General features: G+C 44.6%; 11 protein-coding genes and 4 long non-coding RNA genes across 40 annotated transcripts; 8 read left to right on the forward strand and 7 right to left on the reverse strand.

Annotated features, from left to right (window-relative positions):
* Positions 1 to 5,231: 5,231 nt before the first annotated feature.
* NSUN3 (NOP2/Sun RNA methyltransferase 3) lies at positions 5,232 to 26,828 on the reverse strand. Its single transcript, XM_064167272.1, has 6 exons — positions 26,624 to 26,828; positions 25,451 to 25,560; positions 23,497 to 23,840; positions 20,497 to 20,651; positions 19,877 to 19,998; positions 5,232 to 6,760 (listed from the first exon to the last, which is right to left on the reverse strand). Exons 1-6 carry the CDS (start codon positions 26,726 to 26,728, stop codon positions 6,499 to 6,501), a joined length of 1,098 nt encoding a protein of 365 aa, XP_064023342.1. The 5' UTR covers positions 26,729 to 26,828; the 3' UTR covers positions 5,232 to 6,498.
* Positions 26,829 to 29,964: 3,136 nt separating this feature from the next.
* Positions 29,965 to 106,752, reverse strand: ARL13B (ADP ribosylation factor like GTPase 13B). Of its 10 annotated transcripts, XM_064167265.1 has the most exons (12): positions 106,309 to 106,540; positions 100,901 to 101,056; positions 100,274 to 100,344; positions 97,701 to 97,950; positions 56,488 to 56,593; positions 47,825 to 48,027; positions 45,036 to 45,129; positions 41,236 to 41,464; positions 40,694 to 40,810; positions 40,181 to 40,249; positions 32,685 to 32,784; positions 32,250 to 32,334 (listed from the first exon to the last, which is right to left on the reverse strand). In XM_064167265.1, coding segments are annotated over exons 2-12 (1,299 nt in total). In that variant the 5' UTR covers positions 100,960 to 101,056; positions 106,309 to 106,540; the 3' UTR covers positions 32,250 to 32,333. The 10 variants fall into 10 exon arrangements, with proteins under 10 accessions (XP_064023333.1, XP_064023337.1, XP_064023332.1 ...); XM_064167263.1 differs by lacking the exon at positions 106,309 to 106,540 and adding an exon at positions 106,580 to 106,752 and having other exon boundaries at positions 29,965 to 32,784; XM_064167267.1 differs by having other exon boundaries at positions 29,965 to 32,784; positions 100,274 to 100,340.
* Positions 50,509 to 73,345, forward strand: STX19 (syntaxin 19). The gene is given in 3 exon segments (XM_064167273.1): positions 50,509 to 50,643; positions 62,415 to 62,487; positions 72,396 to 73,345. A coding segment is annotated over 1 exon segment (879 nt). The 5' UTR covers positions 50,509 to 50,643; positions 62,415 to 62,487; positions 72,396 to 72,466.
* Positions 106,753 to 106,776: 24 nt separating the features above from the next.
* Positions 106,777 to 142,310, forward strand: PROS1 (protein S). 3 transcript variants are annotated; one of them, XM_064167260.1, is made up of 16 exons: positions 113,003 to 113,473; positions 114,155 to 114,277; positions 114,681 to 114,838; positions 115,783 to 115,807; positions 116,132 to 116,218; positions 120,820 to 120,942; positions 121,090 to 121,212; positions 123,175 to 123,300; positions 126,394 to 126,515; positions 131,729 to 131,847; positions 133,420 to 133,609; positions 134,257 to 134,424; positions 135,308 to 135,476; positions 137,398 to 137,546; positions 138,849 to 139,062; positions 141,906 to 142,310. In XM_064167260.1, exons 3-16 carry the CDS (start codon positions 114,713 to 114,715, stop codon positions 142,049 to 142,051), a joined length of 1,887 nt encoding a protein of 628 aa, XP_064023330.1. In that variant the 5' UTR covers positions 113,003 to 113,473; positions 114,155 to 114,277; positions 114,681 to 114,712; the 3' UTR covers positions 142,052 to 142,310. The 3 variants fall into 3 exon arrangements, with proteins under 3 accessions (XP_064023329.1, XP_064023328.1, XP_064023330.1); XM_064167259.1 differs by lacking the exons at positions 113,003 to 113,473; positions 114,155 to 114,277 and adding an exon at positions 106,777 to 106,943; XM_064167258.1 differs by lacking the exons at positions 113,003 to 113,473; positions 114,155 to 114,277 and adding an exon at positions 106,916 to 107,257.
* LOC135188066 (uncharacterized) lies at positions 134,679 to 135,185 on the reverse strand. The gene is made up of 3 exons (XR_010307553.1): positions 135,149 to 135,185; positions 134,974 to 135,051; positions 134,679 to 134,805 (listed from the first exon to the last, which is right to left on the reverse strand). It is a non-coding gene; the product is annotated as an uncharacterized LOC135188066 (long non-coding RNA).
* Positions 142,311 to 153,453: 11,143 nt separating the features above from the next.
* C28H3orf38 (chromosome 28 C3orf38 homolog) lies at positions 153,454 to 161,242 on the reverse strand. The gene is given in 4 exon segments (XM_064166880.1): positions 153,454 to 154,715; positions 159,058 to 159,294; positions 161,072 to 161,117; positions 161,119 to 161,242. Coding segments are annotated over 4 exon segments (909 nt in total). The 5' UTR covers positions 161,181 to 161,242; the 3' UTR covers positions 153,454 to 154,151.
* Positions 161,243 to 166,302: 5,060 nt separating this feature from the next.
* On the forward strand, positions 166,303 to 175,062 carry LOC135187948 (uncharacterized). Its single transcript, XR_010307515.1, has 3 exons — positions 166,303 to 166,637; positions 168,425 to 168,632; positions 174,876 to 175,062. It is a non-coding gene; the product is annotated as an uncharacterized LOC135187948 (long non-coding RNA).
* A 148-nt stretch (positions 175,063 to 175,210) lies between these two features.
* On the reverse strand, positions 175,211 to 223,704 carry ZNF654 (zinc finger protein 654). The gene is given in 13 exon segments (XM_064166916.1): positions 175,211 to 175,218; positions 175,580 to 175,636; positions 175,639 to 175,690; positions 175,692 to 175,765; positions 175,768 to 176,050; positions 176,052 to 177,896; positions 179,792 to 179,933; positions 184,529 to 184,668; positions 185,368 to 185,570; positions 189,333 to 189,468; positions 191,282 to 191,363; positions 210,924 to 211,069; positions 223,695 to 223,704. Coding segments are annotated over 9 exon segments (2,718 nt in total). The 5' UTR covers positions 185,485 to 185,570; positions 189,333 to 189,468; positions 191,282 to 191,363; positions 210,924 to 211,069; positions 223,695 to 223,704.
* A 547-nt stretch (positions 223,705 to 224,251) lies between these two features.
* Positions 224,252 to 231,963, forward strand: CGGBP1 (CGG triplet repeat binding protein 1). 4 transcript variants are annotated; one of them, XM_064166850.1, is made up of 3 exons: positions 224,252 to 224,547; positions 225,718 to 225,783; positions 229,740 to 231,963. In XM_064166850.1, the coding sequence occupies exon 3, from the start codon at positions 229,762 to 229,764 to the stop codon at positions 230,263 to 230,265; it is 504 nt and encodes a 167-aa protein (XP_064022920.1). In that variant the 5' UTR covers positions 224,252 to 224,547; positions 225,718 to 225,783; positions 229,740 to 229,761; the 3' UTR covers positions 230,266 to 231,963. The 4 variants fall into 4 exon arrangements, with proteins under 4 accessions (XP_064022920.1, XP_064022918.1, XP_064022919.1 ...); XM_064166849.1 differs by lacking the exon at positions 224,252 to 224,547 and adding an exon at positions 224,702 to 225,229; XM_064166848.1 differs by lacking the exon at positions 225,718 to 225,783 and having other exon boundaries at positions 224,254 to 224,547.
* An 85,214-nt stretch (positions 231,964 to 317,177) lies between these two features.
* Positions 317,178 to 328,271, reverse strand: OXSM (3-oxoacyl-ACP synthase, mitochondrial). Of its 4 annotated transcripts, none has more exons than XM_064167176.1 (3): positions 327,800 to 328,271; positions 322,866 to 323,883; positions 317,178 to 317,810 (listed from the first exon to the last, which is right to left on the reverse strand). In XM_064167176.1, the coding sequence occupies exons 1-3, from the start codon at positions 327,819 to 327,821 to the stop codon at positions 317,408 to 317,410; spliced, it is 1,443 nt and encodes a 480-aa protein (XP_064023246.1). In that variant the 5' UTR covers positions 327,822 to 328,271; the 3' UTR covers positions 317,178 to 317,407. The 4 variants fall into 4 exon arrangements, with proteins under 4 accessions (XP_064023246.1, XP_064023248.1, XP_064023249.1 ...); XM_064167178.1 differs by lacking the exon at positions 327,800 to 328,271 and adding an exon at positions 325,612 to 325,633; XM_064167179.1 differs by lacking the exon at positions 327,800 to 328,271 and adding an exon at positions 325,380 to 325,594 and having other exon boundaries at positions 322,866 to 323,877.
* A 21-nt stretch (positions 328,272 to 328,292) lies between these two features.
* NGLY1 (N-glycanase 1) lies at positions 328,293 to 353,564 on the forward strand. The gene is made up of 12 exons (XM_064167175.1): positions 328,293 to 328,466; positions 330,580 to 330,694; positions 332,463 to 332,705; positions 334,971 to 335,130; positions 337,552 to 337,774; positions 338,333 to 338,454; positions 339,273 to 339,418; positions 339,596 to 339,706; positions 340,809 to 340,973; positions 343,781 to 343,969; positions 345,851 to 346,028; positions 346,502 to 353,564. Exons 1-12 carry the CDS (start codon positions 328,339 to 328,341, stop codon positions 346,675 to 346,677), a joined length of 1,956 nt encoding a protein of 651 aa, XP_064023245.1. The 5' UTR covers positions 328,293 to 328,338; the 3' UTR covers positions 346,678 to 353,564.
* A 6,629-nt stretch (positions 353,565 to 360,193) lies between these two features.
* LOC135187880 (uncharacterized) lies at positions 360,194 to 365,637 on the forward strand. The gene is made up of 3 exons (XR_010307481.1): positions 360,194 to 360,656; positions 361,229 to 361,747; positions 364,310 to 365,637. It is a non-coding gene; the product is annotated as an uncharacterized LOC135187880 (long non-coding RNA).
* A 2,051-nt stretch (positions 365,638 to 367,688) lies between these two features.
* TOP2B (DNA topoisomerase II beta) lies at positions 367,689 to 431,927 on the forward strand. 3 transcript variants are annotated; one of them, XM_064167082.1, is made up of 36 exons: positions 367,690 to 368,214; positions 386,725 to 386,898; positions 387,405 to 387,495; positions 389,205 to 389,268; positions 390,086 to 390,231; positions 390,529 to 390,626; positions 391,942 to 392,154; positions 392,236 to 392,409; positions 396,977 to 397,078; positions 397,162 to 397,299; positions 398,768 to 398,906; positions 405,848 to 406,005; positions 406,677 to 406,802; positions 407,586 to 407,696; positions 407,791 to 407,896; positions 408,601 to 408,710; positions 409,667 to 409,759; positions 409,854 to 409,968; positions 412,605 to 412,726; positions 413,517 to 413,665; positions 415,236 to 415,467; positions 416,887 to 417,021; positions 417,464 to 417,664; positions 419,331 to 419,526; positions 419,653 to 419,744; positions 421,632 to 421,787; positions 421,920 to 422,003; positions 423,008 to 423,205; positions 423,550 to 423,694; positions 425,771 to 425,929; positions 426,752 to 426,968; positions 427,423 to 427,505; positions 427,771 to 427,881; positions 430,181 to 430,297; positions 431,145 to 431,242; positions 431,441 to 431,927. In XM_064167082.1, exons 1-36 carry the CDS (start codon positions 368,164 to 368,166, stop codon positions 431,600 to 431,602), a joined length of 4,866 nt encoding a protein of 1,621 aa, XP_064023152.1. In that variant the 5' UTR covers positions 367,690 to 368,163; the 3' UTR covers positions 431,603 to 431,927. The 3 variants fall into 3 exon arrangements, with proteins under 3 accessions (XP_064023154.1, XP_064023152.1, XP_064023153.1); XM_064167083.1 differs by having other exon boundaries at positions 427,426 to 427,505; XM_064167084.1 differs by lacking the exon at positions 427,771 to 427,881 and having other exon boundaries at positions 367,689 to 368,214.
* A 50-nt stretch (positions 431,928 to 431,977) lies between these two features.
* Positions 431,978 to 843,109, reverse strand: RARB (retinoic acid receptor beta). Of its 7 annotated transcripts, none has more exons than XM_064167086.1 (9): positions 842,710 to 843,108; positions 664,768 to 665,255; positions 517,062 to 517,210; positions 492,865 to 493,006; positions 458,261 to 458,421; positions 446,950 to 447,126; positions 439,641 to 439,845; positions 437,674 to 437,832; positions 431,978 to 433,382 (listed from the first exon to the last, which is right to left on the reverse strand). In XM_064167086.1, exons 2-9 carry the CDS (start codon positions 664,943 to 664,945, stop codon positions 433,186 to 433,188), a joined length of 1,368 nt encoding a protein of 455 aa, XP_064023156.1. In that variant the 5' UTR covers positions 664,946 to 665,255; positions 842,710 to 843,108; the 3' UTR covers positions 431,978 to 433,185. The 7 variants fall into 7 exon arrangements, with proteins under 7 accessions (XP_064023156.1, XP_064023157.1, XP_064023162.1 ...); XM_064167087.1 differs by lacking the exon at positions 842,710 to 843,108 and adding an exon at positions 841,438 to 841,479; XM_064167090.1 differs by lacking the exon at positions 431,978 to 433,382 and adding an exon at positions 433,674 to 435,017 and having other exon boundaries at positions 842,710 to 843,109.
* LOC135187871 (uncharacterized) lies at positions 451,708 to 453,938 on the forward strand. Its single transcript, XR_010307476.1, has 3 exons — positions 451,708 to 451,795; positions 452,019 to 452,215; positions 452,433 to 453,938. It is a non-coding gene; the product is annotated as an uncharacterized LOC135187871 (long non-coding RNA).
* Positions 843,110 to 967,606: the final 124,497 nt, after the last annotated feature.

The raw sequence follows: 967,606 nt of genomic DNA on the forward strand, positions 1-967,606 counted from the left end.
CCATGGGCTGACAGCTTAGCCAGCAGTTTGCTGTGGGGGACAGTGTCCAAGGCCTTGCTGAAGTCCAGACAGACCACATCCACAGGCCTCACCACAGCCACCAAGCAGTCACCTGATCACAGAAGGAGATCAGGTTGGAGAGGCAGGATCTGCCCTTCCTAAACCCATGCTGGCTGGACCTGAGCCCTTTGCCATCCCTCAGGTGCACTCTTATCACCCCCAAGCTAACCTGCTCCATCAGTTTCCCTGGCACTGAGGTCAGGCTGACAGGTCTGTAGTTCCCAGGTTCCTCCATCCCACCCTTCTTGTGGATGGGGACCACGTTGGCAGTTTCCAGTCTCCTGGGACCTCTCTGGTGAGCCAGGACTGCTGGAAAATGATGGAGAGCAGCTTGGCCAGCTCAGCTGCCAGCTCTCTCAGCACCCTGGGATGGATCCCATCTGGTCCCGTGGACTTGTGGGTGTCCAGGTGGCTCAGCAGGTCCTGAACTAATTCCTCATGGATTTCCAGGGGAACACACTGCTCCCTGACCCCATCCCCCAGTTCAAGAGGCCACTTGCCCTGAACTCCTCCCTCCTTACTGTTGAAAACTGAGGTGAAGAAGGCATTCAGGACCTCAGCCTTTTCTACATCATCAGTTACAGTGTTCCCCTCCTGGTCCAGTAAGCAGTGGAGGCTCTTCTTGCCCTTCTTTTTAGCACTGATACATTTATAACAGTGCTTTCTATTATCCTTCACAGAGGTGGCAGCCTAAGTTCTAGCTGGGCCTTAGCCTCTCTAATTTTTCTCCTACATAGTCTGGCTACCTCCTTAAACACATCAGGAGAAGCCTTCCCCTCCTTCCAGAGGTGATACACCCTCTTTTTCTCCCCCAGTTCCTTCAGGAGCTGTTTGCTCATCCAGGCTGGTCGCCTTCCCTGCTGGCTCATCTTTCGGCACATGGGAACTGCCAGCTCCTGTGCCTTCAAGAGCTCCTGTTTAAAGTAGGTCCAACCATCCTGGACCCCTTTGTTCCCAAGGACTGCTGCCCAGGGGACTTTGCAAATAAGTTTCTTAAGCAAATTGAAGTTTGCCCTCCGGAAGTCCAAGGTGTGGGTTTTGTTGTAGTGCCTCCCTACCTCCCTGCATATTGAAAACTCCACTAACTCGTGATCACTACACCCCAGGCAGCCTCCCACTGCCACATCTCCTACCAGCCCTTCTCTGTTGGAGAGCAGCAGGTTAAGCTGAGCTTGACCCCTAGTAGGCTCCATTAACAGCTGGGACATGAAGCTGTCCTCCATGCACTCTAGAAACCTCCTGGACTGCCTCCTCGCTGCTGAATTAAGTTCCCAGCAGATATCTGGCAGGTTAAAGTCACCCACAAGGACAAGATCTGATCTTGAGACAGGCTCCAATTGTTTGTAGAATACCTCATCTGTTTCCTCATCCTGGTTGGGTGGTCTGTAACAGACTCCAACCAGGATGTCAGATTTGTTAGTCTTCCCTCTGATTTTAACCCACAAGCTCTCAATCCCTTCGTCCTTCACCTCCAGCTCTGTGGCATGGAGTGACTCCCTAATATACAGAGCCCCCCCTCCTCCTCTTCTCCCTTGCCTGTCTCTCCTGAAGAGGCTGTATCCCCCCAGTATAGCACTCCAATCGTGCCTGTCATCCCACCAAGTGTCTGAAATGGCAACTATCTCATAGTCACCCTGGTGGACCAGGACTTGCAGTTCCTCCTGCTTGTTACCCAAGCTGTGTGCATTGGTGTAGATGCACTTCAGCTGGGCTCTGGGTTCCCCAATTGTCCCTAGTTTCCTTCCCACTCTCTCCTTCTCAGAGAGAGTAATTGCCTCACCCACCCCCTTCAGACCTAGTTTAAAGCCTGCCTAATGAGCCCTGCCAACTCCAGTGCCAGGACTCTCCTGCCCCTCCTAGACAACTGCACCCCATCAGGATTAAGCAGGTCTGGCTCAGTAAAAGTTCCCCCATGGTCAAAGAACCCAAAGTGCCGCTGCTGGCACCATCCCTTGAGCCAGTTGTTGATGGCATAGGTTCTGCTGTTCCTCTCTGTGAACTCCCTTGCCACAGAGGGGACTGAGCAGAACACCACCTGTGCTCCTGCCCCATCTATCAATTCCCCCAGGGCCTTGAATTCCTTTTTAATTGCCCTGGTGCCCTTCTTCTCGATCTCATCCCTGCCAGCCTGTATTACCAGCAAGGGGTAATAATCAGAGGGCTGGATTAGGTTAGGGATTCTCCTGGTGGTGTCCCTAACCCTCAGCCTCTCCTCACAGGGTTTGTGTTCCAGGCCTATACTTCCCCCAGCACAGCTTGACACTGTGTCCCCTTGTTCTGTTGCTGGTTGCCTGGCAGAAGAGACCAACCCCACCTGGCTGCAACCTCTGTTCAGGTAGTTGTAGAGAGCAATGAGGTCTGCCCTGCACCTCCTCTTCTCCAGGCTGCACACTCCCAGCTCCCTCAGCATCTCCTCATAGGATTTGCCTTGCAGGCCTTTCACCATAGTTGAATTGTGTCAGATGTCACTGAATAAAGGATAATATATTGCAAATACTGAAGTTGCCTTTTGTTGTGGTTTTAAAAGAGCTGACAGAATGGGACTCTTTCAAATGAATTGGAGAGAAATGCAGAATTGTATCTGCAAGACAAAGAAAAAAAATACAGAGCATATAGATGATACATAGTGACCCCCTTGAATTTTCCCCAGCCCAAAACTCACCTACAATCCCCCATGCACCGATCCTCCCCCACCAGCACCTCTGCCACCACACATCAAAGAAAATCCTCTGGAGGCCACAAACAGGCCTACTCCTTACATGTTGTCTTGGCTCTAGCTTAAATTTCCCAGGGACTGAAAATACAGCTAACAGAACCAATACAATGTTAGGATGCCTTCCCCTCTTCCCCCTCCTCCCCCGCCGCCCTCCCTTTTCTGGAAAGAAGGGAATTTGATGTAGAGAGGGAAAGGGTAACACACCCAAAGAATACTCTGGCTTTGATTTGGAAGTTAAAAGAAAAAAACTTTAACAATAAATAAAAGGTTTTTAAGGTAGGGGAGTTACAAAGAGGTATAGGGAGGGGAAAACAAGATACAGATCTATATGTATGAGCAGCTTGATTGCAGTGGGTGGAGGCAGAATCAGGAAGGGGTTGTCCACCACATGGAGGATGACCAGGTGTTGAAACCAGGAAGGGCAGGAACAAGGGTGAGGCTGGCTGATGTGGAGGCAAAAGAGGAAGTTCCTGCGGTTTGACAGGGGCCCTAGACAGGATGTGGGAGTGAGTGGGCTAACCGCTACACCTCGGTCAGGTTCAGGATCCACCCCCAGGAGGTTTAACCCTTTACACATGTTTACCCCAATAAGTAGCTCCCACCAGACAGCAGGCAGGAAGGAGAGAAAAGGAGCACGAACTGGCCTTGCTGTCAGCTTATAAGGAGATAGCAGAATTATGGGATTGAATAACAATTTCACACCTTCCTGTGTCCACCCCACACTCCTCCAGTCCCTAAAGGATTTTTAACCCTATAGTTCCCAACCTATGACACCTTTATATATATATAAGGCTTTATCTTCTTACTGTGTCACCACCCTCTTTTTCCCCAAAAAACCAAGGAAATTACTTTTCGTACATTTGCAAGGGGAATGGCAGTAAAGTGTGACAGTATTTGAGCTTGTTATCTCTGCTGTTTCCCAGGTACACTGGCACTGCTGTGTGCTACGCATCACACGACTGGGGGCAGTCAGAAAACACTTCTCAGTTGCTTCATTAGAGATCATTCTGGCAACAGATCTCTGGCTACTCCACAATCAAAAAAAGCCATTAGCTTGCTCACCTGTGTTTTCCCTGGGACTGTAATCTTCTGCAAGTTAGAAAACCTCACTCGTTTCCATCAGAGTCACATATAAAAGAGGCAGGGCATAGGAATTAACTTAAAGAGTTCCCTGAGAAAAAGGTGACAAAAGGGAAAATGTTGTAGCCTCATCCTGAAGGTGAGCAGGAGACATCTGAGCACATCAGGTATGTCTCAGATACTTCTGAACAAACATGAAAGGTTTTCAAGTAGCCTTGTAAAGTATCCTGCTACTTTCCCACCCATGCTGCAAACCCTGCCCCTTGCTTACACATGTATGCCTCTCATCCTTTCTGATTTTCTCACTCTCTCTCTCCACATCTACTTACTGAATCCCTGTCATTAGCCAGAACTAATTAGAACAAAAACCCTCCAAAAACCTCTGCAGTAGCGTTTATCTGCTACAAAGCTAAACTTCACGTATTAATTAGCTGTGTTTTTTCCTGCCTCTTCAGTGCACTTTTAGACCGGATCAGCAAAGGGTTATAGAGAACTCGCTGCAGCTTTTACATGTTAGGAGGCTCTGCTGTATAATTTAGGTCTAACGTGATGCAGTTCATAGAGACTTGCCCATATGCTGAGATTGAGCAAAGTTCTGTTTTCAAGGATCCCTTTCCTCTTTCGGTGATTACCTATTCTATGTTCTCCTCAACCATTCGGTTTAACCACATATTTTAACTCCATCCCTGAGTAAATTACATTCTTGGCTTTCCATTTCCTGAGGGCAAATGAAACTGATGGAAAGCATTTTTACAAGGGTGCGTTACTGCATCTGGTAGCCTGAGATGACTCCAAATCTAGATAGCACATTTAATGCTTCTGGGACAAATGCCTGTGTGAGGTCTTTTTACAGAAACACAGTATCACCAGCATACTTTCGTAAACTTCTGTGCCTCAAGTTGCTTATGCTTTATACCCTCTTTACAGAGGCACTGCTGACAATTTAGTACCACAGGGACACCACAGTTTTCATCACAAAGTAGTGACCTCAGTGCCACAGACAGAACCTTACCAGAAGCCACAGTTTGGGGACAGATCTTGAGCTCTCTGTGATTGTGGATGTACTGACAGAGCTGGTGTGAATGAAGAGTCAAGGCTCATCAGTGGCTGTGAAAATTCAGCTGAGTTTTTTAGAGACAGGAGGCTGCTCAGTCAGTCACAAGCATTTCTGTGCTCACAGCAACAGAATCACTGGAGCACATAGTACTACATTTCCAGTATGGTTACATGGCACTCCTTACAGAAGACCTCGGGCAATCAACTTTATCCTGCCTTTGTTAATGAGGTGCAGAATTAGTAGTTTGGTATTTTTTTCCCCAGTATTTACAAGATGATATTCTCTTGTATTGAGACAAAAATAAGAAATAGTCAAATCTGCTTTACAAAGACACAATTGTAATTGAACAAAAATACAACACAGATATGTACAGCTAAACCACAAAATACATAAATGTACACAGTCTGAGACACACATTCCCACACAGGCAACTCATCTACCAGTAAAATATGTTTTTTTCCTTAAAAAAACAGTTATTATAAGCTTCAGCCAGGGAAAGGACTCCTGCTCAAGGAGCGATGAAAAGTCTCTATTCTACTTCAAGACAAGCATTTGATCTAACATATACACAGTTATCTTAGCCACTCACAGGCATAGTTTAAGCACTGCTGGATCAGATTTTACACTGAATCCAAGGCAGTACACAGGAAGACACAGTCTGCATGAGCATCCACATGAACGTGTGCACATATGTCTGTGCATTTATCCATAGCATAGTGTAGCAGAATTGAGGGAACCTAATATCAGCATGTGTTTCCTTACACACCATTGACATGACAGCATGAGTTCATGTAACATTTCTTAACTTGGTGGATTCTCCAGATTGTCTATTTTGCTTCTCATGACTGTAATTATGTAACAAAACTCTCTAAATACTGTGTCATTATTGCAGTTCTTTTGCTTCTGCTTAAAATACATGCTCTAGAGAGTGTGGTATAATGCAATATATCCAGGAAACTGAGTACCAAAGCTAAGCATACTTAATTCTACCAAGTGTACTGTTTAAGGACCTTTTTTGGTAAGATCAAAAATATAACAAACAAAAGCATTGGTATTGATAGAGCTGCTGATCTTTGCAACTGTAAACAAAAGACAATCCTTAACTTGTAAACAACTCTGCAAACATGAAACCTGTTTTGCCATTCCTTCAAATAGTCACTGACAGGCTCTGCATACAAATTAGTATTTACAGGAAAACAGATTATTCTAGATGTGCCACAAAGAGAATGCAGGACTTCAGAAGCAGGCACCATTTAGATAATTCACTTTAAAATATCCTGTAGTAAACCCAAATTAACAATTTAATAAAAAGCAACAAAATCAGTGTGTGGGCTTCCGAAAGCATCACTTGAAAGTAACACAAATCTCCCTTGACTTGGTAAGGATTTCACAGAGGCTCACAAGTCCATATTAGAAGACACATTTCATATTTTAAGTTACATTAAGGTAAGTGTCTAGTTTTCTTGGCATGAGGCACCAACTGATACAATGCCCTAAATTCAGTTGCTTTGAGTATGTTCATATACACATACTGTGTTAGATTTATTACATACCCCTTACGAAAAACTAACAGGCATCAGATGGCCTACCTTTTCTTTAATTTAGCAAGGTACATGGGACCCCACGCTCTCCCTTTTGCTGGGAGAACCAGGAGTTCATGCTGCTGCATACCACCAAGAAAACTGAATTCCTCAGAAACGGCTTTGGCCATTTCACTTATGTCTACAGGTGTAACACTACTGCAGGAGTTTAGAATGAGATTTATTACATCGCTGTTTTCCGCCTTCGAGAGAGTGCATGTAGAATAGACTAACGATCCACCAGGACGCAATGCTTCAATAGCAGACCTGTAAGTAATGAAAGAAAAAAAAAGAGTATAAACAATGACATGTAGAAGCTGGAGGAACTTGTAGAGACTTATAAATCTAAGGTTATAAATAGACATAAGTAAATATCATAATGAAAATATCTTAACAGTAAACAATTTTTTTAACACTAACTGCAACACAGCTTGGCATTCTCATTTATTAATGCATTTTCCATTAACTGAAGGCATTCTCTACACAACAGTGACAAGCAGAAAGCAGCATCCATTCAGTCACATAATATTTATATGCACAGCACAACTGTGAAAATACTGCAACTTTGCCTACAAAATGGGCAATGTCACACTAGAACTGCTAGCCAGACACTTATCTACTTGGGTGAATGAATATTAGAATACACAGTTGCTGTAATAGACCAAAATAATTACTGGCCTCTGCTTTTATAGTGATTTCTCAAAATGTTGCAGCTTATTTAGTAGGCAAGAGGCCTTGGGGTTTTCACCCTGATTTCCTAAGGAAATACAATTTAGTGGATCATATTGTCTGTTCATGACTGGTAAACAGACAGAATGTAAGTTCTTTTCTCTTCCCCGCTGATACGGAGTTGGAACAGACTTTATTTTCCATTAAAGCAGATCTGCAAGGCCCTTTTTCAGACAGAAAAAACGATGAAGTATAGGAAGGAAAGGCACAAGCCATATTCACCTAACCTAAGTTAGAAGACTAAGGAGAAAAATTCTAACATTTGCATCACATGAGCATTCTTCACAACTGGTACCACCATAGAACTGAAGGAGGAAGCTACACTAATGGTTCATTTGCTATTAAAATGCTCTCTTAAGATAATCTTTTCTGATTATACACTTTGGAACCTTCAAGAGTATAATGGATCATAGACTGAACTGTAAGGTACTATTTGAAGAGATCACTGCCTCTGGAAAACTGATGCTACTGGGATGAAACAGCTACCACACTAAAATTGCTCCTGAAACAAAATTTCTTTTGTTAAAGACAAAAGAATCCAAATAGCTGAAAGTTGTCGCTCAGCTTGTGAATATCAGGCAGACAGGATAAGGAATTGCAAGTGTGTCACTGGGAAATCAGTAGATGCAAAAGGGCAAGGCAGATATTTGGAAATACAGACTTATGGAGCAGAATGACACACACATTCATGCTGTATGGGAAGACACTTAGATTAGTATGTATTACTGCACTGACTTTGCCAAGGAAAATCTACAAGTGCATTGTGTTTGCCTGAGATGGAGTTAACTCTCCCCACAGCATCTTTTGTAGTGCTGTGTTTTGCAATATTGTAGCTGAGTGCTGATATCACATAGTGTTTTGGCCACTGCTGAGCCAAGCACCAGGGCTGTGCTTTTCCAACACTTCCTGTTCCCCAGCATTAGGCTAAGGGATGGACAAGATCTTGGGAGGGGACAGAGCCAGAGCAGCTGACCCAAACTGACCAAAGGGGTATTCCACACCATACGGTGTCAGCTCAAAAGCTAAGTGAAAGAAGGAAGTGTGGGTGTATTTGTTGATGGTGTCTGTCCCGTAGAGCAACGACCATGCATATTAAGCCCTGTTGCTCAGGCAGCGACTGGATTTCATCTGCTGATGAGAAGCAGAGAGTAATATCTTTGTTTACTCTTGCTTCTGTGCACAGCCTTTGCCGTGAAAGGCAAAAGCCTTTCATCCTATTAAATTGCTTCTATCTTGACTCCCGGCCTTTTGTTATAATTTCCCTCTCCCCTGTCATCTAAGAAGGGGAGTGATAATGCAGCTCTGGTGGGCATCTGCCCCCAGCCAGGGCCAAAACACCATCACAAGGAAAAAAAAAGTGTCAGGAAGAAAAAAAAGCATATGAGGTGAGCAGCCTCCAAAGGCAGCAAGCCTGATTCTAAGCCCAGATACACAAATACAGTTCCAGAGACATCAGCTCCTGTAGAGACAATCTGAGGACTTGCTAAGGGTAAAAGCTGAGCAAAAAGAGTTCAGAAACAAACTAAAAATAGAAAAGGAAAAGATAAGTCCTTTAGACAGAACTGGGTCTTTTCAGGAAAAGAATCAACAAAGAAAAGCCTCATCACAAGCAGGCTCAGAGCAAATCACAGGTGAAAGCTGGAGGAGGCTCAGGGCAGAGCTCATTGCTGTCTGCAGCTGCCTGAAGGGAGGCTGTAGCCAGGTGGGGTTGGTCTTTTCTGCCAGGCACCCAGCAACAGAACAAGGGGACACAGTCTCAAGTTGTGCCAGGGAAGGTCTAGTCTGGCTGTTAGGAGGAAGTTGTTGTCAGAGAGAGTGATTGGCATTGGAATGGGCTGCCCAGGGAGGTGGTGGAGTCGCCATTCCTGAAGGTGTTCGAGTAGAGCCTGGATGCAGCACTTAGTGCCACGGTCTGGTTGTCTGGATAGGGGTGGGTGCTAGGTTGGACTTGATGATCTATGAGGTCTCTTCCAACTTTGTTGATACTGTGATACTGTGACATTTAGAATGCCACCTTGAGACTACAAAACAGAGCAGATTATCATCTAAATTCCTCTTCCAGATTGTATTTACTGAAATGCTGCAGTTACCTGTATACATTTGAATTGCCTAGCTCCAAATAGTCATCCTTTACCCCTTCTGCATCCCAATGCACATATACTCCCTCAGCACACTAGAAAAGCACTAGTACTACACCTGAGTCCCTAGGCTGTCTCCACTGCCTCTCCAGCTACCTTCCTTGTTTGCAGTTGTCTGCTATGGCTGCATCTGTCCATTTAAAAGGGCAGGGCCTATGCTGCTGCTTTCTGGCCTGTTTGAGCAACTACAGTGCACCCAGATGTATGGAAGAGAATTATTCTAAAGCAGAACAGGAATATAGAATTTTCCCTTCTAATAAATAAGCCAGAAAGAAACACATGCTGATCCTCTGTCTCCCTGGTCTTGTACCAGTTATGGAAAACATAAAAGCATTTTTCCCATCTGATGCTTGCTTACTTTCTAGCTTTCACGTTTGAACTCAGAGTGCTGAAGTCCAAATGGGCTTTCATAATGATCAACCAATCTTAATGGTGTTATTGGAAACCACCTACTCTACTCATTTTCACAGAACTGCTCCCTCCAGCTACACATTTTTCATGTATACAGTAATGCTGAGTCATGAGAAGGCAGCTGGTTGGCTTGAAAATGTGAACACACAAAATGTGTGTGATATTCAAGATGTACTCATAGAAGCAGGTAATGGCAACTGCATTCCTACCTTTAAGATGGATACTAGATGAACATTTAAGCAAGTGATGAAAGAATTTTACCATGTAGAAGTGGAAAACATAAAGTACATATAGAAACAGATATGGCTATAGCTTATAGGGTTAAAAGCCTGGAAACTTGCTAAGTGTCCTTTTCCTACCACAAATAAAGTAACAACCAATCAAGATAACATTCAAGGGACCATGCTTCTAGGACTGAGTCAGTGAGGCTGTGATTTAGACGAAAGTACAGCACAGGGTTCCAAATGAAATCCTTCAATTATTGGCTGGGCAAGAGGCACCCTCTGCTGTCTCAGATTGTGATCTCTGCTGAAGTTTATTAGCTGGCTAATACACAGATGCTCATTGCCAAGACCATCTACCCTGGTAACACTTCAATACATGTTGCAGCCTCTCTCACACTTTATCTAGATTTATCTTTTCTAAGCAGATGTAGATTTTTACAGAACTTTTTCACTTGTGATGTTTCCTTCTCTCATAACAAATTTGACTGAAAGGGTTAAAAGTTCTGAGAAGGAAGAGATATTGAAGAAGCTGGCAGACAGATGCACAGCAACTATATGTAAGTAAGTCTCACATCAAAACCCCTGTCTCCTCAGCTTGGGAATCTTCACTGGCCCATGATCCAAAAAGGTACAGATTTTCAGTGCAGTTATCTACTCTGATAACTAAGTGACAAAATATCTAAGGAGAATTACTTATGTTGCAAAGTTAATCAATGTCTCTGTCTATCTTGCGAAGTTCAGCAACAGTTGTTTCAGTGGCTGTGTTCAAAGTCATACCTGATTAAGCTGTGCTTGGCTTTTGATAAACCTGCACTGAGCTGTAACATTTGAAGTGCTAGGCTCAAAAGTCAGGGGGTGATACTTGACTAGGCTAATCAGTATCCTTGTCATCAGCGGGACCAAGAATTCATTCATAAGAGTATGTGATCAATTAAATATTAAGAAACTAGACTTTCTATCAATGGAGGGAAACAGGCTTATCCAAGGGACAAGTCAGATTTGGAGCACAACTGAAAGACATCCTGCAGAACCTACCACCACTACCATGGCACCTCCATGTAGGAATGTAAGATTTGTTCTACATTTGGCATCCTGATTATCCCCCAGATGCTTACTTAAATCTCAACTCCTAGCAGAAGTTCAATGTCTGTTCTAAGTACTTGTAAAGGGTTAACCCTCCTGGGGGTGGTCTGAACCTGACCCCAGGTGTAGTGGTTAACCCACTTCCTGTCTAGCCTCCTATAAAAACTGGAGGAACTTCCTGCTTTTCTCTCTTTGCCTGCCTGATAGCACCACCCTTGTTCCTGCTGCTCCTGTTTTACCACGTGGTGGACAACCACTTCCTGACTCTACCTCTATCTGTTGACATCAATCTGGTTGTATACCTACTTTTGAATCTTGTTTCCTTTACTTATACCTCTTTGTAACTCCCCTACCTTAAATACCTTTTATTTAAAGATTTTTCTTTTAACTTCCAAACCAAAGCAAGACTACTCTTTGAGTGTTTTTACCTCTTTTCCTCTTTACATCTAATTCCTTTCTTTCCAAAAGGGAGAGGGGAGGGGAAGGCATCCTATTATTGTATTGGATCTGTTAGCTGTATTTTCAGTCTCTGAGAAGGTTAAACTAGAACCAATACAGTACTTTGCAAGTTCCAAAAATGGGCCCAAAATCTAGAATGATGAAAAAAAGATGGTAGAACAAACGATCATGAAATACTTTTCCACCTTCCCCTTATTATTTTGTTTAAAAAGAAAACACATTAAAGATGATTAATCTCCAGGGCTTTTTCACCTTAGTGATACTGATGACCTTCATGTTTATTATATAACCAAAACTTTAAATATATATCTAATTATACTTATTTTCATAAATTCAGGTATATACATTTACCGTAACAGATTTTACATGTTACAGGCACTAATATTGCAAAGTTTCAAGCTTTGTATGGAGAAACACTCTGTGCTGGGTTAGGAACTGGCTGGAGGGCCAAGCCTAGAGAGTCGTGGTGAATGGTGCCACATCCAGCTGGCAGCTGTCACTAGTGGTGTCCCTCAGGGATCAGTACTGGGCCCCATCCTCTTTAACATCTTCATAGATGATCTGGATGAGGGCATGGAGTCAGTCATCAGCAAGTTTGCAGATGACACCAAGCTGGGGGCAGATGTGACTGGGTTGGAGGGCAGAAGGGCTCTGCAGCAGGACCTCCTGGACAGATGGGCAGAGTCCAAGGGGATGGCATTCAATAGCTCCAAGTGCAGGGTGCTGCACTTTGGCCACAACAACCCCATGCAGAGATACAGGCTGGGGTCAGAGTGGCTGGAGAGCAGCCAGACAGAGAGGGATCTGGGGGTGCTGATTGATACCCACCTGAACATGAGCCAGCAGTGTGCCCAGGTGGCCAAGAGAGCCAGTGGCATCCTGGCCTGCATCAGGAATGGTGTGGCCAGCAGGAGCAGGGAGGTCATTCTGCCCCTGTACTCTGCACTGGTTAGACCACACCTTGAGTACTGTGTTCAGTTCTGGGCCCCCCAGTTTAGGAGGGACATTGAGATGCTTGAGCGTGTCCAGAGAAGGGCAACGAGGCTAGGGAGAGGCCTTGAGCACAGCCCTATGAGGAGAGGCTGAGGGAGCTGGGATTGGTTAGCCTGGAGAAGAGGAGGCTCAGGGGAGACCTTATTGCTGTCTACAACTACCTGAGGGGTGGTTGTGGCCAGGAGGAGGTTGCTCTCTTCTCTCAGATGGCCAGCACCAGAACGAGAGGACACAGCCTCAGGCTGTGCCAGGGGAGATTTAGGCTGGAGGTGAGGAGAAAGTTCTTCCCTGAGAGAGTCATTGGACACTGGAATGGGCTGCCCGGGGAGGTGGTGGAGTCGCCGTCCCTGGAGCTGTTCAAGGCAGGATTGGACATGGCACTTGGTGCCATGGTCTGGCCTTGAGAATTGTGGTAAAGGGTTGGACTTGATGATCTGTGAGGTCTCTTCCAACCCTGATGATACTGTGATACTGTGAAATGTAAGAACACACTTTAAAAGCACAGTAAACTTTTCATGTAGGCTCATGATTTTTTCCTATTTTCCTATAACCATTTTAGCTTTATCAACTTCGCAACCCTTAAGAAGCATCATCACTGTTGGCAGCTGATGTAACACAAAATTTTATGCTACATATCATATTACACCACTGCAGAAGTGTGAAGTTGTCATTTTAGTGATGTATGATAGTCAAGGCACGTCAGAAAACACTAAAATTGGTGAAATGCAGGACAATCCATTAACATGCCATATTTACCACATAAGGCCTGTGTAACTCCAAGGTTAGTTCTTCCAGATGATATAACAGTGTGTAAAAGAAATAATTACATTATAGAACTACGAGAACTATTCTGTGTTTCTTAAAGACTACACATACTCTAAATTAAAGGGGAAAAAAGGTCTCTTTTCTGGGGTTCAAAATGCAACTTTGGTGCATATCAGCATTTATGAGACTTTAGTGATATCAAATAGTCCAAAATTTTAATGACATTTTCAAATCACACATCTAATGCATGACCCTTGCTTTGAACTACTGACATGATAGCCACCAAACTCCCACTTGAATCTATCCAGCAAGATACTCCTGTAATCCAAACAAACAGCAGTTGATGTCCATCTCATTCAGGAAATACTCTAGTAACACAGGCAGAATGCTCCCCACAATGTAAATGAGGTTTGAACAAAAATGTTAGAAAAGTAGCAGCAATACTTTTTTGACTGGTTTTTTTTTTTTTTTGGTACTGTGTTAATTTGAGCCTAGCTGGGAGATTTTAGTGAGAGGAATTAGATTATAGGCTGTGAAAAGGAAACAATGGTGATGTCTACTTCACTCATAGGCTAGCTGAGATGTGTAAAACCAAGAACACAAATATAGGTAAGAGCTGCTCTTTGGCTCTGGCTGCATGCACTTCTAACTTGATGCCTACCTAACCCATCTGCTTCCAAACCCCCCCTGGCCAATCCTTCAAACTCACCTTGAATGCAAGGCAAAGTCTGGGGTAAGGTGGAGGGGTGGGAAGAAGGTGGAAGGGTGGTTGGGAGCCCTTCCTGGGGACTCTGGTTTCTGGGAGGGGTGTTATATTCCTGTATTACTTTTTAACTGGTATATCGCTGTATATATTGTAAATATCTGCTTGTATATTGTGCTAAGCTGTAGATACAGCTTAATTTCTTTAATTTCCCAGTCATCTGAGCCTAGTCTGGGAGATTTTCTTAAGTGGGGGGGGGGGTGGGTAACACCCAAACCATCACAGGTACAGATTCAAAGGCACATACTGTACTATAGAAGCTGCATTAATATATCTATGCAAACTGCTCATAATGCAGGAGTACTAAATAAGATTTTTAAAAGAAACCTATTATTTTCAGGAAGTTATATTTAGTTTATTTCTCAAGATTCACCATAAATCTAACAATGGATAAGATACTAACAATATATTATTTAATGTCTGAGGAAAAAAAGGACCATTTAAACCACATGATAACTCTAAAAAGCTCTCATATGGAACTAAAAATAGTTAGCCAGAAAGAGGATTTTACACATGTTCCAAAAATTAAACATGATAGGCTGACATTTTATTCATTCTAAAACTCTTGATGTCTCAAATATCCTTTTTAAAACAGGCAAACAATAAAGATATATTTGACACTATAGCTAGCACCTGCATGTGCAGCATACTCTGCCTGCGCTTGGGTTTATGTCACACGCCATCACAAGAGTCAGAATTAAATATGCTCATTTTTCAACCATTTTCAAAATTAAAGTAAAAAGATCACACACATTTAGGGTAAATTTAAAATAGAGCCCTTCAACAGTGCCATCTTTTGGCAACTGGGATGTAGTTTGGCTCAATATGCAAGATAAATCTTGTTAGAATAAAAACTGACAATCCTATCATAAACTGTTCAAGAAATAAGGTTCTTATTCTTCTTATAAAAACAAAATATTGTTTTTATCCTCAATCCTATGCTTCTTGATTAAAGATATCCTTCTTTCATTAGCCTTATGAAGTCCAGTAAGGACAACTACAGGATCCTGCATCTGGGGAGGAATAACAGCAGGCACTAGTACAGACTGGGGGCTGCCCTGCTGGAAAGCAGCTCCATGGAGAAAGACCTTGGAGTCCTGATGGTCAGCAAGTTCTCCATAGGTCAGCAATGTGCCACTGTGACCAAGACAGCCAATGATATCCTGGGGTGCATCAAGAAAAGTGTGCCCAGCAGGTCTAGGGATGTTCTTTCCCCCTCTACTCTGCCCTGGTGAGACCACGCCTGGAATACTGTGTCAAACTTTGGGCGCCCCAGTTCAAGAAGGACAGGGACCTGCTGGAGATAATCCAATGGAGAGCCACAAAAAAGATTACAGGACTTGAGCATCTCCCCTATGGAGGGAGAAAGAGAACTAGGGCTGTTTAGTCTGGAGAAGAGAAGACTGAAAGGCAATCTGACCAGAGTCTACACATATATCTGAGAAGCAGGTGTCAAGTGGATGGGGTCAATGTCTTTTTTTGGTGGTGCACCTTAATAAGACAAAGAGCAATGAGTACAAATTTGAGCATGGAAGGTTTCACCTCAACATAAGGAGAAATGTCTTTACAGTCAGGGTGATGGAGCACTGAACCAGGCTGCCCAGAGAGGTTGTGGAGTCTCCTTCTCTGGAGACATTCAAAACCCACCCAGATGTGTTCCTGTGTGGACTACACTGGGTGATCCTGCTTTGGCAGTGGAGGTGGCCTTGATGATCTCGACCTCCTCTTAAAGCAGATCTTCAAAATAAATAAAGCAAAAAAGCCAAAGTGCATGACCAAATCCAGAAAAAAAAGATCCTCCCTGCCAAGGAAGATCTGCTAAAAAAAAAAAAAAAACAACAAAGGTGCAAGATGAACAGATTTTCAGATTACAAGTTTCAGGCAAACTGAAATTTTGGGCTGTCACTTGACAGAAATTAAAATAGGCCTCCCCATTGCATATCATTCCTTGCAGTTGTGTTTTATATTTAGTACAATTGCTAAACTGAAATAATGCTTCATCTTCAAATCACACAGGATTTCTTAGGCTACTCTCAACAAAATATCTGAGATCCAGTTTTCATTTTTGTTTTACGGACACAGGAACAAGGTGAGAAATGCCCATGAGCATAAAGCATCACAGAATCTGAGCAGGCAAATCAGAGGCAGCTCTGCAAGAGCTGACTCACAGAAGATGAAATACAGATGGATTACTGTAGACTCAGCTTCCCTGAATATTACTGTATGTACGAGAGACAGAATTCAAACTCGGTATTATATTTATAATTATGCACTCTAGCCATAAACCTAAGGCTTGAATTGAGCAGCATTCTACAACTGTAGCTTTGCAAACTTCCAATGCACTTGTATGAATCATTTAGCCTTTTCTGGCCTGAATGCATTATTTCCTTTTTCCCTGTCACGTGAGATCTGGTATATCTTCAGTACAGAATATCCATTCAAAAGTGATCCAAGGAACAATAAAAATACAATGGACAGCTATACCATTTACTATATTGTTGGCGTAAACTGGTGGAGCACCTTGGGTAAAATGACTCTTTGCTCACCAATATGGTTAGATGGTCATAAGCCACTTTATTTCCGTGATACAGTGACTTATATGCATTCTAGCAAGAGGCGTGCTCCACCAAGATTGGTTACAATCTGAGGGTACAGGGTTATCTATGTAAGGCATAGATAGGTCAGCATACCATAACAATCTGAGGGTCAGCCCTCCAGACCACCTACTCCAGCCCCCTTGGCTATCTAACTCTGCCCACTGCAGCTGTGTGTGGGGTGTTCACTTGTTTACAGTTTGATTTCCTGGGCTAGCAGCGTCCCAAGGCCGCTTCTCAGCACAGTTGCTCATATTTATCATTTCTGTGTCCTCTGCTAACAAGAATTCTCCAACACTATATGCCAAATATTTCACCTGATAGCACTTGTAATCTGTAACTCTTGAACCTAAGCATTTATTTCCTGTGGTCCAAAATCTTTTAAAAAAAAATTCCACTGTACATAAGAATAGATTGGTCACTCTATGTAACTACTGAGGTCTATGTTGAAATTAAATTGAAATTACCATCCTTTTACTTCAATTTACATATCAAAAGCATATTTTGTGTTGCAGAAGGCCAAAAAATAGACCTAACGCGTGTCCTGGATCACCCAGACACAATCCCCCACTCCCCCTTCCCCTTTCAGAGTGTGGAATAACATGTTAAAGAAGACAAAGCACCTGGAGTCACTGAGTCTGAGGACCTGGCTTGCCAAGACTTGTTTTGCTCCTATGGTAAACAACTTACATATATGTGCATGGCCTGTGTTTTCCCAAATATGGGTAAAGCGAGCCCATATCTTCCCCTAATATGGTTAGTTTTAGCCAAGTGTCATTCTGATTGGTTAATCTCCGTTGCCCAATGCAGCAATCAAGATTCATGCAATTGGTAATATGAGCAAAGCTGTAAAAAAACCTCACCATGCCACGCCTCGCTTTGCCCTGCCTTACTATGCCTAGCCAAGCCTTGCCTTGTTGCCTTGGGGACCAGGAAGCTTTGATACTTCAGCTTTGCTGCTTACCAAGAAGCTTTGATGCTTCAAGCTTGTCTACCTGGAAACTTTGCCATGCCTCAGTTTACCAGGGAGTGGCATAAGTGCCCTTCAAGCCATAGGCAAGTCATTGCCAAAAGCTGCCCGAAACTGGCCAGCCTTAGCCAGCAGGCAGGTAATGACAACCTAGACTGTGCAGAAAGAGGAAACACGAGGAGAGCCAACTGCCCCCTAGCAAGCTGTATTACTGCTGTAATTAGCTGCTGTAGCAGCTACAGCTATTGAAAGCAGTAAGCTGCTACTAGCTAGAGAGCTCACTTACTGCAGCCTGCCTGGTGAGAGAGAGCAGGTTACTGTCACATCACAAGACACTGTGCTTGCCTGCACACCTGCAAACCTCCACGCTCAGTCTGGATCCCTGGGAGGACACCGTCTGACCGAGAGGAATCAAGACCAGGTCAGGGACTGGGCAAACCCCCACACCCTGCCAGAGTCTTGGGGAAACTCTAAAATCTTCCAGTGGTTACTATACCACTGACAGCACTCCTCTAAAGTGCTCTGGGTACTGTCTGGGACTATACTGCAGGCCCAGAAAACTAGAGATACTAATTTGTGAGTAAATATTCTAGAATGCCTCTTTGTAATAAGTTCTCTGCTTACTCTGTAATTGTGCCTTCTGCTTTGGCAGAAAGGAGACTCTTGAGTCCCCCTAAAGGGCAAGTGGTTCTTTCCAAAAGCTTACTGTTTGTGTTTTGCTAATTGTTTGCTGCTCCCCTGTATATATGCACTGTATATATCCTGTAATCTATTTGCACAACTGAGCATAAAGATCCTGTAAATAAGAAAATATTTTATGTATTAATAGTTAATGATTTTAATAAATCATATTTAATAATAATTCTATAGCAATTTTGTCCTTACATATCAAACTCTTACTGCTGTTGCTATAGTAAAGTGTACCTTCAATAGAAGCAAAAGTTCTCTTTTTGATTTTGATCTGATTTGGTCTGACAGGAATGCCTCCTTTTAAAAAAGATTCCTGCTGTCATGAGCTCTCCACTTCAGGATTATGATTTCGAGTGATTTATGCAAATTCTCAAAACTATTCTCTATGATATATGCTTTGTTTTGATAGGGGTAAAACCCCCTGGATTTTATATGTCAAATACTGAAAAGGGAAAACAAACAGGTCAGTATTTTAAATGTGATTGATTTCTTCAAAGAACATGATGCATTACTGCAGTAAGATCCTCATATTTCTGTTGTAAATCACAAGCTTCTGCTAGGCCTTTGTCAATTGGAAGACATACAAAACTATTGCGAGCTGTGAGCTGCAGCAGTGGAAACTTTCCATAAAAATTGACTTTTTCTTTCTTTTAGTATGTTATTTTCTTCTCAATTCACTTTGGCAGATAGACTTCAGGTGTGACTGCTACTTTGCAAAAACCACTGAAGTTTAGAAGCTATTATTGGGAAGTCACCACTGTTTTTTTCCTGGTGAGAATGTAGAGTTTGAAATGTTTCACAAATCCTAGCCTATGGCTGAGATCACTAAAAAGTGTAATACATGGAAATCTTGATTTTCAATGGATGTTCTTGAAAAATAAACAAACCCATTCCTCTTTCCTCCACCAAACCCCACATCCTTCTATCCTTTTACCCTATTGGTTATGATCGTCTGTGCTACAAACGGCCGTATGTGTATTAAATTCAAGCACCACCTAAGAAGGTGCAGTAGTGAACTCAATCTCTTTATATAAACAGCCCAAAAGCAAATTATGAAGCTGCATTAACTAATGAACCAAGTGATGGTTGGTAACCAGTCCTGATTTAGAGCTCAGGTATCAAAAATACTATGAAGAACCATAAGGGGTAATTATTTGAAAGAACTGCAATAAACAAAGTTTGAGGCAGCATGCCCAGTTTGGCAGGTATATAGAAAAAAAAAGCTATTAAAAATTGTGTGACTTTTTTCATCTGAGGAATGCACCTGAAACCACTTTACCTGTTTCCATCAAAATATTTTGTTATGACTGTTCTGAGTCATCTGATAAAGGACATAAGTGAGCTAAGAGGACTGTACAGCAGTATGGCAGTGAAGGCATTGTTTATATTACTCCATACAAATATCCACAATCACTTTAACCTAGATCTAAATAGCATTGCAACAACATACTCATCACATTCTTTTCACATGGTGAAAGGGTTTTGGTTATTACACATAATGAATCTTGCATCTTCTTATTAATTATGAAAAGCTCTTTTAATAGCATTCCTTTACACTACTCACCTTAGCAGCTGGAACTGCAGAGATGATAGCTCCTTCCTTTGTATTAGTCTAAGTGTAGCTTGCCGAGTATCAGAAGAGAAAAGCCAACTTCTGTCACTTGAACAAGGAGCATCAACTAGCACCTGTACAATAAACAACAGCAAATGAAACCATTTACAATAAAGATATTCACATTCTGAACAGTGTGTGCCAAAAATCTACTCAAACTTTCTTTTGCAAACACTTAGAAGAGCCTTTTTATTTTCTATTTGACATTAAAATTATTTATTTTTAATTAATTTCATAGTTCTTTGGGGAGGGAGAAGATAAGAAATTACTACAAACCCCTCTGTCCAAACAGCTGTCCCTTGTTCCTCACCTTCCTAATTACATACTTTTCAAAGAACACTGCTGCAAGATTGTAAGAATTCACCATCATGGCTAAATGGGTAGCATCATAATAACTGCACAACAGGTCTCATAAAGCGATTCCTGAGGCTCTACAAATCCTGTACTCGAGCTTGGTTCCCCTTGACAGGTCAGGTATTTTTGTGGAGGCCAGAAAAAAGAACATGAAAAATAAAAAGAGAGCTGGATAGGAAGAAAATAAGGCAAAATACAGAAATATCATTTGACATTACCTTGTCATAAAATTCAGGCTTAAGATCTCCAATTTGTCTACCATCCAGTGTAGAGAACATTATTAAGTTAATAAAAGCATCTGGAATGAAGGATTCTATCGTCTGTTTCAACCGTCTTGACCTCAGAACATCAGATTCATTACAGTGAAACTGACCTTATAAAATAGAAAGTAAACACCCTAAAATAAGACATTGTTTATTGTTTTGTTCTTTTATAAATGTAAGAAGTTAACACTGGTTTCAGAAGTTCTACTGTTTTCCCATGATTGCCATAGTTTATACCTTATGTGCTTGTGTTATTGCACAATTTATGGCAATGCTGAATTTTCACAAATTCAACTAAATTTAAACATACTCCCACAAAGCAATATATATTTACTGGCAAATACTTGCGCAGCAATAAACTTACACAGTAAAACAAATTTTAAACATGATTCACATCCAAAGACCAATGCTAAGTGAGTGTCTTTCTGGCTACTCAAGCCATGTCTAAATCAGGGGTCCTCAAACTTTTTAAACAGGGGGCCAGTTCACTGTCCTTCAGACACCAGCGGGGGCCAGATTATAGTTTGGAAAAAAATGAACCAATTCCTATGCACACTGCACATATTTTATTTGTAGTAGTGCACGAAACACAGGAAAAAGAATGCAATATTTAAAATGAAGAACAATTATAATCAACATAAATAATATTTCAGTGTGAACTATGGGCCTGCTTTTGGCTAATGAGATGGCCAATGTTAGGTTCCATATTTGTCACTGCTAGTCGCAGCAAGTGATGCAAGTGTTCATCAGTTAGTCTGGATCTGATTGGAGATTTCAGATGTTTCGTTTGGGAAAAAGTCTGCTCACAGACACAGATGCTGCCAAAGATGAGCTTCCCCTTTCCTTGAAGTTGGACACTGAAATTGTAGCAGCTCTGTTACATCTGTCAGGAATCCAAAGTGCCATCTCCATTCTGATTCTTTAGCTCTGGTACTTGTTTTTAGAAAGCATAAAATCATATACCTGTGGAAGTCATAAAATCATTTCAAAACTCTCTCTCGACTCAGCCAATGGACTTCTGTGTGGTACAGAGTATCTTCATAGGCAACATTTAGCTCAGACAGAAATTCCTGAGACTGGTTTAGTGCATGAGCCCTAATGAAGTTAACACAAGAAACCACAATTTTCATGACAGAGTCCAGCTTCAGTGATTTACAACACAGTGCTTGTTGGTGGATGATGCATTGTATGGCTATTGGATGTGAACGGCTGCGTTCGCACATGCTGTTAATGCTGCAAGCACTCCTTTCATGGACCCCATCATCAGCTGTCACACTGAATAATTTACCCCAGTCCAGCTTCAAATCATTCATAGTTTGGCAAACTTTCTCAGAGATATCCTCTCCCGTAGCTGTTCCTTTGATGCTTTTCAGTGTAGCAAGTGCCTCTGTGACTTCGAAAGAATCACTTGTGCCACGAATGAAAATTAGCAGTTGTGCAGAATCACGAACATCATTGCTTTCGTCGAGTGCCAACGAGAAACAGGAGGCGGACAAGGCGGCAGCGGGGTTTGTAGCCGAGAGGCGCCCCATGGCGGGGGCAGGTCGAGGACGAGTTGCTGGTTCCAGCCCAGTCCCGGCGGTGCTCGGCGGCTGCGGAGGCTGGCGCGCGCATTAAGTGGCAGGAAGAGGCTGCTTGGTTTGCTTCCAACCCCCGGCGGGGGGGTTCTGTAAATACCGGTGGGCCGGATTGAGGACCCTAGGGGGGACGTAGTTTGAGGATCCCTGGTCTAAATGAAGTACGTGCTCCTTATTAATTCATTGATATTCTTTTAAATAAAGAAAACATCAGACCCATAATACAACATCCAAAGCTGAACAGTTCAATCCTTTCTGTTTTAACAAAAGCCTTCGGTTGCACTCATTTTTAACAGTGTAGCCCCCTGAGAAGAAATACTGATGTTGCCTGTACTCGGACCAGAAACACAGCACGGTTATTTTTTCCTCCTAGCTCTGTTTTCTAATGCAGTAAAATTTCTATTTTCATGTCTCTAAAGGTTATCCTGTACCGCATCTGCCACACAATACACTAACTTTTAGCATCCTCTGATTAAGAATCAACTTCCATCTTAGGTTTTCAGAATCAATTTGGTATCTTCAGAAACAACCATGAAGTAAAAATGTAGTTTTTTCAAAAACCTTTTGAAAGGGAAATCCACACTTAATTTACCTCACTACCATCACCTTATTCCTCTGAAGACAGAGAGGGAAGCGGCTGTAATTAACTGGAGCAAGTTGTGATGGCCTCATCAGGAAGAATACAAGGTGCTGTGAACACTTTGAGACAATCAATATCCAAGCTAACATACATAAAACAGCAACCACAGCTTGTTTTAACTCCCTGGCCTAGAAGACCTGCTTGCTATTGCCTTCTAAACTCTTTGATTATCTCAGTGTCCTTCTGCAAGTTTTAGGCAGATTGAGGCACACTGCTTATTAAACACTGTTACAGAACAATTCCTCACCATAACCTTTCTCCTTCTCCCTAAACCTTTCATGTTTAATTTGTTAGGCCCTGTTTTACATCAGTACACTTAAATTTACTTGTACTGTTTGCATGGCATTGGCCAGAGAGGCAGCAGAGGAAAAAGAAAAAAACAAACAGAAGTACAAGTATTCCAAGCGTGCGGATTACTACCTCCCTGGGCCAATTAATCTACATGATTTTAAGTACTTTCTTGAGAAACTGCAACAAAGGAACCAGTGGAGGAAGAAAAAAAATTGCTACTGCGCTTTTGCCTGTCTGTGTGCAGTAACCTATATTTAAATAACTACCTCATTCCTCGTCCTCTTTTAAGTAAACAGACTTCATAAAAGTCTTATTGAAGAGTATGGAACTGCTTGGAATATAAATTGTTGTTTGCTTGTTTGCCGCCAGTACAGAAAACAGGCACAACTAAAACAGACGAGGCACAAGAGCCAGAGATCAGCTTCTAACAGCCACTTGATACTTTACCTGGAGAGGCACACTGCAGTATAGCTACTGATTTACCCCCTGGAGCAGCACAGAGATCCAAAACATCTTCCCCATCTTTCACTTCTAATGCCAACACTGGCAACAGCGAAGCAGCATTTAGTAGGAAATACTCTTTTAGTTTACCAGCCTGGTGTTTTTGTGCAGGAAATCTCCCAGGAGTTCTGCTGATGTAACACTGAAACGACGATGGAAGATAGGGCAAACGTTCTTGAAAGGCAGGATGATATCCCTTCACATGCAAGGTGTTCTCCAGTTCAGTGGACTGGCTGAACTTGTTAAGTAGAACAGCATACTGCCAGCACAACGGCTGTGTGAGTACATCTCTAGAGTGAAAACCGGAAAAGGTTATATTTAGTAATCTGAGAAATAATATGAGCTTTCCATACCATAAGGAAACCTTTTCTTATGTAAGGGTAATGATCTCACCATTGGATCTCACCAAGGTAATCAAAAGGGAAACACTTTGATTAGATACAATGAAGAAAACTGTACAGGAAAATAATTTCAGTAGGAAATCAAGCCACTGTTCAATTATTACATTTAAAACACTAATAATATGTTCTCTATTTTTCATAATTATTTACCGAATGACTGAAGAAATTATGAATTATGAAGTGTAATGCTCTGATTATGAAGTATACTTCTTCAAGGACAAAGAAAAAAACCTTTATCTTAATTACAAATATCACAAAAACAACAAATAAAATCACCTTGGCTTTGCAACACTTATTCCAGCCAACACCATAAAGTACAGTTCTTAACAAGTGTCCTTTTCAAAATTTCCTTTTATGTTCTGCAAACACTGGGCCAGAAAAGCTTAAACTGATGGATGTTTTTGGAAAGTAAAAGAGCAGTAGGTTCCTACTTACATGGTAGGAACATACCTGTTTGTATTTCCATTCACTTTTCCAGAAGTTTCTTACATGGATTGCCCTCGTTTTCTATTTAACTTTCTCAAAGTATTTTTTCATGTATCTTGAAACAAAAATATTCCTCTGGAATATTTGTTGTCTAAACCAGAACTATGCATTGATACAACCTAAACAGGTTGATTCACCTAAACCAGCACTATACATCTGTGCTTTTTTTGTTTGTGGGGTTGTTTTTGTTTTGGTTTGGTTGGTTGCTTGTTGCATGAGGTTTCCCTTCATCGATGGAGACACCTATTTAAACTAATTTTTAATCCAAAGAGGCTAAGCTGAAGCAGTAACTCAAAGGAACCACATCGTTTCTAAGACTCCAAGTATGTGAGATTCTTCTCTCTTCAAAGTAACATGGCACAGATCATGAGAGCATTTCTCATGGGCTTTAAGTCAAAGTCAGCTGCTTCAGTTCAAATACTTGTTTAAAAGTACAAAAGCCAAGCACTGAACTTCTCCAGAAGAGCTCCTCTAATGGCTTTTCTTTGAGTGACAACTGCTAGCATTCACAGAAGCTAGCTCTCAAATACCACAGCCAGTTCTTCTGCAGCTGTGTAATCAAGACCCAAATTCAGTGATTCAAGTCTTTTCGGTACATGTTGTTAATATTTCTTCTAATGGAAGAAATTAGGGGATGTACTTCTAATGTATTTGTCTCAGTCTCTCCAGATACTATAAAGCTAGAGAAAAAAAAACACAAGGCCTAGCAGCATTTCATAAAGGGATGCTTTCCGGAGTATGTTTCAACAAAATAGTGAACAAACACAGAACGTGGCAGTCTCCTTGCAGTGCTTATGCATACGGGAGCACAGAAATTTCAACACATCCAGAAGAATCAAGTATAAAACTAAAATAATCCAAATTTTAGTCCTCTGTTATTTAACACATTTATGCTAGTTCTAAACTGAAAATAAACTAATACAGTAATTACAGGCCATGACTCTTTCCAAAGTTATTTTATGAAATACTTAACAGAACCTCTCCTCTCTCTCCCCCATCTTCCCAAAACAGACCTGATGTGTGTCCATGTATCTCCCAGTTCTGCTGTGTACTGCTTCTCAAAATGATCCAGAACAATCTGACAAATCTGCTTTTGATGTTTCCCTTTTGCTTTATTTCCCAGCTTCAGAGAAAGAAAAAAACAGAAAAGCAGTAAACCCAAACAAATTAAACCCTCTCTAGTTCTCACTAGAATTATGAAAAGACTATTTTATCAATAAATTCAGATCAGTGATATTTGGATGTTCAAGCATCAAGGTCACATCACACATGCAACCAGTATCTAACAGAAACTGCAGAGAACAAACAAGCTAAGCAAGTATACTCTCTTCTTTCCTCCTTGTCAACAACTCACTCAAAGCTTGCTGATAACACTCCTCCACAACTTAGAATCACAGAGTGGTTTAGGTTGGAAAGGACCTCAAGGATCATCCAGTTTCAAGCCCCTGCCATGGGCAGGGACACCTCCCACTAGAACAGGTCACTCAAGGCCTCATCCAACCTGGCCTTGAACACCTCCAGGGAGGGAGCAGCCACAGCCTCCCTGGGCAACCTGTGCCAGTGTCTCACCACCCTCCCCGTAAGGAACCCCTTCCTAATATCTAGTTTAAATCTCCCCTCTGTCAGTTTAAACCCATTACCTCTCATTACAAGACCTTGTCAATAGTCCCTCCCCAGCCTTCCTGTAGGTCCCCTTCAGATACTGGAAGGCCACTATAAGGTCCCCTCAAAGTCTTCTCTCAAGGCTGAAGAGACCCAACTTTTGACCCTAATACTCCAGAAGCAAAACAAGCAGGGCATAATTATGATCCGGTACTATGATCACCTTCACCCATGTGCTGAAGAGTCATTGTGGAAGTCACCTAGAGCTGAGCCAGAACGCACTGCAGAAGTCGATCCAGGAATAATTTTTTAACAAACAAACACTGGCTACACTTTTTGGTCCATTTCTTATCCAAGTGAAACTGTTTGAGGCTATTGTGAAGAGGAAAGCAGAGCAGGGGCCACTGCCCGATGACCACCCCCACCGGCTACAGAAAACATTCCCCCCGGACGGATTAACGAACGGGCCCTAGGCCGGAGGATGAGCACCGGCCCAGGACGTTCAGGAAGAGGCCGAGAGCCTCTCCCGCCCCGCTTCCGGCTAGCCGCCCGCCAGCCGCGCCGCGCCCCCGCCCGCCCCTCACCTTCTCGGCAGCTGGAGCTGCCGCTCGCCGCGGCGGGAAGGCTGTCCCGGCGTGCCGGGAGCGCGGCATCAGCAGCCGCCGGGCCGCACCGCGCGGCAGCCGCATGGCCGAGGTCGGGGTGGAGCGGTGGGAGCAGGACGCCGCCTGGTGGCTGAAGGGGGCAGCCCGATCGTCCGTCTGGCTGCGGCCCCTCCTTCTTTGCGCCCCGCCGCTGCCTGAGGATGCAGGGCTTGGCTTGAGTTTGTTTCTGGTGTCTTTGTGGCTTTCTGTTTTACCAGGGGAGGCCGTAACGTGTCCAGTTGGTTGGTGTGGCTAGTAAGTTCTCCTCCCCTTCTATTCTGCCCTGGCGTGACTGCATACAGAATATTGTGTCCAAGTCTGGGCCCCTCAGTTCAAAAAGGACAGGGAGCTGCTTGAAAGAGTCCGGTGCAGAGCCACGAAGATGATTTAGGGAGTGGAATATCTCACTTACAGGGAAAGGCTGAGGAGATGGGTTCTCTAGTTTGCTGAAGAGGAGATTGAGGAGAGACCTCAGTAATGGTTGCAAGTATGTGAAGGGTGAGCACCGACAGAGCCAGGCTCTTCTCAGCGCCGTCCCATGACAGGACAAGGCGCAGCAGGTACAAGCTGGAGTACAGGAAAAGGTTTTTCACTGTGATGGTGACAGAACACTGGGACAGGCTGCCTAGAGAGAGGTTGTGGGGTCTCCTCTGGTGACATTTAAAACCTGCCTGGGTATATTCCTGTGCAGGATCTGCTAGGTGATCCTGCTCTGGCAGGTCAGTTTGACTAGCTCATAGAATCATAAATCAACCAGGTTGGAAAACACCTCCAAGCTCATCCAGTCCAACCTAGCACCCAGCCCTATCCAGACAACCAGACCATGTCAGTAAGTGCCCCAGCCAGGCTTTGCTTCAACACCTCCAGGGATGGCAACTCCACCACCTCCCTGGGCAGCCCATTCCAATGCCAATCACTCTGTCAAGAACTTCCTCCTAACATCCAGACTATACCTCCCAGCTTGAGACTGTGTCCCCTTGTTCTGGTGCTGGTTGCCTGGGAGAAGAGTCCAACCCCACCTGGCTACAGCCTCCCTTCAGGCAGCTGCAGACAGCAATGAGCTCTGCCCTGAGCCTCCTCTGCTGCAGGCTGCACACCTCCAGCTCCCCCAGCCTCTCCTCACAGGGCTCTGCTCCAGGCCCCTCACCAGCTTCGTTGCCCTTCTCTGGACACATTCCAGTACCTCAACATCTCTCTTGAATTGAGGAGCACAGAACTGGACACAGCACTCAAGGTGTGGCCTGACCAGTCCACTGGGCTGCCTTGGGTGGAGAGCAACTCCTTAGTGCTGGCTTCTGCTGTTGCTTCTGCCTTTGCTGAGGTAATTGTACAGTGTAGCATCTCATTAAACTTCTCTCAACCCAGAATGGGGGGTTTGTGTGTTACTTTCCCTCTTGTTTGCATGCAGAGGGGGCTTGTGGGAGCAGACTCTGTTAACCCAGGACAACGTCTTAGTCACTATATAGCCAGGGGATCATGAGGCTCAAGGTCTCCTCTTCAATGGCTAACGTCCAAGGACTATTCTTTCTTCTGCCTTTGATCCCAATTTTGACTTTCTCAATCCCATCTCCCAGTCAGTCTAGTCTGGGACTCCTCAATGTCGGCAGGGGCATGGGCATTATTGGGGGGTTCAATATAGGTTTTGTGTATATTTTTTTCATATTATTACATTTTCTTTTTACTGTATCTGATTGTTACTATTTTAATTAAAGACGGTTTGTTTTGGTTGAGGTTTTTTGTTTGTTTGTGTGTTGGGATTTTTTGTGGGTGTTGGTGGTTGCTTTTTTGTTGTGTTTTTTTTTTTTTTTAAATCCCCAGTATGTACATTTCTCTCCAGTATTCTCTTTCCCTTCTGGGAAGAGAGAGAGATTGAGAGCACCTGTCATTTATCCAGAGGCCAGCCCAGCCTCAGCCCTCGACAAGGTGCTGTTGCCATTCATGCAACCATTGTTATGCTAATAGTTTTCCACCAGTCCTTAACTCCTGTTTGGTCCAGGATTATGCAGACTTCGCAGATGCTGTTCAGCTGTTCAGCAACCTCCTCTGAATCACAATGGAGAGCAGCTCTAGCTTGATGTGCTGCTACGGTAAATAAAATTTGATAGAAATCTGAGAATTGTTCAGAAGCCAAAAAGGCTTTCTGATAAATGTCTTGTACCAACAGATAAAAAAACAAAGCTGGTATAAAAATACAGTACTCTGCAATTGTAATTCTGACAATACAAGACATACAACAATCGAATTTTACTGTACAAATAAAGTAAAAGTACACTGAATGAGTAACATACTTCAAGCTCAATGAATTGCAGATGCTAGGAAGCTAACACGCAGTATGGCAAACAGTGGGCAGCATCCTGAAGTTAGAGTACTAAGCTGTCAACTAAGGTACTAGAGTATCTTAGTAGCAGAAATATTGTTTGATGTTATTTAAGGAGAAAACCCAAAGAAATAAAAAGCTTATACTGCTTCCTTTGTTACTGTGCATCAGTCTTTTTTAATGTGACATCATTATATCAAAAAGTGATTGTTTTGAGAAAACATACTGATTTCTACTGGGGAATAAAATTGTCATGAGATCACTTCTGACAACGTTATTTTACAAGTAATCTAAACCAGCAAAACTGAGAAATAAGTTTTAAAGTGACAGACAGACCTCCAGAGAAGACAGCTACCCTTCTCTGAGTTTTAAGGAAATTGTAATCACTGCAGCTTTTATAAAGCTTAGGCAGAATTCACAGCCTCAAAAGAGAAAATGGGCTCACTCGCTATTAGCCAGCGGGGGGGGGGGGGACTAACATGCTGGACAATTGCCAGTTACACTTGCCTTGCAAGGGTCTTTACTTGCTGCTTCCATCTCCTGATGAGGGCTCACAATAGGGCCATTAGAAATCTGGCATAGCTGTCTATTGCAGGTAATTCATGGATCTGACAGGTCTGTGATTTCCTGATTTCTCCTTCTGCCCCTTCTTGTGGATGGGCATTGCACTGGCCAGCTTCCGGTCTTCTGGGACCTCTCCAGCAAGCCAGGACTGTTGATAAATGATGGAGAAGTGCTTCGGCCCTCTAATCATCTTTGTGGCCCTCCTGTGGACTCACTCCAACAGTTCAATGTCCTTCCTGTGTTGGGGGCTCCAAAATGGTATACTGTATTCCAGGCAGGGTCTTGATTTGATCAAATAAAACTCAGGGTAGTATAATACTGAAAAATCTAATGTAGTAAGTGTTAAGTGGGCCTCACTTAGGCCATGCAGGAGCAGGAAAGACACGAGCTTATACCAATGTGGTACATAGGTGGTCAATCCGTTTATTAAGCTAAGCGTAACACCTATATACTGGAGTTTGGTACAGGGGCGTGTACTTTTGATAGGCTTACACAGCAGAGTACGGGCTGTCCACACGCATAGAGGCAGACCTGACCAACTACCCCCCTTAATCCCCCTTTGCACAGCTAGCCACAGCATTTGCTTGTTCCCAGGGCTAACCAGCCTGCCCCCTCTTCGAGGCCCCCTTGCACGGCTCAGCTACAGATAGCAGCTTCTCTGCTAGCCTCCCAAGGCCCCTTTTCTGCAGCTGTGCCTCCTTATCAGAATGACCTAAGTCTGTTCAGTTACTCAGCCCTGCTCAAACCCCAGTAAGTTATTACAGAGCATTTAATAAGCAAGACTACATGAAACATTTTTCATCGTTTTGGTAAATTTACTTTAAAATCAGAAACGAAACTGGCATCTGCCAACACAACTTGCATAACAGGCATTTCACAGAGCAGTATCAGCATCTTAAATTTCAGTTTCTCAAATGTTATCACAGCAATACTTAGCTTTATTTTTAATAGACTTCCATTACTTTACTTCAGATAAATGTTAAAAAAGGTAATACATTTCTAGAAATTGAAGCTGCAAAAAATAAGCTTGTGAAAGTAGAATCTTTAAGCTAAAAAAACCTGAAGACAGTAAGACTGAGATTGCACACTAAAACTTTTATGCACACCTCACCCTCTTCCATTTAACATTGTGTTCATTTGAAGTAAAAATTACTAAATCCTGAGAATAATCAAACTGAACCATGTTACATTGTTAGAATACCACAAAAGTCACAAATTGTTTCATCCTCTCACTGAACTATGAAACTTGGAAAAGTTCGCCTGTTCATTCCAAACTTACATTCTCACAACTGATTTCCCCCCCCCACTCAAGTGTACTTTCAATATATACTGTAATTAATAATTTCATTTTTACTAATAATTTAGAAGTTTATTTGTGCAACTCATTGCCTTTAAAGGTATATGGCAAAGGTTTTCAACGCCAGTGTTAAATGTGTACATTGCACTGTTTTAACAGCTTTATGGAAGACCGAGTGTAACAAATAATCATGAGGTGCTGCTTCTTCAAAAAAGCCTTTGAATGGGGGTTTCATAGTTGAGGAAACTGAGAAGTATAACAATACATATCTTTACACAGTATACCAATGGTTGTCTCCAATGTAACAAGAAAAACATTTTAAATAGGAACATATAAATCTAATCAAACTCTTGTTTAGGTATTGCTTGTATGTGCTTAAGCATAAAGTTATCACAGTACATGGAAGAATTATATAAGTCCTTAAAACTTTATGGTTTCTTTCGTTTTCAAGATGATATTTTATTATTATTGAAATTAAAAACTGCCAGAGCTTCTCTGCATACTTGTTGGTTCAGTTTTGTATCGAAATCGAGGAATTAGTGCTAAACTTTCACTATGTGCAATTTTCCTCTATGCTGTAGCAGACAGTACGATGCTAAGCTCTATCTTTTTCAACTGAATTTATAACTTACACTGAACTCCATTAACAGAAGAAAAGAAAATCATGTAAGAAAACTTTCAGATAACTGAAAAAGCGTTACTTTTGTATAAAATGTATTTATCTTAAAACTTTCCTTTCTACATACCCCATCTACTTTGGATTGTCAGAAATGCAACATATGTATTTGGTAATGTAATCCCAAATAGAGGTATTGCTACTGTAAGAGAAATGCAAAAGTCAAACAGAACCTATTTGCATGTGTTTGACTACTAGCTGTCCAAAGCTGTATATGTACTGGTAGCAGGTCTGCATGTCCTCTCAAACTTCCAAATCATTTTATAAAAAGTTAGAAAAATAGACTCAGTATTTGTTGCATAACTTTCCTATATTCATCCTATCATACAAGAATCTTACAAAATGCTTTAGAACCATTTGTTAGCTCCAAAACCAACAACTACTGCAGTGAAAAATCGTGGTGAGAACACAATCCAGTGTTATGTGATCCTGAAAGTATTCTTCTTCGTGTTTACAGCTAAGGTATTTTCACAAGTAAACCAAATTAATATTTAATGCCATGTTCATGTGAGCATCCATGGACACATGATTTCTTGATTTCACGCTAAATCCTGAAGTAAATGATAAAGTCTGATAAGTAAAATATAATGTAGTTCACGTTTAACTGTCTCCAAGTAATTTTGCAATGAGTTGTTAGATTGTCAGTTAAAAACTTCCTTCAAGGACAAAAATTGTTTCTGATACATGGAAAACAAAAAGTAAAGGGTACTTGTGATCCATTTAAGCAATGACATCCTGGGTATCGCTGTTAGGTCTTTGGCGTATAGTCAGCGGGGGCAGAGGCCTTCCACCGAAATCTGTGTAAGAAATGCCAGAGAAGAAAACATATTTATCTTTCATCTACCACCTTCCCGACTTAAAGAATATTTACATAAGGCAGATTCTTGCTTCCTTAATGAAAGCTAGGAAGGCTACAAGTTGAGAGATAATTCCTTCAGGCAGTGACAATAAATGTCTGGAGGAGTATAGGGAAAAGCAGGGTTTCGTTACATTTTGTCACACATGTATCAGCATTTTGAAGATCAAGCCAAAATGTGATGTGTAAAAGTTCCTAAAAACGGGGAATGAGGCAACCAAACAGTTAAAATAACAACTTAAAAAATGAAGTTTCAAAATCTGAATATGGCTGTAGTCAAATTTGAATTACCATAAAGCTTTAAGTGACAGCAACGCTATGCAGCATCCAAAATTTTGGGACCATTTATGTTTGGCTTCTATCTTGAAAGCCGTAATAACTTTCTGAAGAACTATATTGAGAATTTGAAAAGAAGCATTTCCTTTTGTCAATAAAAGAGGTCAAAGTAGTAAAATTGTTCAAGACTAAGTTATTAACTACAGCAGAAGAGATTAAGAAGTATTCCCAAACACTGTAATTGTTGTACAAGAAAAACAAGCAAACATGCAGACTGCTACATGCAAAGCAATTCATAAGCAACATGGTATCAGGAAAGATGGTAAGAGGAAAGAGGTAGAAATCTAGAAAAAATAAAAGTAGCTTTTCGAAGCACTCACAGCTCATTTTTTTTTTATACAGACATCTGTCCTGCTAGGGCATAAACCCTGCCAGGCAAGTTTAACCCTGGCTCTTCTTCTGTTGTTGTGCCGGGGTCCGGAGTGAGTCAGATGAGCAAACAATAAGGGTCTGGCCCCGGCAAACCTTGAAGGCTAGGGGGGCTTAGCACCACGTGTCGGGTGCCTTGTCCTGCCCTCACCCTGCCTGCGTGATCAGAGGAGGCAGGAAGCTTTGAATGCATTAGCCAGAGCAATGGGGCTAGCGCCTACTGGCCACTTTGATTTCAAAATGAAGTATATAAAGGGGGATGATTTAGAAACTGTGCCTTCCTGCACCTAGCATGGAGCTGTCCTGCCTCTTACTGTTTGTGGCTTGTCAAAGGCAGCCACCTGTTGCAGCTAGCACTAGTGGCTTAGAAGCAACTCCTTCCCCTCTGCCTGAAATATATTGCATTTTACCCTGGGATCATCACTGCAAGTTTGAAAGTGTTTTTGATACAGGAGACTTACACAGGGACCAAAAGAGTCATGAGTACATGTGCTGGAGTGAATGCCAAGACTCCACAAGCATAGTTAAACCTTTTCCTGTTCTTGTGTTACTATTTTCCAAGTTCTGATTGCTTAAGCCGTTTAATTCTGTGCAATTGCTTCCTGTCAACCGAAAATCCAAAGAATCTCAGGGAATTTCCCTGATTTTTTAGTATTAATAATTAAAAATAAAATTAATACAGAAATTAATATTCAGAATTCATAAAGATTCTTACTTTCTTATACAACATTCTCCTCCCCAACATAGCCTTGATGGTCTGCTAACACAAAATTCAGCTTCAATAAGTCACAATTGCTCAAGAAAACTATATTCCACTTGTGCTGCATGAACAATAACTTGCATGCATTCCTAAGCTAAAATGAACAAAAGCAAGCAAGCTGGGTTACAGTGCTTGAAGAATATGTGTCAGTGTCTTCAGGTCCAAGGTTTTAGTTACCCTTACATTTAATTAGCAAAATAATAACACATATTATTGTTGTAAATATTTTGATTTAACAGAGCTAATTCAATGTTACAGAAGCAGGTGAAAAGAAATTTCCATAGGGTAAATGAAAACTTGAGCAATGGATGGTTTTATTAGGTTCTTGAGGCCTGGCTTTAGGATTGGCAGATTTTACCTCATATCCTTGCAAACGTATCCTTCAGTGACAAGGAAGAGATGCTCATTACCCAGTGTAATTCTAGAGTCATTAGCATGACTGGAAAAATTACAGTCTTTAGTGAAAAAATGGATAATTAAAAATTTATAATTGACTCTCTTGTCCGTTCATTTTGCCTGAACAGACAACATAATGTTCTAGATGAAGAGTGACACAAAAAATACTCTATATACTAAATAGCCTGCTTAAAATGTTTTGCACATCAAATTTTTATGACACATTTCCATCACTGGGAATGCCTAACCTTAAATCTAGAGCTCCTGAGGCTGCTTAAACCTCATGCTATGTTAATTTTATACATTCAGCAGCAACGACTACCACACATCTGTGAAACTCGCAGAAAATGATTTTGAAGACAAAGCCAAAGGCGTAACTGCTGTCCCGATGAAGACTTGTGCCAGAATGAATCGGAAGCAAAGAAAAGATTTGTTCCTGTGTTTCTTCTCATGTCCTAGCAGAAATCAACACTACAAAAAGTCATATTTGTTTTGAAGGTTGATGTGACTAAGAAGTTATCAATACACTCTTAGACGCAGACTTTGAGAAAATATGTATGACCAAGGCTCTTTAAACAGCAGCCTGCTAAATACTTTCTTCTTTCCTTACTCTTATGGACACTAAAAATTTTACCATTTTACCTGGAGTCCTGACAAAAGTATGCTGGGCATCCTACTGGAACATAGGTTTCTCAGCCTGCTCTACATGAGGGTAGGTGCTCATTTGCATCATGTACTACAACTTTTTATCCACTTGGCCAATAACAGTTAGTCAAAGTAAACTGTTAAACAGAATGCATAGTTGCTACAGAGAATAAACCCCAAAACTAAAGAACAAAGCAAATAAAAAAAAAACACAGAAAAGAAAGCCTTACAAAGTCCCTGCTGAAAGAAATAGAAAACATCCCACCACTTTCAGCAAATTGTTCCCTCAAGCCATTTAAATCAATCACAAAACCAACAAGGAAACCAGGCCTTTTTATTTTAAAAGATGTTGAATGCCCAAAAAAGAAAGCTTTGGGCAAGGGTGGGGATGGAAAAAAAAGCCAAGAAAGAAAAATATTTCTTGGCTGTAGGGACAGCCCCAAGGGAGTTTGTTTTCATAAAGATGTAACTAGGGGAATATTTTAAAAGCATGGATCAAGGATAGGCCTCAGTTGTCTTGGGAAAACTTGCATGCATTTCCAAGCAGAGGCAGGTTCTCCACCTGCAAAACAGGCACAAATTCTTCGGAGAACACTGCTGCGTGAGGGAAAACAGGCAAGCTAAAATCAGTGCAAGATGGAATTCCTATTGTTAGGTTAATCAATGATCTTAAGGTTCCCTTCCAGCCTAAATCATTCTGGTTTCTCAGACTATCTGAGTTAAAAAAAAAACAAAAAACACAACAAAACCACAACTGCTTTAAGTGAAATGAGTAACTGATGCTCTTTGATATCATGATCTAAGTAAAGTTTTGACAATGTGGGGACTATGCTTTTGAAGAGGGTTTTTTGATTTATAAACAGTACTACCCTAATAGATGTTTCTTTGCTTTCTCAGGATTTTCTGTGCCCTCTGTGTCTCAAAATTCCTAAAAAAAGTCAAATGCCAACAAGATCAGGCAATGTCTTGAATTTAGTTTCAAAATCCTGAGCACTCCGAGTTTCCTCTGATCTCAGTGTTACATCTCTGGCCAGGACACCATTCCTTTACCACCATCTTTTCCATTATTATATTCCAAAATACTTTAATTATTATTCTTGTTTTACAAACAGACTAAATTAACAGAGAACTCAGGTTACTTACGTACACACTTGTGAGTAGGAAACATAACTTAAGCATTTTTTTTTTACATCTTTGTCTCACCCATGCTCTTGCTACAATATGCCTCTCTTAGGCACAGATTGAAATTGTGTACAGCCTCTTCCTTTTTCTTCCCCTCCCTACCTCTTCATCTGGCTTATCCTTCTTGCTGCCTTCTCTCTATATGCCTTAAAAAAAAAGAGCAAGATGCTTTTGTGGTTAAGATTACAAATGACATTTCATGCACATGAATTATACCCCTGTGAAAAGTAAGTATCTAGGTTTTAGACTTCATTGTCCTTTTGATTTTTTGGCAGAGAAGCTCCACATTCTGTTGCTTCAGATCTTCAGCAGGTAGTACACACGTGGTAGTACAATCAACTCAAGTCAGGTTTAAGCTCAAAGATCACTACAGTCATGCTGGCTCCTTTTTCTCTAAGTCACTCAATTTTTTTTGTTTGATTTTTGTAAGTGTTCCAATTGCTTTAGTTTGTTAACCTCTTCTCATATTGCTTTAGATGTCTCCATATTCACTTGGCTTCTCAAAATTTGCAAAATAAAAATTTAAGAAAAAATATCAACTGAAAGTGAGAAAAAGCTGCAGTATGAGCACATGAAAATCTTCCATGGTCTTCCAAAACTAGACAATAGTCATTGTTGCAGAGAGAAGCGAAGAATGTGCCTATTACACCTTAAGAGTCGCATTCAGTAAATTTTTCTCTGGGCACCTTGTGAATTTTCAGGGACCCTGGCTCCTCATGGAAAGCAGCAGATCCAAAGCTTTATCACTGACAATGTTGCATGGACCTCAAAAGAAAATGGAAAGTCTATGGGCTTCAGAAGAAGGGGCAAGCATCGTGAGAGGACTACAAGGATGAACAGAGGTCATGCAGGAAGAAAATCAGAACTTGATTTGTCCAAGTCTGTGATAGATCATAAACAAGAAAGGAAGGGACAAGGAGAATCCCCACCCTTTACTGAACACAGGGGAACCACAATGACAAGTGATAAGGAGAAGACTGAGGTTCTGGATGCTGCCTTTGCCTCAGTCTTTAACAGCAAGATCAGCTGTTTCCTGTATATGCAGCCCCCTGTGACAGAAGATGAAATTGCAGAGCAGAGCCAAGCTGCCTTGATTCAAGAGGCAATGATGAGGGACATTCTATGGGGCCAGACGGGATCTGCTGAGGGTCCCAGGGGGCTCAGGGTGCTGAGGGAGTTGGCAGGAGTGATCTCCAAGTCAGATTCCATCATCTATCAACAGTCCTGGCTGGCTGGGGAAGTTCCATTTGACTGGAGGCTGGAGAATGTGAGACTCATTTTTAAGGCCATAGAGAGGATCCAGGAAACTACAGACCTGTCAGTCTGACCTTGGTGCTGGGGACGGTCATGGATCAGGCCTGGCCAGCATGGGTTTATGAAAGGCAGGTCCTGCTTGACAAAACTGATCTCCTATGACAAGTTGACCCACATGGTGGATGAGGGAAAGGCTGTGGATGTTGTATACCTGGACTTCCGTAAGGCCTTCAACATGGTTCCCCACAGCATCTCCATGAACACACTGTCTGCCCACAGTCTGGAGGGCACCCTCTTTGTTGGATCAAAAACTGGCTGGATAGCCAGGCCCAAAGCGTAGTGGTAAATGGAGTTAAATGCAGTTGACAGGCAGTCACAAGTGGTGTTCCCCAGGGCTTGGCATGGAGTTGCTTTATTTAATGTCTTCATCAATGACCTCAACAAGGGGATCGAGTGCCCCCTCCTAAGTTTGCAGACAACACCAAGCTGAGAAGGAGTGTCAACCTGCTGGAGGCAGAGGGACCTGAACAGGCTGGGTCGTTGGGCTGAGGCCAATTACATGGTGCCAAACAAGGCCAAGTGCCAGGTCCTGCTCTTTGGTCATACAAACTCCAGGCAGCACTGCAGGCCTGGGGAAGAGTGCCTGGCAGAGAGGGACTGGTGTACTGATTGATAGCCAGCTGAAGATAAGCCAGCAGTGTGCTTAGGCAGCCAAGAAGGACAACAGCATTAGGAATAGTGTGAACAACAGGAGTAGGGAAGTGATCAGCACTGGTGAGGCCACACCTCAAACCACATGGTCAGTTTTGGGCCCTTCACTACAAGAAGGACATTGAAGTGCTGGAGTGTGTCTAGAGAAGGCAATGGGGCTGATGAGGGGTCTTTAACACATGCTATATGTGGAGCAGCTCAAGGAGCTGGGGTTGTTCAGACTGGAGAAGAGGAGGCTGAAGGGAGACCTCATTGCTCTCCACAACCACCTGAACGAAGGGTGCAGCAAGGTGAGGGACAGCCTCTTCTCCCAGGTAACAAGTGATGAATAGGAGGAAATGGCTTCAAGTTGCACCACAGGAGGTTAGGAAAAAATTCTTCACCAGAAGGGTCAACGTGCATTGGAACAGGCTGCCTAGGAAGTGGTGGGGTCACTATCCCTGAAAGTACTTAAAAGATGTTTGGATGAGGAGCTTAGGAACAAGGTCTTAACAGTCGTGTACAGGGAGATGTGAGTTTATGGTCTGACTCGATGATCTTAAGGTCTTTTCCAACCAGGTAATTCTATGATTCTATGACACCTCTCCTTGCAGATCAATAACCTAGTTTCCAGTTGGAACTTGAACTCTGCAATCAAGTTTATGCTGGGCTTTTCATCATAGCAGAGATTGCAGTCCCTCATCTGGAGCTGTTAACATAATGCACCAATTCAGAAATGCCCACGTCTTTAGTTGTTATTCACACAAGAGAGTAGCCATAAATCAATGACAAAAGCCTTACAGGCCATGATTTTAAAACCGTATAGAAACAGTACCTGTTGGTAGAAGAAATTTTAGACTACGTCAAGAGGCAGCACAAGGAACCAGCCAGCAAATTCTTCTAGGTGTGAGCTATGGTTCTGTTAAGGGTTAATCTCTCGTGGGGGGTGGTCTGAACCTGACTCCAGGTCCCCCTGAGTCCTCCCTGGGAGTGGTCTGAACCTGACCCCAGGTGCAGTGGTTAGCCCACTCCCACTTTCTGTTTAGATCCCTATAAAAGCAGAGGAACTTCATGTTTCTCTCTCTCTGCCCTGCTCTTGCCTGACAGTGCCAGCCTGTTCCAGCTGCTTCAGCTTTGCCACGTGGCTGACCAACCACGCAGTGGACCAACCACCTCCTGAATCTACCTCCATCCCCTGGGTTTTGTATATATTTTGTATTTGCTTCCCTTCCCTATACTTTTTTGTAACTCCTCTTACACTAAATGCCTTTTGTTTATTGTCAAGGTTTTCCTTTCAACTTCCAAATCAAAGCAAGACTATTCTTTGGGTGTTTTACCCCTTTTCACTCTATACCTAAAACTTTTCTTTCTGAAGAGGAGAGAGGGGAAGGCATCCTATATATATGTGTGTATGTGGATAGATATATATATATTGTTCTGTTAGGCTTTGGGCCTCTGGGAAGCTTAAACCAGGACAGGTTCACAAAACTATAAAAATATGAGGCCCATTTGGGTTCAGTAGTGTGAAGTGATCAGCACTTCCAGATAAGATCAGTGTGGAAAAAAACAGGCAACTTAGCGCAGAGTGGGACTGGATGTGGATGAGTCACTATGGATGCCAAATTAATAAGCCCTGATGGATCTCTTCAGTTTTGCTTCAGTCTTTCTGCAGTATCCTCTCTGCAGAGTACCTCGGTCTGCTTCCAGTATTCAGGCAACTCAATTCCAGTCCCCATTCCATCAGATAATGATGAGCTGTCTACATAAGGACAATAGAAATACACTTTGAAACTTCCATTTTTAAGGTAATATATATTTGGATTCTTAAAGGAACTGGTCCCTGCTGTTCTTTGTTATATGGCACAGTATAATATTTACTTGAATGATGCTGTGCAAATAACTTCAGATCATTAATAGCTTCTGATATCCCATGCCACTTTACAAAAGAATCTGAAAGAACTTTTTTGGGTAAAAAGAAAAACAAGACTTGAAAAATAAAAAAAAAGCTTTCAACACAGCAAAAGAGTTAGCTTTTGGTTAATGACAATTGTGCTCAAGAAATACCAAAAAAAAAGAGATGAATAATTAGTGTAGAAATGAATGAACAATGGAGAACACTTTTTGAAAGTACAAAACCCAGGATATTTGGAATTACCAGCATGATGTGTTTCACCAAGAGGCTCAAGTTTTCGAAGTCTATTAAGTTTGGGAGTTCCCCAGCCAACTAAAGGGAAATAAAGACAGTTAACACACACCACAACTGCACTTGATTCTCATGATATGTGTGGAAGCCAGTTCTCTTGGGAGTAATTAAAAAAACTAGAAATGCCAGAATATGTAATATCTTGTATATACGGTGAATAACGATGGAATACTTTAAAATGACTGATTTGCCATTAAAAATATTGATATTTTTAATCACTTTTTCATCAGTGAGCAGTCAAGTTTCTGACTCCTTGTGTGAAAACAGTAACATCTTCCTCCTCAGAACAGGTCAAATCAGTACTGAGTAAAGCACATGCAATGAATTGGGAAACTGCATCAAAGATTTCTTAGAGAGTAAGGTCTACCCCTGTAGTAAGGCCATTTTAGTTTAATCATTCAGAAATTGATATTTTACTTACTGATAACAACAGAGACATTGATTACTGTTTGTTAGTAGAGTTACCTGGCGGAATAGATGGTGGTGTTGCAGGATTCTTGGGAACTGTGTCCTCTGTATTAACAGGTTCTACTTTATGGCCCCTTTTTAATTTTGGCTTTCTGCTTTTTTTCTTATTATTATCTATACCAAACAGAAATAATGTATTACATATCATATAGCCAGAGAATTGTATTAGATCATCTTCTAATACAGTTGTTGGTGTGAGATACATCGGTGTGTTCAATATAAACTTACACACAAGATCACAGGAAATGTAAAATTCACATATTTTGGCTATAATGAAGAAGCTGTACACGTAAAATACAAGCTAATTTTATGTCTTAATGAAGGGACTACGTATTTGGTGATGATGAAAATCAGCCAAGGTTCAGCCACTGTATCAATTCACACCAACAAGCAGGGCACTTTTTGGAACATTTTCTGGTACAGTAGCATAATGGAGCATTTTTAGGTTTTCAATAGAACAAGCTGACTCGTGGTATCACAGAAGAGAGAACTATGAGAACAATACCATTAAGGGAGACATTAAAAGGAAGCAGTTTTACCTGAGTAAAGGCATTCTGAGGCTTGCTGATCATTCTCTTCATGCTGCAAAAGCTGCGTAGTTGTAGAATTGCAGTTTTCTAGTCTACTATCACTTGTACTTTGGCTGCTGCTACTTGATAAGTGCTGGGCACCCATTTGCTCCTGCTCTGTTTGCGGTTTCAAAGCAATTGTAGCCTTTTCAGTCTCCAACCTTTGCCGCTTCTTTTCCTTTTCAATTTGTTTTTCATTCTAACAAAAGGGATTTTATAAAAAACAACTTCTGACTAATAAGACAACAAAGTTATTTTAAAAATCAACAATCTCCAACATATTTTTCTGTGCCACATCTAGCATGAAAATATTTTCAAATAGGTGAAGAAGTTATATATCCAAAATTTTGTCCAGATGAAGGAAAAATATAAAGAAAAAATATCAACAACATTATTTACTGGAATTAATAACAGAATATTTCAAAGCTAAGAAACCTTCTCATTTGTATTTTATTTCAATGGAAAGCAATTTATGCTCCCTACATCACTAAAACATTTTACAAGAAGCTCATAGACCTTGAACATTTTCCACTCCTGAATATTCTATAGTTTAACTAGGAAATGTGTTCAGTCATTTGCTTACAACATCTGTCCTCCAATCAAGAGTAGGAGATTTTCTTAATGTGAAAGCTTTGATTTGCTGCACACCAAACAAGACTGCCAAGGTCAAAAAAATTAAAACAGCTGGGTGTACAGACATCAAAAAATATTTAGAGAACTCCCTCTTCATACAGAAGTTAAATGTGGCAACCACGAATACAGTGCTGCTGCACTTGCTCCTCACTAACCAAGAACCCCTGCTTTTGTAGTATCTGGTTAGTGACAGCTTTGGCTGCAACAAGCACAATATTGTGGGATTTGGGATTCTGCTGAGCATGCTAAAGGTCAGTTCCAAACCAGTGGTTTTAGATTTTAGAATACCAGACTTCAGTGTACTCAAGAGTCAGCTGGAAGTGATCCCATGAGAAGATTTCATGGAGATTAAAAGACCTAGCAAGTGCTGTGAGTTTTTTGAAGAACATTCTCCTAGGCATACAAAAACAGCTCAAACCCTCTAAAGGCAAGGGAAGTAGACAGAGCTAGAGACCCCCTTGGCTTAACTGTGAACTTCTGGGTCTGCTCAAGAACCAAAAGGGAAACACTACCTATTGAAGATTACAATGGCATTACCAGGGCTTGCAGAGATGCAGTTAGGAAAGCAAAAAACTCAGCTTGAACTGGCCAGAGATCTCAAAAACTTCAAGAAGTGTTCTTCAGATACATTAAGAACAAGCAGAAACAGAAAGAGACTACAGTCCCAGTATTAAACAGGAGAGGTGAACTAGTCACCAACAGCACTGAAAAGGCAGATATCCTCAATGCATTCATCACCTCTGTCTTCACTAATGCTGTTAGGTCTCAGGCCATGGGAACAAAAATGCAGACACAGACCTGTCTTCAGTGAAGGAAGAGTTGGTGTGTCAACTATTATAGAAGCTTCACCCATGCAAATCATATGTCATTCACCCAAGGGTGCTAAGAGAGCTGGCTGGTGTTGTGAGGCTGCTCTCTGTGGGAATGCAAGAAGGAGAAATGCAAGAAAGAAAAATAATAAGCTGTGTAGAGAGTAAACAATGTTGATTCCCAGAAGTTACAGGATGCCTCCTCCATGGGAGAGAAGCAGGAGTCTGATAAGATGGAACAAAAATAAGTGGAAGAAATACATTCAAAACAGAACTATCAATCATCTGTATTATGTTAATGCTCTATTTGCAGGATGGTATAAAAAGTAGCACTGGCTGTAATAAAGAGGCATCTCCATTTAAAAAAGAGGCACTTGAATGTAACAAAGAGGGATTTCATCAAACCAAAAGTGGTTGTCACGTTTGTCCGTTACTACTGGCAACGACAGGTGGTGCCCTGTGTGAGGACTTTGGCTGGGTTAAGGAGATGGTGTTAACAGAGATAACAAGTCAGCAGGGCTTGGGGAAGGAAACGTGGGGAAGCACAATGAGATGATGGAGTTGAGCCATGGATCCAGATCAAATTGACACCTGAAGAGGTAGGGCACTGAGGTGGAGCTCAGGGAAGCATAATGAGATGGCAGAGTCAAGCCTGGGATCTGGATCAAATTAACACCTGAACAGGTGAGGTATCGAGAACAATGGGTATGCCAATGTCTCATGAAGAGAAGGCTATCCTAATCTTATTAAGGAAGATATTAGATGAAGGGGATGTAAAACATGAAGAACAAACTTTAAGGACTTAAATTTGGACTGAATGTAATGGCCATGGGGCAGTTGCACAAACTGCCTTTGAGGAGAGGATCTGGAAAGAACTGGGGAACTTGCTTTTTGATGTGGCCACTGGAGGTGGTACAGTCACTATCTGCTGTTTGACAACCTGGTGACTAATTTTAGAGTCCTTAAAACAATTAGAGAGTAATCCAGCTACAGAGGCAGCCACTGATAAGGCACTCACTTCTACAGAGGCAACAGTTATCAAAGATGCATCTGCAGCGGAGGCTGGTGCCTGTCTGCCTGATGACACTCCTTTGTTTGTGATGGGAGATGGGGGATTTGGGCACAACCAGAAGATATCCCTCATGACTGAAAGAAGGTTGACACCAACCCCATCTACAGGAAAGATCCAGGCAATTATAGACCCATTAGGCTCACTTCAATCCCTGGGAAAGTTATGGAACAAATCCTTTGGGGGACTCACAAGTCAACTGAAGCACGTATTTGGGAAAAGCCAACATGGACTCAACAGGGGCAAATTCTGCGTGATGAAGCTGATTGTCTTCTATGATAAAGTAACTTGCTGAGTTGATGCAGGGTGACATTGGTGACCTGGACTTCTCCAAGGCTTTTGACACAGTTCCCCACAACCTCCTCCTAGAGAAACTGACACATTAATGCCTAGATCAGTGGCCTGAGAGGTAGCATATACCCAGAGGGTGACAGTAAATAGTTCTTTCGCAAACTGGCAACCAGTCATAAGTAGGATCCCCCAGGGACTGACACTGGTCCAAACACTTTAATACCTACATAAGTGATCTGGGTGTTGGGATCAAGAGCACCCTGATGAAGTTTGCAGGTAACACCAAAATGATTAAGTTGACAAGTCATAAGAGAGAGCCACTCTCCAGAAAGACCTGAACAGGCTGAAAGAGTGAGCTAGAAAGAACCTTCTGAAGATCAATGGGGGCAAATGTAGGGTCTTGCACCTGGGAATATATAAGCCAGGAGTGCAGCTCAGACTGGCATCAACCTGGCTGGAAAGCAGCCCTATGGAAAGGGATCTGAGGGTTCTTGATAGATAACAAGCTCAGCACAAGTGAGCAGTGTGCTGCAGGAGCAAAGAAAGCCAACAGGATGCTGGGCTGCATCACCAACAAGAGCACTATCAGCAGACATAAAGCCTTTATCCCACACAGTGTTTGCAAGAGCACACCTGGAGTATTTCATTTAGTTTTGGTCCCTGCTGTACAAGAAAGATGCAGACAGGCTGGAAAGAAGGCCGTGAGAAAGATTAGAAAGTCTGGAAGACTTCCAATATAAGGAAAAAGAAAGGCTGAGAGAACTGGATTTGCTTAGCCTTGAGAAGAGATGGCTTAGGGAATACCTTTTTACCATGCATGAGCACATAAACGATGGCTCCTAGGAGCCTGAAGACTTCCTTTTCACAAGGAGTCATATGACTTTAAATGAGCCATTTTTCTCATTACCTCTCAAACATTTGTTAGCAGTTAAGTTTAAAATTACCCATATTTCCACACATTCTCATACCTCAGAGATTACAGCAGATATAGGCTGGAAGGGGTTTTCAGACTTCCCTGGCTCAAGGTCTTCCTCATTAGTCACATTTCCTTCTTCTCTTTCCCTGTGTTGTTGTTGTTCAGTTTACGTCATGGTTGTTTAGTGGGTTTGTGGGTTTGGGTTTTGGTTTGTTGTTGGTTTTTTTTGAGGAAGCAGGGAGGGGAAAGAGAAGGAATGAACAAAGAATTATGATGAAGATAAGCCACCGATTTTACATAATAGAGAATGCTTACTAGGCCATCTAACTCCTCCTCCAATTTATGCCAGCTGTTTTTTGCAGTATGTTTCTGTATTTTCAAAACCATTCTGCAGAAATCACAATGACAAGCTAATATTAACAAAGCACAAGTATATGTTGCGGTGCAGGTAAAAACACATGCTGCTATTCATTGAAATGTTTTATCAGCACTTTAGGAAGTGTGAGTTTCTGAGAACAGGATATGTGAAGAACACATCTGTAACTGGAAGGTTTCCCTTGTTCAGCAATATACTGAAATTTCCATGTACTGGGCTGCTCGGTTGATGTAGTAAGGGTTAGGAATCTGACTAGAGTCAGAAAAGTTCAGAAATACACAAAATGCTCAGTACACTCTTGTTGTACCAGCACTAATTATTTTTTATGCATGAAATGTCTATGCAGTAAGCATTAAAATTACTGTGTATTGAATAATATAATACAGCATTAATAAAGGATATGATCATCAAATGCTTTTCATCAATTGATCTGATGGTACTTGTGCATAGGAAGTCACTGTTACACCTAATTTACAGCTGCAAGTGCAGAACAAAAAGCAACTTAGGGAATTATTAAAACACAGAATGAAGCAAAATTCTACCCAAATCAAAATTAATGTTTTGTTACAGTAAAACAATTGATTTGACACAAAACAGGAAAATGAGAGTTAATGCTATCTCTTGTAATTGAAACAAGCACTCAACTGCAGGTAAAACCAGCAGAAGTTATGTTAGCTTTCCTCTGAGACACAAGAAGTTTATCAAAACTTTTAAACATTTAATCTAATTCAGATCCAATCAATTCTTCCAGTGAACAAATGCCAACGAGATCACTGAGCAGGGACAGAATACATGGAAAATGCCCATATAATCAGATAATCTCTTTGAGACCTGTTTCAACATCAGTCCTCCTTGATAAACTTCTCAGTGTGGCACTAACTCAACGTAATCCAACATGGTCAGAGGGTTTTTGCCTTTGCACAGACATCTGGCAAAGTAACAATGTATGTATTTGTTTATCTTTGTGAAGCATTTATGAAGACCATGTGAAACTCCAGGTCTTTCAAAAATGCTTGTTTACAGTATCACAGTATCACAGTATCACCAAGGTTGGAAGAGACCTCACAGATCATCAAGTCCAACCCTTTACCACAGTGCCCAAGGCTAGACCATGGCACCAAGTGCCACATCCAACCTTGCCTTGAACTGCCCCAGGGACGACGACTCCACCACCTCCCCGGGCAGCCCATTCCAGTGTCCAATGACTCTCTCAGTGAAGAACTTTCTCCTCACCTCCAGCCTAAATCTCCCCTGGCGCAGCTTGAGGCTGTGTCCTCTTGTTCTGGAGCTGGCCACCTGAGAGAAGAGAGCAACCTCCTCCTGGCCACAACCACCCTTCAGGTAGTTGTAGACAGCAATAAGGTCACCCCTGAGCCTCCTCTTCTCCAGGCTAAACAACCCCAGCTCCCTAAGCCTCTCCTCGTAGGGCTGTGCTCGAGGCCTCTCCCCAGCCTCGTCGCCCTTCTCTGGACACGCTCAAGCATCTCAGTGTCCTTCCTAAACTGGGGGGCCCAGAACTGAACGCAGTACTCGAGGTGTGGTCTGACCAGTGCAGAGTACAGGGGCAGAATGACCTCCCTGCTCCTGCTGACCACACCATTCCTGATGCAGGCCAGGATGCCACTGGCTCTCTTGGCCACCTGGGCACACTGCTGGCTCATGTTCAGGCGGGTATCAATCAGTACCCCCAGATCCCTCTCTGTCTGGCTGCTCTCCAGCCACTCCGACCCCAGCCTGTATCTCTGCATGGGGTTGTTGTGGCCAAAGTTTACTGGATAAACTGAGGCAGCAAGAGTACAAGCCAAGTCACTTCAGAGTTATTTCTCCCAGTAACACCTCTGCATGCATATGGCAGATGGAGGGACGAGGGTGCTCAGTGCTTTGTAAGAATGTTCCAGGAAATGATTCACACCAGTCACTAAAAGCAACCATAGCTAGCTGCTGCAGACCAAATGGGGTTCTGAAAGAAGGTAAGAAATAAGTTGTCCTGCTTCCCTTCTCTGCATCATATTAGTCTCTCCATCTATCACCTGCTCGATATCCTGAAGTTTATTAAGGATAGCACATCTAGTGTTTGATACTTGCACATGAGTTACAAAGTATAACACAAGCTACCAGAAGTCTACCTTAGAATGCATTTGAAGGTAACAAGATTAAATAACGAGATTGGGGTTTTTTTAGGTTAGCATCCTAATTATCTTAGCAAGGCCAAGTTTATTCTGCAACAACTACCTTGCAATTCTCATTCACAGTACACTTCCAGCACACAGCAAATAAATGAAATTAAGCAGGCAAAAACCTGTAGGCCTTGAAGAAGCTCTAACATTCAGGTCTGTACATTTGATATGGAAACTCCTGGCTTGTAAGCTTTAAATCCTGATAGCTTGGTTCCTACAAGGTACAGGAAGGAAGTATTACAGAGAAAGAGAGGAATAAGAGGGTAAGAGAAATTACAGAGAAAGTACCTTTCTTCTCGTATCCTTCTCACTCGCTCAGCTCGCTCTAGTTTCTGTTGTTGTTCATATGCTTTTTGTTCTGTAGTGTCTCTTTGAATGCGCTCATTTAGGGCATCAAAATCTTTTGCTATGATATACAGAAGCCAGTATAAACCCTTTTTTATTGATTTATCTATCTTTTTCCCACAGCCCATGATCGCTGAGCAAGGTTCCTGTAAATGTAAGGAGAGGGGAATTACTTCTGCTTCATATCAGATTCCTTGATCTGAAAATAAGCAATCAGCAAAACAATTACTGTTACCATGAAGCTTGCAAAACGTTGAGAAGTGTGGCAAATCACAGGTCACAGGATAATAGGGGTTGGAGGGGACCCAAGGAGATCATCCAGTCCAACCCCCTGCCAGAGCAGGACAATCCTATCTAACACAGAGCACACAGGAACACATCCAGACAGGCCTTGAAAGGCTCCAGAGAAGGAGACTCCACAACCTCTCTGGGGAACCTGTGCCAGTGCTCTGGGACCCTTACACTAAAGAAGTTCCCCCTTGTGTTGAGGCAGAACCTCCTGTGCTGCAACTTACACCCATTGCTGCTTGTCCTATCCCAGGGAGCAGTGAGCAGAACCTGACACCCCCACCCCCACCCCGGCAGCCCTCAGATACTTATAAACATTTATCAAATCCCCTCTAAGTCTTCTTTTCTCTAGACCAAAAATTCCCAGGTCCCTCAGCCTCTCCTCACCAGCCATGCCCTCCAGCCCCCTCATTATCCTCCTAGCCCTCTGCTGGACCCTCTCCAGCAGATCCCTGTCCCTCTTAAACTGGGGAGCCCAAAACTGAACACAGTATTCAAGATGAGGTCTCAGCAGGGCAGAGTAGAGGGGGAGGAGAACCTCCCTTGGCCTGCTGGACACACTCCTCCTAATACACCCCAGGGTCCCATTAGCCTTCTTGGCCACAAGGGCACATTGCTGTGCCATGGGGAACTTGTTAGCCACCAGCACCCCCAGGTCCCTCTCCACAGGGCTGCTCTCCAGCAGTCACCTCCCAACCTGTACTGGTGCAGTTTGTTATTCCTCCCCAGATGCAGGACTCTGCACTTGTCCTTGCTGAACCTCATCTGGCTCCTCTGTGCCCAGCTCTGTCTGTCCAGGTCTCTCTGGATGGCCACACAGCCTGCAGCTGGATCAGCCAAGCCTCCCAGCTTGGTGTCAGCAGCAAACTTGCTGAGCAGACTCTGTCTGTCTGTGCCCTCATCAATGGCATTGATGAAGATGTTGAACAGGACTGGACCCAGCACTGATCCCTGGGGGACTCCACTGATTACAGCTCTCCAGCTGGACCTGGCACCATTGATCACCACTCTCTGAACTCTATCTTGCAACTAGTTCCTAACCCACCTCACTGCCTGCTCTTCCATCCCACACCTCCTGAGCTTGCTCACTAAAATGCCATGGGAGATGGTGTCAAAGGCCTTGCTAAGGTTAAGGTGTACTACATCCACTGCTCTCCCTGATTCTACCCATTCAGTTATGGCATCATAAAATGCTATCAGCTTAGTCAAGCATGACTGCCCCTTGGTAAATCCATGCTGATGACCTTCTTCTCTTCCAAGTGCCTTGAGATGCCCTCCAGCAGGAACTGCTCCATCATTTTTCCAGGGATGGAGGTGAAGCTGACTGGTCTGTAGTTTCCTGGAACCTCTTTCTTGCCCTTTTGGAAGGCTGCAGTGCCATTGGCTCTGCTCCAGTCCTCAGGCACCTCTCCTGTCTGCCACCAGTTGGCAAAGATGATGGAGAGTGGCAGAGTGGTAGTATCAGGCAGTTCTCTCAGCACCCTTGGGTGCATCTCATCAGGGCCCAGGGACTTGTGAATGTTCAGTGTGTGTAACTGATCCTAACCCAGTCTGCACTGAGCAGTGGGGAGCATTCCCTCCTGCAGGCTTCCTCTCCTTCATCCAGGGTCTGGAGTCCATAGGGAAGTTCAGCCTTAGGGGTAAAGACTGAAGCAAAGAAGGCATTCAGCAGCTCTGCCTTCTCCAAATCTTCAGTTCTCAGGCTGCCTCCTCACTCAGCACTGCTCACACCTTCCCTGGGCTTCCTTTTCCTACTGATGGATTTGTAGAAGCCTTTCTTGTTCTCTTTTACTTCCTTTGCCAGCTTCCGTTCCAAGGGGGCTTTGGCCTTCCTTAAAGCCTTCCTACAAGTCCTGACTACTTCCCTGTAGTTCTCTCAAGTGACCAATCTCTTCTTCCATGAATTGTAAGCTTCCTTCTTCCCTGAGGTTTCCTTCAGGAGCTCCTTGCTCAGCCATGCAGGTCTCCTAGCACAGCTACCTGATGTTTCCCTCAGGGGCACACAGCTGGCTTGGGCGTGGAGGAAGTGGTCTTTAAAAATTAGCCAACTTTCTTGGGCTCCTTTCCCCTCCAGAGCCTTAGCCCATGGGATTGCTGCCAGCATGGCCCTGAAGAGTACAGAGTTAGCTCTGTAGAAGTCCAAGGCTGCAATTCTACTTGCTGCTGTGGTCCTACCCTTTAGAGTACTAAACTCCACCATGTCATGATCACATGATCAAAATTAATTTCCCTTCTATAAATTTAGGTACTTTTTGGACAAGGTACAAATCACATTAGCTCTAACAAATGTCATTATTTCCAGTCCTGTTACAAAAAGAACAGAACACTGCCCAGGAAGGCACGTCTGCATGCCTGTCTCTGGATCCACACACACAGCTGCTACATACTGTAGTGGTCTAACGCAAGGGTTAACCTCTCTGCTCCCCCAATGCAAACAAGGGGAAACCACAAAAACTCTGAGTTGAGATAAAGAGGTAAGAGTTTACTGATAACTGAGATAACATAAATGCACAACTACCTTATCTCATAACTAATTGATCTAATAATATAATGCATGATTACCTCATCTTAGCCTATTTTCAAAAGAAGTGCAGCAAAACACGGAAAACTCCCAGCACAAAACCAGCAGCAAGCCCACTCCCACTCATCTTGCCACCATCTCTGCAGGAAAAAAAAGCCAGCCCCGAAAAAGCCTCAGACTCAGAAGCAGCAACTGGAACAGGAAGCATCCCTGTGGCAATAGGAACTTTGCAATCTGAGCTTTAAGCCCTATGATACTTTGCTCCAGCCAGTACTTTCATTCTGGAACCTTGCACAACTGCAGCATGGGATGAATAACAGTACATAAATACGATTTATCAGTCTCAAATATGTATGTGCTGTTTTGCTGCTGGTTTATAAATAGTCCATGCTATGTATGTCTGGTAACATGAGAAAAATGTGATGCAAGAAAATCAGCTTGGCTGCAATTAATGAAAGAAATGTTTGACTTCTTCATAAGGACTTACTGGATAAATAAAATCCAGGGTGAATTTGTCAGAAAAACTGAGACCAATTTCTTTTTTAAATCATAAAAGGTACTGTGAACAGACATGGAGCAAAATATTATGCATTTTGATGTAAGACTTTTGTCATTATATTCTTACCAGCAAGCAAGAAAAACACTGTCTAGGCAAGTCTGCTGGAAGACGGGTGCAAAGCTCATTGCAAAATCAGTTTGGAATCTTCTTATGCAGCTTGGATGCAACAATTCTAACAAGTGGATTGACTGGAAGTAATTATGAGGAGCACAGTGAGAAAAAACGTTGCAGTTATCTGTCACCTGCTGTGGGAGGCCTGGTCAAAGCCCTCAGAGATCAATGTGATTATAAGCAATGCCATATGAACTCCAGGCCAATTCAATGTGAATTATGCCAGAGACTCTTTATTGATGATTCTGACTCTCATGACATAGTCTTGAGCATTAGAGCACACACCCACACATTAGCACAATTAGACAAGAGCAACCCAGTCTTCTGCATAAAACCCAGCCTGTTTTTCTCATGAACGAGCTGTCCACTTACCTATCCTTTCTCAGATAAGTAGCCAGCAGCTGGGGGAAACTCAAGGCCAACACTCGTTTGTTATTATTCTTACTTTCTATTCCCACAAAAAAACAGACAAAATTTGCTAAAAAGTCATCTAGCAAGAAAACACTGAAGGAACAGGAGTGATTCTCTTGAGATGAAAAAGCTTCAAAAAGATGTAATAGCCTCCAAAAACATATGGGATAACTGCAAATAGGAAAAGAATAATTTGCTCTTCATGTTGTCAGGAGGAGAGGTCTAATGGGCTTTTATTGGAACAAGAGATAGACGTTGCTTGATTCCAGTTCAGAAATACTTGCCAGCGTGTTTTAGAGCACTGTATGGGTCTTTTAAACTGTTGTCTGAACAACTGAATAAATCCAGTTATACAACAGACACTAAGAAATGATATTTCACACTGTGTTCAGGACTGTGTTCACAAACAAAGGAATGTTCCTTCATTTGCCAACCATTTGCAATTTACAACATATAAAACCCAACTGCAGTGGGCATCCACCGCTCTGTATCCAAAGAATAAAGAATAGTGTGGGTCGGAAGGGACCTTGAAGATCATCTAGTTCCAACTACCCTGCCATTGGCTGGGACACCTTCCAACTAGCCCAGGTTGCTCAAGGCCTCATCCAACCTGGCCTTGTACACCTCCAGGGAGGAGGCATCCACAACCTCCCTGGGCAAGCTGTGTCAGTGTCTCACCACCCTCACTGTAAAAAATGTGCTGGTTTGCTGAGAATTATCTGTCTCATCTAGAACAATATTTAAAATAAAGAAAAGCACAGTTCCTATTTTCAGTTTACACTTCACTCCAACTATCTTGGATGATTCAAAAGCTCAGAAACCAGCAAACAGACTTCAGAGGCTACCAATTCAGATAAATTATCTGAAAAGCTAGTGAATATTAAGTATTATTTGTATACATTTCCAGTTTTAGCTCCTCCTGCTTGCTGATTTTTTTTTCAACATGACTATGAACACTCCATCTGAAATGTAGCTATTTTAGGAGAAATCTTAACTAGCAACCAGCTCTAACAGTGTTCTTTAGTGATTACTGTGCTAGGAATTAAATGCCCCTAGGAATTAGATTAAGTGTTTCCTATTTGCCAGACGGTGACACAGACTAAATGATGGCATTAGCTATGGGCAGAATTGAAAGACACTATACTGAAGCAGTGATCCTTTCTGGAGCTCACCACAGGCATGTCAGCCTCTTCTTTTTAAAAAGATGGGATATGAAATCTGCCATCCAAGTAAACTACTTTTAAACTACATCACTAATTATTCTTACATGGTTTCAGAAAGGTCCAGCAGCTACACTCTGAAGATCCTTCTTATAAAGATTTCTTCAACAGATCCAGAAGCAGAATCATAGAATGGTAGGTGTTGGAAGGGACCTCCCACTGAGTGCAACTCTCCTGGCAATGTGTGATCACCTTGAGCAGGTCAAATGGGAACATGTCCAGACAGATCTTGAAAGTCTCTAGAGAAGGAAACTCCACAACCTCTCTGAGCAGTCTGCTCCAGTGCTCTGGCACTCTCAGAGTAAAGAAGTTTTGCTTTGTGTTGAGGTGGGACCTCCTGTGTTCAAATTTGTATCCACTGCCTCTTGTCCTTCCACAGGACATCACTGAAAAGAAACTAGCACCACTTTCTTCACACATACCCCTCAGCTATTTGCAAACATTAATAAGATTCTCTCCCAGTTTTCTCTTTTCAAGACTGAACAGCCCTATGTTTCTTAGCCTTTCCTCATAAGACAGATGTTACTGTCCCTTGATCATTCTCATAGCTCTCTGTTGGACACTTTCTAGTATATTCCTGTCCTTGAACTGGGAGCCCAGAACAATTCTCCAGATGTGGACTCACTAGGTGTCATGGATTGAATTGAAACTGCTGCTGTTATTCATACAATGATGCAGTCATGTCAACTTCAAAAATGAAAGTACTGCCTAGAGCAAAGTATTATGTGGTTTGAAGTTTAGACTGTAACATGGGAGGCTTCCTGTTCCAGTTGCTGCTTCTTAGTTCCCAGTTTCTGGGTATTGATCCTTTCTGCTGAGATGGCAGAGGGACAAGGAGGGATAGGGGAGTAATACTCTTGCTTGGGCTTTTGGCTTGCTTGCTTCTGCTTCCTGCTGCTTTGTGCCCTGGTTTTTCTACAAATAGGCTGAATCATGCATCTTTTACCATTTTTTTTCTGATTTTGCTCAGTAAACACTATTCTTACTGCATTGTGTCATGTCTAAATCCCAAGGTTTTGTGTGTTACTTTTCCCTCACTTCTGTGTCAGGGAAATGCAAACAGACAGGTTAACCTGCTGGTTCCATTAGACCCATTTTGTTCTGATTGAAACCATTCTATTCGGACAGAGTAGAGGGGGAGTAGAAACTCCTGGACACACTCTTCTTAATATACCCCAGGATACTATTTGCTTTCTTGGCCACAAGGACACATTGCTGTCCCATTACCAATCAGGACTCCAAGGTCTTTCTCCAGGGACCTGCTTTCCATCATGTCAACACCTAATCCGTATTGGTGCATGGTGCTGTTCCTCCATAGGTGCAACACTTTACACTCATTTTTGTTGAACCCCATTAAGTTCCACTTTGCCCAGCTCTCCAGTCTATCCAGACCTCACTGAATGACTACAAAACCTTTCAGTGTGTCAGCCAACCCTCCCAGTATGGTATTATCAGCAAACTTGCTAAGGGTACACTCTATCCCGTTATCCAGGTCATTGATGATATGCTGCCTAAGACCAGACCAAGTACTGACCCCTGGGGAACACCACTAATTACAGGGCTCCAACTGGACTCTGAGCCCTTGACCACCACCCTCTGAGCTCTGTTGTTTAGCCAGTTCACAATCCATCTCACCATCCATTCTTCTAACCCACACTTCCTGGGCTTGCCTACAAGGATGTTATGAAAGACAGTCTCAAAAGCCTTGCTAAAGTCAAGGTAAACAACATGCACTGTTCTCCCTGTACCTACCCATTCAGTTACACCATCATAGAAGGCTACTCAGATTAGTCAAACATGATTTCTGTTTAGTGAATTTGTGCTGGCTACTCTTAATAACCTTCTTTTCCCCCATGTCCTTAGAGATGACCTCCAGAATGAGCTGCTCCACTACCTCTCCAAGGATGGAGCTGAGGCTGACTGGCATGCAGTTTCCTGGATCTTCCTTCTTGCCCTTTCTGAAAACTGGAGTGACAGTGGCTTTCCTCCAGCCCTCAGGTATCATTCCCATTTTCCACAATCTTTCAGAAATGAAAGAGAGTGGTAGAGCAGCAACAGCAGCCAGGTCTCCCAGCACTTGTGGATGCATTGCATCAGAGCAATATGTGGGTGTGCAGTTTGCCCAAATGACCTCTAACTCAATCCTTGTTGCCAAGTGGAAAGTCTTCCTTCCACCAGGCTTTCTCTCTCACTTCCAAGGTCTGGGATTCCCGAGGGCTGGTCTTAACAGTAAAGACTGAAGCAAAGAAAGCTTCAGTAACTCTGCCTGCTCTGTCACCAGGGCTCCCACCTCATTCAGCAGTGAACCCACATTTTCTCTATTCTTCCTTTTGTCATTATCTATTTGAAAAAGCCTCTCATGTTCTGTTTTACTTTCAGATTTATTTCTAAGAGGGCTTTGGCCTTCCTTGTTGCATTCCACATATCAGAGCAACATTCCTGTAATTCTTCCATGTGACCAGTCCCTTTTTCCACATACTGTGAACCTCTTCCTTCCACATAACTTTCATTAGCAGCTCCTTGCTCATCCATACAGTTTGCCCTTCCTCCTCTACTTGAGATTTTTTTACTCAAAGGAATGCACCTATCTTGAGCTTGGAGGAAATGATATTGGAATATTAACCATCTCTCTTGGGCTCCTTTGCCTTCCAGAGTTTTGGTCCACAGGACTCCTCCAAGCAGGTCTTTGAAGAGGACAAAATTAGACCTTAAGTCCAGAGCTGTAATACTACTTACTGCTCTGCTTCTTCCTCATAAGATACTGAACTCTATTGTGTCATGGTCACTGTTGTCAAGGCTGCTCCCAGCCTTCACATCCCCACCAGACCTTCTTTATTTGTTAATACAAAGCCCAAGCTCTCTCCTCACTGGATTCTCCATCACCTGCATCAGCAAGTCATCATCAGTGCACTGCAAGAGTCTTCTGGACTGAGTATGCCTGGCTGTGTGTCCTTTCCAACAACTATCAGGATGACTAAACTGGCCCATGAGCACTAGGGTATGTGATCTTGTGGCTACCTCCAGGTGTCTGTAGTAGGACTCACAGACATCTTCCTGGTTTGGTGGGCTGTAGCAGACACCCACAACAGTTTCACTCATATTTCTATGCCACTTAATTCTCACTCATAACCTTTCAACGCCTTCTTTCCTCTCTCGGTAGAGCTCAGTACGTTCCAGTTGCTCTCACACATAAAGAGCAACTCTGCCACCTTGCTTTGTTGGTCCATCTCTTCTAAAAATAGCTGTCCATAATAACATTCCAGTCACGTAAGCTATCCCACCACTGTGATCACAATGGATTATGGCTCCATGACCAAACATAGATCAGAGATCTACAAGGCAGAGAGTGGCAATGCTTGTAGAACAGGTACATTACTCTATCCTTATTGAGATTGCAAGGACTTGGTTTCTGTTTTACGCTATGCAGTACAACCTTCTACCTTACCGCAAGCTTTACAAATAAACTGGAAAATGAAGCATCTTAAGACGTACTTACAATCTGACATAGGCACTTGTGTTCATTGACAAGCTTTTCCAGAGATAAGGACTCGATAATATCTGCTTCTGACAGAGCTCCTTCTCTGTCCTGCTTATTTGCCAACCTAAAGAAAAGATCAAAAGAAACACTCAGCACCCTGATATATGAGATTCTCAGATCTCCAAAAGCTAAGTTCTTTACAGAAGTAGGAAGCAGGAGAAAATGCCTGTTTCAGCTTTCATTGTTTATTGTTCTTTCTACTTAATAAATATGTTTGTCCATGAGCTATTGTCAGCAGATGCTAACAGTAAAGCGCCCAAGTACTAAGGTGCTTAGTTAATGATTTCATAACTGTCACCACACAAAGCACTTACATGTTAAAGTTAAGAAGACAGAAGTGAAATCTGCGCTGTTCTACGTTTAAAGCAACACATTACACTTGAGTCTACATATCAAAGTTCAGAACTTTGCAGCTTCCCAAACCGTGACCATTTCCCCACATAATACTGCTTCATGACAGTTTCAGGTCTGCCTGCCAGTCAGAATCTCGCTGAGGCCAAACAGTTAGACATGTAATATTTTGAAAGTGCTCTAACTTAAAGACTGGAGGGAGGAACTTGCATGAAGTTTGCTCCCAAAACTGCATTTCATTATCAAATAGAAGGATGAAAAACCCACAAAGTATATGAAATGGGTAGCTTACAAAATAAGTACACTGCAAGATGAAGTGCCATCATTTTCTTATTTCTTAGAGACTCCAAACTTAAGTTTTTGGGGTCTGTTTTTCTTGATCAGATTTGTCTTCCATACACTCTGTAAGTACAACGCTACAGTCAATAATGTGTGCTTTTTAAAAGGCACAAAACAGATCTGGTTTGCCACGCAAGAAATGTTATTACTTCACACTTTAATATCGACATGCACCCAGAAGCAGAAGCTGTTAGGTTCCTTAAGTTCTGCAGCAAACCTCTGGTAATGCCAGATTCTAACCACAGAAATGAAAGTTGCTTCCTCATTGAAAACTCCTCTATATATGAAATGGAACTGGAAAACTTTCTGATCAAAAGCCATATAAGGTACATCACAAATTACATGTAAGAAAAAGTGTCAAAACCATGACAGAATCACCTCTCACAGAAAGGCAAAATCTTTTCCCTTATGGTATCTACCTCACCTATCCAAGTAATAACTTCCATGAAATGCATGGGACTCGACTTGCTTGGAAATTTTCAATGTCTTGGTTAAATGACCCTGGCCAGCCCCCCTGGGTGGGAACCTCAGGTTATTTACCACAAGCTAACCTATCTCTGCCTTACACATACCTTGGGGCCAATCTGTACTGTCCACTTCTGCCAGTCCCAGGCTGGTTGTGCACACCCCCTCTGAGGGCTATATAAATCGCTATATCGCCTTAATAAAGTGTACTGATGCACTGATGCATAGAAGCTGCTGTCTCAAGTCGTCAGTACCTCGATCTCACCTCTCGCCAGCCTCCGTACCCCAACACATCTCAATGTCCCTCCTAAACTGGGGGGCCCAGAACTGAACACAGTACTCAAGGTGTGGTCTAACCAGTGCAGAGTACAGGGGCAGAATGACCTCCCTGCTCCTGCTGACCACACCATTCCTGATGCAGGCCAGGATGCCACTGGCTCTCTTGGCCACCTGGGCACACTGCTGGCTCATGTTCAGGCGGGTATCAATCAGCACCCCCAGATCCCTCTCTGTCTGGCTGCTCTCCAGCCACTCCGACCCCAGCCTGTATCTCTGCATGGGGTTGTTGTGGCCAAAGTGCAGCACCCTGCACTTGGAGCTATTGAAGCCATCCCCTTGGACTCTGCCCATCTGTCCAGGTGGTCAAGGTCCTGCTGCAGAGCCCTTCTGCCCTCCAACCCAGCCACATCTGCCCCCAGCTTGGTGTCATCTGCAAACTTGCTGATGACTGACTCCATGCCCTCATCCAGATCATCTATGAAGATGTTAAAGAGGATGGGGCCCAGCACAGATCCCTGAGGGACACCACTAGTGACAGCTGCCAGCTGGATGTGGCACCATTCACCACCACTCTCTGGGTCCGGCCCTCCAGCCAGTTCCTAACCCAGCACAGAGTGTTGCCATCCAAGCCATGGGCTGACAGCTTAGCCAGCAGTTTGCTGTGGGGGACAGTGTCAAAGGCCTTGCTGAAGTCCAGACAGACCACATCCACAGGCCTCCCCACAGCCACCAAGCAGTCACCTGATCATAGAAGGAGATCAGGGTGGAGAGGCAGGATCTGCCCTTCCTAAACCCATGCTGGCTGGACCTGAGCCCTTTGCCATCCCTCAGGTGCGCTCTTATCACCCCCAAGCTAACCTGCTCCATCAGTTTCCCTGGCACTGAGGTCAGGCTGACAGGTCTGTAGTTCCCAGGTTCCTCCATCCCACCCTTCTTGTGGATGGGGACCACGTTGGCAGTTTCCAGTCTCCTGGGACCTCTCCAGTGAGCCAGGACTGCTGGAAAATGATGGAGAGCAGCTTGGCCAGCTCAGCTGCCAGCTCTCTCAGCGCCCTGGGATGGATCCCATCTGGTCCCATGGACTTGTGGGTGTCCAGGTGGCTCAGCAGGTCCTGAACTAATTCCTCATGGATTTCCAGGGGAACACACCACTCCCCGACCCCATCCCCCAGTTCAAGAGGCCACTTGCCCTGAACTCTTCCCTCCTTACTGTTGAAAACTGAGGTGAAGAAGGCATTCAGGACCTCAGCCTTTTCTACATCATCAGTTATAGTGTTCCCCTCCTGCTCCAGTAAGCAGTGGAGGCTCTTCTTGCCCTTCTTTTTAGCACTGATACATTTATAAAAGTGCTTTTTGTTATCCTTCACAGAGGTGGCAGCCTAAGTTCTAGCTGGGCCTTAGCCTCTCTAATTTTTCTCCTAGGTACTATGAAAGATATTAAATAATACTCCTCTCCAAAGTTGCTATTTTTAAGCATGAAACTGTTTCCTTTGAAGCAGTGTAGACCATTTTGGAGTACAGGTATACAATACAACCTTATTTTGCACTTTCTTCAAGAGTAATAATCCAAGCTAAGTGCAAAATCTGAAAGGAGGAGTATTGCACAGTGTTATGACATCTTAAAATTGTGCTTGCCTCTAACAAAATAATGCTGGCTTGAAATTCTACTAACATAATGTTGGCTTGAAATTTAGCGACCCTTCCAGTACCTGAGAACTTTCTAGATAAAGCTGCCAATATTCAGCTTCCACGAATGCCATGGCAAGCAGTTCTGAAACCAGAGATCATTGCCTTTCTTCTGACATCTGTAGTTATCAGCATTATCTCAAAACAGCTTTTAAGGAATATTAAGCCAAAGCTTGTATTTATCATACTAGTTGCTGGGAGGAAGCAAGAGAAAGCCTTCATTCCACAGTTAGAAGAACTGTCAGCACTTCAGTTTGATCTAAGGCCTTATTCCTTCCTGCTTTCCAGAATCACATCATGAGAGCCTCAATTCTTAATTATTTTGTTCCAAATAAGTTTTTAGCTTCAAAGAGGCATTAAAAAAAAAACACATGTGCTACATCTACAGCTCAAAACCCCCATTCCTTTCCACCACTCCATGCACTGTGATTCATTATTTACTCTTTCTTCTCAAAACGTTTGAGGAGACCATAGGAAGGCAGTTTCTCAAATGTTGATTAACTCTCAGCTTTCATCATTCTTAGCTCTTTGTCAATTCACTTATTTCTCACCAGCTTGGAGATGAAAAACCCTCACATCCTTATGATAGTCAAAGCTTTGCCAACTTGCCCGCAGAGACAGCAAGTCATCCTCAAAGTAAGGAAGTTTTTCCTCTTATTCAGATGACATTTCCTGTGTTCCAATTTGTGCCAGTTTCCCCTTGTCCTGTTATTTGGCGTCATCATAAAGAGTTTGACTCCGTTCTTTGGATATTTATATGCATTGATAAGATCCCCTTTCTCAGCCTTCTCCAGGCTAAATAGGTCCAAGTCTCTCAGGCCTTCCTGCTAAGAGAGACACTCCAGTTCCCATCTTCGCAAGCCTCTGTTTGTCTCTCTCCAATAGTTTGCTACCTCTCTTGAACCAAGGAGCCCAGAACTGGATACGATACTACATATGTGCCCTCAACAGGGCAAAGTGGAGGGGCAGAAGCACCTTCTTCAACCTGCTGGCCACAGTCTTAATACACCCCAGGATACCACTGGCAGTCTTGACTACAAGGGCACATTGATGGCTCATGGTCAACTGCCAGGACTTCCAGATCCTCCACTGCAGAGCTGCTTTCCAACTAGAAGTGCACCACTGATCAAAACCCTTCCATCATTCAGGCAGTTCTGAATCTACCTCACTGTCCACTCATTTAGACCACACTAAGTATGTTATGAGAGACATTGTCAGAAGTCCTGCTGAGGTCAAGGTAGGCAACATCCACTGCTCTTCCCTCGTCTAACCAGCCAGTCATGTCACCATAGAAAGCTATCAGATTGGCCAGGCATGATTTCCCCTTGGTTAATTCATGATGACCAGTCCTGATAAGCTTCCTTTCCTCCATAGGCATAGAGACAGCATCCAGAATGAGCTGTTTCATCCCCTTTCCAGTGGTGGAGGTGAGGCTGACTGGCCTGTATTTTCCTGGATCCTCCTTCTTGGTCTTTTTTAAAACTAGGGTGGCATTGGCTTTCCTCTAGTCCTCAGGCACCTCCCCTGTTCCTCATGAGTATTCAAAGATGACAAGTGGTGGCTTAGCAGAAGTATCTGCCAGTTCCCTCAGCACTTTTGGATACATCCCGTAATGGGCCAAGGATTTGTGGGTGTCCAGTTTGCCTAAATGACCTTTAACCACATCCTCCTCAACCAAGGAACAGTCTTCCTTCCTCCAGAATTTCTCTAGTACCTCCAGGGTCTGCAGTTCCTGAAGAGGAGACTTAGAAGTACAGAGAACCAAAAAGGCATCCAAAAAAGGAGGAATTTCAAGTAATCTAACATGTGTTAACAATTATGTCCCACTTTTTTTCGCACGCATCCTATTTTTTTTAACTATCTGAAAACATTACTGCACTGCTCCTTAGTCTCAAAAGGCCTTCCTCTGTAGCACTGGAAATTAATTTAGATGTAATTGAAGAAAATAGTTCTGAAGTTTGTTGCCAGAGCCTATTCCTTTGTCACTTGAAAATTAAATAACTTCACTATTAATTATGTTACTGGATTGCACATTTTATGGAGTGGATATGACACTAATGTCCTCTAACTTGCAGTAGTTGCTGACTATTAATCTCTACTACATTGAAAGATGTAAGATTTGTCCTTTTGGACAATTAGTTTCCATGTTATCTGCAGCACTCCTGCTGTAGTACTGACTGTACTAAAAAGCACAGGTGCTGGCACTGGAGATGTAGTACATCCAATCTGATGCCTCCACCTTATGTTCCCCAAGACCGAAAGTGGTTTTGCACAGGTCATACACTTTCCTGCTGTGCACCTCTGCCCATTACAGCCTTTGGGTCAAATGTAAAGATATTTGGACGCCATTTTGTAGTAAATACATTAATAGATCCATGAACTACCTTTTCCCTTCACACTTTACTGTAGAAGAAAGCATTCCCTGCCCGTACACTTGTGCTTCAGAGATAGGCAGTGCACCACTTGCGGCTCAGACAGCCCCTATCTAGGGAGTTGCTGCTAGACACTTCCTGCAGCTCCAGCAGTGATCTGCCTCTCACTAAGGCTGGGTTTCAAACAGGCAGAACAAGATTCCCCAAGCAGAAAGGAATCAATTTGTTTGTTTACTGCAGATGCAGAAGTCAGCTTCTCTCTCACACCACTGCTTCTGACGACAAACCCTTGGACAATCATATAAGAACTAGATGTGGGAATGTGGGAAAAACTTAATGGAATGCCACTCAACACACAGCACTTAGGCAAATATTCAAAACAAGGTTTTTCAGATATAACAAAGCTCAATCTCAGGAGCTCCTCTGTAAAGGATAAACCAGAGAACCATCAGCACAGGATTAAAAGGTAAAGACTTTATTTTTACTTAATGTTTATGAAGCTGCAAATACTAGACAAAGTCTGTGTGGTGTGGTGTGGAACGGAAATGTGCCTATGTGTCAATACATGCAGGTGTGGATGTTTGCCCCACAAGAACTGGCTGTTTCTTGGGTAAGTATAGTCTCAGAGCTCTGCTGCTCATACACAGGAATGCTAGGCTTTGCATGAAACTTCCTTCTTCAGTGAGTATGTCAGAGTTGCCTTAAAGGACAGGCTTTGCTTTTAATTTTTCAGTTCAGCTGAACCCACATACTGCACTTTTTCCTATTTGAAGCACTGCAGGAAGTATGCATCAAAACACACCTGACAGCACAGGAGAATGTCTGTTCTCTTACTGCTCACTTTTGCTGAGTAAAACACTTTCATATATAAAATCATGCCTGGCTCACTTCATAGAATCATAGAATCATAGAATCAACCAGGTTGGAAGAGACCTCCAAGATCATCGAGTCCAACCTATCACCCAGCCCTAGCCAGTCAACTAGACCATGGCACTGAGTGCCTCATCCAGTCTTTTCTTGAAGACCCCCAGGGATGGTGCCTCCACCACCTCCCTGGGCAGCCAATGGGAAATCACTCTCTCTGTGAAGAACTTCTTCCTAACATCCAGCCTATAGCTACCCTGGCACAACTTGAGACTGTGTCCCCTTGTTCTATTGCTGGTTACCTGGGAGAAGAGGCCAACCCCCACCTGGCTACAATGCCCCTTCAGGTAGTTGTAGACAGTAATAAGATCACCCCTGAGCCTCCTCTTCTCCAGGCTAAACAGCCCCAGCTCCCTCAGCCTCTCCTCATAGCACTTTGGCATGAAGTACAGCGGAAATGTTCTTAGTGTTAACAAACTCGGTTCACAGAAGAAATAAAGAAAAGGCAGGCACTGACTACTTTCATACCAAGTTGGATTTTTTTAAAGCAGGTAGGGAGCTTTGGGACTTCAGGAGTCACGGGAGAGAATGTGGAAAGGGAGTGTTTGTGTGCATTAGCACAGCTGACGTCTACAGTTCAGTAACAGCATTTCTCTTAGAAGTCAGGTGACATGCCAGAGAAAAGCAAAGTCTGAGTGCAAAGCCTATTCATTCTTTGCCCTGTTTCTGAAATGTAAATTACTGAGCAAAAATAAGAAAGAAAACAAATAAATCAGTATTATTTTTTCTTTATAATTCAACAGATTTGGTGGGGAAAAATCTGATACGAAATGGGCACATTTGTCTCTTAATTTTCATCAAAAATCCAAGAAGTGGATCCAGGGGGTTTTGGGGAAGAAGCTATTTTGTGTGAGGGTATGTGCATGTACATGTGTTTGTTCTCTTGTTTTGACGACTTCGCAGGTTTTTATACACTGTTCCTTTCCAATGTAACAATTTCCCCCACTAGTGTGGGATTCTCATACAGTAACAGAACACTGAAAATTAAATACTGTAGAGGGTATACACTCTGGAGAGTAATCTGTAAATCTCTCTCAGAGATGTTTTTGGGATTAAGTTTTATCAGAGCCAGTTATCACAAACCCAAATTTTCTGTCAAACCTGCACAGTGGCCATTAAAACTAACAACTTTAACTACTAAGAACAATCACATTTTGATTAAATGACCTTATTCTCACCAGGTCTGAATCACAGTCCTGGTTACCAAAAACATGTATCTCTGACACACTCTGCTCTACTACCTATTTAATCACACCTATTAATTAAGTAGAGTGCATCCAAAGAGGTATCTGAGCTCACATCAAGATCATTTTCAGCTTCCAGATGTGTAATTACAAAAGCAATGACAGTAAATTATACTGCCATGCATTTCTGTATGAGATTTTAAAATATTGTAAATATGAATTATTTTCTTAAGACTCTATTTCACCTTGATATAGCAATACATAACCATTAAAGTTATTTAGTCAAAGATGACCAAAGTTTTTAAAGAGCTGTCTGAATATCCTTACATTTATTATAGGCCAATTCCAAGGCTGTGATCTGTAGCCATAAGGTCTGAGACTGATTAAATGTCAAATACGTGGGATGTTGCACAGTACAAATTTCAAGCCTGCAATTCTACTGTCAGGAAGACAAAGACCTTGAAACTGATTTATAGCAGTACAAAGTCATTAACTAGTAGTTCAAACTATTTATCTCGTTCAGAGGAAAGAATGTCACCTCTTCTCTATCCTGCTGCAGTCTTTTCTCTTGCTCCTCATTTACTTTCAAATGCTGCTATGAAATGCATCTGTATTTGGGCCTTAATTATGATCCTTTGGCAGATAAAATCACAATTTTCTTTCTGGAGGTCTGTTTCCTATAAATGGCCATCACATTTGCAACAGCTAATCAAAGGAAGGCGCTGTTTTCTAGTTTTCTTGATGGAAATAAAAACATCAACACAAGTATCTACAATGGATACAGTTACTTCTACCTACTGCTCATTTCTGAGGTGTCTTAGAGGATTACTGACAGTAGATCTCACCACAACAACGTTAAATAAATTCATCAGGTTTGCTTTTAAGCAAGCCAGTTACCAACTGCAGAGAATAATCCACTGACTGACTGTGTAGAGTGCAGTTACTGGTTTTGTCAGTCAGCCCCTGGAGGTGCTGTATGTGCCACCATTATTGTGATGCACATCAGTTCAAAAAGCATGAACTCAAAAGCACCAGTAGGAATCAGGACAGTTTCTGTCCATAGACATGGAAATGGCAACAGATGCTTTTCCTCAAGTCTTCCACATCTGCAGCCATACATTCACAGCAAAAACTCCAAGGAACAGTCTCAGATTTGCCACTTTGTATCTTTGAACCAAACACTGCATAAAATAGCAACCCTCTTCCCCCTATTTTTCTAACTGGACTTTAAGAGCTGTACTGACAGTTGTAGAGATTTCAAAAGTAAAAAAAGCTTGTAGTACAGATGATTCACAAACTGCTCTACTCTCCCACTCCACTAATGCAGAGGCCTCTACCTTGTATTATTCCCTACTCTGAGGTCCTTTGCCGTATCATGCAATACCACACAACGAACGTAAGACAGCTGCATCTCCAACAGCAGAGTTGTTACAGAGCTCTGGCCAAACGCCCAGGAACAGCTGAATCATCTTCAGTAACTAAGGTCTATTTTCCCTCTCTATGTCTCCCTCCAGTAGCATGATTTTGTTACTCTTTTCCAAGAACTTTGGACTCATTCTTACTCTGACCTATTTTGTTCAATCTGAATCTCATGTTTTAACTCAGTATCAGCATTTCTCCATCTCTCATGATCTATTTCACACTAATCAGAGAACTCTAAAGCCACCTGTTTCAAATGCAGCACTTCCATGGTTTGAAAATACTGGTCATCATTTTTATTTCAGTAGGTAGCGTTATGCCAGCTACGGTGGGTAACACTGTCTCAAAGGTACAAGCAACTAGATTCTATTTAGTCCATTCTAGATTATTCTAGATTCTATGTAGTCCATAATGCCAGAAACAAAATGCTGCAGACTGTTTCTGAGACAAAACCTGGCAAAGACAAGTGACCCTTGCACGTTAGTATTTTTCAACTGAAGTCCCCTGTGCTGGAGATGTTGCATTTTTAGATTTTACACCATCACGCAGATTTTGCACATCACTCTCATACATACAGATAAACAAAAGGACCTTTATTTAGCTCCTTGCTTTACTTTTATTATTTTTCATCTCCTCAGAAATTGGAAAATATAAAAGTTTTCATTTCCATCAAATGAACTCTCTCTGAATGTAGGACATACTTTATCAACCTGACAGATTAATCATGGCAGTCCAGTCATTAGGATCTATCAATCCTCTAGTCAGTATGCTGAGGTAGTAGCCATTATAAAGACTTTCCCAGCCATCATTTTGACTGGAGAGACTCTGATGAGAAATGCAGTAAAGGTATCAGAAGGCAAAGACTTTTTCAATACCTTTAAAATGCATTTGGCAAGGATGTGAAAAGTGCATCTCTGACCCTGACAACTACATATAGCTACGTATAAAGATGTCCTATTAGAATAAGAAATACAAAGTTAATATGCAGTAGATCTGTATAATAAAAGCACTGCAAAAGGTAGGGGTGAAGTTTTTCTAGAAGACAGATATGCCAGAGTGACCAAACTGAAATGCCAGATGTGTATTCCTATTTTTTTCCCCAAATACATGTAATAAAAGCACATCAGTAGTCCTCGATTAACACACCACTGCAGGTATGTTATTAGAGCGACTCCATTTCTATGCATTACCTTCTGCTGAAGATCAGCCAGCAGCTCATGGCTCCAGACCCAAACATACAGCCTCAGCACCAGTAGTAGATTACACAGTAACATTTATGACTGAGGAATGGCCAAGAAATGTGGGCAAACCTCAACAGTGCCCTTCATATTCCTACAGAATCACAGAATGATTTATCTTGGAAGAGACCTCAAAGCTCATCCAATTTCAACCCCTCGCCACAGGCAGGGACATCTCCCACTAGAACAGGTCACTCAAGGCCCTGTACAACTTGGTCTTGAACACCTCCAGGGAGGGAGCATTTACAGCCTTGTCAGTAATCCCTCCCCAGCCTTCCTGTAGACCCTTCAGATACTGGAAGGCTACTACAAGGTCTCCTCAAAGCCTTCTCTTCTCCAGGCTGCACAGCCCCAACTCTCAGCCTGTGCTCAGAGCAGAGCTGCTGCAGCCCTCTCAGCATCTTGGTGGCCTCCTCTGGACTGGCTCCAACACTTCCATGTCCTGCTTGTGCTGGGGGCTCCAGAACTGCACTCAGGACTCCAGGTAGGGTCTGAGGAGAGCAGAGCCAAGAGGCAGAGTCCCCTCCCTTGCCCTGTGCCCACACTGCTCTTGCTGCAGCCCAGCACAGGGCTGTGTCTGGGCTGCACTCACACTGCAGGCTCCTGTTGAGCTTTGCATCAGCCCAGACCCCCAGGTCCTGTTCCTCAGGGCTGCTCTCAGCCATTCCCCACCCAGCCTGGAGCTGTGCCTGGGATTGTGCCCACCCAGGTGCAGGACCTTGTACTTGGCCTTATTGAATGTCCTGAGGTTGGCCTGGGCACAGCTCTGCAGCCTGTCCAGGTCCCTCTGGATGGATCCCTGCCCTCTAGCAAGTCGCCTGTGCCACACAGCTTGGTGCCATCTGCCGACTTGCCGAGGGTGCACTGATTGCTCTGTCCATATGACTGACAAAGATGTTCCTCAGCACTGGTGCCAGCACTGGCTCCTGAGGGAGCCACTTGGCACTGGTCTGCAGGTGGACACTGTGCCCTTGATCACCACTCTCTGTGTGCCACCATCCAGGCAATTCCTTACCCAGCAGTGCTCCACCCATCCAGTCTGTGTGTTTCCAGTTTGGTGACCAGGGTGTCCTGTGGGACAGAGTCAAATGCTTTACTCAGGTCCAGGTAGATGATGGCAGTTGCCCTTCCCTTGTCCACTGTTGCTGTGACTTCATCATAAAAAGCCACTAAATTTGTCAGGCCTGAGCTGCCCTTGATGAAGCCATTGCTGGGTACCACCAACCACCTCTGCTTTGTTTTCCATTTGCCATAGCAGAGCCCTCAGGAGGATTTGCTCCACGACCTTGCCAGGCACAGAGGTGACTGCTCTGGAGTTCCTGGGGTCATCCTTTTTCCCCTTCTGGAAGGTATGTTATGTTTGCCCTTTTCCACTCAGCAGGAACTTCACCAGCCTGCCAGGACCTCTCAAATATGATGGGCAGTGGTTTAGCAACTTCATCTGCCAGTGCCCTCAGGACCCATGGGTGGATCTCATCAGGCCCCATGGATTTGTGCATGTTCAGATCCCTTAGGTGCTCACCAACATGGTCTTCAATTACAGTGGGCAGATCTTCCTTCTCCCAGTCCTTACTTTTGCCCTCTGGGACTTGGACATTGTGGTTGGAGCCCTTGCCATTGAAGACTGAGGCAAAGAAGTCATTGAGCACAGCCTCATCCATATCATTTGTCACCAGCTCTCCATGTCCCTTCTGGAAGGGTCCCACATTCTCCCTTGCCCTGCTTTTCTCACTAATATACCTGAAGTTCTTCTTGTTCTCCTTCCTGTCCCTAGCCACATACAGTTCCAGCTGTGCTTAGCTCTCCTAACCTGAGCTCTGGTGGCACTGACAAGGTTTGTACCTGTCCCAGGTTCCCTGTTCTTGCTGCCACTCTCTGTAGGCTTTCTTCTTGCATCTAAGTGTGTCCAGGAGCTCTCTATTCATCCATGCAGGCCTCCTGGTGTTCTTACCTGCCTTCCTCTTTTTTGGGGTGCATTGGTCCTGGGCCTGGAGGAGGTGATCCTTGAACACTGAGCAGCTTTCCTGGGCCCCCCTTCTTTCCAGAGTTTTTTCCCATGGCACCCTGCCAAGGAGGTCCCTGAAGAGGTAACATCTACTCTTCTGAAGTCCAGAGCAGTGAGTTTGCTGTGCACCCTCCCTGATGCCTTGAGGATCTTAAACTCTACCATTTCATGGTCACTGCAGCCAAGGCAACCCTTCAGCTTCACTTCACTCACCAGCCCCTACTTGTTGATGAGGACTAGGTCCAGCATAGCAGGTTTTCTTGGGGGTTCCTCTATCACTTGGAGGGGGAAGTTATCATCAATGCACTCCAGGAACCTCTCAGATTGCTGGTGCTCTGCTGTGGTGTCCTTCCAACAGATGTCAGGGTGGTTGAAGTTCCCCACGAGGACCAGGGCCTGTGAGTGTAAGTGTAGGGCCTATAGGGGCAAGAGCATTTAGGACCACTTCTAAACACAGTCTACAGTTCACCAAACTAATGCCTTCCCATCTACTGATTTCTTTGCTTTTACTTAGCTGTTTCAAACCAAGGGTTCCCACTTCTGATGAAGAAAAAGCCTGATGAGGCTGTGTGAGGCTTTGGAAGGTTCACCTTTTTAAATCTTACTTTGAAAGTAAGGGACACACTAAGTCTCTAAAGAGGATATGCAGAGTGAAAACACTCTACTCCTCTCTGAAAGAATCAGCAGATTCTCCCTCTATTGACAAAAACTACAACAGAAAAGGTCTTTCACCACAATCAAAACAGTAACAGGCCATTCTCCTATCCATATATATACAAACATGTAGGACAACAGCAAGGACTCAGTATTACAAACCAAGTTTGCTGTGGAACACACAAGCCAACATTTTCCAAGGTTATTTTTATCACAAAGACATCCTCTTCTATTTGAAACCAGCATGCATTTCAACTGTCAGAATAATCCACCAGCACATTCAAGTGGCATGCTTTGAAGGCAAGCCTGACAGGATATGAGGTATGAAACTACATTCCACTCTTCAATCAGACTGCTGTTTCAACAAGAAAAAAAATCATCAGCAATATTATTTTCTGCTTACTTCTCTGCAAGAAGAATATTTGAGAGTATTTGTAGACTTGCTATTTCAAGATCAGTGTGTCCAGAAGATTGAAATGTAGATGTCAGTTGTGAATGGATGCATAAGTGAAAGATGAAGCCCATTATCTTTCTTATGCTCCTGTGTTTAACTTACTTCTAGACCGCAGGAGATTAATCATATGAAAAACTGGTAATTGCCCTTTTGAGACATTTTACTGTGTTCTAAAAGTGTCACTGCATGACCACATTTTAGAACTTTTTAGCCCTTAGAGACTGTTTTTGATCATAGGGTTATTAAGGCATAGTAAATTAACATGGGTCAAAAAGTACGTCAGGATACACTAAGAGATTTTGAAGTTAGTTCTCTGAAACCTTGTTTAGCACTCTGGGTTCCTTTCACATGCCCCAGACTGAACTTCCCCTGTGGCAAGCTTCGAGGTGTTGAGGTGTTCTGAAACATCCCTAAAGAATAGTATTCAGATTCGTGCTGCAGGGAGATACACAGCAAGTCAGGCAATGAAGAGGAATTACTGGAACAAAACTAACATGCTGCATTTTCCTGACCCCAAAGTAATGTTTTCCAATAAATTACTTTCAAGGTTTTTAGTTCATTGTGTCAGCACATTACCATAGCTACTAATGACCACCAGGCTTTCTGGATTCTCTTGATGTGAGTAAGCAAACAGTACATTCAGATATTAAACCACTAAGGGAAAAAAAAAAAAGACAAGAAAAAAAACAGTAAGGAAAATGTACAGCAAGGTAGAACATCAACATTCTCTCAGCAGTGATCTCTGCAGCATTGCAAGTCTTGTTTGTTCAGCTAATCCTCCTGCAGCGAGATTTAAGCCCCTGGAAGACATGTTCATACTGTTCTAACTCCATGACTTACATTCTATCAAAATCTCTGCATAGAATTTAAATAGGCATATAGGCATGTGCCATGAGAGACACTAAGGTGTTCAAACTGTAATGAAATCGTTCATGCCTTGCTAAGTTACTGGATTGATCCATTTCAGTTACTGCAGATGCATTCATTTGGATAAAATAAACTAATGAACTAGGTTTTGAAAAGAAATACATCTATAAAACACATCTATAAAGCCATTTCATGTGACTGCCATGAAATCACTGAAACCAGCCAAACAACACTACTGCACTGTTCAGCATGTACACTTGAACAGCCTTTTGAAAGACAACCATTTGATGCAACCAGAAGACCTGCAATGGTTTGGGTGTTACCCCCCTCTACCCTCCCACTTTAGAAATCACCCAGACTAGACTCAGCCAGCTCTGGAAATTGAATGAAACTTTATATTTACAGCCCAGCAGAATATACAAGCAGATAGTTACAGTATCTACAGCTATAGACAGAAATACACAAGGGAAAAGGTAATACAGAAACACAGCAGCCCTCCTAGAAACCTGAGTCCCCAGGAGGGGCTCCCGACTGCCCTTCCACCTTCTCCCACCCCTCTCTACCTTACCCCAGACGCAGCCTTGTGCCCAAGGAAGCTTGGAGGGTCGGCCCGCAGGCTGGAGCGGTCCGAGCAGGTGCTGTGTATAGGCAGGAGCCAGCCCGTGGGCTGGAGCGGCAGGCTGGAGCAGCGGCCGGCAGGTCCCGGCGTCGCAACTTGTTGCTAGGTCATCGCCTAGACTTGTTGCCTAGACTTGGCCAGAGTCAAACGGACTCGGCTCGGCTGAGCTCAGGCAGGCAGCTGTATCCCAGCCCGGGGCAAGCTGTTTCAGTCCCTGGGCTCAGTGCAGCAGACAGGCAGGGGTCAGGGCTGTTGGTCGTAGGGGAGGCATGTCCCCAGCTACACACGATGCAAAGCGTAGTGGCACACAAAGGCAGGCAAGGCAAACGGGTAGCGAACAAAAGGCAGCAGCAGCAAACAAACAAGTTTGCTAGGTTTTTAAGTATTTGGACGAGTGTCTTTGACCAATAGCAACAGCCAAAACCACCTCTAGAACCAATCCTAAATTATTTCCCAGCATCCCTGAGCTGTGTTTACCAAAGACAAAGCAGGCTGCAAAACAAGGCCACCAAATACGGTGCCTGTGATAGACTGAGAGGCACCAAGGCTTTCGTCTGCTTTCCCACACTTCTTCCACCCGGGAAAAAGGAGGAGGGAGGCCAAGGTGGGTATTCAGGTAGGTATCTAGGATACCTCAATGGATATGTATTCTAGGTATAATTTGGACCTTCCACCACATCTCCACATGCCATATTCCTCACTGTTCTAAGGACCCTACATGACAAATCTGCCACAAAAATGGCCTTGGGCTATGATCACTGCACGTGGCCAAGAATGCCAAGGTAAGAAGCTAAGGGAAAACTGTCAACCATATACAACTGAAGATTGTTATGATTAAGTCTTACAGAAAGCAGATTAAATGACACCACCTATCCTGTACATTTGTTCAGCATACCTACCACTTTCTATTCACTGCTTTTGCACAGAGAGAAGTAGCTCTGATCTCCAAAACCACTTTTCATGTATACATGTAACTGCTAACACTGACTGCTGTTACACTTTGATTACAGTGAAACAAGAAAAAAATATATTGGAGTTAACTCTTTGTGTTTCAAGAGGGGAAAAATACCTTTTAAAAAGTATGAGAGATCGACTCCAAGAGCTCAGACTAAAAGCTAAGGAGCTACAGATGGATGGAGAAAGTAACAGTGCAACTGTGCAAGAAGAGGAGCAGAAAAAATCTGAGCAGCAGGCCATTATTTATGCAAAAGAGCTCCCAACTGAAAGGCACTTACATGAAATTCAGAAGCTTCAGAACAAAATTAATAATCTGGTGGAGGAAGTTAATAAATTCAGTCAACGACAAAAAAGCCTTGTATCATCAATGAGAAGATTCAGCATTCTTAAAAAGGAATCTAACATAGCAAGAGAAATAAAGATTCAAGCAGAGCACATACAAAACTGTTTAGATGAATTGTCAAAAACAGTGAAAAAAGCTGAAAATTAACATGGGCCATCAGATGCCACAGTAAGAATTTTAGCGTCCCAGCAGGCTTTCTTATCGCTGCGTTATCTACATGTTATGTTTTCATACAATGATTCCATAACAGCTAAGCAAGAGAAATGTAGAAGGTTTATTGCCCGACAGCTTGAAGTAGCTGGTAAAGAGGTATCTGAGGAAGAAGTCGATGACATGCTCCAACAAGGAAAATGGGAGATTTCCAATGAAAATCTACTCACTGAAGTAAAAATTACCAAAGCTCAAGTGTCAGAGATTGAGCAGAGACACAAAGAACTAGTCAATTTGGAGAACCAGATGAAGGATCTACAGGAACTTTTTATCCAGATATCAGTTCTGGTAGAAGAGCAAGGGATGATGACCAACAACATTGAAATCTGTGTGAACAATACTCAAGAATACATCCAAGATTCCAAAGAAACATTTGGGCTTGCAGTCAGGTATCAAAAAAGAAACAGTTGTAAAGCAATATGCTGCTGGTGTTGTCTGTGCTGCCAATGACAGAACAAATAAACTGTTTGAAATATTAATGCTTCCTGTTTCGTATAGTAATCTCGTAAAGCAATCTCAGGATCCCACAGTTGTTTTGTATTTCTCCCATTTCCCCTCCCACAAAGCTCTCAGGCAAAGCTGCATCGCTATTTCCAAACAGGATCGAAAGCATGTACACACAAATTCTCTGTTTTATGGCAGTGGGCACCATCTTATGGAATGCAAAACAGACATTAGCTTATATATTTTAATGCTGTATTTCTTACTGGCAGGTGCTGAGCCAATATTTTCTGAACACATTTAAGACCACTAACAGCAGAAGACCATGTCATCAAACCTACTGGGACACTTGTTAGCAGCCTTCCAAGAAGCCAAGCATTAATAAACTCATAGACATATTTACATTATTGAAATACATAGAGAGATCCCTACCAGGAGAGGATAGGGGAATATTGGTACTTTATTACACAGTGCTAATACTCATTCTTACTGCTCTGTAGCCTATTTAAATATGCAGTTACCTCTGCAGTCTGACTTTTACTAATACAAAAATGAAGGAAAAAACTGTAATTAAAAAAAAGAACTCCATCCTCATAAAACATAATCTAGAACCAGAGAATTATTTAGCATGGAAGAAACTTGCCTTCACAGTCTTCTTGTAGTGGGAAGTCCAGAGCTGGACACGCTTATAGATCACGTATTTATTTGTACTGCTGCAGGAGTGGCTACAAGAACTAGCTGAGGGTTTCCAGAACTCTAAATGGTTCCATGAAATTCTGCTAACTGTAGAGGCCCAGGATCCTCATGCAGGTGTGTGAAATGGATTCTTAAGGTTGTAATTCGGAAGACCTCCCCTGAGTACCTTAAACAGAGCAGCTAATCATTCACTCAACCTGTTTCTGAAACATACCTTAGATGTTGTTTATGAAATAGCTGAATTAGAAAGACAGGAGGTATTTCATTGCTTTGTTTTGCAGCAGAAGTTATTTCTGCAGTGAAGAGAAGCAAGTTTTAGGGAGTGCTTAGGAGCCTCAATAATTGATTTCTGCCCTATACCCAACCTATTTTGGAACTGAATGAGCAATGGTGCTCTACTGCAATTTAAGAGAAAAATAACAATGCATCTAAGGCAAAATTATTTCCAAAGAGAGAAACAAAACCAAACTACAACCAAACATCAAATCAGGAATGCATTTCCTTAATGCTGTGCAAAAGACATAATCAATACCACTGTATCTGTAAACAGCCAGAGAAGACAGTAGCAAATTTCCATCAGGGAAACTGATGGAGCAGGTTATCTTGGGGGCAATAACTGCGCACCTGAGGGAATGCCAAGGGCTCAGGTCCAGCCAACATGGGTTTAGGAAGGGCAGATCCTGCCTCTCCAACCTGATCTCCTTCTATGATCAGGTGACTGCTTGGTGGATGTGGGGAGGCCTGTGGATGTGGTCTATCTGGACTTCAGCAAGGCCTTTGACACTGTCCCCCACAGCAAACTCCTGGCTAAGCTGTCAGCCCATGGCTTGGATGGCAACACTCTGTGCTGGGTTAGGAACTGGCTGGAGGGCTGAGCCCAGAGAGTGGTGGTGAATGGTGCCACATCCAGCTGGCAGCTGTCACTGGTGGTGTCCCTCAGGGATCAGTACTGGGCCCCATCCTCTTTAACATCTTCATTGATGATCTGGATGAGGGCATGGAGTCAGTCATCAGCAAGTGTGCAGATGACACCAAGCTGGGGGCAGATGTGGCTGGGTTGGAGGGCAGAAGGGCTCTGCAGCAGGACCTTGACCGCCTGCACAGATGGGCAGAGTCCAAGGGGATGGCTTCAATAGCTCCAAGTGCAGGGTGCTGCACTTTGGCCACAACAACCCCATGCAGAGATACAGGCTGGGGTCGGAGTGGCTGGAGAGCAGCCAGACAGAGAGGGATCTGGGGGTGCTGATTGATACCCACCTGAACATGAGCCAGCAGTGTGCCCAGGTGGCCAAGAGAGCCAGTGGCATCCTGGCCTGCATCAAGAATGGTGTGGTCAGCAGGAGCAGGGAGGTCATTCTGCCCCTGTACTCTGCACTGGTTAGACCACACCTTGAGTACTGTGTTCAGTTCTGGGCCCCCCAGTTTAGGAGGGACATTGAGATGCTTGAGCGTGTCCAGAGAAGGGCAACGAGGCTAGGGAGAGGCCTTGAGCACAGCCCTACGAGGAGAGGCTGAGGGAGCTGGGATTGGTTAGCCTGGAGAAGAGGAGGCTCAGGGGTGACCTTATTGCTGTCTGCAACTACCTGAGGGGAGGTTGTGGCCAGGAGGAGGTTGCTCTCTTCTCTCAGGTGGCCAGCACCAGAACAAGAGGACACAGCCTCAGGCTGTGCCAGGGGAAATTTAGGCTGGAGGCGAGGAGAAAGTTCTTCCCTGAGAGAGTCATTGGACACTGGAATGGGCTGCCCGGGGAGGTGGTGGAGTCGCCGTCCCTGGAGCTGTTCAAGGCAAGGTTGGACGTGGCACTTGGTGCCATGGTCTAGCCTTGGTCTCTTTGGTAAAGGGTTGGACTTGATGATCTGTGAGGTCTCTTCCAACCTTGGTGATACTGTGATACTGTGAAATTGCCCTGCAATTCTGCAAGACACTAAGTGAGCTAGATGTCTTTAACTGCACAGAGTAAGAAAAAAAAAAAAGAAATGCAATGTACTATCAAAAGGAATTAAGAATTGTTTCACATTGTGATAATGGCTGGATTCCTTCCATCCCAGCTTAAAATTACACCTGAAAATGACTGTTACCAAAGTACAACCAGAAGTCTGAACTTTAAAGTGAAAAAGATTACTTATATACTAGTGACAAAATACAAAAATGAGACAAGTGCACCACTGATATCATTCCATTAAATGGAATGATACCTTAATGTTATGAGAGCAAAGTAAAAACTAGACAATAAGCAATACATAGGAAAAATCTAGTATGGCAAACATGTTCTATCACACAGTCTGGATGCACATAAACATATTTAATATACACAGAAATATGCACAAACAGAAACAAAATCCCATCTTCTTTTCAGTGGCACCCAGTCACATGACAAAGAGGAATAGATACAAAGTGGTGTGCAGAAAATTCTGTCTGAAAAACCTCTTTACTTCGAGGGTGACAGAACACTGGAGAAGGCTGCCCAGAGGCTGTGGAGCCTCCTTCTCTGATACTTTCAAAACCCACCTGGATTTGGTGCTGGACAATCTGCTCTAGGTGAACCTGTTTTAGCAAGGAGGTTGAAATAGAATCATAGAATGGTTTAGGTTGGAAGGCACCTCAAGGATCATTCAGTTCCAACTCCCTGCCATAGGCAGGGACACCTCCCACTAGAACAGGTTGCTCAAGGGCTCATGCAACATAGCCTTGGACACCTCCAGAGAGGGAGCATCCACAACCTGCCTGGGCAATCTGTGCCAGTGTCTCACTGTGGGAGAATTTCTCCCGCAGCGGGGCATAAGCAGTAAACATGAGGGAGATGTCCTTGAGCTTGCTGGCTCAAGGAAGCTAGGCTGCGGTCAAGTGAGCAACCCACGCACACCTGCAGAGGGCTGGACCCTGCCGGCCCCTGGGGCGGACACAGCTCCAGGGGGCTGAGCCTGCCAGCCCCCTGGGGTGGGAACCACAGGTTGTTTACCACAGGGTAAACCTATCTGCGCCTTGCATGTGGCTTGGGGCCAATCTGTCCTGTCCACTTGTGCCAGCCCCAGGCTGGCTGGATACACCTCCTCTGAGCACTACATAAGACACTGCACTACCCTAATAAAATTGTACTGATGCATAGAAGCTACAGAGTCGACTCTTCAGTGCCCTGATCCACATCTCGCCAGCCTCCGGACCCCAACATCTCACCACCCTCACTGTAAAGAATTCTTTCCTAACATCTAGTTTGAATTTCCTTTCTGCCAGTTTAAACCCATTACTCTTCCTGTACAAGACCTTGTCAACAGTCTCTCCCTAGTCTTCCTTTAGGTCCCCTTCAGATACTGGAAGGCCACTATAAGGTCTCCTTGAAGCCTTCTCCTCTCCAGACTGCACAGCACCAACTCTTGCAGCCTGTCCTCATGGCCCTCCTCTGGACTGGCTGAAACACTTCCATGTCATTCTTGTGTCGGGGGCTCCAGAACTGCACACAGGACTGCAGATGGGGTCTGAGGAGAGCAGAGCCAAGGGGCACAATCCCCTCCCTTGCTCTGCTGCCCACACTACTCTTGCTGCAGCCCAGAACAGGGTTGCTGTTTGGGCTGCACTCACACTGCAGGCTCATGTTGAGCTTTGCATCAGCCCAGACCCCCAGGTCCTGTTCCTCAGGGCTGCTCTCAGCCATTCCCCACCCAGCCTGTATTCAAAGGTCTGTTCCAAACCCTACCAATCTTGATTCCATTTTTACTTTCAGCAGAACAAAGGTGCACAACAGACAGCCTTTTACTTCGCTCCTGGGCCATTAGAGGCATTGTGCTACCTTTGTGAACGATTATTTGAGACAGCATCAACAGATGAGAAAACCAAAATACAACAATCATCTGTTTAACACAGCATCCCCCACAGAGGAGTGCCCACAAAAGCATCCTTATCTGTATAAGAAATGTATCCATGGCCTCGCTCTTCCTCTTTGCACAGCAGATATGTTTCTTCAACATAAACAGCCTTGCTAAACAAGAGCTGTATGTTAAATTCTGGGGAAAAAGCCTTAAGTTTCACTAATACTCAGGAAGAGAGCTGCTTATTCACAGACAAGTAAATAACTGAAGTAGTTTTCAGCTGCATATTGGTTAGAAATGGCAAAACAGAAATATACATTATATGCTGTAGAAAACTGAGATGAGAGATAAACAGTAACTTGTGGAAAGCTACTTCTACAAGGTTTCATTATCTGAAAGGAAACAATATAAACTACAACTTATATTGACATGAGAATTTGATATTGAGCATTCAAATTGACTAGAGCACAAATTTTGCAGTAATCATAAAAATAACTTTACAGCATTTTCTTTAGTTACATAGTTACACAGAAGAAAAGAGCAAAGTACATCTGCCTGCGTTCTAATAAGAAATGTGAACTATTAATAACTAGAACCCCTCATCATCAAAGTGATAGGTTGAAAATAGCTTTCTAATATCAACAAACAAATGAAAAAAACCCACTGACCTGCCCAGCAATCTGTCTGCTATAAAAACACTGCTGACAGAAGAGTCTATCCATGAACTTAAGAACTGCAAGATCCATAGCTTTTTACAACTCAATTTCCCCATACATAACAGACTGATTAACTACCTAAGCACTTGAGTGTTAAATAGGTATTGAGCAATGCAAAGATAAAGTAGTGGCACAAACCAGAAAAAAAACGATTAAGTTTAATGTCAAATATTTTGTACTAAGAGTCAGTAGCAGCCACTATCATCAGTATTTCATGACAACTGTCTTAAAACAATACTGTGATTTCTCCATAGGTGGTAATACATAAAAAGGTGCCAAGTACCAATTCAATTTGAAGCAAGTATCACACTGAACAGTATCCATATTGCTGTAATATAGTGCTTTGTACCAACCTTACGACTAGATCGCATTTCCCAGCCTACTGGGCCTCCATTTCTCCCTGAATAGTTCTGAGACTTACTATCCAGATATTCCTTTATCACAGAGAAAGAAAACCAAAAGTCATTTTCCTTTTTACTTCCCTCTGTCACCAGTGTGCCTGCTTACTCCTACCAAAAACCAGAGCTGACACACACACGTGCACTGCAGGATTAGAGCATACCACTATACAACTGACTAGGATAGAACACAGACAGCAAAAGGAAGACTGTGTCGGTGACTCCAACTCTGCTCTGTCATGAAGACTGCATCTCAAACTGCTCTGCGCAGTGAAATGAGACCTATCTACCCATGATAATTCACAGTGGTATCTTGCTAGCAGTTTTTACAGTATAAGGTTGACTATGAACAAAGAACATCTAAGAGGAAATACAGTGACATATATTGGCATGAATTCCCAGTGCTTTTCAGAAAACTCTGTTGCTTGTTTTGGCATATGTTAAGCAAAATTAAAAAACCCCCAAACTTTCTGAGGAAATGGTCTTGTGGTGGTCTGGGTGTTCCCCACCCCCCCTCCACTTTGGAAATCACCCAGACTAGACTCAGCCGGCTCTGGAAATTGAATGAAGCTTCTATTTACAGCGAGCACAATATACAAGCAGATATTTACAGTATCTACAGAAATAGACAAGGTAAAAAAGGTAATACAGAAACACAACAGCCCTCCCAGAAACCTGAGTCCCCAGGAGGAGCTCTCAACCACCCTTCCACCTTCTCCCACTCCCCTACCTTACCCCAGACATTGCCTTGTGCCCCAAGGAAGAATAGAGGGTTGGCCAGGGGGGTTAGGAAGCAAAGTGGATTAATCAGAGAGACGAAGGGTGAGATTAGAGAGAAGTGTAGTCCACAGCCCAGACAAAGAACAGCTCCCTTATCTATGTTTGGATTCTTGCTCTTATACCTCTCAGCAAGCCTATGAGTGAAGTGGATATCACCATTGCTTCTCTTTCACAGTCTGTAATCTAGTTTACTTCTGACCCTCTATATCCTCTTCTCCAGAAACCAAGTGGTCGGCCACGTGTTTCTCCTGGGGCTCTCTGCCATAGGCACCAGGTTGGACCATTATCACTCGCAGCCATATACAGAATGTTCTTAATGTCTGGACCAGTTCGAACAGGCCCCAAACCCATTGCATGAACTACTTCCTGTTTTATCTGATCAAAGGCTGCTTGTTGTTCAGGTCCCCACTGAAAGTTATTCCTCTTTTGAGTTACAACATATAAAGGTTTTACAATTTGGCTGTACCCAGGGATGTGCAGCCTCCAAAATCCAACTGTTCCCAGGAAAGACAATGTGTCCTTCTTATTTGTGGGATTCGCCATGGCAGAAACTTTATTTATCACATCCATTGGAATGTGATGGCAACCATCTTGCCAACGAATTCCCAGGAACTGAATCTCTCTAGCAGGTCCTTTCACCTTGTCTCGCTTTATGACTAAACCTGCCTTCAGCAGAATGTCAATTATTTTGTTACCTTTTTCAAAAACTTCCTGTGCCGTGTTCCCCCAGACAATGATGTCATCAATGAACTGCAGATGCTCTGGAGCTCCACCTTTCTCCAATGCATCATGGATCACTGCATGACAGATCGTTGAGCTGTGCTTCCACCCCTGGGGCAAACGATTAAACGTATACTGAATCCCCCTCCAAGTGAAAGCAAATTGAGGCTTGCATTCCTCTGCTATTGGAATAGAAAAGAAAGCATTAGCAACATCTGTGGTTGCATACCATTTGGCCTCCTTGGATTCCAGCTCATACTGCAGTTCCACCATGTCTGGCACAGCAGAACTCATGGGTGGAGTCACTTCATTTAGGCTGCAGAAATCAACTGTAAGTCGCCACTCTCCATTTGATTTTCACACAGGCCATATGGGACTATTGAAAGGTGAATGGGTCTTTTTAATGACGTCCTGGCACTCCAGACGACGAATCAGATCATGTATGGGCACCAAAGAGTCACGGTTTGTTCTATATTGCCTGTGGTGTACAATTTGGGTGGCAACTGGCAACTTCACATCCTCTACATTATGCTGCCCAACAACTGCAGACTCATCTGAGAGCTCAGGCCTAGCAGACAACTTCAGTTTATCTCCAACAGCTTCTACAGTTGCTATTCCAAAGGTCCACTTAAAACCCTTGGGATCCTTAAAACGCCCTTCTCTCAGAAAGTCAATTCCCAAGATGCAAGGTGCATTTGGACCCATTACAATGGCATGCCTTCGCCAATCACTCCCAGTCAAACTCATCTCTGCCTCTAACCTTGTCAATTCTTGAGAGCCTCCTGTAATTCCAGAAATAGTAATAGACTCCATTCCTTTACAGTTTGAAGGCATCAATGTGCATTGTGCACCCGTGTCCACTAGAGCCCTGTATTTCTGAATTTTCAAGGTACCAGGCCATCTAACATATACATTCCAGTATATTCTGTTGTCTTCCTGGTCCCTGGCCTCCGCCTGGTAAGAGGCAGGGCCCCCCTAATGTTGGGCATCACAATTGCAATTGGCACAGTGTTTAGTGGTGTTAGTTGAATCATCACCAGAACCATCTGAGTCATGTGGGGAAACTGAGGCAACTACTCTTTTAGGCTTCTCATTCTGTAACTCTCTCACTCTTTTTAGGAGAAGTGAGGTAGGTTTTCCATCCCATTAATCCATGTTTTCACCAAACTGGTCACGTAGGATTAACCAAAGAGACCCACGTGACTGTTGTCTATTTTTTAGTGAATAAGGTTGAATTGGTCTTCTAGGAAGACGCCTATCCCTGATGGCCGAGGCATGTACCCACTCTGAGGGTGAAGAAGAAAGTTCACTGTCCTTTGCCAACTGGGATAGGGAGGTTTTAAATTCCTCCTTGAGTTGTTTCATGCTATCTTTAATCTCTTCAGTCATAGTATTTATGGCTGACACCATAGCATTAACCGTAAGGCTATCCTCCATTTACCTCATTTGATCAGCGAATTCACCCACAGTCATAGAAGTTGTTGCATTATCTTTCTCCACCATTTTACTTGCCAATGTATGGGCATAATTAGAGGGGGCAAGCTGAATAAGTTTCTTTAGGAGAGCTCGGCTCATTGGTATCTCCTCAGGGTCCTCCGTTGTATAATCCCCATAGATTAGCTCTCTTATGGCCATCACTTGCAAGCACTGAACCCCCTGTTCAATTGCATTCCAGCGTAAGGGTCTCCAGGGTAAATCATCCCTGTTAGGGTACCGCAGTACCACAGCTGTCAATACGCGTGACCAGAGGTTAGAGTTGCCACCGAGATGTCCTAAGTGTTTATCTATGCCATTGTCTCTTGAGAAAACTCCCAACTGCCTTACTGTCGGAGGGTTTATTTTTATGGTGTCCAGGCCTCCATCCCAGCATCTGTTCAGCCAACTCATCAGCAGTTCTCGCTCTTTCCGGGCATAGTCTTGCCTAATATGCCTGACCTCCTTCCTTGGCAATGGGGCTTTCTCCTCATCACCACTATCATCACTATCATCCATCTCCTGAATATGCTTTTCCTTTGCTTTAGCCTTTCCACTCCTTGTACCCACAAGGGTACAGCCTTCACACCAGCCGATGTACCTTCTCCTGGATCCTCTTCCTTTTGTTCACCCTGCTCTGGTTTATCCCCATTGTCATCTGAGCTATCTCGACCCCCAAGGCTAGTTGCCATTTTTCTCCTCGTTTTAACCGGGGCAAGGGAGACCTTATCTAAGGTAAACTCTGTCTTACTCTGGGGGGTGGTTTTCACTGAATCATCTGAGTTTTGTTTGTCTGCCTGGCTCTGTTCCTCACGTGGTAGTGGGGCTGAGGCTGAGTCAGAAGGACCCTTCCCCACAGCAGCAACAGCAGCCGGCTCAGCAGAGGCAAACGGGGCTAAGGCAGGAGCAGTGGCATTAGCAGGCTTGATGGCGTTAGTGGGTTCGCCTACCGAGGACCTCGCCGCCTCCCCCGGGACCGCTTCCAGTCCCCTGGTTGCAGGCGAAAGAGTCTTTGCCTCAGCAGCCTCTCTGCTGGCAGAGGCTCTGGTGTCAGCGACCCTCTTACAGATCAAAACGTTCGAGCCACATTTTCCACAAACCAGTTCCTCAACTTTATCTGTCCGAGGAATTTTGCCATAGCCCACACTGTCTGCAGCCAGATCTGCCGCTGCTGCAGCTGCCCTTTGTGACTGCACTTCTGCAGGGGTTCCATCGCCTCTACCTTTACTTTCCTCCGTTCTATTAGGTACGAATGGGAACCAGATTGTTTCCTGCCTCCATGCTTCAGGGTCAGTGGGGTACGGGCCATGTCCAACCATTTTTCCTCCTCTCAAAGGCTCCAAGGCAGGACGTTTTGCTGCTCTGCGAGCAGTCCGTCTGCCCGGTGCTGTGACCCTCCCTCCCCCGCTTCGGTTGCAGACTGTTTCTTTAACCCTTAGTTCCCTACTATTGCCTCCAGAGAAGGTAAAAACCTCACTTACAGCCTGTTTGTTCCTGCATCTCTCTCGTCTCCACACTACAACCAGACCTACAATAGCAGCCAAAAACATCAAGTTCACACATACTAGGCATGCTACTGGGTAGCTCATCTCTTCCAAATAACTCCTAATCTCTGACACCCATGTCACATACGGCACACCCTCAACAACATTCCTAAACTCTAAAATATTCCTAACAACATCTCCAACCTTCGTTAGCACAGCTTTTACCGAGTCCCAGACCATCTTAGTGAAGAATGAACACACCTGGTAGTGCACCATAGCTGTAAAACACTGCTGAACCAATAGAGTCAGAATTGAGGCAATAATAGCCCAGAATATATCAAACAACTTCATTTTTCCCTGATGTTCTTATTCTGATTATCAATCAACAGGGGGAAAGAAAAAAAAAACAACAAGCCAAGATCGTGCCCCACGTTGGGCGCCAAGAAATCCTGTCCCAGGTTTGGGCTGATCCCTCCCCCAGGAAGAAAATTCACAATACAAATGGCCTGGACCACAAATCCTATGAGGAGAGGTTGAGGGAGCTGGGGTTGTTTAGCCTGGAGAAGAGGAGGCTCAGGGGTGATCTTATTACTGTCTACAACTACCTGAAGGGGCATTGTAGCCAGTTGGGGGGTGGTCTCTTCTCCCAGGCAACCAGCAATAGAACAAGGGGACACAGTTTCAAGTTGTGCCAGGGTAGGTATAGGCTGGATGTTAGGAAGAAGTTCTTCACAGAGAGAGTGATTTCCGATTGGAATGGGCTGCCCAGGGAGGTGGTGGAGGCACCGTCCCTGGGGGTCTTCAAGAAAAGACTGGATGAGGCACTTAGTGCCATGGTCTGGTTGACTGGATAGGGCTGGGTGATAGGTCGGACTGGATGATCTTGGAGGTCTCTTCCAACCTGGTTGATTCTATGATTCTCTATGATTCTATGATTCTTTTTTGAAAGTCAGGGAAAGATGAAATTGTATTTTCTTATAGTATAAGTGTAACAATGTAAAGAGAGATAATAACTAGAGAAGGAAGGAAGGGAAAAAAACCAATACAATAACCTTAAGGGAGATGGGGGAGGGGTCAAGCGGCGGTGAAGCAGCAGAAGCAGCAGTAGCCAAAACAGCAGCCAGGGAAGATAGGCAAAGCTGAAGCAGCCGAAGCCAGTGGGAGAAGGGGGAGAACAAACTGTGCTTCTAGACATTAAGTTCTTGATGCTCCAATGAAATTATATTAATTTATCTATTGTTGCCATTTATGTGGCCTATCCCTGGAATGATCATCTCTCCCCTATGTCTGAGCTAGAGGATCAGCTCAAACGGCCACACCAAAACACTCTAGCTAGCTTCAAACTAGCACAGGTCTGTTATCCAAAAAAAAAAGAGACAAAGTGTATATACTAGAAAAAGCTGTAATTAAAACACCCACCCCCCCCCAACCCTACCAATAAACAAACCAACCAGAAAACAACAGCAATAAAACTAAAACCAGACAGATTTTTAATTCTTCAGGGTAAAACAAATCATCTTTTCAAGAACATATTCTTGTACTGGAAAGTTTTTGTTGTGGGTATAATCTTCCACACCTAATTTGCACAACTCCCTATAAGTTATGATTAAAAAACTTTTACTGAACACATCACAGTCCTACTTGGAGAACATATCCAAAACTTTTCTCCCACCACTCCTCCGCACCTGCTTCTAAATACACGTACTAATTCTCACCTAGGTGTACATTACAGTACCACTGTCTTTGTGGACAGCAAGCTCTAGCACCCATGTATGCTGCTTGGAGTGCAGAGCTTTTGGAGATCTCCTTCCAGAAAGCACTGCTCATATCCACACTACAGCACTTGTGGGCTGCATGTGACATCCCTAGGGCCTTAGGACTTAGATATAAAGAACTGTTTCATTTTTAATTCAACATGTCCAAAGTAATGATCACTGCAACGGACCTCATGAAAGAATTGCTGATATCATATGATTAAAGTTTTAGGACACAGCATGAATGACTGTAAAGTGCAAGACCTGATGACACACTGTTGGAGACCTGTCCTGACAAGTGGGAGGTGAATTTGGTTGGTCCCTTACTATCAGACCAACATACAGTATTATACAGACAGGAAAAGGGAAGATATGTTTCTCTCCAAGAATAAGCAAATCAGCTACCAAATACACAGTATGGTTCATTGTGCTGACAGCACCCAAAAAGCAACAGATGGGGGAAGAGGAGAAAGAATAACTAAATCTCTCAGTGCAAACCCACCACATAAGTACTGTGCTCTTCAAATAGAGAAAACAAAAAATGGACTTTACTTTTATTAAGGACTGTGTGTGATGGTTTGGGTGTTACCCACCCCCCCACACTTTGGAAAATCACCCAGATTAGACTCAGCAGCTCTGGAAATTGAATGAAGCTTTATATTTACAGCTCAGCACAATATACAAGGAGGTATTTACAGTTATATACAGAAAAAGACAAGTTAAAAAGTAATACAGAAACACATCAGCCCTCCCAGAAACCAGAGTCCCCAGGAAGCGCTCCAAACCACCCTTCCACCTTCCTCCCACCCCTCTACCTTACCGAAGATTTGGCCTATGCTCAAGGCAGCTTAGAGGGTTGGCCAGGGGGTTAGGAAGCAGATGGATTCGGCACACAGATGGCAGGTTAGGTTAGAGAGGTTGAGCCCCAGAGAGACAGAGAGTGACTCTGTTAACTATGTTCTTGTTCTTACACATCTAGGCAAGCCTATGAGTGAAGTAGACATCACCACTGTTTTCTTTTCACAGCCTGGAATCTAATTCTTCTCACCAAAACATTCTAGCTAGGTGCAAACTAGTACAGTGTGTGTCAAAGCCCCCAAAGCCTTTCCTCCAGTCTGTCAACCAGGCCACACAGCTTGGTGTCATCTGCAGACTTGCTCAGAGTGGACTCAATTGCACTGTGCATACTGCCATCAAAGATTTTAAACAGCACTGGTCCCAGTTCTGACCCGAGGGACATCACTGGCCTCTGGTCTTGATTTGAACATTGAGCCATTGACCACAACTCTTTGAGCGCTGTCATCCAACCAATTCCTTATCCAGTGAGTGGTCCATCCCTCAAATCCATGTTTTTCCAATTTAGTGACTAGGATGTCAAACAGGAGAGTGCTAAATGCTTTCACAAATCCGAGTAGCTCTTCCCTTATCCACTGATGCTGTAACTCAATAAAAGTTCACCAAATTCAGCAGGCATCATTTGCCCCTGGGGAAGCCATGCTGGTTATGACCTCTTCTTCATTTTCCCTGTGCCTTACCAGGTACAGAAGTCAGACTGACTGGCCTGTAGTTTCCAGGATCTTCCCTTTCTCCCTTTTTGAAGATGAGTGTTATGTTTCCCCTCTTCCAGTCAGCAGGAGCTTCATCACACCACCAAGACCTTTCAAATATGATGGATAGTGGTTTGGAAAATTCATCCATCTATTCCTTCAGGACTTGTGGGTGGATCTCATTTGGCCTCATGGACTTACGCACCTTCAGCTTCTTTAGATGATCCTGAATGTGATCTTTGCTTGTAGTGGGTGGATCTTCCTTCTCCCAGTCCCTGCCTTTGCCTTCTGGAACTTAGGCAGTGCAGCTAGAGCCCTTGTCAGTGAAGACTGAGGAAAAGAAGTGATTGAGTACCTCAGCCTTCCCATATGCATCGTCACCAGGTTTCTAGTTTCTTTCTGGAGATGCCCCACATCTTCCCTAGCCTTCCTTTTGTCACTGATGTATCTGAAGAAACTGTCTTGTTCCCCTCTATGTAACACAGCCAAATTTAACTCTACCTGTGCTTTAGCTTTCCTAACCTGATTCTTGGCAGCTTACAACTCCCTTTTAGCCCATTCTTGCCTCCACTTCCTATAGATGCTCTTTTTATGAGCAAATAAGCAATGTTGTTACAAACAACATTATCTTCTTACAGAATGAAATACACATTTATCCAAATTAGGATACATTATTTTCTTTCAAAAATATTTAAAGAGATATTTAGATAAAGGCACTTCATGATTCAGCATGTATTCTAGCCACTACATCACATCAAAAGTTGCTCATCTGAAGAGACAAACGTTTTTTTCTCCCTCCAGTACATTTTTTAGACCATTTCTTCAAGGACAGTTAGCTCCTACAATAATCGTGGCATTGACCTGTATCAAATCTCAACAGGTAAAAAAAGAGACATCAAAACTTGTTTTAATTCATCAATTTCACCTATTCTCAAAGGCAACAGATAGAATAGTTTGCTTGTTGCACCACAGCCAGAAAGGAATGGAAGAGAGTAAGAAGGCTTCAGGAACTAGTGAGAGAGGTTAGAGTATATAAGAAAAGGTGAGTATATTACAAAATGTGTTTAATCACTAGGACAGAGTTATATAAATTGTACTTTATTTCTTCTTGGAATTATTATTGAATAATCACTTTTTTAGAAGCACTCAACAACAGCATTTTTCTTAATCCAAACCCTAACTGCCAGGGTCACCTAGACCATGCAGGGACCAGAACGACGCTGAGACACCAACATGATGCATATGTCAAACCTTTACTGCAGCTAAAAGCACTGCTTATATAGAGCGCCAATACAACGTGTAATTCTGAGAGGTTACACAACAGAGTATGGGCTGTCCACACGCCCGGGGAGCAAATCCGACTGGCGGCCCCTCTTGGTCCTCTTGCACAGCTAACTTTGCAGCTTCTCTGCCAACTCCTTCAAGGTTGTTTTTCCTGACGCTGCACTCCTTATCTCACATCCTTCTCTGGCTCCTAATGTTACCCCTCTTGCTCTCTCATTTCAAATCACTCAGCGCTGCCCAAACCCCAACACCTAGCACTTTGAGCAGCAGGAACTCTACAAGTAAAATAGGATGGAGGTTCTCGTGAGCATTACTTAACAAGGAATGCAATTTCTCTTTGAAGTTTTTTTTTGGTACATTCTGGTATAAAGGTAGGTTAGGAAGAAAACTCTAACAGGCCAGAATTCTTGTCTAGAAACAAATTCCTGCCTCTATACCACTCCACTATCTCTCTTTTCCAAGTTTTACCAACTAAGAAGCAAAATATTGCAGAGCACAGCTACAAATATGATATTGATTACCTGGTAACTGGAATGTTCCTCTACAAATATACAAATGCAATCATCTGATGAACAATGTTTTACTTCAAAGGTCTCTCTTACCCACCAGTCAAAGATTTTCCCTGATCCAATTGGTGTAATTATTTATTTTATCTACCATGACTACACACACACAAAAATACCCCAAAACTACTACTTAACACAAGTGGATAATAAGAGTGCAGAGTGATACATCTGATACTGCACATGTAGTGACTTCTGCTGCTGCCTTCAAAATTCAGAATGGACTTGCACCCAGTCTCACAGCATACTTATATGTACAATTCATTGTACAAGATACTGCAGATAGCACAGTAGGGTAAATAATATTAGATGAATTCAGTGCTGACTGCTGAAGTCTTGGTGTTAAGGGTTAACCCCTCTTTGTGGGGGGAAGTGGTCTGAATCTGACCCCAGGTCTGCCTGGCTCCTCTTGGGGTGCTCTGAATCTGACCCCAGGTGCAGTGGTTAGCCCACTCCCACAGGGGAACTTTCTGTTTCTCCTCTCTCTGTCCTGCTCTCCCCTGACAGCATCAGTCTGTTCCAGCTGCTCCTGCTTTGCCATGTAGCCAGCCAATCCCGACCGTGGACCAGCCACCTCTCGAATCTACCTCCATCCACTGGGTTTTGTATATATTTTGTATTTGTTTCCCTTCCCTATACTTTTTTGCAACTCCCCTTGCCTTAAATACCTTTTATTTATTGTTAAGGTTTTCCTTTAAACTTCCAAATCAGAGCAAGACTATTCTTTGGGTGTTTTACCCCTTTTCACTCTATACCTAATACTTTTCTTTCAGAAGGGGGGAAGAGGAAGAGGCATCTTATAAACACAATTGTTCTCTTCAGCTTTGGTCCTCTGGGAAGCTTAAATCAGGACACTTGGTATATTAGTTCAGTCTATAATTAAAAAGAAATATGAACATCCAGTAAAAATATGTCAAATGTTTCATTCTAATCAAATTACCAACACCATACCTCCTTCCTAGTTCTCCAAAACATACTTTGAAGTTACAGCTCACTCCTTCTCTTTCTTTTAGAGTTTAGATAATGTTATTAGTTTTTGAGATGGTGTAATAATTCATAAAGTAACATAAGATTAATGTATTGTATTTGAGCATGCAAATGACACAGTAGAAAAATCTGTGCACCTACAGACAAGAGAGAATGAACAGAGAATGACACCTGCTTTTCTGCTTGTCTTCATTTCATGTGCTGGAGGAAAGCAGTAGCACAGACTACAGACACAGAGCCTGCCTCTATTCTGGCATGAAATTACAACGGTATTGTATGAAAACAAAACTAGATTGTGCTTTGCACTGCAAGAGCATGGAAGATAATGGAATCACTTAAACTTGAACTTCACTAGATTAAATACTCAGACATCGTTGTATTGTTTTCGGTATTTACTGGCCTTTACATGAAACATGCACAGAATACAATGCAGTGATTAGAAGCTTACCACTATGTTTCCTAATATCCTTCCTTGTGGATAACAAGTATCTCATTATTCAAAAATAAATAATAAACAAAAATCCAAATACCAAAGGAAAAGGAGAACAACCTTAGAAGAAGGGAAAGTTTAAAAAGGCTGTCTTCTACCCGAAATTCAGAAATCTGTTGTTTCCTTTATTCTGCAATTGATACTTGTTCACTATTCAGTTTTAAGGACTTAAGAGAAAACAGTTTATGCTACAGAACTCTTATTTTGCAAATATGAGTGATGGGGATTCGTAATTGCCACCAAAAGCACATACAGGGCGCTAAGCACTTGATTCCCATACACAAACTTCAGTGCTTACTGACCAAAACTTCCTGCTTCATAACAGAAGAAATTCTGGGGTTTATGTGATTTGAACATGCCAAGAGCAGCACAGCTATGCCATGGACATACTCATCAAAAATTAAGACAATAGAGGAAATGATTCGTAACCCATACAAAACAGCTACTGAATCCCTCCACAGTACTAGGCTAGGATGCTACAAAGGCAAATTCTGTTCAGAGCCTCTTGGCTCAATCAGAAGACAGCAACATCAACAAAGTCAGTCACACTAGATTCAGTTAATACCCTCTGCCTTTTGATTAGCTACTGACATGGATTCTAACGCAGGATCAGGTCCCATGGGACTGTGTGGTCTCTGCAGGTACAGCCAGCAAACAAAATAAACTCTTGTGCTAGTTTGAAGCAAGCTGGAATGTTTTGGTAACAGAACTAGATAATGGGCAGTGAAATGAAAACAATTGATGTCAACTTCTCTCACAGTTACGCTGAGAACTCTGGGAAGAAGAAGAAAATATTCTCCATTTTGTTTCTCACTCTTGCTTTTGCCTTGGACCTGGTCACATCTCATTAACCCTGCTCCTACTAACCCTGCTCCCTAACCTCTTGGCTGCACCTCTATTCTTCCTGAGAACTGGGGTAAGGTTGAGAGGGGCCGGGGGAGGTGTTGGGGTGGTTTGAGAGCCCCTCCTGGGGACTCAGGTTTCTGGGAGGGGAGTTGTGCTTTTGTATTGTTTATCCTTTGTATATTTCTGTATATAATTGTATATAACTGTATATATTGTAAATAGCTGCTTGTAAATTCTGCTAGCTGTAAATAAATTGCTTCATCTATATTCCCAGGGTCCGTCTGAGTTAGCTGGGGCAAATTCAAAAGTGTGGGGGGGCGGGGTAACCCCCAAACCATCACATTTTCAATTGGCGCCCAACGTGGGGCTAGATATTTCAGTGAGTGGAAATTAGCTCTGGGAATTAAGATGAAGCTAATCAAGCAGCTATTGTACTTGGTTGGTGCATTGCTCTGGTCTGGTTTTGTTTTCTTGGCATTTAGTTGGTTAAAAGGTCAAATTGTTGCTTATTTCATTGATCTGGCTTATAATAAGGCTAAAGCTAAGGTTTCAGATATGTTCTGGAGCTGGGGTGATTTTATTCTTGGTTATGCTGGTTTTAATATCTCTGAAAATATTACCAAGGACATTACAGGAGCTCTGGTCAATAATGTGACAATCAATGGAAATTCTGCTTTAAATATGGCTCTAATGAGAGTTATTCAGCCTAAGACAGGAATTCCAACTGTTTGCATAGGTACATGCTCTTGTAAAACTGTTTTTCTTCTCACAGTTTTTAATATTTGCCTCATGATTTTAATATTCATATTAATTTTGGCATTATTGGTGAAAAATTCAAAACCAGTTTCTGTAAGAGCTAGGAAAAATTCTGTGTCTCAGAAGCAGTCTCTTTCACAGCAAAACAAGGGAACACAGTTATCGGCTTCCCCCATGCCAGCCTCTCCACCCTCCTCTGTAGGTTCTGGGAACACAGCCAGCGTTCCCGCCACTAACGTAAACAATGATAAGGATAACCAAAACAAGCCGCAGAGTTTAGCAGGAGCCCCAGGAGCACAGGCAAATACCCAAAATCAGAATGTTCCTAGCAACAATCAAAACACCTCAGGGTTGGCAGGCATCCCAGGAGGACAGGCAAATAATCCCACTAATGCTAATACTACTACTAGTGCTAGTAACGCTAGCCCAGTCAGTCCAAATCCTAATGACACCAGCTCAGCCAATTCAAACCCCCAGCCAGCAGACCAGAACCAAAATCCTCCTGTTAAAAGCAAGGCAGATTTGAACTCACAAGCTCCAGGTCAGACCCCTAAGGATACAAATGCTCCAAGTCAGACCTTGGATACCATTCCTGCATCATCTGAATGGGTGCATGTTTCTGCGGTCAGGAACAGACGCCCACCTCCTGCAAGGCAATTCCAGCCCAGGAGGAGACAAATTCCACCCAGACAGCAGCAATCACGTGTGTCACTGTGGATACTTCTGCGTGACACATACGGGGAGAACATGAACAAATGGGATGGTAAACCTACTTCAGCTCTTTCAAAGAGAGTCAGGGATCTGCAGAGTGGCAGAAACAGAGGCGGTAATGCCAGGAAAGTAGCTGTCACTTCTTCAGCTCCCGAGAGCAACTGCAATTGTTCCAACAGTTGCAATTTCTCTCACAACAACATCAATCATTGTGTACACCCCACATGCCATGTTCAGCATTAGGGGTGCCCTGCCTCCAGCCAGGAGGAGGAAAGGGATAGTGGAGAGAACCGAATCTATTGGAATGTATTCATTAGGTGGCCTGGCAGTTCAAGAGTTCGGAAATACAGGGCTTTAGTTGACACAGGTGCTCAGTGTACTTTATTGCCATCAAATTGCAAAGGGACAGAGTCCATTTCTATTTTTGGAATCACTGGTGGATCTCAAGAGTTAACTAAGGTACAGGCTGAGATCAGTTTAACTGGTAAAGAGTGGAAGACACATACTATTGTAACTGGTCCTGATGCGCCTTGCATTTTGGGAATTGACTTTTTGAGACAAGGTTGTTTCAAAGATCCTAAGGGTCACAAATGGGCTTTTGGAATAGCATCTGTAGAGATTGAGGATGATAAATTGAAATTGTCTATTAGACCTGAACTTTCTGATGAATCTGCAGTTGTGGGACATCATGACATAGAGGATCTGGAAGTGCCAATTGCAACTCAAACTGTTCATCATAGGCAGTACAGAACTAACCGTGACTCTTTGTTGCCCATTCATCAGCTGATTCGTCAGTTGGAGAGTCAGGCTGTCATCGAGAAAGCTCATTCACCTTTCAACAGTCCCATCTGGCCTGTGCGCAAACCTACGGGCGACTGGAGACTGACAGTTGACTTTCGTGCCCTCAACGAGGTGATGCCACCCATGAGTGCAGCTGTGCCAGACATGCTGGAACTCCAGTACGAGCTGGAATCGAAGGAGGCTAAGTGGTATGCAACCATAGACATTGCTAATGCTTTCTTCTCTATTCCCATAGCAAAGGAGTGCAGGCCTCAGTTTGCATTCACCTGGAGAGGAATCCAGTACCAGTTCAATCGTTTGCCTCAGGGGTGGAAACACAGCTCAACCATCTGTCACTCAGTCATCCACAATGCACTGGAGAAAGGTAAAGCTCCAGAGCACATCCAGTACATCGACGACATCATTGTGTGGGGCCAAACTGCTAAGGAAGTCTTCGAGAAAGGTAACAAAATCATTGACATTCTGTTGCAAGCAGGTTTTGCCATTAAGAGAGACAAGGTCAAAGGACCTGCCAGAGAAATTCAGTTTCTGGGAGTGTGGTGGCAGGATGGTCGCCGTTACATTCCTCAGGATGTGATCAACAAAGTCTCTACCATGGCAGTTCCCACCAGTAAGAAGGACACACTTTCTTTTCTTGGTGTGGTGGGATTTTGGAGACTACACATTCCTGGTTTCAGTCAGATTGTCAAACCTCTGCATGATGTGACTCGTAAGAAAAACAATTTCGAGTGGGGACCTGAACAACAAGCAGCCTTTGATCAAATCAAATGAGAAATAGTCCATGCAGTGGGCCTGGGACCTGTGAGATCTGGTCCGGACATTAAAAACATTCTGTACACGGCTGCCAGTGACAATGGTCCAACTTGGAGTCTCTGGCAGAGAGCTCCAAATGAGACACGTGGTCGTCCACTTGGTTTCTGGGGACGTTGCTACAGAGGTTCAGAGACAAATTACACTGCAACTGAGAAAGAGATTCTAGCAGCCTATGAGGGAGTGAAAGCAGCTTCTGAAGTGATTGGAACTGAGTCACAATTGCTTTTAGCTCCTAGACTGCCAGTTCTTAACTGGATGTTCAAGGGCAAAGGTTCATCACCACATCATGCCACAGATGCAACCTGGTCTAAATGGATGGCTTTGATAACTCAACGAGCACGAATGGGTAATCTTGACCGACCTGGTCTGGTGGAGGTGATCACCAACTGGCCGGAAGGCACAGACTGTTCCAAACCTCCAGAGGAGAAAATAACTCGTGCTGAGGAAGCTCCTCCCTATGGTGATCTCTCTGATCAGGAAAAGAACTATGCTTTGTTCACAGATGGTTCCTGTCGTCTTGTTGGGAACAAGCGAATGTGGAAGTCAGCGGTTTGGAGTCCAACCAGGAGAGTTACCGAAACGAAAGATGGCGAAGGAGAATCCAGTCAGTTCGCTGAGGTAAAAGCTGTTCAACTTGCTCTTGATGTGGCTGAACGTGAGAATTGGCCTATCCTTTACCTCTACACCGACTTGTGGATGGTAGCCAATGCTCTATGGGGTTGGCTGAAGGACTGGAAGAAGAATGGTTGGCAGAGGAAAGGAAAGCCTATTTGGTGTGCTGATCTATGGCAGGACATTGATGCACGGCTGGAGAAAACTCCAGTGAAGGTGCGGCACGTAGACGCACACATGCCTAAGAGCAGAGCCACTGAGGAACATCAACATAACCAGAAGGCAGATCAAGCTGCTAAGATTGCTCAAGTTGATACCAACTCTGAACTTGACATTGACCTTGATTGGAAACACCGAGGTGAACTGTTCTTAGCTCGGTGGGCCCATGATTCATCTGGACATCAAGGCAGAGATGCAACATACCGATGGGCTCGCGATAGGTCAATTGACTTGTCCATGGACGCTATCACCCAAGTCATCTATGACTGTGACATTTGTGCTGCTATTAAGCAGGCTAAGCGAATCAAGCCCTTATGGTATGGTGAGAGATGGTCAAAGTACAAGTATGGTGAAGCCTGGCAGATTGACTACATCACTTTACCTCGATCTCGTTCTGGCAAGCAGTATGTGCTAACAATGGTAGAAGCCAGCACTGGATGGCTGGAAACCTATCCAGTTCCACATGCTACTGCACGTAACACCATTGTTGGTTTGGAGAGACAGATCTTGTGGAGACATGGAACTCCAGAGAGAATCGAGTCAGACAATGGTACCCATTTCAAGAACAATCTTGTGAAAAACTGGGCCAAAGAGCATGGTATTGAATGGATCTATCACATACCCTACTATGCACCAGCTTCAGGGAAGATTGAACGCTACAGTGGTTTGCTGAAAACAACCCTAAAAGCCATGGGGGGTGGAACTCTGAAAAACTGGGACAAACATTTAGCACAAGCTACCTGGTTGGTAAATAGTAGAGGTTCAGTAAACAGAGCAGGACCTGCACAATCAGATTTGGTCCAAACAGTAGACGGTGATAAAGTTCCTGTTGTACGTGAGAAGAATCTGTTAGGGAAAACTGTTTGGGTATTTTCTCCTTCGGGCGAAGGGAAACCTGTCCGAGGGGTGGTTTCTGCTGAAGGTCCTGGTCATACATACTGGGTAATGCAGGAGAATGGTGAAATTCAGTGTATTCCACAGAGAAATCTAACCTTAGCTGAGAGAGTTTAAATTCAAGCTGTTATGAGTTTTCTGTTCTAGGTAACATCGGCGCCCAACACTGAGAGAATCTACGATAGAATCTACAGTACGTGAGCACGAACCCAACATCACCTGGGAGTCCCTGTTCTGAGCTTTTGAATCACCTACATCTGATTGAAGTGTGAACTGAACTTGTATATATTGTTTTAGTGTAAATATTGGTTTAGATTAGATTGGATAATTCTCAGCGATACTGTGAGCGAAGTAGACAGGGGTGGAGTGTGCTAGTTTGAAGCAAGCTGGAATGTTTTGGTAACAGAACTAGATAATGGGCAGTGAAATGAAAACAATTGATGTCAACTTCTCTCACAGTTACGCTGAGAACTCTGGGAAGAAGAAGAAAATATTCTCCATTTTGTTTCTCACTCTTGCTTTTGCCTTGGACCTGGTCACATCTCATTAACCCTGCTCCTACTAACCCTGCTCCCTAACCTCTTGGCTGCACCTCTATTCTTCCTGAGAACTGGGGTAAGGTTGAGAGGGGCCGGGGGAGGTGTTGGGGTGGTTTGAGAGCCCCTCCTGGGGACTCAGGGAGGGGAGTTGTGCTTTTGTATTGTTTATCCTTTGTATATTTCTGTATATAATTGTATATAACTGTATATATTGTAAATAGCTGCTTGTAAATTCTGCTAGCTGTAAATAAATTGCTTCATCTATATTCCCAGGGTCCGTCTGAGTTAGCTGGGGCAAATTCAAAAGTGTGGGGGGGCGGGGTAACCCCCAAACCATCACAACTCTGTTATGGGATTAGGGCAGAAACATTTTTATCAAAAAGACCAAACCCAGAAGCTGTACTTATTTAGAAACACTGCATAGTTGCCAACTGTCACAGCTCCATTTCCAGAACATATTTGAGTTAAATTAGCTCCATTAAGTTGGTTTTACTGCCTTCTCTGCATTAATAATATTCAGTCACTACTTAAAAGTAACAGGTGTTTCTTCTTAGATCTAGAGATTCTATATGGTCTTATGTTGTGTAATTCCTGAATTATGGAGGACTTAGACCCACTAAACATAACAATATTGTTCCAATAAACCTTTTTGAACTTTCATAATTTATTTTGTGACGTTCAAAGTGTATTTGTCCTCAAGGACCTTTCATGTGGGTAAAATTAATAAAACATTATTTCCAGTACTTTACAAAACCTCATTTCTAAGAGAAGTTCACTAATCTACTCTGTGAATGCCTCTAGACCTTTTGAAACTTTAACTTTCTTTAATTAAAACACATGCACTGAAATAAAAGTACATGCCAAATACTACTAAAGTAAGCCCTCTTTAATGAGATTTTGGTGATCATGTATCAGCAGCATCACCATGTGTTAAGTGAACAAGATGTTCAGTGCTGAGACATCCCAGGTACTAAAGAATATAACCAACCATCTACAATTTAAGTAATTAATGTAGGACTAAATATTAACCTGTTTTGCCCCACACTGCCATGACATAATTGCAAAGTCTTTAATTTAACATACCATTTCAAGCAATATTAGAATTTTAAAGAGCTAAAAAAGTCCGAGCAACCAAGCTTACTGTATTTCTACTGTAAATGAAAGGGAAGACAAATGAGTATGTCCAAGAAGGGCTTAATAAGACCTAAGGTCAGATGCAGGGTATAGATTCAGCATACCACCATGTAAAAGTCAAGGTGGAAGGCAGAGAAAGCTTTTTCAGTAATATGATACTAATATTGGCACAAATATATCTTTGTAAATACTGTACAACCATTTGTAATATTACTTAGTGCTAAAGTTACAGTCTACTTTGATACTTACGCTTATACTATATATAAAGATCACCTTAGAAGGTGTATTGAAGGTCAGAATTTACAAACTTTCAGATTATTAGAAGATTTATTAATATTACTTACACTAAAACAGGTTTTCCTGATATCTTAGGGTTGTTTAAGACTTCTATCATGGCTTGCTTTGTTTCTTCCATTCTTGCAATGTCACTGGAATCCACAACGAATATTACACCATAGGACTCAGCATAGTAATTTCTCCAGATATTTCGAATTCGTTTTCCACCTCCTAAATCAAAGATGGTGACTTCAAACCGTCCCTGTTTCAGGTCAATCTTGGAAAATCCAACTGTTGGAGCCACATCTTCAGGAGATTCTGTCAAACAAAGCCATAATTAAAAAGTGTGCTTAGTTATTAAAAGAGGGTTTTATATTGTGATTTGTGTAGCAAAAATCATAGCTTAAAATCTGCCCTGTTAAGTGATACCACATGGTTTTTTATGCCAAGATTTTTCTTCTCCTGAGGTAATTTCAAATTAGTGCACTCATCACCTCTGAATCAGTTATTTCACCTTAATGTGGATAGGAGCACTGGGGCAAGAACAAAATAAGAGCCAAAAATGCAATCTGTCATATTTAACACCATATCACAGTGTCACAGTATCACCAAGGTTGGAAGAGACCTCACAGATCATCAAGTCCAACCCTTTACCACAGAGCCCAAGGTTAGACCATGGCACCAAGTGCCACGTCCAACCTTGCCTTGAACTGCCCCAGGGACGGCGACTCCACCACCTCCCCGGGCAGCCCATTCCAGTGTCCAATGACTCTCTCAGGGAAGAACTTTCTCCTCACCTCCAGCCTAAATCTCCCCTGGCACAGCCTGAGGCTGTGTCCTCTCGTTCTGGTGCTGGCCACCTGAGAGAAAGGAGCAACCTCCCCCTGGCCACAACCACCCTTCAGGTAGTTGTAGACAGCAATAAGGTCTCCCCTGAGCCTCCTCTTCTCCAGATTAACCAATCCCAGCTCCCTCAGCCTCTCCTCGTAGGGCTGTGCTCAAGGCCTCTCCTCAGCCTCGTCGCCCTTCTCTGGACATGCTCAAGCATCTCAGTGTCCCTCCTAAACTGGGGGGCCCAGAACTGAACACAGTACTCAAGGTGTGGTCTAACCAGTGCAGAGTACAGGGGCAGAATGACCTCCCTGCTCCTGCTGGCCACACCATTCCTGATGCAGGCCAGGATGCCACTGGCTCTCTTGGCCACCTGGGCACACTGCTGGCTCATGTTCAGGCAGGTATCAATCAGCACCCCCAGATCCCTCTCTGTCTGGCTCTCCAGCTACTCTGACCCCAGCCTGTATCTCTGCATGGGGTTGTTGTGGCCAAGGTGCAGCACCCTGCACTTGGAGCTATTGAAGCCATCCCCTTGGACTCTGCCCATCTGTGCAGGCAGTCAAGGTCCTGCTGCAGAGCCCTTCTGCCCTCCAACCCAGCCACATCTGCCCCCAGCTTGGTGTCATCTGCAAACTTGCTGATGACTGACTCCAGGCCCTCATCCAGATCATCTATGAAGATGTTAAAGAGGATGGGGCCCAGCACTGATCCCTGAGGGACACCACCAGTGACAGCTGCCAGCTGGATGTGGCACCATTCACCACCACTCTCTGGGTCCGGCCCTCCAGCCAGTTCCTAACCCAGCACAGAGTGTTGCCATCCAAGCCATGGGCTGACAGCTTAGCCAGGAGTTTGCTGTGGGGGACAGTGTCAAAGGCCTTGCTGAAGTCCAGACAGACCACATCTACAGGCCTCCCCACATCCACCAAGCAGTCACCTGATCATAGAAGGAGATCAGGTTGGAGAGGCAGGATCTGCCCTTCCTAAACCCATGCTGGCAGGACCATAGTTATATTGCACTAGTGTTCAGCATACTACAGTTTTTCCTTTCCTCCCATCTGAGCAGTTATACAGCATTTGCACAGTATTGCATATACTTCTTATTTGAACTATTGAAAAAACATTATTTTAGTAAAAAAGTAGATTACAGTGCTCAGAACAGACTTTGCTGCAATATAGCAGTTGCAGTTAACAGTGCTGTAGCCAATTCTAGGCATACAAGCACCAAGGCGTTCTGAACATTTGGACTTGTTTCCCAACTAAGATAATTAAATACCTTTATGGACTAACCTTTTTCTCAGTGGACTAAGGACTCTAATGCTATATGGTGCAATGTCTTGAGAGGCAGTTCTTTACATACTATCTACCTCACCTCTACACCATACATCTTTTCTCAAGTGTAACAGTAGCAGAATAGTAGCAACTTCATTGAATTACCACTGACCACTGACTTGTTCTACATTAGTTTGCTCTGCTACTGCTCCTGAGCATTAAAGTACATTACTGGAAGCACCTGCTTTAAGTTATCTTAAAATTACTTGCTTGATAAATCAGGATCTTTATGTTTCAAAGATATCCTTATCTTTCTCTTATCTGCAGATCTTCACACAACAGGGCCATGCTCACTTTGGCATGCTCACTTTGGCAATCCACACTTGTACCACTTTTGATGGTGCAACTACTAAAATATTCTTTCAACAGTATGGGAGAAAAAGATAAGTGATGAAGCAGTATTTCTGAGATTAAAAATATGGAAAATTGGTAACTGTACTCTTTCTTTCAGTTAGATGACAAACCAATTGCTTACCTCCTTGAATTCCTCGGACTGTAGCAGTTTTACCAGCATTATCAAGACCCACCATTATTAGTGTCACCTTCCTCCATAAGAAAAAAAAACAACAAAAAAGATATTTCAGATCATTTTTTACCTCTAGATAGACATCACTCATTTTATTACTTTTTTTAATGACATAGCACCACAAATAGATGAAAGAACAGGTATCAAAATACAAAGCAGAAGGCAGTGTTACGATTGTGTATCTGGTGTTAAATATGGCTATCTGACAGAACAGGGTATGAAATGAAGACTAATGCTGTGCTGTATATTTTACATGAGACAATGATTTTGCTCTCAACTTGTATTTGCCTGCTGAAATAAAAGGTATGCTGCTTCTTTTTTTGTGGTCATGGTCTCTAACAATTTCTGTAATTTATTTCCTTTCCTGAAGTCAGAAACAAAATACCTAATTTAGAGACAATAAACATTTCCTTTTTAAGTTCAGAAGACTTATTGATTATCTCTAAATTTAAGGTCTTTGTCTTGGAATCAAAAAATGTGCAATAATCTTATATAGCAAATAATATATGATAAGAGAAAAGGCAATGCAGTTTGTGAAGGCCAGCACAGAATTGTAAAATATTTCCACATATTTACCTAACAGGTTCCTGCCACCGTTTTAACCAGCTGCAGCAATTGGCCATTAGACTGAACATTCCTCTTCGCTAGCCATTCAGAGCCACAAAAGCTAGAGAAACAATGTGGGCAGTCCAGAACGATCCTGGAGGAGAGACTGCAGATGTCTTGTCTTGGCTAGAAGAAAAACGAAAACGGCAAAAAGAACCAAACAAAATAAAAGCAAGCAACCAAACAACTCCCTCCAACCAAACAAAAAACCCCACAACACTCCCCCCACCAAAAAAACCCCAACAAAACCAACGACTAATCAAAAGCCAAAACACCACCACACAACAAAACAAAAATAAAAAGGAAATGCTCAGTTAGCCCCTGCAGATGACAGACAGCCCCAGCAGCCTGTTCCGCGCCTGTCACGCTCAGTAAGCACAATCACACACTTCATCTACCCCTATTTTACATTATCTGGGCAGCAATAACACAGTATTCATCAACTATATTAATGCAAGGCCATAGGTGGAAACCTGCAAGTTAGAGCAGCCAGACACATCAAGCCAAGGAAAGCCAGTGTTTGCCTAACTGGCACATCTCACAGCTCTGCCAACTGACAGAAAATAAGGAAAAATTTCAAGCATTAAAGAACATAACAGGATAAGACATAACACACAAACAAAGAATGTTCTATCTGTTAAATATATTCATTTAACTATCAATTTCTTTTATGGAAAAAGAGCCCACAACAAGGAAACTGGCCTGCTTAGTGAGTACTTTGAGAAACTGGGAACTTAGTATCTAGCAACTGTCATTAAATTAAGTAGAAGCATCAAGTACTTCCATCATTTTATTATTCCAATATGTACTCTTCTAGCCAGAAAAGGAAACAGAAAATATTCCTCTTTCTGATGTTGTACTTGTGCTAGTTTGAAGCTAGCTAGAATGTTTTGATAAGAACTAGATCGGAGGCTGTGGAAGGAAAACAATGGAGATGTCTACTTCTCTCACAGGCTTGCTGGGAGGTATAAGAATAAAAGCAAAACATAGATAAGGGAGTCTTCTCTCACTTCTGCTGGATACCTGTCTGAGCTGCATCTTTCTAACCTCACCCTCCATTTTGGACTAAGCCACTTTGCTTCCTAACCCCCTGGCCGAACCTCTATTCTTCCTTTGGACTGGGGTAAGGGCGAGAGAGGTAGGGGAAAGGTGAAAGGGCAGTTGAGAGCCCCTCCTGGGGACTCAGGTTTCCGGGAGGGGAGTTGTGTTTCTGTATTAGTTTTTACCTTGTATATTTCTGTTTATAGCTGTATATGCTGTAAATATAAGCTTCATTCATATTTCCAGAGCCAGCTGAGTCTAGTCTGGGTGATTTCTAGAGCGTGGGGAGGAACACTCGAACCATGACGGCACTGTGGAACCAACAATGACTGAGAATAATCGTGTGGCCATGCACGTTTATTTCCTTATATGCACACTTAGCTATGAAACAGCAAAGCTTACAAAAACCATCAGAAGATACAAAGGGGCAAAAGCTTTAAAAATTCTTCTGTTATTCAGCTATAGTAATCCTATTATGGACAACAGCAGCTGTTCAGGTAAAGCCCTTTCGTCAGCAAGCTTGTGACAGTTTCACTTCACAAGTTTGAATCCATAACTTGCCTGGCAGGACGATGTGATGCCGTCAGCTCTTATTTTCCTTACAGCAGTCCATATGGTGCTGTGCTTTCTATTTTTGGTGAAAGCACTGCTGATAACACAGTGTTTGCACCGCATCAAGGCACTGATGGCTCCCTCCCATTCTGAGTTGCTCCTATTGTCTTGCAAAGGCCAGTAGGCTGAGATGGGCAAGAGGCTGGGAGAACACACAGCCAGGGCAGCCTCCCCCAAATGATGGGAGAGATATTCTATACCATATGATATCAAACTAAGCAAATACAGATCATGGAAAACAGGAGGAAAATGGCAATGTTCATGGTTGCTGTGTTCACCTTCTCTAGCAACCATTAAGCATGCTGAGGCCCTGCTTTCCAGAAAGTGGCTGATGAGAAATAGTGATTAATTTCTGCTTGAGATGTTCTGCTTGTGCATGCAGCTTTTTCTTTCAGAATCACAGAACGTCCTTATGTCTATCTTCAAGTCCTCTCATCCTCTTTTTACCATCATCCTATCCCATGTAAGGGGGAAATGAGCAAGTCATTAGGTGAATGATTCGCTATCAGGCAAGACTAACCCACCGCAGTCCTTGGTATCAACATGGGGCCAAAGACTGTAACAGCTTTGATCTCAGTACATTATAGTTGTTAACTGGCAGGCTCCTGTCCTAATCACTGAGCTTGCTTATATTACTGTGTATTAGAGTCCAATGCTTGTAGTGAGTGGAAAAGGCTGTTTAGATTGCTCCTCCCTTGGGAAAGAGCAAAGCCATTGTAGGACTACATTTGCTCAAGTGCATTTGCTAGATAATGTGGAGGGATGGTGAAACCCAGTGTGTATTTGATGGAGGTTTAAACTTGGGGGGAAAATAACCCATGATTTGAATTGTATGTTACAGGAACACTACAGCAGGAATCATCTGAATTGAAAGACAGTAAGCCTCCTGAAGAACCAGGTACATGGTGCAGTGACTCAACCCAAATGAGTCTTGGCACCCAAGAGTCCAACATGCCACCTTCCCAGCCCTGAGTGAGCACTTCCAGCAATGGAGACAAAGTCATCAATGGTTCTTATTGGGAAGAAGCTTGGGCAGGAGCTATAGAATAGGGGAATAATATCCATACAAAAGTTATGGAACAGGGGATCATGGTTAATGACATACCAATCTGTCTTCCAGAGATTAACACAACCTTTGCAGAAGGAATGTGTACTACCACCTCTGCTCATAGGCTCCTATGACCTTCATCCAATTTTATCAGCAGCTTAAGTTAAAAAAACCAAAACACACAACTGGACTCACATCAGAAGAGTTGATATATATGCACATATTCCCTGCTGCTAACTTGCCTCCATGAGCAGGTTAACTGAGAACAGTGACACTGTGAATGACCACAGGAAGTTTCCTAAAGCTTTTTTCTCAAATTTATTTTTTAAAATAAACTCATTTAACATTTTAATTTATAACTATACTATCACACAATAGTAATGTCAAGTTATACAGAAAACAGAACTCTCAAAAATTGTCATCTTCCCAATCTAGACCAATAAAAGTGGGGGAAAAGATATACTTTGTCCCCAGCAAACTACGGTAGTTCAGCTAATTCATACAGGTTGGACCTAAGAACTCCCTCTGCTCTTAACGAAGCTGCTGCATTCAAAGATGCCTTTGTGTAGATCTGTGTCAGACACAGGTCAGATTTCTTCCATAGCAGAGGCAACAGATACTCTTCAAACACTTTTAATGCATTATAAAAGACCCCTTGAGAATAGCTTTTCCACAGAAGAGTTTCCTATATGAAATACAGAGAAGTTCCTAAAAATGAAAGCAAAATGATTAAAACTATTACAAGTACTAAAATTGAACTCTGAAAATATTTTTTACATCGATTTAAAAAAACTGAGAATTCCACATGCAGTGGAATATGACACATTTCTCAATCTGCAAGCAAGTACCAAAAAAGCTAACCTTGAGAATACAGCAACACAAGACTTTCAGCTGCTTCTACAAAATGTAACAGCTCAAGGAACAACACTCTGAACATAACATTTTCAGTGCCTGAGCATCATCACAGAACAATTTCCATCTCATATTATACAGATTGTCAAGCTTTGCAAATTGTCAGAAAAGTGCTCTAAAGCACAGATAAGCCCCAAACCACTCAAGAGAGATTCACAAAGAAAACCTGTTAAAGAGTGAAGAAGACACCTATGTCATAGCAAAGGCATCTTGATTAAATATAAAACCATAAAGGGAGATGGGCAGGAGGTGACAAATAAAAATGTGCCACTATAGGAGGAATGGCCATTCAATACCGCTAAGAAAATAATGGCAATTGTTTAAAATGTAAATTTATGTAAATAATTACACTGTGTTAATTTGGAAACATTATGCTATAATCGGAGTGTGATGCTATTTTGATCTCTGAAATCTGTATGGAACATAGTACAAGTTTTCTATACTTTGCATTATCAGCACTCAGAAGTTGCTTCAGGTATCGTATCTGTCAACATGAACTCTTTAAGCTTCTCGAGGTGATGCAAAGCCAATGTGCTGACAAGCTCAGAAATCCGTCAAACTGTTCAGATGAAGCAGTACACCACTCAGGTAGGAGGTCCAAGGACTAAGAATTTCAAAGATCCCACTTTTACGCAGAAGAAAAGAAAAAATGTACTAGAGACCAAGAAAGCACACAAGTACGCACGAGAAATAGTTCTACGACCTTCTGTAAAGCAAAGTTACTAGAAGTCTGGAAGTTCGAGTTTCTGCTACCCTAGATATCCAAAAGATAAGCAGCCTTAAAATCCAACCTTAGATTCCTTTGCTTGCAGCTTCCACTGTAGGGGTACGTAGGGCAACAAAGCTGGTGAAGGGCCTGGAACACAAACCCTATGAGGAGAGGCTGAGGGAGCTGGGGTTGTTTAGCCTGGAGAAGAGGAGGCTCAGGGGTGATCTTATTACTGTCTAAAACTACCTGAAAGGACATTGTAGCCACGTGGGGGGTGGCCTCTTCTGCCAGGCAACCAGCAATAGAACAAGGGGACACAGTCTCAAGTTGTGCCGAGGTAGGTCTAGGCTGGATGTTAGGAGGAAGTTCTTCACAGAGAGAGTGATTGGCATTGGAATGAGCTGCCGAGGGAGGTGGTGGAGGCACCGTCCCTGGAGGTCTTCAAGAAAAGCCTGGATGAGGCACTTAGTGCCATGGTCTGGTTGACTGGATAGGGCTGGGTGCTAGGCTGGACTGGATGATCTTGGAGGTCTCTTCCAACCTGGTTGATTCTATGATTCTATGTTTTATAAATCGAATATTTGAGGGAAAAATCTCTGCTCTGTTGCATAAAGACATGCCAAACACAACCTCTGTGTCCCATTACAGACACGTACCGACACGCCTCATTTATATGGCGAGACTGCAAGCAAGCTGGAAGAAAACTCGGCCCGAGCCTGGCGGGGCGATCCTCCACCGCGGCGATACCCCCCCTCCCCGCCAGCCTACCAGGGAGATGCCCCAGCCTCGCCGTGAACAGGCTTACTCTAAGCCCACTCCATAGGTCTAAGCACCTGAAGAAGGCACCTCGCCGCACCACGGGGCACGCCAGCCTCAGCTCTGATCCGAGCTCCAGGCTCTCTTCTTTCCCCGTCTCCCCCTTCTCTCCCGCGGCACCACCTGCACCGTGCCGCACAAGACGTTTCCGGTATATCAGGACTCGGCAGGGCCGGACCAGGGACGAGTCGTACAACCGCCTCACACCAGCAGCTGCGCGGCCTCCATCCCCGCCCTTACCTGCCGCTGCGCAATGGCGCGAGGCGATCGGGCCGCGCAGTCTGCGCGCTAACGGCCCCACGCTGCCCGCCCGCGCCACGGCGGGACGGTGTTGCCCCAGGCAACAAGAGGCCGCGGCCGAAAGCGAGGCGGAAAAGGAGGCCACAGACCCGGAGCGGCAGCTCCTCGGTGACGTGCCCAGCACTCGGCCAATGCGATGCCGCTCATTGGCCCACACAGAGATCTCCGAGGCAGCGGGGACGCGTGAGCAAGACCAGTCACCCCTACTTACCCCTGACGGAAGGCTGGAAGGGACAAAATTGTTGGTAGACACGGAGCGTGAAGGCAAGCTACACCAGTGTTCGGGGAGAGAGGTGCGAGAGGACAGGCCCGCGGCCAACCAATCAGAATAGGCGGCACCCGGGGCGCTCGCGGAGGATCAACCAATTAGGTGCAAGGGGGCGGGGACAGAGCGCTGCTCGCTGATGACCCTCCCCAGGAGCGAGCAGGGGCTTGGTTTCTTCAGGGCGGGGAGTTCGGTCAGGGTTTTGCATCTTTGTCGCTGCTGCGAGGCTCGCCATGACTCCTGAGGATGAAGTCCGCAGACTCCGCCGTGCCCGGCTGCTGCAGCTGCCGCGTCCCATGGCTGGCCCTCGGTGAGGCCTGGCCCCGGGTCAGGCGCGAATGGCTCGCGTCTGCGAGGCGCTGACCCCGGCGCCCTGCTGACGCTCCCGCAGGGCAGCGCTGCCCGGACGCTGCCCAGCCTCCACCCCGCCTCGCTGCCCCTCCCTTCTGCCTCCAGAGGCTCGCCTGCTCGCGCCGACCCGGCCATCACGCAGAGGAGAGCGCAGAGACGGTGCCGTGCCCAGTGTCAGCTGCCCCCCGGGAGCGATGAGGCCATGGGGCAGACAGTGCCTGCTGCTGCTGGCAGGCCTGGCAGTGGCCATCGCCCTTACAGAGGCCACGACCTGTGAGTGAGGCAAGGAGCGGGGAGCAGGGTGGCCAAAGGCGCGCAGGGCCGGGACGTGCGCGATGGCCGTTAGCGCCCATCGTGCTCCCAGTTGCACGTCTATTAGGGTTGGCGCCTGGGTCTTGCGGCGAGCTGCGGACAGGGGGTTTGGTGCCGTTACGCGTGCGTATGGTGATTGGGTGCCCCAGGCCGCTGCTTGGCACCGAGGCAAGGGGCGGGCCTTCCCTGTGCGGACTGCTGCAGCGCGCCCGCCTTTATTGCAGCGAGGCTGCTGAACCCCCGCGTTGGTGGAGCTTCCTGATCCCCACGGGTTTGGCCGCTTTCTCGAAGCCAGCCGTCACTGTTAGGGCAGCGGGACTGTAACGTGCGACTGTGAAGCTGTTCGCGGCCGAAATAAACACCTCTGCAGCTCAGGGGAAAGTGGATTCATGTAGCGCTTGATTCGCTTAGAAGGAAAACACTTGATAGAGTGTGGTCTCAGGAGAGACCTGTGGAGTCCAGGGGAGGGACCCTGACTCGATAAGGTCAGAACTACCAACCTGAGTAAGAAGTGCTGTCACATACAGATTAAAAGAAAAACACTCGAAGCTTATGTTTTTGACACGAAAGTCTTTGAACTTAGTAGTAAAGGCTCTATTTGGAACAAACAAGTGCAGGCTGAAAGTAAGCCTGTTTCTGACGTGTTTCACTAATGATTAAACAGGCAGAAGAACCTAATGTTTGCGAATCAGACTTGTGTTTGAATGCTAGAGGTTCTAACCACAAAGGGAACAGTATGGAAGAATGAAAGTTCCTTTTATAACATTTTTTAACTATTTTTAAAAAATAAATCTTCTAAGAAATATTTTGTAATGCTCTTTTCTGCTGTTTCCATCACATTTTGAGTTCAGTATCTCTTCCCCACTGCATACCTTGTTCGTTTTCTCTTTTATGAATAATGGGAAATTTGAAGTTGTCCTACACATGTAAAATTTCTGTGATCCAGGTAGTCTGTTTCCTGCTGCTGGCTCTGAGCAGTGCCAGAGATTTCTGGAACAGGGAAAAAGGAAAACAGCTGCTTAATAATGCAGCTTGTAACATTCAGTAATCACAAAGGACAATTGCTTTTGCTAATCTTAGTGCAGCTGCATTTGGTCCAGCATCTAGGGATGCGTTTTGGATAAGAAGGAACAGGCAGGCATTAGCAGTTGCTTGTCTTTATTTTGTTGGCTGTCACTTATGAGCATTGTCGGGGACTAGTCACTGAAATTATGAAACTGATTGTGACGTAATAGCTGTACAAGCAAGATAACAGTTTCTGCAGTGACAACACGTGTCCTTTTTATTCAGTTTGTTGGGTCTTCTGAGCTTGTGGTTGGGAATCTACAACTGCTTTCAACAACTGGGGTGTTAGATAAGCACCTCAAAACTACTAAAGGCTTCTTGATGACCTTAAGGCAGTTGTATACTTGCATTTGTACTAAGAAACAGTTGTAAGGAACCATTGCTCTTCTTGCTCTCCTTTTTCAGTAGCATTACTTCTAAACAGGTACTTGATAAATAAGTACTGCACAGTGTCTGTATACCTATTTAAGGCTGTTGTATTCCCTAAGGCTTCAGTGATAACCAGATAGAACATACAGAGTTCATTAAGGGTTAACTGTCGGTCAGGCGGGATCAGAAGTGGGCTGAAGTTTCCAGTAATCGAACTGGCAGCAGTAGTAAGGATTTTAAATACTTGGGGGGTTGGGTTTGGTTGGTTTGTTTGTTTAATAGAAGTCCTATTATGACCTTTGTAAGGAAAAAAAGTTAACACTAATTCCGTGCACGGGAGTTGAAACATTTGAGCTAAAAATAGGGAATTTTCATTGAAATAAGTTTTATTTAAACTCAAACATCATAGGAAATCAACTTAGGATAAGGCTGTGACGTGGAGGAAAATACCTGTTTCCATTATCCCAATGAATAAAAATGTGAGGTAGGCGTTGTTGTACTTGGTGTGATGTTCTCAAGAGCACTGCACACATTTCAGTTTTTTTTTTTTCCTTTATTTGCTGAAAAAATAGAGTGATGTAGCTAAAGGTCAAACCAAGAATATTTGGTGTCAGCTGTGAGTTAAGTCTCATCTGTGCCACAGGGCAGCTGCCCCAAAGCTATGTGCATGTGCTTGCACTGGTGGAAATCTCCAATGTAAACAAACTCAGCAGTTGGTTATGATTTTACTGTTTTGTTGCCCCTCTCTTTGCCTCGGAACAGATGGACTTTTCTGCGTCCTTCTTAGTTGCTTTTAATCACAAATACAGACAGACATTTACTCAGGTTAATGAAGATGACAGTTCCAGCAACAGGGTGTGGGTATTTTTTTTGTTTTTTTGGGGTTTTTTTTGTTTGTTTTTTTTTCTGAGCATGGTTTCCTGTGTCATTAGGGCTCAGAAGAGTTACTAGGTCCTTCTTGCCCTTTCATCTTGCTGTACTTTTTGCCAGTCTTCCAGCAGACAGCATGTTAGTGGTGGCCTTGTGGACTGAGAGAAAAGGTACAGGAGATCTACAGTTGCAGCAATTTCCAATTCATTGTTCCTCCTAATTGCCATATGAAGGAATCCAAATCCAGTGCTTGAAAAACATTGTCAGCAGCCTTTGAGATGTACATATGGCATACCATAAAAGTCTGTGAAAGTGTGAAACTGGAAAGCAGGCTTGAGTCTTACATTTCCTGCCAAGAATGTCTGGAACTGAGGGGCAAGAAATTCAGGTCATACTTTTCTTTCTTCAGGCAGTTTCTCTGAGAATCAATCTTCAGATTTTACACTATTCTTTCTGTTCTCTCAATAGGGCCAGCATGTAGATCAAGATGCATATAAGAATAAATTAATACTCAAATACCAGACTGCTGCCTGCTCTTAACAGTTGTTAGTAAGGAAGCACATAGAATCACACAGAATCACAGAATGATAGAGTCTGGAAGGTACCGGCAGAGGTCATGTAGTCCTATCCTGCTAAACCATCGTGAGCTTAGACCTAGATCAGGTTACACAGGAATGCACCTAGGTGGGTTTTGAAAGTCTCCAGAGAAACGGACTCCACAACCTTTCTAGGCAGCATGTTTCAGTGCTGCAACACCCTCAAACTAAAGACATTTTTCCTTATGTTAAATCAGAACATCCTGTGTTCTAGTTTGTGCCTGTCACCCCTTGTGCTGTCACCAGGCATCACTGTAAAGAGAGCAACACCATCCTCTTGACCTCTGCCCTTTAGATGTTTATAAGCATTAATAAGATCCCCTCTTAGTCTTCAGGCTAAAGAGCCCCAGGTCTCTCAATCTCTCCTTGTAAGAGAGATGCTCCAGTTCCCTGATTACCTTTGTGGCCCTCTGTTGGACTCTTTCTGGTAGTTTCCTAGCTCTCCTGAACTGAGAAGTGCAGAACTAGACGCAGTACTCCAGGCATAGCCTCACTGGGGTGAAATAGAGGGGCCGAAGCACCTCCTTCATCCTAGTACACCCCAGAATACCATTGGTCTTCTTGACCAAGGGCACATTGATGTTTCATGGTCAACTGCCAGGACTCCTAGGCCCTCCACTACAGAGCTGCTTTCCAGCAAGTCAACCCCTAACATGTACAGATGCGTGAGATTGTTTCTCCCCACGTGCAGGACTCTACACTTGCTCTTATTGGAATTCATGGCGTTCACTTCTGCCCAGCTCTCCAGCCTGTCCAGGTCCTGTTGAGTAGCAGCACACCCTTCTGGTGTGTGAGCTACTCATCCCAGTCTTTTATTCTCAGTAAACTTGCTGAGGGTACACTATCCCTCCATTCAAGTCACTGATGAATATGTTAAACAAGAGTGGACACAGTACTGACCCTGGGAAACTCTGCTAGCTACAGGTCTCCAACTAGAAGTATACCACTGATCACAACCTTTTGTGCTGAATGACAGTTCAGCTAGTTCTGAATCTGCTTCACTGTCCACTCATCTAGCTTACTGCTACAATTTTAAGACTAGGGTCCTAAATAGTAAGTAAAATTTTCTAGAGAATTTGAAAGAGTCCAGGGGGTGAAATCTTGAAGGGGCTTGTGATGGTTTAGGTGTTCCCTGGCCCCCCAACTTTGGAAGGTCACCCAGACTAGACTCAGGGGCTCTGGAAATTGAATGAAGCTTTGTATTTACAGCTTAGTGCAATATACAAGCAGATGTTTACAATATATACAGTTGTATACAGAAATATACAAGTTAGAAGGTAATACAGAAACACAACAGCCCTTCCAAAAACCTGAGTCCTCATGAGGGGCTCACAACTGCCCTTCCACCTTCTTCCACCCCTCTCTACCTTGGAGGGTTGGCTGGGGGATTAGGAAGCAGGTGGATTAGTCACAAAGACAGCAGGTTAGGTTAGAGAGAGAAATGCAGCCCACAGAGCCCAGATTGCTACTCCCTTATCTATGTTTGTGTTCTTGTTCTTACACATCTCAGCAAGCCTATGAGTGAAGTAGACATCACCATTGTTTCCCTTCCACAGCCTGTAATCCAGTTGTTCTCACCAAAACATTCTAGCTAGCTCCAAACTAGCACAGGGCTGAACAAAATATAAGGGAGATGTTTATCCCATTCCATTGGTCTAGAAAAATCTATATAGTCTGTAATTACAGTGTGTTTTCTTTCCCTTTTTTTCTTTCTGCACTCCTCTGAGCTTTTGCTTTAGTCTTCTGCAATGGCCATTCTTTGGGTTATTGGCAAGAACACTGACTGAGAACAGAGAGAGATAATACTGTGTTAGCTGGTAACAGTCCCTAGGCTTTGTTCAGCAGGGTGAGCTGTTGCATCCAGGGGAGTAGCTGGGCTATTGTCTAGTTGTATCTGTTTATTACCTTTTATATTTAGCCTAGTTTTGTAAACAACAGTTTCATTTTACTTCCAAATTCTGAGTAAGCATAGTAATTTACTTTCTAGGGGTAAATTCCAAAACCTGTGGTACAAAATCGCCACACTCACACTTCCTAAGCTTGCCTATGAGGATATTATGTGAGACGGTGTCAGAAGTCTTGCCGAAGTTGAGATAGACAACATCTACTGCTCTTCCTCATCTACCCAGCCAGTCATGTCATCATAGAAGGCTAACAGACTGGTTAAGCATGGTTTTCCCATGGTGAATCCACAATGACTACTCCTGATAATCTTTTTTTTTCCTTCATATGCTTAGGGATGAACTCTATAATGAGCTGTTCTGTCACCTTTCCAGGGATAGAGGCGAGCCTGACTGGCCTGTAGTTTCCTGGATCCTCCTTGCTGCCCAGTGGGGGCTTTCTTCCGTTTTTTTTCTATTCCTCAGTCACATCTCCTTTTTTCCATGACTTTCCAAAATGCTGGAGTGTGGCTTACCAATAACCGTCCAGCTTGTCTAGATGATCCAGTCCTCCTTGACTAAGGGAGAATCTATCAGCACACTTTATGCAGAGGAAATCTGAGCTATTGCTTTACCAAGAGTCAGTCTTAGAATGATAGCAGAATGAAAGAATTAAGTTACAAAGTTAACCCACATCAAACACATTTAAGATGCCGTAGCAGAGAAGTATCTTCATGTCATTCATTATCCAATGATTCAGCACTTCAGAGTGCTTCAGTTTTCTGTCACCTCTTAGACATCCTTAAGACTCTTAAGCAGTGTGTTTAAGACAGTATGGCTTTAGTTACATCTGTCACTTTAAAGCTATTCTTTCAGGTTCTGGGTCTCATTAACTGTTCTTTCTAATAAGCCTTCTAAGTTTCTTCTTCTCTGTTATTACATAAACACTGAAATGATGTTTGGCTGGTGACATATCTCTTAAAAGTGCTCTGGGTTTTAGATATTACGTGCTCTTTAATGAATTTTCTGTGTCTGCTTGAATTGGCGTTCTCTGTAGAGTAGTGATGGATACGTATGTTTATCTGGTTTGCACTGCAGGTGTCATGGCCTTGACACCATTGTGCTAGCCTGAGAGGTTGTGCTAGTTTGAAGCAAGCTGGAATGTTTTGGTAAAAGAACTAGATAATGGGCAGTGAAAAAGTAAACATGGTTGTGTCTCTTCGCTCACAGTCCCACTGAGAGTTCTGGGAAGAAGGAGGAAAACATTTGATAATATTCTCCATTTTGTCTTTCATTCTGCCTTTGCCTTCAGACCTAGTCACATCTCCTTAACCCCACTGCCACTAACCTTCCTTCTTAACCTCTTGGCTGCACCTCTATTCTTCCTGGGAACTGGGGTAAGGTTGAGAGGGGCCGGGGAAGGTGTTGGGGTGGTTTGAGAGCCCCTCCTGGGGACTCAGGTTTCTGGGAGGGGAGTTGTGCTTCTGTATTGTTTATCCTTTGTATATTTCTGTATATAACTGTATATATTGTAAATAGCTGCTTGTATATTTGTTGTTGTAAAATAAATAGCTTCATTTATATTCCTGGAGTCCCTTCTGAGTTAGCTGGGGTACATTCAAAAGTGTGGGGGGGGGGCAGGTTAATGCCCAAACCATCACAGAGGTTAAATTGGGTGAAAAGCTAGAAAAGAAAAGGCAGGTGTAGTAAACGTGTCAGCCATGCTCCTTAGCCCTATCAACTGGACTTTTCCCAGTTATGCTCATCCATTTTTCTCTTAATCACAAGGTATGTTCAAAAATTAACAAGGCAGTCTGGTTGCTGTTTCTGTAGTATTGTATGCTCTACAAAGAACATTGAACCCATTTATTTGTTAATCATTTGTGTAAAAACAATAAAATTGCAATATCAATATACATGCAAATTAAGTAATGGCGCATAACATGATGGATCTGAAATAGAGAAGTTAGCTAGGTTGCTATTTTATCTTGGTAAAATAGGAATGTATTTGTAGATTGTCTGCCTTGATATTTCTCGGGATATCATTCTCACCTTTTACTTTGCCTTTTTCTTTACAGTCCTGAAAAATAAAATAGTATTTCTCTTACGTACATATAACAGATAACCTGATTTTGTGAAACACATTTTTGACCTCATATAAGTGAAACAGGATCAGAACGTGTACTAGTTCGTTGAAAGAGGTAATGTGAAAGGCTTCATAGTTCTTCACTGCTTTTTGGTTACATATCATCACTTTGAAAGATCCATAGCTAAAAAAATTTATCCTAAATATGAAGTTTCACTTATGCTTCAGGCATAGCATTACACAACCGGTTTTTTTGGTTGGTTGTGTTTTTTCTTTTATTTTTTTTCTTTGTGTGTGTGTTTGTTTTGATCACTCAGGACTTTTTTTGTGTCAAATAGCTCCCCCACGTGTGGAAAGCAGAATTCCTAGGATTTCTTGCCCACATTTTCTGAAATGATAGCAAACAGCACTCCCTAACTAAGCATTTGTTTCTGATTTTTGTATTAAATTCTCATATTTGTTCAGTACTTTTTAAAAAGCTGTTAAAAAAAAACAACAGAGCTCTTTTGTTTCTACAGTTTTGTCTCAGCAGTATGCCTCTCAGTTCCTGATGAGGAAACGTCGAGCAAATTCTTTTATGGAAGAAAGTAAGAAGGGAAATCTAGAAAGAGAGTGCATTGAAGAATTATGCAATAAAGAAGAAGCCAGGGAAATCTTTGAAAATAATCCTGAAACTGTAAGTATCCAATGATACAGTTCTCTGCAGAAAGAAAGATAAAAGAACCCCACCATGCAGACTAAGAACTGGTTTGAATTTCTTTGTGTGCGAAACCCACATAATTAATAATGAAAACTGTGTAAGCAAAGAGAATAGTGGAGTAGATACTAATTTCCACTGGGGATCACCAGTTTTAGACCACAGCTGTCTGCAAGCGTTCAATGTGAGGAAACACCATTGGATTCAGTTAACATTTTACATGCGTGGCAGTGCAGCCCTTTTAAACACAAATTAGATACATTGCTGCAGGCTTTTTTTTTCCTAGTGAGGAAAACTTTTCAGTTCATTTTCACTGCACAGTGTTTAGCATTAGCTGTATTTTATTCAGCTTTGGACTATAAAAGGTTCATTACAAAGTGCATGTGGTTAAAATGTCTTTTTGTTATGCAGGCTGTGTCAGTTCATTGTTTTAGCTTTTATAACACTGCTTGAATTTAAATATACTGATTGTTAAGTTTAAATAGTTTCAGTAATCACTTGGTTTTGACAATTTCTGGTTCGGTAACATTTTTCACTTTATGTGAAATGAATTGCATGTGAGATGTTCAACATATTCCAGGGGGGTTGTTTATTTTAGGGTGAAAAGCGGCAAGATCTGTTTGAAAAGACAACTTCCAAAATCAATTTGACTCATAATTAATTTTCATTACCTTCAATTTGAATGTGTGCAGTTCAGCGCAGGATTTAATCACTGAGTCTTATGTGTATGAAATATTCTTGTGTCCTAGCCCAAGTAACAGTGATATAGAAAAGCTAATCTATATTCTGTGAGTCAAAGTGACTTGTCTTCTTTTGTAGTTACACTACAGTGTATTACAATATATTTTACAATGTATTCAGTGATATATTTTACTGTAATTCTGTCTAAATTTTTTCTTACTATTTTTGTTTCCTTTCTGCAGGAGTATTTTTATCCCAAATATTTAAGTAAGTATAAAAAATATAAATAGCTCTGGTATATAATTCACTGGTCTTCTTACTTGGTTAATAACTCATTTAGATATTCTACCCATAGTGCTCATGAGTTCCATGCTGATTATAATGCATAGTAAATTCTAGGCAGCTCTGTGTGCTTAGATCCTAGCAGAGGCACTCAAAAGATTGTCCTGTAATTGGCTGGTCTTAATATGTCCAGACAAGTTTTCTAATTAGAGCTGTGAAATCAGACTCTTTGCAGATGCCATGCATAAGATGACATAATTTCAGTAAGTGTATTATGAACAGAGTGTGTGTGTGTATTTGCAATTGTAGGTTGCCTTGCCGCCCATCGAGCAGGGATTTTCAGGGTTGCAGCAGTTACTCCAGATTCTCCAGCTGATCTAAGGACTTGTGTCAATGGTAAGTGCTGCTGTTAAATAGTTTACCTATTTAACTCAAATCTAAGAGCACATGCATACATGGCTGGAAAGAAGTTCATGTTGGCAGGAAAAGAGACAGATCTCCACTTAATGTGGCAAATGTAAAATACTGGGCAAGATGCAGCATTTTTAGAGCAAGTGTTGTACATGATCGGTTTTGCCTTTATAAAGCATGCCGGAAGGGAAACATAATAAACTTCAAAATAGAAGGCAGAATTCTTCCAGAAAGGCAGAAGTGTCCCACACCAATCCACTTATGTTCCTTAGTACTTAATCAGTGCTCGATCATGTCTTTAATTGGTATGCCTGTTTCTTTACATCTGTCAAATCCTGTTCTGTCAGTTAAGGGAAGAGGCCATTTGGCTAATTCTTCTTTCTACCGCTTCTTAGCTCACATTATAAAATCAATTTAAATAAACTATTACTATTGGTCAGTCACCAGGGTAAAGGAGAAATAAAGTGGTATGCCTAAAAATAGCAAGCATTTTTAAGACTTAAAACGTTGAATGAAATTTATGCACATTTCTGGAATGTAGCTCCTACTGAGGAAGTGGAATTTAAAATTCACATTAAAACTGTGTAAGTTTTTAAAGTCTGTGTCTTCACTCAGACAAAGGTTTTGTGATAGCCGACAGAAATTTTATTTTTGAGTCCTACTTTGGATTTTTTTTCAAAATGAAAATTCCAAATTGCCCAATGAGAAATAATAATTATAAAAAATAGTTCATAATAATACCAGAACTAGTTTGAACCTCAAGCTGAAAAAAAGCCCCAAGCAATAAAAATAACAGTGCAAAATGAAGTTGAAAAATCATTTCTTTACAGATTTGTCCTCATGACTGATTTCAGAACACAAAACAAGATACATTTTAAAGACACATGTTTCTGGGTAGACAATTACAAAAATGTGTGTATATATTTTCTTTAATCTTCATCCAGGTGGGAAAGGGAATTTTTTTCAAAAGACCTTTTTTTATACTTTTCTAATTCAAGCAAGTCTCCACGCTGCACCTCTAAGTCCCTAAACATCTGTATCCCATAAGTTTGCATACCAAATTGCTTTTGGAAACAAACACTTAAAAGTCCCTGCATTTTTATCTATCCAACTTGCCATGACACATGGATACCAAAGCCTCTCAGAGGCAGAGGATACAGGAACCACAGTAAATCTCTTGCCACCTACCCTTTCTGTTGCAGATTGAGTGTGTCTTCTGACATTCAGTTGTTGTAACAAGTATTTACCAGAAAGCATTCCTGGGTAGTAGGTCATTGTCATGAGCTTAATATACTGCTGATACTTGTACCATGCTGACACCATTCCAACTTCACAGTGAAAATGCTGGCTGCAGCAAGGTATTATGGGGCTTGAAGTTCAGATTGTAACGCAAGAAGCTTCCCATTCCAGTTGCTGCTTTCAGTTTCTGGGTTTGGAGTGTTGCAGAGGGGGGGAAAATTAATTGGTGCAAGAGATGATATTTTATAAAAATATATAATTTATTCATTTTGCTATTCTGAACTCTCGCCTCCCCCAGCCACTGAGTTTTAATATTAATATTTGTTCTTACACGGTTATGGAAGACATTCTAGGAATAATGTCAAACAGTAACTTGTTAATAACTAGCAGACATTTGAACTATGAACAGAGAGAATCCCCGCGGTCAGTATGTCGCCTGGGGTCAATACGCCATTTGCCCAGTAGCTGGGCCCAAGCTCTGTCTGCTTATAGCAGAAGGCAATAGAAATTACAGAGGCATTAAAGCATTTACTCACAAATTCTTATTAATTATCAATCACCTTCCGGGGCTACGTCGCAGCCTATACCAGTGTCCAATGTTCAGGGGACTCTGCCTGCGCACATTGAGGCTGGAATCCTCCCGGCTTCGGGAAATTGCAGACAATCTCTGACTTGCTCTCCTGGCTTCTTCTGGATGCTCTGTCCAGGGATTCTAAGCAGGACCGTCACATGCAGAGGCAGGAGGTGGTGCAGTCTCAGCATGATGTTGCACTGACCACACAGGCCGATCGCATGCAGACAATCCAGGGTCTGCTCCTGGTAACTCGCGGCAGTGGAGTTTACCAGGCAGTGATAAGGCAGCAGGCATGCAGTAGGGTGCATGGCTGCACAGGAGACTGGGCTCTATAGATAAATAGCAGCAAGCAGTGAAGCAAAAGCAAGCAGGCAGGCAGGCAAGCAAGCATTAGAGTCAGCACTGTGGGTGAGCACATTGTTTACCTGTGTACCCGTATTTATCAGATGTGGCTGAGATTAATGGCCCCTTGGCCACCAGAATGACCAATCAGCTTGGCAGTTAACCAAAGCATACCACAATAGGCAAGAGCCACACCTTCCCAAATATGGGAATAGCATGGGCCTTGCACCTGCTGAGCCATAAGGTAGGTGCATGGGCTTACACAACCACGTTACACAACCTGGGCCCTGGGCAGGCCAGACTTTATGGCTCCAGGTCTCACAGTATCACAGTATTATCAGGATTGGAAGAGACCTCACAGATCATCAAGTCCAACCCTTTACCACAGAGCTCAAGGCTAGACCATGGCACCAAGTGCCCCTTTTGTCTGTTTAATGTGTTTACCTCTGGTGTGGGCAGAAAAACATGTCCAGGCAAGACAAAGCATGTATAAGCCTATTTTGGGCCTATGGGCCCTCCACAACATGGGAGGCTGTTCTTTTACGCTGGGCTGGTGTGGGACAGGAGGTGTGGGAGGTAGATCAGCAGCTTCTGCTGCTGCTTTGGCACTTCTTTGTGCTTTTTCCCAAATAGGCTAAGGTAATTATGCATTGTGTCATCTCATTTTTCTCACTAAAGCTCGTTATCTCAACTCATTATCTCAACCCAGAGGATTTTTGTGCTACTTTCCCTCACTTCTGTGTTGTGGGGAATCAGGCTATGTGTTAAACTGGCACAATCAGAAAGCACAGTTGTCTCGGGAAAATGGGACAGTGGAGTTTACAAGGAGTCACACATCAAAGACAAGGGTTACCCCTGGATACCGGTACCTCCTAAGGAGATTGTAATTGGAATCCAGAAGAAAAATGTTCACCATGGGAACAGTTAGACATCTACGCATATTTCACAATGCCAAGCCAATACATCTCTCAGTTCAGAATATCACAAGCCATCACTGCCTTTTTCTCAGAAACATTTAGTCATGTTTGTTCCCTGCTTGCCTGCTCTCTGAGTGCCTTCCACATCTATCATTTACAAACTGCTTCATTCACACTTGTTCATGGACCTACAAAGGCAGTAAATAATTAAAAAAAGAAAAAATGTAGAAAGTTGCAGAAGTTACATTTGCAGACTGCTGAAAAGGATCTATACATAATCTCCATTAATTTTATTTCTTCTGCCAGACCATCTGCAGCTGGAGTAAGTGCTGTTGTCTGAACTATCATAGAATAGCTAAGGTTGGAAGGGACCTTAGATATCATCTACTCCAACCTCCCTAAAACGTGAGCTCTTGATGGGTCTCTGTCTGGGGAGAGACAGGGTGGCATTGGCCCCTGTTGGGCTTTTTCTTTGTCTGTGGCAGGCAAAGATTGGATTTCTGTGTTATTTCTAAATTGTATATAGTTGTAAATACATGGAAATACATTTTGTATAGATGCTTGTAAATTTAGCTTTGCTGTAAGGTACAGCTTTATGTTACTTACCGAGCCGTCTGAGCTGGTCTGCTAAATTTCACTTGGGGGGGTGATTTCCTAAGCCACTACGAAATAGAAACAATGTATTTGTAGAGTTTGGAGGCCTGCAGAAAAATAATCCAAACAGCTGACAGAATGTTCAGGAGATGCAAATGGAATGATTCCTTATGTGGTATGCTGGTGTAAGATTATGAAACTGGTGGGAAAAATTAAAAGAACTTTATGTATTTTGCTTAGAGAAAAGAAAAGCCATATGTACTCTGCCCCGCTCTATGCATTTAAGCCTTGCTTTCTGGGATCTTGCTAGCACGTACAAATTGCCTTCAGTCACTCCTTATGAAACAAACTTGTTTGTCACTGAAGTTAATTTATGTGATTGTATTAGGCACTGATTTTTCTAGTCTACCCACTGGACCTGGACAGCCAAGGTAGGCTGAGGCGTTAGTTGCTTTCTAAATGTGACGCTCCTTGACCAGAGAAACTGAACTCCATAGTCTTCAATTCTTGGTGTTCTTGAAATTTTGATATTTCTAATGAAATTTGTGTAAATATGGTGGGGCAGAGCACTGCTCTTTAAAAAATGAAATATGTCCTTAAAAAGTGATAAAAATAATATCAAGTCTGTGTTTGGTCACAACTTGCAGGGATTAACATGGCTCAGTGAATCATTTGTTTTCTAGCTGTTTTCTGTCTAACAGAGAAAAATGGCTGCTGGCTTTGTGTTTTCTGAGTCACTTGCAGATTCTTAGTGACAGAATTAATAGCCAGATGATTGCATGGGTACTTGTTATTATGTATCGAGCCCTTTCCTTTTTCATTGATGATACCTGTGGGCAGAGAAGAAGGAAGATTAAGCTGATCCTTGAAGAAAAATAACCCTAAATAACAAGTATTTTTCAATGTTTTCCATCCCACAGAAATTTCAAACCAATGTAGCCCTCTGCCATGCCATAAAGATGGGTATAAGGATTGCATAGATGGACAGGCCAAATACACATGTATCTGTAAACCAGGATGGCAAGGAGAGAAATGTGAAGAAGGTACAATCTTTAATCTCATTACAATCTTAATTCTCAGAAACACAGTTATAGTTCTCCTATTATTGAGTAGTATCAGATCTTCAAGTATACCAACCTCTACACAGTTGGTCAGTGCCTTCCCAGCAGACATTTTTGTTTTCCTTCTAGATATAAATGAATGTGAAGACTTAAATGGAGGTTGTAGCCAACGCTGTTCTAATTTACCTGGAAGCTACCGTTGCTTGTGTGAAGATGGTTATTTCATGCATTCAAATAAACGGGACTGTGGAGGTAGGAAGTGAGACTTCAGGAGAACGTCATTACATGAAAATACATTGCCTAGTGGCTACAGAGAGGGAAGAATTTAATCCAGTAGTTCCATAAATGCTCTAAGTCAGAAACCTCTGAAAAACACAGTCCTACTTGGCTACTCATTCCACCTGCAGCCCTACACCACTGCAAACATTTGGGTGACCATATGGTGAACCACATCAGGGAACTTACTGTTGAAACCAGGGAAAAAAAAAGGAAGGTTATTGATTAGATTCTGCTTCATTACTAAAGCTCTTTAAAGCTTGCTGAAACAAGAATCTAGAGTTGATTGCCTAGCTAATACTGCTACTGTGGAAATCTTGTTTAGTAAACACCAGTTTAGGTTGAATCACTCCTAATTAGTGATGCTGCTCTTTTTGGATTTTGAAGTTCATTGGAGAAGAAACCATTAATGAATCTGGAGGTGCTCTTAACTGAGGGAAAGATTTGTCTGTTATTCACCCAGTGTAGTTTTTTTCTGTATGTGCTTGTGTCTCATTATCAGCCATGACCTATGTGCATCATTCCATTCCAGATAGAAACTCCTAGTGCATAGTTAGAAAAAATACAGCCATATTCTATTTTTAATGTCGTGTTGCTGAGCTCTGACAACGTTGTTGGAAAATATCAAATAAATGAAGAGATTGGACTTGAGTGCCATCTCATGCTGTCACTTCCTTTAGTCTGCATATTTTTGTGAATAATTTCTAAAGAAGTTCTAGAAGAACAGAAAATTTCTGATTTCTCAAGAAGGGCAAGCAGATAAATTGATTGGAATCTCGAGTTCTCGGAAAGATAGGGGAAAAGTTGGTTATTACTGTTCATCAGCATCTGAAGAGTGTGTGTCAACCAGAAGGGACCAGTCTCTTTTTAGTGGTGTCCTGTCATAGCCCAAGGGGCAGTGGACATGAAATGGAACACAGGAAGTTCCACCTCAACAACTTCTTTTCTGTGAGAATGGCAGAGCACTGGAATGGGCTGTCCACACAGGTTGTGGAGTCTCCTGTGGAGGCTTTCAAAACCCATCTGGACATACTTCTGTGTGGCCTGCCGTAGGTGATCCTGTTTTGGCAGGGTTGTTGGACTTGATCTCCAGAGGTCACTTCCAACCTCTACCATTCTATGGTTACATCCAACTACAAACTTACAGACCCGGGTATTTTTGAGTACCTACAGTAACTGTAGAGAAGAAGGCTGAATTGAGGACATCTTTGACTTAAAAAATGTTTTGAGAGTCCTGTCAAGCCAGTGGCAGAATCCATTCCCTCATTCCACACCATTTCCACAACCTACTACAAAACCAGAATGATTCCTGCACATACAAGTGGAACTTGAAATACTACCAGAGACCAACTATGTCTTTGTCTACAAGATGATATGCTGCATCCAGACATCCCATCTTCATTTTAAAAATTACACTGAAAAATTGGAAACAACACAGAAGACAGACACAAAAATGTTTTGAGGAATGGAGAGACTGAGGGAGTTGAATACCTGTCAGCATAGTCTATTAAAATACGATTGTGACATTTATTGATTGTAGAATGTAAGAAACCCTGATATGATTGTATCTTGTCTTTGTGGATGCCTTCTTCCAAGATAGGATTTTATTATGCAGCTTGGTTTAGTTTATAGGAAATCTACTTACTGTTTCTCTCTCTGCCTTCTTGGACGTAGGTACCCTTTCCTGTTGCCACAAAACACAAGAGAATGACATGAGGAGGAAGGAAGAAATTTTTTTTTCACTGAGGACCTGAAAAAGTACCTTTTGGAGACCTCTAGAAGTTTTTATGGCTTTAGCTTTAGTCTGCTATGAAAGCTTGTGCTAGGTCTACCATGACAGTTGCAAGCCTCCACACAGTTTGCAGTTTTGGATAGAGTTAGGAAAAAAATCGTGTGGAAAAGAATGAGTTGTGTTTAATAACTTGTTTGTATTTCTAGATATAAATGAATGTGTACTACATCCAAATATCTGTGGGGCAGCCATCTGTAAAAACACCCTAGGAAAATATGAATGTGAGTGTGCAGAAGGCTACACATATAATTCAACTTCCAAGAACTGTGAAGGTAGGTTTTTACCCACCCCCACCACCCTAACATCTCATCTAGTGGTATATTTATCAATCTTCATATTGTTTATTACAGTATGGCTCAATCAGTTGTTGTGTCAGAGATTCAGACAGGCTGTCTGAAAGTTTCACAGGTCTAATTCCCCTAGATATGGGAAGAGCGTGGGCCTTGCACCCGATGGGCCGTATGCTAAGCGCATGGGCTTGTGCAACCACTTACACACCCGCCTTAGACAACTTGGCCCCTGGGCAGGCCAGACTTTGTGGCACCAGGCCTATTGTGTCCCTTTTGTCCATTTACCTCTAGTTTGGGCAGAAAAACATGTCTAGGCAAGGCAAGGTGTGAATAAACCTATTTGGGCCTATGGGCCCTCCACTACACCTGGTTGTCTAAATGAGCTATGGTGGAGTTTGAGATGCCCTGCCCCATGACCTTCCCTGGTACTGAGAGCAGACTGATAGGTCTGATCCTTTCTGCTCTTCTTGTAGATAATCCTTACATCTGCTACCCTCCAGTCCATTGGCACCTCCCCATTAGCCAGGACTTCTGGTAAATAATGGAAAGTGGTTTGGCGAGCAGTCTGCCAACTCCCTCAGCAGCCCGTCTGGCCCCACAGACTTGTGCATGTCTAAGTGACATAGCAGATCAGTGACCACTGCCTCATTTATTGTGATGTCCTCGATCTGATTCCCCTTCCTAACTCCTCCTTCCCGAGGGTGGGTGCTCAGGGTACTGCTGGATCCAGTGCTAAAGACAGAGGCAAGGTAGGCTTTGAGCACCTCAGCCTCCTCCTTGCCCTTAGTCACTAGGTTTCTCTCTGCATTCAAGAGGGGATGGAGATGTTCTCGAGTCCTCCTTTTGCTGCTAATGAATTTATAGAAACATTTTTTATCATCTTTAACAGCTGTAGCTAGGTTAAACTCTAGCTGTGCTTTGGCTCACCTCATTTTCTCCTTACATAGTTTTTCTGCCTCTATAGCCCTCACGAGAGCCCTGCCCCCTCTTCCAAAGGCCAGAGGCTCCCCTTTTGTTCTTGAGGTCCAGTCTAAGGTCCCTACTTAGCCAGGCTGGAGCCTTCCCTGCCGATTCATCTTTCAACACACAAGCACAGCCTGATCCAGTGTGCCTTTAACACTTCCCTCTTGAACTCATTTAAGAGTTCTGATACTTGAGCAAGTGTTCACCTTTGAAGGCATGGTAATTTCAGACCCAGTCACAACTTAATTTATATGTTTAAAACTCATTAAAGTTACGAGGATGCCACACAAAATAAATATGCAGAATGTCAGATAGACTTGAAGAAACTCTATAATAAAAATTCCTTATGCATTTAGCTTACATTTTGGATGAATAAAGCACTTAAAGGAGCAGAGAGAAACAGAAACATCTCCTGTATAACTTTTTCTACAGCTGTGAACCTAAGACCAGTTAGTACTGCAACACTCTAAAAAGGCATAATCATCAACTTTCCTCATATTTTGCAAACTATCTTCCAGTATGTATCAAGCCTTTGCCCAGAACAGGAAAACAATCTAGCAGTGCTTGCTGGTCACAGCATGTATGTTTAGAACCCAGTGTATCCTCAGAACCCAGTGAAACCCAGTGGAACAGAGCAGTTGGTTTGAGCTGGCTGTTACAGAAGTCCCATGATAGTAATGCAGAGAGCTCTCATTAAGAATTTAATTTCTTTTCCCATCCCTCACCTTCTTCCATGAGACAGATAATATATGGTGAAGTGGAAGCAAGGAGGTGGGGGAGCTGGCTGTAGAGTGCTAATGCCATGCTGAATTCTGTAGAACTTTGAATATGCTACCATTTTCTTCATGGCATCCTGTGCCTGTCAGAAGAATGGCCAAGATGCTAAAAGACTTCTAGAATACAGTGCAATCATTCTTAAACTTGCTAAGCTAGCTCAGAATGGCATTGAGAGTATTTCCAAAAAGATGGGGAGGAAAGCCTCACTGCTGTGTTCCTTTGGCCTGCTATGCAGCAGGAGACGGATCTCAGCTTGGCAGAACAGAGGTGAGCGATCATTTTGGAGCAGCACTCCTGTGATCATTTACTGCAGCAGAGGTAGAAATCAAAATAACATCCACAAGCTGTTGAAAATAGTATCCTATTTTGAAAAGTGATTATGCACACCCATTACAAAACAAGAGTTTCTTCAATAAGGTTTTGAGGTTGTTGTTGTTTTTTGTTTTGTGGTGTGGGGGGTTTTTATGTGCATGTGCATTGTTTGGATCGTTGTGGGTTTTTTGAGTGGGTTCCCCTGTCCATCCCCCCCTGCTGTTTTTTTTTCCTCCAAGCGACGAAGAAAAAAGTGTTGCAGGTTCTTTAATCTGATGCCTAAAGATACTCTCATATTCTCCTGACTGAGAGACATCTTTTTTGTTCCTGGTTTAGAAATGCAGCAGTTACATTGGCCTCTTACACACCTTTTCATTCACAAATTATTTACTACATAGAGCCTACTAAATAGAAAGTTTCTGTAGTTGCTTTACCTTGTTCACAGCTCGAATTGGATTTATCTCCACAAAAAGATGCTGTCTGAAACGTAGTTATTTATGAGGTTGTTATATGTTGTTTTAAAAGGTATCTTTTGCCCTAAGATTATTTTGGTTTTATATGGATAAAGCTGCATTCTTTCCTCAAATACTTGCCATATATGCTCTTAATACTGTTAAGTTCTCATGACATCTCCTAGGCAAAGGAAGAGATCTGACATGTATTCTATAATGGCATTTCTTCTATAAATGCTAGCGATTTATTGAAATCTCTTTCACTAATTCAACTACCTTATACCTCAGTGTCTTCCTGCCTCACAAATCAGACCAGCTTCTCCCCAGTTCTGCACTCAAGACTTGGGTCAGATTGCCAGGTTTTGTATGCTCACCAAGTAATTGTGCACTGTAGATTTTACATAGGGGAAATCCATTAGCATTAGTTCAGTTTAACAGTAGTCAGCTACTGGATTAATGTTACACCAGAGAACGTATCTTGTCTGTTATTCTGTCAGTTTATTGTGTTAGTTCTCTGTCTGTGCCATGAGTGGTCTGAGGAAATCATTCTGTATGCCTCCATTTCTCCTAGATATTGATGAATGTGCTGAAAATGTTTGCGGTCAACTCTGCGTAAATTCTCCAGGAAGTTACAGCTGCTATTGTGATGGCAAGAAAGGGTTCAAGCTCTCTAAGGACATGAAGAGCTGCGAGGTAAAACTGTACTTTGTGGAATTCGCTTGAGAAGAATCACGAAGTTGGATATTTCTTGATGGGAGGATAAGTTAGATTAAGGAAAATAGGAAGCTGTTGGAGAACCGATACAAAATTGCCAAGAAAGCGTTGGGGGCTCTGAGCTGTGTTGTCTTATAAAGCAGACCTGGCATGGATTTGGATGCCATTCAGTGCATTGATGTTCATTTACGGGCATCCTGTCAAGAGAAACTTGCCTTAGCCAGTCATTTTTATTCCATGCTTCTTCCAGTATAAGTTCTGGCTTCCTCCTGTGAAATAAATAATTTCTGTTCATCTTACTCAGAGCCAGAATACTCCAGGTGTCCATACACAGGGCCTTAGGCTGCCCAGAAGTTTTCACTCACTCTCCCAGAATTATTGTGTGCTTTGCCTATTTGGGTTGGAAAAAAGGAGTTTGTTTTCCACACTTCTCATCTGACATAGCTTAAAAAAGCACTTGGCACTTTCCAATTGAAGAAGGTCTTGCAGCCAAGATTTGCTACTCTTGGTCAGTTTGAACATTTACACTTCTTAGTAGCAGAAAGTCTGAAACTCTGGAGAAGGATTTTCTTGTGAGTGGTTCTCTGTGTACTTTGAAAGATCCAGGGAGGCTGAGACTTGTTATGTAAAGTGAATTCAGACAACTTCAACAAAAACTCCTCCTTTGTCATGCCTTCCTCTGGGGCCTGAGTGGTCCAGGACCCCTGAGGACTTTAGCAACTCCACCTTCTTTGTATCTTCTGTCACCAAGGCACCTACCTCATTCAGCGGTGGGCCTACATTGCCTCTAGTGCTAGTTTTTCCTGCAGTGTATTTGAAGAAGCCCTTTCTGTTGTCCTTGATCTCCCTTGCAAGGTTGAATTCCAAGGAGATGGTGATAATAGTATCAAAATTGTCTGTGACAAGTGGCAGGAAGACACACCAGAGTTGGAAGGATAGAAAGGGTTTCTATCACCAGGGGGGATAGAAAGGGCCTTCAGCCTGTTGCCCTGAAGCATGCTGTGAACACTGCAGCAAAGGCAAGGTCTTACAGAGCTGAGCCAAGGGCCTCTGCGATAACAAGGGGTTAGGAGGGTATCTCCCATGGAGCGCCTTGGGGGAAGTGTGAGGTGCCCCCTAATAAGGTGACATGGCTAAATGAAGTGCCTCTATACCAGTGCACACAGCTTGGTCTGCAAACAAGAGGAGTTGGAAGGTATCTTGCTACAGGAAAGCTAAAGGGTCAGGAGAGGAAGAAGGGGTGGAAGTGTTGCCCTCTATGTAAAGAAGTGGATAGAATGCAGAGAGTTGTTGCTGAAAAATAGCTGTGAGTAGGTTGAAAGCCTATGGGTAAATATTAGGGACTGGAACAACAAAGGGAGCCTTGTGGTAGGAGTCTGCTATAGGATGACTATTAATGAAGCCTTCTTACTCTAGCTCAAGGAGTCATCACATTCACAGGCTCTCATCCTTCTAGGGGATTTTAATCACCCTGACACGTGTTGGAAAATTAGTATGGCTGGCTGCAGGCAATCCAGGAGGTTCCTGGAGTGCCTAGATGACAACTTCTTAAGGCAAGAAATTAGCAGCCCTACACGAGGGGATGCATTATGGAACTTGCTGGTCACAAATGTAAGCAAAATCGTCAAGAGTGTCAAAGGCAGCCTGGGTGTCTCAGTCCAGAGGAGAGAGATTTGTTCTTACATGTTGCTGTGTTGTGGAATTAAGGCACAAGCAAAGCCAAATATCAAAAGTGAAACTATTTATTAAAGGGTAAAGTGAACGAAACAGAGAAAGAGAAAGGGAGACAGAGAGGGGAAAATGGAAGAAGAGAGGAGAAGAGCAGGAAAGGGATTATATTACCATCAGCCAGAGGAGGAGAGAGAGTTTCCAAAGTCCAGCCCTTTTCAGCTTGTGTTGCCCAGGGATGTTTCCAGCAAGTGATGTCTTCAGTGGAGTTTTGTCATAGCAGACATCACTCAGGTCTTTTTATGCCTTTTTTTAGTCACAGTCTTAGGTATGTGTCCAGTGTAGCCCTCTGGAGAATCTTTCTTTGTATTCTCATGCACTTGCAGTGGTCCAGAGCTAGGAGGAGTCCTACGCCTTTTCCTATCCACACACCACATACACATCCAGAGCTAGTCAGGCCAGGTGGCAAATGTGTTGCATAGTTCAGAAGCCTTTTACACCATCCTCCCTTTCCAGGGTAGCTGATGTGTAGAGATTATCTTGCCTTTGTTGCACATTCCAGGAGTCAATGTGCATGCAGTGGTCCCACACTAGCAGTGAGATTCTGCTGCTTGCCCCTCCACCTCTCACTTCTCCAGTGTACATCCCTGGGCGTTCAGGCAAACCACCCAGGATGTGCTTGCACCACACCTTGTGAGCAGCTGTTGTCTCAGGGGAGCAAAGATGATTTTATCTTTGTTGATTTACATGTACAGGACAGACAAGATTTAGTCTCTCAAAGTGGTCTGCACTGATCATGTGCTACTGCAGTTCACTGTCCGAAGGGATAGGAAGCCTACAAGGTGCATAGATAGGCCTCTAAATTTTAGAAAAGCAAAATTCCAGCTCTTCAAGAAGTTAGTAAACAGGACCCCATGGGAAATAGCCTTCAAGGACAAGGGAGCAGAACAGAGCTGTCAGGTCTTCAAGGGTGCTCTCTATAGATCACAGCAGATATCAACCCCCACATAGAAGAAGTCGGGCAAGGAAGGCAAGAGACCAGCATGGCTGAGCCATGGCCTGCTAGTCAAACTAAAGGGCAAGCTGGGGCTACGTAGGGAATGGAGGAAGGGATAGGCACCCTGGGAAGAGTATGGGGACATTGCCTGATTCTGTAGGGAAGAGGTTAAGAAAGCTAAGGCATGGCTAGAACTGAACTTGGCAAGGGATGTAAAAGAAAACAAGAAAGGCTTCTGAGGGTACATTAACAAAAAGTGTACCAGCTCTGAGGAGCAGTAGTGGGGAGCTTGTATCAGTGGACAAAAAGCTGAGATTCTCAACAACTTTTGCCTCAGTCTTCACTGGCAGCCCTCTTCTCATGGATCTTATGTTGATGGTCCACAAGTTGTAGACCAGGGAGACAATGAGCCCCAGACCCCTGAAGCCTTAGATGAAGACATGATACAAGAGAAGGTTTCCTTAGTCTATGTGAACTGAGCAGACAAAGATTGGGGTAGGGAACAGTCAAGTAAACTGAACATCCTGATGGAGTTGGCAGAGGTTATTGCCAGACCACTCTTCATCATCTTTAGTAAGTCAGGAGAAGTGCCTAGGGACTATAGAAAGGCAAATGTCACTCCAGTCTTCAAAAAGGGTAAGAAAGAAGACCCACATAACTGTAGAACTGTCAGCCTCACCTCCATCCCCAGAAAGGTAATGGAGTAGCTTATCCTCAGCACTGTTCTTAGGCATGTCAAGGACAAGAAGGTCTTTAGGAGCAGCCAACATGGTTTTACCAAGGAGAAGTCATGTTTGACCAACCTGATAGCCTTTTATGAGGATATGACCATGTAGATTGATGATGGTAGAAAAGTGGATGTGGTTTATCTGGATTTCAGTAAGGCATTTGACACTCTCCCACAGCATCCTTGCAACTAAACTGAGGTGGTGTGGTCTGGATGATAAGGTAGTGAGGTGCGTTGTGAACTGGTTGAAGGAAAGAAGCCAGAGAGTTGTGGTCAGTGGGACGGAGTCTAGTTGCAGGCCTGTGCCCAGTGGAGTCCCTCAGGGAGACAGTGCTGGGATCAGTTCTATTCAGTATATTCATCAACGACCTGTATGAGACCACAGAGTGCACTGTCATTCAGCGAGACATAGGCTGAGAGTAGGGCAGAGAAAAACTTAATGAAATTCAACAAGGGCAAGTGTAGAGTCTTGCAACTGGGAAAAAACAACCTCAGCTATCAGTATAGGCTGGGGACTGACCTGCTGGAGAGCAGCCATGGGGAAAAGGACCAGGGAATCCTAGTGGATGGGAGGCTGACCATGACCCAGCAATGTGCTCTTGTGACCAGGAGGGCCAGTGCCATTCTGGAGTGTATTAGAAGGGCTGTGGTTGGAAAGCTGAGGGAGGTTCTCGTGACCCTCTACTCTGCCCTGATGAGGCCACATCTGGAGTCCTGTGTCCAGTTCTGGGCCCTCCAGTTCAAGAAGGTCATAGAACTGCTTGAGAGAGTCCAGAACAGAGCCACAAGGCTGATTAAGGGAGTGGAATGTCTTCCTTATAAAGAAAGGCTGAGGGAGCTGTGGCTCTTTAGTTTGGAGGAGACTAAGGGGTGATCTCATTAATGGTTACAAGTATGTAAAGGGTGAATGCCAAGAGGCTGGAGCCAGGCTCTTCTTGGTAATGCCCAATGACAGCAGAAGGGGCAGTAAGTGAAAGCTGAGGCATAGGAAGTTCCATGTAAACGTGAGGAAAAATTTCTTCACTGTGAGGCTGACAGAACACTGGAATAGGCTGCCCAGGGGAGTTGTGGAGTCTCACACTCTTGAGGTATTCAGGGCACACTTGAATGTGATCCAGTGTGATATGCTATAGGTGATCCTACTGTGGCAGGGGGGTTGGACAAGATGATCTTTCAAGGTCCCTTCCAGCCCCTAACATTCTGTGATCTGTGATTGTTTTCAGATCTGAGACAGGACAAGTACATTCAAGGAATAACCAGATACAAACATTTTCTATTTATCTGTTTCTTAATCCCCATGTAAGTTGTTATTTTTGTAGTCCAGGTAAATGTTTCTAGTAGTGCTCTGAGTAGTTGTACATCAATATCGATAAAGAAAATAGAAGGTGATGTTAAAAGTTATTAACACAGCCCTGGCCATATTCCCTTCCAACACATCTTCAGATTTAGATCCCAGTCAGTTTTAGTAATGTATTCTGGCAGGACCATAGTAGGCATGTGTCACAGGTCCCTGATGAAAGTACTCTGCTGTAAGATTTGAATTCTTAATGTGATTACTAAATATTTAAATTCAGTTGCAATCCACTAGAACCGTTTTGACACAAATTGTCCTCCAGCTGCTTAAGTAGTGCACATTTCAAGCAACACCAAACCCCTCTTCATTTTCAGGTAGGAATTTAATTTTTAAAAACAAAAGAGGTAAGCTCTTGCTTACAAAAAAAGGAACATGCTAGCATCCACCAGCACTTCTTGAGCTATTGCAATGGATTAAGAGCATGTTCTGTTCTCTGCTGTTTTCAGTCTGTTACTGCATGCATTCCACTGAACCTTGAAAAAAATTACGAACTGCTTTACCTGGCGGAGCAATTTACAGGAATTCCTGTTCTGTACTTAAAGTTTAAATTGCCAAACGTCACCAGGTAAGCATTTTCTGTTAGTAAAAGTGTGCATTAAAATGATGGGTATTTGTCTACACTCAGTTTCTGAGGATTTAGCAAGCATGTATTGCATGCCTTAATTATTTCACCATCTCCCAGCTAGTTAAGATACCTTAATGTGGAGAATTAATTAACTCAAGTTCTTACCTGTACTAGCACTAAGAAGAAGTTGGAGTCATTTGAAAGTGGACAGACAAAAGTAATATATTTGGGGTGAGTTTACAGCATCTCTTGCAGGTGGTAGTGTGTCCTTGAGCCACCTCATTAACACAAACAGCAGCTCTCTTACGTGGCAAAACTGAAAAGTCAGCAAGTTTCTTCCAGATACCTCAGAAGTGGGTAGGAAGCAGTGGCAGCTGTGTCCCAGTCAGGAAACAGCACATGGCTAGGGCAAGGATTGCACCAGTGGCACTCAGATGTGACTATATCTATGATTAACAGGGCTGGAGTCTTCCAACCATTGCAGTGCTGTTGTAGGAAGAGATGTATGGGCTGGGTGACAAAGTTCAAAGAAATCCAGACTTGAATGACAAAAAAAAGGAAGAGGATTGAGCGCAGTAAGTTTAATAGGCAGTAAGTCCCATTGGTTTGTAGACAAAAGAACAAAAAATTTGCTTTCTCTTCCTCTGATTAAAGAGCAGGGGCTGGGGAAAGTGGGTGGTGTTGATATAGATTTAGAATTGGTGGCATTTAGAACTCTCAACATAAATTCAGCTGTTACAGAAAAATGATTACTGTACAACTTACAGCTACAGTTATAGATGGGAATGGCTTTTGTTTGGGTGTTTCTGCTGCTTCAGTTCAGACAGAATGACTTTTCTGTGAGTCTTATGAGAGACAACGGCATCTAGTGGACAAAGAACAAGAGCGAAATCAACCTGAGTTCTTAACTACAACTCCCTTACTTGTTTCTTTTGTTGTCTTCAGCAAATCCTAAATTCCAAAAGTTTTGTTTTCTCCTTTCATCCTTAATCTGTTCTGTCATGTTCAAAACTTCTGGGAGACAAAGACTGGTTTTTGCTACACTTGAATAGTGTTTCTTCCACTGTACAGGTGCTATAATATAATCCATAATTTTGCTATATACACACATTCAGCCTACTGCCAAGATCCAAACAGCAAACCCTTGAGTTAAAGGATGACTTCTAAAAGGCAGGTAACTAAAGCAAATTGATAGGTTGTAAATGTTGCAAGGACAATCCACGTCACATCTCCATGAAATGAAGTGGGAATATTCCATCTCTCAAGCAGCTGTTACTGGTGTCCTTCACATGTAAAGCTCATTGCATGTTTGGGAACTAAAACAAAGCTATTTCAAATCCCAACTCAGGGTGTCAATCTCAGAATTTTTCATGGTATTCAGATGAACAAATCTTACATTAAATTCTGCTTTTCAGTAATTGTGTGCAAATGTCACAACTGCTCAGATACAGTTACCAAAAGGTTAACATCTTTGAACACTTTTTTTTGGTACCTTAGTAATGAGTTATCCTAAACTTTACAGCAGTTCATGTTTCCTGTCTTCTTAATTAAGATTCTTTATTCACAACTCAGATTTACAGCAGAATTTGATTTCCGAACATATGATGCAGAGGGAGTTATACTGTATGCAGAATCCATTGACAATACAGCATGGATCTTGCTTGCTCTTCGTGATGGGAAGATTGAAATTCAGTTCAAGAATGAATTTGGAACAAAAGTCACCAGTGGAGGCAAAGCCGTTAACGATGGATTGTGGCATATAGTAAGCTGGAATTTCTTCTCTCCTTTTCTTCCTTTAACCCACTATGGGAACATCCTGTTTTGATAAGTAAAGTAGGGAGAAACTAAGCAACTACTAAAAAGGCTTAAAATGATATCCTTAAATCCCAGATGTAAAAATCAACCAAGAAATGCATAAGAATACCTTACATCTGGGAAACTGTGGCACTTGTTTGTGACCAAAAAACGAGGTAATCATCACTAATTGGCAGCAGAAGAATTATTCTTTGTAGTCATTAAAAAAGACAATACCTAATAACAGCACGAGCAAGCACTGAACCTATTCTGTCTGTGTCTCATCTGAAGGTTCAGTCCTCTGTATCAGTTTGCAGTGGTATGACTGTGAAATGTGGATTTGAAATAACAGCAACTGTAGAAATCAGCTTCTTGGAAACTATAGTGCATAAGTTGCATGGGCTTTCCCAGGGGTGGGATAGGGGTGGAGTAGAAGATCATCCTCCCATGGATGTTCATGGATACAGACAGTTGTTACGATTACATTAAAACTATATTGCAAGTTATCTATGTAGAGAAAGATTACTTATGCTTCAGGTAGGTATATGCCATTAGTTATTTAAAATACTCTGTGTTTGTGTGTGTATATATGTAATTAGTTGCATTTCATTCTAGATATCAGTTGAAGAACTAGAACACAGCATCAGTGTAAAAATAGCTAAAGAAGCTGTGATGAGTATTAACAGCCCAGGAACTCTTTTCAAGCAATCACAAGGTTTCTTGGAAACTAAAGTGTACATTGCAGGATTTCCTCGCAAAGCGGGCAATAATCTTGTTAAGCAGGTAACTAAATAAGAGGTTATTAAACCACGGTTTTGAAAATAAGCATGTATGAAGCTTTGTAGTTGTAGTACACAGCACTGATGGCCTAAGCTGTCAGGATTCTGTAGTGTGTTTCATCGTGTAGCTTTAGGGTTCCCTAAATAACTAGCACTCTTACTGCGAGAGCATTTCAGTGTGATTCATGTTTCTTGCTAAACTGAATAGATGCAGAATTCCCTTTGCAGGCAGCACAATGAGCTTTCCTTTTCACTAGATTTTATGATAGTTTAGGATAGACAAGGGCCATGATTCTTTCAGTTTTTCATCCTCAGTGACTCTGTCTTATGCTGAGTGCAGGTACAGTCAAGTAGTTGAGACTGTCTGATTTGCAGTCCAAAAGCCCTGAAACGAAAATTGGCAGTCTAAGCAGAGAGGCAGAAAGTAACTTTAAAGCGGAAGTTGCACCTTAAAAATTTTTTTTTGCTTAATAATGGAGAGTGGGGAAAGCAGGAAGCAATACAGTAACATCTCTTTATCCATCAGAAAGTCATGCCTGAAATTCCTTCTTACTTTGGTAAAAGATGAAACCTTGGACAAGGAACAGTTCTATTGGTCACTGTCTTTCAGCTACAGAAAAGCTGTTGTGACCTAAACAGAAGGACAGCATGAGCTTTAAAAATTGAAACAATCTATTTTGTACAGATCATTGACAACAAACCAGGAAATGTTATTAAATCAGAAATACCTTCAGATGGCTAAGATACTAACTGCATGCCATCCCAGCAGCAGTGATAAGTCTTTTGCTTGCTACCCATAAATTAGTTGATATGTCATGTGATGCTGATTATTAGTGATTTGAAAGCAGCCTTGAGTGCAAACACCTAGTGTGGCAATTCTTCTGCAGATTAACCCTCGGCTAGATGGATGCATTCGTGCTTGGAACCTGATGAATCAGGGACATTCAGGTGTAAAAGAAGTAATTCAAGAAAAACAAAGCAAGCACTGTTTAGTATCAGTGGGGAGAGGATCTTTCTACCCTGGCACTGGAATGGCAGCGTTTCAGATAAACTACAGTAAGTATTTTTCTCTCTCTTCCTGTGTTTGTTGAGCTGGTGATGTAACTGATGAATTGTTAGAGACGTACAGAAATTAAGCTGCATGCTGCTGCATCCAACAATGAATCCCATTGCTTCTGTTAGAAATTTCCTTGAATGAGAATTTAATTTCGTTTCCAAAGTGTTTTAGGAAATGTATTCCTTATCTGCAAAGGAGGGACACATTGAGTGTCCACAGATCTAATCCCTGTTCATCAGTGGGAAAGGTAATCATGATCTAGTGGAGGATGTCCCTGCTCAGTCCAGCGAAGTTGGACTAGATAACCTTTGTAGGTCCCTTCCAACCCAAACCATTCTATGATTCTATGTTACTGACAGAAAAAGAAGATTGGGTGTGGAGAAAGGGATCACTGATAATTGTGTGTGTAATTCTGCTTCTAAACAAACATCTTATCTAGAGGTTTTAGGTGCATCTCTTACTCCCTCCTGAATCCAGAACTGTGGTGGGTTTACAGCACTTAGAACTTGGGATTTACCCCCTAAAGGTAAATTACCACACTACTCAGAATTTTGGAAGTAAAATGTAATTGTTATTTGCAAAGTTTGCTACATATAAAAGGCAATAAACATACACAAATACATATATACATATGTAACTAGGCAGCAGCCCAGCTAATCCTCCTGGACAAAAAGTCATGGGGCCCCCTTGTACAAAATGCCAGCTAACAGAATATTATCTCTTCCCTGCTCCCAGTCAGCCTTCTTAACAGCATCAACAATTCTCAAGGCAGAGAAGCAGACAAAGCCAGAGGGACAGACAGAGGGAAGAAACGAGCAAGCAAGAGAACGAGAACATCGGATTATATAGAAAAATAACAATCCAATGAAATGACATAAATTTATTGCTTATGTTCTGTTCAGCCACTTTTTGGGATGTACTATTGAATCCTCTCAAAAAATGTTATTTACAATTTAGAAGTAGGACACTAGTCTTTAAAGCTGTAACAAGAATTTTGTTGCCTGACCTCCTATCCAAATTTCCGTTTCATCAGCTTTCTCTCATTCATTCCCCTGTAACATGATGCCGTGACTTCTCCTCACCTTTGTGTTTGTGTCTATTGCCATGACTTCAGTCCCCCTCTCCTTTACGTTCTCCCTCATCCCTCCACCAAATCTGAGAGGCTGCTCACACCTAGCACTGCCTTTCTATGAGCTTTCAAACTCAATTTTCCCTGCTATTTTCGTTTGTGCAGGAATACAGCTTCACCTGATATTTTAGGATTTCTGCATCCTCAGGAAACTACTAGATTTAAGTGGGAAGATGCAAAAGATGACAAATACCTTTAAAAAATATTTTTATATTAGCTTCACTATGAATGCATCATATGAAGTTATATTTGCACTATTTGCATATTTGCTTTATGCACCTGCAGATTCCCACTGTAACAGTGGAACTGCTTTGGAATGTAAAACTGTATGGGAACGACAGATCTTCTACTCAGTGGCAGTCATTTGTGAGTAAATTGGATTTTTGGGTACCATTTTGAACTGATTGCTAAATGGATGTGGTACCTGTTCCTCCTTAGAATGGAGGAGATGAAACAAAAACAGTCCAATAAGCACAGATTAGGGAAAAAGCAGGATTATGTTTCCTTTTTATTCTTTTTTTGTTCTCTCAGGGGGGGATTGATTGCTGTTCTTTGGCTATATCTTTGCCAGGTTTGAGGTTTTTTTGTTTGTGGGTGTTCTTACCTTTGTTCAGTTGGGCTTTTTTAGACTTGTAGTTCTTTCTAAAAGTTCCAAAGTTCACTTAAGTTTTTGGAGACTAGTACTTTTTTTTTCCCACATCTGGGAGCATATTAAATACTAATTTTTAACAACTTATTAATTCTTCATTAGCAGATGGATTTATTAATTTAAATTATTCTTTTTGCAACAGACAATCTTGACAGTGATGAAGATTGGCTAATAAATGTGACTCTGACTATTCGCCCATCCACTGACACTGGTGTTATGTTTGCCTTGGTTTCTAATGAAACAGTGCCACTTGCTTTGTCCATAGTGGACTCTAACTCCTCTGACTCACAGGTGATCTTACAATTGTGATAGCAGCTGATATACATACAAACCACAGCTCTTGTTTTTGTCTTGCTTAATTTACTACTCCACTTGGGAAAAATCAAACTAAAAGAGCTGCTCACCCTTACTGGTGGGTTTACACCACTTAGAGTTTGGGATTTACCCCCCCAAAGGTAAATTACCACCCTATTCAGAACTTTGGAAGTAAAATGAAATCATTATTTACAAAGTAGGCTGAATATACAAGATAATAGACATACTCGTACACATATACAAGTAGAGAATAACCCAGCTGACTCCCCAGAACAAAGCCCATGAACCCCTCTGTAAAAATGCAGACCCCTCTGGACAGAAGTCCAGGGGGCTGTCGCCAGCTAAGACAATATTATCTCTTCCCTGCTCCCAGTCTTAACAACTGCCTAAACAAATGGTTGGTGCAGAGCAGGGGAGGCTGGATGGAAGTGGAACAACGGGAAAAGCAGGCCAAGCAAAAAGAGGAAAGAAAACTGAACCTCAGTTCTGTTCAGCCCCCTGTTGGGACATACTTCTGAATCCTCTCAGAAATTTCATTTACGATTTAGAACTAAGACAGTAGTCTTTAAAACTGTAACAGCTTACTTGCCAGGAGCTGGTAGGCTGAAAAAACATTTTGCAAAGCTCTGAGATTATACAGTGGCATGCAGAAAATACATCACTAGTCACAATTGCTACAGCAATGACTGAGCACTAAACCTTGTTATGTCAACTACTGTCCATTTTGTCAGATCATCTTTAACTTTTCCTTACAAATGCACAAAGCACAAAGAGGAATATGACAGAAGCAGAATATTATAGTAATGGCATCATGTTAGTTCAGTTTATAGAAAGGTCTTTTTGTCCTTAAGTTTCTGTTTACACCTGTTTACATCAGGCATTCCAAGGTAGAACATGATTAAACACTAGGGCTGATCCATGCTTTTGTCTAAATTATGAACACATAGTGAATGCTGGGTTACCTTTGAAACGGGAGGAGTACTCTTTTTGGTTGTAAGAGAAATAGAATTTCACCCCAGAACCATAGTCAGAGATGTATTACAGTGAACATTCTCACTTACAAATTCAATTAGTATAAATAAATGGCATTCATCACCAAAGGTTATGATTATGCATCAACTTTGGTAACTTTTCCAGCTTCAGGTACCAAGTTTTAGAAACGTGGCTTCAACATCTCCTTTTCTTCTACTTCCAAATATAAAATGCATCAGAACTAAGTATAATTGTGTGTTAAATTTATATGTGGCATCTATTGTGACCTACCATTCTTCATTTCAGAAAATCATTGTGACCATTGGAAACATCACCGTTGCACATCTGGAATCAAAGAAATTATGTACACCTAGAAAAGTTCTCATTGGACTTCGAGTAACAAAACAACAGCTTGAACTGTCTGTTGATTCACACACAGACAGAAGCAGTCCAGAGCAGCTGTCTTTCTTGCATCAAGCAATGATGGCAAATGTTGTTACCTATTTGGGCGGCCTGCCAGGTGAGCTTTATTTCTTTTCATTAATGCGATTTGTTTGTGGAAACCTGATTATATTCAGCTTTACCCAAGAAAGAAAACCGATGCAGGTTCTTTCCCAAGAGCTTCTTGTTTCATACAGTGGATTCGGCTTTTCAACAGTAGCATTATGTGGCCCATTAAAAAACATGAATCTTTCTGGAGAGGTCTGAATTTGGGAAACGTCTTCATTGTAAAGCTGAGGGGGACCGAGCGTTATGTATTTCTGCAGTGTCGCCAGCTGGCACAATTTAGAAACTACATCAAGCATGTGAGGAACCCAGGCATTTGTGAGCAAATTGCCAGCAGTGAGTTAAAAGTCAGGAACGTAATTTCAGTAGTTAGAGTCTGGGCAGTAGATGTGTGGCAATATTTCTGAGACAGAAAATGTGTTGAAATAGCAAATATTTTATATAAAGCAAGCTGCAAGTTCATCCCCAGTCATAAGACATTTACAAGCTGGAAGTGTGCACATATTTATCTATAAAATAGTTCAACTTCAGGGTGAGTCATGAGGAAGAATAGCATTGCCACACATAAGGCATTTTCAAAGCCTAAGGTCCTCAAACTTGAAAATTCATAGGGCTACTGGCAGGGATTTTCTGTATTCTCTGCTATTTCAAGGAGAATAAGTCACAATTCCTGTGGAAATTCTGAGAGTTTTACCAACAGTCTTGCATTGACATCCATTTTGCATCCAGGCTGCAATGTCATATCATTGCCCCAGATACAGCTAGTCTTTATTTATAGTGTTTCTTCTGCAGGAGACAAAGGTACACTGAAGTAAAAGGGGAGGAACTGCGTATCCTTTGGAGATGATTCCTTTAGGTATTTCTTCCTAGGCAGTGCACAGGGGAAACTGGAATCACTGTTCCCCACTCTAGACTTGCTTGTCAAAAAAGAAGGAAGGTATTCAAGGCAGCACTTAAGGTACTAAAGTCTTTGAAGTGGTGGCTGCCTTAGTATCCAGACCTGTATGTTGGAACCAACTTGGTCTTTACAAGTCTTTGTAAGCTTGTAGTCAAGGAATATAGCAAGATAGAGGCACCAAATATGACAGTTTCTCATGCCTTTTTTTTTAATGGATATTCTTTATTTTGGGAACAAGATAACCAGGTAAGTTCAATTGAAATTGAATGTGTAGAATGGGAAAAATAAATGGTTCAGTACTGTCACAGACCTCAATTAGGTGAGTATCAGTGTTCTGTAATTCCTGCTCACTTATAAAAGAGAGATGAAGTCAGTACTTACTTGGTAAAGACAAGTCAGTAAGTTAATTGAGCCACAGTAACTACCATTCCAGTCATTTCTTAGACCTCTTCATCTTCCAGATATTTAAATGATTCTTTCTAGTACATTGCCACCTACAGAATAATTGGACTCTTAAGAGTCTTGACTTCAGTTATGCATCTCAAATAGATAAGAAGCAAATATTAGTTATGTGCCACTTCTGAAGTCTAATCTCTTTGTTTTGAAAGGTATCTCAGCATGCAGTTTAACAAAACACTCTCTCTATGCATGAACATTTTCTATTTAGAGGTCTCAAAAACACAACAAAAAAACCCACATTGTCCAAATGAACCTATTCCACAACAGTCTGTTACTGAAGACTGAATATGTAATATAGGAAAACTACTTGTGGTCTTTGTGTACAGCCAGTTTGACTACATCAGTTCATTTGCTCACTCTTAACTCACTCCTGAAATGTCTGTGGGATTACTGAGCAGTATAAAAAGGTAGGTAAGGATCCTCACGCTGAGCTACAGCACACTATGTGGTTAAAAGCCGCATAATAAAAATCTGATCTTCCTTAAATGCCTGAAGTCTTCATTTTTGACACACATGTCTTCAAACTAGTATCAGTGTTGGAAGTATGCCTCTTTGTTAATTCACACTGCTAGTGCAGGCAGTATGAGACTTACTGGTTGTGTGGCAGCAGTGTTACCATCACTGGAGTAAAAAGAGCAGAAAGACACAATTCTACCAAATGGTTTGTGCAGTACCGCAGATTGCAGCAAAATGAAATCACAGGGAAACAACATTTCTTGTTCCCAAACAATCAAGTTTGTCTTCTAGGAGGTACAGGATGATTAACATTTGAAAAAAAAGAAGATAATACTCTTGAGATCATCTTCTAGGCATCCTCATTGTAGTTTCTGAAGGTCCTTGGATCATCTTATGTCTACCTTAAAAGAAACCAGTTGTAGCCTGAGACCTCAGAACAATGCCTGCTTGTGATTTTGTGATTCACTGCTTCCTGGAAGGATATCAGTGATCTGATGTTGCCATAACCCAAATAATACCTAAACGAGCAACAGACAAAGTGAGTCTTTTACAGAGAATTCACTTCCAAGAAGCAGTAAACAAGCAGCAAAATAAGTGAAGATCCCAGAAGTCCCCCTATCTGAGAACCTGCAGATTCAAATTCAGAGTAGCTCTCTGACAAAAGTAAGATGGTTCTTTCTGTGACCTTTCAAATCATAAACATCTGCTTATAGGTCAAGACAAGAACCTTGTGTTCCAGAAGACAAACTGTTGATTTGTTGCTAATACAGGAAATGCTACTATGAACAAAAAATTGTGTGTAGGTTTCTGGGTGGGAATACACTTCTAATACACACTGCGATTTGTACTGACCTGTCTCAGATTTGCTGCCATTGTCTCAGAGGAAGAGCAGAGATGAGCTCGAGTGTTTCCAGCCAGATTGCTTTTTATTCTCCTGTGGCTAACGGGTGGGGAATGGAGCATTCCCCATGGTTTTGCTAATCTGAAAAACATGTAAGAATTTGCATACGTTGGCCTAATAAATTGAATGTGTTTCTGTGCAGATGTTCCTCTGGGTTCTACCTTAGTAACCGTTTTTTATAATGGCTGCATGGAGGTGAAGGTCAACAACAGACAGCTGGATCTGGATGAAGCCATTTCTAAGCACAATGACATTAGATCGCACTCATGCCCACTGATTATGCAGTAACCCTTCAACTTGTAATTTAATTTTTTTCTTTCAGATGTAATTTGTGTAGTCTCATGCCATGAGTAAGTCTGTGTCATTCTATTCAAGATGTGACAGCAAAATAGTCAACAGGGTATTTTTCCTGTCCTTTACATAGAACGGAGGGAGGGAAACAACCCCTTTTTTTAGCTGCAGAGACAATCAAGATCAGAATTCTGTAAAAGATTCATTTATTCACATCAGTAATAAATCTTAAGGATAAAATTGTCCTCTGTGTTCATACTGTGCCCTTGATACATTCAATTTTAAGAGAAATATTCAAGAAGTTCTGTTTAGAACTAATTTCAATTCTTAATTTTCACATATCAGCAAAAAATTGCAAGTTGCAAATTCTCGTAGTGTATTTGAACCTAAACAAATTCAGTCTCATTACAATTTCTCAAGCATACAAAGAAAAATCTGCAAGTTTTGTAAAATGTGCTTTTGGTAACAGGAAAAAATAGCTTGGGCACTGTATTCTGGATGCTGTAAATACGTTTGCAAGTTGTATCAATATTAATAAGCAGTCTCAAAATGAAAATGGTTTTATTATAAGTAGCTCAATTTTTGAAAGTAGCTCTTGTTATTCTCTACCAGCCTTAATTCTTCTATCTTAGGAACCCAGCTTTAGATTTTTAAGTGCATTCTGAATCAGATCAGGTAATTTAAAATACACCACTGGCATTTGGAAAACAGAGAGGAGATGGCTTGACAGAAGGAGCACTGGTCTTTGTCACAGGGCATCAAACTGGAATTTACTAGGATGAGAAATTGTGTTGAATGTCTCTTCTGTTTGTGACAAATCTAGTACTCCTTAATATGAGCACCCTCTATTAGTCCATCATATTCCTATTGTTTAGGTCAAGTTTGCATTCGCACAGCCCCAGAGGAGATTTTTTTGTGAGCCCAGTGGCAGCTGTCTCTGACATACTCGAAAGCCTAAATTATGCTAGTAACAACAGAATGTAAAGTCAGATTCTTCTTAGGCAACTTCAGTGGAACAGGTAGTTAGAGAAGTACTGTTTTCTTCAGGTGTGCTCATTTTGAGATTTTCTGATATTTGTTTAACATTTCTTGAGTGTTCTTTGCACTTCCAACCTCATTTTAATAAAACCAGAAGCCTCCCTGTGAAGCTGACCTAGTGGTTCTGTTAAGCCCAAATTAAACAAGTAGCAGGAGAACCGACAAAAGCAGTGAATACATACTCTGATCCATCAACCAGAGAGTTACTTACCTGCCAGGATTCTTGACCTGAGGTTTTCTTTCCTTGCTTGAGACATTGAAATGGAAATGCATGTACAGAAGGATGGCTTGTGACAGTATTCTGAGGATTGCCTTCTCCAGAGGTATTTCCAGTGACATTAGTGATGTTCTTTCATTGTTGAGAATATTGGAGAATCTGAGTCCATTTTCCCAACATTGTTGCTTTGTCTAAAGTTATTCTCAATTCCACTTCCCACTTGTGTAATGTAGTACAGGACTAACTGCAGCTTTCACACCAGCAGCCTCCCTAGGCAGCCGCTCATCAGCAGGTGTACTGTATGGCTCACATATGTTGGCAACGAGTAGTAGCCAGTGAACTACTGGTTCACTTTTCTGGCAGAGTACGTGAAAAAAAAAAACAAACCAACAAAAAAGGCTTCATTTTTCTGGACTACATGAAGGAGAAAAGATCCCTCCCTGATCTTCTCCCTTCTCAAGACACACATTCTTCATTTGAGCCTAAACTGAAGAATAATTTGACCCAAATAAGGAGGTTCTGCATGCAAGCCAGAGGTAAGCTGACACTTTGGGCATCAAATACACATACGATCACTAATAGTATCTCAGCAGCACACACAGAATTCTGGAAAGCCCTTGGGTCAGGCTCTGCCTTGTACAGCAAACAGAAATGATGAGATGAGGAACACGGTGTCAGCAATACTCTACAGGATGTGCAGGGGCATCATTTATTGGCATGCATTTAACTGCTGCATTAAAATACTCATAGCAATAAAATTGTCACAGCTAGATAGAGTCTTTGCTATATCCAGAAGGCTGTAGGCTAAAGGATAGGTTTGTTTTTTACATATTGGATCACTATTTAAAAGACACCCACATGCCTCTACTTCAGCAGCTCACTTACAATAGGTCTTCAAGAAGAGTATCCATTTTGTCAAAACACTGAGTTTCTGTTTAGTTGGTTGAAGATCTTTTGACAAAACAGTTTTCCATTCCAAAACCATGAGTTTTTCGCACAGATAAAATAATTTTCAGGACTGTAACTATACCAAAATGCCTTTTCACTGAATAAATACAGAATCTTTGTTTCTTTGCATTTTTAAGATTCTTTGTTGACATAGATATACAGGAACAGAATGAAATTGAAGGCTTGTTTCTAAATAAGCAAGCATTAAAATCAGTGTTGCACTACAGAAAGCATGCTTCAGTAATTGGTTGCTTTTGCTTTTACATAAAACCAATTCTCACTACTTTCTACATCTATTTGTAGTAACAGTGGACTTAAAAGACTTAAGTTATGGAGAACAAAAAACAGACACATGACACCATCTTTTTTTAAAGTACAAACTAATCCCTAAACCCAAGTGCCTGTAAGTCTTTCACTATCAGTAAACACATCTTTGACTTTTAGCAGGTTTATTTCATATTTTTAAATTTGATTTTCAACTTCAGCTGAAATGAATCAGTAATAAATGGGACCCAACGCTGTTAAAACCTCCAGCACGCCATGGCTGGCACCAAGGAGGAAGCGGTAACTCTAAACCCATTTTATTCAAACAAGGTCTCTTCCAACATCCTTGATTCTGTGATTCTGTGCTTCTGTGATTTCTGCCAAGCAATGTTAATGCAGTTCTGAAATTAAAATGAAAAATAAAACACTGAAATTTGGCAAAGGTAGACAAGTTCCAAGTCTCCCATAACAATCCTTCTCTCGACACAATTGATGTTTTCATTCAGAAGAACAAGACAGCACTAGTATATCTGCACTAAGGAACAGAGGCAGTACATTTTGTACATGCTGCTAAAACACCCACAGGCTCAGTTGCACTGTAATACTGCATTTCTTGTTTATTGAGGCAGAGAAGCACGTAATGAAAATAATAAAATAATTATTGAAAAGCTTCATAATTTGACCACAAAACCAAAAATAATTGTGACTGCCTTTAAAACCTACCTTACTGATTGGCAGTTTTAAATGTTTTGCACTGGCTTCTCAATACCAACCCAACCACATTGTTACCAGATAACTTTGGAGTTACTTCAGGCAGGAAAGGTTAACAAATCACAGAATCAGCCAGGTTGGAAGAGAGCTCCAAGCTCACCCAGTCCAACCTAGCACCCAGCCCTGGCCAATCAACCAGACAATGGCACTAAGTGCCCCAGCCAGGCTTGGCTTCAACACCTCCAGGGGCAGGGACTCTACCACCTCCCTGGGCAGCCCATTCCAATGCCAATCACTCTGTGCCAACAACTTCCTCCTAACATCCAGCCTGAACCTGCCCTGGCACAGCTTGAGACTGTGTCCCCTTGTTCTGTTGCTGCTTGCCTGGCAGAAGAGACCAACCCCACCTGGCTACAGCCTCCCTTCAGCAATGAGCTCTGCCCTGAGCCTCCTCTGCTGCAGGCTGCACACCCCCAGCTCCCTCAGCCTCTCCTCACAGGGCTGTGCTCCAGGCCCCTCCCCAGCCTTGCTGCCCTTCTCTGAACACTTTCCAGCACCTCAACATCTCTCTTGAATTGAGGAGCCCAGAACTGGACACAGCACTCAAGGTGTGGCCTGAGCAGTGCTGAGCACAGGGAAGAATAACCTCCCTTGTCCTGCTGCCCACACTGCTCCTGAGCCAGCCCAGGAACCTCTCTTGGCTACCTGGGCGCACTGCTTTTGTTTGCAAACAGTTTGGGTGACAAAACTGTCACAATTCCAAACAAATTGTTTTTCTCAACTAGACAGTTTAACGACTGAGATACTTCTGTAGCCACCATCTACAGAACTAATGCTAGCCTGAGATGTGAAATAGTCTTGCCAGTGGCAATCAAGAATCCATATCTTTTGAAATAGTGCCTGAAATAAGCATTGGAGTTTTTTAACTTGAGGGTGTAGGAAGCAGTCAAGCTGACAGCTCACTTATGGTATGTTATGAAGCATTAAGAAAAGCAGAGCCTGAAAAGGCAATGTTCCTCTAACTGCAATTTACAGGGGGAAAATTATCAGCTACCAAGTATTTTGATGAAGACTAGTCATCAACCTTCACATTTTCCATTTTCTCCTCAGATTACAAAGTAATCAGGGCATTGAAGTGCTGTGGCCCGAACAATAGGGCCCAAACCAAAGCTGACCTCTAGTTGACCTCCCACTCATTAGGGTGTCTGTATGTGCTCCTAGAATACAACCATTAGCGAAATATGCACAGTCTTCACTGAAAGATGTACCTCCTGATTGCTGCTTCTGCATAAGGACAACAGCCAAAGCAGTTCAGCATAACCTGCAGTGAGGCAGCTGGCTGCGTGGTCACAGGTTCTGCCCATATATTGCATTATGACATTCAAGCTTCCTACTTCAGAGGCAAAAATATTATTCTGGTCATAATTTCTACTGTTCAACATTTATACAATTCACACATTTCAGTCTGATTGGTTGCAAGTCAGCATTTTGCTTTCTCCCAAATTGCTTATCAGAGATAGACCTAGAAAATACAAATGTAGCATTAAATCTTAAATAGTAGTGGGTAGGCACTCAAGATTTGTCTTGAGTCTTGAATGAATAGTGATACAGAAGAATACTGTTTTAAAGAATTGGTTTGGACTCTTTAATCTCCTAAATGCAACTAAAATGGCCATTGTTTGCAAAGGGAAACTAAATTGGGAGCATAGGGGTCACCCAAGCTAATATACATACCAAAAGGTATGCCAGTCTCTACCTGACTTGTGTACAGTGTAGTACATGCTCATTAAAGTTCTGGGAAATTGTTTGCTCGTGCATGAAATAATTGAAAGAGATACAATCATTTCACTGCAGGCAATGTCTTCTTTCTTCTCATTGTCTTTTCCTCATCTTACTAGTGAGGCCCAGGTGTGCAAGAATCCATCCTGTTGTCAGGGTGGATTCTCTCTCTTTGATGTCTAGGGCCCCCGTCCATCATAGCTGTGGCCATATCTCCCTTCATTACCAAGCTCAAAGTCTAATGTAGTGAATGAAGGCACAAACCCTGTTACTGCTGTGAACAGAATCATTTTATTGCCCAAAATAGCTAAAGTATATAGTATTTAATAACTTGCATGTTAACCCACTTCACCAATAGAATTCAGCCCCCATACACAAGCTAAAACAGTCCCCTATAAAAGCAAGCCAGCATGTCTGTGGGTCGGGCTTTTGCAAAATATTGCTTTTGGCATTCATGCAGTGGTTTTGGTTTGGTCTTCATAAACAAGTTCACAGCATGTAGTTCTTTAGTTAGAGAAGGGTTCGCAATCACATGCCTTCTGCGTGAAGCTTACAAGCTTTTGTTTGCAGAAAAACAGCTGTCACGGTCTAAGTGCCTTAACTAGTGGGAAAGTCTTCTTCCTTCACTACCCTGCAATAACAACCACAAACCCGAAATTACTCAGCACCAGATGACTGTCAGTGCCTACCAAATATTCAGGTGGTGAGATTGTAAAAAGCAGGGTACCATCTCCTGCATTTTGTGGCAATAGCCATCAACTGCTGATGCCAGCCACTCCTTAGTAACTCTAATATGAAGTAGCCCACAGGCACTGACCAGTATTATCTGCTGCAAAGGTCAGTTGTCATTCAGTGAGCACAGACTAATGTATGCAGTATGCAGATTCTCACTGATTCTTGTTAGCCTGACTAACAATGCAAGAGCAGCAACTGCATCAACAGGCTATCCTGGGCACTGCCTCCACAGAATAGGCATTTACACAGATGTCACAAGAATGTGACAGTTTAACATTTTGTTGCATACTTTGTGTAGGAGACCTAAAGAATCATAGAATGTCAGGGGCTGGAAGGTACCTCAAAAGATCATCTGGTCCAGCCTCTCTGTCAGATCAGGATCACCTAGAGCAGATCACACTGCAATGCATCCCAACGGTTCTTGAGTATCTCCAGAGAGGGAGACTCCACAGCCTCCCTGGGCAGCCTATTCCAGTGCTCTGTCACCCTCACTGAGGAAAAAAAAAATCTTCCTGAGGTTCACATGGAACCTCCTATGACTCAACTGCCACCCATCACCCCTTGTCCTGCCACTGGGTGCCAGCGTTGCACCCTGGATTGAACGACTTTTGGTCCACCAATACGGTTAGATAGTTGTTCTCCGATTTATTTCCCTGTTACAGTGACTTGTGCTTACTTGGAAGAGGCGTGCATAACGTAGTTTGAGATTGGTACATGTGGAAAGTACAGATTGGTCCAGGGTTACGTGTGAGGTACAGATAGGTTAACATTACAATAACAACCTGTAGTCCATCCCCTGCAGCTGGCAGAACCTGTCCCCTGCAGCTGCATGTGGGGGGTGCCACCCCCATGCATCCGAGACGGACTCAAGGACACTTTGCAGCACGGTTGCTCATTCTTATCAGTTCATGTCCTGTGTTAGCAAGAAATGCTTCCATAATTCACTCTTTTTCTTTTGAGCAACCCAAGCTTGATATTCAACTTTACACAGTCTGTGTTCAACACAGGGGTAAATAATACAGCTAGAAATCAATAATACTAAAATCACAAAGAGAATGAACCTGTTAGAGCTTTCATCAGTAGCATTAGTTTGGCAAGCTAACAACCCAAGCTTAGCTAACAATCCCAAAAGCTTTTCCTGCTGCTATCTCTGATGCTAAGCAAGTGACAGTAAGTCATGTGTTCAAAAGACCAGAAGATCCAGATGAACACCACAGTCACAGGAGAGTGCATGTGTGCCACGTCCTCATTGGGCTCTGTGTGGCAGTCGATGTTGCAGAGTCGCAGATGTTTCCATTGTCCAGTGTTCTTTCTCAGACTCCCATTGTTCTGGCTTCACTCTACAGTTCTCAGGAATCTTGACGTTTCCACCACACTCCTTTGCTTTGACCCACGTCTGTCTATTCTGCTTAAGAGCTACTAATTTCTAAATATGATGCAGAAGATATGCCCTTAGATGTTGCTTTCAGGCTTTCTATTGGGCCTAGTTCCCACAGTCCTTTATTTGTTTTAAAAAATTAAGGCAGTGTTTCTCATCTTTTTGCAGGGCCCTTGCGAAAAGATAACAACCATATCACCATCTTTGCCAATAAGTGGCCCTTATAGCAGGTGCTAAACTGATCTCTATTTTGCTGTTGTCCGTTCATTAAAACAGAATTGCTGAAAACTCGTGAAAATATCCAAAATCATTAAGCATGATCAAACCCTTATGACCTATACACACACAATCATCATGTCAGTACTCCTTTCAAGTTCTTGCCACAGTATCTGCCATCTGAGCGAGGCTTCTGCTCACTGGAAGAAAAGAGGCTGGTCATAACCAAGCTGGTCTGTATGGTGTGACTACAGAAATTTCAGATTTCAAACATTTTTTCTTATTCTCTCCTTCTTTCCTCCCTATCCCGCTTCCTCCTGATTTTTTTTTTTTTTTTTGTGGTTTTTACCTAATCCTAGTGCTATCTGAATATACAGAAAAAATCCTAAAAAATTTCTACAATATCCCTATATCCTCAAATCCTACAATTGTCATATTACAAACTCTTAGCCTTAATTATATTATCTGATCAACCTAAAAATCTATCAGCTCAAGGAAATTAGAGAAGAGGCAAAGAAAATTCAAGAAAATACCATGGTTTTCTTAGAATCAGCACAGAAGAAATAAGCAGTAACCTACACAGTTACAAAACAACTTCTTGCCATAATATTCCACTACAACGGCCACCAAGTAACACACTCCACTTCAGTCACCTAAGTCTCACCACACTGCTAAAATTATCCCAAAACTTACCCCATTGCAATTAGCAGCTTATCCAGTAAACTCTTAAACTCCAGAATATGTTACCATCAAAGGCTTTCAAAATACAGGACTGTCTCCTTTAGCAATTAAGTTGTGCATCTGCAGAACTGATAAGGAGGAGGAGGTGAGGGGAAAGGGCCCCCCTGAGCTCCACAGGCCGGGGTGCAGGTGGTGACGCTGAGGAAGGGGGCAGGGGAGCTCACATTCCCAGCAGGCAGATTTGCCGCTTTGTCTCAGCCCTCTGCTCTCACAGCCCTCATCCTTTTACAGCTTGTCTTACCACATTGACTGTTTCCTGATGGCTGTTTCTTCTCCTCTCCATTATCAGATCTTTCCTGTCCCGTACCTCAGCATTAGATCTATAGCTTCACCAGATACAGCCTTCTGATGCTTACTCTAAAATCCTCTCCTCTTTCTGCCAGAAAGAGCTTTGCCATGCTGTTTAAGAAGCTCTTTCATAAACTGAAAAAAAAAAGTGTCTCTCACACACTCACACAGAAGGCAGAATGTGTAGGTAAAAAAAAAGCAAGAGCTGATTTTAACAAGGCTTTCATGCCACTGTTGTGGTAATGTGGACACCTTCGCTTGGAAAAGCTCACATATGCAAATCTGAAGCAACTCAGACTCTCTGAGGCAACACAGAGCCACACACACAGAACCACTGATTTTCTCCAATGCACCCACTCCTGCCCCTCGCACCCCATAAGCAGCACAGAAGATGCCAAAAGTAGCATGGCAGAAGTCCTACAGACTCTGTCCTGAGCTGGATTCAGCTTTCTAACTGCTGGAGTCTTGTCAGCTATCAGCTGCAGGTCTCTTCTGTGGGGTGCATTGTATGCTGGGGGGTGCGCTGCGAGGTGTGGGGGATGGCAAGGGTGGATCCGGGACTGCTTTTCCTGAGGCTCTTGTCACTGGAGAAGGGAGCTGTGCCCGGTTTCCCGTGTGGTCGCTTCTGCTGTCTCTTTTCTTCTGCTGTGTGTCCCTCTGTCTCTTGGAGATCTCTTCCAACCTGGTTGATTCTATGATTCTATGATAATCCAGGGTGCAACGCCAGCAAATGGCACCCAAACAGGGATGCTGTGGAAGATGGTGTCAGATGCTTTAGTGAAATCAAGGTAAAGCAGCTCCACCGTTCTGCCATCATCTATCCACCTGGTTACATCCCCATGGAAGGCTATCAGGTTGGTCAAACATGACTTCCCCTTTGTAATATCATGCTGACTGCTCCTAATGACCTTCTTGTCCTTGATATGGCAAAGTACAGCGCTGAGGATAAGGTGCTCCATTATCCTCCCAGGGATGGAGGTGAGGCTGACAGGTCTATAGTTACCTGGGTCCTCCTTCTTACCATTTTTGAAGATCAGAGTGATGTTTGCCCTCCTCCAATCCCCAGACATCTCTCCTCTCCACCATGAATTACCAAAGATGATGAAGAGTGGTGTGGCAATGACCTCTGCCAGCTCCCTCAGCACTCAGGGGTGCATGACATGAGGACCCATGGACTTATGGATGTTCAGTTTACTTGACTGTTCCCTAACCCAGTCCTCACTAACCCAGTCTCCATCAACCAAGGAAGCCTCCTCCTTAATCTTGTCTTTGTGGCCTCAGGGGTGTGCGGCTCCTGTGTATAGACAGAGACAAAGAAGGCACTCAGCAACTCTGCCTTGTCCACATCCTCCACCACCAAGGCACCCATCCCGTTCAGCAGTGGGCCTAGATTGCCTCTACTGTTGGTTCTGCCTGCAATATATTTGAATAAGCCCTTTCTGTTGTCTTTGGCCTGTCTTGCATACAATATATAAAAATCACAACTATTATGTTAAAATACTGAATATTGAACAAATGGACTATTTCACTGACTTCTAGTCAATGAAATAAAGCAGTCAGAATTCTCTAGAAAATATACAAAAATCACAACTATTATATTAAAAACTTCTAAGTATATATAAAACTACCAAAGCATCGTGTGCACATAGTGCTGTTGTAAGTCATTAAATAAATTGCTTCATCCAAGAGAGTCAGTACTAGAAATGGGTATCTGGTCAACCCTCTCAGATTTGTCTGCCTGGGCACACAGATAAAATGTGAGACTCTGTGGTGGAAGGGCCAAACACACCCCGAGTAAGTCCAAAACAAGTACTGGCATGTCCAGGCACAAGCCCCCTGTCCCCATCCCTGTTTTCAGCATCTGGGGAAGCAAGAAAAAGACAGAGGACCGGGTGCCAGCATGATAAATAAGGGTTTGCCCAGACACATTTTGGTCATGTCCTTACCTTGTAAACAAGGTGCATGCACTCAGCCTATGATATCCTTGTGGAAGGTCCATGCCTTCATCAAATTTGGGTAAATGCCATTCTACTGGTTAATTACTCTGTTCAGCTTTGTTGACAGTTGGCCATATTAATTCTCAGGCAAATGATAAATACAAGCCAGGGTTGTAAATAACTTGCCTTGTCTACTCAGAATCTTTGCCGTGCCTCAGTTTCACGTCGTAGGCAAGAAGTCTTTGCCAAAAGCTGTCCTGAAACCATGGCCAGCTTTAATGCATTGTAAACCCTGCAGGCAAGCAAGAAGCCACTTTGCTGTGCAGAAAAGGCCAGAGCCTAAGCGAGCCAGGTGACTCAGAAAGCTGTACGGCTGCAAGCAGAAAGCTGCAGCCTTGCGAGCAATAAGCCAGTCTGAGCATCCTTTCAGCACCCAGACCTTGTCGCAGCCTTAGCACACCAAGAGAGCAGGCTACTGCCACACCAAAACACTCTTCCATTTGCTAACTGGGAAACCTCCATGCAAGCACTGGAGTCCAAGATGGGAAAGGTCCCAGAGCCCTGAGCGAATTCCACCACAGCCAGCCTGGTCTGAGGACTGTGAGAAACTCAATGGGGCAGCCAAGAGAAGCAGAACCACCCTGCAAACCAGGAGAGCCCCAAGAAAAGAGAGCAAGGGGGAAGCTACTTTGCTCCTGCCTTCCCAGCTCTTAAGCCATGGCAAGATTGCCAGGAAGTAAAGCTGCAAGTGTCATCAGGTTTACTCCAACAGCCACCACATGGCTCAGCACCACTTTGCTTTGTGTCTAACTTGGTACAGCATGAACCACACTCTTTGGATTATAAGCACAGTGTCCTGGAGATACTAAGTTCATGAGCAAACTGACTTTACTCCTATAAAGCCTCTTTGTAAAGGTTCTTTTAACTCTGTGCCTAAATGCAGCTGTTCGGCAAGAAGGAACCTGTCGAGTCTCCACCTAGTGGGCAAGTGTCATATTGCACCACAGATTCTCCTAGTCTGAACACGGTTTTGCATTTTTCCAATTTGCTTCAATTGTTTAAATTGCTGAATATTGCCCGTGTACTGTATGTATCCATTGCAAGTATCTTTCACAAGTCAACAATGACCCTATAAATAAAGGCAAGATTTTTATATTAATAAACATTAATATTTTTTATTAACATCTCTGCCTTATTTATAATTCATAAATTCCTAACACAGTTTGTCTGTATTCATTACATAAGGTAAAAGGAAAGGAAGCTATTAGCCAAAAGGAAAATCAACTTCAGTGATTTCCATGAATTGTCCCATTAAACGACTGTGATGACAGCAGTTACCATTCACATTGCTTTGCCTGTTCTGTCCAAATACTCCTGAAGCAGCAGACTTTTTCTGGGGGGACTTAAAACATTCATTTAGACCACTCACCAGTTCCAATCTCAAAAAAACAGATGCAACACCTTCTTGTTACAACTCACATGAAAGCTTAAACTAGTGACCTGGAACAACCTACAGTTTGTGAACTCAGAGTGACCCAGTTTACTATATACTGTTGACAACAGATTTTTTTACCATAACCATGGTTTGTAACCAAGAATTATCAAACTAACTCCATTCCTTAGTATAAAACCTAAAGTAATACTCAGAAATATTTGTTAGTTCTTGGAAAGGAGCACAAAAGAATCACCCGCATTAATACGTTGGACTCTGTAGCATCACTTTGTCATCCATCAAATCTCAAAACAGACGTTGCGTTGCTGCAACCATTTCAATATTCAGTTGTGCGCCACAAGTGCTGCTGAGTTCCCCTCTTCGCCCAGCTGTCACAATACTGCTCAGAATTTCTAAGGTTCAAACACAGTCAGTTCTTTCCCATCATAAAACTCTTGCAGTTGACTTGATTTGTATTTTATGGAGGGGTTTTCAACTTGCATCCCAGGTTCCAGAGCACTCTGTCCAACTATTTTAAGACTCACAACTTTTATTTTCCATGTGTTTTCCCTAGAGGGACAGCTAATGAGTCCAAAAATTTGTTCAAAGATGCCCAAACAAATGTTGTCTCTATGTACTGTGCCAGCTACTGCTACCAGCACTAGCCCATGTCGAGACATGACACATTTCAGTCCACTGGCATGCAAATTAGGATTGAATAGAAGATATTCTTCTTTAACCAGTGAAAGTAAGCGAAGGCTCACCATTTCTGCACCAACATATTCTTCTGTGTTTTTTTCTAACGTGTTGTAACAGAACTTCATTTTGGCATTCTCCCAAAAATGCTGTGGTCCCCATGTTTCTTCAGATTTTACTCCCAAAGGATGTTGAGAATTAAGGAGTTCAAAGAACCACTGACAGAATTCTTCTCCTAGACCACGAATATCATCTTGTGACTTTTGCCTCTCTCCATGACTCTGCAATCACACATTATTTTTTTAGAAATCGTTAGCATTAACATGTAAGTTTACCAGTGAGAAAAATGCAAATGATGTAAATAGTTATTTTAAACATTTTAAGTCTTCTTCAAGTTTCCTGAGACAGTCCCTAAACAAAAACAACAAAGTAAAACCTTATTTATTATTATTACTACAATTCTAGAATTATTATTTTTAGAAGCATGATCTAGAGAATCAGATTAGAGTCTCCAAATAACAGTTCTTCAGTTTACAGCTTGCAAACAAACAGGAAAATTCTGGTTCTGTTGGAAAAGAGCAGGGGAAGAACTTCTGAACAACTTGTATGAAACCAGGATCCTCACACCAAGAGACAAAATTCCTGCTATGTAAAAACTGCCTTGGTTAGTAACATTTCACTGGCTTTTACAGTATCAGAAGAAAGCTACAGAAAAACAAGGATACAGACCCAACCTGAAAAGCTAACGTATTATTGAGGCATATCAAATACTACAAAGTGCTTACAAATACGCTATTATGCTGACATATTTTTTCCTGCTGCATATTGCCTTTGGTCTCCTTGTTTTAGTCACAATTTTATTTTGATGAGTTCTGTTGGTTTCTGCATCTTCATATAGCTGATAAGAACAAATAGTACTTATTGAGAAGTCATCTTTTGAATATGCACGTCCTAATACCTGGATCTGAAAGAGCATTTCTGATCTGTAGGATAGTATTGGCCAGTGAAAGAAAGAGTGAAACTACTCAAAACACATCTTCCGCTAATTCTCCATAGGTTATGAACAAGCCACTTTGTAACAGGTTAAACTGAACCTGTCTCTCTCCCTTGACACAGAATTGAGGGGAAAACACACAAAAAAAACCTCTGAGATAAGACAAAAAGAGTGAGATAGGAGTTTACTGAGCAAATCAGATAATCATAGTACAAATGCACAATTATCTTAACCTTTTTGCAGGAAAAACACAGCAGAAAACAGCAGCAAGCGGAAGCAAGTGAGCTAAAAACCTCAGTCAGGGAGCTCCTCCCCGATCCCTCCCTGTCCTGCTGCCATCTCAGCAAAAGAGAACCAGCATCTAAAACCCAAAACTGAAAAGCAGAAACAGGAACAGTAAACCTTCCATATTACAATCTCAACTTCAAGCCCTGTAATACTTTGCTCCAGGCAGCACTTTCATTTTGAAGCTGGCATGAGGCAGGATGGTACAAATAGCAGAAGACTCAAACTCAACCTATTTGTTGGGAACTGGCTGAAAAAGAGGGGACATGAGCCCCTAGAAGCTTGTACAATCAAGCCCTTGGATGTGAGGTCTGAGCATTGGAACTGCAGTAAACCACAGCACTGTGTGTGAATCATAGAATCAACCAGGTTGGAAGAGACCTCCAAGATCATCCAGTCCAACCTATCCCCCAGCCCTGGCCAGTCAACCAGACCATGGCACTAAGTGCCTCAGCCAGGCTTTTCTTGAAGACCCCCAGGGACGGTGCCTCCACCACCTCCCTGGGCATCCCATTCCAATGGAAAATCACTCTCTCTGTGAAGAACTTCTTCCTAACATCCAGCCTATACCTACCCTGGCACAACTTGAGACTGTGTCCCCTTGTTCTATTGCTGGTTGCCTGGGAGAAGAGGCCACCTGGCTACAATGTCCCTTCAGGTAGTTGTAGACAGTAATAAGATCACCCCTGAGCCTCCTCTTCTCCAGGCTAAACAACCCCAGCTCCCTCAGCCTCTCCTCATAGGGTTTATACTCCAGGCCCTTCACCAGCTTTGTTGCCCTTCTCTGGACACCTTCCAGCACCTCAACATCTCTCTTGAATTGAGGGGCCCAGAACTGGACACAGTACTCAAGGTGTGGCCTGACCAGTGCTGAGTACAGGGGAAGAATAACCTCCCTTGTCCTGCTGCCCACACTGTTCCTGATGCAGGCCAGGATGCCATTGGCTCTCTTGGCCACCTGGGCACACTGCTGGCTCATCTTTAGCTACTATCTATCAGTATCCCCAGGTCCCTTTCCTCCTGGCTGCTCTCAGCCACTCTGGCCCCAGCCTGTAGCGCTGCTGGGGGTTGTTGTGGCCAAAGTGCAGAACCCTGCACTTGGCCTTGTTAAATCTCATCCCATTGGCCTCTGCCCACCCATCCAACCTGTCCAGGTCCCTCTGCAGGGCTCTCCTACCTTCCAACAGATCAACACCTGCTCCTAGCTTGGTGTCATCTGCAAACTTACTGATGCTGGACTCAATCCCCTCGTCCAGGTCATCAATAAAGATACTGAACAGGACTGGGCCCAGCACTGATCCTTGGGGAACACCACTAGTGACTGGATGCCAACTGCATGTGGCACCATTCACCACCACTCTCTGGACTCAGCCTTCCAGCCAGTTCTTGATCCAGCACAGAGTGAATCTGTCCAAACCATGAGCTGCCAGCTTGGCTAGGAGCTTCTTGTGGCAGACAGTGTCAAAGGCTTTGCTGAAGTCCAAGTAGACTACATGCACAACCTGCCCCACATTCACCAAGAGGTTAACCTGATCATAAATGAGCGTGAAGAAGCTCAGAGGAATTTGTCCTTGAGCCTTCTGATGAACAGCTTCTGTGGGACTCTGTGCAGAGTAGAAGGGAAATAGGAGGAATATGCAAATGCCAATATTTAGGTGCACTAAACGCTCTTGCAGTAACTGCAAGTAGGGAGGATTACGCATATTCAAATACTTAGATGCGCCAAATGCTAGTGAACCAGTAGTGAACCATTTTGCATGCTGCATGCACTCACTTTTCTCACCCTAACTGAGAAGTATGTGATTTTGTAACTTGAAGTCTGATGCTCTCAACAAACCCGGATTGCTTGACAGCTAACTCACATTGAGTCGTCTCCTTGCTTTCCCATTCCCTTCTGTGCCTATTTAATCTGTGTATATGTAGTGTGTTTATCTCTGCTTTCTCTTACAACAGCCAAGATATTTTACTTAATAAAACCCATCCAAATCTTCCAAGGTAAGGTGATGTATTTATTTTTAACAAGATCTAAATGTACAGTCACTTTGTAGGACTTCTCAGTATTTGCAACCTGACAACAAGACTTCTAGAACTAAATATCAAGTTTGCTAACATCAAAGTCTAGTTAGTATTAATTATGCTTTAAGTAAGTATTAAGTAATTAAGTAGGAGACATTTGTAGACTTCTATACAGAAATGTGGTATTTATTCCACAATAAACTGTAATAAGTTTTTAATTGTTTGGGGTAGGTCTATGTTACCTATTTTTTCAAAATGGTGAGGGCCACAAGAGCAAAGACAAACCAAGAGCAAACAAAGATGTATGTTACATTTCTCATTCTTTTTGAACGTGTATAAAGTACTTGGCTTCAACCATAAAACTCTGGTATGGAGTAACACTTGTGCTCTTAAAAGAGGTTTTTTCAAAGCATACATATGCAAAAATGTTTTGAGAACAATTTTCAGGTAAATCATAATTCTCATCAGTCAAACTCTGAGAGAAAGTTGAACAGCTACAAGCTTTACAGTCCAGCTGGTGGGGCTGCTGCCCATTAGGTTTCTGAAGTACTTTTAAGAGCAAGGTGGTTATTAAGAACTACCTGATAAACATCCAAGACAAATAAAACGCTTAAAGTTCATTACACCACAAGGATTTGCTAGATGGACCTGACACTGCTACAAATTTTATATTTCAATAATATAAAAATTCACTAAAATTCATTCTGCACTCTAACTGCAAGAGGTAAGAAGGAAAAAAGCTTACAAACAGTGCTATTAATACTGTCTCTAGACAGTCTGACAGACATTTTCACCCTATGATGTACTACCAACAGCATCTCTTCGCTCTGCTCTGGGATGTGCTTTACCAAGGTATCACTAGTGTCTGATACTTGAAGATGGCTGGAAATCCTGGATCTATATGAAACGTTTAAGAAGGTTCACCACATAAAAAACTACATGAAGCTATGCAGAGTTTCTGTCCCATTAAAACTGTTTTCAGTTATCCTTGAATCCACAGAATTATTTGTAAATACCTTCCACTTTCCCTTACAGTACAACTTAAAAGCACAAAGACTCCACATATTAGAGCTCAAGTGATTTAATATACTTTGCAGGCAGAGCAAAAATCTGTACTCTGCAAGTGATATGTTGGCACAGACACCCTTAAATTATGCACTCAAAAAAATTAGTAAAAACCCAATTGAAATCAAACCGTAAGTTAGAGATTCAGTGCCTTCTTAAACACAAATGAGAGCCACATACTGCACATACGTTAGAAATTTACACTGGTTATCCAGCACAAGCAGTGCTAAGCATCCCCAGGTCTTTCAGAAAGCAGTGCTCACCTTTGCCTTTGGTCTTCTCTCCTCTGACTCTGAGGCTCCTGTTGTCAGCTGCCTACGCCAGTACTGCTTTACACGATCAATGAGAAGATGTTTCTCAGAGGAAGGAGGCACTGGAATTCCTTGTGCTGCTAAATACTTAAAAATTATTTCTCGATAGACCTTCCTGCGTTTCAGAAGTTCCTCAGCACTCTGGCTGTAAATCAAAATGGCATGAATGGCTTCTGCAAGTAAAGAAATCTGAGTTAGCTAGCTGCTGTAACTCAAAATGATGCTATTTCTTAAACTCCTGGCCAGCAGCTCCAAACGCCTAATTTGTTTGCAAACTGTAATCTGACCTAACCATACCGGACACCCAAAGACTTGGGAATGTGCTTTAAAGATGAGGCTCTTTTAATTGAAAACTTTGCTGCCTTGTAGTTCCTACTTCCAGTATTGATGACTGCTTGGAACTTACATGTAATTTAAGCTTGATGAGAAGGAAGCAAACTTTTTCTTCCAAATACATTACCTATTACCAAGTACTTTCAGCTCTTTAGAAACTTCAAATGCCTCAAGAAGTATAATATTCTTGCACACAATGCATTTCAGTATGCTTCCCGAGACACAGACAGCTGTAACCTCAAGATAAGTTCCTTTAACATTAAATCACTTAAGGCTTCCTGCTTCATGTCATTTTTCCACACAAATATTCCCAAGTTCATAAGAAAACATCATGCCTTGCAGATAATGACAGTGCCTTCAAATGTAACATTAAAAAAAATTCAGCTACAAGGGGTCTTAGCAAAATGAGGAAACACGACAAACTTTAACTTCACTATCTAAAGTAGTAATGGTTGCCACCTGCCACCTGTACTGAGGGTAGGTACTTCAGATATTACCTGTAAGGACCTAAGTTTAAATAAGAGAAGACTTAATAGCTGAATTATAAAGAATTAGTATCTTTTAATTTATCCTACAATCACTGCCAGTAAGCAGATTAAAAAAGAAGAAACCAATAGGCTTAAGATCTTTTTAGAGATGTGTTTGGCAATTCTTTTGGGTTTGGGCTGTACTAGATGAAATACGTCCATTGTTTTTGGCTAATGAGCACATTTCAGGGCAATATGCTGAGTGGCCTCGGTTACTCGCAAGTGAAATTCGGTTTTACGAAACACAATCTCAGCATGTACAAGGCAACGGGGGTGGTCACAGCTGAAAAGAATTAAGTTCAATAATATCTGTGTTTCACCTTTTCGAATCTGAAAGCAATGTCACCAACTCAACAGCAAGAGACGCCTGGATTGTCAGTAAGTTTCCAACCGTAAGAGCGCACAGGCAGCGGCTGCACGAACACGCAGGGGCGGGCGGGGCGGGGAGGGAGCTGCAATTCTGAGGCAGGAGGAAGTGCCTCAGGTCTGCAATGTGCTAAGCGAAGCCCCGGGAAGTGTTAAAACCCGCTGTGGATGTGGCGCTAAGGGACACCTGCTCAGCGAGGGTCTGGAATACTACCGTTAACGATGGGACTCGTCCGATCTTGAAGATCTCTTCCAACTTTATGGTTCTACGCTTTTACTTCAAAGGCGCAGGTTCCTCGGCCAAAACCCCCCACGCTCCCAGCAGCCAATCGCGGCGTGCTGGATGCGGGGAAGCCAGCTGGGAAAAAAGACTTCCAAACAGTTAGAACCCAGCAATATGTGCACAGCTACGCATTTAACCACAGCACTACACGGGTCAGGGTGCGGCGAAACTCCCCTGGGCACCTTCGGTACGCGGCCCTGCCCTGCCCACCCAACCCAGCCGGCCGCGGAAGTCAACCCGCGGCGGCGGCAGACGCGCTCGCAGCTCCCTGCCGCCGGGCTCCCAGCTGGCCGGCGGGCTGTGGAAGAAGAGCACAGGGCCCTGGGCGGCAGCGAAACGCCCAGCGGGGTGGGGGCAAGTCCCAGCACCCGCGAGAGGCGGAGGGCGGGGGTGCTGCTGCGGGGCCGGCGCCTCCCCGCAGGAGCTCAGGCACCCCTTGGCGACACTCCGGGTGCACCAGGCGGTTGGTGACGGTGTCCGTCAGCGCCATCAGTCCTCCGTCTCAGGAACTCCAGGAGCTCTCGACACCCGGCTCGCTCCCACTCGCTCAGGCCCAGCGACGCCATGGCAGGCCCAGCGCTCCGGAACCAGCGGCGCTGCCCCTGCCCCGCCTGGAGCTCTGGAACGGCAGCTCCTGTGAGGGACCGCCGCGCCCTGTCGATGGACGCCGGGTGGAAAGTGCGACATGGCACTGACGTTCCTCCCGTGAGCCGGCCGCTGCTGCCAGGAACGGAGGGCGACCGGGGGCCCGGCCTCCGGCTCCCCGCACTCTTGCGTACCTCAGCCCCGAGGCCAGCCCCTAGCGACCGGTGGAGACAAGAGCCAGGCGTGGAGAGGAACCCGGCAACTGCAGCCCAGACCACAGACAAAGCCACAGGGAAGTGGACCTGCCTGTTGTATGCACCCATGCACAGTTTAGGTGTTTGCCTGGCTCCTCCGTCAGATGGGAGACTTCTCACCCGTGCCTCTGCCAGCCGCCACGAGAATGGGATCATGTGGTGTCCTCATCAGGGCCACTGGTGGACGAGCTGCGGCGCAGCCTGTATGCTGGCGGCAAGGGACGCTAGCGGAGGGACCTGGACACGCCGCAAAGGTGGGGCCCGTGCCAGCCTTAGGCAGTTCAGCAAAGCCGAGTTCAAGTCCTGCACCTGGCGCAGGGCAGTCCTGGTCCTAATCAAGAGAAGCTTTGCCCAAGGACAAGAGAGGTGATACTGCCCCTCTGCTGTGCTCTTCTGAGACTCCACCTGGATACCTTGTTCAGCTCTGGGTCCCCCAGCATGACTGACGTGGACCTACCAAGCAGATCCAGAGGGAAGTGCTGTAAGGTACTGGAGCACCATTCCCTGTGAGGGCAGGCTAAAAGAAGACTGCAGAGAGGCCTTTCAGTACTTCAAGGGGACCTGTAGTGATAGGCTGAGGGGTAACACGCTTCAAACTGATAAGGATAGATACTAGAAGGAAGTCTTTACTGTGAGGGTGGTGAGGCACTGGAGCAGGTTGCCCAATGAGTTGTGGATGCCTTGTCTGTAAGAGGGAAGGTTGGTATGAGTTCAAAGATGTTGCTAGTCTTGTAGGAAAAAAAAATGAGAGGCAAAAGCCCCATTTGGAGCTAGGTGCCCACTGCTGTCAAGGAACATCAAAAAATGTTTCTATAATATCTGAAAGGCAAGAGAAAGGCCCACGGACAACCTCAGTCCTTGTTAGATAGAGAGGGGAATAGAGTGACAAAGGGTGAGGAAAAGGCCGAGTGCTTAACACCTTCTTTGCCTCAGTATTCAATAGTGGGACAGGTTGTCTCCCAGGACAGCTTGACTCCTGAGCTGGCAGATGGAGTCAGGGACAGTACAGTCCCCCTCTAATCCGGAAGGAAGAATTAAGGGACCTGCTGAGACATTTGGATCCTCACAAGTCCATGGGACCGGATGGGATCCACCCTAGGGTGCTGAGAGAGCTGGAGCTGAGCTGGCCAAGCCACTCTCCATCATTTATCAGCAGTCCTGGCTCACTGCAGAGGTCCCCAGAGACTGGAAGCTGCCAATGTGATCCCATCCACAAGAAGGGTTGTAAGGAGGAGCCAGAAAACTACAGACCTGTGAGCCTGACCTCAGTGCCAGACAAGGTGATGGAACGGGGCATCCTGAGTGCCATCACAAAGCACCTACAGGATGGCCAAGGGATCAGGCCCAGCCAGCATGGGTTTAGGAAGGGCAGGTCCTGCCTCACCAACCTGATCTCCTTTTATGATCAGGTTCCTGCCTAGTGAATGTGGGGCAGGCTGTGGATGGAGTCTACCTGGACTTCAGCAAAGCCTTTGACACTTATCTGCCACAACAAATTCCTGGCACAGCTGGCAGCTCTTGGCTTGGACAGATTCACTCTGAAATGGGTCAAGAACGGTCTGGAAGGCTGGGCCCAGAAAGTGGTGGTGAATCTTTATTGATTATCTGGATGAGGGGATTGAGTCCAGCATCAGTAAGTTTGCAGATGACACCAAGCTAGGAACAGGTGTGGAGCTGTTGGAAGGTAGGAGAGCCCTGCAGAGGGACCTTGCCAGGCTGGCTGGGTGGGTAGGGTTCTGCACTTTGGCCAAAACAACCCCAAGCAGCACTACAGGCTGGGGACTGAGTGACTGAGAGCAGTCAGGCAGAGAAGGACCTGGGGGTGCTGGTGGATGGTAGCTGAAGATGAGCCAGCAGTGTGCCCAGGTGGCCAAGAGAGCCAGTGGCATCCTGGGCTGCATCAGGAACAGTGTGGGCAGCAGGACAAGGGAGGTTATTCTGCCTCTGTACTTATGTGCTAGTTTGAAGCTAGCTAGAGTGTTTTGGTGGTAAGAACTAGATCACAGGCTGTGAAAGAGAAACAATCGTGATGTCTACTTCACTCGTAGACCTGCTGAGATGTACAAGAACAAGAATCCAAACATAGATAAGGGAGAGACACTGTCTGTCCAGGCTGTGGGCTGCATTTCTGTATCTAACCTAACCTGCTTTCTCTCTGATTAATCCATCTGCTTCCTAACCCCCCTGGTCAACCCTCTACTCTTCCTGGGGCACAAGGCAACATCTGGGGTAAGGTATAGAGGGGTGAGGGAAGGTGGAAGGGCAGTTCCTGGGGACTCAGGTTTCTGGGAGGGGAGTTGTGTTTCTGTATTACCTTTTACCTTGTATATTTCTGTATATACTGTAACTATCTGCTTGTATATTCTGCTAGCTGTAAATATAAGCAGAATATACAAGCAGATATAAATGGAAGGTGTCCAGAGAAGGACAACAAAGCTGGTGAGAGGCCTGGAACACAAACCCTGTGAGGAGAGGCTGAAGGAGCTGGGGTTGTTTAGCCTGGAGAAGAGAAGGCTCAGGGGTGACCTCATTGCTGTCTACAACTACCTGGAAGGGAGGCTGTGGCCAGGTGGGGTTTGTTCTCTTCTCCCAGGCACCCAGCAACAGAACAAGGGACACAGTCTCAAGTTGTGCTGGGAGAAGTATAGGCTGGGTGTTAGGAGGAAGTTCTTCACAGAGAGAGTAATTGGCATTGGAATGGGCTGCCCAGGGAGGTGGTGGAGTTGCCATCCCTGGAGGTATCACAGTATCACAGTATCATCAAGGTTGGAAGAGACCTCATAGATCATCAAATCCAACCCTTTACCACAGAGCTCAAGGCTAGACCATGACACCAAGTGCCACGTCCAATCTTGCCTTGAACAGCTCCAGGTGTTCAAGAAAAGCCTGGCTGAGGCACTTAGTGCCATGGTCTAGTTGACTGGCTAGGGCTGGGTGCTAGGTTGGACTGGATGATCTTAGAGGTCTCTTCCAACCTGGTTGATTCTATGATTCTAAGTCATCTAGTCCCTTCCCATTCATTGAGCAGGGGCATCTTCAGACTGAGTTGCTCAGAGCCCCATCCAGCCTGACCTTGAGAGTTCCCAGGCATGGGGCATCTACCACCTCTCTAGGTGACGTGCTTGTGTTTCATCACCTTCACAGTAAACACATTTATTTGCAAGTATTCCATCCACGTCTGCACTAGGGTGCCAGCCCTGGGGCATGCAGCGACCTCCCCTCCTTGGCACTTGGAAGCCAAACAAGAGATTCAAAGAACAGAAGAAAGTAAATCTCCCACAAGTGTTTAATGACTGATTTCCATTGTTGATGCAGAAACAAGGCTCCCAGCAGGATCCAGCTGTGCACAGTAGTGGCTACCCACAGATTTTCAGGAATGGCTCCGTGTTCTTGCTCAGGTTCAGGCAGATGCTTTCAGTGCAAACTGCCCTTGGAAATCTACTGATAGGCTTTAAGCTTTGGCAACATCTACAGTGGTTCCTTCAGCGGGACTGATGTATCTTTGGAGGTCTGAGTAGCAGCGTTGCTGACATTGCCTTCCACACGTGACTTGGGGAAGCTGTTGGACACCTCAGGAACTAATGCAAAGCAAAGTTACACATGCCTGCAAGACTGGGAAATCTGAAGTAAGTTTTGTAAGCCAAAGCTGCTTTTCTACTACATGAAGCTGCTTTTCTACTACATGCAAAGCAGACAAACCCATTGCCATCAATCTGGTTGTGTATATATATATATATATATATATATATATATATTTAGTATCTTCTTTTCCCTTTCCTATACATCTTTATTAACTCCTCTACCTCAAATACCTTTTATTTATTGTTAAAGTTTTAACTTCCAAATCGAAGTGAGACAATTTATTTGGGTGTGTTTTGCCTTTTCCTCTCTGCATCTAATTCCTTTTCTTTGAAAACAAGGTGGGGGGGGGAGAAGGAAAGGCATCCATCAGTTTTTATTGGTTCTATTAACTACATTTGAGTCTCTGGGAAATTTAAACTAGAACTGATAAGGGGCAGAATAACCAATGATTAAGAAAAAGGAGTAAAGACAAAAAAGGTGAAAGAAGTTAGCTATGGACCATAAGCTATGACGACTGGTGCTGAAAGACAGATGCAAATGAGTGCTTGGGCTCATGGTGGGAGAAAAAGCAGATACTGCAATCAAACCCATAGGTGGACTGATGAAGCCACCTTTTGATGATAAAGCTGCGGTTTCAAAACCAAGATGGTGTAGATTTTGTGAGAAAACACTGTCACTTAAAGGCAGGAGTTAAATGAGTGGTGTTCCTTTTGCATATTTAAACACTTGTTATTACAGTTTGGACCTGTAATAACAAATGCCTGCTCTCAAAGTCTTGTAAACCAAGATAGGACACATGCATGAACAGAGAATGCAATCCTACGCCCCCATACTTTGCAGCTGGTTTGGAGATGTATCGAAATTGTCTGTGCGAATCTCTCCGGTTCATTAGAGAGAAACCCAACACGTGCAGCTATTCTCTTGCTTATAGCAGTGCATTAAAATAAACTGAAATGTTGAATTCCTTCAGATGAATCCTGCACACAAAATCAGAAATGCATCTGAAAAATACAAAAGACCTTTCCTTCATTTTGCCTACATGTCAATAAGCCTATGTAGATTTGGGGGGGTAATACTTAACAGAGTCTTTTAGAATTCAGGCAGGAAAAAAAAGCAAGATGCCATTATAAAAATTGAGATGAATGCTGTGCTTGAAATGAGTTCTTTGGTTTTCATTATAAAAATTGAGATGAATGCTGTGCTTGAAATGAGTTCTTTGTTTTTTACTTTTCTTTTATTTTCTTTTTTGTTTTTCCCCCAGAGGTGGGGGCAGAAGAAGATAGGTCCAGGTCACAAAGGCACTGCTCTGACACCACAAGATAGCAGCAACGTGTACAAGGCTGTTTGGATAGGGAGGAACTGAACTTGGTTGAAACTCAAGCGACGATTTGCCTCCCCGCTCACGCGTTCAGCCGGGTCCTGCAGAGTGTTGCCAGCCAGAACGAGCAGCAAACGGCTCCGCGCACCCCCACTGAGTCTGCCGCGGTGGCAGAAGCGGCAGCAACAGCTTTGATGTTAAGCACAAGCGGCAAAGGTACTCTCACGGTACCAGACACGGCTCTGGCCAATACGGCAGCGGTATCCATGCATAGTCCCAACCTGGTAGTGCCTGGCAGTGGCACTAACCCTATAGTGGGCCCTTTTCAATTTCAGCCACCTTCTTCTTGTCACTTTTCATCTGAGACTTGATGTGGGAATGGAGAAGTGGACTAAGGATAGCTAAGCTTAAGAAGCAGGATGGGAGAATTCATAAGCTTGAGATGTTTGTGTATAAATTAGGGAAGCAGAATGATGCTTTTGCTTTGCCTTCTGAATGGTTTTGTGTCTCTGCTGTTAAGAGTTCAGTGTGCTCCTAGGAAACCAGCTCAAGCTGGACTGTATCAATTACAGGAGGCACTGTCGAACCTACTGCTTGAACAGTGTTGAAAGCACTGAACCGGTGGTGACACAGGTCCACTTCTTATACCTGTGATTCTGCAGCCAGAACGACAGGGATGTTTGATGACAACACCAGTGGTGGTGCCTGACCTGGCACAAGAAAGACATACAGGAATACAGAGCTCTTGTAGGCAGATACCAGAGGTCAGGTTACTTTGATCTGCCCAGATTATGTAGGGGTAGAATCTATAACCATAGCAGATGCTAACAGTGGGTCTCTGGTTGACTATGTTGTAGGCCCAAAGTAAGCCTACCTATTACTGATAGGTTGGTGGATTGAAGAGATGGAACCCATCTACGACAGAGAGATCTTCACTCCTGCACACTTTGGAAACCGAGAAGCCAAATAAAGCCACAGCTTATCTATTGCCTCAGGAGTGGACGCAGTCACCAAACCTGACTGCTTCTCCCTTGAGTACCCCTTGGGGGTGGAAACACACACACCACTTGGACAGGTTATGAACTGGTCCACACTGCACCATAGCTGAGTGGAACTCCTAAGAAAATCTGCAGTGTGCATTCTGTCCCTTAGTGGTAGGACACCCACCTGTGATGCAGGAACTGCAGTGTGCATTCAGTTGGGTGTGCATTGTCCCTTAGTGGTAGGACACCCACCTGTGATGCAGGAACTGCAGTGTGCATTCAGTTGGGTGTGCATTGTACCTAGTCGGTAGGCACCACCCACTGTGGTGCAGAAACTGCAGTGTGCATTTCAGTTGGGTGTGCATTTCTGTCCCTTAGTGGTAGGGACAGCTGCCTGTGATGCAGGAAACTGCAGTGTGCATTCAGTTGGGTGTGCATTGCCCCTTAGTGGTAGGACACCCACCTGTGGTGCAGGAACTGCAGTGTGCATTCGTGGATGTGCATTCTGTCCTAAGTGGTAGGACACCCACCTGTGATGCAGGAACTGCAGTGTGCATTCAGTTGGGTGTGCATTGTCCCTTAGTGGTAGGACAGCTGCCTGTGATGCAGGAACTGCAGTGTGCATTCAGTTGGGTGTGCATTGCCCCTTAGTGGTAGGACAGCTGCCTGTGATGCAGGAACTGCAGTGTGCATTCAGTTGGGTGTGCATTGTTCCTTAGTGGTAGGACAGCTGCCTGTGATGCAGGGAGGCCCAGGTTCGATTCCTTAGTGGTGCACACACTGCAAAGCAATCCGATCTCACTGTGAGTCAGAGGGAACAGGAACTGATCCGTGATGTCCATTGTTTGGTATTGCTACTTGTCTATTGAACATAAGATCTAGCTAGAGTTCCCCTTGTCTAATGTAGAACCCGTTAGGAAAACTCTGTGGTTTTCTCTCTTCTTTTTGGGTGATTTCTGCTAGCACTCCTGGTCATACCTATTGGGTAATGTAAAAAACCCATCACATATGGTGAAATTCAGTGTATTCCACAAAATTTAACTGAAAGAGCTCAGAATATGTATAAGTTGTTTCAATTTCATTTCCAGATATCCATGACACCCATAGAAAACTTATGAAGGCATCACTGTACACAAATATGAAAGACATAAGACCTGAAATTCCTGTTGCATCTCATCGGATGAAAAGAAGGACTGTTTCCTGATCCCAAGCGGATGAGAGTTCTGAACAGTGTCAGAATAAAGAATTATTTGCCACCTGGACTTTGTTGCATGTCATCTAGACACTTCTTTAATGGTATGTATGATGCAGGGATTATGGTATAGAAGAAGAGGGGTGGAATGTTGTGAATTGAAGGGTTCCAGGTTGTCTCAGATTTCCTAAAAAATACAGAGACCAAGATCTGTCCCAGGGAACAAACTGGATGCTTCCAGATGTTGTACTTGTTATTTCAATCCTAATCCTGCAAACACTTTATCAGTGGGCAGCAAGGTCGATTCATGCTGTCTTCTCCTTTCAGCTCTCTGGAGGCCATCCTTATCAAGGTAAACCATGTAGGAGTAGCCTGTAGGCTGTGACCTTCAACACCCTGTGATAGTAATTTCAGCCCTGTTTGAGCCTAAATGGGAAACAGTGGTGGGGGAAGACAAGGCAGTTTTGGTGGTTTTGGTTTGCTTGAGGGAGGAAAGTTTTGGGGGGAATTCTTATGTTATCCCATATTAGGTGTTAAGGATTCATGTCCACCGGATCTTCCTGTACGTTTCCAAATACAACTTGTCTGTGTTTTCCTCTCTAATGCAGCAAGAGCAGCATTATTTTACTGCCCCATTTTCAAAAGAGCAAAGTGAAGTGATCAGGTCTGTCATGCTCTCAAACGGAAAATGGCTGTCAGAAGCTACTATTTGAATTACATTGGCCATTGCATGTCATGGAGGGTTCCACGACATTGCATTAACTCATTTCACCACCACTGATTTTGCCACCCCAAGCTAAATTTTCAAATGAGTTATAATAATGTTGCTGATGCTGACAGATAAGAGATATACAGCCTGAGAGGTTACAAAAAAGGACAGCAGGTGTGTAGTCCATGAAGCACTCTTTAGCTGTAACCCCCATTAAATTACACGTCACAATCCTGAATTGCTGTTATACTTCTTAGCTGCCATCATTCATACTGTGTTAATTTCATCATTCTAAGAAATAAACACAAGCAAATATTGACTGCAGATTTTGATTCCTGTACAAGAACATTAAGAATGTATAGGACTGTGAATAAGAAATGTAAATAACTCAGCATTTTCTAAGGAGATTTGAAGGAAAAAAAAATTACACTTTACAGTGTGGGCATGAGGCCTTGGCAGGGGCCTGAAGCTGGTGAGCTGAATTTTAGCTGTGTCAGGGGGAGGGGAGACAGCAGGGGTTAGAGAGGTATGTTGTTGGTGGGGGAAACACATTCAAGGCCTGAGTTTTGGCCTGGTTCAGAGGGAGACTGTATGAAGCTTTGGCCTCAGGAGGTTTTTTGGAGGACTGTGGCCAAGATGGACTATGGATTTTCTGTATTTGTTGTGCTTTGTACTGGAATGTGTAGCTCTCAATAGCCCTTCCGTTTAGACTTTGCAATTCTATCCAAGCCAGAGTGGAGTCTCTAACACCTTTAAAAAGGGTTAAAGAGCCTGCCTGGCTTCTTAAACAGCCACAGATTAATGGTCTCCCAAGCTGGGAGGAGTGGCTGCAAACTGCCTCAGTGTGTTCATGCCAAAAACGGCAGAGCTGCCAACACCATCTCTGAAATAGCCACCACTTGCATTTCTGCAACTGCCAGGTGCAAGTTGGGAAGAAGGGAGACAGATGGAGTGGCTGACTCCACTGTCCCCAGCTTCCAGTGCTCTCCCTGCCATGCTGCGGAAGTCATTGCCTGCGCTTACACCTGCGTCACACCACACCTGCTGTGGGGCCAGGTAACCTGTGTCGGCTTCCTCATCCACCTCAAACCAGGCACATGGCTACTCACTCCTACCAGGTCTTTCTGACCACGGCACCATGTTGCCAACTGGTAGGAACTGCTGCTCTGGCTCCTTCGGCTGCAGCTACCACCCCTGGGGGCACAGAACCGGCCCCACCAACACGTGTCCTAGGTCTGCATAAGCCGGGTCTGCTTCAGGGATGGTGAACCTGGATCAGTTTCCTCACCAGCAGGAACATGGAGTGGGAGCAAAAAGGTAAAGCCCACAGTTGGAGCCTGCTCCTCGCAAGCTCTGTGTTTCCCCCTCCACCAACCTAACACTCAGAATAGCTCCATTTTAGGCTTCCAACTCTGTATTTTTTCCCAATCCAAAAACTATTAAATTTCAAAGTTGTAACTTCTTGCTCAGAGGACAATGAATCTGACTTGGTTTAAGGAGTGCAAAAAGCTTGTTAGCCTTTCTCAAAGGAGTTAAACAGTACACTCTGGATTGGATAGAATTGCACAGTTTAAATGGCAATGCTATTCATAACTACATAGTACAGTACAAAGCATATAAAAAATGCAAAATTCAGTCAACCTTGGCCACGGTTCTCAGAAAAATCTTAGCAAAAACTTCATACAACCTCCCTCCAAACCAGGCCTCAAATAAGCCCCTCCCCCCCAGGACCATGTGTCTCTACCCCTAGCCTCATATCCAACCCAAGTGATGCAGCTAAAATTTGGCTTGGCAGCTTCATGCTCCTGCCAAGGCTACTCCAGGTCTCACTGCCCTGCATGGCAAAGGGAGCAGCATCAGGAAGAAGAGAGAGGAAAAGAGAATGGACTAACTCTGCAAGCAGTTTTATAGTGGTGCAGGATTTATGACAATAAAGGGTGGAGTGTTACGGTTTGAAGCTGGGTGCCTTTAAGAACCATAGCGCTGAGGGCCTCCAGAGGCTAGATAGGTCCAGGAAGTGGACCAGAAAGTGTAACTTATTATTTCATTCCCTTTTCAAAGGGGTTAAAGAGCCTGTCTCGCTCCTTAATCTGAGGCAATGAGAGAGAGGAATTTCCTTCCTAACCCTGGGTATTCTTGCATATACTTCAATAGACTAAGTCTATTCAAATCCCAGCATCTACACCTGGAACATCAAACCCTGGCAGCTTTACAGAGGTTCTGTACAACAAGTGTACCAAGGCAACTCCGAACATTGCAGCAGTGTTTGCAGAGCGATCCCCCAAAAGACAAGATCAGTTTCTATCAACAACAAGGACAATGTTTTATTGAACAAATCTATGTACAGTACAAAAAAAGTTTTTAAAATGAAACACTACTGTTGATTTATTGCAGTTTGATGGCTCAGTTTTAATTTGTACTCTTATATAAAATGCAAAGGAAAATAATTTAAATTCAACAAGGAAGCACAAATTTCCTTTCTTGCTGAACCTGTAACAGCTTTTACAAATTAAGAGTCCCAAAATGCATACACTGCATTTACTCAGAAAGGTGTTACACAGTACCAAATAAATTAAGAAAATAGTAACACTACCACCCCTGTGTCTTTTGTCCATAGCAGTGGTGTTATACAATGAGTACAGCTGAACCTTCCATGTGATATTAAAATCACAATGTTTAATGTTATAAATTACCCAAACTATACAGTTTATAGTTTTCCATGAAGTACCAGTGACCTTTCCCCACAGATATGGCCACTTTCAATCTACTTTCAGTATTTCCATTTTTAAAAATTAGAACTCATGTCACCTTTACAGTGAACTCTGATCAGCTTAGACAATCTTAAAGGAAAGGCTATATCTGAGTTAGAGCCACCTGGAGGAATGTTATTAGAATACTATTATCAGCAATGACATGTACAAACTTTGATCCAACAAAGCTCCTAAGCTCATGTATAACTTCGGGCAGCTTTAAGATACTTTCACGCTTACATTACACATGTATTTCAGTATTTATTGAATCAAAGCAATAGATCTTGAAGAAGTAGTTCCAATTATATGATACATTGCTTAATGCCTGGGGAAAAATGTTTTTCAGTTCTAGATGTGGAACATCTTCCAGCTCTAGAAGTTGCAGGCTTAGAGTAGGACAATTCTCAACATACTCAGTCCTTAAAAAGCATGTAGAATTACATGTTACAAGTATCCTTTTTCTCCTATTTTAAGTTGCTTAATACTGCAACTATCTGATCATACCAACAAGTGTCAGAGAATAAAGAAAATGCAAATTCTTTTGAAATAAAGCAATCATTGCTTACAATGAAAGTGTTACCACTCGCTACTTGTAAATCAGTCAGCATATTCCTGATGGGTGTTAGGTGATGCTAGTGTTTGCTAACTTAAGAATTCAGTTTTTCCAATTGTCCAAGATGTATTTACTGAACACTTGGTATAAAAAACAAATGGTAGTGTCCAAAAAAAGGCATCTTTGAACAAAAATGAGTTTAATGCAGGTACAAAAAATTATGGTCACAGTTTATGCATGTACATAGATGCATTTATCTACACACTTTAAAACCAAAAGAACCCTCCCACAAGTCTCAATCACATTTTGAAAGCATCTTCCAACACATGGAGCTCCAAGAAAAGGCAAAAAAAAAGCACCAAATAGTAAAGGTACATTAGAACAAAAGTTGTTTGTGTAAAGTCTTTATCTATTGACTGAGCTTTCAGATTTTAAAAACTGTAATACTTTGAATATCTTTTGGAAAGAAGAGCTTAAACAATTTAAGCAAATTTAACTAGATTAACAAGTTAAACAAAGACAGGGGAGCCTAGGAACACCCGAGGTAACAGTCCTTAAAAATTAATGGGTAACTTCAAAATGAAAAATGTGAAAATGCTTGCTAAGGTCAGTTAATCTTGTTTTAAAAATCTGCCATGTATTTAGCTATGTGTATCTATGTATTATAGAATAAATTATGCATTTCAGTCAGTTTTGAAACTGCCAAAAAAAATTCTTTGGTGCCTCAGATGTGGGCAGTCATCAGTACTGATGTGATCCAACATACCTGTGATCATAATTTTATAACCTTTTACGTTAAGCAACTCAAAGTTAAGACAATTCTTTTTTGTAATTCAAAAGAACTTGATTTGGAATTTGTGGGTTTTCACCTCCCATGAAGGGAAAAGGTAGAGAATTAAGGCAAAATCTGTTGAATTTCACAGAGGATTATTAGTTAGGCATTGCTGAACTACTAAGTTTCAGAAATACTTAGCTATTTTACAAATGAAAGTTTAGGTCCACAAGTGTAAGACACTGCTTCATGAACAGATCTTTCTGTCCCTTGCTTTAATCAAGCTGATCATATACTATACATGCATGGTGATGAACTATTCAGTAAGCAAAGCAGGCGAGTAGGAGCTCAGTTTTTGTACATCTCTCTGATGACTCCTCTGTACACTCCAGTTTTCACCACTGTACCTTCCATGTACTGAAGTTCCAGCTACCAGCATAGACTAGGATGCCAAGTAAAGCATTTTTAGGTGGTAGGATAGCATAAGATAAATTAAAGATTAAATCAGCACAGTAATTGGACACTACACGTTTGCCATGGCTTTGGTCTTCCCACACCTATTTGGGGTGGTAAGACCAAAAACTGCAACAGCATCTTTTGGTTTCCAAAATGTCTGGAATTGCAGTGTTAATACACATCTGAATAACTCAAATTTCCTGTCTTCCCATTCTGATTGTTTCTATGAATACTGAAATTTGGATAAAGTGCTTAACATTTAAGTCTAACTGCTTCACTCATGTCTGGGAAAGGCTAGCTTTTTAAGAGATGCTACCTGGATAGAGTTGTAACATGTCTTAGAGTCAATACCTGTCTACTGTCTAGAGAAAGGAAGAACATGAGCACTTAATGTACCACCATTAATCAACAATATAGGTGAAATAGGCTCTGATTTTTTTCCAACCCCACACATGCTATGCTTTTGTTTGCCCTTTTTTAGCCTCCAAAAAGAAAGCTGTCCCAAGTTCTTTTCAGTCGCATCAACAGCTGAAGGACCTTTGTATTTGTATAAAATCAGTTTAACACTGTCCTGCAATGCAAGCTTAACCTTCCTCACGTTCTATGTTTGCTTCAGCCTGCTTCTGTTTATAGCCTGTGTATGTACTACTTGTGTTAGTCTTCCTGCACCTACAACAGATGCTTTACAGGACACCCTTGGCCTTGAAAAGGGCTTCTTGCACATCTCATTTCCACTATGCATAACTTTTACACTTAATATCACATCAACTTACTTTCCCTGGTATGCTCTGTACTTCCAAGTTTTAGACTATGTGAACATTCCATCCACCCAAGATTTCTTTCTACATCCCTCTTTTTGGCTTCTAAATGTATTAAATGAGCTCTGTGTTTTCAGCAGATAAGGGGAACCAACATACTCAAATTAAAAAAAGAAAAGCTGGTTGCTCTATGCACTTCTGCATATTATAACCAATGTAACACCTTTTGGTATGATTCCTTCCCAGCTGTGTGGAGGGACATTCTTTTGCTACACGTTTCAACTAAACTTTAGAACTGGCTGAGTTTTACACCTCTGCTTTCTCAACTATATGCCCTTATTTTCCCTAGGCCTTCAAGATACAAAGACTGCACCTGCTAAGCTTCAATCACACATTTGGAAATGTACGTGGCTGTTCAGGTAACTGGTACTTTGGGGATTTCATAGTAACCTTTCTGGACTCAAGATCTGCAGAGCTCCTACTGTTCCTCTGTGAATTTTGTCTACAAAAATAAGTTTTATTTTTAATCAAGGTCATGGTTTGTTTGGGGTTTTTTTGTTTGGTTGGTTTTGTTAGTAATTTGAGACTGCTTTATGATTAAGGCCAACTGGGAAACGGACTGATGCTTCTTCATGTAGTGTGTTCTTAAATCACTCCTCATTTGGTAGATTTTCCAACACTGAATCAGGCACCTGTAAAAGAGAAAGCACCGGGATCAGAATGAAGCCTAATCACTGCAATCACTCACCTAGAAGAGTGCTTGTGTTTTCAGTACGTTTAGTTTCAAACATGTAGGGAAAGACAGGTTGAATTAGCTCCTTCTGTGTTACAGTCAGTCTTTTGCATTAGAATTGCCTAACAATTCTCACCACCTCTTCCTCATTTTAAACATGCCCAATTTCACTTCTAATTTAGCACTATATTGTGATTCCGCTGTCTAAGTTTTAGCATACTACACTTGCTAAGTCATGTTTGTCTTGGCCTGTTCTCAAAATCCTTTTTGGTAGATATTAACCTCCAAACAAATCAAACCAGTAGAAATACAAGACTTACTTTCATCATCTGAATCAAATCCAAAGAGCGTCTGCACATTCTTTTGTGCAAGGTGGCCTCAAGTGCTTCTGAATTACAGTAGATGGTCAAGCAGCTTGCCCATCTAAATCTTTTCTGTTGATTTGCTACAAAATGTATCTTGTCTAGAATGAGTATTTACTTCATCAGTCAAAATTTTTCTACGTTTGGCATGCTAATGTATCTTTCATCAAGGTAACTTGGAGGCAATGGTCTAAAATATGGTTTTGTTAAAATGACACCATATGAAGTATTCTCTGTTGCCTGATTTGCTTTAGCAGGTACTGGCACAGCAGCAGCAGCATTATTTTGTGGTGCATCATGACAATTCTGTAGAACTGGTAACACTGACCCATTTTCTGTCCTTGTTTTCATCTGCATTCTGTTGTTCAAAGGTATTTCTGATGATTTTGATGATGTCTGATCTAGTTCATTGTGCCCATTGACTAGGCTGGCTCTCTGACAACTTTACAGTTTCAGATTTTGAATGTAACAAAGGTGTCTTTTGGTCTACCAAACATAAAACTGCAGCACCACCCTCAGATAAGCTTTCATTTCCATTGTGAATTACATTATTTGCTTTCTTCTCAACACTCTGAATATAAGTCTTTGGTTCTGTAGAATCCTTCCTTGACTTCCAAGTTGGAATTGGTAAATCTACAGTTTCTTTTTCATTAACAGATTCATCATCGTTTTGATAACTGCAAAGTTCTGAAAGATGATCTGAAGAATCTTTTTCACTTGTATCTTCTGAGCATTCTAGTGTTTTATTTAAATAATGCTGAGCCTCATGATCATACAGCAAAGGGAGCTCCTCGAACAGCTCACAGCACTCTGCAAAATTGCATTGAGCTTTAAAAACGCTATGACTTTTTGTATGTTCTGCAAGCTCAGCTGACAGCTTAAATCTCTGATTACAATTAAAGTGTAAACAAAAATAAACATTTGGATATACATGTCTCTTCAGGTGATCTATAAAATGTTGGGAGTCAGCAAATTTCCTCTGGCAGAACCGACATTTTCCATTATTCCATTTCATTATATGCTCCTGCACCTTCAGATCAGCTGGATGAGCTTTTCTTGCATGTTTATTGAGGAATCTTATTTTTTTAAACACTCTAGTACAGCCACTAGCAGGGCACTTAAAGGTGCCTTCCTCATCCATAGGATCAATGTCTTTTTGAGGGCAAAAAGCTCCATTCACTTTGTGCATAACAGGTAACTCTTTCTGGGAACTCTCTTCATCTTCAGGCAAACTTTCTGTACTTAAAGCATCAACAACGTTGTTAAAACAGCTGTCACTACTGTTCTCAGTAGCATCATCCTGGTCATTTAGATGATTTTCCACTGTATTGAATACCTGTTCTGCATGCTCTTCCTCCACTTGGACCACCTGGTCAGCACTTGGAGCTATTGCAGTCTCTGGTTCATCTTTAGAACTATCAGAATTCCCATTCTGAAGAGACAGAGAAACACCTGAACATTCTAGTTCATTAAGTACAGGAGCCTGCTGACCAGCCTCAAGAACTGCAGCAATATGTTGCCTTTCTGTCTTCCTAATATGATTCTTTAAGTGCTTCAACATAAGTCCTTTTTGTCTGAACTTCCTAGTGCAAAGCACGCAGGAAAAACTGCCCTTTTTTTGGTGAGCTTGTGCATGTTTCACAATGTGACCACCAAGAAATTCCTTGTTGCATATCACACAGCGATGCCTTGGTACAGTTGGATCTAACATTTCAGATGCTCCAAGAACCTCGTGGTTCTTTCTGGCACTACCTTTGGACTGGGTTTCAGAGAGGTCTTCAGGGTCAAGCTGCCTGTTGCTCACATCCGTTGAACAGACACATTCCTCATTCAGAGCCCTATAATCTGTCTTCTCCGTGTTTGCAGTGGAGTTTTCCAGTGTACTTTCACACAAACCAATAAAGGCTTTATCCCCTAATAATGCTAAACAATTCTGTTTGATCATCAAGAAATTCCAAAACTCAGGATCAAAAAACAGCCCCTTTTTCAGAATGGGAAGCAATTCAAAGCGCACACGGTTTTGGACAGAGCTAGCGCACTCGTTGTACTCTTCGTCTGCACACTTGTACAGGTGCTCAACAGTGTAGTAAGATTCCAGTGTGCGCTCCAGAAAGAAGACTGAAAGAGCACATATTCTGAGGATCTCCAAGTCATTTGGCAGAAAATGAGCAATTGTTTTATAAATAAGACTTTTCATGCTGGGATCCTCACGAAGGTCCAACTGCAGGGCACACCCACATATCTCAACACATATCTGAAGGCCATCTTCACCAACCTGCAGAACGGAAATGACAGCGTACATAGTTATACAGGATGCATACTAGTTGAAAGTAAAATAAAAACAGTTCCACAGGGGAAAAAACAACACAACCGCAAAAAAAACAACCAAAAAGCCTAGCATAAGCAGTGTCCAAATATCTGAACATCATCATCCTATGTATTGACATTCACCTTCTTGCAAATAAAAGAGTTCAGAAGGCCCTTAGGTGATGTTTGCTAGCAGGACGTATGCATTATTTTTAATGCTCAAAACAAGACAATAAAATACAGGTACAAAAATGCTCAAAAGTAACATCTGGTTTGCACTGAAAGCTATTACAGCTATTGTCAGCAAAGCTTCAGAAACTTCTGCCACATGCAGTTCTATAAGGACAATTATTTGGGGAGACTGCAGGAAATCACATTTGATCGAGCAGTATCTTCTTCTGCCTCTTTATTATGTAGGCTGTTTCACACTACAATTGGGCAGTTACCTCTGTATTTGTCCCTGCTCTAACTCATTTACCATGCATTGCATGAAAATACAGGTGATAAAATATTACCCTCTATTTTGAATAATGACTAAAAGGGAAACCATAAGAAGTGCCAGCCAAGCACTCTAAAAGGCCTGATCTTTAACGACTGACAAACTATGTGTCTAATATGCACGATTCCTATTCCATGCTTCAGGCTGCAGGCCTTGCCCCCAACATTTAATCCAGAGAGATGACCTAAAACATAATGCCCAACAGGTAGCACATTAAAGTAAAAAAAGCTCCAGGAAGCTTAGAAATAACTAATACCTACCTGTATATAAATGTGTTAAGAGACACATACAATGCTCCCTATGTAGTTATCCAAACCCACAATCGTTCAGAAGAAAATACAAGTAGTGTTAAAACAAGTATTTTGGAATGCATACCAAAACTGAAATCTTGGACCCCAGTAAATCGTTATTTAGAACTGTACAGCAGCCCCTGTGACAAGACAGTTTATCATTCACTTAGGGCACAGAATATGAAAGAGCTCTATTCAGTCAGGTTGATAAAACACACTTACTTGGGAAAACCTTGCTCTCCTGTCTGCAAATGGTGCATTACACCTTTTGCAGGTGTTTGTATAGGACAGTGTAAGACTAACATCTGAAGCATAAAAACAGACTCCTGTGAAGCAAAATTATGTTTTTTCCTATCTTAGTCTAACTTTTCCTTAATGTTCCATTAAGCACTTCAGATTTGGTCAAACAGGTGAAAAGACTCAAAACTTAGTAATACTGAGTGAAAGGCAGATACAACGGCATCACACAAGTCCTATTTCTTTAAGGAGCCAGGAGAAAAACAAAAACAGCAACAAAGAACACCTCAACAAAACCACACCACCAAACAACACCAACAAAAAACCTACTGAAGGAAAACAAACAAAGCCAATAACCCCCCCCCCCCAATGCATCTTTCACATTTATTCCATACTTCGTTAGTTTCCTCTTTCATTTATAGAGGATGACATTCCTTAAAGTCACTGCAGGCAGAACGAAAAACTCAGTAGTCAATAAAGAGAACAAAACAAACCCCAAACATTTCAGATCAGAGTGTGCTTCAGTATTATGACCTTGACAATATTAAGTTAGTGTGTCCTTCCCCACCCTCTCTTAACATTCCACAGAAGTGGCCCTTTGTTGTTTAACTCCAGTTGTCAAGTACCACACAGCTGCTCACTCACTCCACCTCCAGTGGGATGGGGGAGAGAGAATCAGCTGAAAATAAAACCACTGACCAGCATCATTAGTTCTGTTCTAGTTCAAAAACCAGTACACCATTACACAACATAAACACAAATTCTCTTTAACTAGTTAAAAAAGGAAAAACAAACAAGAGGGATTGGGGGAGGGAAGTAGAATCATACAAAACTTACTTCATCCTTAATCACTTTCATGAAAGGGAAAATTACTCTGACATTTGTAGCAATTCTTAAAAGCTGGTAGCACTGGTCGACAAACACTTGTTTTGATGGGTTAGATTTAAGCTGCAGTTTGCTCCAAATGAAGATTAGGTCCCTGTAAAAGACAGGGCAAAAATATTTTTATTAGATTTTTAGAACTATCACTAAGCATGAACAACTATTTGCAGAGTCTGTAGCTAAAAGCATATTTGAGGGCACGCTACCAATCTAAGACCACAATGGTACACAGTGCAGAATGGAAAATGCACTTTATTACTTTTTGAAAACCAGTCAGAATATCTTATGTCCCCGAGCCAGTTAAATATTCAACAAAGTATTCATGTATTCAACTTGGTATCAACTTCCATAATAAAATCAGATGCCACAGGGTCTAGACCTTAACACCACCAGGCAACAAACATCATGCTGACCAGCAAGTGATACATGCTCTTGGGATCCTTTAACATACTGTTATTTCCAGTGCAAGCATGAAAATTCTTTCAGGAAAATAATTGCCTGAATGTGGAAAGTGGAAACCTTGCAGAAAGCTAGCTTCTGACACAGCCCACTGACAGGAAGTACTGATGTGCTCCAGTTAAGCACATGACAACAAAATTGTCTTTTACTGCTGTCATGCCCAGTTTCCTGGCCAGTAGCAGTCTGATGAATGTCTCAGGCTCTACGGCTAGTCATACATCTTGATCTTCAGTTAAACAGCATTTGACTTATACAAGGTAACGTAATAGATTGCTGCAGAGCTCCTTGACAGGTACTCTATAGAATACAGCTAATTGAAATTTACACCCTGTAAGGGTTAGGGTTATTAATTTACAGACTTGGAGAGGCAACTGGACTTAAAATTTTGTTGCAAGAAAATCTGCAAGCACAAAGATTTTACACAGAAGTAGATATAGTTAGGACTAATTGGAAATACCACTAGAACACTGCAATGAAAACAGGGCCAACTGACTTTCATTTTCTGATGGAAGACACTTCTTATTCCAGCAGCCTTCCTCCCTCAGAAAACACAAACCCAGTTAGTGACAAAATGTTTGGCTGATCTTCCAGAGGCTCTTGTATGTGCCAGATGCAAACCAGAGAAGCCTCTCAAGATTAAGCGTGTCTATTGATGCCAGTGCCTGTGCAAAGGAAGTGCATAATTAGGGCAAAACACCAACATCATGTTTAAATTTATGAGAGCTAAATGTTTGGCATTTTCAGAGCTAGACAACAGAACTTGATTGTTTTCTTTCACTGGGAACCCAAAAACACTCAAGTGGAAAGAAAAAACAAGTTTACATAGGAGGAACTGTGAAAAAGATCTACAAGCAGTTATACCAACAAAAACTGAGTCTTGCAGGTTTCCTAAAGATACAAGCTGTTCACCTCTGCCTTGCATAGCCTTTAGATTTCCAAGGTGGTAAACTTCACCTTTAAGTTTGAAACTATCTAGCACGTTTGTGCACTAAGCCGTTCATAAAGCTCACTAGAAGGCTCAACCTGAAGTAAAAAAAGAAACAGCTGAACATTTTTTGCTATAAAATGTTACAGCAGTTACAGAATATACAACTTATTCTCTGCTTTGCCTCACACCATTTCAGAGCAAGCCATTTCAACACTAATCCCAGAGATCCTGAGAAAAACCACTCATTTTAGAAGAGTAATTTCAGTTAGGTAGCCTACCACATGTTCAGACAAGTGACAGCTGACACAAGAAGAGAGCCAAAATGAAGAAAAATTAAAGTAGAAGCAACAGCTACAGTGGTGAAGAGCAAGCTGCTAAATCAGTTTAACCACTTGACTCTACCCTGATGCAAAATAATTTTTTAGTCTTACTCCTTCATTTAGGCTTCTCCTTTTCAAGCACACTTCTGACTTTGGATTAAGGATTAAAGTATTCCTAAATTGCTGACTGGACAGTTTCAACCACTTAAAATTGGTATCAAAAGCATTTAATGCTGAACTCAACAGCACTTGAGATGTTTTTGTGTTACTAACCACAACACAGAAGATAAATGTGAGATAATGCAGGCAGGAGGAGTTTTCTATTTGCTCAACTATTATGTCATGATAAGTATAGTACTTAATGACATTTACTTCTTGGATAGAAGAATTCAGTATTTTAAACACAGGCCTCAGAACTATGGACATGCATTGGGGCAATTTAAATTCTTACTGTGAGACCACAGAATTCTAGTAAATATATACTATCTTTACTAGAGGCAATCAGGAATTCCAGCCTCTTAACTCCCTGTAAAATACCAAGCCACTGTGTGCTTCCATCAGCTACATAAAACAATGATTAAGCCTGCTGCCATACCTTAGCTAGAGCAAGAAAGTCTACCTTTTCTCAGACACAGATATCACATTTCACCAAAATGTTACCCAATTGACAAAATTACCTAACGGCCAAAGACTAAACATGTGGGAGGAAAAAAAAACCCTGACTTAGATTTACTGCCTAGGAACTTTCTGAAACAGGCAAAAATAGCTTTTAAACTTGCCTGGGAAGAGAACGTGAGCTATTCTGCTATGCTTGTTCTAGCTGAATGGTGGCTATCTTCCTGAAGGGACATCACATTTTAATACTAGTAGGTCAGTAATCGTATCCCTGACTGATCCCTTAACAACATTGAGCACAAGTATTTCTAGTAAGACAACACACAGCTTGCTTTGATAATTTGTAAGTCGCTTTTTACTTGAGAAAAACAATTCACATCATCTGGACCTAGAATTTAATTCCTCGTGTCAATGGAGACTTACTGTGTTTTGTGACAGAAATGGTTTCAGTGTGAAAATATCATCAAGGATGCTTCACATGAAGTGATGGTAAATATCTGCTATTTAAAGCTTTCTAAGCTATTCTGATTATCTTTTCTAGTAGTGTTTTCTGCTTGATTCTTGCTAGATCTCAAAGGTCCTCAATTCCAGAGAAGACAAAATTGATTTATGCTGTGCTGAAGACATTAAAATATTCTCTAGAGAAAAATACATAATGCAAGTTAATTTAACCTAGCTCCTACCTCTTACAAACATGAATTACAGTGCAGTCATGGCTTCAGAAGATTTGGTCCAGTTTACATAATCTGTTAGGCATTATACTCCAAAAGAAACCTATATGAGATTGTTATAGCTTGGTATCTATAAAGAACAAAAAAAAGCTATTCCATCTGCACAGACGTAACTGCTCTGAACTATAAAGATCCTCAAGTTCGATATTCTGAATGAAAGATTAAAAATACTAAGATGCCAAAATGTTTTTCTTGATGGACAGACATATGCTAGACAGTACTTTAGTCTCTTCTGGAATTCCATTTTGACACCCATTTTGTCAGAACACAAGGACAGACATCTTGCTTTACACAGCAGTTTTCAAAATGGATGATGCAAACAATGATCAGCTGGGTAACAGTAAGTTAATGTGTTACTAGAACAAAAGGTATAGAAAGTAGGGTTAATTCCAATATTTGAAATTAATTTCTTAGACTGAATTCCTGAAACAAGAAGCACAAGCCAAATAACTAAATGCATGTAATTTACTTCTGCAAGTTTCCTGGTAAATAACAAGTCAGGAGATGTAGCATTGGGGAAAGAATCAGTGAAGTTGGATTCCATTCCAAAGTTGGTAACTGGGCTCACACAACTGCATACCTGAACTTCTTCATCTGTTCTATGAGGACAGTCGTGCATACCTTTTTCTAGCCAGATGGAATGAGAAATACCACTAGATATTACCAACACACTGTATTATAGATATATGTCATAATCATCATTATGAGTTGAGGAAATTTCTTATTAACAAACGAAGCATTATAATGTCTGACTTTGACTACTTCCTCGGGGAAAGAAAAAGACGACAGACATGATGCTTTTCAATTTCCTGTCTTCTGAGACCAGAAATCCTCCATAGACTCTAAACTCTACATTAAAAGCAGTTATGCAGATTAGTATTATGTCTCTATTCACTGAAAAATAAAATAATCAAATCTATGTGACTAAACCTTCTTGCTTCAACTACGTAACAAAGTAAACCAATTCGGCATACTTTACCAAGGAACTACTTTAAGTACAGAAGTTATACAGAATGAATAGAAGGATTATCTTCCCCAGCAATCTTTGACAGAAAAATTAAAATTGTTTTGAGAACTTTTCAGAAAAAAAATTCTTAGCCATAAAGATGTACAACTACCAAGGTGATTCCGTGTGCATGAAGATGTTCCTACTTGTTTTCTAGCGGACGACCACTCATCTTATGGCTTTGTTTATGCAGTAAAAGTCTGCATAATTCATAGCACCTCTTCAGAGTCGTGTATTTTTTGCTAGACACATTGGTGAAACTGCAGTTTATTTTATGACACATCATTCAAGTAGCAGAACGGCAAAGTATCTGCTTTGCCAGTCTACAAACTACTGTTACACATTGCTAACAACAAATATTTACACATATTATCAGTCAAAAGTATGTAAAGGTTCACTCTTCTGTTACTGCGCAACAGCTAGTAAGTGTTAAGTACTCTGGAGGCTACCACTGCACACGATTACATTCAAGGCAACAGGCATAACAGATGCACTAAGAATGTTTTAAAAGCACTCTAACGTGAATTTTATCTGGTTTTAACTTGAGCTACATCTCAAAGTTTAGATGAGTTTCTTTTTAGCAATAAGCATTTATTATCCGCTAAGACGCTTCACCGGAAATAAAGTACTTACCATATACAATACATGTCCCCATTTTGAAGCTGTGGGACTAGGAACGATTCACACAGCTGTAAGGCTAAGGTAGTCTTCCCTTCTTTTTCAGTGTTGCAGATGATCTCAATTCCACTCTTGCAATCAGTCCTCAATAAGTGCTATATAATTAAAATGAAATCAATTTAGATAAATTTGCTAACATGAAATAAAAACCTATCAGACCTTGCTATATTAAAGAAGCTACTGAAGACTTCAGGAATTAACATAGAACGTCTTTGAAATAGCTTTTATGTGGGTCTGTAAATAGATTTGGATGTATTTAGAGTTCATTCATATTTCCTAACAGCAATCAGAACGATCATCTGAGAAATAAAGACTACACAAAAGCACTTTCTTGCACTACAGTGGCTTGTTCTTAAGGTTAAGAAAAGTACCATTACCTACAAAGTGCTATTTGTGGTAAAAGTAGGGCTACACTCCTCTGAGAGTGACATTTTTTCATCAAAAATACTTCTAAGGCTAACAAAACTCTCTACTGTACAAAGCACTGGACTGACATCAATTATTTTGCTGAAATAATAGTCAACAGTAAAACAGTCAATACACTGAAGTTACATAATATTTATGACTTAAGATATTTAGGGAATGCATCTACAAGTAAACTTGGTTGGTAGCACTTAACATTTAACTTTCCAAAGCTTAATCCAGCACTAACTCAAGCAACAGTGGTCTAGTTGGCTGATTTTATGACATTTAGTTCTACAAAAAAACCAAGTTCATATGCTCCTCTTTGACAGTTCGTACACAATAAGCACAACGCACCACTTCGTTACAAAACGTATACTGACAAAGCATACCTCCTGGAAGAGCTGATCTTCTAATGGGGACATATAAAGACAGGTGAAAAGAGCTTGATGGAAATACAGATCTTTACTGATATCGGGATGATTTATGCAAGATTTGATAAGAGCCATTGCCTCAGGGATGCGCTCACAGGCAATAAGGTATCTGGCACGTAGTTCAAAGAACAGTGGATTTTCAGAGCTTAAATATTTGTTAACTGTACAGAAAAGAAAATAATTAAAAGCAATTACAACACTGAAGTCCAAACAACAAATATTTAAATGTGACATTTTTATAGTGCCATGTCAACAAATAATATTAAAAAGGCTACATTAAAAAAAGTTATTACATACAAAATACCACAAAGAATCTGTCCTTCTGCTAGGAAACAGAAATTGTTCTTTTTTCTTAGAACAGTAATATAGTTCAGTATTTTGTTCCTAACTTATCAACACAAGGGACTGTGTAAACTACACACTATAAGGAAGCACTGCTAGAAATATTTAACTTTGAAATAAGGATACTCATTACCCATTGAAATGGAAGAGATCAGTGGTGAAAAAAGTTAACTACAACTCACACTCTTGCTTTAAGTAGCTTTGAAAATCTTGGGGTATTTTGGACAAGTGGAAAATGTACTTCATCTTCCTAGAAAAAAGTGCTACTGGGCACAATTCTAAGTTCCTAAATACTTTTAAATTCTAAGTCTTGAATTCTCAAAATCTGTTTTTCAGATCTAAAAGCTAAGATTAAAGCTCACACTTGAGTGAAATTGTTTCAGCTAAGAGATTCCAAATACTTAATATGCAAGTAATTGAGAAATGATTAAATACACAGAAGACATGCTTTAGATCTCTAGTAGAAAAGTTCACACAGATTAAAAATAACACTATTAGGTACAAATGCAAGAATGTTGCTTTGTGTGTATCTCATCAAGTAAAAGCACTCTCAGAGGCGTTCACAGCATATTGACATTCGAGTAATATATTGGACAATGTGGCCTGATTTTCCTCTCACATTCTAAACAACAACCTTTTAACTTGGTTTCCTGTAGAGTACTACAGGGCATGCACATTAAAAATGAAAAAAGAAAAGAGGTTGTCAATTTAAAGTCATTGGTGGCTAGAAGTGGGCATGGAAACTTTATACCTTAGAAGGAAACACATTAAAATCTGCAAGCAACTAACTGACATTTAAAGCCATAATCTGAAGAAAAGGCATTTCTTCTGAAAAAGGAGAGATTACTTGTAAAAATAACTTACACTTAAAACTTTCTTTTTTAAAAGACACCTGGTTTGAAAGACATTCCCTGTGCTGAGAAGCAGAATTTCTTTAGCATCTGTATTTTCACACAAGATAATGGCAAATAAACATTTAAGGACTATGATTTAAGGCAATATAAAGTTTTAGATGAGATTTGCTAATGAATGTACCATGAAGTACATCACAAAAAAGACTTTATTCCAATTATCCATTAGAACTTCTAGGTAAAAAGCTAATAAAGAGGACAACTGAAAGCCAGTGTCTAACAGTGGTCATTAACTGCAGGAACAAGTCATCATACAGAACAATCCCTAATGCCAGGTAAAGGTCTTTCCTTTTAATTAACACACTTGAAACAAACCAAATCACCACTTTCCTACACAAACACTACCCATTAGCTTAGTGAATATTCACTGAAAACATAGGCCACACTTCGCTTTGTGACGTGCTAATGTTAAGAAGGCACTGCATGTCTAACAACTGGCTGTAGTATTTCTTCCTCGCAAACAAGGGGAGATTGCAGTTCACAATATGGATTAACTTTTGAATACAATTTCTGCTTTCTGTGTGAGGAGCATAAGTTTTGTCAGCACGCCCCTTTGCTCCATAAATGAGAATCCCACTTCTGCCAGCATGAGCTTGCAAACACAGGGGTCACTTATAATCTCCAACACTCTTTCTACACAGGGTTTCAGCTACACCACTGTCAGTATTGTGCTCCTTCACTGTACTGGAATGCCATCTTTTCCAAGGCAGCATTTACAGGTCTTCCAATCTCCCCAAGCAAAAGACAACTGCTAACTATAGTAATATTTAGCCAAGTCTGTGATACATCAAAAACGTCTTTGGGAAAACAACATCTGTTCCTGCTCAGGTAGCATGTGCAGTGCTTTCCTTTAGAGCAAGGGATGCCACCCATCACCTGCGAAATCAATTAACTGTTTGCATACCAGCGCACCTCTGTCAACAGCGCTCTTCTAGAAGTTCACAGCAGGCTGTCTTATTCTCCCTAAAGTACTAGAATTTTACTGTTCTATGTTTCTCTTTAAACCTAAAGACTGTCTTTGCAGTCATTTCAAAATAGGCTGCAAAATCTCAAAGTATGCTACAATTTATCTAAAAACAGACACAGCAAGGTTTGTGCTGGCCTAGGCTTCCCTTTGTAATTAATGAAGATAGGAAAATGTAGTTCACACAGTACATATTTAACAAACTGACTTTCGGAATTAATGGTCAGAAACTCAGCAATAATGTGCAGTTTTCAGCTTTTAAAAGTGATCCTCGAGGGAACTCTACGTCAAGTTTCAAAATAAACAAATACTGCCAGCCTGTAAAGCAGAACAAAAGGTTTGCTGTGTAAGACTTCACAAGAATCGGATTTTAGAAGTGAGACATGAAAGAAAAAGCTTCCAAAAGACATTATCTGAAATAAATGCCTTCATCATAGATGAGATATGCCAAATGGATGTGTGGGGATATCAGAAGATAAAAAGATGAAGAATACCTCAGCAGAGATAAGATCTGAAACAAAATTATCATCTAGTGACAATACGCAATGTCATTCCTACTCCATCAGGCTGAAACTACATAAAAAATTCTGTTACCCACCATATAGAGGCTTTGTGATGATCAAGGGAATCATTAAGGCAAAGCCTTAACTAATTCTTTGCTGGAGAGATGGAGATTTGAGGCCTAGCTTCAGTTCATAACCACCAAAACTTCAAGACCTGGTTATGTGATGCAGAACGACAAGAGTAATCTAGTTTCATTTTGTTTCTGCAGGTATTTATGAGATGGGTAATAAAAGTAGTGAGTAAACCATGTTACTAAAGTGCTTGCTTCACAAAAGATGAAACAAAGATTACTCACTTATTAAATTTGCTATCAAAATACTTTCTCTGGTTATGGAGGCAGCTCACTAAGCTGTCCTGACTCTATAACCCTCTTCCTCTCTCTAAAGAACAAACACACTGTCATAAACAGAGTAGTGAATTTGAGTCATACATTATACCACAGCAGCTGGAGAAGAAGTACTATTTTCTATCACTATCAAAACGAAGTGGCTTTTAAGAGGTCCTCTGTGAACACTGCTGACAAGTATGTCATATAAGATAGTACTTAAGACCTCCCTGTGGACTGGATATCTCCCCCTTAGGAACCTGTATTAACATTCTTGTAATGTTTGTTTCCACACGCTAAAATGCTGGTTTGCTTCACAGCCTGAACAGCAACATTTCTCCTACTCCCACCTCTAGGAATTACATGTATGTAAAGCAGCTATCAGGTGTAGTTGAAACAGAACCAAGAAAAGTCACAAGCCAGAGTATTTAAAATGTAGAAAAATGAAATAAATCAGAATACCAAAAATACTCATTGGATCCTCCTCATTATCATGTTGCTTCAGTAGTGTAACTGAAGCCAAGCTACTCTACCTGCTCTTTCAAAGGTTGAACACCTGGATATAGTATGTTCATGTAATAAATAATGCTCAGTAGCCTGAATAAATGTGTGATCTCTACACTACAAAAGCAGACTTAAAACTACTAGCAAAGAAATGTAGGTTTCTTTCAAATAAAAGAGACAGATACAATTTGCAACAGAAAAAGAGTTAAATGCTATGCAAAGCTATCTGACAGTATTTGATCCTACTGTCAAAAAACCATAATTTAACACAATTTTCAGTACTCTAAAAAAATTAATGTGTTAAATTAAATACCTAATTCCTGTGATACGGGCTTTGCTTTAAGAATTGCTTGTAATACTGGATCCTCCCACGGGCCACCATCTCGGATGATGCGAGTAACTAGTTCCAAGTTCGTATTTCTGTATCGATTTAGAAGGTTCTGACACTCCTACATGTAAAGAAAACAACAATGAGGAAAAAAACAACAAAATCTTGTCTAAAAATAAAGTTAGGCCATCCACAAGTTATGAAACAGGAAACTCCATGCATGTTAAAATATTTCTTCGGTCAACTACTCAATCAACAAAGTCATTCACTGACCAGCCCTACACAAAGCCCTAAAGCAAAAGGATATATTCTCTAAGAACAAGGATAAAGAACTGTGGAAGCCAGAATGCTCATGTCTTCTAGAAGCATGCAACAAGAGCCTGCAATTTGCATAATAATGTAAAATCATCTCTCCTGGAGTGGAGAGGTATTACTGGCATATTCTATGAAAGAAGACTTCACTTTATGCCAGCCTGCACAGATTTAGACACATTGATGCTGGATTTGTGATCCAATGATAGTGTCTGAATTCTTCAAGGCAAAAACGGAATTAAGCCATTTGAGTTACCAGCCCTCAAGCAATCACTTCTCTCCAAATCTCTACATAACAGAAATTATGCTTGCCTGAAATAAACCCGAATATAATATTTTAGCCACCTGTGATTTCCATATAGGCCAAGTTCCAATCCCCTTGTTATTTGCTGATAGTCTTAACATTAGTGTTAATCAAAGGTAGACCTTTAAACACAATAAAAAGGTATCTAATTTTGAAACAAAAAGATGTAACTGAAAAATGGCTTCTATCCACATACAATAAACTTCTTCACGTTTTTTTCCTGCAAATTCTCTGCTACAATTTTCTTTTATATACAGATGAATATTTTTGATAGTAAAAAATGCTTAATTAACTGAAATAACAGGTGTCACTACCAGTTGATTACACAACTCATTTAGAAAAAAAGGTAAAGATATATTTTGATATATTCACTGTTCGGAAGTCAACGCAGTTGAGAACTAAAATACAAAAGCACAAAGAAGAACTTTCCTAGATTTTCTTGTGATTCAAAAGCAGTCTATGAAGACTTGTTGCAAGACTGCCAAATGTCCCAATACTCTTTATGCAAGAGATCCTACCAGTTCCTGAAGCTGATAAGCCACTCCTTGACCCCATTCTTCCAGCAATTCTAATCAAGCACATAATTTCTGCTGGTTTAATAATTAAAGTAGTGCTGACATACTAAATTTGTAGCCACAGTATCAAAACAAAAGGACAGCTCTTTTTCACACTGCAGTCCCACAATCAGTATTAACAGAAGAAACAACCCTGGTTTTCATCTTTTCTTTCTCTACAAAGTTTCCTCTCATGGTGACACAAATCCAGTGAAGCCTACTCTCAAAATCAATTCAGGTTAAAAAAAAACTTATCTGAGAAAAAAAAAATTTAAATGCAGGATCATTTATCTTATGATTGCATACAGCCACAGAAAACCATGTCTCAGTCTAGCCAGCACAACAGTATTAAATAATGTGAGTTTATGCTGATTTGAATAGTGCTTCAGTTCCATAACTGCAGTTCAAAACTGCAGAGGGAAATGAGGTTTCATGTCATGAAATACAATGCAAGACTGGGTGACTTTAAGTTCTAATCAGGCAAACAAGCGAAGGTTTCCTCTTCTGCACAGGGAATGTACAAACTATGTCTTTGGTAAGACTGGTATTACAAAAAGAAGCAAGCACATTTATTCAATTAGATACGTAAGAACAAACAACTTTTCCCTCAAATACCCTTTTATTTTTTCTTCTTTGAGTACAAGTGAAGTAGCTATACTCTTTCACTATAAAAGCACGTTTCCTCCAGGTTATATATCCACAAAAGCTGCCTTCACACGTACTTCAATAATATTACAAGTTCATATGAAAGTAGAGAACACTACCTGGATTGAACCTAAAATATCTTTCAAAGGATCTTCATAGAACTCATCCTTTCCAAAGAACAGCAGCAACTCAAAAAAACTCCTAAAAAAAACAGAAGTAGTGATTAAGTCAAACTAAAAATGTCAATTGAGAAAAGGAAAGCCAGAGTAAGTCTGCTAGTTTTCATAGTGCGAAACACAAAGTTAAGACTTTGATGACTTCTAGACCCGTGCCAGAGTTGCTCTAAAGTTTTGGCTCCCACCACGCTCTCCAAATACAACTCATTACAAAAGTTTTATGTTGATCTGATATTTTGTGTTGGATTCTGGCTCACATACACATTCCTCAGGAATAGAGTCACAAACACAGTACAGCTATAAGCAAGCTACCAAAACCAAATCAGGTCCAGAAACACAACTTAAGTTCCCTTCTGTTCCGTTTCCTGAGTATGGACCATTCTGACTCACAGTAGCTGCCCTATGTACCTCAAGCACTCACGTCCTCCACACTGCTGCTCCCCATTCACCCTTAGGAAAGAAAGTCTTCCTCAAACACCACAACTTCTGTCCAAGATGCAGCAATTTTGAAGAGAGAGGAAAGCTGCAAAATTGCTCTAGTACGCACCAAGTTAAAGGAGTTACACTCAAGAAACAGTCAGTTCACATGAATGCAGATTCCCAAGCATTCATATTTTCAAGTAGGATAAGCACTTGTAAAGGGTTAACGCTGCTGGGAGTGGTCTGAACCTGAGCCCAGCTGTAGTGTAGCCCACTCCCATTTCCTGTCTAAACGCCTATAAAAACAGAGGAGCTTCCTGTTTCTCTTTCTCTCTGACCTGCCTGCCTGACAGCAGCACCTTGGCTCCTGCTGCTCCTGTTTTGCCATGTGGCCACCCTACCACATGGTGGGACAACTCCTTCCTCAATCTGCCTCCATCCATTCATCCATTGCCATCAATCTGGTTGTGGATGTATTTTGTACCTTGCTTCCTGTGATGGTTTGGGCATTAACCTGCCCCCCCACACACACTTTTGAATTTGCCCCAGCTAACTCAGACAGCCTCTGGGAATATAAATGAAGCTATTTATTTTACAGCAGCAAATATACAAGCAGCTATTTACAATATATACAGTTATATACAGAAATATACAAAGGATAAACAATACAGAAGCACAACTCCCCTCCCAGAAACCTGAGTCCCCAGGAGGGGCTCTCAAACCACCCCAACACCTTCCCCGGCCCCTCTCAACCTTACCCCAGTTCCCAGGAAGAACAGAGGTGCAGCCAAGAGGTTAAGAAGGAAGGTTAGTGGCAGTGGGGTTAAGGAGATGTGGCTAGGTCTGAAGGCAAAGGCAGAATGAAAAAAACATGGAGAATATTATCAAATGTTTTCCTCCTTCTTCCCAGAACTCTCAGTGGGACTGTGAGCGAAGAGACACAACCATGTTTACTTTTTCACTGCCCATTATCTAGTTCTTTTACCAAAACATTCCAGCTTGCTTCAAACTAGCACAATCCACCCCTTGTCTACTTTGCTCAGAGTATCAATGAGAATTATCCATTCTAATCTAAACCAATATTTACAATAAAACAATATATACAAGTTCAGTTCACACTTCAATCAGATGTAGGTGATTCAAAAGCTCAGAACAGGGACTCCTAGGTGATGTTGGGTTCGTGCTCACGTACTGTAGATTCTTTCGTAGATTCTTCCAGTGTTGGGCGCCGATGTTACCTAGAATAGAAAACTCGTAACAGCTTATTTTAGACACTCTGAATTTAAACTCTTTCAGCTAAGGTTAGATTCCTCTGTGGAATACACTGAATTTCACCATTCTCCTGCATTACCCAGTATGTATGACCAGGACCTTCAGCAGACACCACCCCTCAGACAGGTTTCCCTTCGCCCGAAGGAGAAAATACCCAAACAGTTTTCCCTAACAGATTCCTTTCACGTACAACAGGAACTTTATCACCGTCTACTGTTTGGACCAAATCTGATTGTGCAGGTCCTGCTCTGTTTACTGAACCTCTACTATTTACCAACCAGGTAGCTTGTGCTAAATGTTTGTCCCAGTTTTTCAGAGTTTCACCCCCCATGGCTTTTAGGGTGGTTTTCAGCAAACCGTTGTAGCATTCAATCTTCCCTGAAGCTGGTGCATAGTAGGGTATGTGATAGATCCATTCAATACCATGCTCTTTGGCCCAGTTTTTCACAAGATTGTTCTTGAAATGAGTGCCATTGTCTGACTCAATTCTCTCTGGAGTTCCATGTCTCCACATGATTTGTCTCTCCAAACCAACAATGGTGTTACGTGCAGTAGCATGTGGAACTGGATAGGTTTCCAACCATCCAGTGCTGGCTTCTACCATCGTTAGCACATACTGCTTGCCAGAACGAGATCGAGGTAAAGTGATGTAGTCAATCTGCCAGGCTTCACCGTACTTGTACTTTGACCATCTCTCACCACACCATAAGGGCTTGATTCGCTTAGCCTGCTTAATAGCAGCACAAATGTCACAGTCATAGATGACTTGGGTGATAGCATCCATGGACAAGTCAATTGACCTATCACGAGCCCATCGGTATGTTCCATCTCTGCCTTGATGTCCAGATGAGTCATGGGCCCACCGAGCTAAGAACAGCTCACCTCGGTGTTTCCAATCAAGGTCAATGTCAAGTTCAGAGTTGGTATCAACTTGAGCAATCTTAGCAGCTTGATCTGCCTTCTGGTTATGTTGATGTTCCTCAGTAGCTCTGCTCTTAAGCAGTGTGCATCTACGTGCCGCACCTTCACTGGAGTTCTCTCCAGCCATACATCAATGTCCTGCCATAGATCAGCACACCAAATGGGCTTTCCTTTCCTCTGCCAACCATTCTTCTTCCAGTCCTTCAGCCAACCCCATAGAGCATTGGCTACCATCCACAAGTGTAGGAATAGGGGAATGGCCTGTTAGCAGGGAACAGCTGCCCAAGACGAAACAAAACACAGTATAGACCTTGGGCATGTAATGTGTGGGTCAGACACACCTCAGAAGAGTAAGATAAGTAAGATCCTGCGGTCAGGACTGCTCAGATAGTTGCATAGCAACTTATATCAAGAAGCAGAGAAGAAAGTAGAAACAGCGTCTTCGGCCTGAGCAGAGTATCAGCCAATCATATAGTAGTTACTAACTTTTACTGTAATTCTATCCAATCAGTGAGTAACATGCTAGCCCTTCTGATACAATATATACCTGCCTATTTTTCTAATAAAGTGGATTTTTGGCTTGCATCAAGCCGTTGCCCCGTCCCTTCATTGCGGCAAATGGTGACTCCCGATGTGATATCGGTGCTTATCGTCCGGGATATGAGGACGACCGGCCGCAAGCCTCTGGGAACTGAAAGGTGCTGAAAGGAAGCAGATCGCAGGCCCGCACTTCATCACCTCCTCGAGATTGGTAGGTGAGCTCAGAGGAAATTAAACATGGGGAATCAAACCTCATATGAAGAAAGGGACGTTTATAAGCTCATGAAAGATTTTGTATATGAACATAAGAAAGACATATCTGGTTATGAGCTGGAATTACTTATGAGATGGGTCAAGGATAAATTCCCTGACACTACAGAAATTACGGTTTTTGAGTCGGAACTATGGGACAACGTAGGGGTCTGTTTATGGGATCTTTCTACAAATGGTGATTTAGAAGCACAGCGCTTGCTTGCACCGTGGCGAAAGGTGTTTGAGGCTGTTAAAGAACAGGAGGGGAAGTCGGGGAGAGCATTTAATCCCTTAGACTTAAAGAAGAAGGGAATGCAGACGAATGCTCCGATTCAACCCTCTGCCCCTCCCTTGCCTTTTGATGCTAATGACTTGCCTACTCTATCGGCGCCTAAGCCGCGAGTGCGATTTGAGCCCGCTGTGGGAACTTCGCAATCAACATCATTTAGCGAAGATCATTTTGAGTTAGATCCCTTTGATCCCGAAAAGGAACCAGACCCGTATCTACCGGATGGTCATGATCCCCGTGTGGTGTGGGCAGCAATTAAACAACGAGCTTTAGACGAAGGGGATGCCGACATGGCAGGGCGTATTACGATTCCGCCCCGACCTGCCACAGTACCAGCCCGCATTATCACAGCGCCGGTGATCTATCCAGGACGTGGCTGCAACCCCCAGTGGGAAGCTCTCAGCTTTTCAGTTACCAAAGAACTGCGCCGTGTTGCCGCTGATAATGGACTGGGTTCACATTATTTCGTGGGACTGCTTGAGTCCGTTTGTGAAAGTTACGTTTTAACACCTTATGATCTGAAGACAATAGCCAAATTGCTTTTAAATTCTTCTCAATACATGCTTTGGGAGTCGGGATGGCGTCAGAGTTTAGAAACTGTTTTACAAAGGTTTGCAGTGGGGAATAATCCAGCCCTGCAAGCCTTAATTATGGATCATCTGATGGGCATGGGGCCGTTAGCCGATCCCATTGCCCAGGCGAGAGATTTTCCGAGAGAAGCTCTGGACGCCACTAAGGAGGCTGCTAAGCAAGCGCTCCTTAAGATTCCAGACACCCGCAAACCCCAAAAGGCTTTTACGACTATTATGCAAGGACCAGAGGAGTCGTTTATGGACTTCATAGCAAGATTGCAGGAAGCTCTTGGAAAGCAGGTTGAAAACGAGGAAGCTAGAGAGATTTTACTTCAACAATTAGCAATTGAAAATGCCAGTGTGGACTGTAAGAAGTTGCTGAAATCGTTACCGAATCCAAAACCCTCCCTGGTTGAGATGATGGAAGCTTGTAATCGCTTCGGGAAGTCCGATTTTAAATGCGAGACTATGGTGGCTGCTTTTGCTGCTGTGAACACAGGGGGAGGGCGACTGTTTGTTTTGGCTGCGGGAAGCCAGGTCACATTAGGAAGAACTGTTACGCTCAAAAGGGGCAAGTGAATAAGCCCATATCATTATGTCCCCGGTGCCAGAAAGGTCGCCATTATGCAGCTCAGTGCCACTCTAAATACGATAAACAAGGGAAGCCGCTTCAGGGAAACTGGCGGAAGAGCGCGGACCGGCGCCGCGCTCCGACACAAATGATACAGCCGGCATACCAGATCTCCGAACGCCAATCTGCGGCTTGCAACGAGCCACAACAGGCAGTGCAGGACTGGACTTGGAAACCAAATACGCAGTGACTTTACTCGATTCTTCAGTTCACTTATTAGACAACGAACTTTCAGGGACCTTTGCCAAAAAATACAACGGCTTTGATTTTGGGAAGATCGTCAACTACCCTGACTGGTCTTTTTGTATTACCAGGAGTTATTGATAGTGATGCAAAGGAAGTGAAAATCATGGTTTGGACACCACTCCCTGCTTGTACGATTGCAAAAAATAGCCGTATAGCTCAGCTGCTTTTACTTCCTAGGGATCCATTTAATCCTCAAACAGTGAAGAAACGTGAAGGAGCTTTCGGTTCAACAGGACTTCCAGAGGTCTATTGGACTCAGTCGGTGTCTAATGAAAGACCTATACAAAAATGCATAATGAAGAAAGCAGACCAGCAGGTTGTTTTAAATGGCATTATTGATACTGGTGCTGATGTCACTGTTATTTCTTTGGCCAAATGGCCCCCGGTATGGCCACTGGCAAAAATCTTACAGCCACTGGCAGGAATAGGGGGTGTGGGGAAAAGTCAGCAGAGTGTGGAATTTATACAGATTGTTGGGCCTGAGGGAAGGATTGCAACTGTTAAACCTTTTGTGTTGCCGGTACCTATGGTCCTGTGGGGGAGAGATGTCCTGTCGCAATGGGGTCTCACATTTTTAGAGAGGGCTGCTGATGGGCGCGATACCCCAAAATTATCTTGGAAAATACAAATTCCTATATGGGTAGATCAGTGGCCCCTCCCTGAGGAAAAACTTCACGCCTTGGAACAGTTAGTACAGGAGCAGCTAGAGCAAGGGCACATAGTGCCTTCTTTTAGTCCCTGGAATACTCCTGTTTTTGTGATTCAAAAACGGTCTGGCAAATGGCGTTTGCTTCACGATTTAAGAAAAATTAATGATGCTATGGAATCCATGGGAGCATTGCAACCAGGGCTCCCCTCTCCCACAATGATTCCTAAAGATTGGGCTTTAACTGTCATAGATTTGAAAGATTGCTTTTTTAGCATTCCTCTTCACCCTGAAGATGCTCCTCGGTTTGCCTTTTCCATCCCAAGTGTTAATATGAGAGCATCTTTAAAGCGTTATCAATGGACTGTATTACCACAGGGAATGAAAAATAGCCCCACAATTTGTCAATGGTATGTGGCTAAAGCATTGTCTCCAGTACGTGAGCAATTTCCTCAGGTATTGCTGTATTATTACATGGATGATTTGCTTATTGCTGCCAAAGATCCATTTGACATGGAACGGGCAGTACAGGAGGTTTGTGCAGCCATTAAAAAAGCCTGTCTTTGTATCTCTAAAGAAAAGATACAGAGATTTGAACCTTGGCAATACCTGGGATGGAAAATAAGAGCTCAAACAATAACACCTCAGAAGGTTCAGCTGCAAACTCAAGTGAGCAATTTGCATGACATTCAAAAACTACTAGGTTCTATAAATTGGCTACGGCCTCTTCTGGGTATTTCTAATTCTGATTTGGCCCCACTATTTGAACTCTTAAAAGGTGACATTAATTTGTGTGCCCCCCGTTCTTTGACTCCAGAAGCAAAGAAAGCCATTCAAAAAATTTGTGAAGCCATAAAATCACGACAGGCTCATCGTTGGGACCCTGACCTGCCACTGTTTCTGATAATTTTGTGGGATGATGTTAAACCTTTGGGTCTCATCTTTCAATGAGATTTGAGCCTGAAAGATCCATTGCTACTTCTTGAGTGGGTCTTTTTACTCCATCAGTCTTCAAAAACTATTTATTCCCAGCCAGAAATGTTTGCTCATATTATCATGAAAGCTAGGAATAGGGTAGTTACCCTAACGGGCAAACAATTTTCAGTCATTTACAACCCGCTTACAGATGCTTATTTTATCTGTCTGATGCAGAATTCCTTACCATTTCAAGTGGCAGTCCAGGGGTATGTGGGTCAGTTTTCAAATCACCCACCACCCCACAAATTGTTTCATTTATCTTTCGCTCTGGCAGAGGAACCTAAGAGAAGCTTTCAACCACTGGATGCAATTACCTTTTTTACAGATGGGTCAGGAACATCACAAAAGTCAGCAATAGTTTGGTGGGATGTTAATATGCAAGGTTGCAATTCAGAAGTTTCTTTATGTCCAGGTTCCCCTCAAATAGTGGAACTAGCAGCAGTAACACATGTGTTTCAATTACATCATGATAAGCCTTTCAATTTAGTCACTGATTCTGCCTATGTGGCAGGGATTGTTATACGTGCTGAAGCTGCTGCACTTAAAAGATGTTTCCAATCCTCACCTTTTTGATTTGCTGCAGAAATTGATTTTTCTTTTAAATAATAGACAACATTCATTTTTCATTATGCACATTAGATCTCATACTGACCTCCCAGGATTTCTTGCAGAAGGGAATCGTCAAGCAGATTTACTAACTTTACCAGTTTTGACTTTACCTGATCGAATGGCTCAGGCCAAGCTCAGTCATATGTTTTTCCATCAAAATGCAAAAGGCTTAAGAAGGCAATTTGAATTGTCTGCTCAACAAGCAGCAGATATCATTGCATCCTGTCCAGATTGCCAACGTACCATTGTACCTACAGGTAGCGAAGGTGTTAAACCTCGTGGATCAAACAGCTTAGAAATCTGGCAATCAGATGTGACTCATGTTCCAGATTTTGGATTGTTTAAATATGTACATTCTTCTATTGATACCTTTTCTGGAGCATTATATGCCTCCTGTCACAAAGGAGAAAAAGCAAAGGATGCAAAAAAGCATTTTCTTAGGGCCTTTGCCATGTTAGGAGTGCCTCGAGCTATTAAAACTGATAATGGCCCTGCCTATATTTCTCAATTCTTGCAAAGCTTTTTTTCAACATGGGGAATTCGGCATGTCACTGGAATCCCACACTCCCCTACAGGGCAATCTATCATTGAGAGAGCACATCAGACTTTGAAGTCTCTTTTGCAGAAACAAAAAGGGGGAGGAGGGATTTCAGTGACACCTGAAGAAAGATTACAAAAGGCTTTCTATGTTTACAACTTTTTGAATTGCACAAGGACAGATGATATGCCACCAATAGTGCGGCATTTTGCAAATAATCGCCTTTTTGAGCTTCAGGAAAAGCCACCAGTTTTAATTCGTGATTTAGAATCAGGCAAAGTCAAAGGTCCTTATCCTTTAATAACATGGGGAAAAGGATATGCTTGTGTTTCCACAGAGTCAGGTCCTAGATGGATACCAGCAAAATATGTTCGTCCTTACAAGGGATCGATTCAAGAAGATCAGATGGACAAGGACAAAGTAACATCTTTGACTCTAGGATGAAAGTTGCAGTTATTGTGATCTTGGGAATATGGGAGGTTGGATTAGTTGTTAGTTTACTTTAGTTAATTTCACTGAATTAGAATTGCTTTGTTTAGTTATGGTCACTTTTTAGAATTTATTTTTTATAAAATCTTTTGTGGGATGGGGACTAATTGGATTTATTTGTAGTGTGTAAAAATGCTTTGTTATGTATTGCTTATAATATTCTTGCTACTTATATTGCTACTATGTATTTTGTTGTGTATTTAACGAATGATTGGTTGTGCTACTGTTAGGTTCTCCTTTGTATAACAAAAAGGGGGAGATGTAGGAATAGGGGAATGGCCTGTTAGCAGGGAACAGCTGCCCAAGACGAAACAAAATACAGTATAGACCTTGGGCATGTAATGTGTGGGTCAGACACACCTCAGAAGAGTAAGATAAGTAAGATCCTGCGGTCAGGACTGCTCAGATAGTTGCATAGAAACTTATATCAAGGAGCAAAGAAGAAAGTAGAAACAGCGTCTTTGGCCTGAGCAGAGTATCAGCCAATCATATAGTAGTTACTAACTTTTACTGTAATTCTATCCAATCAGTGAGTAACACGCTAGCCCTTCTGATACAATATATACCTGCCTATTTTTCTAATAAAGTGGATTTTTGGCTTGCATCAAGTCGTTGCCCCGTCCCTTCATTGCGGTACACAAGTCGGTGTAGAGGTAAAGGATAGGCCAATTCTCACGTTCAGCCACATCAAGAGCAAGTTGAACAGCTTTTACCTCAGCAAACTGACTGGATTCTCCTTCGCCATCTCTCGCTTCAGTAACTCTCCTGGTAGGACTCCAAACTGCTGACTTCCATATTCGCTTGTTCCCAACAAGATGACAAGAACCATCTGTGAACAAAGCATAGTTCTTTTCCTGATCAGAGAGATCACCATAGGGAGGAGCTTCCTCAGCACGAGTTATTTTCTCCTCTGGAGGTTTGGTACAGTCCGTGCCTTCCGGCCAGTTGGTGATCACCTCCGCCAGACCAGGTCAGTCAAGATTACCCATTCGTGCTCATTGAGTTATCAAAGCCATCCATTTAGACCAGGTTGCATCTGTGGCATGATGCGGTGATGAACCTTTGCCTTTGAACATCCAGTTTAGAACTGGCAGTCTAGGAGCTAAAAGCAATTGTGACTCAGTTCCAATCACTTCAGAAGCTGCTTTCACTCCTTCATAGGCTGCTAGAATCTCTTTCTCTGTTGCGGTATAATTTGTCTCTGAACCTCTGTAACAACGTCCCCAGAAACCAAGAGAACGACCACGTGTCTCATTTGGAGCTCTCTGCCAAAGACTCCAAGTTGGACCATTGTCACTGGCAGCCGTGTACAGAATGTTCTTAGTGTCCAGATCAGATCTCACAGGTCCCAGGCCCACTGCATGGACTATTTCTCGCTTCATCTGATCAAAGGCCGCTTGTTGTTCAAGTCCCCACTCGAAATTGTTTCTCTTACGAGTCACATCATGCAGAGGTTTGACTGAAACCAGGAATGTGTAGTCTCCAAAATCCCACCACACCAAGGTAAGAAAGTGTGTCCTTCTTACTGGTGGGAACCGCCATGGTAGAGACTTTGTTGATCACATCCTGAGGAATGTAACGGCGACCATCCTGCCACCGCACTCCCAGAAACTGAATTTCTCTGGCAGGTCCTTTGACCTTGTCTCTCTTAATGGCAAAACCTGCTTGCAACAGAATGTCAATGATTTTGTTACCTTTCTCGAAGACTTCCTCAGCAGTTTGGCCCCACACAATGATGTCGTCGATGTACTGGATGTGCTCTGGAGCTTTACCTTTCTCCAGTGCATTGTGGATGACTGAGTGACAGATGGTTGAGCTGTGTTTCCACCTCTGAGGCAAACGATTGAACTGGTACTGGATTCCTCTCCAGGTGAATGCAAACTGAGGCCTGCACTCCTTTGCTATGGGAATAGAGAAGAAAGCATTAGCAATGTCTATGGTTGCATACCATTTAGCCTCCTTCGATTCCAGCTCGTACTGGAGTTCCAGCATGTCCGGCACAGCTGCACTCATGGGTGGCGCCACCTCGTTGAGGGCACGAAAGTCAACTGTCAGTCTCCAGTCGCCCGTAGGTTTACGCACAGGCCAGATGGGACTGTTGAAAGGTGAATGAGCTTTCTCGATGACAGCCTGACTCTCCAATTGACGAATCAGCTGATGAATGGGCAACAAAGAGTCACGGTTAGTTCTGTACTGCCTGTGGTGAACAGTTTGAGTTGCAATTGGCACTTCCAGGTCCTCTATGTCATGTTGTCCCACAACTGCAGATACATCAGAAAGTTCAGGTCTAATGGACAATTTCAATTTACCATCCTCAATCTCTACAGATGCTATTCCAAAAGCCCATTTGTGACCCTTAGGATCTTTGAAACAACCTTGTCTCAAAAAGTCAATTCCCAAAATGCAAGGCGCATCAGGTCCAGTTACAATAGTATGTGTCTTCCACTATTTACCAGTTAAACTGATCTCAGCCTGTATCTTAGTTAACTCTTGAGATCCACCAGCGATTCCAAAGATAGATATGGACTCTGTCCCTTTACAGTTTGATGGCAACAAAGTACACTGAGCACCTGTGTCAACTAAAGCCCTGTATTTCCAAACTTTTGAACTGCCAGGCCACCTAATGAATACATTCCAATAGATTCGGTTCTCTCCACTATCCCTTTCCTCCTCCTGGCTGGAGGCAGGGCACCCCTAATGCTGAACATGGCATGTAGGGTGTACACAGTGATTGGTGTTGTTGTGAGAGGAATTGCAATTGTTGGAACAATTGCAGTTGCTCTCGGGAGCTGAAGAAGTGACAGCTACTTTCCAGGCATTACTGCCTCTGTTTCTGCCACTCTGCAAGTCCCTGACTCTTTTTGAAAGAGCTGAAGTAGGTTTACCATCCCATTTGTTCATGTTCTCCCCGTATGTGTCACGCAGAAGTATCCACAGTGACGCACGTGATTGCTGCTGTCTGGGTGGAATTTGTCTCCTCCTGGGCTGGAATTGCCTTGCAGGAGGTGGGCGTCTGTTCCTGACTGCAGAAACATGCACCCATTCAGATGATGCAGGAATGGTATCCTTTACCAGATTGGAAATTGAGGTTGTAAGGTCCTCCTTCAGTTCTTTCATGCCATTTCTAATGCCATTCTCAATGCTATCCTTTATCCCTTTCATCTCTGTCGTCATAGTTTGTAGGGCAGAGATTATACCAGAATGTGACAAGCTGTCCTCTATCTGCCTGAGCTGGTCAGTGAATTCACCAACAGTGAAAGACCTTCCATTATCACTCCTTGATAGGAATTTACTGGCCAAGATGTTAGCATAAGACGAAGGAGCAAGCTTAATAAGCCTCTTCATGAGACCTGTTCCCAAAGGAGTATCATCAGGCTCATGAGTACCATGATCTCCATAAAGCACTTCCTTCACAGCAAACTCCTTCAGAAGCTTAATTCCCTGCTCAATGGTGTTCCACTTCTTGGCAGCCCATGGCAGATCATCTCGGGAAGGATATCTCATAGCCACAGCCAACAGAAGGCGTGTCCTCAAGCTACCCCTACCAAGAGGACTTGCCAGGTATTTGTCCACTCCACTCTCCTTAGTGAGTGGTCCCAGCTGCTTGGCAGACTTGTCTCCTACCTGCAGGGCATTAGCACCAATGCCACGGCATCTCACTAGCCAGCTTAGGATTGGCTCACCTGATTCCCTTGTGTATTCCTTCCTAACTTCCCTGACCTCTCTGAGTGGATCCTTGGAGCCCTGGATGTCATCCTCCTCCTCTTCCTCCTGTTGATCTGGTGGTACCGGGCCTAACAGAACCTTCCTCATAGCACTCTTAAACTCATTGGAACCATCCTCTCTCTTGGCAGCTAACCTCACAACGCTCCTCTCATTTGAGTATTGGTGTCTCAGCACATTTGCGAGGTCTCGCAGACTAACTGCCTCCTCTTCCTCCTCTTGCTGATCACCAGAGGTCCCCTCTCTTACATCCTCCTGCGAACCACACTTTGTCTTAGCTTTTGCCTTAGCAGGTGCCAGAAGGGCCTGAGCAGCAACAGACTTGGACGCGTCTGCTGGAGGGTTTGAATTATTGGCGATCTGACCTGGAGCTTGTGAGTTCAAATCTGCCTTACATTTAGCAGCAGGATTTTGGTTCTGGTCTGCTGGCTGGGAATTCGAACTGGCTAAGCTGGTGTCACCAGTGTTGTCATTGTTATTAGGAACATTCTGATTTTGGGTACCTGCCTGTGCTCCTGGGACTCCTGCCAAACTCTGCCCGTTGTTTATATTTACATTCCCTGTGGGAACATTGGACGCCTTCCCAGAATCTGGAGAAGGAGGGGCAGAGGCTGGCAGGGGGGAAGCAGATAACTGTGTTCCCTTGTTTTGCTGTGAAAGAGACTGCATTTGAGACACAGAATTTTTCCTAGTTCTTACAGACGCTGGTTTTGAATTTTTCACACATAATGCCAAAATTAATATGAATATTAAAACTACAAGACATAAATTGACACACATCAGACTTGCCACAGTTTGTTTTGAGTAAAAATCACTACAAGGATTTGGCATCTCAGTTATAGGGTAAATTACTCTCATCAGCGCAGTGTTTAAAGCAGAATTTCTATTGATTGTAACATTAGACTGGATGAGGCACTTAGTGCCATGGTCTAGTTGAATGGTTAGGGCTGGGTGATAGGTTGGACTAGATGATCTTGGAGGTCTCTTCCAACCTGGTTGATTCTATGATTATTGAAAAGTGCTCCTGTAATGTTACTAGTAAGGTTTTCAGTGACATTAAAACCAGCATAATCAAGGATAAAATCACCCCAGGCCCAGAACATATCTGAAACCTTGGCTTTAGCCTTCTTATAAGCTAAATCAATAAAATAAGCAACAATTTGAGCTTTTATCCAACTAAATGCCAAGAAAACGAAACCAGACCAGTGTAACGCCCCAAACAAGTACAATAGCTGCTTTATTAGCTTCATTTTAATTCCCAGAGCTAATTACCAGTCACTCAAATAAATTTAGCCCCACGTTGGGAAAGCCAATTAAAAAATGTGATGGTTTGGGCATTAACTCGCCCCCCCCCCCCCCCACAAACACTTTTGAATTTGCCCCAGCTAACTCAGACGGCCTCTGGGAATATAAATGAAGCTATTTATTTTACAGCAGCAAATATACAAGCAGCTATTTACAATATATACAGTTATATACAGAAATATACAAAGGATAAACAATACAGAAGCACAACTCCCCTCCCAGAAACCTGAGTCCCCAGGAGGGGCTCTCAAACCACCCCAACACCTTCCCCGGCCCCTCTCAACCTTACCCCAGTTCCCAGGAAGAACAGAGGTGAAGCCAAGAGGTTAAGAAGGAAGGTTAGTGGCAGTGGGGTTAAGGAGATGTGGCTAGGTCTGAAGGCAAAGGCAGAATGAAAAAAACAAAATGGAGAATATTATCAAATGTTTTCCTCCTTCTTCCCAGAACTCTCAGTGGGACTGTGAGCGAAGAGACACAACCATGTTTACTTTTTCACTGCTCATTATCTAGTTCTTTTACCAGAACATTCCAGCTTGCTTCAAACTAGCACACTTCCCTTCCCTATAACTCTTTTGGTAACTCCCCTTACCTTAAATACCTTTTACTTATTCTTAAAGGTTTTTTTTTAACTTCCAAAATGAAGCAAAGCTATTCTTTGGGTGCAGGTCTTCCTCCCTACATCTAATTACTTTCTTTCTAAAAGGGGAAGAGAGGAAAGCATCCTATTAATGTATTTTTGTGTTAGGCTTTTTGGGCTCCAGGAAGCTTAAACTAGAACCAATACAGCACTTTCTACTAACAATTTTTATTCCATTTCAGCCTGTCTTGCTACAACACCCACTGAAGTTTCTCCACGAAGATGCAGACTTAAAGGTGGCATTCATTTCAAATTTCCAAATAAAAAGCCTTTTGCTATTCATTTCATACTTCCAAAAATGTATTTGAAGATCATTTTCAAAGAGAGAACTTCTGTGCAAATATAACTAATCCATCCTCTGTGTGGCATTCAAACTATATGATAAAACTTAAATTTTACCACCAACAAGGTTTAAAAAAAAAAAAATAGTTCTACATGCAGCAAAATGAATTTTCAAGCATTACCTCAAAAGAAGTAGCAGAGATTGAACTAATCCTTTCAGCAGCAACTAAAACTGCCTTATTTGTCATCATCTTAAAACATTTGCCTAGTATTTTAACTATTTTTAATACAGTGACTGAGACAATCATTATAGAAACATTATCAGGGTACGTAGGGATGCAACAAGAAAGGGAAAGGCCCTTTTAGAACCAAATCTGGCAAAGAAAGTAAAATAACAAGAAGGGTTTCTTCAAATACATCAGTAAGGTGAAAGAGAAAATGTAGGCCCACTGCTGAATGAGGTGGAAGCCCTGTCAAGAGAGGATGCAGGGAAGGACAAGTGCCTTTTTTGCTTCAGTCTTCACTGGTAAGACAAGCCCTCAGGAATCCCAGACCCTTCACCAGAGTCAATGATGTTAGAGAACACACAAATCCACAGGTTCTGATGGGATGCAGCCACAAGTACTGAGAAAGCTGGCTGATGTTGCTCTCCATTTTCAAAAGATCATGGAAAATGCCTGAGCAGTGGGGGAAAACCAATGTCATGTCACTCTTTAAAAAGAGCGAGAAGGAAGATCCAGCACACTACAGCCCAGTTAGACTCACCTCCATCCCTGCACAGGCAATGGAGCATTGAAGTAATTTTGGAAATCATCTACAATCACATGGAGATATCAGGAGCAGCCACCAAGGAGAGTAATCTACGATGGTGTGACTGAATGGGTATATGCAGTGGATGCTGTCTGCCTTGACTTTGGCAAATCTTTTGACACTGCCTTTCATTACAGCCTCACTGATAAAGTCAGGAAGCATGGGTTAGAATAGCAGATGGTGAAACGGGTTGAGAACCAGCTAAACGATAGAACTCAGAGGCTCACGACCAACAGCCAGTACAGTTGGAGACCCGTAGGTAGAGGCATTCCCTTGAGGTCAGTGCTGGGCCCAGTCTAGTTTAGCATCTTCATCAACAACCTGGATAAAGGGACAGTGTTTGCTGACAGTACAAAACTGGGAGGATTGGCTGATAGACCAGAAGGCTGTGCTGCCATTTATCAAGAAATGGACAGACCAGAGAGCTGGACGGATGGGAATCTAGTGAAGTTTACAAGGATAAGTGCAGAGCACTGCACCCGGGTAGGAACACCACCATACACCAGTACAGATTAGGGGTTGACCTGCTACAGTGGGATGCATTAAGAAAAGAGTGCCCAGAAGGTTGAGGAAGGTTCTTCTCCCCCTCTACTCTGCCCTAGTGGGAACACATGTGAAGTATTGTGTCCAGTTCTAGGCTCCCCAGTTAAAGAGGGACAGGAAAATACTACAAAGTCCAACAGAGGGCCACGTGGATGATTAAGGGACTGTCTAATGAGGAAAGGCTAAGAAACCTGGCGCTGTTTAGTCTGGAGAAGAAAAGACTGAGAGAGGATCTCTCACAAATATCGGAAGGGTGGGTGTCAAGAAGGGACCAGTCTCTTTTCAGTGGTGTCCTGTCACAGAACAAGGGGCAACAGACACAAACTGGAAGTTCCACCTCAACTTGAGGAAAACCTTTACTGTTTGATTGAGAGAGCACTCAAACAGCTAGAGAGTCTTTGCCTAGAGAAAGGCTTCCAAAACCTGCCTGGATGTATTCCTGCATGACCTGCTCTATGTGACACCACTCTGGCAGGTGTCTTGGACTCAATTTCCAGAGGTCACTTCAAACCTCTACTATTCTGACTCTAAAAGCATAATGGGAGAACTTGGTAAAATGCAGCTTTCTAGAGCTCAGGTCAGTTTAGGTCTTCACTTACGGAGACATACTTCCAGGTGATATTTGCAATTCAGTCAGTTCAGTCAAAAACTAGATAGTCGGATCTCATGGATCTGTAGACAGCACCAGCACACCTAATGGAGCAAAGCTGGAGGTGGGGAGATTCAGACTGGATGTGAGGAGTTCTTCAGTATGAGAGTGGCGAGAGCCTGGAATGGGTTGCCCAGGGAGGTGGCTGAGGCCCCATCCCTGGAGGTGTTTAAGGCCAGGCTGGCTGAAGCTGTGGGCAGCCTGATCTAGGGCAAGGTGTCCCTGGCCATGGCCAGAGGGCTAGAACTAGGTGATCCTTGAGGTCCCTTCCAACTCTGACTGATTCTATGATTCTAATACTGCTCTGCCTTAAGATTCTAAGGAATTTAATTTCTATTTGGAAAAAAGTAACTATCAGCTACTGCACTAATGTAGTCTGCAATCACTACTTGCAAAAGCAGTAGTGAACTTCAGAGAGAAGGACAACAGTGGAAGAGTTCTGAAAAACTGTGCATCTAAGAGATTTTAGAAACAGGACTGAATAGCAAAGGCTTTGCTCTTGTAACAGAAGAAAATACCAATAATTTTCTTAAAGATTACTCTAGACATTCTTTCTAAACTAAGAGGGAGAATAAGAAGAATGAGAAGGAGAAAGTAGAAGGTGACTCTTGAAAGAAGTTCCAGCACTTCCAACCTGTAGGTTTTTGAGTCAAGCTCTTATTGATGGCAATTAACTTCCTGACTACAGCACTTAGTCATTTGTTGTGACACCTCTTGAAAATCTGCCTTTTGTTTTATGGACAAGGAACTCTTTTGCAGAACAATCAAATTATTTGCAGTTGTGCCCAAATTTAAAGTCTAAGTTCAAGATATTTGAACACCCAAAGTATCCCTACAAATGATACAATTTCTCTCCAGGTTAGGCCCTTGAATCTCAGCTCAACTATGGAATGAAGAAAACTGACTAGTATCCAAATATTTTTTTCCTGAAAAACATTGGGTCATTTCATGTTGATAAACAAAATTTTTCAGTATACTTGATTGTCAAGAAAGATCAGGCACAAGTCATGTCACGATCTGGAATCACCCAAGGCAGAAATCAAGTAAGACAAAACTGGCTATAGTGAAAGATGCATACAAACATCCATTTTAATGTGCTTGGGCAGATTTTAAAAGACTAGTATCTTAGGGAAAAAACCACAAAACTGGAAAGGGATAGCGAACAAGTGTGAATTACATTTCTCTTCCCTATCAGTGCACCTGCTTCACATTCACGTCAGATTAATAAAAGGAAGCTATCAAAATATTTGCATTTCCTCAGGACCAAACTCCATTCAGTTAAAATCACTATAGTCAGTTGGCCCTGTCATCTTAAACCAGTCTGCAGCATTGCACATCCACATTTACATCCATCCATTCATAATGATGATGTCTCTGGATTTATCATGTAACTGCATTGCTATCACTGGCAGCAGAGCATTGCCTAAGAACATTAAGAGTATGTTGGCACCATTATCAAAACCTCCTGATACTAACAGCAATACAGATACTGCTTCAGTTGTGATGGATACCAAGGCTGCTATGAATAGGAAATGCAACAGTCATTACCATTAATAGTATGCCTGGTTACCAAGGAAATCTTACTCAAGTATGACAATACAGTCAGGCATATTTTTGCTCTCAAAGAACTAAGGCTTAATGCATAAGACATTTTCAAAAGAGACCGAAGTAAGGTTTCCCAGCAACTATTAATCCCCAGGATTCCTTTATATCACATGCAAAACTGCACCCTTCAAACAGAGTTCGAAGGAAAAATAAACTGGAATTTTGGAATGAAGGAAAAACTCAGGGAGTAAACCTAGTTCCAGAAACCAAGACGGGCAACTGTGACAGGAAACCAACAACCAATCCACTTCTCTTTGTCAGGAAGTGACCACCCTACATACAAATACCTGGATTTCTCCATTTTTCCTCCCAAGCTCTGATACTTAAAAGTATATAAGAATGTGGTTTGAACTTTGAGTGTTTTCTCTAAAAGTCTAGGAGGGAAAACCAGAAACCAGGCAGTCACCAGGTTTTAATGTAACTGCTAGTTATTCTCCAATAATTCCAGTTTTTAAAAATGGGGGTCTTATGGTTCCATTAAGTAGTCCCAGGTCACATAGCTTCACATACACACACAACACAATAAATCTCTTTGGTGAAGTTTCAACACTTGAAGACAGCATATACCCTGTCAGTGTACAGAATAAAGCCTGGGATTTTAAGTAATTAGTATTAATAGCTCAAGAATGGTGAAAAGGGTAAGTCAACCCAGTTCTCCTGACCAAGCAAACTGGGAGAGGAAGACTATGAGAGCACTCACTTCTGATGACTAGATGAGGCAGAAGCAAGACACTTGCACAAAAAAACAACTCTGAACAAAGCACCACTCAACAAAAAGTTTAACCAGATGGACAAATAAATCTACTTCACTCAAACCAAACTCACAATAAATCTACTTTTTAGGGGTTTGTTCCCATATGCTGAGAGATCAAGTACACTGCACCCCAGCTATGTATATCCATTTTTCCTGCTTCCATTCATCACTGAGGTTCTGAAAACTGAAAAGTAGGTTTTTAGAACAAGAGAAAACTCCAACAAAACAACACTCCTACTTACCTATCCTGACTATCCTGACACTTTCAGCTTTCATGTGGGAAAAACACTGATGCATCAATTTTAAAAAATTGATATTATAGCAGGATTTGTGAGCTAACATTCTGCAGTTCAAGTTAAACATGCCCTCTGGTCAGTTAACTACGTAACAAGTAATTCTCTTTAGCATTTTAATGACTCAAACATTAAAATATGTTTTAAAATTGAGTCACTTCTTCAATACTACAAGAAATTGATCTTAACAAATACTTAACCTATTACATCACTGGAGGTAGAACAGTAAAAACTTAAGATAATTTACAATTATGTACTGCCAAACACTGGTCTTCAAATACTGCAAAATATTCCAAAAAGAAATTTCGCTGTGTTCACTTGTCTCCTAAGATTGTTCATTTTGCCAGTAAACCCTTATGACACAGCACTGCAATACTCAGCTTAAATATTTAACAAGGACAAAACTAAGTTCTCAGTTTTGTATCTTCAGTTAGCAATTCTTGGTTCCATGTAGCTACATCACCTAGGAAAGTCACTTTTTTAAAAGCTCTGCGAATTTCAGAGATCCTTTTGCTGTTATAGAAGTACCACAGACAGCCTGTAGGGTAAAGGAAGTAATAAAATGTTTCAGAAGTACTTACAAAGCTAGGCTACTCAATACGTATTGTACGTGCTCACAGTCAGCTGGGAACGACACACAGGCAGATGTGAAACAACAGAGTGCAGTCTGAAGCACCTGAAGCTGAGGCAAAGGAACCTGCCATCTTCCAGCATAGTCTTCAACAACCTAACAACAAAAACATTGATATATTACAATGGAAAACATTAACTTTAGGCAGAAATAGTAAGCAGTTAATACTTTACCCTCTTTCTCCCTCAGAAGTAGGATTGGCAACCAAAACAACCTATTTTGTATTAGAACTTAGAAACCTGTTTTGTATTAGACCTTAGAAACTAAATAGAAACTTTGACCTACATTACAAAAGATACACCACTAAGGACCTTCAAATACTCTTTTCAGAGGGTGAGGCAGGAAAAACTTTCTTCTCATACAGTATCACACAGACACTATGCTCTGCATTTAAACACAAGTTTCCATTTTGCAAAAGGATGCAAATTTAGGTCTCTAACAATAGCCAGACGTTCCATTCCAAACGTTTCCAAGAGGGAAGCGAGTAGCCTACTCTTGTAACCTCCATGTCTGCAGTAAAAGGCACAAATACACCAGTAACACTTTCTTGTCTGATCAGCAAGAAAACTTGGCCTTTTTTATGGAACTAAGGTTAGTTACACCCAGATCTACAGTCTCAGAACTGCACTGCTATTTAGAGAGAAACATGAGGGTGGAACATAGGTGTTTTGGTGGAATAAACAAATAAAAATCCTTGCTTGGTCATCTAGTCAACCTCATAATAAATGCAGATCTCTGGCACTACATATGCCCACAGCGGGAAGCTCAATAACCCAGCACCATTTACGTATCTCTGCACTGAAGCCTCTGAAATGCCCAGTTCATTTAGAGCACTCTATGTGTAGCACACAGAACCAAGTTCTACCTGAAGTACACAATAAAACTGACGTCTGTAAGGCATCTACCAATTCTGTGACAGCCCAGTCGTTATGCTGCCATTTCCCAGCAAACAGAAGGCTGAGTTTTGGGTCATCTCTCCTCCTTTAATCAACATCTCAACTCATGCAGTATTGTAAGACTGAAATTTTTTTCCACACTCTAGGGCACTTCTTCAGGTGAGGAAACCTAATTGAGAAAGTAAGAAGGTGGCAGGGAAGCACAATGTCATTAGCTATGTTGTAAAGAGAAAGGTAAAGCACATCACAGCATAGGGAAGAGGCAAGTAACTGACTTTAAAAACCCCTGTTAAGTGCCCATCCTAGTTACACCTGGCCACCGAGAGCCAAGATAGTCAAAGCATGGCCTAAAAAAATCCTACATATCCCACTTCCGATTTCTTTTGGATTTAAGAGTCCGTGAATGCCACTTAGCTTTATCTAACTCTCCATGAAGTAAATAGAGGACTTACAAGTCAGGTTAAGAGGCCCACATCTGTAGTTCTAAAGCTGCTGCCTTAAACACTAACGCTCTGCAGCACAAACAAGCCAGTGTCCCACGTTCAACAGCCTGGTTGTAGCTTTTCAAAAGCAAAGCAGCCACCGATATTGGAACTGGGAACTTCTTCTCCGCAAAAACAGCTGAGATTGACTTACATTCCGTAGGCAGATTCTAACTTTTTGCCAAATTTTAATAATTTCTGTTTAAAAATCTGTTAGCTAGAATTAGCAATATTTTTACACAAGGTCCTTTGTATAAGAAAACACAAAAGACACGGAAGAAACAAAGTAAACAGAGAGAACAAATCTCCTTTCGTATTTTTTACCTTCCAAACAGTCACAATGCAGAAATAAAACACCAATTCTCATCACAGAATCAACCAGGTTGGAAGAGACCTCCAAGATCATCCAGCCCAACCCAGCACCCAGCTCTATCCAGTCAACTAGACCATGGCACTAAGTGCCCCAGCCAGGCTTGGACTCAACACCTCCAGGGACAGTGACTCCAACCACCTCCCTGGGCAGCCCATTCCAATGCTAACAACTTCCTCCTAACACCCAGCCTAGACCTCCCCTGGCACAACTTCAGACTGTGTCCCCTTGTTCTGTTGCTGGTTGCCTGGGGGAAGAGCCCAACCCCACCTGGCTACAACCTCCCTTCAGGGAGTTGTAGACAGCAGTGAGATCACCCCTGAGCCTCTTCTTCTCCAGGCTAAACAACCCCAGCTCCCTCAGCCTCTCCTCATAGGGTTTGTGTTTCTGGCCCCTCCCCAGCCTTACTGCCCTTCTCTGGACACCTTCCAGCACCTCAACATCTCTCTTGAACTGAGGAGCCCAGAACTGGACACAGCACTCAAGGTGTGGCCTGACCACTGCTGAGCACAGGGGAAGAATAACCTCCCTCATCCTACTAGCCACACTATTCCTGATCCAGGCCAGGATGCCATTGGCTCTCCTGCCCACCTGGGCACACTGCTGGCTCTTCTTCAAACTTTTATCTACCAGTAGCCCCAGGTCCCTTTCTTCCTGGCTGCTCTCCAGCCACTCGTTCCCAGCCCGTAGTGCTGCTTGGGGTTGCTGTGGCCAAAGTAGAGAAACCTGCACCCTTGACCTCTGCCCACCCATCCAGCCTGGCACGTCCCTCTGCAGGGCTCTCCTACCCTCCAACAGATCCACAGCTGCTCCTAGTTTGGTGTCATCTGCAAACTTACTGATGCTGGACTCAATCCCTTCGTTCAGATCATCAATAAAGATATTGAACAGGACTGGGCCCAGCACTGATCCTTATTTTAAGCAATAAGACTATGTTTTGCTAATTACAAAGTAGGAACAATTTACAACAGTAAGCAGTTGGATTCAGCATATGCAGGGGTGCAGTGGTACTTGGGAAATAGAACAATCCAAGCATATAAAATGATAGTCTCCGACCATCCAAAAGCAAGACAACATTTCCACAAAATATCTACCATTATAAATCCCAGTGCTCATGGCAATGAGCAAGCAAAATTCAATATTAGGAGAGTAATAAGACAAAACCTGTAAGAACTTTAACTGCTCAAAACCACAGCACACATATCCATAGACCTGCAGACTGGCTTGCTACCTAAATATCCTTGTTTCAAAATAGAATACAGAAGGCCCAAAGAAATTTTAAAGGTGGGCATGAAATGCTAAGCAGTAAGATAAAGTTTCACCTAAGAATCAACGCAGCTAGCTAGGACACTTTAGGTTGTAAAGAATTGACAAGCACAGGGGGAATGCCGAACAAGGTTGGCAAACAATTAAAATATGTTACAGGAGGCAATTCTTCAAAGTGTGCAATTAAGCTGTGAAGCTCCTTGCTAAAGGAATGCTGGGGCTACTTCAGTTAGAAGCATCTGCATGAGATGAAAAACCTATCCACCAAAACTTACAGATTTTAGCTGAATTGAAAATTGTTAGAGGGGAAAGTTACTGCATTTGCTTATCCTCCTCTCTAGTTAGGCACATACAAAATTCTGGTAAGATTTTGGTCCTAGTGTTATTGTGTTGCTTCTGCAAACAACGAACATTCAACATCAATACAAGAAAAACTCATGCTGAAGATAACAGACATTTGGCAGGGGTTGAGTTGAATCTGCTGCTGATACTCATACCCATGCTGCCATCATGCCAGCTGCAAAGTGGAAGTGCTGGCTGCAGCAAAGTATTGTGGGGCTTTAAGTTCAGATTGTAACATTAGAGGTTTCCTGTTCTGGTTGCTGCTTCCAGTTTTGGGGTGCTGGTCTTTTCTGCTGGGCTGGCTGCTGCATACTTGGGTCGAAGGAACTGTTTTATCACTTTCTGCTGCTACTTTTGCTTAGCTAATCATAAAGCATGTGATCTCGTTAAAAATCCTTATCTCAATCCAGAGTGTTATTGGGGATTTTGTTTGGTGTGTTAGGTTTCTTTTTTGTTGTTGTTGTTGGGGGGGGGGTGTGGGGGTGTTTTTTTAAACCCTTCCCTCCGATTTTTGTGAGGAGAATGAGGCAGGGCTTATGAGAGCAGCCTGTGTTAACCCAGTCCCTGGAAGGTACAGTCCTACTGCCCACACTTTTTAAAGGCCTACACAGTCCTGCTAACTGCCCTCGATGCACTTACAGCACTCATCTGAACCCAAAGCAAGCTGGTTCAGGAACTAATTGGCAGAAAGCAGCCATCTCCCTGAAAAAAAAGCCATCAGTCACTGCATCATTTCTTCGTGGCCTGTCAACTTGCCACAGAAATACCAGAGACTGCACAGAAAGGAAGACAAATGAGAGCAACATTGCCTCATTTTGGTAGTTTGTCTGCAAGTTAAATGTATCCACAAAATGTTCACAGCAACAGCCCTCCCACACCAAAGCAGTCAGGAAGAAAATGGATAGCAGGTTTTTTTTCTTTTACTATGGATATTTGGAATCACACATTTAGCAGTGCCAGGGGTAAAAGTAAGTCCAAAATCAGTAAATTCTCTGCAAGCTTGCAACAATCACCAGGGAAAGGGAAAAAAAAACAAAAATAGTTCAACTAAGTACTAAAATTCCAAATCACACTCCACACATTCTATATGGAAGGCAGAGGAGAAATATAAATGTATATTTGTTTTACAAATCTATGTACACCTCAGTGACTGTTTCTAAGTAATCTCATGGAATGACTTTTTCTGTAATAGAAATTAACACCTTTTACATTCAAAATGTTCAACATGCCACACTGTAAACCAGAACACAGGCAGATATTTATACCAAACCAGAAAGAAACAAACAAAACCACCCCACAAATAAAATACTAAACCAAACTTGACTACTTCTGACACGTATTTCTAAGGAAAGCAAAAGTCAAAGGGCATGCATATGTTCACTGTCATACTGCTGTGTCGTGAGAGCACTTTAAAAAATCTGATTATGCTGCTTGAGTCCTATAAACTGTAAAGTTTATCACTGCATTTTTAACAAGCACACCAATTTCAGCATAATGAAGTCTGACAAATAAGAAGCACATAATATTGTCAAAACAAAGTTCTTTATCCAATACACAATGCACAAAATCAGAAAGGAAACTGTATTTTTACATGACTTCCTGCAACATTTCCCTTCAAGAACTGCTAGAGAGCAATTTTTATGTACTTAAGACTCTCCATGCATAATTTCCCAGTTAATCTTTACTTTTTACATTTCTATGAACCACGAAGAAAGCGTAAGGTCTTCTGTTTTCCGTTTCTTTTTCACTGTAGATACAAATATTGGCAGGGAGGCTGAAGCTTCTTTCTGACCTGTTACCTCCCCCCCGTTCAACCCCATCTTTCTCCCACTCCAGCAGACTATTTCCCCTTATTATGTTCGCCTATCTCAGGGGAAAATCCATGGTTCAGATGTGTCCCATGAAGCACAAAAATCAAGATCAGCCTTAACAGTACCCTGTAGGAGGTTTCTAAACACACAGCAAAAGCAGCTAAACCATAAAATAACAAGTTTAATTATTAATACCTGAACCATCACAAAAAAGGTTTTTCCTGGAATATTGTTTCAGCTTTAAGCATAGACATATATTTTAAGCGATTAAACACATATACACACACACATATAGACATAGTGATCTGACTATATTCCAAGCACACAGAGGAGAAATAACATTGAAAATAACCACATTTGCAAATACGGGGGACACAAAAGAGACATGTTCTATGAAATGCTAGGCGTAAAGTTGCTACAGCGTCTTCTGTCCCTTCCCACAGCCACCAAAAAAAGAAACTAAAAAGAAATAAAAGGTTTTGCCATGACTAGGATTTCAAATTAACTCCCATAACATTTTGTGAGATTTAACAGCAAAGGAAGTCAACACAGGATTAAAACCACAACCATTCTGCAGGTACTTCTGTTCTCAGAAAAAGAAAGCTGGAAGGTAAATATAGTAGTTGTCATTTGCCATATTAAGCAATATAGCTGTTGCCACAGAATAGAATGAACTAAAAATAATTTTAAATGCCCAAAAAGGAGCATGCTTGAAAAGTCTCATTGAAAAGTAAATCCCATAATTGAGCCAAACATCTACTCTCTCTGCCTGTTCACCAGAAATATCAGAGCATCTTGGGTCCTGAAGTTCAGTTCTAAAAGAGAACTGGAGTAACACTAAATCTGCTTTACCCAGAAATATACAAGAAATAATCACACTTTTTTAACTGTCTTTTTAAGCTACTTAGCTTTGTTGTTTCCTCATATAAAATAATAAAAAAGGGCAAATATTCCATTATCCAAATTGAGAGTACAAAAAGCATTTAAGATTTCAAGATAACATAAAACATCACTTAACAGATACAAGTTTAAAATAGTTTTTAGATGGTAAATATATTTTTTAATGATATTAGCAATGGTTCTACTGCAGCTCCTATGGTAATATTATATAGGGATTAACCAAACACAATCACACTTCTGGCAAAAAACATAACCAGCATGACACGTCCTTTAAGACAAGCTTCTGCCAATGCTCTATGTTCAGCTCTTCCCCCCACCTCCCTCTTAAACACCAGAATCTCATCCATTTCCTCAGTTTGCTCCTTACAGCCATCATGCTTAGCTAACCAAAGATCCAGTTCCTACACATACATACAGTATGTCACTTGCAAAGCAGTGAAAAGTTTTTCCTAGGGTTTATATTAACCCTAGAAAAGCAGTTTTGGCTACTTAAAGCAATGTAGTAAATGCATCAACGCGTAATACTGTATGACTACAAGTTAAATAGTTATAAATACTTAGCTTCCAATTATTTTTAATATTATTCATACTTAAAAGAATTTATAGTTTGATTAGTACCCCCCCTAAAGTCAGCCAATTAAAATAAATTGTTTTATTATACATGAAAAAGAACTGTTTTGTGAACATACATGTTTGCATATGTCCAGATCACCAGTGACATTAACAAAATGCAACTTAAAACATCTTTCACATAAGAAGTACAATTACTTCTTCCCCTCAACTCCTACTCGAAAGAACTTAAGTTTTTTGGGTTTTTGCATTATCTACTGCAGAAACTGTCTTTTCTAACTTGAAAACGGCCATGTTGCAAGGCCATTAGACAGGCTATGCCAGAGATGCATCATTCAACAGAAAGCCTTCTTTTAGGCATAAAAACCTGCAGCTCCTTTACAAATGTCTTTATACATTTTTCCAAGGGAAAGGCAAAAGCTTGATTTCATACAAGAGCTATGGTTTGAGATAAGGAGTTTAAAACTGGAAAAGCAGTAGTACCAAGCTTCTTTCAGTAAGTTTAAGTGTGAAACAGGAAAATTTCAATTATGTGGAAGAAGAAAATGTTACAAATCAAGAAGACTATACATTGTATCCTACATTTGGACAATGTTTCATTTTTAAAAACATTAACTATTTAATCCCAATTTTTAAAGAGGGAGATAACTTACCCTGGTAAAGCTAAAAGATCAGGCACAAAAACTGAGAAGCCAGTAAAAAGAGAGAGAAAATAAGCAAAAAAAAGCTTTTATAATGTTCATGACAAGACCACTGAACACCTTCAGCCTATGCAGCTGCAAATAAAGAGGTTGAAAACTACCTAACTAATGTGAATTCTCCCAAAGAGCTGACTGAAAATAGCCAAACACATTACACATACCACAAAGTAGTCTTGCATGACAGTGGCTTATAAACTGTTGAAGGAAAGAGTGCCACCACTTAACCCAAGGCATCCTTCTCTACAGATAATCCTCAGGACTAGGGGGAATGGAGCAAAGCTGGAGATGGGTAGGTTGCCAGCCTGGACGAGTAGGAGGAAGTTCTTCACCATGAGAAAGGTTGAGATGCCGAGAATGGGTTTGCCCAGGGAGGTGTCTGTAGCCCCATCCCTGTAGGTGTTTAAGGGCCGGGCCTGGATGGGAGGCTCTGGTCCAGCCTGAGTGTAGGGTAGGGTGTCCTGCCCCTTGGGCATGGGGAGATTGGGAACTATATGATCCTTGTGGTCCCTTCCAACCCTGACAGATTCTATGAATAATCAGTACTTGGGCATTTGGTAGCCTGCCACAGCTATTTTGAAGGGCATCCTTTTTAAATCTGAAATTCCACTTGAATCTCAAGCAGCACAACACTAACTGATAACTAGCAAATTGAATATGTTTTGGTTTCCACCAGCCAAGCACAGAAAAAACAGAAAATAAAAGGACAGATCAATTGTTAAATCTAAACTGGTTTCAGATATTCTTTAATATATCAAATAAAATGTAGTTACTGCAATGTATGGTTTTCCCTTCACAAGCTTCCGCATCACTAGAAACATCATACACTAAAAACAACCTGAAGTCTATCAGACTTTCAACACGTGCTCTCAATTTATCAGAAAGCTACAAGAAGCCCCTACGGTTGGTAGCATCATAGAAATCAACCAGGGCTGGAGAGACCTCCAAGATCATCCAGTCCAACCCCATCCCCCAGCCCTATCCAGTCAACCAGACCATGGCACCAAGTGCCTCATCCAGTCCCCTCTTGAACAAGAAAAAAAAGGTATTAAAAAATTACAGATTCTACCTTTGCAGAAAAAAACTTCAAACAAATTGAGGAGATTGCTTTCCACTAGCAGTATTCATATGAGCAAGAAGCTTCTGTAGCTAAATTTCACATAGTGTATGGGAGATCAAACACAGATGACAAAGGTCCAAAACATATAAAAAACAAGTCTGGCATAATCTAAAGGTTTGGTTGGGCTTCTGGGGTTTCTTTTCCTTCCCATTCCACTCCCCCACACCCCAATAATTTAAAAGCACCTTAATATTGACTTGAAGTTTCAAAGAGTCCAAAGCGAGTACTTTCAAAGTTATGCACACAATAGCATGAAAATGTATTAATCTCAAACAAGTACAAACATTCGAAGATACGCATCTTCTGCCTCACCCCACAAATGATAGACAGCAGCTGAGTCATATACCCTTATATACTTTTAATCAACTAAAATAAATTGAGACAGCACTACCTTACCCACCTGCATCACTTATTTTTTCTTCTTCGCTTTCAAGTTGATAAACCTAATAATTTCCAGCAGTGACTCGAGATACTACCAGTTAACCATAAGCAAACAAGGTAGTCTATTTCAGGAAGCCAGATCATACTGGAGGGGCAGTAAGCTTATGCCACCAGTAGGAGCAGATCAAGTAGTTTTCACTTCTCTCAGTATTACCTTTTTACATTGTATTAGACTATCTTGTCTTTATCTCAGTCAGTGCCAAGAAACATAAAATCGCAGTTACACAGCCACGTGGATACTTATACAAATGATGAGAGTAACTCATATTTTGATACTGTATAACGTTACAAGAAAATATTCCCAAGAGAATACTCAAGCTGCTCACTGATGAAACTATACCTACAACAAGTGTAACAAAGTAAGCTATATCCATTTTCCAGCTCTGTTGTTTTCAAACCAAATACATTTGGAAATTTATCCATCTAATTATAAAAGTACCTTCTCCATTTCCCATACCAAAAAATAATTATCTACATTATTTTCTTGCTCTCCAATGTTTACATTTCATTCACACAAGAACTTCTCTATGGTTCTGGTCCCTGAGAAATCTCATTAAAGAGCTCCAAGCTCTCCATAAAACATAACAAGTTAAAGTTTCCCAATGTTCACTTAGGAGCTTCTTGCTAGTACCACCTTCCAAATTTCTTTAAACCTACAAACTAGGTACAGACAACTTTTTCTTTTGCTTGCCAAAAAGTTGAAATAGTAGACAAACTTTTCAGCAAGGTCTAAGGGGTTTCAGTATGCATCAACTTCACAAAAAGAGAGAAATAATCAGATCAGCAATTTTTAGAAAGTTACATAGAAACAGTTGGTGAAATGCATAAACTGGGGCATTTATCCTCCAACTGTCTCTTTGCATTCTAACACAGAAGTCTTGGGTTTTGTTTTCCTAATGTTGGTCAATCTCAAAATCTAAGAAAACATTTTATTCCACTTTACCTTGAAAGATTCAGGGTGTAATGGCTCTGTATGACCATTGCACACCTGCAATATGAAAAAACAGGTCCAGAAACAACACATGGGTTTATGAGTACGTCCCAACTGACATCATCTTGTTTCATTAAATTGTGATTACACGTAAATTTAAGGAAAATACTGTGACAATCCAGTCACCCTATCAAACATTATATAATCAACTATGGGTAAAACAAAGTTCAGTTTAGTACTTAATCTGGCTGTTTACAGCATATTTTTACTTTTTTAAGATATTTCAGGATGAGAGAACACATTGCATGCGAAAGTATAAACACTCCATAACTCTAAGATCAGTGAAGAGTTTTTTGCTTTTACTTAGAGAAAAGGCCGCCCAGGACAGAAAAGGGCTTGCTTCCATTTTGTAGCTGTTACTGGCAGCGTGGAATTGTGCATACTTCAACACAAGCAGCGATTGCACAATATTATTTTCCCATGCAGACAAGAAGATTTTCATCACTATGGCTTAAGCACAGCCATATATTAAAAAATACAGTTATTAGAAAAGAAAAAAACTAGTTTAAGTAGTTCAAACTCGTGGGTTTTGTTGCCAAATATTTCTACAAACTCGCTGCTCAATTTTGACAGTACAAACAGGAACACAGAAAGACAACCTAGAACATTAAGAAGTACCAAATAACCCTACAAGTTAAAATGTGTTATCAGTGCAGAGTGGCCTAAGTTGGGGAGTCCCGATATGCACAACAGCCAATGCCGATCTCAAAAGATCCTGGATAGAAAAGAGTACAAGCCCTCTGGGACAAAAAGTAGAGCTAAAGGGAGAATAATTCTAAAAAATGATACATCTAGTGACAAAAAAAACCCAACAAAACAAAAAAAAACCCAGAAGCTAAAGCTGAATCTAGTGAAGTGATTCAGTGAGAAATTTTACCATAAATGTTATAAGAGATGACCTAAACTTCATGATACTTCTGAAGAAAGATAAATATGCTTCACTTATTAAAAAGGCTGAGGGCCTTTTAGCCCTCTCTATGTACACATACATACAGAGCAATGTAATTACACCACTGGCATTCTCATGAGGATAAACAAGCTAATATGCATCACGCATGTTTGTTGTCAAACACAGATGTTCCACAAGCTTTTTGTACCAGCACACTGCAGCAATTAGGACCCTGTATTTACACAGTTACATCAGTAGAAAAATCCGTTACTAAAAAAGCATGCTAACTAAACAGGAAGATTTTATTTTGAGTAAGCACATGACTGCTGATCACACTAGACTGAATTTAAACAAAAAAAGAATCCTAGAGACAAGGTGTTAATACATAACTCATACTTACTCCTAAATAATCAGGGTTATTAAAGAAGTTCAGAAGAAAAGAAACAGCCTTTTATATACTCAGAACACTTGATGAGCACTTTTAGAGCTAATAAACTCAAAACAAAACATAGCAGGAAGAGAGTTTTATAACCTTTCTACACAAGGTCAAATTATTCAGATATTCTACCAGTAACAACTATGATGCAACTATTCTACAAGCAAACTCCTTCCCTGGTCTTATTATTTTCTGTTTTCTACTAATTCCTATCTGGGAAACAGCATTGAACATTAGTATATGAAGCTATCACTCTGCCCACGCTTCCTCCTAATACAACACATTCAATACACGGTACATATAGCTAGAAAAATCTAAGACAGTTCTGTGCTCAGCAGAAGCAAATATCTTGCAACCTTCCAACTTAATGAAATATAGGCTGTGAATTCTCACCATTGTAGTTTGCTCTACCCTTCTCTTTTATTGACTCACTTTTTTTTTTCACACAGTTTAAAGAAAATCACCAAAGAGAAGAAAATACATAAGACTGATAAACCCAAAAAAGCAGCCTTGTGGACTTACTGAGCAGCATGTTATCTGAGATTTCAAACAGCTGTTTCATTGAATGTTAAAATGAGAACACAATGGCAACACAGAAATGCATATATTTAAATGGAAGGCCATGAATTAATCTCACACAACCAAAATTTCTAGCCTGTGTTTCGAAAATGGCAAGCAGTGTGCTGAAATATACTCATTCATAACTAGGGTTAATCAACACCTGCTGATGAAAGCAACGAGGAAAACAATCTGTTGGCGCTTATTACTTCGCAAGACATACATAGAGGTTACAAAAAGCACAAGAATTCTGAACCCACAATAAAGAAATGATAGCTTTTCGAATAATAATAAATATATCTATAAAAACATATAAATAATAAAAACACATATGTATATACAGAGACGACCACCCCGGTCTATTTAACCACCATTACAGGACTGTTTCCGAGGTCCTCCCTCCACCACCTGCCCAACTCCTAGCTCAGGTAAATACAGCCGGAGCTGTTTTGAACCGCACCACCACCGCACGTGTTTCAGTCCGCCGGGCCCGAACGCGGCCAGACTCCCGGCAGCGGCGGGGCCACGCCCACCCTCAGGACGATCCCCAACCCTCCGCGCCGGGAGCTGCCTTCTCTCTGCTCCCTCCCCCACGCAATCCCTCCTGCCCAGTCCCAGCCGGCCCTGCGCCCTGCCTCGGCCTCCACCCTCGCCCCCGGGCCGGAAGAACTTAGCGGCAGCACTCCCAGCCGACCCGTGGACGGACAGGCGTCTCCTCTGCTCCCTGTCCCTGCTTCAAGGCCAGGAGCCCTCTGGCCCACTAATCCCCCGGCTCTGCCCCGACACTGACCCTAGGCCAACAAAAAGCAGCCACAGCACCGTGCTACCCCCACAACTCCGACAGAACGGACAGGACCCCAAACCCTCACTGCGCCCCACCTCCGCTGCGTGGGGGGAGGGGGGCAAGGAGCGGGCGAGGGTGGGGGGGAGGGGGGGCAAGGCGGCACTCACCTGGCAGAAGCGGCGGGCAGTAATACTGCTGTTGAGAAGGGCCGGCAGTCCGGCGGGCAGTCCCGGCGTTACCAGCGCCTCCAGCTCTCACTGAGCCGCTCTGACTCCTGATCACTCTCGGTCTTCCGCCATGCTGCTCCGGGCCGCCCTGCGCGTACCGAACACCCCCGAGCCCCCACCCCACCGCGCCGGAAGGGACGCCTCACTCCGCGCCACCTCATGTCCGGCCACACCCCCCAGCCCGCGTCTCTATTGGCCAGTCACCGTGCCGATCACGGCCGGCGACGGGAGGGGCTCGCTGATAACCTCTGACCTCAGGCTCCCCTTCCACCTGCTTCCACCGAAGCGACAGCCGATTGGAGCAAAAGTCTTTTCGTTACTTCACCGCCCTCTGCCATTGGCTTCTCTCCTGTCTGTCACACTCCCGCTGATGTCTCGGCTGCTTCCCACTGTCAAAACACCCCTTCCGCTAAGAGCCGCTGTTGCCCTCGCCTGCCCTGCCTCGTCCGAGCACTCCTCCATCGCAACGCCTATGCCCGCCCCGCGTTTCTAATTGGCTAAGAAGTGCCTTCCATCTCTCACGCTAGGACAGGGGAACCAATCGCTGCGGGATCTCTGCCGCTTGGCCGCTTCACCGCGGCGGGGGCAGGGTGGGCGCGCGCGGCGGTTGCTAGGCGGTTCCTAGGTCCCGCCTCCCGCCGCCGCTAAGTCCGCCTGGCTGCGGTGCTTCGGCCGTCAGTGGGAAAGGGAGCCTGACCCACAGCGCAGAGCTCCCCCCTAGAGCGGCGGCGGCGGCGGTAGCAGCAGTAGCCCCGCGGTGGCGCGGCGTGGGGAATCTGCGCGGCTGGAGCTGGTAATGGGGACCGGTAGGGGGCGAGCGGGGGCAGGCGGGCTGCACTACTCCGTCGGGGCCCGCCTGGGGCCGCGCTCTCTCGAAGCCCCGGCTGTAGAGCGTCGCGGGGCTGTGGGGCCGGCAGCGCCTTCCGGCTTTGCTGTGAAAACACTCACAGGAGAGGGGTGGGGTGGGGCTGAAGCACTGGTCTACTGCCGCTTCGAAACTGGAGGGGTAGTGGAGGCCTGGGGTCCCTGTTACGCCGTCTGGCGTCGGGCCAGGCCCTGAGTCCTGTGGGGAGCGAGAAGATTGAGACAGCCGTCTGGAGCGTGGCCCTCGCCCCTTCTCGTAAGCCCTTACTGGTTAACGCCGCCATCAATTCAGTGACCAAACGCCAGGGTCTCGAGTTCTGGATCCCAGTCAGGGTGAGGGGAACGTGTTTGGTGGTTGGAAAAACAGAGGTGTTTTCTCCTTCATATGAAGGACTTCTTGGGGTCGCCAAGAGGTACCACGCGTACGTCGTGGTTCTGTTTCCCATGACTGCTCAGTCAAGGCGTGCTAATCTACCTTCTCCAGGATTCCCCCCCCTTCAGAAAAGCTTGCCTCATTGGGAAGTGTAACTGGTGTCTGTCCTGGATGCACTGTCCTCACGCACATCTTCCCGGGCCTTTGGGAGTCCAGAAGGTAGTTCAGGCATTAGCAGGTATGAAAGAACCCACGTCAAAATTTGGGGGGGAGGGGGAAACAACACAAGAAAACCACGAAAAAAGCAGTTGTGTAGTTCAGAGTTCCTGTGGATTTGATACAGCATAAGTGCAAACAACTAGTTTGGTAAAGAATTTGTTTTGATGTTTCAGAAGCCTAGGCAACAAATTTATGTTAAGATGTGTTTTCTGCTTGATCTCAGGAAACAATTACTAGGAAACTCATGGAGATAAATTGCATAAAGCAATAAAAAGAATGTTGGCGGTTCTTTGATGCTGAAAATAGTTGGTTTATCTAGTCTGAAGCATTGTGTAGTATGAGTCAAGACTTATGATTCTGTGAAGTAGCAGACAATTCAAAATTTAACGTGTAAAGGAGCTAAATAGGAAAGTCTCTCTCACCTTGTTGCTTCAAAAGGTTGTCATCTCTTAGCGTAGCAATCATTTAAAAAAAAAAAAAGACAGTTCTCTGTTCCTGTACTTTCAGAGCAAGTAAAAGGCATTCTGGACAGCAGGAACTTCACTCCTTAGAGCTGGCCAAGCTCAACTTATGGTTAGTTTGGAAGTTCTGGTCTTTCAAAGACTGATCTTTTAAAATGTTCCAACAGCAGTCTGAGTGTAGAAAAATACATCTAGAGCTATTCACATCTCAGTCTGTCTTGTAAGCACTGTCAGTACAAAATTCTTCAAGGTCATTCATACCTGTAGGGAAATACCCAACACCCCATTACATTTCTTTGTAATACTTTCTTATTTTTTTGTTTTGTTTAGGGAAGTGGGATTTTAGTGTAGTTTGATCATTTTGCACAGAAAACCTCAAACCTAAACAGAGCTGTTTCTTGACTTCAGCTTCAATTTGAAAAGGACTTAAATTATTTTGACTGAGGTTTACACCAGCTCAATTTCTCAACCACAAAAAAACCCCAATCCTGTTTCATTTTAGTGCGCACTTTACTGCCAACTTTGGTAGTACAGTGTAATTTAGAGTGATACTAGTGTCCTGATTCCAGCAGTCTCCTCTCACAAACCCAGGCTGGGAAGAAAAATAACAAAAATATATGGGTTGAGGTAAGCTGATAGAAGGTACAGTTGCCTTAACCTATTTCACAGAGAAGCATAGTACAAGGAGAAGCAGCGGCAGAAGCCAGCGATGGAGTGACTCACCCCCCCCAAACCCACAGCCAGCCCAAGCAAAAAAATACCCAACACCCCAAAATCAGAAACCATAAGCAGCAACCAGAAACAGGAAGTCTCTCAGCTAACAGTCTGAATTTCAAGCAGCATGATGCTTTGCTCTGGTCAGCACTTCCATTTTAAAGCTGTCATAACATTAGCATGGTATCAAATAGTCATCAGTAAATTAAATTGACTAAACCCATGACATCGACATTATACCATCTACACCAGGGGTCCTCAAACTTTTTAAACAGGAGGCCAGTTCACTATCCCTCAGACACTGTCAGGGGCCGGACTATAGTTTGATTCTAGCCCAGTCCCGGTGGGTGCTTGGGGGCTGCAGAGGCAGGCGAGCAGATTAAGTGGCAGGAAGTCGCTGCTTGGTTTCCCCTACAACCCCCGGTGGGGGGGTTCTGTAAATACTGACGGGCCAGATTGAGGACCCTGGGGGGCCATATCCGGCCTGCAGGCCATCGTTTGAGGACCCCGATCTACACCATGTGCAGCGGCAATTAACATTATGCAACATATTATCATGCATCATTCAACGTCCTTTCTCACTTGAATTGAGATTGTCTTGTACACAACAGACTGCAGATGTTCTGGAACTCACCCTGTTCCAGTACAGTCTGGATCAGTCCAAATGATGGGCCTGTACTTCCACCCCTGGAGAAGCCAATTCCAGCCACCTCTCCAAGTGAAAGCAAACTGTGGCCTGCATTCCAGTGCTCAGCTTCTAACACACCCAGCTCTCACACCAGAAATAAAAATGGGTTCCACTCCTCACAGTTTGTTGACATCAGAGTACACTGTGCATCTATATCTACTAAAGCTTTATACTCTTCTGGGTTCAGCTTGTCAAGCCACCTGATCCACGTGGTCCAACAGACCCCACGGTCTCTCCACTCCACCTGGTTGGAGGCAGGGCCTCTGTAATTCTGACTGGAGTCACTTGTGTCCTGTGAAGATGTTTTGGAAGTCCTTTCAGGAGACTCAGAAGCAGGATCAGTTGTTCTGCTTTTTTGGGGGTGATTTTCCACTGGAAATTGGGGCAGCATTCTTCTAGTGAGAATTTCCTTGTAATTCACAGACTCACACAGCTAGGACTGCTGTGGGTTTTCCATCCTCCTTCCCCATGGTCTTGTAAGTAAAATTATAGGTACGCCGTGGAGTCTACCTCCCAGATTGAGATGTGGAAGCACTTGCTGTAACAAGACCATACAGCTGAAGAATAAGACATGCTCTTTTTGAGTTCATGGACCTCCTGGGACAGTTCCTTCACAGCTGAAACACAGACCTGCACAGAGGAAGAGAGAATTGCTTCATATCTCAGGAGCCTGCTAGCCATTCCATCCACTGTTTGGCCATCTTTCAAGGCCAGGGATAAAGACTGAGTGACTACATCTGTTTTGCTTGTTTCCCTGATGATCCTGATTCATCCTCATCACTTGAAAGATGAGCTGCTTTCCTCGTATGTTTGGTTTTTTGTACAGGAGTGACTGATACTGGCACAGCATGGTTGTCTGGTGCAGCTGCCATGCTGGCTTTTGGGTTCTGAGTAGCCACAGTGCCTGTTGGTCTGTTTGCAAGTCAAGAGACCTTTGGCCCATCAGTGCTTTTGAACAGTGATGAGCATGGGCCAGGCCCAAACACATCACAGTGATTTCTGTCAGGAATTTCTGGACGGACAGGCAACATACTTTTCCCAAATATTTTAACAGTTTGTCAAGATTTTGATCTCGTTTAGGGATGAAATTCCAAGACATTGGAGGTGACCACCATCCTAGGCACTTGCCTATGGTCTCTTGCACACCCAGCCCCTCATAATTATCCAGCCTCAAGGCAAATCTCCAGGTCATATTCTTGGGAAAAACCCACATCAGTCTGTCCATCAATTGGGTGGCATTACACCTACACCAAATGGCTAGTGGGATAACCATATCACAAAATTCCGGTAGCCAGCACACTACCACCATAGCTTTAAGCCGTTTCCCTGAGCTGCTAAGTACCACCAGAAAAAGCACATCAAGCGCAGATGTGTAAGTGTGTATGTAATGTAATGAGGACTGGGCTCCAGCACGTCAATCCCAGCTATCCCCAGAAAGCAGATACATTAACACAGCAAACATACCATGGGAGAAAAGTATACAAAATACTTTTGACAAGCCTTAATTGAATCCTCTCATTATCTTTCCTCGTTATCTGACCCTTTTTGCTCTACATTGGGTGGCAAGATAGACTGTCCTGGTTTCAACAGTCTGCTCTCATAATTCCACCCTCCCTCCTCAGCTCAGGAGGATATGTAACAAAAAAAAAAAATCCTGGGTTGAGATAAGGAGTGTTTAATGAGATGATACAATGTACAATTACTTGTGCCTGTTTCACAGAAAAGCACAGCAAAACCAGAGGCAGCAACAGAAGTTAGCAATAAAAACACTCTTCTACCCCACAAACCTACAGCCAGCCAAGGAGAAAAGACCAACATCACAACATTAGAAAACGGAATCAGCAACCAGACACAGAAGGACTCATTACAATCTGAACTACAAGCCCCATGACGCTTTGCTTCAGCCAGAACTTCATTTTTAAAGCTGCATGATGTTAGCATGCTATCAGATATTGAGCAGTAGATTCAACTGGCTAAACCCATGACAAGACAAAAGTGTCTCATAGTTATCAGTTGTCTTTGAAAATATAGGTTCTTGTGTTGAAATGTATGTAGTTTTGTGTTTCAGCAGTGTCTAGTTGCAAAGACAAAACAATTTGTTTTTGAGTTAAGGTTCAGTCTAATTACTGTGACTTGAGCTGGGGGAAAAGTGCAGGGTGTTCCCCAGCAAGTGCTAACAAAGTTTGTGTTTGGTTGATTTGGTTTGAGTTCTTTGGTGTTTTGTTTTTTTACTGGCTTTTGTGACAGTAATGAACTTCTTGCCTATATTTGGACAGCTGAGCTTTTGATATCAGAATACATAAACATTTTTCAGGAAATAAACAGAAAAATACAAACTCAGCATAATTAATAAACAGTCAAATATGCTGAAAATACTAAGAACCCTTTACCATAAAGAGTAAAGGTTGAAAACTATCTTCAAGAAAAACCAAAAAGCATTTCTATTTTGCTTTCAGTGATGAACAGATTGAGATTCAAGGGTTGAGCTTTGCAGCTGTAGAAACTAAAAAGTATTTTAGTCTGATCCATGAGGAACTTCATTCTCCTTTTCAAAAATGTTTTATACATGTCATTGTCTTGTTGTTGGATATTGAAAAGACTGTGTCTGGAACCATTTGGTTGAAGTTACTAGCACCCTTTAACGACCTTTCTTTTTTCATTTTCAGGTGAAGTTTGCTGAAGGCAACAATGGAACGATTTGGAGTGAAGTCTGCTCCATCACGTAACCGCTCTAAGACTGCTTTGTACGTAACTCCTCAGGATCGTGTGACTGAGTTTGGCAATGAGCTGCATGAAGATGGAGGTAAACTTTTCTGTACTTCCTGCAATGTGGTTCTGAATCACGTTCGCAAGTCTGCAATCAATGACCACCTCAAGTCTAAAACACACACAAAACGGAAGGCAGAGTTTGAGGAACAGAATGTCAGGAAGAAGCAAAGGACTCTGACTGCTTCCCTTCAATGCAACAGTACTGCCCAGACAGAGAAAACCAGCGTCATCCAGGACTTTGTGAAAATGTGCCTGGAAGCTAATATTCCTCTTGAGAAAGCTGATCATCCATCTGTTCGAGCCTTCCTGTCCCGCTACGTCAAGAATGGTGGTTCGATACCTAAGTCAGATCAGCTAAGGAAAGCGTACCTGCCTGATGGATATGACAACGAGAACCAACTTATCAATACTGAAGACCGTTGAGAAGAAAACTGTTGTCATCGTTGTGACGTTTACGTATTGATGGTGTGGTTTATTTTTATATTCATGCATCTATACAATGTTACCTATTGGTTTTACAAGCTATTTTGTATTATTGTAAAAATTACAATCGATTCGTGAACTTAGTGGTATGTCACAGACTGTTGCTAACGCTGCTGTAGACTTCAGAGCTACACTGATGCAGAACTCATTATGAATGTAGGGAACATACCAGGCATACACCTTACCTATGTTCACTCAAGATGTAACTGACACTAAGAAAAATGCACTTGTATGGAGGATTTCACTTACCTAAATTGTGCATTTAAATATACGAGGAAGACAATGGAATAGGGATTGTTAATCATGTCATTGGGTTGCTTTGTCCATTTTCCCGTTCATGAGTGAGTCACCAAAAAGAAGTGCTGCACATTTGAAATGCAAGAATGGTTAGTTAAGATATAACTGCTCTGTTGGGGGAGGATCATTGCAAATTTCTATTCAAGTTCAGTTTGCGTCCTACAACAGGAAACATTTTCTTCTCTAATACACTTTTATCCTATTTGGTACAAGTTAAATAGCCAAAACTGACATCTGAACTCTACTAAGTATTCTCAGGAAGCTCGGACTTCTGCAGGTTTGCCATGCATGCTTTAAAAACAAAAAAATCAGTTTCACTCTCTTAGTTTAAAATACCCCCTTCGGTTTCAGCACCAGTCTTTGAAAGCTGAGTAGACAAATCAGATACTTGAGTGTGATTTGCAGTGCAAGTAGAACTTATACTGGACCAAGGTATTAATAGAGAGAATTAATGCCTTTTTCTTACTAGCAGGACAAGGATGCTATATCTAACTCAGGGGTGAGCAAGGCAGTGAATTATGAAGTTGAAAAGGCTTATATATGGTGCACAGGAGAAGAGGCTTCTCCATCTTTCCCTGAAAGTCCTCTACATCTGGTCTTGTCCTCAACCTTTTGGATGAAAAATGTAATAGAAATCAAAAAGCTGTCAGTGCCCCTAAGTGCATGTATATTTGAAGCTGTGCTGCATTTCTTATTCTGTGCCAATGATGTCAAAAAGTAAAATGAGAAATTGAAAAATGTGAGTAATTTTACCCTCTCCCAAATGTAGTGAAGTATTACTGAACTATTCCAGATTATTAAGCCAAATGGCTCACTTGATATAAGTGCTCTAGAAAGGTTTTGAATGGATTGAGGGAACATTGTACAAAGTGTTAGAATATGACCAGCTCATACTTGCTCTAGAATTCCTTGAGATGCTGTGGGTTTAGGCAGGTGCCAAACATCTTCTAACAGCACAGAAATCCTCCACTCAGTGGATAAATAGCATAAGCATGCTTTAACTTCTAGTGGAGTCAGTTTCAGTTCAGCTTCCTTCACAAGCAGAATTTAGCAGTATCTGTTTCTCAGTATTTCTTTTAATGGAGATGTTTACAGTAATGCTATGTGATTGCTAAAAAGGGACAAAGTAACCTGCCGAGTCTGTTTCCGTAGCTATTTCACCAGCTCCTGCCAGAGCGGTCTCTTTTGCTGGATTGAGAGAGACTTAGATAGTTATCAGCAACTGATTTTGCGCAATTAGCTTCTCCAGAAATGCACTTGTGTTATGTCATAACCATGTCTTACGCACTGCTATGAGACCTGTTTGAATAAATGGTAGCTGCTTGTCTTTGTGTACCAGTACACAGGTAGTAAGTACACTGCTGCACCTTTGGTTCCTGTTGAAGCTTGCAGTCACAGGAATCGTGTCGGTTTATTGGTGCTGGTTTGAACCTTCAGGCAGAAATAGCAGTAGTATTTTTTTTCTCTAATCCTACATATCAAAATTTGCCTTCCGAGACATTTGCTATTGCACAAGATGGGCAATAGCTTATGATCACCAACTGCCTTGGACTAGAACTAAAAATCTCCCTTGCACCAAGTGAAAGCCTTCTTTGTCCTGACAATAATCAAAACTGTTCTTTTACAGACATTCTTTTGTTACATTGAAACCACATCCTTGCTTTTATGTTTTAGATTTTCAAGCTTTTGCATGCTATCTTAGAAAACAGCAGAGTAATGAGAAAACAGACTGCCATTAAACAAAAGCATCTAGAGCAGATGTTGTGATTAAAAGGTGTGAATTGGGGGTAGTTAGTTCAGTTCTTGCTAACATGGAGTTTCACAGGCTGCAACCCATAACCATTGCATGTAGGATTCAATGCTGGACGTTTTTCCTTTGACTGGCCAACTGACAGACATTTTGGAAAGCTTCATGGAAACATTAAATAGGCTCTTGAAAAAGGACAAGAAATCAAGCTACTTTCACTTACATGGCTTTCCATAAAAGCAGAAATTAGCAACTTCAGCAGCTTCTGTTAAAAAAAGAAACCCATCAATTTACATAAAGCAGAGCAATATTGGAACACTTAAGTTCACAAAAGCTTACTCTACTTGCAAAGCAGTCTGTATAGGAAGCCTCAATTTGCAGAATCAATAGAATTTTGTAATATTTTTGGTAATTATTCTAGTACCAGTTTAATTTTTTTAAGTGGTTACTGCAGAGGATGTGAGAATGGTCAGGAATCTTATCAGGGTAGCCATGAGCTATGAACTTAAAAAAATTTGGAAGCAAAATTTGCTTATCAGGACTTTACCTAGAACTGGGTTAATTAGAATGTGCAAATTCTAGGTCATTGGTGTCTCAATAATAGGATAATTTTGTATAAAGAACCCAAAGCACAGCATTTTTCAGGCTCAGTGAAAATCAAGATACTGATCTATTGCAACAATCATTCATAATGTGGTAAACCAATGAAAAATAAAGCACTTCCAGGTAGTCTAGAAAGAATAATGAATAAATATGTTTATAATCATGGACATAACCTAGATTGTGAACAAATACCCTTATTTTCAAGAAAATTAAACATTATTCCACTCAGCCTTGGAGCAGAGTCCTGCGAACACTGAAGTTTAGAGCATAAGCTTGCCAAGGCAGCTACAGTTAAAGTATAACCTTGATTAATTGCTCTTGATCCTTAAGGAAGATTTACACCTGGAAATTTTCTGGTGTTCCAAAACTTAAGTAATAATTACTTCTTAGAAGAGAGGCTGTGCTTAAGTTGTTCATCAGTCTCTGTAGGGTTTTTCTGTCAGAACAGCGCATTGTTTTCCCAGGTGTTGCCTGGAAAGTATTCTCAGAACTAAAGAGAGAATGGCAGCTATATCTGGTTTTCATTTTGCATACGTATGTAGAGACCAAACTTCAAAGGTTTTTTTGCCATTGGTTTTATTAATATGTTTGTAGCTCTAAATGTAATATACATAGCAAAAGAACAAATACTTGCTGCTCTGACCAGTTAAGCCATCTCACAGCTGAACTTGCTACTCCAAAGTACTTTTCTGAAACAACACTTTTAAAGAGTAAAATACAAACAGGAATATCGTTATGTGTATGCACTGTGATAGGTTCAGTTCACATGTTCTTGAAAAAAAAAAAACAAGCCATGAACAAGTTCTCACATTTTAAAGCAGTTGAATTAATACTGGGTTTTGGCAGGTCCATAGGGGAAACATTTCACAAAATAAAGCTTTTTTAATTGAGAGAGAAATTTGGTTCTGCAAAGTATGAGATATTCTCGTGATAGAAGGACTATATTTAGCCAGAGGCCCTTTTAGTAGTTCTGCTGAACTGAATCATGAAATACTCCCTGCTAGAGGTTTCACCATAATTATCTGATTTTCAGAGAGAAAAAAGAAATCTGAAAATTTGATAAGGATAGGCTCTATTTATACTTGCATATAAAGAAAGACAAGATTGACATTGCACCTGCAGCTAACTTCATGTAATTTGAGTCTTTATTGTCTTAGCACACTTTTAAGGTTGTGTTTTACTTTCAATTTTTTTTAAGCAAAGCTTACTCTAACAATGCTATTAGAATTTAGTCTGTTTTGGACTACTGAAAATGCTTTGGTTTTGATTTGATGGTAGGGATGTTTTGCTGGTGGTAAATGGCCACACAAATGAATTAGAATGAGGCTGAAAATACCTGGGTTCTGCATTGCCATAAGACTTCCTATTAGAAAACAAGCCCAGAGCAAGTGATTCACATTTTTATATTAAAATATTACTGGAAAATAAATACTTTGTGAAGTTGTCACTTGGTAACGGAAAAATGGTACTTTAAAAAAACCTACTAATTTTTCATAGAACTTAGGCACGATCTCTTACTTTGCCAAGAAAGCAGATAAAGGACATACAGCTCACCCGTAATGGTAACGTAAGACAGTAGAAGTGGATGGCAACAGGAAGAAATAAAAGATGTATGTGCTGATGTAGCTTAAGATAACATCAAACTGTATGTTGAAGCAGTTTGTTGATGTACTGGTACAATTACACAAGTCTGTTTCAAGTTTGGTTGTATTGAACCTCTGCTTCCTATCAAATAGGTGACTTTCTCCATTGTGACAGAAGTTCACTAACTATGCCTTATCTTGCAAGTGAGCACCAACAGCATTGTTAGGCATTTTGACATTGCAGTAAAAGATTTGTCAATATAGGTTCTTGCAGCTACCTAATACTTTGAGCCTTCATCTTTTGAAATGTGGAAGAATGAAGGTCTTTCCAAACTCTACAACAAGGGCCAGTTTGAGCTCCATTTCCCTTAGGGACTTCATGAAAATTAAACAAAAAACTTTAGCCCAACAACATTCTCAAGTGTAAGTTTATTTCCACATTCTTTTTCCTGAATTCTTGTCTGATTCTTGTCTAGTTTGACATCTCATGATGGATCAGTGACAAACTCTTGGCATTAACTTATAATCATTGCTTTCTCATTTTCAGGTCACAGCACATTACTATCAAACCACTTTTTGTGGCCCTTGTATCAAATGGAAAAGTAGAATAGAAATAAATATACCCTTTTGTAAAGTTTCCCTGTGAGGCAAATTCTTTGAAACAGCATATGTGTACTTGCTAAATCAATGTGCCCATGAGGATATGTGTGGAATTTGATTCTGAATGGAGGGGAGTATATATTTAAAGTTTAGTAATTAGGCTACACTAAATATGACATTTTACTTTCCCAGCTGCATCATGCAGTTTGCCAAGGTGTAGTAGAATGAAGAATACACAACTGCTTTTTAGGCCACATTTACACTCATAATTAGGCTTGACATTTGTGATTTACATAGACTGGACAGCAGAGACTGGAGGACAGACAAGCTCTGGCAGTTCTGCTTACATCAGGTAAGGATTTCTTTTTGCCCACTTTTTCTACAAGGGGTTTGGAATTTGTTCTGGTGGCTGAGGCCACCTCTTTCCTATTAAAGAGTAGATAAGACATCTCACAAGGTGCAGGCTCTGAGATAGGATACCGAGAACTACTGCAGTTGTCACTCAGGTTTGACACGGGCAGCCTTGAGACCAGTGGTGCTTGTGAAACTAAATGTTATGTATTGGGTATACTTGATACAGTTCTATGACAAAGAAATTGTAAGCAATGGCTAAATAAATATTTCAGTCTGAGTTTAACTTTTGAGTGTTCCAACTCCATGCTTACTTGAAACACTTGCAGGTTTAGTACTGCAAAATAGCATCTATTTTGATGGAACACTTTCAGATCTGGAGGACACAAAATTATTGGTTTCAGGTGGTGTACAAAGCCTATAAAGCTGAGGCAAATAACTAGAAGCAGTTTAAGTTTATTCATGTTTTAAACATACCTAAGTGCTTTTAGGTGTCTTCTAATAGTGCACAGGAACATACTATAGTAGGAGTATACATTCATTACAAAGTTTCTTCTGCCTTTCAGGGCCTATTTCCACTTTATTATCTTTCTGTTCAGTGAGAGCAACTCCATCTCTGAGGACATTACGGAAGTCCTGCATTTACATCTCCCAACCGAGAGTATCTTACAGCAATGCAGTGGAGAGAGGCTATCATTCAGCAGTTCTGTTCAAAGCTAAAAGAAGAACTAAGTGCTTTAGAAGTTCTTGGGGATTGTTGTATATTGGGTTTTTTTTATCTTGCTCGCAGTGTGCAGAATAGTTGCCAATTTTAGTATTCCATTTCTGTGCAATAAATTAAACCTTACCTTAGTTCTTTATTATTTTATAATTATTTTTATAATTAAATTGTTTCCTCCCTTATTTCTGAAGCCTGTCATTACTGTAGGATGAATTCAGTAACAAGAATGCCCATGCTTACACTTAGTGAAGTGGTTTATGTACACCAAAACCCCAAGTAGATTCTTAACTAACTCTATATTGAATTAACTGACACCCCTTGCAAAAACATCCAGGCCCATGTGCAGTCTGCACTTTGGAACCTGGTTCACCATGTAAACGTATCAAAGTTTAGCTCCTTCCATTAAACTCAAATTGCTCAGGAAAAAGCAAAGAGACTTGAAGAATATCATGAAAAAAGGAAAGAACTCACATTAGATTGAAGTAGGTGATCTCCCTTTTAACAGGGAGTTAGAGTACTAAGGCATGAATATAGACTTCGGGCGCCATAGCTCATTCTGCTGCAAGTGGTGTGATCATCAATGACAAGCAAGGAGGTGGATGGGAGATTAAATTACTGGTCTTTTAAGATACTAAAGCTCTTCATGCAATGTGATGAAGACATTTTTTCATGAGACTTGTTAGAGCTCACTGTCTAAATGCTGTGTCTTTCTCTGTGACTTAATCACCTGCAAATAGGGAAATGAAATACCAAAATATAATCTTGGTCTTCTCAGAAGAAAAAAACCTAGGTGCAACAGAAGAAATATTGCATAGGTTTGGGCTTTTTCTCCTCTTGCATTCAATAAAGAAGCAGCAGATTTGACAAAGGGACCAAATCAGAAAAAATACAGTTCTAACTGCTAGAAATCCTCAGGTCCAAATTTTACTCCATATTTTTGGAGCATCTTGCTGAAGATGATATCAACAGAGAGATAACTGTGCTAATTGCTGCATTTGAATTTGTGGCCGTTTGAGCTGATCCTCTAGCTCAGACATAGGGGAGAGATGAACATTCCAGGGATAGGCCACATAAGTGGCAACAATAGATAAATTAATATAATTTCATTGGAGCATCAAGAACTTAATGTCTAGAAGCACAGCTTGTTCTCCCCCTTCACCCGCTGGCTTCTGCTGCTGCAGCTTCGCCTATCTTCCCTGGCTGCTGTTTTGGCTACTGCTGCTTCTGCTGCTTCGCCGCCGCTTGACCCCCTCCCCATCTCCCTTAAGGTTATTGTATTGTTTTCTTTTTTTTTCCTTCCTTCCTTCTCTAGTTATTATTCTCTTTACATTGTTATATTATAAGAAAATACAATTTCATCTTTCCCTGACTTTCAAAAAGTAGGGGGGTTTGTGTTGTGAATTTTCTTTCCGGGGGAGGGATCAGCCCAAACCCGGGACAGGACTCTTTTGGCGCCCAACGTGGGGCACGATCTTGGCTTGTTGTTTTGGTTTTTTTTCCTTTCCCCCTGTTGATTTATAATCAGAATAAGAACATCAGGGAAAAATGAAGTTGTTTGATATATTCTGGGCTATTATTGCCTCAATTCTGACTCTATTGGTTCAGCAGTGTTTTACAGCTATGGTGCACTACAGGTGTGTTCATTCTTGCTAAGATGGTCTGGGACTCGGTAAAAGCTGTGCTAAGGAAGGTTGGAGATGTTGTTAGGATATTTTAGGGTTTAGGAATGTCGTTGAGGGTGTGTCCGTATGTGACATTGGTGTCAGAGACTAGGAGTTATTTGGAAGAGATGAGCTACCCAGTAGCATGCCTAATATGTGTGAACTTGATGTTTTTGGCTGCTATTGTAGGTCTGGTTTAGTGTGGAGACGAGAAAAATGCAGGAATAAACAGGCTGTAAGTGAGGTTTTTACCTTCTCCGGAGGCAATAGTAGGGAGCTAAGGGTTAAAGAAACAGTCTGCAACCGAAGCGGGGGAGGGAGGGCCACGGCACCGGGCAGACGGGACTGCTCACAGAGCAGTGAAACATCCGCTCGGAGCCTTTGAGAGGAGAAAAGATTGTTGGGACATGGCCCGTACCCCACTGACCCTGAAGCATGGAGGCAGGAGAAACAATCTGGTTCCCATTCGTACCTAATAGAACGAGGAAAGTAAAGGTAGAGGCGATGGAACCCCTGCAGAAGTGCAGTCACAAAGGGCTGCTGCGGCGGCGGCAGGATCTGGCTGCAGACGGGGTGTGCTATGGCAGAGTTCTCGACAGATAAAGTTGAGGAACTGGTTTGTGGAAAATCGCGGCTCGAACGTTTTGATCTGGTAGGAGGGTCGCTGACACCAGAGCCTCTGCCAGCAGAGAGGCTGCTGAGCAAAGACTCTTTCGCCTGCAACCAGGGAACTGGAAGCGGTCCAGGGGAGGCGGGCGAGGTCCTCGGAATGCGAACCCACTAACGCCATCAAGGCCTGCCTAATGCCACTGCCTCCTGCCTTAGCCCCCGTTTGCCTCTGGGGGGGGGCTTGGAGCCGGCCTGCTGTTGCTGCTGTGGGGGAAGGGTTCCTTCTGCCTCAGCCTCAGCCCCACTACCGCGTGTGGAACAGAGCCATGCAGACAAACAAAAACTCAGATGATTCAGTGAATACCACCCCCCAGAGTAAGACAGAGCTTACCTTAGATTAAGGTCTCCCTGCGCCCCAGTTAAAACGAGGAGAAAAAATGCAGCTAGCCTTGGGGGTTGAGGATAGCTCAGATGACAGATGGGGATAAACCAGAGCAGGTGAACAAAAGGAAGAGGATCCAGGAGAAGGTACATCGGCTGTGTGAAGGGCAGTACCCTTGTGGTCACAAGGAGTGGAAAGGCTAAAGCAAATGAAAAACATATTCAGGAGACGGATGATAGTGACGATAGTGATGATGAGGAGGTAAGCCCCGTTGCCCAAGGAAGGAGGTCAGGCATATTATGCAAGACTATGCCCGGAAAGAGCGAGAACTGCTGATGAGTTGGCTGAACAGATGCTGGGATGGAAGCATGGACACCATAGAAATAAACCCTTGGACAGTAAGGCAGTTGGGAGTTTTCTCAAGAGACAATGGCATAGATAAGCACTTAGGACATCTCGGTGGCAACTCTAAACTCTGGTCACGCGTATTGACAGCTGTGGTACTGCGTACCCTAACAGGGATGATTTACCCTGGAGACCCTTACGCTGGAATACAATTGAACAGGGGGTTCAGTGCTTGCCAGAGATGGCCATAAGAGAGCTACTCTATGAGATTATACAACCGGAGACCCTGAGGAGATACCAATGAGCCGAGCTCTCCTAAAGAAACTTATTCAGCTTGCCCCCTCTAGTTATGCCCATACATTGGCAAGTAAGAGTGGTGGGGAAAGACGATGCAACAACTTCTATGACTGTGGGTGAATTCGCTGAGCAAATGAGGCAAATGGAGGATAGCCTTACGGTTAATGCTATGGTGTCAGCCATAAATACTATGACTGGAAGAGATTAAGATAGCATGAAACAACTCAAGGAGGAATTTAAAACCTCCCTATCCCAGTTGGCAGAAGGACAGTGAACTTTCTTCTTCAACCTCATGAGTGGGTACATGTCTCGCCATCAGGGATAGGCGTCTTCCTAGAAGACCAATTCAACCTATTCACTAAAAAAGTAGACAACAGTCACGTGGGGTCTCTTTGGTTAATCCTACGTGACCAGTTTGGTGAAAACATGGATAAATGGCATGGAAAACCTACCTCTCTTCTCCTAAAAAGAGTGAGAGAGTTACAGAGTGAGAAGCCTAAAAGAGTAGTTCGCCTCATTTCCCGACATGACTCAGATGGTTCTGGTGATGATTTCAACTAACACCACTAAACACTGTGCCAATTGCAATTGTATGGCCAACATTAGGGGGCCCTGCCTCTTACCTAGGCGGAGGCCAGGGACCAGGAAGACAACAGAATATACTGGAATGTATATGTTAGATGGCCTGGTACCTTGAAAATTCAGAAATACAGGGCTCTAGTGGACACGGGTGCACAATGCACATTGATGCCTTCAAACTGTAAAGGAATGGAGTCTATTACTATTTCTGGAATTACAGGAGGCTCTCAAGAATTGACAAGGTTAGAGGCAGAGATGAGTTTGACTGGAAGTGATTGGCGAAGGCATGTCATTGTAACAGGTCCAAATGCACCTTGCATCTTGGGAATTGACTTTCTGAGAGAAGGGCGTTTTAAAGATCCCAAGGGTTTTAAGTGGACCTTTGGAATAGCAACTGTAGAAGCTGTTGGAGACAAATTGAAGTTGTCTGCTAGGCCTGAGCTCTCAGATGAGTCTGCAGTTGTTGGGCAGCATAATGTAGAGGATGTGAAGTTGCCAGTTGCCACCCAAATTGTACACCACAGGCAATATAGAACAAACCGTGACTCTTTGGTGCCCATACATGATCTGATTCGTCGTCTGAGTGGCCAGGACGTCATTAAAAAGACCCATTCACCTTTCAATAGTCCCATATGCCTGTGCGAAAGGGAAATGGAGAGTGGCGACTTACAGTTGATTTCTGCGGCCTAAATGAAGTGACTCCGCCCATGAGTTCTGCTGTGCCGGACATGTTAGAACTCCAATATGAGCTGGAATCCAAGGAGGCCAAATGGTATGCAACCATAGATGTTGCTAATGCTTTCTTTCTATTCCAATAGCAGAAGAATGCAAGCCTCAATTGCTTTCACTTGGAGGGGGATTCAGTATACGTTTAATCGTTTGCCCCAGGGGTGGAAGCACAGCTCAACGATCTGTCATGGCAGTGATCCATGATGCATTGGAGAAAGGTGGAGCTCCAGAGCACCTGCAGTTCATTGATGACATCATTGTCTGGGGGGAACACGGCACAAGAAGTTTTTGAGAAAAGGTAACATAATAATTGACATTCTGCTGAAGGCAGGTTTAGCCATAAAGCGAGACAAGGTGAAAGGACCTGCTAGAGAGATTCAGTTCTTGGGAATTCGTTGGCAAGATGGTCGCCAGGCACATTCCAATGGATGTGATAAATAAGGTTTCTGCCATGGCAAATCCCACAAATAAGAAGGACACATTGTCTTTCTTAGGAACAGTTGGATTTTGGAGGCTGCACATCCTGGGTACAGCCAAATTGTAGAAACCTTTATATGATATAACTCGAAAGAGAAACATCTTTCACTGGGGACCTGAACAACAAGCAGCCTTGATCAGATAAAACAGGAAGTAGTTCATGCAATGGGTTTGGGGGCCTGTTCGAACTGGTCCAGACATTAAGAACATTCTGTATACGGCTGCGAGTGAGTAATGGTCCAACCTGGTGCCTATGGCAGAGAGCCCCAGGAGAAACTCGTGGCCGACCACTTTGGTTTCGGGAGAGAGGATATAGAGGTCAGAAGTAAAGCTATACACCAACGAGAGAAAGAGATCCTTGCTGCTTATGAAGGTGTGAAAGCTGCTTCAGAAGTAATAGTGAACAGACTCTCAGCTTCTTTTGGCTCCCAGATTACCAGTTTTTGAACTGGATGTTTAAGGGAAAGGGGTCATCGCCACATCACGCAACCGATGCTACCTGGTCTAAGTGGATGGCTCTCATAACACAAGCGAGCACGCATGGGGAGCCTTGAACGACCTGGGCATAGTGGAGATGATCACCAACTGTCCCAGAAGGTACAAACTGTATAAATCCTCCAGAGGAGCGAATGAGTCGGGCTGAAGAAGCTCCTCCTTACAGTGATTTGTCTGAAGAAGAAAGAAACTATGCTCTATTTACTGATGGTTCCTGTCGCCTTGTTGGAAACAAGAGAAAATGGAGAGCTGCAGTTTGGAGCCCTATACGGGCAGTGGCTGAAACAAAAGCTGGAGAAGGTGAGTCAAGCCAGTTTGCAGAAGTAAAAGCTATCCAACTTGCTCTTGACGTGGCTGAACGTGAGAACTGGCCCATGCTTTACCTCTATACTGATTCGTGGATGGTGGCTAATGCCTTATGGGGTTGGCTAAAGGACTGGAAAAGAAATAATTGGCAACGGAAAGGAAAGCCAATTTGGGCTGCTGACTTATGGCAGGACATTGCTACCTGTCTAGAGAAAATCCCTGTAAGAATACGACACATAGACGCTCACATGCCCAAAAGTAAAGCTACTGAGGGACATCAGCACAACCATCAGGCAGATTTAGCTGCCAAGGTGTTTCAGACCGATGTAAATTGTGATTTGGATTTAGATTGGGAACACCGAGGTGAACTGTTCTTAGCCCGGTGGGCCCATGATTCCTCAGGACATCAAGGCAGAGATGCTACCTACCAATGGGCATGGGACAGAGCAATCAACATCTCCATGGACGCTATAACACAAGTTATACATGACTGTGATATCTGTGCTACTATTAAACAAGCCAAGCGTCTGAAGCCCTTGTGGTATGGTGAGCGATGGGCAAAGTACAAATACGGTGAAGCGTGGCAGATTGATTACATCTCTCTACCTCGATCTCGGACTGGAAAGCAATATGTGCTGGCCATGGTGGAAGCAAGCACCGGATGGCTGGAAACCTATCCAGTTTCCCGTGCCACTGCACGTAACACCATTTTGGGCTTGGAAAGACAAATCCTGTGGCGACATGGCACTCCAGAAAGAATTGAATCAGATAATGGTACCCACTTTAAAAACAATCTCATAAAATCTTGGGCCAAAGAGCACGGCATTGAGTGGATCTATCACATCCCCTACTATGCACCTGCCTCAGGCAAAATTGAACGTTACAATGGCTTGTTGAAAACAACTTTAAAGGCAATGGGGGGAGGAACCTTAAAGAACTGGGAGAAACATCTAGCCCAAGCCACTTGGGTAGTGAATAGTAGAGGTTCCACCAACCGAGCTGGCCCAGCTCATTCAGAGGTCTTACAAAAGGTAGAAGGTGACAGGTTCCTGTCATTCGTGAAAAGAATTTGTTGGGCAAGTCTGTTTGGGTATTCTCCCCTTCGGGGGAGGCTACACCTGTCCGAGGGGTGGTTTCTGCTGAAGGACCTGGTCATACATATTGGGTTATGCAGAAAAACGGTAAAATACAATGTGTGCCACAAAAGAATCTGACATTGGCAGAAAGAATGTAGATATGTTGTTATGAGTTCTTTTGCAGATGATTGTGGTGTCCAAGGAAAGCCATGAAGAGCCCGCTACCCATGAGCATGAGCCCTGAGAGTGCCAAGAGTCCTGCTCTGTTCTACTCATTGAAAAAAAAATTGAGCTAGCCAACGCCTGAGACAGACAGAAATAAGAAGATGAATGACCGAAAATTGAAGAAAGATGCTTGAAGCCTGAAAAAAATGACCATCTACGATACTGATGTTATTCCTAGTTACATAGAATGACTTGATGCTGCAATGGTAAATTATATTAAAGGGGTGGATTGTGGCCGTTTGAGCTGATCCTCTAGCTCAGACATAGGGGAGAGATGAACATTCCAGGGATAGACCACATAATTGGCAACAATAGATAAATTAATATAATTTCATTGGAGCATCAAGAACTTAATGTCTAGAAGCACAGTTTGTTTCCCCCTTCACCCGCTGCTTCTGCTGCTGCAGCCTTCCCTATCTTCCCTGGCTGCTGTTTTGGCTACTGCTGCTTCTGCTGCTTCGCCGCCGCTTGACCCCCTCCCCATCTCCCTTAAGGTTATTGTATTGTTTTCTTTTTCTTTTCTTCCTTCCTTCTCTAGTTATTATTTCTCTTTACATTGTTATACTTATATTATAAGAAAATACAATTTCATCTTTCCTGACTTCAAAAAGTAGGGGGGTTTGTGTTGTGAATTTTCTTCCCGGGGGAGGGATCAGCCCAAACCCGGGACAGGATTGAATGAAATTGTCTTAGTTTCTTAAATACTTGGTGTCTGTTAGGATTCAGCTAGGGTCTGATTTATATGTAGCAAAGAAACTAACTTGAGTTACTGAAGATAGTGGAAGTCATTACCATCTGTTGATATCTTTTTGGTGGCCTCTTCAAATGATATGTTGAATTAAATGCATATGGTCCTCCGTCTCCTAGTTACACAGTTATAGATTAGGACTCTCACTGCTTCCTTTGGTAAATAGTTGTTTTGTATTTACTTAGTATTTACTGTTCTTTGAAACATACTTTTAAAGGAAAAATGAAATATTTTAGTACCTCGAATTCAGGGACCAATTAAAAAAAAGTTACTATTTGGAGATCTAAATGATCTCATTTATAACTTCATAATTTCACATGTAAAAAACAGAGAAACAAAAAAGCTTCCACTACTCAAGGAGGCAATAAAATCTTAACAAGAAAACATGGAGACTTCAGCTTCTCTGCCATCTTCAGATAAAGTCTCAACAAAATAACAACACTGAAAAAAAAAACAAAACAAACCAAACAAAAATCCCAAACCCAAAACAAAACAAAAAACCCAACCCAAACAAACCAACCCCCAGAAAAACAAAAAATAAATTTATGCCAAAAACCCCTGCAGCAATCTGACTTCTAAGAAGGAAGGAGGAAAAGGGATTAATGAAGTATCAGCAGTGATAGTATAAGTTACATTTGCCAATACCTTTTTAAGAAAGAGGGTCCAAAATATATCTGAGTGTTAAGGTACTTAAAAAGTAAAGAATCCTCACAAAGCAGACACTGTACGAGGTGCAGGGAGTATGTGTTCCTTCCTGTTTCTCCAACTGACTTCCTTTCTACTGTACCTCTCAGCACCCAGAATACTTCATAAATTTACAAACAAGAAATTATCCACCTAGAAAACCAACCTTGAAACAACATAGGGTTGGGCTCTTCTCCCAGGCACCCAGCAATAGAACAAGGGGACACAGTCTCAAGTTGTGCCAGGGCAGGTCTAGGCTGGATGTTAGGAGGAAGTTGTTGGCAGAGAGAGTGATTGGCATTGGAATGGGCTGCCCAGGGAGGTGGTGGAGTCGCCGCCCCTGGACGTGTTCAGGAAAAGCCTGGCTGGGGCACTTAGTGCCATGGTCTAGGTAACTGGATAGGGCTGGGTGCTAGGTTGGACTGGCTGATCTTGGGGGTCTCTTCCAACCTGGCTGATTCTGTGATTCTATAACTTACAAATCCTTGTCTTATTAAAAAGCTTAATTAAAAAGAAAAAAAGTTCTAATAAGAGTATAAAGAGGTTAAGTACCAGGTACTAATTTTATTGTCCTAGCATAAACTCCGGGTAACTCACCATTAACACAAACAGAAATTCACTGCCAGCAAACACATCCCCTACCAACCAACTCGCTATTTAAGCTAGCTATGGATTCAGCCACCAGATGTCTTCACTCCACAGAAGTGCAGCACTCGGCATCAGCATTTCGCCTCGGGAGGACGCATGCTCCGTGTGCAGTGTTACCAGCTCTGAACGGCAGGCTCGGGCAGAGCCCGTTCCTTGCTGCATGCAAGCGGCATGGTCTGTTGGAGCGTAAAAGCTAAATGAAAAAGGCTGTTCCCAAATTGCGTTGCTCTATGCCTGAGTTTTAAGGAGAGTCTGAGAGCATAATTTATTATTCCAGGCTGTCACTTTCTTTTCCAAGCTGGAGCTAGGCAAAAGCCATCTTCAGACAGAGAGGTCTGTCTCGCTCGAATAGAAGCAGTGTGGACCATTGCAGTGTAAAAGCTAAAGGAAAGAAGCAATCCCCAAAATTGCTTTGGTCTGTGCATGACTTTCAAGGACAGTCCCAGAACGGTATTTACATTCAGAGCTACCACTTTCCTCTCAGGAGCTGGAGCTAGGCATATGCCATTTTCAGGGAGAGCCCTATTTTGGCCAATAGCAACAGTGCAGACCATTGGATGGTAAAAGCTAAAGGAAAGAGGCTATCACCAAATTCCCTCTATGCGTGAGTTTAAAGGAGAGTCTCAGAATAGCATTTACAATTCCAGGCTATCAGGTTCCTGCTGGGAGCTGCACCTAGTTATATGCAGTTTTCAAGCAGAGCCCTATTTGGGCCAAACAGCAATTGTGCAGATCATCAGAGGGTAAAAGCTAAAGTAAATACACTACATCGAAAATTGCTATGCTCCATTGTTGGGTTTCAAGGAGAGTCTGAGTAAGGCATTCAGGCTTACACTTTCCATTCAGGAGATGGAGCCAGCAAAAGCCAGCTTCAGGCAGAATCCAGTTTCAGTCAAATAGCAACAGAATAAATCATTGGAGAGTAAAATCTAAAGGAAAGAGTGTTGTGGAGGGCCTGTAGGCCCGAAAGCAGGCTTATTTATGCCTGCTCCGCCTGGGCATGTCTCTCTGCCTGCACCAGGGGTAAACGAGCACAAAGGGGCACGACAGACCGGGGCCATACAGTCAGTTGCCCAGGGACACCTGATTGTGTAAGCCCCACACACACAGCTCGTGTCTCCCTGGTGTAAGCCCATGTGATCACCATATTTGGGAATAGTCCAGGCAAGTGCCCTTTTGCCTAGTATGGTAAGGTTGGGCTGGCTGCCAACCTGATTGGTTATTCCAGTGGCCAATGAGACCATTAATTTAATGGTCTCTCCAGACCACATTTAATAAATAGGGGTGCACAGGCCATGTGCAGCCTGCCCCACATCGCTTGCAGCTCCGCCACATTGCTTGCTTGCCTGCCTGCGTACCCCTGGAGAGAGAATCCAGCAGCACAAGGTCAGAGACTGCCATTTCCCCTGAAACCGGAGGATTCCAGCCTTGAAGTCCACAGGCAGACACCCTGAAGAATCGGACACTTGCAATAGGCTGTGACGTAGCCCCGGAGGGTGATTTCTTATTAATCTGAATTGTGAGTAAATACTTGAATGCCTCTGTAATTTCTATTGCCTCTGCCATAAAGCAGAGAGCAGCTTTCAGCTCAGCTTTGCTGGGCAAACAGTATAAGACCCCAGGTGGCATTGAGCTACAGGGAAATTCTCTCTCTGTATATAGTTGGAATGTTTGCTAGTTATTAATAAGTTTCTGTAGATATATATTCCCATAATGGCTTCATAACCGTGTAAAAGAATCCTTTTAATACTAAAGTTCAGTGGTTGAGGGTGGCGAGAGTTGAAATATTGGAAGATAATAAATATATATATTTGTATAAATATCCTCTCGCATTAATTAATTTCTCCCCTCCGCCCAATCGGTGTGGGGTGCAGAATTCCCCATCCGTGGCAGAGAGGTTATCCCCGAATTGCACTGCTCTCTGCATGAGTTTTAAAGGAGAGTCTCAGAAGAGCGTTTACAATTCCAGGCTACCACTTTCCTCTCAGGAGCTGGACACAGGCAAATGCCATTTTCAGGCAGAGCCCTATCTTGGCCAAATGCCTTCCACCATGTACCAGTGAAGGGTAAAACCAGAAGGAAAGAGGCTACCCCAACATTTCTTTGTTCAACGCGTTAAGTTTCAAGGAGAATTCCAGAATGGCATTTAACAATACAGGGCTCTGACTTTCCTTTCAGGAGCTGGAAGATAGGCGAGGCAAACGCCATTTACAGACAGTAACCTGTTTTGGTTCAATAGCTACAGTGTAGGACACTGAAGGGTAAACCTAAAGGAAAGAGGCTACCTCCAAATTGTGTTGCTCTATGCATGAGTTTCCAGGGGGGGTCCCAGAACAGCATTTACATTTCAGGACTACCAATTTCCTCTCAGGAGTTGGAGCCAGTCAAATGTCATCTTCAGGCAGCCCCCTATCTCAGCTGAATAGCAACACTATATAACACTGGAGTGCAAAAGCTAAAGGAAGGAGGCTACCTCGAAATTGCTGTGCTCCATGCATGAGTTTCAGTGGGAGTCCCAGAATGCCATTTATACTTCAGGGCTACTATTTTCCCTTTCAAAAGCTAGAGATGGCAAAGGCCATTTTCAGGCAGAGCCTCATCTCAGCTGAGAGCAAACACTGAGGAAGTTTGCAGTGTAAAAGCTAAAGAAAAGAGACTACCTCAGAATTGCTATGCTCTGTTGTGAGCTTTTATGGAGAAGTTAGTAGGTTGTTTGCAATTGCTGATTTCCACTTTCCTTTCAGGAGCATAGGTCAGGAGCTGGTCAAATGTCAGTTATAGGCAGAGCACTATCTCAGATGAATAGCAAGTGTGGTCCTTTGGAATGTAAAAGCTAAAGGAAAGAGGCGACCTTGCAATTGCTATGCTCCATGACTGTGTTCTTAAGGGAGTGTCCCAGAACAGCATTTCCAATAAAGGGCTACAACTTTGCTTTCAGCAGATGGAGAAAGGCAAAAGCCACTTTAAGGTAGACCCTATCTCAGCCATATAGCAACAGTGTGGTCCTTTGGAGCGTACAGGCTAAAAGAAAGAGGCTACCTCAAGGTTGCTCTGCTCCATGTATGTGTTCTTAGGAGCATATTAAAAGGATGTTTAAAACTCCAGGCTCCCACTTTCCTTTCAGTTGCTGGAGCTAGTCAAATGCCAATTACAGGCAGAGCACTATCTCGGATGAATAGCAACAGTGTGAACCTTTGGAGTGCAATATCTAAAGGAAAGATGCTACCCTGAATTGCAATTCTGTATGCACTAATTTCAAGGAGAGTCCCAGAAGGGTTTTGAAATACAGGGCTACCACTTTTCTATCTGAATCTAGACACAGGCAAAATCCATTTTCAGGCACATCCCTATTTCAACCAAACAGCAGCAGTGAATACCTTGGGTGTGTAAAAATTAAAGGAAAGAGGCTACCCAGGAATTGCATTGCTCTATGCAATCATTTCCAGGAGTGTCCCAGAATGGCATTTACAACTAAAGGGCTAGGACTTTCCTTTCAGGAGCCAGAGCTAGACAAAAGTCATTTTCAGACACAGACCCATCTCAGCCTAATAGCAACGGTGTGGTCCCTTGGAATGTAAACACTAAAAGGAAGAGGCTGCTTCAAGATTGCTATGCTCCATGTATGTGTTCTTATTGGAGTATTTGAAGGATATTTACAACTCCAGGCTAGTATTTTCCTTTCAGAAGCAGGAGGCAGACAAATGCTGATTACAAGCACAGCCCAATCTGGATTGAAGAGCAACAGTGTGGGCCTTTGGAGCATAAAACCTAAAGGAAAAGGCCTGGCCCTGACTTCCATTGCTCTATGCATTGATTTCAACGGCAATCCCAGGAAGGCAAATTGATATTTCAGGGCTATCACTTTCCTTTCAGGCAGTAGAGCTAGAGAAAAGCCATATTCAGGCAGAGCCCATATCTCCATCAAATAGCAACAGTGTATACCCATGACCCATGGTGTTTAAAGCTACAGGAAAGAGGCAGTCACAAACTGCATTGGTCCATGCATGAATTTCAAGCACAGTCCAGAAACAGTATTTACTTTCCTCTCAGGAGCTGGAGCTAAGCAAACGTCGCTGACAGGGAGAGCCCTACTTCGGCCAAGTAGCGACAGTGCAGACCACTGGAGTGAGATAGACATGAATACTATGCATCATTGTGACTAACTCCCAGGATCCTCACACATTGGAAAAAGGAATTTGGGGATAGATCATTCCATTTAGCTTATGCCCTGGACTGCTTATGTTTTGTTGTTGGTGGTGATTGCGTTGGGTTTTTTGGGGGGATGGTACATTTTTAGGTATAAGAGCAACTAAATTATTCTCCCAGGCTTTTCATTTTAACACAGCAGAAAAGTCCAGTGTACAGATTACTTTGGAGTTGTTCCACAGCTGTAAAATGTTCTCAGCTCTTATTTAGTGGGTTATCACACCACTTAAGAGTTTGGGATTTACCCCCCAGAAGGTAGTTTTAGAAGTAAAATTAATTATTTACAAAATTGCCTACATATAAAGGGTAATAGAATCATAGAATCAACCAGGTTGAAAGAGACCTCCAAGATCACCCAGCCCAACCTAGCACCCAGCCCTGGCCAGTCAACCAGACCATGGCACCAACTGCCTCATCCAGGCTTTGCTTGAACACCTCCAGGGACAGTGACTCTACCGCCTCCCTGGGCAGCCCATTTCCAATGCCAATCACTCTCTCTGCCAACAACTTCCTCCTAACATCCAGCCTAGACCTGCCCTGGCACAACTTGAGACTGTGTCCATTTGTTCTGTTGCTGGTTGCCTGGAAGAAGAGACCAACCCCACCTGGCTACAGCCTCTCTTCAGGTAGTTGTAGACAGCAATGAGCTCTGCCCTGAGCCTCCTCTTCTGCAGGCTGCACACCCCCAGCTCCCTCAGCCTCTCCTCTCAGGGCTGTGCTCCAGGCCCCTCAACAGCTTTGTCTCCCTCCTATGGGCATGTTCCAGTATCTCAACATCTCTCTTGAATTGAGGAGTCCAGAACTGGACATAGCACTCAAGGTGTGGCCTGAGCAGTGCTGAGCACAGGGGCAGAATAACCTCCCTTGTCCTACTGACATATACAACTAGACAACAACCCAGCTAATCCCTTCTGACAAAAAGTCCTGGAGGCTCCTTTGCACAAACCCCAGCTAACAGAACAGTATCTCTTTCCCACTCCCAGCCAGCTGTCTTGACAGCCTAAATGATCCATGTAGTTAATGTGCTGCAGGTTATCTCCACGTTCTGTTCAGCCTCTTCTGGGGCATACTCTCAAATTCTCTCAAAAATTATATTTACAATTTAGGATACTATTCTTACACTGTAACACACTTCAGATGAGAACTGAGATGCTGGTTTGGCTGTAAGGAAAGAAATTAGGTGACTGAGTAGCAGGCTCCTGAAAACAGCAGCTTGAGTGCTAGCTGAAAAAGAAAAAGAATGGGTAATGTTGCAAGTATTACCTTCAATGCAGAAAACAGACAACAAAACATTATCACAGATGATTTTTAAAGAAAGGAGAGTAAGAAGCTGCCAAAGGACAGTGCCAAAGGCTAGAATGTGTTGAGGGGCTAGAAATTAGCACATGTTTATAAATGTCCCATAGCAAAACCAGATATTGCAGATACCATGGGGATTTTGCATCCAAGTCAATCTTAAACAGCACGTTTAAAGAAACTGCAGACATAAATATTCATACACCACTTACAGCCTCTATTTCTTTCTTAGCAGGGGAGCAACCCTGCCTCGAACTGTGGCACATTTAGCAGAGGGCATGTAATAATTGAACAGAACTGCAGACCAGTCAAGGATACAGACAAATCTTCCTCCATGGTCCTGCAGTTCTAGAAAGAATTCCGAGTCCCTAGGGCTGCTTGATGAAAAGGGTTCCCATACTATTAAAATCTCTGAGACAGAATAAGCTATAGGCTGACATCACTGCAGGAAAATAACGAAACGGGTTGTTTAAAGATGAGTTTGGTTGCGTGCTTCCCAGCTTTTGCACCAGATTTTCTGTAGAATTCAAGAGTTTCTGGTCAAATAGGACAAAATCCCTTGCCAGTTGAAAGATCAAAATATACCTTAAATATTCAATAACATTAAAGCCTGCTTTAGAAAAAGTGAATGTCCTTTCCAAAAACTGCAGCAATATTCTAACTTCCTTCAAACAAGAACCAGAATAGATCACAAAGACAAGGTGAGCATTTTCTAGAAGAAGTCAGGCATCATCTCTCCTGGAAGAGACTAAATACAATTTTTGTTAAAAACAGTGGCATATGCAAGCTGGTTTTCACTTTGGAGCAAGAGTCTTAACATCCTGTCAGTAGAGTGGCAGACCAAGACAGCAATTGAAAAAAAATCACTACTAGTGCTGGAGAACGAATAAACACTACAAGATCACAGCCCCAGTCTTTGTCTTCTCTGTTAGCCTACAATGCTAATCAGCTCAAACCACTTCACAATGTTTGTTTTTCTGATATTGATATTCCCCCTATACAAAAACCCAAAAAAACCCAACCCACAGCCACCACATCAACACAACAACAACAAATCCCAAACAAAGATCTTGGTGACTTCTCCATACTGTTTTTACACTTAATAAAAACTAGGAGATGTGAAAGGAAAGCTACACCAATTACATCATATCTAACAACTCATGAGGAAAAGTCTCTCCAAAATGTGAATATGCAATGAATTCCTTTTGCAAAAGGTTTTAACACAGTTTTTGTTCTCCATATCAAGAGTTCGAAAAACATTGAGGCATAATGTTTATTTAGTCCATCTACTGAAAACAGCAGTAAGAAGCAACTTCTCCCTCATTTGCCTACTCAGTGGCACCTCTGTACTGTTTTTGGAACAGAAGCCAGTCACTGAATTCCATCTGTCCCACCAAAAGCAAAATGACAACAAAATACTTGTTGCGGAGGGGTACTCTGTCACCTATGCCGATCGTGGCAGAGGGGAGAAATTAATTGGTGTGAGGTTAATATTCTATAAAAATATATAGTTATTAACTTCAATATTCTGAACTCTCCACCTCCAATTGTTGGAGTAAACCGGTGGAAGCGCTATGGGTAAATGACTCTTTGTTCACCAATATGGTCAGATGGCCCAAATCCACTTTATTTCCATGATACAGTGACTTATATGCACTCTAGCAAGAGGCATGCTCAGCTTAAGATTGGTTACAGGTGATGATTGCGAGGTTACATGTAATGGGTGCATAGGTTAATATATCATAACATTCTAAGGGTCAGCCCTCCAGACCACCTACTCCAGCCCCCTTGGCTATCTAGCCTCTGCCCACTGCAGCTGTGTGTGGGGTGCTCAGTTGTTTACAGATTGATTCCCTGAGCTAGCAGGGTCCCAAGGACGTTCTCAGCACGAGTTATTCATGTTTATCAATTATGTCTCTCTACTGGTGAGAAATTCTCCACAAATTCCCTCTTTTTCTTTTTGAGCAATCCACACCTGGCTGACTACCTTAGTCAAGATTTTCTTAATGCAAGCAAAGACAAATACAAGCACATAGCAAAAATTATAATGAAAATAACAAAAAAACTGCAAGCCTTCGTCTTATTAAGCTACTGAGCCACCGCAGGGAGTTGTCCCAAACAGGTTCTGTAACCAGGCCATCAAATATCGATTTCTCCTTTTTCAATCTCATTAACATGAGTCTTTCAACCAGGTATACTCTTGTGAATGGACTCACCATGATCTGATAAATTCAAGCAACACATCCTTCGAAATCCTCACAGCCCATGCCCTTGGGCTAGCAAGAGAAAATCAGCGGTCTGCTCGATTTTGCAATAGGGCATGACGAAGCTATTCTGATCAACCAATAGTTGTCCTAAAACTTTGTTGGTGACATTGCTTGTTTTGCTGACCAGCATGCGAGTCTCTCTAGCTGTAGTAATGCTTTTCCAGCTGCTCCTCCTGGTGGAAAATATGCTAAGGCAACACGGACAGCTGTGGACAATAACTGAACGTTGTCATTGCAGGTTAGGACTCAATTTTAAAGATCGCTTAGGCCAGCCTCGGGCTAGGTTCCTTAGTTGACTCATCGTGAGGGGCGAACATTGTCAATTTACCCAAATAACATGGGCCTCCATAAACATTCTTTGGTATGCCCTGCCAGGCTCTATCACCACAAATAAGGAACACACCAGTGGAAAGTGCCTTGGCGGTTCTGTTGTTCCACAACAGGTGATCTCGGGCCCCTTCTTGATGCTTTGACACCATTACGCCAATTGCTTGCTCCATAAGCACCTAAAGGTCTAATATGGGCCTTGTCACTGTCATTTAACCACAGTGCCCACCCTCATTGCTAAGGAAGTTATCATAAGGCTTCCCTGGTGACACATTTGTCATCCATCCTTACTTCTGAATTTCATTTCAGGCCACCTCATGCCTTACTTAGATGTGAAGAAATGTTGAGAATCCTGATATGCACTCCCAAGATACAAAACATGTCTGGTTCCCCCCTGGGAGGTTTTCCCTATGCTCTGCAACCCTAACAATTCTAATTCTTGGGGGAGTCCCAAGGCAAAGATACATTTAAGCCCTCAATTAACTTTGCAGCGCACTCAGAAGCATTTGCAATTCCAGCACAGCTATTAGTACTATAATTTCTAAAAGCATTCTCATTAAAATGTGGCAAACCTATTAAAGCAAGTTTAAAAGGATCTGTTGCTGAGGCCATAGATATACAGAATTCTTTAGTGCCTGTCTCATTAGCCCACGTGACCCACAAGTTCTTTCTTGGATCAATCTCGGGGGATGCTGTCCCTTGTCCTCCATTGTCTTCAGGAGCAGGTACATCAGGATCACGGGATCAGCTCCGGCTTCATCTTGCTGGTCCTCAACAGCTACTTTTGTGAGACGACTTGGCACCCAAAGTGGCCCCTGCTCTGTGGAAACACAAAGATAACCTCTAACCGTTAAACAACACCGGGATAGTCCTTCCCAGTTTCCCTGTTTTCGGGGTTACGCTATTTCACCAAGAGGCCAGGTATCGACGTGATGGGCACGATTCTTTAAGGGTAGTGTGATGTAACACAATGGGAGGGCTCCTGACGATCACCTGTCAAACACAGAAAATTCAATACGAACAATACTTTACTCAGTCTCTCTTGGGTGTCGGTGATATCTGCTCGGTTGGCCAAATAGGTCCTTCAGTGTATGATGTGCTCTTTCTATTATAGCTTGTCCCGTAGGAGAATTTGGAATCCCCGTGGTATGCTTTACTCCCCATAGTTGGAGGAAGCGCCGGAACCTGTCACTAGTATAGGCCGACCCGTTATCTGTCTTTATCTGTTCTGGGACTCCTAAGACTGCAAAAGCAGCAGTGAGGTGTTTGCAAACGTGCTTTGCCGTTTTTCCTGTCAGGGCGGTAGCCCATATCACCTTTGAAAAGGTATCAATACTAACGTGAACATGCTTCAGTCTCCCAAACTGTGCTACCTGCGTGACGTCCATCTGCCAAATCTCTAATGCCTTTAAGCCTCTTGGGTTAACCCCAAGGCCAAGACCTGGCCCGTGATGGCTACATTGCAGGCAGAGTCCAACTATGCCCTTAGCTTCTACCACTGAAAGCTTAAATTGCCTAGATAATGCTCTGGCGTTTTGATGAAACATATCATGTGAAAGACGTGCCTGTTCGAATGTATTTACTGGGGGAACTAGCTGACTAGTGCTCACGAGTTATCAGCTCTATCATTCCCCTCTCCTAGTCCAGAATCTAGCTGGTAGCTTCGATAATATGGATTACACAATACTCATGCTCATCGCTGAGAGAGGCAATGTCTGAGTTCTAGAACAATAAGTGCTAATCTTTCTCTTTTTGGTTTCCTTAGCAATGAATCTTCATTCATGGTGATGACACCTGCAACATAGAGAGAGTCAGTGACACATTCAAAGGCTCTTGGGCCAGTTCTTAAATGCCCACACTACTGCTGTTAATTCTAGGGCCTGCAAAGAGTGGTCTTTAGTTCCTATCATAGCATGATGAGTGCCATCGGACCATTGTTATACCATGTACATACTGCTCTCCTCTTTATCCTTTCTGCATATGTATATACTGTCCTGTCCGGGTACAGGTATGGGGCTTAATTTTGGAATTCTAAACCACTGTAGGTCTTTAACTACCTGCCAGGTCCTTTCCAGCTGGATAAGGCATTACTTATCTTCCTGTAAACCCCAACAGGAGTCTTGTAATGGTGCGAGAGTTGTGAAGGCACCAATCCAGATGATCACTGGTAAATAGTACATAAATTGTAGCTGGCTCCTTTCCATTGATTTCAATGACTCTAAGCCTACCCCTTTTAATTAATTCAGCAAGTATCTCTGTATGGGTCTGTATGGTATTCTTTGGATGAGTGGGCAAGAATACCCATCTATGATTTTCCACTCATTGTCAGTGGCACTGGTGTTTCTACTATCCCTAACAATTCCCCTTTTTTCTTTTGCCACTGAGCAATGAGTGCAAAAGGATATTGCTGTCTATTAACACAGAGAAGCATTAGGGGCTGGTCGGCAAGGCGACGGGGTGGCACACCATCAGGAATTGTGTGGTGATTAACTTGACCGCCAGCTGCTGTTTGGGGCTGTTAAGGCGACGCGCTTGTGCGCAGCCGTGCCCTGTAACAGGGGCAACAATGGTTCTAAGGTCCTCATTGTTATTCCCACTATCCTTCGAACCCACTGAATATCTCACATAAACTTTTGAACATCTGTCCAGCATCTTGAAGTCTGTGTGTAAGGCAATCTTTTGAGGTCTGACTGTGGCCTCAGCAATCTGCCAACCTAAATAATTCCAAGGGCTCTGCTGCTGTATCTTTTCTGGGGCGACAGTCAGACCACTTCTTTTGCAGACTGTCCCAATTGTTTCCAAGTCTGCAGGCACAAACAGCCGTGAACAACAAAAAAGAATGTCGTCCATGTAATGATAGATAATTGTACATGCCCAATGTTTTCGGAGGGGTTGCAATGCCTTTGCAATGAACAATTGCCAGAGAGTTGGTGAGTTCTTCATTCCCTGTGGCAAAACTGTCCACTCATAACAGCTCACAGGTTCGGCTTTGTTCACAGATGGTACTGTAGAGGCAAATCACTGGCAATCTTGTTCAGCAAGGGGATAGTGAAGAAACAGTCCTTTAAATCGGATTACCAGCTAATGCCAGTCCTTCAGGAGCATACTGGCAATGGTAGTCCTGGCTGAAGTGCTCCCATAGCTTGCATCTGGTCATTCACTACTCGAAGGTTTTGTAGTAGTCTCCATTTTCCAGACTTCTTGGGGATGACAAAAATAGGAGTGTTCCAAGGGCTAACAGAAGGTTGAATATGTTCCTGAACAAGTACCCTTGCATGGTTCAAGCTGCTCCGCAGTCATAGGCCACTGCTCTATCCATACAGGTGTGTCTGTATGCCATTTGAGAGGTATGGGTGTCGGCTTACAGGCAGCGGCCTGCAATGAAAATGTGCTTCGCGATTGGTGGTAATCACGGCACCAACTTGATCAAGAACATCACGGCCAAGAAGTGCTTGCAGGCTGTCAGGCAAGGGCATGACATACACTCGCTGGTGCACAGCACAGTCCTCCCAGCACAAGCATACAGGGTCTTTACTTTGCCGAGCAGTTGTACTGCCTCCCACGACGACTATGCCAGACATCGGACTGGTGAGCGTCCAGGTCGGAAGCCACAGGTTGTGATTAATGATGGTGACGTCAGCACCTGTGTCAACCATAGCCAAGAGTCCTTACCAGTTTCCCAGGGGCAGATAATTCCAGCGTGATCATGATCTCTGCATCAGAATCTTAGTGAAGCAAACTGCTGGTCCGGTGGAGCCAAACCCTCCTACCCGCAGGGTCCGGCAGGGGGAGCCGGTTGGCCGTGGCTGAGGGAATGCAGCAAGTTGTGCGATTTTACTGCCAGCAGGGACAAACAGGGGCGGGGCAATTGTGTATGCCATTATGGCTATCAGCCCCGTATAGTCAGCGTCGATAAGTCCCAGTATCACAATAAGACCTTTGAGGCCGGCCGATGACCACCCGAGGAGAAGCCCCCCCAAAGAGCCCCGTAATATAGAAAGGGGACCCGAAGCAGTGGTAGGAATTTTCGTGACTTGTGTATCTTGCAAGGTGACGCTTACTGCTGTTGCCAAGTCAACCCTGAGGCTGCCGCTGGTGGCTAGGCAGTGGGTGTCCAGGTACCCAGTGCCCCGTCCTGCGCTACAGCTATTGTCGTTGCGCGGCTGCTCGCGCTGGCTTTGGAGTTTCCCGACCGGCAGACTGCCTTGGCGTGGCCAGGAGATTGGCAATGGTCGCACCACACCGAAACCAAACAGCGCCGCTTTGTGTGACCTGGCTGGCCGCAGCGGTAGCAGCCCGCCAAGGTCGGGCAGCGCTTCTGTTGTTTCGTCAAAACAAGAAGGACTTTCTTATCAAGCGCAGTCTCCACCGCCTGTCCTACCGCTTGAGCTAACTCTCCCGCCGTAGCTTGATTAGATGCCTGCACGGCGTCCGCTACGAGCACATATTGCTCCCTGCCCTGGGCACGGCTACTTGTTCTAACATGTCTTCTACAGCCGCCCCTGCAGGCAATGTGGCTAAATATCCCGAGTCTTGGAATCAGCGTTTTCAAATGCCATGCTCTTCATCAGCCCTGCCTTGGTGCCATCATCTAACTCTCCTTCATGTGTTAATGCCGCCCATAGCCGGTCAATGAAGTGACTATACTCTTCATTCGTCCCCTGTCTGATTCTCGTGTAGGACGGACCGGGCGTTAAGCCGGGAGCGGAATAAAAGGCTTGTAGCGCCAACCGGGCAGACAGATCGTGAAGCTCTTGTGGAAAACGGAGTTGCACCTCCGTAGACTGGTAGTTACCCTGACCAGTTAGAATGTCGGGCGTAATCCTGTACAAGGGATCGCCAGTCCGCTGATGTCGAGCGGCTTCCCTGGTCGCCTGCCGAGACCACTCCCGTTCCCACAGGAGAAACTGGGAAGGAGTTGTGAGAGCCTAAATCTTCTCTCTCATTCATCAACAAAGATAAAGATTGCATCGTCTCTCCTTAATCAACAAAGATAAAGATTGTCTTTGTTAGCTTCGGGGACTCAGACTCGGGGCTTGGCCCAAAGCTCAGGGATGCAAATCAACAGACAACACCCTCGAAACTCCCTGGACATCAGCCTGGCTGGAATGCCCAGGAGGCCTACATCTTATCTCAACTACCGCCAAGGGAAAAGGTTTATGTGTATTCAGGGTATGGACAGGTGCAGCCAGGGAGGGGGTGGAGGCCCTCTCCCCGGTGGCGCCGGACCCCTGTGAATGCATGAGAATACACAGGAAGATGCCCTGGGGAGCTGCAGCTGGACACTGAGCAGAAAACTGTATAAAAAGGCAGGAGAAATGCCTGCCAGAGTGTGGCACTCCCATCGGACCACCAGTGGCACCTCCATCGGACCACCAGTGGCATCTCCACCGGACCACCAGTGGCACCTCTACCGGACCACCGAGGGCAGACCACCACCAGACCACCAGAGCTGCACACCACCCGAAGAAACTATGACAAACTCCACAGAAGATCACCCCTTGGCCACGCACCCGTCTCTCTCTCTCTCTCCCCTCCATCTGCGACTGAGGGTAATATGGTCACAGCTTTTTCCTTCCCTGCTCCTTCTTCTCTTCTCAATCGTTCTCTTTATCTTTCTCTCTCCCCCTTCTCCCCTCTCTCCCTCTGTTTTTGCCCCAACCTTATCCTTTAATAAATAGTTTCATGGTGATCTCTGGTCTCGTTTGCACCTTAATTTCACAACACGGAATCCATAAGAACTGGTCTTGCTCCTCTGGACAGAGATACTGTTCATCTTTGCTCCACCGGATCTTGACAGGATTCAGGATAAGACTGGCTAAATTACCGCAGTCCACGGGCATGCAACGGTCAGCAGAAAACAACCAATCTAACATCTGCCTGGCGGATTCTGATCGTACTCCATATTCCTTAACCGCTTTCTGCACACGCTCCAGGGGCTTCCACTCCCAGGCATCCCATTGCGCCTCACCATTCGCCCCAGTTATTACAGGAAAAGCTGTGGACTGCACAGGGTGCCACTCCCCCTCGAACATAGTGTTTTTAATGACACTAGACCACTTCAGATTATGTTGAGACACTTTCTCTAGTCTCATCATCTGGCTCCTGGATGTCCTGGAGGCGGTCAGCCAGCGGGCGGATGGCTAGTGAGGGAGGGCGTGGTGGGGCAGGTAGAGTTGCCGGGCACAACAGCCCTTCATGTTGCATCGCACGGTCAGGCGTCCATTTTTCTAACAACTTAACCACCTGATCCAGTGACTGCTTAGTATCATCAGCGGAAGCTGTAGGGGACTGATGGCTGCTAATGCATGCCGAACTGCGGGAGCACACCCCTCCAGCTGCAGTGCCACCATCAGGCTTGGGGGTGTCAACGATTGGTTTAACGGGTGCGGCCCCAGTAGGGAGGGGGGGCGGAGGCAGGGCATGGTGCGCAGGGCGGGCAACATGGCTGACCGCCCAAATAGTCCTGTACGCTCTTTTTCAACTCCGCCACTGAGCTGGCAAGCTTCCCAGTCATGCCCTTGACTGGAGCAGCTCTACTAAGACCGAAAAACTGGGCTACCGAGCTCTCTTTCTTGACCACAGGCAGCAACAGGGTGCTCGGGGCGGGGGCAGAGGTGGAAGCTGACACCATGCATGCGTCAGAACTGCTTGTGACAGCCGGCGCAGCCAGAAGCGACTGAGAAGCCACCATTGCAGCGTTTCTTTTGGCTTTCATCTCTAGCAACACACGGAGCACATTACGCCAGGTGGAACCTAGCTGTCGAGCTGTCTTAGAGTCTTTTCCATCGTTAATAACTGCATCCCACAGTGTGTCTCCAACCTCCTGCCACACGTCTGGCTTAAAGACCATGGGAGGCTCACTCATATGACCCTACGTTTGTGCCCAGGCCAACAGCTCCCAGAGCTTCTTAATATCTGACGAAGCCCTCTCTTAGAAAGAATACATGCCAGAAGACACAGTGCCACATCAGATTCCATGTTGGGCTTACCTGTACATTCGGGTTGTTCACTCGCGAAATGAACGTCCAGCAACTGCCCCGTCCTGAGGTAGCGCTACCTGGTCCAGTGGCACCGGATGACGATAGTTTCTTCGATATGAAGAACATCCACAGGATGATCAGCCCCCTCTCTTCGGGCCAACCCTCCGGCCTCCTGATCACGGTCTTACCCACTGCCAGCCTGCCTTGGCCTGAGCCGAATGCCTGTTTCACTGTTCAGGCGCCAATTGTCGGAGTAAACCGGTGGAGCGCTATGGGTAAATGACTCTTTGTTAACCAATATGGTCAGACGGCCAAATCCACTTTATTTCCATGATACAGTGACTTATATGCACTCTAGCAAGAGGCATGCTCAGCTTAAGATTGGTTACAGGTGATGATTGCGAGGTTACATGTAATGGGTGCATAGGTTAATATATCATAACATTCTAAGGGTCAGCCCTCCAGACCACCTACTCCAGCCCCCTTGGCTATCTAGCTCTGCCCACTGCAGCTGTGTGTGGGGTGCTCAGTTGTTTACAGATTGATTCCCTGAGCTAGCAGGGTCCCAAGGACGTTCTCAGCACGAGTTATTCATGTTTATCAATTTATGTCCTCTACTGGTGAGAAATTCCTCCTCACCCAACCACTGAACTTTAACATTAATATTTGTTCTCACACTGTTATGAAAGACATTATGGGAACATACCAAACTGTAACTATTATAATAACTGGCATACGTTCAAACTATAAACAGAGAGAGATTTCCTCACGGCTTAATGCCGCTTGGGGTCTATATACTATTTGCCCAGCAGGTGGGCTGAAGCTCTTTCTGCTCTATGGCAGAGGCAATAGAAACTACAGAGGCATTAAAGCATTTACTTACAAATTCTTACTAATTATCAATCACCCTCCGGGGCTATGTCACAGCCTATACCAGTGTCCAAACTTCAGGGGAGTCTTTGCCCGTGGACTTTGAGGCTGGAATCCTCCTGGCTTCAGGGGAAAGGAGAATCTTCCTGGCTTCTGGGGAAAGGACAGGCTCTGACCTTGTTCCCCTGGTGAAGGATGCAATCTCTGCCCTTGTCTTCTGTCTTCTTCTGGATGCTTTTGTCTGGGGACTCATAGGCAGGACCTTCAGGTGCAGAGGAGTATGATGCCATGCAATGTCAGCACGATGTCACGCCGGATAGCAGGCTGATCTGGTCCTGGTAACTCACCACAGTGGCATGCAGGTGTGCACGGTTGGCTGAGAGTCTGAGCTACCTAAAGGCAGGTGCACTGTGGGTGAGCACACAAACAAAAAGCAGTGCTGGTGAGTCTAAGCAAGCACGGGAGCCTGAACAAGTGAGCCTGAACAAGTGGTTGGCAATTAGCCAAAGCAATACCATAATAGGTGAAATCACAAGCCTGGACTTCCCAAGTATGGGGATACCATGGGCCTAGCATCCGGTGAGCATGAGCTGAGCTTACACAATCAGGGGTCCTGGGCAGGCCAGACTTCATGGCACCAGATTTATTATGCCCCTTTGTGTTTTTAATGTGTTTACCTGTGGTTTGGGCAGAAAAGCATGTCCAGGCAAGGCATAAATAAGCCTATTTTCAGGCCTCCACATCAATACTATATCAGCAAAAATATTAGTAGGAATATACATGAATATGAAAATGTTTCTGCCACTGGAGTACAACTGCTTGTCCAATGCTTATATTTAAAAGCACATTAAAACAAGAGATGATGAATCAGTTTATGTGGGAAAATTCTCCTGCAGCAGGACATGAGCTGTAAACATGAGAACTTGTGCTGGGAGTTGTCCTTGAGCTGGTAGCTACAGTGAGCAACCCACACACACTTGCAGGGAGCTGGACCTGCTGGCCCCTGGGGCAGACACAGCTACAGGGAGCTGAGCCTGCCAGCCCCCTGGGGTGGGAACCACAGGTTGTTTTGGCACAGGGCAACCTATCTGCACCTTGCATGTGGCTCTGGGCCAATCTGTACTGTCCACTTGTGCCAACCCCAGGCTGATTGTATACACCTCCTCTGAGCACTATATAAGAGGCTAATAAAGTGTACTGATGCATAGAAGCTGCTGAGTCAACTCACCAGTACCCCGATCTCGTCTCTCACCAGTCTCCTGACTCTGACAAGTTTATATGATCAGGACTAGTTTAAAAATAAGAGACAGAAGGAATTGAAGTAGAGGAAATGCTTTTACCAGCAGCCAAATGTGGCCTGTATGAATCAATCATATCACCACATCAGCAGTGTAGTGCTTGTATTGCCTCTCTAGTTCAAATCAATTAGTATGCCTGAACCTTTACATCTATGGCTAAAATATCAATCTCAAAGCCTAGCAATTCTATTGTCCCATGAGGCAGGGACTAGCTGTCGTGGAGGGCCTGTAGGCCCGAAAGCAGGTTTGTTTATGCCTGCTCTGCCTGGACATGTCTCCCTGCCTGCATCAGGGGTAAACGAGAACAAAGGGACACCTGATTGTGTAAGCCCCCACATGCCCAGCTCGTGGCTGCCTGGTGCTGGGCCCATGTGATTCCCATACCTGCAGTCCAAGCCTGTGGGTTTTACCTTGTGTGGTAGGGTTGGGCTGGCAGCCAACCTGATTGATCATTCGAGTGGCCAACGAGGCCATTAACTCTCAGCCCACAGTTGATAGATAGGGGTGCACAGGCTCATGTGCAGTCTGCCCCACATTACTTGCGGCTCCGCCACATTGCTTGCCTGCCCACGTGCTTCCTTGCAGCTGTATGCCTGCCTTTGTATGAGTGCCTGGGGTGCACACTGCCGTGGGTTGCCAGGAGCAGACCCACTTGTCCGCGTTCAATCAGCCTGAGGAGCAAGCGTTGGACCCGTGCTTGGACCGCATGGAGTCCTGCCTCTGCACCTGGAGATCCTGTCTGCGCACCCCTGGAGAGAGCAGCCAGCAGGATCCAGCAGCAGTAAGGCCAGAGCCTGCCATTTCCCCTGACACTGGAGGATTCCAGCCTTAAAGTCCACAGGCAGAGACCCTGAAGAATTGGACACTTGCCATAGGCTGACGCAGCCCCGGAGGGTGATTAATCATTGATAAGAACTGTGAGTAGATGCCTCTGTAATTTCCATTACCTCTGCCATAAAGCAGAGAGCAGTTTTCAGCTCAGCTTTGCTGGGCAAACAGTATAAGACCTCAGGCAGCACTGAGCCGCAGGGAAACTCTCTCTGTTAATAGTTTCAGTGTTTGCTAGTGTGATGGTTTGGGGGTTACCCCGCCCCCCCACACTTTGTATTTGCCCCAGCTAACTCAGACGGACCCTGGGAATATAGATGAAGCAATTTATTTACAGCTAGCAGAATTTACAAGCAGCTATTTACAATATATACAGTTATATACAATTATATACAGAAATATACAAAGGATAAACAATACAAAAGCACAACTCCCCTCCCAGAAACCTGAGTCCCCAGGAGGGGCTCTCAAACCACCCCAACACCTCCCCCCGGCCCTCTCAACCTTACCCCAGTTCTCAGGAAGAAAAGAGGTGCAGCCAAGAGGTTAGGGAGCAAGGTTAGTGGGAGCAGGGTTAATGAGATGTGACCAGGTCTAAGGCAAAAGCAAGAGAGAGAAACAAAATGGAGAAAAAGTCTTTCTTCTTCCCAGAGCTCTCAGCGAGACTGTGAGAGAAGTTGACATCAATTGTTTTCATTTCACTGCCCGTTATCTAGTTCTGTTACCAAAACATTCTAGCTTGCTTCAAACTAGCACAATCCACCCCTTGTCTACTTCGCTCAGAGTATCGCTGAGAATTATCCAATCTAATCTAAACCAATATTTACACTAAAATAATATATACAAGTTCAGTTCAATCTTCAATCAGATGTAGGTGATTCAAAAGCTCAGAACAGGGACTCCTAGGTGATGTTAGGTTCATGCTCATGTACTGTAGATTCTTTCGTAGATTCTCTCAGTGTTGGGCACCGATGTTACCTAGAACAGAAAACTCCTAACAGTTTGAATTTAAACTCTCTCAGCTAAGGTTAAATTTCTCTGTGGCACACACTGGATTTCACCATTCTCCTGCATTACCCAGTATGTATGACCAGGACCTTCAGCAGACACCACCCCTCGGACAGGTTTCCCTTCGCCCGAAGGAGAAAATACCCAAACAGTTTTCCCTAACAGAGTCTTCTCACGTACAACAGGAACTTTATCACCGTCTACTGTTTGGACCAAATCTGATTGTGCAGGTCCTGCTCTGTTTACTGAACCTCTACTATTTACCAACCAGGTAGCTTGTGCTAAATGTTTGTCCCAGTTTTTCAGAGTTCCACCCCCCATGGCTTTTAGGGTGGTTTTCAGCAAACCGTTGTAGCGTTCAATCTTCCCTGAAGCTGGTGCATAGTAGGGTATGTGATAGATCCATTCAATACCATGCTCTTTGGCCCAGTTTTTCACAAGATTGTTCTTGAAATGAGTGCCATTGTCTGACTCAATTCTCTCTGGAGTTCCATGTCTCCACAATATCTGTCTCTCCAAACCAACAATGGTGTTACGTGCAGTAGCATGTGGAACTGGATAGGTTTCCAACCATCCAGTGCTGGCTTCTACCATCGTTAGCACATACTGCTTGCCAGAACGAGATCGAGGTAAAGTGATATAGTCAATCTGCCAGGCTTCACCGTACTTGTACTTTGACCATCTCTCACCATACCATAAGGGCTTGATTCGCTTAGCCTGCTTAATAGCAGCACAAATGTCACAGTCATAGATGACTTGGGTGATAGCATCCATGGACAAGTCAATTGACCTATCACAAGCCCATCGGTATGTTCCATCTCTGCCTTGATGTCCAGATGAGTCATGGGCCCACCGAGCTGAGAACAGCTCACCTCGGTGTTTCCAATCAAGGTCAATGTCAAGTTCAGAGTTGGTATCAACTTGAGCAATCTTAGCAGCTTGATCTGCCTTCTGGTTATGTTGATGTTCCTCAGTGGCTCTGCTCTTAGGCTTGTGTGCATCTACGTGCCACACCTTCACTGGAGTTTTCTCCAGCCGTGCATCAATGTCCTGCCATAGATCAGCACACCAAATAGGCTTTCCTTTCCTCTGCCAACCATTCTTCTTCCAGTCCTTCAGCCAACCCCATAGAGTATTGGCTACCATCCACGAGTCAGTGTAGAGGTAAAGGATAGGCCAATTCTCACGTTCAGCCACATCAAGAGCAAGTTGAACAGCTTTTACCTCAGCGAACTGACTGGATTCTCCTTCGCCATCTTTCGTTTCGGTAACTCTCCTGGTTGGACTCCAAACCGCTGACTTCCATATTCGCTTGTTCCCAACAAGACGACAGGAACCATCTGTGAACAAAGCATAGTTCTTTTCCTGATCAGAGAGATCACCATAGGGAGGAGCTTCCTCAGCACGAGTTATTTTCTCCTCTGGAGGTTTGGAACAGTCTGTGCCTTCCGGCCAGTTGGTGATCCCCTCCACCAGACCAGGTCGGTCAAGATTACCCATTCGTGCTCGTTGGGTTATCAAAGCCATCCATTTAGACCAGGTTGCATCTGTGGCATGATGTGGTGATGAACCTTTGCCTTTGAACATCCAGTTTAGAACTGGCAGTCTAGGAGCTAAAAGCAATTGTGACTCAGTTCCAATCACTTCAGAAGCTGCTTTCACTCCCTCATAGGCTGCTAGAATCTCTTTCTCCGTTGCAGTGTAATTTGTCTCTGAACCTCTGTAACAACGTCCCTAGAAACCAAGAGAACGACCACGTGTCTCATTTGGAGCTCTCTGCCAAAGACTCCAAGTTGGACCATTGTCACTGGCAGCCGTGTACAGAATGTTTTTAATGTCCGGATCAGATCTCACAGGTCCCAAGCCCACTGCATGGACTATTTCTCGTTTGATTTGATCAAAGGCTGCTTGTTGTTCAGGTCCCCACTCGAAATTGTTTCTCTTACGAGTCACATCATGCAGAGGTTTGACAATCTGACTGAAACCAGGAATGTGTAGTCTCCAAAATCCCACCACACCAAGGAAAGAAAGTGTGTCCTTCTTATTGGTGGGAACCGCCATGGTAGAGACTTTGTTGATCACATCCTGAGGAATGTAACGGCAACCATCCTGCCACCGCACTCCCAGAAACTGAATTTCTTTGGCAGGTCCTTTGACCTTGTCTCTCTTAATGGCAAAACCTGCTTGCAACAGAATGTCAATGATTTTGTTACCTTTCTCGAAGACTTCCTCAGCAGTTTGGCCCCACACAATGATGTCATCGATGTACTGGATGTGCTCTGGAGCTTTACCTTTCTCCAGTGCATTGTGGATGACTGAGTGACAGATGGTTGAGCTGTGTTTCCACCCCTGAGGCAAACGATTGAACTGGTACTGGATTCCTCTCCAGGTGAATGCAAACTGAGGCCTGCACTCCTTTGCTATGGGAATAGAGAAGAAAGCATTAGCAATGTCTATGGTTGCATACCATTTAGCCTCCTTCGATTCCAGCTCATACTGGAGTTCCAGCATATCCGGCACAGCTGCACTCATGGGTGGCGTCACCTCGTTGAGGGCATGAAAGTCAACTGTCAGTCTCCAGTCGCCCGTAGGTTTACGCACAGGCCAGATGGGACTGTTGAAAGGTGAATGAGCTTTCTTGATGACAGCCTGACTCTCCAATTGACGAATCAGCTGATGAATGGGCAACAAAGAGTCACGGTTAGTTCTGTACTGTCTGTGATGAACAGTTTGAGTTGCAATTGGCACTTCCAGGTCCTCTATGTCATGATGTCCCACAACTGCAGATTCATCAGAAAGTTCAGGTCTAATGGACAATTTCAATTTATCATCCTCAATCTCTACAGATGCTATTCCAAAAGCCCATTTATGACCCTTAGGATCTTTGAAACAACCTTGTCTCAAAAAGTCAATTCCCAGAATGCAAGGCGCATCAGGACCAGTTACAATAGTATGTGTCTTCCACTCTTTACCAGTTAAACTGATCTTAGCCTGTACCTTAGTTAACTCTTGAGATCCACCAGTGATTCCAAAGATAGATATGGACTCTGTCCCCTTGCAATTTGATGGCAACAAAGTACACTGAGCACCTGTGTCAACTAAAGCCCTGTATTTCCAAACTCTTGAACTGCCAGGCCACCTAATGAATACATTCCAATAGATTCGGTTCTCTCCACTATCCCTTTCCTCCTCCTGGCTGGAGGCAGGGCACCCCTAATGCTGAACATGGCATGTAGGGTGTACACAATGATTGGTGTTGTTGTGAGAGGAATTGCAATTGTTGGAACAATTGCAGTTGCTCTCGGGAGCTGAAGAAGTGACAGCTACTTTCCAGGCATTACTGCCTCTGTTTCTGCCACTCTGCAGATCCCTGACCCTCTTTGAAAGAGCTGAAGTAGGTTTACCATCCCATTTGTTCATGTTCTCCCCGTATGTGTCACGCAGAAGTATCCACAGTGACGCACGTGATTGCTGCTGTCTGGGTGGAATTTGTCTCCTCCTGGGCTGGAATTGCCTTGCAGGAGGTGGGCGTCTGTTCCTGACTGCAGAAACATGCACCCATTCAGATGATGCAGGAATGGTATCCTTTACCAGATTGGAAATTGAGGTTGTAAGATCCTCCTTCAGTTCTTTCATGTTCTCTTTGATGCCATTCCTTATCTCTGTACCTAGAGTTTTTATGGCAGAGACTAGGCCAGAGTGTGACAAGCTGTCCTCTATCTGCCTGAGCTGATCAGTGAATTCACCAACAGTGAAAGTTCTTCCATTATCACTCCTTGCTAGGAATTTACTGGCCAAGATGTTAGCATAGGACGAAGGAGCAAGCTTAATCAGCTTCTTCATGAGACCTGTTCCCAAAGGAATATCGTCAGGCTCATGAGTGCCATGATCTCCATAAAGCACTTCCTTCACAGCAAACTCCTTCAGAAGCTTAATTCCCTGCTCAACGGTGTTCCACTTCTTAGCAGCCCATGGCAAATCATCTCAGGAAGGATATCTCATAGCCACAGCCAACAGAAGGCGTGTCCACAAGCTAACCCTACCAAGAGGACTTGCCAGGTATTTGTCCACTCCACTCTCCTTAGTGAGTGGTCCCAGCTGCTTGGCAGACTTGTCTCCTACCTGCAGGGCATTAGCACCAATGCCACGGCATCTCACTAGCCAGCTTAGGATTGGCTCACCTGATTCCCTTGTGTATTCCTTCCTAACTTCCCTGACCTCTCTGAGTGGATCCTTGGAGCCTTGGATGTCATCTTCCACCTCCTCTTCCACCTGTTTTTCTGGTGGTGCCTGGCCTAACACAATCTTCCTCATAGCATTCCTAAACTCTTGGGAACCATCCTCTCTCTTGGCAGCCAACCTCACAGTGCTCCTCTCACTTGAGTATTGATGTCTCAGCACATCTGCAAGGTCTCACAGACTAACTATCTCCTCCTCCTCTTCTCCTTGCTGCTGATCACCAGAGGTCCCCTCTCTTACATCCTCCTGCGAACCACTCTTTGTCTTAGCTTTTGCCTTAGCAGGTGCCAGAAGGGCCTGAGCAGCAACAGACTTGGATGTGTCTGCTGGAGGGTTTGAATTATTGGGAGTCTGACCTGGAGCTTGTGAGTTCAAATCTGCCTTGCTTTTAACAGGAGGATTTTGGTTCTGGTTTGCTGTCTGGGGGTTTGAATTGGCTGAGCTGGTGTCATTAGGATTTGGACTGACTGGGCTAGCGTTACTGGCACTAGTAGTGTGGGAAGCTTTCTCCCGCAGCGGAGCATGAAAGGTAAACATCAGACCCCGTGATGAGAAGTGTCCTTGGAGCGTTGAGGCTCCCAGGGGCCTGAGCCGGTGACTATGAGCAACCCACGCACAGCTGTCAGGGGGTGGAATCTGCCGGCCCCTGGGGCGGGCACGGCCCAGGGGGCTGACTCTGGCCATCCCCCCTGGGTGGGATCCTTAAGGTGTTTACTGTAAGTTAACCTATCTCTGCCTTACACTTAACCTGGAGCCAATCTGTACCTTCCACTTGTACCAATCTTGAGCTAAGTTAGTTGTCTACACCCCCCTTTGGAGGCTATAAAGGTCGCTGCATTGCCCTAATAAATTGCACTGCTGCGCAGAAGCCACAGAGTCGACTCTCAGTGCCCCAATCTCTCGCCGCACCGGTCTCCGTCCTCCAACAGATGGTGCCCGAACACACCGATTGAACCTCCGGATAGCTGTGCGACCAGGTACGGAAAGCCCGCACCCCGGGCCACTCGCGGCCGCCAGCAGCGCCAGGCCAGGCCGCGAAGAAACCACCAGGCCTCCGGCCCCCCCCCACCGCCAGGCCTCCGGGCCCACCACCAGGCCGCGAAGGCCCCGCCAGGCTGCGAAGGCCCCGCCAGGCTGCGAAGGCCCCATCAGGCCGCGAAGGCCCCGCCAGGCCGCGAAGGCCCTGCCAGGCCGCGAAAATACCACCAGGCCTTCGGCCCCCCCCACCGCCAGGCCTCCGGGCCCACCACCAGGCCGCGAAGGCCCCGCCAGGCCGCGAAGGCCCTACCAGGCCGCAAAAATACCACCAGGCCTTCGGCCCCCCCCCCCCCACCAGGCCGCGAAGGCCCCGCCAGGCTGCAAAGGCCCTGCCAGGCCGCGAAAATACCACCAGGCCTCCGGCCCCCTCCACCGCCAGGCCTCCGGGCCCACCACCAGGCCGCGAAGGCCCTGCCAGGCCGCGAAGAAACCACCAGGCCGCTTTCCCCCCCCCCCCACCGCCAGGCCTCTGGGCCTACCACCAGGCCGCGAAGGCCCTGCCAGCCAGCGAAGAAACCACCAGGCCGCTTCCCCCCCCCCCCCCACCGCGAAGGACATAGAGGCTTCCACATAAAAGGAGCTGGTGGAAACGCAAGAGATCGGACGCTACTATACCCCCTGCTGGGGAAACACGCCCTTTTTTTTTTTCTTTTTCCTTTTTTTCCTTTTTCTTTCTCTTCCCCCTTGCTTAACCCGTTACTAACCACAAGGGATAGGTGTCTGCTGGTACGGGCGGCCTATATAGATAGGCGTTTATTAAAGAAAGAGTCGCCGCTCATAAATATGGGGGTGCTTTAATAACGGCAACTGTTGTGACGACAGGTGCGACCATATAGATGGGCACTTCTGGGGGCAGTGATCGTGCATAGTCAGATCCCCCCGGAGCAGTTGCCGCCGGAAAGCAAACACACCACCCCCCCACCCCCCCACCCCTTTTCTTCCACGCGCTTACGGAACCTTGCCGCTAACATGGAACCTCCCAGCCGCCTCCCCCCTTCTTCCGCGGCTTTTTTCAAAGTATTGGTGACTCCCTTTGGGGAGCTGGCGAACCGACCACACAAGCACTTTTGGATAAACAAGTAGCAATTTCTCTCCTCTTGAACTTTTTGGAAAAGCGAGGAGTTTCCATGTCAAAGAAAAAAATTGACTTCCGTAGTAGCATATGGACTAGTAAGAGGACACTTTCAAACTTCAGACTCTCTTTTTGATGAATCTGAATGGCGCCGCTGTGGCGATACTATTTTTGACCAGGCTATTGACGGTGACAAAACAGCCAAAAGCGTGCAAAAGCAATGGCGCGATGTCACCAATTGCTTGAAGAAATATAAAATGGAACAGACCCTTGCAGCTACGGCAGCGGCACGGCTTGCTGACGGCTTGGACACTCGGGGGGAGAGACCATTAGAGGCACTGGTTACGCCAGCTAGCTCCCTCTTTTCCGACCTGAAAATTTCCCCGGGCACGGTGGTGCCTTTGATGACCCTCCCCAGTGCATCTACTGTTCCGATGCTGTCCGCAGCGCCTCAGCAGCTGGTGCCGCCAACTCCAGACACTCCGATGCAGCCGGTGCCGCCTCAGCAGCCGGCGCCGCCGGCTCAGAACCCTCCATTATACCCTGCGCTGCCCCAACAACCGGCGCCGCTCCCCCAAAACGCTCCCGACGTTCCTGCCGTTCCAGTGCAGCCACCAGCACCCCCGATGCCAGCGGCATCAATTCCCCAAAACATCCCCACCATGGGGCAGTTCAAGGCAAGGTTGGATGTGGCACTTGGTGCCATGGTCTAGCCTTGGGCACTGTGGTAAAGGGTTGGACTTGATGATCTGTGAGGTCTCTTCCAACCTTGGTGATACTGTGATATTGTGATCCCTGCCATTCCAGTGCAGCCGCCTGCCCCCCTGCTCCCAGCGCCGCCGCCCTACAGTGGTCCGTTTTCCCCACTCCCGGCTTCCGCTACCGTCTCGCCATGTCCGGCGCAAACTCCTTCTGCTACATTCCGACCCGCCCCCCCCGGCTGCAGCGGGCCCGAGTTGGACTTCCGCCGCGGAAGCCGGTCCTTCCTCTCAAGCCCGGGAACCGCCGCCTGTGATTAACTTGGACGCTAGCGACTCCTCACAGTCCGATGCCGAAGACGGTATTGACAACGTTACCGACGACTTGCAGAAACTTAGAATAATGCCTTCTGGCAATGCCCAGCCCTTGGCGGCACCACAAGCTACAGAGGTCACCGGGAAGACTCTCCAGCTTACACCCATCGGTCCACAACATCAGTGGCGTGCCGTTATTCGTGACGCCTTGTTACAAGGTGATTGGGAGGCAGCTGCTGCTCTGGAGGGTGCAGCGGCATTCCCAGTTGTGGCAGCACGGACCGCAGATGGACAGCCAGGAGCCACTCACACGGCTCTTGATTGGAAACTGCTTATGCAATTGAAAACAGCAGTATCTTCCCATGGCTTGCACTCACAACCGACTAAGCAATTGCTGAATTACATCTTCTCTGCCCATGTGCTATGCCCAGCAGATTGTGAGACTGTTGCGAGACTGATTTTAACACCATCCCAGTTTATGTTGTGGGAAAGGGCATGGCGCGATGAGTGCAGGAAGGTGGTGGAGCAGCCACGACAATTAGGCGACCCCTTACTTAATGTTCAAGCAGATATACTACTGGGAAAAGGGGCTTTCAGCTCACTGGATGCCCAGATACATCATCCCTTTGAGTGGCATCATGCATCCATGACAACTGCCAGAGCAGCTTTTAATATGGTGCCTACAGAGCCAAGAGCACCTAGCTATACCGCTGTTAAGCAAGGTTTGAGTGAGGACTACAGCCATTTCATCGATAGACTAGCAGCTGCAGTTGAAGCAGCCACTGAGTTAGATGCTGCAACCAGACAAGCCTTTTTTCGAACTCTAGCTTTTGAGAATGCTAATAATAAGACCAAGCAGCTATTGTCCATTCTGCCTAGGGAAGCCTCAGTGGACGATATGTTGGAGCGAGTTGCTCGAATGCCTACAAACCAGCAGCAGACATTTGTTGCAACCCAAATGGATCAAGTTCTAGATAAACACACGCAGCTCGTAATGGCAGCACTGCGATCCGCGGATGCAGGGAATCGTGGCCGCAGAACCAACAACCCATGGAACCCCTGCTTCCGCTGCGGTCTAACTGGACACTCACGTGATAATTGCCCACAGGCTGCAGTCTGGTGTGACCACTGCCAAGTTGACACTCATGCAACTGCGGCCTGCAAGCGCTCAGGAAACTACCAGTGCAGCGCGGCAGGCAGCCACGCAAGGACACAAGTTGCTGCCCCAATGACGCTATCTGCCCAGCAACCTCCAGCAGCCTCGGGCTGGATCTTACAACAGCAGTGAGCGTCACCTTGATTGACAACCACCTAGTCCCTATTGCCACCTCCATGAAAGGCTCATTAATGATAAATGGCAAACCCACTGGCGCATTACTCCTGGGAAGATCTTCTGCCGGGCTGAAGGGACTGATGATCGTCCCCGAGGTGATTGATGAAGACTACACCGGAATCATACAAATTGTCGCATACACTAACAGCCCACCTATCGTGGTGCCGGAAGGCAGTCGCTTTGCTCAACTGGTGCCCCTGACCAACCTGCTACAGGACGTGGCCCGGGGCCGCACCTTACCACAAAGAGGAAATCAAGGTTTTGGATCTACGGGTGGCCTAGCCATGCTGACCCTGTCCTTGACTAAACGACCACTTACATCAGCTATCATTAGTAATGGTCAGGACACAATAACCATGGACATTCTCCTGGATACAGGTGCCGATATGACCATTTTTTCCATACCTGCATGGCCCTCACACTGGCCAGCAAGCCCAGCTAAAGGCGGTATTGAAGGTGTTGGAGGAGTATCTCAGACTCTGACAAGCTCACAGCAAATCAGTATAACCATAGATGGGAGGACAGGCCACGTCTTTGCAACCATCGCACCTCTCCCACAAGGTGTAAATGCGCTGATTGGTAGGGATGTCATGACACAGATGGGAGTCGTGATAACTACTCCGCAGGTAATTTTTCAGCAGCGGCCACTGGACAGCAGCCGCTGTCCTGGAGTCCTGTACCCCTAAATTCCTCTCCTGCCCGGACTTCGGGGGGAAAGGGGAAAAGCCGCCTGGTTTCCCCCCCCCTCGCCTGCCCTGCAGCCGTGAAGGGGGCGGGGACTGCCCCGTGAGTTCCCGCGCTGGAGCCAGGCTGGGATTGGCCGTGCGCTTTCGCGCCTAAGGTGTGGTAACTCTGCCCTTTGTCTAGCGAAGGTTATAACTATTGGGGGTCTTCCCGCCTTTGGGGTTCCCGCTTTGGATTTTGCCTGTGTCTGGACGTATGTCTCTGCCTGAGTTCGCCCACTCTCCTGTGCCTGGACTGCAGAGAGATAAAGGATTCGCTTTTCTGTTAGGCACACCTTTGTCTGCCTAATGACCCTTAACGACCCTTAACGACTCCTGCAGCCGCTGGAGGAGTAAGACAGACCGCACGAGCCAGCCTGAGTGAGTTATTTGGCTTAGCTTAATTTAGTAAGAAACCACTATTAATTAATAGCTGAGTCCTTTTCCAAAATCTGACTTCAAATATATATAGTCAGATTATTAATGGTATCCGTGTAGATTTCTCATGCAACTCAACCTGTTTATCAAACGAAATTAATCTTTGTAGATAGAGTTGTGGGGGTGGGTTTTTGTAAAAATAAAAAATATCTATTTTTGATAAATTCTCGACTCAGCCATGAATTAATCCTGCTCTCCGCAACATTATGGCGCAGTGTATGCTGGGTAGTTCAATCACAGAATTTCTACAAGAAAAGGGATGCCTAATCACAGGTCTTGATTTAATTTGGGCTCAGCAAAGTTGTAAAAATCCGGAGAAAATCCTGGAGAAATTAGCTGAGCACTCAGACCCTGTGATTCCTGAGTCTCCAATGGAGCATTTCTCTGTTGTTCTGGGGTCAGTCGTGACCCAGACTCTGGCCGAATTTGAAAATTATGAAAAAAGAATTCAGGCCTTGGAAAAGGATTTATTAGCAGAAAAAGCTAAGAGCCAAAGTATCTGGGAGAACATGCTGGCGCAGACAAAGACCCTGACCGCGGCACTGACTGCCCAGATGAAAGAAAGGCTTGTAACGCCTGCAGACACCACCTCTTCAGTCTCCGTGTCTGAATTTGAATGGAGTGATTCGCGGGAATCGGGGAGAAAGGCAGAGAATGCCCCAAGGGGCTCTTCGGGGGAGAGGAGTTCCCCGAAACCAGGCACAAAAGACTCTGCTAGAGACTCAGAGAATTCCTCTGCACATGCCTCTGCGCGGCAGAAAGCCTAAAAGCCACGCAGAAAGCGCAGGTCCCGACCGGACTTCCCCGTGGCTAGCGGCGAAGAGAGCTCCGGTGAGGAGGGCGCCATGGTGAACAAGCACGTGCTGCCTGTGATAAGGACTCAGTCCGTGAAGGGCAGGAAAGGCGCTGCAGGGACCACCGTGATCAAAAAGCAGTTTACAGACGCACAGCCCAGTGACTTACAAGTCAAATATGCGAGAGATCCTGGGGACTCAGTCGCTGACTATGTGTATCGAGTGTCCCGAGCCGGTGGGGACCAGGTCCTTCTAGACTCACAGGAAGCGGCTGGAGATTGGGGGGACGATGTGTTCCTGACACGTGAACCCGAGGGGACACACAGCCTCACCGCCCGGATAGCCTACTGGGCAAGCAGTGTCCGCCCAGCCTACCGGGGGGAGCCGACGGAACTAAGAGTCACCAGCTCCTCTGAGCTCATCACTGCTCTCCGCAGACTTGCCTGTGTCCAGGCTATCTATGATAAGGGACATTATGATTGCCCGTTTTATGCCCCTGTGGACCCGGAGAGACTGCACCCTATTATGAAGGGTTTGCCAGCAACTCTGCAAATCCAACTAATGAAGAATGTTGAGAAAATTGAACGTGTGATTGCAGAGAATTCAGAGAACGGTGCTACAGAACACGTAATGACTTGGGCTGAACTGTTAACTGACTTGAATGCCCACGGGCTGCAGTTTGGGTTTGGGTCTCCTGAAGGAAAAGGGGCTGGGGAGAGACAGTCTCGTGCTTCTCCCCCAGAAAATCCCAGGACTCTGCGCAGGCAGGTCCGGCCAGTGCAGGACTGCTCCCCCATGGGGACGGGTCTTGCAGGCTTCTCCCCGAGGGGAAGGAGCAGAGACCAACAGAGTGACTGGAGACCCAGAGAAAAGAACAGTTGGTATAGACAAGCCCTGACTTTAGGGGTACCAAAAACTGTCTTAAAGCAGCTGGCAGACTGGCAGCTGAAGGATCTAGTGCGGTGCCTTCAGAAATCAGCTGCAAAATCCAGAGGCAGCCGCGAGAAGCCCAGGGCCAGCGGCAGCGGCACGCCCAGAAGCGGCAGCCCCCCCGCTGGGAACTGCAGCTCGTCCCCAGACAGAAAGGTTAACCCTTTCTCGTCTCCCATACGGGAGGCAAAACACTGAATTAGTGTAATAGTGGCTTGGCAGCTTTTAATGGTCAGCAGTCACGGGGAGAGCTACAGAAGCCCCAGAATAAAGACCTGCTGCCTAGGTGAGCCACGTGGTCACTGACCACCTGCCCCAGCACAAAAGGCCAACCTATAGGGGTAGTGCCAATGACACAGGGTAAACCCAGAGGCTTATATGCCTGGGAAGCCCTAGATGCAAATGGAAAAGGCCACCGGATCAGTACACGGTGGATCGTCCCCAACTATTAATTGCTAAGCCTGGCCTTTATAGGCCGAGGCAGGTTTTGTCTCCTTACAGGTTAAGGTCGAGGCAGAGGAGCAGTTCCTGACCACCTGACCAGCACCTGGGAAAAGGAGAACCAGATACACAAGAGATGGAGTCATATCACCGGGGTGGCCAGTGGATGATGGCATCAGGACCCACGGACTGTGACCTCCAGCCATGGACTCAGAGCATCTAAGGCTCTGCCATGAACTTGGTTGCTCTACCAGGAACAGAGCAATCTTCAAATTGACTGTGTAGCTTTATTAATACTGTTTGGGCTATTGTTAAGCCTTGTTAAGTATTGTTAAATATTGTTGGGGCGATTAATGTGTTACATATTGTTAATTTTGGAAAAGGCTAAGCCATATATATATATTAATAGGTTCCTAAATTGAAGGGGGATCACCTATCACTCAAGTTCTAGACAAAGATGCTCATTACCACCGGGGTGGGATGTCCTGGAGTCCTGTACCCCTAAATTCCTCTCCTGCCCGGACTTCGGGGGGAAAGGGGAAAAGCCGCCTGGTTTCCCCCCCCCCTTGCCTGCCCTGCAGCCGTGAAGGGGGCGGGGACTGCCCCGTGAGTTCCCGCGCTGGAGCCAGGCTGGGATTGGCCATGCGCTTTCGCGCCTAAGGTGTGGTAACTCTGCCCTTTGTCTAGCGAAGGTTATAACTATTGGGGGTCTTCCCGCCTTTGGGGTTCCCGCTTTGGATTTTGCCTGTGTCTGGACGTATGTCTCTGCCTGAGTTCGCCCACTCTCCTGTGCCTGGACTGCAGAGAGATAAAGGATTCGCTTTTCTGTTAGGCACACCTTTGTCTGCCTAACGACCCTTAACGACCCTTAAAGACTCCTGCAGCCGCTGGAGGAGGAAGACAGACCGCACAAGCCAGCCTGAGTGAGTTATTTGGCTTAGCTTAATTTAGTAAGAAACCACTATTAATTAATAGCTGAGTCCTTTTCCAAAATCTGACTTCAAATATATATAGTCAGATTATTAATGGTATCCGTGTAGATTTCTCATGCAACTCAACCTGTTTATCAAACGAAATTAATCTTTGTAGATATAGTTGTGGGGGCGGGTTTTTGTAAAAATAAAAAATATCTATTTTTGATAAATTCTCGACTCGGCCACGAATTAATACTGCCCTCTGCAACAGCCGCCCATAATCAAACTTCAGTGGCTTTCTAATACACCGATCTGGATAGATCAGTGGCCGCTGCGAAAGGAACGGCTGCAAGAAGCACACAAGCCCCTCGAAGAACAACTTGCTGCAGGCCATATCGTACCTTCAACCAGCCCATGGAACACCCCAATTTTTGTAATACCAAAAAAGTCAGGAAAATTTCGCCTCCTACATGACCTTCGAGCTATTAACGAACAAATGCAAGCTATGGGTGCTCTTCAACCGGGCCTGCCTTCGCTATCCATGAGACCAGAGAACTGGGAATTACTTGTCATAGATCTAAAAGACTGTTTCTTTACAATTCCACTACACCCTGCAGACTGTCAGCGTTTTGCCTTTACCTTGCCAGCCATTAATAAGCAGCATCCAGCACGCCACTTCCACTGGGTGGTCTTGCCCCAAGGAATGAAAAATAGCCCAACAATGTGCCAACTTTACGTCGACTTCGCACTGCATCCCATTCGACAGATGTGGAAAACGGCCATCATCTACCACTATATGGACGATATCCTGATAGCCCAGCCGGAGCCCTTCCTCAATACTCATCTGCAACAACTCGTGACGGAACTCCAGGCTGTAGGACTTCAGATTGCCTCAGAAAAGATCCAGAGGGAAGCTACATGGAAATATCTAGGCTGGCACATAGCCAAAACCTCATACGTCCCCAGAAATTACAGCTGACCACCGATATTACCACACTTAAAGATGCTCAGACGTTGATGGGGGACTTGCAGTGGTTACGTCCTGTTATAGGGTTCACAAACGACAACCTACGACCCTTAAAGCCACTGCTACAAGACACAGACCCCGCCAAAAGGGTCGAACTCTCTCACCTACAACGGGAGACTATACAGAAACTTAGTGACATGATCACCAGCAGATGGGTAGAACGAGTGGACCCAAGCGTGCCTATCGACTTATCTATTATTAAGGGCGAGCACTGTATCTTTGGGGCTATCACACAGTGTAAATTTCGATCAAAGGACCAACTATCTGTTCTGGAGTGGTTGTTTACTACCATACAGCCGCAGAAAACAATAGAGACACAGACGTATACGATAGCCCGGTTGATCAAGAAGGGCAGGAGACGGCTATTGGACATCGCCGGAACAGAACCCAATTCCATAAGACTACCTATCAGGCGGGACGACCTCTGCCAATCAGAGGAGCTGCAAACCAGCCTCCTGAATTTCCCAGGCCGCATTTCCATACAGACGTTGAAGTCCAACACACTCCGATGAATAAGTCAGCAAAGCTGGATAGTTAGGCCAGAGCAGTCTCTTTCCCCTTTGCAGAACGTGGTTAATGCATTTACAGATGCAGGACGGAACTCACATAAGGCTGCTGTAGTATGGCACTCAAAGACAGGGTGGAAAAAACACATTTTGCAGGGGACGGCCACGGACTCCTTACAAACCCTGGAGTTAACCGCAGTGGTATGGGCTTTAGTTAACTGGCTCGATGCCCCCTTAAATGTAGTAACTGATTCAATGTATGTAGCTGGAGTGGTGCGAAGAATTGAGGACTCTTCTATCAGAGAGGTGAAGAATCAGCGCCTATACCAACTACTATGCTCACTGTATGCAGCTATAGCCCAGAGAACGGCTCCATACTGCATTATTCATATTCGTAGTCATAAGTGGGAGATAGGTCTGGGGGAAGGCAATGCTAGAGCTGACAGGTTAGTGGCACTGCCTGGACGGCCTGCCCCACTTGATCAGTTTTCCCTAGCCAGAGAGGCCCACGCTACCTTTCATCAGAATGCAAAAGGACTAAAACACCAATTTCAGATCTCTGACAACGATGCCAAGGGAATTGTACGTTCCTGCCCAGTCTGCAGTCATATGGGGCCAGGATTAGGATCGGGTGTGAATCCCAGAGGACTCAAGGCCTTAGAATTATGGCAAATGGACGTTACTCATGTTCCCTCCTTTGGCAGATTGCATTGCCTCCATGTTACTGTTGATACCTATAGCAAACACATGTGGGCAATGCCGCTGTCAGGAGAGAGAGCCACTCATGCTGTCAAACATTTGACAGGATGCTTTGCGGTGATGGGTGTGCCAGAAAGAATTAGAACAGACAATGGCCCTGCGCACACCAGTGAGAAATTTCGGAGGTTTGTGCAAAAATGGGGCGTTACTCACACCACTGGCATAGCCAATTCACCCACGAGCCAAGCTATTATCGAGCATGCCCATCAGGTGATAAAAGGTTACCTTGAAAAGTTTCGGGACATACCCGACCCAGCTGAACGCGTGAGCAAAACCCTTTTTGTTATTAACCATCTGTGTATTTTTGGTGATGATCCAGGACCACCTGCGGAGGTGCATTCAGGTTTGGTACAGAAAGGAGCGCCTCCAGTGCAAATGACAGTTATGTATAAGGACCCCAAGACCAGACTATGGGGAGGTCCAGCCCCTGTAATTTATCTGGGATGAGGATACATGTGTGTCTCTACCCAGTCAGGTCCCTTGTGGGTTCCTTCACGCTCGACCAAGGCTGTACCTGGAAATTGCGATAGTGGCAACCCCCCACCGAGTCAGCTGGATGGACAGCAAACACAGCCTGGTTGATTTCTCGAGATATAAGCTGGGGTCTTGATGACTATGTCAGACTCTGGGACTTTACCGTTGTTTTGACTTTAATTGTAATATATTTTGTATTTTAGACATTTGTTGGATAAGGTACTGATGCTTATTAATAGTATTGGATTTTTAGGATAACGTTAATAACACAGTAACTCTTAGGCAGTCATGGTAGAGCATAATTAGCTTTTGATAGATATTATACTGATATATTATGGTAAGGCATTATATTTTGTATTCATAAGTCCCTACTCACTTTTCCTATACTAAAGATAATATGGTACCATATTCTCTTTCACACAAACACACACACACACACACACACACTTTTTCTCTTTTCCTTTTCTTTTCTATTAGGCTTATAAGTTAAGACAGTATTATAGTTATAAGATTTTTTCTTTAACGTATAGAAATGTAGAATTTTGTCTCTTATACAGAAGCCACAAAAAAAAAAAAAAAAAAAAAAAAGGTATGAGGTGGAAGAGGAGCTAGAAAGATAAGAAGAGAGGCATGGAGAAACACTACAGCTTCTTTGGACACATCATACAAGTAAGATCAGTGGATTTATCAGCTTAGGTATTGAATATGTTCGTATTATGTTTTATCACCTGTCTGTACAGGCCCTAAGGTGGATACCAACTTGAATATGATTGGTCTGTCCTTTTATGAAGTGAGCAGAAAATCTTGCTCAGATGGCAGAATTGTGGTAAGATCTTGGGAGAATCATTGAGATGATGATTGTGAGTATTTGGATTATAAGGCATTGGATCTTGGCTAATGAATTTGGGTATTTTCATGAGCTTCAGTGATTGTAGCTTAATGGAATAGATTCGGTCTGGTCCCTTTGGTGAAGGCCAAAGCCCACTTAAAATTGGCATAAGATGGCAAAGTGATTTCTTTATCTCTTGCAAGGGCCCTGCAAGGGATGAAAAAACACTGCTCCAAATTCTTGAAGTGAATCGAGAGCTGTGGGAAAAGGCCTAAGCAGAATAGCCTGAAAGCAACATCTAAGACGCACTCTTGTATTGTATTTGGTGGTTGGTAGTTCTTAAGCACAATAGTCAGACGCAGCTCATAGCCGAGGACTGCACTGGGAACATCAAGATCTCTGAGAAGTATGAAGTGAACTTAAAGCTATGGAGAGATACTGGACAATTCACTCGCCCACAACATCGGCTACCACGGTGAGCTAATGAAGACGTGACAGACTTGCACTCTCCAGAAGCTGTGATGTTCGTCTGGACTTTTGGGTTTTTGAACATTTTGCCTCACTGTCACTTGCAGAAATGGCTTTTGGGATCATTAGCTAAGCTTGGGTGGCTGGTTTGCCAGATTGTTGTCACTAGCAAAATTCTTAACAAATGTATTCTCTTTACTTTAGCACCATTGACCTGCGCTCCCACCGAGCACAGCTCGTTTAAAATCAAACGTGGGTTGCTCAAAGAAAAGAAGGGGGTATTGTGGGAAGCTTTCTCCTGCAGCGGAGAATGAAAGGTAAACATCAGACCCCGTGATGAGAAGTGTCCTTGGAGCCTTGAGGCTCCCAGGGGCCTGAGCCGGTGACCCACGCACAGCTGTCAGGGGGTGGAATCTGCCGGCCCCTGGGGCGGGCACGGCCCAGGGGGCTGACTCTGGCCATCCCCCCTGGGTGGGATCCTTAAGGTGTTTACTGTAAGTTAACCTATCTCTGCCTTACACTTAACCTGGAGCCAATCTGTACCTTCCACTTGTACCAATCTTGAGCTAAGTTAGTTGTCTACACCCCCTACACCATGAGGCAAATATTAAAAACTGTGAGTAGCAAAACAGTATTACAAGAGCATGTACCTAAGCAAACAGTTGGAATTCCTGTCTTAGGCTGAATAACTCTCATTAGAGCCATATTTAAAGCAGAATTTCCATTGATTGTCATATTATTGACCAGAGCTCCTGTAATATCCTTGGTAATATTCTCAGAGATATTAAAACCAGCATAACCAAGAATCAAATCACCCCAGCTCCAGAACATATCTGAAACCTTAGCTTTAGCCTTATTATAAGCCAGATCAATGAAATAAGCAACAATTTGAGCTTTTATCCAATTAAATGCCAAGAAAACAAAACCAGACCAGAGCAATGCCCCAACCAAATACAATAGCTGCTTGATTAGCTTCATCTTAATTCCCAGAGCTAATTTCCAATCACTCAAATATATCTAGCCCCACGTTGGGAAAGCCAATATAAAATGTGATGGTTTGGGGGTTACCCCGCCCCTCTCACACTTTGTATTTGCCCCAGCTAACTCAGACGGACCCTGGGAATATAGATGAAGCAATTTATTTACAGCTAGCAGAATTTACAAGCAGCTATTTACAATATATACAGTTATATACAATTATATACAGAAATATACAAAGGATAAACAATACAAAAGCACAACTCCCCTCCCAGAAACCTGAGTCCCCAGGAGGGGCTCTCAAACCACCCCAACACCTCCCCCAGCCCTCTCAACCTTACCCCAGTTCTCAGGAAGAAAAGAGGTGCAGCCAAGAGGTTAGGGAGCAGGGTTAGAAAGCAGTGATGTTAGAAAGATGTGTCTCGATCTAAGGCAAAAGCAAGAGAGAAAAACAAAATGGAGAATGTTTTCTTCTTCTTCCCAGAGCTCTCAGCGTGACTGTGAGAGAAGTTGACATCAATTGTTTTCATTTCACTGCCCATTATCTAGTTCTTTTACCAAAACATTCCAGCTTGCTTCAAACTAGCACAACTACCATGGAAAACTGCAGGCAATGAAATTGTGCACCAGCCTAAAGAATGACAGAGCTTCTGAAAAACAAAACCACTCTTTTTTTTATAACTCAGAGTCACAGAATCAAGCAGGTTGGAAAAGACCTCAGAGATCATCAAGTCACCTAACCCTTCTAATTAACTAAACCATGGCACTAAGTCACTCATCCAGCCTCCCCTTAAACACCTCCAAGGACTCCACCACCTCCCCGGGCAGCCCATCCTAATGCAAATCACTCTTTCTATGAAGAACTTCTTCTTAACATCCAGCCTGAACCTGCTCTGGTGAAGTTTGAGACTGTGTCTTCTTCTTCTATCTCTGGGTACCTGGGAGAAGACCAACCCCTGCCCAGCTACAATCTCCTTCCAGGCAGTTGTAAGGAGCAGCAAGGTCTGCCCTAAGCCTCCTCTTCTCTGGGCTGAGCACCCCCAGCTCCCTCAGCCTCTGCTCCTAGGGCTTGTGCTCCTCAGTCAAGAGGTTTCCTCTAGAGTGCAACTCAAGAGGGTCATCTTTGTAAATGCAGACCAGCAAGCGACGTATGCAGATTTATGACCTGCCAGGTCTCTGGCACTGCTGGGGAAATAGGAACTAGAGGAGTGAGGCACAAAGAGCTGACCTCTGCACCTGGAGCTGGTGAATAGTGAGAAGGTCTGAGATACTTGGCAAAGTGAAAGAGATGGCCTGAGGCTTGGCTCCATTACCCAGTTTTAAAGCATTTTTAAAAGACCAACACTTGATCAGGTTTTTAGGTTTGACCACCATGAACAGTTTAAATATGACAGCTTTTCCTCAGGGCTTCGAATTTCCTTCTGAGCTCAGTTGGCTATTTCCTGACATTTGGTATTTCAATAAATAAATAAGGACTTCCCTCTTCTTTATTTTTTTTTTTTATGAATTAAAACTCCATAATTTACTCTAGTCTTCTTTTAAGTAACAGTTAATAAAATAGATTTGTGATCTAATTTCACTTCCAGCCAAGAATCACTCCTCTCCATGGCCCAAACAAGGTTCATTCCACTCTCCTAGACCCTCCATGAATACTCCATGCACAAACTACAGGCCTTGAGAAGTGCTCTCCCTCCTCCTTCTTACTGCTCAATTTTGTTGGGAGACTGGGGGTAGGAGGGGTTGAGGATGAAGTGACATAATAAATAAACTAACTGTTCCAGAGACAGAGGAAGAACAAAAGGTTGCTCTTACCACCACTAGTAAGTTTTTTTAGGGGTAGGCTGTAGAGTCAGGGTAAGGAGTAGATCTTAGCTCAGATTGAGCACAGGTTGCAGAATCTTTCTGATGCTGATACAGGAAAGAAAAAACTCTGGCTCTGTACTGAAAATACAGGAAGACATCATCTTAACTGTCAAATGGGCAAATCTGAATCTGAGAGGGAAAACAATGTTATATGTTTATATTTACCACAACTGAATAAAGGCTCTAATATTACTCACTCTGACTCTGCAGTGAACTCTGCTGAGGGCCTTTAGGAAAATCATGTTAAGCCATGGAGAGCAGTACAGTAATCATATGCTTCAGTTGCTGGATATGACCACTGGCTATACATAATACTATAAATTAATCATTGTTAAGAACCTGACATTCCCATCCCTGGTGATGTAAACTAGCATGTCTTGCTCTCTGCATGAGGTCAGGTGCCAGGGCTTTTTCCTACATCGGTCTGACATTATAGCATTTTAGATTTATGGAAAGGAGGGGACAGAGGGTGAAAGAAAAGGGCACAGTGGACCTCAGCTAACATATTCCTTGGTTTACCTAAACCAAGCAGACACTGGTGACATTTTAAGCTAGAGTATTAGATTTCAAAGTAATCACGGGGGCGTTATTAAACTCATGAAACGTTAATCTCCTAATAGTAATATATAACCCCATTTCTTCTGTGTGAATTAGCTGTGAATCAAAATGGTAACAGAACCACTAAATCAGACAGAGGCCATATTACGTACCACTGGATAGTTTTGTGGGTGGTTTTTTTGCTCTGAAGAAGTACCTTAGAGATGCAAATGAGACAACTGTCAAGTACCCCCAGAGCACTATTGGTGAAACGGCTCGAATAAACCTTGCTGTAGGCTGTAAAGATTACTTTCATTCCAGGTTGGTGCAAGTGCTTCGAGACTGTTTATGAACGTTTACTCAAGAGGATAGCAAATTACCTTATCGAGCATATTCTTGTCCCTATTTTATCTCCATGCTGCATTCACAGACAAGGTTACAGAGTGCGAGTACATAATGCAGAATCTAAAGCAACAGTCAATGTTTCCAAACATGTCTTAAGTAAGAGACAATATGGTTAGAAGCTAAGGTCCTCGGCTTTCTGCTGAAATGAATGGGCACTGTGTAGGTAAAGCCCTGTGGCTCCCTTTGCAGATGTACCAATTACATATTTTTACAATAACCTATCAGAATGAGAATTAGTCTCCAAGTCTTGAAACTAACTGGAACAAGAGCTGAAACTTTATTTCTTAAGGTAATTGTCCATCAAAGCCAGCACAATGAACGTCTAATTGTCTTTCAAGTACTGGAAAAAGCTCTGTCTCTAATCAGCAAGTAACCCAAGCTGAGAGGTTGAATCTGGAGTGTGCCCTGGGAGCATTCCTTGAGCTAAGGAGGCCACACTGCTCCTGTGGCAGGCACAGGATGAACAATGGTGGCTCTGCAGGGTGATAGCCTAAACAGGCTTTGCAAGACAGCTCCAAATCCTCCTCTGAAGGCTACTGAAGAGTCCAGAAACCTGCTCAGAGAAGATTCAGTGCTCAGCATCGCATTTATTACAGAAGGATTCTTACTTTGTTCATACATCTGGCACCCAAGCTGCTTGGACAGCTGGCATGTTGTCAGATCAGATATTACATCTACCCCACATCGATTTTTACTGGACATACAGCGCCGAGTCCTCGGCTGTCATGCACTGACATTTGAGTTATGTGTCCCTGAGTAAAGACAAGGAGAGAGGAGGGAGGAAGGGACAAGAGGGAAAGGAAGGAGGGCAGCTGTAACTGACAGAGCTGTTTCAAAATTCATTGAACCTTTCCAATAGATGCAGTTGTATCTCACTTGCTCTACGGGTATGTGCATAGGCAGCAGGCACTCGCTGTCTGAGACAGTACTCAGTGACCACAGGCAGCCCCAGTCAAGAAGCCATGCAACCTCTTGGCATGCCATCTGAGCACAAATGAGAGCTCAGTATGAATAATCACCATAGCTGGGCAGCAAAAGCAGAAGCATCCAAACCCACAAGACGCTGTAGATTCTGGCCCCAGTCCTGAACCGAGGTATGGATCCTATTACTTTTCAAAGTGGTGCCCTACACTGAAGAGCACTTGGTTGGTTCATTTTGGAACTACAGCCACAATTTGAGATGCAAAGAACACTCATAAAAAAAACCTTCAATAAACAGTGGTGCCATTACTGATTATGTGTACAAGCAATGAGTGGGAGGGCAGCAATAGCCACAACTGCGCAACCTGTAAGTCAAATGGAGCATCCCTTTCTTAATTAACACTTAATTAACACTTGTCTGTAACTTTAACAGACAGAGTGCCATGGTTCTGTGCCACTGCTGTGTTACATCAACATGGGCGTCACCAGCAGAGATGAAGAAGTCATTATCCTACTCTACTCAGCACTTGTCAGGCCACACCTGGAGTACTGCATTCAGCTTTGGTCCCTGCTATACAAAGAAGACTATACAAAAAAGATGCACTGGAAAGTGTCCAGAGAAGGCCCACAAGGATGATCAGAAGACTCAAAGACCTGCCACATGAGGGAAGGCTGAGAGAACTGGATTTGTTCAGCCTTGAGAAGAGAAGGCTTATGGCAGACCTTATTACCATGTACCATTACATCAAAGGGTGGCTGACAGGACAGTGAAGACTCCCTTTATATGAGGAGTCACGTGGAAAAGACAAGGGGTAATGGGTACAATTTACTCCTGGGGAGACTACAATTGGACTCCAGAAGGAAATTTTTCACCGTCACAACAGTTAGACATTGGAGTAGTCTCCCTGAGGGAGTAGTGGATTGGACAGTTTTAAGACATGGCTTGACAGGGTGCTGGGCTATGCTGGTTTGAGGTTAATTTTTACTGAGAGAAACAAAATCCTTAGCTGTGAGAAGACAGAAAAAAAACAGCAATAACCTATATCCCCATTCTTCTGCTGAGAAATGCAACTAGTCAAAACATAGCTAAGACAAGGCACTTTATACACACTGCTCAGCTCTCACTTCAGGCTGGGCCTCCTTTCTAGCGGTCTGCTCTCTGGCCAATTCTGCCTGTAACTCTCTACTCCACCTAACCCCTTTTCCCTCTAACATCCTTGCCATCTTTTTTGATATATAATCACAGAATCAACCAGGTTGGAAGAGACCTCCAAGCTCATCCAGTCCAACCTAGCACCCAGCCCTAGACAATCAACCAGACAATGGCACTAAGTGCCCCAGCCAGGCTTGGCTTCAACACCTCCAGGTGCAGCAACTCCACCACCTCCCTGGGCAGCCCATTCCAATGCCAATCACTCTCTCTGACAACAACTTCCTCCTAACATCCAGCCTAGACCTCCCCTGGCACAGCTTGAGACTGTGTCCCCTTGTTCTGTTGCTGCTTGCCTGGCAGAAGAGACCAACCCCACCTGGCTACAGCCTCCCTTCAGGCAGCTGCAGACAGCAATGAGCTCTGCCCTGAGCTTCCTCTTCTGCAGGCTTCACATCCCCAGCTTCCTCAGCCTCTCCTCACAGGGCTCTGCTCCAGGACCCTCACAGCTTTGTTGCCCTTCTATGAGCATGTTCCAGTACCTCAACATCTCTCTTGAATTGAGGAGCCCAGAGCTGGACAGAGCACTCAGGATGCAGCCTGACCAGTCACCTCAGACCTCCAGATTCATCACATGAGACATTTGTGGGTTGATCTGGTTATTTCTGAAGGGAGGGAAAGACGGAGGGGGAGGTGGTTAGGGTCGGCAGCCCTCCTCCGGTTTCTGGAAGAGGTATTGTGCTTCTGTATTGCTTATTAACTTGTGCATTAGCTGTATATATTGTAAATATCTGGTTGTACATTGTGCTAAGCTGTAATTATAGCTTCATTCCTTAATTTCCAGCCATCTGAGTCTAGTCTGGGTGATTTTCTGACATGTGGGGGGATGGGTAACTCCCAAACCATCACATGGGCAATCTCATTTAAACAGTACTATTACCTAGAAAGGTTGGACCAGATGGTCCATGAGGTCCCTTCCAAGGGACAAGGTCTCTGGCATTCTATGGTTCTACAATTGCATACATGCTAATCCCCCAAATGGACACGCAGGCATGCTAGAACAGCCAGGGTACTGAAATACAACAGATACTGTTTGAATTAAAGCTTTTGAAGGAAAGGTGGCTGCATTTGAGTAAGCAATTACATACAGGCTCTGTCCAGACATGTTGGAAACATTGAAATGCAAAATGACAGTAGTGTCCAGTACTCCATGGCTTTGAAAGAGTTTTGGAAAACTGAAGTTAAAAAGATGTCTTTTACTCAGCTCTAATTGTGGTGGTATTTTACCTAAAGAAAGAAATCCAGCCAAAAAAATCAATAGTTTCAAAAGGAAAGCTTTAAGCAGGGTAGGTTTTGGAAGCATTTTCAGTACATCATTCAGCAATCTGAAGATCCATGCAAGATTTAAGTATAATATTGAATGGTCTTTGGGGTAAAACTCCAGCTATCATATTCAGTAACTGAATTAAAGACAACTGAAATGTGAGAGATTGTTGCATCACCATTGTGCTATGCATTATAACTACAGAGAATGGTCAGTAGGCTGATCAGGTCAGTGTAGTCTCTGACTAAAATGCCCAAACTGTCTGTTTGGCAGAGGTTGACAGAGAGGAGCACTGAATAGAAATAGAGAGGTAGTAACTTCTTATGGCATGCAAGCTCAGTCACAAGAGCACAACAGATTGTGCTCTGAAGCCCCCAAAATGTAAGCATTTAACACAATCGATGTTGATTGGTGATCACCATTTCGAAGTCATTATTAAAAAAAAAAAAAGAGAGAGAGACTGATCTAACACTACCAAAATGAACATACAGAGCATGGTGGACAGAAGGAAGGACATGTTATAGGAAAGACCCATGAGAAAAATCAGGGAGGCAGCTGCGTTGGCCCATAGTGCTGTCAGGGCAGAGCTTCAAGAAGGAAGGATAGTATTGCATGGGAAAGCTTCAAGAACAGGAGGATTCTTCAGGGAGACATACTACTGTTGCTGCCTAATGGTAGTTGAGGTACATGGATAAGTGCTGGGTTTTATACACAATGTTCTTCAAAAGACAGAAAATCATATATGGATTATTTGCTTTCATTTTCTGTACAACTGTTTCATGAAGAACAGAATTTACAGGGATAAGGGATACCACTTTCTCCACTGATCCTCATTGAAACACATCCTTGAAAAGTCTGGAATAAGCCAAAATCCAAGCATTGAATGTGATATATTCCTCTTCTGCCATCTACATCACCAAATTTACTATGTAAACAGTTAGGCTCCTTCTGTAAAGAATCAAACTCTTAATGAAGGAAGGAAGTGCTTTTCCAGTGAAAACAATATGAAGGCTCACTTTGTTCTCAAAGTAGAAGAAAGCAGTGGCCTTTGAGGTAGCTGATCCTTGAGCAAGGTGCAGCCTTGGTGTCTTAACTACTCCAACACAACTCATACTGACCACTTGAGAGACAACTGACTTCTTGACCAGCAGTTACTTACATTATGGATCATTTGTATGTCATTTAACAGCTGCAGTCCAACACAGTGCTTATGTTTCTTACTCAAACACACATCTATATTGCAACTTGGCGGAAGACATTTTTTAAATGCAAATGAGATGAAACAACAGAATTAAAATACATTTAATGCATAAAATGGGACTGTAGTATATGATGGTAGAGAAAATAATTCCATATGAGACAGAGCTCTGTCTCTGTACATAAGCAGATATGTGTGTCCACTTCCTGTGATAATTACCCCTCTTCCAGGCGTGCAGACAAATGACAACACAGATCAGCTGTGATTATGCCAGGTGGAAGTATGACCAACTGGAGTGAAGTTGGGTGGTGAAAGTGATCAGATTGTCTCCAAAAATTGTATGCAATTACATACAGGCTCTGTCCAGACATGTTGAAAGTGTAAAACGAAAGTCTTGGCCTCTCATCTTTAGACATATGGCACTTTCTGAAACATGTCTGACCTTGCCCTTTGCTCTCCGGCGCATTGTAGCCGTGTTCTGTCTGACTACATTTCCCATCCCGGTTTACAAACTGTAAACCACACTACATCTTCTAGAGGCAGGGCCGTGGCACACAGCACCCTCATGGAAGTAGGAGCATTACGTCCCTCTGACCTCACCCAAGGCTTCTTTTATCCACAAAGGACGTTATGTGGAATCTTGCAGGAAAGGAGGAACGTACGAGAACGCAAACAGCTTCACTGCTCCGTTCCAAAACTCAAAGTTCAGAGAAAAGGCACGATAGAAGAAAAGTCAAGGAGTGCTCACAAAGGGCCTTACAGACCAGATGCACATTTTGAGGGTGCCTGTAGTAAACCATAAAATGCCAAACTTTGTAGAAATAGTTGTTTATAGCAGTCAGTTGATAATATGCAAACAACAACTACTGCAGAGGTGTCTGCAGCTACTAGTTGGAGATCTGTGATATGCAATCTGGTAAAGGCCCAGGACTGCAGTGATTAAGAAAGCAGAAAGGAGATAAAGGAGAAGCAGAGATATCCTGATACCAGCAATAAAGATCTGCTGACAAGAGTTGAAAAGACCCTGTGAGGAAGACTGTGCTGGTGCTCACTGCAGATAACCATTCCAGACCACCGGGGCGGAGAATGGGAAAATACCTCTGTTAATGAACTCCAAGAAATCATTGTGATAACCCTGCCTCTTACTATGAATGTGCCTGCTCTTGTACCATAAACTAGGGCTTGTGCCAGCATGAGGTGTGCAGGACTGAGGGAGCCATCCTGCCTGCAGCCAGTCCTGTAATCAAATAGACCTACTGCAGGACTCTGCAGGAGTTCTGGTTCGTTTCACAGGTCAGGTAAGTGCAAAACTGATTCCTTTCAGTGTCATCGGTGAAAAAATTCACAGCCAGGTTTATACAATCTTACAATACAACACTTTATAGTTCCTGCTAAGGAGCCCTATCTTTATAAAAAAGATACAGGGAAAGAGGTGAAACCTTGTTTGGATTTGAAGATCAGTAGGCCATCAGCAACACGGGTTTCTGTGGAAGCTGTAAAGATAAATGTTTTCACACCTGCAGGCACATACAATAACACTTCTGGGGAACTATGATGCTCACAGCAGATGCATTGCCACTATGTGTTTCTGAAGAAAATATCTGACTTTGCAGGCTTAAATTTAGTTTCTACATATCCTTAAAATAATTTGATCCATTTTCTGACAGTCAAAGGTTGTACAGATCAATAAACACATATTTTTTACTGTTAGAAATGATCTTTGCAATCTCATCAAATAAGATGAAACAGTGGTATTTGCATTAAAATGTAGGCATCTTTTCATCATGCAATCCTTCAGACCTCTTTGCACAGGACCTCAAATAATTGTAGTTCATAATGTTAAAGAACACTTTAGAGAAACCTCTAAGCATCAGAAGGTGTGGGAACGTCACACAACATATTTGCATCAAAACCAGTAGCCAGGTGGGGGTTGATTTCCCAGGCACCCAGCAACAGAACAAGGGGACACAGTCTCAAGCTGTGCCAGGGCAGATTCAGGCTGGATGTTAGGAGGAAGTTCTTCACAGAGAGAGTGATTGGCATTGGAATGGGCTGCCCAGGGAGGTGGTGGAGTTGCTGCACCTGGAGGTGTTGAAGCAAAGCCTGGATGAGGCACTTAGTGCCATGGTCTGGTTGATTGGCCAGGGCTGGGTGCTAGGTTGGACTGGATGAGCTTGGAGGTCTCTTCCAACCTGCTTGATTCAATGACTCTATGATTCTATAGTTACAGATATTTAAGGGACAATTTAAAATCACACATGGAAAATTGAAAATGAAAACAAATGAATGCAAGAAATGTTCTGAGCTATTTTAGTAACCACTCATTCCCTCAGACACAGTTTGGAGCATTCCAAACACGTATCATAGAAGCAAAAAAAGAATGTCTTTGTTTCTGAATTGCAAGTATCTGTTTTAGTGCTGCTAGAGCAGTAAGGGGCAGTTAAGTAGAAATCTTTCCTGCCAAGCAGAACCCTGCCAGATTATCATGGCTGGCTTCTTCATACTTGGTTTGATTGATAAAAAGACACAACAAGAAAACCCACAACAGAAAGTTACTGAAGGTACATTAGCAAAGTTGGAGAGTCATACATTGAAAATCTAAGGAGACGCCAAAGAGAAAGGTCACCTACGCGGTAGGAATGATGGTAGCTCCTTGTCTCCTGAGACGGCTGTCAAAATAAGTCATGCTTGTGAAGCATCCAGATAAAATACTGACAGTTGCTGTGGAAAAGGTTCATTGGAAATTAATAATTCTGTCTTCAGAGCTGGGTTTGAACAGGATGTTACCCAACATGGCAATAAAGACCAGCACTGCATATTGAACACTGAGGCAGCAAAATAACATTGAATAGCTGCCCATTAAAGACAGGATATATCTCACCTACATTTATCTGTGTAAAAGGCCCACTCTCATGTAGTCATGTACAGTCTCTTCTCACTGGAGAGCTTCATCCAATCCCAAAATGGTCTTCTGAGATGAACACAAAGAGTAACCATACTTAGCTGCTCCTATTTTTCCTTTGACTTTAGAGGATAATTTGATGTTTGGCTTAAGCTATATTCCTCATTGGTAGGCAGCTAAACTGAAGTGAAATCAATCTATCCTAAATAAACATCACCTATCCTACATCCAAAAGGATTGAAACCCCAAAATGCACACAAATAAAAACAAAATAAAACAAAAAACATAACAAATTTAAGATTATTTTAGCATGTATGTGCAAAGGACACTTCTAATGCATAGTTTCAGTCTAGGGACTGTCCAGATTTTCAAGACTGATTATGCAGACCCTACTATGCTAAGTACGAACAACCCAGCTCTTAAAACTCTAAATCCTCCAGTCAAGGCAAGACCCTGTGAGTTCCCTTCCAGAAGTCCACAAAGATTTCAGCCCAGCAGTCTGAACTAATGATGGAAGATGTGAAAAACAAAACTTTACTGAAAATCGTGCTCCTCATCTTCGGTTTATTTAAGGCCAGGGAGCAAATCAGCCCCCCTGTAATTTAGGAGGAAGCAGTTAGGGACCTCTTGAGCCACTTGGATCCTCACAAGTCCATGGGACCAGACAGGATCCACCCAAGGGTGCTGAGAGAGCTGGCCAAGCCACTCTCTGTCATTTGTCAGCAGTCCTGGCTCACTGGAGAGGTCCCAGATGAGTGGAAGCTGCCATTGTGGTGCCCATCCACAAGAAGGGTCAGGAGGACCTGGAAAATTCCAGACCTGTCAGCCTGACCTCAGTGCCAGGCAAGGTTATGGAACAGATCATCATGAGTGCAGTCACACAGCACCTACAGGATGGCCAAGGGATCAGATCCAGTCAGCATGGATTTAGTTAGGAGGGCCAATCTGATCTCTTTTTATGACCAGGTGACCACCTGGTGGACATGAGGCAGGCTGTGGATGTAGTCTGCCTGGACTTCAGCAAGGGCTTTGACACTGTCTGCCACAACAAGCTCCTGCCAAAGCTGGCAGCCTGCGGACTGGACAGGAGCACTCTGTGCTGGGTCAAGAACTAACTGTCTGGAGGGCTAGGCCCAGAGAGTGGTGGTGAATGGTGCCACATTCAGTTGGCAGCTGGTACTAGTGGTGTGCCCCAGGGATCAGTATTTAGTATCTTTACTGATGACTTGGAAGAGAGGATTGAGCTTGAGTTTGAAAAAGACACGAAGTTGGGAGCAAGTGTGGGTCTGTTAGCATGCAAAATGTGACTTATCACTCTTGACGTGAATTTCCTGCTGAACTTCTCGTGTGGAGTGACTGACAATAAATAGAACCAGTTAAGTGAACCCAGTTGGGAGCATGTGAGGATCTGTTAGAGGGTAGGAGGGCTCTGCAAAGTGACCTGGACAGGCTGGAGAGATGGGCACAGTGCAGTGCCGTGAGTTTGGACAAGCCCAAGTGCCAGGTTCTGCACTTTGACCACAACAACAAACCCATGCAGTGCTACATGGATGGGGACAGAGTGGCTGGAGAGCAGCCAGGCAGAGAGGGACCTGGGGGTACTGGTTGACAGCTGACAGCAGTGTGCCCAGGTGGCCAAGAAGCCCAACAGCATCCTGGCCTGTAAAAGGAATAGTGTGTCCAGCAGGACCAAGGAAGTCCTGCCCCTGTACTCTGCACTGGTTAGGGCACACGCACAAGATCAGTTCTGGGCCCCTCAATTTCAGAAAGATGTTGAGGTGCTGGAAGGTGTCCAGAGAAGGGCAGCAAGGCTGGGGAAGGGGCTGGAGCATGGAGCAGAGCCCTGTGAGGAGAGGCTGAGGGAGCTGGGGGTGTGCAGCCTGCAGAAGAGGAGGCTCAGGGCAGAGCTCATTGCTGTCTGCAGCTCCCTGAAGGGAGGCTGTAGCCAGGTGGGGTTGGTCTCTTCTCCCAGGCAACCAGCAGCAGAAGAGGAGGACACAGTCTCAATCTGTGCCAGGGGAGGTCTAGGCTGGATGTTAGGAGGAAGTTGTTGGCAGAGAGAGTGATTGGCATTGGAATGGGCTGCCCAGGGAGGTGGTGGAGTCACCGTCCCTGAAGGTGTTTAAAAAGAGACTGGATGAGGCACTTAGTGCCATGAGTTAGTTAATTAGAAGGGTTAGGTGATAGGTTGGATTGGATGATCTCAAAGGTCTTTTCCAACCTGGTTAATTCTGTGATTTGCAATGAAGCTCTCTAATAAGACAAGAAAAATCACAATTGTGTATTGACTCAATATGGGCTGCAGCACTGGGCAGATATCAGGCCTTAGTTTCATCTTCAAAATACAATTGTTTTGCTTGAGAACATTAAAAAATGCTAACTTGATCAGAAACTGTAACTTCTCTCCCATTCAGGAATTTGGGCCCAAGGCAGAATAAGATAATGAGGCGCTTCCAATTTTCACTCAATGTGAAGTTGCTCCCTGTTGTGGAAATTAATCACCTGCTATGAATTATGAATATTAGTTTCTGTATGAATATTAAGGTTTTATTATTAATATTCACAAATTTGGGAAAACTCCTTGAGATCCTTTGGATTTTTGGTTGACAGGAAGTAATTGCACAGAGGGTATTTATATACACAGGATTAGCAGCTTAAACAATCAGAACCTGGAAAAATAGGAACACAGAACCAGGAAAAAACCCAGCTCTGCTTGTGGAGCCTTAGCATTAACTCCAGCAGAGGTACTCACAATGCTTTGGTCCCCGAGTAAGTTTCCTGCACAAAGACACTTCCAAAGCCTGTGATAATGATCCCGGAGTAAAACACAAAACATTCCAGGCAGAGGGCAGGGGAGAGGGATTGAGCTGCTGCTGTGAGCTGGGGTGAGCTGCACACACATGGCCACCATGATTCCCAGCCAACGAGCCATGAACGGGGCTGCTGCCGGTGGAGGGGCAGTGCAGGAAGGAGGATTCTATATCACCCCTCATTAAATACGTCACTTTGAAAATGAAACTGGCCACCAGGCACTGCCAGCATTGTTCTGGCCAATGCATTCAGAGCTTCGTGCCTCGCGTGACCTGCAAGCATGCTGAGGGGCAGCACAAGACACCTGGCACCTTGAGCCCCTAGCCCTCAAGGCTTTGCTGGGGCCAAACCCTTGGTTGCTCATCTAACTCCACTTCCAGACCTGCAATAGGAGGGAGAGAGCAAGGGTTAAACTGTCCTTGCAGGACTTATGCCCCACTGGACACCCTCCTCCTCCAAACTGACAGCTGCCAAAATATTTCAGATGTCAAGCTTAAAAGGCTTCTATTGCATGTATAGCCTCCAGGGAGATGGAGCTGGCATCCCTCACAGCCTGGACCTTTCAATTGGACCATACTTTCTGTAACTCCTGTGGTCACAACACTCCTTTGATGCACATCGTACCTGAGCGCAGGACAAAGTGCTGCCTTGTTTTGTACTGAGAGAGGCCAGGCTGCAGCAGAGAGGAGGCACATGCCTTCACATAGCCTACTACTGCACTGCAGGCAGGCAACCGGCAGTGCAAAAACCAGCTCCAGCCTGCCAACATTTCCCTATTGAAGAATATTTTAGCTTTGTAGGAAACAAATGACAGACACTCCATTTTACAGTTATTCACCTCTATCAATATATACTTAGTGGTTCTAATAAATCCAGTGGTTCCAGTTAGTGCAGTAGTACAACACTGTGATAACATCAGCATATTTGAACACAGTGAGAATTTTATCAGTTTTGCCAGCATGATCATGGTCAGGACCACATGGGCTACCTCAACATACATAAATCTATGGGACCAAGTGAGATGCTTCCTGGAGTTGTGAAGGAGTTGCAAGGCCACTCTCCATAATATATGAAAAGTCAGGGCAGTCAGGCAAAGCCTCTGGAAAGTGGACCAATGGAAACATTACACCCATCTACAAAAAGGTAAAAAAGGTGACCCAGGGAACTAACAACCTGTCACTCTCACCTCTGTGCCTGGGAAGGTCATGTAACAGATCCTCCTCCTGGAAGCTATACTGGAACACATGGAGGACAGGAAGGTGATTCGAGACAGCCGGCAAGGCTTCACCAGGGCATGTCTGTTGGAGAAATTCTTGTTAGCACAGCACACAAGAATTATAAACATGAGCTACCCGTGCTGGGAATGTCCTTGAATCCATCTTGGGAGTTTAGATAGCAGGCACAGGGTAGCTTTCCCCCACATGCAGCTGCAGGTGGGCAGAGTTTAGCCAGCCCCAGAGGCTGACCCTCAGATTGTTATGGGATGCTGATCTATTGATGCCTTACATGTAACTCTGGTCCCTCTGACTGTAACCAATCTTAAGCTGAGCACGCTTCTTGCTGGAATGCATATAAGTTACTGTATCACGGAAATAAAGGGGATTTGACCATCTAACCATATTGGTGAACAAAGAGTCATCTTCCCATAGCGCTCCACCGAACGTGTTTCCCAACATCTGGCGCTTGAACAGAGGAGCCAGCCGCAGGTGAGACTGCGTTGGGGGCCGGAGGGTTGGCCTGAAGAAGAGGGGTCCAATCATCTTGTGGGACGTTCTTCGCATCGGAGAGAGTCAGCGTCATTCGGTGCCGCTGGGCCGGGTAGCGCTGCCCGGAGGTGGCAGTAGTCTGGACGTTCATTTCTGGAGTGAACAGCCCGTGTGTAAGGCAGGTAAGGCCCACAGTGGATTTGCTGGGGCACTGCATCTGCTGGCGTATTTATCTCGTGAGAGAAGTTTGCCAGACATTGAGCTCTGAGAGCTGCTGGCCCGGGCGTGTGCGCAGGGTCATGCGAGTAAAGAGCCTCCCGTGATTTTGAAATCGAAAGTGCAGCGGGAGGTCGGGAACGCGCTGTGGGACGCAGTTCTTAGCAATGGAACAGACTCTGAGTCGATCCGCCAGCTGAGTCCCGCCCGGCAGGAGGTGCTCCGCGCGCTACTAAAGATGAAAGCCGAAAGGAACGCGGCGGCGGTGGTTTTCCGGTTACTTCTTCTGGCCGCGCCGGCTGTGGCAAACAGCTCTGACGCGTGCGCGGCGCCAGGTTTCTCCTCCACCCCCGCCCCGAGCATCCCGAAGAGAGAAAGCTCCGTGCTTCGGTTTTTCGGTCTTGGCAGGGCGGCTCCGGTTAAAGGCATGACTGGGAAAATTGCCAACACTCTGGCAGAGTTGAAAATGAGCATGCAGCACGATCCCGGCGGGCACCTGTGTCGCCCGCCGCGCGCCCCGCCTTCGCCCTCCTTCCCTGCTGGAGCCACGCCCGGTAACCCGATTGTAGCCACGTTGACCACAGGGGCATCGGCAAGAGACAGGTTAGAATGCATCCACGGCAGGGAGCGATACGCGGTTCGCAGCAAGGTTGCCGGCGATTTGCCTTTATAGTACCATCTGTTACTGAAGCTGAGCCTGCGAGCCGCTCTGAGTACACAACTTTGCCGCGAGGCATGCAGACCACACCAACTCTCTGCTGATTGTTCGTTGCAAAGCATTGCAAGCCCCCCGAGAAGAACTGGGCGTGTGCAATTGTTTATCACTATGTGAGTGACTTTGTTTTCTGTCCCCGCTGACGAGTCTTAGTCTCTGGGAGACAATCTTGTCTTGCTTCAGCTCTGTGGGCTGTGCATAGGAAGCTAAGGACTTTTTAATCGGTCTAGCCGGGGCGCTGGGAGAGACGCGCTTGGGACTGAGTTGTTGCTGCTGCCCGTAGCGACTCACTGACACACCCATGATGGCGGCTGCCCGCAGCGACCCGCCAGCAGCCAGTTACAAACGCTTCTCAGCTTGGAAAAGTTTTCGGACCTGCCGCGCGGAGGGCGGCTGCCTGCCGCTGTGTGTACTGTGTCGGATCTGCCGCTGTAGCCCGCGTGTCCCCGCGGATGACTGCATGTGATACAGGACCAGACTTTTCGTTTTCAGCCGGTAAGAGATGCTACTGAAGGTACAGAGGAACGGACGGTAAAGAGAGAATGTACCAACGGCAGACGCGACCATACCGGACGGCTCGGGACTCTCCCTTTCCCGTGGCTCGGCGGAACAGTCTTCAGATCCGCCCCTCCCCCCCGCCCGCCCATGTCCAATGGACCGCATCACAGAGTTTCCCCCCCCCGCGAGTCTTCAACAGCTGGGGGACTGAGGGGGATGCTGAGGGGATCGGTGGGATGGGAAGAATTTGTGGGTTTCCTTGAGTCGTTTCAGAGTTTAGTCAATTTGCGTTTGTACAGCTACAGGGGGATTAGCTGTTCGATAGCTCACACAGCTTAGCCTCTGCCTTTTTTCTCTCTCGTGTCTTCTGCCTCTGTCTTGAAGAGTCTGAGAGGGAGGACGGCAGTTTGGAAGTTTTCAGAGTAGATTTCGTATTATGTACTAAGGATAGATAATAGGGGGAAAGAAGGACGAAAACAGCAAGTGGTGGCTGACCTGAAACATCTGGGGGTTGGGCAAGATGGAGGGCCGAGGACAAAAGCGGTGCTGCGGCTGCTGGCCTCCTCCCCCTCCTCCTCCCCCCTCTTGCCACCTGTGGAGGGCCCGCGGGGCCCCATTCCCCCCCCGGCCGTTGCTTCTTTTACTGAGGTTTTTTTCTGCCGGAGTTATCGCCTCTTACGGATTTTTTTTTCCCTGCTAGGAGGCAGCGAAGCCTCGAAGCTGTTTTGACAATGCCAGATGTGAGGAGACAGCTCTTCACTGAGAGACTGATTGGATACTGGAACGGGCTCCCCAGGGAAGTGCTAGAGTCGCCGTCCCCGGTGCCTTGGAGCTGTTCAAGGCAGGATTGGACGTGGCGCTTGGTGCCATGGTCTGACCTTGAGCCCCGTGGTGAAGGGTTGGACTTGCTGATCTATGAAGTCTCTTCCAACCCTGATGGTACTGTGCTACTGTGATACTATGCTACTGAAGACAGATGTCAGAAAGTTTATGGAAATGATAGCGAGAATGTTGAGGATGACTTAGGACAGTTTTTACCCCTGTTACAGGCATGGACACGCACAGGTGTATTTTTTAGCCACCTGATGATGACAGTTTGCACTCGAAATGATAGCTAATAGTTCCTGCCTGGGGTATTTACCATCGCCTTGCTGGTTAATTCCTTCTACAGACTATGCAGCAATGACTTTTGCCCCCCTGCTCAGTGGCAAAAAGAAAAAGAGGGAGATTGCTAGGCCATAGCAGAGATGCCAGTGCCACTGACAATGGGTGGAAAATCATACAGACACGGAAGGCACCAAGCAGGACAGACTAGAACTCAGATGCATTGCCTCTCACAGCGAAGGGTGTAGGCACTGAGATCCACATTGCAAGTCACTAACCAGATTCTGGACTAGGAACAGGGAATGATAGAGCTTGTAGGCTAATGCCAGTCAGCTCCTTCCCCCAATAACAGATAAAGACAGGACTAGTATAGAAGTTTACTGGAACAGCTGCTAATTGCAATGAAACGAGTCTTGTGACAATTGTGATTTTTCCTTTTCTTGAGAATACCATGGTATTGTTATCTTCTTGAATTTTCTTTGCTTTTTCTTGAAGTTCCTATAGCTGGTAGATTTTTAGAGTAAGATAAGTTAAGACTAAGGGTTTGTAGCTTTGGGAACTTAGGACATAAGGATGTTATGGGATGTTTTTCTTGGGTATATCTAGGCATTACTGAAAAGGGGAATATGGGTTAGAGGACAGTAGGATAGCAGAAGAAATCTCTTCTTTTCTCGAGATTTTTCTAATCACAGCATACAGACCAGGCCAGTGGATCTGCTAGCCTAGGCAATGGATGTGTCTGCATTTGTTCTTGTATCTGCTTGTGTTTGACCATTTATCTTCACAGGCCTTGATGAAGACCAACCTGATTATGACCAACCTGATTATGGCCAACCTGTTTTTTCCTAAAGTGAGCAGAAGTCTTGCTCAGATGGCAGAACTGTGAAAGGACTTGAAAGAAGCACTGACATGATGATTGTATTTGTATGGATCTTTAAGGTTTGGATCACGGCTAACGAATTTGGGTATTTTTACAAGTTTTCAGTGATTGTGGTTTAACAGAATAGGTTCAGTTTAACAGCTTTGTAAAGGCCAAGGCCCACTCAAATTGGCATAAGATGGCAATGTGACTTTTGTCTCTTGCAAGGGCCCTGCAAGAGATAAAAAACACTGCCCTAAATTCTAAAAGCAGATGAAGAACTGTGAGAAAAGGCCTAAGTAGAATAGCCTGAAAGCAACATCAAGGGCATATCTTTGTATTGTATTTAGAGGTTAGCAGTTCTTAAGCACAATAGTCAGACACAGCTCATAGCTAAGGAGTGTAATGAGAACATCGAGTGAATCCAGAACTATGGGAGTCTGAGAAGAATACTCAACAGCTGAGTGATCTGCGAGTCTGCAGCATCGACTGCCACACAGAGCCAGCGCAGACGTGGCACACCTGCACTCTCCTGTGACTGTGATGCTCGTCTGCACTTTTGGGTTTCTGAACGAATGACTTACTGTCGCTTGCAGAAATAGCTTTTGGGATTGTTAGCTAAGCTTGGGTTGTTAGCTTGCCAGACTAATGCTACTGATGAAAGCTCTAACAGGTTTATTCCTTTTTGATTGTAGCACTGTTGATTTGTAGCTGCACCATACACCCCTGTGTTAAACAGCCTAGGTAAGTTGAAAGACCAGCCCAGGTTGCTCAAAAGAAAAAGAGGGATATGTTGGAGAAATTCTTGTTAGCACAGCACACAAGAATTATAAACATGAGCTACCCGTGCTGGGAATGTCCTTGAATCCATCTTGGGAGTTTAGATAGCAGGCACAGGGTAGCTTTCCCCCACATGCAGCTGCAGGGGGTGGAGTGCAGCTGCAGGTGGGCAGAGTTTAGCCAGCCCCAGAGGCTGACCCTCAGATTGTTATGGGATGCTGATCTATTGATGCCTTACATGTAACTCTGGTCCCTCTGACTGTAACCAATCTTAAGCTGAGCACGCTTCTTGCTGGAATGCATATAAGTTACTGTATCACAGAAATAAAGGGGATTTGACCATCTAACCATATTGGTGAACAAAGAGTCATCTTCCCATAGCGCTCCACCGAACGTGTTCTCCAACACATGTCCTGCCTGGTTATGATAGTTTGGGCCTGGCTGGGGACCAGATGCCCACCGAAGCTGGAGTATCACTCCCCTTCTTAGATGGACAGGGGAGAGGGAAAGTACAATCAAAGGTCCATGAGTCAAAACAGAAATATTTTAACAGGCCGAAAAGCAAAATCAAAGGCTGCACAAGGAAGCAAGAGTAAAGAAAGATGTTACTTTCTACTTCCCAGCAGCAGATGATGTTCAGTCACTCCCTGGGAAACAGCACTTCCATACACGTACCAGTTGCTCTGAAGGACAGATTCCATCAGCAAATGCTGGCCCAGCTGTATTCCCTTGTCCATCTCTTAGCCTATTGGTAGGGAAGAAATGATGGAAAAGCACAGCCTTGGTGCTTAGATCAGCAGCAGCCAAAACACTGGTGTGTTATCAAAACCCAGCTACATCACTGCACTACAGAAGATGCCATGAGGAGAATTAACTCCAGGTCAGTCAAGCCCAATACAATGACCAACACAGTGGCTTTCTACGATGTTGTAACTACATCAGTGGCCGAAGGAAGACCAACAAGTGTCATCTATTCACACTTTTGCAAAGCCTTTGACACAGTCCCCTACAACATCACTCTCTCTGAGCTGAAGAGATACAGTTTTGATGGATGGGATGTCCTATGGATAATGAATTGGTCAGATGATGGCATCCAAAGGGTAGTGGTCAATGACTCAATGTCCAGATGGAGACAGGTGAGAAGCAGTGTCCCTCAAGGGTTGGTACTGGGACCAGTGGTGCTCAAGACCTTCATCAATGATATCGACAGTGAGATAGAGTGCACCCTCAGCAAATTTGCTGATGACAACAAGAAGAGTGGTGCAGTTTATAAGTCTGACGGATGAGATGCAGTCCAGAGGGACCTGGACAGGGTAGAGAGGTGAGCTGTGGAGAATCACATGACACTCAATAAAACAAACTGTAACACCCTGCACCTAGATCAGGGCAGTCCTAGATATCAGTACAGGTTAAGGGATGATGAAATTGAGAGCAGTGCTGCAGACAAGGGGTACTGGACATGAGCAGACAGTGCCAATCACATCCTAGGCTGCACCAAAAGAAGTGTGGCCAGATCAAGAGAGGTGATTCTGCCACTTTAATCTGCTCTGATAAGACTTCACCTAGAGCACTGCATTCAGCTCTGGAGCCCTCAGCACAGGAAGGACACAGACCTGATGGAGCAGGTCTAGACAGGTGCCACAAAGATGATCAGGAGGCAGAAACACCTCTACTATGAGGACAGGCTGAGGGAGCTGGAGTTGTTCAGCCTGAAGAAGAGAAGGCCCCAGGGAGACCTAATAACGGTGGTAACTCTACAAGTTATGGAATACAGTGATTGGGTAAAATGTTTTTAACATTGGTTCTGGACAACAGTGAGGTGTTGGCTCTCTTGGCACAGAGCACTTCCAGTCCTGCATTCTGTTTGCTGTGCTTCCACGCAAACGCTGGGCAAGGCGAGCATACCTCTTTGCTGTGCTGCTGTGTAAGCGTTACACAACTGCAGGTGTACAGATTTACTGCTTCTAACCTCAGCCTCGCTGCGCCGAGGGCACACAGGGATGTGCTCCAGAGACACATCATTTATCACATTTAGCTGACTCCCTCAGTTCCCACAGAAAGGCCCTAACAAGAGTCTCAGCCAAGGTCAGTGTAGGAAAAAAAAACCAACACAAACCAAAAACAGCCCCAGTGAAGAAAAGAAAGAACATTTCCTTCCTTTAAGTGCAGCACACTATATACTAATTTATGCTCCAAGGGAATGAGATAGACCTATCATTATTTATCTTCTGTATCCTATTTTATTTACTTTTTACTATTTTTTACTCTTCAACACCTCTGGAATTTTCCTATTCTACATTCGTAATTTAGAATTCAGCTAGAGGGTTAGCTTTAAACTACCACACCATAGTTTCCTGGAACCTCCTTCTCACCAGTTTTGAGGACTGGCGTGACACTGGCTTTCCTCCAGTCCTCAGGCAGCTCTCCTGTTCACCATTATTTTGCAGAACTGATGGAGAGTGGTAGAGCAACAACATCAGCCAGTCTTTTCAACACTTGTCTTGGGTTCAAATGCAGGTTCCCAGAGACTCTAATAAATTTAATAGACCCAATGACAATTTATAGAATTTATAGAGTGCCCTCCCCTCTTCCCCCTCCTTTCCCCAAAAGACAGGGAGAGAGAGAAAGGTAGGGACACCCAAATAAATCAATCTCACTCGATTTGGAAGTTAAAAAGGAAAAGTTTAACAATAACTTAGAAAAGGTATTGGAGGTAGGGGAGTTTACAAAAGATAAGGAAGGGAAAACAGCAAAATACAACAAGGGATAGATACAACCTGAGTAATGTGATGGTGTCTCTGCCTTGTGGCTGCCACGTGGTGTGCTGGTATGCAGTATCAGTGTGTGGATCATGAGGGAGCCAAGGAAAAGAGGAAGAGACAGGGAGCTCCTGTCTCTTTTATACCACAGGAAGTGGGGGGAGTGGGCTAACCATCACCTGGAGTGTGGCCCACCCCTGGGGAGGGGCCAAGACCCCTAGGGTCAGGTTCAGAGTTACTCCCCCAGGAGTAACACTCTTGAGTGCATCTCATCAGGGCCCATGGATCTGTGTATATCCCATTTGTGTAAGTGATCTCTAACCCAGTCTTCATTGACTAGTTCCAAGTCTTCCCTCCTCTAGAGTTTGGAGTTCAGGGGTGCTGGTCTTAGGAGTGAAGACTGAAGCAAAGAATGTATTTAGCAGGCCTGCCCTCTCTGCACCCTCAGTTGTCAGGGCTGCCACCTCATTCAACAGTGAGCCCACACTTTCCTATTTGCCTATTCTTTCCTTTACTACTGATATATTTGAAGAAGCCCTTCTTGTTCTCCTTTGCCAGTTTTACTTTCTAAGAGGGTTCTGGCCTTTCTTGTTGCCTTCCTACATGCCCTGACAACCTCTCTATAGTTCTCCCAGGTGGCAAGACCCTTCTTCCATGAACTGGAAATTTCTTTCTTCAACAAGATGTCTTTCAGAGCTCCTTGCTCAGCCATGTAGGTCTCCTATCATATCTACCCAACTTCTTGCTCAAGGGACACACCTAACTTGGGCTTGGAGGAAGTGGCATTTGAAAATTGACCAAATTTCTCGGGATCCTTTATTCTCCAGAGTCTTAGCCAATGGGATTTCTGCAAGCAGATCTTCAAAGAGTACAGATTTAGCCCTGTGTAAGTCCATAGTTGTAATCCTACTTATTGCCTTGCCTTTACCTTGTACAATACTAGATTCCACTATGTCACTAGATGGACTAGATGATCTTTCAAGATCCCTTCCAACTCCTAATGTTCTGTGATTCTGTGTAACAGAAGAGATTAAAACTATTTTTATGTGCTCCTCTCAACATCACAAATTTTGGTGCACGAGATAATAGAGCATTATTGCTCTATTGCAGCTGATGTTATTTCCCTCCCTGGCATGTCCCATGAGAGGTCTTGGAAGTGCTCAGCCAAACAAGACCTCCAAAGTTACAGCATAGGAGAATATTCTGCTTGGAAATAAACTTATCAGTATCGAATTCAGACAATCTGAGTGGAGCTAGGAAGTCAGAAATTCCATTTCAAATTCTTTACCCATTCCACCTGTAATGCCAGAAGGAAAACATTTTGAAGGCAGGTGCAAAAGGCCTCACTCTTGACTCAACTTTGTATGGGTTACCTGGAGATGGAGCTACTGAAGCACTGCTTCCTAAATGTTGGCACCCTAAAGGAATGTGGCTGATCTGAGAGGAAGAATAAATAGGGGAAATAGCAGTACAGGTTTATATTAACTATTGAATTCAGTAATTACTTTTTTGAGGGGGGGGAGTTGCCTGTCAGAGCAGTTTCAAAGTCACAGATAAATTTGGACATATATGTTTGCATGAGATAGACCTGGGTGGCTGTCTCTTTATTCACCTGATCCTATGTTTATTCTAACTTGGAATATTAAGCCAAGATTAATTGCAAGCTATAAAAAAAACACCCCTCTGAAAGAGAACTGAACTAGTGTCACGTTACAGTAGTGCCTTATATCACCTGGGAGGCTGAAACCTGGAGGTTGGAACCGGGCTGTATTTGGCTGCGGTCTTCGCGCCTAGGAAGTGGTAACTCTGCTCTTTGTCTAGGGAGGGTATAAATATTGGGGGACTTCCTGGCTTGGGGTTCCCACCTTAGAGATTGTGCCTGCCTGAGCATTTGTGCCTGCCTGCAGCTGGACCACCCTTTTCAACCAGCCTGACTGTGAGTTTATTTTGGCTCAGCTTTATTGTTAAGAAAAATGCTATACAATAATAGCTAAAGCCTTTTCCAATTTCTGACTTCCAAAATAGTCCTGTAGATTTTCTCAAACAAGCTGAATCTGATAATTCAAAGTAAATTAATTTCTGTCTATAGTTTTGGGGGCGGGTTTTTGGGAAAATAAAATAACTATTTTTATATAAATCTCTGGCTTGGCCACATTAATTCCCTGCCTCCACAACAAGCTGTAGTTTGTAATTTACAGTAGCTGGTAGTTTACAGATTTGTAAAGTACAGTCCAAAGACACTTAGGAAGAAGGTCCAGAGGTAGAAAGTTGAATCACAACAAACACTGAGCTGTCCCAAATGTATTCCTATTTCCAAATGTTATTATGCCCTTAGGGCTAGAGCCAATAGAGATTTCTCCTGCCCTCTCTGTCCTAGCAAAGACATTCAGGCACTAAAGCATCTTAAACCAAATTCTTTTCCGGCAATCTCATGACTCTTTCCTTTCAGCAACTGCATATGGATATATCGTTTAGGAAACAGTATAATTTCCCGGGTCAGTCCTCTGCCCATGCTTCTGCCTGGTGCTGCAATATCCTATCTTTAGAGTTGCCGACTCCTCCAAAGTCTGTGCACTTAGAATCATAGAATCAAGCAGGTTGGAAGAGACCTCCAAGCTCATCCAGTCCAACCTAGCACCCAGCCCTGGCCAATCAACCAGACCATGGCAGTGTCGCGGAGGGGTATTCTGCTGCCTACACCAATTGTGGCGGAGGGGAGAAATTTATTGGGGCAAGATAATATTCTATCAAAATATACATTTATTAAATTCAATATTCTGAACTCTCACCACCCCCAACCACTGTATTTAATATTAAAATGATTCTACATGGTTATGGAAGACATTCTAGGATTAATACCACACTACAACTTATTAATAACTAGCAAACATTCAAACTATAAACAGAGAGAGGATTTTTCCCCGTGGCTTAATGCCACTTGGGGTGCATATACTATTCGCCCAGCAGAGTGGGCTGAAAACTCTTTCTGCTCTGTGGCAGAGGCAATAGATATTACAGAGGCATTAAAGCATTTACTCACAGGTTTTGATTAATTATCAATCACCCTCCAGGGCTACCTCACAGCCTATTACCAGTGTCCAAACTTCAGGGGACTCTTTGCCCGTGGACTTTGAGCTGGAATCCTCCCGGCTTCAGGCGAAAGAGAATCTTCCTGGTTTCTGGGGAAAGGACAGGCTCTGACCTTGTGCTGCTGGTTTCTTCTGGATGCTCTCTCCAGGGATACGTAGGCAGGGCCTTCAGGTGCAGAGGCAGGATGCCGTGCTGTCTCAGCACAGTGTAGTGCTGGCTACATAGGCTGATTGCAGGCAGACAAGTGGAGTCTGCTCCTGGCAAATTGTGAGCTCTGCAAGTGAGTACGCAGGCAGGCAAGCAATGCAGGGAGTCAGAGCAGGTTACCTGTGTACCCCTATTTATTAAATGTGGGCTGAGATTAATGGCCCCTTGGCCACTAGAATGACCAATCAGGTTTTGGCAGTCAGCCAGACAATACCATAATAGGCAAAGGCACAGGCCTGCATTCTCCAAATATGGTAAACACGGGCCTTACACCAGGCCTTACACCAGGCCTTACACCAGGCCTTACACCAGGCAGGCATGAGCTGGGCATGTGGGGGCTTACAGAACATGTTTACAAACAGGGGTCCTGGGCAGACCAGACTTTATGGCACCAGATCTACTGTGCCCCTTTTATCCACTTAATGTGTTTACCTCTGGTTTGGGCAGAAAAACATGTCCAGGCAAGGCAAGGGCCTACATACACTAAGTTCGCCTGGACAGATGGGCAGAGGCCAATGGGATGGCATTCAATAGCTCCAAGTGCAGGGTGCTGCACTTTGGCCACAACAATCCCATGCAGAGATACAGGCTGGGGTCGGAGTGGCTGGAGAGCAGCCAGACAGAGAGGGATCTGGGGGTACTGATTGATACCCGCCTGAACATGAGCCAGCAGTGTGCCCAGGTGGCCAAGAGAGCCAGTGGCATCCTGGCCTGCATCAGGAATGGTGTGGCCAGCAGGAGCAGGGAGGTCATTCTGCCCCTGTACTCTGCACTGGTTAGACCACACCTCAAGTACTGCGTTCAGTTCTGGGCCCCCCAGTTTAGGAAGGACACTGAGATGCTTGAGCGTGTCCAGAGAAGGGCGACGAGGCTGGGGAGAGGCCTCGAGCACAGCCGTACGAGGAGAGGCTGAGGGAGCTGGGGTTGGTTAATCTGGAGAAGAGGAGGCTCAGGGGAGACCTTATTGCTGTCTGCAACTACCTGAGGGGTGGTTGTGGCCAGGAGGAGGTTGCTCTCTTCTCACAGGTGGCCAGCACCAGAACAAGAGGACACAGCCTCAGGCTGTGCCAGGGGAGATTTAGGCTGGAGGTGAGGAGAAAGTTCTTCCCTGAGAGAGTCATTGGACACTGGAATGGGCTGCCCGGGGAGGTGGTGGAGTCGCCGTCCCTGGGGCAGTTCAAGGCAAGGTTGGATGTGGCACTTGGTGCCACGGTCTAGCCTTGGGCACTGTGGTAAAGGGTTGGACTTGATGATCTGTGAGGTCTCTTCCAACCTTGGTGATACTGTGATACTGTGATACTGTGCCCCAGCCAGGCTTTTTGAACACCTCCAGGGACAGTGACTCCACCACCTCCCTGGGCAGCCTATTCCAATGCCAATCACTCTCTCTGCCAACAACTTCCTCCTAACATTCAGCCTAGACCTCCCTTGGCACAACTTGAGGCTGTGTCCCCTTGTTCTGTTGCTGCTTGCCTGGCAGCAGAGCCCAACCCCACCTGCCTACAGCCTCCCTTCAGGCAGCTGCAGACAGCAATGAGCTCTGCCCTGAGCCTCCTCTGCTGCAGGCTGCACACCCCCAGCTCCCTCAACCTCTCCTCACAGGGCTCTGCTCCAGGCCCCTCCCCAGCTTTTCCATCCTTCTCTGGACACCTTCCAGCACCTCAACATCTCTCTTGAACTGAGGAGCTCAGAATTGGACAGCAAGTCAGTCCAAAATTTATTCCCACAGAGGAACTCAAATGACCTTCATAAAGTAAAATACAAAGGCTGAAAGAAATGCGTTTGGAGTTGTTCCTCCTTTCCCTGCTCTGTTCTGTAGGCAATGGCTGGGTAGTGGTTTGAAAAGGAAAAGGATGACTAAGAGTAACCATAGAGCTGACTGTGGGTGCTCAGATAGCTGAGGTTTTCCTGACACCCTGTGGTCATGCTGATTTCACCCACAATTTTCTCTCTGGGAGGAACCAAGGTGGGACAACAGGGAAAATGATCTCTCTTCTTTGCAAAGACCTTTTCTACTTCCTCCATAATATTGCCAGTTGGTGATGATTTTAGAAGTTTAACACCATAACCAAAACTGCTGAAATGATTTAAAACACTGCCACTAGCAGCATCTCTCCAGGCACCACATGACACAGGGAACAAGCTCTACGTGGTCTGAAGCTGTTCTGATGGTCCTTTGGTCACTAGGTATCACAGGCAAGCGCCCTGGTGAGTCCACCTTTTCAAGAGCATAAATGAGCAGTGGAAATGCCTCCCAAGTTCATTACACTGTGTGGCCAGAAAAACAAACATACCCTATTTAAGCAGGGGATGGTTAAGGTTTCAGCTGTAGACCTGCCAGAGTTAAATGGGAGAGACAGCACTAAACTTCCTTCCAGAAATCCTAAAGCATCCTATGGCATCCACCATGAAGTGCAGCCTGGTTTGGTCCAGGGCAGGACTGGAATCTGTAACATCCAGGTACAAGAAGTGTGATGGCAAATGAAGCTGGCCATCATTCAGTAAACCCTGAGCTCACAAGCACAGTGAAAACAACAATGCTTTCTTTTAAAGCTATTTCATACGAATACAGCATTACTGCAGAGTGCCAGGAGGCCAGGAACAAATCTGAGTACAGAAATCAGAATGTCCCAGTGACATGGTGACCAGCTAAAACTGTCTACTAGTGGCCCTGCAAAGTATGGGTTCAGTAATCATCATTACTTCAGGCGAGGTGATGCATGGGAGTAAGGTCTTTTTTTGTCACTCCATTTCCCAACAGGCACGTTCAAAACAATCCACATCAACCAGCACCCTTGTTTCCAGACAGAGGAAGAATGATTGAATAAAGGCCAAATTATGTGCCCTATTATAGGCATGACATGGGAGAGAATCCCAAATGATCAGTCAGTAAATTCACCTAGTTTGTTGGATATTGGTTTCCTCTGGGGCAGCATGTTCTGTTATTTCCAAGCACTTCAATAACTGTCCTTCTGAAAACTCCCTCCACACACTTTCAAGCTGCCTAACAGAATGAAGATGCTCTCTACTCTAAATCCACCTTATATTGTCGAAATACAAAGAGAATGTGTCTAAACTCAGGGACAGGGATCTGCTGGATTGGGTCCAGTGGAGGGCTAGGAGGATGATTAATGGACTGGAGCACTGCCTTATGAGGGGAGGCTGAGGGACCTGGGGCTGCTTAGTCTGGAGAGGAGAAGGCTGAGAGGGGATTTAATAAATGCTTATAAACACCTGAGGGCTGGAGGCCAAGAGTAGGGGATCTGGCTCTGCTCACTGCTCCCTGGGATAGGACAAGGAGCAATGGATGGGAGCTGCAGCACAGGAGGTTCCAGATCAACACAAGGGGGAACTTCTTTACTGCAAGCGTCCCAGAGCACTGGTACAGGCTGCCCAGAGAGGTTGTGGAGTCTCCTTCTCTGGAGCCTTTCAAGGTCTGTCTGGATGCATTCCTCTGTGATCTGTGCTAGATTGTGTGGTCCTGCTCTGGCAGGGGGGTTGCACTCAATGATCTCACAGTATCACCAAGGTTGGAAGAGACCTCACAGATCATCAAGTCCAACCCTTTACCACAGAGCTCAAGGCCAGACCATGGCACCAAGTGCCACATCCAAGCCTGCCTTGAACAGCTCCAGGGACGGCGACTCCACCACCTCCCCGGGCAGCCCATTCCAGTGTCCAATGACTCTCTCAGGGAAGAACTTTCTCCTCACCTCCAGCCTAAATCTCCCCTGGTGCAGCATGAGGCTGTGTCCTCTCGTTCTGGTGCTGGCCACCTGAGAGAAGACAGCAACCTCCTCACCTCCTCCTGGCCACAACCACCCCTCAGGTAGTTGTAGACAGTAATAAGGTCACCCCTGAGCCTCCTCTTCTCCAGGCTAACCAATCCCAGCTCCCTCAGCCTCTCCTCGTAGGGCTGTGCTCAAGGCCTCTCCCCAGCCTCGTCGCCCTTCTCTGGACACGCTCAAGCATCTCAATGTCCCTCCTAAACTGGGGGGCCCAGAACTGAACACAGCACTCAAGGTGTGGTCTAACCAGTGCAGAGTACAGGGGCAGAATGACCTCCCTGCTCCTGCTGACCACACCATTCCTGATGCAGGCCAGGATGCCACTGGCTCTCTTGGCCACCTGGGCACACTGCTGGCTCATGTTCAGGTGGGTATCAATCAGCACCCCCAGATCCCTCTCTGTCTGGCTGCTCTCCAGCCACTCCAACCCCAGCCTGTATCTCTGCATGGGGTTGTTGTGGCCAAGGTGCAGCACCCTGCACTTGGAGCTATTGAAGCCATCCCCTTGGACTCTGCCCATCTGTCCAGGTGGTCAAGGTCCTGCTGCAGAGCCCTTCTGCCCTCCAACCTGGTCACATCTGCCCCCAGCTTGGTGTCATCTGCACACTTGCTGATGACTGACTCCATGCCCTTATCCAGATCATCTATGAAGATGTTAAAGAGGATGGGGCCCAGCACTGATCCCTGAGGGACACCACTAGTGACAGCTGCCAGCTGGATGTGGCACCATTCACCACCACTCCCTGGGTCCGGCCCTCCAGCCAGTTCCTAACCCAGCACAGAGTGTTGCCATCCAAGCCATGGGCTGACAGCTTAGCCAGGAGTTTGCTGTGGGGGACAGTGTCAAAGGCCTTGCTGAAGTCCAGACAGACCACATTCACAGGCCTCCCCACAGCCACCAAGCAGTCACCTGATCATAGAAGGAGATCAGGTTGGAGAGGCAGGATCTGCCTCTCCTTGAGTCCCTTCCAACTCCTAATATCCTGTGATCCTGTGAATAAAAAAACCTACTCCTCCTTGACTTTATTGCAGGGCTAGACCTGTACAATTTACTAAGTTTCAGGAATCTGTTTTTCTTGACAATTCTGTCTTTAAAATATTTTTTTTACTTCTTCTAGGTTTATCTTAATTTTTCAAGCAAGGGTAATTTTCTGTGTTAGTGAAATCAAAGCCAGATCTATAAACTCCATCCTCACACACTCTAAGAATGGCATGTGTTATGAGTAATTTACCTACACTAATGTGGGAAAGTAACTCAACAAACCTTGACTTGCAACTATGGCAAAGGTTTTCATTCTAGTTCTTTTCCAAACAGAGGGATAGAGACCTCTTCTTCATGTTCTGATAACAAAGGGTAAAAATTGATAATGTCCCCCACCTGGGAGTTAAAAGTGAGGATATGTTTAATATAAAAATTCTCTAAAAATCTGTGATGGTTTGGGTGTTACCTGCCCCTGCCCCTTATGAAATTACCCAGACTAGACTCAGCTGAGCTGGAAATTAGAATGAAGCTTTATCTTTACAGCTTAGCACAATATCCAAGCAGGTATTTACAATATTTACAGCCATACACAGAAATAGACAAGTTAAAAGTGATACAGAAACACAGCAGCCCTCCCAGAAACCAGAGTCCCCAGGAGGGGCTCCCAACCACCCTTCCGCCTCCTTTCCACCCCTCTACCTTATCCCAGAGTTTGCCTTACATTCAAGGTGAGTTTGGATAATCAGCCAGGGGGGTTAGGAAGCAGAAGGACTAGTTACAAACAGCAGTTTAGGAAGAGAACTGAGGCAGCCAGAGAGAGCAACCCTGTTATCTATGTTTGTGTTCTTGTTTTTATCCATCTCAGCAAGCCTACAAGTGAAGCAGACATGAGCAGTGTTTCCTTTTCACAGCCCATAATCTAATTCTTCTCACTAAAATATCCCAGATAGGCTCAAACTAGCACAAAATCAAAGGCTGGCTTATTGGGTGTATATCACACTGAGCTCAATCCAAATTATGAAACTGCTTATCCTTATAAACTGTGGGAACGCAGAATGCAGAAGAGTTGTGGGGTGCAGGAGAGCTGTGGGAATGGAATGAATAGAAGTGACAACAGGCAGATCCTTGTAATAACAGACCTTGGTTCTCACCTGCAGCTGGCCACCTTATCTCAGAAGGGGTAGATAATGAACCTTCGCTAACGAGAACAACAAGGCGTGGATGTATGCAGATGTGGTGGGTTGCCCCTGACTAATTATGCTAACGTGTAGGCCTGTGCCCTACTGGCTGAGTGTGTATATTCAGGCTGCTATCATCAATAGAAGGGGCTTCTGCACAATTCACTTTGAATCATCTGGAGAGCCTCACGGCTGGCCCGAACCATACTGGTCTATGGGCTTGTTTACTGCGGCTCCCACAGCAAGCAGAGATAGCAGGCAGCGCGACCCGCAACAACAAACCAGTTTCATTTTAGAGGTAACTGCTCAGAAAAGCCCATGAGACAGACAGTGGGACTGAACAGACTGCACGTAAGCCAGAAAGCAGTACTTCCAGAATTGTATTTCCAGCTTAGAAGGATCTCTCAGTTTCTTATAGACTCCTAAATCTTTTCTATCCGCAGTGGAGAAAATAATGTTACAATGGGATTGTGAGAAGAAAGCAATGAGATTATAGTTGCTATGTAGTAGAATAAAGTCCTGGAAACCCTCCTGTGCTAGTTTGAAGCTAGCTAGAATGTTCTGGTGAGAAGGACAGGCTGTGAAAACAAGGGAGATGTCTGCTTTCCTCATAGGCTTGCTGAGACGTATAAGGACGAGAATCCAAACATAGATAAGGCACTCACTACTCCTGCAGGGGAGCTCCAAGCTGCATCTCTCTCTAACCTCTCTGCCATTTCTCTGATTAATCCACTCTGCTTCCTAACCCCCTGGCCGAGCCTCCATTCTTCCTCGGGACTGGGGTAAGGTTGAGGGGTGGGAGAAGGTGAAGGGGCAGTTGGAGCCACTACTGGGGACTCAGGTTTCTGGGAGGGCTGTTGTGTTTCTGTACTACCTTTTACCTTGTATATTTCTGTATATACTGTAAATATCTGCTTGTATACTCTGCTAAGCTGTAAATAGAAGCTTCATTCAATTTTCAGAGCCAGCTGAGTTTAGCCTGGGTGATTTCCAAAGTGGGGGGGGAGGGGTAGGTAACACCCAAACCATCACACCTCCTCACAGCTGCCAAACTTGCTGCTCCTAGACATCCTCTGGTTCAGATAAACATCTGCTTCATGCCTTTCAATGTACTTTGCATTTAACTAACAGCCCTAGAACAAATTTTCCGATTACACCTGTTTATCTCCTGTTTCTGGAGGTCCTTTACTGCTGCAGGTCCTCTGGGCTCCAGCTAAGAGAGGAGTTGCTCTGTTTGTTGGCATTTCGGTGGACTTATCATTGAAATAATTGCTGCGTCTATCAAGTTTTTTATATGTAAGCAAGAGATGGCTAAAGGGCAGCACTGGGACATGCCTGGCTCCAGAGGATATTTGTGGCATGGTGCTGCCTGCCATCTTTATGTACTGGCCTGGGTGCAGATCCAGGTTTACTAGATCAGGACCAGCAAAAGGCAACCTCATCTGTAATGGCCTGGCCTCCTGCACATGTGCAAGTGCCTTAAGATAGTCACCAAGCTAGAGAAACTAGCTAGTCCCTGACAGAAGCATACATGGAGTCAGCTGCAAACTGCTGGTTCTGCTATCCAAATGATATCTAGAAATTCCCTGAGCATTGCTAAGTGATTATAGACCTGCCAGCCTCACCTCCATCTCCAGAAAGGTAATGGAGAAACTTATCCTTGGCACTGTCCTTAAGCATCTCAAGGACAGTGGGGTCACTGGGAGTAGCCAACACGGTTTTACCAAGGGGCAGATATGTTTGACCAGCCTGATAGCCTTTTATGAAAGGGATCTGGGGGTACTGAAATGAGGCAGCAGTGTGCCCAGGCGACCAAGAGAGCCAATGGCATCCAGGCCTGGATCAGGCACAGAGTGGCCAGTAGGACGAAGGAGGTTATTCTGCTCAGCACTGCTCAGGCCACACCTTGAGTGCTGTGTCCAGCTCTGGGCTACCCAATTCAAGAGAGATGTTGAGGTACTAGAAGGTGTCCAGAGAAGGGCAACAAAGCTGTTGAGGGGCCTGGAGCACAGCCCTGTGAGGAGAGGCTCAGGGAGCTGGGGTTGTTTAGCCTGGAGAAGAGGAAGCTCAGGGCAGAGCTTATTGCTGTCTACAACTACCTGAAGGGAGGCTGTAGCCAGGTGGGGTTGGTCTCTTCTCCCAGACAACCAGCAACAGAAGAAGGGGACACAGTCTCAAGCTGTGCCAGGGGAGGTTCAGGCTGGATGTTAGGAGGAAGTTGTTGGCAGAGAGAGTGATTGGCATTGGAATGGGCTGCCCAGGGAGGTGGTGGAGTTGCTGCACCTGGAGGTGTTGAAGCCAAGCCTGGCTGGGGCACTTAGTGCCATGGTCTGGTTGATTGGCCAGGGCTGGGTGCTAGGTTGGACTGGATGAGCTTGGAGGTCTCTTCCAACCTGCTTGATTCAATGATTCTATGATTCTATAGTTACAGATATTTAAGGGACAATTTAAAATCACACATGGAAAATTGAAAATGAAAACAAATGAATGCAAGAAATGTTCTGAGCTATTTTAGTAACCACTCATTCCCTCAGACACAGTTTGGAGCATTCCAAACACGTATCATAGAAGCAAAAAAAGAATGTCTTTGTTTCTGAATTGCAAGTATCTGTTTTAGTGCTGCTAGAGCAGTAAGGGGCAGTTAAGTAGAAATTTTTTCTGCAAGCAGAACCCTGCCTGATTATCGTGGCTGGCTTCTTCATACTTGGTTTGATTGATAAAAAGACACAACAAGAAACTCCACAACAGAAAGTTATTGAAGGTACATTAGCATTCAATTTCCAGAGCCGGCTGAGTCTAGTCTGGGTGATTTCCAAAGTGTAGGGGGTGGGGAACACCTAAACCACCGCAAATGTCTATCAATACGTAAAGGTGAGTGCCAGAAGACTGGAGCCAGGCTCTGCTGGGTGGCGGCCAATGACAGAACACGACGAAATGGGTGAAAGCTGAGGCATAGGAAGCTTCATTCAAACCTGAGGAGGAATTTTTTCCCCATGAGGGTGACAGAGCCTGAAACAGGCTGCCCAGGGCGGGTGTGGTGTCTCCTTATATTCAAAACCTGCCTGGATGTGTTCCTGTGTGATCTGTTACAGGTGATCCTGCTCTGGCAGGGGGGTTGAACTGGATGAGCTTTCAAGGTCCCTTCCAGCCCCTGACATTCTGTGATTCAAGACAGCATTCCTATTAAATACAGATAGACAATACCAAGCTGCATTTATGTTTTCTCCTAGGGACTCAGGAAACATAAATTATAATGGTTCCCTTTAAATCAAATTAAATAGCGGGTAGAATTATTTCAGAACTTACTGCCTACAAATATTCTGTTCAAGACAAATGTTAGCAACTCATATGCTTTCTTCATTTCTTTCCCTTCATTTCTTTCCCTTCCCTTCCCTTCCCTTCCCTTCCCTTCCCTTCCCTTCCCTTCCCTTCCCTTCCCTTCCCTTCCCTTCCCTTCCCTTCCCTTCCCTTCCCTTCCCTTCCCTTCCCTTCCCTTCCCTTCCCTTCCCTTCCCTTCCCTTCCTCATCACACACTAAATCTTTGAATGACAACTGTGGTGTGTTAGCCAGCCCCCCTTTTCTAAGCAATTCCTGTGCCACGCATATGTGAAAAATTACTGCAATAAAGCAAAACCATATAATGATCAGTATCTCTTCTTCTCAAGAGAAAAAAACTTCCTTATCATGCAAAGAACAAGACTTTTTTTTTAATGAGTTAAAAAGTACCTTCTTCCTAAAAGAATTACTGATGTAGAAGTCAGAGTCTTGCCTATCAAACAAGCAATACTCAATGGGGAGAAAGCCACCCATCAAGGATGGCAGCAGAGATCACCGTCAGTGCCATTTCTCACAACGTGCACGGCCTTAGTCAAACACTTGCAAAGCACAACGTTGCATTAGTTCCGCCAAAGCCAAAGGAGTTTGTGAGTGCTATACGCCGTTTTTCAGTTTTCCACTCCTGAGCTGTTAATGGAACATAATTGAGATCAAACTCTGCCTCTGTTTTCTCTAAGTTTAGAGTAGGTGGCAAAATTCCATGGTAACAAGACAGTGCAGTAAAAGCTGCTTCAATAGCTCCTGCAGCCCCCAAGAGATGTCCTGTTGCTCCCTTTGTTGAGGAAACTGCAATGTTACACGAGTGATCTTTAAAAAGTCTCTTGATGGCTTGATTCTCAGCAGCATCTCCTAGAGGCGTAGAAGTTGCATGGGCATTGACGTATGTTATGTCTTCAGGTTTCAGCCCAGAATCTTTTATTGCTGCAGACATACACCTACCAAGAAAAAACCAAACAAGAGACAGAATACTGAATTTCCTTTTACAGTGTTTCACTGGCACACATGCACTGACCAAAAGCAAAGATATGGGGTGCCTTAATATGGTGATCAGATGTGACAATCTTTATTGCAGATGTAATGACAAGCGATGGATTCATCTAACAAGTCACACAAGTATCTATGTTTAGCTGCTGGAGAAACATCATAGTGGTGAGGTCCATAATAAAATCAAACTTGTTGCTAAAAATTCCACCACTGGGAAAAATACAGAGAGAAAAAAATATCTAAAAATCTCTACAGACTGCATGAATATGTCAAAGACTCTTTTCAATGCAAAAATTTGAAGACATATGAAAATTACCTGAAATTATTACAAAAATGTAGCTTCCTTTTGTTTCTCTAGTGTAGCAACAGAATAAAGTAACGTTCAGTACAACAGCCCAAGAAAGCCCTTTCCCATTTTAAGTAACAAGAATATTCCTTCCTCCTTACATTTTATTTTCCCTTCATATTTAGACTATTAGGGCATTAGGAACAAAAATTCTTCTATCAAACAAAAATATTTGGAAATGAAAGAAAAACTTTAGAGACACCCCCCTTTTGAACTTCTTTCACATGCTTTCCAGAGGCTACATGTTCCCACCCCTACAGCACCAAAAACATAGTGAAACTCTTATGCATCAAATGAAATTTTCTGAAAGTCACACTCTTCTGCTCTGACACCGTACACTACATCCTGATTCCTGACAACCTCTGGACTGAGACTGTCTCTCTAAAACCACAGAAGGTCAACACAGCTCACTACTGCGATGTTCTCACGTGTTTCCCAAAGAAAGAAGGGGACGGATCACGTATCTCCCTGCACGAGATCACTTTTTCAGGACTTACAAAAAATAAGTAAATAAGAGAGAACCAGAGAACGGTTTAGGTTGGAAGGGACCTCAAAGCTCAGCCAGTTCCAACCCCCCGCCATAGGCAGGGACACCTCCCACTAGAACAGGTCTCTCAAGGCCTCATCCAACCTGGCCTTGGACACCTTCAGGCAAGGAGCAGCCACAACCTCCCTGGGCAACCTGTGCCAGTGTCTCACCACCCTCATTGTAAAGAACCGTTTCCTAACAGCCAGTTTCAATCTCCCCCCTGCCAGTTTAAACCCATTCCTCCTCATCCTGTCATTACAAAGACCTTGTCAGTAGTCCCTCCCCAACCTTCCTGTAGGCCTCTTCAGATACTAGAAGGCCACTATAAGTTCTCCTGGAAGCGTTCTATTCTCCAGGCTGAAGAACCCCAACTCTCTCACAGCCTGTCCTCATAGCAGAGCTGCTGCAGCCCTCTGAGCATCTTTGCGAGAAGCTCAAAACAGAGGCAGCACAGGCTACCTGTTGAAAATCATTGATTTTTATAAGGCAGATAGGATATTAATGAAAAATATTAACTATTAATATAAAATAATGCCAAAACTTATTAAAGGGTCATGTGTTCAGTTGTGAAGATATTTTCTAGAGTGGATAGGTACAGTACACAGGCAATATTAAACACTTTTGAACACTGTAATAAAACTCAAAACCAACTCTTTATATTGGAAAGTTTCCACAGCAATACACCACTTGCCCACTAGGGAAAGATGCGAAAGGTCCCACAGCTGCCAAACTGAGGTGGCAGACAAACAGGGAACCTTTACAAAGAAACAGGCATCATATATCAGTGAAGTTTGAAACCTCTCTGTCTGCAATTATTATAACCCCAGATCCAGGGTGCTTACACTAGTTAACCAAACATGGCACAGAGCCTTGTGGGAGCTGCACGCTTGTTCTTGGAGGTTAACTCCAGAGACATCACAGCTTGGCTTCCTGGGGCTTTAGTGCCACCAAGAGGGAAAGAAGCAGCAGCTTCTCCATACATATCTCTAGGCTACGGGGTCTTGGGCTCCCCCCCAAGACCTGCTCAAAGCCACTTTACGGAGCGGCAGACACAGACTCCTTTCACAGGACACTCTCGGGTGATCCTCTTCCAGATCCCAGCACTCTTGGCTGCAGTTTCCAGCTGTGCTGACTGCAGCAGGGAGGTGGCTGCAGCTGGCTCAGTGTCCTCAGACCGGCCTGGTTTCAGGCTTTCTTTAGCCTAGGCGCTGCATACAGGCACTGTGCTGTAATATTATCAAATGTGCATGGGTCTGCAGCAAGCTTAGGCAGGTTCCTCTCACAGCACGATGGGCACTCGGCTTTCTGGGGTAAACTGAGGCACAGCTGCTCTCCTGGCTCTTGTGACTGGTCCAGATGAAACAAGAGAAGCAAGGCTTACACACTGTGGCAAAGCTCAGTTTTGTGGCTTGTCCAGGCAAACTGAGGCAGAGCAGGTTTCCAGTGTAAGCAGGCAGCTTCCCCAGGTAAAGCAAGCAAAAACCAACACATTGTACAATCCTGGCTTGTATTATCATTTGTCTGAGCATCAATTTGGCCAGCTGGCCACAAAGTAAAGTGATTAACTAATGAGGATGACATCCTGCCAAACTTGACAGAATAAGGCAGATGCAACAGGTCATACACAGGTAGGGCAGGTCTAAACATGTGCCCAGCAGGCCTTTGTCTTTTTCCCATGTTTCCCAATCTGCCCAGGAAGATGGAAGGGGAGGTTGTGTTGAGCCCAATTCACCCTACCACCACACTACCAGACATTCAAATACCTCCAGTATGGCTTTTTATCCTCAGAAGCACTCAGCTTATGTTGGAAGCCACTGACGCTCATTGTCGCTACACAGTATAGCAAAGGTTACTGATCAACTATGACGGAAACAAATACTCTAATTTAGTTAAATAAATCTGTTAAGAAACAGATTTACTTAAGGAGATAACTACCTGGAAACTTAAGTGCCTCAAGTTTCCCAGAAGAAGGCATTAAGTACCTCACAATGTGATGAGAAGTGCCACTGCCATGGTGCTCTCTGCACCTCTGCAAAGCTCCATGCCAAGAGGAACCAGGAGCAGGTCAGAAATCATCTGCCTCTTTCCCAGCACCCTGCTAGAGCCTGGGATGACCTAGAAGCCTCTCAACAGCTATCAAGAAGCCAAGCAGCTCCAACACTGCTGCAAAGTGTGTTCAGTTCTGGGCCCCCCAGTTTAGGAAGGACACTGAGATGCTTGAGCTTGTCCAGTTAAGGGCAACGAGGCTGGGGAGAGGCCTTGAGCACAGCCCTACGAGGAGAGGCTGAGGGAGCTGGGATTGGTTAGCCTGGAGAAGAGGAGGCTCAGGGGAGACCTTATTGCTGTCTACAACTACCTGAGGGGTGGTTGTGGTCAGGAGGAGGTTGCTCTCTTCTCTCAGGTGGCCAGCACCAGAACGAGAGGACACAGCCTCAGGCTGCACCAGGGGAGATTTAGGCTGGAGGTGAGGAGAAAGTTCTTCACTGAGAGAGTCATTGGACACTGGAATGGGCTGCCCGGGGAGGTGGTGGAGTCGCCGTCCCTGGAGCTGTTCAAGGCAGGCTTAGACGTGGCACTTGGTGCCATGGTCTGGCCTTGAGCTCTGTGGTAAAGGGTTGGACTTGATGATCTGTGAGGTCTCTTCCAACCTTGGTGATACTCTGATACTGTGAAAGGAGCCAGGGACTATCTCTGAATTCTCACCACCGTGAGTAGAACAGACTTTCCCTAGGGCTCCAGGCTGTCTATTTATAAGTGGGGCAGAGCCATTTTGTGGCTAAACATCTTCCAATTTTCTGATTTTCCTAAATTCCTAAGTTGCCTATAAGCATCCTTGTGAAGATTTTTCTGACCAAATTAGAACCCAAATTTAACTGGTTTGTATACAGTTTGTGGGCAAGGCCTTTTGGAAATAAAACAACTACATATTTTATAATTCCTGCCTCATTAATTGCTCCAACTAAGTCATGGAGCACAAAGGTTAATACTTCCTCTTCAGTGGCCAGTGTCTAAGGACAACCATGTCCATTCTTTGGTCTGAATCTGTGCATTCCTGAATCCAGTTCCAGAACTCACATCGTGAATCTGGTTGCCATTGCTGTTAAGTCCAGTCTGGGATTTCCCCAGTGCTTGCCCAGAGCATCAGTGATTACAGTGACGTAATGGCCACCAGAGGGCTGTGTTCAATATTGGGTTTGTACATATTTGTATGTATTTCATTTTATTGTTACTATTTTCACTGAAGTTGTTTTAGTTCTCCAACCCCTAAATCCATCTCTCTCTTATTCCCTTTGGGAAGGGGAGAGGGGTTAACAGTGAATGTCTGTCATTCATCTAGTAGCCAGTCCAGCCCTAACTCTTGATATTTAGGGACACTATTTCCCTTTCAGACCACAAAATTGACAAGATGTGCTTCTGCACTGAGTTCTTTCTTCTCTATAGACAAGGAGTGAAGTGGAACCTGAAAAGGTTCTATTGTAAGACAAAATCTTTTAAAAGGTTTCCATTATAGAATCACAGAAGGGTTTAGGTTGGAACGGATCATCCAGTTCCAACCCCTCACCAAAGGCAGGAACACCTCCCACTAGAACTCATCCAACCTGGCCTTGAACACCTCCAGGGAGCGAGCAGCCACAACCTCCCTGGGCAACCTGTGCCAGTGTCTCACCACCCACACTGTAAAGAACTTCTTCCTAACACCCAGTTTAAATCTCCCCTCTGCCAGTTTAAAACCATTACCCCTCATCCTGTCATTACAAGACCTGGTAAGTAGTCCCCCCCCAGCCCTCCTGTAGGCCCCCTTCAGATACTGGAAGGCTAGAACAAGGTCTCCTGGAAGCCTTCTCTGAAGAGACCCAAATCTTGTAGGCTGTGCTCGTAGCAGAGGTGCTCCAGCCTTCTGATCATCTTTGTGGTCCTACTCTGGACTTACTTCAACAGTTATTAAATAAAGAATACAGGCAAAACCTTAGCAGAAACTCTTCCATTTTTCAGATTAAGTATTCAGGCTTTTTGAATATGAATTTAACACTGAATAGCATTTATCTAGAAAATGCATTCAATAAATAAAACACATGTACTCACTGTAATTAACATATAAAGTACCCATCATAATCAACATATAGTTCTTACCTGAATGCACCATCACCTTCTGGATTAGGTGCTGTTATGTGGCAAGCATCGCCAGATAGTCCATAACCCAAAACTTCTGCATAGATCCTAGCACCTCTTCGTACAGCGTGTTCATACTCTTCCAAGACCAGCACAGCAGCGCCCTCTCCCATTACAAACCCTTCTCTCTGTGAATCAAATGGTCTACATGCCATTTTGGGGCTTGAGTTAAAACTTGTGCTGAGGGCCCGAGCTCTTGCAAATCCAGCCAAAGACAAAGGACTAATACAAGCCTCAGTTCCTCCAGCCAACATGACATCAGCATCACCAGTAGCAATAAATCTAAAGGAGTCTCCAACAGCATGTGCACCTGTGGTGCAAGCAGTTGACACAGCATGATTTGGCCCTTTCAGTTGGTATTTAATGCTGATTTGGCCTGCTGCCATATTGACTAAAATCTTTGGGACAAAGAATGGGCTGACTTTGTTATAACCTTTTGTTTTAAATAAAGTAGCTGTAACAGAAATCTCTTCCAATGGAACCATTCCCATCCCAATAGCCACACCAGCATTCAAACAATCCAGTTCAGACTGGGGAGACCAGCCGGAGTCCTTCATGGCTAGCTCTGCTGCACCCATGGCCATCACAGTGGCAGAACTCATGGATTTGATTTCTGACTTTGACACAAAGCTTTCTTCATTGAACTGACCCTCCTTGTTTCCTCTTGGCACACAAGCAGCCACTTTACATGGGATGCCTGCATATTCTTCCCCATATAGCGATGCAATGCCACTGTCTCCTTGGAGAAGCCGCTTCCACACAAACTGAGTCCCCACACCAAGGGGGGACACTAAGCCAATACCTGTAACAACTACTTTTCTTCGATATGCAGGCAGTGACTTGCTGAAATCTCTTCTGTGGTTTTGTAAATGCAGATTTAAATTCAGACTCCAGAGACGAAGATTTCCAGTCTTTAACACACCCCACAAACACTGTGAGAACATGGTGGAAATCAATGTCTTCAAGAACACTCCTGTAACTGGGGAGGGGGTAAAGACATAAAGACAACAATAAAGCAGATAGTGTGAAAAAATGTTCCAAGTATCATAAATAAACAACTTGCTTTTCATATGAAAGCCTATCCTCAACCCTGCAGGAAGGGATGTAGTTTCTATGTCTGTAATCAGGAATAGCATGTGTTAGGGCAGGCAAATCACAGAAATACATTCACTTGGTCAACATCTCTAGTGGGCTCTTCGAGCTTCAGCTGCCAATGAGCATGACTTTCCACCACTATGGACTGTGAGGCACTCTCTGGCTTTACTGCAAAATTTGCCCCAGGGCTTTAACCACCACTGACACAGCAGTAGGCCATACACTTTCAGCTGAGCACACACTTTCTCCTCCCTTGGAAGAACGAATGTTGATACCTGCAGGATGTCATTATCTCAACCTTTATGTCAGGTAGAACAGACTAGAAAACAGAACAGGAGGCAAGAAACTTTTCCTGGTTCTGTCAGCAAGGCAATCACATTATCTTGGACAAAAACAAGTTATCTATCTCTGCCTACCCTTTATTAGCCATGGAGTATTTAGCCTGTCAGGGGACATTTGAGCAAGATGTACATCATCACCTCCCTTGAAGGTAACACCAGCAGACCCCACATATTGTGAGGCATGTCAAGTGGCAGAAGGGCCACTGCTGAGTCTAAGCACTTCAGATGGGACAAAAGGGTCATGCCAAGCAATAATGCTGCAGCACTGCACCACAGGTCCTTTCTTTTGCTTTGTCTTGGACACTAACAGGTTGGCAGCTGATCTCTTTGCACACATACGGCACGCTGGTGTAGGGCTGAGGCTGCAGCAGAGCTCTGTCAGCAGCTACCATACAGGTTGCATCGGGTCACCTGCTTGCCACATCATAAGAAGGGCATCTTGGCATCACCAGATCTTCGGTAAAATACAGGGGGCTGTATGGTGACAACATGGGCCACTGGACTAAGGCACTCCCGCTGAAATACACAGACCTGCTCCTTCCTATGGTAGCACAAGCACACAGCAACAGTACATAAAAATAAAAACCTAAACCAGTGCTTACTAATTCAGACAAGAATTTTAAAGGAGCCACCTGTATATTCCAATTCGAATTCACAATTTTCATTTTTTACGCCACTTAGCCTGGATTTTATAACAATATGCAGTATGTATAATAGAACTGCATTAGCCTTCAAGGCAGTGCATGCCTAACAGCCAGAGTCTTCAATAAAATGCTGTCACCCCCTGTAAAAAATCTCGATGGCCTTGTCAGACCCAAGCAATAGTACAGTACACGACGAAGAGAAGAACAGGATAGTAATTTCTCCCAGTGAACAAGAGCTCCAAGACGCCACCGCCCGTTCAAAGGGCATTAACTACTTTTAATGTCACCCCGGTGGCGCCACTGCCGTCCCGCCCAGCTCCGCTAGAGGCAGCCTTTACCTGGGCGCCGCGAGGCCGCAACCCTCCCGCTCCCAGCAGGGGCCGGCGAGCTCTCACCTGTCCTAGCCCTCAGCGGTACCTCCGCCAGCCGCGCATCCACCCTTTGCCTCAGTCTCCCCGCCAGTGCGGCCCGGTACTACTGGCAGCGGGCAGGGAGCGAAGCGTGACAGGGGTACGGCATGGTGCTTTGCAGGGCTTTGCTGCGAGGGCTTTGCAGCCGATCCCCGATGCCGCGATTGGTGAGGAGGCGCTTGAGGGAATCGGTAGCTCGGCAGTGGTCTGCGCGGACCCGAGGTGCTTCCCGCTTCCGGCGCGCGGAGGAGCGTGGTTGCGGCGCTGCGGGGCGGTGGCGGCGCTGACGGCGGCGGCGCCGTGGCTCCACCCGGTCCGGAAGTGGGCGGTGTAGTCGGGAAACGAGCGCGGGCCTTTAAACAGCGCTGACAACGGGAACACGCAGGGAGATCAGTGCTCCCAAACCATGCATTTAAAATACGCTGTAAAGCGAACCCGGGTCTCCGTGGAAGGATACGTCAAAGTGTAGCTCCTTGTCGCCCGTCGGTTTCCTTAAGGCTGCATGCATACTGCAACGCATCAGCAGTGATCTGAGAGTGACTGGCAAAACTCTGGTGGCGCATAACCATGCAATTCAACCCCTCAGGACCTTGAAGGCTCTTTCAAGGCTACTGTATTCCACCGTAACTATGATCGTGGCAGTTTCCCCATCATGTTCCTTACTACCTTGCTCTAGTCCCACTCCCCGTTCTGTTCTGCTGACTACACGCGTTAGATCGCCATCTTTCACCAGCTCCCCACTTTGATGTTATGTTTCTGATATAAAAGGACCAGGAGATGCTGTTTGCCAGCTGGCAAGTGTGAGCCAGGGCAAACAGCATCCTACCCTGTATGAGAAATAGTGTGGCCAGCACAACTAAGGAGGTGATTGTACCTTTGTACTTGGCAGTGATGAGGCTTAAAATACTGTGTTCAGTTTTGGGCCCCTCACAAGAAGGACGTTTTGATGCCTAAACCTGTCCAAATAAAGGCAATGAAGCTGGTGAAGGGTCTGGAGAACAGTTCTGTGAAGTGGCTGAGGTAATTTGGGCAGTTCATCCTGGAGAAAAGGAGGCTGAGGGGAGACCTTACTGTCCCCTACAACTATCTGAAAAGAGGTTGTGGTGAGGTAGGCATCAGAAACAGAAAACATGACAAGAGGAAATGGCCTTAAGCTATGCCAGAGGTTTAGATTGGACACCAGGAAAAAATTCTTCACCTAAAGGGTTGTCAAACTTTGGAACAGGCTGCCCGGGGAGGTGGTTGAGCCTCCATCCCTGGAGATAACCTCAAAGGCCTATAGATGCGGTGCTTAGTGACATGGTTTAGTGATGGACTTGGTAGTGCTACATTTACAGTTGGATCATCTCAGGGGTATTCACCAACCTGAATGACTCTATGATTCCATGAAAATGTGCTCCTCCATATGCATGCTGAAATGATGCTAGAGGAGACAGAGGTAAACCCTTACAGGACCTTACAGGACTGTCTCGCAAATACATGTATAAATATGCCAACAGCACCAGCACACAAAAGTAAACTATTTGTTCTTGCTGCTTCCAGATGCAGGAACCACAGTTTGTGATCTGAACTAAGACCAAGCAACTAGTTATGCTTGAGATGACATGTAGGGACAATTAAGTTTTTACTTAAGAATGACAGTGGCACCATATAGTCCAAGACCATAAAATGTGTGCCAAAGCCTGATCAGTAAAGGATTGAAACACCTACTGCAGGGGATTAAAAAAAGGGGCAAAATACTTCCAGATGCCAAAAAGGGGGGAAATGCAAGAAAGAAAGAAAAAAAAAAAAAAAGAAGAAGAAAAAGGAAAAAGGAAAAATAAACACTTTAACACTTTTATGGGTTGGTTGTTGTTGTTGTTAAAAAATGAAGAATCTGTCTATAATTTCCCTTTAGAAATAACATTCCTTGGACATTTAAAGTGCTAGTAATTTGTCAGAAGTTGGCACTTGGTTTTCTATTTTTTTCACATCACTTTCCTCTGGGCAGTTCCCAAGCATTATTTGCAAACCCTGTATGTATATGCACTATGTATTTCTGTTACATTAATCTTCAAGACTGAGGAGCCTGCCAACACAGTCACATGCCTGGACAGAAAGGAAGTTAAAGGATGAAGCAGCAGCCAAGGGACAGGACATCATCTCAAAATCTTATTACTGTGGCACCAATTCCATGATGTTGAGGGCTGAACTACTGAGTTTTAAACCATGCTTTTAGGAATAATAACTGTAATCTCAGAAAAAGGTGACTTACCTGGGGTTAAATATCAGCTTTTCTAAGGGACAAGTATCGTCTTAAAGCACAGAGACTGAACAGAGTGACAGAAGCAGACAGCAGAGCTAGAACATATCAGCTAATAATCACAAGCCAGCATTCTTAAGAAAGCAAAGCTCCTCAGACAGACCTTCTTGTCCAAGATTCTTCATGACAGTTCTTTCACCGATAGCACACACCACACATCTAGGAAGCAGCAGAAACTACGAGCTTTTTCTTCATTTGGACAGACTGAGCAGGGCTGGACAAGGCAACAGGAAGGGAGCCAGTAGCGCCAGTAGCTTCCCCATCCTTGTAGCCTATTTGGGGCGAAACGTGAGGCACTAAAGGATATTGCAGGCAAACAGGGACGGTATGAAGCGGGGTTTATGCCCCTCTACAGCATTACCGCGTACCCCAGGAGCTCCCAAGAGCTCCCGGGGCGGGAGGCCGTACGTCAAAACTGGGACGGAATATCGACTGCAATGTCGTTAGAACCCCAGGGTGAAGTAGCTCTCAAACGGTGCACCGCAGCTGGCGGCCAGACGCGGCCACAGGGCCTTTAAGGCAGTCGGCCGCGGCGGAGGGAGCGGCCTGCGGGCGGTGGCTCGCTGCTGCGGCTGCGCAGGGCTGCGGCGCTCCCGGCGCTGCGCGGGCGGCGGTGACGCGGCGCACGCCACACGCCACAAGATGGTGGCAGCCGTGGGCTTCTCGTCCTCCCCGGGCTCCGCCGCCGTGAGGGAGCTCTGCCAGAACGGGCGGGAGGTCTTCCTGGAGGCCTCGCGGCTACTTCTCACCTACGCAGACAATATCCTCTGGTGAGCGGGGCCGGCTGGAGGCTTTCTGGGTTGTGGACCGTCGGCTGGCGCCGGGCGTACCGCGGGGTAGCCGTCCGCCCAGTTCCCTGCCCGCTGTGCCTGGCAGGAGCCTGCCTCCTCCACTGTGGCTTCCACTCTCCGTCGGCTCCTCTCGTCAGGAGCAGCCGGCGGGGCTCTTCGTCGCTGAAAATGGCCGCAAGGGCAGAGGCGGGGGGTGGCTCTCAGCTGTCCCAGGCGGTGGGTTCGGAGTCTGAAGAGCTGGCTCGTCCCACAGGAGGGCCAGGGCCGAGCTCCCGGCTGTGAGTCGCCGGACTCGACAGCGCATGGGTGCCGAGAGGTTCTGTGGCCACAGCGGGCAGGGGTCAGGCAGCAGCGGTGTGACAAGCCACGCACTTTGAGAAGAGAGCCTACTTGTGAATGTAGTGATTCTTGTTGGGTTACTAATGCTACTTTGACAGCAATTTATTTTTAACGAAGCTTCTTATTTCTGATCTTCCAGACAGACCATCTCAAAGATGAGCTGTATGATTCAGTTTTGTTGTGTAATACCATAGTTCAAAAGCATCTATCTTCGTTTAGTTGTTGTTTAAAAATGAAGTTAACCTTTCACTAATGTCTAGTAGCTTGGATTTTCATTTTTCTGTTGATTGCCGTGGTTCTGCAAGCACTTACAAAGTTAGTGGATGCACAACACGTAATGCTAAAATAGTAGCTTGTTTTTTTTCTTGTTGCCTTTCTTTTCTGACTTGGAAAGATTAATATCAAGAGTTAATCTGAGTTGAGCTTTTGGGAGGTGGCTCTGTTGGTTATGCATACACACTAGTATGTATGTTTGACCTTGATATCTTAAAGCAGCTCAGGATGTACAAGCTCCACCTCCCTATCTGTATCTGGTTTGTCATCCACTTGTGAAAACAGTGCTGTGTGACAGAATAGGGGGTTCTAGTCTGACTCCTTTTAATGAAAGGAAGGAGAGAAAGAAGAGTTAAAAGGAAAACGGAGAGGTAGCCCTTTGCAGAATCACAGAATGTTAGGCATTGGAAGGGCTCCAGAGGTGTTGAATCCCAACACCTCTACCAAGGCTGGATCACCTAGGGCAGGCTGCACAGGAACACATGCAGTGAAGGAGACTCCAGAACCTCCCTAGGCAGCCTGTGCCAATGCTCTGTCACCCTCACCATAAGAAAGTGTCTCCTTGTTTTGAGGTGGAGCATCCTGTGTTCTGGCTTGTACCCATTTTCCTTGACCTATCACTGGGCATCACCAAAAAGAGACTGGCATCTTCATCTTGACACCCATCCCTCAGATATTTATAGACACTGATTAGATCCCCTCTGATAAGGTCCCCTCACAGCCTTCTCAAATCTGAACAGCCCCAGGTCTCAGTCTTTCTTCATGGGAGAGATGTTCCCATCCCACAGTCATCCTTGTAGCTCTATTTCAAAATAGAGACCACAGTAGTTTTACCCATGTACGGGAAAGTTTAACATAGCTTCTGTAATGGGCCTAAAACCATCCAGCATTAAGTGGAGAAGTTAACTGAAATGCTGCTGGGTGAAGGGGGGTGAATGCTTGTCTTTGTTTCACTGCAGACTAAACCCTGCTGGCGAGGGCTACAAAACAGATATTTCTGAGCTTAAATTGCAAACCACAATTAAATGCAAAAGGATGTGAGACTGAGGCTGGTTTTGTTGATGACAAGTGACCACTCTAGCGGAAATGTTTACCAGCTGCACTGGGGAGGTTTAGGGTGGATATTAGGAAATACTTCTTCACTGAAAGGGTTCTCAAACATTGCAGTGGTCTGCCCAGGACAGTGGGGGCACCATCTCTGGAAGGGGTTCAAGCATCGTGTGATGCTGGAACATAGTTTAGTGTTGACCCTTCAGTACTGGGTCAAAGCTTGGACTGGGTGATCTTTAAGGTCTCTTTCAACCAGATATGTTGGTGTGAATTAAGGCAGAGTATTAGATAGGTTTCATATTCTGTTTACATGGTGTGAGTGAAATGAAACTTTGAAAAAACTTGGTAGAAATTCCTAAGCTGTATGGTTTCCCAGCTTTGAAGTGATTACTTATTATGCAATCAGGGCTCAAACTTTCCATTTCTTCAGGAATCCTTATGAAGAAAAATACAGATTTATTCGAATTGGAAATCCAGCATTTTCCACGAGGCTGTTGCCAGTCAGAGGAGCGGTTGAGTGTCTATTTGAGATGGGATTTGAAGAAGTGAGTATATTTTAGTAATGTATGTTGTGTTTATCAGTTTACACATCAAAATTTTAGATTGGACTTTTTTCCCCCCTGCTTTCCCAGTTGTAAGACACTAGATTTTAAGCCAATTGCTATTCTTGTTTGTAAGTATCTGCAGTTAACCAGCAGAAAATTTAGATGAGAGTGCTTCGGAAATCTGACAGAGCTAGACCTAACTTGATCCATGTTAAGACTGGTTTTCTGCTCTTCAGGCGTACTGTTAGTTTACTCAGTAGTCAGGTAAGTGTCCATGCTGGCACAAAGCAAATGATGGGAAATGGGATGAAAACCCCTTCCCTTAGTAGCAGCTATCTACCAGGCAGACATAAGACTGTACCAGCAGATCTCAGTTTCTGTCTTGTAAATCGATGTGCTGAAACTACCATCTTAAAGTGTGTGTGGGAAAAGCATTATTTTTAGCTAATTCACAATGCAGCTGCACAAGTCTTGTCTTGTGACAACAATGGAGGACATCAGACTACTGAAGTAACGGGAGGGTAGTCTTAAATGATTCTTGATTCCATTGCAGTTAAAAATTGTCTTTTGGAAATTGCTTTGTGTCCTGAAATGGTCTTTTATCTTGGTGGAACTAGCAGAGCTTGTAAAGCTAGAAACAGCCTTGCAATTACTGGAAAGCTGGGGTGAAAAAAACCCAAACAACAAAACCAAAAAATGCAACAAAACCCTACCAACCTCAAACAAACTGAAAAACCCCTTTCACTTAAGGCTGCAAACTCTATCTTGTTTTTTGTCTATTTGATTATGCTTCAATATGGGGATGCACACTACATTGTTTAGGTCCAGCTGTCATGAGACCTGTCCCTTCTCATCAGGTGATGTTAAGTACCATTCCGGTTAAAAAAAAACCTACAAATTCCCTCTCCCACTTTGGTCCTTAGGGAGCAAGTGTTAAGGCTTGTTTTGTCAGTAGAGGCTAGCGCTTACAAACTTCTCTTCAGATACAGTAGTTGTTCTTTCTTTTGCCTCTACTTGGTAAACCAGCTCTTTCAGTTAAAAAATTAAGACACTTCTGGGTTGGTACATCCAATGAATTTTGTGGTGATTCTGAGAGTTAAAGTGAAGCACTGTGTCTGCAGTAGTAGATGACCTAAGGTACCTGGATTAACAGTACTCAGTTTAATAAATAGAAGTACTTCAGCAGCAGAAGTTGAAACTCAAACTGTGAAACTTTTCAGGATATACTTTTGGTAACAATTCCTTCACGTTAAGTGCACTGATACTTTTGTCATAATTACTTACCTTTTGTTAGAGTACACGTTACAGACAGGAATGGGAGCCTGGAAATCGAGCTGGGTATGTGTCTAAATAAGAATAGGTTTTATAATTTTTTGGATGGGAAATACTTAAAGATAACAGTATCGAAGAAAATTCCCAGCAGATGCCATTCTAGGGGTTTCTTTCCATAACACTGGGTATCCTGCTGTGTTGCCTAGTGTTTCAGTTCTGTACTGTGAGAACCAAGTGTTTCTTGTGAAAACAGGAACAAAAATTAACAACCATAGTTGTGTTTTCTCAAAATAAGTGACAAAGCATAATGTTACAGCCCTTTCTATCTGGACTAACTGTAGGTTCTCTGTCTAATAGGGACCTAATCTGAAGGCTGAATCCTGGCAAACCTTAGTGTACTAACTTCCAGTAAATGACATAGCTATTAGAAATAGATTCAAACCACTGAGTAGCTTAGACCTGCAATAACTACTGAATTATTTTATCTAAATTACAGGGCGAGACTCACCTGGTTTTCCCAAAGGAAGCTTCAATTAAACAGCTACGTAAAATCAGAGATTTAATTGCTGGAGAAAGGAGTAGCAGACTGAATGAGTCAAATCAGATCTGTGCGTCAGGATCCTCTGAAACTGTGACCAGCACTCAGACGGTTGAACAGCAGCCTTCAAAACCTGCTGAGTCTGTTCTTGCCCTTAGCAGTCAGCAACCAGAAACGTCACTTGTGCAGTCTCTGGAAATGGTAATTATAACCTAAAAACTTTGTAGGTGTGCTAATCTTGAATACAAAGAGGAGGAATTAATTGTTGGGACAGGTTGCTCAGAGAGATTGTGTGGTTTCCTGAAGTGGGCATTTTCAAGACCTACCTAGATGAAGCCCAGAGCAGCTTAGTCTGACCTCATAGCTAACTATGCTTTTTTGAGCAGGAGATTGGACTAGAGGAATACTTTTTTCCCAATGGTTTCTGAATTTTTGAGTGTTTTCTTCTGGTGGCTGAGCAAGAGATTTAATTGATAGTGTCCATATTTTTTTGATATGGGTGTGTTGAAAAAAGAACTGATTTGTATTGGTGGGGAACAACAAGGTAGAGGAGGCTGTGACTTGGGCTATATACTGTGTTTGGCATTTGAGATCAGCAAAAGGACAGGAGCAGAACTGTAGTATTTGTAATTGTTGATGTTTCTGTTCATGCGTTGTGAGCTCTGTGTAGCCTGTATGGGGTTTCTTTTTTCATGTGCAACTGAGAGACAGGAATTTAGCTGGGCAAGTTACTTAGATTGTTCCCCTTGTCCAGGAGGTTGAGTTGAAGTTCTCTGTCAAAACAAAGACGCAGTCTTTTGTCTGGTAATATCTGCCCTGATAGCAGGAGACTCTGAACACCTCATAACTTTGAAGTATAAAGTGCTGTGTTCTGATAGAATGTTTGAAGGCTACGTTGGTTTAACTTTCTACTAAGTTTTTCCCCCTAGAACCAGCATCACTTAGGAATTAAAGCTGGTGTAAGATGAATCCTTCCAAAAGCCTGCTTGTCGCTCATCTTTAAACAGAGTTTGTCTCTTTTAAATTATATCTTCAGTGTATTATTGGATGCTGAACTGTAACATGCTGTTTCTTTCAATACCTACCCACGGTCAGTAGAAGAAAAATGGCAAAGCATAGATTGAAATTGTGCCTTTCTGGGGTAGAGAGAGAGGACTTGGTAACTCGTGACATTGTGATGTCCTCTGGAGAAGAAACTGTTACAGGCAGTTTAGTACTGAGACATGTAATTGTTAGCATGCCAGTAGCTGCCTGTAAAATACACTGTCTGGGTTTACTTGCTGCAGTATCGATCGTAACTGGAGGCTTTAAAAATTGTGCTGATCTTGCAATGAGAAGAATATTGCAGGTTTCAAGTTGATGCTTGTTGTGTTCTGAAGCTAATCCTCCCCATTTATGAAGTGGATCCAAACATAATTTGGTTTAGGATATTACATCTGGTGAGCTCCAGGGAGAGTTAAATGAGTTCTGTTGTTCTTCAGCAGTTATGAAAAGTAGGGAATGGCCCTGTAGTACTGTCCACATCAAAATAACCACTCCTAATTTAAGTGTTCCTTTGAAAGAAGTAATTCTCAGAAGAGTTCTTTCAGGTCTGTATTATATTTGCTGCAAGCATTTCAGGAAAGTAGTGGATTTGTGATGAAATGGTGTTAACAAGGCTAAATACTGAAGCCTGATCTAGCAGTAGAGAAAAAAAGTAATTTAGCAGTACTGCAACCCCCACCCCCAATATGTCAGAGTTTTTGTTTTAAAATCTCATTTCACTTTCTGTGTTGTCCTTCTATAAATAGGAGTAAGCAGTTTGCTCAGCTACTGCCTCCATTATTATTAACTTTAGCTATTCATTCTAGTAGATCGGGGTGCATCTTACTGGGTGCAACATGTAATTGCCACTAAGTGGCACTTAGGTAAAGTGACTGGAAAGTCTAGATCTGATTTGATGTCTAGTGAGGCACTGTTCAGTATGTGGTCACAAAGCTGTCTGTATAAATCTATGTCGGAGTCGATCCTTGAGAGAAGGAAGTAGAAATAGACAAACAGCATTCATGAATAAGCAATTGAGAAGCTGAAAAGAATGAGAGCGTTCTGCAAACTGATGCAGTAGTGTGCAGGAAATGGTTTTCAGGTGAAAGGTGCATAAAAGAAATGGGGAGCAGTGACAGAGCAAGTAAATCAAAAAACAGAAAAATTACCATCAGAGGTGTCTTTTCTCCACAGATTAGTAAATGTTTCATTTTTAACACCGTTCAGAATGCTCAAAGATTACAAGGCTGGAGTTAACAGTTTAGGTGCTGGTGTCTGCAGTTTTTATTGATATCTTTACAAAGAAACATTCACCTGTGAAGAATTATATAGTGTAACTATAAGTATAGAGTTGTGACTGACAAATTAAAATAGGAGGGCTTGGTTCTTCTGGTTTAAGGTGGAAGTTTATAAATCATCTTGTGCCTGAAAATCCTTTTGCAGGCTGCAAATATCTTGAAAACACTTCAAACAAAATTTGAGCATCTTGTATTGATGCATGAGAATCCTGCCATTCAGCAGAAAGCACTAGCTTCAATTCCCCTCCAGCAACTGAAAGGGAAGGCTCAGCAAAAACTGGCACGAGCTATGGGACTGGACAAAGGTAACAATACCAAGTCAGAATGTGTATGAAACTAGAAATATTCTTTCCAGCATCTGGATGATGCATGCATTTACTGTACTTCAGGTGTGCAGATTTGGTCATATGTCTTTAGGTTCCAAATGCTGTCTCTAAGAATACTTTCTTCCTAGTTTTCAAATTTTCTAATCTCTCTACTCACTTCCAGGCTTTTTAAATTTCAATTTTAACATCTATCCTTTACTGCTTTGACATAGAAATTTTTAACTTCTAATTTCTGAAGTAGTAATAAGCAATGCTAGGGAAAGAAATGGGCTGAATATACGGTTACAGTCATTGCATCTAGAGTGAAGTAGCCAGTACAAGACCAGAGGAGCTTCTTGTTTGAGTATTTGTTGTTTTGAAATTGTCAGAGTGCAATTTTCCCTTACTACAATTCCAAATTCAGAATAACATTTCAAAGTGCTGCCTCCCTTCTTAAGGTGATGTTGGTGACAGTTTGCATGGGACCTTTCCAAGACAACCTGATACGAAGAATCACCTTTCTTGCTAATATTTAGATGAATAGGCTTGTTCATGTGCCATCCTCTTGGAGATAGAAGTGAAATACAGATATAAATGTCTGTCACATCAATGGTTAAAATATATACTATTTTCATAAATAGAAAAGTTTTTACCTGACAGACTTTTTACGTTATAAAAGATCATATTTCTGTTTTCAAGTGCCAGATCTTTCCTGGCACCAAGGTCAGATTTACAGGGCCGTAATTCCCCAGATCTCACTTCCAGACCTTTTTTGTAGGTGTTTATCATGTTTGCTAACTTCCAATCAACTGGGACCACCTGACTTAGCTAGGACTGCTTGAAAATAATGCAAAGTGACTTTAGTGAACAGTTCCACCAGCTCCTTCAGTAACCTTGGATGGATCCCACTTGGGCCTATAGATTTTTGAGTGTCTAAGTGGTGTAGCATGTCATAACCATTTCACCTTTGGTTTTGGGGGTTTCATTCTGCTTCTCGTCCCTGTCTTCTAGCTCAGGCTGCTGGGTACCTGGAGAACAACTGACACTGAGTCAAAGAATGCATTTTGTTTCTCAGCCTTCTGCTCATCCTTTGTCACTGTGTTTCCCTCTGTGTCCAATAAAGGATGGAAATAGTCTTTGGTCTTCCTTTTGCTGTTATGTATTTATAGAAACAATTTTATTGCCTTTTACAGAAGTAGCCAGATTAAGTTCTAGTTGAACTTTGACCCTTCTAGTATTCTCTCTGCATAACTTCAAAAATCTTCGTAGTCTTCCTGAATGCTCTGCCCCTTCTTCCATAGGCCATAAACTTTTTTTTTCTTACTGAGTTCCAGTCAAAGCTCTCTCTTCAGCCATGCTGACTTCCTTCTTTCCTGGCTTATGTTCTAGCACACTGGGACAGCCTGCCCCTGCAACTTGCAGGTTTCCTTCTTTCATGTCCAGTGTTCCTGGACTCTTCTGTCCCTCAGGACTGCCTCTCAAAGGACTCTGTCAATGAGTCTCCTAAACAGGTCCAAGTCTGCCCTCTACAAGTCTGGGGCAGCAGTTACATTGCCCCCTGTCTTTAAATAGCAGTTTTCTATTCTCAGGGAAGTAGTGATTGTTTTGCCCAAGGCAGATGCCAGTCATCATATTGTCTACATGTCTTCTCTGTTAATTAATGGGTCTAGTGTGTGGCCTTCTCTAGTTGGCTTACTCACCAGGAGTTTAGTTTCCATGCAGTACAGAAACCTTCTAGACTGTTTCCTCTCTGCTGGAAATGGGAATGGAAAAAGAATTAACAGACTCTTCCAAAGCTTCAGAACAGGACATGAGTAAATTCACCAGACTTCACAGAATCACAGAATTAACCAGGTTGGAAAAGACCTCAGAGATCGAGTCCAGCCTATCACCTAACTCTTCTAATTAACTAAGCCATGGCACTGAGTGCCTCATTCAGCCTCCTCTTAAACACCCCAGGGATGGTGACTCCACCACCTCCCTGGGCAGACCATTCCAATGTCAGTCACTCTTTCCATGAGGAATTTCTTCCTAATATCTAGCCTAAACCTGCCCTGGTGCAGTTTGAGACTGTGTCCTCCTGTCACTGAGTGTCTGGGAGAAGAGACCAACCCAATCTGGCTACAACCTCCTTTTGGGTAATTGTAGAGAGCAGTAAGGTCCCCCTTCTTCTCTTCACTGTGTATCTAGCTTAGATTAAGAATGCAATTTTTTTATTCTTCACATACACAGTTTGATTTTATTCAGTCTTGAGAATTCAGATTTTCTTTTTTGTGTGTCCTTAAGTAACATATGAAGTTTTTTTAGTAATGAGACTTCTAAAATATAATAAAGGCCTAGAGATGGAGCTTTATTTAGTTGGACTTAGCAATATCTACATTATTTTTGTTTGACCTAACAGTGTGGTGTATAAATTTGCAGGTGCACATGTAAATGAAGAGGACTTCTTATTGTTGGAGCTCTTAGAGTGGTTTAAGAGTGACTTCTTTCAATGGGTAGATAATCTTCGTTGCAGGAGGTGCGGTGGGCAGACAGAGCCTAAAAGTGACTACTTGTTGCCTACTGATGATGAACTACGATGGAATGCCAGTCAGGTGGAAAATCATTACTGTAACCAGTGTCAGCTCTGTAATAGATTCCCAAGGTGAGTACACAGTCATTTGGCCTGTGGTTTTGTGGTTTTTTTGTTTACCTTGTCTTTCAAGAAACATCTTTCATTTGTATCTACAGTGAACAAGTGATAAGCTGTCAGTCGAAAGATTAGAGAAGCTGTAACGTGATAGAATGGTTGCAGGACCAAACAATTGCTGTATAAGATTAGAGATTTTTTGATTTTTTAAAAATATGTATTGCTTTCTTTTACATGACCTTGCTCTGAATATTTGTCTGATTCTTCTTGTTGTTTTAACTGTTAATTTGATGAAGTACAGCTTATAAATGAAATGCATTCATGTCGATGTAATATCTGTGTAGGGTTTTGTTATTTCAACTTTTCATTTCTATGGGAAATCACAAAGGCTAATGTACATCTTTGCTGAGTCTGTAGCAAAAGAGCATGTACCAAATTTTTCGACAGCAAATAAAAATAATGAAAAGACCACCTTACAAAAGTCATATTTTAAGATGAAGTCATGACATAAAGATTCTGAAATATGAAACATATTTTTAATTATTCTGGTAATGTTTTGGTTTTCTTATGTAGATATAACAACCCCGAGAAGCTCCTGGAAACCAGACGTGGACGCTGTGGGGAGTGGGCTAACTGTTTTACACTATGTTGCAGAGCTGTTGGGTTTGAAGCTAGATACATCTGGGACTGTACAGGTACCAGTATTCTGGAATATCTTGGTGTTAGTACAGACCTATGCAAAAAGAGGCTACATGTTTTATGGTTCCCAGATTACATTAGCTATCAGGCAGCATAGAGAGTTGTGCAGTTCAGCTAACAAAGACAATATAAATGCAGTTTCCTCTTTTGCTGTTGAGATACACTTCTACAAGGTAGATCATAGAAACAACTAGGTTGGCAGATACCTCCAAGCTCATCCAGCCCTATCCAATCAACCAGACCATGGCACTAAGTGCCCCAGCCAGGCTTTTCTTGAACACCTCCAGGGACAGTGACTCCACCACCTCCCTGGGTAGCCCATTCCAATGCCAATCACTCTCTGGCAAGAACTTCCTCCTAACACCCAGCCTGAACCTGCCCTGGCACAACTTGAGGCTGTGTCCCCTTGTTCTGTTGCTGGTTGCCTGGGAGAAGACACCCAACCCTATCTGGCTGCAACCTCCCTTCAGGTAGTTGTAGACAGCAGTGAGGTCTGCCCTGAGCCTCCTCTTCTGCAGGCTGCACACCCCCAGCTCCCTCAGCCTCTCCTCACAGGGCTGTGCTCCAGCCCCTTCCCCAGCCTTGCTGCCCTTCTCTGGACATGTTCCAATACCTCATGACACAATCTTTAGGATCACTGTCCCTTAGATTCAACTAAGGTAGAGAGCATTGATAACTCCTCTGAATGTAGGTGAACAGAAAACATGTTCTTTTGCCTGCACTTTCGTTTAATAAATCTGGAAAGATTAAAATATGAAACAATATTACAAAAGAGAAGTTATCCTTACAATTGTTCTTGACCTTTGTTATACAGATCATTTGTGGACTGAAGTATATTCTTCATCTCAGAAGAGATGGCTTCACTGCGATCCCTGTGAAAATGTCTGTGATAAACCTCTTCTCTATGAAACTGGGTGGGGAAAGAAGCTCTCCTACATAATTGCGTTCTCTAAAGATGAGGTAGGAGTAACAATGTTGTTAAACATACTTGTCTCAGGCAAACGTGATGTATTCCATCTTAGTGCAAGTTTCAGAATTGCTACAGGAGAACATGTCAGTCAGCCAGCCTCTTTAAAATGAAGTGAGATATGTGGGAATTGTTGGTTGCTTTATTTTCTTCTTCAACTTGTGCTCAAGGTTGTTGATGTCACCTGGAGATACAGCTGTAAACATGAAGAAGTAGTCTCTAGAAGGAAAGCACTCAGTGAGGCTACACTACGTGAAACTATCAATGCACTAAATAAAAAGGTATGTAGCTTTCCTTAATGGCTTTCTTTAAGTGAACCATGTCTTACTGTAATGTAATGTTCTTAAATGAAAAAGTTTGTTTGGTAACTTGATAGGATTGTCTATGCACTGTAGAAATAAAACAGGCCTCATTTTATATTGAACATGTACAAATCATGAAATAAAGAATAGTGTGGTAGAGGATTCTTACATTATCTCTTCCATAATGAAGTCTGTGTATACACATACTGTGTGCATATGTTCTTTTTCCTTGATGGTTTTAGAGTAGACTTGTGCATCAACAGATGTTAAGAGTAAACTTCATCTTTATAACTATATGGACTCCTTAGCTGAGCATTTTCCACATCAACGGTAGTGTAATTTGAAATCAATAGCATTTATAGGTGTAAGAAATGTAGGTCTAATTTGTTTACTCTTTACAAACTCTAGGAAAGATGATTCACAGACTGTTTCCAGGACTTTCCAGAGGCATTGATACCATCATCAGAGCTTTGTCTTGGAGCCACATGCACTGTTCATGCCTAACCTTCCCAAAACATGTGGAGCCATTTGCACCCAAGTGCACTCCATGCCTATCTGCTAAGCTTTTATCGCGTCCTGCTTGGAACAGAATGAACTTTTCTTGGCTTAGTGTACTCAAACAGTACAAAATCTTGAATAACCTGTGAGGTTTCATTTTTGTACCCACTTCTAGGCCTAATTCCTGTGCACAGAAACTTCAGTTCCAGTGAAGGTTCCAGCTCATGGGTTAATAAACAGATTACATATTTTTAGAGGCCTGCTGGTTTGAGGGTTGGAGCCACATTCTCAGGAGAAGAGCTGGGCATGAAATTGTTTTACCAGTAATGAAAAATTAAGGGTCACAGAGTGGAGCACTGAGAAGGCTGACCAGAGCAGCCAAGAAAAAGAATGTAAAGGATCAGAATACATGCACTTTTTGCAGAGTTGCAGTTGTGGCTGATCCATATTAATGCTTCTAACAGTTGAGACTTTCAGTATTAGTCTGTTTTTTTCAGTTGTTTTGTTCTCTGTTGGTTTCACTCTAGAGCAGAGTTAGGGATACCATTTTCTGAACTTTTTTCTTTCTTAAATGTGTTTTCAGAGACAACGATCTTTGACAGAAAACAGGAAGAGAGAGCTCTTAGAAAGAAGCATTGTGGAGCTTGTGGAATTTATTTCTCCTAAAACACCAAAACCTGGAGAATATGGTGGAAGAACGTCGGGTTCAATGGCTTGGCGGGTAGCCAGAGGTGAAATTGGTTCAGAGGTATTTAACTTTTGCATTGGTGAATGTCTTAGAGGTAGCTAGCTAGAAATTCTTTGATTGTGGTCAGAAGAGGAATAGCACTTCATGGTAGGTAGCCTGCATAGTTCAAACATTGAAACCTGCAAAAAAATTAAGTGTGAGTTTGACATGAGTTGAGTAGAGGTCCAGAATGAATTTTGAGGATTGATGGTGATCTGTTGATGGTAAGAATGTGTGTGGCTTCTTCATCTAGAATCTGTCTTGCTCTTAGAAGTTAAACTACTTTTTTTTCTTTAATTAGTATAGCGTGTCAGAACTAGAAAGCTAAAAGTAGTTAAAAGTAGTTGGGGAAACTTTAAAAACATACTAATTGTGTTACTAGTTATGATTAGTTAGTGTGGGGATAGGAACACTTTTTGTCAATGAAACAATGTGGGAGCAATTAGAATTGTTGTAAATGGAATAATCTCTCAAACTCAGTCAGTTTTCTTGTCAATGTTTTTGCCTGTTTCTGGAAGCATTTTATGCTAAGACAAAGTTCCCAGAACCGTAGCTGTGTTTAGCTTGAGATAGCATGCAAAATGTGACTTTACTCATCACTCTTGACATGAATTTCCTGCTGAACTTCTTGTGTGGAGTGACTGACAATCCTAAATAGAACCAGTTAAGTGAACCCAGTTGGGAGCATGTGAGACTCTGTTGGAGAGTCCCTCTGGAGAGGGAAGCTGCCATTGTGGTGCCCATCCACAAGAAGGGTCAGGAGGACCTGGAAAATTCCAGACCTGTCAGCCTGACCTCAGTGCCAGGCAAGGTTATGGAACAGATCATCATGAGTGCAGTCACACAGCACCTACAGGATGGCCAAGGGATCGGATCCAGTCAGCATGGGTTTAGTTAGGAGGGGCAGGTCCTGCCTGACCAATCTGATCTCTTTTTATGACCAGGTGACCACCTGGTGGACATGAGGCAGACTGTGGATGTAGTCTGCCTGGACTTCAGCAAGGGCTTTGACACTGTCTGCCACAACAAGCTCCTGCCAAAGCTGGCAGCCTGCGGACTGGACAGGAGCACTCTGTGCTGGGTCAAGAACTAACTGTCTGGAGGGCTAGGCCCAGAGAGTGGTGGTGAATGGTGCCACATTCAGTTGGCAGCTGGTACTAGTGGTGTGCCCCAGGGATCAGTATTTAGTATCTTTACTGATGACTTGGAAGAGAGGATTGAGCTTGAGTTTGAAAAAGACACGAAGTTGGGAGCAAGTGTGGGTCTGTTAGCATGCAAAATGTGACTTATCACTCTTGACGTGAATTTCCTGCTGAACTTCTCGTGTGGAGTGACTGACAATAAATAGAACCAGTTAAGTGAACCCAGTTGGGAGCATGTGAGGATCTGTTAGAGGGTAGGAGGGCTCTGCAAAGTGACCTGGACAGGCTGGAGAGATGGGCACAGTGCAGTGCCGTGAGTTTGGACAAGCCCAAGTGCCAGGTTCTGCACTTTGACCACAACAACAAACCCATGCAGTGCTACATGGATGGGGACAGAGTGGCTGGAGAGCAGCCAGGCAGAGAGGGACCTGGGGGTACTGGTTGACAGCTGACTGAATTTGAGCCAGCAGTGTGCCCAGGTGGCCAAGAAGCCCAACAGCATCCTGGCCTGTAAAAGGAATAGTGTGTCCAGCAGGACCAAGGAAGTCCTGCCCCTGTACTCTGCACTGGTTAGGGCACACGCACAAGATCAGTTCTGGGCCCCTCAATTTCAGAAAGATGTTGAGGTGCTGGAAGGTGTCCAGAGAAGGGCAGCAAGGCTGGGGAAGGGGCTGGAGCATGGAGCAGAGCCCTGTGAGGAGAGGCTGAGGGAGCTGGGGGTGTGCAGCCTGCAGAAGAGGAGACTCAGGGCAGAGCTCATTGCTGTGTCCAACTCCCTGAAGGGAGGTTGTAGCCAGGTGGGGTTGGTCTCTTCTCCCAGACAACCAGCAACAGAACAAGGGGACACAGCCTCAAGTTGTGCCAGGGGAAGTATAGGCTGGATGTTAGGAGGAAGTTCATCACAGAGAGAGTGATTGGCATTGGAATGGGCTGCCCAGGGAGGTGGCGGAGTCACTGTCCCTGGAGGTGTTGAAGCAGAGCCTGGGTGAGGCACTTAGTGCCATGGTTTAGTTAATTAGAAGGGTTAGGTGATAGATTGGACTTAATGATCTTGAAGGTCTTTTGCAACCTGGTTGATTCTGTGAAATAAGTGAGTTTCATAGACTGCTTTAGTCTGAGAAACTAAGATTTTTATTTTAGTTCTCCATAGTTTAATTTCTGCTTTGTTGAAACTCTTAAGAACAGTGAGAAATTTGAGAAGAAAAAAGGTGGTGAAGTTACGAAGTTTGTGCTTTGGTTTGTTGTTTGGTTTTTAAGTTGATTCATAGACCGTCATATACGAATGTGTGTGTGATAGTCACAGAGGTACATTTGCTGTTCAAAATAAGCAGTTATTAACTGTAGAAGATGCAGTCCACATAGAAACTATTCCTAATGTGTTACTCTCTTCCTTAAATTTGATAACTTTATGTTACTTTGTTAGTAATGTACTTCTAGAAGCAGTTGTATTAAAGTAAAAAAATAAAGTTACTGCTCCTCTCTGGGATAGATGGAGGTCAGCCATAGGAAATTGTTTGAAAACTTTCCTTTTGCAGAAATGCCTTTGTCCGTGACACTGAAAATGACATTTTTTCCAGTTAAAAGCAAAACCGAATCGGGAAGCTGTGGCATGCTGTTTAAAAAGCACCTTAGTCTTACTGAAATGTATTGGGCAATAAAGGTGCTTGTGTTTTTTGCCTTTTTCAGAAAAGAAAGGAAGTAATTTTTATTCCTTCCGAAAAAGAGAGGACGTCTAAACTCTTCCACCTCACCTACAATATAGTAGAAGATAGCTATACTCGGGTGTCCAATAATAATGAGCCAATAAGCGGCTGGGAAGCAGGCGTTTGGAAGGCGGAGTCTATCTGGCGGAAGATTGAAACAGATTGGAAAATAGTAAGGAGAACAATTATTAAAAGTGTAAAATCATACCATAAAAGTATGGTAAGTCAGATAAAATAGAAAACCCTTGCCAATGTCTGACATCAAATCCTCTCTTGATGCCCATCAAGTCTGGCCGATGGTAGTAAATATTACTGCTAATCTTCAGGTAAGATTGCCAGGTGATTTAAGAAGCTAGGAATAAATTGAGCTTGTCTTTCAGGAAGCAGCCAAGTTTTCAGCAGATGGGCAAAACCCATGTTGAAGTTCCAAATTCTAGAAAATGGTGTCCTCCTTATGCTTTTATGCAAGTGCTCAAATACTGTTTTATTGAAAATCAGTCCTTCTCTCCAAACAAGGTGGTTTGATTGTTTTGGAGAATAGCTCTATGGTGTATTTTATTTCTTTTCTCGTTGTCCTTTCCAGATTAAAAGCTGGAGAGCTGTGTTAAGTATGACATTAATGGACTTGACAGAGTTGTCATAAATTTCCTTAATTAAGGATTCCAAAAGGTTCATGGTGGTTTTGACTCTTTGGCCTGTGATGTCCATTATCATGGTTGGCTGATAATAGACTTGAAAAGATCATCGCATTCTTATTATATAATTTCTCTGGGGATGCATGGTAGTTTTAATGAATGTTAATGTGAGCTTGAGTGTTCACTCAGGTGGTGTTTAGAACAGCACTGAAATTATATTAAGTTATGCACATTGTAACAAATAATGTATGTTCATATACAGCTAGGATCTATCATTTCTTTAATCAAGGCATGTCAAGTCCTGGGGACTGAGTGGCTGGAAAGCAGCCAAGAGGAAAGGGACCTGGGGGTACTGATAAATAGTAGGCTGAAGATGAGGCAGCAGTGTGCCCAGGTGGCCAAGAGAGCCAATGGCATCCTGGCCTGCATCAGGAACAGTGTGGCCAGCAGGACAAGGGAGGTTATTCTTCCCCTGTACTCAGCACTGGTCAGGCCACACCTTGAGTACTGTGTCCAGTTCTGGGCCCCTCAATTCAGGAGAGATGTTGAGGTGCTGGAACATGTCCAGAAAAGGGCAACAAAGCTGATGAAGGGCCTGGAACACAAACCCTATGAGAAGAGACTGAGGGAGCTGGGGGTGTGCAGCCTGCAGAAGAGGAGACTCAGGACAGACCTCATTGCTGTCTGCAACTACCTGAAGGGACATTGTAGCCAGGTGGGGGTTGGCTCCTTCTCCCAGACAACCAGCAACGGAACAAGGGGACACAGTCACAAGTTGTGCTGGGGAAAGTCTAGGCTGGATGTTAGGAGGAAGTTCTTCCCAGAGAGAGTGATTGGCATTGGAATGGGCTGCCCAGGGAGGTGGTGGAGGCACCGTCCCTGGAGGTGTTCAAGAAAAGCCTGGCTGAGGCACTTAGTGCCATGGTCTGGTTGATTGGCTAGGGCTGGGATAGGTTGGACTGCATGATCTTGGAGGTCTCTTCCAACCTGGTTGATTCTATGATTCTAGGAGAAGTAGTGTTCAGTCAGCAGCCAGATCTGAAGAATCTGAAACACTGATTACAGTTTTTTCCAATGCCTGACAACCAAAATGAACAACCGAAGTGTATGAGCCAGGGCGGTTATATTAAATAAACAGATTTTGAGGGGTGGTTAAATAATGAACTTAGATACTTTTATGGCTTAAATTTTACTGAGCCTGTTGTAATAGATTAATGTTGCCTAGTGAAAAACTATGAACATATGCAGTTACCCAGATGTGAAATTGTCTTAAGGATTCAAAATGAGCTGATGTACAGTATTGTACTATGTACAGTTTTATAGGTTCAGAAGCTTGATAAAGAAAGTGTGCTATTGTAAGATTTCAACAATTAATTGGTTGGTCACTTGTTCACATACTATGTTGTCTTCCTCTTTAGGTGTATTTAGCCCGAAAAGAAGGGTCGTCCTCTGCTTCCATCAGCTGGAAGTTTGAGTGCAAGTCAGTCGGTCTAAAAATAGATAATGTTTCAGTTAGGACAAGCAGTCAGACATTTCAGAGTGGACGAATAAAGTGGAAACTTTGCTCTCCAACTGCAGAAATTGCTCTGACAGGAGGTAAGCGTGAAATTTAGATAATGAATTGTGTCATGCAGCAATAGTTTATACAGAGAGAACCCTGTGTAAATACTAAAAACATAAATGAGTTCTTAGTTTTCCCCCTCTGACTTAGCAAGATGAAAAAAATATTGTACCTTTAATCAAAACCAGTACAGAACCCAGTTCAATTAATACATGCAACCCTACCTGCATCAGAGCACGGTGGATGTAAGATACTTGTGTGTTTTACTAGGAAGCATAGATGCTTTTCTGTGTAGTGGCCTTGATCTTTACTAGATCTTCTGAGCAGGTGCACTAAATAAATGTAACTACAAATTTGCAGCTGATTTTTCTCCTGCCACTGACTGACAGATGAATTTGAGTAGTTGCTACTGAGAATGCATATTCATTACAACACAGCGTCTTTTAAGATGAGTTTTATGCTGTCTAGAGCACTGACTTACTGAACTGCTTGCCTTTTTGTCCAATAGATAAAAACCTTTGCTCCTACTCGGATTTTTCTGGTGCAACAGAAGTTACGTTGGAAGCAACTCTAAATGGAGGGGATGGTGAAGTTGCATGGCAACACACACAGTTGTTTCGAGAGAGCTTAACAGGATGTGGAGAAAATTGCTTGGAGATAATTGTAAACCTCAGTGACCTCTGAGAACCTGAACTGAGGACATGCACTTTGGATTCCTTGAAGATGTCGTACCATGGATAGAACATGATGATTTGGTTGGTAGTTCCTGTTCATCCTGCTGGCAGCTTATTTTCTGTGTCATTGCTTCTATTCAATCATTGAAACTGCACGTGTATTGAATAGATAAAAATCACAATGAAAGCCTCTCCACTTTAAAAGCAGTCACCAAAATTAAGGGATTGAACCATTAAATACTGTTTTCTTCAGTAGTGGGAATTATGTATTCCCATCAGTATTATGATGAAAAGGAAACAGGTCTTAGCAAAACGTGATCGTAAGTGCACAGAGCAATTGTAAGTGCGTTTAATTGGGAGTTGCAGGGTTGGCTTGCTGAGGTTATTTTATGATCTTGAAAAAACGGCTTTAATTCAGTTCTCCAATTACAACAGAGCTCGTGATTTTCAAATGGTTTCAAGAAAACTTAGATATTTTAAAAGAGAAATATGGTTTTATGTGATAACCAGGAAAGCTGAAATTAAGATAAGTTTGGAAGCAAACTTGAAATTACCTTCTTATATAGACAAATATTGAACTTGCAAATGTTTGGAAATGAGATGATCTGCTAGGAAAAGAATTATGAAAGAGGTGTTCATAATGTACTTGAATTTGTCATAGCTTATGTTATGAAATTGAGCCTTTAAACTCAGTAAGAACATCAGATTTCTTTTCTAACAAAAAAAAGGTAATTCATTATAAATATTTTTAATGGTATGAATTCAGATTCGCCCCCCTTTTAAAAGATTTATTATAAGTAGGTTGAAATCACTTTTTAAGCTAATGAGTTCCATTGAATGCTATTCCCAATTTTCATACTAAAGTGTAGACAATTTTTCTGTTCATTAATACAGTGTTTGAATTTCTTTTCATTCACTGTAATAAACTGCCACTCAGGAAATACCAGATGTGGCAGTATTGTGGATAAAGTGTGGAGTGGATGTTCAGATTGGATAGTCTTTATCAGAGAACTTGAGGAAGACCATAGGGACTATCACTCAAAAGTTTAAACTGTAGTCTTACCTTTAAGTGAAAATTGGAGTTTATCTTCTCAAAATCAGTGTTTTTAAAGCTTTCAATTCCTTTTTCAGACCATTCCCACTACTGTATCAATTTGAAATTGTTGTTAAAAAGAAGTGCATTGAAATAAATGCTTGCTGACCTTTCACCAAATCTGAGCATATATCGTAGTGGAGATTTTATTAGGAAACTGTGTAAGCACAGTGACAGTAGACATCAACATTATGCCACAGACATCTTAAAAAGTAGTAGACTATGGCAGCTCAGGAGTGACAGAATGATGTATGATAGTGTTTTGTTTTTCTTTGCTTTAAAACGAAAATGGATAGTTTGAAGAGGGTTAGAGAGAGTCTTATGCTTTTACTACAGAACAGCATAGTGAGAGGGAACTGAAAGGAGGGGTGTTTGCTGACACCTGACTAATGCAAAGTGTATTTGCCAGTCTGCACTTGAAATGCCTCATTTACTTAGCTTCACCTAAATGCTATTTCTGAGATTCTAAGGGGGAACACAACACAAAGCTGTATTAAACTGATATGTGTTAGGTTGGAAGGAAAAAAGACAAAAGAACAATACTCGCTAACACCAGTCAAGAAATGTCTCAATAATTCTGATAGCTGAAGAGATACCACTTTAAGACAAATCATATCTTGCATTGTATTACTTAAAATAGTGGACTACTAGGGATTGCCAAACCGATAATTTGAAAGCAGAAGGCAGAATAAATTTCCAAGTAGTAAGATAAAAGTAATTTTCTTACAATTTCTCTGTTGCTCTACTTCAGTGCAACCTTATTATATGTTTATTCATTTTTTTAATCAATAGTTGCTTAATTCTTAACATGGATTTGAAATGTGGTGGAAAGATCTGTGCTGTAATGTGTTCTAAAAGTGTGGGTATTAAGTTATGGTGGCAATGATACGATGCCATTTGACTTGCAGCCAATACTGATCTGGGCATATGTAGCTAAAAGTGCTTGCTGAGCTTCTTGTATATTTAAGGAAGAGGAGGTTAAACGGGGAAACTAAAAAGGCATTACCTGGAAATGTATGGTCTAATGTTAATGTAAGTAAAACCAGCAGTGTTTTCTTGAATTCAGTTTAGTCTGACGGTGTTTAATAAACTACCGTTTTGCCATGGGCATCTTCCAGAGTTGTACTGAGATGTGGCATCTTTTCCATCACATTTTATACAAATACTATGCTATTCAGTTTATGCTTGCAAACTAATTTTAGGCTGAGTCTTTTCCAAAAGAACTACGTGAGAGCCTGTGCACAGAACTCCTCCTTTCAAACAACGTTTGTTGTACTGCTCTGTTGTTGCTCTGCAGTTGACCATACAGCTGTTCATTTCTTCATATGCTGTTTGCACTCTGAATATTGCATGCAGAATAGCAATCATTAGTGGCAACCCAGAAAATTGTAGTAATAATTTGCTACACCCCAGGAAGTTGCTGGGGAAAATGTGTATTTAAAACGTGAAATAGGTCCCTTGTAGGCAGTGTAGAGAGAAAGCAGCAGTATGCAGGGATCTAGCCAACTTCAGTATAAATTGTATACTTGTGCGGAGGAGTAGGTAGTGAGAATTAGCTCTTTTGATCCTTTGTCATTGATTATCTGTCACCTTTACTCATTGCTTTTACTTCAATCCATGAAAGATTTTTCATATATAGTGGCTTAGATGTGAGATCTAATCCCTGTTATGTGCAGAACTCTAAAACCAAATTGTGCTTGTCTCCATAGCAGAGTGGAAAGAAAACAGATGTTAGGAAGCACATATGGCTGCCAGAAGCTGGAAACACCCATTTGCAGAGTTCTTACAGTTTAAACCAAGCCAAAACAAAGAAGCTAAAAGGGTGGATTGTACCAGGCAGATATCAGGATATCTGTCCTATTCATGCCCATGTTCCCCATCTCTTTTGGTTACTTAAGCTAGAAATGGACCTGTACTACCAGTTAAGAATTCTATGCTTCTTAGTATTTGTAAGACAGACACCATTTAAAGTAAATCTCTGAATTCCACCATAGCTTCAAACTTCTGGACTTAGAACACTGGCAAAATCTTACAGTTTATCCATAAGCAATTCAACAACTTCAAACAAAGAACTGTCAGTGTTGGCAGAACTTCTGTATCATTGCTTCATACCATATGGAGAATCAGAAGCAAATTGCAGATAAGTGATTTCCTTAAATGCAGTTGATGGAATAGACCTAGGTCCTATGTATACTTTGAAGATGGTTTTTAAATTTATCCAACTTTATTTGCAGTAGTTCAGCTTAAAAACCCTTTAAGGTTTTTTTTTAATGGGTTACTATTGTTACCAGCAGTGTTTTATATCTTGGATCTTATGGCCTCTCTAAACAGTAGTCAGTGATAACAGCTTGCTGGTCGTTTTCAGTGTAGAATGTAATAGCACTAATATCTGGGATAAGATTCTGTGCTTTATGCTAATCTGGAATATTTAACCCATGCAGAAGGGTAGTAAAGTATCTTTAGTGGTTTGATACAGATTTTTTTCTTCTCCAAAATTATTAATTTCAGGAGCAGAATTTTAAGACCTTTCTGTCCTATAATATGTTGCTTGTGTGACAAATTATGCAAAGCTAATAATCTGTGTGAATTTTGATATCCAGGCGATGATTTTTAATAGCTATGGAAACTGTTTATTAACATTAAAACTCACCAGGAAACTTATTCACAGGTTCAAAATGCACAGGTTGGAAAATTTATACAGGAAGGGCACAGGCAAAACCAGAGCACTTATTTCTTGAAGTGGCAAAGACAAATATTATACTGGAAGAGGCTTTTAAGCATTTACTCACAAAATTATTATTACCTGACTTGCAGGGCTAGCCACAGTACCAGACTGTGCCCAAATGCATTCAGAGGACTCTGTCTTGACAGCCGCTGAGACTTGATTCCCAGGCTTCTGGGGACAGGAGGCAGACAATCTCTGACCTTGTCTCCTGGCTCCTCTGCACAATCTGTGTATCTCCAGGACTTTGCAGTAGACTTTTAGGAGCAGGCAGGATGCCTGCCATGTGCAGTCTCCACACAATGTCACGCTGGCTATGCAGGCTGACCGTGTGCAGGCATTTAGAGCCTATTTCTGGTAAGCTCTCCAGGCAAATTCAGGATGCAAAAAAGAGGCAGCAGCAGCCTCGTGCTACCTGCTTATCCCTTTTATCAATATCCAGCCCGAGACTAATGGGGCATTGGACATAGATTAGCCAATCAGAATGGCACTTTGCCAAGCCTCACCATATTAGGTGAGGCCAGGGCTTTCACCCTTCCCTCCCACGGTTGTTTTCCACAGCACAGGAGGAGCCTGGGAACATGTCTGGGCAAGCCAGGGCGTGGATAAGCCCATGTTTGCCCTACCAGGCCTACCACCACAGCTTGGGAGTGACCAAGTTATAAGCCAAGGTCAAGCAGCCTCAAGTATCTGTATTTTAGGCATACGGATGTTGCGAAATGTGTAAGGTCTAAACATGCCTGCCTGTCTGAATAGGAGAACAGGTTCTTTTCCTTTGCTTATGTTTTTATGTTTATTCATGGTCTTTGCTTTTCTTATGGTAAATTTTGTAGTTAGACTATTGGCTTTGCGATTAGGCTGCTTCAATTTCTATAGCTTTCTGACATGTTTCTGTCTCGTTTCAAATACACTTCAGTTTGCTTTTATATAGAGGATTGCCACTTTATGGTAAAGGAACTGTGACAAAAAATAAGTTACTTTGTAAGAGGAGACAAAAGAGGAAAAAAATACTCAGGTATAGGAAAAGGGCATCACAATAGTAATCAGAATTGATGACACCCAGAAAACAAGAAAAAAAAGTGCCAGGACTTAAAGAATTTAACAAGGAAAGAAAATTTAGTACGGTACATAAATTAGTGCTGGCAAAAGTAACTTCCATAACTGACGCTCTTCTTGAGGTGCTTTTGTATGTACTTGTTTATGTTTAGGTCACTGAAAATTTTCTATGAAAGACAAATGCTTAAAATATTGAATAGCTGTTTTTGAAGAGCAACCCAAGATGTAAGAAATACTCATTTTTAAACACTTGTTACTTTTACCTGCTGCTTGATATTTGTTACCACTTTCTTCATTCTAGTGAATAATGCAGGTCTTTGAGTTTGGGATAAATGTGTTTAGTGATATATTGTACCAAGATTTTTAAAAGCACACCGATGATGAGGTTTTACTGTGGCATTGAGCACCTACAGAGACTTTAGGGGTGACTGACTACCTGTGGTCTTCTGTTAGAGATCTCTAAGATCACTTGAGAATGTATTTTGGTTATAGTGTTCCAGTGTATGTTAATTTGATCCTTTTATTACATTAATGCTACATACTACTTCATGTCCGTGAAACTTAAGTAACATGCAATGTATGTCTCCCATGTCCTTGAAATCCCGTGGGAACGTCTCCACCACCCCACTCCCCTGGAAATCATCAGCTAACGGCTTACCTCTCTCACTATTGAGAGGAAGTAACAAAGTTATCTTAGATAAGTACTTCAGAGAACAGTGTGCAGGCTTCCCTGTGAAACAGTCCTAAGGAAACCAATTGACTCAGGAAAACGAAGACGTCCTTCCCTCTGCATGGCCATTGTGATAAGGACAGAAGGTAATGTAATCTAGATGTGTCCATGCTTGAATTATGTAAAATAAAAGTAATGCACTTAAACTGCAGCAGTTTTCACTTGTAGCCAAAGCAGCAGGAAAATATATGGGTAGAAGAGGCTACGGTCAGGTTAATGGGGCTGGTTAGTTTGAGGAAGAGGAGGCTGAGGAGAGACCTCTTTGCTGTCTACGTATACCCAAAAGGCTGTTGCAGAGAGGCTCCTGCTGGTCTCTTCTCACAGATAAATAGTGACAGACAAGAGGAGTGGCCTCAAGCTGCAACTGGGTAGGTTTAGAATGCACATTAGGAAACATTTTTTCCCAGCAAGAGTGGTCAGGCACTGGAATGGGCTGCCCAGGGAGGTGGTGGAGTCGCCAAACCTGAATGTGTTTAAAAGTGGTTTGGATGTGGTGCTTAGGGATATGGTTTAGGATGAACTTTGTAGAGTAGGGATGTGGGTTGGACTTGGTGATCCTGAGGGACTTTTCCAACCGGAAATCCTATGGTTCTGACAAATGTTAGATTTGCATCATCTGGGGAGGTTGTTTTGCAAACTAAGCGAATTGTTTGATTTTTAATAAATACTTTTTGAAAGGAAGTGCTGTTGTTAGGTAGTGTTCCAAAGGCAAACAGCGCCTTAAGCTCTTGTACAAGCATCAGAGCTATGTAGGAACTGCCTTTGTCAGACTTCAAAATCAGTCTTTGATAATGATTATTTTTAGATCAAATCCATTTGACTTTTTTAGGAAGGGTGAAAAAACAGGGTTCACATTCAGTGCAACAGACAGACACTTTCTTGACTCTCTGCTGTCTCTAGCTATGCTCTGTAGCTTCTTAGCTTTGTTTCAGGTTTTTAAGGCTCACAAGTAATTAATTTTTCTACACTGGTTATGTGCTGAAAAAGAACTGATGAATGGCAGAAAGTGTGAGGAAATGGACACAGGAAAATGTAGCTGTGTTTCTAGCTTACAGAAAGAACATTCATGGTGGGAAACGGGCATTCCAGAGCAGTGAGCACCTGCCAGAGTCAGTTTATCTTTTTTAAGCTTTGTGTTGAGTTGACTTCACCTACAGGGCTGGCTGCTGGTCACGGAAGGAAACTTGCGAACGTTCGGTGAAGTCCATCTGTGAACAGGAGCGGAAAAGAGGTATTCTAGTAGAAGAGTGGCTGAAAGACTGTGGATGTGGGAAAGGAGAGAAGGAAACAGTTTGTTTGTAAAGAACAGAAGACTTACTGACATGCAATAACAAATTAACTGGAAATAAACTATTGTACTCCGAGAATTTAACATTGAATCCCTAAATGGAGAATGTATTTTCTCAAGTCTGTGGAAGAGGCACTCTCGCTACCTGTGAGTTAAGCAGCAGTCACCACTAGCAGCGAATGGGTGGCTTTGTATTTCATACATATTAGAGTGAGAAAAATAGCACTGTTAATATAGGATTAGTTATATTAGTAGTAAGATGCACTATTCTACAGTGTAACATAATCAGCTGCCTTTAGCCATCCTTTGGAAGACTCCCTTGATGAATATGTGATGTCAGTTACCTCCTTAGGTAATCCTCTCTCTTGTCTTCTCTGTTAAAAGTCCTTCCAAATTTCCTTTCTCCTGAACTAGTGATTCTCATCCTTTGAATTAGTCTCTGTGTTACAGTGGTCATTATGTTATGAAATATGAATTATGACTACTAATAAAAAAAAATAAGAAAATTGATGTTCTTATTTACAGGGTCTTTGTATGCTCGATTGTGCAGATAGATTGCAGGATTTGTGCAGTGCATAGGGTAGTACCAGGTCATTTCAAACAATTCAGCAAAACTGGCAGAGCACAAACAGTAAGCTTTGGGAAAGAGACTCTTGCGCTACAATGTGCTGCTTGCCCTCTGGGGGGACTCAGGAAGCTCCTTTCTGCTGAAGCAGAAGGCACAATTACAGCTGCAGAGCAAACAGTACCAAAGCAAAGAGCTTTAATTACAGAGAGGCTTTCTAGCATATTTACTCCAGATTTCCAGGGATGCATTATAGTCCCAACCCAAAACACTTGGCAGGTGCTGTCGTAAGCAGAGTTAACCAGCAAAAGCTTGTAGAGTTTTTCCAAAGTGCTGGGGCTTCCACAGCTCTCTGACCTGGTCTTGATGCCTCTTGGGCAGACTGATTCTCCCAGGGTTCCAAGCTCCCAGGAGGTTGGCAGGTGTGCAGGTAAGCATGGTGTCTTGCTGTGTGTCAGTAATCTGCTCTCTCTCACCATGCAGGCTGTGGTGAGGTGTCCATGTTTGTGGGCACTCAGGCTGGGAGCTACTTGCTTTCAGTAGCTGTAGCCACAAGTGGCAGTAATGCAGCTTACTCAGGGGCACTTGGCTCTCCCAGTCTTACCCCTTCTGCATGGTCTAGGCTGTTGTTTCCTGCTGGCAGGGTTGTTCAGGCTAAGGCTGGCCAGTTCCGGGCAGCTTTTGCCAAAGACTTGTTGCCTGTGGCTTGAAGGGCACTTACACCTGTCCCTGCTAACCTGAGGCACAGCTGAGATTCCAGGTAGCTAAGCTTGAAGGATCAAAGCTGCTTGTTATGCAGCAAAGCTAGTTTGAAGCAGCAAGGCCACCCGGTCCCTAAGGCAGCAAGGCATGGCAGGACAGGGCAAGTTGTTTACAACTTCACTCCTATTTATCAGTTGCCTGAGTCTTGATTGCTCCATTGGGCAATGGAGATTAACCACTCTGCTTAAACTAACCAGATTAGGTGAAGCCAGGGGCTTGCTTTACCCAAATCTGGGAGAACATAGGCCACGCACCAGGCAAGCACAAGCCAAGTACGTGTACCTTCTTTACCACAGGATGTAAACAGGAGCAAAACAAGTCTGGGCAGGGTCCTTAGATTCTGTGGCTCCAGAGGCTTTGTCTTCTTTTCCTGCATCTCTCCCTGCTCCAGGAAAGGGAGCAGGGGGTCATGCCTGGACAAACCAGGACACTTGTTAGGCCTATTTTTGCCCTTCCACTCTGTGCTGGAGATGAAGCCACCACAGGTAAGATCTAGAGGCTTCCACACCATTCCTGGATTCTTTTTCTTGCTTCCCCTGTGTGTCTCAGGCTGATACCTCAACCCCACACAGCCCCCATGCATTTTCCAGTTCACAGTGGCAGCTGTTCCTTATTCTCTGGTGGGCAGTTGGAGACAGCAGGCCATGAGGATGACCATTAGCATCGTCTGCTGAATGAGTTCCATGAATGTCCTCTGAATCTGCCATAGCCTTTGCTTCTGGGAGATTCCTTCCTCCTTTTATTATTTTAGTTCCTGCCTGCTTTTTGTCCTCGCTCACTCTCACGCCCATGGTGTATTCACAGGACTACTGAATCCTCAGTCTGTGTTATTTCAGCATTGTGCCCTTCGATAGCTGTCCCTCACCGATACCCTTCTATGCTCTCAGCAGGTCTAGTGGCCATCAATGGCAGCCTGATGAAGGCCTGGTAAGAGAGGCCTTTCATCACACCCAGCTGGCTGAGAGGTGGTGGGGATGCTGTAAGGGGCCCGCAAAGCAGGAGGTAGTGAATCAGCAGTTGTTCTAAAGAAAAGACCTTAGGTTCCTTAGGACCAACATTAAAACCTGATATTTTTTATGTCTTTTGCATAGAGTTCAAAAAGACAATGAGCCTCCTGACCACAGTCAATCACCAGATTTTATTTTTTGGGACAATTGTTTTTCACACCTCATAGAAGCATTACAGTGCAACAGCTGAAGAAATTGCACTGGGAACTCAACTCAATGAAGGATTAAGTTTGCATCTTATGTCTATTGTAAGGGCAGGAGTGCTGGGAAACTTTCTATTTAACGCCAGAGGATGACCCAGACAAATAGTGAATGGAGAATATATTTTCCATGTGTTTTTGAAGGATTACTGATTCCTACTACAAGTGTTTGCAAATGATAAAAAGCAGTAACTGTCAAGCAGAGCATTCAAGCCATTAATGTGCTGATTCGCTCAGAGAAAATTGAAGAAACAGTTTCACTTACAATGTTTGTGTCTTCATGCTGTCCTGTTACAGAACCTGTTAAGCAAGCCATGTCCCTGGGGAAGTTAACAACTCTGGAGGAAACACCAACTGTAAGGATCATGGGGTATCCTCTCAAGAATAGTGTGGGATTAGCATAGCTCAAGTGCAGGATGCCAGGGACTGCAATCCTCGTTCTGCTCATGAAATGCAGTATTTGATAACTCCTCATGAATAGCAGGGAAAACTTAAACATTATAAAGAAGCTGAAGAGTGGTGTGGGAGAGATATGCTCTGCATGTGTGCTCCATGGGAGTGTGCCTGTTGTACTGGTGAGCTTGGGAGCACTTTGTGCTGTGCTTTGGAGCTGTTTGGCACAAAGCAGTCATGCTGGTGAAGCAGCTTAGAGTTTACAGGTGTGCCTTGGGTTATATTTGATTGGTGTTTGTTGTGCTGCATTGCAGGAGTTGGTTAATGTGCCTGCCTATGTGGCCTGTAACTGTCTTTACGGCAATCTGAGAGTTGGCACAGTTCCTGCTTTGCTGTACTTTAACAAAACTATCAGAAAAGAGAGGTTTGTACACAGCATCACAGGATGTCAGGGGTTGGAAGGGACCTCCAGGGATCATCAAGTCCAACCCCTCTGCTAGAGCAGGACCATAGAATCTAGTGCAGGTCGCACAGTAGCGCATCCAGGTGGGTCTAGAAAGTGTCCAGAGAAGATAAATGCCACAGTCTCTCTGGGCAGCCTGTTCCAGTGCTCCATGACCCTTACAGTAAAGAAGTTCTTCCTCATGTTGAGGTGTAACTTCCTGTGCTGTAGTTCATACCCATTACCCCTTGTCCTATCACAGGGTGCAACTGAGAAGAGCCTGTCCCCACCTTCTTGACCCCCAGCCCTCAGATATTTATAAACATTGATTGATTAGATCCCCTCCAAGTCCCCTTCACCAGACAAAAAAGCCCCAGGTCCTTCAGCCCCTCCTCCCAGGGCAGTGCTCCAGCCCCTTCATCATGTTCATAGTAGCCCTCCCTTAGACTCTGTCAGGTAGATCCCTGTCCATCCTGAACTGGGGAGCCCAAAACTGAATGCAGTATTCCAGGTGAAGTCTTACCAGAGCAGAGTAGAGGGAGAAGAGAACCTCCCTTGATGTGCTGGACACACACCCCAGGTTCCCATGGGCCTTCGTGGCCACAAGGACACACTGCTGTCCCAAAGAGAACCTATTGTCCACCAGGACTCTCTGTCCTTCTCCGTGGGGATGCCCTTCAGCAGATCACCTCGCAGCCTGTACTGGAGGTACAGTTTATTATTCCCAGGTGCAGGACTGTGCACTTGTCCCTGTTGAACCTCATTAGGTTCCTCTGTGCCCAGCTCTCAGTCTTTCCAAGTCTCACTGAATGGCTGCACAGCTTTCAGCTGTATCGGCCAAGCCTCCCAGTTCAATGTTGTTCTGGTAGGGCATAAATCCTGCCAGGCCACTTTAGCCCTTGCCCTCCTCTTCCTGATGTCAGTCTGGGAAGTTGAATCACATGAGCAAAGCCTTGAGAGCTAGGGGGCTTAGCACCACGTGTCAGGTGTCTTGTTCTGCCCCTCAGCCTGCCTTGCCTGGTCAAACAAGGCACGGAGCTTTGAATTCAGTGGTCAGAATAACAATGCTAGTGCCTATTGGCCAGTTTGGTTCTCAAACTGAAGTACTTTAAGGGGTGGGGGGGTGGGGGGGGTGGAATTTAGAAACCGCCTTTCTGCCTTTGTGCCTTTCTGCATGGAGCTCCTCTGCCATTAGTGGCTTGTTAACTGGGAATCAAGGTGGCCACGTGTATGGAGCTAGCACTAGCAGCTCAGCAGCAGCATCTCTTCTCTCCTTCCCTCTGCCTGGAATATTTTGTGTTTCACCCCAGGATCATTATTGTAAGTTTCAAAGCATCTTTGGTGCAGGAGTCTTACTCAGGGACCAAAAAGCATCATGAGTACATCTGCTGGAGTGAATGCCAAGAATCCATAAGCATAGTTAGAATTTCCCTGCTTTTGCATTCCTATTTTCCAAGTTCTGACTGTTTAAACTGTTTAATTCTGTGTAACTACTTCCTGTGGACTGAAAATCCAAAGACTCTCAGGGAACATTTTAATAGTAAACTTAATATTAATGATTTGTAACCAGTCATTAACTTCCAACACAAACGTCCTCAGCAAACTTGGCTGAGCAGACTCTGTCTGTCCCATTGATCTCCACCAGTGTCATTGATGAAGATACTGAACAGGATTGGACCCAGTACTGATCCCTGGGGGACTTAGCACCATTGATCACCATCCTTAGTGCTCTACCAGTTTTTAATCCATCTCACTCTCTGCTCTCCTATCCCACACTTCCTGAACTTGCTCACAAGGATGTCATGTGAGACAGGGTCCAAAGCCTTGCTAAGGTCAAGGCAGACTACATCCACTGCTCTCCCTGTATATACCCATTCAGTTACAGCATCACAGAAGGCTATTGGATTAGTCAAGCATGACTTCCCCTTGATAAAACTGTGCCAACAACTACTGATAATTATATTCACTTCCAAGTGCCAAGAGATAAGCTCCAGAATGAGCCACTCCATCATTCTTCCAGGGGTGGAGGTGAGGTGGACTGGAGTGCCGTTGGCTTTCCTCTAGTCCTCAGGCGCCTCTCTTGTTTGCCGTGATTTAGCACAACGTCAGCCAGTCCTTGCAGCACCCTTGGGTGTATCATCAGGGCCCCCAGGCTTGTTTTCATTCACTTGGTGTAACTGGTCCCTAACCCAGTCTTCACTGACTAGTGGAGAGTCATCCCTCCCCCAAGTTTCCTCTCCTTCTCCTAGGGGCTGGAGCTCAGAGGGGAGTTCAGTCTCTGGAGTAAAGACTGAAGCAAAGTAGATATTTACACTCTCTTCAGTTCTGCACAGCAACTCAGCAGCTGTCATTATTTGGGAGAATGGATGCTCTGATTAGAAAGCTGGGGAAAACTTTGCATTTTATTCTGGGACTTAAATATCACAAAGAACAAGGCATACGTAGTCGATCTCTTCAGCTCTTCTGTGACTCCAAGCTAGTTGCGTTGTGTTTTGAATCTATGCTGGTATGCTTTTCCATCACCAGTGCTCATGTCCCAGAGAACTGAGTCAAAAATATTTTGAGAGAAATTACAGAAAATAATGTGCAAGTGTAAAAACCTGCTTTAGTAGGCTTGAGGAATTCACATTTGAAACTTACAGGTGTCCTCAATAAACTGAGGGCAAGATGTGAAGTGAAAAAAGGATCTGACATACTTCCCCGTTACAAGTCACAAGCTTAGTAAACTCTGCTAGTCTGAGGCTAACTGGAATATTTTAGTGAGGAAAAGAAATGGATTCTAGGCTGTGAAAAGGAAGCACTGGTGATGGCTCTCACCAGGCTCGCTGAGACGTATAAAAACAAGAACATAAACGTAGATAAGACATTGTGTGTGTGAGAGTCTCTATCTGCTGGAGTTGGTGTCTGTGCTTTGCTGTGTAACCCAACTAATTCTGCTTCGAACCTCCCTGGCTGATCCTCCAACCTCACCCTGCATGTAAGGCAAAGTCTGGGATAAGATAGAGTGGTGGAAAGAAGGTGGAGGGGTGGTTGGGAGCCCCTCCTGGGGACTCTGGTTTCTGGGAGGGCTGCTGTGTTTCTGTATTACTTTTACCTCTTTCTGTCTCTAACTGTAACTGCTGTAACTATCTGCTTGTATATTGTGCTAAGCCACGAATATAAAGCTTCATTCCTTAACCTCCAGCCGTCTGAGTCTAGTCTGGGTGATTTCACAAGGTGTGTGGGGGGCAAACTGTCACATAGACTCAGCAGCAAAGTATCAGGTTTCAGTAGAGTGACTGATGCGTCTCCTTCTGAGGAACACACAAGAACCTCTAAGAATATCTTTATCTTTGGGTGAAGATCTTAGAACTCATTGGAAGGTAAGTTGGATTATGATACTTTAGTGTCAAAGTTTCCCAAAAATACATTGATACATAAATTGCATTTTCTAATTTCTGAAGATACATAAGAAGGAGGAAAGGGTGAATGGGACAAGCTAATACTGTGTTGCAGATTTGTGGGTAATGTCTATTGCCTTTTCCTGAGAACCTTATTCAGCTCATTGTGTTTGTTACCTGACAATCAGAGAACGTGAGCAATACTAACAAGGTTAAAAAACACAAACCATTCCTTCCCCATAAATTTAAAGAGCTACTCCTGATCTCCAAAGGCTCTGTGGTATAAAATATTCCAGCAGAAGAGGCCATGTGGAAAAACAAAGCTCAGTAAAAGCCAACCAACTGAAAAAGGTGAGTAGTTACTGTTTTGCTACAGAATTGTTGTAAAAACTTTGACATGACCTTACTCCAAGACACAGTATAAGAAAATGCACTCTTTCTAGTTGTGTGAGAGCATAGAATATGTGAGAGTATAGTGTATCACTAAGCTGTTCTTTGCAGACTTGGTGTAAAAGAGTGTGATTATTGCATACCAGTATTGTTCTGCAAAGAGAGCTATGCTTGCCTTTTTCATGCTTGGATCTGTTAGTAAAGCATACAGTACTCTTTCTTCTTTTATATACTATTTGCTTCATAGTTTGCCAGAAACACAGGGACATTTTATACTGCATTGATGAAGAATGTTTTTCTTTACTGTATTATAAGTTAAGCATAGAGTAGATTTCAAAAAGAAATGTATAAAATAATGAGGACTGTTGCTTTCAAAATCTTCAAGTTAAAAAACCCCAGGTATGCCCCCAAGCTCCTTTTAACACATCATGTAGATGAAAAACTTTGTCCTAGACTATTAAAATTAATTCCTTAAGTGTTCAGAAAGTACATAAATTCAAGATCATTCAAAAGATTACTTTCATTCCTTACAGGTGACTGCCCAGGATCCTAAATCTCAGAGAAAATACTGTGATCAGGACTCAGCTTCCTCAGGTGCTCAAGAAAGAAGTGATGCTCTTGGATCATAGAATCAACCAGGTTGGAAGAGACCTCCAAGCTCATCCAGTCCAACCTAGCACCCAGCCCTGGCCAATCAACCAGACCATGGCACTAAGTGCCCCAGCCAGGCTTGGCTTCAACACCTCCAGGGACAGCGACTCCACCACCTCCCTGGGCAGCCCATTCCAATGTCAATCACTCTCTCTGGGAAGAACTTCCTCCTAACATCCAGCACTGAAGCTGACCTAGGCTGAGATTCCCAAATTCTAATACACATGTGCTACAGCAAAGTATCCTTTGTTCCTGTCTAGTCAAACACATTGTCCTGGCCAATACTGAAAACTATTGTCGCTGCAACTTCTGCTACCTCTACCCACAGTGGCTACAGCCATACTTAGCAAGATGCTATGAGAACCACTGATCTGAATGGACATACTTCAGCTAAAACTGAGGTAATGTGTTCTTGCTTTAAGGAGGGGGGTGGAGGGGGCGGGGAGGAGAAGGCACTAAAGAGCATGAAAAATCTACAGAGAAAATGAAAGTAGGTAATGGAAAGAGAAGATAGGCATTGTTAGTTGGGTAAGAGTACAAAAGGACACCACAACCAAAACACGAAACCAGATTTAATTTGTCCCAACTGGAGTTCGATTTGTCTGCTTTCCTAATAAATACAGCCAGAAGAAAATGCTAATCAGTAAGACCACTATTAAAAGAAGTAACAATTGTGTGATATCTTGAAGAGATGTTCAAGACTCAGAAATACTAATATCTTAAAGGATCTAAAGAGAGAACAAAAGATTTTGAATGAATGTCAGTTATTGTTACTAGTATCTAATGAAACTGTAACAATACATGAGACAGGGAGCAGTGACTGGCTTTGCAAACCGCTTGTCTGATCACCCAAGGCATTGAATGCACAGCTTCTATTGAAAGAAATAGAAATGGCTGCTGCTGAGGTCCTGCAAACTAGGCCACCGGAGAAACTGTTGGGTAGCTGGAACAAGTAGTTTTTAGGGAGATGTACGTTTAGTACATGCTTACATTTAGCACTAAGAAAGTGGCTGAGTCTTCTGTATGTTACGTGTGTTGTAGCTGTTCAGCTGTACAACTGTCGCGGAGGGGCATTCTGCTACCTACGCCGATTTTGGCGGAGGGGAGAAATTAATTGGGGTGAGATAATATTACATAAAAATACATATTTATTAAACTCAATATTCTGAACTCTCCACCCCCAACCACTGTATATTAATATTAATATTCGTTCTACACAGTTATGAAAACATTCTAGGATAAAATATGTACAGTGACTTATTAATTAACTAGCAAACATTCAAACTATAAACAGAGAAGAGTTTTCACCGCAGCAAATACCGTTTGGGGTCTATATGCTATCTGCCCAGCAGGGGGCTGAAAACTGATTCTGCTCTATGGCAGAGACAACAGATATTTACAGAGGTATTAAAGCATTTACTCGCAACTCTTATTAATCAATAATCACCCTCTGGGGCTACACCACAGCCAATGCCAGTGTCCAAACTTCAGGGGATCTCTGCCCGTGGACTTTGAGGCTGGAACCCTCCCGGCTTGAGGGGAAAGGATGAATCTTCCCAGCTTCTAGGGAAATGACTGGTCCCTGACCTGGTTCTCCTGGCAAGGGATGCAATCTCTGCTTTGGTGCTGCAGGCTTCTTCTGGGTGCTTTGTCCAGGGATATGTAACAGGCAGGATCTCAGGTATAGGAGGAGAATATCGTGCTGTCTCTGGCATGGTTCTCACATGGCTAGCAGGCCATGTGTGCAGACAATCCAGAGTCTGCTTTCTGGTTATCTCCGCAGCAGTGGTGCTTACCAGGCAGTGAGAAGCAGCAGACATGCAGCTGTGCGCAGCTGCTGGGAGTCGGAGCTCCATAGGTAAATGCAATGCAGGATCTGGTCCTGATAACACAGTGGCGTGCAGATGTGCACAGCTGTTTGGAGACTATAGGCTCCACATATCATAGAATCATAGAATCAACCAGGTTGGAAGAGACCTCCAAGATCATTGAGTCCAACCTATCACCCAGCCCTAGCCAGTCAACTAGACCATGTCACTGAGTGCCTATATATATAGGCAGGCTTAAGTGAGCTCTGCAACTAAGGTACGCAGGCAGGGAGCTGCAAGTGGGTCAGAGCGTGAGGGTCTGAGCATCAGAGCTATGCAAAGGAGTATGAGCATGGGTCTGAGCTATGTAGGGGTCCGAGCATCTGAGCGCTGCTATGGGGTCTGAGCAGGGGTCTGATCACGTTGTATACCTGTGCACCCCTATTTATTGAATGTGGGCCAAGATAAATGGCTCCTTGGCCACTAGAATGACCAATCAGGTTGGCAGTCAGCCAAACCTTACCATAATAGGCAAATGCCACTTGCCTGGACTAACCCAAATATGGGGATCACATGGGCTTACCCCAGGGATACACGAGCTGGGTGTGTGGGGGCTCACACAACCTGTTTACAACCAGGGGTCCTGGCAGAAAAACATGTCCATGCAAGGCAGGGCATAAATAAGCCTCTTTTCGGGCCTACAGGCCCTCCACGACAACAACCTTCTTTCCCTTGTTTTTAAGTTCCATTATACATCTGATTTCTGTAATACTCTCACAACGTCTTATGAAAAAAAAAACTACTCTCAAAAGCCTAAGAATTGTCTACTGATGTAGGTAACCTGAAAAGGGGGAACAGTCTCCACTATTTAAAAGGGGAAAAAGGAAGACCAGGGGAGCTATAGGGTTAGAGTTAGTTCAGTTAGTAATGAAACTAATTGAAGTAGACAATTGTTTGGAAAATCTGTAGAGTATTTCTATTTGTACTACATGTACAAGAACAAGTAAGTCTCCAAAGAATTGAAACAGGTTATTAATTTAATGTCACAAAATAAGTGTAAAGTGTATTTGACAGAAAGTGGTAGTACCCAATTAGGGCAGGTACCATCCACCCAAAACAGGCCACTTAAATCTATTTCTATGTTTGTTTCAGCAGAGATCACTTGCGATGTTAAGAGCAGTCTCTTTTGCTTCTTCACCTCTGAGCTCCATGAAGGCAACTGCTTGTAGTCTCATAAGAACTCTGTCATACAATCCAACGTGGCCAATGCAAATGCTCAACATACTCAGATAAGTATAAAGGAAAAACCAATATAAGCAATAAGTCAGTAACATGTCATGCAGGTAGAGTAGTGTATTATGAGAATTAAAAGAGAAGAAAAAGAAGAAAACAGCTTGAACAGAGTAATTTCTAGGAAGACCAAAGAAAATGCTTGGAGGAATGTCTGCCTTCCCAGCATAATAGAGAGTGAACGTGTCTGACCGTGTACATTCAATGGTCACTAGCTGCCAAGAAGAAATAAACTCCCTCTGTCTTTCTCTAGTGTGTATATTGAGTGGATTGTCTTAAAGCTGGATCACTTTCTGCTAACTGATTCAGGATAAAGGATAGGAAAAAGCGCACTTCCCACACCACCAAGAGCCTGTTTACTAAAGAGCGGGACCTGATGAGGACGCAGTGCACTAATGTTTGTGACTTGCTCTATTCCTGCTATATAATGGTTCTCTACCACTGCAAAAACTTTGAACTGATGCATTCATGCTGTTTTTCCCGGTCCTAGCACAATGCATTGCAGCAGTCCTGGTTCATTATATATGATTCATTTTAACAAATGCTACACCAAGGGTTGGGAGCTGGAAAAAAACCCAAACTGTTCTAATAAGTGTTTTGGTAGGGCAGAAATCCTGCCGAACTGATTTTGGCCACTGCTTTCCTCCTCCCGCGTCAGGGTCTGAAAGTTGAGTTGATGGGCAGACAAACAATGGAGGGTTTGGCCCCAGCAAAGCTGCACCCCGAGGGCCAGGAGGCCATCACCACTGTGTGTGCTGCTGCCCCTCGACATGCCTGCGTCGTCGCAGGAGAGGAGCTTTGAATTTGTTGGCCAAAACAATAATGCTAGTGCCTATTGGCCAGTTTCATTTGCAGGATGATGTCTTTGATGGAGGTGTGATGTAGAGGCCAGGCCGTGCAGCGCTGACTCTCCGCCCGAGAAGCACCCAATTCACGGCTCCTGTAACTGGGAACCGCGGCAGCCACTGCCTGCAGCTCGCAGCAGCAATCCAGTTTCCTCTGCCTCTCTCTCTGCCTTGAATATTCTGTATTTTTACTCCCGGGATCACAGTTGCGGTTTTGGAAGTGTCTTTATGTGGGAAACACACCCAGGGAACCAGCAGGTTGTGAGTGTACGTGCCTGCAGTATAGCTTTGGATTTTTCCTGGTTTACTTCCCTATTTTCCAAGTTCTGATTGTTTAATTCTGTATTAATAAATACCCTTTGTGCAACTACTTACTGTGGACCGCAAATCCAAAAGAATCTTAGGGAATTTCCAGATTTAAAGAATATTAATAACAAAAAATATTCATACAGAAATGAATATTTATAATCCAGATTTGATTATTAATTTCCATATAAATAAGTTAGGCCAAACCTGCAGTACTAAGCAGAGCCTTGCAAAGCTACCTTATTCTTGTCCTGCAAGAAATGCTCTCTCTTATCTTGACAAAGTAGAAGAAAGGAGCCTGCAGGTTGGAGGTACATATGGCTGCAATAAAACTGTGCTGAACAGATAACTTAGTGTCCCTTCTAAGCGGACACCGTTATTTCCAGTAATCCCTGTGCAGCACTTAGATATTGGTTTGCTTTGTCAATTTCTAAGGAACCTACTAAAATTATGCTAAATAAGCTATATTTATTAGAAATTCTTCTGATCCTTCTCTTGGGGCACAACTTCACGTTACAATGGACTCCTCAAAGCTGGCTGCTCTATTTCCAATCCTTTTACTTCTTATGAAAAAAATTTTGCACGAGAAAAACCCTTTAAGCTATTACTGTTCAGCTGAAATTATTCTCCTCAGATACCAAATTGTCTACTAACTCAGATGCAGTGCTCCTACTCATCTTTCCTTTTGTGATGTTACCTCAGGAGTGGAACTGGACGGACTAGGTAGGTCTTCCTCACGCCGCACAGCAAATGAAGATTAATTATCGAGAAGCTGCATGCTGTGCAACTATTTTAGCTTCTCAGAATTCTGTAACCAGTCCTACATGTTCTATTCATGGTGGAAAGAATCTTAAATGATAAGTAGTTTTCATGCTTATACCTAAAATAACCTGAATTTTAGGCTTCATACACACGTCATTGAAGATTGGGAAGTAGATATTAAGTTACACCACAGGCTATGGTTTTAAATGGCAAATATCTTAGAAGAGCATTGTGCACTGTGTGCAGAACAGGGTGCTCTATTACGTGACCCTGTAATAAACCAATGTAGCACTGACCAGATGAAGTTTCAGCACAGTGTCGTTTCAACGTAATAGCAGCAGAATGAAGTTCTGGGAGATCTCTGAGCTGAAGCGCTCCTTAGTCTGATTACCACGGTCCGGAAGAGGGCAGTGGTTTATAAACACTCCCCTGCCTGGAGCATCAGGACTTTAATCCTATTGGAACTGCCGCTGGGTGCAGCGCTGGTGGTGGCAGTAGGGATCACTTACCGAGGTCGCGGCAAGGGCTGAACATACCTGCGAGGGCCTGTTTTACCTACTGCTCCCCTCCTCTTCACCTGCAGCCGTGCCCTGCTAAAACCGAGCCTTCCCCCGCAAAACATTTCCCAGGGGCCTGGCGGGAAAGCCAGGCTTCCCCTCCCTGCGAAGGCAGAGGGGAGAGGCGGGACCAAGCGGGACGCAGCGGCAGCCCAAGCACCTCTTTCCCCGCCGCTGCGCTCCCGCCCCGCTCCAGTCATTCACCCTGCGCTGGCAGCGCCCCCACGCGGCAGCCTCGCTGTTGCCACCCGAAGTGACGTCTACCGCGGCTCCTCCATGCACTCCCTCGATTAGTCGGCGTTCCTCCCTCGCAAGCCTGCCCGCCTCCGGCGCCTGATTGGCTCAGGCGCAGCGCTGGGGGCGGGCTGAGCGCCGGCCGGCGGCGTTCGGAGGCGGCCGCGGCGCGGTGCCGGCCTGGGACAGCGCAGTTATTGTCTGAGAGCCAGGCCCCGCCAGAGCAGCTCGGGAGTGGGAAGGAGGCGGGGAGCGACATCGGCGTCTGACACCGACACCGGCACCGGCACCGGGCGGAAAGAGGAGGCGAAGAAGGGCTGGGCCGGCTCCGGGTGTCGGCAGGGGGCGCTCGGGTGCGGGGGGCGGAGGCTGCGTGTGCGCTGCCGTGAGGGTGCGCGCTCGCGAGGAGCGGAGGCGCGGGCGGGGGAGGGGAAGGGGCTGAGGTTTTATTATTAATCTGTTTTCTGGGCCTTTGTGGCTGCGGGGGGTGGGCCTGGGGGTGAGGAGGAGTGTGGGGGGGAAGGGAGGTAGTGCTACGGCGGCTGTTGGTGCTGCCGAGGGGATAGAGGGACCAGTAGTCCCTTTAAATCAGCTGCAGGCCCAGCCGCGCCCGGCCGCTGCCTCCCGGCCTCGAGTTTCAGCGCGGCGGCGGAAGGACGCTTTGTGCGGGTGGCGCAGCCCGCTAGCTGCCGTACCTTCCTCGCATCTCCCTTACAGGGAGCTTTGCCTCCTTCGCGGGACTACGGGCGGCCGCGGAAGCCGTCGTCGCAACTCGCCCATCCCGGCGGGTTATTTTCCGTCGCCTCAGCTGTGCTTCTCAGCATGAACTAGAAGTCGAGCGGGGAGGTCTCGGTGTTGGAGCGATTGTGTAAAGGCGGCCGAGGGGCAGCGGCGACGCCTGAGGGGTTGAGGCGAGGGGCGGGCGCATCGTGTTGCGCGGCGAGGCTCTTTCTGTTCCGGCCTTCTCTCCTGCCTCCTTGCGCCCTCTCTTCGGCGGAGAAGAAACGGGCAGAAAATGGCAAAGTCTGGAGGAGGCGGTGGCGGTAGCGGGGGACTGACTTGGGTGGTAAGTTCTGAGGCTGTGTTTTGTTGTTTGTGTGTTTTACTTGCTTAATATTTTTCTTGTTTTAATTGTGTATGTGTGAAGAGTCTGGGTTGGGTTTTAAACGGGGAAGAAGCTGAAGGCTGCAGTGAAAAAGGAAGCCCTGTATTGCCGCTCGGTGAAGGGGTCGGGGGCGCGGGGTGCAGAGGTAGGGGGAGAAGAAGACGGACTGAGCTTGCGATTGGGATGGGCGTTACAGGAGAACTTGCAGCCGTGTGGGGGCTTCTCAGGTGCTCGGTCCTGCTGGGAGGAGGTCGATTTGTGAGCAGACAGGAAGATTCTACCTTGGATGGATCAGTAGGGCTGCTTTTTAGTTACTGTCCTCCATATAAAATGTCTCTCTCTCGTCCCGTAGAAGTCAGTCTTGTAGTGCTAGAGGATGGCCTTTGCAGGCTACCAGAACGGGCTTCTTTCTCAGCTGTCTGAAAAAAACATACCTGAAGTTCCTAAGTTTGAGATGGGTAGCGAGGAGGCTTTCAGAGACGTTCATGGGGATGGAGCTGTGTTGTCGGTATTGTATCTCGGAATTAATTGTCTTCCAAAAGTAACAGGGCAAAGAAGGGGAATTTTCATGGCTTCTCGCGGATTGGTCCAAAGCTGTAGCAGTTGAAATGGTGCAGGTCATTACTGACTCGAAATGGTAGATTATTTTGAGCCTTTTAAAAGTTGTTCGGGAGCATTAGTCCTCAGCTACGGTACAGAGGGATGCTTTTCGTCTGTAATTGTAGTGGATGTTCTCTGATTTCGGTAAGATCTCAGGAAGGAGGAGCGAAGATGACCCGAAGGGGTCTGGTTCAGCCAATCAATAACTTACCTGCCTTTCAGTGTAGAGTTCAGTAGAGGATAAGGTCTTTAAGCAGAAGGCAGTATATCTTGGTAGATGATGAGGTACCTGTCTCTTTATTTAGATGCATATGCTTTATGGAGTTAGGAAATTCTGTGAAGTCTTACTGAAGAGAACAATACCAAACTCATTCTTCTTTGTGTCTTTCTGCATCTTTGAGCTATTGGAAAAGAATGGAAATGGCATTATTGGGGTGAAGAAATCCTGTGTGTTCTGATGGTGAAGCTTTTATATGGCTCTAATTATTGCGTTTTATGTTGGTATTTTGTTGTCGTTTGGGGGTTTGGTTTTGTTTATTTTCCTTTTAAGGAAACGACAGCATGGAAAGGCATATTAAACAAGGAACAAGTTTCTGAGCGGTCTACTAGAAATGAGACACTTCAGATATGGAAGTGGCTTAACTAGAGAAGCTAAAATTCTTTTCCTTTCCTTTCTGCAGTATTTTATGAACTTTATCTACTGTGGGTAAATCTTCAGAATTAAGATTTTTACCACCTAAATTGGACTAAGAAATTGAAAGTTTTACAAGTCATATAGAAAACTGTAGATTGAAGTGTGAAAATCACCGAGGAGGCATTTTTAATAAAACATGTTGTTCAGTGTAATGGAAATTAAATTACAGGGAGTTAGCAGTTCCCTACAATTGAAAGTAATCCAACTTTCGAGCAGTAAAAATGAAGTTGGAGTAGCTGTAGAGGAATAATGAGATTTTAGTTAAAATGGTCCACTTTTTCTTTTCATTAAATGGTAGGATGTTGATTCTTTCTCACATGAATATTAAATGCTGAAGACAGGACTTATGAGCCAGTTCCTAAAGCCAAACCTGTTCAGTGTCACCTGCAGACCTGGCATACAGAAGAGCAATATTTTTGTGGCAGCAAAATGAGTGGAGCAGTGACTAGTAATTGGTTTAGTGTGTCAGGCTGAAAAAAGTGGTAGTTCAGGTGATGGTTCAGAAGTAGGTATCATATGCTGGCCTTGAGGATGAGAGACAGTAATAGTTTCTGGAGGATAAGAGGAACAGAGCTGGGGGCACTATTACTTTCAGGCATCTGGTTTTAATTTGCGTGCTGTAAATCTGCTGGATGTGCAGTTACTTGCTATTTGCTTGTAAATTGTTTTGAAACTAATTGAAATTCTTTTAAAAGACTTTTTACTAGTGTGGAATGCTTATTTTCCTAGTGATGTATTTTGTATTGTTGGTGGTTTCTTAACAGTTAAACAATTAAGGATAACAGAAGACTAGTTGTGAAGATGAGGAAACATTTAAAACCTAGTTTTCTTGGTTTCATACCTTCAGCTTTGATTGTTATTTTAAAATCCTGCTTGTTCATTGGCTTACCTAGCTAGGTGAGATTTACCTTGCAGTTGTGAAAAACACTCTTCGTGTGCTAGAGAATTTGTCTTAAAATTAATTTCTTAATGAGAACATCATACAAGCATTGGGTGATACCTGCTTTCCCTTTCAAAAGCAAGATGACTCAAGTATTAATGGAAACAAACAATAAATCACCTGTGTTTTCTGCTACCTGTTACAGAAATTAAAGAGGTGTCACTAGCAATGGTTAGCTGGTAAATAGGCATAAGTACCAGTGATGGACACACACGAGAGTGTACAAATTGAAAATATTTATTGAGAAAATAATTTATCAAAGGTGCTAGTTTGTGTTTTAATTGTTGTTGGGTGTTGTTATTTGGTTTTGTTTTGGCTTTTTTTTTTGTCTGATTACTGAATTTGATTTTTATTTTAAAATTGACTTCAGTTCCTTACTCGAATAGTCAGTAGGAGGTGGAGTTTTCACCTACAGATTGTTATTAATTACTTTTGGTGGATAATTTCCAAGGGATACCTGCAAAAGCATTAAACTGTATTGAGTTAAAAAAGCCTGGATCCCTAATGACAGGAATTTTTGCTGGTGAACATAACAGCATCTTCTGACAAAAGAAGTAAGAAAAGAAGCCTTTGTGTTTAGGGACTACAGAACATGTTGTACTAGTACAGTAACAGTACTTTGTTTTGCCTTTAAAAAAAACCCAAACCCACAAGAAAAACCAAAACCCCACTATATCTCTCATAGTGATAGTGAGGTCATTGCGAATAACACTGAAGTGTGTTGCTTCTGGTACAGTGGTAATGCCCACAGAGCTGTGGAGGGGTGCTTGAAATAAGCATCATTTGCTTCTCTCAATATTTGAGTCTTGCTTTTTAATACCGTCTGTCTTTTCTTTTGATACTATATTGACCAGAGAAATGATGGCCGGGGGTGGGAGGGGTGTGTTGTAGTGCATTTCATAGGCTTCAAGCTGTGTAGTACATCAGCAGCTGGGAAGCAGCCCTTGTTGAATTTCTGATTCTGGTGCTCTTAAGGAAGCAGTGTTGCAAAGAGATGTGATGACTCCTGAATATTCTAGCACAAGAGGGAAATGTCTGTGACTAAATTTGGTGAGTGACACACAATAGTTCTGAAGAGAGATTTGCTGGATGTTATGGCTTACTTGCCAAATTAAAATTGTTGCCTCATCCTCCACACCACCATCCAGTGAAATACTTTTGTTGTCTTCTTACTGGTCCAGTCTTTGTGATAGAGAGCTGAGTAGGTCAGGATCAGAGAAGAAATGGAGATCATACCAGGTAGAGGTTGGGTGATGGAACAAGATTTGGGTTATCTCCTTGTCTGCAATTGAGCCATTCTTCCAGCTTAATAACATATGTCTTCACCCCAGGTATTATGAGCTGGGGGCAAAGCTTGCTCTGGTGCAGGTGTGTCTTCTGTTTAAAAAAAAAAAGTTTATTTGCCTTTTTCTTCAGGTAGTTCAATAATGTGTAAAAAGCAGGAAAAGATTCTGTCCTTCCCCAGTAAGTGAGGATCACATCTGCTGGTTTTAAAACCTCTGTATGTTTTGAAGTGCATGCTATTAAACTTTTTATATGAGAACAGCTCATCTAGTTTAATTTAATAAAGCTATTCTAAAGTGTTTCCTACATCTTAATGCAATTCCACTTTACATGTAAATACAGTTTGCTGCTGGAAGTAGGGTAGTGCTTTTAATTATTTTGTTAAAATGGTAAGTCTGTACATTTGTTACAGCTTGGAAGCTGTGTCTTGAAGAGGTACTGATTTCTTTGTTTCTTTTACTGTGTTTTTTTGGTTTGTTGTTTTGTGGGTTGGGTTTTTTTTTCTGTGTTTTTTTTTTTTTAGTGAAACTGGTTAGATTGAAGATTCCGGTTCCTTCTTAATACACTTGTTCTTGCAACTGTTTTTAAAAAACTGTACAAATGTCTGCCTTTCTTCATCTGTCAAGTAATCTTCAAGGAGAGGTAAAGGAACAATATTTCCTTCTCTTGACAAAAATCACCAAAGCAGTAAAATAATACTGAAGAGTTCCTTTCTCATAGATCAAAGGAAGCCATGTAATTTGATCTGTAGTGTTGCTATGAAAGCAGTTAAAATTCTGTTGTTCCTGAAGCAAAGCATCTTTACCTCTGAGAAACTGATAGTGCAAGCTTCATTGGAGTTAACTGAAAAGCAGCTGTCCAGACTCTGGTAGGTCTAGGGTATTTTGACTGTAGGCAAGATAGTGTAGTTGTATATGAATGTTTGAGTCTTCTGTTTATTCCCTTGGTAGTTATGTTTTGTGAATAAAGATACAGAGATGACAAGGCATTTGGAGAAAAATGTCAACATTTTAGACCAGGTGATACAGAGAAAAGGTTCATTTAGTCTATTGCCTTCATGCATCACTCCAGATCTGTATGTTGTCTGAGGTCATGTGGTTTGGTTGGATTGTTTTTTCTGTCATACATGATTTAGTTGTCCTAACTTAAAAGTCTTTTCCACCACTTATGTATTATAATATTGTAATGGAAATATTGATGCTTTATATCATAATCTTCAGGTGAAATGGAAGCAAGTTAAAATGGTGCAGTTAAAGGAAGGCAGTTATTCTGTCATGAACATGAGGAATAAACTGGGAGGGAAGTTTGTGGTGGAGAGAAATGGGGGCAAGTGCTCCAGATACTTGAGAAAAAGCAAACCTGAAGCCGTATCATGTCAACCTACTCTTCCTGATACAAATCATTCAGAATTTGGCACGTAGACTTCTTTGCCACTTTAGTGATAAACATATATGTCAGGTAACAGGATATGATGAAAACACTGAACAACTTAAAAAATAATCTCAAAATAGTTCTGACATTGTTCCTTGAGTCTTTTATGGAGGAGGGAATTCTTCTAAGAGCAATTCTTAGATTGCAAATTAAAGAGTAGAGGTTTCATGGTCTTCAAGATTGTCAGCATTTTTTGTGAGCAATCCTGTAAGTCTTTCTGTAACTTTTGCAGGAATGTTCTTGTAGGAGGATGAATGGCTAAGGGAGACTTTTAGAGCAGTGCTTCAGCTTTTTTGACTTGTTACTGCCTTTTTCTCCTGAATTGCTGTAAATGTTTTGAACACCAAACCTGATTCTTTCTCGTGGAGTTTAATACAGGATTGAGAATGGAATATGTAGTGTATGTGAGACTTGTAAAACATTTCAATGTTTGTTGATGCTCCAGAGGAGCAGATGATGTATAGTAGGAGTTAACCAATAAAACTTATGTTACTTTTTTGTCTGTTTTTTAAAGACCACTAGATTATTACTTTATTTTCAAAATGTATTATTTTTGATACAGTAGAGATTACCAGAAAATGTGTCTGTGTTAGTATAGACACTTCTAATAATAGCAGATGCATGCGTTGTTATGGAGCAAACTGTGATATTTGAAATGAAGTTAGGTGGTCATCAGCCATAAACTTACACAGTTTGTTTGGGATAGTCTATAAGAGGAAAAAAATCCTCATTAATTTCCATTTGTGGTACTTTATGTTAAATGATTATGTTACTGTTGCTTTTCTATTGAAGATTCTAGAGCTCAGACTTAACAGTTTACTAGTCATATTGTGATCCTTTCTAGGACACCATATTTGTTGGAAGTATAAAAATTTCAAGGGTCACAGTCAAGGTGTTGTAGGATTTTAGTTCAAGGTACATATGTAAATAACATAAAGTTGTATCAAGCTTAATATACTGAAAGCTTTTATATTCATGAGAGCTCAAACATTTGTGTTGTAGAGTGAAGCTGCTTCCTAAGAGTGCAGTTGGTTAGGTAACCTCCAAGTAGTATTTGGGTTCTCCTCTTAATAATGAAAATGCTGACTAGAAAAGTAGAATAAAATCTCTGTGTGAGCCCAGTCACTACTACCAGTGTATCATGACTTGACTCCTGTTCCATGTTGCTATGCCAGTTAAAAGGACTGAGAAAGGAGCCTGTTCGATTAGCTCACACTATGTCTTGAATGTTGTCTTACTCGCGCATGAAGCTTTTTCTACAGTTATTTTATACAGTTGGTTTATTAATCTGAAGATAGTTCAACAGAGTAAAAATACCTTGTGTTACAGTATGGGTTCAGCTGGCCGTAGAACCTGTAGGATCTAGAAGAAGAGATCACAGAACTGCTTTAGGAATGAGATATGTGTCATACAACCTGAATTGGTTTTAAAAACTGTGTTCAAAAGAAGGTCTATCAGGTTGTGTTGTTTCCCCGCAAAGTAATCTTTGCAATTGGGAAACGTGATGAGTGTATAGAATATTTCCATAGCACTCAGACTGGTGGCATGGTAATCAGTAAAAAGGGCAAGGATATGGGAAGCACTGAGTTATAAAGACATGCTGCCAGATACTGATAGCATAGAGTTCTTACGTCAGTACTGTCATGTTTTGGGTAACGTCCTGGCATCTGCTTGTCTCGGAGCCCCAGCACTCTTCCTGAAACTCTTTGACAAGAATGTTTGCCTTTTTTAAATTCAGTGCCCAAATAAGGACTTGCACTGACACAGCTTCAGAAAATTAAAATAATTAATAGGTTTAATTTAGTAAAGGGGCAGGATTGTAGGCAATAAATGCGCTAATTGCAGGTGATTGAGCTCAAATGAATAAATCCCAGGTAGCATCCAAGAAAACTGGAGATGAAATCTTTCTGGTAATACTAATATATAATAGAAATGCATCAGAACTGAAGCTGTATATCGATTGTGCCATTCTTACCAATAAGGCATCCCAGTCTTGGATGGAGCAAAAGTATTGAGATGCTTGAGCGTGTCCAGAGAAGGGCGATGAGGCTGGGGAGAGGCCTTGAGCACAAGCCCTGTGAGGAGAGGCTGAGGGAGCTGGGATTGTTTAGCCTGGAGAAGAGGAGGCTCAGGGGAGACCTTATTGCTGTCTACAACTACCTGAAGGGTGGTTGTGGCCAGGAGGAGGTTGCTGTCTTCTCTCAGGTGGCCAGCACCAGAACAAGAGGGCACAGCCTCAGGCTGTGCCAGGGGAAATTTAGGCTGGAGGTGAGGAGAAAGTTCTTCCCTGAGAGAGTCATTGGACACTGGAATGGGCTGCCCGGGGAGGTGGTGGAGTCGCCGTCCCTGGAGCTGTTCAAGGCAGGACTGGACGTGGCACTTGGTGCCATGGTCTGGCCTTGAGCTCTGTGGTAAAGGGTTGGACTTGATGATCTATGAGGTCTCTTCCAACCTTGGTGATACTGTGATACTGTGAAAGTGCAGCCTGTTGACCATCCTTGCTTGCTAAATTCAGTCTTACCCTGTGCTGCACAGAGGTGTTCCCTTCGTGGTTTGTTTTGTTGTTTTTTTTTTTCCAGTACCCTAACCCCACTAGTTCCTGCCTTGAAAGTTACATTTAACATGAGTTTGGTGGAGAAAGGAGTAACTTAGTCATGTGTTTAGCACATACTCCTTTATTGTACTAAAGGATGTCAACTTTCACATTAAAAATTGCAGTTAATTAGACAAAGATTTTTGCTCTGGCACTACAGACTTCAGAATCTGTTTTGAATGTGCATGTTTTTGTTGTTTTAGCATTACTACATTAATTTTAGCTGAAATATGGTTATCTTATCATCCCAAAATTCCCTCTTTCAGCCATTTGGCAGGCCAGCTCAGTGGATCTCCGTTTCCTGAGATAACATATTTCTTGGTTGTAAGTGACTTTGGTTCTGGAGCACACAAAGTTAATTTGGTCTCTTGGGTAAGCTAGGAAGTTCTCCCATATCCACTACCCTATGACTATGGTCACTCAGTATGGAATCATGTTCCTGTAATATCAAATTTGGGATATCTCTTACAGTGTACTTCTGCCTTACCAAAATGCATTTCCAGTTCTGTCCATTCAGATATTGTATGCGCTGGATGGATCAATATTTGGCTTAGCATAGACTTAGTACAGTAAAGCACAAAGCATAATGGTTTCAAGCACAATTCTCAATACAGATTGGAGTAAACTTTATAATCACGGAAAACATCTGGTTGGAAGAGACCTCAAAGATCACAGAAGGATGTGATGGTACAAATCACAGGCTGCAGGGAATACTACAGCCTCTCCCTGGTAACATGGTGTTTTGTGCGGTGTGAGCAGGTAGATGATCTACTCAGCCAAGCGGCACAGCTGCAAGGTGAAGTTGAAAAGCTGCAAGATGAAGTGGAAAGGCTTATGAGCATTAGGGAGGCTGAAATGGAGATACTGGTGAAGCCAGGCTCTGCCCTGTCTGCAACGGAAATGGGAGCACCTGCCACATAGCACCCGGCAACAAGGGACCCCTGTACCATCCCTGAGGCAGGTACATCAGGAGACACATGAAGAGAAGGAGAGTTCCCTGCTCTCCTGCCACCATGCTAGCAGTAACAAAAGAGATGGTGAGTAAGGGTAGAAGCAGGATCCTGCTCAGTCATAGGCATCCCCCTTCCCTTCCTACACCCTTCCTCAGATACATTTACATCATAGGTATGAGGCAATGAAGGTAGAGGGGAATGAAGATGGAGACAAGGAGCCATCCAGTGAGTCTCTAAGGGCTTGTCATTCATCTCCACACCTTAGGAGTTCTTTAAAGAGGAAGAAAAGGAGGGTAATTGTAGTAAGTGGATTCTCTGGCCTTGCATAACAGGTATGAGGCTCTGCAGGAGTAACTGGTTGTGAGCAAGGAAGAGGGAAGGCCAGAAATACCATCCATTGTATGGGAGGAAATACATATCCAAGTGCGGGAGGAAAGCAAAGGCTTGGGCTCTCTGCACATGCGCAAGAGATCCTGCCTGCATCTCTGCAAACCCTGGTGCCACTGGTGTTCCTCTCTTCAGGATCTGTGCAGGGAACCAGAATGACACAGCCTCACCATTGTGGTGGATAAAGTCGATGCCGTTTATTGAAGCGAGTGATGGTTCTATAATGGTTCAGTAAAACATGTAGAATTCTGGTAGGTTGCATAGTAGAACATGGTCTGTCCACACACAGAGAGGCAGACTTGACCAACTTGCCCTCTTCAAGGCTCCCTCACACAGCCAGCTGCAGACAACAGCTAACTTTCACAGCTTCAGACAACAGCTAACTTTCACAGCTTCTCTACTGGTCTTCCCAAGGCCACTCTTCTGCAGCTGTTCCTCCTTATCAGAATGACCTAGCATTACCCTGCCTGTTCTCCTTATTTTCAGACTGCTCAATTCTGCTCAAACCCCGACACCCTGGTTCCAAGAGGAACCAGGATGAGATCAGAGATCACCTGCCTCTTTCCCAGCACCCTTCTAGAGCTTGGGAAGATCTAGAAGCCTCTCGATAGCAGAGCAATTCCAGCCAGGGACTACCTCAAAATTTCTACCCCACCACAGTGAGTAGCACAGACTTTCCCTAGAGCTCCAAGACTGCCTACTTAATTAGTGAGGCAAAGCCATTTTGTGGCTAAACCTTTACAATTTCTCTGATTCTCCTAAATGAATGAATTGTCCAAAAGAGTTTCCTGGCCAGATTAGAACTCGAAATGAATTTATTTGTACATAGTTGTAGGCAGGAGTTTCTGGAAATAAAAATAACTACATCTTTTATAATTCCTGCTTTAATTGCCACAACTAAATCATGGGGATGGTGCAAACATGGCAGCCATACAAAAAGTGGGAGCTATCCACAAGCAAGAATTCTCCAAATGAGAATACTGCAGAGCTGGGGCACCATAAAGGCAGGAACCTCATGCTTTTTCTAGACAGAGTGTCCATTTGCCGTATATACTGTGCAGAAGAAGCCAGCCAACCACCAGCAGATTCCCAACGCGGGCTTCCACACGAGTCAGTACGTGTGGAAAAGGTGCCTTTGCTGTTCCTTCTTCAAGCCCTGGGTTGAGGGGGAAGCAGTTTCAGTGCCTTCCTTTTCCCCATTCAGATCTCCAGAGATGGAGGTGAGAAGAAGGAATTTGGATTGTCCTACAGCACATGAACATCTGAAGAACTTGAGAGTATACTTACACATGGTACCACATCCATGGGTACTGAGGGAATTGGGTCCCTAAACTGTGCTCTATTATAAGGACATGTGGCATGTGCTTTTCTTATTCTTCTGTGCGAGGGCTGTATTTGCATTTCAGAACAATCATGGCATATAATATCTTTAGGAGACTAAAGCAGAAAAGCCAAAACAGGTAATTTTTGTTCCTATACTGCTGCCTCTTCTCTCTCAATTTATGCTTGATTGTCAGTGTAGAAGATGAACCTTTTTTTTGCTGCCTAATATAGGAAAGAAAGAATTGGCAGACTAAACAAGCACAGATTTAGGTTTTTTGTTTGTTTTCTGTCTGCTTTATTTTTCTTGTGTGTGTGTGGTTTGTGGGTTTTGGTGTCTTGATTTTTTTTTTATAATTTGTTTGTTGAGTTTTGGGGTTTTTTAAATTTATTTTGGTTTTCTTGTATTTTAGAGATAGTTTACAGTGTGAAGTAAGTGACAATCCTCAGTACAGGATTAAATCTGTGTAAATAGGGAGACACACAAATGTTTTTCAGGATATCAACTACTTGCAACAGTATGAAATTTGGCTACTTAAAACTTCCACTTAAGGAAGTCAACCGAAGTTGTATACTGCAGTTATTGCAACATTTGAAACTGATGATGAAACATTATGTTCTTGTGTTTTCTTGTTTCTTTCACTAGGTATAGTTTCACCCTCTGACTGCTGAACTGTCCAGATCAAATCTGTATTAAGATTTAGTATGTTGAAGTACAGCTATCTGCAGCATAGGTAACCAAACTCAGCATGATGACTCAACATGATTTCAAAATGCAAGGAAAGATGACATGACTTATTTTTTGTCAGAAAAAGACAATAAAAATGCAAGTATCATTTAATATGAATGTCGCACATACTCTGTTACATGCAAAAAAATCATTGGAGGAGACTGTAAGAAAAAAAAAAAAAAGGAAAATGTGAAGAGAGAAGATGCCAAGTCCACAATTGTGAGATGTTAGATTGGAGATAGACAGTAAAATTTCTGTTGTGAAACTGTTATCTGTGAAAGGCTACTTGAGTTTGGACTCTTGATCACAAAAGAAAATAATTACTGTAGCATTTGCACAGTACAAACTAAATTTGTAATAAAAACAGCTCCAGAAGAGAAACTGCAGTCATCACAGTCATACAGGGCAAAATGGTTACTGTCGTGAAACATGGTTATGATGGTGTGTACAATTGTCTGTATGGAGTAACCTGTGAAGCAGCTGCTATTAGTTGAGAATCAGTGTGTCATCCCATGCAGTTACCACTGTGCTGTTTAAGTGTCTTAAGATGCTATCTACATCTGTGGTCACAGTACAAAGGGTAGTAGCACGTTTATAAAGAGAGATGCATAAAGTAAGTTACAGCATTCCAAACTACCCAAGAATGGTCATCCTGCTGACTTGCGTGTGTGTGGATGTGTATATACATCATTTGTCTGCAGAGTTAGAATTTCTGAGGGATGATGAAGGATCTGTAAAGTCTTGAATGTGACAAGAGTATTGGGAAAGGTGAACAGTGTGTCTAAAAAAAAAAAATTAATTGGCAGCATGAAGATGGAAAAGCAGGTCCTCAAAATAGGGTAACCTGTAAACAAACAAGAAACAGTTACTGTAGAGCAGAAGACTTAAGCCCCTTGACACTTAGTTAATTCTCTTTAGGGTTTTTTTGTGAAACAACAGCTGGCACGGTTTTGAGAAGTTGTTGTAGGGTAAGGGTTAAGTGCTGGACTCTAAGGTGGAACCCAATCTGGGAAATGGTTAGGAGCTCTTACAATAGGAAGATCTTTCGTATGGGATGGGGTACAAAAGGCGAATGAGACAATTCCAAAACATACAGAAGAGATTGTCAGTTTGCTGCAGTGTTTGCTCAGTTTAAAAAAAAAAGTGGGGACAGTGTGATGGTTTGGGAGTTACCTGCCCTCTGCCCCTCCCCCCTCCCCCCCCCCCCAATGAATTCACCCAGACTACACTCATGTGGCTGGAAGTTAAGGTATGAAGCTTTATATTCACAGCTTAGCACATACATGAGCAGATATTTACAATATGTTACAAATATATACAGTTATATAGAAGTTAAAAGTAATACAGAAAAACAACAGCCCTCCCAGAAATCAAGAGTCCCCAGGATGGGCTTCCACCTCCTCCCACCTTCTTTCTACCCCTTTCTCTTATCCCAGAATCTGCCTCATGTGCAAGGTGAGTTGGAATAATCAGCAAGGGGGGTTAGAAGCAGAATGATTAGTTGGATTGCACAGATCGAGCTAGAAGCCAGGGAGGAACACAGACACCGACAGACTCCTACAGACTGTCTTATCTGTGTTTGTGTCCTTGTTTTTATATGTCTCGGCAAACATATGAGTGACATAGACATCACCATTGTTTGCTTTTCACAGCCTATAGTCTAGTTTTTCTCATTAAAATGTTCCAGTTAGCTTCAAACCACCACAGGGGCGGAGGGGTGGGTGGGGTGGGGGATTTTTGCTGTCTTGCTATAGTTTTTGCATTTTAAGTAGTTGAACCTCAGCAGGTGAAAGTACTTCAAATTTTTAAAAAATTTCTCTTATAAATGATCAGGGAAAACATAATGAAAAGGTTATGGAAGATACTTGTGTATCTATGCTATGATTCAGTGATGAAGATATTTTTGGGGGTGATATCTCATAATTATTTGAATCAGAACAGGTTAAGCTAAACCAGCTGGTTAACCTGTCTGTTCCCCCACCAAAGAAGTGAGGGGAAAAACAAACAACACAGAAAACCAAGCCTCCATATTGGGACAAAAAGAATGGGATAAGAGTTTCCTGAATAAATGAGATAACATGCACAATTACCTTAGCCAATTTGCAGAAAAAGGGTAGTGCAAAGCAGCAGCAAGCAGAAGCGAGTCAAAAGCCCAAGCCAGAAAACTGCCCCCTTATTCCTCTTTGTCCTGCTGCCATCCCAGCACAGCAGCCAGCACCCAAAACCCCAGAACCCAAAAGCATCATACAAAACAGGAAGCCTCCCATGTTACAATCTGAACTTCAAGGCCTAATATACTTTACTCAAGCCAGTACTTTCATCTTTTAATCTGGCATGACTGCACCACAGTATTAATAACAGCAGCAGATTAAACTCAACCTATGACATTGTAAATATCACTTGAAGTCTAAGAATGTCCATTTATGACATATGAAGTCTAAGAATGTCCATTTATGACATATGAAGTCTAAGAATGTCCAGACTTGGAGCTGGTCTTCTCTCTTAGAGTACTACACAGTCCAAATAGCTTGGTCTGGGAAAATGCAGTTCTGTTGAGTTTCTGATGCTTATGTACCTGGTTAATAATGATAGTTTGTGGCTTCTGATTTTATGATTGGTTTTACAGTATGCTAAGTTATGTAAGTTCTAGATGTTTCTAATGTGTATTTTATGCTTACAGAAGATGTGCTATACTTGGAGGGCTGTGCATGTTGGAGATTTATGACAATGAACGTCATCAAACATTTAGGTAGAGCATACATTTTGAAAAGGTGTTCATGATATCCTAGTTAAAATTACAGTTGGAGAGTATAAGCTCCTCCAAGCTGTCAGACATTTCACTGTAAAAAAGAAATACATTTCCTCATGTTGAAGGCAAGGGCTTCTAGAAATCCTCTACCAATAATTCTGTTCCATCATAGTTTTTCACGATCTTATGACACTTACTGTGTCATAAGAAAACAGACTCTGATCTGCTGACTTTTGGAAATGTGTTGAGACAAGTGGAATTATTTGAGATGGGAATATTGCAGCCTAAATTTATTAGGCTAAGATTTGAGTTCTTACTCTGTGTTAATGCATTACTGAGTTGTGATGTCTGGTTAGACCCTACTCCTTGGATTCTGTACAAGGAGACGTGTTTCAGAGCTGTCGCAGACCAATCCTAAGACAAATACTGATGTATAGGACATCTGAAAAAGTTTCATGTGATAACTGCCTATCACATACTTCAACTGTAAAAACTTCTTGAAGCTTAAAAATTGGGAGCAAATGGAACAGTTCCATTTGAACAATATTCTGGTGGTCTTTACACCTGTGATTCATTTGCTTTCTTTGATTTGCATTTCTCTTCCCTTCTTTCAAACACTTATACTTCACCTGAGAAGTATTGTTTTCTTTTTCTGCTAATCAATAGTTCCTTTAGAACAAGGGAGCATAGTAAAACAGTGCTAGTAGAGCTATTCAACAAATGAGCAAGCTAAGGGTGATTCCTTTGAAGTATGATGCCAAAGATGATTATGAGGTAAAGCTTGTAAGGCCAGAAAGGTAGGACTGTGTGCATATATATGTATATATACATGTATATATGTGTATATATACATATATTTTATATATATGTGTGTATATAAGATTATGTACCCGTACAGTGAAATGCATTGGAAGCCTGGACATCATTCTCAAAACCACTACAATGAGAAAGGTCCAGAGGATGGCCACCAAGATGATCAGAGAGGCTGGAGCACCATCCTTATGGGGCCAGACAAGAAAGCTGGGAAGGGACATTTTACAATGGTTTGTAGGGACAAGAGGGAATTGATCAACACTTGAGAAGGGTAGATTTAGACTGGATATTAGAAAGAAATTCTTCTCACAGTAAGAGTGGTGAGACATTGGAATAAGTTGCCTAGAGAGGTTGTGGATGCTGTCCTGGAGATGTTCATGGTCAGGCTGGACAAGGCCATAAGCAACCTGGTCTAGCAGAAGGCACCTCTGCTCATGGTGGTGGGAGTTGGAGCTAGGTGATCTTTAAGGTCCCTTCCAACTCAAACCACTGTGATTTGATGATGTTGTGATAACTGGTAGTGCTTTGTCATGGAAGGCCAAAATAGGCCTGAACATTTCCTGGCTTGCCCAGATACGTTTTCTGCTTTCCCTTCTTCTGCTGATGGGGGAAGCAACCTCTGGGAAGGAAGACAAAGGCTGCTCCATGTCTGTCCAAACTTGTTTGCAGGGTACCCGCATGTGTTTATACACTTGTCTGTGTTCTGCCCTGAAAAGGTAAAAGTAACATCCGACTTTACCTAGTATGGTTAAGATTGGAAAAGTACCATTCTGATTGGCTAATCTGTGTTCAAAGACCCATTAGACTCAGACTACATTGATAAAAGATGTGAGCAAGTAACACCATGTGTTGCTGTCGCCATTGCTTTTGCACTAATGTGCACTCTGCTTCTGGCAGTGTTCTGCCTCGCTGCTGTTGCATCTTGCCATGCTCTACAGCATCACACTCTGCTAAGCTATAAGCTAGCTCTGCTGTACAGTAACAATCCTGATACTTTGGGCTTGTCTGCCTGGAAACTGCCTTAAGTGCTTCCACTTGATAGGCTTGCTTAGCCAACTTGAGATCATACTTAGACTGTGCACTTTGGCAAGACATCCTGCCTGCAAGTCTTCTGCCGAGTCAGGAGCCAAGTTGAACCAGAACCAGGCCTGAGATTGTCTGCTTCTCTCCCAGCATGCCTGCTAAGAGCCTGGGAAGTTCAGAAGCCTCAGCGGCTGGCAAGACACCAACAGAACTCCCTGCAAGTGTTTGGATACTGTCTGGAAACTGTAGTTGGGAAATAGTAATTTGTGAGTAAATAGTCAAAAACCTCTATAGCAAATCTTAGCAAAACTCTGTAAGTGAATGCAGGTGCCTCTGCCTTAGTGCAGAAAGGAGCTTCCTGAGTCCATCTAGTGGGCACACAATATATTAACTGCAAGAAGCTCTTTTCCAGTTCCATTGAGTGCAATGTTTGTATTGATGCCAGTTATTTCTGAAGTGTTGCAGAGTCTGTTTATTCTTTGTATAATGTTGTGACCATGCGGAGCACCAGCTACTGTTGAGGATCGCTGTGCAGGTAGTGAGAGTCCAGAATATCAAATTTAATAAACAATATTAACTTTGGAAAATCCTATCTTATATCATTAATTGCTCTCCATTACGTGGCTCTTTAGTAACATCTCTCGTTCATCCTGTTCTATCTATTTTTTTCCTCTTCCATATATCAGTTTAATGTATCTGTTTGCAAAGTCATTTTTCCTTTTCGCTTGCTTAGTTGATCCATAGCTAAACGTTTTAGGATTGTGGTGGTGTAGCAGCTTAAGACCAAATTACCGTGAGGAGACAATTAACTTAGGCGCCAAAATGCTTTAATCACACATAAATGCAATTGCACCTTCCCTGTTTGGAGGAGACATGATGTGCTGCAGAGGAAAAGTCATCAGAGTTAGCGTTGTGGTTCCAGCTCTGCTGCACATAATCTTGGTGCAGGATTGTGAGGTCTCCTGAGTTTTTTCATGCTCTTCCTGTGATGCTGTCAATTACAGGACTGGGTAGTAGAGAATATTTGATTGTCATTTGGCCTGTTCAGGTTTATTCGTTGCTAAACAGTTGGCTGTTGTCATCACTGGCGCACACAGTCTGCTTGTCTCAAAGATTCTTGAAGTATGTTTCATAGCATTTCTGTAAATAAACTAGAAAGATGTGGTCTCTAGATCTCTAAATCTGGAAAAGAAAGGTAATTTTCCTTGTTCTGAATACAGTGAAATGCTTTATTCCTCCCATGCCTGCTGGGGGGGGGGGGGGGGCAGGGAATGAAAGCCTCAAATTTCTAGTAGAAGATGGAGAAGATAAATCGGAATAGTACGGAGCAAATTGTCAGTGTTAACTGTATGTGTAGGTTGGTATTTGGCCTTATTAACTCTGTTGAAGAAGTTTGGGAGAGTTCAGTATTGTTTCCTGCTTATTCTTACGTGTTTATAGCTTTCTTACCCTTAGGCTTCAGTGCTGTTCAAAGCTGCAACAAAGGCTAGGTTGAGAGAGAAGTGAAGATACCACCTTCTTGCTGTGAAATGTACACAGTAACTGTGAACCAGCATTGGTATTTAACCTGTATTGACTTTATGTAGAGATCTACTCGGAACAGCAAAATGGGACTAAAATATTTAACCTGAGTGGCATGTGGGTGATGTCCTTTTTATTCATTTGTTGATGTTTTTTTTACTGGTTATGTAAACATACATCAAAATTGGCAAACCACTTGTTAGAAGATATTAGGCAGGTGGTGACATTTTTGTTCCTGTTACCTCTGTTAGGTAAATCATGTGAGTTCAAGCTCTATTTGTAGTTATTTTGAAGATAATTCTAATTTACAGGCAAAATTTCTTACCTAGTTTCCTGGCTAGGTATGCCCTTGCTGTCTCAGAATGCAACGATTCTACATTTGTGTGCTCTGAGAAATCTTAATTTCTCCTTTTCTGTGGTTTCAATTTGACAGGAAGGAGGTATTTTGTCAGGAGAAATCTTGCTGAAAGATGAACCAAATCCACATATCCTTCCCTCCAAAGTGTATTAGTTTTCTGTAGTACGGCTTGTTCTTCCATATTAGGCATTTTTTAATCATCTTCAGCCACAAAAGCTTGAATTTTGTTTAAGTTCTGACTTTAGCCTATGTGATTTTATCCCCCCACCCCAGTTCTTGGTTTGTTTAATCATAAAGTATCCTAAACTGGGATTATATCAAGTTTAATTACTTTGATGAAATGGTAGCAACTGAGAAGCAATAGGAGAGGCATTAGTCTCAAGTTGTGCCAGGGCAGGTCTAGGCTGGATGTTAGGAAGAAGTTATTGGCAGAGAGAGTGATTGGCATTGGAATGGGCTGCCCAGGGAGGTGGTGGAATCAGCGTCTCTGGAGGTGTTCAAGAAACGACTGGATGGGGGACTTAGTCTAGTAGATTGGCTATGGGCTGGGTGCTAGGTTGGACTGGATGAGCTTGGAGGTCTCTTCCAACTTGGTTGATTCTATGATTCTGCATGAAAGCTGTCACTTCCTTACTCTAAATGTAAACCCTGCAGTGATCTTGGAAGTCTCTTCCAACTTGGTTGATTCTGTCATTCTATGATTACAGTGTTTAAGTTCCACTGAATAAGTTGTCTGAACTAAAATGCAGAAGATGAGTTTTACTGTTGCTATTCATCCCAGTATTCAGTGGGTTGGATTTAAATGGTGAAGTACATTTTTCCATGCTTTTGTAATATACTGTTATGCCCTTATGTTCATTTATCATGCTTAGTAAATCACTCAAGTTTGAATATGTTACATTATGTTAAGAAACTGCCATATAATATGTGATTTTTTTTTTTCCTCTGTGGAGAAAACTTAACATTTAAATTACATGATAATTTTTTATTATAATTGAAGTATCTACCAGGTTTTCTTTGTATCTTGAGAGTGACTGACTGAATTATGTTGATTGCTGGTGTCTTTATTTTTCAGACGTTATTTGATAATCAGATCAGTGCTTCAAAAAAGGAAGACGTGGAAAGTGTTAACAAAAATGACACTTCGAAGAAGATGTCTGTTGAGAGAGTTTATCAGAAGAAGACTCAACTTGAGCACATCCTCCTCCGTCCAGACACCTACATTGGGTCAGTTGAGCCATTAACTCAGGTAAGTGTCACTAGATGGTTCACCTGCTAACATGCTAAGAAAATGTTATAGTTCAGTCAAAACGTAAGTGCACACCTATGTATGTAAGCTGAGCTATCTATGTGCACCTGTGTATTTACTGACATGCTTACATGCACACAAATGTATATGTATATACACACATAATTTGTGTGCAGCATTTGCTCTATGTCCAGAGAACAGAGAATTGAAGCCTACTGCTGACACCTTTTCAGCTGTCTTCCTTAAATTGCAAATTGTTTTGAACTTTGCTGTCTTTGCATGCTGAACTTCATGCATTGTTGAAGTTCCCCACCAAGCAGGAAAAAAATGGATTTTTGTTATGGAAGTCTGTGGTTAATGTAACTTTTGCCAAACATCTGCTTCTGCTTTTGTCGTGTGCAACAGCAGCGATCAGACTGGAGAATTTTGAAGTGAATAGACCATAGAAAATTGTAGACTGTGTACAAAGACAGTAAATATTTTTATTTTGTTTTGTTTACATGTAGCTAATGTGGGTTTATGACGAAGATGTAGGAATGACTTGCAGAGAAGTTACCTTTGTTCCAGGCTTGTACAAGATCTTTGATGAAATCCTTGGTATGTATTTTGAACAATGATACTGCTTTAGCATTATGGAGTACACACTTTTCTCAGTTCACTCTACACTGTCAGAGTACATTAATTTATGTTGATTTACAGTTCCACTGAACTCAAGTGCAGTAAAGTTTTATTACATCCCAGCACTACAAAATGGGTTAAAAAGGAAAGTTTTCAGTTGAACTTGTAAGAAAGTGTAAATTTTTGTTACTTAATGTCCACACTGCATCATTCTTTATATCAATATTGTTACAAGGTTTTTAATCTGCAAAGTTGATTAGGATCACAGTTTTAAGTAACATTTGAAAAAAATATTATTATGAAATTTAAAACTGCCTCCTTCTTCACAAAGGAAGAGTGATGGTGATGATGGTGGTTCTTACATGAATAATGTCTAGACTTCAGAGAGCTTTAAAATGTGTATCTCACTGCCATTTAAAAGCATGGTGTCTAAGAGACAAAAAATCAGTCACAGAATGTGATTCTTAGAAAATTCTGCCTTAAATTCTCTAGTTACTGTAATTTATATTCTCTTGGTGACAGGCACATGCTGAAGACTAGCCAACAGTAGAAATGTGCAACATCTGGATAGTGTGCTGTCTGCTGAACTGATACTTTGGGTTAACTGACATGAAATCTTGGAGTAATTAGTATTTATGAAGTTACATTGCAAGGATTTGCAGGATTACATAAACTATATTCTGCTGAGGTCAATGGAGATTTTGTCATGACCTGGGTTCAGAACTTCTCCACACTTCTAAAAGTAGGCACCATCGTGGGAGGGAGTCTGCTTCCATCTTGTCCCATAGGAAAGGAAGGTCGTTATCTCATCATCATAGTACTGTGTGGTGTACTGCTTCTTTATGTAATGCCAAGTGCTCTGCAGAGTGTGCTTTAAGAGCTAGGGGTCAGTGTAATAACATTGTGAGAATTAGACATTAGAGCTGTGCATGCTTTTCACTGGAACTACACTTCACAATTTTAGCAAAAACACCTTGAAATATCTGATCTTACATTGAGATTCTTATCAATCTTTTAAGATCTTGTCCTTTGGTATTTTGGACTTTTATTTTGGTCTATTTCATGGGTGAGGAGGCAAATGCTGAAAATGGTTGCAATGTGCTTTCGTGGTTAACGGCTTTAGTGGTGTTTCTGATTTCTGTTGTTTGTAGTTAATTAAACTGCACTCCAATGTGTATTAAATTCTGATAAAATTGCAATTTCTAGTAGTGTAAACTGTTCAGGAACTAACAAAACTGTTAGTTCCAATTCTCACAGGCTCTTTAGAAGTAACTTTTGTTGCAGCCAGAACTCTCTTTAATGGTTGTGACTTTATCACAATTGGGCTTCAATGTTTTTATAACATACGTGGTGTGATAAATATCTAAACAAATATGGGAATAGGAAAATGCTCAGTGTGTTAAGAACAGTGATGAGAACAGAGACAGAAAATATGTGTTTATAATTCTGAGATAATCCAGCTGTGACAAACAGTCAGTAATTATCAGAAGACTGAAACAAATCTTCTTGTAGATACTTGTCAATATTTATAGACTTCAATAAGATAGAGAATATACAAAGAGATACTGGAATAAGAAATACTCGGACCATTGCAATTTGTGGTGGAATATGCATATAATCAGTTTTACAGATAAGTGATTAATTATCGCTCCTACAAAGTGTTAATTTGTGCTATTTTATTTCCATAGTAAATGCTGCTGACAATAAGCAGAGGGACAAGAATATGACTTGTATTAAAATATCCATTGATCCGTAAGTAAAAGTTGTTGTTTTCTCCCACTTACTTTCCATACCAGTGCTATTGTATTTCACAGTTACACAAGTGATTTTGATAAACAAAGTGATTTTACTAAGCAACATTTTTGGAATTACTTCCATTTAGCTTTGTATCTTAACGTTAAAAGGTGAATTAGAAGTGGTTAACAGTAAGTACTCTCATTCTGAATTTACAACAATTTGCTTTCTTAAAACACTAAGTAAAGCTTGAAACCAGAAAATTGTAAAATTCACAATTCGGTGAAAGCACTACATAACTGTATGCAGCCAGGTTACTCATAGCTCTCATAAACCTTGAGGTCTTGTAACATAATTTTACACTTCTTGAACTTCTATGTTAACTCATTTAGCATTAGGTTAAGGTTTAGTTTTAATTAGTCGGCTATATCAGACTGAAACTGCCGACTACAAGTATGTTATTAGCACTGTTATTTGAAATGCAATAATTAAAGGGCTATTTCCTAATGAAAAGTACTGTAATCAAATAGATGTAAATTTGGTTCATTTAGTAGTACCTTTCAAGTGACATTTAACTAAATAATAAAGGTTTTATAAATGTAATTTTCAGACCTAATCTTTGAGATAAATGTGCTGAGAAGTAATTTTTCTGCAAGTTTTCTTTTTAAGACATCTTAGAGGCACAAAATAAATCTGTTTTTTTTTGTAATTGATAGGGCTGTGAATAAATATGGTAAGGATATGGTATTCTATTGTATTTCATAACAAGTAAATTGTGTGAAAGAGTCTGTTTTCAAGAGACAATAGTTGACTTAATATATTCCCTGTTTTTTAGGGAATCAAACATTATCAGCATATGGAATAATGGAAAGGGTATACCAGTTGTGGAACACAAAGTAGAAAAAGTATATGTACCTGCTTTAATCTTTGGGCAACTGCTAACATCCAGCAACTATGATGATGATGAGAAAAAAGTTACAGGCAAGACTATTTAACACACTTTGTTTTATTCACTTAAGCTATTGTTTGTATGTTCTCTCTTCTTTTTCTACTCCATTTCATAACACAAGATTACTTAGTCACTGTTACTATAGCTCTGTGCTTGACTTAAAGAAAAGGTTTTTCTCTATTAATATCATTTAATACCACTGGCATCCTTTGATAGCTGTTGACATGTGGCCCAACTTTTGTCTTGTATAGGAACATTTTACTGTATTAGCATATTCTATATATCATAAATATGGTTCTGCTCTAAAAGAATTCTGTTGATTTTTACAGGTGGGCGTAATGGCTATGGTGCAAAACTTTGTAACATATTTAGTACAAAGTTTACAGTTGAAACTGCTTGCAAGGAATACAAGCACAGCTTTAAGCAGGTATAGAAATGATCTGAACTGCTTTCTTTTGTGACCTTAAATTTAAAATATAACATGTTTTCTGAATTTCATGGATATTTCATTACGTTAATCATTCAACGTTCAGCTGAATGTGTAGAGTTTGAAGGCTAAGTTAGTTTGCTCAGTACAATTGGTCTGTCTGTGTACTAGAGTTTTGGGAGTTTGTTTAATAATACTTTTCTCAGGAGTGCTAGGAGACTAAAAATGAAAAAATTCTACTGTTAAAGTATTTTCAAATGAGTTTGAAATTAAATGTATGTAAGTGAAACATTTTGCTATTGCGTTTTGTGAAAAAAATCTGCTTAGGTGTGAAAATATGGAAACAATTCTCTGAGTAGTTTTGTGTAGTGTTAAAAAAAGGTTCAGTGTTTATGCCATGAATTTCAGTCATTTCCTTCCTCCCGCTTTGGACACATTGTCTGTTGTCATTGTGAACAGACAGACCAAAGATTGAATATGGTCCCACAGCTTTGAAATGGCCACCTTTCTAGCGCTGGGAGGAGTCTTGGTAGAGTATTAGATTCTGGAGTTCTTTGTGCTTGGGGTCTTTCAGAGTTGGTGGTGCTTTTGTAATTGCTGGTTATGCTGTCATGCTGCTGGATAAACAATACATTTCAGTGGCTTTACTTGGCTCTTGAAAAATTCGATTGGTTTTTTTTGCTGTCTGCCAAGACGTTGCTATTAGTCTGAGTGTACTTCTTGCAAATGAGATGCTGTACAACTGAGATAAAGTGCTATGTTTTACAGTGGGTTTGAAACTGTGAAAACTTAATACAACTGAATTCTAACATATGATGGGAGCAAGCAGATGTTCTTAGTCATATAAATGAGCTTGTGTTCCGAAACAATGAAGAGGAAGAACACTAATGAGTCAAAGTTGGTTGGTCAAGAAGCACACTTTGGTATTCTGCATGGCTACAAAGATGTCTCAGAGCCTGCTAAGTCTCTGCAGGGGGACTAATATGCCTCTCTGTAGAAAGGTGTAGTAGATTAAAAGTGTTAAACTGATGGGCAATAAGGTGCTCACTTGTCTCATTTAGTCAGAATCATGTTCTTCAATATAATAGTACTTGCGTATTTACAGAAAACACAAATCTGCTGTCACCTATGCTTGTGCAAATGTTGGTAAAGCAATTAATTTTATGCTTAGAATTTCATGAGAGGAAACTTGTAAAAGAAGCTGATGAGGTTTATGGTGTTTAGCTGTTGGAATTCTAGCATAGCTGGAAAATGGAACAAAAGAGGAAGGTGATATGAATTGTAAACTAATATCTAAAATCTTTTGTTTCTAAAGACGTGGATGAACAATATGATGAAGACCTCTGAACCTAAGATTAAGCATTTTGATGGTGATGACTACACATGCATTACATTCCAGCCAGATCTATCTAAATTTAAAATGGAAAAGCTTGATAAGGATATTGTGGCCCTCATGACAAGAAGAGCGTACGATTTGGCTGGATCTTGTAAAGGAGTCAAGGTCATGTTGAATGGGAAGAAATTACCTGTAAGAGCCTCACTTAAAATATTTTAAGTGTCCTGAGTATTTGATGCGAAGGATAGTAATGGATATCTGTGCTACTCTTAGGTCAATGGATTTCGCAGTTACGTAGATCTTTACGTAAAAGACAAACTGGATGAAACTGGAGTTGCGCTCAAAGTTATTCATGAAGTTGTGAATGAACGGTGGGATGTGTGCCTCACTTTAAGTGAAAAAGGGTTTCAGCAAATCAGCTTTGTAAATAGTATAGCTACCACAAAGGTGAGTAGTTAAATGATCAAAAATGTAAATGGTAAAAATGTGCTAAGGTTATGTCCAGACAGTTATTTGATTAAAAAAAATACATCTGGGTTACTAAAAATGAACAGGCAAGAGAATACTTTGCATAGGAGGATCTAGCAGAGCAATTGGATGCAATCAGAATACATTCATAACAGTATTTGTGGATATGCACTAGTTTAAAATCACCAGTTGCGGTTGGACAAGATGACCTTTGAGGGTCCCTTCCAACCTGATGGAATCTGTGAATTATCAGTGATGCTGGTGTCCTATATGAGCATACTTGGTATTGGTTAATATAAAAAGAATGGAACTATTCTATTCCTCCTTTTTTAACACAGTAATTCTGAAATGAAAGTAAAAAAATGTACAAAGTCCTTTAAAGCTAGCAGTAGCAATTCTTATAGGACAAAAATGACTTTTGGTATTCTTGAAAAATGGACTTCATTTATGGCTTTATGATGTATAAAACTGGCCTGAAGTGTTGAGATTAGTGTGTTTTTTAGTTTGTATTTCTATGTAAGGGCATCTAGGTGTTCCTCGTATTCATCAACAGCTATAGTAGTAGGGAAATGATGTCATAGCAAATCTTTAGTATGCTGCATTGTCATAACTGAAGTACAATCCTTGTGCTTCTCAAGTTGCTGGAGTGGCCCAGCAGCAAGACAATCATCTGAAATCCACTAGCATAACTCTCATTAATGCCTGTTTGTATTGACCCAGGTTTAGGGATCTGTGATCTTTTCTGTTGAAAGAAGTCTTTGCTGTTTATGGTCTTAACAAATTACTTCCTATGAATGATCTAATAATACTCAAGCAATTATCATCAATGTAGTTAATGGGTAGCCTGTGTTTTGGTGGCATATAATTTTTACTACTTATCTTCTTCTAGTGTAATTTTCAGTGTAGCTGATTCAGCATTCAGTGATAGAGGAATAATTTATTTCATTGTAGAATATTTACTTTCTAGGTGTGAATTTTAATAAAAGGCTTATCTGATGCTTGTCAAAACATGGGCTAAGAAATGTAACTGGGAGATGAAAAGTTAAAAGTTAGTTTGAATTCAGGCCTCTTTATGCAACATAAAGAAAGTATCATAACCTTAAAGATGTTTACACTACTTTTACAAATAAGCTATTAATGTAGACAAACTTAGTGTTTCCTATCAGGTTAAGAAAATGTATTAAAACAATTAATACCTGTTGACTCCTGAGTTTAATATATTGCATACATTTGCTCAAAAGATTTTGAACTTGCCTCTTTTGGATCAGTTTTCACCCGTCATGCAGTTACACATACATTGTTATCATATATTCTTTAAGAAAATTCATAGAAAAAGTACTGTGTATTCTTCAAAGGTAAGTGTTGTAATTTCTAGTTTTTCCCACTCTCCCGATCCATGCCTTATGTGTGTGACTGGATGTGGAATGGGGCCGGTGAACCACCTCACCAGCAATTGATGTGCAACTACCCACTGATGAGACATAATGGCTAGTAACTAACTGCGTCAACTGCCTGTTCCCTTATCTGCTAACAGGTGAGGAGCTCATTTCAGCTGTTTTTTGGTCATTTATCACTGTTTGCTGAAAGCTTTTCATTTCTGTTCCTGGATAAATTTCACCCAGTCGTAACTTCCACATTTTTTAAAATTGCTGTAAATTCCAGACAAGTTTTGGTTGTTTTTTGGTTGGCTGTTGGTTTTTTTTTAATTTGGTGGGGTTTTTTTGTGGTTTTTTTTTTTTTGTTTGGTTTGTTTTGTTTTGTGGGTGTTTTTGGTTTTTGGGGTTTTTGGTTGTTTTGCTTTTTTGGGGAGCGTTTTTCTTTTTTCTTTATTTTTTTAATTGACAGGGTGCAGTGTTTTTGAGAGGTGTATAGGATACTGGGTATAGATCTAGGTGTTGAGGCACAGCTCCCTTGGTTTGTTGTGGCTCTGAGACAGCATTTGAAAGAATGTTTGTAGCTGTTGGGGTCGTGCAGATAGCCTTTAGTGAGACTTGTATATAAAGTGATTAAAAATTTTTTCTCAAGTTCTGAAATTCAAATAGTAGCTGTAGTAGAAGCTTCAGTTATTAATATAGTGATTAATATTTTTAATACGCTGGCACTGCTAACTAATCCTGCTGATCACTTCAGCAGACAGAAATGGTCAGCTAATACTGGTGCAGTGTTGGATAACACATCATTTGGGCGGAGGGACCATCTCAGCCTGTAAAAATTTGCTGGTGTACAGCAAGAGGTTTAGGACTATTCAGATGTATTCTAATAAAGTAAATATAATAGAAACCAACTGCAAAATAAATAGGAGTTTGTTTGTATCGCTAATGAGATGAAAACTTCAGGTTTATAATTAATTTTGGAATGTGTTTGCTGTATGAGCCATTTATCTGTCTGTAGAATTTAAGTATGACTTACTATTATGCATGATTTACTTGGCTATCGATGGACATTTGAATGCAATGAATACAAGAGCCAGACTTAAGCTTAATTTTTTAAGATTTTAGTTGTTACCATTTCATTAGATGTCCTTGCATCCTGAGATTTGCAAGACTGGGATTAATAGTTGCATTCTGGAAAAAGAAGATTATGCAATTTTAGTGCTCTTCCTCATAGTAATCATTGACAATCCTCTACATTTGGAGGGTATTTTTCTTTTTCTGTCTTGTATTGAAACGCATTGACAGTCGGGGCAGTTACAGGCTGTTATGCTTCCGTAGTGGGTAAATGTGCCACCTACTGGTGAGATGGTTGAAAGGTTCCCAATTTTGAACTCTGAACATCCCTCACACTAAGTTACACACTGAGAATGGACACAGGAATGGGGAACTGTTATAATAACTAATATCTTCTAAGAACAAAAATTACTGGTAAGTAGTTATTTTTACTATGTCAAATGTTAGCTTTAGGAAAATATTAAGTGTTAAGATTATTTAAAAAAATGCTGATGTAAATACAAAAATACATTGAGATATCCCATAATCATAAGTTTTCAGTAATGTGATAAGTAAAAGTCGTCAATTTTAAAATTGTCATTCAAATGTAGAATGTTTTTGAAACATAATTTGTGTAGCAGCTTTTCTTTATGGTTTGGAGATGGATTTATTTTCATTTAAAGCAGCAGTGTCGGTATTTCAACTCAAACTCTGCCTGTGGTGAAACTCTGTAACCCGCATGTGAATAAAACTCACGTGCTTTGAATTTGGTGACTTTGGGACTTTTGTTGGTTTGGTTTTAGATTTTTTTGAGGAAAAATGCTGTGAAAAAAACACTTGTATCTGCGATGCTTCTAGAACACACTAGTGGTTTGTGTTGCTGTTTATTAGGTGACTCTAGAGATAGGCAGAAACCACAGATGGTTTCTTTGAAGTCCAAGTACTGCTTTGGTTATGACTAATAATATTTACTACCTTAAGCCATTTTTTGGCCTCTTCCTTCTTTTTTTTTTTTTAATTAAATTTTCTCTCTAATTTCTACATGAAGTTGAGCACATAGCTATTACCTCACATCAGTTCAACCACAGCACACTCTTCCTTGAAGTATAGAATTACAACTGGTTGCTCTTTATTTTCCTCTGTTTTTTTTGGCTGCTATTTTGTCTTGAATTTATTGATTTCCATTTCTTACCTAACCTATTTCCTCATACTTGTCAAAGGCTTGGTTTGGGTTGCTGGTTTAAAGTTTAAGTCCAAAGAGAACTGTAGTTAGAGAAACCGATAGAAGCTTTGGGGCACCTTCTGAAGGTGTTCAAATACTTAGTGCTTCCTATTTAGACTGAAATTCATCAACAGTAAAATCACTTTTTAAAAAATCACTACTTTTGTCATCCTGATGTATTGCAAAACGTGAGTTATAGATGGCTTTAAAAAGGGAACTTTTTCCCATTTTTTACTTCCAAAGGTTAAGGACATTATAGCTGTGAGGTGAATATATTGCCTCTGACAACATTTTTCTTGCAGTAATGGCTTGACTTGAAATACCAAATAATGCTAATAGCATTGATTCAAAGGGGTCTCTAAATACAGTTAAGAAAAGATGAGATGACTTTTGTGAAGGAATAAGCATGGATGCTGTTTATCTAAGGGTGAGCTCCTGGACGTTTTTTTGTGAATTAAACTTAACCTTGGACTAAAAATGTCACAAATTTGTTCATCAAATTATGTACCTGTTAAAAAGATACCTCTTGACTGCCATGTGGTGTTGCAGATACCAACCCAGTGCTACAGAGTAATTTTCAGATCTGCCATACTTATTTAAGGCCTTGTATCCTGTTACAAGCTGTAGGCAGCTATATTTGAAGTCCACCAGTGTACAACAAATGAAAGGTCTATTGCTTCTTCAGTTCCATGTAAAATACACCATTCTCACCTGTATGAAGATTGAGCAATATGAAAGGAAAACTTTTAAACAGATTCTCCCTTGTTACACTGCAGCTTAATGTGCATGGATTACCAAGTTTATGTGAACTACAGGAATTGAGTTGATATGGATAAAAACTATTAGGAAATTAAATGGGCTGTTTTGTTGTTTTGTGGTTTTTTTCTCTCTCATTAAGGGTGGTAGGCATGTTGATTATGTGGTGGATCAGGTTGTGGGAAAACTGATAGAAGTGGTGAAAAAGAAGAATAAAGCTGGAGTTTCAGTGAAACCATTTCAGGCAAGTAATTTCACTTTTGAAAGTATTGAAAATGATGAATCTAGTAATTCTGTTGAGTAAATTACTTTCTATCTTTTCAACAGGTGAAGAACCATATATGGGTTTTTGTTAACTGCTTGATTGAGAACCCATCATTTGACTCTCAGACAAAGGAAAACATGACATTGCAGCCTAAAAGTTTTGGGTCCAAGTGCCAGCTATCTGAGAAATTTTTTAAAGCAGTAAGTAAAACGTATTTCTTTTTTGCTGTGAAGCAGGGATTGACATACTGTATCAAGTGTGTTTATGTTGATTAGTTATGGTAATCTGGTGATGTTAGCATACTGTGAAAACCAGGTGGAGGAACTTCTGCTCTTTTTCTGGCCTTAATAATGGCAGCAATGACTGTTTTCTCTGTCACCCTGCATTTAAAAGCAAGTTTTACTCGATTAGCTCATTTCTTGATATTCTGATGTTTCAATCAGCAAAATGTATTTGATTCTCAAAAGCTAAAGATAGGTCTTGACTAATTTCTTGTGTTAAAATATTTTTCTTAAGTAGGGAAGGTCTCAATGCAGTCTTATTCTCCTCCACTGAAGTGAAAAGAGAGGGAAGGAACATGTCACATTTATTTATTCTTCCAGTAATCAAGGAAACACAAAATTGTGACTGTAGTATTCAGAGTGATCATTATTTGCAGGCAACAAATTCAGAGATTCTGGCAGTAGATGGGGTAAGAATTGCTACTGTAATCGAACATATTAGTAGAAATTTTTTCCTCAACCACGTTTTCGTATACAGAGGAAAAGTAGGATTCTTTTCCTTTATGTGTAAAGGAACTCATTATGCTGACTCCTATTAAGTGCCAGTGGTATAAATGGAAGGAAGTTCAGCAATAAGGAGAATGGTGCCACTGCTAATATTCTTGGTACCAAAATTAACTTATTGTATAGTATTTTATTCTTCTAATTCTCTGTTACTGGTGACACAACATGCACTCTTTGGATGTTACTCTATATGTTGTATTTCTACCAGTAGGTTTGATTTATAGTGTTTGTAGTGTTCCCAGATGAGAACATTCATCTCTGCAGCTGTTAAATATGCAGCAGAATCTGCAGCCAATGAATACTGTGATGATGAGAATCCAGTGCTCCATCTATATTTCCTTCTGATGTGTAAACAAACCTAAAGCAGTTTTTAGTTTAAAAAATACACTATTAGCTAATTTTTGCTGCAGATGTATTTCTCGAAATGTTACACTCTTTCAAGTAGGTGATAGAGAGTCTTAGATGAGTTTGGTTGTCTTTCAGCTGCTTTCAGCCATTTCCAAAGAAACTTTAAATGGCCATAAATATTCCATAAGGTTACTTTTTGGAGTCTAAGTCCAGGAACCCGGTGCTTAGTACCTGAAATACCTCAGCACATCAACCACATAACATAAGACAACCATTTATTAGGTCTTTGTCCTCTTTGCCCCTTTCTACAAAGTGTGGAAAAGGAGCCATGTGAATGTTGTGGTTTGGTTTTGTGTGTGTACAATGCTAGACAGGAAGATGTGTGTTAATTCCTTGACTTTTTACATGTTCTAACTTTTAAAACTTAGAGGACTTCAAGAAATGGTGTTGCAGCAGTAACTTAAAATTGAAAGATAACAATCTGCTGTGTGAAGCCTTACTTTTCTCATCCACAATTCTAATCTGTTGCTTTTAGGCCTCTAACTGTGGTATCATAGAGAGTATTTTGAATTGGGTTAAATTTAAGGCACAAACTCAGCTGAACAAAAAATGTTCATCAGTGAAACACAGTAAAATCAAGGGCATTCCGAAACTGGATGATGCTAATGATGCTGGTAAGAGCACTTATTTCTAATGTCTTTCATGTTCATAGATGTCTGTTTTTCACAGACATCGTAACTTAAAACCTGACTTTATTTCTCATCTTTGTGTGTGCTTTCGAATAAAAATGTTTCTAGCTTTCTGAACTTTCTGTATTAGAGGTACACTTTCCTCTCTGTGGTAGAGAATTAACAATGCTGAACAAAAGTGGTAGTGTAGTTTGGTATTTAAGTGTATGTAGTTTCTAATTGTGGTTTCCAGCTAAGTAATGTTACCAGTATTCTGGTTTGGAGTTGAAGTTGATTAATCTTTTCAACATTTCTAGTGTAAAAAGACTGGAATATTTCTAGGGTCACAAGCTATAGGAAATAGGTCACATAGTGTGCAGACCTGAGGGAATGTTTCAAGAGTTTTAGAGGTTTTCATAAGGCTCTAAATTCCATTAGATTCTGCTCTGGGAGATGGGGCAAACTCTGCTAACATTAGTTGATTTTTAATACATTCTTACATTAAGCAAAGATAGAGAAATTGCAGTGAAGTAGATGGGTAAGTTAAATAGGTAAAAGCATTTAAGACTGATAAAGAACATATGTTTTTAGAGCTCCAGTGTTCAAGTCAAAGGTGACTTGAGGAGATTATGATGTTTACCTTTCCTCTCTTTCCTTTTGACTCCTTGGACTCAGATTATTATTTTCTTTATTTTTGAGTTTTCTTCAATATTTTACTACGTCCAGTTACTCAGAACTTGTATTTTGCCTCAAAAGTTGATAATGATGTCTCCTTTACCAAGTGTTTTGCTTGTGGAATTTGTATTTCTTCAGATGCATGTTTTTAATATTTTTCACATTTAATAAGATTGTGTCCTCAGAGAAATGCTGTGGTTTTGTGGCTGTCTAGCCTAGTACTGATAAATAACGTAATGAACTTCATGTAGTCTTGTCTGAGTGTTTTTAGAGCTGCATTCAGGAAAATACTTAGCAAATTGCATTTCTGTGAATTTAATTGCTAATGATCACATCTATTCTAGAGGAAAGTACATCTGGATGATATTCAGATGTGTTTTGTGCAATTCATTTTGGAAAAAAAAATGACTGTGTGTATTTTGAACCAGCAGACTAATATTTTTCCTGGTATTTGCACTCCACCTTGCTGGTGGCTATTGACACCTTTTGATACAGTGTGAGTAGCTGCCTAATTTAGATAATATTAAGCCTTAGGTGTGATACGGAAGACCTATTTTTTTTTTAATGTAAGTTCTGTGTAATAGGAAGTGCAGAATTGTTTTTTACCCACCAGATGAAGACAAACAATTAAATGCCAGTATGTTCAAAACTGTCATATTACCAATAATACTCAATCTGCTTGAAGGTGTTTGCAGTCTTTGCGGCTGTCGCGGAGGGGATTCTGCCACCTACGCCGATTGTGGCAGAGGGGAGAAATTAATTGGTGTGAGATGATATTAAACGCAATATGCTGAACTCTCGCCACCCCCAACCACTGTATTTAATATTAAATGGATCTACACAGTCTTGAAAGACATTCTAGGATTAATGTCCAACCATAACTTATTAATAACTAGCAAACAATTCAAACTATAAAAAGAGAGAGGGGTTTCCCCGCGGCTTAGTGCAGCTTGGGGTGTATATACTATTTGCCCAGCAGGTGGGCTGAAGCTCTTTCTGCTCTATGGCAGAGGCAATAGAAACTACAGAGGCATTAAAGCATTTACTTACAAATTCTTATGAATTATCAGTCACCCTCCGGGGCTATGTCACAGCCTATACCAGTGTCCAAACTTCAGGGGAGTCTTTGCCGGTGGACTTTGAGGCTGGAATCTTCCTGGCTTCAGGGGAAAGGAGAATCTTCCTGGCTTCTGGGGAAAGGACAGGCTCTGACCCTGTTCTCCTGGCGAAGGATGCAATCTCTGCCCTTGTCTCCTGGCTTCTTCTGGATGCTCTGTCCTGGGACTCTGGTGCAGGAGGAGTAAGATGCGGTGCAGACTGAGCACAGTCTCATGCTGGCTGGCAGACCAATCACGTGCAGACAAGTGGAGTCTGCTCCTGGTAACTCAGCAGCAGTGGCGCTTACCAGGCAATGCTAAGGCAGCAGGCATATAATAGGGTGCACGGCTGCACTCCATAGGTAAAGGCAGGCAATACAGGATCTGGTCCTGATAACTCACAGCAGTGGCGTGCAGGTGTGCACAGCTGGCTGTGAGACTATGGAGATCCTGTCTCCGTAATAACAACAAAGCAAGTAGGCATGCAGACATAAGCAAGAAGCAGTGCTGGCAAGTCTAAGCCTAACAGTGAGCGAGTGAGCCTGAACGTGAGAGTGAGCAATGCGATGTGGGGGAGCCCGGGGACATTGTTTGCCTGTGTACCCCCATTTATTGAATGTGGGCTGAGATTAATGGCCCCTTGGCCATTAGAATGACCAATCATGTTTTGGCAGTCAGCCAAACAATACCATAATAGTCAAAACCCACAGGCCTGGACCTTCCAAATATGGGAATCACAGAGGCCTTACACTAGCCAGGTGCCAGCTGGGCATGTAGGGGCTTACACAACCATCTTACACAGTCAGGGGTCCTGGGCAGGCCAGACTTCATGGCACCAGGTCTGTTGTGCCCCTTTGTGCTCCTTATGTGTTTATCTCTGGTTTGGCAGAAAAACATGTCCAGGCAGGGCAAGGCATAGATAAGCCTATTTTGGGGCCTACAGGCCCTCCACAACACCTGCTACTTGGCCTTGATAATATAGCAAAATTGCCTAACAAGCATTTGTACCCCTGGAAAAAAAGTAGGTTCCTTTTTTGAACCTCCTTATTATCTAGAACTCCTGGAATCACAGAATGTATCTGGTTGGAAGACACCTCATCATGTCCTTAAGAACCTGGTCCACATGCTGCTTATACACCTCCAGGGATGATGATGGCTTCACCACTGCCCTGGGCAGACCACTCCAATGTTTGATAACCCTTTTCCTAATAACTAGCCTAAACCTCCCCTGGCATAGCTTGTAACTGTTTCCTCAAGTGCTATTTCTTGCCCCCAGGAAGATGATGATGCTGACCCACTCCTTCAAGTAGTTGTAGAGAGCAAAACCATTTCCCCACAGCCTGCTCTTCTCTAAACCAAACAACCCCAGCTCCCTCAGATGCTCCTCGTAGATCATGTGCTCCAAGCCCTTCACAGGCTTATTGCCCTTCTCTGGACATTGTCCTACTCAACTACTGAAGCTGCAAGAGATAGAATGTGTGTGTCATAGCAGTATTAAGCACACTTGACAGACACCAAAATGTGTCTTGTAGAATCAGAATTACACAATTATTAAAGATTTGCTTCTTCTGTTGAGATTTTTCTGTCAAGTTCTTCTTACAGTTGTCTGACTTTAGCTGATAGACAATTTAAAACAAAACAGACTCAAACCCACAAAACACCAAAAAATCTAATTTAGTAATTTCCCTCTGAAAATATACTTTGAGGAAAGGGGAAATGCAGAATGGGAAATAACCCCTGTATAACTCAAGCATGCATAATATATGTGTGCAAGAAATTTGCAGCTAGAAGAATGAAATGGTAAAAGTACAGAAGCAATCGGACACGTGGGGACCATTACATAAGATGTGCTACTGTCACATGTCATTTTGTGTGATTTGCTTCTTGTCCGTAGCAGTCCATAGTGCATTGTTAAGGGCAAGGATACTTATTCCTGACGTATACTTCTTGATAGGGAGTGCCATCCCTAAAAGTAGAAATTCAGCCTAGGGAAAGTATTCCTGATTGATTACATTGTATTTCAGTTATTCGAGTTTAGAAGGTATCACAGTATTATCAGGGTTGGAAGTGACCTCACAGATCATCAAGTCCAACCCTTTACCACAGAGCTCAAGGCCAGACCATGGCACCAAGTGCCACGTCCAATCCTGCCTTGAACAGCTCCAGGGACGGCGACTCCACCACCTCCCCGGGCAGCCCATTCCAGTGTCCAATGACTCTCTCAGGGAAGAACTTTCTCCTCACCTCCAGCCTAAATCTCCCCTGGCGCAGCCTGAGGCTGTGTCCTCTCGTTCTGGTGCTGGCCACCTGAGAGAAGAGAGCAACCTCCTCCTGGCCACAACCACCCCTCAGGTAGTTGTAGACAGCAATAAGGTCACCCCTGAGCCTCCTCTTCTCCAGGCTAACCAATCCCAGCTCCCTCAGCCTCTCCTCGTAGGGCTGTGCTCAAGGCCTCTCCCCAGCCTCGTCACCCTTCTCTGGACACGCTCAAGCATCTCAATGTCCCTCCTAAACTGGGGGGCCCAGAACTGAACACAGCACTCAAGGTGTGGTCTGAGCAGTGCAGAGTACAGGGGCAGAATGACCTCCCTGCTCCTGCTGGCCACACCATTCCTGATGCAGGCCAGGATGCCACTGGCTCTCTTGGCCACCTGGGCACACTGCTGGCTCATGTTCAGGCAGGTATCAATCAGCACCCCCAGATCCCTCTCTGTTTGGCTGCTCTCAGCCACTCCGACCCCAGCCTGTATCTCTGCATGGGGTTGTTGTAGCCAAAGTGCAGCACCCTGCACTTGGAGCTATTGAAGCCATCCCCTTGGACTCTGCCCATCTGTCCAGGTGGTCAAGGTCCTGCTGCAGAGCCCTTCTGCCCTCCAACCTGGTCACATCTGCCCCCAGCTTGATGTCATCTGCACACTTGCTGATGACTGACTCCATGCCCTCATCCAGATCATCTATGAAGATGTTAAAGAGGATGGGGCCCAGCACTGATCCTTGAGGGACACCACTAGTGACAGCTGCCAGCTGGATGTGGCACCATTCACCACACTCTCTGGATCCGGCCCTCCAGCCAGTTCCTAACCCAGCACAGAGTGTTGCCATCCAAGCCATGGGCTGACAGCTTAGCCAGGAGTTTGCTGTGGGGGACAGTGTCAAAGGCCTTGCTGAAGTCCAGACAGACCACATCCACAGGCCTCCCCACAGCCACCAAGCAGTCACCTGATCATAGAAGGAGATCAGGTTGGAGAGGCAGGATCTGCCCTTCCTAAATCCATGCTGGCTGGACCTGAGCCCTTTGCCATCCCTCAGGTGCGCTCTTATCACCCCCAAGCTAACCTGCTCCATCAGTTTCCCTGGCACTGAGGTCAGGCTGACAGGTCTGTAGTTCCCAGGTTCCTCCATCCCACCCTTCTTGTGGGTGGGGACCACGTTGGCAGTTTCCAGTCTCCTGGGACCTCTCTGGTGAGCCAGGACTGCTGGAAAATGATGGAGAGCAGCTTGGCCAGCTCAGCTGCCAGCTCTCTCAGCACCCTGGGATGGATCCCATCTGGTCCCATGGACTTGTGGGTGTCCAGGTGGCTCAGCAGGTCCTGAACTACTTCTTCATGAATTTCCAGGGGAACACACTGCTCCCTGACCCCATCCCCCAGTTCAAGAGGCCATTTGCCTTCTCCTCCCTCCTTGCTGTTGAAACCTGTGGTGAAGAAGGCATTCAGAGCCTCAGCCTTTTCTACATCATCAGTTACAGTGTTCCCCTCCTGGTCCAGTAAGCAGTGGAGGCTCTTCTTGCCCTTCTTTTTAGCACTGATACATTTATAACAGTGCTTTCTATTATCCTTCACAGAGGTGGCAGCCTAAGTTCTAGCTGGGCCTTAGCCTCTCTAATTTTTCTCCTGCATAATCTGGCTACCTCCTTAAACACGTCAGGAGAAGCCTTCCCCTCCTTCCAGAGGTGATACACCCTCTTTTTCTCCCCCAGTTCCTTCAGGAGCTGTTTGCTCATCCAGGCTGGTCGCCTTCCCTGCTGGCTCATCTTTCGGCACATGGGAACTGCCAGCTCCTGTGCCTTCAAGAGCTCCTGTTTAAAGTAGGTCCAACCATCCTGGACCCCTTTGTTCCCAAGGACTGCTGCCCAGGGGACTTTGCAAATAAGTTTCTTAAGCAAATTGAAGTTTGCCCTCTGAAAGTCCAAGGTGTAGGTTTTGTTGTAGTGCCTCCCTATCTCCCTGCATATTGAAAACTCCACTAACTCGTGATCACTACACCCCAGGCAGCCTCCCACTGCCACATCTCATACCAGCCCTTCTCTGTTGGAGAGCAGCAGGTCAAGCTGAGCTTGACCCCTAGTAGGCTCACTTAACAGCTGGAACATGAAGCTGTCCTCCATGCACTCTAGAAATCTCCTGGACTGCCTCCTCGCTGCTGAATTAAGTTCCCAGCAGATATCTGGCAGGTTAAAGTCACCCACAAGGACAAGATCAGAAGATCTTGAGACAGCCTCCAGCTGTTTGTAAAATATCTCATCTGTTCCCTCATCCTGGTTGGGTGGTCTGTAACAGACCCCCGAGCGGTCGGCGTCCAACTTCTTAGAGGGACAAGTGGCATTCAGCCACCCGAGATTGAGCAATAACAGGTCTGTGATGCCCTTAGATGTCCGGGGCCGCACGCGCGCTACACTGACTGGCTCAGCTTGTGCCTACCCTCCGCCGGCAGGCGCGGGTAACCCGTTGAAGCCCATTCGTGATGGGGATCGGGGATTGCAATTGTTCCCTGTGAACGAGGAATTCCCAGTAAGTGCGGGTCATAAGCTCGCGTTGATCAAGTCCCTGCCCTTTGTACACGGGGCCCGAAGCGTTTCCTTGGAGAAAATGAGAGTGTTCAGAGCAGGCCAGCCGCCGGCACACTGCAGCTAGGAATAACGGAAGAGGACTCCGGTTCTGTTTTGCTGGTTTTCGGAAACGGGGCCATGGTTAAGAGGGACGGCCGGGGGCATTCGTGTTGTGCCGCTAGAGGTGAAATTCTTGGACCGGCGCAAGATGGCCTAGAGCAAAAGCATTTGCCAAGAATGTTGTCATTAATCAAGTTATGCTTTCTCTTGTTTGGTTGGGGAGGGGTTTTTTGGGCAGGAGGGTGTTGGGGTTTTTTTCCTCACTTCTGCTCCTTCTCGGACTGCAGGTGGCAAACATTCCTTGGAGTGCACGTTAATATTAACAGAGGGAGACTCTGCCAAATCTTTAGCCGTCTCTGGCTTAGGTGTTATTGGTAGAGACAGGTATGGAGTGTTCCCACTCAGGGGCAAAATTCTCAATGTTCGAGAAGCTTCTCACAAACAGGTAAGTTGTCCTGTCATCTCTTTAGCTGGCAGATGGGTGTTTGCTGTTTGTTTCTGATTTCTACAGTTACATCTTCCTATTTCAATTTTTCATTTCAGTGGAAATTTGTGGTTTCCTAAAGTACTGGCTGCTTTGATAAGCCTGGAAATATCAAGTGTAGTAGTATAGTACTGGAATGCTAAAGTACATTTCTTCACATGTACAAGGAGATTCTGCAATGACTCATATTAACATTTTGCATGAATAGTAAAGACCCCCCAGACGTTATACTGTCTGCATTACCATGTGGTTTCATTGACTTTCAAGTGTGAAGCAGCATCAGCAGCATTACCCCATCACATTACTTCCATTGCATTGTCCATAGTAAGAGTTGTGTTGCTGATGCCCGTAGAAATGGTGGAAAGAGAAGGCGGCCTTGTTAGGTGACTTTTTTGTTACATGCACTTCTGGACATGCAGTGACTGTAGAAGAGGAAGGGAAGTTTTAGGAATTGGCACGTTCAGAAAAAATATTTACAAGCGTAAAGCTTGCAAGGAGACTAGGAATGAAATGGGTTTGAGTTTAAAGCAGGGGCACATCGAAAAAGTAACTGTAAAGCCCAGCTGAACAAGAGTGGGGTGCTTCTGAATTTCTGCTTTTACACTGACTGCAAAGATAATGTTTTTATACAGATTATGGAAAATGCAGAAATAAATAACATCATTAAAATAGTTGGACTACAATACAAGAAAAGCTATGAAGATCCAGAATCTTTGAAAAGCTTGAGATATGGAAAAATTATGATCATGACAGATCAGGTTAGTCTGCAATTCACAAGTGTTACTGTATGTTTTGCTACAGTTTGGTAGGCTCTGGTTTTGTGCGTTGTTACCTGCCTCCGTGTTGTGACAACATAGATGTATTCAGAGGGAATCCCTAATGTATAAGGTTACTTTCTGGAAATAATTTATAGCTTGTTTTTGTTACTCCAAATGAACAACTGAACTTTGGTGTACAATAGCAGAGACTCCAAAGTAATAATAGAAGAATGCCTTTAATAAAGTTAGTAGAGAATGTAGCAGTAGGTGAGGTAGTAATGGAAAGGCAATGGGGTTTTTTTAAGAATTTCATGAAGTGTGTGTCTGTTGTGGAGATTGCAGAAGTTTAAGAATCCTGTGCCTTGGATATTTGTGTGTCTCATTGTTTTTTCCCAGAAGAGTTGAAGTATGGTTGAACTGTCAAGCAGTATAACACCAATAAGAAGTATAGGCCAGACTTCCACAGCGATGTGGCCTCATGGCATCTGAGAGAGCTGTCTAGCTTTTGGAGAAAACATGTCACAGGCAAAGGAAACTTAGTTTGGAACAGCTCGTTATTAGCACTATTAGGGACTCTGCCACTCACAAGTGGCTATTTTAGACCCAGGTCCAGTTCAGAATCCAAATTAAAGCTGTTTCCTTCTATGTGAACAGACATTGTTTTCATATATCAAGGCCAGTTGTTAGTTTCAGGGCTTTTTTGTTTTGTTCTGGTTTTTGTTTGGTGTTTTTTTTTGTCTGGCATTCTAGAAGATAGCCTCATGTTTTCCTGATCTGATTTAGGATCAGGATGGATCTCACATAAAAGGCTTGCTGATCAACTTTATTCATCACAATTGGCCATCACTGTTGAAACATGGTTTTCTTGAGGAATTCATCACTCCTATTGTAAAGGTATGGGTTCTTGGGTTCTATTAATGATTTGTTTATTATTCACTGCAACAGGAAAGTTATGGGGGTTTTTTTGTTTGTTTGTTTTGTTTTTAAGGCAAGCAAAAATAAGCAAGAACTTTCATTCTATAGTATTCCTGAATTTGATGAGTGGAAGAAACATATGGAGAATCACAAAGCATGGAAGATAAAATACTACAAAGGTTTGTGTAAAGAAATAAGCGAACTTCATGGATCTCTAAAAATACATAATGTGATGGTTTGGGCTCTTACCCGCCCCCCCACACTTTTGAATTTGCCCCAGCTAACTCGGACGGCCTCTGGGAATATAAATGAAGCTATTTATTTTACAGCAGCAAATATACAAGCAGCTATTTACAATATATACAGTTATATACAGAAATATACAAAGGGTAAACAATACAGAAGCACAACTCCCCTCCCAGAAACCTGAGTCCCCAGGAGGGGCTCTCAAACCACCCCAACACCTCCCCTTGCCCTCTCAACCTTACCCCAGTTCTCAGGAAGAAGAGAGGTGCAGCCAAGAGGTTAGGGAGCAAGGTTAGTGGCAGCAAGGTTAATGAGATGTGACTAGGTCTACAGGCAAAGGCAGAATGAAAGACAAAATGGAGAATGTTTTACTACTTCTTCCCAGAGTTCTCAGCGTGACTGTGAGCGAAAAGACACAATTGTTTTTATTTCACTGCCCATTATCTAGTTCTTTTACCAAAGCATTCTAGCTTGCTTCAAACTAGCACGCATAATAAATGGATGCTACGAGTTTTTATTGGTAGCTGTCTTCATAATAGTATCTTCTGTAATGGTTTTATTCTCAGTGAGGTAAAAGGAGTAAAATAATAAAACTTAAATTTTTAATATGAAGGAACTACTTATTTTTATTGTATAGGTTTGGGTACCAGCACTGCTAAAGAAGCAAAAGAATATTTTGCTGACATGGAAAGACACCGGATCTTATTTCGATATGCTGGTCCTGAAGACGATGCTGCCATTACACTGGTGAGGGTGTACAAAAGTGCATTTATGTGGTCCAGAATCACACAATGGTAGGCGTTGGAAGGGCCCTCTGAAGATCATCTAGTTGAGCTTTCTCTGCTGAAGCAGGTTCACCTAGAGCAGGTTGCACGGGATCGTGTCTAGGTGGGTTTATAATACCAATACTTCAGAAAAGGAGACTCTACAACTTCTCTGGGCAGCCTGTGCCAGTGCTCTGTTACCCTCAAAGAAAAGTTTTTCCTCATATTCAGATGGAACTTCTCGTGTTCCCATTGCCACTTGTCGTGTCACTGAGCACTAAAAGAGTCTGGGCCCATATTCTTGATACCCATGCTTTAGATAATTTAAAAGCTATATATAATCCCAGGCACAGGTTTGCCTCTGGACGTAGGCGATGTAAGATAATACCAGGCCACTTGATGGCTGTAATCTAGGAAAACAGTAATTACTTCACACAGCAAATTCTTAGGTGTTCTAAGGAACTCTTTTGCTAGCAAATGAGGTCTTACAATAGTGGTTGTAAGTGGAGAAGGAGAAAAACCTTTTTATTCTAGTCAAGGTTTAATGCTTGAGAATAATTTTTATTCAAGCTTTCTATTTTTTTAATTCTGTTTTTATTCTACTTTAAAAAAAAGTACTGATTCAGCTCTTGATCGTTTGTAGCTTCAGTGGTCTAGAAAGAGCATTGATACACTGAAAGGAAGTGAAAGGAACTTGTAAGAATTTAGTCATGTTTTTACAAAAGCCTAAACTTGTTTGAAAAAGCCTTGTGTCTGAGAGGTCACCTGCATTTACTGCTGCTTAAGGGTAAACATTAGTTATATGAATTATCTTGTCTGAATAAGCACTATTAAATACTTGATCAAGTAGTGCAGTATACTTAAAATTCTGACTAAAGTAACATATCTTTACACAAACATATATGTGCTGATAATTTGGTGTACTTGGAATCTTTTCAGGCCTTCAGTAAGAAGAAGATTGATGACCGAAAAGAATGGTTAACAAACTTCATGGAGGACAGGCGACAGCGCCGGCTGCATGGCCTGCCTGAGGTGAGTTCTGAATAACAGCAATAAATCTGGTGTCTGAGATTTAAATGTAATGCACTTCTTGTATTGAATGAATAATGCATATGTTTTTTTTCAGCAATTTTTATATGGTACAGCAACAAAACATTTGACTTACAATGACTTCATTAACAAGGAGTTGATCCTTTTCTCAAATTCAGACAATGAGAGATCTATTCCTTCCCTTGTTGATGGTAAGCTCACAATTCATTCTGTTTTGTTGGAAAGTTCCTCTTGCCTGTGATTTGTATCAGAAATCAGTTCATTTAAGTAGAGGTATAGTATAAGTACTTCTATATTTTTGTTTGCTATCCTTTATATTCTAAGGAGTTACCAGTCCTTTTTCATTTGAGCAGACCTGTTCCCTATTACTGTACAAGTGTTGTTTGTAGTCAAATTAGCAGAAAAACAAGTCTCATAATAACAAAAATTCAAGTCAGCAGCAGAGTGCAGGTGAAGATGTACATTTTTCTCCTTTCAGTTTTATCCCACACACTGTGTTTTAGTGGTTACTGACTTTTCCAGTAATCTTCCCAGTGTTCTGTCAATCATATTTGCTTACTCTGTGTGCAATAGCATGAACATTTAAAGAAGTTATTTACTCTGTATAACTTTGCTTGTAAAACACACAGACAGCATGAGCGGGAGTTTCTGCCTGCACTATTGCCAGTATGCATACGCTTACAAAGGCACCTGAGTTTTTTAGAGAGGAAAAAGGTACATTTGCCTAATATTTCCAGTGTATTTTTTTAATAATAGAGGTGGTTGGCCTATTTAACACTGCAGACCCATATCAAAATACTCATGAAGCAAAAGCTTTTTGTAATTTAGACGAAAAAGTAGGGTAGGTTGCAGGTGAATAGGGGTAATAGCTTCTTATTAGGATGCATCTTCAGCTCTGCTGCAGAACAAGGGTGGGTTAGGTATGCAGATGCATTCTCTAGGGAGTCAAAGACTGTCACTCTCTCTCATCTTCTTGAGACTTGCTTCCTGCCATAGCTGAGTACTTGGATTAACTGTGCAAGCATTTTATAGTTGAGTGCTCTGGAGGAAGATTGGTTGTAGAGCTGCATGTTTCCAGAGGTCGTTGTTCATTGTAATATACTCTACCTTGACTGCTTTCTCAGAAATAGCAGAACTTGCGGTTAGTATCTGTTCATTTGCACTGAAGGCCTTCAAGACTCTCTCTTCAAAAGTGCAAGAAATGAGAAGGGGAACATGTTCATATATTGGTTGGCGTGTGTATGTTTGTAATGTAGTATATACATACTCAGTATTATACATGTTTTATAACTGCTGTCAGTATTGTACCCCTGGGTAGCATTTATAGCACTATAAATGTGCATATATAGGATGTACATTACACACAGTGTTTTGCATGTGTATAATTGCTGTCAGTGTTTCTGCCAACTTTGGCTGTAGGTCTGCATTCTGGACATATATATGCAAACTTTCAGCAAGCAGTACTCTAGCAGTGTTTTTTTGTACTTCGTTATCATCAGGTGATGTATAGTAAGGTGGTCTAGTGGCAAATCTCAGAAAAAAAATGAGGGAAAGGACATTATGGCTACCTCTTCACCGTTGGTAGTTTCTGTGTTTACTCCTTGATGATTCTCTGTGTAAAGGAAATCTTCTCTGTAACATTCAGTACATCTTTGGTAGGAAAACATGATGCAGGCCCACTCTAAAGAAAATCTGACATTTTATATTTAAGTCTCTTCTTACATTTAACCCTAGTAAATAACAGTAGCATGTAACAGTATTTGAGTGCCTTTCATATAATGTATGTGAATTAAAACACTGAACAGATCAATAATCATTATCTACAACTGATTATTGGTTTTAAATAATATGCATAAAAATGATGCAATCCCTTTCATACAGTTGTTGCACTTAAAGCGTACCTAAACAATCACAATAAATTGGCTAACAGGCCACAAGATTTGAGGCTCTGCAGCCTGGAGAGGAGAAGACTTCAAGGAGACCTTTTAGTGGCCTCCCAGTATCTGAGGGGGGCCTACAGGAAGGCTGGGGAGGGACTATTGACAAGGTCTTGTAATGGGTTTAAACTGGCAGAGGGGAGACTCAAACTAGATGTTAGGAAAGGGTTCTTTACAGTGAGGGTAGTGAGACACTGGCACAGATTGCCCAGTGAGGTTGTGGCTGCTCTGTCCCTGGAAGTATTCAAGGCCAGGTTGTGCAGCCTGTTCTACTAGGTGTCCCTGCCTATGGCAGGGGGTTGGAACAGGATGATCTTTGAGGTCCCTTCCAACCTAAACCATTTTATGGTTCTAAACCAGAAGATCAAAGTGACTAGATTCTTTCTTAAAACTGTAAAAAACCTAAAAGGAAGTTGAAACACCTTCTGGCTGAATTTTAATGAGCCTTTGAGAATTTGGCACAGAATTTCAGAGTGTTTTGAAATATCTATAAGCTACTGTAACAGTTGTCATTACAGAATTTCTGTTGATACTCTTAGGAAAAATATTTTGCTAAGTAGTCTGGAAAGAAACAACCTTTGACTTGTGGAAGCTCTAAGCTGTATGTGTAAGAGAAAGGTGCTGTATGGAATGCCGTATGCTGCACGGTAGCACCTGTCTGAAAGGGTTACCTTTCCACTTTCTGCCAACTTTCTCCATTTGGTAAAATGGTTTACTGTTTTTTAAAGAACTGGCACATTGATTCATTCTTTTATTTCATATTATGTTATGAATTTGTTTCCAGTTAATGTTTAGACTTCTTTGAGAGGTTAGAAGTGGTAATAAGGGAAAAGACATGTATTGTTTAAAAACGTGTGCCTGTGTCAAACATGGGATGTTGTTCTTAATAGGTTTAAAGCCAGGGCAACGCAAAGTTCTATTCACTTGCTTTAAGAGAAATGATAGACGTGAAGTGAAGGTTGCTCAGCTGGCTGGTTCTGTTGCTGAAATGTCAGCTTACCACCATGGGGAGGTGAGTATGAAGGGTGCTAAAAATGTATTTTTAGCCCATGTAAAATATTAGGTAACATTTATTTTATTGAAACTGCAAACCTATAAGGCTATTAAGAAAGGATTTAGTTTCAAAGAAAATGAAGCCAAACAGCATTTTTAATAAGGCAGCATATTTCCATTCTATCCAAGTCTTCATTCTAGGTGCTGTCCCAGATAGTTTGTGGGTCATGGCAAAATAATAGCTAAAGACCTTGGTAACTTCTAGATTCTGAAATCATAGGAAATCAGGTGGTGTCTACTGGGACAATTCTTGTTGTGCCAGGAAATGCTGTCTTTTAAGGTATGAAGAGGCATTATTGTTCTTGGAAGATCTGTTAGAAAGTTGGAACAAAGATAATTTCTAATCCCATGTTTTGTTTATGCTAACTTGAAATACTCATGAGAGTTGCACCCGGAACAGTCTCTCTCCATCACTTCTTTTTTCTCTTCAGAAACAATGCCTAGTTGTTTTTTTCAGACACGAACAGTGATTTTGTGTCCTTTTCATTCCCAGAGCAGTGCTTTATAAAAACCAGAGAAGCTCAGGGGCTTTCATGTGCGTAGAATGTAAGGACATTTAAATCAGCGTGGCCGTGGATGAGGAAACACTAGGCTTTGCCAGCAGTTCTTCTGTGACGTTTGCTGTGCTCCTTTCTCAGGGTGACTGCTTCCGAAATTTCATTTGGGATAGTCACACAATTTTTTTGCATTAGAAATGTGTTTTATTGGCTGATTGGGAAAGATTACCAGGAATCTGTATTTTCTTGCAGCAAGCACTGATGATGACTATTGTCAACTTGGCCCAGAACTTTGTTGGAAGTAACAATGTTAATCTGCTACAACCTATTGGTCAGTTTGGTACCAGGCTTCATGGTGGAAAGGATGCTGCCAGCCCTCGCTATATTTTCACCATGTTAAGGTAAACACAAATAGAAAGCTAAATGCATACTTTTATAATGCCTTGTTGTGAAACAAATCCTTTTACAACAGCAGGTTTGGAAGTGTTTTTTGTGGTGGAGTAGATGAGAATTGGAATATTTTAGTAGAAGCTCAAATTCTGCTTTACATCTGTGAAGTGGTTTTTATGTGGATTTTGCATGCATTGTAGTGCTGTAGGAATTGTACCTTCTAAGGATTTACACTTTGAATCATAAGGGTGAAGACTGAAAATACAGATTGTGATGTCCTGCAGAAGTAGCTTTCCATTTCCCTAGTCATTATAAGATCTGTTCAGTTTCACAGTATTACTACCTGGTAATAAATCCCACAATGCAGTATAGACTTGGAAATTTAGATGGATTCTTTTCCTTTTGGATGCACTTCTTCATGTCAACCTAAATAATTACACATATGTAATTAATAATGAAGGCCTAATTAAATGATGCTGATTTTTCACAGTTAATACCTTGAAATTAATTTTGGTGTGCAGAGTTTTAGAATGACTTCCATTACATAAACCAAGGTATGAATTATGTTGCTTCTGTCATTTCCCAATTCCTAAGTTTGCTTCCTAATTGTAAGCTTTATATGCAAGTATCAGGTTTTACTCCCTGTGTTCTTTCTGTAGTATTACAGTTTTGTACATTTCCCTTTCTGCATAAGGTGCTGGAAATCTTATACACCCAGTGTGATGTTTTAGATGAGCAAAAGGAAAAGGAGTTGCCTGTAAAACCTTTGTATCATTTTCATAGCTAGACTTAGAGATCAGAGGGCTGGAGCACCTCTGCTGTGAGGACAGGCTACAGGAGTTGGGGCTCTTCAGCCTGGAGAAGAGAAGGCTTTAAGAAGACCTTATAGTGGCCTTCCAGTATCTGAAGGAGGCCCATGGGAAGGCTGGGGAAGGGCTATTGACAAGGTCCTGTAATGGCAGGATGAAGGGTAATGGGTTTAAACTGGAAGAGGGGAGATTCAAACTGGATGTTAGGAAAGGGTTCTTTGCAGTGAGGGTGGTGAGATACTGGCACAGGTTGCCCAGGGAGGTTGTGACTCCTCCCTTCTAGGTTGGAGGAAGCCTTGGGCAACCTGTTCTAGTGGGAGGTGTCCCTGCCTATGGTCAGTGATTGGAACTGGATGAGCTTTTGAGGTCACTTCCAACCTAAACCATTGTATGATTCTATGAATTAAGCCACAAAGCTTTGCAGCTGTTTACATGCTGTGTTGCTCTATTACTCTCACGTTGAACTGTGGTTTGAATGCTTCAAAGAAAGGTATTTTTGTACATGTTAAATGTCAGCAATTGCCAGTGCACATGTGTTAAGAAAACAAAGAGTCATAGAGTAACATCATCTGTTACAAACACTCTTCCATTGGGAAGAATTTCCTTTTCTCGTGAGGTGTGTACATTGTATTTTCAGCTTCAGAGTGGCCAAAAGAACAGAAGAGATGAGAAAATCTGCAAGCAGATCATACACCAGCATGGACTGTTAGAGTGTGATGTACTTTACTTACTGGACTATTTAAACAGTTTTCTTCCTTTTCTTTTTTTAAAGCCCTTTATCAAGGCTGCTTTTTCCATCAGTGGATGACAACTTACTTAAATTCCTGTACGATGACAACCAGCGTGTAGAGCCTGAATGGTATATTCCCATCATTCCTATGGTTTTAGTAAATGGAGCTGAAGGAATTGGTACTGGATGGGCTTGCAAACTTCCAAATTATGATACCAGAGAGATTGTAAACAACGTCAGACGAATGCTGGATGGCTTAGATCCCCACCCAATGGTAAAAATAGTAGTATATACTGATATTTTATCTTTGCCAAACAAATCTTATTTTATACTTATAAAATTCATTCATATCTGTCTAGAAATGCTTGATTATTTGAACATTTGGATTGGATTGCCTAATTTTATGGATGAGCTTTATTTCATTGTTGGGATGGGGCTGGGAAAGTTCAACTTACAGCAAAAAATAGGGCTATGCATATTTTTCAGCTATTTGAGGGGCCTTTTTATTCAGTAAGTCATCACAGTTACAAGCCTCAAAGGGTAGTTACGACATGGCAGTAAAGTAAAAAGTTGTACCACTTTTTTTTGGAAGTTACTACTGCTTCTCTTCAGCCAAACTTTAATGTTTCCTCTGTCTTGTCTGAGTTGTACTCTATTTTATACATCTGGAAACACAGGCAGAAATGTAACTGCTCAAGAAAATCAGCAGCTTCTGAACTGCATGGCACATCTGTTTCTTTAAAATTTGATAAGCCTTGGAAGTGGTGTATGCTCCCCAAAAATGCGGGCAGGAAGAATTCACAGGTGAACACAGAATACCCGATCCAACAGAGGATACAGATGACATACAATGTAACCTTTGCTTTGCAACTGAAGGACATTGTTTCCTTGTGTTTATCAAGGAGAAGAGACTTCTTTTTTCTCTTCTTAGATCACAGTTTCCCCATTGTGCATTATCAGTTTCATGACATAATGAATTTCCTGTTGTAAATTCTTGGGAACAATGAATAGATTTTTTTTTTTCAATTAATGCAATCTGTTGTCCTTCTGTTTGGACTCTAGGCCTTCTGTCTAGTCTCAGAGACTTCACTGTGGTTGAAAGAGGCATTTTTGCCTCTGTCTAACTCCTTTTTCTGTGTTGGTGTGTCTTTGTGGCTGTATGGTAAGCTGGATAAGGGAATCAAATCAGTTAAAAAAAATTCCCACCCTGCTAGTTACTTTTTTTTTTTTTTAAACTAAATGAGTTCCACTCTCTCTGCTGAGCAGCACAAGAGTGAAACACAAAAATGGCATGGGGAAGTAGCAACACTTCTGTAAAAGTACTGTGAAACTGGGATATTAGTCTGCTTCTACTGTCGTGCCTTATCTATGCTTGGCAGTTTTCTGTAAGAACAAAACAAAACAAGCACCAAAAAAAACAAAGCAAGGCAAACAAAACCCCCAAACCAACCAACCAAAAAACAATTATAAAAACCCCACAGAGCAAAAGCCTTACTGGGCTCAGCTCTATTTTCTTAGAATACTTGCTGTTGTCACTTGAATATGTGTATTCTGCTTTCTTTTCTGTAGTATTTTTCCTATGACTTAAAATTTTCACAGGCATGGGAGGCAGGTTGATGGATTAGTGTAATGAAAGGTGATAGCTGATGTTTCATTATAAAGATTATTACCACTTTGTTTTTTGCAATTTCAGCTCCCAAACTACAAAAATTTCAAAGGAACCATTCAAGAACTTGGTCAAAACCAGTATGTAGTGAGTGGTGAAATATTTGTGGTGGACAGGAACACAGTAGAAATTACAGAGCTTCCTGTAAGGACATGGACCCAGGTAAGTAACAGTGAAATACATTTACATAAAACCCCAAATCAACAATAAATTATGTATTAAATTACTCAATCCTACATACAGATGAATTTTTAACACAATTTCTGATGATTATACATGGAATAGAACAGTTTCATTTTTTGTGTGCCAGTGTGGAAGATGGTTTTGTACTTCTGCCATTTGCTGTCCCTACTGCAACAAATATTTTCTTCTCCTGATGAAGTAATATTTAATCCCCTTTTTCTGTGGAGTAGGATTTTCTGTCCTTGTTAGATGCCTTTTATGCTTATGTTAGTCTTGACCTATGTTTTGCAGTTTATACTGGTTCTTTCTGCATTACACCTGACATCCATTTACAGATTTGAAATATTAAGCTGTTTTGTTGGTTTAAGGAATTAAGAATTTTAAGAAGTGTTTTTGATTTTTGCTACCTTGTTTTTAATAGGTGTACAAAGAACAGGTTCTAGAACCTATGTTGAATGGGACTGAGAAAACTCCAGCATTAATTTCTGATTATAAGGAATACCACACTGACACAACTGTGAAATTTGTTGTGAAGATGACAGAAGAAAAACTTGCACAGGCAGAAGCTGCTGGACTGCACAAAGTCTTTAAGCTTCAAACAAGTCTTACTTGTAATTCTATGGTAACTTTTTCATGTTTGGCTATCAGAATACTTACTATTGCTTGTTGTTGACTCAAAGAATTTTGTAGTGTACTGTGATTCTTGGTATTGAACAGTGTGTTGTGTATTTGGAATAATTTGAATAGCAGTAAATTGTTGTGATGATAAACATCAGTAAGGTTCAGCAAATTCCTTTCAGTTCTAATGAATCTTTCAAACCAAAGTAGACAGGTTCAGGGTAACTAACTCAAATTTTTCTCTGCAGCTAATAAAAAACGGTTACTATAAAGTAGATCATGCAAATAACTTTGTGCCATATTATAATTAGGTCTGAGTTTCAAATTGAGTCAAGTTACATTTTAAAAATGGCATTTTATGCCAGACTATTATTTCTCTATTATTTCTCTAATAGGAGTTGAATTATCCAATGCTTCTGCCAAGTTAAATCCCATTTTAGATTGTAAAGTATAGAAAACACTGAGCTTAAGCAGCTGAAAACATAACGATGGTGTAAATTACTTATATGGTTGGTTGTGCTTGTAGTAAGATGAGAGTAAGAATGTGAGTAAATGCATGCATCTGTGTATTAAGAGATGGATTTGAGCTGTAAAATAATTTCTGCCAGAGTCTTTCTAAAAAGTATGTCTTTACAGAGACTGAAAAAGCAGGTCTTTCTTTTCATGCTTGATACTACTTTCATGTATCACAAAGCAGAAATATGATAATAACAACAGTTATAGTATAAATTGAAAGCTGTATGAAAATAGGCTAAAATCAAATTAAAGATCACAGATGCAGAAGAGAAGAAAAAAGGCCTTGATCAGCCTGTTTTGTAGATTGTACTTGAAAAGTAAATCTACCAAAGCGAGATGATAGTATTTTTCACAGTTTTAAACAACCATGTGAACAACTGAGAATCAGGCTTCAAGTTAATGTTTAACAGATTACAAAACGTTTTGCGGCTTAATCTTGCATTTTCTGCCATCTGAAATGAATAGTAAGTATTGCTTTCTAAAACGTGTGTGTAGGTATTAATGTGCCCTAGTGTGTGCGTCTTAAGAAGTTGAGCGAGCTAGCTGTTGTTCACTGAGCTCCCAGGTAGGTATTTCAGGTAGGGAAATTGCCCTCTAGAGAGGCTTATTTCTTTCAGGTACTGTAGGCACCCTAGGGAGACTGATTCAGCTTTTAATGTCTAAACTGGGGGGCATCAGAATTCAGGGAGGATTGGTTTCACCAATGATGTAAAATTTATGTATTACTTTGGGATCAAACTTGGAAGATGGCATTTTTCACTGCTGAACACTGGCAGATTTCACAGCCAAATAGAAAGATTATTATAGCTGCTTTTCAACTGTTACGTTGTTGTGAATCATTAAGTGCTACAGGACTTGTGCTTTAATGCCTAAATAAGATTAGCCATTCCACTCAATGTGCTTGAATTCTGGCATATTTCTTTATATAGCTGTCTTCCTGTTTGAACGTATTACCATAAATCTCATCTTAAATCTACTTGTGATTCAAAATAAAATCTCTCCATCTATATGCTGTGTAGTTCCACAGTAAGGTTTGAGTTCACAACCTTCAGTACCACTTTGTGTGGTACATGTATACGTGCAATAAATTTGTAAACAAAGGTTAACAAAGTCTGAATTGTACTCTTTCAAGCTGTATATTATGTGTTTTTTAGGTGCTATTTGATCATATGGGATGTTTAAAGAAATACGAAACTGTGCAAGACATCCTGAAGGAGTTCTTTGATTTGCGGCTGCATTATTACAGTTTACGCAAGGAATGGCTCGTGGGGATGTTAGGTGCAGAATCTACCAAGCTGAACAATCAAGCTCGTTTTATTCTGGAGAAGATACAAGGGAAAATTACCATAGGTGAGTGTGTGTAAGACAGAAATGGTAATGGTGGGGGGAATCTGGAAATTATTTAAATACAGTGGAATGTACTTGTGTGTAAGACGTTTATTTTCGTGACATTGGCTGCACCTGTGTGTTTTGTAGAGAACAGATCAAAAAGAGATTTGATTCAGATGTTGGTCCAGCGAGGTTATGAGTCTGATCCCGTAAAAGCCTGGAAAGAAGCACAGGAAAAGGTAATAATCTTAAATCTCTAGATGTATTTGATGTTGTTACTGTTATAAATAGTACTAATGTATGCAGATGTTTGTTTTCTAGTAGTCTCATTTATAGTCATAGAATCAACCCAGTTGGAAGAGACCTCCAGGATCATCCAGTCCAACCTATCACCCAGCCCTGTCCATGGCTGGGGACAGAGTGGCTGGAGAGCAGCCAGGAAGAAAGGGACCTAGGGGTACTGGTAAATAGTAGGCTGAAGATGAGACAGCAGTGTGCCCAGGTGGCCAAGAGAGTCAGTGGCATCCTGGCCTGGCTCAGGAACACTGTGGCCAGCAGGACAAGGGAGGTTATTCTTCCCCTGTTCTGGGCTCCTCAGTTCAAGAGAGATGTTGGGATACTGAAGCATGTCCAGAGAAGGGCAATGAAGCTGGTGAGAGGCCTGGAACGCAGCCCTGTGAGGAGAGGCTGAGGGAGCTGGGGGTGTGCAGCCTGTAGAAGAGGAGGCTCAGGGGGTGACCTCGTTGCTATCTACAACTACCTGAAGGGAGGTTGTAGCCAGGTGGGGTTGGTCTCTTCTCCCAGGCAACTAAAAAAGAATATTCATACTCCTTATTGCCTTCCATTTTTCATCATACATTAAACTTGTACATAAAATGTTGTTACATAATCTTGGTGTCATACGTTGGTAATTCCTAGAAGAAAACTAGATAATACAAGTCTGAAAATGAGAATGTAGAGGACTGAAATTCTTAATGTATTCCAGCTGGAACTGACAGCTTGATTTGAGGTGTTTGGTTGGTGTGTGGACCTGGTGCTTAGGGCAGTGTTCACCCTTTGGTGGTGGGTTGAAGGTTGGACTGCATGATCTTGGAGGTCTCTTCCAACCAGATATATTCCATGATTCTGTGATTTCTTACTGGCTGATACTTTAAATGCTGCCTCATTTGCTCACACATATAACTGTCTTTTGCCTTATGTGCTGGTTTGAGGCTAACTGGAACGTTTTACTGAGAGAAATGAAATCCTTAGCTGTGAGAAGAAAGAAAAAATCCAGTACCTATATCACCCATTCTTCTGCTGAGAAACACACTCGCTTCTCACACACTGCTCAGCTCTCGCTTCTGTTTTGCTCTTTGTTTCTGGCGGTCTGGTCTCTGTGGCTGCCTCTGCCTTAAATCTAATCTGACCTAACCCTTTTTCTCTAACCTCCTTGGTGTCTTTTCTTTTTGACATCTCACTTCAGATCTCTGGATTTATTACGTGAGATATACATGGGCTGATCCGGTTATTTCTGAAGGGAGAGAAAGAGGTGGGGGTGGGGCGGAGGAGGTTTGGGTCAGGAACCCTCCTGGCAATCTGATTGTTCTGGGATGGGTATTGTGTTTCCCTATTACATTTAATTTGTATATAACTGTATAGATTGTATATATATACACTTCTAAATTGTGCTAAGCTGTAAATACAGCTTCATTCCTTAACTTCCAGCCAACTGGGTGATCTTCTGAAGTGTAGGGGGTGGGTGATACCCAAGCCATCACACCTTACAATCTAGTTATGATTGCGAAAATAAGTATTGCTGCATTAGTAATTTTTGTTATTAAGTTGTTTTAGTAAACTTGACCTTCACCTATATTTACTTCTGCAATTTAAAAAACAGTAGGGTTTTTCATCGTTCCAGAAGATTCATGTGACAAGTGTCATTTCACACTTTACTATGTGAAGGTGAAACCACTTGGGAAAGCAACTTGGAATTTTTATAAGCTGCCCCTCTTCTGTGCCATTGCCACTGCTTTTGCTACTTCTCATACAAAGCAGACAGCTAGTATAAGGTTTAGATTTGTTTTCTTAAATATGAAGTTTCTGTTCATGCACAGAGCTAAACACTTGTGAATATTTCATTTTAGGCAGCAGAAGAGGAGGACCCACAGAACCAGAATGATGATGCTTCCTCTGCTTCTGGCTCAGCTTCTGGCCCTGACTTCAACTATATCCTAAACATGTCTCTGTGGTCACTTACAAAAGAGAAAGTAGAAGAGTTAATTAAGCAAAGAGATTCAAAGGTTGGTACACTATGGAAGGCTTTTCTTGAATGATACAGTCATTACTGTCATGTCTAATCGTCAGTGTTCAATTACAGTATTATCTACTTAGTTGTGGCATAGTAATTCACATTCTACACACTACTGTTTCAGGAGAGAGAACTGAATGACCTTAAAAGGAAATCTTCTTCAGACCTCTGGAAAGAAGATTTAGCGGCCTTTGTTGAAGAGCTTGAAGTATGTTTCATTTTACATATCTTTCTAAAAAGATTACATTTCAATTAAGAAAAAGATTATTAAGCATGTTTAAATGTAAGGAAAAATTGCACCACATTTTAGATTAGAAACAGATAGTGGCAAGTGGTAAACCAATATTGGGTAGTTCTGTTCCTAGTTGTGTTCCTCAGGGATTGTCTCTTGCATCTATGTAATTTAATGTTTTTTCCAAGTCAAGGATGATAAAAGAAAAATAGTTGCAAAAAAAATGTTTTCATATGGTGCATGAACCTGGGAGTAGTAACTGGAAGCAATTGCAGTATTTTTACATGATCTAGTTGGTTGGGGCTGTAAGTATTGTCAGATGCAAAGCTGTACATCTAGGACAAAGTGTGTAGACTGAAAGTGCTATGTGAGAGGCTCTTACTTTGTCTCATCACTAACTCTGGAAAAAAACTAAAGTCCTGGAGATGAATAACTTTCTCTGCCTCAACTTTCAATGTTGCTTGAAAAGGGATAAGGTGATCTTTTGAAGTGACACAGGACAGTACAAATAAAGTGTTTGTTTTATTTATGCACGTGTTCATGGTACAGCTGCAGTTGGAAGTGTTCTGTTCAGATGTCTGTGTGTCAGGGATTTGTTCATACTGAGAAAAAAAGACTAGAAAATGTGCCTTAAAAATAACTTTAGAAACTAGCTGCTTAAATAGAACGTTGATGTACTGAAAAGTTACCTTAGTACCCAGACACATACATGGCAAACAAACTTAATAAAAGATTTTCAATCTTAGCAGTGTTATTTGATATTAGTAAAAGTGTAGTTTTTAACTTTCCAGGTTAATGAAGAATTTACTAAGATTAGGTGGTTGGTTTTCCATTATTGGGAAGTGTGTTACCATTCAAGCAAGAATTAAGAGAAGTCTTCTGCTCCGTGTTAAAAGGAGATGAATCTTAAATAATCACCATGTTCCATTTCATCCTCATTAAAATGAATGTGTTTCCTTCCATCCCTCCTTCTTTGTTAGAAAGTAGAAGCACAGGAGAGAGAAGATGTTTTGGCTGGCATGGTTGGCAAACCAATCAAAGGCAAAGTTGGTAAACCCAAGATGAAGAAACTTCAGTTGGAAGAAACCATGCCATCACCATTTGGCAGAAGAATAGTTCCACAGATTACGTCTGCCATGAAAGCTGATGCCAGTAGGAAACTGCTGAAAAAGAAAAAGGTAAATCAAGACTAACCCTATGGTGAGATTATTTTTATATCAACTGTTACATTTTCTACTCTGGTATCACAAATCTAAAGTGCTAGACCTCATTCATGCTGCATTTTTACTGTTTGCTGACCTGATGCATAAAGAAGGTAATCCTAGCTTTCTTTTGCCTTTGCAATCTTCTTGTAACTACTTACTGTTTAGGTGTTTTTATTGAGATTTCTCCTTTCCAAGACTGCTCAAGAAATGTCAGTGTACTAGTCTAATTTACTATCCTCTCCAAAACATTTCCAGTCGTATCTTGAAATACAGATATGCAGTTTATTATATTTTGTCCAACATTTTTGTGTTTTCAGGGTGAAACTGATTCTCTAGCAATAAAAATGGAATTTGATGAAGAATTTGGTGGTGCAGCAGCTGAAGGTGGTGGGGATGACTCATTGAATACATCAGCCACAGCAACTAAAACTCCTAAACTGAAGAGAGAGAAGAAGGAGCCAGGTAAGATCATAGAATGATTGGGCTGGAAGTGGTCTTAAAGATCATTTAGTTCCAACCCCACTGGAACTACCCCCACATTTTCTGCTAGACCAAGTTGCTTAAAAATCCAGCCTCGTCTTGAATGCTTCCAGGAAGGGAGTATCCACAACTTCTCTGGGCAACCTGTTCCAATGCCTTCTCACTCTCATAGTGAAAAAAAAATTTCTAATATCTAACCTAAATTTACCCTCTTTCAATTTAAAGCCACGACCTCTTGCCCTATCACTACAAGCCCTCCCCAGCTTTCCTGTAGGCCCCCATTAGGTACTGGAAAGCCACTATAAAGTCTCCCCAGAGCCTTCTCTTCTTCATGCTTGTGGTGGGTTAGGAACCTCCCCCACCACTATTGAAATTTACCAGACCAGCTCACACAGTTTGGAAGCAGGATGGAGCTGTATTTACAGCATGGCAAAATTGACAGGCATATATACACAATCTATTTACAAGTATTTACAGTTGTATACAAATCAGAAATAATACAGAAAGCCAAACTCTCTCCTGGGCGAAGGAAACTGCGCAGAAGGAACTCAAGGCTGCCCTCTCTTTCTTCTTCTCTGTCTCCCTTCCCAGCCAGACAAAAGCAGAAGGCAGCAAAGCTTACTTGTTATTTGTTAAGGGAGAGAGATTAGAGCAGAGCGAAGAGGAAGTGAAAGGATCCAGCGACAGCCTCAAGTGGTAGAAATTGTTTACATTTGGGATTTTAGCCCTCTCAGCAAACCAGTGAATGATAACGTTTTGTTTCACAAACAGTAATCTAACTTCTCTCGTTAAAATATTCCTGTTAGCCTCAAACCAGCACAGTGCTGAACAACTTCAACTCTCTCAGCCCCTCTTCATAGGAGAGGTGCTCCAGGCCTCTTACGATCTTTGTGGGCCTCCTATGAACATGCTCTAACACGTCCAGGTCCTTCCATAAGCCTTACACAGTTAATGTGGTTAACATTAGCTGTTAATGTTAACATGCATTTTTAATGCCTGATTTTAATTTTTAATAGAGAGTGGGAATATACCACAATAATCAATTACTTCATCTGATTCTCTTCCCTGAAGAGATGTGTGGAAGCACTTGAGAGTACTCTGCTGAAATTTGTTACGTGAGCTGCTTTTCTGGGGACGGTGGGGTTTACATTTTCTGCTTCCGTTTTGCAAAGAGGTTAAATCTTTCAATTAGGAGAAAATGAGATTATTTTTACAGACAGATTCTGTGCAAACAAGTTTCTAGTTGGCATGCTCTCTGATGTTGAAGGACATGGCATTCAGCTTCAGTCTTAGTATAGACTGTAAAACCTAATTAAATTGACGTGTTGACATAATCATTGTGACTTGTGAAAAACTGCATGTCTAATGGCTTGGCAGACTAATTGATATCTGCACTGACTTCACTTTTTCCCTCTGATAGTAGGAATTTATTACCACTGCTTGAATAATGCTAGTAATGGAGAGATGGCAACAACAACAAAAAAAGCTAAAGACAGAAAAGAGAGTACATTAAAAAAACCACCCAAACAAAAAGCCAAGTGGTTGCACAAGTAATTCTTCTGAGATAAGTTTTGGGTTTAATTATTATAGGCTTATCCAACCTTAATGGATTAACTGATTAAGTTGTCTACATACACCCTAGCCAGAGCCCACCTTGACTTAAGCTTGCACTGCAACTGACTGACTGCCTTGTAACCCCTCAAAAGGGTATCCTCTGCTTCCCATGTTAATTGGATTTTCTGGTAACTCCTCCTGGTTGTATTCTCTGAATAATGGAAGGCCGATAGTTCCTTTAATGGAAATCCCCATCAACCTTTACATCATGGAGGAGTTATAACTTCACATTAGAGACTTCTGTTTTTTCAGTCGTAAAATAGATTTGCTTGGCAGCAGCAGGTCACATTCTTGTGGAGACATTGCATCACACTGTTTTTTTTTCTTCAGGAAGCAGAACTTTTAAAGGTAAAAACTTATGCTGTATTGATGCATCGTAAATGACTAGAAAATAGGGAAATACTGGTTTACCCTGACTGTGGCAAATGCTGTAACTTGTGGCAGGTACTAGGGTAAGAAGAACACCATCATCTACAAAATCCAGTGCAAAAAAAGTGAAGAAACGGAACCCATGGTCAGATGATGAATCCAAGTCGGAAAGCGATTTAGAAGAGAACGAGCCTGTGATTATTCCAAGAGATTCTCTGCTTAGGAGAGCTGCAGGTACTCTGGCTTCTGTGAACTGCGCCTTGTAACTTAAAGTTCCAGTTAGAGAACTGTGTTTTCCTTTCACCACAGCCTTTTAAGTCTATATCTTCTGCAGATAGATTGCAATATACTTTTCTTCACTGTGTGGTTAGTGACAAATGCTAACATCAAGGTCAAGAAATTGAGAGTTGAAATGGAAGTTTTTCTGACTTGGTCCAGAAATCTTTTCTTTTATTATAAACACTGGAATAGAAATGACTTGCAAAACTAGCACATTATGCAAGAAATAGACAGGATAATGCCACTAAATAAAAACAAAACCCCCAGCCCTTATTACTCTAATGCAATTATACTGTCATGTAAGGCCCAAATAGCTAGGGAAAATTTGTCACACAAATTCTGAATAGAGCATGAAAAGAAAAAATACCAGAAACTGAACATTTGGGAAAGAGACAAATATTTGATTATTTAAGAAAATATATGGGTTTATCTGGAAAATTGTTGATCAATTTTTCAAGCACTTGATTAGGAAGAATGTTATAATGCTAGATTCAAGAAAACTTCAATTGAAGTGAAGGATTTGCATTCCTTAAAAGCACTCCTGGAGTGATGTCTTCATAATGCTGAAGGTATATGAGCAAGCCACAAGTGGTGTTAGATGGTTGGTAACACTTTAAACTATGTCCCTTTATTCTTCCAGGCTCAAACAAGTTGGTTGTTTTTTTTCCCTTCATCCTTAAGTCTTGTGTATTCCAAGACAGGGATTGATTAATGATTTTATTTATGTGTTAACATAAACAGCCATCTTAACATGGATACACATTGGGTTTTTTTCAGCTGAGAGGCCCAAGTATACTTTTGACTTCTCAGAAGAAGATGATGATGCAGATGATGATGATGATGATGATGATGCCAATAACAACAATGATTTGGATGAGCTCAAAGTAAAAGCTTCTCCAGTTACAAATGACAGAGAAGATGAGTTTGTTCCCTCGGACAGTTTAGAAAAAGATGAATATGACTTCTCCCCAGCCAAATCAAAACTCTCTCCAGAGTAAGTACTGTAACTCAGCAGTATTTTACTGATGGTTTTTGGAACGTGTAAGTCTGAGAAACATCAGCCTGTTGTTAGTCAGTGCGCACCACGTCCGACAAAATGTGCACGTTTCTGGAGAGGAGTTAAAGCCTACAAGATAGAAAAGTGTCCAAGGCTGTTATCTCAGCTGTACAGTTCACCTATGGCTTTACCACTGTCACTAATATAATCTGTGAATCTGCATTTTGTGAGAGTCTGCCTGTTCCATCTTGTGCCACTCTAGTATATGGAACTGTAAACAGGAAAAGATTCTGGCAGTTTTAGGGAGTTGAATGCTGCAAGCATATACAGAAATGCTAGAAAAGCTGTGTCATGCTAAACCAGAAACTTAATGTCATGTGGATATTACAATGTCTGTGTATTTTAGCATGTAGTTAATGCACTTCATCATGTCCTTTTTTCTGTTTGGAAGTAGAAAAATGTCTCAAGACAAGAAAAATCAAGATTTTGGGAACATCTTCTCTTTCCCATCTTACTCTCAGAAGACAGATGGTGGTAAGCATGTTTTCAACTGCTATGAAATATTGGGGAGTTTATGTACTATACACAAACTTCACACAGTAGTTGCAGAAGAAGGATGTCTGGATTTTATAAAGGGGAAAAGGGAGGAGATTCTGACCCTAAGAGGAACAAATCTAAGAAATTCACAGTACATCTGTAGTCTAGCTGAACTATCAGAAGAGCTCTCTGGAGATAAACTTTGACTACAGTTAATACTAATGATTTAAAACATTCAGTGCATCGTACTCTGTGTTTCTAGATACAGCAAAATTGGACAGTGATGAAGAGGATTCTGCTCCTGTTTTCTCGTCATCTTTTCCCCCAAAACAAACAGAGAAATTACCAAGTAAAACAGTAGCTGCTAAAAAGGGTACGTCTAGGATTGTCCTGTAAGCCAATCCATTTATTCACAGCTCATCTTCCCTGCTTTTGCATTGTCTGTTCACATCTTTAAAGAGAACTGCTCTCATTTATTTTGAACTTGGTGAAAATTAGTATAGGATGTGAACTTCCAGTTCCATAATGATAGTAATGTATTACTTTTGACTGGCTACTGCAGTGTCAAAATTTAATACTTTCCACATACAGAACTGGTTTTCTGCCTTTCATTTAGTTTGTTTAATGGGAGAGTTTTACCCTCAGGAAATAAGTGAAAAAGTAAAACAGTCTGACCTTGGGATTGAAGATAGTCTTCTATAATGGATCTAACTTACTTTAAAAGGAAGGAGAGCAAGTGCAAGGGAGAAATCCCTAAGAATGTCCGTAATAGGTTGTTGTGGTTTAACACCAGTTAGCAACTGACCACCACACAGCCACTTACTCACTTCCAACAACACACACATAGACACACACACACCAGTGGGATCATAGATTGAGATACAGACAGTTTAATAGGTAAAGCAAAAGCCATGCATAGAGCAAGGAATTCATTCACCACTGCTCATCAACAGGCAAGAACAGGCACAGCTCTATCATATGTAACAGTTACTGGCATTGTAATATTGCATCCACTCACTCTTGCCTTGGGACTGCCTCTTGTGTGGCTGAAACAAGGGTTTCAGAGCTGTTTGAGTTTCTGTGACTTCAGAGGTTGGATTTGTAAGCATAGAAGGCTGATTCTGAGGAACAATTTGTTATGGCTTGCTACTTGTACAGCCACGTTCCCTTCTCAGTGAGCAGAAATTAAAGGAATAGGTGTGACTTCAGCTTATTTTCAGACTTGGGTCAATTTGAGATGAACTCTCTTGACCTCTAGTGTTCCCTACAGAGCATGAAAAAGACTGCTGAGCTTACATGTTGCTTCCCTCCCCAGGTCTTATCTGAAATGCTGCTATAGGTAACACTGCCCCACCCCCACGTGTGATGCCAAAAGTGACTTTAGTTTTTGGATAGTCAGGACAATAGTTGGACTACCCAGTAGGTAGTCTCACAAAAAACGGAAAGCCATGACCGTCCTTCTGCAGTGACTTCTCAGTAGGTAGCAGTTTAAGGCATCATAGCCTAAAGTTTGTGGAGACACTTTCTCTCTGAACACGTTTCCCTAGTGACACCATAAATGAAAGCTTATGTTCTCACAATGTCCACATTCCAGGTATCTGGAGTGCTTTTACTCCAGATGTGCCTCATCATCTTGAAGGTATTTGTGGCGGGTCAAGTGAAGGTCGGTAGCGGATCTGAGGTTTCTGCAAAAGACTGACTCCTCTGTGACCATACAGAGTACATGAGATGATAATTGCCCCTTGCCACCTATTGTGTGAGCCTGCCCGTGTCTTTGAAAGGTGGCAACGCTAGTTGTGTAGCAGTAAATGAAGTTCTGTAAGAAATCCAAAGGTATCTGCTCTTCCAGGGGTGCTGTTTTGTTTTTTAAGTTCCCATTCACTGAGATTGACAGCAAACAGTGTATCATTCAAATGCACTGTCTCTTAGACTCCTGCAGTCCTCGTGGGGAAGGTAATCCTGCAGTTGTATCCCTGGGAAGGCAGAAATGGCTCAAGCATCGGTCTGTATCTGTGAACACTATAATGTATCCAAATGTTGTTTAAAGTATCCAACTGGAGACCTTCTGTTGCTGCAGTTAACTGGTATCCCGGTGTGTACTCAAAAAGATGAAGAAGTAGGTAGTCAAACCTGCTGGAGCTTGCCCCATGCACTGATACGTCTGAAAGCATGACAAAAGAAACCTCCTGTTTATTGCATGCACCTCCACCTGACGGCTGGCAGCCATTCATGCCCAGCACATCTCTGAGCTGGCAGAGCTCACCAGCAGGATCAGGAGCCCAACCCAATGGGCAGCAGCCAGGGATGGAGCTGCTGCTAGAGCTGTGCCAGCACTGCCCAGGGGACTGCCTGGTATCTCCAGCAGGAACCTGGGCTTCTTCTCTCCCTACACAGGCAATCACCCAGCAAAGGCCATCTCAGCTGCTCCACCTTCAGTGCCATCCCCCACACCCCCAGGCCACCAGCACTTCGGAGTGCCCCTCAAGTGCTTGTGTGCCCTCTGGCAGGTGGAGTGGCTCTGGCAGGTAAAAGCTGCTGTATCTTCAAGTGTAGAAACCACTCATCTTGTTTTAGTAGCTGCCACTTATGCCGCAATTAGAGTATCTCATAAAATTTAATACTTAGAACTAGTATGTGAATTCAACATATTCATAATCTCTGACTTCTGACAGCAAAACTGGATGTGCCCTCTAAACCTAAAAGAGTTCCCAAAGCCAAGAAGATGGAAACTGTAAACTCTGACTCAGATTCAGAATTCGGCATTCCAAAGAAGACTGCAACACCCAAAGGTAGGTTTTGGTGCTGTGCTGCTCGAGACTCAGGTGTGTGTTGTCTGCTGCACAGGTTCACAGTCACTTTTATAAGGAAGCAGAACCAGTGTTTCCAAAATTAGAACACTGATCTGTTAGTGAATGAACCACTAGCAGATTGCTCGGTCACGAGCCTTTTCTGTGACAGGGTAACTTTTTTTTTACATCAGCTTTTTACCAGACAGTAACATTCAGGCAGTAATTCTGGCTTGTAAAATCAGTTCTTTGGTATCCCAGTTTTCAGTTGTTAGAGTCCTCTCAACAAAGCACACCAAGGGGTGTAATCAGAGAAGTCTCTAAATGATATGCCAGTGCTGATTGTTGATATTTAACAGTTAACTAACTAAATAGTAAAGGTGAATTAATGCTGTGTAATCAGTACTGAAGGTGACCAAGGCCTCGAAGTACTTCAGAAGTCTAGAAGTCGTTGGTCTAGTGAAGGTTGAGCCTGTCTTGAACTGACAGCTTGAAGTGCTAGGGTGAGTGTTAGCTTTGGAAGCAATACAAAATACTTAAAACCAAGAAAATAAACCAGAATGTCACAACTGCTGTGGTGAAGAAGCTTGAGTTTTAAGCTATATTTGAGCTTTAACATGTGGACATGCTAAAGTAATTCTACTGAGTTTTTTTTCAGTCTGCTGAACTCTGGAGTTTTATCTAAAAGACCCCAAAACAAACCCAAAAAGAACGACCAAAAAAAAAAAGTAGCAACCCTGCCAAACCAACCAACTAAACAAACACACACATCCCCAACAATCAAACAATAAACAAAAAGCCCAACCACCCCCCAAAAGACAACAGAGTTCAACTGTCTTCTCTCACCTAGGGAAAGGTAGAGGTGCAAGGAAAAGGAAAGCATCCAGTTCAGAAAATGAAGGTGAATACAACCCTGGGAAGAAAACACCTAAATCAACAGCAAGCAAGGTCAGTGCCATCTGTGCTCATTGCTCCCTGTGCAAAGAACTTGCTTTGCATAGAAGCTGCATGCTCTTACTGTAGGTTACCAAATATGATAATGGGAATTGAGCTGTGTTCAGAAATTAGAGAAGGTTTCTTCAGTTCTGAATATTGAAGGGGAAAATGTGCCCAGCATCACAACTGACTTGTCTTTTCTTTCTAAAGAAATTCAAGAGGGCTGCTTTTGACCAGGACACTGATGTGGAAATCTTCCAATCAGGCTTTGCCTCTGAAGCTGCCCCAAAGCCACGGACAGGCCGGGCTAGAAAAGAAGTTAAATACTTCGCAGATTCTGATGAAGATGATGATTTTGATATGTTTAATTAAGTGCCCAGAAAGCACACAAATGTTTTCCAGCAAATATCTTGTGTTGTCCTTTTGTCCCTCCTGTCACAAACTTTTGTACATTTGACTTCTTTTATGTGATAATGTAATTGATGGGTTTTATTATTGTGTGTAGGCATTTTAGCATTTTGTTCTTACACTTACAGTTTTATGCTCTTTTTTACTCATTGAAATGTTGTGTATTTGTCTTACTGGCTTGTAGAGATGTTCTAGACAGCTGTGCTAAAGCACATTTTAATTGTCATGGTTGCAAACAGCAAACCTGCTTTTTGAAATGAAATTTAAACATTAAAAAATGGAAAACTCCCGTGTGTGTGTGTAACGCTTGCTCTAGAGGGACTACTTCTACACAGCTGCTTTTTTTAAAATAAATATATTTTATTCTTTGCCAGGAGACTCCATGGAAAAAGGTAAACAGTATATGAACATAGAAAGCATTGTTAAACAATCTCAATGTACAAACAGAGCCAGTGAAAGTACATCACAGACTTGCTAGAATATATAAAAAAAATCTACTAGTGCTTTAAATGAAACCTAAGAAACTGACACTTTAATCTGTTAACCGTTCTACCACAGTTTTCACTCTGCTTCATGGTGGTTTAACAAGGCCAAGAAGGCAGTTTCTCTCCTTGTGTTTCTGGAAGTCTCAGCTGTACTTCCTAGCACCTGGAAGCCTGGATAACCCAGCCATTTCCTGACAGTCAGTGCTAAAGGAAATACCCTAGACTTGCTAATCCAAAAGCTGTAAATGAGCCTGCTAGTTATCATCCCATGAAGTTTCCCTAATGGCTTGTGAACAAGTAAACAAAAACATAGTAACACTAAAAAGTGTTTCTGCCTTGGAGGCTATCATTGCTGTAGAAATGTAGCTAGGTCACCAGCCAGGTAAGAAACCACTTCTTTAAAGTGACGTTGACAGTGGAACAAATGACATCTGAATAACTGATCTAGCAGTTAATGCTGATACTGATTCCTGCCAGTGCAGTGAATTTCTGTATACATTTTACAAGCAAGGCGATGCAACTCAAGAGCATCAAAGACAACTTTTCATATTAAACGAAATCAGATGGTCCTTTTCACTTCTTTTTCTGGATGTGTACAGTAGTCCACTTCATATAGGTGGTGTCTGGATCAGTTTAGGTATAAGAGACAAGAGTAAAGCACCAAACATCCAGTAGAGAAAGTACAGCTGTATATTTGTATGTACAAAGCCATCAGAAATGCAACCAGACTTTATGAAGTTTGAGATCTGACTTGTCACCATGCAGTCTTGAATGTTCAGAGGAGAAAACAGAAGCGTAACTATTTTTTGCATGAAATGGCTGATTCAGATTTTCAAAAGATTGCATTTTCTAGTTTTAAGAGTTTAAACGGCAAGGAGTATATAGTGATACATAGGAAAATTTCTTGGTCCCTGTTGAGTTTTTATCTCTATATATATACATATATAGATAAATGTCTTCTAAGTCCAGAAACTAAGCAGCAGTAAAAATGTTTTTTTTTTCCTTGCTTTTCATCTCTGTACATAAGATGTTGGGAATGTCTGAAGTAGCTAGAAAAATGTCTTATTGCACCATAGGTGATTGACTGACGCTGCTGTTATCCACTGAACTAGGTGAGATACTGGGACTGTGCTCAGCAGCATTTCCATTTGAGGTCGGTGTCAGTGGCTCATGTCCTTCAGAGTTCTCCAGCATTTCCTGAATAAGAGGTGGCATGGATCCAGGAATTTCCATTTTCAATGTAATGACGCGTTCTGCACCTTTAAAAAGAAACCAAAGTCCCTTCCATTAGTACAGTTTGTACCCTTTTCTTTCTGCTAGCAGCATCATCAGCAATTTCAGGGTATGTTATTTTAATGAATCTGGTCTTGCATACAAAGTCACTCTTCATTCATTACAGGAAAAAGGAGTTAGATGAGTGCTCCTTAACTTCCAAGTTACGACATAGCAGCTGATGCTACAATACACGTGAAGTGGATGGCCTGCTGCTTTTCTTAAAAGGAACCACAGCAGCACTGAATTATGCTGAAAAAATAAACTGTGATCACATGAAGTTTTTCATAAATTGCAATCTACAGATTTAAATCTCTACTGGATCTGCAGAGAGTTCAGAGTGACAAAAATTCTGGTTGACTTGTGTTAAATAGGTGGTGTTAATCCTCGAGTGAGAACACTACCACTGAATCACAGAAAATCACTCCATCACTCCATGAAACAAGAACCAGAATTTAACACACCACTGTTTAGTAAAAGAACAAGTTCAGGCACAGGGAGACTGCTATTGTGAAGCTGCTTTCTGTCGTTGTGCTAATTAATCACCAAAGTACATGCAAATGCTACTGCGGTTTACATCTGCCATAACAGTTGCTCAGTGTTGGGCATGTCAAGTCTACAGTGGCCACTTTTAGAGATGGCTTTGCTGGCCTCTGTGTGTGTGTATGACTAAATGAAATGACGACAGAACTCCAGCCTGCAGCCTGTGAGCCAGCAACCAATACTGGGCTAGGGAAAACATTAAACCCACAGAGCCACACAGTAGCATTTGTTGCTCCTACGGCTTGTTAAAGCTTCTTGAACGTGCCAGGTGCACAGGGAAGGCTACATGATCAGGCAGACATCTCCCACTTCATTAATTGCTTGCACACAGCTTTGGCTCCTTGCTCCCCGGAAGACCTTGTCCTTAATACCCATTCAGGTGTACAAAGATCAGTGGAAGCCTGCATTTGAAAAACGACTCTGCCTAACACAGAGCAGTTAACTGAGGGAGCTGCTCAGGGATTACAAAGTTATTACAGACAGAGAGATGCTGGATGGACAAAATTTGTGAATGAAAAGGCAGACTCTTACTGGGGAACCCCTGATCTGTGAAGTAGTGCTGCTGCTGCTTCTAGCACTAGGCAAGCCATGCTCAGCAGAAAAATCAGTACAATGCAAACAAGTACAAGGTTCTGTCGTAAACTTGCACTCCAAATAAAGCAAGGCTATAGAGTAAAGATGCTGTTCCCCTGCGAGCCATGAAGGTGGCTGACGTTTTGCTGCTGAAGGGAGAAAGACTGTGTTTTAAAAAGCATTAGAACATTGTTAGGTGATATACAGGCATAAAGCTCAGTGTTCAAGTCTCTGGTTTAACACAGTGCACAGGATTCCTGAGTCTGATGGAATAGGAATGTGTGCTTATAGAAAGTGTAGGAAGGCAAGAAGAGTCAACAAAATTATCAAGTAAATGGTCTGGTTATTGAATACACTTCCAGAAGAGACAACCACTGGATACGTTCTGCTTAGCTGTGCTGCTGCAATGTCCATGCTGGACAGAGCATGCTGTCACCACGGTGGTTACTCCAGAACGGGAGGGAGCACTTTCGTTCATGCTTGAACCAAGGAGCTTCAAAAATCATCTACAAAGGCAATAAGCACCCTTCCAAGTGAATGCATATTTTAAAAAATCTCAACTTCAGAACAAAGAGAGAAGCACTATAATTAGAAATGCAGAACTGTGCTGAGAGCTCCTCTGAAAACATCTGGCTGTAGCAGTGCTGACGAACTGAATCTGGCCACGTTACATATCTGCTTTCTCCTCTTACAGAGTAGGTCAATTGCAGTACCAAGTGCCTCTCTGGTTATTCCAGTGCAGAACCACAGTAATTTTTCAGGTCTTGCCAAGTTCCAACTTAATACTGTGCTACAAGGACTCGGAAGCCTCCTGCTTCAGCCCCACAAATGCTTAATTCTTTTCTGATAATACTTCTCATGCCACAGAAGAATGCACTGGTGTAAGGACCGCTGGCGTAAGCAGAGAGTCTGCTCAGTTCATGCTTGTTTTGGCAACTGCTTTCAGAGATGACATACCACCAGAAGTTTCTTTTCCAATGAAACTCAGAACACACCCAGCCCTCCAGGACACTGCTCCTTTGATATAATTTAGTTCTACTATAAAACATTAATGATACAATTCAATGTAAACACTTAGGTCAGAATGGAAAGAAGAATCCTTTCTTGTACATTAGACAGAGCTTGTACATTCTTCAGGAGCTGGAGGGCTCTGACAAGCAAGAAAGTAGAAATAGATTTGCCACAAGCAAGAAGAGCAGAATGAAATAGCTCAGTACTGCAGCAAGTTTATTTTATAGATTCAGTTTGATGGAGCTTGCTTTACTTCAGGGTAAACAGCAAGCTTTAGATAACTTGGTAAGTGGTCACTTTTCAGGATACTTTTGCTTCCAGCTGTGGTGTTTCCCTTCAAAATTATTCTTTTGGTACTAACCACAGAATCACTGAGGCTGGAAACGACCTCCAAAATCAAGTCCTGCCTATAACCTAACACCAAGTGCCACATCCAGTCTTTTCTTAAAGACCTCCAATGATGGTTGACTCCACCACCTCCCTGGACAGTCCATTCCAATGCCTAATCACTGTTTCCATGAGGAAGTGCTTCTGAATACCCAACCCAACTCTTCCCTGGTGCAGCTTCAGACCATGCCCTTTTGTCCTGTCACAAGTTGCCTGGGAGAAGAGCCAGACCCCCCAGCAGACTATAACTTCCTTTTAGGTAGCTGTAGAGAGTCATAAGGTCCCTGCTATGCCTCTTCCAGACTGAGCAACCCCAGCTCCCTTCAGCTCTCCTCATAAGACTTTCTCTCCAGCCCCCTCACTAGTCTTGTTGCTCTCCTCTGGACCCACTCCAGCACCTCAATATCCTTGATGTGAGGGTCCCAGAACTGCACACAGTACTCGAGGTGAGGCATCACCAGTGCTGAGTACAGTGGGAGAACTGCATCCCTAGTCCTGCTGGCCACACTATTCCTGATACAGGCCAAGATGCCAGTGGCCTTTTGTGCCGCCTGGACACACTGCTGGCTCATGTTCAGCCAAATTGCTCATTTTTTTCTATACACAGACATAACATAATCTTGTTTAAAGTGTAACAGTTCAGGTTTCAGTGTAAAACAAGTGCATGTGTGTTCTAACAACTCAGCTTTTCTCCCCAAGTCCTTCTCAAATCCCATGTCAAATGAAATCAGTAACTTTCTCAACGTATCCATCCGCTCTGCAGCAACACAGATACCTCTACATACAAGCTGTTCACTTATCCAGCAGAGGACCAAATCTGTGGCTGAGTGAGCACCGTAAAAACGTGGAACTGCATCAACTGCTGCACAGAAATAGGAAATCCAGCGCTTCAGCCTCTGTAGTCACACTGGTACAGCTCCCCAAAAGTCTGGAGGTGGATGTGCCTCTGGGAAACAGCTGAACATGTCTGGAAAATGGGTCTTGGGGAGACAAGAGCACAGCCACCTTTGTTACCTCAGCAGAGGGCAGAACAGGCATGGCACAGAGCTGCCAAGAAGTTGACACACTGTCCATGGCTACTTTCTGAACAGCTGCACAGACTATCCTGTCAGGCTGCACACGTCAGAGGACAAAGCACTAACTAGGGAAGCTCAGATTAAATGAAGACATTCAACTATACCTGTGCTTTAGAGAGTTTATGGGACAGTGCTTAGGATATGTGTTTCACATGATCAGTCAATCACTAGACTACACAAAATGTTAAACCAAAACTGATCCATGTATAAACGTGGGTAGATTGGATCAGAGGTGCTGAACCTTCAACATTCTGAACTAATCAGCTCTAAGTTTTCAGTGCATCAGGCCACAGCTTAAGAGGAATTCTGTGTGCACAAATGTCTTCTCCCATCTGTAAACAAGTGTTGTTTTTTTGAAAGCCATCAGTGAAAGGAAGTACAGGTTAACCTGCACCAGCTGCAAACATTAACAGAGGTTTAATCCAGGCCTTTCTCTTGTCTTAAAGTGACTAGCAAAGTGTTCATGCAAATGAGATGCTAATCCGCTTCTACATACAACGTCATTTCCACTTCAGGTTGCACTAAGAATGTAGTCCTGTGTATACTTAAAGCAGTACCAATTTGAACACGAGAGTTACATGAAGAGAAAGGTCACAAGGACCTTTCTTTGCTGTATTTGAAACACACCAACCCAAGTCCCTAGGCCAGTTTCCTCTGGAAGTTACCGGAGGCTCTAGTGCTGACTTACCTTTCGCACTGATGCTGCGAAGATCTGTGATCTTCATTAGGATCTTTGGGAACATGTGAGGCTTGCTGGGGCGCCTCTTTCGGATATAAATTTTCAGTGCTTCAAGCAACGGTTCCTGAAGCTTATCCACTTTCATTGGCTCTTCAAGGTCCTGGCGGTCTGCAAGAAAGTATCACAGCGCTCATCAGATTTTTAATTCCTAGTTTGCTACCAATGCCGAATCACAGAAGCTCCTCTATGTTCTTCATCAGAGCTCTGGATTTCGTCTTTGGCTCCAGTTATGACCCACACTCTATAGTGAGTCTTCGACAGGAAGAGCATAAGCCACCGCTCTCTGAAACAGGCTCATTTTCACTTGGGGACTGGAAAGGGTTATCACTTGAGTGGTCCAGCATTGCCAGTTCGCTCTTGCACCTCCCTCTCCAAAGGGAAAACAGCGAGCTGTAAACAACCTTCAGCATTACTTTTGGACGTGTCACTGAGATGACAGAAGTAAAAAGCGAGTTACCATCAGGTGTCAGCAGATGGCAGTGCTAGCTTGAGTGACAGCTAACGTCATCCATGGGCCAGCATGCAGCGGTCACACATCAATGCCAGCTCAGAATCCACCCGTGCTCTTGATGGGATGGTTATACACACAAAAAATTGGGACGATTTTGTACTACAGGGTCACTGACTTCTGGTTTCTAAACAGCCTCCAGTTGCAGCTAGGGTTAAACCATGGCAGTGGCCCACCTAGAGGTGCGTTCCTACTGCTGGTCCCCATTTTGCAAAGGGGAGTGCCAAGGTGACTACAGACATCTGCAGAGGAGTTTGGCAATCACCTTTGACCTTGCTTCTCGTATTTAAAAACAATGATTTTACTTGACACTGTCCCCTTCGGGTTGTAATCAGCAACCATGGCATCAGTGCCACCACGCTAATTTCTAAGTCTAAGCCATTTGTGCATAAAGAAAGTTATGATCAATGACTTCCCTGCGGCTGCTCCTCTATGCACAGAGAGGAGTGAAAGCTGTGCTCACAGGCACCGTGCCCCAACCGAGCCCTGCGTGCAGCTCCCCATGCACTGCTTACAGAAAAGGGCAGCAGGATATGGCCTGTAGTCGTTATCAGGCAAACAACAGACATTTGACAGAATGATTTGATACAATTGAAAACACAGAATCATAGAATAGGCTGGGCCAGAAGGGACCTCTACAGGATCTAGTCTGGCTCCCTGCAGTCGGCAGGGACATCCCCACTAGCCCAGGTCACCCAGGGCCCCATCAAGCCTCACCTTGAATGCCTCCAGGGAAGGGGCCTCAACAAGCTCCCTGGGCAACCTGTTCTAGTGCTCCACCACCCTCAATAGTAAAGAACTTTTCCCTAACATCCACTTCAAATCTAATCTCAAGCTTGTCTCCACTGTCACTGCCAGCCTTTGTAAACAGCTTCTCTCCATCCTTCCTGTAGAACCCTTTCAGGTACTGGAAGGTTCCTATTAGGTCCCCCTAAAGCCTTCTCTTCTCCAGGCTGAATACCCCCAGCTCCCTCAGCCTGTCCTCACAGCAGAGCTGCTCCAACCCTCTGATCATTTTTAGGCCTTCCTCTGTACCCACTCCATCAGGTCCATGTCCTTCCTGTAATGAGGGCTCCAGAACTGGACGCAACACTCCAGGTGAGGTCTCACCAGAGCAGAATAAAGTGGCAGAATCCCTTCTCTGGCTCTGCTGGCCACACTTGTTTTGATGCAGCCCAGGATATGATTTGCCTACTGGGCTGCAAGCACTATAATAGAACCAATAAATACTGCCAGTGGGAAACAGATCTTTAGTGTCAAGCGCTTTATAAAGCACAGATCATCAATATTACAGGTACCTACTGCCTGTTTATGTTTTTGTACAGGAAAGCAGAACAAGTAACACATAAATGAAGATGTGATTGTGTCTGTCCTTTTCAAACGCATCCCAGCTGGTATTGTACGATACCTCCACAGATCAAGCAGATGGCACTAAGGAGACCTGTTTCTGTGTCATCCATTTCCAAAGGCAGGAGCTGGTTAGCAAATGTGAACACAAGATCAGTCAGTGGGCCAAAGCCGGCGTTGTGCATCTGAGTTCGGTTTAGGGTAAGGCCATCCGAGAAGGTCATGGTGTCCTGTTCTGGTGTATACCTTGTGCAAATTCTAAGGATCTGTGGAAGGACACAAAAAAACCCAAATAATTCAGTCCACAAGAGGTTTGTTGCATTTTCTTGATGTGTCAAGCAATGCACGAAACTGCAGCACATGGCCAGGTCAAAACAATCCAAACTCAAAGTCCAATTTATTCAGGTCTAGTAGCACAAAGATTTTCTCATAGGGCATAAATAAAGTAAATTTGCTACAGGTAGTTTTTGTATTTTTTACAATAGAAGTTTAAGATCAGGAAATTTCCCCCTAGTTATGGAATAACAGAAATGTCTATGCAGCTGTCAGCACTTAAGTCACCATAATACTCACATGAACCACTCTAATGAGTATGCTACATGCACCTAACTATAAAATGCTCTCTCTCTGCTGCCCTTATCCAGCAAAATCATAACACCACCCCACCTCTTCCAACACACACACACATGTCACTGCTCTGGGGGCTCAGTTTTGCATGACAGTGCTTCTCTTCTTTTTGGCAAAGACAAAGCATCTCCACAGTATCTTGTGTGCGTGAGCACAGGCAGCTGAGTTGGTAAGAGGCAGAACACAGATCGTTGTTTGGGGGGTGCCTTCCTTTCTTCTGTGACAGCAAGTGGAAAAACACAACTGTGTGAATACAAGCCTTGTGTGAGGGCTCCCCAGAGAGCAGTGCAGAGCCCTCTGTCTCCTAAGCAGCTGCAGTTACAGCCTCCATGAAATGCCGTTTGTTTGCCAGCCTGGACACTTGCACCTGAGTGGATTATCAAAGCGTGACCCTGCACAGGGCTGTCTGCAGGGCTGCCAGCAGGCCCAACAGCAGCCTCAGGACTTGCCCCAGCACTTTTTTTACAGTTGTTGCTTCTGTGTGCTGCACCACTGAGCTTCTTCACTAGCCCTATTGGCCTCCAGCCTTCCTCAAGGCTCTGGCACTTCCCGAGAGTGCTGGTGAAGGTGCACCCTGCCTGGTGCAAAGTGTATCCCCCCACTACTGACAGTGTCCTCCACTTCTGTGCAAGCCTAGGCAGTGTTGGTTTTGGCAAGTTGGCTTTGTATGCTGACGGCCACCCCACAGTGACCCTGCATAAAAGCATTCAAGGGGAGGATGGGGATTCACACCTCTAACTGGACATGCAGGAATGCAAAACACACAAATAAACACTGAGGATACTCTGCACTTTGCTAGCAAATGTCCCCTGGGTAACTGCAGCATGAAGAGTGCTGTCACAGGAGAAGTGGCAGCATGGCCAGAGAGAGTGAACAGGTGAAGGCTTTGGCCTCCCAGGGCAAACCCAGGGTGTGTCTCATGATAAACTTCGTACAGCACAGGCTTATTTGTACAGCTGGTATTAATGAATGCTGCTTTAAAGCTCAAATAAAAGAGATGCCCATCACTTTGACATGCTTCTGCTCTATACCAGTGCTTAATGTTTTCGTTAATCAGAGGTGGGAGAAGGCTTTTCCCTAAACTAAAATTAAAGAAAGCATGCAGAAGTCTAACTGATTATGAGCTCAGTTGTGATACAGCCATACTTTTTCAGAGCTGGACTGTATTTATTTCCCATACAACCATCTTATTTGGTTTTAAAGCTTCAGCAAAGATAATCATAGAATCAACCAGGTTGGAAGAGACCTCCAAGATCATCCAGTCCAACCTATCCCCCAGCCCTATCAAGTCAACTAGACCACGGCACCGAGTGCCTCATCCAGTCTTTTCTTGAAGACCTCCAAGGGATGGTGCCTCCACCGATGATTTAAATGAATCTAAGTGAACACAGAGAGAGTCTTAATTATAGCTGCTGAAGCTCTGAATCAGAGGCCCCAGCACTCAGCAGCTTACCAGTCTGGGCTTGGTTCTTCCACTTTGACATTTGCCTGGGAACAGTGCTCCAAATTGCTTAGGAGAATAAGGAGGATATGGCATGTAAGAGACCTACAGAGAAGCTTTTATTTATCTTCTTAAATTCCCTGGTAAGAGACTTAGTGGGGTGTATTTCTGCAGAAGGCTCTTGAACTATTTTCTATCTCAGCAATATTCTTACTGTGGATATACACTGCAGCACTAAGACTCTGTGCGGTTGGACAGGCATGTTTGACATCATTCCTCTACCCCTGAATTACAGTAACCTCTTGAATTACAAGCACAAATACAAACACATGGCACTCAAATTCTTCCCTGACCACAAACTGCCCCGCAATATGAGTGAACTTAAAAGCCTGCTGGTAACTGCAGAGGTTTTACGTAATAGCGGAATTGTATTTCAGGCTTACTGGCAGTAATTAGCACTGGCACACGTTGCCAAAGAGAGATTCTGCACTGCCACCAGCAAGCAGCTCTCGCCCCTGAAGTTTGCTGTAGGTAATACTTTTAGAGCACTAAAAGAATTGTACAGAAAGAAGAACTCTGCAGTTTGTTTTCTCCAAGAAACACAGGGTTTGAGAACGTTGTGTATGGACTGAGAAACCCAAGAGCTACTTGCTGTGCTTCTTGCACGCCACGCAGGAGACACAGGAGTGCAGCTCAGCCCATCCTGAGCCTGTGCAGAGAGCAGCTGCCTTCGAGCATGAGTGTGTGTGGCCTGTGATGATGAGGCATCCATGTTTTGGAGGAGCTAGGCTCTGTACAGATTTTCCCTTAGCTCAGCTGGGGAATAAGGTGCCCCTTCCGTTTGAGTGCTGGTTTAATTGACAAGCTTTACCAACACGAGTTCCCCCTCCGCATCCTCGTGACTCCTAGCCCAACAAATTAGCAGAGCAGGACTTTGAACTAAACCAGCCGTGGTGTTTCCCAAAGGCTGCCTGCAGCCTCCTGGGCAGCTGCCCAAGCAGGGTTTGCAGATAGAGTTCCCCCATATCCTTTCTCTGAGGGCAAGTCTCATTACCAGCTGTCAATGCCAAACAGCCCTGAGATTCCCAGCCTGCAGGGACTGGGGTGCCCTGGAAGAGTCACCCCAAACAGCCCACAGGTTAAGTGGGCTCTCCTACCTTCCAGCAGCCTGCTGGGTCCCTTGCTGCAAAGCTCTCCATGCTCACCCCTCATATGCCGCTACTCTATTTGAGGGTGCATGCTTGGGGTACTCAGCAAAGACCTACCAGATTATTGCCTCCTCAGGGCTAACACAGAGGAAGACTTACACCCTGGATCCTCATTGGAAATGAACTTGAAGTTAGGTTACCCAGCCTAGGGCCCTGGAGAGCATGCACAGAAGATTTCTGGGGGCTATGCAAAAATTAGGATTAAAATATAAAGGTCCTGTGGAAGTTAGGACCCTAAATGCTGCACCAGCTGTCAACTGGAGGAGCCTGCAGTGGCTCTGCTGAGCACTGACACAGTTGAAGCTCAGCTCTGTGTCTTCCACAACACATTTATCTTGACTAGAGCAATCTGGTCTCAGGTTTCTCCGGCATTCCTTCGACACTACCCCAGAACACCCTGTTACCAAACCCCAAGACAGACACTTTGAACCGCTGCCTTTTCAAAAGGGATACTGCTGTGCAGTACCAGATCTCCCTTGGGCAAGCTTCCAGGGCTAGGGAAGCTGATTCAAAGCCCATATTCACCACAGAACAGATGGGAAATGTCTGTACTCCAAAATAAGAGATCATGCTATCTTTCTCCATTTTGAACTGAGCCACTATCTAGAAGACATCCTCCTCATGTCCTCAATGTTGTTTAGATGTTGTAACCAAGCCAAGTATTTTACTTGTCACTCTGCTCTTAAACACCACTTGCAGCCATAAATAAGGTTCTTGCCTATGATTAAAGGACCCTTTATTTTAAGCACTATTTATATCTTAAGGCACGATCCAGTTAGGAAGTGCAAAGCAAACCACCCCACCCCCCTAATGGGTTGCACAAAACCAAAACCATTCAGAAAGTGATATGTGCAAACTGAGAATGATCACTGATTTGAACCATGCTATTTAAGGCATACTATGGGTTTGCTTCTTGTTTTGGGGTCTTTTTTAAGAACCCCGGGGTTTTGATGCTAGCTGCCTTAGCTGGCTGGAACAGCTTCTCCAGAGGAGAAACTCAAGCAGGTGACTGAAGTAATGAACAAACTGCCAGGGTTACAGCACATGCACAAGTGCCCTCTTAGCACAAACATGCAGGGGGTTTCAAGAGAAAGCAAAATTGCCATTATTAAGAATTAGTGCCCAAGGACTTCCCAGCATTTTATCCATTGGATTTAAGATGCTCTGGACTCTTCATATTCACTTTGCCAGAGCCTGGCAAGGCTGTGGACTCTCACCACTGCTGGGCCAGTGTGCCAGCAGACAGAAGCACTCACTTTTGCAAGGGTTACTGGCTGAATTTTAGTAACATTTATCTGTGAAGCACTGGCACCAGAGTAGATGTAAGGTCCACCATCATCAATCAGCACCTTCAGCTACTTTCCAAGACTTGATGTTATTTCCCTTCCAGAGATTTTGCTTGTTTGTATCTAAAACAATTCTTTGGCACATCTCCAGTGGATTTTACTGAGTCCCTGATACCATTTCCTTCGTTGGCCTGTTTAACTGGGGTAAAAGCATCCACAATAGTAGGAACCAGTTCAGCAGAGCCTTGGCAGGGTCTGTAAATGCTTTAGACTCCTCACAGCCCAGAGACGCTGCTGATGGGTGGGTGGGGAGAACCGGGGTCCTAATGGGTGAGAGCCCCACACCATTCCTCTCACATGCCATGGCTCTGTGGACACGTCCAGGGGATCACGAGTGTGCACAGGTGAGGTTCATGCTTGTGCAGCAGTACTAAATAAACCATTTGAGACACTCCTCATAACTAGAAGCTGCAGCCTGCTGGCAGGTGGGAAGTAGATGCTATTAAACCACTCCTCCAAGTACTAAAATACACCTTGAAGGTATGAGCTGCACTGCAGTACGAGCGATGTGCCGGTGGTGTGGGTTGAATGATATGGGCACTTTGCAGACAGTGTGTGCACTACACATTACTGTGTTCATGGTAATTTTCCCTTGGTTTAAGCAGCACATAAAATAGCCACATAAAGCTTGTGCAAATGTCATGCAGGGAAGTTGGGACTCTGCATAGCAACCATATCTTATCCTGGGTTTGGAAAGCTGCAGCTCCCTGCAGCACTCACTATGCCCTGCTTCCTCACGTGTCAGCTTCTGTGGTTTGGTGGAAAACAAAATGAGAATGAGCAGGTGATGGGGAATGACAGGGCCCAATAAAGTTCATAACCATAGCTTGAATGTTGCCACATGGTCAGAAAGTGAGAGTAGTGAATTGTATTATTGACTACCCCTTCTATCCATTAATTAGTCGAAATAAAGAAGTCCTCATTTACCAACTACTTCATTACTCTTCCTCTAATCTGGCAACCAGGCTTTTATTTAGTCACCCTGGTCAAAGGCCATGAAGTGCCTTTACCTAGGCACTTCAGACAAAACTGCTAGCAGAAAGGCTACCTCTAACCACTTGATACTGTCCAGAGAGCTGGTGACACAAGCAGTGAGTGGAGCTGCCACAGGGAGCCCATGCAACAGGGGCTGTGACTGATTCTGGAGTATGGGTATGGACTCTTCCAGCAGCTACAGATCCAGGCCAGTCTGCAACAAATAGGTGGTGGTGGCTTAAGAGTGAAAGTTTTAGGGGTAAAGAGTTTGGGCATAGATTCAGGCCATATCCTGACTCCTTCCCACCACATTCAGGTAATTTCTGTATTAATCATTTGTTCCTGGTTACAACAGCAAAGCACAAAGAAATTCCCATACCTCTACCTCGGGCAGAATACCCTCGAGGCAATGCCACAGGCTTATCAGTCCCTGTGTGCCTTTGGCTGGGAGGGAATGTAACTTAACAGGACAGAGCTGGCAAGGACAGTGGGCAGTTGGTAACCAAGGGCCCTGCCCTGCAGACAGACCATAGACAGTCTGAATGAGATCCTGGATGAAGGGAAAAACAAGGGGGGACTCTTGAGCATGGCAAGGCAACCTCAACATTCTTTTTTATAGGCTGAAGAAGAGTGTAGCTACCCCTCTCCCTCCTCTATCCATGCAACTCTTTGAAACAAGCTTTTGACAAAACAGGAGGGAAGGGTCAGAGCAGTTCATATCTTCCTCAATGTGATACTGTTTAAAGCAATCTACTTTCTAAAACTCCACTATTAATTGCTTCAAATTCCCTAGTTTAAACTCCGATGTGATGCCAAAAAATACAACTGGCTGTTTTGTCATGCCTGGCTCAACAAAGACCTGAAAGTTTATGCTCAGAAGAAAATACTTAAAATATGTTTAACACAGATTGAAAATGCTAACTGTTCTACAGAAAGTTGTTGCTGCAACCAACAGAAAGGGTCTTACTTGCCACAAAAAGCCTGAAGACCTCTAAGGTCTTGATACAGAAATGCTGAAATCCCTGAGGGCTTCTTGAAGGTCAGCCTGACAGAAACAAGCAGTGACCAGGGGAGGGAAGACAGCTCGCCCTGCCATAGTGGCAGAACAAGGGCTGGAGAAAAACTGCAAGCCCACCTGCATGTTTCCATGCTGCAGGTTGTATGCCTGCCTAGTTAAAACTGCACTACACTGAGCTGACATCTGTCATGGTGCCCACCTCACAGCAGCCTGCAGCACTGGTGAAAGCAGGAGGGGATCTGTGTCCTGGAGGCTTGTGGCTGTTCGGCTCGAGGCACACCGGCTGCCTCTCTACAAGCTGCCAACACCTCATTCTGAAGGCTGGCATCGTGTTCTTTCAACTGCCTCGTAGCCACAGCTACAACATGCTCCAAAAATCTTGTTGAGAGGATTGTTTTTCAGGCACTTTCCATACAGAGCACTGTCTCTGCAGGTAGGAGGAAGCAAAGAGACTCAGGTCTCTCTTCAACGTTAACAGTAAATGCATTTTCCCAAAGTAGCACTTGCTGCAAGCTGGTGCCACAACACTCAAACGTGCCCTTGCAGCACTTCCACAGACTAAACCGACTTCTTTGGGAAAGTAAGCTGATTCCACCCAACACACCTGCAGATGTGCCAGAGTCCGCTCCTGACCGTACCAGCCGTGGTAGCCTCGATTTTGCAGCCTCAAGGCTGGGGCAGTATTTGATTTGATGCCCTCTCCCTGACAAACAGAGTGGAAGGAGCAGAGAAGAGAGCAGCGGTGTAGCACATACCAGTATATCCAGGCAGGCTGCTTTAAGGAGCGTGATCTGGTCTGCGATGGTCAAACCGGTAAAGCCTGGCAACCGCTTCGCGAACTCCACTATTTTAATAATGCACTTTGTGGCGAGTTCACTGAACTTGTCCCAGAGCCCAAGGTCCAGTCGAACCCGATGGTCTGCGCTGGAGTTCTGCAGAGACAGGCAGAAAGTACCATCCATCAACACGTCACACTCAGTAAAGGGTCTTCAAGAGAAAGAAACAACAACTGCATATTCCTTACAGAAGCACTTCCTATTAACATTCCAGGCATTTTCTGCAGCTTGCTGTTGGGTGCTGCTGTTTTAAACTTGGATTAATGGCTTGAAAATTCCTTGGCTATTACTCTGTTACTTACCATGATTGCAGAAGCCATCTGTACAAAGAATACAAATGAACTTAAAACATTTCCAAATGCCACTGCCATTAGTCTTCCTTGCCCTTATATAAGAAGTGCATTGAGAAGGACAATTTAGATGTACCCCAGAAAATACAACTGAATAGTGGAACAAGAATATCAGTCCCTCATCTGCAAAACACAGCATGCATTTGGAACACAGTTTCACATACTTAAGGTCTTAGCAAATTAGTTCTACTTAATTTATCTGCTCTGTGGCTGTGCAAGAGTTTTGCAGCTGTGGTGGTTTGAGGGGTCCCAGATTCCCTTGAGAAGACCACAGAGACAAGGCCATCCCAGGGGACAGACCTGGTCATCTCCAAATATCATCATTCTGTTATTCAATCCCATAATCCTGCCAACACTTTATAAAGAGAGCAGCAAGTCAGCTCTCCCTCTCTTCTCCCTTCTCTTTGGATCTCCAGAGGGGCTCTTATCCAGATAGCTACGTAGGAGTAAACCTGCCTGTGGCCTTCCAGGCTGCAGCTGCAGTGTATTTCCAGCTGCACAGTTCAGGCCTGCTTGGGCCCAGATGGGAGACAGTGGCAGGGGCAGAAAATGAGCACTGGGGCTTTGGTGGTTTAGCCTGACTAGGAGGAAGGTTCTGGGAGGATTCTCATGTGTCCTGTACCTGTACCGGGTTGTTAAGGATTCACATCTGCTGTACCTTTTCCTGCACACCTTCAAATACAACTTTTCCATACTCCTCTCCAACTCAGCATGAGCCCTATTATTTTACTGCCTCCTTTGTAAAAAAGAGTACAACAACCTGCCTGTCCTGCTCTTAGAAAGCCACGACAGCAGCTTCCCCAAGTACAGCCTCACACCGCGCTGCGGCACAGACCCTGGCACCTGCCCTGCGCGCTGACGAGTGCTACGTGCACCCAGCACACACCCTGATGTTTGTCGCAGGCACATCCCAGCTATGTCTTTCACAGACTCTGGCCATACATTTGTGCACCTTAACCAAAAAGTCTACAATTTACTAGGATGTGTAGCAAATCTCTGTTCAATCTCTGATTGAATTCACATTTTCATACTTTCAGAATAACCACCTGACCCTTGAGAAACTTACAGGTCAGGCAAGAACCATCTGACTCAAAAGTCACTGTGATCTCCTTGGTGCCAGTGCAACAAAAGATGGTGTCAAGGGGAGACTTGGGTCAGTTGTTTTCAACCCAGCCATGATTCTCAAAGACTGATGAGAACTCGATAGCAGCTCTCCTTCTTCCCCAGCATGCAGCACATTCTCATTCATTTGTTGGAGGGTAGGAGAGCCCTGCAGAGGGACCTGGCCAGGCTGGATGGGTGAGCAGAGGCCAATGGGATGAGATTTAACACGGCTAAGTGCAGGGTTCTACACTTTGGCCACAACAACCCCAAGCAGCACTACAGGCTGGGGACAGAGTGGCTGAGAGCAGCCAGGCAGAGAGGGAGCTGGGAATGGTGGGAGAGAGGAGCTGAATATGAGGCAGCAGTGCCCAGGTGGGCAGCAGAGCCAATGGCATCCTGGGCTGGCTCAGGAGCAGTGTGGGCAGCAGGACAAGGGAGGTTCTTGTGCCCCTGTGCTCAGCACTGCTCAGGACACACCTTGAGGGCTGTGTCCAGTTCTGGACTCCTCAATTCAAGAGAGATGTTGAGGTGCTGGAAGGTGTTGAGAGCAGGGCAGCAAGGCTGGGGAGGGGCCTGGAGCACAGCCCTGTGAGGAGAGGTTGAGGGAGCTGGGGGTGTGCAGCCTGCAGAAGAGGAGGCTCAGGGCAAAGCTCATTGCTGTCTACAGCTACCTGCAGGGAGGCTGTAGCCAGGTGTGGTTGGTCTCTTCTGCCAGGCAACCAGCAACAGAACAAGGGGACACAGTCTCAAGTTGTGCTGGGGGAGGTAGAGGCTGGATGTTAGGAGGAAGTTGTTGTCAGAGAGAGTGATTGGCATTGGAATGGGCTGCCCAGGGAGGTGGTGGAGGCACTGTCCCTGGAGGTGTTCAAGAAAAGCCTGGCTGGGGCACTTAGTGCCATGGTCTGGTTGATTGGCCAGGGCTGGGTGCTAGGTTGGACTGGATGAGCTTGGAGGTCTCTTCCAACCTGGCTGATTCAATGATTTTGCCAGTATTTGATCCAGTGCTGGTTGTGATGGTCCCCCCCACTATATAATAAGCCACCAAGAGAAGTGTGCATATCATCTGCCTTCAGCCTCTCCTCTTCATTGCAAGAGAAATTTCATTTGTGTTACAGGCTGAGCTTCTAGGGGGCTGGGAGGTGTCCTGGAACCTGGATTCTGCTCTTTCTACCTAATTATTTTCTTTTCAAAGGTAAGAGAGGAAGGCATCCTATATCTAACATTGCTCTCTTGGGCTTTGGCTCTTCAGGAAGCTCTAAAGGAGAACGATATAACTGGTGCACTGGGATTCTGCCCTCTTGTAGGCAGCAAGCGGAGATGGAAGGCTGCCGTCTGGAACCCCACACGCAGGGTTGCAGAGGCAAGAGATGGAGAAGGTGAATCCAGCCAGTATGCTGAGGTGAAAGCCATCCAGCTGGCCCTGGACACTGCAGAACGAGAGCAGTGGCCAATGCTATACATCTACACCGACTCATGGATGGTAGCAAATGCCTTATGGGGGTGGCTGAAGGAGTGGAAGAGAAATGATTGGCAGAGAAAAGGGAAGCCTATTTGGGCTGCTGATCTCTGGCAAGACATTTCTGCACGCCTGGACAAACTGCCAGTTAAAATCCGACACATCAGTGCTCACATCCCAAAGAGCAGAGCCACTGAAGAGCAGCAGCATAACCACCAAGCTGACCTGGCTGCCCACATCTGCCAGATTGACCTGGACTGGAATCACAAAGGTGAACTGTTCTTAGCTCGGTGGGCACATGACTCTTCTGGTCACCAAGGAAGAGATGCCACATACCAATGGGCCCGAGACAGATCCGTGGACATATCCATGGAGGCCATAACTCAGGTTATCCATGAATGTGACATCTGTGCCACCATAAAGCAAGCCAAGCGCATGAAGCCTTTGTGGTACGGGGGGCAGTGGTCAAAGTACAGATATGGGGAGGCCTGGCAGATCGATTACATCACTCTGCCTCGGTCTCGCAGTGGCAAGCAGTATGTGTTAACCATGGTGGAGGGAAGCACTGGGTGCTGGAAACCTACCCAGTACCTCATGCTACTGCCTGTAACACCATTCTGGGTCTGCAGAGCCACATCCTGTGCAGACCTGGCACCCTAGAGAGAACAGAGTCAGACAATGGGACCCATGTCAAGAACCACCTTGTAAGCAACTGGGCAAAACTGCATGAGCTAGAATGGGTTTGCCACATCCCATACTACCCACAGGCTGCAGGGAAGGTTGAGTGTCACAATGGCCTGCTGAAAACCACCCTGAAGGCTATGGGAGGTGGAACTCTCAAACACTGGGAGAGACACCTTGCAGAAGCCACTTGGCTGGTGAACAGCAGGGGATCAGTCCCCAGAGCTGGTCCTGCTCAGGCTGCCCTACTGCCCATAGCTGAGGGAGATGGAGTTCCTGTGGTCTGTGAAAGGAATCTACTGAGGAAAACTCTGTGGGTTGCTGCTGCTTCTGGGGGCAAACCTATCAAAGGGGTGGCATCTGTTGAGGGTCCTGGTCACACATATTGGGTCTTGATTGAAACTGGTATCATTCAGTGTGTTCCTCAGAGAAACCTCACTCTGTCTGAAAAGGTCTTATCACAGAGTTAGTAACACAGCTCCATGTAATGTAGTTACTGCATAACAGTTATAGGTTGTTGAGAAGTTTCTTTTCCAGTTACGCCAACAACAAGGCATCCAGCAGAATCCACATCACATGAGCAGCAACTCAGAGGAAGGCTACATCATCACAGTAATGCACCCAACAGAACCCACACCACACAAGCATCAGCCTGGAGGAAGCTGACATTATCTCACCTGCATCTGTTTTCCTGATGCCCTACAGCAATAGACTGTTCCTGATTTTCCCTAAGAGAAAAGACTGTCCCTGATTCCCTGATTCTTCCTCCATGTTCCTGCCCTGCTCACACTTCACCTGCACTGACCTGCACCAGAGAAACACACCAGCCTGGGATCCAGCCGGGGACCAAGGAGGACTTAGAGCAAGAACTCTGCTGTGCTCATACACGCCAGAGAGTGGAAATGGTCCACCCAGGGGATTGTTACAGGCTGAGCCTCTAGGGAGCTGGGAGGTGGTCTGGAACCTGACCCCAGGTCCTCCTGGCTCCTCCTGGGGGTGGTCTAGAACCTGACCCCAGATGCAAATGTTAGCCCACTCCCAGTTCCTATAAAAGCAGGTGAACTTCCTCTTCCATTCTGCCTCACCTGAGGGGCAATACCCTTGCAGCTGCTGCAGCATTGCCACGTGGCCAACTGCCTCCTGAATCTCCTTCCATCCATTGTCATCAATCTGGGTTGGTTTTTGTTTGTTTGGTTTTTTTTTCCACCTGTTTCCCCTCCCTTATACCTTTGTAAACTCCCTTACCTTAAATACCCTTTATTTATTGTTATTTTTTACTTCCAAAATCGCTGCTAAATTGTTTCTGTTGGTGTTTTACCCCTTTCTGCCCTTTCTACCTAACTCTTTTCAATGGAGAGAGGGGTGAGGCATCCTATATATTAACATTGTTCTGTTAGGTTTTGGGTCTCCAGGAAGCTCTAAATGAGAACAACCTGTAAAAGTATACTGGCAATGAATTTGCAAAAGCTGCAAACACAGAAAACCAAAGGCAGACTTCTCTCTTCCATGCTTCATCTGGACTTGGTTAATCAAGAGAGAGAGACACACATCTCCAAGAAAAGACCCATTCAATCCAGGCAGGTACTTAAGGCAGGTAAGGGAAAACCCCCTCAGGTGGCAGCTTTCCCCCCAGCTGCAAGGGAAGGTGGTGTCATTGGCTCCCTTAGACACGGCTGCTTAAAGCTGAAATGTCAAATTAACTTCCAAATTAAAGTTAAGTGAGAAGAGTCTCTACTCGGAGGTCTAACAGTCACGGCAGGCAAACGGCTGTCAAAAAGCGTCCCAGCTGCAGAGGTAGCACTTTCTTGCAGGAGCCATCTCCAGTGACCCTGTCGCCGTCACCGCTGATGGTCAGGGTGTCCACCTCCTCCAAACATCTGCAGCAATCATCTTTCTTCAGGTCACGGGAAGGACACAGGGCCTGAAAAGGTCACTGAGGGGACATGGGGTGAGCTCAGCTGGGCTGATGTTCTAGCACCCTGCCCCAGGCTGCCTTCAAGGATGCCGCAGCCACCATCAGTCAGGACGGGTCCCAAGGGCGCCACCAGCCTGACATTCACTCTCAGCTGCGGCAGGGTGGAGACCGGAGTCTGCCTCATTGTAAAAAGCCAGCGTTGACCTGCTCAACAGTTTCAAGGTGCATACCTGCTCTTTCCTGCTCTCCCTCTTTTCAAGTGGTGAGAAATTAACTTCCTAATTTCTATCCGAATTTTGATTCTGGGAACTTCCTGTTCTGTTTTGGGGTTTTTTTACATAACAAAAGAAAAAGACAGGAGAAAATATTTTTATAATCCTAAGCCTAAAGAATTGCCTTCAAAATGGTCCAAAACTGATAGATAAACAGTCATTTTAATGCCCTTTGAAACATTTCTTTTGACTACAGGAGTATGCATCCCTCAGATTTATTTTATTTCATCCTCAAGGACCTTGGTGAAATACAGTACATTGGAGGCAAAATAAGATCAAGGCGTGCAGTCATTCAGGCTGTAATTAAATTTAATAGGCAGTTTATCCAGTTCATAGAAAGACGGCAGAGCAGAGAGCTACACAAAGCAGAGCCTAAAGCAGGAAATCATTTTACAATAGGGTATCCATCTGGAAAGAAGACATTGCATGAAACCAGCAAGTGTGAACAAAATCTCCATCAGTATCATATGAGCTTACTTCATCACGCTGCAGTGCTGGCAGTGGGAAGTTTGACGTGTCTGCTATGAAGAGTAATGCACGGCCCTCTTAGCAAATGTAAATCTAACTCACTGCTGTGCAAACTGAGGAGAAGGAGCAGTTAATAAAATACAAAACAACTGGCTGTTTTACTACACCTGGTGCCAGATTCCTGTGCTGGAGTTTAACTCTGAGATGCCACAAACGAGAAGAGTTTTAACATTTTATGTGGTAACTGATTTAGCTGCAAGCACCAGAGAAAACAGCTAGATTTTTAGTGGCATTCTGAGCATGTAAGAAGAAAACTGACTCAGTGTCAGTGTACAGGTTGAACAACAAAGCACAGAGTGAAAAAAAAGCATGTCAGAAGAAGAAACTCTGATTACATTTGTCTGGGGATCTCCTCTAACCACACTGTGGAAAAGCTGCTATGACTTTTCCTGAACATTTTAACGAAGCAGTTTCTTGCGTGTCTTTTCCAGGAGCAGGCTTGCATGGGTTTCAAGCCTATGTACCAGTGCACATATGGTGAAACAATACTGTAATGCACCCTAGTGGCATCTTTATCAGTGGAAAAGGCCAATCTTGCTATGAAATCCAATTAAACAGCCATTTTTGCCACATAAATTGATCCCATTTTCTCCATCACTTTTGTTTTTTCATTGCAGTCTGCTCTATCGCCACAGTAACAACAAGGGATGAAGTGCTCACAGAAACATACACAGGAGCAGAGTCCCCACTGTCTTTAAAATCCACTTTAGAAAGGAAACAAGGCTCACAGGGGCACTCTGCCCTAATCAGGAACACTTGCTATGCCTCTTTAGTAAAAGCAACAGTGCAATCCAGCTCTGCTGAGTTCATCAAGGACCACAGCACATGTCTCTGCTCAGTCTCAGCATTAGGAGATACCTCTCTCTCTATATATATTCCTCTGCAAAGGCACAGAACAGTAGCCATGTAACTTCTAAGCTGAGCACTTACAAAAGACAAAATGCTGCCAAGATGCAAACCCTCTTCACTTCCAGCCAGCTCAGGGCAACTTGGGAGAATCTGCATCAAGAGTCTGCAGAGCCAAAATAATACTCTGTTTTCTGCTCCCTTTATCAGAAGGCTGGATGTAACACAGCTGCAGAAGTTACACATCATACCAGTCTCAAGGGACAAGCAGGATAGTTACACTCAATTATACTATAAAGTATGACATCTCCAGAGAAATGTACTAAGGCACTCTCTCTTGTCTGGATGACAGTAATAAAACAGATCTATTTATGATGGACATCTGAAATCCATTAAAGAGCTTGCTGATTTTCATCATCTGCAGAACTCCACTTGCCCACTGAATGCAACTGTTGAGTCAAATGACCCAGGAAATTTCATGTGTGCTATTCTCCCATTATTTTAGGTAGACTATAATTAACTATGCTAAGTATGGTAATTATAAATAAGGACACTTCTTCTTTTAAAGAGCAGATGGATATAAAACCCAGAAAAGTTGAAAATGCTTCTCCAAAAGGGTTCGAGTACAGGAAAAAACACACAATGGTAGAAAAGAAATCACCATGCAACCTTTCCTGATGGGAAATGCAGGCTGCAGTGCTAAGGAGAGGAACCAGATACACAACCCAAATGCCTGAGCAGTTTTTTTGTATGACTGTATCTCTGCAATGGCTTTTTCATTCCACACTTCTAAAATTCTTTGCTCTTTTTATCCTCAAAATCATGTTTTAAATTATCTGAATGATCACATAAGTGAAGGCACACAGAGGCCATGTTTGCAGAACAGTTTCTTCCCTCCACCATTTGTATCAGTATGCAAGGGCAATGCTCCATGAAATTCAAGTGACTCCACATCAATTCAGTACACTAACTTCTGACTTCTTATTTAATTAATCAAATAAAAGCCTTTAAGATTACGAAAGCAATTTGTATCCTCCACAGTGTGACTATGTCATGCTTCACGACTGCTAGCCTGCAGGACTGGCATAAAAACAGAGGACTGGTGGCCATCTTCTACCCTTACCAGCTTGTTACTATCAAGAAGAGCGACACAGCCTTCTAGGTCCCCTTGGACTCAGCATTTAGAAAAAGGGCTGTGTGCCTCTTCTCTTTGACTTGCAGTCTCTATTTCAACTATCTCAAAAGATGACCCTTATTCCACCATCAGTGGTACTCTGTTCCCTCCACAGCTGGACAGAGATAGTGCTCATAAAAATGAGCTTTTGGACTGAATTCCATCTGAAAAGCTGAAAGATTGCCAGACCTTAGCTAGAAGAGAGATTTCAATACTCTGCACTTTGCACAGAGTCTGCAAGAATGCTGTATGGCTGTTGAAGGAAGCCCTATCACTCTCAAAGATGTAAAGTAAGTCAAGAACTCTTTCATTGTAATTCTGTTATTGCACCTTGTATAGTAGCAGACCATGACAAAGTGCCAGGGACTGCAGCCATGTGCAGCTACCCACTGTGGACTTCCAACAGACCAATTATACCCAGGAAATCTCTTTTCCCAAGCTGTCTGATCTGATCTGAGATACTAATGACCAATACCCAGCTTCAGAGAGAGTGTATTCAGGTCAGTGTGGGACTCACAGACAGACCATATTTATCTGTTCATTACTTAGATTCAGGCTCTAAAATTCCAGCAGGGACATAAACTGACCATGGAGGTCAGTGGGAATCATCAGTGGTGGGTGTAGCATGCAGTGAGATCCCCTCCAATTTCACCCACTTGTGTCATTCCAAAAGCTGAAATATGACTGACACCTAAGCATCCAACATGTAGCCTGGAGAAGAGATGGCTTCAAGACCTTGGAGTGGCCTTCCAGTATCTGAAGGGGGCCTACAGGAAGGCTGGGGAGGGACTATTACGAGGTCTCGTAATGACAGGATGAGGGGTAATGAGTAACTGGCAGAGGGGAGATTCAAACTAGATGTTAGGAAAGGGTTCTTTGCAGTGAGGGTGGTGAGACACTGTTGTGGCTGCTCCCTCCCTGGAGGTGTTCAAGGCCAGGTTGGATGAGGCCTTGGGCAGGCTATTCCAGTGGAGGTGTCTCTGCCTACAGCAGGGGGTTGGAACTGGATGAGCTCTGAGGTACCTTCCAACCTAAACCATTCCAGGATTCTGTGATTCTATAATACAATGCATGCAAGGTGCCTAAGTTTATCTTTCAGCCTTCCAGGACCTCTGGCAATTACGAGTATGAAGTACCATCACACCAGCCAGATGCTGTGCACTCTTCAAAACCAGAGGTAGCACACCCATAGTCCCAACACATTCACCACGGGAGGTGCAGCGATATATTGTTACTCTGGGGCAGCCAGGCAAGGCAACTTGTGATCAATAACCTCTGGCACGCATACCAGCCTGCCTACATGTCCCACCTGCACACATAGGAACACCTCTTCTGCAAGGCAAGAACTCACCCTCTTTGCACTCAGATTGTTTTATTCCACACTTGTTCAGGACCCTCCTGTGATTTTCAGGAGTGTGAGAGCCTGTTTGCAAGATATTATTCACTCTAAAACCGGGATGTCACTGCATGTGCTGAGAAGAGGGGTGGAGGCCATTAACCCAGGAATTTCCTTAAAAAGACACACTGCTCATCCCACCACCTCCACCTTTGCCTTTGGTTATGTCACCCACTGGCTGCTTTCAAACTTCCAGCCTCACAGGCTGCGTTAGTCCCTGTGGGTTTGTCTATGCAGTATTTACCAGCATAGCTACAACGACTCACCTGAGCAGGGCTAGCTCCCAATGCTAACCATTTCATGTGGATCTCAAAATTAAATGTGAAAATGTTTGTGAAAACACTCCCAGCAACATGAACGTTTTTTCTAGCATCAGGCTATATGAGCTTGCTTTTCTTGCAATCAGATACAAAGTCTTACACCTAGACCCGAGAGTTCTGAACCTTGCACTCTGTAAACAGATGAGACACTGCTCACTGAAACAGCGAATACCAATGCCTCACCATGATTTGCCTACATAGCTCTTAGATTTGCTCAAACCAGCAAGCAATCCAGAGGTATTTCACCTGACCTCTGGGAATTGGTCCCAGATCTCCGGCTGGGGCTAGAGGACAAAGACTCCTGAGGCAGGTGTCTCCCTGCCCTGGGCATGCCACTCCTGAGCTCCTAGTCTTGACAGCCAGATGACATGTGTGATGGTTTGGGTGTTCCCCGCCCCCCCACTTTAGAAATCACCCAGACTAGACTCAGTCGGCTCTGGAAATATGAATGAAGCTTGACTGCTTCAGGAGCCTCTGCACATCTAAGATAGCCAGCACTGCTACAACCAAGAGCAAGACCAAACCATGCCATTACTGACAAGGCTCCCAACATTACCTCACACCTATTTTTACCATCTCTTTTTATTACTGTATTTGCAAACTTGACATTGACCATCACTGACCTTCCCTGTATTAAGCAACATCTATATATGTAGAGAAAAACATTATTTTCCTGACTCATGCTCCGGAGAAATGACTGCAGCACTGAACTCCTTCACAGGGGGGAAATTCTCATCTGCTGAAAGCCACAGAAGCTCTTCTGGTATTTTGGTAGAGGACTAAACTGAAAGCCAGCCTTTTGGAAACAGGGTTACTTAGCCTTGTCGGCTTCGGGACCGCATCGCCAGTAACCCGCAGCATTTAGGAGCTCCAAATTCCTGCTGATACGCCAGCAGAGACAGCGTCTGTGGAAGCCAACAAATGAATGACGCCACGGAACCCACTCTTGGACTCCAAGCTTGTCTCTCGGCTCAGTTAATACTTCAGACACTCTCTTACAGTACTGATAAGTCATACTTACAGTTAAGGGCAATTTCTCTTCTTCAGACTGTGTCTGTATGCATACCTGTGCTTTCTCATGCCTAAGGAGGTGCAAGGGCTGCATCTACTTCTGCATCTTTTTAAAACACTTGAAGCCTTCAATGAAAAACTGACCTCACCCAGGCACATCTATGTGTCACAACTTACTGTGGTGTATTTTCCCAGTTGGCAGAGTGAGGGGAAGGTTTCCTGGTGAGCCTTTCGGATCTTCTCAGTGAGATCATCCAACTCTGCTGTCATTTCATAGTTTTCTGTGGATTCCTGCTTTGAAGGTTCCTTCTTCTTTTTGTTCCTGTCATTTCTGACAGCTAGAGTAAAACCAGAGGGACAGATAACACAGTTATTCAGATCATCTCATATTGCTTCTGCTGCTCTACTTAAAACACTGTGAAATGCTTTTATTTTAAACATAAATTACTTTAAGTGGCGATTAAAATGTTATATGCACAGAGAATACCTAACACAAGCTTAACAACTGAAATGTAAGAAAGAATTCAATCTAATGGATAATTGTGACCGTTTGGGTGTTACCTGCCCCCCACTCTTATGAAATCACCCAGACTGCACTCAGCTGAGCTGGAGATTAAGAAATGGAGTTTTATATTTACAGCTTAGCACAATACACAAGCAGATAGTTACAGCTACAGACAGAAATAGACAAGTTAAAATTAACAGAGAAACACAGCAGCCCTCCCAGAAACCAGAGTCCCCAGGGGGGGCTCCAAATCACCCTTCCATCTTCTTTCCACCCCTCTACCTTATCCCAGACTTTGCCTTATGTTCAAGGTGAGTTTGGAGGATTGGCCAGGGGGGTTAGAAAGCAAAAGGATTACAGAGACAGCAGGTTAGGGAGAAAAGTGCAGGCAGTCAGAGACACACAGCAACTCTGTTATCTATGTTTGTGATGTTTTTATCCATCTCAGCAAGCCTATGAGTGCAGCAGCCACCACCATTGTTTCCTTTTCACAGCCTAGAATCTAATTCTTCTCACCAAAATATTCCAGCTTGCTTCAAGCTAGCACAGTAATGATGAATCAAAACTTCCACAGGTGCTTGTTGTGGATGTGCTGTCACATTCCTATACTTAGCTACCTTCCAAGAAAGTCTACTGCAACTTCACATGCACTGTCTTTGTGAGGAAGCATTTTTGCATTAAAGCTTTGCATGGTGAATGGAAAAGTCCTCTGTGGCAATGCAGCTGTTATTGTATTGAATGTGAACTACACTAAAAAAAGACAGCAATTGTTTCTCTTCTTAAATTCCATAGTGTGGAAGATGACAAAACCCATACGAATACAAAGTTCACCAAGCAAAGGTTATTTAAAAGGAACAGTAAAAGAAACAAGACAAAAGACATTAAACTCAAGATCTGAAGATCAAAGGAGAAGTAGAAACACTTGAAAGAGTGAAAATGGCAGTGAAGCTATCTAAAGTTGCTTGCCATCTGCTCTTGTGCTCAGCTCAGCCTTCAACCTTCCTCCAGCCACGGGGGATTACTGGAAATATGCCTTGTGCAGCACTCATGCTGTAAATGATTTCCCACATATTTGTGTTTTGTAATAGAATATGACAGCTGCTCTATCACCACACTGCTCTTTGTTCTTTTAATTCCACAGAAAGTGTCCAGGAGACAAGTCCATGTCAGCAGTGTTGCCAGTGCTTGTTAGTTCATGTAACCAGACGCATCAGGCTTCACAGCAAAGCCGCAGAAAACCAACCTCTCTTCCCAAGGGCTTTGTTTCAGTATTAAACACCCAAAGACCAAGCTGTATTGGACACATAAAGCCAGTCCTAACATTCACTCTTGCTCACAACGTTATGCTGTTTAAAAAAAGGCCCTAAACAGTGAGCGTGTGGCTGGTGCTTGGGCACATGTGAGGATGGGGCATCTACAGAAATAATGTAACATGTAACAGAAAACAAGAGGCAGATGCAGTGAATATTGTTGCTCCCTCATAAGGCCACTGCCGTGGAAGACACACATCCTGGCTTGCCCAGGCATGATCCCACGCTCCCCTTCCCTCTGCTGGGGGAGAGGAAGCAGAGCACAGGGAGGAGGCAAAAGGCTTGGAGACAGCCACTTTGAGGGTCCAAGACTTACTCAGACCTGTTCCTCCCAAAGAAAGGAAAGCAAGCTCCTGACTTCAACTGACTTGGTCAGATTTGGCAAAGTGCCATTCTGACTGGTGGATTTCTGTGGCCCAAGGAGCCATTCCATTCGGGCAAGCAATAAACAGGCCCTGCCACATGTGTGCCTCCGCTTCTACTTTTGCTTTGCCTGCTTTGCCCTGCCACGTTATGCTCTGCTTTGCCTGCAACAACTTTCAAGACACTGACAGAATTCTCTTCAGGTTTTGGGTACTGTCTGATACTATTTTGTGAGTAAATATTTCAAACCCTCTCTCTAATAAATCCTGTAACAAGATTCTGTTGTGCCTTTCTGCCTTAGCAGCAGAAAGGAGCCTCTCCAGTCCCCTGGTGGGCAAGCAGTATAATTGAAACTAAGAGCCTGTTTACAGTCTTAATGTTCGCATTTGCTAGTTATTTCTTAAAGTGCTCTAGTTTTGCCTCTTCCCTGTGTGCCTAAGTATCCAAACTGTGCGTATTGAACAATGTGGACAAGTTTTTCTGGTGAGATTTAATGTCAATAAACAATTTTCATAGTTATTAACAATCCTGCCTGGATATCAAAATTAGCATTGATTATTAATTTTGCATAATTCCTAGCACCCATGAACTGAACAGCTCTAGTTTCCTCACAAAGGATGTGACTTTGCAACTGAGAGAACTCTGACCCTAATCCAGCAGATATTTTAAGATAAATCTGACTTTAACTGTGTGAACAGACCTGCAGTCAGTTACATGTTCTGCTGGATCAGGGCTGGGACACTGAGTACTCCACCTGATGAAAGCCTGGACTCGAACATCATCAGTTCTGCTGTCTGGAGTAACAGATTCAAAGGAGGACAAGAGGAGCAGACTAAAAAAGTATCTTCTTGTGAAGGTTCAATGCTACCAGTGCAGTCATTTTGGAGGAGGAAGGGGGAAGTTGGATCTCTTCTCCCTCCTTTTACAAACACAGCAAATGGCCTAATTTGGTTGCTGGACCTCAGGGCAGAGCGCAAGTATGGTCTCTCATGTTGAAAAAACATCCAGGAGCAACACTGAGGTCTGAAGTGCTCCAACTGCCACCACACTCCAGAAGTAAACCCTAACTGATGCTGTACTTGGGAGATAAAAGAGCTCCTTAGAAATCATGTAAAGTCCTACACAACAGCAAAGAGCAAGAAGCCTTTGTAATAAAGCCTCATTTACTTGTGAGCTGACTGACAAATCTGCCACAGAGGCAGCCTTAGCAACTACCTATCTTGATAGCTTTGAACTCCTTGTGGAAGACAAACATGTTACTTAGGCCAGGCTTTTGCGCAGCTGCCAAGAGCTCCCAGACAGTTCTAACAGGAACTCTACCGCACTCCTATACCGTCCTGGCACAGCTCCCTCTGCGGCTCTGCCTGAAGTCCCTCCCCCTCCAAAGGCCACCACAGGGACAGCTGCTGGCATTCAGTCATCACAAAATTGGCTTGGCTCTGTTCTCTTTCTTTTCAGGGTAGGAAGGGGAAAACTAAACCGGCACGAAACCGCAAAACACTTCTTTGCTCATTGTTACCTTTTTTCTGTGACTGAAAAATAATGATTTATCTAGTAATGATAAAAACTGATGAACATTTATCTTCTTGCTTTATGGATAGTTTTTACATTTCCTACATTTGTCTTCATTAAGTCTGCAAGACAACACCATGAAGTTGTGGCACACACCACCCACGGTCCAAAAATAGAAAGAATGTCACTGAAATTGAGCAATTACAGATTCAACAATGCCCATAACTCCACAGGTAAAAAAGAGAGAACAAGTTTATACAACACTACATTTAAAAGAGTTAAATAAAAGCATATCAATACACACATTTACCCAGTAAATTCAAAAGTCATCACTGCTCTGGGAACAGGAACTGTCAGGCTGTGTGTGGGAAGCGCTTTGGATTGCAGCTTATGCTTATATGACATAAATCGCACCTTTCGTGTCTTGATCTTTACGTGCACATGATTGCATCAATCCCCAATGCAATTCCACTGCCTCTTAATGATGAAACATCAGTGATGGAGTTTTGTCACAGTTAATGTCACCATAGAAAACTCAGGTTCAATGGTTGCTCCTGATAGAGGATAGTATAGAACCTCTTGCCCTCTAAGAAATACTGGAAGTTAAAACCAAACCAAACCAATTGATCGAACAAACAAAAGTGAAGTGGTTGTGTGTGGAAAGAGAATGGAAAACTCTCTACCATGGTATGTGAGGAAGCCACATTGCAGTTCTGCTTAGATGGCTGAGCAACATGCCCGTGCCTGAGCACATCTGCTCTGATCTATCTTCCTATGACAGCTTCCCTGTCCCCTGAACACACACGCCAGGACTTGCGTTTCCACACCCAGAAACCTCTCAGCAGCCACGGCCAGGGTTCACAGGCTGTCAAAGGTAGTTTCTGTTGCCTAAGCTTCAAGGACCACTCCCTGCCCTCTAATGTTCACCCCCTTGAGCTGAGGCTAGCACTAGGCTGAACATCATCTTGTCCCATCCAGTCTGTTCTCGTCACCTCACTGCTTTCCTTAGCCTTAGACATATTTTCCCTGCTTGAAAGAATGGGTAGGGCACAAAAGGTGCAGGAAGGAAGGATGCTGTTCTTCAAGAAAAGCAGGGCCTGCTATAGATAAAAATGAGAATAGGAAGACAGAAACAACTTCTCTCAGAGGACTTCACTGCTCTCATTTAGCAACCACAGAGCACTTCTGCTTGAGCAGGATCCTTCCAAGCATGTTGTAATCCTGGGATAGTTGTCTCGTTTTAAGCACAGGCCTCTCAGGTCCACCAAACTTAGTCACCGTTTGATCTAAGAAGGGTCTGTGATCCAGCCCAAGAGCTTTAGATAACCTAAGTAAAAGCATGGAATGGCATCTGTTTATGCTCCCCTTTGTCAAAGGTGGCACAAATGTGTCCAGGGCAGAAGAATCTGAAGCTCACAACAAAATGTTTCCAGTTACTTGCATAACTTGTGCTTCCCCAGGTGCTCAGAAGATAGAGCCTTTCACATGTTATAATGATTAATCAGCTATCAACTTGTGACTTCAAATGCCATCTCAAGGAGTTTTGCCTTTCTGAGATCCTTCTGACCTTTGAAGAGCTCTGTGTACTAGCCAACTGGTTTTGTTCCTGTACCACAACTACTAGTGCTTCCAGTTAGCTCGCATTCCTGTAGAGCCACACTTCTCTTGTACCTAAATGTTTTGGAGGTTACTTGTTAAGGTAACACATCTCAAAAGCACCATAGAGCACACAGAGCAAGTGGCACAACACAGGCTTTCAAAAAGACTCCTTTTGTTTGCAAACACTGAAGAGGTGAGCTGATGAAGGACCATCGCAGACCTGCCAACTGCCTCCTCTGGGCAGAGGCTCACACTCCCACCTGCTCTCCTACACATCAGGAAGCCAAGGGCCAGGCATTCAGCACTGACCAATGTCACAGGCAAATGGTGCCACATGTGGGTGGTGGGGCCAATGCTCAGCATTGCACCTGGGACTTCCAGAAGCAGCAAGATGCTTGACTAGGTTGGAAACCTGCAAGTCTTGCAGAGCTCCTTTACACTCCAACATAGAATCATAAAATTAGCCAGGTTGGAAGAGACCTCCAAGCTCATCCAGCCCAACCTATCACCCAGCCCTGTCCAATCAACCAGACCATGGCACTAAGTGCCCTAGCCAGGCTTTTCTTGAACACCTCCAGGGACAGAGACTTCATCAGCTGCTTAAAATTTCTAATTTGGGCAGCTGTGGACAATTTCAGTCAGATATGCAAAGTGCTTACCTAGTGTCCACACATAACCATACATCATCCTTTCCCCATCAACCTTCAATAAACTGTGTTTGTGGTAATGAATGATAGCCCATAAAAATGTTTTTCACAACAGTCAACTTGGAAAACCTTGAACCATGGGAGAATTTCGCACTCCCAGTCCTGCCACTGCTGAACTAGATTCTCCAACCCCATGGACAAAGCCAGCACACAGCTGCACATCGCACACAGTTTCCATGCCTGGAAGCTGCTGAAAGCAGGCACAGAGATGAGGTCCCTCAAAAAGGTTGATGTTACAGTATCACAGTATCAACAAGGTTAGAAAAGACCTCACAGATCAAGTCCAACCCTTTACCACTGAGCTCAAGGCCAGACCATGGCACCAAGTGCCACGTCCAGTCCTGCCTTGAACAGCTCCAGGGACGGCGACTCCACCACCTCCCCGGGCAGCCCATTCCAGTGCCCAATGACTCTCTCAGGGAAGAACTTTCTCCTCACCTCCAGCCTAAATCTCCCCTGGTGCAGCCTGAGGCTGTGTCCTCTCGTTCTGGCGCTGGCCACCTGAGAGAAGAGAGCAACCTCCTCCTGGCCACAACCACCCCTCAGGCAGTTGTAGACAGCAATAAGGTCACCCCTGAGCCTCCTCTTCTCGCCCTTCTCTGGACACACTCAAGCATCTCAGTGTCCCTCCTAAACTGGGGGGCCCAGAACTGAACACAGTACTCAAGGTGAGGTCTAACCAGTGCAGAGTACAGGGGCAGAATGACCTCCCTGTTCCTGCTGGCCACACCATTCCTGATGCAGGCCAGGATGCCACTGGCTCTCTTGGCCACCTGGGCACACTGCTGGCGGGTATCAATCAGCACCCCCAGATCCCTCTCTGTTTGGCTGCTCTCCAGCCACTCCGACCCCAGCCTGTATCTCTGCATGGGGTTGTTGTGGCCAAGGTGCAGCACCCTGCACTTGGAGCTATTGAAGCCATCCCCTTGGACTCTGCCCATCTGTGCAGGCAGTCAAGGTCCTGCTGCAGAGCCCTTCTGGCCTCCAACCCAGTCACATCTGCCCCCAGCTTGGTGTCATCTGCAAACTTGCTGATGACTGACTCGATGCCCTCATCCAGATCATCTATGAAGATGTTAAAGAGGATGGGGCCCAGCACTGATCCCTGAGGGACACCACTAGTGACAGCTGCCAGCTGGATGTGGCACCATTCACCACCCCTCTCTGGGTCCAGCCCTCCAGCCAGTTCCTAACCCAGCACAGAGTGTTGCCATCCAAGCCATGGGCTGACAGCTTAGCCAGCAGTTTGCTGTGGGGGACAGTGTCAAAGGCCTTGCTGAAGTCCAGACAGACCACATCCACAGGCCTCCCCACATCCACCAAGCAGTCACCTGATCATAGAAGGAGATCAGGTTGGAGAGGCAGGATCTGCCCTTCCTAAACCCATGCTGGCTGGACCTGAGCCCTTTGCCATCCCTCAGATGCGCAGTTATTGCCCCCAAGATTGTTCCCGACTCCTGTGTAAGAAAATGAACAAACAAATCCATCTTAAAAGCAACACAAACACAGTTTGTGAGCTGACACACCATCAGTCCAGAACAGTAAGACTCCTATTCGTGTTTCAACAGCCAAATACGCAGAACACCACATCGTTTTCCTAGGTCATGATTTCCAGATGAAATCGCGTTCTTGTTTAGGCAAAACTCTCAGCCTTCAGAAAGAACAGGAAACTATCTTAAAACAAATTCCCATGCCAAAACTGAGCTTTGACATATGGAGAACAACTGGAGGCAAAGCAGGTTTCAAATACAAAGTGCTCATTTCTAATGGACAAAGAGAGTAACAAATACACACTTATGTGAGGGGCTTCGAATAAAAGATCGAAACGCACCGAAATCTGCATATTTTGTAGCTGATTCAGAGGAATCAACCATGGCAGCTGCGGGGTACAATTGCCAGAAGATAACATCTCTAATCAATTAAGGTAGTCTTTCTCTATAGACATATCTCAAAATCAACAGCAAGCACAGAGAAACCACCATGGAAGTCATTTCGTAAGCACCTGGCATGCTATCGTTTTTCCCCAGGCACAGAGCAAGCACATTCATTACATTCTGACTTCCTATTGAGAAATAATGTTCAGCTATGGCAAACACACCCTGGCTAATGCTCCAGAAAGTCAGTTCAGACACCACAAATCCAGAGAGCATCACTCTGTCAGCTGCTTTCAAGTACACTGCCTCTGCCAGCTACTGGTGGTATTTTATTTTGCCTTGGATCCAAAGTCTGTCTTGCAGCTTTCTATTATTGGCTGCATAATTGCTATGTTTGATTAGAAGTATGATCTATTAAAACCTTGAATATGGTAACTTAAATGACATTGAAAATTAGATTACACTGAGAAGTGAGAAAGGTACTAAACATATGTGAGGCTGATAATCAATCAGTGTATCCATAGGAGTGCAATAAAAATCAATCAGGACCTACTGCATTTAAATCTAATTTTTTAAGCATGACATTTTCTTCTGAGTTTCTTTTTTAAATGTCACCCACTTCTGCAACAGTGATTGATTCTATCCCCAAGGACTGTTAACTCCAGCTGACTAATTCATTTCATTGAGTTCTTGCATCCAGTCTTTTCTAAATATAAAATTAATGACAACAATAAAATGTTGATAAAAGCATGAAATTCAGAAATACAAACCCCTGGAACGAAGCAGCAAGACACACCACAGTGCATCTGAATTGCTTCAAATAGCAGGAACCTTTTCAATAGCAAGCAGTGCTTTTTAATGCAGAAAATGGTGGAGTTTTCTGTCCTTCCAGTTCTCTTTCTCCCCCACCCCATAAAGGAGAAGACCAATAAATGCTTGTTTAAAACATAATTCATTTACAAAATCACAGAATCAGTCAGGGTGGGAAGGGACCACAAGGATCACCTAGCTCCAACCCCGCTGCCATGCCCAGGGACACCCTACCCTAGAGCAGGCTGCCCACAGCCTCAGCCAGCCTGGCCTGAAACACCTCCAGCCATGGGGCCTCAACCACCTCCCTGGGCAACCCATTCCAGGCTCTGGTATTACTTAGTTGATTGATTTTAAATTAGTATTTTAGTATTTTACTCTATTATCATTTAAGAAAAGAGATTTTAATGCTTTTTAGTTTTATTTTGACACAGTCAGGTGCAAAACCAGCAGCTATGGTAATCTGGGTATCTAGAACTGCCAATCCAAGACTCAAAACAACTGCCCAAGGAAAAAGAAAATAAATAAAAGAGGTTCTAAGAGTATTTGGCTCCAGTGTTGCAGAAAGCTCCAAGAAGTGCTTCAGCAGGAATAAAACAGCCCAGAGTCCAGCTGTAGGAATAGACTGCTAATGTGTACCTTTATATCAACTGCAGTATTTCAGAACTGCTTCAAGTTATAGAATCACAGAATGGTCTGAGTTGGAAGGGACTTCTGAAGGTCATCTAGTTCAAACCTCTCTGCAGTAAGCAGGGGCATCCTCAACTAGATCAGGTTGCCCAGAGTTTTGTTGAGCCTGGCTTTGATTTTCTCAGGGATGGAGCCACATCTCCCTGGACAACCCCGTCCAGTGTTCCACAATCCTCACGGTAAAGAACATGTTCCTAACCTGCAAACTAGTTCAAAGTCATTGCCCCTTGGCCTGTCATTAAAGGCCTTTGTAAACAGTCTCTCTCTCTCTCCTTGCAGGCCCCTTCAGGTACTGCAAGGCCACTATATTAGTTTTTCCCACAGCCTCCTTCTCTCCAGGCTGAACAACCCAAGCTCCCTCAGCCTATCTTCAAAGCAGAGGCGCCCTGATCATTGGAGCCTCGTCTGGACTCACTCCATCAGGTCCATGCCCTTCCTATATTGAGGGCTCCAGACCTGGACAGTACTCCAGGTGAGGTCTCACCAGAGCAGAGCAAAGAATCCCTCTCTTGATCTTCTGACAATGCATCTTTTGATGCAGCCCAGGATGCGACTGGCCTTCTGCACTGTGAGCACACACTGCCTGCTCATGTCCAGCTTCCATTCAACCAAGTCCTCAAGTCCTTTTCTGCAGGGCTGCTTTCCATCACCTCATCCCCTAGTCGGTATTGATAGTGAGGACAGTCCCAGTTCAGGTGCAGGACCCTGCACTTGCTCTTGTTGAACATCTTGAGGTTCACCTGAGCCCACCTGTCCAGCTTGCCCAAGTCCCTCTGGATGGCATGCCCTCCCTCTGGCACATCGACAGCACCACTCAGCTTGCTGTCCTCAGGGAACCTGCTGATGGTGCACTTGACCCCACTGTCTGTATCGCTGATACCAATGGGCACCGGGTCTAGTGATGACAGAGGGAGTTCATCTGTCCCATAAGGGGAGAAGAAGTCTTGCACATCAGTCGGCTGGGATCATCCACAAGGCTTTGAACTAGTCATGTTGGGGACAGGGATGCAGCTGGCCTTGCCAGCAAGAACCCTGAGTGTAGCAGCCCAACACTTGTGCAGCAGCATGCTGACATCTTAGACAACCAGAGGCTCTACCCCTCTTCAAGGCTGAAAACTACGTGCTCCATCTCTGAAATGTTTGTACACCAATGCATGCAGCACGGGGAACACACGGGAGGAGTGAGAAACCCAGGGGTGGTCAAGTGGTTATGATTTGGTGGCATTTACAGAGATGTGGTGGGACAGCTCCCACGGCTGGAATGTGGTCATGGGTGGCCATGTCCTGTTTAGGAAAGACAGGTCAGCAAGGCGAGCTGGTGGAGTTGCTCTTTACAGGAGGGAGCAACTTGAATGTCTTGAGTTCTGCCCAGGGGTGGATGAGAGGTGAGGTGAGAGCTTCTGGGTGCAAATTAAGGGGCAGGCTGGCACGGGTGATAACAGTTGTGGGTGTTAACTACAGGCCACCTGATCAGGATGAGGAAGATGATGAGGACTTTCAATCCCAGGCCCTGCTTCTCATGGGGGATAGATACTTGCTGGAAGGCTTACGTAGCCAGCCACATCCGGCAGGTTACTCCAGCGCACTGGTGATAACCTGATGCAAACGGTGCAGGGGTCAACCAGGAGGGGAGCACTGTTGCACCTGATACTGAAACAAGGAGGGTCTGGTTGAAGTGGTGAAGGCTGATGGCAGCCTTGGCTGCAGAGATCATGAGATGGTGGAGTTCAGGATCTTGTGTGGTAGGAACAGCATATCAAGCAGGCCTACAACTCTGGATTGTTTGGGGAAATCTCATGAGACAGGATACTAGAAGGCAGAGGGGCCCATGGTAGCTGGTTAACATTTAAGGCCCTCTGCTTCCATGCTCAAGATCAGAGTATCCGGGCAAGCGCGAAACTGAGAAAGGGAGCTGGGAGACCTGAATGGTTAAGTAGGGAACTGCTGAGCAAAATTAAATGGAAGAAGAGAGTCTACAGATCATGAAAGGTGGGACTGGACACTTGGGAGGAGTATGACTGCTGTCAGAGCATGTAGGAAGCAACTAGGAAGGCTAAGGCCTCATTGAAACTCAACCTTGCAAGGGAGGTCAAGGATAACTTAAAGAGGTTCTTCAAACCCCTTGCAGGGAAAACTAACACTAGAGGCAAGGCAGGCCCTCTGCTGAATGAGGTGGGAGCCTCACCAAGCACTCACCCACAGAGGACACAAAGAAGGTGGAGCTACTGAATGCCATCTATATTGCTGTAGACTGTCCTTAGGAACCCCTGATATCTGAGGCCCCAGAGGAAAGCATGACAATCCATGCTCCAAACTTCAAACAGGGTAAGAGGGAAGACCCAGATAACTATAGACCTGTCAGCCTGTCAGGAAAGCTGGGGAGGGACTATTGACAAGGTCTTGTAATGACAGGACAAGGGGTAACAGGTTTAAGCTGGCAGAGGAGGGATTGAAACTAGATGCTGGGAAAGGGTTGTTTGCAGTGAGGGTGGTGAGACACTGGCACAGGTTGCCCAGGGAGGTTGTGGCTGCTCCCTGCCTGGAGGTGTTTTAGGCCAGGCTGGATGAGACCTTGAGCAACCTGTGTTGAGATGCTTGAGTGTGTCCAGAGAAGGGTGACGAGGCTGGGGAGAGGCCTTGAGCACAGCCCTACGAGGAGAGGCTGAGGGAGCTGGGATTGGTTAGCCTGGAGAAGAGGAGGCTCAGGGGTGACCTTATTGCTGTCTACAACTGCCTGAGGGGTGGTTGTGGCCAGGAGGAGGTTGCTCTCTTCTCTCAGGTGGCCAGCACCAGAACGAGAGGACACAGCCTCAGGCTGTGCCAGGGGAGATTTAGGCTGGAGGTGAGGAGAAAGTTCTTCACTGAGAGAGTCATTGGACACTGGAATGGGCTGCCCGGGGAGGTGGTGGAGTCACCGTCCCTGGAGCTGTTCAAGGCAGGATTGGACGTGGCACTTGGTGCCATGGTCTGGCCTTGAGCTCTGTGGTAAAGGGTTGGGCTTGATGATCTGTGAGGTCTCTTCCAACCCTGATGATACTGTGATACTGATACTGTGATACTGTGTCCCTGTCTACAGCAGGGGGCTGGAACTGGATGAGCTTTGAGGTCTTTTTCAACCCAAACCATTCTATGATCTTTCAGGGTCCCTTCCAGCCCCTGACATTCTGTGATTAAAGAGCACAGGTCCCAGTATGGATCCTTGAGGGACACAACTTGTCACTGCTCTCCATTTGGACTTCAAGCCATTGAGCACTACCCTCTGGATGTGACCATCCAACCAATTCCTTACCCACTGAACAGTCCACCCATCAAATCCATATCTCTCCAGCTCGGTGAGTAGGCTATTGTGGGAGATGGTGTCAAAGGCCTTGCAGAAGTCCAGATAGATCATATCCATAGGTCCTTATCCACTGACACAGTCACTTTATCATAAAAAGGCACTAGGTTGGTCAGGCAGGACTTGGCCTCAGTAAAGCCAGGCTGGCTGTCTTGAATCACCTTCCTGTCTTCCTTGTGCCTCATGTCATGTAGGAGGATCTACCCAGGCCAGGACATTTTAAATATGGAGAGTGGTTTGGAACTACATCAGCTAACTGCCTCAGGACTCTGGGAAGCATTTCTTTGGGTCCCATGATCTCGTATGTCTTAAGGTTCCTGAGATGATCACGCACCTTGTCTTAACTTACAGTGTGAGGGTCTTTGTCTCTTTGCTCTCCAACCTCTGGGTCATCAACGTGAGAGCCATGAGGAGAGGGGATGCTAGTGAAGAGGCAGAAAAGTTGTTGAGAATCTCAGCCCCCTCCTCATTCATTGTTACTAGTTCACCACTGCTGCTCATTGGTGGGAGGGTTGCTTTCTTTAACCTTCTTTTTCTGGTTTACTGACCTGTGAAAGCCTTTCTTGTTTTTCTTTGCATCCCTTGCCAAGTTCAGTTCCAGCTGTGCCTTGGCCTTCCTGACCTCACCCTTACACAACCAGGCAATGCCACTATACTCTTCCTAGGATGCCTGTCCCTTCTTCTATTCCCTGTGTAGTCCCAACTTGCCCTTTAGTTTGACCAGCAGGTCACAGCTCAGCCACGGTGGTCTCTGGCCTTCCTTGCTGGATTTCTTACACATGGGGATTGATATCTCTTGTGCTCTATCAAAAGCATCCTTAAAGATCTGCCAGCTTTGTTCTGCTCCCTTGTCCCTGGGGGCCATTTTCTGCAGGGTCCTATTTTCTAACTCCTTGGAGAGCTGGAAATCTGTTTTCCTGAAATTCAGAGTCGTAAGTATGCCTCTCATGCGCTTCGTAGCCCTTAGGACAGCGAACTGCAGTAGCACATGATTGCTGCAGCCCAGGCTGCCTTCACCTTTGACATCCCTGATGACTTCACCTGCATTTGTGACCAACAGATTCAGTAACACATCCCCTTGTGCAGGACTGCTAATTTCATAAGAAGCTGCCACCCAGGCACTCCAGAAGCCTCCTGGATAGGCTACAGCCAGCTGTGCTACTTTCCAAATAGATGCTGGGGTGGTTAAAACCCTCCAGAAGGATGAGAGCCTGTGACTGCAATGTCTCCTCTAGCTGCAGTAAGAAGGCTTCATCAAGAGGCTCTGCTTGATCAGGTGGCCTGTAGCAGACTCATACCACAGGGATCCCTTGGTTGTCCTGATCCCTAATGCCTACCAGTAAGGTTTCAAACTACTTGTGGCTATTCTTTAGTGAGAATTCTTTGCACTCTATCCACTACTTTACATAGAGGGAAACATCTCCACACTTTCCTCCTCTCACATCCCTTCTCAACAGCTTGTAGCCATCGATAGCCATGCTCCAGTCATAGGATTCATCCCACCCAGTTCCTGTAATTGCCACTAGGCCACAGCTTTCCCATAGCAGGGTAGCCTTCAACTCCTCCTGTTTGTTGCCTATGCTGCATGGACTGGTGTAGAGGCACTTCAGACAGGTTTCTTAGAGAGGTTCCCCCAAAGTGTTCCATGGGAGCTATCCTCCTGTCTTCTATCACCTCAGAGGCCCCTGGCTCAGCTCTGTAAAAGCTTGCCTTTGCTGTGGTGCTCACAGCATGCTTCAGAGCAATGGGCTGGAGGCCCTTAGTATCACCCCATCCTTCCAACTCTGGTGTGTCTTTCTGGTACTTGTCACCATCACCCACATCAGGTGAAATTGAAGACCAAAGGCTGTCCTTAGGCTCATCTCTAGTGTGCCTGGTTTTAAGCCTTCCCCATTTGAGCCTAGTTTAAGGCCATTTCAATGAGCCCCGCCGCCTCATGTGCCAGGATCTTTTTCCCCCTCTGAGACATGACATGTACTCCATCTGCTGCTAGCAGACCTGGGGCCATATAAAACTCCCTAAGATCAAAACCACCCAAAATTTTGTTGGTGGTACCAGCCTCTGCACCACTTATTAATCATGCACAATTTCTTGTTCCTTTAAGTTCTGTAGTGCATCCCAAATACAGTAACAACTAATCAAAGACAAAAATCAGGACTCCAGAAATACAAACAAACCCAACTCCTCCTGAAACAGGTCCTAAGACCAAATGAGAAATAAAAAAGTTACAAAACTCAGAAAAACGGCAAAGAAGTGAAACAAAACTAGAGAAAAATGAGTCCTGCAGTGTGGGAATGCAATGTGAGAAGGAATAATAACAAGTGGAAGATGATCTTGGTTCCCACAGCTGGAGGATACCTTGTCTGGGGAAGGACAGGTAAGTGAGTGTCTCTTTAATGAGAAAAGCAAGGTGTGGTGTGTGTAAAACACTGGGTTGTTCTTGCCTAATTACGCTAACATGCAGGTGTGTGCTGTATGCTCAAGACTACATAACGAGAGCCAGAACGAACAATAAAGGTCTCACTGAATCGTGTGGAGTCCATGTGGCATTGCTCTGATCACACTGGTCTGTGTGAGCTTTGATCATGCTCTCCTGCAGCAGCAACAGGCAGCTGCTACACTGCAGTGTGCAGGTGTGGGCAGGCAGAAGGTGTACCAAGAGAAGCAGCTGAGTCAGAGCCAAGATGTACAAGGCACTGTACCTATACCAGGTACCAGAACTGAAAGCAGTCTCCCTTACCTTATCTATATACATTGCAATCCAAGTAGGCTGAAAGACACAGTAATGCATTTAATGACAAACTACTTCAACAGCACTTGCCCAGGGAGTTCTGCTTGCAGTGCTCAAATGTTGTCAGCTGGGAAATATGAAAATCTACATACTCTTAGCAGATGATTCCTGAAGGTGGTTAGCATTGACAGTCACAGGCAGAATGGATCACTAGTATTACCCATAAATGCCCACCCACACATCTGCAATGGCAGTATCCCTAGCCATACTCACTAACTAATGCAAAATGCATTCACTGATGGTTCCAGCTGTACTTCACTTAGGCCTGCCTCAAGTTACTCAATATTGCCAGAAATTCTCACCTGTGAGAGGGAGCATCTCCACAGGCAGGCCCCACAATGTTGCTGTTCATCTTGTGCTGCTGCTGGATTAACCTAAACATTCTCTCATTCTCTCCTCAGTCATGTCTTGCCCCATCTGCACTTTGGCCACAACAACCCCAAGCAGCACTACAGGCTGAGGACAGAGTGGCTGGAGAGCAGTCAGGCAGAGAGGGACCTGGGGGTGCTGATAGAGAGCAGCTGAACATGAGCCAGCAGTGTGCCTCAGTTTCCTCATGGAAATGAAGTATTGTGGTCTACTACCTCCTGCTCTGACAGCCAAAACTTCTGTGGCAGTCTAGACAAGATTCTGCATACAGCTGTTTAAAACTGAAATACTCTGGGGAACAGAAGGATGTTTTCTCTGGAACTGCAGTGTCTAAACACATTAGCTAAAAACATACAAGATGACAAACAGAATGTCATTATTCTTTCTCTTCCTTACATCTGGAGTGACCAAGTGCCCATATAGCAGTCGAAAACCAGTTCTCAATACCCAGATTGAAATTGAATTTCTATTAAGCTATAGTGCATTTGTTTTATCATAGGCTGGGGAAAGAAAAAAATCCCTGAATTTCAAACTCTGAACTTTTGGTCAGAAATTGCTAAGAGGCCATCAAATCTGTCTCATCTGATTTCAGCTGTTTAAGTGCCCTTTCAAGCTACCTTCTCAAAGCAAGTGCCCTTTTGAGCTACCATGTTGAAGTCTGATACACTCTTTTGAGCATAACTGATTATAGGTAAAAATGTCTTGAAACTGACCTTTTTCTCCAGGGTTACTCAAGGGTATCACAGGATGTTAGGGGTTGGAAAAGACTTCTGGAGATCTTCAAGTCCAACCCCCATGCCAAATCAGGACCATAGAATCTAGCACAGGTCTCACAGGAATGCATCCAGATGGGTCTTGACAGTCTCCAGAGAAGGAGACTCCACAGCCCTCACTGGGAGCCTGTTCCAGTGCTCCATGACTCTTACAGTAAAGAAGTTCTTCCTCACATTGAGATGGAACTACCTGTGCTGTAGTTTACATCCACTGCCCCTTGTCCTATCACAGGGCACAAATGAGAAGAGGCTGTCCCCTTCCCCCTGACACCCAGCCCTCATAATATACATTTGTTAGATCCCCTCTCAGTCTTCTCCTCTCCAGACTAATAAGCCCCAGGTCTCTCAGCCTTTCCTCATAAGGAAAGTACCTTAATCATCCTTGTAGTCCTCCACTGGACTCTCAGGTAGATCCCTATCCCTCTTGAACTGGGGAGCCCAGAATTGGATGCAATGTGGGGCCTCACCTGGTCAAAGCAGACGGGGAGGAGAACCTCTCTTGATCTGCTGGACACACTCTTCTTAATGCACCCCAGGATCCCATTGGCCTTCTTGGCCACAAGGGCACACTGCTGTCCCAAGGAGAACCTGCTGCCCACCAGCACTCCCAGGTCCTTCTCCATGGGGCTGCTCTCCAGCAGTCACCTCCCAACCTGTACTGGAGCAGTTTATTATTCCTTCCCAGGTTCAGGATTCTACACTTGTCCTTGTGGAACCTCATCTGGCTCCTCTGTGCCCAGCTCTCAGTCTGTCCAAGTCTCGCTGAACGGTGGCACAGCCTTCAGCTATATCAGCCAAGCCTCCCAGTCTGGTGTCATCAGCAAACTTGCTGAGCAGACTCTGTCCCCTTATCAATGTCACCTGATAAAAAGATGTTGAACAGGACTGGACCCAGCTCTGATCCCTGGAGGACTCCACTCTTCGCACTCAATCACATTTTTAATCCATCCCACTGCCTATTCTTCCATCCCACACTTCCTGAGCTTGCTCACAAGGATGTTATGGGAAACAGTGTCCAAAGCCTTGCTATGGTCAAGGCAGACTACATCCACTGCTCTCTTTGCATCTACCCATTCAGTTATAACATCATACAATGCAATCAGTTTAGTCAAGCATGAGCTCCTCTTGGTAAATCCTTGCTTCTTCTCTTCCAAGTGCCTAGAGACGACCTGCTACAGTCTATTCATCTACAGATACTACATTCATTTCTCTTAGAAGACAGTCATAGTAGCATGACACCTCAAGACTGGGAGAAGCTGGAGTTATCCAAAGTCATTAATTCATTTTGTTGGGCATTATCCAGGAGTGCTTATGGCCAGGGAAGTAAGTGCACAGCTGTAAACTAAGACCAGACACTGCACTCTCTGCCTGCTGTCTGGCCTTGCTGTAGCTCTTACACTTCAGCCTGCTGTGGCTATTTTATTTCTCATCCTAACACACACTGAGGAAAAGAACATGACCTGCTTTTTACTTGACTTGCAAAGCTATCTACTATGACAAAATGCAGTCTCTTTCCTGGCAACAACATTAAGAGACTCGTTCAACAAAGTAACTTTCCATAATAAGCACATTCAAAGAGCGCAGTGAATGTATCTCAGCTATGGGACAACTTTGGATTATGTTTGACAAACCTGTTTTTATTGGACAGCAAACAAAAACGCCACCAAAAAGCTAAGGCTGCAAGCTGGAGGTGACCTTCCCTTTGCTCACACACGGTGGCTCTGTACCCAGGGCAATCACTTCCCAGAGGAAGAACACAAGTTCAGAAGCAATACCAAGACAGGAGGCTACCTGCATTTCTCCTTTTGACTGTAGCTGGTTTCACGCAGTTTGGCTTTCTGCAAACAGGGTTCAACCCTGCATCATTTATCAGAATTAAAACTAAGAGCCCAAATCTATCACCACTGCTGGCTATGTCTTGCAGTGGTGCCACTCCAGCGATCGAAGCAGAGTCCTATTATTGCACAACTACAGTAGCGTAGTGGGAGATTAGGTCTAATATCTGTATCTGCAGATGGATAGCACTGCCCTCAGACCTACCTTTCATTTCTTTGTTTTGCCCTCAGGGCTACAGTTCGCATTTGTACCTCCTGGTTCCTTGCACAACAGTGTAAAGGTGTATCTAGCAAGAGAGCTGCCAACTGTCAGCACATCTGAAGAGGCTTGTATGCGCAGTGTACTTCATCAAGCACAAAGAACACATTGCCTCCTGCAACTGTAAATTGAGCTCATGAAGGTGGAGGAATGGTTACTGTCAGATTGCTTTAAGCAAGGGAGTCATAGTCTTGACTCATAGCATTAGCCTGTGTTACAGCCTTGGCAGCTTGTGGCCGTGGCCTCCCACTAGGCCAGGAATAACACAAGTACACAAACAGCCCAGGTGCTATTTACCTGCTCCTCTGAAGCTAATGTGCAAACCACACCATTAAGAATTTACACAAACCCCTTCCTCAGGACAAAGGCTTGTTCATACTGCTACTACTGAAAAAAAATGTAACTTAACCAGGCTACTCAGAGGTCTCAGGGCACCAGTGCTAACCAGTGAAGTGGTGGGCTAGGGAAACACAGTATGCAGCTCTACAGCCATGCTCCTGGCCATCTGGAGCTGCTGCTGAATGACCTGCTCCACCCAGCAGAGGCAGTCTGGAGCAAGAGAAGAAGAACATTATTATTAACCAGGTGAACCTAAAAGCACTAGAAATCGAGACAAAAACTGTACTGTTTAAGTCTCACATTCCTGTATGGTCCCATGCAGCTGGTGGACATGCACATGTACCTGCATCTACCAGTGGTCTTGCTCTGCAGCTGGGTCAGGCTTTTTAATTAACAGCACCTGTCGTGAATATGGCTTTGCCATAACACTGAAAGAAAGGTTCCACCAAAGGGTAAGCTAACATGCCCAACACTACTGCCACTCACTGCATTCGAGTGTGTCGCTTACTTCCTCTCCCTTCACAAGAGCTGAGCAATAAACAACCTGCAAATCTGTTGCTGGGGTGAGATGTTTTTTGGTGTTTCTTTAAGATTCACAAATTGCAACCTAAGAAGAAAAGCAGGAGTGAGGTCAGGGGATTTATATTTTTTGGAAAGGCCAAGCTGAGCCAGCAGTCTCCAGGAGCATCAGGCTGGCAACATCACCAGATTCCCACAAAAGCCCTGCTGCAGCTGGCTGCTGACACAGATAAACAAGTTTATTCCCTTTCAGCTTTAGTGTCTCCCTGCCCACACTGAAATGCTAGAGCAGCACCCTACAGCACTTGAAATGCCCCTGCCTCCCAGGTTTTGCTTTGGGCAGTACAACCCTTTCTGCCTATGCATGGCACAGCTTGGTGCAGGGCTCAAGCTGCAGCAAGCAAAGCCCCAGCATGCACCCAGGATCTCTGTACCTAAGCTAGCAGCAGGCTTTAAGGTGACTCTTCAAAGCAAAAAAGAGTGCCTAGAAGAGAAAGGCCATAGCATATGTGGTTAATAAGCACCGCTCCACCCATAATTCACACGCAGAAATACTGCTTTTCATCTATTAATGCGAGCTCTCAGGGTATCTGGAACTCCTGCTTTATGCAGTGGCAGAAGCACCATGGCATTATGAGGTCAAATTCCCTGAACACACCTGCAGCAGCCTCAGCTGTTACAATGCTCATGTTATGACATGAATCACTCCACAAGCCTGCACCTAATTACCAGACTGTCTATTTTGATATGTTTTATCCTTTATACACAATGCCAAAGAAGTTCTCTAAAATACATTCCAACTACTCTTTTGCTAAAAAAAATTACAGAAATGCCTTCTTGTCTGGGACTTAAGTTCTGGAATACCAGGAGTAAGGGGGGCAGATTATTATAACAAAGAAGGTGTTCAAGTAACTACAGGCCTGGCTGAAAGAGATTCAGTCTGCCAAACAAGGTCAAGCAGCACCAGATCCCAATTTCTACATAAGATCTTTTAACTCCCCTCTGTAATGCCAGCACATAACCTTTTTACATTATGTGCTATACAGCACACCAGACCAGTCTGATGTAGTGACCATGCAAACAGCAAGGCAGAGACTCATTTCCAGGAAGCACCAAGATACTAAAACCCCCCAGCCTTTGTATTGCTGATTTGAAATCAACGTCACTACTGAAGCCTCTGCAACTTCCAGCACAAGACTTACTGCACACAAGAGAGTTCATTTTGAAAGGCAAACAGGCAGCAGGTCATGATAGAGTTAACTCAATAAAACAATCATTTCTACTTGGATAAACTGACCTAGATTTCCCTGACTTCTCTATGGAAACAAAGGATGCAACTTGGACAAGAGATGACGCCTGAAAGGGAAGCTAAGGGCTGGATAAGGAGTCTGAATCCAACACAAAAGCTGGTCCTAAACCAAACAAGTGGTGGTCTCCAGCTGACGCTACAAAGCACTAGCCAGCATAGGATTAACCAGCAATTACTAGTGGTTTCTATCCCCATTTTATCTCACTGATGTCAACGACAAATCTTTCATGTCCTCTGATAACATGGGATAGGACCCTGAACTCTTCATACACAGGTTCAACACCTCCTTCCATCTGGAATGGTGCTCTCCAAGATTGTGGGAAGTGCCTGATGGAAGATGCACTTAGATAAGGCTTTTAATGAAGTCCTTGGGATCTTGTTTCTGGGCTACAACCCCCAGGGAAGCACTGGTTGAAAACCTGGACTTCCAAAAGCAGAGCTTTATCTTATTTCTGGAAGAGCTGATGAAAATTCACGTCCCTTGTTAGCTGCAGGGATCCAGGCCACATGGCAGACACGGTGCAGAGAAGCCCATCAGGGCCTGGGTAGCACAGCACAGAGGACAGGAACTGACAAGGAAGCTTCCTGAGCCCCCTTGTAACTCTTCTCCAGATTTGCAAATCTGAACACAGCTCTATGCTGACAGCTCTGCATCTTGTGATACAGCCCAGTGTGACGTTCCAGTGACGCTCCCTTTGCGCTGGAACACCTCTAACGAGCTCAAGCAAAACAATCTGTCCAGGGAAAACGTTCAGTGAAGGGGAAGCATAGAAGTATGCACAGAAAGAGCTCTGACTCCTCTTTTCTAATTCACCCCTCAGCAGCAGACATTAAATATCATTTAAAAAAAAAATATATACACACACACAACAAATAAACAGTGAAACAAAGCCTATGAGGAGGGGCTGAGGGAGCTGGGGTTGTTTAGCCTAGAGAAGAGGAGGCTCAGGGGGGACCTCATTGCTGTCTACAACTACCTGAAGGGACATTGTAGTCAGGTTGGGGGTGGCCTCTTTTCCCAGGCAACCAGCAATAGAACAAGGGGACACAGTCTCAAGTTGTGGCAGAGGAAGTACAGGCTGGATGTTAGGAGGAAGTTCTTCACAGAGAGAGTGATTGGCATTGGAATGGGCTGCCCAGGAAAGTAGTGGAGGTGTCCCTGGAGGTGTTCAAGAAAAGCTTGGCTGAGGCACTCAGTGCCATGGTCTGTTTGACCGGATAGGGCTGGGTGCTAGGTTGGATTGGATGATCTTGGAGGCCTCTTCCAACCTGGTTGATTCCATGATTCTATGAAAATAGGGTATGGAGTGATTCCTCTTAACTGCCAGGTTCTAGAGAATGTTTCTTGATGTTCCTCTTCCATTACTGCAAGGTCTATTTACCACAGGGTTATCTCCTTGCCTTGTCCACCCAATCAAGACAGACAAGCCCAAAACCCATGGAGCTTAGTACTGCATACTCTGTGAGAAGCAACTGATGTGTCTATATGGTTTTATACATGTTCATGCCTTGTTGTGCCTAAATTCCTGTAAGAAAAATGTCACCAATAAAGATATGAAATAGCTGTAACTGACTTGGAAAACAGGAGGGAAAGTTGCCAAGAAAAGGCTTTAACTCAGTCTTTCACAGAAGCAGGATTTATGCCTTCTGCAGGATTAAAGGAATAAAATACTTCTACCTATCCTTTTGCTGCTATTTGTTATATATTTTTATTACCATTATTTGCACTTCTTTTCAATTTAAAATAATTTTCTGGAAGTTCTGGTTTAGTAGCAGTGTTCATCTGAAGAGGCATTGAGAAAAGGGGGAGCTAGGAGGAGGGCAGAGGGGGAAGTGAGTATTTACATTCTCTTCCAAATTACAGAACAAGGTAAATTAAGCATTCCATTTTTTCTACCTCTCTTACATTGCGCCACTATTTCCATAATGCAAACTATAATCAATTAGTTGGGAGTTAAACTAAAAAGAAAGAAATTGGAACTTTTATTTCAGCAGAGCTGGGAAGAAGTAAAGAATTTGCAGCAGCACTCACTTCACCAGGGCTGACTGACTGAGAAATCCTGCTAATGATGGAAATCAGAGGAGACAGAGTAGGTGAAAACAGCATCTCTGAATTGATCAGCAAGCCTCTCTTTCAGCTCTTCAACAAAACTACTTGTTGCTGACAAGACAGTAAAGCAAATCTCTATGCCAGAGAGGCAGTAACCTGGCACCCCTGAGTCATTTGATGATTTGCTTGTGTGCCTGCTGCTAAAGGAGAGAGTGGAGTGATGTGTGTGGCAGTCTTTCAAAAGCCTTCCCTTATCCTCCAGTATCATTCCATTTAGTACTTCTGATTGTGGTGCTTTAATCCACCCTTACTGGTAAGTTTTCCTATTCCATTTAATTTAATGTTTGGGTTGGTTTTTTTCAGGCTCTCCCATTTTATGGTTAAGAGCTTCCTAGGTTTAAATCCACAGAATTCTGCCTCCAAGCAAATGCTGGTACTGGAGCATCAACCTACTTAACACAGGAAAAACCAACCCCAAGTGCAAAACGCATGACACTCACAAGTCTGAAGACAAAATACGTTTAAAAATAGAATGTGTTGCAAATGATACAGATGTAATGTGTTTAGTTAATCTGTCATTGTAAATGCTTTGTAAAGTCTTTCCTCAGAGGACTGGACTTAAATCATTCATTAACTTGAAGCCAATCGTTTGGTCCTGGAAAGAGGGAAGGAGGTGGATTGTTCAGATGTAACCCATTTCCTAACAGAAACAAAAACCAACCTGATGAAATTCCATTAGCAAAACCATCTATCATACCCCACGGAAAAGTGTAAATAAATTAAATACAAAATAAGCTCTGACAGCAAAAAATAACTTTGTGGGGAGTATCTAAATTAACAATTCACTTGCTTAAAAGTTTTTTCAAAGAGAAGAAAAGTAGGTCAGCATGCTTCCCAGCATGTCTTCCTGACTCCATTAAAACTGTCTGTCAGATGACTAACCATGCCTGTAATCCAACTAAAAGCATGTTTGCTTTCTGCTGCACTTTTTGCCAGAGGAAAGGAAGAATTCCACTTAGCTTTAACTCTGGAACTGACTTAAACATCTGCAAAAGTCAGGGAATCTCCTCACATCTACTCACCAAGTCCGTTTATATTGACAATAACTGGTTCTAGATGCACAGCACCGAGAAACGATTCCACAGACTGGTTAAATGCCCATCAGCTGCAGGCATTGCTTTAAGGGCTTTAAGCTGCGACTTGTTAAAGTCAGTTTGCAGAGCTGCTGTCTGACTGACAGGCTCTCCATAAGGCACACAGCTTTCAGAAACATGCAAGCAGGTGAACAAGTACTGCAGTAAGATGCCATGGGCCAAACCCATTTCTCTCCACTTTAGGGCAAAGGAAACTAAAAATACCAACCCCCTGCAACCTTTCTTTTTTCTTCTGTTAGTATTAACAGTAAAGTGTTGTTTCAGCATAGAAATTGTGTTCTTTCTGCTGTCTGTAAGGCGTCTAACTTTTAAAACTCCTGTACACTTCCCATGCAAGAGCTGAAGTAATGGAGGTGAGTTGTTCCCATGTATTTTAAATCGAGCATGTGATACTAAGTCAAACTAAAAACAAACCAAGGCTATTTTTAGAGCACAGTCCTAGGGCCAGCATCCCTGCAGGAGGAGCTGCAAAGCGTCAGCTGGCTTATCACAGGCACAGCAAAGGAAAGCTCCCTTTGCTCTAACAATTCATACAGAGGATGAAAGCAAGTGCTAAGAGCCTGACAGCAGCAGAGGGAAATCCATGGCCTCTTCCACTTGTGCAGAGATCTTGCTAAACTGAGAGCTTACTGGTTTCCAACTGCTTGCTTTCTATCTTCCACACCATCAGCACAGGAGCTGCTCTCCACTGACAGGTCAGCAGGAGCTTGTTTCTTCGCCTTCTACAGAGGCACTGTTTCTGTACAAGGCTATCTCCAGTGAGACAATCAGTAAGGCTGCAGATATAAACCATCAGTAAGATGAACATACGTTTCTTCTAAGAGGGAGGACCAAACACAGGGCTCCTCTGAATCCAAGCCATTCAGGCACATTTGCCTTCAGACTTCCCAGAACTCTTAGTGCATTTCTCATCATCTTTGGATACTGTAGAGAACATCCTCTGGTTGGCCTGACAACAAAGAAGCCATGTTTAGCTTCAAGGCTCAGGGCACTGGCCATTTGCTCTTTCCCAGACTGATACTTATCAACACTTCTACATCCTATAGTGTCAACATCTCCCCCCAAAAAAATCTTTCAAAGTCAGAAAAAAGCACAGAAACCACAAGGTGCCAGCAGGGAAAGAACAGCACACATGGCACAATGGCTACTAGAAAAAAGAGATGCCTCAAAGATGCCCCATGCCTCCACACAAAATTATTCAAGAGACGAATATGAAGCAGTGAACTGAGTGCACAGAGGAAGAATGGAAGCTCTGAAACAAAGCTTTTGAGGTCATGGGATTGGGGTCTCAGTAGTTATGTCTGCATGACCAAGCAAGCATGGCCTCAGCCCCATGCTTCTGAGCACATGGACCAGGAAGGGGGAGTTTACCTCTGCATTTCCCATCTGCTCTCACAACAGCATTGTCCAGCACAGCAAGACTCAAAAAGGACAAACCAAATTTCTGCCTGCAGTGAAAGCAGTTGGGATACTTAATTCAGTAAGAGGTAAGGGCTACATGCAATGGTGGCATGAATGCACAGTGCCAGTGTCTTCATGTGTATGATCTGGAGTAATGCTGTAAATCCCTCAATGACCCCCCCAAACCAAAGTGGGGACAAGAAATAACAGACAAATGCCAGGGAAACAACCAGATCCACGTTAGGAAGCTGCTTTGGAAGAGATACCTGGCCCCAAACACCTTTTACTGGAAAACTGACTGAAGAAAGCATGTGGTGATCCCAGAGGGGTGACATGAGAAAAGAGAAAATTCTGCCTGTGTCAGTGCCACTAGCTGCTCTCAGAGAAGAGCCAGGTGGCCTGTGGCCACTGAACTTCACATACTTCTCTGGAGCGTGCTGCAGGTTTAAGCAGAAATTAAGACTGCATGTGTGTTGTACTTTTTACTGGCTCTACTTATCCCCACATCTCACCTGTAACAAAAGAAAAGTTACCTCTACAAGGACCCTGTGCCATTCAGCTGTGCCAGTCACGGGACAACACCAACACCACTGTCTAACTGACACTTCTGCACTTGTCGCAGCACATCTCTTTCCAAGCATGGTCAGGTATTCCAGTACAGATGATCAGGGTACTACCTTTAGAAATGTCACAACTGTAATTAAAGACCTTGTTAAGCAAAATTGCAAGAAGAGCACACATTTACAGTCACTGGGGACTAGGACTGACGGATGCAGACAAAGGCACACAAGTCCTAGTAACTTCTGCCAGGACCCATGTTGTCATAGAGACAGCAGAGAGACATGAAAAGTTAACCATAGTACCTACACCATAGTAAGTTTTAATGTAACCTCCAGCTGAGGACATGTAATCAGTCTCTGTATGATCTTATTGAATTAATTCCCTTCATGCTCACTCAGCCCTCAACAAGGAAAAAGGTTTTAAGAAAATAGGTATTTTACTACTGGTAAAGACAAGCCAAGGCCTAGTGCTTCTTTTGGATTAAGGTGGAGAGGGGCAGAGATAACTGTTTTGTGAGAGTAAGAAATAATGCAAAGCATTACAAACTTGGTAAAGGAATTAAATTCTTTTAATAGTATGGAAAGAGTAATTGTAGGGCAGCCTGGTAAGACTGGCCATCTTCAACCACATCTCTTCCTTTCGATAGATACAGACACCCACGCAGATGGGTGCAGCCCAGGCATCACTTCTCTTCTCCCATCAGGTTCAATCATCTCATACCCTCTTAACACTGCCAAACACAAGACTTTCCCTGCTCTTCCTTCTCCTTCTGTTTCTCTCTCCCACACCACCTTCCCCACTGACATTCGACCTCTAGGTTATCTTCCCGTGGGGCAGCAGCACCCCTTGACCTCTTTGAGTCCCTGCACCGCTCTCAGTCCCACCACGTGGGAGGTACAGGCCGCTGGAGCTGACAGCAGAGTCAGTGCCGAGGTTGTTTACTGGCCAGGGTCTCCAACCAGTCACTTATGCAGTTATGGGTTTCTCTGCCAGAGAGGGGGAAAAAGCAACGTGCAGCACCAGCATCTTCTGGTTTCGAGTCACAGCTACTTACACAACACCTGACCAGAACAAAAAGCCTTAGGATGCTTTGCCTACTTTTCTGTCCTATTTTAGGATATAAAGATCAGACAAATGACCAAACAGTTGAGAAGGGTTCATTAATCACACTCTGTTGAGAAATTAGGAGAGAATTTACTTAGCCACATCATGAAAGGTGCCAAAAAATTGTTCATTTGGAGAGGTAACGTACTGAAAAAAAAAACAAAAACCCAAAGTAATTTTTAACATTATTTTCTTTAGCAGTTTATTAATTGCTGCCTGAAACACTTTTCTGCAACCCAACGAGCTACAAATGAGTTCATGGGCTATTAATCCACTGTACATGGCACTGGAGGGAAAACTCATTAAGTGAGCTGATGCAATTACTGCTATTACATAACTACACAGAACATAGAGTAAATTATGAATAACAACATTCAGCCTAAGTTGCTCCTTTAAACACTAAAGCTGGCAAACGAAAGCTATGCAAAACCAAGGGAAAGGCTGGAAGACAATGGAGGCAGATCCCAAAAGGAGGAAACAAAGGCAGATGTGATTCTTTGAAGACACTGAACTGAAAAGAAAAGCAGAAGATGCTTGTTTAGCCAGGAGAAATAATGTGCAACAAGTAGAAGCCCATCCTCTCCAGGAGGAGTTTAGTTCTGCAGATGGCATGGCCAGGCAGCGGGGCAGCGAGGCAGGCCTGTGCCCGTGGCAGGGACACGCTGGCACTGCCGCGCTGCCCTTCTGCCGGCAGACGAGCCGCAGGCTGCCTTCACCCACAGCTGGTAAAACCTGCCCATCGGGGAACAAGGGCTGTTAAAAGCTCCCAACGTCCCAGCCTGGGGGAAAACAGCGCATTCCCACAGGATGGAGGCAGAAGGATAAAGTACTAGTAAGGGCTCTCAATTTGTTGGCCTGAGGCAAGCCAGGGACGATGCACCAAGACACCCCAAGAGAACCAAGGGGAATTTGCGTAAGAGGGTGGCACAGACAGCCCAGCTGAAGTGCCTCTATGCCAGTGAACACAGCTTGGGCAATAAGCAGGGTAATTAAGGGGCACTGTGCTGCTGGAAAGCCATGTGGCCATTACTGAAACTTGGTGGGATCGCTCCCATGACTGGAACATAGAGATAGATGGATACAAGCTCTTTAGGAAAGACTGACAGGGGAGGAGGGCTACATCAGCGACCAGCTGGCATTGGTGGAACTCCACCTGGGGAAGGGTGATGGGCTGTTTGAGAGCATATGGGTTAAGATTAAAGGGAAGACAGGTGAAGGTGCTGTTATAGTAGGGGTCTGCTGCAGGCCATCTGACCAGCAGAACTGAGCAGATGAGGCACTCCATAGGCAAACAGAAGTGGCTTCATGTTCACAAGCCCTGGTCCTCATGGAAGATTTCAATCACCCTGACATCTGCTGGAGAGACAACAGAGCCAGGCACCAGCAATCCAGGATGTTCCTGGAACGCAGAGATGACAACTTCCTCCTCAAAATGGCAGAGGAACCAACAAGCAAAGGTGCTATGCTGGACCTTGTTCTCACCAACAGGGAAGAACAGGTGACCAATGTGAGGCTCAGGGACAGCCTTGTCTGCAGTGACCATGATGTGCTAGAGTTTAAGATCCTCAGGGCACACATCTAGGAGGATGTATTCACAGCTTACAACCCTGGAATTTGCAGACTTTGATTGCTTTAGGGATCTGCTGGCCAAAGTATCATGGGACAAAGCCCTAGAAGGAAGGGGAGTCCAGGACAGCAGGTCCATATTCAAGGATCACCTCCTCTGTATCCAGGAGCAAAGTATACTGACAAGGAGGAAGGCAGGAAAGAATGTTAGGAAACCTGCATGAATGAGCAAAGAGCTACCAGATACACTGTCACACAAAAAGAAACTGTACAAGGAGTGGGAAAAAGGGCAGCTGGAATGGAGGGATATATGAGGAAGCTGCCCAAGCAGCAAGAGACCTGGTTAGAAAAGCTAAAGCTCAGTTAGAATTAGATCTAGCCAGGGAGACCAAGGGGAATAGCAAAAAAATCTATGGGTGTATCAGTGGTAAAAAGAAGGCTAGGGAGGGTGTGGGTCCCCTCAGAAAGGAAATGGGAGAACTGGTGACAAGTGACATGGAGAAGGCTGAGTATCTCAATGACTTCTTTACCTCAGTTTTCACTGCAAGAGCTCCAGCCACACTCCTAGAGTCACAGAAGATAATGTCAGGGGTTGGAAGAAAGAACTGCCCATTGCGAGTTCATGACCAACTGATGAACCTGGAAGTGTTCAAGTCCATGGGATACAACAGGCACTGAGGGAACTGGCAGATGAGATTGCTAAACTGCTATTATATTCCAAAAGTCATGGCAGCCCAGGCACTGAGAAGGGGGAAACATAACCCCCACTGTCAAAAAGGGAAAGAAGGAAGAACCAGAAACAGTCAGCCTCACCTCTGTGCCTGTTAAGATCATGGAGCAGATCCTTCTGGAGGCACTGCTGAGAGAGAAGAATAATGAAGAGATGACTAGGTATAATCAACACAGCTTCACTGAGGGCAAACTGTGCCTGACAAACCTGATGGCCTTCTATGACAAGGTCACAACATCAACAGGCATGGAACACGCAACTGACATCATTTACCTGGACTTGAGCAAAGCTTCTGGCAGTGCCCCGCACGACATCCTGGTCTCCAAACTGGTAAAATATGGGTTCAGTGTCAGTTGATAAAAAACTGGGTTGATAGCCATTCCCAAAGAGTGGCTGTCAATGGGTCTATACCCAAGTGGAGCCAGTGACAAGTGGAGTCCCTCGAGGATCAGTACTTTGATTGGTCTTGTTTAACATCTTCATCGGTGACGTGGATAGTGGCACTGAGTGTACCCTCAGCAAGTCTGCCCTTGACACCAAGCCGTGTGGTGCTGCTGACATGCTGGAGGGAAGGGATCTATCCGGAGGGACCTGGACAGGCTGGGGAGGTGGGCACAAGCCAACCTCATGAAGTTCAACAAGGCTAAGTGCAAGGTCCTGCAGCTGGGCTGGGGCAATGCCAGAAACCGATATAGGCTGGGACGTGACTGGCTTCAGGGTAGCCCTGAAGAAAAGGACTTGGGAGTACTGATGGATGAGAAGCTCAACACGAGCCACCAGGTGGCATTTGCAGCCCAGAAAGCCAACTCTCTGCAACCATCAAGAGAAGTGTGGCCAACAGGTTGAGGGAGGTGATTCTCCCCCTCTGCTCCACTCTGTTGAAACCCCACCTGGAGTACTGCATTCAGTTCTGGAGCCCCTGTTACAGGAAAGATATGGATGTGATGGAGTGTGTCCAGAGAAGGGCCATGAGGATGATCAGAGGGCTGGACCACCTCTCCTATGGAGACAGACTGAGAGTTGGAGTTATTCATTCTGGAGAAGAGAAGGCTCCAAGAAGACTTTATTGTGGCCTCCAGTATCTTATGGGGGCCTACAAGGAAACTGGGGAGGGACTTTTTAAGATGTCACATGGTGATAGGACTAAGGGGAATGGAGCAAAACTAGAAGTGGGTAGATTCAGATTGGATGTTAGGAAAAAGTTCTCCTCCATGAGGATGGTGAGACGCTGGAACAGGTTACCCAAAGAGGTAGTGGAACCCTCATCTCTGAAAGTTTTTAAAGCCAGGCTGGTGAGGCTCTTGAGCAACCTGATCTAGTGTGAGGTGTCCTGCCCATGGCAGGGGGCTTGAAATTGAATGACCTTTGAAGTCCCTTCCAGCCCTGACAGTTCCGTGACTCCGTGGGATCAACAACTGAAAAAAGGTCCAATTTAATCCAACCTTAATGAACAAAATGAAAGAGTTGTGGTCTGTATGGGTTAGGCACAGTTTCTCCACTATCTGTACACCCAAATTCTTAATGCCACTGGTATTTTCACAGTTTACATGTTTCGTCTTCAAAGCACTTAACAATATAAAGTCTCTGATTCCCTGTAACAAGGCTCATACTTTTCACCTCTCGAGACAGGAAAGTTAGTCTAATCAACTTGTATTTACAGAGAGGAATTAGATTCAGAAGATAATGCAGGCTTTGGGGATTTCCACTCTGATACTCAGCTTGTGCCTCTCAAGAAACCAAGACAAGTCAGCAGGCAAGGCAACTACACTGAAACCCCCCCCCCAGCTACTCTGCAGTATTCAGTCATTAAAAATCTAGCCTCCAAAAGTAAAGCAAAAACAATTCTTAAATCCACTGTTTTCTGCTTGCTAAAAAGAATACAAAAACCAGTTCAGTTGGGAGTAATGGTATCTAAACTGAGATTTCATGCAGTCCAAGTAAGTCACCTTAAAATTACATTGCGTGAACTTCTTAAATGGAACTATGCAGACTACACTCACTGGAGGTGGAACTGCACTTCACTAGGAAGCCTGAAACAAACCGAAACAGAAATACAAAATAACCCCCACAAGCATGGCAGTTGCTCACGTTGATGTTTCCTGGTTCTCAATTCACACTGGAATTAGAAAAGTAAATAAAGTGTTCAGTAGCAGAATATAGTATGTCCAGAGAAGTGTGAAGATTTAAATACTCTTAGGCTTGGAAGCCTTGTGACAAAGAGTAACAGGCATTTCTCTGCAAGTTAAAAAAACCCACAAAGCACAAATAAATAGGGAGCAAAACCGCCTGGATTCTCTCCACTTCAATGCATTCTCCTGTATTCACTCTCCTCCTCTTTCCTTCTCTCCAGAGAGGTTAATGGTAAGCAGATTTACAGCTGAACAGTGCAATGTGGGACAGTAATTCCCTTCCTTTATAAACATAATTTTGCTTTACTCGAGCTCGCTGCAATTGAGGTTTCTGCTGGCATGGAGAGCTGCCTTGCATCACACTCTGGTATGCAGGCTGGGCGCACGTTTGAGGGGGATCCTGAAGATTATCAAGCACAGTGGCAGTCTTTACAGCTCATACATTTTATAGAAGAGGATGGAAGTGTAAGAGCTGCTGCGCTAAGCTAAGCAGTTATGGCAGAAGGAAGTTGTACCTTCTTCAGTCTTGTACTCTGCAATAATTCAAATCTGGGTTTAGGGGCAGGCTTCACCTTCCAAAGCACACGTTCCAGCCACTTTTGTCCGAGAGTTTTGCCCAGATTTCTGCCTCTCCTTAAACGCAGGAGGCAGAGCCGCACGTGTGAGCCCTCACCAGCTCCCAGAGACGGAGGCTCATGTACCCAGCTTGCTTCTTGCTGACACCTGGGGGCAGGCCAAGGATGGTGCTTCAAACATCAGTTTAGAGATCATGTAATGCAAGGGCAAAGGTTAGTTTCCTAAGGCTCTCCGTCACATAGTGAGCCACTGTCAGCCTCAGCAGCCTTCTCAATTCAGCAGCAATTAAAAACCCCCGTGTGATCAGCACTTGTCTCTACATGCTCACTGCAAGCGTCAGCAGGCAGGGTAAGGAAGGCAGAAGCGGTTTGGCTGGGGACGAGCGCCTCAGCTACACATACCCGGTCCTGTGCGGGAGCTGAGGTGGGACAGCCGGGACCTGACCTGCTGCTGCTGGAGGGTCTGGCTGAGGCTGTTACACCGAGAGCTGCAGCTCGGATTGCAGGGACAGAAGCGGAGCAGTTTCTCAAGGAGGGGGATCAGATGACAGCCAGCAGGGCTTTATTTCAGGCTGTTGCAGGATGATAAGGCAGTCATCACCGAGTCGTTTCCCCTCAAACCTTTTGTCTTTTCTATTTGGAGCACAAACTTTTTGCGACAGTGAATGCACAATACAAGAGCCCCTAAGCTAGTGGGATAGCTTCAGCGAGTCTTGCAGACGCTATCACAAGGCAGATTAGCTCCACTCCTGGCCAGAGGCAGTCTCCTTATTGACCTCTCGATCAGATCCGCAGCGTAACCTGGGGTTGAAGACAGCTTCCCACACAGCCCCCCCGCCCCGCACAAACAAAACAACCTTAAAGACCTGTAAATACAGTTCATTCCTTCGTCATCTCACTTCATTCGCTAAAACAAGATAAAAACATACAAGAAATGCTCGGTACCTCTTTTCCAGAGCACAGTACCTCCGTTCTTAAACCTTCCTTAGCACACAGACCAGGCAGCCAGTTCTCGTCTCTGATATTTTTGTGTAACGCTCCTTAAGCCCAAAAGGAGCGGCAGATGCGAGTACTTTTGCACGCCCTTGGAAGGCAGAACAACCACAAGACTGTAGAATTTAAGCACAGCTTATTCTGTATCCCAAAATACTACACGGACTCCCCTATAGCTCCTGGGAACAGAACTTGGAGCTCCTATTTGCAGCTGCCCATCACGATTACTTTCCCCTTTTTGAATTGTTCCGAGCAGTGTAGGTTTGTTTCCCTACAGATTTCTCTGACACTTTTTTTCTGTCCTTTGTTCGTGGCTTTCACATTACAAGGCAACAGAAATGCAAGAAGACAGAAAAACAAAATGTGGTAAGGTACTGGGGAAAAGCAAAACCTCTGTCTTGAAAGAAAGAGTCCACGGACAAATGTGCCTTTTTTTACATAAGCTTCTAAAGAAACGGAGTTGAAACCTGCAACATACGTTGAAAGAAGGTCAGATAAGAAAAGAGCTTTCCGAATCTCTTAAGAGATGAAAAGCTACTGTTTATGAACACAGAATAGCTTCAGACTTAGTTCTTAAACCCAGAAGACAAGACACACTGCATTTAAACTGTGACATTCAAAATAACGTCTCCATGCCTTTGCAAATGCCTTCTATAGAAACACAGTCAGAAGATATCCCTCATTTTTCCCCAATATTTGATCCCCTTTTCAGTGTCTGTAGTGGTTTGAGATAAAGGCAATTGCCAAAGGCAATTTCACTCATTTCACCCAAGGAAACCCTAATTCTTGCTGGAAAAGCTCCAGTTACCCTGTGGGAGAAAACAAGCCATCACCTACAAGGTAAATAAAGATAAGTCTTTATACTTCACCCTAAGCAACTTTGGTTGACATGTTGGTAGTATTTCCAAATTCTACTCTGATGTGATACTACAGCATTTAATAAGATTATTCACATCAGAAATAAAACCCTTAGGAATTCCGTATCAACAAGCCCTCAGGTATGAAAAATCTTCTTCTTCTTCTCTTCCAAACCACATCATATTGTTTTTATCAAGAAGTACGTCTTCTTGTGCATAGATACATATGTGCAGTCAAACAGAGCCATCGATAAAAGCTTCCTTATTCAATCTCACATCTTTGCACATCTCTGTATTTAGCCTGGCTTCTCCTATGGGTGTCCCACTCCAGTGAATCTGTCCAGAAGCAGAGAACAAGTGCACTTCAGGGATATGGTAAAACTAGAAACCCAACACGGGCAGTGAAACCACCAATTTCTACCTAAATATTTTAAAATGTTGATTCCAAGCACAAACCAGAGATTTCTAGAACAGTGAAAGAAAGATACTTCAGAGCTTTTTTGTGCATTTGGCAGCACTCTTACATAGCCAGGTTCACTGACCTTGCAGATTTAAAAAAGGAATGGCTCTCAACCTGTTTCATCTTTCAGTGAGACTCCAACCAGCAAGGAGAGATGACTCAAGGCCCCTGTACCTTCAGTTTGTAAAATGTGAATCCAAGTATTGATCCCAATCACATAACAGCATATTTTTCTGCCTTGGGACCGCCACGTGTTCCTAGGATATGACAAACAATAAACTGTTTGTGAAGATAACTTACATTCTTTGGACATGCCCACTTCAAAGCACTTCTGTAGCCGGCAGTACTGGCAGCGATTTCTGGTGACTTTATTGATAACACAGTTTTTATCTCTGTGACATGTGTAAACCATGTTTTTCTGGATACTTCTGCGGAAAAAGCCCTGAAATCAAGAAAAAGAAATCACATAAAGTTTGGAGCTTCTCATAACCCTTAGATACAGACATTAACCTTGCTTTAAAATAACAAAATAAAGTCAAAGTTATGGCTGGCATACAGCACCTTTAAAGACTCAATCTTATTTAGTACTGTTTCTTGACTCATCTCTTAAATAAAACTAATTAAATGGCATAAGCTAGAGACCAAACAAACAAAACTAGAACTAATAACAGCATTCAGCAAATTAAGCCCTAAATTCTACAAAGAAAGCACAAATCAAAGCATTTTGGGCTTATGGACGTAGTAATGAGTTGGGTAAACAGCAGTCTTCTTAACAGATCCACCTGGAAGTCAAACATCTATCCAACCAGCAACTGACATCCTCTCTAAGCTTAAAGATCTCATCTATTTTTGTTACCTTAGAAATTCTATCATCTGAAAGGCTGCATATAAAAAGATAAATAAAGTGAAATCCAGCTCTCTTTGCTGCTGAAACTCCTGGAGCAATTAATAAAGCTTCTGCAGATGGAAAAGTTCCAGCACCAGGTTATTGAGTTGTGAACTTGTAAAAGTTGCCAATTACAGCATTTCTTATTCAGATACAGCTGTGAAAATAATCAAGAATTACAATGATCTTGAACAGAAATTAAAGAGCAATAGAGGTCTGGTTTGTACTTAAGGAACACCATTTGACTGGAATCCCATTTGGCAAGTAAAAGAAAGAAAAGCAGCCTTAAATGTTGAGGTTAGCTGGCATTGAAAAAAAAAGGCAAACCCAAAGTGAAATACTTTATCTGCATTCAAAACCAAGCTTTAGATGATATCATCTAATAATGAAGAGAAAAAAAGAGAGGATTACTTTAAGCATTTTAGAGCTCGACCCACAGATATCCATCAAAAGTATTTTTGCAACAGACACTTGGAAGTCTGACAGCACTGTTTAACCTTCTCCCTCAGATTTTGAAAATCATCTCAGTACAAGCACCAGGGTCAAGCTTCAGTCAACATGATAGCACGATAGAAGGACAATTTAATATTTGTTGGAGGGTTTGAGAGGTTAAAACTCTCCAACCAGCCAGACGTTTACACCCTACAGAGAAGTGGTAACCTTGATGCCACAGAGGACAGCTTTGTGCCCACAATGCATTTGTCTGAAGATGTAATCAGGGTAAGCTATAAAACTGGCTCTCTTAGAGACACTTCTTCAGATATGCAGGTAGTTTAAAAGCCAAAAACCCTACTGTTCAGAGTTAACTGGGAGAGGTTCTGGTCATAGGATTAGGGAGTGGTAGGGCAGGCATAGCCAGTAAGGACTGGTAATAAATTCCTTGAACATCCAACATGTTATAGATGCTGAAGTTATGAAAACACCTGCAATTCACTCAGAACTGAAAAATGCCTCCTTAATCACATAGCCCCTGGCAGTTCTTTTCTGCAGCTCTTGCACAGGCAAGACTCCTTCTGAGGTTAGCTGTTGTGATTTAGAGGATACTTAATACTACCATCAAAAAAGTAAACAAAACTCTGCACTTCTTTCTTTTTCTGAAACTACTGAACACAGAAGAATTTAAGGCTATTTGTTCAGAAAATTAAATCTTTGAAGTTACCAATGACACTGCTATTTTGTATTCCACACTTTTGATGTGGATCTCTACACAGCTCATTCAAACTCCTGTAGCTACCCTGGCTTAATTCAGTGCTGCAGGTAAATTAGCACTCGTACTCATCACAGAACCGTTTTGGTTGGAAAAGACCTTTAGCATCATTGAGTCCAACCATCACCAATGGAATAACTCTCCTACCACTACCATTCTGACAGGACAGAAACAAAAATGGCCCAAACAAGTAAAAAACTTACCCTCTTGTGCAGGAACTGCCTCACTGTGCTGAACAATTGGGGTCATTTTTAAAACAAACAAAACAAACCCAAAACAGCTCCCAGTGGCTTCTCTTTGCCTGCATGTGCTTTGGGGCAGAGGCTAGTGTGCACCCACGTTCAAGACACTTCTGGATTACTGACAAAGTAATGAAGGAAATTACTACCCAGAGTAATGCAATTATTATCCAAAGTAATGAAATTCATTACTACCCAGAATGAAATGTAAGCTTCTAGAGTGCCATTCAATACAGGGGAAAGAGGAAACATAACAACATTTGTACCTCACCAAAACACATCCAGTAGCTAATTGCACCTAAGTGATCAGTTGTTCTGACAGACACAGAATATGCATCCTAATACAGCCTGTAAGGAAGGGAGGCAAGGAGCAATGGGTGTAAGCTGCAGCATAAGGGGTTCCACTTCAACACAAGGGGGAATTTCTTTACTGTGAGGGTCACAGAGCACTAGAACAAGTTCCTCAGGGAGGTTGTGGAGTCTCCTTCCCTGGAGACTTTCAAGGTCTGTCTGGATGCATTCCTCTGTGCTAGATTGTGTGGTCCTGTTCTGGCAGGGGGTTGGAGTCAATGATCTCCTTGGACCCCTTCCAACCCCTAACATCCTGTGTGATCCTGTGATCCTATGAGGCAGAGAAGGCTGTCTCAGTCCTCACCATACAAAGTTGACCACATGGCCCAACAGAAAAAAATGATCCAGCTTCTATAGATAGCAATATAAAGCATTCACAATTTCATTACTAATATAAAAGAACATTACTAAGAATACTACTAAAAGAATATTACTAATATCAGAGAATACCAAATTCAGAAAAGGAAGATCTCCAAGTCAAAATGAAGAGAGTATCTTTAACAGCCTAACATGTCATGTCCTACACTGAGTGAAAGATACAGACGAGGACATTGATTGTGGAAGCTTAGACTGTTCTTTTACAGATTACTCGTTAACAACTGTATTTGATTTTCTGCCTGGTGTTACTCACAAAACAGAAAGACAAAAGAAACTACTTTCATAAAATATTCGAGTGAAAAAAGGTGCAAAGTAGTCCTGCTCAAAACTAAGGAGCTGTATGTTAGTGCCCACTCCCCAAGTCCTCCTCCCTGACCAACACTGGGATTCTGTTGCAAACTGATTTTAAAACCTCAGCAATATGTCACAAAAATCTTTCATCTTTCCATTTCCCTCCAGTTAGACCCTAAGTAAAATGCCCATATGATATAACTGCTTCTTTTCATACAGCCACCAAGTGTAAGCACTGGCAGGTGAGGAGAACTTGCTGGGTGCCGGAGCTGTTTCCCCAGGCACCTCCAGTCAGTTAGTGCCCTGCAGCCACAAGGTTTGGGTGGCACTGCAAGCATCGACATGCCCGTAAACATTTGTTGAACCTGATGGTGGACTAGAAAACTCCGACTGCAACCTGTCCATCCCTCTGCAGAGGTTTGAACTGCACTTGCACTGGTTACCTGAAGTTCTGCAGCCAGAAAACCCCTGCAGGACACCAGGATGGGTGAAGTGGGCACTCGCTGCCCAGTAAATCAGAAAGCACATTTAAAGCATTTCGCATCTGGGTTCCAGACAGCTCAGGAATAAGACACTGTCCCGCTCACTAACGCCACCCTAAGTTCTCCTACAAGTGCTTTTTGTCAAACGACTTCTATCTGATCTCACAAGCCCAACAATTTCTTCAAACACCAAGAAAATCCAAATGTGACCTAACCTTAAGAAGTCCGGAACTTCAGAGACAGCAAATTACCACTGCTTATAAATTAATCAGCTTCTAATGACTACTTGCTCTTGGAAAACAAGCTACTATTTACCACACTATATTCACCTCGAAAGACATCTCTTTGGCTGAATATTTACATGAGCAATGTTTTATGCAAATATTTTAACATGCCACTGTAATTATCACCCCAAGAAGGGAAAAAAGCACAAGTGGTATTTCCTGCTTTATAATTTAAAATGTCTAATGAATGCAAAAAGAAACAAATCTGTGAGACATAAAGCATTACTGTCATACAACAGCACATACAACGTGCTTGAATTTGAAGCAGAGAGAGCCACTGCAGACCTTCCGAGGCCAGTATAATATTCGTTTCATCCACGGCTTTTAAAACACTTGAATCTTGTGGTTGTATTTTAATGAAGAAAACCAAAATTGAATCAATTCTGTCCTCCTGAACAACTTTCCATCGGTATCCTTTACACAGAGAATTTTGAACAAACACTTCCATTTTTAATCTCATCTTTTCTGTGCACCATACCACACTCCTCCTGGGCCTCCCAGTCTTGTTATCTTCATGGGTGACAGCCAGAGTATCATTCTGACCATGCCACATTAGGCATCCTCATTTACTGAATGCAGGGAAGGAATGCTGAGTATAAATTATTCAGAAATCTATTGTCTCATTGTGTGTTCTCTAAGCATCCACCACTGGTAGAGCAGATTATTTTTCACTTTTGTGTTGATATCTTATCTGCTCCAAAGAAAGCCAAGTGTGATACATGAAACCATACGCATCAAGCAGCAAATAAACCCAGCTTACTAATTCTACTGCTCAAAACTAAGGCAATCTAACTTCCAACACAATGCCAGAAAGCTTCCCCTTGTCCCGCTCACCAGTTAATTCTGCAGGACTGCTTTGTGAGCGTGGCAAAACCAGAGAACTCGTCAGAGAACAGAAGTGCCCGCAGAGAGTATCAACTGCTTCACAACCCTTTTGCATGCCATTATACCACTGGCTATCTGAACACAAAGGCTGTGTTAAGCGTTTAAGAATATCTAGACCTACAGAATTGCCAGTGCCACTAGTAGCCGTACATATCTGCTAGGCAATCTATGCAACTCCCTCTCTCTCGCTGCCAGCTCGGTTGATTTTGGCAGGTCAGACGATTCAGAGCTCAAGTTGTGCACATCACTTGAGCAGAAGGGTCATTTGATCTCAGCGATGTCTCAGCAGTATTTTGCCAGCACAGGGCATGCTAAATCTTATCTGCAGATATAGTAGGCTTACAAGCGGAAAACTTGCACTGAAAGCCAGGGACAGGCTATTCATCAGAGAAGCGCTATTGCAAGCTCCATCTCTTTGAACAGCCTGCTCAGTTCATCTGGTTCAGCTTTGATTGTCCCTAAATACTGGCATCCAACTGTGACTCCTGAAGATTCAGAGGCCATTCTTCAGCAAATCTGCAAAATAAGCTTCTGGGTTAAGTGTATTGCTACTTCATCATAAAAGAAACAAAGGAGTAGGAAGGGCTCTTCTGTGGTAGAGTTTATCAGTCATTTATAAACCCTGACTGACTAGGCTCTGAAGGGAAAGATAAAATCCAGTAACAATGAACAGAAAATCCGTCCCACAATGTACCAGAAACCTCTGATTTTAGCTTTATGCTGAAATACAGGCTGCACAAACAGGTACTTTCCTAAACAAACCAAACCTGGTTGCAATGCATGGCCTCTCTTCAATCTATTGCCTGTAAGGTCCTTAGGCAAGGAGCATCAACAGAGATACTTAAGGTCTCTCTCAGTGATGATATTTGCACAAAACTACTTTGTTCCACGCCCAGGGACTTCACAGGTACATTCACAAGCTGAACGCAGATTGCAATACATTTATCGCAGGTGGCAGCAGCCAAGTAACAAAAATCCCCTTCCTCACAAAGTCCTGGCAGGATGAGCAGTCAGGCTAGGGCAGAGACACAACTGTTAGTTGTTCACCAGGAATATTTGCTCTGAAAAGCCTTGATAGCACGCAGTGCCACAAATGGAGTTGCATAGAAAGGCTTATAAAAGAACTAAAAGCCCCAGCACATGCTGCTGATTCTGTGTAGTAGAAAGGAAACTGTGAAATGGCTGCAGATAGAACACAAGACCCCAAAAGTAACGAAAGCTGTCAAAGCAGCTATCTAAAAGGAAGCTAAAATGAGCACAGTCCCCATTGCACTGCACTGCACTTTCTCGGGATGTCTGCACTGTCCATCACACTCTGGAAGTCATGGCTGGCAAAATCACAAATTAATAGTGGCTGGAAATCACCGCCGGCACAAAATGGAAGCAGCTACAACAGGGAGTAGAGGAAGGCTGACTGCCAGGAAGCAGAGAAATTGCGCCGATGATGTATGTCAGAGCAGGACAGACAGCTGCTTGTGAAAAACCCAAACGAACAAATGCTGCTAAAGGCCAGGAGCTTGGAGAGAACACCTAAACGCCAGCTCCCTGGCAGCCCAGGAGCTGCACACCAGCCCGCTCTGGGAAGTGCTCTGGGTTTGTCTGTCACTGCTGTTATTTCCAGCAGAAAATCCCTGCTCACCATCCACGTTTCCTCTTGTCTAGCTACGTAACCCGCGGATGAAAAACTGCCGTAACTTTCCGTGGCTGAAGAATCCCAGATTTGCTACTGAAACCAGGGTGGGTTGCTGGCTTTAGCTGTTTGTTTGCTTTTTCTTTTTTTTTTTTTTTTTTTTTTTTTGCACTAGTTTGAGACTACCTGAAATACTCTAGTGAGAGAAATGAGATTCTAGGCTGTGAAAAGGAAACACTGGTGATGGCAGCTGCACTCATAGGCTTGCTGGGATGTGTAAAGACAAGAGCATGAACGGAGATCAGAGAGCCATTGGTGTGGGTCTCTGGGTGCCTGCACTTTCCTCCCTGGGCTGCTTTCTGTGTGACTCACCCTTCTGCTTTCTGACCCCCCTGACTGACCCTCCCAACTCAACCCTGCACATAAGGCAAATTCTGGGATAAGGTAGAGGGGTGGAAAGAAGGTGGAAGGGTGGTTGGGAGCCCTTTCTGGGACTCAGGTCTCTGGGAGGGCTGTTGTGTTTCTATATTACCTTTAGTTTGCCTATTTCTGTCTGTAGCTGTAAATATTGTAACTACCTGCTTGTATATTGTGCTCAGCTGTGAATGCAAAGCTTCGTTCCTTAACTTCCAGCTGGCTGAGTCTAGTCTGGGTGGTTTCGTAAGAGTGGGGGGCAGGTAACACCCAACCCATCACATTTTAAAAAACCTATAGGACTCAAACCACTTAAGCAAAGAAGCAGGAGTTAGCTCAGGCCTCGCATATGGCAACACAGACCTGTGGACCTAAGAGCAATGCACTAAGTGAAGGGGGAAAAAAAGGCCTATTCTTATTTTTACACAAATGGAAAATTTTGAGAAGTTTCATGATTTTCTCATTTCTTAAAAAGAGAAGAAGGGACAGAGGATAAGGATAGGCAGATGGGGAAGGTGTTACCCCTCCCCAAACTACCAAAACAAGGATACTCATCTGCAATTGCAAAATGCTCTCCAGCAAAGACACCTAGCAGGCCACTGTTGATAAATCCTAATAGTTTCTAAGGTGAAAAAAGTCTTGTGAGCCCCAGAGGGCAAGGAAAATAAAATCCAGTTTTGACAATATAGGTTGAAGTAAGTAAATCACGAAGCTGCTAATGCCAATTAGCCATTGGCCACTGCTGAAACCAGAAGCAAACCCCATATTTCATCATGCCTATTCCAACACATTTTCAGATCCCACACACTTTACTCTAAGCTAAAAACGTACTCCAAACCATAAAAATGCTGGGGTTTGGTTCTCTTTTTGGGGAGTTTGAAGCACTTCTGCTGACAGATGGCAAATTGGTAACTACCAATGAAACAGGGAAGATGTGTTCACCCAGCTGCAAATCTGTAGCAAGTGGATTTCTCCAGCGAGGGCACCACAGCAGCCCTAAGACAACGCACAGAGTTCTCCACAATTTTGATTTTCACTGAACTCCTGACCTTTTTAGCAAACATGTCAATGTCTCCAGACAGAATAGTCATCACCTTGAAACCATATGTGAGGGGAAAGAAAGGCTGAGACTTTCTGCTTCTCCACTCCAGTAAATTAAACAGAAAGAAGACACTGGTATGCACTTCCATCTGTTTTCTTCAAGCTAAGAAGGTAAAAAATGAAAAGGAAAAGAAGGGAGATGAAATGTATACAATTAAAAAGTTACAGCTAACTTCCTTTCCATAATGTCTGCATGATGGTTTTTGGCCTGCTAAGAAACTCCAGATGGGATGAGTAATTAATACAGTTTAAGAGGAATAACAGGAGATCAAAGAAGTGCTTTTCTGAGTTACAGCGCACTGACTTACTTCACGCAATTTAATGGAGAATGAGGAATTAATCATTGCATTTTGATATTTTCTTATATTTTTGTTGATGCAAGTTGGTTCCATTTAACCTAATTTGTGAGGGACTAGACCTGCAGCCCAAGAAAACCATTAAATACCATTAGGAGGGTCATACAACTGCCTAGCACTTACAGAAAAGGCTACATGTTCTTAACTGCTCATCAGGTTTTTTCCTCTCTTCTCCTCCAGTGCCTCAGGATTTACACCACCAATCAGGGCCCCAGGTTGCCCTCCCAGAAGCAATAGTTAATTAAGCACAGTATTTCTTCATAAAGAATGACACTTTCCCAAACCACTTATGTAGCTGCTCTCTTGCATGCAAGCACAGTAGGTGGAAAGACTTTCCAAATTGTTATGCCCTAAATGTATGGCTGATTTTGGTTCACATCCTCAATTCGAGTATCTGGGTTTATCCATTAGGGTTTATGGTGGTTGGAATAGAGGGACCATCTTGTAAGGGCAATGTCTCAACTTTTACAACACATAAACAGAGTTGCTTTCTATAGAGCTACAAATAAAGAGACTAAACAAGAGCTAAAGCAGACCTCCTAATAAAAACCAAACCCAAAAATCCCTGCCAACCTATATTAGCGCACTCAAGAGTGGATTTCTGCAGCAACCAAGACTCATATTAGCCATGCAATTACTGTGCTACAGTTACTCATAGTAGGCTCCCAAAGTATTCTCTGCATTTAGCTGCTGGCAGAGATGGAAACACGTGAAGAGGAAAAGGCAAGCTCAAACACGGATCTATGTGGGCATGCTCCAAGGAAATTCCCTGCACAGGCAGGCATCCTCTTTCACCACAAAGGCTTGCAGAGTTCCTACTCATATGGCACCACAGCTATTTATCAGGAAAGACGCAGAGACCTTCATTAATTATCAACCAGTAAAAAATCCCTGCATTTCTGCACCATCTGTAACTCACAGAGGTGCCAGTTTCTATGTCACCATCAGTTAACAGAATGTTTACAGCTGAGCTAAAATAATAATACAAATTATGCCACAAGTATTTCTATGTGCTTGCAAGCTGGCTGCAGCACAATTCCCCTTTCTTTAGGAGACAGACTTCCACAGTCTGCATGCACAGGCAGCTGTTCCCTGCTCTCTCCTCAATCCACCCAGAGCCAATGCAGCACCCCAGCCTGAGCCTGGCTACCTGGGTGGGTGCCTGTGGGTGCTGACCCTGCACCACCCTGCCAGGACAGCCAGCAAGGAGCTGGCTCTGGCCATGCTGCAGCACAGTTCCCACTTGGCTTTGAGACTCAGCACGTTTCTCTATTCTTTTTGTCTGGCCTGGGCAGAGCTTTAAAATGTACCTGACCATAGAATCATGGAATCATAGAATCAGCCAGGTTGGAAGAGAGCTCCAAGCTCATCCAGCCCAACCTAGCAACCAGCCCTAGACAATCAACCAGACCATGGCACTAAGTGCCCCAGCCAGGCTTTTCTCAAACACCTCCAGGGATGGTGACTCCACCACCTCCCTGGGCAGCCCATTCTAATGCCAATCACTCTCTCTGACAACAACTTCCTCCTAACATCCAGCCTAGACCTGCCCTGGCACAACTTGAGACTGTGTCCCATTGTTCTGTCCCTGGGTTCCTGGCAGCAGAGCCCAACCCCACCTGGCTACAACGTCCCTGCAGGTAGCTGTAGAGAGCAATGAGGTCTGCCCTGAGCCTCCTCTTCTGCAGGCTGCACACCCCCAGCTCCCTCAGCCTCTCCTCACAGGGCTCTGCTCCAGGCCCCTCTGCCAGCTTCGTTGCCCTTCTCTGGACACCTTCCAGCATCTCAGCATCTCTCTTGAATTAAGGAGCCCAGAACTGGACACAGCACTCAAGATGTGGCCTGAGCAGTGCTGAGCACAGGGGCAGAATATCCTCCCTTGTCCTGCTGCCCACACTGTTCCTGATCCAGCCCAGGATGCCATTGGCTCTTCTGCTCACCTGGACACACTGCTGGCTCACCTTCAGCTCCTCTCTCCTAGCACCCCCAGGTCCCTTTCTTTCTGGCTGCTCTCAGCCACTCTGTCCCCAGCCTATAGTGCTGCTTGGGGTTGTTGTGGCCAAAGTGCAGAACCCTGCACTTGGCCTTGTTCAGTCTCATCCCATTGGTCTCTGCCCATCCATCCAGCCTGGCCAGGTCCCTCAGCAGGGCTCTCCTACACTCCAACGAATCCACACCTGATACACAACAGAGAAGGAGTTTTTGAGAAGGGATGACATGACAACGTGGAAAGCACCCCAAAATATTCAGAATTAATAGCACGGACAAAACCCTGCCAAAACCAACCAGATGTCTCGAGCAGGACGCTCCGGTGTGTCTGTCACCAACACATGCTCATTGTCTCTGCACGTTTTCTTTTTTCTTGCTCATAGTTGTGACAGGTCATCTCTAAATGAGTATGTTGTACCAGATCTCTTGAAATCTGGCAAGTCATCTCTTGTACTTAGCACTTTATGCTGCATGACTGTTCCTCCACACTCAGTGACAAAGAAACTATGCTAATATAGAACTTCCCACTGAAACCTTGTAAAATGTAAAGTTCAGTGAAACTGGGATGCTTGGAGACTGGAAAACAGAGTTCAAGTAAACATCCAGAAATATGTACCTCTGGCTCCCTAGTACTGGCAGCAGTCAAGGAAAATTACCTTTCCACACTGCAGCTGAAACTCATTACTGAAGGCAACAGCAGAGCAATAAGCTGGAGCTGGGCCAATCTGGCAAACTCATTTTCAAGAGCCATACCCCTCTGCTCAGTTGCTGTACAAAGTCAAAGTGCCCATGGGCAACATGGTCTCAACAACATGGAAAACCAGGCTGAGAAACGTGGATGAAATGCAGTCTGCGTTGAGCAAGAGATTAGCAACTGTGCAGCCAGAGATGGAGGAATCAGAATCATGGAATCAGTCAGGGTTGGAAGGGAGCACAAGGGTCATCTAGTTCCAGCCTACCTGCTATGGGCAGACACACCCTACCCTAGAGCAGGCTGCCCACAGCCTCATCCAGCCTGGCCTTAAACACCTCCAGGGATGGGGTCTCAACCACCTCCCTGGGCAACCCATTCTCACTCTCACGCTGAAGAACTTCCTCCTCACATCCAGCCTGAACATACCCATCTCCAGCTTTGCTCCATTCCCCCCAGTTCTGTCCCTCCATGATATCCTGTAAAGTCCTTCCCCAGCTTTTTTGTAGACCCCTTTCAGATACTGAAAGGCCACAATAAGATCACCTGGGAGCCTTCCCTTCTCCAGACTGAACAGCCCCAACTCTTCCAGGCTAGTTCGTGTAAGAAGGCAGCCTCTGAAGGTAAGGCTAACTGGAAATACACATCTAGCTGCAAACACTGACACCAACCACGCCCAGATGCTGAAAGTGCTTAACAGCTTACTTGACAAATGCAGCACTGTGTCCATGCTGCCCAGGGCTGGGCACCACTGTTCATTCAGCCAAGCTGTAAAGAAGCAAGGGAGCGTCTGGGAGTGGGAAACTCTGAGGATAGAAAAGCATGACCTCTCAGAGATCACTGGAGCTGACTAGTCCAACACAGGAAAATCTTAGCAAGATGTTTTCCTGTTCTCTTTCTCCCGACAGACTTTAATCAATGGCAAGATTTAAGCACGGTGCTCATATAATCACAAGATGATCACTCTTTCAGTTTACAAAAATCACATGGACTTGGAATAAGATAAAAGCTCTTTTTAGTTAGCTCATCCATTTGACTGTCGCACGCTCTGCTTGCATTTCTCCCATTCACCCAACACTCCCTTTCTGCTCTCTTGTTACAAAATACAGTTTTCACTCCTGTTTCTATACACATAGCAGTTGCTGTGCATAACTATGGGTAAACATGGACTCGTTAAGACCATTTGCAGCAGCACCTGAGCAATGTCTTGATCCTCTGGTCCAAGAAAAAAAAGTTTTAAAAGTGTTAGTGGTCATTCATTTAAATAATTATGAGCTGAGAGCTCCCTCTGAAATGCTCCACTTCAATCTTCCTAAATCAGGAGCGCTGCCACTCAGAAAGCACTTGAGAATTACAGCACACTGAAGTGAGCATCTAAAAAGTTTATGGGTTTATGTTTATCACAGGTGCACAGGGGCCCAAAGTAAGCCAAACACCCTGTGAGGAAGACTCCTCTGCTGGGAAGACTGATGTGGAGAGTATCCTGCCAGGTCACTCAAAACAGGAGGGAACTGTAGCCCACAGAGCGGCTGCACCAGTGCTGGAAATCTCTTTTTCCCATGGTAAGTGCCTGGGAGGTAAGAGAGAGAAGTGGTCACAGCCGACAGGAATAGGTCCCATTAAACTGTCACTCTGACAGAGACTTTGAAACAAGAACAAACTTGCTCCACAAGCATTTGATCAGTCTCCCTGCCAGCAGACAGCAGCAGGCCTTGCTCACAAGCTGTGATGGTGGCTGATGGCTCACTGGAGCTCGCTATAAGTAAAGTGAAACTGCCAACCCAATCTGTACTTCTGGCACTGCTCGCAGCTGCCATCTCACCTCGTGACTTACGTATCCGTCCATCTAGACACAGCATCCCACAGTAATGCACCATTTGCTGCAGAGTAGCTTTTCCCTCTGAAATATATTGCATGTGCAATTTTAAATATGCCCAGCTCAAACCCCAGGAGATTTTATACACAAAACTGCTTTTACTTCTGTGCAAGCTGTCTCCTGAATCAAGCTGTGGAAATATCAAAGGGAAGAACAATTTATGAATCGTAGAATCAGCCAGGTTGGAAGAGACCTCCAAGCTCATCCAGCCCAACCTAGCACCCAGCCCTAGACAATCAACCAGACCATGGCACTAAGTGCCCCAGCCAGGCTTGGCTTCAACACCTCCAGGCACAGAGACTCCACCACCTCCCTGGGCAGCCCATTCCAATGCCAATCACTCTCTCTGACAACAACTTCCTCCTAACATCCAGCCTAGACCTGCCCTGCCACAACTTGAGGCTGTGTCCCCTTGTTCTGTCCCTGGGTTCCTGGCAGCAGAGCCCAACCCCACCTGGCTACAGCCTCCCTGCAGGCAGCTGCAGACAGCAATGAGGTCATTCCTGAGCCTCCTCTGCTGCAGGCTGCACACCCCCAGCTCCCTCAGCCTCTCCTCACAGGGCTCTGCTCCAGGCCACTCCCCAGCCTTGCTGCTCTTCTCTGGACACCTCAACACCTCTCTTGAATTGAGGAGCCCATAACTGGACACAATAGACCACTTGTCTCTTTGGCACACCAGAGGCAGCAGTATACCAATTAAACAGCCATTACACTAATATACTAAAACTAACAGTTAAAGACCTGGATGCATTTCTTCCTTAACACTTGTTACAATAAATCTTTGTAAGTAGAGTACTGAGCTGAACAGGTGTCACACCTGGAGGTGACTCCTCTTTTTGAAAAGTTCTTCTAAAATAACCAAAATAAAATAAATAGGAAGAAGGCCACAACATATATGTCTGTTACATGGAACTCAAAGAAACAATCTTTCCATCAGGATGAGGCTGCCCACAGCCTCAGCCAGCCTGGCCTTAAACACCTCCAGGCATGAGGTCTTAACCACCTCCCTGGGCAACCCAGTCCAGCCTCTCACCACTCTCCTGCTCAACAATTTCCACTTCCAGGCTGACTCTCCCCACCTCCAGCTTTGCTCCATTCCTCCCCATCCTGTCACTCCCTGACAGCCTAAATAGTCCCTCCCCAGCTTTTCTGTAGCCCCCTTCAGATGCTGGCAGGCCACAAGAAGGTCACGTGGGAGCCTCCTCTGCTCCAGCCTGCACAGCCCCAACTCTTTCAGTCTATGCTCACCGCAGAGCTGCTGCAGCCTCTGAGCATCCTCATGGCCCTGCTCTGGACATGCTCCAGCATCTCCACAGCCCTCTTGTCATAGAGGCCCCAGAACTGGATGCAGTACTTCAGCTGGGGTCTCACCACAGCATATTAGAGGGGGAGAATCCCCTCCCTGGCCCTGCTGGCCGCACTTCTGCTGCTGCAGCCCAGGCTCTACTTGGCTTTCTGGGCTGCAAGTGCACACTGCTGGCCCCTGTTGAGCTTCTGGTCCAGCAGCACCCCCAAGTCCCTCTCCTCAGGGCTGCTCTCCAGCAACTCACTGCCCAGCCTGGGTTTGTGCTTGGCATTGCCCCGACCCAGATGCAGGACCCTGCACTTGTTCTTGTTGAACCTCCTGAGGTTGGCTTGTGCCCACCTCTGCAGCCTGCCCAGGTATTATCCGTTGTTCCAGGTGTTATCCACTGGCTACCCTCTGCAAACAGTAAAGATCATATTTACAGAATGTCATATTAAGCATGGTGGAAAGGTCAATTATTTTCCTTCATTGTAACAACTTTCTGGGCCTGTACAGCACAGCCTGTACTTCACATCTAGGATGAAAGGCCACATAGTCCTTAAGCTAATGGGGAGCTGTGAAACAAACTGACAAGGTGAGAACAAAACAGAATGTTTTTTCTCCTCTCCAGTGAAGAAATTGGTTTAAATAACATGCATTAGAGCCCATTTACAGGAAAAAAGCCCACACTCCACGTGCACTGCATGCAGGCCAGGGGACTTCTCAGCAGGCAGGCACCAGCCTGGACTGCAGCCCATCTGCTCCTGGCATCTCTGGCTGCTACACCACCGTGTGATCTACACAGACAGCACTTTCACACATACACATCCCTTATGGAGTTCTGCTGAAGCTGCTGCAACCCATGCACACATTACTGATCTGGTGTGAACCTCAGCTCTCTCAGACATTTGCTAATAAGCCACAACAGCTACGGGCAGGTGACAGATGAACAGCAGTGTAACAAACACATCTGCTGTGACTCTTCAGTACCTACCTTGGTACAAGAAACCATGATTCAACTGCAGTAACAGCAGGTGTACACACATGCAAATGTGAGGTTTCTTCTTTTTATGGTGTGTATTCTCAGCTGTTGAAAAGAATAGATACTGACAGGAGAAATTAAACTCAACAATTTTAGTTTAATTGTAAGTATAATGAAAAAAATGTGGCCTGTTACGGACTGATTATTGATCAAAGACCCTGAAAAGATATGCAAGGGCAGCAGGAATGAAGGCTGCATCGACATCAGAAAATGCTCCTGGGAACAGCCACGGGCACTGTGGCTGGCACATAGTAAGAAAGTCCACATCCACTACAGTGAACTCCTCAGCCTCCCTAACAGGACAGCTGTATCCAAACAGGCCCCGGGAGACAAGCCACATGCAGGAGGAGCACTAGTTGCTACAGACAGAAGCCTTTCAGGAGCACACCGGTGTGAAGAGCCCCAGAAGGTAGCTGCTCACCAGTGACTATTGCTTAGGAGTGATGCTGCTGGGGTTTTTGAGAAAGAAAGAGAGGCCTTTCTGAGACCTTCCCTGATGCACAAGAAGATTTAAGCCAAACAACTACACAACATTATGTGGCAGTGTATGCAAAACAAGAGACTATCTTCCAGTTTTTGTTTCCACAGGACATTGGCCCTTGTGCTCACAAATAACAGAGACAGTGTGCTACATATGCTTACAAAGGCATCTGAGATCACCTCTGCACTCCTGTAACACTGACATCACTGCCAAAATAAAATTCATTAGTAAGAACAACTATTATCACAGCTTAAGATGGACCTCTGGTCTATGACTGAGAGCAAAGGGCAGGACAAGAGCTGTGGACTGATGTGCTACATGCCCCTACAGATGCTGCTGCTCTTTGTCTATAATCCACAATCTGGGCCCAAAGCACTGGAACCCAAGTACGGCCTTGAAATGCGTAACACAATCTTCACCTTTGTTATCTGTCACAGCTGGCAATTAACTTCTTTCCCTTCCTTCATGTCATTCAGACGACTCAAAAAAAGGTTTTAAAATGTATGGCAAGACAAAATTCTTGTCCCTGATCTCATCTATCCCATGATGTTTACTTGCTCTCAGTGACTCCCAACAAATACATGCTTCCCCACTCTTCAAAAGCTGGAAATAAATTCAGTATCTGGCAGAAGTTTTATTTTCCCAATGCAGCGAAAAATTAGGAACTTGGTGAAACAGACACCAGCTTTTCTCAGAACACCTGGTTTCATTGGCTTTGTTACTTTAAAAGCTAGTATTTCAAAGGCAGCATTAAAACAATCAGGTCTCTTCTAAGAGCATGAAATATAGACACATTCCAGGTTTTCAGTACTACATTTAAATCAGCTGCAACTCATTTAGAGTGTCCTTCTGCATATGGCACCATTTTCCGCCAACAAATGGCTTTGAGCATTGCTATGCTGCAAAGTACTTACAGTTTAAGATCAGGTGATATTAACAGTGTGCAGAATTGTCCCTCAAAATGCATTTTTCACCTTCTAAAAAATGACTGTTGGTTTCGCTGGAACTAGGAGCAATTTTCCCTGGTTTGAGAAATGTTTCACAGCTGCACATGGAAGTGTGCATCTCCACTGCTGGCACTGGCACTTACCAATGCAGTTTAAATGGAGATGAATACAGCTTGCTCACTCAAGCTGATCAGTATTTTTCTTTGAAACAGCAGAAGCTTTTACAATTGCATTGGTGTGAACAGTATTTCTTCTTTCCCTGACACAAACCATACTGTCCACACCTTTTCAACTCCACATTTCTTACTTGTTAATGTCATATGTGATTAAAATATGTAAGGAAAACAAAGACAAGAAAGTACATGGAAAATGAGTTAGCTGGTTTTATGAAATTTGCTTTTGTTTTTTAGTGTTAGGTAACTGGGAAAATTCTATGTCTGGGATATAAATACAGGCTGAAGTATAATTATATTATAGCTAGAAGCTAACATGTACAAGAGTGGAGTTATCAAAAACAACTGCTGTTTATGATCCCTCTACACTCCCTGAACTGCCTAAGAAAATGCAAATCTGTCCTCACATGATGTGAGAGGCATTATTAAAAGAAAAAGGCATCAGTCCCACAGGAGACCATTCCATAACAGCAACTCTGCTTTAACAACCCCTAAAATAGTTCAGGCTACTCATCAACATTTCTTCAGACAAAAGCATGATATCCTTGCCACTGAAGGCAAATACATAATATCAAATACATAAAATCAAAACCTGTTCTATTCTCTGTCAGCAGCATTTTGTAAATCCATTGCTGATCAATGCTGAGTAGCAGATTAATGGCCCACAGTGGGGGAACCCCAACCCTCACGATGTCACAAGGGACTTAACTATGGAGGACATCATGCAGAATATTAACACAGCCATTCCTTGGGCACCTAACCCATTGCCTTGTGGAGACACCTCTGGTCTGCAGGGTGACCCAGAACAGATCTAGTTTAGATGCTCTCAATAGCCACCAGAGGAGCTCCTCTCTCCACTGACTGCAGGGACACTTCAGCCTACAACAGTGGGTAACTAATTCTAGGTGTCAAGTTGAGTGGCAGAACTGCCTCCAACTGCATCCATAAGCATGTAAGATAAGCTTTTCCACCAACCTAAACATCCACATGGATTAGCAAATCCAGACAGAGCAAAAACTGCTTCATTTAATTTCATTTTATCTCTTTTCCCCCCCTTTCTTCTTCTATATGTATCTTATCTTTTTCAGGCAGTCAGTCCTACAGAATTATAGCCCTAAATTTCAGGGTTTATATCAAGATGCATTTTCCATACTGCTTAAATTCTTTGCAGTAAAAAATAATACATGTATTTGAGTCAGGAAGGTACCAAACAGGCATTTTCACAGCTGAAGGACTGTGAAATTATATTATATGTGGCTAACTTCTTAATTTAATAATCCCAAATTAGATGTGATTTTATATGGAAACTTCTGGTGGAAGTAATGCTATTCCTCTTTCACGATAAAAGTTGTCCTGGAATCACTCAGTACTCAAGTAGCTTATCTGTATTTACCTCTATGTTATGTTTACCTGTATTTACCTATATGATGTTAGCTTTAATAGCAGGCAGTGAGGTACCTTGATCATTCATGCAAAACTGCTGCACTGGAAATCTAACCCCCTTATAATCTGTGCTGTCTTCCCTCCTGAAAGTGCCCTAGGCATCTTTGGTGTCCCGCGAATTCAAGCCAGGAATGCCATCTTTTAAACACCCACAACAAGAGTGGAGGCTTTTAGCGCCGGCAGCAGCCGCCAGAACACCAGTGCCTGCTCCTCACCCACACAATGCTGCCATTGTATGCGCAATCCAGCCCGCTGCTCTCAGCCTTCCCTTCTGCAAACCCAGATGCAACAATGAGCCAAGTCAGGACCAAAGAGATGAGCTCTTGCTGACAGCCAGCCCTACAACCACTCCTACCGCTAGATAGTTGCTCATTTTGTATGGAACTTGTTTGAGAGCAGCAATCAGAGAGTGGGGAGGGGGAGGAAGAAGGAAATATTTCATCAGTCTTAACTGAGGTCATGAAACACTCAAGCAGATTTCAAAACCTGTCTCTGAAATGGCACAGTTTACAAAGTGGAAGAGTTGTGAACAGGCCAGATACTGTCACTACACTGCATGTTACACAGAAAAGGATGAACTTGCTCACAAAATACTGTGAAGATGGGTTTGACTTTGAGATTTTAGTACATACACAAAATGACCTACAAGCGATGAGGCACATCCACCTTTTGCAATATCATATCCAGGTATAAACACAATGCACACATTTTTTATAAACCAGTTTCAAACACACACCAAAAAAATCCTGATTAAAAAAAAAAAAAAATCAAGAAAAAATGAGTAGATCAACCTTCTGGAAGTTCCCAGATTTCACTTCTGGGAGACAAGAAGTCAAGTACTCTGAATCTATAATCACAAATAGAATTTTCATCATGAACATGCTACAATTAAAAAACAAGAGAGCTTGCAACTATTTACTCTAACCCCTAAAGCATAGAATCATAGAATCAACCAGGTTGGAAGAGACCTCCAAGCTCATCCAGTCCAACCTAGCACCCAGCCCTGGCCAATCAACCAGACCATGGCACTAAGTGCCCCAGCCAGGCTTTGCTTCAACACCTCCAGAGACAGCAACTCCACCACCTCCCTGGGCAGCCCATTCCATCAGTCATAATGGCCATGGACAGCTCTCACAGTATCACAGTATCATCAAGGTTGGAAGAGACCTCACAGATCATCAAGCCCAACCCTTTACCACAGAGCTCAAGGCCAGACCATGGCACCAAGTGCCACGTCCAATCCTGCCTTGAACAGCTCCAGGGACGGCGACTCCACCACCTCCCCGGGCAGCCCATTCCAGTGCCCAATGACTCTCTCAGGGAAGAACTTTCTCCTCACCTCCAGCCTAAATTTCCCCTGGTGCAGCCTGAGGCTGTGTCCTCTCGTTCTGGCACTAGCCACCTGAGAGAAGAGAGCAACCTTCTCCTGGCCACAACCTCCCCTCAGGTAGTTGTAGACAGCAATAAGGTCTCCCCTGAGCCTCCTCTTCTCCAGGCTAACCAATCCCAGCTCCCTCAGCCTCTCCTCGTAGGGCTGTGCTCAAGGCCTCTCCCCAGCCTCGTCGCCCTTCTCTGGACACGCTCAAGCATCTCAATGTCCCTCCTAAACTGGGGGGCCCAGAACTGAACACAGTACTCAAGGTGAGGTCTAACCAGTGCAGAGTACAGGGGCAGAATGACCTCCCTGCTCCTGCTGACCACACTCACGGGACTCCAGGCTGGAAGGACATCTACTGAAAGCACAGCTTTTATGAGCAGAATATTGCCATAACCTCTCCTATTAGTCTACCGTAACACAGGTCAGTAACTGATGCTTTTGAGACAGAAAATCAAAGACTTGAACCTCAGAGAACAGCATCAGGTAAGTGGATAAAAAGACATTTAAACAGACATTGAAAAAACAGTGAGCAAAGTAGGAGGAGAATCTGAAGTGTCCTGAAAGCCAGAAAAACAAAGACTGTTAAATGAAAGGCAGTCATCAACCCAAAACCTGGAGCGCAGAATGCTTTTCCTTTGCACTAGATGGAAATTGCTAATCATCACTGCAACAGTAGCTTCACTGGATCTCAAAGGCAAAAGGCAAAGGAGAAGGAAACAGAGAAATAGAAGAAAATTAAGGGAAAGCCATCACAGAAAAAACACTAAACCAAACAGGGTCTTAATTAGATAACTACGGTATGAGCAGAACTTCAATGTGCATTTCCCTGGAGAAATGAGACTGCTGGAGAGTCCAAGGGGAAAGGTAAATGAATCAGGAAGAATAAAGGAAAAGACTCAAGAAAAGGACCTCACAGAAAGGGGAGGAACAATACAGGAGGAAGAATCAAATTCAGGGTTTAACACCACAGAACAGGGACTGCAGACAAGGTGAAGAAAGAGATGATGGAAATAGGAGTAAAGAAAGAGAAAAATGCAACAAGGTCAGAGGAAAAGGGGGTGGGAGGGGAAGAGAATTAATATTTGATTTGGCTGATATTTTAGTCCATCTTCTTACAGAATGAGCTTTGTGCTGTCCATAAGCAAGGCTGCCCCTGCCTATCCCAAGAGCATTTTAAGGCACTGGTCAGCTTCAGCAGAACTCCAGATCTCATGGAAATAAAGTTCTTCAAAATTGTGTGTTTGGATGAAGGCAAAAGAAATTTGTCTTTCCTCATTAGACAAAAGGTTGCAGTTGCAATATGAATTCTTCCCTGTTATTACTGTTTGATTCACCAGAGAATCAGCATGTAACTCCAGCTCTGTACCACACAGAAGCCTTCAGTGAAGCACAGGCTCTCTAGTAAAACCTAGGTTAACAAGCTGACCTACAGGAAGCAAGGTTCCCCAGCAGCAGTGCTCAATGCCCATTGCTTACTGCAAACTTTCCAAGGAACTGGGTAAGGTCCTGCATGAGGAGCACTGGAGAGAAAGAGATTCATAAAGAACTGATAATGAGAACCAAAAGGTAAGGCAGGCTGGAGTACAGGCAGAAGACCAGATTGTTAGAAATACTAAACACAAGGTGGTAGTTTTGTTATGGTACCGGACCAAGAAATGACTGTGTGCAAGTACCTGTAAAGATGAAGGACAAGAAAAATAAACCAGGTGAAAAGGGCTGAAGAGAAAAAGGTAGCATTCTTCAGAGAAAGAAACTGGCAACATAGAGGTTTCTGAGGTTATTTCTGCTGCTGTGGCCAGATACTGCTCTCTGCTGATAACCAGCATACCACTTCTGTGGATCTGACAGCTCGAACAATTTGCAACAGCAATTGCAGCACATGCCTCTCCACCAAAGGGACCGTGGATTGACTCAGTGCTCTCACCATGTTCTTTGCCAGTATCTTACTAAGGAAGCCAGTGGAAAAGATTCATAAAATCCTATTTCAACCTGTCGAAGAGCTAGTGTCAACTAATCCAAATATTAGCAGTCTCAAGCATCCAACTTTCTGCTCTGGAATGTCATTTCTCATTGTATGCAATTAATTATTTTCTTTTCCTTTTAAACAGCAGCCATTGCTGAGTGCTGAATTACTTCACATTAAACATTACCAAAGAAGTGAACATTTTTTCCATTTTGCTATTGAATAAAGGCTCACACTTTCCAAGATGGGTTTCTTCATGTATTTTGACAAGTGTGGCCTTCCTCTAATTATTTATGAAAATAAATGCCAATAAAAGCCCCAGAGTATATTTTTGTGTAATCTTCAAAAATAATTCCAAATAATGCAAGCCTTTCTAACAGTCTGCAATCACATCTGTGCTTATAGGGAATTTTGTGGGCAAGCAAATGACACTACCATTTTCATAGAATCATAGAATCAGCCAAGTTGGAAGAGACCTCCAAGCTCATCCAGCCCAACCTAGCAACCAGCCCTAGACAATCAACCAGACCATGGCACTAAGTGCCCCAGCCAGGCTTTTCTCAAACACCTCCAGAGATGGTGACTCCACCACCTCCCTGGGCAGCCCATTCTAATGCCAATCACTCTCTCTGACAACAACTTCCTCCTAGCATCCAGCCTAGACCTCCCCCAGCACAACTTGAGACTGTGTCCCCTTGTTCTGTTGCTGGTTGCCTGGCAGCAGAGACCAACCCCACCTGGCTACAGCCTCCCTTCAGGTAGCTGTAGCCAGCAATGAGCTCTGCCCTGAGCCTCCTCTTCTGCAGGCTGCACACCCCCAGCTCCCTCAGCCTCTCCTCACAGGGCTCTGCTCCAGGCCCCTCCCCAGCTTCGTTGCCCTTCTCTGGACACCTTCCAACACCTCAACATCTCTTTTGAATGGAGGAGTCCAGAACTGGACACAGCACTCAAGCTGTGGCCTGAGCAGTGCTGAGCACAGGGGCAGAAGAACCTCCCTTGTCCTGCTGCCCACACTGTTCCTGATCCAGCCCAGGATGCCATTGGTGCTCCTGCCCACCTGGGCACACTGCTGGCTCACCTTCAGCTCCTCTCTCCCAGCACCCCCAGGTCCCTTTCTTTCTGGCTGCTCTCAGCCACTCTGTCCCCAGCCTGTAGCACTGCTTGGGGTTGTTGTGGCCAAAGTGTAGAACCCTGCACTTGGCCTTGTTCAATCTCATCTCATTGGCCTCTGCCCACCCATCCAGCCTGGCAAGATCTCTCAGCAGGGCTCTCTGACCCTCCAATGGATCCACATCTGCTCCTAGCTTGGTGCCACCTGCAAACTTACTGGTGCTGGACTCAATCCCCTGGTCCAGATCACCATATTTTTTGTGTTAGTATCCAGACAGGATTCTACTGATATGATCCAGCTACTTTATAAGCTACAGTATATTCGTACCACAGTTCTTCCTAAGAGACACTTACATTTTGATAGTTTAGTGGTATCTAAAATAAAGAAATAGACATGATGGTCTTCAGTGCCAGAAATAGATTCTAAAATTGAGGTGAGATTAAACAGTTGCTTTCACTACATCAGTATCTACAGGTATAAAATAGAGGGAGAATCAGATTCCACTCCTACATTTTTTTCCCTAATGACACAAATCCAGGAGTGTGATAGTTGATGTCACACTGAAAAGGCACAGTAGCAGAGAAAGTTTCCAGGATAAAGTCAAACTGGCTAACTGCACAATACCTAAACCCCAGCAAAATACTTTTTATTAATCTATTCTGTTATCTCTATTCTAAGAGACTTATTTATATGGCTATAGCACCTGTCACACTTTTGGCATGCATTAGTATCTTCACTATGGTATGAACTAAACAACTACTGTAATTTGAAGGAACAAAATTCTAATCCTTTTCTATCATTGTTAAGAAAGAGCATTACAGTGGGGTACAAGTAATAAAGTTAACTATGAGAGCATCTTTCCTGTGCTATCTTTTCTTTAGCATTTTTTGTGCTACCTTCCTTGCACACAGTGTTCACTGCATGTACATCTCTAGCAAGTGGCATACATGCATGGTTTATCTGAGACACTGCTTCTCTGATGTGTATCTCACTCCTGGATGTTCTTTACCTCAGAATGGTGCACTGCATTACCACACCCTGTGGACAGTCAATTCATGTGCTGACAATCACAGCACTGGAAAGCAGCTGGCAGATGTATGAGCACCGCAGTCTGGCAGATTAAATTTTATGAATACTAACCTGCTAATCCTCAAATTCCCAATCTGATTTGAGATTATTCAGATATAGAACTACACAAAAACTTTCCAGGTTCCCATAAACTACCCCATGGATACACAGATATAGCAGAACACAGAAAAAGGCTGAGAGCAGCCAATGTCCAACTTGAGGTCTCAGGGCATACCTGACCTACCTAGTGAAGAGTATCAAAGGGTTTTTACTCTATTCATTGGCTATGCCTGCACCCATTATCACATTCTCATGGTAACCAATACATATGGAAGTCCCTGAAAGACACACTTTGGCAGAATTCATAAAGGGAAATAATTCCAGGCATGATTTGCTCATGAATCTGGATTAATTCATACAACAAGGGTATGAATTAATGCAACAAAGGCATCCTTAGAATCTATCAAGTCACATCAAACGGCATTTTTTGTACCCTTCTAAATGAAATGCATTCCTATAGGAGGAAAGGCAGATGATGAGACTCACCTTACATCCCTCACAAGCACTGACACCATAGTGATATCCAGATGACTTGTCTTGACAGACAAAACAGGGCTTGTAAACACGAGGGGGTGGAAGTGGTGAAGGAGGGCTCGGAACAAGTTCCTCAGAACTGGTGCTCTGAGTTTCAATTGCTGCAAAAGAAAACAGAAATAAAAGTGAATCATTCATTAATGATTTTTTTTATTTAAAGCTTTCTTTACCATATTATACCTATCAAATTGGCCATATCTTTCTTTGTCTAATAAAAATTTGTCTTTCCTAGTAGTAAAGTTTAAGAGGAACTAAAGTCAAGCAAGTAATGACAGGACTACATGATGTAGCTTCCAAAGTATATTTTAGGGTACCTGATAATTTTCAATGATCCAGCTCCTCAACACCACAAAAGCTTCAGCTCTCTTCAGATATAGGCCCTGAATGTTTTACCAAACTCCAGAACCAGGCAACTCTGGGCTCACGTTCTGGTTCTATTGTACTGAATTTACCTCTTGTATCTCTTGCATTTTTCTGCAAAGAGCAGCACCCATTGTGCACAGCAGAACAGGATCATGCATCACGAGACTGTAAAGAGACAAGCGACTAAGCACAAGACCTGTAGTGGAAATTACTTGAACGAGTTGTCTTTATGTGTAAAAGTAGCACAATCCACTAAGACTTCCTCGCCTACCTTAGGATGAGCAACCTCAGGAAACCTCTCCAAGCAAGAGCTACTTACACATTTTAACTCCAGATCCCTTAATATTTCTAGACGATGATCTGTTTTGAACCTGTTGAAAGGACAGGGAAAGGCCATGCGAGCTCTACAGTGCAAGATAAGACATGTGAACTACATCCTCCTGAAACATCTGCATTAGTTTTCTGTGATGTGCTGTCACCATTCCTCACATTTATTGTAGCTGTGCAATATGTTTTCATGTTTCAGCTAGCTGTCTGCTGCTTCTCAGGCAAATCCCTCTACCTTTTCAACAGATACACAGAAATTACAGGATCTGTGAACTCAGAGCTATCCAGAAATATTAGGCACCATCAGCAGAGCTAATCTCAAGAGTGCTAACAGCAGCCCCTAAAAAATATTACTCGAAGGGAAAATCTTAGACAAAATTTCCTGTAAGGGGTATTTTTCAGATTACAGTGATGAGACGTTCCTATTAAATTCACAATTCATCATCAGCTCCTGCTCTGCAGAGTTCACAGGGCGTCGTGGAGCACAATGCAGCTGCTGATTACTTGTGAGAGAAGGGCCTCTCTCTGCCAGTTTTCCTTGGGTTAAGCTACCATCAGCTTTAAAGGCAGGCATTTCTTGGAAGAAAAATATTAGAGTGAAGTGTTAAAGGCTCTGATTTTAAGCAAAGAAACATCTTTCCAATAGGAATAACTTATTTATATGTCTAACAATAAGGAGGCTGTGAAAAGCAAACAAACAAACAAGTAAAATTCAATATGCAGGGAGATAGGGAGGCACTACAACAAAACCTACACCTTGGACTTTCAGAGGGCAAACTTCCATTTGCTTAAGAAACTTATTTCCAAAGTCCCCTGGGCAGCAGTCCTTGAGAACAAAGGGGTCCAGGATGGTTGGACCTACTTTAAACAGGAGCTCTTGAAGGCACAGGAGCTGGCAGTTCCCATGTGCCAAAAGATGAGCCAGCAGGGAAGGCGACCAGCCTGGATGAGCAAACAGCTCCTGAAGGAACTGGGGGAAAAAAAGAGGGTGTATCACCTCTGGAAGGAGGGGAAGGCTTCTCCTGATGTGTTTAAGGAGGTAGCCAGATTATGCAGGAGAAAAATTAGAGAGGCTAAGGCCCAGCCAGAACTTAGGCTGCCACCTCTGTGAAGGATAATAGAAAGCACTTTTATAAATGTATCAGTGCTAAAAGGAAGGGCAAGAAGAGCCTCCACTGCTTACTGGAGCAGGAGGGGAACACTATAACTGATGATGAAGAAAAGGCTGAGGTCCTGAATGCCTTCTTCACCTCAGTTTTCAACAGCAAGGAGGGAGGAGTTCAGGGCAAGTGGCCTCTTGAACTGGGGGATGGGGTCGGGGAGCAGTGTGTTCCCCTGGAAATTCATGAGGAATTAGTTCAGGACCTGCTGAGCCACCTGGACACCCACAAGTCCATGGGACCAGATGGGATCCATCCCAGGGTGCTGAGAGAGCTGGCAGCTGAGCTGGCCAAGCTGCTCTCCATCATTTTCCAGCAGTCCTGGCTCACTGGAGAGGTCCCAGGAGACTGGAAACTGCCAACGTGGTCCCCATCCACAAGAAGGGTGGGATGGAGGAACCTGGGAACTACAGACCTGTCAGCCTGACCTCAGTGCCAGGGAAACTGATGGAGCAGGTTAGCTTGGGGGTGATAAGAGCGCCCTGAGGGATGGCAAAGAGCTCAGGTCCAGCCAGCATGGGTTTAGGAAGGGCAGATCCTGCCTCTCCAACCTGATCTCCTTCTATGATCAGGTGACTGCTTGGTGGGTGTGGGGAGGCCTGTGGATGTGGTCTGTCTGGACTTCAGCAAGGCCTTTGACACTGTCCCCCACAGCAAACTGCTGGCTAAGCTGTCAGCCCATGGCTTGGATGGCAACACTCTGTGCTGGGTTAGGAACTGCCTGGAGGGCTGGACCCAGAGAGTGGTGGTGAATGGTGCCACATCCAGCTGGCAGCTGTCACTAGTGGTGTCCCTCAGGGATCAGTGCTGGGCCCCATCCTCTTTAACATCTTCATAGATGATCTGGATGAGGGCATGGAGTCAGTCATCAGCAAGTGTGCAGATGACACCAAGCTGGGGGCAGATGTGGCTGGGTTGGAGGGCAGAAGGGCTCTGCAGCGGGACCTTGACTGCCTGCACAGATGGGCAGAGTCCAAGGGGATGGTGTCAATAGCTCCAAGTGCAGGGTGCTTCACTTTGGCCACAACAACCCCATGCAGAGATACAGGCTGGGGTCAGAGTGGCTGAGAGCAGCCAGACAGAGAGGGATCTGGGGGTGCTGATTGATACCCACCTGAACATGAGCCAGCAGTGTGCCCAGGTGGCCAAGAGAGCCAGTGGCATCCTGGCCTGCATCAGGAATGGTGTGGCCAGCAGGAGCAGGGAGGTCATTCTGCCCCTGTACTCTGCACTGGTTAGACCTCACCTTGAGTGCTGTGTTCAGTTCTGGGCCCCCCAGTTTAGGAGGGACATTGAGATGCTTGAGTGTGTCCAGAGAAGGGCCATGAGGCTGGGGAGAGGCCTTGAGCACAGCCCTACGAGGAGAGGCTGAGGGAGCTGGGATTGGTTAGCCTGGAGAAGAGGAGGCTCAGGGGAGACCTTAGTGCTGTCTACAACTACCTGAGGGGTGGTTGTGGCCAGGAGGAGGTTGCTCTCTTCTCTCAGGTGGCCAGCGCCAGAACGAGAGGACACAGCCTCAGGCTGCACCAGGGGAAATTTAGGCTGGAGGTGAGGAGAAAGTTCTTCCCTGAGAGAGTCATTGGGCACTGGAATGGGCTGCCCGGGGAGGTGGTGGAGTCACCGTCCCTGGAGCTGTTCAAGGCAAGATTGGACGTGGCACTTGGTGCCATGGTCTGGCCTTGAGCTCTGTGGTAAAGGGTTGGACTTGATGATCTGTGAGGTCTCTTCCAACCCTGATAATACTGTGATACTGTGATACTGTGATACTGTGAAATTGTGATGCTGAGACACTGTCCAGGACTACACTTCTTCTTTTTAAGCATTAAGTATCCTGAATCTTAGCAAACCAAAAATTTACTGGTTCCTATTGCACCAAGAAAACATGTAAAAAGGGTTTATTTTTTCTGAATGAAAACACAGATGAGAATGATCATGTCTTTTCAACAGTAAGTTTTGGTACTTAAGAGAGAGAGTGTTCTCCTATTGATCTCTTCACAGAGATTCCTGCTTCAATCAATAACCTATTAGTAATTTTGAATTAAAGTTAGATACATCAAATGCCCTTGAGAGGCCTCAAACATTACCTGTCTTATTTCATGCTCCTACATGAATTATGGTGCCTTCCAATCAGTCTATGGAATGATCAAATTTTAGCCTTAAAACTCTAATACCAGCAGACAATGTGTTTTGTATTAGCTCACTCAACTCCCAGTCAGTTTTTAGGCTGCCCATGGGAAAACAAGGTTCTGTCATTTAATAAAACAACTGCACTCCTGCAATTCTTCTGTGGTTTCAGTTTGGGGAAAGCAGTCTTTGAGGAATTATACCAATATACTTCTGCTTCTTTCATGAATTCATCCTAAACAAGCACCAGCATCCAATAGTAGCATTCAAACCACAAACCATATGTACAACAGGGGCCCATCAGGCATTGGCAAAGCACCAGGAACGTGCAATACCCAGAGGAGATTAAGTGACCAGCTCAGTTAATAAATACACCCCACAGTCAGCAACCAAAAAGCTGAAGGTGCTGCTGGTGAATCTTTCTCTGGACAATGTGAAAATGTATATAAGAAGAAAAGAGCTGCTGTAAGCCAGGAAGACCCCCTCGGAGTCACCTCTATCTTTATGTCACTAAAAGAGCTTCATCAATATAATACCTGCATCAGCTGAACAACCACCTAGAGAGCCTGAGTTTTTGGTTGGTGGTGGGTTTTTTATGTTGTTGCTGTCTGCTGGCTGGTCGGTTGGCTTGTTGTTGTTTGGTTTGGTTTTGTAAGAAAACCCAGGTTGGGAACATTCACTTTTGATCACAGGCAAGATGTACAGCTTTCTAGAGAAGACTTGGACTCAAGTTATACATTGGACTTTTGCTCTGTCTTCTGACTTACTATCTTCCTTGGAATTAGCCTTTTTCAATGTTTGAAAATGTATATACTGCCAGCATGGAAGTGCAGAAACCTGGTGCAGGCATCTGTAGCAATTGCTGCTCAACAGGTAGAAAGCATTATTTCTGTATCGTCTTGGCGGCTGGTGCAAGCATGACAGCAGAACCTGCCGTCTTGTATGCCTGTCTGCACACACAAGGTGGAACAAAGGATGGATGGAACAAGGAATTGGCACTTCCAGAAGAGGCATTCTTAAAGCTATTTTACCGTTTCAGGAAGGATTCAAAGAAAAGCAAAAAAAAAACAAACCAAAACAAAAAAGGGCATCTTCTTCCCATGACCTGCTGTCTCGTCCTGTCGGATATCCCCACTCACCTGAGAAAACAGACCCTCAACACCTTCACCCAACACCTGAACACAGCTCAAGCACACAGAGACTCTCGAACAATCGGTCAGAGACTCTCCAACAACTGGGCAGAGGCTCTGGAGCAATCGGGCAGGGGCTCCGGCGCGACCGGGCACTGCGCAATTCCTAGGATGACTGAAATACTTCTAAAGGTTAGACAAAGCAGAGGATAAGATCTCTCAGAGCACAGTGGGCTTTGTGAGAGCTAATTTAGTGCCAGCTGAAGCATGCGGACAGAGAGAGGAGGTATTTCACTTCGTGCCCAAGCAGAGGCAGGCAGGCACCATGAGATGCCTGGCGCTCGGCTGAAGCTTAGATCACTGTGCTTGGATGTTAATGCGCGCTCTGGACAGTTGAGTCTTAAAATAATAAGAAGTTGTAAAGCAAATGGCATTTCCTGGATAGCCGCAAGGGAATTCTGAATACCGAGCTCAGGGTCCCTGGTGGGAAGCAGCAATTTCAGCTAATTAGGGTGAATAGCAAAGTGTTGCATTTGGTCAAAACATACTGTTAACCCTCATTTTTGTTGGCACCAACGAGACTCCGGATTTTTTTGCCCTTTGTGTGCGTGTGTGTGAATTCGCTGCAGGAGTGCAAGGCACACAGCTCACATACATTAGGCAGAAAGTCAAAGGAAACGCCAAAGTTCAACTAGAGTACAAGTAATTAGAAACAGATTCTCTGCTGTTTGTGTGTGTGCATTTGATTGTAGAAGTTATTTATAAGCCTCCAAACATTTGAAAAAATAACTATACACTGAAGATCGTTTAATCTTTATGTCTCATCTGGAAAGGGGGGGAAAAAAGTCTGCTTTTAATCATCTTCCAGGAAAGAGCCAGGAACTGGAAAAGTGAGTCTCGATTGTTTCAATACAAATTTCTCTCTTTCATGTGCCACATAAAACCATACTATAAAATTAAATACAAAATATCATGGACTCGATTCCATCGATCCCATTTTTTTAAAACAAAAACCTCTTTGAGTTTGTTGTGCTTGAATAGTTTGCGTTGTTACGAGGTGTTGTAGGCGGTTTGGGGTTGTTTTTGAACTGTTGTTTGGAAGACAGGCAAGGGGAGAAGAAAAAAAAATTAATTTTTTAAAAAAGGAGAGAAAGAAAACATTCCCCTGGAGACTTGCCGCTCCTGGAGACTTGCCGCTCCTGGAGACTTGCCTCTCCTGGAGACTTGCCGCTCCTGGCTTCTAGCCCGGCCGTGACCCGCAGCCGGCTGCGCTTCGCTCGGTCACACAGGACTCTGGCTGCGGCTATTTTTACTACATATACAACAGGTGGAGATCGCAGACAGCAGTGAGAGAAACATCAGACAACAAAGAGAGAAACTAAATCTTCCCCCGTGCAAAGACTTCCATTTTCCCCCTGGCAAAGGAAACGACAGGAGGCTGAGAAGCCACGCCACCATTTCACACAGCGCCACTCCCGCGCTCGTCGGTGCTCTGCCCCATGGCTGACAGCGCGGAGGTGGAGCCGGCTGCGGGCAGGAGGACACAGCAAGAGTCAGAGGAACTTCTTGACAAGCGAGCGCACCATACCTGGATTAAAACAGTGTCTGTCACAAGAACTCCAGACTGAGATACTATTATCAGCATTTTCAGAAGTACTTAAGAGACAACACGAGGAGGACATGGAACTGTCAGAGCAGGTCCAGAGAAGGCCACAAATATGACCAGAGGGTTGGAGCGCTGCTGCTGTGAACACAGGCTGAGAGAGCTGAGCTTGTTCAGTCTGGAGAAGAGAAGGATCCAGGGAGACCTTAGAGCAGCCTTCCAGTACTTGAGAGAGGGCTACGGGAGAGCTAGAGAGAACCTTTTTACAAACGCATGGAGTGACAGGACGAGGTGAAACAACCTTGACGAGACATTAGGAATAAATTCTCCACGAACGTGGTGAGGAACAAGGTGCCCAGAGAAGTTGTGGTTGCACCCTCCACAGAAGTGTTCAAAGCCAGGTTGTGTGGGGCCTTGAGCAACCTGGTCTAGTGGAAAGTGGCCCTGCCCTTAACAGGGGAGTTGGATTTAGATGACCTTTGAAGTCTCTTTGAACCCAAATCGTTCTATGACTGTGTTTTCCATATTTGAGGGTTTCTAGTTTATTACTTGTCCCTTGCTAGCTGCACACATCTATCTGAGAGCTATGATGATTTAAATACATTATTCTGTTTTAATTCTTGATTATATTTTTTCCAGCATTAATTTTAATCAAGTCCTTGTTCATCTCTACAAGATTGTCCAGGCTTAAAAAAAAGGTATTTGGGCTGAAGCCCAAAAGATCCTCTAAGTCTTCAGGTGTGCTTTTAGTTTGAAAAAAAGGCATTCCACATGACGTGGTTCATGTTTGAGGGCACTCAATCCAAAATGATCGTTTTCTGGTATTTTAGAACAGTTTCCCTAGGTTTTTCACTATGTGCTGTGCAGTACTCCTACAGTGTGATTAAAATAACAAAGCTATCTAAAAACCAGCGCTCACAGAACTCAGAAGCCAGATCTGCAAGGTACTTTCTAATGGACAAACTGCACACAAGGTCACCTCAAAGTGTCTCAAACCAGGTCATCTGAAGAGCCACGCCTAGGGCATATGCTGCTGCTACCAGCAGCTATCTTAGGCAAGGTGCAAGCCTTGATAAACACAGCTGAGTGGTCAGAAAGTCTCTAAACCCAAAGTGCTTTTGCAGTTACAATTCCCATCAGTGAGAGAGCGGTATGGACAGCTGGCTTCTGTCCTGTCACACCTGCCAGGCTCTCGGTCTTTCTGAATTCTGCGCTCTGTCCTGTGAGTGCAAGAAGCAGTTAAGTACACTCTGCTCTGATATGCCTGATGAAGTTCCAAGTACAAGTTTGGCCATTGCTGCAGTGCAGGCAAACATAACATCACAAGAGGCTTTTTCTCCTCACTCCCATCCTTTTGCATCTCATGTATTTAAACAGTAGGGTCTCAGAACATGCTGTACAGTAATTCACGCTGCAGGACTTTCAAGTGCTACTCCAATGCAAGTAATAGTAATGATCTTGATCTTCTGCCAAGTCAAAAGTATCTGAAAGAATGACCCCTGAAAGGCTCCCATTACCTTGATAGGAACCGTTTCTTGCAGAGCAGGTCATTGTAGCTCTTTCACTTGGGCCAATTTAGCATTTCAGTGTTAAAACACAGACTAGCTTAAACGGATGAGTTTGCCAACTAAGACTGCAGAAAGATGTGTTTATACATCTGCTGTATCTCTTCCAGTGTAGAACTGGGAGAGAGAGAGAGCTGCTTCATATTCCTTCATGCCTTCATCAACAAAATTGCCAGGTTTCAGTTGCCTAACTTGCAGTCATGTATGGTAAGTCAGCAGAGTCAGAGCAAACTGATTTTGGCCATACAATAGGAGTATAGACCTTTGAAAATTCTTTTCATATCAAGTGATAAGGGCTAGGAAATACAAGTTCAGCATCCCACGGCCAGTGTAGCAGAGGTATTCAGATCTGTTTGTAGTAATCTGAAGGCAATAATACCTATCTTTTGGTTGGTTGTCCTTCTGTTCTACTCTTGTAATACAGTTTCTGTTTCTTAGCAGCTAACTTCATTTGTAGCACAGATCTTGTTCCCAGAAAAATAATCTGTAGGTTGCCCAGTGAAGGGTGAGCTGTTGTTTTTTGGGTTTCAGTGGTGGTGAGTTTTGTTTGTTTGGGTGTTTGGGTTTTTTGGTTCAGCTTTATCATACTTCTCTCTTAGGCCACAATCTGGCATCTTAATTAATTTGCTAAGCACAGAAATTCAGTTACTTGACTTTACAGTGCCATGTTTCAGGAGCTCCATGTGCCAGTGCCTCTTCCCAGGCCACATTCCTGCACAGGTCACAGACTCTCTCTGGGCACTGCTATCCCTGCTACACAGCATGGCCTTCAACACTTCTGGTCCTGCCACACTTAGCAGCAACAAAGATCTTGCTCTTTTCTACCTATCTGATTTACAAGCGTGGCTCCCCCCAATCCAGTATGTGAATAACCTGCAAGCATTCATATTTTGCCTTGGTAACACCTGAGACAAGGGAGGAGCTATTCTTCTTATTTCACAGATAGGAAACAGAAGCACTGATGGCCTAAGAGCTTGATTTGCTTAAATTCCTAGAAAAAAGCAAGCAGTATCCAACTAGTGTTTTCAACAGCAACCAGCAACTCTAGCAGTACAGCCTCACATGTCACATCCCAAGTTAGACAAGACACAAGACACAGCAGAGTTCAGTTAGCTCGGTCATTATCTCTCTAATGTGTGGGCTCTGCAGCACCCCCAAACCTGCATGTGCACCCTACTCACCTGCTGACTACAAGTCAGGCCAAGGCTGAGTGACTTCTGTCTCCAAAAGCCACCACTGCTGCTGGCAGAGAACTTAGACAAGATGATGAATGCTTTTCTTCATTACCTGATCTTCACGGCCAGCTAAGAATCAGTGTTCTGTAAGACCACCTCCTTGTATATACAATAACAAAGGATTGTCCCAGCAGACAGCAGACCTGCCTTGAGAGAAGTCCTGAGTCCTCTCTTGAAGGCAACTCAGCAGCCCTGCGTACACGGGTACTGTGTCCAACACAGGCATATGCAACACCAGAAACCGCCACAAAACCCTCTCCTCTTGACTACGCTGCCAAGCCAACATCAGGCTCATATACCACCACACACGACCTGGAAATTACTGGTATGTCTCCCACCACATATTTCTGAATGAAAACACCCTGAAACCTTTTACTGAAGTTGCAGCATTGCTCTGTGCCCCATGGGTATTCAGGGGGGAGCCATCACTGCAACCATCTCTAGCGCTTTTCCCAGTCAATCCAGGACTTCTGGCAGCTTCATGTCTTTGCTACCGCTAGCAAGAAAGGCCAACGAGGAAGCTGCAGCCGCTCTGTAATATGAAATACATTTCTATTATGTAGGCTTGCTGAGGAGGGTATTTCCAAACCAAAGTAAGGGTTTACTCGGTTTTGCAATGCCTAGTTCCGAAGCACAAGCTCCGCTAAAGCCAAGGTTAGTATGTGTAACTAATATGGGAGATTTGTGTTCACATCACCTTTACAAAAGAGCCAAAACCAAAAGCCTTGTTTCAGGCTGGTTTGTGGGTGGTATGTTTTTTTTTTCTGTTTGCTTGGTTTGTTTCTTGGTGTTTTATTCATGGTTATTGTTACAGGGGTTTTTTTTTGTAGTGGCGGTGTTTTGTTTTAGGGCAGGGAGCTTTTTTCTCTTTGCATTTGGTTTGGTTTGCTTTTTTCTTTGTTTGTTTGGGGGAGTTCAGGGGGGGTTGGTGGTCATGGTGGTGGTAGTTCTGGTTGGCTGGAGAGAATTTACTATTAAATTGGCAAAGCAGTTCTACATTTATGTGTCCATGTAGCTAGAAAGATGCATTTACACCTGAGCAAATGTGGAAGGCAGAAAGCTTGTCAGGGTTAATTATATCAGGGAGAAGAACTGCATCTGGTTATACCCCAGGATGGCAAGACTTAATGATGCACTAGTAACTGAGAACAGGAGCATCTTTCACTAAATAAATGGCTAGGCAGACACCAGGAGGGAGCCAGGGTGAAAGAAAGTGTACAGAGCGGATGGCTGGAGGGTTCAGCAGGCACAGTGGAGTTTACAGAGCAGCAGCTCATCACTTTGTATTAGGAGCCTACCTTCAAATGGAAAAGAAAATACATTAAATGAAAAAAATAAATCGTATGGAAAACTGAGGGAAAACATCCCAAATATGCTAACTCTGTAGTTTTTTCAGGTCAGTGATTTTCTGCCTGGCTATTACCCTGCAAAACTGCATCAGTCTCAAGTGAAAATTCTGCATTATTGCAAACCTGAACCATAGGATCTTCTTTTAGAACTACATCTAATTGTCCTATCATCTGCATAGTTTCCGCAGTAGATTTTCTTTCAAAAATAAACTTTTCTTACAATTCAGCTCCTGCTTGCTTTACTGGTGAATTATGGAAGTCAGATCCCCATATGGAGTAAAGTGGTATAGGCAAAAAAGCAACACAAATGTGGCCTCTTTATTATTTATTTTTTAAAACAGAGCCCTATTTCTGTAGCCTACTGATACAACAAATTCGGCCTGGTTTTCCTGCAAGCTCAAAAAAGGAAAAAAGGTACAATGTGAGGAACAAGGCAATTTAAAAGAGGTCTGATTTTTTCCTTCAGCTCTGTCTTACAGTGCTGTCACCTCACTGATTCCAAGAAAGGCTCTTGACTTGTAAACATAAATGGGAGAAAATCAGACACTGTATCTTCAATAATAAATTGCAAGGGAAATTAAAGAGTTACTATAATCCCTGCACACATCCAGATATTTGACTAAGGCATAAAGTCTCTGTTTCTAGTTATTAGAAGTTTTATAGTGCTTTGAGAACTCTTCTTTTGTCTGGAGATGTTTCAAGCACCCAAACAAAATAATTTAAAGGATTATTCTGGAAAACTCACCTTTGGTCCAAGTTGGTACTACTATGTCTGCCAAATTAATTTATTTTCTGTAGACTGAATAAGTTTTTAGGACACCATTCATTATGACTCTTTGCTGTGGCTTGGAGCCAGCAAGAAAACGAACACATTCCTATCTTTGATCATGCAATACTACTACCTAGTTGCTCAGTACCACACGTACAAGATAAAATTGTACTCTACTTGAAAATGCAGTAAAACCAACTTGCTGTGCAGTATGTTACATTTAGCTTTATCTCTCAAACTTTAGGACCATTAATTCTGAATATTTTGATCATTAGGTGTCTTTAAATCTTAAAATTAATAGAGTGACTCAACAAGAGCCATCTTAGTGATCAAAACTACTTCAAGTAAGTATAGTAGTTAAAATGCTTGTCATCCCAATTAATTTGTATTACAACCACGCTAATTGATTTACATACCCTCCTTTTATACTCATCTAGCAAGGCAATTATGAACTCTATCACAGGTTTAAATGGGTTACATTAGAATTATATCTAGAAACTAGACTGCTGAGCTTAAAATCTTTAAGAACAGGTAAATGCTTCATTAATGAGTATGCTATCAATCCACTACAAATGGCCTATAACCTTTAAGGTGGCACACAGTATTAATATCTCACTTCTCATGGGCAGATTGGGGTTGAATTGAATGTTAAATTCCATTCTTATTTTTAATTGTTTTTTTTAATTGCATATTGTAGTCAGCAATAAACACTTGCAAATTATTGGTATTCTACCATCCACAGCTTTCTGCAAAGCATGGTTTCTATAAACAAGCTGAAAAGCATGCATCTGTAAATAATAAGTCTGCTGAAGGTAAGGACTCAGGGTGCTAAAAGAAATTGAACAGTAGGGGTTCAGCAATTAGAGTAACTGCCCATTTTATTAAAAATGGGTTGTTTCCAGCTTTTGCTTTAGAAAGCTTTTCTTGCTCTGCTAAGTCTGGTATTTGATTTCCTTAGAAAAGAAGGTTTAACTCTTTTCTTTGACAGCTCTCTGTCACTTGCCTTTTTCACAAAGAAGTTTTGTATCTCATTGCTTGGGATCTCGCTTGCTGCCGACCTTTTTTTTTGGCATTATGCCACCCAGAGGTATTATTAAGATTTCATTCCACAATGTGGCTGGGATGAAACCTGCTGAACCAGCAGATGCCAGGCAGCCAACCCTCCAGCCCTTTCTCAGGGCTACCAACCCTCCGCAGAGCAGACAGAAGAGCATGCGTCCAGCTTCCAGGCCATTCCACTGAAAGCCAGGACCATTTGCTGAAGCTGGCAAGGTTTGGGTCTGTGAAATGCCGCTGTCAGGCCCGGCAGTGGATAGGGCAGTGTATGGACTGGTAGCTTCTTAAACCAAGCATCTATCTCAATACGCATCTCCCATGCCCCAGACATTATGGCAGTGAATCTCTGGGGTACCTCTGCTTGTATATAGATGTTTTACATCCATATAGCTTAATTCCCCAGCATTAAGCTTAGTCTTTACATCAGCCTAATTGCACCCCTATTGATGCACTGCTGCAGCTGTGGGGGTATAATTAACACCATACAATATTTCCATTTAGACACAAGACACTAACAGGAAAAAATGGCTTTCATCACTTGAGCTTATCTGCAACTAGAAGGGCAATCAGACCAAAACTTCACTTTTCTAATATCCTCCAGCATGCATACATTTGCAACAACTGAGGACAAACCCTGTCTTCCTGCATACTCACAACTTGACAGACCAGGACAGTGCTAGTACTAAGAGCAGAGCTCACTGCAATTTTCCTGATGCTAAGAAATTCAAGTTCAATGAGCATTTAAGAAACGAGTTTTGAAGGAACCATAATGCTTGCCTGAGCAGAATCTCAGTATTGAATAAGTCCCAGGCAAAAGGCGGTACACCAAATACCGTGGAAAACTACGACACCACCAGGTTGCCCTTCCTTGTAAGTCAGAGTCCTTGCCATTGAGATGACACTACTTCATGCCTTTTTTCTCCCTTCAGTTTTAAAAATTTGTGTACTTTCTACTAGTGTGGTTAACCTGGGAAACACCTCTCTGCCCATTTCACAGTAGGTGCAGTGGAGGATGTGGGAAGCAGCTCAGTATCCCAGAGCCAACACTGCAACTGTGGTTCAGAGCATACTTCTACTTTCATCCTAGAAAGCCAATGATCAATAACATGAGACACTCAGAAGAGACTAGAGATGAGTACCATACTAGAGAGCACATTTTCCAACACCCTGTTCTCTACTGACAGTGATTTTCCCATTACACCCTCAGAGCAAAGAATTCTCATCATTTTACCTGTATGTTGTCTATCAATATCATTCTCACTTGGAAAAGAAAAGATGCATACTATACTGTAGGCAAACACACATTAGCTAGCAGGACTTGGTAGTCACCTGGTCTTTCTTATTCAATGCCTACCTTAAACAGTAACCTGGAGGCTTTTTTTGCCAGCTAAGCTGCTCGCAACTGACTGCAACATTCCCAGCCTCATAAACGGCAACAATGTCAATGGGGCTTTATATAGAATGCAGCAAGGGAAATGCTTTATTTTCAAAAAGCTAGACAAGCCATCTTAAACCCTGACACCTGATGGCCCACGAAACGTAAGGCAAAGCTTATGTTTTGAAAAAATGAAATTACTTCTCAAAAAGTTAAATTCAGTTCCAGAAGATCTCTGGCAAATGCGCTGTAGTAATTTTGCAATGGCTATACTATGGTCATCAAATATGACACACACGTGCAAGTACGTGGAAAAAAAGAGTAATAAATCAACTCCTGCTATGTTTGCTGGATTAGGGCCATTATTTTCTGTAGAGACTAAGCTCCTTTTTACAAATGCTTTTCAGTTGTCATGGTTGGAAACTACATCATGGTGTCATTAAATGTAAATTCCTTGAATGTTATCTTACCAGATTTGCTGAAGAACAGTTTTAGTGTCTCTGCCAATACTGAAGAGTTGTGAAGCCATGGCAAAGTATTACTGACCACACACTGAGGCTACTAAAAATCTGTGGGTAGCAGTGAAATTGTCTTAAGACAATTCATTTCACTTTAAGGTCCAGAAAACCTACAATCTGCTGCACCAGTACTTCATGGAATGACTCTGACAAGGCAGAGCAGCTGTTTTAAGGAATTAGTAAAATGTAATGTCATAGGGTTGTTAGAAATCACTGCTTTTAATTTCTTAGGATTTGCCTAAGTCTGGTAACTGTAAAGCAGCAAAAAAATGCCCCAAACTGTGATATACTTAGGTAAGCTTTCCACAGAGTAAGTTTTGTACACTTTCCTTTCCTTTCTAGTGTCTGATCCCATTTTGCTCCTTGTTGGAAATGCTGGGCAATCCTATTAGTTCTTTTCCCCCAATTTAACCCACCAGATGTAATAGAGTTGTCATCCACAGGTGACAACCTATAATTACAGTAACTAAAAAAATAAGAGGTTGTCTCTGAGAAAACTCACCCCTGGCTAATGTACCCTGGGATCAATGCCTATGGGCAACCCCAAGGCACAGATAATCCGGTTGGACAGAAGCACGTTTTAGAAAGCTCACATACCAACCAGGGCACAGAGGAGACCCCACTGCTTCAGGACACCCCCAACATTTGCAAATCGATTTGCCTGACCGCTGCTGTCTATTGTTTCTTAAGATAAGCAGGCCCCCGGTGAACAATTAAAGCTTTCAATAAATAATCTACATGCACGTTCATTTGATTTACTGTTATTTGATACAGCAGTTAGTTTCAATGGAGCAGTTACTATTGATCACATAAAGTACTACAGACAAACATGAAACACTTCCAGAACTCCATGGATTATTACTCTTTATCTGCCACTCATCTGGGTTACTTGTAATGACTGCGAAGTTTAAAATCAATAGCAATAATTAGTGTTCTGTACACCTTCAGGAATGAATCATGAAACATATTTCATTACAAGAAAGGAAAGGCTGGAGAGCTTGCAAACACGAAAGATTCTTTCAAGTAGTAAAACTCTAAAATAATTTCTCATGGTATTATAATGCATCCAATAAAAAAAGAAAGCCAAACTCCAGGCATTTTGAATGCACCTGCAAGCATACACACAGTTACAAAAGAGTACATGCAACCTTTTCAAAGTCAGCTGAAGACATTTATGAATAGAATCTTCAAATAAGCTGCTGAGAAAGAAGCACCTATTTTTTCCTTTGGAAAATTCCACTACAAGACCTACAATTTCATACTCATTCCTTGACTTCCACAGGAGTTTTAGGTTGCTAACAATGGCAGGACTTGTTTCTATGTAGAGAACTGAACACATAGGAAAGAAGTCTGACTTGTCTTTCAACTAGCTTTTACGGGTGAGTCTACCACAAATAGACCCTTCCCCTAACCCTCGCTCTCCCCACCCCAGCCCTGGAAGGTATCTAAACATAAGAAATGGAAGCAAAATTAAATTAATGATGCTGGAAAATGACTGTAAAAGATCTATGAGGAAAGACACCTTTTCACTTAGCTTCCTCGTAAAGCTAATGAAATGCATGGAAATAACAGTAGTTTAAGACTTCTGCTAGAGTAATAATTCTAGATAATTAAAATGCAAAGCAATAAGAGAAATGTTTTATCATTAAACTGTAACCAGAGCTCTGTGTGAAATTATCTGTTCAGAAGACTTGTTTTTCATCAATTATTTGTTATTTATCTGATGTAAATATAAGGTCTAATTAAAATGTATGACTCCTTATGCAGCTTCTTGTCATTAAGACCAATGAAAGCATTCTGAGGGCCATAATGAAATAATTATGTTTGCCTTTAAGAATCCTCTTCAACAACACATGGCAGTAGTACACTAAATTAAAACATCAGGAACTAAATTTCTCTTGCATCTATTTCCATTTTCACTAATTATACCCCTAAGCTTTCCAGCAGACCAGGCCCTAAAACTCTTTTGAAGCTGCAACAGCCTAAGGAGCAGCAGTCTCTTCATAGGAATAGACTCTGACGAAGAAACAAAGGTGCCACAGCCCTAGAAGCATTAATATTTCAAAAACGTGTTTATTTGCAAAATGGGCAGAGGGCCAGAAACGTGTTCCAGGGAAACCAATACTCTGATTTCATCTCATTTAACTGCGTCATTTCTTCCTCAGCTCTTTTCATCACAGTATCTTCTTGTTCTGCAGAGAAATTAAGGTTAGAAAAAGCATAATAAACATGATACCACTGGACAGTGTCAGTGTATCACACTGCAACTAAGCTCTGCTCTCACATGTTGGTCAAGGTGCTCACAGTGGACTCCAAGGAGAGAAAGACAGCTATGTTCCCAAACTGCCTCTAGGCAAGTAGTGTTTCCTCATACAGCTTGTGCTTCAACTATAAAGTCTAGCAGGACCTCTCCAAAACGCAGAGAAAGGAATGGATTTGGATAAGGAAAAAAAAACCACGAAGGATGTGAGTCAGCTCTGACTTCTTGCAGGCAGCCGAAGGGTTCATTTCAGAACTTCAGAGTGATAATGGATTCTTCCTGGTGCATTCTGGAAAGTGAATGTGGCAATACACTCAAGTGTAGAAAGAGGAGCAGCTCACATACCTAACCCGCGCAGCACGTGATGATGTGTGCAACTAGACAAACACAGCTGGAATGTGCTGAGGTTCACCAGGGCATGAGCGCTTGGGAAAAGTATATTCTCCTGCTAGTCCCTCCTCAAAGACACTGCACAAATATCTGAAAGACACAGGTGATGTACCATTTGTTCCACATCCTATATCTTGGCGTCCAAAGCGTGAGGTGAAAAGCAGAAGGAGCTGTGAGGAAGAGAGATCTCTGAGACTTTCCAGCCAGCCACTAAGGAGGAGCTGACAAATGACTCTGATCTAGTAACTAGGAGAATTTATTCTTGAAGAACAAAAGAAACCCGAACTGCAGAGCAACACAAAGAAATATACTCTGTCAGATAGGGGGGATGAAACCCCCTCAGACCAAAAGCTGAGAGGCAGGAGAATGAGCAAACATCTTAAAAGCAAGCAAACACAACCCCCTCAGTACCTGACCTTAATAGTAAAGAAGCTGACACATGTGACCTTCATACGCAGTCCTTTGACTCGTGTCCCAAGTGGAAAAGTGCTGCTAGGAAGGGAAGGTTTGTAGGGAAGATAAGATTTTTGATGAGAACAACCCGGAGGTTTGGGGGGGGAGGGGAAGAGTGGAGAGCGTTGAGGTTGAGGAGGCACAAGCATTGTCCTGCGCCCGGAGCCAGGCCCGCCCAGGGAAGCCTGGCAGGCATCGCCAGATGGCACTGTGACACAGTGCTCAGCTCCTCCCTGTGCGAGCCAATCCTCGGCCTTGGAGAGACAGCCCACGCTGGTCTCCATCGTGGGCTCTCAGGTACAAGAGGAGCGATTACAGGCGTGAACAGCAGAGCAGACCGCTCCCTGCTCCAGTCTCTGGCTCACGGCCGGTGCCCGAACAGCGCTGGCAGCAGAAGGCTCCTCGACCCCCGCAAGCCAAGGCGTGCTGGGCCATGTATGACTCAGGCCGGCACTTGTCAACAACAGAACTACTTCGCTCAGATGCTGTTACGTTTCTCTTGCAGGAATTGGGGAATCCTCTTGGAACCCGCAACCAGCTGACAGAGGAGGGATTCTGGTCTGATGCTGGAAGATGACATGAAGACCCACAAACGATGTGCTGCTGAGCCGCCAGCAGCCTGGCAGAGAAGACCACTGGAGCAGTGTGATGGCAGCTCCAGGAACTCACCACAAGCTGCACTCCATTTTTTCAAAAATAAATAAAAAACCCCACAGGATTTGAGAGATATTATGTGACTGGGATTTCTGTTGTGGTTTGGGTTTTGTTAAACTGAGCCATTCCTTTTGCTGCTTGTATCTTAGAGGCACTGTTTGTGGGACTGAAGCACCCAGAAATCGGAATTAAATCAGACTGTGGCAGTTGGTGCAACACCAGGCAACTTGTTTAATTGCTGCAAACCACTGCTGCCTATCTTTAAAAGCAGAATAATCCTTCTTTCTTTTTAAGAAGAAAGAAATGTTGTGTGTGTGTTGTGCTGAACATCCAGGGCAATGACACAAGCATTTACTGGCACAGGATTCATCAAAATGCTGGTACATAAGCACACTAAAGACCGTTCTGTTTCTGAAACTCTTACTAAAATCAAGGGTTTAGAGTTGAATGAGTTAAAGTGAAAGTGCTTCATTAGATAAGGCTCTAAAAGACAAAAATTTATTTAATTTTCATTTTCTTGTTCAAAGATCCTCGCCAAAAATACAGTGTGACCCTGGAGAAAAATATGGTTCACTGGAAAGAAATTCTCCAAGCCGTAAGAAGAAACGAAGTGGTGCTGAAAAAAACCTCTTTGCTGCAAAACACTTCTCTGCTCTTTTTCTTATGGGATGCATTTAGGCGGCAAAGTGTAAGTCACTGTGAATGGTCTTTAACATCATGTCCTTAGTGGTGAAGATCCAGGGCACTCGGAGAATTCAAGCTGTAGCCTATTAAATCTACACAAGTGTCACTTGCATGTGTGTATTTAGCTTACATAGTTTTACAAGATTCAGTTTATATATGGTATAAGCAGGGGAAAGAAAAATCACCTTGTCCAAGGGAAACAGAAGGTATATTATATACTCTCTGTCTAGGATTCTTTACACAGACTTGCTGGATTATATTTCCATCTCTCTTAACAGAAGTATTTGTAGAAGCTATAAAGGCTCAAACAGAACGCTGTAAGACAGTGGGGTCAGTCATGTAAGAGCTGGCATTACTTTGTTAAAAGGTTCTTTCCCTACCCATCCCTAAACAAATGGACAAAGAAGTGAACATTGTGGGAATGTGTTTCTAAAGCACATGATATCCTTATCAGATTGTCATGTACAAGGAAGGTTCTCACACAGGGCCTCCACGCTGGTGAGCTGCCATGAGCTGCCCCATCACATGACGCAGGTTCTTCGCTCCTAGTCGGATTACTACAACGAGCTGACGGAAATAGATTTTCCCCTTCTCCCTCCTCCCCAAAATCCACAAAATGTGCAGAGACCACAGCCATGTTCATTTGCTGTCACTGGGAAAACAACCCTGAGCCACTGCCAATGATTAGTATATGAAAAAGATAAATTAGCTATTAAAATCTACACCACAAATTTCAAACCATCTCAGATTAGTATCTGATGAAAACAGAAAATCAGAGAAATCTGAGTCACATACTATGGAGGGAGGAAAAAAAATTGACTTATAAATTTACAGAAAGCAATGTTTCTATAAACAAGTCCTGCTTTGTCTTTTAAGTGTCTCTATTTCCATTGTTAATGTTGGGAACTCTGATGTTGAATTACTTTTTCATATAGTTTGGGAGAAGAGAGAAAGTTCTTTAATTTTAACATCAAAGGCAGGCTTTGAAGAGTATTTGGTCATTTAAGTATATGGCCTATTTTCAAAAATGCTAAGACAGCTCCTGGATGCTCAGCATATTTGGAAATGATGCCACAAAATGTGGACTTAGGCTACTAACTTTAGGCTACTGTTCCTTACATTCTTAAGTTTTGAAACACATTTGCTCATGCAATGATAGATTGAAAAAATCTCAGACCACAGATTAGTTTTTAAAAGACAGCCTAAACCCCACATTTTCAGTTGAAAGTTGTTTACTCATGACAATTAGGAGGAATAGAATAGGTATGATTACTGTGAGGAAAAAAACTACAGAGTAAAATCACATTACTTTCTCAATTTTTTACCTAGCATTTGGTTCTCATAAAAAGGCAGCAGCAGATAAAAGCCTTCATTCTTGGTTTGCTGGCTAGAAAATCCATCTTTGCTACCCTTCTGCCTATACTTTTTCTTGCAGTACAGAGAAAATTATTATTCTGTGAGTTTAGAATAGTTGAGCATTTTGTGGCTTCTATTTTCATGGTTCCATTTGGTTTGAAAGGGCTTGGATTTCATCAAGAAGTGGCATGGGTCACACTGCATGGGGACAGACTTCTGCATGTGAGCAAAGGTCAAAATCAATCATAGCTTTGTATTTCCAGGCCTATTACTTTTGGCAGTTTACCCTGCCAGAAGGGGCTAAAATATTTGCTTCCTAAAAGAAGTAAACATCAATAGGGGGAAGGAATATAATTGGCTTCTCAGTCACACAGCAAGGAGAAATGAGAGAAAAGGCTCCTCTCCTCACCACAGTCACCAGCCGTCCAAATGTTAGACGCAATATTTTCCTTTAAAAAAAATCCAAAGATTTCACAGCACAGTGACTTGAAAAGGACAATGGACCTATTTAGGCAATTATATTACGCAGGCTTTGTTAATAGGCAGCCTGCTAAGTCCCAGAAAGTCTGGATAATCAAAAGTGTCCAAGTACAGGAAGGGGAAAAGTACAACTCCACCCTCCTGCACATACGCTGCCAGGACCTCTGGATTTAAAGGGTAAAGTCTATTTACCAAAGTTCCTTGGCCATTTTATACATCAACTGACATCCTTCCTCATGTGGCTGTGTGCTACAGGCTAGCAAAGCTTTGGAAAGCCCTCTAAACCCGCAACTAATCTGGCCCCAGACGCCTGCCTCTGTAAGTTCGCTGGCGGGGAGGCTGCTGCCAGCTCCCTCGGCAGACGCTGCGCGGAGAAGGATGGTCCCCTCCGCTCGCACACAGCGCAGCACCGGGCCCCATGGCCAAACACATCTGTAAGCTCACTGCAGCTGTGCTCTGCTTTTGAGGTCTCAATAGCATCGATGGGGCATTGTACGGATGACAGTCGGAGCGAGCAGCACAATGTCCCTTTCACAACCCTCCTCCCAGATCTAAATGCTGGCTGTGTATACGGCCGCACTTCGCCGGCTGTGTACAAAGTGGTGCATAATTGGGACCCGAGTGAAAACAGTCCCTTGGGCTGTTTAAAAGAGCTGGGATCATAATCCAGCGACTGGGTTTGCCTGGCTCCCTACACACCCCCAAGCAAAGCCCCTTCGCTCGGCCGGGCTGTGGAGCAGGCCAGTCAGCACACGCAGTTAACGAAGACAGCTCAGCAGTAAGTGGGGATTTAACTGGACGTGAGGATGACTTAACTTCTGACACATTATCTCCCTCTTTCAACTTCTTAACTTCACTGTAACCTTCTCCCAGGCACTGCTGCCAGCCTGGCTTTGTTCTGACAAGTTGCACCTTTCCTGCACAGACTCATTAGGCAGGCAGTCACCTAAAAATGCACTGCATTTCCTACGAGCTTATCCCACCCTGACTTCACCAGCGAACACCTCTCATCGGTTTTGTCTGCGGGAGTTTTTGACAGTCGTGCATTAGAGTTCTCCTGTGCCAGCAACTGAATCAGGCTAACTCTATTACAGTCTGTATAGAGAACAGTTGTTTTCAATTAGCATGCAAGAAAAATATTCTCATGCAATTGTTTTTTTGGTTTGGGTTTTGTGTTTTGGTTTGGAGGTTTTTTGTGTGTGTTTTTTTTTGTCTTTTTTTTTTTTCTTTTAATCAAGTGGATCAGAAACAAACACTTTTCATCGCATATTTCAGAGCACTAATCTGCAAGTATAAAAATTTAAACAAATACTATACCTAAAATAAATCACCCCCAGTAATTTAGCTGTAAAGTTTATAGACGAACTTTAAAGAAAATAACCTGGTTCAAACAGATCTTGCCTTCTGGGCACTAGCAAACACACCTGCAGCAATCTGATACTTGGGAATGCAGATTACGAGTCCTTGACTTCAAAATGTTTGTTTTTAAATTCAGAAAGATGAAAGAAAATAAAGCAGTAAGCTTTTTTTTCTGTTGAGCACAGATGTTTCCAGTGCTTGCAGCGAAAAGAACGTGACCTAAACATTGCAGTAATGCAGAATTCAGGAGCAGAAAGCATGTCTTCCGTGGTCCCATCTCCAGGAGCTTTCTGAAAATTAATACATGCTAGATCGTCTCCAGGCAAACACTTCCCACCAAACCACAATAAGATCTGTAAGCTACACGAGCCTCCACATCCTATTATGTTCTCTTGCCGTATCCATAACGTCTGTCCTCACCAAATTTCTTATTCTTCTAAACCTAACAAAATGCAGGAGATATAATGCTACCCGATATAATTAGCTGAAACACTACCTACTGCCAGACAAACTTACACTTCTTTGGTGCCTGCTCATTTGAGGGTTTTGTCTGTTTAATTAAATGAATAGTAATTAAAACTTTTTTTAATAGGCTCTTCCAAAGCCAAGTGACCATTTCTTGCAGCACATCTCTCAGGAACTAACCCTGCCTAGCTTCCACAGTATTGTTAGCTCACATTTCACCAGAAGTTGCTTGTTTTCTCTCAGTATTTGTTGTCCCTGCATCATGAGGAAGTAAACAATTCTACTTCACAGTCCTGCAAGCCTCCTAAGAACTATCTTTGTCTGACTATACTGACCTGATTTTTATCTTGTGAGAAAAGGAGTAAAGATGACTCATGATTTAAAGTGGAGTAAATTTTACTGTCATTTCAGAGTCTGGATTTTTTTTTTTTTTTTTTTTGTAAACAAATAATTTATTTCTAAACCTACAATATAAGTGATATCACAGAAAACAGGTATGAGTGCAAAACAATTATTTTTTGGCGTGCTCTTACCACATCTTGCAATATATAGTGGCTGACATTTGCATTGCAAACCCATGGCAGGTTTTCCCTCCCACAGAGGGGAGGAAAAAAAAACCCCACACAAGTTAAGGTCATATTTGTTGCACCTTACCCTCTATTTTCACTTTCCAGATCCTCATGGACTAGAAAATGTGTGATGCTGCACGAGTGTGCTTGCTTGGCAAATCGTAACGGGATTAACATATTGAAGACATGCTGAAGTTGGGAGACCTACGGCATTCTGCCCTAACCCCTGCAATGGCCATTTTTGCCAGCGTTTCAGGCAAAACCTTGGTGCTGTCTGGGATTGTTAGTGGCCTGTTCAGAGTCTGCACCACCAATTTATTATTCCCTCAACAACCTTTTACGCTACAAGCACGTCTCTATCGAAGTCTTATTTCTAAGGCCTAAAGCTGCAGGCTGCAGGTGTACCGCTTTTATGGAGGAGCCAAAAATAAACCAACAAACTAGACCAACCCCCCTGTCGATTCCATACCAAATGATTTCAAAGTTGGGCTAGGATTACATTCTGATAAACTGCAGAGGTCTTCATAAAAATAATCAAGAAACACAAGTTAGAATTAAGCACTGCTCTCTTTGTACTTAGAAACATTGGGTCAACCTTTAAACTTGTATGTTTTCTAGACCATAAAAATTATGGGTTTGTCATTATTGTCATGAAATGCAAGATAAAATCTTACACATTGAGAGAATTTTAGTCTTTCATAACCTGTTCACATATATTCACCCATATGTGTGAGGTGCTTGCACTTCGTTCAACACAGAAAAAAAAGAAACAAAAAACTTGCTCTAAAAAGCAGTCAGAATTCTTTATTTGGACCCTGACTCAATTCTTTTTCCACGTTTCTATAGCATTCACTTTCACTGTTCAAATTACAGCCACAGTATTACGTGTCAGGTTTCGGCCAGATTTTAAATTCCCATGCAGTGAAGATTAATCCCCTTGCTTACGAAGTTACGAGACTGGATTCCTGAATGCATTTCCCTGTATTTTGTATTTACTCTTGTTAATAGGAGTTTCGTTGATTAGCTAAATGTAGCTGTTATCAACATTCGTCTCTTATCACAGGCCCTAGGCAAATGACATATTTACCACTCATTCCATTCTGATAAGGGTAATCCTGTGTTTTATTTGTCCAAGAACAAACACCCTATACTTTAAGAATCCTGCTTCTAGGTATTAACATTATACAAGAGAACGAGTACATGAGGACATTTTCAAGCCAGAAGTTCTTTAAAGACCATTTTGTGAACGTAAGCTTTTAACTACAGCATATGTCTCCTGGAGTACTTCAGGAAAGTTTATTTAATCCCAAGTTTCCAAACTGAAGGTCTACTAAAGTTTAAACCATGGAAGGAAGAAAACGCATTTTTAATAAAACATCTGGGTTTTTTATTCTCCCTATTTGAAGTTCTTCCACGGCCAGTAACATTATTTTTAAGTAAAAGCTTTGCTTCACATCTTGCTTGAAGCACTTTGAAAACAAACACGGAGGAAATAAACATCCCATGCTGAACTCCGCAGTGTAACTTTAACTGTAAAGATGCAACATTTGCAGTGTGGTGGGCTGATAATCACTGGGTTTTACGTTTTTCATTGCACAAATGTCATAGGTTGACTGAAAATTCCTGAGCTGAGTGGAAAACAAAAAACAACCAAACTCACAAAACAACAAACAAGAAATCCCCCCACATTATCTCATCAGCCCTTTAAAAAGTTTTTTTTTCAATTGCCTCCTCCACTCCTTTGGGATAAACCACCAAAGTGAGAGCTACTCCAACTGCTAGGTGACACGACAAAACAAAAATTTCAACCAGAACTATGGTTAATGGTGTACTGAAGTACTAGAGAATGTGCTAAAAACATTTTGATAGATAGCCAAGTCATTTATCTAAATCAGTGTAGGAGCAGTGAGGCATCCTGCAAGCTTTTATATAAGGTGATGCTTTGTGGCACTTGTTAATTTCTTAAACTTGAAATTCTGAGATTAAAATACTTCCATTGTTTACCGTCTATATATTTCAGCAACAAATCAAGACCCTATAATATAATTTTCAGAAATGTCCTACCACTAACTCTGCCTCTTCTGTTACCAGTGCAACACCGCCTGAATCTCAAGGTATAGAAATAATTGATGGTTAAACTCAAAGGGTGTTCACAGTAAGTAGTTTTCTAGCAAAACAGCAACTTCTTAGAGCAACAAAGTGAAGAAAAAAGGTGGCAGCAAGGTCAGTACGAAGAAATATTGCCTTTTCTTAGGGTACTTAAAACTACCAATTCTCAGAATGGCACCTAGCCACTGCAATTCCACATCTTTGCAAGAAACTGCAAGAATGGAGCAGCATTTTAATTGCTTGGCTGCTCTGCTAAAATGCATTTTGAGACAACATGCATCCAAATTACCAAATATCGTGCAAAATTAGACTAAGGTAGCAAAGAAAAGACTATCACAGACACGTTATGTAAATTCACTCTCCACTGGCTGGAGTTTTGCAAGTATTTGCTGCAATACGTTATGTGTTCATAGTAGGCTCCACAACTGTTGTTAGGATCAATATGCTACACTAGAAAGAATAAACAGAAAGCAGACGAGTGCTTCTTTCCTTTTTCCTTTCTTGCCAAAAGGAGAAAAAAGGCTGGCAAAACATATTTTGCACAAAAATCCCCCCTCGCCCCCCATTATCCCTGCACTTAATTAAAAGCATTCATTTCTTTTTGATGCACGTAAATAGATTAACAATAACAATCGTATTAACAACTTTAAAGTGGAAAAATAACAGTTGGGACCTACATTGAGCACTGTGCCGGTGTTGCCACTCTGTTTGTGCCAATCCACTGAAGCATGCTTTGAGAGCCTTCTCCTGGAGCATGCAGGAAGACGGACTCGCAGTGTAGAAATCCAGCATCTGAGCAGGGCTCACTGCTAGAACATCCATACAGTCAAACATGATTCCCCCTGCACAGAATGCCTGCAAAAGTGCTTTCCTCTAGGTGTGGAGGAAAATGGCACATAAAAGTACATCCAACTCCATCAAACTCTGCCCCTTTTTTGGCACGTAGGCTGTTGGTCTTTTTCCCAGACCAGAATCATGAATTATGACAGACAACACAGCTAAAAGCCTGTAATTGATCCAAATGATCATTTACCATTTTCCAGGCTGTTCAGTCAATCCAGCAAGATAGGGGGAAGCGAGCCGCATTCCAAGTCTTAGTTCTCATCAATTTCGCCCAAAATTTCGTTAGAATCAGTCCACCTCCTCGGGCACTCGCCGAGTGTGTGCCGCGTCCCACGCCGCGCCGCTCCCCAGCCTCCCCGGGATAAAACGGCTCGGGTAGGGTCTCCGGATCCCCCTCGGCCGTGAATAGATCCTTCTGCCTCTGAACAGCTCACTTCCTACTACTTGTGTCACAGGGATTGAAAGATTGAATTGCCTAATATATGCGAGTGAACTTTCCGTGAACCCTTCCCAGGCTGCTAACCTTCAAATGACCCAAGCGGTCTGACATCACCAGCTCCCAGGATTCTCACACGCCTTCCCAGCTCCCAGCAGCCCCGCAGGATCGCGGCCCGGCGGACGGCCGAGCGCAGCCCAGCCCTGCCGGACCTGCCCCGCTGCCGCTGAGCGGATGGCCGCGACGGCTGCGGCCGCGGAGGCCAACTTGCAAAAAACCTCGAAATAACGTGAAAAAATGAAGATCATGCGGAGGAGAGAAAGGATGGTGAGAATCGAGACAGCAGGAAGGTTGTGGAGAAAGATGTAATTTCAAATTGGAGCTCAATTTGCTAAAACTTCTGCGTGCTCCCCCTCCACCCCCCGTTCCATTCCGTCCTGGTATCCGCGGCTGGAGTATAGCCGTGACCACTGATTTCACCCCAACTTCTGCGGCAGCAGGGCCAGGCTCACGGCAAACCAATCCTAACGCAGACACTGCGCGCCAGCAGGGGACCCCGGCCAGTGTCGCCTGCAGAGACGGTGGCCGGTGCCGGCCCATTTCTAGCAGGGACCTCTCGGGCCATCCCTCCTGGGTGTGTCGGGGGGACCAGGTTCTCTCTCTCTCTCCTCACCACCCTTTACCCTGCCTCCTTAAACCGTCTAGGGCTCCGAGGCCCTAGAGCAGAGTCAGCAGAGCCGGCAGGCGTTGCTGCCCAGAGGGCCTGCCTCCACCGCTGAGCGCGGAGCAAGAAGCAGCCACACGTCCCGTCCCCCCCCCCCCCAGTCCGGCCGTCGCCGGGCCCTGCCTGTCTCTGATTAGCAGAGAGGGGGCCGGGCCGCTGGCGAGCCCCCGCGGGGGCTGGATCAGCTTTCAGAGGGCTAATGAGCTTCGGCTCCTCAGGAGGGACCAAAGGCCACGAGCAGGTCTATGGGGAACTGGCCCCGCTCCAGGGTGCTGGCAGGGACCTCGTCTGTCTCCTCCTGCTCGGGGCAGGCAGCCCTGTCCTTCCCCCACAAAGGCATTCTGAAGGCTGTTCCCACCAAAACACCCTCTAAGGTCTCTGCGAAACCTCGCTGCCGACAGCCCTCCCTCATGGCAGTAGGTGTCAAGGCCTCGGGTCTGCGGCCAGGATGCCATGGTCTGCCCGGTGCTGGCCCACCGCTGCATCAAGCCAACAGGGAGCCCCCTGCTTTCGAGGGGAAATGACCACCTTCTGAGGTCTTGCTCACAGAAAAAGGCTCCATCGAGTCTTTAAAAATTAAAACCATCAGTCTGCAAACACTCCCTCTGCCCTGCTGGGAAGCACACGAGCTCGACAACCATGAGCACCCTTCCATTTTAACTGAATAAGCTAAGTTGCCTCAGCCCTGGTGGACTGATCAAGGTTTCCAGAGGCATTGAGGTGACTCCTTTACTGCCCCAAAGCTAACTCAGGTTAAAAACTAGAAAATAAACCCTGTAATTTGGAAAGCCCGAGACAGGAGTCAAGCAGAGCAGGGGATACTGTGTGCAGACATAGCACACAGGTGGCACCCCTGAAGAAAGGCTGTAGAGAGGCTCACTCTGGGACCTCCGCATCCACTCTAATGGATGCAGTGCCCCCTCTCCACAAAAACTCCTTTGATGAACCGAAAGCTCACAACAATGCCTGCAGATTGTATTAACAAAACTCTTCACATAGGTTCAAGAACTTCAAAACAAAACCCTTAACACAGCACACATACTTGTTCCCTGAAACTGATATAGCCACGTTGAAAACCAGCGGCCAACAAAAAGGCATGCTGCAATCTGCAAATGAATCCATTTGAACAGACAATAACAAAAGCTTTTCTCATCTTCCTTCCCCACTGACAAGAGATTTTCTGGTTGTCCCTGCTGCAAGCAGCCCCTCTTCCCTTCTTCCCCCTAGGCAGAAGAGTTACAAACGCTGGAGTTGAACTGTGCGTTCTAAAAGAATTTCTCAGTCCATTGGGGTGTCCCTTCCCGGCCTGGACTCCTTCAGCTGAAGAAGTCCCTGACACTGTAATGCAAAAATGAGGCACAAAGCCCGTTTACTGAAAAAGCCATCCCTCGGGGAAAGCTCGTTTGAGCTATTTCAGCACAGCAAGCAGCACTCGCTGCATTCAAAAGGCAGGTGGGAAAGTGGCTAAATTTCTCTAAAAAACTCAGCTGGTTATGTTGCTACGATTTTGGTTTTGAGTAGCAAAGCTAAAGTAAAAGACAGCAGTTCCTAACCAGATGACACAGAACACACAAGGGTTTGGAATACGTGAAGTATCACCATGAAAATAACTGGAAGAGATGATACAAAACACAAAGTGTTTTGTGTCAGTCTCTGATTTAGGGGGAAACCAGCACATTGTGCAGGCCAAAGCTCTTGGAACAGTAAGCCAAAGAAAAACATATTGCCCATGTGAGTTAAAATAAACAAAATCAGACAAAGACAGTTATGTTTATTCCATCAGCTGTCTTATGATACCATGTTTAAAAATAAAACCTGCCCATTGTACCTTAATATCTAGACTGGCATCTTCTGAAAGTAAATGCCAGGAAGTTGTGCTTAAGTGCATGTGAATTAAAATAGAGTGCTTTTTTTTTCTCTCATTGTATCTCAATGAGCCAGGTAGGTCATCATGTAAATAATAGCTGTGCTAATACGTACTGCTAAACCCAGCACATTCTTCAAACAGCCAAAAAGTTGGCTGGCATCCTATTTCTGTGTGATAGCAGGATACTTGCTTTTCTTAGACCAACCATAATTATTGTGATAATTAATAGGCCTCTAATTCAAATGTAACAAAACTCTAAGTACTGTCACATATTTTACATGTCTGTCCAGCTCCCGTGGAAGTGCAAGGAGGCAACACTTCTCCAGTATCTGCCATTTCATCCGTGCAAGGAAACTGTGATTTTGCGTCACTACTTTGATCTGTTCTCTCTCAGGCTGTGACGGCAGAAACTTTACAGTAAACATATTCTTAGCCACGAATGAAATAAAAAGCAAAAGCTCAAGTCAGAAAACTATTTCCTTTGGTGTTACTGTAGATTTGTCAGCGTGACATAGCACATTTGAAACCCATAATCATAAACCAAAAATTTACAGCCAAGGTTTAGGGTCTACATCTGTTTCTCTGTTTTTTGTACTGCAATTACCCACTGGACAATTCGGAAAGCAGCACTATGAATCATCTATAACACACACGTTTACGTTGGGTGCTTTTTGTTAGCTGAGGATGCCGTAATATGCTTCACTAAGAGAGAATTAACAAGAATTAGCATGAGTGCACTGGGCTCTCTAATAAAAATTAGTTTACTAAAAGCAACAGAGTACCCCTGGACTATTACAGGCATATTTATAGGATGGAAAAATTAAGTAGTATATGCAAAAATTCTACAAAATGAAGTACGTCAGAGGAAGAGTACCTCCTTTTTTCCTTTCCTTTTGCATGCAGTTTACTCAAATGTAGCACTCTCTTGAAACAGTTTTGACAGCAGAGTAAATGGTTACTAGTGAATGATGTGTGTGTTTAAGCAGTGAAAGCAGAGACAAAGTGATGTTTTCTTCTACTCCCTAGGCAGGAGCTGACACTAAGCTTGCTGTTTCAGCTTTGATACTCAGCTTCCTTTGTGTCAGTTGCTGGGGAATCACTGGCAGTTCATTAACACTGCCTCACACACAGGGGCTTTGATATTTTACCTCTTCATTGATAGTGGATGTTAATATGAAAAAGCATTTGTCTGGGTTTGTTTTTGCTAATGGCCCAAATATTCTAAATATTGAATAAGCACTAAATATCGAATATTCTATTCCATTGTGAATATGTACAGCAAATTATGTGGGTTTGGATTATGAGAAATTTGACACCAAAGGAGACAGTAAGTTATTAGGTTTTGAGACAAAGAATGTTAAGTATTTTAAAACACTCTAAAAAGCATCCACGTTGAAAATAAAGGAAAACATAGACCAAACTGCACCTTCTCTGAGGCTCCAAATGTTGACTGCTGTAAGCTCCAGAAAGGCTGGCAAAGAGGCAATGAGACTGTGCAGCGAAAGAGGGGACAATGTGCATTTTGGAAGGTTTTAAAATGAAAAAGCACTGTTACCTTAAATTGGCTATATATGCTTGCTGTTGAGGAGGGTCCTGCAGTGCAGGCACCAATGCTACGTGCTTGGCAGAAAATAACAAAAGCGAGAAAAAGAAAAGTTTCTTTCATTTTGTTTGCTTTCTAAATGGCCAGAAAGTGCCATTCTGAGGCTCAGTCAAGAAGGAGAGTTGTACTGCTAGCTTATCAATCCCTCAAAACACAGCGTTACAATGGAAAGGCTGAGGTAACTGGAGTGCCGTGCATGGCACTGACAGATTGCATTATATAATCCAAGGAGAATGAGGGGTGAGAGATCTATAAAACTTAAGCAGAAAAGCAAGATGTGGGAAAGAGCAGAAGAGCAAGTAGAAATATTGAGTATTAAACTGCAGAGAATACTACTTCTAACAATAAAGTTTACCATATGCTGAGTATGATCATGGTTCACTGCAGGCGAAAGAGCACAGAGCTCCATTAAAAATAAAACAGAGATTCCAAAAGGTTATTTGAGTAACTGCTTTGCTTCTGCCTTTTTTTTTTTTTTTTTTTTTTTTTTTTTTTTTTTTAGAGTGGAAAAAAATGCTACCTAACAAAAGGATAGTATCTGCTGATGTCATGATATTCTGAAAGGTATCCCACAAAGTGTAGATAAATAATGCTAGAAAATGCAGAATAAATGGAATTCCAAATGGAGACAACTTGCAACTCTAGATGCAATTAGAATCAGAATAGAGACTGGGATAATGGTATTTCTAGAGGTTCACTAATGAAATTAAATTCCTAGTGACAACTTTGCCCCAGTGACTTTCTTCCAACGAAAGACTACAGTTGCTGAGCCATAACTAGAACTACAGCTCAATGTGGACAAGTACTAAGCTGTACTCAAGCCCTATTTAACTTAAGACAGTTTTAAGGAGACATTTAGAGCTTCTGCTCCTGCACTGCTGCAGGGAGAATCCATAAGTATGGTTCCTGGAAGCCAGTGACAGCTGAAGCACACTTGCACAGAACTCTGGCCACATAAAGCCTAATGCAGAATGGATTGGATTATGGCATTAGTGTAAACTGCAGTAGATCCACAGCCTGGCAGCTTGACACATATATTCATAGTAAGTCAGTTTCTGCTTAGCTAGCTCTCAAACATACATCCAACATTGGAAGAACAGTCCAATATCTTCTCTGTGGGCAGCTTTAAAAAAGCAAAATGAAGGAGTGAAAATGTGCTGGCATAGCTCTTGGCTAGCTTAGGTAACAACAGCAACGACTATGTGGTAACACCATCTGAAATCTGCTGGTAATGATGGTCGTTGTGCCACCACTTCTACTCTGCCTGTTCCCTAAAGCCCTGTCCAATCACACCTTTGTTTTGTCATGCAGATATATTTTCTGTTTGGATAAACACTGAAGAATAGTCTGCATGAATTTTTGCTGTACATGAGGTAGATTACCCAGAAACTAAGGTATTTATTTGGCAAATGGATATCCCTTTTCATTTGCAGAATGGGAATTAACTTAGAGCAACTGTCCCCACAGTAACATTGTTATCACTGTTACCTTACTGATGTAGCCAGAAAAGTAAACTTTGCTAACAGGGTCAGTTTTACAAGCCTACAAGTTTTCTTGCCTGCTGTGCAGGTAAGAGTTTTAGTTTATCTGCTTTATGCTACAACTGTCCACGATTAGGCTGCTGCAGGTACAACTCTTTTAAAAAAGAGAGATCAGTTTCTTGCACAAATATAGGCAAGACACACATACTCTGAGAAAAAAGGACTTAGAGAGGTCAGGTGCAGTTACAGACTGTGGTAGTCAACAACATACTGTCCCAGCCATTGTGCAGTGCCAAACATTTGCACATAAACCAGACCAAAACTTTTCATTTTGATATCTTGAGCCTTCTTCTGACTGAACAGCAGTGTGCCCAGGTGGGCAGAAGAGCCAATGGCATCCTGGGCTGGATCAGGAGCAGTGTGGGCAGCAGGACAATGGGAGGTTCTTCTGCCCCTGTGCTCAGCACTGCTCAGGTCACCCCTTGAGTGCTGTGTCCAGTTCTGGACTCCTCCATTCAAGAGAGATGTTGAGGTGCTGGAAGATGTCCAGAGAAGGGCAGCAAGGCTGGGGAGGGGCCTGGAGCAGAGCCCTGTGAGGAGAGGCTGAGGGAGCTGGGGGTGTGCAGCCTCCAGAAGAGGAGGCTCAGGAATGACCTCATTGCTGTAGCCAGGTGGGGTTGGTCTCTTCTGCCAGGCAACCAGCAACAGAAGAAGGGGACACAGTCTCAAGTTGTGCCAGGGCAGGTCTAGGCTGGATGTTAGGAGGAAGTTGTTGGCAGGGAGAGTGATTTGCACTGGAATGGGCTGCCCAGGGAGGTGGTGGAGTGGCTGTGGCTGGAGGTGTTGAAGCAAAGCCTGGCTGGGGCACTTAGTGCCATGGTCTGGTTGATTGGCTAGGGCTGGGTGCTAGGTTGGACTGGATGAGCTTGGAGGTCTCTTCCAACCTGGCTGATTCAACGATCCTATGAACAGTTCTGCATAGACCTTGCCATCACACTTAAGAATCTTTCCTTTTAATCTATCCACAGTTGTGGGCAAACATTGTCAAGAACAGGCTTCTCATTCCTAAGACAGTAATCTTCCACATGTTCTTATCAGGCTCCAAAACCAGACTTCACCTGTCTTTATATGGAGCCATGTAAAGAAGAACGTGCAAAGTTGCAAAAATGGCTCAGACATCTCAACCTGACTGCCTTCATATCTTTCATCTCTGGAAAATTCCAAAACATGCAAGAAAATGGGGTTGTGCCCCGACTTCTTCAAGGAAATATCAAGACTGATACTGCCTCAACCTAGAGGATGGTTTAGTAACAAGAACGAGGCATGTGCACCTTCCCAATTCTGAGAAACATGCTGAAATTCTCCTTAAAAGGGTATAGCATCACATTATCTACAACCAGATTCTAAATGACTAAAGTGAATGTAGAACCTGTTGTTAAGACTTTCAAAAGTTGAATTTCCACCTGCTGGATTTGTGAATCTGTGTAAAACTTGTAAATGTATTAAAAAACAAACCAAGAAAACCCCCAAAGCCCAAACAAAGCAGACCTGCTAAGAGTACAAGCACTGATACTCAAGCCTGTTCTGCGAGCTGAACAATGCAGAAACATGTCACTCAGAGGCAGAACTGCAAGCACGTGAGAAAGGCTAAGAGCTTTGCCAACACAAATTATTAGGCAGAACCTCACTGGAAAAAATGAGGCACAAAGACCTAAGTGAAGTGGAAAACACACTGAGAATTGAAGGACATGTTGACAAATACCACTCCACTCTCCTGCTTCCTCTCCGAACCCAACAGTTCAAGCAGACATTCCTAAGTATTGTTTTTACAGGCCAAGCTCAGTCTCTCTCATCTTATCAGTAGTCTTCCAAGGCACTATGGGTGGATCTCTCCCAGGAAAACAAAAAAAAAACCCACAACAAAACCCTCAACAACAGCAAAAAAAAAAAAAAAACAAAACAAAAAAAACCCAACCAAATCAACAAAAACCCCTCAGAAGTGCCACTTCTTCCATTACAAACGTATTGGCACAAGCACAGAGGCTTTGCTGAGCTGCAAGGCCTTAAGAAAACACACCTGGCTCTTCTAAAGGAGAAATTAGAGAGTTCATGCTTCAGCCCTCAAGACATGAGTGGTCTTAAGAAGAGGAATAGCTGAAGAGAGTGTCTCATCAGGACACAGGGAAAATCAGTGCTGGTTTCTTGAAATGTATTAGACAGGAAGGGACAGCTTAAAATTGAGACATTTAACCACTCCTCCTGCACAAGCAAACAGGCTGAAAGCTGCCTGCACAGGTGAAACCAGAACGGTAGGAGAAGGCTTTCCACAGGACTGAAAGCAAACCAAGGCACAAGCTATTCTGAAGTCCTTCTGGAAATCTCCTCTTTTAAAAGCTTTCTAGTTTTGGTGCAAAAGAGATCTTTCTATATGCTAGTCAAAGGTGTCAAAAGTAACATTATCAGGGAAAAATGGCCATCATTACACTGTTGTGTTCTGATTTTGGTGTGGAACACAGTTATTTAAGGCTCATCAGGAGAGCATGAAAGGAGCAGGAGTATAATCCCAATTCAGAAATTCTCCAATAAATGGCAACATATAAGAAGCACAAGACAGAAGCACTCTGTTGTTGGGCTGAGTCTCAGTGGCCCCACACTGTCACTCTCCCAGTAGGACCCAGTTACATAGCAGCACCCTTACCCATTTAACATAGCTGGCATGATTTAAGAGACCTTTTTCTCCTTCAGCTTTAGAATAATTCTGCAGGTTTGGAAAAACTGATCTGAGTGCCAGTAGGGTCCAAGCAAAGCTATCTGACAAACCACAGCATGGCAATGGTATAATGAACAAAGAATGCAGGGCAATCACTGTATTTTATCATCAGTTGTCATAACATATGCAAAAGATAGAATGTACTTTTCATAAAACAGCTCATGCTAGGTCTGGGGAGATACTACCTGGACTGCATTTATTGACCAATGGTCTCTTTCTCCCACTTCTGCCTGGGTACTTACTGAAGTGCTTCGTTAACTTGTAAGAGAACTTTTCACTGTCAGTGAGTGTGTTGTTTCCACCTTAAAAAAACTCCTGTACATCTTATGATACTAGTTGATTTTATAGTCCACACAAAGTACTGCCATCATTATGGAAGCATCTCAGTTCATTTCATTACAGTAATCTCCCTGGTTTGCTTTTACAACTGCATTATGTCTGTGGGCATATTCATTAAACAGAAGCACAAATAGATACAGTTAGCACAATAGTCTCCCTGTTCTCCTGGTTAGCAGGAGTTACAAAGTTTGAATCTAAAAATGTCAAAATCTAGGATGAAGACTTCTAAAGATCTCTAATTTTAAAATCATAGAATCATAGAATGAACCAGGTTGAAAGAGACCTCCAAGCTCATCCAGCCCAACCTAGCACCCAGCCCTAGACAACCAGACCATGGCACTAAGTGCCCCAGCCAGGCTTTGCTTCAACACCTCCAGGGATGGTGCCTCCACCACCTCCCTGGGCAGCCCATTCCAATGCCAATCACTCTCTCTGCCAACAACTTCCTCCTAACATCCATCTAGAGCAGCGCTGAGTACAGGGGCAGAATAACCTCCCTTGTCCTGCTGGCCACACTGTTGCTGATCCAGGCCAGGATGCCTCTATGCCAGGATGTTGTAATTCAGCCCCGTTAGTCTCCTCCCTTGCAAGAAAGTGCGACAGAGCCTGGGGTCCAGGAAGGGCACACATCTTGACTCAGAGAGCACCTCATTCAGCCGTGCTTTGCTGTTGTGAGCCACAGCTGTGTGCCATTAGGGAAAAGGAGCTCACACTCAAAACTGGACTCATGGTACCACAGGCACTAAAATAAGGCTAGGAAAAGGAAGCACCACTGCCACTGCCCCATTTCAGACAAACAAGGCAAGACCTTTCCTCTGCAAGACCCAGGAGTGCTCTCAGCTGAGAGTTCAGAGGAGAAAAGCCTTGAAGTGTCTTTTGCTCCTTGTCCTTCCACCAGCAACATCTCTTCATAAAGAATATTCACTGATCAGTAGCAACTCCTGACCCCACATTGATGCTAGGAGTAGTCAGGGAAAAGAAAGAGTTTGTTCTAATAACACAGAGAACCCCATCAAAGTTTCTTTTTTTCCTTAATTACATGAAAAATACTGGTAGCCTTCAGATGTCACTAAAACATATGTTACTACATGTTTATGATAAGCCTTGCTTTTCTAAGCATTTCATGCTCTAAAAATCCATCTATATTTTCTTTGTATGGTTCTCATAGACAGCTTGCAAACCCAGGTGGCATAAAAAGATATCATTTGATACAACATCTATTATGTAATGCTGCTTGTTGCATGATATATTGCAAACGCTTCTTGAGTAACTTAGCTGTCCAAATCTATAAAACTTAGAGTATCAATGTAGTGAATAGGAGATTAGTCCAAAAAGAGGTACTTCAGAAATATTCTGTGGTCTGAAAACTACCTAGCAAGAATCAATTTAATTTCTCAGTGTGGGTTTCGGTTGTTTTAAAGTTAGTATTACACTACCCTTATTGATCTAAAGCTATCACTGATGCCATTGGAAACGTAGCCTCTAAAAGGGTAAAACTTGAAGGACGAGATTCAGGAAGCTCTATTGAAAGTAGCTTCTGATACAAATGCCAGCACATACTTACCAAAATCTCTGCTCTTCATTAAACTAATGCTTTCCTTCGTAACAAACGACAGTACAAGATATAGGTGGATTCCCACATCCTGCTAGGAAGGCAGGCAATACCGAAATAGATTTGCAACCGTATCATGATGTCAATCTCCAGTATTACTGCCTCAGTATTATAACTCTAATTAACTAGCTGCAGGTCACATTTCTAATAAATCTCGGAAAATTAAATGCATAATTTGTCAAAACCACATACCTTCATAAATTGATTATTCAGAATTTAGAAGCTTTTTAATTAGGAAGAAATTTATGCAAGACCACATGTAATAATTACCAATCAGCTCTTCTATGATATTTTTGTACATCAGCAAAAATTAAAACATTGGAAAACATTACCAGGTCACGGCAGTATTTCAATGTCAAAAGAAATGTGTAGTTTCAATGCAGAGGTTAAAGATATTTTCCCGTATCTTTTACATCTTATATATAGCTTTATGAGCTCAGGCCTGGGATCATTAACCAAATACAAAATCAATGAGTAAAAAAGATCTAATCTGACCATTTTAAAGCATAGAGTCATTAAAAATGATTCATGCCACCGTAAAACTTTTTTACCATGGTTCTGTAGTTTTACTAAACAGAATATATTCTAAGTCAAGCTTCCATTTTATGTTACATTAAAACAATATTTTGCTTCTCCTTTTTCTTCCAGGCAAAATTCTGAAAACCTTTACCATTTAAAAAATAAGAGCACCGGGATGAGGCATGGCCCTGGCTGCCAAACGGAAAACTGGAGAAACAGAAAGTTAATTGATAGTTGTCCATGGCACAGAAGAAGCAAAAATTGGCCCCCAGCTCCCCTGCTTTGCCCTCCTGTGCTTTCACCATGGGCCTATTCAGACTCTGCACCCCCACAAGGGCTCTGAGTACTTCTATCAACATTTCATAGGAGAAGATTTTTTTTGACAGAGAAAACAAAAGCTTCTTTGTTGGAAGTCTGGACACTTTTTTTCTACCTAATAAAAACATGAATAGAAGTGGGATTTCAGTAAGCATATGGCAGAAAGTCTGGACTAACTGAAAAAAAAGGGGCCTAGAAGAGTTTGCTCTCTGTCATTCCCCAACATGTTTACTGCCAAATGTATATGATGTAAATAAGGAGTATGCAGAGCAAGCCATAATGGAACATTGTTTATGTGCACATCCTGGCAAATGCATATACAGCATAGAGACTATTTCCAAGCGGAACATAAAGACAAAGGGGGAGTGATGACAAACAAGTATTCCAAGGCAAGAAAAATGTTATTCCATATACATACCAAACAAATTAAAGTGGTTTCTCCCCTGCTAGGATCCAACTGGCAACTCTCAGCTGCACACACTATGTAGCTGTTAAAGAAATGAGACATCCCAGGCTTACTGGTTGGCTTTCTTTTTCTTAAGGGACCTTATTATGCTCCCAATAGTAAAAAGAAAGACACAGTTAAGATTTTATTTTACTTTCTTGCAAAACACAACACAACAAACCAGCCCTTTCTTTCAGCCTGAACAAGAGCTGAGGAGACAGAGCTGATGTCAAGAACACCAGGAGGAATTCCTACTGTTTCCCTACTCTTAGATCCCACTGAAAGATACAGAGATGGTCCTTTCCTCTGAAAGTCTCCCACAAGCCTATTACACAGCTGTAGCAAGTGACACTGGTGTGACAATAACTCAGAGATTTTGTGCTCCTGACAGATTATGTTTTTTCCTTTTAACCTCTAGTCATGAAAAGGAGGAGGAGTGAGAAAACACAAGACCCTGCAATTTTAAGGCAGCAAATCAAGTGCTGAACTTTTTTGTGTGTGCTTACTTCTGTAGAACAGAACACTCTGCTTTGACAGCTGCTATGTAAATAAATGGGTGCAATTTTTATTCCTCTAGAATTAACTTCAAACACATACCCAACTAAAAGAGGAAGAAAAGATGCCAAATAGGAACACAGAAAGTATAGTGACAAGAACCACAGAAAGCCTACTGCCAGAGCAGAGGTTTTTATGTAATTAAGAGGCCTCTTTAAGATGAGACACTGCAAGCAAGAGACAAAGGGCCTGGAACAAAAATACTTTGTGACATCCTCCACAGGCAGCCTCTACTTTTAAACCATTTTGGGACACTCAGAGCACTTTTTTCAGAGCTCTAGAACTGGACTCAACAAAGCATCAGTTCAGAACTGGAACCTATTTGCATGTCTGATTTCTGCTAATCTGTCAAAACCTGGATTCAAATGTCTTGTGCTCAGACTTCATGAAGTCTTGGGGCTTGGAGCCTCATGCACTGAGTAGATACAAAGTCCATTCTGTTTCCACGTGGCATAAATTCCTTGTCAATATATACACATCCTTTTAATGGTACTGCATTGCTATGTTCTTTGATTTTCCCTTTTGCAAAAAGGCATCAGTTCCATCGTACAAGACTGAAACAATGCCTGCAAAGCCTCTCACTGGCCACTGGTTTAACACTGGTATCTTTGAGCTAAAATCACAATTTAGAATCAGTCCAAGAGAGGTTTATTTCATTACTGTTTCTTTAAATTCTTGAACACACAAATGGCCACCTCATCCCAACATGACCTTATGCATGTCTGCTGCTTGGATGTCTATTCTGTCCTTTGCAGAGCCATACAGAGTCTACGCTGTGCTTCAGGAAACACATTTCTAGTGATCACTCTTGGCTACATGGACCACTTACAGCCCAGCAACAGTCAGGATGTGAGCTCCTTGCTCATTACCAAAGGTATTTTTGGTGGCTGAATGCCTTCTACACATCAGTACTGTTGACTGCATAAAGACAAGTTTTGTAATGTATGCCACACTGGGCAGTGAAGCAGGACTGCACTTCCATCATGGAAAGATCTTCAGCTTAACAGCGGCTCCTGCCATGAGCAAAGCAGAGCATCTGTGATGGCTATTGCAAGATTAGTGATAGTGCATGCTGTGATGATTTTAAACAAAAGGGGTTTTATTAAGACTCCACACCTTCTCCTTCACCCTTAAAGAAAGGTACTGAAGTTTGGAAAAAAATCTTAACAAAATTTTGCAAAACCTCTCAACTTCATAGCGAGATTAACACCACCTCCCCTTTTTCCCTTCTCTTCAGCTAAGTTTCAGCAGTCAGGTGAGCAACTCAGTTGTCATTCAGGAGGAAGTCTTCAGCTTTAAGGACAATGGCTTACAAACATGACCAGACTGGCATGTTCAAAGGCTGGGATAAGGAAAAATTACTCTTGATTACTATTATTTTTACTTTTAATGTGTATGTCAGTACTATGATTTATTTTAGATTTGGGGCTGGTAACACTGAGCAGTTAAGAAATACAAAAGTGGGTCAGGACCTGCAAAAGAGGTAACAGAGAGGTACTAAAATCACTCCAAGACAAGCTTTGTGTTCCTTACTAATTATTGTCCAAGCTGTGTAATCTCACACATTGTTTACTAGATAACGGCATTAAAAATCTACTCTTTATATACTCCCCCTTCTTGCCTTTAAATGAAACTCAAGTTGTTATTTTAACCCTACTCAAGTATGTAATACAACGCACATATCGTAAATCTTGATGATCACAAAATCCTTTTGATTCGTCTCTCAGTATACTGTCTTTAGCAAACATAATCCTAAAAAAATACAGTGGGAGATCATACAGGCCCTCAAATGGTGGAGGGGCAGCAGGGAATCACCACATATATGTAGAGCTACAGCTTCAGGGCTCATAACTTTACTGTTTGGAAGCTTTTAAAATGCTGCTAATAAGGTCCTGCCAATGGGACCAGAAACATATCTTAATAAAAAAAGATCTTCAGCATGGGAAGATGAAATTCTCCAGAAAGGTTTTAATAAAAAGCTTATACATGTGGGATCTGAATCTAACAGTAGACATAAGCAGCAAAGTGTTAACATCATTAAAGATGACCTGTCCCTCCTGCCTGAACTTCACCTCACGCTCTGTAGTCGCAGTGATGATGGCATGGTCAAAGTATATGTGAAGATACCAGACTTAGCTTTTAACTCTTACTGATTATATACAATGGACAGTTCAGGATAGGACTTTTTCTCCTGATGATTCCACATTGTGACAGTTGCAAGGAAATAAAAGGATATTTCTGTCTGCATTTTAGCAAAGTACACCTGTCTTGTCTATCATCCTTGGCCTTAGTCAAGACGCAGTCACCACTCTGCATCTCAACCAATCCTCAACCACGCTGGGAATCTGGATCCAAACAACATTTCACTACAAACTCTCCCTCGTGAATTTCAGAGGCTCTATGCACAGATGTCGCAATCTCTCCTGGCTCTACCTACGTATGCCAGGCATCTCCCATTATATGGCAGTGTTGGCGTGGGGACACATAGGGAGTTGGTTTCTCACTCAGCTGACCTCTGAACCATGTCTGGCAGGCGAGAGGAGGTCTGTGCGTTAACCATCAGTACAGACAACCACACTGGTCCATGCCCTGACCCTGCCTGATTTTACGAAAGCCTTTCAAACCCCTGCACCGTCCAAGCTCTAACCAGCCACACAGGTAGGAACCATGTGAGTCAAAGAGCTTCTTATGGCTTTTGCTGATGCTCAGGACCATCTGTCACACTCTAGTGGAGAAAGAGCCTGTGTGACTACAACTACCTGAATGGAGGTTGTAGCCAGGTGGGGTTGGGCTCTTCTCCCAGGCACACAGTGATAGAACAAGGGGACACAGTCTCAAGTTGTGCCAGAGGAAATATAGGCTGGATGTTAGGAGGAAGTTCTTCACAGAGAGAGTGATTGGCATTGGAGTGGGCTGCCCAGGGAGGTGGTGGAGGCACCGTCCCTGAAGGTGTTCAAGAAAAGACTGGATGAGGCACTTAGTGCCATGGTCTAGATGACTGGATAGGGCTGGGAGCTAGGTTGGACTGGATGATCTTGGAGATCTCTTCCAACCTGGTTGATTCTATGATTCTATGACTAGGTGTTGGGCTTCAAGCCCATGGGAAGTGCTGCAAGCAGGACTGTGACAGGCACTGCCTTTCCAAACAGTGTCACTAGCAGAGCCCTTGTGTAAGCACTCTTTGCCATTTCTGGGACTGCCCCGTTTGGGCAAGAACTGGTTCCACTTGGCTAGCAACATTTTGATCTCCCCATTAGACCCATCCAAGAAATCTGATCAACAACTCCAGTTTTTCATTGTCTCATGTCCTTGCACATCCCTGGGTTCATGCCCATTTTATATGAAATACTCCTGTTATGACCACAGAATTTTGGTGTTATTTTGGACTTCCTAATATTTAAGCATATATGCAAGTTAGTGCCTTCAGGAGTGTTACGCTCTTCTCGAGCTGAGATCTAGAGAGATATCTGTTGGAAAGTGTGTGTGGGGAAAGACCGTTTTATTTGTCTGTCTTGCATCTGCCTCCCAAATGACTGGGCTGAGGTGAAAGTCAGGCAGTACTTCTTTTGGTAACATTCTTGACGTTTCAAACGTTAGGAAGATACCCTTTGAGCCTAGCAAGAGCACCATTATTGCATGGCCATTTTGATCACCTATGTGGAGTCTAACTGAAACCATGGGGTATTTCTTAGTGTCCTCACTGGCACATTAAACTGGAGCTGAGCTTAGTGGTCATTTATACTTCACCGAGTTCAGTAAAAGGGGCACAGAAATGCCACAAGTACAACAAAGCTTTTGACCATTTCTCATCAGTGAGAAGAAAAATTGCTACGCAGATGTCTTCTGGGAAGGTCCTGCTCCATCTTCTTTCATTACCTCAGCCCCAGTTCTGTCTGATCATTAGCCAGTCATCTTAGTCATCATTAACCTTGCCCCTCTCTAGCTAAAAGAACTTTAGCTAACAAGACAACTTTTAAACTGTGTTGCATACACACCTGACCTTCTCCTGGATGTCACCTGTCAAGATGGAGGCAGGACTTCTTCCAGGATGATGATGCTGGTTGCCTAGCCAGGAGGCCAGAATGGGAGAGATACGTTCCTTAGCAGGTGTCACGAAGGCCTACCTCCCAGCACTGGCAGAGAGAGACAAGGAGCCACTGCTCACATTTAGCCTATATCCCCCAGGGGCAACGTGGGGTACGGTGCAGCACCATAGACTGGTACAGACCTGAGCACTACAGCCAAGGGAAATAAATCCTTTCAGTGGTCTCACTCAAAAGTAGGAGCTGCTGGAAAGTCAACTTCAGTATACACTAGATAGAGAGGAAAAAACTGGTGTAAGCAGGCATGACCTTTCGGCAAGGGGGACCTCTAAGAGTAAAACCTCTAGGCCTAAATCTGCCAGTGGCACCACGCTGTGTAGTTTCCTCACCTTCCACACAATTTGTGTGTGTGCAGCACAGTAAAATCAGATCACCTGTTAGTGGGCAGAACTGATGGCAAATGCTGCATTACATACAACCATTCAAAGTAAGACAGCTCCAGAGGTTGACAGTCTAGCCTTAAACACCCTCTTGAGCTAAACTGCAGCTCCTAGGGCCAAAACTATGATAGAAAGAAGAAACAACCACCAATACGCCCTGGTTGTCAGAGGAACGCATTCTCCAGCAGAGCTTCTCTCCAACAATGCTTTTCAACCACTTTTGTGAGTTAGATTCTGACATGCAGATCTGTGAGGTCCATGTGACATCTCCATTACTGAAAAATTATGTTCCACTATATCAGGTATATATATATACACACATATTTATATCTCTCACAGCCTGCTTGTCTGTAAAGTACTGGATGACTACTAGAAAAATCTGCAGCCCTGCGTGAGTGGGGATTGTCACGGACAGAATGATATGGGCAAATCATCTTCATTAAACACCCCAGTGACTTAAGAGCTGTGAGGCTAGTGTTTTTAGGAGTTAGCAATCCTGGCATTAATCAGTCTATATGAAAGAAAACAGTTATGTAATAGATTCTTTACTTAAGAACTATGAAATATTTAAACACTGACATAAAATAGTTTTCCTATGAAAAAATGGCTGCTGAATTCCCCAGGCCACAAACATTCCAAGAGTAGGTTTTTAGATGGTGTGATGCAGCATTACTATGACTTTTAGGGCAGCGTTTTGAAACCAAGCATTTAAAGCTAAGATTAATACTTCTTAGGCAATAACCACTACATTTGGCAGGACAAGTGGCACTCCAGCAGTGGATTTTGGGGATCTAACCTCTGGCTGTGCCAAATTAAGACAACTATGTTGCTGATCCACAGTCACAAAAAACAACGAGAAAACTGTTGGTCTCTGGAAATACTGAGAATGTAGAAACAGAAGAGCAAAGTTAGGTTAGCGACTTGAGCTATAGTGGTCTGTAACATGTACTTGGCATCATCTCTTCACGAAACCTAAATGTTAAAAATAGTCATCTCGAGTCACAAAATGCACAGGGGTCCTAAAAACTAAGGGAAAAATAAGGTAGAGCAATGAGGTTTGACCCAGCAGAGAATAAGCAGTGTACTGTGGGGTTTGTGGTGTTTTGTTTTGGTTTGTTTTTTGTTTAGTTTTTGGAAAGCTTTATTTATTCACAGGATGTAAAAAACCTCACAGCAAGTTTTACCAAGAATGTCAGGGTTTTACGGTGATCTCTATCTACTACACAAGCAATTTACCTTTCCATTATCTCCATTTCAGGAGAGTTTGAAGGATCAAATGTTTCTAATCTTAGCCATTGTCTACACAATGCATTCAAAAGCGACTCTCAAAGCTCAGGCTTCTTAAATCAATTGCATTTGTGCAAGGCTGGCTTTCCAGCTTGTTTGCTTTTGGCCTGGCTGCATGTTGGTTCAGGACTTAAGAGCAGAACACAGCTGCAAAGATAATGCAAAATCAGACCACTTCTGTCCCTCTGCCTGCCAAGGAAATCCCTGCTTTAGATTAGAAAATAACTAACGACTGTGTGTCCCTGTATGCTTTGGAGTAGGGCCCCTTATTTTATCTACATGGCAGCTACCTGTCAACGTGTGGTGCTTGGAGTAGTGCACTGGGAGTTCATACACACCAAGACTATCTAAACAGACCATTAAGTGCTAGTAAAGTAACACATGTGAACGACAGGTCAATAAATTTTAAACAGCTTACGTTCACTGCAAGGACCTGGCTGCCTTAGAACAAGCTGTGTTTACATAAAATCAATTTTTACAAGCATCTAAATAATTAGGGAATATACTGTAATAATAATGATATTGTAAGTTCAATATCATAGTTCCAAAGGAATTAAATGAATACTTCACACAACTTCCTTTTTTTTTTTCTCTCCCCCCCCCCCCCCCCCCCCGGCTTCCTAAATAACATCTTTACTGAAAATGGTCAAATTCCTACTTGTTTCCAAATGCTGCTTTACATTTTTCGTGTGGCCTGATGCTCATCCCACTGAAAATATATGCACAAAATGACTGAGAGGTCAGAAATTCACACTTCTGACCTATGCTGTCACTTTGCCCCTTCTAACAGTACTTGCCAGTGTTTGTTTAAAAGCAGTCTAAGCTCAGGCAGGAAACTGACATTACCTGAATTCAAGTTCAGATCAAAATTCAAACGCACTGGAATAAATAAATAAATAAACAAACAAATAGTGGTGGAGCTCTCAATTTCCTGGTCTCTACACCATGTCTATTAATCTAAAAGCTATATATGCCTAACTTAAATGAACATACACACATGCCACATTGTGGTGCAAGGGGCCAAATGCCCACCAAAGCTGGTCCATCGCTGCCCCGCCTAGATGGACAGCAGAGAGGGGAAATGTAACACAACCCAGAGATAAGACAGAAGCAATTCACCAGTAGCGCTGAGCAAAGCGATAGAGCGCAGGGAAGCGGCTGCAGAGAGGGATGTCAGTCTCTGCTTCCCAGCAGCGGGACGATGGTTGGTCTCGGGAAGCAGGGCTCTACGTGTAATGGTCCCCCTGGAGGACAGACGCCAGGGGCGACTCTCCTCAGACTTCCCTCTTTAGCTTGTTTCTTACATCCGAGCTGACATCACATGGCATGGGATATCCCTTTGGCCAGTTCGGGCTTGGCTGTGTCCCCTCAGGCTCTTGTGGCAGGGAAATGTTGGAGAAGCACAGCCTGGGCGCTCGGCTTAGCAGTAGCCAAAACACTGCTGTTTTATCAACGCACAGCTACAGCACTGCAAAGCACAGCACTAGAGTGATGCTGTGCGAAGCACTGAACTCCAGCTCAGCCCAAAGCCGGTACACACACACACTCCATTGCAAGAAGATGCAAGAATCTAAACTTCACAATAAAGATTAAAGAAAATGTTACTCAAAGCTACAAAGGCCCTGGCAACCCGATTTACAGAGCTGAGTGTTTTCTCTTCGTTCCTGTTGTTTTTCAGCTACAGGCAAAAGACTTCAGCATGTTGTGAGTGGCATAAATTCACATTTGCCACAAGAACCCATGATGCCATCTGTTCTCTAGAGCGTTTACACAAAGTATGCCGATGCAAACCATCTGCAAACTGTTCTTGCATGGGGATTCTTGTGATAATGCAACCTGCTACATTTGCAAATTTCAAGCAAAGGCCACTTGCAGCTTCTTTGTAATTGTCATGCTCAACTCGGATGCTCTATAGAAACCTCTTTAGAGCAGGCCTGGGGGGCATTTTGTCTGTGCTTTTGCTGAAGTCCTTGATGTTAACTCTTCACTATTGTTTCTAGGCTTCATTACTGCAAGCGAATGGGTGTATTTTAAGGTGAGGGTGACAGGAAGAAACACAGGTGAACATTTTCCATCCCCTCGAGCTAAGGACTTTGAAGTACACTCTCAGTCTTTTGGAAACAAAAAGAAAGCCGCACACTGGCTACTTATATTAAGCACTGGATTGGATGAACTGTAGTAGACAACTGTAGGGTGGCAAAACACTTGTTCTTTCACTGCAGAATTACTTCTCGGTTTCTCTTCTCCATGACTAAGATGTTTTGCTTCATGTTACTCTACCAAGCTGACACAGAACACAGCACTGAAGGACCACCGCTGCCACGCACGGACATTCTAACTGAAAAAAGAACGAAACAGTAACGCTGGGGAAGGTACCCACAGAGCCAGCGGCAGAAACCCCTGCAGCCCCTACAGCCCTTGGGTCCCAGCTTAGCTCTTTGCTAAACGGACACATTTTTGAGGCTTTAGACTATTTTCTAGGTTTCTCTAGTTTATATCTGAATTTTCAACAACCACTTCTCTCCCCAGCCAGAGAATTTAACCACAGCCGTTTGTATCTTAGGGCAAACCAAGCGCCAGCAACCCGTGTGCACGTGTGCTCCGCTTCCTCTGCCGAGTGGTCACTATCATCACTTCATTGGATTGCTTTATACAGCACAATTTCATGCTTCTGCTGCCACCAGAACTTTGTTCTTCCCTACCTCCTAAACATATCTTTAGGAAAAAAAAAACAACCCAAACACCCAGGAAAACAAAGATCTGGTGCAATGATTTCGTGGCACAACGTGTGCCAGCACTCCCCAGGCAGGAGCCCCCTGACTCCAGTGTATTAGCTGAAAAGTGTATTACAGACTCACAGGATAGCAACTCTTCAAAGACTTGATCAGGTTGTAATTAGGCTCATGCTGCCCTCCTCTATGAGAATGATCACCAGTCTGAATATTCCCCACTTGGAGCATTACCACAGGGATACTTCTCTTGCCAGCTATCCCCATACACCAGACTCCTAAATTAATCCTAAAAAAACTTGCTTGAGATTTTAATTTCCTTCACTCACACACTCCAGACAATGTTAAACATTGTGAGAGGTGACATGCATGATAAAATTAACTATGACTGAGAGTTTTCACTTAAGTGCAGAGGCCTTACTTTACATTATCACAGGATCACAGGATGTTAGGAGTTGGAAGTGACCTCTGGAGATCTTTGAGTCCAAACCCCCGCCAGATCAGGACCATAGAATCTAGTGCAGGTCACACAGGAATGCATCCAGATGGGTCTTGAAAGTCTCCAGAGAAGGAGACTCCACAACTCCTGTGGGGAGCCTGTTCCAATGCTCTGTGACCCTTATGGTAAAGAAGTTCTTCCTCATGCTGCGATGGAACTACCTGTGTTGTAGTTTACGTCCACTGCCCCTTGTCCTATCACAGGGCACAAGAGAGAAGAGGCTGTCCCTTCTCCCAACACCCAGCCCTCATCTAGTTGTACACATTTATTAGATTCCTTCTCAGACTCCTTTCCAGACTACGAAGCCCCAGGTCTCTCAGCCTTTCCTCATATGGCACATGCTCCAGTCCCTTAACCATCCTTGTAGCCCTCCCTTGGACTCTCTCCCTGTCCCTCTCCCTCTTGAACTGGGAAGCCCAGAATTGGATGCAATGTGGAGCCTTACCTGGTCAAAGCAGACGGGGAGGAGAACTTCTCTTGATCTGCTGGACACACTTCTTAATGCACCCCCAGGATCCCATTGGCCTTGTTGGCCACAAGGGCACACTGCTGTCCCAAGGAGAACCTGTTGTCCACCAGGACTCCCAGATCCTTCTCCATGGGGCTGCTCTCCAGCAGATCACCTCCCAGCCTGTACTGGAGCAGTTTATTATTCCTTCCCAGATGCAGGACTTTGCACTTTTCCTTGTTGAACCTCGTTTGGTTCCTCTGTGCCCAGCTCTCAGTCTATCCATGTCTCACTGAATGTCTGCATAGCCTTCAATACATCAGCCAAGCCAGCAAACTTGCTGAGCAGGCACTCTGTCCCCTCATCAATGTCACTGATAAACACAGTGAATGGGACTGGACCCAGCACTGATCCTTGAGGGACTTCACTAGTCAGAGCTGGACTTGGCACAGCTCACTCTGTCTTTGGAGTCTATAATGTTCAATCCACCTCACTGTCTGTTCTTCCATCCCACACTTCCTGAGCTTGCTCACAAGGATGTTGTGGGAGACAGTGTCAAAAGCCCTGCTAAGGGCAGTCTCCCTGTTAGCAGAGAATCAAGCCAGCACTGAAATACATGGTGTACCTCACATACCTCCTGGCGTTTCCACAGCCAGCAAATGCTAATTTTCAGTGCTAACTCTGCCTTTCTTCAGCAAACCTGCTTACTAGCTCCCTCCTGATGCTCTGTGACTGGTATTCACTGCAGGCTGTTTTCCAGAGCACTTTGCTGGGAATTTGCAGCACGCTCAAAATTTATGCAAAACAAAAAAAAGAGATGATCAAAGTAGCAGGACCACCTGAGCTTCTCTCCCTGCAGCAGCTCACTTTCCCTGAGCAAGCCCCGACAGCATCTGTTACCAAAGCAATGGATTGCTTTGCTCAGACATCTGTGGGTCACATTATTTCATTACGAGGCTGCAGTGAGAGAGGAAAGTAAAACTGAGGATGGTTATTAATCACTTACTCACTGTTTCCTGTACAACACAGAGGAAATAATCAAGCAGTATAGTGGGTTATAAAGGGAGATTCCTGAGAAACAAAAATATGCAGCTCATTTAAGGCATTGCAGGAGGCTGTGTGATAGAGGCAGACTCAGTTTGTAGAAATTTGGCTATGTTTATGAGATTAAGTCACTTACAGCAGCTGCCACATCTCAATGAGGATATGGTGGCATTTGCCCCACATCTGAGAAGAGCAGTGTTGCAGGTTTGCAAGTCTGCTCCATTCATATCCAAAACCCACACAGTTTGATCCAGGGCAGGTGCTACAAGTCCCAAACTGCACTCAGTGATACTGGATCAGAGATCTAGAGGGAATTTGCCACACGTGAAATAATGCCAGCCTTAAGTGAGTATCTTTGACATATTGATCTATGTAGCTGTGTCCTCACTAGGGAGTTTTCTGGCTACTTATGATTTTACGCATGTCAGCTTTAAATGAGGGATCCAAATACAGACTGCAGTGCAGCAGGAGACTCCTGTCAATTTGTCCCTTTCCCTTGTGCTTATAAAGCACCTCATGGGCAGAGATTCATCAGCGAGGGGATCAAGTCCTGGTCCTACCTGCACCTCATAATTCTGTCAATCTCTGCAGTGTATAATGGGAGTCAAACAAAGCCAGATTTTTAAATCTTCCCCTCCTTTCTCAAGATCATTCTGCAGCAGACTGAATTCTTCTCCATTTTTTTCCCTTGCCATGCAGACTGAAAACTGTAGGCAGTCTCCTGCCTGCTAACTGTGGAAAGTCAAGGGGCACACAGAATCAGTGACAATGAACATCAAGCCAAGAGAGACCATTTCTGAATCATTGTTTCTGTGATGAAGAAAAAAGATAAAATCCCTTTGAAAAATCTCTAACTCACCCAAACCACAACAGAGGTGGCTAACACAGCACACAGGGGCAGTACTTTTCAGTTTTCTGTTCTTTTTGTCTACACTAAGAGATCAGAGATTAGGACAGGACCTTGACAGGCTGGATGGATGGGCAGAGGCCAATGGGATGAGACTGAACAAGGCCAAGTGCAGGGATCTACAATTTGGCCACAACAACCCCAAGCAGCACTACAGGCTGGGGACAGAGTGGCTGAGAGCAGCCAGGCAGAGAGGGAGCTGGGGGTGCTGGAAGAGAGAGAGGAGCTGAAGATGAGACAGCAGTGCCCAGGTAGGCAGAAGAGCCAATGGCATCCTGGGCTGGCTCAGGAGCAGTGTGGGCAGCAGGACAAGGGAGGTTCTTGTGCCCCTCTACTCAGCACTGATCAGGCCACAGCTTGAGTGCTGTGTCCAGTTCTGGACTCCTCCATTCAAGAGAGATGTTGAGGTTCTGGAGCGTGTCCAGAGAAGGGCAGCAAGGCTGGGGAGGGGCCTGGAGCACAGCCCTGTGAGGAGAGGCTGAGGGAGCTGGGGGTGTGCAGCCTGCAGAAGAGGAGGCTCAGGGCAGACCTCGTTGCTGTCTGCAGCTCCCTGAAGGGAGGCTGTAGCCAGGTGGGGTTGGGCTCTTCTGCCAGGCAACCAGCAACAGAACAAGGGGACACAGTCTCAAGTTGTGCCAGGGGAGGTCTAGGCTGGATGTTAGGAGGAAGTTGTTGGCAGAGAGAGTGATTGGCATTGGAATGGGCTGCCCAGGGAGGTGGTGGAGTGGCTGTGCCTGGAGGTGTTGAAGCCAAGCCTGGCTGGGGCACTTAGTGCCATGGTCTGGTTGATTGGCTAGGGCTGGTTGCTAGGTTGGGCTGGATGAGCTTGGAGGTCTCTTCCAACCTGGCTGATTCTGTGATGTTATGGCTAACTTCAGTAACTTATATAAGATATATTGACCTTCTCTTCAGTTTGGTTTGCAGGACAACTAGGGCATGACTCTGGTTATGCTCCTCTCATGAAAAAGATGGTACTCAAAACCATCTGACAGGACTGGCAATGCTGGCAGATGAAGAGGCAGTTGCAGCAGCTTCGCACTTCAGCAAGCAAGAAAGCAATAGCAACAACCTACAGGGAAAGGTGACTATCGAGGTAAACAAAAAGTCTCACATTGCACTAATATTATTGTATGATATTACACTGGTATAGGTGATCCTGTTCTGGCAGGGGGGGTGGACCAGATGATCTTTTGAGGTCACTTCCAGCCCCTGACATTCTGTAACACTGTGATTTATTAGTACTGATGGAGCAAAAATGCTAAAGCTCATAACCAGAAACACTGCGACGTACAAAACAATCAACATTTTCTTTTTGGTTGGTTGGGTTGGGTTTTTTTAGTATAACTGAGCTTTATGTCTCAGTCTTTAGAAATAGTCTGGTCATCAGCCTGTGACCCCTTCAAGGGCACTAATTGAAGAATGGATAGAGTTTCCCAGGGACTAACAGCCCAGGGTAGTGAGGCTGCGCTGCCCTGCTGCAGTACTGCTGCAAGGAATACGCACATGACAAGACCTTTGGTCCGTAACTGTGATGGATACCAAGTTGCTACAGCAAATATTGCCCTGGATGACTGCCAAGGATTAATCTTTTGACAATTAGGAACCTGTTTCATTTTCCAGCGTAAGCCAGGGTATGCCTTTGCTAACCTAATCTCAGTTTGAAAGATGTCAGGAGTGTTCTTTGATACAAAATTAAAAGAGAGGCTGTTTTATCTTTGAAGTGACTGGAACATAGGAAATCTAACTTAAATCTGTCCTTGGATACAGCACTGGATACAAAGGCTGGCTGTGTTTTACTGATGTGTGCATCTTTCAATACGCTCTTAAGAATCACATTTCTAAAAAACTCTGAATGACAAAATCTGGTAGAAATGGTAATAGTTTGCAGTGATCACATTCTGTCCTGAAACATAGACACATGGGGCTGCACTTGAGAGCAAGCCTGTGTAACCAGGGCGGCTGTCATCCGACACACAGGTCTGACATCGGCAGCACCTGACCCACAGGCGCAGAAAACACTGTGCGTTCAAAGTGGCAGATGCCTGCACTTTCACAACAGCAGCATCCAGCCCTCAAAGTGTTTGAACAGACACTTCTGTAAGGGTTATCTGTGAAAAATACATCTGAATAATTTGGTACAAAGACAGAAGAGGAGCTTTGGATCCCGTACGGCTGACCTGCAGGCACCTCTGTAGAACAACGGACAGGTTTCATTCAGAACGTGGTGAACAGACCTGGAAATCTGCTTGCACTCAGAAAGTTACAGTGAAGTCATCTATCAAGCAGAGGCTGGCTTGGCAGCAGTTCTGGATGCAAACTCTGGTGCCTACTCCAAGTCCCTCTGGCTTTCCCTGGGGAAGGTGTTTGTAAATAGGAATCTTGAGCAGCTCAAACTAGGGCCTGCCCAGCCTCTTTTGAGGAAGAGGTTTTCCTTTTCAGTGAATTCGTGGTCTTGGTCTAACAATGAATAAGAGTGGCAAGTGATGAGTTACAGGTGCAAATCTTCAAACATTGCTGTGACTGTTTTGTGAGAGGAGAAAGATGCTTAAAGACTTTTATGTTCAGAAAGACAAATGAGACCTTGTTAAGGGTTAACCCTCCTAGGGTAGTGGTCTTGACCTTGACCCCAGGTCCTCCTGACGCCTCCCCGGGGGTGGGTCCGAACACCACCAGGTGTGGTGGTTCGCTCACGCCCACTCCCTGTCTAGATCCCTGTAAAAGCAGAGGAACTGCCTGTTTCTGTCTCTCTGCCTCCCTGCTTGCCAGCGTCACCTTCCTCTCCCTCTTTGTTTTACCTGGTGGCCGTACCCCGCGAGGCGGACAAGCCATTGCCACCAAATCCGGCTGCGTTTATACCTTTTGTAACTCCCCTACCTCAAGTACCTCTCATTTATTGTTAGTGTTGTTCTTCTCTTCCGAATCAAAGTGGGACTATTCATGTGGATGTGCTTTACCTTTTCCTCTTTACATCTAATTCCTTTTCTTTGGGAAAGAAGGGGGAAGAGGGAAAGGCATCCTATAAATTGTTATTGGTTCTCTTAACTGTAGCTGAGCCTCTGGGACATTTAAACCAGAAGCGAGACAGACCTATACAAATGGAAAGTGTGTAAGTGAAGCAGAAGTAAGGGAGATGCAGATAGCACAGCTCCAGAGAGTTGTGTACCTGGTCTAAGTTCCTCACAATACTGGAGTGACACCAAGGCTGTTCCACACACAGTCTGGTTACTTTTGGGAACTGGAATAATAGAATTACCATCAAAGGAAGCGGTCAGGAAGGATGCAAAGGAACGGAAGGAGTTTGGAAGAGCCCTGACAACATCTGTTAGACTTTGTCTTTTTTATCAGCTTTGAGGTGGAGATACCAGAACTCCAGTTCCAAAAAGTAGCCGTAACAGGAACAGAGCTACTACTAAAGGCACTTGAACAGCTTCCTCACTCAGGGCAAAGATGATCAAATACAAGTAATGTCCCCAAAAGAAAGCCACAATAAAAGAGTTCAATACAGTTCCCAATATTGATTGCGTCCATAAGCCACAGCAACTCAGACAGGACCAAAAGAAAACCGGACCTCAGTCTTTAGTGTAAAATCTGTTACATCCAGTTTGACATCCACCAGAAAGCCAACATAAACACTCACATGTAGCAACAAAAGGGAAAGCAAACCCAGACAGGGTTGTGGGATCAGTTCTCTCAAAAGGTACCTGGCCTGTTTGGCAAGCAGAGACAGACGAGTAAAGCAGACAGCACACATCCGAATGAAGCTGTTACATAAATAATGTTACAAGGAGGAATTTTAGAGTTTATTTCCACTGTCTTCTCAGCAACTAGCTAATCACCTGCTTATATCTGCTTAAGATGAGGCGGAAGCTGAAAAGAGGCCACTTATAAATCAGATGTTCCCCAGCAGCCCCAAGCCTTTAAACACAGCGGACAGCTGCTTTTTGCTATAGGAGAGTAGAGCCAAGCTCATAACACCATTACTCAAAAAGTCCAAACAGCCCTTCAGCCACCAGTCTTCTCAAGTGCTCGTGGGGAAAGGCTCCATTAAGAAGACTCTAGAATATACACACATGGAGTAAAGCACCATACAGCATGAATGTTAATCTCAGGCAACCACAGTAAGAGTGTTGTGGCTGTGGCAGAGACTTGTGCTTCACTGCAGCAGGACAATCTGGGACAATATATGACTATGTAGACAAAGAAAATGTTTCTTACGGCCCCACAGATACCACTGACCATTGCCAGTGGCATCATCATGGCTTTGTCATCAACGCCAAATACCTACCTCTAGGGTACAGCCAGGCTAGGTTGGTTGGAGTCAGATCTGTATGAGGTCTTGCCAGGAGCCATCCCATGACTGAGTGTGCCAACATAGAATCAGGGACCACAAGGATCATCCAGTTCCAACCCCCCTGCCATGGGCAGAGACACCTTACCCTACAGCAGGCCTGGCCTCAAACACCTCCAGCCATGGGGCCTCAACCACCTCCCTGGGCAACCCAGTCCAGCCTCTCACCACTCTCATGCTCAATAACTTCCACTCCACATCCAGTCTGACTCTCCCCACCTCCAGCTTTGCTCCATTCCCCCCAGTCCTGGCACTCTCTGCAAGCCTAAAAAGTCCCTCCCCAGCTTTTCTGTAGCCCACTTCAGATCCTGGAAGGCCACAAGGAGATCACCTGGGAGCCTCCTCTTCTCCAGCCTGCACAGCCCCAGCTCTTTCAGTCTGTGCTCACAACAGAGCTGCTGCAGCCCTCTGAGCATCCTCCTGGCCCTGCTCTGGACATGCTCCAGCATCTCCACATCCCTCTTGTCCCAGGGGCTCCAGAACTGGATGCAGTACTCCAGGTGGGGTCTCAGCAGAGAGCAGTAGAGGGGGAGAATCACCTCCCTCACTCTGCTGGCCACAGTTCTGCTGCAGCCCAGGATCTAGTTGGCTTTTTGGGCTGCAAGTGCACACTGCTGGCTCCTGTTGAGCTTCTGGTCCAGCAGCACCCCCAAGTCTCTCTCCTCAGGGCTGCTCTCCAGCCACTCACTGCACAGCCTGGATTGGTGCTTGAGATTGCCTTGACCCAGCTGCAGGACTTTGTCCTTGGTCCTGTTGAACTCCTGAGCTTGGCTTGTGCCCACCTCTGCAGCCTGCCCAGGTCCCTCTGGATGGATCCCTGCCCTCCAGCTTGGCTGCTGCACCACACAGCTTGGTGTGGGCAGCAAACTTGCTGAGGGTGCACTCAGTGTCTCTGTTTGTGGCACCCACAAAGATGTTGAGCAAGACTGGTCCCAGGACTGATCCCTGAGGGACTCTGCTTGTCACTGGCCTGCACTTGGCCATGGAGCCATTGACAGCCACTCTTTGGGTGTGGCCATGGAGCCAGTTCTGTATTCATCCAGTGCTCCACCCATCAAATCCACATGTCATCAGCTTAGAGACCAGGATGTGGTGCGGGACAGTGTCAAAGGCCTTGGTCAGGTCCAGGTCAATGCCATCAGTTGCTCACCTCTCATCTATTAATGCTGTGACCTGTTCATAGAAGGCCACCAGGTTTGTCAGGCAGGATTTGCCCTTGGTGCAGCCATGCTGGTTGTAGCCAATCACCTCTTCATTATCTTCCTGCCTCAGCAGTGCCTCCAGGAGGATCTGGTCCATGACCTTACTGGGCACAGAGGTGAGACTGACTGGCCTGGAGTTCCCTGGCTCATCCTTCCTAACCTTTTTGAAAATGGGAGTTCTGTTTCCCCTTTTCCAGTCAGTGGGAACTGCCCCAGACTGCCAGGACTTTTGGAACAGAACAGACATAACATGGAGAAGAGTGGCACGGCAATGACCGAGAGCAGTCTTCAAACAGCATGCTAAAATGTGAAGATTCAGATAAGTAAAGATTTGAGAAGAAAAAAGCAGCCAGAGTAATCATCTGATCAAAGCAAAGGATCCAAAGAAGATAGTTAACTTTCAAACATATTATCTAATTCCAGTCAAAATCAACATGTTGTCAGAAGAAACACAGACATAGCACCACCCTCGTGCACTAGAAGAGGTGAGTGCCAGGGGTTTAGTGATGATATTCAGTAGCATGCTGCTGTCATGCCAGCTTCAGAATGAAAACGTTTCTATGCCCATGGAGCAAAGTATTATGGGGCTTGGGTTCAGACCGTAACACCAGAGGCTTCCTCTTCTGGCTGCAGCTTTCAGTTTCGGGTTTGGGGTGCTGGTCTTTCCTGCTGGGCAGGCTGCAGGTCGGGGGGAGGGAGGTATAGGTTGCTCCCTTCTGCTGCTGCTTCTGGATATTTCTGTGCTTCTTCACAAACAGGCTAAGGTAATTGTGCATTGAATTATCTCATTGCCAGTAAAGCTCTTTATCTCAACCCGGATTGTGGTGGGGTTTTGTGTTACTTTCCCTCACGTCTGTGTCGGGAGTCAAGGGCTTATGAGAGCAGGCAGTGTTAACCCAGGACAGTCCTCATTTGGTGTCCCATCTTGGGCCTTGAAAGCAGCTGACTTTTAACTAAGACAGCTGATTCTGGCAGGAGACAAAAAGGTTAAGAAGTGAGATAATGAGAGGATTCAATTAAGGCTTTTTTCCCCGTGGTGTGTTCACTGTGTTGATGTATTTGCATCTAGGGCTGATGTGCTCCTGCATGTGCTTGACTTAGTGCTGAGTGCCACCTTGGTGGAATGCCTTAGAGCTGTGCTATTGCTGTGCTGCCTACTGGCATGTGGGATTTTGTCCAGAGCAATAAAGGGCTCTGCCAAGAATACTGCTGAGAGAGCTGCCCTGATGGCAGGTAATTGCAAGTGGCAGGATGTGTGGAAGAGTATGGGCAAGTGTCTAGCCAGTGGTCACCTCCAGTGTTTTGGAATGTCACCCCTGAGCAAGTACAAAATCCTGACAAGCTGGTGAAGTGTTTGGAAAAAGTCCATTGTCAGCCTGGAAGTTCCCAAGAGACAGAAATCACTGTGGTGTGTTGGGGATTGCATCCTTCTCATCCCTGTTCAGAGTGCTCTGGGCCTACAGACAGACCAGCAGGTGTGGCAGCTGCTGCAGAGAACCAGCATGTGCAGAAAGAAAACAGCTCCTCTGGCAAAGAACGAGGACAAATCGAGGTCATCATGGCAGCAAGAGAATGGCCAGGACTGCTCATGTTCTGTCTTGGGTTTTGGAAGATGGCCAAGGACAATGAGCAGATGAAATGAGTAGCAGGTCCTGGCAATGTGATGGAAGTCTCTTCCTTGGTCTGGGCCTGTGTTTCAGCTGTGAAGGAGTCTGGGAGGTCTATTGACTCAAACCAAACATGTTCTGTTCCCCACCTGTACAGTCCTGTGTTTCAGCCATGAGGTGCAGGTCTGAGAAGAGAATGTGGGAGGTGCACACCAGAGTGTATGCTGTGTGCTCTGTGACCATGAGGAGATGGGAAGCGGGATGGAGCACACACCTCGGTCCTGGTGTGTGCTCTGTGCTCTGTGACCATGAGGAGATGGGAAGCAGGATGGAGCACCGCCTTGGTCCTGGTGTGTGCTGTGTGCTCTGTGACCATGAGGAGATGGGAAGCGGGATGGAGCACCGCCTTGGTCCTGGTGTGTGCTGTGTGCTCTGTGACCATGAGGAGATGGGAAGCGGGATGGAGCACCGCCTTGGTCCTGGTGTGTGCTGTGTGCTCTGTGACCATGAGGAGATGGGAAGCAGGATGGAGCACCGCCTTGGTCCTGGCTGCACAAGGAAAGTCTCCCCCAAAGAACGCTGGCCCAGTTTCCAGTGGAACATCATGAATGAAGGGCAGACAAGCTTCTGATCTTCCTGAAGGGACTCCAAAAGCATCTTGTAAGATCCAAGTGGTTCCAGTCAGAATTAGAGGGGCCCTGCCTCCAATCCGATGGAGGAGAGGGAGAACTGGGCTTATTGGACTGTACATAACCTATGGCTTGGCCAGTTAAACTCACAAGAGTATATAGCTTTAGTAGACACAGGTACAGAGTGTACTCTGATGCCCCACCCCACAAGGGGTGGAACTTGTCTGTATTTCTGGCGTGACAGGGATCCAAACATCTCTATGTGTTGAAAGCAGAGAACTGGAATACAAGCCACTATTTGCTTTCACTTGGAGGGATGGAAGGAGCCACTGCAACCAACTGCCCCAAGGGTGGAAACACAGCCCCACCATTTGGACTGCTCATGGACTGATCCAGACTGTACTGGAACACAGCTCCAAAGCATCTGCAGTGAGAAGTCTTCTGTGTACTGCACAGCTATCTCATTTTGAGTGAGAATGGACAGTGAATGATGTATGATGTGTGTCACTTGATATGAATTGCTGCTGGGCATGACAGAGATGGTACAGAACAACGGGTGGGCAATGCCACGGGTTGAGTTGAATCTGCTGCTGACATTCAATATTATGCTGCTGTCACACCAGCTTCAAAAAGAAACTGCTGTCTGGAGCTGAGGGCTGGGTGTCAGAGGAGGTGGGACAGGCTCTGCTCACTTGCTTCCTGGGGCAGGTCAAGCAGCAATGGATGGAAGCTGCAGCACAGGAGGTTCCAGCTCAACACAAGGGGCAACTTCTTGACTGTAAGGGTCCCAGAGCACTGGCACAGGCTTCCCAAAGAGGTTGTGGAGTCTCCTCTGGAGCCTTTCAAGGCCTGTCTGAATGTGTACCTGTGTGACCTGAGCTAGATTGTATGGTCCTGCTCTGGCAGGGAGGTTGGACTCAATGATCTCTTTGGGTCCCTTCCAACCCCTGACATCCTGTGAGCCTGTGAGCAGAGCATTACTGGGCTTGATCGTTACATGAGAAGCTTCCTATTGTGGTTGCTGCTTTCAGGCTGGCTGCAGTTTGGGCTTGGGGGAAGGTGTAGGTTGCTGGCTTCTCTTGCTGCTTCTGCATTTTGCTCTGCTTCTTTGCAAAAAGAGTAAGGTAATTGTGCATTGTATTATCTCATTTCCAGCATCTCAAACACCATCCCCCTCCCCCCTTTTTTTTTCTGTTTTGTTTGTTTGGTTGCTGTTTTGGTTTTGGGTTTGGATGTGTGTTAATTTCCTTCATTTCTCCATTAGAAGAAAGAGGTTTGTGAGAGCAGGCTCTATTAACACCAGATTCAGCAAGAATGTAGACTATTTGTCACTCAGCCACAGACAAATGAAGTGATTAAGAAAATGTGATTATTTTTTCTGCAGTTGCTAACTGCTCAGGAGGGCGTTTGCAGGAAAGGGTGATCAGGGAGAAGGAGCTAGCAAAGGAAAGACAACGAAGTGCAGCTTATCTCCAGCCCGGTGAAAAGACAATCACAGTCATGTGCTCTTCAGCACCCCAGAGGAACTGCCCTGATCTTAGCGGGGCAGAAGGACAGCAAAGCCAACTGCTATCCCATGACAGCACAGCTATGCCCACAGCCCTTGGCATAACCACTAGCAAGGTTTCAAAAGGGAGGTTGTTTCAGGGAGACAGCCCTTCAGATCAGAAGCTCTCACACGCTTGTAGCACCAACAGGATGAGGAAGAACTAGAGCATTACAGGACACCGTTTGTCATCTGTAACTCCAACTGCTACGCAGAAATAGAATGGGGGTTTTCTGGCACTTGTCAAACAGCCAGGAGCTGCAGCAAAGGCAGCTCTGCAGCTATACTGGCATAAGGCAGCTAGAGTCAAACACCAGTGTTGGTGGAATTGTCACTGGAAGGCAGAGGTCCTGGTAGAAGAGAGGAAGGTTATTGAAGGCAGTGCTGGAGGAAAGATCAAGCAACAGAAAAGCTTGGCCAGGTAAAGGATGATGGAGTGAAGAAGCATGGGGAAGGTGGAGTGGGACATGACAGGAGAAGTATCCTACTTGATAAAGCAAATACTACTCAACAGGTAATGCCAGCCTCCTCCCAGCACACTCAGCATGTCATTGGGCAATCTGCAGAAGGCAGCCTTCACCTTAGCATTTTGGTGCCAGAGAGATGAGTGCATTCACAGTTGTTTGGCCAAGCACTGGGGCTTAGAATTCCAAATGGTTGAACGTCTTCTGGCCAATACAAAATAGTTATTAACACAATGCTGGTTTAAACTGTGTTTCTTAGAAACTGTGTCATCCAAGAAGTATGCTGCAGGGTGGAATGGTGGAGAGGCAGAGAGTGGAAACTGAGGCCTTTTGAGTGTTGCTCACAGGAAACAGCACTAGGCAAGCAGCAGATATGAAGCAGACACCAAAATAATGGATGATGATTTAGTGAGGGTGCTGATTACAGAGGTGTCTACAGCATGGCCAAATGGTTCTATCAGATGTCAAGAGGCCCTGAAACACAGCTGGACCAAACCTGAGTTAAGTGCCAGGTTAAGGCAAAACTCAATACTAAAATTAGTGCAAAGCTGAGTATGATCAGTGAGTTCAATCTCTGTAAAGTGCCACAGAAGCTCTACCCTTTTTTTGACACCTAATGATGCTGTGGCACACGAAGAAAGCTAAACAAAGTGAACAAAGTGCTTCAGCTCCATTAGAAACATATAGAAGAAAATCAGTTCCAGACATGTGGGCAAGAAGCAACAATTACTAAAAACAACAGTAAAGCCATCACTCATTTTCCAAGAGAAAGAAAAATCATGACTGAACAAAAGAAAACCCAAACCCAAAACCACAGAGGTCAAAAAGTAAGATACTGTCAACAGTCTGTGTATCTTTGTACAAGAACTGTTAAAGTAAACCAAAACTAGTTTCCTGAATTTAAAATTAATACCTGAAGTACCTAGTTTCAAAGATTGTTTTGTATAAGCAGTCAGTAATAACAGCCTATATAATGAGTACAAGGTATTTAAGAAATAGGTATCTATAAATAACTTGATGAGCACATGGTATTTCCCCCCAAGAAACAACATTAGCAGTGGTAGATCCCTCTGCACTTTTCACACCTGGAGTCTAGTTCTGGTGGCACATGCCTCAACCCATGCTATTTTGCAAGAAGTACTGGTTAATGCAAGTAAATGTCATTATACTTTTATGTTGACTTAAAATATTACTCCACTGACATCTGATGTAGTAAAAAGAGATTCGTACCTAGTCATCTTACCTATTCCATCACTGTGAGGCAAAACCAGCTGAGAGTCTTCTCTACTATTGAGTGATCTTACTGCCCTGTCAAAGTGCTCACTCCCCACTCTCCCCCTGACTCAGGAGAACAGTCCTATTCATAGCTAGAAACAGCAGTAACAATCCATCATCATATACACAGGGCAGCTTCTTAATTCCTCATTTTCTTTTAGTTTACCTTCTCAGCAACCACTCACTTTCCTTTCTTAGAGGAACCTGTCTCTTGTTCCTCTTACAGAAATGGCATCCTAAACATCAAACACAGCTGCCTACAGCGCTAACCTTTGTCTGGCATCGCCTAAAGCAGTTGGGGCTTTTGAAGGCACAGCACTTCCCAAGTCAGCCTCCTGCACAGATTTGATGGATTATATATATCCAATACTTGTTTCTGTCAAATGTATCATACAAATACTGCTCTGACAGCAGCACAAGAACAAATCTGGAAACAAACAAATCTTTTCCTCAACACCACAGACAAATATATTAAGGAAAGAACCTTCTGGTGGCTAGGAATGCATGTCTGCCTATTTACTGCTCAGTAGGGAGAAAGGTGATTTGCTGTCTTTGCAGTCTGCGGCAAGATTTCTGCTTCACCCTGCCAAGCTCAGATGGTATTATCACCTGCATCTAGCAAGGTACCTCAGCAAAGGTATTTGCAAAAAAAAAAAAGCAGTAATATTTTTATCAAAGCATGAAAACATAAATGTCAAGTGATTTTTCATAAGGAGCTGTGCTGGTTTGAAGCTAGTTGGAATATTTAAGTGAGAGAAATTAGATCATTGGCTGTGAAAAAAGAAAGCAGTAGTGACATCTGTATCACTCACTGGTTCTGCTGACAGATGTATCATAGCCAAAACAGAAACAGAGTCTGAGTCTCTGGCTGCTGCTGGCTGTATTGACTGTCTCTGCTTGAATCGGTGTCCAATCTAATCATTCTCCTTCGGACCTCTTGTTGGACAAGGGAAGGGGTGGGAAGAAAGAGGGGAGTTAGTTTGGAGCCCTCCTGGGTGACTCTGCTGTTCAGGAGGGGTTTTGAATTGCTGTGTTAACTAGTATATAATTGTGTATAGTTGTAAATATCTGTATATAGATTGTGTATATATGCTTGTAATTTTGTGCCATGCTGTAAATGCAGCTTCACCTTTGACTTCCAGCCAGCTGAGTTAGTCTGGTGAATCTCGTGGCAGGGAGGAAACTCCCAAACCACCATAGGAGAAAACAAATTATTAGAGTACAAACACATCCTTTACAGTCATCTGCAAATCAAGCCAAACCAGCCCTGAGACTTCTACCCCGGCCTTTACTGCAGATCCTGAAACAGCAGTACCAGCTGCAAAGGGAGAAAAATATGACAAGGAATTTCTAGCTGAGGATACTATTCAACATGGGATATGTCCCCAGAAAGAAAGGGCATAGGCATTATTTTACAGACTTTGCAGAGAATAAAAAGTGTTTTCTGAGGGAGGTAGGATGCTGCAGGAAAGCATTTCCGCCCCATATAATGCATCTGCAACATAGAATCACAGAATGGTCTAGGTTGGAAGTGACCTCAAAGATCATCCAGCTCCAAATTGCTGCTGTAAGCAGGGACACCTTCCACTAGAGCAGGTTGCTCAAGGCCTATCCAACCTGGCCTAAAACACCTCCAGGGAGGAAGCACCCACAATCTCCCTGGGCAACCTGTGCCAGTGTCTCACCACTCTCAATGCAAAGAACTTCCTCCTAACATCCAGTCTAAATCCCCCCTCTGCCACTTTAAACCCATTATTCCTTGTCCTGTCATTACAAGACCTTGTCAGTAGTCCCTCCCCAGCCTTCCTGTAGCCCTCTTCAGATACCAGAAGGCCACTATAAGATCTCCTCAAATCCTTCTTTTCTCCAGGCTGCACAGCCCCAACCCACTCAGCCTGTCCTCAGAGCAGAGCTGCTGTAGCCCTCTCAGCATCTTGGTGGACTCCTCTGGACTGGCTCCAACACTTCCATGTCCTTCTTGTGCTGGGGGCTCCAGAACTGCCCCCCGGACTGCAGGTGGGGTCTGAGGAGAGCAGAGCCAAGGGGCAGAATCCTCTCCCTTGCCCTGTGCCCACACTGCTCTTGCTGCAGCCCAGCACAGGGCTGTGTCTGGGCTGCACTCACACTGCAGGCTCCTGTTGAGCTTTGCATCAGCCCAGACCCCCAGGTCCTGTTCCTCAGGGCTGCTCTCAGCCATTCCCCACCCAGCCTGGAGCTGTGCCTGGGATTGTGCCCACCCAGGTGCAGGACCTTGTACTTGGCCTTATTGAATGTCCTGAGGTTGGCCTGGGCACAGCTCTGCAGCCTGTCCAGGTCCCTCTGGATGGATCCCTGCCCTCTAGCAAGTCGCCTGTGCCACACAGCTTGGTGCCATCTGCCGACTTGCCGAGGGTGCACTGATTGCTCTGTCCATATGACTGACAAAGATGTTCCTCAGCACTGGTGCCAGCACTGACTCCTGAGGGAGCCACTTGGCACTGGTCTGCAGGTGGACACTGTGCCCTTGATCACCACTCTCTGTGTGCCACCATCCATCCAATTCCTTACCCAGCAGTGCTCCACCCATCCAGTCTGTGTGTTTCCAGTTTGGTGACCAGGGTGTCCTGTGGGACAGAGTCAAATGCTTTACTCAGGTCCAGGTAGATGATGGCAGTTGCCCTTCCCTTGTCCACTGTTGCTGTGACTTCATCATAAAAAGCCACTAAATTTGTCAGGCCTGAGCTGCCCTTGATGAAGCCATTGCTGGGTACCACCAACCACCTCTGCTTTGTTTTCCATTTGCCATAGCAGAGCCCTCAGGAGGATTTGCTCCACGACCTTGCCAGGCACAGAGGTGACTGCTCTGGAGTTCCTGGGGTCATCCTTTTTCCCCTTCTGGAAGATATGTTATGTTTGCCCTTTTCCACTCAGCAGGAACTTCACCAGCCTGCCAGGACCTCTCAAATATGATGGGCAGTGGTTTAGCAACTTCATCTGCCAGTGCCCTCAGGACCCATGGGTGGATCTCATCAGGCCCCATGGATTTGTGCATGTTCAGATCCCTTAGGTGCTCACCAACATGGTCTTCAATTACAGTGGGCAGATCTTCCTTCTCCCAGTCCTTACTTTTGCCCTCTGGGACTTGGACATTGTGGTTGGAGCCCTTGCCATTGAAGACTGAGGCAAAGAAGTCATTGAGCACCTCAGCCTCATCCATATCATTTGTCACCAGCTCTCCATGTCCCTTCTGGAAGGGTCCCACATTCTCCCTTGCCCTGCTTTTCTCACTAATATACCTGAAGTTCTTCTTGTTCTCCTTCCTGTCCCTAGCCACATACAGTTCCAGCTGTGCTTAGCTCTCCTAACCTGAGCTCTGGTGGCACTGACAAGTTGTTTGTACCTGTCCCAGGTTCCCTGTTCTTGCTGCCACTCTCTGTAGGCTTTCTTCTTGCATCTAAGTGTGTCCAGGAGCTCTCTATTCATCCATGCAGGCCTCCTGGTGTTCTTACCTGCCTTCCTCTTTTTTGGGGTGCATTGGTCCTGGGCCTGGAGGAGGTGATCCTTGAACACTGAGCAGCTTTCCTGGGCCCCCCTTCTTTCCAGAGTTTTTTCCCATGGCACCCTGCCAAGGAGGTCCCTGAAGAGGTTGAAATCTGCTCTTCTGAAGTCCAGAGCAGCCAGCTTGCTGTGCAGCTTCCTTGATGCCTTCAGGGTTCCTCTACCTCCTCCTGGAGGAGGAAGTTATCATCAATACACTCCAGGAACCTCCTAGATTGCTGGTGCTCTGCTGTGTTGTCCTTCCAATAGAGGTCAGGGTGGTTGAAGTCCCCCATGAGGACCAAGGCCTGTGAGCATGAAGCTTCTCCTATTTGTTTGTAAAGGACCTCATCTGCTTTGCTGTCCTGATGAGGAAGTCTGTAGTAGACGTTTACTATGATGTCACCTTCCCTGTGCCTTCCCTTTAACCTTTACCCATAAGCTCTCTGTTTTTGTGTTGCACATCCCCAGCTGGAGCTCCAGTTTATCAGTGATGGAGAGGGCAACAGCCCCTACCCTTCTCCCCTGCCTGTCCCTCCAGAAGAGCCTATAACCATCTATCCCTACACGCCAGTCATGAGCTCCATCCCACCATGTCTCAGTGATGCCAATGACATCATAACCCTGGAGACTTGCACAGATCTGCAGTTCTTCCTTTGTTCCCCATGCTACTTGCATTAGTGCAGAGGCATTTCAGTGGTGCTTGTGCCTCTATTAGAGCTGACTTGCTGATCTTCTCTTACCCTGTTCTTTGGGCACTCTTTTCTCAGGCTGTACTCCAATCCTAGGGTCAGATCCCACCTGTCCAGGCTCAGGCACCTCTGAGGCTATCAGCCTATCTCTGCTCCTCGTGTCATTACTACCATGTGATGTTTTCCTGTTGGCAGCTACTACCTGAAGGGGTTCTGGCTCATCTCTGCAAGACTTTGACTGCATTATTTTGTCCCCAGCATGCTTCTGGGCAGCAGGTTGAGAGCCCTTATTAGTCTCCCATTGCTCCCACCCTGGTGTGATCTCCCACACCTTGCCACATGGAAGCCTGATGACTTTATCCCCCTCCCCATTCACATCCCATTTAAAGCCCTGTCAACTAGCCCTGCCATCTCCTCCACACAGACCCTCTTCCCCCTTGCAGAGAGGTGTCTCCTGTTTGGTGCCAACAGCCCTGGTGCTGTATAGATCATGCCACTGTCAAAGAACCCAAACTGATGGTGGTGACACCATCCACAGAGCCATGCATTAGGAGTCTGCATGCAGCTGCTTAATCCAATGGCTCTGCCATCAGCTGGGAAAAGAGAAGATGATTTGTGCCCCTGAGTCTTGTACCACTCGTCCCAAGGCCCTGAAGTCTTTTTTTATTGTTCTGGGACTAACAGTCACTATTTCTTCTCCTCCTACATGGAAGATCAATAATGGGTAGTAGTCCCTAGAGCACACCAGGCTAGGAATTTTCCTAGCAACATCCCTAACCTGGGCTCCAGGTAGGCAGCACACCTGCCTCTGAGAGGGGTCAGCCCCACATATTGGTCCTTCTGCTCCTCTCAGAAGTGAATCCCCTACAACTAGCACTCTCCTTTTGCTCTTTGTTGCACCAGTCCTAATTCTTGGTGCTGGCTGACACGTGCTGGGCACCTGAGCAGGTGGACTTTCTCCTACATCCTCCTCTGCCTGATCCTCAGTTTCCAGTGCCCCATATCTGTTGTACAAGGGCAGCTGGTAAGACTGAGAAGAGTGAAAAGACCTAAAGGGGGCTTTCCTGTCTCTGGAGGGAGGGAACTGCCTCCACTGCCCCTCATCTCCTGTGTCTTTTCCCTTACCCAACTTCTCTGGGTAGCAAGAGGAAATGGAATCCTCTACTACCTGTACAGCCCTCACCTGCTGCCTCTCCCTCAGGGATGGTCTAGCCTGGCTCCACCAGTCAACTTCCCTTTCACATTCCCATATAGACCTTAGTCTCTCAACTTCCACCTTTAGCCCAGCCACCATACATCAGGGAGACAGTAGCTTCTTCCTCAAATTTCTGAAGCAGCTAACAAGTGAGGTCTGACTGTCAAAGTCTCCATGGGAAGAAATTTCTGACAAGGACTGAACGTAAGGAATGGATGGAATGTAAACTGATGGAGTGAACATGATGATTGTCCATAGGGCTCAGGTCTTTGAAGCTAAAGTAAGACTCGCATCATAGGAGAAAGTAAGGAACTCTGCAGTAGTTCCTCAATACAGAAACAGTCTTATGGAGTTTCAGGGCACAGAAACAGATTGTAAAACCATTTGAAATCATTCACTGGTGTCTCTCATGCAGAAAATACTTAGAATCATAGAATTGTCAGGGCTGGAAGGGACCTCAATGATCATCCAGTTCCAATCCCCCTGCCACGGGCAGGGACACCTCACACTAGATCAGGTTGCTCTGAGCTCCATCCAGCCTGTCCTTAAAAACTTCCAGGAATGGGGTTTCCACCACCTCCCTGGGCAACCCATTCCAGTGTCTCACCATCCTCATGGTGAAGAACTTCCTAACATCCACTCTGAATCTACCCACTTTGAGGTTTGTTCCATTCCTTCTGGTCCAATCACTACTTGACATCCTAAAAAGTCCCTCACCAGCTTTCCTGTAGGCCTCCTTCAGATATTGGAAGGCCACAATAACATCTCCTTGGAGCCTTCTCTTCTCCAGATTGAGCAGCTCCAACTCTCTTAGTCTGTCTTCACAGGAGGGGAGCTCCAGCCCTCTGATCATCCTTGTGGCCCTTCTCTGGACACATTTCAGCATGTTCATATATTTCTTGTAACAGGGGCTCCAGAACTGGATGCAGTACTCCAGGTGGGACCTCACTAGAGTGGAGAAGAATCACCTTTCTTGACCTTCTAGCCACACTTCTCCTGATGCAGCCCAGGCTCTGGTTGGCTTTCTGGGCTGTTCACTGCAGGCTCATGTTAAGCTTCTTGTCCACTAGCAGCCCCAGGTCCCTTTCCCCAGGGCTGCTCTCCAGCCAGTCACTGCCCAGACTATATTGATGCTTGGGATTGCCTTGACCCAGCTGCAGGACCTTGCACTTAGTCTTGCTGAACCTCATGAGGTTGGCTTGTGCCCACCTCTTCAGCCTGTCCAGGTCCCTCTGGATGGATCCCTGCCCTCCAGCTGTCAGCCACACCACACAGCTGGGTGTCATTGGCAAGCTTGCTGAGGGTGCACTCAGTACCACTGTCCATGTCATGGATGAAGATGTTAAACAAGACTGGTCCCAGTACTGATCCTTGAAGGACTCCACTTGTCACTGGCCTACACCTGGACATGGCCCCACTGACAGCTACTCTTTGGGTGCATCTGTCAAGGCAGTTTTTAATTTACTGAGTTGTCCATCCATTGAATCCATGCTTGGAGACCAGGATGTCATGCAGGACAGTGCTGAAGGCTTTGCTTAGGTCCAAGTAGATGATGTCAGTTGCTCGTCCCTCATCTACCGATGTTGTGACCTTGTCACAGAAGGTCACCAGGTTTGTCAGGCATGATTTACTGTTGTTGAAGCCATGCTGATTGTTCCAAATCCCCTCTTTGTTATTCTTCTGCCTCAGCAGTGTTTCCAGGAGGATCTGCTCCATGATCTCGCCAGGCACAGAGGTGAGCCTGACTGTCCTGGAGTCCCCTGGATCATCCTTTCTCTTTTTGAAAATGAGGGTTAGTTCAGAGACAATAAGAACAAATCTTTAGGCTCATATCCTTTGTACTGTGGACCAATGCACTTCTTGATTTTCCACTTTCAGTAGTCCAATGTAGACTACTGGATGGATACAGTAGAACTGGATGGATAGGGGATTTGTTCTGATAGATACTATCACACTTCCTGCAGCACAAGAACATAGGTCTCCATCTTTGGAATTAAGACCACAGTGACACCCACTATGTGTGGGTGGCTCCTGCATGCTCAGCTGACCTAACCATTCTCTGCACTCAAGACTGCACTCAAGGATTTCTTGGTTGCACCATTCAGAGGTCTGAGAGGCAATGACTGCTATGAGCCAATGAGGAAATGGGGGAATTTGAAGAACCAGGTGACAGCAGGCAACTTTCAGCAGTGGGTTTAACACACTACATGCTTTCAGCAGTGAGGCTGAGCTTAGGAAGCACATGGCTCTGTCCAGGTCTTTTTTTCTCAAGGTGAGCATCAATGCAAATAGATTTTGGAAATGATAGTGTTTAAGTCATCAGAGTGTCTCTCAGTCTGTTTGTAGGCCTCTTTCACTGACATTTGGAAGCTGCCTTCAGTAAACAAGATACAGGTGTAGTCCTCTCAGAATCAAGTAGTCAAGAACAAGTCTCAAGTGCATTTCAAACCACATCTATACTGACACTAACTTGGCAGAGAAGCTTATTTTTTGTGAGCACATATAAAATACATTTCTCTGTTGGTTTGAGGCTATTTGGAATATTTTAATGAGAAAAATCAGATTGTAGGCTGTGAAAAGAAAATACTGGTGATGTCTGCTGCACTTATGGCTTTGCTGGGATGTATAAAAGCAAGGACACAAGCATAGATAAGAGAGTCTGTCTGTTGGTGCCTGTGTTTTCTCCCTGGGATTCTGCCGTTCTGCTAGATCTGTGTAACCCAACTAATCTTTCTGCTTCTAATCCCCCTTGCCCATCCTCCTAATTCACCTTGCATATAAGGCAGACTCTAGGATAAAGTAGAGGAGCGGAAAGAAGGTGGAAGGGTGCCTGGGGACGCTGGGGATCCTGATTTCTAGGAGGAGTATTGTGTTTCTGTATTGCTTTTAATGTGTATATTTCTGTATACAGCTGTATACATTTGTAATATATTGTGACTATCTGCTTGTATATTGTGCTAAACTGTGAATATAAAGCTTCATTCCTTAACTTCTTAACTTCCAGTTGGCTGAGTGTAGTCTGGGTGATTCACTGTGTGTGGGGCAGGTAACTCCTAAACCATCACACTCATTTACAGTAAGGGAAAAGAAAGACTAATTCTGATAGAAGCTTCCAGATTGTTTTAGTACTTGATCCTTCTAGATGTAGAAAATGGCTTGTTAAGAAAGGAAGGCATGCTGGGGATTTGATCTAAATTCCAAAAGGTCTTTGCAGTCATATAGAATGACCAAGACTTATTACAGCTTCAAAAGACCTTTCAGTTAATACTGATTTTATTGAGCACCATAATACTTACACAGGCCAGAAGTACCTGGAGGTGTTGAAGCAAAGTCTGGATGGAGCACTTAGTGCCATGGTCTGGTTGATTGGCCAGGGCTGGGTGCTAGGTAGGGCTGGATGAGCTTGGAGCTCTCTTCCAACCTGCTCGATTCTATACTGCTTTTAGAAGTATTTGCATAATCAATAACATGTCAAGCTCTGTAAACCTTTGCAGTTTTGGTTTCTTGTCCAGAGAACCAAGGTCAAAAGTGAAACTATGTTTGGTTTGCTTTGATTTTTTATTTTTAATTCTAAATACTTTAAAGCAGAATTAAGATTTGTTATTTTTCAAGCCCCTCCTCCATTTTAAGCAAGCAAAAACAGTCCTGACATATTACATATGACAAATGACATAATGAATTTTTAAAAGCATCTTTTACTGATTAACCATGCAGTGAAATTAAATGCTTAACAGAAAACACTAGGCACAGGCTCCCCGATCAAAATGTCATCTTGAAACTGGTTCAAAGTCATTTGTCACTGCAGAGTTTACCCACATTGCACAATACCGGCATCCCATATTAACCCATTGCAACTGTGACTAGACAGCCCAGGGAGATAAGGAAATTGCAGGTCTTACCTTTCTGGCTATTCACAGATAATTAGCAGCTCCCATAGTTGCAACGATCTAGGAAATACCATGTCAAAGGCAATACTTGTGCAAGTCCTGACTCTGACAGTGCCAGGGTTAACTGTGGGTCACCCTACATGTAGATGCTCGGGCTCAGGCATATCACGCCAAGCAAGCTCTCCCCAGTGTCTGACCTTTCCAGAGTAGCTTGCTCTTGTCGTAGCTAGAAACTATTTGTAACAACTGGCATCCAAAGTGTGGATACAGTTGAGAAGTTACAAATGGAGCTAGGTATTCTCACGTGCCCTGCTGCTATAAAGATGTCTGGGTCCTGATACTTTAGACAGAATAAGCTTTAGCTGAGAAATGACATCAGCATTATTCTGCACAGTGCCTCTTCTGATTGCAGGCAAAACGAAGGTTCCTCAGACAGGCGACTCAATGCCCTCATAAAGGGTAAAAGTCAAACTCTGCCCTTTTGAAGAAAAATGTTGGTAGCTGTCTGCCTGCTTTAGAAATTGCCACACACTCTCCACACACATGGCTGAGAACAAATAGGGTTTAGTGCTTTGCTTCTTCGTGTCTTCGCTTATGACTTTTGTGCCACTCAGATCGCCTCGGCGTTATTGTGCGTTTAGGAAGCTATTTATTAACTCTGCCTTTCAGGGAACGATACAAACAACTGGAACATATGAACCATTTGGTTAGAAAAGCCACAGTCAGACACAAGAAATGAAAGGCATGCAGCAAACCCCAGTAGATCCCTGTATGCCGAGGTTGCAGTGCTCTCATCACCTACACGCCAAATGCAGAGCGCATAATAAAGGCACGGCGGCACCCGGCGTGTTGCACCCTCTTTGTTCTGCAAGACTTCACACCTCTGCTCCTTCTGCCTCTGCGCCCTGTAGCCCATTTCTGGATATCCACCTATACCTGACAGAAGCAGCTCCAGTTCCTTCTGAAAACTCAGCATTATCTACCTGGTCAAGGGAATGCAGACACTTCTGAGCCCAATGTGAGGAAATCAAATGCCCTGTGCACTTTCAGCTGACAAAAACAGCACCAAAAGTGGGATTTTACTGCACAGCCTGGACACTACACCACGGCACAACACAGACAGATCCACGGTGGCTTCTTTAGTGGCCACAAAGACCCTATTTCTATTTGCATCAGTGGCCTGCTTCCATAACCAGTATTACTAAGGACACTTGGTATTTGTTAAAGTGCAATTCTTATACCTAAAAATTGAGAAGTTCCAACACCTGTCAAAATCCTCCTTTCTTTTTTCATATGTCTTTGAATTTGCATTTGGATAGTACTTTACAGAGCTTTTTCCTACCTACAGCCCTGGGAACACTGCAATACACAGGGGAGCTCTTGGTGAGACATGCTAACATCAGGTTTATGAGTGATTTAATAAGGCCTGAGTGAGTGGTCTTTCTCTCCCTTTCTAAAGGGCCTGTAGTACAGAGGGGAAAAAAACACAAATACTTCCATCAACACAGTACTGACATTAACCTTTCGTTAATGAGTACCATAATTCAAGCCATTCAGTTTGGAAAATTCACGTGGGGATGTGCAGGGGAGGATACTAATGAGTATGCCTGGATACACTCACACATCCTGTGGAGGACCAGATGCACCTTCATGAACAGTACTTCTGCCACTCAGGAGCACAGTTTCTCTTATCAGCTTTATGAGTGTTTATGCACTATGTGTAACCCACTAGAGAAAAAAATCAGTCCAAAGCCACGAAGGGAGACAATCTCTCAGCAGGAATGTGGTAGCAACAGAAAACGTCCATTACTGGCATACAAATGTGTATGCAGTATGCAGATGTCCTCACTTGTGCTGCTTTGTTCCAGGCAATGAATGGAAGGTTACTCCCCCTGCCAAGCATGCCTCCTCCTCCCAAAAGGCTCTCTTCTCTGATCTCTAAGGAAAGATAACCTACATCTTGTGTGTGTGACCCACGTAAAACTGTAAAGGACTGAAGGATCTGCAGGACGATAGAGGACATGCCAGACTGTAGACTCCAGGTGGCATCTCTGCAAGAAAATCACATCATTAAAGTCCATTCACAAAACACAGAGGGACAGCATCTGATGTGCTCTCCCTTCTCTGTTGGTCAGGAAAGCCTCCTTTTACTCTATAAAGCGCATTCATTTTCTGAAATGTGTGTTTCCAGTTGCTCTTGTGCAAACTGTCTTCTAGTTTTAATGAATTCCAGCAGCATTCCTCTCTGGTGTTCTTAGCACACACTGTATCACCACTCGGCCTGCAGTGGCTAGACTAAACACACCGAGCCCTCTCCAGCTCTGCTGCTGTCTGGCACTCTGACTCTCCTGATGCACACCACACTGCCACTCCTCTACTGCATAACATGTCAACTGCTCAAGTTTTAACGTGTGGAAAGTGTTGATCACTCCTAAATCCTCACTTTCATTTAAAAAAAAATTAAAACACTACCTTCAGAAAGTGCAGTTACAAAACAGTCTGCTAAGAAGGTACACACAGAATCATAGGTTGGGAGAGACCCCCAAGCTCATCCATCCCAACCTAGCACCCAGCCCTAGTCAGTCAACCAGACCATGGCACTAAGTGCCCCAGCCAGGCTTGGCTTCAACACCCCCAGGAACGGCGACTCCAGCACCTTCCTGGGCAGCCCATTCCAGTGCCAATCACTCTCTCTGCCAACAACTTCCTCATAACATCCAGCCTAGACCTGCCCTGGCACAGCTTGAGGCTGTGTCCTCTTGTTCTGTTGCTGGCTGCCTGGCAGAACAGACCAACCTCACCTGGATACAACCTCCCTTTGGGTAGCTGCAAGCAGCAATGAGGCCTGCCCTGAGCCTCCTCTGCTGCAGGCTGCACACCCCCAGCTCCCTCAGCCTCTCCTCACAGGGCTGTGCTCCAGGCCCCTCCCCAGCCTTGCTGCCCTTCTCTGGGCATGCTCCAGAACCTCAACATCTCTCTTGAATGGAGGAGCCCAGAACTGGGCACAGTACCCAAGGTGTGACCTGACCAGTGCTGAGTATAGGGGCACAATAACCTCCCCTGTCCTGCTGGCCACACTTAGGAACACTCAGAAATAATCTAAGGCAGTGAAGATGAAGTACATATATGTTTTTAAAAAAATAGTTCTCCAGACCATTTGCTTCCACAGTGAAATGTAGCATTTGCTACACTGCAGTAGAAGGTAATACTTACCATGAGCTTTTTGGTTACAGTTCCTGACTCAGACAGTGGTTTATAGTCTATTGCAGCAAAATCTAATGTTCACATCACATTGTCTGTGTGCCTCAGAGCTTGTCTCACACATCTGTGCAATGCACTGATACTGTTTTCCTGTTTCTAGAACACTGTTTCTATGTCACTTCCTGGAAGTACGAAACTTAAACCCAAAAGACAGAGGCTGTAGCTTGCAACTCCACTTTTTCTGCCTCTGCCTTGAAACGTGTACTAAATTCAGTGTGGAAGAGACGTGCAGAACCGCACTCACTTTTTCTGTCAGTGTCAGCAGTATATTGGTCAGCCTAAAGAGAGAGCACAGAAAGTCCTTATCTGCAGCACATGGGTGAACCACACGGGATAGCACCCTATGGGATACACAAATCCCTAAAGACCTTTTGCATTCCCATTTATTTAAGCTTCTTTCCTTCAATATTTTACTTCTTTCAGGACAAGCTCAAGGCAACTCTCCTATACTTCTTCCCAGACAGAAAAAAAAAGAGATGAAACATCTACCAAGCGACAGTATTGCCTAGATAAGCTCAGAAATTGGCTCTGTGGCCCAGTGCTATTGTCATCTTTGCCATCCCTGGCAGAACATAGCATACTAGATCAGAGTAGTCCCTGGCTCACATGTATTGCTGCTCTTTCTTTGTCCTGTCCTACCCCTGTCTCCTCTCAGTTGTCTGGCAATCCTGCCTGAAAGGTGAAAGTCCTCCCATGGGTGATCGAAGCCACCTGAACCACAGCTGGTGCCATTGACATGATTCCAGTTTCCTTCGAGAGACTGAGAAACAACTCATCTCTCTGGCATCAGTGGCATGCATCAGATTAACACCATCTCAGAGCACATACTGACCCAAATGGTACCTCAGCACAACTACATCAACCCATTACCTGGGACAAAAGGCTACCTTCTATCAGCTGCTCTTTGGTATCTACCTGTGTGTACCTTGTGGTAGAGATGAGGCTAACTCCTCTGATGTTACAACTGCAAAAGGTTCTGTGAATCAGTTCCTGTGTGCAACTCAAGTGATGCACAGCAGCTGAGGGAATCTCACAGGACTGTGCCTGTGTATAGAAGCTCAGGAGCTCTAAGTGATTTCTGCCCATTGATGAGCACAAAAACCACTCACTAGGACTGACAAGGAGCCTGGATAACTTGTCTGAGGGCAAAACTCAATCATAGCCACACAGCTCAAATAAAAAGAGACTAACAATCCTCTCTGTGCACAGCCACATGACACACAGCTAATGTTGCATGATGGAACTGTACACCCCACGCTGCTTCCTTGGCTTCACTGCCAGAACAGCAACAAAATTTGTACTTGGCTTCACGTAGTGCTTTCTATACTGTTTTACAATCCCAAATAAACCCTGCTTGGACAAAAACATTTCAGGAGCCTCAGCTCAGAATCTCTTCACTGGCAGAGGCCTAGTAATAGCAGTGTTTGGTCATATGTGCATTGGGCTCCTCTTCTGGACAGCATGCTCTATAGGTTTTGCCCCCAGTACATAGACACTTTCATGAGAGCACAAAGGCAACACTAATACAAGGAAAAATAATTAACTAAGGTTGTAATTACTGCATCTCATCTACTAGCTGCAGTACACAAGGTAAAATGTGCTTGTACAATCCCTGAAAAGGAAATTAGCACCCTGCTCCCCTCTGCCAGAGAGTGCAGCCACTGCTGCTTGCACACATAGCAGTATCGCTCTGCACCTAGTTCACCAGTGCTGTGTCTGTGATGGTTTGGGAGTCACCCACACCCTACTCTTATGAAGTCACCCAGACTAGACTCAGCCAACTGGAAGTTAAGGAATGAAGCTTTATATCCACAGCTCAGCACAATACACAAGCAGGTAGTTAAAATAGTTATAGCTATAGACAGAAATAGACAAGTTAAAAGCGATACAGAAACACAGCAGTCCTCCCAGAAACCAGAGTCCCCAGGAGGGGCTCCCAACCACCCTTCCACCTTCTTTCCACCCCTCAACCTTATGTGCAAGGTTGAGTCGGGAGGATGGGCAAGGGGAGTCAGAAGCAGAATTAGTTGGGTTACACAGGGAGAAAAGCACAGGCACTGACTGTGACAGAGACACACACACACTCTAGTCTGTGTTTTTGTTCTTGCTTTTCCACATCCCAGCAAGCCTGTGAGTGCAGCAGCCATCACCAGTGCTTGCTTTTCACAACCTGCAATCGAATTTTCCCCATTACAATACTCCAGTTAGCCTCAAACCAGCACAGAGTCTGACAGCAAATGGCACACCTGTGTGGATTTGTTGCTAATGCTAGGCACAGAAATGAGTAGAAAATGCTGCCAGCTGCTTGTTACTGTCCCTTCTGAGTAGCTGCTGTGCTTCTTAAGCTCAGTTTCGCCAAGCCAGCTTCAGCTGCCGCAGTAGGTTCCTGGTGTGTCATCTCCTCCTCACAAATGCCAGCCACGCCAAAACTGCACGGAGTTCAGCCCGGAAAAAACAAACTCCTGCAATTCACACAGAGCAGACGGCACTCTGAAAACACCCCTGTTTTCCTCAGGAATGTGAACCTGTTTAAACCCATCTAGGCACCGGGCTCGGCAGCCTGGAGAAGACACAGCTGGGATTTACATCCGCACAGCAAGGTAAACATCGCACCGGCTTCAAGTGAGACCACACAGAACAGAGAGAGCAATGAGAGATGATGCTCTGCTTCGCACTGTGAGCCGAGGGGCACTTTTGACTCTGCGTGGTACCTCACACCAGCTGTCCTTGCCTCACCTGAACGTGGCAGGACACAGAATCGTCTGAGAGGAAAGCGCCACAAAGGCAGTCGCTGAGCGGCAGGAAGCAGGGAGAGGCTGAGCTCCCTTCCAGCCTGTCCCTCCGCGGCCAGTGGCTGCTGCGGCAGCAGCGCTACCAGGACAAGGTACTAGGATCAGTGGTAGCCCTCTCCAGAAAAATAATAGAGCCAGAAGGTGGCTCCTGTCAGCCTGTGGCTGGTCCTGGGGGAGAAGAGGCTGGGCTCTGGCAGCAGCCCATGGACCCGCGGCACCAGCTAGGAAACCACAGGGTGGCTGAGGGGCACCACACTCCAGGTGTCTTAACAACGTCTGCAGTAGGAAGTTACAGGTAAGTAGCACAAATGCAAAACCCAACCACGCACAGGATGGTCCCTGGGCTCTGTTCTGACCCAACTGGCACCAGCAGTCCCTCTCCTGAGGGCATGCAGGTGAGCGGGCAGTGCTTGAACCCTGGCAGGAGCTGTGCTGCTCAGCACCCATGTCTTTTCACATGTTCAGAGGAAGAAAACCAACCTGAAAATAAGAGTAATTGTCACATTTACAGATGCTGTGCAGACAGAGAAAGGCATATGTGTGTATGTGTTTTAAGAAATGAAGCGTAACTCACATGTGTAACTGCACATGTGCAGACAAACCATGCAAGCACACCGAGAGAAATGAGCACTTGTCTGGAATATTCTCATCACAGGCAGTCAGATGAATGTTTTGTAACAGACACTTTCTGTAGAATGCCATGGGAAACTGTGGATGAACAGTGCTCACCTGCAGAAAGTCTGGCTGCACACGTTTCTTAACAAGGACTCACAATGTTTAACACACAATCCTATATTGAAAGCAAACACCCAAACATTGCATCACTTTGATCGTTTTATGTTGATTCCACATGGTATAAAAGCCTTTCTCTAACGAGGAATTCTAAGTACTGTATACAAGTTTGGACACAGGAGTATCTTGGTATCATCCTGCCCAGGCAGGCATCTAAGGTAGGTAGATGAATCAGTTGTGCTTGTTCACTGTCTGTTAAGGGTGCTTACAGTAATGACCTGCTGTAGAAGTTTTGGAGTTGGCTGAGACTGGGTGAGATGAAACCAGGCATCTGCACATGGCTTTGCACAGGTGCAACCAAAGGGCCACCCTCACCTTCCTGTGGTATGACATCCACAGCTCCCAGGGCATCACTTGGCCCATTCTCCTACTCCTGCAATGTGCACTACTAGCAATGGTGTTCCTGCATTTGCAGCATGCAAACTTGTTCCTGTAACAGCTTTCACAGCTCTTTTTCATTTTGCTGGTGCTCAGTGATGTAACCCAGCATGAATGAAAGAAATCCTTTTTTCTCCAGCCGTAACAATGTGCCCGTTTGTGAAGAGAGTCACTGCTTTGCCTGACAGAGCTACTTAGTAGTGCTACTTTATTTAAAATTCTTGTGGAAGCTTATGGGCTAAAGCAACTGTGATGCGAAAAGCAGATGTCCAAGGCAGAGGAAAGATTCAAAGGGCTTTCAGGAATGGGGAGAATAATGATTCAGCTTCAGACCCTCAGCTGCTCCTCTCTGTGATGGGTCATAGAATCATAGAATCATAGAATCAACCAGGTTGGAAGAGACCTCCAAGATCATCCAGTCCAACCTAGCACCCAGCCCTAGCCAGTCAACCAGACCATGCCTCCACCACCTCCCTGGGCAGCCCATTCCAATGCCAATCACTCTCTCTGTGAAGAACTTCCTCCTAACATCCAGCCTAGACCTACTCCGGCACAACTTGAGGCTGTGTCCCCTTGTTCTGTTGCTGGTTGTCTGGCAGAAGAGGCCAACCCCACCTGGCTACAATGTCCCTTCAGGTAGTTGTAGACAGCAATGAGCTCTACCGTGAGCCTCCTCTTCTGCAGGCTGTACATCCCCAGCTCCCTCAGCCTCTCCTCACAGGGTTTGTGTTCCAGGCCCTTCACCAGCTTTGTTGCCCTTCTCTGGACAATGTGGAGGCCAGGGAGGGAGGGAAGGGGGAAGTATCTGATATAGCACGTCTGTACTATCACCACGGGGTGGGCCTGTGCTCAATGGAAATGGGAATGAGCTGGGGATCATGATTACATCCTACTTTTCCTGCAGACAGTAATATCCCAGCACCACCACCTTACTCACATTCATAAGCCTTATCCCAAGAGTGAGTAGGGACATAGTCAGCACAGCAGCAGCTCTGGGCACCATCCTGCACCCAGCCAGCATGGCTTAGAATCACAGAATCATAGAATCAGTCAGGGTTGGAAGGGACCACAAGGATTAGCCAGTTCCAAACCCCCTGCCACAGGCAGGGACACCCTACCCTAGATCAGGCTGGCCACAGCCTCATCCAGCCTGGCCTTAAACACCTCCAGGGATGGAGCATCAACCACCTCCCTGGGCAACCCATTCCAGCCTCTCACCACTCTCCTGATGAACAACTTCCTCCTCACTTGTGCTGCTTCACACACTACATTGTGGATGTCACTGTGTGGTAACAGCAACTGTAACAGAGAGTCAAGCAAGCAAGGCACCTTGTCACCTTGCTCATGATCTGAGCTGCAACACAACTACTCACAAGCAGGCACAGGGACACTGCTCTTAAGACCTGTTAGGTATTTCTACTCAAGTCTACCTAGAGCCTCACATGTTATCATACTGTTCTAGCACTGAGAAGACCTCAAGCTCAAAGTCAGCAAGAAGCCAACATGCTCTCCAACTCTTCTGTTCAAAACACATGCCTTATGATCTGTGTGAGGCAGCAAGGAAACCCAGATGGGATGCTTTGGTAAAAGTAGCATCACTTCTTTGTTACCATCAAAACTAAGGATAATCAAAAGCCCAAAAGACTAGAGGGAACCAGGTCCTTCCAACTCTTCTGCCCCACAGCAGGAGAGCAGCCGACCACAGCTATCGATACAGTTGTGCCTTCATTAGGAGCACAAATGTCGCTGCTTTAGGATTCTCTGGGAGCGCTGCTATGACTGATCTACCTATAGAACTGACTGAAATGTAAGAAATCAGAAACCTGAATTGGCTCAGCTGTAGAATAGTATCCAATGACATGTCAAAGACAGACAGAACATTTGTGAGTAGAGAAAAATTGACAAATGTGATTTAGATTTTGCCAAAATAATTTGGGAACGTTTTGGAAGTTTCCCCACAAGTGTGCCAAAGGATGTGCTCAGTGCCAGGGAAAGCTAGTAATAGATGGCAAAGCAGCATCGACCTCCTTCCCACTCCAAATGCTGGTGAGATCTTGTTTAAATGGGGAGATGATTTGTCTGCAAGTGCTGTAGCATAACTATTGTCCTTTGACCGTGTTTATTTTAATACTTTAAGCTGTATATACATCAAGAGGATATATATACCATGGGTATAATGAATACAACAATGCCTTTTTAATAGTTTGTGCCTTTCAGCTTTATCCAAGCATCCATTAAGAAAATGGATGTGGAGTTATTCCAGGACAACATCACCAAAATGCTATTTTTCTTCTTTATGCAATACATAACAAAAGATTACATTTACTACAGATAATTACAAGCAAACTGCTTGTATTTTCATCTCTCTCTATATGCACTTATTTAGATAAATAATCGCCTATGTTCCTTAAACAATTTCCTGTGAATATGTATTTTAAACCAGCATCTCTGTTCTTTCTGTGCTTTATTCTTTCATATTTATCTTTCTTTCCTTATTTTGGAAGTTTTATCTGAAAAAAAAGCATGTTTAAGTATTCTGTCCGATTATCTTTGAAGTCAAAGAGTTAAAGAATTAAGACTAAACCCTAGGAAGTCAAGACTTTAAGTCAGGACACCGTGAGCTGTGTCTGCCCAAACATGAATGTTCCTGATGACACCAAGGCAAGCCTAATATCCAGTCACAGTAATACTCCCAGTAGTATTACCCCTGGTGGCATTAATCAATTTTGTTGACTTTTATTAAGAGACTGCTAAGCCTGGTATAAACAGCAGCAAGGTGCATACAAAGGAGTAATTTATATTGGCCTTCAAATAAGCTAAAAATGGAAGAGCTGGAAAATATGTCATAGAGGTACCTACAGGACCAGCAAAGATGCGCTTCGTCACGGGCCCATGCAGATCACGGTCCAGCGGCATTGCCTCCCACCTTTACAGTCACCTTAGGAAACGGTGCAGAATTCTCTTCGAGCACCTGGATACTTCTCAATTCAGTTACACTAAATGCTGCTCTAACTGGTTAACCAAAGCAGCAGAACACCGACACACAGACAGCCTTCCGCAGGCAGCACAGCGCTCTGTGCTGGCCTGTAATGAGAGCCCTTCCTCAGTGAGAGCCTCATCTGATCGCTGTCATTGTTCTTGATAATGGATTACCTGCACATACATTTTCAAACATAATGACGCTCCTGCTTATTAAAGACCTCTCAGCTGAAGGGGCAGAATATTATGAACTGGCCAATCCATTCATTTCCTTGAATACATTATTCAGTATTTTATGCTAAACCAGCAATACACCATCCATTTTAGTACAATGATCCTTATGTTCAATAAAACTGAAGTGCTGGGTCATAAATCACTGTAGTCATTTATTTTACATTAGACACATTAGCCACTATATTCCATAATCTATTACAATAAGGTGGATTTAAATGTACCCTAAGGAGCTGCAATAATAACTTCAGAACCAAATATAGCAATTATGGATAAAATATGCTTAACCTAAAACTGCACTAGCTGCATAGACAGCTGTGAACTTTAAATAAAAATTTAGGCAGCACAGTATCTGTCCTGGAACAAAAATGCAGCAGAGGAAAATCAGAACTTCCTCTCAATACTTCAGATATTTCAATATATTCTAGCTATGGGGGAGGCAATGTTATGCCCATAAATCAGCATCTATTAAAATATTATGATACTATTATTGCTGGTTATATTACTTTCCCATTAGGTGAAAATTTCATGTATTTCCCTGATATTTACATCACCTTATGTTTTTAAATATCTTTCTACTTTGCTAGCTGTTTGGTTAACTTTAGACGCTCTTCAGAATCCCTCTGTCCATTTTAAGCACTCCTGGCATATTTTCCATAATGTGTGCAGACCATTCTGGTGCCTTTTCCGCTTCAGGCTCACCAACAATGAAAAGGAAAGTCCATGTGTCTTCTTCAGGTGAAACATCTCTGCAAAGTCTTAAGGGGCACTGGTAACTTTCTGGTCTCAGACCACAGTCATCTCAAACACTTGTGAACAAAGTTCAGCATTTTTCATAGAATCAACCAGGTTGGAAGAAACCTCCAAGATCATCATCCAGTCCAACCTAGCACCCAGCCCTAGCCAATCAACCAGACCATGGCACTAAGTGCCCCAGCCAGGCTTTGCTTGAAGACCTCTAAGGATAGCGGCTCCAGCACCTCCCTGGGCAGTCCATTCCAATGCCATTCACTCTCTCTGCCGACAACTTCCTCCTGACATCCAGCCTAGACCTCCCCTGGCACAACTTGAGACTGTGTCCCCTTGTTCTGTTGCTGCTTGCCTGGCAGAAGAGCCCAACCTCACCTGGCTACAGCCTCCCTTCAGGTAGCTGCAGACAGCAATGAACGCTCTGCCAAGTACTAAAAACAACCGCATGCTAAAGCAAGCAGCTGTATTTTTTTACAGGGAGGACCCAGCAGTTCAGACCATTGAGACTCCTGAAGATGCCTGTTACCAGCCTGGTGTGGAGGAGGAAGGGCACCAAGTGCCATCGGGCATCATTTTCACCAGTGGTGCTTTATACTTACAAAACTCTGTCTCTTCCTGCATAAATTCCTATATCTCCAAGATTCCCCCAAACCTGTATAGGTGAAGGTTTCCCCACTAGAGTGAGTTGTCAGCAGCACACAGGCCAGTCCTTCTCATGGGGACAAGCATGGCAGTGCCAGCCCGCAAGGGAAGGAGCAGTGAGATGGGCAGCAAAGAGACTCTCTCAGGGGGAGCTTCCTGCCTGCGCTTGGGGCGCAGAGGCCCTCTGCAGCCAAGCTGGATACCAGCAGCCACTTCCTGCCAGCCTGGCTGGCAGACAAACCTGTGGAAAAGTAAATAAGGTTTCTCACACAGATTTCCTCAGCCCTTTTTATGTAAGGAAGGGCTTGATGGCTTTGCAAAGTCAGACCTACCCCACACTGAAGCTGTGGCAACTATACAGTCTCAGGCTCACCTGAGTGACTACAGCCACAGGTGACAAAGGATTGTGTGGTTTCAGGATAAAATGCAGAGGAAAGATCCCCTCTGTGAAAGAGTCTTCCCACTCTGCAGCAGCTACAATGCAGACTGGCCCGCATGAGCCCCAGTGCCGGGCCAGCAGCGCCGGATGAACGCGCTCCTCACACAGCCTTGCTGCAGCCAGCAGATACACCGCAACTTCCTACTGCCATGGAAGGTCCTCTGCAAAATCCTGCGGTGAAATTTAGCCCTGTTTGCAGCAGACAACAGCCAGTGTTTTGAAACCACCTGAGCTGGGAATTTACTCTCACTTTTTCCAATCTGACACGGGCACAACATCAGTGCCTTTAAAGTCTCTATTAAGAAGGGGGTAAAAACAGTTGGAGAAGTCAGGGTCATCTCCGGGAATTCATATGACAAATGCTTTCTGTATTGCAGATCAAAATAGCATTTTGACTCATTGATCCCCTGAATGCCATAAAATCTGCAGCAAGGTCCTTGTGCCTAGCAGTGGGAAAAATCAGTTTCTTCGGCCTCCTATCATAACATAAAGAATGACAAAAATAAAAAGAAACAAATGAAAAGAAAGTAGATATAAAGCTCAAAACGAGGGGACAGACAAGCAAGCAATTAGAAAAGATAAATGGACTTCAATTTACCAAAAAAGCCTTAAAACTCCGCCTCGGTAGCATGCTCAGCTCTTCATCAAGTCCTATTACAATCGCATGCAAATGCCAGGATGGCAGAACATTCCTTCAAACTATGTTTTCATTAAAGATTCTGCTTTCTCCAGAATAATAGTAAATGACACGTGAACTTCATATGAACTATAGGTCATGAAAGGATTTAGTATTGGCATTTTTAATCTAAAAAGTCTGTGCCAGAAAATCAATATGTTTCAGTCGCAGCATTCGAATGCAATTTTCTTCATGTAACAGGGTTCTTTCTTTTACTCCTCCTTCCTCTCCCTCGCTCTCACTCCCTCTGCTTTAAAAAAAAATGAATAATTCCCAGTTTTTCTATGAAACAAGCAGGCACATTAGAAGGCAACGACATCAATAACGTGTTACATGTAAACAGAAAATGAACAAAAAAATCATTCAAGGCTCTTTTCAAACCGGCTTGCTTTTCATCAGTGCTATTACAGGTTCCATTCACATTATCGGATTGAACCACGCTGCATAACCAAGGTGCTGACAAGCCTTGATTACCCAATAACTCCTGTATTCCTTTCAGGCAGGTTCACCAAGAGGACAGGAATGTGCGGCCTTCCTGTGGGGCAGGCTGCTTCCAGCCAGACCAAGTCAATGAAACCCAATGCCCTCCTGCTCTGCGCGCCCAAGCAGCCCTTGCGTTTCCTGAGAGGCAATTATGACTTTTCCCTTCTTCATTCTCAATTGTTTCAGATAACAATTTATTGTACATCAGAGGGGCCAATATAAACATTTTAAACTCTTTTCATAACACTCGGAGAGGGCTGCTAAGTCATCTCCGTAGTAAATCTGTTGTCGGCTCTTTCCCATGCTGCAGAGTCAACAGATCCGTCTGGCCCAGGGCGAGCCCAGTCAGGCACTGCACAAACAGCGGCGGCAAGCGCAGCGCCCAGCTCGCTGTGTCTCCGCTTGCGCTGGCTCTCCCTGCCCGCTTACAGCTGCCCGCTTTCGGCTCTCCCCCTGCACAGCACACCTCCAGAAAGGCGGAGGGCAGGAAAAACAAAAAGGCAGTTTCAGAGAGCTCTGTGTGGGTTTTGTAGTTGGATTAAAGCCTACTGCAGCCAGGGGAAGGGCAGGGGATGCACTACGTGCTCACTCTTTCTAGTAGCTTAGACCAGAGCACTAATGAAAAGCAGAGATGGAGTTGGCAGGCAAATGTGGGGCGAGAGCTTCCAGCAAAAAGGAGCTCGAGTTACTAGGAGTGGGTTTGAAGAGAGGCTGGTTCCCTCGCCATGTCACTTGCTTAATGCCTTGCAGACAACTCCTTCTTCCTTCCCTACGAAGTATGCGTCTATCAAAGGCATTCAAGCAGAACAAACATTTGCAACCAATTTATTTCTGGTAGCAACTGATACTAATCTTACTGTTACTTCTTAACTAATCAGTTCTTAATCCTCTTCTGTGTGCACCCCGAGTGAAACAGCCGCTTTAGCGTCATTCAGTGTGCGGAGCTGGATGTGCAGGGTTACCCCTGTTCCCTAATTAACACCTAGTAACACAATGCAGCTGCAGTTCTGGGGTATTCTTTCAATTATTTTGAGTTAGAACACAATTCAGCTTTTACCTGTGCCTGTTGCACATGTAGCACAACCTGCAGTGTTGGGTACAAAGCTCCTGCCCAGCTCTGGCTCCAAGCAACCTCAGTCGCCCAACAGCTGGAGGAGTACAGGAATCTCCTGCATGGGGATGAACCCTGGCATGGGCTCAGTTTTCTGAACAAGCCCTGTTGGATCAGAGGAAAGATGATGTGTGGTCCTTCCATCCCTGCTCAAGGCACCAAGCCCATACTTGCTTCCAACAGGGGCTTTAGACAGGCAAGAATTTAAAATTAAAAAAAAAAAAAAAAAAAAAAAAAAAAAAAACAAAACACAAAACCCCCACAAAAAAAAAAGTGGCTTCTGCAAGCTCTGGAGATACCACAGCAGTCATTGAGGGATGGGAGACCTGTGGGATGGGGCCAGAGAAGTAAATCCTTGCCTGAAAGTGCAGGGCTTGGCTAAGTCGGCTTCTGTCAGAGACCTCTGACAAGCCATTGGCCACGTAAGTCAAGAACACATACTGTACTCCTGCTTTAAGGCCTTGGTATTCTGTGCCTGTGGCCAGACATGCACGTGGGTGCGTGGAGCCCATGAAGCCCACTTCCAAATCGGTGTCCAAATAGCAGGCCTCCGATGCAGCCAATGCCACAACCATTGTGCACGCAGAGAAACCTGCACACGCGTGTCTGCAAAGACACAGCCTGATGATAAGCTGGGAGCAGTTCTGTTGTAAACATCCACCAACAAGTTCTCAGCTTTCACATTTTGCCTTCTTTCCTTCTGTTTTTTCCCTACACATGGCGGTGACGTTCAGCTCATCAAGTCTTTACCTTCACTGGCCTTTCGAATGGCAAATGTTCTGTGCCAGTTTACTTTTCAACGCAGCAAATGAAGAGCTATTTGGTACCTCCTAAAACTGACACAAAAGCTGAATGCCCTGCTTCAGTACAAACAGAAGCATGAGCATTTCTCCTCCATGCAGCAAAGTTACTCTTGCCCATGGAAGTGCTCTTGATACATTTCAGCAGAAAATATCACTGCTTTGGGTACTCTCTCACACTTGTGACAGCAAGCTTTACTTTAAACTTCTCCTCACCCACTGCAACCAAATGGAGTCACACATGAACAAACAACACACAAATCTGACTCCACTTTTTCCTTAGATGAACGTAGAATCAACCAGGTTGGAAGAGACCTCCAAGATCATCCAGCCCAGCCTAGCACCCAGCCCTGTCCAATCAACCAGACCATGGCACTAAGTGCCCCAGCCAGGCTTGGCTTCAACACCTCCAGGCACAGCAACTCCACCACCTCCCTGGGCAGCCCATTCCAATGCCAATCACTCTCTCTGCCAACAACTTCCTCCTAACATTCAGCCTAGACCTCCCCTGGCACAGCTTGAGACTGTGTCCCCTTGTTCTGTTGCTGCTTGCCTGGCAGAAGAGCCCAACCTCGCCTGGCTACAGCCTCCCTTCAGGAAGTTGTAGGCAGCAATGAAGTCTGCCCTGAGCCTCCTCTTCTGCAGGCTGCACAGGGCTGTGCTCCAGGCCCCTCACCAGTTTTGTCACTCTTCTCTGGACATGCTCCAGCACCTCAGCATCTCTCTTGAATTGAGAAGCCCAGAACTGGACACAGCACTCAAGCTGTGGCCTGAGCAGTGCTGAGCACAGGGGCACAAGAACCTCCCTTGTCCTGCTGCCCACACTGTTCCTGAGCCAGCCCAGGCTGCCATTGGCTCTGCTGCCCACTTGGGCACTGCTGCCTCATCTTCAGCTCCTCTCTCTCCACCAGCACTCCCAGGTCCCTCTCTGCCTGGCTGCTCTCAGCCACTCTGTCCCCAGCCTGTAGTGCTGCTTGGGGTTGTTGTGGCCAAAGTGCAGAACTCTGCACTTGGCCTTGTTCAATCTCATCCCAATGGTCTCTGCCCACCCATCCAGCCTGGCCAGCTCCCTCTGCAGGGCTCTCCTACCCTTCAACAGCTCCACACCTGCTCCTAGCTTGGTGTCATCTGCAAACTTACTGATGCTTACCATGGCTCCACAAATACAACCACCAGAAATAGCTACACATTTTGTAGCCAGTTGCAGTAACAGACAGACAGAATTCTTAGTATTATGAGCACAATAAAAAAGGAAGACGAATGAAATGTACATAAAACCTTCAAAAAATAATCTTAAAAAATACGTTGCAGGATATGGAATTTATGAAAAAATGTTTCAAATTTACCTAGTTGGTTGCATTGAACAAACACAGAAACAAGCATCACAAACCTACATCAATCAAAACAAAATAATGAAAAAAATCAGAACAAACAAACAAAAAAGGCAAAACAGAAAAAAACCCAACAAACCCCAAACCAAACCCAACCAAAACCAGCAACAACAGAAAAAGCCCTAAAGTGATTAACTGAACTACTGGAAACCATACCAATGGCAATGGATTACCTGACTGATGGATACAGAATAGACTTGAAATGATCAGAGGGCTGGAGCACCTCTGCTCTGAGGACAGGCTACGAGAGTTGGGGCTCTTCAGTCTAAAGAAGAGAAGGATTTGAGGAGACTTTATAGTGCCCTTCCAGTATCTGAAGAGGGCTACAGGAAGGCTGGGGAGGGACTATTGACAAGGTCTTCACAGGACAAGGGGCAATGGGTTTAAACTGGCAGAGGGGAGATTTAGACTAGATGTTAGGAGGAAGTTCTTTGCAGTGAGGGTGGAGAGACACTGGCACAGGTTGCCCAGGTAGGTTGTGTCTGCTGCCTCCCTGGAGGTGTTCAAGGCCAGGTTGGATGCGGCCTTGAGTGACCTGTTCTAGTGGGAGGTGTCCCTGCCTATGGCAGGGAGTTGGAGCTGGATAATCCTTGAGGTCCCTTCCAACCTAGACCATTCCATGATTCTATGATTCTATATTTGGCTGAGTGAATAACCTATGGGAAGCTTCGGACCAAATGCAGTAAAGCACAAAAGTCTTCTCTTCATTGCTAATTTAGCAAAGGATTTCCATTTTAGTTACTCCTAGACTACATGAAGAAAATCAGTCAACATTATACTGTGTCCTCTTTGGTATCCCACTCCTAACTAATTCTGACCAAGCAAATGCTCCAAGGAATATTCATTAAGCATGACTCTGAACTGCAGTCTGTCTCAGCACAAAGTCACCATTGCAAAGTGCAGCATAGGACAGTGAAGCGCCAGGGTCGTGTGGCTGGGTCTCATTCTCTCAGGCTGAGATGGAACTGTCACACCTTCAGCTTACATGCGTTTTAAATAACTCTCCTCCACAGACCTATCTGCATCCTTTGGCTCCACAACAGCTCCTGTTCTAATGCCTTCCAGAACAGAGAGCTGGTGCAGCAATTTTCTTCAATCAATCTAAATCAGAAGAGTTGTCACCATCCCCTTCCATCCACCGCCGTGGCTGCCGCCTGTGCGGCTCTGGCGGCTGTGGCCTCACAACCACTCAGGAGCACCTTTTTTTAATTTTCTGAGAAAGCTTCTTCCTTAATTGTGCTGAACAAATTGTAATGACATTTTTTAATAGATGCTCAGGGACACTTCATAACAACTCTATGCACCATTTACATAAAGGTTTTGCAGAACTTAACCAGATAAAGGCGAAATTAATCTTTTTTCAAACAGCTATTATCCTATGCACTGAGATACCCTTTCTGCAGTCTGACTAAACATCACTAACTTCTTCTATCACCTCCTGGGATTAGCAGAGACAACTTAAAGAGAAGCAAGCTTCACTGTGAATCCAGCCCTTTACCACGTTCAGCCCATATCCAAACTTCTAAATAAAGCCCACAGATGCTGCAGCTCCAAGAACCTCAACGGGACAGGTTGCGGCACTGAATTTATCTGCCGGTTCCTGTGTTGTTTTTATTGCCATCATTTGATGAAAAGTCTCTGCATCAAAAAGTCTTTGCTAAGAAAATTTTGTCAAGTGTCATTGCCTTGTTAGATCTTGAGCAGCCTTTCAGTCAATATAATGCCTTTGTCACTCTACAGTGGATGTTACATCACCCACACGATCTGCTGCCTTTTCAATAAACACTGACTTCAGACATCGGCGATACCAAACACTGTGCTCTCAGTAATGAGGCTTCCTTCCCTCCACCAGCCACAAAAGCTGACTGAACTGCATCACTCTAAGTCTCCCTTGAAAAAAGGGAGTGGCACAACTGCTCTCTGCATCCAGGAGCTTAATGTACCAACCTGCAAAATCTCTTCTCAAACACATCTTCAAACTCATGTTGAATCTCCATCGCTCAGAAAAAACAAGAACCAGTCCAGAACAAATTTCAGAGGGGAAAAAAAAGGTTTCAAAGGTAAAAGTTCAAAATCCACCCTGGACAGAAAATCAAATTTAGGTCTGGGCCACCAAAGAGACTCCACGATGAACTAGCACAGGACCAGCATGGACAGGAGGGCAAGTGACAGCTCTCTCTAAGCTCTCTCCACAGCCATTTGGAAAGATTCAGACCAATCTGGCTATGCAAGCATTCCAAAAAAGGCATCTCCATCTCGTTCTCAAGCGCCACTGCAAGCCCAGCAGCTTTGCTGCTAGCTAGCCAGCCTTTGCCCAAATGCAAAAGCAGTCATCGAGGCCACCGTTGTCCTCTGCGGCCATAGCCGCGCGCACAGCGCACATCTGTCCCAGGACCAAGCGAGGCTGCAAAAGGCTTTGGATTGATTAAGTTAGTCCCCTCGCAAAGCGTTCACCTCACGGCAAACTGCCAGCAGCATGCGATAGATGAAACCTGTAACATTCACAGAGCAACAGCATGTGGAGGGCAGCAGCACTGGAACCATGTGCTGAAATCCTTCGTCACCGCACAGCAAAACTTTCTTTTCTAACCACGGGAATAAAGGATTAGTAGGCTGTGTGACACTCAAAATCAGGCAAGTGTTTGCACAGGAAAATCAGCCCTCTTGTAGCTGCACAAACAAATAAGATTCTTTTCTCTTTGAAGAAAGAGCATATGCTCAACACTCCTTTGTTCTGTATCACAATAGAAAACCCCTTTGCACTGGAATATCTGAATCACTCCTTGGCAGTCTCTCAAGGTAAACAGAGTAAATTAAAAATGAATGTTTATTGTAGGAGCACACATACACACACTAGCAAAGTGGAATGCTCTATTTGCCTATCAAACATAAGAAGCAATTGAGTCCATCAGTCACTCAAACAAGCAACTGAAAACTGGAAATAATGGGACGACAGCATCAGAAAACAACCTCCCAGAAAGAGATGAGTTTCCACATAGCCATTTGTCATGTCTAATTAATCCCACATGTGGGACTAGACTGGAACATTAAAAAAAATTAGGTAAAAAAATCCCCAACTTTCACTAGGAGGCTTCAGAAGTACAAAAGAAAACTGAAATGCTTTATGATTGTGTTTTGCTTTCAAACCCCATTTTCCTCATCATCTTATTTTGGGACTCTGCTCTTATGCCTAGATGAGATTAAGATAATGTTAGCAGTGCAGAAGAAAGCAGCTGGAAAAGCTGGAGAAAATTATGTCATTGCCACTGATAAAAGAAGATGTCAGTTCGTAATAGATTAAAACCTGTGTATTAGGTTGCAGACTATTCCTGGGCACCCAGAGAGCGGTCATGCCCAGGAGCACTTCCCTCTGCTCAAGACCGGTGAAAAGGGCATGACCTATTCCCTTCCACGCAAACCTTGTCACAGTTTATCCGTATTTTTGTCAACTTGGAATTAGACTGCTGTAACACACTCTCCACAGGGCAAAACAAAAGGCAGAACAAATGCAGAACGTGTCAGCTGCTGATTTAATGGGGTTTCATGCCAGGAGCTTGTGGCCCTCATGTGTACGGGTCTGCGCTATCTGCCCTCACCGGAGACTCTGCAGGTACAGCGAGGTGGGGGTTAAAATGCAAATCCTATGCATGCAGGCAGATACAGTTGAACAGGTTCACAGCATTCTGGCTGCTCCTGAAAAACGTGGGAATTTTGCTGTGCTGGGCTTTTGGTTTCTTTGCTGGTTTTTTAAAGTACACAACCTCCTCCACCACAGTGTGCACCAGATAGGCTGCCAGAGCTGAAATGAAAACAGAGGTGAACTGAAAACTCCCTCAATATGCCAGGAAACATTCCCCATATGCCTACAACTTGGAAGCTGACTACCTGTGCTCCCATTTTCAGCATGACACAACATGGGTCAGTGCAATCCCAAGCACAGCTCCAGGCTGGGTGGGGAATGGCTGAGAGCAGCCCTGAGGAACAGGACCTGGGGGTCTGGGCTGATGCAAAGCTCAACAGGAGCCTGCAGTGTGAGTGCAGCCCAGACACAACCCTGTGCTGGGCTGCAGCAGGAGCAGTGTGGGCAGCAGGGCAAGGGAGGGGATTCTGCCCCTTTGCCCTGCTCTCTTCAGACCCCACCTGCAGTCCTGTGTGCAGTTCAGGAGCCCCCAACACAAGAAGGACATGGAAGTGTTGGAGCCAGTCCAGAGGAGGCCATCAAGATGCTCAGAGGGCTACAGTAGCTCTGCTCTGAGGACGGACTGAGTGAGTTGGTGCTGTGCAGCCCGGAGAAAAGAAGGATTTGAGGAGACCTTATAGTGGCCTTCTGGTATCTGAAGAGGGCTACAGGAAGGCTGGGGAGGGACTATTGACAAGGTCTTGTAATGACAGGACAAGGGGGAATGGGTTTAAACTGGCAGAGGAGAGATTCAAAGTAGATGTTAGGAAGAAGTTCTTTGCAGTGATGGTGGTGAGACACTGGCACAGGTTGCCCGGGGAAGTTGTGGCTGCTCCCTGCCTGGAGGTGTTCAAGGCCACGTTGGATGAGGCCTTGAGTGACCTGTTCTAGTGGGAGGTGTCCCTGCCTATGGCAGGGAGTTGGAGCTGGATAATCCTTGAGGTCCCTTCCAACCTAGACCATTCCATGATTCTATGAGCAGCGTTCCTCTATTTTAACATGCTTCTAGGAGGAGAAAGGGTTGCAGGTTGCAATGGTTTATTAACTACTGCATGAGGAGTGTGCAACAGTGTCCATTATGACATTACTCCTGTAGTTAATAAGGACATCCAGGGGATATATTGTCTGTGCAATGAAGTAAAACTTACACCATCTTTTTGCATGAAAACTACTCTGGCACTTCTTGGCACAGTGATGAAGATGCACCTGCTGGCACTATTTGCCACAACCCACCAAGCAGCAGCCCACACTGGCTCTCACAGGGAAAGAGGTACTGAACAAAGCAATTTTGCATGCTTTGGCAAACTTTTTAGAAGAAAAGTAAAATTCAAATTCCTTGTGGGGTCTCCATCTAAAGGAGGCATCAGTGAGCTTGTTCTGAGCACAGGAAGACCAATATGTATGTGTCTGCTGTGCATATACATGCACATAAAATCAAGCAGGTTGGAAGAGACTTCCAAGCTTATCCAGTCCAACCTATCACCCAGCCCTCTCCAGTCACCTCCCTCTATCTAGGTATGCACATACACCGATCACCTGGCAGCCACATGTGCCTGCTACACTTTTGAGGCAAAGAATACTTTGAAATGGTTTTTCTTCCCTTCAGAAGAATCACAAGGGCTCCTTCCAAGATTTTACAGAAAAAAAAGTTCCCACTTAGCTTTTGCAGAGTACATTGTACATTTTTTTTTTTTTTTTAACCTCCTCTTTCTCAAAGCTCTTCAATTTGTTAACAGGAGGAGGTGCCACTCGATCCCTCCTGCTGAGGGGCCTGAAGTGCCCTGCTGCACTGCCCTCTTTGCCTATGTCCAGGGAAGATGTCCCCCTGCACCCAGGGACACATACCATGCTGTTGGCACACTGCTCCGCAGGAGTTTCCTACCACAGTGCTTCTGAGCCAATTGTCAACATCAAGGTGAACGAGCTGGTTTTGTTGCCCCCCCCAGTCAGGAAGAAATGTGAAATTGCAAAGTCTGCCTTCTCCTTCAAAGAAAAATCTACCTTTTTGTTATGAAGTCTATTCCAGACCTCGCATAAAGACACCATGGCAGCGAATGCCTTCTCTACTGTCTAGCATTTGCATATTTTCCTTTGGCATTTACAGGAGTCTGACCAGGAGGCATCTGTTGCAAATATTTCCAGCACACGGTTGCACTAAATGAAGCAGGAAGACTACTAGGATGGCCCAGCTTGCACACCAGCATCTTATGTCAGAAACACTAGCAACTAAAACGTCTGCCTTTGCCATCAGAAACCTCTTCAGGTTCAGAGACAGCTCACAGAACCAGCGGAGGAGCTGAAAGAATGTATCGGTACACATCAGGACTTGGACAAAATGACAGCAAAGAGATCTGTTCTCTCACTGCTGCTGAGAAATAAGGTATTAAATCATTAAGATTTCGATTCCAAGGGAAGAATATGGATAAGCAAATAAAAGCAGGGGTTACCAAAATAAGCAGTGGGTTAAGGATTAATATTCGGGGTTCAGAACAAAAGGATGTTCTTTTGTGGCACTGTGCTTATGCCTCTGAATGTAAACATTGTTCCACGAACCGTTTTTCCTTTGGCCAATCTTTAAAGGATAATAAATTAGACACTGGACAGCCATACAAGCTGCTACTAGATGTGAATGTGAATGTGTCTGTAGAAAAGGCTGACTTTCAATCAAAGTCTATTGAAAGAATAGTTGGATTTTCTAAAGAAGCATGTTGTGCCTATTAACCAACTTACAAAAGGGGCTATTTTCTTGATTTATGTTTGGTTGCTATAGAGATCTTGCAGTACAGACTGGCAGGTGAAGCTCCCATTTAACAGTCTCGCAGGTTTTCTTAGCTGTACTCAAAGGACACAGGGCTACAGAAGGCAGGTAAAACCCACTGCACAAATGTACCACATCTGTCAAACCTGGAAATCAGATTTAAGGCTTTCCAAGAATTGATCAGGAATACAGTAAAGTTATTACACTCTCTTTGCTCACAAATATTTTACACTCTAAAAAAATCTTATTGCAGCAAGCTGCTTCAGCTATTAGATTTTGTCATTGTTCCACTCCCTTGCTCAGCAGATAACTACTGGCGAGTGCAGATCGCAGCACCGCAGGGTCGTTGTCCGTTGGGCTGGAGTTTTTTCTGAGGTCTAAAACATATTCACCTTAGCTGATGCTAATGTGTGCAAGGGGGTGTTAATTAAAACAAATATTAAAATGAAAAAAATCCCTTTGCCATGAATCACAAAGTATCCTGCAGAGTGTGCAAATGAGAAACAACATAAGCCACGCTGGAGTCAGAAGGAAAACTTTTGTGTGTCAGCAGGTCACAGGTAGTTCAAGACTTAAGATTGAGAAATGCTGTTTGATATGATCAGATCTTCTGCCTAAACTCTATTGAAACATAGCTATATGAAAACTGGAATCCTGGGAAAGGCACCACAATTTGCAACCTATGTGATGCTCCGAACTGCATCACATCTCCCCAGCAACTTGTCTGGGGAGAATGGCAAATCTGAATGGCAGCAAGTCAAAGGCAAACCAGTACCTAGGATGCCAGCCTTTCCACAGCTGGTTCTTGGCACTGTATATCAAACACACAAAAGAGAAAAAGATTTTTAAAAAGAAAATAAAAATCAGAAATAAGGTATTTAACACGGAAAAAAAATCATCCAGTTAGTCCTAAACAACTCCTTGATGTGAGAAGAAATTTCTTCTGCCCTACCTTATCAGACAGGAATCTGAAGTGATTTGATTGAAGAAATAATTTCATATATAAGAAGAGAAATGTGTGTATATATATATATAGATTATTTTATATATAAACATAGATAGATATAGTATAGAAGAAGAAATTACTTTATATAATAAAAGAAGGCATGTTTTATGCTATTAGCACCACACTATTATAAGTTTTACATAAACAGACAACGGGGGCCAGGTAAGGTCAGAAATGAAAGCACTGCAGCTCTCCCTGCATCTTGCAGAAGTCGTAAGAGAAGGTGTGGTGGTTGGGAAAGGCCAGTCTCACAGGCTCCCACAGGGGTGCACCTTCTGCACTCTCCTGAAAATGACCTCTCCATCCACAGCCCATGATCCCACCTCTTGTGTGGGGAGAAGGGACTTGTTTCACGACTCTGTCCGGCACAAAACCACCATGGCCACCACGCTCACTTGGACAAAATCAAGTAGCACTTGATTCCAACAAAAAACTCCACAACCAAACAACAACCAAACAAGCAACCTAAAACCTGTGAAATTTTAAGCTGCTGCAGAAAGTTGTTATGAGGAGGGTCTGACTTCAGTCTTCAAAATGAAGGGATGGCTGATGGAAGACAAACATCTGGAGTCATCATTGGGAAGGTATGAGCATGGCATGAGATAGCTAGAGGTGGAATAAATTCCATGGGCAAATGCAACTTAATCCAATTCTTATCAAATGCACAGAGGTGAAAGTCATATATGGAATGAGAAGTTGTAATAGAAGAAAAAGTTATCTTTTGCTAAGGCAAACATAGATGTCTCAGGAGGCAGATGGCTCAGAGGTTGAGACTGGCCTGATGCTGTACAGCTGAAACTAATGAAGAGGAGCTTTCCCACTGAATTCGAGAAGGCAGGATGGAGGCATGGGCAGGAGGAGGTCTGAAGTCAGGCGCCCACAATTCAGCTTTTCCGGCAACGATCTTCCCTTTCTGCCTCCCTGCTGCAGGAGAATGCTGAGCGACTTGCTTATGTTTAAAGTGGGGAGGATGAGGGTAACTGCAGCAATCTTCAAAGGGTTTGTTTAAAGTACAGCAAGTCTTTAATTGCTTAAACATACGGGTTTTGGAGAAGGGTCTCCAAGGTATTTCATCACTGGTCTTCTGGACTCCTGCTGATTGCTAACAAATACAGTTTGAACACCAGAGCTGCGACAAAGAGAGACTGACTTCTCTGTAAAGCTCTCCCTGGTCTGCCTCCCAGTAATTATTCAGCACACAGACCCCACCTGTTGTACATCACCCAGCACATACAGATTTGACTGAAATACATACTGGGTTTATATTTTATTTGGACTAACACAGCCAGGGTTTGAATTCAAGGGACAGCAGAAGAGCTAAGAATGTTCAGCAGAGACTTGGAGAAAGAAATACAGGGGTTTGGCTGTGGACCTTCTGCTCAGATCATCTCCAAATACTTTACACGCAGTGATTCCTAAAAAAAGTAAGAGCTATAAAATCCATTACACTTTGTTGTTGAACCCTGTCTCGGCCCTTCTTCTTGACACACTTCTTTTACTTCCTGTTATTTATTTTTTAAGTTAAAAACTCTGGCAGTATTTTGACCATCTCCAAAACATGATGAAGGCATATGGGGCTATTAAAAAAGTACTGCACAGTATCTGTCATCCAGATTAGACAGTAACTTATTAAACCTCACAGATGTTTTTAGTGCTAAACTTGGATTTTCCACACATCCTATAAACAGTAAAAGCACAAAGACTGAAATCTTGTCCCCGCTGAAATAATGGCATCTTTGTCATTGATATCCACAGGGCAGGATTTCGAAGTAGACTGATGACAGATTTATGAAAAACACAAAAGAAAACAAAACACCAAACCAACAACATCCTCCAAGCAAACAAAACACCAAACCAACAACATCCTCCAAGCAAATAAAACACCAAACCAACAACATCCTCCAAGCAAACAAAACACCAAACCAACAACCCTCTCCAAACAAAAACACCAAACCAACAGCCCCCTCAAAACAAACAAAACAAACAGAACACCAAACCAACAACCCCCTCCAAACAAACAAAAACCACCTTAAATTTGTGTTTCTCTAACATACACCTTCAGATTGGAGAGGCCAGTAGGGCGGAAAAATAAAATCAGGAAGAAATGCTGCTATTAAAATCACAAAATCATAGAATGCTTTAGGTTGGGAGGGACCTCCAAGATCATCCAGTCCAACCTAGCACCCAGCCCTAGCCAGTCAACCAGACCATGGCACTAAGTGCCCCAGCCAGGCTTGGCTTCAACACCTCCAGGCATGGTGACTCCACCACCTCCCTGGGCAGCCCATTCCAATGCCAATCACTCTCTCTGCCGACAACTTCCTCCTAACATCCAGCCTAGACCTCCCCCGGCACAGCTTGAGGCTGTGTCCCCTTGTTCTGTTGCTGGTTGCCTGGCAGCAGAGCCCAACCCCACCTGGCTACAGCCTCCCTTCAGGCAGTTGTAAACAGCAATGAGGTCCTTCCTGAGCCTCCTCTGCTGCAGCCTGCACACCCCCAGCTCCCTCAGCCTCTCCTCACAGGGCTGTGCTGCAGGCATCCGCCTTTGCAAGAGAGAGTTCTCAGGTGATTTCTAAAGGTGTTTTGCTATTTAATAGGTCTATCTCCTCACTCAGCAGGAGGAGGATCATGAGAAAGAAGTTAAATTAAAATTTAAACCTCCCCAAAATATTCTTAAATAGGTTTCCTAGAACCCATATGGCATATAAATGAATACAGCAGAGTGTCAGGTAACAAGTTTATTGGCATGCAGTTGGGACAGGCTGAGTACTTGTTCTTTCAGAGAGTAATCTCAGGCTGTAGCCATCTTAAATGTATGCAAATAAATCTTAAAGTGGACAGCCCACTGGGTGTTATTTGTTTTTCATACATACACTTCTCTTAAAGTATGCATGTAGATATTTGCATATAAAATTCTAACGGTGCACAAAGGATTTTATTTATGCAGTTCTTCATAAAGCCACCAAACCCATTCCAGTTTCCATCACTGACAAAACCTTTTAAACTCAGAAATGTACTTTTACAATTGTTAAGCTGCTGTTACAGCCTGTGAACGTTCCTGGCAATGATGGAAACTGGAGTCTTATGCTGACCTTCAGAGCAGCGATAGTATATGCTTTCCTAAGCTGACCTACTAATGACCTGAGTCCTGCCCAGAGTGGTTAGTAACCCTTGCTGTAAGAGGATATTCAGCTCTCATGCCAATTCAACCTACTACTCACTGAAAAGAAATCCTGTTCTCCAAATCAATAGTTTGTAGAATGTGTGGGGTTTTTCAGACCTGTTACCTTAGAAACATAGATGTTAGTTATGAAAAAGATCTGTATTAAAATCTGCAAGGTCTGTACGGCAGAAATGGATAGTGACAAACGCAAGAGAAAACTTCAGCATCAGAAAGATTTCAGAATAGGTTTGGCTGCTTACTACTTTCAACAGTCTAACTTCAGTCCGGCTGTTTTGTGTACCAAGTCAGCCATTTTTGTGTCTCTGCCAAGCCCAGCCCCTCCAGTGGCAGCCACCTTTTTACTGACTGGATTCCTCCCTTAAAAGAATGCAGCAAGCAGCTTGGGTTGACCAGTGTGACTTCAGGCGCACTTCAGAGCAAACAGATCCCTCCTGAAGTTACAGTAACCTCGGCCCCCCGAGTAACTCTTGGGCTTTACTGCAAGAAGCATGTGCATTTCACCTGGTTCTAGGTGAGGGCAGGGATGGCACCCGGCACAGACGGCTGGCTGCGTGACACACTCGCGCACATCTGGAGGTGAATTCCCACAGGACTGTGTTATTCAGAGATCACCCAGAGGTTCGAGTGCTCACTCAAACCCAAACACGCAGCCTTGCCAAGCACTGCCAAAATCCCAGGCTCAGTGTTCTCCATTATCAGAAGGCAGTGTGGGCAGAAGCCTAGAGACTGCCCGATGCCAGCAGACATGATGAATATTTCAATACTAGTTCTTTGTCAGCTTTCATCACTGCCACACTCCCCATGCATGTAGCTAGACTACCCCAGTAGGCAGGCAGAAGGTTAAACTAGACCACCCCAGGTCTTCCAGCTGGATGCACCTAATGATACTGCCCCAGCTGAAGATCAGTCATCTTCATTTCCCAAGATGACTGATGACACTTCTGCCCACTGCCCTACTTGTACCAGGAGTGGGTGCAGCGTGGGCTCACCAGAGTTGCTCAACACCATCTCCTGGAGCCTCGTGTGCCAAGCAGGGTCAAGAACACATCTAAGAACTCCAACAGCTCCACAGGCAGCAAAAGCTCACAATCTGTTACTCAAAAGTCCCCATTAGCCAAAGGTCTGCAGGCAGCACTTCTGATAACATGCCCAGACAGGTGGCCCATGCCTCTTAATGTGAGACTGGAGGTCCTCAAGGTGGTCAGTGACCTCTATGCCAGCCGCTTCAGCCTGGGGAAGTGACAGGGCACGACTTGCACCCATATGTACACTCCTCTGGATCCAGGTACACTGTTAATAAAACTGCCTTTCCAACAGAGCTGGCAGAATAATACATTTTTATATTCTAATGAAGTAATTATTAAAATAGGTAATTATTGAAATAACCACATCAAGTCCCAGTCATTAAAATCCACCTAAACAGAACAGCATGATGTCTTAGGCTATTAGAAAGCTTGGCAGCCACCCAACGCCTACAATAGCTTCTAATTAATTGATCTCACCTCTAATCTGCTATTGTTAGCCTAGTGCTGATCATTTGTTTGGCCTACAGATCCTATTGCCCCTTGCATTTGATTGTATTTGTTACTGTACCCTCTCTATCTCTTTCAATTAAGCACAGGTTAAGTGGTTCAACCGCAAGAGAATAGGAGATAATGGCACCAATCAAAGTAATCTCTTTAATTTGCTAAATGGATTACAGGGAAACCCCAGCCAAAGTGAAGTCATAGCTGGTGGCCTTCACTTGAACTATACACAAAGAGTATCTAATTATTAACCCACCACATGCCAAACTTTACAGATAGCAAAGACACCAACACAGCATTCTAGTGCTAGCAGGAGTGCTCTCATGGCAGTTTTCCATTGCACAATTACACCGACAGCACAGCCTCTGTTCTGGTGTCCTTCCAAGTGTGCCATGCGCCACACTTTCATGCGCAACGTATCCAGACGCGGCAATCAAAGCACTGCGCTGCACACCGCTCCAGAGAGTGGATTTATAGTCTCTGTAAGGACACACTCCTGGTAGAGTTCATTTTTCACATCTGTACTATAAATGCAGATTCAGCTCTGCAGACAGTATTGCTTTTGCTGACTAAGTTTTAACAGTAAACAAGCTTTGTCTTTAAACTAGCAAGCGGGTTTCTTCCCCCTCTCCTTTCTTCTGAGGTGTTCTAGAGCAAGCTGTCTGGCAAGAGAGCTTCACAACCCGTATTTGGCTGAGCGCATCCTTACCTAATCAGTCAGGCAGTGAAGGCCTTGCAATGACAGCAAGAGCAGGGCCCTAGAAAGGAGAAAGGTAGGAGGGGACAACAGGATTCCATGCAGAAGAAAACTCAGCTTGTTGGAAAGGCAGAATATTTTAGGAGTAATTGGATGTCTCCACCTTTTCAGAATGAAATGTTTTTATCTGTGACAGAACGGATTGCCAAGCACAAATCCATTGTTCCTGGCAGAATTCAGCTTGCATCAGAGGAAGAGATAGTAAGACAGAATATGGTATCACTTTGCACTCTATTTTGCCTTCAGCTGGTTGATTTCAAACAGAATGACTGCAATAGCTTCAAGCAGAACGCCTAAGAAGTGAAATCTCAATTTTAAGAAGAGCAGGATATATGGAGAAAGAATAGTCTATATTCCAGGCTGCATGACTTTAGGATCCTCCAAAAAGTCCATTAAAAATGGAACAGGACTTCTGCCTTCCAGACCTGACACTGAGCCCACAATACAGTACTTACCTCTTACATTAGCTAAAGTTGTCCTACAAGGTCAAGAGCTACAGCTGCATTTTCTGCCTAAGCTTTTTGCCTTACCACTTTTGGGGCACCAAAACTTATGGCTGTCAATTGTCCACACTCACTTTTTGCAGTGCTGGCAGTTTCAGGTCGTTTCCATGCAATGAAGGCAGGAATAAAGGAATTATATACACACACCTCTCCAAATTTCCCCTGATGCTGCTAACACAGCCTTCCTGTTCCAACCAGCTGTCAGCTTTGTATTTCATAACATGTTTTTGTTTGCGTGGTGAGTGGCCAATAACTTGGCATTCTTCTGCTGTTCTGTGTTTCAACACCAGTTCTGTATTGACTGCTCAAAGTTGAGCCCATGCTTCCTGCACTGCTGAAGTAGCAACTACATATACTTGCAACAACCTTGAGCAAAGTCTGCCCAAAGCCACTTGTACAGCAGATATGGGTCCACTATGACTCCACAAAGCACACAGCTGAGCCCAGGTATGTCACCATGATCACAGTGAGGCACACACAATCTTCCCACCACACTTGTTGCATGAGGAAATTGCTTACTCTATGTCACACATTTTGTAGGACAACAAAAGGGGGGAGGTTGCAACCCAAACAGTACTTTGTGGGTGCAGTTCTAGATGACAGGGTGACATGCTTTTCTCATCACCTGCTCCCCAGGCCTTCACCTCACTACTCATAGCTCTGCTTACTACATCCTAGCCTGACACACACGGGACATTCTCCACGGGGTGATTCCAGAGGCTCTTCTCCACCTGGACTGGCTCAGAGGAGGGGCCCTACAGTACCAGCAGCTATCACCAGCAGGGACTGGGAACCAGGCTGGGGGAAGGGATTCCCCAGCCGCCCTGTCATCTGCCAGGTATACTTCTCTTCCTCTTTTACACACAGCATGCAAACGCAGCAAAAAGATCTGGAGCACGATGTGCAGCCCCTTACCATTTTACTTCCAACAAGCTCCTTCTTGAGATGAACTTGCTGCTCACAGCAATGCAGGGTGCCTGGCGTGTAAACCCACGGCTGCCTGGTGCCACAAAATACGGAGGAAAGCAAACGTCTGCATTCCCACGAGCCTTTGCGACTTGAGAGCAGACGTAAGGCTACATTCTGCTTTCCAGCTGCCGCCGCTTTAACCGTCTTAATGGATTTAACAGCATAGATAGAAACGGCCTTCCAGACATTACCCTGACACAAAATATTCTGGTATTTTAAATTATTCTGTTTTTTCTTTTCAGGTAAATGATAAAAAACTAAACAGAGCAGAAGAGCAGAAGGAAGCTCACCCAGCAGTATCATCAGGTTAGACATTATTCAGACAGCATGAGCTGATTCAGGCTCGTGCACAGAGCCGGGAGTGAGCCCACAGCTCCACTTCTCTGGAATGCAGAAATATTTGTTCACATCTGGCAATGGCTCATCTGCACTGCAAATGTTTCTAATATTTTCTCCTCTCTTATGCTCCAATAGCTACCAAGCAATTGTTCTTTGTTAGTGTTCTTGTTCTATTTATCCAGCAGTCTTCACTCCCACTTAGGTATCTACCTTAAGTGGGTGAGCTGTGCTGCTTAGAAAGAACATCAAATGCTTTGAAATCTGGCAAGGTTGGCACCAATACTACAAAGTAGCCTATAAATACTGAGGGCTCAACAAGTGAGCCAAGTAAGGAACCAGGCAAAGCCCTTTCCTTTTAATTCAGCTGAACTTCTGCTGTTATCATGGAGGCAGCCCAGCATACATGAGTCCCTGGCTTGAGTGGCAGTTTTCAACAGCACCTTAACTGATCCTGCTCCAAGCACATTTAATCAGCAGGGTGAACAAAATGGCTTCTGAAAGCAAGGAGCAATGTTTGCAGCATGACTGTCACCAGTGATGCAAAAAACATTCTGCTAGGCAGCAGTGGAGATTTCTGATCAAAGCCATGAAGAACTATTGCAACTATTGGAGCAGATGACTCTAGAAGAGGGGCCTGAATGCAGGGATGACACCTGCCCTAACCCTGTCCCTTCTGAGAAGGACTTCTCTGAGCATCTGAAATCTTCCCCTTTGTTTACTGCCAGTGGGAATTTCCCAGGCCTCAAATCTGTATCAGACAAACCTATTCCTCTTATTCCTGTTGTTAGGTGTCTGCTTGTGGTCAGAGTGTAGGACAGATTGCTGAGCCAGACAGCCCCTCAGTCTGAGCTAGCACAGTCTTTTTTACACTCTCATGTCATAATGTCTTTTCCATGCTATTCTGTCACAAGCAGTGCAGGAAGCATTTGCTCTTTCTTTCTCGTGGCTGTATGAAGTCTATTATTTAGGTAATTACAGTAGGAACTGTACCAAGTAAATGCTTTCCTCTTCTTTCTGTGGATGCAGGACAAGGCTCAAGAGTGACAGTAATTCTGTAGTCTTGCTGTACAAGTAGTGTAAGCCTTGCTGATGAACACTTTGCATGACTTTCAATCAAAACATCTGCAAACCCAGATAACTCTTTTAAAGTCCTTTCTTCCCTAAACTCCAACTATTGCAGAAGCAAGTAAGAAGTAGTTCTTTCACTGAGTAAACTAAGTGTTGTTAAGAAAAGTCCTGAGCTCCATTTTCTGCTTCCTGCTTGAGGGTGCAGCCTTCCCTCCTAACATTAACTCTGCAGGAGGAGGTTCAGAAGAAGTCAGGTTTTTTTCCATCTCTGAGTGACACCATGCTCTAAATATGACACACAGAGTTATAGAATCAAGTAGCTTGGAAGAGACCTCCAAGCCTACTCAGCCCAACCTAGCACCCAGCCCTGGCCAATCAACCAGACCATTTCACTAAGTGCCCCAGCCAGGCTTGGCTTCAACACCTCCAGGCACAGCGACTCCACCACCTCCCTGGGCAGCCCATTCCAATGCCAATCACTCTCTCTGACAGCAACTTCCTCCTAACAGCCAGCCTAGACCTCCCCTGGCACAGCTTGAGACTGTGTCCCCTTGTTCTGTTGCTGCTTGCCTGACAGCAGAGCCCAACCCCACCTGGCTACAGCCTCCCTGCAGGGAGCTGCAGACAGCAATGAGCTCTGCCCTGAGCCTTCTCTTCTTGTCCAGGATGCACACCCCCAGCTCCCTCAGCCTCTCCTCACAGGGCTCTGCTCCAGGCCCCTCACCAGCTTCATTGCAAGTAAATTGCTTCAACCAAAACTGAGTTTTTCAGCAAAATGAATCTTGGCCATTTTCAGTCATCTTAACAGCTCTGTGCTATCTGAAGGACCAGTTTGCACACAGAGATATAGACATCAGAAAACACAGTAAAAACACAGAGTAGTTACAATCTGGTCAGAGATTTACACAAAACCAATTCTGTAAGGCCCTCTGGGTTGCCTGGTTTGGCTTGAAATGAAGCAGCTCTTAGTGCTGGCCAAAGAAATACTATCACTCAAACACACCAACAGCCATGGAAAGAAGATACCACAAAAAAAAAAAAAGACAGCTGTTGAGATACCAGAACATGTCCAGAGAAGGGTGACAAAGCTGGTGAGGGGTCTGGAGCACAGCCCTGTGAAGAGAGGCTGAGGGAGCAGGCACTTAGTGCCATGGTCTGGTTGATTGGCTAGGGCTGGGTGCTAGGTTGGGCTGCATGAGCTTGGAGGTCTCTTCCAACCCGGTTGATTCTATGATTTTATGAAACATTGCTCTCCCATAGTTCTGCTGCAGAAAAGTCCCCCTCTCTGAAACAGTTAAAGAAGAAAACTCAGAACTGCTCAATAAAATATGTTGTATTTTTAATAAGAGAGAAAAACAAGCTAAACATTTTACAGCTGCAGAAGAACACAGAGCAGATCCTTTAAGAAAAACAGGCACTGTATTGAAATCCTCAGGCCTTAAACACTGTGCATATGAATTCTTACACAAAATCCAAACGTACCAGGATTTCAGCAGCTCCCTAAGCCACAGAGCTACACCACCACAGCAAAGTCTTTTCAAACAACAGGAAAACACAGCATGACAGATGCCAATCAGATACTAGCTGAACGTGCAGATAAGCATTAAAACCTAAAAGGTACTGAAAGGTTAGGACTTTGGGAAAACATTCATATAAATTACCTATGAGTACAACCTTTGGAGAAAAAACATGTTAAGTCAAGTACATATGGAACAGTGGAAATGACAAGCTCCTGCTGCAACCCCTGGCTGTTCGTTAGCTCAGGTGCACCCAAAGAAGGGAGCTAAGTGCACATGAATTGTTAAGAAAAATACCCACTGTCTGCTTGAATATTTAACAGCTACAACAGCTGGACTGGTGTTCTGAACAATGGCATTCAGTGTATGGTCAGGTAGCAAGGAGAGAAAGCCCTCCGAATACAGCCATACAGAAGGAAATAAAAGATTACATATTTATAACAATATTCACCCCACCTTTTCTTAACCAGCTATTAAATCTCACTCTGAATATCCAGTTTTACTAATAACAAAGGAATCAAACCCACATTCTAGAAGTCACTTTCTTTAAGTCTGCTTTTTAAAGCTGAATACCTTCTTAATTTCATTCTATAGTGACAAGATTTAAAAAACCCTTTCTATTCTTTCTTTCTTTCTTTCTTTCTTTCTTTCTTTCTTTCTTTCTTTCTTTCTTTCTTTCTTTCTTTCTTTCTTTCTTTCTTTCTTTCTTTCTTTCTTTCTTTCTTTCTTTCTTTCTTTCTTTCTTTCTTTCTTCCCTCCCTTCCCTTCCCTTCCCTTCCCTTCCCTTCCCTTCCCTTCCCTTCCCTTCCCTTCCCTTCCCTTCCCTTCCCTTCCCTTCCCTTCCCTTCCCTTCCCTTCCCTTCCCTTCCCTTCCCTTCCCTTCCCTTCCCTTCCCTTCCCTTCCCTTCCCTTCCCTTCCCTTCCCTTCCCTTCCCTTCCCTTCCCTTCCCTTCCCTTCCCTTCCCTTCCCTTCCCTTCCCTTCCCTTCCCTTCCCTTCCCTTCCCTTCCCTTCCCTTCCCTTCCCTTCCCTTCCCTTCCCTTCCCTTCCCTTCCCTTCCCTTCCCTTCCCTTCCCTTCCCTTCCCTTCCCTTCCCTTCCCTTCCCTTCCCTTTCCCTCTCTCGCTCTCTCTCTTTCTATTTGTAATTTAATACGTTGAACTCACAGTTCTGGAAAGACACTAAAGTTCCTGTAAGCCTCTATGTAGTTATCCTAAATTATAGGAAACCAGAGGGACTTCTTCAATCAGCCCTTATCTACACTGCCTGTAAGCAAGAGGCTTATCTTGGCTGTTGACCCAGCAGACTTCTATTGAAATGGTGCGAGCTTACTCTGGCACTTGCTGAAATATATGAAAGTGAGCACAAGAAGCACAGAGGCCCAGATCAACTGCCTAGGGACACAGGACTGCAATATGCAAAGGTATCTCTGGATGAGGAGTTGTTAGCTCGGTGGTGGGGAGCACTGGGAACAAGGCAAACCATTTTTCATCTTTTTCTTTCTGGCCTCCACAAGCTCATGGATCATCCTCATCAGGTTACAGCAACTGAGATTCAGTCCATCTAATTTAGGCCAATTGTCTTGCATGGGAATATTACCCCCAAGTATTATCCTTTAACCCTTGCTTAAACATTAGCTGCATAACGGCAATTCCATTTGCAAGCTTTCAAAAGTGCTTCTTTCCAACAAAGAGAACTGCAGTGCTTATGTTACAAGGGCTGTGCTATGAGTATCTACAACGTAGGTAGTCTGGTGGTACAGGCACATTCTCTCCTCTGCTTTCAGCCAGACTTGGGAGTCTCTTCTAACCTGCAGTACCATTTCCCCCTAAACCTGCTCCTGTGAGACAGCCTGGATGACTCTGACTCTTCCACCTCCCATTTCTGCCTCCAGCTTCTATGTTTTCCTGATTCACTGAAATGTTTGCTCTCGAGTGGCTCTTCTGGTATCGATATCATTGCAATGGCCACATGTTCCCACACCAGGGCTGTGAGTACACAGTAAATATCCCAACAGACTGATTATCAATCAATCCATGAAACTAAGCACAACCCTGACAAACACTTCTTAGCCAACACTTCATCGGGATGACCGAGTTCTTGTAGAACAAAGCACTGTCAGCTTCAGGAGGCTGACGCCAAGCTAAAAGACTCATCGGTGCTCCTGCAGTCCTCAGATGGAATTTCTTCATGTTCAGGCACTGACTTGCCTTGCCAAGTATTTCTTTTACACACCTCAGGAAAGATCCCAAACTTTGCAAGTTAAGCCACATCACAAGAGCAGCTAAAGCCTCCACCTGCACAAGATGTTTATTTTTAGCAGCTGCAGACTTAGGGGAGCCAGGGAACACATTTGACCTGACGCTGCTCATCACTGGCAATGTCACATCAACAAATGGCAGTCTGGTAGCAGAAACATGAAACTGATGTATTCGATGCATTCCTCATCAGAAAGGAAACAAACACTGGCATAACACAGGAGACTCAGATTTGGAGGAGACTTCATCAGTTTGAGCAAGACCCAGCTTGCACAGTCATAGCTGCAACAGTGGTGTAAGGACTCCATCCGTGCCCATTCTGGGATGAGTTCTTTACTACTCTGCAAAGGAAGCAGGTGCTTAGCAACAGCTACCTCGTTACAAACTTTTCAGTGGAGTTCACAGAGGGGCAAGGGAAAAGGAAGCAAACCGCTGCAAAACTGTAGGTAGATGTCACATCCACAGACTTCTTTCCTTACTCCAGCCTAGGACGAAACATGCTGGGAGCACCGGTGGGAAGCAGTGTCCAAACAGTACCTGCAGCTGAAGAGCTGAGCAAGGCCCAAGGTTGCCTGGCTTTCTGCTCCTGCAACAATGCTGAAGGAGCATATTGGAGAACTGAGGAGCATGCAGCATCCCCCTCTGCCCTCCTCAGCCTCCAATGGCCTGGGGAGATCTCTAATATGGTAGAGCAAGGCAGGAGGGAGTGGACACATTTCTCAGTGGGAATGCAGCATCAATAAAAGAGGGAGTGGAATAATCTGCATGCTCAGGTTTGAGGCAAAAGGATAATGGACCTTAAAACTCCATGGCCCTGATACATTCTGTGTGGCTGACACCCTGAGCTAACACTTGTCTCATCTTTTCTTGGGTTGGGAGACACAGATTTGCATGGAAACAGCAATGAGGCCTGCCCTGAGCCTCCTCTTCTCCAGGCTGCACACCCCCAGCTCCCTCAGCCTCTCCCCATGGGGCTTTTTCATTACCTTTGCTGTGTTGGCTAAGAGATTTTTTTTTAATTCTGCTGTGCTGAGCGATGGCAAATGTGCAACCCTGGCAGAGTGCTACTGGAGAGCTGAGCGATGGCAAATGTGCAACCCTGGCAGAGTGCTACTGGAGAGCTGAGCGATGGCAAATGTGCAACCCTGGCAGAGTGCTACTGGAGAGCTGAGCGATGGCAAATGTGCAACCCTGGCAGAGTGCTACTGGAGAGCTGAGCGATGGCAAATGTGCAACCCTGGCAGAGTGCTACTGGAGAGGAGGTACCAGTCCTCGTACTCCTGGCACCTGCATGCGCGCCCAAATGCCAAGGGGACTCAGAGCTTAAGCGTTAAATGCCAGCTTTTCTCCTGGCTGAGAAACACTTAACTGCACAGAGAACAGGGACCATAGGTAACCTCCACAAAACCCAACCCCCTCTGGGCACATACCTTCAAAAGACAGCTAAAAATTTAAAGCTCTTTATCTGATAACAAGTTATTATATACCAAACCACAGGAAACATCAGAGACCAAACCCTGAACAGTACTGACTACCTACAAATCAATAGAACAAAACAAACAACAAACAACCAACCCCCAATCCCAACAACAAAAAAAAAACCCAAACAAAACCAACCAACACCTCCCCAAAAAAAAAGCCAAACCACAACCCCCCAAACCTGCAAACAAAGCAAATAGCCAAGAGAACAACAGAAGTGTTCACTGTTAATCCTGGGTTTATACATGTGCTGTGATTAAAGACCAATGGTATTTCAAACCCATTTAGAATAAAAGAGCAGCTGAAGGAACAGATACAGAGATCTAAAGCCAGGGCTATATATAAATGGCAGCAATATTAATATCTGCTCTGCCTAATGCCAGCAAAACAAACACCAAGAGGTGAATTGCATCTTATGCAATCATAGATTCACAGAATCAACCAGGTTGGAAAAGACCTCCAAGCTCATCCAGCCCAACCTAGCACCCAGCCCTGGCCAATCAACCAGACCATGGCACTAAGTGCCCCAGCCAGGCTTGGCTTCAACACCTCCAGAGACGACAACTCCACCACCTCCCTGGGCAGCCCATTCCAATGCCAATCACTCTCTCTGCCAACAACTTCCTCCTCACATCCAGCCTAGACCTCCCCTGGCACAGCTTGAGGCTGTGTCCCCTTGTTCTGTTGCTGCTTGCCTGGCAGCAGAGCCCAACCCCACCTGGCTACAGCCTCCCTGCAGGGAGCTGCAGACAGCAATGAGCTCTGCCCTGAGCCTCCTCTTCTTGTCCAGGATGCACACCCCCAGCTCTCTCAGCCTCTCCTCACAGGGCTGTGCTCCAGGCACAATCCTGCCCATGTTTTGCAAACTTGGTAAAGAAATGCTACTTCATAGGAAATGTAAGATAGTAATGACCTTTCAGGGGGGAAAAGCATCTAATAGTGAACTCCACAAGGAATGTGGGAACCTTTCCTGGGAAACTCATGAACTTTTTCAAATCCACCACCAAGTTTTGACTTCAAATACCTGGGCAAAGCATTTTTGGCCACCAGACTGAAGGTTCTGATTCTGGCCACCACCTTTAGCAGCCTATAAAATAACTGATGTACTTTATCATCCTTTCTTTGCGGGATGAGAGAAGGGAGAGGTGGCAAGAAGAGAGGCTTTGGCTGAACACAGGGGAAGAGGTTTTCAGGAGGTGGCCAGGCACGTGGCTGAGCTGGTCACCCAAAAGCAGCCACAGAACTCTAGACCCTGTTCAGGGCTAAACTGGAAAAGCTGGAGGCAACCTGGAGTGATCTGAGAGCTGGCCCTGCTGCAACAGGGTGGCCAACCAGAGCCCTGCCAGGGTCCTGTACCGCCTGAGATAGGGAGTGATGCCAAGCCCTGCATGGAGCTGGCAGCCCCAGAGCAGAGCTCAAGACACCTGGGTTTTGTTTCCTGCTCTGCCACAAATTCCACAGATTACCCTAGGGAGGGAAACCTTATCCCTTCACTTCCCTTCTCCATTACCTCTGCTCTTCCTGTTTGTCTGTCTCCTCTGATTAAATGTTGAACTCTAAAAGCAGGAGCTATGTGTTCATATGGTATTTCAAACAGTGTTGCTTAATACAATTTGGCACATTCATGTGCAGTGAAATAAATCAATCAATAGTCAGAAGAGCTATGTTAAAGCACAGCGAGGGCAGAGACATCTACTACAGGGACTGCCTTTAGTTTCTTGATTTGTGTCCAAGAACCTTAAGGATCATTTTGCTTAAGTACATAATGAAAGATTAGGGCTAAATCTGCAATAAACATGAAAATGAAGTTATGCCACAATGAATAGTCATTATTGTCCCTCTCCTAGTAAAGGGTTATTACATACAAGAGCCTTCTGGAGGCATGGTTAGCCATTACAATACCTAAGGACCTAATTCTGGTTTCACTGCTGCACAGAACAGTGGGGTCAGGAATGCCTCTGCAAAAATGCAAAACCCAAATATCAGTTGTTTATTAAAAAAAAAAAGGGAAATGTAGACAGTTACTTATGCATGGGAACAACTCTCCTATTTGTGAAGCTAGTGCCCAGTGAGAACGAACTGTGCCTGTTGCCTTTTTCAGCTGTCAGTGGCTCATCAACACCACACTGTGCCTTACCCAACTGCCTGCTGCTGAGCTCCACCCTTGGGTCCTTCTAAATAACCACAGGCATCATTTCAGCATAAACCTGCCACTGCTTCATCAGCAGGGGACAAAGGCATGGAAGAAAACCTGCCTGACTCAGGAGTGACAAATGCTGCAGCACTGAACAGCAAAGCCATATACTCTCTTAAATTAGTCGTTACAGCACCTATATTTTAATTTTAATGGTGAATCTTATGGAACAGACATGTTGGAAGAGCAATAAATAATAAGTTATTGTGCTTGATCTTTCATTTTGAATAGTTAAGAAGATTAATGTACTCATCTGCATTACTACTCTGAGCTATACTAAAAGAAAACCCTAGGCAGAGTACGTTCTCCTCTGCTGTTGGAGTATCAAACCATGGGCATGCTTTACCACGATCCTCCATAATACATGCTTGTTTGGGTTGTATTCTCCAAATAAAACCTAGATCAATACATTTAATTAGCACATTAGAATGTTCATTATTTGGTCTTAGACACAAGGGAGAAAATCACATAAACTTCAAAAGGGATTTGCTCAATTAACACATCTTTATAACCACACTGGAATAAGGCTGTATCAGAGATCTAAATAGCCTGGACTGTAATCTCTGTCTGGATTGCACTGGCATGCTCCTGACAGCCACACTGTCATTAGAAGCATCTGTCTGCACTTCTATGATATCACAAATCCTCTGCTTTGCATACTTAATAATGACAATGACTGGACATCTGTGCACCAGTCTGCAGAGATACTTCCCGTAACAAGGATGGAGCAGCTGAACTGCTGCAGCAACACTGCTCCTGTTCCCACTCAAACTTCTCAGCATCTTCCCTGTGGAAATGTCAGGAAATCTGGCTTTGCCATGGAGAGATGTGGTTTTGCCATGGAGAAATGTGGCTTTGCCATGGAGTTACCCATAGCTGAAGACCCTGACATGCAGTCCGTTAGCACAGAGGAAACCTAACAGAGGGTTACATGCTTCCCTTTTGTGCCTACAGCTGAACTAACAGCTCTGCCTGGCCAAATGGCACATACCTGTACAGCACAAAGAACGACTCCCAAATTAAAGAAAGGCTGAGCTCTACAGCATGCTGTTAAAAAAAAAAAAGTCCCTACTGGAATATTTTACAAGAGAAATATCAACAACCTCATTCTTCAGAGCAGTCACCTCCATCTGGCCTCAATTCAAATCCCAGGAAAAAAAAACAACAATGCCACAAACCAGAGTTTTATTTCTGGCAAATACACTGGGGTTTTCCTTTAAAATACTAGCAAAATTCCCTGCATATGACCAAAATGCTGCAAGCCTTTCTCATCAGGATATTCTCTGAAAAACAGTCAATAAAAATACTCTTACATCTTTGATTTGCATTTTTTGAGAAAGAAAACCTTTCCGGGAAAAAAGGAGTGAAAAAAAACCCAACTCAGCATTTTCCTAGAGGTGCAACAGCACAGGAAACTAGAACTGCTGGGGGAAAAGCTTTATCCGAGGTTTCAGCAGCCATAGCCTCATGCATAAGCAAAGATAGAAGTCTGCTATGACAGCAATTCTGTGCAACACAGTGGCTCCCCTTTTTACTGAGGACAGAGCAGCTGAGAGCAGCCAGGCAGAGAGGGACCTGGGGGTGCTGGTAGAGAGGAGCTGAAGATGAGGCAGCAGTGCCCAGGTGGGCAGCAGAGCCAATGGCATCCTGGGCTGGCTCAGGAGCAGTGTGGCCAGCAGGACAAGGGAGGTTCTTCTGCCCCTGTGCTCAGCACTGATCAGGCCACACCTTGAGTGCTGTGTCCAGTTCTGGGCCCCTCAATTCAAGAGAGATGTTGAGGTGCTGGAAGGTGTCCAGAGAAGGGCAGCAAGGCTGGGGAGGGGCCTGGAGCACAGCCCTGTGCGGAGAGGCTGAGGGAGCTGGGGGTGTGCAGCCTGCAGAAGAGGAGGCTCAGGGCAGAGCTCATTGCTGTCTGCAGCTACCTGCAGGGAGGCTGTAGCCAGGTGGGGTTGGTCTCTTCTGCCAGGCAAGCAGCAACAGAACAAGGGGACACAGCCTCAAGCTGTGCCAGGGCAGGTCTAGGCTGGATGTTAGGAGGAAGTTGTTGTCAGAGAGAGTGATTGGCATTGGAATGGGCTGCCCAGGGAGGTGGTGGAGTTGTCGTCTCTGGAGGTGTTGAAGCCAAGCCTGGCTGAGGCACTTAGTGCCATGGTCTGGTTGATTGGACAGAGCTGGGTGCTAGGTTGGACAGGATGATCTTGGAGATCTCTTCCAGCCTGGCTGATTCTATGACTCTACTACATGAACCAAATGCCTAATGTCAGTGCTGACTAGAGGTTGTGTTGACCAAAACACAGACACGTCTGCTAGCTGTTACTTTTCAGCATATATATATATATATATGGGAAAAAAATGGTGCAACTTCATGAGAAAACCAACAGACATCTTTCGTTTTAACTTACTGTTAAAGTACTCACATAATTTATTTCTTGGTAATGTTGCAAAGACCATAAGCAACTGTGAACTTGGTTCAAAAGAACCCCAAACCCATCTTGCTCTTTGCAGTCTTTTGCAAAACTCTCCTGCACGTGCACAGGAAAAATAACCTTGGGAGTACAAACCACCTTAAAGGGATCTCTCATCAGAACCTCAGCGAGGAGGTAGGCTGTCAGCTGAAAATAAGAGATCAGTGAGGCCTCTGGAGACAGTATCAAAGGCAGAGACTCTAAGCAACAGCAGGTTTAGCAGATCTCTCACTTCCATCTCTTCACTCCAGGACGCCAGCCATATCAAGAGACCAGCTCACATCAAACAGGGGGAGTGGTCGGCCATAGACTGAAATTACGCTTACACGTCTTCACAAAAGACCAGGGTGTTTCTGAGAGACAAACACAGCTGAATTCTGAGCGAGAAGCATGCTGAATGTTGACAGCATCCCCTCTGCCTCCATCGGCAGCTTTGACAGGAGCAGTGGCAGTGCTACTTGTGTGCAGCACTGAGGATGTTCACTGGTGCAAACTGACTCCTGCTTACACAAACGCTGCCACTTATAGTTTCTTCAGGTACACATACAAACCAAGGAGGAAAATACAAGTTCAAGAGACATTGCTGAGAAGACCTGGGCGGCCGGACAGAAAGCACTGCAGAGTTTGAGGCAATGAAGCAAGAGATGCCAAGAGATGATGCAAACGCTGCAACAGGGAGCTGCAGTTCCTGTTGAACATGGCCCATATTGCAACAGCAGCTTGGACCCGATGAGGAAAGTTGATTCATGGATACGTATTTTCTAAGATAAAAATGCTGGCACTCCTCTCCTCTGAGTGCATGACGCAGAGCCACTAAATACTTACTGTCTAAAATGGGAAATGCTACTTTGCATCAGGAAACCATAGAGGGTTTGATTCATTTTGGCTTTCACTTGCAGTTTGCCTCTCTAGAAACCTGCCCAGAAGAACCAAAGCACACTGCACACTGTATCTACACCCTGCAGGAAGCGGCGCTTGACCGAAAATCGCTGACAACAAATACATAAGCAAGAATCTCTGGAACTGCCTCCTATTCATATATTCAGACCTCTGTAACTTTGACATGTTTATGCTGGCTGGAACAGAACAGAATGAAAATGGCAACAGACCCCACCCCAACTCCACTGGGAAATTCTGGGTCAGCTGGTAGAGAAGCGTCCTGTGTCACTGGGCAGTGCTTGGCAATGCTTATTCCATGCAGTGAGCATTATCTGACTGGCTGGAGGGTGGAACAAGAAAAGAGAAAGAAAGCAAAAGTGGTAAAAGACTGGAAAAAAAGAAAGACAAAGTCTATTCCTTGACAAGACTGTAAATCTCAAGAGCTGCTGGCAGAGCCTCATGAAGCTTCCAACTTCTCACCCGCTGAGAAACCCTGCACAAGCAGGAATGTTTTCAAACACTGTGTGAATAGCAATGCTTCTTACAACTAAGCCTCTCATTTCCCCAGCTCTAACATGGAGACCCTTAGAGTCCTCACCACATTCTGAACAACCCCCCCAAATGGCTGTTCATCCCACAAAGGCCTCATGAGAACTAGCATTACCTCAGAGAAAGTTTTCAGTACCGTGCAGTAAATAACTGAGAGAACTGGCAGAGAAGGTTGCTAAACCTCTCTCTATTCTATTCCAAAATGGGCTGCCCAGGGAGGTGGTGGAGTCACCGTCCCTGGACGTGTTCAAGATAAGACTGGATGAGGCACTTAGTGCCATGGTCTGGTTGACTGGATAGGGCTGGGTGCTGGGTTGGACTGGATGCACTTGGAGGTCTCTCCCAACCTGGTTGATTCTATGACTCTATGATAACAGAGTTAACTCCTAATGATTCACTGTGCTGAGAACTACTCTTAATTAACTTCTTTGATTCTAGGCTTTTGAAATATTGCCTCTTTTCTCAATTTTTTCCTCTAGGCAAAAAGGGTCCCCAGCTAAAGTGAAAATGTGACATCAAACAGAACTCAGGGAATGCTGGTGTACAGAGTAGTTACTGTGTTAGCTGGAACAGCCTGATGCAAGAGCTGCACAAAAGTGCTTTGGTAATACAAATACAAAATCCTAGCACAGACAAAGATACGTGCCAAAGTGTGAGAGAAATTAATGCCTACTACTGAGGTACAGCAAGGCTGAATTCTCCCCTGGAGTCCATCACTGATTAATTCCTGTAACTCTGGCACCTGAAGACAGGACATTTCCCTTGGTAGTAAGGGCTTGATAAGATATATTTAAATGGTTATGTTGATACCTTTCATGATGTAACCTAATGATAGCTTAATTGAAAAAGTGCTTTAAGACACAATAGCAGAGGTGACTATGATGACAGGATCTCCTTTGCTCACTTTGACAATTATGGGCCGGTTCAGTACTGCTCTCAGAATAAGGAGATATACTAATTTCCAATAAAGTTAAGAGAACAGGATGAATTCTGCATTCATCTTCCTCAAGCCATACACAGAAATGTACTGCTATCAAAGCCCACAGACACTGTTGTCTCCATTCCCAGATCTTTCCTCTTCCATCATGGAAATCACTCTACACTTATCCACGTGAAAGTGCACTCATTAACATATATTCTTATTTATACTATTTTTATTATCTTCTTCCTGAACAGCTCCCCAGCAACTGGGAAGTAAGTGGGCAAGCCTATGTGACTTTTTCCTATTGACCACTATACTTTCTCCAATCCTGTATCTTTCAGAGCTTCACATACACACAGTCTCAAGCTGTGCCAGGGCAGGTCTAGGCTGGCTGTTAGGAGGAAGTTCCTGGCAGAGAGAGTGATTGGCATTGGAATGGGCTGCCCAGGGAGGTGGTGGAGTTGCTGTCCCTGGAGGTATTCAAGAAAAGCCTGGATGTGGCACCTAATGCCATGGTCTACTTGGTTGGATAGGGCTGGGTGCTAGGTTGGACTGGCTGAGCTTGGAGATCTCTTCCAACCTGGTTGATTCTATGATTCTATAAGTAATAGAAATCAACACAATATTATGGGAGAAAAAAAAGCCTTATTGCATTAGCTTGGTATCAGTACAAGTAATGGCTGGCAACGCTATCAGGGAAATAATGCACTTAGATTACTCTTGGGCATTTGAATTGGTTTTACATGACATTCCAAGTACACATTATTAGTGGTCATAATCAATGCAGAAGAAAATAGATTAAAAGCTCTATCCCAAGAAAGCAATTGTAGATCAGAGTAATATCAGCGATTAAAAACATTTCTAAGGCAATTTCATTGGTCTCAATCCAATGTTGCTCAAATTACTCTGTGGGATAATGTGAGTAATACTAACAAAGTCACTGGCAAAGGTTTCTTAACAAAGAATACCAGGTAAGCAAACACCAGACCAGATTCATTCTAGAGGTTAAACTACAGTAAGTGGACAAAGGACACAGGAAGTACTAGAAAAGCTGTGACTTAAAGGAATGTATAGTCACTGTTGGTGACTGATTCAATGTCAAACTACCACAAAACCCAGAAACCAAGAAAATCATCTTTCATATAAGGAAGGTGGAGTAACAGTTGATGCTTGTGACTGCAAATAATGGTAGTGAGGCATTTATGACATTCCAAAACTCCTGGCATCCACTTTTCAGAAGGAAGTTGACCACCTGGAAATGACTCGGAAATGAGCAAACACAGAGATCTGTGCCCTTGGCATTCTGTCATATTCTGGAAAGAACGAAAAGAAATGAGAGAGAGAGAAACAACCAACCAACCAAATGAGAGACCTGAGTTTAGGACTCAGCTTGCTGAGGAGACAGAGACTTGGAAAAATCATCTGGAGGAGGAATCTGGATGTGCACAGCAACAAAAACTCAAGTAGGTGAGCTCACCACTGAAGAAAAAAGGAAACACAAATAGATGAATTGTACTTCTCACCCCTTCTCTTCTAATATTTGTCATTTTATTCAACCACTCTCTGTGGCCCTGAACCTTAAGAACAGAAGCAGCAAAGAGAAAGAGGCAGTAGGACTGGGAAATACAAAGCAACATGCACCACATTATGATGCAGCTAACCAGGCATAAATGCTGATGCTACAAACAGCAGGGCATTTATGGTGTCTCTCCAATAAGCAGGAAAGCTTTCTTCCCCAGCTATTTGACAATCCTCTGCCTAAGGCATCAACATACTCTTCAGCCACAGAATTCAATCACTATCTATAATGAAGACAATAACTATGTGTGTGCATGCACTGACTGGTGAAGAAGCTCAGAGCAGTTTCTAGCCTCAACTTTCTTTTCCAGAAAATTTATGTTTACCATTTAGCAAATCCTTTTGATGAAAACCCTGTTATTTGCTTTGCCTTCCAAGGCAGAGATGTCAGCACTTCCTAGGCAGGAAGGGTCCAGAGATCCAAAAGAGTTAGCACTTAGCCACAGCCATACAGTTACATTTTGGCAAGCAGCAGGCTCTTCACACCCCATTCAAGCATGAGGACCTTGATCTTGGTCATCTTTCACTATGTTGATCCAAATCCTTGACTGGTCACTTACTACCCTCAACCACCAGTCTTTCCCTTCATTTCACAAATACTCTGTGAAGCAAAACACCTCCCAAAAATAAGGCAAAATATTATTTAGTCCCTCAATAACTAGATAGCTCCAAAAGATATTCAAAAGGATTGATATCTCTCTCAGCCTATAATCTAAACATCTAAGCACCGGCTTGCTCAGATAATTGTTCAGTCTTTCCTGGTGGTCCTATGCAGGTGGCTCCATGTGTACTTTTGCGAGATGAGAAAGGAAAGGGATGAGTTAAGAGCAGAAGAGTCACAAACTGGCATTACAAAGCCATAACATGAACAGGCTGGCCTTGATTTCAGCTTTTCAAACACTCCTGCATTCCTAAAATCCTAAAGCATTATATGAGTCTGCTGTTTGTTTTATGCATCCAGAATGACCTGCTATGGCATGAATTTAAGGGAAAATACTGGCATTCTCAGGCCTTTTCATTCACTGGCCTTGCAGGCACTCCTCCTGTACTTTATTTTCACAGCACTCTTCCATAGCCATGGAAATACAAGTTACTTCATCTCTAACACACTGTTGATATGCTTATCACTCATGCTTCTGACAATATAATCAAGGAGGCACAGAAAGCCAGCATGAAGACTAGCATTAAAGCATGAAAGAGAAGCGCTTAGGAAAACTCACACAAGAAAAGGGGGCAGAAAAATACAAGGTTAGATCTAGACATGATGTGAGTGGAATGAATATGCCCACAGGGCATCCAAGGATGCAAGCAGCAGGATGTCTTTAAAATGGTCTTCCTTCCCCACAAACTAGACACGGCAGATGAAGACTGCAGCAAGCCTATGGATAGCCACAGCACCATTAATTTCTCTATTAGCGTGCCCCACCACCAGAGTCTAGAATTCAGCTAGCAGATGTACTGAGCACTCACCACCAAACAACATATCCCACCTTCCTCTTCCAAGAGCCAAGATTCCAGCCCTTTAAAGCCACTCTCCGTGTTCTTCTGGTCTGGGCTACTGATATGGCAATTTAGGGATCTAAATTAGCAGAAAACACTTCACTTATAATTTTTCTTACATCTGGTAGTCTAGCTCCTGCTAGTGTGGTTGTCTGAACCAAAGAATGAGTGTGGCCCAAAGGAAAGAAGGAAGCAGGTGCCGTGGTGCCCAGGGTTGGAGCGGCACCGGCACTCTCAGCAGCCACCAGCCTGGCCACGAATAAGGCCACCATGCGAAACCTTGCCACTGCTTAGCACGAAACCCAGTTTCCTAACAGTAGCCCATTCGCTACCGTACAGAGCACCTTCTGAACAAGGACACACCACGTTCTGGGGTGGTCAGTCAAACCCAAATAATCATCTTGTGTCAAAATTCTTTACTCTTTCACACTGTGCTGGAGACATTAAGAATGGACATGGAGTAGGACTGGTCATTTATCCTCCTCCTCTTGCCCTGAAAGAGAATAAATCCTAAACCTCCCATGTAATGGATCTCGATAAAGGCTGACTGTAAATGACAGGAGGCTGCACTGACAAGTATTTTAAAACAGAGGGCCTCTGAACAACCGAGTTTAGCAGCACACAACCATTCCTCAACATGAATGTCAAGTGACTCCAAACCTCTATGGAAGGCAAGGTTAAAAATGTGCTGTCCACCATTCCATCCCTACAGAAAACATTCTGCAATCAGCAAACTAGAGATTTATTCAAGCTGAGAAAGAAAGATAAAAGTGAAAAGAGCAGATTCAAAAGCCTTTCTTAGAACTGCTGGCCAGCTCACTTTGCATTCTCTCAGCATCTATGCAGAAAGCAATTCTTCTTCTGTCAAAGAAAAGTAATTGATGAACCTGTCCTGCCCATTCATTGTTTCTCTCAGGAAGCCAGCCAGAAGCGTGCCCCAGCTCGCACAGCGAGGTGGTGACCATGCCACAGCCTCAGCCACAGCTCTGCACAGGCACTAAACGAAGCTGCCTGCTGCCCTGCGCAGTCATTACTTGTGCACAGCACCTTCATGGTGAGGAATGATACTTCAGCTGAGGGGACTCAGGTCACTAAAACATGAGGTCCAGGGTGGGACAAGCACATCCCTCAGCTTGGCCTGGCCATGCTCCTCAGCAAATCCCTCCCTCTCACTGTCTTGTACCATGCTGACCTCTCCATGCACACCAAAACCAGCAGACACATTTTGCCAAAGCAGAACAAAGTAGGATGCTTTGAACTCTGTTCAGTGTGGTATTTACCAACACCTAAGAGGCAGATGGAGCTCAGACATTCATAGAGGCTCCCCTCAAGTACTGAGTAGACTTTAATCTGCATTGCCTGCCTATGTGGGGTGTTTATTTTCTTCCCCTCTGCTCCACAAGAAAAAGAAATCTGGTTGTATGTACTTTAAGATTTTTTTTTCCATTTGAAAAACAATGCAATTTTTATCATCGTTATTTTCCCTTCATTTCCACTGTTTTCCTCCATGGATCTCATTCTGCCCCAAAAAAGCTGACAGTTCCCCACAGCAGCAAGCCATGCTGACAGCCATTATCTCCTTCAGATGCACACTCAGAGCACTATAAATCTGCTCAAATATCATCCCACCCCTGGGGCAATGTTTTTTATCCCAGAATATCTACATTGCTAGCTGCTGAAATTTCTCCTAATTAACTTATAGGTTCCAAATACCACCAGATGGAACTGCAGTGCACAGCTCAGGCGCTGACTGCAGAGGAACCCAGATGAAGGAGGACGGTCTCACCTATTGTGGGCTTTGTTTGCTTGTTTTCTCTTCATTTAACAACTAGAAAGTCAAAAACTAGTAATCTCTTTATCAACACAGGAGCAGACAGTGAGTAATTAATGAGTTGGAGGAACTGAAACTATTCACAACTCTAAACTGCTATTTTTGTCAGCCGTGTCACATCACATTACACTTCTGTTGTATCATGTTTGTGCCTGAGTCACGAAGCAACCTGATGGAAGAACAAAGTATGACACGACGCAACAGGACACACTGGTAAGGTTCAAAAAACCTGTATGACTGTTGACTGCAGGTCTACCACTAATTTAGATTTAGTGGATTCCTTCTAAAAGACAAGAACAGAGTTCAGAGAAGAAGTGCATATGCAGAGTTTAATAATCTATTAACACAATAACCTGCCATATATGCTATGCAATAAGATGAGGCAATTTACCAGAAACACTTCACTTGGCAAACAATATTTACAGCACTGCTTGATTTATTAGATGCTTTGTATATACTGAGAAGGACGCTGTTTCTCTAATGAGAAAGCTCCAAGGCATGAGCTGAGCAGCCCTAACGTTAAAAAACCCAAACCTTAAGCAGCAGCCAAATCAGAAAATGGTTATCATCTTTTCAATTCTTTTTAATGAAACCTATTTACTACTGGAGTTAGGTTCACATGGGCTGGAAAAGAGAAGCTGACTTCAGAGTAGTATCAAACAGCAGCAGGGAAACAAAGTGGTGATTTCAATCTTAAAACTTTTTAAACTGTAAAGATAAACTCACAAAATTACCTGTGCCTTTAAACTCCTTCTTTTGATGGATCGTTTTCAGAATTTGTACATTTAATGCAGACAAGAAAGATAATCTTAGTCTTAATTTAAAACCTGTCAGTGCAGTTATTGGCAAATGACAAGTTCTACTGCTGCGAAGAGAGTCACTATGCTATACTCTTCAGCTCGACACACGGATGATGTTTGTTCCTTCACCTGCATTAGCACCAAGGGGTCATTCCATGCTGGCAGCCTTACCATGCTCTGGGTGAATGAACTGGAACCTTTGGGAGCTTAAACCATTCTCAAAGAGTATCTTTAAAATTGTGGGTTTGTGTTCCTCACAGAAGTAAGGAAGACTCTAACACTGAAGATGGTACGATTTGTGATGATGATCTTAACCCAGTGCCACTGCAAGACATAATTCAGTTACTGTCTTTCAAGGCTATTCATTCTTTGCCTAAATAAGGCTTCAAGAAAGTTACAACTGAAGTTCTGTTGGCTTGGAGTACTGATTTTGCTTCCTGCATAAGCTCATAAAGTACTTCACCAGTAGAAGAAGAAAGACGGCAGATGTGTACTCCTTATGTTATACCAGCATGTGCATGCTTTGGATTGGGACAATAGAACATCGTAGCTGAATGAAATCAATGACAGCAGTGGAAAACCTCTTCTTTTTGTTGCAATAACCCTGGGCTCAGTAGGTGCTCTTGCAAATACAGCCTTCTTGTCATACTTCTTTATCTTACTGACCTAACTACACAGGCAGAAGTAGTTGGCACCTTACAGGAATAAAATGTGTGACTGACAAAGCATCAGAAAGCCACAATCATATTGCTCAGTCCAGTTATATGGTTAGACAAGAGAACAAGAAGTAATCCAAAGAGATCAAATTTTACTCAAACTAATCAAAAAACATCTCTTGGTTTTGTTGATGTTTTCTGTAAGAGTAAAGAATCTTTTCTAAAACAAGCAACCAACTCGCACCACTTCAGCATCAAAGACATGCAATGCAGATTCAACAGCAGGGAAGTTCAGACTCCCTTCAGGTTTCCCTGTCTTGCACCTGTAAACTGGATGCATCCAAAAATCACTCCAGAAAACACTGGCCATGTTTAAAACCATGTTCCACATCTATTTTATAGCTACTATTCCCTTCAATCCTACTATGGATGTGTCCAATGGAATAGTACTGTCATAGAATCATAGAATCAAACAAGTTGAAAGAGACTTCCAAGCTCATCCAGCTCAACCTATCACCCAGCCCTAGTCAATCAACCAGACCAAGGCACTAAGTGCCCCAGCCAGGCTTTTAATGAACACTTGCAGGGATGGTGACTCCACCACCTCCCTGGGCAGCCCATTCCAATGCCAATCATTCTCTCTAACAACAATTTCCTCCTAACATCTAGCCTAGATCTCCCCTGGCACAGCTTGAGACTGTGTCCCCTTCTTCTGGTGCTGGTTGCCTGGCAGAAGAGCCCAACCTCACCTGGCTACGGCCTCCCTTCAGGTAGTTGTAGACAGCAATGAGGTCACCCCTGAGCCTCCTCTTCTCCAGGCTAAACACCCCCAGCTCCCTCAGTCTCCCCTCATAGGGTTTGTGTTCCAGGCCCTTCCCCAGCCTTGTTGCACTTCTCTGGACATCTTCCAGCACCTCAACATCTCTCTTGAATTGAGGAACCCAGAACTGGACACAGCGCTCAAGGTGTGGCCTGGGCAATGCTGAGCACAGGGCCACAAGAACCTCCCTTGTCCTGCTGCCCACACTGCTCCTGAGCCAGCCCAGGATGCCATTGGCTCTGCTGCCCACTTGGGCACACTGCTGCCTCATCTTCAGCTCCTCTCTACCAGTACCCCTAGGTCACTCTCTGCCTGGCTGCTCTCCGCCACTCAATCCCCAGCCTGTAGTGCTGCTTGGGGTTGTTGTGGCCAAAGTGCAGAACCCTGCACTTGGCCTTGTTCAATGTCTTCCCACTGGCCTCTGCCCACCCATCCAGCCTGGCCAGGTCCCTCTGCAGAGACCTCATATTTTATTTGATGAACCACTGACAGCTATGTTTCTCCAGATGGTAGTGTCTGGAACTGAAGCCATTCTATGATGAGCACCTCACCTCACTGTGGAAGTGCAAGCAAAGTCATCCAAATGTCTTGCCCCTCGAAGTAAATATTGCCTTATGTATTGGTTGGAGGCTGGATGACTTTAAGAACCATAAAGTTGGGGTCCTCCAGAGGCCAGATAGGTCCAAGAGGTGGACCAGGAAATGTAATTTGCATCATTTGGGGCTTTTGTTGTATTTCCCTCTCCTGTATCCATTTTTGGCTTTGGTGGATATTTGGCCCCCAGCCAAGGCCATACCACCACAGTCCTTCCTGGTGCTGAAACCTGGGCTACTGTAACAGAGCTGCAGCTCTGCTGTAAGCCTGCTTAAAATACACTTCTGTGCTGGCTTGTTGGCAACATGTGCTTGGTTTTGGAAATACTTGGTTTGTTTGGGAACATGCCGAGACAGATAACGGCAATGTGCTTACTTCTCATCCTTGTAGGCCTGCTGTTGTGTGAAGTTATACTGGGGAAGTTGTAGTTTCTTTCTCCCTGCCTGAAATGAATATAGAGAATTTTATTATGCAAGCCCCCAAGGTTTTGATTCATCTCTTGGTGAGCTCTTTAATACTGCCAATCAATGTCACTGGCATGTTATGAGTCTGGTGCTCTCATAGCATGAAAGTAGACAGCCTTTAGGCAGGGATATACTGAAATGTGCTGTAAGGCATCCGGTCCCTGGGTGGCAGGAGGTGTGGAAGGATTTGGGCAGACTCCTGGGATGGTTATCACCTCTCACAGCCTGCGACTTCACCCCAGAAGGCGAGCAGCCCTGCTAGCCTGACTCGCCAGCTGATAGAAGGGTGCCTCACCTACCCCAGTGAAAAACACCAACTTCTCGCACTCTGCTGGGGCCTGGCCTGTACTCACTGAGCCACAGTCCAGTACTCTAAGAGGACTGTGGCTGAGGCAGTCACCCAAGCACAACCTGAGGATAACGTGGTTGAGATGGAGACCCGAACAGCAATCAGAGCGACGGCCCCAGTAATGAAAAAGAAGCAGTGCAAAGTCAATTGGTCCTTATCATCAATTAGTAAGGGATGAGGAAGATTCCAACCAAGAGGCTGGTCCATCAACTGGGAGACCAGTGGGAGGAGCGAGATCAAGCAAGAAGTAGAGACTATCAGGTCCTTAATCTCAGCAGAGCTGAGAGACATGCATTAGGCTGCCAGCTGCCAGCCAAGAGAGCAGACTGCTGCCTGGCTGCTCTGGGGCTGGGATAACAGGGCTGCTAGTCAACTGCTAGCAGGGAAAGAGGCCCAACAACTGGGACCCACTGACAGAACCAGAGAGATCAAGAAAGGAATTGGAAGATATTCAAGTTTATGTAGTGTCTGAAGACAACTCCTGTTAAGTGTGAGGGAAAGGTAGCCACACAGGGAGGACCTTGTGAGTTTTTCAGGGTAGTGGAACACTGTAGATGAAGGCATCCAGTGCCTAAGAGAATTAGCAGTGCTGGAAGTTGTCTATGGCAACCTAGATGATCTGACAGTCTCCACAGATCCAGAGGATCTTTCATGCACACGGTCCATGTGGAGAAAGGTGATGCAAGGTGCTGCAGCATCATACTCAAATAGCTCAGCAAAGATGTATTATTTGGGTGAGGATACATGGCCTGTGGAGGTATCCTCCACAGAATTCTGAGGATAAACTCTGTACCAACTCATTCCCACAAGCCAGTGCCTCATTTACCAGGTATGCCCCAAGAAATCAGTCCTCTCCTGCCTTTGTTGGATAGAAAGGGAGCCCCAGACACCAAGTTGGGGGCAGATGTGACTGAGTTGGAGGGCAGAAGGGCTCTGCAGCAGGACCTTGACCGCCTGCACAGATGGGCAGAGTCCAAGAGGATGGCTTCAATAGCTCCAAGTGCAGGGTGCTGCACTTTGGCCACAACAACCCCATGCAGAGATACAGGCTGGGGTCAGAGTGGCTGGAGAGCAGCCAGACAGAGAGGGATCTGGGGGTGCTGATTGATACCCACCTGAACATGAGCCAGCAGTGTGCCCAGGTGGCCAAGAGAGCCAGTGGCATCCTGGCCTGCATCAGGAATGGTGTGGTCAGCAGGAGCAGGGAGGTCATTCTGCCCCTGTACTCTGCACTGGTTAGACCACACCTTGAGTGCTGTATTCAGTTCTGGGCCCCCCAGTTTAGGAGGGACATTGAGATGCTTGAGCGTGTCCAGAGAAGGGCGATGAGGCTGGGGAGAGGCCTTGAGCACAGCCCTAAGAGGAGAGGCTGAGGGAGCTGGGATTGGTTAGCCTGGAGAAGAGGAGGCTCAGGGGTGACCTTATTGCTGTCTACAACTGCCTGAGGGGAGGTTGTGGCCAGGAGGAGGTTGCTCTCTTCTCTCAGGTGGCCAGCACCAGAACGAGAGGACACAGCCTCAGGCTGTGCCAGGGGAGATTTAGGCTGGAGGTGAGGAGAAAGTTCTTCCCTGAGAGAGTCATTGGACACTGGAATGGGCTGCCCGGGGAGGTGGTGGAGTCGCCGTCCCTGGAGCTGTTCAAGGCAGGACTGGACGTGGCACTTGGTGCCATGGTCTGGCCTTGAGCTCTGTGCTAAAGGGTTGGACTTGATGATCTGTGAGGCCTCTTCCAACCCTGATGATACTGGGATACTGTGATAATCCATCTGGATTTCTGGAGTAACAGGAGGCTGCCAGGTGCTGTCTGCACTAGATGCAAGTCTAACTGGGAACAAGTGGGAAAAGCATCCCACTGTGACTGGCCCAGAGGCCCCTAGTATTTTTGGTGTAGATTACCCCAAGAGAGGGCACTTCAGGGACCCAAAGTGCTATCAATGAACTTTTGGTGTGGCCAGGGTGAACACAGAGAAGATCAGACATCTGTCTACCCTGCCTGGCCTTTCAGAGAATCCCTTTGTTGCGGGATTGCTGCAGATTGAGGAGAAAGAGGTGCCAACTGCTACCAGGACGGTGCACTGGCGGCAATATTGCACAGACTGAGGCTCCCTGGTACCCATCTACGACCTGATTGACCAGCTGGAGATCAGCAAGACACACCTTTCAACAATCCCATCTGGCCAGAGCAGAAATCTGACAGAAGGTGGAGATTAACAGTGGTCTGAAAGAAGTGATGCTGCCAGGGAGTGCTGCTGAACCAGACACGCTGGCGCTCCAGTGTGAGCCAGAGTTGGAGGCAGCCAAGTGGTAGCTACGATCGACATTGCTAATGCATTCTTCTCAATTCCACTGGCAGCAGAGTGCAAGTCACAATTTTCTTTCACCTGGACAGGTGTGCAATACACCTGAAATAGATAGTCCCAGGGGTGTGTGAGAGTCTGATCCTCTCTCTTGTTAATCAACAAAGATAAAGATTGCATCGTCCCTCCTTAATCAACAAAGATTGCATCATCTCTCCTTAATCTTGTTACTTCTGGGACTCAGACTTGGTGCTTGGCCCAAAAGCTCAGAGATGCAAATCAACAGACAATACCTTTGAAACTCCTAGACCTCACCCTGGCTGGACTGCCCAGGAAGCCTCCATCTTATCTCAGCTGCCCCCAAGGGCTGTGTATGCAGGGTGTGGACAGGTGTAGCCGAGAGAGGGCGGAGGCCCTCTCCCCGGCGACGCCTGACCCCTGTGAATGTGTGAGAATGCACAGGAAGATGCCCTGGGGGGGCTGCAGCTGGACACTGAGCAGAAAACTGTATAAAAAGGCAGGAGAAAGGCCTGCCAAAGTGTGGTATTCCCACCACACCACCCGTGTGGTATTCCCACCGCACCACCTGTGGTATCCTCACCAGTGGTATTCCCACCGTACCACCCGTGGCATCCCCACCAGACAAAGCGTGGCACCTCCATCGGACCACCAGTGACATCTCCACCAGTGGTATTCCCACCGTACCACCAGTGGCATCACCAGCAGACAGAGTGTGGTATTCCCACAGCACCACCAGTGGCATTCCCAGCGGACCACCATTCCCATCGGACCACCAGTGACATCTCCACCGGACCACCGAGGGCAGACCATCACCAGACCACCAGAACTGCACACCGCCTGAAGAACCTCTGACAAACTCCGCAGAAGATCATCCCTGGGCCACGCACCCGTCTCTCTCTCACTCCTTCATCTGCGACTGAGGGTAATATGCTCACAGCCCCTTTTCCCTTTCCCTGCTCCTTCTTTTCTTCTCCATCGATCTCTTTATCTTTCTCTCTCCCCCTTCTCCCCTCTCTCCCTCTGTTCTGATCTTTCTCTCTCCCCCTTCTCCCCTCTCTCCCTCCGTTTTGCCCAACCTTATCCTTTAATAAACAGTGTCATGGTGATCTCTGGTCTCGTTTGCACCTTAATTTCACAACACGGAATCCATAAGAACTGGTCTAGCTCCTCTGGACAGAGATACTGTTCATCTCTGCTCCTCTGGACCTTGACAGGGTGGAAGTGTAGCTCCACCATTTGTCATGGCCTAATCCAGACTGCACTGGAGAAGGGTGATGTCCTTGAACATCTAATGTACATTGATAACATCACTGTGTGGGGCAACAAGGCAGGAGAAGTATTTGAGAAGGGAACAAAAATCATTCAGATTCTCCTGAAGCCTGGGTTTGCCACAAAGAAAAGCAAGGTCAAAGGACTGCACAGAAAATTCAGTTCCTGGGAATAGAATGGCAGGATGGAGGCCGTCATGTGCCTATGGACACAGCCCACAAGACAGCAACCATGTCTCCACTGTCTAACAAGAAAGAGACACAGTCTTTCCTAGGCCTCGTGGGGTTCTGGAGAAGGCATGTTCCAGGTCATAGTCAGCTTGTGAGTTCTCTCTACAGAGTAACCCAAAAACCCAACATTTTGAGAGGGGCAGTGAGCAACATCAAGCCTCAAAGAGATCAAACAAGAAATAGCTCCTGCAGTAGCACTTGGGCCTATCTGAACAGGACCATCAGTGCAAAACACTCTTTACACCGCATCTGGACTGCATGGTCTTACTTGGAGTTTCTGGCAGAAGACATCAGGTGAAACCCAAGGTTGGCCATTGGGATTTTGGAGTAGAGGATACTGAGGATCAGAAGTCCACTGTACACCAACTGAGAAGGAGATATTAGCAGCTTATGAAAGAGCTCAAGCTGCTTCAGAAGTAGTGGGTTTAGAAGCACCTCTGCTCTTAACATCCAGGGTTACCTATGCTATACATCATGCAACCAGCGCTACGTAGAGTAAGTGGGTAGCGCTGATTATGCAGTGAGCTTGACTGGGGAAATCCAACCAGCCAGGGATTCTGAGGGAGATTATAGTCTGGCCAGAAGGCAGAGATTTTGGAGTGTTGCCTGAGAAAGTGGTTCATGCCCAGGAGGCATCACCATACGATGAGTTACCTGAAGATGAAAGGTGTTACGCATTGTTTACTGATGGATCCTGTTGTGTGGTAGGAAACCATCACAAGTGGAAGGCTGCCGTATGGAGTCCTGTGCCACAAGTTGTTGAGGCCACTGAAGGAGAAGGTCAATCGAGTCAATATGCAGAAGTGAAAGCCATCCAACTGGATCTAAAGATTGCTGAAAAAGTGCCCAGTGCTTTATCTTTACACAGATTCCTTGATGGTGGCTAAAGCCATGCTAATGAAGAACACCAAAACAATGAGCAGGTTGGCAAGGCTGAGAGAATTGATGTAGCTCAAGTGGATCTGGACTGGGAGCATAAAGATGAGCTGTTTGCAGCTCGATGGGCCCATGAAACATCAGGACATCTAGGGAGCGTCACTATCTACAGATGGGCTCGTGACTGAGGGGTGGACCTGACCATGGAAGCCATCACACAGGTCACACATGACTGTGAAATGTGCTGCAATCAAGCAAGTCACCAGAGTGAAATCTCCCTGGCAGTGGCTGGGTTTTCACTGGTGAGGCCCGGCAGATTGACTATATTGGACCACTGCCACGAATACACCAGGGCAAATGTTACATCCTCATCATGGTAGAGGCAACTAGAGGTTGGTTGGCAACACACCCTGTAAACCATGCACTGCCCAGAACACCATCCCTGCGCTTGGCCTTGTTAAATCTCATCCCAGCACCCTGAGAGCTATGGGGGGCGGAACTCTCACCAACGGGGACAAGCATCTAGCTGAAGCTGCTCGGTTGGAAAATAGCAGAGGTTCTGTAAACCCAGCGGGTCCACAGCAGGCTGACCTGTTACCAGCAGCAGATGGAGACAGAGGTCAAGGAAGGTACCTGAATGTCTGCTGTATATATCTGTAAATAGGATTTCTATTCAAACTCCCAATCCAGTGTGGGGCATCTTTATGTTCCTCCTTGGGAAGGGGCAACATGCAAAAGGTGCTGCGGCAAGAGGAATACATACACAGACCGGCCCAATTCTCGATCTCAGTCTATCAGGCCAAAACCTTCCAGAACCTTCCAAACCCTCTCCCCCGCCTCAGCAGTCCCAAGAGCAGGCCGAATGTGCCCCGCTAGATGCAGGCCTAGCACAGGCCTCAGCAGGTGCAGTGGCACAGCTGCCAGCCAAGGGCAGGAGAAGGCCTCTCCCCCACACCAAGATAAGGGCGCTCGAGTCCAGCGCTGAGAGGAGAGAGGAAGCTTGAGCGCTGGCTGTGCACGCCCCGAACAGAGAGGCACAGGGGCACAACAGAGGAACAGGTTACAGTGCCCGGGGACCGGCGCCCAGTTCCGCCGGCACTCTCGCTGGTCTCTGGGGTTGTAACAAGGAACTCTTAGTTCCCCTAAACCTATGACACCTCCTATGGGAAGGCTTATTCTGCTATAGCATCTTGCAGAGCAAAGAACATCAATGCCCTGATATGGGAAACAGAGAGGCCGAAGTTTTGCAAGGCAGTGCTTTTAACACGTATTAGTGTCTGTGACTGAAACAGTAAAGATGCATCAAGGGGACACAAGAAAAAATCTTTCAGATTGCAGATTCTGGCATCAAGTTTTCCTAAACACGTGAGAATTATGTAACAGACACTCAAGCAGGATATTTATTGCTTCCTATTCAAGCCCTGCCAGCCATCAATCGAAAAAAATCAATTGCTGCTTCTTCCAAACAGAAATACAACCAGAGAGACCAAATAGACCTCTCTGAAAATACAACTGGGAAGCCAGAGCATGCCTATGGCATCCCCACCACTGACAGAGTCATGACATTGGGAAGCTGTGTCAGCCTTCAGCAGCACTTTTTGCCTTTGCTGATGATGTTCTGAAACAACACAAAGACTGCAAAATTATTCTCTTGCTGAGTAGCACCACACTTGGAGTAATACATTACTGGTGGGACTCCCCTGATGATGTATTACACTAATGCATCATTAAGATGATGTTTCACACTGATGATATATTGCAGTGCAACATAATGAGAGCAATAGCTCACTGGGTGCATAATCCTGCCAGGAGCTGTGTGCCTGCAGCTCTGTGATTTCATTTGCAGTTCAGAGTGCCCAAGGCTTAGATGGATTAGATCTCAGATACACACAGCTTAAAGGATGGCAACAGTCAGAGAAATGTCCATGTACAGGTGGGCGCAGCTCATTACAGAGTACAATGTACATTATGCTAATATCAAGACACGCTTTGGCATCACATTTTTCCACCTGCACAAAACATCTTCGAACCAAGACTCTTATTCTTATGCTTCCCTGCAGCAGCCCCCATAGCAGACTCTGGTTGCTTATAGTCTTGCTAAAAACACTAGCTCAAATTTTCCAAACCAGCTTTCTCTCTGAAGCAGGAGGAAGGTTAGGGAAAGTGGGTGGCTTTTAATCGGTGACTTCAGTTCTGTTCAGCTCATTCTGTGGCACAGAGTAAGTAAAAAAAGGTAGTTTTGTCCACGATGAAAGATTCTAGTGACCTTTCTCCTGACCTTTCTTCAACAAACGGCGCTATTTGGTCTGTATGGGATTTTTACAAGACCTTTGCATTATGATCAGTGTCACTGACAAGAAGGTAACATTTTAAGACTTGTGAACTCTTCACCGTGAAACTACGTATGTTCAAATGGAGGGCAAACTGATACATAAACAAGGAAGGAACGAAGCTCCTTGAACAATGAAAGAACTTCTCCAGTCTCTCAGAAAAACATTAACATTTACAACTGAGACACAACTTCATTACTTATTTAGCTTTCACTTCAATACCTCCAGGGTTCTTGACCCAAGCGTGCACGTTCACACACAACTATAACACGGATCCTGCGTGCAGTTTCCAGCTCTGTGGATTATTCAGTCCTGAAAAACATGATAGTATTTCAGACAACCACCTGACATGCTCTGCATGTTCACCTTCCAGGCTCTCCAAAACCGACAGGCTGGATTCCTCTTGAGAACAATCGCTCCTCTGGTCACACATTCCACAAAACCTGGGCTTTCATGCCTTTACTCTCACAACTGTAACTGAAAACCTAAGGTGTCTAATTCATCTGGCAAGTGTGCAGCCAGTTTAAATAGCTAAGTGAAGAGATACCTTTTTTTTTTTTGCTCTTCCTCTCTTTATTTTTCCCCTCCACATGTGCCTTTTCAGCTTGCCTGAGCTCTGTGGCTGTTTGAACTAGACTTCTAGCTTAGACATAGTGGAGAGGTGAACATTCTAGGGATAGGCCATAGAATGGCAACGATGGATAAGTCAACATAATTTCATTGGAGCATCAAGAGCTTTAAGTCTGGAAGCACAGCTTGGACCTTCCCCTTGCTGGGCTTCTGCTGCGTGAGCTGCACCTGCTGCTATCTGCCCCTGCTGCTGTTTGGGCTGCTGCTGCTTGACTCCTTCCCCATCTTCCTTAAGGTTATTACATTTTCCTCTAGTAATTTATTTCTCCTTATACTGTTATGTTTAAACTATAAGAAATACAACTTCATCTTTCCCTGACTTTCCAAAAAAATCCATGTTGTGGTGAGTTTATTCTACCGGCGCAGGGATCCACCCTAACCCAGGACAAGATCCAAGGGTTTGCTTTGTAGAGGGTAACTCTAGCCAGTACAGCAAACACGTTGGGAATATGGAGAACAAAACATGAGCTTTCCAAGACCTGTCTTTTCACCAGAAAAAACAAACAACTCCCCCCCAAACCCCACCAAAATAAACCACACCACCCCCCCCACCCCCAATTAAGCAAACAAGCAAAATCAAAGATTTGGGACACTGTTTCTCACCAGCCCTCCTACACATCTTGGGATAAACTAATTTCTAAGAAAATATCATGGGTTAAGTTGGCTCTGCTGCTGCTATTCATACTGTGCTGCAGCCATGCCAGCTTCAGAAATGAAAGTACTGGCTGGAGCCAAGTATTACAGCGCTTGAAGCTCAGACTGTAACATGGGAGGCTTCCTGTTCTGGTTGCTGCTGCTGGGTTCTGAGTTTTTGGGTGGATGTCTTTCCCTGCAGGGGTGAAGTAGCTGCTGCTTCTCTTCCATGACAGTTTTTTCCCCCTTGTATCTCGCTGTGCTGCTTACGCAAATAGGCTAAGCTAAGGCAATCATGCATTGTACTGTAAGATTATTAGCTAAGCTAATTATGCATGGTGATATCTTGGGCGGTATCTTATTTCTTTATTTCAAGCCCAAGTTTTGTGCATTACTTTTCCTCTCACTTCTGTGTTGGGGGAGCAGGCAGGTTAACCCTTGCCTAAAACCATTTATGGAATATTATGCCAACTGAGCTTCATGCTGACCTAGACAGTAGCCTAAATCCACCCACATGAGTAGTAGGTGTTTTCTAACCAGAGCTGTTTCCTGCCTATTGCCCAGGCAGAAAGCAAAGACCACAGCAGAGAGAGAGAAAAAGAGGCTAGCATCAATCCCACCTTGTAGCTTGTGACATATATCTATGCTGTTCCCAAGCTTGGGGATGGCAGTAAAAACTCATCCTTTAAACAAGCTGCAAGGAGGAAAAAGACCCCAAACAGACAAAAAAACTACTATAAAGCAAAAAGAACAACCATCCAACACAAAGAAACAAAGAAAAAAGCCCCAACTGACCAAACCCAAAGACCATAATGGTTTAATCCATTTCCTCCACAAGGTACCTATGCAAGAGCCAACCATGTTCTGGCCATAAATCCTCTGGCACAAGAGCATTATACCAAGGGAAAGGAATTCCTTTGCATCTGTGTATTTCCCCTCGGGCACTCACTTGATAAAGAAACCGGTTAAGGTCTTTGGGTTCACAATGTTATTACAGCCAGATAATGTTTTGTTTGCAGCTGAGCCTGAAGAACTCCTAAGTAGCACATTACAATCACCATACACCTGCTGATTCATGGCATTCCTTCTCTAAGTGGACAAGTCTGTGTTAGCCATCTCCAGATATTTTCCCCTCTGAGTAAATTACGAAACACTGACTGTACTCATTTCCTGATAAACATTCTGGGGGAAATCATAGGGTGGAGTATTTTTCCTTTAAGAAAAACCAATACTTTCTTCTGACAGCAACCTTTCCTTGTGCCCCTCCAAGCAGGATGATGTCTGATCCTGAGTGCAAATCCTTGGAAAAAAGTTTCCCTGATCTTGGAAACATACAATAGGTCAATGGTTCCAAATCTTCCAGACTGAGAGACAACTGACAACCATCAAATCATCACAGACACCATCAGCCTTGCGATTGGCAATTCCATCAAGGTGAGATGACTCACCCCTGTAGCACTAATGCCTTCTCCATTGCTCCTGAGGATCAGTGCTCCCTGGACACAGATGAAGAGACCTCCCTTAGCTGGTGTAAACTCCAAGAAACTTTGACATTCCATTTGTTCAGTGGCTCTTGCAATTTTCAAGTTGTTTTACAACAAGCCCCAGGCCAGCCACCTCCTGTGTCATCATCCAGGCACTAAGCCCCACCCCTAGACTGTGCCTTCTCCTTTTCTTGGCTGCCAAGAACCAGCTCAGCCTTCCTAGGAAAACAAACAAACAAACAAAACCACACAAAAAACTTCCATCCAAACCAAAACAAACAAAAATCCAACAACAACAACAACAACAACAAAAAACACCCAAAACACTTCTACACCCCTTCGACTCCAAAGATAATGTCTCATTGAAGATGCCACACTTTCACTTCAAAGATAGATAGCAATTCCTCCACTGAAGTAAGACAGAACAGAAATGTGATCAGTAATTACATACTGCAGAGACAAAGAAAAGATTAAATTGTTCCTGGTTGGATCAATCCTGGGTAGATTTGGGCAGGTGGACTAGGACTTGAAACTACAGGTAAGGAAAGGGACTTCAGTTGATGGATTCCTTTTATGATCATACAGCACTAAGTAGCTTTTTGCCAACCTCAAATAACAGATTTAACTCCAGGACTACATCTCCCCCAAGGAAAAGAAACCTGCTAGATCTCAAAGTGTTCAGTGCATGCAAGGAGAAAGAAGAGGTGTTGGTCAGCTATGCAGAACCCTTGCAGGAGAAGGACCACAGAACAGCAGCTGTTCAGACCTTCTGAACAGCTCTGGTTGTTTATTCTCCTCAGAAAAGGCAAAGTTCACCAAACAGGCACACTTCTGTTATCAATGCTTTCTTAATGTGGCTGTAACTGTAAGAGTCTTCTGGCCAGCCAAACAAGTTTCACAGGCTATGAAGTGACTAAAAAGTGGATCACCAAGCAATATCTAGGGAATAAAACTGTCCATATCTCACTCCAGTTTATAGTGCTAATGCTCTCCATATGTATTCTTCCAATAGTGAGTTGTCCAATGTATAATATTCACTGTCAGAAAGCTGCAAGCATGCACACAAAGTGCTTTGCAAGAGTGACAAAGGGCTGGCAGAACACTCACTTCAAGCACCCACATTAGTGACTTTCCATAGACCTGCAGTAGTGATGAGCTGCCTCAGTTAGGCTTTCCCTTGGTTCTGAAATGCTCCAGCTTTATCCTGGACAACAAGGCAAAAATTCTTTGGTTACTGATAAAAGCAAAATGGGAGTATTTCCAACATAATACTTTGGTACTTGTTGAGTTAAATAAAACTGAGCATTTCCAGCACTGATTCACATTTTTTACTACAAGTAAATACAATTTACCTATTTGTGAAAATCAAAGATATCGCAGTATGTTTTTACTGGGTTTGTGTGAGCAAATAAATATTAAAATGGCACACATCCCTTGCAATAACACCCTGGCAAAGATCACTTCTGCAAGTAGTAAAAGTGGAGAAGACCAAACCATGCTCCAAGATGTTTGTCTGCAGCACCACAAGACAGCTGATGTGTTCCCAACGTCTGTTAGGTTGCTCTGCCAAAACCACCACAGCTAATCAATAGGGGAATTTTTCTCTCTGGCATAACTGGTTGTCTGGCTTTGTTAAACAGAAGAAAATTGCTAATTAAATCACAGAATCAACCAGGTTGGAACATCTCCAAGCTCAACCTAGCACCCAGCCACAGTCAATCCACCAGACCACGGCACTAAGTGCCTCATCCAGGCTTTGCTTCAACACCTCCAGGGACGGTGACTCCACCACCTCCCTGGGCAGCCCATTCCAATGCCAATCACTCTCTCTGACAACAACTTCCTCCTAACAGCCAGCCTAGACCTGCCCTGCCACAGCTTGAAACTGTGTCCCCTTGTTGTGTTGCTGGTTGCCTGGCAGAAGAGACCAACCCCACCTGGCTACAGCCTCCCTGCAGGGAGCTGCAGACAGCAATGAGCTCTGCCCTGAGCCTCCTTTTCTCCAGGCTGCACACCCCCAGCTCCCTCAGCCTCTCCGCACAGGGCTGTGCTCCAGGCCCTTCACCAGCTTCCTCACCCTTCTCTGGGCATGTTCCAGTATCTCAACATCTCTCTTGAATTGAGGAGCCCAGAACTGGACACAGCACTTAAGGGGTGGCCTGAGCAGTGCTGAGTACAGGGGCAGAATAACTCCATCTGACCATGCAGCTAGAGGAAACATGCTGCCAGTCTGCCTGTCCTACCACACTGCACACCTGCCAGCTTTAAAGTATCATGGGGCTGCAGGTGGTGATGCCAGAGGCTTCCTGCTTCCAGCTGCTGCTTCCAGTGTCCACTTCTGGGTTGTTGGTCCTTTCCACTGTGCTAGCTGTGGGCTTGCAGGGTTGGGGGGATCATTTTATGGCTAGCGTCTGATGCTGCTTCTGTTTTACTGTGCTTCTCTGTGAAACAGTTGCAGCAAGGGTACACTGCACTGTTTTCATTAAACTCCTTCTCTCAACTGCAGGCTTTTTTGCATTACTTTCCCTCCCAGCCTTTGTTGGGAGACATTGACTGGTTAAGAGGTAAGGTAATGCGGTCCAGTTACCATACAGTTAGCAGCTGCGCACGCAGGCTTTGTGAAATAAACCGCTGCTGTTGGTCCTCACAGGAAGCATGTCAGTGTCCACTGGCTGTCTTGTTTCTAAGCATCCAGCTGTCTGTTCAGAAGCCCAGAGTCCACTTCACGTTTCCAGGATGTGGGCCCTTCTTTGCCTCCATCACCTGGCCTATAAGTCCTGTCTTTAACTCTTCATACTCCTGTCTTGATTTGAAGCTACTTGGTACAGAGATTGTATCTCCCCTCTGTGTTTGGAAGCTCTATAGCAGTTGATGCACTGTAGTATGCTAAATAGAAGGTAATAAAACTGTTAGGGAATCCTTAGAAAAGTCAGTGCTCTTTTTGCAGCGCCTCATGCCGTCGCTCTTTAAGAGAGAAGGAATATCTAGGACTTGAAGGGGATTATAACATTTTTTGTAAGAACACACCATTAAAATGATGATGTTACCAACTGCAAAGTGCTTTGCAAGGTCTACAGCTTCTCCTGATGCTGTTTCAAGTGCTTCCAACAGATGTTCAATTTCAAGTGGTCTGCAGACACCAATAGGTTGATGGTTCTGCAGGAATCAGAACAGCAGATGTGCCCTGCATTATGTTTTTCTATTCCCTTTATGAACTGATATGTCACCTGGTGGGTTTATAGCTAGTTAATTTTGTAATGACATCACCATTTCTATACTTTTAATGATTCTCACAGGATTTAATTTCTCAAATAACAGAACTCTTGATCCTGAAATTGCTATGAGAAAGCAATATATAATAAACAGATTCATTTACATGATACAGTTCTATTTTTGTTGCTGATAGCTTTTAGATAATGCTGGCATGCACATGAGTTCTTTCAAACACTGAAGACGTACAACAGGGCCTTACTGCAGGGCTCTAAAGCCTGTACATCTCTCTATAGGACGTTACCCTTAAGCAAATATCACTTATTGGCTGGAAGGAATGAAAAAGGAAAACATTGATAGGAATAATGGGGGCTTCCATTGGCTCCACTGTAGCCCCCAGTTATTGCCCATCCCGTGCTGTGCTCCACAGCAGCGTAACATTAGTACTTGCATGGTACCCAAGGAAAATCACAAAGCACAGGAAATCAGGCTGCATTTTCCACTGACAGTGACAGGGTACTGCTCTGGCTTTTGACTTGGATGTTTTCGATCTTAAAAGAGAGCCAAGTTTTTTTCTCTCTCAAACACAGCTACAGAGGTTGGTAGCATCCAGAGGTCTTGCAAGTCCTTGGGCTGAACCTCTGATATCAGTTTCTGGCTGTGCAGCGCAGGCAGCAGGACACCACTTTTTATCCCCTGGAGCATTCAGTGCTGTCAGAGAATGTCCTTCTTTTTGTTTCTACGTACAGTGAGGGAAAAGTAATGCTATTGCAGCTATATTTAAAGGTCTTTCGCATTTCCTTCCTGTAAGTAATTTTTAGGTACTTAAAAACTGACTGGAAAAAAAAAAACATTATACGTTGTAGACAGTTCTAGTTCAGTGTATTATGAAGCCTTGAGACATACCTGAAAACTTTAAACTTTGAGAAGCAATGAGCAAAAACTGTGCCAGTTTTTGGTTTTGTTCTCACATACAGTGTCAGTTACACATTCCCCCCCCCCCCCCCAGTGTCTCAGGGAATATATTCTCACACTGCTGCAAGTATCAAAATGCATCTTTTTCCAAAGACAGCTTTGGAAAAGCATCCAAGTTTTAAATATGCAGAAGGCACACTATGCCAGGCGTTCATTTCTGCGGAGCAGCTAGGTAATACGCCCAGACAGCAGAGGACAACCTCCAGCTGTGGCAGCAGGCAGAGCCTCCACAGCCCTTACAGCAGCTCCACACCTGTGCTGGGCTCTGAGTCCATCCCTATGTTACCATACCAACTTAGGAACATTTAGGGATACGTAATCCTCGTGGAATGCATCTACTGTATAAACTAAGAATCATTAACTGTGTCAACAGCAAGACATTGTAACTGTGGGCTTAAGAAAGAGGTGAAGAGAAAATGTGTTTGAGAGTGACTCTGTGGTCAGTCTGTCTCGTCAGCTGCCTCAGACAGCCGACGAAGCAGGCGCAAACAAGTTCAGCCGCAGGCCGCAAGGACGTCTCCAATGAGCGCCAGGGGAAGCCCCGCAGTACATAAGGAGCATGTGTGCAGGAGCTCTCCATATGGAACAGATTCTGTGAACTAATATGGGTATGCTAACTGCTTCTTAGAGAGATGATGAGTATGCATGAGAGCTAAGCATCGGCCCGCTGCTTTTCCTGGCTTTGACACGCTGGGGAGGAGCGATGCCCAGGTAAAGGAATGCCAGTGACTGAGGGGTATCCTTGCCATAGCCAGTTAACGCCTGGGAAGGCAGAAAGATGAGGGAAGTATCTTTGTGTGCTCTCTGCAGCATTCCATTTCAAATAGAACACAATAAAATGTTCCACCTTTATTTCTTGGAATTCAGATTTCTTTAAAAAGTGAGTATGGCCACAAAGATGCTCAGAGGGCTGCAGCTATGAGGACAGGCTACAAGAGTTGGGACTTTTCAGCCTGGAGAGGAGAAGGCTTCAAGGAGACCTTGGAGTGGCCTTCCAGTATCTGAAGAGGGCTACAGGAAGGCTGGGGAGGGACAATTGACAAGGTCATGCAGTGACAGGACAAGGAGGAATGGGTTTCAACTGGCAGAGAGCAGATTCAAACTAGCTGTTAGGAAAGGGTTGTTTGCAGTGAGAGTGATGAGACACTAGCACAGGTTGCCCAGGGAGGTTGTGGCTGCTTCCTCCCTGGAGGTGTTCAAGGCCAGGTTGGACGAGGCCTTGAGCAACCCATTCTAGTGAGAGGTGCCCTTGCCTAGGGCAGGGGTTTGGAACTGGATGAGCTTTGAGTTTCCTTCAAACTAAATCAGTCTATGATTCTATGATAACCCTTCATGCAAGTCTCAAAGCTAAACATATGAACCTCAGAAAAGATAAAGCTGAAGCACAATCAAATTTGACTGGCTTTCAGCACCAAAAATAGCAAAGGCCAAGCTGCTCCTGAAGGTCTACACCTATTGCTTGCATGTATTAGCAGACTTCCATCTAAGAAGAAACTGTAAGAAAACATTCTGTAGGAGCAGGCTGCACACTGAGCCCATGAAGATCTCAGATTACTCTGAAAACAGAATCACATTCCCTAGAGGCACAGCACACCACGAGCCCTCCAGACTCACCTCCCACCCTTAGCTCTGGGCTCCCAAGAAATACTGACCCAAATCCTTCTGTTGCCTGAACTCAGCATTTGTCCCCCACAAGCTCCCAGACAGGACTTTCAACCTTTCTCCCAAATAACTGGAACTATGGGATAAAAGTTAAGCTTACAGTCTTTGCTCCTCGGTCTAACTCAGTACTAATAAATCTCATTTGTGCAAGCACCTGGAGATCCTCAGGGACTTCCCCAAGAAATAAGGACCACCACAAGCCTCTAAGTCTAAGCCAAGGGTGCATTGCCTCGGCCCAGCCTTCTCCAACATGGAGGCATGGCCTTACAGAGACTTCCAGCACATCCCCTCCTTCAGAATACGAACTGCCAGCCACAGTGTGCTTGCCCCATACGGAGACCAGGAAGGAACGAACACACTCATAGCAGATGTTGGGCACTCTGCTCAGTGCAAGACTCCGAGGAGCTGAGGCAGTGCAGCCAGAAGCTCAGCAGCCTTACTCAGCAGAGAACCACTACATCCAGGGTACATCTGCTCTCTAAAAAAATCATTATCTAGACAAAACAGTCGAGTGGCTTAGGGATGTAGGTCCTGGTTTTCTGAATACTTCTGATATTTACTCTGACATTTCCTCTGAGTGTGTGTGGTATTCCGAAAGGAAAGGAGTTTGCTGCTGCTTAAGGACAGTCCTTCCTGTTTGTTAATTTATCCCAAACCTAAGTTTGCGTTTGAATAAAACTGTTGGTTTAAAACCTAATTTCAAAGACATTGTAAAGGAGAGCCTAACGTTTTTATGAGATACAGTTACTTTAGCAGAGGGTGAGTTTGCCCTGGGGAATTTTCTCTGACTAGATTTATCACAAGTTTTTTGAACCAGATAATTTTGTTTGATAGCACATCTGGCAGCCCCATAAAACCTTGACGTCCCAAGCTATTACACAGGAATTACTTTTGTAAATCATTTATGAATATTACTGATGTAGGCCTTTTCTGGGCAGTAGGAAAGGAAGCGGAGTGCTGAAGGACAAAGGAAGGGAAAAAGGATTCCCTGCCCTTTTGGGGCTCATCAGATAGGGTGGGCATTTATCATTTCAAGTGGGAAACACTGTCACTGGCACAGCTGAGAAGTCCACGTAACACAGCCTGCGCTGCACATTCCCTAAACAGGCAGAAAGGGAAGGTATTCTAGCACAGTCTGAAATACAGCTGCGTACTGCTAAAAGCAGAGTAAACACAAACTGACACGTGGAGAAGCAGCTAAAGGAGGAAAGCCTTAGCAAGGCCAGCAACGAGGCAAAATAAGAAGCTCATATTAGCTAACGAAGTATTTACAAAGCCCCCATGACCACAGGCCTTTGCACACAGCAACATGACCGAAAGGAAGCTCTCCACATAATTAGAATAACAGGATTAGATTTTCTTAAAACTATATCTGCTAAAGAGATCAGGCAAAATGAAAGCTTATGTTCCCTTTTAACACCACGAGCTGCCACACAATTAACAGGTTGGGGAACTGCACCTATCGATCTGGATTTGCAACACAACAGATACTGAGAAAAACTTGGCTGTCGCTACCCTGCCAGACCTGAACTCTGGAGTCTTTTGGATTGATACACTGTGTGTTTCACTGGTGGTGGATGAACTGACACCAGTGCACTGGTTTGAGCCTAATTGGAATATTTTAATCAGAAAAACTAGATTATAGACTGTGAAACAATGCTGATGTCTACTTCACTCATAGGCTTGCCCAGATGTATAAAAAAAGCACACAAACATAGATAAGACAGGAGTGTGTGTCTCTGTCTCTCAGAGTGTCTGTTTCCCTTCTGCTTGGATCTGTGCAACTAATCCTTCTGTTTCTAATGCCCCTGGCCAATCCTCCCAAATCATCTTGCATGTAAGGCAGTCTGGGATAAGGTAGAGGGATGGAAATAAGGTGGAAGGGTGGTTGGGAGCCTCTCCTGGGGACTCTGGGTTCTGGGAGAGGTGTTGTGTTTCTGTATTACTTTTAACTTGTATATTTCTCTATAGAGCTATATATATTTGTGATATAGTGTAAATATTTGCTTGTATATTGTGTTAAGCTGTGAATAGAAAGCTTCATTCCTTAACTTCCGGCTGGCTGAGTCTAGTCTGGGTGATTTCACAAGAGTGGGGGGTGGGCAACTCCCAAGCTATCACACGCCAGATACACCAACGCCAGGTGGAGGGTTGATGGAAGAGTCCCGCAACAGGACCTGACAGCTTTGCTCTTCATTCCTGCTGGTCCAAGACTGGGAGCTAATAGGGGTTATTTTTGTTGGGCCAGAGGAAGGGAAAGGGTTGTTCACAATACTATGCAGAAATACATTTCCAATCTTAGGTAAGAAGATATTTGTTGGGGAATTTTCTTGTCTCAAGGCCCACAAGGAGGGAAGGAAAAATTCCCTGAGAGCTTCTATTAGACTTCAAACGCCAGGCTCCTCCAGACTACAGCAGGTCTACGAGAGCCATTAGAGAGTACCTGTTGTTTACAACATGTTCTTCCTCTACCAGAGCAAATGTCTGCATTCTAAAGTCTATGCACATCCAGAACAGAGTTCTTACAACTGTACATACTCCCTGCTAAAATATGAAGGAACTGCATCGACAGGGCGCTGCGGAGTCACCTTGGCAGGGCAGGGCTACAGCAGGAGCCAGCATGTTGAGAGGCAGCCCTGTTTGTTAAGAAAGTGGCAGTGCAAAAAAAAAATAAGAATCTCTAACAAGAAAACCCTAACTAGATAAAAAATTCCTTTACAGTTTCAGATTAACTAGAATTAGAAAATGACAGTGTGACATAGTGTTATTAATCAAAGCATGGAAACTTTCAAGCCCTGTTAGGAAAAGCCCCACAACATAAACAAAAGGAAGAACTGAAAAGAAGTGGTGGTTTTCAAGGTCATGAATAGTATCTGCAGGGTATCATCTAGACATTGTTCCTCAAACTTGCCAGCATGAGGCAACACTGGCTGCAGCTAAGAAATCTGATATTCATATTCTACTTATCCCCCTCGCTCTGAATGCAAACACATGTTCTGTCTTTTCAGTAAAGATGTGAAACACATGCCTGAAGAGCTACATTCAAAGTCTTAAAAGTTGCCTGTAAATTGCAGATGTCTATAAATGAGTAGGCAGTGAGACTCCCTAGGGAGATGGTCACACTAAAATTAGAAGGCATGAAAAAAATCAAGAACATAAGCAAGGTTGAGTCACATTTTTTTTTTTTGTAATTCAGTCATAATACAGTACTATTTTAGACAATTCCAGAGTGCTGAAGAGCACAGGGGGGTTCTTCTTTAGTTCATCACAGACAGCACTCGCCTCAGTAACTATGCTGAGGGAAGAAAATCCATCATGTATTAACTGTACTCCAGCGTCCACAGAAATATTCCCCATTTTGTGAAGTAAAGTGAGATGTGGGAGTCCTTGACCTTCTGAATAATTAAGGGAAACAGAGACATTCTTGTTTTCATTAGACACACACTAAACTATTTGAAAATAATTTGACTAGCTGGAGAATTAGTGTATTTGCCTGCTCATGAGTAGTGCAGATAGTTTAGAGTTCTCCTGGGGGCAACACATTGTAATGAATATCTGCGATTCATATTTAATGCAATCTGCCAAAGAGTGCTTTTGGGAGGACTTTCTGTGTCAATATAATGATTAACAACAGAACTGGAAAAGTAAATGAATTCCTGCAGTGGGTGGGGCTGGCAAAAATATCTTGCAGTACTGCACCAGCAACACTGGATTTAACTATATCCTTTTCATGGTATCAGTGGAAAATTTGTTACCCCGGCGAAAGAAAATAAAAAAGGCAAGCAATCTTTAAGTTGGAGTTCAAGTGGTAAATAACCACCAGTAATGGAAAGGAGAACAATTCCAGCAGAAAAGAATGCTTCAAACAGCAGACTGCTTGCCCTCGGCGTGTCTGAAAAGTTTGAGATGTAATACTGACTACTAAATATAACAATCAGCATTTACATAGCACCACCCAGAAGTAATGCTGTAGTTGGCTCCTTGTCCACCTCTTCCAGCTCCTCAGATGATCATACATTCCATACCTATTTCTCCTACTTAGAAGATGTACATAAACCAAAATATATTGTCCTTTATGCTTTACAATGCACTCTAAAACCACAGCAGACAGAAAAGCAGGGAAAACCTTGGCTAAAACACAATGAATGACCTTAGTATGGATATTTCTCCTTTACATCCCAACAGCCCTCTACATAATAACACTTAACTGTACTAAATTTATAGACACTTCAGAACATCCTTGTAGCAGGCTCACTGCTCTCCCCTGTCCCCTCACCTACTCCTCCCTTTCAACAAACGACTGCAGCATAAGGGCCAGATGTGTGGGGCCAGGGGGGAGCCAGATGTAAACTGCAGAGTTGCTCTCATCCAATGCTGCACAAGGCCCCATTGAGGCAGAAAGCCTGAAGCAGATCCAAGCAGAAAGGGAATAACTTCGAAGATTTTATTATTTATTGGCTCCCACAGTGGTTGTTGCCCAGATCCTATTTTAATTTGATCTAGGATACATTCAGATATCACTTTCCTGATGGCATTAGCTTGGATGAAGTTTTTTCTTCCCCATGCCATGGTCTCCAGCTCATACTAACTGGCTTTATGAAGTAGTGCTCCTCAAACTAATTCTGTAAAACTCTTTTTGGAGAGGCAACATTACAGAAATCAGTCTTACAAAGATACTCTAGTGATAAAGCAGCATGGCTTCATTTTTCTCATGCTGAGATGTGCCTGTGAAACTGCATCTCCACTGTGTGCCTTGTGGTTCCATCAGCCATATCAGACAAACAGCAACTCCCTCATCACTTTTCAGCTCTGTGAACACACTACAGTGATCTGCATGGCTTTTACATGCCTCCCTCCTCAAATTTCAGATGGCACTTCACTCCCTTAGGTGTTTTTGGGTAGAGGCTGGAATTTTCTGAAGACATATTTTTCTAATTAATCTTCTCTAGAAATTAAAAGTGGGAGTGGAATGTGAAACACATGCCTTATAAAGAAAGCAAACTTTTAAGCTGCTTCCCTCACATTGTGACAGCGTCCTTACCAGTCTCTGACAAGAGCATTACCAGCATAAGGTCTCACGATGGCAAGATGTGCCCCTTCTTCCAGGACTAATGAAGAGCAATGACACCCACATACCAGAATTGCTTGCGTGTGCCAGCTTAACTGATTACTCACCCAAACCTATGAAGCTTTTATTTGAATAAAATATCATGTAACAATATTTTCCAATATTTATTTAGTCTCCCCTCAAATACTTCACTAAAGTTTTGTGATTCTCCTATTGCAAACTCTGCAGAATCCAAAAAGCACAGGAATTTCTCCAGCTTTGCCTTCCTTACCATTTCTAAATGAGCTGAACAGTACCCTCCTGAGAGACAGCCTTTGCAATTCCTTCTCATTAATGCAGCTAAGGAAGCCTGCACGCCATCTGATCTCAAGACTGGAGATCACAGAGTTACAGAATCAATCAAGTTGAAAGAGACCTCCAAGCTAATCCCATCCAACCTATCACCCAGCCCTATCCAGTCAAGCAGACCATGGCACTATGTGCCTCAGACAGTCTTTTTTTGAACACCTCTCCACCACCTCCCTGGTCAGCCCATTCCAATGGCAATCACCTTTCTGTGGAGAACTTCCTCCTAACATCCAGATGTCTGCTCTTTGCTGTACAGGGTAGTGCAGTGGTAGGTAAATCAATTGGACTTACATAAAGTGATGATCTTCTTGACTGTGGTCTTATTCGGTGCTAAAGCATAGTCCATGTATAAGTAAAAGTGGTATTTTTTCAGCTTCTGACCTTTTTATCACTGTACCCAGCCCTCTAATTAAGAAGTGTTTTGCATACGTAGAAAGAATCTGTAAGGTAAATAGTACAATAGCTTCAAGGACTGGGACAGCAGTGAGTGGCTTGGACCAACTTTGATTTCTTAGGTCTTTGCAAGTGAGATCCACAGTTTTCCAGTACTCAGCATAAGTTCTAAGTTTGACAAAGGCCATCAATCCCACTTCTTGCTTTAACGAAGGCCATCAGTCACACTGAACTCAGTCCATGGGTGGCTTCATTGGGGAGGAAAAAAATAGCCAAATTCCACAACTGAAAACAAGCCCCTTAAATGTAACTTAAAGTTCTATTTGCTTGCTCCAACTCCAGCAATATTAACCTCAAGCTCCAGAATCAGAAGTCCACAGGTCTGAATATGAAACAGAGTACTGTCACCAAAGGTAAGGAAAAACAGAGTAGTACAAAACAGAAGGGTCAGCCGCAGGCAGTGTGTCTGAGTTCAAGTCACCTTCATTGCCACCTTGCTGGTATTTTCAAACACTGTTCCCTTGAGCTATGCATGACAGCTGCCAGGCCTACATGCTCTGTCAAAGCAAGACAGTGCTGCAAAGAACTTGACAAAAACACTATCCCCAAAGTGCTGGGACTGTGGCATAAAGACACAAACTCCAGGACTCAGGAGCTTATTTCTCATCGGCAGAAATTGGTACTTGGCACTTTCTGGAAAGGCATCAGTGACGACGAATTCGTTAGTGATGAATTCTGACAAATTCATCAATTATTAATAATACATCTGCAACAGTCTTAATTTCACAGGAATAACTCATGGAAAAGAAAATCCCTGCACATCTGATTGGTATTTACCACCTCGGAAAGAGATTCCACTAAATAACAAGACCTCTTCAACAGCTGAGTGTTCTCACAATATCAGGAGGTAAATTATGGCACTCTGATAGTTATCCAGGATAACTGCTGATGGGACTGGAAAGCTGACCTTGTGGACCTTTTGTCTGAAGGCATTTCAGTTTTCCCCTCCAATAAACAAATGGAACAAATGAAAGTCTGATCTAATATGCCTCTTTCCACTTATGACTGGGTGAAACCTGAAAATATATTTGGGAAAACCCCTGATGCTTTACTTTTGACTGCCCAGTCTTCAAATGTATGCACATGAGGCACAAAGCCAGAATCAGGATCCAGGGGCACAAACCCCATAACTTCTTTCTTCAGAAATGTTGTCTTCACTGTGATTTTCCATTAGTATTTGGAGCTCTAACCTTGTATGCCTTCTGTTGAAAGATGTATTAGGGGCACTGCTTTAACAAGTGTCCTTTACCTTTAGTAGAGAGAGTAATTGTTCTGCAAATGTGCTGTTCAGTGAAGAACAATCACAGTAATGTATTTGGACAAGTACCTTCACAACAGACTGAGCTTCAAAATTGCATGCATTCTTGTTTTCCTCCTGCTGTAAAGACTGCATCTTGTCCATGTGACACTACTTACAGAGTTTAAGCCTGGCACAGCTTTTCCTGGAACCATTTAAATGTAGATAGAACTAAGCTCAAGCAGAAAATATGTGTTCATCACAAAATTGTGAAAAAAAGCTAGCCCAACTCGACACACAGATTCAGGGTCTCATTCTGGAGCGATGAGCAGCTTACATTGACTAGCTGTCCACCAGGCTTGCCCCTTCACGAGCTGTCCAGGAGGACAGCAGTTACAGAAGAAAACAAAAGTAGCATTAATTACCGAATCAGAGTCACAGAATTAACCAGCTTGGAAAAGACCTTTGAGGTCGTTGAGTTCAACCTATCACCTAATACCTTCTAACTTACTAAACCATGGCACTGTCTCATCCAGTCTCCTTTTAAACACCTCCAGGGATGGAGACTCCACCACCTCCACCGCCACTGTGCATCATCAGAGAATTCTGCACTGGGGAATCACTGTTGTTCACGAATACACAAAGGGCAATTTTTGTTTAGACAGGACAGCAGATTCTGCAGCTAACACAATAATGCAGGGCACATCAAACTCCACTGCAGGTTTCATCACCCCTGGTCTCCACAGCTTTGGCATTCGTTCAGCTGCATGTTCATTTTTACAGACGTGTGCTTCAGAGAGAGTGGTGTTTCAAAACGAATGCATGCTCTTTGCCCAAGTAAAACACATCACAGATGCATGGCTGCAATCACTCAACGTAATTTCAGAAGATCAGTCTCTGCTAGAAGAAAATGGGTCAAAGAAAGTTACTAATATGAGGAACTTACTTGCAGGTGATGGTGTGCTGCAGCTGCTAGCTGGTGGGTGGCTCTGGAGTCCACGGAGGGAAGGTAGCGACAGCCCACTGATGACTGGAGGAAAAAGTAATGGGTATGGTGCTGCTGGATAGTGAGTCATATGTCCATTCACTGCTGGTACCGGACATGTGCGGCTACTGGTTGTCATGGTAACACTTCACAGTGTATAAAAGTTCTGTTGCATCACTCCAGGCCAGCAAGCAGATACCTCAACTTGTCAGTGAAGAGGGTGTCAGGCCTGCGAGTATGGCCTGAGCTAGATTGTGTGCTGATGAAATGGAATTCAGTAGATCAGGTCCTTCCAATATTTCATTGCTGCTGCCTACTGTTCTCTTTTACAGGACATTGTCGCTCTGTGGATGGAGGACACGAAGTCTTCTTACTCTGTGTATCAGGGCACCGTTGGTTATATTTTTCTGGGAGAACAGCTGCTCCTTACAGATGCATACTGATAGTGCCTGTGTGAAGAAGAAAATAACATACTGACTATCATCCTTTTTAATATATACAGATAGAAAAGTCTCTTATCCCTTTGCAACTTTGGTTAAGTGATAAACAAGTCATCACTGTTCTACAAGACCATCTTGATGGTTACCTGAGGGGTAAAATTCATACCTACAGAAGTTACCAGCAGAACATCCAGCAACTCAGTTTCCCTGCTCTGATGTGCTACACCAAAATCATCCTCTGGTGAGACACAATCTTGTTTTGGAAACTGCCAGTTCCAGAACTGATGCACCAATATTACCTGAAATACTGATACCGAAGGATTAGAAAAGAGTAGTTGGAAAAAAAAATCAACTTCTGAAATATTTTTATGTCTATAAAAGCTTTCAGTTTTGGCACAGAAGCTACAGAATAAATGATGCTGAGAAGGCTCTCTGCTTGCTTGTCATGGCCCTGGCAGCACACTGGGGAACTTAGGGTGGCTGTTACAACACTACTTGTGCTATCAGTAATTATTCTCACAAAAGACTGTTTACTTTCCTATCACTGAAGTCACACCTCACTGATTGAATTTTCTTTTTTGAGAGGGCACTTCTTGTGCTACTGGCAGCAGTGACATTTGCTCCTGCCAAAGCTGTTTATGAAGAGGGAAACAGGTGCTCTTCTCAGAAAGAACCTGCTTGAGCAGCGCTAGTAAGCGCTGGTGTCCTGACAGCTACTGGGAGGGCTGCAACCACTCCATATTGTAAACACTACTCTTGCAAGTGCTTGTGTAGTGCTCCTGACAAAAGCAGGTGAGTGCTGCTGCAGGCTCCTGAGCGTCACTCTACACGAGGAGTTACCCACCTCCTCCAACATGTGCTGCTGAAGACAGTAACAGCCACAGCCCAAACTCAACCAACCAAACCCAAGGCAGTCCAGAGCTGCCTAAATGCTATGCCCTTGCATCTGCTATGCTATAGTTGGTCAGGAGTAACAATATCCACTGCTATACTGCACATCTATTTATAATTCTTTGAAATTATAGCTTGAAACCACAGGCAAGAAGATTTTTTGGTGGGATAAAGGCAGTGGTGAAATAACATGCCAAGATCACAAAGCAAAATCTACGCTAGCAGAGGGAGGCTGCACCAACCCAGCACTGAGTATCACTACTGCTACTGGGTCTAATTGTTGCAGGTAAGAATTGAAATGAGCAAGGTAAAAAAAGAGGGAAAACCCAGCCCTGCATGAATATATTTGCCTGTCAGACAACAGTGGAGTGTTTCTGCTCTGTGTGGAATACCAGCAAAGGTTACCAGCTGTGTATGTTTTCAGACAGCACTTTTTGCTGAGTGCAGCATAGGGATAAAGGAAGTGCAGCTTGTATTTGATACCTCTCTCAACTATGCACAAAATACCTTTAGCATTGAGAACTCACACAAAGATCTAATGTTCTCTAAAGCAATTCCACAACATCACACTTCAGAATGTTTATAAAAAAACAAAAAAGGAGAAGAGTGATGTTGACAAAAATCAGCTCCAAAAATCTATGCGTTAATCACAGAACAAGGTCACCTGTTTTTAAACTGTAGATGTCTTTGGAAATAAAAGTTGTCCTACAAAACTATCTAGTAGCTTCAACTCCATTGCTATTAGAAAAATGCAGAGCTCATCAGAAACGACAAAAATTGCCAGAACCACCTTACATATAATTTATATTGAATTGACAAGTATTGAGAAGAGAAGCAACTTCTCCTGGACAGAGGGGACAAAAAGGGCACTCAGAGAAACTCTTTGGCCACTTCCTCGCCACTGTACCATGATGGACCTGCTGATGACAAAAAGCAGTGACATTACAGCTCTTCACATGCAGATCCATATGAAATGGAGTGGCATGTACAGGAAAGCCAGGGAATCAGGCCCAGCCAACATGGGGTTAGGAAAGGAAAATCCTGCCTAACCAACCTGACTGCATCCTACGACTGGGTGGCCCATCTGCCAGATGAAGGAAAGGCTATGGATGTGGTCTGCTTAGACTTCAGAAAAGCCTTTGACACAGTCTCCCACAGCATCCTCCTGGCAAAACTGGCAGCTCACAGCTTGCACAGGTGCCCCCTCCACTGGGTTAAAAACTGGTTGGATGACTGGCCACAGAGAGTGGTTGTGAATGGTGCTCCATCCAGCTGGTGTCCTGTGACCAGCGGTGCTCCTCAACCAGTGGTGTCTCCCAGGGATCACTACTGGGCCCACATCCATTCAACATCTTTATGGATGACCTGGATGAGGGGATCAGGTCTACCATCATTAAGTTTGAGGATGGCACTGAGATGGGAAGGAGAGTCACTCTTCTGGAGGGTAGGAAGGTGCTGCAGAGGGACCTGGACAGGCTGGGTCAGTGGGCTGAGGTCAATGGGATGAGATTCAACAGGACCAAGTGCAGGGTTGTATGCTTTGGCCACAACAACCCCAGGCAGCACCACAGACTGGGGGATGAGTGGCTGAAGAGCAGCCTGGCTGAGAGTGACCTGGGAGTGCTGGGTGACAGCAGCTGAACATGAGCCAGCAGTGTGCCCAGTTGGCACAGAAGGCCAATGCCATCCTGGAATAGTGTGGCCAGCAGGACTAGGGATGTAATTCTGCCTCTGTACTTGGCACTGGTGAGGCCTCACCTTGAGTACTGTGTGCAGTTCTGAGCCCCCCACTTCAAGAAGGGTATTGAGGTGCTGGAGTAGGTCCAGAGGAGATTGATGAGACTGGTGATGGGTCTGGAGGGAAAGTCGTATGAGGAAAGGTTGAGGGAGTTGGGGTTGCTCAGTCTGGAGAAGAAGAGACTGAGAGGGGACCTTATCACTCTCTACAACTACCTAAAAGGAAGTTATAGTGTGGTGACAGTCAGGCTCTTCTCCCAGGCAACCTGTGACAGGACAAGGGGCCATGGTCTGAAGCTGCACCAGGGAAGAGTTAGGTTGAGTAGCAGGGAGCACTCCCTCGTGGAAATAGCCTGGGGAGGTGGTGCAGTCAACCATCCCTGGAGGTCTTTAAGAAAAGATGTGATATGGCACTTGGTGGCATGGCTTAGCTGATGCCGTGGTGTTGGGTCACAGGCTGGACTCAGTGATCTCAGATGTCCTTTTCCAGCCTCAACAACTCTGTGATTTCTGTGAAATAACAGTACCAAAACTAGCTTAGAGTCTATAGTTCCATGTGCTCATAATTTTATGTGAGGTGTAATTATGCACTGAAATTACTGCCAGAAAGCAAGCTTCTCCTGCCTTGCTGAAAACCTCCCCTCCTTTTGCCCCTCATGGCAGGAAATTTCCTGCAGATAGCTGTATTGGAGATAAACCTTCAGAATTTATTCCTCTCCAACTGTCTTCAGACCTCTTCTCTCCAAATAAAGGCAGAAAAGGAACACAGTGTAAAACACATGATACTTTAAACAATGTCATTTGACTCCAAGTACTATCCCTCAGGAAAAGCAGGATGTGATAAATGTTGATGTGGCTGAACATCTATACAACAGCCATGGAGAATATCATAGGCAGAGGTCTAGGTTCCAGCAACTCCAGCTCCTTGTGAAGAGGCAAACATCAGTAGTACTGCATAATTCAGCAGATTCAGCATGACCCAAGTGTAAATCAGTCACATACAGTAACATGATAACCACACTGCCTTTAAAATCTCCAGAATGCATGCAAACTTTGCTTCACCAAGGGGTGTTATCCCCTTTTCCACTGGTCCTGCCTGCCTGTGAGATGTTGCACTTTTGTTTTCTTGGCTATCTGACAAGATTTAATTAAACACTAAACTAGTTACTGTGGAAGAAGTGTGTGTGGGGGGGAAGCGCCTTTGGAGTGTTATGTTTCCTTTATTAGCATAGTGATGTGAAACTAAACAGAAAAAGCAATCTAATAACAAACATTCCTTTGAGAAGGGCTCTGGGAGCAAAAGGACATCCACTTATTGTTCAGCCCATCCCATTGGTCCATATACGGCAATAAAGGTACAATAGAAGGAAACAGGAAACAGACTGGCACATCTGCATTATCTTATTACAGCCTAATGGATATCTGAGAGGAACATGCATCTGATGCTGAATAGTCTGTACCAATCTCCGAAGCAATTACTCTTAATTAGTGGATTCTGTTTATAGATGGAACTTAGTGTACCCTTCTGTATCAAAAAGATGCAGGCATCTGGAGGGAGATAGGGTTTTCTTAAAGGGAAAGCTCCACAGCACCGTGTCAGGCTTTGGCTGGGTTTTTTTCCTGACAAAAACTAAACTCTCCAAAGCATAACTTATTCTACTGTATTATTAATCAAACAGGCATGCTATTAAAAAGAAAAGAATGAAAACAAAAAGAGCATACTGTTAATCTCAAACTTTGACAGTGAACTCCGAAAGCCAATACTTGCATATTAATTATATGACAAAAACCACTTTGATGATAAGCAAGTAAACAACTGAGCCCAACATTTTCAACCACTGGCCAGAAAGCTTAAAATAGTGGCTTATGTCAGAAGAACAACATCTGCATTTTGTATCTGCCAAGTCTGCAGCCAAAGAAAGTAAAGCACTCTATATGACCAGATGCCTGAATAAAAAAGAAAATGCATGAAACAGAACTTCAAAGTCACTTTATTGAAACGCAGATCCACAGCTCCTACATCCCATAACTACAATTGTCATATATTTGCAACTGTATGTGCAAGGCTTCTGGGAGGAGGGAAGACACTCCTACAATGACACTTTTCCCACATCATGGTACGTAAGACAGCTGTGTACTGGCAACTGTGCCCTGCTTTTTGCCACAGAGGTGACACTTGGAAAATGGATTTCTGTTTCATTTGTTGTTTTGTTTTCTTTCCTGAGATTGCTAAGAGTCAGCTAATACAATTAATAAACTGTTGTATGTTTACGAAGTGTAAAAAGGGAGGAAAAAAGCTTCTTGTCCTCTAAGCAGTTATGCTTCAGATTGCCTGCACTGCAAGAACACAAAGATACATGCCTGAAAAAAAGGGAAATTTAAATCTCAAAAGGAAGAAGAAAAAAAGTGAGACACAATGACACCCATTTATTTACACACCACACAACAGTACCCTGCTGTGCCAGCTATTGATTTTAGTGGAACTGAGAGTCCATGCTGGAGAGCAGCTGCTGTGAGTGCATAGCCTGAATCCTCATATGGGAACAATACTCTATAAGCAGCATAGCCTATTTCAACCAGCATACAACATCAAAAACACACACAGCTTACATTTCAAGCTCTGAAAGGTGCTACGGTTGTTTGTTCAAAGGAGATATTAATTTATTTGTGTTAGCACAATGCCAGGAAGATATGCAAAGGACTGGAAATCTGTGCTTCACGTGTCTGTTATTCTACAGAGATTTTAGTTCTGTTCTATACTAATCAGATTTGAGATCCTCCCACCACCTTGGGCAGTTCTTCATTTTCTCCTGCTGGCTGCTGTTTCACAGGGCTATTTATAAGAGAAGTGTGGGGTGCTGTTTTGCTGGTTGGTTGTTGGAGGGGGGGGGGTGCAAGTTGTTTTTTTCCCCTACAACTATCTACATTCCATCTTTCTTTCATTACTCAGCAGTTACCAAAACTATACTAGGAAGTAAAGATAAATGGTTTGGACAGGTAATGGGGGTTAACAATTTACTGTGTAGAGCCCCAAGAGCCAGATATAGTAGAACTGGCTCATGTTTATGTATGAGATGAGAAGCTGATTTCCTGTGCAGCAGCTTTCAATCACCTCTGTAAAGGAATCTTGCAGTTTTCTGCAGAGAATTCAAAGGGCTTTGAATACATTCTGTGCTGGTGCATAGGATAGTCATCTTTGGAAGTAAGTGCATTCCTTAATATTCTGCCACACTCAAAAATCCCAATGGTCTGTGAAGGAAACTTCAGTTATGGAAACCAAAAGGCAAGTAGCTGAGCTTGGGGCTCCCTGAGTTTAAGTGAACTTTCACACTGATTCAACCTCCTTACCTTTAAAAGGCTACTTTATAATGCTTAAAACTGCTTTTCAGTGGAATCAAAACATCTGTTTTTGCATTGTCATCTCTGCTGGTCCTTATTAATGTTCCTAAGGATGTAAAACAGTAACTCCACATTGAAAATATCCTAAATGAGAGACTATCCTACAGACTATGGTGCTTTAAGAGCTAAACATTTACCAGACAAAACTTCTGAGGCTTTTTGCAGACCAAATCCATTTCCCAGTTTTTACCCATTCCCAAAAACCAAGGGGAAAAACACCCCCCCCTCCTCTTAGACACAATTCAGATGACCAAGAATTTACACAGCATGAGGTAGTCAGCAAAGCCAGCTCTTACAAAGAAGACAGGTCACTCAAGCCTCATATAACCCAAAACTCCAACACAGAACTTTGACCATGCCTACTATTTTAATTTTACCCTCCAACTACATCTTGTCAGCAAGTTTCCTTCATTCCTCCACCATTTCTCCCTACAGTTCAGAAAAAGCAGACTGGACTTTGTGACTCAAATTGCACTTCACAGCATGCCCAACCAGACTGTTTTGATCTTACCTGCTTCTATGTGAGCTGGCAGCCAGGGAAAAGGAAAAATGTTCATTCATGTGACTAAGGAACCTGTCCCTAGGGCTCACTTTTCTTTATCCAGTCAAACAGAGAAAAAGAACCCCAGAGAAAGGTGAGCTGCACCCAGCTCCAACACACGTCTAAGACTGGGGAAGATTCAGAGGCCAACACGTAGCACCTTAGACTGACAGCATACTCAAGTGTCTATAGAGGAAAGGTAGCACCACTGATCTCTGGCTCAGTTCAGAATGGGACATGCTTCCTGTTCACAAAAAATCATAATAAAAAAATATTCCATTGGAGGCCTTCCCCTGAAGAAGCCATGAACTGGTCTTTAACTGACTACAGGGCAGCTCAAGACAGCATCACATTTATCACCAGTCGAAGCAAGTTTTGGCCAGAAGACAGGCCGGGGGAAGGGGGACTGATTAAGTGAGAGAAAACACATCCTGCTGTCTGTGTTCACCAGTGAGACATGCAGGTATTTACAAGTATGCCAACCTCTTCCCAAGTGGTATTGCAGCTAGGAGGACGTGGCAGATACATCTGAGAACTCCCAACCATGCTCTCCAGAGTGCTCATGCTTAACCTTCTGGCAATTGCAGATGTCATGGTGACCAATCAATGCAAATACATCACTGCAACTACTAAGAAGGCCTTATACTGACTGTTTATAACCTTCAAGAGGCCTCTGAGATCAGTAAGAGGGGTCAAGTGATGTTATTGTTTTGGTGACAGACGAAAGATCTCCAGTAAATGATAGTAGCCTGGGAATCATTAAAAGAATGAAGTACTTCATCTGCTCAAAATAGGGAAGCAGCTTTGGATGGCAGCTCCTTGCCAGAGAAGTACGTCTATTTGGGAGGCCAGCACTCTATGTTCACACTGAGCACTGCAGGTGAACCAGGATGACAAGATCCTTCATTGAAAGAGAGCACAAAGGTACCTTTTACCAGTGACAGTAAGTGGCTGCTGGTCTCAAAGACCCAACCAGTGAAGCCAAGAGTCAGGACAGAAGCTGATCAACTCATCTACAAATGGCAGTTGCTGAAAACACTGATGCTGATGGCTACACTTTATCTGTATGTCCATGCAGGTCATGCAAAGTGTATCAGAAAGTACCAGGGCAATACAGATTTGCAATATTTGCTGTTCTCCCCTGTAAGGAAGCAAATCTTGTCAGTCTGTTCAGCCTCAGATGCATCTCAAGATCTTCTGGTCTGAGCAGAAGCAGTGTACTAACTTCCTCCTCAAGGTCAGTTGGGTAGCATTCCTCTACCTGGAGTCATACAGGGCATCTTTTGTGGCACAAAGGATGGAACTCAGTAGTCAAATTTAGCCAGCCTGGATGCTGCAAATAATGGCATTAGACTTGCCTTCATCATCAACTTAAACTCTAGAGCTTCAGTTTCCACTTCTGCTTTGTTCAGTAACTGGACAAGCAGTAAATACAGATATGGATGAGGCACTTAGTGCCATGGTCTAGTTGACTGGATAGGGCTGGGTGCTAGGTTGGACTGGATGAGCTTGGAGGTCTCTTCCAATTGGGTTGATTCTATGATCTTTTTGTGCTCCACTATGGCATGGATATGCTCCCTGAAAACACAATGAAGAAAGGTTGGTGCTGTGTGGTCTTCACACACTGTAGGAAGAAACAAAGACTACAACAGTCATTGAGATAAAGGGAATAAAACTGTCTTTCCTTTGGAAAATGCAGCACAGTAGATGCTTTGCCTCAATTCTACTAGAGTTCACTTCACTGCAAAGAACAATCCTGATGTCTGGAGTAATCTAAACTCATTGTTAGGATAAGCACACCAAAGCACTCAAAAAAAGTAATAATGCTTGTTCTGAGAAACCTGAACAAAGATTTGGTTAGGCATATGCCTGGACTGTGAAACAATGATCTAGACTTCTCAATCTCCCAAGACAGAGTCAGGAAGCACAACACTATGTTTTGGAGGTAGGTTTAATGTATGTAAGTTATTTTTGCACTACAAGCCTGGAAATTCTACTTCCTCAGAGCCAGAGGAGTTTCTATCCCTGCTGCACCTCTTTGTCAAGTGACAAGGCTGATCCAAACAGAAAAAAAGAGGTCAAGCACTGGTTGCTAATTTCATTTCTGCATACTAGTCTGTTGGGCTAAAGGTGTATCTATCACAGAGGTGTGAATACTGCTGACACAAAATAACACACACAATTCATCATCTTCTATTAGATATGGCAGGTCTAGTAGTACGTCTGCTGAAAGATGCTCCAATTCCTCTGAGTTATTAGAGTTCTCAGTCCTACTTCACCCAGAAGACAACACTTCTGCCATCTACTTCAGGCTTCTGAACCTTCACTTATTACAGATCACAAATTTCAATATATTCCCAGTAAGACTCCCTGTGGGTCAGCAGAGTATGCCAGAGGGCTAGTGGAGATTATGAACATTTATTTTAAAACCTTTATTCTCTGTATCTCCCTGTCACAGGCACAACAGGATAGCAAAATTAGGAACAAGCATAGCCATTAACTAGGAGGGGACAACGCCATAGAGTGGAATGCAGAACAAAAAAACCCTTTTTATTGTCAATATTTTGCTTAACAGGGAGCCAATAAAGCCATTTCAAAATGCTAATAATACTCTGAGATAACACTGCACATGTAAGCACCTTCAGAGCTGTCTTCTGAATCACCTGAAAATGTTGCAAAACTTTGTCAGTCAGGTCATAAGGACAGAGGTGCAATAATCAGTCCTGGCAGCACATCACAAAACCAGCACAGCTTTTCTGTAAGCTAACATATTCAGAAGGTCTACTGTCCCACAATTACTCTGCTGGAGGTGCAGGACAGATGGAACACTACCAGGAAGACAAAAGTGAACAACGACCTTACATTTCACTTCAAACAGCAACTCATCAGGACCCAAAGCACCAAAGAAAATCATGGAGTCTTGTGTCATACATGTCAGATGGCCAAGGAGGACTTCTGAGACAACACAGAAGTATTCCTGCAGTATAAACGAGTGTGCAGCTGGCAAAGTAGTCATTCCCAGCAAGCCCACTTCCAAAGCATCTTTCCACTGGAAAATGCAAGACAATTTGAGAAGGAAACTGGCCTGAATTGCTTCACGTTCACATTTACTGCGCAGGAAGAAGGTGCACGCAGACTCCTGGTGATGGAGACAGGCAATATGCCACTGTGACAGTTTGGGTGTTACCTGCACCCCCACTCTTATGAAATCACCCAGACTAGACTCAGCCATTTGGAAGTTAAGGAATGAAGCTTTGCATTCACAGCTTAGCACAAGACACAAGCAGATAGTTACAATAGTTACAGCTATAGATAGAAATAGACAAATTAAAAACAATACAGAAACACAACAGCCCTCCCAGAAACCAGAGTCCCCAGGAGGGGCTCCCAACCACCCTTCCACCTTCTTTCCACCCCTCTACCTTATCCCAGAGTGCAAAGTGAGTTTGGAGGATTGGCCAGGGGATTAGAAAGCAGAAAGATTAGTTACACAGAAGAAGCAGCCCAGGGAGAAAGCACAGGCACCAGCTGTGACAGCAACCCACTCTCTTATCTACATTTTGTGTTCATGCTTTTATACATCTCAGCAAGCCTGTGAGTGCAGTAGACACCCCCATTATTTTCTTTACACAACTTATAATCTAATTTTTCTCAGTAAGATTTTCCAATTTGCCTCAAACTAGCACAGCCACCATGCAGCACACAGACTTGCCCAAACCTACGGTCACACTTGAGAACTTTGGTCGCAATCAGTTTCATCTGAACCTGGATCAAACACTTTCTAGGGCAGCATTTGGTCTCTGAACACATTGGGCTCACTAAACTTTCAGATTCACTGGCCAAGTAATGTATTAAAATTATTAATTTTGAAAGGATTCCAAAAGAGGAAGAGACTATTTGCATAATAGGAATGGGCTGCCCAGGGAGGTGGTGGAGTCACTGTGCCTGGAGGTGTTAAAGAAAAGCCTGGATGAGGCACTTAGTGCCATGGTCTGGTTGATTGGATAGGGCTGGGTGCTAGGTTGGGCTGGATGAGCTTGGAGGTCTCTTCCAACCTGCCTGATTCTATGGTTCTATGATAACCCATATCTCATGACATAATTAAGTTTGAAGCTCCCAACAGTATCTGGAGTCCCATAGTAGCACATACAGCTGGATGACAGTGCCAAAGGAGATCCTGTGGAAAGATGTGTAGTCAGGCAGTGTTTCCACCACAAGCCTCCAGCCAGTTCTGAACCTCCACGAGAGGAACAACAAGAAGGATATTTAGTCTCAGTGACAAGATGCTCACTTCTATGACTTCCAACACAGGCAAGCTCTTCCTCTGCATACCAGGAGTCAAGCCCAAGATGTGGATGAGTATAAGCCAGTACGGATCCATCTCTTGGTACTGACAACATCATCTCTGCTGCAGTAGCCCATCCTTCCCTTTGTGGTTGCCAGACAGTGCAGGCTGAGTTGCTCTGCTAGGTACTCTGCTTTTGCTGTACAAAACATATCCAGAGCCAGGCAGCCAGGCAGGTACACTTTCCATACCGTCTTTGTTACACACCTGGTAATTGCCCACTGCAGAAGAATGACCTTATCAAGGGTCTTTGTGCACAAATTTCAGGTCATCAACACTTTACAAATCAGAATCCAGGAGCCCAATGCATCACAAAAGGACACACAGGAGTGAGAAGCAAGAAGCCAGGAAGTCTATCTGGGTGACAATCTGACTTACCCATGCAAATACCAGCAGCCAAGCAGGGCATATCTTTAAATTAGGAATATCAAAGCAGACATGTCACAGCAGAGAGGGCTTTTCTAACAGTGCCTGAAGTTTCTTCAACAGATGCAACAGGAGAGAAGAGAGGGGGAGAAGGAAAACCCAAGAAGGACAAAACCCAAGAAGGACAAACCCCAAGAAGGACAAAAAAAAGAAGAAAAAAAAAAAAGAAGGGGAAAAAGAGGGCCTTAGTTACTAAGATAGAGCCATTTAAAAATCCCCTCATGAATTCTGGTATTATTGGCTAAAAAAATAATGACAAAATCAGTACCGATAGAAGTCCAGTCAGAGATGGCTAAAAGCATTGGTTCAAGCACATCCCTCAGTATTACCCTGACTGCATTATCTAGTGCTGCCTGTGCCAGCTGGGGCTCAGACAGCTGTCCATTGCAGGAGGTCTCAGTGAGTTTCATATGCTGAAACAAAGCAGAATCAAGGAAAAAAAAAGGCCAACAAATTAAGTGTCCCCAAAATCATGCATAAGCAAGAGAATGCAATAAAGATGACAGCTAATGGATATAGTCTCTCACAATAAGTGAATTCTGTAAAGACTGTCACATCCTCTGAACAAGCTGTGGCTCTTAAAGATACTCAGCTGTCTCAGTTCTAGTCTAAATTTCCAGAGACTGAAATAAATGTGATAGAACCAATAACAATTTTATAGAGTGCCCTTCCCTCTCCCCCTTCTTTCCCAAAAGAAAGGCATTAGATGTAGAGAGAAAGGGTAAGCACACCCAAATAAATGAGTCTCACTCGATTTGGAAGTTAAAAACAAAAGTTTAACAGTAACTTTAAAAGGTGTCTGAGGCAGGGAAGTTACAAAGGTATGGGGAAGGGAAAGCAAATACAGAAGGTATAAATGCAACCCGAGTTGGATGGTGATGGCTTTGTCTGCCTCGTGGGTGATGGCCACATGGGGAAACAAAGTGAAGCAGGAACAGGATGGTGATGGTGGTAAGCAGGGAGCAGAGAGTGCAGACAGAGAGAGACAGGCAGTCCCCCTGCTTTTATGGATCTTTAGACAGGAAGGGGGAGTGAACTAACCATCACCTGGTGGTGTTCAGACCCACCCCTGGGGAGGGGTCAAGACCACCCAGGGTCAGGTTCAAGGTTACTCCCCCTGGAATGTTAACCCTATACATCAGCCCAAATGCATCTGAAGAGGAAGTTCTGCAATTCCCAATGTGGAGTCCATCCCTGTAAGGACTGTCAGATGCGAAGGACCATGACTGCTCTGCACTGCATATAACTTTAGGAGGGAAAGGGGAAGGAAGCAGAAGTGGGAAGAAGAAAGGTACACATTTGGTACAGTCACTGTAGCTTATTTGATGACAGATGTGAAGATCACCCTGTGCATGAACACAGAGCTCACCTGTACTCACAGTGACAGCCCTGCCAGGACACCACCCCAGCCTACTTCAGACAGTTACTTCAAATGGAAAGTGATTCTCCTGCGTGGAACAGAACACAATTCATGGATGCATTACAAGCAACATACCTGACTGAGTACACATAAAAGGATATTCCAAGAAAAGGAATGCAGACCCCTAGTACAACAAGAAATAGAAGACACAGATTGAGAAAGAGAATTCTTTGAATCCTCCATTCAAGAGAGATGTTGAGGTGCTGGAAGGTGTCCAGAGAAGGATGATGAAGCTGGTGAGGAGCCTGCAGCACAGCCCTGTGAAGGAGAGGCTGAGGGAGCTGGGGGTGTGCAGCCTGCAGAAGAGGAGGCTCAGGGCAGACCTCATTGCTGTCTGCAGCTTCCTGAAGGGAGGTTGTAGCCAGGTGGGGTTGGGCTCTTCTGCCAGGCAACCAGCAACAGAACAAGGGGACACAGTCTCAAGCTGTGCCAGGGCAGGTTCAGGCTGGATGTTAGGAGGAAATTGTTGTCAGAGAGAGTGATTGGCATTGGAATGGGCTGCCCAGGGAGGTGGTGGAGTCGCCGTGCCTGGAGGTGTTGAAGCCAAGCCTGGCTGGGGCACTTAGTGCCATGGTCTGGTTGATTGACTGTGGCTGGGTGCTAGGTTGGACTGGATGAGCCTGGAGGTCTCTTACAGCCTGGCTGTTTTTATGATTCTATGATCCTGTAGATGATTCCTTTGTAGAAGTAGCTGCATTTACAACAGGCACAAGCTCTCAGATTCATGCACCCACTCTGATCCTGCCTTTGGCAGATAGATGTATCTGCTTTTTTTAACAGCATACATTAAAAATTAGGACATATAGTCCTAAAATTGTAATAGCAGTCCATATGTTAAATAAAAGCACAGGCTCTCCTCCCTTTTAACACATTTTATAGCCATGGTAACATGTCTATACAATGGTTTTAACACATGTGAGTTAAGAGAATTTTTTCCTGCATGTCTTCAAAGAGTAATGATGGGTCATTATAAAAAATAATGGTATACTGTCTTCATTACAAGTATAATGCTTTTGAAAGAAATACTTACTCTCTTGGATGAAGGGAAATGCAAGAACACAGGTCCTCTATGTCTAGGCATCAAAGACCAAATGGCCTAAAAGTAGAGTAATACAGAACATGGGAAACGCTGTAGCAAGAACTTAAATTCCAGTCTAGCATTTGATTTAGTGATAATCCTCCAAACCCAGTTCTGCATCCAATAAACACAAGATTAGGATCCAGTTGTTGACACATGGTAAGGAAATGAAACACATTCTGCCCATATGAAGTTCACATTTTTCTGGGTGAAACAAGGCATACTTGTATCTCAGGTCTCTAAGGCACTTTTTAAAGCAGTAAGGAGAATTGAAAGCCATCTACAAGAAGCAATATTGTCTGATGTGCTGAAAAGATCTGAATTAAATAACTTGACTGTCACATCTACTCTTAAGCCTTCAAAAAATAATGAAATCCAAATTACATTTTATGCAATAAACTCCAGGCACATACATTACAACTCTGCTTCACATACCCCACTGCCAAGGTAGGCTACTCACTGCAACACCTTGGGTCAAGCAAAACAGAAAAAGTGCTATTAAAAAAATGAATGCAGGTTCACTAGAACATTGCAACCCCAGCTCACACACACACCCTGGGCTGCCCAGGGAGGTGGTGGAGTTGCTGTGCCTGGAGGTGTTGAAGCCAAGCCTGGCTGAGGCACTTAGTGCCATGGTCTGGTTGCTTGGCTAGGGCTGGGTGCTAGGTTGGGCTGGGTGAGCTTGGAGGTCTCTTCCACCCTGTCTGACTCTGATTCTCTGAAATGTCAGAAAGTGCAGCACGTAGTGATGAAGGCATGCAGGTCACACCTTTCTGAACAGAATCCACCATTTAGCACACACAAGACCACTAAGATTACTCTGTCCCTCAATTTTTAAATGCATGTTAAGTCCAACTAATTATGTTATCATATGGTCTTAAATATTACTTAATAGCAAATGCATGAAAGAAGCAGCTAAAAAATTTAAAACATAGACATAAAAGGGAAGAACAAACCCACCACAATACACTTTTCCACAACAACCTACAAAATTACATAGCACCAGTGTGAAAGCTTCTGGACAATTTTCTTTTCCCTAGGCTTCAGTGAGTTTATTCTAGAGAGACAACCCCCACCAGATAAAGGCTGCTTGTAAACACGGGAATAGAGCAATTGCTGTGCCGGGTCAGGTTAACAGTTCATTTAGTTCAGTAACCTCGCATTTGACAGCAGGCAGCATCAGAAGCTTCAGGGAAAGGACGAAGAAATCTCTAGGAGAGCAATTATGGAAGGACTTTCCCAAAAAATTTCTCTCCAACTCCCATCACCTACTTGGTGGGTTCCTCTGTAACAGGAGATTCTTGTCTTGTGGGTTTGTTTGGCTGGGTTTTTGTTTGTGGGGTTTTCCTAGTAGCCCAAATAATACAAACAATGCTAAATAATAGCCCAAACGTGGTGGGTATCTTCTCTATCTAGCCTCCCTATGTTTTAATCCTCATAATTGTTTGCCTTAGCAGAATGGAGAGGCACAGAGTTTCAGCCTTACCAGTGTGTTTCTGCTATGTTTTAAGTAACTCTCTCATTTCCCCTGGATGATCCTGTGGTTATAGCACCTAGTGCAGCACAGAAAAGTGCTCAACTTCTTCAAGAGTGCCCCTGCTTTGGTTTTCTTACTGTACAATGCAGTGGCTTACAAAAAAGGTCCTGGAGAGAGCAAAAATGTCTCCAGATTCCATCTCCTAAATGTTTCAGGCTTCTTTCAGGTCAAATATTAATTTCCTTGTAAAGTGTATTTGTTCATTTAACTGCTAGTATATGCTTCTTCAAATGTCACCCTTCTAGTTAACTTCCTTACATCTCAGGGCAAACACTTCTCAAGGCAAGCAGAAAAAAGGGACGAAAAAATTAAACGTTCAGTTCTTGAATACCAAGGGAAGAACAGCAACACATTCCTGTAATTGAAGCATTGACTTTCTTCCAAGATTTTCTGTGTAGTCACTTCCATGTTAAACCCCTATGTAAATATTAGTAAAGAAACAATTGCATCAATTAATAACAGTTGTTGACAAACTGCCAACTGCCACTGCCAAGAGGACTCCATTCACTCTCCAACACAGCGACAGTATCCAAACGAAGGCAGAGGGGAACAATATGGACCCAAGCTACCCAAAACCTCTGTTGGTATCTGCACATAGACACTTGGGCTCTGTACACACTAAGCCATGAGCAGTCTGCCTGCCATCTCACAACTGGGCTTCAGCAAGCAGCCAACAGTGAGCTTCAGGCAAGAACAGGCTGCAGCTCGTGGGCAGTCTGCCCTGTCGCTTGATCTCTGCTTGGTCTTAGGGTCATTTGGAATTCATTCATGCTGGTTGGAGTCTGCAGGCTGTATCCAGGATTTGTGGAGAAGACTGAACATTTGCCATTTTTGTTAATTTATTCACTCTGTGCATGTGTCTGCATTTGCAAGTCAGCTCAATCACAGAATCGAGCCGGTTGGAAGAGACCTCCAAGCTCACCCATCCCAACCTAGCACCCAGCCCTGGCCAATCAACCAGACCATGGCACTAAGTGCCCCAGCCAGGCTTGGCTTCAACACCTCCAGGGACAGTGACTCCACCACCTCCCTGGGCAGCTCATTCCAATGCCAATCACTCTCTCTGACAGCAACGTCCTCTTCACATCCAGCCTAGACCTCCCCTGGTATAGCTTGGGGCTGTGTCCCCTTGTTCTGTTGCTGCTTGCCTGGCAGAACAGACCAACCTCACCTGGCTACAGCCTCCCAGCAGGTAGTTGTAGCCAGCAATGAGCTCTGCCCTGAGCCTCCTCTGCTGCAGGCTGCACACCCCCAGCTCCCTCAGCCTCTCCTCACAAGGCTGTACTCCAGGCCCCTCACCAGCCTTGATGCCTTTCTCTGGACCCATTCCAGTCCCTCAACATCTCTGAATGAGAACTGAGGAGCCCAGAACTGGACACAGCACTCAAGGTGTGGCCTGACCAGCGCTGAGTCTCGATTTTAGCAATCACATTACTTTTGGTAAACTGCCTTTTCCCCAAACCAAGAAATGTAAGGTCAACATTTAAAACATCTTTGTTGAAAAGTATCAGTTCAAACAGATTTGAAGGCAAACATTATTGCTGCTTTTCAGACTGTTCTAAGCAACTCATCCCTTGAAATCAGTTGTGAGAGCACATGGGAGCAAGGAATGGCTACAGAGCACTTTTCAACTTTTAACTTTTTAAAGCAACACAGTGTGGATGTCATCTTTAAAGTTCCACTTAACTGGAATAGCAAAAAGAGGGACAACCTGTAAGAAGCAAGCACAAAAATGCTAAAGTAACTGCTGAGCAGCATCTGCCCCAAGCCACCACTGAGCAGCATCCACCACAAGTCTAGCACAAGTCACTGCTGAGCAGTGTCTACCACAAGTCACTGCTGACTGAAATCTTGAAAGTGTGAAAAAAAGCGCAAGAGTAGTGAGCAGTAATCTAAGCAAATATTGGAAGTGAAGTTTGACAAAGATAAAGTATCTGCCAAACACCCCAAACATAAATGAAACTGCCATCCTGTGAGGGCCAAATAAAACACGATGTAGCCAGGCAGTTTCTGACAGAACAGGGAGGGCATTGTTAGGGCTTCTTATAGACCTTTCTTTGTGCAAGAAAAAGAGAAGAAATGAAAAGCAGGACCCCACTGCACTGAAACTGTGTCTCTGTTTCAGTACACACCTCAAGCTCTCTGTATTTGTCTGTGGGGGGACAGAAAAGGGGATGCAGGGGTTGCCCGATGATTTCTGCCAGGTACTGGGGTGCTGCACATCCTGGAGTTTTCTGAGGACCAGAGCAGGGAGAGTTGGTGAGATACTACTGGAAAGGTCTGGTGGGAGGAAGAAGAGGGTGTGGGGCAGTGCTAAGCTTAACCTGAAACTCGTAGAAAGAGGTTTGTTTCGGCTAAAGCCCGTGTCGTTTCACCCGCCAGCCAGCACTGCAGACACAGGCTGCCTCCTCAGACACAGCCGCTGCACCCCTCCGCCGCCCGCGCTGCGAGGCAGCAGCTGCGCAATCAGCAGATGCGAGGCCTCTATACCTGTAATGAACAATAAAGCAAACACTGCCCGAAACTTCCTAACAAAGAAGCAAGGCATGACAGAGAGTATGAAGCGAAAAACACCAAAACCTCCCCCAAAAATCCAGCCCACAAACTCTACAGGCTTTCTGAAAGGTAATTTAATCTTATCAGTAAAACCATCACATTCCCCACTTTGGAGATCAAAAGGAGAGAGAAGTACATACATTTAATCAGCAGGGAGAAAACAAAAGCCCATTAATGGAACCCAAAACACATTCTGGAAACCAAAAGACACTTGAAATGTTAGAGAGAGACACTGATGTGCTGTCCTCTGTTCACGGCACCAGTTCAGGAGAAATAACTTCTGGAAATGGCACATTTCCAGCCCACAGACTTCCAGGATATTCATTCTTCCGTCACTGCTCAATGTGATCTCCTCTGTTTGTAGCTTTTGTTGGTGTGGGGTTTGAGGGTTTTTTGCAACTGGTCATTAAAATGAACAACCAATCATAGAAACATGGCAGCAACCAACAGCAGCAACTCAACAAAGGACACTACTTCAGTACGCACTTTGGCTTGCAATTTGCTAAGTTGAGAGACTTACTTTGGTATCATTTGCTGTAGAGGCTAAGAGAGCCTAGGAGCAACGGTGGAAGCATAGGCCATGACTGAGCTCGTTCAAGGTGTCCTTGCTTACTGCAGGGAGCTTGGACTAGGTGACCTTTAAAGGTCCCTTCCAACCCAATGCATTCTACAAATCTCTAATTCTAAGGCTGGCCCAGTAATGTAAGACACAGCACAATCCCTGCTTCAGACAGCAGCTGCTGTTAGTGGAGAGCACCCACAGCCATTCCTGGCCTCCTGACCATCCAAACCAGCACAGCACATGGGGCAGAATGGGCTCACACCCGAACCATTTGGGAGTGAAATAAATTCTCCCCTGCGAGCAGTAAGCTTCATACCAACAGTGCTATTTCACAACACTCTCCCTTCCCTAAAGCACCCAAATAGCTAAGAGAAGCTCTGCCAGCAAGCAGATCTGTCACTGCCACCTCCCTGACACACAGCGGGAGCCACTGGGTCATTCGCTGACAGAGCACCCCTACACACACAGGACTTGCCTGCCCCACGGAGCTGATGGCACAGGGATCAGTGCCACACCTAGGAAAACCCACCTCAAGTGGTAGGCCTCGACCAGAGAGCCCAAACACCTGCCCTGTGCAAGCCTCAGCGGATACCTCACGCCGTAACATCTCATCAGATACAGGAAAATGCCTTCTGAGAACTACAGGGTCGGGATGAAAAACTTCCTCCCCCTGCAGGCTCACAGCTTGCCAACTGAGGGTGTCCAACCCATCTGGCAGGTGAGGCCTCCAAACCATTACCAGTCTCACCTGCTTAAGCCCACTCGTTCCACTTGGCTTCCCAAACCACACTGTGGCTCAGGGCAAGCAGAAGGCAGCCCAGCTCCCAGCTTCCCAGATGTAGCAGAACCCACACACAAATGCTCTAAAGGACCTGCTGTTTTGCAGGAGAGCTCATACCCTCAGACACAAACAACTCACCGCTCCAGCCTCAGCTCACGCCATGCTTGGGTCCGCTCAAGTGCCCCATCTGCTTCTTTACAGACTAGTTCTGCTTCCAGTTCAGTTTAAGGAACTGTACACGAGAACTGGGCCTTAAACAAATCCACTTCAGAAGGTTTCAGCTCAGAATGGCCTTTAGTCAAACTTCAAAAGAAGCCCAGCCTATGAAGCTGGGGAGGGGCCTGGAGCACAGCCCTGTGAGGAGAGGCTGAGGGAGCTGGGGGTGTGCAGTCAGCAGAAGAGGAGGCTCAGGGCAGAGCTCATTGCTGTCTGCAGCTGCCTGCAGGGAGGCTGTAACCAGGTGGGGTTGGGCTCTTCTGCCAGGCAACCAGCAACAGAACAAGGGGACACAGTCTCAAGCTGTGCCAGGACAGGTTCAGGCTGGATGTTAGGAGGAAGTTGTTGTCAGAGAGAGTGATTGGCATTGGAATGGGCTGCCCAGGGAGGTGGTGGAGTTGCTGTCCCTGGAGGTGTTCATGAAAAGCCTGGCTGGGGCACTTAGTGTCATGGTCTGGTTGATTCAGGCAGGACTGGGTGCTTAGTTTGACTGGATGATCTTGAAGGTCTCTTCCAACCTTGTTGATTCTGTGATTATATGATCCAAAACCCCCTGCACAGGGGTAGGGAGGCCCTAGAGAGAGTCTTGGATAGATTGGATGGATGGGCCAGTGTTAACAAGATGAGCTTCAACAAGGTGAAGTGCCAAGTCCTGCATTTGGGCCACAACAACCCCATGTAATGCCACAGGCTTGGGGTAGTGTGGCTGAAAAGTTGTCTGGCAGAAAGGGACCTGGGGACTCTAATCAGTAAGCAGATGAATGTGAGCTAGCAGTGTGCCTAGGTGGCCAAGAAAGCCACTGGCATCCTGGCTTGCATTAGAAATACTGTGTCCAGCAAAAGAGGAGAGGTGATTGTCCTCCTGTACTTGGCACTGGTAAGGCCACACCTTGAGTTTGTGTCCAGTTCTGGGCACCTCAATACAAGAGAGATATTGAGGTGCTGGAGCGAGTGCAGAGGAGAGCAGTGAAGCTGGTGAAGGGCCTGGAGAATAGATCTTAAGAGGGGTGACTGAAGGATCTGGGGACCTTTAGCTTAAAGAAGAGGATCTGCTGCTACCTGAAGGGATGTAGTAGAAAGGCTGGTGCTGGTCTATTCTCACTGGTAGTTAGTCATAGAACAAGAGGGAATGGCCTCAAACTGCAGCAGAGTGGGTTCAGACTGAACATCAGGGGAAAAGAATTCACAGAAAGAGTAGCCAGACATTGGCAGAGGCTGCCCAGGGAGGTGGCTGAGTCTGCATCCCTGGATGCGTTTGAAGTTTGTTTGGATGTGGTGCTTGGGGATATGGTTTAGGGGTGAGATTTGTAGAGTCAAATGGAGGTTGTGGATGCCCCTTCCCAGAGGTGTTCAAAGCTAGGTTAGATGAAGCCATGAGTGGCCTATTCCAGTGGGAGATGTCCCTACCCATGGTGGGGGGTTGGAACTGGATGAGCTTTGAGGTCCCTTCCTACCTAAACCATTCTATGATTCTATGGTTGGACTTGATGATCCCAGGAGTCTTTTTCAACTCAAACAATTCTATGATTCTATATTCCACTTCAGTAGTCCTTCTGCTAGTAGATACTTGTGGGAACAAGTCCTTAGTTCCCCCCAAACCCAGTGTACCTTGTGTACAAGCTATTTTGTAATATGCTTTATTTTATTCAAAGTTACAGTCAATGTACAAGTGCCTCAAAAGGTGCTGGCAGAGCCTTCATCTCTTTTACAGACATCAAGGAGTGCTTTGACTTTTTTCAGCTGTGTTCTCCAGCTCTGCCTTCTTCAAAGAAGAGGCTTTTCTTAAAAAAAAAACCTTCTATTTTATTTTTCTTTTTTTCTCCCCCCCTTCCCCTCCCCTCTCTTTTTTTTTCTTTTATATTTTTTCCTCTTTTAAAATTTTTCTTCTTTCTTAAATTTCTTTGTATTCTGGGTGTCCTGGGTTGAGAGGAGTGGGTGAGTAGAGCAATAGGTTCTGCAAGAATAGACATTTTTGTTTAATTTCATGATTAACATTTTGAAGGTAAGTTCAGCAGGCAGTGATTATAATCAAGTGAGGATGTTCAGAATACAAGAAAGGCAATGCTTGATTCTAGGAATTTACAGTTTCACAGTTGAAGGCATGAAAAAACCCACCAATAGTCCCTTTGGGAAATGAAATGTAATGGAAGTGTGGTTATTAAAAACCAGCTACAATGTTGCAGTGCTTATTATCTATTACTGTAAATCATGGCGAGAGGCAGGAAACGGATGGATAAAACAGCCTTGGAACATGGTGCCTTATTTGGCAGTGGAGTTTTTGTTTGGTTTTTTTTCCTTAGACATTGAATTGGTTTAGGGTGTGGAATTCATGTAGGACCATGTGCATTGCCCTTTTCTGAATGGCTATTGAAATCAAGTTGTTATCTGTACTAAACTGTAAGTCCTGTTTCCCCATACCCCCAGGAAAACCACTTAAAGGGGCAATCACATAGACCAAGTACTAACAGACCTTATTTACTTATGGTTAATGATGTTGCCAGCCACGAGTATTTCACTTATCTTAAAATGGAAGTGCATGTTGATCTCCATTTCACAAATGGAAAAATTGAGTCAGTTGGAGTTCAAATGACTTCCCTGAAGTCACAAGCAAATCATTGTCACATCTAAAGATACAATCCAGCAGCTCTCTCCCCTGTGCCCTATGTCATTATATACAATTCTGAAGTGCCTACATAATTTTGGTTTATTAATGCTTTTATGCTCATTTCACAAAGATGTGAGCACCCTTCAAGGTCATTTCTCTTGCATCTACTAATGCTCTGTCCATCACTGAACAACTTGATTGTTACTTTCAGTATCTGAAGGGGGCCTACAAAAAAGCTGGGGAAGGACTTTTCAGGATATCAGGGGATGACAGGACTGGGGGGGATTGAAGAGAAGCTGGAGATGGGTAGGTTCAGGCTGGATGTGAGGAGGAAGTTCTTCAATATGAGAGTGGTGAGAGGCTGGAATGGGTTGCCCAGGGAGGTGGTTGCGGCCCCATGCCTGGAGGTGTTTGCGGCCAGGCTGGATGAGGCTGTGGGCAGCCTGCTCTAGGGTAGGGTGTTTGTGCCCATGGCAGGGAGGTTGGAACTGGCTGATCCTTGTGGTCTCTTCCAACCCTGACTGGTTCTATGATTCTATTACCACCTGGATCAACCAGGGGTCTTGCAGTTCTGCTATCTTTTCTGTTGTCACAGGTGGAAATTGAGGTAGTTAGATATATGTCACATCTGTACCACTACCGTCTTCCTGAAATGATTATTGGAAATTACAGGATTACATTTATTCTATGGATTAGAGAGAGTGGGATTGGTCTAAGGAGGACATCCAACTTCAGCCAGTGACTTTGCATAAATCTGTGGTGATTCCAAGCATGTAGTGATGCTAACCAAGTTAGCAGTTATGTCAAGACTTTTCTTTGATCTGCTAAACTAATATGGGTTAATTAAATTAATTGGAAGATAACTAGAGATGAAGGAGGAGGTCAAGAAGAAAATTGTTGGTAGTTGTGTTAGCCTTGGCCAACAGCAGCTGCTTGCTTACACAACTCTCCCGTAAGACAGGGAGTAAATAGAAAGAAGGCAAGAAGATTCCTGGATCGAGATAATGCCATTTCAGTTGTGAAGGCAAAGCTGTATATGCAAGCTAAACAAAACCAGGAATTCACTCACTACTTCCCATCAGCAGGCAAATATTCAGCTGCTTTCTGGAAAGCAGTTTCAGTGTGTTGCTTGGGAAGACAAAACACTGTAGTCATGAATGTCCTCTCTTCTTCCTCAGTACCCAGAACAATCATTGCTGAGCAAGATGTCACATGGTCTGGAGTGTCCCTTTGGTCACTGCAGATTAGCTATCCCTGCTATGTCACCTCCCGGTCTCGTGTCCGCTACCAGCCTGTTCATGGGTTGTAGAGGGCACTGTTCAAGGCAAGATTGGACGTGGCACTTGGTGCCATGGTCTAGCCTTGAGCTCTGTGGTAAAGGGTTGGACTTGATGATCTGTGAGGTCGCTTCCAATCCTAATAATACTGTGATACTGTGAAGAGATCTTGCTGAAGTGTCCCCTGCTCAGGAACAGTGGCAGTGCCAGTGGGTACCAACTCCATTTCAGCCACACCTGCAAAGCACAACACAGTATGGACTACTTTGGAGAAAATTAACTTCATCCCAGCCAGAGACAGCACACAGGTTGTGAATGTGTTGTGCTTTGTCAGAGTGTGGAGAAAGAACCCCACCAAAACCAACCAACCAACAAAAACCCCAACAGAACAAAACCAAAACCAAAGAGCTGCATTTCTAAGAAGCAAACAGGGGCAGGGCAGCAATACCTATTCATAATGCTAAAATGATGTACAGAACATGGAGTATATTGGGACATTAGTGAATTGGCCATGATCAATACAAATCAGGCTGGATGTGGCTGGCAGCTAGGTGAGAAAACAGTTCTGAAATGTCATATATTGTAACGGCAAAAGAACTGGGGGTGGCTGGAGAGAACAGGGAGTTATTTCAAATGAGGATATGCTCATTTCTGAGAAGAAAAGCAAATATCTAGATCTGTGAGAAAGGCCTGTGTTTGGGCAGCTAGCAAGAGAAGGCAGTGGAAAAACCCTATTGCTTATTTCCAAGCACTTAAATACACTTAAAACACAAAATAGCTCATATGGCCTCTGGATTTATTTTTCCCAGTAAGCAGAAACTGCAGAATAAAAAGGTACACCTGCATTTTCTTATCCTGACCTTTGACCTGCTGCTTCTCTAAGATGGATGTAATCCAGGGTCAACTTTAAGATGTTCACAACTTTGTGTCTGCCTAATCTCAGCTGGGAATGCCTCTTTCAGGTAACACTTAAATCCTATGCGGAATAGTAAGCCTTGAAGTTCATGGCAAGTGGTTTGTTTTCAAACCTTGACTTTCCCCTCCTGTGAGACATTCTCCTTCCTCTTTAACACCTTAAAAAAATCAGAGTTTGCTAGTCTTTCTGAAATGTTGTGCTGTGGATGAAGCACTTAGTGCAATCAACAAGGTTGGAAGAGACCTCCAAGATCATCCAGGCCAACCTAGCACCCAGCCCTGGCCAATCAACCAGACCATGGCACTAAGTGCCCCAGCCAGGCTTGGCTTCAACACCTCCAGACACAGCCACTCCACCACCTCCCTGGCCAGCCCATTCCAATGCCAATCACTCTCTTTGACAACAACTTCCTCCTAACATCCAGCCTAGACCTCCCCTGGCACAGCTTGAGGCTGTGTCCTCTTGTTCTGTTGCTGCTTGCCTGGCAGAAGAGCCCAACCCCACCTGGCTACAGCCTCCCTGCAAGGAGCTGTAGACAGCAATGAGGTCTGCCCTGAGCCTCCTCTTCTGCAGGCTGCACACCCCCAGCTCCCTCAGCCTCTCCTCACAGGGCTGTATTGAGGCTGAAGAATCAGTCCTCTTGTTGATTCCTTGTTCCTGATCCAGGCCAGGATGCCATTGGCTCTGCTGCCCACCTGGGCACACTGCTGCATCCTCTTCAGCTCCTCTCTACCAGCACCCCCAGGTCCCTATCTGCCTGCCTGCTCTCAGCCACTCTGTTCCCAGCCTGTAGTGCTGCTTGTGGTTGTTGTGGCCAAAGTGCAGAACCCTGCATTTGGCCTTGTTGAGTCTCATCCCATTGGCCTCTGCCCACCCATCCAGCCTGTCAGCATCCCTCTGCAGGACTCTCCTACCCTCCCAGAGAAGAAGGCTATGTATTCCCCTCAGATCCCAAACCATTTGTAAAATATATACACTATTCCACCAACACTTCTGCAAGTCTGAGCCCACAGCTAGCAAACAGTCTGTCCTAACTAAACAAACACAATCAAAAAACAAGGGCTGTGAGCTTCCTATCCGTGCTGTGGGTTTTGTCATGCTAGGCTTAGTAATAGCAGCGACCTGAAACACTACTGTGCTTTAGATAAAACCTGTGGCTAGCCTTTAGATTACATTTGGGTTCCTCATGGGGCAAGCGCATGCTCTGATTTTCCTCTTACAGTAAAACTGATAATACATATAATACAACATCACAGCAGATGTCACAGTCTACAAGGCAGGCATGACTTGTTTTGTAATCATACAGCTTTTACCTCTGGCTGATTTTATGAGCCAGGCACACAAAAGAGTACAAGAAAAGGTATTTATAAATAAAGGCATGCAAAAGTGAATTGGAAAGGAGACCACATTACAGAACAGATTGAATTGGATATAATCAGAACCAAACAGCTCTCACAGAAACTGAAAGCTTAGCACTAGGATACCTCACCAGTCACTAAGGCAGGCACAACAGCCTTCTTTAACAAAAGAAAGCAATTCTAAGCAGGAAGAAAAAGAATGTAAGCAGCACAGGTGTCATCCTCACAAGGTGAAAAATAAAAACTTGGTTGACTATATGCTTATGGTATCATGAACAGGACTCCCAACCCTCACCCATCTTCCACAAAGTGGAAATCATCTATCACATGTTTTCATACCGAGTAGCCTAGCAAAGCATCCATTTAGGTTCTGTCTTTTACAGTGTGGCTCAAAAAAGCTTCTATAAGCATCCAGAATCTTATTAGCTGAAAGGAAAAAGGAGTTGCATGCTGCACAGTCTCCATGGGTACACAGCACATAGCAGGAGCTGCAAAGGGAACACTTCTAGCACAGAAAGGCACATGGGGAAGAACTGCACAATAAGAAATGGAGTGGAGAGCTCATTAGCATGTAAAAACTGTAGCCCTATACATAGTTATATTCTTGTATGTCATCACATTAACAAATTGCTGTTTATTAGCTATGATTTACTGAGTCAAGCACAACAGAACCAGGCACTAGCTGAAGCAAAGCAGCTGGATGTAAAACTAATGCAAACAACTGAGAGTGATGTCTTAACTGCTTCTCTGCAGAGCTTGATCCACCAGTCAGCAAATGAACTGCTTACAGATTACAGCAAAAATGTCACCTTTTGCTACGCTGCAATAATTCCTGACTAAACACAAACCAGGGCCCTGTATATGAAGAGCTACAAAACGACTGCTAGCTTCCACTGAAGACACTGCAGCCAGCGTTAAACAAAATTGCTTTGCAATGCTCCAGCGTTCTGGCGTTCAGGCCAATCATGGAAACTCACAAGCTGCAAATTAATGGCTGTTTACATCCTCTCCAAAGCACACACTTCTCCTCTGCTGCCGCTGTGTCAGCACCGCCTTATCTCGCCTGTCTGAACTCACAAGGATCTCACCACGGGTGCATGACTCAACCTAAAGAAATGAAATCCACCAGAAGTGCAAATTCCCAACTGAAACCATTGCAAGTCACTTTTCCCACTTGCATCCACTTGCTTGCATGGGCTTCGTATCTGGTTGCAGAAGTGCTGATATCAGGAGACAGGCACTTATGCTATATATCACAAACAATACTTACTAATGCTTTAGTGGTTGTTAGGCTCCTTTCCTTTTACCTTTTATACCAAGGGCATTCTGCTCAGGAAGGAAGGAAAAGGAATAAAAACTCTGAATCTTGCTTTTTTTTTTTCTTGGAAGAAAACAACAGCAACAAAAACAACAGACAAAAGTTGTGCCAAATACAGCAGTTCCCATAGGCAGCGGCAGATGAAGCTTCTTTACTGTTTTAGTATGTCCCTGATGCCCTAAATCCTCAGTCCATACTAACTGAAATCAAAGCTTGCTACAGATTATCAAGTTCCATGTGCTTTGTCATAGCTCTTGTGCAGAATTTACTTTGGCACAAGGCAGGAGTGCATTATAAATCAACACACGTTTGTTTGAAAAGTAGGTTCTACTTATTCAGGGGTTCAAACCCAGGCTTTCTTTTCCATATGAGATGTCAGTTTATCAGATTTGGTGGTTTTTCAGCTCAGCTTTGAGGAATGAAACGAATTTTGGGGAAAAACAGAGGTGGAGTCCACATGCCAATGGAAAGAGGAACTACATATCATTGTGTTTATCATAGTCAGAATGTCAGATCTCTCTAACCACCCTCACTACAGGAGAATCTCAAGTTGAAGACTATTGACACTTTGCTCTTGGCACTAAGGGAATCCAATCTCACTCATCCATAACCTAAAAACAGTCATTTCAAAATCATACTCACTTCTCTCTCAACTCTTGCAGTATTTTCAGATATTTACACCTCCCCTCTTTATTCTCATACTGCAGTTGATCAGTAGCTATACCATAGTTAGCTGAGGAGATCTGGGCTCCTCAATTCAAGAGAGATGTTGAGGTGCTGGAAGGTGTCCAGAGAAGGGTTATGAAGCTAGTGACAGGCCTGGAGCACAGCCCTGTGAGGAGAGGCTGAGGGAGCTGGGGGTGTGCAGCCTGCAGCAGAGGAGGCTCAGGGCAGAGCTCATTGCTGTCTGCAACTGCCTGAAGGGAGGCTGTAGCCAGGTGGGGTCGGGCTCTGCTGCCAGGCAACCAGCAACAGAACAAGGGGACACAGCCTCAAGTTGTTGCAAGGGAGGTCTAGGCTGGATATAAGGAGGAAGTTGTTGGCAGAGAGAGTGATTGGCATTGGAATGGCTGCCCAGGGAGGTGGTGGAGTCCCTGTCCCTGGAGGTGTTGAAGCCAAGCCTGGCTGGGGCACTTAGTGCCATGGTCTGGTTGATTGGCTAGGGCTGGGTGCTAAATTGGGCTGGATGAGCTTGGAGCTCTCTTCCAACCTGCTTGATTCTATGATGCTATGATTCTGTGTGCTAGTTTGAAGCTAGCTAGAACGTTTTGGTGAGAAGAACTAGATTGCAGGCTGTGAAAGGGAAACAATGGTGATGTCCACTTCCCTCAGATGTCTCGCTAAGGAGTTTGGGAAGGAGAAATGAAAACACTAGATAACACTCTTGCCATTTTCACTCACTCTGCCTTGGGCTCTGACTGAGCTGCATCTCTCTAACACACCCTCCACTCACCTTTTGCTTCTTCACCTCTTGGCCAAACCTCCATTCTTCCTTGGGACTGGGGTAAGGTTGAGAGGGACAGGGGGAAGGTGCAGGGGTGGTTGAGAGCCCCTCCTGGGGACTCAGGTTTCTGGGAGGGGAGTTGTGTTTCTGTATTATCTTTTACCTTGTCTATTGCTGTCTATACTGTAACTATCTGCTTGTATATTGTGCCAGCTGTAAATAAATAGCTTCATTTATATTCCCAGAGCCGGCTGAGTCTAGTCTGGGTAACTTCTAAAGTGTGGGAGGGCAGGGAACACCCAAACCATCACAAGCCTGAGGTCTTTAAAATCAGTGCTCTTTACCAGTCAGTTTGACGAAGAGAGACAATATTTAACAGCAAGTATTAAACATGAAGTTAAAGAGAAGAAGCTGTAGGAAGACTTGTAATACAGCTTACTGCTGCTCCTTCTCATACCTGAAAAGCTCTGTGGTCTCTGAAAAAAATGCAAATAGATATTCTTGGGAGACAGCATAAAGCCAAATGCAAGTTACAAGGTCAGTTAACTCAGCTTTAAGGTTCAGCACAACTAAATCCCTTGAGGCCTCGAGAGTGTCACACTAACCTATCTGTAAAATCAGCATCTAATTGTCCAGTGCTGCTGCAAAAAGCAACTGTGGACACACAAAGACTTTCATGTCATGAGTCTTCTCCATAAATGTGTGCATGAAACCAAATGCCCTATGAGAAGTCACAACACTACCTGCCAGGCAGCGAGCACAAGAGATTCTTTTGTTGCCCCAACTAGATGGAAAGAAAAGGCATCCATGCCTGAGTGACTCTGCAGAGAAATGCACCTCAACCTAGCACACCAGAAAACCTGGTCAAGGGTAGCTAATCTGTGTGAAACTGCGGCCGCAGAAATGCTCTTTGTAAACCTGAAAACTGTGACAATCCTTGAAGTGCTGACTGAGCTTTAGGCAGGCATCTCTCAACCCATCCACCCACCTGGGAGTGGTATCCATGTGATAAATTGCATTTAACAAGCGCCTGCACTCTACCTACTAATCCTTCCTCACCTTGTTAGTTCTGGCATTATGAGTCTCCAGGACACTTCAAACAATTGCCTCCTGTGAGGAAGAATTTCTCCTGAAAAGTCTGTCGGGGAGAAGGGAGGGAAGTTCCAAGTTCAGGTACACTGCACTCCAACCTGGGGAGAAGCAGGATCTTTAAATTCTTAGAAAACTACTTTTGCACAGAATTTCAGGATCACTGCTATTCCTAGGATGTAGAAATTCAGAATCTCTGACAGTAAAACTCATAGTTAAGTCATTAAGCAGTAAGTGACTCAGAGATCATATATATGTAGACACAGTTGAGGATACTTTACTCTGAGGATGCCTTCACTCTCTCTCTGCTCTCCTCAGACCTCACCTGCAGTCCTGGGTGCAGTTCTGGAGCCCCCAACACAAGCAGGACATGGAACTGTTGGAGCCAGTCCAGAGCAGGCCACCAAGATGCTGAGAGGGCTGCAGCAGCTCTGCTATGAGGACAGGATGAGAGAGTTGGGCCTCTGCAGCCTGGAAAAGGCTTCCAGCAGACCTTGGAGTGGCCTTGCATCTGAATGGGACCTACAGGAAGGCTGAGGAGGGACTATTGACAAGGTGTGGTAGTGACAGGACAAGGGGGAATGGGTTTGAAGCTGCAGAGGGGAGATTCAAACCAGATGTTAGGAAGAAGCTCTTTGCAGTGAGGGTGGTGAGACACTGGCACAGGTTGCCCAGGGAGGTTGTGGATCTGTGCTCCACAATCTCCCTGAAGGTGTTCAAGGCCAGGTTGGATGAAGCCTTGAGCAATCTGTTCTAGTGAGAGGTGTCCCTGTCTATGGCAGGGGGTTGGAACTGGATGATCCTTGAGGTCCCTTCCAACCTAAACCATTCTGTGATACAGACAGAGGCAACACACGCTGCTACTCTTGGTTGACCTACAGGTAAGATCACTATTTCCTCCAGCTGGACTGCCTTCCTGCAGCTAAGGGCCATACAAGGCACCTTATCAGCCAGCAGTTGCATGAAAAAATGAGGCTTCAACAAGGGGAACAGACCCTTCAGTTGCTGAATATCAAGACAACTCAGTGTTTTAAAGGTGCAAATTAAAGGTGAAAGAAATGTATGAAAGAAAGGCTACATTTTACATCCAAATACTGCAGCTACTCTGTTATTTCATAGCACAAGAAGTAAGTACTAGTTAGTACTTACACTATGGCTTAAGGAAGTGCCACAGAGACCTCTTATCCATGCTCAGAGTACTCAGGGTGCATCTCCTTTGGCAGGCAGGAAAATATTCTGCCTCAAGGTGAGAGAAAGAAGGATTTTGTCTGAAGGCTGGTTTATTACCTGAACTGCTTTAGCACTGGACTTGGTAGAGTTAGATAATGGTTGGACTCAATGATCACTTCCAGCAGAAGTGATTCTGTGATTCTGGGAACTCTGGCTGGGCACGAGGACTGGATCCTGAATAAATTATGCCAGGATACATCCTCAAAGGTAGCTTCCCTAACAGCTCTGAACAAACAGAAATCAGCAGGAGTGCAGCAGGCAGAACAGTTTCTGAACTGGGTCATTAATCTGTACAAGCAGAAAAACCTACCCAACAAATACATTAGCAGTCATCTCACTCCAGGTTACAAGGCTGAACTATCATGTAAACTAAACCATCTCCACCTGTCAATAGATGATTAGTCAGATGGTTCCCTCCAAGTGTTTTGGGAGGATGGTCCTGAGGTCTTCATTTCAAGGACAGAGTAAGTTTCTGTCAGAGTTATATAGGATGTTATTCCTTAATAAAGGTGTAAATAAACCAGAGTTAAAAGTCTTTTCCACTTTGATGCTACTGTAAAATGCAGAAGATACTTTTACTTGGGCTCAAACAATAAACCATTGGTTCCTTTAAAAAAAACCAAAGTAATAATACTGCAAGCATGAAAGTACTTTGCCTTTGTAGTCTCTAGTTAAAACCCAGCACTCCCTTTAAAGCAAGCACAAACAGGAGACACCTGTGGGGAGCAGAAAGACACATCTCCTGGATGTCTTATCAGGAAAACTTGCTATTTACACCAATCTAGAAAAGAACCACGAATGAGACTGTTGTGGAAGGCCAAAACAGGCCTAATATGTGTCTTGGCTTGTCCAGGCATGATCTCCTGCTCTGCCTCTCCCTCTGTTGGAGCAGGGAGCAATGCAGGAGAAGAACAGAAGGCCTGGAGCCATCGAGTCTGCTCTTGTGTTAAACAAGGTACACATACTTGCCTGATGTTGGTTTCCCCAAATACGGGTAAAGCAAGCCCTTGGCTTCACCTTCTATGGTTAGTTTTGGCAAAGCACCATTTTGATTGGCTAACCTCTGTTGGCCAGTGAGCCATCAAGACTCAGGCAACTGACAAATTTGGTGAGAAGTTGTAAACAACTCACTCCCTTTGTCATGCCATCTTGCCTTGCTTTGCCTTGCCATGCTGCCATGCTTCAGACCAGCTTTGCCATGTAACAAGCTTTGATGCTTCAAGCTTACCTATTTGGAAACTGCCATGTCTCAGTTTACCAGGAAGAAGCATTAAGTGCCTTATCATAGAATCACAGAATCATAGAATCAACCAGGTTGGAAGAGATCTCCAAGATCATCCAGCCCAACCTAGCACCCAGCCCTAGCCAGTCAACCAGACCATGGCACTAAATGCCTCAGCCAGGCTTGGCTTCAACACCTCCAGGGAGGTCCCTGGGCAGCCCATTCCAGTAGTTGTAGACAGCAGTAAGGTCACCCCTGAGCCTCCTCTTCTCCAGGCTAAACAACCCCAGCTCCCTCAGCATCTCCTCATAGGGTTTTTGTTCCATAGACAAGAGTTACTGCTGAAAGCTGCCTGAAACTGGCAGCCTAGAGTAAGTTGCAAGCCCCAGCACCCTGCCAGAGTCCTGGGGTAAGTCCAATAGCTACCCGTCCACAGCAACCCTCCAAGTGTTTGGGATACTGTCTGGAACTATAATGCGGCCTTGGAAATCCAGAGATACTACTTTGTGAGCAAATGTTCTACAAAGCCTCTGTAACAACAAAGTTCTTTGCTCTGCTTCTATGAACTCTGCGCCCTCTGCAACTGCCTCCTGCTCAGCAGCCAGGCGCCTCTCCAGAGCCCCTAGAGGGCAAGCGGCGCACTGCACCGCAAGTCTCCCCGGAAGCTCCAATGACTGTTTGCATTTCTGGCTTTGCTCAACTGTTTCAATTGCCTGTTCCTCATGTAACTACCCACGACCATCCATTCATACCTTATTAATAGAAGTTTTCTGGTGAGATTCAATGTTAATAAATGATTGCTGTGGTTTTAGTTTTTAGAATTGCCGGGTTAATAAAATTAATATTAATAATCATGTTTCACACTGTCAGAGACAAGAAAGCCACCTCTCCATTAATCATCTAAATGCATGGCTATGCAACCAACAAACACGAGCTGAGTTAGTGCTGGCTGGTTGTTCTTCAGGAGGCTGCAGGAAGTCACAGCTCAGTTAAGAGTGCAGAAAGGCTGACTGAGAAGCACACCTGCTGCTTGTTTCCCCTTCCCATTTTGCAGAGAGACATTCGCGCAGTTAACAACTCTTTAGTGCAGATACTTACACCTTTTTATGCTGACATGACTAAAGATTTTCTGGCAGATGTAAAATGCTATTATTCAGAAGTGTTTTTGCACTACCGGCCAGGGGAGAAGAGCCCTTGTACAGGTAGGGATCAGACGTTGTATCTCTGACTTCAGAAGCTGTGGTTTTGTTTTTCTGTGTTTGAGAAAAACCCAATGGAGAGGCTTACTGGGAGGGTGTGTCTAAGTAAAAAAAAATTACTTAAAGTACTTAGTACTTCCTAAGTACTTAATGCTAAATTTTAGAGATAAAACTTATATAAATGGCCTGGATCAGGAGCAGTGTGGCCAGCAGAACAAGGGAGGTTATGTCCCTGTACTCAACACTGGTCAGGTCACACCTTGTGTGCCGTGTCCAGTTCTGGGCTCCTCAATTCAAGAGTGATGTTGAGGTGCTGGAAGGTGTTTGGAGAAGGGCAGCAAGGCTGGGGAGGGGCCTGGAGCACAGCCCTGTGAGGAGAGGCTGAGGGAGCTGGGGGTGTGCAGCCTGCAGCAGAGGAGGCTCAGGGCAGAGCTCATTGCTGGCTACAACTACCTGAAGGGAGGCTGTAGCCAGGTGGGGTTGGGCTCTTCTGCCAGGCAAGCAGCAACAGAACAAGGGGACACAGTCCCAAGCTGTGCCAGGGCAGGTCTAGGCTGGATGTTAGGAGGAAGTTGTTGTCAGAGAGAGTGATTGGCATTGGATGGGCTGCCCAGGGAGGTGGTGGAGTGGCTGTCCCTGGAAGTGTTCAAGCAAAGCCTGGATGGGCACTCAGTGCCACAGTCTAGTTGATTCAGGCAGGGCTGGGTGCTAGGTTGGACTGTATGATCTTGAAGGTCTCTTCCAACCTGGTTGGTTCTATGATTCTATAAATGTATATATACAAATACATATAAATCTATATAGATACACATGTAATTGGTACAGGCACACACAACTTGAGAACACGAAGTGTACTACTTTTACTCTCACTAGAATCCCAGAGAGAATTTCTAAAATAACTGTAGTGCAAGTTGTGCTTTGCATTGGAGAACAGTCAGTGAACAGAAGTTTGAATTGTGTCAAGTGAGCCTGAATGACACTTATTCACCAGAGCTTGCATCTGTCACAAATGGTCCGATTAATTCAACCTCAGAGGCATTTGCTCTCCACTTTTCAACCTTAGCAAGTGGTAACCTAGCAAAGGCAGTTAGACACAGTATGAAAAAGATGCCAGTGAACAGCTGATACTTAAATTTTGCCCAGCATGCTTACACAGACATGAAAACAAATACTAGATATAACCAGTTTCAGTTATCTTATATATTTTTGCCTGTTCCTAAGAATTTCTGGAAGAAAAATATGAAACAAAAAGCTTAAAATTAAAATAAACCACAGAAAAAGACAATCATAGAATCACAGAATTAACCAGGTTGGAGGAGACTTCCAAGCTCATCCAGTCCAACCTAGCACCCAGCCCTGGCCAAGCAACCAGACCATGGCACTAAGTGCCCCAGCCAGGCTTGGCTTCAACACCTCCAGGGATGGCGACTCCTCCTGCTTGTTCAGTCCAAGCTTCCCACTCCTCTTCACTAATTTCCTTGGGCGCTTTTGTCCTCCACTTTTCTAGAGATGTAAATGGCAATAAAAAGCACTGCAGACCAGCCTTACAACTCGGTTGTGGAATCAGTCATAGCATACATAAGTGTCAGATGCTTTACCTGGGAAAGATAAATGTAACTCAAATTTACCTGGAAAAGCACCCAGAGTTTGTAAGTGGAGTCCAAGGAGCTGATTCATGGAATCTTTTTGTTTCATTTTACATTAATTCAGTGTAACAGCTTACATGGCAAGTGCCAGTAAGACAGGAGGGAGCAAGAGGAAATATATCTTTGGACTCATTTGTCATCAGAAAGGCATGTGTGAGCTGAGGAGGGATCTAGCTACAACCACAGAATCAAGCAGGTTGGAAGAGACCTCCAAGATCAGCCAGTCCAACCTAGCACCCAGCCCTGTCCAATCAACCAGACCATGGCAATAAGTGCCCCAGCTAGGCTTTGTTGAACACCTCCAGGGTCAGCAACTCCACCACCTCTCTGGGCAGCCCACCCCCCCCCCAAAAAAAAATAATTATTACTAATACATAATTAATAAAACATTGATTATGAATTGTTAATTAATCTAGGTGCCAAGAAGAACAGACTCAGGTTCCAAGACAGATATTAAAATTTAAGTTTAAAAATGCTTCTGAATGTAACCAGTGTGCTACAGAACCACAAAAGCATGCATTAAATGCAGCAATTGTAACATATTTCAGCAAGGATTACCTAGATACACAGATCTGATGAGCATCACAGGAGCAGGAAGACACAGGACTAAAAGTCACACAGTTGAAATCCACAGACATTACACTTTCCCTCTATTAAAAGAGCAAGAGAGTTATTAAGGGGGGTTGGATACTTTTTTCTGAATGAGAGAAGAAAAGCTAGCTGGAGTATTAGTAGGTTTAGGCTAGATGCAGACTATTTACCAGCAGATTAAGGCTGCCTAAATGCTGCTCCATCTGCTTTTATCAGAGACTCACCTATTTCCAGAGAAATGACAACTGCTCACAAATCCACTTCCATAAGGAAGGCTTGCAAATCCTTCAGATGGGCAATGTGCATTTGGCACTTGCTACCAACACCACTGCTGGCAAAGAAAATGAGAAACAGCCTTTGAAAGCATCCAGACAGAAAAGCAAATCCTAGTTTTGCTGTAAATGCTGCGAAAATAGACCTCGTTCGCTGGCGTGGATCTCTATAGCAGTTGACATGGGCTTGCCCAGGGGACTAACGAGTTGTTCCATAAAGATCCTTACGCAGGCACTACTGATGAAACGTTTCACCAAGCCCTGCTAACAAACGGCTGCCACTGTCAGTGGCAGGGATGGAGAACTCTGCTTGCCAGCTGAGTAACTGCACGCGAAGCTACGGCTCTGTATTCTGCGTTTTACTGCAGCTCAGCCGGCGGGGATCGAACCCAGCGAGCTTCAGCTTGTACCAAAACTGTGCTCCCTACTGGGAAGTAACGTGCTTGAAGCCCCCATTTTTCAAGAACACCTTTTCACTCCTGGTGTTACAAAGTGTTTGTTTGGGTAAGGGAATACATTTTTGTGATGGTCTGGAAGCTACCTGCCCCCCTCCCCTCTTATGAAATCACCCAGACTAGACCCAGCCAGCTGAAAGATAAGGAATGGAGCTTTGTATTCACAGCTCAGCACAAGACACAAGCAGAAAGTTACAACAGTTACAGCTATAGACAGATATAGACAAGTTGAAAGTAACACAGAAACGCAACAGCCCTCCCAGAAACCAGAGTCCCCAGGAGGGGCTCCCAACCACCCTTCCACCTTCTTTCCACCCCTCTACCTTATCACAGCGTATGCCTTACGTGCAAGGTGAGCTGTGAGGATCAGCAAGGGGGGTCAGAAGCAGAATTAGTTGGGTTATACAGCAAAGGACATGGGAGAAAAGCACAGACACCAATTCCAACTCTTAGACACACTCTGTCTTATCCATGTTTGTGTCCTTGTTCTTAGACATCTCAGCAAACCTATGAGTGCAGTAGCCATCACCAGTGTTTTCTTTTCACAGCCTATAATCTAATTTCTCTCATTAAAATATTCCAATTTACCTCAAACCAGCACAATCTTACACACAAATGCCACTTACATCATGCAACTATACATATGTATTGCCTTGAACCTCTCTGCTGATAATGAAATAATGATTTATACTCAGCATGTAAGATTATATTTTAACTGTTTGTCCTGGAGTCCTGTATACCTCTAAATTCTTCTCCCTCTGTGGCTTGAATGGGAGAGGAAAAGCCACCTGGTTTCCCCCCCTGGCTTGCCCTGCAGGCCTGAAGGGGGAGAGCAAAGGCTTTTCCTTCCTGCATGAGTGCAGTGCCCGCGCTGGGATCGGGCTGGGATTGGCTGTGCGCTTTCACGCCTAAGGAAGTGGTAACTCTGCTCTTCGTCTAGAGAGGGTATAAATACTGGGGGACTTCCTGCCTTTGGGGTCCCCACCTTGGATTCATTCCTGCCTGAGCGTTCTGCCTGCCTGAGACTTCTCCCCCACCCCTCACCTGACCGGGATACAGAAAAGCCCGATGCTCCAAAGGGCTGCTACAGCCATTATCGTCCTTTGTGCAAAGCCTAACGACTCCCAACGACCCTCCTGCAGCTGCTGGAAGAGACCGAGAGGGACAGGCGGCAGGAGGAAGTCAGCCTGATGGTGAGTTATTTTGGCTCAGCTTTATTAGTAAGAAAAACACTATAATTTAATAGCTAAAAGCCTTTTCCAACTTCTGACTTCCAAAATAGTCAGATTATCTATGGCATCCTGTAGATCTTCTCAAAGCAACTGAATCTGATAATGAAAACGAAATTGATTTCTGTATATATAGTTTTGGGGGCGGGCTTTTGGGAAAATAAAATAACTCTATTTTTGTACAAAATTCCTGACTCAGCCTTATTAACTCCCTGCCTCCACAACACTGTTGAAAAAAGCACTTAAAGAACTCACTGTGTTTAAATGTGAAGGACACACAAAGCTTATTGTAAAATGAAGAGAACAGATTTTGATATCACGAATCCAACAAACTCTGCATAAACATAACAGTAAGGAAAGCTAGGATGAATAGTTGAGATGAACCTTTAAGCCCAGTCTACATTTCTCTTGGACTTCCATCATGCCAGGAAACAAGAAAACAAGTCAAGCCACAGTAACTAAAAGGCAGTTAAGATTGGTCTCTGCTGCCAAGCAAGTAGCAACAGAAGAAGGGGACACAGTCTCAAGCTGTGCCAGGGCAGGTCTAGGCTGGATGTTAGGAGGAAGTTGTTGTCAGAGAAAGTGATTGGCATTGGAATGGGCTGCCCAGGGAGGTGGTGGAGTTGCTGTGCCTGGAGGTGTTGAAGCCAAGCCTGGCTGGGGCACTTAGTGCCATGGTCTGGTTGATTGGCCAGGGCTGGGTGCTAGGTTGGACTGGATGAGCTTGGAGGTCTCCTCCAACCTGATTGATTCTATGAGTCTATGATTACAGGCAGTGTTACATCCATGTGTGGAACACAATTAAACTAGGATGCAGCTCTTGGTTTGACAAGGCTTTAATTTAATAAAAAGTATGTAATGGTGTAAACTGCAGCTCAGAGAAGCCACCTCTGCTGGGAGCAGCTGAAGTATGTGCTTAACTCAACATAAAGCACACATTCAAATCTGGTTGTGTCAAGCACGAATACAGCTCCTCTTTGGGTTTCATTTTAGACTGAAAAACACAAAGGTTAACTGATGGCAGTGCGTTAAGAGGGACAAACACATGCTGTGTGGCTGCCCTGCTGGTTCAGTGGTGACCTGGCAGTGCTGGGCGGGACTTGACGATCTCAAAGTTCTCTTCCAACCAAAACAACTCTATCATTCTATGAAATTGCAGAACATACAGTTGAAATTAACCCCTCTGCATAAACAGTCTAACAACCAGACCAAGGTAGGGACTTTACTTTTAATCACAGGAATGTTTATTTTTGTCCTGATCTAAAAAAAAATTACCCAAGTCCTACACACCTACTCCCCACTGCTTGTAAATGACAATGTGCTACACACCAACACACCCCCTGTGCTTAGTATTTCAGAATGAACACTGATACTTCTACACTTTACATGAAGATTTAAGTAGCAGCTTGCAATGCCATTTTTAACTTTGTAGTGCCTTTGCCAGGATGAGTTACAATTTTTACTGGAACAATTTGTGCAAAAATCTTCCATTTGCATAGAATCATAGAATCAATCAGGGTTGGGCTGGACCACAAGGATCAGCCAGTTCCAACCCCCCCTGCCATGGGCACAAACACCCTACCCTAGAGCAGGCTGCCCACAGCCTCAGCCAGCCTGGCCTCAAACACCTCCAGCCATGGGGCCTCAACCACCTCCCTGGGCAACCCATTCCAGCCTCTCACCACTCTCCTGCTCAACAACTTCCTCCTCACCTCCAGCCTCACTCTCCCCACCTCCAGCTTTGCTCCATTCCCCCCAGTCCTGGCACTCTCTGATAGCCTAAAAAGTCCCTCCCCAGCTTTTTTGTAGGCCCCTTCAGATCCTGGAAAGCCACAGAAAGGTCACCTGGGAGCCTGCTCTGCTCCAGCCTGCACAGCCCCAACTCTTTCAGTCTGTGCTCACAGCAGAGCTGCTGCAGCCCTCTGAGCATCCTCCTAGCCCTGCTCTGGACATGCTCCAGCATCTCCACATCCCTCTTGTCCCAGGGGCTCCAGAACTGGATGCAGTACTCCAGGTGGGGTCTCAGCAGAGCACAGCAGAGGAGAATCCCCTCCCTGGCCCTGCTGGCCACACTTCTCCTGCTGCAGCCCAGGCTCTGGTTAGCTTTCTGGGCTGCAAGTGCACACTGCTGGCTCCTGTTGAGCTCCTCGCCCAGCAGCACCCTCAGGTCCCTCTCCTCAGGGCTGTACCAGATTACAAACCAGCAGATTCTAACTTGTGGACAGTCCTATTCCCATTTTCATATTTAAACATTATTCATGGAAATTATTTGTTAATCATAGTAAACCTCTTAAAGTGCACAGGTTGAAAATGCTGTGTAGGAAGCTCAAGAGTTTCCACAAGGTAAAATAACTTATTAACTGATTTAAATATGCTGCTGTACCACAGGTTCATAAGAAAAAAAGTAGCATTGCCTTTGGCAGAATTTAATTTTGGCTCTAGAAAAATTCTGTCTGTGTAGTAAATAAAGTTAATTATGTATTACATAGGTGTTTGCACAATAGCACATACTACAGTATCTGCCTTCCTATAATTAAGAGTTATTTAGACAGGAAAAGGTTCGGACTGTCAGTGGTTGAAAAATGCATTTGAGCCTCTTACTCCTCCCTACTGGACAGAAATTTTTCATCACAAAAATACCTTCTCTAAGTCCCTCTGACATCCAGTTGAGTTACACTGCAATCCCAGCAGTATCACTTTGTTGTAAAAATACATTCTGAGCAGTCACTACTGGAACCTGTTAGGTTTGCATCTGAGCAGCAGCTTTTGTGAGGGCTAGCAGAAGACAGCAGCCCATGCAGACACGCTGCGAGCACAGCCCTGAAATCGTGGGGCTGGGGGTTCACAGCAAGCACCTGAGAGCCACTTCGGAGAGCTTGCAGATACTCTCGGGTGCTTCCTCACCTGCACTGAGTTTCAGCCAGAACTCAGAAGCTGCAGGAAAAGAAGTGTTTGCTAACTTGGCTTAAAAACACATCAATGCCTTTGCCTTTTTTCTCTTTGTTAGTGTCCTCTTTGTGGCAAAGGTTTATCACAACCTCACTAAACACCTTCAATCTTCTCACACGTTTCTCTGACCACCTCTGCTCTGACACATGTTCAGCAAACACTTGGGCCACTTCTGTTGACGTTTCTCCATTCAATCAAAAGTAGCAATCATCAAGCATTTTCTAAGTTCTCCCAGGATTCTCATCTCTTCAGCTACACTACTTCCTTAGCGTGTAAGCTATCTTTCAGTGTGACCAATTGTGCTAGTTTGAAGCAAGCTGGAATGTTTTGGTAAAAGAACTAGATAACAGGCAGTGAAATGAAAAACAATTGTGTCTACTTCTCTCACAGTCACGCTGAGAACTCTGGGAAGAAGAAAGTCTTATTCTCCATTTTGTTTCTCACTCTTGCTTTGGCCTTAGACCTGGTCACATCTCATTAACCCTGCTCCTACTAACCTTGCTCCCTAACCTCTTGGCTGCACCTCTCTTCTTCCTGAGAACTGGGGTAAGGTTGAGAGGGCCGGGGGAAGGTGTTGGGGTGGTTTGAGAGCCCCTCCTGGGGACTCAGGTTTCTGGGAGGGGAGTTGTGCTTTTGTATTGTTTATCCTTTGTATATTTCTGTATATAACTGTATATAACTGTATATATTGTAAATAGCTGCTTGTAAATTCTGCTAGCTGTAAATAAATTGCTTCATCTATATTCCCAGGGTCCGTCTGAGTTAGCTGGGGCAAATTCAAAAGTGTGGGGGGGCGGGGTAACCCCCAAACCATCACATTTTTTATTGGCTTTCCCAACGTGGGGCTAGAGATTTTTGAGTGTCGGAAATTAGCTCTGGGAATTAAGATGAAGCTAATCAAGCAGCTATTGTATTTGGTTGGTGCATTGCTCTGGTCTGGTTTTGTTTTCTTGGCATTTAGTTGGTTAAAAGGCCAAATTGTTGCTTATTTCATTGATCTGGCTTATAATAAGGCTAAAGCTAAGGTTTCAGACATGTTCTGGAGCTGGGGTGATTTTATTCTTGGTTATGCTGGTTTTAGTGTCACTGAGAATATTACTAGTGATATTACAAGAGTTTTTGTCAATAACGTTACAATCAATCGAGAGTCTGCTTTATCTACTGCTCTCATGAGGGTCATCCAGCCCCAAACTGAAATGCCAAATCCCTGCAAGGATTGCTACTCGAAACAGAGCATGGCAGGGATGCTGGGCATTATACTGGCTCTTGTAGTTTTAAATTTCATATTAATTTTGGCATTATTGGTGAAAAATTCAAAACCAGTTTCTGTAAGAGCTAGGAAAAATTCTGTGTCTCAGAAGCAGTCTCTTTCACAGCAAAACAAGGGAACACAGTTATCGGCTTCCCCCTTGCCAGCCTCTGCCCCTCCTTCTCCAAGTGCTGGGAACACAGCCAGCGTTCCTGCCACTAACGTAAACAATGATAACAAAAACAAAAACAAAAACGGGCAGAATTCGGTAGGAGCCTCAGGAGCACAGGCAGGTACCCAAAATCAGAATGTTCCTAGCAACAATCTAAACACGTCAGGGTTGGCAGGCATCCCAGGAGGACAGGCAAACAATCCCACTAATGCTAATAATACTGCTAGTGCTAGTAACGCTAGCCCAGTCAGTCCAAATCCTAATGACACCAGCTCAGCCAATTTGAACCCCCAGCCAGCAGACCAGAACCAAAATCCTCCTGTTAAAAGCAAGGCAGATTTGAACTCACAAGCTCCAAGTCAGACCTCCAATAATTCAAATGCTCCAGGTCAGACCCCTAAGGATTCAAACCCTCCAAGTCAGACTCCTAAAGATTCAAACCCTCCAGCAGACACATCCAAGTCTGTTGCTGCTCAGGCCCTTCTGGCACCTGCTAAGGCAAAAGCTAAGACAAAGAGTGGTTCGCAGGAGGATGTAAGAGAGGGGACCTCTGGTGATCAGCAGCAAGAGGAGGAGGATGAGATAGTTAGTCTGCGAGACCTTGTAGATGTGCTGAGACAACAATACTCAAGTGAGAGGAGTGCTGTGAGGTTAGCTGCCAGGAGAGAGGATGGTTCCAATGAGTTTAGGAATGCTATGAGGAAGATTGTGTTAGGCCCGGCACCACCAGAACAACAGGAGGAAGAGGAGGAAGATGACATCCAGGGTTCCAAGGATCCACTCAGAGAGGTCAGGGAAGTTAGGAAGGAATACTCAAGGGAATCAGGTGAGCCAATCTTAAGCTGGCTAGTGAGATGCCGTGGCATTGGTGCTAATGCTCTGCAGGTAGGAGACAAGTCTGCCAAGCAGCTGGGACCACTCACTAAGGAGAGTGGAGTGGACAAATACCTGGCAAGTCCTCTTGGTAGGGTTAGCTTGTGGACACGCCTTCTGTTGGCTGTGGCTATGAGATATCCTTCCCGAGATGATCTGCCATGGGCTGCCAAGAAGTGGAACACCGTTGAGCAGGGAATTAAGCTTCTGAAGGAGTTTGCTGTGAAGGAAGTGCTTTATGGAGATCATGGCACTCATGAGCCTGATGATATTCCTTTGGGAACAGGTCTCATGAAGAAGCTGATTAAACTTGCTCCTTCATCCTATGCTAACATCTTGGCCAGTAAGTTTCTAGCAAGGAGTGATAATGGAAGATCTTTCACTGTTGGTGAATTCACTGATCAGCTCAGGCAGATTGAGGACAGCTTGTCACATTCTGGTCTAGTCTCTGCCATAAAAACTCTAGGTACAGAGATTAGAGATGGCATCAAGGAGAGCATGAAAGAACTGAAGGAGGACCTTACAACCTCAATTTCCAATCTGGTAAAGGATACCATTCCTGCATCATCTGAATGGGTGCATGTTTCTGCAGTGAGGAACAGACGCCCACCTCCTGCAAGGAAATTCCAGCCTAGGAGGAGACAAATTCCACCCAGACAGCAGCAATCACGTGCGTCACTGTGGATACTTCTGCGTGACACATACGGGGAGAACATGAACAAGTGGGATGGTAAACCTACTTCAGCTCTTTCAAAGAGGGTCAGGGATCTGCAGAGTGGCAGAAACAGAGGCAGTAATGCCAGAAAAGTAGCTGTCACTTCTTCAGCTCCTGAGAGCAACTGCAATTGTTCCAACAGTTGCAATTTCTCTCACAACAACACCAATCACTGTGTACACCCTACATGCCATGTTCAGCATTAGGGGTGCCCTGCCTCCAGCCAGGAGGAGGAAAGGGATAGTGGAGAGAACCAAATCTATTGGAATGTATTCATTAGGTGGCCTGGCAGTTCAAGAGTTCGGAAATACAGGGCTTTAGTTGACACAGGTGCTCAGTGTACTTTATTGCCATCAAATTGCAAAGGGTCAGAGTCCATTTCTATCTTTGGAATCACAGGTGGATCTCAAGAGTTAACTAAGGTACAGGCTGAGATCAGTTTAACTGGTAAAGAGTGGAAGACACATACTATTGTAACTGGTCCTGATGCGCCTTGCATTCTGGGAATTGACTTTTTGAGACAAGGTTGTTTCAAAGATCCTAAGGGTCATAAATGGGCTTTTGGAATAGCATCTGTAGAGATTGAGGATGATAAATTGAAATTGTCTATTAGACCTGAACTTTCTGATGAATCTGCAGTTGTGGGACATCATGACATAGAGGACCTGAAAGTGCCAATTGCAACTCAAACTGTTCATCATAGGCAGTACAGAACTAACCATGACTCTTTGTTGCCCATTCATCAGCTGATTCGTCAATTGGAGAGTCAGGCTGTCATCGAGAAAGCTCATTCACCTTTCAACAGTCCCATCTGGCCTGTGCGCAAACCTACGGGCGACTGGAGACTGACAGTTGACTTTCGTGCCCTCAACGAGGTGACACCACCCATGAGTGCAGCTGTGCCGGACATGCTGGAACTCCAGTACGAGCTGGAATCGAAGGAGGCTAAATGGTATGCAACCATAGACATTGCTAATGCTTTCTTCTCTATTCCCATAGCAAAGGAGTGCAGGCCTCAGTTTGCATTCACCTGGAGAGGAATCCAGTACCAGTTCAATCGTTTGCCTCAGGGGTGGAAACACAGCTCAACCATCTGTCACTCAGTCATCCACAATGCACTGGAGAAAGGTAAAGCTCCAGAGCACATCCAGTACATCGACGACATCATTGTGTGGGGCCAAACTGCTAAGGAAGTCTTCGAGAAAGGTAACAAAATCATTGACATTCTGTTGCAAGCAGGTTTTGCCATTAAGAGAGACAAGGTCAAAGGACCTGCCAAGGAAATTCAGTTTCTGGGAGTGCGGTGGCAGGATGGTCGCCGTTACATTCCTCAGGATGTGATCAACAAAGTCTCTACTATGGCAGTTCCCACCAGTAAGAAGGACACACTTTCTTTTCTTGGTGTGGTGGGATTTTGGAGACTACACATTCCTGGTTTCAGTCAGATTGTCAAACCTCTGCATGATGTGACTCGTAAGAGAAACAATTTCGAGTGGGGACCTGAACAACAAGCAGCCTTTGATCAGATCAAGCGAGAAGTAGTCCATGCAGTGGGCTTGGGTCCTGTGAGATCTGGTCCGGACATTAAAAACATTCTGTACACGGCTGCCAGTGACAATGGTCCAACTTGGAGTCTTTGGCAGAGAGCTCCAAATGAGACACGTGGTCGTCCATTTGGTTTCTGGGGACGTTGTTACAGAGGTTCAGAGACAAATTACACTGCAACTGAGAAAGAGATTCTAGCAGCCTATGAGGGAGTGAAAGCAGCTTCTGAAGTGATTGGAACTGAGTCACAATTGCTTTTAGCTCCTAGACTGCCAGTTCTTAACTGGATGTTCAAGGGCAAAGGTTCATCACCACATCATGCCACAGATGCAACCTGGTCTAAATGGATGGCTTTGATAACCCAACGAGCACGAATGGGTAATCTTGACCGACCTGGTCTGGTGGAGGTGATCACCAACTGGCCGGAAGGCACAGACTGTTCCAAACCTCCAGAGGAGAAAATAACTCGTGCTGAGGAAGCTCCTCCCTATGGTGATCTCTCTGATCAGGAAAAGAACTATGCTTTGTTCACAGATGGTTCCTGTCGTCTTGTTGGGAACAAGCGAATATGGAAGTCAGCAGTTTGGAGTCCAACCAGGAGAGTTACCGAAACGAAAGATGGCGAAGGAGAATCCAGTCAGTTCGCTGAGGTAAAAGCTGTTCAACTTGCTCTTGATGTGGCTGAACGTGAAAATTGGCCTATCCTTTACCTCTACACCGACTCGTGGATGGTAGCCAATGCTCTATGGGGTTGGCTGAAGGACTGGAAGAAGCATGGTTGGCAGAGGAAAGGAAAGCCTATTTGGTGTGCTGATCTATGGCAGGACATTGATGCACGGCTGGAGAGAACTCCAGTGAAGGTGCAGCACGTAGATGCACACATGCCTAAGAGCAGAGCCACTGAGGAACATCAACATAACCAGAAGGCAGATCAAGCTGCTAAGATTGCTCAAGTTGATACCACCTCTGAACTTGACATTGACCTTGATTGGAAACACCGAGGTGAGCTGTTCTTAGCTCGGTGGGCCCATGACTCATCTGGACATCAAGGCAGAGATGGAACGTACCGATGGGCTCGTGATAGGTCGATTGACTTGTCCATGGACGCTATCACCCAAGTCATCTATGACTGTGACATTTGTGCTGCTATTAAGCAGGCTAAGCGAATCAAGCCCTTATGGTATGGTGATAGATGGTCAAAGTACAAGTATGGTGAAGCCTGGCAGATTGACTACATCACTTTACCTCAATCTCGTTCTGGCAAGCAGTATGTGCTGACGATGGTAGAAGCCAGCACTGGATGGTTGGAAACCTATCCAGTTCCACATGCTACTGCACGTAACACCATTGTTGGTTTGGAGAGACAAATATTGTGGAGACATGGAACTCCAGAGAGAATCGAGTCACACAATGGTACTCATTTCAAGAACAATCTTGTGAAAACCTGGGCCAAAGAGCATGGTATTGAATGGATCTATCACATACCCTACTATGCACCAGCTTCAGGGAAGATTGAACGCTACAATGGTTTGCTGAAAACCACCCTAAAGGCCATGGGGGGTGGAACTCTGAAAAACTGGGACAAACATTTAGTACAAGCTACCTGGTTGGTAAATAGTAGAGGTTCAGTAAACAGAGCAGGACCTGCACAATCAGATTTGGTCCAAACAGTAGATGGTGATAAAGTTCCTGTTGTACGTGAGAAGAATCTGTTAGGGAAAACTGTTTGGGTATTTTCTCCTTCAGGCGAAGGGAAACCTGTCCGAGGGGTGGTATCTGCTGAAGGTCCTGGTCATACATACTGGGTAATGCAGGAGAATGGTGAAATCCAGTGTATTCCACAGAGAAATCTAACCTTAGCTGAGAGAGTTTAAATTCAAGCTGTTAGGAGTTTTCTGTTCTAGGTAACATCGGCGCCCAACACTGAGAGAATCTACGATAGAATCTACAGTACGTGAGCACGAACGCAACATCACCTGGGAGTCCCTGTTCTGAGCTTTTGAATCACCTACATCTGATTGAAGTGTGAACTGAACTTGTATATATATTGTTTTAGTGTAAATATTGGTTTAGATTAGATTGGATAATTCTCAGCGATGCTCTGAGCGAAGTAGACAAGGGGTGGATTGTGCTAGTTTGAAGCAAGCTGGAATGTTTTGGTAAAAGAACTAGATAACGGGCAGTGAAATGAAAAACAATTGTGTCTACTTCTCTCACAGTCTCGCTGAGAACTCTGGGAAGAAGAAAGTCTTATTCTCCATTTTGTTTCTCACTCTTGCTTTGGCCTTAGACCTGGTCACATCTCATTAACCCTGCTCCTACTAACCTTGCTCCCTAACCTCTTGGCTGCACCTCTCTTCTTCCTGAGAACTGGGGTAAGGTTGAGAGGGCCGGGGGAAGGTGTTGGGGTGGTTTGAGAGCCCCTCCTGGGGACTCAGGTTTCTGGGAGGGGAGTTGTGCTTTTGTATTGTTTATCCTTTGTATATTTCTGTATATAATTGTATATAACTGTATATATTGTAAATAGCTGCTTGTAAATTCTGCTAGCTGTAAATAAATTGCTTCATCTATATTCCCAGGGTCCGTCTGAGTTAGCTGGGGCAAATTCAAAAGTGTGGGGGGGCGGGGTAACCCCCAAACCATCACACCAATCTATCTGAATCAAGATGCCTCAACGGAATTTGCAATGCCTAAGCTAATGCATTTTCCCCCTTTCCCCCTTTTTTTAGTATCACAATGAATACGCTGGCTTTAACTTCTACTCTCTTGATCAGTCATCTTGAGGTGGTCTCCACTTTTGTTTTCCTGACTTTCACAAACGTGCTTGCAGCCAGTAGAGACTCTTCACTATGATTAATGGCCTCCCATTGGGTATACAGAGAATTTCCCAGCCTGGTTCCCTTGAGAATGCTCCACTACATGGATGTCTACGCAAAGGTAGATTAAAAGAGGAGGAGCAATAGCTATAGTCCACCTACCCCACAGCCATCAATTATATACAGTTATAAATCAAAGTTCTCAGCCAGAACAAAGCCCAGTGTGGCAAACAAACAAGGGTGCTCACAGCAAACTGTTTGGAAGCATTAAAAAACCTCTCGATAGAAACAAAGGAGCTAGCAAAGCCACTGTCAATATCACTAGAAAGTTCTGTTGATTTATTAAGAATTGGACACAGTGTATCCAATTACTGCTGAATTAACTTAAACAGAAAGCAGCAAGTGGAAAAATAAGCAAGGAGATGGATTTCTCTTTTGAAAGGGAAAAGAAGTGCAATTCTATATCACAGTTAATTGAAGACAGTAACATGAATCATAAAGCAACTGTCCTTTACCTCCCGATATTTGTGTTCCTTGGCTTTAGAGTTCAGGCTCTCTCTTTCACAGAACACTGCTATGTCTATCTCATCTGTATTTCATCTCCAGTATGTTTGTTTTCCTGGCTGTTTCTGCCTCTGTGCCATAGATGTTTCTGATCAGTTTGGATATTTTTAAACACCCCTCACACACAGTCTGCTTTCAAACCAGAGAGATGAAAAGCCCACCATGGGGACAGAGAGAGAAAAGAGTGTCACCAGCTATTCTCATGCATCTCTTCTGGGCAACCCGAGTTATCTGCAATGCCTTTGGTACTCTTTTTTCAGACATTTAAAAGTCTACTTTTTGATAGACAGCAAAACCAAAGAGCCTATCAGTCAGAACACAGTTATGTTTGCTGCTGCAGCTGGCCCTCACTAAAGAGCATATTTAATGTAGACTCTGTTTCTCTGCAGAAGCAGATGCTTGAGGAAAGTGCTCTGTGACTTTCAGCAGGACTGTAAGCTCTTCAGGTGTCTCTGACACTGACAACTCTGCCCAAAGCCACCCAGCCAAAGGCAAGAGCCTTCAGGACGCCTCTGCCTTCCCTTCCACCAGACCTTGTCCCACACTGCACACTCCCCAGTCACTCCTGCTACATTGCTTCAGCTTGCAACAGGTGCCAGCACCTCAAACTCAGGTGGAGTTTCTCTGCCAGGCAGTGCACCTCTGACTAAGTATGGCTGCACATGAAATAGCTTGGCCCCTACGCAGGCACCCCTGGCTCCTCGGCAAAGCTGCCTGGAAAGAGGCTCAGCGCAGTGGGGACAGGCACCAGACACGGCAGGCTGAGGCGCTCCGAGGCGCCATGCAGAAACAAAGGCAGGCTGCAGCCAGGTGCAGTTGGTCTCTTCTCCCAGACAACCAGCAACAGAACAAGGGCACAGTTTCAAGTTGTGCCAGGGGATGCATAGGATGCTAGGAGGAAATGTCTTACTGTAGCTAGAGGAGGCCCAGCTCTCTTGGTGCAGAGTGTAATGAGCACACACGACAGGGATCTGGCCCCCTTCAGAAGAGGGAGGGCAGCGTCAACTCTCTGGGGGTGCTACCTGTCCCTTTTGGGACATTTCTGGACTTAAACACCTACTTCAACATACTTCTAGCCTGCAGAAGAGGAGGCTCAGGGCAGAGCTCATTGCTGGCTACAACTGCCTGAAGGGAGGCTGTAGCCAGGTGGGGTTGGGCTCTTCTGCCAGGCACCCAGCAACAGAAGAAGGGGACACAGTCTCAAGCTGTGCCAGGGCAGGTCTAGGCTGGATGTTAGGAGGAAGTTGTTGTCAGAGAGAGTGATTGGCATTGGAATGGGCTGCCCAGGGAGGTGGTGGAGTGGCTGTGTCTGGAGGTGTTGAAGCCAAGCCTGGCTGGGGCACTTAGTGCCATGGTCTGGTTGATTGGCCAGGGCTGGGTGCTAGGTTGGGCTGGATGAGCTTGGAGGTCTCTTCCAACTTGGTTGATTCTATGAAAGATTCCCAGGACATCTAGCCCCATAACAGCAAGTGGTGCCCTCCTGATTCATAGGAAAAGAGTTTCCTGAGGAAGAATTCCTAGAAAACCCAGGAATGCAGGATGCTAGGATCCTTCCTCTATGTGCTATCTCGTGAGATGGCCAGGTCTGATGAATAAGGCAATGCAGTTTCAAGTCACTGGTGTAACACACATCATACCAGGGACTTCAACCCACAACATTGTACAAAAGGTTGGGATTGGATTGTGCAAGGCCATTTTATCATAGGACAGCATAAATTACAGCAGCATTTTTCCTGACAGATATGCTCTTACATACTTTAGTAATGGGAAGTTGATAATTTTCTACAGCAGTCTTCTCCACACCTTTATCAACTGCTCCATTATAAAGGTTTTCTTATCTTCCTGTCATTACTTTCTCCTTCCTTCAAATTATTCCTCATAGAACTGCTAATGCTGGTACCTCTCAGCAGAAACTCAAAGGCACAATTCACATGACAGTATTGTATAACATATTACAACAAGCATTCATTTTCAGGATTTTCCTTGCTAGTTTAAAGAGCAAACACCTTACAAAAAGGTATTGGTTAGCTTTGTTTCCAGGGGACCTGCAGGAGGTCTGGGCAGGGACTGTTTACAAGGTGGTTGTAATGACAGGATGAGGAGTAATGGGTTTAAGCTGGCAGACAGGAGATTTAAACTGGGTGTTAGGAAGAAGTCCTTTAGAGTGAGGGTGGTGAGACACTGGCACAGGCTGCCCAGGGAGGTTGTGGATCACAGAAGCACACAATGTGATCAAAGATCAAACATTGTGTGCTTCTGTGATCCACAACCTCCCTGGAGGTGACCAAGGCCAGGTTGGATGAGGCCTTGAGCAACCTGTTCTATGGTGGGGGGTTGGAACTGGCTGAGCTTTGAGCTCCCTTCTGACCTAAACCGTTCTGTGAGTCTATGATGATGTAAACACCCAGCCTAAATAAAAGCCTGCTCAGAAACAGGGACCATGACCTCAAGAGCTGCTGAGCAATTCCCAGTGAAAATCCAAAGCAGCTATGTGTACTTAGCAATGAAACTCTACAGCCTTCAATGACCAAATAAAACTACAGATGCTCAGTTTCTACAAACAAAAGGACCAATTAGTACATACTTGAATTTTCACTTCTGTCTCCTAGGTGTGTTCCTACTGGATAAACCTCATCAGGTTTTTTAAACTGATCTTAACTTTTTAGTCAGGGTCACAGGGGCTTACAGGGATGCATAACGTCTGAGAAAATGATCATTTCCTCCCCCCCCAGATTTCTGATCTTGAGATTAAATCAAGATACAAGAGGGTTTTTAAAGGTACTCTCCTAGTGTTATACAAATTATCTTCTAAGAATCCACATGATACTCTTGGCAGACTACCTTCAAGTAAGACTAACAAAATTTGGTATCCCGAGGTCCATGATGCATACATGAGCAGTAATAGACCTCTCTTCCTATGTATTTCACGCTAATAAAAAACCTGCATTTGCCAAAACACATAAAAACACATGAGGAAGGGTTACTGCTGTTAAGACTGAATGATCTCTTCTCTCAAACATTAAGAAAAATGCTAACTCCTGAATCATTTTAATAGTTACAATAAATACAGGAGCAGTGTAGTTTCATCTGCCCTGTGGGCTGCACAGGGAGCAGCACCATCTCCAGGCTCCACTTCCTCTAGCTCTTTGGCAACACAGTCCTCACAGTGATGCAGTCACACAGTCTGTGTCCAGTTCTGGGCTCCTCAACTCAAGAGAGATGTTGAGGAGCTGGAGGGTGTCCAGAGAAGGGCAGCAAGGCTGGGAAGGGGCCTGGAGCACAGCCCTGTGAGGAGAGGCTGAGGGAGCTGGGGGTGTGCAGCCTGCAGAAGAGGAGGCTCAGGGCAGACCTCATTGCTGTCTACAGCTGCCTGCAGGGAGGCTGTAGCCAGGTGGGGTTGGGCTCTGCTGCCAGACACCCAGCAACAGAAGAAGGGGACACAGTCTCAAGCTGTGCCAGGGCAGGTCTAGACTGGATGTTAGGAGAGAGTGATTGGCATTGGAATGGGCTGCCCAGGGAGGTGGTGGAGTCACCATCCCTGGAGGTGTTCAATAAAACCCTGTTTGGGGCACTCAGTGCCATGGTCTGGTTGGTTGGATAGGACTGGGTGCTAGGTTGGAGTGGATGAGCTCGGAGGTCTCTTCCAAGCAGGTTAACTCTATGATTCTATGACTCTAATCTGTGGCTTTCAGATGCATGAGCCCTGTGGCACTAGCCCGAGGAGACTCTATAGCTGGTGTCTTTCCTCTGAAATTTAGCTGGAACACAGTTCAGCAACACTGCCACGTTAGCAGCTTTAACTGGATTATATTGCTACTGGCAAGGCTGAAGTTTCACCTACAACATACTACCAAATTTCCCCTTGCCACTTTCATGAAGACTACCTCTAAGCATCCCACAAGTAGATGTGTACAATCCAAAAATGCTCTTCCTGTGAACTCTCTAAAAGCATCCCTTACACCAAGGCAGGAGTTCCCCTTAGCCTCACTGACACTGCAGTGTCTTGATGCACATCACACTGGGCTGACAGGGTTGAGTGTCTCCTGAGAACAGTCCACATGGGGTATTCCCTCCTCCATGTCTGTAATTTGGGTTCCCATCTGGCCTTGTGCAGATGGGCCTTTGATAGACTTAGAGCTCCTAGGACAGGCTTGGAAGTAGCTGAGACAGGATATTATTTGGGCTCAGCTCTTGACATTGTTTCCCAGTGCTCCCTTGTTTATATGCAGACCAGGTTTTATCACATAAGCTAACATGTGGCATCCAGATCCATGCTTATCCTCTTGAGGAATATACCCCAATGAACACTGACCAGGGTGATGCATTTTCATTTGTTTGCCCCTCTAAGTGCAGCGTGAACACACACCGATAAATCCACTCACACACCGCAGAGTTTGCAAGATTGGACTATTGTTCTTCAAAAATATTTTTCCATTAAGGAACTCCACAATCAAGAGCCACTCACAAAACAGTCTCTGTAACACTCACAAAAGGCCTCTACAATGAAAATTTAAGAGGAGCACATGCATACCTACTTCATTAGGTAAAACATGCCCAATGAGTAAGTACAACTCAGTTCCAATCTCCCAAGGGATTGTGAGATGCAGAGTGGAAAACACAACCAAAAAACACTAATGTGCCAGCTTCCCAGATGTCATACTGCACATATCCATGTGATGGTTTGGGAGTCACCCACTCTCCCCCCTCTTATGGAACCACCCAGACCAGACTCAGCTGGCTGGAGGTTAAGGAATGAAGCTTTATATTCACAGCTCAGCACAAGATACAAGCAGAGCGTTACAGTAGTTACAGCTACAGACAGAAATAGACAAGTTGAAAGTGGTACAGAAACACAGCAGCCCTCCCAGAAACCAGAGTCCCCAGGAGGGGCTCCCAACCACCCTTCCACCTTCTTTCCATCCCTCTACCTTATCCCAGAATGTGTCTTACGTGCAAGGTGAGGTTGAAGGATTGGCCAGGGGGGTTAGAAGCAGAAGGATTAGTTATACAGAAAGCAGCCCAGGGAGAAAGCACAGGCTCCAACAGACACACACACACGTATCTATGTTTTGTGTTCTTGGTTTTGTCCATCTCAGCAAACCTATGAGTGCAGCAGCCATCAGCAGTGTTTCCTTTTCACAGCCTAGAATCTATTTTTTTCTCATTAAAATATTCCAGTTAGCCTCAAACCAGCAAAATCTACCTCCCTTTAAGTTAATATTACGCCTAAACTACATGAAGTTGTTTAGAGATAAATCACTGTTACTAACAGTGAAGAAGACATCAGTATACAAGCATTTCTCACACTTAAAAGTAGTTTTAAAACCCTAACCCTAACCCTAACCCTAACCCATGCACTACTGCTTCATTTCTCCCTTCCTTCCCCATACCAACTGACACCTCTCCCCCCCATTTTATCTTGTACTCCAGGTGGTGCATTCCTTAAAGACATTGACGATATAGCATTTTGGGTGTAGAAAATGCAGTCAAACAAAAACTAAGTCCAGGCTACTGAAGGCTTGTAGCTGCTTCTGCTAGATATTAAATATTAAGAATAGAAGCTAAGGTGGTTTTCCTAGCTCAATTTGTGTGCTTCCAACGCAAGGTAAGGTCTGCTAGCTGAAGCTGGCTGTCAGTGGCCGGTGACAAGTGTTCTCAGCGGAGAAGAGAAGTATCACCCTTGACACAAATGTGATTTTGAACAGGCCTGTCGGAGGAAAAGCTTGTGGTTTCTCAAAAAGCTGAATGTGTAACCCTCCAAAGAGACAGGCAAAAAAGCACAGCATCAATTTGAGGGTGACAGCAGCCAACTATCTCTTTTTAAGGCTCATCCTTGTCATGGTAGGCCTGATAGCCAAAAATAGGCTTATCCATGTCCTGGCTTGCCCAGGCATGTTTTTCTGCTCTCCCTCCTTCTGCTATGGGGAGAAGCAACTGCAGGGAAGAGGACAAAAAACCTGGAGCCACTGAGTCTAAAGACTCTGGCCTGCCCAGACTTGTCTACCTCCTGTGGTAAACAAGGTACACACACTTAGCTTGTGCCTGCCTTGTGCAAGGCCCATGCTTTTGCCAAATTTGGGGACAGCAAGCCTATGGCATCACCTAATATGGTGAAGCTTGGCCGACTGCCATTCTGATTGGCTATTCTGTGTCCAAAGGCCCATTAGTCATGGGCTACACTCATAAAAAGAGATACACAAGTAAACACAGTGTGCTCTGCTGCTGTATTCACGCCTGCAGTTGCCTGCTGCTATCACTTTCTGCTTCTGGCAGTGATTCTGCCATTGCATTCTACAGCACTGTGCTAAAACGATAAGCTAGGTCAGCTGCACTGCCTGGAAACTGCTTGCCTCGCGTTGACCAGGAACAGGCTCTAAATGCCTCCACAGCACTGGCCTGCATAGCACATCGCAAGACATCCTGTCTACACCTGAAAGTCTGCTGCCAAGATGGGAAGTCCTGGAGATACATAGATCAGCCAGGAGATGAGGTCAGAGATCGTCTGCCTCCTTTCCCAGCACTCAGGAGCCTCAGAGGCTGACAAGTAACAGAATCCCCTGAAAGCATTTAGGTACTGTCTGAAGCTGTAGCTAGCCCCACGAGTCGAGAGATAACATTGAGTAAATACTTAAAGCCTCTTGTAACTCACCATTGCCTTCTGCCATTAGCAGAAAGGAGCTTCTCGAGTCCATCTAGTGGGCAAGTGCTATACTGACCACAAGAGATATTTGACCACAGAAACCTTTTCTTCCAGTTCAACTAATGTTTATATATTTTCACTGGTTACTATTAGATCCAGTTATTATCTATATAATGTTTCCATGACCATGTGAGGAATCCATTATTATTAAAATCAGTGGTCAGGGGGGTTGAGTCTCTTGAATATCAAAACTGAAAAACAATACTAATTTTGGAAAAACATCATCCTGCATTAATTAATTACCCCTTCATAACAATCTTGCAGCTCCTCTTGCAGGAACATACTCCTCATCCTCCTAGATAGATGTTTGGTGCAGGAGATCCAGCAAGAAGCCTGAGACAGCAGACACAGATAGCTCAAGCCCTTTTGTTGAGTAGATAGCTCATCCCTTTTATTGATTAGATACAATGACAACATTTGTATTTTAAGGACAGAAAGTAGACAGACACTGAGCTTGTAACTGAAAGTCGCAGTCATATTTTTATTACTTCTATTTAGAAATAATTGTGGAAAATAAACAAAACCTCATGTCAACTCTAACAACAAGCCCAAGGTCACATAGAAGAACATAACCATCTTCATAAAAAATGGAGGCAATATTAAACTCACAGTTCTCAGTACGAACTTGTGCATCTAAAAAGAGAGGATGAATAGTTGCAAAATGACTTTTTGAAAGGGTCACAAATTCAAACGTGGTGTGCTGGTTTGAAGCCAGCTGGAATATTTTGGTGAGAAGGATTAGATTCTAGGCTGTGAAAAGGAAACACTGGTGATGGCTGCTGCACTCCTAGGCTTGCTGAGATGGATAAGAACATGAACACAAACATAAATAACAGAGTTGCTCTCTCTGGATCTGGCTGCCTGCGCTTCTCTCCCTAACCTGATGTCCAACTAATCCTGCTTTCTCACCCCCCTGCCTGATTCTCCAAACTCACCTTGCATGTAAGGCAAAGTCTGGGATAAAGCAGAGGGGTGGAAAGGAGGTGGAAGGGTGTTTGGGAGCCCCTTCTGGGGACTCTGGTTTCTGGGAGGGCTGCTGGGTTTCTGTATTGCTTTTTTTTATCTTGTGTATTGCTGTCTCTAGCTGTAACTATTGAAACTCTCTGCTTGTATATTGTGCTAAGCTGTGAATATAAAGCTTCATTCCTTAACCTCCAGCTCAGCTGAGTCTAGTCTGGGTGATTTCACAAGAGCGTGGGGGGGGCAGGTAACTCCCAAACCATCACATATGGCACCTCACCAAGGGAACAAATCACAAAGCTGAGCTCAAAACCTTTTTTTTTTTTTTTTTTTAAATTATTATTAATTCTCGAATGTTTATTTCAGATGTTTATTTACTACAGCTCACTTCAGCTGAACAGAAGCACCATGTTCATGATTTTTGCCTACAAGAATATTAAATTTCTGTGCATCTGTCTTCTCTCTAGCAATTTCTCTGGGGAATATACCAGTCTATTTGTTTTTCTATTGATCTGGTCTATAAACACTGTTTTCTTCCTTTCAGGAAAATAAAAGCAGAAGAGAGAGCTGCCACAGAATCAGCAGTCTCCTTGCAAAAAATGTGCTTCCGAGCTCCACGACATGATGGCAGAGCAACATTTGGGAAAATATTTTTCAAATCTGTTTTAATAAGATCACTTCCAGATAGGGATATGCCAGATATTGGTGCAGGCATGCCCGAGGCCTGCGATCCATCTTTCATCCTTTTTACCAATTTCAGACTGACAGCTAAATTAGCTCATGGAAAAGGCTCCCGTAGGCAGTAACCAATAATCTGCCATCCAAGGCAAGCTGCAACAGCAAGAAGCATAGGGGATAAAAATGGGAGATAATAAAGCTACGTTTACAACAGTTGGTAAGGAAAAGAAATCAGGAATATAAAAAGGATCAAATTCATTAAAATTAAATAAAACTAAGCTAGACTGGAAAGAGAAATATAAATTGTGATTTAATGTTATGTTAAGCAAGTGATGTCTTCACACATGACTAGCCCATCTTGGAGTTGCTCTAGTTAATAAACCCAGTAAGTTTACAACTGCAAGGAGAATCCCTTTCTCTACCTATAATATCTAGGTTCAGTACCACCTAGTTATTGAGATGTGCCCACAATAAAAGGAGGACAACAGCTGGTTGTAAAAAGGCAAAATACCAAAAACCTTTTGGATCACAAGAGTCATTTTCTTCTTGGGCAAAAGAAAACCCCCACCGTGGGTGTGTTCACATTACAGTGCTAACAGTGCACATGTGCTTAGTTATTTAAAAGATAACAAAGACAGGAGGGATGACACATCCACCATTTCACTGAAAAAGCACTCAGTTTAACACTTGGACAGTAGCTATTTGGCCAAGTAACTGGAGCTTACTGAAGCTGATGGTTAAGATACATCTCTCCATGAAAATAACTGTGCCAAACCTTCAGACTAAACTCACTCTGAAATGGGCTTAGTGATATCTGGACTTGGATTTGACTTGCACTTTTGTAACTTTTTTCCATCACACTCTAGCAGGTAAATTGCTGTGTTGCAGTTCATCATTTTCATGCCAGCAACTTCCCTTAATAACAATTTGTGGTATCATATAACATTAGCAATGATATTTACAATTACGGCTCAGAATACTGCAGAGCACTCTGCTAAGCACTGTTATCCAATTTCCTTCTGGTGTGTGTATACATATATATGTGTATACATACACATATATAAAAATGTCAACAAATAATAACTAATTCACTCAAAAAATCCTTTTTTTTTTTGTTCCATGGCATGTAAGAAAACGTGACAAAGGCAGTGAGCTGTCTGCTGGCAAGAGGGGTATTCAGTCGCGCTCTGCAGCTGGGTGTCTGTGTTTGAAAAGCATGCTCACATTAAAGATGCAAAGAAATGCCTGGGGTTTCATTGCATTGCAAATGTAAAGAAAGACTGATTTTCTTCAAAGGAGGTTGATAATAACCTACAAACAGCAGGTATTTTCTGCTACCAGCATGTAGCTGGCATGTCACGGCTAGTACATCTTTAATCATAATAATGAGTTCTACGGTAATCAGGATAAAATATGTTTTAACTGACAATGTTTTTACCTGTCTTTGCTACCTCTACTGGAAATTAGGTGACTTTGCTCTAGCCTAGCAGCCAATCTCATTGAGACAGCTACTACCGCTAGCTGGGTTGCTACTCTGAAATGTTTGTTTGTTGTAAGCACTGAATTAACAGAAGTCACTCTGGTACTGTAAAATGCAGGTTGTCCCTCGGCACACGGGACAGCCAAACAACTGAAGTCTGGAAAATGAAGGCAAATTGCTGGTTCTTTTCCTACAACAGGCAGGCAGCTCTCTAACTTCTTTCTCTCACCCAAGTATGTTTTTTTTCCTGCCACAGTTAATTCTTCCTTGAGTTGCCATTTTCTTTTATGGGCATTTTCTGTGAGAGTTTTGCCCCCTGCAGCACAAGCATCGGCTCCATAGCCAGCTTCCACAGCCTCTGGCCAGACCTCACGTACCGGCTTTGGCTGGCATAGAGTTAAATTTTTGAGACAGGGTTTATTTTTCTAAATGACAACAGCTCACCACAGAAGAGCTCCTGAGGTGTGATTTCATTTCCTCTTCTGCCGCCGCCATTCTCACAGTGGTGCCACAGAGACCTACCACTAGACCAAAAATGTTTATCGAAATCCAGGGGCCCGAACCTCCATCCCAAAGTCTTTCACAGCTGGGAGCCTCCCTGAGAAGTAATGATGAAGGAGGGGGTGGATTATCTGAGGCTGTATCTTGAGCTCAGCCTTGAACTCCATTGTCAGCACTTCATTTGAGCTTTTACAAACCTCAGTGTGCTGCAAAATGTTGCTACCTGCTTCTGGAGCACAAACCCTGTGAGGAGAGGCTGAGGGAGCTGGGGGTGTGCAGCCTGCAGAAGGGGAGGCTCAGGGCAGAGCTCATTGCTGGCTACAACTCCCTGAAGGGAGGCTGTAGCCAGGTGGGGTTGGGCTCTTCTCCCAGGCAACAGCAACAGAAGAAGGGGACACAGTCTCAAGTTGTGCCAGGGCAGATCTAGGTTGGATGTTAGGAGGAAGTTGTTGTCAGAGAGAGTGATTGGCATTGGAATGGGCTGCCCAGGGAGGTGGTGGAGTGGCTGTGTCTGGAGGTGTTGAAGCCAAGCCTGGCTGGGGCACTCAGTGCCATGGTCTGGTTGATTGGCCAGAGCTGGGTGCTAGGTTGGACTGGATGATCTTGGAGGTCTCTTCCAACCTGTCTGATTCTGTGATTCTATGAATCTTGGAAACTGTTAGATGCAAGTAGAATACAGACAGCCCTCTAATATTAGAGAGTTGGTGTGTAGGTGTGGAAAACTCATGGCTGTGAATTGTATGTACAAACTTTATTGAGCTTTTAGAAGCTGTGGTTGTAGGGACTACTTCACTTGGCTTATACCGACGTCAGCCAAGCTCTTCAGTGTGAGAATGGGTTTGCAGAAGCAGGAGCATGTGTTTGTCCTGTGGGCTAGCACTGGCCTTCCTCTCCTGCCTGGCATTTTAAAAGTAATGAAAACAGTGACAGTTGATATATGATGGTTTTACATGTTAATTATGCAATGATTTATTTGAAATAAAGTTTTGGGGGTTAGTAGGTTTAAAATTAATATAAAATAATCAATCAGATTTAAAAATCAGTCAATACATTCTCTAATTCTGGTGCACAGCAAGGCTGTGCCCGGAGCTACGCAGAACCGCTGTGGGTCAGGGTCAGCGGCAGCGCAGCTTCATCCAGCCTCAGAGGGACTCAGTAAAATGCGAGAAGCAGAAATTCACACTACCACTTGGGCAGGGGAAAAGTGTTTAAAGGCTAAAATATGAAGAAAGAAGCATTCTAAATGAGAAATCATTTCAAAGGCATTTTTCTCTTGCCACTTAAGGCTTGCAGGAACATGCTGAAAGGACATTTCTCCGCTACAACCTTTAACTCCAAGTTCTTAACCGTGCCATAGATCATAATATTGTCATTCTTCAGTGTCACACTGCGTCAGCAGCTGGTTTGGTCTCACAAAGAAGGATCTGACCTCTGGGATGGACAGGAAGCTGAAGGAGCAACCTTCTGGGAAAAAAAAGCCTCCTGTTTACATTTGCCTTGTTTAGCGAACAGTTCCCGTGCGAGACACAAGCAGTGCGCAGGTAGTGCCACTGCTGCAGCCCCGAACACAAGCGCACGTCGAGCTGTCGCTGAGCCGCTGCTCTAACTGCAAGGTACCGAGGGGCATTTCACCACTCAAACCCACGACTTTGCTAGTGCAACGAGACCAAGGGCACAGTCCCTCAGAAGCTGACCTCTGTTATCACAATGAAGCTCACCCACAGACATGAAAAAAACCAGCAGCAGACATTTTTTGTGGGGGTTACACTTTGCAGTGGTGTTTGTTTACAACAATCTATAGCATGGGCAAACCCAGGCCATCGCCTTGCTTCTGTCCTGTGTCCTCAAATCTACAGCCCCAGCCTATTTCATCCATATGTCCTAAACATTCATAGAATGCTTTGGGATGGAAGGGACCTCAAGGATCACCCAGTTCCAACCCCCTGCCATAGGTAGGGACACCACCCACGAGAACAGGCTGCCCAAGGCCTCATCCAACCTGGCCTTGAACACCTGCAGGGAGGTTGTGGAGCACAGAATCAGCAAACATCATCTAAGATCACAACCTCCCTGGGCAACCTGTGCCAGGGTCTCACCACCCTCACTGCAAAGAACCCTTTCCCAACATCTAGTTTCAGTCTCTCCTCTGCCAGTTTAAACCCATTACCCCTTGTCCTGTCATTACAAGACCTTGTCAATAGAATCACAGAATCACAGAATCAAACGGGTTGGAAGAGAGCTCCAAGCTCATCCAGCCCAACCTAGCACCCAGCCCTAGCCAGTCAACCAGACCATGGCACTAAGTGCCCCAGCCAGGCTTGGCTTCAACACGTCCAGGCACAGCGACTCCACCACCTCCCTGGGTAGCCCATTCCAATGCCAATCACTCTCTCTGACAACAACTTCCTCCTAACATCCAGCCTGAACCTGCCCTGGCACAGCTTGAGGCTGTGTCCCCTTGTTCTGTTGCTGGTTGCCTGGCAGCAGAGCCCAACCCCACCTGGCTACAGCCTCCCTTCAGGGAGCTGCAGACAGCAATGAGCTCTGCCCTGAGCCTCCTCTTCTGCAGGCTGCACACCCCCAGCTCCCTCAGCCTCTCCTCATAGGGTTTGTGTTCCAGGCCCCTCCCCAGCTTCATAACCCTTCTCTGGACACCTTCCAGCACCTCAACATCTCTCTTGAATGGAGGAGCCCAGAACTGGACACAGCACTCAAGGTATGGCCTGAGCAGTGCTGAGTACAGGGTCAGAATAACCTCCCTTGTCCTGCTGGCCACACTGCTCCTGAGCCAGCCCAGGATGCCATTGGCTCTGCTGCCCACCTGGCCACACTGCTGCCTCATCTTCAGCCTACTATCTATCAGTACCCCCAGGTCCCTTTTCTCCTGGCTGCTTTGGTGTGGTGTTTTCTTTAGTTGGCCTGAACAAGAAGACAGATAACATCATGGCCACTACAGCACCAGCCTCAACATCTGCATTTGGAGAGAAACAGAATTTATGATGGCAAAGTAAATCCTCAGGGTTAAAAAAGTTCATAACATACTTCAACCTAAAGAAAACAGGATGCTTCAAAGCAAAGAAAGAAATTCATACTTCAGTGAAGAAAGACAAGTCTAACTGTTTGTCTTAGCTGCCAACTCTCAGATTTTAATTATCACTTAAAAGTATTTGCATTAAAAATAGTTTATCTCATTTAACTGTCACATAAAGAAAAAAAAAAAAGCACTTTCTGTTTAATAGAGCTTAAGCTGAAATAGATGCTCAGAAAATAGCTACTTCCCCATCATCACCATCATCACTCAGGCCAACTAGAAAAGGATTCTCTTCTGTGGGTGAACTTCTGGCTTAGAAGACAATAAAAGTTGCATTGTTGCACCTTTCTGAAAGAGGTGTTCTATAGCTAGCTAGAAGAAAAAAGTCATGTAACGCTTGCAGCACACACACACCATATATGCTTGAGGACGAGCTGGTAACAGGTTTGGACCAAACAAGGCAGCCAGATTTTGGCTGGGGAGAATAATGTCTCCAGCATCACCGATCTCTGGCCTCTTCGTACATGGTCACCACATGCAGGTGGGATGTCACTTCTCCAGAGCATTCAAGGAGCACTAACACAACTTTTTTTTCCACATGCCCATCTCTCTAATGCTGTCTTTCCCATAAAAACCTTTATTGCAACTGTTCCTCACCAGTAAGGCACCAAATTGCTGCAACACATCGCACAGAGGCAGCACCCCCAAAAGCAGAGAGGTTGGTGCTCAAACTGTGCTAGCTTCCAACACGTAGCCAAATAAAACGCCACGCTGCTGGGCTACCCTGAATGGTGCTAAATGGCTACAGCACTGCTTTTCTCTTTTCCCTTCCTTTCTCCCCTACCCTCCTATCACTCCCTTTGCTTTTTCAACCTGGAAACCTCTTGATGTGAATCAGATGGAGCTGCTGGTGGAGTGTGCTCCTGTCCAGAGTCTCAACTTTGTGATCCTCAGATCCTCTGGCTGCCAAACTCTCCATTTGTGAACAGCCAAAGCATCCTGCAAGGACAGTTCTGCTTTCCGCCCTGAAGACTGGGAACATTTCACATTCATCACATTGCCACTGAACAACTGACATGGTGAGATGAGCAGTCCTTTACATCCTGCTGGTCTCTGCATCATGTATTAATCCAGAACACAGCTTAGGTGTCTTTAGTGGCCTTTAGAAATCTAAACACACTAAAACAAACATCAGGCTTTGTTCTGCACACAATCCTTACCAGCTCTGGCTGACCTTGGTAGAAATTGAGTTGTTTGATCAACTTCCTTATTGATAATTGCTTTGTAGTGTAAATCATCAGAGAAGGTAGGACAAATTTGACTTAGGCCTCTGCTATAGTGCTGTCACTCAGAAGAGGAATCAGCAGTGCCACTAATTATTTTCACACACACACAATCCCTTCTGAGGGATTGACATGATCTAGGTAACCCTCAAGAGCATGGTAACTCACAGATGTGCAGCATATCCATGGAATTAATCCAAATACATTTGGCTGGTGTGGGGAGAAAGATATGGAAATACTTGGGTCTGCTGTCCAAAGATTTGCTCTTTGTCAGCCAGAGCACATGTTAATGCAGCACTTCTTTAATAGAAACAGACCCTTTGTTATGACAAATGGTAAGATTTGATATAGAAAGCATTAGGCACAGAAGTTGCAGCTATAACTCAAGGAGCCAAACACTCGCTGTACCAGGAAACAAGCAGCCTGTGCAGTGCTCAAAGAGCGAAGCCCAGAGGCTTTCTCTGCGACACCAAAGCACTACCTAACACGTCCTGATTGAGCCATATGACATCAGCTCATCTGTAAGAACTAGGTGAAAGATGGAAGCATGTGGGATATTTGCTGTCGGCATCGGCATCTGTCCTTCAGAACAACCGTTAGGGGTGAAGCCCTGCTGCCCGAAACTGACCACCAGCTGGTACTGGCAAGTAGAGAACAACATTGCTCTTTGCTTTTGCTTCCCACAGACAGCTTTTGCTTCTGTTTATTACTATTACATTGCTCCTGTTTCATATTTATAAGACTTGTTACATTCCCCCATCTTCTGTTATATTTCCCCATCTCCGCTAAGCCATCTAAGAAGGGGAGTGATAGAGCATCTTTGGTGGGCATTTAGCCCCCAGTCAGGGCCAAACCACCACAGCAGCTTACTGGTAAAAGTACATTTATAAAGGGACAACACCACCAGTAAATGAAGGGGCAGTGCTGGCTTTGCAAGACATGTGAGGGAGCTGTTTTCTTAATTGTGTCTAGGTGCAGGAGAAAAAAAACCTAAAACACCAAAGAAAACCAAACCCCAAAATTTCCTATGTATGTTCCAGTCAGGGGAAAAAGAGCTGGTGAAAAGGAAGCAAAATCACAGGATCACACAGGATGTCAGGGGTTGGAAGAGATCCAAGGAGATCGAGTCCAACCCCCCTGCCAGAGCAGGACCACACAATCTAGCTCAGGTCATATAGGAACACATCCAGACAGGCCTTGAAAGGCTCCAGAGAAGGAGACTCCACAGCCTCTCTGGGGAGCCTGTGCCAGTGCTCTGGGACCCTTCCAGTACAGAAGTTCCCCCTTGTGCTGAGCTGGAACCTCCTGTGCTGCAGCTTACACCCATTGCTCCTTGTCCTATCCCAGGGAGCAGTGAGCAGAGCCAGGCCCCCCACCCTGACCCCCAGCACTCAGATATTCATAAACATTTAATAAATCCCCTCTCAGTCTTCTTTTCTCCAGACTAAGCAGCCCCAGGTCCCTCAGCCTCTCCTCATCAGCCATGCCCTCCAGTCCCCTACTCATCCTTGTAGCCCTCTGCTGGACTCTCTCCAGCAGATCCCTGTACCTCTTCAACTGGGGAGCCCAAAACTGAAGGCAGTACTCAAGATGAGGTCTCATAAGGGCAGAGTAGAGGGGCAGGAGAACCTCCCTTGGTCTGCTGGACACACTCCTCCTAATACACCCCAGGATCCCATTGGCCTTCTTGGCCACAAGGGCACATTGTTGTGCCATGGATGTTCTCCACCAGCACTCCCAGGTCCCTCTCCACAGCACTGCTCTCCAGCAGTCACCTCACAGCCTGTCCTGGTGCAGTTTATTATCCCTCCCCAGGTGCAGGACTCTGCACTTGTCCCTGTTGAACCTCATCTGGTTCCTCTGTGCCCAGCTCTGTCTGTCCAGGGCTCTCTGGATGGCCACACAGCCTGCAGCTGTCTCAGCCAAGCCTCCCAGCTTGGTGTCAGCAGCAAACTTGCTGAGCAGACTCTGTCTGTCTGTGCCCTCATCAGTGTCACCAACGGTGATGTTGAACAGCACCGGGACCAGCACTGATCCCTGGGGGACTCCACTGATTACAGCTCTCCAGCTGGACCTGGCACCATTGATCACCACCCTCTGAACCAGAGTTCCTAACCCACCTCACTGCCTGCTCTTCCATCCCACACCTCCTGAGCTTGCTCACTAGGGTGTCATGGGAGACAGTGTCAAAGGCCTTGCTAAGGTGAAGGCAGACTACATCCACTGCTCTCCCTGATTCTACCCATTCAGTTATGGCACCTTAGAATGCTATCAGGTTAGCCATTAGGTTATCAGTTTCTAGAAAATGCAAATATATTCTTCCATGATTACAGAATGTGGAAATCTTGGAAGATGGTTTCTCATTTATTTGACAAAGAAAGGTTTTTAAAAATATTACATCCTACTTGAACATATTTAGACACCTAAAGGCTTGAGATGAAAAATAAACTTTTTCCATAGTAGTAGCATCAAAACACCAACTATCACACACAGGTTACAGATAGATAGATAGAACACAGGGTTCAGGATTCTGCACTTTGGCCACAACAACCCCAAGCAGCACTACAGGCTGGGGACAGAGTGGCTGAGAGCAGCCAGGCAGAGAAGGAGCTGGTGGTGCTGGGAGAGAGTAGCTGAAGATGAGGCAGCAGTGTGCCCAGGTGGGCAGCAGAGCCAATGGCATCCTGGGCTGGCTCAGGAGCAGTGTGGCCAGCAGGACAAGGGAGGTTATTCTGACCTTGTACTCAGCACTGCTCAGGCCACATCTTGGGTGCTGTGTCCAGTTCTGGACTCCTCAATTCAAGAGAGATGTTGAGGTGCTGGAAGGTGTCCAGAGAAGGGTTATGAAGCTGGTGACAGGCCTGGAGCACAGCCCTGTGAGGAGAGGCTGAGGGAGCTGGGGGTGTGCAGCCTGCAGCAGAGGAGGCTCAGGGAAGAGCTCATTGCTGTCTATAACTACCTGAAGGGAGGCTGCAGCCAGGTGGGGTTGGGCTCTTCTCCCAAACAACCAGCAACAGAAGAAGGGGACACAGTCTCAAGCTGTGCCAGGGCAGGTCTAGGCTGGATGTTAGGAGGAAGTTGTTGTCAGAGAAAGTGATTGGCATTGGAATGGGCTGCCCAGGGAGGTGGTGGAGTGGCTGTGCCTGGAGGTGTTGAAGCCAAACCTGGCTGGGGCACTTAGTGCCATGGTCTGGTTGACTGGCTAGGGCTGGGTGCTAGGTTGGGCTGGATGAGCTCGGAGGTCTCTTCCAACCTGGCTGATTCTATGAAAGGGTAAAAATGGCCAAGCAGTGAAAAACTTTTTCCAACTCCCCAGTTACTTTCATGCCTCTTCCCTTATGCAGGGATTTGAACAAGACTCACTCTCGAAGTCCTTCTCAGCTACACTACAGAGGAAAAAAACTTCCAGTATGTTAATATATGTCCTGGTTACAATTAGCTGTGTACAGGAAAAGAAAATTCTCATTTTAGGCTTATAAGCATAGATAAATAGAAGTGCTTTTGTTTATGAGGAAAGAGGGAGCAGAGTACCCTTGCTTGAAATCATACATTTTGGCCATATGTTGGTAGAAAATACATCATTCATCAATGATACATTAATAATAGATGAGCACTGGCTCCAGACACAAAGTGACTTGGTGAAAATGCCAGAACAATGGACACAGAATTTTTATTCTGCCATCTCCAAATGACAGGGGAAATTAGTTTATATAAACTCCACAGAACAAGGCTTTATTTCAGAAAGTAAGCCTTTAATTTAGCCAAGATTTTGTTTGCTCAGAGGTCCAAAAGAACAGAACAAAGAAATTAGAAGGTGTCTGGCATACAGAGAGACAAGGCTGTGTGCTGCAATTAGCAGCAATGGATAAGCATAATCTAAAAATGCTTCTTTTGGACGATTTTGGTTTTGCAAAACAAATTTAACATGACTATTAGTCCCTAGGAGCACCAGAGCACTGCAACGTGAACAGGATTGCATTTCAGCAGTACTTTCAAAGTGGGTAACACAGCTCATGAAACAAAACAAACCTATTTCTCAGTAACAGCTCTTCTGTAGAGTTTGACTGAAGTGGGAGAAACTGATGTATCTCTAGCAGGCACCACTAGCAATACCAGCATTTCCTACTATGTGACTAGGTACTCATACTTGGATGCCATCTGATTCATGTTCTGCTTCAGCTAGGCCATGCCATGTGTGCATTACTCTGTACAGGCACAAGTATTTATAACCTCACACTGTGCATGCAGTACACTCACCATCTTCATCATATTTTCTACCCTGTCTCCATGCCCTGTGGGAACATCTGCTCCAGTGTAACACAGAGCCCTGCTCCCCTGCTTCTCAGATCATCTTACTGTCATCCACAACTTGCCCAGACAAACCTGGGGCAGATGCACACCAACTGTAGCTAATGAAAACACACACCAAAGGTGGTTCCCCATCATAATTTCCTAACTCCATGTGGGTGCAAACTCTGCAGTTTTTCCAACGACCCTGCTCACACACACAGAGGGTGACTCAGCTCCAGGTAAGCAGGATCAGGAACCTGGTCTGAAAAGTCCTTGGCACAGAAGATGATGGTAATGGTTTCTGTCAGCAAAACAGCCTAGCTACACAGGCCGTGGTTAAGATGTGTCCAAAATCTACCTGTGTCTCTATGCTCTACCTCAAAGCTAAAGAAAAGGAGAAGAGAAATTTACTATCAAAAAAGCTCACATGATGGTGCACTGCACACCCAAAACTTCACACATTTTATTGAGGCAGGCAGGAGATTGTGCAGCTTGCAAATTGAAAACACAACTGCTTCTCTTCACCAAAACAAGAGAGAAAGAAAATGTTCATTTGGGAGGGGTACTACATGGCCACAGAGGAGTCAACCAACAGAGCAGTGGTGGACTGGAGAAACTTCTACTCACTACTGGCTGATGAGAAAGGCTTCCTGAGCAGAGCAGCTCTGGGAAAAAAGTGAAAACATCCCTCAGCAAAGATGCAACAGGAAGAAGTGAGACATGCAACAAGCCAACAACAAAGACAGAATTAAAAAGCAGTCTGCCACTTACTATGTAATTGTGTTTTTTAAGGCTGGCTGAGAAGGGAAGTGGCCCAAGCCAAGCACAGTTGTCATGGAAAAGATAGACCCCAGCCTAGGTAACCAAAGTTGTAACACAGCTTTCTGTAATTGCCTCCTCCTTTGGCTCATCCAAGTGTGCTCTAACAGGGAAATGTTCCCTCTCTTTCACTCTCTCCTTCCCAGTGGTATCAGCAACATATGTACCTTAGCACTTCTGCACCCTGAAGATGAGGCTGTTCCTGCCTTATGGAGAGCTCCAATGCTGACTGGGGACAGAAAGGAAGAAAAGAGCTAGGTTTTAGTCATCGTTCTTTGGGCTTTCTGTTCCAGTGCCTGCTAGCAGCATGGGCAGTAGCTGCTGGCATTTCAGGAACTACGTCTCCTCTGAGCAGTGCTGACTGCTTTGCAGACCCAGACTCCACACTGGCATCAGCCTCAGTCAGCCTCACTTCCTCAGGTGTCTTCCTGACAGGGCTAATATGGGGCTCCCAGCAGTCCGACTACTTTGTTATGCTTGCATCCAAGTCGCTGCCAAAGGGCAGGCAAGAGGCATCATCAGGCCACATCCTGCCATGCCAAGTTTTGAGTCACAATTCCAAGAACAAATTTCAACCAGATTTGGGAATTTGGTGCTCATGTCTCTTTGCAGATCTGGGCCCATGCTTTGAAGTCCTCAACACATGAACAGGTATCTCAAGACATTCCTCAAAAGACAGATCCTGGGAAATCCAAGCATCATTAATATTACTCTAATGCAGAGGAACTTACAGTACTGTCAAAAAGAAAAATCAATTATTTCCATTGTGCTCATGATAGAAATAATGCAGAAAGTAAAATTCATAGAATCATAGAATTAGAGAATCAACCAGGTTGGAAGAGACCTCCAAGCTCATCTAGCCCAACCTAGCACCCAGTCCTAACCAAAGAACCAGACCATGGCACTAAGTGCCCCAGCCAGGCTTGGCTTCAACACCTCCAGGCACAGAGACTCCACCACCTCCCTGGGCAGCCCATTCCAATGCCAAGCACTCTCTCTGACAACAATTTCCTCCTTACATCCAGCCTAGACCTCCCCTGGCATAGCTTGAGGCTGTGTCCCCTTCTTTTGTTGCTGGTTGCCTGGCAGAAGAGCCCAACCCCAGCTGGCTACAGCCTCCCTTCAGGGAGTTGTAGAGAGCAATGAGGTCTGCCCTGAGCCTCCTCTTCTGCAGGCTAAAATTATGTTGAAGCAGTCCAGAAATGTCCCAGAGGGGATAAGAAGCACTCCCAGAGAGTTGCTGCTGCCCTCCCTTGTGGGAATGCTGAATGCAGAAGAGCTGTGGGGTGCAGGTGCAGGAGAGCCAGGGGAAAGGATGTGAAGAGAAGTGACAACAGGCAGATCCTTGTAATAACAGACCTTGGTTCTCACCTGCAGCTGGCCACCTTATCTCAGAAGGGGTAGATAATGAACCTTTGCTAACCAGAACAACAAGGCATGTACTTATGCAGATGTGGTGGGTTGCCCCTGACTAATTATGCTAACGTGTAGGCCTGTGCCCTACTGGCTGAGTGTATAAATTTGGGCTGCTGTGATCAATAAAGTGGCTTCAGCATACTTAATATTGAATCGTTTCTGAAGACCCTCGCGGCGAGTCACAACCAGACTGGTTTATGGACTTGTTTACTGTGGCCCACCGCCAAGCAGTGATAGCAGGCAACATGGTCTGCAACACTCCCTCTTCTGGCTCACTGTCCTGTGTGCTCAGTACGCTCTGCACCAAGAGAGCTGGGCTTCCGCTAGCTACAATAAGACACAGAAATAATTAACTCACAATTTTAGAAGAGCGATTTCCACTTCTGAAGGGACCCCTTCCTTTGAAGCACACCTTTAGTCCTGTACTCTTTCTATAATGAGTTCAAAGGAAATCAAAGCTCAAGCAACACAACAGAAGAGACACTGAGGTACTTTAAGCAGTGGAAAATGGAGAAAGAGAGACAGCACGTAAAAGAAACTGCTAGGCTTGGTCTTGGACTGGGCTACAAGGCAAGGAAGAGAACTATTGTCAGAGGAGAAGGGAAAAGCACATTGGGCAGGTCATGATACCCTCTATAGAAAACCTGCATTCAGAGAGGCGTTAGGACAAGAGGGGAGGAAGTGCCTAAAACAAAGTCCCGCATCGCTTCGATGAAATGCACACTCGCACCAACACCAGCCTGCAAGCCAACAGGCAGGGACTTTGGGTTAGGCCCTAGTTAGGACTCCACTGTAGAATAGAACAGAATAGAATCAACCAGGTTGGAAGAGATCTCCAAGATCATTCAGTCCAACCTAGCACCCAGCCCTAGCCAGTCAACTAGACCATGGCACTAAGTGCCTCATCCGAACACCTCCAGGGACAGTGCCTCCACCACCTCCCTGGGCAGCCCATTCCAATGCCAATCACTCTCTCTGTGAAGAACTTCTTCCTAACATCCAGCCTATACTTCCCCTGGCACAACTTGAGACTGTGTCCCCATGTTCTATTGCTGGTTGCCTGGGAGAAGAGGCAAACCCCCACCTGGCTACAATGTCCTTTCAGGTAGTTGTAGACAGCAATGAGGTCAGCCCTGAGCCTCCTCTTCTCCAGGCTAAACAACCCCAGAGGGACAAGGAAGGAGACTGCTATCCCACTTCAGCTGAAGTCAGACGGAATGCTCTCCTCTGTAACAGCCACACCAAGCTTTATCCGGCCTACAGATAAAGTGTTCCCCAAAGAGAGATAACTGCAAACCTACAACATGCAAATGCATAACCCAGAAGAACTACAATAATGTTACTTTTGTAATGCCACACCTGAATAACAAATTTAACTGCAGACGAAGAGGCACAGAATAAGCCTCAGCTTCAAATTCCTTCAGTGTTTAGAAGTAGGCGTTCAGAAAGTAAAATGTAAATGGTTTAGGTATTGTTAGAGCATCCTCAGAAAATCTTATATAAACCCCTCAGAACCAGGATCTACTGCAGCTGGAAAGAAAGGTGGAAAGGGAAGTTGTGGTAGGCACTACAGCTCCTAAGCTTCCTATCCTGTGAAGTTGCTGCAATGTTCCTTACCGCCAAGCCACCGACCTATGGAAACAGCAGCAGAAAGGCAGGCAACCATGTCTGACTACGATCCAGCACCCAGATGATGAAATCAGAAGCAAGTGACATACCTTAAAAAATTAATTTCACAGATTTATAAGGATTTTGTAAGCCTGCTTACAGGAACTTTTTGATCATCTGCCTCCTAGTGCTTCTGCTTCTAGATGCAAAAGCAAACATATTTTCCTTTCTATTCTAATTTCCAGTGGTGAAATCTGCTTCTTGCATCAAGGTTAATGGTTCAGTGAAAAATCTTCCTGATTGATAAACCTGCTATGGGTAGAACAGTGGTGATACAATTCCAGATTTCCCTCAGAACAAAATGCCTTCAGGGCAAAATTCCCATTAAACAATGATGAATTACAGTGAAAAGTTGTGTATGAACACCGGGTGAATATGAAATGAGATCAGCTTTGTTACAGCCATGACAATAAATATGAGATGGATCAGTATCTTTAAAGCTCTTTAAAGCCAGCCCACTGCAAAGCCCACTGCAGGCACCAGAAGCATACCCACACAGCAAATGAGGGGTCTACAGCTGCAAACAGGCAGAGCCAATACCGAGTGGAGCTAAGACACTTTAAACAATCACTTAAAGAAGGCATCAAGCCACAAAAGCCCTTAGGGAAATGAAGGCGCAGCTGCTGCTGCGTCACAGTAGACTCATCCATCCAGACAGTGGGTTCCTTGGAAAAATGAACTTGAAGAAAATTTAGTGCAGAGCATATGACTGCTGCTCAAGCCTCTGCACAGCTCAAAGCCAGAGGGGACTGACCCCCACATGGCACACAGACTACTAAAAAGAACATAAACCACCACTGTGTTTCTGGAAGTTCGGTGGTGGAAGGAGTCACCTGTGCTACTCTCATCCAAAGAGGGACCCCACTCTCCTGTTTGCCTTTTTGGCACGGCGAAGATGGATCTCCTTGACTCCAGAAGACTCCTCCTGCCACTTCAGTTGCTGACTGCTTTCACCTCTGCAAAGACACATCTTTTAGGCAAGCATGAGCCCTCTAGAACTCCTTCAAAAAGCACTGCAGTGCCATGCAACAACTTGAGTGCTATGCACTGATAAACTCATTCTACTGACACACGACTGCTGTAATATGACAACTTGGCAGAAGCAGAGAGCTACAAATATTACAAAAGTAATATCTGGGGTGAGGGGGAGGAGAAAAGAAAGGGTTGGGGGAAAACAGATGAAAATCAACACTACAAACTATCAGGCTGAAAAACAAACAAGCTTTCCACTGGCCAGCAGCAGAGTACTCACAAGTCACAAAGCCCTCACTAAGGCTAAAGATGTGTTGCTTGCAGTGCTATGACCAATCATCCCACAGGTCACCAAGGAAACAAGCAGCTGGGTCATGGAATGGATAGATGCACGTGGGAGGGTGTGACGGCTTTGGTGCTACCTGCCCCCCACTCTTGATGAAATCTCCTGGACTAGACTCCACTGAGCTGGAGTCTAGTCCATGAAGCTTTATATTCACAGCTCAGCACAAGATACAAGCAGATATTTACAGCTATAGACAGATATAGACAAGTTAAAAGTGATACAGAAACACAGCAGCCCTCCCAGAAACCAGAGCCCCCAGGAGGGGCTCCCAACCACCCTTCCACCTCCTTTCCACCCCTCTACCTTATCCCAGAGTTTGCCTTATGTGCAAGGTGAGTTTGGAGGATTGGCCAGGGGGGTTAGAAAGCATAAGTATTAGTTAGAGAGCAGGTTAGGAAGAGAAGTGCAGGCAGCCAGAGACACACAGCAACTCTGTTATTTATGTTTGTGTTCTGTTCTTATCCATCTCAGCAAGCCTATGAGTGCAGCAGCCATCACCAGTGTTTCCTTTTCACAGCCTAGAATCCTTCTCACCAAAATATTCCAGGTAGCTTCAAACCAGCACAGAGGGAAATCCTCCAGCTACTGGAGCTGCTCCAGCTCCCAGAGGCCCTTTTGTGACCAGTGAAGCACATAAAGTCTCCCACCCTAAGCTTCTGCAGCCCAGGGAGCATGGCTTACACCTGGACTTGTAACCTCATTTGAATGGATACCTGACGTAGTGAAAAAGACAGGGTAGAGAATCTTTCCTTCCTTCCTTCCTTCCTTCCTTCCTTCCTTCCTTCCTTCCTTCCTTCCTTCCTTCCTTCCTTCCTTCCTTCCTTCCTTCCTTCCTTCCTTCCTTCCTTCCTTCCTTCCTTCCTTCCTTCTCTCTCTTTCTTTCTTTCTTTCTTTCTTTCTTTCTTTCTTTCTTTCTTTCTTTCTTTCTTTCTTTCTTTCTTTCTTTCTTTCTTTCTTTCTTTCTTTCTTTCTTTCTTTCTTTCTTTCTTTCTTTCTTTCTTTCTTTCTTTCTTTCTTTCTTTCTTTCTTTCTTTCTTTCTTTCTTTCTTTCCTTCTTTCTTTCTTTCCTTCTTTCTTTCTTTCTCTCTCTCTCTCTCTCTCTTTCTTTCACACACAAACAATGCAGAGAGTCAGAACTAATTTGCTGGAGCTGGAAACTGACTCCCCCTGTCCTGTAAAAAAAACAAGAGGAAAAAAAAAAGAAAAAGAAATGGATAATCCATGGGATTAGGGATGAGAGGTCAGTGCACAACCCTTTAATGAGCAGAGACTGGTGACACAGTATATTTTTATTCTTCAGCAATTTAGTACAGAAGTTCACATTGATTGCTTAAAAGGCCACTCAGATTTATTTCCCATATTTAATTGGTCTCAGTGCCTAATACATGGGTGACCAGAGGAAGTAAAGGAATATTTCATTCTTTTTGTATCACTAAAGATACTGTCAGCCAAACTCACTCACTCACGTGCCCTCTACACACCTTTCACATCTTCTCCACACTCTGCAGATTATGTTTTTCATTACCAGCAAACTTCAACCCCCCACAATGCACAGCCTCTCTAACCTCAGCTAAACCTCTCACAGGTGCATGAACAAGAATCGTACCATTCCCAAGGAGAACTTTATAAATATGACAAAGAAAAAAACATAGCAAACATAGCCTTGCATGGTGGCATCTTGTTTTACCTTAAAGTTTACATCTTCTGTGGAAGGTGGCTGCCTGCTCAGTGCCCAGGTTCCATTATACCTTGGATTGCTTCAAAACCTGCTCACTGAGCAAGAGTTGCAGGACCTCTGATCCAGAAAACATATTTAAACATGTGGCTTAGTTATATGCTTAAAGTACAGTATGTGCTTAAATTAGATCATCATCTGCTCATCTCTGAACTTGTCAACAGGGAACAAACAATAGGGCAAAACACAGGATAATTCCTTCACCTCTCTGTGATGGTTTGGGCGTTACCCACCCCCATCACTTTGTAAAATCACCCAGGCTAGACTCAGCCAAGCTGGACATTGCATGAAGCTTTATATTTACAGCTCAGCACAACAGACAAGCAGAGAGTTACAACAGGTATAGAAATATACCAGTTAAAAAGTAATGCAGAAACACAACAGCCTCCCAGGAACCTGAGTCCTCAGGAGGGGCTCTCAACCACCCTTCCACCTTCCTCCCACCCCTCTACCTTAACCTAGATTTTGCCTTATGCTTAAGGTAGCTTGGAGGGTCGGCCAGGGGGGTTAGGAAGCAGAAGGATTAGTCACACAGACAGCAGGTTAGGTTAGAGGGAGAAGTTCAGCCCCAGAGAGACAGAGAGAGACTCTGTTATCTATGTTTGTGTTCTTGTTCTTGTACATCTCAGCAAGCCTACGAGTACAGCAGACATCACCACTGTCTCCTTTTCACAGCCTGTAGTCTAGTTCTCACCAAAACATTCTAGCTAGGCTCAACATAGCACCCTCTCTAGTGCCTGACACGACGCACTTAAGTTATGCTGCTCTGAACACTGTGACAGCTTTCTAGTTATGAAGTTATTTTTGTGTTTCTCCAGGAATTATCTAGACAACACTTACAACTACGAGGCTGATATCTACAAATCATCCAGACATTGTGCAGATTTACTGAGCCTTTCTACATACTTGCAAGATTCCAAAAAGCCCAAACCATTGTCATCTGTTGGAGGGTAGGAGAGCCCTGCAGAGGGACCTGGCCAGGCTGGATGGATGGGCAGAGGACAATGGGATGAGACTGAACAAGGCCAAGTGCAGGGTTCTGCACTTTGGCCACAACAACCCCAAGCAGCACTACAGGCTGGGGACAGAGTGGCTGAGAGCAGGCAGGCAGAGAGAGACCTGGGGGTGCTGGTAGAGAGCAGCTGAAGATGAGGTAGCAGTGCCCAGGTGGGCTGCAGAGCCAATGGCATCCTGGGCTGGCTCAGGAGCAGTGTGGCCAGCAGGACAAGGGAGGTTCTTGTGCCCCTGTGCTCAGCACTGCTCAGGCCACACCTTGAGTGCTGTGTCCAGTTCTGGGCTCCTCCATTCCAGAGAGATGTTGAGGTGCTGGAAGGTGTTGAGAGCAGGGCAGCAAGGCTGGGGAGGGGCCTGGAGCAGAGCCCTGTGAGGAGAGGCTGAGGGAGCTGGGCATGTGCAGCCTGCAGAAGAGGAGGCTCAGGGCAGAGCTCATTGCTGTCTACCTGAAGGGAGGCTGTAGCCAGGTGGGGTTGGGCTCTGCTGCCAGGCAACCAGCAACAGAACAAGGGGACACAGTCTCAAGTAGTGCCGGGGCAGGTTCAGCCTGACTGTTAGGAGGAAGTTGTTGGCAGAGAGAGTGATTGGCATTGGAATGGGCTGCCCAGGGAGGTGGTGGAGTGGCTGTGCCTGGAGGTGTTGAAGCCAAGCCTGGCTGGGGCACTTAGTGCCATGGTCTGGTTGATTGGCCAGGGCTGGGTGCTAGGTTGGGCTGCATGAGCTTGGAGGTCTCTTCCAATCTGTTTGATTCTGTGATTCTGTGATTTTATCTTCTAAGCACTTCTGTGATGAAAGAAATTATTATTGTCCCTTTATATCCAGGAAGCTGAAGCACAAAGCAATGGGATTTGGATGTGCTGAAGGTTCTGAGGACATTAAAAACCTAGACCTTCTTATCTGAATTCCTAACAGGTTAGCCTTACTTTCAACAAACTCCAAAGGTTAAACCACTAATAGCAGTGAACTCAACAAGATACTTCACAATGACTTCAACAGTGTCAGGATTTCATCCTCCAGTGTTAGTAGGCTTTTTACATAAGCAACATCCGTGCCTTTCCCTTTGTAGCACTCCACACTATTTTAATCACATGCCACTGAATTACTGAAAAGTAACTCCTTTCACTACTACATTTAAGGAGAACCTCATTCAGTGGAAAATAAAGATCAAAAGGTTTTTTGAAGTGTCAAAATAAATACATGAGTATGAAAGACAATTTTACAAATCCACTTTGATTACCATTGTAGCATTCTTGTACCATTTGATGTGTGATTGTAAGGGGTTAACCCTCCTGGGGAGTGGTCTTGACCCTGACCCCAGGTCCTCCAGACTCCTCCCCAGGGATGGGCTCAAGCCTGGCTCCAGCTGTAGTGCTTAGCCCACTCCCATTTCCTCTCTAGCCCCCTATAAAACCAGAGGAACTGCCTGTTTCGTTCTCTCTTGCCCTGCCTCCCTGCCTGCCACCTTGCTGTTCCTCTTTGTTTTACCATGTGGCCATCAGCCTGTGAGGTGGACAAATCACTGCCACCAATCTGGCTGTACAGATATGTTTTGTGTCTTGTTTTCCCTTCCTTATACCTCTTTGCAACTCCCCTACCATAAATACCTTTTATTCATTGTTAAAGCTTTCTCTTTTAACTTCCAAGTGAGGCTATTTCATTTGGGTGTGTTTTACCTTCTCCTCTCTACATCTAATTCCTTTTCTTGGAAAAAAAGAAGGAGGAAGAGGGAAAAGGCATCCTATAAATTGATACTGGTTCTGTTAACTGTGTATGAGTCTCTGGGAGATTTAAACTAGAACCGAGACAGTGATGATCTCAAAGATTACCAGCGAAGGACAGGAATAGTGAAACATTAACAAGCCAGAGAGCAGATGGGAAGAAAGGGCCCTGGGGGTACTGGTAGATAGTAGGCTGAAGATGTGCCAGCAGTGTGCCCAGGTAGCCAAGAGAGCCAATGGCATCCTGGCCTGGTTCAGGAGCAGTTTGGGCAGCAGGACAAGGGAGGTTCTTGTGCCCCTGTGCTCAGCACTGCTCAGGCCACACCTTGAGTGCTGTGTCCAGTTCTGGGCCCCTCAACTCTGGAGAGATGTTGAGGTGCTGGAAGGTGTTTGGAGAAGGGTTATGAAGCTGGTGAGGGGCCTGTAATCAAACCCTATGAGGAGAGGCTGAGGGAGCTGGGGGTGTGCACAGTTGAACTAGAACAGTAATATTGGATCTGCAGTCTACTCAACTATTTATTGATTGACACCCACGAGAAAATAACTGCTGCCCTAATAGGATTCACTTCCAGCACTTTTTAAGTTTCTCAAATAATTTGCATGGTTCACTTAGATATAAATCAATTAATATTGACTGATTGATCAATATATGCACAATATGAAAAGCAGTTCTGGCGGCTTTATGTTGTCTGCAGAGCAGCTTTACCTATTGATGATTAATTTTAATTTACTTTAAAGGATTCCATTGCACTGAAACTTTAATTAAAAAAAAGAGAGAGAGAAAGTCTACGAAGTCTGCATAGCATCAATTACCTAGACTTGATATCCTGCACTTCACCTACCCTCTGTACAGATGGTTTCTGTTAAAATAATTGGAAAGCCCTTCTGGACAATGTCACCCACACATCTGAGAGTAAGAGGATATATTACCACTAAACATCACTAGTATTAATAAGAAGCAATTAATTCTTCATTACCTATTTCTAAAATACACCATCAGGCTGCTGCAGTCCAAACACAAATAACACATTACACATGCCTGTCAGTGAGCTGGGTAATCAGCAGCACTGCTACGATTCATACCTCCTTCTCTCGCGAGGCCAACGCCTCGCAGGTTTCTAAAGCTTTTTGGCTAACATTATAAATAGCCTCTTTAAAATATTTTAGAAATCTAGCTCTTGCTAAGCAAACTCCCATACCTCTTTGTCAACCCTGTCCTTGGAAAACGTTGCTTTTAACGTGCTTTACAATTTCTTCTGGTGAAGAAACAACAATTAGGTTTGGAAATGTTACCGCTCCAGTAAAACTGAGTAATACTTCCCCCTGACTATGTAAAAATACATATTCAGCAGACAAATCTCAGTCCCAAAGAAAAGGATTACTAAGAAACTGCTGGTGAGCTTACACCAGAAGTAAGCAGGCTCTGCAGCCAGACAGAATCATAGAATCAGCCAGGTTGGAAGAGAGCTCCAAGCTCATCCAGCCCAACCTAGCACCCAGCCCTGTCCAGTCAACCAGACCATGGCACTAAGTGCCCCAGCCAGGCTTGGCTTCAACACCTCCAGGCACAGCCACTCCACCACCTCCCTGGGCAGCCCATTCCAGTGCCAATCACTCTCTCTGCCAACAACTTCCTCCTAACATCCAGCCTAGACCTGCCCCGGCACAGCTTGAGACTGTGTCCCCTTGTTCTGTTGCTGCTTGCCTGTGAGAAGAGCCCAACCCCACCTGGCTACAGCCTCCCTTCAGGTAGCTGTAGACAGCAATGAGCTCTGCCCTGAGCCTCCTCTGCTGCAGGCTGCACACCCCCAGCTCCCTCAGCCTCTCCTCACAGGGCTGTGCTCCAGGCCCCTCACCAGCTTTGTTGCCCTTCTCTGGACATGTTCCAGTATCTCAGCATCTCTCCTGAACTGAAGAGCCCAGAAGTGATTTAAAGATCACCCCTACCAACAGTGGTTTGGATCAGGTACAGCAACAGCTCAGTGTTTTAATTGTTAAAAAAAAGGCACGGAGCTGTCAGAGTCCTCACCCACCGCAGCCAGCATCAGGTTACAAGCCTCCAAGGTGTCTCTGGCATGCTGCCTGGACTATTTATTGCTATTTGTAAATTAGACACTCGTGCAGAAGAGCAATTTAAAATATCTTTGTTTAAATGAGCCTGATAAGAGATGACCAGATATATATTTCATGAGACTGCTGAATAATTGCATCCTTCAAAGCCAACTTGTAAATTTTCCAGGACTGCTAATAACAACGCAGCATGCTGACAAGGTAGCTTGTTAACTCAGCATTAAAAGAATAAGGCTATTTGAAACAATAAAAAGCATGTGCTCTAAACCTGTAATAGCAAAAATACTGAGAAAGTCAACTGTCATCCATAATGAGAACAATCTCTGTCCCAAAGTAATGGAGAGTCTAAGCTGCCCCTATCAATCCTGCTAATACAGCTCCTGCAATTATTTTCAGTACTCTCCATCAGTAAGTTAAAATATGTTTCCAATGTCTAACACAGCAGCCATTAAAGTTTACCCTGTCTCAATCAGCATAACTAATGAGGCCATATAATAAGAGAATGCATTCTCTAATGAAAAGCTGAACCAAGTCTCTCTGCAACAATACTGCTCATGATTTAGTGTGCTCAACTTGTCCACCCTCCATCTTTTACCCTGTGGATATTACCACCACTCAGAAAATTACATTTCAGTGAACTTGTCAGGAAAGAAGTAATAAATTAATCAGGCAACATAAAACAATTACAGCCATTTTCTGTGTGTTTCCTTTCAGGACCCACGCATGAAGGCAGAATTGGCTGCACTGGTCCTTCCCGCAGACTGCTCAGAGGACTGCGGAGGGTGCGCAGGGCGAGCGCTGAAGGACGAGCGAAAGCATCTGTGCTTCCCTGAAGCCACCACAACTATTGCTGCTGCCAGTGAAGCTCCAGCACCAGGATGCCCTTTCTTTTTTTAATGCATATACAAACAACATAGAAAACTGAACACATTCAGGCACTGTGAGCTGATGCCTAATGTGAAAATTTCCAGCAGCCTAACTGGTTTGCAAGCTCTGGGAGCTCATACTCATCACCACTCTTTGAAAGCTGAATGTTGTTTAACCTTTCCCCTACAGTCTGCATAAAATTCCTAGAGGGCAGTTTGAGCCTCATATGGTCTAATTAAATGCAGAATTTATTGTGACTGGGATAAAATAAATTACAATGAAGTAAGATTTGTCAGAATAAATGTAACCTCATATTTGGTGTGAGGTAGGGCAGAAGTGCAGTAAAAAAATAAGTTACAGCATTTAAAAGTTTATCTACCAAGTATTTTTGCCACCAAGCTGGCTGCCAAAGTAATCTCTCACCTTCATGACTTTTACAAATCTTCTACTTCCTTGGTTTACCCTCAGCGCTAAGCAGCTCCCACAGAGAAGTCTATGCTCTCAGACTCTTCCTTATATTTTAAGCTACATTTAAGCTAACTCAGAGGTTTAGACCCTATTTTCTTGCTTCCCCTATTTACATTATCAGCCTAAATACTTCTTTGAAGGCAGAACCAAAGAAGCTCATTATTTTCATATCATCAGTCAAGAACATGAGATTGCACCAGACAATGTCCTTTTCTGCTCCACCTCCAAGAGCAAACAAATGAGGTCTAAAGAGCTGCTGCCCATGAAACATCTATAAAGCAACCAGGGGTGAGACATGCTTCCAAACAGGTTTAGCTGAGCTAGCTCAGGTACTGACAGGAATGGGAATGGAGCAACATGGGCTTTGTCTGGCTGGCAAATAAGTTAGCCTGTGGCTCAAGTCCATGCCACTGTACCTTCTCCATAGCCCAGGCAAACCAGAAAGGCTAAAGTCCATCCTTCACCCTCCACTCACTTGTGTTGAAGCCATACCTCTGACTACAGTACAGCTACATCACCAGTGAGTTTCATGTAAATGTTGTGCTGTCAGGAAACACAACCCAGAAGGAGAAGCATTTACTCTCACCCTCTTGGTAAAAATGAAAAGGCACCCACACATCCCTGCAGTACTGGAGAACACTCCTCTGAAGCACAAAGATTTGAGGAGCCACCATCACCAGCCAAACCTGATACACCCTGGTGACAGTAATCAGTAGCAGCTTTGTGCTGCTTCTCAATAGGCTTTTCCCAACATGTCTTAACAGCAGCCAGCCGTGCAGCAGCACAACTCTGAGAAACTGTAATTCAAACCTGCACCCTGTTCACTGGAACCACACGCAGGAAAACTTCAGCAAACCAGCAGATCTACTGAGCCAAGAGTGAGAAATATGCTAACAAACCAGTACACTCTGCAGCACAAGACTCTTCATCATTCCTGGTTCATCTCCATGCCATATTGCAACAGGTCCTTTGGGCAAACCTCTTTTCCATCCAGCTTCAAATTGCACGTGTTTAATTTCCTCGTGTTATCCCAATTACATCACAATGCAATGATTTTTCTTCCACCTTTTTTTGCTTCTGCTGATTTTTTACAGGTTTTGAAACCAGCAGGGTGGTTCTTGTGTCCCACCATTACAGTCTCTGATAGCCTTTCAGATCTGTGAGTCTGTACTTCCAGCATCTTAAGGATGTTTAGGTTGCTAGCTTTCAGTCTACAAGCCTCCTGGTGTCAAATGCCATATCTTACCTCTCAAAAGAGAATACAGCTCCAGTTACACTAACTTCAGGGTTTTCTTTTTTTATTCTGGGAAACAAAGCAAAGCAAATGAAAACAAACAAATGCTCCACTTTCCCCCAATTGCCCTTAATTTGACTTCACTATGGTCCACATTAACAGAACAGCAGCTAAACTGTCTTTGAAATTTTATTCACCATAGCCAGAAAAAAAAAAAAAGAAAGAAAAAAAGCCTGGTGAAACGCCCTTAAAACATGCTTTAATCTAGCTGGAATGCCATAAATTGCTTCCAGATGTGCTCCATACAAAAGTCAATCATAGCTATTTATACTGACACTCTGCAGTACAAACAATCTGAATCCAAATGCCATGTCTCTGCTACAACAAAGCTATAAATGTCAGTCTTGTTGAATTTGCAGAGGTGTTGAAGAGTTCATCCTAGTTTGCTTTCTGGGGTGTTTTTTAGCCAGCAATTGCAAAAAATCAATCAAACAAACAACCCCCCCCCCCCCCAAAAGCCACGCACCACCAAAAAAACCCACACGCAACCAAACACCAAAAGACCCCAAACCAACCAGCCAACCAAAACGTGAAACAAACAAAGCCCCACGCAAACTTTAGAAGGCCCTTTCCTTGCTGAGCTATTCTCAAAGCACACCTGACACCTTCCAGTCATGACCTTGAAAGTGCACAGGTTACAAGCTGAAGTTCATTCCATAAGTAAGAAAAACGTAGCGCTTAGGCTGTGAGCCAAGAGCAACTAAAGGGCTTGGCGAGGCTCCTCTGCCCTCCCCTAGGCTGAACACACACGTCGTGCACCTGGGACTGAACCAACGGCACAAAGTGCAGTACAACGACACACTGACAGCAGCAATGCCTCTACTCAATAACCCTCTGTGGAACTGGGGGGAAGCCCAGAATTCCTGATGTAGGACAAGTCAGAAGCTTGGAACTGAATCCCGCTCGGCTCTCTTGTGTGTGACACACGATCAGCAGGACCAAAGGCATCCTCAGGTGGGAAAGCAGAGTAACCAGCATTTAGGTGAAGAGATAGATGATCAGTGCAGTTGTCCTCCACGACTTCAGCAAAATATATTCTTTTGTTTAGGCTACAGAGAATTTTCTGCTTGCTTTATATAGACTCCACTAAGACCTTCCCCACCCTGCCCCTGCAAATGTGCATCTACATTCAATTTAAGCACAAACGTTCAGAGTTTTAATTCTGGCATTTTATCAGTGAGAGACAACAGGGACTTTTTCCTAGCATGGCTGACAGTTTGGGGAATTAAAAACGCTTCATAAAATCCTAACATATAACCTAACCTATAACACAGCCTAACTCTGCAGCTTTCCTACCTTCTTTATTTTCCTTGACATTAGCCTTCCACTCCAAAGGCTTCCTCTGTCTTAGAATCATGGAATGGTCTAGGTTGGAAGGGACCTCAAGGATCATCCAGTTCCAACCCCCTGCCATAGGCAGCGACACCTCCCACTAGAACAGGTCACTCAAGGCCTCATCCAACCTGGCCTTGAACACCTCCAGGCAGGGAGTAGCCACAACCTCCCTGGGCAACCTGTGCCAGTGTCTCACCACCCTCACTGCAAACAACCCTTTCCTAACAGCCAGTTTCAATCTCCCCTCTGCCAGTTTAAACCCATTCCCCCTTGTCCTATCAGTACAAGATCCTGTCAATTGTCCTTCCCCAGCCTTCTTGTAGGTCCCCTTTAGACACTGGAAGGCCACTCTAAGGTCTCCTGGAAGCCTTCTCTTCTCCAGGCTGCAGAGCCCCAACTTTTGTAGTCTGTCCTCATAGCAGAGCTGCTGCAGCCTTCTGAACATCTTCATGACCTTGTCTCAGTTCCTTACCTTTTTCCAAGTCCAGCAGACCATGCCTACAGTGGTGCTGAGGAGCATTCCTTCCTCTCAGGCCAAGCCAAGCACTGTCATTTGTCACCACACAGGCTAAGAAAAAATGGCAGCAAATGCACAGAGAAGTGATGAAATCTTGGTACAAAATGCTTCCTGCATGTTCAGAACAGCAGAGCAAAGTGAACAAGATACTTACTTTAAGGTTCAAATTGCCTGTATATGCAGAAAAAAACAAGAGACTTTACTTACTTTGTTCTTAGCTCAACTTAGTGGAAAACTCAGATTTTAGTAAATGTCTTCAGTAGAGGTTATCCAAATGAGTAGAGAAGCAGCTCACACAATAGCTGTATTTAAGTGTGGGGAGGGAACCTACGTAGTGAACTACCAAGTCAGCACTTTGACCAAAGAATATGCAAGATTCTACATCCTCTTTTGAAGAAATTTAAGTTCTATGTAATTCGAGGGGATTGGAGAAGAGGTAAGAAAGGGAGAGGCAGAGAAGCTACTCGAGTTAAAAGACACTTTTGGCATAAGAACAAATGATCAAGACGTGGCCATGAATACATTAAGACTGGAATTCACAAGCAGGTGTCTAACCATCAGGGTGGGTGAGATACTCCAACCTTTGTCTTGCAAGAATGTGATGGAGGAAAAGAACTTCCACAGGGGAGGCTGAGAAATTTCCATCTTCAGTACCTCGCAGCAGCAGGGGACAAAATGTGGTGCTGCACAAACTGCCTTCCCCTACTGCATCAGTCTACATAAATGCCTTACTCCTGGCTCCTATCACACAGCAAGATGTGTTCACCACACTGGTTCTCCAGATAAAAGAACTTTAACTCTTGCAGGAAAAGTTTAGGGTGCTGCTAAAGCCATAAGGAGAGCAACAAATGTTTTTGTTCAGTGACATCTTTGAGTATAACCTCCTTTTCTTTCACTTCAGTGATGGCACTAACCTTCAGAAACTTTACTCATAAACTTTACTTCAACCCCTGTTATTTTACAGCCTCAGACCATCAAACCTTGCGCTGAAAGTCCTACTCATGTCCTGCCTCACAGTAAGTATGTACCACACTGTCTCCAAGTACGCGTGCCCCCTGTCTTACAAGCCTGCCCACACATTTTTAAGGTACTGAAAGACCCAAGGAAGTAACCAGTTTGCTCTCTGTCCATCACCCTTGTCTCCATCAAAGCTCTTTCGCTGGCACAATCTCAGGTTCTGCCAGGGCAGGTCTAGGCTGGATGTTAGGAGGAAGTTGTTGGCAGAGAGAGTGATTGGCATTGGAATGGGCTGCCCAGGGAGGTGGTGGAGTCACTGTGCCTGGAGGTGTTGAAGCAAAGCCTGGCTGGGGCACTTAGCGCCATGGGCTGGTTGATTGGCTAGGGCTGGGTGCTAGGTTGGCCTGGGTGAGCTTGGAGGTCTCTTCCAACCTGCTGGATTCTACGATCTGTGATTCTATAACGTTCTCCCTTCACCTGCACATCTTGAGCTTTCTGACCCTTGGAAATAGTCTTCCAAAGAAGCACCAGCTCTGCTCTGGGACACAAAACAAGCAAAATAACTCTGAAATAATAATAACAACTAATCCTAATCAATATTGAAGGCCTTAAACTCTGAATCTGTTCTGCTTCTGCAGCTGTGTGCTTCCTCTGAAGCACTGAGTGTGCTGCCAGCAACCTACATAATTACGTTATTAGTTCAACTCATCCTCTCCATCCAACAAAAAGTACAGTATCTCCAGATCCACACAGCTTCTGCACTTGTGATGGCTGACCCCCAGAACAAGGTAGAGAGAGAATAACAGTCAGTGAAGTTACCAAAATACACAAGTCTCCTACAGCCACTGTTTCAAACAAACAGATCTGGAGCCAATATAGGCATTTCTACTAACACCAAGTGACATTTTATTTGCTTTAGATTGTTCACCATTTCTTGGAAACATTAAGCCTCAAAAAAAAAGAAGGCAAAAAAAGACCTCATTTGGTGTTTAAAATTACTTACTACAGCTTTAAAAGTAACAAATGAAGCACTTGAGTCTCAGATGTGTAATCAGTAGGGAGCTGGCTCAATGCATCAGTTTTTACACTTCTTGCAGTTAAATTAGAGATCCAAAAGCAAAATCCAGCACTCAGTGGTGAACTTATAATACTCCCTGGAGGAGTGTGTCCATAAAGCATTCACTGGATTACACTCATCCATACAATACTTTATTTTATATATCCTGTTTCCATTAAAAAAAGCCAAAAACCCCAAAACCCAGAAAACTTAATTAAGGTGAAATTAAGGTTGCACAAACTATAATTTTTGTCATCATATTTCTAAGTCTCTGCTTTCCTTTCTCAGATTTCATTAGAACAATTTTCCGCTATCTTTATCCCAAATGTTCCTCTAAATTTGCATCTTGGCCAGGAAAGGAGTCTAAAACTCAGCCAGTGCCATGGGTGGCAGAGCCACACCTGCCTTCAGAGCACAGAGCAGCTAATGCACTTTCAGCAACTGCTGCCCTGACTCTTCTGTACAATGCCCTTAATGACAGTATGGGGAATTTCACATTGCACCTCATGTACTTCCAAGTCTGCTCCACGTTACGTTCTTTGCAATCCACTGAGCCAGCAGTGTGCCCAAGTGGGCAGCAGAGCCAATGGCATCCTGGGCTGGCTGAGGAGCAGTGTGGGCAGCAGGACAAGGTTCTGCCCCTGTGTGCTAGTTTGAAGCAAGCTGGAATGTTTTGGTAACAGAACTAGATAACAGGCAGTGAAATGAAAAACAATTGATGTCAACTTCTCTCACAGTCTCGCTGAGAACTTTGGGAAGAAGAAAGACTTCTTCTCCATTTTGTCTCTCACTCTTGCTTTTGCCTTAGACCTGGTCACATCTCATTAACCCTGCTCCTACTAACCTTGCTCCCTAACCTCTTGGCTGCACCTCTCTTCTTCCTGAGAACTGGGGTAAGGTTGAGAGGGCCGGGGGGAGGTGTTGGGGTGGTTTGAGAGCCCCTCCTGGGGACTCAGGTTTCTGGGAGGGGAGTTGTGCTTTTGTATTGTTTATCCTTGGTATATTTCTGTATATAATTGTATATAACTGTATATATTGTAAATAGCTGCTTGTAAATTCTGCTAGCTGTAAATAAATTGCTTCATCTATATTCCCAGGGTCCGTCTGAGTTAGCTGGGGCAAAAATACAAAAGTGTGGGGGGGTGGGGTAACCCCCAAACCATCACATTACTAATTGGCGCCCAACGTGGGGCCAAACTGCTGAGGAAGTCTTCGAGAAAGGTAACAAAATCATTGACATTCTGTTGCAAGCAGGTTTTGCCATTAAGAGAGACAAGGTCAAAGGACCTGCCAAAGAAATTCAGTTTCTGGGAGTGCGGTGGCAGGATGGTCGCCGTTACATTCCTCAGGATGTGATTAACAAAGTCTCTACCATGGCAGTTCCCACCAGTAAGAAGGACACACTTTCTTTTCTTGGTGTGGTGGGATTTTGGAGACTACACATTCCTGGTTTCAGTCAGATTGTCAAACCTCTGCATGATGTGACTTGTAAGAGAAACAATTTCGAGTGGGGACCTGAACAACAAGCAGCCTTTGATCAAATTAAGCGAGAAATAGTCCATGCAGTGGGCTTGGGTCCTGTGAGATCTGGTCCAGACATTAAAAACATTCTGTACACGGCTGCCAGTGACAATGGTCCAACTTGGAGTCTTTGGCAGAGAGCTCCAAATGAGACACGTGGTCGTCCACTTGGTTTCTGGGGACGTTGTTACAGAGGTTCAGAGACAAATTACACTGCAACTGAGAAAGAGATTCTAGCAGCCTATGAGGGAGTGAAAGCAGCTTCTGAAGTGATTGGAACTGAGTCACAATTGCTTTTAGCTCCTAGACTGCCAGTTCTTAACTGGATGTTCAAAGGCAAAGGTTCATCACCGCATCATGCCACAGATGCAACCTGGTCTAAATGGATGGCTTTGATAACCCAACGAGCACGAATGGGTAATCTTGATCGACCTGGTCTGGTGGAGGTGATCACCAACTGGCCGGAAGGCACAGACTGTTCCAAACCTCCAGAGGAGAAAATAACTCGTGCTGAGGAAGCTCCTCCCTATGGTGATCTCTCTGATCAGGAAAAGAACTATGCTTTGTTCACAGATGGTTCCTGTCGTCTTGTTGGGAACAAGCGAATATGGAAGTCAGCGGTTTGGAGTCCAACCAGGAGAGTTACCGAAACGAAAGATGGCGAAGGAGAATCCAGTCAGTTCGCTGAGGTAAAAGCTGTTCAACTTGCTCTTGATGTGGCTGAACGTGAGAATTGGCCTATCCTTTACCTCTACACCGACTCGTGGATGGTAGCCAATGCTCTATGGGGTTGGCTGAAGGACTGGAAGAAGCATGGTTGGCAGAGGAAAGGAAAGCCTATTTGGTGTGCTGGTCTATGGCAGGACATTGATGCACGGCTGGAGAGAACTCCAGTGAAGGTGCGGCACGTAGATGCACACATGCCTAAGAGCAGAGCCAATGAGGAACATCAACATAACCAGAAGGCAGATCAAGCTGCTAAGATTGCTCAAGTTGATACCAACTCTGAACTTGACATTGACCTTGATTGGAAACACCGAGGTGAGCTGTTCTTAGCTCGGTGGGCCCATGATTCATCTGGACATCAAGGCAGAGATGGAACATACCGATGGGCTCGTGATTGGTCAATTGACTTGTCCATGGATGCTATCACCCAAGTCATCTATGACTGTGACATTTGTGCTGCTATTAAGCAAGCTAAGCGAATCAAGCCCTTATGGTATGGTGATAGATGGTCAAAGTACAAGTACGGTGAAGCCTGGCAGATTGACTACATCACTTTACCTCGATCTCGTTCTGGCAAGCAGTATGTGCTAGCGATGGTAGAAGCCAGCACTGGATGGCTGGAAACCTATCCAGTTCCACATGGTACTGCACGTAACACCATTGTTGGTTTGGAGAGACAAATCTTGTGGAGACATGGAACTCCAGAGAGAATTGAGTCAGACAATGGTACTCATTTCAAGAATAATCTTGTGAAAAACTGGGCCAAAGAGCATGGTATTGAATGGATCTATCACATACCCTACTATGCACCAGCTTCAGGGAAGATTGAACGCTACAATGGTTTGCTGAAAACCACCCTCAAAGCCATGGGGGGTGGAACTCTGAAAAACTGGGACAAACATTTAGCAGAAGCTACCTGGTTGGTAAATAGTAGAGGTTCAGTAAACAGAGCAGGACCTGCGCAATCAGATTTAGTCCAAACAGTAGACGGTGATAAAGTTCCTGTTGTACGTGAAAAGAATCTGTTAGGGAAAACTGTTTGGGTATTTTCTCCTTCGGGCGAAGGGAAACCTGTCCGAGGGGTGGTATCTGCTGAAGGTCCTGGTCACACATACTGGGTAATGCAGGAGAATGGTGAAATTCAGTGTATTCCACAGAGAAATCTAACCTTAGCTGAGAGAGTTTAAATTCAAGCTGTTAGGAGTTTTCTGTTCTAGGTAACATCGGCGCCCAACACTGAGAGAATCTACGATAGAATCTACAGTATGTGAGCACGAACCCAACATCACCTGGGAGTCCCTGTTCTGAGCTTTTGAATCACCTACATCTGGTTGAAGTGTGAACTGAACTTATATATATTGTTTTATTGTAAATATTGGTTTAGATTAGATTGGATTATTCTCAGCGATACTCTGAGCGAAGTAGACAGGGGTGGATTGTGCTAGTTTGAAGCAAGCTGGAATGTTTTGGTAACAGAACTAGATAACAGGCAGTGAAATGAAAAACAATTGATGTCAACTTCTCTCACAGTCTCGCTGAGAACTCTGGGAAGAAGAAAGACTTTTTCTCCATTTTGTTTCTCACTCTTGCTTTGGCCTTAGACCTGGTCACATCTCATTAACCCTGCTCCTACTAACCTTGCTCCCTAACCTCTTGGCTGCACCTCTTTTCTTCCTGAGAACTGGGGTAAGGTTGAGAGGGCCGGGGGGAGGTGTTGGGGTGGTTTGAGAGCCCCTCCTGGGGACTCAGGTTTCTGGGAGGGGAGTTGTGCTTTTATATTGTTTATCCTTGGTATATTTCTGTATATAATTGTATATAACTGTATATATTGTAAATAGCTGCTTGTAAATTCTGCTAGCTGTAAATAAATTGCTTCATCTATATTCCCAGGGTCCGTCTGAGTTAGCTGGGGCAAAAATACAAAAGTGTGGGGGGGTGGGGTAACCCCCAAACCATCACACCCTGTGCTCAGCATTGCTCAGGCCACACCTTGAGTCCTATGCCCAGTTCTGGGCTCCTCAATTCAAGAGAGATGTTGAGGTGCTGGAAGGTGTCCAGAGAAGGGCAGCAAGGCTGAGGAGGGGCCTGGAGCAGAGCCCTGTGAGGAGAGGCTGAGGGAGCTAGGGGGGTGCAGCCTGCAGAAGAGGAGGCTCAGGGCAGAGCTCATTGCTGGCTACAACTCCCTGAAGGGAGGCTGTAGCCAGGTGGGGTTGGGCTCTGCTGCCAGGCAAGCAGCAACAGAACAAGGGGACACAGTCTCAAGTTGTGCTAGGGCAGGTTCAGCCTGGATGTGAGGAGGAAGTTGTTGTCAGAGAGAGTGATTGGCATTGGAATGGGCTGCCCAGGGAGGTGGTGGAGTCACTGTCCTTGGAGGTGTTCAAGAAAGGACTGGCTGGGGCACTTAGTGCCATGGTCTGGTTGCTTGGCTAGGGCTGGGCGCTAGGCTGGACTGGATGAGCTTGGAGGCCTCTTCCAGGCTGGTTGATTCTATGATTCTATGATTTAATATGGTTCAGAAAAGCTTCCATTGACTCTCTCTTGGGGTTGTACTGCAGTAGTACTAAAAAAAAAACCAACAAAAAAAAAACCCAAAACCAAAACACTTAAAATGTGTATTAAGTTCTTTTCACTTAATTTCTAAAGTGGTATTACTGAAAGAAATATTTCAAACTTCCACATTTTGAAAACTTGCCATAATACACCTCTCCTCAATCCAATTCAAACTCAAGGTTTTATTCATCTGTAAATGGAGGTCCTCTTCCAGTGGCTTAAGTTCACGGAAACATGAACATTTGAATAGACAACAAACGCACATTCCACTATGGGTTCATGAAACTTTGATCAGAGCAGAGATCACTGTCCACACTATTATCTGACACTGCAAGCCCAGTTCACCCTGAACCCCCTTGCTTGTAACCATAAAGATACATCTAACACACTCAATTTGCCATTTAAACTTTATATCTGTAACACATCTTCAGCTATCACAAATCAGTTTCTTGCTGCAACAGGGATGGGAACAGCAGCAAGGGTAGCTCATCTGCAGCTCTGCGTTCTCAATCTGCTATGACAAACTCCAAGCAGAGTGGGTCAAGCTAACAGTACTATCAATGTCACATTGATCCACCACATGACCCCATCTCAAGGGAAAACATGCACTGAGGATATATAAGAGTGGCTATCAACTCAATTAGTCAGTTGAAGTAATTATGCCCTCAAGTGTTAGGAAACCAAAGAGCGATTTTGGCTGTAAAACACAGAGAGAATCCTAACGTTCTGGTCAGCAAGACAACAGTACGCACATTACTCATGCTGCATTTCATCTGGTCCTTGACCGCAGCTCTCACTGCTCCTGATGTAAGATTTTCATTAAGCAGTATACAGCCAAGTGTGAAAGCCAAGCCAGAGAACCAAAGCTGTTCTAACACAAAGGCACACTAAGAAGAAGAACAGCATATGCTGTAAAAGAAACCGTGAGCCTACTACGCCACCCACAAAATAGTACCGTTTGCAATGCACTAAGTCAGTAAATAACCAACACCCCAAAAATCAAGAGGGTCTTGGTTAGCAGTAACAGGTAATGGTTTGTTCATCTGTTTATCTGCCGAGCTCCAGAGATTAACCTTCAGTTATACAGTTCTTGCTTGCCATGCTGTACTTCAGTGACCACATCTCTGTCAATGGTTTTTAATTCTTCTACCTCCTCTGCTTTAAAAAGCCATCCCAAGTCTTTGCTTTTATCTTTCTGATGAATTTCCACTACTTTGAAAAAATGTCAGCTGCTACTATTTTTTTCAGTATATTTTGTTGTTGTCTTTTTTTAAATCAATAAAACCATATCAGAAAGCTTCTCAGTGCAGCCTGAGCAAGCGGTGGCATGCGAGTACAATATGCAAGAGAAGTCAGAGGCTGAAATGAGACTACAAATTCCCATGAGAGTTCTGTGTTTGAGTCATTTAACTATAGACTAGTTCAATATTTGAACAAGACAGTATTTTACTCCCATTCAAAGTTTAAACACAGATCACTCTGAAATCAATCATAAATTCATATCTCTTTACTGTAGAAATTCCTTCAATATGTAAAGGCTGATTTATTTTTTTTCCTCTTTAGTGTAATGGTAGCTCCAGGATTGCATAAGCAGAACTGACTCTGAGATGCCTGAGAGTCAATGCTATTTTCCTGCCAATGCATACAAAAGGCAGTTCTAGGAAAAAGAAAAAAGAAAAAACAAAAACACAAAGGCAAGCTTGTGCTTTGCTTCAGAGTTTAAGGACAAAGAACACACAGCCTAGTCTTCAGCCCAAGCTAAAGTAAACATATTTGCTGTGGGTGCTTTTCAGGATGCAAGACCATAATTCAGTGCTATTCCACTGCTTCTGTCCTCACCTGGACGCGGGAGACGGTCAGATGACATGGGGAATCTGCTCAGACAACAAGCAACCGTCCTTTATGGATTCAATCACAAGAGAAGTGAGAGATCTGCAATTCAGAAGAATGTAGACCCTCATGCACCCATCACCCATCTGCAAGTCAGTCTCACCTTCCCCACCCGTGGAACTCTTTGAGCTCTGATGCATCACGGGGCTCGTGCCCTGGTTGGCACTGTGGAAATACACAGCTCTAGCTCTGTGATGCAGAAAACCCAATTGTCCTTGGTGAAGTAGCAACGTCTCACATCTGTATTTCATTTTCATATGACAATCTCAAAGTTGGTGGAATAGTTTTAACATTTGTTTGTTTTTAAACCTTAAAGCCCGTTTTACAGTTGGCAACCCAAAATTTTCACAGCAATAAATTTACCCCAATCACTGACGCAGAGGTGAAACCAGCTGAACTCCTAAAATGGGCCACTGCCAGCTGTTTGGCACATGCCACTCTCATTTAGCTAGTTTCAAAGCAATTTGGTTTCTATCTTTTTTGTGGGGGTGTCTTCACAACCAAGTGAAAAGACCCCTTCAGATAGATTAAACATCTGTATTAACAGCAGGTCACAGGATAATGTCGAAAACTAAGCTCTGTCTGTTGTTAAAAAGCTCACTTCATTTACAGCTTTGCATGAAGCCAGGAAACATTACTAGGCTCAGTATCTAATGTTTTACACGCAACATGATGAACCCAGTAAAAGCACTGAGCACCTTTGACTGCCATCTCCCCAGGAAAAGGCAGCTGCCATTCATAACCACCTTCCCTTAATCAAACAACGAAGGGTCCCCATTTTCAAGAAGCCATAGGCCACTAGCATCAGGCAGTGGATGAGCATTATTTTTCTCCCTGAAAAAAAAGTATTCAGTTGTAATCAACACAGTATCAACATGCTGTCTTCTAATATCTCATATATAATGTCACTGAAAACTCAGTATTGGGCAGGGAAGTATTTGATGAATCAAGTAGATGAAGCCAAGATGTAGTTATTAGATGCATTACATCTTTAGCACATCATCTGTAAAAATGTCCAGGGTAAACTAACGCTCCAGGGGAAACCTGACCTTTAAGAGACTCCCTAATACTACATCTAAATTAATGTCAGTGACAGGCACTTCCATCTAAAGTAGCAGGGCTTTTTGTTCTATCTACACTATCTATTCAACCATTTATTTGAGTGCAAATGTGTGTGTGCACGCATAAAGAGATTTGTGTCACTAACACTGGGGGAGTGGGTGGGGGACAAAGGAGATCCTAGACTTTTTGATTCCTTTTCTTTACTGCTCTTATGCATATTTGTGCATTCTGAAAATGGTCCAACTGGAGTTGGCTGGAATATTGTGGTGAGAGGAATTAGATTCTGGGCTGTGAAAAGGAAACAATGGTCATGTCTACTGCACTCATAGGCTTGCTGAGATGTAGAGAAACAAGAACACAACATAGAAAGGGAGCTGCTCTCTGGCTCTGGCTGCCTGCACTTTTCTCCCTAACCTGCTGTCTAACTAATCCTTCTGCTTTCTAACCCCCCTGGCCAATTCTCCAAACTCAAATTGCACATAAGGCAAAAGCTGGGATAAGGTAGAGGGGTGGAAGGGAGGTGGAAAGGTGGTTGGGAGCTCCTCCTGGGGACTGTGGTTTCTGGGAGGGCTGTTGTGTTTCTGTATCACTTTTAACTTGTCTATTTCTGTATATACTGTAAAAGCCTGCTTGTCTATTGTGCTAAGCCATGAATATAAAGCTTCATTCTTTAATTTCCAGCTTGGCTGAGTCTAGTCTGGGTGATTTTCTTAAGTGGGGGGCGAGTAACACCCAAACCATCACACCCTTATTCCTTCTGAAGGATTCATTCAGAACCTTTTAATTTTAAAAGATACTACAGAAAAGGTATACTTTATACAGTGGCTAAACTTCCTCCTGCAAAGTAGCACCCTTACATTGCAAATAAACATGCTGGAACTACAGCAAGATGGAACTCTTACAGCAATCAATGTAACAAACAATGCTGAATTTGTTTTAAAGAGCTGGGCTGGGGTCTGACATGACAGGTGGCCAAAATGAAGATCATTATAGTTTTGCTGTTTCAAAACCAAGCATTCCAAATAAACTCAGTAGAAACACTTCTGCCTTAGGTAAAAAGAAACAAACAAACAATAACATTCTGATAATGAAACAGTTTCACAGCAATTAGTCAAATCAGCACTAACTATGGTAGCCAAACCTTCACTTAATTTCTACTCTTCATTCCATTTCAGAGGTCTTATAATCAAGGAGAGAGGATCGAGGGGATGAGGCAACTGCAAAGCAACCGCTCTGCTACCTTTCTTCCAGGCTTCTCAAAGGTGCTCTTCTTCCTTTGCCAATGCCTCAGAAAGGACCATGGCCACCAAGACCTGCATGGCTCTGTCCCTGTGCCCCTCACAGGCAACAACATAATTGTGTTTCCAGGAGATATGTGTTCATGCAGCAAAGGCCAAAGGCTGTACCTTGATGCAAAGGATTTACGTCTTCCTCTGAAAGAGGGACAAGAAGACTAGCCAAATTTGAGCGAATTAAAATTGTTAAATCCTTTTACATTGTTGATCAAAAACCTTTTTAATGGGACATTTTTCTTTCCAAAGCTCAGGTGGGTGATAAACTATTCTCTAATTGGTCTTCACGCAATGAAGAGTTACCTTGGATTTTAGCCATTTTATGCACGGTTATATTTTCTTAAAGACACAATTGATCAGGAATTACCATAACCCCACACAGAGAAGCAGTCCTGGAAGTACTGATTGCATAAAACATTAACGTCAGTAAAGCAAACACGACGAGCTTCAGCCCTCCTTTCAGCTAAACAATCCGCCTCTGTCATACCAACAGCACTGCTCAGCCCATGGGCTACATAAACATTGTCAAACCTGGTTTCAATATAAAGGGAGCACATTAATATTCCCACTAAGATACATTTCCTAGTAACCACTTTATTAGATTGCTCAGTTCAAACTCCATGACATATCCCATAACACATCAGACAGCTCAGACTCACAAGCTCAGCTCAGAAGACAGAGATATTTTAAGTATTAAAAAGGTTGTGTGTGTGTATTCAGGAGTCCTGCTAGCTGAGAAACTCTGGTGAGGCTTTCAGGAAAGCCTGCCTGTGTGAAACACAGCCCTTTTCTCTTTGGGTTTGGGGATTTTCCATTCACTCCACTCACTTCTTCACATTGTCTGAGATGCTGCTGTTCAGAGGAGACAGTCCTTTCTGTGACCTAAGACAGCACACTCGAGACCAGTTACAACTCCTGACTTCCCAACAGCATGTCAGCGAGTGGCTAGTAAGTACATGGTGCAGAAATTCCTTGACCTTGTCCACTACAGACCCTCTCGCAGACACATCAGCTTTGCCTTTTCCCTGGTACTTGGTAACTGCAGCAGCACCAGTCCTGCAGTAAATCAATGCACAAAGTCCCCCCTCCACTGCAGTGTAACCTCATGCAAGCCTTTCTAACAAGCCCATGGTCCCACACAGCATAGTGCACGTACTGTAAAAGCAGCGGCTACACACCACATCACTGTGCTCTCCCTGGTTAGCCTCACTGATAGAGTCATTTACTACAGGTTGAAGAGCAATGTATCAGGAGTTTACACTTCTAATTTTCACGTTCAGCAGCTAGAAAAGCAAATACCCTCAGCCAGTAAGTTCATTAGTCCAAAGACTTTCTACGGGCAAGCTTCTCCAGTATTGCAGTAAGATGCAATTTAAAATATCATAACCCAAATGTAAAAGGACTTACTGCAGCTGGAAGTCAACAAATACCAGCTAACCTTACCACTGAGTCTCACAGCATGTTGTGCAAAATATACCCACCCTGAAATAACACCACTTTAACATTCTTTATGCTTGGCCTGCTGAAATTAAACACACAGACACACTCAACTCTGTGTTACTTAATACCTTAAAGAAGTGAGAAACAGGAAAGAGATTTAGGGATTTAGGGAGCAGCAGGGAATTATCATAAAGCCATCTGACTTCTTTGAAGGAAAAGAATGAAAGCTGAAAGTGGAGTTATGCCCAGAAACATGTAATGCATGCCCCCCACTAACCAGACAATGTGGAACACTCGACTTAGGTCCAATCAACTTCTAAAACAAACATACACTCTGAAGTCCTTGTTCTTCCAGGTTCACTAACTTTGACCCAGAATAGATCAGTCTGGACCAGCACTGATCTCAGAGGGCTGATCCTCAGAAGGCGTAAATCAGAGCAACTCCACTGACTTCAGAAGTATGCCGGGTCTCTGGCTTGCCATGTCTGCCTGCAGCCCTGGATTCCTGACTTCAGTGTACTTTAACACAGCCAGAGCAGTAGAGCCTGGAGCTGCTGCAGTTGGTGGTAAGCAAAAAATTAATTTACTTGTTAATTAAAATTAGTATCTGAAAATATTCTACACGGTCTGGTTAGTAGGTGAGATTTATTCCATGCCTTCAGGTTCAAAGTAGTTTTGCTTTGGGTTTCAAAGCTCACTTTTAAATTCAGCCAGCTTCCCCTGTCATGTTTCCAGAGTAGAGTTCAATGAAGTTTACTACTGAGGTTAAGGCGCCGATGTACACCGCACACTTTTTCACGCGCAGGGTGGTGCCTACTGAAATGCAAGCCCTGAGAAGCAACTCTATGAATGATTTTGTCAAAATGAAGTGTTTCAAATATAACTGCCAGAAGAAACGTACCATGTAGCCCTGCAGCCTCAAGTGCACACACAATGATACAAGTTACATTCTGATTAAAAATTATGCAAGAAAATAATGCTGAGATCAAGTGTCAACCTCACAGAGGATTCTCTAAAACTTGGAATAACCCAGAAGACATCAACATGAAACAAACACAGCTGCATCATTTAGCATATGATTTCTGAGGATGCTACCAACAGCATAACTCCCTCTGGAAGTTAACTACTTCCCTACTCTTCCTCAAATCAGATAAACAAGGATGTCCCTCCAAAGCCTTACAAATACACCCGGTACGTATGTACTTTAACAGATCCTGAAAAGCAGGATTCCAAGATGCTGTCCGGGGATACCCCAGATTCCTCTCTTCTCCCTCTCACTCCGTGAGTTTGAATGGGAGAAGAAAGGCGAGAAATAGGCTGAGGGAGCTGGGGGTGTGCAGCCTGCAGAAGAGGAGGCTCAGGGCAGAGCTCATTGCTGTCTACAGCTGCCTGAAGGGAGGCTGTAGCCAGGTGGGGTTGGTCTCTTCTCCCAGGCAGCCAGCAACAGAACAAGGGGACACAGTCTCAAGTTGTGCCAGGGGAAGTATAGGCTGGATGTTAAGAGGAAGTTGTTGGCAGAGAGAGTGATTGGCATTGGAATGGGCTGCCCAGGGAGGTGGTGGAGTTGCTGTCCCTGGAGGGCTTCAAGAAAAGCCTGGATGAGGCACTTAGTGCCATGGTCTGGTTGACTGGCTAGGGCTGGGTGCTAGGTTGGACTGGATGATCTTGGAGGTCTCTTCCAACCTGGTTGATTCTATGATTCTATGAAAACCTGCTCCCCCCTCTTCCCCCTCTGCCCTGAGGCCTTGAAGGGGGCAGCAAAAGGAGCCCTCCTGCACGGGGGCTGGCCCATGTGGAAGCCCACGCTGGAATCGGGCTGGTGGTTGGCTGGGTTTCCACACCCAGTGTAAATGGTAAATGGACACTTTGTCTAGAAAAAGGATAAACAGAGCAAGGGTTCCTGCCTTGGGTTTTCCTGCCTTGAAAGTCCCCATCTTGAGAGTCCCCTGCCGCTGCAAGGACAGGTTCCAGCTGTGACTGGATCATTCCTGCTTTTGGATGGCTCCTACCTTTTGCACAGCTCTTGGTTTTATCCCGTCCCCACTTCTGCGCCCTTTTGTGCAAACCAGCAGGCTTGGCAAGCCCTGAGGTCCTTTGAGAGAGAGATGGCAGCATCTGGACCACCCTCTCTCACCCACCCTCCCAGACAGGGGGACCAGAGCAGTTTTGGCTCTCCCCTGCCGCTGTGAAGGCAGCACCGTTCCACGACTGTCCCACTCAGGAAGAAATGCTGGAGACATTTCCAAGTTTGGCAGCTCTGCTGTCGCCTGAGGGCTTCTGCGGTGTGGATCTATGATTGGATCTTGCCTGCAGCGGCAGAAGGCTGCTCCTGCAAAGGAACCCAGCAAGGGATTGCTGCCGAATGCCCATCTCACATCTGTGAGTAAGACACACTGGCCCCGTAATCTGCTCAGCCTGACTGCTAGTGGGGTAAAGCTGTGTTTGTAGCTTAGCCTTTTCCATTGCCTGACTCCCTAAATATCTACATTTATCTACAATATCCTTTTGGAAGACATTCCTGAGCAAACTGAATCTGTTCATAAACTGAACTAATTTTGTATATAGTTTTGGGGGTGGAGTTCCAGGAAAATAAACCATTCTACTTTTTTATAATCCCTGCCTCTGCCACGTTAATTCCCTGCCTCCACGACAGATGCCCACTGTGATTCCACCAGTTCTGCATAGTTGACAGGAAAGAAAACTAGCCTGGAAAAAAATGGTGGTTAGACAGCATTTCTCCAGCTCAGAAAAACCAACATTTCAGGTGTTTTCTGCCTGTGTTGGTGAAGAATGAGTCCAACCTTGCCATCCCAATTTGATCTTTCAAAATTTGGGCTGGACTCACCTTGCATCATCCCCCCCAATCCTAGTCTGCCAAGGGCTTCAGCAGCATCCTGTGATAAAAGCACAAAAAGGACACATGCACACTGCAACAAGAGACCAGCACAGCTTGCATCTAGCTGGTGAATCACACAAACTTCTCACATACCTCTGAAGTTTTGGCCCTCTTACTGATCAGATGCATAGGAAGATTTGGAGGCCTGTGCCATTATGAACTTTGATGCAAAGAAGCCAGGTCTCTACGTATTATCTTATTGACAATATCAGGAAACAAGACTTAAGCAAGAGAAAGATAAAGAGGATGCTATATTTTGACATCTGCCTGGGTGTGATACCAAAGGTTGGGCAGGTTAGGAGATCTTTCCCAAAACCTGCTGCCCACCCAGCAGGAATCCGATTCTCCAGAAACAAGGCAAGGGTAAATAGGAGGAATCAAACAATGCTACTTAAACAGGATTCACTAACAACTGCCCAAGGCTGTTGGTTTGTTTCTTACTATCTTACTGGAGACCACCTCCTCGAGAAGGTTAGTCCTGCTGGTGTAACAACCTAGCAATTCATCGGCTCAATACAGGAGCCAGTTTTTAAATGACTTATTGTCATCATCTCTTCTGTTGTATTTGGCCATTTAAATCCAGCACTGGGGGCTCCCCCCCATGTCTAGTAAGTGCATACTGTTCTAAGTATTGTCCTGCGATCTCCTGCTGCTGCACCACTTGTGGGATCCACAGGCAGGAGTAGTCTGCCTAACCTAACCCACAGTGCAATGGATGCCATTTGAGTGGCTGACAGAGCTCATTTTCAATTTACATCACTGATTTTGCCTCACACAATTTCTTTCCTGCCAAAATGCTGCTTCTGAGGTGCCACCAGTGATGCCTGTTGAGTAACGGAGACCACCATGCTCGGGGCAGGCAGAGACTGAGTGCTCCTCAGTGCTGTGCAGACATGCCTTTTGGCATCGATCACACACTTGGAGAGGCAAAGCTAACTGTAAGCTGCTGAGCCACTTACCTCTGATTCATTTTTATTTCTGTGGCTCGAGTTTCCTTTCCCTCTCTTTTCAGAGTGATGCTGCAACATGTCACAGTCCAGAAATCCACATCTCAAGAAGCCATACAGCCCTCTTGATATTTAGGAGACTGCTCCTGGTTCATCGAGGAAGCCTTGATGACTTAGAGTGGCTTGGTCAGGTCCAGGGTGCAGGCTGTGATCTACTCTGCCTTTTAATTTGCATTAAGCAGGAGTTTGGGGATGGTGTGGGGGGGGTCCTGGGTAGCTCCCAGCGGTGCAGCATCACTGTGGCACCTGGCAGGACACGTCTAGCCTGGGAGCACTGTGCTAGTTTGAAGCAGAGTAGAATGTTTTGGTGAGAAGAACTAGATTGCAGGCTGTGAAAGGAAAACAATGGTGATGCCCACTTCCCTCAGATGTCTCGCTAAGGAGTTTGGGAAGGAGAAATGAAAACACTAGATAACACTCTTGCCATTTTGTCACTCTCTGGCTGGGCTGCTGACTGAGCTGCATCTCCCTAACCTCACCTTCCACTTGGCCTAACCCACCTTTGCTTCTTAACCTCTTGGCCAGACCTCCATTCTTCCTTAGGCCTGGGGTAAGGTTGAGAGGGGCAGGGGGAAGGTGCAGGGGTGGTTGAGAGCCCCTCCTGGGGACTCAGGTTTCTGGGAGGGGAGTTGTGTTTCTGTATTACCTTTTACCTTGTCTATTGCTGTCTATAACTGCATATACTGTAAATATCTGCTTGTATATTGTGCTGATGTAAATAAATAGCTTCATTTATATTCCCAGAGCCAGCTGAGTCTAGTCTGGGTAACTTCTAAAGTGTGGGGGGGCAGGGAACACCCAAACCATCACAAGCACCATGGTAACACTGCAGAAACCTGCACCCCAGACAGCACCCAGGTCTTTGTAACAGAATAAGAAACATCATGAAAAAAGTATCCCTGAATCCTATCCTGGAATTCACTACAGAGACGCAAAGTGCTGGACAGGGAACTGACCGAGTGGCAAGCCACACCACGAGCAGAGGGATGCAGCACTGGGGTGACACACTGAGTCCTTTTCTTTTGGTCTTGGCCTTCAATATCATAATTTTTATTTTTGGGACACAAAGCACCAAATTCAGCTTCAGAAATACAATGTCCAAAATGCAGTGGCCAATAAATGTTTCATCTTTCCCCCAGACAAGATGTAAAGGGTTAACGTGTCCTGGGGGTGGTCTGAATCTGGCCCCAGGTGCAATGGTTAGCCCACTCCCACGTCCTGTCTAGACCCCCTGTAAGAACAGAGGAACTTCCTGTTTCTCTTTCTATCTCTAGCACCAGGCTTGTTCCTGCTGCTTCTGCTTCACCACATGGCCACCCTACCATGTGGTGGGACAACTACCTCCTCAGTCTACCTCCATCCACTGCCATCAATCTGCTTGTATACATTATTTTGTATCTTGTTTCCCTTCCCTATACCTTTTTGGTAACTCCTCTATCTTAAATACCTTTTATTTACTGATAAAGTTTTTTTCTTTTAACTTCCAAATCAAAGCCAGACTCTTCTTTGGGTCTTCTACCCCTTCTCACACTCTACATCTGATTCCTTTCCTTCCAAAGGAGGGGAGAGGGGAAGGCATCCTGTTAGTGTATTGTTCTGTTAGGCTTTGGGCTCTGGGAAGCTTAAATTAGAACCAATACACAAGACCCTAAAGAGCTCCAGTTATTTATTTTTATAGCAGCAGCATACACATGTGTGTGACACAGCAAAGAATACTCATCTCTGAAGACCTCAGGTTATTTTAAACTCTAGAAAATCAATATCAAGTTTTGTGTTTATGGTAGCTTTCATTTATTTATTTCAGAGCCTACAAAAGCGGCTGGAGAAGGCTGCCAGGTTTGTAGCAAAAGAACCCACCCAAGCTGTTGTCAGATTCAGAGGTCAAACACTGCATTACATTTACTCCCAACAGACAAAAGCCTTGCAGTTCATCACAAGCAAAACATCTCTACCTGAAGTCCACATGGTGTGGCTGCACCTCGTCTAACTACTTTACTTCTTATGCTATGGCCAATGCTGAGTGTGTGCAAGGAGTCCAAGGGCTCCCAGGCAGGTAAGAGCTGCCTTCAAGGGGCATTCCCGTGATCTCCAGCTGCCCATGCATGCACTTCAGCACGCATGCCAGTGCACACCAGCCCTGTGAGCCTCTGCTGCCTGCTTTCAACACTACCAGGTTTGGATTAACTTTTTAAAAGACAAGTTCAAGACACATACAATATGAGGGGGGAAATCGAGGAAACAGCAATAACAGAAGAAATTTAGAGAGCTCTGTTGTTTGAAAACACTTGGATGGAGAGGCCACCAAAAGGTAACAGGATTTTTCTCTCTAAAAAGAACTTCACCCTTTGATGAGGTAAGTGAAGAAGCTCAGGTAAATGAAGAAACAAAAAATTAAGTTAGGTCTACAGTAGGTGTAATTTTATATCCCACATGAACTTGGGTTGGTGTTGATCACAATGTGCTGATTTGTTGGAGGGTAGGAGAGCCCTGCAGAGGGACCTGGCCAGGCTGGATAGGTGGGCAGAGGCCAATGGGATCAGATGGAACAAGGCCAAGTGCAGGGTTCTACACTTTGGCCACAACAACCCCAAGCAGCACTACAGGCTGGAGATAGAGTGGCTGAGAGCAGCCAGGCAGAGAGGGAGCTGGGGGTGCTGGGAGAGAGGAGCTGAAGATGAGGCAGCAGTGCCCAGGTGGGCAGCAGAGCAAATGGCATCCTGGCCTGGCTCAGGAGCAGTGTGGCCAGTAGGACAAGGGAGGTTCTTGTGCCCCTGTGCTCAGCACTGCTCAGGCCACACCTTGAGTGCTGTGTCCAGTTCTGGGCTCCTCAATTCAAGAGAGATGTTGAGGTGCTGGAAGGTGTCCAGAGAAGGGCAGCAAGGCTGGGGAGGGGCCTGGAGCACAGCCCTGTGAGGAGAGGCTGAGGGAGTGCAGCCTGCAGCAGAGGAGGCTCAGGGCAGAGCTCATTGCTGTCTGCAGCTGCCTGCAGGGAGGCTGTAGCCAGGTGGGGTTGGGCTCTGCTGCCAGGCAAGCAGCAATAGAACAAGGGGACACAGCCTCAAGCTGTGCCAGGGGAGGTCTAGTCTGGCTGTTAGGAGGAAGTTGTTGGCAGAGAGAGTAATTGGCATTGGTACCTCCACTGTCCCTGGAGGTGTTGAAGCCAAGCCTGGCTGGGGCACTTAGTGCCCTGGTCTGGTTGGTTGGCCAGGGCTGGACTGAATGATCTTGGAGGTCTCTTCCAGCCTGGTTGATTCTGTGACTCTATGATAATGCTTTATGTTAAGAAGTGCACGAATTAAACTACACAAATAGTAGCTTCAAAGGCAAAAAAGAGCCACTTGAGGGAAAGAGGCTTTCTCTACTGCTGTCTGTGCCTAACAAACCTTTTTGAGACAAATCTCCCACTGCTGTAATGATTCTTGAACCATTTTCACATATGTGAAATAAAGCATTTAAAAAACCATTCTGATTGCAACCACCACTCTTTTCCCCTTAATTCCTCATGTCACAGAAATCCAGTGTTGCTACCATATGAAATTACTTGATGAGAAATACTATGATCTATTTTGTGACAAGGAAAAGGTTAAGATACGTAGACTCATTAGAATGATTAAAGGCACTGCAAGAGTCCTGCAGGGTAGGGACTGGCAATACTGATAGGAATCCTTTTAGCTTAAAGATGGGCTATCTAACTGGAGGCAGTTTGAGGTTTGAGAAACAAGACAAGATGCACCAGCAACTCCTACTTACAACAGCAAATTCGTAGAATGGACTGCTGCTGACACCACACTGACATCAAAAGCACAGGAGGCTTCAGATAAGGTTTAGATAGATAACATGGAAATGAAGTATTGCATCAGAGGAGCTTTAGGAAACAGGAGAGATTTAAGTCCTTTTGCTGCACAGCAGAGGGCAAAGTCTGACAGGATTTACAAGAAAATGCCATCGTGTGAAAGACATTTCATACTTTGCTGTAGGGTTTCCTATACTTTTACCTGAGCTACCAAGCTCCACCCTGTCTCAAGAGAAAGGAAAGTGACTTAGATGGACCTCTGGTTTGACACGGCATGGCAAATGCTACGTTCTCATATTCCTATCAGATGCTGTGCAGTAACTCGAGTGACAGGGATGGGTACCCATCCTAGGGAAAGAAAAGGTCTTACCTCTCGGTGCACTGAACTGAAGTATCTTAGCTCAAGTGTTGTCACACTGAATAATCTCAGGCTGTACCAAATCTCCAAAGAAACAACTCAGTATAATGTGTAGGAGAGTGCTATCAGATTCACCACGCACCTGAGCCTTGGCAAACTTGAAGTCAGTGAAACCCACAACACCTACACCAGCAGCAAGAACTATGGTAGGATGTTTTAATTTAAACCAGGGCACAATTCCAGAAATGGAAGGCACTCAAAGATACAAAACACCTGCCTCTCCTTTCTGTCTCTCTTCATCCTACACCTGCCTCTCCTTTCTGTCTCTCTTCATCCTATCTACTCTCACATAATCACAAACTACTTCTTGCTGAAAAAATTCAAAGGCATCTCTCATGAGAACAGCTGTAAAGGCAGGAGCCCTTAAATTGCTTGGGAAATGTAACTGTAATCTGTTAGAAATTCATTATATTAAAGTATATCATTTGTGTGTGTGTGTCTATAAGACCTAAGAAGCAGCTAGCACAGGAGTCAGGAATGTGAGCCTCTAGACACACCTACTCCTTGGAAGCTCTGGGTTTGCTACTCTAACAGAAAAGAAGGCACAATCTGGCTCAGCTTGTTCTGGCATTACCAGAACGTTGTACTGGTTCTAAAACAGTTAGGAACAATGAAGATCCATGTGCCTTCAACCCACATCATGCTCTTCAGATATCATGTCCCTAGAATCATAGAATCAAGCAGGTTGGAAGAGAGCTCCAAGTTCACCCAGTGCAGCCTAGCACCCAGCTCTGGCCAATCAACCAGACCATGGCACTAAGTGCCCCAGCCAGGCTTGGCTTCAACACCTCCAGGCACAGCCACTCCACCACCTCCCTGGGCAGCCCATTCCAATGCCAATCACTCTCTCTGACAACAACTTCCTCCTAACATCCAGCCTAGACCTGCCCTGGCACAGCTTGAGGCTGTTGCTGGGTGCCTGGCAGAATAGTCCTGTTTGCTCTTTTTACCCCTCATTTTTATGTATATTTTACTAGCTATAATTTTCAGTAGTTTTGGAAAAGTTGCTTTAAGCAACAGTCACCTTTTCAGAGCTTACAATTTAAAGTACATCTACAGGCAAAAATTAAAAAGGAAGCTGGGAACAGGCAACTGAACACGGAACAACAGAACTAAATTCATAGAATCATAGAATGGTTCAGGTTGGAAGGGACCTCAAGGATCATCCAGTTCCAACCCCCTGCTATAGGCAGGGACACCTCCCACTAGAACAGGTCACTCAAGGCCTCATCCAACCTGGCCTTGAACACCTCCAGGCAGGGAGCAGCCACAACCTCCCTGGGCAACCTGTGCCAGTGTCTCACCACCCTCACTGCAAACAACTTCTTAACATCCAGTTTCAATCCCCCCTCTGCTAGTTAATACCCATTAGTCCTCATCCTGTCATTACAAGACCTTGTCAATAGCCCCTCCCCGGCCCTCCTGTAGGTTCCCTTCAGATATTGGAAGGCCACTGTAAGTTTTCCTCAAACCTTCTCTTCTCCAGGCTGCACAGCCCCAACTCTTGTAGCCTGTCCTCAGAGCAGAGCTGCTGCAGTCCTCTGAGCATCTTCATGGCCCTCCTCTGGACTGGCTTCAACAGTTCCATGTCCTTCTTGTGCTGGGGGCTCCTGAACTGCACCCAGGACTGCAGGTGTGGTCTGAGGAGAGCAGAGCCAAGAGGCAGAGTCCCCTCCCTTGCCCTGCTGCCCACACTGCTCTTGCTGCAGCCTCCTGCCACACTGTCTGGGCTGCGTGCGCACACAGATTGCATACACAGCACATACATGAAAACAAGCAGTGAGTCAGCAGAGAGCTTGCACAAAACCAATGCAGTACACTCAAAAGCCTGATGAAAGAATGTTTACTTACCAGGCCCTGCTTTCTATCATATTTAGCATGAAAACCACCCCAAAATGTTATTGCTTTCAGTTACTAGTTCTTTGCCACCAACCACAGGTGCTGTGAGAGGATGACCAGATCCATCACAGATCAAGCTTGCATCTTAGCCTGCTGATACTCTGAGGTTCATGAGTCACTCAATCTGTTGTCCTATCCAGATCTCTTTGCTGCTGTATCCCACTCACTTCCCAAGTATTCTCAAACGTTTATTCTGCACATGTATTTTAACTAGCCCTGGCAGCTGCTTGTAAACTGAGGGTACAGATTTGCCAAGCTGACTAGCAGCCTTAGGCCAGGTACCCTCCACATCCTACCCAGTACTTATGAAACTAAGTTACTGCCAAAATTAAACTCCCTTAGTCTATGGATTCAAATTCTCTTACAAGAATCCACCTAAACCCCATTCACTATTTATCTATGCCACATGTTCAGATCTATGAACCATTCACGGCCAACTGTGCAAAATGCTGAGATATCCTTAGTGACTCTGAATGCACTTATTTCCAAACAGAGCAGGACATAAGCAGGCAACACTTCTGCATGGGAAGGGCTTCTTCCCCTGACAACTACCCTACCCTGCAGGCTGCAGGTAGTACAAACACAGCATCGACATCCTAAATGTTGTCTTCCAGATTTCCAAAGGCAGAAGAAGAAACTCTGATGGCAGGGTGTCCAAAAGATCAGGGGAAAGCGGACACAGATGACAGTGAGGAGTAGCACAGTGTAAGCCACAGCCTGTCTTCCACCTCTTTGCATCCAGGGGAGGATGGTCTTCCACCTGGGCATCTCTACCCAGAGGTACAAACACAACATCTAATTCCATGCAGATAGCTACTAAGACATCTGAGAGTTTGGAGAACTTGAGATCCTTAGAATCTCGTCTTGGCTTTTCAAAGTACAAAATCAACAGAAGAACTTGAGAACTTCAAACAACAAAAAGGTGGAGTCTGCCAGCCCATAGCTAACATGTCTCAGTAATAAGATTTTGGATTTGGCTTTTCATAGAATCATAGAATCAGCCAGGTTGGAAGAGACCTCCAAGCTCATCCAGTCCAATCTAGCACCCAGCCCGGTCCCGTCAACTAGATCATGGCACTAAGTGCCTCATCCAGGCTTTTCTTGAACACCACCTCCCTGGGCAGTCCATTCCAATGGCAAATCACTCTGGCAAGAACTTCCGCCTAACATGCAGCCTAGACCTCTCCTGGCACAGCTTGAGACTGTGTCCCCTTGTTCTGTTGCTGCTTGCCTGGCAGAAGAGCCCAACCCCACCTGGCTACAGCCTCCCTTCAGGTAGCTGTAGCCAGCAATGTTTTCATCTGTTTATACGCATATTCTGCAGAAGTATCTGCAATCTGATGTCTGACAGTTCCACATGCTTCTAGAACCCCCAGAGCACGCACAATAGGGTTTGTTTTTACATTAATAGTTCCCCATTATTATACAATTCTGAACAACTGCAGAATTCATCACATTTACATAGTACCTTCATCACCTAATAAGGCAAACAGGTCCACTCTAGTTCATACAGAAAGAGGCAAGAATTATTTTCAAGGTGTAATTTAGCAGTTGCCACTGTCAAGGAGCCACAACTCTTACCATTGTCTGCCACAGCAGTGCTGTCATTTTGACCAGGCCTATGCTGCCTTCTCTCTGCAATGCTGCAAGCAGTTTACAAGCAAACACTAAAATGTTGTGAGCACCATCTGCTCCTTGGAAATCTGCCAGTCAGCCTTCAAAACACAGAGAGGAATCTGTGTTAAGATGTAGTCCATATCCATCCTTTCTGGAGCTTTGGCTTTTGCTCCTGCCCTCAGTAGCCCTCTCAGCAGCCATAGGCTTTGACCCTTTTATGGGAAAAAAGATGTGCAATCTTTTAACAATTTCCATCATACTCACTGAGATGACCTCATTTCCTCACTCACAACACATCCACAGAGCTGGGTCTGCAAGGAGATGAAGTCATCGAAGAACATTTTGTCCTCGGTGGCTACAACTAACCTGACCCTCGTGAAAACAAGCAGAAACAAAGCAAACAGCCAAAAATCCTGCCTAGGTATGCAAAGACTATTCTGCCAGTGCCTGAAGTACAGCCGCTCCGGAGAAGTGCAGCAGAATCATTCACCAGCGGTTTTGGTGAAGCAGGGACTCCGATGTAGACCTTTCAGTTGACAGCACAGAGAAGCTCACTTGGTATTTTAGTACAATTGGTACTGCATTGCTAATGCTTCCAGGAGACTGTTTGCTGTAGCTTTTGGCTGCCTGTGTACAGCAGCAGCAGGCACTGGCTTGGGTGCTGTGACAGATCTATCTAATTAGCCCAGCTGTTGGAGCTGTGAAGAATTTGCTGATGGTGCCACACTGGAAAGCACCACTGATAAAAAAACCCAAAAACCAGTGCCACTGGGAAAATTAAATACAAATAGAGTCTGCTTGAAAAAAACAGACAAACACATTCCTGTCTGCTTTGACAGGTCTCTACTATTCAGTTAGTGCCATAAAGTATCACAGGCTGCTACTAAAACCCTCCCCACATTCTGCACTAGCATTGTATTTGCAAGAGTGTCTGAGCAATGGAAGTTCCTTGCAATACTTCACCTAGGGCACCTACTCACAAACCTGTAAATGAAGAGAGATGCACCTAAATCTATTTCTGGGATAAGATGGAACATTGACCTGGAAACCAATTAACTGCAGAGAACAACTTGAATTTAAGCTGACTTTCAAGGCACTCAAGAGACTTCATCCCCCTGCAGTAAGAGCAGTGAGAGTGACCAAGACAGAGAAATTCACTATTAGAAGACCATCCTACAAACACAGACCTAGAAATGCACTGACCTTTCTGTGATCTCTTCAGAAGAGACGTTTGTGAAGCTGTTGGATTCGCATGCACAGCATTTTAGTGCATTTCCCAAGCGCACAACACACTTTGATTTGTTACAGGGAAGAGATACACAAATATTTGTAGGCTACTCTCTTAATTCTCACAGACTGAATTCACTCCATCTCACCTTCACTGGCACCTTCTCACAAGATGCTGCCGAAGGGGAAGCTCTGATGGCTCACTCTACTTCTTTGGAACTACTGCTACACATCATTCCATTAAAGAATGCAACTCAGAATCTCCAAGGGAAAGTATGTACAGCCTTTATTTTAACCAACTGACTGACTGGGGGTTTGTAAGTAAGGGGTAACAGCTCACTCAGGTGTTTAGATTGGCACATCTGCTGGCAATGATCTCCCAACAGTTGAATCTCATTAGGATCACGCTTAACAATGGTACTAACTGGTCTCATTCTTTTTACTAGTTTGTAGGAAGACAGCACAGCGACTGCAAAAAACAGGAAAAGGGAAATACCAGCCCCTCCTAGCCTGCTTCTCAGAGCTTAATCCAGCCTGGCCTTAAAATCTTCCAGGGATATTTTTCCACCACCTTCATGGTGAGGAACTTTTCCTTAAATATCTGTCAACAACATAGAAATGAAACTTGGCTTCAAAGTTAGATAGGGCTGGGTGCTAGGTTGGACTGGATGAGCTTGGAGGTCTCTTCCAACCTGGTTGACTCTAATTCTATGATTCTTAGTCTCTACTCATTACTGTGTCCACTTCAGGACTTTCTTTTCTCAGTGGCAAAAATACCTCCTTACTCAATGTGCCAGTTTGAGACAAACTGGAATATTTTAACAGAAAAATTAGATTCTAAGGCCGTGAAAAGGAAACACTGGTGATGGCTGCTGCACTCATAGGCTTGCTGAGATGCATAAGAACAAGAACACAAACACGGATAAGACAGAGTGGCACATGGTCCCTGTGCGTTGGAGTGTGTGTCTCTGTCTCCCTGGCCTGCTTCTGTGTAACTAATCCTTCTGCTTTCTAACCCCGCTTGCTGACCCTCCAACCTCACCTTGCACGGAAGGCAAACACTGGGATAAGGCAGAGGGGTGGAAAGGAGGTGGAAGGGTGGTTGGGAGCCCCTCCTGAGGACTCCGATTTCTGGGAGGGCTGCTGTGTTTCTGTATTACCTTTAACTTGTCTATTTCTGTCTGTAGCTGTGTATATTGTAACTATCTGCTTGCATCTCTTGTGCTAAGCTGTGACTATAAAGCTTCATTCCTTAACTTCCAGCTGGCTGAGTCTAGTCTGGGTGATTTCATAAGAGCAGGGGGGCAGGGAACTCCCAAACCACCACACTCAAGAATCCAACCTAGCTTCAAATTAACTCATCAGAATCAAGGAACTGGAATGCTTGGTTTACCTCAGCACCTAAAATCTGTAGTAAAATCTAATCTCTGCTTTGTCTGTAATTCTCTTGCTAACACTGGGCTGGAAAAAACCCGTCTGCAAGTTAGCTGGCCACAGACTCTATGCAGGACAGTCTGTAACACATACTTCAGTATGCAGAGCAGAGATGAAGAAATGAAGCCCAGGTTAAGGTCAGGGTGACTACTCTTTTCTAAATCAATTCACCTGCTTTAGTTGAAACTGTCAGAATACAAAGAAAAATATTACTGCTGTGTCTGCCAGAAAAATGAATGAAGCATCATCAAGTAAATAAATAATAGAAGGAAAAATGAAGACTCCTGAACACATTCAGAAGTCCCCTGACAAACAAAACACTAGCATAAAACTGAACTAATTTCTTATGTATCTTTCACAAGGTGGCAAACAGTGATTGGTTCAAGATAAGCAACAACACCGGTGCTGAGCAAACTCACCTTCATGTTACAATTTTATTCTCCTGGTTTTCTTCTCTAGGTATTTCCAACATCATTCCCTTCTGGAGAATTGCTAAGCAGTGCTCTTTGCCTTTCTTGCTATTCTTTTTTTCATTTGTCCTACCTAGTTACAAACGAAGAACTTAAGGCTCAACTCCAGAGCAAACTTAGGTCACTCTTCGCTTCGTGACCTCAACTCCTGACCTGGGGGTGCTGGTGGCTAACAAGTTCCCAATGGCACAGCAATGTGCCCTTGTGGCCAAGAAGGCCAATGGGATGCTGGGGTGTATTGGGAAGAGTGTGTCCAGCAGATCAAGGGAGGTTCTCCTGCCCCTCTACTCTGCCCTGCTGAGACCTCATCTTGAATACTGTGTTCAGTTTTGGGCTCCCCAGTTGAAGAGGGACAGGGATCTGCTGGAGAGGGTCCAGCAGAGGGCTACGAGGATGATGAGGGGACTGGAGGGTATGGCTGATGAGGAGAGGCTGAGGGACCTGGGGCTGCTTAGTCTGGAGAAGAGAAGACTGAGAGGGGATTTGATAAATGTTTATAAGTATCTGAGGGCTGTCAGGAGAGGGGAACAGGCTTTGCTCACTGCTGCCTGGGATAGGACAAGGAGCAATGGGTGTAAGCTGCAGCACAGGAGGTTCCACCTCAACACAAGGGGAAACTCCTTTACTGTAGGGGTCACAGAGCACTGGAATAGGCTCCCCAGAGAGTTTGTGGAGTCTCCTTCTCTGTAGTCTTTCAAGGCCTGTCTGGATGTGTTCCTCTGTTACCTGTGTTAGATAGGATTGTCCTGCTCTGGCAGGGGGGTTGGACTCGATCTCCTTGGGTGCCTTCCAACCCCTAACATTCTGTGATCCTGTAAACTCAAGATAAACCTACTAAAGTATCCTTAATTTTTTTACTGATTTTGTTCCATCAGTGAAGAGTCAGGCACCACAGACCCTCATTCTTCCTTGTCAATTCCATATTTCATCACACCTGGCACAATCAGTACCAAAATGAGAAACCACTGAGGAACACCTCCCTTTATACTCTTTCCCAGTACTTCTTGAAATAAAGCATAGAATCACAGAATCATAGAATCAGCCAGGTTGGAAGAGACCTCCAAGCTCATCCAGTCCAACCTAGCACCCAGCCCTAGACAATCAACCAGACCATGGCACTAAGTGCCTCAGCCAGGCTTGGCTTCAACACCTGCAGGCACAGCAACTCCACCACCTCCCTGGGCAGCCCATTCCAGTGCCAATCACTCTCTCTGACAACAACTTCCTCCTAACATCCAGCCTAGACCTCCCCTGGCACAGCTTGAGGCTGTGTCCCTTTGTTCTGCTGCTGGTTGCCTGGCAGAAGAGACCAATCCTACCTGGCCACAACCTCCCTTCAGGTTGTTGTAGAGAGCAATGAGGTCTGCCCTGAGCCTCCTCTTTTGCAGGCTGCACACCCCCAACTCCCTCAGCCTCTCCTCACAGGGAGCTCCCCTCAAAATCTACCCTGCTATGGTAATCAGCAAGCAGGCACGAACACTTTCGAAGCAAGCAGAGTTTTGCAGCATGTCTCTGCACTGGTAGCAGAGGAACAGGAACTTTCTGAGCCCAAGAACACCCAGCTGGTGCACGCCGCAATAACCTACCCTCCTTCCGCCAGGGCACTGGGAACCAAGCCTCACACTCAGAGAGGCTGTAAAACCATCCACAGCAGATAACCTGCGTCCAGCTAAGGTCTACTGGGAGTGACCTGAAAGCTTCACAAGAGGAAACTTCACTGCTATTGTCAGCTACACAAGGCAACACTTCCAGCACAAGGGGCTGATGTCTCCCGGGCACCCGAGAAGCTACTCAGGTGTAACCTTTCCACTTGAGAGGCCTCTCGCAGCATTCACTTTCATCAGCTCCAGTGCAACAACATTTTCAAAACCTCCCCCTGGGTGATGTCCTCCAAGCCTTTTCTAGGTATCCAGGCTCAAATTTGATTTTCCTTCTATTCTTGTGATTCTTCAAAGATCATTCCTGAAACTTGATTTGATTACAAGTCTCTTTTAACGTAAGCAATTCATCCTCACACACGGGGAGCTGTTGATTCACCTTTTCTTTAATTTCATTTTGCCTGGCTTTCATTTGAGCTATCTCAATTTTAACCTCTGTAAAAGCTTCATCTACCTTGTTTACTGTTTCCTGGATTTGAAAGATCTCCTCTATTAAGTCCTTAAGCAACAACTTTGTGGCCATTTTTGACTCCAGCTGTTTGTCAGGAGAGGTCAGCCTGCACCTCTGCCTTTCATTTGTCTCAAGCAACATTCAAATTGTTTTCAGAGCAATTCTCCTCTTCCCATTTTCTGCCATTTCTGCTCGAAAATAATAATGAATTGTCTCATTTCTAAGGCATTATCAAGGGCAGGGAGCAAGACTATTTCAAAGGCCCTGGTACCCTGCACAAATTTCCTCCAGTCTTGCTTGAGGATTAATAGTGCAGAGGAACAGTAAAAGTTATTTTCTACATGCAAACAGCATCTTGCAGCAGAGAGCTCAGGGCTGGGGGGAAGATTCACCTTCTTGAAATCCTGCTATGCAAGCAAGTATTACATTTTATGAACAAGAAGACTGATGGCAAAACCAGCACATTAGAAACGTACACATGACATAAGCCTTTCCCCCCCTCCTCCTCTTCAGCCTCAGGTAGCAGGATCAGCTCCTCGGCCATACAGGAAGCCCGGAGCAGATCTGGAAACAGGCTTCCTGCCTCGATATGCAGTTGCCAGACTATTTTCTCTCCTCCAAACACATATAAAAGGTGCTAAAAGGAAAACAGCAACACACAAAAGTGAGGAAAGAGCAGTTTTACATCGGAAAAAGGCCTTGCTAAAAAAAACCCTTATGGCCTGGTATATCATTTAATGCATCAGTCAGTCAGTAAAGACCATACAGAGACTCAAGATATGCAGTGAGGTGTCAGTTTGGTTTGGGTTTTACAGAAACCCTGACCTAAACATTACCATATTGTACATTTCATATTTTTAAAGTCTAGCTGTTGGTTTGGGGTTCTTTTTGTTGTCATTTGTTTGGGGAGGGTTTGTTTGCTTTGTTTTTTTGGGGGCAGGCAGTGTTGTTTTACTTCTGAGCACACTGTTCCCCACCTTCCACATGCCCAAAAAACACCACATTGGGATTTATGCACTGGTATACACATTTTAAACAATGCAGCCCACTGAGAGCCAAGTCAGCACCAACTAACTACAAGTTGCTCAAGAAGAGTAGCTACCCTCCCTCTCCAGCCAAAACAGTCATCTTGCCCTCCCAGGGGAAGCGTATCCCCCCTTGACTGTGCATGCCAGATGACACAGATCCCTTTTCATTCCGTTCAGTCTCCTCCCCCAGGCAACCAGCAACAGAAGAAGAGGACACAGTCTCAAGCTGTGCCAGGGGAGGTCCAGGCTGGATGTTAGGAGGAAGTTGTTGGCAGAGAGAGTGATTGACATTGGAGTGAGCTGCCCAGGGAGGTGATGGAGTCACCATCCCTGGAGATGTTGAAGCCAAGCCTGGCTGGGGCACTTAGTGCCATGGTCTGGTTGATTGGCCAGGGCTGGGTGCTAGGTTGGGCTGGATGAGCTTGGAGCTCTCTTCCAACCCGCTTGATTCTATTACTCTATAGAAACCTAATGTAGATCCATGTTTCAATACTCAGAGTAACAGAAATGTGGTAACACATAAACAATCTGAATGTTGTCAATACATGGTTGTATGAAGCTAGATCCCTCCTCAGCTCACACACACCTTTCAGATGACAAATGAGTCCAAAGATGTATTTCCTCTTGCTCCCTCCTGTCTTACTGGCACTTGCCATGTGAGCTGTTACACTGAATTAATGTAAAATGAAACAAAAAGATTCCATGAATCAGCTCCTTGGACTCCACTTACAAACTCTGGGTGCCTTTCTAGGCAAATTTACGTTAGATTTATCTTTCCCAGGTAAAGCATCTGACAGTTAAGTATGCTATGACTGATTCCACAACCGAGTTGAAAGGCTGGTCTTCCAGCTGATAATGCGATGCTTCATTTTTAGACAGCTAATTCAAAGTGAAAACGAATCCCAGACTTGCATGTTTTTTCCCCAGGTGGATTAATTAGTTGAGATTAAATTTGTGCTATATTAAAGGGTGGAGCTTTGTTTCCATTAGAAGTTATTTTTCTAACACTACACTATCTTTTCCACATCAAAAAACTATTTCAATGCTACCTATCAATCACTTTGAATTACGATACACTAAGGGATCCTCTCACACTACAAACCTGTGATTCTTGCAAAACAGAAATCCAAATCCACTAAAGCACATCCAGCTACAAGGATTTCAAAGTACTAAAATCATTAAAGAAATACCCTGGCCAACATTTTAGATTTTTGACCTTACCTTACCAGAGACACAGAATCAGAGAATCAAGCAGGTTGGAAGAGAGCTCCAAGCTCATCCAGCCCAACCTAGCATCCAGCCCTGGCCAAGCAACCAGAACATGGCACTAAGTGCCCCAGCCAGGCTTGGCTTCAACATTCCCAGGCACACAGACTCCACCACCTCCCTGGGCAGCCCATTCCAATGCCAATCACTCTCTCTGACAACAACTTCCTCCTAACAGCCAGCCTAGACCTGCCCTGGCACAGCCTGAGGCTGTGTCCCCTTCTTCTGGTGCTGGTTGCCTGGCAGCAGAGCCCAACCCCACCTGGCTACAGCCTCCCTTCAGGCAGCTGCAGACAGCAATGAGCTCTGCCCTGAGTTTCCTCTGCTGCAGGCTGCACACCCCCAGCTCCCTCAGCCTCTCCTCACAGGGCTCTGCACCAGGCCCCTCCCCAGCCTTGCTGCCCTTCTCCAAACACCTTCCAGCACCTCAACACCTCTCCTCAATTTAGGAGCCCAGAAATGGACACAGCACTCAAGGTGTGGCCTGAGCAGTGCTGAGCACAGGGGCAGAAGAACCTCCCTTGTCCTGCTGCCCACACTGCTCCTGAGCCAGCCCAGAATGCCATTGGCTCTGCTGCCCACCTGGGCACTGCTGCCTCATCTTCAGCTACTCTCCACCAGCACCCCCAGCTCCCTCTCTGCCTGGCTGCTCTCAGCCACTCTGTCCCCAGCCTGTAGTGCTGCTTGGGGTTGTTGTGGCCAAAGTGCAGAACCCTGCACTTGGCCTTGTTCAGTCTCATCCCATTGGCCTCTGCCCACCCATCCAGCCTGGCCAGGTCCGTCTGCAGGGCTCTCCTGCCCTCCAGCAGCTCCACACCTGCTCCTAGCTTGGTGTCATCTGCAAACTTACTGATGATGGACTCAATCCCCAGATCCAAATGAATAAAGATATTGAATAGGATCAGGTCCTGCATTATTCCCTGGGGGATACCACCAGTGACAGCTGCCAGCTGACACCACCAGGATACCAGACTGGTTCATGTACAAACTCATGTTAGTTGCTTTGCAAGAATGCTAATGAAACTCCATTATTTTTTTGTCTATTTCCACCATAAATGTGCATTTTAAGAGTAAAACCTCCTATCAGAAAGAATATCTTGATGTCAAGTCCTTACGTATTCCCCTAATCACTGGACTATAAATTCTTCTGAAAATAAAGAGAGATCTCTAAACTGGGAAGAGAGCAAAAGAAAAAAGGTACTTAGGTGTACATGAAGAAGATTGACATTTTTTCCTTTAGAGTTTCAGTCTATAACTAAGGAAGCAAACAAGGAAATGGTAATACTTATTCTTGGCTTAAAAAAGAAGTAAATTTTATCTGTTCTAGTGTGATCTGCTTGGTAAGTCATAAAAAACAAGACAAGGCAGCTGGGTCTGGAGTCCTGTTCTCACTGGGGCTCCTTTTCATTGCCAGAACAACCTCTCTGTAAAAGAAAAGCAGCCCAGATAAATGTACAGCAGAGTGCAGTGATTCTATAGTCACAGTTATTAGCAGAAATCCAGAACAGGATGCAGGGAAATTGTAGAAGCTGAATCTGAAGAGACAGAGGCCACATCTGGGTAGAAGATTAAATGCAAGTGTGCTAGACACACACAGGGCAGAAAGACAAAATTACTTGGCCCTAAATAGAGACATATCACAGTGAGGACACAAAGGATAAACGGGAGCACCATGACCTACCTTTGCTTCCCAAGCAAGGAATGAAAGTTCATGAAAAAATATTCTTTAGTATTATCATAATGCTGGGATCCAAACCCAGGACATCTGCAGGCTGACACTGCTAATCTTTACTTACTCTCTGCAGTAGGGATTGCCTAAAATGAATCACTCAAAATTCCTAGCCAAGTGAAAATCCTGATAACTTAACTTTCCACATCAGCTTCCAAAGACTAATGCAAAGTTTAGTCAAATAAATGTTTTGACTGCAGCTTTCTCTTTTTTTCTTGGTAAATATGGTATTTTCTGTAGTATATAATGGAACTACAGTCACAACCCAAGAATGTAGAGCTTTCATCCATTCATTACAGAAAATATTGCTTGAGGAAAACTGCTTTAAACTGATTTATGTGGTAGACACAGAAAGACAACCCAGGCAAATTGGACAAAGTGGCAGATGGTAATGAATTTATGCATATTTATGTAGCATGTATTTACTTGTCAACTTTGTTATCCATCTTTTGCCCATTCCAAAAGTAGATGGCAATTTATAACAGCTGTGATGCTATGACTGGATGGCAGTCCCTTCACAGTCCTTTCCTCTGGACAGGCTAAAAATCAGCATGCTTTGTGCAGCTATTTTAATTGTTTTACAGTTTTATTACAAAACATCCTGTCAGTTACACTTGCTTCCTGAGGCTATCATAACAACGTTAGTTGCTACTGCTTGAGCCTGCCTCGGGGTATCTGTTTTTACAGTTACAATTAAAGTTAGCAAGTAGATGCCAACATATTAATGTTAATTTGTCTTTTAATTCATTGACTTTTTCCACTAATTAAATAACTCACCGAGGTAAAGGACGCACAGCATCCAACTGCCGCACGCATCTGCAGCAAGGTACTTTCTGGTTCTCTTCCTCTCTCACCACACAACATTCAAGAGTTGGGCTGCAAGTGCTTTGTTTCTGCTCATTTACTTCAGAAAAGGCAAAAAAGCTTCATATTGCACTTAACAGGCATATGATTTATATAAGACTAACACACATATCAGCACTATAATCTTTCCAATCGAGAACAGATTAACAGAGCAATCTGAGAGTAGTTCCTAAACCTTTGATGCACTGAAATTGCTACAGACTTACACATCCTGATATTACTAAGGATCCTTTACAGAACACGTCAAAACTGATGCCAAAGCAAAAACCTCCAGGGTCAAAATAACTGGAAAACAAGCCAGCTGCTTCACTTTTGGTAGTAGTTTCTCTTGCAGAGGAAGCAAATGTAAAAAAAGGTGTAGTCCAAAGCTTCTGATCTCCTTGGTTCTGACTGACAACCACAGCCTTACGCTTGTGCACTGGCTACAACTACCTGAAGGGAGGCTGTAGCCAGGTGGGGTTGGGCTCTGCTGCCAGGCAACCAGCAACAGAACAAGGGGACACAGCCTCAAGCTGTGCCAGGGGAGGCCTAGGCTGGATGTGAGGAGGAAGTTGTTGGCAGAGAGAGTGATTGGCATTGGAATGGGCTGCCCAGGGAGGTGGTGGAGTTGCCGTCCCTGGAGGTGTTGAAGCCAAGCCTGGCTGGGGCACTTAGTGCCATGGTCTGGTTGACTGGCTAGGGCTGGGTGCTAGGTTGGGCTGGATGAGCCTGGAGGTCTCTTCCAACCTCACTGATTCTATGATTCTATAGAAACCTACTGCAGACCTACGTTTCAATACTCCGAGTGGCAGCAATGTGTTAACACATGAACAATCTGAGTGTTAGCAACACGTCAAGTTTTACATTGACATTTTGCAGTGCATTTAAATGATGCCTCCCAAGCTGCAGGGAGAAACTCCAGACAAAGGTTTAGGACTACTCTAAGGCACTTTTAAGCTAACTCTAAGACAAGCTGGTGCAGCTTCCTCACATTTTTGACATTTTTGCCCTTTGCCTATGGCAATTGTGAGCTGCCAAGTCTATGCAAAACCCTGCTAAGAGGGATATCACTCACCTCAGGAACACTCTCTGGCAACTTAGATATGGGGGGGATCATGAGGAAAGATATCAAATGCTCATTAACTGTTACAACAATTCAGGCTCCAGCATGAGGCAGTGGAACGGAGGGAGAGAGGAATGGAGGCTTGGGGAGAGAAAAATAGAAGACACAAAGATTAAACTAAAACAGCCACTACCTTCTAATAAAAAAAATCCCCATAAAAAGGAGCAAAGTATTTATTCACTCCCTCCTGGGGGGTTAAGGCATTCCACTCTTCTCCTCACAGTGTTCCCCAGCATGACCAAAGCTTTAAACTGCTACTGCCACCTTCCTCCGAAGTTCCCAAACCTCTCTCAGCTACAAAAGCCCTTACGCAGCTGTGTTCACTTCAGCCTTCATCTTTCTGCAGTGCAGTCATCAACAATTAATAAGAATATCTGCACTAAAAAGACAACTTTGAAGACAAAAAAGAGTTTATTTCTGAGTGAGGGGATGAGATTTTCAACACATGTAACTTTGGCATAGAAAATAAATTAAAAATAAACTCCATTTGGTTTTAGCATATAATGATAATGTAGTGACAATAATGATGTCAGCAGAGAACATACAGTGCATGCTACCATTATAGACACAACATGCAATTAAACAAAAACAACAATGAACCAAAAGCAAACAAAACCAAACGACCATCCTGCAAGGAACTCATGTCACAGGATCACACGGGATCACAAAATGCTAGGGGTCGGAAGGGACCCAAGGAGATCATCGAGGCCAACCCCCCTGCCAGAGCAGGACAATCCTATCTAACACAGATCACACAGCAACACATCCAGACAGGCCTTGAAAGTGTCCAGAGAAGGAGACTCCACAACCTCTCTGGGCAGCCTGTTCCAGTGCTCTGTGACCCTTACAGTAAAGAAGTTCCCCCTTGTGTTGAGGTGGAACCTCCTGTGCTGCAGCTTACACCCACTGCTCCTTGTTCTATCCCAGGGAGCAGTGAGCAGAGCCTGACCCCCCCCTCCTGGCAGCCTTCAGATGTTTATAAACATTTATCAAATCCCCTCTCAGTCTTCCCTTTTCCAGACTAAGCAGCCCCAGGTCCCTCAGTTTCTCCTCATCAGCCATGCCCTCCAGTCCCCTAATCATCCTCTCAGCCCTCTGCTGGACCTTCTCCAGCAGATCCCTGTCCTTATTTGACTGGGGAGCCCCAAACTGAACACAGTGTTTTCCCCGTAGTGCCAGCAGAACATCCAAGCTGCCACAGGATCAAGCTGTGTCTCACCTTACCACTGAGGCCACACAACATAAAGAAAAATGTTGCAGCTCAAAGTGGTCACCAGTCACTTACCCTTTAAAATGCCATTATCTCCTAACTCTGCCAAGGGAGAAAAAAGGCAGTGCTGAACAGAGAAAGCAGAACTAAAGTGCCTTTTTAACCAAATGTGTCCAAAAGAAATTTCTTTCCACATGGTGCTGGTCACCCAGCTGAAAGGTTTGGTTCTGCCTGGGTTGCTCTCACTGCACCAAGCAAAGCCAATGGTACTTTAAGTGGTGTATGTGGCAGTGTTTCACTCAAGGCTGTTCAGCATTTCGTGGCTACAGAAGAAGCAGCAGAAATGAGTTCTAGATGAAGGATATAAAAGGAATGCAAAGCCTAGCCAAAAGAAAGACTAATGCTTGCCAGGTAAAACGTAAAACCATGTGTTAAGAATAATCTTCCCCTGTACTCAGCACTGGTTAGGATGCACCTTCAGCACTGTGTTCAGCTTTGGGGACCTCACTACTAGGAAGACATTGAAGCTGGTCTAGGAAAGGGCAACAAAACTGGCAAAGGGTCTGGGGAATGAATCGTATGATGAGTGGCTAAGGCAACTGGAGTTGTTTAGCCTGGAGAAAAGGAGGCTAAAGGGAGACCTTATTGCTCTCTACAACTACCTAAAAGGAGGTTGGATTGAGGTGGGTATTGGTCTGTTCTCCCTGGTACCATGTGGCAGAACAAGACATGCCAGAGCATCTGGATATCAGAAGACACTTCTTCACTTGGAGGGTTCTCAAACACTGGAATTGACTCTCCAGAGAGGTGACTGAATCATGATTCCTGGAGGTGTTTGAAAGCACATAGAAGAGGTGCTAAAAAACATGGTTTAGTACCAGCCTTGGTAGAACTATATATGAGTGGGAATCAATGATCTTAGAGGTCTTTTCCAACCAAAATATTTCTGTGATTGTAATGAGGCACTAGACATTCAAAATACATCTCTAGCAGAGTGTACAATCAGTGCTCTTGCCATTACCAAAGCCTGCTTGAGTGCACCCACACTGGTACACAACTTTGACACTGCTAAATATGTATATTATAGTAAAACAAGCCTTTACCAGATGCCATTCTGAGCCAGAGCCAGAACAAAGCTGTGCTCCGATACAAAACGAGATAGAAGCAGTTGTTATTGGGCCCTCAACACTGCCTTCATTCCACAGGCTCAGCAACAAAGATCTTAGAAACATGTCTCCTTGCCCCCATATTCACATGTCAACAACAAAAGCATTTTAACATTCTTAAAATGGAGGTCTGCATTCTCCACTGCCTTAAATGGGTGGGAAAGCACCATGTATAATCTGAAGCCAACCAAAGGAGACTAGGAGACACTGTGGGCACCAGCCCATAGGGCCACAAGAGAAGGAAAACCAAGGCAGGCACGCTGGGTGGTCAAAGCTCTTGCCTGGCAGTAAGGGCATGATGCATTATTTCCCAGGGACAGAAGCCCTCTGCTGGTCAAGGCTTTTTACAGTATGATTTACAGTGACTAAGTGCAGTTTTCATTTCATTTTTCCTACCCCAAAATCAGAGTTCTGAATAGGAAATGCAAGCACAGGTTTCACCTTCCTGAAGAGGAAAACTGGGTGCCTACACTGCAGCAATCCAATCTTCTTTACTCTTACCTGAGTGACTTGTTCTGCTATTCATAACATGCTGCTCACCCCACAGTTAAATACACCATCACCTTTAACAAGTGTTCCTGACTTAAGCAGCCCTGACCTCACAGACACACCTGACACCTCCCTCTCTCCCTGCTCACATGGCAGGAGCCACTCAAACAAACCGCATGATGAAGGTTAAGTATCAGCCTTGCAATTTTTCATATCCAATATCGTTATGAGACACTTTATCATGCACACAAATACACACATAGTAATTCCCTCTCTCCATGCCACCCTACAGCTGCTATTTATGCATTGTTACTGCCGGGATGTCAGGGGACCTTAGCTGAGAATCAGACACCGCAGTCCAGCGCTTCACTCCTGCACCAATAATAAAGATTGATCCTGCATCCATATCATTTTCCACTGTAAATTCAGCATCCAGGATACAGCAAAACTGGAAAGAAAACCCAAACCACCACCTTCACCCATCTTAGCTCTGCAGCTCAAAGCATCTACGCTTGGTGTCTTTGAATGCATCCAGGACGAGAGGAATCAACTAAAACATATAAGTGAAAGGCAGGCAGATCCCATCCTATGTGAGAATCCTGCTCTGCAGGGAAGCACTGTGCCACTGAGTGCACAGCAACAGTCAGAGTAAGCGAGACAGCAAACCTAACAACAAAACAACCCTGCAGTAAATTATGGCTGAAACTTCTTTTAGGGCAGCATCCTAAAAAATTAAGCTAATGTGATGATACATTAATCACAGATTAATCCTTCTGCCAAAAAAAGGGAGTGCCCAGCATGGCAAAGCACACCACTGCTGTGTGCCAGTAAGCCTAAGATGCTGTTTGATATCTGAGATGCCACTGCTTGACTGCCAGTTCATATTTCATCTGTCAGTCTAGAAATAACCTTTATCTACTACCAGCCAGTAAGATCAAAGGTTTATGCATCCAGCTTGAAAAATCCAGGTGTAAAAATTTAGCTGTGTAACTGAGTTTAGCAGGTAGCTGAAGCTTCTTCCATGAAGAGAAGGCGTCAAGGAGACCTTAGAGTGGCCTTCCAGTATCTGAAGAGGGCTACAGGGAGGCTGGGGAGGGACTACTGACAACGTCTTGTAATGACAGGATGAGGAGTAATAGGTAACGGGTTTAAACTGGCAGAGGGGAGACTCAAACTGGCTGTTAGGAAAGGGTTGTTTGCAGTGAGGGTGGTGAGACACTGGCACAGGCTGCCCAGGGAGGTTGTGGAGGTGTTCAAGGCCAGGTTGGATGAGGCCTGGAGCGACCTGTTCTAGTGGGAAGTGTCACTGTCTGTGGCAGGGGTTTGGAACTGGATGATCCTTGAGGACCCTTCCAACCTAAAGCACTCTATGATTCTATGAAATATATTAATATAAACACAATGGAGTCCTCCTAAAGCAGATGCAGGAGTCTGGCCTGAAGATCTGTGTGAGTTTTGATGAGACTCCCAATTCATCTGTGTTTAACAAATTACTACAGCAGCAACCAATAGCCTCATTCTTGTGCCCAGAATCCAAGTTGTTGACACCTTTAATCTTTAATTTTTGTATTTCTTAGCATCTAAATTTACAGGCCCAGGGGACAATGCCCTCCTGGTGTCGTGTTTCCTGAGTGATTTTCTAAGAGTTTTTTAAACAACAAGCAGGATTTCTATTAAATTACATCACATTGGTAAGGAATCAGCAGGAGGACTGATTCTTCAGGCTCAGTACAGTCTCAGGGGTGACCTCATTGCTGTCAACAACTACATAAAGGGAGGCTGTAGCCAGGTGGGGTTGGGCTCTTCTGCCAGGCAACCAGCAACAGAACAAGGGGACACAGCCTCAAGCTGTGCCAGGGGAGGTCTTGGCTGGATGTTCTCTCTTGCACGAGAGAGTGATTGGCATTGGAATGGGCTGCCCAGGGAGGTGGTGGAGTTGCTGTCCTTAGAGGTCTTCAAGCAAAGCCTGGCTGGGGCACTTAGTGCCATGGTCTGGTTGATTGGCTAGGGCTGGGTGCTAGGTTGGACTGGATGATCTTGGAGGTCTCTTCCAACATGGTTGATTCTATGATTCTATTCTTTTGTTATGTGACTGCAGAGAGCAACTACCATGTTGTTGTCCCTCAGAGCAGGACCAGACAAGGAGGCCCAAGCCCAAGGAGGTTATGCATATGCTTCTCCTCTTAGGATGGAAATAAAGTTATGACTACCAGCATAAGATCCAGGAAAGAATTTGCTCCAGTGGACATAAAACTCTTAGAATCATAGAATCAACCAGGTTGGAAGAGACCTCAAAGCTCATCCAGCCCAACCTAGCACCCAGCCCTGGCCAATCAACCAGACCATGGCACTAAGTGCCCCAGCCAGGCTTGGCTTCAACACCTCCAGGGATGGTGACTCTTCCTGCTTGTTCAGTCCAAGCTTCCCACTCCACTAATTCCCTTGGGTGCTTCTGTCCTCCACTTTTCTAGAGATGTAAATGGGAGTAAAAAGCACTGCAGCCACGCAGGGTGCACTTTCACTGAAAAGGGCATTCTCAGCCAGTCTGCAAAAAGACATGATTTTAAAACACACATTTGGTGCAAAACCAGTAATAAAGTGACTCAATCACAGGACAAATCCCATCCTGTGGAAACTACCTCGCACCATCCATATTCTCTCAAGAACACTCTACATAGCTAACAAAGGAACTTAACACAGTAACTGCAGAATACTCAAAAGCCTTCTAACCCAGCTCATCATTTGACAGTTCTGATAGAAATCTTCCTGGATATATTACCAATATCTTATTTGCTTCTAAAAGAAAAGCTCTACCTCAAAGATTCAAGATCTGTAAAACCCCACAGAGAAAGCCTGTGCTTCATTTTGAACGCTGAAGACAAGACAGAGGTTTCCACTTAGATTAAAACCACTATTCTGAGAATGAACAGGTAGATTTCAGAAGACTGAAGGCAGTGAGTCCAGCTCTTTGCAGGACAGTTACCAGGAGTGAAAGTAATTTTTAATAGCTCTGCACAAGTTTTCATCCCAGATGAAGCAAGCGTGCAGCATCTAACCCATGTGCCAGCAGAAGCAAACTCTCTGGGAAACAGAGGGCAACATCTCAAACCTCTAACACTAAGACAACCCTATCACTGGTTCTTCAGCAAGACCTGCTGCCCCTGCAACTGCAGTAACTTCAAGAAAACATAGAAATCATAGAATCATAGAATCAACCAGGTTGGAAGAGACCTCCAAGATCATCGAGTCCAACCTATCACCCAGCCTTAGCCAGTCAACCAGACCATGGCACTAAGTGCCTCATCCAGTCTTTTCTTGAACACCTCCAGGGACGGTGCCTCCACCACCTCCCTGGGCAGCCCATTCCAATGGGAAATCACTCTCTCTCCTAATATCCAGCCTATACCTCCCCTGGCACAACTTGAGACTGTGTCCCCTTGTTCTATTGCTGGTTGCCTGGGAGAAGAGGCCACCCCCCACCTGGCTACAGCCTCCCTTCAGGTAGTTGTAGACGGTAATAAGATCACCCCTGAGCCTCCTCTTCTCCAGGCTAAACACCCCCAGCTCCCTCAGCCTCTCCTCATAGGATTTCTGCTCCAGGCCCCTCACCAGCTTCGTTGCCCTTCTCTGGACACCTTCCAGCACCTCAACATCTTTCTTGAATTGAGGGGCCCAGAACTGGACACAGCACTCAAGGTGTGGCCTGAGCAGTGCTGAGTACAGGGAAAGAATAACCTCCCTTGTCCTGCTGGCCACACTGTTCCTGATGCAGGCCAGGATGCCATTGGCTCTCTTGGCCACCTGGGCACACTGCTGCCTCATCTTCAGCTTACTCTCTATCAGCACCCCCAGGTCCCTTTCCTCCTGGCTGCTCTTCAGCCACTCTGTCCCCAGCCTGTAGTGCTGCCTGGGGTTGTTGTGGCCAAAGTTCAGAACCCTGCACTTGGCCTTGTTAAATCTCATCCCATTGGCCTCTGCCCACCCATCCAGCCTGTCCAGGTCCCTCTGCAGGGCTCTCCTACCTTCCAACAGATCAACACCTGCTCCTAGCTTGGTGTCATCTGCAAACTTACTGATGCTGGACTCAATGCCCTCGTCCAGATCATCAATAAAGATATTGAACAGGACTGGGCCCAGCACTGATCCTTGGGGAACACCACTAGTGACAGCTGCCAATTGGATGTGGCACCATTCACCACCACTCTCTGGGCTCTGCCATCCAGCCAGTTCTTGATCCAGCACAGAGTGAATCTGTCCAAACCATGAGCTGCCAGCTTGGCTAGGAGCTTCTTGTGGCAGACAGTGTCAAAGGCTTTGCTGAAGTCCAGGTAGACTCCATCCACAGCCTGCCCCACACTCACCAGGCAGGAACCTGATCATAAAAGGAGATCAGGTTGGTGAGGCAGGACCTGCCCTTCCTAAACCCATGCTGGCTGGGCCTGATCCCTTGGCCATCCTGTAGGTGCTGTGTGATGGCACCCAAGATGACCTGTTCCATGCCCTTGCCTGGCACTGAGGTCAGGCTCACAGCTCTGTAGTTTTCTGGCTCCTCCTTACGACCCTTCTTGTGGATGGGATCACATTGGCAGCTTCCAGTCTTCAGGGACCTCTGCAGTGAGCCAGGACTGCTGATAAATGATGGAGAGTGGCTTGGCCAGCTCAGCTGCCAGCTCTCTCAGCGCCCTAGGATGGATCCCATCCGGTCCCATGGACTTGTGAGGATCCAAATGTCTCAGCAGGTCCCTTACTGCTTCCTCATGGATTAGAGGGGGACTGTACTGGTCCCTGTCTCCATCTGCCACTTCAGGAGTCCAGCTGTCCTGGGGACAACCTGTCCCACTAGTGAAGATTGAGGCAAAGAAGGTGTTAAGCACCTCTGCCTTTTCCTCATCCTTTGTCACTATGTTCCCATCTCTATCTAACAAGGACTGGAGCTTGTCCTTGGCCCTTCTCTGCCATTCATATATTTAAAGAAACACTTTTTATTTTCCTTGACAGCCATGGCCAGCCTGAGCTCCAAGTGGGCTTTTGCCTCTCTAATTTTTCCTCTACAAGACCTAGCAACTTCCTTGAACTTCTCCTGGGACACCTCCCCTCTTTTCCAAAGGTGATACACTCTCTTTTTATCTTTAATTCCTTCAGCAGCTCCCTGCCCATCCAGCCTGGCTGCCTCCCTCCTCGGATCATCTGCTGGCTCAGTGGCACTGCCTGCTCCTGTGCCTTCAGGAGTTCTTTCTTGAAGCAGGTCCAACCTTCCTGGACCCCTTTGTTTTCAAGGGCTATTTCCCAAGGAACATTCTGAATTAGTTCCTTAAATAGGCTGAAGTCTGCCCTTTGGAAGTCCAGAAATGAGATGTCCTTCCAAGTAAGTGCAGGTGGCACAATCATAGAATCACAGAATCAACCAGGTTGGAAGAGACCTCAAAGCTCATCCAGCCCAACCTAGCACCCAGCCCTAAACAATCAACCAGACCATGGCACTAAGTGCCCCAGCCAGGCTTGGCTTCAACATCTCCAGGCACAGCGACTCCACCACCTCCCTGGGCAGCCCATTCCAATGCCAATCACTCTCTCTGACAACAACTTCCTCCTAACATCCAGCCTAGACCTGCCCTGGCACAGCTTGAGGCTGTGTCCCCTTGTTCTGTTGCTGCTTGCCTGGCAGAAGAGCCCAACCCCACCTGGCTACAGCCTCCCTGCAGGTAGCTGCAGACAGCAATGAGCTCTGCCCTGAGCCTCCTCTTCTGCAGGCTGCACACCCCCAGCTCCCTCAGCCTCCCTCAGCCACTGATATCCCACGTTAAGGAAGTAATTTTAAAAAATTTCATCTGAGGCATGCCAAGGCACAGAGAAAATTGGTAAAACAAAAGCAAGGGCAAGTGAGATCTGTAACAACGCACTAATACGTCATTTCAGTTACAATCCTAGAATCAGCCAGGTTGGAAGAGACCTTCAAGATCATCCAGTCCAACCTATCAGTCCAACTTGAGACTGTGTCCCCTCGTTCTGTTGCTGGTTGCCTGGGAGAAGAGACCAACCCCACCTGGCTACAGCCTCCTTCCAGGTAGCTGTAGACAGCAATGAGGTCAATCTGACCCTGCAAAACACAGGCAGCCCAAAGCCTCGCAGTGTTCAAGAGCACATGATGTATTACCAGCATTAAATTGTCACTGTATTAACATTTAACAACGTTTAAGGAATAGATGTCAAAGAGTCTGCATAAGCCTCAGGCACTGGGGAACCCGGAGTAAGGCATGATTTGCGGTGACCCCACAGAGCTGCAGTGAGAGCAGTAAACCACAGGGACAGGAACCAACCTTAATGAGCTTCACAACAGGCACTTCGGATAAGGGCAGGGAAAGCTGAAATGCATACGTGCACAGATACAGATGGCCATGAAATATTTCATCTAATGGAGTGAATCACATCGAATCTCTGTGTCCCTCCTCCTTTTCCCTTCAGTTCCTTTGAAGACAAAATTCAACCTAAACCAAACTGGTGTAACTGAACAAATTGTTCCTTGTCATGTACAACATCTTCTGCCTGAAAAACAAAATAAAGCTACCTATTAACAAAAAGGGAATTTTAGTCAAGAGGAGAGTCATTCCAAGCATCATAGAAGTGCAATAGACAGTGAAAGGCAGCATCTCTAATTGCAGTAATTAAGTAAATTATAATTGGGGGAATATAGTCACACCATAGCACCTTGACTGCTCTGGAGCAGCACAGATCAGGCATGCTGCACAGTCCTGTGCACCAGTGCAGATGCCACCCACACAATCATCTCCCCAGTACAGATCTGCAGTTCAGGTTTCAATGTTCTTATGTAAAGATTCATTTTTACAGCCCCCCCCCACCACCACCAAATAATATATATATAAAGAGTCTTAACATGAAAAAACTAATCAAAGCCACAAATGTTTATGAAACTAGCAGCACAGAGTTGGAACACTGCAGGTTTCCTATCATTCCAGAAGAGTCATTAAAGAGGGAGAATTTTTGATCATTTAAAAACTGTCTTCTATGTGATAAAGCACTATACAATGTGGCAGTATCCTGAAATCCTGCACTGCATACAGATTAACCTAAGGCAATGTTATGTGGGTGAAAAAAGAAACTAACGGCACTTCTAAAACTAACAAATGAGACCTCAGAGATCTTGCTTCTGTCTCAAATGCAACACTGGGAATCACAGAATCATAGAATCAGTCAGGGCTGAAAGGGACCATAAAGATCAGCCAGTTCCAACCCCCTGACATGCCCAGGGACACCCTGCCCTACAGCAGGCTGCACACAGCCTCATCCAGCCTGGCCTGAAACATCTCCAGCCATGAGGCCTCAACCACCTCCCTGGGCAACCCAGTCCAGCCTCTCATCACTCTCATGCTCAACAACTTCCTCCTCCCCTCCACTCTGAATCTCCCTACCTCCAGCTTTTTTAAAACCACAGGATTTTTTTCTTTCCCAATTGGTTTGAATATCCACAAACATTTAATTCACTTCTCCAAGTAGTTTCTCTCCTATTCACTTCATTTTGCATCTTTCAAAGCCACTATCTTTATTTTATCTTCCAACTGCATCCTTCTTTCAGGACTGCTCTCTCTCCCCACAAAAAGATACAGAAGACATTTAATAAATGGCTGTACTGAAACAAGGATTTCCCTTGTACAAGAAGCAGCTTTGTCCTGCTGGAGACATGACAGCAGTATTAGAGCACAGCTAATTAAGTGCCTTTTCGTTCAAATTCCATGGACCACATTTTCACCATGCTTCTTAAGTAAGACTCCTCATGGCAGTTATCTTCTGGACTACAAATGACACTGAAGAGTAGCACATAATATTTATACTTAAGCATGTTACAAATTATTCCTGAGGGCAGCAACAGCAATCTTGCTGTCTACACAAACTATCCTTAAGTGCAGTTAAGAAATCATTTCACAGGCTCAAAGTATGCAATAATATGACGGTAATAAGCATGACTGAGACACAGAGTGGGTTTGGCTTACAAGCGAATACCAGCAAATAAGAGAAGAGTTGTAACCAAGAATAAGATTGAACAAGGCCAAGTGCAGGGTTCTACACTTTGGCCACAACAACCCCAAGCAGCACTACAGGCTGGGGACAGAGTGGCTGAGAGCAGCCAGGCAGAGAAGGAGCTCCGGGTGCTGGTAGAGAGCAGCTGAAGATGAGGCAGCAGTGCCCAGGTGGGCAGCAGAGCCAATGGCATCCTGGGCTGGCTCAGGAGCAGTGTGGGCAGCAGGACAAGGGAGGTTCTTCTGCCCCTGTGCTCAGCACTGCTCAGGCCACAGCTTGAGTGCTGTGTCCAGTTCTGGGCTCCTCAATTCAAGAGAGATGTTGAGATGCTGGAAGGTGTTGAGAGAAGGGCAACAAGGCTGGGGAGGGGCCTGGAGCAGAGCCCTGTGAGGAGAGGCTGAGGGAGCTGGGGGTGTGCAGCCTGCAGCAGAGGAGGCTCAGGGCAGAGCTCATTGCTGTCTGCAGCTACCTGAAGGGAGGCTGTAGCCAGGTGGGGTTGGGCTCTGCTGCCAGGCAACCAGCAACAGAACAAGGGGACACAGCCTCAAGCTGTGCCAGGGGAGGTCTAGGCTGGATGTTAGGAGGAAGTTGTTGGCAGAGAGAGTGATTGGCATTGGAATGAGCTGCCCAGGGAGGTGGTGGAGTCACTGTCCCTGGAGGTGTTGAAGCCAAGCCTGGCTGGGGCACTTAGTGCCATGGTCTGGTTGATTGCCCAGGGCTGGGTGCTATGTTGGGCTGGATGAGCTTGGAGCTCTCTTCCAACCTGGTTGATTCTCTGGTTGTATGAAGTTAGATTCCTCCTCAGCTCACACATACCTTTCAGATGACAAATGAGTCCAAAGATGTATTTCCTCTTGCTCCCTCCTGTCTTACTGGCACTTGCCATGTAAGCTGTTACACTGAATTAATGTAAAATGAAACAAAAAGATTCCATGAATCAGCTCCTTGAACTCCACTTACAAACTCTGGGTGCTTTTCCAGGTAAATTTAAACTACACTTATCATTCACAGGTAAAGTATCTGACACTTAAGTATTCAGACTAATCTTTCAATACAACTATTACTAATTGCTTCTTGAGATTTCATTTTCCAACATGTTCTGTCAAGAATGCAGAAAGTGCTGCAGGTTGAGTCTTAAAAGATTATAAACAAGAAACTATTCAACACATTAAATCAGAAATACCTTTCTGTGTTTAAGTGGACAAGCACCATAAAGCAATTTAGTTTGTGTTGACTGCACAACAGAAAAATACAGCATATGCCTGTTTCTAGCATAGACATTGCAGCCGCAGCCACTAAACTATAAATTCATCCTCCTGCACAGAGCAGCCCTTCAAAGAAACAGCCCTCCAAAAGCAGAGGGGAATGTTTGAGTTTCCTCCACGCTACATCAATCTGCTACTTGCAGATACGGACACTGCAGCTTGCAGGCAAAGTCCAAACTGCTGCAGCTGACAGGCACTGATTTCAGTGGAAGAGAGCTGCACCTGGCTCTGGGGAACACAGGCCAAGCAATTAAACATCTATCAGCATTAAAGCTAAACCTACAGAAATAGCTCACAGACATAATTTTGGCTTACCAGCTCTGCATGCATAGCCTGCATACATATTCCATTTTTAACTAAGAAGACAAAACTTCTGTGCAATGTACTTTCTGTGTCACTGAGGCCTGAAGCAGTACAAATCAGTACCACAGCACCAGCAGAAACGAAATGGTGTGGGGGGGTTAAATATGTAACTGATTTTACAGATAATACCTGTCCCATTAACACTAATTCTGAAGTACTTTAGGCACCTTCTCTTGGTGCCTAAGCCTTCAGTTTGCAGTTCCAACTATTTTTTTCTTTACCCTTTTCTTTCTAATTCCCAATAATATAATTTATAATAAAATGAATTAATACAGAAACATCTATGAGTCACTCCAGCTCAAAACGGCATCTGCCATGCACAAAAGAAGTCCAGAAACACCTAGTTACAGCCACACAGTTAAGGTTTACTTCCGACGGCAAGATGAGGCTATTAGCATCCATCATTTCCTATTTTCTGGCATATTATTAAGCTCTGGTATGTCCATAGGTACAACAAGGAATTTACTGTTTTCCTGTGCTATGACAGCTTAAAACAGTTTGACCAACCCTTCAAACATCAGATATTTCTTACAGAGAGACAAAGACAACAGACAGTCCTACCAAGTGACTAACAGCTGCTCAAAACTTGCAGCTGCTCTTTTCCTCTTTTAGCTATGTGCCTCTAGTAAGACTTCACAGCAGTGAACATCTAAGATGTCACAATTCCATGAGGTCTCATTTATAGGATTAGTACTAATACATGTCCCAGAATCAGTGTGGGGGACGCAGAATATTCTTTGAGCAACACAGAATATTCTTTGGGAAGATGTCAAACCTAATGGGATATATTTGTCAGTAAGTGAAAAGAGTTAAACAGCAAAGCCTGCTCACAATAGGGTAGCAAGGAAATGGAAATGTATCCCAAAAGGTGAGCTTGTATGCAAGGTGGGGTTATTCTGGTCTGTACCTGTCAGTACTGCACAAATCAGAGCACACAGCTCTGCAGCCACCGCTTTGGCTGGATTTTCACAGTGCTTTGGAAGATCATACAGCAGACAAAACCAACTCCCCTTGTGACATGCCAGCTATAGTTGCCATATCCATCTGAATGTGGATGCGTGGCAGATTGTGGTTTTTTCATAGCTGAACAGGGACACCTCTGTAACATCTCCAGCAAGCATGACAGCATGCACGCAAGCACAGGCCAATTTTAAGCAAGCTCCTGCCAATAATCTCTTCTGAGATAAGAAGCCCAAGATCCCAAAAAGTCTCTAATATATTTTTTTTCTTCTCCACTGGTTTCTGAATGGGAAAACTATCTGATCCAAGTGCAGCAGCACCAGTAAGACCACTGGCAGGAGGCATTATCCTTCCTACCATAGAGAACGACCAACTCCAGAAGACAGTGGAATTAAAGAAGAAGAGAATCCAAGACAGCAATCACAAATTAGCAAGAGGTTATCTCACTTCCCTGAGATAAGCCTTTAGAACCCACAGCTGCATCTGTTGCTTATTAATGACTTCACAACTGGACAAAACACTTTTGGAAGTGCACAGATCTCCTAGTGATAACAGTGAACTGGAAACCAGGACAGCTTCCATAGCATCCAAGTGTTAATTTCCCTGGGAGGTCTGACTGACTAGTGCATACCAAAGAAGCTAGAATAGACTAGCATGTGTGCAGCAGCAAAAAGTCTTTGTAAACTATACATGCTGTATGTACAGCTAATAACTTTACTCTTCATACCAGTATTGCTTAGTAAGGAAAAATCTGAATCATAAATCAGCCAGGTTGGAAGAGATCTCCAAGATCATCCAGTCCAACCTACCACCCAGATCTGTTCTGCTTCTCCTCACACCTGCAAACCTCTGTGCCAAATTCAGAGCCCTGGAAAGGACACTGTCTGCCCAAGAAGGGACCAAGATGTGATAGGTTGTACTGGATGATCTTGGAGGTCTCTTCCAACCTGGTTGATTCTATGATTCTAAGACAAGGTCAGAGACTGTGCCAGAATCCTGGGGAAACTTCAGCATGTATCATACCACTGACAGCACCTCTCCAAGTATTTGGGTACTGTGGGACTATAACATGCCACAGGCTGAGTACCATGGGTACAGAAGAAGAGACAGGGAGAAGGCTTAACATAAGCAAGTTCCAGTTTATTATACTCAAGCATGGGTTTATATACTTTCTATCAGAAGGCTACATAACAGGGTTACAGATCATGTTACACTCTGATTGGTTACATACATTTGCGCTAGGACTACGTTAGGATTACACACTAATTGCTAGGATACATTAGCTACGTATTTCTTATCTTCTAAGAAGGCACAATAACTTTTCTTTAGCAAAGCTATATTATCTTAGTCCTTCAGAGGATTTACCCAAACACCTGAAGGGAGTTCTGTCGGTGTCTTGAAAGTCGCTGCAGGCAAAGCAGAGCATAACACGGCAGGGCAGAGCAGGCAAAGAAGCCAATTTATTGTTTGTCCAGATGCAATGGCTCCTTTGGCCATGGAGATTCACCAGTCAGAATGGCACTTTGCCAAACCTGACCATGTTAGGTCAAGTCAGGAGCTTGCCTTCCCTTATTTGGGAAGAACAAGTCTGGGTAAGTCTTGGACCCTCAAAGTGGCTGTCTCCAAGCCTTTTGTCTTCTCCCTGCGCTCTGCTTCCCCCCCAGCAGAGGGAAGGGGAGAGTGGGATCATGCCTGGGCAAGCCAAGACATGTTTTGGGCCTATTTTGGCCTTCCACGACAACGTCTTTTGCTTTGGTTCTGTAACAGATTGTGCCTTCTGCCTTAACAGAAAGAAGCCTCTCGAGTCTCCCTAGAGGACAAGTAGCATATTGTATCACAAGAATCTCTTTCCAGAAGCCCACAGGCTCACAGGAAGTTAACATGAAGCTATATTTACAGCATGATACACATTCACAAACATGGATACGCAATATATAGAGAGATATTTCACATAGGATCATAGATCATAGGATGTTAGGGGTTGGAAGGCACCCAAAGAGACCACACAATCCAGCTCAGGTTGCAGAGGAACACATCCAGATAGGCCCTGAAAGTGTCCAGAGAAGGAGACTCCACAACCTCTCTGGGGAGCCTGTTCCAGTGCTCTGTGACCCTCATAGCAAAGAAGTTCCCCCTTGTGTTTGCATTTATGGTTTGCTTAACTGTTTCAATTGCCTGTTTCCTGTGTAAATACCCAGAAACATGCATTTGGACCTTATAAATAAGTGTTCTGGCAAGATTTAATATTAATAAATATATTCATAGTGTATAAATATTTTTCCTGGTTATTAATATTAATAATAATTTCATATTATAACACATCTGTGAATTGGTGAGAGATAAAGGATAGGTCTCAAGAGCAAGTTGGACAGCTTTTACCTCAGCAAACTGACTGGATTCATCTTCTCCTAACAGATTCTTTTCACACACTACAGGAACTGTAGCACCATCTATTATGTGTACCAAATCTGATTGTGCAGGTCCTGCTCTGTTTACTGAACCTCTACTATTTACCAACCAGGTAGCTTGTGCTAAATGTTTGTCCCAGTTTTTCAGAGTTCCACCCCCCATGGCTTTTAGGGTGGTTTTCAGCAAACCGTTGTAGCGCTCAATCTTCCCTGAAGCTGGTGCATAGTAGGGTATGTGATAGATCCATTCAATACCATGCTCTTTGGCCCAGTTTTTCACAAGATTGTTCTTGAAATGAGTGCCATTGTCTGACTCGATTCTCTCTGGAGTTCCATGTCTCCACATGATTTGTCTCTCCAAACCAACAATGGTGTTAGGTGCAGTAGCATGCGGAACTGGATAGGTTTCCAGCCATCCAGTGCTGGCTTCTACCATCGTTAGCACATACTGCTTGCCAGAATGAGATCGAGGTAAAGTGATGTAGTCAATCTGCCAGGCTTCACCATACTTGTACTTTGACCATCTATCACCACACCATAAGGGCTTGATTCGCTTAGCCTGCTTAATAGCAGCACAAATGTCACAGTCATAGATGACTTGGGTGATAGCATCCATGGACAAGTCAATTGACCTATCGCGAGCCCATCGGTATGTTCCATCTCTGCCTTGATGTCCAGATGAGTCATGGGCCCACCGAGCTGAGAACAGCTCACCTCGGTGTTTCCAATCAAGGTCAATGTCAAGTTCAGAGTTGGTATCAACTTGAGCAATCTTAGCAGCTTGGTCTGCCTTCTGATTATGTTGATGTTCCTCAGTTGCTCTGCTCTTAGGCATGTGTGCATCTACATGCCGCACCTTCACTGGAGTTCTCTCCAGCCGTGCATCAATGTCCTGCCATAGATCAGCACACCAAATAGGCTTTCCTTTCCTCTGCCAACCATGCTTCTTCCAGTCCTTTAGCCAACCCCATAGAGCATTGGCTACCATCCACGAGTCAGTGAAGAGGTAAAGGATAGGCCAATTTTCACGTTCAGCCACATCAAGAGCAAGTTGAACAGCTTTTACCTCAGCGAACTGACTGGATTCTCCTTCGCCATCTTTCGTTTCGGTAACTCTCCTGGTTGGACTCCAAACTGCTGACTTCCATCTTTGCTTGTTCCCAACAAGACAACAAGAACCATCTGTGAACAAAGCATCGTTCTTCTCTTCATCAGAGAGATTACCACAAGGAGGAACTTCCTCAGAATGAGTTTCTCTCTCCTCTGGAGGTTTTGTGCAGTCTGTGCCTTCCGGACAGTTGGAGATCACTTGCACCAGATCAGGTTAATCAAGATTACCCATTCATGCTCACTGGGTTATCAAAACCATCCACTTAGACCAGGCTGCATCTGTGGCATGATGCAGTGATGAACATCCAGTTCAGAACTGGTAATGTAGGAGCTAAAAGCAATTGTGACTCAGTTCCAATCACTTCAGAAGCTGCTTTCACTCCCTCATAGGGTGCTATTTATTTCTCTGTTGGAGTGTAATTTGCCTCTGAACCTCTGTATCCACAACTCCAGAAACCAAGTGGACATCCATGCATTTCATCTGGAGCTCTCTGCCAAAGGCTCCAGCTTGGACCATTGTCACCTGCAGCCATATACAGAATATTTTTAATATCTGGACCAGTTTGGTTAGATCCCAAGCCCACTGCATGGACTACTTCTCGCTTGATTTGATCAAAGGCTGCTTGGTGTTCAGGTCCCCACTCGAAATTGTTTCTCTTACGAGTCACATCATGCAGAGGTTTGACAATCTGACTGAAACCAGGAATGTGTAGTCTCCAAAATCCCACTGCCCCCAAGAAAGAGAGAGTGTCCTTCTTATTGGTGGGAACTGCCATGGTGGAGACTTTGTTGATCACATCCTGAGGAATGTAACAGCGACCATCCTGCCACCGCACTCCCAGAAACTGAATTTCTTTGGCAGGTCCTTTGACCTTGTCTCTCTTAATGGCAAAACCTGCTTGCAACAGAATGTCAATGATTTTGTTACCTTCCTCGAAGATTTCCTCAGCAGTTTGGCTGCACACAATGATGTCACTGATGAACTGCAGGTGTTCTGGAGCTTTACCTTTCTCCAGTGTATTGTAGATCACTGAACGAGAAATCATTGAGCTGTGTTTCCACCCCTGAGGTAAACATCTGAACTGGTACTGGGTTCCTCTCCAGGTGAAAGCAAACTGAGGCCTGCACTCCTCTGCTATGGGAATAGAGAAGAAAGCAATATCTATGGTAGCATACCATTTGGCCTCTTTGGATTCCAGCTCATACTGCACTTCCAAAATGTCCAGTACAGCTGCACTCACAGGAGGTGTGACCTCACTGAGGACTAGGAAGTCGACTGTTAAATTCCAATCTTTATTTAGTTTGTGCACAGGCAACATTGGACTGTTGAAAGGTGAATGAGCTTTGCTGATCACATCCTGACTTTGCAGTTGATGAATCAGCTTAGGAATGGGCACCAAAGAGTCATGGTTAGTTCTATATTATCTATGATGTACAGTTTGAGAAACAACTGGCAGTTTCACATCCTCTATGTCATAATATCCCACAACTGCAGATTCATCTCAGAGTTCAGGTCTAATAGACAACTTCAAATCACCATCATCAATTTCTACAGATGCTATTCCACAAGCCTTGTAACCTTTGGGATCTTGGAAATGACTTTGTCTCAAAAAGGCAATTTCCAGAATGCAAGGTGCACCAGGACCAGTAACAACAGCATGTTTCTTCCACTCCTTCCCAGCTAGACTTATTTCAGACTCCAACCTGGTTAACTCTTGAGATCCACCTGTGATTCCTGAAATAGTTATAGACTCTGGCCTTTTACAATTGATGGCAACAGAGTACACTGAGCACCTTTGTCAACCAAAGCCCTGTACTTCTGAACTTTTGAATTGCCAGGTCACCTAATGAATATATTCCAATAGATTCTGTTTTCTTTATCATCCCTCTCCTCCTCCTGGCTGGCGGCAGGGCCCCCTTAATCCTGAGCATAGCTTGTAAGGTGCACAGAGTGTTTAGTGTTCCGGTGGGAATAGCTGCAGTTGTTCTGGGAAGCTGAGGTAGTGACAGCTTCTGGCACTGTTACCTCTGGTTCTGCCCCTCCACAGCTCCCGCACGCTTTTCAAAAGAAAGGTTGACCATTTCACTTATTCCAGTTCTCACCAAATTGGTCACAAAGGATCATCCAAAGCAGGGGTCCTCAAACTTTTAAAACAGGGGGCCGGTTCACTGTCTCTCAGACACTGTTGGGGGCCGGATTATAGTTTGGTTCCAGCCCAGGAGTGTCAGGGGCTGGGCTATAGTTTGGTTCCAGATGAGTCCCAGTGGGTGCTTGGGTGCTGTGGAGGCAGGCAAGAGGATTAAGTGGCAGGAGGTGGCTGCTTGGTTTCCCCTCCAACCCCCCGGTGGGAGGCGTGTGGGAGGGGGTGTCTGTAAATACCAGCAGGCCAGATTGAGGACCCTGGGGGGCCGTATCTGGCCCATAGGCCATAGTTTGAGGACCCCTGATCCAAAGAGACCCACATGATTGCTGATGTCTAGGCAGAATTTGCCTTCTAGGCTGAACTGGCCTTCTGGGAGGTGAATGTCTCTTCCTGATGACAGAGACATTTATACATTCAGAAGGTGAAGGATTAGTGCCTTTTTCCTTCACCAACTTGGATATGGAGGCTTTAAGTTCAGACTTATGAAAAATGAGAGCTCACAACACACCGAGTGTTATCAGGAAAGATATGTTTTTAATCAGTGCTGGGTGACAAGGGGACATCCTCCTCCAAAGCCCTTGCACACTTTCACCTAGTTCAGGTAAAATATTTATGCTACAAAATCATACATATTCAGCACAGGGGTAGGGTTATTACAGTTAGTTCTGGCAAGAGAAGTTATTATAATCAGTTCTTGGAACTCATTTCCATAATGTCCACCTCTTCACACATGCTCACTGCCACCTGGTGGTCACCTTTTGGGGTCTTTGGGAGGAAGGCCGACACCTTTCTTGGGCTGACCTCTCTACCTGTATAATGTATTTATAATATATCATATCCTTATATATTCCTAATAATAATATATGGTTGTATATTGTGCTAAGCTGTAAATATAGCTTCATTCTTTAACTTCCATTTGGCTGAGTTGAGCCCGGGTGATTTCAGAGGAGTGGGTGGGCAGGCAACACCCAAACCATCACATACAGAAATCAAAACTCCCTCCCAGACAAAGAAATTGCCCAGAAGGGACTCAAAGCCATCTTGTCTCTCTCCCCTTCTTTCCCAGACAGACAAACAGCAAAGCTTACTTGTTACCTGCTAGAGGAAGATCATAGAGCAGAGCAAAGGAGAAGTGAAAGCAGGGGTTCTGAGGCAGAATGACAGAATTACTGACATTATTTTCTTTTTATCCCTTTTAGCACACCAATGGATCATACAGACGTCGTAATTATTTTCTTTTTATAACCAGTGATCCATTTTCTCTCATTGAAATATTCCAATTAGCCTCAAATCAGCGCATAGGGAAATTTAACTACTGCAGTCTGTTTATGTCCAAAGAAGCAGGCAGAAAGAAAGATGACAGGGAGGTGAACCACTGCATATGAGCTGGTAGCTGCAGAGAGGCAAGTCTGCAATGCCATCATCAGCGAGTTTCCTAACAGGCATTTGGAATGAATGGGGGGAAAAATCAGATAGAAACAAAAGAGTTAGTGATGAGGAAAAAGATCCATGTGAGGCAGAGCTCTCTTCCCTAATGCCACAAAGTACCTAGGCCTTTACGTAATCTTTTAACTATATTCACAGCACTGCATTTTATCCAAATCCTCTTTGCAGCTTGCCAGCTGCTGAAAGCTCTGTCTGATCTGTCTCTCAAGTTTCAAAGGTGGAAGAAGAAATGTGTTAAGATGATGTTTATACTTGTCCAGATGACTCGAATGTTTCTAACATGACTACCGCTGTTTTTTCTAGGTGCTGTATTGCAACCAAAGGTAGCAGTTGATTTGCCACGGCAAGAAATGACACAGGTCCAAGATGTTCTCATTCGCACTTCATTAGTGAATAAATAACAGCAGTTGCATGGTAAGGTAATAGAAATTGACACAGCTACTTTCACCCTTACATTTTCCTGGTATATGCATGGTCTTCTTTCCTCCTCAGAACCTTCCCCATTTTCAGTTCTTCACTGCAAACTCTCGTGTTGCACGGCATTAATTAGGATTATTAAAAGGAACGATAGCAGAGCAGTAAAACACACAAGGCATTATATTTTTTAAACCCGTCTCTTTTTTATCAGGCATTCCTCCTTGTATCCATGCAGCAAAGATTGTCTCTGCTTGAAAATGAGAATTAATGAACAATTGGGAAGACATACCGAGCGAAGGTCACAAAATTAAATATTATTTAAGAGCACAAAATGCAGTGACACAAATTACATTTCTACAGGAGAAGCACAGTATTAGCCTCAAAGCAAATGAATGATATTCATCCATAGAATCATAGAATCAACCAGGTTGGAAGAGACCTCCAAGCTCATCCAGCCCAACCTAGCACCCAGCCAATCAACCAGACCATGGCACTAAGTGCCCCAGCCAGGCTTGGCTTCAACATCTCCAGGGACAGCGATTCCACCACCTCCCTGGGCAGCCCATTCCAATGCCAATCACTCTCTCTGACAACAACTTCCTCCTAACATCCAGCCTAGACCTCCCCCGGCACAGCTTGAGGCTGTGTCCCCTTGTTCTGTTGCTGGTTGCCTGGCAGCAGAGCCAAACCCCACCTGGCTACAGCCTCCCTTCAGGTAGCTGTAGGTAGCAATGAGGTCTGCCCTGAACCTCCTCTTCTCCACATTAAAAACCCCCAGCTCCCTCAGCCTCTCCTCACAGGGCTGTGCTCCAGGCCCCTTCCCCAGCCTTGCTGCCCTTCTCTGGACTCATTCCAGTACCTCAACATTTCTCTTGAATTGAGAGGCCCAGAACTGGACACAGCACTCAAAGTCAGTGACTCCACCACCTCCCTGGGCAGCCCATTCCAATGCCAATCACTCTCTCTGACAACAGCTTCCTCCTAACATCCAGCCTAGACCTCCCCTGGAACAGCTCAAGACTGTGTCCCCTTGTTCTGTAACTTTAGTGAGACTGAGATAATTCAAAGATATCGGTTAGCATAATAGAAGTATAATTTTAATATTCACAACAGAGAATTTTTCAATGAAAAACATTAATATTGAAAAGCTCAAGAAATTTTGAGCATTCTTTGTTATTGAAATCATATTTCACCTTCATTTACAGCAGTGTACTTCATCACTACCATGTTACAAAGCCCTAAAAACCTGACTTTTACACCAATGACTTAAGGCATCTGTACAGTGAAATTAAAGCCAACTAAAAACATGCACGAAAATAACTGAATGTATGTGCAAATCAAATGACCTTTTGGAATTTCTTCCATTTTCAGTAATGTATATTAGTAATAATAAGAAAGAGAGAAGTGTCTACGCATATTTCATGCGACACAAAGTTTCCAACGTGTGAAAGCACATCTCCAAAGTAATGGCAGTAAAACAACATGCAACACAAAAACACTCACAAGCTCCTCAAATGCCAGCTGTAGCCTGAACACCTTCAGTCACCTCCCACTTTCTCGTTATTTGTCCTAACGGCACGCGCGCCACGCAAGGGCGGCACGCGCGCCACGCAAGGGCGGCACGCGCGCCACGCAAGGGCGGCACGCGCGCCACGCAAGGGTGGCACCTATGAAACTCAAGGACGGCACCTGCGAAACTCAAGGACGGCACCTGCGAAACGCAAGGACGGCACCTGCGAAACGCAAGGACGGCACCTGCGAAACGCAAGGACGGCACCTGCGAAACGCAAGGACGGCACCTATGAAACGCAAGGACGGCACCTGCGAAACGCAAGGACGGCACCTGCGAAACGCAAGGACGGCACCTATGAAACGCAAGGACGGCACCTGCGAAACGCAAGGACGGCACCTGCGAAACGCAAGGGCGGCACGCGCGCCACGCAAGGACGGCACCTGCGAAACGCAAAGATAGCACAAGCTGCCCTGTACAACGACAATGCAATCCAAGAGATGCAGTGAGCCACAGCCTGAAAAGCATCACCCTGTGACTGCACAGGGTTACTGCAGTGCAAGGCTCCACCGTAACCTTCACCCACAACCAGAATGTCCACTTGGCAACACTTGCATTTCACGTTCACACAGTCACTTTCCTTTCTTTCTTCCCAGATCCACTGTGCTCTAGTTAAAATTTCACATTAAGGAGCCTGACCTTTTAGGGTCGTAGCACTCTGCCATGAAAAGTCACTTTACTCACGCCACAAGCAGTAGAGCACTTAAACACAGGTTTAACCAAGTTCTATTAAAACCAAAGAGGAATGAATCAGTTCAAAATGAATAAATTAATTTATTGCACAAATGCTCTAGAACAAGCTCTCTATTCCTACCAACGTCATCTCTAGAGTTTCATTTCTTTCTATCACAGAATCACAGATCATTAGGGGCTGAAGGGACCTTTAAAGCTCATCCAGTCCAAGCCCCTTGCCAGAGCAGTATCACCTATACCAGATCACACAGGAACGCGTCCAGGCTGGTTTTGAATGTCTCCAGAGAAGGAGACTCCATAACTTCTCTGGGCAGCCCATTCCAGTGATCTGTCACCCGCACAGTGTGATGGATTATGCAATCTGTATTGATTTTGATATCTAGGTGATGATTATTAATAACTATGAAAACTGTTTATTAAAACTTGCCAGAAAACTTATTCACAAGGTTCAAAATGCACAGGTTGGAAATTTGTACCCGCAAGGCACAGGCAAAACCAGAGCACTTATTTCTTACACTGGCAAATGCAAATATTGCACTGGAAGAGGTTTTTAAGTATTTACTCACCAAGTATAAATTAGACAGTACCCAAAGCACATGGAGGGGTTGCTGTCAGACTTTCCCAGGCTTTTTTCTCAAGAAGCTGGGAGTCTATAGCAGTTTCTGACCTGGTCCTCTGGATGATCTGTGTTTCTCCAGGACTTCCTGTCTGGCAGGAGACTTGCAGAGGGGCAGGCAGGATGCAATGTGGTGTGCAGTCTTGGCAGGATGTCACGCTGGCTATGCAGACGGATCGCATGCAGGCATTTAGAGCCTGCTCCTGGTAAGCTCTCCTGGCAAATTCAGGATGCAAATGAGGCAGCAGCAGCCCCATGTTACCTGCTTATCCCTTTTATCAATATCTGGCCAGAGACTAATGGGGCATTGGACATAGATTAGCCAATTGGAATGGCACTTTGCCAAGCTTAACAATATTAGGTGAAGCCAGGGCTTTTGCCCTCCTCCAGCACAGGAGAGGGAGCAGGGGAGCATGTCTGGGCAAGCCAGGGCATGGATAAGCACATGTTTGGCCTATCAGGCCTGCCACCACACAGTGAAAATTATTTTCCTTGTGTTCTCTTGGAAGGTCCCATTGACCCTTGTCTTGTCCTTGGACATCCGTGCCCCTGACACTTGTCCTGCACATGTTTGTAAACATGTGGTCCATCAGGCAGCTCCTGTTTCTTGCATAATACACCAAATTATTTCACCAAACAGATTAAGTAGTTACAGTGTCTTTCACTGAAATTTCCTCAAAATAGATTGAAAAAAAATCACCCTCAGAAAACGGCTGTGTTATGGAGGGGTGATTAATTCATGTGAGATTGTATTTTCCAAAATCAGTATTGTTTATTAATTTTGACATTCAGAGGTCTCACCACCCCTGACCACTAATTTTAAATCATAATTGGTTCTTCACATGGTCATGGAAATGTACAGAGGAACAACCAGATCTAGAAAGAACTTGCAAAAAATACAAGTGTTAATCGAGCTGGAAGAGAAGGCTCCTGGGCTCAAATACTGCTTGCCCATTATGGACTCAAGGAGCTCCTTTCTGCTTATGGCAGAAGGCAATGGTGAATTACAAGAGGCTTTAAGTATTTATTCACAACATTATTATCTCCTGACTCATGGGGCTAGCTACAGCTTCAGACAGTACCCAAATGCTTTCAGGGAATTCTGTTACTTGTCAGTGGCTGAGGTTTCTGATTCTTCCCAGGCTTCACAGGCTGGGGAAAGGAGGCAGACAATCTCTGACCTTGTCCCTCAGCTTCTCTGGACAATCTGTGTATCCAGGACTTCCCACCTTGGCAGGAGACTTTCATGTGTAGGCAGGATGTCTCGTGATGTGCAGTTTCAGCACAATGTCACGCTGGCTATGCAGGCCAATCGTGTGCAGGCATTTAGAGCCTGTTCCTGATAAATTCGAGGCAGTAGAGTTTCCAGGCAGTTCAGCAGAGCCAGCTTATAGCTTTAGCATAATGCTGCAGAAGGCAGAATCACTGCCAGAGGTAGACAGCCATGGCAGCAGGCAACAGCAGGCATGAATACAGTAGCAGAGCACAGCAGAGCACATCGCATTTACCTGTGTATCTGTTTTTAATCAATGTAGCCCAAGACTAATGGGCCTTCGGACACAGAACAGCCAATCAGAATGGCAGTTATCCAAGCTGGACCATATTAGGTGAAGGCATAGGCTTGTTGTACCCAAATTTGGGGGGAAAAAAAGCCTTGCAGAAGGCAGGCACAAGCTAAGTGTGTGTACCTTGTTTACCACAGGATGTAAACAAGTCTGGGCAGCCCAGAGTCCTTAGACTCGATGGCTCCAGGTTCTTTCTCCTCTTTCCCACAGTTACTTCTTCCAAAAAGAGAAGGAGGGAGAGATGAAAAAAAAAACATGTCTGGGCAAGCCAGTACGTGTATAAGCCTATTTTTGGCCTGTCAGGCCTACCATGACAGCCTGTCCTCCCAGTATTTTCACATTTAAGAAAAATATAAGTTATTGGAGGGGAAATCCTCATCAGTACACCTGAATTTCTCTATAGTAAAATTATATGCCTCTATAACCAGTTATTTTAAATTAATTTCTATCTATTCATAAAGAACATAATTTTCAGGAAGCATTTAGTACGTTTTTAGAATCAATTTCACAGGAAAAAATGCTTATTACAATTCAACGACAAAATTCCTCACAAATCTGCTACAGCACTTTCAGTAAACGTATAGTAAGCAAAAGAAATTCCAGTTCTTACATGCAGACTATAAGATGAGGTAGGCACTTAGCAGGAAAATCTGGAAAACACCCTACCCTCTGCTATATTTACACTGCTTGTGAAGCCCAGGCCTCACTGCTCTTGGCAGCTGGAAGGGCAGGTCAGAGTGGCACAGTGACCCAGCTAAAGCACCTGAGGTTCAAGTCTGCAAAGAACCAGCCTGTGCTAGTTTGAGCCTAGCTGGAATATTTTGGTGAGAAGAATTAGATTCTAGGCTGTGAAAAAGAAACACTGGTGATGGCTGCTGCACTTGTAGGCTTGCTGGGATGGATAAGAACAAGAACATAAATATAGATAACAGAGTTGCAGTGGCTCTCTGTTGCAGCTGGTGTCCGTACTTTTTCTCCCTGGGCTGCTGTCTGTGTAACTAATCCTTCTGCTTCCTAACCCCCCTGGCCGATCCTCCAAACTCACCTTGCACATAAGGCATACTCTGGGATAAGGCAGAGGGGTGGAAAGGATGTGGAAGGGTGGTTGGGAGTCCCTCTTGGGGACTCTGGTTTCTGGGAGGGCTGCTGTGTTTCTGTATCGCTTTCAACTTGTCTATTTCTGTCTATAGCTGTGTATATCGCAAATACCTGCTTGGATATTGTGCTAAGCTGTAAAGAAAGCTTCATTTCTTAATTTCCAGCTGGCTGAGTCTAGTCTGGGTGATCTCACAGGAGTGGGGGGATGGGGAACACCCAAACGGTCACACAGCCCAGCACATCACCTTTCACAGTGTGTTACTTTCCTATCTAATCAAACAGGGTAGCATTCCAGGAGTCTGACAGAACACAATGATACGAAACAATATCCCTCGGTAGCACAAGGACCAAAGAAGTAAGATTATTGATCATTGTGCCTTGCCAAAGGAACATCTTTGGAGGCAGCAGGAGGCTTTGTAGATAAAAAGACATTCCTTGATTGGCTCTTTGATATTAACAAAAGAGTCTATTCTATCCTCCCTTAATTCTAAATGAAGTTATACATGCACATGGGACAATTTTCACTGCACTCTCCTGTGATAGCATCCTTCAGTTGTCACAGCTCTCCGTCTATGGCTGCATTCTGAAGGGGAAAATATTCTATATGTTCAAACGTTACAGGCAGAGAGGGTATCTAAATGATGGCGCTTCACAAAGCATGCTGCTAAAGCTGATCAGCACAAAGGTCTGGGTCCAGTCAAATCCTCTCTGCAGTAAGTCACATTCTGTATTTATTTATGAACACATGGAGAGGAAACAGAAATTTACAAGTGGAATCAGGCTTGGATTTTATTACAGACAAGTTGAAAACCCAGCTCTGGAGACGAATAAAGAGAAGAATTACGTATCAGCTAATTTCTACTTATTTTCAAACTGGAAGTGCTTAGGGCAGGCTGGCTGAACAGCAGTTAGTGTCCCCTTGTATAAACATGAGATCTTCCAACACACAAAAACCTGCAACCCCACTGCACTGATGAAAACAAGGGAAGGAATTCTGAGGAACACTATATTTAGAGATGACATATACCTCAACTTACATAGACTCATAGAATCAGTCAGGGTTGGAAGGGATCACAAGAATCAGCCAGTTCCAACCCTCCTGCCATGGGCACAAACACCCTACCCTAGAGCAGGCTGCACACAGCCTCAGCCAGCCTGGCCTGAAACACCTCCAGCCATGGGGCCTCAACCACCTCCCTGGGCAACCCAGTCCAGCCTCTCACCACTCTCATGCTCAACAACTTCCTTCTCACCTCCAGCCTGACTCTCCCCACCTCCAGCTTTGCTCCATTCCCCCCACTCCTGGCACTCCCTGGCAGCCTCACCAGTCCCTCCCCCGCTTTTCTGTAGCCCCCTTCAGATCCTGGAAAGCCACAAGAAGGTCCCCTGGGAGCCTGCTCTGCTCCAGCCTGCACAGCCCCAGCTCTTTCAGTCTGTGCTCACAGCAGAGCTGCTGCAGCCCTCTGAGCATCCTCACGGCCCTTCTCTGGACATGCTCCAGCATCTCCACATCCCTCTTGTCATAGGGGCTTCAGAACTGCATGCATCCTGCACAAATTTCTAAATGAGCTTTAGTGCAATCATTTGTTTGTGACTCTTTTTTACATATATAATGGGGCAAAAGCAGCAGCAGTCATATTCTGCTGTATGAGGCTGCATGCTCCCAATAAAGGGAGCTGTGACTAAAACCCTGATTACCATGAAGAAACACTAACAAAAGCAAATGTCATAAACTATAGCTACACACTACACAATATATGCAGTTTGATTGCAAATGTAGCCCTGGCCACAAGAGCAGGAATGTCTTTGGAGTCCTATTACATGTAGAAAGAATAAGATATTTATGAATGGGCAGTAGCTGCTTGTGCTCGCCGCTCTGGGAGAAGCATATATATATATTCATAACAACCAGTGGACTTGAGTGACTGCCATATCTTTACACTGTTTCTGAAGAATATGCAAGCTACACCACAGTCCAAGATTTAAGGCTGCTCCTGGTGCACCAGAGACACATAAAAATGCAAGAATGATAAAAAAACAACAATCAAAATGGACAGTCAGACAGGACAGTCAGACTAAGGAGAGCTGCTCAATCTAACCTCCAGCCCTAACAGCGCCTAGCGGCACAGGGACGAAAAGCATGCTGCACTGGGGAGTGCAGGACAGCCTGCCCACAGTAAACTTGGATTTGTCATCTAGAACTGAGGTGGGAAAGGCTGTTTAAGTTAACTCCTGTTAATGCACATGTTCTGGTCATGTCATGTACATCTCAGTTTTTCCTTTTGGATTTGTGCATGTAGACTGAGCTATGTAGTTTGTCACAAAAGGACCTGGACAGGCTGCAGAGGTGGGCATAAGCCAAGCTCAGGAGGTTAAGCAAGACCATGTGCAAGTCCTGCAGCTGGGTCGAGAAAACCTCAAGCACAAATCCAGGCTGGGCAGTGAGTGGCTGGAGAGCAGCCCTGACAAGAGGGACTTGGGGGTGCTGCTTGACCAGAAGCTCAACGTCAGCCAGCAGTGTGCACCTGCAGCCCAGAAAGACAACCAGAGCCTGGGCTGCAGCAGAAGTGTGGCCAGCAGGGCCAGGGAGGGGATTCTCTCCCTTTTCTTGGCTCTGAGACCTCACCTGGAGTACTGCATCCAGTTCTGGAGCCCCCATTACAAGAGGGATGTGGAGATGCTGGAGTGTGTCCAGACCAGGGCCATGAGGATGCTCAGAGGCTGCAGCAGCTCTGTTGTGAGCACAGACTGAAAGAGCTGGGGCTGTGCAGGCTGGAGCAGAGCAGGCTCCCAGGAGACCTTCTTGTGGCTTTCCAGGATCTGAAGGGGGCTACAGAAAAGCGGGGGAGGGACTGGTGAGGCTGCCAGGGAGTGCCAGGAGTGGGGAGAATGGAGCAAAGCTGGAGGTGGGGAGAGTCAGGCCGGAGGTGAGGAGGAAGTTGTTGAGTATGAGAGTGGTGAGAGGCTGGACTGGGTTGCCCAGGGAGGTGGTTGAGGCCCCATGGGTGGAGGAGTTTCAGGCCAGGCTGGCTGAGGCTGTGTGCAGCCTGCTCTAGGGTGGGGTGTTTGTGCCCATGGCAGGGGGGTTGGAACTGGCTGATCCTTGTGGTCCCTTCCAACCCTGACTGATTCTGTGTTTCTAAAATGGTTTCAATTAGCTATCTCCATTTATTGCCGCTCAGTGCAGTGCTTTGTTCTTGCTGCAAGTTAAAGAGCATGATTTACTTGTAAATCTCCACCCCACTGCCTGATCATCCTCCAGCCTATGGTGGTTCTATCCCTTCACAAGGAATTCCTCCCAGTGCCACAAATCACTTCTGCCCACCCTGCAGTCCTTTTCTGGTTTTACTGTATTAACTCATGCAGACCAAAGTGAAGAAGCAATCTGATGTAACCTAGCAGTAATCATGCACAAGGAATTCCTGCTATTCTGTTCTACAAAATTACTTCTGTTAATTTTGGCTTTTTTTTTTTCCTCTCATTTTTTAAGAGCCAGACAAAAGCCTAACTTGCTACTTTGGTGGGTTTTTTTTTTGCTTTTCTCGTTTGGGGTTTTTTCCTGCAGCAAAAGTAGTTAATTAAATATTCAACAATATGCAATTAGTTACTCTGAAGATTTTCCTTGGATTAGTGTGGTGGAGGGTTGCACAGGCCCTCAATGACCCTGTTTACAGATCTATTCATGCCCAGACACGTGGTCCCCTCGCAAGGTGTTGCCCTGCCTAAGCTTGGGCAAAACAAGTTACAGTGACAAAAGGAGGGCAATAGAACTGGTGCCTTCAAGGCTGGCCTGGCCTGCTTGAAGGTTGAAGCAAACATGTTGTGTAAGCTCACGCACCTAGAGTGGGGATCCACCTGAGCCCTCTCCATATTTGGGGGTACCAGATCCCTGGACTTCACCTTATTTGGTATGTTTTGGGCTGTTGGCAAGCCCTCATTGGACAGAATTGTGGCCCAAGGACCATCAATGGCAGGGTCAAATCTCATAAAAGGGACAATTCAGTGTTCTGGCCCTCTCGCCTCTCGCTCCTGCCACCCTCTACCACCCCCCGCTCCTAGCTGCTTGGCCGCTTCCAGCCGCTTTCGGGGACCACTGCCGCTGCATGACTCCAACCCATGGCACCAGCCCAGGGAACTGACCAAGGCGCCCCCGGCCAGCCGCCGCTCCAGCTGCTGTTCCCAGCTTGGCCGTGCCCGTGGGAGCTCCAGACAGCGTGCCCCAGTAACCCCTGAGCTGATCTATTCAAACCCACGATATTTGGGACCATTGAAACTGACTCCAGCCAGTGAGTAACTGAGCAAACTCAATCTAAGCCAGCATAAACTCTCAACAGCTTACCAGTGGCACTTTCATGCCACAAACTCTCTTCCTAAGTCCTTTCAAACCTCTGTGAAATTCCCAATGTGCTGTATATAGACCTTCTGTAATGTAATCTCGGAACCGCATACGAAGAACTCATGTAGGGTAGCTGTAAATAAGTTTGGGGAAGGGGAATTCCTTGTGTATAGTATTAAATTATTTAAACCCTTTTAAAATTTGGCCTCATATTTCATTCCCCCAAAACCCAGACAAACCCCTTCACAACAATTACTCAACTGCAAAATTTCATCTGCCATCACACTGCCTATTCCCTAGACTTTGCCAGATATCCTCTGATGTTCCTCAGCCTTCCTCCAATGCTCTTTTCATCACTCACAGATTCTCTCATCTCTTTATTCATCTTTCTGGACCCGCTATACAACAGTAGCACTAATAACAACATTTGCCCTACTACTCTTACTGGCACGTTTTTCCATTTGTCTTCAAATTGCCAAGGGCCCAAGCAGCTCTGAGCATGAACCACATGCCTAGAAGACAGTATAAGCTCATGTCATGCTGTGCTGCAACTCCCACAGAAGTTAACTGTTCACTAAGTTGGCCTCATGCTTCTCTGCCTGATATTCTTAAACATTTCTTACAGGATAGCAGTTTGGGATGAGAACTTTTTGAAAGCCTAGGGAAAAAAACATATTAATTAATGTCTTCTAATACAAATTAATAGACTATCTTAGCTTTAGTTTTACCTGTTCATCATCTCCACCTCTACCTATACCTTATCTTGGACCTAACTGAAGAAACACTCATAACAAGACATCAACTACTATAGTCTATCTTCTTCCGTACCTTTCTTTCCCTCTTCTTCCTAGAGTTCTACTCTGAATGGAAAAAAGGGCCACAGACACCCTGTGATCAACACACCCTTTGGACAGGCAGCAATATAACCAAGCAAAGGAGATACAAATACTTTGATGTGAATCATCAAATTCACAAAGTATTTCACTAAGCCTGTTTGGCTGCCACTGTTGCCACCAACTGATAAAATTCCCTTTCATCTCACTCCTTATTCAGACAATTCAAAAGTGAGGCAACAATCCAGCTTGAAATACTCTACATTCTAGTGAAATTCAGTCCTATTGTTGGAAAAGCATTTGTCCCTAAAGGCACTCTTCTAACCTGGAAAGCCTGCCAACAGCAATGCCTCTAAGAGCCCATATGCATCCCCCACAAAACCTGTATCCATTTAAACGTCAGTTCACGAATGTATCAAAGAGGTATAAAGAAAGCACTTCCATTTTGGGGGTTTGAGAAACTTCTTTGGTACACTAGGGCGCAGTCGACCGCGCTTAGAAATTGCTCCAATCGGTCAGACTTGATTTTACAGCAACAAGTGCTACATTTAGACTCCATTCTCACTCATTTTTCTTCTCCTCCTGAGGCAGGAATTTCTTACCTGTTTTTAAAACCACGGTTTTCTTACATGGTTCTAAACCCAGTCCTTGTTTATTCCAGCCATTGGGTCTCCACTGAGAATCAGTGACAATTCTGCTAGAATCCTACGGGCATCCTTTTTTTCCTCAAGTGCAGTTTCAGATGGTCCTTTCTGTCCTAAGGAACAGCCTTCTAAAGTAAAAAGAGCATTGATCTCTCCAGCGTCAGAATACATCCAAGAGGCAATATATATCACCTTCCTAGTACTTACTGTCAACAGCTCTGAAGTACCAGAACAAAACACAAAAATGACTGAGAGTGGGAAGCAAGGCAGCCCAGTAACTTGTGATGGAGAGCTTATAACCATGGAATAGCTGAAGGAAACAATTCAGAACTGAGTGTTTTAGAAAAAGAATGGCACATTACTTCCTTTCTAGAGTGGATCAATAAATGCTGAATGCTACAGTGGCACAGACTGCAGGCACCTACCTTCATGGACTATCACCTCACCACCGCAGACCACTCCCTTAGATTTCACTACAGATCACCAACTCGCTGACAATTTTGTAGTCTGCAGTGTCTGTTGTGCTGCTACAACTGACACATCATATCCTTCACATAAAGACTAAGCAGACTTTGGTCTGCAAAGTTAAGAACATGAAAATCCATGGTCCTTATGAACTTAAAATTCAGAACACATAATAAAACAAATGTAGCCTTTTAATTTAATCTAAGAAATACTGACACCATTGTTAGTATTTCTGCAGAAAAATATTCCAGCTGTCTTCTAAACAAACAATGTGCATTAGCCGGACACACAAGAAGCTTTGGAAATATGCACCTCAAAGCCTCCATAAGTCTGATAGAAAACTGCCCCTAGCCATGAGGATCTGGCCTTCAGAATGTCCTCCAGGCAAGCTGTTCCCTCACATGCCTGACAGCTCAGAACAGAGGACTCATTCTCTACCGCCTGTTTTGTGAAGACCTGTGATGGTTTGGGTGCCAACTGCCCCCCCACTCTTATGAAATCACCCAGACTAGACTCAGCTAAGCTGGAGGTTAAGGAATGAAGCTTTATATTCACTGCTTAGCACACGATGCAAGCAGACAGTTACAATATATACAGGTACATACAGAAATAGACAAGTTAAAAGTAATAGAGAAACACAACAGCCCTCCCAAAAACCAGAGTCCCCAGGAGGGGCTCCCAACCACCCTTCCAACTTCTTTCCACCCCTCTACCTTATCCTAGACTCTGCCTTACATTCAAGGTGAGTTTGGAGAATCAGCCAGGGGGGTTAGGAAGCAGAAGGATTAGGTACACAGACAGCAGGTTAGGGAGAGAAGTGCAGGCAGCCAGAGCCAGAGAGCAACTCTGTTATCTGTAACCTCTGTAACCAAAAGAGGATGCAGTATGCCCGAGTGTGAAACAAACGACTTAAAGAGAATGCTTTGCATTTGCAAAGAGACTTTGCTTCCAGAGCAGTAAAAACCTCTCATGTTATTCAAAATTCAGGTTTTCACCTATCAGATGTTTTATAAAATCAACCCTACCTTTACTTGTCTCTGGTCTTGAGCAACAGCTCATGACAAGCAGAGATCTGCTGTTTGAGGTGATTTTCACTTTAGGATGCTGACTTTGCCTGATCTCCTTTTACGATCAGGTTCCCTGCCTGGTGCATGTGGGGCAGGCTGTGGATGTAGTCTGCCTGGACTTCAGCAAAGCCTTTGACGCCACCTGCCACAAGCAGCTCCTGGCACAGCTGGCAGCTCCTGGCTTGGACAGATTCACTCTGATATGGGTCAAGAACTGGCTGCAGGGCCAGGCCCAGAGAGTGGTGGTGAATGGTGCCACATCCAGTTGGCAGCTGTCACTGGTGGTGTGCCCCAGAGATCAATGCTGGGCCCAGTCCTATTCAATATGTTTACTGGTGATTTAGATCAGGGGATTGAGTCCAGCATCAGTAAGTTTGCAGATGACACCAAACTAGGAGCAGGTGTGGATCTGTTGGAGGGTAGGAGAGCCCTGTAGAGGGACCTGGCCTGGCTGGATGGGTGGGCAGAGGCCAATGGGATGAGAATGAACAAGGCCAAGTGCAGGTTTCCACACTTTGGCCACAAGAACCCCAAGCAGGACTACAGGCTGGGGACAGAGTGGCTGAGAGCAGGCAGGCAGAGAGGGATCTGGGGGTGCTGGTAGAGAGGAGCTGAAGATGAGACAGCAAGTTCGAGGCTAGCTGGAATATTTTAATGAGAAAAAATGGATTCTAGGCTGTGAAAATGAAACACTGGTGATGGCTGCTGCCCTCATAGGCTTGCTGAGATGTATAAAAACAGGAACATAAACATAGATAAGACAGTGTGTGTCTCTGTTGCAGCTGGTGTCTGTGCTTTCTTTGGCTGCTTCTGTGTTACTAATCCTTCTGCTTTTAACCCCCCTTGGTAATCCTCCAACCTCACCTTCCACCTACAGCAAACTCTGGGATAAGGTAGAGGGGTGGGGAGAAGGTGGAAGGGTGGTTGGGAGCCCTTCCTGGGGACTCTGGTTTCTGGGAGGGCTGCTGTGTTTCTGTATTATCTTTAACTTGTGTATTTCTGCACAAAGCATCAAATATTGTAAATACAGAATCATAAAATCAACCAAGTTGGAAGAGACCTCCAGGATCATCCAGTCCAACCTAGCACCCATCCCTGTCCAATCAACTAGACCATAGCACTAAGTATCTGCTTTAACTTGTCTATTTCTGTCCATAGCTGTAAACATAACTATCTGCTTGTACACTGTGCTAAGCTGTGACTAAAAGCTTCATTCCTTAACTTCCAGCTCAGATGAGTCTAGTCTGAGTGATTTCATAAGAGTGAGGGGTGCTTAACACCTAAACCATCACAGGAAGGTACCACTCCAGAAAGACTACAACCAACTGAGAAAAAGATGGTTGTGTAATTCTTAACAAACAATATGGAGCCTTATGCCGCGCATTAACGGTGAATAATGCTATTGAACAAGACCACACGAGAGACACTTTACTTGCACTTGCTTGTCAGACAATGACTCTCTGCTACTGTAATACTTCATGTGCATACTTCCAAGGACGACTCATGAACGCACGAGTTCATTAAGGGAATGAGAGAATCGATTGTAAAATGGAAAAGGCCGAGTGAGGTTATATTTCAAAGAGATTAATATGGTACACTCCATTATGTTGTAATCAGCCTCTTTCATCCTAAGAACTGTAATAGTCTATCCTCATTTCCATGGGTAAAAAAAAAAAAACAACCAAAAAGAAACCCCATATTGCCACTGCCTGCACCACACCTTCGTCCCAAATCAGCCAGGAGCTCAGACACGCTGCAGGCAGTTTCCATTTACCATGGTCTTTGGAGCAGATGGTACTGATGGTGCTGACCATTTTTCTCCTTAATAAGAAAAACATTCAAATACTACTAATATTGCTGCCTTGGCAAACCACATTTAATAGATGGAACTTGCCCCGTACATGACACACAGAACATCAATCAAGGCTGAATTTTATTTCAATTTATTATGGTTGCTGTCTGAATGAAAAAATGCTTATATTGTTAAAATGTCTTGCAATATAAATGTGCAAATGATGTAATCACCCATTTTGTGAAAAAAACTCCTGGGTTTGATTTAAAATGTCTACAGTTGAACCTGTAAATATTTAATAAGTGCAAAGCCAGAAAACATATGCACAATGAGAAGCCGTAGTAACTGGTACCTGGTGTAACACCATGGAGTTGCACTTGATAGCTTTTATCTTTAGAAGATGAGTTTAGAAGGTATTCTTTTAAAATGCCAAGATGTTCCATTTCCCTGAAAGCATCCAGAATAAATAACTTTCATCTCGACTTCATTCACCACTCTCACTCGTGGTGTTTTTTCATGTTGCCATTTATCACAGTTCTTTACTTGCCTGCAAAAGCCCTGTCAGTTTTCCCACCTATGCAGCTCCAGACACCACATGACTACCAAGGGGTAGGAAGCAGCATAGAAAACAGACAATACACAATTTCTAACTGATTAGAATGCACAAACCTGTCCCAGCTGCAGAGACAGAATGGAGTGCTTGGCACAGTCTTGCAAAGGTACACAAGGGTCAATATCCCCAGGAGTCCACCATGCTGATTGCTCCCCTAGCTACTGCCTCCAGAACTGCACTAGACAAAGCATGCAAGCTAGCGTCCATGGTGCAGTGAGCATTACAGACTGCCAAGTCAATTCAACTGTATTTAAACCTCATTAAACTGTCATAGACTCCCACTATATTATTAGCAAACAGTTATTATATAAACACAGTACTCATCCCTTATAAACAGTTGGATCATTCTGCTGCATTCATCTGGCAATGCTCAAGTCCAGAGTTCAAGTGTACTGTAACACACCAAGCAATGATAAATGCTTACAAAGGAATTGAAGAGGAGCCTCAGAGGTGATCTCACTGCTGTCTACAACTACCTGAAGGGAGGATGCAGCCAGGTGGGGTTGGTCTCTTCTGCCAGGCAACCAGCAACAGAACAAGGGGACACAGTCTCAAGCTGTGCTGGGGGAGGTCTAGGCTGGATGTTAGGAAGAAGTTGTTGTCAGAGAGAGTGATTGGCATTGGAATGGGCTGCCCAGGGAGGTGGTGGAGTCTGTGTCCCTGGAGGTGGTCAAGAAAAGCCTGGATGGGGCACTTGGTGCCATGGTCTAGATGACTGGGTAGGGCTGGGTGCTAGGTTGGACTGGATGAGCTTGGAGGTTGTGCTAGTTTGAAGCAAGCTGGAATGTTTTGGTAACAGAACTAGATAACGGGCAGTGAAATGAAAAACAATTGATGTCAACTTCTCTCACAGTTACGCTGAGAACTCTGGGAAGAAGAAGAAAACATTCTCCATTTTTGTCTCTCTCTCTTGCTTTTGCCTTAGACCTGGTCACATCTCATTAACCCTGCTCCTACTAACCTTGCTCCCTAACCTCTTGGCTGCACCTCTCTTCTTCCTGAGAACTGGGGTAAGGTTGAGAGGGACGGGGGGAGGTGTTGGGGTGGTTTGAGAGCCCCTCCTGGGAACTTAGGTTTCTGGGAGGGGAGTTGTGCTTTTGTATTGTTTATCCTTTGTATATTTCTGTATATAACTGTATATAACTGTATATATTGTAAATAGCTGCTTGTAAATTCTGCTAGCTGTAAATAAATTGCTTCATCTATATTCCCAGGGTCCGTCTGAGTTAGCTGGGGCAAATTCAAAAGTGTGGGGGGGCGGGGTAACCCCCAAACCATCACAGAGGTCTCTTCCAACCTGGCTGATTCTATGGTAATTTTGTAAGCACATAGCAGGTTGGGAAAAAAACCCAAGCAAACCAAAACACCCCCAAAAAACAGTTTCTTCTAGAAGAAAAGAATTTAACACAGATCCGTAGGCAACTTCCTCATGCTTTGCTTACTTGGACAAAAGTATTTGAAATGGAGTTTGGATGCAACCAGCAAAAGACTGAACTGCAAAAACCAGTCTCAGCACACATAGGAAGTCACGACAAGAGGTGCTCACATGATGAACAGACAGGTAGTACAGTCACACACTGCATCACCTAATGGCACAGCTCATCAGCTGCAGTCACAGCACAGTTGATGACAGAGAAGGTGGCACACGAGGCTTTTGTCTTGCTCTGCTTTTTATCATAACCAAGAACTTAGGAACATTCTGAACTTGGTCTTTAATTTTTTTTTCATGTGGAAATAAAGAAAGTGCAGGCAAGGTAGATGCCAGATCAACAGCACTTCTGTAACACTGTGAATATTGGAAAGTTTGCCAGAGTATGTGGACAGAAAAGCCACTGAAATCACATCCTGGTGCAGTGGTCCAGCTTTATTGCTAAAATGCTTATACTAGTTCCATTAAAGAATTAGAGAAGGAAATCCAAAGTATTATTGCAATTATTTTGGCTTGACACTCTTTTTTTCCAGGTTTAGTAACACAGTACTCTTAACTTCAAAGGCTGATGCATTTATACTGTCCTGCACCACATCCTGGTCTCCAAGCTGGTGACACAGGGGTTTGATGGGTGGACCATTAGATGGATAAAGAAATGGCTTGGTGGAATGCACAGATATTTCAGAAAAGAAATGAAGAATACTCAAGTAGTTATGGAGCTGACCTGACACTTAGGAGAATCTCAATTTAATTTCCTTGTCTGGCAGAGTTCCCTTCATAATCCCAGACAAAATAAATACATTTTTCCTTACCCTTGTTTCTCATCCTTAGAATGGAGACTGAATCAACTAAGTTTTCAACAAAGGGGAAAAAAATCCTTTCCTTCTGTATTTTGTTTTTGCTCCTCTGGTAAAAAGTCACTTGAAAGCTCTACCTTACAAAGCTTTGATTGCATGCTGTTGTGGACACGGAAATCAACAAAACACACAATCTGTAACTAGCACTTCTTATAAGTTGAATGTCTTAATGTCATTGGAGAGCCCTCCTGTGATGGTTTGGGTGTAACCTCCCCTCAGCACTTACAAAAAAAATCACCCAGACTAGACTCAGCCAATTGGAAATTGAATGAAGCTTTATACTTACAGCATAGTACAATATACAAGCAGATAGTTACAATATCTACATCTATAGACAGAAATAGACAAGTTAAAAGTAATACAGAAACACAACAGCCCTCCCAGACACCAGAGTCCCCAGCAGCCCCAGAGACACACCCTCTTATCTGTGTTTATATTCTTGTTCTTATACATCTCAGCAAGCCTATGAGTGTAGCAGACATCACCAGTGTCTCCTTTTCACAGCCTATAGCCTAATTCTTCTCACCAACATATCCCAGCTAGGCTCAAACTAGCACACTTCTACATCAAACACAGTGCTCTGATAAGATATAGATGAACAAACACTAGGTAAATTAATAAACAAAATGCATTCATGCTCTTATTACCTCAAATAACTTTACTATATAAATAGTCCACTCATAAAATAATGGCCTCGATTACCATTTAATTCTCACACAAGGCATTTGTTAAGTAATGCAAGGATTAGAAGTTCTGCATCAGTATCACTGCTGTAGAAGTAGCACCACTTACAAGAGAAGTACGAACATATTTTCCACTTGAACAAAAACAGTTCCTAGTCTTTCCCTGTCCTGTTTCTCTACTAGAACTTCCTGTCCTAGAATTACAAAAGATACTCTTTCAGATGGGCAAACTCCTGGTCTGCTAGCTGCTGCTGCTGGTGAGCCTCAGTCTCGCTTGGAAAATTCATAACCGTAATAGCACAGCACCGCGACAGGGCTAAGAGGGCAGATCACCTCGGTAATCCTGCAGTTCTGGTCAAGCATCGACTGGCTCAGTCCACTCTTCTGCAATCCTTTTTACAACCAGATGGAACAAAACAAGTTTTCTGAGACATCTCCTCCCTCATCAGCTAAAAAAAATGCCAGTACTGCTACTGCAGAGGAAAACACAGTTGAGAACAAGACTAAGGCAACAGTGGAAGGCTCCTTCTGGCATTATGTGGCACTACGAGGGCCGTGGTGATGCTCGTAACTTGATAGATGCAAATGTCATGCGAAAGACCTCCCCTTGCTCAGCCATCTCAGTGTTTTCCAAGCTAATGCCTCTCTTCCAGCACAGAAAATTACAAAGTTAACTGGAAAGAGAGTATCTTTGTAACATGTGGTTGCTTTTATCCTGCCACACAATGACTGTGCATTGACGAGATGGTAACTCAGTCAATTAATCAAACACCAACAAAACACACTCTAACAATGACTGCTGCATTCATGATGCCACGTTAGGAACTGTCTGCAGCACACACAGATATTTTTTTGTCCCGTGGCTTTGAAATTAACTGCTAGGAGAAATAAAGCTAGTACAAGTCACCAGCTCTCAGGGCATGCTGCAAAACCTGCTGAAAAGGCCAAAAAATGTTTCCTCCAGGAGCCAGAAAGCTCCTGGAAATCTAAAATGCCCCTCACTGTGCTTTGATGAAGAAGCACTTTGATGGTCAAGTGATGGAAAAAACCCAAAATCAACAACAAACGAACAAAAACCCCACCACAAACCCCAAACATTCACATAAGCCAGTTCTAAACACAGAATCCTGCCAACACCTACTATCCTCAAAAGGTGTTTCGGTTCCTGCTAGCACTTCTGCCTATGGGTTTGTCTAAGGCACAATAAACAAATAAACAAGAGAAAAAACCACACACAAAAAGAAAGCCCCCAAGTACACAAAAAACCCCCAAACAAAACAACTACTTGAAGGAAACCAAAAGGTACCCAAACCGAAACTGCTTTTCACGGATTCTCTTCCTGGCAAGTATTGCCTCATTCTGAGGTTACTGCCAGTGCAGTGCGTTCGCAGTTGTCGCTAATAAGCTCTGCACACGGTGAGGAAAACTGCGCGCACTGACAAAGGCATTTCTGGGTTTGCACAACACATGGCTCTTTTCTGGGCTATGTTCTCTCTTGAAAACTGCCCCCTCACAAAATGAAAATTCAGCAGAATCTCTAATAGCTTTCATATTTCAGTCTAATAGGTAGTGTAGCATTGCACTGCCACCCACCTTTGCTACAATATTGCACAGCACATTTAACAGGCATTTGCTTCCTTCACACGGTCCTTATGCACAGCTTCTGCAGGACCTTGGCATTAACATTTAACAGAGTTTATGAGCATAAAGCACATTTATGAACACCTGCTAGAACATTTTATTTGCCTTAAGAGTTTTATTATAACTGCTAAATTTTCTTGCTATGCTTTATGGGCCAAATCCTGGTCCAGTATTAGACTCAACTCCCACTGACTTCAACAACAAGCAGATTTTCATTGTATGCTGGCTTCCATACAAATTCAATATAGCCTTCAACAAAATGAGATCACTGGTAAACACAATACTGGGCAGAAAAACTCAGTGGCTAGCAGATCTAAGTAAGACCATTGAACCAAGTCTTCAGAGAGAACTGGAAATATTGTGTAAAACAGCTAAACGCCACACCCCCACGTCTAACCTGCACATTGCATTGCAAACCTCACTGACTCTGAGGCTCCAAGTACGAGGCACACACATAGCTCATCCACAAGAGCCTATGGCCCATCCACAGAGCCTATTCTACGCCTTGGTGGAATGCTCTAGTCTCTAAGATCACTCACCGATGTCACCAAAATCTTTGCATTAAAGCCACCAAAGGTCAGAATCTGTCAGTGATAGCTGACATCTATCTCCTCCTCCAACACATCCACACAATCAGAACCTTCTGTAACACCACCAGACAGCCTGTGCTTGGAGCCAGAAGGTGTAGCAGGGGAAAAGGCCGAGGAAGATGTTGCAGAGGAAACCACACCAGGAGTCTGACTATTCTGAAGATGCTCTTTGCAACTGTTTGTCTTTGACAGAGTTTTAGCATCATTACTGGAGATGTCTGTAACGCTCTCTCAGAGACCAAATGTGACTGTATGCAAGTGAGCATCATGAAAGACAAAGTAACAGTGGACTAAATTAAATCTATTTAGAACTACTCCAACAAAATTTAACCTCATTTGAAAACACATAGATATTACTTTGACCATCAGTAAAGCAAGTCCTAAAATAGCAGGAGGTGGTGCCCAGGGAGGCGGCAGAGTCACCGTCCCTGGAGGTGTTCAAGAAAAGACTGGACGAGGCACTTAGTGCCAGGGCTGGGTGCTAGGTTGGATTGGATGAGCTTGGAGGTCTCTTCCAACCTGGTTGATTCTATGATTCTAAGACAGACTGGCAGTGAACAGTAGAGAGTATGGCAATAGCACTTCAGTCTCACAAGCACTTGACAGTAAAAACTTAGTTCAATGTACACTATTAAACCTCAAAGAACCTAAATTCTAAAAATGAAATTACAGACACAATGATGAATGGCAGCAGATGAAACGCCAACCTATCTTGCACCACACACAAAAATCATTTTCTCTGATTACTACTTAAGTGATCAGTGTGAGGTCCTAGTTGCCTGCTTGCTCTAGATTTTATTAATGCTCCAATATCAGACACCCAATTTGGAAATCAATGCTTACTTCATCATTTTTCTCTGAAGGATGCTATTATTCACAATTGATTTAACAGAAATGAAAGGCTTGCCATTAACAAGACCCAGCTGCTGACACTTCTTAGATGAATTATTGAACTTCTAAGAGTGAATTAACTTAACCATCACCATGGCTTATTGTCTGATGTTTCTCGTATTAAAGTCAGTGTATTTGTAATTACAGAACCGTGGAGAAGCAAGTAGTCTCTTTGCCGCCTCCTTAAACACCCAGCTTGCAGACCAAGTAAATCTTTGCAAGATTTGCAAAGATACCAAATCCAGTTAGTGGGAGCTTAGTATCTAATTGCATTTCCACACCTTTAATCTTCATATCCCTTCTAAAATTCAAAAGCACAGGTGAGCTCAGCCTTCAGAAAAAGGACACCCAATTTATGGCAAGTTACATCTTTTGCCAACAAGCAGTCAAAGATACCTAGAGCTGATCATGCCATGTCAAAATCCCTACAGAGGATAGCTATTAATTCATTTTAGATACAAAGGGAAGATTCACCTTATATATTGAGGTAAAAGTAGCAAATATTAGACAATTTCAAGCAGAAGTAGTATAAGTCCATCCCAAAAAGCACACAAAGCAGGTGACCTGTATATAGGAAATCTGCTCAGAACAGTAAAACATCATGCCCATTTTCCACTCTAAAAAGGACTATGCATTGTCTAAAGCAAATTCAGTTCCTCATGTAAGAGCTTTTGTTCTGCAGATTACAACCTGCTGCAGCCTCAGTGCCAAGAAGGAACAGGTTCAGAAGGGCAGTCCATTAGACCAGCCTCTGAGTTATAATCCTATGAATTATCAACTTCACAGAATCATAGAATCAAGCAGGTTGGAAGGAGACCTCCAGGCTCACCCAGTCCAACCTAGCACCCAGCCCCAGCCAATCAACCAGACCATGGCACTAAGTGCCCCAGCCAGGCTTGGCTTCAACACCTCCAGGCACGGTGACTCCACCACCTCCCTGGGCAGCCCATTCCAATGCCAATCACTCTCTCTGACAACAACTTCCTCCTAACATCCAGCCTAGACCTTCCCTGGCACAACATCACACTGTGTCCCCTTGTTCTGTTGCTGGTTGCCTGGCAGCAGAGCCCAACCCCACCTGGCTACAGCCTCTCTTCAGGTAGTTGTAGACAGCAACAAGGCCACCCCTGAGCCTCCTCTTTTCCAGCTCCAAATGCCTGTACCTTCCCAAGCAGGTACACTACTAATAATGCTCTTCATAAATAATCATGGAGAGGTGGTGATAAAAATCTTGAGTGTCAGCAGTGTATGATTATGCCGAAAATATGTAGGTAACAAATATTTTTCATCAGCCTCCTTTATAGAACAACAGTTTTGAAGTGGAGGTTGACTTGCTATAACTGAAGCCTGGTTATATCTGATAACTGCATAAATCCCATCTCAGCAACTGGCTATAGCAATTTGAAAAAGACAGGGACTTTGGCAGATTTCCTGCTCTTCATGCACTCATTTTCCCCCCAGTGTTTTCCACAATGCAAAATACTTTCTAATGCTGCAAAAACAGAGCAGATCACACAAGTGGTTCCAGCGGTTCCAACGGGAGTAACATGGTGAGAATCTGGTGTTCAACGAAGTTTCCATCTCAACATAGGTTTTATTCGTTTTTTAGGTTAAAAATAAAACCATGTTTTGGCATGTAACCAGAGCTGCTCTTACAACACAGAAGGAACAACATTGCTGGCAAGCCTCAAAGCTGCTCTGAGACAAAACTGCACTGGCAGAACTCTTAGAAAACTTTCTGACTAGAGGCAGAATTCAACAGCAGCATACAAGAGGAAACCACTGAAATCAATCACGTTACAGACACTAACACATTGCAAGTTTGAATCTGCATTGTTTATATACTGCAAATATATTTAGCAGACAATTTTAATTCTGTTGAACCAATTTTGTTTATCTTCATCTTAGCATCTAATTCTATGACCATTTTTCTGTGAAGACAGTTTTTCCTCATACCCAAACTGTATCGTGCCATTTACTAAATATCATGCCCATGATTCATGTCTTTTAATGTAACTTTAATCCAATACAGGTACCCAGTGGTTAGGCTATGATGAAATTATAATCGATTACAGGCATATGAAAGATTAACATAAATCTGACATTTCACAATTTCTGAGGTTTGATTTTACAATCTATCTTTTTTTTGGTCCACTATACCCAAGGAGTTTTTAGAGCAGGAATGAGTTAACCATTGTGCAGTGCTTCTCCTTCAACACCAATCACAGCAAGATTTGATTCTCAACTTACTATAGCACAAGCATAGAAATACTCAGGTACCTTAACACAGATGCCCATGCCCTTTCATATCCAGGATACAGCTGGATGATGGATGCAACAAAGAACCTGCAAGGACCTGTATCATTTTATATCAGCAGTTGAAAGCAAATTAATTGAGCTGTTCTTGTCTTTAGAGACAGAAGTATGTTAGTGACATAAGGCTGCTGAGGTAAGCTTAAGTGTTTGAGGAAAGTGTGGACAGTAAGGACCTCTTTTTTTACCTCCCACCTGGGGAATGCAGATGGTTATTACTGTCAGAGCAGAGTGGGCAACAAGAACTGGTCCTTTCCTTCATTGATTGGGTGATCCCTACTTGGGGAAAGCTTGTGGTATTGGCAAGGTGATAAATGTTTTTCCAATGAACACAGGTTAGAGAAGAGACACCGATCTTTAAACTTCCATTTCTTAGCAGATCTCAATCAAATTTCATTGACTTAAGAAAGAAAAAGGCATTTAAATTGTTTGAGAATTACCTGCTAAATGTTGGGATCTTCTGTAAACAAGGGAGGTTAAGAGATATTCTCAAAGAAAAAAAAAACACATGGAGCTGAAATACATACTTCTAAGACCAAGTTCTAAGCACAGTTTACTTATGCTACAGTTAGCTTGACAGTAAATACAGTCCTTTGCACAGCAAACTGAAAAGTCCCAGCGCTTTGTTTGCCTTTTACAAAAAATAACCAATTAACCCATCACAGTTACAGGAGTTGAAAACGACAAAGAAATGTAGAGCGGATTCGTTTACCATCAGATCCTTAAGAACCTGTACCAAACGCACCACAACTCATAACCCGCTTCAAATAATTCAGCCAAGCACACTTGCAGAAGGTGACCACCACAGTCAGTCTGCCTAAACACAAGCCATCTCTGCAATAAAATACAGCACTTCTTCTGGACGCTTTCTTCACTTAAAAGAATTCAGCTAACAGGAAGAAACAGAAGAGGCAACTACTATACTCACACCACAAATTAATGCAATGAATGTGATCACCAGTATTTAATACATTGACTAGACAAGCAGAATTAAAGCTTCAAATAAACTTGTGTGCAGCTGCTTTAGGGCTGACGTTCCAATCAGTGCCCTCCCCTAGAGTAAGTTACACAAAACAGCAGGTTTTCAGTGTGGCGTGCCTAAGAATTGGTGTCATAGAAACCACCAAATCTTCTGGACTTTAAGGTAAATTTGCCACCGGGTACAGTAAGATATGATATTCATATTTTTATTTCTTCTGTGGAAATAATCTATTACAGGGGGTTCAGAAATACTTTGATGTTTTACATCAAGCAGTCTCTTTCTTTCCATATGTTACTAGGTCTAACAGAGGCACATTTTTATTTCAGCTAAATCATGCCTTAAGGGATACGCTTACGAGGAAGAAAGCAGGACAAGCAATTGGCATTTCAGACATATTGCCAGTGCAAAGCTGCCAAAAGCACACAGTAGGGAGCATGTTTTGGCTACCATGAGCAGAATAAGCATGCACTCTTTAACCAATACCAGCTGGCTTTTGTTTCCATATACAGAATGCTCAGTAAGCAGTTTGGAGACTGGACATACTCCTAAGCTTGAACTCTGCTCCTGTGAAGATGCACTGCAGAGATATTTTGCTAACCATGTCTGCGTCCTAGCATACTGTCAAATGGGAAAGGCTGAATGAGGCTGGGCAAAAACACCAAATATACCTCCCCACGTGCAACACAGTACTTCCCCCTGTATATCCTAAGATTCTAAGAGTGTTGGGAGCAGCTTCTGCCAACAGCTCAAGAAGCAGAAACACTGCCACTACTCCATGACACAAGGACAGAAAAAGTGAAATCCAGAGCCAGACTACCAAGAAAAGACAGCAAGGAAGAACAAGCGTGGCTGACACTGCGACTATGAACTACACCATCATGTTTAATGCAACCTCTGGCAATCCTCACAACAGACGCTCCCTGCTTTATGTTTTGGGGCAGATTTGTGGGTAGAAGATTAATGTTCCGCTCCATGAGCTAATGACTACATAGGCCCCCTGAGCTTTGCACCAAGGGTACTTTGCCCTTAGGATGAAACAAGAAATGAGAATTTGTGTTCATTTCTACATGTGTCTACTATTTCCAGCAACACTCTCAGTTGATAAATGTGTATTATTTCAACTTTATCTACCAAAACCATACCTTAACGTGGTAGTTTAACTGTGATTCCAATTAGATTTTCAAAGAGATCAGTGAAAAGGAGAACAAACCAACAGGGTGGCACTTTTCACTTTTGAAGTGCTCACCTGACACAGCCTGCACTGGTATATTCCCTTTAAGTGCTTTATTTGTGAACTTTTCACTCCAATCTTTGGGATTTCCCTTTCTCTATTGCTGATAGCCTGCTGTCATGGACCAAGCAACTCTGAAGGAAGAAATCTACCAGAGACTGCCATGCAAAGGAGAGGGCATTAATTAAAGTGTTTATTTCCTTCAAGGGAGTGGATTTTAACTTAACCCTCTAGCTGTACATTTGCTCCTGACAACTGAAGGCCAATCACAGGGAGTGAGACAGCAGGGTACTCTTCATGGACCTAAGCCAGTTTGACATTCTGGAAGAAGAAAGGGTAAGAGCAGTTACTAAAGGAAGCTTTGAAGGAATATGGCAAACAATCATCACCAGAGCAATGAAATTTAGGGCAAAATCAGGGAAAATCATGTTGCTATCTCCAACATCCACAAATAAGAAATCAAAACCAAAGTACTGCATCACTGAAGTCTCTGAATGTGGGTGTCTCAGGTTCATGACATGTTTATTTCCCTCCTCTTCCTAATGCTATCAATTGCACCACTGATTCTTTCCAGCTCCAGCTCAAGGCAGAAGGTGTACACACCAAATACCCTGTGAGCACCCAAGGAGACTGCAGGGCTGTGTCTGTGCTGAGGCTGAGAGCACATGCAGTTACCTTTCCTCACTTTAGGCTACAAAACCAAAAAAACAGAGTATCTTTGCAACTGAAGAAAATTCTGCCACCTTTTTAAAACAGGGAAGGATGATTTGACTAATGTGACCTCTATCATTGTGGTCCAGCTAGGCACTGTTACTGTCGATCCACTCCTGCCCAACGAGGAAAGCAAGAGAGAAAGTAGTTCTTAAAGGAAAGAAAAAAATTGCTCTCTACTGCCCTTTTTCTCTTCAGCAGACAACTGCTGATCTTAGACTCTACCAGAGTGCAAAAAATGCAGCCACAAAAGACAATGTTTTCCTCTGTCATACAGAATCATAGAATCAACCAGGTTGGAAGAGACCTCCAAGCTCAACTTAGCACCCAGCCCTGGCCAATCAACCAGACCATGGCACTAAGTGTCCCAGCCAGGCTTGGCTTCAACACCTCCAGCCACAGAGACTCCACCACCTCCCTGGGCAGCCCATTCCAATGCCAATCACTCTCTCTGACAACAACTTCCTCCTAACATCCAGCCTAGACCTCCCCTGGCACAGCTTGAGACTGTGTCCCCTTGTTCTGTTGCTGCTTGCCTGGCAGAAGAGCCCAACCCCACCTGGATACAACCTCCCTTCAGACAGCAATATCAGCACTAGGAAACAATGCATTGAACTAATGAAGTGTTCTGCCTATCCAGACCTTAGTACTCAAAATACTGGTTTGAAAACATTTCTCTACAGCCTTCCCAAAATGGAAAAATCTAAATCACTGTTAAAATTGCTTGTAAAGCCTACCCAAAAATTCAGTGGGATTTTGTATACAACAGTAGATCTACCAGCAATTTCCTTACTGCAATCTTGTTAGAATAAGCAGAGCTGCTCCTCAATTTATGATCTGAATCTAGTGATATTTAGCCTTTTTCTTACACTTCCTCAACAAGAATTCATGCATTTCAGTCTTAATTTAAAAAACACCTAAATCCTCTTTCCCTTTCACATGTGCACAATACTGGAAAATGCATTCTGAATACAGTCTAAACACAGAAAGGAGCTAAAAGTGATTCAAAACTGTTAATAGCTCCTGTTTACTAAGTTACTCTCAGGTCCTTTAGGAAGCCTGAGTTAGGAGTTGCAAAGCTTGAATCTCAATGGAAAAAAAACAACCCAAACACCAAAACACATACATATGTATTTAAGAATATTATAGACAAGAGCAGGCCTCAAGGGAAGTCACAGCCAGAACAAAGAGCTGTTGGGAGCACAGGACAGCCTATCTCCCATTCCATACTCTTTAGAGCAACATCCTGGTCTTGACACCCTCCTGTGGCCTGGAGAGGGAAGCTGGTAGAGAAACACCACTGAAGCCTAAGAGCACTGACAGCAATCCTTCCAGATTCTTGAAAAGCTGAACAAAAGTTTTCATTTTTAGGCCTAAATCACAGCTTGCATATTTAACTCAAGTAGTGGTAAAAGGCACCCAATGTCACTCACAAAAAAAGACAAAACAATTGTTTTTGGGGGAGCAGGGCATTTACTGTGGAGACATTGGTCCCTCCTTCCCCAACAAGTAATCATGGACAGACATGATTCCAGACATAGAGGAAAACAAAACTACCTTGTCCTCCAGTACTGAATTCTCCCATTCAAACACAGGAGCACCAATACATAGAGTTCATACTAGTTTAGTACAACACTGCTGGAACTAATAACACTGGTGGCATTACAATCCTCCTAACGGTTTCTTTGGTCATCACTAACTCAAGAGAAAACAGAAGTCTTAAAGTCAAATCTATGGAAATCTGTGCTGATGTCTTGGACATCTGTGTGAGGTCAGAACAAGAAGAAGCCCTGATATTCTGTCTGCTTTAGCACAAACCTATTTCTGAGGAATGTGAACTGACTCTTAAAAAACCCTTGCCCCTCATATTCAAGATGTGTATTATAAAACATGATCAAACGTGATGCCAAAACTAACAGCAGTGAGCTATTCCAACAGAGTACTTCCAAACATCAGACACAAAGGAAGCATCCACAGCTAATTTTAAGAGAGCTTTATTAGTCACTTCACAAAAAAAAAACCAACCAAACCACACTTTATTACACCAAACTGTAACAGCCATTGTGAAGGTCGTATGCATTATGTAACTTCCCAGGCTTGTGAAGAACTCACCTATTCTAACCACAGCCAACTCAAACTTGACAAGCCTCACATTTATCTGCCAGAGCTATTCTCAACACGTGGGAGCAAGACCACAACCAACTATGGCAGCAGTGTGGTGCAGAAGCTCTTTACCCCAGAGACAGCTTCCACATTCCCTCTGCCCAGTCTTTACAAAAACATTTTGATTCTACATTATGGTGCCCATTAAGGGCTCCTCTCATCCCCAAAACAAATGGCTCTTCCCTTCTAAGAATTCAAAAGACCACTTAGAATAACTCTTAGGATACTTATTTTCTCTGTGGGAAATCTTAGAACCAGAGTGACTTAAGAAGGAAAAGGCCTCTAGAGGCCACATGTTCTAATTCCCAGTCAAAGCAGCACCAATATCAAAGTCAGATACAGTTGCTCCAGAGTCTTGTCTAGACAAGGTCAAAACTGGTAACTTCCACAGACTCTGGGCCAGAGCTGGGCTTTTTTTTTATTGTGACCAACCAGCATTTCACAATTTCAATGTGTGATGGCTGCACCTTGTCCTTTCTCTGTATCCCCTGGAGAAAAGCATCTCTCTGTTCAGTAACAGCCCATCAGGAAACGGTGAGCAGCAATTCATCCTCATTTTCTAATCTCCAGGCTTGGCAAACACAGCATCTTCATGTGCTCCACCCCTCAATTACCTGAGCAGCCCTCCTCTGGATTCTCTCCAGAGTTTGTTCTTATATTTCTTGCTCTGGGGGCCAAAGATTGGACACAGCATTACTCCAGGAACAGCCACACCAACAACAGTCAACTCACTCAACTCTTGCTAATAAAGCTCAGCCTGTTGTCAGCCTCCACCACTGTAAGAGCACACTGCTGATGCAGATTCAAGACTAGTTTTTAACCACTATATACTTTCATTCCTACAACTGTCTATCCTAAGAATATGGGACAGCCATGGAGGTCAACCCAAACCCTGCACGAGAAAGGATGGCCATACACGGTAGCTGAAGCAGTAAACCTGCAAATCAGTGCACTAAGCCTGACAAGTACTGTTTCTCTTTGCAAGTAATTCTGAAAGAGAAATGGGTTACCTAAAATATGAACACCTACTGATGGCTGAAACAAGGAGGATCTCCCAAGTTTGAAGAGTTTTAATTATTACTGAAAATGAAACAATGTCTTTCATACAATTCATCTGGATCATACAGCTTTGCTTCACAGGTCTCCTGACACAGAGCAGCATTGGTTACCCTAACTTCTGATGTCCAAGCAAGCTTTTCTGAGGACAACCTCAGAGGAGCAGCACAAAGGATTTGACAGAAGAATGCGCTGCTTTGTGAGTAGCATCTCAGATCACACACACAGAGCCCACTCTCAAACAGCATTTTTTACAATGACCTAATAAGCATCTACATTTAAAGAAAATTCGATGTGGTTTAGAATGTAGCTATAAAACGTCCTGCAGCTGACCCCAGAAAAAATAAAAGACATATGATCTGTAACTTCCTTTGACCTTTCTTTGAACTCTAGATGGAAAGCTCTGAAGAGCAGGATTTTCTTATTATTTCTTCCCAAGATTTGTCTAATTAAGTTTCCAAATAGTGTTTCATGCTAAAACACAGGCTACAGCACCTTCTCTTAGAGAAAAAAAACAACTCCTCATCATTATTTTGAAATAGGGAACAGTGTCATTCTTTGGGGAAAGGAGCAGTAAATGCCATTCAACTGATACTCTTAATTCCAAAGCACTTCCAAGGAATCCAGACATAGGTTCAAGCAGATACGAGAGGAAGGAGATGTGAGAAAAGGAAGATGTGTTACCTGTACTGAGTTTTGTACGTAAAGCAGTTCTCCTTACCTGGCAGTACAAAGCATGCCCTCACAGGAGGTGAATCAGGTTGCACTCAGACACCCAAGGATGGCAGCTTTCTATACAACTTCATAGGATGCTCCCTCTATGCAAAAATGGGTTTAATAAATGTTCTATTTATAATTTCTTTAAACCTTGTCTTACTTTTCTACATCCTGCTGCCCTAGGGGGAAGACTTTTAAATATCTGCCTAACTAAACACTCCAGAACCATGACTGCCAAACCGTCCAAAGACAACCACCAGCCCTGGACATGCAAGTTCAAAATCTGTCCCCTTAGCAGGTGCAGAAGTTCCACCCAAAAGCACAAGTTTTAACACTGAGAAATAGACATGGCCATATTGATACACACACAGAATTGTGTATAATCATTTCACAGAATCAACCAGGTTGGAGGAGACCTCCAAGCTCATCCAGTCCAACCTAGCAACCAGGCCTGGCCAATCAACCAGACCATGGCACTAAGTGTCCCAGCCAGGCTTGGCTTCAACACCTCCAGCCACAGAGACTCCACCACCTCCCTGGGCAGCCCATTCCAATGCCAATCACTCTCTCTGACAACAACTTCCTCCTAACATCCAGCCTAGACCTCCCCTGGCACAGCTTGAGACTGTGTCCCCTTGCTCTGTTGCTGCTTGCCTAGCAGAAGAGACCAACCCCATCTGGCTACAGCCTCCTCACAGGGCTCTGCTCCAGGCTCCTCACCAGTTTTGTTGCCCTTCTCCAAACACCTTCCAGCACCTCAACATCTCTCTGCAATGGAGGAGCCCAGAACTGGACACAACACTCAAGCTGTGGCCCGAGCAGTGCTAAGCACAGGGGCAGAAGAACCTCCCTTGTCCTGCTGCCCACACTGCTCCTGAGCCAGCCCAGGATGCCATTGGCTCTGCTGCCCACCTGGGCACTGCTGGCTCATCTTCAGCTCCTCTCTCCCAGCACCCCCAGCTCCCTCTCTGCCTGGCTGCTCTCAGCCGCTCTGGCCCCAGCCTGTGTTGCTGCTTGGGGTTGTTGTGGCCAAAGTGTAGAACCCTGCACTTGGCCTTGTTCAATCTCATCCCACTGGCCTCTGCCCACCCATCCAGCCTGTGTATGCCCTGGGCAAAACTCTGCAAATGATGAACATATCCAAAGTAAATTATCTTTGGTCATTTAATAACAGTGACACAGGTGTCTTTAATATTCTGAAAGCATGAGAGCTGTTGCATGATGGTAGTGTCAATGTCATCTCTTCAGGGAGCTTTCTGCAATCCTGGAGAGGCATGCACACCCTGCTGTACTCTGCCTTACATCCCCTCCACCTGCCAGCCTTCGGAACATGAGAGAAGCTGGTGCCTCTCCTAAGAGAGGCCCCTCTGCCAGTACCACCACAAACACATCAGCACAGGACTGAACTCAAGTCTGAAGTTATATGCATCACCTGGAAAGGTTTTGCCATTGCTTATTGTGGTGGAGGGGCAGCAGCCCCAAAACTGAGGCCTCTCTATGCCTCCACATGTCTGGACATGTTTTTCTGCCAGGACCCATGGCAGTAAACAGGTTGTGTGACACACACACACCCAGCCCGTGTACCCCTGGGGTCCGCCCAGGTGATCCCCTATTGGGAGGGATCAGGCAAACAGCTACTGCCTATTAAGGTAAGGTTTTGGCTTACTGCCAGCCTGATTGGTCACTTTAGATGGCCAAAGTGAGGCACGAATCTAGGCTCAGAATCTATAAAGAGGAGTGCAAAGGAGCACCACGTGTTCAGAGCGTTCAGAGGATCAAGCTCAGCTCTCTGATCCATATAGCAGCACAGACCTGCTTGCATGGCCTAGGCACAGAGTCAGACCCTCTCTTGCAAGCATTACTGAGGCTCAGCCCTCTTGCATTGATCTCAGGGTGCAGTTAAGCTGTCTGCATACCCTTTGGAAGCAGAGCTCCTGCACGCCTGCACTTGATACATATGGGGAGCCAAGAGCCCCTGCCTAAGCCTAGAGCAGCCGTACACACTGCCTTGCTACCTTGCATTTATCTACGGAGCTCAAGTCTCCCTGCAGCCTGGCACACTGCTTGCCAGCTGCCCTGTAAGCCTGGAAAGATCCAGACTCAGCAGACCTTCCAGACTGTCTGCTAACCTACAAACAGCCTGCTAGCTGTGAGATGACTGTGCTAGAAGCTGCACGGACAAATCCTTCTCCTGCACCTGGAAATCCTGCCAGCTGATCATCCCTGGACACAGCATCCAGAAGCAGCAGCACCGAGGCAGAAACCACTTCACACCAGGAGAGAAGGTCAGAGAAATCCTGTTTACACCAGAGACTGGGAACACCTTATCATTCTCCTGCAAGCTGGGATATATTCCAGCCTCACCAAGACCCGAATACTGGGCACACTGTGACACAATCCCGGGAGGGTGATTAATGATTAATACTTAAGAGCAACACATTTAAGCAAGCTTTAATTCCTTTGTAAAATAAACTACCTCTGTCTGAAGAGCACACACAGTTTCAGCCCTTGCTGGGCAAACAGTATAGGTGTTAAGAGGCATTAAGCCTAAAGAAATCTTTCTCTCTGTCTATAGTTGTTGATAATTTGATATTTTCATTTAATAATTCAATCCCTGTAAATATATCCCAACTGTTTTCATAACTTTGCACAACGAACTTGATTACATAATGGTTGGGGGTGGTACAGATTTGTAAATATTAATTTTAATAACTAATTTTATAAAAAATTAATACCACCTCAAATTAATTTCTCACCTTCCCCTATTAAGGGAGGAACAGAGAAATCCCCTCCACAACACTTATCTAACATGAAGGACCAAACCTACTCTATATGTAAAGCTTTTTAACACCTCCAAGACTGCCACTTCTACATCTCTCTAGTTTCGGGCATGTTTTTTTCCTCCTTCATCGTATCCTCTCTATTTAGCTTACATAGAGACCATCTCAAATGCTATGCTAATCAGCAACAGCTGGCACTCTTATTATAAAAACAACATTAGCCCAAAAAATCTAGTGAAAAGGGAAACTGAATGAGCTCATGTGCATTTCATCATTTCATTAATATTGCCATATTTCAATTATATCTGAATAACTTTAATTCTGATCGGCAGACTTGCCACAGCTGCTGAAAAATAAAGTAATAAATTACATGTGGGCTATGGTTGGGTCCATTGCCCTGTAGACTCAGCTATAAAGTGCTACAAAAATATATACAGCTGTAATTAGGGCTGGAAATAATAAGCTCACTGTGTCAGAAAGAGGTGAACAGAGAAAAGTTAGGCTGGTGTACAAAATCAAAACCTCCAAAGCATATACCTCAAAAACCTAAATAACTATTTAAGAAAATAAAATTCCTTTTGCTAGCACCTTAAAACAAAGTCTTCCTTATAGAGAAATGTCTATTCTACACATTCTCTGCACTTTCATTTGGCTTTTTCCCAGTGGACCTAATTCTTGGGTTTCATAGCTGTATTTCCTACATGTTCAGCATTTTCCCATCTACCTTGAATACAAATTAGCTATAGATTACAGAGAATAAAAAGTTAAAGGAACTCTTCAGCTCTTAAAAGATTTCCCAGTATTGCAGCAACTGGAACACTGCACACAGAATACTGCACACTGCTTTGAAGAAAGGAAATATTATTTAACTGACATTTCAGCAGCAGCTCAGGTCTCAAAGATTGTCTTCTATAATACTGAATACTTAATTAGAACACAACCTACAAAGATGCAAGATTTGTCACAACTTTTCCCCCAGTGTTTTGTCTAACCTTTGAAAATACTTTGTACTTAGAATATGCATTGTAATAGTCTTCGTTATGATAATTAAGAACAGCTAAGATGCATTAGGTAATTTCAGTAACTACTGTCTCTTCCTTATACATAAACAAGGAGAGAGACAATGATCCTGAAAGACAATGTAGGTCCCTTAGAAAGTTCAGTGCTGCAAGATATTCCTGAAACAACAGGTTAATAAACAGGAAAGAGCACAATAAAGCCTAAAGTGATGCACAAAAGTAACTGTTAATTGAGAATGGTTAGAAGAAACTTAAAACATCATGAGGAACACCACACACGAGGAACAGCTCACAAGAGCTCCTGGAATGCCACTGGCCAGACTTTGTATTGCATCCCACAAGAAGTGGCAGCCCTTTTAATTGTTGCTGCCAACACATACTAGGAGAGTCACACCCTGGAGCGCAAAGTAGTGGAGAATCAGACCTTTATCTTGAAAAGAGTCTTTCACACAAGAAACACAAGTATTATTAGCACTGATCTGGTTGAACCTTCTTGCAAGTCTTATTTTAAACGCGTAAACACACAGAAGTCAACAGAGACTTTTATACTGCACAGCTCTCCTACCACAGCCATACAGACAGAAGTGTCAAAATACATGATCCTTTTCAGGTGCATCTGGCTCAAACTCCTATTGTACGCATCTGTGGGCACCTCATAACTGAGAATTTTCTGGAATAAATAATTTCATTGTACAGAAACACAGACGTGTGAATATTCAGCCTTGTACATCTTGCCCACACTAGAGACCTATTACCCCCCAAACAAGATAGTATCAATAAATCACTTTTTAGTACAGATACAGACAAATCACCCATGGAAAAACAAACCAGGCATCATGGTTAAGCAGTCCTTGGTGGTGCCACTCCTTCATGGAGAGAACCTAATTTTCGGGTATATGAGAGATGCTTTACCATCCTAAACTAGCAGACTGCAAGACCCCTCAGCTCTGCAAGAAAGTGCAGAAAAGAATCAGACAAGACACAAAGTACCCCAAAGTGTGACCGTCTGCACTCTTCACAAGCATGCTTAGTCATAAAATAATGACAAGCCACATTGAGGCAGTCCCCATACTGGTAGCCACTCTCATTTACTAACACTGCGACACTACTATACAAGGACAAACACCACAAACCTTCACTTAGCACAGCATATTTTGCTGGAAGATTACACACATAAAAAAAAAAAAAAGATCAACCTTCTATGATCACTAAATCAGATGCAGACAGATGTTGACTCACTGAGCTCTTAATCAAGGCTTGCTTCATGAAGGAAAGATACAGTCAACATTTTAAATCAAACCCACTCTTCTTGGTTAAAAAAAACCCACCCACCAACTCTGGGTTCTCTGATTTTAAGAGCAATGTGTTTTTTTCCATTTTGCTTGCAACAGTTCTCAAATAACATACCCAGAAGAGCAAGTAAGTGATGTCCATACAGCAACTTATGCCACAATGACACAACTGGTCTAAATTTGCATTGACATCACTTTACCTTAAATCAGCTTCTTTCATATGCACAGACCCCTGCACCTTTATTCAATTCCTTCAATTAACCTATGTTTGCTAAACTTCCTCAGGAGAACTCTTCCAACAGTAAGAGCAGAACAGCCTCTGGCAACTTCGTCTCTTTGGACTGTTGCTGTGCTGCACTGGTGGGCATTCTTTGGATCCAGCAGTCCTTGGATATTGATATTTTGTATTGCTCCGTTAAATACACTGCTTTCAAAATTCGTTATATTATTCCTTCTGTCTCTTCAAAGTCTGAATTTAGGTTGCATTTACTGTCAACGATTTAACCCCTTTGTTACACATTACTTACTAAAACGCTATCCAGCATGTCTCAGCCTAAGAAAAATTGCCAACACTACACAGCACAGCAGGATCCTGCTACAATCCAAATGACCAAACTGCCACTCTAAATACAGAGAAACCTACCAGTACAAAATACCAGAACTGCATAAAGAGCATTCATAGCAGAGCCTGCAATGCACAGACTGGCGATCCCTCACTTTGTTAAACACGTATCATTTACACGCAGTCAGCAGAAGGGATCCTGTAGACCCTCACTCAGCCAGCCCCACTCACCCAGAAGTAATCCCCGCTCCAGCCACTAAGCTCACTGACACCAAGTCCGAAAACAATCCTTCAGCAAGGCAAGAAGCCGCGGTAGCTACGAACCCATTTCAGCTCCCAGCGCGGCAGAAGCGCCGCCCCCGCCCGCGCTCCCGGCCAGTCACCTACCCAGCCGCTGAAGTCACTAACTCTTGAGCACGCAAGGAAACCAAGTAGTCGGCCACAGGAACCTAATGTGTGCCGTGCCTCCCAGCGCAGGAATTTAATCGACCGAGCGCTTTAGCGTCTGGATTCTGCTTTCACACTCTGAACCCATTCTACAACAAGCCTTGCCAAGACCCAACAGCTTGCTTCAAGCAAATCTGCAAACATTAAGTATGTTTTCCTGCCAAAATGACTACTCGTTAATGCTAATAATGGTACACACGACGGCTCGGCAGCAGCAGCACAGGGGGTTATGTTGCCCCGGCTCTAGGCTCTCAGGGTCCCGAGCAGCTTAGCGCTTCCTACACAGGACTTTGAGCTATCGCATCGCTCCCTGCCGACGTCTCGCGTGCGCTTTTGTCTGCAAGGACAAGGAACGAAGCGCCCCGGCGAAATCAGCGCCAGCAGCAAGGTACATACGGAAACAGTCACCCAGCGCCGCCGGCGAGAGTTCCGCGGAGCCGCAGGACGCGCCCCACCGCGGCGCCCAGGCAACCCGGCGCTGAGAGCGCAGCCGCGCCGCTCCACGCCCTCCCCGGGTATCGGGCCAGGGCAGAACGACCGCCGCGTGGACACGGGCACGGGCACGGACACGGACACGGGCAGGGACACGGGCAGGGCAGGCCGCGGGGTGGCGCCGCGCACAGCCGAGGCCGTGAGGGCACAAGTGGCAGCGCGTTCCGCTCGCCCCTCCGCCTCCCCTCATGCCGGACGCGACGCGGTGCTGCAGGAGCTGAGCCCTCCCTAGGGCCGTCGCCACCCCAACTTTACCTCCGCAGCCTCCCGCCGCCGCCGCCACCCCGCCAGTGCCGCGGGTAGCGGCGGCGGCAGCCCCGGACCCCCCCCGCCCCGCCCCCTGGCGGGGCCGCCAAGGGCTCCCTCGCCCCCTTGCCGCGTGCGGGCGCGGAGGGCAGGGGGAGCAGCGGAAGGGGTCCCTGCGCCGTCTCCCCCTCTGTGGGGGCTGCGACGGCTCCGCGGCGGGGCCGGGGTAGAGAGGGGAGGGGGCCACGGCAGCCTGGGGTTGCTCCCCGTTTGCCGGACGCTGTCAGCCGCCTACTTGGTCGAGTAGGACACACTCACCCTAGCGCCCCGGGGCAGGAGAAGGGGCACGGGCCGCCTGCTCACTCCGCAGACCCGAGCTGCCGCCGCAGCAGTTGTAACGGCTCCGTCTGCAACCTCTGCGTAAAGTTTTTCTCTGGGCAAACTCCCATTCCGGCACCCGACTGCAGCACCTTGGCAGCCGGTGCGCCACTTGCCTTGGGGAGCGAGGCTGGAGAGACTTGCGCTTGTCTCGGCCGGCGGTTGGGCCGATGAGCGGCTCCGGGAGCGCGCCGTGAGGAGCAGCTGCACTGCCTGCTGGGGAGCGGATCCCGAGAGGGGGACAGTGCGGTGGTGCTGCTCAGGTAGGCAGGGGTAACAGCTGCAGGCTTTCCAGCCTGGCAGGTGCCTCTCGGCTGCCGATTAGCTGGGCATAGTGACTACAAAGCCGTTTCAGAAGTAGGCAAATATATGCTCTGATCAGATTTTTGAGGGCTGTAATGAGCTCAAGGACTAATTAAGTAAAGATTATTAAACGTAGCAAACACATGTCAGCATCGGGCAGTCCTGCGCAGTAAGGCCTTACGGTAAAAGCCACGGCAAAGGTTCCATTCGTAATGTGTTCCTAACTTTATGTAGCTGCTGTAATGAGCCCTGTGCTTTGCTGCTGTTGGATGGAAAATCGTTACCCAGTAACATAGAGCCAGTTTGGAAGGAGAGCCACTGGGACACTGCACACTTTCATTTATAGATGCTGCATATTAGAGGAAGTAGCTGGAGGTCTGTGCGCCAATTTTCCCCACTTAATTATTAAGCTGTCAGTTCCTGACTGCTTGTTTCAACTTCCTCAGGCAGCATCTGGCCGTAATAACAAAAATATATAAAGTAATTAATTAAAATCTGATCATTCACTCGGCAGCAGTCTGTTTGCAATGTCCTTTCTACTGCACCTCTCGTGGCAAACTCAGTCGAGGGGGCCTGGGCCTGGCATCTCCCTGAACTATCCTAAAGTAAAGACAGGAGTAGCTTTGGCTGTAGCCCTGAAGGCAAAGCTGTTCAGAAGGCTGTGTCACACTTGAGCCCTTTTTCAGCAAGCCCAGTGGTGTGTGTTTTAATCCTACTAGTCCTGTTCAGAGAAACACATGGGCTTCTTTCTCTCTCTGCATGAAGCTGAATGGTAGGACTTGGGGAGATGAAAAGCTAAAATCTTCTGAGAGCCAAGGAATTTTCACGTTTCATCACGCCTTGCTTCAAAAGGGTAATGGTGGTTTCAGGAAAAAAATAAAGCCATGAAAGAGATCAGATTTAAATGCCTCCAAATGGGAGCAGAACACTGAGAAGTTTTTAAATAGCTGTGACTGCATCTTCACATGTTCTCTGGCTGTGTTTCATGTGATGTGACAGCTTCGGCTCACAATTCACTCTTGCAGGAGCTTTTGGAACACTGTGCTTCTTTGCTATATTCTCACTCCAATACACACTTACAAAAATACATGTCTATATATGAAAACATGCACACAGGCAAATACAGTGACTCAGCTCAGCGTTCTACTTAGTCTAAAGACTGATTAAGACAGGCCTGAAGACAGGCTCTAGCACTCTTTCTTATCTAAAGTGCCTAAAGCCGCCCTTGCCAGATTGCTTGTTTCCCTGCAGGGGTGCAGAGCCTTTGACAAAGCTGGGCCATCTATGCTGCCTTCTGTGGGTCAAGGAGGTCAGCTCTTCAGTTAAGTACATGGTAGCTTGGACTTTAGTGCTGACTGTGCACACTAGCCCTAGGGAATCCTTGAGGAGTATTTCTACTGGTGGTCACTTGCAGATGAAGGAGGAGATCAAGATCTGGTGGCAGAGGTTCTGTGAGTTCAGACTTCAGTGAGATAGTATCAGGAGTGCCGTGGGGTGACCACTTGCCCGTGAACAGCATTCTGCAGTAGGCAGCATTTCAGTGTAGCAACTGTGGTGCTAAGTACAAGTTGAACATGTATGACAGCAGTACCTGATTCTGTACCTCCCAGTGTGACACTTTGCTTTAGTGCTCCCAGAGAAAGCACTTCTGGTTTTCCTCCTCCATTAATTCTGTCTTCCACGAAGAAGTTAGATGCAGAGATCAGAAGACTCTGAAGTGCTGCTTCTGTCACAAGTTTGATGTTAGAATTTATTTTTTTTAATACTTTCAGAAGTTTCCTTCCACTTTTAGCTTGGAGGAAGTTATGGAACATCATATTGATTTTTTTAGCTGCTCTACCCTGGAACTCTTCCTCACAATTCCTGGCTCCCTAAGCCCACCAGGTCTGCTTGCTTTTCTGTCCTGCAGTTCAAGTGGCAAAAATGCTCACTATCCTGTGAAGTAGGGCAGCCTTCTTTAAGTGATTGAAAGAGCCCTGGATAATCCTGGCATACCTGTCTCTCATCTTCAAGTGAAATAACTATGCCTCAAGTGCTCATAGGAGGGGATCAAGTACTTTATGTAAATACTATATGTTCTAGTCAAGATTCCGTTTTCGCTACAGTTCATGAAAAATCAGTCAGACTTCCTCTAGACTGGAGAAGAAAGAAAATAGAGTGGGGGGCGGGTGTTGAACATGGATTTTCTGTGCAAATTCTCTTTAGAGAAAAGTGACAAAGCTGGTGAGGGGCCTGGAGCAGAGCCCTGTGAGGAGAGGCTGAGGGAGCTGGGGGTGTGCAGCCTGCAGCAGAGGAGGCTCAGGGCAGAGCTCATTGCTGTCTACAACTACCTGAAGGGAGGCTGTAGCCAGGTGGGGTTGGGCTCTTCTGCCAGGCAAGCAGCAACAGAAGAAAGGGACACAGTCTCAGGCTGTGCCAGGGGAGGTCTAGGCTGGATGTTAGGAGGAAGTTGTTGTCAGAGAGAGTGATTGGCATTGGAATGGGCTGCCCAGGGAGGTGGTGGAGTCTCTGTGGCTGGAGGTGTTGAAGCCAAGCCTGGCTGGGGCACTTAGTGCCATGGTCTGGTTGATTGTTTAGGGCTGGCTGCTAGGTTGGGCTGGAGGAGCTGGGACATCTCTTCCAACCTGCTTGATTCTATGGTTCTATAACTTTTTTACTCTTTCTGGGCATATGGTTCAGATTTATTTTTAGAGAAGTTACCTGGGAGTAAAAGAACAAAAAAAAGAAACAACAACTAAAGAAAACATAAAATATTTCAAACTGCTCTGGCCCAAAGCAATGTTTCTGAAACAGCAGCAGAGACCACCCTGAGTCCTGTGGCCAGATGCAACTTTGAAAACTTAGTCTCTTGCCGTAGGAAGCAGAGTTTGCACTACAGGAAGGAGAATTTGTACTTCTGTACATTAGGAAGTCTATCATAAATTCCCTTACTTTTTTGCTCAGAAGATCCAGCTCCAGAACAAGAGGACACAGCCTCAGGCTGCGCCAGGGGAAATTTCGGCTCGAGGTGAGGAGAAAGTTCTTCACTGAGAGAGTCATTGGGCACTGGAATGGGCTGCCTGGGGAGGTGGTGGAGTCGTCGTCCCTGGGGCAGTTCAAGGCAAGGTTGGATGTGGCACTTGGTGCCATGGTCTAGCCTTGGGCACTGTGGTAAAGGGTTGGACTTGATGATCTGTGAGGTCTCTTCCAACCTTGGTGATACTGTGATACTGTGATACTGTGATCCCTTGTCAGCTTCTGTATACATATGAACTCAGCAGTGAAAAGAAAACTGCCAACAAAATAAGCAAATTGTTTACAAAAAGAAGGCTGAAGAACAATTTGGCAAAGAGACTTTCACTGCTGGTGAAGATCAGTAACATAGTGGATAAGATTATAAGAGATGTATTTATATATTCACCGGTGTGAAAGTAGAAATTAGGCTCTTCTTACAGTAGCAGCTGTTAGTTGCCAGCTTCACATGCAGGCACACTCTTGGAGACACTGCTAATTAGCTGAATGAAGAATTAGAGGACCTTCAGCCCCAAGTTACTTTCCATAGACCTAAAAGATTAAATGAGAGGCTGATTCCCAGGAAGATCTCAAGGAGACTGACATTTGTTGGCTCTACAGAGGCAGTGATGTCAAGTGAAAACAAAATTGCCTATGCAGAAGGAAGCTTTACCAGGGAAAGTAGGATGTGCAGATCCATGAGAGGCAGCATTAGCAGCTATTAAAGCAAACTGACATAAAAAGCCTTCCAGGTATCTTATTCTGTGAGCTGGTCTGTAGACATCAGCTCATACAAAACTGCAAAATGCTTGAGACTTCTCCTTCATGAAAAGCATCATGTGGAAGAGAAGAATATCCTGTAGGATTTGAAACAGCAGCCAGCAGAAAAGAGGAATCCAGCATCCCATTGGCAGTGGAAGGATTTCTCCACACTTAAATGAACATTTGTGGCAACAGCCAGCATTGTTGACATGATGGGGGAGTTGGACTTGATGATCTTTTGTGGTCCCTTCCAGGCCCTGACATCCTTTGATTCTGTGATGATATAAATCACAAGGTGTTAATAATAAAGAGTTTAATGCATTGGCTTTGTCTCTGCCATGCTTACTAGCTACAGAGGTGGTATTTTGCAGTCAGACCATCACAAAGTAATAACTGGTGGAGGCAGCTGAGGAACATCAGCAGCTACAATATTCATCTAGGACTCCTTTAGGCTTCTGTCTATCAGCTGGTCTGTACTCTCCTTGGGAACTGAGATGAGCAACACACGGGTGCCATGACTTCTGAGTGATGGGTAGAGGAGTGAAAAATAAAGCAAATGAAGAACCCAACCAGTATATTGATACTGTAAAACCTTCTCTACCCAGCTTGGTAATGACTTAACAATCCCACGCATAAAAGGCAAGGAAGGAAGGCTTTAGAACAGCTAACCCATTTGTTACCTGAGAGTTTTCTTCAACCGTAATGAGGCGATTGGGAGAGATAATTAGGTGTATTGTGTTTAAAGAACTACTCCTCCAAGTTGTCTCCAGGATGGATTGGCAGGGAGTATCAGGTAGCAAATGTACTAATAAGACAATATGGGGAGCATGGGAGGACCATTTGGTGGGAGTAGAAAAGGTTTCTAAGGAGTTAGGGTGTAAGCTTGCAGAAAACAATGCCAATTTCTAAGAGGTCATATCACCATAGCATATTAGTGGCAATGAAATTACAGAAAAAAATACGTATAAAGCAGGGAAAAGATCTACAAATGCGAAGGTGAATAAGTAAAGAGGATTGGGTAAAGTACTGTGGACTTAGCTAATAAGGAGAAACTTGGTTTAGTTTGAGAAAGAACAAAAATGTGAGTTGCAGAAAGACAGATGTTTAAATCAAGCTGTATTTGTATTTCTGGGTTTGTCCCATGTACTCATGATAACATCTGATTCCTCCAGGATTTTTTGCTAGATCTTCTCTGGTGTTACTTGGAGGTCACAAACTAAACAACAGGGAACCCAAGAGTTTGACTATAGAAGTAGAGTATTGCATTCTTTAAGGGTGTAAAATTCACTGAGTAAATGGATTGTGCTGCCTGCTACTTTACAAAGCACCACCAAAAGGGCATTACCAGAAATAACAAGTTGTAATAGTTTTTGCCAATCCATAACAGCAAAGTATGCTTCTCAGAAGGATTTGATAGCCTGGCTATTAAAGGATCTGAGTAAGGACAGTTAGACGTACACTGATGAAACATCGCACAGTTTGGCCCTTCAAGCTGCATGTTCTGGCAGAAGAATCCAAATGGCTGTTATAAGTCAAAGCTTTTGACATCCTCAGACAAGCATGAACGAGTGTCTGTCTTGAAGTAATGGAAGGCACGTACTGTGTAAATCATATCAGTGATCCATGCTTAGAGACCTGATCAGAGAAGAACAAATCATCTGTGTTGTAAAGGTCCCTGTTCCACCTTTTTCTGTAGTAGCACTCAGCCTTCAACAATGCAATACTGTTCTAAAAAAATTATTTTTGGAGAAACTTTATCAAAAATTGGCAAGGATCTTTGCACCTGCACAGATGCCAGAGGCCAAAGACTTTTATGTCAGTGACCTATGCCCAGTGACCTGGAACAATGTTTCAGAAGATGAACCAATACCTGAGTCAGATATATGCCAAATGCAAGAGAACAAGGAAAAAATCCTGCCTGCCTGAGGGAAAAAACAAAACCCAGAAAGGTGCAGTTGTGAAACTAAATAGTGAAAGAGCTAATTGTGATAGTGTGGGTGTTACCTGCCCCCCCACTCTTATGAAATCACCCAGACTAGACTCAGCTGAGCTGGAAGTTAAGGAATGAAGCTTTATAGTCACAGCTCAGCAAAATATACAAGCAGGTAGTTCCAATAGTTACAGCTATAGACAGAAATATCACAGTATCACAGTACCGTCAAGGTTGGAAGAGACCTCACAGATCATCAAGTCCAACCCTTTACCACAGAGCTCAAGGCCAGACCATGGCACCAAGTGCCACGTCCAGTCCTGCCTTGAACAGCTCCAGGGACGGCGACTCCACCACCTCCCTGGGCAGCCCATTCCAGTGTCCAATGACTCTCTCAGGGAAGAACTTTCTGCTCACCTCCAGCCTAAATTTCCCCTGGTGCAGCTTGAGGCTGTGTCCTCTCGTTCTGATGCTGGCCACCTGAGAGAAGAGAGCAACCTCCTCCTGGCCACAACCACCCCTCAGGTAGTTGTAGACAGCAATAAGGTCACCCCTGAGCCTCCTCTTCTCCAGGCTAACCAATCCCAGCTCCCTCAGCCTCTCCTCGTAGGGCTTGTGCTCGAGGCCTCTCACAAGTTAAAAGTAATACAGAAACACAGCAGCCCTCCCAGAAACCAGAATCCCCAGGAGGAGCTACCAACCACCCTTCCACCTTCTTTCCACCCCTTTACCTTTTCCCAGAGTTTGCCTTATGTGCAAGGTGAGGTTGGTGGGTCAACCAGGGGAGGTTAGAAAGCAGAAGGATTAGTTACACAGAAGCCCAGGGAGAACAGCAAAGGCACCAGCTGAGACAGAGACACATAGCCTCTGACGCTCCTGCTGTCTTACCTATGTTTGTGTTCTTGCTTTTATCCATTCCAGCAAGCCTATGAGTGCAGCAGCCATCTCCAGTGTTTCCTTTCCACAGCCCATAATCTGATTTTTCTCACTAAAATGTTCCAATTAGCCTCAAACCAGAGGAGGACTTAAAAAGTCTGCAGTTTTCAGCATGCTGCTTGCCCAATTTATGGGCCTGGCCCATAAGATTTGGATTCTGTTTTTCTCCATCATTTTAGCCCACCTAAAAAGCAGAGCCTTGGGAGTGACTTCTGCATTCATGATCTTTGTCGGCCGTGGGTTGTCTGCCTTTCTAGGGATTTCCATGTTATTGACACTTGCATTGAGCTTAGAATTGTAAAAGTAAATGGAGAAAAAGCCATAAGCAGTACAAGCAGCCATAGGGATATATATGTCTTTAGAAATGTGTCATTTGAAAAGATGCATGCAAATTTAATTCACTTAGATATAATGCAGAAGTTAAGTCCTACCAGTCTTACTTACATACTTTTCCTTAGCTCTTCTTCCTGAATTCAGCTTCTGGGGCAGATGTTTGGTCCTGCAGGTACCTTTGAACTAACACTCCTATAGCCTAGCTCCATAATGAGTAGTGTGGAGAACAGTATGGGAGAGTATTTTTAGGTGACTTTTTTTAACAGTTGTTCATTACAGTCTTTTGCAAGTTGTTTGCTGCTTGGTTGCAGATAGTGCACCTACTTTCCCTAGGACTTTATGGTTTAGCAACAAATATTTCATGTAGTAGTGAATTGAGTGGTAATTGAACCTGGATTCTGTTGTCCTCCATATCCTTGGGCATGCTGTAAGTGGGTGCCATTAGCTGCAGAACAGACAGATGAAGTGGATGCTCAGCTGTAGATCCACGGCTGCTGCAGGTTATTTTTATCACAGTCTGCTCTAGGTTTGTAAGCAGTCCTGTAGACACTGCTGAATGATGGGACACAATTCATGGCCTGAAACATAGCTTCTCTCTCCTTTTGCAGAGCTATCTAGTGATTACGAGAGATCCCCTAGGGCATCTCATAATGGCACTCAACACCTAGGACACAGCAAGACTTTACTGACCCTAACTTGGAGTCAGTTTTACAGCAAGCATCATGGTGCTTTCCAGCCCTCTTTTCAGAGGATCACACGCAATCCAAAGCATCTCATTGGTTTATGTTTAATTAGGAAGCAACACAAACAAGTAAGCAAACAAACGAGAATGCCACTGTGGTGTCCACAGTTGAGACCTTAGACGTGTTTTTTTATCTATGGAAACTAAAATATAGTTATTTATCTGTGTTAAGCTTTGACAGCTTTCCTAGTTGCATGGAACAGTTTTGTTCCAGAAAAAAGGAAGGGTGATGCGTAGGGGTAACAGCTGCTCTGAGAAGATCTCTGAGACCACATTGTCACTGTTTCTTTAAACTCTACAAGGTCAGAGTCTCACAGGTCACTTCAGTGAGTTTTCCATCAAGCCAGCCTCCAGCCTGTGCTCTTGGTTGATGCAAACAGAATTGGTATTTGTTAATGGTTTATGCTGTAGTACTTTTCAGAGTGTGTTGTTGCACAGAGTTTTGTGCAAATACAGGAGGATTTATTGCTGTGTGGGTAAAATGTGCCTTCCCAACCCAGGAAAATATCCCTCTGACAGTTAGACATAGTAAGTGGTACTAGAGCATGTCTAGAGAAGGGCCATGAGGATGATCAGAGGGCTGGAGCACCTCTCCTATGGTGACAGACTGAGAGAGTTTGGGTTATTCAGTCTGGAGAAGCGAAGGCTCCAAGAAGACCTGATTGTGGCTTTCCAGTATCTGAAGAGGGCCTACAGGAAAGCTGGAGAGGGACTTTTTAGGATATTGGGTAGTGATAGGACTGGGGGGAATGGAGCAAAACTAGAAATGGGTAGGTTCAGATTGGATGTTAGGAAAAAGCTCTTCACCATGAGCATGGTGAGGCACTGGAACAGGTTGCCCGGGGAGGTGGTGGAAACCCCATCCCTTGAAGTTCTTAAGGCCAGGCTGGATGGGGCTCTGAGCGACCTGGTCAGGTGTCAGGTGTGCCTGCCCATGCCAGGGGGATTGGAACTGGATGAGCTTTGAGGTCCCTTCCAACCCTGACAATGTTTTGGTTTTGTGAGTTTGATCCATTGTTCATATCTGAGTGTAATTTGCTGCAGAGCGTTCTGCTATAGCTTTCTATAACAAGTAATGTGAAAATGGAGTGGAATCCTATTCAGAAGTGAAAGAAAGGGGGAGGGAATGTGCACTACCACTACCACCTCCACAGCCTCTGCAGGAGGAGGCAGCCCACCTCTCGCACTGGCAGGGGCCGGTGCAGTGAGGGCTCCCTCTTCCGTTGCAGATAGCTTTCATCACCAGGCATATTCTCCTCCGAGCGCTAGCATCTGGTTCTCTGCTAGATTTCGTCATGGCCCAACTTAACTCACATTTCCATTTTACATGAATGCTATTCCCTTGTGTTCTTTTACTGCTTCCTGTTGTTTTGTGCTGCGGCATTGTTTGGGCTTTTCGTTGCCTAAAAAGAAATCAATCCCTCGTCCACAGAGAACATCTGAATAACCCAAATGTAAATGACACAATGTCCAGGGCACCATTTAAATCAAACTGACAAATAAACCCCAGACCAAACAGGGCTGCACAATATGCTTCAACCAGCTTTACCTCTTGGTGGTCAGTCTCAGGGTAATATTATTGGCATTTGTGGTCTGAGTGAAGTTTTGTTTACAATGTCATCATTTTCTGTAAGCATGGAAAATGCTTCTTAGAATCATTTATCTGTGTGAAACTATTTTTTTTAGCTCAAGAACGTGTTTACTACTTTCATTTCTGTTGTTTCTTGAGGTGAGTGTGAAACTTGTTTATCTGAGAACATCCAAGCACAAACATGAACCTGTGACAGGTGGCTTTCAAACACAGGGAAGAATGATTTCAGTAAGAACAAATTACACTGGAAACTGTGTCTCTGCCTCCCATTAATCTCCCTCCTTTTGGGGCATAACGTCTTTCTCCTTTTCACCTAGATGATTGGTTCATCTACTTAAGTCTTTGGGAAAGAAGAGTCATTTGCTAAATGCTTTTACAGTCCACAGCACAGGGGGATCCTGACCTACCTGGTCTTTGGCCTTGGAATATTATAGAATAGAATCATAGAATGCTTTAGGTTGGAAGGGACCTCAAAGCTCAGCCAGTTCCAACCCCCTGCCATAGGCAGGGACACCTCCCACTGGAACAGGTCGCTCAAGGCCTCATCCAACCTGACCTTGAATACCTCCAGGGAGGGAGCAGCCACAACCTCCCTGGGCAACCTGTGCCACTGTCTCACCACCCTCACTGCAAAGAATCCTTTCCTAACAGCAGTTTCAATCTCCCCTCTGCCACTTTAAACCCATTCCCCCTTGTCCTGTCATTACAAGATCTTGTCCCTGCCTTCCCACAGTGTCTTTTAGTCTAAGCAGCCACAAAATTCTCTGAACTCAGCTGACCAAGTAACTTCAGGATTGTAGGGGCTCAAGGCAGCTCCACTAGCTGGTCTTTTTACATCCATAAATCAATGACAAATGCTGTCTTTTGTCTGAAGATGTAGGTCATCACAAGTTTATGAACTTCGTGCCTACCTGGAGGACAGAGATCTTGCTAGTACTGCTGCCAAGGGAAGGAAAGTCAGGGATTTAGCACATGTGCCCTCTGCCTGGCCAACCAGTCAGCAAATGCCAGCCAGTCCTTGCAAGACTTCCCTTCACCTCGCAGCATAAATATAGATGGAGGGCACAGAAGGGAGCTGATGGTCCAGTGGATACGTCAGGGAGGTTCAGCAGGAGGTGAGCTAATGGTCTGAAAAGAATAAGGATGTCATGGTGGAAGGCAGTAAAATCTGAGAGAGGCAACTACAGGTACAGCAGCAGAGGCATTTGTGTGAGAGGGAACCTAGCTTAGCAGGGGTGATTTTGGAGAAGATCTGGGACACAAGTTGACAGTAAGCAAGGCTGCCTTGGTACGGCTGTAACAACCTACTTACTGTAAATGTAATTGCTTGTAGACAATCACTGTAAATTACACAATGTAATGTATAAACTGTAGTTTATAGGTAATACAAGGCAATATCCTCTGTGTTAACAGGCTTGAAGTTTAATTTCTTACTAGATTATCACGCCAATAAGGAAGTTTCATTACATGAAAGGGATAGGTTATGGCACAGCCAGTCATCGCAGAATTGTTCAAGTGGTTACCCACTCTGCAGCTTTTCCATATTTCCAAGCTGTTAGTTGTTTCAAAAAAAGCTATAATTACATTAAATACTTCCCAGTGTTCAAAAATTAGGATTGCTTGGCTTTCCAATAGCTTATTATCCTGCAGTAAACATGGGTACAGTGTTCAGTGTAATCACAAATAAAAAGAAAATAGCCTACTCAACATTATCTCCTTCAAATGATCACCACTCAGCAGAAAACACTGAGAAACATTTCACTTTTATGTTTACCACTGGAGGATATTCATTTACCCATAGAATCATAGAGTCACAGAATCAACCAGGATGGAAGAGACCTCCAAGCTCACCCAGCCCAACCTAGCACCCAGCCCTGGCCAACCAACCAGACCATGGCACTAAGTGCCCCAGCCAGGCTTGGCTTCAACATCTCCAGGGACAGTGACTCCATCACCTCCCTGGGCAGCCCATTCCAATGCCAATCACTCTCTCTGACAACAACTTCCTCCTAACATCCAGCCTAGACCTGCCCTGGCACAGCTTGAGGCTGTGTCCCCCTGTTCTGTTGCCGCTTGCCTGGGAGAAGAGCCCAACCCCACCTGGCTACAGCCTCCCTTCAGGTAGTTGTAGCCAGCAATGAGGTCTGCACTGAGCCTCCTCTGCTGCAGGCTGCACACCCCCAGCTCCCTTAGCCTCTCCTCACAGGGCTGTGCTCCAGGCCCCTCCCCAGCCTTGCTGCCCTTCTCTGGACACCTTCCAGCACCTCAACATCTCTCTTGAATTGAGGAGCCCAGAACTAGACACAGCACTCAAGATGTGGTCTGAGCAGTGTTGAGTACAGGGGCAGAATATCCTCCCTTGTCCTGCTGGCCACACTGCTCCTGAGCCAGCCCAGGATGCCATTGGCTCTGCTGCCCACCTGGGCACTGCTGCCTCCTCTTCATCTACTCTGTACCAGCACTCGGAGGTCCCTCTCTGCCTGGCTGCTCTCAGCCACTCTGCCCCCAGCCTGTAGTGCTGCTTGGGGTTGTTGTGGCCAAAGTGTAGAACCCTGCCCTTGGCCATGTTCAGTCTCATCCCCTTGGCCTCTGCCCATCCATCCAGCCCGGCCATTTCCTTCTGCAGGGTTCTCCTACCCTCCCACAGATAACTCCAGTGCCCCTGGATTTCCCTTTTTCTAGCTCAGGATAAACAGTTTCTCTCATAAAGATTAAATGATTTTATGGATAGAATTAGATCTGTTTGCCAGTAAAATCCTGGCCGCTCTATAGACACTAGGTTCAGATCTAGGGGGCTCTCTATGCATACAGCACTGTCTGACTCTCCTTTCATTCTGTCTTGCTTGTTACTTTATCTAAATGTCATCATATTTACCAAAAGAAAGGAAGGAAAACTATTTTCACCAACAACTGTGTTACAGCCACTGGAAATCTAAGGTGCATCATTTCCAGTTCCCTTCTGGGTTGTTTTGTTTTGTTTGTTTGCTTTTTTTGGTGAGAGGATGCTTCAGTTGATACTGGTGATTTACTAGAATATAAGGAAGAAAAGTGACATGAGTGAGTGAGCACCTGACAGAGTCTAGCTTCGTGACAGAATGTTTTTGCCCATCAGCAGGGAAGCTGATCCAAGGAGTTACAACAAAGCAGTTAATCCCTTTCATACTCAGAAGATGTTGGTGAATATTTAGGGAGATTTTCTCCCTGGATGTCATCTCACAGAGTCCTCCTAGAAGCCAGCTGCTGTAAGAAAATGATGGTATTCATAAAAGTAGCTAAGAAGAGCAGAAAGATCAGGGCAGTCAGTCTGAACAGCACCTGGAAACAGAAATAAATGCCACGGAGGAGTGGAAAAGACTTGCATGAGAAAAGTGAACAACTGCGTGTAAGGTTGGTGAAAGCAAGCCTAGCTGCAACGAAGGCCACCACCTTTAAACTCTCTGCTCATTATTTTCATTATTTTCCCTTCTGTAGTCATAGGATTGTTTTGGTTGGAAAAGACCTCTGTGATCACCGAGTCAAACTGTCCACCTAAAGCCATCAGGGCCATTAAACTATATCCCAAAGTGCCATGTCCACACATTTCTTGAACACTTGCAGGGACTCCACCACCTCCTTGGCAGCCTCTCCCAACGCCTGACCACTCTTTCAGTAAAGAAAATTATTCCTAATACCCAATGTAAACCTCCCCTGGCGCAGTTTCAGATCATTTGCTCTCACCCTATCTCCTGATACTAGAGAGAAGAGATCAACCCCCACCTCTCTTTCTGCTTTCAAGTAGTTGAAGAGAATGATGAGGTCTTTCCTCAGCTTCCTCTTCTTCAGACTAAGCAATGGCAGTTCGCCCAGCCAGTTCTTGTAAGACCTGCCCTCTAGACAGCTTTATTCCCTTCTCTGCAAAGTGCCATTGCCCAGACAGCATGGGTAATAATTTCCTGGGATGTGTTAGTGGAGAATTTGTGTTCTGAGCTGCATAACTCCTGATGGAGCTTTGTTCTCTCAAAGTTAAGAAAAAGCTGCTAGAGGTTAGGAAACTTGTTGGGTCACAAAGAAATGTACTTTGTGGTTAGACAGAAAATACTGTCTCGCAGAGGGGCATCTCACACTGTGTATACTTTTGTTCTGAGAATAAAGCCTTGCACTGGACCTCCTGCAAAGGTATAAATGCCAAACATCTCCTGGTGACCATAAATTGGAGGCACAAATTCCTGCATTTTGTGTATGCTCATGGAGTCAAAGCAACGTAGACTACAGCAATACTCAGCAAAGCTCACACTAAAACCTCCTTTTTATCAGTGACCTTTCCTTTAGAATTTCTGTGATAACACTTGGGGATATTACATTAACATTCTTAGTATAAAATAGAGCAGTGAACACATTTTAGAAAGATTATGGTGCTAGAGGGATGTTTAATGGCGAAACCACTTACTGTGGCACTCATTTCTGAGAGCAAAGGTCTGAAGTGAAATGAATTTGGTGGGCAGAGGTCCATGTCTGCAGTCAACTGCATGTATAATTAGATATAATTTCTACGTCTGTTCAATAGAGGTTAATTGAATTCCAGTACTTCTGATTTTTCTGTTTGAAATGTTGCTGTGAGATGAGAGTCACAGATTCGTCACCTCAAACGCACGTAGGAAATTCCTGTGGCGTGTGGGGTTTGATTTGTGGGTTAATGCAGGGCACTGGCATTTCCCAGCCGTCTGAGCACAAATGCACAGCCTGTGTTCCGAAAGGAGCAGGCAAAAGAAAGATGAAAATACTGCTGCAGATGGGGATGTGCATCTACAGATCCTGACAATCCTTCCTGAGTGGAAGTAGGTAGAGGCAGGCAGATTACCAACTGGCAGAGCAGGTGTGCTGCCTTGAAGCTAACTGGGGTATTTTAATGAGAAAAATGAGATTCTAGGCTGTGAAAAGGAAACTCTGGAGATGGTTGCTGCACTCATAGGCTTGCTGGGATGGATAAGAACAAGAACACACACACAGATAACAGCGTGTGTGTGTATGTCTCTGTCGAAGCCTGTGCTTTCTCCCTGGGCTTCTGCTCTGTAACTAATCCTTCTGCTTTTTAACCCTTCTTGCTGATCCTCCAAACTCACCTTGCACATAAGGCAAACTCTGGGATAAGTTAGAGGGGTGGAAAGAAGGTGGAAGGGTGGTTGGGAGCCTCTCCTGGGGGCTCTGGTTTCTGGGAGGGCTGCTGTGTTTCTGTATTACTTTTAACTTGTCTATTGCTGTCTATAGCTGTAACTATCTGCTTGTATATTGTGCTGAGCTGTGACTATAAAGCTTCATTCCTTAACCTCCAGCCAGCTGAGTCTAATCTGGGTGATTCCATAAGAGTGGGGGGGCAGTTAACACCCAACCCATCACAGCAGGTAAGATCTAGTAATCTTACTCTTTTATTGTGCAAGAATGTAGCTCTTCCTGTGGTGGTGATATTTTAGATTCAGATTGTGTTAAAGTGTTCCATGAACAAACCCTGTCCATTAATTTTGAGCATGGAATATTTTTGCTTTGCATTCTTTCTACAGTCAGAGGTGTGCAGGCACATGACAAAAGCATATGCAGAATCCTGTATATATTTACTCTTCTGTATAGGGAAGCAGCTGCACACATTTTGCTCACTCATTTAGAAAATGAACAGGTTTTCTTTTACTGCTGTCTTATGAGAAGAATAGACAGGCACCACCATGAGCAGCACCAGTTATGCTTTCACCTGGCATCCAACGTTACTGGGTTATTCTTGGCTCACTGCACTTGTCAGGCTGACTCTCAATTTTTAAGGAAACAGAGTTTGATTTTGCTTTGCTGAAGTTTAGCATTTATGAAGAAAACAGGCTTTTGGTATTGAAGTTCTCTCTTCATTGACCTGGGCAAGCTTCTGCATAGTTTTGTTTTCAGAGGATAAATAGGAAAGTCATTTCCATTCCCACGCAGCCATAACCTTCTCAGCCAGCACTGCCCACAGAGGTGCCAGAGCTGGTGAGGCAATGTAGCTTCCCAGAACTGCTTCAGAAACATAGACAGATTCATTAAACATAATACAAATGTAAAACAGTTCTTCTGAAAAAAGTATGTAGCTGACACATTGTCTCCAGGGATTTTTGAACATCAGGCTGGAGTAACCCTGACCTCCCACTTCACAGGGCTGTTTCTCTCATGTTATATGGGTTTGACATTAGAGTGTTCTGCATCTGAGTTATGGGAAGGAAGGAGAGGGTCCAGCTCATGGTTGGAAATAGAGGCAAAACACAAATCTGTCAAAATTGGTAACTTACCATTAGAATTTTTTATTCCATAAATCCTCTCATGTTGAAGTTTTTGCTTGAAAGTGCTTTCTTTTAAGCCAGAAGCACAAGTGTCTGAAGAAAGTTTGCTCAGCAATCCATTTTCTTTTTAACTACAAAATGCATTTTTATAGAAAGCCTTATTGGTAAATTATTAGACATAGGATTGGTGTTAGTAACTGATGTAACTCCAGTCTGTGTCTAGCCACCTCATGAACATTTAGATTCAAGTCTTGCAAGACTGAATCCAGTGGTGTTCCTGCTTGAACAAGTGGAGGCAAGAGCAGTGTAAGGCTTCAACAGTGCAGAGAGTGCAAGAGTGATCCTTGTGGACACAGAACAATTCTTGCAACTCATAGAATCAGCCAGGTTGGAAGAGAGCTCCAAGATCATCCAGCCCAACCTAGCACCCAGCCCTGGCCAAGCAACCAGACCATGGCACTAAGTGCCCCAGCCAGGATTGGCTTCAACAGGGACAGCAACTCCACCACCTCCCTGGGCAGCCCATTCCAATGCCAATCACTCTCTCTGACAACAACTTCCTCCTAACATCCAGCCTAGACCTCCCCTGGCACAGATTGAGACTGTGTCCTTGTTCTGTTGCTGGTTGCCTGGCAGAAGAGCCCAACCCCACCTGGCTACAGCCTCCCTTCAGGTAGTTGTAGACAGCAATGAGCTCTGCCCTGAGCCTCCTCTTCTGCAGGCTGCACACCCCCAGCTCCCTCAGCCTCTCATCCCAGGGCTGTGCTCCAGGCCCCTTCCCAGGCTTGCTACCCTTCTCCAAACACCTTCCAGCACCTCAACATCTCTCTTGAATGGAGGAGCCCAGAACTGGACACAGCACTCAAGGTGTGCCTGGCTGCTCTCAGCCACTCTGTCCCCAGCCTGTACTGCTGCTTGGAGTTGTTGTGGTTCAAGTGTAGAACCCTGCACTTGGCCTTCTAGGTGACATGTAGGTTTCCAACAGAAGGCAGTATGAGGTACTTAAAGCACAAAGTACAAAGAGGCATCTTTTTCCCTTCTGTACTATTCCAGCTTCAGTTGTTCGGATTGCCTGAAACAGTGGCAGCATCTGTAGAATTTTGTTTAAAAGTCATTACAGATCTGCTCCCCCAGGGACTCATCTAATCCTTCTTTGTATACATTTTCATTATTGTCTCTACCCTGAAGCAATCAGTTCCACAAGTACATGGTGCTGCTTGGGGTTGTTGTGGTCAAAGTGCAGAACCCTGCACTTAGCCTTGTTCAATCTCATCCCACTGGCCTCTGCCCACCCATCCAGCCTGGCCAGGTCCCTCTGCAGGGCTCTCCTACCCTCCAACAGATCCACACCTGCTCCTAGTTTGGTGTCATCTGCAAACTTATTGATGCTTGATTCAATCCCCTGATTCTTAGTAAAGACATTGAACAGGACTGTGTCCAGCACTGATCCCTGGGGCACACCACCAGTGACAGCTGCCAGCTGGATGTGGCACCATTCACCACCACTCTCTGAGCCCAGCCCTGCAGCCAGTTCTTGACCCGTATCAGAGTGAATCTATCCAAGCCAGGAGCTGCCAGCTGTGCCAGGAGCTTGTTGTGGCAGGTGGCATCAAAGGCTTTGCTGAAGTCCAGGCAGACTACATCCACAGCCTGCCCCACATGCACCAGGCAGGGAACCTGATCATGAAAGGAGATCAGATTGGTCAGGCCCATAAACCAATTTTAGAGATGCAGTGAACCTCACTGTCTGCTAAGTCATTGTGAATCATGAAGTCACCATTTGTGTAATATAAATCAACATAACTATCCAACAAATAAATCTACAATGAATGTTTTGGGGGTTTAATTACCAAGCATTGTATTTCATCTTCCAAGCTTGCACATGTGTTCTTTACAGCGTAATGTGATGCAGGGCTTTACAAATGAGACATGCTAAGCAATAGCTGCACGCTCTGAGGGACACTCATCAACAGTCACACGCATCCGTGGCAAATCACCCTCCACTCATACAGTGCTGGTGAGTGGCATATAGTCATCTAACTGCTGCCATGTGGAACCTTACAGGACATAGCACTGTGCTTCTGCCACACCAAAACATATTCAAACAGCATACTTGGGTAGACATGGTAAGCAGGAATGAAAAATGGTTGCCAAGCACACAGGCCAGGCCCAGAGAGTGGTGGTGAATGGTGCCACATCCAGTTGGTGGCTGGCAGTAGTGCAGTGCCCCAGGGATCAGTGCTGAGCACAGTCCTGTCCAACATATTTATTGATGATCTGGACCAGGGGATGGAGTCCAGCATCAGGAAGTTTGCAGAGGGCACCAAGCTAGGAGCAGGTGTGGATCTGTGGAGGGTAGGAGATCCCTGCAGAGAGACCTGGCCAGGCTGGATGGGTGGGCAAAGGGCAATGGGATGAGACTGAACAAGGCCAAGTGCAGGGTTCTGCACTTTGGCCACAACGACCCCAAGCAGCACTACAGGCGGGGGACAGAGTGGCTGAGAGCAGCCAGGCAGAGAAGGAGCTGGGGGTGCTGGGAGAGAGGAGCTGAAGATGAGGCAGCAGTGTGCCCAGGTGGGCAGGAGAGCCAATGGCATCCTGGGCTGGCTCAGGAGCAGTGTGGGCAGCAGGACAAGGGAGGTTCTTGTGCCCCTGTGCTCAGCACTGCTCAGGCCACACCTTGAGTGTTGTGTCCATTTCTGGGCCCCTCAATTCAAGAGAGATGTTGAGGTGCTGGAAGGTGTTTGGAGAAGGGCAGCAAGGCTGGGGAGGGGCCTGGAGCACAGCCCTGTGAGGAGAGGCTGAGGGAGCTGGGGGTGTGCAGCCTGCAGCAGAGGAGGCTCAGGGCAGAGCTCATTGCTGTCTGCAGCTACCTGAAGGGAGGCTGTAGCCAGGTGGGGTTGGGCTCTTCTGCCAGGCACGCAGGGACAGAACAGGAGAACAGAGACTCAAGCTGTGCCAGGGCAGGTTCAGACTGGATGTTAGGAAGAAGTTCCTCACAGCAATTGTGACTGGCATTGGAATGGGCTGCCCAGGGAGGTGATGGAGTCGCTGTGCCTGGAGGTGCTGAAGCCAAGCCTGGCTGGGGCACTTAGTGCCATGGTCTGGTTGGTTGGCCAGGGCTGGGTGCTAGGTTGGGCTGGCTGAGCTTGGAGGTCTCTTCCACCTCATTGATTCTATGACTCTATGATTCAAAGTGTGGCTCTATTAGCAGATGCTCTTTTCTGGATGCATGTTTTGCATACTGTTTATTTTTAAATTGGGCTTTCCTTGCACTAATTTTCATACTTCATTGAAACAGGAAATTCAATTTTTGTGAAGATGTGATATCAGGAATCGAATTTGTCTTCCCATAAATTAAAACAAGCTACAATTCCTGTACCTCTTTCAGCTGTTAGAGGTTTACTGATTCCCCAGATTTGCAATTCTGGAGTCCCCAACACAAGAAAGACATGGAACTGTTGGAGCCAGTCCAGAGGAGGGCCATGAAAATGATCTGGAGCAGCTCTGCTATGAGGACAGGCTATGAGAGTTAGAGCTCTGCAGCCTGGAGAAGTGAAGAATTTGAGGAGGCCTTATAGTGGCCTTCCAGTATCTGAAGAGGGCTACAGGAAGGCTGGGGAGGGACTACTGACAAGGACTTGTAATAACAGGATGAGGAGTAATGGGTTTAATCTGTGAGGGGGAGATTTAAACTAGATGTTAGGAAAGGGTTGGTTGCAGTGAAGGTGGTGAGACACTGGCACAGGTTGCCCAGGGATGCTGTGTCTGCTCTCTGCCTGGACGTGTTCAAGACCAGGCTGGATGAGGCTTTGAGCAACTTGTTCTAGTGGGAGGTGTCCCTGCCTATGGCAGGGGGTTGGAACTGGCTGATCTTTGAGGTCCCTTCCAACCTAAACCATTCTACGATTCGATGTTTTATTCCCTGTGTATTATGCATGTTTCAGATCTCATGAAAGTCCTCGTGGGGCAGAATATAGAATGAGAGGGTCCAGCTCTTCTTTCATATGCTTCTGCAGAGCAAGATTCAATAGTTCATGTACCACAGCAAGCAGAGAGAAGCATCATGCACATGCTGGTGCCAACCCAGTACTCATGCTGTTATATAGCAGGAGTGCACTGTGATTGCTATCTTTGTGCTCTTCACTGAAGTGAATTTCTCACCTTAGGAGCTTCACCTTGTGTTATGGAGGCCATGCAGTTTAGCAGTTCCCATACCCAGTTACATGTGTTGTTCCAGAAGTAGCACTGTTTATCCTATGTTTAGCAGAAAGCCAAAGCCTGAGATTCTGACTGTACCTGCTCCACTCACACAGCCTCTTCCTTGGCATAGCTTATGGAGGGTTTTTTTGACTGTGGAGAGGATTTCCCTCACCTAATCACATAAAATACATCAAACATAAACCTCTCAGCTTCTGTTATCCAACTGAAACAGAACAATTAAGAGACCAATTAATCCCATCCTAAACAGTACCCAAGAGGAGCAGATGAACCTCGCTATCGAGGGCTCTCTCTGTAGATTCTAGAAGAAGCCTAAAGGGCTTCCTTAAACTAGAAACGTTTTTTATAGGGCAGTGTTAAGTGAGGTGAGTGCAGCCAGCTGTGCCATTCTTAGCCTCTTTGCAGTACCTACCCCCTGTTACAGCTGCTCTTACCTAGGGAGCCCATCAGTTTTTGTGCCCATGGCAAAATTCACCTCACCTGTGCGAATCAGATGTAGTCCAAGCAAGCAGCTTGCTTTGCCTGTTCTGTTGCATCCATCTAAAATGAAGAACTTGATCCATGAGTGAGTAAATATCTTTCATATGAGTTACACAAAGTTATAGGAAACCTTTTCTTTAAAGGATAATCCTACGAGCTCTGGAGCTCAGGAGGATGCTGTGTGAACAGGGTTTCTATTAATTGCACTTAGGGGAATTTGCTGACTCTGTACTTATGCCAAAACCTCTCAGGTTTCTGACAGAAGTCAAACAATTCTCTTTATATCCTCTTATCCCCAGTTATTTTCTCTCCCTTTCATCCTCTTGAGGAGGAAGAGCTTAAGTAGAAGCACTCAACAAAGCTGCAAAAGAGGATTCCTGGCAGCCAAATTAAAAGAGGAACTTCACACTGAGGGGTAAGCTTCTGAGGCCAATGGTGAAAAATTAAGCAGTTTTCCTCATTTATCAAATCTGAATTGAAAAATGTGATTCACACAGGAAAAAAATGCAACAAACAAAGCCAAAACTACCCAAACAACAAGCTCGGTAGCTTTGTTTCTTTCTCATTAGCACCAATTGGTAGAGAGTGAACAAGATTTTCTCAGACATGTTATTTTCCAGGCTTGTGGAGCATCACTTGATCACAGAATGTTAGGGCTTAGGGACCTTCGGAGATCATCAAGTCCAACCCCTCTGCCAGAGCAAGATCATATAACCTAGTGCAGGTCACTCAGGGATGCATCCAAATGGGCCTTGAAAGACTCCAGAGGAGAAGACTTCACAACCTCTCTGGAGAGCCTGTGCCAGTGCTCCATGACCCTTACTGTATAGAATCATAGAATCAACCAGGTTGGAAGAGACCTCCAAGCTCATCCAGCCCAACCTAGCACCCAGCCCTGGCCAATCAACCAGACCATGGCACTAAGTGCCTCAGCCAGGCTTGGCTTCAACACCTCCAGGCATGGTGACTCCACCACCTCCCTGGGCAGCCCATTCCAATGCCAATCACTCTCTCTGACAACAACTTCCTCCTAACATCCAGCCTATGCTTCCCTCAGCACAGCTTGAGGCTGTGTCCCCTTGTTCTATTGCTGGTTGTCTGGGAGAAGAGACCCTTCCTCATGTTGAGGTAAAACTTCCTGTGCTGTAGTTTACATCCATTTCCCTTTGTCCTATCATAGAGTGCAACTGAGCCGAGCCTGTCCCCTCCCTCCTGACTCCCAGCCCTCATGTATTTATAAACACTTATTAAAGCCCCTCTAACTCTTCTCTTCAGCAGACCAAAAAGCCCCAGGTCCCTCAGTGTGGAAGGATTTCTTGCTAACAGGACATGAGCTGATACGAATGAGCAACCCATGCTGCAGAGTGTCCTTGAATGCATCTCGGAGGCAGGAGACCAGGCACTGGGTGGCACCTCCCCAGGCAGCTGCATGTGGGCAGAGCCAGCCAGCCGCAGGGGGCTGACCCCACAGGTTGTTGATATAAGTTAACCTATCTGCACCTCACACATTACCTTGAGCCAGTCTGTACTTTCCACATGTGCCAATGTCAAACTAAGCCTGCTGTGCATGCCTCTTCCAGGTAGCACATAAGCTGCTGTACTGCCTCAGTAAAGCACACTGCTTGCAGCTAACTCAGACTGAGTCGTCTCTTGAGTGCCACAATCCTGCCCTCTGCACCTCAGCCTCTCCTCACAGGGCACATGGTTCAGCACCTTAAACACTTTTGTAGCCCTCCACTGGACTCTTTTGAGTAGATCCCTGTCCCTCTTAAACTGGGGACCCCAAAACTGCACACAACATTCAAGATGAGGTCTCATCAGGACAAAGCAGAGGGGGAGGAAGACCTCCCTCAATATGCTGGACACATTCCTCTTAATGCACCCCAGGATCCCATTGGCCTTCTTGGCCCCAAGGCACATTGCTGTGCCATGGAGAATTTGTTATCCACCAGCACCCCCAGGTCCCTCTCCACAGGGCTGCTCTCCAGCAGATCACCTCCCAGCCTGTACTGGTGCAGTTTATTATTTCTCCCCAGGTGCAGGACTCTGCACTCATCCTTGTTGAGCCCCATTTGGTTCCTCTGTGCCCAGCTCTCAGTCTGTCCAAGCCTCACTGGACAACTCAGTTTGGTATCATCGGCAAACTTGCTGAGCAGACTCTCTGTCCACTCATCAGTGCCATGGACTTGTGAATATTCAGCTTTTGTAACTGATCCCTAACCCAATCTTTATTGACTAGTGGAGACCCATCCCTCCTCCATAGTTCCTCTCCTTCATCCAGAGTCTGGGGTTCATAGGGGAGTTCAGTCTTGAGAGTGAAGACTGAAGCAAAGAAGATTTTAGATCCTGTGATGGCTCATGGCTTGGACGAGCACAGCTCTGCAGGTTAAAGCACTGCTGGGTGAAAGGGCCCAGAGGGCACAGCTCTGCAGGTTAAAGCACTGCTGGGTGAAAGGGCCCAGAGGGCACAGCTCTGCAGGTTAAAGCACTGCTGGGTGAAAGGGCCCAGAGGGCACAGCTCTGCAGGTTAAAGCACTGCTGGGTGAAAGGGCCCAGAGGGCACAGCTCTGCAGGTTAAAGCACTGCTGGGTGAAAGGGCCCAGAGGGCACAGCTCTGCAGGTTAAAGCACTGCTGGGTGAAAGGGCCCAAAGGGCACAGCTCTGCAGGTTAAAGCACTGCTGGGTGAAAGGGCCCACAGGGCACAGCTCTGCAGGTTAAAGCACTGCTGGGTGAAAGGGCCCAAAGGGCACAGCTCTGCAGGTTAAAGCACTGCTGGGTGAAAGGGCCCAAAGGGCACAGCTCTGCAGGTTAAAGCACTGCTGGGTGAAAGGGCCCAAAGGGCACAGCTCTGCAGGTTAAAGCACTGCTGGGTGAAAGGGCCCAAAGGGCACAGCTCTGCAGGTTAAAGCACTGCTGGATGAAAGGGCCCAAAGGGCACAGCTCTGCAGGTTAAAACACTGCTGGATGAAAGGGCCCAGAGGGTGCTGGTCAATGGATTAAATGCTGCTGGTGGTCAGTCACAAGTTGTGTCCCCCAGGGCTCCGTGTTGGGACCACTTCTGTTTAACGCCTTTATTGATGACCTTGGTGAAGACATAGAGTGTGTCAGTAGTAAGTTTGCAGGTGACACCCAGCTGGGTGACAGTGTTGATCTACAGGAGGGTAGGGAGGCTTTACAGAGGGACTTGGGTAGATTGGATAGATGGGCCAGCATCAATGGCATGATCTTAAGGCCAAATGCCAGCTCCTGCACTTGAGCCACAACAACCCCAAGCAATGCTACGGGCTAGGGCAGTGTGGCTGGAAAGAGGTCTGGCAGAAAGGAGCCTGGGGGTTGTAACAGAGAAACAACTCAGTATGATCAAGCAGGGAAAGGTGGCAAAGAAAGGCAATGGCATCCTGCCTGGTATTAGAAATGCTGTGTGCAGCAGGAGCAGGGAGGTGATTCTTCCCTTGGACATGGCTCTGGTGAGGCCACACTTTGAGTATTGTCTTTAGTTTTGAGCACCTCAGTACAGGAGGGATGTGGAGGTGCTACAGCCGGTGCAGAGGAGGGCAAGGAAGCTGGGGAAGGGCCTGGAAAAGAAATCTTATGACAAGCAACTGAGGGAGCTGGGGATGGTTAGTGTGAAAAAGAGGAGGCTGAGGGCTGACATCATCACTCTCTACAGCTACATGAAAGGACATTGTGGAGAGGCTGCTGCTGGTCTCTTCCCACAGGTAAATAGTGACAGAATTAGAGGGAATGACCTCAAGCTGCAACTGGGTAGGTTTAGACTGGACCTTAGGAAACATTTTTTCACAGAAAGAGTGGTCAGGCATTGGAATGAGCAGCTGAGGGAGGTGGTGGAGTTGGTTAGATGTGGTGCTTGAGGATATGGTTTAAGGGTGAACTTTGCAGAGTAGGGATAGCAGTTGGACTTGATGATCCTGGGGGTCTTTTACAATCAGAATGTTTCTGTGACTCTGTGAACCCCAAGCAGCACTACAGGCTGGGGACAGAGTGGCTGAAGAGCAGCCAGGCAGAAAGGGAGCAGGGGGTGCTTATAGATAGTAGCTGAGCATGAGCCAACAGTGTGGCCAGGAGAGTCAGTGGTATCCTGGCCTGGATCAGCAACAGTGTGGCCAGCAGGACAAGAGAGGTTATTTTTTCTCTGTACTCAGCACTTGAGTGCTGTGTCCAGTTCTGGGCTCCTCAATTCAAGAGAGATGTTGAGGTGCTGGAAGGTGTTTGGAGAAGGGCAGCAAGGCTGGGGAGGGGCCTGGAGCAGAGCCCTGTGAGGAGAGGCTGAGGGAGCTGGGGGTGTGCAGCCTGCAGCAGAGGAGGCTCAGGGCAGAGCTCATTGCTGTCTGCAGCTACCTGAAGGGAGGCTGTAGCCAGGTGGGGTTGGGCTCTGCTGCCAGGCACCCAGCAACAGAACAAGGGGACACAGTCTCAAGCTGTGCCAGGGCAGGTCTAGTCTGGATGTTAGGAGGAAGTTGTTGTCAGAGAGAGTGATTGGCATTGGAATGGGCTGCCCAGGGAGGTGGTGGAGTTGTCGTCTCTGGAGGTGTTGAAGCCAATCCTGGCTGGGGCACTTAGTGCCATGGTCTGGTTGATTGGCCAGGGCTGGGTGCTAGGTTGGGCTGGCTGAGCTTGGAGCTCTCTTCCAACCTGGTTGATTCTATGATTCTGTGCTCCAGCTTCAGGGAAGATTGAGCGCTACAATGGTTTGCTGAAAACCACCCTAAAAGCCATGGGGGGTGCAACTCTGAAAAACTGGGACAAACATTTAGCAGAAGCTACCTGGTTGGTAAATAGTAGAGGTTCAGTAAACAGAGCAGGACCTGCACAATCAGACTTGGTCCAAACAGTAGACAGTGATAAAGTTCCTGTTGCAGGTGAAAAGAATCTGTTAGGGAAAACTGTTTGGGTATTTTCTCCTTCGGGCGAAGGGAAACCTGTCCGAGGGGTGGTTTCTGCTGAAGGTCCTGGTCATACATATGGGTAATGCAGGAGAATGGTGAAATCCAGTGTGTGCCACAGAGAAATCTAACCTTAGCTGAGAGAGTTTAACATTCAGTGTGTATAATGCAAGCTGTTAGGAGTTTATATTTTAGGTGCTATGTGGTGTCTAAAGGAAGAAATCTACGAGAGAATGTACAGTACATGGGCACGAACCCAATGTCTCCTGAGAGTCCCTGTTTTCATCTCATCTGTGAAGAGACAAACTCTTTCATGTTTTCTGAGCTTCTGAATCACCTGCATCTGAGACAGTCAGAATGAAGTGTGAACTGAAAATATAAACTGTACTATTCATTGTTGTAAATGCTGCTTTAGATTAGACAGATAATTCTCTTCAAAACACTGGATGATATAGGGGGTGGATTGTACTGGTTTGAGGCTAGTTGGAATACTTAAATGAGAGAAATTAGATCATTGGTTTGTAAAATAATAATAATGATAAAGTCTGTATCATTCACTGGTTTGCTAAAAGGCATAAAAAGCCAAAATGTAAATAATTTGTCCCTTTTTGCTCTGGGATGCTTTTCCCTTTCGCTTCACCTTTACTCTGCTTTAGTATCTCCCACTAAGGTAATGAGTAAGCTTTGCTGATTGTTTTGGTTTCTGTCTGGGAAGGGAGAGAGAGAGAGAGAGACTTTGAGCCTCTTCTGGACAGTTTCTTTGTCTGGGAGGGAGTTTAGATTTCATTATTATTTCTAATTTGTATGTAATTGTAAATACTGTAACTATATTGTGCATATATGCTTGTCAACTTTGCTTTGCTGTAGAGCTTTATCTTACTGCCAACCCGTCTGAGCTGGTCTGAAAAATGTCAATATTGTGGCAGGGAGAGTTCCTAACCCACCACACAGGCAGAAGTCAAGTGTATGTACCTTGTTTAACACAGGAGCAAAACAAGTCTGAACAAGCCCTGGTCCTTATACTCAGTGGCTCCAGGCCTTTTGTCCTCTCTGCCATGTCTCTCCCCTCTTCAGAAGGGGGAGAGGGAGTGGGGTCCATGCCAGTACTCAAAATGGGCCTGATTTTGGCCTACCCCCTCACCATGATAATTAATGTAGTAGATACCTTTAAGGAGGGAATGTGTCAAAAGCATTTAAACAATGCTCTATAAATGCCTGAAGCATTAAGCTCAGGGTGATCTACATGCCTGCTGGCAGCTCTTAAAAACTCAAACACACTTCCAGGGAATAGCTTTCCTCAGTAGAAACTGTATTATGGGATAGATATTGTTTGTCCAGGTGTCTATTAATCTTATCCTTTATTATGGTTTTACTGTTTTGCCTGCACAACAATCAGATTTAGAGGGTATACATCCAAGATCTCTCTGGAGCCCTTCATAGAGGCTGGTGCCACATTTCTCACCTTCTGTCCCTCTGGCAGTAGGTTAGATGCTGCTCTTCATAGTTTAGTGATTTTATATTTGCATTCTGTTATACATCTTCAGTGAAGACCAACTGTTCCTGGAGATTTTTTCCTCTTCAGTGTGCCAGTTTGCTCCAAAGACTTTCCTATTGACACTTGAGTTTGAGCCAGTTCCTCAGCCTTACTTACGGGAGAGCCATCTGGCTCTCTGTCAGCCTTTCTGGTCATGGTATGTTTGGAAAAAACTGTTATTGATGGTTATCTGTCTTTACTGTTACTCCTTCCAATTTCTTCTGCCCTGTCACATGGAATCTCTGCATTGGCTTGCTACCAGGGATTCTCCTTTGTGCTAGTTTGAAGCTAGCTAGAAGGTTTTGGTGAGAAGGACTAGATCACAGACTGTGAAGGAGAAACAGTGGTGTTGTCTACTTCACTCATAGGCTTGCTGAGAGGTATGAGAACAAGAACACAAACATAGATAAGGGAGTTCGAGCACAGCCTGAGCTCCGAGCTGCATTTCTCTCTAACCTCACCCTCCATCTCTCTGGTTAATCGACTTGCTTCCTGGGGCCCCTGGCTGGCCTCCATTCTTCCTTGGGGCACAAGGCAACATCTGGAGAAGAGGAGGCTCAGGGCAGACCTCATTGCTGTCTACAGCTCCCTGAAGGGAGGCTGTAGCCAGGTGGGGTTGGGCTGTTTTGGCAGGCAAGCAGCAACAGAAGGAGGGGACACAGTCTCAAGCTGTACTGGGGTAGGTCTAGGCTGGATGTTAGGAGGAAGTTGTTGGCAGAGAGAGTGATTGGCATTGGAATGGGCTGCCCAGGGAGGTGGTGGAGTCGCTGTGCCTGGAGGTGTTCAACAGGGGACTGGCTGAGGCACTTAGTGCCATGGTCTGGTTGACTGGCTAGGGCTGGGAGCTGGGTTGGACTGGATGATCTTGGAGGTCTCTTCCAACCTGGTTGATTCTATGATTTTATGGTCTGGGGTAAGGTAGAGGGGTGGGAGAAGGTGGAAGGGCAGTTGGGAGCCCCTCCTGGAGACTCAGGTTTCTGGGAGGGGTATTAGTGTTACTGTGTTACCTTTTACCTTGTATATCTCTGTCTATAACTGTATGTACTGTAAATATCTGCTTGTATATTCTGTTAAGCTGTACATATGAGCTTCATTCAGTTTCCAGAGCTGGCTGAGTCTAGTCTGGGTGATTTCCAAAGTGTGGTGGGGGGTGGGTAACACCCAAACCATCACATCCTTCCTGTTCTCTTTGTTTAGATCTAGCACCTGATCTTCATCTCTGATAGCTTTCTCTGCTCTACTCTTTAACATTGGTCAGGTGCATTTATTTTTCCTCCTCATTTGTATTTTTTATATATATAAACATATATTATATATATCATATATATATATATATGTGTTAATATATTTACTCTGGATCTCTAATACAGAAACTCTAAATGGCCTCCCCAGAAGTGCTTTACCCCATTGATTAGTCCCCATAATTTTTGCTTCACTACCTCATAATCATAGAATCATAGAATGGTTTAGCTTGGAAGGGACCTCAAAGCTCAGCCAGTTCCAACTCCCTGCCATGGGCAGGGACACCTCCCACTAGAACAGGTCACTCAAGGCCTCATCCAACCTGGTCTTGAACACCTCCAGGCAGGGAGCAGCCACAACCTCCCTGGGCAACCTGTGCCAGTGTCTCACCACCCTCACTGCAAAGAACCCTTTCCTAACAGCTAGTTTCAATCTCCCCTCTGCCACTTTAACCCATTCCCCCTTGTCCTGTCATTACAAGACCTTATCTATAGTCCATCCCCAGCCTTCCTGGAGCCCCCTTCAGATACTGGAAGGCCACTCCAAGGTCTCCTTGAAGCCTGCAGGCTCATGTTGAGGTTTTCATCACTCTAGACCCCAAGGGCCTGTTTCTCAGGGCTGCTCTCAGCCATTCCTCACCCAGACTGTATATCTGCTTGGGGTTGTGCCCACCCAGGTGCAGGACCTTACACTTGGCCCTGTTGAATGCCCTGAGGTTGGCCTGATCCCACCTCTGCAGCCTGTCCAGGTCCCTCTGGATGGATCCCTGCCTTCTAGCAAGTTGCCTGTGCCACACAGCTTGGTGTCATCTTGTTGTGGAGGGCCTGTAGGCCCAAAAATAGGCTTATCTATGCCTTGCACTGCCTGGACATGTTTTTCTGCCAAACCAGAGATAAACACATAAGGAGCACAAAGGGGCACAACAGACCTGGTGCCATGAAGTCTGGCCTGCCCAGGACCCCTGACTGTGTAAGATGGTTGTGTAAGCCCCCACATGCCCAGCTGGCACCTGCCTAGTGTAAGGCCTCTGTGATTCCCATATTTGGGAGGTCCAGGCCTGTGGGTTTTGACTATTATGGTAAGGTTTGGCTGACTGCCAAAACCTGATTGGTCATTCTAGTGGCCAAGGGGCCATTTATATTGGCCCACATTCAATAAATGGGGGTACACAGGTAAACAAAGTGCTCAGGCTCTCTTGCTCAGGTTCCCCTGTGTGCTTGCTTAGACTCACCAGCACTGCATTTTGTTTATGCCTGCCTGCATGCCCACCCGCAGGGCATCTGCCTTTACGGAGCTCAGTCTCCCAGCCAGCTGTGCACATCTGCACACCACTGTGGTGAGTTACCAGGATTAGATCCTGTATTGCCTCCCTTTACCTACAGAGCTCAGTCTCCCAGCCAGCTGTGCACACCTGCACGCCACTGTGGTGAGTTACCAGGACTAGATCCTGTATTGCCTCCCTTTACCTACAGAGCTCAGTCTCCCAGCCAGCTGTGCACACCTGCACGCCACTGCGGTGAGTTACCAGGACTAGATCCTGTATTGCCTGCCTTTACCTAGGGAGCTCAGTCTCCCATGCAGCCCTGCACACCTGCACGCCACTGTGGTGAGTTACCAGGACTAGATCCTGTATTGCCTGCCTTTACCTACAGAGCTCAGCCTCCCAGCCAGCTGTGCACACCTGCACGCCACTGTGGTGAGTTACCAGGATTAGATCCTGTATTGCCTGCCTTTACCTACAGAGCTCAGTCTCCCATGCAGCCCTGCACACCTGCACACCACTGTGGTGAGTTACCAGGATTAGATCCTGTATTGCCTCCCTTTACCTACAGAGCTCAGCCTCCCAGCCAGCTGTGCACACTATTGCACGACTGCTGCCTTATCATTGCCTGGTAAGCTCCACTGCTGCTGAGTTAACCAAGAGCAGACCCCACTTGTCTGCACACAATCAGCCTGCATGGCCAGCATGATGCTGTGCTGACACTGCACGGCATCATACTCTTTCTGCACCTGAGGTCCTGCCTGCAAATCCCGGGACAGAGCATCCAGAAGAAGCCAGGAGACAAGGGCAGAGATTGCATCCTTTGCCAGGAGAACAAGGTCAGAGACTGTCCTTCCCCAGAAGCCAGGAAGATTCTCCTTTCCCCTGAAGCCAGGAGGATTCCAGCCTCAAAGTCCACGGGCAAAGACTCCCCTGAAGTTTGGACACTGGTATAGGCTGTGACGTAGCCCCAGAGGGTGATTGATAATTCATAAGAATTTGTAACTGAATGCTGTAATGCCTCTGTAAATATCTATTGCCTCTGCCATGGAGCAGAAAGAGCTTCAGCCCACCTGCTGGGCAAGCAGCATATTGACCCCAAGCGGTATTTGCCACGGGGAAACTCCTCTCTCTGTTTGTAGTTTGAATATTTGCTAGTTATTAATAAGTTATGGTTTGGTATTAATCCTAGAATGTCTTTCATGACCATGTAGATCCTTTTAATATTAAAAGCAGTGGTTGGGGGTGGCGAGAGTGCACAATATTGACATTAATAAGCTATATAATTTATAGAATATTATCTCACACCAATTAATTTCTGCTCTCCGCCACAGAATCCCCTCCGTGACACATCGGCAAACTTGCTGAGGGTGCACTGATTGCTCTGTCCATGTCACTGACAAAGATGTTACACAGCACTGGTGCCAGCACTGACTCCTGAGGGAGCCACTTGGCACTGGTCTGCAGGTGGACACTGTGCCTTTGATCACCACTCTCTGCGTGCCACCATCCAGCCAATTCCATACCCAGCAGTGCTCCACCCTTCCAGTCTGTGTGTTTCCAGTTCGCTCACCAGGGTGTCCTGTGGGACAGAGTCAAAAGCCTTACTCAGGTCCAAGTTGATGACGTCAGTTGCCCTTCCCTTGTCCTCTGTTGCTGTGACTTCATCATAAAAGCCACTTGATTTGTCAGGCCTGATTTGCCCTTGGTGCAGCCATTGCTGGGTACCACCAACCACCTCTGCTTTGTTTTCCTATTTGTTTTCCAATAATTTTATATTCCTTTTAAAAAAGGCTTTGTTGTGGTGCTAAATTTGGTGTTTTCTCATCCTATAAGGATACTGAGTGTGGTCACTATTAGGGTATTCTATATGGGTATATGGTTGGGTTGCTGCTTACCAAAACAGTCATTTAGGGTACTTAAAAATTAAGATTCTCACAGAGAAGAATGTGCCCAAAAGTAACTGTTTTTTTTCCTGTGGCAAATGAATTTATTTTCACCCAGACTACTTACTTGCATTTGTAAGTAGAAAAAAAAGAAGTAAAAAAAAAGACTACCTGGATTCTGATCCTTTCAAGCTAAAACGACAAAGTCTTTGTATGATGCAGACTGTGCTGTCTGCTCTGTAAGTATCCAAATTCAAATTCTAAGCTTGATTTTACTTGTTTGGGTGTTTTTTCTTAACTCAGTGTAACTTTGATAGATTTGATGGATCTGCTTTTCTGTTTATTCTGAAGTAGAAGTAAAATCAGAATTGAGTCCTACATTTGCAGATCCGCTGAAAAAAAGATCCTGTGTTTCGTTGTGGTTGCAGATGAGCTCACTGTGTGGTCATTTTCAAGGAGCCTTTTATTCCACCATTCTTTGTAGCTGTTTTAAATGTATGGCTTACATGATTTATTTCCCAATGAAATTACCCTGAGAATCAAGAACTCCACAAATCTTCTGACTAGCTGACTTCCACTGCCACGGCAATTTGTGTACCTCTGAAGGAATTTAGCCACAAATCGACAATAACACAGCTATCTTGGCAAAACCAAATGTCACCCATTTATTTGACTTCAGTCTTAACACAGTCAAAATGCCAAGAGGTGAAGATAAGAGGAGGGTACGTGCTACACAGCAGTGCATTCAGTTTTCCATTTGTCATATCAGGTCTGCTCATGCACTTCAACTCCTGGCCACTTAAGACTGCAAGCAGGAAGAGCTGTCAATATAATCTTCAGGACATATACAAACAAATTTAATCAGCTGAACACAAGAGTGACTAACAAATTCCAAAGAGAGTCAAGAGTATTCTCTGGAAGCAGAAGCAATATCAGTGTGGTGCTCAGGAGTTTATCTGTGTCACCATCCCACGCTCTTATACTAAGTGCTTTCCTCTGATGATCTGCACCAGTGGACATGAGTCTGCACCTGCACCTTTTACCAGGGATCCCATTCAGTCATCATAGGCATCACTGTACCATGTGTTTTGCACAGAAGAAGTTCTCAACCCCTGTGGAGTTATCAGAGAAACTTCTAATTAGAGCAGTTTTAAGGAACAGCAACAGCAATGATAATAACAGTGTGAGAATGGCGGCAAATGCGTAGTTAATTGGAGCACAGTCTCTGTCGCTTGGTCATTTGTGTCATGTGGAAGTGATTCTCTCATAAAGCTGTGTATGCTTTGTCAGCATCTATCTAAAAATCTTAAAGGAAGCTGCTGTGAAACCTTCCTGTGCTAGAACTGGTCTTCCTAAGAACCAGGGGAGAACATTTCTGTTTCGTGTCAGCTTCTCTCTCTGCCAGTCTTAAACGTTCAGGACTTGGCAGGCAAGAAGGTGCATTTCTTATTGAATAGTTTGTTGCAACAGAGAGAAAGCTAAACTCTTGTTTCTGATCTGTGACAGCTGCTGGCACAAAGTTTTAGCAAGGCAAAGCTGATAAAAGCCAGCTCTGATTATGCCTGTTTCATGCCTTCAGGTGTTGCGTGCTTCTGTCATTCTGACTAAACCCATCCAACTCATGAATCATCATCTATCAGAGGTTGCTTTTGTCTCCTGGATTCCAGAGATATCTATCTGTACCTTTGCTTCCTCTGCCCTCACCTAGTGTCGATCTTGTGTGCAGTCATTAATGAAGTGTTCATTGAGTCACTTGGCCTTACCATGTATAATTCAATTTAAAAGGCTAACAAATAAAAATGTTCCTGAAATGTCAGTTTATGTCTGCAAGAGGTAGTTACTGTGTCAGCTCTGCCTCAGTTTTGTCCAGTGTCAGAGCAGGCTAGAGTTACTTTTGTCTTTGTTTAATGAGGCTACATCATTTCTCACTAGTGCTAGTCTAGTGCAGCCCTGGCAGCTACAAGAATTAGACAGAAGAGAGATTAAAATATATTGCTTCTTTTTAATCATCTGCACTCCCATTAGTGCTATTTTGCCTTTTGAGAGGGGACTTCCAAGACTTCAGCTCCATTTAGTGCCTATTCATTTGTTTATGCCTCTTCCTGAGAAGTTGTAATTTCTGAGTGTGACTTCCCTGCTTTGCGAACGCTGCCGAGAAGGAATTGTTTCATCCTGTGCCTCCATGCAGCTCTCATACCTATAGATAAGACATTCGGTCACTGCCTGGGCTTTGAGCTGCATTTCTTTCTCTCTCTAACCTAACCTGATTAATCCACCTGCTTCCAAACCCCCTGGCTGACCCTCCATTCTTCCTTGGGCACAAGGCAATGTCTGCGGTAAGGTAGAGGGGTAGGAGAAAGTGGAAGGGTGGTTGGGAGCCCCTCCAGGGGACTCAGGTTTCTGGGAGGCTGTTGTGTTTCTGTATTAGCTTTTACCTTGTATGTTTCTGTCTATAACTGTATGTACTGTAAATATCTGCATGTATATCGTGCTAGCTGTAAATGTAAGCTTCATTCAATGTCCAGAGCCAGCTGAGTCCAGTCTGGGTGATTTCTGAAGTGTGGGGGGGTGGGGAACACTCAAACCATCACAGTTCTGTTGCTGCTTGCCTGGCAGAAGAGACCAACCCCACCTGGCTACAATCTCCCTTCAGGGAGCAATGAGGTCTGCCCTGAGCCTCCTCTTCTGCAGGCTGCACACCCCCAGCTCCCTCAGCCTCTCCTCACAGGGCTCTGCTCCAGGCCCCTCCCCAGCCTTGCTGCCTTTCTCTGGACACCTTCCAGCACCTCAAGAATTACAAAGTACAAGAATTAAGAAGGTTTCTCAGTTCTGCTGGAATCAAAGAGAACCAGAGGCTTACCCTCCATCTGTGCCTTTGATGATCCTCACTCCGTGTTTGACCTGTGAATGAGATTTTAAATGTGGGGTCCCTCTTCTACTGGGTTAACAATCCTGCCATGATCAGTAACAGCGTGGGAGGAGACTCTGTTTGTGAAATGTGGCTTCATCTAGGAGGCTGTGTTCATCTGGCATTCTTTAGCTGATCAGGTGAACAGTGGAGCACAGAGAGTCTTCAGGGAACAGTCCCAAGGCAAGTGCTTTCTCCGTACATATTTGCTTCTTCTCTAGTTCTGAAATCCTGAGTTTGTGCACAGGATTTTAACAGTATGTGCATGTATTACTTTACCAGAGGTAGGACTTTATGTGAGGAAGGGGCTGCTTATAAAAGAAATGACAATGTGTAGTGTTTTGCCTCTCTGTCCTGCAGGTGAGCTGACTGGGAGCTTCATTTCCTTGGGCTCTTTCTAAAGCTCCTTAAATGAAGGTGCAGAAGAAAATATCTAACTTTGGTGATCATACTTTATGGTTATTACTATGTACACATTAAATGTGAATTAATGCAATAAACCAGTACATTTCACATTAAAATGACCATGAATTTCACTGCTGTTGCTGACATGGCACATGTGTCAGTGTAATTATGGGCTACAAATCCTTGGTCATAGAGGTACAGTTTTTGAAAATCCCCCATTATGTGAATTCAGAAAGAGCAGGCAGTGACAGAATCACAGAATCAGAATCACAGAATCAGAATCACAGAATCAGTCAGGCTTGGAAGGGACCACATGCCTCAAAAGTCCCTCCACACCTTTTTTGTAGCCCCCTTCAGATCCTGGAAGGCCACAAGAAGGTCACCTGGGAGCCTCCTCTGCTCCAGCCTGCACAGCCCCAACTCTTTCAGTCTGTGCTCACAGCAGAGCTGCTGCAGCCTCTGAGCATCCTCCTGGCCCTGCTCTGGACATGCTCCAGCATCTCCACAGCCCTCTTGTAATGGGGGCTCCAGAACTGGATGCAGTACTCCAGATGGGTCTCAGTAGAGCAGAGTAGAGGGGGAGAATCACCTCTCTTGCCCTGTTGACCATTCTTCTCCTTCTCCTGCTGCAGCCCAGGCTCTGGTTGTCTTTCTGGGCTGCAGGTGCACACTGCTGGCTGATGTTGAGCTTCTCGTCCAGCAGCACCCCCAAGTCCCTCTTGTCAGGGCTGCAATCCAGCCATTCACTGCCCAGCCTGGATTTGTGCATGAAATTGCCTTGACCTTGCACTTAGTCTTGTTGAACTTCATGAGGATGCTTGTGCCCACCTCTCCAGCCTGTCCAGGTCCCTCTGGATGGCATCCAGAATACTGCAGGTTGTACTTAATTTAGCTGGTCTGGTGAGCCTTTGAGAAAAGCAGTATTGATGCTGGATTTAATTTTTGTTTAATGCCAATCAAAGTAAATAAGCCTGTGGGATGTGCTGGTGCCAATGCAAATGGTAGGGTTTGCTGCTCGCTGGCTTCACCTGATGGTGTGAAAGAGGAAGAGCTCTGAGGCATTTTGCCTCTCCCGGGCAGGTGCAGGCATAACACACCAAGGAGCTCTCTGTTTAGTGCTCATTACATTTGCTTACTCTCTACACGTTTGCCTCAAGATGCCTGCAGTATGTTATGCATTCTTAGAAATCACCTATCAAAAATGTGGGTTTTTTTAGCAGTTACACAGAAGCACAAGGAGCAGTGGGTGTAAGTTGCAGCACAGGAGGTTCCAGCTCAACACAAGGGAGAACTTCTTGACTGTAAGGGTCCCAGAGCACTGGCACAGGCTGCCCAGAGAGGTTGTGGAGTCTCCTGCTCTGAAGCCTTTCAAGGCCTGTCTGGATGCATTCCTCTGTGATCTGTGCTAGATTGTGTGGTCCTTCCCTGCCAGGGAGGTTGGACTCAATCATAGAATCATAGTCACTTTTGGAGACCCTTTCTCCTTGGGTCCCTTCCAACCCCTAACATCCTATGAGATTGTGATCCTGTGAAGAATGGAGGATCTGCAAAGCCTCATATTCTGAAGACAGGAAATCACAGAATTAGGGGTGCCCTAATTAGTATCTTAGGACTCGGACAAACAACTGACTTGTGATGGACTTGACTTCTGAGTCTGTGACCATGTGGATGTCCTTATCCTGCTGGAAATGTCTGGCAGAAGTTTGTACCAGCACGTTAGCTCATACTTCCTGTGGGAAGAGTGAGAAGTATGCAGATAGTCACTTACTCTGCTGCAGCTGACTGTAATACCTCAAGATGAGCTAACTCAGCTGTGCATCTGAGCCTATGACAAAGACATTTATTATATGAATGTATTATTTATTCCACTCTGTCCTTCATTTGTTGGCAGTAGAGAATGAAAATGGTCTTCCAGATATCCTGTGTAAATACAGCATCTGCACTCTTCCAACATCCATAATCCTGCCTTATTTCTGCTGCTGATACATTGAAGGGTAGAAACTCCTTCTAGTTCTGATCTTCTGGTGATTAAAATCCCTCCTTCCAAAGAAGCTTACCTAAATCAATCCATGAAGATAGTGAATGTTGCCATAAATGTACAGAAAAATCCATGTGCCCTTGTACATAAAGGAGTACCTTAGATGGTCACTGGATGACATAAAGAGCAGCTCCCTACACATCAGTGCTGGAGGTGAGTTACAGCACAGCAACAGCAATCTGGGGCAAGCAGAGAGGTAGCTTTTTCAAAGGGACTGGGGAGAAGGAGTAAGGTTGAATGGGAAGGTATAGTGCATGGGAGGGAACAGGAATGAGTAGATCTCAGCTGGAAAATGCAAATTGACCTGAATCCATTAAGACTGTGAGGAGCTGGGCTTTTAACCTTAGCTTTTGTTGCTTAGAATAATTCTCACCTCAATGTCTCATTTATTAGGACAGATATTACTATTTTGCTTTTTCTTTGCAAGAATAAATAATGATTAAAACCCACCCAAGTTTTGTGACAATGGAGTACTATAAGACAGATTAAACATCTGTGAGTACATGAATATTTTCCTTATCAATTCAAAGTCCCTTTCAGTACCCAGCAATGACATCAAATTGCAGATGGTCAGCACCTACCTCTCATTGCATGGACCTTTGAGCCTTTGTTTTGGCTGTGTACAGTCCTAAGTGCACTGCCACTACTTAACAAAAACATCATAAGTAATTACTGTAATTAATAATGAGGCTACTTTCTTCATGCTTTCTTTGTCAGTTCTGCTGGATGTAGCAGTCTGTAATCTTTTGTATTCTATTAAATTCTTGGAGTTTTGCAGGTTGTTTCCAGCAGCAGAATAAATTAAAGCAAACTAGAAATATGCCTGATATATCTGTTTATCCTTACAGAATGGGGCCAGCTCTTTCTTGCCTGAGAACGTTGAGAATCAGGAAAAGGTCTTAAAAGTGAAGGCACATGGGTGCTCTCTCCACTAACAAAGACCATTCTAAAAGTTCCTTCCACTCTATGTCCTTTCTTACTTGTTTCCAAATTATGTTTCAGCCTTTCTAAACTGCAGTTCGTCCTCCCTGGAGTACCAGTGGAAATGCTTGTGGCACCACAGTGTAGCCTTGGTCATCAACATGCTCTGAGCTGGTCATTCCTTCTTCTGTTTTTAGAAACCTTCTTTAAAATGCAAAACCAAACCCAACCAAAAAGCACCCTTAAGCCTCTCAGCTCAGTGCTTATCCCAGCTCTGTGTGCTGGTTTGTGATGGGGACGTGGTCTGATACCGTTTTGAAACAGAAGAATGAAATAGAGGAACAAGGGGACACAGTCTCAAGTTGTGCCAGGGCAGGTCTAGGCTGGATGTTAGGAGGAAGTTGTTGGCAGAGAGAGTGATTGGCATTGGAATGGGCTGCCCAGGGAGGTGGTGGAGTCGCTGTGCCTGGAGGTGTTGAAGCCAAGCCTGGATGAGGCACTTAGTGCCATGGTCTGGTTGATTGGCCAGGGCTGGGTGCTAGGTTGGGCTGGATGATCTTGGAGGTCTCTTCCAACCTGCTTGATTCTATTACTCTATGACTGGTCCCCAGTTTAACATGACTTGAATCTACAGCAATTGCACCTATAGGACTGACAAGGATTGTGATGGCTAAAATATCAGAGACACTTTCTGGGAAGCAGCTCACCTCCAGAATAGCAGCAAATCAGCGGTTCCCTACATTGCTTCTGTTCTCGTTTTCACCTCAAGCTGCTGCTATCAATTAGCTATCTTTGTCTTTCCTCTTCGCTTCAATGGGCAGGCTCAAAATATGACATAGGCTCAACAAATTGAAGGAGACAATTGACTATGATTATTTGTTAGAGATTTTGTTGCTTTAAAAACTCTTCTTTGCTGCTACACAGCCTCAGGGATGTTTTGTTATTATAGCATTGGCAGTTCTGAACACTATAATTTACTGCATTTGATGTTAAAATCTCAACTCAAGGTTATAATATCTGTAAAGAAAATATTGCTGTTAAGATTAGGCTCTGATGGGGCTGTTCACCTCCAGGAGCAGACAGCAGAGTAAATACTGAAAATCTTATCTTTTCCTCTTTATCTGAGAAGCAGTAAACAATATGGAAAACATTATTTGTATTTTTTGTTGTTCAAATACTTTTAACAATACATAATCATCACCAGTCAGTGCTCTGAGAGCTTGTTGTTGGCAGTATGGAAGATGCTGCTCACGATGACCTTTAAGTACCACAGCCATAAGTGATCACGCAGACAGAACACTTTCATTTCAGCATCTACCACGACAGAAGAGTTCCCTTTGGTTGTGTGTTAGTTTGAAGCTAGCTGGAATGTTTTGGTGAGAACTAGATCATAGGCTGTGAAAGGAAAACAATGGTGTGATGGTTTGGGTGTACCCCACCCCCCCACACTTTAGAGATCACCCAGACTAGACTCAACTGGCTCTGGGAATATAAATGAAGCAATTTATTTACAGCTAGCACAATATACAAGCAGATAGTTACAGTATATATACAGTTATATGCAGAAATATTCAAGGTAAAAGGTAATACAGAAACACAGCTCCCCTCCCAGAAACCTGAGTCCCCAGGAGGGGCTCTCAACCACCCCTGCACCTTCCCCCTGCCCCTCTCAACCTTACCCCAGTCCTAAAGTAGAATAGAGGTTCAGCCAAGAGGTTATGAAGCAAAGGTGGGTTAGGCCAAGTGGAAAGTGAGGTTAGGGAGTAAGATGTTGCTCAGCCAGCAGCCTGAGGCAGAGTGTGAGAAAATGCCAAGAGTGTTATCTAATGTTTCCTTTCTTCTTCAGCAAGACTTTGAGGGGAGTAGACATCACCATTGTTTTCCTTTCACAGCCTATGATCCAGTTCTTCTCACCAAAACATTTTACTCTGCTTCAAACTAGCACAAATGGTGATGTCTACTTCCCTCAGAGTCTCGCTGAGGAGTTTGGGAAGGAGAAATGAAAGCATTAGATAACACTCTTGCCATTTTGTCACTCTCTGCCTTGGGCTGCTGACTGAGCTGCATCTCCCTAACCTCACCTTCCACTTGGCCTAACCCACCTTACTTCATAACCTCTTGGCTGAACCTCTATTCTACTTTAGGACTGGGGTAAGGTTGAGAGGGGCAGGGGGAAGGTGCAGGGGTGGTTGAGAGCCCCTCCTGGGGACTCAGGTTTCTGGGAGGGGAGTTGTGTTTCTGTATTACCTTTTACCTTGTCTATTGCTGTCTATAACTGCATATACTGTAAATATCTGCTTGTATATTGTGCTGATGTAAATAAATAGCTTCATTTATATTCCCAGAGCCAGCTGAGTCTAGTCTGGGTAACTTCTAAAGTGTGGGGGGGCAGGGAACACCCAAACCATCACAGGTTGTAACTGACATGTATGACAGTGTAACCTATCTGCACGTTGGCTTGCTCCGCACGGTTAGAAGTGAAAAGGATAATGCTTTCAATTCTAAGTGGCTGCACATGAGCATAACATTTCTTACTGTAAACAATATTGGATTCATTCCTTTAAATTTTATGGCAATGACTTCTCTGTCTCTCCCATTTAATTTTTTTCTTGCTAGTACATCACAGATACTATTAAAAAATATGCTTCCCAATACAGTTCTAGCACAGTAGTGTTTGTCTAATGCTCATCAGGAGGATTTAGCATGAATATTAGACTCTTATGCAACTAATAGGACTATTCAAAGTCGATTTGATAATTTCTCAAGTTTGGAACTTGTGTCAGATAATTCAACAGAAGGAGCTGAGATGAAACCTTTTCATAGAATCTACCAGGTTGGAAGCGACCTCCAAGCTCAGCCAGTCCAACCTAGCACCCAGCCCTGGCCAATCAACCAGACCACGGCACTAAGTGCCCCAGCCAGGCTTGGCTTCAACACCTCCAGGCACAACGACTCCACCACCTCCCTGGGCAGCCCATTCCAATGCCAATCACTCTCTCTGCCAACAACTTCCTCCTAACATCCAGACTAGACCTCCTCTGGCACAGCTTGAGACTGTGTCCTCTTGTTCTGGTGCTGGTTGCCTGGCAGAAGAGCCCAACCCCACCTGGCTACAGCCTCCCTGCAGAGAGTTGTTTGTAGCCAGCAATGAGGTCTGCCCTGAGCCTCCTCTGCTGCAGGCTGCACACCCCCAGCTCCCTCAGCCTCTCCTCAGGGTACTCAGCAATTGCCTTTTTAGATTTTTTTTTTCCCAAATGATACTGTGAGTATTTCATAGTGGCCATAAGACACTGAACTGAAGATCAATAGAACATACTTCTCTTGAGCCTAATTGGTATATATTGGCTGAATCTTGGATGCAAATGTTGACTTTTGTTTCTCAGGGATGAGAATCCAGGAAATAATTTCAGTGATGGATGCCTTTTGGAATTAAGAGCAAATGTGACTTGGACAAATACAATCTGCATATTTAGTCATGTTGAAGTATATATATTTGTGGAAATATGGTACTTCAGCAGAAGAAATACTGCTTAGAAAACAGATAATTGCTCTTATAAATAAGGCTGCATTCAGGAGAAAAGAGCACTTTGACAAATGGAGAAGAGTGTCCCCAAACTCTGGCTGCTCACCAAAAGAAAATGTCTTTAATATTTCATATTGCAGAATGTAGCACATGAGGAGTGTGGAAAAGTAACTTGGTGAAAGTGTGGAGCACTGACACTATTTTTTCTCTCTCCTTCTTTTTAGAATGTCTCTCTTGAATTTAACTTCACTTTTATATCCCTTTACCTACAGAAATCCCTAAGCCCTTTAAATAATAAATGACTGAACGAAGATGAACCAGGCTGAACCAGGCCTCCAAGTTATTGTATAAAGAAGGAATACACAACTGGGCTAATTTACAGGAGCAAGAGATGATGTGCTGGGTGAGTGAGTGACACATCCGAGATCCCAGAGGACCCTCGACACAGAATCAGTTATAAACCCAATGCCTTTAACAATAAAATGTTGCTTTTGTTTGTTTTACCCAGTCCACTTCTGCAGCAATTGTAGAGCAGTAGGGTCTAACATGAGCTATCATCTGCTCCTGTAAAGGGACCTGTGCTAAAGCACTAGTCAGCTAAGCACTCATCAAATGAATACATTGATCAAGCCATGCTTTCATCCCCCGCTGCAGGTTCGGATCTGCAGGAGTCAGGCCTCGGGTCCAGATGTGCAGGCCCAATGGAGGGACATGCCCTGCTACTTCTGCAAAGCTAAGCTTGCTTCACAAAGGGACCAAGGAACATCTGATTCTGCAGTGTCTGCTGAGGAGTCACTACTCCCAAAAGCTATTTCACTTGATGTTCACTAAGGAAAATGAAATAAATTACAATATATTTTTCTTTATGTCCAATGTGAAAGAAACATTAAGCAACAAAGTGGTCTCACTGACTTGGTAAAGGACAGGGTTTGTTGTCACTCCTTTATTTAAAGCTCTGCTGGCATAACTCCATAAAGGAAAGTAATTGTCAGTCTGGTTTTTGTGCTATGATTAAGTCTGCATGAGCTCTGGATGCAGCTGTGACTGACAGCAGTGAAGAGAGTCCAGAGATATTTAGCTCTGATGCACTGCTTCTGTGAAGGTCATCACTTCTTTCAATCAGAGTGAATGATTGACTCAACATGAAGTTCATTTTGCAAGACATACTTTCAGAAATGATTCATGTTAATGGTGTATCTCATGGGATTGATGTTGAACAGAAGCTACATTTCAAGCTTAAAAAATTATTTAGCCATATAAAGGCCTACAAACCAGATCTCACATAGAGACATTTGACAGTAAACACCAGAGAATAAATATAGCTAAAAGTCATAAAATTGGGTGGATAATAAATATGACAGTTTAGGACCTCTGGGGGCTCAAAATTACTTACACAGCCATTCCTTGATTCAGCTGTCCATCTTTTCCTGAGATGTCAACAGGAGACATTTTCACACTTCTGATGTGTCAGAGCAGCTTGTTATGGAGGGTAATTAATGATGCAAGATAGAATCACAGAATCATAGAATCAACCACGTTGGAAGAGACCTCCAAGATCATCCAGCCCAACCTAGCACCCAGCCCTAGCCAAGCAACCAGACCATGGCACTAAGTGCCCCATCCAGCCTTTGCTTCAACACCTCCAGGGATGGCAACTCCACCACCTCCCTGGGCAGCCCATTCCAATGCCAATCACTCTCTCTGCCAACAACTTCCTCCTAACATCCAGCCTAGACCTCCCCTGGCACAGCTTCACAGTATCACAGTATCATCAAGGTTGGAAGAGACCTCACAGATCATCAAGTCCAACCCTTTACCACAGAGCTCAAGGCCAGACCATGGCACCAAGTGCCACGTCCAATCCTGCCTTGAACAGCTCCAGGGACGGCGACTCCACCACCTCCCTGGGCAGCCCATTCCAGTGTCCAATGACTCTCTCAGGGAAGAACTTTCTCCTCACCTCCAGCCTAAATCTCCCCTGGTGCAGCCTGAGGCTGTGTCCTCTCGTTCTGGTGCTGGCCACCTGAGAGAAGAGAGCAACCTCCTCCTGGCCACAACCACCCCTCAGGTAGCTGTAGACAGCAATAAGGTCACCCCTGAGCCTCCTCTTCTCCAGGCTAACCAATCCCAGCTCCCTCAGCCTCTCCTCGTAGGGCTGTGCTCAAGGCCTCTCACCAGCCTCGTCGCCCTTCTCTGGACACGTTCAAGCATCTCAATGTCCCTCCTAAACTGGGGGGCCCAGAACTGAACACAGGACTCAAGGTGTGGTCTAACCAGTGCAGAGTACAGGGGCAGAATGACTTCCCTGCTCCTGCTGACCACACCATTCCTGATGCAGGCCAGGATGCCACTGGCTCTCTTGGCCACCTGGGCACACTGCTGGCTCATGTTCAGGCAGGTATCAATCAGCACCCCCAGATCCCTCTGTGTCTGGCTGCTCTCCAGCCACTCTGACCCCAGCCTGTATCTCTGCATGGGGTTGTTGTGGCCAAAGTGCAGCACCCTGCACTTGGAGCTATTGAACACCATCCCCTTGGACTCTGCCCATCTGTCCAGGCGGTCAAGGTCCTGCTGCAGAGCCCTTCTGCCCTCCAACCCAGCCACATCTGCCCCCAGCTTAGTGTCATCTGCAAACTTGCTGATGACTGACTCCATGCCCTCATCCAGATCATCTATGAAGATGTTAAAGAGGATGGGGCCCAGCACTGATCCCTGAGGGACACCACTAGTGACAGCTGCCAGCTGGATGTGGCACCATTCACCACCACTCTCTGGGTCCGGCCCTCCAGCCAGTTCCTAACCCAGCACAGAGTGTTGCCATCCAAGCCATGGGCTGACAGCTTAGCCAGCAGTTTGCTGTGGGGGACAGTGTCAAAGGCCTTGCTCAAGTCCAGACAGACCACATCCACAGGCCTCCCCACATCCACCAAGCAGTCACCTGATCATAGAAGGAGATCAGGTTGGAGAGGCAGGATCTGCCCTTCCTAAACCCATGCTGGCTGGACCTGAGCCCTTTGCCATCCCTCAGGTGCGCTCTTATCACCCCCAAGCTAACCTGCTCCATCAGTTTCCCTGGCACTGAGGTCAGGCTGACAGGTCTGTAGTTCCCAGGTTCCTCCATCCCACCCTTCTTGTGGATGGGGACCACGTTGGCAGTTTCCAGTCTCCTGGGACCTCTCTGGTGAGCCAGGACTGCTGGAAAATGATGGAGAGCGGCTTGGCCAGCTCAGCTGCCAGCTCTCTCAGCACCCTGGGATGGATCCCATCTGGTCCCATGGACTTGTGGGTGTCCAGGTGGCTCAGCAGGTCCTGAACTAATTCCTCATGAATTTCCAGGGGAACACACTGCTCCCCGACCCCATCCCCCAGTTCAAGAGGCCACTTGCCCTGAACTCCTCCCTCCTTACTGTTGAAAACTGAGGTGAAGAAGGCATTCAGGACCTCAGCCTTTTCTTCATCATCAGTTATAGTGTTCCCCTCCTGCTCCAGTAAGCAGTGGAGGCTCTTCTTGCCCTTCTTTTTAGCACTGATACATTTATAACAGTGCTTTTTGTTATCCTTCACAGAGGTGGCAGCCTAAGTTCTGGCTGGGCCTTAGCCTCTCTCATTTTTCTCCTGCATAATCTGGCTACCTCCTTAAACACATCAGGAGAAGCCTTCCCCTCCTTCCAGAGGTGATACACCCTCTTTTTCTCCCCCAGTTCCTTCAGGAGCTATTTGCTCATCCAGGCTGGTCACCTTCCCTGCTGGCTCATCTTTGGGCACATGGGAACTGCCAGCTCCTGTGCCTTCAAGAGCTCCTGTTTAAAGTAGCTCCAACCATCCTGGACCCCTTTGTTCCCAAGGACTGCTGCCCAGGGGACTTTGCAAATAAGTTTCTTAAGCAAATTGAAGTTTGCCCTCCGGAAGTCCCAGGTGTAGGTTTTGTTGAAGTGCCTCCCTACCTCCCTGCATATTGAAAACTCCACTAACTCGTGATCACTGCACCCCAGGCAGCCTCCCACTGCCACATCTCCTACCAGCTGAGCTTGACCCCTAGTAGGCTCCATTAACAGCTGGGTCATGAAGCTGACCTCCATGCACTCTAGAAATCTCCTGGACTGCCTCCTGTCTGCTGAATTAAGTTCTCAGCAGATATCTGTCAGGTTAAAGTCACCCACAAGGACAAGATCTGATGATCTTGAGACAGCCTCCAATTGTTTGTAAAGGCTGTGTCCCCTTGTTCTGTTGCTGGTTGCCCAACCCCACCTGGCTACAGCCTCCCTTCAGGTAGCTGCAGACAGCAATGAGCTCTGCCCTGAGCCTCCTCTTCTGCAGGCTGCACACTCCCAGCTCCCTCAGTTTCTCCTCATAGAATTTTCCAGAATTAATATTGTTTATTAGTTTTGATATTCAGGACTCTCACTACCCCCCTGGTAATTGTTAATGATAATTGGTTCTTAGCAATGGTCATGAAAACATTATAGAAAGGAATAACAGGATCTGGAACACTTCATAGATAACTAGCCAGAACACAACATTAAACCATCAGAGCTGGAAAGAGGAGTTCTTGTGGTCAGTTGTAGTGCTTGCCCCCTAGATGGACTCAGGCAGCTCCTTTCTGCTCTAAGGCAGAAGGCTTGGATTCAATTGGAGAACTTACAGAGCTTTGTTAAAAGATTTGCTAAAGAGGCTTTTGAGTATTTACTCACAAATATTTTAATCTCTGGATTCCCCAAGACTAATTAGGGCTTCAGACAATACCCAAACACTTGCAGGGAGTTCTGTCAGTGCCTTGTCGGCCTCCGAGGGGCTTCTGATCTTCCCAGGCTCTATCAAGGATGCTGGGGAAAGAGGCAGATAATCTCTGACCTGGTCCTGGTTCCTCTTGGTTCCCAAATGTGATGGTTTGGGTGTCACCTGCCCACCCCCCCATCCTCCCAGTCTTATGAAATCACCCAGATTAGACTCATCCAGCTGGAAATTAAAGAATGAAGCTTTATATTCACATCTTAGCAGAAGATACAGACAGGTATTTACAACTGTTACAGCTATAGACAGAAATAGACAAGTTTAGAAAGTAATACAGAAACACAGCAGCCCTCCCAGAAACCAGAGTCCCCAGGAGGGGCTCCCAACCCCCCTTCCACCTTCTTTCCACCCCTCTGCCTTATCCCACAGTTTGCCTTACGTGCAAGGTGAGTTTGGAGGATTGCCCAGGGGAGTTAGAAGCAAAATTAGTTGGGTTACACAGCAAAAGCCCAGGGAGAAAAGCACAGACAGCAACTCCAACAGAGACACACACTCTGTCTTACCTATGTTTGTGCTCTTGTTTTTATACATCTCAGCAAGCCTATGAGTGCAACAGACAACACCAGTGTTTCCTTTTCAGAGCCTATCATCTAATTTTTCTCATTAAAGTATTCCAGTTAGCCTCACAGCAGCACACTGACTCAGCAGAAGACTTGCAGAGGGACAGGCAGGATGTCTCGTGGATGTGCAGTCTTAGCACGGTGTCATGCTGGCTAAGCAAGCCTATCGCCTGGAGGCAGTTGTTGCCTATTCCTGGCAAACTTGAGCAAAGCAGTATCCAGGTGTACAAACCTGAAGTCTCAGGACTTGTTATTACACAGCAGAGCTAGTTTATAGCTTAGGAGAGCATGGCAGGTACAATGGCAAAAGGCAACGGCAGAATCACCACCAACAGCAAAGAGCACATTAAGGCAGAAGATCAGGGGCAGTGGCAGCATCACCTGCTCATCTCTGTTGCCAGTGTAACCCGAGTCTAAAGGGCCTTGGGACACAGATTAGCCAATCAGAATGGCACTTTGCCAAGCTTAACCATATGAGGTGAAGTCAGGACTTGCTTTTATCTTTTGGGACAGAATACAGACAAGAGCATAAGCATGTGTGGTTACCCTGTAAACAAGTTTGGACAGACATGGAAGCACCAAGGGCCTTTTGTCTTCCTTCCTCATGATTGATTCTCCCATCAACAGAAGGAGAGAGAGCAGAAAACATGTCTGGGCAAGCCAGGACATGTTCAGGCCTGTTTTGACCTGTTGGGCCTTCCACAACACAGCTTGAGGAAGTAGCTATGCCAGTGAAGCCAACAAAGTACTAAACTGAGAAATACTGCTTCCTCCCAGCAGTGCAGTCTTTCCCCACCTCAGCATCTGTGGGATGTATGTTCAGCTGCGCATTGCCGGAAGCCTTCTTCTGGAATCGGACACGTGGCAATGTAAGCTGCAGCTCAGAGGAGAGGTGACATAATGTTCATGCCCTTCTTCCCAGGAACCACCACTCTCCTGCTTCCCCCAAGCCAATATCCCACTGGTTTCACACACATGAAAGCATTTATTGGTTATTGTTGAGCACCTTGAGACCCCATTATAGGAGAGGCTACATGATACCAGGAAACAAAAAGCTTCTTCCTGACCTTGCTGTAGCGTTTGTGAGGTGGCCTCATGGCCATCAGTCCCATGGCCTGTGTCCAGATAGGGCATAAATTAAACTGAAGGTTTTTCCCACTCTGATTTTCTATCTGCTTTGGGTTTGGGTTTTCTGTTGCTGTGGTGTTTGGGGGTGGTGGTGGTGTTTGTTTTTTAAATACAGGCTGATAGAAGTGTTTCAAATAGCAGCAGAGAAAAGGCGAAGCAGCTTTTCAGTGTGGATGCATTATCTCACTGGTTATACTTTGCACAACATGGGGAATTATCTGGGCATGCTAATACCAGGGAATGAGTCAATAATAAAGGAAAGTAAAAGGCTGAAGGAAAGTAATATTCCTAGAACACTTGGAACAACCTTTTTTAAAAGCAGTTCTCCACCAGAACTACTTAGATTTTCTGATCTGTTGCCAACATGAAGACACACTTAGCTGGCCTCTCTAAAATCAGAGCAGGAACTCTGCTTCACCCAATAGAACCAGCCTTTTGGCAAAGAGTAATATGATAATGTAAAAGATTGGATTGGAGAAACCCTGTTCTAGTTGTGTGAATCACCTCTGCTGAGCTTCAGCAGCATTAGCAAGGACAGTAAGTGTGTAGAGGTAACAGACCTACAGAAACATATCCTGTTTCTTTGAGACTCTCTATCGCTGGATGGGTGGGCAGAGGCCAATGGGATGAGACTGAACGAGGCCAAGTGCAGGGTTCTGGACTTTGGACACAACAACCCCAAGCAGCACTACAGGCTGGGGACAGAGTGGCTGAGAGCAGCCAGGCAGAAAGGGACCTCTGAGTACTGGTGGAGAGTAGCTGAAGATGAGGCAGCAGTGCCCAGGTGGGCAGCAGAGCCAATGGCATCCTGGGCTGGCTCAGGAGCAGTGTGGGCAGCAGGACAAGGGAGGTTCTTGTGCCCCTGTGCTCAGCACTGCTCAGGCCACATCTTGAATGCTGTGTCCAGTTCTGAACCCCTCAATTCAAGAGAGATGTTGAGGTGCTGGAAGGTGTCCAGAGAAGGGCAGCAAAGCTGGTGAGGGGCCTGGAGCAGAGCCCTGTGAGGAGAGGCTGAGGGAGCTGGGGGTGTGCAGCCTGCAGCAGAGGAGGCTCAGGGCAGAGCTCATTGCTGTCTGCAGCTACCTGAAGGGAGGCTGTAGCCAGGTAGGGTTGGGCTCTGCTGCCAGGCAACCAGCAACAGAACAAGGGGACACAGTCTCAAGCTGTGCCAGGGCAGGTCTAGTCTGGATGTTAGGAGGACGTTGTTGTCAGAGAGAGTGATTGGCATTGGAATGGGCTGCCCAGGGAGGTGGTGGAGTTGTCATCCATGGAGATGCTGAAGCCAAGCCTGGCTGGGGCACTTAGTGCCATGGTCTGGTTGATTGGCCAGGGCTGAGTGATAGTTTGGACTGGATGATCTTGGAGCTCTCTTCCAACCTGGTTGATTCTATGATGCTGCGATACCTCAGAACATCTCCTGTAATCATTCAAATGCTAAGCTAAAAACACTGACTTCAGTAAGGCTCACTTATGCTGAAGATAAGACAACATCTCTGAGTTTATTTAAGGTATTGTTTTGGGCATTTTATAGGTTAACCTTTAGTAAATGTTATGAACCCTGTATCCTTTAAGATTGCAGGGAGAAGAAATTTATCTAAAAGATAAGAAATCTGATAAGTAAAGAAAAGAAAACCATGGGTTTGTATCGAGTTTAGGATTTAATGCATATAAATATGAAGTGAACTGCCTTGATATGGTTATTGTAGGGTCTGCATTAGGATATGTGTGCAGAGGGGAAGGTGCCAAGGGGGGGAAGTTTCCCTGTTTGTGGTATGATATATCTTCCCAGGCACATCATGCACCAGATATGCAATTTCTTCTGCTTCTAAGCATGCTGAAGCTGCATCCAGTCTTAGTGTTCTTTCACACATCTTTAGTTATGTTATTTCAAGTTATTGTGTACTGATTAGGCCTGTGGGCTGAAGGAGAAGAATCCCACACCCAGTTCTTAGTTAACTGTAAACTGTAATGAGTTTTGGAGCACTGTAAAAACCGCAACAGAGTAAATAGAAGACAGCTTCCCAACTACAAACTGGCCGTGAAATCTGTCTGTGCATTCCTTCATGAACCATGTTTATGTGGCAGTCTTCCAGCTTTATAGCTGGAGTTTATCACCGTAAGGTGCGGTTTGTGACAGGCAAATAACTGCGTTCAGTTAAACTTGTCACCGTGTGCCTTCAGTATCAAGACACATGCTGATTGTATCAGATACCGCTGACTGTCTTAGTGCTGCAAGCAGGAAAGATGATTACACTCTTCTCTTTAGATGTGGTGTGATATTATTCACCGCACTACAAACTGAAGGTCAGGGTTGTCCAAGAAGATGAGAAAAAGGCATCTATGGAAAGCTTCATCCTAGGATCATAATGCACTAAGGGATACAGCAATAGCTTAACGTGAAGATTTCTGCGGTTTCCTACGCAAGAGGCAGTGCATATTCCACAAACTGAACAAGTCACTCACTGATATATTTAGGTAGAAACCAGAACAAGTCCAAGGATTCCAACGCTACTGTTTTTTTGCAGTCATTTCACAAAGGCCAGTACAACCAGGTTACACCCTTCAGTAGGACTGTAGCAAAGCATTAGTGCTGTGTCAATGTAGTATCAAGCCTAAATACCATTATCATCTCCCTGAGCCTGGGAGAAAGCTTGTATAAAAGAAGGGATCACAGGATCACAGGCTTACGGGATGTTAGGGGTTGGAAGGGACCCAAGGAGATCATCGAGTCCAAACCCCCTGCCAGAGCAGGACCACACAATCTGGCACAGATCACAGAGGAACACATCCAGACAGGCCTTGAAAGGCTACAGAGAAGGAGACTCCACAAACTCTCTGGGAAGCCTGTGCCAGTGCTCTGTGCTTACAGGAAAGAAGTTTCCCTTGTGCTGAGCTGGAACCTCCTGTGCTGCAGCTTCCATCCATTGCTCCTTGTCCTATCCCAGGGAGCAGTGAGCAGAGCCAGGCCCCCACCCCGACCCCCAGCCCTCAGATGTTTATAAACATTGATTAAATGCCCTCTCAGTCTTCTCTTCTCCAGACTAAGCAGTCCCAGGTCCCTCAGCCTCTCCTCATCAGGCAGTGCTCCAGTCCCCTCATCATCCTCATAGCCCCCTGCTGGACTCTCTCCAGCAGATCCCTGTCCCTCTTCAACTTGGGAGCCCAAAACTGAACACAGTATTCAAGATGAGGTCTCAGCAGGGCAGAGTAGAGGGGCAGGAGAACCTCCCTTGATCTGCTGGACACACTCCTCCTAATACACCCCAGGATCCCATTGGCCTTCTTGGCCACAAGGGCACATTGCTGTGCCATGGATGTTCTCCACCAGCACTCCCAGGTCCCTCTCCACAGCACTGCTCTCCAGCAGTCACCTCCCAGACTGTCCTGGTGCAGTTTATTATCCCTCCCTGGGTGCAGGACTCTGCACTTGTCCTTGTTGAGCCTCATCTGGCTCCTCTGTGCCCAGCTCTGTCTGCCCAGGTCTCTCTGGATGACTGCACAGCCTGCAGCTGGATCAGCCAAGCCTCCCAGCTTGGTGTCATCAGCAAACTTGCTGAGCAGACTCTGTGCCCTGATCAATGGCACTGATGAAGATGTTGAACAGCACCGGGCCCAGCACTGATCCCTGGGGCCCACTGGTCACAGCTCTCCAGCTGGACCTGGCACCATTGATCACCACTCTCTGAACTCTATCCTGTAACCAGTCCTAACCCACCTCACTGCCTGCTCTTCCATCCCACACCTCCTGAGCTTGCTCGCTGGGATGTCATGGGAGACAGTGTCAAAGGCCTTGCTAAGGTCAAGGCAGACTACATCCACTGCTCTTCCTGATTCTACCCATTCAGTTATGGCACCTTAGAATGCTATCAGGTTGGTCAAGCATGACTTCCCCTTGGTAAATCCATGCTGACTGCTCTTAATAATCTTCTTCTCTTCCAAGTTCCTTGAGATGCCCTCCAAAAGTAGCTGCTCCATCATTTTTCCAGAGATGGAGATGGGACTGTCTGGTCTAGAGTTCCCTGGGATAGTCAAGGAACCTACTGAAGCAGTTTTGAGTGATAAATTTTGTTTGAAATCCTAGCTAAGATTTGTAAACCTCTGGCAACTTGACTTGTATCACATGTGGGTAGTGCAAGTGAGTGAACCCCGTTCCTGAAGGTAAACCCAAACAGGATGCAGAGTTCTGTCTGGTGCCAGTTTGGAACTCTGCTGTAGTGCAGGATGTGTATGTGCTGGTGCTGTCGGCTGCAGGCAGGCATGAGAGTATAGGCAGGCATGAGAGTATAGGCAGGCGCGGCCGCGGGAAGACAGCGGAGGCAGGATCGTGGCACTCAAGGGACGACTCAGTCTGAGTTAGCTGCAAGCAGTGTGCTTTACTGAGGCAGTACAGCAGCTTATGTGCTACCTGGAAGAGGCATGCATAGCAGGCTTAGTTTGACATTGGCACATGTGGAAAGTACAGACTGGCTCAAGGTAATGTGTGAGGTGCAGATAGGTTAACTTATATCAACAACCTGTGGGGTCAGCCCCTGCGGCTGGCTGGCTCTGCCCACATGCAGCTGCCTGGGGAGGTGCCACCCAGTGCCTGGTCTCCTGCCTCCGAGATGCATTCAAGGACACTCTGCAGCATGGGTTGCTCATTCTTATCAGTTCACGTCCTGTCAGCAAGAAATCCTTCCACAGGCAAGGAGGTATGGCTGTGTGGCTCCTCTTGGGGGATTGTAGACATGGCAAAGACCAAAAGGACAGGAGGCCATACAGTGATTTAAGAAACTTAAAATGCAAGGGAGGCTGATTTCTGGCAGTCAGTTTATCTCACCTAAGGCAAGCAGTGCATCGCTGAATGAGGGGAAGTGGAAGGCAGGCAGGGTGGGATACCAGAACCTGGTGCTGGAATGGCTCTGGCTGACCGATTGCCATGGCAGCCATGAGAGGAGCTCCCCCTCTGTCCCCTCTGCTGGACTTGGTCCCCTGCTGCCTTGTTGCCTGCTGCCCTTTGGCAGCAGGACCCTCTCACCCCATCTATCCTAAAAGATCAGTGAAAGAAGAAAGAACACATTGATCAGCTACCCTCAATAGGACATGGTAACAGCAGCATCCAGAAGATAAATCCATCTTTTGATGCAAACATAGCAATCATAATGGAGTGCAATCTGCCTGTGAAGGTCACTGTAGGCTTACTTAGGACCACATGCAGAAGTATTTCGATGGCAGACATTGAATGGCCTTGTGCCAGCAAAGGACAGAAACTTTTAAAATGCCCTATTCAAGCATTTTCATCCTTAAAGTATGTGAGTTATGAGCCACAACCTCAATTTCTCTTGCTTAGGGCACTCAGTATGAGATAATATGTCAGCTACATGCAGCAGTGTTTTAGATTAAGATGATTTATTTATTTATATATTTTGAATCACAGAATCAGCCAAATTGGAAGAGACCTCCAAGCTCATCCAGCCCAACCTAACACCCAGCCCTAAACAATCAACCAGACCATGGCACTAAGTGCCCCAGCCAGGCTTGGCTTCGACACCTCCAGGCACAGCGACTCCACCACCTCCCTGGGCAGCCCATTCCAATGCCAATCACTCTCTCTGCCAACAACTTCCTCCTAACATCCAGCCTAGACCTCCCCTGGCACAGCTTGAGACTGTGTCCCCTTGTTCTGGTGCTGCTTGCCTGGCAGAAGAGCCCAACCCCACCTGGCTACAGCCTCCCTGCAGGCAGCTGTAGCCAGCAATGAGCTCTGCCCTGAGCCTCCTCTGCTGCAGGCTGCACACCCCCAGCTCCCTCAGCCTCTCCTTCACAGGGCTCTGCACCAGGCCCCTCCCCAGCCTTGCTGCCCTTCTCCAAACACCTTCCAGCACCTCAACATCTCTCTTGAATTGAGGAGCCCAGAACTGGACACAGCACTCAAGGTGTGGCCTGACCAGTACTGAGCACAGGGGCAGAATAGCCTCCCTTGTCCTGCTACCCACACTGTTCCTAAGCCAGCCCAGGATGCCATTGGCTCTGCTGCCCACCTGGGCACTGCTGCCTCATCTTCAGCTCCTCTCTACCAGTACCCCCAGCTCCTTCTCTGCCTGGCTGCTCTCAGCCACTCTGTCCCCAGCCTGTAGTGCTGCTTGGGGTTGTTGTGGCCAAAGTGCAGAACCCTGCACTTGGCCTTGTTCCATCTCATCCTATTGTTTACTTCAAACACATCTGAGTGCATTTTAGTTTGGGAAAATATGTGCAACTTGGAATAATGACAAGTGTTGAAATTACCTTATATTGAAAAATAGTCAGCTATCTTTATGAGATGTTTGTATTTATTGCTTTGATTTTAATTTTTGCATTTTGGTTAATGAGAGTTGTCCCCTCAAAAGCAAATTTACAAATAGAAACAAATCAACTGACTGAATAATTCTGATAAAATGTCACCCATGGCACTGACAAAGTAGATGTCTAAAATATCAAATAATACACCAGTGTCATCAGCCCAGGTCTTCCTTTCAGTAAGCCAAGGAAGGTGTAAGGAGGCGTTACAGAAATTGTTAGGCAGAGCAAAAGCAAGTGAAACAAAGAGGAAAGTGAAATGGAAGCCCTAAAGTGAAGTAAGAAGCAGAGAGTCTGCCGAGTGAGTAACAAGCTAAAGCCACAAAGATGTGTGTTTGAGTTGGCCTCTCTTCTTGGCCACACGGGAGTGGGAGAGACACCAGGCTGACAGCAGTGTCATGCATAAGGTCAATCCATTGACTGAAACTCAGCGTGAACCTATACAGAGGAGCTCGGCAGAGCGCTTCGATAGGCACATGGAGCAGAGATGGGCTGTGCACAGGCACAGAGGCAGACCTGACCAGCTACCCCCCTTTGCAAGAACTTAGCCATAACATTGCTTGTTCCCAGGGCTGAGCAGCCTCTCTTGTTGCACAGCTCAGAACTCCCTCAGCCTCTCTGCCAGCCTCCCAAGGCCACCCATCGGCAGCTGTGCCTCCTTATCAGTTCAGTTACTCAATCCTGCTTACTCTCCTTCTTTTCTCAGACTATTCAGTTCTGTCCAATTCTGCTCAAACCCTGACCGTCATGGATGGGTGGCTCCAGTTATCAGCTACAGATGTTACTCAGAGCATCTCTTACCCCATCCCATGCCAGGGGATGTCTGCTGGGTGCCTGGTGTTCCTCTCCCCTATATTCCTAACAAGATGATACTCAGAGAGAGATCCTTTCTTCAGATCAGCCGGCACTGGGATCTGTGCTATGGCATCAGTTTTCCTTGCACAGTGGGTTTAGAAACTTGAGTTTAAACAACTGCAACTGAAGTCAGTGAATGCTGCAGGTGTTCAGCTATCTCATCCTCTCCTTTTCCTCTCCCATGCACCTGCACCTTTGAGGTGCTATTAGCTTTCAGAGGGAAGGGAAAAAAGAAATGAGGAGCTCCATAGGCTTCCATATCTCCTGCCTTTCTACATCCCCACACCTGGAATGGGGTTTGCCATGTGTGTAGTGAGGGGCCTGTGCTGTACCTATCTCGGTCTGTGCCAGGCATTTATTCTGTCCTCAGCCACCCTTCAGAGAGATGTGAACTGCATTACTTGTGGGGATAGAGTGGCAGTCTCTGGCCTTTAAATAGCTACATGACTGTAGTGGGGCACTTCAAACCTCCTTCCCCCCACTCTGTCAGCAGAGGTTTGAATGGGGGAAGAAGGAGGTGCAACACTGCTTACCCCAACCCCTGCGGGCTTGAACTGGCACCAGCAAAAGGCCTTTTCTCACACATGTAGTCACTCGTGGGAAAGCCTGAGCCAGAGTCTGGGACTGTGATTGGTTGATTCTTCACACGCAGTGAAGACACTGGACACGTAGTCTAGGGAAGACTTTAAAATAGAAGGACCAGAAAGTGCACACAGCTCTTGCACAGCTCTTGCACAGCTCTCGTGCAGCTCTCATGCAGTTCTTGCACAGCTCTCGTGCAGCTCTCATGCAGCTCTCGTGCAGCTCTCACGCAGCTCTCGTGCAGCTCTTGCACAGCTCTCGTGCAGCTCTTGCACAGCTCTCGTGCAGCTCTCATGCAGCTCTCGTGCAGCTCTTGCACAGCTCTCGTGCAGCTCTCACGCAGCTCTTGTGCAGCTCTCACGCAGCTCTCGTGCAGCTCTTGCACAGCTCTTGCACAGCTCTCGTGCAGCTCTCACACAGTTCTTGTGCAGCTCTCGTGCAGCTCTCACACAGTTCTTGCGCAGCTCTCGTGCAGCTCTCACACAGCTCTTGCGCAGCTCTCGTGCAGCTCTCACACAGCTCTTGCACAGCTCTCGTGCAGCTCTCACACAGCTCTTGCACAGCTCTCGTGCAGCTCTCACACAGCTCTTGCGCAGCTCTCGTGCAGCTCTCACACAGCTCTTGCACAGCTCTCGTGCAGCTCTCACACAGTTCTTGCGCAGCTCTCGTGCAGCTCTCACACAGCTCTTGCACAGCTCTCGTGCAGCTCTTGCACAGCTCTCGTGCAGCTCTCACACAGTTCTTGCGCAGCTCTCGTGCAGCTCTCACACAGCTCTTGCACAGCTCTCGTGCAGCTCTCACACAGCTCTTGCACAGCTCTCGTGCAGCTCTCACACAGTTCTTGTGCAGCTCTCGTGCAGCTCTCACACAGCTCTTGCGCAGCTCTCGTGCAGCTCTCACACAGCTCTTGCGCAGCTCTCGTGCAGCTCTTGCACAGCTCTTGCACAGCTCTCGTGCAGCTCTCACACAGTTCTTGCGCAGCTCTCGTGCAGCTCTCACACAGCTCTTGCGCAGCTCTCGTGCAGCTCTCACACAGCTCTTGCGCAGCTCTCGTGCAGCTCTCACACAGCTCTTGCGCAGCTCTCGTGCAGCTCTCACACAGTTCTTGCGCAGCTCTCGTGCAGCTCTCACACAGCTCTTGCGCAGCTCTCGTGCAACTCTCACACAGCTCTTGCGCAGCTCTCGTGCAGCTCTCACACAGCTCTTGCGCAGCTCTCGTGCAGCTCTCACACAGCTCTTGCACAGCTCTCGTGCAGCTCTCACACAGATCTTGCGCAGCTCTCGTGCAGCTCTCACACAGCTCTTGCACAGCTCTCGTGCAGCTCTTGCACAGCTCTCGTGCAGCTCTCACACAGTTCTTGCGCAGCTCTCGTGCAGCTCTCACACAGCTCTTGCACAGCTCTCGTGCAGCTCTCACACAGCTCTTGCACAGCTCTCGTGCAGCTCTCACACAGTTCTTGTGCAGCTCTCGTGCAGCTCTCACACAGCTCTTGCGCAGCTCTCGTGCAGCTCTCACACAGCTCTTGCGCAGCTCTCGTGCAGCTCTTGCACAGCTCTTGCACAGCTCTCGTGCAGCTCTCACACAGTTCTTGCGCAGCTCTCGTGCAGCTCTCACACAGCTCTTGCGCAGCTCTCGTGCAGCTCTCACACAGCTCTTGCGCAGCTCTCGTGCAGCTCTCACACAGTTCTTGCGCAGCTCTCGTGCAGCTCTCACACAGCTCTTGCGCAGCTCTCGTGCAACTCTCACACAGCTCTTGCGCAGCTCTCGTGCAGCTCTCACACAGCTCTTGCACAGCTCTCGTGCAGCTCTCACACAGCTCTTGCACAGCTCTCGTGCAACTCTCACACAGCTCTTGCGCAGCTCTCGTGCAGCTCTCACACAGCTCTTGCACAGCTCTCGTGCAGCTCTCACACAGTTCTTGCGCAGCTCTCGTGCAGCTCTTGCACAGCTCTCGTGCAGGTCTCATGCAGTTCTTGCACATCTCTCATGCAGCTCTCATGCATCTCTTGCACAGCTCTCATGCAGCTCTCACGCAGCTCTCACAGAGCTCTCATGCAGCTCTTGCACAGTTCTGCAAGTCCAGCAAGTTCATTAGGTCCATTCAAGAGAGAGTTGGCTGCGGCACCCAGACCCAGCTTCTCCTCAGACCGGTGTATCCTGCTTGGTACTCCTGAGCTGGAAGAACCCTGCCTCTGCTGTAAACTGCTGCTGTTGGCAGGAACACGCCAGCGCTGTGGCCTTCTCTGCACTGCTAAGGCAGTGCCACTCCACGAGACCTGCCTCGTGGAAGCTGTGTCTGTAGGCACATTGACTTTGGCAGCTTTCATTCACATTGGACTTAATGCTGTGTGGATTATAACTTGCAGTTTCCAGAGGCTGCTGCAACAGAGATCCAGCAACCATCTCCAAATTCCTACTCTCCTCTCCTGAGTAAATCAGCCTTTCCCTAGGCTCTCTGCTCTGCCTCTGATTTCTAAGTGGGGTAAAGCTATCCTGTGGCTTAGCCTTTTCCATGTCCTGACCTTACCAAATTATCAAAACTGCCCATAAGCATCCTTGTGGAAATTCCTGACCTAATTACTGTGTCCAGTTCTGGGCTCCTCAATTCAAGAGAGATGTTGAGGTGCTGGAATGAGTCCAGAGAAGGGCGACAAAGCTGGTGAGGGGCCTGGAGCACAGCCCTGTGAGGAGAGGCTGAGGGAGCTGGGGGTGTGCAGGCTCAGGGCAGAGCTCATTGCTGTCTACAACTACCTGAAGGGAGGCTGTAACCAGGTGGGGTTGGGCTCTTCTGCCAGGCAAGCAGCAACAGAACAAGGGGACACAGTCTCAAGCTGTGCCGGGGCAGGTCTAGGCTGGATGTTAGGAGGAAGTTGTTGGCAGAGAGAGTGATTGGCATTGGAATGGGCTGCCCAGGGAGGTGGTGGAGTCTCTGTGCCTGGAGGTGTTGAAGCAAAGCCTGGCTGAGGCACTTAGTGCCATGGTCTAGATGACTGAATAGGGCTGGGTGCTAGGTTGGGCTGGATGAGCTTGGAGGTCTCTTCCAAGCTGGTTGATTCTGTGATTCTATAATTAGAACCTGTAAACTAAATGTAACTTGCTCTGTACATAGTTTTGGGGTGGAGGTTTTGGGGAAAATAAAAATTACTCTATTTTCATAATTCCTGCCTCATCAAATTAATTCCCAACTAAATAAACAAGGGAGTTTGATTTTATCATGTATGTAAACCATTATACTTAGACATTATAAAACATACAGATTTCTGGTAGCAAAATGTTCCATGCAGGCTATGTTTGTTCCCACAAAATGTGGCAGAGTTCAGTTTTGTATAAAAATATTTGGTGATCAAAATGGCCTTATTTTGTCTTTTTTTTAATTGGATGTAAAATAAAATGAGAAAAACTATTACTAACTTCTAATGCCAATAACCTTATGCATAGTAGCCAGAGGTTTTTTCTCTCTTTTCCTATCATTTCATTTTCAAAGGGCCTAGGTCTGATTATGCAGTCCTCATTACTGAACATGCGTGTTGTGTTCTAAATTCCCAGTAACTACTCAAATACCACCTCCAAATACAAATTGCCTATCACTCCAAAGTCTTAAAACAAAACAAGAGGCACCATACTGCCGCTTTAGGGACATATTTGTTGCCTGCTGTTGCTATTATATGTGTCATTTCAGCCCTGCAGTTAGCTATAAACTGCATCTTTTCTTTTTCCAGAGAGAAATAAGAGATGCCTGAAGGGAAGCAAAAATGGAAAGCACCCTTAAAATGACTGATTTACAATTGGTAACGACATGCAGTATGAAAATCACAGCTGTCTTAGCACAGCACATCCCAAGGCTGCACAATGCTCTTGCTTTAAAAGCTACCCCACAGGCCAGTGAGAGCTCAGGCAGCGCCGCATATGAGCAGCCATGCGACAAGCAGAAACTCCGGCTCGTGGTCTCAGGACACGCAGGCAAGTAGCTCCTCGCAGAGGCTGAGCTGATGGCACACCTCTGCTGCAGGCACTGCTCCATAGGACACACAGGCAAGCAGCTCCTCGCAGAGGCTGAGCTGATGGCACACCTCTGCTGCAGGCACTGCTCCATGCTCCTCGCAGAGGCTGAGCTGATGGCACACCTCTGCTGCAGGCACTGCTCCATAGGACACACAGGCAAGCAGCTCCTCGCAGAGGCTGAGCTGATGGCACACCTCTGCTGCAGGCACTGCTCCATATAACCACAAGAAACAGTATGCTGCAGTGTAACATTCTGCAGTATGTTTGAGAGTGAAAACAAAAGCTGTCCAATAAGGTGTGTTGCTGCAGCCTCTAGATTGCCGTGTTGGATTGTGGTGTCCACCTTCCCAAGCCCTGCAGTGTATGAGGAACAGGCATTTCGGGCTGCAGGAGACACATGGACCTTCTAATAAATACCAGAGTGCTTATTCTCCGTGAATTTAACAAACCTGCTTTTGATACCTGTGCTCATGTGAGGCTAACTGAAATATTTTACTGAGAGAAATGAAATCCTTAGCTGTGAGAAGAAAGAAAAAAACCCCAAACACAACTCTGTATCCCTCATTCTTCTTCTGAGAAATGCAACTGCTCAAAGTACAAATAAGACATTCACTTCTCACACACTGCTCAGCTCTCAGTTCTACTCCTTCTTTCTGGCAGTCTGTGTGGTTGCCTCTACCTTAACTCTTTAATCCAACCTAACCCTTTTTCCTTGTCTCGCTTCTAGTTAAATTTCCAGAGACTCCAATACATTTGATAGAACCAATAACAATTTTATAGAGTGCCCCTTCCTCTCCCCCTTCTTTCCCAAAAGAAAGGGATTAGATGTAGAGAGGAAAGGTAAGCACACCCAAATAAATGAGTCTCACTCGATTTGGAAGTTAAAAACAAAAGCTGAACAATAACTTAAAAAGGTGTCTGAGGTAGGGAAGCTGCAAAAGGTATAGGGAAGGAAAAGCAAATACAAAAGGTATAAATGCAACCCGAGTTGGATGGTGATGGCTTTGTCTGCCTCGTGAGCAAACAGAGACCAGGGACACGATGGTGATGATGGTACGCAGGGAGCAGAGGGTGCAGAGAGGTGCAGAGAGCAAGAGGAACAGGCAGTCCCCCTGCTTTTACGGGACAGGAAGGGGGAGTGAGCTAACCATCACCTAGTGGTGTTCAGACCCACCCCTGGGGAGGGGTCAAGACCACCTAGGGTCAGGTTCAGGGTTACTCCCCCTGGAGTGTTAACCCTATACATTCCTCTAACCTCCTTGTTGTCTTTTTGACATCTCACCTCAGGTCTCTCCAGATTTATCACTTGGATAGACAGGGATTGATCTGGTTACTTCTAAAGGAAGGGGAGGAGGTTTGGGTCGGGAGCCTCCTGAGTACTCTGATTTTTCTGGAGAGGTGCTGTGTTTCTGTATTACTTTTGTATAGAACTGTAAATATTTGTGTATATATATGCTTGTAAATTGTGCAAGTGCAGCTTAATTCCTTAACTTCCATCTGGCTGAGTCTAGTCTGGGTGATTTCACTGGGGGGGAGGGGGGCAGGTAACTCCCAAACCATCACAATACCTTCTGTACTTTTGCTTGTCTGAATTTTACTAGCAGCAAGGGTTTCCATATTGTACTTATATCCTCTGGGGGAAAGTGCTTCACTTCATTTTCTGTTTGTTACCTGATAATTTCATTCCGTGCCTGTTCTCATGTTGTCAGAAACAGAAATGATTCATCTGCAGTTTTATTGTCCATTCACTCGAGATTGTGGCACATTTTCTGTAGCTTTCATGGAATCATAGAATCACAGAATCGAGCAGGTTGGAAGAGACCTCCAAGCTCATCCAGCCCAACCTAGCACCCAGCCCTAGACAATCAACCAGACCATGGCACTAAGTGCCCCAGCCAGGCTTGGCTTCAACACCTCCAGGGATGGTGACCCCACCACCTCCCTGGGCAGCCCATTCCAATGCCAATCACTCTTTGTGTACTTCCTTGCAGCTTTATGCCTGCCTTTCTATGATTGCCTGGTGTGCGCCACTGCCACAAGTTGCCAGGAGCAGACCCACTTGTCTGCATTCGATCACCTGAGGAGCCAGCGTTAGACCTGTGCTCAGACTGCACAGAATCCTGCCTTTGCACCTGGAGAGCCTGCCTACATGCCCCTGGAGAGAGCAGCCAGCAGAAGCCAGCAGCAAGGTCAGAGACTCTTATTTCCCCTGAAGCCGGAGGATTCCAGGCTCAAAGTCCACAGGCAGAGACCCTGATGAATTGGACACTAGCAATAGGTTGTGACATAGCCCTGGAGGGTGATTGTTGATTAATCAGAATTGTGAGTAAATACTTGAATGCCTCTGTAATTTCTTTAATTTCTGTTATCTCTGCCATAGAGCAGAAACCAGCTTTTAGCCCACCCATGCTGGGCAAGTAGCATATGACCCCAAGCAGCATTAAGCTGCGGGGAAAACTCTCTCTCATAATAGTTTGAATGTCTGCTAGTTGTAATAATAGTTAATGCTTGATATATTCCCATAATGCCTTCATAACTGTGTAGACCAATATTAAGATTAAAGTTCAGTGGTTGGGGGTGGTGAGAGTTGAAAATCTTGAAGTTTAACAAATAGATATGTTTTTATAAAATATCCTCTTGCATTAATTCATTTCTCCCCTCCGCCACAACCGCTGTGGCAGAATGCTCCTCCGCAACGCTGAGCCAGCCCAGGATGCCATTGGCTCTGCTGCCCACCTGGGCACTGCTGCCTCATCTTCAGCTGCTCTCCACCAGCACCCCCAGGTCCCTCTCTGCCTGCCTGCTCTCAGCCACTCTGTCCCCAGCCTGTAGTGCTGCTTGGGGTTGTTGTGGCCAAAGTGTAGAACCCTGCACTTGGCCTTGTTCAGTCTCATCCCATTGGCCTCTGCCCACCCATCCAGCCTGGCCAGGTCCCTCTGCAGGGTTCTCCTACCCTCCACAGATCCACCCCTGCTCCTAGCTTGGTGTCATCTGCAAAATTTGCCTCTGTTGGTTAACAAGACAGAGGATTTTGACTCTCACAGGCACTTAGTGCCATGATCTGGTTGATTGGCCAGGGCTGGGTGCTAGGTTGGACTGGATGAGCTTGGAGGTCTCTTCCAACCTGCTTGATTCTATGATTCTATTCTATGAACTCAACATCCAATCCAATATCATTTCAATTCACATCTCTCCAGCTTTCCTTTGTATTTTGGTATATTTGTTAAACTTTTTTGACTTTTAGAAGAGCACAGCTGAGTTTTAGGAATATGAAAATGTCATGTTTTGACATGGTATGGAATGACACTCTCAATGACAATAAAAATGAAGATGTAGTTAAAGGTTTAATAATCAAGTAACATGTAAGAATCCTGATTAGCACTCAAAATAGAGTGACTAATTCAATATTCCTTTATATCAGGGATACAGGAACTGCTTTTCTTTAAGAGACTGAGCCTCAAACCCAAGGAAAGAGTATGTGCTGCTTTGAGGCTAATTTCAATATTTTAATGAGAAGAATTAGATTCTAGGCTGTGAAAAGGAAAGACTGGTGATGGCTACTGCACTCATAGGCTTGCTGAGATGGATAAGAACAAGAACATAGATAAGAGTGTGTGTGTGTGTCTCTGTCTTTAGGAGTCTGTCTTTCTCCCTAGGCTGCTTCTCTGTAACTAGTCCTTCTGCTTCTAACCCCCCTTGCCCATCCTCCAACATCACCTTGCACATAAGGCAAACTCTGGGATAAGTTAGAGGGGTGGAAAGAAGGTGGAAGGGTGGTTGGGAGCCTCTCCTGGGGACTCTGGTTTCTGGGAGGGCTGCTGTGTTTCTGTATCACTTTTAACTTGTCTATATCTGTCTATAGCTGCAACTACTGTAACTGTCTGCTTGTATCTTGTATGAAGCTGTGAATGTAAAGGTTCATTCCTTAATTTCCAGCTGGCTGAGTCTAGTCTGGGTGATTTCATAAGAGTGGGGGGGCAGGTAACACCCAACCCATCACAGAATATTTGGATGTACATCTATACATTTAAAAATTGTACCTACATTTAATGCCACAGTAGAAGACTTCAGGTCTGTGTCAAAAATCCCCACCTGTATGTGCTGGTTTGAGGCTAATTGGAATATTTTAATGAGAGAAATTAGATCATTGGTGTGCTAGGTTGAGCCTAGCTAGAATGTTTTGGTGAGAACTAGACTACAGGCTGTGAAAAGGAAACAGTGGTGATGTCTGCTGCACTTATAGGCTTGCTGAGATGTACAAGAACAAGAACACAAACATAGATAACAGAGTCGCTCTCTGTCTCTCTGGGGCTGAACTTCTCCCTCTAACCTAACCTGCTGTCTGTGTGACTAATCCTTCTGCTTCCTAACCCCCCTGGCCAACCCTCCAAGCTACCTTAAGCATAAGGGAAATTCTTGGGTAAGGTAGAGGGGTGGGAGGAAGGTGGAAGGGTGGTTGGGAGCCCCTGCTGGGGACTCAGGTTCCTGGGAGGCTGTTGTGTTTCTGTATTACTTTTTAATTGGTATATTTCTGTATCTGTTGTAACTCTCTGCTTGTCTGTTGTGCTAAGCTGTAAATATAAAGCTTCATGCAATGTCCAGAGCTGCTGAGTTTAGTCTGGGTGATTTTACAAAGGCTGGGGGGTGGGGAACACTCAAACCATCATAACTGGTTGTAAAAAGAAAATAAGCATAAGGTCTGTATCATTCATAGGTTTGCTGAGAGAGATAAAAAGACAAAATGTCAACAGTTTGTCCCATTCTGGTCTGGGATGCTGGATCTATTTGCTTCCTCCTCACTCCACTTGTTCCAGTGAGTTCTTGAGGACCAGGGAAGGCTCTCACACATGGGTGCCCCCCTCTGGGTACAGTTTCAATACTTTATTACAGCTTAAACACTAAAACCATCACGAGAAAGGTCTACACACAATAGCCATGGCTCACCTGCTACAGCCATAATGAGACGCTACAGTGCTGAATAAGACATGACAAACAATCCCAAGCAGCTCAACTGATCAGAGGGCAGGCTATGCTCAGCCTGTCCCCCTGCCCAGCAGAGCTCCTGCGGTGCAGCGCTGGCAGAGCTGGTCAGCTGCCGGCTCAGCAGGCAGGCGTCCCCGGCAGGAGCCACTCCAGCGTGGTGGTCAGACTGGTGCTGCTCCAGCTCCACTGCCCACGCTCCCGGTTTAGATGTGCTCAGAATTCTATGCTGTCTGCCCAGTGCACCCCAGAGTTCTGAACCAAGGAGAACCAAACTCCTCCTCTATTTGGAGCACCCTCTTTGCCCCCAGCTCACACGCACACCCGCGAGCCCTGCCGCCCTGCACCACCAGCAGCCCAGCGGTTATCGGCTTGTTGTAGCAGCTGGTCTCACACACACCAATGCTCCCCTCCTACACCACTCCAAGATCTTCCCAATAACCTGGGCTAATGTGAAAAACCATTGTAAGCTTCGCTGGTTGTTTTGTTTGTCTGCCTGGGAAAGTAGAGAGAGAAAGAGAAGGCAGCTCTGAGGCCCTTTGAGGCAGTTTCCTGGACAAAAGTTTTGGGGCCTCAAGTTTTGGGGCAGAGTTTGGATTTCTGTATTAGATGTGGATCTGCTGGAGGGTAGGAGAGCCCTGCAGAGGGAGCTGTCCAGGCTGGATGGGTGGGCAGAGGCCAATGGGATGAGACTGAACAAGGCCAAGTGCAGGGTTCTGCACTTTGGCCACAACAACCCCAAGCAGCACTACAGGCTGGGGACAGAGTGGCTGAGAGCAGCCAGGCAGAGAGAGACCTGGGGGTGACGGTAGAGAGTAGCAGGTGGGCAGCAGAGCCAATGGCATCCTGGGCTGGAGCAGGAAGAGTGTGGCCAGCAGGAACAAGGGAGGTTATTCTGGCCCTCTGCTCAGCACTGCTCAGGCCACACCTTGAGTGCTGTGTCCAGCTCTGGGCTCCTCAATTCAAGAGAGATGTTGAGGTGCTGGAAGGTGTTTGGAGAAGGGCAGCAAGGCCTGGGAGGGGCCTGGAGCAGAGCCCTGTGAGGAGAGGCTGAGGGAGCTGGGGGTGTGCAGCCTGCAGCAGAGGAGGCTCAGGGCAGACCTCATTGCTGTCTGCAACTACCTGAAGGGAGGCTGTAGCCAGGTGGGGTTGGGCTCGTCTGCCAGGCAAGCAGCAACAGAACAAGGGGACAGAGTGTCAAGTTGTGCCAGGGCAGGTCTAGGCTGGATGTCAGGAGGAAGTTGTTGTCAGAGAGAGTGATTAGCATTGGAATGGGCTGCCCAGGGAGGTGGTGGAGTTGTCATCCATGGAGATGCTCAAGCCAAGCCTGGCTGGGGCACTTAGTGCCATGGTCTGGTTGATTGGCTATGGCTGGGTGTTAGGTTGGCCTGGATGAGCTTGGAGGTCTCTTCCAACCTGGTTGATTCTGTGACTCTGTGATAACTGTAAATACTTGTAAATATTATATATATGTGCTGGTAAATGCTTTGCTGTAAATACAGCTTCATCCTACTTCCAAGCTGTCTGAGCTAGTCTGGTAAATCTCAGTAGTGTGTGTGAAGTTCCTAACCCACCACTGTGTCAATGATTGTTTAACCTGCACCAGACAGTGGACTGTGAATCTGAATTCAGTGTTACATCTTCTTCTGTTCATGAGCAGTTTCATTGCTTGAGACAAATCTCCTCAGTTTCTGTACAGGCAGAGTGGAAATAACAGACAGACACTACCGAGAGATGCTGTAAAAAGCTGTTTGGAAGCAAGTAAATGGCAGACACAAAGATAAAATACTGTTGGTCTGAGACACAGCTGTGACTGAATGAATAGGCTGGGGGACAGCACCTGAGCTGTTTTTCTGGCTTGATTGCTGATCAGCTGTGTCACCTTCAACAGCGTCAGGCAGGAATTGCCTTTCTAATAGGGTTAAACTGCACTGTTCAACTTTCTGTACAAGCTTGAGAACGTTCTGCACAAGCTGAACAGGGCTTCTGTGAACCTCATGAGGTTCAACAAGTCCAAGTGCAAAGTCACGAACCTGGGTCAGGGCAACCTCTGGTATTAATGCAGGCTGGGGGATGCGGTAGTTGAGAGCAGCTTTGTGGATAAGGACTTGGAGGTACTGGTGGATGAAAATGTGGATGTGAGCCAGCAAGGTGAGGTTGCAGCATAGAAGGCCAACCATATCCCAGGCTGCATCAAAAGGAATGCAGCAAGTAGCTCATGTAGCTCGTGGGAGGCAATTGTGGTCCTCTGCTCTGCCCTGCTGAGATCTCCCCTGAAGTACTGCATCCGGCTCTGGAGTTTTTGTCACAAGAAAGACACAGACCTGCTGAAGTGAGTCCAGAGGGCTGGAACACTTCTCCTGCGAAGACAGGCTGAAAGAGCTGGGACTGTAAGGCTCTGAGGAGACTTTGTTACAGCTGTTCAGAACTTAAGGGAAAGACAGAGACATACTTTTTGCTTGGTTTATTGCAACAGGACAAGGGTGAAACTAAAAGAATGTAAGAATGTAGATTTAGAAGAGATCTAAGGAAGACTTATTTTACAACGAGGGTCGTGAAACACTGAAACAAATGGCCCAGAGAGATGGCTCAGAGATGCACTGGGTGATCTTGGAGGTCTCTTCCAGCCTGGTTGAGTCTATGATTCTATGATTCTATCTGTGCAAGTATTCCAGGTCAGGTTGGACGGGGCTCTGAGCAACATGATCAAGTTAAAGATGTCCCTAATCACTGCAGAAGAGAACAGACTGGATGACCTTTAGAGGCCCTTTCCAAGCTGAACTATAGCCCTTTCTTGCCCACACTAAAGCAACTGAATAGGAGCCAGAAGTGTGCCTAGATGGCCAAGAAAGCCAATGGCATCCTGGCTTGTATTAGAAATGCTGTGTCCAGCAGGAGAGGGGAGGTGATTGTCCTCCTGTACTTGGCATTGGTGAGGCCACACCTCAATAATTGTGTCCAAGAGAGATATTGAGGTGCTGGAGCGAGTGCAGAGGAGGGCAATGAAGCTGGTGAAGGGCCTGGAGAATAGATCTTAGGAGGGGTGGCTGAAGGAGCTGAGGATCTTTAGCTTGAAGAAGAGAATGCTAAGGGGAGACCTCATCGCTCTCTGCTGCTACCTGAAGGGATGTAGCAGAAAGGCTGGTGCTGGTCTATTCTCACTGGTAATTAGTGACAGAACAAGAGGGAATGGCCTCAAACTGCAGCAGAGTAGGTTTAGACTGAACATTAGGGGGAAAGAATTCACAGAAAGAGTAGCCAGACATTGGCAGAGGCTGCCCAGGGAGGTGGCTGAGTCTGCATCCCTGGATGCATTTAGAGGTTGTTTAGATGTGACGCTTGGGGGTATGGCTTAGGGGTGAACTCTGCAGAGCAGGATCAGTGTTTGGACTTGATGACCCCAGAAGTCTTTTCCAACCTGAATTCTTCTATAATTCTGAGCCTGGTCCTACATCCTTCTCCTCCTGTAGTTACACCTATGGCATGTTCCAGTGAGGGGCTTCAAAATGCTTCAATATTTTCAGAAGTATGTTCCTCACTTGCATTTTGAGGTAGTTTATAATCATTGTACTGTCAAAATTAAACCTCCAGTGTTCTCTTGTGTTTATGCACTGCTCAGAGCATTGATATTTGCCTTGTTGGTTTCCCCCTAGGAAGATTGTCTTGTTTACTAATTTGAATGTTTTAGCCTTTTAATCTACATGGATTTTAATGAAACCTCTTTTGACTGTTAGTTCACAGATTTTCCTTGCATTAAAAAGAGCCTGAGGTTTTTTCCACTGAAGTCATTGTACTAATATGGTGAGGAAATGCCAGCATCTAGAAGCAGTGACTTGAAAGGAAAGAATTCCTATTTGAATGAAAATAACACAACACAATAATTCTGACTACATGAAAAAACCCTTTTGAAATAGCAGTGCAATAAAGAGGCAAGTCTAAGAGGCAACATCAAAAGAGTCTAGAAAGAAACAATCATATCTTTATTGATGATCTGGACCAGGATATTCAGTCCAGCATTACTAAGTTTGCAAATGACACCAAGCTAGGAGCAGGTGTGGAGCTGTTGGAGGGTAGGAGAACCCTGCAGAGGGAGCTGGCCAGGCTGGATGGGTGGGCAGAGGCCAATGGGATCAGATGGAACAAGGCCAAGTGCAGGGTTCTGCACTTTGGCCACAACAACCCCAAGCAGCACTACAGGCTGGGGACAGAGTGGCTGAAGAGCAGCCAGGCAGAGAGGGAGCTGGGGGTGCTGGGAGAGAGGAGCTGAAGATGAGGCAGCAGTGCCCAGGTGGGCAGCAGAGCCAATGGCATCCTGGGCTGGCTCAGGAGCAGTGTGGGCAGCAGGACAAGGGAGGTTCTTGTGCCCCTGTGCTCAGCACTGCTCAGGCCACACCTTGAGTGCTGTGTCCAGTTCTGGGCTCCTCCATTCCAGAGAGATGTTGAGGTGCTGGAAGGTGTTTGGAGAAGGGCAGCAAGGCCTGGGAGGGGCCTGGAGCAGAGCCCTGTGAGGAGAGGCTGAGGGAGCTGGGGGTGTGCAGCCTGCAGCAGAGGAGGCTCAGGGCAGACCTCATTGCTGTCTGCAACTACCTGAAGGGAGGCTGTAGCCAGGTGGGGTTGGGCTCTTCTGCCAGGCAAGCAGCACCAGAACAAGGGGACACAGTCTCAAGCTGTGCCAGGGGAGGTCTAGGCTGGATGTTAGGAGGAAGTTGTTGTCAGAGAGAGTGATTGGCATTGGAATGGGCTGCCCAGGGAGGTGGTGGAGTTGCCTTCCCTGGAGGTGTTGAAGCCAAGCCTGGCTGGGGCACTTAGTGCCATGGTCTGGTTGATTGGCCAGGGCTGGGTGCTAGGTTGGGCTGGATGAGCTTGGAGGTCTCTTCCAACCTGCTTGAGTCTATGATTCTGTGATTCTATGATTCTATGAATACAAGAATCAGAACTGTAGAGAGAGATTTCAGAGTCCTGGAGAGAGCAGTAGTTCAGAGAGCAAAATCAAGCCTCCAAGTTAGGACAGCAGCAGTTTGGAAGTGGGCAATAGGAGAAATCAGTGAAGAAGTATTGGTCATTGCTTCTTGTCACTTCAGAGAATTTGCAGCCTGCAGTGGGGGCTTGCCTTGCTTCTATTGTGGAGCCTTCAGTTTAACAGGTCCTCCCAGCCCTCACACATATTACCATGTCATTTAAATCACAGACGTCTCTAAGAGACCTTCCTTCTCTCTACCACAGTTTTGTTATGTTTGCCCTGAATATAAAGATGCATGGAACACTTAGGTTTAAAAAGGGTTAGGGTAGAATATGTTGATGGACAGCATTCTGTACATACCTGTATGTACTATAAATACCTGCTTGTATGTTGTGCTAGCTGTAAATAGAAGCTTCATCCAGTTTCCAGAGCCATCTGAGCCTAGCCTGGGTGATTTCCACAGTGGGGGGCAGAGAACACCCACACCATCACAGCCTGTCTTTAGCTGAAAGCTCTTACTGACACGCAACACACAGACAACAAGCAGGACCATCAGTAATTCCTGCAGCTTCACTTCAGCTCTCACAGCTGATGCTGTCCTGGAACTTTTGCCCCACTGGTAACTCAGAGGTGTCCAGACACAGGCAATTGGCTCTAATTTGCAATAAAAGCTTCAGTCCCCAAACCTAAAGATTCTCTGACCATTATGAAGAAAATGGGCTGCCAAAGTGGCAAAATTTCACTGACCACCACAGGCGTCCAGGGATGATTGGATCCGATTATGCTATTGCTCTTCTTACTATGAACCCCAACGTGTTTCAAAAGGCCACAGAGGAAGGGAAAGGTAGAGAAGGAGGAGACAAAATCCTGATACTTAACAACTCAAAGTTGCAGTTTTAAATAAAACACCTTCTTTAATTAAGAAGGCAAAATATTTCAGTGGAAGCTTTTGTTGCTGAAAACAAAGAGACCATTTAAATCTGGGAGAAAGGTTGCACACATGGAATTTTAAGTGGAGTCATGGAAATTCTAAATGACCATGGGTTAGAGGAAGTGTTAGGAAAAACATGGCTTGCTGTTCTGATTGTATTTAGGGCTGAGGCTAAATTGTTCCTCCATTGAAGGCACTGAGTATCATTATACAACTAATATATCCCCCAGCCTGGAACACAGAATGAGTAAAAGTAATTATAGACGCATAGAATCATAGAGTAGGTTGAAAGAGACTTCAAAGCTCATCCAGTTCCAACTTCCTGCCATGGGCAGGGACACCTCCCACTAGAACAGGTCACTCAAGGCCTCATCCAACCTGGCCTTGAACACCTCCAGGCAGGGAGCAGCCACAGCCTCCCTGGGCAACCTGTGCCAGTGTCTCACCACCCTCACTGCAAACAACCCTTTCCTAACAGCCAGTTTCAATCTCCCCTCTGCCACTTTAAACCCATTCCCCCTTGTCCTGTCATTACAAGACCTTGTCAGTAGTCCCTCCCCAGCCTTCCTGTAGGTCCCCTCCAGATACCAGAAGGCCACTCCAAGGTCTCCTCTCCAGGCTGCACAGCCCCAACTCTTGTAGCCTGTCCTCATAGCAGAGCTGCTGCAGCCCTCTGAGCATCTTGGTGGCCTCCTCTGGACTGGCTCCAACACTTCCATGTCCTGCTTGTGTTGGGGGCTCCAGAACTGCCCCCAGGACTCCAGGTGAGGTCTGAGGAGAGCAGAGCCAAGGGGCAGAATCCCCTCCCTTGCCCTGTGCCCACACTGCTCTTGCTGCAGCCCAGCACAGGGTTGTGTCTGGGCTGCACTCACACTGCAGGCTCATGCTGAGCTTTGCATCAGCCCAGACCTCCAGGGCCTGTTCCTCAGGGCAGCTCTCAGCCATTCCCCACCCAGCCTGGAGCTGTGCTTGGGATTGCACCCACCCAAGTGCAGGACCTTACAGCTGGCCTTGTGGAATGTCCTGAGGCTGGCCTGGGCACAGCTCTGCAGCCTGTCCAGGTCCCTCCAGATGGATCCCTGCCCTCTAGCAAGTTAGCTGTGCCACACAGGTTGGTGCCATCTGCAGACTTGCTGAGGGTGCACTGATTGCTCTGTCCATGTCACTGACAAAGATGTTACACAGCACTGGTGCCAGCACTGACCCCTGAGGGAGCCACTTGGCACTGGTCTGCAGGTGGACATTGTGCCCTTGATCACCACACTCTGTGTGCCACCATCCAGCCAGTTCCTTATCCAGCAGTGCTGTGTTCCAGAGTGGATCTGTATTGTTCTAGCATGACCAGATGCATACAACAGGTACCACCTTCTGGTAATGACTTTAAAAAAAACCAAACCCAAACCCAAACCAAACCAAGAGACTGATTCTGTAGTTATGGTTACTGTGAAAGAAAAACATTATATCCTTGGAGCCCAATGGAAAGCAGCAACAGTTCAGAGACATGACTTAAATGTTCTGCTTTTCACTTGACAGTCTGCTCTTGTAGTAATGAGCTGTGTGTTAAAAGCTTAGATGTAACTACAGAAATTCTTGAAATGATAAAGTTTGCAGGTAGGGGTCATTTTTTTCTTGGACTAACCTGTTCAGCTGGAGAAAAGGAACAAGCTTTGGAAATCAAGAGGGGATCTGTAAACTTCTCTTCAAGCTCTTGTGTAGATGTGCACAGAAGAGGAGCCATGAAGCGTAATCATTTTCATGACCTGACTAGCACAGAAATCTGCCTCAGACCATGGAAAAGTAACGCAGAATGGAAGTGGATAAATTGAAAACCAACTTGTGACATGCAGTGAGTTGTTTTATTAGACCAACAGATTCGCTGGTGCTCAGCAGAGCACCTTCATGAGACCTGGGGACAGAGTGGCTGAGAGCAGCCAGGCAGAGAGGGAGCTGGGGGTGCTGGGAGAGAGGAGCTGAAGATGAGGCAGCAGTGCCCAGGTGGGCAGCAGAGCCAATGGCATCCTGGGCTGGCTCAGGAGCAGTGTGGCCAGCAGGAACAAGAGAGGTTACTCTGCCCTTGTTCTCAGCACTGCTCAGGCCACACCTTGAGTGCTGTGTCCAGTTCTGGGCTCCTCAATTCAAGAGAGATGTTGAGGTGCTGGAAGGTGTCCAGAGAAGAGCAGCAAGGCTGGTGAGGGGTCTGGAGCAGAGCCCTGTGAGGAGAGGCTGAGGGAGCTGGGGGTGTGCAGCCTGCAGAAGAGGAGGCTCAGGGCAGAGCTCATTGCTGTCTGCAGCTGCCTGCAGGGAGGTTGTAGCCAGGTGGGGTTGGGCTCTGTTGCCAGGCAACCAGCAACAGAACAAGGGGACACAGCCTCAAGCTGTGGCAGGGCAGGTCTAGTCTGGATGTTAGGAGGAAGTTGTTGTCAGAGAGAGTGATTGGCATTGGAATGGGCTGCCCAGGGAGGTGGTGGAGTGGCTGTGCCTGGAGGTGTTGAAGCCAAGCCTGGCTGGGGCACTTAGTGCCATGGTCTGGTTGATTGTCTAGGGCTGGGTGCTAGGCTGCACTGGGTGAGTTTGGAGCTCTCTTCCAACCTGGCTGATTCTATGATTAAGGGGGTCAGAAGCAAGCTGCACAGTGATCTGAAGGTGTGAAGGCCATTGGGTCTTTGGGAAAAGAAGGAAACTGTAGTAAAAAGGCTGACACTGTGACCCCGATCTACATTACTGGAACGTGGGCAAGGTGAAAGCTGAGAGCTGCATACATTCCAAGGCAGTGTGTTTCATTTTGCTGAAGAGTCTCTAGTGCATTTGATGAAATCCATTGCTATGGTTTCTTCTGTTAAAAGAGCAGGTGATCCAACCAAAGCTGCTGCTGAAGAACAATCTTAGTCATTTGCAGTCCATGTAGTTCATGGTACAGAAATGGATATTTTTAATGTGGTCAGTGATGGAATTAGTAGCTGAACACTGAAGTACTATTGACCAAAGGGTTATCTTTAGCTGGACCTTGAAGTAGATTGTATTTCTGGACAGGAAAGCTGTCAGCTCTGGCGACTACACTCCTATCTCAACTTGTGCTTCATTACTGGGCAGCACAAAGCCCTGGGGATTCATACTGGGATTTGGGTGAGTTTCTCCCTCAGACAACAGTGATAAGCCCAGCTAGCCCAAATCATGGCATGAAAATCCTTGGGAGCATCTCATCAAGAGATGGGAAAAGTTTCAGCAAATGTGCTTTGGTTAAACCTTTGTGGATACAGTGTTTTTGTCACTGGCTGTCGGCCTCATGTAGTTGACTGTCCTTTAACAGCCTCAGGAGGCTGTTCTCCTGATAATTTTGTTCTTAAAAAAGCTTAACACACAAGAGCTGCTGAAGCACTGCAGTACACAACTGTCATTACGTAGAATACATATGTCTCTGGGAGGATGAAGATGATGACCAAGATACTTCAAAATCAGTGTAATGCTATGCATTCATGTTTGCTGCATGCAGAAACCTGTGCCTTGGCTGTTGCAGCTGGGGTTGCTTGTATTATAATTTAGTAATAAAGCCAACAAAGTGCTGCTCATCAAAACTGAATATCTCCATAGAATCATAAAACCAACCAGGTTGGAAGAAACCTCCAAGCTCACCCAGTGCAGCCTAGCACCCAGCCCTAGCCAATCAACCAGACCATGGCACTAAGTGCCCCGGCCTGGCTTTGCTTCAACACCTCCAGGCACAGTGACTCCACCACCTCCCTGGGCAGCCCATTCCAATGCCAATCACTCTCTCTGACAACAACTTCCTCCTAACATCCAGACTAGACCTGCCCTGGCACAGCTTGAGACTGTGTCCCCTTCTTCTGTTGCTGGGTGCCTGGCAGAAGAGCCCAACCCCACCTGGTTACAGCCTCCCTTCAGGTAGTTGCAGTGGTTTTGGGAATTATCAGATGTTTGAGGCTACTTTTAGTACAACTTTCCTGTTGGAGAATTTCTTGCTAGCAGAGGACACAAAATGACAAACATGAGCAACAGTGCTGGGAGCGTCCTTGAGTCCATCTTGGGAGTTAAGACACCAGGTGCTGGGTAGTTCCCCCCACATGCAGCTGCAGGGGGTGGAGTGTCAGCTGCAGGTGGGCAGAGTTAACCAGCCCCAGAGGCTGACCCTCAGATTGTTATGGTATATTACCCTATCCATGCCTTACATGTAACCTTGTACCCTCTATGTGTAACCAATCTTGGTGGAGCACACCTTGCAAGAATGCATGTAAGTCTCTGCACCACGGACAGACAGCGGACCATGACCATCTAACCATATTGGTGAACAAAGAGGCATTGTACCCAGGTGCTCCACTGGTGGTTAATGCTTTCCTTCCCTTTATTTTTATGTAACTGTGCTCAGACCTTTTGTCGGTGTTCTGCTGCTGCAGCTGAATAGGGAACACAGCCCCAGAGGCAGGTTTTGCCATTGTTGCTGGTCTGGGAGTTGAGAGCCCATGCCTCTGGGGCATTCCAGTTTGGCCGAGCACTTCCCACCTCTCAATGAGCTCGTGATCTTGGTAGGGCAGAGAAGCTGTTTCCATCGCCCTAATTGCTGGGTTTGCAGGGCTCCTCGTTACAAGTGTTTTTGTGCTTACCGAGGCATGCGAATCAAACTTGCCTGTGTTTACTTCAGCCTCGTAAGCACTGCTCATTACCGCGGCGGCTGTTCGCCTGATTATTCAGAACCCTGATTGCTGGAGGCTTCGTTCTAAGCGGCGCTGGCATTGAGCTTCCTCTGCAAAGCCCTCTCAGAACTTCTACTGTTGGGTCTGTGTCTGGAATTCTTTCACATCATGTTGTTTACAGAAGGAAGAAAGAAAGAGAGGGAGGGAGAAAGAAAGAAAGAGAAAGGTTGTTTACAGAAGAAAGAGAGAGAGAGAGAGAGAGAGAGATTATTGCTTACAGAAGAAAGAGAGAAAGAGGAAGAAAGAAAAAGAGAAAGAAGGAAAGAAGGAAAGAAGGAAAGAAAGAAAGAAAAAGAAAGAAAGAAAGAAAGAAAGAAAGAAAGAAAGAAAGAAAGAAAGAAAGAAAGAAAGAAAGAAAGAAAGAAAGAAAGAAAGAAAGAAAGAAAGAAAGATTTTTGTTTACAGAAGAAAGAGAGAAATAGAGAAAGAAAGAAAAAGAGAGAGAAAGAAAGAGAGAGAAAGAGAAAGAAAAAGAGAGAAAGAGATAAAGAAAGAGCAATCAAGCAAGCTAGGTGCTTTGCATGACGCAATATTGTTTACTGCTGGCAGGTCTCATCAGCCCAGCGCTAAGCCCCCTCAGAATATCTTGTTTAAGTAATTATTGCCTGATTCCTAATTTCAAGAGTAAAATGTACTAATAAAACCTAAAATAGCGATCACTAACGTAGGAGTAGTACAAACTGGACATGTTTTCCTCCTGTAGGTTTTAGCTTAAAAAACTGAGCATGGCTGTTGCCTAAACCTCCTGAAGCTGCTGGTAATTTGCGTTAACTAAGCATGCAAATAGATGGCACAACAAATTTGCCTCCACGTTAACAATTTTCCTCCCGCACTCTCCAGCAAGCAGAAGTGGCATGACAGTACAGAAGAGATCCAATTCATCCTGATTCTGACCTTACTTGGGGGCCAGAAAGAATCCAGCTGAGCTGCTGATAGTGCTATCAATTTGGACAAGTGGCAGGTTTTGTATTGAACATACTTCCCAATGAAGACCACTTGATTTCTTCTCTATTCAGCAACTGTTACAGCAAAGCAGTAACCCCTGTACTCAGCACTGGTCAGACCACACCTTGAGTACTGTGTCCAGTTCTGAGCCCCTCAATTCAAGAAGGATGTTGAGGTGTTGGAACATGTCCAGAGAAGGGCAACGAAGCTGGTGAGGGGCCTGGAGCACAAATCCTATGAGGAGAGGTTGAGGGAGCTGGGCCTGTTTAGCCTGGAGAAGAGGAGGCTCAGGGGTGATCTTATTACTGTCTACAACTACTTGAAGGGACATTGTAGCCAGGCGGGGGGTGGCCTCTTCTCCCAGGTAACCAGCAATAGAACAAGGGGACACAGTCTCAAGTTGTGCCAGGATAGGTATAGGCTGGATGTTAGGAAGAAGTTCTTCACAGAGAGAGTGATTGGCATTGGAATGGGCTGCCCAGGGAGGTGGTGGAGGCACCGTGCCTGGGGGTCTTCAAGAAAAGACTGGATGAGGCACTTAGTGCCATGGTCTGGTTGATTGGATAGGGCTGGGTGCTAGGTTGGACTGGATGATCTTGGAGGTCTCTTCCAACCTGCTTGATTCTATGATTCTATGAAAATAAAACATGACGAGAATTAGGGTCAGTGCTGGTCAAACAAGCAGAGTTGTTTTTCTGTAGGTGAAAACAGAATTTACAGTTTACAGGAGGCATCAAATTAGTGCAAACTGTTTCTAGGTAATGTCCTCACTGTTTTTTTTTAACTGAGAATTTGCTTGTGCTGGTTTGAGGCTAATTGGAATATTTCAATGAGAGGAATTAGATCATTGGCTGTGAAAGAGAAAATAATAGTGATGTGTATATTACCCGTTGGATTGATGAGAGATATAAAAACACAGAACAACAGCAAAGTGTCTCATTCTGTGGCTTGCTGCTTGCTGGTTAACTGTCTCACCCTGAATCTGTGTAACCTGAACTAATCATTCTCCATCTAACCTCTCTTTGGCTTTTGGCATCTCACCCCCTGCTTTCTGAGCAAAGATTGATCATGCAAGCTTTCTGAGATAAGGGAGGGGTGGGAAGAAGGGCTAGCTGGGAGCCCTCCTGGGCAGTCTTGCTGATCAGGAGGGGTTTTGAATTTCTGTATTACTTCTAACTTGTATATAATTGTAAATTATTAGCCCTTGCTAGCTTTCCAGATAGGCTACGATGACCTGGAAAGGAAAAAATTTAAGGCTATAAAGTGAGACTTCAGGGCCTTGAGTCAAGTGGTCAAGGGAGTGGGAGCCCAGGTAATACTCTCTTCTATCCTCCCTGTTGAAGGGACTAACGCAAAGAGAGTGAGGACCCACATGCTCAATGCTTGGCTTTGAGACTGCTGCCTCCAACAGGAGTTTGGCTTCTTTGACCCTGGGTCCCCCCACATGACACCAGGGCTGCTGGCAGCAGATGGGGTGCACCTCTCTCCAAGTGGAAGGAGGTTTCTATCGCAGGGGTTGGCTGGGATCATTATTCATGCTTTAAACTAGGTTGGAAGGGGGGGAGGGTGGAAGCCAGGCTTACCAGAAGCAAGCCTGAGACAACTGTGGGGCCATGTGGCAGGTCCACTGGCAGCTCCACTGGTGGCTCAGGGGAGGTAGGTAACAGTGAGTTGTGTGCTGGAGAAGAGGCAAGAGATGGCATATCAGGGAGGGAGGCTAACAGGAGCCTTCAGCCTGTTACCCTGCAGCACCCTGGGGACACACAAGAACTCTTTAAATCTTGCAGAGATGAACCATGGGGATCAAGCAATGAGGCATCAGCACATGCAGAGCTTACTGCTAGGCTGGGGGCCATGGAAGGGGCTGGGAATGGCAGGACAGCAAGAGTGGAAGCTAATGGACTGACTCCCTCCATGAAATGCTTACACACCAATGCAGGGAGCATGGGAAATGAGCAGGAGGAGCTGGAGATCTGCGTCAGGCCAAATGGCTGTGATATAATTGCCACCCCTGAGACATGGTGGGACAGCTCCCATGGCTGGAATGTTGCCATGGATGGCTCTGGACTGCTCAGGAGACGAGGTGGGGGACTTGCTCTCTATGTGTGAGAGCAACTGATACATGCTGAGTTCTGTCCAAGGCAGGGGGAAGAACAAATTGAAAACTTGAGGGCAAGGACTAGGGGATGTGGAAAAGGAGATGAAATTGTTGTAGGGGTCTACTATAGACCACCAGACCAAGAAGAGGATGTTGATGAGGCCTTCTACAGACAGCTGGAGGTAGCCTCTAGAGCTAACTCCTTGATGCTCATGGGAGACTTCAACCACCCTGATGTTTGCTGGGAAGCTCACACAGCCAGGCACAGACAGCCCAAAAGGCTCTTGCAGTGTATCAATGGTAACTTCTTGATGCAGGTAGTGGAGGAACCAACAAGGAGAGCTGCACTGCTGGACCTTGTATGAACTAATAAAGAGGGACTGGTTGAGGACATCAAGGTGGGGAACAGCCTTGGGGACAGTGATCATGACATGATGGACTGTAGTATTCTACAGGGTAAAAGCAGAGCAGCAAGTAGAATTGCAACCCTGGACTTCTGCAGAGCTGACTTTGTGCTCTTCAGGGCCATGCTGGCAGCAATCCCATGGGCTAAGGCTCTGGAGGGGAAAGGAGCCCAAGAAAGTTGGCTAATTTTTAAAGACCACTTCCTCCACGCCCAAGCCAGCTGTGTGCCCCTGAGGGAAACATCAGGTAGCTGTGCTAGGAGACCTGCATGGCTGAGCAAGGAGCTCCTGAAGGAAACCTCAGGGAAGAAGGAAGCTTACAATTCATGGAAGAACAGATCTGTCACTTGGGAGAACTACAGGGAAGTAGTCAGGGTGTGTAGGAAGGCTTTAAGGAAGGCCAAAGCCCTCTTGGAACTGAAGCTGGCAAAGGAAGTAAAAGAGAACAAGAAAGGCTTCTACAAATCCATCAGTAGGAAAAGGAAGCCCAGGGAAGGTGTGAGCAGTGCTGAGTGAGGAGGCAGCCTGAGAACTGAAGATTTGGAGAAGGCAGAGCTGCTGAATGCCTTCTTTGCTTCAGTCTTTACACCTAAGGCTGAGCTCCCCTAGGGACTCCAGACCCTGGATGAAGGAGAGGAAGCCTGCAGGAGGGAATGCTCCCCACTGCTCAGTGCAGACTGGGTTAGGATCAGTTACACACACTGAACATTCACCAAGTCCCTGGGCCCTGATGAGATGCACCCAAGGGTGCTGAGAGAACTGCCTGAGGTTTTTGCTCTGCCACTCTCCATCATCTTTGCCAACTTGTGGCAGACAGGAGAGGTGCCTGAGGACTGGAGCAGAGCCAATGGCACTGCAGCCTTCAAAAAGGCAAGGAAGAGGTTCCAGGGAACTCTAGACCAGACAGCCCCATCTCCATCCCTGGAAAAATGATGGAGCAGCTCCTTCTGAAGGGCATCTCAAGGCACTTGGAAGAGAAGGAGCTTGTCAGGAGCAGTCAGCATGGATTTACCAAGGGGAAGTCATGCTTGACCAACCTGATAGCATTCTAAGGTGCCATAACTGAATGGGTAGAATCAGGGAGAGCAGTGGATGTAGTCTGCCTTGCCCTTAGCAAGGCCTTTGACACTGTCTCCCATGACATCCTAGTGAGCAAGCTCAGGAGGTGTGGGATGAAGAGCAGGCAGTGAGGTGGGTTAGGAACTGGTTGCAAGATAGAGTTCAGAGAGTGGTGATCAATGGTGCCAGGTCCAGCTGGGGAGCTGTGACCAGTGGAGTCCCCCAGGGATCAGTGCTGGGGCCAGTCCTGTTCAACATCTTCATCAATGCCATTGATCAGGGCACAGACAGACAGAGTCTGCTCAGCAAGTTTGCTGATGACACCAAGCTGGGAGGCTTGGCTGAGACAGCTGCAGGCTGTGTGGCCATCCAGAGAGACCTGGGCAGACAGAGCTGGGCACAGAGGAGCCAGATGAGGCTCAACAAGGACAAGTGCAGAGTCCTGCACCTGGGGAGGGATAACAAACTGCACCAGTACAGGCTGGGAGGTGACTGCTGGAGAGCAGTGCTGTGGAGAGGGACCTGGGAGTGCTGGTGGAGAACATCCATGGCACAGCAATGTGCCCTTGTGGCCAAGAAGGCCAATGGGACCCTGGGGTGTATTAGGAGGAGTGTGTCCAGCAGATCAAGGGAGGTTCTCCTGCCCCTCTACTCTGCCCTGCTGAGACCTCATCTTGAATACTGTGTTCAGTTTTGGGCTCCCCAGTTGAAGAGGGACAGGGATCTGCTGGAGAGGGTCCAGCAGAGGGCTACAAGGATGATGAGAGGACTGCAGGGCATGGCTGATGAGGAGAGGCTGAGGGACCTGGGGCTGTTTAGTCTGGAGAAGAGAAGACTGAGAGGGGATTTGATAAATGTTTATAAGTATCTGAAGGCTGCCAGGAGTGGGGGGACAGGCTCTGCTCACTGCTGCCTGGGATAGGACAAGGAGCAATGGGTGTAAGCTGCAGCACAGGAGGTTCTGCCTCAATACAAGGGGGAACTTCTTTACTATAAGGGTCCCAGAGCACTGGCACAGGCTGCCCAGAGAGGTTGTGGAGTCTCCTTCTCTGTAGTCTTTCAAGGCCTGTCTGGATGTGTTCCTCTGTTACCTGTGTTAGATAGGATTGTCCTGCTCTGGCAGGGGAGTTGGACTCACTGATCTCTCTGGGTCCCTTCCAGCCCCTAATATCCTGTGAGCCTGTAAGCCTATAAAATATCTCTCTATATATTGCATATACATGCTTGTAAATTGGTATCATGCTGTAAATATAGCTTCATATTAACTTCCAGCCACATGAGGCTAGTCTGGTGATTCCAAGTGAGGAGAGGGAAACTCCCAAACCACATCATTAGTACTTACAGTTATTGATCTGTTTTCTCTCTGTCCATGGAAGAGACTGTGTGAGTCACAAAAAAACTACATTGATTTATATTCCTTTATTTCTAGACATACTCTTGTTTTGGAGCTGAACAAGATGAGCAAAGAATACCTGTGTGTAGTCACCAGAGTTCCACAGAGATGTCTGCAAGCCCCATGGCTCGACACCTACCTTTACGTTCCATCTTCCCCTGCTAGGTCTGGCATTCTGCTGCAGCCTCAGAGCCCCTGGCTTACTTCAACACAGCTGCCCCCTACTGTGCATGGGCATTTGTTCTGATCTAACTTGTTGCTCATCTTTCAGTCCTGCCATGTATGTGCTTGTCCTGGAGTCCTGTATACCCCTAAACTGCTCTCCCTCCGTGGCTTGAATGGGAGGGGGAAAGCAGCCTGGTTCCCCTCCCTCCTCACCTGCCCTGCAGGCGTGAAGGGGGTGAGCAAAGGGGTCCTGCCCGCACGAGGGGTGCCTGTGCAGTGCCCGCGCTGGGATCGGGCTGGGATTGGCTGTGTGCTTTCGCGCCTAAGGGGTGGTAACTCTGCCCTTTGTCTAGAGAGGGTATAAATATTGGGGGGACTTCCTGCCTTTGGGGGTTCCCGCCTTGGAGTTCGTTCCTGCCTGAACGTTCCTGCCTGCCTGAGAGTTCTCCGCCCATCTCGCCTGGCCTGGATACAGAAAGAGCTCCAAAGGGCTGCTACAGCCATTAAGGTCCCTTTGTGCAAAGCCTAACGACTCTTAACGACCCTCCTGCAGCTGCTGGAGGGGAACAGAGGGACAGGCGGCAGGATGAAGTCAGCCTGATCGTGAGTTATTTTGGCTCAGGTTTATTAGTAAGAAACTGCTATTAATTAATAGCTAAAGCCTTTTCCAACTTCTGACTTCCAAAATAGTCAGATTATCGATGGCATCCCTTGTCGTGGAGGGGATTCCTCTATTCCTCCTCTGCTAGGGGGAGGTGAGAAATTAATTTGAGGAGGTTTTGATTTTTTTATAAAATTATTTATTAAAATTAATATTTACAAATTTGTACCACCCCTAACCACTATGTAATCTAGGTTCTTATGCAAGTTTATGAAAATAGCTTGGGATATATTTACAGGGATTGATTATTAAATGGGAATATCAAATTGTGAACAATTATAGACAGAGAGAAAGATTTCTTAGGCTTAATGCCTCTTAACAACTCTAGTGTTAGCCCAATAGTGGCTGAAACTGTGTTTGCTCTTTAGATAGTGGTAACTTTTATTACAAAGGTTTAAAGCTTACTTAGGTGTGATGTTCTTGAGTATTAATCATTAATCACCCTCCCGGGAATCTGTCTCAGCATGTGCCCAGTACTTGGGGTCTTTGCAGCTGGACTCTGTCCCAGCTTGCAAGGCATGATAAAGTTTTCCCAGTCTCTGGGTTAAATAGGCTTTTCTCTAATCTTCTCTCCTGGGGTGATCTCTGCCTCGGTGCTGTGGCTTCTGGATGCTGTGTGTCCAGGGATGATCAGCTGGCAGGATTCCAGGTGCCGGAGAAGGATTTGTCCGTGTAGCTTCTGACACGGTCTCACAGCTAGCAAGCTGTGTTTGCAGGTTTGCAGACCATCTGGAAAGGGGTCTGCTGGGCTCTAGGTCTTCCCAGACTTACAGGATAGCTGGCAAGCAGTATTTATGCCAGGCAAGCAGAGTCTATGCCGTGCTGCATGGAGACGAGCTCCGTAGACAAATCAAGACAGCTCTAGGCTTATGTATGGTGTGCAGGCATGAATGTGCTCTGCTTCTCAAAGGGTTCACAGATAGCTTGACTGCACCTTGAGATCAATGCATGAGGTCTGGGCCTCTGTAATGCTTACAAGTGAGTAAGGCCTGATCCTGTGTCTAGGCCATGCAAGCTGGTCAGGGCAGTAGGATGCGGATATGGATCAGAGCTGAGTCTAAATGCTCTAAGCTTCTGAACGGTTTGAACCTCTGGACCGTCTGACCACGTGGTGCTGCTGTGCACCCCTCTTTATAAACTCTGGGCTGAGATTCATGGCTCGTTGGACATCTAAAATGACCAATCAGGTTGGCAGTAAGCCAAACCTTGCCCCAATAGGCAGTAGAGACATGCCTGGACCTCCCAATAGGAGATTACCTGGGCGGACCCCAGGGGCCCACGGACTGGGCGTATGTGTGTGTTACACAATCTATTTGCTGCCTCGTGGGTCCTGGCAGAAGAACATGTCTGGGCATGTAGAGGCATAGGTAAGCCTCAGTTTTGGGGCTGCTGCCCCTCCACCACATCCCTGTAGATATTCTCAAGGCAAATGAATCTGGTAATTAAAACTAAATTAATTTCTGTATATAGTTTTGGGGGCAGGTTTTGGGAAAATAAAACAACTCCATTTTTGTATAAAAATTCCTGACTCGGCTGCATTAATTCCCTGCCTCTGCAACAGTGCCCCACGACAGGGCAGCACTGAGCTGTCATGCACTTCGCTAATTGGGGTGAGATGGGGAACGCCCTGCCTGTGTGCTGCTCATGGGTCACTGCAAAATCACCTCCAATGCTGTTTGGAGATGGACTGCTTTTCTTAGATAGGTTTCTGCTCAGCAAAAACCATAATGAAATACTTTGATTCCACATCTTTGTCAGTGCCATGGACAAAGGAATCAGTGCACCCTCAGCAAGTCTGCAGATGGCACCAACCTGTGTGGCACAGGCGACTTGCTAGAGGGCAGGGATCCATCTGGAGGGACCTGGACAGGCTGCAGAGGTGTGCCCAGGCCAACATCAGGACATTCAACAGGGCCAAGTGTCAGGTCCTGCACTTGGGTGGGTGCAATCCCAAGCACAGCTCCAGGCTGGGTGGGGAATGGCTGAGAGCAGCCCTGAGGAACAGGACCTGGGGGTCTGGGCTGATGAAAAGCTCAACAGGAGCCTGCAGTGTGAGTGCAGCCCAGACACAACCCTGTGCTGGGCTGCAGCAAGAGCAGTGTGGGCAACAGGGCAAGGGAGGGGACTCTGCCCCTTGGCTCTGCTCTCCTTAGACCTCACCTGGAGTCCTGGGTGCAGTTCTGGAGCCCCCAGCACAAGCAGGACATGGAAGTGTTGGAGCCAGTCCAGAGGAGGCCACCAAGAAGCTCAGAGGTCTGCAGCAGCTCTGCTCTGAGGACAGGCTGAGAGAGTTGGGACTCTGCAGCCTGGAGAGGAGAAGGCTTTGAGCAGACCTTGGAGTGGCCTTCCAGTATCTGAAGGAGGCTACAGGAAGGCTGGGGAGGGACTATTGACAAGGTCTTGTAATGACAGGACAAGGGGGAATGGGTTTAAAGTGGCAGAGGGGAGATTGAAACTGGCTGTTAGGAAAGGGTTGTTTGCAGTGAGGGTGGTGAGACACTGGCACAGGTTGCCCAGGGAGGCTGTGGCTGCTCCCTGCCTGGAGGTGTTCAAGGCCAGGTTGGATGAGACTTTGAGTGACCTGTTCTAGTGGGAGGTGTCCCTGCCTATGTTGGGGGGTTGGAACTGGCTGAGCTTTGAGGCCCCTTCCAACCTAATCCGTTCTATGGTTCTATGACACAAGCCCCAAGTCAGAACCTCTCCTGTAATAACTCAGGACTTTTATTCAATGTTTTTGCAGCTCCAGATGTGAAGACCAACAGAATTAGGTTGTTTTAATCCTGTTTTGGTTTTGTATATATTTTTAGCATCTTAGGTATTAGCTTTACAGATTGCAGTGATTCTGACAGACGAGATTCTTTAAAGATTAGTTCCAGGGAATTTCTGTGTGATCATCACACAAAAATATGTGTCCTTAAGTAATCAACTGTGTTATAGTTTTGCAGCCAGAACCACGGACAGTCAGGCAGCAGCCTGGATTTCAAACTATTAAACTTAAGCAGAGAGCCATAGTTGCTTTTTCTTCCTCTAATCCAGGCCTGGAGTCAAAGGCTTTGGCTTCTACTACAGAAAATTCAGTGTCAAGTGCAGATTGCAGCGGTAGGGCTGGCACGAGTGTCTTCAGAGAGGAAAGAGCCATTGAGTGCCTGCCCTTTGGGACTGCACTGCCTAAAGCCTGCAGGCTGCTCTGGTTTTGTCTAGTAGTGTATAAAGGCAACTAAGCTCTGTGATAGATGGAACAAACATGGTCATGGATGTTTTCTTTGGCTAGATTAGGAAAACAGCTATGCAGAAACCTGGGAGGCTAAATAAGGATGGAGCTGTTGTCTTTGTTTAACCTCCAAAACTTGGCAAGCTGTACTGTGGTCTGTTTGGAACATGTTTCTTGGGCAGTGTCCATGGGGAGCACTGCTGGACCTTACTTTAATATTTGTGCAGAAAGTGCTGAAACACAAATTCTGATCTCATGCCATATGGTCCAGATTCTGCTTCTTCTACACACCATGTAGTGGTGACCACAAAGCCTTTGAGCCTTCTGGTGTTCTAAAAGGGAGTCTGACTCTGTTCCCAGTGAACAATGACCTCCTTAATAAAATTTACAGCTGAAAACTTGATGTTGAAATGCATCAAGTATAATGACCTTGCAGGCTTTGCACTATGCCAGCCCATTGCTATAAAAATAACAGACTGTGAAAGAAAAATCATTGCTGCTCATGTACATTGGTGGCTATCTTCACAGGAAAACTTACATCTTCATTATATATATATATATATATATATATATATATATCTTTAAAGAGATTCTGTGCTTTAATTCATTTTGGGCTTGTGGAATCTCAGAGATTGCAGTGGAGTATCTAAAGTCTTTGGTGAGATGTACCAAAATCCTCATGCTCCCAGGTATCTTTCTTACCTAGCAGCACAGTGGAAGAGAATCCATTACATATTAAATCCATCTTTGACTCTGTGGAGATGTTCATTTTAAAGTAACATTTCATAGAATTATAGAATCAAGCAGGTTGGAAGAAACCTCCAAGATCATCCACTCCAACCTAGCACCCAGCCCTGGCCAACCAACCAGACCATGGCACTAAGTGCCCCAGCCAGGCTTGGCTTCAACACCTCCAGGCACAGCGACTCCACCACCTCCCTGGGCAGCCCATTCCAATGCCAATCACTCTCTCTGACAACAACTTCCTCCTAACATCCAGCCTACACCTCCCCTGGCACAACTTGAGACTGTGTCCCCTTGTTCTGTTGCTGCTTGCCTGGCAGAAGAGCCCAACCCCACCTGGCTACAGCCTCCCTTCAGGTAGTTGTAGGCAGCAATGATTACAGCTCACAGGGGAAAGAGAAAATACTCAGAGCTGTCCAACTACCAAAGGGGATGTTCTATTGTCTGATTTACATATGACTGCTTGCTTGAATTGGCAATACCACCCTTCAGAAGACATTTTGAAGAGGTGAAGACCTGGTTTAGGACCTACCATAAGTCAAGGAGCAAATGAACGTAGTTTAAAAACATTATTTGAAAGCACATATTGCTTTCAAGGTTGACCCTAACCATGATCTCTCTGCTCATAAATCCATTTCTAGAGTCCATTGCCTACTTCTGGCTTAAAAATTGTTTGCCTGGGTGTTCTTCACTTTGCTTTGAGAAATCCTTGGTGACTTCCCAGCCAGAAAAAAATACCATCAGAGAATGAGAATTTGACACCTCTCATTGTCGATGCCCATTTCTTTACTTGCCATACTGAGTATTTTCACAGTCCAATTTGGACAGTTGTTTTGAGAAAGCTGTCGATGCAGAATGTTCCTAAATTCAGTTGCCAGTAGCATTTCCTGGCTTTGCAGGGCTGCATGCATGCAGGGAGAAACTCTGCCACTCTGGCAGAACCTGTGCATCGCTAGCGGTGTGCGCTCTACTTCAAGAACGCCTGGTGAGAGACCTTCCAGCTGCTGGACTGGCACTGCCTCCACTGAGAGCTCTCCAGCTCTGAGCTGCCCACTCCTGCCTTTGTGAGAAACTGCCAGATCCAGTGCCACTTAGTGCTGCATAGAGGCAGCCAATGGTGCCATACACACATAATAGCTTATTCAAAATGCTTGCCAAAGTAATCTCTCTGAGAATACTTCCAGGCTTTGTGATATGAGCTGGAAGCAATGAACACTTATAAATACTAGCATGTAATGCTGTGAGAGGAATAATTGCAGCACACAGCTACTTATGTTAATACTATCACATTATCTTGTGATAACTCTGCAATTATGAGTCACCACTATGCCAAAATATCATTTGTTTCCAAGAACTCCACAAACATGCTGCACTCACTGGCTGTGCTGCAGTCTGACAGCTTTCTAGTCGCTACGTTCCCTTTGTGTTTGGAGAACAACAGAGCTGCAGAGCCATGGATACAGTGGAGCATACTGTTTGAAATTTAATAATAGCAGGATATTAATTTAATGAATGGTTTTCCCAAAGTGTAAAGAAGATATTGGATAGCAAAATCTGGATCTTAAAAGAGTATTTAAAGAACAACAATAAAAAAAAAATTATGAGGCAACAGTCTTCGTTTTATTTATCCTCTACTCTGACTACAGCCTATGTTCTCCATGCTCCACTGAAACAAATCCCAATGGCATTGTTCATTCATTTCAGCTACTCCCAGAAATATATCAAGGACTTTTCTGTTGTGTAGTACTGAATGGTGCCACATCCAGCTGGCAGCTGTCACTAGTGGTGTCCCTCAGGGATCAGTGCTGGGCCCCATCCTCTTTAACATCTTCATAGATGATCTGGATGAGGGCATGGAGTCAGTCATCAGCAAGTTTGCAGATGACACCAAGCTGGGGGCAGATGTGACTGAGTTGGAAGGCAGAAGGGCTCTGCAGCGGGACCTTGACTGCCTGCACAGATGGGCAGAGTCCAAGGGGATGGTGTTCAATAGCTCCAAGTGCTGGTGCTGCACTTTGGCCACAACAACCCCATGCAGAGATACAGGCTGGGGTCGGAGTGGCTGGAGAGCAGCCAGACAGAGAGGGATCTGGGGGTGCTGATTGATACCCGCCTGAACATGAGCCAGCAGTGTGCCCAGGTGGCCAAGAGAGCCAGTGGCATCCTGGCCTGCATCAGGAATGGTGTGGTCAGCAGGAGCAGGGAAGTCATTCTGCCCCTGTACTCTGCACTGGTCAGACCACACCTTGAGTACTGTGTTCAGTTCTGGGCCCCCCAGTTTAAAAGGGACATTGAGATGCTTGAGCGTGTCCAGAGAAGGGCGACGAGGCTGGGGAGAGGCCTTGAGCACAGCCCTACGAGGAGAGGCTGAGGGAGCTGGGGTTGGTTAGCCTGGAGAAGAGGAGGCTCAGGGGAGACCTTATTGCTGTCTACAACTACCTGAGGGGTGGTTGTGGCCAGGAGGAGGTTGCTCTCTTCTCTCAGGTGGCCAGCACCAGAACAAGAGGACACAGCCTCAGGCTGCACCAGGGGAGATTTAGGCTGGAGGTGAGGAGAAAGTTCTTCCCTGAGAGAGTCATTGGACACTGGAATGGGCTGCCCGGGGAGGTGGTGGAGTCGCCGTCCCTGGAGCTGTTCAAGGCAGGACTGGACGTGGCACTTGGTGCCATGGTGTAACCTTGAGCTCTGTGGTAAAGGGTTGGACTTGATGATCTGTGAGGTCTCTTCCAACCCTGATGATACTGGGATACTATGATACTATGATAACATTCCACCTGAAAATTTATCAGCCCCTGGTTTAGCAGTGCTCGAGAAGATATTCCCCGTGGCCCCGGGACAGTGTTCTGTTATGGTTGGATGCTGCTAGTGTTCAACACACAGATAAATGGGGAGTGGTGCATTTATAGTGCAGAGTTTAATTGTGACCTTTCGTATTTAGGCAATATATTTTCCCAGGCCAGGAATTAAATATGGTACAGAGACACTCCTCAATGTGACATCAGGTATCATTTTTCCCCTGAAGAAATAAGTGTGAATGATGAAAGCAGGAATGTGGAAATAAAAGTGTTACTTCCACACTTACAATGCCAGCTAGCACTTGTTACCAAACTTGTGAAAATAGCACAATCTACTGTAACAGTTTACACTTGACCAGTGAGGCATAAAATATCTTTATCTTAGGGGCACATAAACTATGGTGAAATTAGGCAGAAGAGACACACAGAGCAGTTCCTACAAAACAGTTAGGAATACAAAAGTGTCAGGAATAGAAGAGGCAGAAGCAGAAGATCCTGTTTAGAGTGCATGTTGAGTGGAAAGGAAGCAAAAGACATTAAACCAAAATGAGGATCAAGCAGCTTAGCTCCTGGGTAATTCTTAATCCAAAACACAAGTTGATAGAGGATGAGACTATACAAACCTTTTCTTGCCCTGCAGCATTTTGGCTATTAATAGCATCATAGAATGGTTTAGGTTGGAAAGGGCCTCAAGGATCATCCAGTTCCAACCTCCTACCACAGGCAGGGACACGTCCCACTAGAACAGGTCGCTCAAGGCCTCATCCAGCCTGGTCTTGAACACCTCCAGGGAGGCTGTGGAGCACAGATCTTTGATCACATTGGGTGATTCTGTGATCCATAACCTCCCTGGGCAACCTGTGCCAGTGTCTCACCACCCTCACCACAAACAACCCTTTCCTAACATCCAGTTTCAATCTCCCCTCTGCCACTTTAAACCTATTCCCCCTTGTCCTCTCATTACAAAACCTTGCCAATAGTCCCTCCCCAGCCTTCCTGTAGGTCCCTTCAGATACTGGAAGGACACTCCAAGGTCTCCTCAAAGCCTTCCCTTCTCCAGGCTGCATACAATGGTAAAATAACCTGACCATTCAGATTTGCATTGAACCAACAAAACTCTTGATTTAAAGAGCATAATTTCATTTGCATTCTCTCGTCTGCCTAGTTATTGATAGTGAATACCAGACATTTCAAGGCTTGTATTGCTTTATTTTCACAAGTGAATTACTCAGAAATAAGAGGCAGAAATATTCAGTACTCTTCTCATCAAGAGTGATGAGGATAGTGCACTTTGTGTTCCCCATGTGTGAATGTTGTGATTTTGAAATATTATGATAATGCTGATAACAAAATTATTTATATTTTTATTAATAACAAAAATGTTTTCTTAACTTGTTCAAAGGGTCTTTTGTCCTCGGTTGTGCAAACAGATCACAGAATGTGTGCAGTGCACAGGGCAGTACCAAACGATTTCAAACAAGTTAGCAGGAGCAGCAAAATGCACAGCAGGGCCCTTGGGGCAGAATGCTGCGGTGCAACACTCCGCTTGCCCTCTGGGGGCACTCAGGAGGCGCTTTTCCGCTGGAGCAGAAGGCACAGAGCAGAGAGCTTGAGCTGCAAAGAGACTTTCTAGGCTGGTTACTCACAAGTCAGACCTCTGGAGTCTTTCCGGGGCTGCATTATAGCCCAGACAGCACCCAAAACACTCGGGAGAGGAGCTGCCATTAACATGGTAACCAGCAGAAGCTTTTACAGTTTCCCCAGGACTTTCACGGGGGCTTGCTTGGTCTCTGACCTGGTCTTGGTCCATTCTCAGGCAGATGTTTTCCTTCCCAGGGCTTCGGGCTCAGTGTGGAGGTTCCCAGGTGTGCAGGCAGGCACGGTGGCTTGTGGCTTGGCAGTGAGCACAGGCTGTGATGAGTTCTGTACAAGAGAGCTCTCGAGCTAGGAGCAGCTTACTCACTTTCAACAGCTGTAACTGCTAGTAGCAGTAACGCAGCTTACTCGAGGGCACTTGGCCCTCCTGGCCTTACCCCTTCTGCACAGTCTAGGTTGTCATTACCTGCCAGGACACTAAGGCTGGTCACGATTTCAGGCAGCTTTCAAGACTCTTGGCTACAGTGTGGGCTCTCATGCTTCTCCCTGGCAAAGTGAGGCATGGCAAAGCTTCTGGGGAGTAAGCCTGAAACATCAACGCTTGGCATTAAGCAGCAAGGTTTATTTGCAGTGGCAAGGCAAAGGCATATTTATCAATGGGCAACTGAGATAAACACATCCATTAGCCAGTCAGAATGGCATTTGCCAGAGGTAACCACACTGGGTGAGGCCGTGGGCTTGTCTTCCCCAAGCCCGGTGGCGGCAGGGGCCGTGCGTGAGCCCAGCGTGCGCACCCTGCGGACCACAGGCTGGACACAGGCACAAAAGGAGTCTGAGCGTGCCAGGTTCCTCAGGCTTCGAGGCTCCGGGTGGCTTTGTCCTCTTCCCCACGTCTCTCCCCACTCCAGAAAGTGGTTGTTGTTTGACCTTTCAACCATCACGAAATATTTAATCAAAAAAGAGGGTTTCCTCCTGTAAGATGAAATGTGCATCCCTTTTTGGGGAACCAAGAAAAAGCTACTTTAATGAACTACCAGGGGAAACAAACTGGTTTTAATGAACTACCAGGGGGGAAAAAGTCTTTCCAAGTGACTTTAATGAAGTAAAGGCATATGTCTAAAGGCTGTAACATAGAAATCAAGGCTTTTGCAAATAAACTTAGGTAAAGAAACATATAATGTAGACTACCATTGAAAGCATCTCTGTCTATAACAAAAGCAATCAGAGTCATATGGCCTGTCTACAGTCATATAGCCATAGTCATACAGTCTGTCTGTAACAGAAGCAATCATGGGGAGACTCAGAGTGGAGATGAGGAGGACGTTCTTCACCATGAGAGTGGTGAGAGGCTGGAATGGGTTGCCCAGGAGGTGGTTGAGGCCCCATGGCTGGAGGTGTTTAAGGCCAGGCTGGCTGAGGCTGTGTGCAGCCTGCTCTAGGGTAGGGTGTCCCTGGGCATGGCAGGGGGGTTGGAACTGGCTGCTCCTTGTGGTCTCTTCCAGCCCTGACTGATTCTGTGATAGTCAGAGTAAGCTTCTAAGAGAAAGAACCTGAAAATTATAACACCTGCTAGCATGACTGCTGCTAAACTCGGGTTTAATAGTCTCGTCTTTTCCTACAGATGATCAGTAGATGGCAGTGCAGGAGAGTAAATGTTTCCAAGGCCCGTGGCAAGGATGGCCAACGTTAAATTACTTGGGCACTTGTGCAGTGCTGAAACAGTCCTTTCCTTCCTAGTGTACGTGCAGTTTTATTCAACCTTTATGTTTTTGTTATCAACAGCTATCAGTTTTACTGATCTTGAAAGTTATTGGGGAGAGAAAATAATGTCTTGGAATTTGGACATCACTCGTTCAAGAGAAGTGCAAGGTATGAGTTGGTGGACTGAAAGCATTTCATTTCCCTTAGCAAATCCGTGAGGCTTCACTATGCAGCTGTGTGACACAAGGTTAAAGCTCTGTGGCCAGCTCCCATCTCACATTTATTTGCTCCAACCAGTACTACTTTTAAAATGAACCTCTCTAAATTGCACCTGTCTGCACTACTGAGTATCCTATTGCACAGCAAATTAATAATTGTTATGAATTGTGGCTACTATTTTATGTATGTTAGTTTTTATTATTACTATTCAAAACTCAGGGAAATTCCCTGGGGTTCTTTGGCTTTTCAGTCGACAGGAAGCAACTGCACAGCATTAAAGAGTTTAAACAGTCAGAACTTGGAAAACTAATGCAAAACCAGGAGAATTCTAACTATGCTTATGGAGTCTTGGCAGTCCCTCCAGCAGATGTACTCACGACCCTTTGGTCCCTGAGTAAGTCTCCTGTACAAAAGATGCTTCCAAACTCAGGAGAATGATCCCGGGGGGAAATACAAATATTTCAGGCAGAGGGAAGGGATGCTGCTGAGCCACTGGTGTGAGCTGCAACACCTGGCTGCCTGCAACGAGCTGCAAACGGGGAGAGGCAGGAGGGCTGAGTGCAGAAAGGTGGTTTCTAAATCATCCCCCTTTATATACTTGATTTTGAAATCAGAGTAGCCAATAGGCACCAGCACCATTGTTCTGCCCAATGCATTCAAAGCTTCCTGCCTCCTTCGACCGCGCAGGCAGGGTGAGGGCAGCACAAGACACCTGACAGGAGGTGCTAAGCCCTCTAGCCCTCAAGGCTTTGCTGGGGCAAACTCCTTATTGTTTGCTCATCTGACTCACTCCCGGCCCCCGACACAACAGTGTTGGGAATAGCAATATTAAATGCAGTGATTCTGTAGAAATGTCTGAACATTGTGCACTGGAACATAAGCCATGGCCAGGTGAGAGCGCAGGAGCTCAGCAGGTGCTGAGCTGAGATAAAGTGGAAGGTTGGAATGACCTCAGAGAACGGTGTAGTGACTACAAACAAATGTAAGGCTGGAGCCTGTGGTTTTGGCCTATCTCTGCTGACTTGGACTGCTCAGACACAATGCATGAGCTGCTGAGAGAGTATGATGAATGTCTATGCTAATTAGTGTGTAATTCCTAATGCAAGTACCTGTAACCAATCACAGTTCAGTGCAGTGTGTAGCCTTCTGATGAAAGGTATAGAAACTATAGAAACGTGTTCGGGGTACAATAAACTGGAACTTCCTTACGATAAGTCTCTTCTTCTGATGCCCATGGCATCCAGCCCCTGGCACAACAGGAGGAGGAGAGCCAGGGTTAAACCTTCCTGGCAGGATTTATGCTCCACGAGGACACATACCAGTTTTTGAGTTTTCATCATATTCACACAAAACAAATTTGCAGCTAACTGTGCACAGAGCAAGCCCAGGCTGTAGGAGTAGTAGCCTACGAGTCCTAGCTCTGCTGACCTACCCGGTACCATTCAGCTCAGCTGTAGAGTGATTCACTCTGCCCTGGCTTGCCTGTGCCATTGTTGAAAGGTTGGTCAAATTCCCCAAGGAATTCCAAGAGAAACTTACAATGCATCAAAGTTATTAAAAAGAATAGCCTATGTTATGGGGATGTGTCTGGGAACAAAAAGACAGTATCAAAGCACAGATACTTCCTGTGTATTACTAGGCTCTTATGTGTTATTGAAACATGCAAATCATGGCTACTAAGGAGTAATTAAAAGGGGCAGCCAAAGGAGCAGAAGGCTTGCAGGTGCAATCATAAAGATGTTATACTAGAGACAAACAGCAAGCATTTACTACTTAGCAAAAGAGACATTCAAAGAGTGGAAACGATACTGAAATGAGAAAACCCGAAAAGAACACAAACTCTTCCACATTTAACATAACCCCTCTATAAAATGAGTCAAAACTATTTTGAAGAATAAACTGTGATAAACATAAGCGTGAATAATAAAATTTCCTCTAAACACATCAGAAGCATGAAATGTGCCACACTATCATACTATCACAGTATCACACTATCACACTGTCACACTATCACAGTGTCACAGTATCACAGTGTCACAGTATCACCAAGGTTGGAAGAGGCCTCATAGATCATCAAGTCCAACCCTTTACCACAGAGCTCAAGGCCAGACCATGGCACCAAGTGCCACGTCCAATCCTGCCTTGAACAGCTCCAGGGACGGCGACTCCACCACCTCCCCGGGCAGCCCATTCCAGTGTCCAATGACTCTCTCAGGGAAGAACTTTCTCCTCACCTCCAGCCTAAAATTCCCCTGGTGCAGCCTGAGGCTGTGTCCTCTTGTTCTGGTGCTGGCCACCTGAGAGAAGAGAGCAACCTCCTCCTGGCCACAACCACCCCTCAGGTAGTTGCAGACAGCAATAAGGTCTCCCTTGAGCCTCCTCTTCTCCAGGCTAACCAATCCCAGCTCCCTCAGCCTCTCCTTGTAGGGCTGTGCTCAAGGCCTCTCCCCAGCCTCGTTGCCCTTCTCTGGACATGCTCAAGCATCTCAATGTCCCTCCTAAACTGGGGGGCCCAGAACTGAACACAGTACTCAAGGTGTGGTCTAACCAGTGCAGAGTACAGGGGCAGAATGACCTCCCTGCTCCTGCTGGCCACACCATTGCTGATGCAGGCCAGGATGCCACTGGCTCTCTTGGCCACCTGGGCACACTGCTGACTCATGTTCAGGCAGGTATCAATCAGCACCCCCAGATCCCTCTCTGTTTGGCTGCTATCCAGCCACTCTGACTCCAGCCTGTAGCTCTGCATGGGGCTGTTGTGCCAGACAGTTTAGAGATATTATCTAATGCTTGGGATGTAAAAGGAACATTTGAAGAAGACAAGCCCAGAACAGAAAAGCTCAATGAATTTTTCACCATGGACAAGCTTGGGCAGATTTCCACAACGGAACCTTTTTCACTTTGGCCAGCTGTTACAAGTCATGGAAAATTAATAATCAATATTATTAATAGAGGGAAGGAGGAAAGGGACTTGGGGTTGTTGGTGGATGAGAAGCTCAACAGGAGCCAGCAGTGTGCACTTGCAGCCCAGAAAGCCAAGCAGAGCCTGGGCTGCAGCAGGAGAAGTGTGGCCAGCAGGTGGAGGGAGGTGATTCTCCCCCTCTGCTGCGCTCTGCTGAGACCTCACCTCGGGGTTGTGTTACCTGCTCATCTCTTTTTATAAATGCAGCCCAAGTCTAATGGGCCTTTGGACACAGAACAGCCAACCAGAATGGCAGTTAGCCAAGCTTAGCTGTATTAGGTGAAACCATGGGCTTGCTTTGCCCAAATTTGGGAAAAACATAGGCCTTACATAAGGCAGGCATAAGCCAAGTGAGTGTACCTTGACAGGATGCAAACAGGAGCAAAACAAGTCTGGGCAGTCCAGAGTCCTTAGACTCAGTGGCTCCAGGTTCTTTGTCCTCTTTCTCACAGTTGCTTGTCCCCATAGCAGAAGGAGGGAGAGCAGAAACGCATGCCTGGGCAAGCCAGGACATGGGTAAGCCTATTTTGGCCTGTTTAGACCTACCATGACAGCAGGTCAAAGAAGGCATTTCAGGCGAGGCAGAACCAAAGAGTGAAACCCTCCAGGTTACGCCAGGTTTGCAAAACCATCCTGAGGAACACAGTGCCACAGACACAGTGTCACCCAGCACCCAAAAGGATGGGATGTGGCAAATGTGACCTTGCTTCTGTTTGTAAATTCAGGAGGCCCTCAGGAATTAGAGACAAGTTTCACCTCTGTACCAAGCAAGCTGATTCTAGTGTTGATGGAAAACAGGCAGACCATAACATAAAAAGGGAATGTCAGTGGAGCTTTTGCAAAGGGAGGGGGCAAGGGCGCACCAAGAATCAGCATGCAGCTGAATGAATGACATACTGCAGGGATGACATATTGCAGGTGGATTTGCAAGAACTTTCAGCACGCTGAGAAAGCAGGTCTGAAGTAAAGCATGCTTCCTCAGGTGCTCACATGGAACTGGAAGAAAGACTTCAGAACCACAGAATTAACCAGGTTGCTGCATTGGAAATTAAGAATCAGTTATGAATTGTGACTATTAATTTCTGTATGAATATTCATTTTATTATTACTATTCAAAAATTCAGGGAAATTCCTTGAGATTCTTTGGATTTTCAGTTGACAGGAAGTAACTGCACAGAATGAAACAGCTTAAACAACCAGAAATTGGAAATAGGAATATGAAAACAGGAAAACTTCTAACTATGCTTATGGAGTCTTGGCATTCCCTCCAGCAGATGTACTCACGATGCTTTTTGGTCCCTGAGTAAGTCTCCTGCACCAAAGATGCTTTCAAACTCATGATAACGATCCCAAGGCAGAATGTAAAATATTTCAGGCAGAGGGAGGGAGAGAAGAGATGCTGCTGCTGAGCTGCTAGGGCAAGCTGCATACGCACGGCCACCTTGATTCCCAGCCAACAAGCTACAAATGGAGAAAGGCTCTGTGCAGAAAAGCAGTCACACCCTCCCTTTAAATACTTCATTTTGAAAATCAGACTGGCCAATAGGCACTATCACCATTGTTCTGGCCAATGGATTCAAAGCTTCGTGCCTCCTCCAGCCTTCTTTTAACACTTCCAGGGATGGTGACTCCACCCCCTCCCCAGGCAGCCCAATCCAATGGGCAATCACTCTTGTGAAGAAATCAAGATAGAGAATGAATGGGTGGCATTCCCTCTTCACAATGGCAGTATTTCAGTCACAAGCACTCTTGTGCTACTTTACTGTGATGGTTTGGGTGATACCTGTCCCCCACACACTTAAGAAAATCACCCAGACTAGGCTCAGTCCATCTGGAAATTGAAGAATTATATTTACAGCTTAGCACAGTATACAAGCAGATAGTTACAATATGTACAGAAATAGGCAAGTTAAAAAGGCAATACAGAAACACAACAGCCTCCCAGAAACCAGAGTCCCCAGGAGGGGCTCCCAACCACCCTTCCACCTTATCCCACCCCTCTACCTTACCTCAGACTTTGCCTTATGCTTAAAGTAGAGTTTGGAAGGTTGGCCAGGGGGGTTAGGAAGCAGATGGATTAGTCACACAGGCAGCAGGTTAGGTTAGAGAGAAGTGCAGCCCCAAAGACAGAGAGCAAACAACAACTGCATTATCTATGTTTATGTTCTTGTTCTTATCCATCTCAGCAAGCCTATGAGTGCAGCAGTCATCACCAGTGTTTCCTTTTCACAGCCTAGAATCTAATTCTTCTCACCAAAATATCCCAGCTAGGATCAAACTAGCACATTTAACCACACCTTGAGTACTGTGTCCAGTTCTGGGCCCCTCAATTCAAGAAGGATGTTGAGGTGCTGGAACATGTCCAGAGAAGGGCAACAAAGCTGGTGAGGGGCCTGGAGCACAAATCCTATGAGGAGAAGTTGAGGGAGCTGGGCCTGTTTAGCCTGGAGAAGAGGAGGCTCAGGGGTGATCTTATTACTGTCTACAACTACCTGAAGGGGCATTGTAGCCAGGTGGGGGGTGGCCTCTTCTGCCAGGCAACCAGCAATAGAACAAGGGGACACAGTCTCAAGTTGTGCCAGGGTAGGTATAGGCTGGATGTTAGGAAGAAGTTCTTCACAGAGAGAGTGATTGGCATTGGAATGGGCTGCCCAGGGAGGTGGTGGAGGCACCGTCCCTGGGGGTCTTCAAGAAAAGACTGGATGAGGCACTTAGTGCCATGGTCTGGTTGATTGGATAGGGCTGGGGAATAGGTTGGACTGGATGATCTTGGAGGTCTCTTCCAACCTGGTTGATTCTATGATTCTATGATTTACTTACATATTTAATGTCTTGGGAAAGGAGTAAATGGTGAGGCCATAAGATCAGCAGATGATACAAACCAAGAGTAAGTTGTGATGAGATGTAGAATCTTCACTTAATACAGAGTGATCTGAAATGTTAGAGACAAAGTGATACCCATGGCAGCAGAAAAGCCATAGTTCTTGGAGAGATACTGCATGCAAGTATCAGATTAAGGTTCAGCAATGGCAAACATACAAAACACAAAGTATTTTGAGAAGGAAATGGCAAAATCTCCAGAAACTAGGGTGTAGTTATAACCATGATGCAATTTACAGATCAAACTTCACCAACATTTTGAAAACACAAAAAACCCAGCAGAAAAACAGGAAAGGTAATAATGAAAGTTTATAGACTAAGGGCAACTAGGAAATGACTGGTCTGGATATGAGATAGCAGAGGTTATAAAATCTTTAGTGGCATGCAAAAATACAAGTATGGAGAGGTTCTTCTCTTTTTCACATTGTAAGAACTGGGTCACTTGAAATGTCATTTGAGGGTTACAGAACCACAGAAACACCCAGGTTGGCAAAGCCCCTCAGGATCACCAAGCCCAACCTATAACCTTACCCTACAAGATTCACCTTAAACCATAGCACCACATCCAAACAACCACCTAAGCATCCGAACAACTCTTAACACATCCAGGGTGGGGGACTCCACCACCAACCTGGGCAGTTTGTCCTAGTGCCTGACCACTCTCTCTGTGAAAAACTTCTTCCTAATGTCCAATCTAAACCCCTCCAGTCTCAGCTCAAGGCCATTCCACCTTGCTCTGTCTCCAATTACCTGTGAGAAGGGACCAGCAGCAGCCTCTCCACAATGTCCTTTCAGATAGCTGTAGACAGCAATGAGGTGTCCCTTCAGCCTCTCCTGACTCAAACTAAGCAGCCTCAACTCCCTCATAAAATCTATTCTCCAGGCTCTCCCCCAACTTTGTTGCTCTCCTCTGGGCCTGTTCCAGCACCTCCACATCTCTCTTCCATTGTGGTGCCCAGAACTGAACACAACGCTCGAGGTGTGGCCTTACCAAAGCCGAGTCCAAGGGGACTCCCTGCTCCTGCTGGCCACAGCATTTTTAATCCAAGCCAGGATGCCATTGGCCTTCTTGGCTTCCTGGGCACACTGCTGCCTCATATTCTGCTCCTGTCTATTACAACCTCCAGATCTTTTTCTGCCAGCAGCTCTCCAGCCACACTGCCCCAAGCCTGCAGTGTTGCTTGGGGTTGTTGTGACCCAAGTGCAGGACCTGGCATTTGGCCTTGTTGAAACTCATTAATGTTGGCCCATTGATCCAGCCTCCCTAAGTCCCTCTGCAGGGCCTTTCTACTCTCATTCAAATCAACACTGCCACCTAACTTGGTCTCATCTGCAAACTTACCGCTGACACTCTCCATGCCTGAATAAACAAAGATGTTAAAAAGAAGTGGTCCCAACACAGATCCCTGAGGAATGCTACTACTGCCTGGCTGCCAACTGGATTTAACTCCATTGACCACCATGGGCCCTCCTGGCCAGCAGTGCTTTATCCAGCAGACAGTGTGCTCAGCCAAGCCATGAGTAGCCAATTTGTCTACAGGAATTGTGTGGGGAACAGTATCAAAGGCTTTTCCAAAGTCTAGGAATACAACATCAACAGCCTTTCCCTCATCCAGCAGCCAGCTGATCTTGTCATAGAAGGAGATCAGGTTGGTCAGGCAGGGCCTGCTGCTCATAAACCCATGCTGACTTGGTCTGATCCCCTGGTTGTGGTCTACATGATATATGATGGCATGTGAGATGCCCTGCTTCATGACCTTCCCTGGTCCTGAGGTCAGACAGGTCTACAGTTTCCCAGATCTTCCTTTCTGCCCTTCTTGTAGACAGGCATTACATTTGCTACCCTCCAGTTCACTGGCACCTCCCCAGTTAGGCAAGACTTCTGGTAAATAATGGAGCATGGCTTGGCCAGCACATCTGCCAACTCCTTCAGCACCCATGGGTGCAGCCCATCCGGCCCCATGGACTTGCTTACGTCTAAGTGATGCAGCAGGATGGTAGGTTCAAAATCAAGAGAAGGAAGTAGGTTTTTTGCTCTTAGTGGCCACTGTCTCAGGAGCAACTCCTGCTCTGTGGAAATTTGAAAAAGCCCAGAGAAACAGAAAGCATTAGAAAAACAGCTCAGCTGCACCTCAGGCAGGTGCAGGCAGATGTGCCTGTCTGCTTGTTATCAAAGACAGACACCTCTTCACTTCAGACAGCTCCCTTCTGAGAGGGAAATGAAGGCTGCAAGCTGGATGGAACACTGTGTTGTGTTCACCTGGAAAAGGCTGTCAGTTGCAACATGCACTACTACCACTAGTTAGAACCGTCAGACCTCAGTTCGAAGTTGCCAGCATCGTAGGACAGCATAAAGCACTTTTTCACTGATACAGGATGGTGAAAGGCCTGGAACACAAACCCTGTGAGGAGAGGCTGAGGGAGCTGGGGGTGTGCAGCCTGCAGAAGACGAGGCTCAGGGCAGACCTCATTGCTGTCTACAGCTCCCTGAAGGGAGGCTGTAGCCAGGTGGGGTTGGGCTCTTCTGCCAGGCAAGCAGCAACAGAACAAGGGGACACAGTCTCAAGCTGTGCCAGGGCAGGTCTAGGCTGGATGTTAGGAGGAAGTTGTTGGCAGAGAGAGCGATTGGCATTGGAATGGGCTGCCCAGGGAGGTGGTGGAGTTGCCATCCTTGGAGGTGTTGAAGCCAATCCTGGCTGGGGCACTTAGTGCCATGGTCTGGTTGACTGGCTAGGGCTGGGTGCTAGGTTGGGCTGGATGAGCTTGGAGCTCTCTTCCAACCTGGTTGACTCTATGATTCTATGATTCTATGTGTGCACTGTCAGTGTGCCAGATTGTGAAGTTCTGCACAGTCCAGAAATCATTTTAGATGCAGTAGTTCAGGAGTATGTCCTAGCTAAGTCTTGGGATCTTCTTCTAGATTTTTAGCAATTACAGATAAAGGATTAGAAAGTTACTCCTGAGAATCCTCACTAATTAAGATCTTAGTTATGATCACAGAATAAGAGTAAGATTGTGTATGAACTGGCTTTCCTTTGACACAAGGGCCATCTGCTTTGGTTGATGACATAGTAAACCAATAAACCTTATTACATGTGAATCTGTCAAATCAGAGTCTTTGTAGAATGGGATGTAGAAGGATATTATCACCAAGTTCCCTGACAACATGTTCATATGGTCAGGACATGATGACACCAAACATTTTAATATAAAGTCAATATCTTACAATAAATTTGATGGCTGCAGTGAGATTTTTTTAAAATTTAACTCTAGCATTTAACTTTAAAAACATAAGCCAAATATATATATATCATAGTATATACTACAGCTATTGGTTGGACTGGGTGATCTTTGGCACAACACCCCCAAGCAGCTCTATAGACTGGGGACAGAGTGGCTGAGAGCAGCCAGGCAGAGAGGGAGCTGGGGGTGCTGGTAGAGAGCAGCTGAAGCTGAGGCAGCAGTGTGCCCAGGTGGGCAGCAGAGCCAATGGCATCCTGGGCTGGCTCAGGAGCAGTGTGGGCAGCAGGACAAGGGAGGTTCTTCTGCCCCTGTGCTCAGCACTGCTCAGGCCACACCTTGAGTGCTGTGTCCAGTTCTGGGCTCCTCAATTCAAGAGAGATGTTGAGGTGCTGGAAGATGTCCAGAGAAGGGCAGCAAGGCTGGGGAGGGGCCTGGAGCACAGCCCTGTGAGGAGAGGCTGAGGGAGCTGGGGGTGTGCAGCCTGCAGCAGAGGAGGCTCAGGGCAGAGCTCATTGCTGTCTGCAGCTCCCTGAAGGGAGGCTGTAGCCAGGTGGGGTTGGGCTCTTTATACAAGAATTTCCTGTCTAAAGATGCTTCCAAAACTCTGTGATCATAATCCCGAGGGTAAAATACAATATACCACCAAAGGCAGAGTCACTGAGTCACTGTAAAGCTGAGCTGTTGCAGACTGTTGTGGAAGGCCAAAACAAGCCTAAGAGGTGTTCTGGCTTGTCCAGGCATGATCCTCCACTCGCCTCCCCACTTCTGGAGCAGCAAGCAATGTGGGAAAAGGACAAAACACCCAGAGCCACCAAGTCTGCTCCTGCTCACATCTTGTGGTAAACAAGGCACATGCACTTGCCTGATGCATAGGCTCATGTTCTCCCAAATAAGGGTAAAGCAAGCCCTTGGCTTCACCTACTATGTTCAGTTTTGGCAAAGTGCCATTCTGATTGGTGAATCCAGGTTGTATTAGCCTGCAGAAGAGGAGGCTCAGGGTAGACCTCATTGCTTCCTACAACTACCTGAAGGGAAGCTGTAACCAGGTGGGGTTGGGCTCTGCTGCCAGGCAACCAGCAACAGAAGAAGGGGACACAGTCTCAAGCTGTGCCAGGGCAGGTCTAGGCTGGATGTTAGGAGGAAGTTGTTGGCAGAGAGAGTGATTGGCATTGGAATGGGCTGCCCAGGGAGGTGGTGGAGTCACTGTGCCTGGAGGTGTTGAAGCCAATCCTGGCTGGGGCACTTAGTGCCATGGTCTGGTTGACTGGCTAGGGCTGGGTGCTAGGTTGGACTGGGTGATCTTCAAGATCTCTTTCAACCTGTGTGAGTCTATGATTCTATGAGCAAATTTGTGAATAACTTTGCCATGCCTCATTTTGCCTTGCTTTTGCCTTGCTTCACCTTGCTTTTCCTTGGGGACTTGGAGGCTTTACTGCTTCAAACAGACAGCAAGAATCTTTCAAGCTTGTCTACCTGGAAACTTTGCTATGCCTCAGTTTCCCAGAGAGAGGCTAAGTGCCTTCACAGCATAGGCAAGAGTCACTGCCGAACGCTGCCCGAAACCCATGACCTGCTGTAGCGCAGTGAAAGCAATAAGCTGCTCCTAGCTGCAGAGCTTGCTTAGAGACCTCACCCCAATCTGTGTGGTGAGAGAGCAGGTGACTGCCACATGCAAGACACGGTGCTTGCCTGCGCACCTCTGAGCCTCTGTCACAAACCTACGACCCTGGAACAGACACCACCCACCCAAGAAGGGAGCATGACCAGGTCAGAGACTGTGCTAAGCCCCAGCATCCTGCCAGAGTCCTGCAGAAACGCCCAAAGCCTCCAACAGGTAGCATGCAACTGACGGAGCCTGTCCAAGTGCTTTGGGTACTGTCTGGAACTATAACACAGCCCTGGAAATCTGGAGATAGCACTTTGTGAGGAGATACTCAAAAAGCCTCTTTGCAATTAAAGCCCTTTGCTTTGGGTCTGTCTGCTCTATGACTGCATTCCACCTTAGCACCTTTGTCCTCTCGAGTCCCCCTAACACAGATCACAGAAGAAACACATCCAGACAGGCCTTGAAAGTCTCCATAGAAGGAGACTCCACAACCTCCCTGAGGAGCATGTGCCAGTGCTCTGGGACCCTTATAGTAAAGAAGTTCCCCCTTGTATTGAGGCAGAACCTCTTTTGCTGCAACATACACCCATTGCTCCTTGTCCTATCCCAGGAAGCAGTGAGCAGAGCCTGTCCCCCCGCTCCTGGCAGCCCTCAGACACTCACAAACACTTACCAAATCCCCTCTCAGTCTTCTCTTCTCCAGACTAAACAGCCCCAGGTCCCTCAGCCTCTCATCAGCCATACCCTCCAGTCCCCTCACCATCCTTGTAGCCCTCTGCTGGACCCTCTCCAGCAGATCCCTGTCCCTCTTCAACTGGGGAGCCCAAAACTGAACACAGTATTCAAGATGAGGTCTCAGCAGGGCAGAGTAGAGGGGCAGGAGAACCTCCCTTGATCTGCTGGACACAATCTTCTCATTGGCCTTCTTGGCCACAAGGGCACATTGCTGTGCCATGGATGTTCTCCACCAGCACTCCCAGGTCCCTCTCCACAGCACTGCTCTCCAGCAGATCACCTCACAGCCTGTACTGCTGCAGTTTATTATCCCTCCCCAGGTGCAGAACTCTGCACTTGTCCCTGTTGAACTTCATCTGGCTCCTCTGTGCCCAGCTCTGTCTGCCCAGGTCTCTCTGGATGGCCACACAGCCTGCAGCTGGATCAGCCAAGCCTCCCAGCTTGGTGTTGTCAGCAAACTTGCTGAGCAGACTCTGTCTGTGCCCTGATCAATGGCACTGATGAAGATGTTTAACAGGACTGGCCCCAGCACTGATCCCTGGGGGACACCACTGGTCACAGCTCTCCAGCTGGACCTGGCACCATTGTGCTGCTGCAGGCAGGAACTCAGTTAATGAGCGTCTAATGGGGAAGAGCCACTGGGGATTCACTGAAGAATCACCCTAGGAGTGCAAAGTCGCTGCAGAGGGAATTGCAGAGCTGCTAAGAAGCAGAGAATCACAGGCTTTTCCAAACCATCCCCCTGCTAACTACCTTTTGAAAATGGAACTGTCCAGTAGGCACAAGCATCAGGACTTTGGCCAATCAGTTTAAAGTGTCATGCCTGTCGTGGTAGGCCTGATAGGCTTACCCATGTCCAGGTTGCCCAGGCATGTTTTTCTGCTCTCCTTCCAGCTGTTATGGGGAGAAGCAAACATGGGGAAGAAGACAAAAGAACCTGGAGCCAATGAGTCTAAGGACTCTGGACTGCCCAGGCTTGTTTTTCTCCTGTGGTAAACAAGGTTCACACACTTAGCTTGTGCCTGCCTTGTGCGAGGCCTATGCTTTTGCCAAAATTGGGTAGAGCAAGCCTATGGTTTCACCTAATATGGCCATGCTTGGCTAACTGCCATTCTGATTGGCTATTCTGTGTCTAAAGGGCAGTTGATAGGAGATACTCAGATAAACAACACGCTCTGCCATGCTGTGTCATTGTATTCGTGCCTGTTGTTGCCTGCTGCCATTGCTTACTGCCTTATTGTTTGCCTGGAAACTCCACTGTTGTGAGTTTACCAGGGACAGGCTCTAAATGCCTGCACACAGTGGGCCTGCATAGCCAGCGTGACATCATGCTGAGACTGTATATCACAAGACATTCTGCCTACACCTGAAAGTCTCCTGCCAAGATGGGAAGTCCTGAAGATACACAGATCATCCAGATGAGCCAGGAGACAATGTCAGAGATTGTCTACCTCCTTTTCCCATCACTCTGAAGCCTGGGAAGAATCAGAAGTCTCAGCAGCTGGCAAGAAAGACAGAACTCCCTGAAAGCATCTGGATACTGCCTGAACCTGCAGTCAGCCCCACGACTCAGTGTGATGGGTTGGGTGTTCCATGCCCCCCTCCCCCCACTTTAGAAATCACCCAGACTATACTCAGCCAGCTCTGGATATATGAGTGAAGCTTATATTTACAACTGGCACAATATGCAAGCAGATAGTTACAGTACATGCACATAGACAGAAATAGACAAGGTAAAAAGGTAATACAGAAACACAACTCCCCTCCCAGAAACCCTAATATGCATCCTGGCACGTACAGGCATGGTCCCCCACTCCCCCTCCCCCTTCCAGTGTGGGGACAGACAGGAAGAGGACAAAGGAGAAGGAGTCACTACGTTTAAGGACTCTGGCTTGCACAGACTTGTTTTGCTCTGTTTACATCCTGTGGTAAAACAAAGTGCATACACTTGGCTTCTGCCTGCCTCATGCAGGGCCTATGTTTCCCCAAATCTGGGTAAAGCAAGGCCCTGGCTTCACCTAATCTGGTTAGTTCTGGCAAAGTGCCATTCTGATTGGGTAACCTCAGTTGCTCATCAGAGCAATTAAGACTCAGGCAATTGATACAAGTAGGCCAGATGTTGTAAACAACTTGCCATGCCTTGCCTTGCTGTACCATGCCTTATCTCACCTTGCCTTAGGAAGCCTTGCTGCTTAATACCCAGCCTTGTTGTGTTGTCCACCTGGAAACTTTGTCATGCCTCAGTTTACCAGGGAGAAGAGTAAATGCCTGTCACGCCATAGGCAGTGCTTGCCAAAAGCTACCCAAAACTATGGCCAGCTTTGGCACGAGTAACCCCCCAGCAGATAACAACTGCCTGCACCACGCAGAAGGGGTAAGACCAGGAGAGCCAAGTGCCCCCAGAAGCAAGCTGCATTGCCGCTACCAGCAGATACATCTGTTGAAAGTGAGTTAAGCCATTCTGAGCTTGAGAGCTCGCTTGCACAGACCTCACCGCAGCCTGTGCTGTGAGAGGAAGCAGCTCGCTGCCAAGCCGCATGGCACCGTGCCTGCCTGCACACCTGGGAACCTCCGCACTGAGCCCGGAGCCCTGGCAAGGACACTGTCTGCCCAAGAGTGGACCAAGACCATGTCAGAGACTGTGCAAGACCCAGCGCCCTGCGTGAGCCCCGGGAAACTCTAACAGCTTTTGCTGGTTGCCATACCAAGGACAGCCCCCTCCAAGAGTTTCAGGCACTGCTGGGACTGTAATGCAGCCCCAGAAACCCGCAGATAGGAATTTGTGAGTACATACTGTATAAAGCTTCTTGCAACGCAAGTCTTTGCTTTGGTTGTGCCTTCTGCTGCAGCAGGGAGGAGCCTCGCGAGTGCCCCTAGAGGGCAGGCAGCACATGGCACCGCAGGGCTCTCCTCCAAGCTTTGCACCTTGCTCCTCTCGTCTGAAATCGCCTGCTACTGCCCTGAGCACTGCACACATCCTGTAACCTGCTTGCACAACCCAGGACAAGAGATCCTGTGAATAAGTTAATTGGGTTTATTAATAAGTAATATTTAATGATGTTATTAATGCTCAGGATTCATATGTCATAATTCCATAACAACAAGCTTGTTCCTTCCCTCTCTGGCTACCCTCTGCTTTTCTGGCTGTTCTGTCTCTGCTCCTGACCTTGCATGGAGCAGACTGCATTCTGTTTTGGCATTGTAAGGTACAGGGAAAGGCAGAAGAGACAGCTGTGTATGGCCTGTCTGGGCTTTGTGTCCAGAGTGAGGGGGGAGAGCTGACATACTGTACAAGGGGATACTGTGTTGAGCATTGAACTGTAAATATATATAAATTTGCCTTGCATGTGTTTATTGCTTTTTATACTTTCATATTTAATTGCCTTTTAAAAATGCAATTTCATTTAACTTCCAAACTTCTGAGTAGTGTGGTAAATTTACTCTGGGGCATGTGTTGTGGTAGGCCTCATAGGCCCAAAATAGGCTTACACATGTCCTGCCTTGCCTAGGCACGTTCTCCTGCTCCACCAGAGAGGTAAGTGTGGGAAATGGGACACAAAGTACCCAGAGCCACTGAGCCTGGCCCGCCCAGGGTCCTGTGGTGTAAGGTGCACACACTTAGCCTGTGCCTGCCTAGTGCAAGGCCTGTGCTGTTCCCAAATTAGGGAAAAGTGAGCCTTTGGTAAGCTTTGGCTAACTGCCATCCTGAGTGGCTGTTCTGTGTCCAAAGGGCAATGAATCTCAGCCCACATTGATCAAAGGAGATAGGCAGGTGAACAACCTGCTTCTGCTTCCCTGCTTTGCTCCCCTGCTCTGTGCCTGCTCTCTCTGCTGTGCCCAGCCCTGCTGCTACTGCACACTGCCTTAGTGCTGCCTGCTGAACTCCACTGCTGCCAGTTACCAGGAGCAGACCCTGGATGCCTGCACACAATCAGCCTGTGTGGCCAGCTGGCACCGTGCTGAGACTGCACCACATCTGCCTCTGCACCTGCAGGTCCTGCCTAGAGTCCCTGCACACATACACAGATCATCCAGAAGGAGCCAGGAGAACAAGGTCAGAGATTGTCTGTGTCCTGTCCCCAGAAGCTGGGAAGATTCAAGCCTCAATGTCCAACCAGACAGAGTCCCCTGACAGCATTTGGGCACTGTCTGGACTGTGGCCAGCCCCCACGAGGGTAATAACAATAATCTGTGAGTAAATGCTCAATGCCTCTTTGTAATTCTCTGCTGCCTGCTGCCAGAGAGCAGAAAGAGCTTGGGCCCAGCTACTGGGCAAGGAGCATATTGACCACAAGTGGTGTTTGATTGTGGGAACCTTCTCTTCCAGTTCAGTTGCTGTTTCTGTGTTTTGCTGGTTCTCTTAGCTGTAGGTATTATCCAGAGAATGTTTCCATAACCGTGTAAGAACCAAAATATTATTAACATTAGTGGTCAGGGGTGGCAGAGTTGTGAATAGCAACATTAATAAACAATAGTAACTTTGGAAAATATCATCTCCCGTCATAAACTTCCCCTCCCCACCAGCATGGGATGTAAATGTCCAATTCGCTGGGGCAAAAGTCCAGCCCACGACACAGATGTTGTTAGGATTTTAACATACGTAGCTGTAAATGCAGGAAAATAATGTAACTGATTAAAAATGTACTGTTTAATGAATTTGGGCACACGTTTGGTTTTTTTCAGCCTATGCTGCATGCAGAATGTAGCAATAACGTAACTGCAGAACGACACAGATGATAACTGCCATAGCCCATGCTAAGCCATAATGAGAAAATCACAATTTATAATTAATACTGACCTATCTCTCACAGAAGGAGGTCCTTTTTTTGGGTGATTTCTAAGTCATTATTCATGTCCCTAGGCACAGACTCACTGTAAAGTATCATAAAGATTTCTTGGTTCAGAAGCAGGGAGGATACAACAATGTAAAGAAATGTTTAAAGCACTGCACACAGTACCTTGCATCAAGACTGTGGGTGCAGTTGTGCTTATCCCTGGAACACAGCTGTCCAGTCTATTGAGGTAGAGTGTGGACATAGAGCTTCCTGCACAGAGATGCAAAAGAGCCTCCTTGGCTCCAGGAAGATACTTCTAAAATAAGGTGCCTCTCAAACTTATCCAAAGTGTAAGAGTGTGGATTTTGCTGCTTCCCTTAATAATCCAGGGTAGATTTGGCCACCCTGTTCTGTACAGCATATACTGTAACAAATGAGATCTCTCACATGCTGAATTTGCAATCATAGAATCAATCAGGTTGGAAGAGAGCTCCAAGCTCATCCACTCCAACCTAGCACCCAGCCCTAGTCAAACCACCAGACCATGGCACTAAGTGCCCCAGCCAGGCTTGGCTTCAACACCTCCAGGCACAGTGACTCCACCACCTCCCTGGGCAGCCCATTCCAATGCCAATCACTCTCTCTGACAACAGCTTCCTCCTAACATCCAGCCTGAACCTGCCCTGGCACAACTTGAGACTGTGTCCCCTTGTTCTGTTGCTGCTTGCCTGGCAGAAGAGCCCAACCCCACCTGGCTACAGCCTCCCTTCAGGTAGTTGTAGACTGGTAGTTTCTGGGAGGGCTGTTGTGTGTCTGTGTTACCTTTAACTTGTATATTTCTCTACACAGCTGTAAATATTGTATAACTCTCTGCTTGTATCTTGTGCTGAGCTGTGCATATAAAGCTTTATTCTTTATTTTCCATCTGTTTGAGTCTAGCCTGGGTGATTTCATAAGGGAGGGGAGGTAACACCTGAACTGTCACAACAGGCTTGTGAGAACATGGTGGGAGAAGAGTGGGATGGTAAGGAAGCTTTTAGTTGTGTAAGAGGACAAAATGATAACCTGTCAGTGGGTCTTGCTGATTGTAGGGGGAACACTGCACCACCCTTCACTAACAGAATGGTCTGTGGTTGTTCTTATGAACAGAAGCTTTGTGCCCAGGAGGGGTGGTTTGGGTTTGACATTAACCAGTCAAACACAAACAAATTATTTTAGTAAACTGAGTTTTTTCCCTTTGTGTTCTGAGGGAAATGCATCAACTCTGAATATTGTCATAAACTCCTTTCTCAGTTTTAAGAAGTTTGATCCCAGAAGACATATGATTTCATTGTCTTTGTTGCTCCAGTTCTCTTCTGGACACTGGATTCTTCAGTCTGCCATTAGCTTAGTGAGTTTGACAAACCTCTGGACAATGACCCAAAGGAGACATTTAAATGAGTGAATAAAGACAGCGAGAGAGAAGATCTGGCAAGAATGAAGTGATGGAAATACAAGATACACCATCAAGGTCTCTTGACACTAATTTTCCAATAAGAAGATACCAGAATGATATCAGATGGGAGATAAACAAAATGCAAGTTAAAGCTTCATAACTTTGAATTTCGTTGAAACAACTATTCCCTTTACTGATTACGTTTCCTGGGGTTACTGAACTGAAGAATGAAGAAAGGTCACTCAGATGTTCAAGAAAAGCCTGGATGAGGCACTTAGTGCCATGGTCTGGTTGACTGGATAGGGCTGGGTGCTAGGTTGGCCTGGATGAGCATGGAGGTCTCTCCCAGTCTGGTTGATTCTACAGTTCTATGATTCAGAGTCCCCAGGAGAGGCTCCCAACCAACCTTCCACCTTCTTTCCACCCCTCCACCTTATCCCAGAGTGTGTCTTACATGCAAGGTGAGGATGGAGGATTGGTAAGGGGGGTTTAGAAGCAGAAGGATTACACAGAAAGCAGCCCCAGGAGAAAGCACAGGCTCCAACAGAGACACACACACACTTATCTATGTTTTGTGTTCTTGTTCTTATCCATCTCAGCAAGCCTATGAGTGCAGCAGCCATCACCAGTGTTTCCTTTTCACAGCCTAGAATCCAATTCTTCTCACTAAAATATTCCAGTTAGCCTCAAACTAGCACAGCTGTTTACTGAGATTAATAAATAATGTTTCAAAAGGCAAACAAATCATGAAGACTTTGTACTCCTGAGCCACTGGTGGTGGTGCAGTAGGTGTATTCAGCATCCTCAACGAGTTCACATAAAGCTCAGGAGAAGCTGGTGGTGTTCAGATGGAGCCACCATCCCTGGCACTACACAGCACCTTAAACTGCAAACCCCTTTTCTAAACAATGAAGCTAGGAAAATGACATCACCAAGTTATCTTTCTGATTTGTTCCAGACAAAACATACCAGATTTGCCAGTGGAAAGGAAAAACATCTCCCTTAGTCTTAATGCATTAACTTGCCAATGCTTGGCTCTGTCAAGCTGCTTAGAAGCCGAATGTCATTTTGTACTCTTTCCCATGTTTTCCCAGAGTGTTGTCACCAGCAGGCCAGTTCTGCCAGCAGAAACATCTGGCAATCAGACTGTCTTCAGCAGCTCTGCACATACACAATGTATTCTGACACTGTATGAGAGAAGTAACAGGATCCACTCCATTTCCTCTGGCCTGCACAGGTATGCAGAGCGAACAGAAGTCAAAAATAAATGGCAACCCCCTTGCAAACAGATTGGTATGAACATACACAGAACAAGGCTGCAGCAGTAACAGCAGCAACAACCTCTGCAGGATCCTATGGGAAGCTGCCCTGTCTCAGACAGCAATGGGAGGCTATGTCTGAGGCACAGGCAATCTCTTCCTTATCGCTTCCTTATCCCCTTTCTGCTCCTCAAACTGTGCTGTGGCATGTCTGGCAGTACCTGGAGAAGTGACCCAAATGATACAGCCACCCATTGGCACTCCTTTGGTTTGCAGCCCTTCTTCTCTGATTGCCAAAAAGCACGCTAGTAATTCAGACACACTAGTGGGTCTGGGATGTGAAGTGCTGGCTACTGGGAACAATGGAGAACTTTATTTTCCTCCATAGCCCATTATAAACCAAGAGTCCTTCACCACATGCAACAGAGCTCATTTTGGGTTTTAAATCCTAAGATATCAAGCCTCCCAATCTATTTCAATTACATTTTTTAATTTCCATTGCTCTGGGAGAGGAAAAAACCAGCACAATAAAAACATCAGGAGCTATCAAGAGGCAGTTCAGGGCCTGTTTGTGGCCTGTCAGGCAAACTCATGCAGTCTTTAAGTATACAGTCAGCACATCACTGAAAATGGGTCATTTCTGAATGTCTGTTGGGACAAGGAAATTGGTGGGTTACTCAGATGGAGAGTTATGCAAACATGGTTCAAAAAGCAATGCTTTTGTAGAGTACTTAAAAAATCTGATGTAAAATTTGCAACTCATTTACAAAAATGACCAGAACAAGAGGAGGAAAAAACATAGCTAAAAGTCAAAACATTTCAAGACAGATGGGATTTTCTCAAACAGTGTGATGAAGGACTGGTGGTGAGAGTTGAATCTTCTGCTGTATTATGCTCTCAAAGCCATTAAAAGAACTGCTGAAAAATTAACCACTGTGCAGCAGAGCAAGAAATGTCTCAACCATGTGTATATTTTTCAGTCATGACACAGCTTTGTGCACATCAGAGAAAGAAGTAATCTACTGTTTGTTGAAAATAACAGATGCCCCAGCAGCCCTATCTCTTATATGCAACTAAAAATAGCAATATTTCAAAGCTTTCCATCCAGTTCTCTAACTGAACTTCTTCTAGTGTACTTATGTGGGGGACATGTCATAGAATTATAGAATCAGCCAGGTTGGAAGAGAGCTCCAAGCTCATCCAGCCCAACCTAGCACCCAGCCCTGGCCAATCAACCAGACCATACACTAAGTGCCCCAGCCAGGCTTGGCTTCAACACCTCCAGGCATAGCCACTCCACCACCTCCCTGGGCAGCCCATTCCAATGCCAATCACTCTCTCTGACAACAACTTCCTCCTAACATCCAGCCTAGACCTGCCCTGGCACAGCTTGAGACTGTGTCCCCTTCTTCTGTTACTGGTAGCCTGGCAGAAGAGCCCAACCCCACCTGGCTGCAGCCTCCCTTCAGGTAGTTGTAGACAGCAATGAGGTCTACCCTGAGCCTCCTCTTCTCCAATCTATCTTGGAGGTCAAGTAAACACCTGAATGTCCACAACATACAGAAACTCTAGAGATAAGTAAAGGTTGTTAGTATAAGAAAAGGAGGCTGCTGTTCTCATAACTGTCAAAGATATGGGCAGGTTTATGGATAATGCCACTGCTGCAGTGGGCAGATGTAGCAACATGGAAATCAACTCAACTATGTCCAAGTTTCTCCTGTTCCAAGCAGGAACTCTCCCTTTTTTCTCTGTCTCACTTTCTCACAGTCTCCCACAGCCTTCAGCACTTGCCTGAGTGTCCTTCAGCTGTTCAACAACTTAATCTCTTGCTGTGTTGGCAGATAGCAATGGCTAGCTCTGTTAGATATGCACTATTGCTTTTGGCAGAAGGCAGCACAGCTCTTCCAGTCCACCATGAAATTACAGCAGAACCCTGTATGACAAAGTTAGCTACTACCTTGCTTTAAGCCACTGACATCATTTTCTCTCCTCCTCATTTTCATCTGTTCCTACTTCAGCCATATGTTTGTGTGTTATACATGTTAGTGCTGCTGATTTTGTTGGGATTGAAATTAAACCCACTACCTGCTCTCAGCTTGTAATACTCAACAAACTAACTGGAATTTCAACAGTGCTTTTACAGAGAGATGCACACAGTTAGGATCACTTGGGTGAAACTTACACTGTGCTACTCCTCTGAGAAGAAAGCACACACACACGGAATAAACATCAGTTAATGGATTTCAATGGTGGGAACTACCTGATGGTTTTTATCCTTGGTCACAGCTATCAACAGCTGCCTCCAGAATGGCATAGCATAGAAATAGTATTATCCCTTCAGTCTTTTTTCTCTATAGCAGCCTCCTCAGTAATACCTTTGACCATTTGGAGACATAGCAACAATGTATTCTGATCGTGTTGTGAGTGCTGAGGAGAGGCATCTGCTGTCAATACTAACCACAGAGCATGCCATGCAAATCTAATTTAAGAACTGCATGCTGAAACTGTGGTGTCATTTCTTTTGTTTGCAGCCTGCTCAGCTATTCTATGACTATTCATGTGCATTTTGTTTCGCAGTGGTTTTAAGACTGTTCATAAGGCCTTGTTCAGTTACTGTGTAGCAAGATGCTAGACACCAGAACTGACTTCACCTCAGCTTCTCATCACCAATAATACTGTGCTTTCAGTTGCTCTCTACAACCACTGATGTCTACTTATAACATTTTAGCACCACGTGGAAGCTGCACCTACATTGATTAAATTGATATTTATTTGGGTTTGCAGGTGTCTTTTAAATGGTTTCCCTTTCTTTCACAGGAAAAACAAGAAATAAAGTCAGTTAAAACCCACCCCCCACCCCACCCCCCCGCTGCTATTTATTCCTATTTATCCCTTTCATCCAGTTACTCACTGGAAAAATATCAATGGGCTCATATCCATAAGTCAGGCAGGCAGAATTTCACTCTGCAAGAAACGCCAGCAGTTCCTCCTCTGCTCTTCCTCACAAAGCCATGTACATATCAAGTGGCTTTCCTGTGGGAGAGGAATGAAGAGGAACAAGCAGGCTTTTCCTTTCTGACCACTGATAAGCAACTTGACAGGCTTCCCCTTTGTGTCTTTGCTTGCTTCTACAGTTGTCACTTCCAAGCCACTTTTTGTGGACTAAGTGCACTTTGGACGTGAGAATAAAGCACACCTGCAGAGCACCTCAGCACACGGTGCAGCCTGAAGCGAAATGAACGAAACGACTCGGCCGTGGCTCTTCAACTGCTTCGCTCCATCTCCAACAGTGCCTGTCAAGATTCACACAGTTAATGTTCATTGAGGCTCCAAAAGTTTTCACGTCACAGATCTTTTTCCCAGTAGAGCATGGATCTTGGCCTAGACAAGATTACTTGGAAGTTCACTGTTGGTCTTCCTCTCCCAGAGTATGAACAGTTACTGTTTCTTCTGTAACATCCCAGTCAATCACATTTATAGCTGCAGTCTCCCTGACCTTAACATACTTTGTCAGTGGGGGGGAGTTGCCCCCCTTATTTGGTTACTTTGCCACAGGTTCTATTTGGTACTGGCAGTCATAGAATGGTTTAGGTTGGAAGGGACCTCAAAGCTCAGCCAGTTCCAACCCCCTGCCACAGGCAGGGACACCTCCCACTAGAACAGGTCACTCAAGGCCTCAGCCAACCTGGCCTTGAACACCTCCAGGCAGGGAGCAGCCACAACCTCCCTGGGCAACCTGTGCCAGTGTCTCACCACCCTCACTGCAAACAACCCTTTCCTAACAGCCAGTTTCAATCTCCCCTCTGCCACTTTAAACCCATTCCCCCTTGTCCTGTCATTACAAGACCTTGTCAATAATCCCTCCCCAGCCTTCCTGTAGGTCCCCTTCAGATACTGGAAGGCCACTCCAAGGTCTCCTCAAATCCTTCTCCTCTCCAGGCTGCAGAGCCCCAACTCTCTCAGCCTGTCCTCACAGCAGAGCTGCTGCAGCCCTCTAATCATTCTCATGACCCTCCTCTGGACTGGCTCAAACACTTCCATGTCCTTCTTGTGCTGGGGGCTCCAGAACTGCACCCAGAACTGCAGGTGGGGTCTGAGGAGAGCAGAGCCAAGGGGCAGAATCCCCTCCCTTGCCCTGCTGCCCACACTGCTCTTGCTGCAGCCCAGCACAGGGTTGTGTCTGGGCTGCACTCACACTGCAGGCTCCTGTTAAGCTTTGCATCAGCCCAGACCCCCAGGTCCTGTTCCTCAGGGCTGCTCTCAGCCATTCCCCACCCAGCCTGGAGTTGTGCTTGGGATTGCACCCACCCAGGTGCAGGACCTCACAGTTCGCCTTGTGGAATGTCATAAGGTTGGCCTGGGTCCAACTCTTCAGCCTGTCCAGGTCCCTCTGGATGGATCCCTGCCCTCCAGCAAGTCACTTGTTGTCATGGAGGGCCTGTAGGCCCGAAAATAGGCTTATTTATGCCTTGCCTTGTCTGGACATGTTTTTCTGCCAGGAGCCCTGGTTGTAAACAGGTTGTGTAAGCCCACACACACCCAGCTCGTGTCTCCCTGGGGTAAGCCCATGTGATCCCCATATTTGGGTTAGTCCAGGCAAGTGGCATTTGCCTATTATGGTAAGGTTTGGCTGACTGCCAACCTGATTGGTCATTCTAGTGGCCAAGAAGCCATTTATCTTGGCCCACATTCAATAAATAGGGGTGCACAGGTATACAACGTGCTCAGACCCTCATGCTCAGATGCTCAGACACTCACACCACTGTGTTATCAGGACCAGATCCTGCATTGCCTACCTTTACCTATGGAGCTCAGACTCCCAGCAGCTGCGCACATCCTGCATGCCTGCTGCCTATCACTACCCGGTGAGCGCTGTTGCCACTGAGATAACCAGGAAGGAGACTCTGGATTGTCTGCACACACACACGGCCTGCTAGCCACGTGAGAACCATGCTAGAGACTGCACGATATGCTACTCCTGCACCTGAGATACTGCCTGCTAAGAATCCCTAGACTAAGCATCCAGAAGAAGCCAGCAGCACCAAGGCAGAGATTGCATCCCTCACCAGGAGAACCAGGTCAGAGATTCGTCATTTCCTCAGAAGCTAGGATGATTCATCCTTTCCCCTCAACCTGGGAGGATTCCAGCCTCAAAGTCCACAGGCAAAGTTCCCCTGAAGTTTGGACACTGGCACAGGCTGTGACATAGCCCCAGAGGGTGATTGATAATCGATAAGAATTTTGAGCAAAAGCTTAAATGCCTCTGTAAATGTCTGTTGTCTCTGCCATAGAGCAGAATCAGTTTCCAGCCCACTCTGCTGGGTGCATAGTGTATAGACCCCAAATGGTATTTGCTGCAGGGAAAACTCCTCTCTCTGTTTATAGTTTGAATGTTTGCTAGTTAATTAATAAGTCACTGTACATATTTTATCCTAGAATGTTTTCATAATCATGTAGAATCCAATTTAATATTAATATACAGTGACTGGGGGTGGTGAGAGTCCAGAATATTGAGTTTAATAAAGATAATATTTTTATATAATATCATCTCACCCCAATTAATTTCTCCCCTCCACCAAAATTGGCATAGGTGACAGAATATCCCTCCATGACACTTGCTGAAGGTGCACTCGATTGCTCTATCCCTATCACTGACACAGATGTTAAACAATACCGGTGCCAGCACTGGCCCCTGAGGGATCATTGGGGCACAGTGAGAATGGGGTGACTTAAAAGCCAGGAGAGCCATTCCTTTCCTTTATTCTGTTTGTAACATCAGTTAAGAAGAGACTGTAAGCTATTGATAGCCTATTTTTGACTTGAACCTCCCTAAATATGCACACGGTGGTATTGTTACCGTAGCAGAACATAATCCTACCTGGTCCTACTTAGCCTTTAAAATACTTCAAAAACAGAAAGGAAGAATGGAGCCTATGAATGCTAAAATCTCTCATCTATGGGAAACTGTCGATGAATTGCCATGGAAGCATTTACTAATTGTCTTGTAGCCTATAAAAATGGTAACAAAAAACCAGGTAAGATTTGTCAAGAAATGACAGTTTATGAGAGGTGACCTGAACCAGAGGAGGAGTCCGAAGAGAGATAGTACGGCAGAACAAAGCCAGACTCTCTAGCTCATCTCCTGCACACGGAGATCCTCTCACTGTCCTTCCTAAGGAGACCACAGTCCCTTGATGTCACCCCACCCTTCAAAACGCAGGGATTATAGGACTGTGCCTTCAGTCAAAAGCCAGGACACTCATCTATTTCCTGTGATTTCTTTTCCACTTCTCTTTCACTCTCTGTAAAAATGCAGTTTTCCAGCTCTAGGTCTGGGCTAGATGTGATGCAAACCCAGTCATAGCTCTCACTCTGTGTCAAGGTAATTTAAAAGCTCACAATGAATCAGTGCTTTAAGTAGAAAGGGCAGGATGAAACCCCACACTCATGCAAAACTAGCTCTCTTGAGAGGCCGCAATAGTTACTTGTTGTTTTGTTTTGAAGTAATTTTGAAGTACTACTGCTAGAATCTCATAAATTCATTGTTAGTGCTTCACTGGCCAACCCAGGAGGCATTTGAGCCCTTAAAAAACATCAGGGCTCTCTGCATCTTTAAAATCTTGGTGTCAGTTGTCATACAGCAAAGCAAACTATCTGTTCTAGGAAGCATTTCTGAGGCTGAGTTGGTTTACAAAGGTTGTGAAATGATAGCACTGATTTTGTTCATGGCCAGGTTGGACTGTCAGCTAGCAGCAGAGTAGTTACTGATCACACATCCTTGTGTACCGCTTGATCTAAACAATTCTTTACTCATAAAATTGACAGAAAATAGAACCAAGCACAAAGAGCTGCTATGCTTGCTTGCTTTCCCTGTCTCTTCCCATTACACAGGATTCTGTTCCCTTCTGGCTCCCTGTGTGGACAATCAATGTCTTCTCTGAAGTGGATTCCTTACCCACCGGCAGAACTGTGGAGCCTAGAATTAGCTTTGGCTGTAAGGCTTTCCTCATTACTGGTCCTGCAGGGACTTACAAGAATAAACAAACAAATAGGTTAATGTTTTGTTAAAAATGAGGTGATACATGGAAGTTTGCCACATGGCACTCAAAACACACACGACAGCACATTACTACAGAACAAATCTTGAACAAATTTGCCACTTCAACCACTGCATGTCCAATATTAATTTTAAACCAATAAGGCTCCCTAAGAGAATAACAATGGAAAATTTCACTGTGCTTTGGATCAGAAAGAAGTAATTAAATTGCTTTGTCTGTTCCTACTAGAAACATTTCTTAACTCTCTTGAAATCCATATTTTTCCACACAAACAGCCATGCTTTGCTATAGGTGCACAACTAAAAGATTACTGAGGGGCTGAGTTAGTCTCCCAACACCAGCTGCAGATTTCCTCTAGGGATCATGCAAAGAGACAGAGTTAAGTATAAAGATGAGAGGTAGAGCTAGTGGACTGGAGACAGAAGAAACAGCCACAGCAGAGCTCTGCATTTGGCAGAAAGGCAGACCCACAGCAAGCAGAGACCAGAGAGCCCTGTGAGGACAGGAGCTCTTCAAGCAGCCCATGATTGCTTCGCTACATAAAAAGCTCTGCCCGGTCGAGAGTTTTTCTGGCCACAATGCCAGGAGAGTCCATGAATCCTCTCAATTAATAAATATTTTCATTATGGTGAACTGGCTGAGGCAAAGCTCATACTTTGATCCAAATGAACTTTTGCTAGATATTCCTATCATTGCTGATTTAAAAACAACTAGGTTAAACTTAGCTCCAGTATAGATATTGCTGGTTTAAAAACAACTAGGTTAAACCTAGCTCTGGTATACACTGTGTAACAGCCACAACAGCTGCAGGTCAGCGCACAGCGTAGCAAGCTAGAACATCTTTCTCCATGAACTTATCACTAACTTCTTGCAAGTATAGAGAGGGCATTACCCTTGTTTAGTTTGTCATATATAATTTTTCTATTCATCCTTTGTTACTCTAACTTCTCAGAGTCCATATTAGCCTCGACTGCAAATAATCATAAATCATAATACAAAAAAGTAGCAATAGAGTACAAATACACTTCACAGAAGTACTTGATGGTCCCTATCCTGATTTATTTTGTTGTGTCTTGAAGCAATGTGTTATGCCAAGGGAAGTAATTATTATTAACGCAGCTTTACATACAGGTGCAGCATGCAGAGATAAAGCATGAGTGAAGTGAGATAAAATATGCCACGCCATGATTAACATTGAACAAGATTGTGTTGAGCAAGGAGATGCCAAAGTTTTGGATGTGAAGGCTCATCAACAGAAAAACGACTTAGGTCTTTGGTGTCCACTCAGACTGTAAAGAGAGTCTGAAAACGTCAACTAAATACAGGGTTAACAATAATAGGCAAAATTAATTCCAACAAGAAATCTTATATCCAAATATTATTTTAGAAGGGAAAGGAGCACACGAGGTGAGTCAGTCTCAACACCTTGGCGGTAATACGCAAGCTGGTGGGGATATCTACAAAGAAACAATGTCACAAAGGCAACAACTGCATTTATCTGCTTAAATAAGATCCAGTCCTTGAAATTCTACAGTTTGCAGAATAAACTGAATATTCAATTAATATTTTCAACTTAACAGATGGATGTGAAAGTTGGAAATCTAACAACAGTGTATGTAGATAGTCATCCGAGAAGCCTGATAAAACACACAGAAAACCTTAATTTTTTTTTAATAGTGTTTTTTTTAAGTAGGTGAATTTCGAATAGATTTTCCCAACGCGTAGCAGCAGCTCCTGTCAGATACCAACCAAAAAAGAAGATAGCTTATCCGGGATATGTGTTAGCAATAAACCCGGAGGCTTTACTGGGCAGAAGTATATTCAGCAGTATATGCACAAACGGAGAACTGAAAGTATACCTTCGGTTGAACACTGCGAAGGGTACCACAACTCGAGATGCCTGCAGAGACCACGGCGCAAGGAGGCTCGGCAGGCGGTCCGCAACCACGGACAGCTCCTTCCCCGCCGGCCGCGGCGGCTCTGGCAGCGGGGGACGGGCCTCTGCCTCACCCCGGGAACAGCCACCCTTCCGAACACAGGTATCCCCACTTCAGGACGGACTTATATGAAATTCAGGCGACGGAACCCGAGAGCGTCTGTGAGCGCTTCCGAGTGCGTGCGGCACCGCCAGAGCCGCGCCGCAGCAGCTCAGCTCACGGCTGCCAGATCCCCGCAGTTGCTACCGGCGTTGTCCCGTCGGGCTCGGCTTCTCCGTACGTTCATTCCACATGAAACTGTAAAGCCAAAGTCTGGGGGAGGAGAAGTTTTTTTTCTTTTAGTAAGTGAATACAGAAAAGCGATTCTGGTAATTTTCAGACTTAAATTTTCTTTTCTATCTTTTTTCTTTTATTCTTTTTTCCCCCTTCACTTTTCTTTTCCTTTCTTTTCTTTTCTTTTCTTTTCTTTTCTTTTCTTTTCTTTTCTTTTCTTTTCTTTTCTTTTCTTTTCTTTTCTTTTCTTTTCTTTTCTTTTCTCTTTTCTTTTCTTTTCTTTTCTTTTCTTTTCTTTTCTTTTCTTTTCTTTTCTTTTCTTTTCTTTTCTTTTCTTTTCTTTTCTTTTCTTTTCTCTTTTCTCTTCTCTTTTCTTTTCCCTTTCCTTTCCTTTCCTTTCCTTTCCTTTCCTTTCCTTTCCTTTCCTTTCCTTTCCTTTCCTTTCCTTTCCTTTCCTTTCCTTTCCTTTCCTTTCCTTTCCTTTCCTTTCCTTTCCTTTCCTTTCCTTTCCTTTCCTTTCCTTTCCTTTCCTTTCCTTTCCTTTCCTTTCCTTTCCTTTCCTTTCCTTTCCTTTCCTTTTTCCTTTCCTTTCCTTTTTTCTTCTCTTTTCTCTTTTCTTCTATCTTTTCTTTTCTTTTCTTCTTCATTTTATTTTACTGTATTTTATTTTATTCTATTTTATTTTATCTTATTTTCCTTTCTTTTATTTTGTGGGGGTTTTATTTTCTCTCTTTTCTTTTCTTTTCTTTTCTGTTCTTTTCTTTTCTTGTTTCTTTTAAGTCATAATTACAGAGAGCAGAGGGACAGTCTGTAAGGCAGAATGATTTGCAAAGTTTCAGGCCGTACTCTGGACATGTTTTTTCATTACACTGGGCCTTTTCTGCTCTAACATACTTCCCAGTTCTTCCCAGCTCCAGTCAGTCGTGTCTTCTACCTTGTCCTGTAGCACAGAAAAATCTCTCAGAACCAATAGCAAAACCCTGTGCAGATTATGTATATTATTTTGCTGCTGGATGGAACTATGGAGACTGCACAGAAAACAAAACCTTCAAGAAAGGTCTTTAAGACACTCTCCTTGCCTGATCCCCACTGTCCTTACATATGTTCCCTGTTGAGCATTCATCTGGCTTCCCTTGCCCTGCTGATTTAAGCTAAAGTTTATGTCACTCACCTGCCTTCACCTTGCTCTTTTGTCACTGATATTTTGTTTAATCATCATCACTCCCCTCGTCTTTTGTCATGTAACAAGGCAGCCTCATCAAATCTTTTGCTCAGTCTCAGTCTGTAGACCTTGTCCTTCTATACAGCGCATCTGGACTTAAGGACAAAGGTAGTTCAATCACTCCTTATGTAGCTGTGAATCACACCGAGATATTTTAAAGCATGAATTTATGCAACCACGCTGGTCTGCTCAGGTGACGGGACGGGGCAGAGCAGAGCCCAGCAGCAGAGATCCTGAGCACTGGCTTGGCCCTTCGTTAGCGACCACAGACCTTCCCGCATCGCTCCAGCTGTCACTGAACACAACCTGTTAGCAGTTTTGGTGCTAAGGAAGCGTTCCGGCGGTGAGATGCTGAGGGGCGCCGGCGGGGCCGGCGAGGCGTCTCCCCGCAGAGGGATGGGGACACTGCGGGCGCTGCTCCCTGCCGGTCCGGCAGAGCCGCCCGGGGCAGACGTGAGGCGATGGGAGCCGCAGCGCCTGCCGCCGTCTTACTGCGTCACAGGCACTGCCGCCCGCTGACGGACCCCGCGCTCCGGGACCGCTTCAGTAGTCGGCTGCCACGTCCCCGCGACTGCCTCATCCTGAGCGGGCAGCTCCGCGGAGGAGGACGCTCCTTGCCCCGGGGCGAGCGGTAGCAGGGAGCGAGGCTTCCCTCGGGCCGGGCCCGGGCAGCGCCACGCCAGGCCGCTACCATGACGGCACGGAGCACCAGAACGGCCGCAGCCGCTGCCGCCCCGCCCCAGCCCTCCCCGTGTCTGCCACCTCCCATTTCAACCTCCAATCCACATCCCCTGCCATCCCCGCCTGGCCCGGCCCCTGTCCCCACGGCCCGCTGCTGCCCCCCCGCCGGGTCAGCCGGGGACAGCGGCCGCCTCCCGCTGCAGGAAGCGCTGCAGGAAGCGCAGCAGGCGCCCCGGCGCCTCCCGCGGTGCGCTTGCTTGCGGCAGGTGAGGCTCTCCGCGTGTCTGGCCGCTGCCTCGCCGGCCGCCCGACACGCTCACCCGCCGGCTCCCGACCGCGACAGCAGGACCGGGGCGATCCCGCCCGGCGCGGCCAGACACGCAGCTGGACCGGGGGTTCCGAGCGGAGGGCCGGGGACGCTTTCCTAATGCCGGTTCTCGGCTGAGGCGGCTGCACGCTGCCAGGGGATGGAGGCGCCCAGGCAGGAGCGGTGGTGCCATGGGCCCAGCCTGTCAGCAGTAGGGGCAGGCCCCGGTGTGCTGCCGCCCGGGGAGTGCCGCTGCTTCCCTTTGACAGCCGTGCTTCGGCTCCCCTTAGGGTCCTGGCGCTCCCCGCGGGTGCGAGGACTGGGCTGGAGTTGCAGGGTATCCCTCTGCCCCTGCGTTTACCAGATGCTCATTAGACGGGAAGAAAATGGGCTCCAGGACGGCCTACGTCCTGTTTGCTGCTTCTACAGATTTCACCGCTTTTCCTCCAGCCTCGGGAACTGCAAGAACTTTGCAGGACGGGACGGGCTGCTTCCCAGGGGCTTCACGGTGCTTTCCCTGCGGGGCGCCCGTAGGGGCCGCGGACTCAGCTGGGATAGCCGCATGGGAGGTGGCTGAGAACCGCTGAGGAGTTCAGCTCACAGACGGCAGTGTACGGTTGTCATTCCAGACCTGTGACCAGCTGACAAACGGAGACAAACGGTATAAGCGTCTCTGTGAATGTAGCGACGCTGTTGATCACACTTAGGACTATGAAAGATTAACCAGTCTTCATTTTTATTTTTTTTAAAGTGGCCTTCTAGTCGGCTGAACTCAATACCTCATGTTAAAAAACATGGTTTGCTTAGCTGCATAGTGTGTTCTGTGAGACGCTTCTGCAGGTGAGATATAAACAAGCTATCACAAAATACACATTATGTGGAAAATGCAAGACACGGGAATATGGAGTACCTTATTTCTAAGTGCTACAGCAACAGGTGGCAGAGCTGAGTAGAAGACAGTGCATGCCCCTAGCTCCGTCACAGTGTAGTCTTTGTCCAGGAGGAGGGCAGAGCTTCCTTTCAATCAAACAATGGAGAAAATACCATCAGCTGCAAGGCCAGCAGGATCAACTCTTACTAAGGCTGTGATAAAGCCACGAGATTGATTGTTATTACACTAGGAAAGCACCTCTGGCCAAAAAAAAGGTCCCTGTAACTTGTGCTCAAGTCATATGAGCAGAAAAGCAGTGCTCTAGTGAGGAAATTGTGGCTTTCTGAGGTTCAGCTGTCGCCATATGTTGTGAGGTGACCACTGCCATCACAGGATGCTCTTTTAGGTCCTGCAGTGTCGGTTATGTCCCGGAGCCATCAGGAGGCAGTGTAAAGCAGCCAGCCTTGTTGAAAAGAAAGCAGTCCAGGGCATATCCATAGGGCAGCCAAACGACAGTGCTTTCACATGTCAAAGACTATTTTTTCCCCCCAGAAACTATACCTGAAAAAAAAAAAAAAGAATACTGCAGGGGACTAGAGAGTGCTGCAGTTGCAAATGAAACAGAAAGATACTTTGTATAAAATAAAATTAGTAGAGTCTATCTATGCAAGCAAGATTTTCAGAAGGAATAAGACTTGGTTAAGAAGGCAAAGTACAGCAGCATGTTTGGGCTGCAAAAGTTTAAAGTCTTGGTTCCCCTTGTCATTGAATCAATAAACATAAACTGACAGTAGGCAGCTTCTAAGATAAAATAATGAGCAGTTGAGATAAAACTTGGATAAATGAGAAGGCATTGTTAGTAAAAAAGGCTTGGGAAATGGTATTTATCAGGGAAATGAAGAAAGACATTGTCTCAGACTTAAGAAGGAAATCTCTTTTAAAAATGAGGCCTATCAGAAAGGGAACCTACAAATACAACAATGCTTTGTTTTCTTGGAAAAAATGGAAGAAAAAAAGACTGGCTAAAACACACATGATATCCAAATAGGTGTCTTTGATAATAATGGAAGCCTTTTATTAAAAAGAAGTTGAAGTGCTCCAGGTAATATAAACATTTTCAGAAAGTAATACTGGAGTTAGTTGTCCTGTTAGTTTGTCGAACAAAAATGACACACAGATTACTTGGGAAGCAGCTGAGATGAAGGAGATTAATTATTCTAGTCACACCAATTGTCTGAATCTGAAGATCAACCTGAGTAAGGCACAAAAAGAGAGTTAGTTTGTAGAAAAGTTGTGGTTTAGAAAAGAGGTGGGAAACAGCACAAGTAGGTAGATGAACTGTTACATTCTGGGAGACTTTCATCATAAAGGGAGGGATCTAAAACTTCTGCCCTGGGGAGTATGGGCTAGTTTTCCTATGTAAACAGCAGATAATTCCCAGACCCTGAGACCTTACAGGTTGAATTTTCTGGGCAAATAAAGATGCACTGGAAAAAAACAGATAAATTCTTAAAGGACTAAGCAAGAAAGTTTAGTTCTAGAGAATGGTGTATCTTCCCCAGTTGGGGGGACAGCAGAGGAAAGGCAAAAATAAACTGAAGAAAAAC

Source organism: Pogoniulus pusillus, chromosome 28, assembly GCF_015220805.1.
Source record: "Pogoniulus pusillus isolate bPogPus1 chromosome 28, bPogPus1.pri, whole genome shotgun sequence".
In the NCBI taxonomy this organism is placed as follows: domain Eukaryota; kingdom Metazoa; phylum Chordata; class Aves; order Piciformes; family Lybiidae; genus Pogoniulus; species Pogoniulus pusillus.

Excerpts from the sequence above, each read along its gene's own strand:
- RARB (XM_064167086.1), bottom strand. The coding sequence starts at position 664,945 with ATGACAACCAGTAGCCGCACATGTCCGGTACCAGCAGTGAATGGACAT. Across the intron at positions 437,833-439,640 it reads CATCTGCTTGATCTGTGGAG|ACCGCCAGGACCTTGAAGAG; the intron begins GTATCGTACAAT and ends ACTTTCTTGCAG. Across the intron at positions 433,383-437,673 it reads TCGCAGCATCAGTGCGAAAG|GTGCAGAACGCGTCATTACA; the intron begins GTAAGTCAGCAC and ends TTCTTTTTAAAG.
- ARL13B (XM_064167263.1), bottom strand. The coding sequence starts at position 100,959 with ATGTTCAGTCTAATGGCCAATTGCTGCAGCTGGTTAAAACGGTGGCAG. Across the intron at positions 97,951-100,273 it reads AGTCCGAGGAATTCAAGGAG|AATCTCCTGAAGATGTGGCT; the intron begins GTAAGCAATTGG and ends TTTGTTTGACAG. Across the intron at positions 45,130-47,824 it reads AGAAGGATACGAGAAGAAAG|GGAAAGAGAAGAAGGAAATG; the intron begins GTACTTTCTCTG and ends ACAACAACACAG.
- NGLY1 (XM_064167175.1), top strand. The coding sequence starts at position 328,339 with ATGGTGGCAGCCGTGGGCTTCTCGTCCTCCCCGGGCTCCGCCGCCGTG. Across the intron at positions 328,467-330,579 it reads TACGCAGACAATATCCTCTG|GAATCCTTATGAAGAAAAAT; the intron begins GTGAGCGGGGCC and ends CCATTTCTTCAG. Across the intron at positions 337,775-338,332 it reads CTCTGTAATAGATTCCCAAG|ATATAACAACCCCGAGAAGC; the intron begins GTGAGTACACAG and ends TTTCTTATGTAG.
- OXSM (XM_064167176.1), bottom strand. The coding sequence starts at position 327,821 with ATGAAGAATCTTGGACAAGAAG. Across the intron at positions 323,884-327,799 it reads GAAGAATCTTGGACAAGAAG|TTACAGGAGTGTTCTTGAAG; the intron begins GTCTGTCTGAGG and ends CCCCCTCCCCAG. Across the intron at positions 317,811-322,865 it reads GAAGGTGATGGTGCATTCAG|GTGTATGTCTGCAGCAATAA; the intron begins GTAAGAACTATA and ends TTTTCTTGGTAG.
- PROS1 (XM_064167258.1), top strand. The coding sequence starts at position 107,179 with ATGAGGCCATGGGGCAGACAGTGCCTGCTGCTGCTGGCAGGCCTGGCA. Across the intron at positions 116,219-120,819 it reads TCTAAGGACTTGTGTCAATG|AAATTTCAAACCAATGTAGC; the intron begins GTAAGTGCTGCT and ends TCCATCCCACAG. Across the intron at positions 120,943-121,089 it reads AGGAGAGAAATGTGAAGAAG|ATATAAATGAATGTGAAGAC; the intron begins GTACAATCTTTA and ends TTTTCCTTCTAG.
- NSUN3 (XM_064167272.1), bottom strand. The coding sequence starts at position 26,728 with ATGCGGCTGCCGCGCGGTGCGGCCCGGCGGCTGCTGATGCCGCGCTCC. Across the intron at positions 23,841-25,450 it reads GATACATGGACACACATCAG|AGATGTACTCACACAGCCGT; the intron begins GTCTGTTTTGGG and ends TTTTCACTCTAG. Across the intron at positions 20,652-23,496 it reads ACTGCAGTGTGCCTCTCCAG|GTCAGTTTCACTGTAATGAA; the intron begins GTAAAGTATCAA and ends CTATTTTATAAG.
- TOP2B (XM_064167082.1), top strand. The coding sequence starts at position 368,164 with ATGGCAAAGTCTGGAGGAGGCGGTGGCGGTAGCGGGGGACTGACTTGG. Across the intron at positions 406,803-407,585 it reads TTATGATCATGACAGATCAG|GATCAGGATGGATCTCACAT; the intron begins GTTAGTCTGCAA and ends GATCTGATTTAG. Across the intron at positions 417,665-419,330 it reads GTCTTACTTGTAATTCTATG|GTGCTATTTGATCATATGGG; the intron begins GTAACTTTTTCA and ends TGTGTTTTTTAG.
- CGGBP1 (XM_064166850.1), top strand. The coding sequence starts at position 229,762 with ATGGAACGATTTGGAGTGAAGTCTGCTCCATCACGTAACCGCTCTAAG.